We start from the raw sequence: 1,153,433 nt of genomic DNA on the forward strand, positions 1-1,153,433 counted from the left end.
GTGCCCTGTGTTGTTGCTGCTTCAGGCGTAATCTGTGGGACGTGTCATGGGTGGGGTCAGTAGTGTGTTGGGTCCCCGCAGTGTGCAACTCAGACTCTAAATTTCTTAGCTCCAGCTGCCCCCCCAGCTTATGCGCTGTGATGGATGCTATGGCCTGTCCTCCGATGACTGTTTTAAATGCCTCCCAGAGGGTGGTTGAGGAAGCAACGGACCCCACATTGTCCTGAAAATAATGATTTGTTACTTGTTTAAGCTCCTTCCTAATCTTGGGAACCTGTAGATAACCTGGGCGTATCGGATATGTGCGGCGCCGTCTTTGGAGGTAGTGAGTGTAGCGGAGCCTAAGTGGCGAATGATCCGAGATGCCCCGAAGCCTAATCTCTATCGCCTCAATATTTTTAAGGCAACCTAGGGAACCCAGGAAGTAGTCTATCCTTGTTAGGTTATTATGGACACTCGAGTGATATGTGTATTGGCGTTCCGTTGGGTGGTATCTTCTCCATACATCTGTGAGACCCATGGCATCCATAAAGCTCTTCATACGTGACACCCCGGACGCCCCCTCCCGCAGAGGAAACCTATCTAAGGAGTCATTTGAAATAGCGTTGAAGTCCCCTCCAAGAATTAGCTGCCCCTCTGGCAACCCAAGTAAAAAAGCACTGAGATCCGGGAAGGCTACTGTGTGCAGCGCCGGGGGAATATATACAGACACTATGTTCAGGGGTCACCCCTCCCACTGCGTTGCCATTTCTGAGAATCGCCCTGCCCCATCAGACTGGACTTCTTTTATTATCAACGGGAACTGCTTCTTCACCAGTATACCCATCCCCGTGGATCCAGATGTAAACTCAGAGTGGACCACCATTTTGTATCCCCACCTATCCATCGCTTTGCTGGCCGTACCCATAAGATGTGTCTCTTGCAGCAACACTACTGCGGGCCACCCCTTTTGATACATTGCAATACCAGACCACGTTTTATTTTATCTCCCAGGCCACGCACATTCCACGTGAGCATGGAAAGAGTTGGGACTATGGAGCCTAGGCCGTCAGCTAATTCAACCTGTGCTGTGTCACCCATTTCCATGCCCGATAGTCCTGCTTGAACTAGTGACTTTTCTCATAGGTGAATTTGAGTGCTTCGCTGTGTGTGCTACTGCTGCATATACAGCCATGTAGAGACCATTGAAAGAAACAATATACCAACAACAACTTAAAAACAGTCCCTGCCTCCCTGCCATGTGGACCCAAAACTGCCCGCCACCCCAACTCAGCAGAGTGCTTGGAACGCTGTCCCTGAAACTTTACTTGCATGTACGGGAGCGGGAAGTCCAAGGAAGACAGCAACTTCCCCTTGCCCCAGAGTCCTTAGCCATCGATACATTCTTCGTAGTTGCAACGCCGAGGCAGGCCGGAACATGTGCCAGTCTTTACCTACCCTACATGGGTGTGAACTTCATCTGGTGGCTTCATTCTCCGGAGTCCTTATGGGGCTGTTCTGTCTCTTCGCCTCCTTGCTCAATGTCCTCAGTGTCATCTTCTCTCCCAAGGTGTAGTCTCCTCCTTTGAGCTCGTTCGGACCTCTCCGCTGGTCGACACCCCTCCAGCCAGTCGTGGTTCTCTTCCGGTGTTTCAAAAAGTTTTGCCGTCTGCCACCACACGGAGCTTTGCCGAAAAGAACATGGAGTATGGTAGTTCACGGGCACTCAGCGCCTTCTTGACCTCAAAGAAACTTCTGAGGCGTGCAGATACCGCCGCCGTGTAGTCCGGGAAGAAAGAGATCACCAAGTTTTGTACTCGGAGGGGTGGTGCCACCTGGGTCGTTTGAAGAATGACGTCTCTATCCAGGAAATTGAAGATGCGAGCTAGCACCGGTCTTGGGGTGGCTCCAGGTTTTGGTCTACCACCTGGCACCTTATGTGCCCACTCCACGGAAAAGAAGGTAGAGAGTCCTTTAGGCTGGAGTCGTTCCTTTATGAGGCCTTCAATGTAGAGGTCCATGGCGGGCCCCCTTCCGATTCTGGCAATCCCGTAATTCGAACATTATTACGGATGGAGCGCCCTTCCTGGTCGTCCAGTTTAGCCGCCATGCGCTTGTTATCAGACTCCAACTGTGTTCCCTTTTTGATCAGGAGCGCAGTGTCTTTAGTAAGGGACTTAGTCACCTGTTCCACCTCAGCTACTCTAGCGGACATTTTCTGAAAGACTGCTCTTAGAAACGTAACATCCGTCAAAATAGATCCCAATGTGGTCTGTACCTTATGAAGGGCCGCCATTATGTCTTCCAGCGTCACCTTGGGCCCCCCCTTCTCTTCCACACCTTTATCTTGCTCCTTACGTTCTGGTAATGGGGGAAAGTCTTTAGCGTATGCGAACTTGTCCAGCTTACCCTGCTGGGTCGCCCGGGACCCCCTGCCACTCATTGTCAGCTTCGCTGCCGAGTTCTCTCGCTGTTGCTCTCCTTCATAGATGGTGGGGCCGCTTGAGCACTGGGGACACACAATACGGTCTAACTGCTGGGTCTTATCCTCCTCACACAACTCCCTTATAAGGTGTACCGTTGTTATATCGATGCCGACTTCGGGGGACGGGAATGTCCTCACAGCTGTACTCTATCGCTGTCTTTTCCACCTCTCCTCAAAGCCGCACTTTATGGGCGTTGCATAGGCCTCAGCTCATAACAGTCTTGCCGCATTACACCCCTAGACAAAGTTCATATATATCAGAGCATCATGTATTTATTCGAAGCTGTTGTAATGAATTGTGGTCCTGAGGTGCCCATCCACTCCTTCGTTAACTTCACCGCCTCGCACCTGGCTGCCCCTCACTTCTCCCAGCCGCGTCTCCTGGCCATTTCACAAATATCTGCCCGTAATAGGCCTCTCGCTCGATCCCAGGCCATCTCGCGGGTGTGCTGTGGGTGCCCTGACCTGCTCCTCGCCGCTGCTGCCCAGATCTTTGCCGTCGTGCCGGGTCGTCCCTTTCCGATGCTGTCTTCCCTGCCGCGCGCTCAACAGCTCCTCACGCCCAATCCGGGCCGCCGTCTAGGAGTACTCCAGGTGGGCTCTGCTATACAACCATGCCAGGCCGGGAAGCAGCCTGCAGCACCGCCACTGCCCCGCCTGCTCTTGTCCTTCACGCAGGTGTGCACCTTTGCTTCTCCTGCCCTCCCAGCCGACCGATCGGCTGCCACGCGGGCCGGTCTTTCAAAATGTATGCCCCGGCTCCAGACAGCCTCGTAGGCTGCAGTCTCTCGCCACTCAAAACTCGCCTCACCAATCACGGAGTTACTTCAGCTCCCGATCGTAGGCTGCCGCTCGTCATCAGTACTGCTGCATTACACCCCCATACAGAGGTCATATAGTTTGGAGCCTCTTATAGTTACTTTGAGTTGCTGTAGCGTATTTGGATCCTAAGGTGGCCAGCCACGCCGTTGTTAATTCCAGTGCCTCCCTCCTGGCTGCTCTTCACTTGTCTCAGCCGCACCTCCTGATCTTTGACAAGTATCTGCCCACAATAGGGCCCCCAACCTGATCGGGCCGATTTATATGCCCGCCTGAGGCCGTTTCACAGGTGCGCTATGGGTGTCCTGACCTGCGCTGTGCCACTGTTGCCCAGGCCTTCTCCGCCGTGCTAGGTTGTCTTCCTCTGACTTTGTCTCCCCTTCACCTTGTGCGGCAGCCCCTCATGCCTAATCCGGGCCGCTGTCCAGGCGTAATTCAGGTGGGGAGGCAGCCCTCCTGCTCGTGTTCTTTCCGTAGATGTGCCCTGACGCTTCTCCGGCGCCCTCAGCCGGTCGTTCACCTGCCGGCTGGGCCAGACGCCAAAATCCATGTCCCGGCTCCAGGCAGTTACGTAGGCCGCAGTCTCTCGCCTCTCATAACTCGCTTCACCGATCACGGAGAGACTCCAGATCCGGATCGCACAGCTCCTCTTCTCCTCGGCTGCATAAACCCGGTCTCTGGGTACACGTTAAAGTACGGATAAGTGGTCGGATTGTAGGGGAGACGGCCTCACCCTCGGAGCCCCTTTAGACTGCAGCCATCTTGCTTGGCTGCTAGCCACGCCCCCATATTCGTCCTTTTTTAAAACAAATCGAAACTACATTATTTAATATTTATAATGTCAAACTGTCCTTAACTCATACTTTAGTTTCTTTGGGCATACATGCTTGTTCTGACACATAGTTGGTTGAATCTCTAACTACTCAGGACAGCTCTCTTCTTGACATTTTACTAACTAAAGGTATTAAAACTATACGTTCCAACAGAAAGAATTATAATAAGAGTTCATACCATACCTGGTGGGCAAGGGTATGTTTGTATCAAAAGTGCAGATAATATATTACATAATGCTAGTTTTAATAACTAATCTTCTCGCCTGTTATGGTCAAAACTGGATCCTTATTTGCAAATAATTAACCCTGCCTGAATGTACAAAAAGCTGAATAAGTCTTTTATATACTTAATACATGCGTGTTCATGTCTTTTCTCTACTCTTACTCTTCTTTTCTTCATTTTATGTCCCCCTTTCCTCTTCCCTGTAATGCATAAATTTATAACGAATTATTAGAGTGCAACATATTAATGTCTGCCCATTAAGTATGTTGATGAATTATTTCCAAAGTGGACATTTTAAGGTACTTACTAATGTCATTTTACTGTTTTATTATGAGTGCATTTATTTATAAAACAAAAATTACTTGAAATAAAAAAACAATAGGGTGATAAACGGCTCATTTGAGACTTTGAACCCTGAGTCCTACTATATTGCCTTATAAACTAGTATAACGAGAACTTGTCAACTGTAACCACAAAAAGCAGTTTCGCTTCAGAACAGGATGTGATCAAATTAAAAAAAAATCACCTGTCATGCCATTGTACAAGTAAATCTCCCTCTGTCTTACATCTAAAATATACTGCAACGCTAGATGATCTTTTGATTTCTCCAAGGCAGTGGGGGATGTTTCTGCAAGACCAGTCATGTATTTCATCATCATGCCGTCTTGTGGTGCTGCCGCAGGCTCTGCTTTAGACTTGCTCTAGCAAAAGCTCCCACAGGAAACTCTCCCTCGTGTTATCAGCTCTTCCGTTTGTGAGTCAAACTTTCAGGGCGCCTGCCATATGAAAAAGAAAAACACAGATAAAATTCTGACAGGCTATAAAAGGTTATTAGATATATAACGACAAATTTCGTCATTAAAGGTGGTTTCTCAGGAAATGATCCAAAACATGTAAAGGCAAGTGATTAACCATGTTTCTGCCAAAGTTTATGCTTACGCAAGGGCCAGAAAAAAAAAGAAGGTGTGTTACTTAGGAAGACAACCTTTTTCTTTTTAAAATGAAAGTTCTGTACTAAAACCCATTACGCAGTGCTTAATTTGTCAAATAAGTAAATAAAATAGAATAAGGGCCAATCCTAGTGCTTAATTTGTAAAAAAATAAAGAGTGTCGGTGTCCAAACCTCTTCTCAGAGGACCACGTTAAGCACTATTTAATATTGGTGCACCAATACCAAGGCTATGTAAACTTCAATCTCTCTCATGCCTCTTTGATCCACTACCAGACGCTCCGTGCACCTTTATCTCACTCTTGCAGGATCCTACTTTCTCCCATGATGATAGTTTTTCCTTCTTTCTCTTTCTCCTTCTTCCTCCTTTATGTGTTTTCCCCCTCATGCTCTTGGAAAATATCCAATGAGGAAAGATAATTGTGGGTACCCAAGAATGAGTGCCGATGGCCCCCACCGGTTCAAATTAACCACTGCAGTCACAAGCATTTTCATTAAGAGACCATTTCCAACTTTCACCATCGGTGTGGCTGTTAATTCAGAGGAACCTTGTAAACATTAGATTAGGATGCAAACTCCTAGAATAAATCCAGTTTTTTTAGGTAAGAGATATAATCCCATTGTATTCAAATATAAGTTGCATGTATACAACGCTCACTTTACTTTACTCTTCTCTCTCCTTTTCCAATGTTTCCCCTCTCTTACCTCTTTCCTTCTTACTTGGTATGGGCTGTTGTCAGTTTAGAATGTTAACGTCTGGCATAACCTGATATGACCGGAGACCTCTTCTAGCACCCACCGTCTGGTATTGGGCTTAAATTCAGCACACTGCTTTGTGCTCTCTTTGTGTGCAGACTCTCTGAATTTGCACCTTTCATCAGTCCTAGGGGAGCCTGCTCACACGCAGCACTCCATTCCAGCATTGCTTAGTTCGTCTATCAGCTTACAATTAAGTGACTGGAGTCCCTGTGAGTGTAATTTCTTAGCGCCGCCTATTGGGGGGGGGGACAAACGCCGTACAGACTCACCCGCTGGAGGGTTGCCAGCTACCTGCTCTGCCACACACGCCTGGGGCCCTGACGCTGTTGGTCTTCCCTGCCGCCACCGCCACCGCAAGTTTCATTGCGGGACCGCAGCGGGGGAAGACTACAGCTCCCAGACTCCTCGGCAGACACGCCCACTTCCGACAAACAGTGCGCACGGAGGCGCATAAAGGCGAGGAGCTCCCTCCGCGTCGCGGACGCGCCTGGGCGGCGCCGGGCTAAGCCCGGGCAAAGGGCAGGCCCTCTGTGGCCCTCGGAGGCTGGAGGAAGCTGGGCTGGGGCACCCCCCTAACATCTACGGTGGATACTGTGAAATTTAAAGTAGTGAATACTGGCCTTGTGAGAACTTTTCCCATACCTACCACTGAATTGGTAAACCTCTGTAAAGAATGAGTAACTTGGGTAAAAGGTCAGAAATCTCCATACCACACCCAAACACTAGGCTGCAAGCAGCCATGCCACAGCCTCTATTTACCCTAACAGCCATAGACAAGATGCTACAAAAAACTATAGGTGTTGTAGCAACGGCGATTGAAAATACTGAGAGAAGGCTATCTCTCACACCCACTTTATGTATTCAAGATCTAGGAGGAAATTGCTCAGACATTGTAACAGATGTCCCCAACTTAAGCTCTTATTTAACATCATCCTATGTCGACCTTCCTTGCACGCAGGCCCCCACAGAGACTCCCATAGTGGTTGAAGTTACCCCCACAGATCTGATTCCTCCCCTGGGTTCGGAAATCCCTATAATAAGTAATTCATGCCCCAGAAGGAAAAAAGAAAGTTTACCAAAAAAGAAAATGGGGAAAAAAACATAACCAACCATAATCTTGTGACTCCAACAAATAACATGCCGCAATTGACACCAGGCATACCTTGTTGGGTCACTAATATGGTGGCTGCCCTACAGGCATGTCTGGAACAGACCATCATTACCCACATCAAACCACTGGTCTCCAAAATAGATAAATTAGTCTCTATCCTAAATAAAAGGGGGGCAGCAACGGTAAAGTCTGCTAACCCTATAGGCAACCCAGCTCTGTCCGAGCAGGGCGGGATACCAAAAAAAAATCCACAGAGGGATAAGGTAGCACCAATAGCAAACTCCCAAACACCAAATATAAATGTACGAACACCCTTATCTATCACTAAGTCTATCAGAGTTCCCAACCCCCCCCTCGGCCGACAATCACCATCAATGGACAGACCCATCAGGGAGGTGGAAGCTCTAACTCCAACAAAGACAAAACGGGCCCCAAACCCAAAGAGGGAAAAAATGAGACTAAAAGTAGTTTGCCCAATATCAGAAATGCACCATTCAAAGCCGGTCCCGCCCAACTGCAGACCATTAACCTTCCCCCGGACGCCCTGCCCTTCGTGGTAGTACTCACAGAAGTCCCGCCCCTAGGTGAAGGAAGAAGAGAAAATCCCCTTGATTTAAAAAATAAGTGCATACAATGGCTAAACTCAAATAGACCATTACCCCCACACACATCAGGGGAAATACTTGCTGTTAGAAGAGGGGAGTGGATTGGGAAGGGTCCAAAAACGGTGGCAGGAGATATTATAGTAATACATTTTAGAGATACCTCTGCGGTGGATCATATTCACAATGCCCCTTCGAGCTGTTCACATACCCAAATATATCCACTTCATCTGTCTTATTTTTATCCTACCCCACCCCAGAGACCAGTCTACCCAAATAGGGCTTCTCATGGGAGGGGCCATCATGGCCCACCAAATAGAATGCAACAGTGGCGAGCACCTGGGGAGGGCATTTTCCCACACGATTTCATAAACCCACTTCAAGCCCACTGGAACACGTTCAGTGTACTGGAAGAGGTGGATTGACTACGACAAGCTGAGAATTTTCCACCTCAACCTGTAAAGGGAAAATCCATAAAAGAGCCCACACCGAAAGGAAACATTCTACTCACTACCCCCGGAGAAAGCACGAGAGAGGGAAGTGACTTAGAGCAGCAGAGGGGGACCCAGATTGTAGATTATGAGGCACCGAGGAAAGATATGTGGGACGCACCCAGCTCAGAGGGAATGGAGGGAATGGAAGGAGCAAACTCAGATAATGTAACTGTCCCAAATGGTATAACGATAATTGAGGGAGACAGGATAGGTTATTCACCCGGGGTGGGGACAAATATGTTAGATGGGCAGGACGAACTTAAAATCTTATCCTGGAATATAGCACGATTTGCTTCCAAATATGAGGTCCAGGAATGGAGACAATATATCACCAGGTTTCATGTCATATGTTTACAGGAGACCTGGATGATTGATGCTAATCACTTTACCATGGAGGGGTTTAAGTGTTTTCCAGTCCCGGCCCTAAGGTCTTCCTCAGGGAGAGCGGTGGGGGGGCTACTAATATGTATAGATCTCCGTATAGATGGGGTATGGTCCAACTACAATTGGAATTCGCACAATATGCAGGCGATAGGCCTTCGCTCCAGAGGGATAAACATCATACTGGTAAACTGGTATAGCGCTGTTGGTGCAAATGGCAGGGGAAGTGTAATAAAAGATCTAGACTCCCGCCTAAATGCCCAGTTATTGGTGGCAGAGGTAGCAGTTGCCCCGCGTGTCGTCCTTGTGGGGGACTTTAATTGCCACCTTTGTGGGAACTTGAGACCACTAAATAAGGACTGGGACCGGTGCACAGTGGAGAAAGGGCCACACTTTGTACACTCACCAGATGGGTGGGAAATAGATAAGGTGATGAAAAGGCATAATCTGGTCCATACAATGGACATGATCAAGATCGGCAGCGAAAGGGAACCAAGCCCAACCTTCAAGGGTAGAGGATGTCACTCTTATATAGACTTTATAATGGTTTCCACTACATTTAAAACGTGGGTTAGTAGGGTGGCAATCGAAAACAGTATATTTAGTGACCATAACCCTTTAGTTGTGGAGATAAAATGCTTAAAACTTAAGAACACACCACCGGGAGTAGATAGGATAGAAAGGATAGTAGACCAAGGGAGGAGGCTTAGATGGTCCAAAATAGATGGGGAAAAGTTTTATAAAAGTCTAATAACCACAGGGCCAGATGCAATAAATGTATGCTTTGACCTAAATAATGAGGGAGTGGCGGTAGTGACAGCATTCGAAGAGATGGCTCATCTCATCGACGGACTCCTGAAGACCACCACAACTAGGGCACCAATTACAACACCCAGATGGTTTGACAAAGAATGCTCAAAGGCACATAAAGATCTGACATTTAGCCTAAAACAGCGCCCCCGAGATAACACTCAAATAGCCCAATTCAGATTGACGTACAAAAAGACGCTAAAAACTCGAAAAGTCAGTCTTCAAAGACAAGCCTGGGAGGATTTAAGGCAGAAAGAAGAGACCTGTCCGAGGTTTGGAAAATTATAAATAAACCGTGTTTCCGGGACTCAAACACACCACAAATCCTGAACATCATCCTACCAGAGCAGTGGCAGGCCCATTTGCAGAACCTGTATAATCATACAGGCGAAACAAACTATGATGAAGGACAGAGGCCAAAATCAATTGCACGGCTAGAGATTACCCTGGCTGAAGTAGAAGGGGCATTCCTGGGGCTCACTAAAAACAAAGCGCCTGGCCCAGATGGCATACCCCCGACCTCTACCTTAGCAAAGTGGAACTGTGGGCTCCCATTCTTACGAGGGTCCTGAACGCGGCAGTAGAGGCGGCACTGCCGCGCTCTTGGTCCTCGGCAACCATTGTTCCAATCTTTAAAAAAGGGAATCGGGATGACCCCCAATGCTATCGTCTGATATCCCTGATCGATGTCACGGCGAAGGTGTTGGGTCGTGTCATTCTAAAACGCCTGTCAGACTGGGCTGATAGTAACCAGCAAATAAGACATCCAATATGGGTTCAGGGAGGGAAGGTCAACTACGGACCAGTGTCTGAACCTCTACCTCCTGATCGCTAAGTACACCATAGCGAACAAGGGAGTGGTCTATCTAGGGTTCATGGACCTCTCCGCGGCGTTTGACCATGTGAATAGGGAGAAACTATGGTCCCTGATGATAGGCCTAGGGGTGGAACAAGATCTAGTTGATACTTTAAAGACCCTACATTGGAATACATCTGCGTCCGTCCGCTGTAACCAAGATGGAAGTAAGACCTCACCATTCCCATGTACGAGTGGAGTAAGGCAGGGCTGTATCTTAGCTCCATTTTTGTTCTCACTGTACATTAAGAACTTGGACAGGGAACTATGTAAACTTGGAGTGGATTCCCCCCAAATAGGTTCTCGCCCAATCCCCGTCCTACTCTACGTGGACGACGTGGTGTTGTTAGCCCGAACACCGCTGGGACTGCAGAGGTTGATTGACGGATTCGTAAGCTTTATGGCCACACTGGATCTGTCAGCAAACCTAGACAAGTCATATGTCATGTTAGCGGGGGAAAGACCAAACAAGAAATTCACTTACAAGATAGGCTCCCATAAAATGTGCCTGGTCCAGTCCTTTTCCTACCTAGGCGTACTATTTGACGGGCTTTTAAAGTTCAAATCCCTGGTGGACAAACACCCCGTAAAATTGGGGGCTTCGTCAGGGGCTATAATGGGCTATGGGAGGAGACTAGGTAGATGGTCCCCGGAGCAAGTGATAAACCTGTACAGATCGATATGCTGTGCCAAAGCAGCCTACGGCTCGGAAGTCTGGGGTTTCGTAAATACATACCAAGTCCAGGCAGAAGAAAAGTTTTTTGAAGGATCCTGAAAGTACCGAAAAGCACCTCATCTTACATCATACATGAGGAACTGGGAGAACCCTATATTACAGATCGAATCAAGGTCAGGCCGCTCCTGTCCTGGGTCAAAATCTGGTCTAATCCTGAGGCCAGTTTGAGCAAGCAAATTATTAAAGACTTTCTGAACCGCGATAAAGGGAGTTCCATCCCCTGGTTAAAGTATGTTAAAGACACTCTAGAAGCAATTGGCTGCAAGAATTTTTACACTGCGCCTGAAGCCCTTATCGCCCAGAATAAGACAATGGTCAAGAGACTTTTTGGTGAATGGACACTCATGTGCAGGGCGGCCACAGAAGAGCGTAAACCCACGGTCGCGTCTTATAGATTACTGAAAACTGAAAGTGGAATGGAACCCTATTTATCAGTGATCCATACTGCACAAGACAGATTTTACATGACCCGTTTTAGGTTGAACATGTTGCACCATCTGTTGTCTCTTCCCTCTGGTTTTAATTTATGGGTAGAGCAGAAGGGTACCTGCGGCTGCGACAATATTTCCCCGCAAAATAACCTTCACTTTGTACAGTTATGCTCATTTTACTCATTTCCCAGGCGTTAGTTCCTCGTGGGAATCCTGAAACGGGGAACATCCTTTACCACGCGGATTTTACTCCGCAGTACCCTTTCAACGCGTCATTTACAACGCAAGTTGTAACCACGACTTGCGCTGGAGGGCGCTACAGGACAAGGAATAATTTAATTTACTATCCAACACCTTCCCTACTGTACGTAGGCTGGTGTTGGAATAGTAAATTAAAAAATTCCTAAGTCCACACCCCTACAACGCAAGTCGTGGTAACGACTTGCGTTGTAAAAAACGCGTTGTAACGGAACGCGTGGTAAAACCATGCGTCGTACCGTCGTACATCCTCCTGAAACGACACAAATTCAAACATGCCAAGAGCCCTTTTGTTTTTGCAGAAGGCCACAGATCCTTACACACTAGGAACACGAGAGAGACAAGTGACCGTAATACTTTGTAGATAGAGACTGGATAACAGGAAATCTCCGATACGAATGTAATGGTTTTTTATCTTTTTAACATGGTTTTTAAATGTTTTTAATATACTTTTATGGTATCTTTTGAAGTGCCGAATAAAGATATTTGATACTGATTATGTGGTAAATAAAATTTACCGGACTATTTTTCTATACATTAAATGCCAATAAAGGATAGCTCAATAAAATGAGAGGCAGAGTCCGTGGTATCTGAGTCATACGGGCTTTAATTAAGCAACTCGAGTAGCTGGACATCTAGTTCCATCACCACGAAGGTTCAGGAAGGGAGATTCTCAACATTTTATTAACATCACACATTATATATAGTAAAACAGTATAATTGAAATGAATACAGTAGGTGTAACAGGTGAAAAGAGAAAGATAAGAACACATGTGCGTAACAGAAGGCGTGTAAGAAGGCGTACACGTGGGCGTGCACTTGACATGTCAGAGAAACGTCACAAGAAACATCACAAGTGGGTGGATGCTTAGAGAAAGTTTGCAGGATCAGCAGAAACTTTTGGCCTAGATGCGCGCGCAACTGAGCATGACGTGTAACTGGGGAGAGCTGGGGGCTTTGACTTTAGCACTAGTAGAGGAGACTAATGTCTGGGATGTCAGAACGACCTATACCTATAGCCTATCTGATATCTCATGTTTGGAGGATGAAGTGTCTGAAGTAAAAGGTCTCTCGGGCAGGGGCCATACATCACTGAATGCTAGTGTGTGCATACGTGTCTTGGTGCAATGCGCGGGGGCCATGGGCCTACCATGGTAACGGGTAACTGGTTCTATAAATCACTTGCAAGGAGGACAGGAAGGCCGGGCCCTTTACTCTGCAGCCGGGAATATGTTTACCTATTTCACTAGACTGGAATGTGTTTTCGAGGAGGCTAAGCAGATAACTTGTAGGCAAAATACTGTCTTGGCAGGCAGGCCAGGCTGAGCCGGGCACCGCTTCGCTGGGCAGGAAGTAAGGCAGAGGTCAGGGATGCATACCTAAATGGCAGCTTTCAGAGACAGAAGAGACTTCGGAGCCTCAATTCAGGGCCTAGCTCGGCAGAGCCAGGAAACCGTGGCTTCGCATTAAAAGTGCACCATGTAAAGACGTTGGCAACATGGGTTTAGAAACCAAATTAATGTTGCTTTCTTGGAGGACTTGGTAGATAACATGTTAACATTGGACGCAAATGCATTTGAGTCTTCATTTTCGGCCATGGAGGGAAAAATGCATGGAGGTCATGCACATACATGGGACGTTGGGGTACACGTTAGGGGACATACCTGGTCATATAAAATTCGATTTTCCTCATTCCCTCCTTGTCCCCTACGTTCCCTTCAGGATATATCTATGTTCATGAGACCATCTATCTGTTCGTATAACATCATTTGCTCTTCCTTTCTCATTCGAGCACGGGATCGTGCACTTGGACGGGGAATACAAGCTGTGGCGCACAAGCCGCAAATCGCTGGCCCACATTGTAGACAAAGACAACAACTGAATACTATAAGCAGTATTATTCCTAGGAATGACAATACTTTCCATCCCCAGGCGGATATCACACTCCAGAACCAACCGGACCAAGTCCAGGAGCCTGGATTCTGGTGCATCTGGTGAGCTATCTCATGAAGCCTTGTGATGGCTTTGTATACTGACGGTGCATTATTAGGAATGAAAATGCAACAACTGGATCCGATGACTCTACAAGCCCCGCCCCTATCGGCCAGGATGACGTCAAGGACAAGGCGATTTTGAAGAACAACAAGTCTCATAGCAGACTGCTCTTCGGTCAAGTTACCAAGGGCAAAAGTAGTTTCATTCACTACTGCTTCAAGGGTACGTGTCAATCTTCGTATTATGTTACTATTCTGAACGGGACCTATGAACCAGAAGTATCCTTTAATATAATCCTTATACTGGTCCCATGCTGATTCTGAATAATCGATGACAGGAGGAAGGTCTCTCTTATGTCGTACATATCCAAGGTGTGGATTTCGATGATAATCAGGTGGGGCTAGGAAAACAGGTGGCAGTAGGAATGCAATGTAACAGGTTCCATCCCAATCTAAGGGCAGACGTACATAAGCTGCCTGACCACATATAAAATAGGAATGACGGGAGGCTTTGAAAGTAGACTTTCCTCTATCACTGAATTCGACCACAGTATTACAATCACTGTGTCCTAAATGTACTGAACCATTCTTTCTAATGCATAATTCACCTTTCACTGGTAAAACTGTAATAGATGGCAGGTCTACATTAGTCTCGGACTGGACGTTCAGAATCATGAGATTAAGTGTAAAATTCCCTAATCCATACACTTCATTTTCTAGATCAGTTCCTGTCCTTTGGGGAAGACCCTCCTTGTCTGGGAAACATGCTCTATTCATAACTGTATTCAGATCTCCCCATATCCAATTGCCTTGGGAAACTTTGGACTTGCTGTCTAATGATGACATTAAAGTAAACCATGCTCCGCACGAACCATTGTGTGAAAACGGATAAGGAAAGAGAGGCAGAGCTCCCTTGTATTTCTGATAGGGAGGGAGTCGGCCACATACCCAACAATTGGTGGCATTACTGGTCTGGTGAGAATGGTGTAACATACTGATAAAAGTGTTGTTGCGCAGTGCAAGTCGATAGGACAGTTCGTGGGGAGGCAGGTCGCTGAAAGTGTGCTCTACGGTATCATTAAAGGAAGTATGTACATGTGAATCAAGAGGAAAGAAAACATGTAGCATTAAACTTAAGCATATGATCGTAAGACTCAGAAGAAACATAAAAAGTAACGTGATAATACATCTGCTGTGCAGATTTTTACAGTATTTTTCTCTCTTTTCGATTCGCCTATCTCTCTGACTACTTGGGTCTATCTTATACATGTCAGAAACCTGTCTAACCGCTTCACCCAGGGGGGGACTTAAACAATTAAACGCTGTCTGACTTACTAGACCTCAACTTAGTTCTGTATTCCTGTTGGGGAGTTTTCTCTAACAGGGGAAGTTTAGAGTCAGTGTCTGAAAGGGGGCAGTCTTTAAAAAAAGTCTTTGGACACAGTCCACGATATCTCTTCACGTGGCTGGAGTGGAGCCAGCCTTTTCTTCCCTCGATCTTTACAGCGGTCCGCGTGGTCATCAACACCAGTTTAGGTTCCTTCCACCTGGGCTACAGAGGGCTTGAGCGATCAAAATTTCGCACGAAGACCAGATCGCCTGGAACGATTTCATGCGGTTTCACCTGGGTGTTGTCCGGGAAGGCAGCCGCGACCTGTGAACGACAAGATTGTAGTGCAGACATCAAGGAAGCTAGGTAATCTGTCAGCATAGTACTTTCAACATCTGTAATTTTTCGGGGCATTGGCGTACCCCACATGTTTGGGGGACGACCAAAAACTATTTCATACGGGGACAATCCAGTTCTAAAATGGGCTACCATTCGTATGTAAAAGAGGGCAACCGGCAGGGCTACCATCCAATCTACGCCTTTTTCTGCACAGACCTTCGCTAAACGTGTTTTCAGGGTTTGATTATGCCTTTCTACAAGGCCAGCTGCCTCGGGATGTCGTACACAGTGGAATTTCCACTGGTATCCTAACAGGAGTGATACCTGTTTCATAAGCTCGGACGAGAATGGCTGTCCATTATCTGAATACACGACACGGGGCAAACCATATCGTGGGGAAAATTCACGAACCAACTGCTTGGCAGTGGTTACGGCAGTGTAATCTGGGACTGGATAGGCTTCTGTCCATCTGGAAAGGGCACATACAACTACAAGGACGTACTTGAATCCGCGACATCTGTCCATCTGTCCATCTGGATATAATCCATCTGGAGGACTTCAAAAGGGTGGTCAGGAGGATGAAATCCACCTTGTTCCACGGGGATACCTTTGCCTGGATTGAACTGGCAACAGATCATACAGGTACGTACTTTCTGTTTTGCTGCTGCATTTAAATGCTTGTTGAACCATATATTCTGGATGCTGTCTAACATGGCTTTTTCTCCTAAGTGTGCTGGACTATGTGCTGTATTGATGATAACTTGAACCATAGAATCGGGGAGAAACCATGTGGCTTTTCCCTTCGTCAACCAACCCTGATCTGTCTGGAACCCTCCTTGTTCAGTCCATTTCTTAATTTCGTCTGGAGTGGCATGTGTCTGTATGTCGAGTACATCTTGTGTGGGATCTTTAACTGTCATGCAATGTGTCAGTGATGGTACTTCTGTCTGTGTCGTGTCAGCTGGAATGTCTGTATGAGTCTGAGCTGTAAGCTTGGCTGTTCGATCTGCCAGGTCGTTACCCTGGGAAATGGTATCAGTTACTTTCGTATGTGCTTTGCACTTCATGATGGCTATGGCTGTAGGCAAATGTATTGCTTCTAACAGGGCTTGAATGAGGGGACCATGCTGTATCTTGGCACTGTGAGAAGTTAAAAAACCTCTTTCTTGCCAGAGAACACCGAAGTCGTGTACGACTCTGAATGCATACTGTGAATCTGTGTATATGTTTACTTTCTTATCCTTGGCTAGTATACAGGCTTGAGTCAGAGCAATGAGCTCTGCAGCTTGAGCAGACAGTGTGTCAATACGATGTGTTTCTATGACTTCAGTTTCAGTGGTCACTGCATATGCGGCTACTAGCTCTCCTGTACTTGTTCTCATGCATGAACCATCCACGTAAAGGGTCAGGTCGGGGTCGGGCAATGCAATGTCTGACAGGTCTTGTCGGGGCTTTGTTACGGTATTAATGACTTCCACACAGTCATGTGGTACGGGATCTGCTGTAACTGAGAGTAACAGTGTAGCTGGGTTCAGTATGTTGCAACGTCTGATTTCTATGTGTGGTTGGAATAGTGTCAGCTCATATCCTGTCAGTCGTGCTATGGTCAAGTGCTGAGTCTGGGTTCTGTTTAAAAGAACTTCCACGGAGTGTGGAACCTGTACTGTCAGAGTATGTCCTAATACTATGGAATCGCTTTGTCTGATAGCTAGAGCTGTTGCTGCAACTGATTTTAGGCACGCAGGCAGAGCCTGGGCCACTGGATCCAATGTACTAGAAAAATAAGCATAGGGCTTATGGTGTCCTGCTTGATCTTGTGTGAGAACAGATAATGCTGTGCCATCGCGTTCGGTGACAAAAAGTGTAAAAGGTTTGCTGTAACATGGTGTCGCTAAAACAGGTGCTTGACATAGGGCTTTCTTCAATTCGTCAAAAGCAAGTGTATGTTCCTGAGTCCAAGGGAGGACAGTCGATGTCGCTGCCTCCTGTGTTGTCAACTGTATGAGTGGCTTGGCTAGATATGCATACTGAGGAATCCATTGTCTGCAGTACGAAGTGAGGCCAATGAAGGCCCGTACTTCCTTTTGTGTCTTGGGTTGTGGCAAATGTGCAATTAACTGGATGCGGTCAGGTGTCAGCTGTCTCCCCCTCTTGGACAGCAAGTGACCTAAGTAAACCACTTGCTGGGCACAGAATTGTAGCTTCGAAGGGGACACTTTATGCCCCTTTTTGGGCTAGAAAATACAAGACTGTCAGTGATGCGCGTTCGCAGTCACGTTCGGTCCGTGCTGTAATTAACAAGTCATCAACATATTGCAGCAGGGCAGTGTCAGTAGGCATGTGAATACTGTCTAGTTGTCGTTTCAGGGCTTGGCTGTAAATACTAGGACTTTCTGTGAACCCTTGAGGTGCACATGCAAATTTTAAGCTTCGGCCATTTAAACAGAATCCGAAAAGGTACTGGCTTTCCGGATGAATGGGGACACTAAAGAAGGCGTTCTTGAGGTCAATTACAGTAAAGAACGCTGCTTCGGAATCAATGGCAGTCAATAGGGAAGAAATGTCTGGGACCACCGGGTACTGGGGTATTATACATTTATTCAACTCTCGAAGGTCGATCACCAGTCTGTAGACTGGAGGTGCATTTGGGTCAGTTCGTTTAAGAATCGGAATGATTGGAGAATTACATACATTGGAGTCAGTTTCTACAAATACTCCTTGAGCAATGAGCTCATCAATAATTTTCAGTAAGGCTGCTACAGCCTCGGGGGGCAATTTGTATTGTCGAATTCGGGGCAGTACAACTCCTTGCTTGAGTGTAACACGATAAGGTGTAATGTGCATACAACCTACATCAGTCGGACCTTGCGCCCATAAATGCTGTGGTACATTCTGCAATCTTGGATCAAAATCTCTCAACACATAATGACCTTTAAAGTCACGTAAAAACAATCTCACTCCTTCCGCAGAACAACATATTACTGCTCCTAGTGCTTTCAACGTTTTAATACCAAGCAAGTTTTCAGGACATGATTTCGTAAGTAACAAATCTGTAGTACGGGACAATGGACCAACTGCAAGGGGAACTGGCTTTGACACTTCGTTAACAATAGGCTTTCCTGAAAATCCAAGGGAAACATTCTGTGAGCCTGAGAGGGGTGCCCCTGGAACCTCGTCGTGACTGATGGTAGTTCTGCTCGCCCCTGTGTCAATCAAAAATTTTCTGTCTTTTCCTAATACCTGACTATGTACATAGGGACCCTCTTGATCTACAGGAACTTCGATAAGGGGCAAGCCAACCTCCCTCTCTAGGCTGTTTCATGAGTACTGCTGATAATCGGGGTAATCTGACTGTGCATACTGATACATTTGCTGGGTGACATGTTGCGTGGCAGCTATGGGTTGGGATTGGGGTACAGCTACTGTCTGTTGTTGTGCATTCTGTGGAGGTTGCGTATTCTGTGGAATATTCTGTGGAACGTGTTCTGGTCTAGGAGGACGCGGTCTTTCTTTCGTCCTGCCGGTAGCAATATTATATTTCAGAACCGGACATTCGTTGATATAGTGACCTGGCTGTTTACAATAGTTGCAATTCCCTTTAACGGGAGCTGCAGAAGGACCTGGCGGTGCTGTACCCTTTTTCTGACCATCTGCTGGAACAGACTGGGCAACTAGTACTTTCATTTTCGTATCTTTCATACGCCTCTGTTTATGTTCATGTTCCTCTCTAATTCGGTTCTGGTGGTACTGTAACATTTGTAACATTTGGGAAGGGGTATTAGCTTGCCATGTACTCTCGACTTTCAGTACTCTGTTTTTAACTCATGGTAAGGAATTCTCGACTAGTTTGGTCACAAAAAGATGTGGATATGATTCACTACTTCTTTTCAGGCCGCTATTAATGATGAAACATTTCTCGAACCTGGAATAAAAATCACTAGTGTCTTCGTCTTGTTTCTGTTTGCAGGCTGAGATTGCATCCCAGTCTTCCTTTTTAACTGTCAATAACCTGGGCAAGACTTGTACTAATAATCCTGGTAATGCTTTGGCTTTGTCCCCAAGACCTGTACCTGGGACTCGCCTATTTTCTTCGTCATCTAATTCAGTCCAAATAATCTTTTTATCTCCCACCTCCCATTCCTTTTCTTTAAGTTTTTCGTAAATGCCTGCCGGCAACAATACCTTTAACATTTTAAGAATGTCGGGATACGTATAATCCCCCATGAGTAACATATCTTTTAATTCACGGTGGAATCCTGCTGGATCTTTATCATGACAGGGCACTAATTTCTTCATTTCCAATAATTCCATTTTGGTCAGGGGAGTGTATACGAATACTCGTTGAAGCTCACCCCCTGCGGTCTGGACGGGATGAACTTCTCGTAAGGGATTCTGTCGGTCTATGTAAAGTGGTTGTCTTACTGGGGGTGGAACAGGAACGAAATGTGGAGTCAGGAAAGTTCTGTATTTGTGGCGTTGTTCTAGAATGGCATTAATTAAATCGGTACCTAGACCTCTCCATCTTTTTAGAAGTAATTCTTCCAATATATTATATAGGGGACCTGGATCAGAATGCTGACTTTCATATAGTGTAATGAGATGTTGGATCATGTACATACCAGCTAGTCGCTGTTCGTCTGGGGTAAGGCTCAAAAAAGTTTGCGCTACTGAATCATCTTTATGTATACTAGTATTTCCAGCCCATTGTACTGCTGACCGTGCTAGTCCCTGATCACGCATGGTACTAAGTTCACTGTAACCTATTCTTTCTTTCAGTATTTTATCAGTGGCTTGGAATACAAGAGAACATCGCTCTGGTATGGGAGAAAGGAAACGTTTCTTGTTTTCTAGGCGAATGGGTCTGTCAAAAGGTCTTGCTCTTCCTACGTACGCTATTCTATCTCGGCCTTCTTGTGCATCATCTATATCTTCCTCCACTGTGGTTTCACTCTCCTCTTTCTCGGCTTCCCTAGCTGCATTTTCTTTTTCGTGTATTATTACAATTTCTTTACGGATCTTTCTGTACATGGATTCTATACAACTTTGTTTATTATGTTTGCCATCAGCTATATTGTTACTCCAATTTATCAGGATGTCCATCTCTTCCTTGCCTGTACCTGGCCGATCTCATTCCCTTATCAAACAATTTATCAAAAACTGTAAGATCATTCTTTGTGTCTCAACTTTGTGGTGTGCCATGGCCTCGCGAATGCATTCTGGTCTCTCCCCTGTTCTAATAAAATGGTATATGTTGTCTAAATGGTTAGTCATTTCTGGTAAAAGAATCAAATAATTTGTAACACGTCGTAAACGTAATGAAAATAACATCATATCTTCTTCGCCTGGTACTGGGTCATATCTACAATCTGTAATGTACTGTCTAAGAGTTGAGAATGTCGCAGCTTTGGGTGTACGCTGTAATGCTACTTCTCTAAGCGTCATTCGTTTTACTTGAGGCGGGGTGACAGGGCGACCTCCTACGGCGCCTCCTGAAGCGGAAGCGTAACCATCAACTAGATGTGTTGTTGCTACTGGTGTCATAGCTTGAAAAGTAGGTGTAGGTAATGTAGGCAGACTCTGGGTTGTAAGTGTAGAAAAAGGATTGGTAGGACCGATAGCAGGAGCAGTAGTAGTGACAGTGGTGATAGGATGGGAAACGACAATGGGTGGGGGAGTCGAATCTTGAGGGAGTGGAGGTAACGTGTCTTGAACAGACTGAATAGGCTTATGTATGTTTTGAACAGGCTGAATAGGCTGCTGTACATTATTAGCAGGTGGTACGCGTACATTGGTATATGCTGGAGCTACATCATCTAAATAGGAAGAAAGGAAAATGTCCGCTGCGGTCTGTTTGTGACGTAGTTTAGTCGGGACCAATGGTGGTGGCAAGAGACAGGGTACTTCCGGGGTCGCCTTGGGCAGGCCCTCGGCGAGAACAGGATACATGCCTGTAATAAGGGCATTTCTTTGTCTGTCTTGTTGCTCTATTCTGACTCGTTCTCCTTCTTCTAGTAACCCTCTTTCTTTAGCTTTTTCAGATTCCTCTCTACTTTTCTCTGCTTTCCTGATTTCTTTCTCTGTTCTTCTATGCGCTTCTTTACGCCATAATTCTATGGCATCTTTCTGGGATTGTCTGGCTTTCTTTTTCCATAGTGCTTCTTCTACTCTCATGATGCAATCAGCATCCCATGTTCCTGAGACAGGCCATCTATACTTCTCTTCCAGATCCCTAGTATAATCTACCCACAAGTCTAAGTATAGTATGGCGTCTAAGCCATGCTTGTGGTACATAAAATGTCCGGGAGTGTCCCTAGGCGGGACGGGAACTGCTTCTTCGAGTATCCCTTTCCTAGTTCCTATCTGACGTAATTTCGAGAACAGTGGCATCTTGGCACTTACTTGAACGTGAACACAATAAACACAGTATGGAATTGCAAACAATCATTCATACCACGACATTAAAACACATTGAAACATTTCAGACTGATATTACCTGGTACATAGAAAACACGAATTCCGGAAATCTCAAGGAACAATACTAGAATACTTGATTACTAGATGCACTGCTAAAACAGTACAGACAATACCGGTCCCATAAAGAGACACGTCATACCGCATTCACCTAAGTGAACACGTCTGGACCAGGTCTGTGTACCCAGACCTGTCTTGACCGGGCACAAATTAATGAACCCGTCTAGATGCGTTCCCAACAATGGTACTCTCCGGGAAGCAGAAACTGAAGGCCTCGGAAACTGGACTGGACTGGACTGCGTCGGACTACGATACTCCTACGCATGCGCTGCGGAACAGGTGGGCCTCCGGATACCTCGGACCTTGCTCTCTCGACTTGGGGCTCTGGTCGGGATCCTCCGCATTCCTCACCGCCTCGTCTGGATGCCGGACCGCAGTCTCCGTCTCCTCCGTGGGCCTGAGGGAGATAGCAGGAAAACCCGCAGGTGTGCACTGGATCCCTCACGGCTGTAGAAGGGGTCAAGGCCTGCGTTACATCGCCGGCGAGTGGGGAAGGGGGGGGGGGTCCCTGTTCGGGTGCCAGATTATGTGGTAAATAAAATTTACCGGACTATTTTTCTATACATTAAATGCCAATAAAGGATAGCTCAATAAAATGAGAGGCAGAGTCCGTGGTATCTGAGTCATACGGGCTTTAATTAAGCAACTCGAGTAGCTGGACATCTAGTTCCATCACCACGAAGGTTCAGGAAGGGAGATTCTCAACATTTTATTAACATCACACATTATATATAGTAAAACAGTATAATTGAAATGAATTCAGTAGGCGTAACAGGTGAAAAGAGAAAGATAAGAACACATGTGCGTAACAGGAGGCGTGTACGAAGGCGTACACGTGGGCGTGCACTTGACATGTCAGAGAAACGTCACAAGAAACATCACAAGTGGGTGGATGCTTAGAGAAAGTTTGCAGGATCAGCAGAAACTTTTGGCCTAGATGCGCGCGCAACTGAGCATGACGTGTAACTGGGGAGAGCTGGGGGCTTTGACTTTAGCACTAGTAGAGGAGACTAATGTCTGGGATGTCAGAACGACCTATACCTATAGCCTATCTGATATCTCATGTTTGGAGGATGTAGTGTCTGAAGTAAAAGGTCTCTCGGGCAGGGGCCATACATCACTGAATGCTAGTGTGTGCATACGTGTCTTGGTGCAATGCGCGGGGGCCATGGGCCTACCATGGTAACGGGTAACTGGTTCTATAAATCACTTGCAAGGAGGACAGGAAGGCCGGGCCCTTTACTCTGCAGCCGGGAATATGTTTACCTATTTCACTAGACTGGAATGTGTTTTCGAGGAGGCTAAGCAGATAACTTGTAGGCAAAATACTGTCTTGGCAGGCAGGCCAGGCTGAGCCGGGCACTGCTTCGCTGGGCAGGAAGTAAGGCAGAGGTCAGGGATGCATACCTAAACGGCAGCTTTCAGAGACAGAAGAGACTTCGGAGCCTCAATTCAGGGCCTAGCTCGGCAGAGCCAGGAAAACGTGGCTTCGCATTAAAAGTGCACCATGTAAAGACGTTGGCAACATGGGTTTAGAAACCAAATTAATGTTGCTTTCTTGGAGGACTTGGTAGATAACATGTTAACGTTGGACGCAAATGCATTTGCGTCTTCATTTTCGGCCATGGAGGGAAAAATGCATGGAGGTCATGCACATACATGGGACGTTGGGGTACACGTTAGGGGACATACCTGGTCATATAAAATTCGATTTTCCTCAATACTGAAGTGACTGGAGTCCCGGCGAGTGTAATTTCGTAGCGCCGCCTATTGCTACACTTTCTGTTGAGTCATGTCAGGGGCCTGCTCCTGCTCTAGGCGGCCCCTCCTGCCTAGGCCTCACCCTCTGCCACTTGCTCCCCCAACCTACTCAAAACACAGGGTGGGTTAAGGGTTTACAGCCTGCCCCTCCCCCCCCCCCCACCATCACTTAACATTTCATTAGATAGCAGCAAGAGGCACTTTCATAACAAATTGCTGTTCTTTGACATCGCAGCACTCTTTTGACGAATTCCATGCAGCCGTATCATCACCTCCGAATTAAAGTCATTTTCTCAGGTGACACCATACCATTATCAACTAAGAGATCTGTGTCTTACACAACATGTCATTTTATTTGCTGACATACACATCTATTTTGTAGTTTGTGTGCCATGGTGATACGCACACCTCGTCAGTCTTCAGTTTTTCAATGGCAAATGAATGGTGACACACTCCTTTCTTCTTAGTGCAACTTTGCTTATACCACCGTAAGTGACTGAAACATCACTGTATATTTTGTTAGAACATATACATGTACTTCATGGGGCAGTTGTGTATTTTGATACGTTATCTGCACAGAACTATTGATTTTACTTATTAAGGACATAAATATAGATATTCTGTTCTTTTTCATATTTTCAGTGTGGATGCTGCAAGTATGAATCAACCACCACCATTTTTAAATGAGCTGAGAGACCTTGACCTACCTTGAAAGGAATTGGTCAAATTGCTCGAATCATATTTAATGACAATAGGTGAGAAAGGTTCAGTGCCTTCAGAAAACAGCCCAAACTTCTAAATAATCTGGGCAGAATATATTATGCCACATTACCAGAGCCAAAATGGATGAAATGAGGCAAGAGGGTGATTCAGATGTGTAGAAAATAACATTCATGAAATTAGGGACAAAATAAATGCATTTCCAGAACATCATAGATAAATCCCATTGAAGAGGATGGGCAAGAGGAGAAAAAGTTAGTTTTCCAGGTTAATTTTGCTGATGAAATAATAACAACTCAGTCTACTCAAAATGTGAGGTGTACTTAACTGGAAATGCTGTGACAATGTATGCATACTCTTGTTCACCTAACATATTAGACTGCTGTGAAGATTTTAAGCTATTCCAGACATCTAAACCCATTCACTTAGAAGTGTCTGCTATATACCCAGTGGATATAATAAGGACCCTATTCCACTAGCAGGAATGATAAAAGTTTTTCACATTTTCAGTGTGGATGCTGCAAGTATGAATCAATCACCACCATTTTTAAATGAGCTGAGAGACCTTGACCTACCTTGAAAGGAATTGGTCAAATTGCTCGAATCATATTTAATGACAATAGGTGAGAAAGGTTCAGTGTCTTCAGAAAACAGCCCAAACTTCTAGATAATCTGGGCATAAGGGGCAGAATATATTATGCCACATTACCAGAGCCAAAATGGATGATATGAGGCAAGAGGGTGGGGGGCGTGGCTTGGGCGCCGATGGCGATGGTCGCCTGAGAGCTCGGCTCCGGGACTAAGCCCGGGATTATCCTGAAAATCGGAGGCTGCGGGGCACCCCAGACCCCGCATTCTGCTGAGCGTGCCGACGGCAACCTGCCGGGCCCCTGGTGGAGCTTGGACGAGGGTTGCTCTGGAGTAATACCGAAGTTTGCGGAGTTGCGGAGTGCGACCCAACATGGCGCCCGGACTCCTTTGTCCCCCTGGTCGGAACTACTGAGTTGAAGAGGTGCCGCGGGTGTCGACTGGCGCCCGGCTTCGCCATCCCCGGCTGTTCTGGACATTGGGCATTTACTGGATTGGACCTTTTGCAACGGATTTGCACTCGGTGGGATGGCCGGACGGGTGCCCACGCAGTGGAGGGCACCGGGAGCGGACGCCCTGTGATCCAAGCGGTGGCCCGCCTCGCGACTCCGCAACTAGCTACGTCTTCCTGGCCAGTCCACCTACATGGGAGGCTCGACACTCTGGCGCCACAGATCATCCGAGGGAGTTGGTGGCCCTCACCCCGGGGCTACAGTGGGGGAACGGATCTGCCCGACTCGGCGACGGCTGTCTCCGCCCCCTCATCGGTGCCCTCGGACGCCGTGGCGGTGGCGTGAGCCGAAGCGGCGGAGTCTCCACAGGCTCTGGAGAAGGAGGTCGCCAATACCCGAATTGAGTCAAGCACCCGGGAAGGTCGTGGTCGACCCCTGTACACGGAGACGCCTACTCCGGGACCCTCACGGAGTGCCCCTGGAAGCATGGGGAAACCTAGAGGTGCCAAGGGATCCACCCAGACCACCTCGGACTCTGAAGCCCAGGACAAAGAGGAGCATGGGGACCCAAAAAGTTCTGGTAGCGCGCCGATGCAGCAACAGTTCGACCGTGTCCTAGGGGCGATAGAGGCCACGAGATCAGCCCTCCAACAGGACATTGCTCAGGTGGCGACGAGCCTGGGCCTCCTCAGGGCGGACCATGGCAAACTTTCAGACCGGGTCAAGGAGGTGGAGGGCACGGTGAAAACTTTGGAGCCGGCGCAGCGAACCTTGGCTGCGACGATGAAGGACGCCTTATCCCGAATTGAGACCCTGGAACGGAGGGCGGAGGATGCGGAAGGCCGCAACAGGAGGAACAACATCCGAGTGGTGGGCCTGCCGGAAAAGATCGAGGATGGCGACATGGTGCGATACTTGGAGACCTGGCTCCGAGACACGGTGGTCCCGGAGGGTCTGTCCTCCTTCTACACTCTGGAACGGGCCCACAGAGTCCCAGCACGGCCCCCACAGCAGGGACGTACCCCGAGGCCGGTGGTGGCGCGGTTGCTGCATTTTCGGGACAGGGACTTAATCCTCAATGCCGCCAGGCACAATGGCCCGTTCCAAGTAGCGAACAGTCAGGTGAACATCTTCCCTGATTACACCTACGAGACGCAGCGCAAGCGGTTCTCCTTCCTAGCGGTTAAGCGCGAGCTCAGGAGCGAGGGCATTCAGTATTCACTCCTATATCCTGCAAGGCTCCGCATCATTGTCGATGACAAAACCCAGTTCTTCGACACCCCGGAGGATGTCTGTGACTGGCTCGAACTATACCGGACAGGGAAAGATGGTTTTGGCTCCTCGTCCCAACAGGCAGATGAGCCGGAACAAAGGAGGCGATCCAAGAGGGTCAGGAATCGCCGCGGCCGCACGGGAGGGCCCTCGACTGCGGAGGCATCGTCGGAACGGAGGGGAGTGCTGGAAGTATTGTCGGAGCTGTCGGGAGCAAGGGATGAAGCCATTGAGGAGGAAGAAAACCCGGGTGCCGAGGGAGCACCATCGGACTCGGAGGATTCAGTGGCAGATAGTACCCATACACCGGTGATCACACCGAAATCGGTGGAGGACCTTCTAGATGGACAAGGGTAACGGGGTATACTGCCTTGTTTTGGGTGGGGGCCCGGCAGGGGGGAGGCGGTTGCCGTCCTTTATTGCTGACAAAGAGGTAGAGAGGGTTGGGGGGCCTCTGCTTTTGCCCCGGAAGGTTTTGACACTGTTTGGGGCTTGTTATAGTCCTGGTGGCCTGGGCGACGAGGGCCCACTGCCTCCGCCCAGCCCGCACCTGGCCCATAAGGCCTTCCTACGGTGGCGACCGTAGGATTAGTGGGGGTTCTGGGGATGATGAAAGACGAGGTTTGGATGGGATCTAGATGGTGCAGTTTGGGTCCTGTTCTGGGGTGGGTGGGGGGGGGGTTTGGTTGGTTCTTGGGTTGTTTGGTTTTGGTTGGGGAAAATGGCCGCCATCAGCGCTGGGAGGATTGATGCCTTTTCTTTGTGGGGACCCGGATGGGGGGACTGTGCAAGAACAATCTGGGACAATGGCTGATGTTGCTAACTTGAAATGTGTTACTTGGAACGTGAGGGGGCTTCACACTATGTCCAGGCGCCACAAGGTCCATGCTTATTTAGTGCGTAGGGGAGTGCAAATGGCGCTGCTGCAGGAAACTCATCTGAACAAGGCGGAAGGGGCGGCGCTTCAGCGTAGATGGCGGGGGCAGGTCTTTTCCACGTCGTACTCTGCTTATGCCAGGGGGGCGCTAATATGGATCAGGGCAGGGGTCCCCTTCCAAGTCACGAGGACAGTGTTGGATCCGGAGGGGCGTTTCGTGGCCATCTCAGGCACTCTAGGAGGGAGAGACCTGAACGTTTGCTGTGTATACGCTCCTAATGTAGACCAGACTGCCTTCCTTTCCAGGTTATCGGGCTCGTTGGCCCACTTTTTTGCCGGGCCCCTCCTGTTGGGGGGAGACTTTAACTCCGTAGTGGATGTGGACATAGACCGCTCGCATCCCCCGCTCCCCGATTCCCCGGTCCGTCGCACGGCTAAGGGTCGTCAGGATTGGCAGACCCGCTGGGGTTTGACGGACATTTGGAGGGCGCACCACCCCGCATCTAGGGATTATTCATATTTCTCGAGCCTCCATGAGCTGCATGTCAGACTAGATGGCTTTCTTGGTTCGCCCGAACTGGTTTCGGCAGCGGTCCGGTCGGAGTACTTATCGAGGACCATCTCGGACCATAACCCCCTCCTACTGGACCTTCGCTGGTTTCCTGGGACGCCGGCAGTGCCCACCTGGAAGATGCGACCCGAGATCCTTGAGGACAGTGTCTTCAAGGCGGACTTGGGGGAGAGAATATCGGATTATTTTGCGTCCAACGGCGGCTCCGCGAGTACTAGGGCGTTAGAATGGGACGCTTTTAAGGTAGTGGTGAGGGGCTACTGTATCTCTAAGAAGGTGGGCATGAGGCGCGTTATCCTGGCTGATTTGGACACTGCAGACCGGGCACTCCGCGAGCTTGAAGTTCGCCGCCCCGGACACCCGGAATTGCAGGCACAAACGGCGGAGGCGAGGGAAAGGGTAGCGGTGGAGGTCGAACGGCTCCGCTGTTTTGATTATAAGGCCTATACGGTCCGGTCTATCGCGGAGGGAGACAGGTCGAGTGCGTTGTTGGCGTGGTTGGCCAACCCTACGCGCCAGTCCCAGACGACGACAAATATGCGTGGGGCAGACGGAACTGAGGTATGCACCCAACCGGAGATCCTTAGTTGTTTCCGGCATTATTATGAATGTTTATACCGCAGTCGCTCCGCACGTGACCCAGACCGGCTTGATAATTATCTTCGCCCACTGGAGCTCCGCACAGTAGAGCAGGAAGTGGCGAAAACTCTGGGTTCCGACATCGAATTAGGGGAGATCCGCGGGGCCATTAAACGGATGGCGAGGAACAAGACCCCGGGCCTAGATGGCCTACCAGTGGAGTTCTATGCAGCTTACGCTGACCTCCTAGCCCCTCGGTTACTGGTGGTCTACAGGGAGGCGAAGAGGCTGGGGCGACTCCCGAGCTCGATGTGTGAGGCGTTGGTGGTTCCTCTCCTCAAACCGGGCCGAGATACATCCGACCCGGGGTCCTACCGTCCCCTATCCATGTTGACGGTGGACTACAAAATATTGAGTAGCATCTTGGCCTCGAGGCTGCTGGGACATATGAGTTCCCTGGTGCATGAGGACCAGGCCGGTTTCATCCCACGGCGGAACACGACTATGAATATTCGTCGGTTGTTCCGCTTGCTGGGGGAACCATTTCTGGATGCCCCGTCCCCGGTAGTCTTGTCGGTGGACCTGGAAAAGGCTTTTGATAGCCTAGAGTGGGACTACCTCTGCACGGTGTTACGGAGATTCGGCCTCGGGGAGGGATTTGTCAGATGGACCGCGGTTCTTTATGCTTCTGCTTCGGCCAGGGTCCGAGCGGGCCCATTGATTTCATCGCGGTATCCGGTAGAACGAGGCACGCGGCAAGGGTGCTCCTTGTCCCCGCTTCTTTTTGCGCTAGCGGTGGAGCCACTGGCGATGCACCTTCGCTCTGGAGCCCATTATACGGGCTTATGGACGTCTGCGGGCCCGCATTATGTCTCGCTATATGCGGACGACCTATTGCTCTTCCTAGAGGACCCGGTCGACGCTTTACGGGGAGCGGAATTGGCGCTCACGGAGTTTGGAGAGGTCTCGGGCCTCCGAGTGAATTGGTCTAAGACCTGTCTTTTTCCGGTACGCAGGGGTACCCCCACCCCTGCGCTAAGTAGGGAGATTAGGTGGGAGCCCGACTGCTTTAAGTACCTTGGGGTATTCGTTTATCACGACCAACCCGACCTCCTAGATGGGAACATTGCCCGCTGCATTCGAGCACTCCGAGGTTGCATGGACTTTTGGGCCACGCTGCCGCTCTCAGTGGCGGGACGTATCGCCCTGCTCAAAATGGTGGCGCTTCCCCGGTTATTGTATTACTTCCGAACTTTGCCGATCTGTGTCCCACCGGCCACGTTTCGTCGCTTACGCTCTCTGATGGTCGGATTCCTATGGGGAACGGGCCGGCGGCGGGTGGCCCTCAATACCTTGATGAGGCCGAAAGACGAGGGGGGGCTCGCTGTGCCGGACTTCGAGAAGTACTATCTGGCGGCGCAGCTCCAGACCTTCACCCAGGAGATCGCCAGGGAATTCCGGGGCCCGGAAGACGGTAGAGGGACGGGTATGGCCAGGCATGTTCTCTCCTTTATAGCGCTGCGACAACGTTTGGTCCTGCGGGACTTGTCGATGGAGGAGCGGACTGTCCGACTGTGTTGGAATTGGGCCCACGCCCGAGGCCAACTGAGAACACCGTATGCGCCTGAAATACCGTTGGGGATGCTGACGGCCCTCCCCCACTGAGGGGATTGGTCACGTTTGGCGGCCTGGGAGGATTCCGGTTTACAGCTCGTCGGTGATCTGTACGAGGACGGAGCGCTCTTGTCCTTTCAGGATCTCATTGACCGCTTCGGGATCTCCCGGGGCGACTTTCTGCTGCACTCGGCCATTGTACGAGCGATCCAGGCACACTGGAAGAACGGGCAGGAGGAACCCCACTTGTCTCAGGTGTGCCAGTACGTAATGATGTCGGCGGGCACGGTGAAGGCGGTCACTTGCCTCTACGGCAGGTTGATTACCGAGGGATTGGCTCCTCTCACCACTTTGAGGACCCGCTGGGAGGAGGACATTGGTAGGGAGATCCCGGAGACGACCTGGGCCCAGTTGGTGAGACGAGCCTGGAAGGGCACACGTAGCGCCCGTTTCCAACTGGTCCACTATTATGTTCTCCATAGAGCGTACCTGACCCCGGTGAAAATCAGGCGTTATTTTGCCACGGCTTCGGCGGAATGCCCTAGATGCCCGGCTCAGGAGGCGGACCTCCTACACATGTTATGGGCCTGTCCAGGACTGACGTCCTACTGGCAGGAGGTAGCGACGACTCTGGAGGAGGTGACAGGGAGACTCTTATCATGGGATGCGGCGGTGGGGCTCTTGCACTGGTTCCCCCATACCCCCAGGAATAAAATTTCCAGTAAATTTATCGACCTGGGGCTCCTCCTAGCTAAGCGAGAGGTGACCAGGAACTGGAAGGCACGATCTGGTCCGGCAGGCAGCAGATGGCACAGTGAGCTTTTGAAGTGGGCGGCGGGAGAGAGCGCGCTGAGATATCAACTGGCTTGGAGGCAGGGTAATGAGAAGGCGCAGGAGGCCGCGTTGGAGTGGGAAATGCTGGTGCAGGCCCTCAGGGATTATTGTGCCCCCAGCGACTCTGAAAGTGAAGAAGCGACTCGCCCCGAGTCCCGGTGAACGTCAGCACTGACAATCCTATTGCCTTCCCCGTGGGTCACATAGCAGATCCTCTGTTGATAGCTCCCTGGCGCTGGTGGTGGGGGGGAGGGGGGGTTTTCTTAGTTAGTAGACATTTGGGGGGGGGGGGTTTATTTTGGGGGTTTTAGGCTTGTTTGGAAAAGCAGATGACGGACAGTGTATTATCCGGACCAGCTCCAGCATCCTACTGACCCCCGTTGCATTTCGCCGCCCGACCCCAGGGTTGTGGGCCAGTTGGCTGTGTACAGACTTTACGGAGGGGGGCCGGAGGGCTTTATTCTATTAATATTGCTTATGATACAATGCTGGTCGCTACTGTACTGATTTACCGATTCCTGCAATAAAAATATATTTAAAAAAAAAAAAAATGAGGCAAGAGGGTGATTCAGATGTGTAGAAAATAACATTCATGAAATTAGGGACAACATTCACTTAGAAGTGTCTGCTATATACCCAGTGGATATAATAAGGACCCTATTCCACTAGCAGGAATGATAAAAGTTTTTCATATTTTCAGTGTGGATGCTGCAAGTATGAATCAACCACCACCATTGTATAAACTTCAAGGATTGTTCAATAGATGGCAAGGTTTATGTAGTCATGAAGGAGTCCAATCTGATAGGGTGGCAACACCAAAATAGATTAGGAATTATCGTAAACCCTACCAATAAGGAACAAGGTATTCTGGTGGGCAGATCTATGAATAGTAAAAGCATTGGTCGAGAATTCCTGGGACTGTTCTCTGCCAAGTTTAGTAATTTAATTGAATTTCAACATAAAATCAAGTTTAAAGAAGGGACAAGGGCAGTAGTACATAAATCCCGCCCAGTTCCCAATTTGACAAAAGAGCCTCTTGATCAGGAGCCTGATGATCTTACTTGAGTAGGCATCATCCAATCTGAGTGGTTAGCCCTTCAGTTATTGCTACCAAAGGAAAAGGGAACTTAATTAGGCTTTGTGTTGACTTGTGCAGCCTAAATGATAAAACCTAGGTTAAAAGGCACCCCTTAACACACATTAATGAAATGCTTAGCACCATAGTCGAAGCGTGTTGTTTTAGTGTGAATGACCTTTCCATGGCTTATCATTAGTTTGAAGTTCATCCTGATTCAATGGCTTTGACAACATTTATCACACCAGTTGATGCTTAAATGTTTCACAGGATGCCTTTTGGATTAGCATCTGCTGTGGCTGTATAGCAGAAGATTATTCTCCAAGTTTTAAAAGGAATATGTAATACTTTTATGTTTCCAAGATGAGATACTTGTATATGGGTCCTCTAAGCAAGAGCATGACAAATTTCACGTAAAGTTCACAAAACATTAACAGAGGCCAGTCTCTTTGACAAGAACAACAAGTGTAAAATTGTTGTGTCTTGAATGGATTACTTAGTGAAGTAGTGTGGCTCACTGGTTAGAGGCGGCAGACCCGAGAGCAGAGGACGGCCCGGGACCAGGGTTCGATTCCCGACGCGGCAGGTTTCTGGACCAGGGTCAGCGGACTCGATAATTCTCTCGCCTCGGTGCCCACTCTGATCAGCGATCACACTCGGCAACTCTGGGCATAAGCTTGCCTCATCTTCACTAACGGCCCCACCAGACCGCTGGGGATGCCTGGTCTCACCCTGGAGATACCCATTAAGGGACCATCTCACAGGGAAACCAGGAAGGGTTTCGCAGCGGTCGAAGCGCGGAGATACTCCTCTGGGAGTCGACCCTAGCGCTATATAAACTTGCAATTAATTAATTAAACTACTTAGGCCACACCATCTCCAAGGAAGGTTTGAAACCAAAGATGAGTTTAGCTGAAGCTGTAAAAAGTGCTCAGCATCCATAAATAAGGATGTGCTTAGAGCATTCCTTGTTTTAATAGAGTATATGTCAAAGTATGTTTAAAAATGTTGCTGATAAATGTGCTCTACTAAAAAAACAAGCATTTTGATTGTGATGAAAATTCCAAAAGACTTTTGAGAACCTTAAAATTATCAATATGAATGCACCTTCATTAGGAGTATTTGATACACACCAGTAAAAGATTCATTCTAACAACTGAAGCTAGTAATAAAGGTCTCAGGCAAGTTTATCCCGAATAATGGATGGCAAGGAAAGACTTTATGATTTACCTCAAAATGTTTATCCAAAGCTCAACGTAATTGTTCAGTACTGGAAAGGGAAGCATTGGCTTGTTTTTGGGCAGTAAGGCATTTTAGATAATTTCTCTCGAATTTACAATTCACTATTCTCTCTGACCAAAAAACCCCTCACATACATATTTGCTGTTGGAAACTGGAATTTTGCTGCAGTTTTCCCCTTTCGTTCTGCCCTCATTAGAACTACTAGAAGCTGGTTTTTGACTCTGACAATGCACTGAAGCCTGCTAACCAGGCTCCAGGACCAGTGATCTTTCCCTAAAACAAGGTAAAATGGTCTAGTTGTGCTACAATTAGTACACACTTTAGCACCCCTCTAAGTCCCCAGTAAATGGTACCTCTGGTACCCAAGGCATGATTACTAAAAAGGGTCCCTGAGGACTTCAGCATGTAATATGCCACCCTAAGGGACCCCATACAAATGGGGCGTGGCTACGACTAAAATGGAGGAAGACCTGTCCGGGTAGAACTCCTCTGGAGGCTCCCCCAAACAGGCCCTCAACTCCGCATGTAGACACCCACTGAGGCTCTTGCCGGGCGCAAACCTTATCAAGAACTTGGCCCAGACCTCCGCTGCTGACATCATCCAGTCTGGAACCTGCCCTGGGGACTGCGCCTGGGCGGTCCGCCCAGTGCACAATCCCTATGGCTGGCGTGAACTAAGCAAGCCCGGGGATTGGCTCCACCTACAAGATGGCGTAGCAGTAATGACTTGATGGAAACGGGCTATGGCTGCTCGCCCTGCCGCCGCCTAACTAAACGCTTGCTGAAGGGTGGCGAGGTGCGATCGTAGCTCCCGCTGCGTCGCCTACCTGCCTTCGTTCCATGAGATCCCTGGGTTGGCCGTTGGCTTCTGGGTCGAGCGGGAGTGGACTGTGAGTGGTGGCGCCGCCCGGACTGCTCGTTTTGCCGTTGCCTTTACGGCGCGGTCCCGATCTGTGGACTACCGCCAACAGAAGATGCCGGAGGCTGTTCGCCCCGCCGCCAAGGACAGATACACCAGCGGGCGGCTGAGTGAGACCGGGGCCCCTGCTGGGTCGCCTACATACTTTCACTGCGCGGCACCCCTATGTCAGCTGCCGGCAACCCCGACACGTGAGGCAAGGTGGCGGATGCGGTCACTGTTTGGATCGCCTGAGCTACACTCACATCTGAATTTTGGTGGAGGAGTCCCCACTAACAGAAGAGGGCTGCGGTTGCCCACCCTGCAGCCGGCCCGATTGCCGCCTACTGACCTGCCTATGCGTAGCTGCTTCGCGAGTCCCCAGGGGATCGGCTGGCCGGTGCTGGACATGACATGATGAAACGGGGTGAGCCACCACCGCTGAGCTGCCTGCTGCGACCCTCGGATTCTTTCTTGGACTGTCACTGCCCTCCATGATGCTACTTGAGGTACTGCTAAGTGTGGTGCAGATGTCTTGAACTGTTCTCATGGCTGTATGAAGAGGAGTGAACTGCTGGTGCTCCTGTGAGAGCTGTGTGGTAATAAATGGCGGAGGTCCGAACCTGCCCCGCCTGAGTTCTGAGAGTGACGGCGTTTGTGAACCCTCTGAGCTGCCGCTACGCGTCCATATAGATGTCATTTGGGTATATGACACCCTGGAATCTGTGTCGGCTAAGAGACACACACTGCTGACCTGGCAATTATTGAACTATTGGCGCTGGGACATTTCCGAACTGGCGTGCCGTGCCTGAACGACTCAGTGCGAGACGCCTGGGTGGTGTTTGGAGGTGAGACTTGCTCGCACCCACGGCTGTTATGCCATTGACGCGGGCTGTACCCGCCCCTTCCTGAGGTGACAATCAATGCCGCAACCTGGAGTAACCCAAATGACTAAAGTCTCGGGCTGTGAGACAGTAGCTTGCTGCTCACGACCTACTAACGTTGCCATGGGCCCTGCTGTGAAATACACGCCCTGGAAACATCGTCTTGAGATCCTGCCATACAGGGAGCGGCACAGGAGTCTGACCTCAACCACTCATGTTGGGTGGTACCCGCGCGCGGACCGGAATGGGAAGAACACAGGGCCCACAGCTGCCACCTAAGCCTAAATCAAACAAAATGGCAAAGCACAGACACGCGGATCAGACTGCGAATAAACAGATGTGGTGCTTGCTGCGATGGAGCGACTGGAAGAAACCATCAATCAGACCCGCACCTCCCTGGAATCTAAGATCAATAAGGTGGCCATCGACCTCACTCATCTACATGCGGATCACCAGAAGCTAACAGACCGCACGGCCGCTCTGGAAACCACGCTTACTGACATCAAACCGCAAGTGGCCCAGACAGATAAACATGTCCAGGATTTGCTCAACCGAGTGGAGTTTCTGGAGGACAGGGCCGAGAACGCTGTAGGGCAAGCGCGACGAAACAACGTGTCCCATAGTGGATGTGCCGGAATGCTAGGAAAGAAGGGAGCCCACCCTACACATGGAAAATTGGCTCAGAAATCTGCTGCTGGAGGGAACCCTCTCACCTCACTTTGTTTTAGAGCCTGCACATAGAGTCCCAGCGAGGCCCCCTCCCACTGGATTGAACCCGCAACCCAAGCTCCTCCGACTTCTCAACTACCGAGATCGAGATTCCATGATACAGGAAACCAGAAAGCTGCAGGATATTCAAATAGACAATCATAAAATAATGTTCTTTCCGGACTATACCATCCAGGTGCAGAGGCAAAAGTTCCCATTTGTGGCAGTGAAAAAGCGTTGTCGGCAACACAGCTGAAATATTCTCTGCTCTTTCCGGCACGCTTGTAGGTAGTAGCAAGTGATAAGACGCATTTCTTTGCCACATCGGAAGAGGCAGAGGACTAGCTGGACACCTTTTCTGCTGTGGGACCTCGAGACGCCTCTGTGATGATGACCCTACCGAAACTGAGGGGCCCTTTCCGCCGCCGCCGGAGAGAGCGAAGATCGCCAGGGACCCAGACACTGCCCTCGCCTGCGGTGGGACCACACACGATTTGATTCTTAGCGGACAATGAGACGCCCTGCAGGCGGTGGCGGAGATCAGCGGCTCTTTGGTGGCTGAAGACGCATCCAACTCCAGCCAGCCTGACCTATCCAGCAATGACGTGAGAATATATGGCCTGCAAAACTCACAGGACTTGACTGAGCAGCTGGACGTCACTCCGCAGACAGCTGAAACAATCATATGAACATTGCGAGATTCTATCCTTGATTGGACTGCAACCTGAGGTATTGTGGTTTATGTGTAGTGGTATGCAGTCGTTAACGATGTAGTCATGTGTAATAGTCACTGATGTGATTCCGAGTACCACATGGAACGGTGAGTGACATCATGATATGGGCGGGCGAGACTTGAACTCATGCTTTGTCGCTGCTGCACAGGCACCAGCACACATTGTTAGCTGGCGGGTGTTCCTGAGCTGGGGTACACAGTTTGCTTTCATTATACTGTATTATGCCTGAAGACGGGGAGCCTCTGAAACACTAGACACATATATTGTAAGTTATCAGTACGTAATATGCAGTGCATCCCCCCTGGTCGGTTTTGACTGTTACCTCTATTGAGAGTTTGGACGATTGCTGGTTGCACTATCGCCCTTTTGGAATTCTTCATGTTTATGTCCTTGTTTTGGTTTTATTATGCGATATAATTTATTGTATGCCGTTCTCACACAACGCAAAATGCCACGGGTCACTATGCTGGGGAAGTTGTACATTGCCGGGCCATCTACACTGCATATGTTTGCTGGGCTGCTATGGACGCATGGCCACTTAATACACTGTAAAAACTATGTCTGCACTTAAAATTGGTACATGGAATGTGCGGGGCATGCACACACCGTCACGTAGGTATCAGAGATTAATTTAGCCACATTTTTCTCATAATAATTGTGTTTATTGTTTGTAAACTCTATTTGTTAGGTCATTTGCTTTTTTTAATAATGTTGTTATATATTCTTGATCTATTGAGTTATATGTGTTAAATATAATTTGTGAATTTACATTATTTCAATGTGTTTTAAATTTTTGCGAATAAAATTGTACCTCCCCTTTTTACAAAAAACCAATGTTTTAAGCTCAGTTCATTTCGACCAACTATTTTGCTTTGTTGCCTAGATTGATACATATCAATTCATTTGCTTTTCCCTGGTCTAGGAACTCTATTTCCGTGCATTCAGGGGGTCCTTGATAAATATTCATGCCATACCTCAAACAACATCACATACAAATAGCTCTTTTGCAAGAGACACACCTGGCCAAATCAGAAATCCAACGCTTGCACCGCCGCTGGCGTTGCCAATTGTATGCCATGGGGTATTCAGCCTATGCGCGAGGCGTGCTAATCTGGGTGCGGCCTGGGGTCCCACTTAAAATCACACAATCATTGGTAGACCCGGAGGTCAGATACATGGTGGTTAGGGGCACTTTGGATGGCCGGCAGGTTGTAATTGCATCACTATATGCTCCCAACACAGACTAGGCATTTTATTTGATGATATATCGCACTTCCTGGCGCCATGGCATGATATACCTATGTTCTTGGGGGGAGATTACAGCAGCATACTTGACGTCTCACTGGACCGCTCCTTTCCACCCCTTCAGGGCAAAAACACACACATTGCCATGAAGGTGCTAACCAACTAGGCAAGGCAATGGCGTCTCAGAGACGTCTGGAGACACCGTAACCCCATGACAGGGTGTATTCCTACTACTCCGGTGCTCATGAACTACATGTACGGTTAGACCAATACATGCTTTCGGAGGTGCTGCTTCCACATATATCTGCAGTCTATTATTTAGGCAGGACACATTCAGATCACAGCCCACATATATTGGAACCGCCAATCCCAACTTGGCGGTTGCAACCAGATGTGTAATTGGATGCACCCTTCCGGAGCCTGGTAGCCACAAATATCACACAATACTTTAAAGAGAACACTGGCACAGCCACGATGCCTCAAGAAGAATGGGACGCGTTTAAAGTAGTAGTTAGGGGTGAATGCCTCTGTATACAAGCGGGTATGCGGAGTCAGCTGGAGACTGAACTCACACACCTTGAAAATGAACTGCTCTAAAGGGAGGGGGAGGCACTAGAAGGCGACGATGGGTCCTTGGTGCGAATTAGAGGGGAACATTCCAGATTGCTAGACCGGCTCCGCAACTTGAACTATGCAGCACACTCGGCGCGCACCCATCATATGGGAGACAAACCAGGCAAGTTGCTGTTGTGGCTGATACGATAGGATGCAGTCACCACACCCGTGACATCCATACAGAACGCACACGGTGACATAGTACATACCCAGAGGGACATACACAACGCCTTTGTAGAACACTATTCCACGATGTACAGGCCTTGCTTGCGAGCTACAGACGCGGACATAGGGGAGTTTCTTTCTGCCCTGACGCTGCCGCAACTGGCAGAGCATCAGCAGGATGAACTGGGTGCTCCTTTGCTGCCGGAAGAAATACGAGATAGTGTTTACTCCCTATCTAATGGTAAATCTCTGGGTCCGGACAGACTACCAGCTGAATTTTATAAAGCCTACTAGGATATTTTAATACCGGAATTGTTGCGGGTATACTCAGCGGCCCTAGATGATTCGCCCTCACAGTCATGCGAAATGAGGCGACGTTGATCTCCCTTTTGAAGCCGGGCAGGGACTCTGAAATCCTTGGTTTTTATCATCCTCTGGCTCTGCTGAACACAGATTTTAAAATACTTGTCTCTGCCCTAGCTAAACAAATAGCCCCGTTTGTACCAGCTCTGGGCCATAACGATCAAAACGGATTTGTCTCAACCAGGAGCACCTCTCTTAATATACGCAGATTATTTAGAGTTCAGAAGTACGCAACAAAGAACTGGCCATGACCTGGATGCTTAGTGCTAGACCTTCGATTAGTTGGAGTGGCCCTATTTTGCAGCAGTTCCGCGTATATACGAGCTAGGAGACGGGTACCTCCAACTGGTGCAATTACTATACCAGCGACCCACAGTACGGGCCCGCACAGGTAGGCTCATCTCTGACACAATCAGGGTCAGACGTGGAACTAGGCAAGGATGCCCTTTGTCCTCATTGCTTTTCTCACTTGCCATGGAACTCTAGATGCTCTGCTCCGGGAGAGTGGAGCAGGCTGGGTTATCCCCCTGGATGATGGTCTCCACACGGTGTCCCTATATGCCGTCGACCTGTTGCTGTACATAAGAGACTCGCCTGCTTTACCGCCGGCCATATCCGCGATATTCCGTAGTTTCGAGGAAGTGTCAGACCTTAAGGTAAATTGGGCTAAATCGGGCACCTATTCTTTCTACAAGGATGTGGTTGCGATGGACATAGTTATCAACGGGACAGTGCTTGCTTGGTATCCGACCGCGTTCAGATACCTGGGCATATATATTTACAGATCCCCAGCAGATATTTTAGAAGGTAACCTGGTGCATGCCATCTCCTCCATAAGGGCGCAGATACAATTCTGGAAGACTCTACAGCTCAATCTTACTTTAACCAAGATGATTGTATTACCAAGGCTGTTGTATTATTTTGCAAACCTCCCGTTATATGTTCCGGTGCGACTGTTTCGGAAGCTAGAGGGATTAGTCAGAGGTCTAATCTGGAATGTGGGGAGGCCCAGGATAGTGCTGCAGAAATTATATGCACCACCGAAGAGTGGGGGCTTAGCAGTTCCTCATTTAGAATTATTTTACTTAGCTGCGCAGCTACAATAGGTCGCAAAATGGCTGAGTGGCAAGAACCTGATGGATACTGCGACCAAGTCATCATCATGAACACAGACTCAAATCTATAGTTTGTTTCACCCACTGACAAAACTTCCCCGCCCGACACAGATACATATAGAATTAGCCCATAGTTGTTACCAGAGGAGCCTTCAACTTACAAAAGACATAATTCCTTATGCCCCAATTCTGCCACTTATCAGGACACCCAGAGGTAGAGATTTTGTAACAGACGTAGTGCTGACGTCCTGGACCGAAGCAGGAGTGGAGACGCTAGGAGACCTGTACGCGGATGGTGCCCTGTTGCCTTTTTGCAACCCTAACGGCGGATACTGGTTTGCCGGTGGGTCAGTTCCTCCTGCATGCAGCCATCATACGGATGCTGACACTAACATGGGGAGACTTGTCAATCGATCCACCGATACATCAGTTATTACAATATCTACATGTGATGGGCGAGGGTTCACATGTGATCCACTGGCTGGTGCAGGCCCTGCTTACTCACGTATTAAAATCACCACATCGACTCCATGCACGTTGGACTGAGGACAGAGGTCGACCCTGGACCGATAAAGAATGGGAACATGTCTTAGCCAGTGCCACACACATACCATGCAATTCACGGTTTAAACTTATACAAACATTTATATTGCATAGAGCGTATATTTCGCCAGATAAGATCAATAAATACTTTAACATAACCACCGATGATTGTCCGAGATGCCATCTCAAAGACGCTGACCTACTACATATGCTGTGGTCCTACTTCTGTCCTATTGGAACACGATAACGGAAACACTCACAAGCAGCACTAACACTGAGGTACCAAACACTTGGGAGGTTTGTATTCTGGGATTTTACAAACAAACAAAAGCTAATAAAGTAAGCTCTAGATTTCGTGACTTAAGCCTAATAACCACAAAACAATTGATAACCAAGAGATGGAAACACAAAGACCCTCCGGAGGCACCCCACTGGTTAAAATCACTAGAGATCTGGGCACAGGCGGAGAGCACTTTTCATCATAGGAAAGAAACCGCTGGGTTCCGTAAGTTTCCCATCGCACAGACCTGGGAGGATATGCTGAAAGCCCTTACACAAACTAATGCTGTGTCACATACGCCTCCCACGCAGCAGGCGGGAGATGATGTCTAGAATGTTGCCTGGGTGGAACAGACAGGCTGTACACACAAGATGCTTCGGCCACAGCTGTCAAGTTAGGCAATGACCCTACATTCCATCATGACATTCCATAGACATAACTCCAGACGCAAGATACCTTAGTGTCCATGCGACTATGCACAGAACAGGAAAAGTAACCCGCATCCGCTATGTACACACGGCCCACGGCACGAATTCACTCGGAAGTCGCATAACACACTAGATACACGTTCCTTTAAGTACTTGATATCTCTTTTTCTTTTGCTTTTACTTTATTTTCACCAGTTGTGGTTAAAATGTTAAAAATGAAGATGCCTTGCAATCAGTTATGATATTCACTACTTGTCGTCCATGCACCATTGTCTATTGTGATCCTAAAGCTTAACCACGTATGGGCCATGCACCTCTGTAATAATTGTCATATCTGCATATGGTTAATCATTGTGGTGAGAAGTCACATGTGACAAATGAGATGCTGATTGTGCTATGGTTATCGGATGGAAATACCTAGAATTGTTAACATGATGGCATAGCAACAATGATCTTGTAAAAGTGCGATATGTACCACTGCTTAGTTTGTTTGTATCAGGAAAATGATAAAAAATGCAATAAAGATATTTTTTTTAAAAGGGACCCCATACAAATTGCATGCAGACTGTCATTGCAGTCAGCAGGACTTGGTGCAAACCATGTGAGAAAACACAACATGGCACACTAACTGTGTGCCATGCAAAAGTCACTGCATATACTATTTGTAAGTCACCTCTACAGCAGGCCTTAGAGCCCTAAGGAAGGGTGTATTATATTACATGTGAGGACATAACTGCATGAGCAGATGTGCCCCTGGGATGTCTAGTTCTATTACTAGATGGTACAAGTGAACAGGGAAGCCATCATTACAAGTTCCCCAGTTACATGATGACTTTACTGAAACCTAAGGTGTTTGCTATCAAACACCTTGTCTTAATAAATATATACTGTTGCCAGTGCCAGATGTATTGTGACATGCACCCAGAGGACACCTTAGAGGTTCCTCCTGAAAAACCTACCAGTGTCTAGTGTGCTGGCTGACTGGTATCGTCCAGTCTGGCACCACAGACAAGTTTCTGACTCACCTGCAGGTGAAAGCCTGAACTCTTTGTGTCCAGATACAATACCTGCTCCAGTGGAAGGCGTTCATCCCTCCCCCAGCAGGATGGCTAGGGATTTAGCATATCAAGGCCAGTGATTTCAAAGCCCCTCGCACCTTTGATATGCAACCCCGGCTTCCCCCAGACCTGGGAGATACCAACCCATGCCCTGAGGCCCATTTTGCACCAGTACAGATGTGAAAATTAACTATTCAGTAGAAGTGTTGCACCACCAGATTGATCACACCCCTACAATGGGCTACCTGATGGACTCTACGAAAGAAGGATTTGGTGGAATTACGAACTCTCCCACTCCCCATAACAAAGTGGTAATATACGGGTGTAGTGACCCTAGCAGTAAGTAGCCCATTGGCTACTACCCTTCACGCCCCTTAATGCCCCTTAAATTTAGTATTTAGGTGCCCCTCTGAAGGAAAAAGGATCGCCAAAGGTGTGAGAACTGAAGACCAGCACCTAACTTGGCGCGAAACTCTGCCTAACTGCTGCTCTCCCGACAATCACTGCCAGCAACTTGTCCAAAAGCTGAATGGACTCCCCAAACCCTTGAAGGCCTTCCTAGCATTTCCTCAGCCCAGTAACATCTCCCTTGGAGCGGAGGAGTCACTTCCCTGCACAAGCAGGCACCGACTGTAGCTGTCCGATACAGCTTTCTTTCGAGCCCCGGGCCCACCGAGAGAGCAGCACCCCAGCAAGAAGTCTTCATTGCTTCAGGAGGTCAGAACCATCTCCCTGCCAAGTTTGGAGATGCCAGGACTCTCAAGAGCCACCCTGCACCAATACACGGGATACCAGATCCAGTTGCAAGGCTGGTTTGTGTTCAGTCGTAACACCACCACCGCAAAAAATTACCTGCACATCCAGGGACTCCGATCTCCACCCCAAGAGTGGCCCTGCTGTATTTCTTTTCCCTCTTCTGCAGGTACACCAAGGACTGTGAGAGCCTCTAAATCACTGACAATCCGGACAGAACACCTCTGCACCCGACCTCCTCAACCCAACACTAAACTCTGATAAGCTTAAACTGCTCACCCACACTACCACAAAAAGGCATTTGGGATTATTAATTTAAGCCCTGTACCCAATAAGGATCGTCTGGACTTTCTACATACTGTATCTCATTTTGGTACACTACAAAAGCAGCCAGCTTCCTACATTTGCCTCCAGAATTTATTTATTTTTTCTTTATTTTTTTAATAAATTTTATTTTTCAGTTTACACAACATAAACAATAACACACAACTGGCATCAAATCAATGTATGTAAGCAGATCGACGACCTCATTATCGGCACTTAGGACTACAGGCGGCATCAGGGAGGGAACGGACTCATGGGGAAGGAATACAATAGCATACAATTAAAGCACTGTGAGGAAGGAACCAGGCATGGCGCTAATGCAGGCGGCGAATATCACTAGGGTCCACCCCCTCCCTACCAGTCAGGTCCAGGCCCAACGGGCGTGTCCAACCCGTTGCCCCCACTGTGAGTGGAAAGCTCCTGGTCTGCTAGCCCCGATGCACACATGACGCGCCAGGCCAGTAAGTCGTCCTGCAGCTTCTCATCCCTCCGAGTGTGTTGCATGTGAGTTTCCTCAGCCAGGGACCACTTCCGTACATCTCTGAGACAAATGGGCACCTCCGGGGCCCTCTGCCACATCCAAGTAATCGCCACCCTGCGCCTGGCTAGCACCAACATTAATTGTAGGAATTTATACGAAAGCTTCTTTTTCTTGGGTTTCCGGACTAATGCAAGTAGACAATGCAGGGGGTCGAGTGCCATCCGAAGACCTGCAGCTGCGACTATTCGCTCCTTGACCCAGAATTGCCTGACCAAAGGGCAGCCCCAGGCTAAGTGTAAGAAGCCACTTTCTCAGCGTTACATCTAGGGAATCCGTCTCCTCTATCCCCAGAGATACGCCTCAGGGAAACTGGGATAGGTGCGGTGTGAAAAATTGAAGTGCGTCAGTTTAAACCTTGTGTTGCATGAGACCTTACGCGTGAGGGAGCCTATGCACGCCCATTGTCCCTGTTCCAGTGAAGTGCCGAGATCCGCCTCCCAGGCCGCCCGGGACAGTGGCACCGGGGGGGGGGGGGTTGGGGGGGGGGGTTGAATCCTGTTTCATGGCCTTATACAGGAGAGAAATCAATTTACGCCCCTTGCCACAGGAAAGGAGGATGTCTAAGGTGTGAGTCAGTGGTGGGCCTCCAGAACATTTTAACACAATTCTCCACGTATTACAAGTGGATAATCGGTTTGGAAAGTTTTTGTTTCAAACTAGAACATGTATCTTGTAGCCTAAATTTGGCAGCAGATTACATTTCCCGATCACCGTTAAAAATTGATGAATGCGAGGAACCCCTAGACTGCCCAATTTTAGAAATAGTGACTCCAGGCAATTCTGAAAGGGAATGGAATGTATGCATAGAAAACGTCTTTGTTCTAAATCAACTCAAAACCTTGATTGGTAATGGATGGTCAACGAGATGTAGTGATCACGAGGGAAAATTGCGAGTTTACTGGTGGGTCTGACTTGAACTCAGCATTCAAAATAACATGGTTTTCCTCAATTATAAGATCATAGCCCCTAATGGTTTAAGAAGTAGAATAGCTGACCCTGCTCATATAGGAAATTTAGGTGGGAATTTTACGAAAAACAAGGAAAGTTCTTGCCATCGGGGTTCACATGGAATTTCAGGGATACAGGGATTTTGATTTAACCGGAAGTTCCTTTACAACATTTCAAGACATGGGTTGACAAATATGATAGAAACACGGCAGTTACAGGGATGATTTATGGACAAACTATTACACTGCTAAGTTTATATGCTCTGCCCCCACCCCACACCCCAGACACTCATTTGTCAAACTATTGATGGCGCTTTGGGTTGAGCTACCAGGAGGGCTTGTGGTGTGGGGGGGATTGGAATGGAGTCATCGCCCCAGCAGTGGATAGATGATGTCCACAAGGGCCACCTCTGACATCAGGCCAGACACCCCTTTCCGTCTTTGTCTCAGCACTGGGCCTTGTGGATGTATGGAGGGCCCGCAAACTCTCGCCGCACTTGGCTCTTATTCTCATCTACATTATTTTTTGGTCCCCAGCAATAATTTACACAGGGTGAAAGATATCACGGTGCTCCCCAGGGGACTTTCGGATCACTCTCAAGTGGTATTGAGTCTTCGAATGGGACCCTGGCACCTAGCTTTCCATTGGCGACTGTTGCCATGGCATCTTCAGAGCAGTAGGTATCGCAAAAATATGGAAGACTGCATAGACGGATATTTTGCAAATAATATAGGGACAGTGAGGTCCCCTCAGACGTTTGTACTGGGGAGCACTGGCACAAACTGCGAGGCATAGTTGATCTTGAGACGGAAATCTCAGTACTGGACCTGCACAGTAGCCAAACCGATGGCCAGTGAGCCTGTGAACAACTCAACCGAGTACAAGAGCAGTACCTTCAGGCACTGATGGGTGAGGCGCTACTGACCTGGCAGGCTTCTCAGAGCTTCAAAAATATGGGATCAATGCACAGCCTTAATTTTATAATTTTTATTCAGATTGATGAAGTTGAGGTGCTGCTGTCGGGTGACGCTCTCCGTCCCTGGCGTCCTTTATGCAATAACTTGAAGTGTGACCAATGGGTCATTGGTTACATCCCCAACAGGCAATCTGTGTTGGTTCCTCTTTGAATAAGGACTCCAATTCAGTTTCTTTATCAATGTTTTTATTAAATGGACTTCTTTTCTCTTATGCTTATATTCATCATAATTATCCTTCAAGCATTTTTGTGAAAAACACTTTTCCTTTTCAAACACATTTCCTTTTTTGAAACAGATATATATCTATGAGCTCCAATGCATTTCGGGCACTTTCTGCCCTTCCTCAGTGAGCAGCGGCTGTTAAAGATACAAATGTAATCATAATCATAACCTTTGTTCTATACACATGCATCACTGTTGTCATTTGTTGGGGTTCACACCATGCGGGGATCTTAATATTGTGCCACTGTGTGAGTACGGGATGATATGTCGTGTTGCACCCGTGTCGTGATAAAATTAATAGAAAAAACGCACTTACATGTGAGTCAAGAACGGTTTAGACACCAGATTCTGCATATAAAAGTTATGCAAGTCAACATGAGGTTCGATATCATAAACGCGAAAATACCGTGCAGTGTTCAGTTATTGTTACTGACCTTGTCTTCTAATATTGTTTAATTCGAAGGAGTGTTCTCCGCTTTGCTCGACGGACCAAGCCGTCTCCCGGCGCTTGAACTATGGTGTTGCTGGTGTCTGCGAAGTTACTTCTGTGTCGCTCTGACGCGGGGAATAGACAGTGAAAGCATACTTCCTGTGCTAAGGGAGTTGAAAGGAAAGACTGAGCGTGTATTACGAAGACGCTTGATAAAACGAAATAGATAGTTTCAGCTGTATAATACAGAAACTATGTAAAAACATAATTTTGGAAAAACGAAAAGTGAAATGTGTGAATCCCGAAATAATCACGTAAAACAAAAGTTAAAACGAAAATGGGTCCTATCCCGTGTTGAGGTGGTTGTACCCCTGATAGTGTATATAAGGTTTATATGTAATCCTTAATAGCATGTTATGTTAAGTTCACACAATCACGCACCGTGTTGACCATGTTGTGGGCGATGATGCCCACTTCGAGGTATAAATCATTCATAACGTGTTGTATTTACATTTACATGACATTTCAATTTGCTCATATTTACAAATAACAAGACAGTTCAATCCGTTCGTTGAGTCCGTTCGGTTTCAAGGATCCCAACTTATGGATCCAGTGGTTTTCTCTTCGCAATAAGAATTGATTGTTGTCTCTTCCTTCTTTCTTTTCTATGGTTTCCAACACCAAAAATTTTAATTGAGAGATGTTGTGATGGGCTTCCATAAAATGGAATGCGACCGCGGATTTGCTGTTCTTTGTGCGAATGTTTGATTTGTGCTCTACTATGCGTGTCTTTAGTTTTCTTTCCGTTTTGCCAATGTACACCTTTCCACAAGGACACTTTAGCAAATAAATAATGTTGGAGGTGTCACAGGTTGCTGTGACCCTCAATTTGATATTATGTCCCCTCATAGGGTGAGTTATCACATTGCCTGTGATGACGTTGTTGAAATTGCTGCAATTGTAACATGGCCGTGTTCCTCAGTGTGGTGTTGAATCAGATTTTTTTGTTTGAGTATTTCTCCCAAATTCTTGCCCCTAGTGTAAGTGAACAATGGGGTTGTTGTGAAGATGTTATTGAAGTCGGGTTCCAAATTTAACATTGGCCAATGTTTGACAATTATTTTTTTGAACTGGCTGCTAGAGGTGGAGAATTTAGAGACTGCTACAATCCTACGTTTGTCTGCTCTGACTTTCGGAGTGAGTAACTCTTCTCTTGTTTTTGTTAGTATATTTCTTTCAGCATTTTTAATTGTGAGCTCAGGGTACCCTCTCTCCTTAAAACGTTCCCCCATTTCTTTTATTCCTAATGTCGCTTTCTGAGGATCCGAGGTGATTCGTTTTACTCTAGCCATTTGGGATAACGGAAGATGGTCTTTCAATGATGTTTGGTGAAAACTTGAATGATGTAACATGCTGTTACGGTCCGTTGGTTTTCGGTATATGTCTGTCACAAATCCATCTTGGAGTAAGTTTGACCTCTACGTCTAGGAACGTCACTCTCTGTTTAGAGGTCTCCCATGTCAATTAGATGCGTTCGTCATGTGTGTTTAGCATTGATAATGCCTCTTGCAATTGTTGTTCGATGCCCTTCCATATGATAAAAATATCATCTATGAAGCGTGCCAGCATCTTGGTGTTTTCTTTCCACAGTTCATTAGAAAATATGTGTTGTTGTTCGTATTGTCCCATGAAAATATTAGCATATGCCGGTGCGGCACAATTGCCCATTGAAGTGCCAGCAAGTTGTTGGTACCATCTGTCGCCATATCTGAAATAACTTCTGTACAGTGTAAATAACATAAGTTCCATGAGGAAAGTTTGTAAGGACTGATTCAAATCTGAATGGACCAATGCTTGTTCAATCGCCTCTATTCCTGAGGCATGCGGAATAGAAGTGTACAATGCCTTTTCATCAGCTGTGCACATGACTAATTCTAGATTTTCCTCCTTGGTTATGGTTTGGAGTTTGTTTAAAAAATCTGTTGTGAGTTGGTAGTTTTTTGACCATGGGTTGCAAATATTTATCAAGAAACTGACCTATTGGTTCATGTATGCTGTTGCAGGTTGACACTATTGGTCTCATTGGTGGGTCCATAAGGTTTTTGTGAATTTTTGGGATCATATGTAGACATGGGCTTTTGGGATTCTGTTTAGTCAGGACATTTTTAGTTCTTTCATTGAATATGCCATTATCTACTGCTTTCTCAATGATGAATTTTAATTCTTGCATGAATTCACTGGTGGGATTATCCTCCAATGCCATGTAGGTGTCATTGTCTGATAGATGTTCCATTATTTTCCTTTTATACATTGATGTATTCATAATGACTAATGCGCCACCCTTGTCTGCTTTAACACACGTGATCTTTTCATTATTAGCCAATTTCCTTAGAGTATCACTGTCTTGTGTTATGTTTTTCTTGTTTTTTCTGTTGGGTCTTATTTTGTTCAGATCTTGTTTAACCATTTTTTCGAATAGGTCTAAAGTCTTGTGGCTGATTGGTGCCTGGAATGTACTATGTGGTCTTAGTCCTCTCAATTGGTCAGACTCATCCTCTGTTTTTTCTTGTAGAATGTTATCGAAAAAATGTCTGAGTCTCATTTTGCTCATTAGTTTGAAGAAGCTTACTTCAAGTTCCAGTTTGTCTGTATCGGTCGTAGGAACGAACGATGTTCCTTTTTGTAATACGTTTTTTCTTGTTGGGTTAAGTTGTAATCCAATATGTTGATTACTAGTTGTTCTTGGCCTCTGTCTCCTTCTTCTCCTTGTCCTTTTTGGGTGCTGTCATGCTCCTGGTATTGGGATGTTCTTTTTCCTTTGTTTCTTCCCCTCCTGGGTCTTTGGTTTGGGGTAGGCCTTCCTCTAAAAAAACACTGGTTGTTGCTGTTGTTGTTTGTCTTTCCTCAGTTCTGGATGTTGGTCGGGATGTACTTGCTTGCTGGGGTCTTCCTTGTTGGGGTCTATTAGAATTGTCACTTCCTGACGATGATGTGTCTGTAAATTGTGTATATGGCCTGTTCCTTCTTCTTTGGGCGTACACTTTGGGCAATTGTGCCGCACCGGCATATGCTAATATTTTCATGGGACAATACGAACAACAACACATATTTTCAAATGAACTGTGGAAAGAAAACACCAAGATGCTGGCACGCTTCATAGATGATATTTTTATCATATGGAAGGGCACCGAACAACAATTACAAGAGGCATTATCAATGCTAAACACACATGACGAACGCATCCAATTGACATGGGAGATCTCTAAACAGAGAGTGACGTTCCTAGACGTAGAGGTCAAACTTACTCCAAGATGGATTTGTGACAGACATATACCGAAAACCAACGGACCGTAACAGCATGTTACATCATTCAAGTTTTCACCAAACATCATTGAAAGACCATCTTCCGTTATCCCAAATGGCTAGAGTAAAACGAATCACCTCGGATCCTCAGAAAGCGACATTAGGAATAAAAGAAATGGGGGAACGTTTTAAGGAGAGAGGGTACCCTGAGCTCACAATTAAAAATGCTGAAAGAAATATACTAACAAAAACAAGAGAAGAGTTACTCACTCCGAAAGTCAGAGCAGACAAACATAGGATTGTAGCAGTCTCTAAATTCTCCACCTCTAGCAGCCAGTTAAAAAAAAATAATAATTGTCAAACATTGGCCAATGTTAAATTTGGAACCCGACTTCAATAACATCTTCACATCAGCCCCATTGTTCGCTTACACTAGGGGCAAGAATTTGGGAGAAATACTCAAACAAAAAAAACCTGATTCAACACCACACAGAGGAACACGGCCATGTTACAATTGCAGCAATTGCAACAACGTCATCACAGGCAATGTGATAACTCACCCTATGAGGGGACATAATATCAAATTGAGGGTCACAGCAACCTGTGACACCTCCAACGTTATTTATTTGCTAAAATGTCCTTGTGGAAAGGTGTACATTGGCAAAACGGAAAGAAAACTAAAGACACGCATAGTAGAGCACAAATCAAACTTTCGCACAAAGAACAGCAAATCCGCGGTCGCATTCCATTTTATGGAAGCCCATCACAACATCTCTCAATTAAAATTTTTGGTGTTGGAAACCATAGAAAAGAAAGAAGGAAGAGACAACAATCAATTCTTATTGCGAAGAGAAAACCACTAGATCCATAAGTTGGGATCCTTGAAACCGAACGGACTCAACGAACGGATTGAACTGTCTTGTTATTTGTAAATATGAGCAAATTGAAATGTCATGTAAATGTAAATACAACACGTTATGAATGATTTATACCTTGAAGTGGGCATCATCGCCCACAACATGCTCAACACGGTGCGTGATTGTGTGAACTTAACATAACATGCTATTAAGGATTACATATAAACCTTGTATACACTATCCAGGGTACAACCATCTCAACACGGGATAGGACCCATTTTCGTTTTAACTTTTGTTTTACGTGATTATTTCGGGATTTACACATTTCACTTTACGTTTTTCCAAAATTATGTTTTTACATAGTTTCTGTATTATACAGCTGAAACTATCTATTTCGTTTTATCAAGCGTCTTCGTAATACACGCGCAGTCTTTCCTTTCAACTCCCTTAGCACAGGAAGTATGCTTTCACTGTCTATTCCCCGCGTCAGAGCGACACGGAAGTAACTTCGCAGACACCAGCAACACCATAGTTCAAGCGCCGGGAGACGGCTTGGTCCGTCGAGCAAAGCGGAGAACACTCCTTCGAATGAAACAATATTAGAAGACAAGGTCAGTAACAATAACTGAACACTGCACGGTATTTTCGCGTTTATGATATCGAACCTCATGTTGACTTGCATAACTTTTAGATGCAGAATCTGGAGTCTAAACCGTTCTCGACTCACATGTAAGTGCGTTTTTTCTATTAATTTTATCACGACACAGGTGCAACACAACATATTTATCCCGTACTCACACAGTGGCACAATATTAAGATCCCCGCATGGTGTGAACCCCAACAAATGACAACAGTGATGCATGTGTATAGAACAAGGGTTGTGATTATGATTACATTTGTATCTTTAACAGCCACTGCTCCCTGAGGAAGGGCAGAAAGTGCCCGAAATGCATTGGAGCTCATAGATATATATCTGTTTCAAAAAAGGAAATGTGTTTGAAAAGGAAAAGTGTTTTTCACAAAAATGCTTGAAGGATAATTATGATGAATATAATCATAAGAGAAAAGAAGTCCAAGTAATAAAAGCATTGATAAAGAAACTGAATTGGAGTCCTTATTCAAAGAGGAACCAACACAGAGTGCCTGTTGGGGATGTAACCAATGACCCCTTGGTCAGGCTTCTCAGAGCTGCATTTATCAGTGGGGGGACAAAGCAAGTCAATTACTCCATATGCTATGCCAAGGTACCCCCAGGGCAGCCCCTTTCCCCTTAATTAAGAGCAAGGCTGGTACCTCACTTACAGATCCAGGAGCCACAGCAAGTACTTTTACTTCCTATATCAAAGGGGTCTACCGTAGGAATAAGGCAGAGGAGTAGGCCTAACGGCTTGGGCGGTCGACCTCAAATCTGGGGAACCAGGTTCAAGTCTCAGCAAGGACACGCAACATCCTGTGATTCTGGGCAAATCACTTAATCTCCCCGTGCCTAACAAAAATGAATGTGTCCTCATGTAATGCAACTGGTGCCTGTCTGTAGCGCTCTGATACCCGATACCTTCGGGTCAAGTTCGCGATATATAAAACTCCGTGAAATAAAAAATATTTAAAAAATAAGACATAAAAAGAAGAGTTTGGATAGGTGCTCTCACTTCAGTCCCCATATCTGGTGGATCGCGAGTTGCTGGACGCTAAGCTCACAGAGGAGGAACGTATTGCAGCTGTGGCTGATAAAAACGCAGGCAAAGCTCATGGGTCAAACGGCTTCCCCAGCAACATGTTCAAAATATATATGCTAAAGCTTCAAACTCACCTTCTAGATGTGGTGCTGTCCGCAACGGCCGCAGAGGTGATGCCACAGGATTAGCGCCATGCAGGGATCGTGGTCTTTGCCAAACTGGGATGCCCGGTGGATGATCCCACTTCATACCGCCCTTCCGTTCTTCAACCTAGAGGTTAAGATATTACCCAAGCTTCTGGCAAATAGATAGACTAATTACTCACATTCCAGATTTGGGCCAACCTGACCAAACCGAGTTCATACCACACAGGGTGATCTGCCACAATGCACAGAGAGTTTATAATGCGCTGGCGAAGGTCAATGGCTGAAAGAGCCGGCAATGTTTATTTTCGCCGTCATAGACAAGGCATTTGATTCTGTGACCTAGGCATATCTATTTCTCCTCCTTCAATGCCTGAACTTCGGCCCATGTTTCCTCTCATATCTCTAGTTACTATATACGGACTTGGGGTAATTGGTGCAGGTGGTGAGGGCTCGGTCAGATTTCCCTTTACAGCAGGAAATGGCGTAGGGTTGCCACCCTGTCCCCCCCTGCTGTTCTCTCTTGCCATGTAGCCCCTGGCAGTTTGGGTGAGGAGGGTGAGCAAGTGCAAGGCTTTGAGTGGGGAGACGGTAGGTCAGACAGGCTCACCTTATATCCCGATGATGTTCTATTCTTCATTTCAGCGATAGACACAACGGGACCGAGGCTGTTACAAGCAATGCTCATATTTGGGGACACAAATGGTCTCTACCTAAACATCTCATAATCCACAGTATATGCATGAGTCCTGGCCCACATAGACCTAACTGGGTAGCAAGCATATGGGTGGACACCGAGGGGTTTAAATGCTTAGGCATTTATATATCCCTAATTGCGACTGTTGCATTGAACTCTAATACAGAACCAGTATTCGATTGTCTAAAAGATGATATAAAGATATGGTCTGTGATCTCACTGTCCTTGACAGGATGATTGGCGATCTTCAAGATGGTCTTATAGCCCAAGACTTCCCGTTTGATGTCCTGTGACAGTGGTTTTGCAAACTAAACTCAACTCTAAATGCCTTTCTTTGGGGAGGAGGTAAACCCCATGTGGCCCTCAGCAAATGCTTCTAATCAACATACTGTGGGAGCATTGCAGCAGCCGATATTGAGTCATATTATTTAGCGGCCCGCCTCTAGATCATAAACGACTGGTGGTATGATACACAGGGATTCCCTGCATACGTGCTCGATAAAATGGGAATGGGTGCGACTCCGTTGCAAGCATATTTGTACGGAAAGGGGGAAAGCACTAATCTACCCCCGGCAAAAAGAGTTGTCCTGAATATGTGGTGGTCAACCGTTAAGTGGATTAAATGATGGGGCAGACTGATGGAACTGACGCCATTATGCTGTGGAGCTATACTTCCACAGGTGGCCATGTTGGCAGGATTCCAGAAATGGGATCATATTGAGATCTCCACTTCAGGGGAGGTCATGCAAGGCACGGTCCTTAAGTCAGACACTCCAGACAGAAATCCACCTACAATGCAAGGCAGCATTGTGATTCGTCTGAGCGCCGTGGTTCGGCACTCAGATGGGGAATGGGAGGCTGGGCATGTTCCTCAAAAGGCTGTGCATTACAACATGTAAAGTGCGCATGACTGCTTGGCCGGTCTAAGAGGACGGGGAAAGCAGTCATGCGCACTTGGGGTGTGCAAACCACTCCTCTCACTGTAACCCCAGCTCCACCCTAATCCAGTCCGTAATGGAAAAAAAATTATAATAACGAGGTTATTATCATTTTATTTTTTTTGCTGCACTGCTCTTAAAGCAATGGGGCGATGCTCCTCTGCCTTAGCTGAGGAGCCGGCACTGCATGCATATACCTAACAAACACTACACAACTAACTGTGAATAAACTCAATGCACCTTCATCCCTCCCTTAACCCCTTCCATGCTCATGACGAACCCCAGCCGTCATGCACTACAGTGCTCGTGTGCTGATGACGGCTGGGGTTCGTCACGGCCCGCCCCTGTTCGTTCTGTTTACAGCACACCAGGGGAATCGCGGCTGAATCTAACAAACTTAGATTCAGCCTAGCAACACATTAAATCAAGAGATGTCTAGGAGACAAATCAATAACACACAACATCACAGAGACAGCTAGGTGCCTCTTAAAGTCTAATTTCCCTCACATTTTCAGTACTCACACATGCATTTCATCACCTTGAATCCTCAAACTACCATCACTGTTATAAGAATCGACCCAATAAGGAACAAGGCTTGTGGAGAAAATTACATTGTTCCTATACTGCGGTCTGAAGTTTCACCAACCAACATGCAGGGCAGCTCATAATGTAACAGTCCCCTGGAATCTGTCGCTCATAACCCAAGCAACATTCCTATTGACATAAACACCATCCCTGCAAAGGTTGCCCCAGCAATAAAGATCTTAACACCATAACACTTTCCCCTCCTACAGTAAATTGACCAAGATGCAAGGTAAGAGGAAGTCTGGACAGTAATCAAAAATAAGAGAACATATGATACAACAGAAGCATAAAATTAAGAAGAAAAATAACATGTTAACAAAATTCTACAACAAAAAAAAGTCTTGAAAAAAAGTAAAGATAACAGACCCATTAAGCACAGATCGATTGATGTTATAATCTTTCCGCCGGATATCAGCAGGCCACAACGTTATTCGATTCTGACTCCGAATTTAGCTCAGAAACTGCCTATGTCCTCCTCCCCTTCACCAGAGGGGACATACTCCACATCTATCCAGAGCCAAAGATGACAATTTTCTCTTCACTTTACTTATGGTGTATGGACCTATGAACCTACATTTACACTTTTTAACCATGCCACTTTTCCTAACCAATACAACATCTCTAACGTTCCATATGAGGTTCTTGACATATTTCTTCTCATCAAAGCATCTCTTGCACTTCTCTTGGTACTCTCTTCTCCTCAAGGAGATGGTCCCATCACTCAACCCAATTTTCCCATGTAAACATTCCTTGGAGACCTACCATGATGGATACAACCAAAAGAAAGGTGATTTCAAAGTTATCTCACTGGGGGCTTATGATGTGCCCACCAAGTTTCGCGGACAACATCCTCAAGCGGCACTCTCTGATCAAGAGCCTTCTGTACAAAAGCCTTTACCAATCTATTCTTGCGCTCCGCCAAACCATTTCCAATGGGGAATATAAAGCAGACCTATAGTGAGTGATAGCTAAACCACTCAAGTGCTCTTGCATTTTAGTCAACACAAGTTGTACTCCATTGACCTTTACTAAATATTTCAGTATACCTTCACAAGCTAATTAATCCTTCAAGAATGTTATTGCACTTCTTGTGTTAGATACTCCATAAAGGCATCTAAAGGAGTGATACAATTCTTCATTCAACAGAACTTGATTATAAGCAGATGACAGATCCATTACACTAAACATCTTTGCACCATGTTGCATCTCCTGACTTTCAGAGATGTTAGGGCAGAGGTGATCTGTCTGCTCATTTAAAATTGTTTAAATCATGCAGGTCTACACATATTCTGATCTGCTTGCCCCCACCAGTAGGTACCAAGGCTATAGGAGCAGGCCATTCTGATGACACAATTTACTCAATATCCCCTAGATCAATTAAACTTTGTAATTCTTCCTTAAGTAGATCTGATATGAGATAAGGTAACTCACTCGCCTTCTTAACACTAGGTACAGCTCTTTGTAAAATTATTTTATGCTCAAAATGTGTTCAACTACATGCAAATGATCACCCAAGTTTGTTACAAGCAGAACTTGATCTAATGCATTGGGATAGACAACCACTGCCTAACATCTCTGAAACTCGGACTGTGCTACATGGTGCGAATATGTTTAGTGTCATGGATCAGTCATTCGCATATCAAGTCCTGTTGCATGAACAATTTAGACGCTTGACATCTTTCATCAGTCCTTTAAGTGCCTTTAGGTTTGTTAGGATGCTTTTTGGGCTGGCATCCACTGCAGTGTGTTTTCAAACGAAGATGAAATTAGTACCACAAAACCATTAATAGCTGATTTAACAATATCAGGCTGCTGAGTCCACAATTGTGCAGATGACTCTCAACTAATATTCCACATGTATAATACTCTGGCATCACATGAACAGTTCCTGCTGGATGGCTAGAAATCAGCTGAATCTATATGCTTATAAAACCGAAATTGTCCTGATGAATAATAGGACTCATATCTGGAGAACTAATATCTGGCCTGCTGACTTTGGCCCAGCACCCACTCCAGCTGCTTCTGTCAAGAGCCTCAGGGTAGTGATAGATGGAAATCTCTTACTTAAATCACAGATCGGAGCATTAGTGTCAAAATGCTCCTTGTTGCTAAAAACCCTAAGGGAGATTGCACACCTACTGTCTTTAGAAGTTAGGAAGTTAATTGTAACCTCAGCTCTCAACTCAAGACTGGATTGTGCTAACTTTGTCTACAGTGGTCTCCCTTGCACTGCTCTGGATAAATTGCAGATCATCCAAAATGAAGCAGCGTGTCTGATTTTTCTTCTTCCCTGTGCCATTGCTTAGAGAACTGCACTGGATTCCAGTGCAGGAGCACATTTGTTTTTAAATATGCTGCATGGTGATCAAGTGCCTGAGCAAAACTGGCCTGACCTTTCTGGCGGAAAGAGTGGTAAAGCATATACCAGTTCGCAGTCTAAGATCCAGCAAGGCAAATCGGCTGCTGGTTCCTAGATTCTGTAAACTTAGAACAGGAGTTCAAAGCTTTTCTGTTGTGTTTCCTCTATTTGGAACGCACTACCAGCCAGAATACACATGCAAAATAATTTTGGGATGTTTCGCAGACTTCTGAAAATATCATTTTTTAAACAGGCTTATTGCATTGAATAACTCTTAAATAGGCTACAAGTGCTCCAGGACTTTAAGCACCAAGAAACCGATGGTGAACATGTGCTCTAGAAATATTAATAATAACATATGCGACTACCAAAATGTTTCTCAAGCATAAACAATTACATATATATCTCCTGGTCCACCCTCAGCATTGCCTAAAGGTATTGTATCTTGACTCTCATAAATATTTCTGCCTTCAAACCCCAAGTTGTGCAAAAGAAAATCTTGTTTCCTTGCAGTAGAGAATTTCAACCTCCCACCCCATCGTAAGTAAATAGTCTCCTTCATTGTTTCAAAGGCAATATAGATTCTCCTCTGTCAGAAAGAAAATCTTGTGCTTGCGACATGCTTACGCCTTAATGCTGTTGTGGCCAGGACATCCAAACTACAAAAACGGCTGCACAATGAAATAAGTCAAATAGTCACCAATGCTGTTGAAAGGGAATTGCACTTCTATTGCTTATAACTCAAAGAAGAGGGACTGGGGGCTTTTTTTAAAAACATCTTTTTATTAACAAAACCAAAAGAAAAGCACGAGGTGACATATATCGCTTCCACATTTGTTATGTATACATTTATGTACAACAGGATAATACATAAAAAATAACAGTTAGGGATCACATGGACTCCTGCGCTACCTCTTCGTCGCGACCAACTGGAGGAACACAAATATCTCCCCAATAATTATTGCAGGCACCCCAAACCTTCACCAACTTCGCAGGGCAGCCCCTAGCGAAATACACCAACCTCTCCCTGAACATGCACCAGTCCAGATCTTCCATTCACCTCTCTACCCGGGGTGGCTGGCGCCCACCCCAGAGCTGTGCGATGTTACGCTTTGCAATCATACCTGCCAGGGTCACCCACAGCTTCCCATATGTACTCAAGTCTGTGGGCTCCCAGACATTTAGGACACACCTGCGAACCTCCAGTGCCATCTCCACCCTCAGCACCTCTCGCATCCTGTCGTGAATTTTAATCCAATAATCCTGTATTTTTGCACAATGGCATAAAAGTTCCAATCTCCCCGCACCCTCTCCGGCTCTCCCCACTCTCCGCCAGACCCATGTGTACCAGCCGGGGCCCAGTGACGTACGATCGGTGAAGGATCTTTAATTGCACAAGCCTGAGACGCATTTGAATAGCCACTACCTTAGGAGAGGAGAACGCTTCCCTCCAGTCTTCGTCGTCTATTTCCAAGCCATCAGCGCCCCACTGTGCCCTAACGGTTGCCAGCGGATCTTCTATATTGTTGATAAGCTTTTTATGTATTAACGAAATAGTCTTTTCAGGGAGATGACCGTCTAACACTTGATCTTCCAGGGGGGAGGCATCTGGGAGCGTGGTGCCTCTGGGGATATGTGTTAGTAGGGCATGCCGTACTTGGAGGTATCAATAGCGCTCGCTCTCCTGCAGATGATACTTTTCTTGAAGGGCTTCGAACGTAAGAACCGTGTCCTTTCCCCAAGCATCCTTGATCTATGAGATACCAATGAGATCCCACTTGTCAAAGCCTTTCGTTTTCCACAGGCTGCCTAATCTCTCCGAGTTCCATAATGGAGTTGCGAGGGTGAGTTTCCCGTCCCACTTAAGATGACGAGTAGCAGGCAAAAAATCAATCAGAAATTTGATATAGCGCACTACTCACCCGTGAGGGTCTCAAGGCGCTGGAAAGGGGGGGGGGGCGCTACTGCTCGAAGAGCCAGGTCTTCTGCTCGAAGGGCCAGGTCTTGAGGTGTTTCCTGAAGGTGAAGTGGTCCTGGGTCATTCGTAGGTGTGCGGAGAAGGAGTTCCATGTCTAGGCTGCCAGGTAGGAGAATGATCTTCCTCCGGCAGTGGTTCTGCGAATCCGTGGGACGGTGGTGAGGGCGAGCCTGGCGGCGTGGAGCTGGCGGGTGGGCGTGTAGAATGAGAGGCGGTTGTTGAGGTATTCGGGGCCCATGTTGTGGAGCACTTTGTGTGCGTGGATGAGGAGCCTGAATGTGATCCTCTTGTTGACGGGGAGCCAGTGCAGGTTTCTCTGGTGGGCGGATATGTGGCTGTGGCGAGGGATGTCGAGGATGAGTCGTGCAGAAGAGTTCTGTATGAGTTGTAGTCGTTTCTGAAGAGTGGTTCCTGCGTATAGGGCGTTTCCGTAGTCCAGTCGGCTGGTGACGAGGGCCTGGGTGACCGTCTTTCTAGTTTCGGTGGGGATCCAACGGAAGATCTTTCGGAGCGTGTGCAGGGTGTTGAAACATGATGACGAGATGGCGTTGACTTGCTTGGTCATCGTGAGGGAGGAGTCCAGGATGAATCCTAGATTGCGCGAGTGGCCTGAGGGTGTCGGCGTGGAGCCCAGTGCTGAGGGCCACCAGGAATCGTCCCAGGTGGAAGGGGATTGTCCGAGAATGAGGACTTTCGTCTTGTCCGAGTTCAGCTTCAGGCGGCTGAGCTTCATCCATTTTGCGACGTCTTTCATGTAGGTTGGTTTTGGCGGTGGCTGGGTCTTTGGTGAGGGAGAGTATCAGCTGGGTGTCGTCGGCGAAGGAGATGATGTTGATGCTGTGTTTGCGTGCGATGGCGGCGAGGGGGCTCATGTAGATGTTGAAGAGGGTTGGACTGTGCGAGGAGCTTTGGGGTACGCCGCAGATGATCTTAGTGGCTTCTGAGCTGAAGGGAGAGAGGCGGACTCTCTGGCAGCATGCCACACCTGAACTGCATGCGCCAGCGGTCCAACAAGGGGAAACCGGCCAACCCTGGCATATAAAGCTCTCATGAGGTCTCCCCTTGACACCTGCCCATGGTCCATCGCATACCCGGGGTCTCCTTGAGACCCATAAATAGCGAGGTTCACCGTTGATAGTTGGGAGGCCCAGTAGTATTTCTGCAGGTCTGGTAAGCCAATTCCCCCATCGTACCAGGGGCAAGAAAGTTTAGAGAAAGCAATGCGAGGCTTGCCCTCCCAAAGAAGCTGCCTTTGGAGGGCCTCAATTTCCTTAAAGTAGGATGACGGCACCGGGTCCATTGCATTTTGGAGCGCATAAAAAAATCGGGGAAGGGCCAACATCTCAAAGAGCACCGCCCTAACCAAAAGGGAGAGCAGCACATTCCATCTTGCCACATCCTTCCTAAGCCGGGCCAGCGGGGGCCCAAGTTATTGCAGTATCGGGTCCGAGGTAACATGGATACCAAGGTATCGGAATCCTACTGGCTCAATTCGTACAGGGCAGGAGCTCGGAACCAATGGAGGATCCCCACTAAGGACAAAAAGTACTGATTTCGACCACTTAATGGCGAAGCCAGAGTACCTCCCAAATATATTCAGCACATCAAGAAAACAGATCAGAGATTCCCTGGGAGTGGCAAGGTAGAGCAGGATGTCATCCGCGTACAGTGAGATCTTATCTTCCCAGTCTGGCGTCCATCGCAGCCCTCTAATCGATCGGTCCCAATGGACCCATGCCGCCAGCGGCTTGAGGGCCAGGGCAAAAAGAAGTGGAGACAGGGGACACCCCTGTTGTGTACCCCTAACCAAAGAAAATTCCACGGATCTTCATTTGTTCACCACAACTCTGGCGAGGGGATCCGCATACCACAGACGGACCCAGTTTATAAACTCAGGGCCGATGCCCAACTTTGCCAGAACTGCGAACAAGTAGGGCCACTCGACCCTGTCAAAGGTCATAGTTGCATCCAATGACACCACTACCGCCAGCTCGTGTATCTTTGGGGCGCCGCCCAGTATCCCGCGTAGTCTTTGTAGAGTAAGGGCTGTATTTTGTTGCGGCATAAAGCCAGACTGGTCCGGGTGAACCAGGAAGGTAATGACTTTTACCAGTCTAGTCGCCAGGAGTTTCGCCAGCACTTTAGGCTCAGCATTAAGTAGCGAGATGGGCCGGTAGGAGGAGCACTGCGTTTTGGGCTCTCCTTCTTTGTGAATTACGACAATATTCGCTACTCGCTGGTCATATGGGAGCTGAACCCGCTCTTTACTCTCTTCGAACATAACACGGAGAAACGGAGCAAGCGTGTTAGCACTTAGTTTATATAGCTCTATGGGGATTCAGTTCGGACCGGTGGCCTTGCCAGAGTGAACACCCCTAATGGCCTGCGCCACTTCATCATTTGTAAGAGGGGAGTCCAAGTAGTTCCGGTCGTCCTCCGATAATGAGGGCATACGAATGTCGTGTATCATCGCAGCACTATCAGCCTCTGTATAAACCCCTTCTGACATATAAACTGTACCATAATATTCAGAGAATTCATTCGCAATAGATTGCGGGTCGGTTATCCTATGGGAATCACCTTTCTCCAACTCTGGTACCAGCCTCGACGCCCACTCCCCCTTCTCCAGCCATGCTCTTAGTTTCCCCGCCTTGTCACTGTGCTCATATATCCTGCTCTGAGTGTCAGCATGCTGTGCTTTGGCCCTATCTCTAACAAGGCCTTTAGATTCATCCTGGAGGAATTTCAACCGATGCGCCCCCTCAGGGCTCACATCCTGGAACACCTCAGTCTCCAACTCAGTCACCTACGCCTCCACCCGGTCCACCTCAGAACGACCTTTCCTCTTTTTCTCTGCAACTAACGAGAAAACTTCCCCTCGTATGACCGTCTTGTACGCCTCCCACAGAGACTGTGCAGAGTTGACAGAACCCGCATTTTCATAATAATACCTTTCCGTGCTCTTGACGATGTCTTTCTTAATGGTGGGGTCCCTTAAATGCCACGCATTTATCGGTGCAATTCTCCCCGCGTCACCCTGACCAATCTCCACCCAGAGCCAGATCGGGGAGTGGTCAGAGATTCCTCTACCCAAGTGCCTCACCTCTCGGACCGTCGCCGCTTGAGCCGCCGGTAACAATACATAATCTATTCTGGATAGGGTATGGTGTGCAGCTGATGCGTGTGTGTAGTGTACCCCGCTTGGGTTCTTCAATCTCTAACAATCTGTGAGCCCCGCTGTTTCTAGGAAGTCGAAAAGCCACTTCTGGGACGGTTTTAGAGTTCAGGCAGGGTATCTACCTACCTCACCTTCTATCACAGCATTGAAGTCCCCATCCATCACCAATAGTCCCACGTGTAAAGTCAGAAAATCGCACCCAAGTCCCGGAAAGTGTCGGCTTGCAGGCCTGGTGGAACATACACAGAAATAAAGGTAACAGTTCTCCCCTCCCACAGTCCCGATATGCTGATTTACCTGCCTCGTTGATCAGCCCAAGAGGCCTGAATTGTCTGGGGAAAGGAGTTGTTCACTCGGATGCCCGTCCCCCTGGATCCTGTAGTGAATCCGGCATGGGCCACTAGTTTATATCCACCTTTATGTAAGGCCATGCAGCGATTACCAACTAGATGCGTCTCCTGCAGCAACACCACATCTGGGGAATTCCTCCTAATCAATTGGTTCACCATCCCCCTCTTAATTTTATCCAGAGTCCATTCACATTCCAGCTGAGCACAGTTATCCCCAATCCCTGTCTACCAGAAGACATTATAATAGTAAGGAATCGAATCAATCATTGCCATGTCACCAGATGCAAAATAAAAATTAAAATAAATTGCAAATATAACTGCACACAATGCAATCAATGAATCCAAAAGATCCCAACACTTTCAACCTCTCTCCCCCCTCCCTGCACCCCTGCATTTGGCTAACGCCCATCTCCAACTAGCAGTGTGCCTGTCGCCCAAACACTAATCTACAAACTAACTAAAGGTTTAAAAATTAAGGAGGGCCGATAACCCACCGCCCCTCCCCCCATCCTCTCTCACCATTTCTTCGAATCCAGGTCAATTAACAGTAATTGTCAGTGAAACAGATCTAGGCAAGATGTGAGCTGTAAAGCCACCCTGCTCCTTAACTATACAATATCACATTCCAAGTCCCATAGCCTCCTTCATGCTTATTCCTGTCGGTCATCCTCTCCACCTCGATCTCGGTCTTCGCTTGTCTGGACGCCCTCCAACCAGTCCAACACCACCTCGGGTTTGTCAAAAAAACAGGCCTTCCCGTTTAGTTCCAACCGCAGGCGGGCCGGGAACACCATTGCATATTTTAGTCCCTTGTCCCTGAGTTTCTTCTTTACTGGAAGGAAGCTCTGCCGTTGTTTCTGCACCAGCTGAGTAAAGTCCGGAAAGAATGAAAGCGTTGCATTTTCATAGCGCAAGGGGGTCCACGTCCGCTCTGCCTGCAAGATCACATCTCTGTCGCGGAAATTCAGGACTCTGGCAATCATCGGGCGAGGGGGGGCCCCAGGTCTGGCCTGCCACCCGGCCCTCTGTGCGCCCGTTCGACTGTGAAAAAGTTACTTAGTCCCTTGGGCTTGAGGTGGCTGAGGACAACGTCTTCGACAAATAAATCCGGAGCCTGGCCCTCCGATTTCTCGGGCACCCCAAGAATGCGAATATTATTCCGCCTGGCCCTCCCTTCGTACTCATCCATCTTACGGTCTATTAAGGATCTTGGGGCCTTTATGTCTTTCACCTCTTGCTGCAGCAATGCCTCATCAACGAGTAGGCTGCCCGTCTTAATTTCAAGCGATTTAACTTTCTCACTCGCCTTCGTCAGATCCGCCTGTATCAATCCCATCTCAATCGTGACTGTGTCCAACTTATTATCTAGGGCTTCCATTTTCCGACCAAGGGACGCCTGTACCCCGTTGATAGCAGACATGAGATCCGCCAAGCTTGGTTCAGTGTGAGCATCTGTTCCATCTCCCCCCGCCGACTGAGCTCTCTTCATCTCCACTGGGGACCCCCTGGGCATGGTACACCGATCCAACTTATTAGTTTGAATGTTCCTGGACCCTTTGGTAGATCTGGACAGGGATTTTTCCATTTCTGGCTTGGCCACCATCTGGACGTCTTCAGGTCTTCGCTGCCGGACACTGGTCAAAGGATCACCTCCAGGGGCCAGGGAGAAAGGTTTCCCCACGCTTCCCCCGGGTACACCAGTTCCAGGTGACGCGTCTCCGCGCCCAAAGAAATCACAACGAATCAACGCACGAAACTACCAGCCGGTCTGCAGGCGGAATGGGCTGCACAGCCTTCGGTCACACGAGCGCTTCAAATACAAGACGCCAACTTGTAGTGCCCACATATACACTTCTCAGCAGGCTCACCCGTCCATTGCAGGGCACGGAAACCTCAACTGCAGCTGTGCCACTCCTTCCCAAACATTCACCACCCTCACGTCAGCTGCATCTCTCACTCACCATCCACAATCCTCATATGAGATACAGGAGTCCGCCCTGGGCTTCACTCGGGACGTGTCGTCAGATGAAAGCTAATATCACCCGCATCTCCATCAACTGACGGGTCTCACCATGTACTTGCAGAGTATTTCCAGTCAGTGATCTTTGGAGTCATTTATCCCACACCCATCCTGGGCCTTCCCTCTCAAATACTGTATCCGTGGCACCACCACTACTCCTCACACAGTGTTTATATGGGACCCCTGTAGTAAGCAGTGGCTTCCTCAATCATGCAGGCAACGCAGGGCAGGCACCAGAACCCCAGCGGGGGGCCCGCTCCCAAATCACCGCCCGCATGCACGCACTTCAGGACGCACTGCGGGCTCCAGTCACAGTATGGCCGAACTCCGCCAGTCCCGGGCAGCGCCCCACAGCGCAGCTCCTCTTCGTAAAGCAGGGCGGCCCCACTCCCTCGTTCCACGGGGCCGCCCAGACAAAGCACTCAGTGCCCAGGCTCCTGCAAGTCTGCCCTGCCCCTCCTGTGCAGTCCGCGGGGCTCATCACAGCCTTGGAAGAAGGTTCAGGATATGTAAGGGGCCGGACTGGTAACTTCCGGTTTGCCGCCCCAATGTTTGCGCGTTCGGCTAGAGATCCATCACGCACCTGAGCCCCCGGCTTCAGATTAGAGCAGGCCTCAAAACAACGGACGATGCAGTGCCAGAAACAGACACCGCAGGTGACTCGGCAAAACGGTAGGGGACGTCGCTTCCTCCGCTCAATCCTGGAGCAGGGTGCCACAACAGGATTAGTGACAGGCTAGTAGGTTGGGAAGGGAGGTCCGGGGAGCTGAGTTCTCAAGTGGCCAATCCGGATCTCTTGCTTGGCTCCTCCGACTGGGGGGCTATTTAAGGTGCAGTATACGTGCCCCTATAATGATCAATCCAAAAAGGTATGCAGTTCCTAAGAGCAAAAGGAGGGGACAGTAGGACTGGGTGGTCTTCAGTCCTAAGAGATTACAGCAGGAGTGGGGAATTCCTCTTGTATTAATACCTAAGTATTAAATTATAAAAAAACACTTGTATCAAAAGAAACACTTTCCATCCAGTACTTACCATGCGTTGTATTGGCATGCCTTGTAATCGTATATGCGTTGTAATAGTTGCATTGTAAAGGCGTTGCGTTGTAATGCCTGCTTTGTAATAGATGTCTCCCGCTTTCTCCACTGGCTGCAGGGACCCAATTATTTTATGGGGTGGAGATTTTAATATACATACACCTTTGCCTACAGTCATCTAACAAGGCATGTGGCATGACGTCCCCTGACAATAGTGACATCACCCATTTTTCTCAATCAGAGTATGGGAAGACCTTAATCGATCTAAGGCCATATGTATCAAAAAGTCATTTTGCGATTCTCAAATAGCGATTTTTTGCGAATCGCTATTTGAGAATTGCAAAATGCTATGTATATAGGATTTGCAATAAATTTTTCAAATCCTACATATTTCTTAATTGCGAATCTCAAATTGCGATTCGCAATTAAGGAATACCTCCACATTCATTCCTATGGGCCTAGAGGCCCATAGGAATGAATGGGAAGACATTCTCAATTTGTGATTAGCAATTAGTGAATCGCAAATTGAGAATGCAATTTCAAGGGTGCAAGGGTGTCAAAAGGACACCCTGTTGTACCTCTGAAATAAGCATGGGTGCGCATGTGGCACACATACATGCCCTAAGGGCATGTATGTGCTACACATTGCACTTTGAAAAATGCAAAAAAGTGCATTTTTCACAGAAATCGCAAATTGCCACCCACTTGAAGTGGGTGGTAATTTGCGATTTCTTATGGCCAAAGTGCACTTTTTTGGTGCTTCTTACATTGCATTTAAGGAATTGCAAAATTTGCGATTCCTTAAATACAATTGCGAAATAAGGAATCGCAAATTTTGCGATTCCTTATTTTGCACGCACGCATATGTGCCTCATACATACCACAAAGCAAAATTGCGATCGTAAATGCCGAAATTCTGCGAATTTCGACATTTGCAATCGTAATTTTGCTTGATACATATGGACCCTACTCTTTAAATACAATTTGCGTTTTTGCAATGAACTTACCAGTACTCCAGTCACAGTGAAGAGCACTTATAACAGCAGAGGTGAGAACAGCTTGATATATTTCTTATTATTTCCCCGGCGTTACTCTGAGCTGGTTTCAGAATTTTCCATCCATGACATTGTGATCTGCGATCATTTCTCCCAAATTGTTGCTTTGAATACCAACCTTTATATGCAGATGGGGATGCACATAGCGTTACCACATTGGAAAAAAACGACATTTCCCACAGTAACGGGTATGGCTTGAGGTGGTCCCTGGTAGATCCATCCAGCTTTTTAGAAAAACTAATCCACAAAGAAAGGGAGGCCTTTGAAACGTGCCTCGTTGAGGATACAGAGGCGTAAAATTTTATTCTAGCGTTCAACCTTATAAAAAGGGCTTGGAGAGGGGCTCCGTGCAAACAAAGCGAGGACAGGCAATTTTGGTTGGTTTGATCCGGCAAGTACAAAAACCCACAGAAATCTAAAATTAGCTCTAGCCAAAATAAAATGAGATACTCACAGGAGGTCCGGGAATGCAGATTCAAATATAAATTAGCCATTAAACAACAGAAAAAAAGGCTTAAAAGAGGAATCCGGGAACCGATTACTCGAGGTCAGTCTGTCCAATGATAACACCATGTGTTGGTGTATTATCAGTTCTCCTTCTTATAATACCCTTGACTGTCCTTGAGCTGAGCTAGCCATTATTGAAGCCACATGGCTATCCCATTTTACAAATTTGTATTCCTCTCAGGAAGATACTGTGATCCCCTCACCCACTGCTTCCTCCCCTAGTATTCCAGCTATGACCTTATTACCGATTAACCTGAATTATCCAGAATTTTCCTTGGATGAAGTAGTCATGGTACTGAAGACAAGCAAGGCTGGTAAAGCCCCGGTTCCTGACGGGATCCCTATTGATCTGTTCAAATCTAGCACTGACCTTTGGGACCCAATCCTCTCCTTGCTCTTCAGAGCCTGTCGGAACGAAGGATTCTTGCCTGCTTGACCTGAGTCTCTTATTGTCCTTATATTTAAGAAGGGTGATCTAATAGCCCAGTACAATACCGGCCAATTTCTCTTTTTAGGATCTCTAGTAAAGGTGGCTGGTCGTATTCTTCTAGGCCGACTGCAGGACTGGGCAGAGTCCAATAATATCCTTTTGTACCTGCAGTGTGGCATTAGATATAGGCTGGGGACAGCGGAACAGGCCATCAACCTGGACTTACTTATTGGCAAATATATGCACATTAAAGAAGGTAACCAGTTTTTAGTTTTTGTAGACTTATCTTCCGCTTTAGATTTTGGGGCTCACGATAAATTATGGTCAATTATAGCTAACATGGGCGTTGACTGCACTATCGCGAACTTTCTTAGGGACCTGTACACCCTAGGACGGGGTAGAGTCCGTTACGGCCTTAACTGCAATTGTACTCAGCCATTCAAAATAGGAAGAGGGGTCAGAAAAGGTTGTGTACTTGCCCCCTTTCTGTTTAATCTCTACCTTAATAGTGTAGGTGATACATTGGCAAACAAGTGCGCAGATTTACCTCAAGTGGGTCATCGTCCAATCCCGGCATTCTTCTATGCTGATGATGTGGTGTTAATGGCCTGCACCCCACTTGGCTTCAGGCATCTAGTCGACGAATTTGCGCATTTCATGCAGAATCACAGTCTATAAATTAATATCAGCGCCACTTTTGCAATGACAATCGGGAACAAGGTCTCCCGCTGCCATGATTTTTTTTATTAAGGACTCTAAAATTCAGTTCACAGCCACATTTTCATACTTGGGGATTGTGTTTAACCAAGTTGGAAACTGGCCACGGGCAATTAAGTCAAGGTGGCTCCATTTTGTTAAAACAACAATGGCCTTGTTGAATTTTGCCAGAAAACTGGGCATTAAACACCCAAGAGAATTGATGACCATCTACGAGGCTAAATGTAGACCTACTGCCATGTACAGATCTGAACTTTGGGGATATGGGCAGATCGACACTCTCCAACTAGTAGAAAATGCATTTTTAAGAAATCTCCTTGACCTTCCGAAAAGCAGTTCAACTCATGTCTGCCATTCTGAATTAGGAGCGCCTTATATAGCAAACTTTATTAGGATCCAGCCAGTACTACTCTGGCATAAAATCTGGTCATCCGACCACACTATGCTCAACCGATCCATGATTGTTGACTGCCTTAGATCTACGTCTGCTCTCAAAATCCCCTGGCTCAAATCAGTGCACAATTTTTTGGCAGATGTTGGCCATCCCGAGTATTTTGACCATCTCAAGAGCCTGATCACTGTACAAAGAAAAGCCCTGACACTGAAGTGTATATCATTACTAGAGGAAACTAGACTATCTTCTGAAATTATGAAACCTTCTGTTCTGAGGAACCAGAGGATCCCGACTAGTTATAACATGCAACTTTATTTACCCAATATATAACATGTGCCACTGGTTTGTGTTGACCCAGTTTCGGTTGAATATTTTCCATCACCTAATTAGTTTTCTCACCATTAACAACTGACAACTGGTCATCCGACCTGATGAAATGCCCTTGTGATGATATCTCCTCGCAGAGTACCGTGCACATTGTTCTTTTTTGTAAATATTTCTCTGGGCTGAGGAAAAAATATATTAAACCTTTGTTATTGCAGCTGGGTTTTGTACAATGTTGACTGGCTTTTAAGCACCTGCAAATGCTACCGAATATATATATTTGCGCTGTAATGTCCTGGTTTTTGCTGGACGTTATTAATTGCAGGAAGCAGTGGTAAAATGAAATTGATTGTGCAGTTGACGACTGTTTTTATACACAGTAGTTTTTAGCTTTCTGTTTTTAACTTCTATACTGGTTTTTTAACTTTATGTATGTACTTTGTAGCTTTTATGATTCACTTCGTGATTTCGATTAAAGCATATTTTGACTTGACTTGACTTGATGATGTGAATGTGGTGCTTTCTGGAAGATAAAGGAGGAATTGTGTGTCCAATGGAATAATTTTGAAAGGTGATAGGATCATGCCAACAGTTGGTGTGAGGAATTTTATTGCTGACGTGGGTCATAAGGGGCATGGTGGTATGTCGAGTACAAGGAGGAGAGAGGAGAATCAAGGAAAATTATTGGTGGCCTGGAATTGACGCTATGGTGGACCACTGGGTCTGGAATTTTAAGGCTTGCAGTACTAGTGATAAGGTGCCTAAACTGTTTAGCGTACCTTTGACTATGGTAGAGATACTGGAGGGGCTAAAGTTAGCTATTGATTTGATGCGTCCTTTTTCTACATTCTCAGCTAAGGATAATTGTGCCATTGTGTTAATTAATTATTTCTCCAAGTGGCCAGAGATAAGTATTGTGACTACTAAGGTTGTCATTTATTTTTGAAGGATGAGTTTGCACGAGAAGATGTTCCGGAAGTAATAGGCTCGGATTATGGTATGCATTTGACGTCTGATAAGATGAAAGGATTTTTGTTATGAATGGGTATTAAGCATGTGAGGACAGCATTGTATTACCCAGAAGGAAATGGCCACGTGGAACGCTTTTATAGGGTGGTTAAGGAGGATATTCTATTAGCTCTGGCTGCAGGTATGCCTTGGAAGAAAGTGTAACAGGAGAGTTTATTGGCTCATCGCGTGACACAGCATTGGATGATGGGCAAAATACCTTTCAAAGTGTTGAGACGGAACTAAGCCCTCCACGATGTTGGTTCCTTAGTGGTTGAGGAGAAGGAATGAAGGGAGGAGTGGTGTGGAAGATGATGAAGTTATGAGGTCGAGAGTTAAGGATTTCCAGGAGCGTACTGTGCGTGTACAGAGTCATAGTAATCGTTGGGCTGTGGTAAAGGTGGGTCAATTTGTTTGTGTGAAGAATCCTAAGGTGGTGAAGGGAGCTGCTTGTAGGCCAGGGCCATTGAGGGTGAGGAATGTGTTGGGTAGTGCTGTGGAGTTGGAGTAGGCAGTGGAATTTGTGTCGTATAAGTTTGTGTAATGTGCAGAATGATATGATAGTGTCTAGCAAGAGTGATGGAAGTGAAGATGAAGGTAGTGGTTATGTTTTGGGTAGGAAATAAGTGGTGGAGGTGTGCAGTGGAAGGAAGTGACGAGGTGTAATAGTGTTGGTAAGGAGTGTGTTGTACGACGTAATGGGAGAATGAGGAAACCTCCGGCTTACTCTAATGACTATATGTTGAAGTAATACTTTTGTTCATTATGTTCCTGGGCATTTTGAATCTTTTTGTGTAATTCAACTTGCTGTGTGTATATAGGTGTAGCTATTATGTTGTGGTCTTATGGGAGGAAGATGTGTAGTATCAGGGTGTAACTCTTGTGGGGGACATGTGGAATAGGTCGATGTAATGGGCTTTGTGTGATGTGGAGGAGGATTCCAGATAAGACGATTGGGGGCGGTTTTATGTAGGCATCCTCTGTTGCCTCTCCCTGTGACTATCTTTAATTGACGATAAAGGAAGTATTATACTTACCGTTGTGGACATACCTCTTTCAAGACACACTGCCACATCGTTAGGTTCCGAGTGGCGAATGTGCCCTTTCCTTTTATTTCCTCACTGTGTTACTTTTTTATTTAATCTTTTATCACAAAATGACCATAAAGGGGTAGTAAAGGAGCGCACGGAAGTCTCCAAATGCAACTAGGGTGATCAACCGTCCGTTAATTTCACAGACCGTCCGTTATTTAGTATGATGTCCGTAAGGCGTCCGTAATTTGGGATCCCCAAATTACGGAAGCCTTACAGACATCATACTAAAATCTAATTGGGGAATTTCAGGAAGGTATGCTGTTCCCCTGGGAGAGGCCCAATGAGTTTAAAAGTTTCCACTAGAGGCCTCTCCACTTATCTTTTAATCTGTAGACTGAGGCTATCTGCAGCAACCCCTCCGGACCTCGCAAAGACGGAGCACTGGCCCATTGTCATTCTCAGACTGCAGACGATTATCACAAATAGAATGACAATGGGCCCTATTATAGTGACAGCATGTGGTGTGCCTTCTCCTGCACAAATCTTGATTGCAGAAAGATGTTGGTTTACAAAGCTGCGCACATACTGAAAAACTGTGAAGTGCACGATTGTCTCAACCTTATATAAACTTATTTTGACTTGTACTTATTTTGGTTTATTTACTTATATACTATTGTGCAACCTCCTCTGATAGGTCTGTACAACGTATGTTTTGTCCCAAATTTTTGTCCTGAATTTTGACCTTCTGTCCTGAATTTTTGTTCTGAATTTTGACCCTTTGTCCTGAATTTTTACACTGACCGTCCTGAATTTGCACCCATGCCAGTTGGTCACCCTAAATGCAAATGCAACACATGCTGTACTTGTGCTGCAGCTCTCGTAATAACTTCCTGGGCGGTTGTGTTATTGGACTTCTGTATATACAGTGGATAATGTGCTGCATGATGGCTAAACACTTGTAAAATCCCAAAGGGAGAACCTATTGTGTATGCCAGTGCTTGGTAATGCACTTCTACCGCTGATTTAAAGACATATTTTGTAGTTTTCTCCTTGGAAATCCTCCTAATTGCATTAAAGTAAACTCCAACCTACACGGACAACAATTTGCATCTACATAAGCATATTGTAAGATTCAGCGGCCTAAAAATGATCGAACCGAAAACTTGGCAGGTAAAGCCGCAGCATATTCATTGTTCTGAACTGTGCCGAGATACAACCAATCCCACAGAATAATGTTTGGGATAGCTTTGCCTGACTCTCGCATGGCGCCTGTGGTATATATATAAAGAGAAGGGCGAAGCCAACTCGCAGTCTTTCTTTTTTGTGTCCTTCCTTTATGTTTATAGGTACGTCTTCTCTCAATTCAGGATTGCTGTAATCTGTAGACCTAGTTCCGCCGCTGTGCAGTGACGACAAGGAAAGGAGGTGGAGTTTCGTACTAAAATAATGACAACAATAACACGTTACTCATTTCGTTTCACTTTGAATCCGGTGTGAATAGTTGGTGCACCGGTTTCACTTTAGTGTAATAGGGTTACCGACTGGAGTACAGCTAAACACTATAACAGACAGCGAAAGGTAAGGGTTGTTTCTGTTACGGAGTTTTTCTGCTGTTAGTGCAGATTTCACTGGTTATTAGCAGTTGTCAGATTAGTCTTGTGCTCTCAGGAAACGCATTTACCCCGGTGTCCTTGTGGTAGATTACCTTAATAGGAGTTACATGAGATCATAGAATTGAAAGGTGGGATGAGGAGATAGGCTAGATGATGGTAGATCATGTTTAAGACCCGCCAACATCCAAAACGAAACTGACTGGACAGAAGGGAAACAGGAAGGAATATGGGTCCTTGAGCCCATTGGCTCCCCAGCCACGAGCCACGAATATGCTTTTGGGAGGGCATGGTCATTTCGTTTGGAAGTTGGGGGGAGGGGAGGGGTACAAGGAACTGCCCATAAGCCATTCATGCCCCCTTAAAACAAACCAAGGCTTTAAAGGCTGCTGCCGATGTGCAGGACATCACCTGTGCTCACCTTCCACACCAGGCTTCTCCACTAGTAGAGTAGCTTATGAGGTACTTGTAGCTCTCCAGCTACCTGTCAGTAACCCTGCCGAGCCCAGCTAAGCCTGTTAAATGTTTGATTTTTGCTTGGTTCAATTATTATACGTATATAAAATATGCTAACCGTGTACAAAATTTGAAAACCGTATATCTTAGACGAATGTGTGTTTGTTCTCAGAATTCATAAACTGATGTTTGGAGAAAAATGGATGAAATATTCTTAAAGCTATTATTTTAGTGATAAAATCATGCAATGTGGTGGGGACATATCAGACCCTCCAGGATTTTGCTATTTGTAAAAAACTCGCAATATTTACAAAAGCCTTTTAAAAATATTTGTCTTTAAAAAGACTACACATTTTAGATCGCAGCCTACGAGACAGCTTCTAGTTTGCCAAAGACATCTTGGGGATATTCAGAAAAGTTTATTTAGGAATGCATTCCACCCGTTGCTTACCATTGGCTTTATGGTTTGTAACGCACATTTTCTGGCTTTTTATTTGCTGCCTTTATTTACTTTAGGCTCTCCAGTTCGAGTTTTTTCATTCCATTGCCCAAAACTTTGCTTACTGTACTTCCACAAACTTGCTTTCTGTAAACAGGCCTTTAAATCGTATTCTTGTCACATTCGCTGTGCATTCAAAGACAGAGGTCTAATGTCAGGCTGTGTCTTCCCGGGAGCTTAATGTTTATTTTTCTTTCTCTGACTTCTAAGTGAGAGGTTTTATGTGACAGTCATGCAGACTAGTGGGGGTCTGCTTGAGGAAGGTGCTACAGATGTTTTTTTTCCCTGCACAACAACATTTAAATGTCTGTACATTAACTGTGCTGATGATCAAATCAATACATTGGGTGATAACATTTCAGACACATTTATGTACTATATACTTTTATCAATAAAACTATATGTGATTGCATATGAAATGATCATCACAATTGAAGATGTGCTGTCTGTAATGGCAGTATGCTACAATACCTTGTATACTCCACAATACCATACCCCGCTCCAGTGCTCTCTACTCTGCACCACTCCAGTGCTCTCTACTCTGCACCATTTCACACTATGCCACTCCACTCATCACTGTCACTGCACTCTTCTGTGAACCACTCCACTATACTCTCCAATATACTCTCTGCTCTACACCACTCCATTCTATGCCAATGTACTCTACCCCATACCACTCTACAATGCACCACTGCACTCTGCTCTACCCCATACTAATCTACTATGCACCACTGGACTCTGCACTATCTACGTTATGCCACCCTACTCTGCAATACAACACTCTATGCCACAGCACTCTACACCACTTTACTCCAAACCAATGCACTATCTGCCTTTCTGCCATTATACTCTATGCCACTGCACTCTACACCACTCTAATATACTCTGCACCACTGCACTCTATGCCACACTACTCTGCGCCACTGCACTCTATGTCACCCTTCCCAGCGCCACTGCATTCCATACCACTTTACGATAGACCACTGCACTTTACGACAATGTACTCTTAACCATTGCACTCTCTGACATTCTACTTTATGTAACTCTAAGCTACTGAACTATACGTTACGGAACATCTGCTCCACTGCACTCTACACTACTCAAATCTACTCTTCACACTGCAGCCTAAAACACTCTATACCACTGTACTCTATGCCACTTCACTCTATGCCACTTCACTCTACTCTGAAACAATCTACTCTGCCACTACAGTCTGCACCACTCTATTGCACTCCGCACCTCTCCACATCACACCACACCACACCACACCACACCACACCACGCCAAGCCAAGCCATTGCACATTACACCACCATGCTGAAAACCAATACACTCTATGCCACTGCACTCTATACTAATCTGCTCTTCACCACTGCACAGTACGCCACTATACTTTATTCTACGACACAGCACTATATGCCACTCTCCACTATTACACTCCGTCACTTTACTCTGCATCACTCTATGCCACTGTATTCTACACCAATGCACTCTACGACACTCTAGTCGTCACCATTGCACTCTATGCCACTACTCTATACCACTCCACTCTACCCTTCACCACTCTACTCTGCACCACTCTACTCTACCCACACCACTTCACTCTACTCTACTTTACGCCATTGCACTATATACCCCTCTCCACTCTACTATACGCCACTGCAATCGGCGCTGTGTCTCTCTACCGCATTCTATGGCACTGTACCCTGCACCACTCCACTCTACTCTGAAACAAGCAACTCTATGCCTCTACACCACTCTGCTCCACGCTACTGCAGTCTAAACTATGGGATTGTACTTTTAAACCACTGAACTCTATACCAATGTACTCTATTTCACTTAACTCAAAACCAATGCACCCAATGCCACAGCACCTACGCCAACTACTTTGCACCACTGCACTTTATGCCACTATAGTCTACAACATTCTTCTCTATGCCACTGCAGTCTACGCCACTGTCACAATACTCTACGTCACTCTATTCTGCTCTCTGCACCACTCTACCCTGCATTTGACGACTCTGCACTCTGACACTCCACTCTGCATGACTGCACTCTACTCCATTGCAGTCTATGCCACTGCACTCTACCCTGCACCACTCCACTCTATGCCACTCCACTGTGCCCCACTCTACACCACTCTATTCAACTTTGCACTGCTCTATTTCACTCTGCACAACTCCACTCTACGCCATTGCACTCAACGCCACTGCAATCTACTCTGCACCACCCTAATGTATGCCACTGCACTCAATGCTACTCTGCATCACAGCACTCTATGCCAATACACTCTATCCCACTTTACTCAAAGTCAATGCACTCTAAGCCACTGCATTCTACACCAATCTACTCTGCACCACTTTTCACTTCTCTAGTTCACTCTGCTACTCTCCACACTACTCAACTTTATGATTCTCCACTCTAATAAACTCTGCCTCACTGACACTCTACTCCTCTCTTACTGTACAGCACTCTACTCCACTCTGTCATTCTACAACACTACTCCACTCTACGACGCTCTATGCTACTCCCTCCATGCCACCTTACTCCACTCTGTTCTATGTCACAATACTCCTCTCCATGCCACTCCACTCTGACAATCTGCTCCGCTGTCGCCACTCTACTCTACAACACTCTAGTCCACTCTACACAAAACCCTTGAAGCCACTCTACACCTCTTCACGACACTCTACTCTAACACTGTGCTTCATTCTGTGCCACTCCACTCTACGCCTTTCCACTCTACTACATTCTACATCCTCCAGTACACTCCACAACACTGTACACTACTCCATGGCCCTCCACTTCACTCCTTTCCACACCACTCTACTGTACGCCACTCCACAACACTCAACAACTCTCCGTTTTATGACACTCCACGCCACTCTCTTTTACCCTACTAACTTTTAGCCACTCTGGTGTACAACATTGCTAAAACATATTGGCAAAGCCAATAGCTGTTGCATTGACAAGTCTTATTGGCTTTTCCAGTGCTAACAACCATGCCTGATGCATTAAGGTAATCCCTGCTGGTAATCTTGCACATGGTGGCCACTGAAGTGGACTGATGTGGTCACTATTACAGCACTAGTAATATTAGCAGTGATGGAACAGGTTTTCTATATCTCAATCTTTTGGTGTACTCCTTAAATAACTCCCCCAGTTGATCATATGGACCTTTGTTAGGAGGGGCTGATGATGAAGCTTGTCCCCTTTGGGTGGGTAAGGGTTTTGGACCTTTAAGTAAGCCACTCCCCCAGAAGATATTAAATTAGATTTTGCCCTCTTTTTCTACTCCTTAATTCCCTGCACACTTCTTGTACATGCTGCTTCTCTTGAAATTTGACAACATTTTGGCAGTTGGGTACAAAGTCTTAGATGTTAGAGGGGTTGGCCCAGTACGTCTGCCACTTCTTTGTCACACAGGGAACTACTTTAACCCTGAAGTATCTTTCAGTCAAAACTAATGTGCTAGCTTCCATCAACTAGAGGTTGGACATGTCTGTGTTTGCATGGCCAGTTGGGGCATATGTTCCCATCGAAGATGAGTGTCCGTGAAAATGCTACGTTGGAAATGCATTTTTAGGTTTCGCCTGGCCATAGCACTGCACAGCAGTGCTCGCGCAGGCGAAATCTTTTGATGTACAGTAAGGGGCTTTGTCCTGCCTCTCTCTTCCATTGGCTAGCTCCATAAATGGAGGCTAGCCATTGGAAGAGATGGTTGTCAATTACTCTTTCCCCCGTCACAACGCGATTTGGGGGCGTTTCCGTGTCTTTTTTTAAGTCCCGCCCCCCACACCCTCCCTCTCGCCGTCCCGTTGTCTGTGCCTTCTCCCTCCCGCCCGCCCACTGTCCCTGCCTCCTCCCTCCCGCCCACCCACTGTCCGTGCCTCTTCCCTCCTGCCCGCCCACTGTCCGTGGCCTTTTTGTTACTGCAGTTTAGTTGTGTGTGCAGCTGAGCCAAGTGCGCCATCAGCAGAGGGCTGGGCTTCAGCCAGGAAGCAGTGTCCTGCCGGTGATCCAGAGAGAGACGGGTCCTGTGTGCCTGGAGACCCACCAGCTAGATGTAGTGCTTCGTGCTCACTTTGGGCTTGCAAAATAAATTCTACCACGGAGCGCTTTGGTGCGCCTTGGACTCACTAAAAGAATCCTTGTGCAAGTTGGACTCGGTGAATGTATTCTGTGGAAGAGCGCTTTAAGCGCGCCTTGGGCTCAGTAAATGAGTTTTACGACAGATCGCTTTATGCGCTGTTCCTTGGGCTCACAGCGCTTCATGAGCGCACTCGGCTAACTGAATGCATTCTGAGATTAAGTGCTTCATGCGCGCCTTGTACCTACAGCGCTTCGACGCATGTGGGGCTCACTGAATGAATTCCCGCGTTGTGGCCAGGAGCGAGGCCCGGCGTCGCGACAGCAGTGTGTGCCCTGCATCCAGGATGCCGCCCTTTCCAGCCGGCCAGATTACCGTTCAAGGTTGGAGCAGCCGCTTTCCCTCCACCCGACTTCTAATTACAACACTCTCCCGGCAGCCATTATACAGGGCACATCGGCGATAAGGACAGGGCACGGTCAGGGCACGGACAGGAGCACACAGGGCAGGGGTGACATTTCAGGAACACCGCACAGGCTGCCAGGTGTGTGCACAGAGCAGATGGCGCGCTTCTGCCGAGTGCATGTTTGGTATTCAGCAGGAGTTGCCTGGCGCCATGCACCGGTGAGTGCACACGGGCATGAGCACGGCAGAGTCAAGAGAGGGGTGAGGGGGGCACAGCCATGCCACTCTCTCCGGCCTCCAACACACTGCCGCCTCCCACCACATCCACAGCATCTCTCAGCTCCTCTTCCCCAGTAAGTCAGATCTGTTCTTCGGCCTGTCGTCTCCTTCGCACATCACCATCTCACATCTGTCTCCTCTGAAAGGACAAGCGCTCCCCATTCCTGCTGTTTATTTTTCATTGCGCTTTCACTTTAAAGTGAAGGCGAGATGCAAAAATAAACATGCGGCGCCATGTCTCTCCAAACACCAGACGGAAAAGCTGTGACATGGACATCCATTGCATAAGAAGCAAGCAATTGAGAGTGACGATAAAGCCAACCACTGGTAAACAAACGGCTGGAAACCCCTGTAAGTACTTGGTAAGCGCATAATAGGCCTTCCACAATCAGACATCTTACGCTATCTGATAATCAAGACCTAAAAAACACCAACTCATGATGCTGAACAGGATCCTCTCTCACATATGGACTTGCTAATTCGAACTTAGAAGGCTTCAGTTATTATTCTAGATTCTCTGGGTGTGTGTGTGGCTGGTTCTGGGTGTGTGTGGCTGGCTCTGGGTGTGTGTGGCTGGCTCTGGGTTTGTGTGGCTGGCTCTGGGTGTGTGTGGCTGGCTCTGGGTGTGTGTGGCTGGCTCTGGGTGTGTGTGGCTGGCTCTGGGTGTGTGTGTGTGTGGCTCTGTGTGTGTGTGTGTGGGAGTAAGTGCTGTCTGCTGAGCTCGTCCGTAGGGTACAATAGGTCTCACATTTGCGAGAGATAAAGCTATTGGCAATGTAAATGACAATGCCATTTATTTATCTGTTTTCAAAACCAACACATAAATACAAATTTTGTCATTTACAATGCCAATAGCTCTAACTTTTCCAAAGGCGAAACCGTTGCATTATAAATGCTTGTTAACCCCTTGCATGCTTGTGACGGAACCGTTCCGTCACAAACCGCGGGTGAGCTGTGCTTGTGATGGAATGGTTCCGTCATGGCCCACTCGCCGCGCCTGCGCGGCGCGAATTCCGCGCCTGCGCTGACGTTTTAATGGGCGGGCGGGTTCGTCACAAGCACAGCTCACCCGCGTGCCGTGACGGAGTGGTTCCGTCACAAGCACGGAACCGCCGCGCGGCCGCCCCACCCCCTTAGCGCTGCGGCGGAATAGCCGCCGCAGCGCAGGGGTTAATATCTGCCTAAAATGTTGTCATACATTACTTTCAACTCATGCATTTTTCTTTTACAGGTACTTTTTTGCCTAATGAGGGTTATAAAACGGTTTTCTGAAGGATATGACCAGAAGCAGAGCTAGTAGATGTTGCTAGACTTTCAACTTGTAGTTCATTCTGAATAACATGTATATTAATGAAAAGAAAGAGGAGTTTCAATACAGGATATTTTTAAGGACTACACAGAATTCCATTGGGTTTTGACTTCTCATTTGTTTATAATTTCTCTCCTGGAGATTGTTAGAGGTATGTTTTTATGATATGGCTTGACAGAGCAGCTGTCACCAGACAATTATGTGAGAGTCACAAGGATGGGGGCTTTGGCTCTGCCCTCAAGTTGGGAGTCAGGAGTCACATGTTTTGATTGGGCAAAAGTGTGCTTGCCCTCCACACAACTATGATTATTTTCTGTATTTATCTAGCTTCTTGAGCTTGGATTTTCATGGACGCAAACATGACATTGCAATGCTATTAAAGTGTCTTAGCTAACTAGATAATGTATGTGGTTTTTCTCTAGCAGCAGCACAGCTGTAAGGAGAGTAGTCATTATCCTACATGGATTTTTATGTCTGGCTCGGCAGTGCAACTGCCAACTGACCTTTTAACCTACCGCCTGCATTATTCTAGAATGCTTTTCATCCACAGAAATACATATTTAATCATTCTTATTTACTTGTAATGCTTCATATTACCATACAACATTCCATTAAAACCTGACCTATTGGCATTGCAAATGCTTTATTCTTGTATCGATTGATTTGTTGGCTGCTGAATATTGTGGAAAAGAAAGAAAGCATAATACTTTAAAATGAGTCCTTACTAGACTGTTGCTTTCTTTTGGGCTACCTAAGAAACATTACATTCTTGGTGGAAGACCTGTCTCATCTTTTTTTCATTATTATTATCTCAAAGCAATTTTAACTTTTTTATCCCACAGAAATTGACGGGGGAGTGGCCAAGCAGGCTACAATGGCGGTCGTGCATTGCTGAGGCTCCATACCGGGCGGACAAATCGGCTGCCTCTCAGTGTCGGCCCCGGTGCAGAAACGGGCATTCAGACTTCGGAATTTTTGGTGCATCTACTGGTGTGGAGGGCCCCCCACGGAATAAGACCAGAACGGCGAGTTGAGCGCTGCCGCTGCAAATGCGAGTCCCAACGCCGGGTGGTAAGATGGCGACTGCCCGCGCTTTTCTCCGCCTCCCGCGGGGCTCGCCAGCCGTGAAACGTGACCCATAGAGCGTCCTGCAAGACCGAAGTGGCTGGATTGGGGCTCATTGGAACCGCCTGGGGGCCCGGCAACATCTCTCGACACATACGATACGGCAGTGAAAACCTGGCATATGAAACGGGTCACTGGGTCCCTGCCGCACTAGCTGAAGCGGTACAAAAGGGGGTGGTGATGGACGGAGCATCTGAATCAATCAAACACTCACACCCAGTCAAAAGATCTGGGTTTAATCCATCACCGTTCTTTAGCCCACTCTGCCACCCCAGTTCAGACATGGCTATATGCAAATCAGTCTGACCCTGTGCCTCATGGGAACAGTCCAGCCCGAACTGCCAAGCCATGTCTTCCCTGGACCGGAAACAAGCTTCCGAGGACCGGTTTCTGGCATTACAGCCGCGTTCAGCCCGGCTTGCTTGAATCCAGTGGCAAAGTGAGCAAGGGACTCACGTCTGAGCATACCCTGCATATACCCAGATCTTTTGACTGGGTGTGAGTGTTTGATTGATTCAGATGCTCCGTCCATCACCACCCCCTTTTGTATTGCACTAGCTGAAGCGGGCGGGACGGCTGAGCGGCCCTCCCGGAGTGCCGCGACCGGTGGTGACAGTGAGGGGGAGCGGCAGCGGTAGACTGGGGCACCGATCTGGGTCACCCCCTGGATTGCAGGACACCGGAGCACCATCACCACAGGGGCTGCCTGATCTCAAACAAACGAGAAGCCTCCTGAGCAAGACAATGGGGAACTGACCTGCCTGGTGGAATTCCGCCCCTCCTTCCAGACCATGAGCGGTAGGGGGAACCCCCTGGGGTTGCCTGCAGCCGGGAAGTGAGGGCGGTGCCCCCAACCGCTGAAGCTGAATTGGACGCTTGCCTGACCCTAAGATGGCGGCCTGCTAGGTTGCCTGGATCCTTGAGGCATGCTTAGCCCTCACCAGCCAGCGGCCCACGGAACGGGACACACAGTACGCTCTCCCTCTGCCCACAGTTCATTGGGGTGTCACACCACTCTGGGCCCCCTCAGGCTGCGCTAGCCACTGACTGACGTGGACGGTGGGTGCGATGTGAGGGGCCCGCTGGGTGACCCCAGCGGCGCTTACAACAGGACGCGGGCTGGGGGGATTCACCCCCCAGTCAGATACGGGGGCGTCCACCCAGCCCAACAACGCAGACTGGGGACGGTGCTCACCCACACGCAGCAACAGAGGTGATTGGGCTTTGTAGGGCGACCTTTGCTGGCACCAGCACCTCCATACCTGGACCTGGGAGCGAAGGGCGGTGAGGCGTCCCAGGAGGCGCGATGGGGAAGCCCAGGGCCACGCAACACACCACGGTGCCAGAGACGGCACCAGAAAATATGCCCCAACACAAGTCGGGGACCAAGTTGGCAGCTACCCCGTCTGATATGTCCATCTCGGACAAACTAGAGACCGCGTCTAGTCGGCCATCTAACTCTCCTGAGCATCTATGGGGGAGAGACTGGGCACTCTATCGATGGACATCAGTCTCATCAAGGATGACCATCGGTAGCTGGCTGACAAGGTCAATGATGGGGAAAAGGTTATGGCGGTCCTGCAACCTATGGTCAAGGACCAACAAAAGATGATGCGCAATGTCCTGTCCCACCTATCCACCATGGAGGAGCGAATGGTTGACCTAGAGGGACGCTCAAGGCGCGTAAAATTCGGGTGATCGGACTGCTGGAGTGGATTGAGGGGCAAGATCCGGTGGGTCACATGGAAGCATGGGTGAAATCCTTCACTCCAACCGCTGATTGGTCGGCCTTTTTCTCCATCGAGCGCGCCCAAAGAGTCCCGGCGCGCAGGCCCCAACCAGGAGCACCCCCCCGGCCGATGCTCACGAAATACCTCCACTTCAAAGACCGGGATGCAGTACTCAGAGCAGCCCGACGATCGGGCCCATTCCGGGTCGAGGACAAGCTGGGGATGGTCTTTCGGACTACACATGGGCTGTGCAACTACAGAGATCGCTCTTCCTAGAAGTGAAGCGACGGCTCCGGCCCAATAACATCCAATATTCCCTACTATTCACCGCCAGACTCAGAACTATCTACAACGACTCTACTCTATTTTTTACATGTACGGAAGAAGCCAGGGATTGGGCGGACCTGCACTGCCCGCAACTACCCGGATCAGGTTCTGAGCGGAGACAGACTCAGGGCGCCAAGTCCCAGGAGGCGTCTTCCGAACAAAGGACGCACTGGCGAGAACACCTCGGCGCGGAGCCCCGCGCAAGGCTCCCAGATCTGGAGCAAATCATGCAAGAGCCCCGCGACGCCCTGCGGGCTGTGACAGCATTACAAGCTTCGCCGCCCTCCCATGACCATTGACAGAGCCCTGTGGCTGTTCTCCTCGGTGGGCGAGGACGATAGTGACAAAGCATCATCCAGGGTCGACTCAATCACCCTGCCGCAAGTCACCCCCCAAACAGCAGATCTCATAAGTTAGAGGCAGATTTAGATGATAGGACCAGGTCTTTCATGGACAAGGTCTCTCAAGACTTTCGCACCACACAGATACGGATTAGCCTTATGATGGATGGGTCGTGGTCCCCCCCTCTCGCAGCCCTCCCTAACTATACAAGTTCAGATGTCCTGTGTCGACCGGGGACCAAATGACACACACTGATCCTTCACAGACCCGCCCCTGGACTGCCCTCGCATACACGAACCGCCACCCCACTGTTTTCAACAGCTTGTTCACACTCTCCAATTCTTCAGAGCGCTAGTTTGGACGTATCGCCCCGGAGATAGGTCCCCAGTATTGGGACTGTTCCCCGACCCCATTTCATAGTTTACCCACCCATACACCATGTTCTCCCCTTGTCTCCCCTCTACAGGGCAGGGGCGCACACTGACGATTCCACGCAGCCTCGCTTGCAGTATCCATCAGCTCGGGGTGGGGGGGAGCCACCCCCCCTGGGTCCCAGACTAGTCGGGACATAATGTTGTATTCAGTATGGCACATGCAGACTTTCAATTTTTAACCCTAAATGTTCGGGGGATGCATACAGCCAGGAAACGTTATGCGATCTATGCATATATTAAGAGGCTGAAGGCACAAATCCTATCCCTTCAAGAGACCCACCTCACTAAGGAGGAATTAGGCAAACTCCAGAAAAAATGACGCAGCCTCTTCTGCGCCACGACCTATTCGGCCTTCGTGAGGGGTCCACTGATCTGGATCCGGTCCGGAGTGCCCTTCCACGAGACCGGTCGGGGTGTGGACTCAGAGGGTTGTTATGCACTCCTGGAGGGGTTATTGGATGGGCAGCCAGTCCTCGTAGGTAGTATCTACGCCCCTAACGTAGATCAGGCACCATTTTGGGAAACACTTACGAATAAATTGGTGGGATTCACAAGCTCCCCATTGTTACAAGGAGACTATAATTGCTCACTGGACCTCGCATTGGATAGGTCTCACCCTCCCACCATCCACTCCCCAGCCCACGTGCACACGGCCGCATTTCGCGCCTTGACAGCCCACTGGTCCCTAACGGATGTGTGGCGGCACACACATCTGACCACCAAACTCTACTCCTTCCACTCGATCCCTCACAACTTACGGGTCCGTTTGGATCGCTTCATGTGCACAGTCTCTCCTCCCGTGCATCCGACACTCGGACTACCTGGGCAGGGTCGTGTCCCATCAAGCCCCACGTGGCGCCTCCCCAGGGACTGCTTATCGGACCCAGTGTTCCACCGTGAGCAATCGGACACTATTCAAAGCTACTTTGCTGAAAACGCAGGCACTGCACCCACGAGGTCCCTCGAATGGGACGCTTACGAGGGGCGTGCATACGGCAAATTACTGGAGTGCAACAAACATTAGAGAGGGCGGTACTCGGGGCAGAACAACGAGTAGCACAGTTATCTAAAGAGCAGGATCAGCAGGAGCTTCCCCCCGTGCATCTGGCAGAGGTCAAAACCTTGTACGAGGAGGCTTGTGCTGATCTTCGGCACTACAATTTTCGCACTTACACCACTAGAGCTCACAAGGAAGGGAATCACGCCGGCACCCCACTAGCATGGCTCATCCCCCAAGAAACACAAACGCAAGTGATTACTAGCATCCGCAATGCCGCGGGGGACGTGGTATACGTGCAGGCCGACATTTTATTGGCCTTCCATGACTATTACTCCGAGCTTTACCAGGAACCGACCCAGGACCGGGGGGAACACATCCAGCACATATTAGCCACGGACGCCATAGTCCAAATTACGGAAAAGGTACGCAAGACGGATGATCCTCTCACAACGGCGGAACTCAAATCCACTATTCGCCGCCTCGCCAAAAACAAGGCTCCAGAACATGACAGGTTCCCAATAAAACTATATTCCGCATTTTCTCAGCAGCTGGTTCCGCAGCTGGACATAATCTTTTGGGAGACGGTGGAGGTGGGACAACTCCCCCCAGTCTATGCACAAATCCGTACTGGTAATTGTAGGAGAGTAGGGTCTGCAATCCTATGATCACCCCAGATTTTTGCTTTTTGCTTCACTGGTTTACGACTTCTCTGGCTGTGGGCCTGCTAATCAGACCCACAGCCTTGCTGTTCTCTCACTAAATTGACATGTGTACCTTAGGTGCATTTACCAATTGGTACTGGGCCACCTTATCAGACCCTGTAACTCAGGGCATAGGTGTACCCAGGGCCTACCAGGGGCTGCAGCATGTATTATGCCACCCCTGGCTGGCCATCTAAATCTGACACAACTGGCTGCACGACAGCTGGGGCAAAGTGGTGTAATCACCCTTTGCTGTAGATCTAGTATACCTATATCTAACCCTAAAATGTACACATAGATTCCTATCAGTCACTCCTATGGCAGGCCTTGACAATCCTGAAGGCAGAGTGCTTGGAATCATGTGAGATGGTGCTCTGGCATGAGCTGAGCCCGTTTGCAGCTTGCGGAACCAAGTCCTAATAGCTGTTCCATGATAACGCATACCATATACTCTTAAGTGCATTATAATCCTCGCGGTTATATGCCAACTCTGGTATCGCTTTATCAAAACATGTTGAGTAAGGTGTCATACGAATTGGAATACTAACCCCCCGCCAATTCTGGCGACGGGGTTAGCATTCCACCCTTCTAGAGGGACACGACATGTATGTAACTGTGAACCCCGGTTAAAGTTAACTCGAGCCTCAGCATCACAAAATGGATGCTGCCACCACAGACACAAGTCTGACCTCCTGCTGCTGGGAGTCCTTCCAGCGAGGGAGGCTTGGACAAAGGGTTTCCTGTCAGGGGCGGTGCTAGCACCATCCCAGACAGGGTTTTGTGTATCCTGGGTAGGCAGGGCTTTAAAGGAAGGTGACTGCAAGTTGCACCCTGGTGCTCACTATGCATCTGCCGGCTAGAACCAGTTCCAGGGGCACACCAGCCCCTGAGCTGGGGAAAGTCCGGCATGGGAGAGGGGTGTAACCACCCCCCTTCCTGGTCCCACCCATGGGCAGGTCCTAGTCGCGTGCCAGCCCCTTTTCCTAGTATAAAGATAGGAGCGGGCCCCCTTCCAAATTAGATCATCTTTGAATCCTGAAACTACTTTCTACGAAAGGAACTCTCGACTTCTTCCTCCCTTGTGACTAAGGAGTAGTCACCCTGCACCCGCAGGCACCATCTAAGAACACTGCGGTTTGCTGCACGTCCTTCCTCAGGAATCCGACCGACCAGCACGACGAGACCCGGCTTCCCTGGCACCTCTGACCTCTGCCTACATCATCAGCCCAGCTGAGATCCGTGGGTGTGACGAGACCTCGAGGGACCGGCCATCTTCAGAACTGCACGACGCTTATCCAGCACGACCGCCGAGAGATCCTCGAGTGAGTGCTTTGGGGTTCGAGAAGCCCTAACCCTGAGCAGCTCCAGCACCGAAGTCCAGCCCCCCAGCATCCACCAGATCTGCGTGGGGCCCTTCTGCTCTTTACTGCTCATCGTGTTGTCCGGCTACTTGCCTGCTGGCTTGTGGCCCTCTTGACGACGCTCCACGATGACAACACCGCTGGTCTGGTTGCTCCAGACTGGCCCTTGCTCCCCTCCAACAGAGGAGCACCCCGGACCCTCCTGGTCCACTCCAGACGCCATTTTAAGTCCACAGCGTGGGCTTGCATTTGCCAAGACTTGTTGCCCCAATCCTGGGTCCAGCGGCGTCGACTGCAGATACCATCGTGGGACAGCTCGCACCTCCATCCTGGTCGCCGACAACGCCTCCTGGTCCGTGAGACTGCAGAGCCCAGCGTCGCCCACTCACCTGGTCGAGGTGACTCCATCCGGTGCCATCCTGGTGCCCATCTAATCACAGGCTAGTGATTCAGAACTTGGTCCCCTCTGCTTACAGGTGTCTTCCATCCTCGATCCAGGCTTGGATCCCTCCGAATCTCTTCACTGGTCGCCTGCCAGCAACTTCTTCTTTCAGGCTCCATAGACTGCAACGAGGATTCCCGACGTCTTTCCAGACCTATGCATCCGCAGCCCCTGGGCTAGGTAAACTCAGCATTTCGGTGCTCCAGCATAGCTTTGCTATCCAAGGGTCCAGATCCTTTTTCGTTTCAGCTCTACCTAGTCGGATTCGTCCGATAACACTAACTTTACGAAATCTAGCATCCATAGACTTTGTCCCGCATCCCGCGTGAGAGTGCACACTCTGCACCCGATCTCCCTAGGCCTCCTGCTAGTAATCTGAAGGTTCAGTAGTCAAGTACTAGCGACCCCAAAGCCTATTAGCGTAGTACTTACCTGCTAGTGATTTCGCATTCCACTTTTAGAGTATATGGTTTTTCGTGCCCCTCGGGCATTTGTGTAAATTGTGCTACTTTGCGAATTTTCCTAAGAGCTTTGTATTGTGCTTAGCGCCCTGTCCTCATAAAGAGTCCAGGGCTGTTGTGTTCTAAATAAATATACTTTATTTTCATAACAACTTGTGTGGTGTCCTTTCACTTGGTGTTCAAGGGGTATATGTGATGGTATAACAGCTGGCTTAACACGCCCTCTAGAGTTTAGCCTAAAGACTGCTCTTGTCCATGCTACTAGGATAGCTGGTCTAACGTTTGACTCAGTAATGATCCTCCTACCGCCCTATCACTCTCCTGACCTCGGACTGAAAAATTCTAGGGAGGATTTTGGCTGATAGCCTCACAGAAATGCTGCCCAAACTGGTACACATAGACCAGAGCAGGTTTGTCCCCGGGAGAAACACCTCCCAAAATATATGCCGCCTGTTTCAGGTCCAGGACGGGGTCCAGGACAGGTTCCCTCGCGTGGCATGCCTCGTTCTGAATCTGGAGAAGTCATTCGACACCCTGGTGTGGCAGTACCTCTTTGAGGCGCTTCGATGGGTGGGCATTGGACCCCAATTTATAGCATATATACTCGGCTATTATATACCAACATTTCCACAAAGGGTCGGATAGGCCGCTACATCTCCTCTCCCATCTCAATCATGCGCGGCACACGCCAGGGGTGCCCCCTGTCCCCAGTTATCTTTGCCATTGCCATGGAGCCACTGGCAGTGCGGCTGCGGGAGGTGGGCGTACATTTGGGCATCCCACTGGGAGGTCGCACCCATTACGTCTCCCTCTATGCGGATCACCTTCTCATCTATGTTAGAGATATTACTGCAGACCTCTCCTCCCTGTGGTCCACACACACAGATTTCGAGAGGGCCGCTGGGTTGCGGGTGAATTGGGGGAAATCCTCTATATATTCCTTGCACCCGAACTCCCCACAACGGGAAATTCGAATCAGAGAGTCCTCGCTGGCTTGGGTGGGCGATGCCCCACGGTACTTGGGTATCAGACTCTACCATGAGCCCTGGGACTTCCTGGAAGGCAACCACTACTGAGCCCTCCGTGGACTTAAAAGTCAGGTTAGTTTTTGGCGAACCCTACCTTTGCCTCCCATCGGAAGGGTGGCCTTCTTCAAAATAATAATGGTGCCCGTCTGCTTTACTACTTCGCTAACATCCCAGTTTGGCCACCACAGTCCTTTTTCCAAGAGCTAAACTCATTACTAATCTCTCTGATCTGGGGGAAGGGACGTTGCAGGGTGGCCCTATCAGCCTTGCAACTGCCTCGGGATAGAGGAGGGATGAGCGCCCCGGCCTTCGAGGCCTATTGCTTAGCGGCACAGCTGCAGTGGATGTCACGCTGGACGGCACACCGGAACCTCGGGGAAACGGAAGCCTAAGAAGGACAGATAACAGTCCCGGAGCTGACACGAATGCTCCTTCCAGGTTCCACCACCAACCCGACTCGCCCATTACACCAGCTCAACGAAACAGAGGCTCTGTTCTCCGATGATCAACTGCTCTCATTCGAAGGCCTGACGAGGGAAGCGGGCTTCCAGCCGGTCAATTCCTACTGCACCGGCAGTTGGTGGTGGAACTCGGACGGACCTGGAACCTAGGGGATGGGGAACCCAAGACTCATCCGGTACTGCACACACTGCTACATATGGGGCGGGCAGACACCATATCACGTGGATCTACAAATCCATCATGGAACTAGCGCACGTCCCACTGACGCGCTTATGGCTCCATTGGGAGGAGGACTTTGGCCGCGACCTCCATGGCAGAGAGTGGTCCCGGGCTTTAGAGCATTACAAAAAAAAAAAAAAGTGTCCTGCAACCAACGATTAAAAAATGTTTAATGGGGGGCGTGGCCAAGATGGCGGCGTGATCGGTCGCAGGTCCCGGAGGCTTCCTGCCCGATCCCGCCTGATAACACCCCATTACACAGCCAGATCTCCCTGGGGCTTAAATTACTGCGGAACTCCAAGCCAGCAACCCGCCGAGACCTCCGGAGCCCCGATTGCTAACATCTGAGCCGAGCGCGGGACCAGGGGCGCTGAGAACTGCGGACCGCAGCCGCGTAATGGCGGCCGCCCCGGCCCCGTGAGAGTCGGCGCGCTCACTATCCCCGGCCCTAAGGGGATCCAGCAGCGAACCGGAGCGCCCGCCTAAGAAGCCCAGATACACCCCCGGACCCGGCGATCCAGATTGGTGTGCGCCACCGCTCCCAAGGCCTGGCCGGCGAGGCGGTGCGGCCGGCCGGGCACTGCAGTAATCGACCCCTTGGCTTTGGGCCTTCTGGCGCTACCTAACGGACAGGCCCTGCAGGGCCGAGGCGGGCCCGGACAGCGCCCAGCAAAGTGACGGCTTCGCCGGCATCGCCGGAGCGGACGCGGGAGGCCCCGCCAGCTAAGCAGCATCGCCGAGGTCAACGGAACGCACCGAGGCCGCACCCCACTGGTTTGTGCGGTGCTGGGGACCGGGCCTGCCTGAGGGGCTGGTCGGCCGCAGCCTAGCGGATCCACGGGGCACCGCGGCTGGGAAGAGAGGCCGCCCCTGAACCATCACACAGAGCGGTCATACCCAGGCGAGAGGGGCTGAGGTGGGCTGCGCCGCGAGACTCGGGGGGCAAAATCGAGCCTCCGGCGTTGGGGGTCCCTGGGGCCTACGGCCTGCTCCTCCATTACAACAGAAAGGGCGCGCCTGCACCTACACTAGACTCTTGCCGCCCAGCATTGCCACAAGACCCAGCAACCATTCCCGCCAGTGCACGCCTCCACTGCCCGCTTTCCACAATGGTCCTCTGCCGGGTTGCTCCCTGAAGCATACTTCTGAGCGCCCACCCCGCCGATCACCACCGGGGAGACACTACCGCGCCATCCGTGAGCCGGGTTCCCGGGGACAGGGAAGTGACGGCCCCCCGGAATTGCCAGTCTCACCATTGCTTTCAAATAGCAGCGCCCTGACACCCCAACTGGCGAGCTCACAACCCGCTGGGACCCCGGATACAACATGGCAGGACAGCGATCGAAGAAGGGGTCGCAGACGCTTCCGGAACTCTTGGCCAAAACCCTACCGAAACCTAGTAAGGACCCACCCTCCCCGTCGACCGCGAAAGTAACGCCAGCGCCGGCAGATGACCAGTCGCCCATCACTAGAACTTTCTTGGAGACACTATTTAATTCCCTTAGGGACGACTTCAGGTCCTTAAAGCAGGAGGTGGCGGGTAAGGTCAGGGAGCTCCGACGAGACGTGGAGGGCCTTGGGGAACGAGTGGTAGCTGTAGAGGAAGCGGATTAGACCAGGAGCTTGGAAATAACGCACCTCCAGCAAGAAATAGTGCGACTCACTGACCAACAAATGGACCTCCAAGCCCATGCAGAAGATCTTGAGAACCGCTCCCGTCGGAACAACATACGGGTCCGGGGAGTTCCTCAGAAAATGGAGGGATCTGATGTCACCGGTTACCTACAAACCTTATTCAGGTCCGTCTTGGGAGAACCAGCAGACTTTGAGATACGAATCGACAGGGCGCACAGGGTTGGGTTGCATAGACGCTCCTCCGCTCCGCCACCAGACATATTGGCCTTTCTACCCGACTTTCCGCTGAAGGAGCGGATCCTCAGAGAAGCGCGGCGGGCCCAACCTCTTCAATTCCAAGGTAACTCTATAGCCTTGTATCAGGATCTGTCGGCCATTACCCTGCAAAAACGCAAAGAATTCCGGAAGGCAACGGACTTCCTAAGGCAACATGAAACTCCGTACTCCTGGGGCCACCCGTTTAGACTAATATTCAAATGGAACGGGAAGTTACACCAGCTGCGCTCGCTCAAAGACACATCCACCCTCCTAGGCCTTGAGCATGACGCTGACGAACGCACTCCTAGCTCGTCTCAGAGGCCTTCTGAAGGGGACTGGCAGACCGTGGGCCGCAGATGGTCACCCTCGCATCACCTGAAGCCGGATGCCTCCATCATCACGCAGGAACGGGCGACTGCGGTGGCGGAGGTGGCCAAGGAGACCTCTTCCTCTGGGTGATGGCTACACACTCAGGGAGATCAAGCACAGCTTGCCTCATCTCCATGAGGGGGTGGGAATCGGACGGGGGGCCGATGTGACTGCCACGGACATCACCCGAGCGAAGAACTTAAACACGGTCCTGTGTGGACTAACAGGACTGGGACTATACCTATTCACATTTGGGTGTTGGGGCCTGGGGAGTGGGAGAGGGGTTGGGGGAATTGGGGGGGGGGGGGGAATTTGACTTCATGGAGTTTGACCGTGCGTACATGGGGGGTTTTGGGGATACAGTTGGGGTGGGAGTTAGGGTGCGAACCAGTGTGCCGGGGTGGAATTGATACCAACAGAACAGTTGCGTCGCATATCCGTACATCGGTACCACACCTCACCTTACGGGTGTTTCTACAGTTGTGCGCAGTCATGCCGAGAACACACACGCACTCTCTACGTGACACGCAGTGGTCGGAGCTCCTCTCACTCTGTCCAACCTCCTCCCCAACTGCTGAGTTGAGTGACACTGCTATACTGGATGCTGTCCGACCCCTATTTTATATCAATGGCTAGCCCTAAATTGAAGTTATTAACACTAAACGTCAAAGGTCTGAACAACCCCATTAAAAGAAGGGCGATAATCTCCTATTTGGAAAACTCCGGGGCCGACATCTGTTTGCTCCAGGAGACCCACCTTTTGCCCAAAGACTGGCACAGGATGCGCTCACGTGCCTTTCCCCAACAATTCTTTTCTTCCCTTCCCGCTAAGAAAGCCGGGGTGGCCATCTTAGTATCCAGACGCTTTAGCGGGAAGATGGGGTCAAGGCGGGTGAGGTCAGGGGCCGTCTTCTCGCGCACACCTTCCAGCTGGGAAACATGAGCCTTACAATAGGGTCAGTTTACGCTCCCAACACAGGACAGGAAGCCTTTCTGAAAGGCGCACTCTCTGAATCTCTTCAATCATCCAACACACTTTTACTCATTGGGGGGGACATAAATTTAGTCATTGACACCAGCAGGGACAGGTCAGGACACCGCTATGGGGACACCGGTGCTATCGCGGAGGTAGGGGCAGAGTGGCTGAGAGATAGAGGCCTGGTAGACCTGTGGCGCACAGCGCACCCAAACGCGACGCAATTCACCTTCTACTCCCACGTCCATCATACCTACGCCAGGCTGGATCACTTCATAGGATCGTCCGAGTTGGTCAATAACTTAGCTGAGATTGACATCGTGCCTGCAGCGCTTTCAGATCACGACGCAATAAAACTAACTATCAATGCCCATACGCCCTCCCGCCCCCGCGGCGCATGGCGTCTCCGCGAAACCATGTTACAGCGACCAGAAGTCCGTGACCGCCTCCACAAATGCATTGTTGACTACCTGAATATTAATGACATACCAGAGGTGTCGTTGTCGGCCTTATGGGGAGCCCTAAAATCGGTGGTCCGCGGGGAATTGATTGCAATTGATGCCAAGGAGGCCAAGGATTGGAAAGAGAAGAGGTCCGAGCTTACGACCCAAGTTGCCGAATTGGAGAGAGTGCACAGTCGCACGGGCGCCCCACGGATATGGCGACAATTGAAAGCTGCTAGGGCCCAACTAGCTTCCCTTGACACAGATAGGGCGGAATTCGCTGCACTCCGCCTTCGACACACATATTATGTTGGAGGCAACAAGACAGGACGCCTGTTAGCCAGCGCCCTCAAAGCTAAATCCCAACGCACAAAAATCACTGACCTCACGGATGGCTCTGGGAATACCCTCACCGAGGAAACCCAGATCGCGAACGCGTTCCGAGCCTACTACGCCTCACTATACGGCACAGACGCACCATCTCTCAGGGGCATTGAAACATACCTGTCTTCGGCGGCAGTTACGGAGTTGTCCCGGACCAGTGCGGACACGCTAGACACTCCCATCCGCCTAGAGGAGGTCACGGCGGCTATATCAAGGCTTCGCCCACTGAAATCCCCCAGACCGGATGGCTTTTCGGCGGGGTTTTACAAATCATTTTGCCACCTAGTGGCTCCCGTCCTTACCCGGCTTTTTAACTCTTTTGAGGGACCCGGCTCCATTCCCCCCCGATATGCTGGCAGCTGAAGTGATCGTCCTACCCAAACCGGGCAAGGCACCGACACAATGCTCAGCATTCCGACCGATCTCCTTGCTGAACTTAGATCTAAAGCTCTTCACCGGAGTTCTAGCAGCACGCCTGGGCCCGCTTCTACCCGGAATCCTGGAACCTGATCAATCGGGCTTCGTGCCCAATCGCCAATGCAGCGATAACACCAAAAGAATGCTGCATCTAATAGATAAGGCACACTTCCAGGAATCCGATGCTGTGCTTGTGGCCATAGACGCGGAGAAAGCGTTTGACCGTGTTGACTGGACATACTTACAGCAGGTGTTGCTACGCTTCGGACTTGGCGACCGCTTTCGATCCTGGATCGCCAGCTGTTACCACCATCCCCAAGCTCGGGTCCGGCAGGGCGGTGTGCGCTCTGACCCCTTTGACATTCAACGTGTGACGAGACAGGGCTGCCCCCTGTCTCCCCTTCTGTTTGCCCTCTACATTGAACCCTTGGCGCAGAAAATCCGAGATAACCCCGACATTGATGGTGTCACCTTCGGCGGAGAACCACATACAATAAGCCTGTATGCAGACGACATCATAGTCGCTCTTGACCGACCTAACCACTCGGTGCCCGCCTTCCTGGAGGAGTTGGACACGTTCGGCATGGTCGCAGGCTTCAAGATCAACAGAGGGAAATCTCTAATACTACCTCTGGGGGGAAACGCTCGCCCTCCTGCACCGGCCTCCACATATGGCTGCGACCTTCAAATAACCAAAGAACTCCCATACTTGGGGATTACCCTTACCTCTTCGACGGAATCGACAATTGCCCTCAACTATAAATCCCTCACCACTCAGATCCGAGCGGACCTAGCGCGCTGGTCCAAACAACCTCTGTCCCTCCTGGGTAGAGTCGCAGCTGTGAAAATGTCAACCTTGCCTAAAATCCTGTATATCTTCCACACCCTCCCAGTGGCTCCCCCGAGAGGCACCATTTCAGATCTCCAGGCGGCGCTACATCACTTTATCTGGGAGGGCAAGCGGGCGCGTCTACATAAACAATTGGTCCACAGAGGTATGGATGATGGGGGCTTGGGGGTCCCCAACCTACTACAATACTTCCAAGCCACACAACTCAGATACCTGGTGGAATGGTATAGACCCGAGTCAGAGAAAAAGTGGCTCTTTCAGGACAGAGCCATGGCTCAAAGATCCCTCTGTGACATTCCCTTTTTACCCAGACGACACCGTCCGACTTACCTCACCAACTCACCTATAACACACACTGTCACTAAAGTCTGGGACACGGTAGCAGTCAAACGGGGTCTGACCACATTTCCATCTTCATTCACCCCAATTTTAGACAACCCAGAATTTCCACCGGGCAACCACCCTCGTGCCTTCACACAAAGGCGGGCGAGCTTCTTGCTCCTGAACTGTCTTGGAAGTGACGGGCCGCAGCAAACTAATTTCAGTTGTTGAGAGCTGACTGCGATAGACTCAACGTTGTAACTACAAACGGCAGAATAATACGATAGGAGATTTTCACAATTTTCTTAGATATCTTATCTGCCCAATTCCTTTTCTATACATCTATGAAGTCAGGCGAATAAGGACTTCAAACAGGTCTCCCAAGATATGATTTTTTATGTCCTTCGGATGGTCTCGGAAACGCAAGAATAGAGACCGAAACGTCGACGATTGCTTTTTCTACCGGATAATAAATTAGATTGTAAATAGGTAGAAAAGCTTCTGCAATTGTTGTATAGAGAATTTTTGTAGATCAATTTATTTGTATGTTCTCTTACGTTGTATATCTATCATGTACCCTTGTAACAAATATTAAATCCAAATACTCTTTCATATAGACCCTTTCTTTTGCTCTCTTTTGTCTCAAAAAGATCACTGTTCAGTGACAAACAGAAATTAACTTAAAAAGACATTTGTCACAGTTGTTGTGCATTAACGGCATCAAATATATCAGGTCGTACAATTGTAGATATTTAAAATAATATTTGAAACATTAAGACAATTAAAACTCTTGAAGGTTCAATTACCATAACAGGTATACTACAGGGCATCACATACCACGCGTAACACAGCGGGCAGGGAAACAGCCGTGAAATTAGCCACATACTGGCACCTTACACCAGTCCGGCTTCACAGGGGCAATCCATCACGGAGCGACTTATGCGGGAGAGGATGCGGGGAACAGGGCATTTTGACACATATCCTCTGGGACTGTAGAGAGGTTCGCAGTTACTGGGACACTGTTTTGAATGATATAGATGCAACCTTTGACACCGAAATTCCAAGATTTCCCGCGTATGCCATCCTGGGACTCCCAAACGCACTTACCTTTCCCCTGAAATCTACCCGGGGTCGCCAGATGGGCATTGCCATGCAGGCAGCTACACAAACAATTTTATCACTCTGGGGATCGCCGACCAAACCCACGCATACAGGATGGTTACACAAACTCTGGTTCACTCTGGGCATGGAACGCATCCAAGCTACCCTCACACAAACTACAGATACATTTCAAAAGATCTGGCAGCCGTTTATATCTCTCCTATCTAAGGAGTTCAATGAAATAACCTGCCCGAGATATCTCCGATTGCTGCGCCTTACAGACACAACCACTGGAACTCAGGAACCTGAGGGGTAATCAGGACAGCTCTTCTCTTACCGGAGAACGATGGATCTCCCACATACAGCACACTGGTGAGGGTGGGGGGCGGGGGGTAGGCTGGGGGGGCGGAGGGGTTTTGTGGGTATTGTTTGTTCAAACTTGTTGGCTAATGTTGCCTACCATTTGCCTTCTGAGCATCAAAACGCTCTCATCGGGAAGCCATCTTCATTGCCATGTCGCACAGCGTGTTGAACACACGGCTGCCTGTCATTTTCGATTGGTTTGCCTGTTACAAGTACTTTGTAATGTGATGCTTTACTATGCTTATTGGCTCAATAAAATACATTTAAAACTAAAAAATGTTTAATGTACTACACCGCGCGTATCTCACGTCAGCACGTCTTAAGCGTTTTTTCCCGACCTCCCACTTTAAATGCCCCCGTTGTCGCGTGCCAGACACCCCCTTAATACACATGTTCTGGACATGCCCAGTAATACAGTCCCTATGGGTGACCGTACACACCACACTTCAAACAGTCACAGGCCTCACGAACCTTCACACATGGGAGGCATGCGCCTTAGGCATCTTTAGGCGTCAGAAACGCAAGAAGGTAGAGACCAAATTTGCCCGGCTGGCCATCTTGCTAGCAAAACGTAGTATTGCAATGCACTGGCGCGCAGCAGAGGGTCCACCGATAGCCGCCTGGTGGGGGGGCGGTATAGAAGCGGGTAGCGGCGGAAGAGGACCCTATTCGCCAGGAGGAAGCCCGGGGCATACGAAAGCGCCCTATCTCCTTAGAATGGGCGATGCTCCTGCACGACTTTAAGCAAGCACATAATGATGGCGGGGAACCCCCACAGGACACACGAGCGATGCCCGGACCAAGCACACCCTGACCCGTCTGACCTCCCTGGCTACACCAGCGTACCACCCAACCCTATCCCGGGAATACTCACTAATGCACACACTAGAGTAGTGGGCATACATTGGATCGCAAGTCACAGAGCTCCACTGCATTTGCCCGCACCGTGTGCGCCCTGCACCCCCCCTCCTCTCATGAACCCTACACTTCCCTGGTTCCAAATCCCAAACTTTAGTTATGATTATGGATTTCCATTTACCGCTACCCTCTGCAGGGGTCTATGGTCTAGAGACTGCCATACAGGTGGGGAACGGCGGCAACCTCCCAAACGACCGCTCCCACGCTGCCCCTTAGTATCCCCCATGGGGATGGAGGACGATTACACCCCAGAGACAGTTTATCTCCATGCCTACTCGAGGACTACCCGTGATGCTATTTGTCACGACGATAATTTTGATTATAATGTTTTAACAGTCAAGTATGGTTTATCTCAAGTATGACATGTAAATCCGATAAAAAGGTTTAAAAAAAAAAAGAAATCCCACAAAAATTGACTTTTTACCTGTGTTCATATACTCTTTTATTTTTCATATGAGTTTTCAATATGGATTTTTACATGGGAGGGCATAATCAAAACATTTACTTCCTCAGTAAATAATCTTGTGTTGTGTATATTTGTAGAATTTGCTAAGTTTACAGACACTAGAGGTGCCAAAATATGACCTGGTCAATATTGTAATGAGATTGCGTTTATGAGAACTGGTTCATATCCTTGCCCCCAGCGTACACCGTGCAAGAGATAATCACATGAATGAAAGCAGTATATTTAACTGCAAGATAATCATTCAAACAAAAGCCCAAGCAAAAGGCCCTCTGCAGATGTTTATCGTATGTTGCTTTAATACTGGCGATCAACATGTTGGTGCTCTAGCAATTAAAAAGACAACAGAGCTACCTCTGTGAACAGGTAACTAGTTTCCACTAGAGAGAATGTCTCATTAATGGGTGCCAATAAGAAGTTTACTACGTGTGTCTGAAGTCTTACATTTTTATTTTGACAAACCCTCACTCACCAACTTGTGGGATACTTCACCATCCGGTCCCGCGTTTGCCTGAGAATCATGTGTTCCTACAACTTTTGTTTTTAATAATAATAATTCCATTTATAGAGCACCTGGTTACACCCAACGGTGTGTCCCAGCGCTTGAAATCATTCTCTTCTAGTGAGCAGGAAATAATGAAGCCTAGAAACTAAACAGAGCAAAGATGCAAATGAGAGACTCAAGTATGGAAAAGCCAAGTTTTTCATCTTTAACGGATGGCATTCTCCTTGGGCTCAGCTCGCAAGGAGAGAGGTAAGGAGTTCCACTTTTTGGCTGCCAAGTAGCTAAAAAGAGCACGCTCCCATTCTGGCCCTTTGAACTTTGGGGATTATGACCAGAAGAGCTCCAGCCGACCTCAAATTGTGGTCAGGATGATAAGACATTAGCATATGATGTTGATAACTAGGGCTTTTTCCCTGCAAAATTCGGTGACAATAGCACAAAGCTTTGTGGAAGATTCTTTTTTCTACAGGCATCCTGTGGGGAACCTGGAATAAACTACTGATTTAGGTATCCCGCATCAGGGATTTTTCATCCATACCAATCCCCTTGCTTCATAATTTGTAGGAACTATCTACCTAGGTCCAAGAGCTTACTGTCTTTTTAGACAGCCCGTTCTCCCCCTTACATGACCCTTGGGTGAACATGACAACCCAATGATGAAGCATGCCACCTAGGTTGGTGTTTGAGGGTTTGTCCCAAAAATATTTAATACTACAGACTTGCCTAGTACTTTCATTTCAAGGACCCATTAATGAGAAATTCTCTTAGTTGGTAGCCATTTAATTATTCACAAAGGTAGCCTTTATGGTTTAGGGAGGATGTTATCCTTGTGTGCCCCACCCTCGGACCTCTCCCATCTGGCAAGGGATTCCTATTTTTGGGGAGTGGGAGGGGTTTCATCCTTGCTATAAAAGGGTAGCAACAAGGTGCTGTTTACCCTTTATAAGATGCTGAATTTTCTATTGGGAATATGAAGAATGGGCAGTGGTCAGCACAGCAATTTCAGTTTTAAAATCCCTACATTTCTACTGTGTGTATGAAGACTATCGAAGAACAATTACCTCGTTAATTCTTAATGATTTTGGACAAAGATCAAATAATATAATACATGATTACTTAGTAAATATGCTTCAATAAATCTAGCAAATATAAAATATATTGGAAAAGTAGGTTATTTTGTGTGTGTTACATTTTAATAATGATTGAATAAACCCAGGTTTACTTAGAATAGCATGAGTGAAAATGAATAGAGGAGCTTAAGCCAATTAATAAAGTTGGAACCGAAACCCAACCTCTTCAGAACTGCAAATAAATAAGGCCATTCAATGGTGTTGAATACCATTTTGGCATCTAGCAACATTACTACTGCATCCTCCCTGAGTGTGCTTATTCACCCCATACCTCCATGCAACCTACGCAAATAAAGCGCAGTGCTCCTCCCTGGCATAAAGCCGGATTGGTCAGGATGTACCAACCTCTTAACAACCTATAATACACATGCGGCAAGTACTTTGGCAAGGATTTTAGCTTCAGCATTTAGTAAGGAGATGGAGCGGTATGGAGAGCAGCTGCTTCTTGGTTTGCCCTCTTTATGGATGACCACAATTATGGCCAGTCGCTGGTCAATAGGAAGTTTACCACAGTCCCGCCTCTCCACATATATGTTTCTCAGGTATAGGGCTATCGTATTAGTTGCCAACTTAAAGATTTCTATGGGAATACCGTTGGGTCCCGCTTCTTACCGTACCTAAGTCCTCTGATTGCCTATGCTACTTCTTCCTGTGTTATGTCTGCCTCTACTGACTCCAAGTCTTCAGTGGTTAGAGTGGGAGAGACATTTCCTGTAGTAGTTCATTTGATTCTGTTTCCGTTAAGGTATTCGTAGTTTGTAGGTCTCGTGTCCGCCAGGAGATCTTTTGTCACTGGGTCTGCTTCCCAGGAGACAGCACCTGGCTGTGCGCATTGCCTCTTGAAGGAGTCGATTTCAGCGGGCCACGCACTCGTGAACTCGCTCAGCTGCTGTCTCCTGGGAAGCACCAACACCACACACGCATGCGCATAAACAGAGACACACACACACGAGCGCCCATGCACGCACGCACCCACACATACAGAGAACCCACCCCCGCCGTCGCATACACACACACACACACACACACGCGCGTGCACACACACACACACACACACACACGCACACCCACACACACACACACACACACACACACACACACACACACATGTGCACCGAGCGCCCGCCCACTTACCGCCACTCCGGACTTCAGCCGCCACCGCAGGGCTCTCTCTAGGGCATGGGAGCCCCGCGTCACCAGCACTGCTTCTCTCCGTGGGCGCGGCTTCTCTCCGTGGGCGCGTGCGCGGGCTTTCGAAGCCGGAATTCCCGCCCCACGGAAAGTTTCGATTTCACTAACGTTTTGTTTACATGTCCTTTCATGACAAAATGTATACGCTATTGTTGGGACCGAGGCTTTTGAAAACCTCAAAGATATATATTATGAGAACAAATAGTAACTGGCCAATAATCAAATATGTACTTTAATTTAAAGGGTATTTGAGGCGCACATTTGGGAACAAGGGGCTTTTATATCTAGTTTTATCACCGTCGTCATTGGCTCGATGACTGCATAGCTTGAATTTTCAGAGTCCCATCAGCAAATTCTATTTGCTTTCTACATCAGTGAAATTTGAACACTGTAATGTCACTCAGGGAACGTATGAAATGCATTACATGCATGGCAAAAAAAAAAATATATCATGCTATAATTGAAATCTCAGCCTGGGATTCAGCTGAGGCTTGATTTAATTTGTACAATGCTTTGTTCCCTATATCATTAATATCCCCAGAGAATGTAAGATTGACCTCTTTCTTGCACGAAAAAAGCAATATTCAAGTTATGAATATTAGTGCCAGAAAACTGCTGTCCCTAGTCGGACAAAAAGGCGGGAGGGAAAAATGATTGTATGAGGTCCAGCCCGGAGATAATTAAATTTGTAGACTATGATCTTCCCCCACGAGCTGGTGTTCTTTACGTACAAAATTGTTCTTCCCATAATGAAAAAAAAAACTACTTTAAGACCCGTTTGCTTTTTAAACATTTATTACAGTTTTAATACAATCTGCCTTCAATAAAAAGAGTTATATATCCCATTTTCAGGAGGTTATCCAAAAACCAATGCTTTCCCGGTGACGGTGAAGCACTTAGAGGGTAATATCTTGGTTGGCAAGGATAGGAATGACATCAAGCTACAGTTAGAATGCAATTACCTATTACATCAGTCGGCTGACAGTCCATTCCTCATCTCAGGTGCTTGGAGAAGGAGGAGAAAGCAAGATGTTTTATATGCACCAATACAGAGTTTGTAAAAAAATTAATGCAACACATTGTCATATACAATGCCAATAACTCAAACTTGAATGCTGCGAGACCTATTGCATTGCAAATGCTTGTTTTTTTTGGTAAACATATTATATTGGCATTTGTGAACAAAATGAGCATCATATTTCAAACTACGCCAGGTCGTGTTAGCGACAATCAACACAGCATCTAGTGATACTCACGCCCCTGAATAAGAAAGGAAAAATAAAGCCCAGGACCCCCCCCTCCTCAGTGCCCCCCCACCCCTGTCAGTGCGCCTACAACCAATATATAAAAACATAGTATCTATGGGTACCCTCCACATATCATGAGCTCTCGCTGTTCCAGGTAGTGTAAAGGGGACAGCTTCCTAAGATATGCTCTTCACATTAACCACTATCTTTCCTTCCTCCGTCAGTATCATTCCCACCAGAGTGCTAACTCCTATGCTAGGCCCTCCTCTCCCTCACTTGGACTATCCGCTGGTCGCTGGAGTTATGACACCAGTGCCTCCCATGCTCTAGCCACTTCTAAGGATTTATCATTATCTAAGCGCCTGGCCTGCTGCAGTCGGAGTGTGCCCTCCGCTCGTGCCCAGCGCAAGAGATTCGCCTTCCATCTTGAATAACTAGGGCCCAGGTTCGATTTCCAGTGCATGGTAAGTTCCCTCTTGGCCAAAATCAAGCCCAGGTCATAGAATTTGCTAGTAACTTTCGTTCGGGGGGTATGTGGGAACCAGAGTAAGAAGCAGGTTCCCATGTCCGCCTCCATCTGCCGGTCCGTGAGGGCATTCAGACAAGACACCACTTCCTTCCAATAATCAGTCAATCCCGTGCAAGTCCAGAACATATGGGAGAAATCGGCGCCGTCAGCCCTGCATCTCGAGCAGTGCGACGTAGTACCCCCAAAATATTGCGAGATCTTAACAGGCGTCAAATACGCCCGATGTAGAGTAAAAAACTGGACTAGTTGAAATCTAGCGTTCCGCGTACCCTTCCAGGCGCGCCGAACCAACTGGGGCCATGTCGTCTCTGGGATGGGTTTTCTGATATCCAGTTCCCATTTACCTCGCAAACCATCCAAGGGCAACAAGGCTTCCGTCAACAGCCTCCTGTAGAGGCAGGTAATGGCCTTGAAAGTGCCAGCCGCCATAACCACATACTGGCAACCCAGAGAGGTCGGCAGTTCAAAGAGCCCTATATTCCATTGTTTCTGAATACTAGCCACTAGAGCATCATGCAGCAAATAATCCCCTCTCGGGAGGCCATAAGTGGTCTGCAACTCTTGGAAAGTCAGCAGGGCCCCATCTCCGTACAGATCTCCAATCATATGCAGCCCAAGATCTTCCCAGGCTGCCAATGCTGACCAGTTACCTCCGTGAGGAAGAGCGGTACACATCCCCTAAGGAATTTCCGAGGCATACGGATGAATGGTACCCGAACGTTTGTGACTCCGAAGCCAGCAGAGGCGAAGAGTGCGTTCCTCAAGAGTGAGTTGGTCTAAGTCAATCTTCTGGCCTAGTATTATAAAAGAGATGACATGTCTAGGTAGCAGTCTGCCCTGTGGCCCCTCCGGTCCTCTAAACTCCTGAGCCACTGCTTGAGTAAGCCATTTTAACTGTGCCGCCACATAGTACCATTCAAAATCAGGGACTGCCAGCCTTCCATCTACCCTGGGATGCATCAGGGTGGTCAGAGCGACTCGACGCCTGCCTGATCCCCAAATGAACCCCGTAGTCAAAGATCGAAGTTTATGAAAGATCGATGCTGGTATCCAAACTGGCAGTGTGCCGAAAAAAAACAATAGGCGGGGAAGTGGTACCATTTTCAGCAAAGCCACCTTTCCCGCTACCGACCGAGGCAGGGTACGCCGAAATACCATGTTACTCTGTAGGTTCCTGATCGCCCTGTTCACATTGCCCTCCAGCAAGTCTAGCTGAGAATGATAAACATGAGTACCCAAATATGGGAGACAATAGTGCTCCTACCGAAGGTTCCATTCCGTCTGGGGCTCATGTTCTCTTGGGGTTATTGGAAAGAGGCAGGTCTTCCCCCAGTTGACCTTCAATCCCGAGATACCGCCAAAATCTTGAAGTAGGAGTTTGGCTCCGCGAAGCGAGCTATCAGTATCCGCCAAGAACATCAGTAGATCGTCCGCGTATAAAGAGATGTAATGGGTCTCGCACCTCAGCACCAGGCCTTCGTACACCCGTCCAGTCCGAGCATGAGACGCCAATGGCTCAATGGCCAACGCAAACAGCAAGGGGACAGCGAGCACCCATGACGCGTCCCGCGGCCAACCCGATATGCGGCCGATATCGTGGCTCCCGTTTTCACTCTGGCCGTGGCTGCATTATAGGGCAACGCAGTCTATTTCACAAACTGGTCTCCCAGTCCAAACGCCTCCAGGACAGGTATGGCCACTCCACACTGTCGAAGGCCTTTTCAATGTCGATCGAAAGCACAGTAGCCTCCTGGAGCCCTCCGAAATCGCTCCCCATGACCCGGAGGAGTCGGCGTATACAAGTCGCAGTGGTGCGTTGGGGAATGAAGCCCGCCGGATCCGGGTGAACCAGGGCTTGCATATGGATGAGGAGTTGCGTCGCAAGGATCCTACTCAAGATTTTATAGTCCACTGTAAGCATAGATAACGGTCGATGGGCCGAACGAGAACTGGCATCACCCCCACGTTTTAATAAGGGTATTGTAATGGCCTCCCGGTCAGTCGCAGGCAGAACACCAGTGTCCCAAGCCTCTCTATAAATAGCATGCAATCGCGGAGTCAATACATCCACATAGGCTGCATAGAACTCAATCGGTAAACCGTCCGCACCAGGCGTTTTACGGCGAGCCATGTGCTTGATCGCCGTACGTATCTCCCCTTCATAAATCTCCCCTCCCAACCTTTCCACCTGGTCCGGATCGAGGCGCGGCAGCTGGGCTGCAACCAGGAAATCATCAAGTCCTTCGGGCACAATTGGCATCGCACTCCTATAAAGGTGCTCATAATAATCAAAGAACTGGTCATTGATTTCCCTTCTGGGTGTAGACCAAGGGACCCTCCACCGTACATAGGGTCAGAATCGGGGTGCCACGGGCCGCAGGATTGGCCAGCCAAGCCAGCAGGGAGCCCACCTTATCTCGCTCAGCGTGAGCCCGAACGAGGTATTCTTTATGGTCGAAACAACGGAGCTTTTCCATCTGCGTCGCGACCTCGTCCCGAGCGGCCGAGCCGACTCAGTGAAACTCTGAATCCTCGTGGCTAGCCCGCTCCGCAGAACGCAACCGATCTTCGCTCTGCGCAAGATCATGTAGTCTTGCGGGCCCCCTTAGTAGTGGAGATACAGACCCCTCTAATCACCGGCTTGAAGGCATCCCATTCAAGGGCCCTACTCGACGCTGTTCTTTCATTCTCAGCAAAAATAGCGCTCCATGCCTTCCTGCACTGTCGTCTTAAAAACCGAGTCCTCCAACGCCAGAGGGTTTAAACGCCAAGTGGGAATAGCCTGACGCTGCCGGGTCCACTGGATCACCACCAAACAGGGATTGTGGTCAGAGATCGTCCTCGCCAGATATCGCTATGGCGGACCAAACTCTGAACATCTGGTGATCTTAAAATGCTGTCAAGCCGGACATGCAGATCGTGCGGAGGGGAATAAAAGGAATAATCTTTCTCAGCAGGGTGTTGCGTTCGCCATGCATCAACCAAACCCCACGTATTTTGCCAATCCCGTCTCCCCTTCGCTATTCTATGAACTGCGGACTGAGCTAGTGGTGGGTGCGATCTGTCCAACTCCACATCCACAACAGAGTTAAAATCTCCTCAAATTAGGACCGTGCCAGCTAAAACTGTTTCTAATTTCCCAGATAATCGTGCAAAAAAGGTAGTCTGCTCTACATTCGGGGCGTAAACACTACAGAGCGTCAAATCCCTCCCATCCAGCCGGCCCTGCACAGCCACAAACCTCCCATCAGGATCCACCAGTATTGTCAGGGGCTGAAACGGAACTCCTGCTCTCACCCAAACCAAAACACCCCGTGCAAAGGCAGAGTAGGTAGTATAAAACAGTTTTCCCCGCCACCTGCACTGCAAGGCCCGCCCCTCGGACTGGTCAATATGTGTTTATTGCATAAAAGCCACCTGGATCCCCCTGCGAACAAGATAGGCATGTACTTTGTGTCGTTTCATCATGGAATTCAGTCCCCGCACATTCCAAGTTATACATTTCAGTTCAGGTAGGGTCCCCATTTAGAATTACACATGCATTTCGATTCATTGGCAAATCCCCAGGCGCACTGACATTCCCTCGGAACTCCAAAACAACCCAACCAACCCACTCCTCACCCGCCCCCAGAACAGGGACCAAACCGTAGAAACCCATCCAAATTCAAAATCCCACTTAAAGAAACTCTCTGGTAGCCACCAGAGTCTCACAACTTAGTGTGAGATCGAGGGGGTGCAGAACCACAACAATTCGGACAACGAAGTCATCGCAAGTATGCAACCCAACCTCCCAAATAACTCCCCTGATGTCCCGCAGCCCTAGTCAGCCATCATGAACATATACCAATCACCGTCGCCCCCCTATCAAGCCACCGATGACATAGTATGCATCTATCTCCCCTCGCCCCTCATACAACATCACACTCCTATACAATACCATAATGATAAAGGCTCAGGGGTTATTCGTCCAAAAGGCCATCTGCAGTCCTTGGTGTGACATGAGGCAGCGTCTGGTCACCGCCCTCCGAGCCCTCGGATGTCGCATCTCCCGAACCCCTACGAGATCCGGAGACCACTGCAGAAGTAGAGGTCGCCGCTCTTGAAATAGTGGAGACCGCCCTGAGGGCCTCTTAGCGTTCCAGCTCAGTCTGCGACACAGAAGGGACCTGATTAGCCGCCGGTTGTCTCCTGCCCGTCTAGGCTTCGGTGCATCGTCCTGTTTCCCCCCATTCGCAGTGCGGCCATCAGTTCCGGCCTTGTAAGACTCCAACCAGTGCCATGCTTCTTCAGGGCTATTATAGAAGGAGGAGGTGTCGTCCACCAATATTCGCAGACAGGCTGGGAACAAGAGAGAGTATCGAATACCCTCATCCCGAAGAGCCTGCTTGACTGCCAAAAAGGAGGAGCGGTGGCGTTGGACCTCGAAAGAGTAATCAGGGTAGATGCAAACCCTTGCATTGTCCACCTGCGAGGCCTCCATCATCCTCGCTCTCTGTAAAATAATGTCCCTATCTTTGAAGTGTAGAAGGCGCGCAACAACCGGCCGAGGGGGTTGACCAGGAGTCGGGGGCCGGGCCGGGATCCGGGGAGCTCTCTCCTGCGTCTAGAATTGCGTCAACCCTTCAGGAGCAACCACCTCCCGCAGCCAGGTCTCCAGGTAGGCAACCATGTCAGCCCCCTCAACTTTTTCCGGCAGACCCACCACTCGGATGTTGTTACACCGGTTGCGACCTTCCGCATCCTCGGCCCTCTTTTCCAGCGTCTGTACTCTCCTCTGCAAGTCCTCCAGGGCGGCGTCCGTCACCTTTTGGGCCGGTTCTAGCACAGCCAGCGTAACCTCGGTCAGTTTGACTCAGTCCACCAGCTTTCCATGATCCGCCCGCAACAGCCCCAAGCCTGTGGACACTTGATTGATGTCATGGTGAAGGCCCTCTCTCGTGTCGGCTATGGCCTTCAGGATCTGGTCCAACTGGCGCTGCTGCAGCCCTGCCGCGGGGTCTCCGGACAGTTCAGAATCTCGTTCCCCAGGTTGGCCCCACAGGGTCAGGAGACACCGCGCCCGGTTTCTGGCGTAGCTTCCCCATAGCGTCGGTTTTCATTCAGTGAGCAAACTCTGTGGCAGCGAAGGCTTCCCCCAAATCAGGTTCACCAGGAGTACCCACCAGCGCTGGGAGCACGCACCCCAGATCACAGATACGACAGCTCCAGACATGGCAGCAGGTCCCCCGGTGTCGTGTCAGTCGTCCGAGAGGGCGCTAGGGCACCCACAGCTGGGCCTGAAACTTTGCTCACCAGCACTCCGGTCACCCCATATACCAGAGTTAACGTCCAGGCGGGGCCACCGACCACCACCGTCGGGCAACCTCCTGCGTGCACCAGGCCAAGTATCAGAATCCAGCGCACCAGCCCCAGAAGCGTGCAGCGCGCTATGTCCGTATTGCCCCCTCGTAAGCTCGCTCTTGTCGCAGTCAGTGCCAGGTCCCGGGCCCATGCCTGCCACTGTCCATGCCTGGCTCCCGAGCCCAGCGACAACAAGGGGGGTGGAAGCGTCAAACACGTTCCCCAGATTGGACAATGTCCTCACCGCCAGAAGAGCAGGCCCGCATCCGGCCTTTCGTCATGTGCCTGGGAGGCCAAAGCCAGGGTAGTCAGGACGCCCGGGGGTCCCTTCACAGCACAGCCGGCCGCCACCCTCACGCTGCTTGTCCCGGACTCGCAGGCCGCCCGGGCCCTCGGGGTTCCCGCAATCGCCGTGGGGGGTCCACCAGCCCCGCGGCCTACCTCACAGCATGGGCCCACCGCCAGTGGGGAAAAGGCGTTTTCTCAGCGTCGCCAAGCACTCAGTAGGGCACCGTCGATACTTCCAGTAGCCCCAACTTCCCGCTGTCCTCCGGTGCACAAGTCCCGGGTCGGCTCCGGAGCTCCGGTTCCGCCGCTGAGTGGGGCCGGCCAACCCTCACCGCAACTCGGCCCGTTGATCACGCAAGGCCGGGGATGAACTCAGCCGCCCAGGCCGCAAAAAAATGGCTGGCGCCGTCAGGGTGAGCCCTCGGAGTCCTGGCGTGTCGCCACTGCGGCCCGCCGCTCCTCACTCGGGACCGCACTTCAGAACCCACACAGAGGGGGGTGGTCAGAAGCTGCCCGCCGGGGACATCAGGGCAAAGTTTCACAGGATAATATGGGAGGTGGGCACGGAGCTTCGTGCTCATGCGTCCATTCCTGTTGGTGGCCAAGCCACGCCCCCAAGGTATTCGTAGTTGCGTAAATTTGCTCATAGTATGCAGCAAACTCTTCTAAGATCCGTTGTGGGTCTCGTATTATTTCACCTCTCTCCGTTACCAATTCCGTCACCAGTCTACTTGCCTGCGCCAGTCAAGCCAGGCAAGGATTTTTCCTGCCTTGTCCCCTGCTTCATAGAGACTATTCTGTACGGCTCTGTGTAATGTCTTTTCTGCCTCCGTCACAAAGTCTTTATATTCTTTTTATTTTACTTTCTGACTCAATGCCGTCTAATTCAACCTCTAATTGTGTAAATTCACCCTTTAGTCTTTCCACTACTTCCTGCTTGTCCTCCCGAACTCTGGCAGTTAGGGAATGGGCCTGTCTCTTAACCACCGTCTTAAATGCCTCCCAGAGGGTCTGGGCTGATCCCATTAAGTTTTGGTTTCCTGGTAATAAAGATCTATGGTTTCTTTAACCCCCTTCCGTATATGTGGGTTTTTAAGACACCAAGGTGTAACTGGCGGTATCCTCCCCGCTCGCCTTGTCCGTTACCTTCTAAAAAGCCCACACAGGAGAGTGGTCGATATGCCACTCGCCAAGTGGCGAGCCTCTTTAAATCTAATTGCTTGGTCTGTGGGGCAAGAATATAGTCTATTCTAGAGAGGCTATCATTGGCGCCCGAATGGAACATGTACTGCCGCTCCTCTGGGTGGTGGGCTCGCCATACGTCCACTAATCCCATTGCTGCTGGAAATTCTGAGAAGCGTGTCTGAGGGGTTTATAAGTCCTTGGGCGGGGGCCGATCCAGGCCTCCAGAAATAATTGCATTGAAATCCCCCCCATCAGAAGTTCTTGTGTAGGGACGGAGGGACATATACTGTCACTATGATAATTGGGCGACTCCCCCCAGTGCCCCGTGGGTGCTGCATACCTTCCATGTGTTTCATTCCAAGTACGGACAAACTCGGGGGTGGGGGGGGGGGAGGGGGAGTAGGATCGCATCAATATCCCCACCACTGTTGATCCGGAAGTGAATCCTGAATGGGCTAATAGCTTGTATCCCCAACGATTTAATGCTTTGCATATATTCCCAATTAAGTGTGTTTCTTGTAATAAGACCACATCTGGGGTGTGCCGTTTTATGTACTGGAGCACGATTTCTCGCTTTATCTTGTTTCCCATCTGTTTACGTTCCGGGAGAAGAGCTTTAGCCCCTTATCCATTATTGAGGTTATCATTTTTCATTATCAATTTTCTAGGCTATCAAAATCCTCAAATTAATTCGGTATTGAAGGTGGGACCTGAGTAATTCACATTATTCCGTAACCATCTAAAAATCTTTAGCCCATTGGGGTGCATAAATCAGTTTTCCATGGTGTCATGATTTCAGCGTGTCTGGAGTAGTGTGTTTCCCTCCATTGGCCTCCTATTTCTTTCCCTTATGTCACCTAAACTTATAACTGTAACCAAATATAATTTAACACCCCCCACCCTGCTTTCCTGCATACCGGGCTTAAAGGACTACCCTCTCCCCAACTCTGCAGAGAGCCTGACGCCCTAACCCAAACAAGTGTGTAAGTGTTACACAGGGAAGGGTGACCCCAGCGGTCCCGCCTCCCCTCCACCACTTATTTCTACAGTACCTTTATATAAGCATGTTTGCAATAAAAGGATATTGTCATTATTCAATTAGTGTACAGTTAGATTCTCTCTATCTAGTCCTTCAGCGATAAGAGTTAAATTTGTGATGGACTCCATGTATGCCTCCGCTGCCCACACTAGCCAGATTCGTTAACCTTGGTGCCGTTTGTTCCTTGGTCGCCAAAGTTCACATTTTTTTTTTTAGGTTCCTCCCTTCGTGATCTGGGGCTATTCCCCCTGATTGTCCTCCATCCCTCAAGCCACTCGTGTGCTGCTTCTAGGGTTCGAAAAACCAAGTTTTCCCCTCCGTCTCAATGGTGGAAACAGCTTAGAGTACTTAGTTCCCATATCTCATAACTTTTTTAACCTCCAAGAAGGACAGTCTCTGTTTCTGTACCTTAACCGTGAAGGTTATTTTACTGTTTTTGTATAAAACAGGTGGTGCACCTCGAGCTGTATACTGCACAATGTCTTGGTCCCGCAAGTTAAACATCTGGCCAGCAAGGGTCGGGGTGGGGCTACTCCCGGCTTTGGCCTCCCTCCCAGAACCCTATGAGCTCTTTCAACAGAAAAGAAGTTGGAGAGTCCCCTTGGTTGTAGATGGTTTGTAATTAGATCTTCCACAAAGAGATCTGCCAAGGCCCCCTCAGTCCGCTCCGGAACCCCCAAACGTCTGTCATTATTACGTCAGGATCTGCCTTCATAGTCATCCAATTTCTTTTCCATGATATGGCTGGAGATTTGCATTTCTTTCATTTGCTGCTGCATGGTCTTTGAGTCCATTTGAAGAACAGCCGCAACCGCATCCACCTCCCTGTAAAGGAGTCCATTCTACTTTCCATTGAGGCACAGGCTCCACTTATGGTACCCATAATGTCTCTCAGGGTGGGAACTCCACCCTCTGGTCCCTGTCGGGCCTATGTCTCTGCCCTGGTCCCTGTTTCCACTTCAGAAGATTTTGGAGCTGTGAATTTATTAAGTTTTGTTTGATTGATCCCCTTTTGACCTTTGACCCCAGCCATTGTTGGCCAGTGTATATTTATTTGCTTCTTCTGCCCCATGGGTATTGGCCGCCGCCTAACAGTGGAGAGACTCACTGGACTCAGCCTGTTGGGTTTCCCCAGGAAGGCAGTGTCTGCTTTTAGATGCCGCTGTGGTCTTTCCTACTGACCAGCCCGCAGTGCCCACAAAGAGGTGCGGAGTAGTAAGTAGTCACCTATCCTGACAAGTTTCTCAAAATCGTACTCCGGATCGCCCAGAACCAGTCTGGCCCAAATCGAAGTCGCAGCACCACAAACAGCAAACCTCCACGCCGTTTATCCTAGCTGGGGCACTAAAAAGAGGAAGGGGTGTTTAGCCCCCCTAACACACTGTCTCCTTTCTTTGTTATTCGTCCTCAGGCCACTTCGGCATTTGTCATCTCAATAATAGGTACAGTCACTTTCCCTTGGCTACACTTGCCTTAGTGCATGGGCCCGCTAAATGGCTGATACAGCATCAAGTATCCCTCTTCGGACTTCAGACGGGAAGCCCCAAGAATTCAGTGATCACCTCATCACACCACCCTCCACAACTCTTCGGAGTCCGCCAATCCGGCTCTGCACTCACTCCTTCTGCCACTCCGACATTGTTCATGCCTTTGGCTGCACTTGCCTTTGTGCGTGGGTTTGCTGAATCGTTGATCCGGCCTCACGAGCCCCCCTCCGGAAATCATGCGGAAGGCACCAAGAGGCCAGCGTTCACCCGGACTCACTCTCGGAAAACCTGCATCGTCACGCCGCTCTCCACAAACCACGGAGTCCGTCAGTCCGGCTCTGCAAACACTCCGTCAGCTGCAGGGCACCGCAGCTGCTGGGGATGGGCGGGTGGGGGAAAGGGGAGGGAAGTCAAGGCAACCGGGGTGGCCATGGCCCGCTACATGTACCCGGTACAAAAGGGGGTGGTGATGGACGGAGCATCTGAATCAATCAAACACTCACACCCAGTCAAAAGATCTGGGTTTAATCCATCACCGTTCTTTAGCCCACTCTGCCACCCCAGTTCAGACATGGCTATACGCAAATAAGTCAGAAACCAGAAACTGGTCCTCGGAAGCTTGTTTCCGGTCCAGGGAAGACATGGCTTGGCAGTTCGGGCTGGACTGTTCCCATGAGGCACAGGGTCAGACTGATTTGCATATAGCCATGTCTGAACTGGGGTGGCAGAGTGGGCTAAAGAACGGTGATGGATTAAACCCAGATCTTTTGACTGGGTGTGAGTGTTTAATTGATTCAGATGCTCCGTCCATCACCACCCTCTTTTGTACCGCTTTTGGCCGCCATAAGTGTGGCAGGGTATGCTCAGACGTGAGTCTCTTGCTCACTTTACCACTGGATTCAGGCAAGCCGGGCTGAAGACGGCTGGAATGCCAGAAACCGGTCCTCGGAAGCTTGTTTCCGGTCCAGGGAAGACATGGCTTGGCAGTTCGGGCTGGACTGTTCCCATGAGGCACAGGGTCAGACTGATTTGCATATAGCCATGTCTGAACTGGGGTGGCAGAGTGGGCTAAAGAACGGTGATGGATTAAACCCAGATCTTTTGACTGGGTGTGAGTGTTTGATTGATTCAGATGCTCCGTCCATCACCACCCCCTTTTTGTACCGCTACATGTACCCAGCGTCCCCGCCGCCGGGTCAGTTTCCACTAATTAATGGGCAGTGGAAGATAGCGGGTTGCGAAACCTCTCTAATTCGCGGCCATTTCCTTTAGGCTCCAGACGATGCCCCCAAGACTTCATACTTTTGTAATTTACTGTTCTTAATTGGTGTCAGGTCTTACCATTTCTCCATGCTAAGCATTTATGAAGTTGTATGATGTCACTTTTATTTAAGTGTTGGCCAACAGTGTGTGCGTTCTTTTCTTTTTTTTTTTTACTTAAGAACAGGGAAGGCAATTGTGTTTTCTATATTATGTTACCGTTTTAAAAATATTCTGATGTATCTGTTTTTGTTGTTGTATGAGCAGATGATTGTCATGATGTTGGTAACCAATCAATAAATCTTGATGATGATGGCTCCATGTGATATCTTAGAACCAGTAGGGAACAAGCAAATAGACATTAGTGCAACAGGTGCTTCTAATGCACTGGTAACTATATATACATCAAAAAAATAATTGTTTAGAGAATATCTTCATCAGCATGGCAACAGAGTATTTTACCATATACAAGTGTCAAAATGCTTGTTGTGGGTGTATTGTCTCAACTAGTGAGTTCAGCAATCTCAAACAATAAGCTGTTGCTGGAACACATGATAGTAGATCTGAAGTAAACTTTGTTAAGGTTGCTTTAAATAAAGTGTACAGCTAAATTACTGTGTGGATCTTATCTGTAGCCGAATTCAAGTGAGAGTATCGGTGCTAGTAGAGTAATTGCCCGTTTCCACACAAACACTAAAAGATTAGAAGAGGCACTCTACGTGGGAAATTTGTAGGGATACCTTAAACGAGTCATTGGTTAGACTTATGCTTGTGGCATACACACTTTCATAACTTGTCAAAAAGTCACACTAATTTCAGAATTGTATAGATTCCACATAAGAATTCAGGTTCGCAAGTGAGACCCATTTCCTGTTTACATTACGGCATCTAACAGTATGCCAAACACATAGAGTGGTGACTGGGAGACCCTTGAATAAACCCTGTTCTTATAAGAGAACCTTATGTATGATATTAACAAATACATTATATACCTGTTTTTCTAACCCCTCTTGTACGCTACATACAATATTCTAAAATGTTTCATATTTCAGGTTTTACATTTTTATACCTTAAAATATTTTTCTTAAAATCGCTCTTCATGCCACCCGTACTTGTTTGAAAACTCAGTTTTTGCAGTCTGTAACACCTGTACCTGGATCTTTCAGAATTTGCTGCATGTGCTAAAAAGTGTAAGAAACACAGTTATGAATGTCCAGTAACTATTACCCATTTGTAAAGGTTTTTTTCTGACCATTCCTCTCCGCTTACAAACGTAGCTACGGCTAAGGTGTATGAATTGTGCACCCATGAGTATCACACACACTTGCATTTCACACTTCTGCCTGAATTTAGTTCTTTTTTAAATTGAATAGTCTCAGGTGTAATATTTTCTAGTGGCAAGACCTAGTTAATGTAATTAGGGCTTACATTGTTGACATTTAGTACAAATAAATCCTGCTCTACAGCTGTGAAACATGTATATTTTAGTATGAACAAAGTGATACAATTATACAGATAAATACGGATGTGTTTTTTTTTTGCGAACAGGATGCAGCCTAACTGAAAGTTACCATCATGGCAAATTGAAAGAAGATTTTGAGGACAAATTATTAGCGAAACATAACCTGTTGGATATGAAAATTTCAAAACAACAGTGGAAAAACAGACATTGGACGATGGACGTCAGTACTAAAATAAATGAAATCCCTGTAGGAAGAGGCCAGGCAAAGTAAATGTGGAAGATGCACAGTGGTCCCTTATTTCAGTGACAATGGTAATTTAAGAAACATGAACAAGTAATTGGTGCAGACCAGTAAAACATATTTAAAAATGCAAGCAGTGTAAGAAAACGAAAGTAAATTTATAAAAGTATGCTAGCAACACATACTATAACAGTAAGAGTCTGTAAATAGTATGCCAGGTAATACGAGTGTCCTGTAACTTAAATGTAAATAGTAATACAAAAATGTGCACCGACGATTGCAAAAAGGGTTGCTAGCATGATAAATAATGTAGACTTCGAAAACATAGAAATGAAGCATTTGTAGTTTGATACCAAATGACTGATTTAAAAATGTTCTATAAAACTAGTAATTGTAGTCCTCATATAAAAACATTTTCTAGTATATAAAGAAATAAGTATTGTTTCGTTGTTCCTAATTACCCAATTTATTTAACATTGTAAAGTTAACTATAACAACCTACTAAGACCTAAGAAATCACATCCTTTGCAGAAAATATGTAAGTACGTATGATTCTATTTCATTCATCTCTCAGAGGCATTGCTAATTTAAATCTTTATTCATGGCGTTTTCAGGTGCAGCATGCGCCCTTGCAAATGCTGAAGATGTTAGATGTTGGAAAATGGCCAGTTTTTGCCCTGTGTTCACTGGAAGAATTAAGGTCAATTCGCCATGCCTGTGTATATGGCAGTGCTGGGAATGAGGTACTCTATATCACTAAAAATGATGAAGTAAGTCATACATTTGATCTCTTTGCTCTATATTATTCATCACCAACATAAGACAAATTTATCTTTGGCATTTTAGAATTTCCTTAGTGCATATATTAATTTTAGAATTTACTACCGTTTCTCCCTGTAGTATTGTATCACACAAACTTTGTTTTGTGAATATAAATTTATAGTGATAAAATGTGTATTTGTGAGAAAAGTATCATCTGTCGTGTTTTTCACAATTTTAATCCAACTCTCATACTAATGTGGAAATTTGCCTACTAGCTTACTTTGTTTTGATAAATTACGATTTTCTTTGAATCCACTAAGAATTCCTAAAGTATTATTGGGAAATCGTAACTGTTGCAGCTTCCCAGGAGTAATCCCCATAAACATTTATGCATTTGGAAATGTAGCAAGTACACATTTCTGCATGTGAAAATGTTAACGTCTCTGCATTTGCATTGAATAAAAAAATTATTCTCCTCTGTCCACTGAGAAAGGACTTTTCTTGTTGGCAAATCCCTCAACTCTTACCTCAAATACCTCACTCCTGCCTTAACCAATTTTTGCGGGTGTTCCCTCCCCTTTTCTACTGCGACAATGAATAGTCTCCTGTCTTAGAACAGTTGCAGGTTTGCTTCTTTCAAATTGTGAGATAATATCTGCCTGAGGTGGTTGAGTACACAAAAATTTTAGATTATAGGGTTAACCTCTAACAGTAATTCCCATCCTGGAACAACTACTTCCTTTCCTTGTTAATACATTTAGTCTCAATGACAATTGTGCCACACTGATTTCATTTTAAGTGTGATGAAGTCCATTTAGTAGCACAAATTACATTTTTTATCAATTTTAAAGTGACCTTATACTTGTATGTCAAGGTATTTGTGCACTTAGGTAAATCCTGGGTGTTGAATCCTTTGCGAATTGGCCCAGTGTTATGGCTCAGGCGGTTTTACCTGTCAGAAGAGCCCCTCCGGTTTTGCTAAACCTTTATGCATTAGAGAACTGTATTGGGAAAGGAACTAAGGCTGTTTATTGAGTAAATTTACCCACATGCACATTTGTCCTGGTGTTGCTACGTTTCCATGGTTGGGAAATGGTAACGTCACATATTCCCCCAGTGTCTTCTTTTACAGGTGGAATGGCAAAACATTTTTGATCAAAACTCATACATGTCTTTCAACTGACCCATGTCATAGGGTGACTTTCAGCCAGTTTTTAATCAGATAGTGCATAGCATCCTGGGACTTAAACACTGGCTTGAAAGTCACCCTCATGACTTCGTACGAGTTGACAGCTGTGCTAAAAGTATAGAATTTATCTTAAAAGCAGAAATTGTTAGAATTTGAGGCTACTATTATGAGCTTCAATTGAATCAGTGGCTGGGAGATTGTAAAATCATGGTCAGCTATGGCCCAACATAAGTCAGAATTTCCAGACAAAGTAAACTAGTTTTGTTGTGTGTGTACATTTACCTCATTTGAATATCCTGAAAATTTGGCATCAATGTGACAGTCTTGAAACTATGCTAGATAACACTCCCCTAACAAGACAATCAGGATCTGTGCATTTTCTCTAGGTCGTCTGACGCATTCCGTCAATTGTTCGTTTTTTGGTGTAGTTGAGCACAAAGTAAAAGGTGCTGATGTGAAAATATTGGATTGCAATTCAATAGCATTAATTCTGTTGCCTCAAAAGTGCTATATGCCCTATTGTTCTCGGCCCTCCTGAGAATATAGGCGGAGGTTGAGACCCACACATTTTTAGACCCTGAGGCAACATGGAATTGGCTGGAACTCCTCAACAAGGCAACTGTGCGACCACTCCCCTTAGGAACTGTTTGCATCGCAACGACTGAGGTGACAGAGATCCCATAGGTGTGGGGCCACAAAGCTGCAGGCGGCTGCACACTAGAGGAGGGCAGTGTAGGTGGCTGCCTCATTGGGATCCAGAGATGGATCATTGTTCCCTTGGTCACAATCCCACAGGGGGTCTCGAGCTCGATGACTTCTGTGATACCAGGACTGTAGAACAACCTGCTGGGAGATACCGCGGATACACCGGACAACCTCATCTGACACTTACTGGCGAAGCTGGGCTGCTGTTATATTGTGGACTGGATTATACCTGTGGCATTATATTCATGGGGCTGTTGTTTTTTGCTTGTATAAGTTTGTGGTAGGGTTGGGGAGGAGTTGTGTGGGACAGGGGGGCAGCTTTTTAATGAGATTCCTTTTTGGATAATTCTCGGGCAGACATTATTGGACTGGCCAGTTTCTCTCCTCTGCAGAACATTCCATAACAGAACTTGTTGGCCTTTATAATAGGGCTTTAATTTGTGGCCTTTGCCTATATATATTTGGACAGGATGTGTTCATATCACAGTCAGAGGAATGAGTTATGGGTATCTAGTTGTTTTTGTATGTTTGTTTGTTATGTTTGTTTTGTGCACACGCAGTAAATGAGGCTGTGATGAGTGGCTGGATGATGGTGCTGCAATTGTGTGACTGGTGGAGAAAACCCTGGTGCTCAGTCACACGCACTTTAATACAGCAACGGCCAGAAGTCTAATAGTGATTACCTGGAATGTAAGAGGGTTTAATATACTGTCAAAGTGGCATAACGTTCATGCATACATAAAACGTAGAGAAGTGCAGATAACATTCCTACGAGAGTCCCATTTGATAGAGAGCGAGGGCAAGGCTCTCTGGAAGAGATCAAGAGGACAGCTTTACTAAAGTCTATTTGCACGAGATACTCTGATATGGATAAGACCCGGAGAATCATTCCAATTGTATAAGGTGGTGGTGGACCCTGAGGGATGATATGTTTTAGTAATGGGCGACTGGATAGGAAGGACATTGCATTGCTAAACATATATGCCACAAACGCCAACCAACACGCCTTCTTGACTAGCCTGGCTCCCTTATTCACTGCCACATTGCACTACCCAAAGATTATAGATGGGGATTTCAATTTTGTGGCAGATCCCCAACTGGACAGGTTTTATTCCCCGCTGTCAGCATCCCCAGCGCATAAACTAGCAGGGCCTTTATAGAGTTGATCAGTCACAGGAGGCTGATAGATGGTTGAAAGAAGCGCAATCCCAGGGCACGGGCCTATTCCTTCCACTCTGGTTTGCATGGGCTAGACTTGTGCTTGGATGGCTGAACGAGTGATGGATGCCGAGTACTTAGCAAGGACATACTCCGATCCTAACCCCCTACTCTGCTGTGATCATTGGTCACCTCGGATGGTTAGTCCAGACATTGCGCGTTGATCCCACCCTTTTGGAAGATCCGGTATTCGGAACATCATTGGGGAGGTGATACACAACTACTGGCTGTAAAATGCAAGCATGACGTCGGCACTCATGGTGCAATGGGAGGCCCTCAAGGTAGTGTTGTGGGAACATTGCATTTCCAATAAATCGGGTGTAGGCACCCAGCTACACGCTGATAGCAGATGGCAGGAGAGGATAATTGATGATCTGTCCCCATATCTGGGAGCAACGATTGAAGGTAGGGCCCGGCTCCTGGAAGAAAGGCAAAAACTGTTTGCATAGGTAGAACACCTAAAGCAGGATTATGACAGGGTGTACATCACACGGTCCCACACAGAACAACATAAGTCGGGATGTATGCTGGCATGGCTGCTCTGGGAGGAGAACAGGGGCATTCTGTACTCCAGACCTGAGACCCAACGGGCTGGAACGTGTTCTCACAGGTAGAGGTTAATAGGTTGTTTGCTCAGTACTATTGCGAACTGTACTCTGCAGGAGCGGTGTTCACAGAGGTAGACCTTTTGCAGTATATAGTGAATGCATCACTCACGGACCTGGACCCCACGATTGCTGAGCAAATAGGCACAGCTATTACTGTTGAGGATGCAAGGGGTGTGATCAAGGAGCTGGATTGGTGCATGGTTCCTGGTTCTGATAGGCTCTCCATCGAGTTTCTTACCACAGATGCTTCTATCCTAGCCCCTACATTGATGGACGTCTATAATGGGGCTTTGGAGCGGGGTCTGCTTCCACCCCTTCTGTGCAATGCAGGGATATTTTCTTTTCCCGATAAGGACAAGGATCCGGTATTGGTATATTCCTATTGCCCCCTTTTGATGCCCCCATGCCAAATATACGTCACGTTTTAGACATGCATGAGCAGTTCCAGCGGGACTCAGTGCTATCAGTGGACATTCAAAACGCATTTTATTCCCTCTGCAGGGATTTCCTCTATACCACCATGATTAGGATGGGATTTGGGCTCCAATTTGTCAAACGGACACGGCTATTATACACCGAACCAGCTACAAGGGTCCAGATATCAGAAATCTATTCAGTTGGACAGGGCATTAGTCAGGGTTGCCCGCTCTCCACACTATTGGTTGCGCTGGTCATGGAGCCTTTTGCACTGACTGTACTGCAGGAGAGGAATTATAGGGGACTGGAGATTGAGGCAGATACTCTATATATTTCGCATTATATGCAGGATATATGCTTCTATACTTGCATGGGGAGGAATGTGATCTACAGGGGGCACTCGCTTCTCTATCTACATTCAGCAAGATGTTGGGTCTTTCAGTCACTTGGAAAACATCTAGGCCTACTCGCTACACCCCGACATTGAGGAACTAAGGGAAACTCGGATTGCACTGGAGCTGGGAGCAGACCACTATGAATACCTAGTTGTGGTGATTTATAGAACCGCAGAAAATTTCTTTGAAGAGAATTATGGCAGAGCTCTAAACGTGCTACAACTCTGTTGCCTTTTAGATTACACTCTCCCCCTCTGTGAGCGGCTGGATAGCGATCTCAAAGCTGGTTGTATTGCTGGTCTTTCTTTATTTGTTTGCAACATTTCTGGAAAAACTCCCAGACTAGAGCTGGATGGCGTGCTCTTGTCTTTGTACTGGGGATCCTCCAGATGACGAGTAGCCCTACAGAAGCTACGGCTTCCAGTGGACGAAGGGGAAATGGTGACCCTGTACTATATCATCTGGTTGTGCAACTGCCAGGTGGTGCTCCCATTTATAGCACGGCCTGGGTCACAGAGAGCGTGGCCTGCCAACCTGAGATCTTTTGACCCGTATTCTACTGAAACCACACCCCAAGGCGATGGTGCATAATGAGAATTTACTGATTAGAATGGCGAGGCACGCCTAGGCTTGGGCACTGCAAAGGACACACACGAAAACCCCCTTTATTCCAAACTCCCAGTGCTAAACGGGAAATTCTGGCCTTCATTGGGGAACTGGGCAGCTGCACATGTGCACAGAGATGGGAGTCAGTACAATGGGTGCCCTGTATACAGGTGGTGAACTCGCCCCCTTCCAGGAACTGTGGTACTCTTATGGCCTGGGTGGGCACTTTCTTCTTTATGGGGCATTGACTGGTAAGGTGCGGGCTTGGTGGAGCTCAGAGCCCGCAGAACCTCCAGCACATTAATGCCTCCATTGCTTATTTCTCTTTACAGGAAACACGAGGGCAGTCACCCTCCTTTATTGGGCTCTCTTACAGGGAGCTCGGGTAGACTTGACTCCGCTGCACCAGCGTTGGTTGACGGACCTCAAGCTGTCTTTTGACAATGTGGCCTGGAAGAAGACGCCCTCCACCACTAGAGTGCCTGGTCTAAACTGATTCAGTTTTACTTTCTGCACAGTGCATACCTTACCCCCCCCCCACGCATTCAACCTTTGTTTTTCCAGAACATCATCAGCATGCTGCTGTCGTGCCGTAGACAATGCCAACTTTTACCACTTGGTATGGGACTGCTCTGTGCGTCCTCACCATTGGGATACGGTCTTGTGGGTTGTCCGGGGAGCTATGGATAGACATTTTGAAGGCATTGCGCATTTTTGCCAGGTGGGTCTTCACAGGTGCAGCATTGCTCATAAGGTCGCTGATAGGTTTGTGGATTTGGTAATAGTTCTTGCTCGTAAAGAACTGATGAGGAATTGGAAATCGGATAGAGGTACAGACATGTGCATATGGTGTAAGGAGATGACTAGGTGGACGGATTGCGAGAGAGACAAACCGGAGGTAGGAGGTAGAGGGGTACATAGATTACCAATCCTACCAATGTGCAATGCGCTATTGTTAGCCTGCTCTAAATTAGATAGTCAGAGGAGGATTGTAGTGGAGGAGGGAGCACCCGGGAATTCCCTCATGACCAGAACGTCACCGCGAGGTCAGCACAGTGATGCAGTGACCAAATGAGCAGGGGTATTCCCTGACCGTGGGACATTGATCGGCTTATTGCAGCTGTAAATGTGAATCTGGATGTATGGGGGAGTTGCTAGACTGAACATCTGTGATTCTTTACATATTTCTCTGCTTAATACCTGTGTTAATTAACGCAGTACCTGCTTTATGTCACCAGATCGCATATCTCGTTTCAGTTGTTTTTCTGACTGACCTCCTCATCTTGTCCTCGCACCCTGGTTCGCCAAGTGCTTTGATTTTGTTATTGCACTCATTTTGTTTGGAAACAAAACAAAGTTTAAAGAAAAATTGATTGAATGTTATCTGACCATAACCTATTGCTGGTGGGCATGAAGTGGAGCAGGCAGCTTTCAGCTATCTGACCTTCAAGGCTACGAAGCGCCATGCTGAATGACCGCAAGATTGGGGACTCTCTGGGTGACTCCATTAGGCTCTATTTTCCCAAGAAAAAAGGCACACGCTACATAATGGTAATTGAATAGAAGTTGTTTAAGGTGTAGTAGGGGGCCGTTGTATTAGGGAATTGGCAGATGTTAGATAAGTGATGGAAAGGGATTTGACTAAATTAGGCAAATTGACTTTGAACTGGACACCCGGGGTGGGAGTGGAGGGGGGTGTATGACATTCAAAAACGAGTTCCCACCCTTGCTTTTTTTATTTTGCCGTGGATTTGCACATTTTCCATGAATATAATTTAAAAAAAATGTTTGGTCCCAGGTGGTGTCCCCTCCATCAGCCCCCTCATGTGTTATTTTCTCTTTTTTTAGGACTTGAAACTGAGTCCCGAGTCCTAAGATGGCTGCCACCACTTCCTGGTTCAAATTTTCAGCATGAGATCTGTCGAAATCCACAGAGGCTCTGTGTCTCTAGATATACAAACTTTGTGAGCATTAATTGCTCAAAAACTATTGAACGGATTTATACCAAAACACAAAACTCTCTTTCTGACCAAGATCTAGCTTTCTGCCAAATTTGGTGCAAATCAGTTCAGCGGTTTAGGCTGTAGCTGTCTAAAGTTCCTATGGGAAAATACGTTTTAGGACCCCCCCCTTTTTTCTTGGCCCCTGCCTAAGGGATCACCCCAAAACTTTACATGCACAAAATTTGTCAAAAAGTTGCACTTTGTTGGAAAGTTTTGTGAAGTCTAGTCAAACTCCGCCGAATGTATTAGAAACACAACAAATGCATTTCCTATGGAAACATAATCCTAGTAAGAAACAATTATTATATTCATATATAACCAAAGGTTCTTAAATGTTTATAAGTGCTTGTCGATTTTGCTTTTTTTTACTCTTCCTATTCACTAAAAAAAAATCTTTTTATTGAATTTTGCAGTATAACTAAAACAAAAAAATCAAGTTAACACTTGTAAGACAACCCAATATTTCCACATCAGGTCATAGTAATTAAACTTAAGCAGGCACAGCAGCAAACCCGTATTATTCCACCTCTGTGTTCTTGTCATTGACCTATACCTTATCACATTTCCATTTGCAGCCTCTGGCCTCTTATATACCATACGTTTTGCCTACATGCACCAGTTCAGGCCCATCCTCCATTGCGTCGGGGATGGTACCTCCTTCCTGCCTCGCATCCTCACAATTTCCCTCCTTGCCATCGCGAATGCTGTCTTGTAGAAGAGAGCTGTGTATATGGGGAGAGTCTGATCAACCGAGATCCCCAGTGTAGCCAGTTTTTGGTTTTTTTAAACTCATCCTCTTAAGCAGCAGAAAGGCATCTGCCCACCCATTACCAGAATGATTGTATCTTGGAGCTTTCCCACAGTGTGTGCACCAGTGTGCTGCTCTGGCCACATTCCTTAAGCATCTATCGTCCTCGATCTTGCCCATTCGGAAGAGATGACATCGAATGAAATAGGCCAGATGTAGTACTTTTAGTTGCACCAGTGTAAAGCAGGACCTGACTGCGTTCTCCCTGGGGGGGAGCGCCTCGCCAGTCCTCATCTGTCAGCACTCCCTTGTTTACTCCCATCTGTCCCATAAACTGGTCTGGGGGGACAGTAAATTAATAAACCTTGTCTGGTAAATTTGAGAAATGGTGTGTTTATGTAGGGGGCACCCACCATGGAGTCTGAATCCCAGTGGTGTATCCTCCACCACCCTCAGTTGCAGAGGCAGTACTATAATTTTGTTGAGGCAGGACTGACCATCAGGAACAAAGAGTGGGATCGCCAATGGCCTGCATCCCTTCTGCAGGACCCGACCTAAGTTAGTCCTTTGTAATTCTACAGGATCTAGGGTTACTTTGATCCCCAGGTATCAAAATCCTTCTGGGGGCCATTGCAGTGGGCAGACCCAATCTGCGGGAGGAGCATGGTCGACCTGTGGGAATGGCATGGGCTTATGCCAATTTATACAGATTCCAGAGTATTTGCAGAAGATATCCAGCATCTCTAGGGCTCTACTGATGGGGTGCAGGGGGTTGGCTAGCTATAAGAGCACAACATCCGTGTACAGGGAGATAATGTCCTCCCAGTCCGTGGTCTGTTGCAGTCACCACAATTGGGGCCCATTCGCACCCATCATGCCGAGGGTTCCAAGGGCAGGACAAACAGTACGGGGGAGAGTGGCCAACACAGTCTCATCCCCATCCCAGGACAAATTCTTCAGAGAGGCAGCCACTGACCTGCACCCAAGCCACCGACTCTGCATAAAAGAGGCTCGGGATATGAACTCCTTGCCAAACCCCATCTTGTCTAATACGTTGAACTGTAAGTGCCATTCACCAAGTCGAGGGCATTTCTGCATCCAAGTCATATAGGACCATGCTCTTCCCCCCCAGGGTATGTCTCCTAGACAGGCAGCCAAAAGGGCACCTTAGATTCTGGTGGGTGGATCACATTGCCATAAATCCTGATTGGTCGGGTCCGACCAATTGATCTATCACTTGCTGAAGACAGACCAAACACAGGAGAGGAACAACTCTCACAGACAGATTTGATCTCAAAGCCATGTGGAAAAGCACCATGTGGTGCTTTCCCATAGCACTCCTAAAATTATAAAGCACTAAAATACTAAGTCTGAGGTCTACGCAGAAGTAAGTCCATACTGCCGAGAAGTTAAATAAACAAGCATTGGCATAGCCAATAGGTCTCACCTTTGTGACCTTATAAGTGGTTGGGCAGAGCTATTGACTTTGCCAATGTGTTTAAGCTGTGCTGTAGAGAAGTGTGGCTGCTCAGCACCATGCTGAAAAGTTGTAATAAAAAAGTGCCAGAAGCATTTTTGGGACATTATATAAAACCACGAATGCATTATGTCCAAAAGAACGACCATATTGAAAAAGTATGTACAATAAAAAATGTCCTCATTTTTCTTTTATTCTTGCAATGCTGGCAACTTGTTTTTGCCTATTCCAATGCGTGTTTGTTAACTTTTTTTTGAGGGGGCATAAACAATTGGAGGTTGAAGGTTGTTAACTAGTACCTGTATTATAACACTAGCAGCGCCCAGACGCTATGGGACAATGGACAGATGCCAGATTCCGAGAGCAGGCTGAGGTGGTGTTGAGTGATGTTGAGGTGCTAGTAGTGGTAGTGACTGGTGCTGAGACGATGCTGGGTGATGCTGAATGATGATGATGTGGTGGTGTACTATATCAAGGGCGATGCTGAGTGATACTGATGTGGTGTTGAGTGATGTTGTGGTGGTGCTGAGTGATGCTGTAGTGGCGCTGAGTGAGATTGTTGTGGCCCTGAGTGATTCTGTGGTGGTGCTGAGTGATGCTGTGTTGGCCGAGAGTGATGCTGTGTTGGCCATAAGTGATGCTTTGGTGGTGCTGAGTGATACTTTGGTGGTGCTGAGTGATGCTTTGGTGGTGCTGAGTGATGCTTTGGTGGTGCTGAGTGATGCTGAGGTGTTGCTGAGTGATGCTGTGGTGGCGCTGAGGGATGCTGTGGTGGCCCTGAGTGATGCTGTGCTGGCGTTGAGTGATGCTGTGCTGGCGTTGAGTGATGCTGAGCTGGCGTGGAGTGATGCTGTGCTGGCGTGGAGTGATGCTGTGCTGGCGTGGAGTGATGCTGTGCTGGCGTGGAGTGATGCTGTGCTGGCGTGGAGTGATGCTGTGCTGGCGTGGAGTGATGCTCTGCTGGCATTGAGTGATGCTGTGCCGGTCCTTAGTGATACTATGCTGGCCCTGAGTGATGCTGTGGTGGCGTTGAGTGATACTGTGCTGGCCCTGAGTGATGCTGTGCTGGCCCTGAGTGATGCTGTGCTGGCCCTGCTGGCATTGAGTGATGCTGTGCCGGCCCTGAGTGATGCTGTGGTGGCGTTGAGTGATGCTGTGGTGGCGTTGAGTGATGCTGTGCTGGCTCTGAGTGATGATGTGCTGGCCCTGAGTGATGCTGTGCTGGCCCTGAGTGATGCTGTGCTGGCCCTGAGTGATGCTGTGCTGGCCCTGAGTGATGCTGTGCTGGCCCTGAGTGATGCTGTGCTGGCCCTGAGTGATGCTGTGCTGGCCCTGAGTGATGCTGTGCTGGCCCCTAGTGATGCTGTGCTGGCCCCTAGTGATGCTGTACTGGCCCCTAGTGATGCTGTGGTGGCGCAGAGTGATGCTGTGGTGGCGCAGAGTGATGCTGTGGTGGCGCAGAGTGATGCTGTGGTGGCGCAGAGTGGTGCTGTGGTGGTGCAGAGTGATGCTGTGGTGGCGCAGAGTGATGCTGTGGTGCTGCTGAGTGATGCTGTGGTGCTGCTGAGTGATGCTGTGGTGCTGCTGAGTGATGCTGTGGTGGCGCAGAGTGATGCTGTGGTGGTGCAGAGTGATGCTGTGGTGGTGCAGAGAAATGCTGTGGTGCTGCTGAGTGATGCTGTGGTGCTGCTGTGGTGCTGCTGAGTGATGCTGTGTGCTGCTGAGTGATGCTGTGGTGGCCCTGGGTGATGCTGTGGTGGCTCTGAGTGATGCTGAGGTGGTGCTGAGTGATGCTGTGGTGGTGGTGGCCCTGGGTGATGCTGTGGTGGCCCTGAGTGATGCTGAGGTGGTGCTGAGTGATGCTGTGGTGGTGCTGAGTGATGCTGTGGTGGGGCTGAGTGATGCTGTGGTGTGGCTGACTGATGCTGTTGTGATGTTGACTGATGCTGTGGTGGTGCTGAGTGATGCCGTGGTGATGCTGAGTGATGCCGTGGTGGTGCTGAGTGATGCCGTGGTGGTGCTGAGTGATGCCGTGGTGGTGCTGAGTGATGCCGTGGTGGTGCTGAGTGATGCCGTGGTGGTGCTGAGTGATGCCGTGGTGGTGCTGAGTGATGCCGTGGTGGTGCTGAGTGATGCTGTTGTGGCCTTGAGGGATGCTGTTGTGGCCTTGAGGGATGCTGTTGTGGCCTTGAGGGATGCTGTTGTGGCCTTAAGTGATGCTGTTGTGGCCTTGAGGGATGCTGTTTTGGCCTTGAGTGATGCTGTGGTGGTGCTGAGTGATGCTGTGGTGGTGATGTGGTGGTGCTGACTGATGCTGTGCTGGCCCTGACTGGTGCTGTGCTGGCCCTGACTGATGCTGTGCTGGCCCTGACTGATGCTGTGCTGGCCCTGACTGATGCTGTGCTGGCCCTGAGTAATGCTGTGGTGGTGCTGAGTGATGCTGTGCTGGCCCTGACTGATGCTGTGCTGGCCCTGACTGATGCTGTGGTGGCCCTGACTGATGCTGTGCTGGCCCTGACTGATGCTGTGCTGGCCCTGAGTGATGCTGTGCTGGCCCTGAGTGATGTTGTGCTGGTCTGAGTGATGCTGTGGTGGTGCTGAGTGATGCTGTGGTGGTGATGTGGTGGTGCTGACTGATTCTGTGCTGGCCCTGCCTGATGCTGTGCTGGCCCTGACTGATGCTGTGGTGGCGCTGAGTGATGCTGTGGTGGCGCTGAGTGATGCTGTGGTGGCGCTGAGTGATGCTGTGGTGGTGCTGAGTGATGCTGTGGTGGTGCTGAGTGATGCTGTGGTGGCCTTGAGTGATGCTGTGGTGGTTCTGAGTGATTCTGTGGTGATGCTGTGGTAGTGCTGAGTGATGCTGTGGTGGTGCTGAGTGATGCTGCCGTGACACAGTGTCTTTGCTAGTTACAGTGGGTAGAAGAGGGGTAGAGGGGTAGAAGAGGGGTAGTAGAGGGTTAGATGGGTAGAAGAGAGGTAAAGGGGTAGAAGAGGGGTAGAGGAGTAGAAGGGTAATCGAGGGGTAGAAGAGGGATAGAAGGGTAGAAGGTTAGAAGAGGGGTAGAGGGGTAGTAGAAGGGTATAGGGGTAGTAGGGTAGAGGGGTAGAAGAGTAGAAGAGGGGTAGAAGTGTAGAAGAGGGGTTGAGGGGTAGAAGAGGGGTCAAGGGGTAGTAGAGGTGTAGTAGGGTAGAGGGATAGTAGAGGGGTAGAAGAGAGGTAGAAGAGGGGTAGAAAAGGGGTAGAGGAGTAGAGGCGTAGTAGAGGAGTAGAAGAGGGATAGAGGTGTAGAAGGGGGGTAGTAGGGAGGTGGAAGGGTAGAGAGGTGTAGTAGGGTAGAGGGGTAGTGGAGGGGTAGAAGAGGGTTAGAGGGGTAGAAGAAGGGTAGTAGAGCAGTGGAAGACTGGTAGAAAACAGGTAGAGAGTTGTAGAGGGGTAGAAGAGGGGTAGAGGGGTAGTATAGTAGAGAGGTAGAGGGTAGAAGAGGGGTAGATTGGTAGACGAGGGGTAGTAGTCAGTCATAAGCTTTTATTCGATATGCAGAGATATCTTATAAGCACATTCATAATACACTCAATACAGTATACAAAAAAATTAATGCCACAAGAAGTCAGTAAGAAGTATTAAAAAGTGAGACGAGGGGTAGTAGAGAGGTAGGGGGTAGTAGGGTAGAGGGGTCGAAGAGGTGTAGTAGAGGGGTAGAAGAGGTGTAGAGGGGTAGAAGAGGGGGAGAGGGGTAGTAGAGGAGTAGTAGAGGGTTAGAGGGGTAGAGGAGTAGAAGGGTAGAAGAGGGGTGGCAGAGGGGTAGTAGAAATGTAGAGGGGTAGAAGTGTAGATGAGGGGTTGAGGGGTAGAAGAGGGGTCAAGGGGTAGTAGAGGTGCAGTAGGGTAGAGGGATAGTGGAGGGGTAGAAGAGGGGTAGAAGAGGGGTGGTAGAGGGGTCAAAAAGAGGTAGAAGAGTAGAGGGGTAGTAGAGGGGTAGAAGAGGTGTAGAAGGGTAGAAGAGGGGTAGATGAGTATAGGGGTAGAAGAGAAGTAGAGGAGTAGACGGGTAGTATAGGGGTAGAAGAGGGGTAGTAGGGAGGTAGAGGGGTAGTAGGGTAGAGGGGTAGTAGAGGGGTAGAGGGGTAGAAGAGGGGTAGTAGAGGGGTAGAAAAGGGATAGAAGAGTAGAGGGGGAGTAGAGGGGTAGAAGAGGGGTAGAGGTGTAGAAGGGTAGAAGAGGGGTAGAGGTGTAGAAGGGTAGAAGAGGGTTAGATGAGTAGAGGGGTAGATGAGTAGTGGGGTAGAAGTGTAGAAGAGGGGTAGTAGAAGGGTAGAGGGGTGGTAGAGGGGTAGTATAAGGGTAGAGGGATAGAAGAGGGGTAAGAGGGAGGTAGAGGGGTAGTAGAGGTGTAGTAGGGTAACTGGGTAGTAGAGCGGTAGAAGAGGGGAAGAGGGGTAGTAGAGGGGTAGTAGAAGGGTAGATGGTAGTAGAGGGTTAGTAGAGGGGTAAAAAAGGGGTAGAAGAGTAGAGGGGTAGAAGAGGGGTAGAGATGTAGAAGAGGGATAGATAAGAGGGGTAGAAGAGGGGTAAAGGGGTAATAGAGGGGCAGTAGAGGGGTAGTAGAGGGGTAGAGGGGTAGTAGAAGGGTAGAGGGGTAGAAGAGGAGTTGAGGGGATGAAGAGGGGTTGAGGTGTAGTAGGGTAGAGGGGTAGAAGAGGAGTAGAGGTGTAGAAGGGTAGAAGAGGGATACATTAGTAGAGATGTAGAAGAGGGGTAGAGGGGTAGTAGAAGGGTAGAGGGACAGCAGACGGGTAGAGGGGTAGTAGAAGGGTAGAGGGGTAAAGAGGGGTAATAGGGAGGTAGAGGTGTAGTAGGGTAGAGAGGTAGTAGAGGGGTAGAAGAGGGTTAGTAGAGCGGTAGAAGAGGGGTCAAAAAGTGGTAGAGGGTTGTTAGAAAAAGGGTAGAGGGGTAGTAGAGGGGTAGAAGAGGGGTAGACGGGTAGTAGAGAGGTAGAGGGGTAGTAGAGGGGTAGTAGGGTAGAGGGGTAGAAGAGAGGGAAAGGTTAGTAGAGGGGTAGTAGAGGGTAGAAGAGGGGTAGATGGGCAGAGAGGTAGTAGAGGGGAAATAGAGGGGTAGTAGAGGGGTAGAAGAGGGGTAGCATCAATTCAATACATTGAAGGCAGGATGTACAGGAAACGCAGAAATATACAGGAAGGTGACGAAGAGGTGGATAGGGGAGGGTCCCCAGAGAAGGACGGGGGAGAAGAGGTAAAGCTTCGAAGATTATCTTTCCCGCCAGACAAATGGATTCGATAGACTGTGGACAGAGAAGACACTAGTCCCAATGGATGACGGACATTGTGTTAAAAGCGAGGTAGACGTAGGGTAGAGGGGTAGAAGAGGGGTAGAAAAGGGGTAGAGAGGTTGAATAGTAGAGGGGTAGGAGGGTAGAAGAGGGGTAGAGGAGTAGAAGAGGGGTAGAGGGGTAGTAGAGGGCTAGTAGGGGTGTAGTAGGGTAGAGGGGTAGAAGAGGGTTATTAGAGGGGTATAAAAGGAGTAGAATAGGGGCCGAGGGGTAGAAAAGGGGTAGAGGGGTAAAAGAGTAGAGGGGGAGTAGAGGGGTAGAGGAGGGTTAGTAGAGCGGTAGAAGAGGGGTCAAAAAGTGGTAGAGGGTTGTTAGAAAAAGGGTAGAGGGGTAGTAGAGGGGTAGAAGAGGGGTAGACTGGTAGTAGAGAGGTAGAGGGGTAGTAGAGGGGTAGTAGGGTAGAGGGGTAGAAGAGAGGGAAAGGTTAGTAGAGGGGTAGTAGAGGGTAGAAGAGGGGTAGATGGGCAGAGAGGTAGTAGAGGGGAAGTAGAGGGGTAGTAGAGGGGTAGAAGAGGGGTAGCATCAATTCAATACATTGAAGGCAGGATGTACAGGAAACGCAGAAATATACAGGAAGGTGACGAAGAGGTGGATAGGGGAGGGTCCCCAGAGAAGGACGGGGGAGAAGAGGTAAAGCTTCGAAGATTATCTTTCCCGCCAGACAAATGGATTCGATAGACTGTGGACAGAGAAGACACTAGTCCCAATGGATGACGGACATTGTGTTAAAAGCGGGGTAGACGTAGGGTAGAGGGGTAGAAGAGGGGTAGAAAAGGGGTAGAGAGGTTGAATAGTAGAGGGGTAGGAGGGTAGAAGAGGGGTAGAGGAGTAGAAGAGGGGTAGAGGGGTAGTAGAGGGCTAGTAGGGGTGTAGTAGGGTAGAGGGGTAGAAGAGGGTTATTAGAGGGGTATAAAAGGAGTAGAATAGGGGCCGAGGGGTAGAAAAGGGGTAGAGGGGTAAAAGAGTAGAGGGGGAGTAGAGGGGTAGAGGAGTGTTGGAGGGGTAGAAGATGGGTAGAAGAGGGATAGAGGGGTAGAAGGGTAGAAGAGGGGTAAAGGGGTAGAAGAGAGGGTAGAGGGGTAGTAGCGGGGTAGAAGAGGGGTTGAGGCTTGGGAGAGGGGTAGAAGAGTAGAAGAGGGGTAGGGGGGTAGTAGAAGAGGGGTAGGGGGTAGAAGAGTGGTAGAGGGGTAGTAGAGAGGTCGAGGGGTAGTAGAGAGGTGGAGGGGTAGTAGGGTAGAGGAGTAGAGGGGTAGAAGAGGGGATGATGGACATTGTGTTAAAAAAAACTGCCATGTTGGAAAAGTATCTGTCCATCAGTGGTGTACTACATTATACACTAAAGGACAATTTTCCGTAAACAAGCTGTAGCCAAAGTATTTAAATAAAAAAATGTACTGTAATGGATTAAGAAACATCGACCGCAGAAATTCAGCCCGGTGACTGACGAGGAGGGAGGGGGAGAAGGGAGCGGGTAGTGAGAAGGAGCGAGGGGGAGAAGGGAGTGGGTAGTGAGAGCAGAGACAAGGGGGTGGAGGAGCATGGAAATCAAAGTGATTCACGCACTGTAAGGCTTAATGAGCCATTACAAAAAGCCAGATGGCGGCTGTGCGCGTGCACGTGCGCGTAACCGCAAGCGTGAGGCCAGCAAAAGCGTGTGGTAGGACTTTTAAAAGCCCACTTACTAAATGTCTTGCAGAGCAGCACATGCGCTGGCTCAGGCGAGACCTAAAAAAGATGATATTGAATGATTTCCTAGAGACTGAGGTTATTGAATATCATTTTAATTTGATTAGTTGCTGGAGTAGAATATAGTCAAGACGTTTTTTACGACACCGTAGTCACTTCATCAGGACTAATACATTATCTAGTTAATTAGACATCTGAACACTTCTAATGCAAATTGCAAGTTATGTTATGTTATGTTAATTTCGATTTATATAGTGCCAAATCACCGACAGGTCTCTTAGCGCTTGCTTTGGGAACCCATCCTGGCTTTCCCTGTGAGATAGCCCCTACTGGGCATCCCCAAGGTGAAGACCAGGCATCCCATCGCAGTGGGGCCATAGTGGAGATTAAGCAAGCTATTGCCCAGAGTTGCAGAGTGTGAACCCATGATTCGAGTAGGCACCGAGGCAAGAATTATCAAGTCCGTGGACATTTTGAGCTCAAGACCCTGCCGCGTCGGGAATTGAACCCTGGTCCCGGGTCTGACCTTTGCATCAGGGTCTGCCTCCTCTAACCAGTGAGCCACACTTCTCCAAGTATAAAGTATGTGTGTGTAGCAACAATCAAAGCATTTGCAGAAGGTGGTTAGCCAGTATTTTAGTAAGTATTTTGACTTCAGTGTTTAATATGTTAATTGGTCTGAAAGAAGCACACAGGTCCCAGTGGTTTTCACTCATTGTGAATAAAGACTATGGTCGCTGTTTGGTGATCACAGGATAGATATCTCTTCCTCTTTGCTTCATAAAGCATTTGGCAGATTGGGTCACAAGCCAATCTTCTGACACAGCAGTAAGTAAGTAAGTAAATTTTTTATTTGCACAATTAATTAAAATCATTGCAATTTGCAGAGTCGTAGTTAAAAGTTTAGTAAGATACACTAATCAATTCTAATAAAGAAACAATAGACACATAGGATAAAAGAAAAGAGATCAATTTTCAGGAATTAGAGTTCATTCTTGATCATCAGGTGGTAATAAAAGGTTGATTTCAGATATAAATTTTACAAAGCGCGTTGCCATCTGGGGTGAATCGCCCATCATACATGCTTCCAAAGCTTCTTGGCATGTCCTGATATTGAGAAAAATTTAAATCGGGCGGAGCCAAAAAGTTCTTTGGGCTAGTAAGCATCTACAAATGCACAAAATGTTAATCAGGTTTTCCTCCTCCTGGTTGCAGAAGCGGCATTTGGTGGAGGCGGCCTTCTTATATCCTTGGCCGAACTTGTAAGCCATCAATGGGATTAGGCCAAAACGTAGTCTCATTAATTGACGTTTTGCGTAGTGGATCATAGACGATGAGAGATAAAGAGGCAATATTTTTGGGGCGTAGAGTTTTGAGGCCCAGCTGCCGTGGAAGAGCTTTAATATTAATTTTGCATCATGGTCGTGGGAAAGGATTTTTGCTTGTTTAGTTAAAAGCTTGATTTTTGCCACTCTGGGCAGCGAAATTGACCATATATCGTTGCCCGTTAAAGTTTCCAGACAAAAGGTCAAATATTTGCTCCATGATGTGGTGGGATTGCTGAACAATGACCATATACAGCTCTTTAAAGTGTTGGAACGGGCTAGTTTCGTTTTTAGGCTGTAAACGATGAATCTTGCACTCATGATCCAGTGCTGGGAAGATAGAGAGAATTCCTTTCGGATTTGGGCGTGAGATGTCGAGTTTGGCAGTCAGAAAACTCTGCAGAAGCATGATGATTGAGCTCTGTCTAACCAGTTGGTCATTTTATCTTTATAGGTTATAGCGCCAAAAGATATTGTTGGGAGAAGTTTGGCACCTATCAGTTTTATTAGTGGGGCAAAGTCTGGAGAGTGGAGGGCTCTCTTTGTTCTTATGAAGGCCCCCTCGAGGCTTCGAGCAACACTCTGCATTGCAGTTATATGTGTGGTCGGTCTCCCTTTATGATCTGACACAGCAGAATAATTGGGGTGGGAGGGAACCATTTGTCATGGGTGCCTACCCCCTTGTGATCTGGTATATGGCCTACCTAGTTTCCTCTGTGCTAATTTCCCTATCCGGTGCCACTGAGTCGTCTCGGTCCAAGGTCGGAACAGGCAGGTCCCTCATGATATCCTAGAGGTCAGTTTGCCTCCCTCCCCCAACCTCTACGATTAATCAAAGCAGCACGGTGCATAGCAAAGGCCCCCGCAATTTCCTGTGCGGTCTGTGCCACTGCCCCCACCCCATCTAACACCCTTCTTCCTGCTTCACCACCCATGCTAACAGTTCACAGCTTAATTACCTACTTTGTACAACTTATGGTTTTTGGCCCGAAGAGGGCTTTTGCCTCATCATCCATTAGACTCTTGTATTCCTCCCTGGTGAGGGATATGCGATTTAGGAGTTCTTGATTTGGCTATAATGTGTCTGTTCCCCTTCTTTGTCCAATTCTACCATCTTCTGTAACTTCTCTCTTTCTCCATGTGGGATATCAGGATTTCTCTCATGACTGCTCTTGTAGGACTCTCGGGCCTATATTTCCAAAGGTACCGAACCCATGGTTTCTTCAAAGAAGTTCTCATTGGTAGCAATCAACATGTGTCTAGTGGGCCAGTCTCTCAACTACCAGGGATTTATCCTCCAGTCCTCCCAGCCCTTGCGGGACAGCCGCCCCAGGCGAGTGCAGATTGGGGAGTGATCAGATATTCCTCTGGGCAGACATCTGGTATCACTGTACTTATTTTCCCGCATCCAGGTTTTTCCGCTCCCCAGGGTGAGTGTCTCTATTTAAGTCAAGCAATCCCATGACTTCGACGAAAGTGTATACACGTGTGTTTTCCCCCACAGGGTGCTTGCTGCAAGTGAACCTGTCTAGCTCCCCCTCCGTAGTGAGGTTAAAGTCCCCCCTATTATAGTGATGGCTGATGGGGCCTGCAACAGCCAATTCTCCATCTTCTGGAGCATCTGAGACTGGGGACTGGGGGGAGATATCAGGAGGCTAAAGCTATGCGTTCCTTGTCTCTCCCAACAGCGCTGCCTAGCATCCACCTGGGTCTCTCCAAGTCCGGAGCACCATCAATGGGAGAGATGTTTTAACCAGAATTCCCACACCCCTTGAGCCCATTGTGAATCATGAGTGTACTGGAACCATGTATCTGCCTTTCCCCAGAAAGGCACAATTATTTCTCCTTAAGTATGCCTCCTGTTGCAGAATTCTGTCTGGGTACCGAAACCGCAACACAACCCCTCGCTTTAGTTTGATTTCCAGCCTGTTTATTTTCCATGAGAGAACTTTGAGCCCCTGTTGAGACATGTTAGGGTTCCTCACCATTCGCTTTGTTCGGATCAATATATTGATTCGGTATGTGCTCTGGTCTGTTGAAGTGTCGGAACTCCCCCGCCCAACTTCCCCCTCTCCACCCATCTCAGGCTGCGAGAGTGGAACTACCTGCTTCCCCAATGCCTGGGCTGTCTGTCTCCCTCCCATACCCAAAATCAAACCCTTCACCACTGGACGCCACTGCAATTGTCCCTCATGTCCTACTTCAGCCGCTCTGTCTCCTCCCCAGGCCTCTCTGCCTTCCAGGGATGGAATTGGTCCCAGGTCCTTCAACCTGGGGGAGGTTCGGGGACCTCTCAGTCTGCGGTTCTTCGTCCAATGCCTTCCCACCAGCCAGTCTCAAACTTCCTTCAGGAAGGAACAAATCTTTCACCACCCACCATCCAGGATGTGCTGTTTTGCTGAGAATTGCATGGAATACTCCAGGTAATTTTTCTGGAGTTCTTGCTTGACTTTATCAAATGATCACCGCCTCACCTGTACCTGCTGCGTAAAGTCTGGGAAGACCATAACCGTCTGGTTTTCGTAGTGCAGTGGGCCATGCTGTCTTGCCCGTCGATGGAGGGCATCACAATGCTGAAAGTGCAGAAAGTGGGCTATTTTTGGTCTGGGTCTTGCACTCTTCAATGAATTTCTCAAAGTGTACATTATTGCGGCAGGAACTGCCCTCTGCGTCTTCTGTCCTGGCATGCTGGCATGTAGCAAACATGTGATACCTTTGAGTTGGCTGCTTGTTTCGGTGAGGGTTTTAATGGAGGCCCCATGTTTCTGCAGCGCAGCCTTAGCTATAGTGATACTCTCTGTAATTTTTCCCATATCATCCCGGATCAAGGTGGCATTGACGACCACTGTATCAATTTTTTTTCAATGCCATCAGTATACTGTGATGGCCTAAAGGAGTTCTTTAAGAGTAGGCCACAATTCACTGTCTCTGGGCTGTCCCCATTTGGCAGTGGATCTCCTTCACCGGCCTCTGCAGTTGTATCTATCTAGGTGGCTAGATGGAGCCATCTTTTGGCTCTTGTCACGCACCATTGTGAAACCACTATGGCTGCCCATTCTCCAACTGGGGCACCCTCCAGGGGTCATCGTGGGCTGTCCACCCTGTTCACATGGGCTTGTCGCACTTTTACTCTGCGTATATTCAGGGGTGGGGGCTGGTCTCTTACAAATCTCTCTAGTGCTCCCTCAGTCGACCTCTCAAGCAGAGGGAGGTGAGGGAGAAGTGGCCAAGGCCCCAATCAGCCTAGGCTGCTGCCCAACTCCCCCAGGCCTGCCTGGTCTGCTGTGGCAAGGTGCCTCTCCCCGGGGCCCAGGAGGGGGCCGCCCCTAGACCGCTGCTCAGCTTGCTCTCCTCAACGGCTGCAGGATCCATTCGAGCGATGCTGCAGCTGTTCAGGACTTGCTGATTGGACACTGCAGGGTCCTGTCAGGACCCGAACTGTAGGTTCCGTTCTTACTTATCCAACCATACTGTTAACTAAATCAAATAGGACTGCAAACACTTGGGTTGAAAGGGTACGGTCTTGGAGACTTAAGATGGCCGCCGTTGTCGCCAGGGTAGAGGGCAGTAGGCGTTCCAGTCTCTCTGGCCACAGCTGCTGAGGATTCTATGTGGAGCGCGAGCGTCCTGGAAAATGCACACTTCACCTACGAACCTGACTGGAGTGGTTCGTTTTCCGAGAGATGCTAATTCCTGTCAAGTATTTTCATAGTTTTGAGAAGCTGAGAGCCTGTAGACGCATTTCATTAAAAGCGTCTTGAACTCTGACTCGCCGCGTGAAGCCAAGCGCGAGTTCCGAAAGTAATTATAAAAGACTTTGAGGAGAATTGTGGAGAGCCGAAGTCGGGGATTGAGGCGTTAGTGAGAGCCGTGAAGGAGCTTCGGAGAACCAGTTTCGGTTTTGACACGTCGGAAAAGCTGTTCCTGTAAACACGTCCGAGTAAGAAGCATATCACAGAACCCAGTCACAGAAGTCAAAAGCTAAGTGAACATTTGTTGGTTAAACGCTTGTGGATATACGAATTGCTGTCCATTGAAATAGAACCTTTACAGAAGATAACAACCTAGCAGAAAAGATAAGATTATAAAGGGTTTCCTCTCATGCCAAAAAGAAAATGAAAAAATAATGTATATAAATGTAAATACTTACCGATAGTCTGTTGAAAGAAGGTGAAGAACTCAGCAACCTGCAAGGAAAGATAGCTAGAGTTAGACACCTGAAAATTCCAAACATAAAAAGGAAGAAAGGCTTTCTAACAGACCCCTCTATAAAAGAAGGCTCCACTATTAGTGAAGTAAGTGCACCTTCCCTAAAAAATAAATAAAATTAGCGTTAGGAATCACCAGAAAAGGGATTAATCTATTTTGCTATTTATTTATACTAGTGACAACTAATAGAAGAGCAGAGCGTTCAATCAACTCATTAAGGAGAGAAGCAAGGTCCAGCTGCATTAGGGTGGGTGAGCAGAGACCATAGTAATAAGCAGAGTAGTCTTCATAGGTTGTAGGAAGGCATGAATGTAATGTTGTGTTGTTGCTTTTAGGTTCCAACGAACAAGCCACCTGAAGGTAGAGGCCAGAAGGAACCAGCGCAGGACCTTTCTCTTCTCTGTTTATTATTTTATCCAATTCCCCCTTCCTTTAAGGTAATGAGGGAAGGTTCAGAATAATGACCTACCAGCATTGCCGAGAGGGATTAGTGTACTAGCATCTCTGTTCCCATGCAAGAATTGGTAAGCCAAGATCAAGTTTATAGTTCTGACAGAGTGAAGTGCCCAAGTAGCCTTTGCACCCGAACAGAGATGGCGGAGGGAATTGATGGCCAATCCTTAGGTACAATCTTAGATGCAATGCAGAAGGAATTGGGAGCGGTGAGGGAGGGGAATCGAAACTTGAGGCAGGAAGTGGTTAGTGCCAGAAAAGAAACTGCTGAATTGGCGTTAAGGTTACGCCAACCAAGTAGCTTGGAGAGAGAAGCCATGAACCCGGTATTAGAGACGACCAATAGGTCCACCACACAGGTGATACATTCTCTCTCCCCAGTCATTCCATTGGGAGCTCCAGAGAGATTTAACGGGGATCCGCAGAAGGCGCAGATATTCCTCTCTCAATGCTCATTACATTTCATGTGCCGCCCTTCGATCTTCCCCGACGCGCAGTCTAGAGTGGCTTTCATACTTTCATATCTAAGTGGGGATGCAGCTTCGTGGTCCATGCCCTTAGTCACACGAGATGACCCTTTGCTAAGGAACTTTGAAGACTTCAAACAAGAGTTTTTAAGGATATTCAACAGACGGAGGATTTCTCAGGTGGTGGATAATGAATTATTAGATTTACGACAGGGGAATCGAGACTTGCCCCAGTATTGGAACTTTCATAGATTCCCATGCTTTGTATCATTCCCCGTCGTCGGACTGGGAGTCTCGGTAATAAAAAATATCATAGTAGTAGGTACAAAAGAGAAAGGAAAGGCCTAGGCCTCATTCCCTTTTGTAACATATCAGCCTCTTTTTGTAAAAGAGACCAAACTCTAGGCGTCAGCCAATCAGAAGAGCCTCACCCTTAGAACCTTCCTGAAGGAACCTCAGAGCCTCAGATTTTCTACCGCACGTTGTGCTAGGGAGTCTCCATTGAGCTCTGCTCTATTTCTACTCTTTTGAACTCATTTATATAGATATTTCTTCAGATTTTTCTTCAGATTCTTCAGGAAACACCTTTCTTCATCAAGATGGCAGAAGTTGAGAAGAAAAAAGCCCTTTTTAAACCCTGTTCCACCTGTGGTAAGAAGAGGCTGTTTGTGGAAGACAAACACAAGGATTGCATTTACTGCCTGTATCCTGATCACAAGGCAGAGGACTGTCGAATTTGCCGCACTCTCTCCACCAAGACCTTGAGAGATCGTGCTGGACGGCTTCTGACATGGTTGCAGAGGCAGAAGGAGAGGAAACATGGAGTTTCCAGTGATGAGGAGGAATCAGTGTCCTGCGCTTCTTCTAAAAGGTCAGTGAAAAGGGGTAGAGGCTCCCCCTCTTCCTCTACTGGGCGCCCCTCTAAGGCTTCAAGGAAGACCCCCAGTGAGTCTGATGGCCGGGGTTCAGGAGGTTCCCCCCACCGCAGTGGGTCGGGCAAGACGGAATTGATTTCGCCTCCTAAGGGTGAGAAGACAGACCCAGCCTTCAAGAAACCCTCTTCACATTCTTCTGAGAGGAGTTCCAAGTCCTCTACGACGAAGACATCGTCGACGGTGGCTCCGTCGACGACGAAAATGAAGCCCAAGATCCAATTGGTTCCCTCGACGGGCTCGTCGACGGGAGCGTCGACGGCTAAGGCGCCGTCGTCGTCGAAGAAGACCTCGACGACTGCAGCGTCGACGGACAGTATGCCGACGACATCGTCGACGAAGGTGAAGACATCGTCGACGAAGAAGCCGTCGACGGTGGTGGCGACGGCGGCGATACCGACGACGACGTCGTCGACGACGGGCACATCGACGACGACGCCGTCGACGGTGGTGTCGACGACGGTGTCGACGACGGTCATGTCGTCGACGAGTGCTTCAACGACGACAACGATTTCAACATCGACGGCGGGCTCGTCGTCGGTGGCGTCGACGACGACTTCCTCCATTCCTATCTCGTCGACGAGGATTTCACCGGCACCGACGGAGCAGCCTACTATATTGGCTGCAGAGAGGAGGGTAACGATTTCTCTTACGAGGATCACGCCTGAAATGACGTCCCCAAGAAGAGTGCCGTCATTGCCTCCCACACTGTTGCTAGACCAGGAGGACTCTGAGGGAGACGGTCAGGATGGCTTTGATTATGCGAATAGCCCTTCGCAACTACTCATTAAAAGTCAAGAAACTGACTCGGAGGAAGCGTATGAACAGGGTGGCGGTTACTACCCACAAACTGATGAGCCAAGGGAATATGAATCACAGGGCATGGTTTCAGTCCCGACGTCCTTCCTACATGACCTGCACAAGATGTTGCATGACTATAAATCCAAGGCTGAGCGCCCAGCTCCGAGACGATCTATTCCATCAACTCCAGTTAGGGACCACTCTTTAATTGTCCCACCTATGCACCCGGTGCAGTCTCCTCTTCAACCACAGCGGCCACTGCCCCAGACTCCGTCTGATCCAGCAGATGATCCGGATAGGGATCATAATAATGACACGGATGTGTCTTCCGATAATCGTCCGGACTCGGATCAGGATGGAGATGAATACAATGATTACGTCCACCCGGATCAGGCATCGCCACACCAGGACCTAGGCGATTCTCCTCCTGCTGACATTGGTAGTTTTCGCCAACTGATGGAACGTGCAGCCGGCCGATTTAAGTTGGTCTTGCCTGCGCAAACAACGGATTGTTTCTTGTATGACTTTAAAGACACTCACCGTAAGTCTGCGAGGTCCATTCCGATTGTGGACCTTATATGGGAGGAGGGGTTAAAGACCATGAAAAACCCAGCCACGGTAGTCCCTGTGCTACCGCGCCTTGACAAAAAGTATAAAGCGCCGGAGGATGGACCGGCTGCCCTGACAGGTCATCCCAGACCGGACTCTGTAATCTCACAGGCAGCGCAAAGGAAGTCACGGAACCCTTCAGCACCCTTAACGGCCCCTCCTGATAAGGATGGACGTCGGTTGGATAGCACAGGCAAGAGATTTTCATCCATCGCTAGCCTTCTGGTTCGCGCAGCCAATGCTTTGGCGATACTGGGACGATATGATCGCCAGTTGTGGTGCGATATAGCTCCCTATTTGGATCAACTTCCCCCAGAATCGGGGCTGGAAGCCAAGAAGACCTTGCAAGAAGGTGAAGCGGTCTCCATGGAGATCATAGATTGTGCCATGGACATTGCCACTACGTCCTTTAGAGCTTTGGCAGGAGCGGCAGTGTTAAGGCGCCAGGGGTGGCTAAAAGCGACGTGGTTTAGACCAGAAATCCAAAATAAGGTCCTGGATCTTCCTTTTGATGGCGAGGCACTCTTCGGCAAACTAATCGACGACACACTTCAGGAGATAAAAAAGGACACAGAGACGGCTAGATCGTTGGGAACGCTCCAGTACCGCAAAACTCCTTTTAGGGGCACAAGAGGTAGAGGTGGCACTTACAGAGGCGCATACCAACAACAGCGCTACTCTTCGACCAGCTCTGGATACCAACCGAATCGCCAATCCTACCAACAGAGACAGGGCCAGTCCTCTGGTTATACACGGCCATACAATAAGGGCAAGCAGGCTGCCCGTGGACGGGACTCATCTAAACGCCAATAGCGGCCTCCTGGCTCTGCCTACTGTTCCCTCCTCCAAGAGATCATCAGTTGGAGGCAGGGTGTCAAAATTCCTTCTGAATTGGTCCCAAATTACATCGGACCGTTGGGTGCTCAACATAATCAAACGAGGACATACTTTAGAGTTTACGGAAGTCCCTCCACCCAGACCCCCATCAGCCATACCATCGCGTCATCTTCATCTCCTACGACTAGAGGTTCAACAGATGCTCCGCAAGGGAGCGGTGGAACCGGTCCCCTCCAATCAACGGGGCCAGGGCTTCTACTCCAGGTTCTTCCTGGTGAGGAAAACGCGAGAGAAATGGCGTCCCATCCTCGACCTCAGGGAGCTAAATGCCTATCTCATCTCCCTATCCTTCAGGATGGTATCCCTGCAGGATGTTTTGAAGATGATCAACCCGGGGGATTATATGGCCACACTCGATCTGGAGGACGCGTACTTCCATGTCCCAATTCACCCAGCGCACAGAAGGTTCCTGCGCTTCACAGTAGCCAAGAGCCATTTTCAATTCAGAGTCTTGCCGTTCGGCCTTCGCTCTGCTCCAAGGATTTTTACGAAGGTGCTGGCACCTGTCGCAGCATTCCTGCGAAAACATCACTTCCAGGTCTTCCCTTACCTGGACGATTGGTTACTGAAGGCCCCAACCAAAACATTAGCGCAGGACGCGGTGCAGGCTTGCACCACTCTGTTCCACAATCTGGGTCTCACCTTGAACAGAGACAAGTCCACGCTGCTGCCGTCACAGAGAGCTCGGTTCCTCGGAGCAATGCTGGATTCACAGCTTTCCAAAGCCTTTCCGACTCAAGAGAGAATTCAGAAACTGCAGACACTAGCAGGAAACCTTCAAAGAAAAAAGTGTCTTTCTGTACGCAGCTACAAGTCGCTGCTGGGGGTAATGTCATCCTGTATCCCCCTGATCCCGCACTGCAGGCTCCGGATGCGCCCCCTGCAGGAGCAACTGGACCTCCAGTGGCAACAAGTGCACGGATCGTTCGACGACAAAGTGCTGGTCACTCGAAACATGAAAGATGCAGTGCGTTGGTGGTCAAATCAACAGAACTTATGCCGAGGTCTATCCTTCGCAAGCGTTCCTTCACCTCACGTACTGACGACGGATGCGTCATTGGAGGGATGGGGAGCCGTGATGCAGGACCTGCAGGTCAGCGGCCATTGGTCCCCAAGCGACCAAAAGTTACACATCAACGTGTTGGAGCTGAGAGCAATAAGGCTGGCCCTTCAAGCCTTTCTTCCGCGTCTCCGGGGTTCACAGGTGCTAGTCAGGACAGACAACACCACGGCTATGCATTATGTGAACAAGGAGGGAGGGACCAGATCACTTCCCTTGTCACGAGAGGCTCAGCAGATTCTGGAATGGACGATTCTTCACGGAATTTCTCTGAGGGCGGAGCACTTACCAGGAGTGCTCAACGAAGGCGCAGACAGACTGAGCAGACTCACCTCAGTCACTCACGAGTGGGAGCTGAAGCAACAAGTTCTGGATCTAATCTTTCAACAATGGGGCACACCAGAGGTGGACCTTTTTGCAACTCCAACCAACAGAAAGTGTCCAGCCTACGCCAGCAGGTTCCATCACCAAGACTCGTTGGGCAATGCCCTGTCGATAGCCTGGACGGGGAGATTCCTCTATGCATTTCCACCGATCCCCCTGCTTCCTCGACTCATCAGGAAGATGAAAACGGAACCATGCAGACTCATCCTAATAGCCCCGGCATGGCCAAGACAATTCTGGTACACCGAACTACATCTGCTATCGCTGGTACCTCCGATAACACTAGAGGACGTTCCGGATCTCTTGGCAATGTCCGGAGGGCAAGTTTGGCATCCAGACCCAAGGTCGTTGCACCTGACCGCATGGCTCCTGACCAGCGAGAATACATGAATGTCCCACTTTCCACGGAGGTCAAAGACATCCTCTCTCAGGCGAGGGCTCCGTCCACGAACAAAACATACAGATTAAAGTGGAAGAGATTTTGTATTTGGTGCAATAAAGAAAAGATTGATCCTTTCATGTCACAACCTCATCAGCTCCTGCCTTACCTACTCTCGCTAGCTAAGTCTAATCTGTCCCATTCTACCATCAAGGTTCATTTAGCGGCGATTTCGAGATTCAGAAGGGCGGACTCGGGCCCTTCTTTGTGGTCTGCGAGAATTGTCAAGCAATTCCTCAAAGGCCTGTTCAGGGTTTATCCACCAGTGCGATCTCCTCCTCCAACGTGGCATCTGAACTTAGTCCTGGCTCAGCTAATGAAAGGACCTTTTGAGCCGATTCACCGCTCAGAACTAAAGTTCTTATCGTGGAAGTTAGCTCTACTCTTGGCCCTCACGTCAGCGAGGCGAGTAGGGGAAATACAGGCCCTGACTATCCAAGAACCATTTTTGCAATTCAAAAAGAACACTACCATCTTAAGGACGAACCCAAAGTTCATTCCAAAAGTCCCCACTGACTTTCATCTAAATGAACCAGTCATACTTAAAACGTTTTTTCCGAACCCAGTCACTCCAGCAGAAAAGACATTGCACACTCTGGATTTGCAACGATGTCTAAAGTTCTACATAGACCGCACCAAGGACTTTAGGAAATCTTCGCAATTATTCATTGCCTTCGGCGGTCCAAACAAGGGTCTCCCTCTGTCCAAACAGGGGATCTCGAGATGGATTTCAAGTGCCATTCTGCATTGCCACCAGTTAGCAGGAAAACCTCTGGTGGGCAAGATCCGCGCTCACTCGACAAGGTCGGTGGCTTCTTCTTCGGCCCTCTTTGCGGGGGTACATGTCAAGGACATCTGCAGGGCTGCTACCTGGAGCAGCGTACACACGTTCACTAAGCATTATTGCTTAGAATCCTTGCAGCAGGATGATGCGGCTGTGGGCCAAGCTGTCCTGAGAAACCTCTTCAAGTGATGGGTGAGCTTTCCTTTCTATCCCACCTTCCATGGGTGACACATTTTGTAATTTCTTGCTAATGTGATAATGTACTGCTTTACAAAATGTGTTTATGATGTTTTACTGCTTGCTATTCTGATACAAAGCATGGGAATCTATGAAAGTTCCAATACTGGGGCAAGAAAACAAGTTACTTACCTGTAACTTTGGTTCCCCAGTATTGGTAACTTTCATAGATTCCCATGCGCCCACCCACCTCCCCGGGGAAAGCTCAGCCTTCAGCAGGTATGGTGTCTAGCACTCTACGGCTACGAAAATCTGAGGCTCTGAGGTTCCTTCAGGAAGGTTCTAAGGGTGAGGCTCTTCTGATTGGCTGACGCCTAGAGTTTGGTCTCTTTTACAAAAAGAGGCTGATATGTTACAAAAGGGAATGAGGCCTAGGCCTTTCCTTTCTCTTTTGTACCTACTACTATGATATTTTTTATTACCGAGACTCCCAGTCCGACGACGGGGAATGATACAAAGCATGGAAATCTATGAAAGTTACCAATACTGGGGAACCAAAGTTACAGGTAAGTAACTTGTTTTCTTATTCGCATATCTGGCTCAGTTCAATAGGTTGGTAGTGGAGACCAATTGGCCAGAGAGCAAGAGAGCCGCAGTATTCTATCGTGGACTGAGAGATGAATTAAAGGACACCCTGGCGCAGATTCCTAATCGGCCCACCGAGATTTCAGCAATGATAGACTTAGTGTTGGAGATAGATTTCCGTCAAGGAGAGCGGCGTGGAGAAAAGAAGAAAGACTTTAAGGTGATACCTCCAAGATTTGACCGGGCTCGTCAGATGGCACCAGAACCTCTGAAAATCACACAGGAGCCGAACCAATGCAGATTGGGACAATAAGAGGCCTTTTGACCAAAGAAGAGAAAGAAAAAAGAAGAACAAACAACCAATGTATGTATTGTGGGTCCGGAAGCCATTTTGTCCGAGATTGTCTGAAGAAACCTAAGGGCCCATTCAAGCTGAAGGAAAACTAATGGCACCACCTGTGGGAGGAGTTGAGCAGGTGAGTACGACTCAAGGAATAACTCCACATGAACATTTAGTGGCGAACACGCTACAGTCAGCGGCTCCGCATTTGGTTTTAACTATGGAAGTGAAATTCGGACAGACTACCTTAATGGAAGTGTCAGTGATGATTGATTCGGGCGCCACAGGGAACTTCTGCGATTTAAGGTTTGCCACTAAGGTTGGTATCCACGCAATTCGAAAGGCTAAGAGTGAACCAGTGCGTGCTGTTGATGGGACAAATCTTTCCTCGGGACCCATCGTGAGTCACACAGAGATTATCCAATTGACAACCAGGGAGGGGCATCAGGAGAAAATTCAGTTTAACTTGATAGATGCCCCCCAGTTCCAACTAATTCTTGGCCTTCCCTGGCTTACAGAGCACAATCCGACAATTAACTGGAGTTCCAGAACTATTGTGATGGACTCGAGTTATTGTTATGAAAACTGTTTTAATTCAGAGAATCGACTTGTAAGGAACAACCCAGCCTTGTCCTTGTGTACCACCGGGCATTCCATGTGCGTGATAAACGTTCAGGAAATTCCCGAAGAATACAAGGAATTTGCGGATGTGTTCAATGAAGTGGAAGCAGAACTTTTACCGCCACATCGAGTTTATGACTGCAAGATAGAATTAGAGCCCGGATCAAATTTGCCATGCATTCGTGTCTACGCCTTGACCGAGAAGGAGCACCAACATTTAAAAGAGTACTTGGACAAATATCTAGCCAATGGTTTCATCCGGCCGTCCCAATCGCCCGTCTCGTCTCCCTTATTTTTTGTACCGAAGAAGGAGGGGGATTTGCGGACGTGCATTGACTACAGAGCCATCAATAAAATAACCAAGAAAAACCGATACCCCTTACCATTGATCTCAGTGCTTCTAGACCAAGTGAAGGGAGCTCGAATCTATACGAAGCTCGACCTGAGGGGGGCCTATCATCTAGTTCCTATGCGAGAAGCAGATGAGTGAAAGACGGCATTTCGGACTGGATTTGGGCTTTTCGAATATCAACTGATGCCCTATGGACTGTACAATGCCCCCGCAGCCTTCCAACACTTTATCAACAGCGTCCTGAAGGAATTTATTGATCAATGTGCAATTGTGTACATTGACGATATTCTAATTTATTCCTCAGATGTGGCAAGACATCACGAGCAAGTGAGAGGAGTGTTGCAGAAATTACAGGAGAACATATTGTTTGTGAAGCTAGGAAAATGTGCGTTTGATGTGTCGCAAGTGAAATTCTTGGGCTTCGTATTATCACCTTCCGGAATTTTGATGGACCAACGCAAGGTGGAAGCAGTGACGAACTGGGAATCTCCGAGAAGTGTGAAGGAAGTTCAAGGCTTCATAGGGTTCGCTAACTTCTATCGGAGGTTTATCAGTGAGTTCTCCAGAAAGATCCTCCCTCTTACCAAATTACTGAGAAAAGGAACCAAGTTTGAGTGGTCTGAAGAAGCGGAGGATGCCTTTCAATCTTTAAAAAGAGATTTCACCACAGCACCAGTCTTGTTACATGCCGATCCCTCAGAGCCTTTTTACGTAGAAACTGATGCGTCAGACCAAGCCGTGGGAGGAGTGTTATCACAGCGACACAAAACCACAGGCCAACTGCATCCGGTCGCATATCGATCCAGAAAGTTATATCAAGCTGAAGTAAACTATACAATCAGGGAGCAGGAGCTGTTGGCCATTAAGGACGGCTTTAAGGAGTGGCGACACTATTTGATGGGAGCCCGACATCAAGTAACGGTGTTCACGGATCATCGCAATTTAAAGTTCTTGAAAACGGCCAGAACACTTACTCCACGACAATTGAGGTGGTCTCTGTATTTTGCAGACTACGATTTCGTAATCACATTTCGTCCTGGAGCTCAAAATGGAAAAGCAGATGCGCTATCCAGGATAGGAACTGAGTTTTAGAAGACCTCTACAGACATTCAGCCAATCATTCCCAGTGACAAGACAATCGGAGCCACAACCGCCATTCAACTACAAGAGTCAATTGCAGATGTCATGAGTTCAGAGGCCATGCAGAGATGGGTGGAAGAAGATGCCAACAGAAAAATAATTCAACAAATGCCCTATCATCGGAATGCTTTGTATCTACCGACAACCGAGTTACAACAGCAAGTAATGCAAGAGTGTCATGATGACAAATTGGCCGGCCACAAAGGAGAAGCTAAGACAGAGGAAATTATCAAGAGACATTATTGGTGGCCTAAAATGGCGTCAGATATTGAGAAGTATGTTAAGTCTTGTGAGATTTGCGCGCATGGGAAGTCAGAACGGCAGGCTCCAAAGGGGTTATTGCAACCCCTACCCACACCTCCCCATCCATGGCACACTGTTACATTAGACCTTATAACAGATCTACCTGCTAGTCAGGGATACAACACCATCCTGGTGGTGGTGGATGCCTTCTCAAAAATGGCCCACTTTACAGCCTTAAAAGGGGTACCTTCAGCCAAACAGTTAGCTGCCCACTTCAGCTCCCAGATTGTCAAAATACATGGGATTCCTAAAATTGTCATATCAGATAGGGGTTCCCAATTTGTGTCCCGGTTTTGGAAGGCCTTTATGGAAGGGTTGGGAACAGAAGTTAGATTCTCCACTAGTTGACACCCCGAGACAGCTGGGCAGACGGAAAGGGTAAACCAAGAATTGGAACAATATTTGCGACTGTTCCTTTTAAAAGAAGGAAATTGGTTGGATTATTTGTGGACAGCAGAATTTGCTCATAATAATGCAAAGAATATCTCGACCGGTTTTTCTCCCTTCTTTGTGAACTATGGCAGACATCCAAACGCTACCATTCGACAAATGGAAACGGCAGTTCCAGCTGTTAAAGAAGTCATGTTGCATCTGTTTCAAATTCAACAAAAGGCCATAGACAATCTACAATCAGCCAAAGAAAAGTACAAGGAATATGCCGATCGGAAGAGAAGAGCAGGGCCATCCCTGGCTAATGGAGATCGGGTCTGGTTAAGTACCAGGAATTTGAGACTAAAAGGAAATAGGAAATTTCAACCCCGATTTATCGGTCCTTATCCTATTGAGGAACAAATCAATCAGGTTACTTATCGACTGAAACTGCCACCCAAGTTAAAGATACACCCAGTCTTCCATGTATCACTGTTAAAGAAGGCTTCTACAAATCTGAGAAACCAATCGCCTCCGAAGCCTATTCAGTTGGAAACTGGAACTGAGTATGTAGTAAAAGAAATTTTGGACTCCAAACGATCCAGCGGGATGAGGTAATTGAAATTTTTATGGTCAATTGTGTCCCCTAACGTGTACCCCAACGGCTCCATGTGCAAGTTTTAAGTACATGTGATTTCCCTCCACAACCGAATCTGAAGACGCAAATACATTTGCGTCCAACGTTAACATGTCCTCTATCAGATCCACCATGAATGGATCGATAATTCAGTTCCTAAGTATGCCGTGCCACCGTCTTTACATGGTGCACTTTCACGTTTTCCTGGCTCTGCCAAGCTAGGCCCAGATTATTGTCTTCGAGCCACTTCTGTCTCTGCCTCTGAAAGCTGCAGCATGGAGATGCATCCCTGACCTCTGCCTTACTTCCTGCCAAGCGAGCGGTGCCCGGCTCGGCCTGGCCTGCCTGCCATGAACAGTATTTTGCCTTCGAGTTATCAGCGTAGCTAGCTCAGCCCCCTCAAAACCACATTCCTGTCTAGTGATTTAGGTAAACATATCCCCGGCTGCAGAGCAAAGAGCAAGTCTTCCTGTCTCCGTGCAAGTAATTTACAGTTCCCGTTGCCAGAGTAGGCCCATGGCCCCGCACGTAGACACGCAGACACCTATGCACGCACTAACATTCAGTATAGAGTAGCCTCTGCCCAAGAGACCTTTTACTCTAGATTAAACATCCTCCAAATACTAGATATCAGATATGTTATAGGAACAGGTTGAACTGACATGCCAGACTTCTGTCTCCTCTACTAGTGCTAAAAGTCAGACCCTTAGCTCCCTCCAGATGCACGTCGATCACACGTCATATTAGCTGCGCGCGCATTCAGACCACAGGTTTCAGCTGACTCTGCAAGATTTCTCTATGTATACACCCACCTATGACACTTTTCTGTGACGTTTCCAGTGTACGCCTCTGTGCACACCCTTGTACACGCCTTTTTGCTACGCACATGTGTTCTTATCATATACATTTCACTTGTCACGCCTACTGTATTCACTGCCATTGTGTCATTTTACTATATATGTCATGTACTGTTAATAAATCGTTGACATCTTTCTGCCATCATTGCATACCCGACCCCTTGTATTGATGGAATTGATTTCCATGGCTCGAGTCATCATTCTTGATTAAAGCCCTTAAGACTCAGACACCACGGACTCTGCCTCTCATTTGATTGAGCTATTTCTTTACTTGTCCGAAACTATATGACAAACTCGTATACGGTAAAATATTTACCACATAATTTGGCGCCCGAACAGGGACCCCTCCCCCACCCCACGCGCCGGTGATGCGTCGCAGGCTTTGCCCCCGACTACAGCTGTGACGGACCCATGCGCATCTGCAGGTTTTCCTGTATCTCCCTCAGGCCTACGGAGGTGACGGAGACTGCGGTCAACATCCAGACGAGGCGGTGAGGAGTGCGGAGGATCCCGACCAGAGCCCAGCCGAGAGAGCAGTGTCCGAGGTATCGAGAGGCCCGCCTGTAGTGTCGAGGCGCATGCGTAGTGCGCAGCAGCAGCAGTGACGTCGTAGCGGTCCAGTCCAGTCGAGTTTCCGAGGCCTTCCGTTCCGTGCTTCCCGGTGAGTACCGTTGCTGGGGACGCATTAAGACGGTGCATTCATTTGTGTCCGGTCAAGACGGGTTTGGGTACACAGATCCGGTCTGCACTGTTTTAGCAGTGTAGCTGTACTGTTTAGCAGTGCATCTAGTATTCAGTTATCCAGTTATTGTTGTTCGTTTCGAAATGTTTCAATGTGTTTTAATGTCGTGGTATAAGTGATTGTTTGCATTTTCTATACTGTGTTTATTGTGTTTGTGTCTAGATCGAGGTAGCTATGCCTTTATTTTCGAAGTTACGACAGATAGGAACTAGGAAAGGGATACTCGAAGAAGCAGTTCCCATCCCACCCAGGGACACTCCCGGACATTTTATGTACCACAAGCACGGCTTAGATGCCATTCTATACTTGGACTTGTGGGTGGATTATACGAAAGACTATATAAAGACGATTCAGTAGTGCAAACATTTTTAAGTCTTACTCCAGAAGAACAGCGACTAGCTGGTATATACATGACCCAACATCTCATTATACAGTATGAAAACCAAGCATCTGACCCAGGTCCGTTATATAATCTATTGCAAGACTTACTCCTGAGAAGATGGAGAGGTCTAGGTACCGATCTAATTGAAATGATTTTAGAACAACGTCATAAATATAGAACTTTCTTGACTCCACATCTTGTTTCCGTTCCACCCCCAGTCAGGCAACCATATCACCTAGACAAACAGAATCCTTTACGAGAAGTACATCCAATCCGGAAACCCGATGATACCCTTGAACGCGTGTTTGTATACACGCCCATAACTAAAATGGAATTATTAGAAATTAAGAAAATAGTGCCCAGTCATGATAAAGACCCTGCAGGTTTTCACCGTGAAATAAAAGACATGTTACTCATGGGGGATTACACCTATCCCGACATTATGAAAATACTGAAAGTGTTATTGCCTGCCGGTATTTACGAGAAACTCAAGGAAAAAGAATGGGAGGTGGGAGACAAAAAGATTAATTGGGCTGAATTAGAAACCGGAGAAACTGGTCGAACCCCAGGTTTAGGTCTTGGGGAGAAAACTAAAGCATTACCAGGATTGTTAGTACAGGTTTTGCCAAGGTTGTTGGCAACTAAAAAGGAGGATTGGGATGCAATCTCAGCCTGCAAACAGAAACACGACGAAGACACTAGTGATTTTTATTCCCGATTAGAGAAATGTTTTATTATTAATAGTTGCCTGAAAACAAGTAGCGAGTCATACCCACACCTTTTTGTGTCAAAATTAGTCGAGAATTCCCTGCCCCAGGTTAATAACCGTGTACTGAAAGTCGAGAGCACATGGCAAGCTAATACGCCTTCCCAAATGTTACAGTACCACCAGAACAGAATTAGGGAAGAACATGATCACGAACAGAGACGTATGAAAGACACGAAAATGAAAGTACTAGTTGCTCAGACAGTTCCAGCTGATGGTCATAAAAGGGGTACGACACAATCCAATAATTCAAATTCAGCAGCTCCTGTTAAAGGGACATGCAACTATTGTAAACAGCCAGGTCACTATGTAAACGATTGTGCAGTTTTGAAACACAACATAGCCACAGGTAAAACTAAAGAGAGGCCGCGTCCTCCTAGACAGGACCACGTCCAACAACACGTTCCACAGAATATTCAGCCTATGCAGATTCCACAACAGACCGTAGCGGTACCACAGCCACAACCCATTGCCGCAACACAACATGTTACACAGCAGATGTACCAGTATGCACAATCTGACTATCCCGATTATCAGCAATACACATGAAACAGCCTAGAGAGGGAGGTTGGCTTGCCCCTTATCGAGGTTCCTGTAGATCAAGAAGGTCCTTAAGTACACAGTCAGGTATTAGGGAAGGATAGAAAATTTTTGATTGACTCAGGGGCAAGCAGAACGACCATCAGTCATGACGAGGTTCCAGGGGCACCCCTCTCAGGCTCACAGAATGTTTCCCTTGGATTTTCAGGAAAGCCTATAGCCAATGAAGTATCGAAACCAGTTCCCCTAGCAGTTGGTCCATTATCCCGTACTACAGACTTATTGCTCACGAAATCATGTCCAGAAAACTTGCTTGGTATAAAGACCCTGAAAGCTCTAGGAGCTGTAATTTGTTGTTCTCCGGAAGGAGTCAGGTTGTTCCTTCGTGATTTTAAGGGACATTATGTATTGAGAGATTTTGATCCTAGGTTACAGAATGTACCTGCACATTTGTGGGCAAAAGGCCCCACTGATGTAGGTTGTATGCACATTACTCCATATCGTGTCACACTCAAGCCAGGAGTAGTACTACCACGTATCCGACAATACAAGTTACCACCAGATGCTGTAGTGGCTTTACTGAAAATCATTGACGAGCTCATTGCACAAGGAGTGGTTGTAGAAACCGACTCCAATGTTTGTAATTCCCCTATCATTCCAATTCTTAAACGTACAGATCCAAATGCTCCTCCCGTTTATCGATTAGTCATCGATTTGCGAGACTTAAATAAATGCATTGTACCACAGTATCCAGTGGTCCCAGACATTTCATCCCTATTGACAGCTATTGATTCTGAAGCAACGTTCTTTACTGTAATCGACCTCAAGAACGCCTTCTTTAGTGTCCCCATTGATCCGGAAAGCCAATACCTTTTCGGATTCTGTTTAAATGGCCGAAGCTTCAAATTTGCACGCGCACCTCAAGGATTCACAGAAAGCCCCAGCATCTACAGCCAAGCCTTAAAACGACAACTTGACAGTATTCACATGCCTGCCAACACTGCCCTACTCCAATACGTCGATGATCTATTGATCACCGCCCGTAGTGAACCAGAATGTGAACAAGCGTCTCTGACAGTTTTGCATTTCTTGGCGGACAAGGGACACAAGGTGTCTCCTTCGAAGCTACAATTCTGTGCCCAGCAAGTGGTGTACCTTGGGCACTTGCTGTCCAAGTGGGGTAGGCAGCTGACACCCGAACGAATTCAGTTAATTGCACATCTTCCGCAACCCAAGACACAGAAAGAAGTACGAGCTTTTATTGGACTCACTTCCTACTGCAGACAATGGATTCCAAAATATGCATTTTTAGCTAAACCACTCATACAGTTGACAACACAGGAGGCAGCGTCTTCGACTGTTCTCCCTTGGACTCAGGAACATACACAAGCTTTCGATGAGTTAAAGAAAGCCTTATGTCAAGCACCAGTTTTAGCAACCCCATGTTACAGCAAACCTTTTACACTTTTTGTCACAGAACGCGATGGCACAGCGTTGTCAGTCCTCACTCAGGTTCAAGCAGACAAACACAGACCGTGTGCTTATTTTTCGAGTACATTGGATCCAGTAGCCCAGGCCTTGCCTGCATGCTTAAAATCAGTTGCAGCAACAGCTCTAGCAATCAGACAAAGTGACTCCATTGTATTAGGACATCAATTGACAGTACTGGTTCCACATTCAGTGGAGGTTCTCCTAAACAGAACACAGACCCAACATTTGACTATAGCACGACTGACAGGTTATGAATTGACACTATTCCAACCACACATAGAAATCAGACGCTGCAATACACTGAATCCTGCTACACTTTTACCATCGAGCACAACAGATCCTGCTCCACATGATTGCGTAGATGTCGTTGACACAATTACGAAACCCAGACAAGACTTGACAGATGTTGCATTACCCAATCCAGACCTGACACTTTATGTGGATGGTTCATGTTTAAGAACAAGCACAGGAGAATTAGTGGCCGCATATGCCGTGACCACTGAAACTGAAGTCATAGAAACACATCGCATTGACACCCTGTCAGCCCAAGCAGCAGAGCTCATTGCTCTGACTCAAGCCTGTATACGAGCCAAGAACTTGAAAGTAAACATATACACAGATTCCCGTTATGCATTCGGAGTCGTACACGACTTCGGTGTCCTCTGGCAAGAAAGAGGTTTCTTGACCTCTCACGGAGCCAAGATTCAGCATGGCCCCCTCATTCAAGCTCTGTTAGAAGCCATACATTTGCCTACAGCTATAGCCATCATGAAGTGCAAAGCACATACGAAAGTCACAGACACTATTTCTCAGGGCAACGACTTCGCAGATCGAATAGCGAAACATACAGCACTGACTCATACTCAAACGACTGATATGACAAAGACTGATGTAAACTCACCAACACACTGTATGACAGTCAGGGATCCCACACAAGATGTCATCGACATACAGACACATGGTACTCCAGATGAAATAAAGAAATGGGCTGAACAAGGAGGGGTCCAGACAGATCAGGGATGGATGACGAAGGGAAAGACCACATGGTTTCTCCCCGACTCTATGGTTCAAGTTCTCATCAACACAGCACATAGTCCAGCACATTTAGGAGAAAAAGCCATGTTAGACAGTATACAGAACCTCTGGTTCAACAAGCATTTACGAGCAGCAGCAAAACAGAAAGTGCGTACCTGCATGATCTGTTGTCAGTTCAATCCAGGAAAAGGTGTTCCCGTAGAGCAAGGTGGATTTCATTCTCCCGACTATCCTTTTGAAGTCCTCCAGATGGATTATATTCAGATGGAAAGATGCCGAGGATTTAAGTATGTCCTCGTAGTTGTATGTGCCCTATCCCGATGGACAGAAGCATATCCCGTCCCAGATTACACTGCCCCGACCACTGCCAAGCAGCTGGTTTGTGAGTTTTTTCCTCGATACGGTTTGCCCCGTGTCGTGTATTCAGATAACGGTCAGCCATTCTCGTCTGAACTTATGAAGCAGGTCTCACTTCTATTGGGGTACCAGTGGAAGTTTCACTGTGTCCGACATCCTGAGGCAGCAGGTCTCGTGGAGCGGCACAATCAGACTCTGAAAACTCGCCTTGCCAAAGTGTGTAAAGAGAAGGGAGTAGATTGGATAGTAGCTTTGCCAGTTGCTCTTTTTTATATGAGAATGGTAGCCCATTCTAGGACAGGGCTATCCCCGTATGAGGTGGTCTTCGGTAGACCTCCTAATATGTGGGGGACGCCTCTGCCGCGAAAAATCACCGATGTTGATAGTAATATGCTGACTGATTACCTTGCTTCCTTGATGTCTGCACTACAATCATGTCGTTCACAGGTTGCGGCAGCCTTCCCAGACAACACCGAGGTGAAGCCACATGAACTGGTCCCGGGGGACGTTGTAGTCGTCCGAAATTTCGACAGGTCAAGCCCTCTGGAGCCCCGCTGGAAGGAGCCGAAGATCGTTTTGTTAACAACCAGGACTGCTGTAAAATTGGAGGGGCGGAAGGGCTGGGTTCACTCAAGTCATGTGAAACGCTTTCATGGACTTCCGCCAAAGACTGAATCCCAGAACTCTCACATACCAGAGACTGATACCAAACTCCCCCTCTTAGAGAAAACTCCCCAAGAGGAGTATCGACAGAAATTGAGGTCTAGTAAGTCAGACAGTTTAATTGTTTAAGTCCCTCTCGGGTGAAGCGGTTAGGCAGTTTCTGACAATGTATAAGTTAGACCCAAATAGAGAGAGAGATAGACAGGAGACCAAGAAACAAAAATATCGTAAAAATCTCCGGAGCAGATGCGTCTGCACATTGCTTATTATGTTTTTTCTGAGTCCCACGATTATTGCTATGAGTTGGATGTTATATATGTATTTTCCTCTTGCACATTCTTTTTCTAATGACACTGTCGAGCACACGTTTAGTGCTCTTCCTCCACACGAATTGTCTTATCGACTTGCGCTGCGCAACAATACATTTATTCGTATGTTACACCATTCTCACCAGATCAACAATGCTACTAATTGTTGGATATGTGGCCGACTCCCTCCCTATCAGAACTACAAGGGAGCTCTGCCCCTCTTTCCTTACCTGTTTACACATAATGGTTCCTGTGGTGCATGGTTTAGTTTAATATCCTCTATAAACACCGAATCTAGAGTTTCCCAAGGCAATTGGATATGGGGAAATCTGAACACAGTCATGAACAAAGCATGTTTCCCAGACGAGGAGGGTCTTCCACAAATGACAGGGACAGATTTGGAAAATGAAGTGTATGGATTAGGAAATTTTACACTTAACCTCATGATTCTAAATGTTCAGTCAGAAACCAGTCCAGACTTACCATCCATATCAGTTCTACCAGCGAAAGGTGTATTGTGTGTCAGAAAGAATGGTTCAGTACATCTAGGTCACAGTGACTGTACTACTGTGGTCGAATTCAGTGATAAAGGCAAGTCTACATTCAAAGCTTCCAGACACTCCTACTTTATATGTGGTCAGACAGCTTATGTCCGTTTACCTCCAGACTGGGATGGTACCTGTTTCATTGCATTCTTATTGCCACCAGTTTTCCTAGCCCCATCTGACTATCACAGGAATTCCCGCCTTAATATTGTTAGACACAAGAGAGACCTCCCAATAGTTGATCAGACTGAAACTACATGGGAACAATATACAGATTTCAATAAAGGATTCTTTCCCTATCTAGGCACTGTCTCCAATAGTAAACTGATACGCAAATTAACCAGAATACTTGAAGCCGTAGTGAATGAGACTACTTCTGCTTTGGGCAACTTAACAGAGGAGCAGTCTGCTATGAGACTTGTTGTTCTTCAGAACCGCCTTGTCCTTGACGTCATCCTGGCCGATAGGGGCGGAGCTTGTAGAGTCATCGGATCCAGTTGCTGCGTGTTTATTCCAAATAACGCGCCCTCAGTCTATAAGGCCATTACCCGACTTCACGAAATTGCCCATCTGATATACCAGAATCCAGGCTCCTGGACTCGGTCCGGTTGGCTCTGGAGTGTAATCACAGCCTGGGGATGGAAGCTTCTTTCATTCCTAGGAATCATATTGGCCATGGTGTTCAGTTGTTGTCTTTGTCTACAATGTGGGCCAGCGATCTGCGGCTTGTGCGCCACAGCTTGTGTTCCCCATTCAAGTTCATGTTCCCATTCCCGAAGAAAGAAAGAAGAGCAGATTATGTTATATGAACAGATTGATGGTCTCATGAAAATTGATATATCTTGAAGGGTCCGTGGGGGACAAGGAGGGAATGAGGTAATTGAAATTTTTATGGTCAATTGTGTCCCCTAACGTGTACCCCAACGGCTCCATGTGCAAGTTTTAAGTACATGTGATTTCCCTCCACAACCGAATCTGAAGACGCAAATACATTTGCGTCCAACGTTAACATGTCCTCTATCAGATCCACCATGAATGGATCGATAATTCAGTTCCTAAGTATGCCGTGCCACCGTCTTTACATGGTGCACTTTCACGTTTTTCCTGGCTCTGCCAAGCTAGGCCCTGATTATTGTCTTCGAGCCACTTCTGTCTCTGCCTCTGAAAGCTGCAGCATGGAGATGCATCCCTGACCTCTGCCTTACTTCCTGCCAAGCGAGCGGTGCCCGGCTCGGCCTGGCCTGCCTGCCATGAACAGTATTTTGCCTTCGAGTTATCAGCGTAGCTAGCTCAGCCCCCTCGAAACCACATTCCTGTCTAGTGATTTAGGTAAACATATGCCCGGCTGCAGAGCAAAGAGCAAGTCTTCCTGTCTCCGTGCAAGTAATTTACAGTTCCCGTTGCCAGAGTAGGCCCATGGCCCCGCACGTAGACACGCAGACACCTATGCACGCACTAACATTCAGTATAGAATAGCCTCTGCCCAAGAGACCTTTTACTCTAGATTAAACATCCTCCAAATACTAGATATCAGATATGTTATAGGAACAGGTTGAACTGACATGCCAGACTTCTGTCTCCTCTACTAGTGCTAAAAGTCAGACCCTTAGCTCCCTCCAGATGCACGTCGATCACACGTCATATTAACTGCGCGCGCATTCAGACCACAGGTTTCAGCTGACTCTGCAAGATTTCTCTATGTATACACCCACCTATGACACTTTTCTGTGACGTTTCCAGTGTACGCCTCTGTGCACACCCTTGTACACGCCTTTTTGCTACGCACATGTGTTCTTATCATATACATTTCACTTGTCACGCCTACTGTATTCACTGCCATTGTGTCATTTTACTATATATGTCATGTACTGTTAATAAATCGTTGACATCTTTCTGCCATCATTGCATACCCGACCCCTTGTATTGATGGAATTGATTTCCATGGCTCGAGTCATCATTCTTGATTAAAGCCCTTAAGACTCAGACACCACGGACTCTGCCTCTCATTTGATTGAGCTATTTCTTTACTTGTCCGAAATTATATGGCAAACTCGTATACGGTAAAATATTTACCACAGGGAAATTGTACTATTTGATAGACTGGAAAGGCTATCACCCAGAAGAGCGATCTTGGGAACAGGAGGAAGATGTTCATGCACCAAGATTAATTAAATCCTTTCATCAAAGATTCCCTACCAAGCCAAGAAGGAAGGGACCTGCCTTGTTGGGGGGTACTGTCAGGACCCGAACTGTAGGTTCCGTTCTTACTTATCCAACCATACTGTTAACTAAATCAAATAAGACTGCAAACACTTGGGTTGAAAGGGTACGGTCTTGGAGACTTAAGATGGCCGCCGTTGTCGCCAGGGTAGAGGGCAGTGGGCGTTCCAGTCTCTCTGGCCACAGCTGCTGAGGATTCTATGTGGAGCGTGAGCGTCCTGGAAAATACGCACTTCACCTACAAACCTGACTGGAGTGGTTCGTTTTCCGAGAGACGCTAATTCCTGTCAAGTATTTTCATAGTTTTGAGAAGCTGAGAGCCTGTAGACGCATTTCATTAAAAGCGTCTTGAACTCGGACTCGGCGCGTGAAGCCAAGCGCGAGTTCCGAAAGTAATTATAAAAGACTTTCTGATGAGAATTGTGGAGAGCCGAAGTCGGGGATTGAGGCGTTAGTGAGAGCTGTGAAGGAGCTTCGGAGAACCAGCTTCGGTTTTGACACGTCGGAGAAGCTGTTCCTGTAAACACGTCAGAGTAAGAAGCATATCACAGAACCCAGTCACAGAAGTCAAAAGCTAAGTGAACATTTGTTGCTTAAACGCTTGTGGATATACGAATTGCTGTAACAACGAAAACTTGAAGGTCTAGAAAGCTGAGTAAGAAAAACTACCACAAGAGAGATAAAATAAACAGCTACCACTTGTGGTGAAGAACCATCAGGTACTTAGATAAGTCCTATCAGCCCACCCATATGGCGGAGCATCGTATTTAGGACCTCTTGAACAGGGTCTGTGTGTCCAAGCCCAGAAGTAGTGGCTTAATATCACTAGACCACCGTTCAGAGGATAGATGTATCCTCACCGCAAGTGGTGCTGATGGAGTGCAGTGCTCAAAAAAGAATATATGTATAGTGGTGATTAAGATGACGGTCAAGGCAAAAACATGTGTTTATTGGTATCCACCTTGACGTCAGGTTTAATGACAGTGTGAAAATATCACTGTACAGTATGCTTGTGAGTTTTTAGGCCAAACATGTAAGGTCTATGTCCCACTTAACTTGAAATTGGGATGGGTGCACTGTCGTTTTCTAGTGAGCCCCACCTTCCAGATTAACTTGGCTTCTACTGGTGACTGCCCCATGCCTTACTGTTATACTGATTTTGGGCGCTCTCATTTTGACTACGGGGACCTACATGGCAAAAAGTTTTTCCCACACAGAACTGATGAGGGTGATTACCCACAAGCAGCTCCCCTAAAGTTGCAGAAAGCCTTCTAAACACCATGGAACCCGTATAAAGTACTTGTCACCCTTTAGGAAAGGTCCCTGCACTATCCTTCCATTTTTTGGTTCTTACAAAACCATTGCCCCCTCCTAGTTCCCTTCTGGACTATTGTCCCTATGGCAAACGCGGGACCGTCGTATGGCGTCCCTTACCTTTGGATAGCGGTCTGCACGTTCCTGAAGTGTTCCTGCTCCGGTGCGGGCAATAAATTTGATGTATACGACGTTGATCTATTTATGTTCTACATCGCCTCAGTATCGCTACCTCTAAAATCGCGAGATCGGAAAGTTCAATGACGTATTCTCGTGAGATTTGTGGGTGCATACTAGTACCCTGTGTGTATGGCGGCCATATTTGCGTGTGTCAAGTCTTTACTTGCAGTCTCTCTTACCCTCAATGATTGAGTATATAGGCTGCCTCGTGTGTTGGTAACCAGATGATGTTGGATTTTACCTTAAGAATGTACAGGCGGTTTTGTTTCGAAGAAAGGGTCTCACTAGAATCTACGTGTAAAAACCTTCACTCGCGACATACTCATACTGCGTCTGTGTCATGGCCATCTTTGTATTCCTATATGTATTTCTTGTTCGTTCCAACTATTGCGATTAACCTTGTGCAAATGGGTTTCTAGTTCCTAAAACATGCTTCTTGCAGGTGAATGAGGACTGCCCTTCTTGATACCCCTGTGGTGTTAGAGTCTCAATTGGTGATTGATCTGTGGGATCTTAATATTCACCTGCACTCACACTATGGTTACGCAGGGCATGTCTGGTCGCCATTTTGAAGTGGATACTGATACACTGTAAACTATCATGGCACTTGACTATAGTTTGTAAGATGGTAAAATTATTTCTTTTATGGACTGTGCTTTTTCTATCTGCATCATTGTATATTCTCTTAATTATATTATCGTTTCCCAATCCTCTCTTGTGTTCAGTCCATTTTTAATGGTGTCAAACTTTATCATGAACAATTGTTCTTGTTGTTTCCTTCTTTTTGTGCTGTTTCCTTTCCTTTTCTGTTCAGTGATTTTTTTCTAAGACAATCCATCTCAGGTCATTGACACTGTGGTTTTTCTTTTTCTACTGACTCACTAATGGTGCATTCTCTTTGTATGTATTTATTGCTGACTTATGTTCCCCTATCCTTGATCTAATTTCCCTCCCTGCTTCTCCTACGCATCCTTGTCCGCATGGACAAAGGATGAGGTACACAACATTTTTACTTCTACAATTATTCAACGTGCTAATTGCATATTTTACTGCGTTGAGATTTACCTCTTTTGTTACTAGGCACAAATTGCATACGCTGCAGTTTCAACATTTGTGGTTGCCTTTTGCCATTTCTCCTGAAATGGTTTGTTGTGCTTCCAGTCTATCTTCTCTATATGTGTGCACTAAACTGTTACGTACATTTTTGTTCTTCCTATAGGCGAACATTGGTTTGGGGAGGCAATTTTCTGCACCATCATTTAAGATTTTCCAGTTGCGATTTATGATATTCTTTACTTTGTTGGCCACATTGGAGAACTGGCTAACCATAACTATTTTCTCCATATATGTCTCTCTTTTTTTTATTTTGTAGTAGACTGTCTCTATCGTAATATCTTGCCCTTTTTAATTAATGATTTATGAGTTTTTTAGGGTATCCTCTCTCCCTGTATTTTCTTTTGGTTACTTCTGCATGTTTGTGGAAGTCTTCTATTGAGGTACAATTTCTTCTCAAACGAAGAAATTCCCCGAAGGGTATACTATCTTTTTGACTCTTGGGGTGATAGCTGTTGTAGTGTAACAGTGTGTTACGGTCAGTTTCTTTCTTATACAGTTCCACCTCCAAGTGTTCCCCTTCATGCTTGATCTTAATGTCCCAAAAATTCACCGCATCGTTACTGTATTCCGCTGTGAATTTAAGGTTTGCATCTCCCAAATTAATCCAGTCCAGGAATTCTAGTCATTCCTCTTCTAGACCTCTTCATATAAAGAAAAGATCATCTATGAAGCGTGCCCAGTTGCGCACGCTTTCATAGAATGGACATATTTCGTTTTATATGTGTTTTTCTTCCAAGATACTAATGTATATGCAGGCCAGACTTGGCGCACATGTTGCGCCCATGCTGGTACCTTTCCTTTGGAGATAGAGGTCTTGTTTAAAGAGGAATATGGTGTTTAATAAAACCATGGAGACACACTTTAATATAACATCTTTGCTGGCCCCCTCAATTGTAGTTGTTTCCAGGAGGGTTCTAATTACTTCTATTGTATCTCTCTGAGGTATATTTGTATATAATGACTCCACATCTAGAGTCACCATATACTCCCTGTCGTTATTGAAAGCCATTCCTTCCGTTTTGGCTATCATATCAGAGGTATCTTTGATGTAAGATTTCTGTTTTTGTACCAGAGGTTTTAGAAGTCTGTCCGCATACTGGCTCAGGGGTTCTAATAGAGAGTCTATTGATGCGACTATCGGTCTCAGCGGGGGATCTTCTAAGTTCTTGTGTATTTTCGGTTATCCATAAAATGCTGGTGTTTTAGGATTACTGGTATACAGGAATTTATACTCTTCCTCACTGATCTCCTCATTATTTCTGGCCGTTAACAGCATATTTTCCACTTATTTTTTAAGTGCATCTAATTTAGTCTGTGATATCCTCGTGTAGTGTTCTTTGTTGTTTAATAAGCTCAGTGCCCTACACTCATACCATTGGGAGTCAAAGACTACCACTCCCCCCCTATATCTGCCGGTTTTATGGTAATCTTGAGGTCATTTGATAGGGAGTCAATTGCTTCTCTTTGTGCTCTTGTTATGTTGTGTGTTCGGAACTGTTTCTCACTGAGGAGATTGCCCACTTCTAGTTTCACCATTGTTTCAAAGGTGTCGATGTTTTTGCCTACCATACCCAAACTAGGGGTAAATGTGGACTTTGCTCTAAATCTTGAGTCCCTAGGTGCTTCCCTCTCTGGCCTATTTTCAAAAAAGCGGCGTAACCGTATTTTCCTAAAGAAGGCTCTAAGGTCCTTCACCATTTGAAATTTGTTTACTCCTGTTGTGGGGACAAAGTTGAAACCCATGCCTAAAACCTCCTCCTCTACCCTGTTTAATTGTCTTTTGGAGAGGTTAATGATAGGATTTTGTTTTACCTCCAGTACTTCTTGTTCCTTGTCCTTATGTACTCTTGAGGTGCCGGGTTCCTTTGGTACGCTTGTACCATTGGTTCCCCTCTTGCATTTGACCCTCTCCCCCTGTTTGAGAATCCCCTTTGGGGCTGATCTAAAAATCTTCGTATTCTCTATCTTGGACTTGTCGTGGTCCTTCCTCTCTTCCTTGATTTTCTTCTTCCCCACTACTCTCTGAGGTGTCTGAGAAGTTAGTATATTTGGGGCGTCTTTGTTGGAACCTCACCCTGGGTGAAGATTCATGACAGAAGCTTTCATCAACTCAGACTTTAGTAGTGCAGTGGGTAAAGAAGTCGACCTCTTTTTCAATTATAACAATGCTCCAATTGAAGATCTGGGGCTTATACCTTAAGCAAATATACTGGTGAAGACAACATTTTACTGCAAGTATTATGTAGCCGTGGTGCACTCAGTGATGAGACAGCTCCGGCAAACATACACCATTGCAAGTGAAAAACAACTGACATAAAAGTAGCTGCCCTCTGTTGCAGAATGAGGTATTAATGAAGAGCTTCTAGATGACCATTGAAACCATTTCTTTCAACCCCCTTTCACACAGTACCATCCCGGCATACTTGAAGGAGAATTGACACACTTCACAGGGCAGAAGAGGCACAGTTTTAAGTCAATAAATGAACAATGAATTAGTGTTCCATCCATAAGTTGTGGAAAAGATCTAGTGACCTGATAGATTCCCAGCTAACTTCTACTGAGAACACATTGCGGTGCTAAATCCGACACTACAGATATGCAAGAGTGCACTCTACAAGAGGAGTTAACATGAAAAGTGAGAGAGGTGTTATTTAAGGTATGTGGAAACCCCACAAGAAGTCCTAGAATTATCCTGCTGAGCTTTGCTGATGTTAAATTATAAATGTGTGATCTTAACCAAAGTGTTGCCAGTTAAAATCCAGCGTATAGTTTAAATGTTAGTACACCAAGATAAATCTAGATCTGAAGATAGAGTGTGGAAGCCTTTTCACATTTATGCATGGCTTGTTGAAGAAACAAGGAGGCTCTTGATCACCTCTCTGGATGGGTGTTTTGTTCAGGTTTTGGAAGATTTAGACCACATTTGATTTAACAGTTTAGGTTGTTTTAAATTGCACTACTTTAGGATATTAGATTGAGGAGAAAGGAGAAAGATATTTGAGAATGAGGCAATGCAGGAGGCAGGCCTGTCTTCTGTCCCCGAAAATAAGACTTGTGTGCCCAGGCAGAAGCTTGTGAACAGAGGAATAATGTTTGCAAGAGGGAATAGCCCACTATCTTTCTGTACACCAGGAATGCTACACCAACAGTGCAACAAATGCTAGCAGAGTCTTGGCCTGAAAGTACTTTTGGTTTAAAAAAAAGTAATACATTTGAACTTTAACTATTACTACATCTTCCAGTGAATTGACCTTCCTATGACTTGGCTCTAGCTCCCGAATTGCCTAGAAATGGAGTTAAAATAGAAAGGGCCCATGTATGGCAAAGACACAATTTTGAAGTTATGGCTCGGTTTAAACTGAAAAAGTCTGACTTAAACATAATAAAACCTTGTTCTTCAAGGTAAATATTTTCAAACAAAAGGTGCATTTAATAGTCGGAAACATTTAGTTTGATTATGTTTACTGACTAACTGTTTCCAAGATCATGTATTTCTAACTTTCAAGCTATATTTACTAATAAAGCTGGACGTGTTTTCATTAATTCCAAATATTAATATTTATTGGGGTAATTCCTCTTCCTTCCTGTTAGGTGATGCACTTTGCAGGCTGCTGAACTTGTATGTTTTCTGTGACATGATCTATTTAATAACATTATAATAAATAAAGTATTATATTTAGAAGTATGGATAGAAGACTGTCTGTATTACAATACTTGGACTGCATACTCTGTACCTTACATTGAATGTATAATAAAGTAGGAAAGACCTGTTTTTTACTTCAGATTCCTAGCCTTGGGTATAGCCATTCTCTAACTGGAAAATGGTCAGAAAAAGATTAAATGGCTATTTTACTGTTTCATATATTTGATTTGGAGACTTTCAATTCTTTACTATTATAATGAGACTTAATTTTTACATTTTCCCCATAGGTGTTTGTCTTGGGTACAAATAGTAGTGGCTGTTTGGGGACGGGAGATATTCAGAACACCATTGAACCAAAGCGATTGGATAACTTATGTGGCAAAAGGATTTCACAAATTGGCTTTGGAAGTGGACCACATGTTGTTGTCATCACTGCTGGTAAGCATAAATCTGTGAGGTGGTTTTAATTTGAAAGCACCAATCCTAGAACCTTGTGTTGGTGAGGGCAAGCTCCTAGTTCTGGTTTCAATATGCGGCTGTATGTAAACACATATGTTACAATGCTATTGCTACATTGGACAATAAATACCGAAAATGTAGCCCACTACAAACCACTGAATATTACTTTTATTAACATTGAATATGTGACCAGTGTTATTAAACTGACAACCAGGTCATCACATTTTTAGTTGAACATTGTGTAAGATGTTTTCAATGTATTTCAAGTATGTGGCATGCCAAGATATCACAGAGACCCACACAGGTCATGAAGTGATTTATTAACTAAATTTACTATCTACGTTTGCATGAAAATCTTTGGATAGACAGTTATCCATAACATAGGCTAGTGTATAAATAAACACTTGCCAAAGCATTTTTAATGCCTTTTCATTAGTATGCAGTATTGAGTATAGCATACCGACTAAAAGTCCTTTACCAATGTTTTGTAAAAAGAAAGCAAGCACTACTGTGCCTAGAAATTTTAAGAGAGGCACCAGAAACTCTGACCTTCAGGTCCAAAATTATCATTCTGGTTCCTTGACTCCTTGGTGTTGCCATTAGCAGTTTGTTTGCAGTTGTGCCTCTGAGGGATTGTGAATTTAGCTCTGTTTCTTAAGGATGCTGTGTTGCATTGTGGCTCCATCCCAGACATTTGCTTCAGTTTGGAGTGACTTGATGTTTATGGTTGAGTTCGGCTATCTTGCCATCTGAACTTTGCTCGATCTTCTCAGTAGGTCTTAACACATTAGGGTTTTGGGAAGGGCCCTGAAATGATTTCAGTCTTTTTTTGGTTGAGCAAAACATAGCATAACAAAATAAAAGCCAAGTCTGGCGCAAGGCGGATACATAGTGTTAGCAATTCGACATTATTTCTCTGCATCGCCACCCAAAACCCAGATAACTGTATCACAAGGACCAGGAAGCAATGGCTACGGCTGTCATTAGCAGAAGTCACTAGGTCAAGAAACCAGTATGTTCCCTCTATTGGGTCTCAACATGATGTGATCTCAAAGTAGCGTATCTTGTTGTCTTGAAGCCAAGGCCTAGATGGGCAAGGTTCTAAGTGGATCCCTCAATGGTCTGCTCAGTTTCTCCAGATTTTACCATGCTTATGGGGGATCCTCTAGCCTGATACACTGGATGCTCCACGCCCACACAGAAGTTCATGCCCTTCCTCTCCCAGGACAGGGCCTCTGCACTTTTCCACACCATTGCAATGTCTAAGTTAGCCACAAGCAATCGCAGTGACCTCTTAATACCATTGCCCTCCACATATTCCGCAACATGTAATAGGAGAAGTTTCGGTTCCCAGAAGACCCTCCAGTCCAACACTGTCCTCAAAGTCCCCAGCACGCCCTCTCAGAACTGTGATAGGATGGGACAACTCCAAAAGGTGTGCAGTAGAACCCGTCAGCGTTGCCACAACGTAAACCATTCCCAAGCTAATCAATCCCATGCGAGATATGCATGTCCGAGTAAGGTACATGTGTTGGAGTGTTTTAAGTTGAATAAGATGGAACTTAGCATCCGCTATTGTCTCTCTTGGGGCTACCAATGCCTTCCTCCAGTCATCATCTTCAATGTGGCCTAGGTCTCGGGAACATGCCTCTCTCACAGTCACCATCAGATCTGGCTATTTATTGGTCCAGTAGTGTTTGATGAATAGCCGATAGTTTGCCTGCAGGATTTTCGCCTCTAGTGGCGAATGAGCTGGAATTTCAGTGCTGTGTTTGGTAGGGAGTGAGGGCATGTTGTAACTGAAGATAGTGAAAAAACTGGGAGCGATGCTTTTTGTACTCCGTCTGCAGGTCTGAAAAAGCCTTAAGGGACCCACAAGAGATGACATCCCCCAATGTCGTGATGCCAATGGCATCCCATTTGGTGAATCTGTGGAGCATCGATACCTGAGGAAGTCTGGTCCCCATCTACAGTGGGGTTCCTAATGTTAGTCAGCCATTCCGTGTGGCCTTCGTTGTCTTTTTATCCAGTATTGGGGTATCTTTCATAGAATCACATGCCTGAATCATTCCCCGTCGCCGAGGTGGGAGTCCCACTGTAAATACAAAAGTAGTGCCAAAGGTAAATAATAGTAGTAGGCCCCAAAGAAAAGGCCTAGATCTTAGTAGCCTATCTACTTCATTATGCTAAAAGGACCAACAAATTGTCCCAACCAATCAGCTATCAGCACCCTCTAGAACACTCTCAGCAGAGCCAGTTCTCCTCAGATTTTCACCGCACGTCTTGTGGAAGGGAGTCTCCCTGAGTGCCACTCAGTTTTTTCTTCATTTAATCCATGGTGTCTGACAAGAAGGCCTTATTCAAGCCCTGCAGAACCTGCAACAAGAAGAGAGTTCATGTTGATTACCAACATAAGGACCACATCTACTGCCTCTACCCTAAACATGAGGCAAAAGATTGCAACATTTGCCGTACCTTCCCTTCTAAGACACTTACAGATAGGGAGACAAGAGTGCTCTAGGATTATCATGAACAATATTATCAAGAGGACATTGTTGTCCCGCATCATAGAGTTTATCATAGGCAATCTCTCCAGAGTGAGACGAGCCTTCTGCCTCCAACTCTTATACAGGACCTGCAAGCCATGCTAGCAGATTACAGACAGCGGTTTCTCCCGCAGCAAGGTATTCCACAAGTTCCACCTCCGCCTGTGGTGGTTTCGGACCCCTTGGCCCCACCTGATGCTCCGGTTCCAACGCCTCAACTTCCTGACCCTCCTCAAGAACAGTCTCCAGACCCTCATCAGGATCAGGACAAATCCTCTGATGAGGAAGTTGAAGAGTGTGAATTACCAGAGAACCCTCATGTAGATCCCTGGGATTCTTACATTATCCCTATGCCTTCACCACCGACTCCTCTACCATCTGATTCGCCACCAGAGGATATAGGAGGATTTCACAATCTGATGCAGCGAGTTGCTGCTAGGTTTCAACTGCCTGTCACTGTTGAACAAACAGAATGCTTTCTTCATGATTTTAAAGAGGAATCCAGGAAGAGTATGAGGGCTGTTCCGATAATTGATTATATATGAAATTAAGGAATACGAATCATTAAAACCCCTGCATCTGTACCAGCAGTGCTTCCACAGAAGTGCAGTGTTATTAAGGCTAAGCCCTGGTAAAGCACAGGTGAGTGGCCCTGGAAAGACATCGGGTGCATGGTTCTTGCTTTAGAGAGAATGGCCTCTTTGGTCTTGAAATCCTGCTCGCACACCTAGATGTCAGCAGGCAGTTCCCGGGGACCACGGGGCGTGCCCACCCTATGAGCTCTGTCCAAGACTATGTCCGCCGTGTTAGTCACCCAGGATGTGTCGAGTGCCGCACTCCCCGGATGCGGATATTGTGTCTGCGGGAGCGATTCTCGATGCCCTCCAGGTGAAGTTGCATGTCTATGTTCTGGTCTTGTAACCGGATAACTTCCTGCTGGAGTGTCGCCAGATCCGCTACTGTGGGATCGCTGGACTCTTCAAGTGTGACTCCCCGCTCCCCAATAGAGTCGACCTCGCGGCGTACATCCTTAAGTTCCGTGGCAAACTCAGCCTTAACTGACTGTATATCTTTGCGACTCTAAGAAAGCTTTAGTGATGGGCTCATCTCCAGGGGCCGCTTGTTGCTTGGACTACTCGGCTTCTGGGGCTGCGGTCACCATATTCGGATTGGATTGGGCGCGACCAAAGATGTCTTTCAAAAGCTTCACCTTAACAGTCCGGGCCCAGGTCACCGGCCGAGGGCGGCTGCCCGTCGAGCGCGTGCCACTGATGGGGAGGGCACAAGGGGCCCCCGGGATATGTTATGGGGTGCTGAGGGCCGGGCGCGGGGACACCGATCCTGTCAGCATGCAGGTCCCGCAAGCTCGAAGAGAGCACCACTCACTGTCAGCGCAGGGCCCAGTCAGTCCCAGCTCCAATGTGGTGAAAGTGATGATAGGGCTCACACTCCGGAAAGTCGGCCCTTCCGCCAATGCTCTTCTCCTGTTGTATAACTCCGCACGTCGTGGAGCCAAGGCTCAGCGCCGTCACGTGTGATCCAGGGGCGGTTGTCTCAGGGCATGATACGCGCGCTAGGTCATCGCGCGCTATGTGGAAACTGTCCAGCTCGAAAGGCAGCTCTTGTTGCCAGTCAGTCCCCAATCTCTTGTGTCCCTCCTATGGCCCAGCCCTGTCACGCCGTGTGACTCTGGGGTTGTTGCACCACGAGCCGGGGATCTGCACGACACGGCCCTCCAAGTGTCTGGGGCCGGCCGCAAGCAGCACTCGACCCTCACTCGGGGGGCCCTAAGGCTGGGCCCTCGTCAAAACGGCAGTGCCGTTGGGCAGGCCCTGCTCAGAGTAGCACCACTCCTTGCTGGCCAATGCGGCAAGGCGATACTGTTACCAGCCGCCCGGGCTCATACGTCGACCAGCAATCCAATGCTCCAGAATACAAGGGCGTCTATTCACCCCCACCAGGCTGGACATCTGCGCGCCGCATCTCCAACACCTAGACTGCGCGCAGCACTCAACCCAGGCCCGGTGGGGGGTCCCACGCTCCTCGGGCCGTGAGCGCCACAGATGCCCCTCCCGTCCTGGTCGAGATCGTGTCACCGGGCTGTGTCCCACTCTAGACACGGCGAAGGCCAGGCCCCCCAGACAGTCTGGGCACCCACACGGCCAAGGCCCTGGGGCGAAGGGTTCTCACACGGGGGCTGCTGACGTCCAGGGAGCACGCCCTCCCGCAGGAACCACACGTCTGCAGGCCGTGCGTCACACCAGGGGCCTCGGGGCTCCTGCAGGCTGCCGCCGCCGTCTCCAGCGCCGCCCGGGCTGGCCGGCGCACCCACGAGGCCGGGCACTAATGCGACCAAACACACAGGTCGGGGTCGCCACCGCGCGGGACACCCCCCCTCTCACTCCGGGCTCACTACTTAGGTCCTGGATAGTCTCCTGCCGGGCGCAGCTCCACCGTTGCGGCCGTTGTGTGGGGGCCGGGAGGGGGAAGGCAGGCCTCGGTGCCCGTGGTATGGGCACCGCGTTGTTGAGACCGCACTGCAATGGCGGCCGGGTCGCTCTTCTTCGGCCCCGCTTCCTGCGCCGTCAGATGTCCAGGCCGGGGTGCAGGAAGGTCCGCGGGTACCGGGGGGTTTTTATCACTTCGTTCTCCTGCCAGGCGGGCCCCCCAGGGGCTATGCTGTGCTGGAACAGGAGGGCGGCAGGCGGGAGATTAGGCACAAGCGTCTTGTCTCGCCGTCATCTTAGCCACGCCCAACCACCCATTGTAAACCCAAATCCCTAAAGGGGCCAAACAACGGCAGGTGGAGGGTAGGAGAATGTGACGAGGGCTGTAGACTAAGAGTGGAAGCTCAGTCAAAGAGCTGGAGAGCTTTAAGTCTAGGAGGCTTAACCCCTTGCAGGCTCATGACGAGCTCAGCTCGTCATGAGCTACAGTGCTCCGGTGCTCATGACGAGCTGAGCTCGTCATGGCCTTTAGAACGCTCGCACACTGGGCTAATTCGTCTGCTGTGCTGAGCGTGTGGCCGTGACGAGCTCAGCTCGTCATGAGCACAGGAGCACTGTAGCTCATGACGAGCTGAGCTCGTCATGAGCATGGGAGCGCTGGCGCGCCCCCCCCTCCCCCCAGCACAGCCGGGGAATGTAGCCAGCAGGGAAGGGGTTAAGGCTTGTGTATTCTTAATGGGAGAAATATTGTTGAAGAGGTTGCTATATAGGGGTGAACTTCCTCTCACTGTGGGTTATTCTATTTCAAAGCAATTCCATGTCAAGGACTTGCCACAGGAGTGTGAACCATAGGGCTGTGGAGGAGGCAGCAAGATGTTCTCAGTGCAATGCTACAAGTTGCTTGGCAGCCCCCAACATGCGAGTGATTAAGTTCCATTCTGTGTGTGTCATGGTCTGAAGGTGTTGGGGTTGAATGTCAAGAAGGACTCTCGAATAGGACTCCGGGATCGGGAAGCCTATTGTTTCCCGAATATGGCTGAGGAATTCTTTTCTGAAGATGTGTAGAAAGTCTTCTGGTGCCAGCTCAGTGGAGAAGTTGAGGGAAAGATGGTGTGTAGTTGGGTGGGTGTGAGGTACCAGTACATCATTAACCAAATGTTTCGGTAACCCAGGTAGTAGGGGGCTCAGCAAAGTATAGGGATAGTTTCAATACGCCAATCTGTTCCTGGTGCTTTTAGAGGGAGAGGTGTGGTTACCAAAACACCCACCTCAACCCACAAGAGTAGGTCAAATAAAATAAACAATTCTCCCCGAGCACTCAAATGTATGCTCTAAACATGTATCCATAGTCCAAAGTATAAAAAGTGTAGATCGACACAGTTACAGATCCGTGGTCCATGTAATGATCAATAACTCAGATCCTTTCAATCCAGGTTGATTTAATTCTCAATAGTTCTTATCTTCGAAATTCATGATTGTCCACAAACAGCAGCCATCAAAATAAAGCAGCCAACACGTGTTTCGTCGTGTCAGGTAGCACAACATTGACTTCATCAGGGCGTAATCTCAATATCCATCGCCCAATTCTCTTTCCATCAGATACAAAACATAATATATTTTTCAATCTCACATTAGAACCCCCACACTTTCAAATTATTCAGAGAGGGAGTCTTCTTTAATTGTAGACGAGTATCAAAATCTCCACAGAAGATCAATATATTTTTGCGGGTCCGTGTATCTACAGCAACCGCTCCGTAGTCGGCGTCCTCTACAGAGGCTGCATGAATTTCGAAGATAAGAACTATTGAGAATTAAATCAACCTTGATTGAAAGGATCTGAGTTATTGATCATTACATGGACCACGGATCTGTAACTGTGTCGATCTACACTTTTTATACTTTGGACTTTGTATACATGTTTAGAACATACATTTGAGTGCTCGGGAGAATTGTTTACCAGTACATCATTACTTTGTATGCCGTCTCGCATTGGGATGTCCTTTTAAAAAAAAAATTGCAGGATGTCACACCATAAGCATTTCCATTGTTTCATAGGCAGCTCATCTCCAATGTCAGCGTACCATTGTGATTAGTAGCGATGTGGATGGATAGGGGTGGAGTGTTGAAGGACCTTGTATGTGCACATGATGAGCCCACGGGATACACTGAATGACCAAACCAAAGTCTCAAAGGCAGTTAGTTAGTGGGTAGCCCCTGCTTGTTGGGTGGGGATAGGTTCCAGTGTTGTAGCTGATAATATTGCAATCTGGAGGACCCAGGGAGACAGAACTCCTGTTGACACTGATCGAAGGACTTGAGGGAGTCCCCCATCAAAGAGGTCCTGAAAATGCGACAGCCAATCTCCCTCCAGTGGCTAAATGAATGGGGCTGCAAAGTGAGAGCAAAATCGAGGTTACAGACCAAGTGAGTGTTGGGCGAAGAAAAAGTAATAAGGCCTCACTTTACCGCCACTTTGGCCCATACTTCTAGGACTGTTTTTGTGGGAGGGGCAATGTAGGGCTCTTTGTGGCCTTGCATGTCTGGGGAGTTATGCTAAGTCCCAGAAGGGGCGACAGGCCACAGCACGGTCCAAAAGAAAAAAATGTTTGTCACTTTCATGTACTACCCAATTTGAGAAGAAGCAGAGGTGTGCGACCCAATAATATTCAAGGAAGTTAGGACATTCTAGCCCTCCCCGGTCCCACTGGAGCGCCGTATCTCATCTTGAGGGATCAGCATAGGTAGGCGTTGAAAGAGGTATAACATTTTTGGTAAGAGAGACATCTTGACCGTATTTAAACAGCCCAACCATGAAACCTGGAGGAGTTTCGAATGGTGGAGGTTTTACAGAATAGCCATTCGGTAGCCAAAGTTTGACATAAGCCGGAGGCCCAAGTATTGGATGAATCTAGGTGCCCATTGAGAGGGAGTAAAGGATTTGTTCGCTGGGGGGTCCGCTGGGGGAATAGGTAAGTTCAATGCTTGGGACTTGGTCAGATTGATTTTGAAACCTGAAACCACCTCAAAAGCCTGGAGTGAGTGCACAGGCACCAGAAGAGATTTCTCTGGCTGGGTAAGAGTCAGAAGGAAGTCGTCAGTGAATAAGGTGATCTTGTTGATATGTCCTCTCAAAGCTATCCCATCTATATCCTCAGTTTGCCGAATGGTGGCCTCCAAAGATTTTACCACTAGGATAAACAGGAGAGGCGATAGGGGACAACCCTTTCTGGTGCCCCTCTCTAGGTGAATAGCTTGGGACAGCTGACTCGAATTCTCGTGGTCGGGCAGGTGTAAGGGGCCCCAATCCTATCAATCATCGCAGGGCCTAGTCCTATACCTGGAGAACAACCTATAAAAAGAGCTAGCAGACCCTGTCGAAAGCCTTCTCCGCATCAATCGAGAGAAGGCAGCAGGGACAGCATGACAGTGGGATTTCTCCACTAGGTGGGCCAAGCTGTGGATATTGCCTGGTCCCTGCCTATTGTGGATGGAGCCAACTTGATCTGGGTTGATAGGACTCTGGAGCTCCAGCCTCTTGGCAAGGATTTTAGTATACAGTTTTGCATTGCGCTAAAGAGCGGTAGGAGGCACAGAGCGAAGGGTCCTTGCCTGGCTTCTGGATCAGAGAGATTTCACCCTTGGACATGGTGGGGGTGAGCTCCGAAACAGCTGTGAAGGTGTTAACTAGGGCCAGCGGTTGTTTTTGCAATTGCTGGAGAAATTTACCATAGAAAGCTGCAGGCAGACCATCTGGCCCAGGGGTCTTACCCAGAGGGAGGTTTTGCAGGGCTCGTTGTGGCTCCTCCATAGTTTTAGGGGCCTCAAGCAGCTCCGGGTGAGAAACCTCAAGGGGGTCCCATTGACATCCTGCCAGGTATTCGCAATGGCGTCAAGAGGAACCTCCTTGTTTGCATAGAGGGCCTGATAAAAATCCTGAAATGTCTGCTGTTTGGCTGTTTCTGAGGTAACCCATACACTCAACACCATCTAAATGCCTGAGACATGAGTGTAAGCCCTTTGCTGCCGTAGTTTCCTCACAAGAAAGATCCCCACCTTATAGCCCCCCTCGTAGAACCCTTGTTTGAATGCAAAGAAAGCTCGCTCTGGCTTGTTGGTGCGTTGTTGACCCCACAAGAGGGTCAAACGATGCTTTGCGCGTCGGGACGGCGGCATGGCCCTGGCTTTCAAGGTCCTTGATCTCCAAGGCCAGGCCTGTTTCATTCAGCTTGGCTTCTCTCACCGGGCTTTTGAAATAGAAGTGATTTCACCCCTCATAGTTGCTTTAAGCACGTCCGAAAGGGTATGTGCCGAGACGTACGGGTGGGTGTTAGTCTCAAAGTAATTTATCACAATGTGGATTACCTCAGTGTCCACTGGGTCCCGTATCCATTGTGGTGGAAAATGCCATTGTTGAGAGGGGCAAGGTGATTCTCTCAGTCTAGTCCAAGTCAATTCTACGTGTGCATGGTAAGAGATCGAAATGTCTGAGGTAATGGAAGAAGTAGCCAGTACGTGAATATGACTGTTGGGCATGGGAGAAGAATGAGAAATCACTTGTGTCAGGATGGCGGTGTCTCCATGCGTCTGCTGACATGGCACCACTTCCCTGAAGTGAGGCCTCACTACGATCTAGAGAGGGGTCCAGACCAAGTTAAAGTCCCCTCCCAGCACTATATCTTTACCCTCCCGGGACAGGTGTTCCTTAAGCAAAGTCCTAAGGAATGTATCTTGTGCCTGGTTGGGAGCTTATGCATTCATAAGTGTGAAGGAGTGCAGGCCAGGCTGTAAAGTAAGCTTTAAAAACAGCCCCTCCCCATCCCGGACCACCTTCGGAGTCTTAGAGCAAAAAGATCGCTTGCAGAAAATCACAACTCCAGCTGTCAGACATTAGGGGAGTGGGAGGAAGTGGACATGTGGGAAGACGCTGCTAGTGGTAGGTGGGTCAGACTCTGACCTTGTGGCGGGTTGTGCAAACCAACCCAGTCTCAACTGGTCGGAAGAGGGAGGGTATGCCCAGGATGGTAAGCGACCTAGATAAAAAAGAAGTGCATGTTACATATAAGAAAAACATCATGGCAACCGGGCCAAAACAGTAGATTCAAAGATGAAGGGGGTTAGTCCATGGCAACGCCGACGGGCCAGGGGAAATCACTCCCCAAAAGTCTGGATCCAAGGGCCAGGCCGAAAGCAAGTGCATGTTTTAAGCTCAACGGACCACAAAGGCCCATGGTTTTCAGGGCCAACAGCTCACCACAAGTCCATATTGGAGGTATTGGTATCCATATATACAGCCAGGGGGAGGTGGCTTGCGGTAGAAGTTGTAACCCACCGCTTGACCCGAAGGCGGTTGACCAGGAGTCTGCTCCCTAAGCCCCCGAGGCTGCTGAGAGGGCAGGTTGTCCGCAAACATCTGAGCCAGCAGTGGGTGTGCGATGCCGCGTGTCACAGGAGGCCACCAAGTGCCCTCGATGTGGAGGATGGCATGGTGGATCAGACAGAGTCTGCCGCCGGGGGGAAAAGTGGAAGATGCCTCCAGGTTCCAAAGATGTTGGATAATGTATTTCTTAGCTTGACAGAACTGGAGGTCTGTACTGCGTTTAGAGGTGTTTCTGGAGGGCACTGTACACCACAAAGGGTGTTGGGTCTGCTGGGCTGGTGAGCCTGCCAGGGACTAGTTACCCCTCCACTCCTGGAGGACGGCGTGATGTTCAGGAGGTGCTTGGCTTCTTTCAGTGATCAGAGGATTTTGCGCTTGCCTTCTAGTCAAAGATGATGGCAAAGGGGTGGCCCCACTGGTAGCAGACACTAAGTTCCCAAAGCCTGTTGGTGATGGAATGGCAGTCCCTGCGGCACCGCATGGTGGAAGGTGCAAGATCATGGAACAGTTGAATTGTATGTCCCTTATACACCAAATCGGCCTTTTTCCATGAGGCCTGCAGGATTGCCTCTACTTTGTGTGCCCTGTCCAGCATTGGGGGAAGGGATCCGGATCTCCCCTGTTGGCATGGAGCAAGTCTGCCATAAAGGACATGATATTTATTTATTTATTTATTTATTTTTAATATTTATAAAGCGCAGCAAATACCCTTGGGCGTCTTGGCGCTAATAAATCATTTGTTTACATACGGGGCATGATGCTTTGGACCGGATGAAGAAGCAAGCTGGCAAGGTGATATAGTTATTGAATAAACAACCAGGTCTTCAGGAGTTTACGGAACTGAAGGAGAGTGATGCTTTGCCTGATGTTGAGCGGCAAGGTGTTCCAGAGTCTGGGTGCCGCCGCCAGAAACCGACGGTCTCCCCAAGTAACGGTTTTGGTGCGAGGTACAGCCAATTGATGAAGAGTGGCTGATCGTAAAGCTCTGGTGGGTTTGTGGAGTTGCAATTGTTCCTTGAGAAAGTGTGGTCCTTGATTGTTGAGAGCTTTAAACACAATGCAGAGGGATTTAAAGTGAATTCTTTTTTGTACAGTGAGCCAGTGAAAGTCTGTTATATTTTTGGAGATGGATTCGAACTTTGTTTTACCTGAGAGCAGGCGTGCCGCTGCGTTTTGTATTGTTTGTAGTTTTGTGATTACTCTGGTTTGAGCATTAAGAAATAGCCCATTGCAATAGTCCAGGGATGAGAGGACAAGGGCAGTGACTAGTGTCTTAATGGCAGAATCAGGGAGAAAAGGACGTATCTTCCTGATCATTTTTAATTTCAGGTGTGCCGTAGACACTGTTTTATTAGCATGGTCCAGAAAAATAAGACCGTCATCGAAGATGACTCCGAGGTTCCTAACCTTGGTAGTAGGTGTGGGAGGGGTACCAAAGGTTTCAGGCCACCAACTGGTTGGCCAGGCTGGTGACAGGGGTCCAAAAATGAGTACCTCGGTCTTTTCTGAATTTAACTTTAGGCAGTTGGTAGCCATCCATTCTCCTATGTCTAGGAGCCCCTTCTTAAATTTATCGGCTATTTGTTCTCCGTTCCCTTTGATTGCCAACACTAGTTGGGTGTCGTCGGCATAGGAAGTTAGGCTCATCCCATGTGCCTTGATGGTATTGGCAAGGTCCGACACATAGATGTTAAAAAGTGTCGGACTCAGGGATGAGCCTTGGGGAACTCCACAGGGAGCGGAGAGTTGGGCCGATTGAAAGGGACCTAGAATGACAGCCTGTGTTCTTTTGTCAAGGAAGGACGCAATTAGGTCTTTGGCAGTGTGGCCAATGCCACATCCCTGGACACGGTCGACCAAGGTGTTGTGGTCGACCGTGTCGAAGGCCGCCGATAGATCTAGCAGAACCAGTATGGCAGTGCCACCTTGGTCCCTGATTACCCTGATGTCGTCGGCGGCTTTGATCAGGGCTGTTTCTGTGCCATGGTGTTTCCTGAACCCAAACTGCGTGCTGTCAAGGAGCTGGTGTTTTTCGATAAATTCAGAAATCTGGATGTTCATGATTTTTTCGGTCACTTTTGCCATGAAAGGGAGGCTAGCAATGGGACGATAGTTTTTTAGCTCACTTTTGTCTAGGGAGGGTTTTTTTAACAGGGGTTTTAGTAGGGTGTTTTTGAGGGGATCCGGGTAATTGCCTGACAAAAGAATCAAATTGCAGACCTGCGTGATTGCTGGTATGATAGAGTCCATGACCGGTCGAAGTACGGAGAGAGGGCAGGGGTCCAAAGAAGATCCTGATTTGATGGTGGATAATATATTTTTTATTTGGTCAGGGGTGACTGGTTGAAAAGTGAGAAACATATTAGCAGAGGAAATAGTAGGTATAGTTACAATTGGAGATGATTTGGTGGAGAAAGCCTGGTAAATATCATCTACTTTAGTGAAGAAAAAGGAAGCAAGAGAGTCACACATAAGTTGCGACGGAGGGGGGGTAAGGTCGGGGGAATTCCCTGAAAGTGCTTTGGTGATTTGGAAAAGTTGTTTACTGGAGTTCTTAGCTCTCTCAATTTGGTCACTGTAATATTGTTTTTTGGCTTTTGCTATCATGACTTTGTAAAGTGCCAGGGCTTCCTTGTAGACTAGTCTACTGGCAGTGTCGTAGTCTTTTCTCCAATTTCGTTCCTTGCTACGATTAATCTGTTTTTGTGCCCTTAGTTGTTCGTTATACCAGGGGGCTGAAGGTTTAGATCTATTTTTGGAGTGTTCTTTGGAGGGGGCAGATTGGTCCGTAGCCTGGCTCAACCAGTCGTAGAGTTGCTGGAGAGCTAAGTTAGGGTCCGAGGCAAACGCGGGACGGGTTTGTTCCAATATAAGTTGCAGTTCATCATGATTTATGTTTTTCCAGTCTTTAAAAGACTGTTTGGGCGTGGGACATGGATTGATGCTGGCCAGGTTATTGATGGGTATATTTGCAAAAATTGCAAAATGGTCAGTCCACGTCATAGGGAGGATGTTGGTAATTTGTAGGCCTTCTAAATTAGAAAAGATGGGGTCCAGGATATGGCCCGCTTGATGAGTGGAGGACGTTACAAATTGTCTTAGCCCTAGGGTATCTAAATCAGAGATGAGGGCAGCGGAGTCGGTAAGGTGACCTTGATCTAGGTGGAAGTTTAGGTCACCTAGAACCGTAAAGGTGCTTTCCGTTGCTACCGATTCCATCATGGTGTTAATACTGGATAGGAAAGCCGTCTTGGATCCTGGAGGGCGATATATTAGTATTCCCTTAAAATTGAACAAAGGGGAAACGTTAATGGCAAATTGCATAGCCTCACAGGAGGTTGATGGAATGGAGGTTGTTCTGACAGGATACAAGTCTCTGGCAATAATGGCCAGCCCACCCCCTCTTTGTTTGGGCCTGTCCTGACAGTGGGCTTTATATCCCTCTGGGACTGCTATGACTAGGTCTGGCTGTGAAGTGTCATCCGTCCAGGTTTCAGTAATAAACTCCTGGTGCCCTTCATACCCCTCAGGATGCCCCTGATGCGAATATTGTTCCTCCGGCTGTGATTTTCGTTATCTTTGTGCTTCAGTTAGAGGTCAATTTGCTGGTTTTCCAAAGTCACCATCCTGCACAGAGATGTCTTTGTCCATGGCTCCAGACGAAGCTCTGGTGGATCTGCCTCAGGGCATGTCGAAGAGCCAGGAGCAAGTCATGGGAGCCTCCTACACCGACGACCAAAGAATCAGGCCATATCGAGCTCCGGCGTTGGGTTGCCCTTGACACTGAGAGGAATCTAGGATTTGCATGCATATGTCAAAGGGTGGTTAGGTGTTCCGGGGGCCAGCAGCGCTCAAAGTCCTCACATCCAGCCAGCTCAAAGATGCCCAGGAAGGTTAGGCTTATCACAAATTATGCTGCTGGCCTCAAGTGCCGTGATTTGCTTGCACACCCCAGCTGAGCAAAGGGGTGAGTCAAGGCTGTCCAGAGGTGCTTCACCCCCTGGAGATACTGATCTCAAAAGCTGCCTCCAGACCCCACGGAGCAGTCTCTTACTGGTTGGCAGGAATTGTACACACCAGGCCCGTGGAGGGGTACAGGCTTCAGCACGTTCACCCTGAGAGGTTCAAGTCCAGGACCTCCCTGAAACCCAGCCCCCTCAAATGCTTCAGCAGGGTGGATCCACCATCGAACCAAGGCTGCCCCAGGTTTTTTCCAGGGAAGTGCAGGCAGTCTTCGGCACACTCGCAGGGTGGAGGCCCAGTCACAGGGTTCCACTGGGCAGAGCCCAGCACTCCAGGTATTAGGGCAGGGATTCCCAACCAGAGTGCTGCCCGGGGGTGCCTCAATCAAGCCCTCTTGGCCCCCCGCTTCTCAGCATCACCAGCTAGCATCCGGCAGCCAGTAGGGTACAGCCTGGGGCCCAATCTGACAGGTGCAGCTCCCTGCAGGCACCAAGGGGTTGGCAGCAGCATGCACCACAGTTCCAGGTCCCCCGCTCTCTGGGCTCCAGCGGGTCCCGCCCTCTGCAGTTCAACCTGCAGTAGTCGAATATAGCGGAACCGCGTCAGCTGCACCAGGACCAGGCCTTACCATCAGGATGCTTCCAGGAGCCGTCCAGGTCCAAGCAAGTCAGCAGCTCAGTGTTTACCAGCCTCCGAGTATGCCACACCACAGAGGACTCAAAGCAGGAGCTCCAGTTGTAAAGGCGTTTTGCTGCAAACAACTGGGTTTGGGTGCGCTCCACCGCTGATGACTCTCTGGTCCTCAGCACCCGCTCTTATACCGTGCAGGGGCCCAGGAGATAGCCTGCGTTGCAGTCCCCACTTCCCTGGCAACAGTGAACTCGCCAGGCGTCAGACTTCACGGGCAGCAAGCTCCGAGGGCCTGGGCCACCGATATCCCGATACCCAGGCAAGATGGCGGTGGTGCTGTCTCTGCCCATGTCGCAGAGCAGGGGCTCTGTTCACAGCTCCGGCGTGGGCCCCTACGGGCAATAAGGTCCCCCGAGGCCACCCGGAGGGTCAGACTGCTATTCTGCTGTCAGAGGGGTGGAATTTCAACCCTGATACAGTAGATTGCGGCGGGAAAGGTCTTGGGGGTCCGGAGCTCAGAGAGGAGACGTCTTATGCCATTTTGAGGCAGACCATGCCCCCTCATGTCATGAGTTCTCTGGATTTGGCACAAACCTAGATCCCTCAACAGCCATGAACGCTATCAGTTAAGAGGCATTCATAACTTCCCAACAATTCACATGAGAAGTGGTAGATTTTTTATTAAGGTAGTGTCTACTGAGCTGGGCTCAGGGAGTTACAGACGCTCATATAGAAATTGCAACAGCAGATATTAATTTGTCCTAAGCAAATAGTATCTTAGCGGTGCATTCAGAAAGGGGAGATGTACCCTGCTTCCCCTGCCATCAATCTGAGATTGAAAATTACAATTTACACTGTTCAAAGCACATGCAATTCAAGTCAAATCATAGTATAGTACATTTGAGTAATGTCATAAACAATGATATAGACTGTAACTTCTTTGGTGTTTTTATTCCATCCACTCCTTTTAGACAACGCGTTTTGTCGCTTAGGGGTGTCACCCCTACGACTTCCTCGGGGCATCGAATACTTTCAAATATTACAATGTTGGATGGTGGAGAGCATGGAAACACAAGCCCCGAATATTCCAGCTGTTAGGATTTTGCGGTTGTTAATGTGTTGCCCCACCTACTCATATGTGCAAATGCCTCGACATCAAGGCACAGTAGACTTCGATCAGACAGTCTCAAGCAGTTTTCAACCAATAACGTACACCACTCACTCTACAGCACTAAGCATGTTTTTTGTAATAAATCTTTTTATTAGATTTTATCATGTTACAAGTCATACAGTAATCAACTTGACCACTTCGGTAGTACAAAGGAACATTATCAGCTTTATGACAAAGGGCAGCGGAGTAAGTAATCACTTAGTCGATTTGTTGATGAATGGGGGGGGGGTCCCTCCTATCATCTCCGCCGAAGGTGCCGGAACGCATTGAGGAAGCGGTCAGTGGTAGGATTACTGCCGTTCTCTGTCCCGTATGACTGTCTCTGATCCAAAGCCCCCTGTAAAGGGTATCATTTATTGATAATCCGGTGTCCAAACTAAAGTTAGGGGAGTGTAACTCGGGAACTATGGGGTCAGGGAGGAGAGGGGAGGGGCCTGGGGTCGCAGAAAGCGAGGGTCAATGTAGAGGGGCCCCACGTTGTTCCGCTAGCGTTGTGCACTGTACCCACTCTTATCCAGTGTTATGATTCCTGGAGGGTGACCCTGATGGAGCTGGCGTCGTGAAGAGGAGGGGGGGGGGGGAATAGGACACGCGGTTGGGCTAGGATGCAGTGGATTCTGGTGCCTCCTGGGAGTCTTGCGCATGCTCCGCATCGTTCGTATGTGTGTGCTTAAAGTCCTGTAGGAGTGTTGCCTATTCTTATGAGATAGGTTGCCATTGTATGCCACGGGCCTCCTCTTGCCGAATAAGATCTTCCTCGGCTTCAGCCCCCTTCTGTACCTCCCCCGCCATGCAGCTATTGGGGGCCCCTCTGACGCGCTCCAATGCATTGCCAGACCGTGCTTGGCCAGCAGCACGGCCAGCAGGGCAAATTTGGTCTCTACTTTCTTCCATTAATTGCTTTTAAAAATGCCTAGGGGGCATGCCTCCCATGTATGGAAGTCTGTGAGACCTGTGACTGTCTGAAGAGTGGTGTGTACCGTCGTCCAAAGGGTTTGTATCACTGGGCATGACCAAAACATATGAGCAAATGTGGCGTCCGGGGTGTAACAACGGGGGCCGTCAAAGTGGGATGGTGGGTAAAAATGTTTACGCTGCGCCGGTGTGAGATAAGCACGGTGTAGTTTGTTGAATTGGATATTTTTGAATCTCTGGTTGCGGGACACTTTTTTGTGTAGTTCTAGGGCCGTCTGCCATTCGCGATCATAGAGGGTGCGACCGAAGTCCTCCTCCCAGCGGGGCCGTAATCGGGTCAGCGGCACTTCCATAATGGATTTATAGATCCATGTGATATGGTGCTTGCCAGCCCCCATATGTAATAGTGTGTGCAGCACCGGGTGAGTCTTGGATTCCCTGCTTCCGAGGTCCCAGGTCCGTTCACAGTCCGCCACCAGCTGCCTGTGCAGTAGGAGTTGGCCGGCTGGAAGCCCGGTTTCTTCAACTAGGTCAGCGAACGGAATTAATTGACCGTTGGAAAACAGGGCCTCTGTTTCAGTGAGCTGGCATTTGGTCCAAATTCTAAGCTCTCCGGTGGTGTAAAACCTGCGCCCTTTAGGGAGTCCTGCCAACTACAGTAATGGGGAATACAGCGGTGCCCCCTAGGACATGCGGTGAACTCGCATAATACAGGCTCTGGCCGCTTTGACCAACCGCGGATGGGCCAGATCGGGTTTGGTGCCTGGAAGGAGCATTCGGGTCAGCTCCGGGACTGTTACCTGCCTGTCCTGTGTCTCAGTTTCCCCAAAGTTGCGATGCGCTGTCCAGCGTGATAGTCACTGTAGCTGCGCCACCAAAAAATGCTTCAATAGATGGGGGGCCCATCCCTCCCTTATCGCGAGGCAGCTGCAGGGCCGACAGGGCCACTCTGCAGCGGTCCCGCCCCCAGATCAGGGAAATTAGTAATGAATTGAGCTCCTGCAAGAAGGTCTGAGGCGGGACAACTGGGATATTGGTGAAGTAATATAGAAGCTGGGGCACCATGATCATTTTAGATAAGGTTACCCTCCCGATGGGAGCCAGGGGTAGGGTCTGCCAGAAGGCAACTTGGCTTTTAAGTCCACGGAGGGCCCGATAGTGGTTGCCCTCCAGGAGGTCTTGGGGCTCATGGTATAGTCTGACTCCCAAGTAACGCGGGTCATTGCCGGACCATGCCAGCGAGGCGTCTCCCATACAAATCTCCCTATGCAGGGTGTTCGGATGCAGGGGGTAGAGAGAGGACTTCTTCCAATTCACCCGGAGTCCCGCAGCCCTCTCTAAGTCTGCAAGCATTGTCCAGAGGGTGGTGAGGTCCGCTGTAATGTCTCTAACGAGATCATCCGCATGTAGGGAGACGCAATGTGTGCGACCTCCCAGAGGGATGCCCCAGTGCTCGCCTACCTCCTGCAGCCTAGCCGTCAGTGGCTCAATAGCGATGGCAAATATTACGGAGTACAGGGGGCACCCCTGATGTGTACCACGCATAACCGGGATGGGAGAAGAAATGGAGCGGCCCACTCTAACCCTTGTGGTGAGATCAGTGTATAAAAGCTGGGTGTATGCCGTAAATTGGGACCCTATGCCCACCCTCCATAGCACGTCGAAGAGGTATTGCCATGCCAGGGTGTTGAACGCCTTCTCAAGATCCAGCACGAGGCACGCCGCCCCTGGGAACCTGCCCCACACCCCGTCCTGAATCGGGAACAGTAGTCACATATTCTGGAAGGTATTTCTTCCAGAGACAAATCCACTCTGATCAGTGTGCACTAGCCTGGGGAGTATTTGCAATCCGGGGTCAGGAGGGTGATAGGTCGATAGGAAGCTCGGAAAAAGGATCCCGATCTGGCTTGTGGAACGTTACCAATACAGATTCTCGCATCGTTTGAGGGAGGAGTCCCACTTCTAACGCCTTCCGAAAGACTGTCAAGCTGCGGGACTAACTGCTGGGAGAATGTGGAATACAGTTCCCTCGGGAACCCATCATGTCCCGGAGCCTTGTTTTTGCCAGGTGGTGTATGGTGGATTTGATCACCGCTGTTGTGATCGGGTCGTCTAACATCATGCGTTCCTCGTCCGTAAGTTGGACTATGGTATGTGAGATCAGCATGTTTCGAATTTTTTTTCCCCCTGTCCTGAGTTGGCTCCCTATAGAGCAGGGGTCTCCAAACCGGTCCTGGAGGGCCGGATCCATGCCAGATTTTTTGGATATCCCCATTGATATACATGTAGTAATTTTAAAAATCTGGCATGGATCCGGCCCTCCAGGACCGGTTTGGAGACCCCTGCTATAGAGCATGGTGTAGTAGTCATGGAAGGTATCTAAGATATCAGCTTGCGTGTAGACTACCTCCCCTGTGGCATTGCGAATGCTGGTGATCGGTTGTGTGTGCGTGTCTTGTCGGATAAACCAAGCCAACAGGGTGTCGGCGCGGTTCCCTTCGTGATGGACTCTATTGGTGTATGTGCGGAAATTGTAACGCCGCAGATCAGCACATGCCTCTTCGTATTTGGTTTTGGCCTCCGGTAACAGTGTGGGGGGAGTTCCCGTTGATCGGCTGCTTTAGAGAGCCTGGCCACTTGTTGTTCTGCGGTCTGCACTGCCCTTTCTAGTGTCTGTTTCACTCCTGTGATTTGTATGATGCATGCGCCACGCAGGACTACCTTGAAAGCGTCCCATTCTAGGGCGCTAGTCGATGTAGTACCTGTATTTTCAGTGAAGTAATGTTGAATGGTTTCTGATTTCTCGCGTTTGAACACTGGGTCCAGAAGGCAGTCCCTGCGGAGGCGCCACGTAGGGATTGGCGGCACTGGTGGTCACCATACTAACGATAGAGTATGTGCTTTGTGATCCGAAATGATCCTGCCCAAGTAGTCCGAGTGTCTGATGTGGGAAAGGAGAGACTGTGTACACCAGGGGTCTCCATTGAGATACATGTAGTAATTTTAAAAATCTGGCATGGATCCGGCCCTCCAGGACCGGTTTGGAGACCCCTGGTGTACACATAAAGCGGTCCAGACGGACTCGTAAGTTGTGAGTTATCGAGTGAAATGAGTATATTTTGGAGGTCGGATGTGTGTGTCTCCATGCGTCCACCAGAGACCAGCGGGCAGCCCAGGCGCGGAATGCGGCTGATTGCGCATGGGTTGGGGAGCGCTTGGCAGGGGGTAGGATCTGTTCAGTGTAAGGTCTAGGGAGCAGTTGAAGTCCCCTCCCAGTATCCACGGGGACTGTGTGAAACCCTCTAACGCACCCGTCAAGGTTCCCCAAAACGGTGTCTGGGGCGTAGATACTGCCTACAAGGAGGGGCTGCCCATCCAATAGCCCGTCTAGTAACGCATAGCGGCCCTCAGGGTCCACTCGTCTGCCGGTTTCGCGAAAGGGCACTCCGGGCCGAATCCAGATGAGCGCACCCCTCGCGAAAGCGGAGTAGGTCGTGCCGCAGAAAGTGCCTCGCCACTTCTTCTGGAGTTTGCACTGTTCCTCCTTAGTGAGGTGGGTCTCCTGAATGGATATGATCTGTGCCTGTTGTCGCTTAATGTACGCATATATCGCATAGCGCTTCCAGGCTGTGTGCATCCCCCGCACATTGAGGGTTAAGAACTGGAAGTCTGTGCGTGCCATAGTAGATCCGAAATTGGGTCGTGGTTGCGCTCGGTCCCCGAAAGAGTGGAGCCTCCTATCACTAGCCAGTAAGTGTCATGTGCGAAACTACGTGGGGATGTATGTGCATACCCCTGCCCCGTATATGGGGAGTAACCAGAGATCATGGTGAATGGAGTGGGTAAACTGAAAACTGGGGTCGGGAAACAGACCCAATACTGGGGACCTATTGCTGGGAGCGATATGTTCAATTTGACGCTCTGGAGGAAGGAGAGTGTCAACAAACAATTAACAACATTGGGGGTGGTGGTACGTGTATGCGAGGGTGGTCCATGGGCGGGTCCTTGAAGGATCAATGTGCGTCGTGTGGTCCCTGACTGTTGCTGAGCTGTGGTGCACTGGTATTATGAGAGACCTACCATTGTGTGGGGAGTTGCCCTCGACCAGCTGTGAGCAGGGCCGCCCGTGCCCATTTGCTACTATAGTCCCATTACAGTTTCCATTGCAGTCTCTGTGGCGTGAACCTGCGTGTTTCCTACCCCATGAAATCTGCTGTCTCTGGGGGGGAAGGGGGTAACCTTCGGCAGGGTGACGGAGTCTCCCTTAGACTACGCTCCATCACTGTCCTCCTCACCCGCTGAGGAAAACAGGCGCGGGGGGCTGTCCATGTCGTCTGAGGTCGGGGAGGTATGTAATGGCATTACGGCCCGGAGAGCATCTCAGTGTTCCTGCATAATCTGCTCTAGATCTGGGGAGTCGAATGCTGGGCTCCTAGCTGTAGTGTTCTCGCCTTATTGGGTTGCGCTTTGTGGGCCGTGGCGCTCTGTTTCTCTGTCCTCGTCCAATTCCTGACCCTGGTAGCTGCGGGCAGTGCATGTCCCCCCGGTCTCTCGCCTCCTCCTCTCATGTAATAAATAAGGTTGAGTTGTTGTAGACGATTCTGAGTCTGGCGGGAAATAAAAGGGAGTATTGGATATTATTCACCCTTAGCTTCCGCTTTACCTCCAGAAAGAACGATCTCTGCTGCTGTACTGCCCTCGCATAATCCGGGAATACCATCACCTGTTTGTCCTCGACTCGAAGGGAGCCCGGATCGCCTAGTGGCCCTGAGCACAGCATCCCGGTCTCTGAATTGTAAAAACTTTGCGAGCATCGGTCGAGGGGGTGCTCCGGGTTGGGGTCTGCGCGCCGGGACTCTGTGAGCGTGTTCAATGGAGAAGAAGGCCGACCTGTCTGCAGCTGGGGTAAAGGACTTCAGCCACGCCTCCATGTGACCCACCGGGTCTTGTCCCTCAATGCCTCCGGGTCCACTACGCGCTCCTCCATTATGGACAGGCGATTTAGGACATCCCAAATCGTCTTCTGCTGGTCTTTCCCTGCAGGCTGCAAGTCTGCCATGATCTTTCCCCCTTCGTTGACCTTATCAGCTAGTTTCCGGTGGTATTCTTTGATGAGGCTGATGTTGGTTATCAAAGAGCCAAGCCTCTCCTCCATAGACACTCTGGATAGTTCGATGGCTGCTAATACTCGGTCAAGTTTGTCTGATATGGACATGTCGGAGGGGGTCGCTATCAATGTGGCCCCCGTCTTTAATTGTGGCATATTTTTCGGCGCAGTCTCCGGCACCGTGGTGGTCTGTGTGGTTCTGGGTTTCCCCATCGTGGTTCCCATATGGTCTAGTTGTGCTCGAGTCTGCGCGGTGTGGTGTTCGGGCTTATCAGGTGTCGTGCAGGGTCTTTTCTCCTCTGACGTAAGTTCTGGGTGCTGCCTGTCCCCGGTGAGCACTTCAGCTGGTCGGTCTAATGGCGTCCCTCTCTGTCGCGTTTTGCGGCTGGCACCGTTCAGGTTACTCTGTGGGGGACAACCGTCGCTGGCACTGGTTCTCCCCCACTGTCCTTGCCGTTAAGCACCTCCTGCAGCCTGGAATATTGGGGGACCCAGATCGGTGCGAGCCCCAAATGTCTTGCGGGGTCGTGGAGGAGCAGGTAGTGGCCGGCTAGATGTTGAGGTGGACGATCGGTCCTGGCGCCAAGCGGTCTGCTACTCCGCCATTTTAGGGTCAGGCAGTAGATATTGGTGGGCTTCAGTGGTGGTGGTGGGGGCGCCCCACAACCTCCCCGGTATCAGGCCGCACCGGGGGAGGGTTTCCCTGCCACTCACCACCTGTAGGATGATGTCGACCACTCCAATGTTGTTGGTGCCTTACTCCCTCCCTGTGGACGTTCACCAGTTGCCGCCGCCGGGCGCCATGTTAGAGTCAGGCAGCCTCGGCTGAAATGGTGGTCCGGTGTCTGACTGCTCAGGGGGGAGGGAGTCAGTCTGTAATCACTGGTCTCCTGCGATGGATCTCACCTCCTCTTGATAGGCTTATCCAGCCGCTGCTGGTGCGTCCGTCTGCTGCTGCGCTCTGCTAAGGATGTGGCCGGGTTTCTCAGGGCCGCCCGATGCACGGTGTGCCGGTTAGTATCTGAGCGGTCAAATGCTGCTGGGTGCGCGGGCTGCCGCTGGTCTTTGCGGCCAGGTCCTTCTGGATTTGCGCGCGGCGCCCCCGGTCGGCTGCCCTTTAGGATGACTGGATACCTGGATGCCGGGCGAAATCTCGGGCTGCCGCCATTTTGTCATCCAGTGTCGGTCTCCCGAAAAGCTTTGTTTTGCCTGAAACACAAAGTGTGGCAGCTGGGGCTGACCGATGCTGGAAGCCCCGTGGGTTCCGAACACGGAACGTCCATTTTGCAGCTGGGATCGACGCTGTGAAGCGGACACAGTGACCGTCCGCCGTGGAGCCTCAGCAAAACGCGTCCACCATTGCAGCCTGCTTGGCCACGTCCCCACAGCACTAAGCTACACATGAAATACTTAATAGGGCTGTAGCCATTCCATTCTCTTTCTGGCTCGAGCATTCCCACAGGGGCATATATAGTGAGAATCAGTGCAGTAGAATGGTCCCCCATTCCGTTAGAGCACATCTCAGTTGTCAGTGCTCTTGTAGGACAAAGTTAACGAGCAGTGCTGTAACAGGTGTACAATCTGTAGTTACATAGATATATTATACGGTCTGTCTCTGCTGCACCTGCGGCATGCACTTATATAATACTAGTAGTTATACAGGAGCACATGTGACCAAAAGACTCTCCGATCAGCAGCTAACCGTTCTTGACATGTAAAACTGCTCACCCCCAGACTAAATGCTCCCTGCTGACTCCAGCATTCAGGGACACATCTGGGATCCAGCTCTCACATTAAGCACCAATTTCCAGCGCAGGAGGCTCGGCTTGCTGAATGGCTGGGCTGGCCTTTACTCTGCAGCTACTGGACAAGGCCTTCCCCAGAACAGCCTGGGTCTGGAGCCTTATGGAAGCAGAATCATTCAGGTACCTAATCTGAGGTGCTTACTGTGCTCCTCAGGCATTCTGTCTGAGCGGTTAGGTGCCACAGTCCTGCTCAGAGAGTGAAGAGACGTTAGAGACCACGCCGCCATCGCCCTGCAAGGGTGAGCCACACCACCCCTGCACATAAAGGCAGCAAATTAAGCTCTCAACACCAGGCCGGTTATTTCACTGATGAGAGCTATTACGGCTTGGTTTCTAAAACAATCAAGTATCCTATGTGCTTTGATAGCATAAATCCGCTGGTCCATCAGTAGTGGGAGTCCACACCAAAGCAAGGAATCTTACAGATCTTGTACATGGCAAAGTGACCTCATGGGTGAGAGTCCATCTTTCAGCTCAGCTCTTATGCCCCACCCAGGCACAAAGTATTTTTTTTTATTTTTTATTTTTTATTTTTAAAAAAGGCCTTTATTATTCATGATGCATAGTAAGCATTACATAGAATACAATATCTGCCATCAACCAAAGGAGCTCCGCCTGTCAGCACCAGTGGGAAAAGGTAGACATGGCCCATCAGCCGGCATCCCGGAGGCCCGGCGGCGTATAGTGTGACAGACATTCAGAGACAGTAGTGATCAATCATAACATGTCGGTAGAAGCAGATGGAACAATAAGTGTTTGTAAAGACATGGCGTCTCCTGCATGCACAGTACAAGTCCGTGCCCACAAGGCACTGATTGGCGGGACTCCCCACACACGTGGCGAAAGCCTTAGTAATCTGAAAAAAGGTCTACAAACAAATTAACTACCCCAACTACCCCCCCACCCTCCCCCGTGTGTCTGCTATCCTGCTCCTAGTAACTCACCCCCAGTGGTACTGCCAGCTAGTTCTTGCCTCCCCACCCGCAACTAACACTCCAGAGACCCTAACCCGAGTACCAGCCTGCTAGGGAGAGATGTTGCCTAAATCATTAACCCAAGTACCCAATCACCCTCCAACCCATCTCCTCCAAGGGATTACGTCTATTGCTCCAACTGACCTTGTGGGGAGTCCGGGGGGTCCAGATCCCTGTCACTGACCGAGCTCTCCTCTTCACTCTGCTGTACATACGCCTGGTAGAGACCCCAGACATTTTTGGGTCTACTTCTGGTGGGGAGTAGTTTGCTATAAAGTTCTGATTGAGTGCAGCAGTAGAGCAAGTCACCCGCCCATCTGTTTGGTGGGGAGTGGTCCCTTCATCCAGCATTGAGCAACTACCCTTCTAGCCATCAGAAGTGCCATATCTACCAGCCGACGTTGGGATGGAGGAAGTGGCTTAGAGTACCCCAATAGCGCCAATGCCTGTCCGATAGCCAGCTCCGAGCCCAGGATCGCGCTAATCTCTGAGAAGATCGCCACCCAAAACCTCTGAACTCCCGGGCAGTACTACGCCAGGTGAATAAAATCCGCTACCGGCGCGTGGCACCGTTCACACTCCGCTGTCTGTCTAAGCCCGTATCGGTGCAGTCTCTCTGGGGTATAGTACACTCGTTGCAGAAATTTAAAGTGCACCAATTTATGTCTGCCATTAAGGGACAGTCTTCTTGTGCTGGTGCAGCAGTATTTCCACATGTCATCCTCAATCGGCATTTGCTAATCTTTCTGCCAGTCGTCTCTGGCTTTGGAATGCTGGAACTGTCGATAGGCCAGACCAAGTTTGTTCAGATTTGAAACCAGCTTGCGGGAGGACGTGGAGTTAATAACATAAGTGAGCTCAGGGACCTCCTGTGGTTCCTCCATTTCGGGGCCCAGCACTTCCCTGAACGCGCTCCGAACTCTATGGAACTGAAACCGCTGTAGGAACGTAGGCTCCAGTGGCGTGGGGGTAAGCTGTTCCCAAGTCTTCGGCACCCCTGCGGCAAACAGGTCCTCCATTTTCGTAAGCCCTAGCGCGCGGAGAGCATCCGTCACTCCCTTTTCCCTCAGTGGGCCTAACCACAGTGCCCAGTCAACCTGCATTTGCGGCGAGTACAGGAGTTTACAATCTCGCGCTCGTGCCAGCGCGTGCCAGGCATGATTGGTGGACTTTAGTGAGTCCAGCTGACCTATGGCACGATCCTCCGGGAGGCAGACAGTGGCCGGAAGGGGGAGAGGCTCCGCAAACAAGCGTTCCAAGTTAACGTGCGGTACGCGCAGATCCCCATGAATCCAGGAGTGCAAGTGTGACGCCTGCGCGATACGATAGTACCTCTCCATATCGGGGGCTCCCAGGCCACCCATTTCGCAAGGGAGCATCAGTGTTGTTCACTTTACTCTAGGCTGTTTGCCTCCCCATGCCAGCCTGATGAGCACCTGTGTGAGCTGTTTGAAGAAAGCCTTAGACAGCACCACTGGAATGTTGTTAAAGAGGAAAAGGAACCTAGGCAGGACTATCATTTTCATGATGGCAATCCTGCCCATAAGGGACAACGGCAGCTTGCACCATGCGTCCACGTCCTCCACGAGCTATGTGTACGCTACTCCGTAATTTTCTCTGATCAAAACTTCCGGGTCAGTGTGGAGTTGAATGCCTAGGTATCTAACGGACTCGGTGGTCCACTTCAGAGGATATTCCATATCAAAAGGCTGTGTCACAGGCGTCAGTGGAAAGGCAATGGATTTATCCCAGTTTACCTTTAAGCCGGAGAGAGCGCCAGAGCGCACAACCTCCCGCAAGATGGCAGAGAGGTTCACTTGGGGGTCGCGGACGCACAAGAGGGTATCATCTGCATATGTTGAATGCCAATTTTATACGTGGGGAAGCTAACACCTTCCAGGCTGTGGTATTCGCTAATTGCGCAAGCAAGCGGCTCCGCAACTAGCGCGTATAAGAGGGGCGATAGAGGACACCCCTGCCTAGTGCCTCTGCTGATTTCGAACTGGTCAGTTACTCTGTCCCCAATCTTCAACCTTGCTGTAGGCCGGTGGTACAAGGCTCCCAGCATTTGCAAGAACGGCTCTCCCAGTCCCAACTTCCTAAGAACTCTGACCATAAAGGGCCACTCCACGGAGTCAAAGGCCTTTTCCATGTCCAGAAAGACCGTTAGGGCAGTGTTTTCCTGACGCACGTGCTGCATGGTTCCCAACACCGTGCGGATATTATATGTCAGGTTCCTGTTGGGGACGAAACCCGCTTGTTCTGGGGCAACCAGTTCCGGCACTAGAAGCGCCAACCGCGTGGCTAACACTTTGGCCAATATCTTAGCGTCCACATTCAGCAGGGATAGTGGCCTGTACGAACTGCAAGATTGCGGGGGTTTCCCAGGTTTTAAAATTGCGATAAGAAGGGCTTCTCTCATTGAGTGAGGCATACTGCCCTCCTCGCAGATATCGTCGAAGAGTGTAATCAGATGGGGGACCAGTTTATCTTTGAATGACTTATAAAAGCCCACCGTCAGCCCGTCAGCGCCCGGAGCACTGCCAGACCGCATACCCGCAAGTGCCTCCAAGATCTCATCCTCCTGTATGGGGGACATCAAGAATTCCCTGTCTGAATCCGGCAAAAAAGGCATGGCTATATGCCCAAGATAGTCATCAATCTCTTCCTCAACCCGCAGCGATCTAGTCTTGTACAACTCAACATAGTACTGCCGAAAGGATTGGAGGATCTCCTCCTCGTCCGTGAGAATCTCGCCCTCCGGTGTGTGCAGCTCATCGATCACAAGTGGCTTTCTGGAGCTGCGAATCATTCTAGCTAGTAAAGCGCCCGGTCTCTCTCCCTCCCCGTACGTTCGGGCCGTAGCATATTTGCCCATGTAGTGTACTTCCCTGTCAGCTAGCTCGTGGTATTCAGTTAGGAGGAGTTTGATTTGGGGGTCAGCCTCTGCGCGGAGTCGCCCTGTTGTCGACCCTCCAAGGTAGACAGCCGGGTTTCCAGTTGTTTCAAGTCACGTCGAATGGATTTGAGCACACTGGAGTGTTTGGATATGGCCATACCCCTGACATAGACCTTAAAAGCCTCCCAGACAGTTTGGAAACTGTCCACAGTCCCCCGGTTCGTTTAAAAAAATACATCTATATCTTCCGCTAGTTCCGCGTGAAACACGTCATCCAGAAGGGAGTAGGGCGGAAATCTCCAGGTAAAGGGGGGGGATCATTTTCTTTGGGATCACCAATTGCAGCAGTACAGGAGAGTGCTCAGAGAGGGTACGGGGCAGCACCTAGCAGTTCTTAATGCTATCTAGAAGGGCCTGGGACACTAACCAGTAATCTATTCTAGTGTGAATATTATGGTAAGCAGAGTAGTGCGTGTAACCACCTTTCGTGGGGTGTCTGCTTCTCCACACGTCCACCAGATCTAATTTAAGCAGCTCCGCCTTCATGTGCAGAGCCGAGGCCACTGGCCTCCGGGCAGGTCCCGCCGACCTATCCAGGTCTGGGTCGAAAACAAAATTGAAATCGCCACCCCACAACATTCTGGAGGAAACGTGTGTCCTGCACTGGGCAGACAGCGTAGTGAAAAATTCGGGACAGTCGTAGTTTGGCCCATAGACATTAACTACAATCAAATCAAGCCCTCGGCCTGTACATTTAGCTATAACAAACCTACCCTCCGTGTCCGACACCAGTGGCACCAGTTTTAGTCGGGAAGCTGGATTGACCCACGTGAGTACACCCCTGGAGTGTGTCGTGAACCCTGCTGCCACAGTATGTCCCCCTAGTCCCCTGGTCTGCAGCATTCTGCTGGAAAGTGGGAGGTGAGTCTCCTGAAGTAGAGCAAGGTCAACGTGGTGCCTGTGCAAGTAACTGAGTACCTTACGCAATTTACGGTAATCGTTGAGCCCTCTCACATTCCATGTCAACATCTTCAGTTTCTGCAAATTCTGAGTGACATTCTCGTCAGTAGCATTCGTCATCTCAACAGCAGGATCAACAAGTTACCAACAGCTGTGTTACTGTGCCACCATCTCCCTCTATTCTTGAGAGCAGGCAACACTTCGCCCAGTATTAGATTCAGAGCACCATAAGCAAGATAGCAAGGACAGTTCCCAACACTATTCCCCCTCCACCCAAAGCCGGCCTCCCCAAACTTGGCCTGACAGTACTCAGCCCGCCCACAGCCGACCACCCCCAACCTGGTCAGACAGAACCCCATACCACCCCCCACACCCCAAAAACACAAATTCAAACAGTCCCTTAATCGGCTCTCTATGGAGCCTAACAGCCGAAAGCACAAGGGCAGATGTTGCCAGCCAAATGTTGCAAGTCACCAATCCACCACAACAAAGCTGGCGTGCCCGCATGCCTTGCCCCTGCTAAGAGTTCGGTGCCTTCGGCAATACCCAAGTTGACAAGTGCAAAGGTTTGTACTTCTCACCCAGCCCCTCGGTTCAGTTTCATACTGGGGCACCCGCGCTCCACTCAACTCCCCCATAGTGCAGGTTCCAAGTCTCGAGGCCGCTGCTCAGGGCGAGACACCCACTCAGCCCCCCCAAACACCCAGAGGAAGTGGAACAATCTCACCCGGCAGGGAGTCGCCAGTGGTCCTCCGGTACTCAGTCATTTGGGGGCCAGTCATGCTGGAAAGCCTCCTGGTTAACAGGGGGATGGCTACTGCAGGAGCCGTGTTTGTCCTAGACTACCCGCTCCTATACACTTAGTCTTGTTCATCCATGGGCGAGGAGTCAGTGGCATCGTCGTGATTGTTCCCCCTGTCGGCCTTGCGTTCTCTGGCCCATTCCTTCAAGGATTTTTGCAGTTCTCTGGGGTCCGTAAAGAAGTGCGAGTGGCCTTGTTTGTTTATCCGGAGCTTCGCAGGATACATCATGGCGTAGTCCAACCCCAAATCGCGCAACTGTTTTTTGTAGGGAGCAAACTGCCTCCTTTCCTCTTGCACCTTGGCTGTGAACTCCGGGTAAAGTGAGAATTCCATGCCTTCATATTGCAGTTTGCCTTTGTCTCTGGCCAGGCGGAGCGCCGTGTCCCTATCTCTGTAGTTCAAGAGTTTCGCGATTATGGGACGGGGTACGCGCCTGGCTTTGGCCTAGGTCCCAGCGTGCGGTGGGCTCTCTCAACAATGAACATGGGCGAGAAAGCCTCCTCACCAAGCAGGGCCTTCAGGAGTTTTTCCACAAAGAGTTCCATTTTGCCTGTGTGTGTGGTCTCCGCCACTCCCGTTATGCGGATGTTGGACCTCCGTGACCTCGGTTCCAAGTCTTCGGACTTGTCCTGAATCACCTGTAGCAGCCTGCCAAACTGCTTACGGTCTTTGTCCCACTCTGATTGCGCCTCCTCCGCTTCTGTGAGCCGCCTCTCCGCCATGTCCAGACGCTCGGCATGTTTGTCGACCCGTTCCGACATGCGGTCCATGCGGTACGTCAGGGCATCGATCTTAGTTCCAATGGCAGCTATGCTTTTGTGCAGTCCCTTTTCCATGGACACCAGCAGTTCTCGAATATCCGCTCCCGCGGACCCGTCGGTGGTAGCGCTCCTCGGAGACGATTCAGTAGCAGGCGTCTCCGTCCCCTTGGTCCAGCGCTGCTCGAAAGCGAGCTTGGCCTGCGTTCTGTCATTTTTACCCATGGCTAATCTGGTGGACATCCAGACACTCTGACGCCGGATACAGCGGCCAGACAGAGTGAACCAGCGGTTTCCTGAGTCCTTCGGTGGTATACACTCCAGCTACACCAGGGTCCGGCCAACCCAAAGGAGCTCCCAGACTCGCGCTCCTTGCGTTATCGTGGACCGCAGCGCCACCCTGGCCCAAAGTAGTGATCAAACGAGGGGGTCCCACTGCGATCGCTCACCGACCTCAGTGCGTGGCCCCGCACTCCCAGGCGAGCGGTTCTTCCAGCCAAATGTGCAAGCCGCTGGTTCCTCCCCAACAAGTCTCCTCCAGGCGCAACCCGGCTCCAAAATGGCGGTGTCCACGTGGGCGGGGTACCGGCAGCGGGCCACCCACAGAAACACTGCTCAAGTGTCCCAAACCACCACGTTGGTCAACAAGACCTTCCGTTAGCTTGTGTCAAGCAGGGCGCGGGGACGGGGCCGCAGTAGGCGCTATCCAAACATGCACGTCTCGGAGCCGCTAGGGCCACGCGGGTGCTCACGATAGATGCTCAGATTATCAGCATGGACACTGCAGGACTCCCTCCGCGCTCTTGAGTGTCGTTTTGCCCTGGAGCGCCCTCTTACACCGGGGCAGTCGCCTGCAAAGTGTGAACACTCGGTATCAGGACAGCAGCTAATGGCGGGGTCCACCAAGTCCGGTCTTGTGACGTCTCCAATTCCCCAGCTCCACTGCCTCCCACAGCGGGCAGCTAGAGCTCGGTGCCTCGCTCCTCAACGCGACTCAGGTGCTTCCTGGCGCGGGGGGTAGCACACCTGTCGTCCCCGCAGGACTCCCCAGCTTTATCAATGGATCCGAAACTCCGACTCATGCAGCTCCGTTCAGGCCGCACGTAGCGTGACGTCGCCTGGCTGTTGTTTCAGGGGAGGCCGTGGATTCAGGCCTGGTCCGCCGCCGCAGATCCCTTACCACCGAGGCCGTCCGATTCGCGGCAGGTCGAGCCGCCAAGTCCTCGCCGCTGGCTCCCGGGGGTGCTGGGGAGTTAACAGCGCTGTCAGGGCTTGATTTGGCACGGCTTAGGATGAGTTTAACGGATATTACTGGGGCTTAGGCGAGGAGCCCAGCACTCACACGTCCGCCATAGACGCCGGCAAGCTCCGCCCCCCAGGCACAAAGTATTTGATGCAGGAAGAGGAAACCTACGCAATTGATTGCCAATTGAGGAGTGAAGGGTACCTTGAATGAGATCCGTAAGGCTAATTGTTGTCAGCGCCACAATATTCTTTTGGAAACATGCTGCACATCCCAGGATTCAGTCTGAACATTTCATACAAGGTTGAGTAATTTTGTGACCTGTTTTTTCTGTGGTCGTCAGCAACATATTCTAACATTTAAACACAACCTAGAGACCCAGCTACTGTTTTCCAACATGGCCTTTTTGAAGACAGAGAGAAGGATTTTTAGGAGAGGGAAAGGTCCTGGAATGGGTACACCAGTGTTGCACATTCTGAAATGCAGATCAGCTAACTACAAATGCTAGGTATGGGGTCCAGTGCTAATCCCAGAGATCACAGATATATCACTGCGCTCACATAGTTGAGGGTAGGGTTAGGAAGATGTATCATTTTCCATGGTAGGGATTTTCATTTTATACAGTTTGCTCCTAATGCTGATTACTTTTCCCAGTTGTATATGTTTCCTAAAGGCAGCACAGTTGCTTCATGATAGAGCATAACAGTTTCAATAAATATTGTAAAATTTCATTGTGTCTGTTTTGTTTACTATGGGCATGAATGAGTGAGAAAACTAAAGCTGATGATCTGTTTCCACTGTTCCCTTGGGGACTAGAGTGTTGTGTTCCTGGTTGCTAATTTGTCTGTTACTCCTGGAAGTTTAAGAGGGCAGGTAACACACTATGAGCAAGTTGGATTTTAACCCAAATTTACAGAGGTGGTATGGTTACTAAGTTCAAAGAAGAACAAAAAAACCTCTCCTAGAAAACACAGTTAATCTATAGGTAATATGTCCATTAATTCGTATATACCAACATTGTCCCACACAAAGAATTTTTATTTGAAAAACATATTTCCTATTTATTTTTTATACATAAACGAATACTTTTTCATAAAAATATACAGTACAATTTAGCAAATTAGACATACACCACAGCCCCGAATCAACCTGAAGCAACCAAGCATCCTCACAAGCAGCCAAACAACCATACACAATTACACAACAATACACAAATATATAATATTACAAAAACAATACAGAGGATGAAAAAATCACAACAATACAATAATGATCAAATAACAGAAACGGACAAGCAAAAAGCGCCGACGCGTGTTTCGGAAAGGACAACTATCCACAGTTCCTTCGTCAGGGCGCAAAGAAATATATACACCGTTTCTTCAGAAGCGATGCTTTCTTCAAATTTCGAATGGTAGATCAACAATTCAGGTAATAACCAAACAAGGGGGCTCAATCTTGAGATTAATCAATACAAATTTGTGTTATCTCCAGAAGTCCAGAACGGGCAATATGTCTGGGCAAAGCTCACAGTTCCTAAGAAGGTGACCCGCCACACTTCCCGGGGCTAAGGAGCCCTTGGGAAATATGTCACGCAGACAAGATAAACAATCGGGTACTTGCTATGAGTCGTATGGAAATTAACTCCACTCAGGGAATGACCATGAATACTAAAACTGAATATAACTTGATAACATCAGAACAGCAGAATGCAAGATGAATGATCCGGAAAGGGCCACGGTAAACGTACTCCCTCAAATAGAACGGGGACTGGAGCCAGATGAACACGTCCTCGAGCGACTAAGTACTTCCATACTGACGTCCTGTGATCCCAGACAAAGTTGTGTTTCCACACAGAATACCTGCAACACAGTCCTGTAGAACTAACGAGATGCGGTTCCTAGATTGGCTGTGTAGGAGTACCCAGGCTGCTGTGTGGTGAAGCCACTGACTAGAGCATATAGAAGAAGTAGGCAGGAGGCCCCACATAGATATTGTTGACATGGTTTTACTGAGAGTGTCTTGAACTTTCTTAAGACATCCCAGAAGGGAAACAAATGCATCTAAGCATGAAGCAAGAATTCCTGAGGGATTAGCGAGAAATTAATATCCATGATTGACTCAACGTACCCCAACCTTGCTGGCTTGAGTTGGTGGAGTTCTACATTCTTTTGACCTTTGAGGAAACGGTAAGATTATGAACCACTGAGGACTTCTGTTTTCACGGCATAGTTTGAGGTGGTCGTACTGTTGTAGTAGTCTAAGTCAATTGTAGTAGGAGCAGCTGATGGTCTTTATGAGATCTGATAGCATGCTAATGTTGTTGAAGAGCAACACCGTAGTGAAGCCCTGACCCCCTACTTTAATCTTGGCATGGTTTTTTGTAGGGTGGGAGTGGATAATCCTTAAGCCCCAATATAGCAAGATCCTGTATAAGCTAGCAATCCACTGCTGAGTTTCACAAGCCGGTGCAGTAAGGTGAGATGAGCTATCACTCCATTCCAGTCCAATGTTAACTTGAAGTTATTTCAAATGGCAATCCATTATGACTGAGTTGCGTCCGCGGGAACATTAAACAAGGCCATATTTGAAATCAAGTGGGTGGTTTAAATAATTTGGTAGACGAAAGTTAATTGTGAGGAAAAGCAGAGATTTTAAAAGTAACTTTTCCTGAGCCCCAATACGACAGGAAGTGGTTAGGTTGTATAGGATGCAAGTTTAAAAGGTGCATTATGTGATTAATTAAAGGTGAAATACTGATTACCCTCGAAAAAATATATATTATCAGAGTCATGGGCCTTCGTCCTTACTAGGGTTGTCTGTCAAGGATAAAAGGAACAGAATCTTTTGTATACCAAGCACTAGAGGGATGAAAGTCCTAAGGCTCAAAGGGCCAGATGTAGGTGAATTCAGTTTAGCGAGTCCTTAATTGCGATTTTTACAGAATCCCTTTTAAGGACTTGCAAAATTGAATGTAGGTAGAAATCGCAAAAATATTTGCGATTCCTTAATGTTCTTTAATTGCGAATCGCAAATTGAGATTCGCAATCCAGGAATACCATCCCATTCATTCCTATAGGCCAAGAGGCCCATAGGAATGAATAGGGTTTGTGTCCTCAATTTGCGAGTCACCAAGAGGCACTCGCAATTTCAATGGTGCAAGGGTTCCAAAAGGACACCCTCTTGCACCCCTGAAAGATGCATGTGTTCACATGTGGGGCATATACATGCCCTAAGGGCGTGTATGTGTGCCACATGGCACTCTGTAAAAAGCCAAAAAGTGCTTTTTGAAATGAAATCGCAAAATACCACCAGCTTGAAGTTGGTGGTATTTTGCGATTCCTTAAGGCAAAATCGCAATTTGCAATGCCTACCAGCATAGCATTTATGGAATCGCAAATTGCGATTCTCTAAATGCTTGCACAAAATAAGGAATCGCAATTTTTGCGATTCCTTATTTTGCATGCAGGTATTTGCGTACCTTAATTGCTAACAGCCAAATTGCGATTGCAAATGCTGAAATTCTGCGAATTTCAGTGTTTGCGATCACAATTTGGCTTCCTACATCTGGCCCAAAATGAACTCGTTAAAAATATCCTTTTTGTGAGGTATTTTCAGTCTATAACTCAGAGGTCTGTGTGACATGAGGCAATCCTTGTAAGGCTTACCACTGTCCTTGGAAACACAGAAATCTGGTAATGCAGGGGTTAGCAAGGTTAAACAGCCAGTCTTACTTTTAGAGGGGTGTATGTATGGTAGAAAGTCTAAATCACGCTGCATACATATCACTTGTAATATGCCTAAACCGTGCTATACATTTTGTAAAATATATGTTTAATTTAATTATATGTGTAGTAAATCTAATAGGTTTAATGGCATTAACAGTATCTTCTCCCTAACTGAACTGTGTTCTGGACTTGTGTACAAGCACAAGGTATACATGAATGGTGATAATCCCAACTTAATAGCCAGGGAAATATCGGCTTGCAGGAGTTTGTTCTTCGTGTTTCTTCTTGCAGTCGCTGCGTAGGCTGCACACACAAATGGTGCTGTTGTGCAGTGGTCATTCAGAGACTGACTGTCGGAGTGGTGAAAGCCAAAGCCTGGCCTAAATTGAAGGGTAGGCAGCGATGGAGGTGAGCACACGAGACCACGTGTATAGTCAGCTGTTTATGTGTCAAGGGATTGAAGATCAGCAGCTGCAGTGGGAGGTACACAGGTGTTGCATGCTCAACCTTTGCATGAACTAAAGATGTGATGCATGAGGGTTGGGGCATATGAGCCAGCTTAGTCATGCAATTTACACCGTAGGTCCTATAATTTGGGTAACTTGCCTTCTCAAGGAATGCATGTCCATCTTAAAGGAAGTCCTACAGCCCACAACATGGACTTGTTAAGCGACCACATGGATAAGGTTATTCACTACTGTTTTTCTAGGAAAGTAGACCCATTAATGCCTTCCATTGGTTCCTTTTTAAGAATTCCAGTAGTTGTGGCCTTCATGCCTTCATCAAGGATCTTGAGAGTGATACCCCCATAGAGTTCTTCCTGCTGCTATCTGGAATCGCAGTCTAGTCCTCACCAGGCTCATTAGCCCACCATTTGAACCTATGTATGCATTCCTCCTGCAGTTCCTGCCCTTCTATTTACCTTACGTCATTCACTTAAAAGCATCAGCGAACTGTAACTGCTCACTCTAGGGAGTCCTTTATTCAGGTCTAGAACGACAGGGTTGTTTTTAAAACCAGTCCTAAGTTTCTCCCTAAAGTGTTATCACCCTTCCCACCTTAACCAAACCTTAGAGCTTGCAGGCTTTTTTCCACATCCAGATTCCGGTACGTAGAGAGCACTGAACACATTAGATGTCAAAAGAGCTTTCATGTAATAAGTTGATTGCATCAAGCCATTCCATAAATCTGATCGGCTCTTTCTCCTTTGAAAAGGCTCAGAGAGGACTCTAGTCTCCAAAGCAGGCATAGCTGGTGGATAGGCAGATGTATTCAGACCTGCTACTATAATACAAAGATGGTTCTACCTGCTTCAACCAGGGTGCACTTGACGTGGAAGAAAAGAGCACCCATGTCCTTTCTAGTGTTAGAGTTGATTTTGATTGTATACAAATGTATGCTTAACATTATGAACATTTTTGCATCAAAACGGAAACATTGCACTTGCCAGAACTATATTTTCCTGTGCTAGACTAAAGTAGGTCCGAATTGGGTTTAACGTCCTCATTGGATTTCAATGCAGCCATGGTGTGTGTTTTCATTTCTCTGTTCTTCACACTTAACCAAAATGGACATTATGTAGTGCTCTGTATTGACATGCAGCCTGATTCATGAAAACCGGAATCTGCGATTCTCAAATAGCGATTAACTGCGAATCGCAATTGAGAAATCGCAGATCGGTATTCATGATGTTTTGCGAGGAAAAAAAAGCGATTCGCACGCGGCCGCAAAAACCGTTTGCGATTATCGAAAATCGCAGAAAAATCGCTATTTTCGGCAACATCCGTGTAGGATTTGCGATATCGCAAATAGCGATATCGCTAATTGTGAGATCGCAAAAAGCGAGATCGCAAAATCGCGAGATCGGGAAAACGGGAAGTCGCATTTTGAGCACAGTGATGACATCACAACCAGGAAGCAGCCAGTTCCCACCCCCATTCACCACAGTGAGGCAGACCTCGAGGCAGCAACAGAGTCCGCTCCTGCAAGGACACCTGCAAACTTGGACTACCACTTCCAATTCCACTGCAGCAATGGCTGAGGAGGCAGTACCTGGGCCCAGCAACACCGGGCGCAAGAGAAAACTTAAGTTCTCCGAACAGGAGTTGGAGCACCTAATCGAAGGGGTGGTGGAGAACCACTCCAAACTGTTCGGGAGAGAGTCAAGGAGGGTGCCCGAGCAGGAGAAGCGCAGGATCTGTGTCGGGATAGCGGCCACTGTGAACTCCGTGGGTGTGGCCGACAGGTCACTTGATGAACTAAAGAAAAGGTGGTACGACCTCCGAGGTCGTTCCAAGGAGAAGGTTGCCGAGAGGCTGGGAGAGTCCCTGGCCACTGGAGGGGGAGGACCTACAGTCCCTCCAAACACCCCCATGGAGGATAGCGTCGAAGACACGCTGGAGGCCGAGGCGTGCATTGGAGTCACCCGATTGGGCTCATCCCGCCCCACCCAAGAGAGCCAAGGTAAGTGGCATACGACTGCGACCCTGTCCCCTATGAATGGCCATGACCCTATAGCCTCCCATAATGTTCCAAAGTCATGCCATCGGAGCACATTAGGTAATGCCCTAATGCATTGTGGGACATGTAGTGTGGCCACAATGTGCAAGTACCCCAATGCAGCCAGACAGGTTCAAAAGTACGCAATGCCATAGCCAGTCAGGGAATGTCATCCAGCATGCATGTAGCAACTGCACGTGTGACAGATACATGCAACTAATGAACGTCCACTTCCCCTCACAGGTGGCGCAGACAGCAGCGACAGTGAGAGGCTGCTCATCGATGAGCAAGCACTGGATGTCGAGGAGGTGCCGTTACCAACACAGCCTCCACCGTCTGCCGCAGCACCAACCCCTGCAGCCAGGCCCACTACAACTGTGCCTCCACCGTCTGCCGCAGCACCAACCCCTGCAGCCAGGCCCACTACAACTGTGCCTCCACCGTCTGGCGCACCATCTACGCCTAGCTCAACTCCACCAGCAGCTGGCGCATCCACATCAGGTCCAGCGACAGCGGTGACACAGCAGCCACCCACTGTGGCCAGCCAGCAGAGCAGGCATGGCAGGGCTCGCCTGCAGACCAATGCTCCCAGCGCCAGGCGGGTGATGGAACAGCGCTTGCCGAGCATGAGTATCGAACGTAGAATGCTACGCATTCACCAGCTGCAGGCACTCCGGCAAGGGGCCATACAGTTGCAGCTGTATAACATTGGCCACAATGTGGCAGGTGTGGGGGAGAGGATGGACCGCATGACGGCAGCCATGGCAGGTGTGGGGGAGGGGATGGCCCACATGACGGCAGCCATGGAGGCCAACACAGCTGCTATGGTATCCCAGCGCAACACGGCCCGCCGCCGCCACCGGCAGCTACTGACGCGGCTGACGGCTTACACTCGGTGGTACTACCTGATCGGGAATGCCACGTCGCAGCTATCGCGCCGGTCCCTGGCGCAGCAGCAGCAGCTCATTCAATGCTGCGAGGATGTGGCCAGGGTATTAGAGCACCTCACCACTGCCGTAATGGCACTTCATCCCGCTCTACCTGCCACTGTCGGGGGGGACGATGCCAGCGAGGGCACCTCAAGTGTGAGCAGCCACTCTGCCTCACACGTAGGGGCGTTGAGACGTAGCACCAGGCCCACTGCAGGGTCACGTGCGGTGGCGGAGGAGGAGCTGGAGAGGCACTTGGGTGCTTCGCGCCGGAGGCGCAACTGACTTACATGTACTTGTACAGGCACAGGCAGAACATAAGCCTGCCCTGTGTATTGGACGCAGCAGTATGGCGCAATACTGTTTGCAATGGAAGGATGGCAACTTGCACTATTATTGTGAATCAAACAATAATATGTTCGAGGCATGTGGGCTGCTGAATTCATATCTGTGCATAGATCGCCGCCTAGTGTTGGGTCCGGATGATTGCACATTGTTGTCCTGGAAGAGTCTTCGAAGTATCACGAGATAGGTGGCTCCTCCCCTGGACTACAGTGCGCATGGGCATCGCCTCCATCCCCAGATTGTTTTTTTCCGCCATTGGGTTCGGATGTGTTTCGGTTCCCTCTGTCGGAACCGATCGTTGTTCAACTTCTACTCAAGACCAAAAGGTCTTTAGGCTGGGCGTCGGTATAGTTGCGTACGGGTTTCTTTTCTGACTCTCAGCTCCGATCTCTTGCTGCCCTTCCACGTGCTTTCGGCGCGGACGGGCCTACACTACACTTTTGCTATGGAGCGAACTCCGTTTAAGAAGTGCCCGGTGTGTAACTCCAAATATTCACACCTCGACGTGCACCCTGTGTGCAATACATGCTTGTCACCGGATCACCACGAAGACAGCTGCATGGCGTGTTCGAAATTCCGGTGCAAGAAGACTTTGAAGATTCGTCGGGCCAATAGGCTCCAGGCTAAGTTATCGGCTGCGGCGCCCCCACCGGACGACATATTCCAGGAATCTGTCGAGGGAGAAGACGACGCGCAAGGTTCGGACTCTAGTCCCACGTCCGAGGGGGAGACCTACGACGCGGGTGAGGAGAACTTTGACGAAGTCACCGACGAGGTAGGGGACGACGATCGGGCTTTTGCCACTGTGGAGGATAGCTCGGAGGAAGAGCATCCCCAACCAGACTCAGGGGATACTCCCCTTCATACGGCCCAGGTCGAGGGATCGCCTTCGGGCCTTACCCAAGATCTAATTATGAGTTCTACGTCCCCGCCTCCGGGCCCGGTCACGGACAATTCTGAGAAGCCACTTACGTTGAAGAAAACGAAAGTGAAGCCCACTGGTCACGCACCCTCGGATGCGAAACCGAAAGTGAAAGTGGCGCTGGTGCAGAAGGTTCTGGAGGCGTCAACTTCCAAGAAACTCAAAATGGCCGACTCGAAGCGCCACGCCAAGATGGCCGACCCGAAGGCCTCGGGGTCGGCGCCGAAGGCGAAATCGTCCGACGCGGCTGCGTCGGTTCCGAAAGGGGTCGTGGACCCGAAGACAGCTCCGAAGAAGCGTCAGGGCGACGACGCACATAGGCATGGGGCGTCGGCCCCGAAGAAGGTGCCTGCTGGTGATCAGGCTCTCGACGCTGAGAAGTCACTCGATCCGGTCAAGCCCTCTCCGGCCTTGACGAAGAAGGTGGCGGAATCCCTGCAGCGGATTCGAAAGGACAGTGTGGTTCCCGCTCAGGACACTGTGACGCCTAAGCTCACGCCTAAGCCTGCGAAGGAGCAAACGCCTATCCGTTTCACCCTTCCTCCCAAGTCGGCGCCGAAGGCCTTCGCGCCGAAACAGAGCGGACCCTCGAAGGAGGTATTGGCACCGAAAGCTGCCTTGGTGGTGTCGAAGCTTCGGCTCCAACCGCTTGCTGAAGAGGAACGTCGTGAGGTAATCATCGACGCCAACACCGGGAAACTGTCTCTCCTCAAGAGGAAGATCACGACGGAGCCGGCGTTGGAACATTTCAAGATCCCTCTCAAGAACAAAAGGGACTCTGCGGAATCTTCGGCGCTGGTGGAACCTGTGTCCCCACAAGCCCTGGGACACTCGCCAACGCGTTCCGCCGCAGGCGATGCGGACGAGGAAGACGCCGAGTACAACTATCCGGCGTACTCGGATCCGGAGGAGGAGCACGAACCTTGGTCCGCCGGAGGCGACCCAGAGGACCCGCAGTCGGGCCAGAACGCGCAACTTTTTGCGGCAAAAACGTCCCCAATGGAGGACTCGGCGGCCTTTAATGCTCTGATCGAAAGAGCTGCGGCTAACCACGACGTCGAACTGCACTCGGACCCCGTGGATGTGGACTTCTTGTTTGACACTTTCTCTGTAGCTGAAAAGTCAGTCAAAACGCTGCCGATGCTTAAAGGGGTGCTTAAACATGCAACAGAGGTCTTCAAGGAGCCCACCCGGGCGCTTGTGGTCAACCTTCGCATCGACAGGAAATATAAGGCAGCGCCCACGGATCCTACATATATCAAGGGACACTTGCCATTGGACTCCTTGGTTGTTTCCAACGCTCGGAAGAGGGCGAACTCTCAAACTACTGGTGACGCTCCTCCCCCAGACAAAGAGTCTAAGATCTTTGAGGCCTCAGGCAAACGAATTGCTGCACAGGCAGCCAATATCTGGAGAATATCTAACACACAAGCCCTACTTGCACGCTATGATAGGGCCCATTATGACACCTTAGAGTGAATACTGCAACACTTGCCTGACCAATACAAGGAGGCAGGAGAAATGCTGATTCAGGAAGGAAAGCTCATTACGAATGCATCCATAAAATGTGCACTGGATGTGGCAGAAACAGCCTCCAGGGCAATCAATACCAGTGTGTTGCTTAGACGCCATGCCTGGCTTAGAATTTCAGGGTTCAAACCCGACATCCAAACTACAATACTGAATCAAACAGTGAATCCTGACCACCTGTTTGGCCCTGAGGTGGATGCCACCCTGGAGAAAATGAAAAAAGATACGGAAACTGCCAAGTCTATGGGGGCTTTACAAAGTCAGCAGTTTCGGAGTGGTTCCTTTCGCCGCTCAACTTCCAGAGGCACCTCAAGGGGACAGGCATCTCAGTCCACACAGTATTACAAGAGTAACACCCAAACCTCGTACAACAACAAGGGTAGAGGTGGTTACAGAGGCAATAACGTCAAGGGCAGGGGACGTGGAAACAATAGCTCCAGGTCCACCACCACCAACAAACAGTGACGTCTTGTCACTGCCCCCGACCATACAACACCGGTCAGGGGGAGACTCCAGCAGTTCCTGCCGGCGTGGAAGTCCATCACCACGGACAGGTGGGTGAGGTCTCTTATCCAGTACGGGTACTGTCTAGAGCTTACTTCCATTCCACCGGACATACCCCCAAGGAGCCGTCCTATGTCAGGCGAGCACTTGACCTTGTTGCAGCAAGAAGTTCTAGTCATGCTGCAAAAAGGGGCGATAGAGCTCGTTCCATTGCAAGAGCGGGGAACAGGGGTTTACTCCCTGTATTTTCTGATTCCCAAAAAGGACGGATCCCTCAGGCCAATCCTGGACCTCAGGCCCCTAAACTGGTACATCCTCTCGGAGCACTTCCATATGCTCACGTTGCAGCAGGTGCTTCCCCTGCTTCAGCAGTGGGACTTCCTGGCTACGCTGGATCTGAAAGATGCCTATTTTCATATCCCCCTGCATCCTTCCCACAGGAAGTATCTCAGATTCACGATTTTAGACCAGCATTACCAGTTCAGGGTTCTGCCGTTCGGGGTCACCACGGCGCCAAGGGTATTTACAAAGTGCCTAGCGACTGTGGCGGTGCATCTCCGTCGCCAGAACGTCCACGTCTTTCCCTACCTGGACGACTGGCTCATTCAGGCAAAGACAGAACGACAGTGCGTCGACCATGTGTCACGCACCATTCATCTCCTGCACGATCTGGGATTCTCTCTGAACTATCCAAAGTCCCATCTCCAGCCCGCCCACGTGCGACAGTATCTGGGCGCGACAATAAACACTCTGGCAGCCACTGCGCAGCCAAATTCAGTGAGAATCGCCAGTATCCAGGCGCTGATCCAGCGGTTCAGACCTCAACACTCGCTTCCAGCGAAGGTGTTCATGCAGTTGATAGGCATGATGGCCTCCTGCATCTCCATTGTCCCGCACGCGAGACTACATATGCGTCCGCTTCAGGAGTGCCTAGCACGTCAGTGGACTCAGGCTCATGGGCAACTGACAGACCTAGTGTTGGTGAGCGGTCGGGCATACAACTCTCTGCATTGGTGGAATCCACAAAACCTTTGCAAGGGCCGACCATTCCAAGAGCCTGTGCCACAGATTATCCTGACGACGGACGCCTCTCTCCAGGGATGGGGAGCGCATGTACTCCAGTACACGGTGCAGGGACTCTGGACACTACAGCAAAGGAAGATGCACATCAATGTGTTGGAACTGATGGCAATCTTCATGGCCTTGAAGGCGTTCAAAGTACATCTGTGCAACAAAGTCGTGTTGATCCGGACGGACAACATGACGGCCATGTACTATATTCAGAAGCAGGGAGGCACACACTCTCCGCAGCTGTCTCATCTGGCTCAGAGCATGTGGAAGTGGGCCATTCAGAGGAACATCTTCCTCATGGCAGAGCATCTCCCGGGCAAGGACAATCAAATGGCGGATCTGCTCAGCAGGCACAGCCATCAAATGCACGAGTGGGAGATACATCCATCAGTACTCCAAATGTACTTCCAAAGGTGGGGTCATCCAGAGATAGACCTGTTCGCCACAAAGGAGAACGCAAAATGCCAAAGCTTCGCCGCCAGATTCCCACACCCGCAATCTCAGGGCAATGCGATGTGGATGAACTGGTCAGGCAGATTTGCGTACGCTTTTCCCCCAGCACCTCTGATACCGCTGGTGGCACGCAAGCTCAGGCAGCACTCGATGACTCTCATCCTGGTTGCTCCAACGTGGGCTCGCCAGCCATGGTACACCACGTTTCTAGAACTGTCCGTGGTACCGCATCAGAGGCTTCATCTCACTCCCAGCCTTCTGACGCAGAGCCATGGCGACATTCAGCACCCAGATCCGCAACAGCTCAACCTGGCGATCTGGCTCCTGAAGTCCTAGAGTTTGGCTACCTCAATCTTCCTCCCGATTGCATGGACATCATTCGGGAGGCAAGGAAGCCCACTACGAGAGCTTGTTATGCGGCCAAATGGAAGAGGTTTGTCATCTACTGTGTTAACCACGATATTGACCCGCTAGATGCTTCCATTCAAAACATCATTTGTTACCTGTTCCACTTGTATCAATGCAATCTGGCGTACTCTTCCATCCGCATTCACCTGTCTGCTATGGCAGCATACCTCCAGAATAGGCAACACCTGTCACTCTTTAAGGTCCCTGCTATCAAGGCCTTTCTGGAAGGACTCAAAAGAGTCATTCCACCAAGGACCCCACCAGCTCCAGAATGGAACCTCAATGTGGTTCTTACAAGGCTGATGGGTCCTCCCTTTGAGCCACTGCACTCTTGTGAGCTTCAGTTTCTGACTTGGAAGGTTGCGTTCTTAGTAGCCATCACATCGCTACGGAGGGTTAGCGAGCTGCAGGCGCTCACCATCCAAGAACCTTTCTTCCAAGTACATGCTAACAGGGTGGTGCTCCGCACTAACCCTAAATTCCTACCCAAGGTGGTATCACAATTCCACATAAACCAGACAATTGAATTGCCGGTGTTTTTCCAAAACCCAGAGACGCTGGCGGAGCGGATGCTCCACACCCTTGATGTTAAGAGGGCCTTGATGTACTATGTAGACAGGACAAAAGATTTTCGCAAAACCAAGCAGCTTTTTGTTGCTTTTGCCACACACCACAAGGGAAACGCTATCTCCAAAGCTGGGATCGCTAGGTGGATAGTGAAATGCATTCAGATCTGTTACGCTAAAGCTAAGCGCACTCTCACTATCCCACCGAGGGCCCACTCCACCAGGAAGTTGGGGGCCTCTATGGCTTTCCTAGGTAACATTCCCTTAGAAGATATCTGTAGAGCAGCCACATGGTCTACCACACATACTTTCACTAAACACTACTGTGTAGACGTGCATTCCAAACAGCAGGCAGCTGTTGGTCAGGCTGTTCTAAAAACACTTTTTCAGACTGCTGCAGCTGGCACGGGCGGCCGCCGCTAATGGAGGGACTGCTATGTATTCTATGCACAGATATGAATTCAGCAGCCCACATGCCTCGAACTGCAAATGCTACTTACCAGTATGCATCTGTTCTTGGCATGTAGGGCTGCTGACATTCATATCGCCCACCCTCCTCCCCGGCGCCTGTAGCAGCTGCAGTATTTCATTCATAGGTATATATGTATGTGCTCATAGCATGGTCATCACTCACATTCTTCACTCCATCTCTGCCAATGGCTTAAAACAATCTGGGGATGGAGGCGATGCCCATGCGCACTGTAGTCCAGGGGAGGAGCCACCTATCTCGTGATACTTTGAAGACTCTTCCAGGACAACAATGTGCAATCATCCGGACCCAACACTAGGCGGCGATCTATGCACAGATATGAATGTCAGCAGCCCTACATGCCAAGAACAGATGCATACTGGTAAGTAGCATTTGCATTAATATAGCATCACACATTGGCGTTCTGTCATTATTTCATTTTGCATGCAATTGTGATTTGTTGGGTGAGGGGAGAGGGTGCACTAGAAACTGTTCATTGTGATGTGGTTGCGGCGTCTGTGGCCTTCAGCTGGGTTCTCCCCGCGTGCATGGCGCGCATGTGCAGGTGGCCGGTCGTACCTTTCCGATTCACTGCCAGAGATGTCGACCGGTATCCGGCGATTGGTAGCAATGTTGTGTAGTATTGCACACACAGCCACAATGCGGCAGCACACATCAGGACTGTAGTACATGGCCCCACCTGTCTTGTGAAGTATGCAGAATCTGCTCTTCAGTAGCCCAAAAGTTCTCTCAATGCAATTCCTTGTGCGTATGTGTGATACGTTGTAACGCCGTTGCTGTGGTGTAGCAGGGTTGAGGTATGGGGTGAGGAGGTATTCACACAGGGCGTAGCCACTGTCACCTGAATGAGAGGAGCAGAGGGTGAGTGCCTGTGCAGCGCAGCTACTTCATCGCAGTGTGACATCGTGGGCAAAGTGTACTTACCAAGTAGGTGTCCTTCCCCAAAGTCTCCCCTGGCCAGCCGTGTGTGGAGGCCGCTGTGCCGGAATATGAATGAGTCATGTGTAATTGTAGAAAAAGGGGGGTAGGGCTGATGACCCTCTTTCGAAGTTGCCCGGCGTTAACCGCCTCTATACCCACTCAAGTTACCAAACAAAGAGGCAGGCGCTGGAGACTGAAGGCAGGAAACAGAAGTTTTATTCCGACGGAGCAGAACACATCAAATCAGACAACAGGGTATCTTCTCGAGGTGCTCTAACCGCATCTCTGAGGCCTGGCCTCTTATACACAAGTTTATTGCTTTATTGCGTTAAACACATCTCTGTCATTACTTTGATGTAAGGAAAGACATCCTCGGAATCCCCGCTTCAGGCCCGTTCCCACACACATTTACAGTTGAAGTCCCCACCCCGGTCACAACAGGTGATGATTATCGCGCAGCTGGACATTCCGCCGATTCACGGAATGTGTGAGGTCGATCGGATCTCATGGGGTGGGGGCTTTGATCAACTCATGGATCCTTTGATGGGGGAAGCTTCCTACTGTACGGGGGGGGCAATGACAGTATCCGCAAGGCCAGGTGGCGGCCTGGGAACGAGGAGGACAAACGGGCACAGAGGAAAGGGGGTTTTATCAAAGGACCCGGGATCATGAAAGGAATGGAGGGAGGTGTTGAGCTGGGAACAGGATGGGGTTCCGAGGCAGAGCTGTGCTGAAGAGGGGTTTATGACCCAAGGCATGTGAGAGCGGGGGCTGTCAGCGTGCGGGGGATGCTTGCGAGGTCAGGAGAGAGAGAGAGAGAGAGACGCGCTGGCTATCGGCGATGGGCAGAGAGGCCATGGTATCTAAAATGGCTGCCGCTTACGTGCACGAATGGGCTCGAAAAGGGGGCAAGATGGCGCCGATAATGTTGATGCTGCAGCCTAAGTTTAACAGTCCTCCCTTTTCAACATATCTAGCCAGCTTGCCTACTCGATATCGATCTTCATTAAATTCCTGACCTCGGCATCATACAATGCTCCCATGCGTTCATTTCCAAAGTCCACAGTCTTAGGGCAAATACAATTTGTACATAATGAACACAGAGGTGGCAAGCATTGAATTCCTAAGCATAGACCGCATATTACAACTACAGGAATCAGGATAATGGTAAACAGTCTCCAGCCCCAGTTCTTAACAGTACTCCAGAACCATCCACCAAGTGACCATTCTTCCTGCTCCTGGTGGACTTCTGACGAGAGTCTGTGGAGATGTTCGATGGCTTTGTACACTGAGGGTGAATTGTCCGGTATGTATGTACAGCAGCTGGACCCAATAATGCGGCATGCTCCACCACGGTCCGCAAGAACCACATCTAGGACAAGGCGGTTCTGGAGTGCCACCAAGCGGACTGCTTGAAGCTCGGCGGTGTTGTTAGCAAGGATACCAGCTGTGATGTTCATTGTTGTCTCAACTGCCTGAGTCAGATGTCGGATGGCACGGCTGTTTGCCATCGGGCCCCAGAGCGGAACAAGTCCCTTCATAGCATCGAGGAACTGTGCTCCTGTTGAGTCGGCTTGTTCAATGTCCTTGGCTCGTTTTTGTCTATGGTGATTCGCTGGAGCCACATAAGTCGGAGGAAGGATGAAGGAGATGAAACAAGTGCCCCCCCAGCCTTTGGGGAGCCAGGTGTAAGCCTTTGTGCCGCAGACGAAGTACATGTTTGGGGACGATACAAAGGAAGGTGGATCAGTGGAGTCAAAAGTTCTGGTAAAACGGCAAGCACTGCGGCCTACCAACTGTGTCCCAAGCCCTTCTATGCACATGTGACCTGTGACGTTGATGACAGATAGAGCCACAGTCAGGGTGGCAGCCGTTCGTTTCCGTAGGTAGGAGAAGGTGGGTCTAGTTGGATTGTTGAACACCTGCATTTCAATTCGTTCTTTAGCAGGGATGTCTATGTGGATAGAGTTGTTGGAGGTCTGCGGACAGAAGTGAGTCTTGGTTTTGTTTCGCCAGACCTCGTGGAAGAAATGCGTTATGGTTTTGCTGGAGGTGGCATTGTCCTTATAGCTTTCTTGCAGGAGGATCAGCCAGGCAAGGCAGGAGCCGTGAATTGAGAAGGGCGAAGGGATGCAAGGTATTGAATGTCCAGTGGCGTGGGGTAGCAACCCACAGATCCAACAGTTGGTGGCATTGGTGGCAAGATTGTACTGGTGCAGCAGCTGTACAAAGGAGTTATTCCAAAACTCCTTTCGCCTCTCTCTGAGTTGAGGAGAGAGCGAAATCAGGTAATGTTCCTTCATGGTGGTAGGCTGAGCAGTGGTCAGGAATGTTTCATGAGCAGGTGCATTTTCTTCCACAATCCAGAGTGTGGTCATGAGGAGAAAGCAGAAAAGGATTGTGATGAAAAGTGCAATTGTCTTTGAGCTGTGGAGTCTGTCTGTTTTTGGGTTTCTGTAGTGGGTATTTCCTGTTGCTTCCATCATCTTCTTATTTGGCGCTTCCATCATCTTCTTATCTGGCGCTTCCATCATCTTCAAGGTGCTCGGTAGCGGGCAGAACCACAGACTTCGTTTAGCTTCTCTCCGGGTGACCCTTGGTGGTGTTTGAGGTCACCGTTCTGAGATTTAACTTAGTCCGTGGTCTACTTAGCCGAAGCTCCCTCCTTTCGACGCAGGAAATACCCTTCTCTGGATGGCACAGTGGGATCAGAGAATTTTGTAAGTTCAAGTGTCTCGGTATCAGGATAGCAGGTTAGTGACGGTCGGTCCTTGTTCAGGAGCTCTTCTTGGTTGTCGATGCTTTCTGTTGTGACCAAGGTCGAGGAGATCTTTTTGCAGTGGTGTGCGTGCAGCCAGTGCCGTTTCCCCTCCACTCGAAGAGCCGTCCGGGTGGTGATCAATACTTGCCAGGGGCCCGTCCACCGGGGTTCCAGACTCTTCGCCAGCTGAAAATTTCGGATCAGCACATAATCCCCAGGTTGGATGTTGTGACCCGGACCCCTGAAAGCATCGGGGATGGCCTGCTGCACCTGCTGATGAATGACAGACAGAGTTTCAGTCAATTTATACAGATAATCAGACATTAGGACGTCCGGGACGTCATGAATGGAAGTTGGTTTCGGTGCAGACCAGACACTCATGGGTCGACCGAAAACAACCTCGTAAGGTGTCAAGTGATATTTGGTGGGGGTGGAACGCATCGATAGTAATGCCAGTGGGAGGGCGTCTGGCCATTTCAGACCCGTGGTAGCCACTATCTTGGCCAGCTTAAGCTTTAGTGTGGCATTGTGTCGCTCAACAAGTCCAGCAGACTGGGGGTGGAAGACTGCGTGGAACTTCTGCTTGATGCCCAGCCCCTTTAAGATGAGCTGGATGACTTCGGCTATGAAGTGGGGGCCATTGTCGTCGACAAAGGCCGTAGCGAGGGAAAAATTCCTTTAACAGTACTTTTGCAGTGGCCATAGCAGTGTTGTCACTGGTTGGGTATGCTTCCACCCATTTGCTAAATGCGCATACCACAACAAGTACATATTTCAGGCCTTGGCATCTGTCTAGCTGGATGTAGTCCATCTGCAGGACTTCAAACGGGTGATTGGGGACCCCAAACCCTCCCTGGGGCACTACAGTTCCTTTCCCGTGGTTGTGTTGCAGGCATATCAAGCATTGTTGGACCAGACGTTTGGCGGAGTCTGTGATTTTATCATTGTGCCAAACTCTGGAGACAAGTTCAATCATGGGGGCTGATCCTATGTGGGCAGGGGAGTGTGCCATAGTCAGGATGGGAATCAGGTATGAGTCAGGTAGCAACCATTTGTTTGTGTCTTTTGTCCGCCAGCAGCCTTCGTCGTCTTTTAATCCCACCCGTGCCCATTCAGTCAATTCGTGTTGTGTGCTAGCCATTTGAATGTCTCTAATAGTGTCCCTAGCGTCAGTCCATTTTTCTGCTTGTGACCTGGTCACGTACATACGTGTTGTCGTCCTATTTTCAGCTGTCGTTCGAGCAGTGATGTCGGCTAGTGCTTTTCCCTGTCCAATAATGTCTGTCACTTTCTTGTGTGCCTGGCATTTGATGACCGCAAGCCTTTTGGGGAGGACAGCTTCGATCAAGGCGGAGACTAGATCTCCATGCAAGATGGGGGTGCCGTGTGAGGTCAAGAATCCCCTTTCCCTCCAAAGGAGCCCAAAATGGTGTACCACCCCGAAGGCGTACTGGCTGTCGGTGTAAATGTTCGCTGTGGTTCCTACTGCTAGAATGCAGGCTCGTGTCAGGGCAATCAGTTCCGCTGCCTGGGCAGATCGTTGCGTGATGCGGGCTGTCTCGACTACAGTTCGAGCCGTGGTGACTGCATAGGCAGCTGAAGTGGTGCCATCGGGGAGTTTGACGCAAGAGCCGTCCACCCACAGTTCTCCGTCGGGGTCAGGAAAAGCTGTGTCTCTGAGGTCAATTCTACTTCTAGTCTGTTCGTCCGTAAGGGTCACACAGTCATGCACAGGGGGCGCATCGGGATCGTTCTCTGGTAGTGGTAGCAGGGTTGCTGGGTTCAGGGTGGTGCATCGTTTCAGGGTGATATGGGGAGCAAGCAGAGTCAACTCGTATCCAGTCAGTCGTGCACTCGTCAGGTGTTGGGTCTTGGTCTGGTTCAGAAGGGTGTCAACTGCATGGGGTACTAGTACCGTGAGGGAATTTGAGAGTACGATCCCCTCACTCTGTCGGATAGAGATAGCAGCGGCAGCTACAGCTCGAAGGCAGGCAGGTAAGGCTCTGGCTACAGTCTGCCACAGCACCCTTTTACAACGCCTCAATAACATCGGAATCCAAGGAAAAGCACTTGAATGGATCACCTCGTTCCTCACCGGAAGAACCCAGAGAGTCCGCCTTCCACCATTCAAGTCCGAGGCCTCTGAAGTCATCTGCGGCGTACCACAAGGATCCTCACTCAGTCCCACCCTCTTCAACGTATACATGAGCCCCCTCACGGCCATCGCACGCCAACACAACCTCAACATCATCTCGTACGCGGATGACACTCAACTGATCCTTTCTCTCACCAATGACCCCAGCACCGCCAAAACTAACCTACACGAAGGAATGAAAGAAGTTGCCGAATGGATGAAACAAAGCCGTCTGAAACTGAACTCAGACAAAACAGAAGTCCTCATCCTAGGTACATCCCCCTCTGCATGGGACGACTCCTGGTGGCCGGAAGCCCTCGGAAAAGCACCCATCCCGACAGACCACGCACGGAACCTAGGCGTCATCCTGGATTCTTCACTCTCAATGAACAGACAAGTCAGCGCCGTATCCTCTTCCTGCTTCAACATTCTTCGCATGCTCAGAAAAACATTTCGCTGGATCCCCTCCGAAACAAGGAAAACAGTCACCCACGCCCTGGTCACGAGCCGACTGGACTACGGAAACACCCTCTACGCAGGCACTACCGCAAAACTCCAGAAGAAACTCCAACGAATCCAAAACGCCTCAGCCAGACTCATATTAGACATCCCACGCAACGAACACATCTCTGGTCACCTTAAAGACCTCCACTGGCTACCCGTCAATAAGAGGATCACTTTCCGACTGCTTACCCACGCACACAAATCACTCTACGACATCGGTCCAGAATGCCTCAACTCACGACTGTCCTTCTACACCCCCTCCCGCCAACTACGTTCTTCCAGCCAAGCCCTCGCCACTGTACCTCGCATCAACAAGACCACCATGGGAGGCAGATCCTTTTCATACCTGGCTGCTAAAACATGGAACTCACTCCCCGCTTACCTTCGCCTTACCCAGAACCACCTAGCATTCAGAAAGCAACTTAAAACGTGGATATTTGACAAGTAATCCTCCTCCCCTTCCTAAGCGCCTTGAAACCCTCTGGGTATGTAGTGCGCTATATAAATTCTATGATTTGACTTGACTTGACTTGACAGGGTCAAGAGTGGCAGAGAAGTAAGCGCACGGTCGTTGCTTTGGGCCAATGGACTGGGTCAGGACAGATAAAGCGCACCCCTCCCTTTCGTGAGTGTAAAGGGAGAAGGGCTTGGTGTAATCAGGGGTACCTAGGACAGGGGCCGAACAAAGGGCATCTCGTAATTCCGTGAAGGAGGATTGGCATTCAGCAGTCCAAGGGAGGGGGGAAGGGACCTCTTTGGCTAGCAGAGAAAGCAGTGGTTTTACAATGAGACTGAAGTTTGGCAACCACTGTCGACAGAAGGAGGTGAGGCCTAGTAGGGAGCGAACTTGTTTCTGAGTCTTAGGGACAGGAGTTTCGAGAATGGTTTGGATCCGGTCGGGAGTGAGTTTCCTTCCGTCTTTGGACAAAAGGTGGCCTAAGTAAGTGACCTGGGGTTGGCAGAATTGCAACTTCTTCTTGGAGACCTTGTGGCCATTTTCCGCAAGGAAGTGCAGGAGTTGAATGGTGGCTGTGACCGCTAATGGAGTGGAGTCGGCTGCCAAAAGGATGTCATCGATGTACTGCACCAACACCACTCCATCGGGTAACTGGACTTGATCCAGCTGTCTCTTGAGGGCCTGGCTGTAGATGCTAGGGCTTTCTGTGTAGCCCTGGGGTGCTCGGCAGAACCTATATGAGCGGGCTTTTAGGGTGAAGCCGAAGAGATATCGGCTGTTTGGGTGGATGGGGATAGAGAAAAATGCATTCTTGAGGTCAATGACAGTGAAGGTGGTGGCAGTAGAAGGGATCAGAGTCAGAATGGTGGTGATGTCTGAGACCACGGGGTACTGGGGTACAACCACTTTGTTGATCTCTCGAAGGTCAATGATAAAGCGGTATGCTTTCTCATCTCCCTCTCCTTGTTTCTTGATGATGGGCAAGATAGGACTGTTGCAAACGTTGCTAGCCACTTCCTCTACCACTCCTGCGTCTATCAGTGACTGAATAATCTTTACCAATGCCTTCTCGCCCTCGGTCGATATCCGATATTGTGGAAGTTTTGGGAGTATCGCGTCCGGTCGGACAGTAATGTGTACTGGGTCAATCATCATGCGCCCTACGTCCGAATCTGTCTTGGCCCACAGATACGGAGGCAGAGTGTCAAGCAGGGATGTGTCAGCGTCAGTGATGGAAAGCATGTGTCGGGGAGGGCAATGTCTAAGCAAAACGGGGTTGTCGTAAAGGAAAACTCGAACTCCGTCTTGAGAACATCTAATTGTCGCTCGGAAGTGTTTCAATAAGTCAAGTCCCATAATGGCGTCAGGGCTATTGGAGGAAAGCAGAAACGTGGTGTCAGTGGTGTTGTTTTCTAAGTCGAAGAGGATCGGGGCGGACAAAGGGTTAGTGGAGGGCCTTCCATCGAAACCTGTTGATGTTATGAGTGAGCCAGACAAGGGTGCCCTTGGAATCAGTCGTTTAGATAACGCACTACGTGTTGCGCCAGTGTCTACCAGAAATGGAGACTTTGTACCCAAGACCTTAGCAATGACATAAGGGCCTTGCTGGTCAACATAGAGCTCGACTGGATCCCTCCCTTGCCCTTGGCAGTCCTATGCAAAGTTGTGGGCGTCATCGTAGTCAGATTGCTGGCACTGGTTCTGTCTGGGTCGATCAAATGTATTTGGTCTGCTTAATCTATCGTTAGTCGTGTCATTTGTGGGCCCTCGCTGCTGTCCCCTATTTCTCGGTCCACTTGCTATGTCCTTGGGGTCTTTATTTCTGATTATTTCCAAAAGAACCGGGCACTGGGATTTCCAATGGCCGGTTCCTTTACAGAAAGCACACTGGTCCTCTCTAATGTCTGTACATCCAATGTGGGGAGTCGAAGTGCGGTCCTTGGGAGGTGCAGTCCTAGGGACGTTCGTCTGATAGTTTCCCTTGTATTGGTCACGTCCTATAGTCACCCCTTGCAGTTGTGCAATCATCACCCTCTCTTTCAAGTCTTTCTTCTTTTTCTCTGTTGCTCTATCGTTTTCATTTTTCTGATGTTCATAATATTGGGCCATCTGGAGGATAGCCGCAGGTTTGGAGGCTGCCCAACTACTTTCGCTGGCCTGCAGTTTCTGGGAGACCTCTGGTGACAAACCCTTAACATAATTCTGGACAAACAGATGGTGTCCGGTTGCAGTGGTCATGTCCTGGCCGCTGTAATCGGAGAACACCGTTTCAAACCGGGAGAAGTAGTCTGATACATCCTCCTGGGGTTTCTGGCGACAGGCCGTTACTATCGACCAGTCCACTTTCTTTTCTGAAATCAGGGTTTTTAATTTCTGTACGATTTTATCTGGGAGGTCTAAAATGGATTTCAAAGGCTTCTGTCCAGGTTGTCGTTGTTTATCAATGTCATCGAGTTGTGACCAGGTATGTCCGAACAGCTCAAGGTGGTCGACTTTCCGGATTTGCTTCCACACATCAGCTGGTAGACATAACCCGAAAAACAAGTCGATGTCAGCCAGGGTCATAATCGTTGAACCTAGGGCTGTACCTAATTCAGTGTAGAAGGCAGTGGGGTTTTTACGTAGATCAGGCAGATTTCCGGAACGTCAGAATCTCTTGCCGGTCCCATGGCTGGTAGACCCAGTTGTACACTACCCTCCCTTTCGCATCTTTGTGGTTTACATCATCGTTAGTTCCTTCACCTCGTGGAGGAACCCAGTAAGGGGCAGCCTCTCGTATCGGCATCATGGCGTTAGATCGCTCAGTTTGTGGTTCGGTCGCTACGGATGCCGTGGGTTTAGCTCCCGATTCTTGTTCAGTGAGGTGGCGGAAAACCTCGAGCGTACGCATAAGGAGGTCCGTCACATCACACTCACCCTCATCCCCGATATCGACCTTCCGGTACAGAGTCGTTAGGCTCTCGGGACCTTTGTCTCGATATCGGTCCTCGTATGCGTTCAAGACATGATAACACAGTCGTACGGTAAAATGTTGCCTGTGACTCCCTGTATACGAGTTGAACATATCCGTGATGTACTCTTCATCTTCCTTTCTTTCTACCAATGTCCTTGCTATCTTGTCAATCCCTGCCCGCTCATCTTTGTTTAATCTGTTTGTTCTTACGGAACCAGCCCTTCGGGTCTCAGGGTCGCCTAACGTTGTCGTTTGTGTAGTATCTAATACATGGAGTTCGGCCGGCACAGAGGCCATGGGGGCCGAAGCTGTGGCGCTACTCTCGTTTGTGTCTGGGGGTAGTGGGTGCTGTGCTAAGGGTTGGGAAGGGGCGTATGGAGGGGGCATATAGATGATCGGAGGTCCTAACAAAAGATCATCGTTGGCTCGTTGTTTCAAGGGCAATTCAGGATAGAGCGTAGGGGGCGTTCTAACCGGACACTGGTTTGATGTTTCTATCTCTGGTTTCTGGTTGGCTTCCTCTTTTTCCTTAATCTCTTCTTCTAGTTTCTTAGCAGCTAGGTGGGCTGCCTTTCGCAGCTCTTTTCCCAACCAACTCTCATTTCTCTTGTTACGCTGTTCGGTTTCTTTGCGCCACATGCCGAAACTATCGAGCATAGTGGGCGTTGTCTTGTGTTTCCCAAGGGCTGTTTCTAGCGCACTTATTTTATCATCATCGAAGGACCCTATCAGTGGCCACTGACTTTCTCGATCCTTTTTCGTATATTTATGCCACAGCTTGCTATATGCTATAGCGGTCAATCCATGCTTTATGAACATGTCCTTATTAGGGGTGCCTTCCGGTGGAGCCGGATAGTTCATCTCTAATAAGCGGTCCGGGCTAAACAGGCTACCAATCAGTGAGGAGAAGACAGGCATGACGAATTACAATAGGGACAAAAAGTCTGCACTACCTATCTTATCACTGCGTGCAAAGACTAGACAGAATATTTCTATTCTTCGTTGTTTGCAGGCAGTGAATACCTCAAGAACCAATATCGAACAGTCAATGTTCGGTCAATCAAACAATCAATGGGGAGAATAAGTAGGCACAACGGGTTACAACGGGGACAAAGGTCTGCGTTACCTACCCTTTCACTACCTGCAAAGAGAGAACCTGTTCTTTCCTGTTTGCAGACAGAGAATCTCCAGAAAACAATCTGCGAACAGTAGTTCGGGTTCAAACAATCAATCAGTGGGGGAGAAAAGATAGGCACGACGGATTACAATGGAGACAAAAGTCTGCGTTACCTATCCTTCACTACTTGCAAAGGGAGAGCCTGTTGTTTCTCCGTTTGCAGACAGTGAATCTCCAAACAAATCAATCAAAAGAGTAATACTAGTATTTTCAAAACAAATCAAACAATCATTTCGCAATTCGTCGTGTTTACACGACCTTACCCGGACCGCATGGACAGTTTCTTGTCTTCCGAATCCAGTGCCCGATCGTCCTCTATTCTTCGTAGTCCTCGCGGCACTCCTGATGGTTCCCAGTCAGGACCGTAGATCACTCGAGAGAGGTCTGTTCGGAACCAGTGAAGTTCGAATGATCGGCTGTCAGACGAGGGTCTATCGGACAGGAGCTCTCCCGATCGTTGCAGTCGTTCACTCTGTCGTCGGGACCTCTCCCACTGGATCCACGAGTCGCTGATGGGCTCCACGTTTGGGACGCCAATTGTAGAAAAAGGGGGGTAGGGCTGATGACCCTCTTTCGAAGTTGCCCGGCGTTAACCGCCTCTATACCCACTCAAGTTACCAAACAAAGAGGCAGGCGCTGGAGACTGAAGGCAGGAAACAGAAGTTTTATTCCGACGGAGCAGAACACATCAAATCAGACAACAGGGTGTCTTCTCGAGGTGCTCTAACCGCATCTCTGAGGCCTGGCCTCTTATACACAAGTTTATTGCTTTATTGCGTTAAACACATCTCTGTCATTACTTTGATGTAAGGAAAGACATCCTCGGAATCCCCGCTTCAGGCCCGTTCCCACACACATTTACAGTTGAAGTCCCCACCCCGGTCACAACAGGTGATGATTATCGCGCAGCTGGACATTCCGCCGATTCACGGAATGTGTGAGGTCGATCGGATCTCATGGGGTGGGGGCTTTGATCAACTCATGGATCCTTTGATGGGGGAAGCTTCCTACTGTATGGGGGGGGGGGGGCAATGACAGTATCCGCAAGGCCAGGTGGCGGCCTGGGAACGAGGAGGACAAACGGGCACAGAGGAAAGGGGGTTTTATCAAAGGACCCGGGATCATGAAAGGAATGGAGGGAGGTGTTGAGCTGGGAACAGGATGGGGTTCCGAGGCAGAGCTGTGCTGAAGAGGGGTTTATGACCCAAGGCATGTGAGAGCGGGGGCTGTCAGCGTGCGGGGGATGCTTGCGAGGTCAGGAGAGAGAGAGAGAGAGACGCGCTGGCTATCGGCGATGGGCAGAGAGGCCATGGTATCTAAAATGGCTGCCGCTTACGCGCACGAATGGGCTCGAAAAGGGGGCAAGATGGCGCCGATAATGTTGATGCTGCAGCCTAAGTTTAACATACTCCCCGGGTACTGTGCCACTATGTCCGTGATGTATGTCTTAGCATTGCAGACCATCTGGATGTTGAGGGAGTGGTAGGACTTGCGATTGCGGTACATGTACTCCGTTGCAGCTGGTGGGCAGATGTGGATGTGGGTACAGTCAATGCATCCTATCACGTGTGGGAAATCCGCAACATTGTAGAATTGAAGCTTGGTCTCATCCAATTCTTGTTGGCTTGTTGGAAATTTGATGTGGTGGTGTAGCTGGGTCAGCATTGCGTCAAGGAAACTCCCTAGGCAGCGGGACATGGTGGGCTGGGATATCCCCCCAACAGCCGCAATTATCACCTGGAAGCTCCCGAAGGCCAGGAGGTGCAGGCTACACAATACCTGGACATGTGTTGGCACAGCATTGGTCCGCCTTGTTGGGTGCTGCATAAGGGCATCAAGGTCCTGAATTAGCTTGATGATCATTGCCCCATTCAGGCGGTACTTTGCGTAAATTTGCTCTCTGGTTTGGCCCAGCAGGGTGACCCGCTGGCGGAATATCCTGGCCTGGATTCTGCGTCTCCTCCGTGCTGCTCGCTGTAGCATTCGCCGCCTGACCACTATGTACATTCCTGGCATTGTGACACTCCTTATGCTGATGCTGCTTCTCCTTAAGTGTGTTTGGTCAGGCCAGCACCAGTTGCTGATTGGCCAACGGATTTTCAAATTTTTTTTAACTATGGGTTTAATGGTTACCACCTGCTTTGGGTTGTCCTTAAATTGCGCCTCGCAAAATGCGATTTTGGGTTTTTTCGCTAATTGCGATTTGTCATGAATCCCGATTGCGAGGAAATTGCGATTTCGCTATTATTTTCGCAGAATCCGTGATTTCTCGCTATTTCCGATTCGCAACTGGTCTACTGCCGGGAATCTGCGAATCTTTTAGCGATTTCGCAATTCTATGTTAGCGAATTCGCAATTTTCGTGGTGAATACCGATTATGGGAATTGCGCCCGTGATAGCATTTTCGCAGCTATTGCTAGCGCAATTTAGCTTCATGAATCAGGCTGATGGTGTCTTAAATGAACTATGAAGGCAGCTTTTAGCTACATTCAAAGCTTTTCCTGGCTATGATACTGTAGGCCTGTGCTTCCCAACATTTTTGACCCAGTTTTTAGGACGACAAACCTTTGCTATCCACCTAGCTTTCATAGACATGAGGAGGCGATTATTGAATGTAACTAGAGCATCGAGTGGTAGCACACTGTCATTTACAAACAGCACATTCTGTTGAAATGGTCCCTACATTTGCACAGAAATACACTTTTACTGATTTCACTGTATTGCTTACAAATGATAATGTGGGAAATGGGGGTTCAGTGAATATTTATCATTTGTGCATCACCAAGTAGTGTCCTGATTTGGATTGATTCTATTTAAATCTTTGTTTCCATTTTACTATAAAATTACCAAAAAATGTGCTTTATTTTTGCTTTCCTAACTGCTGAATATGTACAGTTCATTTATAGGTATTTAAATGTTGTAGTTACGAAAAATACATCATAAAGCCTTTCCTGTCACCCTCCCTATACAGAGCAAGATTGTCACATAATTGACTTTACTTTTTTGCTCTGACTTTAAAGTGAGGAGTTTAACACAGAGCCCCACGTTTAAACAAGCATTGGCATAGCCAATAGGTCTCGCCTTTGGAACCTTATACGTCTTTAACCATGCAAAAGTTAATGTTGTTGCACCAAGGGTATTGTGCTGCATAACTAAATGCTTATAAGGTCCCAAAAGCGAGACTTATTGGCTAAGCCAATGCTTGTTAACATAAGCATCAACCATAGTATATGTAGAACACTAATGGCATAATTCTGCACTGGCATATTGGCATTTTTTAAAAACATTTTTAAGCAAGTTGTTGCTACGTTTCATTATTGTGAATACATGAAAATGTATATTTTTGAATAAAACCTTTTAATAATATAGGATCCTAAGACAGTTTGGTGTTTTGTGACACTGCATACTCTTAATACGGACTCATCAATCACTCACAATTTTTGCATGTAATACAAAGAGAAAGGAGTAAGGTTCGCTAGCATATCTTATCTGCAGTTTAGCATAGGTGGTATCTGAAATACACATTGCTCATGCCCCCATAGGTGCGCCTCTGAGGAGTGGCCTTCGCATGCTGTGTGGGGGAGGCAGAACCTCACCAGGGCCCGGGCCAGCGCCGACCTTTGTTTACGCGATTGCCCTGTCACCGTAGGTCATGGTGCTGAACTTTGTGCAGGCCAAGGCAGTATTTCTATTTTTTTTTTAGCAGTTTTATATAGCGCGAACTCGGCCCAAGGGCTTTGGGGCGCAGTACGCGTGCATCAGTTACATTCCACAAGATCATGTTTTTAGGTACGGGGACATTAAGTTATTTTCCCAGAATTACAAGATGCTGAGCTGGCGCCGGGACTATAACTTTATTTACACATACTGACGTCGTCCGCTCTGGCCATGATGCCACATCATTACCTGCTACATCTGTCTCTCTTACGCTCTCCGCTGCTTAAAAACGTATTACTTCCCCATATAAATGTCCCAAATAAAATTAAATAAAATGAGACGGTTTCCAAATTGGTGCAAAGGTGGTAAATCTTACACATTCGGAGAGCTGTGCCGTTACCACCGCAGCTGTTGACTTTGAAACTTTGGGATCAGGCTCGGAGGGCAAATCCCTTAATCTCCCCAGTCCTGAAGAAAAAATGAATTTGAGTATTTGACCTTGTGTAACGCACTCCAATGCCCCTGGGAGGAAATCGCCCTATATAAAACTGCAAATAAGAACTGCTGTGTGAACGACTTACTGGGATAATCCAACGATCTGGGAAAGAACGGTGTTCTCTTCACATCATAGACACGTGCGGACCACTGCCAATGAGAATTTTGGAATTCTGTGTAGCGCACAAGGATTGGCTGAGGTCTGGCCATTTCTCCAATCCTATGTCACGTTCTATAGTACAAGTTCCATGCGCTGAGCGCGTATCCAGATTTGGAGCCTAGATTAGATCTTTGCTGTCTTGCACCACGGACAATACAGCCATCAAAATATCAATAACGGATAGTGTTATGACTTTACGGACAGGTCGTGGGAGCAGCGGGCGGAGCGAAACCTTATACTAGGGGCGCAGGGACTGGGAGTGATAGCTCTTCTGGATGTTGAAGTACTATCAGTCGGCGTATGTAGGTTTGTGGAAGTCTTTAACACGAGGACAGTGCTGCATGACCAGACCTGCGTAGGAAGTTTATTGAGAACCAGAGCCCGCCATGAAAGATCGAGAAGCCCGCTTGGTCCGCAATACGAATGTGGTCTATATCAGACGCCGGAGAAGAGCTGCGCAGTCGACGGGAACCAGGCGTCTGTGCCTGAACCACAGCACTGGGACACCGAGGAGTTGCGTGCCTATTTGAGCGCGTTGGGCTTTCCGGAATTAGAGGGCCTGTTCAGAGGTGAGCAGATTGAGGGGAAAATGAGGGCTCATATCTGTTTTGATGGCGTCTTCAGAAAACAAGTAAATGGTGCGCGCGAAAGAAGTTCTGCCGCGACCGGGAGTTGTGTGTGCGTGCGCAAAATGTAAATTTTAAAAAAAGGCGGAGAGAGGTCCGTGAAAGACAGATGGCGGCTGCGCTTGCAAGCACTAGGCAAGCCAAAGCGTGGGGTAGCACTTTAAAAACCTGCCTACTAAATGTTTCGCAGTGGAGCGCATGCTCTGGCTCAGCGAGACCTACAAAAGCAGCATTTTGTCAGAAGACATAGCCTGACATTTGTCCTCTGTCTTTAAAGAACAGCAAATGTGACACGAAAAATGCAGAATTTAAAGGGATCTTTATTTTTTGCTCCGATTTTCACAACCAACCAAACTTCTGCTCATGACCCACCAGTGGGTTGGGACTCACGGTTTGAAAAACACTGCTGTAGGCATTCATTTAATAGGCTTCTATTGCTTTCTGTAACTAGATTTGTACTGCCACATCCAATGACATTAGGTGAGAATAGAGCACATTAAGGTTCATTTAGGGAATAGTGCTAGGATGGCAACAATAGATGACGTTGTATAATTATGTATTGGAATTAGTTTAGCTTTATTCACCTTATGCGGACTGTGCGATTTACATTGACTTCTGTTGTGACTTTCGCTATAAAAACCTCAGTGAAAGAACTGGACTTTGCTTTTGAATCCTGCTTTTCCAAGGTTCTCCAAAATTGGGTATGCTTGCCTCGTGTTGGAAGTTTCAGGGCCATCTAAACCTCACCTGCAGCGCACTGTGTCTTCAACTTCAGAGACCACCACACTGACTCCAACGCAGGACCTTCTGTGTGGTTGAAAGAATGGATGCATCACTGGTTCGCGGCTAAAAGAATCAACGCAGTGCCTGTTTGCTGCCGCTGCCTCAACATCCAGCGCACCCGGATTTCCACTCATAGCACCTGTGCGCCAAGTTTACCACCTCACCACCTGCGGACCAGAACCATCTTCATATTTAGACACGTCGCTTCTCCAGTGACTCAAGAACAGACACATCGCAGTGTTTTCCGACGCTTCCCTCCTCTGCTGCTATTTTTCCTTGTGGATTTTTACACATTCAAGGTACTTTGTGTAAAATCACCACATCCATAGAATTGATGTGGTGATTTTACAGAATTGCTTAAACCTTTTAGAAGTGATATTTTGAGTTATGTTGTTTTTTTGTTGTTTTGGTCTTGATTTGTTTAAAAATATTGGTTATTTTTCTAAACTGGTGTGGTGCCCATTTGTAGTGTTTTCACTTTTTTACTGTATGTGTTACTTACAAATACTTTGCACATTGCCTCTCAGATAGGCCTGGCTGCTCATGCCAAGCTACCAAAAGGGTGAGCAGGGGTTATTTTGGGTGTGTAACTACCTTACCCCGGCTAGAAGGAAGTATCCATACTTGGACAGGAGTGACAGCCACTACCAACTGTAGACCCAATTTCTAACAGGCACTGTACAACTTAAGGTCATAGATACATACAGGAGCACACTCCAAGTACAACCAGAGGAAGTAAGTATGTAAGTATGCCCAGCCTTAGATCAGATGTACCAAGTAGAGACTCCCCAAGGGGGTTCAGGTAAAAAGGCCTGTATCACCCTCCGGTGTCCTGGCTGGTCATGAGTACTATAGTCACTGATGTTAAAAAAACATTTTTTTAAACTTTATGTAGCATTTTCACAGATTATCAAACATTGCCTTGAAACATGTGCTTATATCTAGTTACAGAGAAATATGTTGTACACAATTTATATGAACGGTCATTGTTATTATGTTATTAAATTATTTATTGAGCGCACTATCACTGATTAGTTTCTTGGCACTAGGATCGACAGTAACAAAGGTCAGGGTGAAAGGTGGAGAGATGATTAAAAAGCTTGTCTAAAAAGCCAGGCCTTCAGCGCTTTCCGGAAAGATAAGAGATCTTGGCAGTATAGACAATCAGATTAGGACAATACAGTAAAAATTAAATACACTCATGTCAGTAATCCGCCTCAGGCACGGGCAATGAGTAGTGACGACGTATGTTATAGCTTTATCCAGTACATTGAAACCATTCTCGCCCAGACGCCATCCGCAATGACGGGGGTTCAAGCGGAAAGTTGGGGCGATAGTGTGCAATGCAGAGCGTAATCTCATGAGAAGAAATGTATCCATGAATGTTGTCTCGAGGAATCGGGACACATCATCCGGATCAAAAATGTGGCAATCAGGAAATAGATCTCCCATTTTGGTTATATTGAATTTGGCACATGTGCGCTGTACAAGTGTTTCACCTGTGATAGGAAACTACTTATCGTTCGGGAGTGGTAGTGCGGAGGAATAAAGGATAGAAGTGCAGGTGAGACGACAAAGTTTTTCCCATGCCCAACTGGTCATTGATGCGGGTTGAATGACTTTGGGGTCTCTGGGGAAACCCGTAGGCAAAACGGATGTCAATGGGTCTGGACAGACCAAATCGGATGCTGGTCAGAGATAGGGAATTCTGGCATCAGTGTGGTACCGCAACTGTGCAAAGCTACACTAAGCCACTAAATAATATAACTGCATGTCTGGGACACCATATCCCCCTCTGTCGCAAGGTAATGTCATGATCTGCCACGTAACCCGTGCTGCCCCGTTACCCCAAACCAGTCGTATTAAATGAGAACGTAAAATCGAAAAGAAAGTATTTGGTAGGGGAATTGGAAAATTATGAAATAAATTTAAAAATTTCGGGAGTACGACCATTTTAATAAGGGCCACCTTGGCCGCCAAAGATAATGGAAGTTTGATCCATTTATCTACTTGTGCCTCCAGGGCAGTAATGAAGTTTGAAGTTTATTAGCTTGTATAGCGCTGAATCACCCATGAGGGTATCTTGGCGCTTAAGAACGTGTGGAACAGCAGAGAAGAGGGGAAAATTAGAAAAGGTGGGTTTTTAACATCTTTCTGAACTGGGCCAGATTTAGTCCAGAGCGCAGGTGAGAGGCTAAATTATTCCAAAATACTGGAGCGAGATGAGCGAATGCTCTACCACCACTGCGTGCCTTTTTGACTCTGGGGGTGATGAGCAGATGCTCAGAGCTTGACCTGAGAGTTCTTGCCGGGGTATAGGAAGAGAGTTTGGTTGAGAGATACGAAGGGCCTTGACCATTGAGGGCTTTATAAACAATACAGCCTATTTTGAATTTTACCCTTTTTGCCATGGAGAGCCAATGGAGTTGGTTCAGGGGGGGTGCCGAGGGTGTTCTAGCTGGGGCGTTGACAGTGAGTCGAGCAGCGGTATTCTCCACCACCTGGAGTTTTTTTATGGCAGTTTGATTAGCTGAAAATAGGAGGGAATTGCAGTAGTTAAGTCTACTAAGTACCAAGGCCTGCATCAACGTTTTCTTGGTAGAAGAGGGTAGGAGGGCTAAAATCCTTCGCAGGAGGCCAAGAATGTAAAAGCAAGATCCTGCAGTAGTGTTTGCGTGTGTATGAAAGGTAAGTGTGTGATTCATCCTGACACCTAGGTTCTTGACCACTTCTTTAGGGGTAGGGGCAGTACCCAGCTCTTCCGGCCACCAGGTAGGCGACCAATAAGTGGCAGCTCCTCCAAACAACATAATTTCGTATTTGCCCGCATTAAGTTGTAAATAGTTGGCCCTCATCCAGGCAGCGATGGATTTCATGCCTTCAGAGAACATCAGTTCGATGTTAGGAGTGTTCTTATCAAATGTAAGTAGGAGCTGGGTGTCGTCAGCGAACGAAATTTGAGTAAATCCCAAGAATCTCATAAGTCTGGCCAGAGGGGTGACATAAATGTTAAAGAGGGTCGGGCTCAAGCAGGAGCCCTGCGGGACCCCCTTGCTGACCTTGGTAGTAGTAGACTTGAAGGCTCCCATAGTGACTGTCTGTGTTCTATCTGTTAGAAAGTTGGTAACCCACTTCAGTACCATCCCTTGAACGCCTAAGTCTCTGAGTCTATCCATAAGAATCTGATGGGAAACAGTATCAAACGCTGCTGACAGGTCAAGCAGCACCAAAAGTGCTGCTTGACCATTGTCAGCGGCCATGCAAATGTTATCCGTGACCTCAATAAGTGCGGATTCTGTGCTATGTTTAGCCCGAAATCCAGATTGAGAAACATCAAGGTGGTGGGTCTCCAGATAATCGGACAAGTGTCTATTAACATGTTTCTCAATAAGCTTGGTCTGAAGGGGTAGAAGAGATATGGGACGATAATAGCGGATTTCGGTAGTGGGGATCTTGGTGTCCTTGCATATAGGTTTGATTTGGGCATCCTTCCAAGCAGAGGGAAGGTGACCATCGCTTAGGGAGCTGTTAAGGATCGAACAAATGGGGGGGGGGGGGCAATTGTTCGGCAAATTTGGCAGAAATCCTAGCCTGTCCGTAATTCAGTCGAGCGATTTGTTCAGTGTCTAAGTGGATACGTATTCCCAAATATTTAACTGAATCTGTGCACCTTTCCAATGAAAATTCCAGTTCCCATCAAACTGTGCCGGTCATAAGAGGGAAAATCACCGACTTGTGCCAATTGATGCCCAGCCCAGAATATGTACCAAAGCGCAGAATTTCTCTGAGGAGAGGGCCTAGGTTAATCTGTGGGTCTCGGACATACAGTATAGTGTCGTCTGTGTATAGTGATACCAACAGCAGGCCTGTGTTGAATTGCAAACCCCTGTGGCTGTGTTTTTCTTGAAAATGACGCATCAGAGGGTCCATAGCTAGAATAAATAACAGGGGCGACAGTGGGCAACCTTGCCTTTTACCCAGTCTCAATCAGGCGGTGGGTTGGCTGTATAATAGCGCTGTAGTGGCCACAAAACCCGCCGACATGCCCATCCGTTGTATAATAGATATAATGAAAGGCCATTCTAGAGAGTCGAATGCCTTTTCGGTATCCAATAGGATCTCAGGGTTTATCCTATGAAGAGTATTGAATAAGGTGTGCAAATTCAAGGCAGTCGAGCGGTGGGGAATGAAGCCTGATTGTGCCGGCGATATTATGGATTCCATTAAGAGGGAGAGTCTAGCGGAGAGAACCTTAGCCAGTATTTTGTGGTCCAGGTTCAAAAGGGAGAGCGGGCGATATGAGCCACATAAGAGAGGATCTTTTCCAGGTTTGGGGAGGAGGATAATAACAGCCTCAAGCAAAGTAGGGTGTAAGATTTGACTTCTGGCTTCATCTATGTCTGTTCGGATATGGGTTCCGCAAGGAAGTCCTGTATATATCTCTCAAGGTATACGAGAGCCACCCTAGAGAGATAAGCTTCCTGGCCTGTCCGATCTTGTCCCACTCTCGAGGTGTATAATGTCTTAAAATGCGTCAAAAATTCCCTCTGAATGTCTATTGGGTCCGTAATTTATTGCCCAGAATCTGTTTGCAATTGAGCTATATACGCATTTTGCCAAGGAGGTCTGATCATCTGGTTCAAGACCCTGCCCGGGCATTCACCCTCACCATATCGCAAGGCATTTTGGTATTTCCCCATATACAGGATCTCTTTGTCGGCCAATTCTCTTTAATCCGCGAGAAGTGACAGTCGCTGCTTATCAATTTCGGGGTCTCGCAGGAGGAGCTGTCTGGAGTCTAATGCTACAAGTACTTGTTCTATTCGTACCAATGTTGTACTCAAATCTCTTAGTACCCCGGCATGTTTGGATATACATACCCCTCTCAAATGGACTTTATAGCCTTACCACAACATTGCAGCGGAATCAACAGAACCGGTATTGATGGTAAAATACTCTTTTATCGCTTCGCGAATGTCATTCTGGAAATCCTCTTCATCTAATGCTCGATTTGGAAACCGCTACTGTCTCTCAAAACCCTCGGGGTGTGGTTCCGTAAAAATGGGCCTCGTTATGAAAGGTCATGGTTCCGTCACGATTTTGGTGATGTCGGACCGTATTTAGCGAGTGCGGCTAATGTGGAGTGAATTCGTCTCGTTAGCTAGCGAATTCACCATGTATTTGGAGATCTTGTTTCGAACATGGGTTCCATTTTGTTTAGGCCTCCATTTTGTCTTGCCATCACGCAGGTCAACAAATGTGGTCGAACGAACGAAGCAACCTGGCCTTCACGTATTGCTACACATTAACAGGGTCTTTCTTGACTTCGAGGTGAATTGCAAGAACCTGATTCCTTCGCCTGAATCTGACCCTACCGAGTGAATTGCCCTGGTTTGATCGTTGTCTGAGATTACCAATCATTGTTCAGGACATCGTTAACTTTTAGTCACCTTACACATGCTTATCTTGCTCACTATCAGACATTGTTTCCTGTCCTATGTTCTTTATTACATGCATTGGGCCTTTCAATTATGGGTTTGTCCTGCTTGTGGAAATTGGATTTGGGACATTCCCAATGATTAACTTTGGGTTGGGACATTGCAAACTGAGCTTTTCGTCATGTGATACTTTGTTTGAGAATGTATTTCATTGGTTAACTTTTGCCGCAGTGGGAGTATATGTTCATAAATGTGAAAACTGTGTATAAAAGGACATGTCTTGCTCTATGAATTTGAGCAGTCTCCTGAAATACTACCATGCTGTGTTTCTAGGATCACTGTTACTAGCTGCAGCTAATAAACTTGGTCTCTGATGCCACCCAGAAGTATTCTGTGTCTCTGTAAACCAAGACAGGTGAATCCGAAGACTTTGGGCGTGCCCCTGGCGCCGCTGGGTTATAAAAGCCCGGTTCTGGCGTAGCCAAGATGGCGGACTGAACAGACGTCCGATCGGAGGCTCCCTGGCCCTAAACCCCGTTAGCCCCTAAATATTGGCAGAAAACATCCCCCTAGCTTACCAGTGTCACCCTGCCGATGTCCGGTGGGACCCCCGCTCCTGTTTCGACCTGCGCCTGGGCCGCTGTGGCTGCCGCCGAGCCGGAGTGAGCGCGGCCTGCCCGGGGCCCTGCTGCCCGTGGAGTGGAGGCCTTGAAGCGCTCGCCGGGTGGCGGTACCCCAGAGGGAGCTGGTGAGAGGTGGAGCCCAAACACTACAGCGGCCGGCGGAGGCCGGGGCTCCTACGAGATACTCGCCCCGGGCGCCCCGGAACCCGAGAGGACCTAGCGGGACCTGTAGATGCAGTGACGGGAGAAGCCTCGAGAGGAGGGCGGCGGGCCCCGGAAGTTGAGGCCCTGGTCGTGGTCCTGCCCGGAGCTACCGGAACACCCAAGTAGGTCGCGGGATTTGGAGGCGCCCCCTCGCCCGCAACCACCGCTTCGCTATCGCCTGGGGGGGCTCCCACCCCAACACCAGGCTGCACCGGACACCCTAAGCCAGTAGGAGCGGCCGCTGCATCGGCGCACTTGCCGCCAAAATCGAGGCCCTGGTCTGGGCCTGTCCGGAGGGACCGGGACACCCACACGGGTGCCTGATCTGGCGGCCGTCTTGCCTCGGGGTCTACAGCTCACAGACCCCGAGACGAAGAAGCACTGACCCGCTAGGTGAACGCAAGCGAGAAGTACACAAAGCTGGGACTGGACCTGGCTTGTGGGAGGCGCAGAAATTGAGGCCCAGGCTTCGGGGCCCGCCGCGGAAGCAGAGAAGGGGGTCAAAACTCAGCAACACACCTTCTGACATTGAGGGATCCAGCCGAACCCCCCGGTCGGCCGATACCGGCACAGCGGAGGTGAGGAAGGGGGGCCATCACCACGAGGAGCAGCACGCCTTCTCCGGACGGGACCCGTTCTGGGGAAGGGACTTCACCGCCGCCTCTGAGCGCCCGCAGGCGTGCTCCTCCATCACAACCCCCAACCCCTACCAGAGGAACTACCATAACAGGACGCTACTGCTTGGGCCGGCGGGCCACTGAGCCGGGTTCTCAGGCGGAGCAGGAGTGGGGGTCCAACAGTTCGCCTTGCACGAGGGCCGCCACAGCACACACTGGGGGTCTTCTCTGGGACGACTCTCCCCCCCACCAGGACCACCAGAACCCTAACTAGTGACTGCGCTTGTCTCGCAGAGGGGACCCGAGCGGGGAGCGTCCACAGCCAGACATCTTGGCTCTCAGCCTAAGCAACGGGGAGCCCACTCATCGACCTTGAGGACACAGCGGGCCCAGATTGGCGCCGACTGGCTCTCAACCTCCCCGGCCGGACTAGAACAATAGAAGACTCCCGGTGACACGAGCATAGCAAATCTACAGACCCCAGCGCGGGTCCACGGGACTCGCGGGCCCTGCCCTCAACAACGCTGACGACATGGCTACCGCAGGACGCAAAGGTTCCCGCAACATCGTGGACATGCTCCACAAAAATGCTCCAAAAGGGGAGAAGGCACAAGGGACGCCACCTCCAAAGACACCAGTCAGCCCCCAAAACCAGGAGGACGAGTCTGCCCCCATCACAAAAGCATTCCTAGCCTCCCTTTTCAATACTCTGAGGGACGACTTCCAAGCTCTGAAGCAGGAATTGGCGTTGGAACAACGGGAACTCCGCCGGGATCTGGACGGCTTGAGAGAGCGCGTGTTGGGGCGAGAAGTTGGGGGAAGCCGGGTGGGGGGAGTTGGCCGGGGAAGGGAGGGGGAAGGGTGGGAGAGAGGGTGGGCTGTCCAGTGCTCCGTCCTATTCAGAATAGTCGAGGCCTCATGCCACCACTCAGCATCCCCCTGGGGATAGGGACTAGCAGGTCTGTCTCCAATGGTTGTCATGCCGCCTACAACCCTTAGATCTTAACCCTGAATGTACGAGGGCTAAACAATCCTGTCAAGCGACGTGCCATTTTGTCCCTACTAGAAAACTCCCACGCAGACATTTGTTTGCTACAAGAAACCCATCTGGTGGCTCGAGACTGTCATAGACTCCGCTCCCAGAAGTTTCCGACCCAACTCTTCTCTTCGGGCCCCAACAAGACAGCAGGGGTAGCGATCTTAGTGGCACGGACATTTAAAGGGGAGATCCTACATAAATGTGCAGAACAAAAGGGGAGATTGTTAGCATATCGCTTTGCTCTGGGAGGTCTAGTACTTACAATCGGGTCCATCTACAGTCCTAACGACGGCCAAGAACGCTTTCTGCACTCTGCCCTCACTGACGTCACTGATACACCAGACATACACATCATACTAGGGGGGGACTTCAACATGGTGTTTGACACGGTTCTAGATAGGTCAGCACAACGTACTCCTCAGACTGGGGCGTACTCCGCCAACTGCACAGACCGGCTAGCAGAACTTGATCTCCACGACCTCTGGCGCCGCACACACCCACACGACAGAGAATGCTCTAACTATTCTAACGCACACAAAACATATGCAAGACTGGACCACCTCTTGGCTACAAGCCCAGTCTGCGCTATGTCCACCTCAACGGAATAGGGGTACTTTCACTGTCAGATCACGCGCCGGTTACCACCACCCTTGTTTTAACGCCTGCCTTGATCCCACCCAGGCCTGTGGGACACTCTCCTGCATAGAAAAGACGTTATGAAACGCATTCAGGACGTTAGCCACGATTATCAGTTACACAACGCCAACGATGACACAATTCGGGCTACACAATGGGCGGCCTTAAAGGCAGTAATTCGTGGGGAATTTATAGCCATCTCCTCAGCAGAGAATAATGACAGACAAATCAAAAGAGACGAACGTACACAGAAGGTGCAGGAGTTAGAGCGCATCCACCAACGAACGGGGGCTCAGAAAATATGGAAACAACTTAAACTGACTAGACATCTCCTATCAGCGCTAGATATGGACCGGGCAGAGTACGCAGTCTTGCGACTGAGACATGCCTACTACATAGGAGGGGATAGATGTGGCCGATTGTTGGCAAATAGGCTCCGAACCATGCGCCAACAACAGGTAGTGAAAGAACTCTCTCGCCCAGACGGGTCTATGGCCACGGAGGATGCAGAGATCGCCGAAACTTTTCGGAAATTCTATGCGATTCTTTATACTAGTGACCCTCTAGACATTTAGGCGGCGGCGACTTAACTGGACTCGGTCACACTACCCTCCCTAGCGCCCTCCCAGGCGGAACACCTAGACAGGGATATCCGCATCGAGGAGGTGATATCTGCCATCTTCAAACTCAAACCAGGGAAGGCCCCGGGGCCAGATGGCTCTACGGCACTCTTTTACAAATCCTTTTGCACAACTCTGGCCCCGATCCTCACCCATCTTTTTAATACTTTCTCGGAACCCGGTGCTATTCCCTATGACCTTCTGCGTGCATCCCTCTCAGTCATCCCAAAACCTGGGAAAGACCGAACCAAATGTGGTTCATTCAGACCCATCTCGCTACTAAACGTAGATCTCAAACTGTACACGAGTATCCTGGCGGCACGACTGGGCCCCCACCTACCTGGACTTATAGACCCGGACCAGGCGGGATTCATCCCGAACCGCCAAACAGTAGATCACACCAAGAGGGTTACACACCTAGTATTAAAACGTCCCGAATTCCCGGGGAGCATATGATGCTAGCTGTGGACGCCGAGAAGGCGTTCGACCGAGTCCACTGGCCGTATCTAGAGATGGTCCTGAAGAAGATTGGCATCGGAGAGAAATTCTGCACTTTCATTTTTAACTGTTATAGAGCTCCTAAGGCGGTGGTCCGAGTAAACGGCTATAGGTCAGAGAGCTTCGACATCGAGAGGGGCACAAGGCAGGGATGCCCACTGTCGCCTCTGCTCTTCGCTTTATATATGGAGCCCTTTGCTCAGAGGATACGCCAAAATGAAACGGCGACGGGAATAAAGTTTGGTGGCTACACACACACACACCATTAGCCTTTATGCAGACGATGTCTTACTCACACTTAGCAGCCCACTGACAGCCCTGCCGGCATGCATGGCAGAACTGGATGCCTTTGCGGCGGTTGCCGGTTTTAAAATTAATACTGACAAATCCACGGCCCTTGACCTATCTCTGAGGCCTCCTACCAAGACATACCTGCAGACCCTCTTTCCCATCCAGTGGGCAACAGACGCGGTGCCTTATCTGGGGATCCAGCTGACCCCCACACTCCCCACAATGGCGGCGGTCAACTATAATACGCTCCAAAAGAAAATTTGCGAAGAACTGGGCCGCTGGAGAAATCTCCCCCTCTCTTGGCTGGGCAGGATAGCAGCGGTCAAAATGACCATCCTACCCCAATATCGTTTCCGAGCCCTACCGCTCCGGCCTCCTGCGGGATGGATACGACAAACACAGACTGACCTCGCCTGTTTTATTTGGCAGGGTCTGAAGCCGAGAATGAGGAGGGCGCTGACTACTTTTGGCTCCTGAGGCAGGGGGACTGGGAATACCAGATCTACATAAATACTTCCAGGCAGCGCAGCTACGCTATCTGGTGGAATGGAGCAAATGGGAGTCCGAAAAACATTGGCTGTTCCAGGACCAGGCTGTGGCAGGGCGCCCGCTTCAGGAGATACCCTTCCTCAACAAAGCCGATCGTTCGGCTAACCTCTACGCCGCATTCATCACAAGGGTACCACTACAAGTATGGGATGCCACTAACACTACACAGGATCTCACCACCTTCCCTTCGCCGCTCACGCCTCTGGTAGATAACCCAGAATTCACCCCGGGCATGGCCAGGGGAGTCTACGCCCATTGGCGAGCAGCGGGATGCCGTTGCCTATGTCACATCTATAGCCCGGAGGGCGTGCTCTCCTTCCTGCTCTTCAGGCAGGAATATTACTTCCCCAAGACGGAGCGGATGCGCTACCTTCAGATCCGCCACTGGGCACTTCAACCACAGGTGAAAGAGATGGCAGACAGCCGCCTTCTGACATATGAGAGATGGTTCCTCTCCCTCATCACAGATACTAAATTAATATCTGATCTTTACAAATTCCTTCAGCCGCAACCAACCCACCTCTATAACCCGGGCAGGGAACGTTGGGAACGAGAGTTAGGCAGGACCCTGAGCAGCAAATAATGGGACCAGATTTCTTACAGGGCATGCCATTCAGCATACCACACCGGACTTACAGAGACGCTAACTAAGATCACCACATATTGGTACTACACCCCGGAACGAATAGGTGAGATGGACCATAGCAAGTATAAAAACTGCTGGAGGGGCTGTGGGCACATTGGCACGCTACTGCACATCTTATGGGACTGCCCCCTGGTACAGACGTACTGGACGCAAGTAATAGATGAGATTGACACACACTTTCACACTGAGTTACCACGCTTTCCTACGTACATAATACTTGGACTTCCTAACCCTTTGACATACCCTTTACGCTCACGTAGGGGACGCCAGATAGCTATCGCACTAGGCTCCGCTATGCAAAATATCCTAATACACTGGCGCACCACCACTGTCCCCTCCACTACAGGTTGGCTCCATCGACTATGGGGTGTACTAGGGGTGGAGAAGATGTCGATTTCTCGTGCCGGAGATATAGATCAATATGAAGAGCTTTGGCAACCGTTCCGCTCACTATTGATTACTGAATTTAGAGAACTTACCTGCCCAAGGTACCTTCGCTTGTTGAGACTCACCGGTCCAGAGAAGGAGACCTCATGAGGGAGAGACAGAGGAGGTATACGACAGGATTTGATGAGAAGAAATTGGGAAGGACAGTTCGAGCACTGGACAGGAGGGGGCCTTTTGCTTGGTTGGCATTGTGTTATACCTCATGTCTTTCCATCTTGCAGTGGGTTGGGAAAAGTTTGGACTACTATGCTCACTCTGCTGAAAATTCTCATAACTCTTCCCACGTTTATGATTGAAGAGGGCTATGTAAAATTTGCATTGATTACCTTGTTTTCCAGCTGCAGATTTCAAATAAAAAGATTTAAACCTAAGAGCCCGGTTCTTCAACTGGCGCCCAACGTGGGGCGACTTCAGCGGTACCGGTCCAAGCCCGAGGATAGTGAGGAGCTTCGTGAGGAAATTCTGGAAGAGGGCCCCCACTTCATCGACCCGGCATGTCGAATGTGGACGGAAGGTTTTTGCTGCGAGGCTTCCCCTTTCCGACGGCTACGAAGGACTGCTGCCCTGACTGTCGCCCTGTCTTGGACCCTTTTGTGAAGATTTGTAGAGCGAGACGATAGACGGTCTTCTGGTGGCGTGACAAGACATTTTGGTTAAGTATAAGTGGGTCGCTACCACGACTTGGTTTTGTTTCTTGGGTTCTGTGATTTGGTTTTTGCAAATACCAAAGCCGAGGGGCTCGTACATTTGCGAGTGTATCGTGTTAGATAACCCCTTGAAGTTTGAAGCTAGATTAGTGAGCGTAGATGCCTGGTCTTAGCAAACTTAGGAATTTGTTTTGTTGTAGTTGTAACAGGGATTCCTAATTGGAGGACTCGTGTCCGATACCTCCGGTTGGAACTCCGACTTATGAGCTCTATTCAAAGCATGGAGTGGGTCCCATTACGTATAATGAAGTATGGGTCCGCTATACACGTAAAGATGGTGTCTTAAAATGGCCACAACATGGTAGTTTCGAATCAAATATCTTAGATAATTTGGAAGTTGTGCTATTTAGGAAGAAAGCCCGGCCTGCGATTTTTGACTCTTTCCGCCTCTGGCGTAAGGAAGCCAAACAGAGAGAAATGAAGCAAGCTAAAAGAGATAGTAAAGATAAGAATATGTGGATAATGCAAGCTTCTAGGCAGTTTAAAGAAGATAAAGAAGATCGTGCGATTGAGGTGTCAGATAGACAGCGTTGCATGGCCATTGATAAGTGTTATCCGGCCTTGCCACCTCTTGTCCCGAATGTGACAAAGGTCTCTGAAAAGGACCCTTTGATGTCACATTTGTTGAGTTCACCACCCCCTTATATGCAGAGTGCTACGGCACCTCCGCAACCCCCAGTTGTGCAACCTCAAGTTGTTGTGCCTCCTGCTGTTGTTCAGCCACCGGTTCTTCCACAGTTGGTTCTCCCACCTCTGGTGCAGCCTTCTCTAGGGCCGCCAGCTTTGCTTACTCCTTTGCCTCAAACTCCTTTGCCTTCTACTCCTTTGCCTTTAACTTCTTTTTCTACTGACCCTATGTCTTTGCCGTCTCAGAACACTTTGTCTCCTGTTCTCGTGTCGACTTCTTCTCCTTCTACTCGACAACGAATGGTTGAAACTGTCACTAGCCTTTTGTCTCCTCTTTTTGGGTCACTTAATATGACCCCAGTTTCGGTGAGGACACAAACGCGTAGTCAGCTCCCAAGTTTCGAGGAGCGGGCAGTGTTAGATCTCCTTGCTCGTAGATGGGTTTTGAATGCTTCCAGGTATGATCTGCAAGCGGTTATGGATGTTTTTCTGCAGTGGGAAGCGCCAAAGCAAAGGTATGTGTTTGATGTAATGTGTACTTTTCTTCGTGAAGAATGGGACGATACTGAAATGGGTCCGATTCCATCGAAGTTACTTAATGTTCAGTCCGATTTTGCTAAAGGGACGATAGTGGGTCCCGATGTTGAAGAAGCAGTAGAGATGCTTCTTGCGTTCAGGTGTAGACTTCCTTCTCAGCCGTTGTTTGAACCTGATCCTTCTGTTAGGAGAAAAGGGAAGCAGTATCCCATGAGAGAAGTTCCTCCGGTATGGAAAGAAGAAGTTGTGGCTGTCCCTAATCAGGGTATCTTGGGTGTACCGGCTCATTTTCAGCGCGTATGGGTACATGTTCCTTGGAAGAGAGCTGAATTTCTGGCTCTTAAGCAGACTCTACCTGACCCCAGTAAGAATCCTGCAGGTTATTATAAGGAGTTGTCCCAGACAGTTGATGCGTGTGTGATGAATCTAGCTGATATAAATATGTTGTTGGGGAATGTAGTCCCTCAACCCTTGTGGGCGAAGATCCGTCACGAGGATCATGCAGTAGAGTTAGGAGATACGTGGGCTAATATTACTGCCGCAGATGGTCGTCAAGGTGGAGGGGCTAAACCTGAGCCTTTAGTTGCGGAACTCCCTTGTAGGATTATTAATTTAATGAAGACTTTGATGCCTGCTATGCGAGTGAATTGGGATAAGTTAGCAGCATGTAAGCAGAAGAACAAAAGTGTGTCTGATTTCTTCACTAGGTTTGAAGAGACTTTCATCGATCACAGTGGTCAAGAAATGAGTACGGAAGGTGGCCAAAGGTTGTTTGTGTATAAGTTTGTCCATAATTTGCTTCCCGAGCTTTGTAATAAGTTGAAGGACTCTGAAAGTTCATGGGCTGTTTCTTCTTCGGCCCAGATATTGGCTACTGCACAATATTACGAGAATAGAGATAAAGATGAGAAAGATAAAGCAGAGAAAAAGACTAAAGAATTAAAGACGAAGGTTCTGTTGCAACAGGCGTATCCGCCTCGTTTTAATCAATGTGAGTTTCAGCAACCTCAACAGTTTTAGAGAGTGTTGCAGAAGCCCGAGTCTTTTCAGCAGCGAATTCCGGTAGGCCCTAATCAGTGTGCGTATTGTAAGGAAGAAGGCCACTTCAAGAATAGTTGTCCGGTTCTGCCACAACGTGCAAATGGTGTGTCTGGCGTGAGAGGTCGAGGTGTTCAGCAAGTACCTAGGGGTAGCAGACGTGGTGTGTTCCCCCAGAATGGACGTTCCTTTCCCCCACAGAATTCTATGAATTGTTTCGATCAACAGAATGTTGCGTCTGGTCAGTCGGCTCAATACTATGCTGATGATTACTTCTGTTGGACAGGCTGGCTGGGTTTGGGATTCAGGGCTTAGCCCTTCGGTGGCTGGAATCATTTCTATCTGGGAGAACCCAGAGAATCCAGATGGGAGACAGTGTATCAGGAGTGGGAAGTCTGACTTGTGGCGTCCCCCAGGGCTCAGCACTATCCCACTCCTGTTTAACCTATATCTGCAGCCCCTGATTAACACACTAGCGGGGATGGGCTGTCGGGTGTTTAACTATGCTGACGACACACAGCTGTTGCTGGGCATAGATGACACAGTACAAGCCCAGTCACACGCTCAGGACATACTTAGATATACGGTCCACTGGATGTCCATCAACCAGCTTAAAATCAATCCGGAAAAGACATAGGTGCTGATAGTACCATCCAAGTGCTCCTCCTGGAGTGACATGTACTGGCCCCAGGATCTGGGCCCAACCCCACAGCCAGCAGTCACAGTCAAAAGTCTGGGCATTAAGTTGGACAGTGCCCTCTCTATGACCAACCAGGTTTCCACCGTGGTTGGCATCTGTACTGGTCTTCTAAGACAGTTGCGCAAACTAGTCCCTCTCCTCTCCCAGTCGATGCTACGCACAGTGGTCTCGGCCACCATAGTGTCAAGACTCGACTATGGCAATGCGCTCTACTTAGGCCTGCCAAAAATGCTAACAAACAGACTTCAGGTAGTCCTAAACGACGCCGCTAGACTTATTTTCAACCTTCCGCGGAGAACGCATGCCTCTCCACTATTAAAAAGTCTACACTGGCTGCCAATTGGACAGCCTCTGTATAGCCCACAAAGCCATCTATGGGAAGGCCCCGACCTACATCAAGGAACGGATTGAGATATATAGACCGGAAAGAAATCTCAGATCCTCTGATGCCAAACTCCTTGTATGTCCTCGTTTCAAACTGGCCACAATGGGAGGGAGATCCTTCTCAGTGCTACTACCGAACCTTTGGAACGCCCTGCCTGGGACACTCCGAAAGGAGGGGAATCTACTTCGTTTCAGGAAAGCCTTGAAAACTAATCTGTTCAGAACAGCACTCAGCTTAGCTTAAGTACTCCACCCTTTTTTATATCCCGGATGTTATGTTCTGTGGTCAAAGCGCCCTGAGACCTGTAGGTGACCCGGCGCTATATAAACCCACTATAACAATAACAATAACAATAACAATGTTGAGAGTGATAATGCTGACTGTAATGATTGCTAGGACAGCCATAGACAAAGAGAGGGAGTAGTGTCAGTTCCAGTAGACCAAAGTGGACCTTATGTTGAAGTGATTACATCAGGTGTGTCAGAACCTTTTCTGTTGGATACTGGTGCGGCAAAGAGTTCTATCATGCACTCTAAACTCCCTGGCGCACCTTTGTCTGGCTTGACGAATGTTTCTGGCGCCCCAGTTCGTAACCCGGTTTCTTGTCCCTTGTCTCTTTCTGTTGGGCCTTGTGAATTGGAAGCACCTCTAATTCTAACCACAGGTTGTGGTGAGAATCTGTTGGGTTTGGACTTGTTGAAAAGATTGAATGCGACATTGTACTGTTCTCCTGTGGGAGTACATCTTACATTGGGTAATAGAGTGATTTCTCCGATGTATTTGTCTAAAGATCTGCTTCCACTGGAATTTTGTTCTCTCCCTGATACTCTTTGGGCTACGGGTCCAAACGATGTTGGCCTTTTGCAGATTCCACCATACGTTGTTACCCTTAAGACGAATGCTAAGTTGCCTCGTATTCCACAATATCGAATCTCGAGTGATGTCGAGAGAGCTCTTTTAGCTACCATTTATGATTTGGTTGAGAAAGATGTGATTGAGGAAACGAGAGGTAATGTGTGTAACAGTCCGGTTTTGCCTGTTCTTAAACGTACTGATTCTTCTCAGCCACCTGTGTATCGGTTTGTGATCGACCTTCGAGAAGTGAATTAGATTGTGGTTCCGCAGTTTCCTGTTGTCCCAGACATTACTGCTTTATTGACTATGATTCCAGCTTTGGCTGCTTGGTTTTCTGTGATCGATCTAAAGAATGCTTTCTTTAGTATTCCTATTGCTGAAGAGAGTAGAGATATTTTTGGCTTCTCTTTAGGAGGCCGAAGCTTCCGGTTCAAGCGTGCTCCTCAAGGTTATTGTGAGAGTCCATCAATCTATAGTCAAGCTTTAAAGACTCAGCTTGATTCTTTTGTTTTGCCTTCTGGTGCGACTCTTATCCAATACGTAGATGACCTGTTGGTTGCTGCTGATGATGAGGAGATTTGTAAAGAAACTACGCTTTCTTTGTTACGGCATTTGTCTGACCTCCATCATAAAGTGTCGCTTTCGAAGTTGCAATATTGTCGCCAAGAAGTGACCTACTTAGGTCATCTCTTTTCGAAGGAGGGAAGACGATTGACCCCAGAACATATACAAGCGATTGCGCAAATGACTGTACCATCCACACAGAGAGAAGTGCGTGCTTTCCTGGGTATGACCTCGTATTGTAGACAGTAGATTCCGAATTTTTCCTTACTGGCGAAACCTATGTTGGCACTTACTCTTAAGGATACTCCGAATCCTCTTCCTTGGTCTGATGAATGTCAGAAGAGTTTTTCTGAATTGCGTGATGCGTTGTGTTCGGCTCCGGTGTTGGGTACCCCCGACTACAGTAAGCCTTTTACGTTGTATGTCAACGAGAGGGAAGGATGCGCGTTGTCAGTGTTGACACAGCAGTTTGGAGACAAGCAACGCCCATGTGTGTATTTTTCGGCTACGTTATATCCAGTAGCTAAGGCGTTGCTGAGTTGTTTGAGAGCTACAGCGGCAGCGGCTGTTTCTATCCGACAGTCTGCTGGTTTGGTTTTGGATAATACGTTGATTGTGATGGTCCCACAGGCAGTGGATACTTTATTGAACAAGACAAAGACACAGCACCTTACTAGTGCACGTTTGTCAGGTTATGAGTTGACGCTCTTGGCGAGTCATGTGCATATAAAGCGATGCACCACGTTGAATCCAGCTACGTTGTTGCCGATTTCAGTAGAGACAGATGTTCAGGAACAGCATGACTGCTTCCTTAGGACAGAGGAAGAAACGAAGGGTAGAATTGATCTGAAAGATACTCCTCCTTCGAATTCTGATGGTACCTTATGGGTAGATGGTTCATGCTTTAAGCTTCCGAATGGAGATACGACTGCAGCATATGCAGTTACGACTTTGCACACGATTGTTGAAGCTGCACGTATTCCACAGAATTCAGCTTAAGCAGCAGAGTTGATTGCACTGACGAGAGCATGTGTGTTGTTGAAAGGAAAGAGAGTGACTGTGTATACCGATAGCCAATATGCGTTTGGTGTTGCCCATAGCTTTGGACGCTTGTGGAAAGAACGTGGATTCCTTACTTCTTATGGTACGAAGATTCAGCATGGACAGTTGGTGAATGAACTTCTTGAGTCACTTACGTTGCCGACGCAAGTTGCGATTGTGAAATGCAGTGCACATAAGTAGGTTACAGATGACGTTGGTCGTGGTAATGCGTTTGCGGATGAAGTAGCGAGAGAAACAGCGAAAGATGTGATGAGTCGAATGTATGTTGCAGGCCCTTCGAGATGGGTTCCGGGTAGAGGAATGTGTGAAGATACAATAGAGCGTGTGAAATCGATTCAGGCTGAAGCTACTGAGAAAGAATTGAGCGTGTGGAGAGAGAGTACGGGAATGTTGGACTTGACTGGTTGTTGGATTGAGTTGTCGGAACACCAGCGATGGTTGTTGCCTGATGCGTATGAGCTTCCAGTGGTTACAATGGCACATGGATTGGCTCACATCAGTGTGAAGGGGATATGTAAGTTGTTGGCTCCAGTATGGCAGAATGCTGGAATTCCGCAATGTGCTGAGAATCTGGTGAAAACCTTTATGGTTTGTTTGATGCACAATCCTGGTAAGGGAACTCCAACTCCAGCAGGCCATTTTGCTCCTCCGACGTATCCGTTTGAGGTTCTACAGTTGGACTTTATTCATATGGAGAGATGCAACAACCTAAAGTATGTCCTTGTGGTTGATTGTGCCTTTTCAAGATGGGTAGAGGCTTACCCTCTAAAGCATAAAACTACCTTATCTACAGCTAAAGTTTTACTGAAGGAGTTTTTCCCTAGGTATGGTTTGCCGAGAATGGTATGGAGTGACAACAGAGGTGAATTTGTGGGCCAGGTTATGAAGAAAGTGTGTGCAGGTTTGGGAATAAGGCAGAAGTTTCATGCTGCGAATCACCCCCAGTCAGCTGGTTTGGTTGAATGCTACAATGGCACCCTTAAGTTGAAGTTGGCTAAGATACAAGCGAGCTCTGGCCTAACATGGCCCGATGCTTTGCCGTTGGCACTTTTGTCAACGAGGACGACGGTGCATTCTCGTATGGGACTTAGTCCGTATGAAGTCGTGTTTGGACGTCCCGCGAATGTTTGGGGTGTGCCGCGGCCAAAGAAATACAGCGACATTGAGTACCCTATGTTGGTTGACTATTTACATGATTTGACTGCTAAATTGCGTGTTCTTCACCAACAGGTGTATGATACTTTACCTTCAGCTTCTGTGGATGCAGGACACTCCATCCAACCTGGTGATTGGATATTCGTTTGGAATTTTCAACGGACGAAGAACCCCGAGCCGAGGTGGACCAGACCCTATCAAACTCTTCTGGTGACTCGGACGGCTGTCAAAGTTTCCGGAAAGAAAAACTGGGTGCACGCCACCCACACCAAGAAGCTTCCACTTCCTTTGCCGTATGATCAATTCATTGCTGATGGTATTCCCGATTCAGAAAGTGAGAGAATCGTGACTTTTTTCCCTTTCAGTGATGCGCATTGGACATGGACTCAGTCTGAACGTGAGGATGATGAAGTTTTGCAAGAAGCTGTGCCTCCGTCGATGAGACTTGATACTAGGAATCCAGAGACATTAAATCGGGATCAGACTGTTTCTGGCAAAGAGTGCTATAATCTGCGAAACAGATTGAACTAATAAAGGTTACGAGTGTTTTCGATATTTTTGAATGGACTATACTCTATCATACAAGAGACTTTTTTGTGTTTTTCTTTTTCGAACCACCATCCGGGTTCAGCTGTAGGGTCGTGGCATAAAGACTTAAGGTTGTGAGCCGTGTGGACGCAAGGTCAACGGTTCTGGTTTGTTCTAGGGCGTTCCCTGGACTTACAGACGCACACTTGAGAGAAGAGAAACAACTGCCGCAAACAGCACGGTTAGAGGATGGAGTCTTTTGTAAAAGATAGAGTTGCTGAGAAAATGAATTTTAAGATGATATTATGTACTTTGGTCCGTAACAGATGTTTTATTATACTGGTTTCTTTTGTGTTTTTGAGTATCACATTGACTTGTGTGGGTTGGGTTATATATGCTACATCGTTGATTTCTGCACCCACCATCCAACCTATGCTTTCTTCTACTACTGTTTCTTTGCACAAATTCTATACGTTGCTTGAACGTGAACAGACACGAAGATCGGAATTTGTAAACAACTCATTCATACAGCTTTTGCATCAGCATCAATTGGTAGTAAACAACACAAATTGCTGGGTATGTGGTCTTATGCCCCATACGACGGATAGAGGTATGCCATACCTGGTTTTGCCTTTTTCTTCTAATGGGTCTGTATGGGCTTTGCAGACAATGTTCATTTATGGGAATGAGGTATACCCTATGCGTTCCATGAGAGACAACCCGAGCAATAGTGCTTTGATAAAGGGAATAGTAGATATGATCAGAGATATCGATGCATACAATGCTATCCCTAAGGATGAAGCACAGGCATATATTGTTTGGAATGTCACTGGGTATAGCACTAGTTTAACAGAGAAGGAGAGACGTAAAAGGTCTCCCCCGATTTGGATCGTACCCCATCGAGGCCACTTTTGTTTGCGTGGTAATGGTCGAAATCCGAAAGCTCAGTTAGGTGAGAGTGTATGTGCTCAAACCTACGTTTATGCATCCCAGACTTCTCCTCCGTTTGTGCCAGCTAAAGGTACATATTTTGTATGTCACGACAGAGCCTACACATGGTTGCCACCTGATTTTTCAGGCACATGTTACGTAGCGTTTTTGCTTCCCCCCTACGTACACGGCTGCTATGGATTACCACAGGACAAGCTATGTTAGAGGTGTCTTTGATAAGGAAGATACCGCAGCACAGGAGGTAGGAGATTTCTTCAAGGGTTTCCTACCCTTTTGGGGTTCTATGGCCATTCGCAGACACATACGACAGCTTACGAGAGTGGTTGAGGTCACTATAAATGATACTGCCGGTGCTCTGAGCAATATTACGGTGGAGCTACAGGCTGACTGTGTTATGACATTGCAGAATCGTGTTGCGCTAGATGTTATACTCTCAGATAGAGGAGGGGTATGCAAATTGATCCAATCTAGTGGTTGCGTTTATATACCAGATAATGCCCCAACAGTGTACTAAGCCATTTCCAGATTGCATAAGGTTTCTGAGTCTATTCATGTTGACGAAGGAAACTGGTCGTTGATTGGATGGTTTTGGGAATTGTTGCCTAAATGGGGATGGAAAGTTCTGAATTTCTTTGGTATGGCTCTAGCTATTCTCTTCTCTTGTTGTGTTTGTATTCAGTGTGCTCCCACCGTTTGTGGTCTTTGTGCTACGATGTGTGTCTCGAGGAGAGAAGTAGAGAGTAATAGGATGATGCTCCAGCAACACCTAGATGGTCTGATGATGATAGACCTAGATTCAGATTAACGTGAGTTTAGGTTATTGCCTGCTTAATGGCAAAAGGAGGGTCTGTGGTTCCGTAAAAATGGGCCTCGTTATGAAAGGTCATGGTTCCGTCACAATTTTGGTGATGTCGGACTGTATTTAGCGAGTGCGGCTAATGTGGAGTGAATTCGTCACGTTAGCTAGCGAATTCACCATGTATTTGGAGATCTCGTTTCGAACATGGGTTCCATTTTGTTTAGGCCTCCATTTTGTCTTGCCATCACGCAGGCCGACAAATGGGGTCGAACGAACGAAGCAACCTGGCCTTCACGTATTGCTACACATTAACAGGGTCTTTCTTGACTTCGAGGTGAATTGCAAGAACCTGATTCCTTCGCCTGAAGCGGACCCTACCGAGTCAATTTCCCTGGTTTGATCGTTGTCTGAGATTATCAATCATTATTCAGGACATCGTTAACTTTTAGTCTCCTTACACATGCTTATCTTGCTCACTATCGGACATTGTTTCCTTTCCTATGTTCTTTATTACATGCATTGTGGCTTTCAATTATGGGTTTGTCCTGCTTGTGGAAATTGGATTTGGGACATTCCCAATGATTAACTTTGGGTTGGGACATTGCAAACTGAGATTTTCGTCATGTGATACTTTGTTTGAGAATGTATTTCATTGGTTAACTTTGCCGCAGTGGGAGTATATGTTCATAAATGTGAAAATTGTGTATAAAAGGACATGTCTTGCTCTACGAATTTGAGCAGACTCCTGAAATACTACCATGCTGTGTTTCTAGGATCACTGTTACTAGCTTCAGCTAATAAACTTGGTCTCTGACGCCACCCAGAAGTATTCTGTGTCTCTGTAAACCAAGACAGGTGAATCCGAAGACTTTGGGCGTGCCCCTGGCTCCGCTGGGTTCTAAAAGCCCGGTTCTTCAGGGGCGTGGGACTTTCAGGGGCAGCAGTACTGGGGAATGATCAGAATACGTTTGTGGAAGCGGAACAACACCAACTAAATATATCTGGGGAAGTCAACCAGTAATCTATCCATGTCCATGTGTATGGAAGCCGGTATAGTGTTGATACCTCGCTCCAGCTGCTGTTAGGTGCTTTTTAACTTTTGATCGCATTGTTTAAAGAAATGTAAATTGCTTTGTTGTATTTACCTGTCCTAGATCTTGGCCATACGCTCTAGCCCCTGCATCTCTTTCACCTCAGCCCCTATCCTGGTCCACCACGGGCTTGCCGGATTGTAGTGGTGGGTAGACAGGGCTGCTGGACTTCACTTCCGGTTTTGGGAGGAAAGGAGTCACGGGTTTGCGCTCTAGCTTCATTCCCCGTGCTGGTACTTAAGGAACATGTCATTTCCTACACGCAGCGGACGCACGCCGTGTTGATACCTCGCGCCAGCTGCTGTTAGGTGCTTTTAAACTTTTGATCACATTTTTAAAAGAAATGTTATTGCTTTGTTGTATTTTTTATGAGTCCTTGCTCTTTGCCAAAGGCTCTTGCCCCACATCTCTTTCACCTCTGCCCAACCCCCGTCCACCACAGGCTTGCCCGATTATAGTGGAGGGTAGAGAGGGCTGCCAGACTTCACTTCCGGTTTTGGGAAGGAAAAAGTCACGGGTTAGCGCTCCAGCTTCATTTGCCCTGCTGATACTTAAGGGACATGTTATTTCCTACGCGCAGCGTGCGTGCCACTGGCACGCCAAAGGCAAGCCCATCTGTGCCCGTACGCGCCTGTTCCGCGACCAGCACCAGCCAGGCTGCCGGTTGCCCTCCTGGTGCTCGTATATGTTGGTTCAGGTCCCAGCTACTGACATTTAGAAATGAAGAGTGCAGCACTCCGTCACTCTGCAATTTCTCTGGGTCCTATAATGACCATTTTAGCTCTGGCAATTGCCCTTTTAATTTGGGTGCTGCTGCCCCATCTAGAACACTTCTCTCCTCCACTGGACCGGCAGTCTCGCCCTCTGGCCCCCCTTATCTCATTTAGGCATGCCTGCTCAGTTACAGATCTCTCCCCGTCACGCAGGAGATATTTGGCTTTCCCTTACGACTCATTCCTGGGACCTAATGTTTCTTACAGAGACGTGGGTCAAAAATTCCTCTAACCCTGACCTTAATCTTGCCATTCCCCCGGACTACCGGTTTGTAGGGGTTAACCGAATGGGCAATAAGGCAGGGGGAGGGATTGCTGTAATCTTATGCTCTAGCTGGAAGATCGTCTCTAGAAAACGTATTAACACCGGCTCTCTGAAAGCCATGTATTTTAGCATTTCGGAAGCCACTAACTCAATCTTGGCAGGTATTCTTTTATATAATCCTCCTGGTTCTTCCCCCCAATCTCTCACTGACCTCCTCACTATGGTCGCTGACCTATCGCTTAAGCCCCCTCACTTTACTATTTTAGGAGATTTTAACTTGCACGTTGATGATACTTCATGCACTAAGACCAGTCTGCTCCTGGATACCTTGGAGGGCCTCAATCTTATTCAGCTGGTGAAGGGCCCCACACATCGAGCCGGCCACCCACTTGATCTATTGTTTACCAACCATTCCAGTCTGACAACTTCGCCTCCCCTTCCTCACCTGGTCTGACCACTATCTAATCCCATTTAATTTAACCACTATCCTTCATAATGACAACTCAGTTAAAGCCAGGGACTTTGGTAGGAAATGGTTCAAGATCACTTGTGCCTCACTAGCCCCCGCACTCGCCAGTTCTACCTGGCAGGCAGTAGGTGATCTGGATACTGATGTCTCTAAGTTTAATGCTCGGTTATCCTCGGCTATTGACGCTACTGCCCCATTGTGACCTATAACTTCCTCTAGATTAAAACCATCAGTACCATGGTTCTCCCTTGCCTTGTGCACTGAGAAGAGCTTGAGCGCAGTTGGTGACAAGCCGATGACCCAGACATTAAAGCCGCCTAGCTATAAAAAAAAATCACAAACTTAAACGTACCATAATGAGGGAGTATTTTATCGGTAAAATCAGCTCTGCCAAAAACTCCTCCAAAACTCTGTTCAAAATAGTGAAAGAATGTTCTAAACCTGCTGCCCTTTCCTGCTCGATTTGCTCCAGCCAAAGCCTTTGCGATGGTCTATCTAACTTCTTTCATGAAAAAATCATCGATATCTGTGCTACATTCAATCAGCCCTTGTCAATCCCAGCCCCTGACTCTAAGGTACCTCAGGAGGAGGCTTTTAAGTCCTTCAACACCATTTCTACCAAAACATCCCTGGAAAAAATGAGGTTGTGCAAATCTGGGTCCCCGTTGGATCAGTGTCCAGCCCAATTATTTAGCTCACTCGCCCCTCTCATTATTTCTCCACTGAATTCAATCTGGAACACGTCCTTACAAACTGGTCAGTTCCCCACGTCATGGAAACAGGCCATGCTGATCACCATTGTGAAAAAACCTGAAGCCCATCCTTCGGTGTTCAGCAACTACCGGCCTATCTCTCTTTTGTCTAAATCAGCCAAAATACTAGAGAAAGTAGTGCAAGAACAACTTGCTAGCTACCTTGAGTCTAGACAACTGCTTCATGATTTGCAGTCCGGTTATGGTACAGAGACCACACTTCTGGAGGTGACAGACTATTTGTGGATGCCGGCGAGGCGGCTATACTTGTAGACACCCGTAACATACTGTTATGAATTTGACATGGAGTAATGCATTTATGATGTTTTTATGATTACTCAGTGTCTTTTGTGGTTCTCTCATTTTTAATGTTTTTTTAAATGATATGCAGATGTGTTTTTGTCTAATGAATATGTTATGAATTTACTCACATGAGCTTTTTAACTTTGTTTTATATCATATGCAACTTTATTAAAAATGTGTTTACTTTTGCACATTAGTTTTTTATCTGTGTTGTTCAATATAATTGACTGTGGGGATCCCAACGGGCCGTGACTGTTGACATTGTAGCTGGCGTGGCTGTTTTGGTTGGATTGAAAGGTGTATAAGATAGGGTTCAGACTAATAGATATTACTGATTTCAGTGTGGTGTAACTTTCCCCAGGAGAAATCTGTTTTCTTAAATACCTGTGGTACCCCTTCTCTTGGGTGTGGGGTCGCTCCCATCCTCTCTTTTGAAGGCAATGCTGGTGCTCCTCGACCTGTCTGCGGCTTTCGATGCGGTCTCCCATGCCATATTGATTGATAGACTATACAATCTCGGCATACAGGGTACCGCTCTGGCCTGGATTAGACCCTTTCTAAGTGACAGTACTCAACAGGTCCTCCTCCAACCTTTTGTCTCTGAGAAAAAAACACTTGTGTCCCTCAGGGCTCCGCCCTACTGTTTTTAATGTCTATCTATCACCACTGGCTGGGGTGGTTGAATCATGTGGGGTCAGGGTGATCTCTTACTCTGACGACCCTCAGCTTGGGTTTTCATTTAGGGATCACTCTGACGCTAGTTTTTTCAATTTTAGACGCTGCCTGAGCAACATCTCATCATGGATGTCACTCAACACTCTCAGGTTTAACTCTAATAAAACCGAGGGGCTGTTTTTTAAATCAAAAAGACCCACCCCTGCCTCTAGTCTGGTGGCCTTCTGAGCTGAACCCTCCCCCTGTACCAGTGAACTCAGCAAGTAACCTGGGTTTTCAATTCAACAACAAATTGTCGTGCAAGGCTCAAATGAATAAAGTCACCTCTGCATGCTTTGTCAAGCTTTGCATGATTCGTAAAATTCTCCCTTTCCTGTCTTTGGACACACATAGAACCGTCATTCACACTCTCATAACATCACATTTGGACTATGCAAACAGTCTGTTTGTGGGAGCTCCGGCCTATTTAATTAAAAGTCTGCAGATTGTGCAGAATGCCGCTGCAAGGTTGATATGCAATATCCCTAACCGTCACTCAATCGCCCCTCATCTGAAGAAGCTACACTGGTTGCCTGTGACTAGCCGCATTCAGTTCTAATCTCTAGTCCTGACCTTTAGGGGGATAAAAGGTCAAGGGCCTGCTTATCTTAGATCCAGGCTCCAGCTTGCCCAGTTCAATCGATCACTTAGATCAAATAATCTTTGCCTTCTGCGCCCTCCCCGTTTTTGTCGCTCCAGAATGGAGGGCAGAGCTTTTGCAGTTATTACTGCCAAATCATGAAATAGCCTGCCTCCATCCCTCTGTATGATTGAATCTGAATGCCTGTTTAGGTGCAACTTAAAAACCTGGCTGTTCCCCAACTCTTAGCTTCGCAAGATACTCATACTGCACTCTGTCCGTAGCGCCGGGACACCCCAGGGGGTAGCTGCACACTTTATTTAAAAAAAAAATTTTTTTTTAAACAAAGTTTATTGTTTTTTATTCAAACACACTGAAAGCGTTACACAAAAAAAAACATATCGTCTATGAAAGAGTCAGGCGAACGAAAACCCCCCAACCGTGATGCATTACATCGATCGACATTATAATAAGGACACACTGGTAATGCCCCGGAAATAATAACAACCTTACATAGTATGACATTATCCCTATTGCACCAATGATAATAACATCCCTCCCCCTCCCCAACTTCCCACCCCCGACGTGTTCCGACGTACATATTCTCAATTAACAGTAGTTTCCAGGTATGCCTATGGTCCAGTGTATGTATGCTACCTGTCATGGTAGGGGCTCCCCCCTATCAGTGGTCTGCACCCTTCCGGTGGTGTGTGGCTCGCAGTCCCGCAGCGCCTGCACTAATGCCTCCCATGCCGCTGCAGCCTCTAGCGCCCTGTCGCTGTTTCGCCTACGTGCCAGCTGGAATTTCAGCGTGCTTTCCCCGGAAGCCCACTTCAGGAGCTCTCCCCTCCATCTATGACTGGATGGCCCCACCGTTGCCTTCCAGTGCCTCGTGATTTCTCGTTTAGCCAGTATGAGTCCCAGATCTATAAATTTACTTGTGACTTTGTTTTTGGACGTGTGGGGAAACCAGTGCAATATACAGATAGCTCTGTCAAACTCTCTCTGATACCGCATTTAGGTGTCGCCCACCTCTTCCCAGTACCGCCCTATCGCTGGGCAAGACCAGAGCATGTGGTCAAGTTCCGCTCCTGCCATCGTGCATCTGGGGCACGCCGCCTCCTCAACCCTAAAATACTTCCTAATTTTCCCCGGCGTCGGGTATGGTATAGAAGTGCACTAGCTGGAATCTGGCGTTCCTCGAACTCTTCCAGGCTCGTCTCACTATCTGTGTCCATGCCGTCTCAGGGATGTCCCTGCCTAGGTCTATTTCCCATTTACCTTTCAATGCATCCAGGGGCGGCAGGCCCTTATTGAGCATCCTAGAATACAAGCACGTGACCGCTTTGGAGGTCCCTGCTGCCATCATAGTGTATTGGCAGGCCATCGATGTCGGGGGTTCCACTAGTCCTTCTTTCCAGTGTACCTGTATCGCTCTAGTCACTGCCATGTGCAGTAAGAAATCCCCGCTCGGCAAGTCGAATCTTTCTTGTAGAGCCTGGTAGGGCAGCATGGCCCTGTCCTCATATAAGTCGCCTACCACCTGCACCCCAGCGTCCTCCCAGCTTTGTAGTCGCGACCAGTCTCCACCGTGTGGCAACGCTGTGAGCATCCTGAGCGGTATTTGGGGAGCATACGAATGTAACACTCCTGCTCTGCGTTGAGTGCGATTCCAACAAAGTCTGATTGTTTTCTCCTCTGTGAGGAGATCCCTAAGGTCTAGTTTCTGTTGCAGAGCTATATAGGAAAGGACGTGGTGTGGCGTCCCCGTATCCCTCTTGTGTTCCGGTACTCTAAATACCTGCGCTATTTATTGTGTGAAGATCTGTAGCTGGGCAGCAAGGTAGTAAAGTTCAAAGTCAGGTACCGCCAATCAACCCTCAGCTTTCGGTCGTATAAGCGTTGCTTGTGCTACTCTACGTCTGCCTGTACCCCAAAGAAAGGACACTATGAAGGACTTCAGCAGTTTGAAGGTGGAGCCAGGTATCCACACAGGTAGCGTTCTGAAATATTATAAGAACCGGGGGAGTACCACCATTTTTAAGAGGGCTATGCGGCCCGCTACCGATAAGGGGAGCGTAGTCCAGAATGCCATGCTACCCCTCAGTGCCCTCACTCCTCGGCCCACGTTCTCACCAGCATGTCCGCCGCTGTGTGATACATGTGCACGCCTAAGTATTTCAAGCAAGTGGGTTCCCAGCACACTGCTCGGGTCAAGTGCGGTTCAGTCTCTCCGTCCCTAACCGGGAACAGACATGTCTTGGACCAATTGACTCTCAAGACCGAGATTCCCCCAAACCTGGATAGCAGCCGTTCAGCCCCTGTTAAGGCTCTGACAGCATCCTCCAGGAAGAGCAGTAGGTCGTCCGCATAGAGTGACACATACTGTTGTCCAATTCTGCTCCTCAAGCCCCGGTAATGCCCCCCTGTCCTTAGGTCAATCGCCAGAGCCTCGATCGCCAAGGCAAACAGCAGTGGGGACAACGAGCATCCCTGCCTCGTCCCTCGCTCCACTGGGTACTGTGACGATATCAGAGATCCAATTCTCACTCTAGCCACCGCAGACGTGTAGAGTACCTTCGTCCACTGTAGGTAGCCCTCTCCTAAGCCAAAGCGATCTAGAACTTTGTATAGAAACTCCCATTCAAGGTTATCAAAGGCTTTCTCAATATCCACTGATAGTATCATTGGCTTGAGTGATCATCATCCAATAATCGCACTAACCTCCTGATGTTCGTAGTAGTATTCCGCGTTGGTATAAAGCCAGCTTGATCCTCATGGACCAATGCGGTCATATTTGGCAGTAGACAGGCTGCTAGTATACTGCTCAGTATCTTATAGTCGGTTGTTAGCATCGATAACTGCCTATATGAGGCCGCTGCTTCACTTTCCCTCCCCGGTTTCATCAGTGGGATCACCAACGCTTCACTCATCGATTGGGGCAGCTGTCCCGCCTCCTTAGCCTCTCTATAAACTTCTTGGAGTCTCGGCGCCAGTATATCAACATATTTCCCATAAAATTCTATGGGTAAGCCATCCAATCCCGGAGTTTTATTACGGGCCATACGCTTAATGGCACTCCAAATTTCTCCAAGCCTCAATGTCTTTACCCAAGTCTTTCGCTTGGTCGTCCTCTAATCTTGGCAAAGTCATCTCCTCCAAAATAGTGCCAACAGCAGGGTCACCCGCTTCCAGTTTGCTTTTATAGAGTGCCTCATAATAGAGCTTGAAGCCCTGCAAGATTTCATTTTGGGTATGGACCACATCTCCCCCCTCTGTTTTTAGAGCTAGAATTGGGGAGCCCCTCTTCGCTGGGTTAGCCAGCCAAGCCAACAGTGTCCCTGCCTTGTCACCCTCTGCATGCGCGCTCATCGTATACGCTTTATGGTTGAAGCTGTGCAAACGTTCTACTTCAACTGCCACCTCTTCTCTAGCTGCCCGGACCCCTTCCTACAGTTTGGGGTGGCCGGGTCTCGCCACCTCTGCCTCTCGAAGTTTAGACTCCACTCTCGCTAGGTCCCCCAGGACTTTCCGCACTCCTGCATATTTGCCTATGCAGAGGCCCCTGATAACTATTTTAAAAGCGTCCCATTCTGTCGCCGTCGTACCAGCGTTTTCAATAAAGTACTGCGTTATCCCTTCTTCTAGTGTGGCATGAAAGAGCGGGTCATCCAATGTTTCTGGACTGAATCTCCAAGTAGGGACGCATGAGATCCCGGCCATCCAGTCCATTGTAACTAACAGTGGGTTGTGATCCGAGACTGTCCAAGTTAAATACTCTGTCCGCACAATAGCGGGCGCCACTGTCGGGGAGCAGAGCACCGCATCTAAACGCACGTGTAGTTCGTGCATACTAGAAAAGTAAGAATAATCCCGGTCCCCCGGGTGCTGTGCGCGCCAGACGTCTACCAATCCCCAGCGCACCTGCCAGTCCAATCTACCTTTGGATAAACGGTATGTCGGGGAGTCAGCTAGCGGTGGGTGAGATCTGTCCATAACAACATCCGTGACGGAATTGAAATCCCCGCCCAGTATTAAGGGATTCGCCAGGTACCGCGCCAGCGCTCCAGATAGCCCCTCCATGAAACGTAATTGCTCAACATTGGGTGCGTACATACTGCAAAAGGCGATGTCCTTGCCTCTCAATTTCCCCTCGATGGCCACATATCTACACTCAGGGTCCACTGTTTGCTGAGTCAGCTGGAAAGGCACTCCCGCCCTGATCCAAATTAGCGCCCCCCCTGGCAAACGCAGAGTAAGTGGTGTTTTATACCTGACCCGCCATCTTCACTGCAGAGCTATACCCTCGGCCTTTTTTAAATGTGTCTCCTGGAGCAGTGCAATATGTACTCCCCTACGGATTAAATAAGCATGAACTTTATGTCTCTTGGTCATAGTGTGAAGCCCCCTTACACTCCAGGTCATACATTTCAAATGGGTTGAATCAACCATTATCCCATAGCATTCTGTGTGTACAAGGACATGAGTTTGTTGTCGCGCCGGTGATGGTCCCTCCCCAACTGTCCCCCAACTGCCTTAATCCCCCCACCCCCCCAAGAACAGGACCTAGTAGCACCCATCTAGTTCCCATCCAAACCATGACAAATGTCAGCAACTGTGAGGCCCACCAGTAAACACTGTGGGCAAGCCTTATGGGCAAAGAGGGGGGTCGGTTACCAACGGGCAGCCGCCGCTAAACGCCTGTGTCACAATATCTCTCCAAGCCCACTATAAACAGGTCTCTCCGCAAGTCCCCTCCCCACCATCAGTACACAGCCAGATTCCCCCAACGAGTGATTTCCAAGGGAGTGCACCAGTATCAGTCCAGAAGCCCACCTCCCTCCGTAGAACCATGTATACATAGCCTCGCATTTCTTCAGTCTCCTCCCACCATCATCACATTCCCCAGTTATACATCAAACCTGCAGGCATGAGTCCGGTCCAGTCAGAACAATCTTTCTCGGGCATGCTCCCATCAGTCTTAGCTCTCGTCCAACATTCCATCCGCTGTGGATGGTGTGACCTTCAGCAGATGCGTGCTGTCTGTCTCAGAGTGTTCAGCATCCGATTCTTCGTTGTCCTTGGTAGAGTCCGCCCTCTCCGAAGACCGCTGGCCCCGCGGACCCGACAGCGCCTGCACCGCCTCCAGTGCCAATCGCCGCTCCGTCTCAGTGTCCTGTGGTAGTGGTCCCCTCATACTTGCTCGACGGCGCTGGAACCTCCTCGATTTCCTCTGCGGCGGCGGGTCCGCGGGGACCCGTGCATCCCGGTCCGTTCCGTCCCTTCCTGCTCTGTACAGTTCGAGCCACGCACACACGTCTTCCGGGGTGTCGAAAAGGACGTTGAGCCATCCACAATGATTCGCAACCTGGCCGGGAAGAGCAGCGAATACTGGAGACCCTCGCTCCTCAATTCCCCCTTGACAGCCAGGAAGGAGGACCTGCGCCTTAGTGTTTCATAGGTGTAGTCCGGAAAAATGTTCACCTTGCTGTTTCCCACCTGGTAAGGGCCCTGCGTGCGCGCTCTTTGAAGTAGAAGGTCCCTATCACGATAGTGCAATAATCTTGCCACCACTGGGCGCGGGGGTCGACCCTGCGGAGGCGGGCACTCTGTGAGCTCTCTCAAGCGTGTAAAATGTCGACAGACCTTCCGGGGCCACCGTTGTCTTGAGCCAGTTCTCCAAGTATTCCACCATGTCCTGTTCCTCCGTTTTTTCTGGTAACCCCTCTATACGGATATTGTTCCGGCGATTGCGCCCTTCCGCCTCCTCCGCCCTTTTCTCCAGCATTTCAACTCTGTTCAGTACGTCATTCATGGTAGCCGTGAGGGCAGTCTGCTTCGGTCCCACTGACTGGAGCGTATCTTCCACCGCCGCCACCCTATCCGCAAGCTTGCCATGGTCTGCCCGTAATAGTCCCAGGCTGTATGCCACTTGTGCTATGTCCTGGTGCAGCGTCGCCTTGGTGTCTACTATTGCCTCTAGAATTTTATCCAACTGCGATTGCAGTCGCGGGTCGCGTAAAGGGTCCTGTTCTTCAAGCTCGCCTCGTCCTGTTAGCTCCGTGTCTGAGTGGGGGTGCGCTCCTTCCTTCTTGCCCTTGGGTTTCCCCATGTTGGATCACCCCAGTAGTAGAGGCCCCCACTAGGTGCAATATCTCTTGAGGTCGCAGGGTGGTAAGGGGCGTGAGCGTGTAATACCCACCAGCCAGGGCAGTCCTCCGGTCACATTCAATGAGTGCCTGGACTTGTGTTATTGCAACATATCCACCAACTGTCCTGATCTCCGCCCCAGTAGCAGCGACCGTGCCGGTGGTTCGCGTCTTCCCAGTGATGGTTGCCCCTCGTCTCCAGTCTCACCTGCGAGTAGTGCCTTCTTTCTTCTGGCCTGCAGGACAGGAAAAAATAGGAGCCGGAGGGCAATAGTCGGGTCAGCGATTTCGGAAGCCAGTAGGCCTGGACGAGGCGTCCGCCTCCACCCTGCTCCCCACTATTCCAAATGAGGGAAATGGCTATCCCGTTCAGGTGCCCTGCGTTGCGGCGTCCGAGCACTCCAATATTACTGCCAGCTCAGCACTGTGGCATATCCACCTGCACAGGGTCTCAGCCACCCGTTCACCATTAGGGCTGGGCTCATCAGGGGGTACTGTGGGGCTGTAGGCCGCCGCTCGTCCGGCTGTCGCTATTCCGCCGCGCCTCCCCTCTCAGAGATGCTCGCATTCATCATCACCCATATAGGTTAAGCGATGGGTTAGCTGGGTGCTCCTCTCCCCTCAGAGCCTCGTGGGACCCAGCGCGCCACCAGCCATCAATTCTACAGGCACCCCTCCACGGCCTCTTCACCTCCGTACCGTGTCGCACCCTGCTCCGGTGCGGGTTAGATCATGATCCTAGCTGTAGCAATTGTAGCAGACTGTTCACAGAATCGTCCGGCGCTATTGGAGCAGGCCCCTGTGGTCATCCGGGCCAGGCCGCACATGTGGCGCGCGCCTCATCCGGTCTCCAGGGCAGCGCATCCAGTTTGCCCCCACTGTGCCCTGGGTCGGGCGTTCAGGAATGGAGCCCCTCCTCGGGGGTATGCGGGCCGGTCTAATATCACTCAAAGAAGACCGCGCTTCACATCTTCGACAGTCAGATTTCTGGCTCCCAGCCTCGCAGGGTCGCAGTACAGGCCTGTGGGGGAGCCGGGCGTCCAAGTTCCAGCACTTAGAGCTCCAGCCCCCAACCCCACCAGCTCGCGTATCGAGGGCACCCCAGCGGCGCTACCATCGGCGGGCACGCAGGCCAGCAGCCATTCGGCTTAATTCCTCGTCGGCCGTGTCCCGGTCGGGCCCCCCGCTCCCGCCGCTGACCCTTCCCAGCTCCGCACGACAGCAGTCGGGAGGGCCAATCCAGGTTCCATCCGCTCCAGCAGCAGCTGCTCCGCAGCACGGTAGTTCTTCCGCCTCCTTCCTACTGCCCACAACTTGCTCCAGGCGGGTGCCGGCGATCGAGCACTCTCGGCTCCTTCAGGCCGCTCCGCACTGTGCTAGGCCGTCATTTTGGGCTACGGCAGTCGGGTCTTTAGTTTCGATTTCCCAGGTCGTCCGCCGAGGGAATCTCTCTGCAAGTCCGTCGAGTGGTCTGGACCCCCTCCTACACCACTTGAGCGAGTATGGGGGGTTCAGTGAGTCTGCGAGTCAGGATAATTATGGGCTCAGTGGCAGGGCTCGCTAACTATGCGGCCCCCATTGGTGGTTCCAAGCCACGCCCCCCAGCTGCACGCTTTATAAGCTTCAAAAATAAACAAATAAATAAATAAATACTGAGTATAGTCTGTGTATTTAGGTTTGTGTGTGCGACCAACATCTATTAAAGAGAATTGTCCCATGAGGAAGATTAAAGCCTTGGGTGCACAGGGTTTGGGATCCGGTGCGAGTGAGGTAGTGTCTAGGGTTGGGTCTGGTGCAACATTAAAGTCTCCACCAAGTAAAATGGATATCGGGCCCAATTGCATTAGGAAGGAGAGTAGGGAATAATAAAAATCAGGGAGTCCATATTAGGGCCATAAATACAGACCAGCGCTACCCTATGCCCCATTAACATGCCCAGTACCACGGTGTATCTGCCTTCGCTATCGTTAGTCGCAGTGGAAACAGAAGAGGACCCTTTTGTGTATAAGGATAGCAGTACCTCTAGTATAGTTCCTGTAGTTGGCGAAATATCTGTGCGTGCCCCAACTAGAAGCAAAGCGGTTCTGAACTGTTTTGGACAAGTGAGTTTCATTCAGGCCTCGTGTCCTACCTGAGCCATACAAAGATTAACATTACAAACTTATGTAGCATTCGATCATGTCTATGTCCCCTGACCGTATTAAAAAGTATAACTGGCATAATAACATAGCACAAAAACAAACGAAAAACTCCCCCCACCCAGCCTCCCTGCCCTGTCTGGGATGCAATCCCCACATTATTGAATAAGAACGAAGTTCCTGGTGGAACATTAGAACCAAAAATATCTCCTGTAAAAGGTGCATTAACATAACATAGAACATTTGTACAGTGATCACCAAGGGGGGGTGACAACGCCCCGTCCCTCATTAGGCAATGAAACTGAGACATAGGATATACGATAACCCATACACTTAAAATAATAACTGAAGATGTGTTCGTTAGGATGGGTCAACCATGGCCCGTTCGAGAGAAAAGCTCCATATTGGCATCCAATCCCCTCTGTGGTGGGTAGAGTCTATGTTTGTCATTCGTGCGAGTGTTGTTTGCCTTGTACTTGCGGCAGAATTCTGGCGCCTCCGTAGGACTGTCAAAGATGCGGGCCCTGGAGGCGCCAGGTGGCGCACAACCAAGATGGCCGCGCACCAGTGAGGCTCCAGCCTGGCCGGGCTAATATTCATCCTCCATTAGCATCCTGAATGGCATAAACAAGCAACTGACCCCACCATAAACTGCCTAAGTCAAGCTGATCCTGATGGCATAGTTTTTTCCGACCTGGACCGACAGATTGCTGCTGTATCGGAAGAAATACCCTGCGGTGGCCTGGGAAGCTCGGAGTGAAAGTGGAAACGCAGCTCGGTCTTTCCCAGCGCCTGGAAAGACCGTGGCCGCCGGAGAGTGACGAAGGAGGGACCACGCGGCATAATACCGGGACAGAGATTCATCCCGGAGAAGACTGTATGCCGCAGTGAGAGAGGTGAGCGGCTGTACGGATGATCGGAGGTCCCCCCGCCCCCCGCCCCCCCCCCCTGCCACGGGATCTGCCATCTGGTGACTGCGTGCGACGCTGCTTGAGGCTGTGTGGGGGGCCAGAGGTGCTCGCGGTCCCGAGGTGGGCCGTCAAAGAAGTGTTGCGGCTGCAGATCAAAGTGCACGGTCTGAGGGGTGCCTGGTGCCATCATTGAAGTAGCCAGAGCCGTGGTAGCGGGCCTGCACGAAGCGCATTCTTTTGCACCATACAGAGTTACTTCCCATACATGTCCTGGCTGATGATGAGGGCGGCCGCCATTTTGTCCCTCCAGTGTGGCTGAGCCTGTGATTCGGCACTGAGAGCCCAGAGGTGGTCCTTCCCGCATACAAGGTATGGACATTGTCGGCTGCCTACTACACCTTGCTATAATCCCCTGAGCTTGTTGATTACCGCAATTGCGCTTTGGGGTGTGTGACTGCAATCCCGGGCCCGGCGGCCATGTTGCGGGGACTGTACTAGTGCTCTGGAGGCGGCGCCCTGCGGTGGGAGCAGCACAAGGATAATACCTTGTAAATTTGGCACAACGCTTTGGAGACTTGTCTTTTGGTGCTCCCCAATCACTGGCACTTATCTACCTGACTGCTGGACTCCACAGGGGCGCTTCTATGCCTCCATAGAGGCTACCTGGGCTGCAACTGCTAGCACCCTGCTCTGTCTCTCTTGGGTACCGCAGCGGGTACGTGACAGCACCTACATCGGGAGTGAGAGACCTGAGCTGTATCTCGAATGCCGCAGACGCTAACATAGGGGCACAACACCTGCTGGGCTGCCCAGTTCTGAGCTCTGGACAAACATATTGGCTCTGAGTACACCGTAACATACTGTGCAGAACCGGACTGCCAGATTTTCCTGTGGAGACCTTGCCTACAGCTGCTGTCCACCCCCACAGGCTCGCATCATGGGGCGCACCGAAGCCAAGCAAACCAAGATTACATTTGAATCACGAAAAACACCCAGATCGCAATCGTCGGAACAAGCGGAATCTGACGCCGCGGACACGCCGCAAGAGGATTGGAAGGCGATACTCCTTGGAATGAGACAAAGTCTTAACTCAATAGACGCCAAAATGGACATCATGAATCTGAGAATGGAAGCTGTAGTCAGTAAACTAGATCAACAGGAATCGCGGATCAAAGAAGTGGAGACCAGGGTGTCTGATCTGGAAGATGGTGCAACTGCTAATAAGGGGCACGTCTCACAAATGGATAGGCTGCTCAGGATAATTGCTGAAAAAATGAGGATTTGGAGGCTCGCTCCCGCAGCAACAACGTGCGCATACTAGGCCTTGCGGAGTCCACCAACGTGGGCCAGATGGAGGACTTTATTGAACGGCTGGTGGTGGATCTGTTTGGCAGGGATTCCTTCTCCACGCATCTCACGGTGGAAAGAGTGCATAGATCCCTGGCGGCCAGCCCTCCTCCAGGGGCACCGCCGCGGCCAGTGATAGCCCAGTTTTTAAACTACCGAGACAGGGATGCAGTACAGCACAGAGCCCGGGAAATGAGGCAAGTCCCCTACGAAAACACGACGCTGGCGTTCTTCCCAGATTTTACCCAGTCGGTTCAGGAAGCCAGACGGAAATTTTCAGCGGTCAAGAAGAAGCTCCAAACGCAGGACATATCCAACGCTATGTTATACCCGGCGAAGTTGAAGATCACACATCATGGGAAACAACACTACTTCCAGAACCTGCAACAGGTGGAAGACTATCTTAAAAAACACCGCAGGGCTGCGACCGAAGGGTCAGAAGCACGAGAACGCTCCATATATAAATTCCCATTGTCAGACCCAGACTGAAGCATATCACTCTGGCAGGACCCTGCTTCATATCTCCTTTGCCTTCTGCTTCTCACAGACTGATCTATAATGGTGATGTATAACTTTACGCACTGTATTTCCACATGCTATGCTCGGCGACTTACCTCCGTCCCGCCGAAACTGCCCCCGTAGTGGTGCAGTGATGGGTGGGTGAGAGTAAGGAGGTTAAGGGGCGGGTCGTGTACCCCTCGTGTATCCCCTACAAGGGCATACCCCCCATAGTTCTGTTGAGGAGAGGTGGAGTACTAGTTGATGCACTATGATTTTTTGGCTGGGAAGCTATTATGCACCTGGCATGTTGGGGTTGCCAGTGTGGGAGAGGGGGAGGACGTACCTAGAGAGTTAACTTACTGACTATTCAATTCCTATTGACTTACGTTGTACGACTGAGCATAATGTATAAATCATATATAGATGGCTGACAACTCAGGTGCTACGAATAATGCCAAGGTGATGTCGATGAATGTGCGGGGACTAAATAATCAGAGAAAAAAAGACAGGTGCTGGGTTACCTAGATAGACACCATTTCACAGTTGTGCTATTGCAGGAAACGCCTTTGGTCCCTGAGCCAGCGCCACTGTTTGCCTCTAGATGGACATCGCACCGCTGCTTCGCATCATATTCAACCTATTCCCGCGGTGTCGCTATTTTGGTTAGGAGGGGTCTGGCGTTTGTGCCTGGCGGAGCAGAGGCTGATGCGGGGGGCGGTTCTGCCTACTCTGGGGGAGACTCCACTCTTATGACGTAACATTTGAAAATTACTATGGTCCAAACACTGATGACCCTCAGGCTCTACACCAATTATGGGGCAAGATACAGTAGATAGGAACTACCTACGTCGTGTTGGGGGGATTTTAATACAGCATTACAGCCCTGGGTGGACCGGTCCCGTGCATTGCCTGCACACTACACCGCTTCACGCCAGGTACTGCAGGATCTCATTGCTGACAATTACCTGTTCAACTCTTGGAGGCACAAACATCCTACATTGACGGAGGGCACACACTACTCGGCAGTCCACACATCCTGGGCTAGGCTCGACTATGTGTTCATGACAGTGGGCATGATGGGCTGGCTAGGAAATGCGACGCATCTCGCCCGCACGTATTCAGACCATTCCCTAGTAGTGGCAGAGATCCGCATCCCGCTTAAACTGTGCCCAAACACTAGCTGGCGCCTTAACCCACTTCGCTTGCAGGACGCAGTATGCAAGGCGGAAATGGAGCAGGATACACAGGAATTTGTTTAACACAACGTGGAATATGTCCCTAGCATTACAGTGGTGTGGGAGGCGTTTAATGTTACTGTGCGAGGATGGTGCATTTCCAAAGGGGGTGGGGATCCTCAAAGCACTGCGCACAGACCTAGCAACATCAGTGAAGAAACTTAAAACACTAGAACGCGACCTCAGTGTTAACCCTGACAACCATGCACTTTGTATGTATGCGTACCATCCTGTTGGAATACGATGAACTAGCGGATAGAGAGTGCAAATTCCAGGGCAAACCTCCCTGAACAACTAGCTATATTTAGAGATTTTTATAGTGACTTACACTCATCAAAGAGGGGCCCCCTGCTTGACCTGACAGCTTATCTGGAGGACAATGCCTTAGCCTGGTTGGGAGATACTCAGCGGAAATTCCTTAGTCTAGATTTAGAAATAGACGAGATTACAGATGCTATCATGCAGATGAAATCCGGACGGGCTCCTGGGTCTGATGGACTGCCGGTAAAATTTTACAAAACCTATGCCTCAACTCTAGCCCCTATTCTGAAGGCAGTATTTTATTCGGCACTTGAAGAAGGATGCTTACCCGTTACTATGCGGGAAGCTTTAATCACCTCATTACTTAAACCAGGAAAACCCCCCAATGTACTGTGATTCGTATTGTCCCCTATCGCTACTAAATTGTGATACTGAGATACTCGCTACGGTCCTAGCGACCAGGTTAAACTTGTTGATGCAACGACTCGCACTGCCTTACCAGGTGGGATTTATCCCTAACCGGGCCACGGCACACAATCTTCGAAGTTTGGCCGCGGTACTGCAAGATATAGACCCCAATTGTTCTGCAGTGGCGGTGTTCCTGGACGCTACCAAAGCGTTCGACTCCCTACAATGGGACTATCTGCTGGGAGTACTGAGCCGCATAGGAATGCCCACTACTTTCCTCCAATGGATACAATTATTATACATCCGACCGGTAGCATCGGTGTTCCTTAATGGTTCAAGATCCTTCCCCTTTCCTGTGTTCAGGGGCATGCGTCAGGGCTGTCCCTTATCCCCTATCCTATTTGCCCTGGCAATAGAGCCACTAGCTGCCAAATTGCGTCAACACCACAACGATAGGGCGCTGATACACCCCTCCAGACAATTACTTATTTCATTATACGCAGACGACATGACGCTTTATGTTAAAAGACCGCAGGACAATCTCAACCCGGTACTGCGGGAAATCACAAAATTTGGGGCCATATCAGGTATACAGATAAATTGGTCCAAGTCTGCGGTTTTCCCCCTAACAGATAAAACCCGCCCACGTCAGTTAGATTAACCATTAGTTTGGGAATGGGACGAGCTCAAGTACCTTGGCATATATATATTACGAGAGATAGGGATGCTCTAATGAGACTGAACTATGGAACAGCTATGGACAAGATTACCGACTCCATCGCGAAATGGTTATGGCTCCCCCTCTCAATGGCGGAAAGAATCTCACTGATCAAAATGGTGATTCTGCCGAAGTTGTTGTACCTCTTCATCAATATCCCATACCACCCTGGTACATTTTTCTTCCACACACTTAAATCCCAACTCACTAGGCTTATATGGGGAGGAAAGCAAGCGCGTCTTATTCTACCCACGATGATGTTGTCCTTTCACAAAGGTACGATGTGCCTGATTTTGAATATTACTATAACTGCACGCAGGCACACTTTGCACCATATTTTTCCACCCGCCACCCTTCATGCCTCACCTGGCGGTGGAGGATGGCTATTTGGGCCTGACACCCCCTGCAGCTTACATTTTCACGAAAGTGAGGGAGCGGGAGGGAGACCCATCTACAGTAGACTGCACTGTTCTTGCATGGCAGAAAATTGCCTGAAAGCTTTAATCCCCAATGCTATACTCGCCCAAGATGACCCTGCTACGCAATCCCCTGTTACAAGTTACGTGTGAGGGCATCTGCCAGATGATGCTTGAGGACCTTCATTACTCCACTCGGGGAGACATCTACATAGGTGGGCAGTTCCATACCAAAGAGCAATTTTTGCCACACGCTCGCCCACAATAATGGATTCCTTTTCTGTACACCCGACTCCGCTAGAGTGTGAGGGCAATCACCCCTGCATTTCCCGAGGAACCACCGGTGATGGACCCCTTGCAATGCTTTCCTACAGACAGACCCCCCTAAACATGCCGTATCTCTTCTATATGAACACGCACAAGCAGCTGCCCCCTCGCGACCTATTAGAGCCAGGCAGGAGTGGGATAAAGACCTGGGCTCTCCACTGACGGATGAACAATGGGAGCGCAGCTGCGGGCAGACTGTCGCCATCACAGGATATAGCAGATTGCGACTTATTCATTTTAAAATTTTTACACAGATTATACCACAACCCGGCCAAACTCCATAGATTTCACCTCAGGGATGATGATAGGTGCGCTCTGTGTAGTAGGAACGGGTGAGTTTCTTACATCTGTTGTGGAATTGCCCCCAAGTGGCGACATTCTCGACACATGTATTTGGAGGCCTCTCGGACATGCTAGGGATTCAACTGACGCCGTGTATACTGGTTGCGCTGTTGGGTCTGTCACATGACATTAACACACTACATAAAAAGTTTCTTGCTATGGGGTTACTCCTGGCGAAGCGACAGGTGGCGTGCCGGTGGGGGAGGGAGCGTGCACCCAAATTCAAGTGCTGGGTCCATAACATGTCAACTTGGCAAGAAAACCTAAGCTACTATGCACAACTACATCCCACTAATCACGTCCAAAAGATATCTGGGACCCACTCACCTCCTACCTACTCGCGCAAGAGGCGAAACGCGAGGGAGAGGAGGAAGCCATTGAATCGGAGGTGGGTCACCCTGGGCAACATAGAAGGAACTGACTAATACATGCTATGGTGGGAAGCTGAAGTCAGGGGGAACCAGACACTGTTTCTACAAGTTAATGTATATTGCGGTACTGATGGGGAGGGATACGGGGGCTGAAGTGGGAAGCTAGGTAATATATGTGCCTTTTGTGAACTGTTTTATCTAACCTATGTACACTGCATTGATATTAATGGTCTGCACTACATGACGACAGGTCTTTCTATAATGGTAAGGATTAAGACGCTAGAATGCTCAATATCGTCAAAGACACTCGACGGGGGGGTTGGTGATGTTTTATACAGATTGATGTGGGAAGGTGCCACTCCCAGTGGAACGTAATGTAACTGTTGATTTGCGGATGTATTACTGCACTGATGTACCGCATAATTAATTAAGTTTTTGAAAAATTAGAAAACAAAAAGAGCCCACTCTGAGCCGGGCCGGGTATAACATGCCATATTTCAGTCCAAGATTCCTCCGAGAGTGGCCTTTATTCCATTATATTTCCGCCTGGCTTCCTGTACCATGATGGTGAAAAGTGGGAATAGTGAGAGTTTGGACCCCTGCCATAATATTTTGCCAGGCTCACGTTACATACGAAGCGCAGTGTCCCGGTCTCTGAAGTTCATAATGCGGGCTATTATTGGTTGAGGCGGGCAACCAGGATTAGACCTAGGACCCAGAGACCGGTGAGCCCGCTCCACCACAAATCCAGCTGTAAATGAGTCCCTCCCAAATAGATCAATTAAGATAGTCTCTACGAAAGTGTCCATGCGACCAGTAGCAGTGGATTCGGGCACGCCAAGAATTTGCACGTTGTTTCGGCGACTGCGTGCTTCCAAGTCCTCATTTTTGGTAGCAACATCTTTGAAGATTCGTTCAACATGCTCTAGCCTCTTGAGTGATTGCGCTGTGCCATCTTCGAGATCAGAGGTGCGGGACTCCATGACATCTAAGCACCTGTCATGTGCCTGGATCTTAACTCCCATATCCGCAATGTTCTTGTCTAAGGAGTCAAATCGAACATCCAGTGCCTTGAAGCCTGCACGCATCTCCTGCAAGAGAGACCCTATCTGGGCGTTGGACTCTTCAGGCGCACCAGTCTTCTGCCCTTCCTCTGCTATTTCGCTAGGCTGGTCTTGTTCGGTATCCGTCACCTTCTCAAAATGGCAGTGAATGCTGCTTCCGGTCTCTGCGGCCCATGCCTCGGTCTCACTTTCATCGCAGGACCTAGGGAGTATGCTAAGGGACGTGGATAATGTCAGCAGGGAGCCCTTAGTATTTCAACAATTTAAGGCAGTGTCACTAGTGTCCAACCATGCAGTGTGGTCTCATCTGTGCCTAGCTGCCAGCACGCCAGTGCCCAGGGCCAGTAGAGTGTTGCATATTGTAGGGCACCTGTGTTGCACTTGCGTAGATTGCACTGGTGTAGGAGCTCCCCCATCTGGAGCTGGCTGCATGGCAATTGAAGTTCCCCTGGCCCCGTGCACCAGCAGCGAGTAAGGCAACAACAGGGCAGTGAGGACTCTCCACCACCAGCAGCTTGCGTCTCAGGTGTAGGTGGCGTCAATGCGGGCACATCCGACAGGGAGTGGGGAGGGGAGAGAACGGCAGGGGGCAAAGCTGTCCGCTAGTCGGTGTGGATATAGGGCGCCCCTGTGTGCACACACTTCTGGACTCCAGTACAGGCCCTAGCTTGAAAACGAATGTGCACGCGGGCCCTGTCCCCGCTCACACTGGTGTGTGTGTGTTTGCACGCTGTTTGGGGTCCACCCCTGTACACGTACGCAGGAGGCCGACGGACCTCTTAATAGTGCTTCGCCGAGATTGCCGGCGTTCAATTATATAGCACACAAGCCCCCCCCCGCCTTATGATTATATCGAAGTCCCGCCGAGTGTGCCACATCCGCTGCAGCTTCTCCGCGTCTCCTCATCTCCTCCAAGTTCCACCATGTTGGATTTACGGGTAGAGCTGTAGCCCGTGTCGCATCTGTCTTTGCCGGCTGGATGTTCGATTCTGAAGGGCTCCTGTGGTTCCGGGGTCACTCCGCAGCAACAGGCAGCATAGTACAGCTGGAGAGTTGGTTGAATGTAAATTGCCAAAGCGGCTGGCGAAGCTCCAGAGTCGCACGACCAACTTAGTGTGCGGCTTGGCCACACCCCCCACAGATTTTAAAATTAATTCTGTTTCTGGGGGACCTTATTTCCTGACAAACTACTGATGAGAAACTTGCCATAATCATGTAGCGCACTGGTCAGAAGACTCATGTGACTTGTTCTAGCATCAGAACACATACCGGCTCTGTCAGAATTATAAAATGAGTACCTGTGTGTCACGTGGTCACTGGGTCAAGAGATTTTCAAACCTACAGCTATTTCTGTTCAAAATCTAATGTAAAATGGAAATGTTTGAAGGGGCATGCATTTTCATTATGTGACCGATGTGAACAAAGTAGAGGTGTGAAAATTAGGAACTTTTAACACTTTGTTTAGTTGAAGGAATCAGACGTTTTGCTATGTATTGCTTCACTGGTACCACTGTAGGTACGACTAGCCTTAATTGGATTCAGTTTCACAATTGAAGATATCCTGTTGCAGGTTTAAACATTTTCTGGTTATAGCTTTGTGCGAACATGTAAACAACATATTTACCCAGCTAAGATTTAAATGTACTAATACTGCTCTTCATACTTAGTTAAATAGTCCGTCTATCTTGAGTACAGATGACTACGTTGCTGATTTAATGGCACATTTTAAAATTATTTAATCAATCTATGAAAGCTGACCTAGTAATAGTCATGCTAATTGTTTTCATGTTTTTCAACACAGACGGTGAAGTGTACAGCTGGGGTCACAACGCCTACAGTCAGCTTGGCAATGGAACAACCAGTCCGGTACTGACCCCATGCCAAGTCTCAACTAATTTGGTAAACAAGAAGGTCACCGCTGTTGCTTGTGGCTCTCACCATTCCATGGTGTTGACCTCTGATGGGGAGGTAAGAATCAGGATGCGTAGCTGTATGACACGTTTGTGTGATTTATTTATGGAGGAACACACTAATTGTTAGTTATTAAATTGTGTTTATTAACCTGAACATAAGCGTAATTCATATTCCAATATATTTTTACTACAAAACGGTGAATATTTCAGTTGGGATTTTTTTCTAGGAGACAGTTCAGCGGTGCTTCAGTTTTGTTGTCCATAACAGCGTGTTTTCTGTGTGTTCATATATACTTTTTTTCTGTGCAAAATACATGTTAAGCGATGTGTGTTGGTGGGTTGCAACAAAGTTTGCCGTGGTACACTTGCAACAGCAAAAAAAGAAAAAAAAGGGTGGAAGGGTGCAGTCTTCTTAACTCTTACCCAAGCATCATTTCTCTGCAAACTATTTTTTACCCACAGTACAAAAGTATGCATTAGAATTTACAGTTTCTCATAATATATATCTCTGCATGCACCAGGACATGTCTTCATGGCTCCAGTGGCTGCGAGAGGTCTAATTTTGGTTGTTCAGAATATTTGTTTCTGTAGGTATACACTTAGATTTAGATTTTTTTTTATAAACATTTTATTTGAGTTTTGCTATGAAGTTATCAAACAAAAACCAATTGCAAAGGTACATTCCACTCCCCACAACCCAGTAGGTACATGGAGCACCCACAGTTCACGGAAGCATGGTATTAAACTAAATATCTCGGCATGGTTCAGTTGGCCGTCCTTCTCTTCCTTTAGGCCTTCTTCATCACAGTCCAAACCCTCCCTGCACTTCCTTGTCATACTCTCATTTATGTTACCTCTGCCCCCTAGATCCCTGCAGACCACCCTCCCCATACCTTGTCAATTTTTTGGGAGCATCCCCTTCCCTCGTAGGTCATTTTTTCCATTACCATACATACATACATTCCACACATTCAGTCCTGTATTCTAGGGTATATTTCACTACCTCACTTTTTTGGTGATTTCACTTTTTACAAGTGTGAGGCCCAGGTTAATCAGTGTTTGCTGGTAAGACAGTGCGGTCCAGTTCCTCCAAATTCTCAGCATTACGAGGGATGCATGCATGTCAATACACACTCGCAAGGAATCCTCTAGTTTATTGTACTACCTTTGCTCACTATCCTCGCAGTTTAGGGCATTCCCACAATATATGTAGGAAGGTACTCTTTTGACTGCAGCTTGGAGGCTTTTATAATTTTCTGCCCTACCCAGTTTATGCAGAAGGATATGGGATTGGTATATTCTATGAAGGGTTTTTATTGGATGAGGAAGAAGCTTGCCTTTATTGCTACCTCGCTTCGGGAATTGTAGTCTATCTCTTCAGTCGGCATCGTCTAAATCTCCTATGTTTCTTTGCCAATTTTCCCTTAACTGGTTCAGTTCACTGTGTTTATTTATCATTAGTCTGTTGTACGTGAAGAGAGATCACTTTTGTTGTCATGTGTCCATCTAGTAATCTTCTCTCTGGAGAGAAATCTTCTTAGGTCAGCTCCCAGGGTGGGATCCTTGCTAGTAAAGCGTGCGTAAGTAAGTATTAAAATATTTGTATTGTGGTCATTTTGTATTCTATCTGGAGGTGCTCAAAGGTTACTGAATCATTTGCGTCCCACACGTCGTCCATGGTAGACAGACCTATATAGTCTCATTTTTTAAAACCTAGCAACCCTGTCATAGGGCCGAGTCTTGTGCCATGCCACAAGGGTGTCTTTAATGTTAAACAGCGTTCTCTGTTTCTCCATATAGTGCATGCAAGTAACCTTTCTGTCCCAGCTTTGCTCGGTTTATCCTAAATTCTGGGTCATCTGGTGGTGCGTATGCTGATTAATTTACATTACTGACCTGGGCTACTTTTGAAACAATAATCTTTATCAGTATATCTTTGCTTATCACAATAATCCATGAACCTATCTTTTCCCAGATCCCAGGTTTTCCTAATGGATAAATCAAATTTACAGTGTTAGTAATGTTATCAATATATTTGTTAATACTCTCGCTATTATATGGAATGCACGTGTATGGCTGAGTTTTCACAAGTTTACAGTTCTCTTATATGCATCCTTCAAAGCAGTCCCTATAGAAGGGATCAAAATGTCAAACACATCTAATATTTGTTGGCCTACAGTTACTTTTTCATTCTCCCATCATGCACATTGCTCAAACTATTCACATGATAAATTTTAGGAAAAACTAAAGGTAGATAACAAAGACCTGCCAAACCATGTGGGTGTACAAATTGTACTCTCAACACTACCTAGCATATAAGATGTATCTCTATTTGTAAAAAACTTAAGTGGTAAGATCAGTTTTAATAGAGATATGGAGTTGTGTAATACTAAAGAGAGATTAAAGATAAGAGCCAGGACAACTTCCCCGAGACTTTCCCAGAAATATTTAACTTGGAACTTAGATCATGGAACAAGGCCCTAGTTCTCCTTATTTCGATTAAATCACCTACCCCTAAATGATTTAACAGCACACTGGTCCCAGAACTCGAGAAATGGAAAGAATTGTAATTTTTGTGAACTGAGCATTTAAAACCTGGATCATGTTTTGTTTGTTCGTCCAGCACTGGCCTTTAATCGTCGTCGCTGGCTTAGGCCGATGTTTTTACAAAATGGTGTTAAGGATGTAGCTTCAGCTCGAGACTATCTTTTTAGTCCCAAAAATGAAGCAATTTGTGCAAAACTGCTCAATTTTTTCAGGGAATTTATGTACATATTTTAATTGTATATTTTTCAAATGGGATGTAATTTCTGAGCCGTTGCCCCACTATGTATTCGTAATATCCTCTCTTATCTACAAATGTAAAACTTCGCATTTTTCTGTCCACAATTTTTAAGGCTTTTGCATATTTAATTTTTAACTTTCATTGTAAATTTTTACATGATGCGGTTGCTTTTTAATTGTTATTTGCACAATTCATGACATGCCCTGTTCCCTCATTGTTGGCTGATAATTCCAAACTTTACTCCTTGAAATTGCTATATGTTGATCCGGTTGCTTTCTATTTGTTATTTGCACAATTCAGGATATGCCTTGTTCCTTCATGGTTGGCTGCCAAATTCTAATTTTACTCCTTGAAATTGCTATAGGTTGAATAAAACTGTATTCGAACTGATTTTTCATTATTTAGCTGTCACAAGTTTTTATTACACTTCATGTATTAATTGGTATGTATCTTTTTAAGTGGACCTCCATTAGAGCTCCAAAACTTTAATAAACTGAATTGAATTAAATTCAATTCAATTCAATTCAATTCAATTGAATTGATGTGTCTATAATATAATTATAAGAACACACACTATACTGTATCATAACTTGGTTATGCCTCTCATTTATTGTCATTGGCATCATACAAACACCCCCTTCCTTCTCTTTCCAAAGTCTGAGACTAGGATGTATTTGTCAATGTGTAATCACAGTCTCTTCCCTTTTATTTAAATCTAATTTATTCTGAACTTCAGTTATATTCTCTAATAAAATTCCACTCTGCATCAGTCAATGCACACATTCTGAATATTAGCACTTCCAATCGTAGTACCATGAAACACTAAAGAACCACTATAATGTTCAGTTGCTTCAAGATTTGAAATACCAGCTAAGTAATTTATCAGAAGAGCATAATCTACTTTAAAGTCTTCTAAATAGTCCTAGCGCATAATAATAGAATAATTACCTGCACACAATAGACGATAAAAAAGAGTAATTTGTGTCTGGCTTCCTGATTGTGCTTGAGGGATGGAATATACTGTTACAACTGAGAAGGTGCTATACGGACTGGAGGAACGTCTATCGGCGGAGGAGACTGATCGAGCACACTCTGTGCTCCCGCGAATCGGCCGTGGTCCGAGGGAAGGCTCCCGGACTCAACTGAAAAAGTCGATCTGACTAACACCTTGGGATACCAGGCGCCAAGGGGCACACCATTTAGAAGGTGCCTAGTCTGCAGACAAAATTTGTTCTTTGACCTATAAAGACGATCAGGGTTTTCACTACAAGCCTACCCTCCAATATCCTTGACCAGGGATCCTCTCCCCTCCAAAAAAGTGATCCGATATACTTCACCACATCCATACAGTTATTGGTACGGACGATATTACTTCCACCAACAATCCCAACTGCTATTTATCGTATATGATCAGCCACTTCACTCATATTCATCTTTCACGCCCTGAAGAAGTCCCTTTTGGGACGAAACGCGTCAGCTATTCTTCAACATAAATGGAACAATAAAGTGGATTTTTTCAAAAAAAAATTGGACATCACTTGCATCGTTTTTGTAATAAGTTTTGTGACAAATATCTCTCACAAATTCTATTTGTGGTGCATCTGAGCGTATGTATGAAACTGAGAAGTTTGTGTATAAATCCAAGGGCTGCCCTGAGAAACATGATGAGATTTCAAGGGACTGGCTAGTTTATTCCGATACCCTAGCACCAAAGGGGTAGGTTTAGCATGGCTACTGAACTTTGATTTCCATTGCTGAGGGGGGGTGATCTGGGGGTGGGGGGTCAATGGTACAGGGGGGTGGTACTGCCCTGTGATTTTTCTGGGGGGTTTTGCGGCACCATTTCTGTAATTGTTGTCTAATTCCTTGTATATGATCTGGAAACCAATGAAGAGAGTTGTAAAAAGCAAAAAAAAAGAATAACTTGTACCTAAGTGTACCTTAAGAAACAGCATATGTAGAGTACAAAAATAGCAATCAGACAAATTCTTTATAAATATCATTTTTCAACATGTAAATGTTGTATTCAGATTCTTCATTACTATTTCTAATTTCTAACCTATAATTTTTAGTACTATTCAGAAATGTTGGGTTATTAGTAGAGTTTGGGATATACACAACAGGAGGAAATGTATACAATAACATAGAAATAAAGCTGAAATAAGAATTACTACAATTATTTGGAAAGATATCCAAATTCTTTTTTTTGTAAAAGATATTTTCTTCAACACTTTTCAAAATAGTCTTTCAAAATAAATTCAATCTTTATAGCAAAGTTGTAAAAATTTAAAAGGATCAGTTCTTCTCAAATATCATACCAATTACAAACAAAAATTATCCAGAGGAAACATTAATTCAGTATTTCAAAAGTTTCAGAGCAACAGATTACTTTTTCATCTGTAAGCTTATTTAGCATTGATGATTCCATGGTTAATTTGGTCTTTCACTTCACAGTGGCTCTTGGATATCTTTAAGCAAACATTTAAGATCTTTCAAGTCAATCTTTTTTTTCATCCAGTAAATATTAGCCATATATGCCCATTCAGGAGCTGCATGCTTCTACATGCAACTCTCCCACTTATAGGTCTTCTTGTTGGAAACCTTTCAGATGATGATTCTCCAGTGTTCATCTCAGATTCTTTGTCAGGAGTTTCTGTTCTGCTTTAGCTTATTTTTTTTTACCACTATGCTCATATCTGCTTTTTGCTGTTCTGCTTCTTTCTCTCACACACTTCTGGTTGGATTAGCTTGAATCAATCTTCAATCTTCTTCATTTTCTTGATCTGCTCAACTTTCATGAAGCCAGTGGGGCTGGGAACGTTTACTAACTCATTCCATTCTGTGCCATGGCAATCATTTTCTGTTGCATAGGATTAATTTGAGGCACAATTTGTGTCCTATTCGCATATGGCTTTACATTAAATCTAGATTTTTCTTCCAGTGACCTTCTTTACCACACAAACAGAAAGCTCCAGATCTCACCATGCCATTGTAAGAATTGTTGTTCGCATCTCTGCCTGTACCTCCACCTCTTGGAGGACCCTGAAATTGCGCACGGCCTTCTTGTGTTACCAATGCTAGCCCACCTTGCTGAAATAATTCGGTCTGCAACAACATACATTTCTCCTTCGATTTCTTTTTGGATTTGCAATAATCACTACAATGTTTCCCTAGGCTAATATTTTGTCCAGCGTTTTTACTCGCCAACATATCACACTCTGCTGAAGTGGAAAGTCCACTCTGGGCCAAACCCAACATAATAGCTGAAATACAACCTGATGTGGCTTCCTTTACTAGATCTTCTATTCCATTGTGTTGCCTGTAAATGTGCATCAATCTCTGTGCATGATCTTACTCAATCCCATTTTGTGTCGTTCTCATAATTTTTGGCCAATTAACCTGTTTTGCAGGAACCTTTCCCTTCAAATGTTCAATAACCTCCGCATACTTCTCCCTCATCTAGGTTCAAGACTTACATATATAGGAACCTCCCAGAGCAACTCACAGTATTCAGGGATTTTTATAACAAACTTTACTCTTCTAAGAGGGGCTCCCCACTTGACCTGGCGGGTGACCTAGATGACAATGCATTGGCCTGGTTGGGGGAGGTCCAAAGGAATTTTCTTAGCCTAGATTTAGAATTAGATGAGATCACCGAGGCTATAATGCAGATGAAGTCCGGACGGGCTCCCGGGTCTGACAGACTTCCAATTGAGTTCTATAAAACATATGCTTCAATTTTAGCCCCCATCCTGAAAGAGGTCTTTTATTCGGCTTTGGAGGAGGGATGCCTGCCGGTAACCATGCGGGAAGCCTTGATCACCTTTTTATTAAAACCAGGGAAACCCACCACGCTCTGTGACTCGTATCGACCCTGTCGTTTCTAAACTGTGATACCAAGATACTCGCCCAGTTCCTGGCGACCAGACTACATTTATTGATGCAGCGACTTGCACTGCCAGACCAGGCAGGATTTATTCCGAATCGAGCCACGTCGCACAATCTCAGAACCCTAGCAGCTGTTTTGCAGGATATTGACCCCAATTGTTTGGCAGTGCTCCTGGACACTACCAAAGCGTTCGATTCCTTGGAATGAGATTACCTGCTGGGAATTCTGACTCACATGGGAATGCCTGCTGCCTTCCTCCAGTGGCTACAACTACTGTACTCCCGACTGGTTACCTCTGTGCTCCACAATGGCACTAGGTCTCCCTCGTTCCCTGTTTCCAGGGGGATGTGTCAGGGATGTCCCCTTTGCCCAATCTTATTTGCCTTGGCAATAGAACCGCTAGCTGCTAAATTGCGCCAGCATCGTAAGGATAGGGCGCTGGTGTACCCCTCCAGGCAACTGCTTATCTCATTATACGCAGACGACATGACGCTCTAGGTTAAGAAATCGCAAGACAACTTCAACCCGGTATTGAGGGAAATCACTAAATTTGGGGCCATATCAGGAATACAAATTAATTGGGCCAAATCTGCAGTTTTCCCACTCACAGATAAGACCAAACCTCACCAGTTAGATTACCCACTAGTTTGGGAACTGGAAGAGCTCAAATACCTGGGCATACGCATCGTCAGGGACAGAGATGCATTAATGAGATCAAATTACGGCACCACTATTGACAAGATTACGGACTCTATCACAAAATGGCTACGACTCTCCATCTCTATGGCAGGGAGAATCTCATTAATCAAAATAGTGCTTTTACCAAAGCTGCTGTACCTTTTCATTAATATCCCATACCATCCAGGTCCCTTTTTCTTCACCACACTTAATTTCCAGTTCACTAGACTTATATGGGGAGGGAAACAAGCGCGTCTGAATCTGTCAACTATGATGCTGCCCTACCACCAAGGAGGAAATGATGTGCCAGATTTTGAATATTATTACTACTGCGCGCAGGCTCACTTTGCGACATATTGGTTTCACCCCCTACCTTTTATGCCCCACTTGGCGGATGAGGATGGCTATATGGCCCAGATACTCCCTGCGGCTTATATTTGTACGGCAGTGAAGGCGTGGGAGAGAGATCCGTCAACAGTGGATTGTACTGTCCTTGCATGGCAAAAAATAGCCCGTAAGCTTGAGTCCCAGGTGCTCTACTCTCCCAGGATGACATTGCTGCGCAATCCCCTGCTGCAAGTTATGTGCGGAGGCATCTGTCGGAAGATGCTTGAAGATCTTAATTATTCTACTTGGGGAGAGCCATTTATCACTCCAGGCACAGTATTACAGCTTTGAATTGGTAAAATACCAACTCAAGCTGTAATACTGTCCCTGGAGTGATAAATGGCTTTTGTCATTTTACAGCTCGGCAAGGACAGCACTGTGCTAGTCCTATGCTTAAAGACTTTGCTGTAGAAATGGGAAAAGACTTTGACCTTTTCTATCTCGGCGTGGATAGCACTGTGCTAATCCTATGCTTAAAGACTTTGATAGAAAAACAGACATTTGAGGTGAGCCGATTTAGAGTGTCGCTGGTGTTGAGAGTGCTCTAACAGGAGCTGCTTTCCACCTAAATTTAAGCACTACCCAGAGTTCTCTCCTTCTTTTTTGCATAATTTATGCGTCACTCTATGCCTGAAAGGGTTTTGTTTTGACTTATACTGGGTGCTCCCTTGTGTCTGGACAAAGCTATACCTCTCTGAAGAGCTCTAATTAGAGGGAAACACTGTGTCAGGGGTTGCTTTTACTCATTTCAGGTTGGCTTGAGTTGGTATTTTACCAATTCAAAGCTGTAATACTGTGCCTGGAGTGATAAATGGCTTTTGTCATTTTACAGCTCGGCAAGGACAGCACTGTGCTAGTCCTATGCTTAAAGACTTTGCAGTAGAAATGGCAAAAGACTTTGTCCTTTTCTATCTCGGCGTGGATAGCACTGTGCTAATCCTATGCTTAAAGACTTTGATAGAAAAACAGACATTTGAGGTGAGCAGATGTAGAGTGTCGCTGGTGTTGAGAGTGCTCTAACGGGAGCTGCTTTCCACCTAAACTTGAGCACTTCCCAGAGTTCTCTCCTTCTTTTTTGCATAATTTATGCGTTACCTTATGCCTGAAAGGGTTTTGTTTTGATATATATTTTTTTAAATCTTTTTATTAAAACATCATCAGTAAATGAACATCAGGCGACAATTGAAACTGTTGTAAGCTTCATCATTTCTTTCCATACATCAGAATAGTGAAAGTGGATCAAGGGGACTCACGCACCTCTTCGTCATCTTGGCGCACCGGGGGCTCACAGATATCTCCACGGTAGTGATTCCAAGCCTCCCAAATCTTCCCCCACTTTCCAGGACACCCCCCTGGCTGCATATACTGCGCGTTCTCGAAACATGCACCAATCCAAATCCTCCGCCCATTTCTCTACTCGGGGCGACTGGCTTGCCCCCCACAGCTGAGCAATATTACGCTTAGCTACCATGTATGCTAATGTCGCCCATTGCTTTCTGTACGTATTCAAATCTGTGAGCTCCCAGACATTTAGGATACACCTGCGGGACTCCGGCCTCATCTCCATCCCAGGACCTCTCGCATCTTATCGTGGATCTCCCCCCAGTATGTCTGTACCCCTGTGCAGTGCCACAAAATATGCATAAACGTTCCAAGTTCTCAGCATCCCCTCCTGCTCTCCCCACCCCCCGAACCGCCCATACGGATCAAACTCGGTCCCGTAACATATGACCTATGTAAAATCTTTATTTGCACCAGCCTGAGCCACATCTGTATCCCATCACCCGTGGAGAGGAGACCGCCTCCCTCCAGTCCTCCTCATCGAATTCCAGCCCATCCTCACTCCAGCGCGCTTTAATAAGGGCCAGGGGATCCTCCATGTTATGTATAAATTTCCTGTAAATTAAAGAGATGGTCTTCTCAGGGAGGTGACCATCCAACACCCGGTCCTCAAGGGGGGAGGCATCTGAAAGCATTGCACCCTTGGGAATATGTGTGCGCAGTGCATGGCTAATCGGAAGGTAGCTGTAGTGTTCCCGGTCGTGAAGGTGGTACGGCTGCTGAAGAGATTGAAAAGTGTGGACCGTGCGCCCCCCCCATCTTTAATTCTTTAATCTGTGTGATCCCAATGAGGTCCCATTTATCAAAGCCCTTAGACTTCCACAGACTGCCCAATTTCTCTGAACTCCACAGCGGGGTGGCAAGTGTAAGCCTCCCCTCCACCTTCAGATATCTGTTAGTCGCGTGCCACACCTGAACAGTGTGTGCCGTAGTTCCCGCTAAGGGGATTCAACAGGGTTTGGCATAGTGCTCTCGTGAAGTCGCTCCCTGGCACTTGCCCGCGGTCCATGGCGTATCACGGGTCCCCTGGGGGACCGTAAATAGCGTGATTCACCGCGGACAGCTGTGAGGCCTAATAATATTTACGTAGGTCTGTTAGACCTATCCCCCTGTCGTACCATGGAAGAGTACGTTTAGTGAATGCGATACGGGGCTTTCCGTCCCACAAAAGCTGCCTCTGTAGGGACTCTATATCTTTAAAGTACGAGTTCGTGATTGGGTCCATCACATTTTGGAGAGCATACAAAAACCGGGGAAGGGCCAGCATTTTAAAAAGCACTGCTCTACCCAGAAGGGAGAGCGGCAGCGCCTTCCAGCGCACCACATCTCCCCTTAGCTGAGTCAGTGGGGACACCAAATTGATGAAAAATAGTAGCTTTGGGTCAAGCGTTACGTAAATGCCGAGGTATTTAAACCCTACCGGTTCAATTCGTATCGGGAAAGTATGGGGAATTATCGGTGGATCCCCCCTGAGTACATAAAGAACCGATTTCGACCAATTAATTGCGAAGCCTGAGTATCTCCCAAAAATCGCAAGCACATCTAGGAAACATATCAGTGATCCCCTCGGATTAGTGAGATAGAGCAAGATATCGTCCGCTTATAAAGAGATCTTGTCCTCCAGTCCAGCGTCCAGCGCAGGCCACAAATCGACAAGGCCCACCGAACCCAAGCCGCGAGCGGCTCCAGGGCCAGGGCAAAAAGGAGCCGGGACATGGGACAACCCTGCCTCGTACCCCTACCGAGGGGGATGTCGGAGGACTTCCGATTGTTAATGACAACTCTGGCTAGAGGGGCCGCATACAGGAGACGCACCCAAGTAGTAAACTCAGACCCAAAACCCATCTTCCCCTACACTGCAAACAAGTATTGCCATTCGACCCTATCAAAAGCCATAGTGGCATCTAAGGATACCAGTACCGCCGGCTCCTGTACCATGTGTTACCTGCCCAGCACCCATATATATATATATATATTTTTAAACTTTATTTACCATTTTAGTACAGCATAACAAAGCAATCACAGTTGTTCACTGTCTTTACAATTGAAGCAGATGAGATGACGCCTGATATAGCCCCCAGTTTCTGTCAAAACAGTTAGCCGCATATTGTCCCAATAGACAGCTTAGATCCACTACTGCTCTTCAACTAGTGGTACCACGTTCCAGGACAGTGTCCTGGGGAGACAGGCGTTTCGTGGTGACAGCAGCCAAACTTTGGAATGCTGTACCACTCCAGATTCGCTCCACCCCATCTTTGATCCAGTTTCGTAATATGATAAAAACTTGGTTGTTCAATCAGTAAACCTAGCCTCTGTATTTAGCATTGAATCTGTAGCGCCGAGACGCCTAAGGGCATTTATTCGCGCTGTACAAATTTCAAAAATAAATAAATAAATAAAATATATCAATACAGTAGTTGTCCCGGCATATATCAATAATAAAAAAGAAAAAGCCAAGTTTTAAAATTCAATCCCAAAAGCCTGGTCCCCTCTCTGAGCAGAACCACCCATCGCACAGCAGCTAGTCAATGAGTCCATCTAAACCCGACAGTTACAAGTGTGGTCATTTAGTCAGGAAGATGCGGTACCAGTAGAGAGCAACAGAGCAATGGATGGTGAACAATAGGAAACAGTAAAACAGGTCACCCCTCCCTGGCCGGGACTATGCCCATTCCAGTTACGAGTCAGCGGCTTGACGAATGGTTTCCACATAGGACCTGTATGGTCTCCAAATATCTTTGGGGCGGGAGGCGTTAGGAAGTGTGCTGGAATGTACTTCGCTACTGGTGTTACAGTAAGCCAGGCTATTTAGCCAACTCTGCAAAGTGGGAACAGTACTACGGCAACAGTGTTTAGCGATTTCCCTCTTGGCCAGCAGCAAATAAATGGATACAAATGTCCTGACGCGTTTGGGGAAGTTAACCACATAACCCATGAGTGCCACTTCAGGCGTGGGGATGAGGGATAACTCGGTCATGTCACCTAGTGTTTTGTGTACCTTCTCCCAATATGGCTGTGGTTTAGGGCAGGTCCAGGTAAGGGGTGCAAAATCAGCTTGTGGGGCATCGCATCTATGTTAGGTGTGGTGTCTAGATGGATCCAATCTATGGCTTCTGGCAGGGGTGATGTATATTCTACGCAATAATTTGAAATGTAGGGGTTTGTGCCTGCTGTTTAATTAAATTTTGTTTGTCACTGCACAACATTTGGCCCATTGATCGTCCTTGATGGAATGGCCCAAGTCGACCTCCCAGTCCCCGCGAATCCGGCTATCGCCGACCGGTATCATCCCAAGCATGCCTTGAATGAATGAATAAAGTATTTATAGAGCGCACGGTGGCCAAACGGCTTCCTGGCGCTGAGCTCTACTGAACAGAACAAACAGGGCCAAGGAAGTTAAGCGGGGTAGGCCTGGGCAAACAAGAATGTTTTGAGCGCTTTACGGAAGTGTGAAAAGAAGGGGATAGAACGCATGGAGAGAGGGAGGGAATTCCAGAAGCGGGGGGCAAGGACAGAGAATCTGGTTCCACCAGTGCGGGATTTGCGGAAACGGGGAACAGTGAGGAGGGCCGAAGAAGATGAGCGGAGGGTACGGACAGGGGTGTGAGAGGAAATCAGGGAAGTGATGAACGCCGGAGCAGAGCGATCAACAGCCCGGAAGACTAGGCAGCCTAGTTTAAACAAGGAACGTTGCAAAACAGGAAGCCAGTGGAGGGATTTGAGAACAGGGGTGATATGGTGAGTTTTGGGAAGGTGAAAAATGAGTCGGGCAGCCTGATTTTGGATTGCTTGAAGGCGACGGGTTTCGTAGGCAGGGATACCCACGAACAAGCTGTTTCCATAATCAAGGCGGGAAGTGATGAGGGCCGAAATAATAATTTTAAGAGAATCAAGGGAAAAGAAACGGGAAATTTTTCGAATAAGACGGAGGGAAAGAAAACAAGAAGACACAACAGAACTGACCTGGCCGTGCATAGACAGGTCATGGCTGACCTTAATGCCCAGCGTTTTGACAGAGGGGACAGGGGTGGGAGGGGGACCAAAGATAGGGGGCCAAAAAGCAGAGGACCAAGGGCTGGACGAGCCGCCGGTCAAGACAAGCTCAGTCTTGTCTGGATTGAGCTTGAGGTGATTGGCGCCCATCCACCCCGAGATGAAAACCAGAGTAGAGCGAAAAAAAGATAGAGAATGAGAAGAAGAGGAAAGATCGAAGACGAGCTGGAGGTCATCTGCGTAGTTGTACACAGAGACCCCCAGATCGAGAAGAGAGACAATAAGGGGACGAATGTAAAGATTAAAAAGAAGAGGGGAAAGGGAGGAACCTTGGGGAACCCCACAGGACACCGGGAGGGGGGGGGCAGAAAAACCAGGGAGGTGAACAGCTTGTGAGCGTCCTGTGAGAAAGGACGTGATCCAGGAAAGAGCGGGCCCCCGAATGCCCGCTGCGCTGACACGGTCAAGAAGGATGGTATGATCGACCGTGTCAAACGCAGCGGACAAGTCGAGGAGGACCAAAGCCTGAGGAGAGTTAGTGTCAGCCTTGGCCCTCAACTCATCGAGAACCGCAAGCACCACTGACTCGGTCGAGTGGCCCGAGCGGAAGCCTGCCTGATGGGAAGCAAGGAGGTGGTTCTGCTCAATGTAGGAGGAAAGACAGGAGGTGACATAACTTTCAAGAATTTTAGCAAGATAGGGGAGAAGAGAAATAGGTCGGAAATTGGAAGGGAGGGAAGAGTCAAGACCAGGTTTTTTAAGGATGGGAAAAACGATCGCAGATTTAAATGAAGAAGGGACCAAGCCAGTTGAAAGAGAAGCATTAAGAAGGGAGAGAGGAGTGGTAGGGCAAGAGGTAAAGAGGGTTCTCAGAACGCGAGCAGGGGCACAATCAGAGGGGGAGCCAGACTTGACTTTGATAAGCAGAGCCAAGAAGGAATCCAAGGAGATAGGTGGGAAGGAAGAGAAGGAGGAATTGGACACAGAGGTGGCAGGGTGAGGAGGAGAGAAGGAGGTGATTGGAATGTTGGATTTAATTTTAACGATCTTCTCAATAAAGAAGTCGTTAAGGGAAGAACAGAGGGCCTGGGAGGGAATAAGCTTGGGGCAGGCACGATCAGAGGTAGCCAGGTTAGAGACCACGGAAAAGATCTCTATGGATTTGTTGGCAGATAATGCTACCTGCTCCGAGAAGTACTTCGTCTTGGACACAAGAATGGCTTTTTTGTAGTCGTTGAGGAGACGTTTGTATTTGGCCTTAAGATCGGGACAGTAATTGCGGCGCCAAAGACGCTCAGAGCGTCTAAGTTCCAATTTAAAAGCCCTTAGTTCAGAATTGAACCATCTATGGGCCTCGTGTGGGCGAATAGACTTGACTATTTTCAGAGGGGCAACTTGATCACATCCAGAAGCTAGCCAATTGCTGACTGCGGTGGCCTGAAGATCAAGAGGGAGACCATTAAGATCAGGAGGGGAAGATGCAAGGGCAAGAGAGAGGGAAGGGAGGTCCACGCGGTTCCAGCTGCGGGCGGAAACGTTCTTGGGGCGGGAGGGCTTGTGAAGGGAACCGAGATTAATAGTGAAATTGATAAGAGAGTGATCGGACCAGGTACAGGGAAGGATGCTAGGGGGAGAAACAATATCTTGGGATGACCAGACTTGGTCCAGAGTATGGCCAAGAATATGGGTGGGAGCAGAAACATGGGACTGGAGATTAAGGAACAGGAGGGTGGCCGTGACGTCCTTGGACGCCAAATCCTATAGAGCCCTATAGAGTTTAGATATGAGATGAACGCCGCTTTTGTTCTCAATGATGAGGGAGAGTGGAGTGAACGAGTCGGGTTCGATGGGAAATCCCAGGAAGTGTGGCGTGTAAAGCTGAACGAAGCTGCCCCAAGACAAAACTATCCATAAATGAGGCATCATGAAAACAGACATCCTCCGTCACAGGAAAAATATGCCCATCTGGATACAGATCTCCCAGACGTGTAATATCAACTTTGTCCAAAGTGTGCTGTACCAGTTTTTCACCGGTAATTGGCAACCAGTGGGCGTTGGGGATGGGGAGGGCTGAGGAGTAAAATGTTAAGCTGCCGGTGAGTCATTTTAGCTTATCCCAGGCCCAGGTGGTAGTGGAAACCGTCTGTATATCATTAGGGTCTCTGGGAAAGCCCTTTGGCAATATAGTGGATAGCTGTTCAGGAAGAACGAAATCCGCCTCAGGGCAGAGAAATGGGATCCTGGCGTCGGGGGTGGAACCATGCAAAGGCATAGCTGCATTGAGCCATGAGGTATTATTATTGTAGATCCGTCACTCCGTACCCTCCCGTTTTGTACGGTAATGTGAGAACTTGCCAGCGTACGCGTGCCTGTTTGCCCCCCAGACCAGTCGTATAAGAAAAGAATGCAACGTCAAAAAAAATCTGTTCGGGTGAGGTATGGGGATATTATTGAAGGTATATAAAAGTTTGGGGAGCACTACCATCTTGATGATTGCAACTCTGCCGGCGATGGACAATGGCAGCCGTAACCATCTTTCCACTTGGGCTTTGAGGGCGCTGACTGCCTGCCCGTAATTCAGGCGGAGGATCTGGGCGTTATCCAGTTGGTTGTGAATGCCCAAATACTTAACGGAGTCTGAGCACCACTCGTGGGGAAATACAAGCTCCCAAGGAGTCGTACTGGGGGTTAAGGGGAAAATAACTGACTTGCGCCAGTTGATCCCCAGGCCGGAATGTTGCCCGAATCGGAGAATTTCTCTAATGAGTGGCTCAAAGTTAACATGGGGCTCTCTAAAGTAGAGGTTGGTGTAGTCCGCGTAAAGTGAGATAAGAAGGGTGCCGGTGTTGAATTGCAGGCCTCTATGCAGATGCCTTTCCTGAAACTGGCGGATTAAAGGATCCATGGCAAGGATAAATAATAAAGGCGACAGAGGACAGCCCTGTCGTGTGCCACAGGATAAATGAAAGGGTCAGGAGAGGATACCGTTCAGGCAAAGTCTCCCCGTGGGGTTACGGTATAGAAGCGACCTGGTGACTATGAATCCCATTGGCATACCCATGCGGCGCATAACCGACACGAAGAAAGGCCACTCTAGGGAATCAACGGCCTTCTCGGTGTCTAAGAGTATTGCGGTAGCAGGGACCTCTGGGTTAATTCTGTGGAGGACCGAGAAGAGCGCCCTGAAATTTAATGAGGTCGAGCGGTGGGGCACAAAGCCGGATTGGGGCGGGTGAAATGATAAACTCCATCAACTGGGACAAGCGCATGGTGATGATCTTAGCAAGAATTTTATAATCCAAATTGAGCAGGGACAAAGGTCTGTAGGCCCCCTTATAATGACTGGTCTTTGCCAGGTTTGGGTAGGAGTGTGACGACCGCTTCTCGTAGTGTGGGGGGTAGAATTTGTGTCTCGAGGGCCTCGGCTTACACCTCTATTAGTTGCGTTGCCAGCAAGTCTTTGTATGCCTTGTAGAACTCCCTGTGAAGCCATCCAGCCCGGGGGCAGAAGAGCTTCAAAGGGCATCAATGGCTCCGAGTACAGCAGCCTCGGGGATTGGCTCCGCCAAAAAGTCCTGGATATGTTTTCTAGATAGCCCAGTGCGATCTCAGATAAATGATCTTCCTGCATCGTGGGGTCACCTCCCACTTTGGAGGTGTACAGCAATGTGAAATAAGCAAGAAATTTGTCACGAATCTCCGCAGTGTCAGTGAGCATCTGAGTAGCGGAGGTCAAAAGTGTCTTTAATAGATTACACAAAAAATGATATGTTCAAATATACTGTATTCAAAAAAACGTAATCAGTGCTGATTTCAACAATAACGTTGACTACTTTGTATAGGTAATTTCATCAAAAACAGAATATTGTATTATGAAAAATATAAAGATTCACATCATAATAACAAAAAACGTATTAGTTTAACTTCATATGTATACAGTCCGTGACGTATAACAATCCCTGTCTACAATATATTAACAGAGACAATCGCAATGCGTTTCTAGTTGATAACCCTTCTTCAGGGGATAAATTTCATCACACAATAGCGGATGTATGACGTTAGAACGCATACATTGACAATGCGTACCTTTACAACGCGTTCGTAACAACAAAAGTTGTTACCACGCATTGCGCTGGGGGGCGCAAAATTGATTAATTTAATTTACTATTCCAACACCAGTCCCCGTGGATAGTAGGGAAGGTGTTGGGATAGTAAATTGAATCATTTACTATTCTTGAGCGCCCCCCAGTGCAATTCGTGGTAACAACTTTCGTTGTTACGCCCGCGTTGTAAAGGTATTCCGTGGTAATGTTTGCGTTCTAAACGCTGCATACCCACAATAGCTGTATAGGGTCTGGTATGTCCTCCTTAGGAATCTACAACACAACAAATATGAAGTAATCACACATTATATCTTAGCCATTCAGATATGGATTGTAAAATAATGCATACAAGTGAATAGGATTTGCAATCGAAAGGTAAAGCAACAGAGAGAAAAGAAGAAATGAAATAGTGGTTTACATGCTGTCCTGTGAATAGCGGGAATGCACATACACTGAGATCCAGTAACCATAACCAAAAAAGTGCAAACATTGCCGAACACTGTCATGCCGTGCAGAACCTAAGTGATATTCCTAAAAGAACCACGTGGCTACCCAAAATTAAATAAAGTGAGAGCAGCAAACTCTTACCCTTCAAGATGAAAAGAGGCTGAATATGTCACAAAAAAAATATAAATGCCATTATGTTATTCTAATAAGCCCCAGAAGAAATAAAATCTATACGATGGCTTGCCGAGTTAATTCCGTCCAAAGTAGCTCTTACCCGACACTATGAACTGCGTGGTTGAAAACCAACGCTCCTGTTTCATGGATCCGTACAAGCAGATAATCAGCCCTGAAGAAGGGTTATCAACCCGAAATGCATTGGGATTGTCTCTGTTAATATATTGTAGACAGGGATTGTTATGTGTCGCGGACTGTATACATATGAAGTTAAACGAATACGTTTTTTGTTATTATGATGTGAATATTGATATTTTTCATAATACAATATTCTGTTTTTGATGAAATTAACTATACAAAGTAGTCAAGGTTATTGTTGAAATCAGCACTGATTACGTTTTTTGAATACAGTATATTTGAACATATAATTTTTTGTGTAATCTATTGAAGACACTTCTGTCCTCATCTGTGCTCCACGTAGGCTGTGGCTTCCCATAGCCTTCTTTTTGTTTTCCTGTAGGAAAGCAATGTCGACATTATGCCTAATTAAATAATGGACAACATACCTTCTCTTACGATTATCGCTGAGATCCCGGACGTTCCAGGACATCAAGGATAAGCTGGAGGGGCCATCTAGGTTACCCAACTGAGCCATAAGTAAGTAGAGGCATGAATGAACGATATAAGCTCCAGCAGGTAAATGCAAACTGTGACAGTGAACAAACTAAGGAACAATCAACAATAACCATACCATGGCAATTGCTCACCCCCCACCCACCCTAACTACAACGAGAGCAAGGCATATCCACAACAGATAACAATACGTGAAGTACCAATTGGCGTTACAGTGGAATGAAAAAATCCTGGAACTGTACATCTGCAGAACCCGAGATGAACCCAAGGTGTACACCAACTTTTTAGAACATTACAAATGATCAGTAGTGTTATAACCATAGAATCCTGCTATAATGAAAGGAGTCAACTCGGCGGAGTCAGCCAGTTCCGGCACCAGTGAAGAGATCCTTGCTGGCATCGGAGCCACTATGCAGAGGGGAGTGCCCACCCCAGCCCGCAGCCGCCTGATTGTTATTTTGTTTGTAAGCGTGACAAAAGGTCTGTACCTCGGTAGGAGTCTCAAAGATGCGTGCCCGGCCATTAACATCCACTCGCAGTCTGGCAGGGTATCACATGCGGTAATTCAGACCTACGTTCCTGAGGATGGCCTTGACTCCATTGTATTTGCAACAGGCCTCCTGCACCATGATGGTGATGTCTGGATAGGGAGCCAGTTTAGAGCTCTGCCATGTGGTGTCCCCGCATTCTCTGGTGAGGCGTAGCACCGTGTCGCGATCCCGAAAGTTCATAATGCGCGCGATGATTGGTCTTGGAGGTCAGCCAGGGTTGGGCCTCGGGCCTAAGGTACGGTGAGCGCGCTCCACCACGAATCTAGGGGACAGGACTCTTTCCCGAACATGTCGGCCAATAAAGTCTCAACAAAGCGGTCAAGGCGGCCCGTGGCGGTGGTCTCAGGCACCCCCAAGATGCGGATATTGTTGCGTCTGCTTCTCGCTTCGAGGTCCTCGTTCTTGATTGCCACCTCCTTGAGGATACGTTTCACCCATTCTAGCCTTTTGAGGGATTGCGCGGTGCCATCCTCAGTGTCCGTGTTTCGTGCCTCAGCCACGTCTAGGCGTCGTTCGTGAACTTGGATTTTGGCCCCTAGACTCGCAAGATTCTTATCAAGAGTGTCAAATTACCCATCTAACGCTCTAAAGTCCACTCTCATCTCTTGAAGTAGTGGGGTGGACGGGACAGATGAGTCATCAATCCGGTCTGCTCCCTGTCCACCCTTCGCCATGCCGGTGCTATCCTCTGAAACCTTCTCCACAAGTTTTTCGAAGGGGAAGATCTTCTGCTTGTGTTCTTTGCGGCCCATTCCGCCACACAGCGGAGAAAGCGGGCCTGCAGCAGAGCGGACCCTTTGACAGTTGCAGGAAGAAAAGGCGAAAGCCAGGGACCAGTGCGGGAGATAGATGGGGAAATCTGCGCTTGGGGCTACAAAGTAGGGCTCGATTATGCCTTTTCTGTTTCTCGCTTTATCTTGCTTCATGGCAGTGCTTGTCTATTGGCTTTAGCATACTCTTATGCCTTATTGCATACTAATTTTGCTCATTTACGGGAATAGTGGCCTATGCTTGAGCGACACCATTTTCTAAGCTGTCGCCATCTTCTGAGCCTCTAGGTGAGAAGCCATGTTATGCTTCTCACTTGTTTTCTGCACTTCGTATGCTGGTAGAAACTGGTTCTTGTCAGAGGAATGTACTTGTTCTGCTCCGAAGTCATAACAGACGCCTGGCCAGCCGAAGCTGTGTCTTTGGTACGGAGTGGTACAGAATCTGATGGGAAAAGGGGGCTTGGCTCACAGGAGCCTCGTTTTACGTCTCCACTGGTACTAAAGGGGGTGTCTGGGTCCCGATCACCAGAAGTTCAACACAGGGCAGACGTGCAGCTGTGACGGTGGAGCGAATAGTACCGCCCTGTCTCCCGATTCGGCCGGAGAAACGGGCTCCCCTTTGGCGAAGTGGAAGCGGGATGTGCAGACATTTGATATGGTGTTCCACTAATTCTTATATTCCTACTGATCTTGCCTAACAATCTTTTCCTATTTTCAGGTCCAATACATTTATATACATATATGTTCTATATATGTTTTACTGATTGCGTTTAGCAATTGCTTATGTGCTAGTGTGAAGAAGGCCTACCGTGAACTATTCTTTCATTATGTAAAAAAAAAAAACAGAGTATATGAATATTTGTCTGTGTTCCTTGTGGAGGGAGGACGGACCCCTTTTTGACCAAATGCTTTTGGAAGGATGGGTAAGTTCCCTTCCAACAGGTAATTGTTGATACGGAAGCCTTCTTAGAAGAGGTATGCGTTGGATATATGTAGTCCTACCTGGAGGAGTATTCTGTGACCGGAGAGGAGCGGTAAATAGCCTCCCGCACAGCGCCTGTCACCAGGAGGTTTGTGATATTTTGTTGTTGTAGTTGTTGTGTGCAAGCCTCTCGGCAAGAGCTATAGAATTGCACTTATTGTTATTGTTCCTTTCTTGGGTAAGTATTGTGGAGTGTTGTATCTTTTGTGACCCAAGAGGGATACGCTTGCATGTCCTGATTATTGGCAGAATTTTCAGGCCATTACAGGGCTTCGGGCAGTAACGTAACAAGCTTTGTGTTCCCCAGGGCAGTTTGGTAGGAGAAATTGCAGTCGCCTCAGGAGATGGGCACATAAATCGAGATTTTCCAATGTAGTGTAGAGTCCAGGTTGAGATCTGGGCGCTGAGGGATGATGGGACTCCACTGGAGTCGTGCAGCAGGCCGGTGGCAGTTAGTTCAGAGGGAGCAGCCAAACTGTCCCATTAAACGGGTGCATAGGGGTGAGTTGATCTGCTGTGGAAGAACTGCAATGCTCAGGTTGCGGTGTTTGGGGAGACAAATGCACCCTATGAGGCTATGCAGAGGACCAAATACGGGCGAAGTGAGGGGCATCTGCAGATTAATGAAGGCCCGACTCCGCTCGGATGCTGACTCGTGCTGTGGAGCGAAATGGAACGGCAGCTGCTGGAAAGGGCCACCTGTAATATGTGGTGGCTTGGAGGTCGGCCCAATGGCTGCAGGCCGCATTCAGGAAAGGCCGTTTGTAGGCAGGAACGGGTCGGGAGGCAACCGGGTGCAGGGAGCAACGGCCGCCCCCAGCTACACCCCCTCCTCACCTCACAGCGATCCGGTGTCGATTTCTGGGCTCTCCCGCGGGCCCTGTTCCTGCGGGGCCTCAGGAAATCAGCTAGAGTGTGCTATGTGGCCCTGGGACAGTCGAGTGCGGCTGCACCTCTACTGAGCCTTAAACAGCGTGTGAGGGGTGGTAGAGCGCAGAGGCAGACCCGTGCCCGGTAAACTCACCGCCACAATGTGTCCCGGGCCGCCGGCCCGGGACACATTGGGCACCGGCACAGAGGCACCTTTCCGCGAGCAGGTCAGATCGGCATATTCAGCGTGGTCTCTGCAAAATGGCGGTGCCAAGCTCAGGGTGACTGCTGCCGGAAATGTGGGGGACACAACGGTGTTGCTGGGACGGCTGGCGGAGCTTCAACGTCGTGCGGCCATCATGGTCGGCAGCTTGGCCACGCCCCAACAAATGATATATTTAACAGCAAATAAGAATAATATCTAAGTATGTGTTGTATTGGAATTATTAATGTGATTGATGCTATGCAACTAACATTTTAGGCTGCTTCTCTACTTACAATCGTGCTATGAGTGTGTCTGTGTTTTTGTGCATAACATCAAAAGATGCACTTGTACATATTTCATTTCATTCTGCTTGTTGCATTGAGAGGGCTAGATGCTTGTGGTCCTTTCTGTATTTACGATTATTAATTTGATTAATTGCTAGATGTGCTTGTTTAATTCCTTAAAGGCATGTGTATATATGCATTTATTATGATTTTGGTTGTATGCTAAATCTCTTGACTCCAATTACTTTAGCATTCTGTAATGATATTATTATGTGAATGAATCTACAGATACTGAGAACTTTACAAGTATTGTGCATGTTTTCTCAGTGGTTGTCCCTTCCCAGCCCATTGACCCTCCTTAATTAATTAATTAGGAAAGGAGCGTTGACACATGATGTTCAGGCTGAGATTGTCTTCCCTAAAACTTTCACAAGGGATATGACTCTTTTGCTGGAGAGGAAAGTGCAGCTAGCCTTACATAAGCTAATTACAAATACTGAGAACTGTAAAAGTATTGTGCAGGTTTTCTTAGTGGTTGTCCCTTTCCAGCCCAAGGACCCTCCTTAATTAATTAGGGGTGGAGCGTTGATACATGATGTTCAGGCTGAGGTTGTCTTTCCTAAAACTTTAACTAGGGATATGACTCTTTTGCTGGAGAGGGAGGTGCAGCTAGCATTACTTAAGCTGATTATGAATGCTGATTATCAGGTGTAGATATGTAAGGATTTAATGTCTAACTCCAATTACTCGAGTTGGCACCAATCCAAAAAAACTGCTCTGCGTAGATCATGTCGGATAATACTTGGACATTTTGCAGAGGGGCATGATGACAAAGAAAAAGAGATATATGCGGAGTACAGAATAGCAAATTCGTCCCTTGCTTCCGGATAACTTTTAAAACAGCGGAAATAACTAGATACCTTTTAGGTATTACCAATAAAACATTGGTGGTCTGTTTTAACGCGTTTATTTAAAGATCCTGTAAAATGGCTGCTAAGTCAGCCCACTACAGTATGACGTTTTGTATCTTAAAATGTTTGTGTTTTATCAATTTATTTTATTTAGACCGCCACAGAAATCAACTAAATTAATTGCAGATTCAATTCATTATTATTCATAATACAAGCCACATGATTTAAAAAATGTATACAAATTGTAGCATACAAGTTCATTGGGAGGAAATCGTAATAATTCTATTAGATCTCTAGCAGCATTTATATTATATCAGAAACATGTAGGTTTTAAAAAACGATGTCGGGCCTCTTTACCAATGTTCTGTTGAGGCAGAGGTTTAGTACATGATTTGGGTCTTGGACTCCTCCACTATATAATTCACATAGCAGAGTCTTGTCTCCTGGATTTCTCCAGTGTTTTGTGTATGTGTTTATTGGGAGGATCACTAAGCACAGCATGATGATGCAGCGTCAAACATTGTGTTCTAATGTAAAGCAGCGCAGGTATTTTTGATGGATCTTACACTCTATGGTACCGTCATAGAGCCGATAATGCGATAACTGAGAGCAGTGCACGATATCGAGATCGAAACTGAGTCTTGATGTCATGTTTTTTAGAAATAACTTCAGGAGTGCAGGTGACCATGCCTGGAGAAGGGCTATTGAACTGTGAAAATGGTTTAAGGCTATTGCTAGATTGTCATTGAAAGAGTAGTATCCTGTTTCACTTTTAAACGTTTCAAGGTTTGTGAGGGCCCTTAAGGAGCCTTCTTCCGCATGCAGTAGATTGTATGCCCACCTTATTGTATGAGCCAGAGCTCTAGAAAAATAAGCGCTTACTATTGAGAGCTCCAGAGGCAGTGCTTGAACCGGCATGGCTTGGCTCTAAGGTAGGTGTTTTACAAAGTAGCTTTCCGTCATACAAGTTTAATTTATGCCATTGTTTATGAATCATGAGATCTAATTGCAGCTTTATATTGCGTCAGTTCTCACCATATGGGTAACCAGGAGAGGCCTAATCTTCAGTGTTCTTGCTAAGAAAGGGACAACTGGGAAAGAGCAGATTGCCTGATTCCGCCTGCCCCCACTCTTCGGCATAATATGGTCATCTGAAAGCTGCTTAAGAGTACAGGCTATATGGCCTGTGTCCTTTCAGAATATAAATCAGCAGACCTGTGTGGTACGTAGTACAAAGGTGACTGTTACAGGCAATATTCTGTATGCAGGCATTATCACATAACAATGTATAACACCGCAATCAATGCAGTCTACTATCTAAGCAAATTTGTGTCTCTAAAGCAGATAATTTCATTATATAAAGTAAAAGATGTTTGTATCTAAGACTCAATTTCGCAGATTCAAATAGAAACAAAACACTCTGTTCTGTTAGTGATATATTCCTGAAAGAACATATTCTAAAATGTTCGCATAATTTTTTGAACTCACATTAGTTCAGTACTTAGTACTTAGGTAACCAACAGCCCTTCTAAAATGGAAGGTGTACTCTTCTCAGGTACAGATGTGGTGGTTATTTATCTGCCCCATCATTGTTTTTTATAGTTTCCATCACAGTCCGCCATTTAGCTTGTTGAAGTTTCGCAAAATCCTTCAGGCAAGTCGTTGGAGTTCACCTTCAGTGTATCAGAAGAAGTGTAGAGCAAAGGTGAAGTTTATAATAAGAGATATGTGTATTTTATTAATGTTTTCGCTTCCCTCTGGTGCTCGCCACAAGTTTTAATGAAGTGGACGTTTGCAACTCTAGAAACAGGTTCAATACAACAAACAAACGGCAATAACAATTTCACACTGTTCTCTCCTCAGTTGATCTCAGGTCCTTAGTTCACGAGACACACTATAAAAGACGTAGACAGTTTTGTAGATACTTGGAAAGTGTGCTGAAGTCCTTCATAAGCTGAATGAGATTTGTAGTGTTCCAGTCTAAGTGTTGTTGATGTTGATCTATAGTAACCTTTGCAATGGTTTCTGTTCTTACGATCTAACCATTTCAAAGGCCTATCTCAATCCAACAGTCTTTCCATATCTTGTAATCATGAAGATAGTGAGTTTTGGATCCTGCAAATCAGCTTGTGGTTGTGCCCGTTAATTCTGTTGCAGATTGATGAACTGTAGAAGATTACAGGGCCAGAGAAAGGCATTTTCAAAATGTGTCAGTACAATATATGAAACTGAGGTAAACTTATGCTTATGAAGAATAGACATTGAAACAATACAGTTTGTATTTGTTTTCCTTCTCAAACCTGCCATATTGGTAACAATTAACTGATTTAGTTTTCCAACAGGTTTACGCTTGGGGTTACAACAACTCAGGACAAGTTGGTTCAGGTTCAACAGCCAACCAACCAACCCCACGAAGAGTAACGAGCTGTTTACAGAGTAAAGTAGTCGTTGATATTGCGTGTGGCCAAATGAGTTCCATGGCTGCAGTAGACACTGGAGAGGTAAGGTGAACATTTGTATGGTGGTCTGATGATTTTTTCGTGTTCAAATGGTTTGGATGTTTTTTAAAAGTTGTTTCCGAAGCAGCAATTATCAGGGTTTGTTTTCAGGAGTCACATGTTGAGCACACAATTGATGACGTGCACTATAATGACTCTTTGAAATTGTTTAAGACACTCTTCAAGGGCAGCTTCAAGGGGGACATGTATTTGCTGTGTTAATTCAGAAAACTGCACCATGGCTGCTTGTTCACTTTTTCAAAGCTTCGGGGGTTAAGAAAGCACTAGATCAAGTGCTGTTTTCAGTAAGAGGCTCTACCTAGCATGAAACGTTTTGCCAAGTCAGTTCAGTTCAGTTCATTTTGTCTTTATTTCGAATAAAATTCATAAAAGACGACATACATTACATAATATTTTAAAAGAACTACTTCGAACATGCCCACAAATTATATAAAAAAAGTGTAGCAACAATCAACATACAATCATTTCATGACAATTAATTTAAAAGGGTTTTCAATTTCTTTGAACGGATCAGCCATGCCCACCCCAGGAATTTGGCAACGCAGATCACAGACATTTCAGTTCGTATATCACGTAATTTCAGTAGGGCTTCACGATGACCCCCACAATGCAAGGTTGAACATATAGGTTTCAGCCATTTCAATCGAGGGGATCGATATACTGGGCATGCAAAAAACAGATGGCCAATGCTTTCTACCTGGTCGGGACAAAAAAAACATTTATTGCTTGAATTCTTCGCCCACTTCGTAGTAAAGGAGTTGATGGGCAATGTACCTACCCGAAACTGATGATACAGTTTACGGTTTAGGGTTTTGCAAATCAAATCCCAATAGGGCTCAAGGGACAGTGTTACCTTATGTGTTAAAAAGAGTCCCGTTAGATTATTGTCCGAAGAATGAGTGATCAGCATAGATCTTTTTGTAGCCCAGAAAAGATCCTTAAACTCTTGTTTCGATGGAAACCTGGAGCATTCAGGATGTGACCACAGCTCAGAGAGGCCCATTGAGTACAATATTTGTTTCACTTCCCGGAGCCAAGGAATTCTATGAGCGCCCCACAATGATTTGACCTCATCCAATTCATGGGCGAAGAGGCTAAGCTCTGGGGTCGTCCAGAGGCGACGCTGGAGTGCCACTAGACGAAACTGCGCCATCTCGTCCAGAGGTCTACAACCTAGATCTAAGAGCAGTGGTTTTATTGGTGAGGATTGTGGAAGCCCAACCAGGTTCCGTAGAAACCTATTCTGTGCTGTGGTCAATGCTGACAAGTCCTTATAACCCCATATGTCAGCTCCATACAGGGTAGCAGCATTAGCCTTGGCCTCATACATTTTAACCGCTGGTATAATGCGTTTGGTCAGGGATTTTTTTTGTTCCTGCAGTAAGCATCCCGTAAGGCGAACAAATGTAAGTTTTAGGGCCTCCAACTGGGGGTTCCAACTAAGCTGATGATCAAGAGTCACGCCCAAATATGTCATGACCTTGACCTGTTCAATTGGGGCTCCGTTCAGAGTAACCGAACTTTTGATTGGTTTATTTTTGTTGAAAACCATAAATTTGGTTTTGTCAACGTTGATCTGCAGATCATTGATCTTACAAAACTCAGCAAACCTATTCAGGGCTGTCTGTAACCCGCTCCGGGTTTTAGAAAGGAGCAGGGTGTCGTCGGCGAATATTAACATGGGATATTTTGATCTGCCCAGGGTAGGTGCATCTGTTTGCGTGTTAGTGAAGAATGCAACTACCTGGTTGATGAAAAGGAGAAACAGGGTGGGTGCCAACACGCAGCCCTGGCGCACCCCTCGTTGGACTGGAAATCCGTTGGTCACCTGACCCTGTCTCCCCCATCTTTTGCCAAGTCTCTTTATGGAAGGCTTTAATATTTTTCAGAGGTGCAAACATTTATATGCATAAATATATGTATACATATAAATGCATTCATGCAAAAAGGTAAAATAAGAATTGATGTATCTCGTAGATCTGGTTTATGTTTGTAGTCATATTCCATCAAATGACGTCCCCTCCCAGCCTGTTTTTATCCAGGCTGTGTATCCCATATTTTGTAAGGCACTCATGGTTTCTTTTTCTCTAACCACTGCTCTTCTGATTAACAGCCTGATTCATGAAAACCGAATTCTGCGATTTTTAAATAGCAATTTACAGCGAATCGCAATTTAGAAATCGCAGATCGGCATTCATCAAAATTACCTAGAAAATAAAGCGATTCGCACGCGGCCGCAAAAAGCGTTTGCGATTTTCAAAAATCACAGAATAATCGCTATTTCCGTCAACATCCGAGTAGGAATTGCTAAATGCGATCTCGCAAAATCGCGAGATCGGAAAAACGGGAAGTCGCATTTCGAGCACAGTGATGGCATCACAACCAGGAAGCAGCCAGTTCCCACCCCCATTCAGAACAGTGAGGCTGATCTCGAGGCTGCATCTCACTGAGCTCCTTCCAGGACACCTGCAAACTTGCAAATCCTTAACTTTTCTTACTGCAGCAATGGTAGAGGATGCTGTACCAGGGCCCAGCGACACCGGGCGCAAGCCGAAGCTCAAATTCTCTGAGCCGGAGTTGGAGCACCTGATTGATGGAGTGGTTGATAACCACCCAAACCGTTTTGGAAAGGACTCCAGGAGGGTGCCTGAGGCGGAGAAACGCCGAATCTGGCTTGGGATAGCGGCAAAAGTCAACTCTGTGGGCGTGGCACACAGGTCGCTGGAGGAGCTTAAAAAGAGGTGGTACGCCTCCGAGGTCGTGCCAAGGAGAGGGTGGCAGAGAGGCTGGGCGAGACCTTGGCTACTGGAGGCGGAGATCCTACAGTCCCTCCCAACACCCCCTTGGAGGACCGCGTGGAGGACACTCTTGAGCCAGAGGCGTGCATTGGGGTCATCAATCTGGACTCATCCCGCCCCACCCAAGAGAGCCAAGGTAAGTGGCATGCGACTGCGACCCTGTCCCCTAACAATGGCCATGACCCTATAGCCTCCCATAATCATCCCAAGTCATGCAATCCATGCACATTAGGGCATGCCCAAAAGCATTGTGGGACATGTAGTCTGCCCACAATGTACAAGAACCCCAATGCAGCCAGACATGTTCCAAAGTACGCAATGCCACAGCCAGTCAGGGAATGTCATCCAGCATGCATGTAGCAACTGCACGTGTGACAGATACATGCAATTAATGTACGTCCACTTCCCCTCACAGGTGGCGCTGACAACAGCAGCGACAGCGACAGGCTGCTCATTGACGAGGCACCAGAGGATGCTGAGGAGGTGCCAACAGCGACACTTCCTGCACCATCAGGCGCTGCACCTATCCCCGCAGCCAGGGCAACACCATCTGCGCCACCACCATCAGGCGCAGCACCTATCCCCGCAGCCAGGGCAAGACCATCTGCGCCACCACCATCAGGCGCAGCACCTATTCCCGCAGCCAGGGCAACACCATCTGCGCCACCACCATCAGGCGCAGCACCTTTGACAACCACAACTCCACCACCAGCTGGACCCTCTACATCTGGTGCAGCTACTGCGGTGACAGTGTGCACACCCACTGTGGCCAGCCAGCAGAGCAGGCATGGCAGGGCTCGCCAGCAGAACACAGCACGCAGCGGCAGGAGGGGGATGGATGTGCGCGTGCCAGGCCTGAGCATAGAGCGCCGGATGCTACGCATACACCAACTGCAGGCACAACGGCAAGGGGCGATCCAAATGCAGCTCCACAACATTGGCCGCAATGTGGCAAATGTGGCCGACAGGATGGACCGCATGACGACAGCCATGGAGGCCAACACTGCTGCGCTCATATCGCACCACTTCTTCTGATTCTCTTACAACCACCAAGCAAAAGTGCCCCTTATAAGTTATTGCTAAACACAGCGCCAGCACCCCCTTCACAGGTCAGTGCCCAGTACGGCCTCACCAGTCGCACTGCCCTAAAGCCCGCCCTGAACCAAATCGTCTTACAGCCAACTTCATCCTACTGTGCTGTCTCCTTCCCAATCTCACCCTGCAGTTAGATTCCATAGAAACTGTGAACGATTAATGGACAAGGAGGGTTTGGGAATTGTATGCCTAAGGAGTGTGCAAGAAAATTGCACAGAACTTGCTGGTCAAATCTTCCACTACTCCAGGAAGACTTGTTATGTATCATTTTAGGACCCTATTGTAAGTTTCCCGATTCACGCCCTTATATAGGTATAAAGTGAGTATTGCACCAGATGTTGGTTGTTAGTAACTGCTCTGTTGATCATATGCAGTTTTACATTCCTTTGAAAAATCAATATAGTCTTAAAAAAAAAAAAAGGTAAGGGGGGTGGCCGAGCGGCACCTCAGATGGCCGCATTCTAACGCAGCTCCTGCGAGGATCTGCTTAAGGCCCCCAAAATCCGCACATTATCCTGTAGCCTTTCTGTCCCGGAGGCCGGCTTGGATGCAGTAAGGGCTCCGGTGCTGGGAGGAGGTGTCCCGGGCTCTCTACCAGCCACGGCAGCTTCGCATTGGGTGGCGGCAGTTCGGGGCCTGCTTACGGCCCGCACTACGGAGGAAGTCACCGGCCTCAAGTGATCTCGAGGCCGGCCGTGCGGAAGTGGTGCTGGTTGGAGGCGCCGGCAGGGAGACGGACCCGGCGAAGATCCTTGAGCGTCTGCACAATCAGCACTGGTGGGGCCCGGACCGGCATCTGTGACTGAGGGCGGTTTGGCGCCTGTGGCTACCCGCGACTCGGAGGACGTCACCGGCTTCGAGGGTCACATAGGCCGGCAGCGAGGGAGCGGTGCTAGTTGGGGAAGCCTGTCGGGTGCTGGACCCTGCGGCGATCCTTGGACGCCCGTTGCGGCACGCTGGGCACGGGAGGGGCTCGGACGTCCTGCGCAGGCTTGTGGCGGCTTGAGACCCGGTGTGGCCCACATCGCGGTGGAGAGCGCCGGCCTCGTGGGGTCCTGAGGCCCGGCGGAAATACATGGTGCCGGTGCGGGACGCTGATCAGCTGCGGCCATTATTGAAAGCCCAGCGCAGCGGGACCGACACTAGTAGGGGGGAGCCTATCTCTCCCCCCCCTCCCCCGCAGTCTGAAGTGGATAGAACGAGCTGGCAAGACCGGTCGGTCCATTGGGGCGTAGGGGCATAGCCCCACTAAGCCTGGACGCACCGTGGCAAGCTATTTAATTATTATTAACCATTCACAAAAATTAGCGCCGCAGCGCGAGACACGAGGACAGGCGAGCGAGTCATGGTACTATTATTGTTATGCGGTGGCGATGCGGTCCGGAGTGCGCAGGGGGTGGGGCGGGGCTGCTGGTCTGCTGCAGCTTGAGTGACAGTCTGCAGCAGGCCAGCAGCACTGTGTGCGCACTGCGTATGATGGGCTGTGACTTGCCCGAGCACGCGCTGCAAACACCCAGTGAAGTTCAGCATAGAGAAGGGTCCGAAGGGGCCGGGGGTGCTGCTTCAGCCGGGCCCGGGTTTTATTAAGGCGCCAGGGCGAGTACTTAGTGTGCCCCCCCAGCCTGGCTGCATATATCCTGGCCAATCACTGTGTGACTTCAGCTTGAAGCCATGCAGTGATTGGCCATTCGGGAGTCAGACATGCGCCTGTGACGTTCTGTGAGTTACTTCTAACAGAACTTTGTCGTTGTCGCCACGTGCAGAGCCAGTAGCCAGCCCAGCAGACGTCCGACGGTCCACACCACAAGTCACACAGTCACATCACAGAGACTCAGACACAGTAGGTGGGTGCGTGCTGCATATCATATGTTTTTAATTCCGAGAGGAGCGATAATGGAGAGCGAACGTATTGCATTCGCGGAGAGATTTTAAAGGGGGAACTAACCGGGAGCGTCAGCCCAGCATGGCCCGCCGGTACACAAAGGAAAAGTTCATGGCCTAGGGGTCTTAGCAACAGGTTTATGGTTCCAGTCTCTTTAAAGGCTTTGGTTTGAGTTCCACGGCTGAAAGTTATTTTCATGTGGTAAGCGTTAGGAGGCTAGCTAAGCTAGCGCACTGGAAGCCATGAGCGCGGCTTCACGAAGGTCCAATAGAGGCGCTCCCAGTTCGGGACCGTCGACACATGATTGCCCGCGTCTAGGAACGCTTTTAAAAGGCTGTGGAGCAAGCACTGTAGAAAGAATTGAAAGCGCCGTCGGAGGGGAAGAGGCAGCAGACGGAGTGCACATCAGGGTGGAGCAGGCGCAGCATTTCCAGTTTAGGCAGAAAAATGTGTGTGTACTTTGCCTTTTTGTTACCGGCATGGAGCTAAACCACAGGCTTTAAGGGGGACGGGGGACAGGGTCTCCAAAAGGGGGTATGGCCTTAGCAAATGCATTTGAGGTCGTGGGGCCTAACCTGCGATATGGCATGACCCGGGGGAGGCACAGTGTGCAGGCAAACAAACCGGGGTGCTTGGCTAGTAGGTGGGTGCGTGCTGCATATCATATTTTTTTAATTCATTTCTGCTGCAGATTTTTGTATTGCCTGTGACTGTCGCAGCCTTTGCCTCTAATAATAATACGGGTGGGTCGGTGCACATTTTCAGTGAGTCACAGGCTACTGTGACGGCGAAGTAATGCGTACAAGGGTGGGTGAGGGCCCTTCTCAATATCTAAATGTTGTGCAGCAGTGTACGCAGAGGTAACTATGCAAAAGACCTGCCTTGACATGATAGAGCAGAGTTTAAAAATTGCCGGGGCTGTTATTCAGTTCAGCTCTGGGAGTAATGTAGCTTTTAGGGCTATGGTGTGGGCATTCTGGTATTCCGGGAGTTTTTTCATAATGTCTGTGCGCACTCACATACTTTTGAATTTGTGAGCACTCACTCAGCCATGTTTTCCAAGCCCATTTCTTTTTGCATATTTACTCCTTTCAAGTGTGGGTAGGGAACAACCCAATAACAGAAATGTGAAAATCTACACTCAAACTTAAGTGTAAACCTTATTTCTGTTATATTTCATATTTCTCTGTGAATTGAGTTCTAAATTCCGTTGACATTTAGGCAGCTGCAGACAAACCGATGTGCTTGTAGAATTCTGACGACCTATTATTTTAAGAGAGCATCAGAGCGGCAAAACTCTGTAAAGCTCCATTATATGGCTTCAGCAAGCTTGGTGAGGTTATACAGGAAACTTTGCAAATGTCATGCCTGTGGAATGTTCTTCCACAAATAGCTTATCTCAGTTTTTGCTAACGTATATTTAGCTGACTTTTCCAAACATAGAGATTTACATAAAAGTAGAACTTTACGTTATAGATGTTTTTCCATTGTCATCTGATTCCTTGTATATTATTTCTGTTGCGCAACAATGCCACCTACAATGAACTTCAAAGTTTGGGTGTACCAGACAATATATTGGAGTGCATTTTTCATAAAATATATCACTCATCAAGAAGAAGCTGGTTAATCTATCACATATTTTATTTTATAAATGCATGTGTCTAGCTTTCATATATTTTATATATTGTGGTTATAATCCCATACAAGCAGGGGCGTAGCGTAGCCTCAGGAGGATGTTTGGGGTGGGGTACCCTCCAAATAAATGCATTTTGGGCGTGTTAGTTGGGTCTGCTAGCCCTGAGTTGGGTCTACTATGTCTGTATTGGTTTTGATCATCCTGCACCAAGAAAAAAAGACAAACAGTGACTTTTGGAGAAAGAGAGCGAGGGAGAGGGTGAGGGTGAGGGAGAGGGCGAGAGAGGGAGAGAGAGACAGAGAGAGAGAGAGAGAGCGAGAGGGAGAGAGAGAGTGAGACACATATCTGGTGGCCAAATCTCAAAACATAAAATCAGATAACGTGCAATACCGGCTTCCCTGCTTATCCAAACTGTGTGACCTGAGGCAAACATTTTATTCCACAGAGCCTCATTTTTAGGTCGAAGCCTACCAGACGGTGCAGCTATTTGGTTTGCTCACGGCATCGTGGGGAAATTCTGAAAGCTTCTCTGGGAATACATTTCACCTATTGCTTACCATTGTCTTTGTTTGTAACTCACAGTTGCTTGCTTTCTATTATCTGGTTTTAGTTGCTTTGGGCTGTCCAGCTTGAGTACATCTCTCTCGTGGGCATTCCTTGTTTACTGGAACCTTTCGAGTCCTGCCTCTCTGTAAACAGGCCTTTAAATCTTATCTTGTCACATTTGCTGTGCATTGAAAGACAGAGCTCAAATGGCACTCTCTGTCTTCCAAGGGAGCTTGGTGTTTACTTTTCTTTCTCTGACTTCAAAGTGATAGAAATGTTTTTATGTGACAATCCTGCACAGTGCCCATATGAGACTAGAGGGTGTAGGATGTTATTTTTTCTAGCACCCAACAAACATTAGGACGGAATGTATGAAGCTCTGTGGTTATACTGAATAAGCAGCTACCTATGTTCGGCCATCTATTAATGTAATAACTGCACTTTCACAATTGCTTTATTAACCTTCCTGCTTTCTCAAATTTGCTTGAAAATGCACCATTTTTCTCCTTTTTTTTCAATATTTTCTAATGGGGGTAACTCCCCCAAACCCCCCTTTTCGGGTTCGGGCTCGCTCGCTGCGCTTGCTCACTACGGTGGTTTGCGCCCCACCACTTTCAAATGTCACCCACCGCCCCTGCCCGAGGCCTGTGGACTACCATCTGGCATCACTCTGGGCAGGCGGCTGACCCCCGCTGGGACTGCGACGATGTAGGAGCCCCTTGAGAGAGCGATTGGCTGGGGCTCTGGTTCTGGACGTTGGTAGGGCCCCACGGGCAGGAATTAACCGACGACTGTAGCGGGCGCTGGCACCAAGCGGATCGATGAGTGCGCAGGAGTGTGGAGGGAGCGCGGGCCTCATCGCTACTTCTGGGTGCCCGGCGGATATCGCAAAGTGGACATAGCAGGGTAATCCCTATTTGGATATGGGGGTGAGGAGGTGGTGCCACCCTTCCGTTGACCTACGGAGCGCAAGATTGTGACACAGGGTGGAGGCGCCCTAGGGGAGCGCAGGAAGGAGGAGCGGCGGAGGTGATCTGTGCTACCCCCTCTCCCCCCCCCGGGTGGGGCCCGGACGGTGGGGCGACACCGCGGAGATAGGGGCGCCCCCCTGAGCTTTTCCAGGGGAGGACCCGGTGCCGGTGAACGCGATCATGAGGCCTCCTAAAAAATCCACGATGGCCCAGACTGATACTAGGGACAACTACACTGCGGCGGCAGGTGGTGGAGCCGAGGCGCAGGCCGGCGCCCTGACGGGCACACAAGAGCCATCTCTAACTTCAATCATGCAGGCCATTCAGACACTGGGAACTACGCTAGAATCCAAGATTGATACGGTCTCCATAGAAATGACTTTGTTGAGGGCGGACTTAAATAAGACAGAGAAAGCCACCCAGAATGCTGCGGACATTGCGGAACTCCAAAGCACTACAAAACAATTGCAGCAGCAAGTCCAACGACTCTCACACCATCAGAAGGTAGCAGTGGCCAGGTTGGAGGATCAGGAAGGGAGGGCCCGCCGTAACAATATACGCGTGGTGGGGGTGCCGGAAAAGATGGAGGGGCCGAGCGTGGATTTATTCCTGGAAGATCTTGTCCTCAAGCACCTGCAGCCAGACGCCTCTCGAAGTTTTTCGCTATTGAGCGAGCTCATAGGGCTCCGGTCCCCCCGCCGCGCCCTGGGGCCCCGCCACGAACGATAATCGCGAGGATCCTCAATTATAGAGACCTCAACGCCATCTTGCAGGCGGCCCGCCAACGAGGGGATCTCCATCTGGATAATGCAGTCATCAGGTTCTTCCCAGACTTCACGCTGAAGGTGCAGCAGGAGCGACGGTCATTCGACGGGGTCTTGAAAGTGCTTCGAGACAAAGGCGTCAAATACATGATGTTTTTCCCGGCAAAACTCAAGATTCTAGTCGATGGTAAATCCCTGTTCTTCTCCTCCCCAGAAGAGGCACACTCCTGGTTGGAGGAGCGTGGGGGCGCGGTGGGCTCAGGACTGAGGGACAACTGGAGGAATACGGCGCCTCAGTCTCCAGCGTCATCGGCTGGCTGGCTCTTCGGGGAGTGGACATCAGCGACGGAGGCATTCTTTGCCCACTCGCAAGACTCGGGCCGGAGTCTGTCGGCCTCGCCGGACATGGGGTGACGCGGCCAGGACTGTGGTGCAGTATGGAAGACGTCTAACGTGAACGTGATGTATTCTGACATTTTATGTTTTTGATTTGTGCTGTCACCGGAGGTGGTCATGGAGAATGTTCTGGGGGGCGGGATGCAACAGAAGAGGGGGAGAGGGGGAGAAGTAAACTAACTACTGCCAACAGTGACCCGCTAAGGGGGGAGGCTCTGTATGATGGGAGTTGCCACATATATTCATTTAACTCTGTCTTCATAGGTTGAGAGGCGGCCCGGGAGGGGATGGGAGATCTGGCAATGTCCTTCCACAATTGTAGTGTTCTGGGCTTTACTGGGCAGGCTGAGGCCAGTTGCGAATTGTGAGGTGGGGCCGACAGCACTCCTCAAGTTGCAGGTTTGGGTATCAGCTCACACCCCCCTGATTTTCGTGTTAAGGGCTGCAGGCGCTCTGCTTGTTGGGGGATGCCTGACCAGGTTGGCGTGTGTGGCAGGGTTGCAGGGAGAGGGGGTTGTTCTTTGGGATTGGGGAAGTCGGATGCGGGACTGTTTATTTTGTCTTGTTCTGTTTATCATGTATTTGGTTTGGTTCCTTTGCCACTGGTAGCGGGCAAGTGGGAAGGAGGGGGAGGAGAGGGCGGGCACCTGCCTTTGCGGCTGATCGTGGTATTTATCCAGGATGCACACACCACACACTAGGCACATTGGCATTTTATCGTGGAACATTAATGGCCTACAAAATAAGATTAAACGCACAATGGTGCTTCAGTATCTACATAGACATACACCAGATATCGTCCTCCTCCAGGAGACGCACCTGCTGGGGAACCACTGCAGGGCCCTCAATAGATTTGGGTATACGATGCAGGCTCATGCTGGCTTCACTACAGGCTTGAGAGGGGTGGGAATCCTCATTAGGAACACTCTACCTTTGGTGATCGGACAACAATGGCTAGATCCCCTAGGGAGGTACGCGGCGCTCGCTGTTCCAATGGGAGGGGAGGGCTATTAATATATGCTCTTTGTATATCCCGCCTAGGTTACACAGTGCCACTCTCCCCGACATTAGGAACCTTCTACTGGATATGCCAACAGGGATACTGGTCCTGGGGGGCGATATGAATGCCGTCATGGAGAGGGAGCTAGATAGGTCACAGACACTCCCTGTCAGGAGTGGGACTTGCCACTTGCGAGACTTTGTAAGGGCCATGGGGCTGGCAGATTTATGGCGGGCACATAACCCCACGACCCGACAGTACACCCACATTTCCTCTGCTCATGGCTCAGGGTTCAGGATTGACCACATCTTCACACAGGTTGGAAGCATGGATTTGTTCCAGGGTGGGTGTCACAGAGCTATGGGGATATCAGACCACTCCCCAGTCGAGGTGCACTTGCGTGGTCCGGACCGGGGACGAGCTGGTCCTCCCCGTTTAGATGCCTTCCTATTCAAAGACCAGGAGTTTCAGGAAGTCTTTAGGGAACGAGTCGACCACTATTTTGTGGAGAATGTGGGATCTGTCAGTTCCCCTGGGGTGGTGTGGGAGGCATACAAGACGTGGCTAGGGACTTTGTACAGGCGGAGGTCGGGAAACGCCGTAAGGAGAAAAACGCGCAAATTGACCAACTGGAACGGGACCTTCAGGCCCTAGAGAATGCGACGGATGAGTCCACTGAGCAGGTTCGAGATAGGTTACATAGGCAGCAGCTCCTCGAAAAGGAGATTAGAGATTTGCTCACTGATCAGGCGAGATCCCATGCCCTAGCAATCCAGAGACGAGTATATGATCTTGGGGACAAGGCCAACAAGCTAATAGCCTGGCTAGAGAGAAGGGATCGAGATCGTAACTGGATCCTGGGAATCCAACGGGCGGATGGATCTATGCGAGTCACGGGCGAGGAGATAGCAGCGGTATTCGCACGGTACTATGAGGCGGTTTATCGGGCTCCCAATGCACGTCAGGATCAGGAATATTGAGACTTTTTGGCCCCCCTGCAGCTACCTACCCTGGAACAGGCAGATAGGGATATCCTAGACTCCCAATAACGGTCCAGGAGGTAGAGGACGCCATGGGTGACCTGCAGGTGGGAAAGGCACCCGGACCCAACGGCTTCCCGGCCGAGGCGTTCGGTTGCGTGTCAAGCCGCCTAGCACCTCACATGCTAAGTATGTTTAATGAGGCCCAGCAGGTGGGGGTACTCCCCAGAGACTTGCGGTCAGCAGCGATCGTTTTAATTCACAAAGCTGGTAAACCGCAGGAACTATGCAGCTCATACAGACCCATCTCCTTACCTAACTTTGAGACCAAGGTCCTCGGTAAAATTCTGGCTACAAGATTGGGGGCGGTTATACAGTCCCTGATACACCCGGATCAGTCGGGTTTTATGCCCCACAGAAGCACCCGTTTCAATCTACGGCGCCTGTTTGGGGTCTTGCAAATGGTCTCCGCGAGGCCAGGGGTGCCGGCAGCCCTGCATCTCTAGACGCCCATATGGCGTTTGATAGTATAGAGTGGCAGTACCACTACGCAGTTCTGGAAAAATTGGGCTTTGGAGAACACTTCCGAGCATGGGTGAAGCTGTTATACACTGCACCGCTGGCAAGAGTCCGGGCGAATGGAGTGCTATCGGGTGAGTTTCGCCTCGGACGGGGCACGCGCCAGGGCTGCCCCCTCTCGCCCACCCTGTTCGCACTGGCGTTGGAACCTCAGGCACAATGGATCCAGACCGATCCCTTGGTGTGGGGTATCGATCTGGGAGGGGGATGGGAGGAGCGTATCTCCCTATACGAGGACAACATCCTCCTGTATGTCCAGAGGCCGGCGGCCTCCATCCAAAGGCTGATGGAAATCATCGGAGAGTTCGGCACCTACTCTGGATATCGCATAAACTGGGGTAAGTCCCTGAGGCCTGTACTAACGGGGCCGCAGCCCCGGCTATCGGTAGAATGCAGAGATATTCCCTGGAAGGATGTTTTTAAGTATTTAGGATTCTGGATTACGCATTCTGCATCAGACTTCCTGCGTTTGAATGTCACGGCGCAGTTAGATCGGCTGCACGGTGATGTGGAGCATTGGACAACGCTCCCACTTTCACTGATGGGGAGAGCCGTACTATTTAAAATGATGGCCCTCCCACGCTTGCTGTACGTTCTACAATGCGCTCCCTTCCTGGTCCCGGACCAGATCTTCAGGACGATTGAATCTGAACAACGCTCCTTGTTGTGGAGCGGCGGGTGTCCTAGGATAGCCCTCAGAACACTGCAAAGGGGCTCATGCGAGGGTGGGCTTGCTGTACCAGATATTCGTCTCTATTATTGGGCGACACAACTAGTCAACGTGAATGGATGGGTGTTCTCACCTCTGGAAGAACCGGCCTATAGGGTGGACAGACTAGCCTTTGGGAGCGACACATACCTAGCAGGTCTATATACTAGAGGCAGGCGGGGCCTTCCTCTCCCTCCACAAACTGCAGCGGTGGCCGCGGTCTGGAAAAAAGCGACGGAGTTGCTCGGTTGGGAGGCAAAACTTACGGAGCAGACCCCTTTGTGGGCTGGAACCTTTCTTCCAGCCGTGACGAAATTGAAAGACCTACGCCGATGGGGCCTGATAGGTGTTGAGGTACTGGGGGACGTTTGGAAACGAGGAGAAATGGTGACATATGCAGGTCTACAGGCTGAATATCAGATGGAGGACGGAGAATTCCTCCACTATCACCAGCTTAAGTCTGCCTTGCGCAGGCACCTAGCCCCAGGGACGAAGCAGCCTGAGTATGCCCCATTGGGGGACAGGTTGTTATTAGACCCCATGATCGATACAGCAATCTCAGTCACGTATAAAAAACTCAGCAACAATGTCCCGGACATGTTGGGGTCCTTGCGGGAAAGGTGGGAAACAGACCTGGGGCTGCTGGAGGATGATGATTGGGGGGATGCCCTGCAGTGCCCAAGAGAGGTGGCGATTCGTCAAGTTTCCGGCTGGTCCAACTTCGCATCCTGCACAGATCATACACTCCACGTACAACACAGTACCGAATAGGTTATGCGACTTCCCATTTCTGGCTCGGGGGTTCGGGGAGGAGGGATCCTTCTTCCATATTCAATGGGACTGTGCGAAGATCAGGGCATTTTGGTCTAGGGTGACTGACATCATGGCATTTTGGTCTAGGGTGACTGACATCATGGCAGAAGTGGTGGGAGCGGAGGTGCCGGTTGAGGCTAGGTGGCATGTGTTGGGTGTAACCAGTGATATTGCCTGACCTAAGTGGGATATGGTATAGTTAGCCCTGGCGAGCATGGTAGCTAAAAGGAACGTTCCACGATTGTGGGGCAGTGATCTAACGCCGACGGCGGAGGAGTGGGAGCGAGACTTGGATTGGTGCCAGCGGGCAGAGCCGGGGCGGGCCGAGGTTGCCCTAAGAAGTGGGATAGGATAAGGGCAGCGTGGAGACACTATGGAGGGGAGTGGTTGGATTTGCAGCCGAATGGAGAGCCGATGTGAGAAGAGCGCAGGCTGGAGCCGGTGGCTGATGAATGTGCAGTACCTCCACTGTAGGCGTGTGACGCCACTTCCGCCCAGATTCCCTGCAGTAGTGGTTGTCCTATGGGGTGGGGTGGTACACTCAGCATAGGGAGTAGTGTGAAGGGGGAGGGGGGGGGATCTGTCCTTGCATGTCTGAACTGGAGGGGTCCATGGGGGTGGTATAGAGGTGGGTTTGAAGTCCGGTGGGTGGGTCATGATGGGTTGGATGATTATCGTGCCATGATTGTGCTTGCTTTCATCAATAATTATCAATGATTTGCCGCTGCTCACTGATGTGAAATGTTATGGAGCTGGTTGTCAATTTTCTCAATAAAAAGATTTAAAAAAAAGGTAAAACAATGCTCACCAGTAAATGAAGATCATTCACCCTGCTTCTAGTAGGGCAAATCACTCAACCATATATGTGTAAGGATTGGCCAAACTGAATCTTAACTTTCTGACGGAGACCTCTAATTGAAGATTACTCCCATTTTTAATACTTCCCCAGGCATCAGACTGGATACGTATCATTTAAAGCAGTTTCCCTGTGTGCCGGTACAATGCCCCGACAGATCTATGTTGATATTGTTCGGCTCCGTTTGTCACGTGCGCGTACCAATAAAAGCACCACCCATGGGCATTGACGTAAGTTCCTCTCTTTCCATGCTAGCAGGCGAGTATCTGGAGCTACGCCATATCTCGCTGATACACTGTACTGTTCTTTTTTTCAGTGTACTAAGAAATGATATCACCTCCCAAGTCTACAGGATTTAAACCCCGTGGTAATGTCACAAACAAATGCCTATAGCTGACTCACATAATGTTTGCCTGTGGCACCTAAGGTCAGATCAGGCGTCAACGCGCCTCCAGGTCTTGTTCCCAAAGGCATTCTACTTAGACTCGATTCTGACCCTGGTCCCATGGAAACTGGAATTTCTCTGCCTGTCAGCGGCAATGCTGCAAATCAAGGAATTCCACAATTCCATGCTGCGCCTTTTTTGGACGTTAATGGCTCCCTCTAGCTTTCTTTTGTCTGTTTGTGGTCCTTTTTTATAGTCTCTGGGCTTTTTTTTACACCCCCCACCCCCTAACAGAAGCCAAATGGGTGGCAACATTCTCTGGGGCATGGTCCAAAAAGATACCCTCCTCCCCGCCATTGTTCATTTATCCATCCGAATCGCTTTGGTGCTCTCTCTGGCCTAACAGAGATTGACAGACTGCGTGCTCAATCTGGTGGTCTAGTAGATCGGGGAAGGATATGGTTAAGGCCTTATCTCTTAGAGAGAAGCATAGGAAAAATGGTTGGAGTAGGCATTTAATGGATTTACCTGGTTCTTTGGTGCCAAAGTCTACTATCCCCAGAATGGTTCCAAGGACACCAGACGCCCTTATTGGACATCAAACTCCTGTTCCTCATATGAATAAGGGGGGAGAGGTTTGTGGTGCCTTAATAAAGACTGTTTCATCCCTAAAGCATTTAACTAGGACAGGCACGGTGAGCCAGGTTACAATTGGGACCCAGGGTTATGTAGCTTCTTGCGATACTGGGTGTAGTAATGCTCATGTTTTATCTCCTGTTGTCCCAAGTAATAATCCTTGTGATTCGAGCTCAAGGGAGGTAGTGTCCACTTAAATGCCCCATGATTGGGTGGGGTCTTTTGATACAACAAACCATGTTGGGAGTGTGGGTTACATTAATGTACCCTCATTAAATCCATCCCCTTGTGATTTGGACAAGAATCCTATTGATACTAGGTGCAAGTATTCTTATTTTTTTTTTGGGAAACAAATTATTATTATTTTTTTTGGGAAAACCTTTATTTGTAGAAAAATACACCGCTATTCAGCCATACATCCCGGAGGCCAGGCAGCAATGTAGCCGTACTCAAAATCGTGTACAAGACCTTACACAGGAACATTCAGGTTTCATTTTTAAATAAAATATCTTAGAACAATAAATAAACCAAGTATCAAACAAAGGAAGGAAAGGGGAAAAGAAGTGGGAAAGAGAGGAAACAAGAGAAAAGGAAAAAGAGAGAGTAGGCTGAGGACAGACGGCTTATCTTGGGCTTGCATCACTGGGAGCGTTCAGGGGTTACACACCCTATTGCACAAACAATCCAACGAGTGAAAGCATTTCAGATGGGGGGTGATATAACAGGATGACAAGCAGGGAACCACGGGTAGGTGGCACTACGGAGACAAGCGGGCATCGGGCGTCGCAACCTCAGGGGGTGCACAGATGTCACCTCGATATGAATTCCACGCACCCCACACAGATCTCCACATTCTAGGTTTGCCCCTGGCCACATACACAGTCTTCTCGCGAAGCATGCACCAGTCCATGTTGGATTCCCACAGTCCGATCGTGGGGGGTGCGGGCGCACGCCACCTCTGAGCAATGTCTCTCTTAGCTATCATGTTGCCCAGGGTGACCCAGCGGGTCTAGGCAACATTGTAGTCGTTCGGGCCCCAAATGTTGAGAAGACAGCGCCGGGCCTCCGCAGGCAAGGCCACCCAAGTCACATCTCTCATCACCCCATGCACTCGGTTCCAGAATCGGACCACCTCCGGACATTCCCAGATAATGTGCATGAAGGTCGCAAGCATTCCACATCCTCTCCGGCACATGCCATCCTGCGAAAGCCCCATGTGTATAAGCCTAGGGCCCGTGACATAAACCCTGTGGAGAATCTTCAGCTGTACGAGTCGAAGCCTTGCCGAGATGGCCACCTCCCTAGGGGAGGAGACAGCTGACTGCCACTCCTCATCATCCACCTCAATCCCATCGTTCATCCAAAGCTCTCTCAATTTCACCAGCAAGTCAGTCCGCACGTTAATAAGCTTCTTATAGGTCAGGGAGATGGCACTGTCTGGCATGTGTCCATCCAACACTCTGTCCTCCAATGGAGACGACTCGGGTACCGCCTCCCCAACCGTTATACAGGACGAGAGAGCGTGGCGAAGTTGTGCATATCGGAAATATTCCGTCTCACCCAGCTGAAACTCAGCCTGTAGTGCCTCAAAGGACTTGACCACCCCACCGGCCATTACGTCCCCCACCTTCGATATCCCAATGACATCCCTCCTGTCAAACCCCTTAGTGTGCCACAGTTTCCCTAGCAGGTCGGAATCATACAGCGGGGTGGCCATGGTAAGCCTGCCCCGCCAGCCCAGAGTCTTGGTAACCGCCCTCCACAACCGAACCGCTGTCTTGGTGGGACCCGTCAACTTCCGATCCAGAGACCTCGAATACAACGCCCTATAATAGTTCCCATCATTCATAAGCCAGCGGTCCATGGCATAGCCAGGGCCGACTGCAGGGCCGTAGAGGCCGTGATTGATAGCTGCCAGTTGGGACGCCCAGTAGAAGCGACGCATATCGGGTAAGGCAATGCCACCATCGTACCACGGTATGGTCAATTTCGTCAAGGATATCCGTGGCCTACCATCCCACAATAACGTGCGCTGCAAGTTCTCAATCGCCCCAAAATATTTAGCGGGCACCGGGTCCTGAGTATTCTGCAATGCGTATAGGAACCGAGGCAAAGACATCATTTTAAACAATGCCGCCCTGCCCAGTAAAGAGATCGGTAACTTCTTCCAACCCTCCACATCTCGACGCAGCCTCTCCAAAGGAGGAAGCAAGTTGTGTGTGTACCGTGTCCGGGGATCCATTGATATATAGATGCCCAGATACTTAAAGCCCTGTTGGGCTACCTGTATCGTGCATCCGCGGGGAAGGCGCGGAGTACTACCACACAACGTGTAGAGAGAGGACTTGGACCAGTTAATGACCAGGCCCGAGTAGTCACCGAAGGTGCCCAGCAGGTCAAACACCACTATAAGGGAACGGCAAGGGGAGGTGAGATACAGAAGGACATCGTCGGCATACAGCGACACTCGGTCCTCCAATCCCGGAGACCACTTAATCCCTGCGACATCAGGATGAACCCGGATCCACGCCGCCAGCGGTTCAAGCGCCAGCGCAAACAGGAGAGGAGACAACGGACATCCCTGTCTGGTGCCTCTGCGTAACGCGAAAGAGGCAGACACTCGGCCATTGACAGTAACATTAGCTAACGGGGCAGAATAAAGGAGCCGGACCCAGCCGATGTAGGCGGGCCCGAGCCCAAGCTTTGCGAGCACGGCCCACAAATAATTCCACTCCAGGGAGTCGAAAGCCATGTTGGCGTCGAGCGATGCAAGTACCGCCGGTTCAGTAAGCAGGTGCGCCCGCGCCATGACTGCATGGAGCCTGCGAAGATTGAGGGCCGTGTTGCGATGTGGTATGAATCCAGACTGATCCGGGTGAACCAGATCAGAGATCACCCCCTGGGAAACAAATTTTAATCATTTTTCTAATTTCTCACAAATAAAACACTCTCATGTTCTCGTGAACAACATATGAAGACGCCCAATCATGCATCCCCATGGGACTGCAACAAATCATAGTCCTGCATCTGGCTAGATCGACCATCGCTTCATCTCCTTCTTCGGAAAGAGAATTGTCCGTCAGGTGCAGGAGTCATATCCATTCCGACTTGAGGTGCAATCCTGGGGGGGCCGATCCATTCTGCTCTAGGATTATGCTTACACAGTCATCGTCGTCAGTAGGGTTTTTAAGAAGATCTACCATCGCCATCCAGTCTCTCGCCGTGTCCAGTAATCTATCATTGTCAGTTATCCGAGCAATCTGGAGCCGGAGTGTCCCCTCACAGTCCGCGCATTTTATAAGTTCCCGTAGCCATCGCGCAGTGTTGGGGGCAGTGACCACATTCCAATGGCTAGTAATTTCCCTTTTAGCTAGGACTAACCCCAAATCCAGGAATTTGCTGGTGGTTTTATTACGGGCAGTGTGGGGGAACCAGTGTAACAGGCAAACACCTGGAGTCAGCTGCAGCTCCCTTTACATAACCTCCTTCAGCCTGGTCAGGACATCCCCCCAGAACCCTCGGAGTAATGGGCAATCCCAGAACATGTGCATAACGTTGCATTTTCCAATTTGAATCACGGGCATGCAGTGTGGGAGCTGAAAAAGTAATTGATTTTGTGAGGAGTGAGGTACGCCCGATGAAACACGTATGTATTAGCTGGAATTTCGCATTCCGGGAGCATCTCCATGCTCGTTCCAGTAGCATCTCCCACGGCTTTGCCTCTATTGGCGTCCCCGGGTCCTCCTTCCATTTAATGCGCAGCCCCTCTAAGGGAGCCCTGGACCCCTGCGTCAGTCTCCTATACAGGCACGAAACCGCCTTAATCTTACCCGCGGAGTTGACCACGTACTGGCAAGGGAAGAAGGTCTGTGGTTCCTCCATTCCTTTTTTCCAGTGTTGACGCATAGCAGCCGTCAATGCCGCATGTAAAAGAAAATCCTGGGCAGGCAGTTCATGTCTCTCCATGAGGTCCTGAAATGGTTAGAGGATACCATCCTCGTACAGATCCCCAATGGTGGAGATCCCCAGTTCCTCCCATTCCCGCAGTCTCTGCCAGTCCCCCCATGAGGCAATTCCGCACAGAGCCACACTGGAATCTCGGGCGCATACGCAGGGCCCTCTTTATTTCGTCGCAGGGCACCTCTCTTTCACGCACCGGAAGCTGGAGCAAAATCCTAGTCAGATGGCGAAATCTCTACCTCTCTGGTCCACCTCTACTCCGAGTTTCCCCACCATCCACTGCAGGAACCATTGGAATTGGGCTGCATGATAATATGCCTCGAAATCAGGTACTGCAGGTTCCTGTCTAGGGAACAGCATAGTATTCAGAGCTACTCTACTCCTCCCTGTCCCCCACAGAAAACTCGTAACCATTGAGCTTAATTGGGCATATCCCAGGCACCCACAGTAATAGTGTACAAAAGAAGTAAAGCAGACGAGGCAGGGTTGTCAGTCCCCCAGAAATCAAAATTACTCTTGGTATTTCGCAGAGCCCGCCCTACGTTGCCCTCAAATAAGTCGACAGCCTCATGTGAAATTCTGACCCCCAAATAAGGCAAGCATCTGCCTTCCCAAAGCACATCTAGCCCCTCAGGAGGATCCCCTCTACCCCCTCGTACCGGAAATAGACAGGTCTTAGTCCAATTGACTTCGAGCCCTGCTACTCGTCCCAGTCTCTCTAGTAATTCCCGAGCACCCCATAACTCGTCAGTAGCATTGGCAAGGAACATTAACAAATCATCAGCATATAGAGCAATGTAGTGCATCTGACCCATCCCCTCTAAGCCATTGTAGTGTCTCCCTTTCCTTGCATGGGCTGCCAGAGGCTCCATTGCCAGGGCGAACAGGAGGGGAGACAGCGGGCATCCCTGTCTCGTTCCCCTACCTACATCACAAGCCGCTGAATTTGCCCCCTCCCCCGTTCGAATCCCTGGCCATCAAGCGATTATACAGAATCTTTGTCCAGGCCACAACAAACCCTTCACCTAAGCCAAACGCCCTGGTGCAAGTATTCTTATGTTGAGAGTACTAATCCTACAGAAAAACCTGACCAAGCAGAATTACTAGTTGTTAATTCTGGAAATGATTTGATCCGGCAGAATATTATTTTCCCCTTCTTCAGATATTATCTTGGAATATTGCTGGCTTGGGACCAAAACTAGTCGATACAGATTGTTTGGCTATTTAGCCAATCAAGATATTTGTTTGTTACAAGAGACATGGGCGACAGAAAAAGTGTCTCTTGATGGGTTTACTAGTTATAGTGTGGAGGCCAAACCTGCAGCCCATTTTGGGAGAGCCATAGGTAGGCTTTTGATTTTAATTAAGAATGGCTGTGTTAGCAGCTCTACCTTGATCATAATTGATAATTTAGATCTGATGGGGATCACTGTAACTTTTTCTTCAGGTCTCCGTTTGACTATTTTTGATATTTATCTTAGGTGTTCTAAGGGATTAGATAAATCTTCTACACTATCTCTTTTGGAGGAACTTATAGACAATCTGGATTCTAGTGTAAAAGTCATAGTAGTAGGTGATTTTAATACTAGTTTTGAACCTTCATTATATTTAAACGCGATAACTAGAGAGGAAGATGAAGTATGGGGTATACCACCTCTGACTGGTCTCCTGTTGAGATAGTTTCCCAACACTGCTTTAGAACTGGCCTCGTTTACATTAAGTAAGGACCTTCAAGCGTGTAATGGGCATACTCGCTCTGATCCTACTAGGGCAGCTACATTTAAGAGAGGGGTATGTACCAGTATTATTGATTATGTCTTGGTCAATGTAAGTTTATGGCCTCTAATGTATGATATGGAAGTGGTGGTGCGCTTTGATAGTGATCATAATTCCCTTGAAGTAACTTTGATGGGTGATTCTTTAAAACAAGATAAAAATAACCACATAACTATTGTACCTGCTCCTGTGGACTCTAATAATCGCTGGTATGTTTCATGGCCAAATGTTATGTCTAATCAGAAATTGTTGTCACAGATTTAGCAACTTTGTGACGTACTTTGAACCATATGTAGGACTGAATATGGATGTAGTTCTTTTTTAGACATTCATGTTGACATGTCTAATGCCTTACTGGAGATTTTCTACCAAAATTGTACTATTAGGACTTATAATTCATTGAAGGTGGAGAAATGGTTTAACCCGGCTTGCAAGTTAGACAACTCAGCTCTGAAGAAGGCTACAAAAGAGAGAAATAGTACTAATGTTAAAGCAGCAAGATCTCACTACAAATCTATCTTGATTAAAGCCAAGAGGAATAGGAATAATAACTTATGGCAAGATATTTTGGATGCCGGGAAAAAGAAAGACATTAGACTATTCTGGCGCTTTGTTACCCAAACTAAGTCAGAAAAACCTAATTTACATTAATATAATATTTCCCCGGATAAATGGGCATCTCATTTTACAATGCTTTATGCTTCTGGTGACTCTCAGATCCTTGATAGCACTAGCTTTTTAAATGTATGGCCTATATTAGCTTTCACTCCTCCTATTGTCTTTAGCTTAGGCGAAACAATTAAAGCGATTGATTCGCAGAAATCTGCTTAAGCTCCTGGACAAGATAAAATACCCGGGGATTTATATAAATCTGAACCTTTGATATGGTCCTCCTACCTTAATATGTTATTTAATGATATTGCAGCTGGGGGGGAGGTACCTGACTCATGGCTTGGAGCTGAAATTATAGCTATACATAAAAAAGGTGATTTGGGGGAAGTCATCTAATTATCATTGATAATGCCCAAAAGATTTTTTCGAAACAAATCTTGATGGAACTTTTGGACTGGGTTGATGCACAAAAGATTTTATCTCCCCTCCAGGAAGGTTTTAGACCAAGAATTAGTACAACAGATCAAATTTTTAGATTTTTTTTTTATACTGGAAATATGTTTTACTTCAGAAACAACAACTTTATGTGGCATATCTTGATCTTAGAGCGGCGTTTGATCTTATACCACAATCGTCCCTTTGGCAAGCCCTGATAAACATGGGTGCTCCTGCCAACTTAGTGCATTTAATAAGTAGATTACATGTGAATAATTTTGCACAGGTCCTCTAGGGTCCAAATGGAGAATTGACGGATTGTATTCCCATAGAGCGAGGAGTTAGCCAGGACTCTGCGCTAGCACCCACCTTATTTTCTCTATACATTAATGATATTGTGGACACCCTAGAACATTTTAGAAATGACTCTCCAATTTTGAATAACCAAAAGATACCTATTTTACATTTTGCTGACGATTCCATCCTCATATCAAAATCTCCAATGGGCCTCCAAATTTTAATTGATACGTTTTTAAAATTTTGTAATTTGAGAGGCTTACAATTGAATATAAACAAAACTAAGTTTATGGTTTTTGTAAAGAAGAAAAAAGAAGTCATAGTATTCATGCGGGGGCGAGGCCCTGGGCAGAGTACATAGTTTTGATTATTTGGGGGTCAGACTTAAAGACAATTTACGGTGGAAAAACCAATTGGAGAAATCAAAACTAATTACTGAACACCAATCCAATGCCATTTTTAGGTTTTATAATCAAACTAATTTGAGTGCTATTTCACCTGCTGTGGAAGTTTGCAGAGCAACAGCTCAGAGTGCCGCTCTTTATGGGGCAGAGATAAGGGGTTATGGTAATTTACAGGTGTTTACCATTGCAGAGCACAGCTTTTTTAGAAGGCTATTAGGCTTACCATCTAGTACCCCATTAATCCCCATGTATCTTGATGTTGGAATAAAACAAGTTGCTCACCGGGCCTTTTTGAAAACTTTAGTAAATTGGACCTGACTATGGTCTACACCAGAACTTATAGTCTGTAACGACTCTCTGGTAGAGGTAATGAACCTTCAAGGAGCCAGGAAAATTCCTTGGGTTCAATCTGTTTCTTGATGGTTTTCCAAACTCGGTATGCAGAACTTTTGGAATGAGCCCAATTCTATTTTAAAATCTGATATTAAACTACTTAAATATAGGTACTGGGCTTATATAAATGACCAATCTGTTATGAATACCCACAATGGCCCTGTAACTATTACGTTCTTGGCTCATAAGCACGCTCTACTATTTAGAAAAAAATTTAGATTTAATTTTTCCATCTCCAACCAAAAACTTGTATATAAGATTTTGTTATGGAATTTTACCACTGAGAATCCTTACACGCAAATGGTCGGCAAACCAAGAAACTGAAATCTGCCCTATTTGCGTCCTGGCACCTGAAGACGAAAAGCATGTACTGTACTTTTACATACGCCATAAATGGCTAGTTCCATCTGTCGTAGCAGGCCACAGGCAGTCACCTAGAAGCCTTTAGGATCCTGAAAAGTGATACATCACAAAAAACAGTATTTGCTGTAAGTGCATTTTTAGAAGCAATGTGGTATTGGAGAGCACAAATCCTAAAGCCTTTGGAATAATGAGTATGTTGGTTTATCCTTTTCCATTATGTATTGCAGTTAATTACATGTATTTTACGCACTATGCACGGTCATTTTTTTGTATATTTGCACAGCCCTCATATGGTATGTGAAGATAGAATTGCTTATACACAGGAGGGAAATTGTTGCAGGTTCAAACAAATGACTATAAAGTAAACCTGATGGTCAGAGTGGTCAATACTTAAAGTAATAAATATTTTAGTTTGTTGTACTTTTTATGGAATGTTTTATTATGTTTTTATATTGTATTTAAACTGCTTGGAGGGAAATGTTGAAATTATGTACATTATTGCTATTATGAATATCTTAATGAACTGATTGAAATGTTTTTTAGGTCGAGCCAAGAGCAGCGCATGCGCTGCTTGCTCGACTTTTAGTAAGGGGCTTTTTAAAGTGCTACCCACAATGGCCTGAAGCTTGCTAGAACGCTCACGTGCACGAGTGCAGCCACCATCTGCCTTTCTTATCTCTTCCTCCGCAGACACAGCACACCTCCCCCACTTGCAAAAACAGTCAACTTTGCTTCCTTCGTTTGATACTCACCCTCCTCCTTCCAATATACTCGTATTTCCCCACATGCCGTGAAACACTTGCAAGTGGGGGAGGAATGCTACGGCTTTCCCTTTCGCGCGTTTGTTTTTCCTTTGGGTGAGGGCTTGTTTTTCAATAAGAATCAATACAAAATGCAATGGAACAGAGTTGTCACTTGATTCTTCCTTTCCAACATCAGTAGATTTTGAAAAACCATTGAATATCTAATTACATTTCGGAAAACAGCACATCTAACTGAGAGACAGGGACTTTACAAAGCGAAAAGTATATATTTTAATGCCACTCGCAGTGCAAACATGAACACAGAAAATCAGCAGCTGCGATGCAGGATCTCACTGCCACTGCAGCACTGCTGCTCATCCCGCAGGGAACCTTACACGCTGGCCATGACATTAAAAATATAAAAAGAAGCGCCGAGTGTTGATATAACGACAGGCAAGTAGTCACTCTGCCCGGGCCTCGATCCCTGCAGACGCAGAAGTATTCTTCAGAAGTCCTCATTAAAATGGGGTTTCTAATCCGGCTGCCGCCTCACCAGGCGTGACCAGTCACCTCCCTGGATGCTCTGGTGCTGAGGACCAGTGATCACAAGCGCCACCTGGTGTTAGGGAGCCTTAGATCAGCAGCTCCCTTGGGTGCCCCGTTACCTCCTGTGGGCGTCGCCTGAAGATAGAGAGCCTTCACCGCCCGATTAAATTGATTCCAATTCCAATGGTGTGAGCCTCGAGGCTGGCGGTCAGCTGCTCTGTCCGCCCGCGCGCCTTCAGGGGCCAAGCACAAACACGAGGAGGGCTCGCGACACAGCGCTTCCATTATTGACTGCTTGCAGTGTAGACAAAGAAGCCACAGCGTGTTATGCAATGCCACATGGGTGGAGGATCAATGTGCCATTTCATAACAAGCTTTCACAAAGTCAATAGTTCTCGATTTTATAAGGCGCGTTCCTAGTTGTTGGCTTTGGAACTGTTTGTAACATATTGTTTTAAAAAAGTATAGGAATTAACATTTCAAATTGAAGAGAAAAGCAATCTTACAGTCAGGGTCACTGAAAGTATGCGATTTTTGAATGGCAGAGTTTTCTGTATAAATTATGGATTTGCCGCATTTGCCACACAATCCCCAGATTTGAGGTTGACCACCCTAACAGTTAGGCCACATCCTCTCTGTTGCTGTAGCAATATAGGTGTCTTGTTCCACTACACTGACGCTGCAAGGAGATTGTTTTAGAAGTCTGAGACTGTTTCTAAGGACAGTTTACTCAGCCGAGTGTCATTATGCAATCAACGCTGCTCCAAATTAGGAGCAATTGAGGACAAAGTTGAAGATGCAGCTCCTTAAAGAATACCACATCACAATACATTAGTGGTCTACAAGCTAGACACCTATTCTATCACTCATTGACTTTATTCCTGTATTCAACTCTGTACAGCGCTCTGCTGGATTCAGGCTAGGTTCACACTATACAACTACCACAAATAGAAATACACACATGCTAGCATATGTATCTGTGTTTCTACTCCACACTTGCCATCCACAATAAGCCTTGACTTCTTGCCATTGCTGCCGCCTAGGAGTCAAATCCAAATAGCAATGTTCTTGACAGTGAGAGGTTTTGTTCCTGAGGTTTCCAACGACTACAGGTACTAGGTATTACCAGGATTTCCCAGTTGTCCATGCACTCCTTACACAGTGGTGAACAACCACAACTAGTGAGCTGAGCTGCCTTCATCTAGGCACCATCTAGGATCACAATGCACACCTTTGCTTTCCACATATGGGCTCTGTAAAGTACAGTTCAAAAATGGATTTGTTCAACATAACTCTTTGCAGTGTGTATGTTTTTGATAGCTGAAAAGTTCATAGGGGGTGCTCTAAAAGATATCTGACCGCAGGCAGATATTACATCTGTTTCGGGGTGCAGAGATGATACATTTTAAATTGTATAAAAAGTTTGTAAAATAGAATTTTTTAACGCACATGTGAATTCTTTAGCGACCATTCTCTCACAAAAATGCCTAATTCTCATTTTAATGTGTGTATTTTAGCACAGGTTTGCTAATGCACTGCACTGACTAAGGGTGGGGTGGGGGCAGGGGGAGGTTATTGCTGTGAAAAGGCCTGAAAATGCCACGCGTTACAAGGAATTACATGTTCGAGTCATATGAGCTGCAGATCTCACACTTCGCATTAGATCGCCATCTGGTGTTGGGCTTGGATGCTTGCACATTGTTGTTGTCTTGGAAGAAGGCTTTGTAGTCACGAGATAGGTGACTCCTTCCTTGGACAATAGTGCGCATGGGCATCGACTCCATCCTTAGATTGTTTTTCTCCGCCATTGGGTTCGGATGCAACTTTTGTGCTCTGGTTTGAAAACCTTTTCGACGCGAGGAAAACCTCCATAAAATTTTTCAACTGAACTTCAAACATCTTCAGCTTCGACCAACTTTCATCGGTTCGATTCCGGTCGTTGACGCGGGTCGTTGGACCTACCCATTGAGGTGTACGTCTCACGGAAAGGACACCATTCAAGAAATGCCCCAGTGTGGAGCATAATTTCCGCACAGTGACCATCACAAAGTCTGCATCCTGTGCCTATCACCTGAACACGACGAATCCAGCTGTCCAGCCTGCGCATCCTTTCGATCGAAGAAGACCATTCGAGATCGAAGAGCTCGTCAACACATCATGCAGAGACCAGCTCCGGAACCAGTGGACATCTTCGACGAAGGCCCAGATGTCCCAGAAGAAGATTCCGAAGATCTCCAAATCGTGTCAGAGGCAGAAGACTCAGGCGACCCCATCACTCCTTGTTAAAGAGTGAGTACTACTGCCCCTAGCCTAACCCCGCCAACAAAACCAAAGTCAATGGTCAAGACTTCGCCTGCTGGCCCCAGTCGCGACCGAAAATACAATTCAGAACCTCCGTCTCCAGACCCTGCCCCGAAGAAAAAAGATAAGCCTTCCGTTGGCTCGGAACCGAGCAAACTGCATGTACCAATCCCACCGGCACCTTCGGCACCGAAACCAAAAGAACTTTCGGCTCTAAAATCTGTTCCGACGCATTCCACCTCCAAAGACAAATCAGCCCCGAAAACATCAAGGCCCGTGGGTAAGCCGGCTTCGAACGTCTCCAAGCCTAAAAATCCCGCTTTGGCTCCGAAACCAAGAACCTTGGAGCCAAAAGCTACGCCTAGGACTCTACCACTCCTCCTAAGGCCAAAGACAATAGTCAACACCAACCACGCTCGGAGCCGAAAAAACAAGCAGTCAATCATTGGCGCATAGCCAACATGCAAGCAATGCTCGCAAGATATGATAGGGCTCACTACGATCAGTTAGAAACCCCACTACAACATTTGCCTGACGAATCTAAAACACAAGCAAATGATCTCATTCAAGACTGCAAGCTCATTTCAAATGACCAACAACAACTTTTTGCCGCGGCTGTAGACACTGCACTTGAAAAAATGAAGAAAGACACAGAGACTGCTAAGTCCATGGGAGCTTTACAGTCTCCACAAACACGTGGCTCCTTTCGTCGCTCCTTCTATAGAGGAGCCTCCGAAAACATTGGGATGCCAGGTAGAAAGAGACTCAGACACACTGATTCAGTTCTTCAATACTTGTATTGTAGCAAAAAGTTTTACACTTCTAACAAAAATATTTACAGTTGTGTACTGTGTCCCAAGTGAAATTATGAACCAAAACATAAAGAAAACATTTGTGAAGCAATATGTGACAGGTTTCAAATAAACTTTGTTGTTTTTACAAAAGCGACCACTTTCTTATTTCAAAATGCATAACATCTATATAATAATAGAATACCAGTTATAATGGTTCACTTTTCTCAGTTGTCAACGGCGTTTCGACCCTAATATGGATGTGGGGTCTCTTCAGGACCTACGATGTGAGGGACATCTGATTTAGGAATTGCTAGAATGTTTGTAGTGTGCGAGAAAACTGTGTGCAGATGAATTAAAATACTCACTAAGAAACCCAGCCGGGAACATTCAGGCTCGGTTGGAACCGATCCCAACGCCGTGCGGGCACACGACACCCATATTCTCCAGAGATACCTCTTGGAATGGTGACTGCGCTCCCCCACGGGTGGGATTGGTCGAAATTGCAGGTCTGGGAGGACGCGGGGATACAGGTGATTGGTGACCTCTACGAGGATGGAACCTGTCACATATTGCTTCATAAATGTTATCTTTATGTTTTGGTTCATACTTTCACTTGGGACACAGTACACAACTGTAAATAGTTTTGTTATAAGTGTAAAACTTTTTCGCTACAAAGTATTGAAGAACTGAAATCAGTGTGTCTGAGTCTCTTTCTATCTGGCATCTCAATTCAATCCCTACATATATATGCGACTTTCGCCATTTCTCTAAAAAATTATTATTAAGTATCTCTTCCGGGGGGCGTGGCTAGCAGCCGGAGGAAATGGCCGCTCTCTAACGCAGCTCCTGGCCCTCGCCTGTCTATCCACCCAATTTATCCGCTATTAGACCCGGGACCCCTCTAAACTCGAGAGGTCCCAAACAGCAACCTTTGGTGCACACCACAGAATTAGCCTCGACCTTCGGGTAGCCGCGAAGAAGGAGATTGCAGCGCTCGAAGTACGCCCAATGCCGCGCGCAAGATGGCGCCCACTCCGAAGCTCCGACGCTAAAGGGCTCAGTCCACCAGCGCCCGTGTCAGACCCGACAGACGGAGCTCAACGTGCCCCAAACCACTGACCGGAGGGAGGCAGAAACACTCCGCGACCGGCGAGAACCGCAGGGGCGCTGCAGATATCGCACAAACCGCACTGCGAGGACGCCTTGCTGCCACCCACAGCCCCGAAGCACCACCTACGCAACGTCCCGGCTTTCGGGCCTGAGTGATCTGGAGGCGCCGAACCCGGCTCCCTGCCCTAAACACTCGGCAACTGCGCTCATCAGCGGAGGGGGAACTCGACTCATCGAGACATGTGAGATCCAGCCCTCGATGTGGTAGGCTGACTACACTGCAGATCCTGGCTTGGCTCCACACCACGCAGACGCGCTCCAAATCTCTTCAAGTGGCAGCACCCAGCGGGCGAATTTTTGAGTACTGCCCCCCCCCCCCCCCCCCCCCCCCCCCCCCCCCATAACAGATAGACTTGCACTTGGCTCGGGGAGTAACGGCTGCCTCCCACACCACTGCGTATAGCACCGGGGGCCTAGACGACTTATACCCCAGGCGGGGTTTGTATCGGCGAGCTCTGATGCACCCGGACTCCTCCTGTCCCAGCCCGGTCTAGATGGGCTTTCATACCCACGCGCTTCTATCGTGCTGGAGTCTAGAAATCTTGTTTGGCGTTTTCGCTTGAACCCAGGCGATACAAAGAGACACCCAGTGGTGGCTGAACTGACGGGCCGCCCTTTCAGATATGAAATACTTGTTCCCATCGCAATCAGTCACGCACTACTCCAGCCTACTGACGCTGGGACTCCAAAATGGCGTCCGGCAAAGGGACTAGGAATACACACCAGAGACAGATAACCAAGCTTTCCTGGGGATCCAAAAATGACAACAAGGACGCAAGCCCACCTGGTGACCCGAAACCCATGTCCCCCTCATCGGGAGGTAAATCACTCACATTAGAAGATGTCATGGAGGCAATTGCGGGGTCCGGTCCTCCCTTGAGACTCGTATCGACTCTGTTAATATAGAGGTGACCCTTCTGAGAGCAGATCTTCGCAAAATGGACTCAAAAGTCAAGGATGTTGAGATCAAAACCGCTGCCCTCATGGGTGATACTTCTACCCTCCAGCAACAAGTCGCCCAACTTCAGAAACAGATGGGGGACCTTCTAGATGATTACGAAGGGAGGGCGAGACGAAACAACATCCGTATCCTTGTGGTTCCGGAGAAAATGGAATTGCCAGCACCGGACCTCTTTGTTGAAGACTTAGTTACAAAACACCTCCAGCCGAAAAACCTTTCCAACTACTTCTCAATTGAAAGGGCACACAGAGTCCCAGGAGGGAGGCCACAACCAGGAGCCCTCCCCCGCCCCATTGTCGCAAGGGTCTTCAACTTCAGAGACCGGGATACTATCCTCCAAACGGCTTGCTCGAGGCCACCTCTGCTCCTAGACAATGCACGTATTTCGATCTTCCCGGACTTCACGATGAGGGTGCAAGCACAACGATGCAGCTTTCTGGAAGTTGAAAAAGCCCTCCGGGACCAACAAATTAAATACTCAATGCTCTTTCCTGCAAAACTACGCGTAGAGAAGGATGGCAAGGCCTGTTTTTTTCTGTCGCCGGACGAGGTACGGGAATGGTTGGAGGGCTGGCGCCGAGTTGGAAGATCTCCAAAGCAATGCGACTCCCCAGAGGATCGTCCAAACGACAACATTCCGCCAGAGAGCCAAGAAATATTCACTGGAACCAACGATGGAGGGGAATGATGATCCTCTCCTGCAGAGGATCTAGAGGACTCCTTGTTTGGACTTCACATGTCTGATCTACATCCATTCAGCGGTACCTTATTGAGGCTTCGTGTTATGGTTCATTGCTTCCTTCTTCCCCCAGGGGGCTCATGGCCCTGGATGATAGGCTCTGAACTAATGGATCGCACAGGACTGTTTATACCATGAAAAAATAGCACCACGTTAGGTTTTTTGATGTACACTTTGATATGCCAGATTTTGCTGTGATTTCTGTCAGGCGAGAGGCTCCACCGGCTCACCAGGTACCCCTGATATGGTTGGGAGGGCGACAGGCACTCTGCCTAGTTGGGGTGTGGATAGTTTTAAATCCGCAGGCAGGGAAGCAGGGAGGGGGCAGGAAAACGGGGAGGGGGCAATTGTTCTATTATGTTGTTTTGTTATGGGTTATTATTGACGCTTATAGCAAGGTCTCTCCTAATCACGAAGCACCTGTGCAGTTGGGTCCGAACGCAAAATGTCAGCTTCTTCGGAGGTTACCCGTCCCTCCCTGGCTCACAGCCACGAGCCCTACCTTTACCGCCACTATGTCTAGTACTAAGTCTAGGACCATCACGATACACTTGTGGAATGTTAACGGACTGGGCCACAAAATAAAACGTAGTATAGTCCTCCAATTCTTGCGGCGACACTCCCCAGACATAGTAAGAGACGCACCTAGTGGGCAACACATGTCAGGCACTTCAAAGGGGCGGCTACAAATTACTAGTTCACGCAGGGTTCACCTCTGACTCCCGCGGTGTTGCAATTCTGGTCAAAAAAACCTTGGCCCTGACCCACACAGCCACGTGGGCCGATCCACTGGGCCGGTTCGTGATACTGGAGGCCGCCTGGGAGGGGCGCTGCCTGAACCTCGTGTCGCTTTACGTCCCACCAACCCTGGGCCGCGAGTCTCTTAAGGAATTGGGCCCCCAACTACTAAACCTGCCTACGGGTACACTTCTCATAGGGGGAGACTTTAATATGATGATGGACGACGACCTGGATCGTCATCCTAAACGCCCCTCACATAGACATATTACTGACTTAATGGACTTCACCCAGGCATTAGGACTTGAGGATATTTGGAGACACCACCACTCTGCAACACCATATTTCACACACTACTCTAATGCACATAGAAGCATGTCCCGCATCGATTATTTTTTCTGTCTCGCAACAGACCTAGATTATTTCACCAATCCAAAGGGCCTTCCCCGAGGTATCTCTGACCCCTCTCCTATTACTGTAGAACTAACATACCAACGCCCCCTCACCCGAGGCCCTATAATCATTAACCCCTGGCTTCTCCAAATCTCAGACATCAAGGATACCCTGTTAGAACGGACAGGACAATACTTTGAGGAGAATGTCGGTTCAGTGAAATCCGCAGTCACAATCTGGGAGGCATACATAGCAGTTATCAAGGGTGAAGCATTGGCAATGAAAATGGGACATCTTCGCAAACACAGGAACTGATTTCTCGAGCGGAGTCTGAGGTTCTAGATCTTGAAGCTTCACATAATACAGCCCCCTCGGCCGAGTCAGCGAGCCGCCTCACTACTCAACAACTAGTATATAAATCCTTAACTCAAGAAAGAGCGCAGGCCCGCTTGCTCCACACCCGACATCGCATTTACGAACACGGAGACTCTGCAGGAAAGATGCTGGCATGGCTTGAGAGACGGGAACAAGGGTCCAGATGGGTCTCTTCCATAGTGAAGCCAGACGGCTCTAGAGTCGCGGATCCACAGGCCATCGCGGAAGCCTTTGCTGAGCACTTAGAAGCGGTTTACACAGCGAGAGCGTACTACCCCTCGGAGGACTCCAGGCAACTGTTGGAGGAAATGTGCCTGCCTACCATTTCAGAGTCTGACAAAGAGGCTCTGGATGCAGACATCTCAATAGATGAGCTTACCACAGCAGTTTTCGCTGTAAACTCTGGCAAGGCCATGGGCCCCAATGGTATCCCCGCTGAGTTCTTGAAAGCTATGGCTCTAGAGACAGTTCCCCATCTCAAAAATATGTTCGAAGAGAGTCGGGAAAAAGGTATCTTACCTCCCACTCAAAGGCTGGCCTCCATAGCAGTTATCCTCAAACCTAATAAACCACCCTCAGACTGCGGCTCCTGCAGACCGATATCTCTTATAAATACAGAGGCCAAATTCTGCCCAAATTATTGGCGACTAGCCTGCTCCTAGTGCTCCCCTCACTAATCCATGATGACCAATCGGGCTTCCTTCCGGGCCGTAATACGGCCCTCAACCTACGACGAGTCAACAACGTCTTAAGTCGGCAATCTGCCATACAACACGATGCCGCTATTTTGTCCTTAGACGTCACGATGGCGTTCGACTCCGTAGATTTTGCTTCGGACCTAATTTCATCCAAATCTTCTATATACTGACCTATCAGGTCAGGTACGAGTCAACAATCCTACATCTCGTTGATTCCAGTTTCATAGAGGGACACGACAGCGTTGCCCCTTGTCGCAGTTATTATTTGCCCTTACCCTGGAACCCTTGGCCCACTGGGTCTGCACAGATGTGTCTACCCGAGGCCTCCAGTGGAATGATGACACTCTGGACAAAATTTCTCTATACGCCGATGACATACTGATATATGTAGCCTCTGCCCGATCCTCAATTAACAGCCTTTTCCACGTCCTCACCAACTTTGGGAAATACTCAGGGTACTAGACTAATTGGTCCAAATCCACACTCTATATGTTGCATGGTCCCCCACCCAAGCTCCCTAAAGGATTTACCATCACGGTAGCTCCAGATGGTTTCAGATACCTCGGTATCTACATCACGTCCGACCCGGCGGTGTTCCTAGATCAAAATCTAATGGGCCCCCTACGAAGGCTACATAGAGATGTAAAGCATTGGCGCTCTCTTCCGCTATCCCTTCCTGGTAGAGCTGCATTGTTCAAGATGCTGGCACTTCCACGTTTCCTATATGCCTTACAGAACTGTCCATTTCCAATTCCTGACTCAAACTTTAATGCCGTAGAAAGTGACATACGTCAAATTTTATGGGACGGAGGAACAGCCCGTATAGCTCTTCATAAGCTCACTCAGTGCTGGTACGATGGTGGTATAGCCTTGCCTAACCTGCGTCTCTACTACTGGTCGACGCAACTGGTGGCAATTAACCACTGGATTCACGGTTCCCCCTCAAATCCGGCTTACCTCCTTGACAAGATCCAGACCGGGTGAGAGGGATATCTAGGGGTTCTCTATAGTAAACAGACCAGAAGTCGATATATGGGACCAATGGCGCATACGATAAAGATATGGCACAAAACTAACAAGTGTCTGGGATGGTCGCATAAAATCAGTGGAGCGACCCCTCTATGGTCGATGGAACAATTAGGTTCTCTCCGCTTCTCTAAAGGTTTTGATAAATGGGACATGATTGGGATATCCACGGTGGGAGACTTAGTACACAGAGGCAAAATACTGACTTTTACAGACCTACAATCCAAATATTCCCTAGCACCGACGGAACACTACTGATATCTCCAAATCAAACATGCCCTCCTCCACGCCATTCCCGACCTTACTTCCATACCTGAGAGCTCACCCATGGAGCTACAGACATGACTGAGCTGGAACTGCATTGGGCAGCGCTTGCCCTACTACTAGCCATACGCTCCATTGCCATGAAGTGGGGTTCTCCAGAGAGGCCGATGGTGGTGGGTTGGGTTGCTGAGATGGATTGATGCATGCTAGCTGAAAAGACTGTATACAAGATAAGGGGCTGCCCCACGAAATGGGACGCAAAATAGGGGCACAGGAATAAGTTCCGAGGCAAATTGTGCGATTCTCCTTCGCTTGAACTGGCAATGTCCCGAACCAGATCCAATTCTTGAATTAGCTCTTTTGCAACCACTGTGACTATGATACAACTGAATTCCGATATATGCTTTCATGTGTAATGGATGTATGACTTTGCTATTTTTTTTTTTAATTCTCTTTATTGAGTTTTTACAGAGGTAATATTGTCCCACCCTCCCCGCCCCTGAGCGCCCCCCCCCCCTCGATACAGGCAACTATCTACAATTGCAGAAGCAACATTTTGGTATTGTCACAAATAAGATAATATCGAATAAGGCTACACAAAAACCAAAGGATAAGAAAAGAAAAAATAGAAAAGCAAAAAAAATAAAAAAGAAACAAGAAGATCAAAGGACTTCTCCATTTTAGTAATTACATTCATTACTAATTAGTGGTTTCATTGTTAGTCTGGTCTCCCCGCCCATAGTCGGACCGGCTCCCAGATTTCTAATCCCTTTTTTTTCCTCTTCAAGCCCTTCCGACTATAAATCGCTATTTCGAGGTTGTATGCCGCTAACAAGCGCGTCCGCCATTGTAAAAATGTAGGTGGATATTGATCCAACCAAGCTGATGTTAAACAAATACTTAGTACAGCCATCGAGATAAATATGAGTCCCTGTATGGCGCTAGGTCTAGTAACCCTGTCCACCCCTATTACTATTTCTGCTGTGGTAATCTCTATATTAGTCTCTAAAATTCCAGATAGGAAAATAGAGATTTCTCGTTTAATCGTATCTAATGTGTGACATGTGGCCAGCATATGTATCAAATCAGCCTTGGGCATAGCACATCTAGGGCAGAGTGTACCTTTACCCTCGCACCATTTGGATATCTTTTTAGGGGTGTAATAGAGTCGGAAAAAGGTTTTGTAGAATTGGGCTTGTAGCTTAGTGGACATTAATATAGAGCTGGGCAATTCTAATGCTTTACGAGCTAGTTCCTCTGTAATAGCTATTTTGTTTTGCCATTTACATGCATGTTTGTCCACATCATCTGGTAAAGCTGCAGTTAAGTCTTTATAGATATCTCCAATTTTAACCATTTCTGATCTAACCACAGTATCGATTGCTGGAATTTTCTTAAAACCACCGCTGCCACCCCCCTTTTTTAAGATGAAATCCCTGATCTGCAGATATTTGAAAAAGTCATGGGAGTCTAACCCATATTTGGTTTTTAGGGATTCAAAGGAACAAAAACCCATAGAATCATATAACGAGCCGAACTGTGAAATTCCACATCGGACCCATCGCCTCATAACTGAATCCATAAAAATTCCAGGAAGATTAGTGTTATTCTCTAACGTTGTATAATAGGAAAACCTACCAATCCCCAAAAGTTTTCGAACCTGGTTCCAAACGGTGTAAATACCCTTGAGTGTTTTAAAACGCTCTTTTTTGAGATGGCAATCGTATGATAGTTTCCATAAATGATTATTGGCCTTATTGCCCAGGATAAGTTCCTGTGGAGTTAGTACTGAATAGATGGAATTAGAATCTTGCCTGGGGGTTAGGAGTAGACAACTGTATTTAATAGTTGTAGCCCACCAATACAGTTTGAAGTTAGGCAGGGCTAAGCCACCTCTTTCCTTAGAGTGTGTAATAAATCTATGGGCTCTTCGTGTTTGCCCGTATCCCCATATAAAGCGAGAGAAAACGTTGTTTATTTCCTTGAAAAGCGAGGGATCAAAATTGAGACAAATTGCACGGAAGAAGTACAAAAATTTTGGGAAGAATACCATTTTAATTAAGTTACACCTTCCAATGATAGTTAAATGTAGATTATGTAACCTAGTTAGATTTTTTTTTGTTTGTTTCAATAGTGGGGCCAAATTTAGGGTCACTAGTTATTTAGGTCGGATGTAATATTTACACCAAGATATGATGCATTGTCCACAACTCTACCATCGGCAAAGTTAATCTTATTATTGACTTTGCTATTTTTTTAATAAAACTATTATGGAAAAAAAAAATCCGCAGGAGCCACTGTTTTCCTTAAAATACTTAATCAACCTGGTTCCGTCGTGAGGAGGGTTCCCTTGTTTTTCCTTTACATCCAAAAACATTGGAGCAGACAACTCATCTTCATTTAAAGCCGCCACACAAACATCCCCTAATAGAGGACACTTTGGAGGCGGTAACAGAGGAAACAACAATAAAGGAAGAGGTCGAGGGAATAACAACACTCGTACCTCCCCTAACACAAAACAGTGACTTACCTCCGCTCCCCCAGGCCATCCCACTCCAGTCGGGGGGAGATTATCACAGTTCCTACCTGTCTGGGATTCCATCACAACAGACAGGTGGGTAAGACAAATTATCCAGTCTGGTTACTGCCTAGAACTTACAGCTACCCCCCCCCCCACACTCACCCCTCCACACACATACCACCCAAGCAGCAGCCCATGTCCACAGAACATCTTACACTCTTAAAACAAGAGGTTCTCTCACTGCTTCAAAAGCACGCAATAGAGATTGTTCCCTTACAACATCAAGGGACAGTGGTTTACTTGCTGTACTTCCTAGTACCCAAGAAAGACGGGACTCTAAGACTAATACTAGATCTCAGGCCCCTCAACCTGTATATACACTCAGATCATTTACATATGATCACTCTCCAACAAGTGCTCCCGCAACAAAGTGACTTCCTTGCCACACTAGATCTCAAGGACGCCTGCTTCCACATTCCCATACATTCTTCTCACAGGAAGTATCTAAGGTTTGTAGTGGATGGACAACACTACCAATTCAAAGTACTTCCATTTGGAATCACCACTGCACCCAGAGTGTTCACAAAGTGCCTTGCAGTAGTAGCGGCACATCTCAGAAGACAACCGATACATGTCTTCCCATATCTAAACGACTGGCTAATAAAAGCCAAGTCACTCTATCAGTGTGTTCAACACACACATCAAACCATTCAAACATTACACAACTTGGGGTTCACAATCAACGACACCAAGTCACATCTCCAGCCCTCTCATATACACCAATTTCTGGGGGCCACAATAAACACCTCCACAGCTCTAGTGTACCCCAGTCCAGCCAGGAAAGTAAGCTTACAAGCCCTTGTTACAAAATTTCAAGTCCAACACTCTCTCCCAGCCAGAGTGTTCATGCAGCTCATAGGCATGATGGCATCTTGCATTTTTATTGTACCATATGCAAGACTTCAAATGCGTCCATTACAGGAATGTCTAGTACATCAGTGGAATCAGACTCAAAGACAACTTACAGATCTGGTGTTGGTGGACAGCTGCACACATCGCTCTCTGCATGGTGGAACACCAAAAACTTGTCCAAAGGGTGGGCGTTCCTTGAACCTGTTCCACAGATAGTACTTACAAGAGACGCATCACTCACAGGATGGGGAGCCCCTCTCATCGGACATACAACTCAGGGCAAATGGACCAATCAACAAAAAGTGCTCCACATCAATCACCTGGAGCTACTAGCAATATTCCTAGAACTAAAATCTTTCCAAGTACATGTACAAAACAAAGCTGTCTTCATCTGGATGGACAACATGACAGCCATGTACTACATACAAAAAACAAGGAGGTGCACAATCTCTGCAGCTGTTCCAGTTAGCACAGAACATTTGGAGATTGCCCATCCCACAAAATATATATATCTACTTGCTGAACATCTTCCAGGAGTTCACAATCAGATTGCGGATCTGTTAGGTCGACAGACGCAACCAATTCACGAATGGGAACTACATCCCCAAGTCCTTCTTCCATTTTTCCAAATGTGGAGCCAACCAGAAATAGATCTGTTCACCACGAACGACAATGCAAAATGCGCAACCTTCGCCGACAGATATCCACACCCGTTGTCCAAGGGCAATGCGATATGGAGGAACTGGTCAGGCAGCTTTGTGTACACTTTTCTGCCACTCCCACTAATTCCACTAGTGGTACGCAAGCTCCGCCAACAGTCTCTCAAACTAATCTTAGTAGCTCCCACATGGGCACGCCAACCATGGTTCACAACACTGCTGGAACTCTCACTAGTTCCACACCAAAAACTGTGCCTGTCCCCATCCCTGCTAACGCAGAACCATGGAGATATCAGACATCCAGATCCTCGTCATATGAATCTGGCAATCTGGCTCCTGATGTTCTAGAGTTCGGGTATCTTAACCTACCACCAGAATGTATGAAGACCATTAAAGAAGCCAGACGACCTACTACTAGAGCTTGCTATGCTGCAACATGGAAAAGATTTGCCATTTACTGCACCAATAACCATATTGATCCACTGGATGCCTCCATCCAGAATATCATTTGCTACCTACTGCACTTGCAAAGATGTAATCTAGCATATTCATCCATATGTTTACATCTAGCAGCACTTGCTGCTTACTCGCAAAACAGACACTATTTAGAGTCCCTGCAATTAAAGCCTTCATGGAGGGCCTGAAAAGAATCATTCCTCCTAGGTTACCACCCTCTCCAGTATGGAACCTAAGTATTGTTCTCACCAGGCTCACAAGACCCCCATTTGAACCTTTACACAAATGCGAACTGCAGTTCCTCTCATGGAAAGTAGCTTTCCTTGTTGCCATTACCTCTCTTAGTGTAAGTGAGATCCAAGCTTAAACCATACACGAGCCATTCTTACAATTACATCGTAACAAGGTGGTTCTCAGAACAAGCCCAAAATTCCTTCCTAAAGTTATCTCTCCATTTCATTTTAACCAATCAGTGGAGTTACCAGTGTTTTTTCAAAACCCAGACTCCGTAGCAGAAAGAGCTCTACGCACCCTAGATGTAAAAAGAGCACTGATTTATTACATTGACCGAACAAAAACTTTTCGCAAAACAAAACAATTGTTCGTAGCCTTCTCCCCACCGCATAAGGGAAATCCCATCTCCAAAGCTGGAATTGCAAGGTGGATAGTAAAATGTATCCAGATATGCTACCAAAAAGCGAAACGCATCTTGACAATTCTCCCTAGAGCGCACTTTACACGCAAACTATGGGCCTCTATGGCATTCTTAGGGAACATTGCGCTAGAAGACATCTGTAAAGCAGCAACATGGTCGACAACTCACACCTTCACTAAACACTACTGTGTGGACTTGCAAGCCAAGCAGCAAACTTCTGTGGGCCAAACTGTTCTTCCAAGACAACAACAATGTGCAAGCATCCAAGCCCAACACCAGATGGCGATCTAATGCGAAGTGTGAGAATCGGCAGCTCTACATTCCAAGAACAGATGCATACTGGTAAGTAGCATTTGCCTTTCTGCTTAAATCGGTATTCTGCAGTGTCTCATACTATACCATGTGAAAACAAGCATTGGCATAGCCAATAGGTCTCGCCTATGGTACCTTATAAGTGTTTAGCCATGCAACAGTTGTTGTTGTTGCACCAAGGATATTGTGCTGCATAACTAAATATTAAATACTTATAGGTCCCAAAAGCGAGACCTAAAGGCTATGCCAATGTTTGTTGATAATTGTAGTGAGGCTGCATTGGTGTATATAGAGGACTCAGCATTTTGTCTTGTGAATTGGGTGTCTGTTTGACCTTGTTTTTATTTATTGTGTGTACTTTGATGATTATTTAACCAAATAAAGTTATTCACTAGTCTGCTGGGCCTGTTTTTACTGTAGATTTCTCTGTTATTAAAACAAACATTGCCTTCAGAAAGCTCAAATCCATGCAGTCTTCCATACCATGCAAAACACTTACACAGTATGTCTGTGCAAGTTTAGAACTGCCCCAATTCTCAAACATGGGCTATCCAAGTCACCATTACAGGTCACTATACTTTTGGTGCCAGGGTCTATTTTCTGTCTCAGTCCAACCCTTCTAACCAGCACCCATCGGGTAGTCACAAAAGTGATGGCAGTGGTTGCAGAAAATATTCGGAGGTAAGGGATCCCAGCCTTCCCTTAATTCCCCGACTGGCTTTTGAAGCCTGGCTTGCTGCATGTAGTTTTCACCCACCTCCAGACTACAACAAACCTTCACAAACGATCCCCCACATCGAAACCATTCTGGACGTGTTTTTTCCCCGCCTCTCCCCCAGAGAAGATAGTTCAGGATAGTCAAGCTATGATACTAATTTTTCAGTCGTTGTCCTCGATCTCAGCAAGGATGACTCTGAGGCTGCTGGGACTGATGGCATTCTGCTGGTCAAGCACTCTAGATGGCATAAGTGGGCTCTGCAGTGGGATTTGAAGTCACACTTGGCAATGTACCAGGGGGTCTTTCCTATCTGGTCCAGATTTCGGAGGAGGCTACAAAAATGTGCATTGGTGGCTGCGGAACTACGATTGGGTCAGTGACAGACCTCTCTCGTTACCCCACTCTGAGCTCACAATGGTGACAGATGCATTGCTTCTGGTTTGGGGAGGCCATCTGTGAGAGGTGGCAATCTGAAGGGTCAGGACTCTGGCAGAGGCCCGACTGGGGTTGAAAGCCTTCCTGACCTCCATCCAAGAAAAGCAGGTTCTCATGGACAACACTACCACCATGATGTAGTGCAAGAAGCTGGACGGGATGGGTTCATGGACCCTGTGCTTGGAGGCTTTGTGTCTTTGGACATGGGTAGACCGCCAAGGAGTTTTGTTAAGTGACACATCACCTGGCGGGTTTCCTGAATTCCATAGCGGACAAACTAAGCCATGGATGCCTTGCAGATCACACATGGTAGGTACATATGGAGGTGGTGCAGGGCCTTTTCTGCGAATGGGGAGAACCCTGGTTCAATATTTTCTCCAACGATAAGAACATGCAATGTCCACACTTTTGCGCATTGGAGTTTTCTGGACGTCTCTCACTCAGAGAAGCATGAAGTGGAACTGAGGACTCCTGCATGGCCTTCCGCCGATACCTCCCCTGCCACGTTGAAGAAGTGCAAGAATGACCGGGCCCTAGTTATCCTAATGGCTCCGTACTTGGCATAGAGAGTATGGTATCCCGAACTCCTGGGCATGAGCATCTGTCCTCTGATTAGGCTGCCCCTTTAGGAGGATCTCCTTTTGCAGCAGCAGGCCAGGGTCCTGCTTAACCTTGCTGCTTTACGTTTATGGCCTGATGTGCTTCTAAACAGATTGACCCTAGCCATGCCAAGGTGGTTGGAGTTTTATATATTGTCCCTAGCCCAGCAAAGCTTTGCTTTGCACACTGTTAAAGGGTTCTTGTCCGCTCTTTCAGCCCTTTTATGGTACTGTACTAGCCATCATTTTTTAAATCTCTTGTTGCTATGCAGTTCCTCAAAGAGTTACAACATGCTATTCCACCTTACCCTTTTGTTATGCCCCAATGAGACTTAAATTTGGTCCTCACATTCCTCATGTGTATGCTTTCAGAGCCCTCCACTGTTGTTCTCTCAGATTCCTTACCCTCAAGACTGTCTTTCATGTCGCTATAACATCAGTTCAATGGGTCAGCGAACAACATGCCCTTTCTGTTAACTTGCCTTATACCATGTTCACCCAGACATTCTGATCCTTCGGACTTGAGCTTCCTTCCTTCTGAAGGTGGTGACTCCACTTCATGTTGGTCTAAAGATCACCCTTCCAGCGTTCTTTGATTTACCTCACCCCTCTAAGAAGGAAAGGCTTCAATGGTTGGATACAAAAAGAGCGTTCAGCTTCTATATTGATAACACCAAAGACCACCGGGTGGACAGTCAGATCTTTATCGGGTTCACTGGAGCAAAGAAAGGCAAGGCTGTGCCGAAAAGCTGTGCTATTCTAGACTTTTGTCAGGCTACTACATTGGAGTTATTCCATACGTTCATAAGGCACTATTATCTGGACAGCCAGGGCCACCAAGAAGGGCACTTTGCCCTCCCGGTCCTTCAGGACTTTTTGGTTTGAGTCTGTTCACAAACCCATCACTTTGGGGCAATTGCTTGGGTATCTATTCAGAAGGTGAGGGATCTGTGGTTAGAAGTCTCTATCAGCAGAATACGATACTTAAATTGGTAATGCTCTTTCTGGTAGAGACTATCAAACTGCAGATTCCTCACCAACCCTCCCACCTGGTTTCTTCACATAAAAAGATTCCAAATTAGGAATGTGCACGCTGGTCACTACCAATTTGTTTGGCTCCGCATCTGTAGGTGTAGAAGTGTCAACAAAGCAACGGATAACAGCGTGCACGAGTGGCACCTACATAGGTCTGCTCACATCACATCTAGCATGGACAACATCAACCTGGAGCCATCAGCACCACCTGCCAGCATGCAGGGGTACTGCTCAAACGTTTCCGGATCCAGTCTTCTGCTTGAGGAAGTATTCAAAAGGTGAGTAATCTGCAGTTAGATAGAGTCTCTACTTTAAAGAGCGTTACTAAAGTCACTTATTAATTAGTTACTTCCTCAATCTGCAAGCTCTACGTTTCCATGTTCCAGTCCTTCGCATCACGTATATAAACACTGTTTTAGGTCCAAGCATAAAGGGTCTAATTCTCAGTTCACCTGGACTTATTTGAAGGACCAGAGAAAAATGTAACCTAAATCTTAAGTAACAAGTAGGGGCAGAAATCTCCAGATTCCACAGTTTCAAAAATATGTGATGGAGTTGTCTTGACTTGGTGTGATGCTTTGCTTAGGCATCTTTTGTAGGAGCACATCTCCTCCACACTCATTGTTCCATATGTTTGCTACTCTTAAGTCTTGGACCCTAATGTATACATAATGTGTACAAAGTGTCAGGCTTGCGCAGTGTGTATGGGGCATTAGTATATTTAGGAAAATAGGGACATCAGAGGTGTATGAAGGTGGATAGTCCTCTTTCACCAGTGCTGACAAGTTGTTCCTTAAGTAGGCTTCACAAGTCATTCATCTCTCATTTTATTTATTAAACAAGCATTCTTGGAGCACCCGATGGAGGGTCTGGAACTCCCTCCCATCGGCCCTTTGCATAACGTCAAGTCGTGTTTGTGTAAAATTATCTCAGAAATGAACTCTAAAACCTCCTATGTAAGAGACACTTTCGATGAGATCACTTTGCCACATCCCCTTTTTGACTTGCCATCTGTCCCTAATCCACCTGCCTGAACTTTCTTCCCTGATTCAAGCTGATGGGTCTATTTATTTTCTGTTTATTGTTATCCATATTCTACTTCCCTTGTAAAGCCCTCGGATGCCCTTGGGCCAAGTTCACGCTATATAGAACTGTATAAATAAATACATTTGTTTTATTCATTTTTTATATTCCATCTGATTATATACTGGTAGTGCTGCAGAAGAGGTCTTACCATAATGGAGAATTACTGGTGCTGAATATACAATTAATAGTTGTGAATGTCATTAAACAATTCAGACATGCCCTAGTATCTTGAAACAGTATTCTTTTTGATACATAATTCAATTAATCTATATTAGAAAGCACCATAATTCAACCTAAGAAATCACTGCCACTCATACAGGAAAGCTTCCATACATCAAATCCTTTTGTGTTGATGGACATTTTAAAAAAAAATTCTGCTGAGCATATTGTGGAGGTTGTATAATTTAATACTACTTATACTTAATAGCCTTAACATGCGTTTTGTATTAAAAACAAACTGATTACTTATAGTATTGAAAAAGTAACCTGTGCTGAAAATGTGTGTACATTTTGAAGGATGTTTTGAAGGATTGTGAGCATTGAAGATTTAGGTACATGTATTCTAGTATGATTGGATTGCAGACCCTTGATGATATAATTCTGCCAGGTTTGTGATGGGTAAAATATTTCTCTCCAGGTTTATGGCTGGGGTTACAACGGTAACGGACAACTTGGTGTGGGCAGTGGAGGAAATCAGCCAACTCCATGCAGACTAGCAGCACTGCAGGGCATTCATGTCCAGAAGGTTAGTCCAGTATTTATTATAATTCTACAAATTATATATACTTTTTAAATGAATACTTTGAGCAAAAATTGAGCCATTTTCTGTTCTGTGTAGATAACATAAAAATAATTGTGGACAATACTTGTTCATTGGTGTTGTGTGTATTTGTCAATTAGCTTTAGTCCTTCCACTTGTATCCCCACGGCTCTCCCTCTCTTGCAGTAATATTGGACGTCAGTGAATGCCCATACAGGGCTTGAATGGTGCACTCATATCAAATAAGAAATGGGCTCCAATGACTGGATGGAAGTAGTTGGTAAATAGAGAAACCCGGGTGGATACATTAGTGGGTTTGCTTAAAATAACAATGGGACTGATTGTTCTCTTATACTGTTGAACCATAGGTTAATAATGTCATTCCTGGTTCTTGTTAGTAGGCTGCTTGTTAGTCATCTGATATTTTAAGGGGCCAAGCCTAAGGGTAAGCCTCATGTGTTTGTGTCTAGTGTCTTGCTTGCTTGGCCTTGTTCATTGAAATTTTATTAACAACTTTTTTTGGGGTGAACAGCTGTTCACAAGGTACACACAAGGATGGACACTTCTACACACTCGGCGTTTACACTAATATAACGTAAACGTTGACATGCCCAAACGTACGTTCTTACATGATTACGCATAGGCTAGATCATGCATTAAATTTAGAGTTCTATAAATTATGTTCGGTGGCCAACATCGTCTTCTTGATGGTGATTATCCGGGCGAGATACCCCACGGTTGTGTGAGCTATGCAAAGTCTGGGACATAACCATAGTGTCCACTCCCCAGTCCTCCCATATTACATACGTCACAAAGGGGTGCCATATCAGGTTGTATTTATGCATTCAGTTATGGATTGTGGCATACAGTTTCTTCATTGCGTATATGGACCATACTTTACCCCACCACATGTTGAGTGTAAAATGTTGAGTGTAGGGGCCTCTGTGATTTCCACATCGGGCTACACTTAGGTGGGCAGCAAGTAAGAGATGGGTAATCTTTCCTAGTGGGGTGGTCATGGAGTAAGGACCCTGCGTGCCTGAGCGACCCAGGCCAGCAGCATCACCAATGGCTAATGTGGGAGTTTAGTGTTTAGAGAAGTGGGAGTATATCCTACCAGATGTTTTGATGTAGGGGCACAACCACCATGTGTGCAACAAAGTGCCACACTTTCCACAACCCTTCCAGCATGTGTCCTGGCTGCCAAACATCTTGTGTAGTCTTGTGGGGTATGAGGTGCCACAATCTGTCTAATTTGTAGGCATTCTGATTGTGGTATTTACAGATGGAAGACTTTGCAGCTCTCTGCCAAATAGATTTTCATGCATCTTAAGGAATTCTGGCCTCCAAGTTCCTTATCCTAGTTAGCAACATAGGTATGCTTCTTGTGGGGGTGAAGTTTTGGTATGTATCTATAGAGACAAGAAACATCCTTGCAGCTCATGTTATTGTTGAAGAGAGATTCTAGGTGTGTCTCCTATTTACCCAGTTCATCTTGGATGTGTCTTCCTTCTCCCTTCTACCCAGTTTAATGCTTATGTTAATATAAAGTCACCTCTTCTGCATAGCTTAAATTTTCTAATCAGACAATCCCTTGACTGGAGGTCACCCTCATCAAAGAAGTCTTTTAAGAGAGGGAAATTCCCTAGATTCCCTACTCGGAAATCTGGGTCCATCACTCCAGTGGGGAATTCCGGGTTACTGATCAGTGGAGTTAGGGGGAAGGGGAACATTGGGAATGGTTTTTTTTTTGTGAAGAATCGTTTCTTCCCTAAGTAACTTTATCGTTGTGGGGAGGAAGGTCTGGCACCCCATTTGGATTGAGGATATGAGCTAGTCCTTGAGCGGAATAATGGAGAATACCCGTTAAACTTGTATCCATGGTTTATGCTTTGGATCATAATAATAGCCTTAGGCTGGGTATGTCTGTGCTGCGTAAGTATATGTGGTAAAATACCAAGAAATCTGAGGACCTCCCTCTAGACCCTTTCACATAAGGCGTGAAAGGGTCTAGAGTGCTACTCTGGGGGATATGCCAGGACACATGAAATCCAGCATCTTTTGTCGGACCAGGTTCATTGTTGGTCATACATCTTACGGGGAAATGTTTGTAATGTATAAAGAAGCCAGGGTACGAAGTTCATTTTCAAGCTACTTAGCTTGCCTGTCCAAGAAATCTTGTGTTTGCCTCACCTGTAAAAGGTCTTTCAATGGGGCTGTAATTAACAGAGAAATATTACTATCAAATGAGTCTGCTTTTCATGAGTCGGCAGATTAATTCCTAAGTACCCAATGACTGTCCCAGTCCATGAGAAGTCTCCACGATGAATGGGGGCTTGCATCTGTTCAGGAGGATCAGGCACCCCCATGCTTCATGATTTGGAGTAACTGATTTTAAATCCGGAGACCTGTGTGAAGCGGTCCAGCTCTGACTGAAGCGCAGGGAACATTTGGTCAGGGTTAGTTACAAAGCAGAGGATATTATTTGCGAACAGGGCCACTTTCTGTACCCTGTCTCCCACACACAGGCCATGGATATTGGGATCACTTGTGATGTTAGCCAGTAGGGGTTCCATCGCCATGGCAGAGACCAGTGGGGAAAGGGGGCATCATTGTATTGTTCCCTGAGATAGGAAGATTTCTGCCATGTTGCCCGTTTATCTTAAACCTGAATGTTGGTTGTTGCTAGTTTGCCTGGATGAATGTTTTCATCTTTGGGCCTATATGGCTCATATCGAGTAGCTTTGACAAGTATAGCTAGTCCACCTTGTCAAAAGCTTTCTCAGGGGAGAGGAGAGCCATTGGCTGGTTTTGTCTTTCTGCTACTTACATTAGGATGAGTCCAAGCCTAGTATTATCGCTGGCGATTTTTACCGCCTTAACCGCTGCGGTTTTTGCGCCGCAGTGCTGGGGTTCCAAAAGGTGGGCGGGGCTTCATCGGCCGTTGGCCGACGGCAGCACTGGGGAGGGAGCACGGAAGGGATTCATGAAGCTGGCCTGATAAAAAGAAATGAGGTGGGGCTATATGTTGTGGATGCGTTTGTCCAATAGAGCTGTGAATATTTTTACATCGCAGCTAAGGAGGGCTATTGGTCAAAATGGTGTACAGGATAGTGGGTCCTTACCCGAGTTGAGGAAGAGGATAAAGTTGGATCCCATCATTGTATCCGTTATCCTTTTTATGCATGGTGTCAGTGTGTTTTGACTAGTCTGACTGGGATCCTGCTAATCAGGACCCCAGTCACTGTGCTGCCTCCCTAAATCTGACTTGATACGTAGTTTTGTACCTCCCCAATTGGCTACTCGTACCCTTAGAAGTCCCTAGTATATGGTACTAAGGTACCCAGGGCATGGTACACCAGGGGTCTCCCAGGGGCTGCAGCATGTATTGTCTCACCCCTGAGAGACCACTCAAACTGTGACTAAAGGCCTACCATTGCAGCCTGTGTAAGCTGGTGCTAGCACCACTTATGACAGATATAAGTTTTCTTATATCTGAGGTCACTACCCTTGAAACCTATAAGTAACCGTTAAGGCAGGCCTTTGGATCCTGAAGACAAGGTGCTGGGTTGTAAGTGTGTGGTGCCCCTGCATGAGCAGGACTCCCCTAAAAACCCTAGAGTCGATTCTCCAGGCTTTGTAAGAGTGGTCAGCCATTGTGATACAAATAGTGATCATCCGGTATCAGGCGATTGCTAACTGTATAGTGGCTGTGCAGAAACATGGCATGTTTGGTATCAAACATGTTGAAATCATGCTCCAACACCGCTACCTGTGTCGGAGGTATGATTCCATGCCCGGGGGCCCCGCTGGGAGGACCCTGTATTCCTGGTGGCAGACTTTCAGGGTCTGCTAGCAAGCTATTACTACTGCCAACCACTGACACGATTCTGCCCTCCTGCTGCTGAGCTGAGCTTGAGATGGGGAAGGTAGAACAATAGTTTTCCTGTCACAGGGAGGTGGGACCACCTCCCAGGCAGGACTTAGTGTATTGGACTGGGGTGGGGTGTGGCGCTTGCCAGCACCATCAGACTGCTTTAAAGGGCACATTTGGTGCCCTCCTGGCATACTTCAGTTTGAACCAATTCAGGTAGTCCTTGGCTCCTGCTCTAGCGTGAAACTGTACAAAGGACGTGGGAGCATCCTCTCCTCTGTCCAGCCTTCCTCTGGGAGGGACCCCTGAGTCGTCCAAACCTCTTCCTTAGGGTATAAAAGGGCTTACCTGTGGGTGGGTCCTCAGATTCGCCGTGGGACAAAACTCAAGCCTGGAACCACGTCACTCTTCGACCATCTTGACATTTGGACTCGCTAGACTTTGCCTGGAACCGAGACTGCATCAAAGAATCTCTTCCTGCTCCTGGTCTCGCTGTTCTGCAATACTTCTCCTGTGTCTGTGCTTCTTCCAGGATCTTCAACAGACCTGTGGGCATCGAGGACACCGGAAGTAATCTCCCTTGGTGTGAAGGAGTCACTCCCCTGCTTCTGCAGACACTGCAATGAAACTGACCGGTCTACTGTTCCTGAGGTCCCACGGACTTTGAAAGGCTCAGCAACACAGGTGATGGTTCTGCAATTCCCTCGAGGCCTGACTTGTCCTCTCTGCAATTTTGAGGCCGGTATCCCCCGTCGAAACCGCTGGAACCGAACCCCTGTGAACCGCGTTGACTAGCCGTTGCCAAGGAGTGTTGGCTCTTCACTCCCGAGATCTTCGGGCTACAAGAAGATCCATTGTCTCTTCCTGCCAAGATCTTAGTCCTCAACACATCTTCTGCACCATGGGCCTTCATCTTTGGTAAGCTGCTCAAGGTCCTCTTGCAACTCATGTGCCTTCCGCCCATGGGTCCTGTCAAGGGTCTTCTCTTGCTTCAATGGGCTCCCCTGCTTGCTTGGGCCTACTCTGACTCTCCTGCACTTGGTGAGTCCCTTGGACCTTGCTGGTCCCAACGTTACTCCTTCATAGTTTTTCATTCCTGTTGTAGCTACCATGGCTTGTTGGTGCTCCCACCAGCCACCAACCCCCTATTTTACAACTTCTGACATTGGACAGCTCGTGCATGGCTCCTGGTCTTCCTCAGCCTGGTCCTCGCAGCTGCAGCGCAAGGTCACCGTCCTCATTCTTGCATCTTCTGATATCGGTGGGCGTTGCTCTTCTGATCACCTTCGAGTGGCATAGACTCTGTCCCCTCTGCTTGCAGTTTCTTCTCTTCAGGAATCCACTGGACTCTTGCATAGTCTTCGCCGGTGGCATCTTTACTAAAGTCCTCCATTTTGGTCTACGGTGGTTTCCGATGTCACTTCGCACCTACGCACCCGGCTTCCCAGCTGTAGGTATCCTGGTTCCTGGCATATCCTGTGGTGGGGTGATTCTCCAGCCTTCTGTCTTCCACAGGATTTCTTCAGGGCCCACTGGGAAGGGTCCTTCTTCTTCAAAACTGCAACTGTGACTTTCCTGGTGACTATTATTTAGTACACAGCTGTGTTTCCACTCTGGACACAGCCTCCGTGGGGTTCCTGGTTACTTATCTTGAGTGGTTCCTTGTGTCTCCAGCTCTTCTGAGTCCCCTGGTCCAAGTCCTTACATTGTTCACAGTTTGAATTCCACTTTCTTAGTATATGGTTTCGTCTCCCCTTGGAGATCATGGTGTATTGTGCTTATTTACCTCTTGCAATTGAAGTATTGTTGTGTATTTGTACTGATATACCAATGTGTTAGTGAGTGTTGTTATGTAATAAATAGACCTTTTTATAACTTCACGGTGTGGGTCCTTTTCGTTTAATCTACACTAAAAGATTGGGGGCGCTAGCGACCCCAATGCGAAATGGCCGCACATTAGTGCAGCTCTGCTGGTCAGGGCCATAATCCTAGATATATCCTACCTTTCACTGCAAGGTCGGATGGTGTGCTGCAACAGCGTTGGTTCCCCTGGCTGTGGGCAACAGGTTGATGGACTTTTGAGGACCATCGGTGGAAATACTGTGCCCTAATCTGCTTATCAGCGCAGACTCACGCTACATGTAGAAGATGGCGACCCGGGCCCGGTGACATCAGTGTCCGCCGGTGGGAGGATACTGCTGCAACCCAGGCTGGGACTCCTAAATCGGGAGCGGTGTGTCCGGAGCGGCTCTGGGGCCCGCTGAGTGACGCGGGTGGTGGAGCGTCTTTGCTGCGGAGCCCCGCTGGTGAGAACGGCGAGTTGGGGGCGGTCCGCGCTGCCCAGGCTGCGAGTCTAGGCTCCGGCGCTGCAGGCTCTGGGGACTCCGGCGGCAGTGACGCGTGTTTAGTGCCCCTGCATCTAACTTGCCTGGATGTTCGCCGCGGGTGAGTGCTTGCTTTCCGACGGCGTTGCCTGCCATAATTCTTCGCTGCACTGACGGGCGCGTTCCTGCTACGGGATCCCAGGGGTCAATTACGGCGCTCCCGGCGCCCGCCATTTCCACACGCATACGGCGGAAGGCGGTGAAGGCTGTTCCCTGCTGTGTGCGGCCGAAATTACAGAGCACTACCTGTCCTCGAGGCAGATCGCAACACCTTCGGCCGCTCATTGCGGTGCCTGCTTTGTTTTGCAAGGCTCCGGTGGCTCACTGCTGCTCCTTTCTGCTCCTTTCTTGGGGGCCATCACACAGCACTTTGCAGGCATTGCTGACAACCTCCCCTGGCGATGGTGTGGGCCGGGTGCACCTGATCAGGGGGCTATGACATTTTTTGCTGAGTGCACCTAGTGGACGCTGTTATTCCAGTCCCAGCATAAACACATTGTGTTATTCTTTTCAGCTGCTGGCCCGCAGATATACGGTGACGCAAGGCCAGAGCCTGGGTAAAGTGGTACCTGCAGTACATCGGCGTGCTGTGCAGCCCTAGTGTTGAAGTGGGAAAACCAGAGAAGCAGATACAGCCCAAGCTGTCTTTTGAATCCAAAAGCCACAAAAAAACGACGCCGCAAGCAACATCGGGCATGGAGACAGACATGGAGGCGAGTGGCACTTCGAAGCTGGAGTGAATGTTGTTGTCAGTGCAGCAGAGCCTGCATACCATTGATGGCAAAATTAACACTCTTAACCAAAGCTGGACAAGCACCGAGTGTGTTTAGCAGAGGCTGAGTAACGAATCTCTAACGCTGAAGATAAAGTAGATAACACTGCTAAATCCTGCGCGCAAATGGAGAAGCTGCTAGTAGTGATCAATCAAAGAATGAGGACTTGGAAGCCAGGTCCTGACGCAACAATGTACACGTTCTTGGGGTCCCGGAATCCACCAATGTTGGGAAAATGGAGCTCTATATTGAGGACATGCTCAAAACTATGTTCGGAGCAGAGAACTTCTCCAACATGCTGGTGGTTGAGCGGGCGCATAGAACCTTGGCGCCGCGGCCTGTCCCTTGGGCCACTCCCCGCCCAATAGTCGCCAGGCTGCTTAACTATCCGGATCGCGATGCGGCGCTTCGGCTGGCGAGGGAGATGAGCACCACTAAATACCAAGGTATGGAGATTTAGCTATTTTCAGACTTCACGACGGCGGTGCAGCAGGCAAGGCGTGAGTTCCAAGCGGTCAAAAAATGGCTGCAAGCGCTGAAGATATAGTATGCTATGCTTTACCCTGCGTGACTTCGAATCCAGCATGATGGTAAAACCAAGCTGTTTGCAACTCCAAAAAACGCTATGCAGTACGTCAAACAGCTTGAACGCAAAGAATCAGCCAGAGCGGATGGGGAAGAGGCGGACAACGATGACTGATGGCCTGGCTGTCGGTCCCGGTTGAACTGGTACTGTGGTGGTAAAAAGCGTAATGTTGTCACCCATATTAATGGTCACTATGCTGCTGTATTGGCTCATTGGTTCATAAATGGAGCTGGAAGGTAATGTTGATGTCCTTGCTTGTTTCTGCTGGACGCAGTGGTATAAAGTGCACCGGGACTGGAGGTCTTCATTGCTAATGACTGTTCTCATATGCCTTTTCATGTATAGTCACAGGTCATATAGACGAGGGCTGCTACTGGTTTTGTTATGGATGCTCATATATGTTTTTGATATTGTGGCTGCAGGGATGGGGGGTGCTGCAGCACACTACGCCCTGCCTGGGGGCCTCTGCAGCAGCCTGCTGCGGGTCATATGATAGCAGGATTTTTGCAGAGAGTGCACAGAGTGTGCCCTGACCCCCCCTTATTACATCAAGGGGGTTCTTGGGCAGCTGGCGTCCTCCATGTGGGTGTTCCCCGCACAGTTCTTACCTGCCGTTGGTCACAGTGAGCGGATTAGCGGCTTACTGTGGGCTGGGTGGGGGGCTTAATCTACCTGCTTAGTTATGGGGGTTACTCAGTGTGATTGGGATGCTGGGGTGGGTGGGGGGTTTCGTTGGGGTGTTTGCAGACTCGTTCTTGATTAACAGAATACAAGGCTGGCGAACGGTTGATGCACGTAGGTCATATATTGCACGTGTTGGATATGTTGCTGCAATGAGTACCAATGCCGCAAACAGAGGGTAGACTGAACTGGGTAACATGGAACGTTAGGGGGCTCAATAACCAAAAGAAACCAGGTGTTGGCGTACCTCGACCGACTCACTAAAACAGCAGCATCTTCTATAGCCACCAAATGAGCAGGTGCTCGGTTCACCTCCTCCTATTCATCATATGCGTGTGGGGTTATGGTCTTAATTAAAAAGAATGTTCCCTTTGTTAGCACTTATGAGGACACTGATGAAAATGGCTGTGATGTGCTTATCCAGGGTAAGCTGTGTGGCCAAATAGTTACAATAGTTAACGTGTATGGGCCAAACATTGATGACCCTGGATTCTATGCAAAGTTGTGGAATAAAATATACCAGTTGCCACCTACTCCCGTTGTCTCTGGGGGGATTTTAATACGATATTAGACCCTACACTTGACCGCCGCACTGCTTCGGACCCCGTTACCAAGAAGGCCACGCATGCGATTCACACGGGTATGCAAACTTTGTCTACTGGATGTTTGGAGGTTAAGGCACCCTGGGGTACAGGATGGTACATGCCATTCATATGCTCATAGTTCATGGTCTCGTATTGACTACTGGTTGACCACTACAGATGTTAGCACTTGGACCACTGGGGTGGTGCACCTTCCTTGCACCCTGTCTGATCACTCTCCGGTGCAACTCACTATGACGCTGCCCACTTACATACGCCCCCAATTTCAGTGGCGCCTGCAACCCACTGAACTGTTGGATCAGGTGTTTCGGGAGGGAGTACGTGAGGCTATCGTTAATTACTTTACTGAAAATGTGGGATCTATGCAGAGTCTCTGCACTATATGGGGGGCCTTTAAAGTTACTATATGGGGCGTATGATTGGGCCTACAAGCTGGGGTGCTCAAATCGCTCCGTGGCTCAATGGTGCGGCTTGAAACGGAACTTGGGCAACTAGAACGGCAATATGAAATGGCACCTGACGCAGTCTTACTCACCTCTATATGCTCAAAAGTCACTGATTACAATAATTTAGCAGATCAGGAAGTGAAGCATATGTCCAGACGGTGGCGGCTCGACACTATGGGGAAGGGGGGCGTCCTGGCCGTGCTTTATCAAGCAGGGTTGCAGACTCATGGACCAAGCACTGCCTGATCCAATCGATAACGGAAGGTGGGCACACTCATTGTGATACACCGGGGATACTTGGCACGTTCACACAACACTACAAAGATATGTATGAGGCTAGGCTCACTGCGAGTGAGGAGGATATTGCTCAATACTTAGATGACATTGCCTTGGTGTGGCTGTCAAAGGGGCAGCAGGACTTCCTGATGCATCAGTTGACAATAGGGGGGATTAGAGATGCTATTGCGGCGCTGCCAAATGGTAAAGCTACGGGCACCGATGGGCTTCCAGCAGAGTTCTACAAGGAGTATGGGGATATCTTGGTGCCGCATCAACAGGCTATGTTTGATGAGGCATACGAGCAGCAGCGACTCCCGGATACATTACGTGAGGCTCTCATTGTCACGCTATTGAAACCAGGGAAGGCCCCATACAAATGTGACTCCTATAGACCCCTGTCGCTGATGAACACAGATGTTAAAATTCTTGCGAAGGTTCTGGCGACTCGGTTACAACTATTGATATCGGTTATGGTCTTACCAGACCAATCAGGGTTTATCCCGGCCCGCTCCACTGATCACAATCTCAGGACCCTGTTTGCAGTGCTACATCTCCTGAAGCCTGAAATGTCAGTGTCTGCAGTCCTACTAGATGCTGCGAAGGCATTCGATTCCATCGTGTGGACGTACATGTTTGCGATACTACATCGTATGGGGGTTCCGTACTTTTATACTAACTGGATCAAGTTGCTGTGTACAGGTCCAGTGGCCCGAATTCGGGTTAACGGCCAGACCTCGGGTGCGATTCCGATTAAGCGTGGCACGCGACAGGGGGCCCACTGTCGCCCTTACTTTTTGCGTTAGTTATGGAACCCCTGGCCTGCATTCTACGCCAAAGGCACTCCGCGGCAGCATTGTGTTTTTTACAGCGACCGTTGGCAGTGTCCATGTATGCCAATGGCATGGTCCTGTACGTGCGGGTACTGGCAGTGCATCTAGACAGGCTGATTCTTGAATATGTAAGGTTTGAGTGGTACTCTGGCCTTGCCATAAACTGGAATAAATAGACTGTCTTCCCCTTGACGGACAGTACTATTCCGTTCGAGCTGGAACGTCTTCTGGAGTGGATGACTGAGCCAGTCAGGTATTTGGGCATCTGGGCTCATAGGGATTCTTAGGTCGTGATCAGAGCCAACTATTATGCTGCCACTTCACTGTTAGAAGACCAGCAAAATGGATTAGGTTGCCACTTACTTTTGTGGACAGAGTGGCGCTCATCAAAATGGTGGTGCTGCCACGGTTTCTATATTTTTTTGGAAACATACCTATACGCCTCACGTAGCATTTTTTCTCTACATTACAGTCGTTGTTAATCACATTGTCGTGGGGGGGGGGTTGGGGGGGGGGGGGTTGGCTGGGGGGAGGGTAAAAAACCCAGAGTAAAATGGGAAACAATAACGAGACAGTATGACATGGAAGGTTTTGCGGTCCCTGATATGCAACTTTATTACCTATGCGCCCAGGCGCACTATGCATATTACTGGGAAAAAGCTCCGCCATATACACCGCACGTGGCAGTGGAGGCGGGCGCTACCCACCCGATACCCCTGAAAGCAATGGTAGTGAATAATGCCACGATTTTTGAAAAAGATGAAATTGACACAGTGAACTGTACGTATCAGACATGGCAAGAACTGGGACGTCGGGCCAAGAAGCTACCGCTATATTCACTGATGATGCCTCTAGTACACCATATGAATATATCGGTGTCTGGTGAGATGGGGGCGCTAAAAATAATGCACACTGCTGGGGCGCACACTATGGGGGGGATATCTTTCCAAATGGTCAGTTTTTACAGCTTAAGGACTTTGTGGGGGATGGGGGAAATGTGGTTATGCTGACATTTATTTATAGCAGGCTACGGGCAGCATTAAAAACGTTGTATTCCGTTTTCCCAAAAGAGCCACCAACGCTAGAAGCTCTTCAAGCTTTATATACTGCACTGCACACTACAAAGTTGGTCTCACGCTTATATATAGCCTCCCAGCGTGATGAGGCCTTGACCTGCGGAAGCCTCGCTAGCAAAATGGAATGCCATCCTACCACAGCCACTGATGGAGGAGGAGTGGGAATTGAGTTGCCGTCTAACAGGTCAACTTGCTGCAAATGTTAATCTTAAACATATTCACTATAAATATGTCCATCAGGTATATTATACCCCTGTGCAACTATATAAATTTGGGTTGCGGGAATCCCATTGCTGTAAACGATGTGGGGCTGACAGCGCAGACTTTCAACATCTTGCCTGGGCTTGTGCGACAGTGGCAGAATTTTGGGGTGGGGTCACAACTACATTATCCGCTATGGTAGGTGAGGTAATCGACTGTACTATGAAGGTTTGCTTGTTGGGGCATGTCCTGCACGTTAATTCTGCAAATCGCAAACTTGTGGCGCTGGCGCTGCAGTAGGCGAAACGCAGGGTCTCATTACACTGGGATGGCCGCCCAGCACCTAGATTGGCACACTGGCTGCAAGACGTAGCATACTGTTGTGATCAGCTCACGTGTTCTGCGGAAGAACTGCCCAGTGCGTCCCGTCCGCGAGACATTTGGGCCCCCTTCACTGCCTACCTGCTGGCTAACACTGCTGATTAAGGTTATTCATGCTGTTCTACCCATGTGACTGCTTTGATTATTGACTTGCTTGTCTTTCATTACTACCTTGATGTTATGTACACATGTGACAATGGACTCATTTGTATTCTGTGCGATGTATGTTGATGCAAAGATATCTCTGCTGGTTTTTTGTTCTGTGAAAATCTCAATAAACAAATCTATACTACTATTATAAAGAGAGAACTGTGTCCTTTGAGCCAGGTAAACTCGAAAAGTACACCACCAATCCAAACACCCAAGACATCTTTGAAAACCTCAAGGCAAGCAGAAGGACATAGGCTATATAAAAATAAAAAAGCTACGTTCTTTAAAAAATTTAGGCATAAAAAAAAGTAGTCCCTTGCAAGTAGCGACGGCCGCGACGTGCGTTATGACATCGGGAGCGCGGGGAGGAGCGGCGTTCAGGAGCAAGAGGAAGAGCGGCGGACATGAGCGCGGGGAGGAGCTGCGGACAGGCGGGGAGGAGTGGCGAGCTGCGGACAAGCGGTGAGGAGCGGCGAGAAGCGGAGGAGCAGTGGAGCGGTAAACTCAGCAGCGCGGGGAGGAGCGGCGGCTGAGGTAAGTGAAGCAGCCGTGGGTGCGCACCGAGGGACGGGCGGAGGGACGGGCGGGGGCAATGAGTGCTCGGAAGCCTTTTCCTCAAAGTCGGGACGCGGGGGAAACAGCGGACACAAGCGTGGGCAGAAGCGGCCAGGACCAACAAAACCGGAGCAAGGAAACACTATAAGTACGCTCTGCTGCTCCCGGCCACTCTGCTGCGCCTCTCCTGCTGCGATGCTGCCCCCAGCCCCTTCTGCCCCGGGCAACGCCGGGGCAGGCTGCTAGTAAAAAAATAATAAAATCTACACTAAATGATTAGATCAGGTAAAACAAGCTCCCTAACACTCCTGGATAAGCCTGAAGGCTCCTCTCCACAGCTACCCCATAGAGAGCTTTTTAGGTAAGGTTGTCTCAGACGACTAAAATCACCATAAGGGTTGGGTAGATTAGTGCTAGGTGCTTCACTTAAATAAGTGTGCACCATATACTAAGCCAGTCTCCTACATGGTCGTTTTCTAATCTGGGGATTAAAATCTATGAGATGCTCATCTTGGGGCTTTGTGTCCAGCTCTTTCTCTGTTGAATAGTGTTAAGGATAGTAATAAAAGATGGAGTGGATTTCTGATGTCTCTGTGATTATCCGGCCATCATTGGATTTCAGTCCTTTTATGTGGTTTCAAGTTGTGACCTATCTGACTTTGTAGGCCAGCATTTAATCAACAGGGAGGGATGAGGAATTGAAGTGTCCGTTTCTTTCCCCAAGGTAATAGATGCAATTAATCAAGGAAAAATGGAATCTTGTTACACTACTCGACCTTTGGTTCAGGGAGATTAGGAAACCCTCAAAAAGATCAATGTTAGTTGGAATGCGGTATATGTGTTTCATCCGCCCCACATTGAAATTGTGGCAGTTATCATAGGGTGTTCCTAGTTGTGTTGGCTGCCAGCCTCATCCAGAGGCACCTCTAGTCTCGAGTGCAGTGTCCAGAGACAAAGGGATTTCCCCACAAAAAAGAGAATTTACAAGCAGGTGATACACATAGGGGGTATTGTTAAAAAAATGGAAAAATACCCAAATGCTTTTATTATAGGGTGAGTTCCCACTGGTATAAAATGGATTTTATACTCTATATGGACCGAGTTACTAGGTCCTGTAGTATTTCATGGAAAAAAGTTGTCGACATGTTTCAGCTCCTTAGGCCCTAGGGGTCTGTGGAGCTTTCGTCAGGACTTACAAACATACAGTTTACTCACACAACTTGTGCGGTATTCCTTTTCACATACTTATTGCTATGGAAAATTCACTCTCCACAATCTGGAAAATAGAAAAATAAAAATCAAATAGATTATGCAAATTTGTATTATGATCAAATTTGGTGTGGGGGAAGGTTTTTTTGGGTTTCTCTGGTAAGCATTATGTTACACTGAATAGTATAACGGAAGGTTTATGCTTGAAATGTCGCAGGATAAGCTATGAAGTAACCTTGATGGAGTAGTACTCATAGGTTATGGTGGGAGCTTATGATGGGAAACTGTGCATAGGGATTCACAACCTTTAATTGTGGTGACACTATAGGCAAAGTGGCTGAGTAAGCACTTAAAAAACGCGGTATGTAATTGCGTTTTACTAAGAGCCCAAATCGGGAAGGTTACTGTGCACATGTAGTTACAATAATCTATATCAGTGTAAATATTTCAAACGTTGTAGCGATAAGGTAACATGTACAAACACTACACACGCGAGGAGGTAGCCTTTACAAACGCTTAATAGTGGTGGATTAGCGCTCTGGTGTTGGATAGACGGCTGGAAGAGTGGTTGCGCTAAGAGAACGGTACAAAGTTGAAACCCTTCGTGTTGTTAAAGAATGTGCCGGGGAATAGGTCTTATTCAGTTACGCCTGCGTTTTCTAAAATGTGGCAGCGCATATTACGGCAAGTGAAAGAGGTACATTATAAACACTCGTACATTTTAAACACTCTGTGCAAAGTTAGAACCCTTCGTGTTATTAAAGCGTGCGCCGGGGAATAAGTCTTCTTCAGTTATAAATGCATTTTCAAAAATGTGGTGGCGCATATTACGGCAAGTGAAAGTGGGACATTTTAAACACTCGCAAACATTTTTACCAAAGTCTTACCTTCTATGTAAGAGCTTGATATTTCAGCGGGGTCCGCTTATTCTATGCGCAGAGCTGGATAGAAAAGATAGTTGCCTGTAAGTAAAGAGCGGCTTTTGCATCTTACCGGTTTCCTCTGGTGTATTATTGAAGACGCCATTACCCGCGTGGTGGCTACACGTTGGCCTTGTGCTGACTCTGCCCCCGGTTTCCGGGTGTTTTGCTATTGGTTCCCTTTTTAAAGGGGCCTGGGGTCTTAAATTTAAAGGGACATTTGATCGTTTCGGTAAACACGGAAAAACGGGTCTGTAGTCCGTTCTTTTTCCAGATGAGTAAAAGAACCTAATAGCTTACTGGGGTCAATTCTGAAGGTAATATTCAAGGTAATGGATGGTACGAGTGAGATAGTCTTATGAGTGAGTGCATTGTCTTTTCGGCAATTACACGTTAGTTGTGTATAATGAGAAAATGTTCATTTCCCATATATTGAAAGATTCCAAGTTTTTATAATCACTGCCAATGATTCATTTTGCAAAGTGGTGCCAGGCTATATTGTCGATCAGGCCATGTTCATAGGTACGCAGTCGGTCCACCCATCTTTGCTCTTTTTCATATAGTGTCCTCTCCGCGTTTTGTGATTTGTCAGTTAGCATCTCAGTAACTGTCCAGTGTATATCCTCACACGAATGGTTCATTTCTGTAAAGTGTGTGCACAGTTTGGTAGTGTTCTTTTTCAATCTGATATTACTTTTATGCTCGCCTATCCTTAATTTTATTTTGCGGCATGTCATCCCTATGTACTTCTTCTGACAAGGGCAGCTGATCATGTAAACAACATGAGAAGAATTACAATTCGTATGTTGCTTCTGTGTCCAAACAAGATTTTCTGTTAATTGCAAGGTTTTTGAGACTGTCGTGGTTTTGCAGGCGACACATGTACCACAAGGGAAGTGTCCTGATAGTGGTGTCATTGTGATACTTCTAGTCACGGCCAGAGGTTGGTTTGTCTGGGGACGAGTATGTACAAGTGTGTCTTTCAAGTTTTTTGTCCTTCTATTGGCGAATCTAGGTTTTGGCCAATCAAATTGTCCTGTATTTACTATGTGCCAGTTCTTATTTATCTGTTTTTGGGTGGCATAAGTGGCTGGATTGAAAGTTGTCACACATGTGGTCAGGTCTTTTATGGGTTCTTTCGGGTGAATTTGAAGAAGGCATTCTCTTGGTTGGTTGTCAGCTCTTTTTTTGCACTTTTTGATTATCTGTTCTGTATAATCCCTGTTCCTCAATCTGGCGCTGAGATCCTCTGCTTGCGTTTTATAGTCTCCATTCTTGCTGCAATTTCTTTTGAGGCGTAAAAACTGACTGTATGGCAAATTGTCTCTGAGGGGCTTGGGGTGGTAGCTTCTGTATGATAACAAGCTGTTTTTGGCTGTTGGCTTTGTATATGTTTTAGTTTGTAAGGTATTGTTATCATTGAAAATTGTTAGATCTAGGAAATCTAGTTGATTGTTGTTGGATGTGTGTGTGAACTTCAACCAAGGGTCCAGGGTATTTAGCCAGGTCATAAATTGGGTCAGATCTTGTTCTATGTTCCAAATTAGAAGGATGTCATCGATGTATCTCTTCTAGTATAGGATACTGGAAGAGAAAGCGTTTGTTCCATTGAGGACAAATTGTGTTTCAAATTGGCTCACATATAGCCCTGCCACCGAAGGCGCGAAAGCGCTGCCCATGGAAGTGCCGTGGGTTTGAAGATACAACTTCTCATCAAATTCAAAGAAATTTTCTTTTAGCGCCAGCTTGCAGCATTCAAGGATGAAGTGTCTGGGTGTGTTGTACTGCCAGTCCTCCATATATAAAACATCTTCCAACATCTGTATTGTCTCATCTTGGGGCAAGCTTGTAAAAAGTGATTCTACATCAAGGCCTACCAGGAGCATTGTCTCTGGATCAAAGGGCATATATCTGAAATCTGCAACAAGAGGTCTCTGGTGTCTTTAAGGTACGTTTGGGTTTTTTGAACCAAGGGTTTCAGGTATTCATCTGCAAATTTAGAGAGTGGCTCAAGGATCGACCCAATTCCGGACACTATGGGACGTCCTGGTGGCGGTGTCCTGTTTTTGTGGGTTTTAGGGAGTGAATAGAAGTACGGAGTTTTGGGCTCCTTTGTTATTAAGAATGCTGCTTCTTTCTTAGATATCCACCTTTTTGTTTCCGCTTCATATACCATGATGGATATGGTATTTTGTAGTCTCTCAGTTGGATCTACTGCGATTCTCTGATAGAACCTGGTGTCGGATAGGAGGGCGAGGCATTGTTGGTTATAGCCTGTCTTGCTTAAGACTACTGTGCCTCCCCCCTTGTCCGCGGGTTTGATCACTATTTCTTCATTTTTTCGTAGTTCCTCTATTGCTAGGCGTTCCCTTTTGGTTATGTTCTGGAAAGTTCTAGTCCTGTTCTTATCCATGTTGTCTACTCCTTTTAGGAGGGCTTGTTCAAAGGTATGAAGTTCGGGAGGGGCGCTGAATGACGGGGGATTGAAGGTGGATTTCCTGTGTAAGGTGGTATCTCCATCTTGCTGTTGGTTGGTGCTATTGGCAAAATATGCTTTTAATTTCAGTGTTCTGCAAAATTCAGCCAGTTCACTTTTGAGTTTAAAGGTATCTGTTTTTGGGGTAGGTACATATCCCAATCCTTTGTTTAGGACAGCTACTTGGTCCTCATTTAGTTCAACATCTGAGAGGTTGACAATCAGCGATTGTTCTTGCTGGTGGAGGGTTGTGCTGCTGCCATACTCCTGGTTTGTACGTTCCTCTGTTGGTCTTGCCAGGTTAGAGACTTTCTTTTTCCTCGGGGTTGAGACCGGCCACGGGATAAAAAAGGCTGCTCTTGTTGGGGCATATTTTGTTGTCCCACCATTTGTTGGTCTCCCATTTGGGGCATCTGTCGCATCCCTTGATGAAAAGGGTCCATCCAACCTCCATAATGTGGGACAAACGGTTGATAGTATGGCATGTTAAAGCCTGAATGGTATGGACGCTGCCATCTATTTCCCCTTCTTGGTCGTTGGTATCTGTAGTTATTGCGACCTCTTTTGGGGGTGTAATCATCAGAACTGTTGAAAGAGTTGTTTGAAGAATTTTTCCCTGTTGACTCATCATCTGAGCCTAGATCTGGGAGGGTGTTATCATCCTTTATATATGGGTGTATTTTCTCTTGGCTAAATTTCTTTAGTTCTTTTCCAAGTTTTTGCAGTTTGCTCTGCATGATAAACTCTTGTGTTTCTTCCATTTCTTTTGTTATTTCATCCAGTCTTTTTTTATATACTTGTGGATTGATGCCTTTTTTCAGTTCATTTTCACAGGCTTGTATTTCCAAAAGCAAAGCTTCTGAAAGTCGTCTGGCAGTCTTAATTGTAGGCCAGCAGCCTGTCTTTCTTGTTGCCTTTTTTGTAATAGGTTTGATTAATATATATATATTTTTGCTGCAGCATTCCTTTGTTGGTGTTACAATTCGCCCCTAAGTCTACCCAATATTCTCATGGTTGTGGCAGATCTTCCTTGTTTATGAATTTCCTCGGTTTGGGAGAGATGTTCTAAATCTGCTCATGTTTTTTTGGCCTGGTGCTCACATGTGCTGTGTGGGAAATTAAGTCTCCCCTGAACTCTGCTTTGTCCACATCCCACAAAGTAGAGGGGTTAACCTCGGCCACATCATTTTTACAAAGTGATGTTCTGTTGTGTCCGCAATGCAGCCCATGAGGGTCTCGCCAGGAGATTTTGCTTATTATCCAGGGCCTTGTGAATGGTTTCTGTGCTGGAAGGGGGTTTACCCTGAGCCAGAGGGGTGCATAGTTGGAGAGACATTTGACATCGATGGACGAGTCCACCAGGTTTGGAAGATAGGCTTGCAGCCGTGGTCGCTGCAGATAAGCACGGCGGGGCCAGGTTAGGGGGGATTTCAAAAGACGATCACGAGGGAAAATTAATTATTTATTTAATTTTCCCTTGTGGTCATCTCCTGAATCCCCCCTCTTACCTGCCGCGTCTGTAGACTTGTGATGTTAGAAAGTAATCAATGTAGGAATAAGTCTTGTGTACGTGTGAGTAAAACATGTAGTCTCTCTCGCCGGGGTAGTGATGGTGCCATACATCGTTCAGGTTGGTGATTCTCTGGGATAGCGCAGGCAGTGTTTGATTGTCTACATGCCTAGTATGGGGATTGATCTGGCAAAGGTTCAAGTGTTGTATTGTATTCCCCTTCCGTTATTATTTCATCCGAGGTGAAGTGAGCAATCCTTGGGAAAATATTGGCATAAAAATTCTCTTTATCCTCATTCAGCCGTAGAAGAAAATTATAGTGTTTCAGATTAAATTTAAGATGCCCTTAATGCACATCTGGCGGCCCTCACTGTCCCTATATGTGTCTGTGAGTTGGAAGGTGAAATCTCTGTGGATGAGTGGAGCTATCCCTCTGGTTTTACTTGTGTAGTTCAGATGAAATTGTGTGGGTTACCCTTATGATCAGACACCTGACATCTGCCTAAATCGTTTTTTTGTTAACCGCATCGCTGCTGCGGTGATTTTTGCGCTGTGCTGCAAATGATCATTTTGCTGTTTGCATGACGAGCTCAGCTCGTCATCAGCACACGACACCCGTGGGTGATGACGAGCTGAGCTCGTCATCAGCATCGAAAGGGCTAAAGTACCACTTTGACCTCTTTAAGTTTAAGCCATTGGAGCAATGCTTGGTGCTTAAGCGGGGAGTTAAGGCCCTGTATATTTAGTGAGATCATTGTCAGGGGTCTCATAATGTCATTGTGGATTGCCCCAACGTGGACCGACTCCTACCAGACAATGGTAGGGGCGAATACTCATTGGTAGCCATGGGCGGATTGAAAGGGTTGGTCTTTATGGGGTAATTCTAGTGGTGATATGTCTTGTAGGTATAAGGAAAGCTTGTGCCCCGTGTGAAGAGTGGACTGGGTCAACTTGGTGGGATGGGATTGGGTAGGATTGGAAAACTAGGGGAAAGGAAGAAGTTGAATTGGAGCCCTGAATGGGCCTGTAGTGTATGAATGCAACATACAAAACTATAGAGTTCTAGGTAACAAAGTAACCAAAAAAAATCTGTCTGGCTCCATTGTCGGTATCAAGTGCCCCTTCACCACCCTGTCCGTGAATTACTTGCAAACATGTCTCCAGCATAGATTGTGGCCCAAGTGCATTAGAGTACTGGTCTGAGTGCAATGAGTCTTTAGTCACCCAGGGCCGGTCATCTTTTACAGAGGAGGATGAACTGTGTTCTTTATCCATTTGACTGCAAAGTTTTCGGACTGCTTTATGTGACGAGCAAGAGCTTCAGAATCACCAACCTCCTCCTTGGTCCGTTGGATTTGTGGAAGCCTGGTCATGATTGGCAGCAATGGAGGCCCAGGATTTCTTGCACCTCCTGCATGTCTCTCACAACATGGCGCTTATCTTTGTGGGTGAAAAGAAGCTGAAATTGGAAGCCCCACAGGTAGGGTATCTTTTACTTTTGGGGAAGCTGCATGATTTCTCGAAAATCTTTACATCGCGCCAGCATTGAGGCCCAAACGTCCTGAAAGAGCGCGATCGAGTCCCCTCTAAAATTTAAGGGTTCCTGTTGCCATGCTACTTTTAGGATTTTCTTCTTCATTTGATAATAGTGGACTCGGGTGAGCACATCTGGTGCCAAGTTAACGTTGTTGTTAGAAGGTGGAATAAACTCTGTTGATATGGTCAAGGAGGACAGGAGCTTGGTTTGAGAGCTGAATTAGGTGCTCAAAAAGGGCTTAGACATGGGCCTTTAGCCGGTACTGACAATACGATGCCACAAATGTGAATGTTATTGCAGCTGAACATTTTCTAGGTCATTGAGCTAGTCCTGCAGCGAATTATGTTGGCAATCTAACACTAATATCCATGATGTGTGGTCATTTTTCCTTGGGTTTGATCTGACAAGGTGGACTCCACGTGGTCCAAATGCGACTCTATATGGTGTTGCGATTGGCTGACAACGGATAGAGCTCTAGTGAAGTCCTGTCTATTACTAGTGTTTGGATGTCCTCTTTGATTACTGACTCCTGGATATCCAGGTCCTTACTTGGCTTAGATTTTAAAGTTTGAGGACCCCCTCCTGAAGGTTGGGGGAATCCGAATTCTCTAGCAGGTCCTTTATGGAAGAGGCTTTAGAAATTTTTGCTTTTGAGGGCGCCATGGGAAGTCTTCTGGGGGTCCTACTTGGCCACTTTGAGGGAGGTCTCGATGGGGGAGCCTTGCTTTGGTAGGACTGGGGCTAAATCTTCGCCCATGGGGGAATGTTTACCATGCCTCCTGTTGGGTCAGAATCATGCCTGATGATTCCTTCCAGGCATCACTTAACTGCTGAAAGCTATTAACCCTCTGAATGTTCTTTTGAGCTGTATTGAGCTCCCACCTCCCTAGTCCACCATGGAGTCGCTATGGAGCCGTCGGCGGCTATTGTCTGTGCTCCTTGGAAGTGTCTGGTCTGAGGGGCCCTTGACCACCCTGGCCCTCTTCTCCTCGCTGCAGTCTGCTCCAAGCTGGCTGGCGGCCATATGATGCAGCACCCACCTCTCGATGTTTGTCTTTATTAGGAAGTGAACCCCCCTCCCCACCCTGACCATGAATCCACCTCGAAGATTACTTAACTTATAGGGGACGCTTCCCAGCGGGCCCACCTGGCTGCTCCACTCATCGGGCTCTGCCTTACTTCGTGGCTCTGGCAGTGGGTTCGGTTCATCATGGCTGGCAGGATGCCTCCACCCAGTCGCGGTTGGGTACTGGATGTGCCTTCGGAGCGTCCCCGGCTGGGGGCAGTGCACTTGCACTATCTCACGGAAGTCGGGGCCTCTTCTGTATGACTTGAGCCTACTTGTTGGATAGTCTTTTGGCTGTCCAATGGAGGCGGGGGCCCAATACTCCCGGACCTGCCAGGTGCTGGGCTCACCCAGGGGAGGGACTGCACAGGTCTGGTGCAAGCATAGGTTCTTTCACACTGGTTCTGGGACCATTCCACAATTTCTCGCCGGTCATCATGGTTGCGCTGTTGTGCAGCAGCCGGCTTCACAGCTGTTCGTATCTCAGTTCTCTGGGGTTTATGTGCATCACAACCCCACAGCCCTCAGCGGGAACCTGAGGTTCTCTACTATCCAACTATGCCACTCTCCCCCTGTAGTGAACCATTGTGGGTGGGTTAACGGGCCTTATTGCACTGAGCTCAGGGGAAACACGTCTTCCTTGGTCTCCTACCTGGCCAACTCCCATTCATCTCACTTTTTTTTTTTTTTTGAAAATCTTTATTTGTGTAAATGGATGCATACAAATACGGGCCTACAACCCGGGGGCCGGCCACGGAACAAACTGGAAAGCACAATTATCAATTAAAGGCACGGAGTGGTTAAGCGATACTACCTAACGCTGCGAGTCCATGATACTAACTAAGTGGAACCACTCGACATAGGATCAGAGAAGGTTAATTTTTATATATTGAAAGAATAAAGGATCAGTTGTATAAGAAGCGACCTGGTGTACATGGCGGGGAACAAAACCAACTACAGCATAATAGTAAATCCACAGATCAGTAATCAGACATGTCCAAAGCATGCAAGCCATAGATGCCCTTGCAGTTCTTCACTGGTAGGGTCCACTCGCAACCTCATGTGCCCAGAGACAAGCAGGACAGCACTCCCATAACAGTAAAAACCATCAGGGAGACAGATAAAGTTGCAATCATTATACAACCCAACCCGGAAAATAAGAAAACAAAAATACTAGAAAAAGGGAATAGGGGGACTCCACGTTACTGTACCCGCCCCACGGCGGTAATGGCGGTCAATAATCCAAATAGCAAACGTGCTTAGGGGCGGGGCAGCTAAGTCAGGATAAACATTGCAGAAAGTACCATGTTTTATATAATACCTAATCCTCCCCCCCAGTAACTCACCCCGCGGGAATCACGCACAGTCATGGAGACCCAAGAAAAGGACACAAAAGAGCCATAGAAACAATTAACTATCTAATAGACCCTAATCCACCCACCCCACACTGCACCCCTGCAGAAGGCTACGGCGTACCCCCCCCAGCAGCGTGCCTGTCGCCCTAATTATGAACCCGAAATATAGAATGAGACAATATAGGGAAAAAGAAAGAGAAAGAGAAAAAGGAGAGCCTGGGGAGAGGTTACCATGTAACATGGAGCACGGCCCCCACCCCCCGCCCGCACAAACCATTAGCTTGGCACAAAACGAAACTGGCAAATTTTCGGGTAACCATACATATTAAGGAATCGACAAATTTTCACAAATTGGGGCAGTCCAAAACTCCGTGCACCGAATAGTAGTCCTCCGGAGTAAGAACCGGGCTCACCACAGTCCTTTCTTAGCTAACTCCACGATGTACGTCGATGTAGTGGGCATAAAACAAAGCGATGAGAAAAGGCCGTGGAAAAGTCGCTGGACGGTCAATGGAAGCAACCCATGGGACCTCCTCCGCCGATGGCAATGCAAAAGCTGTTTACGGCAGTCATGTATACCAGTGTCAATGATCACCAGCAGTTCCACCCGCTTACGTATCGGAACATCGCTACCGCCACCAGAAAGCGGGGAACAATCAGCGACCACCTCCGGCCCATCCGCGTCCCCAAGGGACGACCCGGGAGCAATGGCGGTCATCACATTGTCTTGTACACAAGAATCCTGGGCCAAGGTCAGCCGCCAAAACTTCAGCGCCTGCAGGAAGTCGCCAATCGTGGGCTCGGGTACACCAGTGCAGGCCCCAGCGTCGCACAGAGGCAAGGAATCGGCATCCCGGGGCGTTCCACAGGATATGGCATCAGCCGCCATTTTGTGAATACAGCGCCGTCTCTTCGAAACCAACTCCAGGGGTGGGCTCACCAGCAGGGCCCCCGCGGGATCCCCCTCAAGCGCACAAACCGCATCCGCGGTGCAGAAATAAGAACCACCAAAAGAGGGGGATCCGCCACCGCTCCGCTGGAATCACTCTCCGCCACCGAGCGATGAAGTCCGGAATGGCCGGACAAGGCAGCAAAGGGGGGAGCAACCAACACGGCGTCCCCCACACACGACTTGCCGCACACCACCTCTGGAGCACCGGACGGTAGTCCCAGGCGCGTTCAGTTGCCTCCGGGCTCTTCGCACATCGGCATCTTCCGGCCGGCCCCAATCCTCCACCCGAGGCCGCCGCTGACACCGTCTCGCCGGCAACTCGCTGAAGTCGAGGCCCCGGTCTCCACCCCAAGGAGGCCGCACTTCCTGAGAGGACGCCGCTGCGGACCCACTGAGCGCCGGATCCACCAGGATGGATGGTAAGTGTCAGCGGAACTTCGTATATAAATTGTTATCCTTTTTGGGCAGGATGTGTGCCAGGATAGTCGAGTTTGGGCAGGGAGGCCGGCGGAGCCAAGCTACCGTGCGGCCGTCACAATGTCGAGCTTGGCTCCCATTCATCTCACTTTTAATTTGATCTTTGGCCATTTGCTGGAAGAGGAGTCACCTGACATCCTATTCCTTACAACCAGCAATGTGAAGATCTTGCCGCCTTCTTCATTAAGAAGGTCGAGAACATCTACAGGACCTTCTCCCACACCGTGATCAGAACAGGCCCTGAACGTATGCCTCATGCTACCCCCACACACTCAGTCCTCCCATCGATCTCGCAAGAGGAGATGCATACGATCTGCAAAAAAGTAAAATCAGGCTCTCCTGCAGACCCTCTTAATCAAGAGCAATTCCTTAAATCTTTGCCGCAGCTCCTCTCACCTTTATGTACCTGTGAGGAAGGCTCTTCAGTAGCAGCTCACATCTGCCGATGGTCCCCGGCGTTACACTGGCGCCTAGCCAGGATACACGTGGTGTTCTCCCAGCGATTGGCTCAGCTGGGCTCGGTGCTCACACCTGGACGCGGCCTGGCCTTCTCTTGCTCCTTTCCCCCGGCGGTAGCTACCTGGTGGTGAGTGTTGAGTTTTTACCAGGTGTTGTTCCCCCAGCGCAGGTGTTGTTCTCGCAGCGCTTGGCTCGACTGAGCTCAGCGCTCACACCTGGCGCCACCTGTTCTTCTCTGCTCCACGAACCCCAGCCAGCCAGCCAGCCTCACGGGACCCGTACCGTAGTGTGGCCGTACCGTGATGACCCGTGATGTGGCGTGGCGAGCCTCTCTGCTCCCGCTGCTCCCACCTCCACCGGGTCGGTCCTGCTGTTACCGGTGCAGCCGCACCCGGGAGAGAGGCGCCTCGCCACGGCTCTCCTGCCACAGCTCTCCTGCTCTGGCGGGCCGACACCCCCAGCGGAGTCACGGGAGTCACGGGGTACGGGAGTCACGGGACTGACATGGGTCCAGCACAGCAGCAGCTACCTGGGGGAAGCTTGGGGGCCAGGTATGCCGGTAGCCGGTAGCCTAACTGCCTGCCCGGCGCTGGGCGTCCTCGCGTCCCTGTAATTCGCCTCTCACTTCACTTCTCTCTTCTCAGAGCTGCACAGCGGTAGTCCCCAGGGCCGGGAAACGGGCCATAGTGGTCCCCTTATTTAAGAAACCTACATTGAATGAATCTAAACCAGAGAGCTTCTGCCCTATCTCTCTCCTGCCGTCGGTATCCAATATTGCTGAAGCCCATATCAATTCCATTCTTACAAGATTCATAGAAAATAACAATCTGCTTGACCCTTTTCATAATGGTTTTCGCCCTGGTCATAGCATGGAGACCGCCCTCCTGGCTGTAACCGAACATCTGAGGGATGCATTGGATGCCGGGCGAACGTCCGCTCTGATATTATTGGATCTGAGCGCTGCATTCAACACTGTATCCCACCAGATTCTGTTGCAGGGTCTGGCGGAGGCTGGCATTGAGGGCCCCGGCCTTAGGCTGGTTTGCCTCTTTTTTATCTGAGAGAATCTTTCAAGTGTCGGTCCCTCCCTTCAGCTCCCAGGCACCCGTTATCGAACAAGGGGTTTCACAGGGCTCAGGTCTGAGCCCAACTCTATTCAACATATACTTGCAACCATTAGTGGCAGTTGCCAGGAATAGAGAACTAACTGTGGTATCGTATGCTGACAATACCCAGTTAGTAGTGGTACTATCCGACGACTCTGCGCAGAACGCGCTTAAGTTCAGGAACGATTTAACCGCTATAGCAGATGGGTTGACTGCCAACTGCTTCCAGTTAAATGCGAGCAAATCCGAGATCTTGCTAGTGGGGAGAGACACTGAGCTGTGGAGCGAGCGCTGGTGGCCTTCGACTCTGGGCTGTTCGCCCGCCCCTAAACAGGCGGTCAAAAACTTGGGAGTATGGGTTGATTCTGCCCTTAACTTTCAGGTCCAAACTAAAATGGTGGCCGGGACCTGTTTCGGACTCCTGCACGGGCTTAAACCACTGCTGGGTTTCTTTGACGCCACAGTCCGTCAAGTTATCATGCAGGCCACCATTCTATGTATGTATGTATTGGCATTTATATAGCGCACTACTTACCCGTAGGGTCCCAAGGCGCTTCGACCGCTGCGAAACCCTTTCCTGGCTTCCCTGAGAGATGGTCCCTTAATGGGTATCTCCAGGGTGAGACCAGGCATCCCCAGCGGTCTGGTGGGGCCGTTAGTGAAGATGAGGCAAGCTAATGCCCAGAGTTGCCGAGTGTGGTCGCTGATCAGAGTGGGCACCGAGGCGAGAGAATTATCGAGTCCGCTGACCCTGGTCCAGAAACCTGCCGCGCCGGGAATCGAACCCTGGTCCCGGGCCGTCCTCTGCTCTCGGGTCTGCCGCCTCTAACCAGTGAGCCACACTACTTCACTTCTATCAAGGCTGGAATACGCCAGTTCACTTTATATAGGGGCAAATAAAGCTTCTCCACTTGCAAAGGGCACAAAATACAACTGCCATGACACTACTTGGCCTACTTAGGGCCTGTCCCAACACCGTCCGCAGACTACATTGGCTGCCGTTGACAAAACGCATTGAGTTTAAGTCTTCTGCATCGCTCACAGAATCCTGAATCTTCACTCCCCGGATATTTTGGCGAATCTCCTCTCACTTTACATACCCACCCGTCAATTACGATCCATGGGCCAGCACTGTGCTGTTGTCCCCGGGTGAGGAAAGTGCAAGCCGGAGTGCGCTCTTTTCGTGTTCTCGCTTCGAAACTTTAGAACTCTCTTCCTGTCCGCATCAGAAGTATCAATAATCACACTGTATCTCGTAAAGCAATCAAAACTTATCTCTTTCCGACATCATAGGACCCGTGCTCCCTCTCACAGCCTCCTTTTCTATTTGCCAGCCCTGGGACGCCCCTTAGCTGGGGCAGCTGTGCGCTCTACAAAACTTATAACATACATAACATAACATTCCTACTCTCCGCATAGCTGAGCCACTTCATCCTCTCCTTGGGCTAAGTGCTCTTAATGCCAACGGCAAGTCACCTTATGTTTATTCAGATAGACAACCAGCAAGTGTCTTGGCCTATTCATGTTCCAGAATATGTACTTTGTGTTGCCTATAGTTAACCTTCAATTCAGCTGGAAACAACTATAGTTTTTACTCTCTATTCAAGTCATTGTTATTTCCCATTCCTCTCTTGCCCTCTGATTCTCAATTCTCTCCCTCAGTCACATTGCTACAGTAGCTGATTGGGGACCCTTTTCACTGAAAACCATTTGCATCCCTTGCAACCTATGAAGCATAATCTCTTTGCTCAACTCCAAGTGTATCCAAGATAGTGGGACCAATATTTATCTGTTATGTCCGATGAGTGATTTAAATTCCCTTGACTATTTTACTCCGTGAGATTCTTTGGCACATTGGTAGCTATGCATGTAGTAATCCATGTATGTCCTGTTCTGATTCCATGGGTGTTCACAGAATTGGTAGCGCAGGGACTTGCTGTGTTTTTTAGTCATTTCGGTGTGAATTGTAGCATTGCTGTGCCACCATCGTCTTTTGACTAAATTCCTTTTATTGTGTGACCGTCAAAGACAGTATTGCTATTTTCCACTTATGAACCTTGATATCCATCTTTGTTTGTGGCATTCTTCCTTCTGGCTTTGATACTTAACTTTCAAATAGTTTATTTAACCCTGCTGCATTCACCATTTTTAAAAAAGATTTCCATATGTTAATATGTAAAGGTGGAGATTCTCTTGCTGGGTAACAAAACAGTGCCAGTGTTTGTTTATCTTATTGCTACTTGGTTCATTTCTATTTCTTGGAGAAATAAGTAAATGTCTTTTTAGGTCTCGTCCTATTCCATTCCGCAAGGAATGAATAGGACGAGACTATTGGGGCTAAACTAAGAGCTAAACTAAGCTCTGAAAAAAATTCGGTTTTCTCGAAGTGCATGTGGTCTCGTGACCGCGCTTCTATCTGCCTGCCTTGCATCACCACATGAAAGCCACTCACACTTCAAAGGCTCCGCTCAACCCCCCCCCCCCTGCACTTCGCACTCTCAGACTTCCCCTCCCACCTCCCACGGCCACTCTTCCCATTCACGCGCTCGTTACCATTTGCTCCAGAGCCTCATTTCTCCTCCCCCACCCCTAATCACAGCAATGCCAAGAGCTTGTTTGTAAAAACTTACCTTATTTCAACCCTCCCTCATGTGCTACTTTTCCCTTCTTGCTACCCCGACCCATTCCTTCACTGTCCACACCTGCATTATGTACAACATAAACAAAATGCATTGGCAGACCCAATGGGTCTCACAAGCGAAACCTATTTACTTTGCCAAGCATTTGTTTCACGTGGGTTTCTGGTTGACATTTAAAGCTGTAGCCGGGCGGCATTTACAAAGACGTGTTTGGTTATTGTATTCCTTCAGAGGGGAGATGAAATGAAGCAAATGGAGCCTGGAAAGTTATGTTACCGTTCTCCTTACTATGACAATATATTCGGGATGTTGAATTGACTATGATTCTACCCGCGGTGCTTGCAAGCTCACCTTGTCTCACGGGAGAAAGAAATCGTCTCACGCGATCCTGACAACGTCGCAGTTCCAATTTGACAAATTAAAGGCAGTCAAATAGATGCATTAGTTTGATCCCCGTGACACCCTGTGAATCATCCAGTGTACTGTCTTGAAAGGTTTGCAGTGTCCGCACGGTTTGCTAGTTAGCCACCAGTCTTTGGTCTACTTCTGCTGGGCGCTCAGTTCGTTCAGAAGGGCATCTGCATTTTGAGCACCGCCATACAAAGGTAACAAAAGTCCAATTAAAGTTTCCGACCAAGTGAGCCTCTTTTTTGTGTACGCAAATGCACATAGTAATTAGTCCATGAAAACTAACATCCCGACCGATCATTCCTCCCCCCCCCCCCTACTCCCACGGCCTTTATTTTCAGCATAATCCGGTTGTATAGGCACATTTGCTAAACAGGGGACTAGAAAGCCCGGAAACATTAAATCGATAGCTAATGTCTGGCCTCCTTAGTTCTACACTCCACGCCACAATTTTAGGGCTCTTCGAATGGAATAGAATAGAGTGAGAGGGAACACAATTGTTTAACTAAAGAACTGATTGGAGCCAGGTAACATAAGAGCCATTTAAAAGGCACAAACATGTAACCAAGGTCAACACAGCCTTAGGAAAGCAAATCGGTTATACTGAAATACGTAACTCGACCAGAGGTTTCCAGAAGCGACGCAGGAAAGAACAGTGACATCCTTTGGGTATTCCAGTGGCATAACCTATGGATTATAAACCTGAGACACTACATTGAATAGTGTCTAAGTGTCTATCGATTGTAGGAGGCAATTGACTTTCAAGGGTTATGTATATATATATATATCCGCATGTCGCTATGATGCATTATGGGATGGATAGTTCTGTTGAGGTGCAAGCACGCACTGGGAAGCTGACTTGTCAAGTAATGTTCACACACTATGGGCCTTATTTATGAAGGCCTTGCGCTGCCGGTACGTCACTTTTTCCCATTTTAAAAGTGACGCACCGGCGGCGTAAGGACTTCATAAATAAGGCCCTATGTGTTTAGTTGCATTCCCGGAGAAGCGGTGGCCTCATTTACTAGCCAGATGGCTTTCATTTAAACCTGTTATTTTCGGAGATCTCAGAGACTGGGTTGACAGTGAACTTCTCCCTTAAAATGCAGGTCAGAGGCTAATTGCTGATGGAGGGGTTTCCAACGTTCACACATGCTTCACACCGGAGGTTTTACCAAGTGACTTTGGAGGGGATATTTATCGTCACGATTCTTTTTAATGTATTCATAATTTGCAGTTCGTTTTTAGGCATCATGAAATGAGGGTTTTGGCAGAACAAACGCATATACTATTAATTCACTACCAGGGCAGAGGGCTTGTTATTTTGATGATTGTGGGCAGCATCTCAATGCTTTGCAGCCCCACCAAAGGCAATTGGCAAAGCTAATACGTTCCAACGACCTGACCTATTTGCTCTACCAATGTTTTTTTCCAGTTTACCCTTCTAGGGATTTTTGTAAGACGGATGCACAGACTCAGTTCGATTGTAGTGATCGGCTAGAAAATGTCTTAAAGACATTGTTTCTAGAAGTGTATATGTTCTTAATCTATTTATGTCACGGATTACGTTCTATGCCCTCATACCCCCTCATCCCCTCACCCTCTCACACACCCTCACCCCTCTCACCCTCTCACACACTCTCACACACCCTCACACACCCTCACCCTCACCCCCCTCACCCTCACCCCCCCTCACCCTCACCCCCCCTCACCCTCACACCTTCTCACCCTCACACCCCCTAACCCTCACACTCATACCCCCTCACACCCCCTCACCCTCACACCCCCTCACCCACCGTAACCCCCCCTCACACCGCCTCACCCTCACCCACCCTCACACCCCTCACTTTCACAACACTCTCACCCTCACACCCCCACACCCTCACACACCCTCACCCACCCTCAATCCCCTCACCCTCACCCCCCTCACCCGCACACACTCTCACTCACCCTCATACCCTCACCCTCACACCCCCTCAACCTCCCAACCCTCACCCTCCCAACCCTCTCACCCTCACACACCATCACACCCTCGCCCTCACCCTCACACCCCCTCACACACCCTCACACACCCTCACTCACTCACCCTCACTCACCCTCACTCAACCTCACTCACCCTCATACACCCTCACCAGCATAGCATAACAAAACATAGCATAGTATAACAAAGAATAGCATAACAAAACATAGCATAACAAAACATAGCATAACAAAACATAGCAAAACATAGCAAAACACAACAAACCATAGCATAACAAACCATAGCATAATAAACCATAGCATAACAAACCATAGCATAACAAACCATAGCATAGCAAAACATAGCATAGCAAAACATAGCATAACAAAACATAGCATAACAAAACATAGCAAAACACAACAAACCATTGCATAACAAAACACACCAAAACATAGCATACATAGCAAAACATAGCATAGCATAACAAAACACAACAAATCATAGCATAGCATAACAAAACACAACATAGCATAGCATAACAAAACACAACATAGCATAGCATAACAAAACAAAGTTTAGCATAGCATAACAAAACATAGCATAACAAAACATAGCATAGCATAATAAAACATAACAAAACATAGCATAGCATAACAAAACATAGCATGCCATAACAAAGCATAGCAGATCAAAACCTAGCATAGCATAACAAAACATAGCATAGCATAACAAAGCATAGCATAGCAAAACATAGCATAGTATGACAAAACATAGCATAGCATAACAAAACATAGCATAGCATAACAAAGCATAGCATAGCAAAACATAGCATAGCATAACAAAGCATAGCCTAGCAAAACACAACAAAACATAGCATAGCATAACAAAACACAACAAAACATAGCATAGCATAACAAAACAAAGCATAGCATAACAAAACAAAGCATAGCATAACAAAACAAAGCATAGGATAGCAAAACAAAACATAGCATAGCATAACAAAACATAGCATAACATAACAAAACATAGCATAACATAACACAACATAGCATAACAAAACACAACAACACATAGCATAACAAAACACAACAAAACAGCATAGCTTAACAAAACACAAGAAAACATAGCATGGCTTAACAAAACATAACAAACCATATAATAGCATAGCAAAACACAGCATAGCATACCAAACAAAGCAAAACATAGCATAGCAAAACATAGCATAGCAAAACATAGCATAGCAAAACAAAGCATAGCATAATAAAACGCAACAAAACATAGCATAGCATAACAAAGCATAACAAAGCATAGCAGAGCAAAACATAGCATGGCATAACAAAACATAGCATAGCAAAACAAAGCATAGCCTAGCAAAACACAAAACATAGCATAACAAAACACAATAAAACATAGCATAGCATAACAAAACAAAGCATAGGATAGCAAAACTAAACATACCATAGCATAACAAAACAAAGCATAGGATAGCAAAACATAGCATAACAAAACACAACACATAGCATAGCATAACAAAACACAACAACACATAGCATAGCTTAAGAAAACACAACAAAACATAGCATGGCTTAACAAAACATAACAAAACATATAATAGAATAGCAAAACACGACAGAGCATACCAACACAACAAAACATAGCATACCATTGCATAACAAAACATAGTATAGCAAAACAAAGCATAGCATAATAAAACACAACAAAACATAGCATAGCACAACAAAACATAGCATAGCAGAGCAAAACATAGCATAGCATAACAAAGCATAGCATAGCATAACAAAGCATAGCATAACAAAACATAGCATATCATAGCATAGCAAAACATAGCATAGCATAGCATAGCATAACAAAACATAGCAAAACAGCATAGCATAACAAATCAAAGCATAGGACAGCACAGCATAGCATAGCATAGCATAACAAAACAAAACATAGGATAGCAAAACAAAACATAGCATAGCATACGGCATCACTCAGCACCACCACAGCATCACTCAGTGGCACCACAACATCACTGAGCTCCACCACAGCATCAATCTGTGCAACCATTCAACAACAACTGGTTCAAATATGTTATCTCAATGTTTCAAGCTTTATTACAAGTGTCACAAAAAGATGTTAATATTTCACTTCTGTTCTTGGATTTTCGTCACAATAAAATACACTGAACATAATCTTCACAAATGTTATTTACAAAAGTTTAAGCTATTGCCATTATAAAGTACAATAACTTTTATTCAAGTATTAATTATTTAAAAAAATTAAAAACCATTGTTATTTGTAATATCAATACATGTAAGTCACGTAAATACAACACATATTGCATTACAAATGCTATAGGTGTCACATTTGCGAAAGTTATAACTATTGGCATTGTAAATGACAAAACTATTAATTTAGCTATTTTCAAAAACAAAACATAAATAAACAAGCACTGGCGTTGCCAATAGGTCTCGCAGTAGGAAAGTTGGAGCTATTACAATTGCAAATAACAATGCCTTTTACTTTTGTTTTCATTTTAAAAACATAAAGGGCTTTGTCATTTACAAAACCAATAGCTCCAACTTTCCTACTGCGAGACCTATTGGCAACGCCAGTGCTTGTTTATTCTTAGGTTTATCCCTGATGTGACTCTGTGTCTTGCCCCTTCTGGGTGCATACATCTCTGCCATCCTACTTTATATTCAGTCTTCATATTACAGTAGGACTGCCACCGGGTGTCTCAGCCCTGGGTGTTTCTCAGGTTTCTTATATCTTTCTTCTGTTTTTACTGGGATTAGTGCTGGGTCAGTACAGTCACCTCTAGGACTCTAGTGACATCAGCCATGTGAGGTGGCCTTCTTCCGGTCTGCACACTCCTCGATTTCCAAACTCAATGTTGTACAGAGTACTTTGCCCTTCCACACCTTTTAGTACCAGCTGCACATTCCACAAGTGGCTTACTCCACCCGGCAGCTTCTCTGCTTTGTCTTTGAGAATTTGGAGCTTTTCTTGATAGCTACTTTCCACCAGGGCTTCCACTCTGCAGTCTTTACCCTCCTGGCAGATCTTCTAGCTGGCCTAGTGAGCACAAGTTGTACATATCAACTCAGACTCCTGCTCCGGTGTGCCTCAAGAACCCAAGGTGAGTGTGGCAAGTAGATAAAGTGTATGCTTTTGAGGCTGTTGCCTTGGCCCTGCCTGCAGTCTGCAGGTCCAGTTCAGCTAACACATTGCAGTGACTGCTTTGTACATGTTCCTTGGCATCTTTGTACATCAGGTGATTCATTTGCAGTATAGGAATACAAGATGAATGGTCAGGACCCCTTGAGCCATTGGAGGGCTTTCTTTTCAAGTCAGCATCTTCTCCACACACCCCAATGAATACTTTTTTATTTACTTGAATATGGCACAATTTCAAACGAGTAAGACATGGAGTTTCAACGTGCATTGTGTGTCCCCACTTATCGAATTAGAGCCACTGTCATCTTAATTTGAATTACTGTTTTGCTTATTTGTTGAGCCCTCTTGTTGGGCAGCAGAGGCCCTGCTTTGCACCATTGTGTTATCATTCCTACTGCATTATCTCTGCAGAGATCATACATTATCTGTAGCTACTACATGATAATTGTAGTTCACCCTTTGGATGTGTTTGTTAAACAACGTGAAAGCCAAAACCAAGTGTGGGAAAGGAGTCTATGGCTTAGGGGGCGTGAATGTAATGAACATTATTATCAAAATATTACTCAGCATTCCAAATCCAGTCACCAGTACCAATTACTCACCACATAATAAGAATCAATTGTCCATGTTTAAATCCAGAAGATCCTGAATTTGATTTCTCTTCAATTATTTATTAAATATCTTCTCATCGAATGACATTGATTGTAGCCATGGCCAAAGCATTTCTTCCCCCTCAGGATGCTTCTGGGCTACAAATATATATATATGTATATATATATATATATATCACCATAGCGCAGGAACCCTTTTGGAATCAGCCACACACGAACTCAGTGATGAACTCCTTTATTTCCAAAACCTTGCCAGCAGGGTTTCAAAGGTGACACTCTTCAGCTAAGTCAACTGCCATATGCATTTCAAGAGCAGAAAGCTCTCTTCGTCAGTGGCAAAATGTCATCACGTGCTGGAGCGCTCCCCATTTGTACTCAGTCCCCGCCCACCTGGGCGTCTGCAATCACTGGCGTTTCTGGGATCTGAAGTCCTCGTTTATCAGGTAGGGTGCTCTCAGCTAAATGGATGCAAATATCAACCCCAGTGGGTATGAAGGCAAATCTCCTTTGTCAGCCTGCCTTGCTTTATAGATTAGGAAGGAGTGTTCCAGGGGCTATCCCTGCAGAGCCCCCTGACGATCGTGTCCACATTGTCCTCCCGAGTTGAGCGGGCTGGCTCCGCCTCAGCAGCGGGCTGTATTCCACGACCGGGACGGCCGTCTTAAATACCACAATAGCGCAGGAACCCTTTCGGAATCAGCCACACACGAACTCAGTGATGAACTCCTTTATTTCCAAAACCTTGCAAGGCAGGCTGACAAGGGAGATTTGCCTTCATACCCACTGGGGTTGATATTTGCATCCATTTCGCTGAGAGCACCCTACCTGATAAACGAGGACTTCAGATCCCAGAAACGCCAGTGATTGCAGACGCCCAGGTGGGCGGGGAATGAGTACAAATGGAGAGCGCTCGAGCACGTGATGACATTTTGCCACTGACGAAGAGAGCTTTCTGCTCTTGAAATGCAAATGGCAGTTGACTTAGCTGAAGAGCGTCACCTTTGAAACCCTGCTGGCAAGGTTTTGGAAATAAAGGAGTTCATCACTGAGTTCGTGTGTGGCTAATTCCGATAGGGTTCCTGCGCTATTGTGGTATATATCTATATATATATATCCATATATCCAAGTTCAATGGCCCCCGCACCTCCAGCAGTTTGCCTGGCGAACAGAGACTACAACGAATCCCAAGAATTCAGGCAAGGTTGTTATTTATTGACAGTTAACAGCGCAAACAGTCTGACGCGTTTCGGGCGGAAGCCCTTGCTCACATATATATATATTTACAATTTGTTGATATATATTATGAAAACTCTATATCAATATTAAAAATCAATTTCACAATGCCAGTTCAGGCAATAATTGCCAAAATCGAATTTATTTCTAATTGCACCAAATTGAATTATGTAAAAAAACACAGATCTACCCAATATGTTTATGAATTCAGACTTGCTCGTTTACAAACGTTTCATAAAAACATAAGAATTATCATTTTGTTTGCTTCTAAATGAAAGCATAGTATGTTGACATGTCACCAAAACAATCCAGTTTCATAATTCTGATATTCAATAACCTATTTGATTGGTATCAATATTTATGTCCTTCAAACTTCATCAATATATCCATGTGTCGCTGTCATGTCATGGATATATTGCAAAAATGTTGAAGAATGTAAATTTGTCCTTTACTGATAATAAGGGTTTTTTTTGGGATCATTTTTCAACAAGAAAGAACAAACCTCACAAAAAGGTACAGTACATGACATACAGGTTGGTATCTACACATTACACATAGAACAAGCATCCATTGGTGGCAAGTCATGGCTACACATACAAATCACATAGAAGGCATTTCCTTTACTGATTATTAGTTGAGTTTTACAAGATATGGATTTTGTATGTCACAAGCATAATACCATTCAAATCGGTCATCAAATATCAGAATGATGAAATTGGGTTGTTTTGGTGACATATAAACATACTATGAAAAGTCTATGGGTCGCACACTTCTGACCTCACCAGCGGGTGTAACCCTCGAGCATCATGGTAAATGCAGTCTTTAGGCGTGTGCGCCTTTCGTAGCTCTGGACGTGTAACAGGCAAAGTTGCAGCACCAACTCTGTACACCGGTGTTTCTGAATTGTTGTTCCTCATCAGCAGAGTGTAGGTTTTTTCAGGGATTACTGGATAGGTCGCCAAAGTATTAACAGGTTTGGTACCCCTCGTGGCGCGAAAATGCGGTGTCCGAGCTCGTCAGCTCCAAGGTTCAAGGGAACCATATAAAGTGAAAAGTCTATGGGTCGCACACTTGTGACCTCACCAGCGGGTGTAACCCTCGAGCATCATGGTAAATGCAGTCTTTAGGCGTGTGCGCCTTTTGTAGCTCTGGACGTGTAACAGGCAAAGTTGCAGCACCAACTCTGTACACCGGTGTTTCGGAATTGTTGTTCCTCATCAGCAGAGTGTAGGTTTTCTCAGGGATTACTGGATAGGTCGCCAAAGTATTAACAGGTTTTGCAGCGTGAATCTTTCTGGGTTCACTATGCTGTACATTATTCCGCGATCTGGTGGTTGGGTCCGGATTCGTAGTCTTTTTTTCTCTTTTTTTTTTTTTTTTGTAGCCCAGGTGGGCGTCGACGTCCCACCATTTGGTGCACCTTCATGACGTCGGCACGCTTCCTGCGGAAGCTCCCTCCCTTGGGCGCCATCTTCAGATTCTTTTTTCCGCCGTTGGGTCTGGATCGTCGCATGAAGCTCCGGAGAAGTTTCAGGAGAAAAGAAGGAAATACACCAAGTTTTTGAGGGAAAAGGACCAAGGAAAGTCGGAGAAGAAGACCTCCTAGAGCCAGAACGAAGAAAGAGGAGAAAACCTCGTGATATTCGACGGCCAAGGAGAAAGCGCGCGCAGGGGCCCCCCTGAGCGAGCACATGGACAACACTCCATTCAAGTTCTGCCGTAATTGCCACCACAAGTACGCGCAGAAGGACCAGCATCCGGTCTGCAACCTCTGCCTGCCGATCGACCACTCCAGCGAGGATTGCAACGCCTGTTCAATCTTCACGCCGAAGACTTTGAGAGTTCGAGAGAGACAGAGGGTGGCCCACCACACGATGCAAGGGAAAGGGACCACGCTGACCCTCTACCAGCTGGGTGCCTCCTCCGACGAAGAGGAGAACATCGCCGAGGGACCAGATGACTTCACGGTCGCAGAGACCGATGTGAGACCTTCAAAAAAGGTAGGAGAGTCTACGACCCCGAAAACCCAGACAGGGCCTAGAAAGCCCGAGGGAGAACCCCGAAAAACAGAGGCTAAGTCCTCGAAAGGAGCGCCGGCGACGAAAGTTTCGACGTCCGAAGCTGCATCCTCCAAAAGGCCCAGCGGATCCTTCGAAAAGGACTCCCAGATGGCAAAGACCAGCGAAAAGCAAAGGTCGTCGAAGCAGACCCTCGAGAAGGGACCCTCGAGCGAGAAGACGCTCAGAATGGCCTCGACGTCGAAGGTACCGCCGAAAAGACCAGCCGAAAAGCTCGACGCCGAGCAAGCGGCAGAGATGGAGAAAAAGAGAAGAAGGCTCGAGGCCGAAATGGAGAGTATGCTCCAGAGGAAGAGAGACTTCGACGAGAAAATGAAGAACTACTCGATTCCCTCGAAGACCGCTACGGCCGCCGAAGAGGTAGAGGTGCAGGAGGATTTCGAGCCTGAGGAGCCGCCGAAAACTCCAAACCCCACAGATGAGGGAGAAGAGGAGGACTTCTACCGCTCGGAAGGAGATTACCTCCGCAAGAGCTACTACTCAGAATCCTCGGCGTCGCTAGAGGAAGAATGGCAGGATCTTGAGGCCGATAACCCCGAGGAACCTGTGGAGACATACCCTTTGAGGCCTTCGCCGCCAGACGACATCGGGGCTTACTATGAGGTCGTCAAGAAGGCTGCAACAGTCTACAATGTGAAGTTGGAGGAGGAACAGACAAAGGCAGACTTCCTGCTAGAAACTTTGCTCCCCTCGCAGACGAAAAGCAGTTTCCTGCCCATGCTGAAGAGCGTCACGGCCCAAGGGACTGAAGCCTTCAAGGAACCGGCTACATGCAGGTCAGTGACCCCGAGGACGGAGAAGAAATACAAGTTCTCCTCCGAGGACCCCCCTTATATCCAAGGCACCGTGGCAGCTGACTCTATAATCGCGGCAACGGCCAGGAGAAGGGCCAACGTGCCAACCACATCTGGGCCACCACCTGATAAGGAAAGCAGGAGGATGGACCTCACTGGAAGAAAAATAGAAAGAAATGCTGCTATGCATTGGGGGATGGCGAACTCCAATGCACTCCTGAATAGACACCAATATCAGTACTGGGATGAGATGAGCCAGTTGCTGAAACACATGCCTGAGGAGTACAGGCAGAGGGCAGCCCACCTCGTGGAGGGGGGAAAGGACATAGCGAACGCATGCCTGAAGACAGCCCTAGATGGGGCAGAAACATCAAGCAGGCTGATGGCCATAGGTATCACTGAGAGAAGGCAGGCCTGGCTCAGAATATCAGGTTTCAAGGCAGAAGTGCAGAACAACATCCTGAACACCCCCTTCAACGGGGAGACGCTGTTCGGAGCATCAGTGGATGACAAACTGGCTCAGCTGAAGAAAGACAATGAGACAGCCAAATCGATGGGAGCCCTACAATTCAGGGGGATGCGGAGAGGCACCCCCACAAGGAGACCAAATGGTAGAGGTGGAAACCAGCAATCACATTCGCAACAGTCGCACCACCATGGTCAACAGAGTGACAACCAATGGCACCAGGGTCAACAGAGGCAGAATTGGAACTCCCAGAATAGGGGCCAGTCCTTTCGAGGGAGAGGAAACAGACGGGGCCAGAGACGGAGAGGTGGTGATCAACCCCCCCAAAAATGACTCCATGAGGAAGGAGGCGCTCACTCACCCAAACCCTCCGGGGGAGAGCACCAACAGCTAAGGAGAGGCTCACACGGACACGGCTCAAGAGAACACACAACACCAGTAGGGGGAAGGTTGAGATTTTTTCTACACGAGTGGAGAAAAATAACCACAGACAAGTGGATACTAAACATTATACAGCACGGATACTACATAGAGTTGGAAAGATATCCACCAAGCAGAAAGCCAAAGAGAAGGGGTCACAAGGGCAAAGAACTGCAGTTGCTCCAAGAGGAAGCTCAAGAACTGCTCCTCAAAGAGGCCATAGAACCAGTCCCGCACAGAGAACGGAACAAGGGGGTGTACTCAAACTACTTCCTAGTACCAAAGGTGGACGAAAGCCTAAGACCCATCCTGGACCTACAGTTCCTGAACAGCTACGTAAAAACTCAAAAGTTCAAGATGACTTCCCTGCAAGAGGTCATCCCACAAATAAGGGCCAGAGACTACTTGTCCACCATAGACCTAAAAGACGCATACCTGCACATCCCCATGGATAGGAAACACAGACACATGTTAAGATTCAAGGTGAACGAAGACCACTACCAGTTCACAACCCTGGCTTTCGGACTCAAGTCAGCGCCAAGGGTCTTTACCAAATGCCTCGCGGCGGTGGCCGCACACCTACAAAGGGAGGGTATACATGTGTACCCCTACCTGGACGACTGGCTCGTGAAAGCAAGCTCTTACACGAGGTGCAAAGTTCACGCAGAACAAGTCACAAGAACGCTCACGAACCTGGGCTTCTCCATCCACTGGAGAAAGTGCTCCATGGACCCAGAACAAGTGAAAATCTTCCTGGGAGCCCTGATCAACACGGTCGAATGCAGAGTAACACCCAGCGAGAAGAGAACACTCAGCCTGCTGAGGGAGAAACGTCACTACCAGAGGGGGCAAGTTCTGACAGTGAGGACGGTGAGCAAGCTCTTGGGGATGATGGCGTCATGCATCCACCTGGTCCCCAATGTTCGTCTAAAGATGAGACCACTACAGGAGTGGCTGCAACAGCAATGGTCACAAGCAGAAGGGAGTTGGGAAGATCTAGTGGTTGTTACGCACAATGTGCAGGAGGAGATGAAATGGTGGACGAAGGAGAATATAACGATGGGGAAACCTCTAACGCCACCGGACCCAACTGTGACCATCACCACAGACGCATCCCAGAAAGGATGGGGTGCACACATGGACAGGCTCAGAGTGAGGGGTCTGTGGAACCCAGGAGATGCAGTCAAGCACATCAACTACCTGGAACTGAAAACAGTGTTGCTGGCCCTCAAGGCCTTCCAAAAACACCTTTACAACAAAAGGGTGATGATACAGACAGACAACACCACAACGATGTTTTACATCAACAAGCAAAGGGGGACTCAGTCATTCCCCCTGTCGACCTTGGCTCAAGAAATATGGAGATGGGCGATCCCACTCAGGATAGACCTGCTTGCCATACACCTGCCAGGGAAGGACAATGTGGAGGCGGATTGGCTCAGCAGGCAAGCGTCGGTGTCCCACGAATGGGAGCTGAACAGCCAGGATACAGAGAAACTGCTCAGGAGGTGGGGCACACCAACAATAGACCTGTTTGCAACACGCCAGAATGCAAAATGCCAACACTTTGCATTGAGGGAACAGGAACCGATGTCCCATGGGAATGCCCTATGGATAAGCTGGTCAAAGAAATTTGCCTACGCTTTTCCACCGACGCCACTGATCCCCAGAGTCCTGAACAAGTGCAGGTCGAGCAACATGACTCTCATCCTGGTGGCTCCCCAATGGGCGAAGCAGACATGGTACTCTCAGATTATGGAGATGTCGCAGGGCAAAGCACACAAGTTCCCAAAAAGAAGAGACCTTCTCTCCATGGAAGGGGGACAAGTTCTACACCCAGAACCAGAAAGCCTCAGCCTGTCAGCGTGGCTCCTGAGTACTTAGAGTTCGCACATCTAAAACTACCAGAGAGCACACTTCGGGTGCTGAGAGAAGCAAGGAGACCCAGCACGCGGAAGTCCTATGGGGAAAAATGGAAGAGGTTCACGCAGTGGTGCCATAGGAAAAACCTGCAGAGAAAACTGACGAGAGAGTCTACAGTACTTAGATACCTCACGCACCTGATCAAAGCTAAACTAAGCTCGTCCTCGCTGAGGGTTCACCTGGCAGCGATTGTGGCATACACAAGAGGAGAAACAGGGAGAAGTTTCTTCACTTCCAGAGTAGTTAAAAGGTTCTTGGAAGGAGCGAAGAGAATAGCGCCACCAAAGAGGATGCCGCCGCCGGCATGGAACTTAAACGTGGTACTGACAGAACTCATGAAGCCACCGTTTGAACCCATCCATAAAGCATCACTACAAATGCTGACAATGAAGACAGCCTTTCTAGTAGCAATAACATCGCTACGCAGAGTAAGCGTGCTACAGGCTTTGACGCTGCAAGAACTGTACATACAAATACACAGTGACAGGGTCGTGATGAGGACAGACCCGCATTTCATGCCCAAGGTAGTGTCTAAATTCCACATGAACCAGAGTATCCAGATACCTAGCTTCTTCCAGAAGCCCACGTCAAGCGCGGAGAGGGCGCTCCACCCTCTGGACGCAAGGCGGGCAGTAATGCACTATATAGAAAGGACGAAAGAACACAGGAAGACGAAACAATTCTTTGTGTCCTTCGCAAGGAGTTTCCTGGGTAGACCAGTGACTAAGAACACCATAGCAAGATGGATTGCCAAGACAATACAACTCTGCCACAAGCAAGCTGGAGAGGAGCTCACTGAGGGGCCACGAGCCCACTCAACCAGAAAGAAAGGGGCAACGATCGCCTTCCTGGCAAACACGCCCATCCAAGACATATGCCTGGCGGCAACATGAGCTTCAGTGCACACTTTCACTAAACACTATTGCGTAGATGTGCAGATGAACAAGGAAGCACAAGTGGGCCAAAGAGTGCTTCAACATATCTTTAACAACCAACGCTCATCTTCCACCCAGCCACCACATGAGTGACAAAACCGCTACGAAATCTATGCACAGCATAGTGAATCCAGAAAGATTCACGCTGCAAAACGAATAGTTTCTTACCTGTCGGTGTAGTTTTGCAGCTTGAAGATCTTTCTGGATTCACTAGCGAACCCACCCACCTCCGCCAGAAAGATGAGGCTGGAGAAGGTGGAAGGACATAGAGTAAGATAGGAACGTTTAACAAGACAATATACGTGAAGAAGTTTACGTTGAAGGAAAGTTTAATACACATAGCCATGGATTCACCACAGAGACAGAGAAAAAAAGAATCCGAAGATGGCGCCCAAGGGTGGGAGCTGCCGACGTCACGAAGGTGCACCAAATGGTGGGACGTCGACGCCCACCTGGGCTACAAAAAAAAAAGAAAAAAAGACTACGAATCCGGACCCAACCACCAGATCGCGGAATAATGCACAGCATAGTGAATCCAGAAAGATCTTCAAGCTGCAAAACTACACTGACAGGTAAGAAACTATTCGTTTGGTACCCTTCGTGGCGCGAAGATGCGGTGTCCGAGCTCGTCAGCTCCAAGGTTCAAGGGAACCATATACAGTGAAAAGTCTATGGGTCGCACACTTCTGACCTCACCAGCGGGTGTAACCCTCGAGCATCATGGTAAATGCAGTCTTTAGGCGTGTGCGCCTTTTGTAGCTCTGGACGTGTAACAGGCAAAGTTGCAGCACCAACTCTGTACACTGGTGTTTCGGAATTGTTGTTCCTCATCAGTAGAGTGTAGGTTTTTTCAGGGATTACTGGATAGGTCGCCAAAGAATTAACAGGTTTGGTACCCCTCGTGGCGCGAAGATGCGGTGTCCGAGCTCGTCAGCTCCAAGGTTCAAGGGAACCATATCAAGTGAAAAGTCTATGGGTCGCACGCTTCTGACCTCACCAGCGGGTGTAACCCTCGAGCATCATGGTAAATGCAGTCTTTAGTGGTTGGTGCTGCAACTTTGCCTGTTACACGTCCAGAGCTACGAAAGGCCTTCGGGCCTACCTAGGCCTTACTCTCTTGCTCATGGGAAGGACGCCATTCAAGAAGTGTCCTCAATGTGGGTCGAAGTTTCCCCACACAGATCTACATGAGGTGTGCAACCTTTGCCTCTCACCGGAGCACGAGGACAAAAACTATTCCACTTGTGCCTCTTTCCACTCCAAAAAGACCATTCGGGACCGACGAGCTCGAAGAACAATGGCTCGCTGGTCAGTGTCGATTCCCGACGACATCTTTTAAGAAGGCGTCCACGTGCCAGAACACCAGCGGCCTGAAGAAAGTGCCAGCTCCTCTGATGCCGAAGACTCAGACGTCGAGGACATCACTCCAGCTCAACAGGTCGTAAGTAAGACCGTCGACCCCAACCCTTTCTTGACACCCTCAAAAAAGGCTTCGGTCACACCATCACCTTCGGGCTCGGGTGCACACCGAGAGACTGCTTCCCACGCCCTGCCTTCAGGCTCAGCAAAGAAGCCTATTAAGCCTTCAGGCGGCTCGGGCTCGAGTCAGCCTATTCCCGGTGCCAATCCCATACCGACACCGAAAAAGAAGCCATCTTCCTCAACCACGCCGACCGCTGCTCCAACACCTAAGCACTCGGCGCCAAAGACTGGCACCGTCTCATCGATGCCCAAACCGCACTCAGAGCCACGTAAAAAAACGCCCAAAGGTCCCGACTCACACGCTTTGGTGCTGAAAAAACACCCGGAACTGAAAAAACACATTCCTGTAAAAGACATTTCGAAAGGTCATACTTCTAAGCCAAAAGACTCCAGACCAGCTCACGAGTCGGTGCCAAAGAAACCTCCGGAACCGAAAACTTCTACACCGAAAGCTCTGTCCTACACAGAAGAGCTTTTTACACCAGATCCTACTCAAAAGACTCTTGTAAAGGATCATAAGACTGGCCAACTAGCTCTTAGCTCCAAGAAGAGACCACTAGAGGCGCCTGCACCTCCTCCTCCTCCTCCTCCTCCTCCAAAGAAGAGGGACATTGCAACCTCTCCATTAAGGGTCCCTTCTCCACCACCTCCCCATACTGTTCCTCCTCCTACACCTCCTCCACCACATCATTCGCCTACACCATCCACTAATCCAGATGATGATGTAGCTACAGACTCTGATGACACAGGTGGGGGTGCACATGACCCAGTAGGGACCAATAGTACCCCTCAGTCACTTAACCCATGGGATGATTATAACACCCCTGATGTGCCTTACGTCCCCCAAGACAATGTATATCCTTCTAGGCCTTCCCCACCAGAGGACACTATAGGTTTTAACCTACTAGTCCAGAGAGCTGCCCAGTACCATGGGGTTGACTTGCACACCAACACTGTGGAGGAAGATTTCCTATTGGACACTTTTGATAATACACAAAAGTCCACTGCCATTTTTCCAATGCTTAAAGGGGTCATTAAGCACGCAACAGAGGTATTTTAAGATCCTGTCAGGGCTCGGGTCCTCAACCCTCGCATTGAAAAAAAAATGCAAAGCTGCCCCTACAGATCCACTTTACATTAGAGGTCCAGCACCATTCGATTCTTTAGTAGTATCCAATGCACGTAAACGTGCTAATTCACAGACATCAGGTGAGGCCTAACCACCAGATAAGGAATCTAAACTCCTTGGCACCTCTGGTAAGCGCACCGCGTCACAGGCAGCTAACATATGGCGTATTGCCAATACTTAAGCGTTGTTGGCAAGATATGACAGGGCACATTATGATGAACTGGAGTCCATAATGCAGCATCTACCAAACAAGTATAAAAATAGGGCCAATGAACTCATACAATAATATTACTAATACTTCCATTCATTGTGCCCTACATGCTGCAGATACTGCCTCATGGGCAATCAATACCAATACACTTTTGCGTAGACATGCATGGCTACGTATGTCAGGTTTTAAACCTGAGGTACAAAATTCCATCCTCAATCAGCCATTTGATGAGACACATTTATTTGGCTCTAATGTCGATGTGGCTTTATAGAAAATGTAAAAAGACACTGACACAGCAAAATCTATGGGAGCCTTGCAGCTGCAAGCTCCCAGACATTCTTTTCGTCGTTTATCATATAGAGGCAACGCAAGAGGTTACTCCTCCGAAAGCCCCTCCACTTCTACAAGACCCCTAGCCAATCCACATTCACTAGGGGCTACCATAGAGGGGGTTACAGGAGTAACAACAACAAAGGCAGAGGCAAAACCAACAACTCCCGATCTGCCTCCACCCCTACCCAATGACTTTCCTCCCCTTCCCCCCCAACATTCCACTCCTGTGGGGGGAAGACTGCAACAATTTCTTCCTGCCTGAACCAACATCACATCACACCGGTGGGTGCAACAAATTATTCAGCCATGTTACTGTCTAGAACTAACATCTACCCCCCAGACATACCACCCAAACAGCGTCCAATGTCGCAAGAACATCTATCACTTTTAAAGCAAGAAGTAATATCTTTGCTAGAAAACAGTGCAATAGAACCAGTTCCTCTGCACCAACAAAACAAGGGGGTTTACTCCCTATACTTTCTTATCCCAAAGAAGGATGGCTCTCTAAAGCCTATTCTAGACCTCAGACCGCTAAACATATACATACAATAAGACCATTTTCACATGGTCACACTCCAACAAGTCCTTCCTCTCTTGCCACAAGGTGACTTCCTAGCTACTCTAGATCTCAAGGACACATACTTCCACATTCACAAAGCTCACAGGAAGTATCTCATATTTGTAATTGAAGGGCAGCACTATCAATTCAAAGTGCTCCCATTCGGAGTCACAACAGCACCAAGAGTATTCACCAAGTGCCTAGCTGTAGTGGCAGCACATTTACGAAGACAGCACATCCACGTCTTCCTGTTCCAAGACGACTGGCTCATAAAAGCCAGCTCATACAACCAGTGTGTGGAACACACTCATACCACGATCCAACTGCTCCACAACTTGGGGTTCACTATAAACCACACCAAGTCTCATCTGCAACCATCCAAAGTACAACAGTATATCGGTGCCACAATAAACATCTCAACAGCGCTAGCTTTTCCCACTCCAGCAAGGATAACCAGCATGCAAACTCTTTTCACAAAGTTTCAGCCACAACACTCCCTTCCAGCTCGAGTGTTCATGCAGCTCATAGGGATGATGTCCTCTTGCATTTTCATAGTCCCCTATGCAAGACTTCAAATGCATCCTCTACAAGAGTGCCTATCACATCAATGTAACCAGGCTCAAGGTCAATTAACAGACCTAGGGCCAGATGTAGGTAATCCCGATGTAGGTAATCCCAGATTACCGATTCTTAAATACCGAATCATACTGATTCGGTATTGAAAAACAGGCAAATGGGATGTAGGTAATTTTAACGAAAAAATTACTGAATCGGTAAGTTTCGGTAATTACCGAATCGGTAAATACCGATTCGGTAATTGCCATTCATTCCTATGGGCCTGACGGCCCATAGGAAGGAATGCCAATTACCGAATCGGTATTTACCGATTCGGTAACAGGGGTAAACATTGAAGGGTGGCAGGGTGTCACTTTGACACCCTGTTGCACCCCTCAATTGTGTATGGGTGCACATGTTGCAGACATTTATGCCCTAAGGGCATGTATGTCTGCAACATGGCTCTGTTGGAAAAGCAAAAAAAAATTTTTCCCAAGGTTTTCATTATTTACCACCAACTTGTAGTTGGTGGTAAATAACGAATCCTAAAAGGGGAAAATCACACATTTGAGTGCTCCCTACATAGCAAAATAGGTAATTTACCGATTCCTTAAAATACTGATTCTGTAAATTACTGAATCAGTAAAATGCCCACCTACATCTAATTTTCCAAATACCGGTCGGTAACGGCCGAAATTACCGAATTTCGGCTGTTACCGACTGGTATTTGCCTACCTACATCTGGCCCCTAGTGTTGGTAGACTGTCGGACTCATCGGTCTCTGCAGTGGTGGAACACCAAAAATCTTTCCAAGGGGCAACCGTTCCTAGAGCCAGTTCCTCAGATAATCTTGACAACGGACGCATCGCTCTCTGGCTGGGGGCCCACCTACTGCAACACACCATGCATGGCAGGTGGACACCGAAACAAAAGTTACTCCACATCAATCATCTGGAGTTACGGGGCGTGGCCAGGCACCGAAGGAAATGGCCACCTGAATCCCTAGCTCCGCCGGGACCGCCAGTGTCCCCTTCAAAATCCGCATGAAATCCTGGCTGGGAGGCTCTCTGAAGGCAGCCCCCAGCTCCCTCAGGTCAAGTGACTCCTCGGTGCGGATCCCGGGACGGGCGGACCCTCTGAGGCTCCGTAAAACGGGCGCGACTGACAGCGGCGACCCTGCATCTCACCCCTGGAGCCCGGGAGCGGCCGCCTCTGCCACCTGGGGTCCCGGCTGTCGGCCTGCCGCGGCCCGCGGCTGAGAGGCGCGAGGGCGGGGGGCGTGGCCTCCGCACCGGCGCGAACACATCGAGGCGCCGGGGTCGGCTGGCAGGGCGGCCAGCGAGACCCCTCGGACCTAGGGGGACTTGAGGACTCATGTGAACACCTACCCAAGCGGTAAGGGGGGCCGCCGCACACAGCGTTGCTGCCACAGGGAGTGAGGGAAAAACGACCGGCCTGAAGAGGCTGGTCCCGGGACATGGGCGACAGGTGAACCGGCTGGGAGTGATAGCGGACCTGGGAAGCCTCGGATCGCGACGGACAGCCTCGGGGCACACCCCTGGAAGCGGGCCCCGTGCTGTTATAGCGCCTGGGCGGTGGTTGCAGTGAGATAGAGTCTCTGTCTCTGGGTGAGCTCAGTTGGAGCCCGGGAGCTGATCTGAACTGGCTGCGGACCGGAAGAAGGTGGGCGACGGACCATCTGACCCCAGGGGCACCAGATCAACCATGAGACCTAAAGGGGGTGTAGTGTCCCAAACAAATAAACTGGATCAATATACAGTGCCTAAGACTCAGACGCAGTCCGGGGGTGAGACGAGGGAAGTCACGGGGAAGGCGGAACCCTCACTAACGTCCATCATGGCGGCAATCCAGACCCTCGGCACTAACCTTGAAACGAAGATGGACAAGATCACGATCGAAGTGAATCTGCTCTGCACCGACTTGGGGAAGACCACGGACCGCTCGAAAACCAACGAGGTGGACATTAAGGCCCTCCAGGAGTCGGAAAAGAAGCTCGAAAGCAGGGTCAGCGAGCTTGTCCACCAACACCGACAGATGGCACTTCGGCTCGATGACCAGGAAGGTAGGGCTCGAAGGAGCAACATACGCGTGGTGGGCGTAGAGGAAGGACTGGAGGGTGACAGCACGGAGCTATTTCTCGAGGACCTGATACTCCGCCACCTTAAACCCAAGAGGCTTTCTAAGATATTTATTGTTGAGCGGGCCCACTGGGCCCCGATTCCGAAACCCAAGCCTGGAGCCCCACCGCGCACAATTATCGCCAAAATTCTTAATTACAGAGACCGGGATGCGATACTACAGGCTGCCAGACAACACGGGGACCTGCAATACGAGGGGTCCATAGTACGTTTTTTCCCGGACTTTACGCTCCAAGTGCAGCAGGAGCGGCGCTCTTTCCAGGGGGTCAAGGTGGCGCTCCGTGACCATGGAGCTCGATCCATGATGTTCTTTCCCGCAAAACTAAAGATTATACATGAGGGCAAGTCCCATTTCTTCACCTCGCCAGCGACGGTACAGGAGTGGATTGACGCAACGTTGGCAGTGGCCCACCCTCTTCAAAATGGCGGACAGTGGAGAGACACTGGGCACCCCTCTCCGGGATCGGCGACGGGGGGACCTGAGGCTGGGGGGCAGAGTCAACGATCCTGGCGTTCGAGGTCAAACAGTCCCCGTTGGGACTCACCCGGAGGAAACACAGCGCGATGAAGCGGCACACACAGAACTCGGAAGGAGCCGGACAGTAATGTATAAAGTGTGATTGTCTGTGTGCCTGGACGCTCCGAAGGGACAGAGTGAGGCCTGCCCATGGACTGAGGGCCGGGCTCCCCTACAGTACTCGCACACCCATGGCCTGAGGGACTGAGGGACTTGGGACGCTGCGGGAGGGCGGCCGGGACGGAGCTGGCCACGTAAATCCCGAGTTAGAAGTTCCTCGGTGTCTCACCGGGGTAGGGTTGGGCGACAGGCGCTCTGCTAATTGGGGTGGTGGGTAGTTTGAAACCCACAGAGCAGGGGGCAGGGAGGGAGGGGTTTGTTTTTGCAGAGGTGGGCGGGATGGTGGGGGTCCCGACAGGGAGGAGAACAAGGGAACTGTCGGATGTTCAGGTTACTGTTTGCTCTGTTAGAGCCTTTGGGGGGAGGGAGGGGCTAGTGGATTCTACAACTGTAATGCTATGCACCGCTTGCCTGAATTGCTCATGTTGGGGGGGATGTTGGGGGGGTGGGGGTGTTGAAGAAGTTTCACGGTCACGAGTAATCCGCACTGTCAGGTACGGATCTGGCACCAAAGTACAGGCGAACAAGGCCTCGCTAAAGTGGAGTCAATTGTGTAGCAGATCCTTGATCAACTGCACTGCATACACCTACCAAGAGGGAACCGGGGAGGGGTGGAGAGTTGGGGGTCCTTTCCGTTCCCACGGAAGATGTAGCCGGGTAGTCAGCCGCAGCGCCGGGGTGGTGGGACGTGGCACCCTACACAATAACGGCTATGGCTAGGAGGTGGGAAAAGAGTCTTAAAGTCCTTAGCTGGAATGTAAACGGGTTAGGAGACAAACTCAAACGCACCATTGTCCTACAGTTCATCAAACGACACCAGCCGGACGTGGTACTAGTTCAAGAAACTCATCTGCTGGGGAACACTTGTCAGGCCTTAAACAGGTGGGGATACACTCTAGCAGCTCACTCCGGCTTTACCTCCGGCTCCCGTGGGGTGGGGATCCTCCTGCGTCGCTCACTGCCCCTCCAAATAGACCTCACTAAATCTGACCCACAGGGACGCTTCACAGCCATGTCTGGTCGGTGGGAGGGCCGCACACTTAACCTACTTTCGGTCTACATCCCGCCAGGCCTCCAGACTCAGGCCTTCACGGACCTGGGCACACTGCTCCTCTCCCTTCCTGATGGCCTATTGGTGCTAGGTGGGGACTTTAACGCAGTGGTGTCAGGGACCCTAGATCGGCAGCCCCCTAGAGATCTGCCCCAGGGACAGGGGTGGCTGCCGAACTTCCTCGAGGCCTTCGGGCTCACGGACGTTTGGCGCCTGCTCCATCCTGCAGGCAGAGACTTTACATTCTTCTCCGGGTCGCATCATTCCTTTTCGCGCTTAGATTACATCCTTACTGTGCTACAACATGACATGACATTACGGGAGGCAACACTTTTGCCCAGGGGCATCTCAGACCATTCACCGGTCCTAACACACGTGACAATCGGAAACAGTTGTGAGGGCTGCGTAGCGCCAATACCTGCATGGCAGTTAAACCACAAGGGCACCAGGAAGGGCATATCAGACTCCATCACACAGTACTTTGATAATAATGTGGGATCAGTTGACTCCCCCGTCACTTTGTGGGAAGCGTTTAAACCCGTGATCAGGGGGGAGGCGCTCTCAACCATCTCGATTAGACGGAAGGAACAACGCAGGCAGGTCGCAACACTTGAGGCAGATCTCGTAGACCTGCAAAGGGAGGCGCTAGACACTGGGACTAGGGAAGTTAGTTACAACTTGCAGTTGAAAACAGCGGAATACAAAGCACTGGTTACCCAAGAAGCTCAAACTATGGCCCGGCACAAGATGGGCAGACTCTATGATCAAGGCGACAAAGCCGGGAAGCATATAGCCTGGCTTGAAAAAAAACAGCCGGCCAGTAGGGTGATGCCGGAAATACGCACTGAGTCAGGGGTCGTACTCACAGAACCTCGGGAGATAGTGAGAGAGTTTGCTAGACATTACCAAAGGGTTTACCGGCGAGAATCAGATCGCCCGGAGGAGGACTCTATAGACCTCCTAACCGATATTCGTATGCCTTCCTTATCGGATGATGATCGGGAGGCCTTGGATAGCCCGCTTACCGAGGCCGAACTACAACGTGCAATAGGAGACCTCCGCCCTGGGAAGGCTCTATGCCCCAATGGCCTTCCCATAGAGCTTTACAAGCTTAAACCCGATGTCACCAGTAAGTACCTAAAACCCATGTTCGACTAGAGTAAGGAGAAAGGGGTGTTGCCTCGTGATCAGCGCATAGCGACCATAGTGGCGATACCGAAGGAGGGGAAACCCCCAGACTTATGTGCTTCATATAGGCCGATCTCGCTCCTCAACGCGGAGCCCAAAATACTGGCCAAAACACTCGCTAATAGGCTCCAGCCGATGCTTCCCACGTTGGTCCACCCTGACCAATCGGGATTCATGCCCCACCGCAACACGGCTCTCAACATCAGACGGTTACATGGCGTTCTGGGACAACGCCACAGGCTGCGGGAGGATGCAGTGGTGGTCTCTCTGGACGCCACCATGGCGTTCAACACCCTAGAGTGGCCATATATGTTCGCAGTCCTGCGCAAGCTGGGCTTTGGTCCTCCATTTATAGCATGGGTGCGACTCCTATATGCAGAACCCCTGGCGCAGGTACGTGTAAACAACAAGGTGTCTGAGGTTTTCACACTCGAGAGAGGGACTAGACAGGGTTGCCCCCTCTCCCCTCTTCTCTTCGCCCTGTCCCTTGAGCCGATGGCAGCCTGGATACGACAGGACGTGTACTTGAAAGGCATAGTCTGGGCGGAAGGGTGGGAGGACAAAATATCCCTCTACGCCGACGACATCCTCTTGTACCTATGTAGACCGCGCAGGTCGATAATGGCAGCCCTTGATATATTTGCGAGCTTCGGTCGCAACTCTGGCTTCCGGGTCAACTGGAGCAAATCATATCTCTACGTCCTGCATGGTGACCCCCCGAGGCTCCCTGACACATGCCCTATCACGGTAGCAGAGGACGGATTCAAGTACCTGGGTGTGTACATAACCACGAACAAAACCCTACTACACGATCTAAACCTCAAACCGCCGTTAAGTCGGCTCCAAAGGGACGCCAAATCCTGGCAGCACTTACCACTGTCTCTACTGGTCCGGGCAGCCCTATTTAAGATGCTAGCGCTGCCGCACTTCCTCTACGCGCTACAAAACTATCCAGACCTAGTCCCTAACACATATTTTGCAGCAATAGAGGCGGCACAGCGCGACCTCCTCTGGGCCGGGTCACCCAGAATCGCGCTGACCAAACTGACGCTGGGGTGGCATGATGGCGGTATAGCCCTCCCAGACATTCGCAAGTATTACTGGGCAGCCCACCTCTCAGCAATCAACCAGGGGACGTACGGCGCGGGGAGCGATCCCGCCTACGGTATGGACAGGTGGTTGCTTCCCGGGGGGAACTACGAGATAGCACTCTACTCTAAGCGGGGTGCACGCCAACTCACTGGACCCACACTACATGCGGTACAGGTGTGGCACGCTGCCCAGAAGAAGCTCGGATGGTCAGGAGTCTTCACCATGGCCACACCACTTTGGGCCTCAGAACAACTCGGCAACCTCGGACATACTAAGGGCTTCCGCGAATGGGACCTGATAGGAATCTCCCAAATCAAGGATATCTGGGGCCCCAAAGGGATCCACGCGTTCGCCCACCTACGGGACACATACGAGTTGGCGCAAACTGAATACTATCGATACTTACAGGTGAGACACTCCTTACAGGCAAATATCCCACCAGAGACTACACTACCACAATCTTCCCCACTTGAGGATAGGATACTCGATGGGCACATGACAGTACACGCCATATAACTCACATACAAAAAACTAATTAATCACCCCCCTGACATGCTCCTACCCCTTAGAGAGAAATGGGTTGCTGATGGGCTTGAGATAGACGAGGAGGAATGGATGTATGCCTTGGCCTCACCGCGTGAGGTAGCGATATCGGCCCGCCTGCGACTAATCCAACTGAAGGTACTCCATAGAGTGTATGTCTCCTGTACAAGGTTACACCTCATGGGGAGGGCTGATACTGTACTCTGCAGGAGGGGATGTGGTGGCACGGGTACCTTTTTCCACGTGTTGTGGGGTTGCCCCAAGATTCAACGGTATTGGAGAAGGGTGGTGCAGTGTATGCAGGAGGTATGGGAGGTGGAAATTCGCCCAGAGGCAAAGAGGTGTCTTCTTAATATCTGGGAGCCAACGGACCTGTCACCGAAAGGGAGGCTCTGGGTTATGCTCGGACAAATGGTAGCAAAAAGGAACATCGCCAGACTCTGGGGCAGTCCGGATCCACCTAAACTAACAGATTGGCATAGCGATATGGACTGGTGTATGCTACAGGAAAAGACTGTGTATGTGGCGAGGGGGTGTCCCCGAAAATGGGTGGAAGTATGGTCCAACTGGAACGATTACAGGGGGGGTATCTGCGAGCCTCCGTCTACCACGCAGGCGCGCGCAGAAGATCTGTAAGAATCCTAACGACCTTGTGGTTCCAGGTGCTTAGAGCTGGGAAGTACAATTGCATCGCCTGTGCAGAGGTGAACTTACCGTGCTCGCCGAGATGACCTGGTTGGGGGTGGGGGGTTTGTTCGATTGTTGGGGTTCATTTTACGATATTCTTGAAACGTACGCTCATGTTTATGGCTATAAAAAATGGAAAATCAGACCTACACTATCCTTCTCCGAACAGTGTGACACCTGCACTTTACCACGCCGCCGTGCCCCCGGGATGACGGCTTTGGGCTGTGTAATATCTGAAGCAATGCACGTGTTACGTACTGCGTGGCCAGCCCGAGGGGTTGTAGGCTGGAATCTGTGTACCATGGACGATCAAAATAAAGGTCTTTAAAAAAAAAAAAATGATCTGGAGTTACTAGCTATATTCCTAGCACTGAAAGCTTTCCAACAGCAAGTATCAAACAAAGCTGTGTTAGTCCGCACGGACAACATGACAGCCATGTATTACATACAGAAACAGGGCGGAACACACTTCCCTGTAACACTCTCATCTAGCACAAAACATATGGCGGTGGGCTACACCTCAAAACATATTCCTCTTAGCCCAGCATGTCCCAGGGGTACAGAATACCATAGCAGTTCTGTTAAGTCGGCAGATACAACAGATCCACCAGTGGGAACTTCATCCGCAAGTTCTTCAACCATTCTTTCAGATGTCGGGACAACCTCAGATAGACCTCTTTGCCACCCATGAAAGCGCCAAATGCCCAAGCTTCGCCGCCAGATATCCACACCCACTGTCCAAAAGCAATGCGATATGGATGAACTGGTCAAACAGATTTGCGTACGCTTTTCCACCTCTACCACTCATGCCAGTAGTAGTACGCAAACTACAGCAGCATTCCCTGACCCTCATCCTAGTTGCTCCAATGTGTGCCAGACAACCATGATACACCACACTGCTGCAACTGTCTGTAGTACCGCACCAAAAACTATACCTGTCTCCACGCCTTTTAACTCAGAACTGTGGAGAGATCAGGCACATGGACCCAGCTCAGCTCAACCTTGCGATCTGGCTCCTGAAATCTTACAATTTGGATATCCTAACCTTCCTCCAGACTGCATGAATGTCATAAAAGAAGCTAGACGTCCAGGCACTAGAGCATATTATGCAGCTAAGTGGAAACTCTTTGTAATATATTGTCACAACAACAATATTAATCCCCTAGACGTGTCTATTCAACACATCATAGGATACTTACTGCACCTCCAAAGATGTAACTTAGCCTACACGTCTATTAGACTGCATCTTGCTGCAATAGCAGCATATCTGCAAAACAGACAGCATCTCTGTTCAGAGTGCCTGCTATTAAAGCCTTTATGGAAGGCCTTAAGAGAATAGTTCCTCCCAGAGTACCACCTTCACCTGTGTGGAATTTAAACAACGTTCTCACGTCTCCCTTCGAACCCTTACATAAATGTGAACTACAATTTTTAACATGGAAGGTTGCGTTCCTAGTAGCTATTACTTCTCTGCGGAGAGTTAGTGAACTACAAGCACTGACCATTCAAAAACCCTTCTTGCAAATGCATCATAATAAGGTCGTTCTTCGTACTAATCCAAAATTCCTGCACAAAGTCATTTCTCCCTTCCACCTCAATCAATCTGTTGAACTGCCCGTTTTCTTCTCACAGCCAAATACCATAGTAGAAAGAGCTCTTCACACCCTAGATGTCAAAAGAGCATTGCTATACTACATCGAGAGTACACAACCCTTTTGTATTTCCAAACAACTTTTTGTGTCTTTCTCACCACCACATAAGGGTAATTCCATTTCAAAATCTGGGATAGCTAGATGTATTGTCAAATCCCTACAGATGTGTTACTATAAAGCTAAATGTACATTATCTGTTCCCCCCTAAAGCCTACTCTACAAGGAAAATAGGGGCTTCAATGGCATTTTTAGGGAACATTCCCCTAGATGAAATCTGCAGAGCAGCTACAATGTGGGCCAGGCTGTTCTCAAAATATTATTTCAAACTACTGCAACAGATAGGGGTGGTCGCCGCTAAGAGTGGGTACTGCTATACAATCTATGGACAGTGTGTAATCTGCAGCTCATATGCCTCAAACGGAAAATGCTACTTATCAGTATGCATCTGTTCTTGGCATGTAGAGCTGCAGAGTTACACACGCCCACCCGCCTCCCCGGCTACCCTTTTCTGTTCCAGTATTATCTTAATTAGATACTGCTTACATGGACATCCTTCCTTTTCTTACGAAGTTCCATCATTTCCCTAATGGCGAAAAACAATCTGAGGATGGAGCCGATGCCCATGCGCAATGTGGTCCAAAGGAGGAGTCGCCTATCTCGTGACTTCCAAAGAACTTTTCAAGACAACAACAAACTGCAAACATCCGGGCCCAACACTAGGTGGCGATCTATGCACAGTATGTAACTCTGCAGCTCTACATGCCAAGAACAGATGCATACTGGTAAGTAGCATTTTCCTTATGGCACAAAACCCTGCTTCTCCAGCTTCACTGTTGGGTACATGTGCAAACAGGGTAGATCTGAAAGAAACCGGTTAGTATTAGATTCCTTACCTTAGAATATCCCCAGGCGTCAGACTGGATCCGGAAAGTTTTGCATAGTAGTACCCTTGCGCGTTGGTAGGCGTCGTCTGCGGCTCCGTGTCCGTCGTCGGCGCCGGGATGACGTCGCCGGAGTACTCAGATGCTGCCCTCGTGCGCTGATGCCAGTTCTTCTTTTTTCCGCGCCAGCAAGCGCCGATCCGGATAAAGTGGTAAATTTTTGACTAAATTTTTCGATCATTTTTGATCATCTTTCGAAGTCTCTCAAGTCAGACGGTGCCGGTAGGGATGCCCGGGTTCAAACCCTGCATCGATTATAGCCGACTGATGACGGTTACCGACCCCCATCGCCGGTGCCTTCACTGTCTGGGCCCCGACCACAACGACAAGTCCTGCTCCGACTGCCGGGCCCTGACGTCCAAAGCTAGACGGGAGCGGTCCCGCAAGCGACTCGAGCTCCGGCAGTCAGCCCGAGGTCCCGGTCAGAAAGGAGGTCGAGGGACCGGTCGCGGGGCCGGAGTCACCACAGTTCCTGGAGTGGTCACTAGTCTTCTGGCTCGAAGTACTCAGGTAAGAGGCATAAGAAGTTGAAGAGGCGACATCGCTCTTCTGACTCCCCCCGACGCTCGCGCGACGCGGCCGGGGGTTCGGGTGACACCGCCCCCGCGGCTCCGCCGGAGCCACAGGCGTCGCGGCCTGTTCCATACCCTCCGGTCCCTGTGCAGAACGCGACACCGGAGGAGATCGAGGCCTTCCTCGTGGCCATGAGGTCGCTCACTCTTCCGTCGGGTTTCGCGGCCCGACTGGGTCCCCAAGCGGGCCGGGTACCCTGCCGGATCCGGGTCGTCGCAGGTCGACCTCACGACCTCGCCGGCGCCGGCCCCAAGGGTGTCGCCCACAGTCCCAGGATGACGCCGTTCCCGGTCCTACCCTCGATTCGGGTCTAACGTCGGAGCTGCGCCGCTCAGCGCTGTATTCGACCCCGCTAGGAGATTTCTACTTCTACGACCCGGCCCCATCCTTTGAACCTGAGTATCAGGAGATGGGAGCGAGGAGGATTGGGAGGGGCCTGAGGACCCTCTGGCACGTGAGTGCCAGTCTTCTCAGGACTGGGCAGGTGAGCTAGGAGAGGCCAGTGGTCTGGACACTTCGCCCAACACTGGTTTTGTCTCCCCTCCTACCGTGGCTACGGAGGAAGGGGCTGCCTATAGTGTGGTGCTGATGCAGGCTGCCAAGGCCTTAGGCCTTGAGCTCCCCGTTGCGGCCGTGAGGACTAACCTCCTCACTGAGGTCCTTAAACCGCAGGCAAGCTCGAATGAGCCTCTGCTGCTGTTTAATGAGGCCTTGTCAGACGTTCTTCTGGGCTCTTGGTCCAAGCCCGCTACAGGTCCGCCTGTTGATAGGAGCGTGGCCAGGCGCCACCGCCCGGCTCCGGGCGATCCTTGCTTCCTGTCCACCCACCCCACCCCCGAGAGCCTGGTCATCCAGGCCTCTAACTGCTAGACTTCATTCCTGACGGCTCCCCCAGATCGGGAATCTAAGAGGTACGGACAGTATGGTAAAAAGATGTTCACCTCACTTAGTTTGGCGTTGCGGTCAGTCAACACCGCGTGCCTCTTGGGCCATTACACCCACTCTCTGTGGGACACGGTCGCGGATGTGCTGCCACAATGTCCAGAGGGGGTCCAGAATAAACTCACCCAAGCCCTTGTGGAGGGTCGAGATGCGGCACGGTATTCCATCCGGTGTGGGATGGATACCACGGACTCGCTGGGCAGGGCAATTGCAACGACGGTGGCGATTCATCGCCACGCCTGGCTGAGGTCCGCCAACTTTTCGGCTGATCTCCAAAACACACTTATGGACATGCCGTTTCATGGCCGTCGCCTCTTTGGCGACAAGGCTTTAAGGACTCCAGGGCTACGGCCAAGTCCTTGGGCCTCTCGGCCCCACGCCAGCAGACTGTTGCCTTTCGCTCCTTTTGTGGCCAAGGAAGGGGCGCCCCCACACATCCTGCCAGCCACGGCCCGCAGACTAACATCCAGCATGGTTGCGGACGTGGTAACCGCCGTGGCGGCGGTCGGGGACAACGGCGAGGTCAGTCCACACCTACCCCTGCAGCATCCGCCTCGAAACCCTCCTAGTCCAAGCTTTCAGGGCCATGTGACGCCAGTGGGGGGCCGGGTTCGCCATCACCTCCTCCACTGGCGCACCATCACATTGGACAGGTGGGTGCTGCAAATCGTCCGAAGGGGCTACTCCCTCCCCTTCGAGGCGACCCCTCCAGCCATGCCACCGCAGTACCACTACGTGTCGGGGAGGATCACTTGAGTCCTCTACCAGAGGAAGTTACAGCCCTCTTGGCCAAGGGGCCATCGAGCACGTTCCTGGGCCAGAAGTAGGCTGTGGTTGTTACTCCCACTACTTTCTGGTTCCCAAGAAGGGCAAAGGGGGCCTACGCCCTATCTTGGACCTGTGGAACGTAAACGGCTTCCTCCTGAAGGAGAAGTTGAAGATGCTGACTTTGGCTCAGGTCTTAGCCGCCCTGGACCCGGGAGACTGGATGGTAGCGTTGGACTTGCAGGATGCTTATTTTCACATCCCCGTCCTGCCGGCCCACCCACGTTACCTGCGGTTCACGGTAGGCCACGAGCACTTTCAGTTTAGCGTGCTCCCCTTCGACCTTACCAGCGCCCAAGGGTGTTCACGAAAGTGATGGCGGTGGTAGCAGCTCATCTGCGCAGGTTAGGGGTTTCAGTCTTCCCCTACCTCGACAACTGGTTGTTGAAGGCGAGCTCGCCCCAGACAGTCGTTAGCCACCTCCAGACTACTGCCGACCTCCTGCACCTACTGGGGTTCTCCATCAATGTGACAAAGTCACACCTGTGTCCCTCTCAGAAGCTCCTCTTCATCGGAGCGGTTCTAGACTCGGCGCAGTTTTGGGTTTATCCTCCCGAACAGCGGGTTCGGGATATTCAGACTCTGATTCCGATCTTTCAGCCGTTATCCAGAGTCTCGGTCAGGTTGACGCTGCGGCTTCTGGGGCTGATGGCCTCCTGCATCCTTCTGGTGCATCATGCCCGGTGGCGGATGTGGGCTCTGCAGTGGGACCTGAAGTTTCAATGGGCCCTGCATCAGGGCAACTTGTCCGACCATGTGTTGATCTCGGAGGGCACTGCAAGACAGTTGCAGTGGTGGCTCACGGACCGCGATTGGGTCAGCGGCAGATCCCTCTCCCTACCCCAACCGGATCACGTAGTTGTGACGGACGCGTCCCTCCAGGGCTGGGGGGGCCACATGGGAGAGGCGGAGATCAGAGGCCTCTGGTCTCCGGCTGAGTCCCGGCTCCACATAAACCTTCTGGTGCTGCAGATGATCCGGCTTGCACTGAAGGCATTCCTCCCCTCTGTCCGGGGGAGTGTAGTGCAGGTGTTCACGGACAACACCACCGCCATGTGGTACTCCAACAAACAGGGCGGGTGGGGTCGTGGGCCCTATGCCAGGAGGCTCTGCGCCTCTCGCAGTCGCTGGAACATCAGGACGTGACCCTGGTGGTTCAACACCTGGCAGGTTCCCTGAACACCAGGGCGGACAAACTCAGCCGTCGGTGCAAGATAGATCACGAATGGCATCTGAACTCGGACGTGGCGCAAGGCCTCTTTCAGCAGTGGGGAGAGCTTTGGTTAGATCTATTCGCCAGAGAAGAGAACGCGCAATGTCATCAGTTCTGCATGTTGGAATTTCTAAGGCGGCACTCGCTCGGAGACGCTTTTCGTCGCGAGTGGAGCTGCGGTCTTTTGTACGCCTTTCCGCCTATACCACTTCTGCCCAGAGTGCTGAAGAAGATCAGACGCGACCGGGCCCAAGTAATCCTTGTGGCTCCGGACTGGGCACGAAGATACTGGTATCCCGAGCTACTCAGCATGTCTATCGGTCCCCTGATTCGTCTGCCTCTTGTCGCAGCAGCAGGGGACGGTCCTCCACCCGAACCTGTCCAGTCTCCACTTACATGCGTAGAGATTGAGCGGCGGCAGTTGAGGTCATTTGACTTGCCTCCTGAAGTTTGTAATGTGATTCTGGCAGCCAGACGTCCCTCCACAAAATCGGTATACACCTGCAGGTGGAACATATTTGTGGCATGGTGCACAGCAAAGTCTGTGGATCCCCTTTCTGCCCCTCTTTCAGAGATTCTCCTCTTTCTTCTCTCTCTTGCCCAGCAGGGCTCTGCTCTGGGCACTATCAAGGGCTACCTCTCTGCCATTTCCGCCTTCTTAAGGCTACCTGATCAGCCCTCTTTGTTCAAGTCCCCAGTTGTAAAAAGGTTTTTGAAGGGCATCACTCATATGTTTCCTCCTGTTCCTTTCGTTATGCCTCAGTGGGACTTGAACCTTGTTCTGACATATCTTAAGTGCGCTCCCTTCGAGCCACTTCATGACTGTCCTCTTCGTCTCCTTACTCTGAAGACTGCATTCCTGGTTGCCATCACCTCTGCCAGGAGAGTGAGTGAGCTCCAGGCTCTTTCTTCTAAACCTCCTTTCCTTTCTGTCCATCTGGACAAAGTTGTGTTGCGGACAAGACCCTCTTTCCTGCCCAAGGTAGTCACAGCCTTCCACATCGGGCAGTCCATCACCTTTCCCACCTTCTTTCCGCCTCCCCATCCCTCGAAAGAGGAAGAGAGGCTCCACCGTCTGGACCCATAATGTGCGCTCTCCTTCTATCTGTATCGCACACGCCAGTTTCGGGTGGATGACCAACTCTTCGTTGGTTACGTGAGCGCTAAGAAAGGTCGGGCGGAGCACAAGCGGACCATCTATCGGTGGGTCGTGTTGTGGATCAAGGTATGCTACTCTTTGGCTAAAAAGGAGCCTCCTGTTGGGCTGAGGGCCCATTCCACTCGGGCCATGGCGGCTACTACTGCCCTGGGTCGGGGAGTCCCCTTGCAGGACATCTGTCAGGTAGCTACGTGGGCCTAGCTGCACACGTTCGCAAGACACTACAGCCTGGACAGCCAAGTCCGGAGAGATGGCTTTTTCGGCTGTTCCGTTCTCCAGAACTTTCTGGTGCGCTCATTGGTTCGCAGACCCACCACCAGGGTTGGTATTGCTGGGGTATCTATTCTAAGGTAAGGAATCTAATACTAACCTGTTTCTCTCAGATGCACAAGTTACTTACCTTCGGTAACGATATATCTGTAAGAAACAGTAGTTGGTACTAGATTCCTTACCGCCCTACTCATCCTCCCCGTTCTGCAAACCGATATCTAGGGTTAAGGTCATCCCCTTTCAGGGCCCTAGTTTCATGGCACCAGTGTTGGTTTTTATCATGGCTCTGCGTTTCTGGTGCGGAAAAGCTATGTATAAGAACTGACGTCAGCGCGCGAGGGCGGCGTCTAAGTAATCCGGTGACGTCATCCCGGCGCCGACGACAGACGCAGAGCCGCAGACGACGTCTACCGACGCGCAAGGGTACTGCTATGCAAAAGTTTCTGGATCCAGTCTGAAGCCTGGGGATAGTCTAAGGCAAGGAATCTAATACTAACTACTGTTTCTTACAGATATATCGTTACGGAAGGTAAGTAACTTTTGCATCAAGACATCCATGTCCTCAATCCGAGGTCTAGATCTACCATCCATTCTTTCAGTTATTCACATAGAGCTTGCATTCATCTTAGATACAGAGGTTCTGATGTGATAATCATAGAAAAGATGCCATCAAGGGATAACTGAGCCTCTCCATTAGAACTTGTGATCCAATTCTGCTACTTTTGGGACTAGGGAACATGCTGCCCACTAGGGCATGAACAGTTTGAGCACGTGAGGCGAAGAGCTCTGGCAAGAAAATTCCATTGGCCACCACCATAAACTACATATGGTAGAAACATAGAAACTAAATGAGATGAGTGAATAAGTAATACCACAGATGCACAAATCTCAAATTATCCCACGCACGGAGAGCGATTGAATTAGATTGCAAGTTTGATCCAAGGAATTACTTATGACGCCATCCAAGGAATTAATTATGGCACTGCGTGCACACAATCTAAAAAGTCTGAAATTGCAGGGCACGGGATAGACATGGTGATGGCAGTGGTATACCTTCATGTAGGAATGAAATAAGTAAAAAAAATGAATTAGGAAAATCACACAAGCAATCAACCGAAGGACGGTGAGCGACGAAAGGCTTGGGAAACCTTAAAAATCATCTTATTGGAAAAAATTGAGCTAAAAATAAGCCTTCTCAGTACAATTTTAGTAGGAAACATAATGGGGATACTGGTCGTCAACCCTGGTTAGTACAGAATTACGCAAGCAAAAACTTCAAATATTGTGTGAAATAAGAACAATTACAAAATGTATTAAAACGAGGATGTACACCAGACAAATTCAGACTTCAAAAACTAAGAACTCAATATAAGAAAAGTTGTCACAAAGCAAAAATAAGTCACCATTTACCTGGTTACCTGTGGCCAGGTGTATCGAATTTAAAACCTTATGTACTTCCTTTAAGGTTTTGAAACTGGCCACCCCTCCTATTCTGGCCAACCTCTTTTCACCATTTGCCCCACCACGGCTTCTCCGCTCAAAGGGCCAGCACTTGGTGGTGGTTTCCCGGATACGAAGAGTTTGTGCTGGCGGCTGCTCCTTTCGCTACAGAGCTGCCTCTCTATGTAATACACCCCCTGTGCAGATTCGTGGCCTCAACAATTTCTTAGAATTTAGGAAGGTCATTAAGACTTTTCTTTACCCTTCATCATAGTCCGTACCTCCTCTTGTCCTATGCCAGTCTTTTCCTTCACTAGCGCCGGGACGCCCCTTTGCTGGGGCAGCTGTCTCGCTTTATAAGACACAATAACATAACAATGACATTTCACCATCTGGAACAAACTTCTCTTACAAGTAAATAACTGAACAGCAGAAAATTCTGGCAGATGATGAATGCTCAGATTCTTTGGAAGACCAGACAACAAAATGCAGGGATTAATGCAGCCACGTGGGTGGCCCATGTCCGAGCAATGTACAAAGTGCCAGAGCCCAAAAAAAAAGAGATAGTCAAAACGGAATGATTAAAAGGAGGGCAGGCTCCCCTCCAGTAAATCAGACATCCCATGCGGTCCATGATGAGAACAATATGCAGATTGTCCATTTGAACAAAAACATTTCTGAGGCAACGGATCAAGATCAATTAACTAAAATTATAAAGAAATTAAAATCAGAAAGCGCAGCGGGCGGAATGGTATCCCGAACGCTCTCTTTAAGGGGAAGTAACTAACTGGGCCCATTATTTTGTGCCATTCTTCAATGAGTTGTTCCTCACAAATAGGATCCCAGAGTCCTGGAAGGGTAATATTTTTCACCCAATTATTAACAGTGGGTATCCGTTACTGCCAACAAATTATAGACTCATTGCAATAATAAATGTAGAGGCTGATCTTTATGCAGCCTGTCTACTTGAGCATCTATATAAATGATTAGTAGACAAGAAGCGTATCCCTTGGACCCAAACAGGGTTTAGGGTCGGTGCGGACACGTTAACAAATCTCACTGCATTAACTTCTCTAGCAGAAAAAGCCAAATTCCAATTGGATTACAATACAGTATGCATGCATTAGGTAAATACATGGATAAGCAAGGACAAAGGTATTTCAGTTAGTGGATTCCAAATATAAGACATACTTTGGTACTTGGATGGAAAAAAAGTCAAGGTTGCATTCACATATAAATACCTTGAATTTAAAGTCGAACAAAACTTGAGTTATAAACAGAACAACAATTGAGTTATAAACAGCAGCTAGCACTTACGTTGGCAAAAGCCCAAACACTCATATACGGTTTCAAACTACTAAAAAGAAAATTAAGCTGTCCATCATACGGCCACCTACTTTCCGTTATGTGCGTTCAATTAATGTCATCAGTGACCTATGGAACCGAAACAATGAAGGGTCGTGGAGCATCAAGCTTAAACAAAATCCAAACAAACGTTTACAAACCTGTCTTTCACATCCCAAAATCAGAGTCTCCAGTACAAGTTCGCCTTGAGTTTGGCTTGCCCAAACAAATATTTCGGAGCAAAGGCGCATTCATCAAACTATGCCGGAGGCTACGCACATCCGAAAGTGGTTTTATCGACAACCTTTGTTGGAAAGAAATCGAGATAGATGCCGAAACAGAACAAGATAAAAGGCTCTTGGGGCTTCTATCTAAACCAGGTTCTTGAGAATCTTTGCGTGCAAGACATTTGGAATGCCAGCATTGGGAAAGAGGCCTTTAATGTAGTGATTAAGTTAAACATTAAAGATCTGTCCTATACTACAGATGTGAACACTCTATTACGAAGACGTCATGCCTGGACAGTGATTAATTCATATATCAAATGGAAGCCTTAGGAATATTTATTAGCTCACTTCCCAATGGCCCTAAAACATCAGTTCATGATATTTCACTTCGGCCTGTGGGAAACCTAATTCCTTCCTGGAAAGACCAGAATCAAAACCAAGATTGTCGATTGTGCAACTACAAATGAGAATCTTTAACACATATTATCTGCGTATTGCCAGAGTTCATGACAGAAAGGAAAACATTACTGAATGAAACATTTATAAAAATGAACATTCAAACCTGCAGAGAAGCGGTACACACTTGATTAGGCAGGTTCTCAATCCCCCTAGACTGCAGGGGAGTAACATTTTTAAATCAGAATTTGAAAGAATTAGGACAAATATCGTTGGAACTCTGTACAGATTTTTAGCATTTTAGGAAAATCTAATTAGTTGGAACAATTTGACAGTCCATATAAAGCAGAAGCACTTTTCTCAAGGATAAAGCACTTTATGGATAATGAACATTATCCATCTATTTACAATTAAACAAGAGTCACTGTTTACCGAACACTTGAATAAAACGTGTATGAATGAAATTAGATGGTGTTCATTATCAGGTGTTTTTTGGATAGTGTATCGAAGTGGAATGTGATTTGACAACTTACAAACTAAGGAGGCTTCGATTTCAGTCCTAACTTTAGAACTTTGTGTTCTCTAAATGTTCAAGGAGTATTATTGTGCAGATGGTCATTTCCAATTTACAATGCTGATATGGCACCTTATTAAAAGACCTCTATCATTTTCCTGAAAAATCTGCAAAGTTGGTTTTGTTCCCTCCTTATTTCTCAGAAGTCTGGGATTTGGTTTTTCTTTTTAGTAACAGATATACATATGGGTTGGCACTTGATTTCACCTGTGATCTCGTTAGATGTCTACAGAAAGCATACATTTTGAGACGTGTCTGTGCTAATCTGGACTTTGGAACAAGCTTCGCTATACTAATTGGTTGGTAATTTTATTTCTTGCAGATAGCCTGTGGATTTGCACATACGTTAGTTCTCACAGATGAAGGTGGACTGTATGCATGGGGTGCAAATTCCTATGGTCAGTTAGGTACTGGCAATAAAAGTAACCAATCCTACCCTGTATCAGTCAGTGTGAACAAAGAAAGGTACTATTTTCTTTAAAAAACTTTGTAAGTTTATGTTGCTTTGTGTGACTAAATATGCTTTTGCTTTTTCGAAAAACAGCACATAATGCACTTGAAGAATTAGGACTTATTTAGAAAAAAGGGGACGCCTATATATTACTGTTGCACCTGCTATACATAGGGAACAAACTGACTTAAGGAAGGTCTATAGCCAAGTGACAAAATCAAAATATGTTTATATGGAGATCATGGTTGATATAGCTTACATATGAGATTGAGAATGGAAAGTCCAACTATATATAGATAATCTCAAACAATGAAATATTCTCATTTGATTTTATTGGTATATATTATATATATTTATCAATTCTTTTAAGATTTACATATTTTATATTCTTTTTGTGTTTTTCTCTTCTGTTTTCTTTTCTTTTCTTATACAAAAGTCAGTTAAAAGCATACTAGAAAAAATATACATAACCAATAGACATGAGACTGAACAAAATGTTGAAGGCAAAGCGGTAGATGTCACAACGCGCGTTTCGGCTCTTGAGCCTTCCTCAGGTTACTGTCTATTGCTCTATAAATTGTGAAAAAACATATATCAATAAATTTACATGACAAACATATTACATACAGTGGACTTAAATACATACACATAATATATACACTTATTCAGATTTGTGTCTTCAAATGAGCAGCAAGGTAAGAGCATTATTTAATGAGTATGTCTTTCAAATATAGATCTATTGCATCAACATTGAATTTTAGCATCATTTTGAATATTGTCTTTCTATTTACATATTTACATGATTACATGATCTATATATCAAAAAATGAATAAACATTTATCAGATATGTCAATTGCAGTAAGTCTAATGCATCAACATTGAGTTTTAGCGCCATTTTGAATATTTTCTTTCTATTTACATATTCACATGATTACATATTCTGTATATCAAAACATGAATAGACATTTATCAGATATGACAATTGCAGTAGGACCTGAACTCATATTCTCAAAATTGAGTATTGGATGACATTCTCTAATTGTAACATACTTGTACCAGACAAATACTTCCTCAATTCATAAGAGAAACATACCAGTCAATTAGGAGAACATCACTTGACTTGATCACTTTCACAAGCATATTCTATATAGTGACATTGACGAATGACGTTATCTAATATACATAACAATTTTGCTAAACCCCGAAATGATTTATTCAAGAAGAAATGAGAGAAACATGTTGGTCAATTCTGAGAACATCCATAACTTGATCAATTTCCCGAACATATTCTGTATAGTGACCGTAGAAAATAACATTCTTTAATCGTGGCAAAGCTATAAGACAAAAGCAAGCTGCTTCTCACTTAAGCTGAGATGAATATGTTGGGAAACTCCACGGACATCACATGACAAGATCTGAAAATGATAGTATGACTAAAAGCAAAATAGTACCAAGCCTAGATAAGCAGGAACCTGTAAGATTTTTGTAACAACACATATCGTGATTATAGAGTAATAGTGTGGCTAAGTGCCTAGAAGCAGCATTTGAAGATAAAGAGATCCATAATTATTCCAGCTCTCTAGTGATCATATGAGATTGCTCTACTATACTTACAACAATTGGTCTTGACCCATACTTACAAAGATTTGTGCGAACTCAAACCTAATTCTTAGCTAGGATGTGACAGGTCAGTCGATATTTAGGGTTTCTTGATATCTGTAGATGTAGGATAACAGAGCATTAATTGATATTATGGCTTTAAACATTTAGAATGTGGATAAAGTTACAAATTAGAAATTAGGGACAACCAGATCTCTAAGAAGCCATTCTTCTTGTGCCACAATAGATTAGTTAATCATAAATTGTTATACCTTCAAATGCAGGTAGATGAAAGCGAAGAACATATATGTTGTAGCTGTCAACGGATGGGGGTGATATCTTTTAAATAATAAGCACGTATTACTGATTCATGTTCCCATAAATGATATATGATAAAGAGTTCAAAAGGGAAATGTCATACAGTTACCTAGGAGTCACTAGATCAGTTCCTGTCCGTTATCTACAGTTTATTGGCACTGGGGGTAGTATAGGAATGAACTTGCTGGACATGAAAATAAAAGATATCTATGAAGTTTCTGCCCGAAAAGGAAAGAAGGTGATAATTAATTACTCTGTTGGTTTTAAATACATATGACCGATGTTGGATACAGTCTTAAATGTATATACCTTCACACTTATGTTATTAGGCAAATGGATGACGAGGATAAACGATAATAGCATCAAAGGAATTGTTCATTATCTAGAAGAAAGACATATATACAGAAATATATTTAGCCGATTTGTTAAGAATGCGACGACTGTGTATATGTTACATACGCTTATCGTATAAAATAGAAAAGGGTATGTAACATATACACAGTCGTGTGAAGGTATATACATTTAAGACTGTATCCAACATCGGTCATCCTCTGTCCTTTATTGGCCTGCACTTGAAACCTGTTTCTGCATGAAAAAAACTAAACTTGCTCAGAAGGAGGCCCCCTGACTTCTACAAGTCAAATTCTATTCAACAAGTCGTACCATACAACTACTATGCACATTATGGACAACTAACTGGACATCTAGATCAAATATAAACCTTTCTGCTAACTCTATGTGATCACTCACCAGAGTTTCAGACCATTGAGCTTGAGGTTCTTACAGCTTTCCTGGTGAAGTACTTGTGCTACTCTGGTAGGATCCTCAAATTATTCATGTTCATGCAACAAAGCAGGGACAGATATCTTCACCTCATCAGTCTGAACCTAAAGCCCTCCATTAGGGCACATAAGAACTCCTTTCATTCCTTCAGATTTTCAAACTATTAGACTGGCACATCTTTGTTCGGCCCCTTTGTACTTGCTCACTGACACCCAGATGTACTTATGAACCTCAAATAGATGAAGTTCTTCTTCCAGGTGGTTGGGTTTTAAGTGCCCTATGACAAAACCCACTGAAATAGAATTATTGTAATTTCCTCTTCATGAACACTGGCCATGCCTCTTAAAAACATGAACTGTGTTAGAGTATGTCGGTTTGTTGTAAATTGGCATAAGTACTGATATGATATAATCTGCCTATTAAATTATTATTTAGTCTACTTGCTAGAAATAAAAACAACTTTGTTAGAGTAGAGCTATCACCCTTCTCTTAACGTTAGCAAATTAGTTAGGTTTTTGAACTATAGTCTACCTGGATCATGATAAGTGAACTTCCATCTGTTCTGAAAGTGCTCTTTTTTTGCACCAAGAGACTTCACATCGCAGCTATTATTTGAGTAGCAGTAAGCTAGCGCTAAGACTACAAGAATCAAAAGAACAACAAAGGGCCTTGACTCACCTCAGCAAGGCAGAGTCCATGAACTTAAACAAGCAAAACAAGCTGAGATCCAATGTACTAGACAACTTTGTCAACAACTCCAAAAATCAATTTGAAGTCCTGAAGTGGATTTAATCCATCAAAATTAGTTTTATTTTCAAATTTCCATAAAAGACAGAATACAAAACATTATTTTCAATATGTGTGACAACAACATAAATCAAGGGAAGAACTGACATAGACACATAAATGGCAGTGCAATAAAATTCAGTACAAAAACTCATACATACTCATAAACTGACTCGAAACCTGATCACGCTCACACTCATACTACTACACACACACACACACAGACTCACATCAATAAGTGTCCAAAGACAAAACATCACGTAACCTGCGTTCTCAAACAGTGAAAAAAATGGCTTTTTTTTGCAGCGTGGGGTATTTAAGGCAGAACTAAATATGATTTACAATGTCATCCTACCTCCCCAACTATAATTCTGCTTAAATGTTGCAACAATTAAACATGCAATTGAATTGTAACACAGGCAACAAAAAAGGTTGACGCGTTTCAAACCGGACCCTTTGTCCGGTTCTCATCAGGACCAAAAGGACACCTGAAAACAGATACAAAAAGGAAAATCCTTGTAATTATAGACCAATTCTAAAAAGCTACTAAGAAGGTGAGCATCAAGCAACCCCTGAAAGCCTCCTACCTGGCAACACAGCTGAGCCTCAGGGAGTTCAAACAGGATTTGTATTTCTGTGGAGGACAGACAAATGTGATTAGTAACTGTGACTCTGTTCTAACTGGTCTGACTCTATTCTTGGCCACAAATATTCCAAGGGGGTAAAATTACCTCAGTGGTGTAGATGGTACGCAACTACTAACAAAGAAGCGAGGAGAGAAACCACGTCTGTCACACGGGCTGTCTGGGACTTGTAGTTTTGAGCTGGAATGGAAAAAATGTGGCAGTTTAACTGCGGGCAGCAAAATGAGTTTTTGAGTTTTTAAAAAAGATGGCTTTACGGGGGGGAAACAACGTTCTTGACATACTTCACAAAGATTATTCTGGATGGATTGTGAAGGGTCCTTAGAGGGCGCGGCGGGGGTCGCACCGCCTAGCGTAGCGGCACGTAAGTGATTCTCGTGATCTCTGGAAAAAAACAAAGATGGAATGCTCATTACTGAACTAAATAAACACAGCGCAGCAGCTAGTTTGGTTACTGAGGGAGGGCGCCTACCTTGAAGCCGAGAGATGAATCGTAGGTAGCAGCTCAGTTCAACGGAGCGCCAGCGTCACCCGGGAACTCTGGTGTAATTACCGGAAGGACCGGAAGCCATCTATGACTGGTCACCGGAGCCCACGTGGGCTGTCCCGTGGTTGCGAGGGTGACTGGGCCAAGGTTTCTTAAAGGGCCCGCTCGAATAAAAAATGGAAGGAATTATGGGACCTGTGGTTCCTGTAATAGAGGTGTGTAAGGGCTCCAAAACCTAAGGACAGGTCTGACTCCAAAAAATAATCTCAGTTAGTTCAAAGCACCCTCGCAATCTCAGAGAGTTCATTCAGACCGTTTATCGCCATATTAAATTTCAAGATCAGGTGTGCCTCACGTTGACTCAATCTTACTTCCATATCTCCCCCTCTGGCATCTGTTTCAACTTTGGCCAGAACTGTCCATTTGAAATCCGCTTCTGAGTGCCTTTTGCTCATCCAATGATTCACCAGTGGGGCACTCGCCACAGTCCTGCGCACCCTAGACTTGTGCTGCGTAATCCTTTGTCTGATTTCCTGTGTGGTTTTGCCTACATATAGTTTAGGACAAGAGCAGAGTATTCCATAAATGACGTTCTTTGTTTTACAGTTGGTGAATGCTGAGTGCTTCCAAAAAATGCCCTCATGTGAAAAAACATCTCCTTCTATTGTCTGATCACAGCAAGAGCAGGTACCACACCTATGGTGTCCATAGACAGGTTGCAACCCCAGCAGGCTCCTCAGGGTTCCTACCTCTTTTTTTGGGAGTGCTGCACGAGTGACAAAATTCACAATGCTTTTCTCTTTCCTAAAGGCAAAAAGAGGTGGTTTTTGTAGGCTAATGTCAAGGTTTTTCACCAAGTGCCAATTCTGATGAATGATTTTTTTCAGTTGATTTGCGTTTGGGCAAAATGTCGTCACGCAGACAATTCTCTCCAATGGTTTCTTGGGTCTTTTTTCTAATAAAGTTTCACGAGGCGTCCACCATGCTCGGCGTAATGCGTGTTTTAATAGCTTCTTCGGATACCCGCGATCTCGCAAACGTTCAGAAAGGTTTTGTGCGTGCTGAAAGTATTCATCCTTAAAAGTACAATTCCGCCTGATCCTTAAAAATTGACCAAAAGGTAAATTCTGGCGAAGGTTCCGGGGATGATTGCTTGTGTAGTGCAAAGCTTTGTTGCGATCCGTTTCTTTTCTGAAGAGCGTTGTAGCCAAGGTCCCTTCTGATGCGTAGACTTTAACGTCCAGGAAGGTGATTTGGTGGGTGGAATACTCAAGAGTGAACTGGATGTCTTTTGTGCGTCTATTGAGCCAATTGAAGAATTACATCAGTTCTTCTTCCGAGCCTTCCCATATTAAGAACGCGTCGTCTATGTATCGCATCCAATGGTTGATGCATGCCGCGAAGGGATTGCTGTTGAAAATAAATTTGTCTTCAAACAATCTGTCCTACGCAGATGACACCCAGCTGGTTCTAGCCATCAAGAACAATGGCTATAAAGTGGCAGATGACCTCAAATCTGGCATGATAGCAATAGGGAGTTGGATGGCTTCCAATTGCTTAAAGTTAAACTCCGATAAAACGGAGGAAGTCATCTTTGGACCATTAACACCTGAGTGGTCATCCAATTGGTGGCCCTCCTCTTTAGGCCCTCCCACTGAGCCTGTCAGCAAAGTGAGGAATCTGGGAGTCATCTTTGATGACCGCCTCACGTTCCACCCACATGCCAACCAGATTACCTCTTCAGCTTTTTACAAACTGAAGCTTATCAAAAAAATTCTCCCTTTTCTACCTGATAAAGCTGGTAAAACTCTTGTCACCTCCCTTGTGCTGTCCACCTTGGATTATTGCAATGCCCTGTTCCTCAATGCACAGGAAGGAATCTTGAACAAACTGCAAATAATACAAAACTCTGCTGCGAGGCTTTTGGGAAATATCCCTAAACATCACTCTGCCTCCAAAACCATCAAAGAGTTGCATTGGTTATCCATCAAAAACAGGATAAAGTTCAAGACCCTGTGCATTGTGTACAAAGCGTTGCATAACCAAGGACCAGCACATCTCATCCGCAATCTGATTCCTTATCGTCCGCTCAAAACACTACGTTCTTCTTGTTCAGGAGATCTTGTGATACCCCGCACAAAAACGGTCTCATGGGGCGATAGAAGATTCCTGGTATCAGCCCCTAAGTTGTGGAACACTCTACCACCAATGATTAAAGCCAGTCCATCCTTATGGTCTTTTCGTAAACAGCTAAAAACCTGGCTCTTTAATCAATAAATCATCTATAGTTCCTTCAGGGTAATATTCAGATACTCAGCGCCGAGACGACCACGGGCCATTGCATGCGCTTTACAAATATCAAAATAAATAAAATAAATAAATAAATAAAAGTACCGCCAATTCTGGCGCAAAAGGGCAGCCCATGGCCACCCCTTTAATCTGGTAGAAAAAATCAGTGCCAAAAGAGAAATCGTTTTTTGGAAGCGCAAACTTCGTTAGCTCAATGATGAAATTAGTGGGTCTCTGGTGTCTAGAAAATACGACAGGGTGCCCAAGGCTTCCTCCTGTGGGATCTAGGTATAGAGCGCCACTACATCCATTGTCACCAGCAGATGGTTAGATGAATCAAATTCAATATTGGCCAGTCGATTGATGAAAGCTTGTAGATGTGCTGGAACCTGCGCGATTAGTGGCTTTAAGAAGAAGTCAATATATTTTGACACCGGTTCGAGTAGAGAATCGCACCCCGAGACTATCGGTCTTCCAGGGGGATATGTCTCACTTTTGTGGACTTTGGGTAGGGCATAAAATACCGGGGTCCGTGCATTTTTATTTTGAAGAAACAGTAGCTCTTTCGGACCCAAAAAACCTTGATCAAAGCCTTTTTGTAACATGTCAAATAGTTGACCCTGCAGTTCGATTGTGGGGTCTTTAGGGATCTTTCTGTAACACTCCGTGTCTCCTAATTGCCTCATTACTGAGAAGATGGCGTCTTTCTGTTCCCTGGATAAGTTAAACCGGGTGTAATGTTTTTTTGTTTCCATATCGGAGATTGCCGATAGCACAGTTTTTTCGAAAGTAATAACTTCCTTAGGAATTTTGTTCCCCGGGGGGCAAAAATTAGATTTCTTCTTGAGACCCGTGACTTCTAAGTTGGCAACACTTTCTTGATCTTTGAAGAACGTTTTAAGTCTGATTTTACGGCAGAATTCCAACATTTCCAGTTTCATTTTGACTAAATCAGTTCTCCTTGATGGGACAAAAGAAAGCCCCTTTTCCAGCACCAATTTCTCTGTATCACTGAGAATTCGCTCAGATAAGTTGAATATTGGGAATGTTTTCAATTTTTGTAGAATTGTCGCCTCATTGTCATTTCCCATGGTTGGGAGTTGTATCGCAATCTGCCCCTGGTCCTCCGTTGGCCTCTGCCTTAAAAAAGGCTGTTGGTTGTTCCTATGTGGTTGCTGATTTTGTGGGCCTCCTCTTTTGTTAATGCAACTGGGGCCTGCCTCATTAGTGTCGGTCTCGGAGCCTGATGAAGACAAAGTTTCCGAAAATGTCAGAAATGTATTCCTGGATCTGCCTTGAGAATTTTGGAGATATCTCCTAGGATCTGACCGTGTATAGAAATCCTTGTGGAGGTAAGGATAGGTATTTTCCAGTGAAAAGTTGTTTTTGTCCGTTTCAAATTTATTGGTTTTTTTGTGCCACTGTGTAGTCCTTAAAGTCCAGAATTTCTTTTTCTACTTTGTCTAATAGTGTTGTAGAATCCGGAATGAATTGATTATTTTTGATTCTGACTCCAAGGCTTCTATTTCCTCTAGTTGTTTCCGGGACAGGCGTAATGCTGTCTCAGCGGTCAGTACCATGAGGTCGCGGCTGCATTTAGTTTCAATGCAGCTGAAACCTTTTTTATACTCAGGGTTCTCAATGAAGACCATAGGAATGTTGCGGATCTGAAGTCTCGTAGGAATAGTTCCTGCTCGTAAATGCTGGATCAAGAAATGACCATGTAGGTCAGTCCTTATCTGTTTTTTCTTAAGTCTTGTTAATTTGTCTGACTCATTTTGAGTCTTTGCTGATGCACTCAAGGTAGCTGAGGCGAAAATTGTCGGGGCGCTAATGAGCTTTTGAATATGCTGTAAGCGAACGTTTCACTTTCGGTCATAGTCCTACTACTGCAGGATGTCGTGTTAGTTGATTAAAACATAAAACAATACACACATATAACCACGGGGAGTGACCACCAACAAACTCTTTAACGTGCAAGCAGAATGACCATCTGCCAATAGAACTACACTACTGTTTAGAATAGTGAGGCCTCGCGAGTTAGTACCCGCATCGAAGATCAAAAGAACAACAAAGGCCCTTGACTCACCTCAGCAAGGCAGAGTCCATAAAGTTAAACAACCAAAACAAGTGCCAATACTGAGATCCAATGTACTAGACAACTTTGTCAACAACTCCAAAAATTAATTTGAAGTCCTGAAGTGAATTTAATCCATTAAAATTAGTTTTATTTTCAAATTTCCATAAAAGACAGAATACAAAACATTATTTTCAATATGTGTGACAACAACATAAATCAAGGGAAGAACTGACATAGACACATAAATGGCAGTGCAATAAAATTCAGTACAAAAAACTCATACATACTCATAAACTGACTCGAAACCTGATCACGCTCACACTCATACTACTACACACACACACAGACTCACATCAATAAGTGTCCAAAGACAAAACATCACGTAAGCTGCGTTTTCAAACAGTGAAAAAAATTGCTTTTTTTCAGCGTGGGGTATTTAAGGCAGAACTAAATATGATTTACAATGTCATCCTACCTCCCCAACTATAATTCTCCTTAAATGTTGCAACAATTAAACATGCAATTGAATTGTAACACAGGCAACAAAAAAGGTCGACGCGTTTCAAACCGGACCCTTTGTCCAGTTCTCATCAGGACCAAAAGGACACCTGAAAACAGATACAAAAAGGATTGGATCTCAGTATTGGCGCTTGTTTTGGTTGTTTAAGACTACAAGAATGGCACTTTTTATTGCAGTGATCAAAAGCCACTAAACTCTACCCATAGTTTAAAATCCCTTCACTGCCTAGCTGTACAAGCTCAGATAAGATATTAAGTCTATGTGCCTGTTTCACGAAAGTAAGTAGCGTTATCCAGATCGGGGGTAACGTCCCCAAACGCACACAATGCAATAAATCTTTCAAAAGTTTGTTATTAGTTGAAACCAATAAAGTTTTATTGAAAAAGTTTTCAATTCTTTTAGTATTTCTTCATATTTGTTTTCGATGTTCCAATCACATCAAACATTATTCATGATTTCATTATCATATCAATTGCCCATTGCATTTCGGGCACTGTGGCCCTTCTTCAGGGGCTCAATCTCACATGGCTAATAAAATGTGATTGGTAATTTGCCTCTGATGTCACTGGCTTGACTTATTGTGGCTCTGTAAATGGGACCATGTACGCTAATTTCTACAGCTGACTGTCAAGATAGTTTGGGAGAGGTCATATGGTCCTTGGGTATGGAGTGCGGGTGGCTTGAATTCAGAGGTCAAAAATCCTTCAACAGACCCAATAAAGAAAATGTTCAGCTCATTGCTTTTCTTATGAAGAACAGAAGTATATTACTCACACAGTTGTATTCAGTTGTACGTGCTACAATAATCAAACCAAATTAGTGCCCGAGGCATTATGTTGACAGAAACTGTGCCCACCTTACTAACTCTTTAACCCTACTGGCCCCAGATTTTCATCCCATTCTGGGCTTTACCCTCTCTTTCTAAGGGTAAACACAAGTAGCGTAAACCTAGACAGCTGCAGTCTAACCACCTCAATGTATGTTTGCTCAATCTGAAGACTCTTTCCCCTTCATGAGATGAATCATGTATATGTGTGCTTAGTCTGAAGACTATTTAGCTTTCATGGATGATTTAATCCTCTCAAGGTCAATTTCATGCCACCCAGTGATTGGAAGGTGTGTCTGCATACTTGCGAGAGGAGCAGCATATCAGCAGGCATTTGTGGCGTTCCTTGATCAGGGCTCTGATCCTGCAGCACACCTGCCTTGCTTCTTCTTCGCGGACATCCCAAGATCGGCAGAACTGAGATGACAAGGTCATGCCTGGACCATTGGTAAGTGTAGTGCCTCAGGGTCCTTTCAGTTGGTAGCTGCTGCACATCCCTGGACTGGCTGGACCACAGATGTAGGCCCCAACAGTGCATTCAACATTTGGGTAGTGGCAGCTTTGCATGACTGAGTCACAGATTCGACAAATGCAGTCACTCATTGGTATTGGAATTTAGCAGATGCAGCCTGCATGCGCTGATTAGGAACTGCAATAACAGCTCGACAGGACCTCAGCATTTATGAAACCACGATTCCAGTTTGGAAGTATTGGAAGAAACTGGGTGGTGGGTAGGGTAGGGGAACTCTAGCACCGGGGTACGCCCAGGTCGCTCTCCAGCGGTCTGCTTCTTCTGGGTGCCTCAATGCCACTCGAGACATGCTGGACCTCGCTGTTTCCTGGATAGTCTCTCCTCTTGCAAGATAGATAGGCTCCTTCCTACTCTCAGCAGAAAGTCAGGCTTCTAATAACTTCAGGACAGTATCCAGCTTCTCCCGCGAGAGATCCAGACTTCAGGGGATGTCCCCTCAACTCTTGATGACTGGCTGTTAGTCAGACTCCAGCCTTAGTTGCACAACTGCCCTCAGATCTCTTTGGAGCAGTCCCTCTATTGGTCATAGTGGGCTTGGAACTGGAAAACTGTCATAGTTGGGATCCCACATTTACTCGCACCTGGCCGACAGAAGATGGGGATCCACCTTGTTTCAGGGGGGTCTTCTTTAAGGTGTCCTTCCCTGCCCGTTCTCTGGACACCAGTGTACTTAGTGTAGAGTCATGCTTTTTACAGTGGGGTCATTCCATCCTGGAGCACCCAAAACAGAGGCACAAAGAGATTGTGGTTTCTGCATCCAGCTGTCATCGGGCCAACTGGAAGAGTAATGAGGGAAAGGCAAAGTAGAAGACCTCACAATAAAGGCTTCCTAACCTTTCACAGCAGAGTTTGCTGTACCACTCTTCACCCACCAGTAAATGCAGTGTTCAGGACGAATAATCATGAGCTCCTTGCTAACAAAAAGGAATCCTAAAATATAAAAAGAGCCCTGTCCCACTCCCCTCTCTTTAGTGTCTTAGTCTCCTCCCTCCAGCTACCGGAATTGGGTTGAGACACTTCCACTGTCTAAGAGCACAGTCCTAACACTCCATCTTGAGAAAGGCTATTTGATGGGCATGCAAAGTGGGTTTCACTGGCCTCAATTACTGTGGACCAAACACACACATCATGCATGTACCACACAAGCCATGCACACCAAGAGGCTAAACACGCCCTTGAGATGCTAGTGCAAGTGACTGGTCAAGCCCTGAGAAGCAGAACTTCACACGAGTCGTCCAGGAGACCCACACCGCAGTAAATCCGCTAAAAAGGTCAAGTCACGCTACTAATTTGTAAAATGGGGCATGCTGCCAAAACTGCTGTACATGCTAAATCAGTGACAAGAACTGTTTGAAATGAAAGGGCAGACATGCTTGGTGTGCCCCTCCAGGTCACAGGACAGGCCTAAGACCTCTCATAGTCAGGGACACACTATATTAGTGTGAAGCCAGGGCAACAAAATAAGTCAGGCTACCAGATACACGCATTCAGGCTCTCAGGGCAGGGAAATGTGCCTCTTTAACTGGCAGGGCACATTCACACCACAGGAGCATTCTACAATGTTCCTTTGTTTGATGGTATTGGCTTGTGTTATGAGACATATTGTGGCAGCATTTACTCTATGATCCCTTTAAGACTCAACAGTTTCATGATGTGACTAGAGCTCTCCAATATTGGTCCTCCATATCTGTGGGCTTCCTCCGTGTGTGTCTGGGGTCTCTGCATTTCTGGCCTTTTGTACTTCAGTCAAAGTTTTGTTTGCTTTTTTCATTTACCTGCTGCAAAACATTTCTGGGGAAAACTATCCCTGAAAATATCTTAAATAGCCTTCAATAGTTGTTGGGAAGTGGATAAGGTAGATAAGAGAAATTATAGAAACCATGTAAAGCAAAACCAAATACTATTCGGCAGACTCCTTTCTGTTTGTCCGGTTACACAAATTGAGGGCTTAATACAACATAGCCACATTTTGTTTACAGCGCAAGGCAAATCTGAAAACAAAGAAATTAATTAATTCAGGAAAATGTCTGCTCAGGTTATCTACAATAAAATTCTTTATTAGGATAGGCTGACCATACACTTTGAATTCATTAAATATCCCTGTAAAACAATACATTCTTCCCTAAATGAATACAAAATAACAACATGGAGAAATTTGTAATTTTATTTTTATTCCGTCTAATGAATTGGAGAGAGTGGAACGTCTGCTTTGGACATGAGTGTTCCACCTCGATACCATATGTAAGACATAGAGCACTTGCCAGTTTAATCGGAGTACTGCCAGTTTGCAATTTCCCTAAACATTTAATGGCTTGTTCTCAAACAGCATGCTTTAACCTCACTAAAATAGGAAACTCTGCGCTCCTAAAGCACTGTATGTAGTGCATTACTGGTGAATGCAAAATACAAAAATATTGATAACAAAATTAAGACTGTTGCTTGAGCATTAAATACCTTAAAAAAAAGACGAGGCATTTGGCAAAATAGGTACAGTTTGTTTAATTAAACAATGCGTTCGGGAGCGCAGTCACTGACATAGGGTCTGAGGACTGTCTCCCAGCCACATTGTTTAAATAAACAAACTATTCCTATTTTCCCAAACATCTCTTGTTTTTTCAATGAATTTCATATTCAAGTAACATTTTGGTGAGCCACCATTAGAGCTGATTGCTATCTTGAACCCATCTGTAGGCAAAGGAAGGGGACCCCATTTGCGCAACAAGGAAGGTGAGCAGACACTGCAATTGATTGAAAGTTCTGCTGAATCCGGAGGGCGGAGGTCCGTCCTGAAGCAGCCGTCTCAGAGAATAAGACTATATCAGAACCTTAGTAAAGCAAGTAGCGTATGGCGAAGTAGTGAGAAGCTTAAAAAGATAACCTGAGCGCCCTGCCACGGACAGAAATCTGGCATATTAACATGTCGTAGGTGAATAGTCGCAAGGCGGCCTCGGAGGCAATCCTGCAGAAGTCACCTTTTTTGTTTAATATTTATTGTATTTATTGTCGGAGTTGACACTTCATTCTTATTTTTTAGTCTTAACGGGTTTCTCAGTGCTACCGGTTTCTCAATGCCGTTGGTATTTGAAATATGTGAGAGGTGCTGGTCACTCGGACACAGATGGAACACTTTTTCCGCTGGGCGTGACTCAGCCGGTACACTTGGCCACACAATGTGAAACAGGGAGCAATTCGGACATTAAGGGAAAAATCTTTGACCTGCGAGATAAGGTGTAACTTGTGTTTGGCCAAGAAGTCTGTGGTTCTCCAGTTATTCCTTTTTACTGCGAACGGTTGTTATTTTCTTTGTCCCGGAGCCGAGATTGACAGACCATCAGGCTCACTTAGTCTAATGTACTGCTCAGAGCTTTCCATGGTGACAGGATAGCATGTGCTAGGAGCGGGCTAAGGAATTTTTAACAAAGTCAGAATTTTTTCTCTGTCAGTTTTTTAGGTGTTGGTCGCTTGGACCGCTGGGCATGATACAGATTGTGCACTTGGCCCCTGGGTGTGAATCAGGGTGTGATGATTTATGTAAGGTATATGTGTGATGTTGTGGTGTTGTTAATTACTGCAAACTGTGTTTTTTTTTAAGTATTGTGTTTTTGTTGATGACCCAATGTTTCATATGAAGATGCTGCTATTTCTCAAAATCGTATTTGATGCCAGGAGTCGGTATCCTTCAGATTCTGTTTTTATTGACAAATTGCACTTTTCCTATGTTGCGACCCTTCATATGCCTTATTATTTGTGTTTATGAGTCAGATCGAAACCAGAGAGTCCCTAAAATAATGAAAGCTAAAGTATCTCATCACCTAAAACTACTAAACTTATCACGGAGACACCAGTAAAACACATGCAAATCAGGATTCCCATACAGGCTAAACAGCGTAATAAGGATTGCCAAGAATGGAAGGCACACACGAAGGCTGGAATCTGGGGATCATGGTTCGATCCCCGGCGCCGGTGGCAGGTTAGCCCAGCACCATGTGACTCTGGGCAATAGCTTGCTTAATCTTCCCGACGGCCCCCAGCGCCTAGAGACCCTTACGGGTGATTGTGCGCTTTACAAATGTGGATTATTATTATTATTATTATTATTACTTGAACACATGAGAACATACAAAAAGAATGTATAAGCTGAACAATTTTACCTATTTAGGAAACTTATTTAATAATTTGATGAACTTGGAGCCACTTATTACTGCAAGGGTGCAACATACAAGTAGGGCTGTGGAGGAGCTTTTTCGCTTTGCATGTAAACTAGGCCACAAGCCTGTGAGAGAGTTAGTTACTCTTTACAAAGCTACGTGTTTGTCTGTGGCAATTTATGGGGCAGGGGTGTGGGTTTGATATTATAGTCACAAACGACAAGTATTGGAAAGCAAATTTATAAAAAGGTAATTGATGACCCCAAAAAGTGCCCCCATACTGTTCTGTCATAGGTATCGCAACTTTGCTCCTGTGATCTAAAATATGCTTTCTGATGATTTAACATTCTCAAGGGACGTATTTGAATATTGTATTAATCTGGACATTGCCTTATCGATCCCATGTCTACGATTCGTAAGAGATAGGCTTGGGGCATCTCTATGATAACCCGGCAAGTATCCCCACAAATGTTAAAGTCATCATCAAAGAGGCACATGACTCTAGAGCCAATAGACGCTACTCACAAAAAGAGGAGATGGACCCCATAACTTTGTTCCCTGTTTAGCAGCAATTTTATCTAACCTTCACTAACAATGTGCAGATCAGATTTCTCTTAACTATTTTTCGCTTATGCACTTTGCACTTTTTAGTGACATTTCCGTGTCAATCAGGGTGGGCCGCTAATCTCACACCCTGTTCGTGTGACAATATGGCAGCCCATAGCACTATGCACTTAATCCCATTTAGCCCCCTATATAAAGAGGCATGGGGTACATTCTTAGTTCCACTTTTAAGGGAAATCCGTCCTTGCACATATATTGATGGTTTTAACTTTTGGCACTCATTATCTACTTCTGTTATCTGCACTGCGGTATCGAACTATATCAAAGTTGCAATGGCTATCAGAAAGCGTTATGAGTTGTAGAAGCTGAACAAGAACATTGTTATCTTTTATTGTTTAAACTCATACTGTTGGGATTTTACGAATCTGTGAAATATTCTGCTGTTCTAAATTATATTTTTTATGTATTGCATTTTTAACTGTCTGAATTTTATGAACTTTATCTTCCCTAAATTGTACTGTAATGTCTCACAAATGTGTTACAACATCTTTTAAACTGTAAAGTTTTATCTATCAAACTTTTATGGTTCTTGGAACCAAAATAAAGTTATTTTGACTCGAGAATCTACATTCAAACCAAATACACAGGTCAAAAGAAGATAAGAGAGAGGCATTATTAGAACTATGGGCCATCTTTGAGGAAGCCCAGATCGACAATCCTGCACAACAGATAGCAAACAAGGCGTCAGCACTTCCCCCACCATATTCAGGTATGGAGGTGCTATTAACCGCACTCCCAGCATTGGGATACCCCAACCCACCAACTGAAGAAATCCGTGGGCTGCCCCCCACTGAACAACAAGTGGTTAGGCCCCGGCATGAGAGACTAACAGGCCATCAGGCCTAGCCAGTCGCAGAGCAACCCCAGTTCAGTGCAAGGGCTCCCAGAAGTTCGCCCCACTCCCCTGTCTGTAACCTTCAACACATAGAAGCCCAGCGGCATGGAGAAAATGCACCCTCACTGATTTAGATGAACACACATGAGTGACGGGGAGATTTGTGGCGGTTATAGACGGTGATATAGCTAGCAGGAGTGAGGAAGGGGGCCCAGTCCCCCAGAATCCAATGATGAGGTTAGAGCTACAGGACTTGCTCGGGTAGCCAAAGAAACAACAAAGAGAACATTTAAAGGGGCAAAGCCTGACTGAAAAGAACAGCATATATGTAGCTCTGTTAAGGAGGTAACTTAGATGGGAAGTGGAAGAAAGGTGCGAGCTAAGGAGGGGAAGAGAAAGAGCTTGCACCCAGGAAACACAGTGAGAAAACAGAGAAGCTCGCCCCCCACAGAGGAAAGCTTGGGTAGGCACAGGACACTGATCAGGGAAGAGTCTAGAAATAGATGAGAGGCTTCTGGCTGGGATCCAAGCCTCACCAAATTTTCAACGATGGGGAAGGGTTGACCGGGAAATAAGAGACCAAGGTAGCTTGGTGTTGACCCAACCAAGACATAGAAGAAGCAGGATAGCACCTTTGTACTTGAACGAGGAGAGCAGCGACGAATACAAATGTATAATGAGAACGAGTTCTAATACCACGTGTGTCATTTCAACGCAGGTATTAGTACGCAAATGCCATTACAACGAACTACCATTACAACGCAAACTTTTACCGCACATGTCTTTACAATGCAAAGGCATGCATGTTAAAGGCATACACTTGGTAAAAATGTTTATGGTAGGCAAAAATAAATATATATATATGTATGTGTGTGATATATATATATATATATATATATATATATATATCTATCTATATGTATATATATATATCTATATGTATATATATATGTGTGTGTGTATTTGTGTGTGTGTGTGTGTATATATATATATATATGTTTGTGTGCGTATATATATGTTTATAGACACACATTTGTATTTGGGTGTATATATAGATAGATATATATATATATGTATTATATATATATATTTTGGGTTTTTAAAATATATATTCATTTTTTAACCCTAAAATTACCCTTCTCTTACAAAAACCAAAACCCAACCTAGACCCTAAAGTTACCCTTCCCACCAAAACCCACCCTAAACCCTAAAATTACCATATACATATGTGTGTGTGCGTGTGTGTGTGTGTGTATATATATATATATATATATATATATATATATATATATATATATATATATATATATATATATTCACTGAAAAAAAGATAGGTTTCAACCACATTATAGTTAGGAATTAGCATTTAAAAAACCTTAGCAATTCACTGAAAAAACCATAGATTTCACACGTTCTAGTTAGCTGGACATTTCATTCCTACAAAACCATTGAAATTCCCCTGTTATAGTTAGTTCAGCTAACTATAACTTGCACGCCCGCAAAGCACTGCTGATGACGTTCCATATTACATCACTCATGGACCCTCAGTATTGAAAGAGAATTAATTCCCCTACTTAAAACGCACCACGGGGCGCGTTTGCACACTGATGAAGGAAGGGGGCGTGGCCTGAGGTGACATGTCTGCAAACACGCCTTGTGGTGCGTTTTAAGTTAGAAAATTAATTCCTCTTCATTCCTGAGGTCCACTGTGAACCAGAGGCCACGCCACTTTTTACAACACTCTGCAACGCAGCTCCGTGGTGCTTACTGGAGGTACCTGGTGGGCTAGTTTGCCCCTAGGGGACCTCTGGATTGAAAAGGAATTAATTCCTCAACTTAAAACGCGCCACAGGGCGTGTTTGCACACACATCACCTCAAGCCCCGCCCCCTACCTTCACCACTGTGCAAACGCGCCCCGTGGCGCGTTCTAAGTTGGGGGATTAAGTCCCTTTGAATACTTGAGGTCCCTGGGGGCCAACTAGACCACTAGGAACCTCCAGTATGCGCCAGGGGGCTGCGTTGCAGAGAGCTGTAAAAAGGGTCGTGGCCTCTTTACACGTCTCTGCCTAGTGGGCTAGTTTGGCCCCAGGTACCTCCAGTATTCAAGGGGAATCAGGTCCCCCTCTGCAAACGCGCCAGGGGGCGCATTTGCAGAGTGGTGCAATCTGTCACCTCAAGCCCCACCCCCTCCCTGCACCACTCTGCAAACGCGCCAGGGGGCGCATTTGCAGAGTGGTGCAATCCGTCACCTCAAGCCCCACCCCCTCCCTGCACCACTCTGCAAACGCGCCCCCTGGCACGTTTGCAGAGGGGAAAGTAATTTCCCTTGAATACTAGGGGTCCCTGGGGGCCAACTAGCCCACCAGGAACCTCCACTATGTGCCAGGGGGCTGCGTTGCAGAGAGATGTAAAAAGGGGCGTGGCCTCATTACACCTTTCTGCAACGCAGCTCCCTGGCGCATACTGGAGGTTCCTGGTGGACTAGTTGGCCCCCGGGCATGTGGGGGGCTTTAGCCCCCCCCCCACACAGGTTTTTATTTTTGAAAAAAGAAGTCCAGAGGGGTGGCAGTCCCCGTGGCTGCGGGGGTCCGTGAGCCCCCTGCATACTTCATAATAAAGCCCCGGGGGGGTGGTGGTCCCCGGGGCTGCGGGGGGGCCGTGTGCCCCCTGCTATTACACTTACTTTGCCCCGGGGTTGGCGACCCCGGGGCAGTGTGGGGGGGATTGAGCCCCCCCCCCCAATTTTTTTTTATAAAGCCCCCGGGATTTGGTCCCCCCGGGGCTAATTAGAAAAAAAAGCAGACCACGTTTTTTTTTTTTCCACTGGGGTACGCGTACCTATGCGTATCCCGTGATTTAAAAAAAAACATTGGGGGGGCCTTTGGGGTCCTTGTGGGACCTCCTGAGCAGGCCTAGGGGGTCAGGGTGTTTCTACCCTGCCCCCTTTGCGTGTTTTTCGCGTTTCTTTTGCTGCTTTTTTGTGCCTCGGTTCTACCGAGGCACAAGATGGCGGCCAACACTTCCTAGTTTGGAGTGTTGACCGCCAATTAGCATAAAGCTCGTGCTCGGGAAGGTACGCGTACGGTACTTCGTCTATAGATATATCTATGATTTTACATTTGATTTTCTAAGAAACTACTGAACGGATTTACACCATTTAACAAAAAGCGTAATCTGCGAACCAAACTCTACCTTTTTGCCTAATTTGGTGTAATTCCGTTCAGCAGTTCGGGGTGTAGCCCGTCTTAAAGGTCCCTATAGAAAATTGCATGGGGAAAACATGTTTTGGGACCCCATTTTTCTCGGCCCCCACTTGACGAATCACCCCCAAACTTTCAGGGAAGAAGCGGAGCAGGCAATTTTTTTTGAGAATTTCGCAAAGATTCGTCAACCGGCGCCAAAGTTATTCCACATAGAATGTTGCGGATTTCCTATGGAAACTAGGTCCTAACTATAACTACTTACTGGCGACCGCCAGTAGGTAATATGTGTGTGTGTGTATATACATATATATATATAGCAATTAGGCTTCAGGGCCCCCGCCCGCCCCGACGTTGTCTGTGGGTCCCCCGGAGCCTTCCTCCATATATTGCAGTATTATACCTCTATGTTTACTTTGTGCGCTTTTGTAACCTGCACACGTCACTTTTTCCTCCTATACCTCTGTTTACTTTCTACGCTTTTGTAACCTGCACACGTAACTTTTTCCTCCTGTAATGCACAGTTTGGCGCACTTTTGTAATGCTTTGTTTGCTTCCTCTTGCTCACGATGTACGCTTTTGTAACCTGCACACGTAACTTTTTCCTCCTGTAATGCACCGTTTGGCTCACTTTTGTAATGCTCCGTTTACTTCCTCTTGCTCATGATTGTAATTTTTGCTTCATTTTTCCACCGCTCCGAACGAAATAAATAAATAACCTACCGCCGCCTGTCCGCCGCTCCTCGCCGCCTGTCCGCCGCTCCTCACCGCCTGTCCGCCGCTCCTCACCGCCTGTACGCCGCTCCTCCCCTCGCCATGTCCGCCGGTCCTCCTCGCTCTCATGGACGCCGCTCCTCCCCGCGCTCCTCACGTCAGCACGCACGTCGCGGCCGGCGCTTCTTCCAAGGGACTACTTTTTTATTTCGGTACATTTTTTAATAACGTATATTTATTAAGTTTATATAGCCTATGTCCATCTGCACACCCTGATTTTTTAAATAACGTATATTTATTAAGTTTATATAGCCTATGTCCATCTGCACACCCTGACGATTACAACGATGTATCGGGTGTGTGGATTGGCGCTGTGGTTCCCGAGTTTACCCGCCTCAAAGGTTCAAAGTTCTTCCTTTATAATAGTAGTATAGATATATATATATATATGAGTCGCCCATTGGAGGGCTCGTATTTTTACGTGGGAGGTGTGGCCTCTATGCCAAAATGACTGTCGCGCCGCTGAAGAGTGCAATGAGCACGAAACACATCTGGCGTGAATCGACAGGCATGCTGTAAACTGCATCCGCTCGCCGATTCCGGCTTTTACCTCATGAAGGTTGCTGCAGTGGCTGTCAGAGTGCGTCTCCAACTGGTGGGAACCTTGGAGCTTTGATTTATACGCGGCCTCCCAGCCGCGGGAGATGCACCACCCGGAAATTTGGGGCTTTGGAGCTCCGATTTACGGAGTCTCAATGTGGAGGCATCCATGGAGTATTGACAAGCCGGATGTGCGAGGGCTTGAAACAGCTCAGACAGCGGCACATAACTGAAACGCACACTACAAGACCACAAACCAACGCAGACTCATTTGAGTCGCCCATTGCAGGGCTCATATTTTTAAGTGGGAGGTGTGGCCTCTATGCCAAAAATGACTGTCGCGCCGCTGAAGAGTGCAATGAGCACGAAACGCGTCTGGGGTGAATCGACAGGCATGCTGTAAACTGGATCCGCTCGCCGATCCGGCTTTTACCTCATGAAGGTTCCTGCAGTGGATGTCAGAGTGCGTCTCCAACTGGTGGGAACCTTGGAGCTTTGATATATATATATCTCCACACGCTGGTTCACCTCTCCCCGATTTTGGAGCGCTCTTCGTCGTGGGTGCGTTCACCTATGGCGGAACCACGCCGTTAAACCTCGTCACACTTCTCTTGGCTAGAAAGGATATCGGGCGCACTCCTTTGATTTTCCACAATTTCGTTTTATTTTTAGTTTGTTAAGGCAATTGAAATCGTGAGCAAGATGCCAGGAGCATCGAAACGCGTTGATCGAATGCTTTCAATTGCCTTAACAAACTAAAAATAAAACGAAATTGTGGAAAATCAAAGGGAGTGCGCCCGATATCCTTTCTAGCCAAGGGAAGTGTGACGCGATATATATATATATATATATATATATATATGTATATATGTATATATATATATGTATATATATATATGTATATATATATATATGTACATATATATATGTACATATACTTACCTTATACTCACTTGTAAAACACATATGCCTTTACCATTTATGCCTCTACATCAAGATTTGTGTAAAAGCAAGCGTAGTAAAGGCATATGCGTTATAATAGAATTGTAATGCATGCGTTGTAATAGCACGTGTTGTGATAGTTGCGATGTAATGGCTGTTTCCCTTCAACTCTGATGCTTTCTTCATAAGTAGTAGTTTGTGTGGGCCAGGTACAAGCCAGCAGCAGAACTCTGTGTTGCTAACCTGAAGGATATAGCATTGCAGTAAACATGGTGATAAAATGGCCACTACACTAAGTGCAGAGAAACAAAACATTGATGTCCTCTTTTAGTATTGATCTCGGGGTAGCAAACATTTTACTGGCCCTGCCGTGCCAGATCAACGAGCCACTTCTCTGTGGATACCAATCCTCTCGATCATCTACAACCACAGCATGCCAACAACGCATGAAGCTGTGGGCGTCTGGTGAAGGATGCTGTTTTCATTTAAACAGCCTCAACACACTCCAGTATAATCCTTCTTTAAATAAGTCCTTAGTCTACTCAAACCTCGCAGACCTCTCTCCACTATGACTAATCTCTAAACAATGCAAAACACAAACACACAGCATCAGCAGACCACTCGGACTCCGGTCAGTGGCCAAACCATAAATGCACCAAAAGTCCAAAAGGGCTTCAGGACTATACAGGTGGTGGAAAAGCGCGGTACAGATGCACTTAAAGCAGTGCAGTATTCCTATATCCTGCGGGAATTAATCCAACCATTGCATTGCCATTATTCCAATGCGTTTATTTATAGTATTCAATGGAAAGCATTAAGTCTAACCAGTGGTGAACACAAAAAAAAGAAATAGGAAACCTGTATAGCAATAACATACAGGGCAAGTCCATAGGTGACAAGGAGTGGCTTCATAGGCTTTCCACCTCCAGAGGCATGGGTCCTAAACCGTTCCTTCTCTCTCCTCAGATTGGGTATCGGGGAAATGTCTATGTAATTCATGGAGTTCTTCTGCGCAGCCCACCACATGATTCACCACTCACACAGTCCCGTCTCCACTCTCAACTTGTGCCCGCTCCCCCGAGCCATGTTGTGCAGTCAAGAGACTGGGAGTGGCCCTGAAGGTCCCCTCCTGGTCCATCAGCGAGGGATTGTTTTCATGCAGAGGGCCACTCAGAGAGGTGGGTGGAGATGGTTAACCAACTAAGTCGCGCCCCGAATTCTTGTGTCTTCAAACCATGCGTAACCTCTTTTCCTCCGCCAGGGCCCATTCCTGCATATCCTCCCTCCATTTGGATGTTGATGGTGGTGTGAGCGCTGTCCAGTGTATCGCTGTGCGCCTCCATGCTAAGAGGAGTCCTAAAGACGCGAAGCGGGTGTAGATCCTTATGCTGGCCTTAGGGGCCGGGAGCAAGCCAAGCAAGCAATGTTGGGGCGAGACCTCCGGTTTGATTGCAGTAATCCCCCCAATCGTCGCCACTACGGTGGGCCAGTAACCTCCTAGCGCCGGGCAGCACCAGGTCATGTGCAGAAATGTTGTGGGCCTAGTGTTACATCTCAAGCATCCCTAACGTCGTGCAGGGTACATTATTTCAGTACTTGACTGTAATGTACATATACTGTGATATTTTGGCTTCTAAATGCAGCTGATGAACAAACCAGTACTAGAAGTATGATGTTCGTAATAAATGTGTGCTACATGCTAGTAATTCATATTTCCTAAATTTAGGGTCACAGAGATTGCGGCTTGCCACGCTACACACACTTCTGCAGCTAAGACCCAAAGTGGACAGGTGTACATGTGGGGCCAGTGCCGGGGTCAGTCGCTCATTCTTCCGCACCTAACTTACTTCACCTGCACTGATGACGTGTTTGCCTGCTTCGCCACTCCTGCTGTCATGTGGCGTCTTCTCTCAGTAGGTAAGAGGTTGACCATCTAGAATTGAGCATGCTCTGTCTCTGGTCAGTCTAGACTAGGGGTCTGATTTAAAGTATGGCGGATGGGTACTCAGTCACAAACTCTAAATAAATGTATTATTTTTAGTATTCAATTATAAAAACAATATTCTACAATTAAATTCAATCACAAGTTCATTTTAGAAGACAATCTGAAGTCGAAAATTCAAACGTGAAAAGATGTAGTGGCTCACATTACCAGGATATGAGTATTAAGAGCATGCAGCACATTACTTGTAGTACAAAAGGCACTAAACAGCTTGAATCATCAGTCATAACTTTCAAAAAATACTACGAATTTGAGCTAATTGTTTCAGAAACTTTAAACCAAACCTGTTATTGTTTATGGGAAACCGCAGCAAAAAGTAAATGCAGCTTTTCAGCTTTGGTTATATTGCATCTGGTCTCGTGATCTAGATGCACATTACTATTACTTTGGAGCGTGAACCTGGCAAAATCATTTTGGTGATGTGTACTGGTATGTTTGAATTATACGTAATTATTTTGGAGCATTTTGAAAACATTGTCATATTGTAAATATGCATACTTCGGTGATTTAAGGCAATGACAATGTACATGGCACAATTTGTTTTCTTTTTTAAATGAACAAGAGTATTGCCATTTCAAAGAAGAGAGCAGCATGTATGATTCATCTCCTTGTTACAGTAACGAGCGCACCTCATACTGTATTCTTAAAATGGCTGTAAGAGATCTGCATATTAGTGAAGTATTCCGCCCCAATCGAAATTAGATTTCCCAGTGTGCATGGCTTTAGGGGTAGGATAGAGAACATAAGAGACATTTTTATTGTGCTAAAAGCGAGCTGAACTGACCAACGGAAAAGCATAATAGGCTCGTAAAGTCTCTCAAAATAGACGGAACATTCCCTTATATATCATTATGTGCACTTTTACTGTTCATTAGTGTCGCCAAAGGCACAACATTGCGCATTTCACGAGCCGAAGTCCCCCATTAGGCATAGTTGATGCCTTTACTGTTTGATGCATTTTGTGTTCACCAAGCAGACAACGTTTGAAAACCGCTGGCCTCTACATAAAAAAAAGTAATCTGCTCAGTGCTCATTAATGCTATTTTAAAGGATTTTTTGTCGAATTCTTCCATGCTAATCGTCCCAAAATTTCCCCTTTTCACACATGTCCGACATAACTGAAAGAGCCAATGTTCAAAACATATATCCCTAAATCATGTTCGTGGTTTTCCATCCCGGTTTTATCATTGCTGTTCTTTTTTCTGCTACGACTGCTGTAATTCAGTTTTTTATGTAAAGTGTTCGGCTGTTACCTGGACAAATCTAATTGTAACACTTTTGTTTTATTTTGCAAGTGTATAAATCTAAAACTTGAATGTATCGAACAGAGTATCCTGTTAACCAGCTACATTGTTGGTTGTCCTGTGGCGCTAATAAAACACTGGTTTTCAACTTCAGCATATCGTGGGGATTTATTTTTTATCAGATGTTAGTTTCTCATTATTTAATCACAAGGGTTTTCTCATGGAATTGAAAACGAAGAGTAGTAAAGTTGTTTGAAATTTCTAATAAATGATGTAGATGTGCCCTGTTTAAAGAGTGTGCACCTCAGCTCTCCTCCATAGTAATGAAGTAAACTATCCCACTACCCAATAAAATGTGGGGATAGCAACCGATCTTAACTTGTGACTAGTTGGTGGTTTTGTAAATAAATGAAGTGCTTCATTGTGGTGTTGCTTTTCATTTTTTTAGAACCTGATGATCATCCATCGATAGCTCAGTCACTGAAGAAGGAATTTGACAACCCAGAAACTGCAGACTTAATATTTCTTGTTGATCAAAAGTTTATATATGTTCATAAAGTTCTACTCCGAATTAGGTAAGGCATCATAGAACCCTTTCCCATATAATGGTAAGTACTTCGCACCCAATGTTCATCCCTTCCATTAACAAGAGATATGTTGAATGGTTTACAGAGCGTGTGGTCTGCATGGATGTAACCTTCTGGATCCCTGACCTTCCTGGGACTTTCAGAAATCCTGTTGGCACTTCTGGGTGGTTCTGTATGTCTGAAGCTTCAGTAAAACAAATAGTTTTCCACAGTGGGTGGATATTGAGAGAGAATCGCTCTTCCACCGGGCCTTGCTTTCTTAAATGTAGACACCATACAAGGAGAATCTTTAAAAAAAACATTTCTACACACACTGTTAATACTTGCTTTTCATGAATAGTGTGTCAGTGGCGTAGAAGGCGGTCAGTATACAATACATTGCATTTATTCCTACTTGACACTGGAAACAAACAAAGTGATGACCCTAATACGTTCCTGTTGGTAGGTTCCAGTTACCACAGTTTCCAGAGAATTCAGACTCCACAGCAGGCAATAGATAGAAATGAAATGTGATTTTACGATAGTCTGTTTCCATATTTAAGTTTGGACAGTCTGAGCGCGAGTGGTATAGGTGACTATGGCAAAATGACATGAATGGAAAAAATATTTTCAGAAAAACAAACAGAAGCATGAACTTTATATTTCTAAGCTGTGAGAGTGCCAATATTCTAGTTTCTCTGACGTAATAGCCTCACAATACTCACCTTCTGGCAGCACTGACTTTGATCGTTTGGAGTGGTCAGACCAGGGGAGCGGAATTTGGGAGGGTACTGCTGGGAAAGATCTGGAAGTAAATGGCCTGAAAGTTCAACTGCATTCTCGTCAAACGTACAAGAATACTGTTGCTGTTTTCTACACCTTGTCTGGAATACACCTAATTAACCTCTCATAAAATGTTATACCATTACCTTAAGCAATAAAAATACATGCGAGTCATATGAAATGATAGTATTGGTGGCTTAAGAATTTGCCAAGGAGGTTTTGACCCAATTAACCTGCTCTATCCTTTTTTTAAATTTCATTTCTAAATGAGGAAGGTGCCCCCCTGGACCTACTGCCAGATAATATGAAAGCTTGCACCTTACTTCAAGTCTTGTGTTCATCCAAACCCAAAGAAGTGATAATCGCCATCCTCATCTCGCACCAAAGGCTAAAAACCACCCAGGACTTCAGTAACCCCCTACATTTCCTGCTGGAAGCCAGGTGTCCAGCTGCTTGCATGAAGATCCAGAGTAGCAGGCAGCGAGCCTCAGGCGTAGCTCATGTTTATAGCCTGTTTTTCAAAATGGCTGCTTAAAAGTGCCTTGATCCTGGTCTCACAAAATGTTCTTGTTTCTTGATGTACGAGACCAGGAGACAAGTCTCTGCCATTTCTTCTGTGTCCTGCACCTGATATGACCCAAATGCGTGCTATCGCAGTGCCATAACCTTCTGGCAGCCTCAGGTGCATGCCCGCAGATGCTTGCTACGGGTGAATACACTCCTACAGAAACTTGGGACCATACAGAACGCGGCAGCCAGACTCATCCTCAGCCTTTCCCGGCTAACCCACATTACATCCCACCTCCGGCAACTCCACTGGCTCCCCTTATAGAAGAGACGCCCATTCAAGATGCTGACCCATGCACACAAGGCTTTATACATCCAAGGACCCGCCTACTTTAATCACTGCCTGAACTCCCACCACCCGTCGAGAAGACCACGCTCCGCCTCCCCTTCACTTGCCCATACTCCCCGCATCCACCGAAGCAGTATTGGAGGACGCTCCTTCTCCCACGTCTCAGCAAAGACATGGAACTTCCTCCCCATGCACACTCCAGACCATCACCTCACTTCCAGAGTTCGGAATGGCCCTCAAGACCTGGCTGTGCGAATAAGCCTCTGGCACCTACAAGCGCCTGGATACCATATTGGTGATTAGCCATGCTTTATAAATCCCGATTGATTGATGTGGAAGGAAACCAGGTGTGCAGGAGTACCAACAGAGACAGAAAGCCACAATAATCTGTGTGAAAATCCATTTGTTTCCACTTCCATTGAGAAAAAATGGACCTTCGTCTTAGGGCCAGTATTCCAATATTGAGCTCATACCTTTATCGACATTATTGTCTACAGTTTATTGAGAAATGTAGGAACGTTCAGGTAGGTTTGGTGCATCCACTTTTTAACATGCAACATTCAATCTTGTAACCAATAGCTCTCCAGTTACCCGTAACAATCTCGAGGTATCATCAGCATTTGTTTTAGAATGTAGATGCACAAAACGTGAATACACACAAAATTGAAGGGACTAGCTATTTGGAGAGCCAAGGCGCTCAACTCTTCAATGAAAAGTATTTGTAAAAGAAAGGAAAAGGTTCAGAGTTTGTGTGCAGCACTGTGCTCTAAGCTCTAGAATGTGAACTGTGGCTCAGTGACACCTCTAAGCATACAAACGGCGAAGACATGAATTGCATTCACAGATCATCCAGGAGGTTTAGGGACAGTCAGGCCTCGTGGTTGAGCATAACTAAGTGGCCAGAAGATTATTAAGTTAACCAAAATACCTCTTTCACTCTTCTGCTCATCACAAAAAACAGGCAATGTGTCCAAACCCCAAATGTTTTGTGTATAATGCCTGCATTGCTTCATGGGTTTAACATGTACTTTTAATATCCATTTGTGTTATGATTTTATATGTGTCATTGTTATGTATTACGGTATTTGTTTGGTATTATCCAGTGTACATGTGCTATCCTTACACCAAAGGCCAGTTGTTGAAGTGTGTTGAAGAAACTCTAATACAGCTATTCTAGGAGTACTTGATATCGGCTGGAGCAAGTTAATTATTTGGATCTGCATTGCAGTCATTGGCAGCCGGAGCCCCAGATCTGGTAGTAGCATCTTGTCTTAAGGTTTCTCACTCTGGATAGCTTCACTAGTAGAAAATACACGAACAGGTTCTAGATGAAGTATTTCTAAAGTGCACTGCCCAGGAAGTTTACCTGTTTGTCATATTTCATCAATTTGTTTTTCAATTTTAAAATAGGGAAGGTGCTGCTTTCAGTAATCAATCAATGAAATCATTGCAAAGCAAACTGAGGACATTAAACTACTTTTTGTTGGGGAAAACACATTTGGAAAGGAGAATAATTCTATAGTGATGTATCAGAACAGAATACTAACAACACAAACATTTTTGGGCAAATGCATTTAATAGCCCTTGGGTACAGCATTCAGATCTGTTAGTATCTGGTAATCTTGAAGGACTATATTCCATCAAAGAAAAACATCGTCTTGGTGTGCAAAAACTAAAAATAATTAAACTTTGCTCAATTATGTAGGTCCGGATGCTTTGTAGGCCTATATTTAAGAGCAGTGGAAAAGAGTGAGGTGTTCATCTCTTACCATTGCCCAGAGCAAATAACCTCCTCCCTTTACAATGTAAATTTCAATCAAGATATGAAATTGACTGGGAAGAGATAACCAGTATAGTCATTTGCTGTCTGAGAGCCCTGTGACTAAATAAAATTGTGACAGTTTTTGGACTTGAAGGGCATCTAAGGGGCATGGATGGGAAGTCCACGATGGGACAAAGTCAGGACAGGTCAGATGTGTTCATAGGGCATAGTGCTGGATCCATTTGTCAACCTAACCCTCTAGGTTGCAACGTCAGCTGGAGCACAGACAACTGCTGATGGTTGTCTTTGACTTTTTCATTTTTCACTTATATTTGATAGAACCAAGTAAGTATGAAGAGCAATTAAGCTAAAGATTTGGTTTTTAGACTGGGCAAGGAAAACTGTACAAAACTAGATGTGAAATGTGGTAAGATGTAGGGAATTTCAAAATGGCTGAACCCAAATATAACAGGAAGGGCTTGGGAGAAAATCATAGGAGTATTGTGGGCAAGGTAAGGTGGCCAAGTGCTACAAAAGGTAAGACTTAGATGATGTGGTGTCCTTCTGCTATTACTTCTGTAATGTATTATATTTAGGGCCACTGAAATTATGCAGCAGCCCAGAAACAAATTATGCAACCGGTTTGACTAAATTATGAGTCAAGAAAAGGCAAATTACACTGCGTAATACAGCACATTGTTTGAGTGAATTGAATTGAATTGAAAAATAACTTTATTCGATTTAAAATATAAATCATAAAAGCACAGTTCATCACATAAAATGTCAAGCAGTAAATCACAGAAATATAAAATTGTTAAAATCAATATAAAAATAATGTATTAAGAGCCAGGTTAGAATTCCACATTGATTTCCGTGAATTAATTGCGCATTTCAAGTACATAACAACAGAAGTAGTAAACATTTCATATTGTAATAATTGTCACATCAAAAAAGCTAGACGACATTCTCTCATGCCCAGAATTTTTAAGATTGGCACTATCCATCTTTTTCTGGGATCAGAATAAAATGTACAGAATAAAAATGTATGCATCGTTGATTGTTGTGATAAGTCTTCACATGGGCACAAACCCAGATTTTTAGACCAATCGTTCATAGCCGGGAAACTTGTGAGTCTATGAACTGTCTCCAGGCAAAACGAGTCAGCAACATCCTGTCATAAGCCTCGGTTACATATACAAGGTAGGGCTGAATTCCATAGCATGACATCAACAATTGGTTTTCCAAGACCGTGGGCTTAACAGTTTCTTGTGAACGTCTCATTGACTGTAGGTGCATTAGACAGTCAGCTGTTTTTCTAGAGATTCAATGTGATGCTGTCCGGTCTGACAAAGTATTCCGGGTGGCCGTTGTCAATCGTACATTTTTTAATATAGTTTAGCCAGGGAATAAAAGAAGCCCGATCAAGCTTTAAGCAATCATTAATAATGCCCCGGTTAAATTTAGTGTGAGTTGTTGCCCATATTTTGTGCCATAACAAGATAGGTTCAATCTTAATCAGGTTGAATATATATAGAATCCCAAGCTCTGCATGATAAATGTAGGTAGCAGTGCTGTTAGGGGCCGCTAATAAATATCTGGCAAAGGCATTCTCGATTAGTTGTAGGGGCTGTATGGCCGATAGCCCCAGATGCCTGCACCATACATAGCAGTAGTACCACACTTAGCTTTATAACCTTGCATTAGTTTCACCACCGGTTTTCTGCCCAATCTTCTAATAAGGTTGGCCAAAGCACCAGTGGCTTTAGAAAATAACAATTTCCTAGCTAAGATCGCATGTGACCAAGTTCCCCTTTGATCAAAGTGAATACCCAGGTATGGGAATCTTCTAATACACTCCACCTTAGTCTTATTAATAAAAATGTTGCGACATGTGGCATATTCGTACGACATTTAATTATAAACGTTTTTGAAATGTTCACTTGCAGGCCCCGATTTTGCAAACATGTAGAGAAACTAGTCACTACTCTTTGTAGCCCTAATTGAGTACGAGACATTAAGACGGCCTCATCTGCATACAATAATGCAGGAATAGGACGGTTATAAATGAGAGGACAATCCTGGCATTGTTTGACTAAAATTTGAGCAAGGCAATATATAAAGTAAAAAGGAAGGGGGCAAGAACAACAGCCTTGTCTCACCCCCATTCTGATTGGGAATTTGGCTGTGCATTCACCCATATTTCCATATCGGACCCTAACACCAGTTTCTTGATATAACTGCCTCATAAAGTTTATAAGTGATTGTTCCACTCCCATTTCCTCGAGAATACTCCAGAGTCTATCATGTCTCACACAATCAAACGCAGAGCTAAGATCCACAAAGGCCAGAAATAACTTCCCCGGCTTAGCTTGCTTGCATTTGCCTAACAATAAAGCCAAATTTAGACCCTGTTTAATTGGGCCCAATCCCTGTCGAACACTGTATTGTAGTTCAGAAATGACACCAGTGTCTTCTGCCCAGTCTGTTTAGTAGAATACGGCCTCTCACTTTGAGGAAGACGTCTTAAAGAGAAATTGGTCGATAGCAGGATGGCATATTACGAGCACCCTTTTTAAAAATTAGAACCAAGATCGATTCAAATCAAGTTGGAATGAAGCCATAATGGCAACATGCTTTTAAGACCAAAGTTAATAACTGGCCCTAAAGAGAGAGATTTTACTTATACAAGTTGACGGGGACTCCATTTGGGCCAGGAGCTTTACCATTCAATCAATCAATCAAACATTTGTAGAGTGCACTACTCACCCGTGACGGTCTCAAGGCGCTGGGGGAGGGGGGTACTGCTACCACTCGAACAGCCAGGTCTTGAGAAGTCTCCTGAAGGTCAGGAGGTCCTGGGTCTGCCGCAGGTGGATGGGGAGGGTGTTCCATGTCTTGGCGGAGAGGTGGGAGAATGATCTGCTGCCGATGGTCGTTCTGTGGATGCGTGGAACGGTGGCGAGGGCAAGGCCCGCGGAGCGAAGTTGGCTGTTCGGGTTGTAGAAGGTGAGTCGTTTGTTGAGGTATGCTTGCCTGTGTTGTGGAGTGCCTTGTAAGCGTGGGTGAGGAGCTTGAAGGTGATCCTCATGTTGACGGGAGCCAGTGCAGGTTTCTCAGGTGGGCTGTGATGTGGCTGTGACAGGGGATGTCGAGGATGAGGCGTGCAGTGGCCTCATCCTTTGCACTAGCATTTAAAGCACAGATCACTTCATCTAATGAGAAGTGTACGTCTAGCAGAATGGAGCTAGAAAGTTCAGGCTCTGGAGAGAGGTTCAATTCAGCCGGTGTAACTGCCTGGTCCTCGTCGTTATATAAAGTGGTAACCTGATCCACCCATTTATCCTCACTTATAGCTATATCTATAGGCTTTCCTGTTTTCAGTTTCTATTTTTGGTCAATTCTGGTGTTTTTTTTTAAGTGTTTTCAATATCTTAAAAAACAGTTATCATCAGTGGTTACACATTTTCGCGCCACTAAAAACAACAGAAAAAGTGTTTTTCCGGTGTTTATGGAACGTTTTGCTTTTATTATGGCTTGCTTTCTGCACTGAAAGAACATGGTATATAGACAGTGTACTTATAGTGTATATGACGTCCAAATAGATTTTTGAAAATTAATCTTATTGTAGTCCACCATACAATACTTCTTCAGTTAGTCTTTGGGTCATGTGCGCTTGCTTTTTCCTTCCCATGTAATCTTCTGTGAAAAGGCCCTCTCAGCATTCATAACCCCTTGGGCTGAGAACCATCAGCTAAGGGACACAGTTGGGATGACTCTTTGATGCCACATAAAGCACGAAATGATAAATATTTGCGTTTTAGTTCCTGTGCATGAGAAAACATTAACTCATTAACTCTGAAGATGGTAAAGATGCTTTCAGCATAGCATCTAACAAGTAGCAAGGATCTCCTACAGGGAATCACTTCAGCTCGGGTATCAATTTTGACAGGTCATCACACAACTTTTTTCTATACGTAGCTGAATCACTGCAAATACAAACAATATCACTCCAATCTTTGTTGAACTTGGAAAGAACTTTTTCTGCAGAGCATTACAAGTGACACTGAGTTCAATGCTTTCCAAAAGTCTGGTGTCATGTTTTCACCACTATCCCAGATGCTTGGTGATATATATACTTGTCACTATACCTTGCATTGAATGCTTAAAGCCCGAGGTGTTGGCAATTCACCTACTATCAATACTGACCCACTAGAAACTATGGTCTGATGTATTAAGGGTTTTTACCCATTCTCTGTGGGTAAATGTGATGACACATATTAGGAAAGATTTTTATGAAACCAGCCATTTTACCTATCAGTGAAAGAATCAAATGCAGCCAAAATATCAAATATGAGTTTGATATTTTCTGATTCTCTACAGTTGATAAAATAATTAAACTAGACCTAAAACATGAAACTAAACTCTGCATCTTTAGACCAAAGGCCACAAAACTGAAAAAAGTAAAAGGAAGAAGAAACAATACTTTAGTGGCATCCCTGAAGAACAAAACTCAAGCAGAATAATGTTAGCCAGTCTTCCGTACTGCTAGCTTGTATAACAAAGTTACATTGTATTGACACTTTCAGGAAGAAAAAAATGACCCTTTCACTCTCTTTTTCCTTTCTTTGAATGGCATTTAGTTTGTGGTTGTGCAGGTGTTTTTTCAGTGTTTATATGTTTTCACCGGTGAGGTCTATTTATCTTTCAGTGGGGTTTTATCAGTTATTATAGGTTTAAACCTAACCCCACAGCCTATATATCTATTAATAGAAGATCACTAGGAGCTAGAAAAGGCCGTTAACTGCCTTCCAAAAACTAGTATTATCTCTACATAGAGAGGCTTCGTGGAGGGCCCGCCAAGATTCAACTCTCAATGCCTCCTTTTGTTGTATTAGGGCATATCCTTATGCACTTCTGGTCGTATTAATTTCCAGCTGATTTCTATCAGGTTCATGTAAAACTTTTTTTAGGTCTGTATGGGCTTTTGCACATTTAGAATCAAACCAGCCCTGTTTCTTGGGCTGGTACCTTCTGTTGTCCACAGTTAAACTCTTCTTGATCTCTGAAGAAATCATAACTAAGGAGTTCAAAACTTCCGTATAGGGAGCGGAGTCGTTAAGGCAAACAAGAAAATTAGAATTACATTTAGTTATAAGCGACCTTGTGAACTTAAATGGTTCTACTTTAGGCCATCTCAGGGAGTAATCATTAGTTTTGTTAACCCTTTCGCCGCGGCGCGAATTCGGCTGCTGCACGGAGGGAGGGGGTGCAAGCGTGGCGCTCCCTTACTGATGACGGCTCCACGTCGTCATGAGTCACGGGTGGCTTGTGCTCATGACAACGTAGAGCCGCCATGACCCCGCCCACTCACTAATTTGCGGGGAATCAGTGCCGCCTGGGCGGAGCAGCAGTTGGATGATGGCTCCACGCCGTCTTGAGCAGACGCCGCCCGTGGCTCATGACGGCGTGGAGCTGTCATGAGCACGGAAGCTGTTAAGAGCAAGATTATGCACAAAGTCCTCTGATGTGCCCTATGTATTTAACACATTGCTTGGTAGTTGAAAAGTGATGCTCATAGGAAAATGGTCGCTCATTGCATTAGAATGTATTACAAAATTAGTCAACCAACTCGAGTGCTGAATTGAGAACAGAATAACATCAATAATAGAACCAAGCCCTCTGCCATTGTAGGTGCAACTAAATGGAACTGTAGGGGAACACAATGCGTTTGCGAACCCAAGATCAAATAAAAACAGGAATGAGTTTTAGAAGATCCCCAGGAGTGTGTGGAAAGTGAGCATAGTCAACACCTTCATCGTGGCTAGGCCACAAGAGCCCCCTTTTCCTATGGACACAAGATGTAATTAAAGTCCCCTCCCGAAATGACACACATATCTTTGGCAATATCATTCTGTAAGATAGACAAATCATTCTGTAGTTTATTCAACACGTCCCTAAACTGATCCTTAGGAATAGTATTATAAAAGTTTTACAGAGCAAAACCGTGTTTCCTGTCCACATGTAGCAAAACAATATGGTAATAAATGGCTGAGGTCATAGGAATAATCTTCTTGATGTTTACCCGATTGAACACATGAGTACACAGGCCTCCCTCAATTCTCCCATGTACTGTAGTTACCGCTGGTGTGTGAGATTTTTTGAGTGTATTAGTTCGTTATTTTGTCTTTTTTATATTTAATTTATTTGAAAAGTTTTGTATAGCGCAAGCAAGACCCCGAGAGGTATCAGAGCGCTTCACAGGAATAGGAGAGGAGAACACGGTACAAGAGATCATTGTAAGGCGGTAATAGAGGATAACATAATCTATATATATAAAAACGAAAGTATGTCTGTTTGTCCTTTATGCATTACTACACCATTCATCCGATCACCATGAAACTTTGGGAAGTTGTTGAGTACACTCCTGCGAAGGTTTCTGGCAAAAACTTTTTTTTTTAAATATCGGCGCCCAGCGCCCTCATAATCTTTCTAATACTGAACGTTTACAGTTTACGGTGCGACTCGCTTTTGCAATGACCATCAACAAAGCACAAGGACAATCGCTGCAAGTGTGTGGACTACATTTGGAGAATCCGTGCTTCTCACATGGACAACTGTATGTGGCCAGCTCACGCGTCGGAAAACCTTCTGATTTATTTCTGTACGCACCAGACAGAAAAACAAAAAATACTGTGTATCCACAAGCACTCGAATAAATAAACAGAATTAAAACAATACTTTAAAATGTTTTCCATATTAAAATGAATACGTTTCAATAAAAATGACAGAGTGTAAATTGAATGTTATCATAACAAGTTTCCTTAAATTTCCTTTCTTCTGAGATCGCAGCAACGCGCGACGGGTAAGCTAGTAAGGTAATAAAAATGTACAAGGATGTGCACAATAATTACTTGGTACAATAAGGTAGACAATCCTGGATAATCCAGTGCTTGAAGAAAATAGACGACGAATGGTTATTTACAGAAGGAACCTGTCCATTAGGAGTGTTTTTACTTCATGTTTGAAAGCAGCTGTGTAAGGAATTCTGCGGATTTAAGGAGGGAGTGAGTTCCAGATCTTCGGTGCCGAACCTGAGAAAGCTCAAAGTCTTGTTCTCTTTTTGCGAAAAGACTGGGATTTCAGTAATAAAGCATTTGCACTTCTTGATGGCCTGCTCCCCCGATAGCTCTAGTTTTTGAGAGCAAGGTAACCAGTGGTTTTGAAGTGGAGGGCTTTGTGCGTTAGACAGGCAATTTTTAGTTGAATTCCTGCTTCGTAGGGTAACCACTTTAGAGATCTTAGAGCTGGGGAGATGTGATCAGTTTTTTTGTGTCAGTGATCAGTCTATTTGTGTCAGTGATCAGTCTAGCAGCTGCATTCAATGAAGCCCTGAGCGGGTCCAAGGTATGTTTGGGGAGCCCACATAACGTTGTGCTACCATAGTCTAGTCTTTGCAGGACAAGTGCTTGGCCCATCATCTTGAGGTCCTCTTGAGGGAGAAATGGTTTTATATTTCTAAGAAGCCTCATTTGGTAGTTGGCTCCCTTGCATATCATACTAATGTTTTTCTTCATGTTCAGGTGTTGAGTCTAGGGTGATTCCAAGAGATTTAGCTGAATCGATGATAATAGGGAAGCAGTTGAAGGTAGTGAGGTGCTTCATCCAGAGGTCAATCTTAGGGGTGTGTTTAGGAGGGGATATGAGAAGGTATTCAGTTTTGGCTTTGTTGAGCAGGAGATGGTTCTCAATTAGCCAGTTTTGGGTAATCCTCAGGGAGGAGTTGAGTGAGATGAGGTCTTCAGAAGAGTTGATTTTCAGGTAAAGTTTCATATCATCCGCGTACATATGAAAAAGAATGTTCATGGATTTAAGAGCGCTCGCTAGTGGTTCCAGAAAAATATTGAAGAGTATGGTAGAGAGTGCCGACCCTGGCGGGACCCCCATGGAGTCTGTGGATGTTTGGGATATCGTACGGTTCACTTTAACTCTTAGGGATCTATTGTGAAGAAAGGAAGCACACCATTGCAGTACCTGACCTGAAAGGCCCATCCTGTGTTCCAGAATGGCTAAGAGGATATCGTGATTAACCGTGTCAAATGCAGAGGTCGGCAAGGAGGATTAGTAGGCAGGATTTGTTAAGGTCTAACAATTTGAGGATGTCGTCCATGATGTGAAGGAGTGAGGATTCAGTACTATGACCTCTCCTAAACCCCTATTGATGTTGATTCAGGAGATTGTAAATCTCAATGTGCGAGTAGAGTTGCGATTGGATGCATTTTTCAAGGAGCTTGTCCATAGTAGGGATGGGACGAAAGTTGTTGAGGTCAGGTCTATCCGCATCAGTTTTTTTGAGAATGGGTGAGACCTGAGCTGCTTTTAAACATTCTGGGAACTTGCCTTGAGACAATCTTGTCCAATAGGGGATAAGGGCATCCTTGATTTCTTTAAAGACAGGCGAGGGTAAAGGGTCACTAAAATAATTAGAGGGGTTAATGTTCAACAGAGTTTTGTAGATGTCGTTTTCACTGAGGAGGTAAAAGGAGCTCCAGGTGGCCATGTTCTTGGTGCTAATACTAAGTGGCTTTAGACTCTCAGAGAGGGCAGAAACAGTCGCACTCGCAGATGGTGTAAGTAGGGCCCTCTTAGATTCGAGCTCACAACTGATGAGCTTAGTTTTTTCCGTAAAGAAGATAGCCAGATTGTTGCAGGAGGGTGAGGTGGCTGTTGATTCGAAATGCTTGGGTGCTTTAGCTGATTGCTGTTTGACAATTTCGAAAAGTTTTTTGGGACGATTTGAGGCTTGAGTGAGTTGGACTCTGAAGTAATCTGCCTTAGTCTTAATTTTTTTATTGTAAGAACTCCTAACCGATTTAAGGAATTTTAGATGATAGATGGAGGGTTTGGCTCTCCATAGACATTCAGCAGCCCTTAGGTTGAGGCGTTTAGAGTTTAGGTTGCAGTTGAACCATGGTTTGGAGATTTTGGCGGAAGCATTTTTTTGCTGTAGAGGAGCTATTGAGTCCATGATACCAGAGATAGTAGAGTTATAGAAATCAGTGAGATCATGTACACCAGTCACGTCAGTTTGGGAAGACAAGGCATTTTTACAGTCGATAGCTAAACAGTCAGTGTTAATATTCCTGAGGTGTCTTTTCCACTGTTTAATTATACATAGTAATACTGTCTGGGAAACAATTTCATCTTATTTAACATCTAAATACAGCAATAAGGAACTGAAAGAGGACCAGTCCACCTGTGTGAAGGGCCTTCCACTGCACAAGAACATGTGTCACCATGTGGATAGTAACTTCTGATCCACTTGATCTAGAAAGAAATCATTTTGTTAAAATATGCAGAATATGCAATAGATGAATGGATTATGTGGCAACTGCGGCACATCCATAACTTTGTAGAAAAGGCCGCAACCACAGAAGTGCATAATTCCAGTGGCCCTGGTTACATTTATGTATTGTATTGTAGTTGCATTTATATAGCGCTTACTACCCCTGACGAGCCGTCAAATCGCTTTTTCGGCGAGTAGCACGCTATATCGGAACCCATAATGGATTAGTGGTGAATTAGTATAGTGAAATATGAAAGTAATTTGTGTGGTGGATACATTAGTTATTCGAATTGAGAAGGATAGTGGAGGGATAGAAGAGGGAAAAAATTTGCATTTATATAGCGCTTGCTACCCCGAATGGGGTGTTGGACTGTTTTATTGGTAAGTAGCCCACTACTCCGGAACCCATAAAGGATTAGGGGTGAATTAGTATAGTGAAATATGAAAGTAATTTAAATGGTGGATATGTTAGTCAGTTATTTGGATTGAGAAGGATAGTGGAGGGATAGAAGAGGGAGAAAGATTTGCATTTATATAGCGCTTTCTAACCCTGATGGGGTGTTCAAGCGCTTTTTGGGCGAATAGCACGCTACTCCAGAACCCATAAAGGATTAGTGGTGAATTAGTATAGTGAAAAATGAAATTAATTTTAGAGGTGGACATGTTAGTCTGTTATTTGGATTCAAAAGGATAGTAGAGGGATATAAAAGTGAAGGATTTAGACATTTTTGTTTTGTTTTGTTTTAGTTTGGAGGTCATAGTATGAGGAGGCTTGGGGTGAGTTAAAGGGATGTATAGTGGGAATCGTCAGAAAGGCTAGTTTTGGGGGATCGGAATAGTAAAAAAAGGTATGAGATTATTGCTGCAAGGAGGGGTAAAGTAGGGAAGAGTCTAGAAAGTTATTTTGGGGATCATAGTAGTGGTATGGGGTTTAGGATGAATGAGAGAGGAGGTAGAGGATATATTGATTGTGGTATAGGGTGAGAAATAGGGTAGTGCATTGGAAAGAGTAGTAAAAAGAGGTTTTAGATGAGTCAGAGTTGAGGTAGGGGATATATTGAGAGAGGTGTAGGGTGAGAAATAGGATAGTGCATTGGATATGCTAAATTAGAAGAAAAGTAATAAATATACAGACCCATAAGTACATGGAAGATATATAGATTTGTAAAGGAAGTAAGTATATGTAGATTAAAGATGCATCATCCTCATCAAAAAGCTTTATTCGAGGATTAGACTCATAAAAGCACAAACATACATTTAAAATACATCGTTAAAAAATTATTTCCTCGTTAAATACAGTGATTTTAAGAAAAATTATGCAGACATAGACACTTGATCAGAGCAAAAAAAAATATAAAGCTTTGGTACATAATTACACAGGTGCCAGAAAGGATACCCCAATTGGTGTACTCTAGGGAAGAGCCCTCCGTCTGATAGACCATGCCCACCCCAAATACTTAACTGTTGCTAGAACTACAGGCATATGGGTGGAAGTACAAATGATTCGTAAGGCCTCGACACCCCTGGATGTCCCTAGATTTTTACAAACTGGGACTAACCAGACTTTTCTCGGGGTGGCATAAGCTTTACAAGAGAATAAGAAGTGGCCTATACTTTCATTTGATGCGCCACAAGCTGGACAATATAAGGTGGAGGAACTCCTCCACCTACCTGTCAGTGATCTCAATGGAAGAGCACCTGATCTTAACTGAAAGAAAAGCTTCCTGTCCCCAGGGTTGGTTATGCTGTCCCAATAAGGTTCCAAGACTGGATACAGTTTAGCTACCACAAAACGCCCCGTCATGGAGTCAGATTTAGTTTTGTTCCAAACTCTTGCAGCAACCCGATCCCAATATAGATCTTTAATTGCTTTTTTGCTTGGAAAGAGTTCCCCGGTTGGATTATCCCATAGATTTGAGAGATCAAGATCGCCTAAATTGGACCTGAGATTTTTTAGCCAAACTATCCTATGAAAGATATCAGCATTTATTATGGCTAAAAACCCCTCTGCATAGTGCTGGATCTCCGGGGTAGTCCAGAGGCGTCTCCAATAGAGAATCTGGTGCAACCTCGCTAGGTCACTAACTGCTCTTCTCCCCAGGTCAAGACCAAGGGGAATCAATGGGGTACTCTGCGGGAGTCCTGTAATTCCCCTAAAAAACCTGTTCTCAGAGGTCTGCAAGGGGAGAAGCTTCCCAAAACCCCACAGCTCTGCCCCATAGAGAGCAGACCCAAGAGCCTTGGCGTCATATAATGCCAAGACGGGTTTTATTGGTTTAGACTTAGATTTTTTGTGTTCCACCCGAAGTGCCCCCAAGATCTGTTGGTGCCTCAAAACCGCCATTTCTATGTGCTGGGACCATCTTGAATCATTTGTTATCTGTATCCCAAGATAGGTAAATACAGTAACCACCTCTAACAGGCAGTTGTTCAAAAATATTTTTGGCCTGGGTCTACGTTTTGGTGCAAAGGCCATCAGCTTGGTCTTACCCACATTGACTTCCAGGCCGTGCTCCCCGCAAAAAGAGTCGAAAATGTTCAAAGCTCGCTGCAGACCGCCTGCAGTTTTGGATAGAATTAGCGTATCGTCGGCGAACATCAGGATCGGAACCCTGAGGCCCGCCAACAATGGCGTATCTACACTGGCGTCCAGCATTCGAGCCACTATTCCATTTATAAATAATGAGATAAGCAGGGGAGCCATTGCGCACCCCTTGCGCACTCCGCGTTCAACCGGGAAGTCTGCAGAGGGTTCACCATGCATGCCCCATTGGATTTTGGCGAAGTTGCACTCATGCAACCTCATTATCAGGGTAAGTAGCTCTGCCGGAAGACCCATTTCGCTCAGAACTGCCCAGAGCTTTCTCCTTGGGACCAGGTCGAAGGCAGCCTGCAGGTCAACAAAAGCAACATACAGGCTGCCTTCGCCAAGCACCACCGTCCCCCACTGTAGCAGAGCAAAACGAAACACCTGGTCAACTGTACTAGTGGCCCGCCGAAAACCAGCCTGGTAAGGGGACAGGGCATTGTTCTCATCAACCCAATCCATCAATTTATTGACCACCATCCTACCTACCACTTTTTGAACAGTGGCGATCAAGCTTATCGGCCTTTAGTTGACTGGAAGAGACCGGTCCCCTTTTTTGTATATGGGTATAATGATCGCTCCCCTCCATAATTCCGGGACACCCGATCCCTTCGCAATGGCATTTCCCAGAAGAAATATATATCTGGCCCACCATGCCTTGTCATTAATAAAAACATCAGCTGGTACGCCATCTAGACCCGGGGCCCTTCCCTCGGGAACAGTGCATAGAGCGTCTTCAGTTTCTTTAAGAGTGAATAAATTCCCAATGGAATATACAGCTAAGATTGCTTCCACACCTTTATACTGTGCAGTCTCAGCATATTGGGGTTTGAAGTGATCTACCCAGGCACCCTCTGGAACGTTGTTACCGGGTTTGTCTGGAATTCCACCTCTACCCCACTTGACAATATTCCAGAATAGCCTAGAATCCTTAGCCCCGAGGCCTCCTTTAGTTCGGCCCAATGCTGTTCGTCCCATAATTTTTTAGCTAGGGATAGGCTGGCCTTATAATGCTTTCTGGCGCTACTAATCACTACCCTATCCCTACTCTGAATTGCTCTACCCAGGCTTAGCCTAGCTTCCCTACACTGGTGATTATACCATTTAGCTAGTCTAGGTGGTTGTTTGCTATTTGTCTTACGGGGGCCTCAGGAAGTGCGGTTTTAGAAGGGAAAAGATCATGAATGTCAGTTATTTCCCTAGACCCTGGGATTACTGGGGTTGCATACTCCATAGCGGTGATTGCAATATCCACCTCAGAGATTATAAATGCCATGGATTCCACATTAGCCAGTACACTCGGCCAATTCAATCTACGCATGTCGTTGGTCATATCAGGCAGCGGACCGTCAGTCGATTGAAAATTCCCTGTTGTGACCGACCACCAGTTGTGGGCCACGCAGAGAGGATTGTGATCATTCTCCAATCTGCCCTTTATTTCCATGTCGCATACCGACGGCCACAGGTTCAGGCTACAAAGAACATAGTCTATCCGGCTTTGGCTACAACCATTGTCGAATGTGCAGGCGCCTCCCCTGTCACTCTTTGTTCTCCCATTTAGAGCTCTTAGTCCCTGTTCCAGGCAGATGGCATTCAATCGTATTATATCGTTTGTCCACCGCCTAACCGGGGCCAGATCTAGAATTGTGACGCCCCATTGCGTGTCCTCCTCCCGCCCCAATAGATCGTCAGAGATATCTAGGGGTTCAAAAGTCCGGTTTAGATCACCAGCAACTATAACTTTGTTGCCCAAGGACTGCTTTTCCAAAAGAGAGGACAAGGCCTCTAGAATAGGTGACTTCCCTCTTGTTTTGCCCCTGACATAGACATTATAAATGTCTAGTCCTCCCCTATGGTCTGATACCATTCTTATCATTTGGATATCATTGCTACCCGATTCCACCATTTTGATTGTTACGGGTAGGCCTTGGCGTATCCAAATTGTTAGACCCCCATGGGTCGTCCCTTGTCACCTTTACTAGCCGGAATTGAGAAGTTTAGGTAGCCAGAGAGGAATATAGGATCGCAGGCCCATGTCTCTTGGAATGGGCATACATCGAAACCATTGATGAAGTCTATCCAATTTTGGGATGCCAGCTTACTACTTAGTCCCGCAATGTTCCATGAGACCATCTTACCTAAGCTGGAACCATCTGTGGGAGCTAATCCTACAGGGGGCGCCTCAAGATGACTAGTTAGGATTCCTACGTACCCCTCCTCGTCTAGGTTTTTGTCCTCGTTATTATACACAACGTTCTGGATGCCAACAATGCTAGTATCATTTAGATCCTCATTTTCTAATGCCCCAGGAGTTGACGCAGACTCCCCAAACCTTGCCTCTAAATTCATGCTTTCCCGATTAATCATGGTATAATCTGAGTTAAATTCTTCATAGCCCGATCCCTGGAGGTTGTTACCATTTTGTCAATCAACCCACCCCGGGTCTGCCATCACTTCAAAACGATTAAAAGTTGGTACATTATAAAGGTTTCCCTGCTGGTAAGGTACAGTGAAAGGGTCAAATCCTGGAGAGGGGAAGTTATGATAACAACCTGCTTCTGTGGTTATGCCAAAATGAATACCTGGTGGTCTTGGGTAGAAGAAGGCCAGGTCGACTACACCAATTCCAGCGCTGCTTGTGCCCAAGTTCTGCCTCGTAATTAGATGTGCTACCCTGGAATCCTTAAAGTTAACAACTATACAATCCCCCACCAAGCGCTTAGGGGTACTACCTATCCAACCTATCCTTCTTACACCAATGATAAGCCCATCCACTTCCCTGGGCAGTGGTCTGTTAATCCTTAACCAGTGCATTGCTTTGTTTTTCAGCATCTGGAAGGATTCTCTCTGCCCAACCAACAACGATGGTACGTTGGTGAGGATAGCAACAAAGGGATAGGAGTCTGGGGGCAGATTCATGGGTGGTATCCTACGGGGCGCTCTAGTAGGGATTGTGTCGGGCAGACTAGGGGCGAAAGCAGCAGGGCAGGTCGTTGGGATTTGAAGTGAGGCGTTGGGATTTTTGGGTCCAGGATTTCCAGTTTTAGATCTATCGTTAGTACCCGTGACCGCAGTATCTAAGCGCTTTTTGGGTTGGGATGTATTACCCGTGAGTGATCTGGTGGGTGGGAAGTAATCTTAGGGATTTGCCCTGAAAAACGGGGCCCCGTTTTTGTAGTAATAACAACAGAGGGGAGAGGCTCTGTAACAGGTACGCCACTTGCCAGCCCACTTGTTTTAGTAGGATTATTACTGTCCCCCATCCTAAGGTAGGTTTTAATTAGGGATTTAGTTGAGAAGAAGTTGTCTAGGGTAGCCTGCTCAAAGCAATCTAATCGGTCAGCTAACCTTTTGACTCGTTCTTTGATGGGGGTCAGTAAAGACTTCATCAACTTCTCCAGCTGCAGAAGCAAGGGTAAATCTAGGGATGAAATCTCAGCCGACCCTGTCACCAGAGAATCACTAGGGTTAGATGCAGAGTTAACCGGGGTGACTCCATCCTTAACAACCTGAACCCCACCTAAACCAACCCCTTTAGGCTTGCAAGGAGTTCCCAAACCTATTCCAAGTTTCCTAATTTTCTTAGGATGTTTAGGAAAACAACTCTTCCTCAGGGTAGTTTGTCTTTTTCTTTTAATGCGAAAGTTATTAAAGATGCATTAAATAAACTCCGGCTTTCAAGTGAAGCGCAGCCGCGATCAACTTACAAAATTCAATAGACACCCTGGTTCTACAAAATCTCTGGAAAAGCACTGGGCCACACAGCACATGAAACAAAATGGTAAACAAAACAGTAAAAATTATTTTACTAGTGGAGGACAAAGCAGCGCTAAAGAAGAGGTCCCACGGTTGGTTTGCCCTACAGAGCTACACCAGAGGTTCGCCCCAACCCTACTTAGGTGCCGGGTTTACCTGGTCAACTAAGGAGAAATATCTACTTCTAAGCCTACAAACATCAACTAGCTGCCGACTATGCTAGGATTCAAAGGAGGATATGATACATCTATTATGCATGTGCAGAAGATTAGATGAGGAGTGCAGATGCATATTAAAACCTGCTTTAAAACAAACAGGAATAAGATAATGCAGGCAGGCAGTAAGAACGTGTTTCGAAAGCGAAGATATTCACCTAGCCTGTCGCCTTGTCCAGTTCTTAGACAAAGCTGAAAAAATGCTGAACTCCAACTGGCAGCCAATAGGTGGGGCACCATACGATGCTCCTAAGACTCATTGCCCTTGGCAACGGAGCATTACAGAATCAGTATCTCTCTTCATAGCTATCTGGAGCTATGTAGCGCCCTAATTGGCCATACAAGAGAACATGGAAAACTGGTAGCTACCCGCAACTTTATAATGAAAAGTTCTTAAAACTTTTTAATAACCCTTCTTTTGTTCTTAACAGACTGCTTGAAAAACCTTAAGACTTATGAAATGGTACGTTACCTCACAAACAAGGTTTTGAACTTTGTACATTCAGCTATCATTGTTTTACTAAAGCGCATTTTCTTCTTTTTAAGATATGTATTATCAAATGGAAAGTCCTGATATATAGTTTTAAAGTTGCAATGGTTTTAAGTAATCATGCAATAAAGATTGATTGATTGATCGAAAGTGGTGTGCTTAAAATTATTATTTTTTGTGGTTTATATATACATATATATATATATATATATATATATAACACTTTTTTTTCTAATTCAATAGTGAAGCAATTGTAGATAAGTAGTTATGATAAAAGATGTAATTATTTATGCAGTTATGTGCATATGTTCCGCCCTGCTACTGTGCATATTCTATATTCAGATGCGATGTGATTATTTTTTTGTCTCAATATGAAAAAGAAAAATAGAAACTATTTGTGGATGCTGCTAAGCTTGGCACTTCAAGTGCTGTTAGTGATTAATGTGTTTCCAGAGGCCAAACCCATTGTGTTTTCTTCTGTCATTGAGTAATATTAAAGGTGTGGATTATAAATTAGAATTAATAAGATTGAGAAAAGGTCTGACCATTGTAAAAAGATACCTTGCTTTTGATGCTAGAACTGGTGAATGTCAATACAAAACATACAAAGAGGGACGGAAGCGCGCTGGTGGCGACGGCAATGAAGATTACTAACCAGATGTACAGCTTACTGAAGGCATTGAGGCTGGCATGTTCATATGTATGAATTGCATAATTTGATCGCAGGGAAATATGGGTGGTGCTTTATTGTGTTTGTCACAGTTGTCCTAAGCCATAAACTGTATAACATGTTTGTTGTTTTCCCCCCAGGTGTGAACATTTCCGTTCCTTGCTACATAACAATGATGAGGAAATCATAGAAATGAATCAGTTTACTTATCCTGTGTATCGAGCCTTCCTGGAATACCTGTACACAGATAGTATCAATCTCTCACCAGAGGATGCAATAGGTAATTAACGTAAACAATAGTTATTCTAGCAAGCTATTATGGCTTAGAATACAACTAAAAACTTAGACATGGGAAATATGTCAGATTCTGGTGTTTTGGTTTATCTTCATCATTATTTCAATGCATGGCAGAAGTATATCCCTTTTGTGTATACCAAAAAATAAAATAATAAACACAAAATAAGCCTCATAGGGAGAAATGGGAAGGCTGCAGCATTTTGGACAAACAGTACGCTTCAAAAAATCTTATTTATGAGTCCTCTGTGATCTCAAGATTTGACATAGGAGTACTCATATCATCCTCCTGCAGTCCTAGTCAACTACTAAAGGGAGTGGTTTCACGTGTTATCAAGTTCTCATTACAGAGAACTATGAGGGTTTTGTCTTCAAAAGAAGAAAGTGAAAGACAAGAATTTGGTTGGAATGGAAAAAGAGGGACCGAGCAGTTTGTGGGAGTTAAAAGCAAAAACTGAAAGTTTGCAGAAGCTAAAGAGGTGGGAAAAGACCATACTGTGATGTACACAGCTGAATATGGGAGGTGGGCTCAGCCTTAATAAAGGGAATGGAGGTGATTTGATAGGACTTGACTATCACTCCACTTGTTTATTGCACCCCTGACAGCAAATCAAACTACTATGTGGTTATGCCTCAGATTGACCCCGGAGATTGAGTAATTGAAAACCATAGGGTTCAGGAGATCAGGATATACAACCTCCAGTAAATAACTCTGAAGCACAATCTCCTGATGTCGACCACGCATATTCACAGTGTGCTCATACAAATCTATGTTAAATATATTAACAGTGCACCACAGTTTAGAGTCCTATTACAAGAACTTTATTATTTCATTTTAAACATCAAATCCTAAGCCTTCATTCCCTTCCTCTCACGGCGTTCCACACCATCTGCTGTAGAGTCTAGATGATCAAAACTTGAGACTTTAACTGCTTCTACCTCCCTCGATTAGAGGGATACAAGATTTAATTTAGTTTTCTATCTCCTAGCAATAATAATTGACCTCAAACCTGGTAACACAGTAAGACTTGTTATCCTTGATATAGAATTTCCTTTCTCATTGCTTCTGCCTTCAAACGTGTATTCTGTTTGTATTTTTCCTGAAGGGTTGTCAGAATCATGTGCCTGTCATTCTCACCAATCCTAGAGCCTTTTGTTGGTAATCATGGCCCCTTTTGCAAACCTGATATTGAAAATTAATGCTGCCTGTAACATTTTGAAAAGTAAAGCTCACTCCGCCTTAACCAGTCAGATATCATTGATTTAAATTTCTTGGACTAGGCTCACTAGGTGGTCCACCTGGTCTTCAGGGTGGGCAGTTAAACCCATAGCATATGTTTGGAACAACGTTTTGATGATGCGAGGGGTTGGGGCTAAACACCAATGGCGTAGGACGTGCCTCGCGGAGCTCCTGCCCGGCAACCCCCCATCCGCAACCATTCTAAAACCCTGTGCCCCCACAAAATATATGAGGGGACTGGGGATATCAACTGAACAAGAGGAGAGCGCAACAGGGAGACAAAATGACCCAGAGCGTGCCACACTTGAGAGATTTGGGGAGACTGCCGCATGAGCTCCGAAAATGGCGGCCGCTAGCTGAGGAGTGTACAGCCCGGACTAAGGAGTGTGGAGATTGTCTCCCTGTCCAAGGCCGATGCTGCGCATGTGGGGACAGCTCTGAGATTCGAAGGCCCGGGGAGGTGAATTTCGGTCAGAACCAAACATCATAAGGTCCCTGAAGACTTGGACGAGAGGCCTACGAGGCGATAGGCTGAACTGGGCGACTGCCTGGAGACCTGTGGAAGCTGGGAGTGTCCCTGGGGATGATGGAGGGAGTGCAGAGGCGACAACAAGGTACCCCCCACTGAGGTTATATGAGAAGGGGAAGGCTGCTGTAGTGGTGGCTGCACTTGGAAGGCGGTAAAGTGCAGGCACCCGGATGACATAGCTGGGGATCCCTGAAATGGCACAAGTAATCCCAGAGGTGAGGAGGTGCGCATCAGTTGCGAAGAGGGGCACTCACCTGGGATCGAAGAGAGGAGGCACCACAGCAGGAAGAAGAGACCTGGCAGGTTAGAAGGATGGGAAGACCCATGCAGAGTGAGAAGAGACAGGCTGCTACAGCAGGGAAGACGGCAGGTATCGAGGACGCCCTTGAGCAGTGAGGTAAACAGTTCCTGGAGTGGGGAAACAGACGTACTGGGGCTGCAGACAAGGGCTCTCTCTAGACAACGGAGAGAAGTGGGTCCAAAATTCAGTAGGAGCTGCGAGTGCAGAGAAAAAGATCGGGCGGCCAGCCTAGTGGGAGTTCCCGCGGAAAGCGTGTGGAGGCGGGCAGATATAGGGGACGCCCCTGAGTGGGCCACAGCGACTTAATTAGCCACTGCAGCAAAGCAGAATAAAGTAGAGTGGAAGAGAAGCACTCACCTGAAGAGGGGACAAGGAGACCCTGAAGAGAAACGGAAGCCAGGAGCAGAAGCGAGGGAGGGACAGCCTTTAAACAATGGGGGAGATGAAACAAACTAAGAGCGGAGGCCTACCAAGGCAGAGCGGCAGGCCATAACACTTGAGTTGCCCTAGGAAATAGAACCTGAATGGCTTAACGAAAGGGCAGCTGGAATTGGGAGGAGTCTACCTGAGTGGAGCAGAGAGAATCGGGGCAGTAGACCAAAACAATAAGGATAGGAAGTTAACATCCTCCACAACGACGAGTGAAAGCGCACAGGCTTGGGCTGGCCCAATGCAGATGGAGAAGACCAGCAAGCAAGCTTGAAGTAGTAAAGACCCCTTACTCAACAAGAACTAAGTGAACCTTGGCTGTTAATCCCAGAGTGAAACGCACCTGCCAGATACACAACAGGATCAGAGAACGTTGTCTCCCCACATTGCCAAACAGCCACAAGGGGGTCAGCAAAACCCAAATATAGTGAAGTCATACGGACAGTGATAACTCCAAACAGTTGAGGAGATCCTAATTTCTCAGTAGTGCAGCTGCAGAGCACAGCAAGGAAGGGATTGCACCCCACCAGGAATGGGGCGGATAGCCAAACGTCAAGGACAGGACGCTATGGATCCCAGCAAAAGGCAGGAGCACACATACGAGGAAGATGATGCAGGAGGAGCGACAAAGGAGACTACTCGGACCCATCCCACCTTGGTGGACATCATGCAGGCGATCACAGTGTCTCGCAAAGCAGCTGAAACTAAGAAAGATGCCATAGGCACAGATTTGAGCCTACTAAAAGATAATCATCGCCGCCTAGCAGAACGGGTAACGAACACTGCATGATGGCAGACATACCATTGGAGGTCACAGAAATGAGTAAATCTTTGTCAGAAGTAATGAACAGGGTGAAGTCCCTGTAAACTAGAGCAGAAGACAGCGAAGAGAGATCCCGTAGAAACAACATACATCATTGGGCTTCCAGAGTGTGAAGAAGGCAGCAACATGGTGCAATTTCTAGAACACTGGCTGAAGACAGAAGTGGCCCCGGAGGGCCTTTCGAAATTCTGATGTGCAGGAAAGAGAGCACAAGGTACCGGCATGACCATCAAAGCGTGGTGCCCCTCCACGTCCTGTGATTGCTCGCCTGCTCCATTTTAGAGACCTGGACCATATCATGTCACAAGCCCGACAAAATAAAACCCTGCAAATCGGAAACAATAATTATATGTTCGAGGCATATGGGCTGCAGATGGTACATTATGAATAGATTGCCATCTGGTGTTGGGCTCGGATGATTGCACTTTGTTTTTCTCTTGGAGAGTCTTTTGTCTCTTGGTGACTCCTCCCTTGGTTGGTAGTGCGCATGGGCATCGGCTCCATCCTTAGATTGTTTTTTTCCGCCATCGGGTTCGGATGAAGATCGAGACGCTCCAGATCAACTTCAGAAAAAAGTGATTTTCGGCGCGTATTCCCTTTCCAATTCGACGGTATTGTTATTCGAACGCGTTCATTTCCATTCCGACGCGTTACAAATTTAAAATAGAAGAGAAAAACTTGGATCTACGTCGAAGAACAGGAGGCCTTTCTCGACGCAGTCAAGCCCGGAGTCCATGGAAAGGACTCCATTCAAAAAATGTCCAACGTGTGGTGCTAAGTTCCCACACAAGGACCTACACGAGGTGTGCAACCTCTGTCTATCGCCTGAACACGAATCCAGGGACTGCGAAGTCTGCGCAGCATTCTCCTCCAAGCTAACGATTAGAAATCGTCGAGCTCGAAGACACGAGGTTTCCAGAATGCAGGCGGAAGCGATCCCGGAGCTGTTCGGAGACGAACAAATCGAGGAAGAAGAGGACCAGTCGGGGTCGGAAGGGGACCAGTCGGAGGTTGAAGAACTCATCGAGCAACAAACCGTGAGTGACGACGTCCCCTTACCGAAAAACCGACCCCGTGCGGTAACGACCCCGCCCTCGGGCCCGGTCAAACCGCTGAAAAAAGTTTCCGACGCCCCGCCCTCGGGCCCGGCAACGAAACCGAAACTGAAACCGAAACACTCGGACTCCCACCATGTCGGATCCGAGAAAAGGGCGACATCGACTTCGGCACCGAGGCTACATACAAAGGAGAGCTCGGTATCGAAACATTCCATGTCGAAACATAAATATGACTTATCGCCCAAGAGACACTCGATACCAAGAAAGTCGGAATCGAGCAGACATTCGGTGTCGAAAACAACAAGATCTGACGATCGAAAACAAAAGCACCTCTCGGAACCAGGACCCTCGGTACCGATTCAGGAGCAACAGACAGATCCCAAACAAAAGATCTTGTTTATTGATCCACAAACTGGGAAAGTGGTCACGAAGAAGAGAAAGAGTGAACAGTCAGAAGATAAACCTCTTCCTTCAAAAAAGAGAACAATGGGGACGAATATAACTCCTCCTGCTTCTCCTCGTCCTAGAGTAACACCCTCTTCTCCTATTCCTCACAATAGGCCAAATATTCCTACACCTTCCACACCAAGACCAGCTACACCTCAGTCAGATGTAGACAGTGATCTAGGGGAGGGAGAACCTCAAGGGGAGGACGAAACTATCCCAGATGAGGAGGATCCATGGGAAAATTATGATGTAGGGTCAGATGAGGACAACGACCCAGAGCTATATCCCTCAAAGCCTTCACCACCTGATGATAACACAGGTTTTGTGCAGCTCATTAATAGGGCAGCAAAATATCACAAACTAGATATGCATACAGAACCTCAAATAGAGGATTTCTTGTTAGAGACTCTACCTAATGCACAGAGAACATCAGGTACTCTTCCTATGTTGAAGGGTCTTCTTACTCACACAGAGGAAATATTCGAAAACCCAGTGAGAGCCAGGGTGTTAAACCCAAGAATCGATAAAAAATACAAAGCGGCTCCAAAGGACCCAATATTTATTAGAGGGCATGTACCTCTAGACTCGCTGGTGGTCTCAAACGCTCGTAAAAGAGCAAACTCATTATCTACAGGAGAGGCTCCTCCACCAGATAAAGAGTCGAAGTTAATAGATGCATCAGGCAAAAGAGTAGCATCACAGGCAGCGAATAGCTGGCGTATAGCCAATACACAAGCACTACTCGCACGTTACGACAGGGCACATTACGATGAGTTAGAGAAACTTCTCACACATCTCCCAAAAGAACATCAGAAGAAGGCAGACCAATTAATACAGGAAGGTAAAATAATAACCAATACTTCCATTAAATGTGCATTAGACGCAGCAGACACTGCAGCAAGGTCGATTAACACTAGTGTCATGCTAAGAAGGCACGCATGGCTTAGAATCTCAGGATTCAAACAAGAAGTACAAACAGCCCTACTGAACAAACCATTTGATCAGAAGACATTGTTTGGTTCAAGCACAGACGAGACATTAGAAAAAATGAAGAAAGATACGGAAACGGCTAAGTCAATGGGAGCATTGCAACAGCCAACACACAGAGGTTCCTTTCGTAGATCCACCTATAGAGGGGGCTCAAAGAACACAGGAACGAATCAGCAATCCACATCTTTCACACCAACATCACCCAGAGGTAATTCAAGAGGCAGTTACAGAGGTAACAACAATAAGGGAAGAGGCCGCGGAAATAATAACAACCGCAACGCCTCAACACCAAAACAGTGACTTCATAGAACTCCCCCCAGACCACATAACACCGGTCGGGGGACGTCTATCACAGTTCCTACCTGTCTGGGAAAACATCACATCAGACAAGTGGGTGAGACAAATTATCCAACATGGTTATTGCCTAGAACTCACAGCTACCCCACCAAACATCCCCCCCAAACAGGGTCCAATGAGTCAAGATCATCTGACATTGTTAAGAGAAGAAGTACTAGCACTTCTACAAAAGCATGCAATAGAGAAGGTCCCAAAAGATCAACAGGGCACAGGAGTATACTCTCTATACTTCCTGATCCCCAAAAAGGACGGGTCCCTAAGACCAATATTAGACCTCAGACCTCTCAATGCTTACATAAATTCGGAGCACTTCCACATGGTCACGCTCCAACAAGTACTCCCTTTACTGAAGAAAGGGGACTTTCTTTCTACACTGGATCTAAAAGACGCTTACTTTCATATCCCAATTCACAAAGCCCACAGAAAATACCTAAGGTTTGTGTTAGAAGGACAACACTATCAGTTCAAAGTCCTTCCGTTCGGTGTCACAACAGCACCGAGAGTTTTCACAAAATGCCTAGCTGTGGTGGCAGCACACCTAAGAAGACAACAAATACATGTCTTCCCATACTTGGACGATTGGCTAATAAAGGCCAAGTCAAAGGAAGAATGTCTTCACAACACACAGAAGACAATTCAATTGCTGCACCGCCTAGGGTTCACGGTGAACTACAAAAAATCACACCTGCAACCAAACCAGATTCAGCAATACCTGGGGGCTACAGTAGACACAGAAAAGGCAATAGCATACCCCAACCCAATCAGAGTACAGACAATGGTCGGGTTAATACAAAGATTTCAACCACAACACTCACTACCAGCACGAGTGTTTATGCAACTATTAGGCATGATGTCCTCCTGCATACTGCTAATACCACATGCCAGACTACAAATGCGCCCACTACAAGAGTGTCTAGCGACACAGTGGAATCAGGCTCAAGGTCAGATTACAGATCTGGTGTTGGTAAATGACCGGACGTATCGCTCTCTGAAGTGGTGGAACACAGAAAACATTTCCAAGGGACGGTCGTTCCTAGAGCCAATTCCACAAGTGATAATAACAGCGGACGCAACGCTCTCCGGATGGGGAGCGCATATGGACAGATACACAGTACAAGGGAAGTGGAGTGTGCAGCAAAAGAAACTGCACATCAACTACCTAGAACTATTAGCAATATTTCTAGCACTAAAAGCTTTCCAAATGCAAATAACAGGCAAAGCAGTCCTGATCAGAACAGACAACATGACTGCAATGTATTATATTCAAAAATAGGGGGGGACACACTCTCTCCAACTGTCCAGACTAGCACAGGACATATGGAGATGGGCCATTCCTCAAAAGATCTACCTGTTAGCGGAACACCTACCAGGAGTTCAAAATCAAATAGCAGACATCCTAAGCAGACAGTCAGAACAAGTACACGAATGGGAGCTGCACAACCAAATACTACAGCCATTCTTCCAAAAGTGGGGGCAACCAGAGATAGATCTGTTTGCCAATCATCAGAACGCAAAATGCAAAGAATTCGCATCCAGGTACCCACACCAAAGGTCCCAGGGCAATGCACTGTGGATAAATTGGTCCAACAGATTTGCTTACGCGTTCCCTCTACCACTAATTCCATTACTGGTTCGGAAACTGCAGCAACATTCAATGACAATGATACTAGTGGCACCCACGTGGGCAAGACAGCCGTGGTTCACCACGCTGCTACAACTCTCACAAGTACCACATCAAAAGCTAAGGTTATTACCCATGCATCTTACACAGAACCATGGAGAAATAATGCACCCAGATCCCAAACAACTGAACCTAGCGATCTGGCTCCTGAGGTCATAGAGTTTGGGTATTTAGATTTACCACCAGAATGCATGGAAATCATTAAACAAGCAAGACGTCCTACCACCAGAGCATGCTATGCAGCAAAATGGAAGAGGTTTGCTATACACTGTAACAGTAAGCACATCAACCCTCTGGACGCATCCACTAAACAAATCATTTGCTATTTATTACACTTACAGCAATGTAACCTAGCATATACCTCTATCAGAGTTCATCTCGCAGCCATAGCGGCGTACCTACAAAACAGGCAACATCTGTCACTGTTTAAAGTACCAGCAATTAAAGCTTTCATGGAAGGACTCAAAAGAGTCATTCCACCAAGAAGACCACCTTCCCCAGTCTGGAATCTCAACATAGTGCTTACCAGACTAATGGGGCCACCATTTGAACCTATGCATAGGTGTGAAATACAATTCCTCACATGGAAGGTAGCCTTCCTCATAGCTATCACGTCACTTAGAAGAGTAAGTGAACTGCAGGCTTTTACGATTCAAGAACCATTTATGCAGCTACACCAAAATAAAGTGGTTCTTAGAACAAACCCAAAATTCTTACCGAAGGTTATTTCAGCATTCCACATCAATCAGTCAGTGGAATTACCGGTTTTCTTTCCAAAACCACAAACAGTAGCTGAAAGAGCCCTACATACACTGGATGTTAGAAGGGCCATATTGTACTATATAGAAAGAACACAAACTTTCAGAAAGACAAAACAGCTATTTGTTGCGTTTTCTCCCACACATAAAGGCAATCCCATCTCCAAAGCGGGCATTGCCAGATGGATTGTAAAATGCATTCAAATATGCTATTTAAAGGCAAAGAGAACATTAACTGTTCCTCCTAGAGCTCACTCTACACGTAAACTAGGAGCATCTATGGCATTTCTGGGAAACATTCCACTAGATGACATATGCAAAGCGGCTACCTGGGTTACACCGCACACCTTCACAAAACACTATTGTGTAGATGTGCACACAACACAACAAGCTAGAGTGGGACAAGCAGTATTAAAAACATTGTTTCAGACAGTTGCAACAGACACGGGCGACCACCGCTAGGGAGAGAACTGCTGTATAGTCTATTCATAATGTACCATCTGCAGCCCATATGCCTCGAACGGAATATGCTACTTACCAGTATGCATCTGTTCTTGGCATAGAGGGCTGCAGAGTGGTACATGCCCTCCCAGCCTCCCCGGAAACCTGTGTCTGTTCCAACATTATCTTATTTAGATACACTTACATGGGCACTCTTATCTGTATTCTACTATACTACTCCATCTAACCCTACTATGGCAAAACAATCTAAGGATGGAGCTGATGCCCATGCGCACTACCAACCAAGGGAGGAGTCACCAAGAGACAAAAGTCTCTCCAAGAGAAAAACAAAGTGCAATCATCCGAGCCCAACACCAGATGGCGATCTATTCATAATGTACCACTCTGCAGCCCTCTATGCCAAGAACAGATGCATACTGGTAAGTAGCATATTCCTTTCGTATTTTACGAGAGAGGTGCAACGTTGAGGCACGTGCTTCCTTCCTGGCAGCCTCAGAAGCGCCAGCTTCTGTACTCAATGATATTATCAGCCCGATTAAGAGTGGCCTCACCAACTTAAACTCATTTCTTCCACACTACCTTAGAAACGTGAAACTGACTGGATACGGTCCTGTTGAGAAGATCGCAGGAGAACTCACCGGGGGAAACAGCCCAGAAGAAACACAGAACTCCAGAAAAAGCCAGCACACCATCCGCAGTGGAAGCTAGGGAAGAAAGGCATAGAATACTATGGGAGGTTGCAGACCTGAGCCAGGCGGACTCCAGCCCTAAATCCATGCGGAACAACATGGAGGAGAGAACACCGGATGGTTTCAGAAGTACCAGCTTGGATGAGTAAACCGATACAGACCTTCCCAAAGTCACCTACAAATCAGTAAACATCCTCATCGGAACAGAGCCCTAAGTGGCCGACGTACACGAATGGACAATAGCTCTAAGCGTTGTTATCCTTTTGGTCCCGAATAAGGGGTAAACAAACACACAGGTGGGAATTTCTAACAAGAAAGGGAGGAACGGAGGGGGGTGGGATAATATCCTTATAGTATGGAGGGGTGAAAACTGGGAGGCTAGGAGCCCGAGGACACTAAGTCAAGACTTCACTCCCAATCACAACAGCGCAGGAAATCTGCAGAACAATACCAATTGGTGTTAAGTTTAGATGGGTACGTGACTGTCGCCCGTCCGGAGGGGTACGTGACTGTCGCCCGTCCGGAGGGGATGTTGGGGAGTTAGATCTTTAGGGGGTTCACACGTTGGGGTTAGGCTTGCCTGGACTAAAGTAATTAGTGGACTAACTTGACACCTAACCAATGGGTTCCGCCCTAGACGTTAAATACATCTCGGGGAATGTGAGAGGAATGCTCACCAGGACTAAGCACCATAAAATACATGCATATCTGACTAGATAGGGTGTTCACATAGCACCATTACAAGAAACACATATTACTGCTATGACAGGCGAAGCCCTTCAGAGAAGATGGAGAGAACAGGCATTCTATACAAATTACTCCGCCTTCGCGAGGGAGGTCCTTATGTGGGTGAGAGCAGGAGTCCCATGCGGTGTAGTCCTAGTAGGCAAATTAAATGGCAGCGATATAGCCATTGGGAACATTTACATGCAGGATACAGATCAAGCCTCATTCTTAGCTGTTCTCTCCAGGAAGTTAGCCCCAGACCTGTCTGGCCCGTTAATAATGGGCAATGACTTTAACTGCATCAGAGGGCTCGTCCCATGGCCTGACGCTTTTTAATGTGTAGGTGGCACCCCTGACAGAAGTGATCATATCTTTTGGTTTCCAACTCCCCTCCTATGCGGACGACACACAAATAGTTTTGTCACTGAACGATTGGGCTGAAAAGGAAACAGGGGCACGTTTCCACGATTACATGGCTGCCAACTCTGGATGGATGGCCTCTAACTGTTTAAAATTAAACTAGAGTAAAACCGATGTAATAAAGTTTGGGAACAATCCACATATGTGGATACCTGACTGGTGGCCTGGAGGTTTGGGAACCTGTCCTACACTCACTAAAAACGCAAAGAATCTAGGGGTAATGGTGGATAACAAGCTTGCTCAGGGTGTCCAAATAAGTATGGTGAATTCACCCTGCTTTTTGGCACTCAGAATTATAAGAAAAATTAAGTGTTTGAGGCTTGTGAGCTGCAGATCACACACTATGCATAGATCGCCATCTGGTGTTGGGCCCGGATGTTTGCACTATGTTGTCCTGGAAAAGTCTTTGAAAGTCACGAGATAGGTGACTCCTCCTTTGGACCATAGTGCGCATGGGCCTCGGCTCCATTTTCAGATTGTTTTTTTCCGCCATCGGGCTCGGATGTGTTTCTCGCGCACCAGTTCGGAACCGTTACCGATTCCACTTTCGACACGCTATCCTTCACCATTTCTACGGTATTGTTTTCGATCGCGATCCCCAGTCATCGCTATCTCTCCAACTACGAAGTCCTCGATTCCGATCGTCGACAAGGGCCTTCGAGCCTAAATGGGCATTGGCATCTGGCTCATGGAAAGTACTCGATTCAAAAAGTGTGTTCAATGTGGGTTGAAGTTGCCTCACACTGACGTACATGAGGTGTGAAACCTCGGCCTTTCACCAGAGCACAAGGCCAGAGACTGTGCAGCTTGTGCCTCCTTCCACTCCAAGATGAGCCCGAAGAAAAATGGCTCGCTCGTCGACATCCATTCCTGATGACATCTTCCAAGAGTGCATCGACGCACCTGAACAGGAGCGAGTCCAAGAACTACTCATCGGCGCCACAGAACCAGAAAACTCTGACATCGAAGAACTCACTCCTGCGCAGCTGGTCGTAAGTAAAGATGTCGACCCTCACCCCTTCCATACACCATCGAAAAAGGCTTAAGTCACACCTTCACCTTCGGGCCCAGGTGCACTCCGAGAGACTGCTTCCCATGCCCCGCCATCGAGCTTGGCAAAGAAGCCTATTAAGCCTTCAGGCGACTCGGGCTTGAGTCTGTCGGCCACCGGTAGTGAAACCCGGTTTCCGGCACCGAAAAAGAAACCGCCCTCCTCCTCCGTGCCGTTCGTTGCCTCCACATCCAAGCACTCGGCACCTAAATCTAAAGGCACCGACCCATCGACTCCGAAAAAACACTGGGAGCCGAGCAAAAAGCTGCTCCCTAAAACTTCGGATCCACACCTTTCAGAACTGAAAAAACCTTGGAACCAAAGAAACCACCGGTTCCACAGACACTGTAAAACATCACGGTTCCAAGCCAAAAGACCACAAAACCGTTCTGAGTCGGTGCCGCGTAAGTCTACTGAACCGAAAAAGTCGGTGCCGAAAGAGCAGCCTCCATCAGAAGAGCTTTTTGCACCAGACCCTCAACAAAAACTCTTATAAAAGACCCTAAAACTGGTCAGCTCACACTAAGTTCAAAGAAGAGACCATTGGATACGCCTGCACAGGCTCCACCACCTAAAATGAGGGACATTGCCACATCTCCCCTAAGGGTCCCTCCTCCACCACCTCCTCCATCTTCTTCTCCTCCACCACACCATTCTCCTACACCATCTCTTCCACCAGGGAACGATGATGAGACCTCTGATGAAGGGGGGGGCGGGGGGGGGGGATTGCAGATGAGGAGCCACTACGGGACCATAATCCACCTTCTTCCCCTGATCCCTGGGACGATTATAACTTGACAGATGTCCCTAATGTTCCACACGAGGACATCTACCCCTCTAGGCCTTCCCTTCCAGAGGACGCAACAGGTTTTAATCATCTGTTTCACAGAGCTGCCCAATACCACAGGGTTAACTTACATACAGCCCCGGCGGAAGAGGATAACCTAATGGACACTTTTGATACCTCACAAAGGTCCTCTTCTATTTTGCCTATGCTAAAAGGTGTCATCAAACATGCACCGGAAGTGTTTAAAGATCCTATGAGAGCTAAAGTTATTAACCTCAGGATCGAGAAAAAGTACAAAGCTGCACCTGCGGACCCAGCCTACATTAAGGGCCCTGTACCTCTAGATTCACTAGTAGTCTCCAATGCTAGGAAAAAGGCCAACTCTCAGACATCAGGGGACACTCCACCCCCGATAAAAAGTCCAAATTCTTAGACGCCTCTGGCAAAAGAAAAGCGTCACAGGCAGCTAACATATGGCGAATCGCCAACACTCTGGCTCTGTTACCCAGGTATGATAGGGCACATAACATTACGATGAACTAGAGTCCCTATTGCAGCACCTACCAGACAAATATAAAAACAGGGCCAATGACCTCATACAAGAGGGAAAAATTATCACTAACACCTCCATTCGTTGCGCTCAGGACGTAGCAGATACCGCCTCCAGAGCCGTCAACACAAGCGTCTTTCTGCGAAGACATGTTTGGCTACGCATTTCAGGTTTTAAACCTGAAGTACAAACTTCCATTTTAAACCAGACATTCGTTCAGGAACACTTATTTGGACCTAATGTAGATTCATCACTTGAAAAGATGAAAGAAGACACGGACACAGCTAAGTCTATGGGAGCCTTGCAATTGCAACCTCCCAGACATTCTTTTTGTCGCTCCTTCTACAAAGGCACCTCCAGAGGCTACTCCTCTGACAACCCCTCCACCCCTTACAAGGCTCCCACCCAGACTACATTCGCCAAAGGTTACTAAAATGGAGGCTACAGAGGCAACAATAACAAATGTAGAGGCAAGACTAACAATACCAGATCTGCCTCCGCCCCTGCCCAATGACTTCCCTCCGCTCCCCCCGGACCATTCCACTTGAGTCGGATGGAGAATACAACAGTTCCTTCCTGTCTGGAGCAACATCACCACAGACAGATAGGTGAGACGAATCGTTCAAACAGTTAATGTCTAGAACTCACTTCTACCCCCCCAAACATACCACCCAGGCAGCACCCATTGTCATTAGAACACTTATCACTGTTAAAACAGGAGGTCATTTCCCTCCTGCAAAAACATGCAATAGAACTGGTACCCCTGCATCAGCAAAACACAGGAGTTTACTCCCTATACTTCCTCATTCCAAAGAAGGACGGCTCTCCGAGACTTATCCTGGACGTCAGGCCCCTAAACTTCTACATACAATCAGACCACTTTCACAGGGTCACGCTTCAACAGGTCTTTCCTTTGCTCGCTCAAGGCGATTTTCTTGCCACTCTAGATCTCAAGGACGCCTACTTTCATATTACCATTCACTCCTCTCACAGGAAATATCTCCGGTTTGTAGTGGACGGTCAGCATTATCAATTCAAGTTTCTCCCATTCGGAGTCACCACAGCACCCAGAGTCTTCACCAAGTGTCTAGCAGGAGTGGCGGCTCACCTAAGGAGGCAGCATATTCATGTCTACCCCTACTTAGAAGACTGGCTCATAGAAGCCAAGTCATACAACCAGTGTGTACACCACACTCACGCCACAATCCAACTGCTTCATGACTTAGGGTTTACTATAAACCACCCAAAGTCTCACCTACAACCGTCCCAAATACCACAATACCTCACAGCTACAATAAATACCTCAAAGGCACTTGCATATCCCACTCCAACCAGAATAGCAAGCATACAAAGCCTTGTCACAAAGTTTCAACCGCAACACTCTCTTCCAGCTCGAGTGTTCAAGCAACTAATAGGGATGATGGCCTCTTGCATATTCATAGTACCTTACGCAAGACTCCAGATGCGTCCCCTACAAGAATTTCTAGCACATCAGTGGAACCAACCTCAAGGTCAGCCGACAGATCTGGTGTTGGTGGACGGTCGAAGGCATCGCTCTCTGCAGTGGTGGAACTCCAAAAACCTTTCTAAGGGTCAACCGTTCATCGAGCCAGTCCCACAAATTCTGCTAACAGCGGACGCATCGCTCTCCGGCTGGGGCGCTCATCTTTTACGTCATACCATGCAGGGCAGAGGGACACCCCAACAAAGGTTGCTCCACATCAATCACTTAGAGTTACTAGCCATATTCCTAGCGTTGAAGTCCTTCCAGAAACACATTCTGGGCAAAGCTGTCCTAGTCCGCACGGACAATATGACAGCAATGTATAAGTTACAAAAACGAGGAGGGACACACTCCCTGCAACTTTCCAAACTAGCACAAAGCATATGGAGATGGGCTATTCCTCAAAACATTTTTATCCTAGCCCAACATGTTCCAGGAGTCCAGAACAATATAGCAGATCTGTTAAGTCATCAACCACAACAGACTCATGAATTGGAACTTCACCGCAAGTTCTTCAACCATTTTTCCAGTCTTTTTTTTTTTTTTTAATTTTTTGAAAACCTTTATTGTGCAGTAAGAATGGTACAAATACGGGCCTACAACCGTCAGGCCGGCCACAATACTTTTATGCACAGAAGCGAGCTATACGGCCCCCCAGCGCCATCAGGCAATATAGCAACAATTAACAGCAGTTACACTGAGCAGATTCATGTCGCTAGGGAGAAGGAGCAGTGAAGGTTAAAAAAAATTTACATTTTTAGTCTAAAGATAAATCAGTGAAGAATAGAACCAAGGAGGACTGAGTCCGTACATTAACTTCACCACATGGGCAGGCAGCATCAAGAAATAACAACAGTAGTGAGGAACCCCCCATCAAATCAGCAGTACAGTACAAAGCAGCAGGAGAGTCAGCTCGCATTTACGCACCACCCACAGTGCTACCCACTCCCCCTAAACCCTTATCGCAGACTCAGAACAGAAAGAAGAAAAAATCATAAAAGAAGATCATACATAGGCACCATAGAAACTTAACTAAAACTAAATATAACCCCCCACCCTACACACATGCAGAGGCTACGGCCTGCCCCCCCCCCCCCCCAGCAGAGTGTCTGTCGCCCCAAAAAACCCGAAATTTAGGAAGAGAAGAGAAGTAGTGAGAGGAAAGAAAGAAAGGAAGAAAAATGTCACCAGTGATATAGGGAGCAAGGAAAGAAATCCATCCCTGGACTCCCATTAAAGAGCGACGAGGAGGAGGGCCACATCATACACGCTCGGACACCGCCGGCACCTCAAACATTCTCTACCCCAGTATCGATAGCAAATAGCTTCACCAGAGATCTAACCATTGGGGAGAGTCAGCAAGCAGTACACAATGCCAAATGCAAAAGTCGGGTCCCTCAGAGCCTCCACCCGCCAGTATAGCAATGCAACGAGGGGATCGCCTAGCCCTGGCCCGACCTAGGATTCATTCTATCACCCAACCAACTTGGCAGTCCGATGCAGTCCGAGTCGACGAAGAAACATGGCCGCTTCGAGGATGGGGGAGGTGCACAGTCGCTGAGAGAGCATCGCCTGTCCCCCGTAGGTAGTACTCCCCTAGTAAAGCGCTCCTCCGAGGCATACAGGCGACAAAAGTCACGAAACGGGGAAGTTAAACTGTTCAAGGAAAGAGCAGGGGACAGGGCAGGAGAGCAGGCCAGCAGTGAACAACGCAGCGAGACTGTTACACAAGGCAGGCAGCCAGTCGGAGAACAAAGGGGAGACAATGTTGCATCAGCAGTCCTGACGGGTGGCAACAAATCTTCAGAAGCCTCAGCAATGGTTCCCTCAATCGCTACAGTAGCACCAGGAGACAGTGATGGGCTGGCAGACTGCAGCAAAGTCAATTCCAGACCCTGCCGGGGGTGGACCCCCTGCGCTCGGCTCACACCATGGGCACATGCATCAAGTGTCTCAATCAGCACATTGTAGTTATGCCGCATCTCCGATCGTACCTCACCCAAGATCGTCATCACATCCCTGTAGGTCCATTCCGGCTGTAAGTCACGTAGTACTGCACTCCCGGAGGAAGAAGCAAATACGGCCCCCTGCGCGAAGGTGTACTCGCCCCCCCAAGAGGAAAGCACAGTGTCATCCCCACAGCGCCGGAGATCGGGCACCGCCATCTTGTCCACAGTCCACGGGGTGCTGGGAGGGGGAGAAACAGGGGGCCGCGGGACCCGATCAGGAAGCGGTTGTTGTCCCTGTAGCAGACTGTACCCCCTCCTGTGTGCCGTGTAAGCAGAGGACAGCCGGTTGCGAGGTAGGCGGACAGGACAGTGAGGAGCTCACCGGTAGCAGGCACAACTACGAGGAAAGCCGACCAGCATCATGGCGGCCACAAACAAAGGAGACTGTGCAAATCCTCTCACAGTCGTCCCGGTGCAGCTCCGTGTGCTCTCGGCAGGGCAGCGAAAGCAGGTGTGAGCCAAGCAGCAGTCGGATGAAAGCACCCCCGCGTTGTATTCAGCCGCCGCTGCAGAGTAATTGCCTCGGGGCAAGCGAGGTCCGGCAGGCGCCGAGGAGCGGGCGGAGACCCAGGGCAGAGGCGATCCGTCCAGGAACAGATGACTCCGGGCGGGCGGAGAGGTCCGAGGGACACCGTCAGAATCGGCTCCGTTTCCCGCACATGCTACTTATCAGTATGCTTCTGTTCTTGGCATGTAGAGCTGCAGATTCGCACACGCCCGCCCTCCTCCCCGGCTACCTTTATCTGTTCCAGTATCATCTTATTTAGATACAACATACATGGGCATCTTTTCTGTTTCTCACAAAACTCCATCCTTCCCTAACTGTCGAAAAAACTATCTGAAAATGGAGCCGATGCCCATGAGCACTATGGTCCAAAGGCGGAGTCACCTATCTTGTGACTTCCAAAAACTTTTCCAGGAAAACTACAAAGTGCAAATATCCAGGCCCAACTCCATTTGGCGATCTATACTTAGTGTGTAAATCTGCAGCTCTACATATCACCGAAAACAGTCTCAAGACATTGGTCATGGCCCTCATTATGTCATGTCTCAACTACTGTAATGGCCTATATTTGAATGCCCAAAAACAACACATCAACAGGCTTCAAATTGCACAGAATTCAGTGCCCAGAATGCTGTCAGGGACTCCAAAATGTGTTTCCTTGAAGGAAGAACTAAAACAACTCCACTGGCTTCCTATCAAACAAAGAGTGCGCTTTTAAAGCACGTTGCAGTTTTTAAGGCCCTCAATGGAGTAGGACTTGATTTCCTGAGGTGAAAATTCCAGTGAGTATGTCCCTATAAGAACGCTACGCTCAGCAGGAGCAAAACAAGTTCTTGTCCCTTCATTTAAAAAAGTCAATTGGGGAGGCAGGAGCTTTATCACCTGGGCGTCAAGGTTTGAAACGATCTCCGTTTTTATCTGAGGAATTCCACAGACCTCCTCTCATTTAGGAAGGGGTTGAAAACATGGCTTTTTAGTCAGTAGTATATTCCATTACGCTCTCCAGCAGGCAATTCTTAGCGCCAGGTCACCCCAATCAATCAATCAATCAATCAAAGACATTTATAGAGCGCACTACTTACCCGTAGGGTCTCAAGGCGCTTGGGGGGGGGGGGGGGGTGCCGTTACTGCTCGAACAGCCAGGTCTTGAGCTTCTTCCTGAAGGAGAGGTGGTCTTGGGTCAGGCGCAGGTCGGGAGGGAGGGAGTTCCAGGTCTTGGCGGCCAGGTAGGAGAAGGACCTTCCTCCTGTTGCGGGGGACGGCGGCGAGGGCGTGGTTGGCCGATCGGAGGTGGCGTTTGGGAGCGTAGAAGTTGATTCGGTTGTTGAGGTAGCTCGGGCCTTGACCGTGTAGGGCTTTGTGTGCGTGGGTGAGGAGACGGAAGATGATTCTTTTGTTGACGGGGAGCCAGTGCAGGTCTCTCAGATGTCCGGAGATGTGGCTGGTTCGTGGGATGTCGAGGATGAGTCTGGCTGAGGCGTTCTGGATCCGCTGGAGTCTCTTCTGGAGCTTGGCGGTGGTACCGGCGTAGAGGGCGTTGCCGTAGTCCAGTCGGCTGGTGACGAGGGCCTGGGTGACGGTCTTCCTGGTCTCGGTGGGGATCCACCAGAAGATCTTCCGTAGCATGCGTAGGATGTTGAAGCACGACGAGGAGACGGCGTTGACTTGCCTGGTCATGGAGAGGGAGGAGTCCAGGATGAAGCCCAGGTTGCATGCGTGGTCCGTCGGTTTGGGTGCGGTGCCCAGGGCTGGGGGCCACCAGGAGTCGTCCCAGGCGGAGGGCGAGGAGCCCAGGATGAGGACCTCCGTCTTGTCTGAGTTCAGTTTCAGGCGGCTGGTCGTCATCCACTCGGCTACATCTTTCATCCCTTCGTGCAGATTGGCTCTGGCGGCGGCGGGGTCGTTGGTCAGGGAGAGGATCAGCTGGGTGTCGTCGGCGTAGGAGATTATGTTGAGGTTGTGTTGGCGTGCGATGGCCGCGAGGGGGCTCATGTAGACGTTGAAGAGGGTGGGGCTCAGCGAGGATCCTTGAGGGACGCCGCAGATGACTTTGGTGGCCTCTGACTTGAACGGTGGTAGGCGGACTCTCTGTGTCCTTCCGTCGAGGAAGGAGATGATCCATTCCAGTGCCTTCTCCTGGATTCCGACGTTGCTAGACGTTGAAGAGGGTGGGGCTCAGCGAGGATCCTTGAGGGACGCCGCAGATGACTTCGGTGGCCTCTGACTTGAACGGTGGTAGGCGGACTCTCTGTGTCCTTCCGTCGAGGAAGGAGATGATCCATTCCAGTGCCTTCTCCTGGATTCCGACGTTGCTGAGGCGCTGCACTAGGGTGCGGTGGCAGACAGTGTCGAATGCCGCGGAGAGGTCTAGGAGGATGAGGGCCGCTGTATCTCCGTTGTCCATCAGGGCTCGGATGTCGTCGGTGGCGGCGATGAGGGCGGTCTCGGTGCTATGGTTGGCTCGGAAACCAGACTGTGAGGGGTCGAGGGATCCATTCGTCTCGAGGAAGGCGGCCAGCTGATTGTTGACGGTCTTCTCGATGACTTTGGCTGGAAACGGGAGGAGCGAGATGGGGCGGTAATTCTTGAGTTCGGTGGGGTCCGCTGTGGGTTTCTTGAGTAGAGCGCTGAGTTCGGCGTGCTTCCAGCTCTCAGGGAAGGTGGGGGTGTCGAAGGAGGTGTTGATAATGTCCCGCAGGTGGGGTGCGATGACAGCGTCCGCCTTGTTGAAGACGTGGTGAGGGCAGGGGTCGGTCGGAGATCCGGAGTGGACGGAGTTCATCATGCGGACGGTGTCTTCGGTGCTGACCGGAGTCCAGGCGCGGAGGGTGGTGGTGGGCGGCGTTGCTGCGGTCGTGGCGTGCGTCGGTTGAATGCTGAAGCTGTTGTGTATGTCCGCGATCTTGTTGTGGAAGTAGGAGGCGAGGAAGTTGCAGAGGTCTTGCGAAGGGGTGATGTCGTTGCTTCCTGCGTTGGGGTTGGAGAGCTCTTTCACGATGTTGAAGAGTTCCTTGCAGTTGTGTGCGTTGTTGTCCAGCCGGTCCTTGAATGCGGTTTTCTTGGCGGTGCGGATCAGTTGGTGGTGCTTCCGGGTGGCGAGCTTGAGGGTGGTCATGTTGTCCGGTGTTGGTTCCCTTCTCCAGACTTTCTCGAGGGCTTGGCAGTTCTTCTTGGAGCTCTTGAGTTCGTCGGTGAACCATGGGGCTTTCTTGCTGCCGGGTCTGCTGGGCGGGGTCCTCAGAGGGGCGAGTTCGTCCGCGCAGTTGCTGATCCACTTCGCGAGGTTGTCGGCGGCCTGGCTGGGGTTCGCTGAGCTGGCAGGAGGGTGCTGGCTCAGGGAGGCGGCGAGCTGGTCGGCCGTGATCTTGTTCCAGCTTCTACGGGCAACCTGTTGCTGGTGGTGGTGGATCGTCGTTCTATCGAAGGTGAAGTGGACACAGCTGTGGTCCGTCCAGTGGAGTTCTGTGGCGTGGCTGAAGGGTAACCTTGCACTCTAAAAGTGCAATTAACATAACATAACATGTACATAGGAAAAGAGGTTGGTCAGTCCTTCATACAGTCTCACAAATCATAAAATCTATAACAAAAGTATGACATTGCAAAAATGTATTGCTGTCCGTTGTTTACCAGGCTATTGTCAGATAATGGCCCAGGGTGTTTCTTAATTTGGGGCCATGCCTTTTTTAGGATACTGGATCGCTCACCTACTGAGGTGACATGCTTCATCATTGGGTCCTTTTCATCGGGTGGGGGTGCACTACCCGATGGGCATCCTTTCGGGCTCTTTTTTGTAGATCTTTTATCCCAGGTTCAAGAAGCCAGAAATGTCTAACCTACTGCCCCCAAGTTAGAAATTGATTCTTGTCATCCGCAGGGTAGATGGTCAATAAACTGGGCAAAAAGAGCTGCCAGTGATTCAAATTACCTATGGCAATCCTGGTTTTGAAATGTATTAAACGTGACTTGATTCCATGGTAAGATTAAAAACAAATGTAGAATCTTTAGCCACTATTATATGTGGACTCCTAAGCTGTCAGCTTGTTTTTACTGCCTCCAAAGGCACCGTAGGGTCCCTGGCATTCATCAGGTCCTTAAAAAAGCCCTAATCTAATCTTGTGAGTGATAGCAATGGCCGTGTCCTACAACATTGTGCAAAACAAACCGAGCCAAACACGGGAGAATACCTTGTAAACGACAAACTTAAATTAAAATAACATATAGCTTCAGGTTGAATTGTAATCACATCATGCAATATGTAAGCTTGCACCATATTCATTTGACCAGCAGGACGCAACATATAGTGTCAAATGAAATAATCTATGCACAGCACTCTGCAAACACATGTGCCCATAGAGGAAGAGTGCCAGAAGTGCCTCAAATCAGGGCTTCTTATGGACCGGAGGCCTGGTTCTGGTCATGGAGAAACCTGGAATATGATACCATAAAAAGTAAATAGTTAAAGTTGTACAGCCCATCTCCTACCTTCAGGAGACCGTATATATTGGTTGCCATACGTACTGACAGATACCCTATTCTCGCTCAAAGGCAGACCAGTGATTTCACCTTTAGATATGCCAAACCGTCCCCGAACTGTGAAGAAAGAGTTGTTTCACTTAGTTTTTAAAAGGTACTTGAGACACAGTTAGCCACCATTACTGAGAGACAGAAGGGGCTTGTCTACTGCGAAACACTGGGTACACTCAAACGGTCGTACAGGACAAATCTGGAGCAGTCATCTTGTAATTAAGGATTTTATGTTTAGTGATTAGGTCTAAAACGAAAATTATCTTGTATAATTTAAAAAAAAGGGAAGTTTGTCCTTAACTTGATTCGAAAAAAATAAAAGAAGGGGCACCCTTATGTGACAGGAATGCCAAGAGAAAGTAAGGATAAACAAAGAAATAGAAAAAAGGGGACTATGCCACCATAGAGTGTAATAACAAAAGATGGCTCTAAAATGACCTATCTACATAGTGTCAAACGTGAATTAGAGAGTTGTCGAAATTTTAAATCTACTGCATGTCCTCAGATTAACGATGTCCCTCAATGGACTTAAGTTAATGTATTTAGGATGAATTTAATTTCTCTGTCATGTATCTTCAATGTCAGAGTGTATGAGGTCCTAGCTGGCGACATATTGGTAGAGGGAAAAGAGTTCAAAATGACTGGATAATAATAATAATCCACATTTGTAAAGTGCAAACAATTACCCGTAAGGGTCTCTAGGCGCTGGGGCCGTCGGGAAGATTAAGCAAGCTGTTGCCCAGAGTCACATGGTGCTGGGCTAATCTGCTGCCGGCGCCGGGGATCGAACCGTGATCCCCAGATTCCGCAGTCAGTCGCACTGGCCGCGGCGCCACACCTCTTCATAGTGCCCTTTATTGAGCTTGTATTGGTTAAGCTACAAGTTGAATTATTTGTGTAATTTCCTATAAGGTTTCAGTGATGGATACAGCGGGACAATTTGCATTATTTCATGGTACTCCAAGGTATTTCGTCATTGAACCCAATTTTGTCAATTTATGACTTGCAAAACCATCTTTGTTCTTGGATAGTTTTTACTTCACATTTGGGCTCTGGTAATTTTTCTAGTATGATCCACTCCATTTCATTTCGATGATGGCCTTTTTCCAGGAAATTGCTGGTTAGTTTAGTTGTGGGTCTCCTACATCCTACTCCTTCTGTACATGCTAGGAAGCTATGGCAAACATCCCTCACCCTCATAGAGATGGCCCCCACATTGTCCATACAACATAGGTTCTCAAGCCTTCTCAACATGTCTGTTTCCCTACTTGAGAGCTCCCCAATAGGCCAGACCTGTGAGAAAGTCTCACTCTGTAGCAGGGCAAAATCAGGCATAGAAAACTCGGGCAACTCAATCTACCAATTTGGCACCTCAGGTCTTAGAGTATGTTGACCTAAGTCTCCCACAAACATGTATGGACACCCTGGACCACAGGAGGGTGGGAATGGATGTCATCCCTACCTAGCAGGGAACAAAATTAGGGCCTCCTTAATATCCTAGGGATAGTCCCTGGACCAACATGTATCTCCAAGCTATTCCATCCACACCCAGTGATATATTGTGATGTCTTTGGCACACGTGGACTTTTAAATGTTTTGAATTGTCATAGAAAACAAGAAAAACTATTTTTAAAAATGTAAAAGCGTCCTAATGAAATGTAATACTAGGGCCTGCTATGCAGCAAAGTGAAAAAGATTTGTCCACTATTTTAACTCCAAGAATATAGCCCCCCCTTAAACAGGTGATCCAAGAGAGTGTCTGTTGTTTGCTCCACCTACATAAATCAAGGGTAGCATATACTTCCATATGACTACATCTTGCAGTCATCGCCACATATTTGTAACAGAGAGCATTCTTCTCTCTTCATAATTCCTGTCAATAAAATCTTTATGGACAGCCTTAAAAGAGTGATTCCAATTAGAGTGCCACCAGTTCCTCTCTGGAACCTCAATATAGTATTCACAAGACTCATGGGTCCCCCGTTCGAGCCATTGCTGTCCTGTCCTTTGCATTTTTCTCTCTTGGAAAGTGGCTGGTCTCATCGCCATCACCTCAGTAAGGCACATGAGTGCGTTACAAGATCTCCCTTTGCAGGAGCCTTTTATCCAAGTTAATACTAACGGGATTGTTCTTAGAATGGACCTTAAATTCCTTCCTAAGGTGGTCTCTCCTTTCCACTGTAATCAAATAGTTGAGCTACCAGTCTTTTTCACTCAATCTATAGGAGAAGGAGTCCATCATCCTCTAGATATTTAAAGAGCCTTTAATGAACAATATAAACAGAACCAAACCTTTTTGGAAAACTCAACAGCTGTTTGTCACTATTGATAAACAACATAAAGGTCACCCAATATCGAATTTGGCATAGCTAGATGGATTGTTAAGTATATCCAAACATGTTTTCTTGAAGCCACAAGAGTTCCCCCCACTTCCTCTAGGCCACACTCTACTAGGAAGAAGGGAGCAACCGTGGCATATTTAGGGAATAGTCCCATAGCTGACATCTGCAATGCAGCTAAATTGTCAACTTCCAACTGTTACCAAACACTGTTATCTGAATATTCTTGCCCATCAACAGGCTAGAGTGGGTTAAACGATATTAAGAACTTTGTTTCAAATATGTGCAGCATCCACTGGCTAGCCACCACTTTGGGGAGTTCTTCTTTACAGTCTTTGGAGAGCATGTGTATTGACAGCCACACATGCTACGAACAAATATTTTACCCCGTAAGGATCTGTTCATAGCTTGTAGTGCTGTAAATTCACATGTGCCCACCCTCCTTCCGTTTAGTTTGTATTTGTTTGCACATCTCTGTACATAGCATGTATATATAGTTGTATACACTATTTGCATGGTCACTATATTCTTGCTACTAACCAGCCCATACACTCATACGCTGTGTGGAAAACAATATAACAATGAAGTTGGTGCTCATGGGCATTCCCTATTTGGGGAGAGTCATAGGATACTTAATGACTCGAAGAGACTTCTTTAAACAAAAGCAGCTTGCTGTGTCCGAGTTCAACACTAGATGATATTAGTATACATAGTAGGTGAATCTACTGCACTACAAGCCACAAGCAGATGCTTATTTTTAATTTGTGTTCTATTAAGCAGCAAAAATAAATTCTTTGTCAACTGATACCCAATTAACTACCAGGCAGGTGGGTGAAACAGTATCATATATTGTTTGTTATATGGGGTACAATGCCATATGCCATTCTGGAGTTTCTATTTCAGCAATTGGGTCACAGCTGTTTGGCTGCTGCTGTCAGTAACTGATTCTAAAGGCCCTAGTCTGTCCAAGGTTGTAGTAGAGTTATCTAATTTTTTATATTAACTTTGTTTGTGAAGGGTGAGAGAAGTCATTTCGAATTCTAATGAGACAGTTACAGGGCTGATGGTTTTTAGTAGCTTTTTTTATTGTTAAGGGAGTGGGAACAGGTTTAAAAAAATTGTACAATGTAATTAATCTTTTTTAGTGTTTTTATTTATAAGGTACGAGTTGAAATAGCTAATGTGTGCTTACAAAGGCATATGGTTCTAACACGTGTATGGAGTACAAACTTCCTTGTGCGCTGTCAGCTTGTGAGAGGAGCACAGAATTGATTGCATGTGCTGAGACTACCAGTTTTCACCTACCCAGGCGCTAAGCATGGTTGCGCGTGACCCATCGTATTATTCCTGAGTCTTTTCATTGAACTTCAGATGCGGCATAACTAGTACGTGTGCAGATTTATAGGGCCTCTGCAAATATTAAAGTTTCAGCAGCCTTGCACATGGAGCAATGACGAGACAGAATATAATGGAACACAGCTATCTCTGGACTTGATGGCAGTGCATGGTGTGGCACCTGGGCACAATGGTAACTGGTCGGGATTGCACTAACGGGCATATTAAAAGCTGGAAAAGATCTGCTAAGTGTGTTTAAGGTTCAGTGGTAGTATCAAGTGTCCTATTGTGCTAGCTGGGTATAATGGAAGTAGTCCTTGTGCTTACTGTGGTTTGGCGTGTTGTCCTATTGTGCTAGCTGGGTATAATGGAAGTAGTCAATGTACTTATTGTAGTTTGGCGGATTATTTCATATGACAACTGTTCATATTTAGCTGGGGGTGATATTCTAATTGGGCATAAAGGTACCTGATCATTCTGTAGTAATTGGACATCTAAAACATCTATTTTTGTGACATCCTTAGTGTCAAAGGCATGGCACCAACATTACCCCAGTACTCATCTCCGTTAATGTTCTGGAATCAGCAGATAAACAATCCTTGGGAATGCTGGTCCCCATTGGTCTGTTGGCCATCTTTGATATGGCAGAAGACAAACCCTTCTTGGTTACTTTAACTTAGTAGTCAGCATTTCAAATGAAGCACTCTGGTCTTTAGATCGCATTTAAGTCTAGCTGCAGCTTGTAAGTAAGACTTGTGATCTAACCTCTCCAATCAGCTTTCTCATATACAAGGTACCACTAGGACCCCCCCCCCCACCCATGCTATTTAATTTTTTCTTTAAAACCTCCTATGCTCTCACCACCCCCAATTCAACTCTCTTTCAGATGGCACACAAATATACCTGCATGTGTCAGGGGACTTAAAGCAATGTATAACTGTGTCAAATGCCTCTGAGGCAGTCGATATCTGATTGGAACACAGAAACCTCAGACCTCCGTGACTGTCATCAACTCCCCAAATAAAGGTGTTCAACATGCACCCCTACCTTCAGTAACCGTCCCCCTTTTGAGCCAAGGCAAGAAGTCTGAGTGACGTGGGGTGCTAGCCTCAGTTTTAAAAGCACAAGTAGTAACAGAAATAAAGCAAAAGTGTTTCCAACTGTATCACCATAAAAGAACCTACGCATTCAATGTCCTCTTAAAATTGTGACATGGTAGTTGGCTGCCTGGGAACCTCATTTCTCAGCTTCAGCAATGCCCTATTAGAAGGGCTACCATACCATTACACCAATTTAAGGATACTAAAAGCCAAACCTTAACTGGGTGCCTCATTTGGGGAGAACACCCCCCTGAAGCTGGCCAACTAAAACATTAATTAGTTTCCCCACATAGGCATGAATTACAGTTATAACTCTACTACAAATGCAAAAAAGGATCTGAGCCCAAATAAATTCATGACTAATTGACTGTATTTTGTTCCAGTTTATCATTAGCATTATACTTCTACTTGTATACTGTACAATTGTTATAAGTTGCACCCATTTCACTTTTTATTTTTGTATTGCACCGATTACCACCTCATATTTTATATATTTATATATATATCTTTTTCTTTTCGTAAGCTGCACCCATTTCACTTTTATCCCTGGAATGCACCAATTGCTACCTCCTATATTTTGATTGTTGAATGCTCACTTGTGTCACTTCTGTTTCCATGTAACTTACTGTTTGCTTCTATTTTTGTATTGCACCGATTACTACCTCATATTTCTATATAGTTATATATATATCTTTTCTTTTGTAAGCTGCACCCATTTCACTTTTATCCCTGGACTGCACCAACTGCTACCTCCTATATTTTGATTATTTTGGCTGCTCACTAGTGTCACTTCTGTTTATCCAGTATTTGGGTGTCTTTCATAGATTCACATGCCTGAATCATTCCCCGTCGTCGAGACGGGAGCCTCCGGTATATAAAAAAGTAATATCCTAAGACATACATAAAGAGAATAGGTCTAAGGGTCTCACCTTAGTAACCTATCTAGGTCCTTATGCTGGAAGGACCAAATAGAGTAGGCTCCAGGGTCCCACCTTGGTAGCCTATCTGTGTCCTTTTGTAAAAAAGGACCAAAGTAAAAGGAACAACCAATCAGCTACTACCTCCCTCTAGAACCTTCCTGTCTCTCAGATTTTCTACCGCACGTTGTGCTAGGGAGTCTCCACCTGAGTTTTCCTCAGGAATCTTGGATTTTCATCTAAACTTTACAGTTTTTCGACTTTATTTGCTATGGCTGATAGCAAAAAGAGAGCACTTTTTCGACCCTGTGCCTCCTGTGGCAAGTTGAGGCTTCACGTGGACGACGAACATGAGACCTGCCTATACTGTCTCTATCCTCACCACCAGTCCATAGACTGCAGGATTTGCCGTAAATTCTCCCACAAGACCCAGAAAGACCGGGAAGGGAGACTTCTGATATGGCTGAACAGGCTTAAGGACAAACCGGAAGGCGACCTGGTTTCTGAAGGTGAGAGCATGTCTGGCGCCTCACAGTTTTCCTTGAAGAGGCCTAGGGCTTCCTCGCCTGGCCACTCAGACACCCCTCCTAAGAAGTCCAAAAGGTCTTCAGAGGGCAAGCCTACCGTGTCTAGCAAGGACCTTCCTGTCCTTCCTGTCCCCAGGAAGCAACCACTGCTTACTACGACGACGGCGACCACCTCATCGCTGAAAACCGTCTCTACATCGACGACGACAGTGTCGACGACGGTGGCATCGTCGGCGTCTTCCTCGTCGACGAGACTAACACCCTCATCGTCGACAGGTAGACCGCTTTCATCTTCCGCTCCGTCGATGACTAGGAGCACGCCGTCGACGACACGACCGTCGACGAGGACGTCGACGCCGACACCGTCGACGAAGGTCACACCGACGAAGCCCCCACCGTCGACGAAGAGCACTCCGTCGACGGCGCCGACGACGAAGCAGTCGACGGCGGAAAAGTTACCAAAGGCACCGTCGACAAGAGCGTCGTCGACGGACTCATCGTCGACGAAGACTAAAGTTCAACCAATGACGGAGAGCTCCTTAATGAAGCCATCGTCACAGGCGTCGACGGCGACTGGTGCCTGGAAAGAGTCTGAGCTCCTATCACATGCTATGGACGCCCAAACATCCCATGTTACCATCAGAATCTCCAAAAAACCGATTACACCGGAGATGACATCACCTAGTAAGGTCCAGCAGCTAACGCCATCCTGCTTCTTACAGGATCAAGACATGGAGGAGGAAATGTTTACTCAGGCCACTAGCCCTTCAGACCTGATTGTCAAGTGCCAAAGTACTGACGAAGAGCAGGAGGTTGAAGAACCTGTACCTCCAGTTGTATCTACCCAGGTTCACACTCAAGGGACTCCAATGGTGTGCCTGCCAGCCTCTTTAGTTTCAGACTTGCGCTTCCTCATTCAGGACTACAAAGAGCGGTTTCCACAAAAAGCCACTCCTGTTGTTCCACCAACACCGCAGCCAGCTGTGTCCGTTCCTGCGCCCGTGCCACGACATAAGCCCCCTCCACTGGTTCTTCCTAGGACACAGGACCCAGCACAAGACCCCATCTCGTCCGAGGATGAGGGAAGAGAACATGAAGAAGGGGAAGTCCGAGACGACGATACAGATGTGGATGCTGACCAAGACTACGTCACTCACTCCCCAGCCTCTCCGGAGCCACAATCCTCTGAGTCTCCGCCCGCAGATATTGGAGGTTTCCATAACCTCATGGAAAGGGCAGCCAAAAGGTTCCATATGTCCATGGAAACACAGGAAACTGACTGTTTCCTCTATGATTTTTAGGAACCAACGAAGAAAACAACAAGATCGATCCCGATCATTGATTACCTACTAAAACAGGGCAAACAACTCATGCAGTCTCCAGCTTCCCTCCAGGTAGTCGTGCCCAGACTGGACAAAAAATATAAAGCTACGTCGTCGGCTCCAGCATGCCTCACGGGTCACCCCAAGGCGGACTCTGTGGTCACCCGGGCGGCGCAGAAGAATTCGCGCAACCCTGCATCCCCTTTATCAACACCACCCGATACAGAAGGCAGGAAGTTGGATGCCGTCGGAAAGCGTTTTTCCACTACGTCTGCGACGACGGTGAAGATCGCCAATTCCATTGCCCTTCTCGGACGTTACAACCGTCAACTCTGGGCGGACATCTCGCCCTACCTTGCGGACCTTCCAGAAGATCTGAAAGCGGAGGCACACTCGCTCCTCCTCGAGGGCCAAACTTCGGCTTCAGAACTGATCGACTGTGCCATTGACGTGGCCATGACTGGCTTCAGACAGCTGGCAGGCGCCGCTGTCCTAAGACGCCAAGGCTGGCTTAAGGCCACCTCTTTCAGACAGGAGATCCAAACCAAAATTCTTGATATGCCTTATGACGGCGATCATCTTTTCGGCGAGAAGATTGACGAAGCCCTCACCGCAATCAAGAAGGACACCGACACAGCCAGAGCCCTAGGTACTCTGCAATCTCGCAATCAGTCCTTTCGTACCAACAGAGGAAGAGGTCAATCCTCCTATAGAGGTTCTTATCAAAACAAGTCCTCCTACTCATACTCACAGGGCAAGACGCAGTTTCAACAGCGCCAAAACCAGTCGGGACGTCAGACCTCCTTCAACAAATCGTTCTACAGAGGAAAAGGACAGAAGAGACCCGCAGGCAATCGCCAATGACTCTGTCAAATGGCCAGCCCCTCCACCTTCACATTCTTTGCGACTTGGAGGAAAACTTTCTTTTTACCTACAAAATTGGCGGCAAATAACAACGGACCGGTGGGTTCTACAACTTCTCCAATTCGGCCACTCTCTGGAATTCCTCTCAAATCCCCCACAGACACCACCTGTCAAGCGCCCTCACAGACACCTACGGCTGCTTCTCCAAGAACTAGCTTCCATGCTTCAGAAGGGCGCAATAGAAAAAGTTCCACACGCCCAAAAGGGGGAGGGATTCTATTCACACTTCTTCCTAATTCACAAAAAGGGAAAGAAATGGCGACCGATCCTCGACTTGAGAGCTCTCAATGTGTTCTTAAAGAAACAGTCGTTCCGTATGGTCACGCTACAAGAGATCCTGGGTCTTCTGGAAAAAGGCGACTACATGACATCACTAGACCTACAGGACGCCTATTACCACATCCCTATCCTCAAGGGACACAGGAAGTACCTCAGATTTGCAGTCACAGGTGTACACTACCAATTCCGCGTCCTCCCCTTCGGCCTCAAATCTGCCCCACGGATCTTTACGAAATGCCTTTCTCCTGTCGCAGCCTTTCTTCGCCAGCAGGGACACCAGGTCTTCCCTTACTTGGACGACTGGCTGGTAAAGGCTCCGTCGAGAGAAGCCACAGCCGCATCTTCCAGCGCCTGTCTGCATCTTTTCCGTCGTCTAGGCTTGACCCTCAACAAAGAAAAGTCATCTCTAACACCAACCAAAGTCATCACTTTCCTTGGAGCGACCCTGGACACGGAATGCACAAAAGCCTTTCCATCACAGGAGAGAAAGTCGAAACGTATCTCCTTGGCCAGGTCAGTGGCATCCAAAAAGACTCTGACCGTCCGTATCTTCAAATCGCTCCTCGGCATGATGTCGTCATGCATTCTGCTCATCCCACACTGCCGCCTAAAAATGCGTCCCCTGCAGGAAGAACTGACAAAACAGTGGACACAAGCTGCGGGATCCTTCGAGGACCGCATACGAGTCACCCAACCTATGATCAACAATTTACAATGGTGGAGATCAGCCAAACACCTGTCGCAAGGGCTGCCGTTCCTGCTTCCGGCGCAACCACATATCATCACCACGGACGCATCCTTGGAAGGCTGGGGTGCAGTCCTGCAAGAACTACAGACCAACGGAAAATGGACGCCACAGGAATCCAAACTCCACATCAACATTCTGGAGCTAAGGGCAGTTTTCCTGGCGCTCCAATCGTTCCTCCCGCGCATCCGAAACTCCCCAGTGCTAGTCAGGACGGACAACACCACAACGATGCACTACCTGAACAAACAGGGAGGGACGCGCGCTCTCTCTCTCTCTCTCTCTCGAGAATCTCAGAGAGTTTGGAACTGGCTTCTCCAACATGGCATAACACTCAAAGCCGAATACGTTCCGGGCAAAGACAACGTCCTAGCGGACGCCCTGAGCAGAGAACAGTCTCTATCCCACGAATGGAAGTTGGACGCGGGAGCAATGGACTACATCTTCGCGAAGTGGGGGACACCACAGATAGACCTCTTCGCCACCAGGGAGAACGCCAAATGCCCAAGCTTCGCAAGCAGGCTTCCCCAACCAGGAACACTAGGGAATGCATTTTCCATAGCTTGGCAGAACGTGTTTGCTTACGCCTTTCCGCCATTCCCACTGATACCCAGAGTAATCAGGAAAATGAAATCGGAGCCCTGCACCCTGATCCTCATCGCCCCATCCTGGCCGAGGCAGCACTGGTACACGGAACTTCATCGTCTATCTGTCCATCCGCCTCTTCGCTTACACAGTCACCCGACCCTGCTCACGATGTCTCACGGACAGGTTCTCCACCCGAACCTGGGCCCTCTGAAATTGTCAGCCTGGCTCCTGAATACCGCGAGTTCAGCCATCTGAACATTCCGCAGGAGTGCAGAGATGTCCTGGCCAACGCTAGAGCTGACAGCACTAAAAAGACTTATACTCTCAAATGGAAACGCTTCTGCGTCTGGTGTGCGAAGGAAGGTCTACACCCTTTCCATGTCACCCCCCAGCAACTCCTGCCATACCTCCTACACCTGGCGCACTCCGGACTTGCCCATGCGTCCATCAAGGTCCACCTGGCAGCAATTTCTAGGTTCACTCGAACTTCTAGAGGCCCTTCCCTGTGGGCGGACAGGCTCATCAAACAATTCCTAAAGGGCCTTTTTAGGTCCTTCCCTAGACCAAAACATGTCCCTCCAACATGGCAACTCAACGTAGTTCTTCACCAGCTGATGAAGCATCCCTTCGAGCCTATCCACAAATCGGATATCAAATTCCTGTCGTGGAAGACAGCCCTCCTACTGGCACTAACCTCGGCCAGAAGGGTAGGTGAATTGCAAGCCCTCTCCATCCAGGACCCTTTCTTACAATTCAAAGAGGACAGAGTCATCCTGCGTACTAACCCACGATTCATACCCAAAGTCCCATCGGACTTCCATTTAAATGAACCCGTGGTTCTTAAATCGTTCTTTCCGAACCCATCTACTTCGGCTGAGAAATCATTGCACTCTTTAGACCTTCAGAGATGCCTCAAATTCTATCTTGACAGAACAAGACAATTCAGGAAGTCATCCCAACTCTTTGTCGCATTCAGCAGACCTAGGAAGGGCATGCCCTTAACAAAACAAAGTATATCAAGATGGATCTCTTCAGCTATAACTCTCTGCCATGAGAAGGCGGGGCGACCTCTGGTCTCACGGGCCAAAGCCCACTCCACCAGAGCCATGTCTACGTCTGCGGCACTGTTTGCTGGAGTGCCACTCCTGGACATCTGTAGAGCGGCGACCTGGAAGTCCCCGCATACCTTCACCAGGCACTACTGCTTGGATGCTGAGCTGACGAAAGACGCAGCAGTGGGCAGAGCAGTGCTTCGCCATCTATTCCAGTGAGGTGAGCCCTCCTACTTCCCACCATCCTTGACTGGTATGCACATTTCTTTATTACTAGATTCTGCATGACATTGTATGCTGTTTTTTTTACAGTCACAAATGTTCCTTATTTGCAGTTGTATATTTTCTGTATCAACACAGAATGTGCATATTGTATTGCTTGCTACTCTGATTCAGGCATGTGAATCTATGAAAGACACCCAAATACTGGATAAGAAATGCGTTACTTACCTGTAACTGCAGTTATCCAGTATTGGTGTCTTTCATAGATTCACATGCACCCTCCCGCCTCCCCTGGAAGGACTCACCTCTCTCTAACAGGTTTACAACTATACAACTTGGTGCGTACGAAAATCTGAGAGACTGAGGCTCCTCACAGGAAGGTTCTAGAGGGAGGTAGTAGCTGATTGGTTGTTCCTTTTACTTTGGTCCTTTTTTACAAAAGGACACAGATAGGCTACCAAGGTGGGACCCTGGAGCCTACTCGATTTGGTCCTTCCTGCATAAGGACCTAGATAGGTTACTAAGGTGAGACCCTTAGACCTATTCTCTTTATGTATGTCTTAGGACATTACTTTTTTATATACCGGAGGCTCCCGTCTCGACGACGGGGAATGATTCAGGCATGTGAATCTATGAAAGACACCAATACTGGATAACTGCAGTTACAGGTAAGTAACGCATTTCTTCCATGTAACTCATGTTTGCATCTATTTTTGGCACACGTGTACCACTTTAGTTCATCCTCACATATCCACCTAAACCGCCATCCCAACATGGATCCCATCGGCAAGCACACCTATAAAATAAACTACCCAACCACACTCACCAAAAAAGCCGCTAAACGCTTTAAACACAACTTCCTGAGGTCCCACCCTGAAACCCCCTTTGCGGACACCTACTTCTCACTGGTCAATGGATCTCTGAATACCGATATCATCGTCCACACCACACGCAGAGCTCAATGGAGAAAAACGTTCCTCACCTTACTCACCGTCTCCACCACCAGGAAATCCGCTCAGGGTCTAACTCTCTCCATCACACCATCCCAACTCTTCCCAGGCAGAGCCACCATCACTATTTACAATAACGGGATGGTCCTATCTCAATCCACAGACAGGAACCTGGAACTACTGGACAACCTGTTCCCCACTTTCAAAGAGCACCTCTCCAATCCGCGGACAGACACTGAGATTTTCCCCAGTCCTACCTCCCCTGAATTCACAGCCCCCACCACCCACAACCCTGCTAACCTAGCTCAGCACCAGGTAGCTACTACACACTCATCACACCTACCACCCCTGACTTCTCAGCTCCCACCCACAACCCTTCTACCCCCAGTTCAGCAGCAGATAGCGACCAATCACGCCTCAAACACAGACACAGATCTTTCCCCCTCATACACCACTCCTCCTACCGGCCCTCGGACCTCCTCGCATATCATTAACATTCCTCTCACCTCTGACAGAACAGCTCACACCCACAACACATCTAACCTAGTTCTGCACCAGTACGACACGCACAACGACAAATCCCACCCTCTATCCCCCCCCCACTCTCAGTCCCCACCTCCCTCTAACTAACCATGCAGAACACACCACCTCCCTTAATTTAACTCCCCCTCCCCACAACAGGACCTTCTCCAATTCCATTTCCCCACCCACTCTCAGTCCCCATTACCCTTCCTGCACCCCCATCTCCACTAACAGACACCCATCCGCCGCTTTGATCTCTCCGCCCATTACCAATGCCCTCACTCATACCGCCAACCGCCTCCCTACCTCATCCACACTCCTCCCGCCCAAATCCTCTCTCCTCCCTAATACAATCTCGTACACCAACACAACGGAGCCCTGCACTAACACCAACACAACTGAGCCCTGCACCAACACCAGCCCACTCCCCCACCTGCACGCCAATTCCCTGGTCAATCATTCACCTTTGACTTCCACCCCCAACACCTACCCCACGCTGGACATGATTATGGCCACCCTCATCCAGATCAAAGGAGACATGCACATCCTCAAAGAACTACTCTCCACACACCCCATACACCCCTCACCCACCTCCACCTCCACCTCCCCTCCCAACATGTCCCCTAGCATTCCGGTTGACTCTCTCACTCAACACCCCACACACCGGACTTCAATCCCTGTTTGTAATAGCAACAACCGCCCTCGTCGCCACTGCAACCCCCACCCACCTCCACCTCCCCTACCAACATGTCCCCCACCCTTTCAAATGACTCTCTCACTCAACACTCCCTACACTGGACTTCATTCCCTGCTAGCAATCGCAACAATCGCCCTTGCAACCCTCTATCGGACCTCGATACACTCACTCTCCTCCGCTCATACGACCCAGCCCCCCAAAATCACACATCCACTGCACACCTCACCATTCCCACGATACACCCTAATCCCCTTAGACCCCCCACACTAAACAGCAGAATCTCCATCCCCAATAACCTTAGAAAAGTCCCTCGCTCTCTAGAACCCTCTACCGCCCTCAACACACCCCGTCTTAAATGCACTCTCCTCAACTGCAGATCGGCCTCGAAGCATTCCGCCGCCATCGCTGATCTCCTCTTAACACTGGACCTTGACCTAATCATTCTGACCGAAACCTGGCTATCTGAAACCTCATCGCCTATAATGGACATTCTGGTCCCACCCAATTACCACATCATTAGACTTGACAGGTCAGGCAAAATAGGTGGTGGAATCGCATGCATCTACAGGAACAACCTCTCCGTTCTGAAAGGCAAGTCCACCTCCCTATCAGCCCCTGCATCCTTTGAATACATCTGCCTCGACATTATTAGTGGGGGCAAACCGATTTGCTCTCTACACTGCATTTACCACCCACCCAGAGACAACCCCACCTTCTCCCAACAAATCATGGATCTGATCTCAACCAATTCGGGATGGCAGCTCACCCAAATTTGAATTTGAATTTGAATTTAAAACATTTGTACAGCGCTCGTTTACCCAGCGGTTTCATGGCGCTAGTGATGCACAGTGGACGGCAGCAGCTGAAGGAGTTTAAGTCAGAAAGGCTTGCATAAAAAGGAAGGTTTTAAGGTCCTTCCGAAACTGGAGGTAGGAAGGTGAGGTGCGCAGGGTAATCGGGAGGGAGTTCCAGAAGGCTGGAGCCAGGACAGCGAATCTTACTCCACCCGCCTTCTGTTTTTTAAAACGGGGAATGGTTAGGAGGGCCAGATGGGTGGAGCAAAGTTCTCTGCCTGGGAGATAGGACTTAATGGCTGAGCAGATGAATTCTGGAGCAGTGCCCATTCTGGCCTGGTAGGTGAGGCAGCCGAGTTTAAAAAGGGCAATCTCTTTCACAGGAAGCCAGTGTAGTGTTTTGAGCAATGGGGTGACCTGATGGTATTTTGGCAGGCCATGGATCAGGCGAGCAGCCTGATTCTGTACCAGTTGTAGGCGATAAATCACGTAGGCAGGGGCCCCATTATAGACTATGTTGCCATAGTCTATACGAGACAATACCATGGCTAGCACAATTACTTTTAAAGCAGAGGAGGAGAAGAAACGGGAGACTTTTCTGATTATTCTAAGGGAAAAAAAACAGGAGGAAACCACGGAACCAACTTGTGAGGGAACGGTGAGTTGAGGGTTGAGGAAAATCCCAAGGGTTTTTACTTTAGGTAAAGGGAGTGGAGGGGCACCGAGGGAAGGGGGCCAGAAGGAAGGGGACCAAGGACTGCAACCACCTCCGGTCAGGACCAGCTCGGTCTTGTCCGGATTAAGTTTGAGGTGGTTGCAGTTCATCCAATCTTGAATGAACGTCATTACTGACTGGACGTTCTGAGCAGATGAGGATGAGTGAGACAGGTTGAAGATTAGCTGGAGGTCATCCGCATAGTTGAACACGGTGACCTCCAGCTGCTGTAACATAAAAATGAGGGGGAAAATGTATAGGTTAAACAAAAGAGGGGAAAGTGATGAACCCTGGGGGACCCCACACTCTACCTTGCGGGAAGCCGCAGAGAAGCCAGCCAAACGGACTGCTTGAGCTCTCCCAGTAAGAAAGGACTCAAGCCATGAGAAGGCCAGGCCTTCTATGCCCGCCGCCCTGACACGGTGGAGAAGGATGGAGTGGTCCACCGTGTCAAAAGCGGCGGACAGGTCTAGGAGTATCAAAGCTTGCGGAAGGTTGATGTCAATACCTTCACGCAGTTTGTCCATTACTGAGATGATCACTTTCTCTGTAGAGTGCAGGGGACGGAAACCGGCTTGACAGGGAGAAAGGCAATGGTTTGCCTCAACATGGGTGCTCAAAGTGGTGGTAACATGGGTTTCGAGAATTTTTGCAAGGTAAGGCAGAAGGGAAATGGGGCGGTAATTGGAAGGGGAGGATGGGTCGGCGTCCGGTTTTTTTAGAATTGGGATGACAACCGCCGCTTTGTGTGGGCTGGGGACAATACCGTGTGCAAGTGAATCGTTCAGTAGGGTCAAGGGAGGAGTGGGGCAAGCTGAATAAATTTCCCTGAGGATACGTGCCGGGGCAAAATCCAGGGGAGAACCTGATTTGACCCGATGAAGCAAAGGAAGGAGTGTATCATTAGTTAGTAATGGAATGTTGGTCAATTTAAAGGTTGTGGGGGGGGGGGGGGGAGGGGTTGACAAATGTGGGGGAGGGCAGGGGAATTTTGTGTTTGATTTTGACAACCTTGTCGATAAAAAAACTCATTGAGCGAGTCACAGAGGGACTGGGAAGGAGGAATAGTGACCATGGCTCTGCTGGATGATGCTAGTTCGTGGACGGTGGAGAAAATTTCCTTCGATTGGGACTCGGCTGTCATTATCCTGTTGGTGTAGTATTCAGTTTTTGCTTCCAGAATGCCCTTTTTGTAGGTTTGTAAGACAGACAGATAGGTTGACTTTTGTTCGGGGGCGTAGGTTCTTCTCCAAACTCGCTCAGCCCTCCTAGCGGCTAGTTTCTTTGCTTTAAGTTCGGGGGTGAACCAGCGATTGGCTGCGTGGGCCCGCTTGACTGTAAGCCGCCTTAAGGGGGCGAATTCATCACCCGCCACAGTAAGCCAGTTGTTAATAGCGGCCAGCTGAGAGGTAGCTGCCAGGCCGGATAGGTCAGGGCTGGTTTTGGCCAGGGCTGTGCAGAGAGAAGACATGTCTGTTTTGCCCCATTTCCGAACCCAGGTGTTTTTGGGATGTGGAGGTTTAACCAGGGGCACTAAAGCAAGGGAGAACGTAATGGTGGAATGGTCTGACCAGGAGCATGGAGATATTATGGGAGATGTGGATGAGACATTCAGTGACCAGATTTGGTCTAGCGTATGACCATGTATATGGGTGGGGCTGTGAATAAGCGGCGAAAAGTTTAAACTGTTCATAAGGCTGGTAAACTCCTTAGATTGGAGACTTTCGGCATGATCGTTAGGCCAAAAGTTGAGGTCCCCTAAAACTAGTACAGATGAATTGTTGATTACCAGGGTAGCTAGAAGGGTCTGGATATTGGAAAGAAACAAGGGAGTGGGTTGGGGGGGGGCGATAAATTAAGACAAAAGTGAGGGGAGCCTGGTGGGAAGTCGATTGGGCTACAAGATGGTCAACATCAGGAATAGGGGGAAGGGAGTACTTGTAATTTAAGATCAGTACGGGCTATTAGGGCCACTCCTCCACCCCGCTTGCCTTTGGGACGGTCCGCTCGAATGGCGGAATATGAAGCAGGTAAAGTGGCAAGCACTTTGGGCAGGGAGTCGGTCTTAAACCAGGTCTCGGTTAAAAATAAGAGATCTGGTTCGTGGGAGTCGATGTAATCAAAAAGTTTGTATTGGTGATTAACTGCCGACCTAGTGTTTAGGAGTGTGGCCGAGGTACTAAATACAAGAGCCGAAGGATCCGGGAATAAGGGGGGAGTAGAGGGAGGGGTGGAAGGTAATGAAGTTAAATGTGATACAGTCCCGGGGAGGGAGTGGGGAGGGGGGTGTATAGACCGAGGTGTGTCAGATAGACTGTTGTGGGAGGATCAATGGAGCCGGGGGCCCAATGCAGGCATAACTGAGATGATGAGTATGTGATAAAACCGGCAGCATCTCGTGCCCCTAGCCCCGGCCGGCCGCGGACGGGCGCAGACGGGCTTAACTCAGGCGCAACTCCGGCGCGCCTTCGTCGCGCCCGCTGTGCTCGTCCGCTGCGCTGCCTCATACCGCCCGTTTAAATAGGGGCGGAGCGGCGGGGGAGTGGCAGGGCTGTGGTGGAGAATTGAGCCCAAGCAAAGATGGCGCCCGCTGCCGCTGGGAGCCCGCAAAACACGATCAGCCCCAGCCGGCAGCTCACCCCTAAGAGCAGAATCAAATTAGCACCTGCACAATTTTAAAAGAGGTTAGTGACAATGTTTAAAAACAATGCGCGATGAAATAGCGATGAAATCGCGCCTCCGCTCGCAATCAGCGGGGGCGAGAAGCGTAGAATGAAGACAAGCTCTCCTAAGCGCTGACCAGTCTGCCCACTGCCACCGGGCCACTGGCAAACACCTTGGCGACTTCAACCTCCACTGGAACGATCGCAATGACGCAGTGGTAAATAGTCTTAAAATGTTCCTCAATGCCCTTGACCTCACCCAAATATGCAACAGCCCGACCCATGAGAAAGACTCTATCCTCGACCTTTTCATCTCCAAAGAGGACTCTATCCAACTCGATTCCATCCAACCATGTGACTGGTCAGATAATCATATGGTCACATTCTTCATCAATGTAAAAGTTAAATCTCACCCGGCTCAATCCTCCAAGCCCAAAGTCTGGAAAAGAGACCTGAAAAAACTCAACCCAAGCTCTCTGTCTCCTAACAGCTGCAATCTCCTACTCCCACCGACAAGCGTCAATGACGTTCAACCTCTGACTGACCACTACCTCAACACTATGACCTCAATAATTAATGAGGCTGCACCTATGCAGCTAAAAAGAGTCTCTACTAAAATCTCCAATCCATGGTATGACGGAAGTCTCAATGAGGATAGACGAGATATGCGAATGGCAGAACGCACCTGGAGATCAGCTCCTTCTGCACTGCACCTAAAAACCCTGAAGAAAAAGAGAAACGCCTATTTCAGGAAAATAAAACGCTCAAAACTAGACTTCTTCAGCCTCCAGCTCGACCAAGCGAAAAACCGTCCGAGAAAACTGTTTGAGCTAATCAGAACTTAATCCAAGGAACAACCCCAACCGCTCAGCACTGTGCGCGAAGCTCCCTCCTGTGAAGACTTCTCCGCTTTCTTTATCCAAAAAACTGAGAACATAAAGAGCGACCTCATTGACGCTAACCTATACTCCAAACGCCACTGCACAGCACACATTGAACCAAAAACCAATGCTACATGGTCAACCTTTCGCACCTACTCTGAAGAAGAAAAAGGCAAACTGCTCAGCACATTGAAATCATCCAATCACCTCACAGACCCCCTTCCTGATAACGCTGTAAAAGACTTTACCCCTTTGCTTCTCCCACTCTGGACTAAAATTATCAACAGCTCTCTTCAACAAGGAACCATACCAGACTCCCTCAAAGTAGGACAAGTCACACCTTTACTAAAGAAACCTACAGCCGACCCCGCTGATCTGAACAATTACCGTCCCATCACTAATATCCCCACTCTCGCCAAACTGCTGGAAACATGCGCACAACTACAACTGACTAAACACATTGAACAGTTTGATCTCCTCAACCCTCATCAATCAGGCTCCCGAGCGGGACACAGCACAGAAACTGCTATGACTCACATAATTGACGACGCACTTCAAATGCTTGACCAAAACGACACCTGCCTCCTCATCCTTCTTGATCTCTCTTCAGCATTCGACACGGTTAAACATGAGAATTTACTTGAACTACTAAACACAAGAATGGGTTTATCTGGAACTGTTCTCAAGTGGTTCACTTCCTTTCTACACAACAGGTCGCAGAAATTCAAAATCAACGACAAGATGTCCTCACCAATACCTGTAACGCTGGGCGTCCCCCAAGGATCCTCCCTATCCCCAACTCTATTCAACCTAGTTATGGAACCTCTCACCACCTTGCTACAGGCATCCAATTTACACTTTCACATGTACGCCGATGACACCCAACTTTATCTCAAAATACAATCCCCCAAAGACATTTTGCTCCTGAACTCAACGATCAGAAGCACCCAGTCCTGGCTGGCCGATAATCATCTCAAACTCAATGCTCTGAAAACAGAGTTCCTTCTGATCTCACCTCCAGCGAAGGTCTCCACCACTCAAACTTGGCTTAAACACCTAACCGCACTCAATGTCCAGCCCACCATAGTAGACTCCGCAAAATCTTTAGGCATAACCCTCAACACCAATCTCAACATGCAGTAGCATATCAGCAAGGCAACTAAGGGAGTGAACTTCCAAATCAACACCCTGAGGAAACTTAAACCTTTCCTCCCAGCCAAAGACTTCCAAACCGCAGTACAAGCACTAGTCATCCCTCGAATAGAATATGGCAGCGTCGCCCTCTGCGGACTCCCCCTAACTACTACCGCACCCCTAAGAGCTTCTCTAAACGCTGCAGCGAGACTCATCACTGGGTCAAAAAAGTACTCACATATCTCCCCTGACTTGAAATCCCTGAACTGGCTGCCTTTTGAAGCCAGAATACATCTGAAAATCGCCTGCATGACTCACAAAACAGTACACCTGAACTCTCCCGGCTACCTCACTCAGAAGCTGACAATCTCTGGCGGCTCTAGAAACACCAGAGGCGCAAACAATCTTCTGCTGAAACCTCGTAGATACCGGAAGGAAAAAACCTATAAACGCTCCTTCTCAGGAATGGCACCCAGGATCTGGAACTCACTCCCTCCCGAAACCAGGCTCATCTTTTTCACTTCACTCTTTAAGAAAGAAGTAAAAGCTATCCTCATGGCAAAATACACCTGAACTATTATCTCGTACTCTTTAAAGAATTTGTACCGATCTGTACTACTTATTTGACCCCTTTGCTTATCTGTATTACTTGTATTATTGATTTACATGATTGTACTGTTTGCTCTTTTAACCAAAATGTTTGATTATGCTCCCTCATGTACCCCCTCTGTGTAAAGCGCTCTGATATCTGCAAGGATCTTGTCCGCGCTATATAAAACTTTCAAAATAAATAAATAAAAACAGCATCTGCCCTTGTGTGCCCGGCGTTCTGAAGGACACACCCTAGTCACACACACAACCTGAAGAGAGAGCGAGACGGTAGGCACTTTACAGTAGTGTTCACTATGTAGTTTCTTACTTCTGAAACAACATACTCCTGCATATTCACAAAGCATCACACTCATGCTCTTCATTGGTAAACCGAAACCTCCTTCTTCCAACACCAAACCTCAGTCAAAACAGATGTTTAACCAAATAATGTGCTACCGGGCAACAGACTGGAAAAACGAAAAGTAAAATGTGGCAACCGATCAAATGTAACAACAGCCAAGATACCCCATTTCCCATCAAGGAAGGACCATGTAACACCCTCTCCTTCATTATCTATGTGCCTGATTCTATCACTATGTAGGATAAATGTAGCAAAAGCCTCTAAATGTTGGTGTCGTTTTTACTTGTCCCGTAGCTGGGGCGTAGGGAGGTCACTGTATGTACAAATGCAAGCATGAATGAAGTGCAAGCAATTTAAAGAGTGAAATAGTGCGGTCTCATTTTATAAATAGTCTCTTAGACTGGATTTGAAAAGATGGAGCAAGACTCATCCTCATATCGATAGAAAGGGCATTACATATTCTGGGGGCGTTCCCTCAGAAGGTGCTTTTGACAGTGGAGGTGTTTAGGAAATAGTGTTTTGAGTAGCATTGTGTTTGTTTCTTAAGGTCCTGTTTTTGCAAAGCATCTCCTGTTATTGGGTGATGTTTAGAGTGGAGTTATGGGCTAAGACCTAAAATGTGAAACATGCAGTCTTGCAAGTAGAATTATCTTTTAGTATGTGTAATATAAGTAAGCTAAAGAGTCATCATGGGAAGTGAACAAGCAGTTGATACTCAAAGCAATGTAGGGACTGGACTCAGCACCAGGTTAAAACTGTCCCAATTTGTGTTGCTATCTGGGTACGGTGAGACGTCCTTTGAAGGACAGCCTGCTGTGTTTGCTTAATATAGTACAACACAATATTAAAGTGAACATGTTCCATGCTGCCTCTCTTGAGTTTGGGCATTTGCTAAGTGTCTATTTTAAATTTGAACAACTTGTTTGATGTTTCTAAGAATTATATTTCAAAGTGCATGTTCAGTTTTACCAGATTTCAGATTTTGTTAAAACACAGAAAGTTTGTAATGACATACCCTGTAAATAATGATTTTGCATTTTCATTGTCTTACAGGACTTCTAGATCTGGCAATATTTTATAGGGAAAATAGGTTGAAAAAGCTTTGCCAACAAGCCATCAAACAAGGCATTTGCGAGAACAATGCAATTACTCTACTGTCTGCCGCTGTCAAATATGAAGCACAGGTATGGGTATATATTTCACGAAAAGAGTTATTTTAGCAGTTGTGTAGTGAATTAGGTAGGGTTATGTACCATAACTAGGGAAATGTCCTTCAAGAGTTATATAAATGGTTCTGCATGGACAAATGTTTTGCTCTTTCTTGTCTCGAGTGCCAATATGAAACGCCTCGTAATATCAGAAACAGGCATATCTCAAGGGCTTTGTTGGTGTGTGTGCTAACAAACATATCTGAAGCAGGTTACAGTTACACTAAAACAGCCAAACATGTAAACTTTTTACATCATGGCATTTGTATGAATAGCCAAAAATATACTTTGAGGGCCGTACACCTGCTCAAGGTAGAATTTGCCAAAATGTCAGTTGGTTCAGTAAAGCGGTTGTGTATGTGCATGTTATAATGGCTATATATTCTAGCAGATTCCTTACCTTAAGAATATCTTTCTAGGCATCAGACTAATCCAGAAACCTTTTTCCCAGCAATTGCTCTCCAGCACCACCAGGTGGTGCCATGCAGCTTCAGCCGAGGACTTCCCCAGCGGGACGTGATGACATTGCAGTACAGTAGGCGCCAAACTGCACACTAGCATCAGTTTCTACGTCTCATCCATGTGGTCCGCAGCTTTCTTGGTTTTCCACCTACAAAATTCCTCAATATTTTGACGGAGACTAGTTCAAATGTCTCTTCTAAAAGTCTCATGATTTAGGCCCTGTCGTAAATGCCAAAAGATGTCTTTGTCGGACCCATTTTACATCTGCTTGTGGTGTTTAGGCTTGGAACATGATGCCACAGCCTGTACTTCCATACGCTTGCAGGCCAAAATGATGCCCCTCCTTTAAGTAAATCCCTTGGCAGGGAAATATCTCCCAAGAGATCTTACCACAAAAAAAATGTAAAGAGCACTATAGGAAAGAGAACTTCTTTTCTTCCTCACGGAAACAGACCCACTCCATTTCCTTAGACATCTCAACGCCATTCCCTGACACAAGACTCTTCCTCATCATCAAACAAGATCCCAACGTTAAAAATGATGAGACCAAAATTTCCGGTTCCATTGGCCACCCCGTAGTAACTCGAGGTCTTCCAGCTGGCAATGCTGAACTTTTTCTGGATGGATCCTGGCGCACGCAGTAACGGGTACTTTGCGAGGGCTATGTCGCATCTTTAAGAAAAAAATGGCGCAACCCAAAAGAAAACCGTGCATTAATGTATCATTAGAATTAGTGTTCCCTCTGGGAATGCTTTTTTGTTAATACTGATTGTTCGAGGTCCTCTATGCTGTAAACCAATAAATGGTGAGAGCGGCCTACGTTTTTTTCTAAATACCAATTCAACCGTAATATATGGAACATATTCTACAAAACGTGAATGGTGGCGTGTTGTAAATATCTCAAAGTGCAGAACGCAGTAAAAACGGAGTCCTTAGTGAATAGATAAACAGTTGAAAGTAGCAGTGCGAGAAAATGGATTTGTTTATCCAGTAAAGACTGACTGCTCTATATATGTTCCACAGCGAAAGGTTTCTTCACATATTAACAAAGGAGTCATTCCGGTGAATAAAGTTGTTGATATTGGAACTCTAGTGTCACAAATTTGATGAGGTTAACATCAGAACAGTAATTACAATGAGTAATCAGCATTCAATAATGCTGCCAGACAATTTAGACAGGCCACTCTCACCATTTATTGGTTTAGAGTGTAGCGAATCTCTAACAGTCCCTATTAACAAAATGCATTTCCATACGGAACACTCTACCTTTCTTGATATATTTCTTGGTTAAGTGCGACTACTTATTCCCCCCTCCCAGGAATTAATAGACAGAGTCACCATGGCTAGAGTTCTAGAAACTGCCTTCGGTGACCATAATGCACTGGAAGTAAACATCAGACTAGGATCTTCCAATGTCCCTGCTTGTACCCCTGGAGCTAGGGATATCATTTTTTTTTTTTTTTTTAAATATATTTTTATTGCAGGAATTAGTAAATCGTTACAGTATCGACCAGCTGTGTACCATAGGCAGTAACAACAGTATAAAACCCCTTGGCCCCCCACCTTCAATCTCAAACACAGCCATCCGGCCCACAACCCTGGGGTCGGGCGGCGAAAAAAACAGAGGGGGGTCCGTAGGATGCTTGAGCTGGTCCGGATGATACACTGTCCGTCATCTGCTTTTCTAAACAAGCCTATAAACCCAAAAGAAAAGAAAGAAAACCCCCACCCACAAAATACTAAGCAAAGAAACCCCACCCCACCCCACCACCAGCGCTAGGGAGCCACCTATATAGGATCTGCCTTGGGACCCACGGGGAAAGCAATAGGACCATCAGTACAATCGTTTACTGGGACTCGGGGCGAGTCGCATCTTCACTTTCCGAGTCGCTGGGGGCACAATAATCCCTGAGGGTCTGAACCAACATTTCCCATTCCAACGCGGCCTCCTGCGCCTTCTCATTACGCCGCCTCCAAGCTAGTTGATACCTCAGCGCGCTCTCCCCCGCCGCCCATTTCAAAAGCTCACTGTGCCATCTGCTGCCTGTCGGACCAACCCGTGCCTTCCAGTTCCTGGTCACCTCTCGCTTAGCCAGGAGGAGCCCTAGGTCGATAAATTTACTAGAAAGTTTAGTTCTGGGGGTATGGGGGAACCAGTGCAGGAGCCCCACCGCCACATCGAATGACAAGGCTCTCCCCGTCACCTCCTCCAGGGTCGTCTCTACTTCCCGCCAGTAAGATGACAGACCTGGACAGGCCCATAACATATGTAGGAGGTCCGCTTCCGGCGCCGGACACCTAGGGCATGCCGCCGAATTCGTGGCAAAATATCGCCGGATTTTCACCGGAGTTAGGTACGCTCTGTGGAGAACGTAATAGTGCACCAGCTGGAAACGGGCGTTGCGAGTGCCCTTCCAAGCTCGTCTCACCAACTGGGACCAAGTCGTCTCTGGGATCTCCCTACCTATGTCCTCCTCCCAGCGGTGTCTGAGAGTGGTGAGAGGGGCCAACCCTTCGTAGATCAACCTGCCGTAGAGGCAAGTGACCGCCTTCACCGTGCCCGCCGACATCATCACATACTGGCACACCTGAGACAAGGGGGGTTCCTCCTGCCCGTTCTTCCAGTGGGCCTGGATCGCTCTCGTAATGGCCGAGTGTAGCAGAAAGTCACCACGGGGGATCTCGAAGCGGTCAATAAGATCTTGAAAGGACAAGAGCGCTCCGTCCTCGTATAGATCCCCAACCAGCTGTAAACCGGCATCCTCCCAGGCCGCCAAGCGCGACCAATCCCCGCCGTGGGGGAGGGCCGTCAACATTCCCAACGGTATTTCAGGCGCGTACGGGATCCTCAATTGGCCCCGGGCGTGGGCCCGGTTCCAACACAGGCGGATAGTCCGCTCCTCCATCGACAAGTCCCGAAGGGCCAGTCGCTGTCGCAGCGCTATAAAGGATAGAACATGCCTGGCCATGCCCGTTCCCCTCCCATCCTCCGGGCCCCGGAATTCCCTGGCGACCTCCTGGGTGAAGGTCTGGAGCTGTGCCGCCAGATAGTACTTTTCGAAATCCGGCACCGCGAGCCCCCCCTCGTCTTTCGGTCTCATCAGGGTCTTGAGGGCCACCCGCCGGCGGCCCGATCCCCAAAGGAACCCGACTACCATAGAGCGTAGCAGTTGAAACGTGGCCGGTGGGACCCAGATCGGTAGAGTCCGGAAATAGTACAATAGTCGAGGAAGCGCCACCATTTTAAGCAGGGCGATCCTTCCCGCTACCGAAAGCGGCAGCGTGGCCCAAAAGGCCATGCAGCCTCGGAGTGCCCGAATGCTGCGGGCAATGTTCCCATCTAGGAGGTCAGGTTGGTCGTGATAGACAAACACCCCAAGGTACTTAAAGCAGTCGGGTTCCCACCTAATCTCCCTACTCAGAGCAGGGGCAGGAGTGCCCCTGCGCACCGGGAAAAGACAGGTCTTGGGCCAATTCACACGGAGCCCCGAGACCTCCCCGAACTCCGTGAGCGCCTCCGCCGCTCCACGTAAAGCGTCGATCGGGTCCTCCAGGAAGAGCAACAGGTCATCCGCATACAGTGAAACATAATGCGGGCCCGCAGGTGTCCATAAGCCCGTATAATGGGCTCCCGATCGAAGATGCAGCGCGAGTGGCTCCACCGCCAGCGCAAAGAGAAGTGGGGACAGCGAACACCCCTGCCGCGTGCCTCGTTCTACCGGATACTGCGAGGAAATCAGCGGTCCCGCCCGGACCCTGGCCGACGCAGAGGCATATAGAACCGTGGTCCACCTGATAAAGCCCTCTCCGAGGCCGAATCTCCGCAGTACCGTGCAGAGGTAGTCCCACTCCAGGCTATCAAAAGCCTTCTCTAAATCCACCGATAGGACGACCGGGGATGGGGCATCCACAAAAGGTTCCCCTAGCAAACGGAACAACCTGCGGATATTCATAGTCGTGTTCCGTCGTGGGATGAAACCAGATTGGTCCACATGTACTAGGGAACTCATATGTCCCAGCAGCCTCAAGGCCAGGATGCTGCTCAATATTTTATAGTCCACCGTCAGCATCGATAGAGGACGGTAAGACCCCGGGTCGGATGAGTCGCGGCCTGGCTTCAGGAGAGGAACCACCAACGCCTCACACATCGAGCTCGGGAGTCGCCCCAGCCTCTTCGCCTCCCTGTAGACCACTAACAGCCGAGGGGCTAGGAGGTCAGCGTAAGCTGCATAAAACTCAACCGGCAAGCCATCGAGGCCCGGGGTCTTGTTTCTCGCCATCCGTTTGATGGCCCCACGGATCTCTCCCAACTCAATGTCGGATCCCAGGGCTTTCGCCACCTCCTGCTCCACCGTGCAGAGCTCCAGTGGACGTAAATAATCCTCAAGTCGGTCAGGGTCTCGAGTGGAGCGACTACAGTATAGACACTCATAATAATGCCGGAAGCAGCTAAGAATCTCGGGTTGGGTGTGCACCTCGGTGCCGTCCGCCTGTCGCATACTCGTCGTCGATTGGGATTGGCGCGTAGGGTTCGCCAACCACGCCAACAACGCGCTCGATCTATCCCCCTCTGCAATGGATCGGACCGTGTAGGCCTTATAGTCAAAACAGCGGAGCCGTTCGACCTCTGCCGCCACTTTTTCCCTCTCCTCCGCCGTTGGTACTTGCAATTCCGGGTGCCCGGGGCGCCGAAGTTCAAGCTCGCGGAGTTTCCGATCCGCTGCATCTAAGTCAGCCAGGATAACCCGCCTCATGCCCACCTTTTTAGAGATACAGTAACCCCTTACCACTACCTTAAAAGCATCCCACTCTAACGCTCTGGTACTCGCGGTGCCGCCGTTGGACGCAAAAAATTCCACCACCTTGTCCCCCAGATCCGCCCTGAAAACACTGTCCTCAAGGGTCTCGGGTTGTAGCTTCCAGGTGGGCACCGCCGGCCTCCCGGGGAACCAGCGAAGGTCCAGCAGGAGGGGGTTATGGTCCGAGATGGTCCTGGATAGGTACTCGGATCGGAGCGCCGCCGAGACCAGTTCGGGCGACCCCAGAAAGCCATCGAGTCTGACATGTAGCTCATGAAGGCTCGAGAAATATGAATAATCCCGAGCTGCGGGGTGATGCGCTCTCCAGATGTCCGTCAAACCCCAGCGAGTCTGCCAATCCTGGCGACCCTTGGCTGTGCGACGAACCGGAGAATCGGGAAGCGGTGGATGCGAGCGGTCAATGTCTACGTCCACTACGGAATTGAAGTCTCCGCCAAGCAGAAGGGGCCCGGAGAAGAAGTGGGCCAGCGAGCCCGATAACCTGGAAAGGAAGGCAGTCTGGTCCACGTTAGGAGCATACACACAGCAAACGTTCAAGTCCCTCCCTCCCAGTGTTCCCGAGATGGCCACGTAACGCCCCTCCGGATCTACCACTGTTCTCGTGACCTGGAAGGGGACCCCCGCCCTGATCCATATCAGCGCCCCTCTGGCATAAGCAGAGTACGAGGTGGAGAAGACCTGCCCCCGCCATCTACGCTGTAGCGCCGCCCCTTCCGCCTTGTTCAGATGAGTTTCCTGCAGCAGCGCCATTTGCACTCCCCTACGCACTAAGTAAGCGTGGACCTTGTGGCGCCTGGACATAGTATGAAGCCCCCTTACGTTCCAAGTGACACATTTCAAATTAGCAACATCAGCCCATAATGTTCTCACACAGTCTCCCCATCCGGGTCTCCACAATAAAAAAACATCATACTTCCCAGCGCTGATGGCGGCCATTTCCCCCAACCAAAACCAAACCACCCAAGAACGAACCAAACCCTCACCCACCCGCCCCAGAACAGGACCCAAACCATGCCATCCAGATCCCATCCAAACCTCGCCTTCCAGCTACCCAATAACCCCAACTAATCCCACGGTCGCCACCGTGGGAAGGCCTTAAGGGCCAGGTGCGGGCTGGGCGGAGGCAGTGGGCCCTCGACGCTTAGGCCACCAGGACCACTGCAAGCCCTAAACAGTGTCGACAACCTCTCCCGGGGCAGAAGCAGGGCCCCCCCCCCCTCGTTGTCAGCAACTTGTAGACGGCAACCGCCTCCCCCCTGCCGGGCCCCCACCCAAAATAAGGCAGCAAACCCCGTTACCCTTGTCCATCCAAAAGGTCCTCCACCGATTTCGGTGTGATCACCGGTGTATGGGCACTATCAGTCACTGAGTCCTCCGAGTCCGATGGTGCCACCTCTTCACCCAGGTTTTCCTCCTCCTCGATGGCTTCGTCCCGGGCATCCGACAACACTTCCAGCACTCCCCTCCGCTCCGATGATGTCTCTGCAGTGGAGGGCCCTCCCGTGCGGCCGCGGCGATTCCTGATCCTCCTGGATCGCCGCCTCTGTTCCGGCTCATCTGCCTGTTGGGACGAGGAGCCGAAACCATCTTTCCCCGCCCTATATAGCTCGAGCCAGGCACAGACATCCTCCGGGGTGTCGAAGAACTGAGTTTTGTCGTCTATTATGATGCGGAGCCTCGCAGGGTAGAGAAGTGAGTACTGGATGCCCTCGCTCCTGAGCTCGCGCTTGACCGCCAGGAAGGAGAAACGCTTGCGTTGAGTCTCGTAGGTGTAATCCGGAAAGATGTTCACCTGACTGTTCGCTACTTTGAATGGACCATCACGCCCGGCGGCGTTGAGGATTAAATCCCTGTCCCGAAAATGTAATAGACGCGCCACCACCGGCCTCGGGGGGCGTCCCTGTTGCGGCGGCCGCGCCGGGACTCTGTGGGCACGCTCCAGAGTGTAGAAGGAGGATAGCCCCTCCGGAGCCACCGTGTCGCGGAGCCAGGCCTCCAAGTATGTCACCATATCGCCATCTTCGATTTTTTCCGGGAGGCCCACAACACGAATGTTGTTCCGCCTGTTGCGGCCTTCCGCATCCTCCGCCCTCTGCTCCAGGGATGCAATCCGGGACAGGGCATCCTTCATCGCCGCAGCCAAGGTTCGCTGCGCCGGCTCCAAGGCCTTCACCGAGCCCTCCACTTCCTTGACCCGGTCCGAAAGTTTGCCATGGTCCGCTCTGAGGAGACCAAGGCTCGTCGCCACCTGGGCAATGTCTTGTTGGAGGGCCGATCTCGTAGTCGTTATCGCCTCTAGGACACGGTCAAACTGCCGTTGCATCGACGCGCCATCAGAACTCTTTGGGTCCCCAAGCTCTTCTTTGTCCTGGGCTTCCGAGTCCGAGGCGGTCGGGGTGGGCCCCTTGGCTCCCCTAGGTTTCCCCATGTCGCCGGGGGTACTCCGTGAAAGTCCCGGAGTAGGCGTCTCCGGGCGCAGGTGTCGACCACGACCCTCCCGGCTCCTGGTCCTCAGATCGAATACAGGAGAACTCCGTCTCCACGGCCTGTGGAGACTTCTCCGCTTCGACTCACGCCACCGCCACGGCGTCCGAGGGCACCGATGAGGGGGCGGAGACAGCCGTCGTCGTGCCAGGCAGGCCCGCTCACCCGCTAGGGATCCAGGGTGAGGGTCCCCAACTCCACTGGACGATGTGTAGCGCCAAGGTGTCGCGCCACCCATGGAAGTGGGCTGGCCGGGAAGATGTAGCTAGGTGCGGAGTCGCGAGACGGGCCACCGCCCAGAGCACAGGGCGTCCGCTCCCGGGGTCCCCTACAACGTGGGCACCCGTCCGGCCACCCAGCCGAGTGCAAAGTCGTCGTGAGAGATCCGATCCAATAGACAGCCAGTGCACAGAGCAGTCGGGGATGGCGAAGTCGGGCGCAAGTCGCCGCTCGCTACGCTCCTCCAAGTCAGCGGGTCCGGCCAGGGGGACAAAGAAGTCCGGGCGCCATGTTGGGATGCACTCCGCGACTCCGCAAACTTCGATTGCGCTCCGGAGCAATCCTCGTCCGAGCTCCACCAAGGGCCCCGGCAGGTCTCCGTCGGTCCGCTCAGCCGAATGCGGGGTCTGGGGTGCCCCGCAGCCACTGATTTACAGGATAAATCCGGGCTCAGTCCCGGAGCCGAGCTCTCAGGCGACCATCGCCATCGGCGCCCAAGCCACGCCCCCTCAGCTAGGGATATCATGCCCTCAACCAACAACTTGAGGCTGAAATGGAGGGGGGTGGATAGTGGCTGTATTGTGAATACAATTACAAGCAACCACCGATCCATAGTTGACTCCTGCTCACTTACTGATGGAAACCATCAGAGGATAGTTAAAGATTTTGTTATTCTCTGCAATATTATAAAGACCCTTTTAAGTGTTCCCAATAAAAGGACTAACTATGAGCCCAAGTGGTTCGATAGTCGTTGTTCAGCAGCAAATAAGGCTCTTCGTAGGGCTTTAAACTCTAAACCCAGATGTCAAACAGAAGTACGGGCCGCCAAACAAAATTATACAATAGCTATAGGGATAAGGAAGGCTGCTATAGTGGAAGAGCACTGGGAGGAATTAACTGTCTCCGCCGCTGTGGGGAACGGTGCTACCTTTTGGCCTGCAGTAAGAAAGATGCGGGACATGGGTAAGCAGTTATCCCCAATAAGTTGCACCATCTCAAGTCAGCAATGGGAACAACATTTCTCCACAATATATGCTAACCCGGGCACTGCTACTGAAGACCACAGCCCCGGTAATTTGCAACCACTAGACATAACTCAGGGGTAGGTCACCGTGGCCATTAATCAGAGCCTTGGCAACAAGGTGCCTGGGCCTGATGGCTTCCCAATAGATATAATCAAACACAAGCCGGAATTCTGGGGACCTATCCTTGTAAATGTCTTTAATAGTCTCCCGCTGGTCCCAATTCCTGACACCTGGTCAACGAGTATAATAGTCCCTATCTACAACGAGGGCGAAAGATCTGACCCCACAAATTACAGGCCCATCTCGCTCTTGGATAACACCCTAAAAATACTGGGCCGAGTATTGTATAATAGAGTGAATGATTGGGCTGAGGAAGCGGGTGTGTTGAATCGATGCCAAATGGGTTTTAGAAGCTAGGTCGGGACTCCTGAACAATGCCTGAATTTGAATCTCATAATTAGTAAATATAATATAGCCAGGGCCTCGCCTATTTACTTAGCATTTATGGATTTATCGTCCGCATTTGACTTGGTAAATAGGTCTAAACTGTGGCCGATCCTTCTGTCCTATGGTCTTGATGAGCCCTTAGTGCACTTTCTGGCCTATTTACACACAGACACAAAAGCGCAGGTACGGATTGGCATGGAGGGCGCAATTTCTGGGGCAATTAAGGTGGAAAGAGGTGTGAGGCAGGGGTGCGTTTTAGCACCCCTGTTATTTATTATCTATATAAACGGATTGAGTGACTCTTTGAAGACGGCGACCACTGATGCCCCCAGAATCCAAGGGGGATTGCTACCCGCACTTCTGTACGCCGACAATGCGGTGCTCATGGGACTAACACCAAACGCCTTACGTGCTTTGGTAAAGAACTTTGTACACTATATGGGGAACCTTGATCTTAAAGTAAATTTTAAAAAATCTTTTATTATGTCCTGCGGGCCGGGGTCCAGACAACTTAATTTTATTACTGTAGGACAGGACAAGTTGCACTCAACAAAAACATTTCCTTATTTAGGTATGGTTTTTGCTGCGAACGGCCTGTGAAGTGGGCATCTTGCCCACGCCACAGGCAAGTTCTCAAAAGCCATAAATTCAATTCTTTCTCTCCGACGGCCAAAGAGGGCTGAAGCAACTAAAGCAATTCTAAAGATATACAGATTGCAGTGTGCCCCGGTAGCAACTTATGGTGCCGAGATCTGGGGGGTGGTAAAAACTCCCAGCCTGCAAATAGAAGAAAATCGGTTGTGCAGGAAACTACTGGGAGCTCCAATTTCCTCATCTGGGTACATCTGCCATGCTGAACTAAACTTGCCCTACATAAATGACTTCATCGCAGCTAGGCCTGCCCTGTTCTGGCTGGCTATTTGGATCAATGACTGTGCTACCCTAACACAGGACATTCTGAAGGAGTGCTTGGACTGTGACAAAGGAATGAGCATTCCATGGCTTCGAGCGACGCAGGAAAGTCTGACCAGTGTAGGCAAAGGCCACCTTTTTGATGATCCTTCCCAGATTAAAAACACTGACAAAAAGGAAGTACAATCTGGACTATATGCCCTTTTTAGGAAAAAGAGGTTGGAAGAAGAATTGCGAAAACAAACTGTTGAGTCCTATGTGAACAATGTAAATAATGACTTATTCTTACAACAAATCCCCCTATATTTAAGACTGCCAATGACCAATTGGGAGAGATCGTTATTATTTCGTATGAGAGCAGGGACCATAAAATTCTCACTCTGTTTTCCCCTGGGCCACAGTATGATGAACTCTGGAAGTATGCCTTGCCCATGCGATGGAGTTAGTAGGCAAAATGATCTACATTTCTTTTTTAATTGTAAATTTTATATGAAATACTCCAAATGGTTTTTAGCCCCATATTTTAAAATGCACAGACCACTTTCCCTGAATCAATCCTATTCTATGCTCCTAAAATTAGAAAATGATGAATTGATTTTCCGTGTAAGTTCTTTTCTGAAAGTTATCTCCCATACACGTAAAACGATGGAATGCCCTTGAACTGTTTGTGTTCCACAGTTGCCAAAGCACTTTGCACTTTAATAACTGGCTTATATGGAATGTTTACACCTGTGTTTGTATGCACCTTTTGTGGTACATAGTTCTTGGGATAAATTTAATTCTTACAATTTTAATGTATTTTAAATGTGTTGCTTTTATGGATTTGTTGAAATCCGAATAAAGATTTTTGAATTTGAATTTTGACTGCTCTATATATGTTCCACAGCGAAAGGTTTCTTCACATGTTACCAAAGGAGTCATTCGGGTGAATAAAGTTGTTGATATTTGAACTCTAGTGTCACAAATTTGATGAGGTTAACATCAGAACAGTAATTACAATGAGTAATCAGCATTCAATAATGCTGCCAGACAATTTAGACAGGCCACTCTCACCATTTATTGGTTTAGAGTGTAGCGAATCTCTAACAGTCCCTATTAACAAAATGCATTTCCATACGGAACACTCTACCTTTCTTGATATATTTCTTGGTTAAGTGCGACTACTTATTCCCACCTCCCAGGAAGATATTGCTTTGGGATTCATTTGCGATGTAAGGAATCCATGGGAAGATGAACCCATCAGAAAAAAGTTACTTACCTCTTTGAAGGATGATATGTCTGGTGGATACATTATATTGTCGCAGATTGCTCACCATGTTCCCTCCTCTCCAGGAGTTAGTGCCTTGAATAAATGATCCCAGGGCATATGCTATGCGCTGTAATTGTCACTGTCATTGGTGCTATCTTCGTTCCTCCCCCCCCCGATACCTCACTGAGGTGTAGAAAATGGTAGGACGTGATGCCTTTTTCCCTGTATTTACTTCGATCCCGTCATGTCCAGCCGGCAGAGTCGTGGCTCAAGTTGCATTGCACCACTAGGAGACCATAGCTGTGGGAGTTTTGAGGACCCATCTGATGCCTGGGAGTAAATTCCTAAGGTGAGGAATCAAAATTATGTATCTACCAGATTGATACTTTTACTAACATATAAATAACGAGGAAGAGCCCGGTAAGCTTTGTTCAATGGCTTTTGAGTTGTCCTCCCTGCAGACAAAAGTTTGCTAATTGCAATTAGCCTTGCTGTCCATTTAAGAGAACACCCTTACTGCACAGAGGTACCCAGCACAGTAGCTCTTTCCTCAGTATGCATATCCCTATTTTCACTCCGAGACCTACACATTTCTTAACTGTATGTAGTGTATAAAATGCATTTATATGTAAATTGATCTCACTGACCCCAACTTTTTTTTGATAACCTACTTTATTGATTTAAATAAAACATACACTAATGACACGTATTGATCAGTTCCACATTTCAACTTAACGTGTTGGACAAGGGTACATACTGAAGAAGTTGCAACATCAAACCCATAACAGTCCACCATTTACCTCAAATCTTTTCGTGTTTCCGGGAGCAGCCACAGGCTTCATAAATTGGCTTTTCCTGGCTTGCATCCCAGTCGACACCTCTCCTTCAGCCCGCCAACAATGGGGCCTCCGGAGAGTTCCATTTACAGGCAGTGTCCCGTTTAGCCACCAACATGGCCACCCCAATGAAGATCCCATCCATCCTCGGTCCACCCACTTCCTCGAGCAAACCCAGGGTAGCCACCCGGGGGATGAGGTCAAACGGACCCCCAAAGACCTTGGAAAGCTCCCTTTGTATTCCCTCCCAAAAGGGGATCAGTCTGGGACAAGCCCAGGTCATATGGAAAACGTTTGCTTCTGTCTGGGAACAGCATGCACAGTGTATTGCCCACACAATGTAATTGTTGGGGAGTCAGGTAGGCAGTGTGGAGGAAGTTCAGTTGGGAGACGGTGGCAGTGTCTCCATACCGCTAGCTTGCTGCAAGGGAATACGAACTATAGAGGGACATTGTAGAGCTGCATTTATATAGCCGCATTTTTAGATTGCTATGATTTTAAAAAAATACTTGTGCACCTTTAGCGATCTGCGCACTAAACTTGTTTAATACTTTTTTAACTTCCTTTAAACTTACCGGAGTGCTGGTCTCGATCCCACTTCCTGCCCGCCTCGTTCCGACTCGGTAATTCGTTACCGTTGTGCGGAAGGCGGACAGGTGAGGGCCAGGCACTTCCGGGAGCGGTTAGCGCTCTAGCTGTTCCCAGGGGGCTATTTAGGCAGAGCCTCTCATAGCGCAGCTGCGGTGGGAGACGGTGGCAGTGTCTCCATACCGCTAGCTTGCTGCAAGGGAATACGAACTATAGAGGGACATTGTAGAGCTGCATTTATATAGCCGCATTTTTAGATTGCTGTGATTTTTAAAAAATACTTGTGCATCTTTAGCGATCTGCGCACTAAACTTGTTTAATACTTTTTTAACTTCCTTTAAACTTACCGGAGTGCTGGTCTCGATCCCACTTCCTGCCCGCCTCGTTCCGACTCGGTAATTCGTTACCGTTGTGCGGAGGGCGGACAGGTGAGGGCCAGGCACTTCCGGGAGCGGTTAGCGCTCTAGCTGTTCCCAGGGGGCTATTTAGGCGGAGCCTCTCATAGCGCAGCTGCGGTGGGAGACGGTGGCAGTGTCTCCATACCGCTAGCTTGCTGCAAGGGAATACGAACTATAGAGGGACATTGTAGAGCTGCATTTATATAGCCGCATTTTTAGATTGCTGTGATTTTTAAAAAATACTCGTGCACCTTTAGCGATCTGCGCACTAAACTTGTTTAATACTTTTTTAACTTCCTTTAAACTTACCGGAGTGCTGGTCTCGTTCCCACTTCCTGCCCGCCTTGTTCCGACTCGGTAATTCGTTACCGTTGTGCGGAGGGCGGACAGGTGAGGGCCAGGCACTTCCGGGAGCGGTTAGCGCTCTAGCTGTTCCCAGGGGGCTATTTAGGCGGAGCCTCTCATAGCGCAGCTGCGGTGGGAGACGGTGGCAGTGTCTCCATACCGCTAGCTTGCTGCAAGGGAATACGAACTATAGAGGGACATTGTAGAGTTGCATTTATATAGCCGCATTTTTAGATTGCTGTGATTTTTAAAAAATACTCGTGCACCTTTAGCGATCTGCGCACTAAACTTGTTTAATACTTTTTTAACTTCCTTTAAACTTACCGGAGTGCTGGTCTCGATCCCACTTCCTGCCCGCCTTGTTCCGACTCGGTAATTCGTTACCGTTGTGCGGAGGGCGGACAGGTGAGGGCCAGGCACTTCCGGGAGCGGTTAGCGCTCTAGCTGTTCCCAGGGGGCTATTTAGCCCTCGCCTCATAGGAAGCGCGCAGCGGTTGCGCGCAGCCTCATCTCAGCCGAAGACCAGCCAAAGAGCTGCCCGTCTGCGCCCGTCCGCGACAGGACGAGGCGACGGGGCGAGGGGTCCTCACTATGCCGCCCAATTGCGTGGCCAAACATATCAGGTATGAGGCATCATCATTACTAAAATTAAGGCAACCTATCTCTCCCTGTTATACGTGCGACAACTGGCCATATCCAGAAGGACCTTTCTCATGCCTAAACTGCCATTACTCCACTATCAATTCTTCTGACTCACACAAACTAAGTAGGTCCTCTGATGACTGTAGGAGAGTAGGGTCTGCAATCCTATGATCACCCAGATTTTTTGCTTTTGTTTCACTGGTTTACGACTTTCTCTGGCTGTGGGCCTGCCAATCAGACCCACAGCCTGGCTGTTCTCTTTCTAAATTACGATATGTACCCTAGGTGCATTTACCAATTGGTACTGGGCCACCTTATCAGACCCTGTAACTCAGGGCATAGGTGTACCCAGGGCCGCCAGGGGCTGCAGCATGTATTATGCCACCCCTGGCTGGCCTCCTAAATTTGACACAACTGGCTGCATGACAGCTGGGGCGAAGTCGTGTAATCACCCTTTGCTTTGGATATAGTAGCCTATATCTAACCATACAATGGACACCCGAGTCCCTATCAGTCACTCCTATGGCAGGCCTTGACAATCCTGAAGGCAGAGTGCATGGGCTCGTGTGAACTAGGCTCTGGCCCGAGCCGAGCCCGGTTGCAGCTTGCGGAATCAAGACCCAATGGCTGTTCCATGATAACGCGTACCACATCGGTAACTTCGGTGTCGCGTTATCAAGACATGTCGAGTAAGGTGTCATACGAATCGGGATGCTGCCCTCTCACCAACTCTGGCGACGAGGTTAGCATTCCGCCCTTCTAGAGGGACACGACATGTACGTAACTGTGAACCCCGGTTAAAGTTAACGAAAGCCTCAGCTCCACAAAATGGAGGCTGCCACCACAGACACGAGTCTGACCTCCTGCTGCTGGGAGTCCTTCCAGCGAGGAGAGCTTGGACAAAGGGTTTCCTGCCAAGGGCGGTGTTCGCACCGTCCCAGACAGGGTTTGTGTATTCTGGGTAGGTAGGGCTTTTGCGAGAAGGTGACTGCGGAGTGGCACCCCGGTGCTCACTACGCATCTGCCGGTCAGAACCAGTTCCAGGGGCGCCAGCCCTGGCCTGGGGAAAGTCCGGCAGGGGAGAGGGGTGTAACTACCTCCCTTCCTGGTCCCACCCTTAGGGCAGGACCTAGTCATGTACCCACCCCTTTCTTTAGAATAAAGGCCGGAGCGGGGACCCTTCCAAATTAGATCATCTTTGAATCAAGAATACTTTCTACGAAAGGACTTCAAGACTCTTCTCAAGATTTCTCCCTTGTGGCTAAGGAGTAGTCACCCTGCATCAGCGGGCACCATCTAAGAACTCTGCGGTTTGCTGTAAGTCCTTCCTCAAGGAATCCGACGGCCCAGCTCGACGAGAACCGGCTTCCCTGGCACCTCTGACCTCTACCCACGTCATCAGCTCAGCTGTGATCTGTGGGTGCGACGAGACCTCGAGGGACCGGCCATCATCAGAACCTGCACGCTCTTAAAACCAGCACGACCATCGAGGTAACTCTCTGGTGAGTGCTCTGGGGTCCGAGAAGCCCCGACCCTGAGCCGCTCCAGCACCGAAGTGCAGTCTCCCAGCATCTCCACGATCTGCGTGGGGCCCTTCTGCTCGCTGCTCAGCACGTTGTCTGGTCACTAGCCGCTGGCTTGTGCCCTTCTGTGACGACATCCGAGAATCATCACGGCTGGTCTGGTTGCTCCAGACTGGCCCTTGCTTCCATCTTTGCGAGAAGCACCCCGGACCCTCCTGGTCCACTCAAGACGCCATCTTAGGCCCACCACGTGGCCCTGAGATCTGCCAAGGCTTGTTGCCCCATCCTGGGCCCAGCGACGCCGACAGCATCATCCTTCGTGGGACAGCTCGCACCTCCGCCGTGGTCGCCGACAACGCCTCCTGGTCCGTGAGACTGCAGAGCCTAGCGTCGCCCACTCACCTGGTCGAGGTGACGGCCAACCGGTGCCTTCCTGGTACCCTCTGACTACTGGCTAGTAGTACGAACTTGGTCCCCTCTGCTTTCAGGTTTCTTCAATCTCCGATCCAGGCTTGGATCTCTACGAACTATTCAGCACTGGTCGCCGGCCAGCAACTCCTTTTCTTCCGGCTCCTGGCTCGTCAGCGAAGACCCCGACGCCTGTAAGACTTGTGCAGCCGCAGCCCTCGTGGCTAGGTAACTCGGCATTTCGGTGCCTGCATAGCCTCCTTACTCTAGGGTCCCGAGTCCCTCGCTTCCGACTTGCCTTATCGGGTCCGCCCGAAACCTTAACCTTCCCGTGTCCTCGGACACTTGTTTTTAAATTGTGCACTTGAAGTATTTGCTAAAGAGATTTGGTTTGTGCTTAGTACCCTGTCCTCATAAAGAGTACAGGGCTGTTGTGATTCTTAATAAATATCCTGTTTATTTTCATAACACTTGTGTGGTGTCCTTTCACTGGGTGTTCAAGGGGTACATGTGTGGTAAACAGCTGGCTTAACACGCCCTCTCGAGTCTTTAGCCTTAGACTGCTCGTATCCACGCTACTAGGATAGCTGGTCTATAGGTTGACTTACAACCAAACACCATAAGGGTCGTTGGTACGATACATAGCGGTCGCTAGAATAGCGAACGTTGCATATCGGGCCAACTTCTCACATTGGTGAGCAGCGGGTGGGATTTGAGCTTGCTGTTGTTTTACCACACGTATCCTAAGAATATCTTGTTGAAAGATCGCACAAGTACTGTTAGTACATATAACTAAAAGCTTAGAATACTCTGAGTTCTACTGAACCAGCTGTTGTAGCTCCTCAAGGCTTAGCACACCTTGGCTACAACTCTTAGCAAGGGAACAGTAGGAAAACACATAGTGTAGGTAGGTGCATCACTTACACCACACTAGAAACAGTATGTCGGGCCAGGGAGGAAACTCTGAGTCTCCCCTTGTGTCAGTTGACCCTCCACAGGTCATCCCTTCAGGATATACTGTGCTGAGCTTCAAGGAGTTAAGACGACTGTGTCACTCCCGGAAGATTCAGCAGGGGTCTAACCCCACAACGTCCTTTCTGATTGGTCTCTTGGAGACTTATGATGCCAGGAGAGCTGAGAAACTTCGTAGCTCTTCTAATCCAGAAGGAGACATGCCTCCCCTCGAGGGAACCCGGGACGATCCTGACCTCATACACCTCGCAACTGAGAACGAAGATGGCGAGGAGGATGAGGATGAGGATCTCTCTGGGGATGAGGCAGATAAGGGACAGGTAGAAGTCGTCAGACTAAGCAGGTCCAACTTAAGCAAACATGATAGCGGTACTGGGGAGCCCCTGGGGCCACTATCAGGTCAGCTTAACATTGGGAATGGACGAGCCCGATCTCTGTCAAGAGACTCTGGCGGATCCCTTCGAACCAATGGCTCTCACAACTCTTCTCAAAGAGGGATGACATCCCCTCAGAGGAGAGTGTACGAAGCTAAGGAAAGGGCAGCCAATCTGAGGATCGAAAGGGAAGAACTTGCCCTGGCCAAAGAAAGGCTTGCCTTTGCTAGAGAGCAACAGTTAAGTGGGGTAGTCCCCACTGGTGGCAGCAATGTACCTAGTAATAGGGAAAAGAGTTTCGATACGAAACACCTTGGGAAGATAGTGCCCCCCTTTAAACAAGGGGACGACATCCACAAATGGATTACTGCTTTGGAGAGGGCCTGCACTGTGCAGGGTGTTCCCCAGAGTCAGTGGGCAGCTATCTTGTGGCTCTCCTTTGAAGGAAAAGGAAGAGACAAGCTCCTCACCACAAGGGTGGAGGACGCTAACAATTACCAAGTCTTGAAGAATACACTCGTTGAAGGGTTCGGCCTAACCACTGAGCAGTACAGGGTGCTGTTCAGGGATACCCAGAAAACGCAGTCTCAAGATTGGTCTGATTTCGTCGATTGTGCCACTAAGGCTTTTGAGGGCTGGTTGCTGGGCAGTAAGGTTACTGATTATCAAGGATTGTATAATTTGATGATGAGAGAACAAATTTTAAACAATTGTCAGAACCAGTTGTTGCATCAGCACCTTGTCGACTCGGATCTGACCTCTCCCCAAGAATTGGGAAAGAAGGCAGACAGATGGGTTCGTACAAGAGTTAAGCAGAACCAGGGCCAGAATCAAGGTGGTCAGAAGAAAGCAGACCAGAAGGGTAAAGATTCTAAAGGGGAACAAAATGACCAGAAGTCTTCGACAGGTCCCCAACAACCCAAAGAGGGTGGGGGTCAGGCTCCCCAAAAGAAGAAAGAAGGCCAATCCAAAAGGTGGTGCCAGTACTGTAAAAGTAAATCTCACTGGTTTAGTGAGTGCACCAAGAAAGGAGGAGGGCAGACTCCTGCCACTGCAGCCCCTAAGGCACCTGTGCCCCCTAGTACAGTCAGCAGTGGTAGTGTGCCTCCCAAGGGTTTAGTAGGGTTAACCCTGGGTTCTGAGGGGCGTGACAACTTAGTTGGCACACTCACTCAAGCTGTCCTTGTCAGTACAGGGGACGCAGACGTATCCCCTGACGTAAGCCCCAATACTTTGGGCAAATACCGACAGACGCCTTTCATAAATGGAAAGATGGCTCAGGCCTATAGGGACACTTGTGCCAGCGTCACCATGGTGACGCCTAACTTTGTGGACCCTGGACAGATCATGCCAGGTACAGAATTCCTGGTGACCAATGCAAGCAATGTCACTACCAATCACAGTATGGCAATTGTAGCTTTCTCCTGGGGAGGGGTAACTGGCCAAAAGAAGGTTGTAGTTAGTCCAGACCTCCCAGTGGATTGTTTGTTGGGCAATGATTTGGAGTCGTCACAATGGTCAGAAGTGGAGCACCGGACTCACATGGAAATGTTAGGTTTGCCAGCACATGTGTTCGCTGTGACTAGGTCACAGGTCAGGAAATGCCCCACTGAACAGGTGCTGGATCCTGGAACAACGGACCAGACGCCTCCCAAGAAAAAGAGCAGTAGGGTTAAGGCTGCGCCTTCCCCCTTGCCCCAGGTCGTGGATCAAGTCTCAGAGGAGGCTGACCTACAAGAATTGAGGGAAACTGAGCCTAGGGAGTTCGAACTTGATCAAGTTGAATTCTTGGGTTCAGGGGGACCCTCAAGTGAGGACCTGGGGAAGGAACAGTTAGACTGCCCTTCTCTTGAACCCCTCAGACAGCAGGCTGCTGCTGAGGCTGCTGGGAACGCCACAGGTACCCACAAGGTATACTGGGAAGATGGACTCCTGTACACTGAGTCGAGAGACCCCAAGCCTGGCATGACCAGGAGGCTGGTCGTACCCTTGCCTCAGCGTGGTTTCCTACTTACCTTGGCCCACGAGATTCCCTTAGCAGGTCACTTAGGTCAGACGAAAACGTGGGACAGGCTTGTCTCACACTTTCACTGGCCTCACATGAACGAAGATACCAAGGAGTTTTGCCGCTCCTGTGTCACTTGCCAAGCCAGTGGTAAGTCAGGTGGCACGACAAAGGCCCCCCTTATACCAATGCCTGTGGTGGGGGTGCCCTTTGAACGGGTGGGGATCGACATCGTCGGTCCCATGGAACCACCTACAGCATCAGGGCACAAGTTTATACTGGTGGTAGTGGATCATGCCACCAGGTATCCTGAAGCTATTCCCCTTAGGACCACTACAGCACCTGTTGTGGCAAGAGCCCTAGTTGGAGTATTCTCCAGAGTGGGCTTCCCTAAGGAGGTCGTCTCCGACAGAGGTGCAAACTTTATGTCGAGCTACTTAACTGCTATGTGGAAGGAATGTGGTGTCAACTACAAGTTCACTACACCCTATCATCCACAATGCAATGGGCTTGTTGAGAGATTCAACAGGACCCTAAAAGGGATGATTCATGGACTACCGGAAAAGCTTCTGCGTAGATGGGATGTCCTGATCCCCTGCCTCTTGTTCGCCTACAGAGAAGTCCCACAGAAGGGGGTTGGCTACAGCCCTTTTGAACTTCTGTACGGGCATCCTGTAAGGGGACCCCTGTGTTTGGTGAAGGAAGGATGGGAGAGACCTCTCAAAAAGCCTGCAGCCAACATAGTGGACTATGTGCTTGGCCTCCGCTCGCGGATGGCTGAGTACATGGAAAAGGCATCGGAAAACCTTAAGGCCAGCCAAGAACTCCAAAAAGCTTGGCATGACCAAAAGGCTGTCTTGACTGTTTACCAGCCCGGACAGAAGGTGTGGGTGTTGGAGCCAGTGGCCCCAGCAGCACTCAAGGACAAATGGTCCGGGTCCCACACCATCCTGGAGAAAAAGGGAGAGGTTACCTACCTGGTCGACCTGGGAACTCCCCGGAGCCCCCACAGGGTGCTTCATGTCAACAGGATAAAAGCATATGTCGACAGGAAGGACATGGGTTTGCTCATGGCCCTAGATGAAGGACAGGAAGAGGAGAGTGACCCTCTCCCCGACCTGCTCACTCAGAATCCTGACGATGGCTCGGTAGATGGTGTTGTCTTTTGTGTCAGCCTCTCCGAACATCAACAGAGCGACTGTAAACAGGTTCTTCAGTCGTTCCGACATATGTTTTCTCTAACACCCAGTCAGACCGATTGGTGCACCCATGAGGTCGACACTGGCGACAGCTTGCCCGTAAAGAGTAAAATCTACAGGCAGCCTGATCACGTTAGAGACTGCATCAAAAGTGAAGTGCAGAAAATGTTGGAGCTGGGAGTCATTGAACCCTCGGATAGCCCTTGGGCTAGTCCCGTAGTTCTAGTGCCGAAACCTCACACCCAGGGTGGTAAGAGAGAGATGAGGTTTTGCGTAGACTACAGGGGTCTCAATGCAGTCACTAAGACTGACGCCCACCCAATACCAAGGGCAGACGAGCTTATCGATAGATTGGCTTCGGCCAACTACTTAAGTACGTTTGACCTGACAGCTGGGTACTGGCAAATCAGGTTAGCTGAGGACGCCAAGCCTAAAACCGCATTTTCAACCCCTGGTGGGCATTATCAGTTCGTGGTGATGCCCTTTGGTCTGAAAAATGCACCTGCCACCTTCCAACGGTTGGTGAATCAAGTCCTTACTGGGCTGGATGACTTCTGTGCGGCGTATCTTGACGATATTGCTGTCTTTAGCTCCACCTGGGAGGATCACCTGGTCCACCTGCGGAAGACGTTAGAGGCACTGCAAGCAGCAGGTCTCACTATCAAGGCCACCAAGTGCCAGATAGGGCAGACACCGGTTGTATACCTGGGCCACCTTGTAGGTGGGGGTCAGGTTCAGCCACTGGAGAGCAAGATACAGTCAATCAGGGACTGGGCTCCTCCAACCACCCAGACTCAGGTTCGAGCTTTCTTGGGCCTGACTGGTTACTATAGGAAGTTTGTCAGGAACTATGGTTCAATCGTGACACCATTAAACGAACTGACGAGTAAGAAAATGCCAAAAAAGGTTCAGTGGACAGCGAGCTGTCAAAAAGCATTCGATGACCTAAAGCAGGCCATGTGCACGGCGCCTATCCTCAAGAGTCCGGACTACTCCAAACCATTCATTGTCCAAACAGATGCTTCTGAGTTGGGTGTGGGAGCTGTTCTTTCTCAACTGAATTTTGATGGTCAAGACCAGCCCATTGCTTTTATAAGCAGAAGGCTGACCCCTAGAGAGAAGAATTGGTCAGCTATTGAGAGGGAGGCCTTTGCTGTGGTTTGGGCCCTGAAGAAGCTGAGGCCATACTTGTTTGGCACTCACTTCAAGATTCAGACCGACCATAAGCCCCTCTTGTGGCTAAATCAGATGAAGGGTGAAAACCCCAAACTGCTTAGGTGGTCCATTTCCCTACAGGGGATGGACTTCACAGTGGAACATAGACCTGGTACTGATCATGGCAATGCCGATGGGCTCTCCAGATACTTCCACTTAGAACAAGAAGACTCACCTGGTCAAGGTTAGTTAGTTGTTCCGACGTTTGGGGGGGGGTCATGTAGGACAGTAGGGTCTGCAATCCTATGATCACCCAGATTTTTTGCTTTTGTTTCACTGGTTTACGACTTTCTCTGGCTGTGGGCCTGCCAATCAGACCCACAGCCTGGCTGTTCTCTTTCTAAATTACGATATGTACCCTAGGTGCATTTACCAATTGGTACTGGGCCACCTTATCAGACCCTGTAACTCAGGGCATAGGTGTACCCAGGGCCGCCAGGGGCTGCAGCATGTATTATGCCACCCCTGGCTGGCCTCCTAAATTTGACACAACTGGCTGCATGACAGCTGGGGCGAAGTCGTGTAATCACCCTTTGCTTTGGATATAGTAGCCTATATCTAACCATACAATGGACACCCGAGTCCCTATCAGTCACTCCTATGGCAGGCCTTGACAATCCTGAAGGCAGAGTGCATGGGCTCGTGTGAACTAGGCTCTGGCCCGAGCCGAGCCCGGTTGCAGCTTGCGGAATCAAGACCCAATGGCTGTTCCATGATAACGCGTACCACATCGGTAACTTCGGTGTCGCGTTATCAAGACATGTCGAGTAAGGTGTCATACGAATCGGGATGCTGCCCTCTCACCAACTCTGGCGACGAGGTTAGCATTCCGCCCTTCTAGAGGGACACGACATGTACGTAACTGTGAACCCCGGTTAAAGTTAACGAAAGCCTCAGCTCCACAAAATGGAGGCTGCCACCACAGACACGAGTCTGACCTCCTGCTGCTGGGAGTCCTTCCAGCGAGGAGAGCTTGGACAAAGGGTTTCCTGCCAAGGGCGGTGTTCGCACCGTCCCAGACAGGGTTTGTGTATTCTGGGTAGGTAGGGCTTTTGCGAGAAGGTGACTGCGGAGTGGCACCCCGGTGCTCACTACGCATCTGCCGGTCAGAACCAGTTCCAGGGGCGCCAGCCCTGGCCTGGGGAAAGTCCGGCAGGGGAGAGGGGTGTAACTACCTCCCTTCCTAGTCCCACCCTTAGGGCAGGACCTAGTCATGTACCCACCCCTTTCTTTAGAATAAAGGCCGGAGCGGGGACCCTTCCAAATTAGATCATCTTTGAATCAAGAATACTTTCTACGAAAGGACTTCAAGACTCTTCTCAAGATTTCTCCCTTGTGGCTAAGGAGTAGTCACCCTGCATCAGCGGGCACCATCTAAGAACTCTGCGGTTTGCTGTAAGTCCTTCCTCAAGGAATCCGACGGCCCAGCTCGACGAGAACCGGCTTCCCTGGCACCTCTGACCTCTACCCACGTCATCAGCTCAGCTGTGATCTGTGGGTGCGACGAGACCTCGAGGGACCGGCCATCATCAGAACCTGCACGCTCTTAAAACCAGCACGACCATCGAGGTAACTCTCTGGTGAGTGCTCTGGGGTCCGAGAAGCCCCGACCCTGAGCCGCTCCAGCACCGAAGTGCAGTCTCCCAGCATCTCCACGATCTGCGTGGGGCCCTTCTGCTCGCTGCTCAGCACGTTGTCTGGTCACTAGCCGCTGGCTTGTGCCCTTCTGTGACGACATCCGAGAATCATCACTGCTGGTCTGGTTGCTCCAGACTGGCCCTTGCTTCCATCTTTGCGAGAAGCACCCCGGACCCTCCTGGTCCACTCAAGACGCCATCTTAGGCCCACCACGTGGCCCTGAGATCTGCCAAGGCTTGTTGCCCCATCCTGGGCCCAGCGACGCCGACAGCATCATCCTTCGTGGGACAGCTCGCACCTCCGCCGTGGTCGCCGACAACGCCTCCTGGTCCGTGAGACTGCAGAGCCTAGCGTCGCCCACTCACCTGGTCGAGGTGACGGCCAACCGGTGCCTTCCTGGTACCCTCTGACTACTGGCTAGTAGTACGAACTTGGTCCCCTCTGCTTTCAGGTTTCTTCAATCTCCGATCCAGGCTTGGATCTCTACGAACTATTCAGCACTGGTCGCCGGCCAGCAACTCCTTTTCTTCCGGCTCCTGGCTCGTCAGCGAAGACCCCGACGCCTGTAAGACTTGTGCAGCCGCAGCCCTCGTGGCTAGGTAACTCGGCATTTCGGTGCCTGCATAGCCTCCTTACTCTAGGGTCCCGAGTCCCTCGCTTCCGACTTGCCTTATCGGGTCCGCCCGAAACCTTAACCTTCCCGTGTCCTCGGACACTTGTTTTTAAATTGTGCACTTGAAGTATTTGCTAAAGAGATTTGGTTTGTGCTTAGTACCCTGTCCTCATAAAGAGTACAGGGCTGTTGTGATTCTTAATAAATATCCTGTTTATTTTCATAACACTTGTGTGGTGTCCTTTCACTGGGTGTTCAAGGGGTACATGTGTGGTAAACAGCTGGCTTAACACGCCCTCTCGAGTCTTTAGCCTTAGACTGCTCGTATCCACGCTACTAGGATAGCTGGTCTATAGGTTGACTTACAACCAAACACCATAAGGGTCGTTGGTACGATACATAGCGGTCGCTAGAATAGCGAACGTTGCATATCGGGCCAACTTCTCACAATGACCTGCACTGCATTCTCATAAATGCTCGATCAATGCCCAAACACCAATTCGAAATCTGGGACCTGGTAGATACCCTGACCCCGGATATTTGTTTCATTACTGAAACCTGGCTAAAGCCCCACACGATATCCGCTATTGCTCTGGGAGTACCAGAGGGATACAAATTTCACCATTCAGACCGCCCCGAAAAAATAGGTGGCGGCATTGCCATAATTTATAAAGAGCACCTTAAACTGGACATCCTAGACAAGCAATGCTGTAAAGAATTGGAAATAATGATCTATAGAATCACTTTCCCCAACAGAAAGACCAGCAAGGGAGCACTCATTTATAGACCTCCAATAACATGTCCAAGTTTCTCTATAACCCTCCTAGAAATACTTGGCCCACATATACGGGCTAAAGAGGATTTCCTTCTTCTAGGGGATTTCAACATACATACTGACCAACCTGAATCATTTGAGACTAAGAGCCTGTCTGTTGATCTGGCGACTATTGGCCTTACACAAAAAAACCAGAGTCCCACACATGAAGGTGGACATTGCATTGATTTGATATATACTAATTTTGATAATACATCCTGCAATAAACCGACCCAATTAGACTGGTCTGACCACTTTCTATTAGAGTTTACTATTTTTAAAATTAACAAAGGCTCCTGTAAGAAATCCCTACCCCCGACTATGCGCAGACAGTGGCATAAACTTACATTGGAGGCACTACAAAAGGTCTGGGAAAAACCCGATATCAAGGACACAGATGAAGTGGAACATAGCTTAACAATATTTCAGGACTCACTTTCTGTAGCCATTGATAAAATTGCCCCCTTGAAAGCATTTAGGCAATTTCCGTTGGCCAAACAGGAAAAATGGTACACCGAGGCTCTCAGAAAAGAGAAGCAAGAATGTAGGAGGATAGAGAAGAAGTGGAGAATATTCCATTCGGAGGAAAACAAAAAGGCCCATCGTGCAGCCCAAACAAATTATTACAAACATGTGAAAGCTGCCCGCAAAAATTGCATAGCCCAACAACTCATGGAAGCTGGCAATTCACCGAAAGAACTCTACAGGATTCTTGAGACATTTGTCAAGCCAATGGCATGCGTAAGCCCCGATGACTTCTCGCAAAATCTATGCGAGGAAGTCTCCCTATATTTTGAAAACAAAATAGAATCCATCTACGATAAAATCCTAGCATCCCAAACAGATAAAGGCTCCTTGATTGCTCCCCTCCCCACTGAAAACACAAACTTCACACTGACCACTTTTCCCCCTATCAATACTAGAGAGCTTCAAACATTAATGACCCATGTAAAATCTGGGTCTTCGGAGGACCTTATTCCTGCCAAAACATTAGCCCCCCTGAGCACTTTGTTAGGCCCTCACATTCAAGATGTAATCAATCAGTCTTTGAAGAAGGGTCACGTACCAACTGAATGGAAAAGAGCGGTGGTGAACCCCATCCGTAAGAATGCTGCTCTCCCCTGGACGGAGCTCTCCAACCTCCGGCCCATCTCCCTCCTACCATATCTTAGCAAGCTGGCCGAGAAACATGTCAACGCGCACCTGTCCAATTACATCGAGGCAGCGTGCGGCCTAGACCACTCCCAATCTGGTTTTAGGCCAAACCATAGCACAGAGTCAGCCCTCCTGTCAGTGACTGATAACATCAGGATGTCACTTGACGGGGGGAGCTCAGTGATTCTGGTGCTATTGGACTTGTCCGCTGCCTTCGACACGGTGCCGCATAATATTCTTCTCGGCCGCTTGAGGGAGGTGGGAGTAAAAGGGACCGCCCTGGCGTGGCTTGAAAGCTTTCTTGTGGACAGGCAACAAGGGGTCAAATTAGGCTCCCACAAATCTATCTGTAGGAAGCTCACCAAGGGAGTGCCACAAGGCTCATGTCTAAGCCCCACGTTATTCAACGTGTACGTGGCCCCCTTGGCGGACATCATAAGATCTTACGGGTTCTCCCCAATCTCCTACGCTGACGACACCCAGTTGTTGTTTCCCTTCCAAACCATCACACCTGCAGTCATGCAATCCTTTCAAAATGGTATGAGAGCTGTGGCAGGTTGGATGGCCATGAACTTCCTCCAATGCAATGTGACCAAAACCGAAGTCATGTTGTTTGGAGGAGCCACCCTGCTTTGGTCCCCCGACTGGTGGCCACTTGAGCTAGGACCTGTCCCCGTGCCAAAACAGACCATCAAAAATTTGGGAGTGCGCCTAGACCAAGCATTGATACTAAAAGATCATGTCAACCAAGTTACAGGAACCTGTTTCCGAGTAATCGGACTTCTACGATGCATTTTCCCCTTCCTGCCCGACATCCACAGGAAGACGTTGGTACAAGCACTGGTCATCGGATGGATAGATTACTGTAATGGACTACTCATCTCTGCCAATCAAGAACAACTGTGCAGATTTCAGGTGGTGCAGAATACTGCAGCAAGACTCATCTTGAATGCCCTCCCCCGAACTCCCTCACGCCCTCTCCTCTCTCATCTTCACTGGCTCCCGGTGAGACAACGAGTCAACTTTAAATTATGCTGTATAATGCATAAGTGTATTTATGGGTCTGGCCCCAAATACCTAAGAGACATATTTGTCCCTTACTCTCCTGGACGCGCCTTGCGCTCCAGCAACACCATGTTGATGCAGGTGCCCAGAGTGGCGAGAGCAAGACAGGAAGGACAGGCCCTCTCACTCAAAGGCCCCATGCTATGGAACTCTCTGCCTCCTCAGCTGAGACAAATCCCTAATCTCCTCTCTTTCAGAAAGAAATTAAAAACATATCTTTTCACCCAAGACTAATTCCCTCCAGCTCTCCTACACTGTCATGCCTTAGTATGTTCTTCTCCCCTACAGAAGCTACGCGCTGAGATACCCCTTCGGGGCTGATTCAGGCGAGATATAAGCATATAAATAAATAAATAAATAAATCATACGGAGACATGAGGAGATTATCAGTACCCTTGGAGCCATCTTGGCCTCCCGCCAGTCATTGTTGTCAAGGTCTCCTACCCATATCTCCCGTTGAGTCTGTAACCCACGGAAGCGATCTGGGACATTAAGAATGAGAGAGCAGTAAAACGTTGAGGTGGCAACCTTGCCCAGCCTACCCATTAAGAGCTTGGTCTCTAGGTGGCTGATTTCCGGGAGCTGTGTACCTGAGGGGAGGCGGACAGAAAAGGCATGGTGAAGCTTCAGATACTGATGGAATTGTGTGTGGGAATGCTGATAGTGTTTCTGCATGTCTTGAAAGGATATCAGGGTTTTGCCTAGTCCAATATCACCTAGGTGAGTGATCCCTATCCTGTCCCACCTCCTACACCTCTGTAAACCGGTCACATGGAGGAGCCATCTACCCTGCCACAGTGGGGTCATCCCTGTGAATTTGTGGTCTCATCCTGTAAGTAGGAGAGCTCCTCTCCAGCACAGCAGGGCCACACGTATACATTTGGGGAGCATCCAGGGTATAGAAGAGCTGTAGAGCAGTTCCATGAACCCGTCTAGGCCCAGATGGTTCAATTCCTCACTGCATATTTGGGTCATCCCACTCTCCGCTAAACCAATAATTAATTGGTGTGAGTTGTGCTGCTTGGTCGAAGCTGTATAGGTCGAGTATGCCCATTCCCCATCATGGGTGAGGGGGGGGCTTCAGTTAACAAAGGGCATCTGGTGGCGCCTCCACGCCCAGATAAAAGTGGTGACTTTCGATGTCAGGGCTCGAACCCATTTACGAGGGATTAGGTGAGGTTAGTTAGAAAACAGACCCCCAAATTTAACTGCTGGTCATTTGCACATTTAAATTCGACCTTAAATAGAATTGAAAATCCTGTTGGGCCCCTGATAGCAGAATCTCTGTAATGGCAAGGAATCATGCCTAATGAGCCAGCCTAGATATAATGTGTGGCACAGGAAGTATGTTTGTAAGTTTCCTCAAGGGGACAGGGTCCAGAAGTCGAGAGGTGCCTCGCTTTTTCAAAAAGAAAACTTTGTATGCGCATGAAATGTATGTGGTGTGTGCTAAAGATATTCTTCAAAGTCTATGGATTGGAAGCAGCTGTGAGTTATTGATCTCCATTGTTGGTAAAATGTTTGAATTTAAAAAGTTGATATTTACATATAGCAAAACCCAGTTCATGATTTTCCAAATTAAAGAATTGGCTACACATCTAAACATCAGTATTTTTGCAAAGAGTATATTATGATAGTATATTTTCTGCCACTTCGGACTATGTACGAATACATGTGTGCATGCCTAGTATATAGTTTCCTGATGATGATGAATATAAATATAGCACAGTAATGGTGTGGTATGAGGAATACCTCATCATAGATTAAGAGCTTCAAATATGAAGTGGTGTATTTTTATATTTTGTCAAAACTTCATATTAAAGGGGGGGGGATTAATCCGGGCATCCTTACCAGCAGGCACACCACGAGCAGCAAGATTATAGGAATGTTGTATTGAAAGTCCGCATCTGAACCAGAAGAATCAACAGGGCTAGCAGACCATGATCTTTTGTTTCAGTCTGTCGTCCCTTGTATAGCTCGGCAGTCTCTTGTTGCGCTTAGGCTTGAACCCAGGCAAGGTCATTTTGCATAATGTTTCTGTGATCAAGTGAATTTCTAATACGTTTTTACTAGGTGACTTGTAGGATTTTAAAGCAATTAGATGCACAACCTAAGATCCTTTGAGGACTCATTCAAAAATTGAAACTTAAGAATTCCTAAGATTTACCTTTTTTTTATTTAATTTAGTGTGTTTGTTTTTAATTATGTCAGTGGTCAAGTTGTAACTGTATTATGTTGATGAATATATCATCTCTATACATTGGGAGCATGTGCCTGCTTTCATGTGCTCCCCGTTCATTTGGCCACACTGATCCAGCTTTCAATCAAACTTTAAGTATCTTTTAGGTCGTTTGACCTGAGGAAACTTCATTTATGGAGGCTTGCCTATGGAACCTGATTACCTAACCTTGCTTATGCACATTTCCTCCATGGATTATGCCATATAGGTTGGAATTAAACCAACTTTTCCATGGTTCCTCAATTTAGATTGGAATTAAACCAACTTTTGCATGGTTTCTCGATTTCACTAAAGAAAGATCAGAGACCGTGTTAGTTGCTGGAAAGAGACGCCACCACACCCTGTATATGCTAGACAGATTTGGTCTTACTGATTCAGAAATAATTGCGACTTTGGTTTCCTGGTTTCACTTGAGGCAGATAAAAGACAATCTGGAGTTAAACTATCATCTACAGATTTAGATTATTTAGCACAAACATAGCTGGATAGCACAAAGCTTTATACATTAAAAAAACTATCTTTGTCATTTTGGTTTTAATGAACAACCATGAACAACAGAACAATGCGCCATTCAATAGGGCGCTACATATACATGAATATTCATTCAAATTCAATCCACATCGCACTGGGCATAATGTACAAAGATCTTTTGCTAGCACTAAAGACCTCTTACCTGACCTATATTACTTTTTTTGTGACCTGTCCAGGTTCAAAATACCAGTAACCCATCAACAAAGAACAATGTCTCAATCTTTAAGACAAACAATATTTTCTTTAAAAAATAATATGTGTTTGTCTTAAAGATTGAGGCATTGTTCTACAGAGTTTTTTTAGTGCTAGTACCTTTCGTTTTTCTCCCTCCTCTTGGACCTTACAGTAACTATGTGGAGGGCTTTTCCCTTATAGCAAAGATCTATTGCTCACAGAGTCTCATCACTTCCTAACCTCTACCCTCCTCTCTCCCTTCCACCCCTTTGTTTCACAGGGGCTGCCTTCTGAGGCCTCTGCCATCCTATTAATCATCTCTCCCTGAGTCTTCCTCCGCTGCCTTGTAAGCCTAGTATGAGCTTCATCAGCTATTGTCCATTCCGTCAAAATCCTCCTTCCACTGTACCACCGCCGGGGACGTGTTGACACCCAGTGTATAGGTATAGCTATCTGGCACCGTGCTAGCACAACTTCCAGCACAAACATCCTGGCTTCCTCCTTTGTCTGCTGCTGACTTGGAACAATGCTCAAGAGACAACGTTTAACCGACCCCTCCATGGCCATCCCCTTAATCCTTGCCAGATACAGTGCTACATTTCTCCAAAATTCCACCATATGAGAGTATCCCCAAGTGATGTGTAAGAAGTGCACAGCGACTTGGCTGCATCAGCCACTGGTGCAGTTATATTTTAGTACGTTTCTGCGGGGTCCTGTATGTCCTGTGTAAGTATTGAAAGTGTATAAGCTTGAATCGTGCATTAAGCAACACTGTTTTAGCTTGAGCACAAACTTTTTTCCAATCTGCTAACATCAGGTCGTCAGGGCAATCTCCGTCCCTGAGCTCCTAAGCACGTTATGAGTTTCCCCCTATCTGAAACTAAGGTGGCGTACAGGTGGGTTATCCGCCAACTACAACCGGCCAGTCCCAACAGTTGTCTCACCTTGACATATTGCTGTGGTCTGGCCTGAAACAAGGGCTAAATATCTCATGCATTGTGCGCGCCAAAGCTTGATATATTAACTCCTTTAGTGCGTAGAACAAGATGGTTGTGTCCCCTGCAGTACAGTGGAGAATGTAAGTGTCTTGCCTTCCGCTTAGGGGCAGAAAATGCTTCTGGTGGTTGCACCAGAAGTATTTTCATTTATTTAGAAGCATTTCGGGACATGAGTGAAGAGCTTCCCTCGCGTTCTGAAATGTTCTTTTCTTTTGTGTGACACACATTTTAAACTGAAAGCAGTCTACCCCATTAGGTGCCGACTGCTTTTTATTTAATCAGTGCTCTGGGGCTTAGCTGAGCACCCTGAGCACTGATCAAAGTGGAACAGTACCGCCGGAAAGGGGGTCCCCCAACCAGGGATCCACCCACTAGATGCCAGAGATTTTGTTTGGGAGGGAGCAAGAACAAGAGCTTGTCTCCCCCTCCCTACACACCACCCTCAAAGACAAAGTTTTTCTTTTCTGCCCATCTGGGGGGTGTATGCGGAGTTACCCCCAATCTGCACTAGACACTCAAAGCCCACAAGCACCACGTATAACAATTTTAGCTGTGACCCCACCCCATAACTGGCTCAGCAGTCTTTCTACCCTACCCCTAGGGGCAGAGTGGGGGGATTTACTCCCAATGTGTCCTATGGCAGGGGGGATAGAAAGCACAATGTGATACTAAGATTATTTTTTGGGGGGCTGTCCCACTTTAGGCCATACCCTACCTCTAAAGCCCCAACAGTCTTGTTGCACTTCTTGTTGCACTTCTCGGGGAAGATAGGTGGATTTGCCACCAGCCATTTTTGGGAAGGCAGAAAGCCCACTGGATGCTAGGGATAGAGAGAAAAAACTTGGGTGGGGGCCAGCCAGTCCTTACATCAGGCCATATCTCCAGAACTACAGCCCTTCAGTGCTTCTGAAACAAGAAATTACTAACCCAAGGACCATCCGAAGACCACAATGATAGTATATTGTTTTTATATAGTAACGGTTTTGGTTGTTTCCTTTCACAGGTAATAGGCTAGCCACACAAGTGGGTTACTGTTTTTATCTGTAGAAGTGTGGGATTGCTGGGTGGTAGACATTGTGTAGATCACACAGATTCCAGAACTTACCCTCTAAAAAGTTGAGGAATATGTGTGATTGTTGCCAAAGTTTGAAGTTTGCAGGGCATTCTGTATTTCTAAAGAATAGTGGGATCCTTGCAATTTACACTACCCTGGAATCACGTGGGTGCCTACTTTTCAGAAATATCTTGGTTTAATTGGTTCTCTGAGTGGTGGCAGAGGCTGGGTCTAGATTCCACAGCTATCCAGATCACCAGAAAGGGTCAATTATCAAGGCAAAAAGCTGATCTCGCCACGTTGTGTTTTGGGTTCCTTCCTGTCATGAGCACTAGACCCACCCACAGAAGCATGGCACTGTTTTCAATGGGAGAACTGTGAGAAGACAGAATAGTAGAACATTTGTTACTATCAATTACATTTTCTCTCCATTTTTGGATTCCAAATGTAAGCTAGGGTGCATGAAAGAGCACTTGGGAAAAAGCCATCTCAATAACATGATATAATGCATAACATTTATAAAAAAGCATAGGTTTCCTTCATACCCATTTTTTATGTATTAGATTTGCCCAAAAGAATTGATGCATGTTCACTAAAGTAATGAAATCTGATTATAAACTTCAGCTCATTTGTCGACTTTTTTTTACGTTACAGAACAGCTACTATTTCGCCTATTTCAATTTTTGTCTACTAATGTTCATTGATATTAAATTTCACCCATTTGTTTGTTTGGAAAACCCATGAATGATCTCCCAAGGGACCCCTTGCTGAATTCAGAATTTCCACTACTTTCCATAAACGTATATCACCCATGGGTTGATTTCATCTTTTAGAAAAAGAAATGTCCTATCCTATTTTTTCCTCATTTTTCATAATAACTCAAAGGTTTGCTATATTTTGACAATTCTGTGTTCCCTCTGTGTGAATCCACAAACCCTGAATACATTTAGAATCCCCAAGATGCTGGAAAAAGAACACACATTTAGCTTGGATACCTTTTTTGGAAGCAGAAAAGTTATAGAAGCTTAAGCACGAGGTCCCTAAACATCAAAAACAAGGCTGAGCACTAGGGTTGGGTAAAGCTGCAGCAGTTAGGAGCTTAGAGGAGTGTCTTGGGAGGAATTGCAAAATGATGTACATCAATTAGGACTTAAACCTTTGAATTGCACAAAGACATTTCATGTAACATATGTGCAGTTGTGTTACATTTCACACATAGTTTAAGATTTGTGCACAGGAAGACTAAGAAATGTGCCCAGAAACACTCAGTTTACAGTCGTGTGGTGGAGCTGGGATTAGAACCCAGATTTTAAAATCGGGAAGTTAGCTGCTAGACACCATCTCCACCCTAATGACTAGTGTTGTTTCTGGGAGTGCGTCCATTCCCCATTCCCCGGTTTTGTAGCTTATGTTTGTGGCACTATTTCCCTGTTCAAAGGACCATATCACTTTTTTCAGTGTTCACTTTCCCCTTATCCTAGTGTTAGTGTTTCAGTGTCTGTATTTCATTGTTATTGTGCCAGTGTCTGCTTCTCAGGGAGCATATCCCCTAGGTTTGGCACGAATAAAAATGTGTCTCTTTGTCCTTTTCTGCCTTCCAATGCTTGTCCATGCCTCAGTGTTTGTGTCCCAGGGTCTGAGACCCTCTGACTTTTTTCCCGTATCTTAGCCCATAACTAGGTCTGTCACAGAATATCTGTGTCTCGATCTCCCACTGTCCGTATTTCTCTTCTATGACCTTGTCTCCCTCTGTGTTTGTCGTAGGGTCAATGTCCTAGTGTCCCAACTGCATTGCCTCTTGTCCATGTCCCAGAGTACAGTGGCCAGCTTCTGTGACCCTTTGTGGCCCCATCCCCAAGACCTTGTATGTTTTCCTCTGTTCAACTCCCCATGGTCATGTCCCATTGTTAATGTGTTGTAAATGAATCTAGGACCCTAGTGTAAATTTTTTCTGATTCATACCCTTATATAGGTATACTTTATCATATCCTTATATAGGCATAGAAATCAATACCATATTTGGCCTAAGCCTTGCAGCTCAAATACAGCATGGCTATTTCCACTAAGTTCCGAGAATCAACAACGATTTCTTGGAAAAACCCGCCTTCAGCAGTTAGGGACTTCCCCCTGCTTGAATATTGAGTTCTCCAAGAAATCCTGGAGTTCTCAAAGAATCTAGCCTTTGAGTGACGTTATTAAGTCCAATCATGCGTCAAACTTGGCACCTTCAAAGTATAAATATACCTAGGTTTGCCCAGACAAACATACAGCGGTTTGGAGCAGATTGTCTATCTACTTGCCCGACGCCCTGCAGCAGCAAGTGCCAAAGGAAGCCGACCCTCCAGCTGACACACTGACGACTCTGTCTTTTCTCTTGCTGAGAAATCCAGCTCCAGTGTTTCCAGGCTACCCTTGCGGGTATCTGGGAAATAGAGTCCTGAGAGAGAGATACAAGACCTCCTTCATTCTAAAACCAAAGTACGGAGCTGATTAGACCTCTTAGAGAATTCTTGGAATAGATTCCGGGCAGAGAACTACTAAACTTAGGCTACTCCTCACTTACTTCTTCCCTTGTACTAGACTTAGGTTAGGTACACCGGGGTAGGCGTATTTTAGAAGCACCAGTTGAGTATTTTTAGTCTTTATTACTGTATGTATTTTATCAATTTTATGCACTTTTATGGCTTAGAAACCATATCATGCTTCAACAGTACTACTTTATAATACTGTTCGTATTATATGCATTATACTTTATGACAAGTATTACGATTGTAGCAGTACATTTCTTATGCTTGAGAAAGAAGACTGTTCAATAAATACTTTTATTGAAAACGCCCGTCTCTCTATTTTCTCAGCACCTCTGGTGAAACGAAGCATGCACTATTGACTGAGTAAAATAGCTATCTATTGTTTCCGCAACTCTAGAGATACGTTTTTTTATCCTGGGGAAACAAAGTTGTCATGTTTATGCGGTTGTCAGAAACGAATCCCTTCTTGTGAATTCGAGAAAGTTTCTAGTGAACTCTGAGCTAGCTAGCACTCACTATTAAGTTTAATATATTCGGTAGAGATGTAGTCGAGCTTAGACCTCCGTCTAAACTACAGTATATATTATTCAAATGTGCAGAGCGAATTAGGAATATAGGAACTACACTACAAATGTATCATTGTTCGTTGTCCCAGGACATGTCTCAGTGCGTCAGATTCATGTGCCTTTGTCCTAGTGCTCCTGCTTGAGTGTCCCGAAAATCAGTGTCACTGTCCCAGGGTCTGTGTCTCCGATCTATTCTATGCCTTGATACCACTAAGATTCATCCCAGTGTCCGCGACCCACAGCCCTAGATATCTGTTGTATCCTCGTGCTGTCTGCTGAGCTCGCCTCGCCGCATGCTCTGGAATGTGGAATCCTGTGCCTAGGCATTCCTGTGATTCCAGTGCAGCGGTTGGCGTGGGCTCTTCATGTCTCTATCTCCCCTCTCCAATAAATCCTCATTTACCACAAAATACAGAGCAGTCTGTCTTCCTCCTTGACGGATACATCACTGGCGACTTGGTGTGAACGAACCTACGCGATTTCTGAGCCTGCAGCCCCGGTATCCCCGGACCAAGATTACCGTTGTCACCGTCAGATGCTGAATTCTCTCCTCTGTGTCTGCCGAGCCTTCATTATCTAATCGATGTCACGTTGGTGAAAATCCCGCTTTCTTCGCATTAAGCGGTGAGATTATTTTCATTTTAATGCTTTTTGCTTTGTTTTCATCTGCGCGAGTTGACGCGTGCGCTCCACCACGCGCCTGAAAACTTCAGCGCGAGCCCACGCTCAACATTCTCTGCATTCCAAACCTGGCAGCGTCAGCACAAGCAAGTGCAAGCATCGTCTGTGCTATTTGCTATTGTGACATCACAAAGCTTTTCTTCAAGGCAGGCAGCGTCAGTCTAGTAAAGTTACATTTTTCAGCTTTTCCACCTCAATGGAAAGTTTTAGTGCGCCTCCGCCATTTTTGGCCAGTCCCGGTGAACCACCATTGGAATGGAAACAATGGCGTGAAGGATTTGAGGCCTATCTCGAAGCCATTGGTGGTGAGAACTACACGGACAAACGCAAACTTGCAATTCTTAAGCACTCGCTTGGCGCAGAAGGAAGACAAATTCTTTCGCATTTACCTCCAATGACATTAGATAATTCATCTGAAGAAGAAGTTGATGTCTATGAAAATGCAATTATGCAACTCGACAAACAGTTCATTAAAAAAGTCAATGAAGTGGTGGCACGTCACAAGTTTCTTAGCAGAAAACAACTTCCCGTTGAACCTATTGATTCTTTTATCAAAGATTTAAGGATCCTGGCTGCAAAGTGCAACTATCAACAATTCCAAGATCAAATGCTAAGGGACCAACTTGTGCATAATGTCTCTGATGTGAAACTTCAAGAAAAATTACTTGACGCAAAAGACTTATCTCTTTCAAAAGCACTCGACATCGCACACCGATTTGAAGATATGAAGCTAGGCATTAAAGAGTTGTCCGACAAAAAACCGAAAGAATCTTCTTCCGAAAATCCTGGCATATCGGTGGTCCAAAACGTCAAGAAGAACCCATCCACTTTTACTTCCAACAAACCTTTGATGGCCTCTACTTCTCATCAAAGTTTCAGAAAGGATGTCGTTTGTTTCAAATGTGGCTTTCCCGGCCATGTAGCAACGGATAAGAGATGTCCCGCTATAGGACAATTTTGCAACTATTGTAAGTCTAGGGGTCATTTCTCCAGGATGTGTAAGAGTCGCAACAGATCGAAGTATTCTAATCCTGACCCTAGACGCCCCAGATTTTCTGAAGTTCAACCTGTGGACATCGATGACGATGAATACGACGACATCTGCAACGTCTATGAAGTTGGAGAAGAAAAAAAAGACTCACCCTTCTGTATGCTTCAAATTGGGTCCAAAACTATAAAAGTCATGGCAGACTCTGGTGCAAAGTACACTCTAATAGGTGATGACGTATTGTTAAAGGAATTTCCAGATGTCATATCGTTGTTTCCCTCTGACATAAAATTAAGGGGGTATGGGAAAAAACCCATTGATGTATTTGGATATTTTCCTTCCACTTTATCATTTAAGGGCAAGTCAATTCATGCTAAAGTTTATGTTGCTAAGGATGGTTCATGCTTACTGGGTTGGCCACAACAGAGAGAATTGATGATGAAACTTGATCCCAATCACCCCGATCAAGTTTTAGGTTACTCTGACTTCATCAATTCTGTCGAGATATCTCAAGACAACAAATGGGAAACTATCTTTCCACAAGTTTTCTCCCCTACTTTGGGTCTACTCAAAAATTTTAAGCACAAAATTATCCTCAAACATAACGCTGTTCCCAAAGTACATAAAGTACGCAACATACCCTTAGCCTTACGTGATTCCGTAAAAAAAGAACTGCAGAGGTTATGCGATTTAGATGTAATCGAGGAAATTGAATCCTCCGAATGGCTTTCGCCAGTGGTCGTAGCCCACAAACCCAACGGGAAAATTCGTTTATGTGTGGATATGCGCGATTTAAATTCAAATGTATGGGTGGATAGACATCCTTTACCCAATATTGGAGAAATGTTCGCTAAGCTCAAGGATGCATCTATCTTCACCACATTGGATTTATCTAACGCATATCACCAGATAGCACTTCACGATGATAGCAAGCATCTGACTTCGTTTATAACCACTGAAGGTGCATACAGATATAAAAGGATGCCTTTTGGGTTAGTGTCCGCATCCTCAGTGTTTCAGCGTGTAATGCACAACATGTTTAAGAATGTGTCCAATGTGTTATATTTTCAGGACGATATCTTAGTTTTCGGCAAGGATGAATGCGAGCATTCTGAAGTTTTGTTTAAAGTCTTGTCTATTCTACATGACAACGGTCTCACTCTCACCAAAGAAAAATGCAAATTTGGTAAAAGTTCAGTAGATTATTTGGGACATTCCATCAGTAAACAGGGCATCTCTCCCAAATTAAGCTTAGTTAGGGCTATTGAAAACGCACCTGAACCGGGCAACAAGGATCAACTTAGATCCTTTCTCGGTTTAGCCGAATACTATGCCAAGTTTATCCCCTCCTTTTCTGATAAAACCTCTCACTTACGTAATTTGATGAAAAATCATCAAGAATTTGTTTGGGATGATAACTGCAAAAGTCAATTTAATTTCATCAAACAATGCATTATTTCTGCTCCTGCTTTGTCCCCATTTGACACCAATTGTAAATCATTCATTGTCACTGATGCAAGCAATGTCGGCATTGGTGCTGTTCTGATGCAAAAGCAACACAGTGGTTTTGTCACTATTGCTTTTGCATCAAGACCATTACGTGGTGCTGAAACAAAATATTCTACTCTTGAAAAGGAAACATTGGCTTGTTGGTGGGGAATTGAGTACTTTCGCAGGTATGTATATGGTACAGACTTTGTTGTACGATCGGACCATCGTCCCCTTGTAGACCTGTTTACGACCAAAGGGTGTGGTAAAGCCACCTCTAGAATCGCTAGATGGCAGTACAAACTGCAAGATTTTCATTTTTCTGTTGAGTACATCCCCGGTGCAAAGAATGTCCTTGCTGACTTCCTTTCCAGGCTTCCTGTGGAAGACGACAATCATGTTGCTCCCGATAATGACCCTGACAAAGTGGTGTCAATTTGCGAAGTGTCCAATGGTTGCATTCGTGAAGACGATTGGGTTTTGGCTTGCAGTAATGACCGTGTTTACTTAGATGTTGTGTCTTATGTCAAAAATGGTTGGCCTTCCAAGAACAGTCTATCTTCTAGTGTTTTGCCTTATTTTCAAGTAGCTCAAGAGCTCTCCATCCAGGGAGAAACTCTCTTGAGAGGTTTACTGTTGGTGGTTCCGGATAGTTTAAGGGACACCGTGTTAGACATGGCTCATGAGGGCCACCCAGGCATGTCCAGCATGAAGAAAAGGATAAGAAGTGAGTTTTGGTGGCCTGGTGTCGACAAATTAATCGAGAAAAAAGTAAGGTTCTGTGTCGAATGTTGTGTGAGTGATAAATCCCAAAAGCCTGTTAAATACCACCACGATTCTATCTCAAGACCATCTAAACCATGGGAGTGTGTTTCTGTAGATATTGCCGGCCCCATGTCCTTTGGTCAGGGTCCTGTGTACGCCATTGTCTTGATAGACCAGTTCTCTAGTTGGCCTGAGGTGAAATTTGTCCCACATGTATCTTCTAGTGTGGTTATCGACTTTCTCAATTCAATTTTTGAAAAAGAAGGTTTTCCCTCTTCCATCCTTTCTGATAACGGCACACAATTCACCTCCTCCGAGATGAAATCTTTTTGTTGCAATCATGGCATCCTACACAAGCGCTCTTCCGTTTACTATCCTCAGGGCAACGGAATGATCGAAAGATGGATTAGGGTGCTCAAGGAGGGTCTGCAACTTGCGCTGTGCAACGGTGAGAATTGTCTCGAGGCTGTTAGAAAACTTTTATGGAGTTATCGGAATACTCCTAAGGCTATTGGTGAACTGTCTCCTTTTGAAATAATGCGGGGGAGGAAAGGTGTATGTAATTTAAGTCAACCCTGGATGCGAGACCTTGTAGATGGTAAACGTTCTACTTGTCGTTCTCCTGTGGTGTCTTCCAATTCCAGCAATCCATGTAAGGTTGGTGACTGGGTGCGTGTGAGAAAGTCTGGTTTTCTTAGATCTGGTGTATCTCGCTTTTCCGACCCATTGTTAGTTGTAAGAGTGGGCAGGCAGGTTGTAGAGCTGTCAGACGGGAATGTTTGGAGTCTCTCTAAGGTTGTCAAAGTTCCACCTTTTCTTAGCAGTTCCTTTGCTCCCAACCGTGCAGGGACCTCTCCCTCTAGTTCCAATTCTCGTCACCCTCCTGCTTTCCCTCGTTCATTTCAGTCCATTCCCGTCCATTCCCCACATTCAAGTTTTTCCCGTCTGAGGAAACCTCCTGTGTGGCATAAAGATTACATTGTTGGTGAATAATCTTTTCTTTCCAAATTGTTCTCAATGAATAACCTTTTCTTTCCAAATTGTTCTCAATGTGATGTGCCTGTATTAATTGCTCTACTTGTATGTATTAACTGTTAAGATCAATGCTTTTCTTTTTCTAGTGAGGAGGATGTGTTGTATCCTCGTGCTGTCTGCTGAGCTCGCCTCGCCGCATGCTCTGGAATGTGGAATCCTGTGCCTAGGCATTCCTGTGATTCCAGTGCAGCGGTTGGCGTGGGCTCTTCATGTCTCTATCTCCCCTCTCCAATAAATCCTCATTTACCACAAAATACAGAGCAGTCTGTCTTCCTCCTTGACGGATACATCAATATCCCCCTCGGTTAGTGTCCCAGGGTGTTTTATCCCAGTTTCTGTCCATGACCTTGCGCTGCTTCACAAGATCCCCATTCCACGGTTCGTGTCAGAGTATCCTTGCCCTAGTGTCCTTGCCCCACTGCACCTGTGTTCCTATGTCCATGTCCCACCACCTGTGTGCTGCCTCCCTAGTGGTCACGTTCCAGCGTGCATGTCCCAGAGTCTGCCTGTGTCATTTTCTTTCTGGGTCGCCTCATCTTTGTGCCTTTTTCGATTCCTCCCAATTTCTGTGCTCCAGTGCCACTAGTCTGTCTTCTAGTGTCTCTCATTTGTCACCCAGGGTCACTATTTTATTTTCTGTCTCTATTTCCTTTCTGTTTACCCATGTCACTCTGCCCATGTCTTATGCCCTGGGTTTCTGTCCCTGTCCCAGTCGGTCTGTGTGGTAATATCAGTCTCTTTTCCTCTGTGTCCCAGTGTCTGTGTCCCTGTCTCTCTTTCCAGTGTCTATGTCCCGGTGTCACGTTGTGTCTTTGGTCAAATGCCATCTTTGCCTGCAGTAGTATCTGGTCTCCGTGTGTGCGCCGGTGTGCTCGTAGTCACGTGGTGTGCATCATCGTCCAGTTTGCAAGCGAGTGTCCGTGTGTCTGTCATTGTTCTTACCCTGTACCTTTATATAGAGATCATTGCTAGGGACTTGCATCTGTTTTGCTTTCTGTCTCATATACCGATTAGCCGTTGTATTCACTACAACAGTTATTTGATAATGTAAACGTCTTTATTGTATTTAAAAAAGTGTGTTTATTCCTCACACTCTGTAACCTTCTGATAAAATGTAAAATGATCCTTGGCCCGCCGACATATTTGTGTAAACTAGGTTACAGTCAGTATGGCTGTATCTGTTTGCAAGTTGCCTTTTTAGGTTTTGCCTAGCGGAAGCTGCGCTCTGCGCAGCTTTTCCGCGCAGGCGAAATCCTGTTGAGAACCGTAGTGTGGCTTTTGTTCGGCCCTCGTCCGTGATTGGCTGGCTCCGTAAACGGAGCCTTGCCATTGGACGAGGGGCCTGTCCGTCAATGCCGGACCAGACACGGGGGCGTTCCCGACATTCTTTGGCTTTTGCCGACGTCACGGGACGCCGGGAACGCCCCCGTGTCTGGTCCGGCATTGCCGGCACTACTGCGTCTTTTCTCCTCCGTCGCCGGCCTCCAGTCTCCTCCTCCCCGATTGCATTGCCCCGTGACTGGCCGGCCGGCCAATCCTAGCGCGGCCGGCCGGAAGTGCCCGCCCCCCGCAGCCCGGGGAAGAAGGAGAGGAAGACGGTAAGCACTATGGCGGCGCCCGCGGGGAGAGCGGAGAAGTGCCTCTCCAACCTGCCGCTCTGTCTGGGCTGCCCAGCCTGTCGCTGCTTGCTCCCGTCCCCGTTCCCGCCCCTTCCCCCGCCCAGCCACGCAGAGCACCGGCCGCCCGCTCTCTGTCCCCACCGCAGGCCCGGAAGTCCACTGACTTGAAACCACGCTATAAATGGCAGTTGGTTGAATTGCAGCGTGAAATTGAAAAATCCGAGATTAATCCCGGCTTCCTTCGTTTACCAATGTTTGACCCTGAGCAAATCCTTTTTGACGAAGCCGTTGTGTGCATCACGCATGACTCCACGGCTCTCCTGGTTCATATGTCGGCTCGTCCACCTCCTTGATGCGTCACTAGTTTGTGGCAAGCACTAGCTGGACTACAAATGGGGCGAGCCAAAACCGGGCCCACCCAGGCGCTACATTTCCACTTTTCTATTTTAGGCAGCCGGAAGGGATTACAGTTTTAATATCAAAAGTACTAGACGTATAAAGTTAAGCGCATAACATCTATAAAACATTTTGTCTGCAGCAGAGCTGAGCTTCAATGCATAATTTATGGCTGTCCTACTGATTGCAATTGCCGCTGATTGGGGTGCTGATCCGCTCACCCCATCCGCCCGCTCTCTGTCCCCACCGCAGGCCCGGAAGTCCACTGACTTGAAACCACGCTATAAATGGCAGTTGGTTGAATTGCAGCGTGAAATTGAAAAATCCGAGATTAATCCCGGCTTCCTTCGTTTACCAATGTTTGACCCTGAGCAAATCCTTTTTGACGAAGCCGTTGTGTGCATCACGCATGACTCCACGGCTCTCCTGGTTCATATGTCGGCTCGTCCACCTCCTTGATGCGTCACTAGTTTGTGGCAAGCACTAGCTGGACTACAAATGGGGCGAGCCAAAACCGGGCCCACCCAGGCGCTACATTTCCACTTTTCTATTTTAGGCAGCCGGAAGGGATTACAGTTTTAATATCAAAAGTACTAGACGTATAAAGTTAAGCGCATAACATCTATAAAACATTTTGTCTGCAGCAGAGCTGAGCTTCAATGCATAATTTATGGCTGTCCTACTGATTGCAATTGCCGCTGATTGGGGTGCTGATCCGCTCACCCCATACTGCTTAGGTCGGAGTTCGGCAGTCTTATTAACATACGTGTAGTTCATGCCTTAACGTCCAAGGAAGGTTTCACATGTTATGCATCGATGGGCTCTGACTGAATACAAATGCAGTACTTAAACTGAGTAAACATAATGCACAAATGAAGGACATGAAATATGAACTCCAAGCAATGTCCTTTCACAATATGGGATGGAAGAGAAATGAATCTAGTCGCTGAAAAACAGTGTAACCCGAAACGCATTTGAAATCCCCACTTTCTTGACCGCGTTGTGTGATCCTAGGCAAATCGCTTCACTTTAATAAACTGAGACCACCTTAAATTCAATTATATGTAAAAACATTCTTTGTTAATTTTTTTTAAAATTATGGGCTATAAATGGCAGTTGGTTGAATTGCAGCGTGAAATTGAAAAATCCGAGATTAATCCCGGCTTCCTTCGTTTACCAATGTTTGACCCTGAGCAAATCCTTTTTGACGAAGCCGTTGTGTGCATCACGCATGACTCCACGGCTCTCCTGGTTCATATGTCGGCTCGTCCACCTCCTTGATGCGTCACTAGTTTGTGGCAAGCACTAGCTGGACTACAAATGGGGCGAGCCAAAACCGGGCCCACCCAGGCGCTACATTTCCACTTTTCTATTTTAGGCAGCCGGAAGGGATTACAGTTTTAATATCAAAAGTACTAGACGTATAAAGTTAAGCGCATAACATCTATAAAACATTTTGTCTGCAGCAGAGCTGAGCTTCAATGCATAATTTATGGCTGTCCTACTGATTGCAATTGCCGCTGATTGGGGTGCTGATCCGCTCACCCCATACTGCTTAGGTCGGAGTTCGGCAGTCTTATTAACATACGTGTAGTTCATGCCTTAACGTCCAAGGAAGGTTTCACATGTTATGCATCGATGGGCTCTGACTGAATACAAATGCAGTACTTAAACTGAGTAAACATAATGCACAAATGAAGGACATGAAATATGAACTCCAAGCAATGTCCTTTCACAATATGGGATGGAAGAGAAATGAATCTAGTCGCTGAAAAACAGTGTAACCCGAAACGCATTTGAAATCCCCACTTTCTTGACCGCGTTGTGTGATCCTAGGCAAATCGCTTCACTTTAATAAACTGAGACCACCTTAAATTCAATTATATGTAAAAACATTCTTTGTTAATTTTTTTTAAAATTATGGGCAAGAATATTGGCCACTCAGGTACTTTTGTCAGGACATTTAAAGGCAGGGAATTGAAACTGTTTTAAACCATTCCTATTGGATCATGGCCACACCAGGTACCCAGGATGGCCGAAGAGCACTTGACTATCGAGCGCTAACCGACCCAGCGCTAACGGGCTCAAGATCATGCCCACCCAGCACAGCTAGCCGGCCGGCCATGCCAGGTAAGAGCGCTACCAGGGGTCTGCATCATGTTGCTGATTTGTGTGTCTAGTGTGCATCTCGTTGTGTTGTGTCTGTATATGCTACCTCTAAATCGGATGGGTTGTCTGTGTGTGTTTTGTGCTGTTTTTTGTCTATGTCCTGTTTCCTACGTGTCACCAGGTGGTGTAATATATTGATGGTCCTGTATGTGGTTCTGTGGGGTGTGCTGTTTTTTGTGGTGTCTGTCTATGTTCTGCGAGTGTTGCACTGTCTGTGTGTTTGAGAGTCGTGTGGCCCTGTAAGTGTTGTGTATGCCTGTGCCCTGCTTGTGCTGTGCGTGGGTTGTCTGAGAGACTCGTCTGTTCACGTGAGTTGTGGGTGTTTTACTCTTTAAAATATGATGCCTTTTTTATTTTATGTTGGTAGCTACTACTTTATACAGTATACTATTAAGCTATATGCCCGTGTGTGCTTGGGGATCTGCTAATTTGAGGAAAGTCTCTGTGTTGTAGGTGTATTTTGTGGTGAGAAGCTTTCAAATAGTCACTTGTTCACTGTGTATGCTGGACGTCATTGCGGGCTTTGTGGGTGTCCAGTCTTCCAGAACATGAATAAAACTACTGTGGCTTACACGCTTCCTTTTGCCTTGAGCTTTAAGCCGAGCGCGTCGAAATACATTATGTATTCGCTTTCCGTGGCCCTCAAAAGGTATGCTAGTCAAATTTAGACTGTAAGCACCACCCTCGTGCATCTTAATTTGTGTTTACTTGCTGGCTTTTTTTGGGCTTTAAAGGTTTTCTTTTTCAAACTGCTGGTGTTTTACCTGTATTTTTTTCAAACCTTTGTACCAGGCAAATAAAAAAAAAAATTACCCATACCCAAGTCATTCCATAGTGCGCTTCAAAGCGCTATGTGCACTCCAGTCTCATGGAAGTTGGCCCGTGGCACTTTCCGTTGCCCGAGCATTCTGGCAGTTACTTCTATTCTGACTTAATCGGTGTAGAAGTGCGCACACATGCATTTTGTTTTGCAGCAAATGCTACAAAAATCCCCAGCAACGTTCAGTTCTTCTGGGCTCCTGGGCTTCTGGGATCCTGAGCTGTGTGGCGGTTGTAAAGTAGACTGGGCCTCGCATCCAGGAGGCTGTAGTGATGAGGATAATGATTCCAGGGACTTGATGGTTGGGTAGGAGAGTGGAGAAGAGGAGGGAGGGAGAGAGACAGAGGATTGGAGAAGGAGAAGGAGAGAGCAGCGAGGTGGTAGGTGTTGTAGTCTGTGAGCTGTCGCAGATAATGGCTTGTAGTTGGTGGTTTCAAGCTGTATACAGACATCTCTCACAAAGCTCTTTCAAGGTTAAGTTTATATTAGGGAGGAGACGGAGCAGAGGCTGCTATAGAGAGAGGAGTTGAGTCTGGACTTGTCAGGGCGGACGTGTGTTACAAGACCATTTTTCTGGCATGGGAGATGGTGTGCCAAATGTGTGTCGGTCCGCTGCCCACACTGTGAAATACCCGCAAGCTCTTCTATATACAATGGCAAGTACCTGGAAACTGCGGCACAGATGGACAAAGGCTAGTAGCTCCTCTGTACACATGGCAAAATAACCGCAAACTCCGCTATATAGACTTATGCATACAAGCTAAGTTAGACATACAAACCTCTCCAAGCTCTGCTGCACATAACTGACCAATAACTAGAAGTTCCAGAAATCACTTGCCTCTGTTGCATATGGGGCCAAATTCACACAACCTTTGCTACATGAATGGGTAAATACCGGGGCCCCCACTATGTACAAACAAAAGTATGCTATAATGCACACGACAAATAACCACAAGCTATACTACAGACCCCAGAAACTGCTGCACTGACGGACAAATACATGCATCTCTACACGTACGGAAATGCTAAACATACAGTCAATACTTGCAAGGTCGCTGTGCACACAGATTTTTCACCCCCACCCTGTGACTCCTAAGACTTTCCTTTATACGTGATTGTTTTTCCACCAACACAATGGATACATTGAACAACTCCTAGTGTCCTTGATTTAGGGGTGAATGAGCTTTGTCAAGAGAAGGTTAACAGCTTCTGCAGTACATGAATAACAAGCATTGGAAATGCAATAGGTCTCGGATTTATTTGAGTAAGAGCTAATGGCATTGTAAATTGCAATGTCTTTTAGCATTGTGTTATGGAGTGTATGCATGTGGTGTGTACTGGAATTATGTGGGTTGGATTGGAATTGTAGCAATCTGCGCTTTGATGAATATGTTTAAAAAGTTTTTTTTTTTGGTCCTTGTCTCTGACCCTGCCTCCACAGCGCTCTGAAGCGTAGTAACCGTACTCGTGGTAGCTTTGACTGCATATACAACAACAGTTTGGTTGTGTTTGTTGTAAAATTATATATTTCTGTCAAATGGCTTCAGATTTATTAGCAAAACAAAATTTTTCGGCCAATAAATAGCGATCATAAATATAGACGCACTTTCCCCGGTTTTGTAAAGCATGTCCAAAATCAAACTCTCGAGCAGTAAAACTGATCAGGCGTTTACTTATTTCATCTACATTAAAAATAATGAGTGAGTCGGCCCTTGGGCCTGGAATTTTTCGCATGCCGGTTGCGCCAACCTCTTTTAAGTCGGCGCATTGACCCGCTGAGCTGCCTCGCTAGCCTGCAAGCCAGGAGGTTATTATGGGTCACCAGAGCTGCAATGCTGCATTGTTTTACGCCACATCAGCCTCTTGCAGAGGCTAGCGCAGCGTACGAAGGGGGTGTTGAACGGCTCTTGTCAGGATTGGGAGGTGGGGGCTGCGTCATGCGCGCGCAGTTTATTTTTCCGGGTATCTCGCGCTCTCCAGTGACGCCGAGATTGATGGATTGAATACAGACTGCGCAGAATGATAACTAATGCACACCAGAAGGGTCTGGTATCCTCTGTGGATGAGATCTAAAGCCCTGTGACTCGCATTAAATGTAGCATACTTCTGCTCTGTGTGGGGGGGGCTCTGTGTGGGTGTATGTGTGGAGGGCGCTGTGTGGTTGTGTGGGGGGGCGCTGTGTGTGTTTGTGGGGGGGCTCTCTGTGGTTGTTTGTGTGTGGCATTTGCGAGAGATTAAGCTATTGGCATTGTAAATGACAATGCCATTTATTTATGTTAAAAAAAACATAAATAAAAATAATGTCAAGAGCAATGCCAATAGCTCTAACTTTAACAAAGGCAAAACCATTGCATTGTAAATGCTTGTTTTAGCATAGGTTGCTCTGTAATCCGTTTACAATCTCGTTGTCTGTTTCCTATCATGTAACGCATCCAGCTGTTGAAAGGCGAGGGCCTCGCACTGCCAAAGACCGATAAGCAGCCTGCCGACATCTGTTCTCAGCCTGTCTGCCTCTGATACTCTGTTGATTGAGGCTTGTGCTCGGCACGCAACTTTGTCTGCAATTAGCAGTGTGCCAAGTCAAGGTTCCGTTCCAGTAAACTAAAAGCGTGTGCTTATGTTCAATGTTTTCCTTCCTGTCTACTCAGACATAGGGAACATTACTAGTAGGACTATCAAGTTGAAAGCACGTGCACTTTGCTGGTGCATTAAGGCTTACAACTATGCGCCTGTTGTGTTGATGAATTCTGATGATCAATGCTTCATTAGCTGTCGGGTACTCCTGTTGAGTAGTTGTTTCTATGCCTTCTAATGCCCTTCTAGAATATTTGCAAACAATTTACCAGCAGCATCCAATAGGCAGTTTGTCTATAGTATTGTGAATCACTGAGCGAGCCTTTTTTGTGTAAAGGCAAACTTATGCTGTCTTTCTAGCTACTTTGGATGGTGCCAGTGATATAATAAAAAATAGTCAAATACAGGTTCCAAAAATTCTCCCCGGTTTACGTTAATTTTTCAATACAGCTGCTGGGATTTGATCACATCCAGTTATGTTATGTTATGTTATTTTAATCTTATAAGGCGCACAGCTACCCAAGGGTTTCCCGGTGCCACCTGACAGGAACAGAAGGAGAAAAAGAAAGTGCTCTACATATTAAACAACCAGGTCTCGTATATATTTTCAGTCCGAAGTGACATAGGGAGGGAGTTCCACAAAGAGGGACCTAGACAAGAGAAGGACCGATGCCATTTGTGACAATCTGGTCCTGGGCGCCGTGAGTTTAGCCTGAGTGGCGAAACGTAAAAGACGTGTTGGAAGATAAGGGTGAACTAAGGCATTCAAATATTGAGGTGCCTTACCAAATTTGATTTTGAACATATAGCTCAGGGCTTTAAATGTAATACGATTCTCAACCCTGAGCCAAAGAAGATCCTGAAGAGAGCCTGAGATGGAAACTGTTTTAGGAACCTTGCAAAGTAGCCTAGCCGCCGCATTCTGCACCAACTGCAGTATACGTAACACGTTGTATTGGAGAACTTAGCTGAGACAATATGATTGACCATGGAAGCCGAAAATGCAGGTGTAAAAACAAGATAAACAAAATTGTCCATAGTGAGTTCATTTGCTGAATAGAAATCAGCAAAATAATAAGGCTATACATTTTAGAGGATAAGTATTGGTTTAGGTGATTTCCTTGTGCCGGTAGATCGAGCAATCAACTGCCAGTGTTCTCTTTGTGTTTCTTTCTCCCGCTGCTATCTGTAAATTCCGATATTTTCTCAATTTTTCCTCAAAGATCTTATGAATTTCGCTCTTGATGGAAAGTTGTGCTTGATTCCCTTTGGACTCGATTATTTATTTTAGGTCAGTTCGGGCTCAATCTCTCTTCTTTTTTTAATATCCCTTTTAGCAGTATTTTTGTTATTCATATGCATTTGCACTAACCATATGTAATCTACTATTTGTTTATAGAATAAAAATTCTGTGAAGCAAGTTCTTGTCCAGTTTATCTTAGCTCAATTAACATTATGTAAAGAAGTTATGGACTGTGAGTACCAACATAGACAATTATGTGTAGTTTCTATTTTTGGTGCCCCACCTTTAACCCCTTCCATGCTGATGACAAACCCCAGCCGTCATGCACTACGGTGCTCGTGTGCTGATGACGGCTGGGGTTCGTCACGCCCCGCCCCTGTTCGTGCTGTTTACAGCACACCAGGGGAATCGCGGCCGCATGGAAAGGGTTAAAATTCCAAGTTGAACTGCGATAAGTTGAAATGTTCAAATAGAACTTAAGAAAATAAGGATTCCTCTGTTTGCAAATAATAACTTTAGGCTTAGTGAGGAAGTGAAGTGTTTAATATGTTGTAATTATATAATCTAGTATTGAAAGACTTTAGAACAAGACCCTGTGAATGTTACAGGGGGATATCCACTTACATGAACATTTAAGACTAAACAACTAAACAGTTCTTTTTGTTTAAAAAGAGTAATCCACAATTGTCCGCTTTAAGGTTAGTTGGAAATATTGCTCCAATGATATGGAAAGCCATCTCCACAACCGAATATCGAAATACTTCCACTGCCTGATTAGATACTTTGACATTTAAGTGACCCATAGTGATAATGCATGTTGGTTCCCTGTTATATACAAATATATAAATTATGCCTAAAACTTGCAATAAATTGTTAATAAACTTCACACCTGGATGTATGTAGATGTGAAGTTGAGTTTCATGATAAAGATGTAGCCTTATGCCTAAAACACGAGGAATTAAAAGTCAATAGGACTGGATTACATTCTCTTAGAGGGAAATTGCTAGATCATGACTGGTGTGGCATGGGGTTGATCTTTTATCTGGTTTACAAATCGCATAGTAGTAATTTAAGACAATGGGAACTGCTAACACAGTGAACAGCCCTACAATGTTCCAATTATGAAAGCATAAGCGTTGACTAGAAATAGAAATAAAACTCACAGTCTAATAATGTTGGTAGTATTAAAAGACCCTGCAAGCCTTAACATGTAAGGACAATACTGTGGTTATATCTGACTCTCAGTGCTACCCTTGGGACCCCAAAGTATTCTTATATGTCGTGTCTCAGTAGTTGCCATACATTATGATGTTTTCTAAAGATCAGGATGCTTCCGCGGGGTTAGTATCTCCAAGTTTAGTTTGAATTTTAGCATACATCCAGTGTAAGGAATGAACCTCATTCCTAAGTCAGGGCACAAAAGATAATGTCCTGTGGGATAGGTAGAAAAATAATAAGAACCTTCTTGTATACAAGAGCCTTTTGGCTTTACAGTATTGGAACTTAAATCTGTTGCGGCTGTTGTTGCACCATCAACACTCATGGTGAGCTAATGCCACAACTCGAATATTCATGTTATAAATTTTTGATTTAACCACTTTTGAATTTATCTCACCCAGTCCGTTCACCCAAGTTGATGATGGGTACCTTATTATCTGAGTACGAGGCACTAGTGACTTTGGATAGCTGGATTTGGTAAAGATCTTGTACAACTTCTCTTGCCATGTGACAGTACTTAGCTAAAACTTGACAGTGGAGGCACTATTTATATATACTTTTCATGTATGACAGTGTGGAGCGAACTATGTTTTAGTAGTACGGATGCAGGGGAGGTGGGGACAGGTCTGGTGAGGAGTGGGATCCTCCAAGACCCAGCAGCTATTATTGAACCAAATCCTGGCCCAGTTCTGGCCCCAGTGAAATATGATGGGTGTTGGTGCAGTTTGCTGACACTGGGACAAATTTACGACGTATTCACGAAAAGTGATGGTAACTGGGCTGCTTATGTGTATTGCATATACTTACTGGCATACTGGCTTCTCAACACTTAATGCTGAGTTGTTTGTGTGTGCCTTGATTGGCACTATGTCCCCTACGAGTAAGAGGGGGACCCATTGCAACTATTGACAGAGGTAGGCACACCTCCAATATACCGTATTTTCCGGCGTATAAGACGACTTTTTAACCCCTTAAAATGTTCTGGAAAGTCGGGGGTCGTCTTATACGCCGGTTACTAAAAATGGCGGTATTTTTTACATAGCGCGGACTTCACCCGAAGGTGTCAGACCGCGTCTCAATTGAAATGGGTGCCGCTTAGGGAACTCCAGCACAGAACAAAGAACGTAGGCGGTCTTGAAAATAAATTACGGTACTGTTACGGTACCACAGGCTGCTAATGAGCAGAGCAGAAGTACGAACGTTACATAGGCGATGGTGGCACTGTGCAACACGATATCAGCCCCTCGCCAGCCAGAGGCAACTCAAACACTGCGCAGGCTTTAAAAGAAAACAAATGGCGCCGTGAACCCTACCTGGACTGCAGCTGCACATCCCCCAGGCAGACGAGGCGCTCCTCCACGTGTGCATCCCCCAGGCAGACGAGGCGCTCCTCCACGTGTGCTGATCTCTCTCTCCTTCCGCAATTCTTACGCTCATCGGAAGGAGAGGAGCGTCAGTACCACATGATCTCCTCAGTCCATGGAGATAGAAAGGGGACTGTAGGACGTTAGGAAGTGGGGGTCGTCTTATACGGCGAATATATCATGAAACCTACATTTTGTCCATGAAAGTAGGGGGTCGTCTTATACGCCGGGTCGTCTTATACGCCGGAAAATACGGTACTTGACTAATTTATTTATACTTAGTAGAATAATTAGGTGTTTTATATTATTGTATTACAGTAATTGAGTCAGATGGATTTGTCCTGTTAAGACCATTTTTATTAATTCTGGGTCGACACGTCAACTTATATCAGAATTACTGTTTTTAATATACAGTTGTCCCTCCTCTTGTTCAAAACATCAGATGATTCTTGTGTTTTTATGCAATTGTACACATTTTCACTCCACAATGAGCACTGCATTGTCTGCAGTTATTTTTTTTAATATATTGGTCAATACACTGAATGTGCGTTAATTAGGGTGGTCTTATTTTTTAAGTATTTAACATTGAGTGTGTTTGACAAGAAACAGAACTGTAGTAATACATTAAGGCATAATCTGATGATATGGACCCGTGAATGAATCCCGCTGGGCGAATGTGCATAGTTTAGGTACTCTATTCCAGGTTTTGGTATGCAGGGTTAGTCCATGTTCATACGTTCCTACTGGGACAAATTAAGCAGCTCCTGCACTTTGTGTGCTTATTCAGAGCAGCGACCAGCTGGAGGTGAGGGGAGTCTCTTGTTTTCGGTTCCATCTGAGCGAAGGAAAAATGCCTCACTAGCAGGGCAACAGCATTTCTTTTCTTTGAGTCTCTGGTCGTCCGGGAGCTAGATGGATCCTAACACTTTGATATCAATGCCATTGAGGAAACAAAGATACTCCGCTTGTCCCTTCACATGTTATACTACAAGGACTGTGACTAATGGCCTTCAGGTAGCACAGAGATATCCGCAATGAAGCTAGCATCCAACTGAGATATCTTCCCTAAATAGACATTTGTGGCCTGCATGATATGCTGTTTTTTTGCAGCAGGAACAGTATCACTGCCGTTTCATTTTTTGTTTAAATTTGTTTATTGAGTTTCGTAATTGCAATCACTGCAGGTTACACAGTTTGTATCACATTACAATTTTGATCAGATAAGATTCACTGTGCAGGTTTGCAGTGCAGCGTGTGAACATTAAAAAAATACAAAAACGTATTTGGTACTACAAAGGGGGTTACGCTGGTCCTGTGGATATATGATAAGGTGACTTATAACATATCATCGATAGAACTAGGGTGATGTCACATTGCATCTCTTCCTCAAATATACAGACATGGAAACAATGTATCACAGTATACATCCTAAACCACTCCCCTGTGGGACCTAGCTATTTGCTCCCGCGCAGAGCTTAATTGTGCGTAGACCTAATGCAATGCCAGTCTCCAGACTCACATTCCGCCACGGGTGTCCATTGCATGCTGTGTTGGTTGACTTGGGAGATGTCAGTGAGGAACCTCTTCTACTTACCCTTGTGCGTGTCGCTGAGCGTGTCATAAATATACTTTTTTGTCCCTTGCACTCGAGTGGACCCGCTAGAGTTCGTACAGTGCGTAACACATCACTGTGTGCTGTTTCATAATGAGTCAACCATGTGACGAGACGCCACACAGATCTCTCCGGTGCATTAACCACTAGTTTTCTTTCTGTTTTCATATCCTGAAACATGCTTGGTTCACAAAGACCTCTGGGACAGGTGCCTTAACTTCAAAATATATTTCAAAATGCAGTCGGTTTGTGACCAATTCTGTAAGCCAGAAGTGATTTACTTTCACATATGTGTTTATTGCCAATTTGCTTGTGAGCAGTGTTTTCTAAAAAAAATACCTGTAAAGGTTGACTGTCCGATTACAATTTTCTTGACTCTACCCGATTTTGCTGCTACCTCTTGGCGTTTACTTGGGATCCAGCAGTATTTTTTTTTAATTCCAGAAATGGGAGTGAGATGTGCTTAGTAAACAGAAGATGTTTGCTAAGATGTCTGGGTTGAAAAGGGAGATTATGAGGCAGAACCTATAGGGAAATAAGCACATAGCCATATACAGAGTCCGTGCCTCATTCCGAGAGGAGTTCAAGGCAGCAATGCCCATGGACCTCCTTGAGCTCCTCAACGATTAGGAATCTGAGGTTTGAATCTTCAGGAAGCAGCTAGCGGATACATCCGAGAGAAATGTGAGGCGGGCTATGAAGTGGATAGAGGAGAAGAATACCAGGCAGGACAGTATTAAGCAGTTCGTAATGGGGAAGAGTAGTCTATGTGAGAATGATTCTGAGGCAGGTGTGGAGAGGGGCCTGGGTAGGAATACTCTGCCCCCACAGGGACCCCACCTGGGGCCAAAATACGTGTTACTTTTATTTTGTCACAAAGACAAGCGGTCTGGCATTGGCCATCAGCCTTCTAACTTTGTCAATTCTTGCTTTGTTCTGTCATGGTTTTTGCAAAACGTTATTGTTGTAGAAGCTGCTGGGCCCTCCTCAAAGGAAAAAAACTTGGGTAAGCCACCCATTACTTAGTAGTCCCTGGCAATGAAGGGAACTACTTGTTGTGTGGATAAGCTCCTTGTGAAAGGGAAGAATGTTGTAACTCCTTTTCTGGATTCACATGCTGTGCATTATTCCACCATCTAGTGGTTGGGTCCGGAATTGTCTTTTTTTGGTCGCTGTCAACCACCATTTAGTGGCAGGTACGTCCCCTGTGTGACGTCAGATGGTAACCTGGAGGTCGATGTGCGTGGTAGCCACCCTCAGATTCTTTTTTCTGCCGTTTCGTCTGGAAGCAAGATGGGAAGCTCCAAAGAATTTTAGATTTTTTCCCCAAAAACTTCAAAAAGAAGATTGCCAAGAAATATCATCAATCATCGACGTCGTAACCGGAGACAAGAGCAGAGCTTCAGTGTTAACACCACAGAGGACCACTAAGGTCCACAAATGGCGCGGTAGGGGTCATGGAGAATACCCACTTCAAGTTCTGCACCAAGTGCCACCATAAGTACGCTCAACGCGACTCAAAAGACGTCTGCAACATCTGCCTGCCCGAAGATCATCAGGATAAGGACTGTGAAGCCTGTGCGGCGTTCCTGGTGAAGACACTGAGGACACGCTGAAAGCAAAGACAGGCCCACTACGCCACATTGTCGCAGACTACAAAGAAAACTTCTCTCAGAGACCTGGGTTTCTCTAGTGACGAGGAAGAACAAGGGGCTCCAGCTGAGTCGACACACGAGGGATCAGACGTTGAGATCCAATAAGGGGACTCCGAAAAAATCCATGCCAAGAAAAAGGCGAGTGATCCAAAAAAGAAGATCGAGAAGGTAGGACACCATAAAAATCAGTCGGAACCGAAGGGCCATGAACACAAGGCGCCCAAGGCAGCCCCGACGCCGAGCAAAAAGGCGATCGAGGGTCATCCGCGATAAAAGGACCCTACGGAACACAAACAAAAGTTACTGAGGAGCGAAAAAGACGAAAATGCCTAAAACAAGGGTCGAACATGAACCCACAAAAAAGGGGCACAACACCGTCGATGCCGGGGAAAAATAGAAAATCTTGTGCGTCCGACGCCTAGAGGGCCCTCGAAGTCGAAAGGAAAAGGAGGAGACTCGAGGAAGAAACGGCAACGCTCCTACAGAAGAAAAAGGAGTTTGACACGTCGCTGAAAGGTTTCGCATCCCAAAGGCACCGGTTGCTGAACAAGAGAACGTTGACGCCAAAGAGCCAGAAGACGTCGAGGGAGAAAAAGGTATCTTTGACTCCCCTCCAACCCCGAACCTCGAGATGAAGAACTCTAGGAATACGGAGATGTCCCTGAAGAAGAGGAAAACTTAAAAAAAATTCGAAGATACGTGGAACGATCTCGACACCGAACGCACGGAAGAAGAGATCTGCAGTTAGCCTTCGAAAGCTTTGCCTTCAGATGACATTGCTTTCTACAATGATCTTGTTAAAAGGGCAGCAAATCAGTGCAGATTAGCCTTAGAAGAAGAGAAAGGGGACACATGTTTTTTATTAGAAACCCTGGCAGCAGCGACAAAAGGAACACAATATCTTCCTATGCTGCCAAGTATTGTGGACCAAAGCAACAGGTGTTTATGTTTATTTTGTCCTTGGGACAAGTGGGCTAACCCCTTGCAGAACAAACCCTTTGGCTGCCAGTTTGCAGTACCACATTATAGCACAAGGAAGGGCATTGTCTGTTACGGTAATATTTGTGTCCATATGTTAATGCAGTTTGAACTTGTATTTATGTTTCATTAATGCAAAGCCTTTATTATTAGGGTGAGAACTCTAAGGAAATGTTGTAAGCTCAGACTGCACTGCAGACAGTGGTCCCAGTATAAAATTGTGTACACACGTTTGCAAAGTTTAGCAATATGAGGCTACTTATAGTGCTTCCGGAATGCTCTCTGATTAGATGCAAATATTTGCAGACGCTTGAAAGCAAGAATAATGAGTCCTTGTTTTCAAAATAAAATGTTCACAAAAAAATGCAACTAGGAACTAAAATGGTTTCACTACTATGAAATTGTAGATAACATTTCTTTGAGGCATCATCTAGTAAAATATGTTGATGCATGCTAGTATTCCCAAAAAATATTCAGATTGGAAAATCAGAGCAACCAGTTTCAAGAAGATCATGGAAAACAAGAAAATAATACACATTGACAAAGTCAATAGATCTGACATTTGGTCTGACATTGGTTGTCTGCCTTTTGGTCCTGACTTCCCAGAAGCGGTCGCTCCTCACGCTGCCCCCTGCCCTTTGATTGGTATCGTAGCGCTTACTGCCAGGCTGCTCATTGCGTTTGATTCCAAGTGATTTTCAGGTTGTGGCCCAACCCCGTCCTGTTTCACTTTAGGCTTGCTGCCATTTTGTTGTTTGTTTGGTGTGCCTCCCAGCCCGGATCTCCACCCCGCTCCCGCCTCCCAGCTGCTCCTCCCTCGCTCCGCCCCCCTCCACTATCCACATATGACAGAGGCATTCGCGCGCAGCATTTACGCGCTGCGGACGCGCCCCATGCGCGCCAAAGTTAAGCACGTCTACGCCCGTCCGCGCCTGGACCACGCCCAGCGCCAGACCCCCTGGCCCTCGCAAAATCCACTCCACCCGCGTAACGTACAACGCCGCTACCCTCTCTGCACTTAACCCCGGCCGACTCCCAAACTGCTACCAAGCCGCCCCAGGACACACCCATGGATCCTTCACCTGCCACTCCTGCAAGTTCGACTGCATCAGGACCCACACCAAACCCACAGACTCCAAACAGAGCTCCGACACTAACCACCTGAAGTGCATCCTGCTCAACACCCGCTCGGTCCACAGACACGCCATTGAACTTTGGAATCTACTCGACACCACATCGCCGGACGTCGCCTTTCTTACAGAAACCTGGATGAACATCTCATCAACGTCCGACATCGCCATAGCCATCCCGGACGGCTACAAAATCATCAGAAAGGACCGCATCAACCAAACTGGAGGAGGAATCGCCATCGTTCATAAGAACACCATCTGCATCACAACCAGCTCCGATGACAACCTCACAACCGCCGAACACCTTCACTTCCAGATCCACACCGACCCTAACACCACACTCCGAGGCACCCTCATCTATAGACCACCCGGACCCCGCACCCAATTCAGCGAAGATATCACTGACTTCATCAGCCCTCACGCCCTCCCCTCTGAGGACTACATTCTACTGGGAGACCTCAACTTCCACCTGGAAAAGAACAACGACAGCAACACCACCACTCTTTTGGACAACCTCGCCAATCTCAGACTCAAACAACTTGTTGACACCCCCACCCACTATGCCGGGCACACGCTCGACCCAATCTTCACCTCCAGCAAGCACATCTCCTTTAATCACACCACAGCTCTCCATTGGACGGACTACAGCTGCGTTCACTTCAACTACAAAAAGACTACGTCCCACAACCACCCACAACCAATCCCCTGGAGAAACTGGAACAAAATTACCACCGACCAGCTCTTCACATCGCTTCACCAAAACCCTCCTGCAAAATCATCGGACCCAAACCAAGCAGCCACCAACCTCACACAATGGATCTCCCACAGCGCTGACGAATTAGCACCCTTGAAAAACCATCAAAACAAGCCAGGTAGCAAAAAAGCCCCCTGGTTCAATGAAGACCTTAAGAAATCCAAGAAGATCTGCCGCACCCTCGAGAAAGATTGGCGAAAAAACCCAACCACTGACAACATGACCACCTTCAAGAACGCCACCCGCAAACACCACCAGCTGATCCGATCCACCAAGAAATCAGCATTTAAGGATTGACTCGACAACAACGCCCACAACAGCAAGGAACTATTCAACATCGTCAAAGAGTTTACCAACCCCACCGCCGGCACCAACGACATCACTCCCTCTCAAGACCTCTGCGACTCCCTAGCCTCGTTCTTCCACAACAAAATCGCTGACATACATAACAGCTTTGGCGACCAGTCCACCCCACTTACCTCCGAACCAAAACCCCCCTCCAACAACCTTCGCGCCTGGAACCCAATCACCACTGAAGACACCATCCGCTTGATGAACTCCATCCACTCCGGATCGCCAACCGACCCATGTCCCCACCACATCTTCAACAAAGCAGACTCCATCATCGCCCCCCATCTCCGAGATGTCATCAACTGCTCCCTCAACACCGCCACCTTCCCGGAAAGCTGGAAACATGCCGAACTCAGCGCCCTCCTGAAGAAACCCACAGCTGACCCCACCGATCTCAAGAACTACCGCCCCATTTCGCTCCTCCCATTCCCTGCTAAAGTCATTGAGAAAGCTGTCAACAGTCAACTCGCCGCCTTCCTCGAATCCAACAAATTCCTCGACCCTTCACAGTCTGGCTACCGAGCCAAACACAGCACCGAGACCGCCCTCATCGCAGCAACAGACGACATTCGAACTCTACTAGACAACAGAGAAACAGCTGCCCTCATCCTACTTGACCTCTCCGCAGCCTTCGACACAGTCTGTCATTGCACCCTTATACAACCCCTCAGCAAGTTGGAATACAAGGAAAAGCATTGGACTGGATAATCTCGTTCCTCGCCGGAAGAACCCAGAGAGTCCGCCTTCCCCCTTTTAGATCAGACGCCACCGAAATCATCTGCGGCATACCCCAAGGATCTTCACTCAGTCCCACCCTCTTCAACGTATACATGAGTCCCCTCGCATCCATTGCGCGCCAACACAATCTCAGCATTATCTCCTACGCAGATGACACCCAGCTGATCCTCTCCCTCACCAATGACCCAAACACCGCCAAAACCAACCTACACGAAGGGATGAAAGAAGTAGCTGAGTGGATGAAGAACAGCCGTTTAAAACTGAACTCGGACAAAACGGAAGTCCTCATCTTAGGATCATCCCCCTCCGCCTGGGACGACTCATGGTGTCCACCGGCCCTGGGAACCGCACTCATACCAACGGACCACGCACGTAACCTGGGCTTCATTATGGACTCCTCCCTCACGATGACCAGACAAGTCAACGCCGTCTCATCATCATGCTTCAACATACTACGTATGCTCAAAAAAATCTTCCGTTGGATCCCCACCGAAACAAGAAAGACGGTCACCCATGCACTAGTCACAAGCCGACTGGACTACGGAAACACCCTGTACGCCGGAACCACAGCCAAACTACAGAAAAAACTCCAACGCATCCAAAACGCCTCAGCCAGACTCATCCTAGACATCCCCCGCCAAGCTCACATTTCAGGTCACCTGAGAGACTTCCACTGGCTCCCTGTCAACAAGAGAATAACGTTCCGCCTCCTCACCCACGCACACAAAGCCCTCTACGACCTACGACCAGAATACCTCAACACGCGCCTGTCCTTTTACACCCCCACCCGCCAACTTCGATCGTCCAATCAAGCCCTCGCCGCAGTTCCACGCATCCAAAGATCCACCATGGGGGGAAGATCCTTCTCCTACTTAGCGGCCAAGACCTGGAATTCTCTCCCCACCCACCTCCGCCTTACACAGAACCACCTCTCCTTCAGAAAACAACTAAAAACTTGGATATTTGATAAGTGAAGTTCCCCCCCTCCTTCAAGCGCCGTGAGACCCTCTGGGTGAGTAGTGCGCTATACAAATTTAAACTTGACTTTGGTTTGTCAATGTGTGTCTTGTTGTGACATGGTTTTTGTAAAACCGTATCGTTGTGGGAGCTGCCAGGCCCTATTTTCTGGTCTCAAAAAAGCACACATTGCCACAGTAGTCCCCAGCACTGAACAAAACTACTTTGTGTGCAGATATGCTCCTTGTGAAAAAAACATAATGTTGTCACTCACAGTGAGGCCAGTCTACAGACAAAGAGAGAGAGAGAGACAGAATTTAAATGTTTTAAAAAGGTCTTGGTTAACTAAAGACCTAATTAGGCACCCTGGGGCTTATTTACAAGCCCCTTGCGCCGCCGGTACGTCACTTTTTCCCTTGTTAAAGGTGACGCACCAACAGCCCACGGGGCTTGTAATTAAGCCCCCAGTTCTTTAATTAAGGTGAAAGGTGCACCAATGGTATATACCCTTGCAGTTGTGCAGATTTAAAGCTTTCATTAATTCACAGTAATTTACAGAAGAAGGCCAGGAAATCGTACCTCTAGAAAATATTTGCAAACTGCATTTTAGCACGAGCAAATATGCATGTGTAGATTTTATTATACAAAAATCTGTTGAGCGTTTACAATCTCACTTTCCCTCCAACCACTTTTTTCCCAACCCTGGAAAAAGTTTTACTTCTGCCCTTGTCAGGAGTTAATTTCTAACCTTTCTCAGTATGGGGAAAGATTAGAGAAGAGCTGGTGAAAACTCCTAAAACATACAAGTTAGTAGGTTTGCACAGACTCAAAAGCACACTCCAACCATTGATCTATTGCTTAACACTACCTCCAGCCCAGGTATATAGATATGTGTAAAGATGCCAAAATAAAGAAATTGCTGGAATTCAAACCTACCATCTTCAGCTGCCTCATTGATAGAGTTAAATAGTAACATTACGCGTAAAGACCTGTCCAAAATCCAAGGCTTGGAACATATTCCACCCCAGCCTACGGTGCTCAGGGATATCTCATGAGCAACAACTATCCCCATCACAGTATCTCCCAGCTGCAACCATGCTCACACTAAGTCTACCTGTGTTGGTTCCTCCCAGCTTTTAAACACCTCATGCAGCACATCCCACGCCATCGCTATTGGTATCTTTCTCAGTCCTCTTTGTTCTTCTCTGCGTATCGCAGCACATTCAGTGAGACTCCATTTTACCACTTCCTCCCTCCAGGACTCTATACTGGGCGGTCTACCTGCCTTCCACCGACTAGTTATATGCCTCTTCGCTAGTAAGAGAGCAAGTTGGCAAAATGCGCACTCTCTTTGTTTTATTTAGGATTTTCAGGTAAGATTGTGAAGGTCCAACTTTAATGTCTGTTGCTCCTTTGAAATGGTGCTAGAGTTTTTATAATGTATTACTACAGTGTGGGTTTAGCCTCCAATTCTGCCATGCAGTATTTTAAGTAACCCTGGGCCAAGTACTACGCTACGCTCGCGTAGTTTGCAAAGTTTTCGCTACTTCGCACTATGCGAATTGCATGTAACACAGTGCAAAATCGCGTAGCGTAGCCGTCATTTTTTGCTTGCTCGCGGTCCTCAACATCAAGTTGGCGACTGCAAGCTAGCAAAATGACATCCCGGCGAGACTTTTCCCTTGTTCGCGATCAGCAACATGAAGTTGCCGGTCGCGAGCGTGAAAAATAAACCTCCTGGCGAGATTCTCAACGCGGGGAGTTCAGGTTCCTCATTGCGAGTGGTTGCCTATGCTCGCGATCGCTCGCGATGAGAAACAACCAGTGCGCGTTGAGAAAGCTGCTTCTCGAGTAGAAATCTACTGGAGCGGCAGAAAATTGCCGATTGCACTGTGCAAGATGCGGTTTGCACAGTGCGGACAAGCCTCCAGCACTGTGCAATCAGTGCAAACAGCATTTTGCACAGTGCACTACGCAGTTCGCTTAGCTTGTGAAGTGCACTTCGCGTAGCTACGTGTAGCACTACTACGCGAACTACGCCCAGGGTTAATTTGAAGCACATGTCCTTCAATTGCGGTACAAAAGGGGGTGGTGATGGACGGAGCATCTGAATCAATCAAACACTCACACCCAGTCAAAAGATCTGGGTTTAATCCATCACCGTTCTTTAGCCCACTCTGCCACCCCAGTTCAGACATGGCTATATGCAAATCAGTCTGACCCTGTGCCTCATGGGAACAGTCCAGCCCGAACTGCCAAGCCATGTCTTCCCTGGACTGGAAACAAGCTTCCGAGGACCGGTTTCTGGCATTCCAGCCGTCTTCAGCCCGGCTTGCTTGAATCCAGTGGCAAAGTGAGCAAGGGACTCACGTCTGAGCATACCCTGCCACACTTATGGCGGCCAAAAGCGGTACAAAAGGGGGTGGTGATGGACGGAGCATCTGAATCAATCAAACACTCACACCCAGTCAAAAGATCTGGGTTCAATCCGCATGTCCTTCAATTGACCGGTTTGATTGTCCCTTTTTTTAGGTCTCTGCGAGACCTCTTGTGATCAAGGAGATTTCAGAAGGGGACTTGAAGCCCAACCCCTCAATTTCATTGGCTGGCGTCATTGTTTATTTAAAACGCTGTCGTCTGATTGAAACTGAGCCTTTTTGGTTGCCGCCTTTTCCCCTTTTCGTCCGGCCCATCCCGACTGGATCGTCTGCTTCACGGCTGTCGTGAAGCAATTTCTTATCTTTTGAGGGCCCATCAGTTTCTAATTAGTTCTTTCTGTGGCAGACGTTGAGTTTACATTAAAACTAGGCATTGCTTTCCTGTCCCAGACAGTTCAGCTGTGCTCCTCCGTGGTTGCCTCTAGTTGAATTTTGTAAACGTTTTAAAAATTAGAAGAACTACGTATCTCCCCATGCTACACATTTTTTAACACTGTTGCATAAAGGAATTTATTTTCTTGTGTTTTGTCAGTTTAAGACATTTTGGGAAAACGCCGTTTTGCCTTCATTTGTGATCGGGGAATCTACGTACTCCAGACGGTTAAAACTAAAGCATTCTAACGTAAGTGTCGCACGGAACTTCCGGTCATCATATCGCTTTAAAAAACACGCCAAAATCTGCGCTGCGTTTCTACCTTGGATTATGTACTGGTTTTGACTTTCATATGTGGATATCAAAGCGAACCAAACAAAAGTCACTTCTTCCCTCAATACACTGAATCCTGGTTACAATGTGAGACGGACAAGTCCGCCGTGCCCTGCATTCTTTCCTGCACGCACATAACACAACCGCCGACGTGTCATTCTTCGTGTTTTGTTGTTTCTTGGAGCATGCTCAGGGTGACAAAAAGTTACATTTATTTGTTGTGAACTAGCCATCTAGTAGTCAAAGAAGGAACAACTGTAATGAGTATGAAAACACATACTGAACATTAATACACTGCAGGACCCCATACTGGAAATAATTGATTTAATCACGCACTTTAACTTGTTTTCCGGGTGAAAGGGAGGCAGGTGGCTCTGGGGTCTTGTTACACAGCCCCCACAGCACGCCTTACCTGCGCGGCCTGCACAGCTTCCTCAGGCTGTGCTATCATGCGTACCTCTGTCTCTGGGGGAGGGGGTCGCGTTACACGTCTCCCTTTACTTCCCTAGCCTCCTAAACACACGCCCCCCCCCCACACACACACACGCACAATAGCAGCTTATCTGACGCAGGAGGGGGAAGCGCACCCCTCACTGGCAGTCAGAGGAGCGCCAGTTGGACATCACCAACTTAACATGAACTAAGGGTTTTTTTGTGCCCGGAGGATGGGGGTTGGGGGGTTTAGGGTGATCATCAGGACCCCAGCTGTCTGTAGTGCAGCGAGGGTAGTGGTACCTGGAGTCTGATGGTCCCTCTGCACGCCAATTACGACTGAAGTTTATTACCCAGCTGATGGCTGGGGCATGCCTCTTGCTTGCATTAGGGCCCAGGGCACCGTGCCAAACATTGAGGGTGGCGGGTGGTGGAGTTTAGGGGCACATTGCAGGTGCCTCCGAAGTTTCCTGCCTGTCTTCCCTCCCGCCAATACCTGGACGTTCGGAATACCTGGAGCTCCCCTGACCTCACACCGAGTCTTCGCAGGACTTACTCTTGAACTTTTTCTTCCAATTACTTCAAACATGCCCGCTTCTTATAACGTAGTCCTTCTCGGACTACCTGGCCTAGTATCTCAGGAAGTATCACAATCTAAACTGTCGGTTTATCTCAGTAACTCGTGTTTCCCCGCACCTCCAAGGTGTCACTGACGCCACCAGGCTTGTCACTATTCTCGGTGACCTTCCTGTCTCAAAGTAGACTCCATTGACAAAGGACAGCAGGGAAAGGCCTTCGCTGTGCCCCCTACAACATTTTCAATGTTTGAATGTAAATACGCAGTAATACACCAGGAATGAATGGACTCAGCCCGCCAGGGCATGCTGCCCTGAAACCAATCACGTCACCGACTTTTTGTTCAATATGGATCAATTACCGTTTATATTGCACACAATTACCCATTTAGGAATTTCTATCGAATAGCTCATCGGTACTCGTTTTATCTAAACGCAGAGGTTTATTTGAATTTGATTTTATTTATATCAACTCCCTTTGCGTTTCCAAGCGTTTGCAAACTGTACCGAGCAAGAAAACAAAAGATAATGGGGAATAGTGATTTGCTCAAGATCACACATTTATGGTGAAGTGGTGGGAGGGCAGGTTTAGAACGAAGTCTCCCGAGACTCCATTCAGGCCCTAAACCTCCAGGATTAAGGGTTGAGCCATGCAGAGATAGCGGGACTTGTGACCCACCTGCACGTCATACACAGATCACTACAGGAGCTACATTATACCGCTGAGTTTAGTTGGCCTCTTCCTACAGATTGTGGCCTGTGTTGAAATCTTGCCATCTCTCCCCTCGCACACATATCGTTCTTATTCTCCCTATTTCACATTTCGCATACAAGTTACCACTCTTCAAGTCCCTCAATTTGTCCTTTTTGAATCGCATCCCTTTGCGAATTACACATTTCTCACTGCTTTCTTCCGGCCCAGGCACTCGTGCGCTTCACGTGTTGTATGAGGTAGTAGCACTTAAGGAGGCGAGGGCAGGGTCGGATTGGGATCACAATTCGGCCCGGGCACTGACAAAAAAAGTGGCCCACATTCAAGAGGCGTGGCCCAAATTTAAGGGGCGTGGCCCACATTCAAGGGGCGTGCCCTTTCATGAAACACCATTTGCACAGACAAGGAATGAAAGTGGGAGGATACTGTTCTTGCACACGACACAGGGCCAAGGTGACAATGGCCTACATGCTGAGCAACTAAAAAAAATAGCAAGGCCCCTTTTTGTCACAAAATTATTCCAGCCCTCCAGCACAGGAGCACCTGAAAAGCAGCAAAGCCCCTGCTATTACTAACCTACTCAGCCCTCCCCAGACCTTCAGCTCAGGAGCACATGAACAGAGGTAAGGCCCCTGCAATTAGTAAATTAATCAACCCTCCAGGCCTTGGGAAAATGTCCTGGCAGGGGAGCACAAAACACAGCTTTCTGGGTCATCCAAGGTAGCCAGGTAGCCAGGGGGGAGGCTGAGCTGAAGCTGGTGCATGGGAAGTGCCTTCCCAGTGTGTTCTGGCAGTTTGAGTATTTAACATTTACTGTAGTATTACCCTTGTACCTCTGTATGGTACCCTTTTGTAACTTGCACAAGTCACTTTTTTCTTGTAACACACTGTTTGCTACCTCTCACTTTTGTTTGCTTTACATACTTGCACAAGTGCCAACATTGCCTACGTAACGTTTGTTCTTGTGCTGGAGTGTCTGCCATTAATTGCAGCATTATACCTCTACTTGTATTTTGTACGCTTTTGTAACCTGCACACATATCTCTTTTTCCTCCTGTAATGCACCGTTTGCTCCTCTTGTATTTTGGTTGCTCACTATTGTCACTTTTGATTCATGTAACTTAACGTTTGCTTTTGTAATTTGTCCACTTATAATTTTTCTCCTCATGTATTATTGCTGTTCCTAGTCTGAAGCGCTCTGACACCTTCGGGTAAAGTCCGCGCTATATAAAATCTCATAAAGAAATAAATAAAACAAAAAAATTCCAAACATCACCAGGCCCCCACAGCAAGACCCATTCTTCCTCGCCCACTATGCCCTGAATGTGAAGGGCTGTGGCCGAGGTGTTAAGACTAACACCGTTTCTGGGCTGCATGGGCGCCAGGGGGCCGAGGTGCAAATGGCTCAAAGGCCTGAGAAACACCTGGCCCCCAGGGAGGCCGATTCTTACAAACAATCACCCCTCCCCAGCCCAGCCTCAGCTTGATTGCTTGGCAGGGCAGGGGTGAAGAAGAGGCCACAGCTGACAATCGCTGTCTGGCCGCACAGCGAGGCTGCTTTCATTTTAAGTCTCTGTCTCCGTGCACTCTGTGGGCCGGTTTTTTTTCTCCCCTTTCCTAGTCCACTCTCTGTGGACTGGGGCAGGGGAGAAAAAAAACGGCCCACAGAGGGCACTGAGGCACCGGCCCTTCGGCCCGTTCCCGAATGCCCGCCTTGCCAATCCGACCCTGGGCGAGGGCATAAGTGGGGCGATAGCGGGAATGATGTGAGAGTTAATGCCAGAGGGATCAGTCCCCCTCGCCCCCATCCCCCCACCTCCTCCTGCATGCTGAACACACCAACCCCCGAGGTGAACTAGCGCATTAGGCCAGAGTTTGAGGAGAACGTCCAAATGACAGAAAAGTGGGGCCAACGCTGTACACAGGAAAACAACACATAAACACACCTCGCTTAGAACCATTCTCAATTCTTAATTAAAGCACCAGCGAATACTTCCAGAAAATCAATTTCTCACATTGTTTCCTCTAGCGTCGCATACCGTTTAATCCTAGTTTTTCTCAAGGCCGCGCTCTACTTCAAAAATGCATCTTTTTGATGTTTTCCTTACCACGTCATTGTTGCACCTTCCACTATTTTGAAGTACGAGGTACTAGTTTGCAAAATCTATTGATATTTTCTACTTTATTCTGTTCCCTATCTTAAAACAGACACATTTACACTTCCAATACTCGCAGTTTCTCATCTCGGGGTTGGCTTGGAGGTAGCTTTTATCTCTGTATTCTCAGCACTGAAGGTATGTTTGTTTTAATTAGTACTTTTCAGTACTGCTTTTACACATTGTACACATTTTTTCTGGACCCGACTTGGATGTCACATCGCTGTTATTAACAAGCATTTGCAATGCAATAGGTCTCGTATTTACGTGAGTTTTACATATTAGCATTGTAAATGAAAATGCCTTTTATTTTTTAAAATGTAAATAAAAGGCATTGTCATTTACAATGCTGTTAGACCTGACATCCTTGGCGTGGTTATTCCCCCATCTTTTTGCCTCTGACTCATGTATTTTTGATGCTGTGCTGGATTTCGTTTTTGCTGGTTTAGATGCTTTGGACCCTCTGCCACTGCTGAACAGTGTCAGAGGGTAAGTGCTCCCTCTGTAAATTGTCATATTGATTGAATATACCTGATTGGCATATTTGTATCACCATGAAGTCCGTAGTAAAGTGCACTGTGTGTGCCAGGGCTGGTGATGACAGATGCTACTAGTGGGCCTGCAGCGCAGATTGCGCCACACACATGAGTAGCTCTAAAATGGTGTCTCAGGCCTGCCAGCGCAGGGCCTGTGTGCAGTCAGTGGACTGCCATGTCCGCCTGGCCAGTGTCCCCACTGGCTGGGCGTAACCCTCCCCTGTCTGTGCACATCAGCCACCCCTATGGAAGGCTCCAGGTACCCCCCTGGGCAGGGTGCAGTGTATGGATAGGGGAGAGCATGTACTAGTGCAGGTAACATGCACTGGTGGAGAGCAGCAGCCACTTTGTGTGCTCACTGCTGTAGGGCTGTAAGGCTCCCTAGGGTAACATGGGGAGGCTGGTCCCATTGGACCCCAGCCTATCTCCCTATAGGAACAAGATGGAACATCAATGACAGATATCCCTGAACTCAGAATTAAATGACACATCTTTTAGTGAAGGTTGTTTTTGGATCCTGGGGTTGAGAAGAGCACTTTTAGAAAGTGGCTGTTCTTTTGTATAAACCTTTCTGTGTGCTTGGCCTGTGTGTGTGGAATGCCTGCGTGACAGGAGCTGCAGGGCCCCCGGAGGGGGTTGGAGTCAGCCCAGGGGTGAAAGGCGACATCTGTTGCCCGGGGAAGGGGAGAGAGAAGCGCCTGATAGTGCTGGGCTGTGCCTGCCTGACCACCGTGCTGGCTAACTCCCCTGCCGGCCTGCTGTCACCTCTGGCCCTGAGGCTGTCAGGAAGAAGAACACCAGAAACATTCCAGAGCCAAGGATCCCCTTGCACAAAGGACTTCAAAGGCGTTCAGGGGTATAAGGGAAGGACCCCTTACTACAGAAGATTAGATTCTGAAATTCTACAATCAAGAAGGACCCTCTGCTGGAAGGAGGACGGCGAGAGAACTAAAGGAAGATTGCCTTGCTGTGTGCTCTAAGGGCTGACCTGTTCTGCTGTATCACTGGAAGCTGAGGAGGAGAAAGGGACTTTGCTGTGGGCTGTGTCCCTGCCTGCTTGAAACTGCTAAGACTTTGCTGTGGGCTGTGTCTACAACTCGAATCTCCAAAGGCCTGAGAAGAGCTGGCTCCCTGTCTGCAACCCAGGAACATAAAGGTTGCCCAAGGACCACAAGAACCTGCTGTGCCCTCCTGAAACGGCTGTGTGACGAAGAGATCGTGAAACCCTGTAGTTGTCTGCTGAGCGCACTGGCTACCCTCTAATCTGCTTGAGGGCGCCGCGCTGAATCAGCCTACTGTGTGGCCGAGGTCGCCGTGTATATCGACACGTGTGGGGCGAAGAGCTGAACTTGTGGGCCACCTGAGCGCAAGGAGCGCTGAAAAACAATTGCTGGCCGTATCACCGCCGCTGCCCGGGGCCAGAAAACCTCTGCGTGAAGCGCCATCCTGATCGGCGCTGAACCGGCGAAGAACGAAGCCGCCGCGCTCCCATTGGTGGAGGGAGCCGAGCCCCCTCACTAACGCCGCGACGGGATTGGCCCGTGCGGCGCAGCGTCATCAGCAGTGGGGGGCCGTGATTGGCTGGAGTCGCGGAGCGTCATTGTTTACTGCCCGGGAGCCGCACTGCCATTGGCTGACTCCCGGGTGCTGTTGGGGGCTCGCCTGGAGAGCCGCGACGCGATTGGCTGCTTGGGCGGAGGCGGCTGGGGAAGCCGAGGAATCAGCGCGATCACCGCCGGGCCCGGGAAGAAGTGACCTGACCTCGCCGAGGGATCTCCGCAAGTGATCCAGCCCCTGACCTGCCGTCTCTGCTCCCCGCTACTCTCTGAAGGATCCAGAGCGGGCGGAGAGCGTCCTGAGACCGGCCGGGCGGGAGCAATACTGAGCCTTCCCCCGCGAGGTGCCCCTGGGGGACCCGCGTCACCGCGAGCACGGGGAAAGAAGTCCCCCTCCCTCAGGATACCGGGTGAGACGCGCTTAAAGCGCTTGTGGTCCCTGAAGCCAGGGGACCATTGGGGCATAGTTGTTTTAACGCTGGTATTGTTTCTTTGCTCATTTGAAGAGCATTGTCAACCCAATAACACTGGCATATCTTTTAAACGCTGGCATTGTTTGGACTGCTCGTTTTTAGAGCGTAGCCATTATAAATCAGTGGCATTAGGTTTAATACCGATTTGAAGAGACTTGAGACATTTGTTTTTACATGACAACTTCCTGAAGCTACGTACCACCATTAAGATTAAGTGCATCATTTTAATAATGAAGTGATTATCGTGCAACTGCTTGATTTACCTGGCTGAAACTAGATAAAGTTATATATTTTTATAAAAATATACTTACCTGTGTGGTCTCAGTTTGTGGTGGATTGGGGATTATTGTTGTGTTGAGTGCAATTATTATACACATTGCCTTGGGGATAAGCCTGCCTGCTCGCGCCAAGCTACCTAGAGGGAGAGCGGAGGTTATCTACTGTGTGTATTCCTTCACCCTGACTAGAAGCAAGGGTCCCTACTTGGTCTAAGGTACTTACCTCTGCCAACTAGAGACCCCCCAGTTCTAACATTGGTGGCAGCGGTGGGATTTTGAACTAATAATTGCACTTGACCTGCAGTGATTTCTTGTACATCACTAGTCTAGTTTAGCAGCACAGGTTGCGCAAGATTTTTTCTTTTTGGTGAAACCTTTTTGTTGAAAAGGGCAGGAAGCATCATGTCTTTGAAAGCGGCAAGCGTGAGAGTAGAATTGGAAGTGGAATTCGAAATTCAGGAGTTGTACAACTACAGAAAGGAGCTCCTGAAGCAATTCTGCAAAAAGCTTGGATGCCCAGTGAAGGGCAGCGCAAACAAGCTAGAGCTACAGAAAGCTCTGAGGGCCTGGTGGGAGGCCAAACATGTCTCAGAAGAAGCTGCTGAAGTGGACGGCACACCGGAGAATGTTTTTTTGCTCAGTGATTTGCCAGTGCGGTCAGCATCTAAGGCTGGCAGCAACCACTCCAGTAGGAATATTTCTCCAGAGGAAGTGGAGGAGAATCAAAGAGCTAGGGCCCATGAGATTGAGATTTTGAAACTCAGAGCGGACGCCGATGAGAAGAAACTGCGCCTGGAAATTGAGAGAGAGGCGCAGGAGAGAGCGGCGCAGGAGAGAAGGGATGCTCTCGCTTTGGAGGAGAAGAAGCTCGACTTGGCTCATGAGAGGGGCATGAAGGAATTGGCCATCAAATATAAAGAGAGGGTGTCCAGTTCTAATGGTGGCAGCGCACAACCAGTACAGGCGGGTAAGGTATACATACCAAAGGATCTGGTACAGAATTATCAGAGGGGTGAGGATATTTATGCGTGGTTCAGAGCGTATGAACTTGCCTTAAAGATGAATGAAGTGCCTGAGAGGAATTGGGGAGCGGGATTGTGGAAGCATTTTGAGGCCTCTGGGAGGGATGTCTTGGCACCCTTAGACGCAGAGGATGCTTTATCCTACTCCGCCATGAAGGAGGCTTTGTGCCTCAGGTATGGGCTCACTGCTGAACAGTACCGCCTGAAGTTTAGGAACTTCAAGAAGCTTGATTCAAGTACTTGGGTGGAGTGTGTGAGTATGTACACGCGTGCACTGGAAGGTTGGATGAAGGGCAGCAAGGTTACTGATTATGTGGGGTTGTGTCACTTGATTAGTAGGGAGCACTTAAGTAGTTTATGTGTCCCAGAGCTGCGCCAGCATCTTTTGGATAGCAAGTTAACTGATCCCAGTGAGCTTGCTAAAGAGGCGGACCGGTGGACTAGCACCAGGGTCCACAAGGGGGTGGTAAGTACCCCAGCCAAGGGTGGACAGGGTCCCCAGCAGAAGAGTGGGGGGGACACGGGTAATCAAAAGGAGTCTTCTAAAGGGCCCCAAACTGGTTCCCAGGAGAAGGTGTCTCAACCCCCCAAGTCTAAGAAGTCCTGGCCCCGGAAGGGCAAGCAGGACAACAGGCCCCCGCCTACCTGCTTTACATGTGGGGAGGTGGGGCACATTGCCCCCAAATGTCCAAAGAAACCTCCAGCACCCTCTGGTGCTCCAGCACCGGCGTTGGCCAGTGTAGCTTTGGGAGGGGATTTGATTTCTAGTGGGGAGGAGGGGTTAGCAGTGATGACCCTTGTCTCTTTAGGAGACCAAGAGATGGCCCAGGAGGCCTTGCTGCCCTTAAACACTAAGAAATATGGGCAGAAGGTGACCATCAATGGAAAAGAGATAGAAGCTCTGAGAGACACAGGGGCCAGTGTGACATCTGTCAGGTGTCAATGGGTGTCTGAAGAGCAGATCATTCCCAATGTACTCCGTCCTGTGGTGGCAGCTGACAGTTCAGTGCGCTACTGCAAGTTGGCACGTGTTCCATTTGAGTGGGGAGGAGTCTCCGGTACATTGGAAGTTGTTGTAAGTGATGCCTTGCCTGTAGATTGTCTATTAGGTAATGACCTGGAGAGCTCTCCATGGAAAGATGTAGAGCACAGGACTCACTTGGAGATGTTGGGTTTGCCTGCGTGGATCTGTGTGTCCACCCGGGCCATGACAGCCAGAGAGGGCGGTCTAGCAGAGCTGGAGCCTGGAACAATGGCCCAGGAACCTACCAAGAGAAGAAGGGGTAGAGGGCGCGGGAAACCGGCCCCCACTGTTCCCACGGTCCAGGAGGAGGCAGACCCAGAGGGGGATGCCCTGGAACCTACAGGGGAGCAGGTGGCCGAACTAGGGGAATTGCCTGAGCTGTCCCAGTGGCAGCAGGAAGGTGGTCCCTCCAGGGAGGAATTCTGCCAGGCTCAGAAGGAGTGCCCTTCTCTCGTTGGTGTGCGGCAGCAGGCTGCCGACCAGGCCGCAGGCCTGGGGTCCAAGGAGCATTTGATCTACTGGGAGGATGACTTACTTTATAGTGAGCCTAAGTTCGCTGAGCCCGGTGCAGCCCGAGTGCTGGTAGTGCTCGAGCGCTTCAGGAACTTCCTACTGGGTCTGGCTCATGACGTGCCGCTCGCAGGACATCTGGGGCAAGACAAGACCTATCACAGGCTTGTCACCCATTTCTACTGGCCCCAGATGAAGAAGCACGTCGCTGCCTTTTGTAAGTCTTGTCAGACTTGTCAGGCCAGTGGCAAGAGCGGAGGGAAGTGCGTGGCACCCCTCCAACCCTTTCCCGTGGTGAGCACCCCTTTTGAGCGGGTGGGCATTGACATCGTGGGGCCCCTGGATCCCAAGACAGCCCTAGGCAACAGGTTTATCCTGGTCTTGGTGGACCATGCCACTCGGTACCCGGAAGCCATCCCGCTCAGGACGGTCACAGCCCCAGTGGTGGGCCGTGCCCTGATGGGGATCTTTTCCCGGGTGGGATTTCCCAGGGAGGTGGTCTCGGACAGGGGGACAAACTTCATTTCTAGGTATATGAAGTCCCTGTGGGCGGAGTGTGGGGTGACATACAAATTCACCACTCCTTACCACCCTCAAGGAAATGGTTTGGTTGAGAGATTCAACCGCACCTTGAAGGGCATGATCATGGGCCTGGAAGAGCCCATGAGGTGGAAATGTGATGTCTTGTTGCCATGCCTGTTGTTTGCCTACAGGGAGGTGCCTCAGAAATCCTTAGGGTTCAGTCCCTTTGAGTTGCTGTATGGCCACCCTGTCAGAGGGCCTCTTACTCTGGTGAAGGAGGGGTGGGAGAAATCCCGTGGGAAAACCCCTCAGGATGTGTTCAGTTATGTGCTGGCCATTCGCAACCAGACCAAGCGCTTCAGGAAGCTCGCTCAAGAGAACCTGGAGGCTAGCCAGGAGGAAATGAAGAGGTGGTATGACCAGAACACCTCTCTAGTGGAGTTCCAACCTGGACAGAAAGTGTGGGTGATGGCGCCTGTGGAGCCTTGTGCGCTCCGTGACAAGTGGTCTGGGCCATACGAGGTGGTGGAGCGCAAGAGCGAGGTTACCTATTTGGTTAACCTGAAGACTCCCAGGCAACCCCTGAGAGTGCTACATGTGAACCGCCTCAAACCTCACTTTGAGAGGACTGAAGTGACTATGCTCATGGCTACAGATGCTGGAGGGGAGGAGGATAGTGATCCTCTCCCTGACCTCCTGGCAGTCAAGGAGCAGGATGGGTCAGTGGACGGTGTGGTTCTCTCCCCCACCCTGACCCCAGAGCAGCAGAAGGACTGTCGCCAAGTCTTGGGTCAGTTCGCCCCCCTGTTCTCCCTGACCCCAGGTGTCACCAAGTGGTGCGTCCACGATGTGGACACCGGTGACAACCTGCCTGTGAAACAGAAGTTTTACAGAGTGGCTGACAAGGTCAGGGCTAGCATCAAAGAAGAGGTTTCTAAGATGTTAGCGCTAGGGGTAATTGAGCCCTCCAGCAGCCCCTGGGCTAGCCCAGTAGTCTTAGTGCCTAAGAAAGCTGCTACACCTGGTGGCCCCCCAGAACTCCGTTTCTGTGTGGACTACCGCGGGCTCAATGCGGTCACCAAGACTGACGCGCACCCCATCCCCAGAGCTGATGAGCTGGTGGATCGGTTGGGAGCTGCCCGGTACCTGAGCACTTTTGATTTGACTTCAGGTTACTGGCAGATTGCCTTAACTGAGGGGGCCAAGGAAAGATCAGCATTTTCAACACCCGAGGGGCACTTCCAGTTTCGTGTCATGCCCTTTGGGATGAAAAATGCCCCGGCCACATTCCAGAGACTGGTCAACCAGGTATTAGCAGGGCTGGAGGAATTCAGCGCAGCATACCTGGATGACATTGCTGTGTTCAGCTCCACTTGGGAGGAACACTTGCAACACCTCTGCGCAGTGTTGAAGGCCCTGCAGAAGGCAGGCCTCACTATCAAGGCCAGTAAGTGCCAGATAGGGCAGGGATCTGTGGTGTACTTGGGACACCAGGTGGGGAGCGGCCAGGTGGCGCCCCTACAGGCGAAGATTGAGACCATTCTGGCTTGGGAACCCCCCAAGACCCAGACTGAGGTGAGAGCCTTTTTAGGTCTCACCGGGTATTACAGACGGTTTGTAAAGGGTTATGGCACCATTGTGGCCCCTTTGACAGAGCTGACATCTAGAAATCAGCCCAGAAAAGTGAATTGGACTGAGGCCTGTCAAACTGCTTTTGACACCCTCAAAACTGCCATGTGCACAGCACCGGTGCTTAAGGCACCTGACTTTTCAAGTGAGTTCATTGTGCAAACTGACGCTTCAGAGCAAGGCGTGGGAGCAGTACTCTCACAGATCAATGAGGAGGGCGAAGACCAACCAGTGGCTTTCATTAGTAGGAGGCTACTCCCCAGGGAACAGAGATGGAGTGCAATCGAAGGGAAGCTTTCGCTGTGGTCTGGGCTCTGAAGAAGCTGAGGCCCTACCTGTTTGGGACTCACTTCCGTGTCCAGACCGACCACAGGCCCCTCAGATGGTTAATGCATATGAGGGGCGAGAATCCAAAACTGTTGAGGTGGTCCATTTCCCTACAGGGGATGGACTTCACGGTGGAGCACCGCCCTGGTACAGAACACGCCAATGCTGACGGTCTGTCCAGATTCTTCCGCCTTAGTGATGAGGACTCCCAAGAGGTTGGGTAGTTCTCCCCACTTTCAGCTGGAGGGGACACGTGTTAGACCTGACATCCTTGGCGTGGTTATTCCCCCATCTTTTTGCCTCTGACTCATGTATTTTTGATGCTGTGCTGGATTTCGTTTTTGCTGGTTTAGATGCTTTGGACCCTCTGCCACTGCTGAACAGTGTCAGAGGGTAAGTGCTCCCTCTGTAAATTGTCATATTGATTGAATATACCTGATTGGCATATTTGTATCACCATGAAGTCCCTAGTAAAGTGCACTGTGTGTGCCAGGGCTGGTGATGACAGATGCTACTAGTGGGCCTGCAGCGCAGATTGCGCCACACACATGAGTAGCTCTAAAATGGTGTCTCAGGCCTGCCAGCGCAGGGCCTGTGTGCAGTCAGTGGACTGCCATGTCCGCCTGGCCAGTGTCCCCACTGGCTGGGCGTAACCCTCCCCTGTCTGTGCACATCAGCCACCCCTATGGAAGGCTCCAGGTACCCCCCTGGGCAGGGTGCAGTGTATGGATAGGGGAGAGCATGTACTAGTGCAGGTAACATGCACTGGTGGAGAGCAGCAGCCACTTTGTGTGCTCACTGCTGTAGGGCTGTAAGGCTCCCTAGGGTAACATGGGGAGGCTGGTCCCATTGGACCCCAGCCTATCTCCCTATAGGAACAAGATGGAACATCAATGACAGATATCCCTGAACTCAGAATTAAATGACACATCTTTTAGTGAAGGTTGTTTTTGGATCCTGGGGTTGAGAAGAGCACTTTTAGAAAGTGGCTGTTCTTTTGTATAAACCTTTCTGTGTGCTTGGGCCTGTGTGTGTGGAATGCCTGCGTGACAGGAGCTGCAGGGCCCCCGGAGGGGGTTGGAGTCAGCCCAGGGGTGAAAGGCGACATCTGTTGCCCGGGGAAGGGGAGAGAGAAGCGCCTGATAGTGCTGGGCTGTGCCTGCCTGACCACCGTGCTGGCTAACTCCCCTGCCGGCCTGCTGTCACCTCTGGCCCTGAGGCTGTCAGGAAGAAGAACACCAGAAACATTCCAGAGCCAAGGATCCCCTTGCACAAAGGACTTCAAAGGCGTTCAGGGGTATAAGGGAAGGACCCCTTACTACAGAAGATTAGATTCTGAAATTCTACAATCAAGAAGGACCCTCTGCTGGAAGGAGGACGGCGAGAGAACTAAAGGAAGATTGCCTTGCTGTGTGCTCTAAGGGCTGACCTGTTCTGCTGTATCACTGGAAGCTGAGGAGGAGAAAGGGACTTTGCTGTGGGCTGTGTCCCTGCCTGCTTGAAACTGCTAAGACTTTGCTGTGGGCTGTGTCTACAACTCGAATCTCCAAGGGCCTGAGAAGAGCTGGCTCCCTGTCTGCAACCCAGGAACATAAAGGTTGCCCAAGGACCACAAGAACCTGCTGTGCCCTCCTGAAACGGCTGTGTGACGAAGAGATCGTGAAACCCTGTAGTTGTCTGCTGAGCGCACTGGCTACCCTCTAATCTGCTTGAGGGCGCCGCGCTGAATCAGCCTACTGTGTGGCCGAGGTCGCCGTGTATATCGACACGTGTGGGGCGAAGAGCTGAACTTGTGGGCCACCTGAGCGCAAGGAGCGCTGAAAAACAATTGCTGGCCGTATCACCGCCGCTGCCCGGGGCCAGAAAACCTCTGCGTGAAGCGCCATCCTGATCGGCGCTGAACCGGCGAAGAACGAAGCCGCCGCGCTCCCATTGGTGGAGGGAGCCGAGCCCCCTCACTAACGCCGCGACGGGATTGGCCCGTGCGGCGCAGCGTCATCAGCAGTGGGGGGCCGTGATTGGCTGGAGTCGCGGAGCGTCATTGTTTACTGCCCGGGAGCCGCACTGCCATTGGCTGACTCCCGGGTGCTGTTGGGGGCTCGCCTGGAGAGCCGCGACGCGATTGGCTGCTTGGGCGGAGGCGGCTGGGGAAGCCGAGGAATCAGCGCGATCACCGCCGGGCCCGGGAAGAAGTGACCTGACCTCGCCGAGGGATCTCCGCAAGTGATCCAGCCCCTGGCCTGCCGTCTCTGCTCCCCGCTACTCTCTGAAGGATCCAGAGCGGGCGGAGAGCGTCCTGAGACCGGCCGGGCGGGAGCAATACTGAGCCTTCCCCCGCGAGGTGCCCCTGGGGGACCCGCGTCACCGCGAGCACGGGGAAAGAAGTCCCCCTCCCTCAGGATACCGGGTGAGACGCGCTTGAAGCGCTTGTGGTCCCTGAAGCCAGGGGACCATTGGGGCATAGTTGTTTTAACGCTGGTATTGTTTCTTTGCTCATTTGAAGAGCATTGTCAACCCAATAACACTGGCATATCTTTTAAACGCTGGCATTGTTTGGACTGCTCGTTTTTAGAGCGTAGCCATTATAAATCAGTGGCATTAGGTTTAATACCGATTTGAAGAGACTTGAGACATTTGTTTTTACATGACAACTTCCTGAAGCTACGTACCACCATTAAGATTAAGTGCATCATTTTAATAATGAAGTGATTATCGTGCAACTGCTTGATTTACCTGGCTGAAACTAGATAAAGTTATATATTTTTATAAAAATATACTTACCTGTGTGGTCTCAGTTTGTGGTGGATTGGGGATTATTGTTGTGTTGAGTGCAATTATTATACACATTGCCTTGGGGATAAGCCTGCCTGCTCGCGCCAAGCTACCTAGAGGGAGAGCGGAGGTTATCTACTGTGTGTATTCCTTCACCCTGACTAGAAGCAAGGGTCCCTACTTGGTCTAAGGTACTTACCTCTGCCAACTAGAGACCCCCCAGTTCTAACAAATGCCAATAGCCTAAACTCGCGTAGTGCAAGACCTATTGCATTGCAAATGCTTGTAATAGATTTTGGGGAAAACTGATCTTTTTAATGACAATGGCATGTATATTCCTTGTAGTGACAATCTGAATTGGGTAAGAATGCCTTTGTGTGTAAAGTGCATGCATTTGTATGCTTCTGATCCATGGGGCTGTGGTGAGCGCGCTTGTAAAATTATATTAATACCATAAATTGACTCTAAATTGGTATGAGTCCCTGCTTCCATTTGTCAAAATCTTTGATGCACGTGCTTTTGGTATGATGTTGGTGTTAAGTGTACCATTAATGTAAATACAATTATTGTGATTACTTCAATGTTTATTACTGAAGTTTTAAATAACCTTTTTATAATTTTTAACCATCTTTTACGTCCCTCCATGTATTTTTAATTGTTCTGGATCGCGCTTGGGTGTCCTTGATGTCGTCTAACCCATCCAGTCTCCAATACCCGCCTGTTGTAACAATTCCTAGGTTTTTATGTTTGGAAATCTCTGGCAAACTTCTTCACATGCAATCACCACAGGGGAGGGAGCGGGAGCTTTCTGCAATACTTTTTTTTAGCGGGGAGAGGGATCTGTACTGTTGACATTTTTAATTATACGGTCATGTCCTCTTCCCCTGACAGAAGCATTTTACCTTTGTTCCCCTCCGTCTTGGCACATTCCCTTGCTTCCCCACTTCCTGCACACCGGAAGGACGTCAGTGGTTTGTGGCACCTACCGGGAAGATGCAAGCAAACATGGAGTCATATTTTTAGGTATCTGTTGATGGTGGATATCAAATTAACACCACCCTTATTGTGCGTCATCATAGTGCTTGGCAGCGGTGGCGTGCATCTGCATTGCTGCGTTCCCAGCCCATCCTTTGGAGCGGCAGGGCATCTGGTGTGCCTTGGTGAGAACCCTGGAGTTAGGTGTGGACGTAGGAGGACTCGGATGGGTCATTCTGGACAGTAGGGGGGTGCAGGGTGAAGCTGTGTACCTGTTGTGCAGTGTTGCCAGAGTTTGAGACCTTCCTCGTACTGTCTTCTCCGTGCCTTATTTCCCCATCTCACATGTCTCGTCATTTCTTCTTCTCTCTCTGCCCACAACACACTCTTTATTTTTATTTTTTTACTTTACAAATGCTATGATTGATTGCATAGTGCGGTGTCTTCACAGACACCGCACTATGCAATCAATCATAGCATTTGTAAAGCGCACTACATACCAGTGAGAGTCTCAAGGCGCTAAGGGGGGGAGGGGAACGCTGCTACTTTTCAAAGAGCCATGTTTTGTGGAGTCTCCTGAAGGTTAGGAGGTCTTTGGTCTGCCATAGGCGGATGGGGCGGGCGTTCCACGTCTTGGCGGCGAGGTAGGAGAATGATCTGCTGCAGGAGGTCACTCTTCGGATGCGGGGAATGGTGGCGAGGGCATGGTCTGTGGAGCGGAGCTAGCAGGCGGGGTTGTAAAGGTCGAGTCGGCTGTTGAGGTACGCTGGTTCGGTGTTGTGGAGTGCCTTGTGTGCGTGGGTGAGGAGCTTGAAGGTTATTCTCTTGTTGATGGGGAGCCAGTGCAGGATTTTTAGGTGGGGTGTGATGTCGCTGTGGCGGGGTATGTCGAGGATCAGACGTGCAGAGGCGTTCTGGATGCGTTGAAGTCTCTTCAGGAGTTTGGCCGGGGCTCCTGCGTAGAGTGCATTGCCGAGGTCCAGTCTACTGCTGAGGAGGGCCTGGGTGACCGTCCTTCTAGTTTTGGTGGGGATCCATTTGAAGATCCTGTGAAGGGTGTTGAAGTAGGAGGAGGAGATGGCGTTGACCTGCTTTGTCATGGAGAGTGTGGAGTCGAGGAGGACCCCTAGGTTTCTTGCTTGATTGGTGGGTGTGGGGGGTGCTCCTAGTGCAGTTGGCCACCAGGAGTTGTCCCAGGCTGTCGGGGTGAAACCGAGGATGAGGACCTCCGTCTTGTCCGCGTTCAGCTTCAGTCGGCTGTTCCTCATCCAGTCGTCGACGGCCTTTATTCCTTCGTGGAGGTTGATTTTGGCGGTGTGGGGGTCCTTGGTGAGCAAAAGGATCAGCTGGGTGTCGGCGTTGGAGTTGATGTTAAGGTCATGCTGTCGGGCAACGTGGGCGAGTGGTGCCATGTAGACGTTGAACAACGTTGGGCTGAGGGACGAGCCTTGGGGTACGCTGCAGATGATTTTGGTGGCTTTGGAGTAGAAGGGGGGGAGACCAGCGCTCTGGGATCTCCCGGAGAGGAAGGAAGTGGTGCAGTCCAGGGCCTTCTCTTGGTTTCCAGCGGCAATGCAGTAGGTGTTGCTTTTGGTATTGTAAATAACAATGCCTTTTAGTTTTTTTTTTTTGTAAAATTTTTTATTTTGCAGACAGAGAAAAAAATAACAATAAACAAAAGGTACCACATTGGGCGCGTAGAAGGTCCCACACAGTGGGAAGGCTTAAAAGGAAGATGGGGTAGAGCAGCAAAACAAAAAGTCTTCAGTTGCTGGTAATGTCGGCAGTCCCGTATCAATCCCCCACCGAGGGGTAGCTCAAGTAGTGCCGCCAGCAAATAGTCCTGGAGCGCCCCAGTGTTCAATTAAGCCTCATCTCGGCGATGTGATTGTCCCAATGTGGCCCCCCACCCTTCCCCCCAAGAACTCCCCCCCCCTCCCCCCGTGACGGCGCCGCTCGCAAACCACATTCATCCAACATGCATACTCTAAAGCTGAAATAAGTGTAAATTCCTTAAAGATGCCGGGCACACAGCCGAGGGCAAGCCCGCAGAAAGAAAGGTCACCAAGGGGCCCCACTCGTGTTTGAAGTTTTTGTATTTGCCTATAAATATATCCGCCACTCTCTCGAGACTCAAAAGTCTCCACAGTCTAGAGTGCCAAAGGGAAATCGCCGGGGCCTCCTTCCGTTTCCAGGCCGAGGCCAACGTGAGCTTGGCCGCGCCGAGACACAGCCACAAGATCTTTTTATCGGCTCACGATTGGTGTTCCAGGCCGGGGTCTCTCAAACCCAGCAGCACGAATTCAGGGGAGTCATCGACAGGGTACTGCAGAATGTCCTTAATATGGGACAAGATCTCGACCCAGAAGGGCTTAATGATCGGGCAATCCCACCAAATGTGGCGGAAGTCCCCCAGAAGGCCACAACCCCTCCAACACCTGTCCGTGACCGCTGGGAAAATGCGATGCAGTCGAGCCGGGACCATGTACCATTGCGTAAGAGTTTTGAAATGCGCCTCCCTCAGGAGTATGGAGTGATTAAACTGCGTCATGTCCTTCCAAAGCGCCGACCATTCTCCGTCGGTGATATCTCTCCCCACCATCTCCTCCCATTGCTCCATGTAGCGCGGTCTAGGGGAAAGGGCCGAGCGGAGCAGCAGCTGATATAGAAAGGAGATAGTCCCCTTCATGGCAGAGGTCTTCAGGAGAAAGGCCTCAAAATCGGACAAGGGTCTCGTCGCCGCCTCCCTCACCGCGGGCGAAGTGGCCCAATGTAGCAGTTGCAAATGCCGATACCTTTCCCCTGGCGGCACTTGGTAGTCCCGCATGCAGTTCTCAAACGTCAGGGGGTCGGGGCCATGGAACAAGTGAAGTAACGCCCGGCATCCCCCCTCCCTCCAACCGTCAAAGGGGCCCTCGGCGAGCGCCGGAGGGAACTCTGGATTAAAATGTAATGGGGTAAATGGGGATGGAAAGGTCGTCCACCTCTCATCGCCAGCCAGTGTGTCCCAAACTTTCAGCGTAGTCCCCGTGGGGGTACTAATATACGCGTTTATCGGGCGGTCCCGCTTCGGCTTCCATGCGAGGTCCCAGATGGACCTGCCTGCCACACTCCGGTCCATGTGTAGCCAGTGTTTGTCCGAGAACTGCTGTGACCACTCCACCATAACTCTAAGTTGGGCCGCCTTGTAGTAGAGGCTGAAGTCCGGAAGGCCTACCCCCCCTTCATTCCGCAGGCGTCGCAGGAGTGTAAACGGAAGCCGCGCCCGACCACCCTGCCAGACAAATTTCAAGATCATCGATTTGAGGTGGCTAAAAAAAGTGGAGGGCAGTGGAATTGGTAAGGCCTGGAACAGGTATAGATACTTGGGGAGAAGGACCATCTTGACAGCATGTACCCGTCCTAACCAGGATAGGAATTTAGGCTTCCATGTCTCCAGTTCCGCGCGCGATTTGGCCATGAGGGGCGGGAAGTTGGCCGCGAAGAGGCCGCCAACTGTAGGAGTGAGGTGAACCCCTAGGTATAGCAGGGAGCCCGAGGCCCAGGCCAGCGGTGTCGTCGCCTGCGCCCAAGCCACCTCGGCCTGAGATAGGGTCAGGTTCAGGACATGCGACTTGCCATAGTTAACCTTGAAGCCTGCCACCGCCTCAAATTCCAGCAATATATCCCGCACACACGGGAGAGAGTTAGCGGGGTCGGCCACCGACAAGAGGACATCGTCCGCGAAAAGGGTGATCTTGTGCTGTTCCCCAGTAAACGGGATGCCCTTCACCCCTTCATGCTCCCGGACAGCCAGCGCCAGAGGTTCAATGCTGAGTGCAAACAGCAAGGGCGAGAGGGGACACCCCTGCCTAGTGCCCCGTGAGTGCTGGAAGAAGGCCGACAAATGGCCGTTCACCGCCACCCGGGATCGCGGGCTGCAAAAGTTGGCTCTCACCATCGCGATGAAGCGATCGGAAAAACCAAACGCCCGTAACGTGTGGAAAAGAAAGCCCCAGTCCACCCGGTCGAAGGCCTTTTCCGCATCCAGCCCCACCAAGACCGCCGGGATGTGGAACCTGTCCGCCTTCTCTATAAGGTGGATTACCCTCCTGGTGTTATCATGTGTCTGGCGGCCTTTGATGAAGCCAGATTGGTCCGCATGGATAATCGACGGCAGCAGATCCTGCAGGCGGCTCGCTAAAATAGCCGAGTAGAGCTTTGCGTCTATGTTGAGCAAGGCTATGGGGCGGTAAGAGGCACACTGCTCTGGGTCCTTCCCCGGCTTCGGCAGGACCGTGATCACCGCCTCCGCAAGGGTCCCAGAATTCACCCCAGATCCAACCATGTCGTTAAAGAGGGTGACCAGGAAGTCACACACCTCAGTCGCATAGGACTGATAAAAGACAGCGGTGAACCCATCAGGGCCGGGGGCTTTGTGTAGTTTCAGGTTTTTGATGGCAGAGAGGACCTCCTCCCTCGTGATCGGAGCATCAAGTAAATCGTTCCAGGCCCCTGATACCTGCGGAAGCGATAAGCGCTGTAGGAATGCATGCTGTTCAGCAGTTCCCAGCTCTTCCCCCTTGTACAACGCGGCGTAGAAGCGGCCAAAGACGTCGGCCTTCGCCCCGTCATTGTGATGGAGCACTCCCGCCGTGTCCCTAATCCCACCTACGTATTCACGCTCCCTCTTATCTTTCAATTGCCGGGCCAGGTGTCTGCCAATCTTGTTACCCCCAGAGTAGGAGTGCCGACCCAGCCGCAATAGGGTGAGTTCAGCCCTATTCGTATAGTGCGCCTTCAGCTTGCCCCTCACTGCCGTCAGGGGACGCAGGGTCACCCTCGAGGGATTAGCTTTGTGCTCCCTCTCAAGCGTGAGCACCTCTGCCTCCAGCGCCTCCCTCTCCTTCCTACGTAAGGCGTTCAGTTGCGAGTTGAGGCCCAGGCACGTCCCCCTGATCGTCGCCTTGAAGGCGTCCCAGGTGGTCACTAGGGACGTGTCCGAGGGGGGGTTGCTTTCAAAAAAGTCCCGGATGGCCTGACGCAAGGCCTGACGGGACACCTCATCCCTGACCACCGAGGCCGGGAAGTACCACTTCCGGTTCGCGGTGTCCGGAGGCGACCACCGAAGCGTGAGCACCAGGAGACTGTGGTCCGACACAGAAATCGGGAGAATGGCGGCATCTAATATGTTCCCTCTAAGTGACTGACTGAGGAAGACGTAATCCAGACGGGAGTAGGAGTGGTGTACATGGGAAAAGAACATATAGTCCTTTACATCGGGGTGAAAAAACCTCCAACCATCAACCAGACCCATCTCTTCCACCCCCCGCTGCGTAACCCCCGAGAAGACCCCTGTGTCCGTCCTCCGCCCCCCCGAGCTATCCACCTCTCCATCCCAAACCAAGTTATAATCACCCATCATGAACACAAGGCCTTCCGCAAAGTCCCCCACCTTCTCCAGCAGCTCCTGCAAATACTTATTCTGGCCCGAATTAGGCAAGTAGAGCACCACAAATGTACACAGCTTGCCCTGGACGTGCCCCTTGACCATCAACCACCGCCCCTCTCTATCGTTGCGGACCCCCACAGGCTGAAAATGCAACGCTGCCTTAAACATTAAAGCTACCCCCCGGTGCTTCGTGACAGCTGAGGACCTGTACACAATGGGGTACGCCCTGTGGCGGAGCCGCAGTTCATCCCTTCGAGCCAAATGGGTTTCCTGCAGCCCCACAACATCAAGATGATGGTCTACAAGATATTTCAGGACCTTCTGTCTCTTCTGAGGGGAGTTCAAGCCCTTGACGTTCCAAGTGCCTATACTAATCGGCATGATAGACACCACACATAGAGCTTGCTATCAGAAATGCAAATGGCGCCCAACCCTCATTCCTCCCCTCCCCCCAGCCACGTGCTCCCAAACGTTTCCAGAACAGTCGTAGGATCAGCCCCTCTACAGCATGGCGCGCATTCCACCACTCACACCCTGCATTCATTCCCAAAGGCCTGCCGTCACGGGCCCCCCCCCCCAACCCCACAGTCCCCCAACCCAAACCCCCCGGAACCAACACAGAACATTGTACAGAAGTGAAACAAAAAGTGCAAAAACCATACTCAACAAGATCAGCAGGCCGAAGTCCATAGGAAGCCCCCAATCAAGTGACAGGCCAGAGGAATGAAACCACTATTCCCCTTGGCCGTAATCGAGGTCGTCTCCCACCAGAGTACTTGCAAACCCCTCGATCCGAAGGCCCGAGCCTCCCCGGCGCCGATCCGCCATTCTTTGGGGATTACGCCGCCCCAGAGCTGAGCTGTGAGCCGGCCAACGTGGCCGAGGCCACCGAAGCGACTGCTGCCCCTCGTTCCTGCAGGCTGGTAGAAAGGTCCGGACGCTGTCTAGTAGGGGATCCGGCGGGGGAGCGCCCCACCCTGTGCCATGAGTTCGAACGGCGGCGCCGTCGAGACGGAGAGGCCGCCGTGGCCTGCGAGGACGGCACATCCGCCAATCCCAAGAGCTCTTTTGCCGCCTGAAGTGTGCGTACTTGGGCCAGGCGATTCTGCCATCTGAAAATTATTCTGAAAGGGTGCCCCCAGGAGTAGGCGATCCCCCTCTCTTTCAGGAACGCTGTGATAGGTCGGAAGTCCCTTCGCTTTTGTAGGGTAGATGCGGCCAAGTCCTGGAATAGCTGTTACCGATGGCCCCGAAATTGCAGTGAGTCGATGACCCTGGCCTTCCGAAGTATCCTCTCCTTAAGTTGAAAATCGTGGATGCACACCAATATGTCGGGGGGAGGGCCCCCCCCTCGCCGTGGCAAGCCCACCCGGTGCACTCTGTCCATCCGTATTTCCGTCGTGTCCTCCTCATCTAGGACCTGGAGAAACAGCTCCTGAACGTACCCCCGGAGATCTCCCGCCTCACCGTCCCAAGGCACCGCCCGTATACGGATGTTGTTTCTACGGGAGCGGTTCTCAAGGTCTTCCGTGTGCAGTTGAAGGTCCAAATTCTGCTCGGTGAGGCGGATTATATCTTGCTGGAGCATGTGAACGTCGGTGGCCACGCTCAGGTCCCTGTCCTCCAGGGTCGCCACCCTCTCTCCTATGCCGTCCACGTCCCTCCGCACTTCCCGAAGGTCGGAGGCGAGCTGCGTCCTGAGTTCCGATATGTCCTCCTTGATGGACGCAAACAGCTCCGACATGAAGGCCTTCGTCGCTGGGGCGTCGTCATCTGAGTGCTTTGACGACCCACTCGCTCCAGGGGAGGCCGGTTGTTGGGAGGCCTTGTCCTTCCCCTGGTTCCGTTTGCGCTGCATTGTAGACATGGCGGTTCACCGCGCCCTGTGTCGGTCCCACGTGGCCCAGGGAAGTAGCGGGGCCTGCCGGCGGATCAAGTGCTCGGTCCCCTCCGTCGCCTCCAAGCGTTTCCAGGCCCCCCGCACTCAGGCACTCGACCCGTGAGCGTCTCCCGCAACTCAGGCGGGAATCCCAGGAGGCCGGTGACCTTCCGCCTCGGACCTCCGAGCCACCGCTCTCCAATAAGCGATAGTCTCTCCTGGGCCCCGCCGCCGTCCGGCTCCGTGCAGCGGCCCGGCGCCTCGAAAGTTCAAGCAGGCCGTTGGCGCCACCCGCGAGGGGAGGGCCGGTCGATGGCGATAGTAAGGTGCCACCGGTCGTTCCAGTGTCACTGCTTGGCCAGGGGTCAGTGCCCCACCTCCCCCAGGTGTGGTGGGGTAGGAGCCGGGTCTCGTCGTTAGGACCTCCCTCGCCCAAGCTCTGGTCCGAACAGTCCTCCGTCTGCTCCAGTGCCTGCAGGCGGATCTAGGGCCCCGCCCCTCGACCACGCCGGGCCGCGATGGCTGGAAAGCCCGGGGTCTCACAGGCCGCGGGTTGCGGACGCTCTCGCAGGTGCTCCCTAGGTCACACCGCCTCGGTGACCCCACCAACGTCCGCCGCTCTGCTAGGCGAACGTCTCCGCCACCGTAGGGGCTCGTGGGCACCCCCAAAATCGTGCTGTTAGATGCTTTGTTGGATCAGCGCCGGAGCGGCACGAAAAGGCGTCCTACTCCGCCGCCATCTTGGCCACGCCCCCCCTTTTAGTTTTTTTAAAGGTATTGCCATTTACAATGTCAATAGCTCAAAATAATGTAATTGCGAGACCTATTGCATTGTAAATGCTTGTTACTTAACCCCTTCCCTGCTCATGACGAGCTTAGCTCGTCATGAGGCACACTGGAGCTGTGCTTATGACGAGCTGAGCTCGTCATGAATAGAGAAGAATAGCAATTTCCAGCACAGGATGGGAATTGCCTTTGCAGCCAAGGTGTTAAGGTATTGCGTCACACTAGGGAGAGATCGTAGACTGGCCTGTAAGCGAAAGTGGTAGAATAGGACTGGTGGGGTAAGTCATGCGGACACAAAGATAAGTTAGAGTAATCTGGCAAATCCCATGCAGGGAGAAAACAGAATCGCTGGCGGGGCCCAGTTGATCGCACTGGATAACCCCTCATCTTTCTTTCTTATGCTCATGGATGCTCTTTACGAGTAACCATGTTACAGTGAACCAAGGGCCTGGCGGCAGTACATTGTGTGCGGGGTATCGCATCGAGCATTCATCTTGGTCATTCATCTTGGTCATGCAGTATAACATAAGACTGGGCAAAAGCGCAGGGAGAACTCTGGAGGCAGTAGCAAACCAAACTTGTGGCAATTTTCTGGGAGTTTAAGGCAAACAGAGCAATAACAAGTGGACTAGCAAAGGGCATAGGAGCAGAAAATTTTATTTCAAACACATTTCTTTCCTACAGGGCCCTGCAAGTCTGAGGCTAGTTTCTGACATCAAGGTCATGGATAGTCAGGGCACAGCCCCCACCTTTTCTCCCAGATGACAACAGTGGATGAGTCCTAGCCAAGCATGTCTCAGGATGCGGACTGGGCAGCGTTCATGGACTTGGCCAGGGGTAAAGGTCTAGCGTGGGCAAGGGACATCATGAATGCTCGAGAGCCCGAGGACTGCAGTGTCCAAGGTGACTGACCCAGGGGGCAATAGCCTGCTCCAGCAGACCGAGGGTCCGTGAGGTCGAAGAGGGCCCAAAGGCCACCCAACAAGGACGCCCCAACTAAGGCCCCTGTGAGAAAGGCTAGGGCCCCGGCGAATCAGTGCAAGACAGCACCAGTGGCAACACCAACATACACTAGCAATATAACACCAGCAAGCATGGAGTCCCTGGACCAAATGGGTAAGCTAATGGATACAATGGTACATTTTATGGTGGACTTTGAATCCATGTTTGCCCGCCCGGGCACACAGCAGCAACACAGGAGCATAACCACTTGGGGGGAGGGTGCACCTACGATAGAAAGTGTGTGGAGAAACAAAGTTGGTGACAAGCAGGTACCCGGTGCAGCCGCATCCCCACCCCCAGCGGCTGAGCAACAGCCGCCAACAATGCCTTGGCCGGCAACCCAGGCTGCGGCCAACACTGCCATAAAGAGCAGCCCTATGACACCGACCAACCAGCCCCCTGCCACAGAGGACACAACCCCCCCGCCACACACACACTTCCATTGCAGGGGGCCCCAATCTACAAGGTTTAGATGTAGTGCGTACCAACAACTTGTGAAGCACGAGTATAGGGCTTTCCACCAACCTGAATGAGGCGACAAAGGAAACACACTTGGTGGGGGTTACACGAACTTTGGTCACAATTGCCCCTCTGGTATCCGGGCGCTGCTCTCTGGCGTGGCAAGTACTATTAACAGCTAAAGAAAGGATTTGGCAGTGAGAATTTGTAGACATATTCACACTGTTGATGCATGGCAAAGATGGGGTGGACACTGTGTATGGGCGGCAAGGATGAGGACAAGAAGGGGAGATATCAATCATGACCAGACAAGACAATTAAACATTGGCTGGAGGCTTTCTCCATCCTATCAGTTGTTGTTATGGAGAACTAGCCTGAACAGCGTCTGACACTATTCCAGTATTCACGCCCGATTCACACTGAGGCCATAAAATCAGGAGGCATTTGGTAGTATAATTATGACAAGGAGTTCAGGAAAAAGATGGCAATGTGCCGCGAGTTGGGCTGGGATCAGAAAGAGGTCCAGCTCTGGATGAAGCACATGGGCAAATTGACCCCACCCCACCCCAGAAGGATACATACAACCTTAATATGAATGGGCATTCGACCTTTAGAGCACAAAGCCAGCCAGGGAGACGTACTTTCAAACAGCCCTTTTGAGGCATGGGTTGCGGCAGGACAAAGGTAGGGTTTCAGAGGTTGGTCAACGCTGGGACCAACTTGTGGGGGAAAACCTGTAAATTAGCTCATAGCTGCTCTAAGTGTGTGGCTTCACACCAAGTGGCCTCCTGCAGTGGAACATATAGGTCATCACCCCCTCCCAAGAAGAAACAGAATAGTTGACCATCCACCGGCATGCAAGGCTCCACGACCACAACCACCCCCCCCCCCCTTCCCAGTCGTTTCAGACAGCGGCACAGTTACTACCACCCGGGGGGGCACAAGGAAGGGCCCATCACCGATAATCCTACGCACCCTCCTTCCCCTGCTTAGGAAATATCCCACCACTAAGGACAGTCTACTGTTAGCGAACAGTTTTGTGGAGGGCTTCAAGATACCTTACGTAGGCCCTGTGGAAAGCAGGCACGCAGTAAACCTGAGGTCTGACCAGGAACTTCCCTCAGTAGTCCAAGAGCAGATTGGGAAGGAACTTGCATTAGGCAGGGTAACGGGTCCATTTCAGTCCTTTGATGTAGCTATGGACATGGTAAGGAGGGCAGAGAAGGGGTCATTGTTGGCAACGGTGGATATAGAATGCACGTTTCTCCTGCTGCCTGTACATGTAGATAGCCGCCACTTTATATGTTTCAAGTGGGAGGGCCAGTTTTACTATGCCATGTGCATGCCAAAGGGTTGTTCAGTGTCTTGCGCCTACTTTGAGGCCTTCAAATGCTTCCTGCAATGGAAACTCCAGTGGTCATAAGGTGTAAGTGGAGTAACACACTACTTGGATGATTTCCTGTTCATTGGGGAGGAAGAGACATGGGACTGTACTGCAGCACTGCAAACATTTGAGGTCCTGACTGACCAGCCAGGGGTACCCTCAGTGGCAGGTAAGACAGAGGGCCCATGGCAGGTCTTAAGGTTCCTTGGCATAGAACTAGACACTGTTAAGGGCGTGTCCTGACTCCTTTAAGAGAAGGTGAAGGCATTGATTCAGGACATCCAGGCAGTATTGGCCAAAGACAAAGCTACCCTGGGCACCATTCAGAGCCTACTTGGCAAACTAAACTTTGCAGCAAGGGTCAGAGTTTTTGCCAGAAAATTGGCCAGGGCCACAGCCAATGTGACACAGAAACACCACCTAGTCAGATTCAGCAACGTTTGAAACAGGATCTCATGATGTGGGCGGAATTCTTGGTCGATTTCAATGGGACATTAATATGGAGATCATCCTGGCTGGCAGCTCCGAACTGTACCTGTTAATGACGCCTCTGGCAGGGTAGGTTTTGGCCCAATAATGCAGAGTGAGTGGTGTGCACAGAAATGACCCTATTCTTGGCACAAAAGGAAGATCACAGCAAATTTCACTTTATTCCCTATAGTGGCAGCACTTCACTTATGGCCAGAGACTTTGTCTTCTAAAAGGGTTGTGTTCTGGTCTGACAAGGTGGCGGTGGTGCGGGACATAAATTCTCAATCTGCCAAATGCTCATTGGTGCTTTGTTTGCTGAGGGAGCTAGTGAGGGCGTACCTGCACAACAATGTCGTATTCAGGGCGCAACACATTCAGGGGGTAAGGAATATGCAAGCTGATGCTATCTCTCGTTTTCAGTGGCTCCGTTTCCGGGAGACTTGGCTGCGAGCGAGAACAGAGATGACACCTTTCCCTCTACATCTTTGGCACCTACTACAGTGCACCAACGCTTAATGAAGCTAAGTGAGCTATCCTTCGCCCCTGAGACAAGGAGGCAGTACAAAAACTGAGTCTCCACGTTCTGCAAAGTGTCAGGAGCCTGAGGCTGTGACGCAGTACGACTTGAGTGCAAGGTGCAGCATTTTGTCCTATCACAGACATTTATCAGCAGTCAGCCACCATGCTAAACTGGGAGGTCACCAGGATCCTACCAGGGCATTCCCCGTAAGGGCATCACTGAAAGGCTGGTAGGGGCGTGGCTTGGAGGCCGATGCGGATGGCAGCGTATACGCCGAGCTCCGCTGAGAAACTCCGTAGAAATCCGGAAAAGTGAATAAACCGGACCCAATCTCCCTGACGGTAGAGGAAAGTAGGAGGATTGAGTCGGGACAGAAACTCGGGCTCGGGCCCGAGCCGGGTGTAAATCGCAGTTCTCAGGAAGATAACCGGAGCGAGGGCGGAGGCTGGAAAGACGGAGAAAATAGCGGAGTCCTAATAAAGGAGACAGACGAGTCGGGTCGTGAGGGAGCTGAGACAGGATAATCAGCGAACGGAGGAAGGCACAGAACACGTCTGGCGGGGAGAAGGCTCATGAGAAACGGAAAATCAAGAGGCATGTGGCTGGAACTGTGGATCGTGGTCCATGCTGCCCGGAGGATTCGCATGGTGACCTATCGGCAGTGAGAGGAGAACCGAATCTTGAGACCTGAGCCCTAGGAGCAGAAACGCAGACACCACCGGAGCGCGGCTCCCACAGCGAGCACAACAGAGACAATCGAGCCCGGAGGGGGATCAGCGACCATGCGGGAGACTGGTGGTCCAGTTCTGGTGAGTGAGCACAGATGGGAATTGTAGCGGCAGACCCTGGAGGCAGCTGAGGAGCCCCGGGACTGTCGCGATCTGGGCATTGGCTCGTGCACGGTACCGAGAGCTGTGGGAGATTGATTGGTTCCCTGTAAACGGCAGAAAGGCACAAGAAGGGGCGGAAACGCAGGAACCGCTGCACTAACGGGCCATGAAATAGGACGTTTGAGGAAAAAGGGATGCAGTTTTTCTTGCATTAGAAAACGAAGACAACCAGTGGAACGCCACGACATAGGGCCGGGATGCAGGGCCTATGAGATCACAAGGAGTGACGCATTGTAAGGTTAGACGGGCAGAGGCTTTGAATTGTAAATCCTGGAGAAGAGCTAGAGCTACACTACAACGGACTACAGGACGCCTGACGAAGCTGCGCTGAGTCGAACTGGTGTCTGAAAGGAGAATAGACTGGCAGAGTATTCCTGCTTTTCAGCAGTGCACAAGTTACATGTCAGATTGGATGCAGTCTTGTGCTCATCGCAGATGGCTCCCTCAGTGGCGCACACAGAATACCTCACACGAATGTTATCAGACCATAATCCACTGCTATTCGACATGCGTTGGATGACAGCGCGGTCGGATATTCCAACATGGAGGCTTAGGCCTGAAATGTTGGACGACCAGGTTTTCAACAGCGCCATAGGAGAGGGAATAACACATTATTTTAGTGAGAACGTGAACACAGCAACCACGAGGGCGATAGAGTGGGACGCATTTAAAGTAGTGATACGGGGGATCTGCATCAGTAAACAAATGGGGGTGAGGAAGGTCCTGCTACAGGATGTAGAAAAAGCTGGGAGTAAGCTGAAGACAGTTGAATTAGCTCGACCTGGCCACCCTGAAGTGCAGGAGGAGGTAGTGGCGGGGAGGTGGAAAGACTGAGGAACTATGACTACAAGGCCTATCTTACACAAGCGTACGATGAGGGTGACAAAGCAGGGTCGCTGCTGGCCTGGCTAGCCAATCCACTGTGACGGGGTTTGCCGGTCTTGGCCTTAACGACCGAGGAGGAGACACGGTCTTTACGCAACGAGAAATTTTGCATAGGTTCCTAGCTCATTATGAGAAGCTATATGAAAGCGCACTGGTAGCTACGGAATCGGGCATAGAAGCCTTTTTGGATAGTGTGCCCCTCCTGCAGGTAGAAGAGGAGCAAGCGAAAGGTTTAGGTCAGGAGATCACATTGGAAGAAGTTAGGTGCGCCCTTAAACATATGGCCCGTAATAAGACACCAGGTGTGGATGGGCTACCGATTGAATTTTATCTACAGTTTATTGACCTCTTGGCCCCCCGAATGCTGGAGGTTTATAATGAAGCAAAGGAGCTGGGACGTCTCCCTAGTACCATGAGAGAAGCGCTTGTTATCCCTTTATTAAAGCCTGGGAGGGATAGCACAGATATTGCGGCTTACAGACCACTATCCATGTTGACCACAGATTACAAGGTTTTGAGCAGGATATTGGCGACCCGCCTACTGCAACATATGACAGGTCTGGTCCATGATGACCAAGCAGGGTTTATCCCTGCCAGGAATACAGCCAACAATATATGGAAGATGATACAGATTATGGGAGAGGAACACTCAGACGTCCTGAACCCGATGGTGCTGTCAGTGGATATAGAAAAAGCCTTTGATAGCTTAGAATGGAGGTTCCTGCGTGAGACACTCGGGCGTTTTGGGCTAGGGGAAGACTTTGTGAACAGGACTAGGCTGCTATAGAATGATGCGGTGGCCAGGGTGAAAGTAGGAGAGCTGATATCACACCAATATGGAGTTGCACAGGGTACGAGGCAGGGCTGCTCGCTCTCCACGTTACTGTTTGCACTAGCAATAGAGCCCCTGGCGGCGAGAGCGAGACTGGGAAGACACTATGAGGGTCTAGACTTCAGAGGGGATAGGCAGTATATCTGGCTATATGCGGATGATCTGCTGATGTTTTTGGGAGACGCTGAAGCGGCGCTGGATGGAGCGGCGGCCCTGTTATCAGGGTTTGGAGATGGGTCAGGACTCCGAGTAAATTGGGACAAGACATACCTGTTCCCGATAAAGCTCGGTGGGCACCCACCGGAGAGGCCGAGCATGGTGCGTTGGGAGCCGACATGACTGGTATACCTAGGTGTGAATGTATACCATGGAGTGGCGGACATGTCGGAGGGAACTATAGGACGATGTGTGATAGCCTTGAAGGGTAACATGACCGTTTGGTCCACACTGCCATTGTCTGTGATGGGCCGCATTGCATTATTAAAAATGGTAGCGTTACCGCGACTGCTATATTATTTTAGGACCCTGCCTGTTTGGATACCGAACGTAGTCTTTAAGGGTGAGTGAGGTATCCTATGTAACCAATACCGCTGTGGAAACCCCTACGGCACTTGCTGGCGATGGGAGGCCTGATAGAAATAAAAATATTTTAAAACTCCAACCAAACATGAGTGATAATGGTCCCTGTTACGATAGCCAGGTGCCCAGTGCATTAAATAATTCTTATAAGAAACCTGATATTAGCCCAATAAAGCTCTGTCCTCTACCCATGGACCCAGCTAATACTGATGGCAATGCTAGCTTTATTGTGGGATCTGAGCCTTCCTTAGCTGACCAACTAATAAACTCCTGTATACCAAACCATAAGTGGGGCAAACTGTCTATCTGTCCAGTACGCCTTGGGAGAAGCGTTGAACAGAGCCCCTCTGAGATCAAAGAAACAGGTTCCTCTATGAAGCCCACATTGTCTAGTAGCATTATAAGTTGGAACGTCGCAGGTTTGCTTTCCAAAATCAATGACCCATTTTGGCAATCTCTTACATTACACCAGGGCATTATATGTGTCCAAGAAACCTGGGCAAAAAATGAACTACACATCGTGGGCTATAAAACTTTCTTCACCCCAGCTACCCCAAGCCTAAGCGGCAGACAGAAGGGGGGCCTATGCACCTATATTTCAACCACCACTGGATCCCCCAATGTCAAATTTCTAACTGACGATTACTACCAAATCATAGTTACATCATGGGGACTCCTACAAAACCTGGTGCTGGTGAACTTTTACAATAACATCCCTCCCCTATCAATAGATAATGTCATTAATAAACTACAGACGGAGCTTACTAAAATCGAGGACTGAATGGAAGGAGACATGTCCTTATTATGGGTAGGGGACTTTAATTGTCCCCTATGCCCTCGGGGAGCAGCGGGTGTATGTGGAATGGGTGACGACAATGAAGGGGCCCGAGTCATTTCCCTCATACAAAAGTAGGGGAGCTGTTCAATTCCACATTAGCCCAATTCTCGCTGTCATTTATAAATTAACTATGCACCCCGCCAAATCATTTAAACCAACCTACAACGGGAGGGGGTGCACTCAATTATAGATTTTGCGCTCCTACCATCTCGATATGCAGGCCTGGTAATGAACTAGGACACCATTGATTCTCCCCTTAGCGATCATTATCCCATCTCCGTAACACTGAGGGATAATGACGGCGCCTCAAACCGAAAGGATAATCCCACATATAATTTCACTCCAACATTAGCAACCAGAAATGGGTTTTGCATTAAATGGGATAAGGTAGTTCCCTCCAATTTCTTACAAAAACTGGTGGGGAATACCTACGAGGAATTTATATCCTGCCTTTCAGATGTAGTCGATGCCCGAATTGTTGTTGACTCATTTGCAAAAATCTGTTCCGGAAATTAAGGATCTGTTGACGAGATAACCCCGTAACCCTCCAAAGGGAAGTCAAGGATGGTTCAATGGGACCTGTACCAAGGCGCTTGCCACCTTAAAAAAAGCACTCCATTCCTGCCCAAGGTCAAGGGAAAATATCCAAACAGCTAGGCGCGCGTACCGGGCCGCACTAACAAATAGGAAAAAAGAACTAAAAAAACAGGCGTGGCTAGCCCTCCATGAAGCTTCCGAACAGGATGACAATATTGCATTCTGGAGGGCAGTCAACGCCCCATTTTTGCAAGGACATCAGGGCCCACAAATAGATCGAGCTATCCCTGCCCAAGCCTGGATCACACATTTTGAGGGTCTTTACAATACTATAGACACCCTGGAAACAATTCCTAGCGAAGCAGAGGCACTGTTGCCACAGAATCAGTGCAGCTCCTTCCCACTGGGCTTTCAGTTTCATCTAGACGAAAGCCCGGCGGGAAAGGCTCCAGGGCCGGACTGCATACCAACAGACATCTTTAAGACTGTTCCTGACCTTTGGGTGCCTCTGCTGACCAATGTATTCAATTCCACAAACAACATTGGCTTCATAGCCACTTGGTCTGAGACAATCGTGGTACCAATTTACAAAAAGGGGGACAGGAATGATCCTGCTTGCTACCGGCCAATCTCACTTCTTGATGGCCTAATGAAGGTAGCAGGCAGGATCATTCTAAATGGAATGCAGGACTGGCTAGAAGAGCAAGAGGTGGTCTCCAATCTGCAATACAGGTTCAGGAGAGGGGTTCAGGAGAGGTAAAGGGACTATCGAGCAAGGACTAAACCTAGCCATCATAACTGCAAAGTATGTCCACGCCAAAAAACGAAATCTCTTCGTAACCTATGTGGACCTCAGCTCCGCATTCGATTGTGTTGACCATGGCATACTTTGGCAAACTCTAACTGATATAGGCCTGGATAATCAAATCCTTATGTTCATCAAAGAACTCTACCATGGGGCGGGTGCTCGTGTTAGATTTGGCAGGCTGGGCGAGTGCTCTAACATGTTCCAAAGTTGCAGAGGAGTAAGACAGGGGTACATTCTAGCGCCCCTGCTCTTTACTCTTTATATAAATAAGGTTGGATCCATCTTGACCGAAGTGTACCATGATTACCCCACAGTAAATGGGACACCAATACCCATACTTCTCTACGCTGATGATTATTATTATTATTATTATTATTTATTTTTATAAAGCGCGATAGTCACCCGGAGGTATCCCAGCGCTGAGGAACCCTGAATTCACCAAATCAGCGGAGCAAGAAACTGAGATAGGAAGAAAGGAAGGATGAAGGATCAGAAACAGGGGGGGGTGCACAGGTTAGGGAAAGAGATGGGTTTTTAACAGCTTCCTGAAGCGCAGGTATTGAGGTTCAAGTCGTAAGTCACGAGGGAGTGAATTCCAAAGGCGGGAGGCTTGTACCGAGAAACGTCTTCCTCCTGCTCGGGTTTTCCTGAATCTTGGGGTGTTGATAAGGTTTTCTGCATTGGAACGGAGGGATCTAGAATTTCTGTAGGGGGTGACAAAATTACTGAGGACAGGAGGACCTTGGTTATGCAGCGTTTTGTGGACGAGACATAGGGCCTTAAATTTGACTCTCTCCCTTATGGGGAGCCAATGGAGGAGTTTGAGAGCGGGTTTAGCAGATGATCTGGCCGGGGTGTTTGTGATGATCCGGGCGGCCGTGTTCTGAATTCTCTGCAGTTTAGTAAGGGTCGCTTCGGGAGCGCCCAGGTAAATCACATTACTATAGTCCAGCCTCGATATTATGAGACCTTGGACTAATAGTTTTTGGGATTTAGGGGGGAGAAGGGGCAGGACTTTCCTCAGAGATTTTAAGAGACCAAAGCAGGTCCCTGCCACCTTCTTAGCTTGTGAAGTGAAAGAGAGATCGGAATCGATCCACACACCCAGACTTTTCACCTCTGTTTTTGGGTCAGGGGGCGGACCCAAACAAGCTGGCCAGCTGTCCAGGGGAAGTGAGGTTCCTTTCGGGCCAAGTATAAGGACCTCGGTTTTTGTCCCATTTAGCTTTAGGGCTGATCTGTTCATCCAACGATGGACCTGCGTAAGGCAGTTGAAGAGATCAGCTTTCTGTTGTTTGGGATGGGACAGAGACACCACTAGTTGTGTGTCGTCGGCGTAGCTGACGACGCTCACTCCGAAAGGGGTGATAACCTCCTCCAATGTGGACATATAGATATTAAATAAAGTAGGGCTCAGGGAAGAGCCCTGAGGCACACCACATTGGAGGGGCATTTCGGAGGAGCGGGCGTTCTTTTCCCAAATCTGGTAAGACCGTTGGGCCAGGAAAGATGAAAGCCAGGATAAGGCTGTACCTTCCACTCCAACTCTAGCCAATCTTTCGATGAGGAGTTGGTGGTCTACGGTATCAAACGCCGCACTAAGGTCGAGGAGGATCACTGCCACTGATCCTCCCCCATCCAATAGTGCTCTGGCCTCCTCTACCGCAGCCAGAAGGGCGATGTCCGTTGCCTGTCCAGGTCGGAAGCCCGTCTGGGAGCTTTTTAATTTGTTATTGGCCTCTAGGAACTGCGAGAGTTTCCTGTTGACCAATTTTTCTGCGATCTTGCTCACTCCTGGCAGTAGGGAGATGGGCCTGTAATTAGCCAGGTTCTCGGGGTCGAGCGTAGGTTTCTTCAGTAGGGCTTTTACCACAGCCTTCTTCCAGCTTGAGGGTACAACTCCTTGTTGGAGTGAGGTATTAATCAGATGGGTAAGGGAGGGGATGATAGTAGGGGCTACCTCTTTAAGGATGCGGAGAGGAGCAGGGTCACTAGGGGAACCGCTCTTCATGGAGTTGAACGTATTTCTCACCTCGTCTACCGTGACCTGGCCCCATGTGGACAGACAGGTGGAGGTGTGTGGGAAAGCGATTTCTTCCTCAGGACTGGAGGGGGGGATAGATTCCAGAATTAGTCGGATTTTGTTGTGGAAGAAGTTGGCCAGTTGCTGGCATTTCTCCAGGTCGACTTTAGGATCGGAAGTAGGTCCTAGTCCTTGTCCTTGGGGTTTTGAAAGCTCTTTAAGGATGGCGTACGCTTCCTTACTAGAGCATCCTGCTTTCTCTATTCTCTCCTGAAAAAACATGCTTTTGGTTTTATGAATAGCGGTTTTATAGGTCAGAAGAGAAATAGAGTAGATGTTCTTATTGGTTGTTGTTTTGTCGCGCCTCCAGAAGCGTTCGGTTTTTTTACACTCTTGACGCAGAGCTTTGAGCTCTGGGGTGTACCATAAAGCGGGGGGTATTCTTTTAGGTTGTTTGAAGGTGGTAGTTTTCGGGAGCAACGTATCCAGGGAGGAAGTGATCCAATCGCTGAATTGTTTGTCAGCTGTATTGGGGTCAGAGGAGAGCTCAGGGATGGACTCTACAAGAGAGTCAGCCCATATCTCAGGTGATAGTTTGCGCCATTGTCGGTCAGTAACTTGGGTTTTAGGGATTGAGTAAGTGGGTGTGGGGATTTCCCAGGAAAAGGGGACCAGAAAGTGGTCCGTCCATGGTAGGGTCACCGGTAGGTTAGTGGTCATTGTTGCTATGTTGGTGAGGATCGGATCCAATAGATGGCCCTTATCATGGGTAGGCTCGTTATTCACTAGACGAATATCTAAAGATGTTAAATCGTGTCTAATGTCCGATGCTGCTCGATCCGTGGGGTCCAGAAAATGGACGTTCAAGTCACCTAGTATAAGGAAGTTGGGGGTGGAAGAAGCTAGTTGTGAAACGGATTCGAATACAGCGTTGATAAAATTACCCGGGGCCCCTGGGGGGCGGTAAATTAGAAGCCCTGCCAGGGTAAGAGCTGGGGAGATTTGGATGGAGAATTGGCCGCTCTCGCAATCCTCAATACCAGCGTTGGTCATCCGGCAGGTAAATTGTTCCCTGTGGATTATAGCTACCCCGCCTCCTCTCCCTCTAGGTCTATTAAGGGCTTGGCAGATATACCCGGTGGGGAGGGCCGTGACAACATCCGAGTCGGTGTTGTCTGAGAGCCATGTTTCCGTTATGAACAGTAGGTCAAGCTCCTGGTTCTGGATCAGGAGGTTCATTTCGGTGGCATGTTTGGGGAGGGAGCGGCAGTTAAGAAGTCCTAGTTTCAAAGCAAGGGTGGTTGATTTCAGGGTGGGGGTCGGATTGCATTGTGGACAGGTCGAGAATGCCTTACCTGCAGTAAACGAGTGGTGGCAGGCTAGGATGTTCTTAGGTCGTAAGTCGCGTAATGTATCCGCTGTATACGTTACTCGAACCTGAGGGGTACCCAGCATAGTGACGGGGCCTGGGGCCTTCTGGGCCCGGACGGGCCCAGACGGGCTTGCCTTTGGCGCGCCTTCGGCGCGCTGACGGCGCGCCCGCTGCGCCCGTCCGCTGCGCGTCCGGTAGTTGCACATCTTAAATGTGTAGGAAAAAGGGCGGGTGGGCGTGGCCTTAAAGTGGGCGTGGCCTCTCTCCCTCGCCGAGAATGGCGGCAGAGAAGTTTGTTTGGTGGTTTAGCGTTGCAGCGAAGGGGTCGCTGTTTTGGTGATTCTGAGCCCGCTCCAGAGAGGTAAACGGGTGAGTGAAATTTTAAAATACAGAGTATTTCGGCGGGTTGTGACACATATACAATTTTTAAAAAATAAGTGATTCGTCTCCCGGCTTCCGCCTCAGGAGCTTTCAAGGTTCTGAATTTTGTTGCGCTGAAGGCAGCGTTTAAATACCGTGGGCGGCGGGTGGGCGTGGCCTTAAAGTGGGCGTGGCCTCTCTCCCTCGCCGAGAATGGCGGCAGAGAAGTTTGTTTGGTGGTTTAGCGTTGCAGCGAAGGGGTCGCTGTTTTGGTGATTCTGAGCCCGCTCCAGAGAGGTAAACGGGTGAGTGAAATTTTAAAATACAGAGTATTTCGGCGGGTTGTGACACATATACAATTTTAAAAAAATAAGCGATTCGTCTCCCGGCTTCCGCCTCAGGAGCTTTCAAGGATGCGGCAATTATGTCCCAGACTAGGGTTGGTTTACAAAAAGCGGTGTCAAATTTTTCAGAATTTATGAGATCTAGAGGCCTCCGTGTGAATGTTTCTAAAACATTCACCATGTCTTGTGGAATTAAGAACCGAAGGACACCCTGCCCAATCTTCCTGGATGGCAAAAAGATAGAACTCACTGATATATTTTGCTATCTAGGCATAAGCTTTGAAAGAAGGGGCTCATGGAAACCAGCAGTAACAGCCAGGGGCCTCGCGTTCACTAGAGCTACTGGTGCCCAGGTAAACTTTGCTAAAAAGTTAGGTAGGAGACCAGTAAAAGAACTTCTCCACATTTTTAAGGCCAAATGTATTTCCACCGGGACATATGGGGCTGGCCTCTGGGGGACGGAGTCGGTGGAATCTATTCAATGCGTCGAAAATCGATTTCTGCGCGATCTACTGGCCACCCCAAAGAGTACAGCAACATATGTCGCTCACACAGAAGTGGGACTGTCATATGTTACAGATATCATTAAATCCTTTCCAGTCCTGCTTTGGCACAATGTGTGGGCCAATACAGAAACCACCTTAAATAGAGAGATATTAAAGGACTGCCTGGCAACAGATGGAGCCGGCAACATCAAATGGTGTTGCTACATCAGAGACCTGCTGAAAGAAATTGGGCACCCTGAATTCTTTTTCAAACCTGATAGTATGATGCACATGTCTAGAACTGCCCTTAAAAAACTTCTCATACAACTTCTAGAGAGTAAAAGATGGCGGGCGGAAAAACACAAGAGGACAGTCATGGATCACAACATGATTACAGTTACCCAAGTGGTACAGCTGTACCTGCTGATTGAACAGCCCCCCTTTAACCGTATGCTCCTGACTCGTTTCCGGCTAGATACATTCTTCAGGTTAACAACCTTCCCACAGTGCAATGACTGGTCCAAGGAAAAAGAACGTGCCCCTGTGACGACGTTTCTTATCAGTCCAACATCCATTGTATCTTCTTTTGCACTTTTTAATCCTATCCCAGAAAACACTTGTTGAAACCTTTACTTCTATCATGGGCCCTGCGAACTTGTAGAGGGTCATATGATAAATTAAAATCTCTGGAAAATGAGAGAACCATTGGAACTGTTAACTTCTTTCCTAAAGGCAATTGTAAGGCATAGAAATTCGATGTAAATTTAACATGTTCTTCACCATGCCTAGCCAATGGTAACTGTAAAAATCAAAAATCAAAATAAATTCTCAAAGAGAGTCCCGGTTTTATATTATGAAATCTTTGTTTTAATGTTTTTAACAAGCAGTGCATTCCTTTTAATCATCTACTGTAAGTCTAGTAACTCAACATGTATAGTACTTACAGTTTTTTAATGTGTATTTTTATCTGTTTGCTTTTATGAAATTGTTTTTACAATTCGAATAAAGCCTTTTGAATTTGATTTAGTCTTTAAGTCTTTGCGCTCCCTGATAGCAGGCTTTCTATGGGGTACAGGAAGAAGACTAGTCGCCCTGACCACCCTAATACGTCCAAAAGCTGAAGGGGGCCTAGCGGTTCCGGATTTTGAGTTATATTACCTGGCAGCACAACTCCAGGTGCTACACAGGAGATCGCGAGGGAGTTTAGGGGCCCGATAATAAAAGGGGGAGAGGAATACCACAACATGTTTTGTCCTATATAATCTTACAGCAGAAACTCGACCTAGCCGCCCTCACCCTGGAGGAGAAAACACTACGATTGTGTTGGAATCGCAGTCAACGCAAGGCGGGAGTGTTACATCCCTATGCGCCAGAAATCCCGTTGGGGATGCTCACGGCGTTACCACACAGGAGTGACTGGACACCTTTGATGGAATGGGAGCAAGTTGGGATACAGGTGATTGGGGATCTTTAGGAAGACGGAGAACTGCTGCCATACGGGACCTTACAGGACCGGTATGACCTTCCCAGGAGAGGCTTCTTATCGCATGCGGCGTTGGCGCATGCCATACGGCTGCAGTGGCGAGAAGGACCAAGAGAACCCAAAACGACGAAGGCATACCAATGTGTGGTAATGTCGGCAGGAACTTTTAAGGCGGTCACGTATTTGTACTCCAGAATGTTACATGAAGGTTTGGCGCCCCTAGAGAATCTGAGGTTAAAATGGGAAGCGGGAGTTGGGAAGCCGATATCAGAAACAGCATGGGAGCACATAGTGCGTAGAGCTTGGAAGGGCACGAAGAATGTGCAATTTCAATTAGTGCATTTTTTTGTATTGCACAGAGCGTACCTGACACCTGGAAAGATTAAGAAGTATTTCAATGTAGAGGAAGCCGCATGTCCCAGATGTAGGAGGGAGGGAGTGGAGTTGGAACACATGTTGTGGGAGTGCCCGAAGATAGGAGATTATTGGAAGGAAGTGGGAAACATACTGAATGAGGTTACAGAAAGGAATTTAACATTTGACATGGTAACTTGCATATTTTACTGGTTTCCACACACATCCAAAACAAAGCTGACTAGTAAATTTGTGGACCTGGGACTACTGTTAGCTAAAAGGGAAATAACGAGGCGTTGGAAAGCAAAAGAAGGCCCCTGTAGCGGGAGGTGGAAAGCAGAGATGCAAAAGTGGGCCAGCAGCGTGAGTACTCTCAGATTTAAGCAGGCGAAACGTTCAAAAAAGGAAAAGAACTTTGACACTGCACAGGCCTGGGAAAGGATGGTGCAAGTACTAGCTGATATTCACCAGGAAGAAGACTAGGACAAGACTACTAGAAATTGCATATCCCTTGCAGGCACACGTTGGGATTGGATACGCTGTAGTGCAGATGCAAAATACAGTTTCAAGTGGAAGATCACAGTGCGACACACCGGGGGTAGAGGGGAGGGGGTGGGTGCGGGAAGGGTTTCAAGAAAGATAAGTAGGAGGTTACATGATAAACCATCAAATGATGCTATGTACAAGGAGGATGAAACTAGATCATGGGATCGGGTTAGTGAGGCGGGTGGAGGTAATTGGAAGCGTTTGCAATGGTCTTTGATTGTTCAGAAAATAATAAAAATTGTTTAAAAAAATAAATAAAATCACTGAAAGCCTGGTCCAGAGAGGATGAAAGGGCTCCTAAAAAGAGAATACCTTTATAAAGAATAGATTCAAATAAACACAGTCTGGTATACTCTGAATTAGCAGCAATCAGATAAAAAAAAGGCAGCTCCAAAAATGGATTTGCAAAATCATAGACAGGAACTGAAAGCTGGGACATGTATTGACCTGTGAAGATCTGCTAGAAAGTGACTTGCTATCACTTCGGGATCTCTTGGGTATTGCCAGACCTAAAAATGAGGCTTGCACACAGCACTGTTCAAGGCAGATATTACACTTTACATCTTTAAAACTTCCTTGCTCGCAGGCTGGTCGGTGCTAGCACCTAAACATTGTGTGGCGTCCTCACTGGCAGTGGGCTGTGCCCTTTCTGAAAGTGTACAGCCGCAGCACTGGTGGCGAGAGGCACCCTCCTAAAGAAAGCAAATTGACCCCATCTCCTCGCCCCCTCCCCCCCCCCGCCTCCCAGGTCGACCGCCCACACCTAATGGGGGAACTCTGTGTTGTTTCTTCATAAAGGACATGAATCAGCAAGACCTATCCGGGTTTGCATTGCTCATTGTGAAACGTGTCCAAGAACTGTACATGTTAAGTGCTTATGGCTGGTCGTTATCAACATTTGTCAACGTTTACAATATTTGTAAGAGCCATTACCATCAAATGTGCCCCAGCCGATCTTCACCATGGAATCTGCTTCTATTACTGTGTCAATGGGCCTTTTCTTGGCGCCTTTAACTAACTTAATGATTGTCGAAACACAATGAATACAAAGCTTGTAGCGAAAAAATACATTCTCTTCGAGAGTGCTTCATGTTTTTTTTTTCCTATGTACTGTCTTTCCTGTTGTCTTTTGTTCTTCGGAAACAAATAGGAGAGTAAGGAGTTATGTCCGCGAACATCGGACGGGAAATACTCCTGATTCCCTGGTCAAGGATCAAAAGAACAAAAAGGAGGAGTACTACCCGATGAGGGTATGTGAAGGCTCTTGTCTGAACTCAGGAAGAATTTTTCCTTTGTTAGGAAACCCCTCACTCACCACCTGGTGGTGACTTGCTTCATCATCGGGGCCCACCCAAGTGGCCTAGCGTCACTTGGGTGTGCTTCAACACCTGCAACTGCAGTGGAGCTGGTAGTGAAATGTGGGGTGCAAACAAAAAAGAATGTGAGTGTTAAAAATGTCCTGGTATTCTTTGGTATAGAATTTTAATAAAAAAGATACTGGACAAAATTAAAAAATCAGGTTGAGATGAAAGTGGGGGAGTTACGTTCCACTTATCTCTATTTTATGTGTATGGTCGACATGTTTCTACCGTTAGGGGAAACTCCCCGGTATTCCTCAGGACCAAAAACCCAAGGAAGTGGGTGGTATGTGCCCCCTAAAAGGCACACCCAGTCCTAAATCCTTGGAAAGCCAGAAGAAAAATCAACTTCTGGGACGCACACCTCGAATGGAGGGTGCTTTAAAAACCTGTAGGGAAGGAAAAGAAATGAATAAAATAATTACTATCCTGTTACGTAGTGTAGTGCTAGAGTGCAGGATTCGTGCAATTATTCTGGCTTCCCACAGTGGTGTTTTGCACAGTGCCTTCATCGGAGCTGAGCGTGTCTACATGTGTTTGTGCAAACGTGCTCATAGCTATGGAGATAAAATATATATGGAGTAAGGTCTGATATTGGCCTTAGTGCGTGCTATATAGGAAAGAGACATGCTGGCATCAAACTCAGGGGTGCACTATGCAGGAGTGCTCATATTGTGTACCGCCGTGGATTGAGTAATGTGCCAGCTAGGTAACATTAATTTACTTCTGTCTGACCTGATCACAGTTTGTGGTCGACAAAAAAAGACAAACTGGACTGACATACACACACAACATGAAATGATACACAACTTAAGATATGGCAGATTGATGGAAACAGGGCTTACAGTGCTAAAGCTCAACTAGAGCTGCATCAGGCAGGAGGGGGCGCTACGCCGGTACCAACATAGTCTGAGGAAAAAAGAAATGTTGGATAAGAGGGGGTTCCCTTTTAAAGCGCTGGCGTAGGCCTCCGTTGTCGGTCCTGTCTTTGAGAAGGAAAAATTTAACTTACAGTTTTCAGGGCGTGATCAGGCAGTTCACCTACTTCCCCGTGCTCGCTGCTCGGTAGGAATGAGTCAGCGTGGGCGTGGTGTTTAAAAACGTAAGGTTGCTTCCGGTCCAGGCAGGGAGAGTATGAGTGCCTCAGAGGGACAACGGTCGGCAAGGTTACTGGCAGAAGCCGCGCATGCGTGGTAGCGCGATAGCCGCGCATGTCTGGTGGCGCGAGGCTCGGCTGCTGGCGGTGGGCGGGGGAAACGCAGGCATCGTATTGGACGGTTGTCATGGCAACGGCCAAACGATGCGCCTGCGCAGAGGTTATGTCAACACACTCGGCCCGGGATGTGCCAACCGGCGCCGGGAAATTTTTGGCGATCAGGGAGATCAAGGGGTGTACAGGGCAACAGCATAGCGCTGAGCCTGCGCAGCTATGCACCTGAGTGGCCCTAGGGTGGCGGGGTTGGTCGCCCGGCGCCATAAATGGGGCAATAGCAGAGGAGGGAAGGAAAGTTCTGGGTCAGTGAATCCCCTAGGGACATTCTCGCAGGTGACACATTGTGCGTCATAAACAGACAGGGGGAGATTCTTCAGTCTGTTAGGGATATAAGCCATGGGCCTGTTGGGTGATGAAAGACACACATGGGGGGCTGTGTAAGGTTAGTATGCCATTAGTGTCAATTGTGGATGACACTAGAAAAATATATGGGGAACAGGACAAGGATTATCCTGAATAACTAGGTGGAGATGTTATGGGGGTCTTGTAAAAGGGCTGAAAGGGTCTCTTCCGTGAGTAGGGCATACTGTTCCAGGGTAAGAGGGAAGAGGGCCCGACAGCCATAGGTGTAATCATGACTGTGGGAGCTGGTGTTCCGACAGAAAATGGGGGGTTCATCTCAGCACAGAGTTCCAAGGGATATTGTCATTAAGCCCATGGATATGAGTGGAAAGTCTATATATCCATCTCTGTTCCTTTTCAAATAGGCGGGCCTGGATGTTGGGGCCCGCTTGCAGCTGTTCGATGACCGTCCACTTCATGTCATTTGTAGTGTGGTTGGCCGTTAGGAAATGATCTGTGAGTTTAGTTACGTTCTTTTTACATCTTATTGTACTTCTGTGTTCACAGATTCGTTGCTTGATTTTTCGCGTCGTCATACCGATGTACGGTTTGCCACAGGTACAGGTGATAAGATAAATTACGTTGGAGCTATTGCAGTTAGTGTGGGACCTCTGCTCCCATGTCTTTCCTGGTTCCAAAATGATGGTCTTGGTATTTTCAGTGAGATGGCACACGCTACAGTCCCCACAGCGTGAATGTCCAGTAACTGGTGGTAGACCCCAAATCTGAGCCAATGTTGGTTCGTTGGTGTTGTGATTGTTTTTGGGTCTAGTGTTTACCAAGGTATTTTTTAGACTGTTCGCTTTTTTGTACGAGAAGAGTGGTTTTTCCCAGTGAAATGATCCGGAGTTGATAATTGACCAATGTTTTTTAATACTTTTACTCACTTCATTGGAAATGATGTTGTAGGTCGTGACACATGTCAGAGGGATGTTCTCAGTGTCTTTTACAACTTCCTCAAGAAGGGCTTGGCGTGGTTGGTTCCTTGCCCGTTGTCGGCATTTTTTTGTGATCTTGGTGGGGTATCCACGCTGAGACAGTTTTGTGGACAGGTCATCCGCTTGTTCTTTGAAGTCCTGGAGATTGGTACAATTCCTCCGTAGTCTAAGGTATTGGCCATAGGGGAGGTTTTCCCGTAGGGGCCGCGGATGGAAACTCTCAAACCTAAGGAGGTTATTCTTGGCCGTAGGTTTGAAGTGAGTCTTAGTGGTCAGGGTGTCCTGTTTTTTTTGGATTTCAATGTCTAAAAAGATCATTTTCTCTTTGTCTATGCTGTGTGTGAAGTGTAGATGAGGGTCACGTGCATTGATCCAGGTGATAAAGGTTGTTAGTGTCTCCTGGGGGCCCTTCCAGATTGCCAACACGTCGTCAATATAACGGCGCCAGAACACCAGGTTTCCAAGGTAAGGGTTGTTGGGTGAGAGTATGTGTCGTGTTTCAAAATCAAAAACATAGAGTCCAGCTATGCTGGGAGCAAAAACACTGCCCATTGATGTGCCCCCTATTTGGAGGTACAGGGATCCCTCAAATTCAAAGAAGTTCCTTTTGAGGGCCAAGGTGGCACAATCGATGATGAAGTTGACAGGTGTTCTGTGTTCCCATGGGGTTTTTTCCAGAGTTTCCTTCAGTACTCTTATAGTGGCGTCTTGGGGAATGTTAGTATAGAGACTCTCTATATCCAGACTGATCAATATCATGTCTTCCTCCATTTTTATGGTTTCTAAGATGGTGAGGAGGTTTTTAGTATCTTTCAAATAGGTTGCAGTCCCTTGCACAATTGGTTTCAAAAAGAAGTCGCAGAATCTCGACAATGGTTCGAGGAGTGAGCCTATTCCGGATACTATGGGTCTCCCAGGAGGAGGGTTTTTGTTCTTGTGCATTTTAGGGACTATGTAGAAATATGGTATTTTCTCTTCCGTCTTGGTCAGATAGTCCGCTTCCTGTTTGGATATTTCGCCTCTGTATTCTGCTTCTTCCACCAAGTTCGTAATTTCTCTTTTGAGATCATCTGTGGGATCCTGGGTGAGGGGGAGGTAATTGTTCCTGTCCTCTAACAATCGTTTGCATTCTTGTTGGTAATCAACGGTATTCATGATCACTAGCCCTCCGCCTTTATCGGCTGGTTTTATGACAATAGTATCATCCCTTTTGAGGTCTGATAGGGCTCTTCTCTCTGCTCCACTGATGTTCTGATAGCGTTTGGGGATTCTTGTGGACTCTATGTCTTTAAACACTGCTTGCTCAAATGTGTTTATCTCCACAGGAATGGTGTGTGGTGGTGGAACAAAAGTTGACTTGATTTTTAGGCCTGTTTCATTGGGTATTTCCTCCGTGTTTTCTTTGTTGGTTTTCTCAAAGAAAGCTTTGAGTTTTAATTTTCTGAAGAATCCTGCTAGTTCGCAGTGTAATTTGAATCTGTCAAGATTTGCAGTTGGGACAAATCCTAGTCCTTTGTTGAGGACCTTCTTTTCGATGTCTGTGAGGACATGTGCCGATAGGTTGGTCACTAGGTCCTCATGTTGCTGGGGCCTGCTTTGTTGGATGCGGTTTTGTTCCTGGTGTTGCTGCTCACATTGTCCTCTTCCTCCCAATGGACGGTGTTGCCCCTTCTGTTGCGTCCTCTCCCGCGCCTGCCTCTGCTCTGAAAAGGAGGGCGGTATTGGTTTTGTTGAAATGGATATTGCTGGAAGGGAGGTTGCCATCCGTACATTGGAAATTGTTGTGGTTGTTGGTATGGATTGAAAGGGGGTTGATTATATTGTGGCCACTGGTAATTGCCTTGGTAGCCACCTCTCTTTCTCTGTCGCGGGGTGCTATTGTTTGAGCCACCACTGCTGTTGGAACTGTGGGAAGCATTGCTGGATGCATCAGAGTCTTGGTCCTGTGCGTTGGTTCCTTTGTAGTCTTTATCAGAGTATGGATAGGCCTTGACAAAAGAGAATTTTTTAAGATCTTTTTGGAATTTTGAGACCTTCTGTTGGGTTAGGTTTTCCCTGTATTCGTTGATCTCCTTATTTATTTCGTCCAGTCTCTTTTTGTACCCTGTGATGGTAGCTTTTATTTGGCCTTCTACATTTTGGATTTCTATTTGGATTTTTTCTGAGAGTCTTATGGCTGTTTTTAAAATCAACATGATCCAATCATGCGTACAGTGCCAAGCTATTAGTGCCCAATCCCTTCTAAATTCCTCATCCTCCAAGAAAATCCGTGGGGCATTGGTCACTAATAGGCCTTTGGGGGCCATGTTGTTTGTAACATACTCTTTGAGAATTGTTCCATGAAGTATCGTCCTGATTCGGTTGCGTTTGAGTTCAGAGAGTTTTTCCCACTCAGATGTCTGTGAAATGGTATTGCTAATGCCGGGATCTGCAAAAGCATTTAGATCGCTCATGATTGAATCTATTTCTTCTGTCGAAAAAGATAAACCCTGATTTTCCGCCATCCTAGTGTAGTGATCACTTCGTTGTGTGTGAAAAGTGAAAGAAAAGAAAGTCTTAGACTCTCGCAGCTGTGCGCTGCCCAGCACTTAGGAAACAAATAGGAGAGTAAGGAGTTATGTCCGCGAACATCGGACGGGAAATACTCCTGATTCCCTGGTCAAGGATCAAAAGAACAAAAAGGAGGAGTACTACCCGATGAGGGTATGTGAAGGCTCTTGTCTGAACTCAGGAAGAATTTTTCCTTTGTTAGGAAACCCCTCACTCACCACCTGGTGGTGACTTGCTTCATCATCGGGGCCCACCCAAGTGGCCTAGCGTCACTTGGGTGTGCTTCAACACCTGCAACTGCAGTGGAGCTGGTAGTGAAATGTGGGGTGCAAACAAAAAAGAATGTGAGTGTTAAAAATGTCCTGGTATTCTTTGGTATAGAATTTTAATAAAAAAGATACTGGACAAAATTAAAAAATCAGGTTGAGATGAAAGTGGGGGAGTTACGTTCCACTTATCTCTATTTTATGTGTATGGTCGACATGTTTCTACCGTTAGGGGAAACTCCCCGGTATTCCTCAGGACCAAAAACCCAAGGAAGTGGGTGGTATGTGCCAGATTTTTCTTCTGGCTTTCCAAGGATTTAGGACTGGGTGTGCCTTTTAGGGGGCACATACCACCCACTTCCTTGGGTTTTTGGTCCTGAGGAATACCGGGGAGTTTCCCCTAACGGTAGAAACATGTCGACCATACACATAAAATAGAGATAAGTGGAACGTAACTCCCCCACTTTCATCTCAACCTGATTTTTTAATTTTGTCCAGTATCTTTTTTATTAAAATTCTATACCAAAGAATACCAGGACATTTTTAACACTCACATTCTTTTTTGTTTGCACCCCACATTTCACTACCAGCTCCACTGCAGTTGCAGGTGTTGAAGCACACCCAAGTGACGCTAGGCCACTTGGGTGGGCCCCGATGATGAAGCAAGTCACCACCAGGTGGTGAGTGAGGGGTTTCCTAACAAAGGAAAAATTCTTCCTGAGTTCAGACAAGAGCCTTCACATACCCTCATCGGGTAGTACTCCTCCTTTTTGTTCTTTTGATCCTTGACCAGGGAATCAGGAGTATTTCCCGTCCGATGTTCGCGGACATAACTCCTTACTCTCCTATTTGTTTCCTAAGTGCTGGGCAGCGCACAGCTGCGAGAGTCTAAGACTTTCTTTTCTTTCACTTTTCACACACAACGAAGTGATCACTACACTAGGATGGCGGAAAATCAGGGTTTATCTTTTTCGACAGAAGAAATAGATTCAATCATGAGCGATCTAAATGCTTTTGCAGATCCCGGCATTAGCAATACCATTTCACAGACATCTGAGTGGGAAAAACTCTCTGAACTCAAACGCAACCGAATCAGGACGATACTTCATGGAACAATTCTCAAAGAGTATGTTACAAACAACATGGCCCCCAAAGGCCTATTAGTGACCAATGCCCCACGGATTTTCTTGGAGGATGAGGAATTTAGAAGGGATTGGGCACTAATAGCTTGGCACTGTACGCATGATTGGATCATGTTGATTTTAAAAACAGCCATAAGACTCTCAGAAAAAATCCAAATAGAAATCCAAAATGTAGAAGGCCAAATAAAAGCTACCATCACAGGGTACAAAAAGAGACTGGACGAAATAAATAAGGAGATCAACGAATACAGGGAAAACCTAACCCAACAGAAGGTCTCAAAATTCCAAAAAGATCTTAAAAAATTCTCTTTTGTCAAGGCCTATCCATACTCTGATAAAGACTACAAAGGAACCAACGCACAGGACCAAGACTCTGATGCATCCAGCAATGCTTCCCACAGTTCCAACAGCAGTGGTGGCTCAAACAATAGCACCCCGCGACAGAGAAAGAGAGGTGGCTACCAAGGCAATTACCAGTGGCCACAATATAATCAACCCCCTTTCAATCCATACCAACAACCACAACAATTTCCAATGTACGGATGGCAACCTCCCTTCCAGCAATATCCATTTCAACAAAACCAATACCGCCCTCCTTTTCAGAGCAGAGGCAGGCGCGGGAGAGGACGCAACAGAAGGGGCAACACCGTCCATTGGGAGGAAGAGGACAATGTGAGCAGCAACACCAGGAACAAAACCGCATCCAACAAAGCAGGCCCCAGCAACATGAGGACCTAGTGACCAACCTATCGGCACATGTCCTCACAGACATCGAAAAGAAGGTCCTCAACAAAGGACTAGGATTTGTCCCAACTGCAAATCTTGACAGATTCAAATTACACTGCGAACTAGCAGGATTCTTCAGAAAATTAAAACTCAAAGCTTTCTTTGAGAAAACCAACAAAGAAAACACGGAGGAAATACCCAATGAAACAGGCCTAAAAATCAAGTCAACTTTTGTTCCACCACCACACACCATTCCTGTGGAGATAAACACATTTGAGCAAGCAGTGTTTAAAGACATAGAGTCCACAAGAATCCCCAAACGCTATCAGAACATCAGTGGAGCAGAGAGAAGAGCCCTATCAGACCTCAAAAGGGATGATACTATTGTCATAAAACCAGCCGATAAAGGCGGAGGGCTAGTGATCATGAATACCGTTGATTACCAACAAGAATGCAAACGATTGTTAGAGGACAGGAACAATTACCTCCCCCTCACCCAGGATCCCACAGATGATCTCAAAAGAGAAATTACGAACTTGGTGGAAGAAGCAGAATACAGAGGCGAAATATCCAAACAGGAAGCGGACTATCTGACCAAGACGGAAGAGAAAATACCATATTTCTACATAGTCCCTAAAATGCACAAGAACAAAAACCCTCCTCCTGGGAGACCCATAGTATCCGGAATAGGCTCACTCCTCGAACCATTGTCGAGATTCTGCGACTTCTTTTTGAAACCAATTGTGCAAGGGACTGCAACCTATTTGAAAGATACTAAAAACCTCCTCACCATCTTAGAAACCATAAAAATGGAGGAAGACATGATATTGATCAGTCTGGATATAGAGAGTCTCTATACTAACATTCCCCAAGACGCCACTATAAGAGTACTGAAGGAAACTCTGGAAAAAACCCCATGGGAACACAGAACACCTGTCAACTTCATCATCGATTGTGCCACCTTGGCCCTCAAAAGGAACTTCTTTGAATTTGAGGGATCCCTGTACCTCCAAATAGGGGGCACATCAATGGGCAGTGTTTTTGCTCCCAGCATAGCTGGACTCTATGTTTTTGATTTTGAAACACGACACATACTCTCACCCAACAACCCTTACCTTGGAAACCTGGTGTTCTGGCGCCGTTATATTGACGACGTGTTGGCAATCTGGAAGGGCCCCCAGGAGACACTAACAACCTTTATCACCTGGATCAATGCACGTGACCCTCATCTACACTTCACACACAGCATAGACAAAGAGAAAATGATCTTTTTAGACATTGAAATCCAAAAAAAACAGGACACCCTGACCACTAAGACTCACTTCAAACCTACGGCCAAGAATAACCTCCTTAGGTTTGAGAGTTTCCATCCGCGGCCCCTACGGGAAAACCTCCCCTATGGCCAATACCTTAGACTACGGAGGAATTGTACCAATCTCCAGGACTTCAAAGAACAAGCGGATGACCTGTCCACAAAACTGTCTCAGCGTGGATACCCCACCAAGATCACAAAAAAATGCCGACAACGGGCAAGGAACCAACCACGCCAAGCCCTTCTTGAGGAAGTTGTAAAAGACACTGAGAACATCCCTCTGACATGTGTCACGACCTACAACATCATTTCCAATGAAGTGAGTAAAAGTATTAAAAAACATTGGTCAATTATCAACTCCGGATCATTTCACTGGGAAAAACCACTCTTCTCGTACAAAAAAGCGAACAGTCTAAAAAATACCTTGGTAAACACTAGACCCAAAAACAATCACAACACCAACGAACCAACATTGACTCAGATTTGGGGTCTACCACCAGTTACTGGACATTCACGCTGTGGGGACTGTAGCGTGTGCCATCTCACTGAAAATACCAAGACCATCATTTTGGAACCAGGAAAGACATGGGAGCAGAGGTCCCACACTAACTGCAATAGCTCCAACGTAATTTATCTTATCACCTGTACCTGTGGCAAACCGTACATCGGTATGACGACGCGAAAAATCAAGCAACGAATCTGTGAACACAGAAGTACAATAAGATGTAAAAAGAACGTAACTAAACTCACAGATCATTTCCTAACGGCCAACCACACTACAAATGACATGAAGTGGACGGTCATCGAACAGCTGCAAGCGGGCCCCAACATCCAGGCCCGCCTATTTGAAAAGGAACAGAGATGGATATATAGACTTTCCACTCATATCCATGGGCTTAATGACAATATCCCTTGGAACTCTGTGCTGAGATGAACCCCCCATTTTCTGTCGGAACACCAGCTCCCACAGTCATGATTACACCTATGGCTGTCGGGCCCTCTTCCCTCTTACCCTGGAACAGTATGCCCTACTCACGGAAGAGACCCTTTCAGCCCTTTTACAAGACCCCCATAACATCTCCACCTAGTTATTCAGGATAATCCTTGTCCTGTTCCCCATATATTTTTCTAGTGTCATCCACAATTGACACTAATGGCATACTAACCTTACACAGCCCCCCATGTGTGTCTTTCATCACCCAACAGGCCCATGGCTTATATCCCTAACAGACTGAAGAATCTCCCCCTGTCTGTTTATGACGCACAATGTGTCACCTGCGAGAATGTCCCTAGGGGATTCACTGACCCAGAACTTTCCTTCCCTCCTCTGCTATTGCCCCATTTATGGCGCCGGGCGACCAACCCCGCCACCCTAGGGCCACTCAGGTGCATAGCTGCGCAGGCTCAGCGCTATGCTGTTGCCCTGTACACCCCTTGATCTCCCTGATCGCCAAAAATTTCCCGGCGCCGGTTGGCACATCCCGGGCCGAGTGTGTTGACATAACCTCTGCGCAGGCGCATCGTTTGGCCGTTGCCATGACAACCGTCCAATACGATGCCTGCGTTTCCCCCGCCCACCGCCAGCAGCCGAGCCTCGCGCCACCAGACATGCGCGGCTATCGCGCTACCACGCATGCGCGGCTTCTGCCAGTAACCTTGCCGACCGTTGTCCCTCTGAGGCACTCATACTCTCCCTGCCTGGACCGGAAGCAACCTTACGTTTTTAAACACCACGCCCACGCTGACTCATTCCTACCGAGCAGCGAGCACGGGGAAGTAGGTGAACTGCCTGATCACGCCCTGAAAACTGTAAGTTAAATTTTTCCTTCTCAAAGACAGGACCGACAACGGAGGCCTACGCCAGCGCTTTAAAAGGGAACCCCCTCTTATCCAACATTTCTTTTTTCCTCAGACTATGTTGGTACCGGCGTAGCGCCCCCTCCTGCCTGATGCAGCTCTAGTTGAGCTTTAGCACTGTAAGCCCTGTTTCCATCAATCTGCCATATCTTAAGTTGTGTATCATTTCATGTTGTGTGTGTATGTCAGTCCAGTTTGTCTTTTTTTGTCGACCACAAACTGTGATCAGGTCAGACAGAAGTAAATTAATGTTACCTAGCTGGCACATTACTCAATCCACGGCGGTACACAATATGAGCACTCCTGCATAGTGCACCCCTGAGTTTGATGCCAGCATGTCTCTTTCCTATATAGCACGCACTAAGGCCAATATCAGACCTTACTCCATATATATTTTATCTCCATAGCTATGAGCACGTTTGCACAAACACATGTAGACACGCTCAGCTCCGATGAAGGCACTGTGCAAAACACCACTGTGGGAAGCCAGAATAATTGCACGAATCCTGCACTCTAGCACTACACTACGTAACAGGATAGTAATTATTTTATTCATTTCTTTTCCTTCCCTACAGGTTTTTAAAGCACCCTCCATTCGAGGTGTGCGTCCCAGAAGTTGATTTTTCTTCTGGCTTTCCAAGGATTTAGGACTGGGTGTGCCTTTTAGGGGGCACATACCACCCACTTCCTTGGGTTTTTGGTCCTGAGGAATACCGGGGAGTTTCCCCTAACGGTAGAAACATGTCGACCATACACATAAAATAGAGATAAGTGGAACGTAACTCCCCCACTTTCATCTCAACCTGATTTTTTAATTTTGTCCAGTATCTTTTTTATTAAAATTCTATACCAAAGAATACCAGGACATTTTTAACACTCACATTCTTTTTTGTTTGCACCCCACATTTCACTACCAGCTCCACTGCAGTTGCAGGTGTTGAAGCACACCCAAGTGACGCTAGGCCACTTGGGTGGGCCCCGATGATGAAGCAAGTCACCACCAGGTGGTGAGTGAGGGGTTTCCTAACAAAGGAAAAATTCTTCCTGAGTTCAGACAAGAGCCTTCACATACCCTCATCGGGTAGTACTCCTCCTTTTTGTTCTTTTGGTCTTTTGTTCTTCCTCATAGCGTGCGCTGTCTCCCAAAAACATCTCCAGTCATGCTTTTTTTTAAGAGTCTCTTTAAATCAATTCCTCCTTTAAGTAACTATTTGTTTTATCATGTTCTCTTTGCTACAATGGCAACTTCAATGATTTGTAGCTAGATAAGGAGCGATTTTTAAAATAGTACACGTTTTTGCTGCACAAACCACGAACAAACTAGTAACCATTCTAAGTAAACAGCCAGTGACCACACCTCCACATGCAGTCCGGCACACAATACGTACAACAAACGACCTAGCAGTCAACAAATCCGATCTAGTGCACGCACAATCCCATACATACATCCACCTACACACCAGTCACAACAGCCATACCGATGTCGAGTAGCTTCATGTACACCACACACACACACATAGAATCCGTCAAACTGGGAACAAGTATACATGTGTGTGCACACATGGAAAATTCAACCGAGGGAAACGGAGGTTGTGAGTCACCCTCCTCACATTCAGTGTCACAATCAAGAGAGAGTAAACGTCGAGTGCGCATACTTATTTATAGTAATTGTACAGTTGTGTATGTATCACACATTTAATTCACAAATACACATCCATTGACACATCTGTGTTTCTTGCAACCGCTTGCACATGTTAAATCCAACACAACACACTGTGAACACATATGTACAACACCTTAACAGTTGTGCAGGTGCAGAGAATTGGATGTAAAAGTGTGTATTGTACTGCTCAGTCGACCGGGCAAATCAGTCCACTATGTAAAGTCTGTAACAAAAAGCTAAACAAAGGAAGAAAGGAAGACTTTTTCTGACCGTTTAGAACACACAATTGAATGTGGTGACTACAGGGATTCTACAGCTAAAGGAAGGGTCCGTGAAATAAACCCCTAAGTGACCCTGGAGACTTGCCTGCTATCTATCCTGTCTCCCACCGACCAGAGCAGACCCGCGCAGACTTTCTTCCAGTCAACGTTCCCCTGCCGAGCCCTCCTGCCGCCGCACCGCAATTACATCAGCGGCCGCAGTTGAGAGGAACTCACCTTCCCAGGGGGCATTGCCAGCGCGCATTGGAGCGCGTCATCATCGAGCGCCTGGCGGCGCTACAAAGCGGGGGCACGCCCGGCCATCCGTGCATTCTACAGCTAAAGGAAGGGTCCGTGAAATAAACCCCTAAGTGACCCTGGAGACTTGCCTGCTATCTATCCTGTCTCCCACCGACCAGAGCAGACCCGCGCAGACTTTCTTCCAGTCAACGTTCCCCTGCCGAGCCCTCCTGCCGCCGCACCGCAATTACATCAGCGGCCGCAGTTGAGAGGAACTCGCCTTCCCAGGGGGCATTGCCAGCGCGCAGTCGGGCGTGGCGCCTAGACCCATCGTAGCACGGCTTCTCAACTTTCGGGACCGAGATGCGATCCTGCAGGCGTCCAGACGGCATGGGCCGCTTAAGTACCAGAACGCTGAAATACACTTCTACCCAGACTTTACCAGGGCTGTTCAGCGACAGCGCCAGAGCTATGCGGGCGTAAAGCGGCGCCTGCGAGACATGGGATATAAGTACTCTACTCTATGATGTTCCCTGCCAAACTCCGGATTGAACACGAGGGCCGTGCCCTGTTCTTTGACTTCGCTGAGAATGTGAGTGAATGGCTGGACACTTTGTCGCCGCGTCGGGACGCTCAAGATGAACAAGATGGAGGTGCGACTGGTGGCTCGGATCTGTGAGACTTGGCTCTATTGTGTAACACCGGCGATTGGTGACCCCGCTTCATGAGACTGTCGGTATTGTTTTTAAATGTCCCTGCTGCCTTTCCTGTCATTACATGGAGGGTGGCGGGAGGTGTTCGCGGAGATTCCTTTCTCCTCTGGGGCTGTTTGTAGAGTAGTTTATGGGGCGACAGGCACACTGCTGGTTGGGGGGGCTTTTTAGTGTAATGCAGGGGTGCGGGATGGGGGGTGCATTTGCTCAAGTTTATTTGTTTGTTCGTTCTTTCTCTCTTCTTTCCTCTAGGCAATGGATCGTGCTTACTGCTGTTTTTCACTTGATGGTTGGGTTGGCTGGGGTTGGGTGGGACGGGTTGCGGGACAATGGGGGGTAGGAAAATAAAAGTGATCAGTTGGAATGTTAATGGGTTGGGTGACCGTGTTAAGAGAGGGGTAGTGATCCAACTGCTTAAGAGACATATGCCCGATATTGTGCTCCTACAAGAGACGCATTTGATTGGAAACTCTTGCAAAGCTCTTAACCGCAAAGGCTACAAGATGGTGGCCCACTCTGGGTTCTCTTCGGGCTCCCGAGGGGCGGGAATCCTGGTGCGTGCGTCCCTTTCCCTTGAGATAGACGTCACTGTGATTGATGAGAGGGGGCGCTACGCTGCAGTGGCGGGGAGATGGGAAGGGCGTTCCCTCGCGCTACTTTCGGTTTATGTTCCCCCAGGCCTACAATCCAGTACTTTCCAAGACCTTGGTGGCACCATTTTGTCCTTGCCTGATGGTTTACTGATAATGGGGGGTGACTTCAACTCAGTCTGCTCTGGCTCCCTGGACCGCCAACCGCCGAGAGATCTCCGCAGTTCCCAACTGTGGTTGCCTTCCTTTCTTGACTCCATGGGTTTGGTGGACAGTTGGCGACTACTACATCCTGCGCTCCGCCATTTCTCTTTTCTTTCGAGTGCCCATGGTAGTCTCTCCCGTATAGACTACGTTTTTACCTTAGCTGCACATGCGTCTGCCGTGTCTCAGGCCTGTTTTTTGGCACGGGGTATCTCCGACCACTCCCCGTTGTGGGTCTCGTTTGATTTTAACATCGTCCTGTCTGACCGGCCGGTGGCGGTTAACCCATGGTATTTCCGTAATTTCAAGACTCGTGCACTCCTTGCTAAGGCCATCGACCTCTACTTCTCGGAGAATGAAGGTTCGGTTGGCTCGGCTATTACCTTGTGGGAGGCATTCAAGACTGTGTTAAGGGGTGAGGCTCTTGCTCTCACTGCGGAGGCCAGGCGAGTCAGAGATGCCGACCTCACATGTATTGAAGACGAGGTTTTGCGCCTCGAGTCCCGACTGGGACCTGAGCCCGACCCCTCTCTTTTACATGCCCTTTCCCTTAAACAGGCGGAATACCATGATCTTGCCACGAATGCTGCCCTTACCCTGGCCAAGGAACAGCAAGGTCGTATCTACGACGTTGGGGATAAAGCTGGGAAACTGCTGGCTTGGCTGGACAGGCGCGAGATGGCTAGCCGCGTGGTGCCTGAGATCTTGGGCGACAACGGGGTCGCCGTCACGGACCCAAGTGCTATTGCCGAGTCCTTTGCTGATTATTTCCGGGGTGTCTACACTTCCAACTCAGACCGCTCCGAGGCTGACTCGGCTGCGTTCCTCTCAACGATTGACCTTCCCTGTCTTTCTGAAGAGGACCGTGCCGACTTAGATCGAGACATATCCGCTGACGAGATCGCCTTGGCGATCCGTGCACTAAGGTCGGGTAAAGCGACTGGCCCCAACGGTATTCCGGTCGAGTTATACAAAATTCGACCGGATGTGGTCTCCACACACCTGCAGACTATGTTTTTGAAGGCACTGGATGAGGGCCTCCTCCCCTTAGATCAGAGGCTGGCCACCATTGTGGTTATTCACAAAGAGGGAAAACCGAGAGACGTGTGCCGATCCTATCGCCCTATCTCTCTCCTCAATGTGGAGCCTAAGATCCTAGCCAAACTGCTTGCTAATCGATTGGTTGGAGTCATCGGTGATTTGGTGCACCCTGACCAGTCGGGTTTCATTCCCCGTTGTAACACTGCCCTTAACCTACGTCGGCTCCATGGTGTTATGGCCAGGGCCCACACCCTCGAGGAACCGGCGGTGCTCGCTTCTCTTGACGCCACGATGGCTTTTGACTCTCTTGAGTGGAGTTATCTCTGGGCGGTGCTGGCGAAGCTTGGATTTGGACCGGTCTTTGTGAGTTGGGTGCAACTCCTTTACGCTTGTCCGCTGGCTAATGTCACGGTCAATGGCCGCGTGTCGGCGTCCTTTGCCCTTCACCGTGGTACTAGGCAGGGTTGCCCCCTGTCGCCTCTCCTGTTTGCCCTGGCTCTTGAGCCGCTTGCGGCCATGCTACGTACACACCCGGACTTACATGGCATAACCTGGGCCCTGGGCTTTGAAGATAGAGTTTCCCTGTACGCAGATGATATTCTGCTATACCTTACTTCCCCCTGCAAGTCGCTCATTGTGGCATGCGACGTGCTCAGGCTTTTTGGACACCACTCTGGCCTGGTCATCAACTGGGCCAAGTCTTCTCTTTACATTCTAAAGGGGGACACACCGCGCCTCCCCAGAGGCTGCAATATCCAGATGGCCGGACAGGGCTTTAAGTACCTGGGAATATACATTTCCGGTAGCTCTAAGGCGCGATACGACCACAATCTGCTCCCCCCTCTCCAGCGGTTGCGGAGAGACGTGGACAGTTGGCGCAAACTCCCGCTCTCTCTCCTGGGCCGGGCAGCATTGTTCAAAATGATGTCCTTGCCCCGGTTCCTGTATGCCTTACAGAACACTCAGGACCCGGTTCCGGCCCGCTATTTTCGGGAGATTGAGAGTTTGCAACGGGCCTTGCTCTGGGATGGTCGACCCCGTGTCGCCATCCAGAAGCTCACGCTACCATGGTACGACGGTGGCATAGCTCTACCGGATGTACGTCGGTACTATTGGTCCTCTCAGCTCACTGCTATCAACCATGGGTTATATGGCCCTGTGGATAGCCCAGGCTACGCAATGGACAGGTGGCTCTTACGCGGTGGCAACTACTATCGTGCGCTGTATTCTAGATCCTTCGATCGGGCGCCTGTCAGGCCCGACCAAGGCAGCGGTTCACATTTGGCGGACGATCACTAAAGCGCAGGGCTGGCAGGGCAGACTGACTAGGTTTACCCCACTGTACGACTCGGATATCTTGGGCAGGCTGTGGCACACCAAGGGCTTTGATAAATGGGATCTCATAGGCATCTCCAGGGTGGACGACATGGTTATTAAGGGCGAAGTCAAGACCTTTCCTCAACTGCAGGCCGAATACCGTTTGGGCGATTCAGAGTTTTTCCGCTACGCCCAGCTGAGACACGCATTGCTCTCTGCCAAGCCGACGGAGGGAGAGATCCCCGAAAGCTCCCCCTTAGAGGACAGGATACTGTATGGCCATATGCCTGACAGCGCTATTTCCCTGTCCTATAAGAAATTGATTAATGTCCGAACTGATCTCCTCCTGTGCTTGCGAGACCAATGGACGGCGGACGGCCTGGAGCTTGACGATGAGGACTGGCAGAGTGCAGTGTCCTCCCCTAAGGAGGTCGCTATTTCCTCACGTCTCCGGCTGGTGCAATTTAAAATCCTTCACCGGGTGTATGTTACCGGCCCTCGGCTTTTACATATGGGATTCTCGCCCGATGGCCTTTGTCGTCGAGGTTGTGGTGCTCTCGCGACCTTTTTACATATTCTGTGGGAATGCCCCGTCATTGCCCCCTACTGGGCGAGAGTGCACCGGATTATGGGAGAGGTGACTGGTGTGGTGTTGGCTGCAGAGGCGCGGAGGTGTCTCCTTAACGTTTGGGAACCGTCTGACCACAACACGGCGCAGACTCGCTGGGTGACATTGGGCAATATGGTTGCTAAGCGTGATATTGCTCAAAAGTGGGGTGCTGCCACAGCCCCCCTGGTGGTACAATGGAAAGCCAACATGGATTGGTGCATGTTCCGAGAGAAGACGGTCTATGTAGCCAGGGGGAGGCCTCAGACATGGAATAAAGTGTGGGGGGCATGGAATGCGTACAGGGGCGATGTGTGCCTGCCGCCGGAACCTGTCCCCCTGGACGAACACTCATCACCGTAACCTGTGACACCAACTGTTTTATGCTGTTTGTACTTCTCCTGTTTTTTCCTCCCCCCCCTCCCCATCCTACCATTCATTCTTCTTATCGATTCTTTACCTGTCCTCCTCTGCCCTTTGCCGACTCCTTGATATCTCTATTGCTCCATTGCCACTCTTACGCGCCCTTTGGCGTTTCTTTTCTTGGTTTAGTTCTCTTTCTTAAAAAAAAAAAAAAAAAACAACCTTCAATGTTCTGCTGTGAATCACCTTGCACTTTTCTCCTCCTGGCTGTGTGCTCTTTATAATAAAGGTTTTAAAAATTAAAAAAAAAACAGCCAAAGCTCCTGGCCCGGATGGTGTTCTTGTTGATATCTTTAAATACCTCCCGGATCTACGGACTCCCCTGTTGACCAACGTCTTGAATGCCACTACTGAAGTGGGTCTATTAGACTCCTGGAGAACATAGACGTTGGTCCCCATATTTAAAAAAGGGGACCGAAATAGTCCATCTTGCTACAGGCCGATCTCCCTCTTGGACTCGCTCGGGAAGATGGCAGGGCGAATACTTCTCGATCGACTCCAGGAGTGGGCCACTGACCATAGTATCATCTCAGATATACAATATGGTTTTCGGGAGGGGCTAGGAACAGTTGACCAGGCCCTAAATTTGTCCCTATTGGCGGGTAAATACGTGGAAGCTAAGGGGTCCTCCCTTCATATTGTCTATGTTGACCTCTCCGCAGCGTTTGATTGCGTGGCACACTCAACGCTGTGGAGCATTATTTTGAAAATGGGAGTTGCCCCTCCAATTGTGGACTTTCTTCGAGAACTGTATACAGGTACTACAGGCAGGGTAAGATTCGGGGTGAGAGGTGAGCTCACGGATACTTTCAGGGTGGAAAAGGGGGTCAGACAGGGATGTGTACTGGCCCCCTTTTTATTCACCCTTTATACTAATGGCTTAGAGGCCGCCATGCTTCAAGGCAGTATAGACCTTCCTTTAATAGCTCGTCGGCAGATACCAGCGCTCTTATATGCTGACAATGCTGTCATTTTAGCAAGAACACCAATAGAACTACAACTGGCCTTAAACAGATACTGTGCCTTCATGGCGAGTCTAAATTTGAAATTAAATGCAAAGAAAACCTATACTATGCATGCGGGGGGAAAAGAAATGTAAAAAATCGGAGATTGTTTGTACAAGGTGAACAACTGGACAGGTCTACAACCTATCCCTATTTAGGGATTGTTATTGACGAAAAATTTAAATGGAACCCAGCTATCAACGCAAGGAAGCTTTCATTCTTGCGAGAGACAACTTCGTTAAAAATGTTTTCACAAAGACTGGGGCAGCGACCATCAAAAGAACTGTTACAAATATATAACGCGAAATGTGTAAGCACGGCAACATATGGGGCGGGGATATGGGGCTTTGCAAATGTGGATTTAATACAAAAAGTCGAGAACTCCTTTTTGAGATACTTGCTGGCGGTACCTAAAAGCTGTTCCACCTATGCCTGCCACACAGAGTTGGGTATTGATTATATTACAGACATCATAAAATTACAACCAGTAATGTTGTGGCGTCGAATATGGGTCACTGAGCAATGCCAACTAACTAGGGCAATCATCCAAGATATCTTGACACTTGATCACTGCAAGAAAATTAAATGGTTATCCTATGTTAAAGCGCTACTAACAGATTTAGGTTACAGGAAGTTTTTTGATCACCCTTTACTGATAAATGAAATCTCAAAAAAGGATCTAAAAAGAGAGTGTCTTGTGCACCTGCGCCAGTTACGATTACTATCTGAGATTCACAAACCATCTGTTCAACATTCTTTATTAGCGTAGACTGTGTTTACCATCGAACCCTATTTGAACTCTAGTTTAACACAATATGAAAAAATGTTGCTTACCCGCTTTAGATTTGATATGTTCCATTTACTGGTTGCATTTCCAAAACAAAATGTCTGGTCATCTACATTTCCCATGTGTCCGTGTGACCTAGTGTCCCCACAAACAACGATACATACAATGTTATTTTGTAAATTTTTTACTGAACCACGAAAACGATGGATACTGCCCATCTTGAAAATCTGGGGACTTCGACAGTGCTGTCCTGCATATTTGGCACTTCAGTATCTTGAAAATGAAAACTATGCTAAAGCGATTGTATGTTTTCTCAAATTTTGTACCCGTCATCGTACGAACCTTTGATTACGAATTATATATTAGCCCTGCACAAATGAAAGATTGCCAGATAATATGAAAACTGTATGGTATGATAAGGTCGAAAAATACATAAACTGAGACGTCTTTTTTTAATCGTTTTTTTAACAAATGTATTTTTATACCGGTTTTTAACCCTTGTAAACTTTGTAATTTGCTTATTGTGAACTTTTATGGTGTTTCTTTTTAAACTACCGAATAAAGTTATTATTGAATTGAATTGAATTGACTACAGGGATGAAGAAGAAAGTAGACACCTAATTCTTAATTCTAAAAGGTAATGATTCTTAAAACCTCATATTTTGATTAATTTGCACAACAGTGTGAGTGTGAATGGGATGGTTGAGTGGAGAAACTAGAGTGGATGTGGGAATGTGGGATGCAAAAGTGGATGGACTGAGGCTTGGAAGTGTATGGTCGACTAACTGGATGACGAAGCAAGAGTGGGGACGAGTAGGAGAGGGTGTGGGTGTGGTCAAGGGAGCGAGTTCATCCACGAGGAGAGTGAGTAAGGGGTGAGAGGAGGTACTATCAAGGGGACTGGTCAGTGGGTTACTATAAAGTTAACAGACTGCAAATGAATGCAACAAAAGCGAGCACCTAAGTTTTTAATGTAATGTGCAAAATGATTTTGCTTGCATTTGTGGGCAGAGTTAAAAAATCAAATAATGTTACATTTGATGGAGACTCCTATAAATTTGAATTGGCACATCAAATTTCTGGTTTGGGAACAGTTGGCTCCTGTCTCGAAAGGTTAATCTGGACCCATGCCTAGGAGGAACCTTAAGATGGATCACACCCAAAAAAGACAGCAGTTGGAGGGATCTAACATCCATTCCAATTCACTCAACCGTTATATATCTGACCTCTCGCTTAGTTCTCAACAAGGTGAATCCCTGAACGCAGAAATCTCAACAAAGAAGTTTATGGAAACCACTACACTCCTGCAGTCCATGAAGACTCTGGGACCAAACGGTTTATCCGTTGAATTCTACATGGCCAGCACAACTGGTTTGGCTTTGCATTAGAAGTTTTTCAAGAAGTCAAAAAAAACCTGAGTTTGTTGGGGAATGTGAGGGAGGCAGTGATTACAGTCATCCCTAAGACTGGCAGGCCATCAGATAGATGTGATTCATATCACCATATTTCTTTGTTGAACCCGGAGACGAACAAATTGACAAAAAAACATTACCGGTCTTCTGACAAAAGCAATCAAGACTCTGGTACATTGTGACCAATGTATGTGCACCATTCAGTGAGTATTTTGACACCCACACACTAAAAAAGAAAGCTTGGGTATGTTATTCATTGGGGATCTAGCAGTTATAGTACCCCCATAGAGTGTGTTCTACCACAAACGCATCATGTGATTTGGGTGTACAGTATGTATGTACTTCACAAACACCCACCACTATAGTCGTGAGAACCTTCTGCACGTCTGTGAGGACACGGATGGAGAGCAATGTTTTGCAGCTACACAGCTCACAGTAAAAAAACTACCATGACAGACTAATTTATACATTTGTTTTACCGATGTATGTACTTTTCACAGAAGGCTGAAAGGAAAACCGTAAGTAGGCGGTTTTGTGTGTGACTCTGAGTCGGGTGCACCTTAGCGTGTGCATACCCCTAGTGTCAATTCTATGGTCCCGATGAAAGCCTCACACTGACGTACTGAGGCTGAAACATGTAGACCGTGATACTTCCACTATTCTCACTTTATGGATGTCACAGGTCAATTTAACCTGTGGAGGCATCCCCCTCTGTTTTTAATCTTGTTTTATTGTTCCATCATAAAAGTTTTAAGGTACAATAAAGACAACTGTACTCACCTTTCTTTCACGTATTTACACGGTATCACCAAACAACAACCTGTTCCGCTGTAATCCGGTGTCGAACCACATTTGAGTGACGTTTTGTTGCTCCGGTGGGAGACCGATGATGAAGCATCTCACCAACTAGGTTGGTGATTGAGGGTTCTTTTAAATGAAAGATTTTTCTTCTTTTTTTCCTTTCTTTTGTATTTCTCTCCTGATATGCTGGGATGACTCCTTCTTTTAATTAGTACGATTGATTTAAGGGGACTGGGAGTCCTCCTTTCAAACCCTTTCTCTCTTGTTGATTTGCGGAGCTATTATCCGGACACATGGAAATAAAATGTTTAGAATTAGAGTTTTTTCAATCCCATTCATAGTCTAACAATACATGTGTATTTGTAAAACACACGTTCACTCGTGGGTATCTTTGCACTGAATAACAGATGTATATTGTTACCCTACTCAATGGTACTCATTTTATTGACCCCAGAAGGATGAAAGTTGAGTGGAGCCACTGGGATTTGAGCCTGTGACCATGAGTTCTAACACAGGACCCTACAGTGGACTCGTAATTCCATTAAGCCACCAGACCCGGCAGTACATACAAACTTCTCATATATCAGCAGGATTCCATGACATCAGAACTAAAATTAATGGAGATGCTGAATGATTTTAGGCTGTAACCTGGTCTTTGGACCAACTGGCATAAGTCCAACATATACCTGATCAGGGAAGGTTTCTAATGATAGATGGATTGATCCTTACTCCCTAAATAAGGTAACTTAAGTGATCGAGTATCCACTCATATACATTTCTCGTGTCTAGGGACGTATTAGGGAGAGAAATATATCCTCACAATTAGAAAAACTCAAAAACAGTGCTCATTGTTGGATACCAGTATCGATTTTTGCAAGTGGGCCATGTCACCTTAATTGTAATGATTGTGCTCCCTAGAGTATTATATACTTTACAAAAACATCTGCCACAAAACCCCATGACTATTCTTCAAGCAATTCACGGCTATAATTCATCTTTCCTGTATTAGACAGGAAACACCTCAAACTAGCATGGAAAAATGCTGCAAATCATCCTATGATGGTTGAGGATATATGACTTTGCTTATTATCTGGCAGCCGGCGTGGTGGTACTCATTGACCGACTGTTAAACACAAGACCAGATCCCGCCTATGCTTGTGAATGCTGATGCTTGGCTAGACAGAGCTATTACACTTTCCAGGTAGGGTACCTTCAGCTATCCCCAGCCACAAAGGCTTTTACTAAAATCTGGAATGAAACTAGCCCTGAAATGAGGTGGCATAAGAAGCTAACTGAAGAAACACAATTGTGGTGACGCCTTTTTGCCGAGGCAGCCATGCGCTCTATAAATACTCTAATCTAATCTAAACTTTGTTTCTATGGGAGGTCACCATGCTAGACTGTTTTACAGTTTGAGACACACTGGCGGTATCACCACTAGTAAATGTAGTATCTAACAAGGCCATGAAGAAGTTTGTTGAGTTTTCAAAAGAAATGTGGCCTTTTAAGGTTCTCACTCTTCATTTGTCTTCATGTTAGACCGCATTAATGCAGTAGTTAAATGAAAGTTGAAGAATGTCAAGAAGTTTAAGCCCCTTGACTCCAAACTCACTACCACTCCACTACTCACAAAGACGACATCTCTAATATACAAAACACTAGTCATTCATGTACCCGATATATTTCAACACTTAAGGTGCCAGTGTGTCAGCGACTTGGAAAAGATGGAAGGAATAGTAGAAGGCACTTGTGGCTCCAACGGAAATTGCTATTGATGCACGGTTCAGACTTATACAGTTTAACCCCTCCCCTGCTGATGACGGAACCGCTTCATCATCAGATGCGGTGGCGCTGTGCTGATGACGGAGCGGTTCCGTCATGGCCCTGCCGCCGTGCCTGCGCGGCGCTCATTTCGCGCCTGCGCGGCGCGTTCTATTGAGCGGGCGGGGCCGTGACGGAACCGCTCCGTCACGAGCACAGCGCAACCGACGCTGGTGACGGAGCAGTTCCGTCACCAGCATGTGCCCGCCGCTCTGCCGCCCTCCCCCCTTAGCACTGCGGCGGAATAGCCGCCGCAGTGAAGGGGTTAAATTCCTGAACTGTATTCATTCTACCAGGGCAAGGCAATGGAGAAAGGGGCGGGAGGCTTCACCCACAAGTGTGACGTGTAAAAAAGTACCTTGGAGACCTCCTGCACGCTGTATAGCGGTGCAGAAAATTGTGACTTTTTTATCTGCAGTGACGCAGGGGAAAATAGTCCTGTCTGTGAGATGGGCTTTTTTAAACATAGTGGAAGAACTGTAGGCGAATAGAAACGTTAAATTGTTGAGCTTGGTCTGGTGATTGCTAAAATGGATATAATGCAGACAAGGAGAGAGCTACCAATTTTGAGTCTTGCTAATTGGAAGGCAGGCCTTGAGGTACATAGAATTATTGAGCAGCAAATTTAGGAACACCAGTGCTGCCCTGGAAGAATTTGAGCTATTTGGGAAGATAGTCAGGAAGGTGGTCACAGTATTTGTGTATAGGCTAAAACTGACTAGCGTTCTGTGGCACACATAGATTGCAACAGTTCGAGATACACGAGAAGTAAAGTTAACTATGTATCAGATACTTATTTAGTTGGATAGTTTTGTTTGTACAACCTTTGTGTTGTTTTCCATTCACCAGTAGGTGCTTCCACCAAGGGGAGGCCTGGCAATGTTGAAGATATCTTTTTGTAGATCACATCCATCATATAGATGTGATTCATATCACCATATTTCTTTGTTGTACCCGGAGCTCGAAGCTAATGGAAACGTGCTGAAATGAGGATACATACACTTAGCTAATATTGTTATATTTAGTCTGTCCTCTTAGTGTTAGGTTGTTACAGTACTTTTTCTTATGTGAGTGCATGTTATCATTCTAGTGCTTCCGTGTCCATTGCAGCTGCCAGTTTGTAGTCCTATGTTTTTGTGTGTGAACACATGCCCTGGTTTTGTTTTGAAAATCTGGTCACCCTATGTCTCTATCTCAATGGGGTGGGCAGCGCCTCAGAGTGAAGCCCATGCACACTGTTGAAGAGATGGCATAGCTTGTGCAGTCCGAATCTGCAGAGGGCAAACCAGAGGCGCTCCCATTTTGGGCTTCCGCCATATTACAGGGATAGGTGGCATCTCACAGTACAGCAGGGTCCAAGCTGCACTAGAGCCTGCCATGCTTCTGACTCTGCAGCGGCGCTTGTTCTTGCCATGCTCTGGCATCACAGTCAATCTGGCCCAATGGCGGGAAACAAGAGTATTTTCTTCTTTGTGTGAACCCACACCCAATGGCTATAATGTGGGATGATCAACACGTGAATGACTCCTCCAACAACCAGTTGCTAAGAGGGCTGACTTTAGCCCTTTGGTTATATGGAGAGAACTAGCTGTATGCGACCGCTAAAGTGTCTACAGTCAGTCTTCACAAGCATTAGCATAGCCAGTAGGTGTCACCTTTGGGACCTATTGCCTTTGCAAATGGTTTTTACTTAAGCTTCAGGGCATCCCTGATGCTGTGCAGCATGGCTGAGAACAAAATAAGAGCCTTTTTCTTTTTAGTTACCAGTCAGAGGGACGGGTGGGGGAAAGCAACACAGGATGTAGGGGCGCAAGCAACATGGAGTGTGGCACGTGGAAGCAATGCAAAGGGTGTGGGTGGGGCACAGAAGCAACACAATAGTTTGTTTGGCAGAAAATCAAATGGGCGAGAGAGCAATATCGAGATCGCTGGGATAAGCATACAGGTGAGAAAGAGATACATGAAGCTCGCAGAGGAGGGGAGAAGTACATGAAGGAGACAACGGGAACTCCCATTCACTCTTAAACAAACAAAAAAAGTAGGGCTTTGAAGTCGAGCATTTGAAAGACACAAGTGCTATAGTGGAAGAGACAAACACAAGAAGAGGAAGGAAAGCTCACACAATCTGACAAATAAGAATCAAGCAAATGAGAATGACAATACAGCCAACCAGTGGCAAGCAATGGGTGAGCTCTACGCAGAAGCGCTATTAGTAGGAGAGACATGAAGAAGAGAACTGAGGAACACAACAGCAAGTCAGGAGAACTATGGAAAACTCAGAAAGATTTACCAGGCAATGAGGCACTCCTTAAAACGCAATCCCTCCTTCGAGCTTCAAAACGTATTCCATACTAATAGCTAGGGAGAGAGATGCAATCTAACTGTTTAGGAATTTGTTTTAGACGCAGTCCTGTGGTGTTGTAGAGGATATGGCTACTGTAACGCATCCTGGTGAAATTTGTTGCCCAGAGTGTACTATACTACAGAGCTTTCCTTAAGGTTTCCGCTCTGTAACAGGGCAGGGGATATTCAAGTCTTCATTAAGTGGTTCGACAGCAACTAAGGAAAGAAATTACATCATCAGAAACGGCGTTCCTATTTATCATGGTTTCCACAAATGAGGTTGTAGCCAGCCTTGATTTATTTGGCAATTGTATTTTTGCTTGTGCACTAGGATGTACATTTGCTTGTCCTTTTCAATATCTGTTTGAACTACTACTAATAACTGTACACAACATTTTTTTTCTAGGATTTAGAAGAATTTTGCTTCAGGTTTTGCATCAACCACTTGACGATGGTAACACAGACACAAGCATTTGCAGATATGGACAGTGAGCTTCTGAAGAATTTCATCAGCAAAGCAAGCAAAGTCGGCGCCTTTAAGAATTGAGCTAGTCTTTGAGTTCACACATTGACTACCTAAGCATCTCCCCTTCCCTCGAATGTAAGGTGCTTCATACATGTGAATGTCAGAAGCGTCTAAAATGGAACAAAAGACTTGGTGGTGTATTTATTTGCACTATTTCTATGCAGTGCCTTGGTTCTGGCTATATTCTGTGAACTGGCAATATACCATTGGCTGTGCATTTCATCGTTGGTATGTAGAAAGCCAGTTGTCTGGGCCTAGATGCCAAAACTGAGATATCTGAACGAGAAATCTTATTTGTTGAATACTGAAATGGAAGCATAAATGGAAGGTCGAATCCAGAGATTGTGTTTTTTGATTGTTCTTTTAGTAACCATGGGTGCAAGATAAACATTTGTAATGAGTATTGGTATACATGCTTATATTGCGTATATGTTGGTGGAACAATATTTAAGTTACTTAGTTAACAAAACAATAAAGGCTCATATTGCTCTATATTCAAAGAGAGGCATGCATGATATAAGTGACAAAAGACGAGTTGTTACAATGATACATGTGCTCATGTCAAACTCTAACTACCCTGTATTACTTGTGAAGACATTGTTTACCGAAGTGTCCTTGATACTTGCAAGTAAAATAAATGTTTACTTCTAATTTTGACACAGAATTTGACTTGTTTGTGTTCAACCTTAATGTAATCTTTGTTAAACGGTTTAATGGTGATTAATGTGCTGATTATTCAACAATATGCTCTGTAACTTTAGTGCTGCTGTTATTATTATTATTTTGAAGCTTATAGAGCGCACAGCTACCTCCGGCGGAGGTGTCCCGGCGCTAGATTACATGACTATCCCCATAAAGAGAGACCAGAATCAAATCATACAGATGGACTAGGAAAGGCGCATTTGATCGAGTCCGATCCTACTGCTTAGTGAACAACCAGGTTTTGAGTTTTGAGTCACAGTCCTTACTTTCATTTAGATACATCGGTCCCCCTCTAGTCAATTACAATGTCCAAATACTATCATCAAACTCCTATGTATCCCTGTGATCCCTCTAAAAGGGGCATAAACCAAACTCCTTCTTGGTAATACTCAAGGAAAACCACACCCTACTGGTTGAGGCCAGCCTCAGTCGCAGCAGGGTGGGTCGTAAAGACTGGGACTAGTACTGTGAGTGTGGCTAATTAAGTTCATCCATGCTGTTACTTTTCTTTGTGTAAGTCCTTATTTCCATTAGGGAGAAGCCCAGTAGTTTGCTTGGGATAGGCAAGCCCATATGAAGAAACACCAAATACTCCTAACAAGCTAATAACCATACTGATGAAGCGCAGAGATTTTAACCGCAGGTCCAGGCAAGTAGGGACGTTAATCTCCAAATGTGGAAGGACTTAAGATATACTGGTGGTAGTGAAGGTTCCTTACACATCCTGCGGCTGAAGTGTTGAGCCTCAATTTTCCAGGCCATTGTGAACAGCCAGGTGAGTCGAATGAATACAAATGGGTCCTTAAAAAGCAAAAACCATCCTGTTACCTAAAATCAGTAAGGCACTTCCAAAAAGACTTGTACTTTGGAATGAAGAACGCCCATACACCAGTCCTTCAAGCCAGGATCTCTATAGCACAAACAACTGAAGTGGTGTGACAAGACTACATAAAGGACTGCAGGAAGTCCAAAGGTTCCGGGAACAAAAGAGGACAACGGGGAAACATGAAAGAGGACACCCTTCAGGGCAACCACCTAGAAAATCAGATATAAAGGAAAATGTTGTCACAATCCTGGCCTAGCAGTAATTATTAGGCTATCACGTGGCCGAATTGAAATAATGCTTCAGGCAATAACTTCAGATGGTTGCCACCCATAGTAGATGATGAGCTTGCAGAAGAGCATGAGAGAGAAGCCATACAGACCTGAAGGTGCAACAAAGACAACTAGAAAACGACAGATCACCCTGCAACTGAACCTCAACTATCAGTCAATCATGGGAGTTTGCTTCTGGGACCAAAGACATTGAGAAATCAATTGTGAAACCTGTGAATGACAAAGGGGAAGACAAATCATCCTCATGTCATCTCTGAAGGTTGCGTGCAAGCCATTAAATTCAGCCACTATCAGAGAAGCATGTCTCAAGATTTTTAACTCCGTGCCATCTCACTGGGCATGAAAAGTATTCTCCCAAAGCATCAGGAGTTGATGCCACAGCTTCTGAAGGAGGTGGAGAAAGGCGGTCTACTTGATTCTTCCCATAATGCCATGCATACCCCCCAAATAGGGAGAAAAAAAGCAAGCACCACTTTTGATTCTGACTATTTAAATTTGTGATCCGAGAGAACCTTACTGCCTTCATTTGTTGGCCTCTAGCCTTATTATACCGTATGCCCCTTAGCATCAGGATCCTGGATTCCCAGTACAAAAAAACACTAAAGAACCAAAGAGGTGCCCACAGCAAACCATGGCCTTTTAAAGACTACTGCGTGGCGTAGCAGCCTACAAAATACTTTCATCTTCGATCGGGCTGTCTATGTATGTAGAGGCCAGAGCACATAGATGCCCCTTGTGTATGAACATGACAAACAGCACACACTGGCCCAATGCTGGTCACTAGGTAATTTGGAGCCCTCCTTGATAAAAGCCAGTACAATTAAATTAAAGCTAATGGGAGAAAACCCAAGACTAAACCAGCAAGCAGCACATCATGGAAAAGAAAGGGAGATATGATTCACCTTGCCTCTTTATATGAGCTTTGGGGGGGTGGTGAAGAAGGGCAACCCTAAAAAGAAGACCAGAAATGTTTGTCTGCATCATTGTTGCATAAACATTGGCACATAATCTGTGTCTGAAGTGTACGGCACTTCGAATTATGATTCTTTTGTTCTACCAGAACAATAGAAAAGTAAATCTCGATGGTAGAAGGCTTCCCTTCCAGGCAAAATTGTACATTATGGACTTTATTGATGCTTCTTTGACCCAAAGTGTTACCTAACCATGGAGATACAACTGTGACTGTGTTATGAAGAACATGCGTGCCTGTTCCCATGGGCTTTTTCCAGAATGCACCCAAAAACCCATTAACCTGAGAACAAGATCACATTATTTGCAGTATCCTAGGTGCTAGTATTGGAATTTTGGATTATAAGGGGATTTAGTGCACTACTGGACTCTGAGCTTGAAGAATGCATATGTAGAGTTGAGGTACGGGGCAGAAACATATTGGCCCTGAGAAGTGTGAACATCACCCTCTGTGTTTTCTTAGGCTGGCGGCAAGGATGCACCAAAGAAGCGAATACCATGTGTACACTTTTACTCCTGTTTAGTAGCACCATTGTGTGGGACACCCTTAACGGCTTTGACCAATTCTTCAAATTTCTTGCTGTATCCTTTGCACCAAAAGAAAGTCATTTAGCAAGGGGCTTTTATTCTGTTTCTGTTCCTGTCATTTAACCCCACTTTAAAAAAGTAATGAGCAATCCAGAGAATATGGCTAAGGAGCTCGACCTCACCCCTTACTCCAACCTAGAGGTTAGAGAGTTAAGACTTGTCTGCAAAGCTAAGCAAATAAGAACTGGACCCAACCCTACCAGAATGCAACTCCTGTAGTTTCTGTAAGGCATGTGAGGGACCACCCCACTGAAGAAGGTGAAGACCTTCAGGAGGCGGGGAAGGTACTGAGGAGGATGAAGTCTTAAGCCAACCCTCTGAACTACTTAGGGAGGAAGGGAACATTATGTCCTGCCCTCAACATCCAAGAGCTACGGGTGCTGGCTTCTGCAGAGGTAGGGACAACTCCTTACCAGACAGTGAGGACAACCTCACTGAGGAGGACCTCCTTTTATCAAGGATGGCCAAGAGAGTGGGGATAGAGACTAGGCTCCTAGCTCTAGAGAAAGAGAGAGCAGAGAGCGGCCTAGGAGCCATCAACAGTGGCAGCAATCTAAAAAGCTTAGAAAAAGAAGGGTCTTATGATCCTAAAATCCCCAAAGGGATTGTCCCTAAATTTGAGGATGGTGATGACATCACCAAGTGGTACACAGCCTTTGAGGGGGCATCTGAAGCCAGAAAAGTGAGGAAATTCCACTGGGAGGCATTCCTGTGGGAACTGTTCTCTGGTAAGTGCAGAGACAGACATCTCACCCTTAATGGGTCAGAAGCAGAGTCCTGTGAACTCACGAAGGGCACCCTGATTGAGCAATTTGGACTCACTACTGAGGAGTACAGAATAAAGTTCAGGGGGACTCAGAAACCCCAGAGTCAGACCTGGGTGAAATTTTTAGACTACTAAGTAAAAACACAAGCTGGCTGGTTGAATGGAAGTAAAGTGCGAGATTATGATGATCTTTATCATTTGTTTATAAAAGAAAACATTTTAAGTAACTGCATTAATGAAAAGTTGCATCAGTATCAGGTAGACCTAGGTCCAATTTCTCTCCAAGAATTGAGAAAGGAGGAGGACAACTGGATCAATACAAGGGTGACCAAGACAACCACTGGGGGTGACCAAAAGAAAGGGATCAGAAAGCCTCCCAGGGGAAGAGGGTGAGAAACCCAAAGCTTAAACACAAGAGTCTTCTAAAGTCCACCAAAATCTTGGTCAGGGGGTGGCCCAAGAACTCTTCCCAGCCCACTTTTGGGTACAAGGGGAAACATTTTTATCCTGCAAAGGCCTGGTGTCCCACTGTAACAGGAAGGGGCACCGAACTGGAGATACTGGGCGGAGTATTTGAACTAGTAGTTTGGGGAAGCTTCTCATTAGGTAATGAATTAATGTCAGGATTGAATGGTGAAAACGGGGTTTTGGTGGGTTTGGATGACAAGAGCCAAAAGAATCACATCCGACACTACAAAAGTGGAGTCAACATTGGAAGAAATGTCAACAAGATTTTTTAATAGAGGTTACCCAAAGAAAATCATAGAGGATGCAAAAAAAAGAGTTGAAGCAACAGAGAGAAGGGAACTTCTAAAACCAACCCCTAAACGTGAAGAAGCTCGGATCGTAGCCGTATCAAAATACTCTACACAGATCCATAGTTTTAGGAAAATCATCACCAAACATTGGGCTATACTCAAGCTAGAAACGGATTTTCAAAAATCTTTTGAACAAATACCTCTATTTGCCTACACTAGAGCTCAAAACTTGGGAGAACTGCTGAAATATCGACCATCTGAAACAAAAATATACAAGGGTACCAAACCGTGTCTGAATTGCGGAAATTGTAACAGCATTATCAAAGGCAATAAAATAAATCACCCCATGAAAGGGCACGAGATTAAAGTGAGGGTAAATGCGACATGTGACACAAGTAATGTAATTTATGCGTTGAAATGTCCATGCGGAAAACTATATATTGGAAAAACTGAAAGACGCATAAAGACAAGATTAACAGAACATAAGTCAAACATCCGCATGAAAAACACCAAATCGTCAATAGCCACACATTTCATGGAGGCGCAGCATAATATCTCCCAAATGAAATACATGATACTGGTGATAGTGGAAAAGATTGAAGGAAGAGAAAACACCAAATATATGCTGCAACAAGAAATTTTTTGGATCCACAAACTCTGTACACAGAGTCCGAATGGGCTCAATGAACGCATGGAACTGTCCTGTTATCTGTAAATAATTACTGTTTATTTACCTTGATCTGGAAGGGGACCTTGTCTGTTGGATTTTTGTTTCTATCTGTATTATCAAAAAGTAAATGACTGTGTTACCATTTCACCCCACATCAAGCATACACTCTCTTATACTGAGATAGCACACTAGAGCCGTCACGGTTTACATTTTAGATATTCAGGGTTCGAACCACCCCGTAAAACATTTCATTTTTATTTTTTCCATTTATACACTTGATTTGTTAGCCCTAGTTTCACGTAATGATGAAGAGAGATTTATTTTCTTAGAGGATCATCCAAGGCGAAGATTTAATTCGGGATATACATTTTTAGAAATGTAGTATTTCTTTTAGCTCGATAGACCACATGACCGGAACATCACCCAATAGTTGTTACCGTTGTTTGGTTAAATGGAGAACGATCGTAATGCAGGTTGTCAGAAGTTTGGCGGGAAGCAAGTTGTAGAGATGCCGATATACTGAACATCAGGTTAGTTTGGGAACGGAGTGTGATTTCGTTGTGGTTCAAAGCTAGGGAGATTTTGGATAGTATTGAACTTTGAATCTTACAGTTCGCCCTTTTTTTCGTTTACAGTTAGTTGAACCCGAAGTCTGATGTTGTTAAAACGCGACACATAAGTGATACAGGGGTGGTTGTATTTTGTAATGCTGCCACGGGTGTATAAGGTTTCAATGGTGATGTCGGTAAGAAACGCACTAGACATGTTTTTTCGCTTTGGTTATTCACATAGTAACACCTTAGTTTAAACAGTAACACTTGGCACAAATAGACACACACAGAACATTTACTTATTACTTTCATTTTTGTTTGTAGTGTTTATTCCCTGATGAAGGGCGTTATGAGCACGCCCGAAATGCATTGGAGTCGAAAGTAACTTTGTCGCTGGTATAAATATGGCAGAAAATACAGAATGATCAAAATGTTAAATACACTGAAAAAAGATATGAAAGAAGAATAAAACAATCCAAAAAAGGAACTTATGTTTGGAATCCTCATTTCATAGTGAGGAAATAAGGTGTGCCCAGAGGGATGTCTTTAGTGTCCCATTAAAGACACGTGTTGTGAATATAATTAGGCGTCCAGGGACGTGGTCGCCACCTACGGAGCACCTATAACAGCCACAATTCTTTGGATAATATTTGTCAGCTGTGCACTAGCCTCTATTCGAAATCTTAAGCTGTATTGCGACGGGGCTGATGTAACCATGCTGATGGCTACCGATGAGGAACAGGATACAGAGAATGAACCTCTCCCTGACCTTCTTTCTTGCAGCCCCAAAATGGGTCAGTGGATGAAGTTGTCTACTCAGGCACACTCTCTTCTCAACAGCAGGCTGATTGCATACAAATTCTGCAGCAGTATGCACAGCTTTTCTCCTTGACCCCTAGTCAGACCCCCAGGTGTACCCATTATGTGGACACTGGAGACAGCTTGCCTGTCAACACAAAAATCTATCGCCAGTCTGACCAAGAAAAGGAAAGCATCAAGGCTTTGGGATCATTGACCTTCTGGGAGTCCCTGGGCCATCCTATTGCTCCTAGTCCTCTAACCTCATTCACAGAGTAGAAAAGGAGTAATGAGGTTCTGTGTGGACTACTGAGGACTCAGTGCTGTCACCAATTCATGTCCAGAGCTGATGAATTGATAGATAAGTGGAGGCTGCCAAATTCATAAGTACCTCTGACTTGACTGCAGGGTACTGGCAGATTGGCATGGCCCCTGGAGCAAAAGAAAATACTGTTGCCATCCCCAGCCCTCAGGTGAGGAAAGCCAGGTGAAGCACACATCTAGTATCTAGTCCCCTCCATCTTGATGATGACGGAGCTCAGCCAATTAGGAACAGACTCCTGCTTCCTCCCAGTGGAGGATAGCATAATAGGGGGTGTACTCACCCCAAGGAAGGGACCTATTCATCCCAACCTACATACCCTTTAACGTCTCAAAATTTAGTATTCAGGGTGACCTTGAACGTTACCTTCTCAGATTTGAGGAAGAAATAAGAAGGACCGAAGAGCCATGCTGACCCAGGAAGAAGCCGACGACAACAACTGACTTGGTATCAGCCCTACCGAACTGTCCCAACCACGTCCTGCCTACCGCAAAAAAGCCAGGGTGTCCAGTAGCAACAGACCCCCAGAGTCCGGAGGACCTGCTCTGCACTCAACTAACAGATTTTGTCTCCTGTGAGCACTGGATTTACTCAAACCAAAGACAAACCTTCAGAGTACAGACTCTGCGATTCTGCACCCGGCTGCAAAGGGCCAAGGCTGAGTGGCCCCATACTCCAAAGAGGTCCCCCTGGCAATCCTAAGTTGGGATACCATGACCCCTGACCTCCCACAAGCTTCAAAAATAAACCTGCAGCCTTTACTTGACGGGTCCCCTCGACCGAGACTGAGGACGGTAAGACAACTGTTCCCTTGACCAAAGCGGTCCAGGAAGTCAGACCGCGACTGTCGGACTGATGCCGACTGTGACCGATCGTAACCTAAGGAAACCAACGCCTAATACACCCCAGCCCTCAACGCCTTCCCGGCCTAGGGTGATCCAACCAACAGTGTTCGAGCATCCTCCCAGTTCCCCGGTCGCCTTCCCAGTCCTGGGTCGCATCCAAGATGTCCCCCCCCCGACCGAGCCTGCAGCTTTCTGAAACCGACAGTCTTCACTTAGAAGGCCAGGGACCCCGACGTCTGCTTTACCTCCTGCACCCATCTGCCTCAGTGCCGCTGGCGGTGCAGTTCCTGTGTCGGTCATTGGCCTCTGAGGTGCCGACCGCAAACGTAGGCGCTTTGCTCCCACACCTGGGTGGCCTGCATGCCAGCAGACTCCAACCTAAGGCCCCCTTAGCCCTTTGGCTAACGTTGGGCCACTGCACTCTGCACCTGGCCGCCCCAGTGCTGCTGGTGGTGCAACTAGATTGTCCACCTAGACATTGGGGAACCTTGGTCCTAACCCTAAACCTCATAAGTCAAATACTTACCTCTGAGTTTGATAACAATTTTTCCTCCTACAGGGACCAATTGTAGGAGATTTGGGGTCTAGAAAGTGTCCTATAGAGAACTGCTTATGTGTGGGGAAATGTGAGCAGTATTGGAAAGTAATCTTAAAGTAATCAAAGAGTATTTACTGTGTAATTCCAAGTATTCTGAAAAGCAATATATACCTGTAATTGTTACAGTTACAAGAGCAACTGCATTTCCTTGAATAATCCTGCATTTGCAAGTATTTATTACCTATGTGTACCAAATCGTGCTTGGTTCTATAAATAAACCATAAGTAAACCTTTTTTTATACTTACCTAATTGGTCTGTATTCTGTCTCTGAGTGTGTGACATCAGCCTTGATTGAGTGAATACAATAAATACTTAACACACCCTCCTGATAAGCCTAACTGCTCAACCACACTACCACAAATAGAGCGGTTAGTGATTATCTAATTTAGTCTCTGCTGTACCTCTGGGGACCCACTGGACTTTGTGCACACTATACCTTAATTTGGTTTAATATATGCAGAGCCAACGTCCTACAAAGCCGGTTTGTTTCTTGTGCAATCCAGAACATAATTTCCTCCCAACTGGAAGTAACTTTAGCCATAATCGCATTGATTGTAACTGTGCTAATTGGAGACACTACTAACAAACTGTGTTAAACGTCTGCATAGTCTAACTAGACCTGTGTAAAGAGCACAAAGCTCTACAACTGTGAGTGCTTCTAATGCTAGATATGGTGTGTAGCCGGCTAAGACTGACCATGATGCCCAGTCATTGCTGAGGAGACCCAGTCTCACATTTTCTAGTGATTGTGGTAGGGCGCCTTGGAACCAATTTGTGTGTTCCTGAAAATGTTAATGATATTTCAAAATCTTCATAGGCTCTGTACTGGCCTGGTATTACTTCTATGTATGTATGAAATACTTAGGTGTTGGCAGCTGTTGCAGGAATAGTGACCCGTGAATAGAATACCTGTTTTATATGCTTCGTGGGCCTCTGACACAAAGGTAACATCTCCTCCAGTAAGAGGAAGCTCTTGGTATGTAACTTATCTGTTAATACATGTGCAGAGTGGCATTACCCAAGATAAGACTCCTTGTATCAGAAAGAGGACTGGAGGTTTCTGGTTACTAATTGTACTACCTGGTTGCCTAACTCCAGTGTGTTGCCAGATAGAGGCAGGAGGACCTCTTTCACTGAGTGGGGAAACCCTTGGCCACACCCCAGACTGAGACTGTAATGCAAATTCTGTTAAGCCCCAAGTTAAGAAAGGGGTGCAAAGTTATTTTTACGAGAACCATGTAGTTCAGTTGGCTGTGGGTATTACAGAGAACACAGTGCCCTATGCCACCAAAATCCCACTGACCTGTGTGCTGGCTGCACCACACCAGGGGGATTTGGTGGGAATACAGACCAAGGAGTAGAACAGCTAGCTAGGGTACTAAAGTCGTCGACAGCACATAGATTTTGGAAATCTACTTGAGGAAAAAAACAATCTAGAACATCAGTTTCTCTTGAATGGGTGCATTGTGGCAGAAGTACTTAAATTATGGAAGATGGACTATAATGAGCCACAGGTACGCCAAGGAGTGAGAATCATATGCCCCATCAAGAGCAAATAGAAAACCACAAGCTGCTATTAGGGTGCTCAGCAAGCACACAAAATGTTCCCTGGACTTGCTTATAGACTAATGGGCGACTGATACGGACAAGCAGATTAGTGAGGAATATTAATCCCCAAGAGGATTAATAAAATGTACCATGCAATGCCACAGGTGCAGAGAGGGAGATTTGGATTTCCTCCACCTGCTAAGTGGAGTGCGCAGAGTTGAGGGAATATTGGAAGCAAATAGTTGAACCCAGCGACTGACAAAATATTCTAGAAGAATCAGAAGTGTGCATATTGGAGCTGTTCCCCAGATCAAAACCCAGGATGACCAGCAGGTTTGCTGACCCAGCAGTTATATTAGCGATGCGCAACATAACCATACACTGAGAGGCAGTGAGGTGTTATTGCACCGGCACGTGGCAGAGAACTACTAAAATGGACAGAGTGAAAACAGGACTCTGCATAAAGAACTGGAGAGAGGGGCACAGCAGGAGCGCGGGACCCTGTAATAACAGCGATCTTGAGCAACGGGGATGAGCATAACAAACCCATATAAGCAACTACATGGTCTCCAAGGCCCTTGGCCGATTGATGCCTCTGTGACCAACTATATCAAAAGCTTGGGACTGACAGCCTCAACCCCCCCTCCCTTTCTTCCTGCTCCGACCCACTCCTTGCCTCCCCCCCCATCCCCTGACCCTATTCCCCAGCCGGATCCATACTTACCTCTCTCTCCATTTATTATCTCAATACGCGCTCTGCAGTCAAGCATTACCACAAAATTTCTATCCTACTTGATCTCCACAAACCTGATCTTTTATTTCTTACGGAGACCTGGTTCCGTGACAGTTCCCTCCCTACCCTATTAGCATCTCTCCCTGACACCTACTACGCTCTCCGTGTTGATCGGCCTTCTGGCAGACCGGGCGGGGGAGTTGCCCTGATCGCTCGGAAGGATCTTCCTTTTCAGCCTCTTAATTTTCCTCCTATCGGCACCTCAGATTTCCTAGTTGTCTGATCACTCTCCTTTAACATACCCCTCACTTGCTTACTTATGTACCGCCCCCCCAACCCTCTCATACCTTCCTTGCTGGGTTTCAAGAGCTTGTGGCCACCCTAGCGATTAACAACTCCTCCATTATGGTGCTAGGTGACTTCAACTTCTGGCCGTCAGACCCAGCGGAAAGTTCCACCTCTAAAGAATTTTCCGATACTCTCCGTTCTCTCAACTTTATTTCACATGTCCTCTCTCCTACGCACACTCAGGGTCACATCCTCGACCAGATCTGGTCCCTCAACTGCCCCATTGCGTCTCTGTCCATTTCCCCCTGCCCCTGGTCTGACCACTCCCTGATTTCTTTTTCCTCTCAACTTGGCCCACCCACCAAGCCCTCACATCCCAAAAACATCTGGGTACGCTCCTGGGGCCGGGTGGATGTGGCCTCTTTAGTAACCTCTCTCTCCTCTTCCAGCCCTGACCTATCTGGTCAGTCCATTTCAGAACAAGCCAATTCCATTAATTCCTGGCTAACAGCAGGCTGTGACTCCTTCGCCCCGCTCAGGCATGTCTCCTCCAGACGTACGAACGATTCCAACCACTGGTTCAACGAGGAACTGAAGGTGCTAAAGCTTACAGTCCGTCACGCCGAACGAGCCTGGAGACGACAATACTGCCCCATCCTCAAAGCCCAGTACACCTCCCTTCTGTCGCAATACAAAAAATCCATTCTGACTACCAAAACGGACTATTTTTCTTCCAAAATCCTAGTCGCTGAGAATAAGCCCAGAGAAATGTTCTCTATTGTCAACAAATTAGCTTACTCTGACAGAACCACCCTCAAACCTTCCCTGGACAATCTTTATGCGACTCCTTGAATATCTACTTCTTGGATAAAATCGCAAAAATCAGAGCAAACATCCCCCCCTCCTTCCTCCTTCCTTAATCCGCCCTGCCCCCCCTCTGAGGCTCGTCTTGACTCATTCCCTCTTCTAACGGAAGAATCCCTTCTCTCCCTTCTCCCTCTGGTTAAATCCGGGTCCCCACTTGACCCGTGTCCTGCCCATATTCTCTGCCACATTTTCACCAACTGCCCGCTACCCCGGCTCACTTTTCTCAACTGCTCCCTGTCTCAGGGCGTTGTTACCCCTATTCTTAAACATGCTATAATCCTCCCCATTCTTAAAAAGCCTGGCGCGGACCTCTCTGCTCCCGCCAACTATCGCCCCATTTCTCTACTCCCCTTCCTTGGGAAAGTTCTGGAATGACCAGAGTACTTACCACCTATGTGGAAGAAAACCGAGTTTTAGCCCCCCGTCAGGCCGGATTTCGCCCTGCTCACTCAACTGAGTCAGTAGTGCTATCGGTACTTGACAACCTTAGAGAGGGATTGGACACAAACATCCCCCAGGCCTTGGTCCTACTCGATCTGTCCGCCGCCTTTGACACAGTGGACCATTCCATCTTACTTTCCCGTGTCGGGCGGCGGGCAGCGGCGGCTCGGCCATGGTCTGGCTGACCTCCTTCCTAAGTGACCGCACCCAAGCGGTGCGCCTGGGCGACTTCTCGGCCGAACCACGGAAGGTCTTGTGCGGGGTCCCTCAGGGCTCTTCCCTTTCCCCACTACTATTCAACTTGTACATAGCTCCCCTCATCTTCGCTCTTCAGCAAATGGAGGTCTCTGTATACAATTATGCGGATGACCTCCAGCTCATCTTCTCCCTCTCTCAATCTTCTGACTCTAAATCTAATTTCCAATCCACCATGCTCTTTATCCGGGACTGGATGAATCTCAACCACCTGAAACTAAACCCAGATAAAACAGAGCTGGTTTTGACAGGTGGTTGCTCCAGTCCCTGGTCCCCCCTTTTTTGGCCCTCCTCCCTTGGGCCCCCTCCATCCCCTTCCTCCTCTGTCAAAACGCTCGGTATCAAACTCAACGACCAACTCACTCTGCACTCCCAGGTGAGCTCGGTGGTTTCCTCTTCTTTTCTCTCTCTCCGCACTATCTGCAAGGTCTCCCGCTTCTTTTCCTTCACTGCCCTAAAACTAATCGTACTAGCTATGGTCGTCTCTCGCTTGGATTATGGCAATGCCCTATACCACGGCATGCCAGCCTATAGCATACGACGACTACAGCTGGTACAGAACCAAGCCGCCCGCTTGGTTCACAACCTGTCCAAATCCCATCACGTTACCCCCCCCCCTAAAATCCTTGCACTGGCTCCCCATTCGTGAGCGCTCCCAGTTCAAGGTGGGTTGCCTCACCTTCCAGGCTCAGCTAGGCTCCACTCCTGCTTTTATCTCTTCAGCGATCAATGCCTATGCCCCCGCCAGGGAACTTCGCTCTTCCTCTCAACACCTTCCGTTAGTTCCCCGCTTTCGCCCAAAAAAATGGGGAGGCTCTACATTTTCCACATTGGCCCCCATTTTCTGGAACTCCCTCCCAGTCCATCTCAGATGCTCTTCTCAATACTCCCTCTTCAGAAAGGGGTTAAAAACCTTTCTATTTTCTAAAGCTTTCTCCCAATAATCTCTCCCTTGTCACCCCCCGTTCTGTTTCTCAAGGACTCAGTTTACTGTAGCGCCATGAAACCGCCAGGTGTACGTGCGCTTTAAAAATAATTTAAACTCAAACCCATATAATAGTATAATTGAATATTACCCACGTTTCAATAAGGCTGCGGCACGTTCCCTCTCTGCATCTTCAATTTATGTCTGATAATGAGGTGGGGGGAGGGGGGGGCAATGTGGCTCCCTTTTCTTTCCAGCTCTTTTCCTTCTCCCCTCCTCATTTGAATATATTGTGACTGAATTGAAGTAGTCCCTCTTCCGTCTCCCACATGTTTTATGAGAGAGTCACAAAGAATACCACTAGTTTTGGTTTCTTTATCTTGTTACTCTGTCAAGCTCAAACTGAGATATTTGGGATTTGTTTTCCATAGCAAGATGGTGATCTGATCGGACAACACTGACAGGATCTAGCAGATGGCCTTTGAAATAAGACTTGCACCATGAATATCTTGGACAAGCTCTGTGTTGTAATGTAACATATTGTGCAAATGTTGTCACTGATTGTTTAAACCTGTTTAAACCAATCAAATAAATAAAAAAATATGCATAGAGCCTATCACTCAATTTGTCTTATGTGTGTCTGACACAGAATGACACTGGACACCTCGGGTACAACATATGCAGCAGCGCCTCCTCATCCATGAGGGGAGGAGGAGGAGGAGGATGGAAGAATAGAAGTGTAGATACAATTATTGACCTTTTGATTAATTTAAATCTTTACAGAAAAATTAGCGTAAAATTGGCGCCCCCCCCCGGAGTCCCGAAGCAGCTTGGACTTGCTGTTCAATTTGTTCTCGCAATTTGTTGTTAATTTGTGTGTGCCAGAAAAAAGGCGTGTTTTGTGTTATGTGACTTTTCATTAAAAAATCCAACTAAAAATGTCTAATTTTGAAACCCTTGTAAGTTGAACTTGGGAGGACTAGAAATAAATTCATTGGTAGGCACAATTGGCGATACTGTCCCTCCCTACCCAAGTTAGGGGCGTGTTTCGCCACAGCTTAAATGTTTGTGTACAAGGAGCAATAATAAAGTGCAATGTTCTGTCGCCCCGGGATGGTTGTGGTATATTGGCAGCAGACCAATGTTCGCCAGAAGAGCTCGTGGTTGGAGGTCCGATCCGCTTTTCTTCAGGGGTGGGTGGAATTTGCGTAATTGTGTTACGCAAATCTCTGCGAAACGGTAAAAAATATCCGCGAACACGCAGAAATTCCGCGAACATGCGGAATTGCTTGTTCGCAATGCTTTTTTCCTGTTCGCAATTGCTGCTTGGGTGCTCGGGGGTGGGGGGAGATATCTCGCGAACACGCATTTTGAGAACGCGAACAAGCAAAAAATTTCACCACGGTGCGGAACGCAGAATTTTGGACAATTTTGTGTTCTCCGCTGAACGCGAAATTACCCAAATTCTGCGAGCGGAACGGAATTTACCACCCAGGCCTACTTTTCTTATGCTAGGTCTTCATCAACACTTGATGGAGGGTGTACTTCCGCCCCTGAAATGATGTGAAGTGCCTTGTGCAGTATTTAGGCTACATCTCTTAACAGAATTGTTATGGAGTGCCCCATGTGAAAAGCCAACATCATTTTCGGTAGAAAATATGGGTTTATTCTCCTCAAGAATATTTGGGGGAAATGACAGTTCATTTTAAAGAATGTCAAAACTAAACAGCATTTAAGGACAACTATAAAGAGGATGTTGTTTATGTTCTCCTTTGATTGTGAAAAATAGGGTTCCGTGATGCACATTAACCTTATTAGGCCAGTAGACTTTGACAAATCTAGTTACACTTTATAGGCAATTTTACAGGGGTGTTGAGGATCAAACGGTAGAAGCATGTTGACGTGATGGCCTGGAATGACGCATCAACAGACTACCCACATTTCTGTGATTTCTACTGACACTGTGGCCTACAAATGTGAGCCCTGTTTAAAAGAACTGAAGCACAGCGCGATTGCAAGCACGTGACACGCGTTTTAAGGCAGTTTGGCAACCCCTAGTCCGCTATCTTTGCTCCATAGAACATGTGCGCCACATGCCTACCAGGCCCAGAACGCTGCGCCTCTTTGAGGATGCCATTGTTCCTCCTGACCCCAGTAGATTGCTCCCTTAGACACCCCCTGAGGCGTAGGCATTGCCTTGGGCCTTTTTCCGTTGCTCCCCACTCAGCGCACACTACCTTTACTCTTGCTGTACTCTCTTCTTTCTCTCACCTCTAGTGTCCTCTCTTCCCCCTCTTCTTTTCTCCATTTCTTGGTTACTCTTATGGCTACTGGGCCCTGTTGGGCTGGCTTTCAATATTGGGCTAGTTGCCCGCTTCTTTCTTGACATTGATCTTAGGGATCTGGGTTGTCTGAACATCCGAAAGATACTACAGCCTGCATCATGAAACGCGGCCGGCTCCAGTGGGGTTGTAGGCAAGACGCTGTGTAACGATTTGCCTTCTTGTGCAGGCCCTAAGGCCCCAACGCTGACTTATTTCGTGGCCGGCCCTGTTTAGGGTTGTAGGCTTACCGCTGTGTTTAAACGAACTGTAGCAAGTGTTACTGCCTGAAAATAAAACAGACCTGAATTAAAAGAACTGAAGGAGTGGAAGGAAAAACCAAAGTAAATATGTACAAACATTTATCTTATAGCCACAAGCTCACAGATAATAGCACTAGTGATAACTGATTCAGGCACCCTGTGTGGTCCAGATACATTTGATAGGACATCCTGAAGGCTTAAAAATGTATGGCGCACTGCTGCATTACGAGATGGTAGCATGTGGGTTAGGGGATACTTGGGATCACTTATCTCCTACTTGATCAAGCAATTGGCACTTTCAGAGAAAATCCATCTGCCCTTTTTTTACTCGTACATTGTAGTGCTTCGCTCTCACAACCACCCATGTGAAGGTAAAGGCCCGCATGTTAATACTGTGTGTAACTCCTTGCATAGGACAGACGGGGCACCTTAAATATTTTCATTTCCACAATAAACAGGTGTTACAAAGTGTCTGGTGTAATGAACTTAAACCAGGCCCTGCACGCACACAACTAAGTCTCTACATCACATGCTAGTTGGCTACTGCCATAAAAGTATATTAAAGTACTCATCCAGGCATAGGTAAGAGGGGCCTGCAGACATTCTCAGGTACTCGCCATAGTGCACATTAGTTAGAGTATCTTGTGGCACCTGGTCTCAAAGAGTTGGGTTCATATGACCCGATCCAGGCTAATAATCCGTCAACCCCGACTCTCGCTTTCAGCTACTTCTGAATTTTCCGAGAGCAGTAAAAATCATGCTGAGACAGGCAGGATGATGTCATAGGGAAAGTGACATTTCCAGTGTTCACGTGCGGCACAACAGGGCTCCAGTTTCCCAGGACAATGCAGAAATCTGCACAGTGCCGCGGGTCATTCTAGGTCAGCTATGCCAACATATTCCGGACACGCCCCGTCATCTAACAAACTCGAGTCTTGGAGTCGTAGGTGTGTATTGCGTCAACTGAAGTGACTAAGCAAAAAACGCATGAAAAATAATGCATTGTACAAAGCCCAGGAACAACGTTTGAATGACAGTAAGCAACTTGTTCTCTAGGAAGTGTTAGCATGCAAAATTGAGTTCAGAGCTAAAACATAACATATATCTCGATAAACCCAATCTTTAGATCGTCATCAAAATCTGCATCAGGGCCAGAGGCTCAGAAATGCTTCTATGTTCTCGATTTTATTGCTCAGCAGCCCCAACACATCAACATTATAAAAACACAACAAAGGACTACGTATCCCATGAGTCCTTGAGTAAGCAACAGTAATCTCATCAACAAATCTTTATTTCGGCAATTTGGCACAAAAGCACAGTTAAAATACAAATCCAGATAAATATCATTAAGAACAATGTACATTAAAATAACTAAATAAAGCAATTAAAACAGTTTATATAATCAAGCTCAAATTTGTAATTACAAAATATATTCTCTGTGGAGTCAGTACACTTTAACCTCCTGTGAAAAAAATAAAAACTAATTGTCACAAAATATGCAGTTCAGGACAAAGCTTATACCTCAGAAGTATCTACGGGGATTGGTTACAGGTTCACCCTTTGCCTGGTCCTCCTCATAAATAGCAGAAAACTCGAAAACAGCAAAAACCAAACGTTGCCTCCACGTCGGATTTTAAGATACAAAGGGCCTCCGCAAGATTCCGGACACAGTGACACCTATGTTCTGACTCAGACACCAGCCATTTTCTCCTTCCATTCAGATAGGCAGGTTGAAGAACAAAACGTGCACTTCTGTTTCGTTAATCATCCCGCAGAAGGGACAGGCACATCTAGCTGGCCCAGATGTGCAAACCCATTTTGCAGTGAAAGGTGCAAGTGGTAAATGTACTATACCCAAACTGAAGATACAGCTTTCTAGCCAATGGGAGGCCTGATCTCGTCAAGAAACTTCTTTAGTTCAAATGCAGCCTATATCCTAAGAAATAAGTCAGTCAAGGTGCCACGGGTGGATTGAGCTTGTAATTGAACCATTTTATACTGGCTATAATTTCCCTTAAAAATTGATTTATTAATTACTGCGGCTGCCTGCGGATCATTCCACAAGTTCCCACATCCATCTTTCCTAGGGTCTCTCATATGTATTTGATCCAGGGTATACTTCCTGAGCTGGGGTTACCTAAGACTTCGTTCAGCCTCTCATGCTAGGAGTTAAGCTCAAGTGTAGCCCAAATAAATCTCCAGAACAGGACTGGTCTCCCACCTACCCCCTCAGAGATTGACCTGAGCCCAATATCAAGCCTAAGGGGAAGTAGAGGTGTACTAATCCGTAATCCCATCAGTTGGTATAGAAATCGATTTTCCACGCTGGCCAGTTTGGCTATATCCTTATGACATATAGACAAAATATAGGGAGTAATCCCACTTGCCAAGAGACAGGGTATCACAAGTAAAAGCACATTAAAAAAACATATTAAAAACCTTTTATGAGAGATAAAAACAAATGTGTAAAAAACAATCAAATTCATCAAATAAAGGTTATTCCCAACTTGAATCTCATACATAAGCACCATCAGTCTATTCACTTCTTAGTTGTATTAGACATATGGCTGTTCCTGGATATAACCCACTATATAAATGCATTTAAGTTTGTGTTTTTTAAAAACAGATTTTATTGTCAGACTGCACATATTATGCAGGGCCCTGTAACCCAGGGATAACTGCAGGTGAAAATAAACAGTACATCATCCGAATGGCAATCGACTTTTCTTATGCAAGTAGAAACAAATTACCAAAGGGTCACAAGCAACTGAACCCCCCCCTCCCCGCTACCCCTGCCCCCCCAGCTCCCTCCCCCTCGAGTCGCACTAATCCCCATGGTTCTACCCATACTTAGTGATAAAAGCATAGTAAAAACACACCATGGCAGTATATGCACACCCTCTTCCCACAGTCCCATGACCCCCTCCCCGGAACTCTCTGTGCCTGTCATCCCACACACGGAAGATCATCCCGCTCTACCGGGGGTTCGAGCCACAGGCCCCTATAATCCGCCCAGCGCTTCCAAATTTTATAATGTTTTCGCGGGCACCCTCTAGCCACGAGAATTGGCTTCTCCAACCCCATACAATAATCTAACCCCTTCTTCCAAATGAGCGCCGACGGGGCTTGTGATGCCTTCCACCCTTTAGCGATGTCTCTTTTGGCCAGTGTAAGGGCAAGTAGCATCAGGTGTCTCTTGTAGAGGTTACCCCACACCCTCTCCATAACATGCAGTAGGGCAAACTTCGGCGTACGGGGCAGCACCCATCTCAACACCTCAGACATGCAGGACAGGACCCCCTCCAGAACCGAGTCAGGAATTCACAACTACATGCTGTATGAAGAAACGTCCCGTCCTCCCAGTTACAACGGAGACAGACCGGAGAGGCAATCAGCCCAGCCCTACACAGCCGAACCCTTGTGAAGTACATTCTGTGTAAGTATTTAACCTGAATAAGGTGGAGACGCATTGCTATGGCCGTACCCCTGGGGGCGGCCAGCGCCTCCCTCCAATCCTCCTCCTCAAGCTCGCCTACATCTTCCTCCCATTGCTCCCGGAGTCTCTGCAGTGTAGGGAAACAGTGGGTGACTAACGCCTGATAAATGCGGGATATTTCCTTTGTGTCTAGGTCCCCCATGAATAATCTCGCTTCCAATGGACTAAACTCGGGGAGGGCCTCCAGCCCCTCCAGACTGGGTGTTAGTGCATGACGAAACTGGAGGTATCTAAAAAACTGAGAGCGAGGCATGTCAAATTCTTCCCGGAGTTCCTGAAAGCTCTTGAGAGTCGTACCCCTCAGCACATCCCCTAATGTCAAGACCCCTATATTGTCCCATCCCCTAAAGCCCTGCAGCGCCGCCAGACTGGGAAGCCGCCCATTGTGCCATAGAGGAGTTTCTCCAGTCAGGGTATTCCACCACCCCATTTGGCGCAGAGCCTGTCGCCAGATGCGAAACACTAGCTGAGTGGCTGCTGGTAACTCACTCCGTATCGACGCTGCATATAGAATGGTATGAGCGTATGGGAACCCATCAAGTAACATTCTATAGCATACGCCGGATCCCCCCTATCGCCATATCACCACTCATTCAGGACCAAAAGATGGGAGGCCTGGTAATAGGAAAGGATGTCTGAAGTCGCTAGCCCGCCACAATACGTGGAGAGGAAGCACGTACGAATGGACACACGCACCGCCCCACCCCCCCACAAGAATTGCCCTAAGAAAGAGTTTACCTGCTGGAACTAACTGGGTGATCTGGTATACGGGTGATTTTGCAGCTGATATAACAGGTGGGGAAGCGCCACCATTTTAAAAATCGCCGATCGCCCGTAAATAGTAAGTGGCATCCGCGACCAGACTTTTAAGATCCGCCCGGACTCGTTCCCAGACTGGCGCAGGTTCCGTTCTAATGATATGGCCGGGACCTCCGACAGAAAGACTCCCAGATACTTGAGACCCCCCCACAGCTACCTGCAGCGCAGCCGCCCAATCACCCACTAGTGTCCCCCAGCACCCATAGCGTGGACTTGCGAGGATTCATGTAGAGCCCCGAGGACTCGCCAAAAATCAGCATTATTTGCAGGACACGGGGCCCGACCTGTCAAGGTCCGTAAGAAAAAAGAGAACATCATCCGCATATAGTGCGATCCTATCAGACGGCCCCTGTGCCCACTCAAAGCCTCTCAACTGCGCATCTATGCACACCCACGCCGCCAGCGGCTCCATAGCCAAGGCGAATAGGTAGGGCGAAAGGGGGCAGCCCTGCCGGGTGCCGCGACGAATGGGAAAAGGGGACGAGATGGCTCCCGCCACGCGGACCAAAGCCGTCAGATCAGGTTAGAGAAGACGCAGATATGACAAAAAACGAGGCCCCAGATTGAGCCGCGACAACAGCGCAAACAAATAGACCCAACTCAGCGAGTCAAACGCCCTATCTATGTCCGCGAGGAGAAGCGCTGTCCGGGTCCCCGTGCCACGGATCGCCTCTACCGCAACGTGCGCCCGTAGAATATTGTGCCTAGTCGCCCTTTGGGGCATAAAGCCGGCCCGATCCGAAGTGTCGTGATATGAGGGAGGAGTTTGTTAGCCAGCGCCTTGGCGAGAACTTTGGCCTCCACATTCAAGAGGGAAATCGGGCGATAAGAGGCATGCTGTTCTGGGGGACAACCCGGCTTGTTGAAGACCACCACTTCTGAATGCCTCCAGTCTGGGGGGAGCCTTACCTCCTCCAAAGCTGCCCGATAGTGTGAAGCCAGCTGCAAATGATATTTCTTGAAGAACTCACAGGGGAATCCATTCGGACCCGGGGCTTTCCCCGAATTGAGCTCGCCCAGGGCCGTGCCCAGCTCCTCATCCATCAAGGGAAGCTCCAACTGATCCTGCACCTCATCTGACACCGCCTTGGGGGGCAGGTCGGCTATGAACTTATCTACCGTATATTCCGGCAGGCACTCCCGCGGAGCATATAAGTCAGCATAATACACAGCAAAGCTTTCCGCGAGGACCCGGGGGTCCGTCATTGGGGCACTTGTTCCATCGAGCAGCCCAGGTAGAGTCTGTGCATGGAAGGCCCCTTGACAGAGCCGGTGCAGCATTGTACCCGACTTATCCCCCTACTGACATATCCTGCTGTGCGTCGCAAGCCAAATCTGTTGAGCCTCATCTAACTGGAGGGCTGCGTATGCCTGTTGCGCTAGGAAGAGTTGACCTACACTGCGGCTCCCGTCTGCCACCTGACTCTGATGCTGTAGTTCCTCAATCTCCGCCTCTGCGCACACCAGTTCTGCTCTACGCTGCTTTCGAACCGCCACACACCAAGCTATATCTACCCCCCGTAGCGTGGGTTTCAGAGCCTCCCATAGCGTCGCAACATTAGAGACGGGGCCCACATTCCCGACCTGGTAATCAGCAATTGCCTCGCTCATATGCCTCCCATATTCTTCCTGCTACAAGTGCCACACTGACAGGCGCCAGTGAAAGGGATGCCTCCCCCTGCCGATTCTAATATCGACGGAGATAGGTGAATGATTCGAGAGGCCCCGTGGGAGGATCGCAGCCGACTCAACCCTTCCGGCCAGTGCCCTAGGACAAAAAGGTAGTCCAATCTAGAAAAGGATTTGTGCACAGCAGAAAGGAATGTAAACTCTCGGCGATCCCCGTGCGTGTGCCGCCGCGTGTCCACCCAATCCAACCCAGCCACCAAATCCCTCAGCCTCGTGGTGTGGCCAACACTCGAGCCTCCCCCCGGCCGGAATCTATCTTTAGCATGATCAAGAACATCGTTCCAATCCCCCCCAATTACCGACAACGCGTCCGGAAGGTTCGCCCAAATCACGAATAACCTCTCGACCAGTGACTACTGTAGAGGGGGCGGAGCATAGACGCAGCCCAGCACCAGAGGGTCCTCCCCAACCATGCCCCTAATGAACAAATATCGCCCCTGTGTGTCAGCCCACTGTTTGGAATGGATATAGGGAATTCTGCGATGCACTAGTATGGCCACACCCCGGGACCCCTCACAAACCCCGCATGGAAGACCTGCTGAAACCCATAGCGCTGCAAGTACAAAGCCTTGGTACCCAGTAAATGAGTTTCTTGCAGCATAAGTATATCAGCCTCGCTCTCTTCGCCTGGTGCAGTACTGCTCCCCTCTTGATCTTATCTACAGTCCCCGCACATTCCAGTTGAGGAGCTGAAGAGTGCCATGGGACCCCGTGACCTTATCCATACGCATCACCATCAGGGAACATCCACAATAGTCGCACGGACACCAAGCCATGCGAGCGTGCACAGAACAGGTATACGAAACTCCTTGGGGTAGTGCGACTCCTACCTAACCAGAACAAACGCCCCAAAAACTGACCCCCCCCCACCAACCCCACCCCATACCTCAAAACCGTTGAAGTACCTGTTGCAGTAACGTTGGCCCCTGACCCCCAACGTGGGTACCGGAGTCCCCCATGCCAATGGATCCCCACCCATCAACCCATAACACCCAGGTCCACCCCCCAGAAGCACCAAACTAAGGGGGAATCAGTCACTATCAGCCCTCCCTCCCTCCTGCAACTGCAAATATAGCAATCGGCCCCTCATAAGGAACAACCAGACATCACACAACAGTATGCAATATGTGTCAAGTATCCGCTGCTTGTTGTCCAGTAGCCGGGGCCCCACGGACAGAGGCCTCACCAGATACAGAGCGTCGCCTGGAACGGGACCGCCAGTTACCCTGCCGGCGCGACCCCCTGGAGGATTTCGACTGTGCCTCTCACACCGAGGAGTCCGAGTCCAGCCCCGGGGGTGTGTGCGCCCGCACCTTTACCGTCTCATCCGTCTATTTAAAGACCTCCTTCGGTGTATCAAAGAAGTGGGTGCGTGACTGGAAAACCACCTGCAGGCGGGCTGGGAACAGCAAAGCATATGGGAGCTTGAGGTCCCTGAGACAGGCCTTGGGGCCATAAACGACTGGCGCTGTTGCTGCACCAGGCGTGTGTAGTCAGGGAAGATCATGATGCACCGGTTCTCATACAGCAGCGGTTCCTTGAGTCTAGCCTGCTTCAGGATGGCATCGCGGTCGTGATAGTTCAGCAGTTTCGCAATCACGGGCCGCGGATGGGCCCCAACCGGTGGTTTCTGAATAAGTGCTCTGTGGACCCGCTCAATCACGAAGCACCGGGACATAGCGTCAGGGGAGGGCCAGCTCTCCAGCCACGTAGTTAGGAAGTTCTCCATGTTGCCCTTCTCACAGCTCTCTGGAAACCCAACGAAATAGACATTGTTCCACCGAGCCCGACCTTCGACATCCTCGGCGCGCGACACCAGACCTTTCTGAGTGCTGGCCATACTGGCCACCTGGCGCTTCAGGGCCGCCACGTCGTCTTCCACCCCAGAGATCCGGGTCTCTGCCTTCGTAATGCGGGACACGGCGTTCCTCAAATCCTGGCGCACAAGTATAACATCGAAGCCAACCGCACCAATCTCGGTGTGTAGCATGTCACAGGACTGGGCTATCGCCGCCATCAATGATGCGTTGTCTGGACCAGGCTCCTGCTGTCCTCCCGCCGCTCCAGCCCCGCCACCAGGACCAGTGAACTTATTGATGGGCCCATGTTTCGTGGCACCACGTCATATCCACCAGTGTCCGACCCCGCCTTGACACACCTCGATGCACCAGCCACTGCGCTCCCGCGTCCAACGGTGACCGGTCCTTCTTGGAAGGCACCCTCGATCAAGGGCCCGCAATCCACCCAACGACCGTCAGCACTGCAAATGTCCCAGCCAGGCGCCCTCCTTGCATCCGACACGCCGTCCAGATGTACTCAATACCTAGACGGGGCCTTGGGACGCCGCACAAGCCCCACCTCCCGGCTCCGCTCCTCACCTGCGCCGTCCACCTTCTCCGCTCCAGGGCGCCTTCTTGGCCCACACCACCAACAGTGCCCTCTCACAACCACCACCAGGCCACCAGGTCACCGTCTCGAAGTTTCACAGTCCAGCGGGCACCAGCCAACCAGGGAAACTGCCATCCCAAAGACCGCCAAAGTTGCTGGGCCCTGCCTCTCAGCCTCCAAATGTCACTGCGGCGGTCATCACCAGGCCCATCCAGCAGACGCCGTGAACACCGCCCCGCACGGCGCGATTCCGCTGCCGAACTGCGGAGAGCCACCGGGTCAGGGAAGGGTGTCTTCCGTCCCCCCGACAATGCCGCCAACAGTCCTATATCTCAGACGCTTACTCCGTCTCCTGACGCCCCTTGGGCGCACAAGAAGGCCCCTGGACAGCTCCAGGCCGCTCCGCACCGGCCGAGCCACAAGCTCCCCAGGGAGCCCCCCAAAGATGACTCGGGCCCCCTATCTCCACGACTGCTGCACCAAACACAGCCGTTCTCGGGCCGCCTGATCCCCACAGTCACCAGGGAGCACCAAAATCCACGCCCGGCTCCTCCTAGGCGCTCCAGGCCGCACCACTCACTGTACTCCCAACGTCCCTAGCGTGGATGGAGCCTTTACTTCCCGGCATGTACCACACCACTGCAGGACCGCGTTGCCTCCCCAGCACACTCCACAGGGTAACAGATCCAGGCTCGAGTGACCCTCAGGCGCTTCGAGAGTTAATAATGCCTTAGGAGTTCAAGAGCCGAGGAAACCCTGTTTTTGATTTCCATGATGCCAACAGGACTCCGTCCATCACCTGGGTGGCCAACTGTAGGACAGACACACCGCTTCCCCCCCTGTGGGATTGCAGGGGCGCAGAGGGAGAACCAGGGCCGCCGTGATGCAGGAACTCGCGGCAGGCAGCCGTGCCCGCCGTCCCAGGCCCCGGCCTCCGCCGTTTGCCCTCTTCCAGTCCACGGGACCCAGCGCAGCCTCTCCCACGGATCTCCACCTCACCAAATGCACCGTCTGAGCCTTTACCCGGGGGCTGATGTGCCCCCCGACCAACCGCTGCCGGAGCTGCTAACACAGGGGCCGACCCGACAGGGCGCCAGCCCCCGCTCCGCCTGACCCACACCGCCACTGGGTCACCAAACTCTAGGCCCGGCCTCACCGATGTCTCAGGGCCTCACCACGAGGGAGACCCCAGCTCCGGCTCCCGGGCCCGCCAGAAATCACCAGGCGCCAGGAATCAAGTGAAGCTGGCCTCTGCAAGGTAAGCGTTGCCCCCGGGGCCACAAATTGAGGGAGGGAGACAAGATATTAGCAAGATAATCGTCGGGCTGGACGGAGCTCCTTTAAGACGCGTCCGCCATGCTGGCCAGTCAAGCCACGCAGCATTTAAGGTTTTTAATGTTTTTTTAATGTGTTTTTAACCTGATGTATTGATGTAAATCTCGCAATTTCTAATTCATAATGGATTCTAATAAATGTTGAATTTATCTCTGAAGTGTGAGCTCTTTATCTCTGTGAAATACGTGGTTGCTTTTTGGGTTCAGATTTATGGCCTCTTATTAATGGATGTATATGGTTGAGTGATTCAACAGCATATTCTGAGTGCTATATTTCTTTGTGTGTATGTGGTGATCCAAGAGAGTACCTTCTTTTCCTTTACATATCCTTATGACCACAGAGGTCCGTCCCTTAAAGGGCTGCTCTCTTGGCCTACTGTTTCTGTATCCGGATCACCAGTGAAATGGGGCGAAAGTGGGATCCTTGCTGTGCTTTGCCCAACTCCCCCCAACCCCAGGTTGTTGCACTAATTTAAGCCTACACTTTTCAATTTGGCACAACCAGTCCTGCTGTTCTGTGAGATTCAACCCTAAGTATTCAAAGGTGTGCATCCATATCAGGGGGGCCTTTGAGCTTGGGGTTGGAACTTGTGAAGTAGCAGCAGTAGAGGACCATATATTTGGTTTTCGCCATTCTACTTTCGGGGCCCCTCAGTCTGTAATTGTTTTTTAAACGGTTTTAGGATTGTATGAAGCCCAATTTCGATAGTAGGTGTGTCGCTGTTAAACATTAAGGCAGGAGCTTTAATTCTTGCCAAACATGGGGCATCACCATCACATTGATTCAAATATGAAATCAGCTTTTTAAGAGAGCGTGAAGAGTGTGGGTAAGGTGCAACCCTGACTCACCCCTCTATGTACAGCAAATTGGTCCGTTATCTTACCCAGTTCACCACATCTGAACTGGGCATAGTTCTGGTTGTGTAGCTGTAGTTTATTATAATGGCCAAAAGATCATTAGGAACATTCAGATCAGTCAAGACCTGCCAAAGAGTAGACCTAGCAACCAGGTTGAACGTAAAACGCAGGTCAACGAATGCAACATACAGCCGACCACCCCCTGAACCACTGCTTTCTAGAATATAAACTGTAGTCAGAAGACCTGGTCCACCGTACTGTACATTCCCAGAAACCCGGCTGTAAAGGGGTAAAAATCTTCCTCTCGTCCATCCAATCATGTAACCGTTCCGGAAGTATTCTGCTAAGCAGCATTTGGGAGATGTCAATTTGGCTTATTGGCCTGCAGTTACCCGGCTCCGATGGGGGATCCTTCTGATAGATTGGTATTATCTCTGCCCCCGACCAAGTTGGTGACATTGGTGCCCCTGACATGATGGAGTTAAATAATAGAGTAAAATAGGGGCTCCAAACATCAATCTCACTCAAGTATTTGGGGCAATCTTACTAATTGCAGATCTTAGTTCTAGTAACAAAATGGATGCAAACTCTTCACTGATACTCCCTCCCCCCGCCCCCCCTTAGCTTATTTTTTAGCCTGAAAAATTGGCGAGGGAACACTGTCTTGTCCCTTTACAGAAAAGAGCAGGGCTTTAAGTGGGGGGCTGAGCCCCCCCAGTTTTTGTGGGGGGCCTCGAAAGGGGGCTCTAGGGGGCTCTATTTTCGGGCCTCAAAGGTCAAAAATAGGGTGAGCAGACGTCCCGGTTTTTGTTTGGTTTTACTAGTGTGGGTAACATGTCTTGATAGTGAAATATTGCCAATTTCGTTTTTCACTATTGAAAGGCTATCACACCCATAGGATAAAATGGAGAATGCTGTGTGACATGTTTACCTGCATATCTTCCCATAACGGCAAGATAGACATATGGAATGTGGTATCCCTGAACTCAGAATTTAATATCACATCCTTTAGTGAAGATGGTTTTTAAATTCTAAGTGTGGAAATAGCACTTTTAGAAAGTGGCTATTTTCCTGTTCAACCTTTCTGTGTGCCTCTGCCTTGTTGTGTATTGACTGTCTGGTTTGTGAGTGACAGGGGCTGGGGGCGGCTCCAGGAGGCTGGCTGAGTCAGCACAAGGCTGAATAGACCCATCTGCATGTAGAGTGGTGGGAGGAGTAGCACCTGGGTCTCAATAGGGCTGTGCCTGCTTGCCACAATCCTGGCTCCACCTCCTGCAGTGCGTCTGATGGCCCTGGCCCACACTCACAAAGGAAGGAGAGGTGCACTGGCAGACTGCACCCAGAACTGGTTTAGATTGGGTACAGGACCCCTCACTCAAGAAGAACAAAGACTTTTGGGGTATAAAAGTAGGACTGGAGCCCCAGTAAAAATAGATTAGGAAACTTTGTGATCAAGAAGGAATCCGTGCTGAGTGTCTGGGAGCTGACCTACAGTTGCTGTGATTGCTGAGGAAGGGACTGTCTGCTGTGTCCCCCTAACTTGAAGAGGAGCTGTGCTGTGTGCTTTGCCCCTCTGAATCCTGCCTGTCTCAAAGGGCCTAAGAAGAGCTGGGAACTCAGGGATACAAAAGTTCTCCAGCATCCACCCTTCCAGCTGCTGTGTGTGTCTCTGCGCTGTGCCTTCGTGAAGCTGCCACCCTGTGAAATCTGTCTCGGTGTTCTCATCGGCACACAGCTGGAGTTTAAGGTCATGAGGTTGTGAGGTCTGCTCTGCCTCAAGCATGATCTGCCCCAGGATCGAGTCCCTTGCGTTCTGTGTGTGCGGATTAACGCACCGCTGAGGAACTTTGGAGCGCCTGCTTTGCTACCGAGCGCTGTGTGCGCATTGACTGAACCGCTGCCCCTTGAGGTGTGTTATGTGCCCGAGGCCGGGTTCGCCGCTCTGAGAAGGAGCCTTGAAAACACCTTGCCAGTATACACCGCCGGCCCTGGATCCTCATTTACGAGCCGCATTCGGATTGGTCACAGCAATGAGGGTTTCACCCAGCAACGCGGAGGTTCGTCAGGCGGAGCTACGTTGCGCCTGGAGAGGCGCAAGGCGTCCCCTAGCAACCGGGGTTCCCTTGCGCTCGTCATAGAGGAAAGGAGCTGAACCTGAGGCGCGTCCCTCCAGCGAAAGCTGCTTCACTAGAGATCAGCGCGGACCGCAGAGCCCCCTTCACATCCTAAGGTAACCGGAGTCTGCACAGGGGGGGAGATTATGATCACACGCGCTACCGGCGGGCCTGCCTTCTCTTTACTGGTCGCCCTGTTGCTACTTACATGTCAATGGCGTAACGAAACTTGAGGGGGCCCCCCTGCAAAGTACCTGGAGGGGGCCCCCTCTGACCACACACAGGAGCTTTGGGAGCCCCACATCGTGGGGGTTGCGGGGGGCCTTTGTTACACCACTGGGGGGAGATCCATATTCAAGACTTCTTCTGGACTTTAGCCCAATAGCTGCCCTCGCTTTCCTGTTTATAATTCAGTTCACATCTGGTTGGCAGCCCTCATAAGTTGCTCATTGTTGCCCTCTCTATTTATTAGGTCACCGTTAGCACCTCTCCTGCCATGCCCCTTTGTAGTGCTGCTTCTTGCCTACTTTGTTCGGTGGGTCTTACAAGTGTGTTTGCAGCAGTGCCCGGTCCTTCAGTCAGATTCCTGGCATGCCCCTGGGTCACTGTTGTACCACTCACTGCTGAAACCAGTACGGCTTGTTTCATAAGGAATCTATTCCTTGTTATATGCCCAGTATTATCTGTACAGCACATGCCCTCAGTCCTACAGCCAGTCAGCTTTCCTCCCCTCGTAACACCAAGACAGGGGATGCTGTTTCTTGAAACAGAGCTGTGCATAGGAGGTGGGCTCCAGTTCGCCATTGCTCTTCTGCTCCCATTCTCTGGTTCTCTAAAGACAGAGGGATTCTCTTTCTCATCTGATTTCTGGGCCTGTTGGCACTTTCCATCCTGTGCACCTGTTTGCACTTTCCATCCTGTGCATTAGTGCACAGATTGAGAGATGGAATGGGTTTTCAGTGGATTCATGAGTCCGAAACTTGACAGCAATTCATTTTAGAATTATTCCCATCACCTTGTTCGTTGCTGCGGCTGACTCCCTAAATGCAGCTGCTATGCCCAGTTGTGGGTACCACGTTCAATTGTCATAGGAACCAAGCTATACCTCTCTTATGAGACCTAAGTACATTCTGCTGACTCCATCTCTAGTTACACATTAGTTGCCCCAACTAATCCATTGTAGTGTAATAGGAAGGTGTTTTACTCTTGTGATATATGGGGAAACGCTACTTTGGGTGATTCTGTGACTCCACGAGTGCAGCTGGGGCATTTTTGAAAAACATCTGTCACATTAGTTTTGAAACAACGTTCCACACGCTAGGAGCAGGAGTCCTCCAAGCCGAAGGGCTCAGTCAATTTCATTATTCACCAGGTTTAAGGGAACATTATCTAAGTGAGCATTTTTAAGAGAACATTATCCAAGTGAGCATTTTTTAAGCGAACATTACCCAAGTGGACTTAATCCAAATCAGTTTTACCAAAGTCTGTCTGTAAATTTCAATAAACGATGTGCCCCGGATTCTGAGAAAGAACTTATAGCCAGCTTCAGTGTGCTAGATGCAGGCAACTTGCCTTCTGGTGATGAATGCATTCTTTATGGTGAAACAGAGATCCAGAAACTGTGTTCAGAGTTTCAGCTGCCAGCAAGAGATACTATCCAAGCTTTTAGATTTTTCAAAGATTTTTGTGGAAAGAAAACCCCTGAAGCATTAAAAAAGTTAGTAGTTTGCGTGGAAACCCTGCCAGCAAGTAATGCGGATTGCGAGAGAGGTTTCAGCGCAATGAACTTAATTGCTAGTCCAACAAGGGCCTATCTTCTTGTAGAGACCATTTCTTAATGCTTATGGGTAAAACTCAATGGTCCTCCATTTGAAACATTTGACGCAAAGCTGTATGTTAAGAGTTGGCTGGCAAAAGGTAGAAGGTCTGCTGAAGAAAATTGTTGTGAGAAACCCCAGCAAAATAGACACAGTGAATATCTTCAACAGTTTTTTGGAAATCCTGCAATAGATTTCTAAGTAATGTAAATAATGTTTACATGTTTTTTAAAAGTGTTTGATATTTTATGGCTTATACTTAATAAATATACTTTTTTGCCTATTTCATTATCCTTTGCTGGATGCGACTTCATTATTTTCTTAAGAACACAATGCTAGTTATCTTGATTTAGACCACGCCCCTACTCGAATAGGCCTCACCCCTTTACTACATTTGCAACGCCCCTTTTAGAGCACCCCCCCCCCCCCCCAGGTTTTTTTCCCCACTTAAAGCCCTGGAAAAGAGACTAGAAGAATGAGCAACCCAGTCTGCGGCATGGACTCTGGCCTCAGGCGAAATCCCTCCTGACATCCTGTGGACACTAGGTTCCAAAAGGCACTGGCTTCATCCTGGGTGAGTACTTCTACATTATCATCAGAGGGTTCAAATTGACAGTTGAAGCCCCTACCCACAAATGTCATTACTTCCACAGGAGCAGTTTCAATATGTGAATTCAGCAGCCCTATAATTGGAGAGTCGCTTTGACTCCCTCCTGGAAGTAAATAAACATTATAAATGTAGGCTGTTGGGAATGGGGAAATCAGTGTGACATACAATATTTGGGGAGGATAATGTTATTTCCTGTACCCAGCAGGGTAACACAGTGCTTACCCACGTTCTTAAGCGTCCTGAAGTTCTACCCTTCCCCTTTGGTTAATGCTTTTTTAATAAAATGTACATGTTTCTTGGAAGAGAGAAAGTGTGTGTGCCTATCTATGAAATTAGCCCATTCAGGGGACTCCAATTTAGAAGCTAGCCCAGCTATGTTCTAAGACAACAGTTTGACTAGGGTGGCACACTGTTTGATCACTAGCTCGAAATGATTTTCTGGTTTGGATGCCCCATCTCGATTATCGAGATAAACTGATCAAGCAAGAGCTGCAGTATGAGCGTGAATGTCTGTGGCTCGTCCTACTTTTATGTTCAGGTTGAATCAATGCAGTAGACAGTTGAGAAAAGTAAATGGTCTTGCTTATTTCACTATGGGGTGAACGAATACCTTCTCCCAATGCCTCCAAGCGCTTGCAGTTCTTCAGTGGTCTACTTAACTCTGTCCCCATGCTCTCATTTGCAGTTGCAGAGGTCTGCGGCCCAGCCATAAGAGCTCCCTGATTACTGCACCCTAGAGCCATGGAGTTCATGTGCGTCTTCCACGCCGCATCTGCGGTACCCCCAGGCCAACCAAACCCAGCTGCTTAGTAAAACCACCCCCTACTCCCTTTCTGTGCTTCTACAGAACAATCCATTGTGGGAGAGTCCTTGTTGGATATGATTTAGTCAACTCCGGCAGGGCATCATATCGATTCGAGATAGGGACTCTAAATGCACCCTGTGTACATCTTGATCACTAGAGCCAATCGGCTTGCTAATGCTGACTGAGTGAGAATCTTGTAGGTATTGCAATCAGGCCCCATCACAGAGCAAGGTTTATAGAGAACCCAAGCAGCATCAATTCAGTGCCGGACTCACCTCCAGGCTTACTAGGATGGACAAAGAACAAGTTTCACACTACCTGTGGTGCCCTGGAATAGATAACAATACAGTTCCTGGGATAATACACCAGACCAGGCACCAGCCATCCCACCCTGCCTGTAAGAAGGATATTATTGTAATTGCATTTATATAGCGCTAACTAGCCCTGATGCCGTGTCGAAGCGCTTTTCTGCGAGTAGCACACTATTCCGGAGCTCAAAAAGGATTAGAGGTGAATTAGTATAGGGAAATAAGAAATTAATTTGAGAGGTGGGCATGTGAGTCTGTTAGATTGAAAAGGATAGTGTAGAGATAGAAGAGGGAAGGGCCTAGAAAGTGTTTATTTAGAGATCATAGCAATGAGAGGAGGTTTGAGATAAGTAAAGTAGAGAGGGAGGGAGAAAAAGTCTCTAGAAGTGGATTAGGGAGAAAGATGAGGTATTGGATGAGTATAGCAGGGATACATGAAGGAAGGGTTTAGAAAGTCTTGTTTGAGAGTTCTATATAGTAAAAGAGGTTTGAGATGATGCAAGAAGAGGCAGAGGAGGGAAGAGTCTTGAAAGGGTCATTTTAGGGTTCATAGTAAGAGAATGGGGTTTAGGATGAGTCAGAGAGTGGCGTAGAGGTTATATTAAGAGAGGCATAGGGTGTGAAAAAGGTTCATTGGAGAGAGCAGTAGAATGAGGTTTGGGATGAGTCAGAGAGTGGAGGATGTTTGTCACCACTGACCAGCGTGCAGAAGCACTGCTTTGAGGTTTCTGGATCTAGTCTGGCACCTTATGGCAGGGAGCAAAGGACAGGTGAAATTTCTATGCCGTAGCAGCCAGATCAGGCATTTGTTGGTAAGCTCTTCATGACCCACTCTCTTATACACATGCAACTTTGGGACACGTGTAAGGATTGCCATATTGCCATATATGGACAGGATGCAGGTTGGAGATCAATCATGAGGAGACTTTGAAATAAGTCATGATCTTTTGGCAGGGATCCTCTTCATACTGCCCTTACAGCTCTTTGAAATCCCTGCATCCTATGCACTAGTATTAGTGCTTAGTGGTCGAGTAGCTCTTGACTGATTGACAAGATTTTTAGGGGAGTCTGAGTACTGGCTATCCAGAATCGCCCCATGTGTGGAGTCAGTTCCCTCTGCAACCGATTTAACACACTGAAAGGAAGGATTAGGTTGTATGAAACCTCTAGCACAACCGCGTCTTTAGTACGCTGCCTTTACCATGCAATTTCGTGGTAAAGACATGATGGGTAAAGGGACATGCAGGCTAAAGATCATACTCCTGCCCCTGCCCTGTAAACTGCCTCTTTTCTCCCTGCCCTGCCCCAAAATATTAAACCCACACCCCAAAAACTAATCCGACCCAGCCCTGCCACACTGAACCCTAAACTATCCCCTACATCCCTAAACTACCCCGACCATGCCCTGTAAACTTTCCCTTCTCCCCCTGCCCTTAATTGAGCCCTTAAAAACAGCTCCTTACTGCCGTAAAGTACCCCAAACCAGCCCCCCAACCGCCTAAGGCCTAAAACTGTCCCCTGCCCTTGTGGAAATGTGCCTTTTAATGAGCACACCAGTGCAGGGGTCACCCTTCTCTGTCCACGGGTGCGTAGACCAACAAAATAGAGATTGGTACTGAAGCTGGAATTGAAAGAACAAGTTTATTAATCAATCATGAGTGGGCCCATGTCCATACAACACCCTCAAGTGTTCCAGGAGGTAGAACAATGAATACACAGTCCATGGTGCTTATATGCAGAGTTTTTTGCAGAGTAAGCATGTAGTTACAAAAAGACGGTACAATCATACACAGGAATAGTTACCGACAAACATGGGGAGATGGGAGATCCCTTAGTCAGCAGAATGGGAGGGGGAACAGAACTACTTACAGCAACCACAAATAGTCGACAGTTACATCTTGGACAAGGTGCAATACAGCAGCTACAGGCCTTTGCTCAGCATATACATTGCTTTGGCACAGTACAGAAGGAGTTAACTAAAGTTAATGACACAAGTGAAATAGAAAGGCAAGCAACAGTGAAGACAGAAGAATTACATAGCTAACAAGATGGCATCAGCTTTATGCTAACAGAAATTTGTTTCGATTTCCACACACGACCGTTTTAGCATATGTTGAAGACATGTTCTTATACTTTTGAAGGAATATGAAAAATATAATTTATATCAATCTGCATCATTTTATTGATTACTTGCAAATCGGGCAATTACATTCTTAGTATTTTGCTTAGTCGGTATACACGAGGTGCTAGTAGAAACACATAGGGAACAAAGGATCGGGCCACATTGGGTACATAGGCAACATGTGAAAAGAATAGCAACAAATATAGATAGAGCTGACAGTAATTTCCAGCCCCATACAGTGAATATGTTCCATAGCCATCCAGTCAAAGTCCATGTCCCTGAATCCTGGTGGATTTCAGTGGCTATTTTCTGCATCATGGAAATTGCATCAAAAACAGAAGGGGCGTGGTCAGGGATGTAAATGCAACAGCTACTCCCAATGATGCGACATGCTGCATCACTGTCAGCCAGGATGACGTCGAGGACTATTCTATTTTGGAATGTCACAATTCTCGCAATTTGTAGTTCTTCTGTGATATTTCCAAGCTCCATTGCTTTCTGATTGGTTACAGCCTCTACAACACGTGTCAAACGTCTGATTTTTCAGCAGTTTAAGGCCGCACCAGCAAAGAAGAATAGTCCCAAGTTAAAGTCAATATACTGCTGCAGTGCACTATCAGTTTGATCCACCTCATAATTATTTATTGACCTCTTGAATCTGCTCTTAGAAATGTCATTATACAGTTTATAGTCTTTATGGTAGGATGCAGGTGCCAAAAACACAGGTGGAAGCAAAAAGGACATGTAGCACCTACCTGACCACCCAATAGGTAGGTGATAATAACCTTTACTTCCGCAAATAAAATAAGTATTATGTGAGGACAAAAAGCTGCTATTGTTCATTCCAGTAATATTCAACACTAAAGTACAGTCACTTTTTCCCACAGGTATACTGCCAATACTGCGCACACAGAGATCCGCTTGAGCTCTAGTGACAGCAATAACAGGAGGCCATTTCCCTTGGTTGTTTGAGTGTTAGGGAAAACATAGCACGCAGAGAAATTTCTTCAACGACACTCCTCGATTTCCCATACAGTTCCATTAGCTTGTGGATCTCCTTCCACATCAGGGTAACAAACACTATTCAATTGAGCATTTAGTCCTCCTATATCAGCATAAGTAATGTTAGCAACTTCAGAAGCCCACAACAATGCAAACCAGGCTCTGCAGGAGCCATTATGTGAAAGCGGCAAGGGAATAAAAGGCGTTCCTCCCTTTTTCTGATGAGCTAGCATCATTCCACATATCCAGCAGTTGGTAACATTTGTAGCATTGTGTGTATGCTGCAACATCTGAATGAAAGTGTTATTGAGGTAGGGCATTCTCTGCTTCTGCTCATGATAAGGAAGAGTGAAGTAATAGTGTTCAATGGGGACAAGTCAGTAGATTTCGGACAAGGGCCACTTCCTCTACAATCCATGCTATTGCAGCAACAATAACAACAGTAAAAGTGAGTCCAGTAACAATTATTGTTCTTTTGCTACAAACTCTTGCAGCAGTTGGTCTCTTCTCCTTAGGCATATTCATTTCGTTGACAAACAACAAAACAGATGGTGCCCTAAAGTCCTGGGCAGACGTTGATTTCTTCAGTGAGGTTGAGACATTCAGTCACTAAAAGGCTACCCCCTTTGTAGTCAGGCTTTAATCACCCAGAACAGTGGCTCAAACAGTCTTTTTCAGCAACAAAGTGTCTTTCTTCCTTGGTCGCAGCTGATATTGGGATGTACCAGGAATCGTGTGGTCCGGGAAGACTTCCTCAGATGCTTCAGGTGACACAGCTTGTCCTTTCTCGGTGACCAGGATGTCGCGGTGATCTGCCAACGCAGCTGGGCTCACTAGGTCTTGCAACCTTCTGGCAGTGTGCGCATGGACCCAGTTCTTCCGGTTCGTCACTCGAACTGCAGTCCTGGTAGCCAGCAGCACTTGCTCAGGGCCTTGCCATTTCGGTGCTAGGGAGCTGCCTCTCTGGAAGGACTTTATAACCACAAAGTCACCAGGGCGCAAGCAGTGGCCCTCACCTTGCGACCTGTCTGGAAGAGTCTCCCGAACCTGTTGCTAAATAGAAGCCAAACTGTCAGTCAACTGAGACAAATAGTCATTCATCAATACATAGGGTACATCATGTATAGGGCGTGGCTTAGGAATCCCCCAAATATTCATTGGCCTTCTAAAAACCACCTCATACGGTGTGAGGCCAGATCGTATATGTGGTATCGATCTAATGGATATCAATGCTAAAGGCAGAGCATCAGTCCATTTCAAATATGTGGAAGCCTGTATCTTAGTCAATTTCAATTTGAGGGTAGAATTGTAACGTTCCACTAGTCCTGCTGATTGTGGGTGAAAAGCAGCATGAAATTTCTGCTTAATTCCCAACCTTTTCATGAGATACTCAACAACTTGCCCAATAAAATGGGGTCCGTTGTTACTCCACAAAATCCGCCAAATCAGGGAAAGAACTCCTTTAGAAGCACCTTTGCTAGAGTAAGAGCTGTATTATCTTTCGTAGCGTATGCCTCCACCAATTTACTAAAGGCACAAACCACTACCAGAACAAACTTCAGATTATTACAGCGTTCAAGCTGAATATAATCCATTTGCATAACCTCAAAAGGTGCAGTAGGTATTGCAAACCCTCCTGTTGGAGTTTGTGTTCCCTTTCCAGGATTATACTGAAAACAGATCAGAGAGGACTGGACTATTTTCTTAGCCGTACCAACTATCTCTGGATGATCCCAAATTTGCATAAGTTGCTTTGCTATCGAGGATGCTCCAACATGTGCCGGCCCATGTGTCATATGAATCATAGGGCGTAAATAGGCTGTGGGTAGCTTCCATTTTGTCATTTCTTTATTCCTCCAACAGCCCTCATCATCCAATGCTCCCTCCTTGGACCATTGGTCTAATTCATCAACAGAGGCAGATTGTTGCATGTTCAGGACTTCTTGCCTGGTATCATGCCAACGCTCAGCCTGTGATTTAACTACATACATAGATGTGGTACTTCGCTGCATTGCGGTCTCCCGAGTTGTGTAATCTGCAAAGGCATTGCCTGCTCCTATTTTATCGGTCACTTTCTTGTGTGCGCTACATTCAACAATTGCCACTTTCTTAGGATAGGTCAAGGCAGTAAGGAGCTAATGTACTAATTCCCCATGCACTATTTCTGTCCCATGTGAAGTGAGAAAGCCTCTTTCTTTCCAGAGCTGGCCGAAGCTATGTACCACGCCAAAGGCGTATTGGCTATCAGTGTAAATGTTAACAAGCAAATCTGTACTAAGCTCACATGCTCTTGTCAATGCTATCAACTCGGCTGCTTGAGCTGCCTTCTGTGGGATACGAGCTGTCTCGACTACTGACTGAAGTGTTGTGATTACATGAGCAGCAGATGTAGTGCCATCAGGCAACTTCAGGCAAGACCCATCAACCCACAATTCCCCATCAACGTTAGAAAGAGGTGTATCTTGTAGGTCAACACGAACCTTTGTTTGTTCTTCAGCAAGGTATATACAGTCATGTAACTCTTGTGACTGAGGCTGAGTAGCTGGAAGTGGCAATAATGTAGCAGGATTCAGAGTCAAACATCTTTTCAAAGTGATATGAGGGGCCAAAAGTTTCAACTCATTGTCATGAATCACGACAGGTGTCATGAATCAGGACAGGTTTATTTGGGCTGGTCCCTCAACACACTTGATTATTCAATCAGTGTGAAGGTCAATACAGTAAAAAACCCACCCCTTTCCCGTGCGCCAGCACTCCAATAATCAGTATGTGTTTGTGAAACATTTATTATGTGCAATTAACAATTTGTGTTTCAGAAGTCACATTAACTTTCTAGAAATGTCTACTTATTTTGTGGCTTTGAGCTCAGGACTTGAAATGCGTGTTTTGGTGCAGGACATGGGATGCGTGTTTCGGTGCTCGCCGCTTTCCTCTAACTGAGGCTTACATGCTCCGTTTTCTTTCTTGCGACTTTGGTTTTGGCACCAAGAGAGACTGGAGACTTGGGCAGGGAGATGGAGCAGAAACAAGACGGTGGGGAACCCAGCACGCTCCGCTCATGTTACTTTTCAGAGCGTGTGCGTGTTAGCGTTTGGGTGCGGTTTACTATTTAAACCGCACCCAAGCTTCTAGAAGGCGCTTTGCCTTCTGCTTTCACACAGGAAGGACTGCGTCTGGGAACCTCCCGCCTGGGCCTCTTGAGTTACGTGATTATTTTAAGGGACATTTTAGGCAATTCCGGTATTCTGTTTTCCGATGCAGCATTCTTCTGAACAGCAAACCCTGCAAGAAAAGACAAGAAGGAGATAAGTACTTTGTTATTTAAGGCGCCCTAAGCAAGAAAGGCAGCAGAAAACAAAATAATTTTGGGAACTTTTAGAAGAAGGACTTAGAAAGGGCTTGATAAAAAAGAACTTAAAACAATATATATATGTAGTAATATATATATATGTGTAGCAGTTAAATCTTTCATGTTTAAATTCTGTTTTCTTTAATGTGTATTCAAGCAAGAGATATTGGGTTTTACAAGTGGTTATGATTGTGCTCTACAATTCTAAGAATTTCTTTTAGAACAGTCAGACAAACCCTAGAAGTACAAGGCGAATACAAAACAAAACCTAAGTAAGTAATAAGATTGTTTAGAGATAACCCTCTAGAGTTCTTTTGTTTAAGGATAGGGTGTAAACTCTTGTTTAGCCTTTTTCCGCTAATGCATATAAGAACAACAACATCTCTACCAGATCTTGCCTGACTGCACACCATCCTTTTACACAAGACAAAGAAATACTGGGACGTAGGACTGACAACTAATGCTCGCAGGTAGGTACAATTTAAAAGGTATAAAAAAGTGTTAGAAAACTAGATGTAAAATCAAAAAGGAGAACTAGAAGTCTTATCCAGTATATACTTGTTGCTTCGCAGGTCGACAACAAGAATCTCATCATGCTGAGTATCCCGCCCTCCTCCCTAATTCCTAATTTTCATCTTGTAGTATTTACAATCACAAGTTTAAAGTTAGTTATTTGGGAAGTTGGTCCCTTGCGTCCCTGTGAAATCCACTACATCTTCAAAAGGAGTTAAAAGGTAAGAGACGACGTAGTTCATTGACAGAAGGCAAAGCCCAATGAAAAATATTTTGCCTGGACGCAATGGATCAAGCTTCACAAATCTCCTAACAAGACATAGCCTCTATGTTAAATGACATTAAGGTAGAAAATGCCGCACTACGTAGAGATATATCAGCTCTTCAGAGAGCAGTGCAGCAAAAATCAGTAATTAAGCCAGAAACTTACCAGAATACATTTTCCACTTCTGCCGCCCCATCTTCTTCTAGTACCCCGACACAGATCCAAGTGGTCACTCTGGTGCCAGTTCCTCTTGCACAACCTGAGAGATTTTATGGTGACTGTAATAAGTTCACCATCTTTATGAATCAATGACACTTGCATTTTTTTGCCAAAGCTACAGCGTTTACTAATGATTCTTCTAAAATAGCTTTCATTTTATCATACTTAGGTGGGGACGCGGCCCTTTGGTCAGTCCCTTTAGTGGAGAAAGACGATCCAATTTTGTATAATTTCAAATATTTTGAACGTGCTATGAAAGAGATTTTTGCAAAGCATGTTTTTGTGCAATCTGCAGAAAATGAACTATTGAATCTCAAGCAAGGTTCTTCAGATTTTCTTCATTATATCTCCGTGTTTAAACGTTTAGTCTTAGAAGCTAATTGGACAATGACAAGAGAGTCTCCCTCTTTTATAGAGGACTTAAAGAGTAATTAAAAGATATGGTTATGCAGATTCTTGAACTTCCTGATGATATAAACTAATTTATAGATCTAGTCAACAAATTAAATCACAGACTGTCAGAAAGAAGGGGAGAAAGACGAAAATGGGATCATAAATTAATATTATTCAAAGAGAAATCTACCACTCTAAGAGAAGCACCTATCAAGTCGGACTCTGTAGAACCTATGCAGATAGGTTCAATTCGAGTGCCTCTTTCTAAAGAAGAAAAGGAGAAGAGGCGGAAAGTAAACCAATGCCTCTATTGTGGCAAAACAGGACATTTTGTTAAGGAGTGTCCTACTCGTCCCAACAAATTGAAACAAAAATCAGCAGAAGTAGCTTTAACACATGTTCAGTCGGAAAACTAGAACACTCGACAAAAGCCGAGGTCAGTTTGTCGAGTGCCTATTCTAGTTTGGCCTCAACTGTGCCGCCTAATGGGTGTCGTCATCTGTGTATTAAGATTAAGCTAAAAAATGTAACTGATTTTAAGTGCTCCTGGGAAGTAAATGCACTGATTGATTCCGGAGCCACAAGCAATTTTATTGATACCCAGTTTCTGAATACTTTAGGTTTCAAAACTATGATCAAAGAAAACCCAGAAATAGTGCGGGCAGTAGATGGAAAGGAGCTCACATCAGGACCCATATTAAAGCAAACTGAACTTCTGGAAATGGATTGCTCCCCTAGTCTTAGAGAACAAATTACTTTTGACATCATAGATGCACCTCAGTTTAGATTGATGTTAGGAATCCCTTGGTTAAAACTACATAACCCTGACATAGATTGGGTTTCCAAGACTATAACTTTCAGATCTTCCCAGTGTCTTAACCATTGTTTTTTGAAAAATCAAACTTAAGACATAGTTCAAGGCTTTGAATTGTCACATGAAAACCCGAGCATTTTATTGCTTAAAGGAGTTCCTTTAGACTATTCTGACTTGACTGATATATTTGACAAAAAAAGGCAAATTTCCCTTCCCCCATAGGGATTTTGATTGTAGGATAGATTTAGTACCCGAAGCTACTTTAACATGCAGTAGAATATATGCTTTTACTGAAACATAAAAGGAACATTTGCGAGAATATTTTGATTAATATTTAGCAATTGGATGTATCCGGCACTCAAAATCTCCAGTTTCTTCTTCTCTTTTTTTTATACCGAAGAAGGGGGGAGAATTATGCACGTGCATTGATTATAGAGCCTTAAATAATGTGACCATAAAGAATAGGTATCCTTTGCCTCTTATTCCGACTTTATTAGATCAAGTAAAACAGGCCATCATTTATACAAAATTGGACTTGCGCCGAGCATACCATCTTGTGAGAGTTCGCAAAGGCGACAAATGGAAGACTGCGTTTCGCACCAAATTTGGCCTTTTTGAATATCAAGTTGTGCCCTTTGGACTCTGTAATGCTCCTGCCGCATTCCAATTTTTTATAAATGAAGTATTACACGAGTTCATAGATGTTTGTTGTGTAGTTTTGTTGTGTAGTTTACATACACAATATTCTAATATATTCAAATTCAAGAGAAGATCATGTAAGACAAGTACGTGCCATTCTTCAAAAATTGCTTTCAAATTCCCTATATGTTAAGTTGGAAAAAAGCATGTTTCATGTCTCTAAAGTAGACTTCCATGGGTACGTGATTAGTCCCTCTGTGATAGAGAAGGATCCGAAAAAGGTAGAAGCAGTACGTTCTTGGACAAGTCCAACTTCTGTGAAACAGGTGCAAAGTTTCCTAGGTTTTGCGAACTTCTATGGTAGATTTATTTAGAACTTTTCAAAAAACTATAACTCCTATAACCAAACTTTTACGAAAAGGAGTTAAGTTTGATTGGTCAGATTGTGCAGAAAAAGCTTTTCAAGATTTAAAGACAAGGTTCACCACTGCACCCATTTTATGTCACCCTGATCCTACTCAGCCTAACATACTAGAAGCAGATGCTTCTCAATTTGCTCTAGGTGAAATTTTATCACGGCGTGATAAAAACTCTGGTCAATTGCACCCTATTGCCTTCTATTTAAGAAAATTGTCTGCAGCCGAACACAATTATGCCATTGCAGACAATGAGTTCTTGGCAATAAAAAGCAGCATTTGAAGAATAGCGCCATTATTTATTAGGGGCCCGGCACTATCTATACAGACCACAGAACTTTACAGGCCTTGAGATCTGCCAAAGCATTATCTGCTAGAGAATTGAGATGGTTTTTATTTTTTAATGACTACAATTTTGTAATTACCTTCCGACTTGGTAAGGAAAATCAGAAAGCTGATGCATTATCACGAATTGGAGAAAATTAATCTGAAAACTATGTAACTGCACAACCAGTGTTACCTGCAACGTGTTTTCAAGCTGGTCTTTCTATATGTGATATTTTCTCAGACATTAAAAAAGAATTAGAGTCAAGAAATATAGAAGAGTTGAAAAAAGAATACCCATTTATACAAGAAAACGATAAGCTCTTATTTGTACATGATCAAGTTATGGTACCTTCATCAGACATTCGAAAATCTGTAATGCACATTCATCATGACACCCCTCTATCAGCCCGTCCAGGAGTTACTAAAACTTATGAGCTCATCAAAAGACACTTTTGGTGGCCTGCCATGTTCAAGGATGTACACATTTTTGTTGAAACTTGTAGCATCTGTGTTCAAAATAAATCTTCACATCAGACTCCAAGTGGACTTTTGAGACCTCTACCCGTACCGCCCCAACCTTGGCATACTATTTCTTTAGATTTTATAGTTGAGCTTCCTCCTACTAAGAAGGGTTTTTCAACCATCCTCACTGTGGTAGATCAATTATCCGAATAGCCCATTTTATACCTCTAAAGAAACTACCTTCTGCCATGGAATTAGCACAAGTTTTAATGACTCGCATCATACGATTACATGGAATACCGTCAGTGGTAATTTCTGCTAGGGGTTCCCAGTTCATTTCCCATGTTTGGCAAAATTTAAGTACATTATTGAATATGGAAATCAGATTATCATCAAGTTATCATCCTCAAACGGATGGTTTGACTGAACGCACTAATCAGACTATTGAACAGTTTTTCGATGTATGTTAACAAATTTGGATGATGAATGGTCAGATCTCTTAAGTGCTCTAGAATTTTCATATAATAATGTAGAACATTCTTCAATTAAAATGTCTCAGTTTTTCTGTAATTACGGATATCAGCCAAAAAATATTCCTGGTCAGTTACCCGGATGTATGACGTTACAACGCAGGCTATTACAACTCCTGCCTTTACAACGCATTTTTTACATCGCATACCTTTACAACGCATATCGCTTAGAGGTGCTGGATAGTGAAAAGTTTAATTTTCTATTCCAACTCCAGTCCCCGTGGACACTAGGGAAGGTGTTGGATAGAAAATTAAACTTATTCCCTATCCTAGAGCGCCCCCCAGCGCAATGCGTTGTAATGGTTTGCGTTGTAATGACCGAGTTGTAATGGTAGTGCGTTGTAAAAGTTTCGTTGTAAAGGTTGTTCACCATGTTATCCACTACAAATACAGTACCATCTATTTACGATTACATCTCTAAGTTACAATCCATTTATGAAGAGGCTCAATATAATTTGGCTAAAACAAAAGAAAACCAAAAAGTCGCAGCAGACAAAAATAGAAGAGAACATGGTGGCTTGCACAACAGCAGCATAGGAAATACTTACAAGATCTGACAAGGTCGCGTCTGACGGCTACCCAGCATAAGATTTACGAGGTTGGGGATAAAGCCGGGAAGCTTCTGGCATGGCTCGACAAAATGGGAACAAAGTACCAAATGGATAGCAAGGATTAAGACTGTAGAGGGAAAATTACAACAGACCCGCAGGTCATAGTGCAGGCCTTAGCACATCATTTTCAACAGGTATATACCGCGACCTCTTTGATGTTGGTAGAGGAAGCACTAACAAACATTCAGAATATTGACATGCCCGGGCTCCCTCCTGAAGCGGCTCTAGCACTTAAGGCGGATCTTACGGTGGAGGAAATACAGGGGGCGATAGGCGTAATAGAGTCCGGCAAAGTGGCAGGTCCTAATGGCATCCCCATCGAGCTCTATAAGAAAACGGCAGGAGCTGTTGCCCCCCATCTGCTGCGTATGTACAATGACTGTTTTCAGAAGGGAGAGTTGCCATTGGATCAAAGAACGGCCACTATAGTGGCAATACCCAAACTGGGCAAACCTGCAGATGAATGCACCTCACATCGCCCAATCTCGCTGATCAATGTGGAGGCTAAAATCCTCGCAAAACTGTTGGCGATTAGACTAATGCCGTACCTAACAACTCTGATACACCCAGACCAATCTGGCTTCATGCCGGGCAGAAGTACAGCACTAAATCTGCGACGTCTACAGGGTGTGATGGCACGCGTGCCGTATCTTCAGGAGCTGGCGGTCATACTCTCCCTGGACACGAGAATGGCGTTCAACTTGGTGGAGTGGCCATTCCTGTTTGCGGTGCTTCGCCATTTGGGCTTTGGTCCTAAATTCTGTACATGGGTCCGTCTGCTTTACACCAAACCTATGGCTCATGTAACGGTAAATGGGCACATATCTGACGACTTCCCATTGACACAAGGCACACGGCAGGGTTGTCCCCTGTCACCGCTGCTTTTCGCGCTGGTCATCGAGCCCTTGCCGGCGTGGATCCATTGGGAACCAATGATAAAGGGAATCAGATGGACGGAAGAGTGGGAAGACCGCATTTTGTTATACGCAGTCGACGTCCTATTGTATCTGACCCTTCCCAGGCGTTCCATACTGGTCCTCCTGAATGTCTGTGAGCTCTTTGGGCGGGCATCGGGATACACCATCAATTGGTCCAAATCTATACTATACGTGCTGCATGGCCCACCGCCGCGGCTCCCCCAGGACTGCCCGCTCATGATCACAGACGGCATGTTCAAATATTTGGGGATCAATGTTACGGCCGACTTTGCTGACAAAACCTGCAGCCCCCACTGGAGCGCCTTAGACGGGACACATCACACTGGGGGGCACTGCTGCTTACGCTATTAGGGAAGGCTGCGCTCTTTAAAATGATGATGCTTCCTCGTTTCTTGTATGTGCTGGAAAACTCGTAATTCCCAGTGGCCCAAGCTACTTTAAGGCAATTGAGGCCCTGGTCTCCAATTTGCTATCGGGACACAAACCGGCGCGCATAGCACAGACTAAGCTAGTGCGTAGTTGGTACGAAGGGGGGGGGGGGGGGGGGGGGGTTGGCGCTCCAGAATATATAGTTGTACTACTGGGCAGCACAATTGAAAATAATCAATCAGTGGATACATGCCCCACAGGAGGACCCGGCGTTTAGAGTGGACATGGTGGCTTTGGGTGTGGGTGGGATACTGTCCCCCCTTTATGACAAAATGTGCACCAAATCCCTCATTGGACCCACACAGCAGACAGTCACCATATGGCATGAGGCGCAGAAGAAACTGGGTTGGCAGGGGACTAGAACCCAACTCACCCCTCTCTGGGATAAGCCACAGCTGGGTCAGCTCAGGAATAGCAAAGGTTTTGCCCAATGGGATGCAATTGGAATCTCCACGGTGGGGAATGTTTGGTGCAAGGGGAAGGTTGTGACATTTGAGCACCTTCAGCAGCAGTATGAGTTGGTGCCCACTTAACTCTTTCGTGGTATATATGCGATGGTAGATTAGCGCTAAATTCAAGGCTGCAGACCTCTTCCGAAGAGCCTCACACACTGGGGATCCTTCCGACAGGTTGGCATGGAGCCCAATTGGGATATTATGTCTTCGCGCAGGGAGCGCTGCATCCGAGGCAGCATAGCCATTCACCAGGAGAGAGACATTAGATATCGCCCCAGAAAGGTAACACTCCACGATGCCCAGGTTCCTCCTTGGACAATAACCGAAGTCGTCACCTGTCACTATCAATTACACTTTGGACTGATGCATCGTGGGGAGCAGGAGCCATCATCGTGCCGCGGACTGGGTCTTGGTGTCTCGCCGGGGTGCAGGGGCCATGGGATACCAGTGCCGTGCCGCCTCCACCTAGACGTCTCCCACCGACCTCAAAAACTACAGACCCATCTCCCTGCTCCCATTCCCAGTGAAAGTCATTAAGAAAGCCGTCAATAGCCAACTCGCCACCTTCATCAAAGAACACAACATCCTCGAATCCTCCCAATCCGGCTTCAGATAAAAACCACAGTACAGAAACTGCCCTCCTTGCAGCAACAGACATCCGCTCCCTCCTGGACAGAGGAGAGACAGTAGCCTTCATCCTCCTCGACCTTTCAGCCGCGTTTGACACTGTCTCTCACCTCACCCTAGTACTCAGACTCCACAAAGCAGGGATCCGGGACAATGCTCTCGACTGGATCCGCTCATTCCTCACCTGCAGAACGCAGCGGGTCAGACTCCCTCTTTTTCTCTCAGACCCTACACCGACTGCCTGTGGAGTCCCTCAGGGAGCCTCCCTCAGCCCCACGCTCTTCAACGTCTACATGGCTCTGCTTGCCCCTATCGTCAGAACCCACAGACTCAACATTGTCTCCTATGCAGACGACACTCAACTCATCCTCCCCCTAGCCCAACACCCTTGGAGGCCCTCCCATCTACCCCCACAAACCACGCACGCAACCTTGGAATCATCCTGGACTCCGAGCTCAAAATGGACCACCAGATCAACTCTGTCTCAACCTCCTGCTTCCACACTCTCCGCCTCATCCTCCTGCTTCCACACTCTCCGCCTATGTAAGACCATCAAATGGATCCCCCTCAAGCACAGAAAGACCGTCACTCATGCCCTCGTCACCAGCGGACTTGACTACGGCAACGCACTCTACGCCAGAATAAACAAACAAAAACCTCACCCGCAAGCTGCAAAACATCCAGAACGATGCTGCAAGACTGGTCCTCAACCTACTAAGACACAGCAATACCTCCCAGCACCTGCACACACTGCACTGGCTCCTCATCGAGGCTAGAATCACCTTCAAGATTCTCATCAACGCATACTAAGCCCTCCACAATGCCGGACCAGCGTACCCGAACAGCCACCTTGCTTTCCACGCATCACCAAAGGACCCTATGATCAGCCCAGCTCTCTCACATCGTGGTCCCCCATGCCAGAAAGACCAGATGGGGAGGCCGCTCCTTCTACTTCCTCGTGGCCAGAGCCTGGAACACTCTACCACTCCACCTCAGACAGACAACATCACTCCCCATCTTCACAAGGAACCTTAAAACTTGGCTCTTCGATAGACCTCCCTGATGGAATGGAACCTGTGCCCTCCTCCTCAGTGCTTTGAGACCCTTGCGGGTGAGTAGTCGCGCTCTATAAATACCTGATTGATTTGATTGATTGCGTAGCTGTGAATTCCATATGCTAGAAGAATTGAACAAACTCACTAAAAATTATGTTTAAAAAAAAAAGAGTTATCCAAGCACTGAGGAGCGGCGGTGACAACAGAAAGTTACACGTAACAGCTTAAGACCCAAAGTGTAAGTTAACTGCACTTTACCGGTACGCCTCAGCCTTGAAGCCAAGTGACATATCGGTAAAGACAACTAATTAGGAGGAAGCAAAGGAGGACAGTGGAGTGAACCAATGGTAAGTGGCGGGGGGGAGTCGGATTATTGATTACAGCAGGTCTTGCAGACAGAGCATGCGCACTGTAGCTTGACCTAAAAAAAAGGGATTAAAAAAAGGATTTACTTGCCTCCTGCAGCTCGTCTCATCACCCGTCTTCTGCTCCTCTCGTGGCTCCACTGCAGGCACAGGTTCCCAGCCTCAGCTGCGGCCAATCCCAAAACTGCTCTCATGTATGACAGCAGCTTTAGGATTGGCCTGAGAGCCGAGGATTTGCACTCATAGGAAGACTGGGAGCCGTTGCTTTGTGGTCTCCAAACCAGCAACACAGCTGAGTTGGGGAGCGCTTCAGTGCGTATGACGGTTTGGCCAGCCTAAGATGGTGAGCCAAACTGTCATGTCATGCACACTTATAGCAGTGCATACCACTCCCTTCGGTGCCTACCATCCGCCTAATCCCACCTCCAAGACATGGCCTGGAAACAAAATAAACAATTAAAACTGTAGTTTATTATCATTACTTTTTTAAACACTGCTGACGGGGGAGTGGAGGCGACTCTCCTCTGCCATAGCGGAGGAGCCACCACGGGCAGCGCTTATAGTGCCTCTCCAAGCTGGGCCGGACTGGGAAACACAACCGGCCCTGGCAAAGTGCTCAGCCCGCCCTCCCCCCTCCCCACTGGGGGAGGTGGGTTGGAGGTGCAGCCGAGCTCTTTGCCGGGCCGGTTTTCGGCCGATTTTGGTACAGGGACGATTTTGCAGCTATGCTGCAAAAACGACCCTGTAACAATAACGGCCCCAGGGGCCCAAAACCGGCCCCCACCCGTGCGGCGCACCGGGGGATTGCCCGGTGCCCGCTATGGCCAGTCCGGGCCTGTCTCCAAGTCTCTAAGGCCGAGCCACTCTCAGTGATTGCGTTGCTGGGAAACGTAGTCCCGTCCCACCACTCGTGGCAGCCTGGAAACTAATGAGGGCAGGGAGAAGCACTGCTTCAAAAATCACCAAGCTGCAGGCTGCACTTATACCGCAGCTCCAAGTGTCTTTGGCCCTGTCCCCCTCAGTGATGGTGTTGCTGGGGGGACGTAGTCCCACCCCAGCACTCGTGGCAGCCTGGAAACTAATTTGGGCAGGAACTGCTTCTTCACAAACACCTGCGCTGCAGGCAGAGCTTATAGTGCATGTACAGGTGTCTTTGGCCCCGCCCCTCTAAGTGAAGGTGTCGATGGGGGACATAGTCCCACCCCAGCACTCCGGCAGCCTGCAAACCAATGTTTTTTTAAACTTTATTTTTTATTTTAGTTCTTAAAAAACAAAACATACATTTGTATCGTTACATGTGGAGTCGTTAATGCATGGCGTATGCTCAACTGCTGGCGGCAAGTTACAGTAGTGGACAGAAGGTCTTGTAGCCGACTCTTCAATGAGAAACACAGAGTGGCTTCAACATCACAGATAAGCAAGCACATAGACAGTTCTCGTACAATCGTAACCTTCGGGCTTAGGCTGGGCATCTCGGTTATTAGTGACTTGATTTTGCCCTGTCGTGTGTTAGGGCTAGACTTTCCCCCTACGTGTCCAAGTCCAGGTTGTAGTATTTTATCCATGGCCTCCATATTTTCCGCAATTTACGGGGGCAGCCCCTCGCCTTGTAAATCACTTTCTCAGCAGCCATATATAAGTCCATATTAGACTTCCATTCCTTGAGTGTGAAAAGTTGTTGGACCCCCCAATATTTAGCTATGTCCCTCTTGGCTTCTACTACTCCTAGATTGGCCAGCAGGAGCCTGTGTTGCGGCAGGTCGATGTCTGTAGGGACCCCCAATAATAGGAATTTTGCGTTCAGCTCTAGTTGGGTTTCCAGTATATTGCTCAATTAGATGTGCCTGCACTCCCAAAGTGTGTGTATGTATGTGCCGTGTTCCACGTGGCATCTGAGACAGGTTGGATCCTCCACATCTTATGTAAACCTGCCTGTCAAAATATACCCTATGGAAGATCTCTATTGTATGAGACGCAGTCTCAGTCTAATCGCTACTTTGCACGGGTGCATAAGGGCCTCCTCCCAATCTATATCTTCCAAGGGGCCGGTGGTAAGTTCCCACTTGACACGCAGCGGGCCAAGGTTGTCCGGGATATTGTTGATTTGTGTCTTATATGTCAGAGATATCGCCTGGGCCGGGATCTCTTCCTGAAGGAGCCTACCTTCTAACAGGGCATATTCTGGCAGTGTTACGCCGTCCAACCCTTCAGCATGCCAGGCGTGTTTAAGTCTAAGGTATGTATAAGCTTAGGAGCTATGAAGTTGGTATTTAGAGTAAAGGAAAGAAAATGAGGCTATGGAGCCCCCCTCCAAAAGATCTCCTATCTTAGAGATACCTATGAGGTCCCATTTCCCAAAACCCCTCAATTTCCTGATCTCAGTCAACCTAGGGCCTTCCCACAGGGGGGGGTCTCCCACGTGGTTTCCCCCCCCCCCCCACTTCATCTGTTTTTCCGCACTCTTCCAGGCCGCTAGTACTCGTTGGGTAGCTGGGAGGAGACGCGCACCCCGGGCACCCCTGTATATGTAGTGTAGGTGGGGGCGCGTACAGAATTGCAGCTTTTCCAATCTGTATTTGGGATGATCACCGGGCGCGTGGTTCTACTTATTAATAACTATAAGGAGGTCCACTCCATTATAGGCTCTAATACCTTTAAAGGCCAACCCTCCATTATATGGATTGCGTTGGAGGGTTTGCAGTGCGATACGTGGGTGGGCTCCGTCCCATAACAGGAGACATAGTTCACTGTCAATGGAAGCTAAAATGGTGTCTGGTATTTTGTGATATGTGTTTTGCAGAACATAAAGGAGTTGTGGGAGTGTTACCATCTTATACATGGCGGCCCTCCCCATGATGGTCAGAGGGAGTTTACTCCACCTCCTCATATCCGCCTGAAAATTCAGTAAAACTCACCTAATGTTACGCTCTATTCGGACCTCGAGGTCAGTGGTGATGTAATGCTCCAGATAGACAAATCCCTCCGCAGATGTCCGCGAACATCTCGGAAAGGCATGAGGGTCCGTTCCTCCACATTACGGATAGAGGGTGGATTTCTTCCAATAAACCTTATAGCCCGCGTTGGCGCCGTAGTCTTAAAATATTTGCAATATTCGGGGGAGTGTCTCGACTGGTTGTGTGATATATAGCAGAATATCGTCCGCTTACAATAAAATGCGTTCCTCTTCTAAAAGACGTGATGCGTCAAAGAAGCCACCCAGCCCCGGTTGAGTTCTAACCACACAGGCCAGTGGTTCTAGTATGAGGGCAAATAATAGAGGGGACAAGGGGCATCCTTGCCTAGTGCCGCGTTGTATCGGCCAGCTGGCAGAGAAAGTGCCATTTACCCGAATCTTCGCCTCCGGAGTATTATATAACAGTGCCAATCATTCTCGAAAGACCGGGCCGAAGCCTATTTTTTTCAAAGTACACCACATGAAGGGCCAATGAATCGTGTCAAACACTTTTTCTGCGTCAAGTGAGAGAAGAAAATGGGGGCTATCTCGACCCTGTACCGTGTCCATCCAATTGGTTAGACGGCGCAGATTGAAACATGTGGCACGCTTTGGCATGAATCTAGACTGGTCTCTATGCACCAGTGAGAGAATCACAGTCAGAAGCGTTTCGCAAGGATTGTGGCCAGGATCTTTGTTTCAATAGTCAGAAGGGATATGGGGTGATAGGATCCACATTCCTCTGGGGGTTTTCCATCCTTATGGATGACCACCACCGTGGCTAGACGAAGGTCTTGTGGCAGAATCCCCTGTTCCTTTGATTCCTGGAACATCTTGAGAAGATCCGGCGCCAACAGTGCACTATTCCGTTTCGAACATTCACCCGGAAGGCCATTAGGACCCGGAGTCTTGCCCGCCTACTGTTGGCCAATGGCTTTGGTCACTTCCGCCAGTGTCAACTCTCCCTCTAAACTGTCTGTCACTCAAATATTGACGTATATGTGATTCTTCCACCTGGGTGTGGGCTGCGTATAGTGTTGTATAGTACCTCGCAAAGGCTCCCACTATGGCCTCAGGGGTAATGTGGGTGACATCATTTTCCTTAATAGACAGTACCCATTGTGACTATTTCTTTCAGTCCCAACCATGCTAATAGCTTCCCCGCTCTATCCCCTGTATCATAAAAGTCGTGTTGTGTTGGCAATTGTTGTGTTCGCACCTCATTGGTTGCAAGGGCTAGGTAGTCTTGCTTGGTTATTTCGATTTTGCGTAAAGCGTGTTCAGATAATGCGGCAGGGTCAGTGCCCTCTAGGTCTAGGAGTTTATGTTCTAACTCTTCAATCTCCTGGGTTTCTTGTTTCTTCTTATGAGCTATTATATTCTGTGCTCTATCACGTAGAACCGTTTTGTACGCCTCCCATAAAGTGACCACAGACATGACTGAGCCCTCATTTGCACTAAAATAGAGCTCGGTGTCTACCCGGAGATCCTCAGTGATTGTTCTCCAAGGCGATACGCCGATGCCGAACTGGTTCGGGGAGTAGTGTAAGGCTCTGCAAACCTCCTCCCGGGCGTGCCGGCCTTCCGAGTGGGGCACCACCGCACCGCGTCAGCGAGGCCCCCGATGGATCGCTTCCCAGCTGCGGCCCCGTAGGCGTATCAGGCAGGAGGGGCGTGTTATCCCGGGTGAGTTGGAAAGTTTGCAGCGAGCCCCCTGTGACCATCAGACGTAGCACAGGAGCGCGTGCGTTTTAATGATGACAAAACTGGTGCTCACGCCTCTCACCTCCCCACCGGCAGACGCAAAGACTCCAGAGCAGCAAAAGGATCCACCCACGCCAGCTTTGATCATCAATGGCACCGTCGTGCATCAAGGCCATGTGCGGCCACCGCTCCTTCGTACCTCTCAGCCCCAAGACCCGGAGGAGCGCCACCGATCCGGACCCTGACAGTGATCAGGAGTGGGGAGACGCTGTTGTGTGGGAGACCACGCACCGGAAAGTCTCTACTGCGGGCCAAGGAGTCTCAGCGCAGAGTTCAGAGGGGATCAACAGCGCCAGCAGAGAAGCGGGGCAGAACCTCAGCAGGATATCAATCAGGGTCAGCGGGGCTCACAAGCAGCGTCACCACCAACCTGATGTACCCCACCTCACCCTCTCATCTCACCTTAGCTCCAGTGTATGGCCAGCCATCAGATCAGAGCCAGGGGGTGGGCCAGAGCTCAGGCCAGGCGGCTGGTGCCACTGAGACACCACCGTGCCCGTCCGCTGGCAGGGCCCACCTCACGTTCCCACAAGAAGCAGTCCACCTAGGAGGGGGCCAGCACCGCACTCCCATCGTGTCCTGGCTCCAGGCCACACCCACGGGGACCGGTGATGTATTGTGATGGGCACCGCGTCTCTAGGTCCCTCACTCCGTAGCACCAAACGAGACGCCGGGCATCTCCCTCAGTGTCGCAGGTCAGGGAGCAGCCGGCGCCCTGGAGAGCTACACCGCTAGTCTCCGATGTTCAGTTGCAGCCCCGGGACCCCACAGGTGCAGTGCGTCTTGCCGCTGTCGCCACAGGGAAGACACTCCATGCTCGGCATCACACACAATCCCCGCCGCTTTCTCAGTGCTCTTCTCCCAATGATCCTCCGTGTAGGAGGGCCTCTCTCCGGCCCGAGTTGCAGCTAGCGCGTCGCCATCTTGATAGCGACCGTGCACTGCGCCCGTCTCCCGAGAGTGTCTGGATTGCGGGCTCAGGACGTCGCTCCGACTCTCACCAGGCACATCCTTGCTTTCCAGGAGGTTTCCGCCGATACTGGTACGTGTTTGTGGCGAAGAGGGACAGGGTTAAAGCAGGATTTTGATCGGGGGTAGCGGAGCTCTCGATCAGCAAGGTACTCCGCCATGTTGCTGGCCACACCCTCCTGCAAACCAATGTTGACAGGGAACCACTTCATCAAAAACACCCTCAAGAAATGCACTTTCTCTTTCTTTGCTGCTCAGCAGCCAGATAAGAACTTTACTTGAGTATTGATCTAAAAGGCTTTAGGGATAAGGGTGTGGTTTATTAGGAATGCCCTCTCTCTGCTATCTGGTGTGATGTGTCAACGTTCACTGTTGACAACTTTTTAGGGCAGGCTTACCAAACAGTACAGCCTTCTGGTTAAAAAAGATATACCATGGGGCAGATTTACAAGCCTCTTTTACGCCGCCGTTGCGTCACTTCTGTGATGCTGTGGCGGCGCAAAGCCATCGCCATGCTGCGGGGTATTTACAACGTGACACATCTGGGAGATGCGTCACATTGTAATGCCCTGTGCCACATGAAGGCATTCCGGCGGATCGGGGGCGTTCCGAGGCAGGAACGCCTCCCAAAAGTGGCTGAGTGAAATCTACAAGATTTCACTCAGCCACTTTTAAGGCCATGCTGCGTCAAAACCATGCGCCAAGGACTGACGCAGCATTTTAAGGATAGGGCACCCCCGAGCCTTGTTGGAGGTGAGTCACGCTTGCGACGCAACTCCAGCAATGCGCCGCCTTTACAGCAGCAGGCGCGTCACGCATCTGTCCATTTTTGCGCCATGGTGCGCCGCATCGTAAATGCGGCGCATCCATGGTGGCGGAGCCGTGACGCACAATAACTGGCGCATCCCTGCTGATATGCAGGGATGCACCAGTTATTATAAATCTGCCCCATGTGCTTACCAAAAACATAAAGGGGCATAGAGCCTACTCATTGCTATTGGTTGGCTTTCTTGCCACTCTTATTTGGCTGCTTCTTATTTGTGTGCGAGCTTGTCAGTCTTCTGTTTCTCTTTCCCATGAAGCAGAGTTAACCATCTCTTTTGATTGGATTACTTGTATGCTTCCATTGCTAACTTTTCAAGCACTACATTTTTCTTTTTGGTAAGCACTTCATAGAAAAGTGTATTCCAGTTGCCTGCCTCGTGTAACTCTCTCCCCCAGAACTCCAGGTTGCTTTATGTCACCCCTATGCTTCTCTCTGCCCCCTCCATGTTATACTCACACTCGTGTCCGCCCCTGTTGCTTCCTTGCCTATCTGATCTTTCCCCAATCACTCCACATTGCTCTCCTGCCCGTTGTATCTCCTCCCCGCCTTCAGTGCTGCTTCTCCCCACCCACGCCGTCCTTCTGTTGCCTATTGCTTCTCTTCCCCACCCCCCTCGCTGGATGTTGCTTCCCTCCATATGTGCCCTTTGTTCTGTTCACCCTCAATCATGCATAAAAGACACTTTTATGAATTATGTTTTTACCTGCCGATTCAACTCGAAGTGGCAAATAAAGAGGGGGGAAACCTACAAAATGACACTGATGGCCACGTCATGGGCTCTGCCTCAGCACAGAACCTGGGATAAGGCAACAGGAGAAAATCACAGCACACTCATTAACTGCCAGTATGATAAGTGTTAAAACTTAACTGAACAACATGACAAGCACTAGGAGGAAGGAGGCACTTAAGAGTGATGATCTGAGCTTCCCTCCTCTGGATGAGGAGCCTGTTGATACTACTGATGCATCTCTTCAGATGGAAGTTTCATCTGCGCAAAAGCATCTGAACACACAGATCTTCCAACTAGATGTAGAACACAGGTTTAAACCTCCTTTGGGGGAAGACATGGGTCCCCTACGGCTCAATGAAATTCAAGCAATCTCAGAAAGATCAAAGTGAAGCTGTGGGGAAAATGAACAAACTTTAATTCACTCATATGCCTTTAAGCAACTGAAGGATCCCTTTATACTAAGCCTGGCTGGAGTTCGCGGAGTTATGCTACGCGGAACTCCACAAAGTGCAAAAAACCTCTGCAGCCCTACACGGAGCTCCGCAAACGGCAGAGTGCATTAGATAAATGCCATTCGCTGTTACCTTCAGTGCTGGGTGTTTGTCCTTACTGTGCAATCATCGCGAACGGCACCATGCACAGCTCAGGCGGGCGCTGCTTCCTTTCTGCCGCTCAAGTAGAATTTTTACTCAAGTGGCAGCTTTCTCAACGCGAACGAACAGTTTCTCAACAAGAGCATACGCGATCACTCGCAATGAGAAATCCGACCGCCCGAGTTGAGAAATCTCGCCAGGAGGTTGATTTTCCACGCTCATGCTTGCCAACTTGATGTTGACGAGCGTAAGCGAGGAAAATAAACTTTGCTCTGTTGAGCTTTAAGGAGCTCCTCGAAACGCGGAGTACGGAAAATTCCGCAAATTCAGCTAGCAGAGCGGAGTTTACCGCCCAGCCTTATTTATATATATCCACAGATCTATATGTATATTTGTGTGTATATATATATATATATATATATACACATTCCATTTTCAAGACCCAACACTTGGAGGCCCACTCTCATCGTGTTGAGCATCTTTATTCTGCAAGGCGGTAATGATCAGGAGCACGGTAGGTGCAACAGGTATTTCAGCCGTAGATTTCCCAACTAGTTTCGGGCTTATTCTAGCCCTTGTTCTCGGGATGGCAGTGAGGAGAAGCAGCTGGCAAGATGTCTCATATAACACACAGTCCCGTCCAGTGGGCGTGTGCACTCATTGCACTCTGGTAGTTGAAGTCTCTTGCGAGTACGATAACCTATTGTAGGAGCCGCCACCAAACTCCTAGTAATGTTTCTCAGCCACAGTGGGTTGCTGCATCAACACGCGACCACTGTCATGACACTTACATCACCTCGCAGAACAACACAGTGTTCCTTACTGCTCCTTACTCGGGGCGATGCCAGACCCGCCCATCTGTGGGGAGGGGCTCTCTGCGACCTCTTTGGGAATGTACACCTTACCCGCTGGCACTGGTTGTGTGCGGCCACCATTTGAACTGGTCTCCGCCTTTTTAGCCTTAATGTCCAGTTCCCTCATGAACTAAGAGAATCTTTTTCTCTTCCAAGGCGAGAGCGTTCGTGCTCTCCTCTGCTCGCTTTTCACTCTCAATGAGCAGCTTTTTCTCTTTTGCTTGAGCCTTAAGTTTTAAAACCTCCAACTCATGCTCTCTGACAATTTGGTTTTCCTCCAGCTCCTCTGGGGAAGAACTCCTCCCTGAATGGTTACAACCAGCCCCTGAGAATGGTCCTTCCACCGGCAAATCCTGTGGACCAAATCCATTCCTTGGATCACCCTCATCCACCTCAGCATTGGCTACCCACCAGGCCCTCAGGGCCGTTTGCAGCTCCTCCTTCTTGGTGCTACTTTTCATCGGACATCCCAAAGCTCTGGAGAATTGCCTCAATTGATCAACTTTGTAGGTAAGCAATGCCTCAATGTCGAACTCCAATTCTGCAACCTCACTAGCTTCTTGACTCCTTTGAGACATGATGTACGGCTTAAAGGTTGCTCAAAAATAGAACCAATATGTGGTTGCGTTGTGGTCTGCGCTAAACTAGTGATGTACACCAATCACTGTGAGTGAATTTTCAAATACACATTCAAATCCCACCGCTGCCACCAATGTTAGAACTGGGGGTCTCTAGTTGGCTGAGGTAGGTACCTTAGTCCAAATAGGGGCCCTTGCTTATAAGTCAGGGAAAGGAAGGACGCCTTTTCAGATAGCCCTTGCTTACCCCCTCGGTAGCTTGGCATGAGCAGCCAGGCTTATCTCCTAGGCAAATGTGTAAAGAATTTGCAACCACGCTCTCAGTAACACAGTGATAACACCACAAATGGACTCCACACAAGTTTCATAAAAACAATTATATGTTTATATAAAAAAGATATACGAAAAGACCACACAATAAAAATCCAACATATGCGTATTTGTAATATTTCACCTTACCAGTTATTAGGCCAGCAAGCACTTGTAGGTTTTTGTAGTATTATTGAGCAATTATCGATGATCCAATGCAGTCCTAATGCAATGCTATGCAGTTCGTAATGCAAGAATCAGGCACTTCGTAATGTAAAAATAATGCAATTCGTAATGCAGCAATCAGGCAGTTCGTAATGCAAAAATAATGCAATTCGTAATGCCGCAATCAGGCAGTTTGTAATGCAAAAATAATGCAATTAGTAATGCAACAATCAGGCAGTTCGTAATGCAAAAATAATGTACTTTGGCACCGATCGCGGTGCTCTGGACGGTCTCTATGCCACGCTCACTGACTTGCGGTCAGCTACTGCCAAAATACGCCCCCAACTCTGTTATGATGGAAAACAAAGTGCAGCTCCACACTCTGGCCCCGGTACTGCCACTCCTCGCAAGTACGGGCCGTGATACGGACGTAAGTGGAGGCTCACGCTGCAAAGATGGGAACGGCCAAGAGCGTTTCTCTCATAGCCCACACCCCGCCTCAGGCGGCGACACGCACGCTCGCTGAGCGTTACCTGGAGGGTGCGATCTCACTATCCTCTCCTCGTGGTTTGGGCCTCCGATGCGTCTTCGCTGATCTTGGGCAGTGGAACTCAGACCCCCGATGGTGATGGTTCGAGGTCTCTCCTTGGCAAATGCAGGCTCGGGCCGGCGTCAGTGAATTCTCACAGGTCTTCAGGGGATGCCGGTCCGGGTCGATGACATTGACAATCGCAGCACTTCTGGTCATGCTTCCGATCGAAGCAGAGGAACTGGCCTGCTCCGGGACACAAAGTCATGGGGCAATTTCTCACAAAGGTCTCAAGCTGCAACAGGGCACGTGCACACAGCGTCGCTGAGACTCACTTGGACTCCGGGTGCACACGATCATAGGCCAATCCTCACGAAGGCCTCAGGCTTCACAAAGCACATACACACAGTGTCGATTAGACTCACTTGGACTCCGAGTGCACACAATCACAGGGCAATCCTCACGAAGGTCTCAGGCTGCACGAAGCGCACGCACACAGCGTCACTGAGACTCACTTGGACTCCGGGTGTACACGATCACGGGGCAGTTCTTACGAAGGCTCAGGCAGCAAAAAGCACACACACATAGTGGCGCTGAAACACATTTGGAAACTTTTATGTTCCTGAGTTTCCACAACAGGGAGCCAGCTTTCCTCAGGCCCTTGGCGACACATTACTTTAGGACACAGCAAAGTCCTTTCAAGCAGGGGGACCCAGCACACAGCAAAGTTCCTTAGCCGCTCCTTAGTTAAATGAGCAAACTGCAGGCCAGCCCCAGAACACACAGCAAAGGTCAGCCCTTCTCTTCAGTCTCTCCAGCTGTTCTTCCTTGGCAGAGGTTCCTCTTGACCGCAAAGTAGTTTCAATACTTTTCAGTCTTGATCAGTCCATCGTTCAGGGGTTTCAGTTCTCATAGTTATACCCCTAAATGTCTTTGAAGTCTTTGTGTTCAGGGGGCACTGACCCCTGTCCAAACCAGTTCTGGATGTCTCCCTGCCAGTGAGACCTTCATCCTTTGATAGTGGGGGTCTGGGTCCTCAATCACTCAGAAGGAGAGGAAGCCATTGTTTTATGGCAGCAGCCCAGGCCTCTTCACCTCCAGGGGCTACTTCCCCCCCCTACACTCCAGATGCAGGTCAACCATGGCTGTCTCACCTACTCCTCCCCTGGGTCAAGACATTTCCCAGATCCTATCACATTCAAATCCAGACAGTCAATCCACTACCAGGCAGAGGCACACAGAATTGTTAGAACAAAAAAACTGCCACTTCTAAAGGTGTGGTTTCTAAACTCACAATTCAAAAACCATCTTCACAAAAAGATGTGTTATTAAATTGTGAGTTCAGGCACAATAAACTTCACCTCTTCATCTTAAAGAAATGGGAAGATAGGCTGGAAACATAGTACACAGCCTCTCCCATTCTGCCCTATGGGCAAGATGGCCATGCAACAGTGAAAAACGAAATGGAGAGTATTTCACTGTCAGGACATGGTACACACCTTAGTATATGTCCTACCTTTCACATACACTGCACCCTGTCCAGTGGGCACCTTGGGCCTACCATAGGAGTGTCTTATGTGCATAAAATGGAAAGGGTAAGGCCTGGCAAGTGGGTGCACTTGTCAGGACAACAAGGCAGTTTAACAAACTGCGTGCAGGCACTGCAGTGGCAGGCCTGAGAACTCTTCTAGGTGGCACAATTAGTGCTGCAGGCCCACTAGTAGCATTTGTATTACAAGCCCTGGCACACATAGTGCACTTTACTAGGGACTTTACCAGTAAAACAAACATGCCAATTATGGACAACCAATTACCATTATACTTTACACAGGGAGCACTTGCACTTTGACACTGATCAGCAGTGGCAAAGTGCCCAAAGCATCTAAGTTAGCAACACCATGTCAGAACAAGCATTTGCAATGCAATAGGTCTCGCATTTATGAAACTCTCGAAAATGTGAGACCTATTGAATTGCAAATAGCTGTTTTCAAAAGCGCCCCATGCCACACTTTCAGTTTAATGGCAACCATGTCTCTTTCCTTAGACGTGGCTCGTCTAAAGAAAGGGGCATGGCCACCATTAACGTGAAAGCGCAAAATGGGGCGATTTACAAACAAAAGTTAAATAAAAATAGAAGAAAAAAATATGCATCTATGTTTGGTGCCGCAAAGTGGCTGCAAATAGATCAAAGGCATGGCCACCACTGTGGCATGCTGTGCCTGGAGAAAAAAAGCCTTACATGAGAGTATGGTGAAAAGCATTTAATAAAATAGTGCTCGGAGGCTGTAATTAAAGCCTACTTATCACCAACACACGCAACAGGATATGTCCTCACTGGGAGGTTACAAATGAAGATAAGGTGGTACTAAGCAGGGACTAACAAAGACAGCATTTACTGAGGACAATGGGACAAGCCAATGAAAAAAAGGGGCGGAGAATGGGCTAGGCTTCAAGTCCATGTCTTAATACAGTATGCCTCGCAAAGCAGTGCATGCGCTGCCCAGGCTCAACCAAAAAATGAATGTGCCCTTATGTAATGTAACTAGTGCTCATGTATAACGGCCCAATACCATCAGGTCGAGTTTACACTATATAAAACGTTTTTATAAAAACATCAAAGCTGTTTACATTTTGATGTGGCCACATTTTTTTTTTTTTTTTTTTTAATTTTTGAAAACCTTTATTCGTGCATATAGAAGAACAAATACGGGCCTACAACCATCAGGCCGGCCACGTCACGTTTAAGCACTGGTGCAAACATTACGCCCCCTTAGCATCAACGGTCAACATTAGCAACGATTTATAGATATTATACTGGGGGACCCGTGACACCAGGGGAAAGGAGAAATGAAGGTTAATTTTAAGGTTTTAAGTAGTTTCATCAGGAAAAAGTCAGTGAAGAATAAAGACCAAGGAGATTCGAGTCCGCATGGTATCTTCACAGCACGGGAGAGCGGCAACATTATATAACAACAATGAAAGGTAAAATCCCAGGCAGTGAGGCGGTGCAATTCAATAACAGGATAGTCACATCAGCAGTTACGCACCCCTTCAGTGCCGCCCCCACTCTGCCAACCCCACACCCGGACCCAGAATCGAAGCAAGGAAAGCGCAGAAACATAAAAGAAGAAAAAGGCCCATAGAACTAATTGGAAATAGTAAATTACCCCCCCCCACCCTACACCAATGCGGAGGCTACGGCCTACCCCCCTCCCCCCCCCAGCATAGTGCCTGTCGCCCTTTAAACCCGAAATATAGAAAGAGAGGAGAGCAAGAGTAGAAGAAAGAGAAGATAGAAAAACGTTTAAAGTTATAAAGAAAAGTTTCACATTTGAGACATAGGGAGTGAGAAAAGAACAAGCTAATCTACTTCTCCCAGGAAAATCGCGAGGAGGGCCAACTCTACACGCTCCCGGTCCCACCAGCCACCCATATACCTTCCTCCTACAAAGCATCAGTACATTAGCAAATGGCAATATAAATACAGTTGGAGAAAGTCAGTACACGGTGCGCGCACAAAGCACATGCAGAACAGTCCCAACCCCGTCCCCGCCAGCCCGTGAGTCGATGGCAAACAAAAGCAGCCTAGCCCTGACCCGATCGTGGAGGCACCCCTGTATACACTCTCCCGGGGAAACCCATCCCCCAGACATAAAGAGACAAGATGGCCGCGTGAAAGAAGGAAGACCACCAGGAACGCAAAATGGCCGTCTATAGTCACCACAAAGTCCTTTGTCCACATGGCATAGATCCACCGGGATGTCTGGAGGAGATTGGTGCCACATGGAAAGAAGCGAAGGCCACGGTGAAGGAGCAAGTGAGGGGGCCAGAGGTTGCGTTGTCGGTTCCCAAGTCAATAGTGACGGCGAAGGCAACAATGAGTCAGGCTCCGGAGGAGGGAGAAACAAAGTAGCACAAGCGGGTCTGGCGGGCGGCCGGGTGCGGGCGCCAATGGAATCAGTAGCAAGCACACAGTCACTGCAATCACTAAGAAACACTGTATCACCGCAAGACGGCAGGGGCAGATCCAATCCTGCCTGGAAACAGACACCGCATTCCTGTCCCGGACGGGACACCATGTTATCAAAATGTGCACCCAATGCCTGGAAACTACTGCGCATAGCTAGCCGAAAGTCCAACAGGGCGGCCAGGATAGACTCACATGATGATGGTAGTTGCAGCTCCCCCGTCCCCGCATTCCAAGAGGGTGCATGCGAGCCGGTACACGGCGCGGGCAGGGTGGCACAGTCCGTGAGCAGCAGTGAGTGTCCTCCATTGTGACACGGATCTTCCGACAGTCATGGTGCCGATGATTCGGTACAGTAGATGAGGCAGCCGCGACACATGCGAGAGCCAGTCCAGGTCTCAGATGCCACCAGAGTGCATTCAAGCAAGCGCCCGTCGCCTGGAGCCGTCTCGTGTTAAGCTGGGCGCCGGGACAGGGAAGCAGGCAGCCTCCATCCGGTCCGGCCGCCGAGCGACCCACACAGCACACACTCGGCTTTACAGAAAGGGTCCGCACCTCCGAAGCATCCCGCCCCAGCGAGCTCGTTCCAGGCTCAGCGCACGATAGTCCACAGCAGGCAGAACTGTCAGGACAGCGTCCCCTAAAAACGGCGCCGCTTGCGAGTCTCCAGCGCTACACGGGCGACCCGGCCGCCATTACTCCACCGAGGTCCGGTGACGAGCGGCAGTACAGACGAGGGTCCAGGGCCGCCAACAGCCTTGCGAATATCTCCGACCCCCGGGCAGGCTGAGAGCTCGGGGAAACACGGGCGAAATCAGCGCACCTTCATAAACGTTCAGCCGCCAAAATAAATCAGGATAGTAGACAGGATGACGGTGCGGAGCTCAAGGGCTGGTGGAGCCGGGAGCCTACACGTCTGCTCCGGTCGCCATCTTGGCTCCTCGATGTGGCCACATTTTTAAGCCAACTTTAATTTGTCAGCTCCCTTTGTTCTATCATTGTAGGTTAAGAGATTTTTACAAGACGTGTTCCTTTCCGACCAATCCCATGATTCCATTTTCATGGGTTATCTATGGTAATCAGAAATATTTCTAACGTCAGGTGGGGAGCCCGCATGTGTCTATACTCCAAGAAATACCTATGCACAAACAATGGAGTAATTTTGAAGTGAAAGTAAATGCTGAATGTTTAACACACAGCACTCTACCCAAGCTTGAAAATAGGGTGATCCTGACCAGTGACACAGAATATATGAATTCCCTGTGGAGCTAGACAGAGTGGGCTGGGCCTGTTCGGGAGAGCCTGTGTGCTTCCTCCGTAGCCTGGAAATCCTTAAAGTGATGTCTAAAAATATCTCCTCAGCAAATCCCAAATGAAGACATCCAGCACATGAAGCAAGGCCTGCCATTGGAGAAGGTATCTGTTTGACGGATGGGAAAAGGTTGGGGGCTCCTGGCCGCCTCGTAGCACTCTCTTACTCCGTCTCTAATCACCTGCTGACAGGTCAGATCAAAGAAAGAGGTGCACAGGTAACACTCACCGGAATGGCTGAATACCAGATGTTTATCGTTACTCACCAGTACTCATTTTATCAACGCACACAGGAGCCTGCAGTGGACCTATTAGTCCAGTGAGCCACCAGACCCGATTTGCCGGTTTTCCGCCCCACAGACACACGTGTGCGAACAGGTGCAAAGTTACTGCGGGGTCAAGCAGATGGGCGGGGGGGTTTGATTCGATTCCATAACATCTAATTTAATAGCACCATATCTGTTCCAAAAGCGCCTGAGGAAATCACTGCCACGAAATCACAATCTTCTAAACTGGAATAAAATCAATATGAATAGCCCCTATTATGGCATTTACGGCTCTCTGGATATGGTCTTGTGGGCCCTTACAACACTTCTCGCATGGCCTTTGGTCGCGTGCAGTCCTAAACACCCCAGGTGTGCTGGAATGGGGGACAAGTGCTCCCTGATGGCCTTAAGGTCTAATTGAAGCCTGCTCAAGTGATGAAAAGCCACTCCTTCAGTAGTGTAATTCAGGATTTATATAGTGCAATTCTTAAGGACACAGCACTTACTAGGACGGAGCCGCCACACTGACATTCACCAATGAGTAGCTTTTTTTTACGCAAGGGATGCAGCTAGTTTGATGATTAATATTTTCAAGGTCGGACAGCAGCCCAGAAACACTTAAATACTTTCTGCAAAGCTTGTTTCTAGAACAGGCTTTCAACCCGAACAGCAACTAATTTTTCTCAAGGGGAGATGTGGAACTAGAGTAAAAACATTTGAGGGACTGTGAATTTTTTTTGGAGCAAAGAAATAGCACCCATGTGGGTAATTCACAGTACCGCCTGCTGTGCAAAGAATGTATTCATCAACATGCCGCCTCCCTGGCGGTGCTTGATTTGTAACAAAACAAGTAAAACCAGACTCACTCCGCCATGCAAAGGGGACACCGAACCGGACCGTGCGAGGGCTGCCAGGAAAGGCCCGCTCAACCCGACACTCACCTCGATCCATTTCTGCGCCTTGCTGAAGGCTGGCTCGGGAGCCGGCTCCTGCGGGTTGCTTCACAGTGAAATGTATCCAAAGAAAAACAGAATCTCGCAAGTGGTGCACGCGCACCACAGCAAGCCATGTGGTTTCACTTATCGCGCCTGTGTCTGGGCACGATAATTGAAACCACATGGCCTATTGGTGTCTATACCAAGCGTGTAATAGACACCAATAAGCCATGGGCGGAGCAATGGGCTCGCCTTTGGCCAATTGCGTGCACTCTTTTATAAAAAAGATGCACACAAAGGCCAATAGCGGCCCACAAAAGGAAAAGCACACGCACAAGCGTGTGCGATTCCTAGGGCAGCTTCCAAACCTCGTTTGTCACCTACTAAAGGGCTTGCGCTGCGCGTGCACTGCTGCGCAGTGCAACGCTTGGCGCGAGACCTAAAAAAGGTCTAGGGGGAAGGCACAAAGTTTAGGGAACTTTAGCTAAAAAGGGCCAAGTCCAACAGTATGCTTGACCCAGATGACATTTATCACCCGAGGAATGGACCTTGGCGGCTAAGGTGGCTTAGTAAGCGAGCAGCAGAATACAAAAACCTTTATATAAAAGGAACACAGGGGACTCAATGTTTACTACAAAATTTGGTAAAGTCCCCAAAAAGAGGATAGATCGTTCCTAGCCTTTCAGCATGTCATAAGTCCAATAAAAACATTTTGTAAATTGATGGAGAAATTCAGCGAGACTGGCAATTTGATTTTAGGAAACCCAAAAGGTGCACAGTCGATTGAGAGACAATGTTCTCTCTTTATTTGCATTGAACGCAAATTGGATGATCTGGCAATCACAGAGGCAGGTACAGTGTCAGAATGTGGTCTTCTTTGGGATTCCTTTATTAAAGAATTGAACAAATTTGTCATCACATTCTCATTTCTCAATAGTGCACAACAGTCGATGAGTAGGATATTCAGCCAGAAGATTTTTGGAAGTCCAGTACTGGCATGGGTGGCACTGCTGACCCTATTTTCTCACCTCTCATAAACAAAATGGCAATTCTCTCCAGTGGCTGGCCTATAAAAGGTTCATAGGTTTCTTCCCAACCTGAGGTGGTGGTAAAGACCATAGATCTAGAGGAACCTTTCAAAGGGGTACCAATGCTCGAGGCACCACATCAGGTAAGGAGTTCCCATACTTCCCATCCAAAATTGGGAGGGAGTTTAGGCTTAATCGCTCACAAATGGGAGGAGATTACAGGTGACACCTGGGTTTTGCAGACACTGGGTTTCAGAGTTATACAGAACACCAATTCAGAGGAAGATTACAGTGGATGCCTGGGTTTTGCAATCACTGGGTTCCAGAGATCTACAGAACTCTTGTTCAGAGGAGACCTAGCCCACAGTTTATCTTGGGGTTGAGACACTCCTCTTAAATAAGAAATCCACATTTTTGTTAGGTAATGGGGCCGTAGCCCTGACCTCATTACACTCACTGGGATTTCTAAGCAATATATTCCTGCAGAGAAAAAAGATGGAAGACATCTTACCGCGATAAATCTAAGACAGTTTAATCAATGGCTACTCTGCTGCCATTTAAGATAAAGGACATGCACCTCTTCCTTCACTGATATCCTTTTACCAAGTAACTGGATGGTCAGTTTGGACCTAAACGACGTGTACCCTGCGAGACCCATTTTTGCACCTCCAGTTCATCTAGATGTGACAAGGCTGTTACCTTGGATCTTCAGCCACAATCTGGTGCTTCACCAAGGTGCTAAAACCAGTCATAGAACTTATAAGATCCTGAGACATCAAACTGATTGTCTATCCGAACAACATCCTTTTGATGAACTAGGATAAGAGGCTTCTAAGCAAAGACATGGACACTACCATGTCCCTCCTTCAGGGGCAAGAATGTGTAATCAATATGGAGCAGTCCAAGATCCATCAGCCTTAAACAATATTTATGGAGGGTTTTGTGATATGCTCAGTTCATCAGAGACTGAGGTGTCCCCAGAGAAAGATACCATTGATCAGAAGAATTCAGATAGACCGTGCAGAGGGGATGGGTTCCATTGAGACGACATGCTAGGAGAGGGGTAGGGAGGGGCTCCTGGTTTAATCAATTTAGCCCGCTTTTCCAGGCGTTTACACGACTGAATACTTCAGATACTCATATCTCTAGAAGGGCTCATTTTATACAGCAGAAATGGAGTTGTCAGAGAATGACAACTGAGAAATTCAGTGGTAGTTGTATCACATGGATGCCTGGAATTGCAAAGCCATTTTTGGCTTCACCCTAGCGTTCATCATAGAATCAAATGAAAGCTGCTCAGGCTGTGGAGCTCGCTGTGGGGACATTACCTCAGAATATTTTGGTCAGAACAGGAAAAGGAAATGCTTATCAATTGCTTGTAACGTTTAGCAGGATAATTCGCAGTGAAGTGGCTAACAAAAGAAAGGGTCTCATTTTCCCTTCTGTTGAAGATGGACAATGTATCAGCAGGCCAATACATAAACCGCTTAGGACAGTGATTCTTAACCTATGGTCCACAAACCCCGGTCTACTCAGGGTGTCCGTGATCACCATTTACAATTTATTGAGAGGGTCATGACATTTAAAGATGCCTCTTTTTACTCACTACAATTCCCAGAGAACCTAGGCAGAAAGGCCTCCAATTCCCGGTAAATAGTCATGGCGCCCATGCTCCGGCTTCTTTTGAATAAGAACCACTGAATAGCTATAACTATTAACACTCTACCACAGGAGCCCAGAGTGAGGAGACGACACCCACGAGGTAAACAAGGCACTTTTCATATCCTTTTAAGGTTGAGCATTCAAAACCTCTTTTATATACTTTAGCACATACTTATATGTGTATGTACTTTGTGGGCTCTGGAGATTAGCTCTTGGACTTGTCTGCTTCCACTTAAGGACTTTTTTTCTGTTCAACTGCCTCTATTTAACTGTCTTGATAGAAAACGACCAGTAGAGATCAGTAAAATCCCAGAATTGCTTTCTGCTTGTTCAACTGCCTCTATTTAACTAACTTGATAGAAAACAACCAGCAGAGGTCAGTAAAATACCAGAATCACTTTAGCATTCTCTAGATTCAAGTCCATAGACATTGTCTTCCACGAGCACCTGTAGACAATAATATTACTTTCAAATCTTGTTTTTTCAGTGATATGACCACCGAAGGCCCTGATTTTATATTACAGAGCGTTGGCCTATACCATTTCTCGCTGAAAGGCAATTTTTCTCTCCATGTGTTCCCATACCTGGCGTGTCATGCAGTTTGGTGCTTACTTTCCCTCTATGTTAAAGTTCAGTAGATGTTTCAGCACTCAGGCTAATGTGCTGAATAGCTAATACATATAAGGTCATGCTTGTTTTCCTTTACAGCGGATTCCACAAGAAGTTGCATGCAAGTTTCAAATCAGACTTGCTACTGAGCGATAGTGAAAGTTCTAGCATTCCAACAATATGGGTCTGGCCAGCGCTATATACAACTCAAGTAAATAAATAAATATGGCACGTTTTCCTCTCCACATATCGAGCACAGATCTCCCCTCCCCAACATGCATATAACATGACATGGCCTTGTGCTGATCATTAACCAGATAACAAAGCTTTTCTCTATGAGCGAATAATGCTTTGAACTGGTGCTGCTGCTTTGAACTGGAGCTGTTTTGTTTCATTGTTTTCCCAGTTAGACACTGCTATATTATAAATATACACTGATACAAGTGCAACAGGATAGCAACATAATTTGCCCAGTCTTTGAAACCTTTAGTATGAAAGACAAAGAGTTCCTTTTTGGTAGATCCGATATTACCAGAGTTGTCTTGCATTGAACTAACTTAAAACTCAGATGTTTATTGTTTACAATTCACAACACTTATGATTTGACCTGTTGGCTAGTCACTCTTTTGCTTCTATTTTTAAATCTATGTAGCTCACAAACTGTTTGAGCTAATGCATCTTTATACTCAACAGACCCACAAAGAAGCTTCCTGATACAGTATTATTAGGTACTCAACATGTTTCTATGGCTTCATAAAAAACAGTAGATGAATTGAACACCACATAACGACCCCTGGTATGCTTTGCCTCTACACTCCACAAGTTAAATATACGTATTAGGCAATTGTTTCTTTTTTTTTTACCCGATCTAGTATTTGCCATTCGAGTCCAGTCATTCTTAACCTGCAGTCCATGGCCCTCTTGGGGGTCCGAGAGGCCTACTCCAGGGGTCTGTGACTATTTAGGACAATCTATACTACTATTATAAAGCGAGAACTGTGAACCCTTGAGGCGGGTAAACTAGGGAACCACAGCGCCAATCCAAACACCCAATACATCATTGTAATTGTCAGGGTCTGCAGAGTGACATAGGCTATATACCACCAAAAAATATACGTTCTTTAAAAAATATACGTTAAAAAAAAAAGTAGTCCCTTGGAAGTGGCCGTGTGCGCTAACGACGTGCGTGATGACATCATCAGGAGCCCGGGGAGGATCGGCGGACAGGAACGCGAGGAGGAGTGGCGGACAGGAGCGCGGGGAGGAGCGGCGGACAGGAGCACGGAGTTTAGCACACAGAACCTTGGGGAGGAGCGGTGAACTTTTGCCGACTGCGCTGTGGGCTGAGGTAGGTGAGAGGCGCCCGCGGTGGGCTGAGGAGGTGGTTGGGGCCCTGGGTTTGGCCGACTGCAGCAGACACGAGCACGGGGAGGAAAGGTGAAGTTGAGCGGACAGGAGCGCAGGGAGGCTGTAAGCAAGCCTGATTGCCGTAGGAAAGCTGAAGTTTAGCGGACAGGAGCACAGGGCCTGATTGCCCCCGACAACGTCGGGACGGGCTGCTAGTAAATAATATTAGCAGATTTTAAGGAAGTATATAGATAAAGGAAGCAAAAAGTAAAATTTTCAGTGCAAAGGAATTTGAAATTGGAGGATAAAAATGAAGTAGGTATCCTTATCTTGATTTGTGGGAGCAGAGCAAATACAGCAAAAGGACTACAGTATGGATGACAGGTGGCTCCAATTTAAGGGCTGGCAAACGCTGAAACAAAGAGTATGCATTTGGAGCACAAAAGCCAAAATGATATGCAGGAGTTTAGGATATCACTTCATCTTTTGGAACTAAAGCTTCATTTTGAAATGCTTCAACCTTATGATTGGAATTTCAAGTTTTGCATTTAGGTTGGGATTTCTCCAGCGAGGACGTTAACTGAGGAGGGAGTCACTTTTACTGTTTTAGACGGACCAACTCTAACAATCTTATCTGTTTTTCGGGACTCTCCAGAGTTATGCAGAGTGAGATGTATCAGAGCATGGAAATAGTTGACAGAACAGCACCAGGCGCTAGACATCTGCTGACTGCTGACAATGATACTTTCATTTTTGGAGCACACCTGGCTCAAAGGGTCATGGCATCCAATACTTTCTGCTTGGGTGGCCATCTGGAGGATATCATGAATGCGGCAGCCTGGTCCTTAGACTCTACCTACACACAATTCTATTGTACACCAGTGAATGGGGTGGCATCATTGGTAGCCAGTAATCTTTAAAGGTGGATAATCTAATCCTCGAGTCATAATATAGAATGTCTTGGATGCGAGGATTAGCCCACCCTGGGAAGAACAAGGTTTTCTACTGGTCTACAGTTGAAAAAGCCTTTGTTGGGGGTAACTATCTGAGTATATACAGGCATTTGTACTCGTGTACATATATATAGTGCCTGATAACGGATGTATGTAAAACCAATGAAACTGATGTTTTTTGGCTAAATCAAAGTTTGTGGAAATATTAAACTACTTTTGTCTTCAATAAGACGCCACCATCAAAATTATCAGTAAAATTAGAAGAACCAATAGTCAATGCAGAAATGAAACATCAGTAATTGATTTTCTTGAGTACTGGATTTACAGCAGGTTGAGGGGATTGTTGTTTACTCAAAGACTTATGGGATATGTAGTTATTTGTTGTGTTACAATGTTGATGTGTTGGAGCTGCTGAGCAATAAAAGGGAGAAAGTAGATGCATAATCCTCGCCTTTGTGTATTAAACATCCATTGACGAGAAGTAGGAAATATTACATTCTTCTAATAATTAGCTGAACGAACAAGTTACTTACCTTCGGTAACGATATATCTGTAAGAAACATTAGTTAGTGTTAGATTCCTTACCTTAGAATATCCCCAGGCGTCAGTCTGGATCCGGAAACTTTTGCGTAGCAGTACCCCTGCGCGTCGGTAGGCGTCGTCTGCAGGCGTCCCCTGCGGCTCCGCGTCCGTCGTCGGCGTCGTGCGCCGTGATGACGTCGCTGGAGTATATAGACGCCGCCTCCGCGCGCTGACGTCAGTTCTTTGTACACAGCTTTTTCGCGCCAGAAAACGCAGAGCCATGTGAGAACCAACACTGGTGCCATTTGAAACTAGGGCCCTGAAAGGGATGTCCTTAACCCTAGGTATCAGTTCGCAGAACGGGGAGGATGGGTGGGTTCGGTAAGGAATCTAACACTGACTAATGTTTCTTACAGATATATCGTTACCGAAGGTAAGTAACTTGTTCATCTGAAAGAAACACGTTAGTGTTAGATTCCTTACCTTAGAATAGATACCCCAGCAATACCAACCCCGGTGGTGGGTCTGCGAACCAATACATTCCTACACCAGAAAGTCCTGGAGGACAGAACGGCCAAAGAAGCCATCCCTCCGGACTTGACTGTCCAGGCAGTAGTGCCTCGCAAAGGTGTGCAGCGAGGCCCACGTAGCCGCCCGGCAAATGTCCTGCAAAGGAACTCCCCGGCCCAGGGCAGTAGTAGCCGCCGTGGCCCGAGTGGAATGGGCCCTCAGCCCAACAGGAGGCTCCTTGCGAGCCAAAGAGTAGCACGCTTTGATGCACAGAACGACCCACCGAGAGATGGTTCGTTTACACACCGCCCGTCCCTTCTTCGCACCCACGTAGCCAACAAACAGTTGGTCATCCACCCGGAACTGGCGTGTGCGATCCATATAAAATGAAAGCGCACGTTTTGGGTCCAGACGATGGAGCCGCTCTTCATCCTTTGAGGGATGCGGAGGCGGGAAGAAGGAGGGGAGGGTGATGGACTGCCCGATGTGAAAAGCAGAAACTACTTTGGGCAGGAAAGAAGGTCTAGTCCTGAGAACCACCTTGTCAGGATGAATGGACAGGAAAGGAGGTTGGACAGAAAGAGCCTGGAGCTCACTCACTCTCCTGGCAGAGGTGATGGCAACCAGGAAAGCCGTCTTTAAAGTCAGGAGACGGAGAGGACAAGAATGAAGGGGCTCAAAGGGAGCACACATCAAAAAGGTCAGAACCAGGTGGATACATGTGTGTGATGCCCTTCAAGAATCTCGTTACAATTGGGGACTTGAACAAAGAAGGCTGATCAGGAAGCCTTAGAAAGACTGAAAGGGCCGAAAGGTAGCCCTTGATAGTGCCCAGAGCAGAGCCCTGCTGGGCAAGAGAGAGAAGAAACAGAAGAACCTCGGAAAGAGGGGCGGAAAGAGGATCCACAGCCTTTGCTGTGCACCATGCCACAAATCTGTTCCACCGACAGGCGTATACCGACTTCGTGGAGGGACGCCTGGCTGCCAGAATTACATCACAGACTTCAGGAGGCAAGTCAAATGGCCTCAACTGCCGCCGCTCAATCTCCAAGCATGGAGGTGGAGACTGGACAGGTTCGGGTGGAGGACCGTCCCCTGCTGCTGCGACAGAAGGTCCTCCTGAAGGGGCAGGCGGATCGGGGGACCGACTGACATGCTGAGTAGCTCGGGATACCAATACCTTCGAGCCCAGTCCGGAGCCACAAGGATAACTTGGGCCCGGTCGCGCCTGATCTTCTTCAGCACTCTGGGCAGAAGTGGTATAGGCGGAAAGGCGTATAACAGACCGCAACTCCACTCGCGCCGAAAGGCGTCGCCGTGCGAGTGCCGTCTTGGAAACTCCAACGCGCAGAACTGATGACATTGCGCGTTCTCTTCTGTGGCGAATAGATCTAACCAAGGCTCTCCCCTTTGCAGAAAGAGGCCTTGCGCCACGTCCGAGTTCAGACGCCATTCGTGATCCATCGAGCACTGACGGCTGAGTTCGTCCGCCCTGGCGTTCAGAGAACCCGCCAGGTGTTGAACCGTCAAAGTCACGCCCTGACGTTCCAGCCACTGCCAGAGGCGCAGAGCCTCCTGGCAAAGGGTCCACGACCCCACTCCGCCCTGTTTGTTGCAGTACCACATGGCGGTGGTGTTGTCGGTGAACACCTGCACTACACTCCCGTTGACAAAGGGGAGGAATGCCTTCAGTGCTAGACGAATCGCCCGTAGCTCCAACAGGTTGATATGGAGCCGGGACTCCGCCGGAGACCAGATGCCTCTGATCTCTGCCTCTCCCAAGTGGCCACCCCAGCCCTGGAGGGACGCGTCCGTCACGACAACGTGCTCCGGTTGGGGAAGGGAGAGGGATCTGCCTCTGACCCAATCGCGGTCCGTAAGCCACCACTGCAGTTGTCTCGCAGTGCCCTCCGAGATCAAGACGTGGTCGGACAAGTTGCCCTGATGCTGGGCCCACTGAAACTTAAGATCCCACTGCAGAGCCCGCATCCGCCACCGGGCGTGATGCACCAGAAGGATGCAGGAGGCCATCAGCCCCAGCAGCCGCAGCGTCAACCTGACCGAAACCCGGGATAGCGGCTGAAAGATGGGAATCAAAGCCTGTATATCCCGGACCCGCCGTTCCGGAGGATAAACCCGAAATTGCGCCGAGTCCAGAACCGCTCCGATGAAAAGGAGCTTTTGAGAGGGACACAGGTGTGATTTCGGCACATTGATGGAGAACCCCAGGTCGTGCAAGAGGTCTGCCGTCATCTGAAGGTGGTGGATGACTGTCTGGGGCGAGCCCGCCTTCAACAACCAGTCGTCTAGGTAGGGGAAGACTGAAACCCCTAACCTGCGCAGATGGGCTGCGACCACCGCCATCACCTTTGTGAACACCCGTGGGGCGCTGGTAAGGCCGAAGGGGAGCACGATAAACTGAAAGTGCTCCTGGCCTACCGTGAACCGCAGGTAACGCCGGTGGGCCGGCAGGACAGGGATGTGAAAATACGCATCCTGCAAGTCCAACGCTACCATCCAGTCTTGCGGGTCTAGAGCAGCCAAGACCTGAGCCAATGTCAACATCTTGAACTTCTCCTTCCGGAGGAAGCCGTTGACGTTCCGTAGATCCAAGATAGGACGTAGGCCCCCCCTTGTCCTTCTTGGGTACCAGAAAGTAGTGGGAATAGCAACCACGCCCTACTTCTGGCCCAGGAACGCGCTCGATGGCCCCCTTGGCCAAGAGGGCCGTAACTTCCTCCTGCAGAAGTGTCAAGTGGTCCCCGACACACGGTGGTTCTGCGGTGGCATGGCTGGAGGAGTGGTCTCGAAGGGGAGGGAGTAGCCCCTTCGGACGAGTTGCAGCACCCACCTGTCCGACGTAATTGTGCGCCAGTGAGCGTGGTGATGGCGAACCCTGCCACCGACTGGCGTCACATGGGGCCGAAAGCACGGACTAGGAGGATTTGGAGGCAGATGCTGCGGGGGGAGGTGTGGCCTGACCCCGCCGTTGACCCCGACCGCCGCCACGGCGGTTGCCACGGCGGTTTCCACGGCCGCCACCGCGTTGAAAGGATTGTTGCGGCGCGTGGCTGGCAGCACGTGTGGGGACGCCCCTTCCTTGGCCACGAAAGGAGCGAAACGAACCCGTTTGCTGGCGCTGGGTCGAAAGACCCAAGGACTTGGCCGTGACCCTGGAGTCCTTGAAGCGTTCCAGCGCTTGGTCCGCCTTGTCACCAAAGAGGCGACAGCCATCGAACGGCATGTCCATCAAGGCATTTTGGACATCTGCCGAAAAGTTGGCGGATCTCAGTCAGGCGTGGCGACGAATCGCCACCGTCGTTGACATAGCGCTGCCCAGCGAGTCGGTCGTATCAAGACCACACCGTATGGAATATTTAGCTGCGTCTCGGCCCGCAGCCGCAGCCACAGCCTTGCAGAGCTTCGCCCGCACCTCCATGGGGCATTCTGGCAGCAGTTCCGCGACCGTGTCCCACACAGAGTGGGTGTAGCGGCCCAAGAGGCATGCGGTGTTGCAAGACCGCAGTCCCAGACTCAGGGACGAGAAGACCTTCTTACCATACTGGTCATACCTCTTAGATTCCCGGTCGGGCGGGGCCGACGGGAATGCGGTCTGGGAGGTCGAGGCCTGGATCACCAGACTCTCAGGGGTGGGATGGGTGGACAGGAACTTGGGGTCTCCGGACAAGGACGGTGGCGTCTGGCCACGTTCCGATCAACAGGCGAACCTGAAGCGGGCCTGGACCATGTGCCCAACAGAACGTCTGACAAGGCTTCATTAAACGGCAGCAGTGGCTCCTGTGGGCATGACTGCGGTTTGAAGACCTCAGTGAGGATGTTAGGCCTCACGGCCGCGACGGGGAGCTCAAGGTGTAAGGCCTTGGCAGCCCTCATCAGCACCACTGAATATGCAGCTCCCTCCTCCGACGCCACGGAAGGAGGAAAGACAAAGCCAGGGTTAGGAGAGTCGTCCAGACCACTGGCGTCCCCCAAATCACCTGTCCAGTCCGGGTCATACTGGCACTCACGTGACAGAGGGTCCTCAGACCCCTCCCAACCTTCCCCGTAGTCTTCATCATCTCCATATTCGGAGTCAACGATGTAGACCGGCTCCTCGGGGTTCACAGGCCCCATTGGCGTCGAGCCCGGCGTCGAGGGACGTCGGTCCGACTCCGCGTCCGGATTCGGGGAAGGTATGGGAACGTCGCCGCCCGGAGCCGGCCCCGGAGCCCTGGCGCCGGCCGAAGCCGGCACAGGAGAACCGGCGCCGCGCGGGGACGGCGTCGGGGGTAACCCCGATGGAATCGGCGCCGGAGCGGCCGGCAGACCACCCGGCGTCGACCCCGAAGGCCCTTGCGGCGCCGGGGTCGGAGCCGTCGGCGGCACCTGGGCCAAAGCACCCGATGGCGTCGAGCCAGGGACACCCGACCCGCCAGGGCCCTCAGACGGTAGCACTGGGCCCGAAGGCGCCGTAGGCCCCGTCGGAGAACTGAGCGCCCTCATGGCTATGAGGAACGCCTCAATCTCAGGTGTCGCACCTTGCCCAGGGACCGGAGGGTATGGGGCAGGCCGCGCCGGCGACTCTCGCGGAGCCGCGGGGTTGGGGTCACCCGAACCCCCGGCCGCGTCCCGCGAGCGTCGGGGGGAGTCGGGGGTATGATGACGACGCCCCGACTTCTTGTGTTTCTTACCTGAAGAGCCCGACGAATGGTGACGACTTCCGGAGCGCTCGGCGCGGCTCCGCGACCGCTCCCTCGAACGCTCCCTGGACCTCCGGCCGGACCGGGACCGTTCCCGACGCGGGGCCGACACCCGGAGCTCAAGCAGCTTGCGGGACCGCTCCCGTCTAGCCTTGTTAGTGAGAGCCCGGCAGTCGACGCAGGCGTCCACGTCGTGGTCGGGGCCCAGGCACCGGAGACAGAGTCGGTGATGGTCCGTGACCGACATCGTGCGGTCACAACCGTCACAATTCTTGAAACTGGGCATCCTACCAGGCACCAAAAAGAGATTAGAAAGTTAATAAACTTGGTCAAAAGACCGGAGTACTGCTCTTCGGATCTGCGCTTACTGGCGCGGAAAAAAGAAGAACTGACGTCAGCGCGCGGAGGCGGCGTCTATATACTCCAGCGACGTCATCACGGCGCACGACGCCGACGACGGACGCGGAGCCGCAGGGGACGCCTGCAGACGACGCCTACCGACGCGCAGGGGTACTGCTACGCAAAAGTTTCCGGATCCAGACTGACGCCTGGGGATATTCTAAGGTAAGGAATCTAACACCAACGTGTTTCTTTCAGATACTTAGGTTAGGTAAGTGCAAATGTGCTTGCGTCAGAACAAGAAGAGCATAATTAGCCTGTACAGTATATCACCACGTCCCAGGCCGATTACTTATTTTGTAATCGACAGGGCCTCAAGGGCCCATATTAACCAGATGGCCAACCGTGGGCCTGCTTTAAAATAATTAATAAAAGTGAGACCTGCGGGCGGTAGTACCCCCTCCTTAAACAGGCCAGGAAGATCCAGTTATGGGAAGCCCATTTAGCAGTGCAAAGAGATTCATCTCTGAAGCAGAGCAGGAACAGCAGCGTGCACCTACTTTCCACACCCACCCCACTGCCAGTGCCCAAGCCTTCTTACCACTTTGACAACATCAAGTGGCCGAGGCCCAGCCTTTCGGGTCACCCGGGCCCAGCTCTCATTTTTCTGCAGAGCCCATACCCAGGAGATGGATGTAGAATGGTGGATACCACTATAGTGAGTAAAGAGTACTTACTGGATCCCCATGCCCTTCGGGCATCACTGCCTCAGCCCCGGCCAGAGTGCTCTCAAATTTGTGTGCGAGTAGGCCATTAGTTCATGTTTTTACTTTACCTTTACTTGTAGTCTTGTTTTTCATTCTAAAATTTGGACTATTATTCCCAGAAAGCATAGCAAAAGCCTAGGACAGCAGACCTTCAAAATGCTAAAGCGTGGACCTTGGAAGTGTGAGTTCTGCTGCATCACGCCTGACCCCTACAGGGCAGAAGAGAGATGTGTATTACGGATATATGTCGTTACAACGCGCGCGTTACAATGACCTACCATTACAACGCGGTTGTATCAACGCAAGTCGTTACAACGACTTGCGTTGGGGGGGCGCAAATTTAAAACATTTAAATTACTATTCCAACACCAGTCCCCGTGGATAGCAGGGAAGGTGTTGGGATAGTAAATTAAATGATTTACTATCCTCGAGCGCCCCCGAGCGCAATGCGTTGTAACAACTTTCGTTGTTACAACCGCGTGGTAATAGTAGGTCGTGGTAACGCGCCCGTTGTAAACGTTGCGCACCGTGTATTACCAGTCTTGTGCCGTGTTTCTGACTGCCTTTTTTTCACACTGATGGCTAGGTTTAGATGAGTAGTAGTGCCTCAGTGGCCCCTCAGCAGAGACAGCAGTATGAGGAGGATGAGTATATCATGTATTCTCAAAGGACAGATGACCTGTCAAAGACCACTCCCTGTCTGTGTGGCGAATACCATCAGCCAGTCTTCTTCAGCTCCAAGGTCAGGTTTGGATGTTGATGACAGGCCAGTTGCACAGTACATGCTGAACCCACTGTGCTACAGGGAGTTGTAATGTAGTCTCAAGGCAGTGTGCGAGGTAAATGCCATGCTGTACATTTTATGGTGTAATTGATCAGTGTTTTGGTTCCTGAAGGCATGAGGGCAGAAAAGGCTCTGCACCCAACCGAAGCAACCACAGTCATGGTACACCTCAACATATATAGGCACACACAGCTGCTTGCCCCAACCTGCGGACTGCACCTCTCAACTAGTTGTTTCTTGGACTCAGTCAGCACTTTTTCTTCAATGGACAGGCAGGCAGGACCTCCAGCCCCTGCATGTGAGTGGCCCCTTCCATGAAGCCCATTCCCCAACATCCAAGAGCGCACACATGACCTGGATGTCCGTGAAATGGACCAACAGTGGACACTGAAATGAAATAAAGAATTAAAAAAAAAAAAGAAACAGGCCTTTTATTTGGTGGTGGTGGGGCTGAAATTCTAAAATAGAATGGAGGTCCCCATCATCCTTTGGCACGAGCAAATAGCAGTAGTGACAGGCTGTCCCTCTCCTGGAGATGTGAACCCTCTTTATGGTTTTCTTTGGAAAATAGAGATTGCACCTCTTATAGAAAGATGGAAAGTTGCTCCACTGAGAGCTGCTCTGAGGTGATGGGAAGCTGCAGTTGGTCAGTAAGGAATAGAAGGGTATATCCTTGCTTGACGATAGGGACGGCTCATTTGTTGGAAGCCATGGATTACCTTCCTGGGAGTCATTACTGGATTCCCCGAAACCCCCCCCCCTCCCCCCAACCCAGTTTGGGTGTGCACTACTTGGGGCTAACTAAAGCATCTTGGAGGCTGCTGCAGCAGGTGAGGGGTCTGGCAAAATTGGTGCCCTTGGGGACCTATGTGGTGCCTGCTTGATCCCCATTCAAGACTATGAAAGCACTGGGGTGATCGCTGTGGAGGCAGAGGGGCCTGGCGCTGCCTGTACTCCAATCCAGTTGAATAGCCGTGGATGGCCAGAACCGGTGGAAAAACTGCCTCACAGGGGCAAGGAGGCCTAAAGAACGCAATGTACAGCTCTCTTGAGCCAGGGAGTCCCTAAATTCTTCTGGGACCGCTGGCAGGATCTGGCCGAACATGTCCCAGAGGGTGTGTGTATATAATGGCCTTGTAGGCAAACTGCACTGATTAAATTCAAGGCCAAGCTGGCTGAAGAGAATATTAGTTTACCAAATTCCCAATCCTCTGTCTTGCTGTCCAGGGTGTGGAGTGGAGGGTAATAGGGGGTCATAGGAAATTAATTGGGGTTCACCATGCAGATGGAAGCCTGAACCACCAGATTCGCTGGAGTATGCTGCTGTGTCAGAAAATCAGTGCTGCCTGTGTGCAAGGCTTAGACCAGGCACCCATCAGAGTGTCGGTGAGGGCTTCGTTGTTTGAGAGGAAGGGCTCAGAGGCCCAGGTTACAGGAAGTCCTTTAGACATTCGTTTTAACAACAACAGAAGGCATTTGGAGGTCCAGGACCTTAGCAGCATATTCGAATTACCACAACAAAGGAATCATTCTCTTTTGTTGGGGGCCCAATGGGTGAAAACAACTTGATCGGGGAAGTATCAAGTCCACTGACATCCTGTAGGTCCCTATACAAACTGCCATCATAACCCGGGGTAAATCTTTCCCATCATCACTATTGTCATATCCAGGCGGTAGACTTGGCCCAAATTGAAACCAAAAAGTGATGGTGCTTCTGAGGACTCTGCAGTAGTAGTGGAATGTTGTCTGAATCACAGTTCACATGCACTGTGTGCACTAGAGTGGATTTGGAGCAGGACCTCTGTCTGAGTCGGACATCAGTGTTTCTCTGATTCACTCTATCAACACTTGTATAGCGTGGCAAATCACCTGTGAGGGTCTCGAGGCGTTGCAACTGTTTGCTGCTGTAAGGAGGTGAATTAATCAAACAACCAGGGGCCTTATTTATGAAGGCCTTGCGCCGCCGGTGCGTCACTTTTTCCCATGTTAAAAGTGACGCACCGGCGGCGCAATGCCTTCATAAATAAGGCCCCAGGTATTTAGCTCTCTTCTGAATTCCTGGAGTGGCAGTGAAGTCCTGAGGTGCAGTGGGAGGTTGTTCCAAGCCTTGGCTGCCAGGTGCAGGTATGAGTGTCCTCCACTGCTGGCACTTCGGATCAGTGGGTTGTCAGTGATGGAGGCTGATTGGAGGTGTCTGAGCGGTTGGTGAAAGATTAGGTAAGTGTTGATGTATGCTGGTCCTTCGTTGTGCAGGGCCTTGTAGGCGTGGGTCAGCATCGAACTGGCATCTCTTCTGAATCGGGAGCCAGTGCAGTTTCTTGAGATGGGGTGTGATTGATACCACTTGCAAAATTGTGGACTTTTAATATATCAATGTATTAGTAGGCTTCATAGAGTGTGAATGCTCTTACCTTACATACGTACTGCTGTCTTAATATTTAGTATTGAAAAAGTTGTTTTTATAAATTCCAAATTCCTTCTGTTGATTTGCACATAGTATGCCCATCAGTTGAAACATTCATGTAGGGTTTTGTGATAATGATCATTTCATTTGAGGAGGTAAGATTCAATTCAATTTCAATTTCAAAGCTTTTATTCGATTTGCAAACAAATCATACAAGCAAAACATGAAATCAATCCATTACATTAAAAATTGTTATAAAATACAAAATTTATACAGGGGAATCCAAGATAATTCATGTGGGGATAGGACACATACTGACAAGCGTTTAAACATTGGATCGTAATTAAAAAACATGAAGGTGGCAAAAAAGGAATAGAAGTTAAAAGTTAAAATCGTACAGACAGGAATAAATAAATTGGCACAAAATGCTTGTCCTGGCAGCTGTACGTTGAACACAAGCCCCCGCCTAAATCATGGGACATGAAAATTTTTAATTTAAAATTTGTTGATACAGACAGGAAAGTATAGAAATATAGCAGCACTAAATATTTCCTGGCAGCTGTATGATAAAAGTATGAAAAATCAAGAAAAAGAACACATGTACAGACAGGGTTAAAAATAAATTGAACACTGCTAAAAAAGTGCTCACCCTGGCAGCTGTACGTTTTGAGAAGTACAGACAGGAATATAGAAATCATGGCAATACAATACTTTTCCTGGCAGCTGTACATTTCAAAATATAAATGGCAACAAAAAAACAAATGTCCACATTTTCTAAAGCTGAGGTAAGATTCATGTAATAACTGAAATGGTCTAAAACATGCCGTTCTTTTAATCTGAGTGCGATCACTGCGAATAATAAAGTATGAACAACTGCAAGTGAGTCACAACTCATTTTAGCTTGGAGAAGCAATTTTCTTATTTCACGTTACGGGGTACAGTTGGTTGATGGATGACACAAGCATCAACACTACACTCTGTTTCTTTCTTAACCTTCTCTCACATTAACTATAAAACTTGGGCACAATGCCCTTTTTTCCTTTTCGGTCATGAAAATTACCAATGATGACAACGTAAGCAAACTGGTGAATACCAACCAACAGCTCCTTCGGTCATGCTTACGTGTAGTACTTCCTGACTTCTCATACCTTTTTCTGGTACTGTTTAGGATGTGAGAATATGTATGGTGGGTTGGCAAACTTTTAAAATTTAGAGTACATAACACTAGAAACTGGGCAGGACTGGTAATTTGGTGGAGCCAGCCTTTGGCAGAGATTGGTTAGAAAGACTGCCCCTGGTATTTTTAAAGTGTATAGTGCTCATTATAATCAGGTCACTTTTTGCATGGTTCAGGGAGTGGAGGGCGACCTGGCAATTTTCCCTCTATTGGTGCTTATTTTTTTGATAAGATTCATGTGATACCAACCGTAATATTTTAATTGACCGTTTTCTAAATTTTTCCTGCAGGACCGCCAAGAGATGGCTATTTTATCAATATATCACGGAGTCCTGGGGATGGTTTCATGTACTGTTTACCTTCGAAATCAAAATGTTGACTGCAAATTAGCACTAAATGTCTTCATAGTGCCTTCTTCATCACAAACATGAAGACAAGGATTGACACTTTATCTACGTCTAAGTGTAAGTTTCACTGATTGAGACCCCTTGTATAGTTATAGACCTTTCATATATCAATTAGGAGTCAGACATCAGCAAGAGGGATTGCTCTGCCTGTCTTTATGCACCACCATTGTTTTAATAGTACCGAAAAAAGTTACTTATAAATTCTAAATTTTTTGTTAATTTGTACTGAGGGCGTCCATCGGTATTAACATTTATGTATTATCTCATGATGATGATCTATTGGTTTGAGTAGGACAGATTCACAGGAGACCAGTCATAACAAATTATTTCATTCTGTTTTTTAAATTGTTGCTTTTAGAGATTATTTTAGTACTTAGAGTGAGCTGATACCAAGGCTGATGGACGACCCCGTAAGCTAATGTCCACAGCTGGTAAAGCATAGGAGCTAATGGTTCTAAGTAGCTGTCCAATCGCCTCTCTACATCTGTATGTATGTATGCATGTGGTATATTTTGTGTGATGACATGAGTTCCCACCATAAGCTGAAGCTACCTGTACATAAGATCTAAAAACCCAAGAAGGGGACATATTATACATTGTGTCCCAGGGGTGTAACGGGTGTGTGCGCTCGCTTTGTATGACCCCAGGGTACTAAAATATTACAGAATGGGCCACAGGCAGTTATGAGGCCACTTCTGTAATACAGATGGCTATGATGCACAAGTAGTGCTAAAGGTACTTTTTAGAGGATGTGGCCCCGAGCAAATGAGAGAATGACTGTGCCCCTGGGCCCGCGTTGTATTATGGACGTGGGCATAGAGGTTAAGAACAAGTTATCTACCTTTGGTTACGATCTATCTGTAAGAGACGAACAAGTTACTTACCTTCGGTAACGCTTTTTCTGGTAGATACAGTATCTGCCTGTGGATTCCTCACCTTGTGAATATCCCTTGGGGTGCCGCTCATTGTGCCTTTCTGGATTCCCTTTCGACTCTGCCAGTACATGACTGAAGAGGACTTCGTGGAACTTTCCTTGGCTGCCGCTTCTGAGCGCTATTCACGTGGGGGTGAAATCTGAGATCTACAAACACCGAGGGACTGCGAGGTCCAGCAGGCTCTTCCACACACAGCTGCTGCCTCTTCCCTCGGTGTACCCGCCCCCCGCCAGCCCCAATATAATCACGTCACTATTCCCGCGTCGCGGGACGCGGGCGGGCGGGCGCCGGGCTAAGCCTGGGCAAAGGGCGGGCCGTTGTGTGGCCGTTAGGTGGCTGTAGGAGGCTGGGCTGGGGCCCCTCTCTTCCATCCCTCCTGCCTACTATACTGCTGCGTTCACTTGCTGTAAGTAAGATAAACACTCATTCATAGTATCCATTTGTATTCTCTAATGATTAGTACAGTCTCTCCCGTTTCGGGATTTTTTTTTGGTATTTGTGATTAGACCTTTGCTCCCGCAATAAACTACAATATCTATTCCCGTGTTGCGGTGGTGCCAGTTGGGGGTCTAATTCACCACTACTGCAGACACTATGTGTAGGTCCCGGGTTATTGTAAAGAAAAGTTTTTCGGCCCACTACAAAGGCATTATCTAATAACATCTGGTGGGTTCCTTCCCATGGCTACCACCATTGATCCACCCACGTTGAGTATTGCAGGGGGAAATAATAGTACAGGCACCCTAGATAATTACTTTAAAAAACCAATCCCTGATACAGATAGGGAAAATGCACTGGCTGAACGGAGGGCTGAGCGCCGTCGCTCCATTATAGGTATTAACCCCCTCCATGCTCATGACGAGCTCAGCTCGTCATGAGGCACAGTTGAGCTGTGCTTATGACGAGCTGAGCTCGTCATGAATAATAGGATGCAAGTATCTGCAGCACAGAGGGGGAATTACTGCAGCAGTCAAGGTGTTAAAGCCAGACCCTCTCCAGCCTTAGTACCACAGACCCCCACTCCCGGTATAGGCGTGGTCCTAGAAAACGAGGATCCATTAGCCACTCAGGGTATTCCAGTACTTCTTCGAGACACACCTCACACACTAGTTGATTCGAACAGCACGGCCACAAATATCACACTAATTTCCAGCGGCTCCAGTATGGGGTTAGAAGCTTCTTCTGATACCCCACGAGTTGCAAAAGTGAACACTAAAAATAAACCTAGGAAAATGGAGGTGCCCAAAGTATATGGCCCGCCGCCAAATAAAAGACAGAGATGGGGTGGTGCACAACAAAGAGGTAGGGTCAGCCACTCTGACTTTGGCAAGGGCAGACGGGCTAACGCTGCTTCTGCACCCAAACCAAAGGACACTCTAACATCTGAAGAAATCCAAATGGCTCCTCAAGAAATACCATCACCTCCTATACCGACTGTTCTGACATTTGGCCCAGAACCCTCTAGGGACAGTTCGCTGGATTTACAGTCGTCTGTCCTTTCTCTTGACACTCTTGAACACCTATTCAGGACATATACATTACCAATTCTAGAAAGGTTAATGGGGGTAGAGCAACGCTTGGGGCAGTTGGAAATGGCTATTTCCAACAAAGTGGGCCCACCAAAAGATCTTGTTAACCTAGTCCCAACCCCTGCTGTCACAGTTACATCTTCTATTTCTGCCTCTCACAAGGACTCAAATGTATCTAGTAAAATAGCGAGCCATAACCAACAGGGGGTAAATTCTTCCAAATCTGCCCACCAACTTGTCCCGCATGCTTCTGGCGCAATCCCAAAGGGGAGAAATACTATTGCTGCAAGAAGCATGCGGGAGGCAGGAGGGAGGGTGTCCCCTAATAGAGCAGAACACCGTAGGGGCCGCCAGGTTGAACTACCCCCAGAAGCGGTTCCTTACGTGGTGGTGCTCACGGGTGTCCCTACACTTGAGGCTGATAGGAGAGAAGGCCCCGTCCAGCTTAAAAATAAAACCATGCATTGGCTCACCCAGAATAGACCGCTCCCTGGCAATATCAAAGGGGAGATTGTGCATGTACGTCGACTCCCCTGGTTGGGGAGCCGAAAAAAAGACATTAAGGGTGATCTTATAGTGGTAAACTTCAGAGATCCAGGGGCGGTCAGGCACATCCTTAATTGGATACCAGGGAACGTAAGCAAAACAATCGTCCCCTGTGATCTTACATACTTCTATCCAAGAGCCCTAGTGGCTCCCATGTTGTGTCCTTGGGCACCCCCTGCCCTATTCAATAATCCATGCACAAAATTCAGTAATCAGTATTTGCCGCCGTTGCCCAATCCTATGGCCCCAAAGAATGTATTTGGGTGGGACACTGTTCCTTATAGGGGTTATGGTAGTAACTTTGGGAGGGTGGACCACTCGTCAGAAACAAGGGGGATGGATCACTTGCTCCCTTTTACCCCTTTGGAAGTTACCAACAGATTTGAAATCTTTTCAGGCCTCAAAGATTGCGAATGACGGTTGGGGTCCCCTATTAATATATCGCCGCCCCCGAGAACTAATAGCACAAAAGTGAACCCAAGCCACTGTAAACAGATTCGGCCAACCATCAGTGAATCTACAGGGCTGGGGATTGTGGGAGATAATGCTGGTACCACCATTCTAGGATGTGATACATTCCATTCAGACAACCTAACTCCTCTTAGGATGTGGGGCAAAGAAAGCATTTTACCTGGTAGTCCACCTGCCCACATTCTAACACCCACTGACCTGCCTGACCCAAACTCAATACCTCTTGCTCTATCTAACCCGGAGACTGTACCCTGCCTTTTGGTATATGGGCCCTAACCGGAGGGTCCCAAACTGATCAAAGAAGGGGTGATTAACCTGGGAGTTGGAACAGCGCACTACAAACACAGGGTCAAACCAGAAAGACTCAACAGAGCATATTCAGGATATATTATTTTATTTTCTTTAAATATGTTTTTTTCATTTTTTAGAATAAAGATATCAAAAGACATATAAAAATAGAGCAGTGCTTACAAGCTACATAATGCGTAAGAAACATAACAAGAACATATAGACTAATGAAAAACAGTAAGAAAAAACAAGGAATTAATCACATTCAACCTGCCCAGTAACAACCATACTTCAGACACATTATCTTTTGTACATTCTCTCACTCTACCCTATATTCAGTCATACACCTTTCATTCTTTCATTCATTCTTAGTTCCTGGCGTAAGCAACACATAGATGACAAATATGTTGTAAAGATCGGGATGTTCCTCCAGGCAGATGACTGTTAATACGGGTCCTGATGTATTTAGGACAAACAACCGTATTCCTGGAAGTGCAAGCCGACGCGCGTTTAGGTGACCGGCCAATGAGGCCACACCTTCGTCAGGGCTAAAGGTAGTACACTGGGCAAGACACAAATATAAAATCTGAAAAATATAATACAAACAAGTCTCAGTATTTTAATTTACATATATCTAATTTACAATCTTAAAAGAATTATCACATTTCCCAAAGATACATTTCATTTGTTCATTAGTCAATTAGCATTTAAAGTGCATATAAGAACATTCAAGTCATGATATGAATGATGTTAACCTTCTGTAGTAGCGCAACGTCCAACTACTCAGAGACACTCCCAGAATAAGGTTCCCTGTTTAGTAGAACCCAAAATGGGCCAAATGATAGCCCAAGCTGAATGAACTTGACAGAGCTGATTTCACAACACCTACCACACATTTCTTAAATTATGAACTCACTTACACTCTTACGCATACATGACCAATTTATATGGCCCAAACCTATGGCAGTCAATTTATGCATTTTCCCAACTAGGGAACGGAATCTTAGTTCCTAGTTGAGTACCCGGGGGGATAGGGAATGGTCATTGGGTTAATTTAGATAGTCACATAAGATGAAGTTTACCTGTATGTTACTCTGTTGGGTCGGGTCATAGGTATCCAAAGGGGTATACTTTTCTTGGAGACTACAACCTTTAATTTTCTTTTACTGGGGTCCAAAGCTATAAATTTCAAGAATGGTAATGGGTTAGACCCGTATTGTCAACATAGTATTTCTTTACCATAATAGGATTAGGATAAAGAGGTCTTCATTTACAGTACGCATTTGGTTCAAGATTATATATGCTGGTGGGACTAAGTAGTTCCTTCACTGATGAGGAAAATTATCCACGGGGTCTTAGAACTGATAATTTCATAGCGTTGTATATACATAAGTTATCTAGGCAGATTAACCTGAATTCTCTCTATTTGTCATGAACAATGCAGGATATTGTATCTAATTTACCTATATGGTCTTGGAATTATTCCATCAGATAATGGCGCAGAAAGGCTCGGTAACCAGGTGAAGGGCTTTAAAACATATTTTGATTTCTCCCTGTAGGGATGATAGAATACATCAATTATAGCTTTTTCCTTGACTGTACACCCCAGTAATTGCGCAAGTATTTAGCATATTCGTCTAATATTGTTTACCAAAGTAGAGTATTGTATGATTGGCGTTTTCCCACGAATATAAAATCAGAGGCTGGTAGCGTTCAAGGACGGTTGGCAGGTTCAATCTTCCAATAACTATAGGAGATGGGGGAAGATATTATCATAAGAGGAGCCTCCCTATTGTTTTTGCACAGTCGTCAACAATTACAAGCAGATCAACAATTACCGGAGAAACCGATGCGCCCTCCTGTGTTACGATGTCCGTTAACGGATGTGACTGGTAACTTGAGAATCTAATGCAAACGACAAAAATCGCGGAAAACCTCCCTTAATATTACAATATAACCGTTAGTACAACCAAGCCCCCGGATCGTTTTTAAATTTACCTTCCAAATAGGCGGTCATCATTTTAATTGGGGTTCAGATGGCTTCTTCATTCGGTCTGTTGCTAAGGGCGACTATATCGGAGATCCTAAAATGTAAAGACGAGAGCGGGCGCCTATTACATATCTCCTAAATCTAGTTTGTAAACCCACCCGTTCTCAGGATCTCGTTCTTGGTCCGCTTACCTTGAATGTGAAGATCGTTTCCCTCTGATGGGGTTCCGTCGACCACGTCTGTCGACCAAATACGGGAGACAGGATTCTCACTTGTTTACTTCCTGTCCCCGTTTAAATAGTATGGTTGTTCGCGCCTAAAGAGAGTCTAGATCAGCCATATCGGTGTAGCGTTAACATAAATGATGGACTCATTTTTCCTCTCCGTATTAGGCCGCCATCTTATGTAGGCTGACAAAGGACTAATACTAGTTTTGGCGCCATCTTATGTCAACTACCTGGGACATAATCGGTGTAGCGTTAACATAAATGATGGACTCATTTTTCCTCTCCGTATTCGGCCGCCATCTTATGTAGGCTGAAAAAGGACTAATACTAGTTTTGGCGCCATCTTATGTAAACTACCTGGGACATGATGTTATGTTTATCAGTCAATTTTTTAAAAAATATATAAAGAGAAAATTCTCTTGCCATTTAGCGCTATCATGAATTTTTAACGGACCCTGAGGAAACTAAAGGCGACTTAAGAGTAGTTGATCAGGACACTGTTATATGGACATTTTTTGTGTCCCTTTTGTGATGGTAAAAGAACAGAATTGACATATGTAAAATAGCCCAATATTACCTTATTTCATTCAACCATTCCTTATGTCACTGTTACATCAGATAGGATGGAGGTCTTGTTACAGAAAGGTCTGATGCCAGGGGTAGTCTTCATTTAGTCCCTTGTCTACAGCACTCAGATAGAATATCCAAAATACCTCCCGTTTTTTCCGGAGGCCCACCGGGTCAGTACCAGGGCTGGCTTTTATCTTTTCTAAGATGAACCAGCGAAGATCCTCTTCATCATGATTCTTTTCGAGCCAGTGTCTCACTATGGGGGCTGCTAGCTTTTGGTTTCTGATATTAGATTTATGTTCCCCTATTCGTGCTCGGCATTCCCTGCCAGTTTCCCCAACATATGGGAGATCGCATGGGCACAATATTAAGTAGACAATGTTTGAGGTGCGGCAGTTGGTCATAGTGCTGTTGCGTCTAACTGAGATTGTTCGATTGTTGGTCATCACAGTCTCTCCAATAATGGCCTGTGGGCAAATATGGCATGTCCCACATTTATGGTTTCCATATATTGGTTCCAATCCTGTCAGAGAGGTTTGAGAATTTGTCACAGGTTCTCGTATTTTGCCCCTTACAAGATGATTCTTCAGATTCGGGTTTTTTTTTAAGGCAAAAATTGGACGATTTAGATGTGTCCTCTCATTGTCCAAATTCAGGATATGCCAGCTAGAATTAATAGCTTGCCTGATTCTGTGGTTCATTTCAGAGTGGCGTGTGACGCATACCAGTTGGTTCAATGTATCAGGGACTCGTTCCACAAACATGGCCTCCCTATTTGTATATCTTGCCCGTTTAAAGGATTCTTTTATGAGTCTGGGTGGGTAGCCCCGTACACGAAGTTTTTCCTGGAGGATATCAGCTTGGGTTAAGAAATCATGGACATCAGTACAGTTCCTTCTAATTCGAAGGAACTGACTGTAGGGGATGCTGTCCCTCTGGCTGCGGGGATGGAAGCTTGCATATTGAAGCAAGGTATTTCTCGCTGTAGGCTTTGTGTATAAGGATACCTTAATGAGGTTTTCATGATGCTCAATCCAAATGTCCAAGAATCAATCTTGGATCTACTCATATGGCTGGTGAATCTCAAATTGGCATCCGCCGCATTGAGCCAATCAATGAATTCATGGAGTTGGTCTTCCTCCCCCCTCCAGATGAAAAAGATGTCATCAATGAACCGTTTCCAGCTCATGACGTTTTCAAAGAAGGGGGCTAGCTCATTGAAGACATTTGTTCTTTCAAACTCCCCCATGTATAAGCATGCTATGCTAGGGGCACAGCTGGCCCCCATGCTGACCCCAGAGGCCTGCCTATATAGGTTGTTGTCAAATTCGAAATAGTTCTCAAAGAGCACTATTTTTAGGCATTGTAGGATGAATTCATTGTTTGTTATGTTGGAGTTCCTTGACAATACAGTTTCAATCGCCTCATATGCTCCTTTTTGGGGGATATTGGAATACAATGCTTCCACATCAAGAGTAACCATTATTTCCAGGTTCTCATGAAATGGAATGCCTTCCACCTGTTGGATAAAATGTCCTGTATCCCGTACATACGATTCTAATTCAGTCACCATTGGATTCAAAAATTTGTCGATGTATTTTGACAATGGCTCGGTGGCAGAGCCAATTGTAGAGACGATCGGTCGCATGGGTGGATCTGCGCTGTTCTTGTGGGTTTTAGGTAACCCATATATAATGGGTATTTTAGTGTTAGATGGTGTAAGAAACTCAGCCTCAGCCTCACAAATTTGATCCTGGTTGACCGCTTTTTGGACCATTGTCAATATACGCCTTTTGAGGGCGTTTTCAGGGTTCCTAGGGATACGGATATAGTGTCCAGAGAATGAGAGCAACTCAGTCATTCTTTTCTTGTGATCGGAGGTATCAAACAAAGTGATCCCTCCCCCTTTGTCACATGGTTTGATCGTGATTTTTGTGTTGGATTCAAGATCCTTCAGGGCTCTACTTTCTGAAGGGGACAAGTTAGCTTTTGGTATAGGGACAAATTTCATCATTTTGTTAATTTTGTGCATGACTGTCTTCTCAAAAATGTTTACTTCTGGTCCCACCATTTCCAGAGAAGGTGTGAAAGAGGACGGGGGTTTACACCCAGATCTGTTATCGTCATTGTCTGGTGGCGGTGCATCCAGGAAAAACTTTTGAAGGCGAACCTTCCTAAAGAAGAGCTGCAAATCTCTGTTTAGTTCAAATTTATTAAAGTTGGTAGATGGCACAAAGGAGAGGCCTCTCGATAGCAGTTGGATGGCCATTGGGTCTATGTTTTCACTGGATAGATTGAACACAGGGAGCCCCCTTATGTTCGCCAGTACTGATGATGGCGGGTCTGTACATACATTTGTGGTTGACCGCGACCCTGATGGTAATTCCTCGTTTGTGGGGTTCTCGGCGGGGGGCGGGTGTTGCCCCGGCGATTCCCTAAAAAACGGTTCTGTGTGTAATTGCGGTCATACCCCCCATTTCTATTTCCTCGATTTGGGTTGTGTCCTTGGTTTGGATTATGCCCCTGATCATAATTGGGGTCATATTCTTCGGGGGTATCTCCCTCAGAGTCAGTTGTTTCAGAGAAGGTGGTGACTTTCCTTCCTTGACCCCATCTGGGTGCCTGTCCACGAGGTGCGTTTTCCTCTTGGGCGGTGTAGAAATTAGTTCCCAAGTAGGGATAGGCTCTTTCCTGTGAAAACATTCGAATATCCTTTCTTAATTTTTCTGTTTTTCTTTTAAGTAGGTATTCGGAAAAGGATTCCAGTTCAAATCGGATCTCCTCAAGTTTCCTTTTCCCTTCATCTACTGCATCTCCTTCTTTTAGTTTGTCCTCCAATTCCCGGATTTCCTTTTCCAGGATGTCCATAACGGTCCGAGCCGTTTCCACAATGAGCATCATCCAGTCCCTGGAGCATCTGTTGGAAATAAGGGCCCAACGCTCCAGGAACTGTCTGATCTCAATGAACATCCCTGGGATGTTACGGACCCTAAGCCCGATAGGGATTGTGCCAGCTCGTAGATAGTCAAGCATGAATTTGGCATGCAGTTCTGTCCTTTTTGATTTTTTACGGAGGTTGAGTAATTTATTCCAGTCTCCGTTGAGCCCTTTAGGAACAGAAAAGTCTTGGTTGCCATCTGCTGGTAGTCCAAGCATTTTAGCGAAGTCGTCATCGGTAAAGCCGAATGTTTTTATAGTGTCCATGATATTTTTTATTTTGGTACAGATATATGGTACTGGTAGGAGGAGACTGGTGGCCCAACTAAGTCTCTCTTTTTTTAAAAAAAATGTTGAGAGGGCCAAAGTGAATATAGGTTTGGGTCAAATGTGCTTCACATTTACACAGACATTCATGCTCACCTTCAATACACTTACATTCACACTCTCTATTAGTTCATTCAGCTAAGAAACCCAGACAACCCCCACAGCACAAGGCTGTGAGACAATAAGCAATAGAAGGGGGTTCCCCGCGGGAAACTAACTGATATAGGCAGGTCCAAGGGGGGAAAACAACGGTCAATAGAACAAGAGACTGTACCCTGCCTTTTGGTATATGGGCCCTAACCGGAGGGTCCCAAACTGATCAAAGAAGGGGTGATTAACCTGGGAGTTGGAACAGCGCACTACAAACACAGGGTCAAACCAGAAAGACTCAACAGAGCATATTCAGGATATATTATTTTATTTAAATATGTTTTTTTCATTTTTTAGAAGATATCAAAAGACATATAAAAATAGAGCAGTGCTTACAAGCTACATAATGCGTAAGAAACATAACAAGAACATATAGACTAATGAAAAACAGTAAGAAAAAACAAGGAATTAATCACATTCAACCTGCCCAGTAACAACCATACTTCAGACACATTATCTTTTGTACATTCTCTCACTCTACCCTATATTCAGTCATACACCTTTCATTCTTTCATTCATTCTTAGTTCCTGGCGTAAGCAACACATAGATGACAAATATGTTGTAAAGATCGGGATGTTCCTCCAGGCAGATGACTGTTAATACGGGTCCTGATGTATTTAGGACAAACAACCGTATTCCTGGAAGTGCAAGCCGACGCGCGTTTCGGTGACCGGCCAATGAGGCCACACCTTCGTCAGGGCTAAAGGTAGTACACTGGGCAAGACACAAATATAAAATCTGAAAAATATAATACAAACAAGTCTCAGTATTTTAATTTACATATATCTAATTTACAATCTTAAAAGAATTATCACATTTCCCAAAGATACATTTCATTTGTTCATTAGTCAATTAGCATTTAAAGTGCATATAAGAACATTCAAGTCATGATATGAATGATGTTAACCTTCTGTAGTAGCGCAACGTCCAACTACTCAGAGACACTCCCAGAATAAGGTTCCCTGTTTAGTAGAACCCAAAATGGGCCAAATGATAGCCCAAGCTGAATGAACTTGACAGAGCTGATTTCACAACACCTACCACACATTTCTTCAATTATGAACTCACTTACACTCTTACGCATACATGACCAATTTATATGGCCCAAACCTATGGCAGTCAATTTATGCATTTTCCCAACTAGGGAACGGAATCTCAGTTCCTAGTTGAGTACCCGGGGAGTCCCACCAGCATATATAATCTTGAACCAAATGCGTCCTGTAAATGAAGACCTCTTTATCCTAATCCTATTATGGTAAAGAAATACTATGTTGACAATACGGGTCTAACCCATTACCATTCTTGAAATTTATAGCTTTGGACCCCAGTAAAAGAAAATTAAAGGTTGTAGTCTCCAAGAAAAGTATATCCCTTTGGATACCTATGACCCGACCCAACAGAGTAACATACAGGTAAACGTCATCTTATGTGACTATCTAAATTAACCCAATGACCATTCCCTATCCCCCCGGGTACTCAACTAGGAACTGAGATTCCGTTCCCTAGTTGGGAAAATGCATAAATTGACTGCCATAGGTTTGGGCCATATAAATTGGTCATGTATGCGTAAGAGTGTAAGTGAGTTCATAATTTAAGAAATGTGTGGTAGGTGTTGTGAAATCAGCTCTGTCAAGTTCATTCAGCTTGGGCTATCATTTGGCCCATTTTGGGTTCTACTAAACAGGGAACCTTATTCTGGGAGTGTCTCTGAGTAGTTGGACGTTGCGCTACTACAGAAGGTTAACATCATTCATATCATGACTTGAATGTTCTTATATGCACTTTAAATGCTAATTGACTAATGAACAAATGAAATGTATCTTTGGGAAATGTGATAATTCTTTTAAGATTCGAAATTAGATATATGTAAATTAAAATACTGAGACTTGTTTGTATTATATTTTTCAGATTTTATATTTGTGTCTTGCCCAGTGTACTACCTTTAGCCCTGACGAAGGTGTGGCCTCATTGGCCGGTCACCGAAACGCGCGTCGGCTTGCACTTCCAGGAATACGGTTGTTTGTCCTAAATACATCAGGACCCGTATTAACAGTCATCTGCCTGGAGGAACATCCCGATCTTTACAACATATTTGTCATCTATGTGTTGCTTACGCCAGGAACTAAGAATGAATGAAAGAATGAAAGGTGTATGACTGAATATAGGGTAGAGTGAGAGAATGTACAAAAGATAATGTGTCTGAAGTATGGTTGTTACTGGGCAGGTTGAATGTGATTAATTCCTTGTTTTTTCTTACTGTTTTTCATTAGTCTATATGTTCTTGTTATGTTTCTTACGCATTATGTAGCTTGTAAGCACTGCTCTATTTTTATATGTCTTTTGATATCTTTATTCTAAAAAATGAAAAAAACATATTTAAAGAAAATAAAATAATATATCCTGAATATGCTCTGTTGAGTCTTTCTGGTTTGACCCTGTGTTTGTAGTGCGCTGTTCCAACTCCCAGGTTAATCACCCCTTCTTTGATCAGTTTGGGACCCTCCGGTTAGGGCCCATATACCAAAAGGCAGGGTACAGTCTCTTGTTCTATTGACAGTTGTTTTCCCCCCTTGGACCTGCCTATATCAGTTAGTTACCCGCGGGGAACCCCCTTCTATTGCTTATTTTCCATCTAACCCGGAAACAACACAACTGCAAGGGTCTGTTGTTCCTTCAGTGGTCACTGTACGTGAGAAAACTGGGGGACCGGGCTCTAAATCTCTACCCGAAACTTTGAAGGTCCTGTCCTGGAATGTACCGGGTATTGCCAACAAACTATATACTGATGACTGGGACTCCTTAGTAGGTAACAGTGATGTTTGTCTCTTTCAAGAGACTTGGGCCAGGGAACCCTTGTCTAGAACGGGTTATGCTATTTTTGAAATTAAAGCCAGCTGGAGTGGTAAAGGGAGGCCTTCAGGTGGCTTGGCGGTGTGGGTAGCCAGTCACATTGGATGTAATGCGGAGAATGTAGTTACATTCTCGCAGGACATACAGTGTGTCCTACTTAAGTGGCCTAATGCTTTCAAGACGGCAATTATTAACGTGTACTCTCGCCCAGTTGGCGCAACCATGGAATCACCCACACTTGATGATCTTTCGTCCTTTTTGGGCCAACTCCCTAAAGACTGTAAGATAGTGATGGGTGGAGACTTTAATTGTCACTTTGAACCTCTGGAAGGGTTGAGGGAAGGTGCACTCACTGCAGAAGATGTCTTTTGGGGTGTTCCACCATGTCAATCCCCCCACCCCAAATCTTGGTCTCCTCTTGCTGTGCAAATCATGTCCTTGACACTAAATTTTGTGTTAAGGGCTTGTAATGGTCGCACAATTTCAGACACCCCCTCACTATGTACCTTTAATAGGAAGGATCACGAATCGCGGCTGGACTACATCTTTGAAGACATCAGCTTGTGGTCCAAGGTCCAGGATTTCAGAGTAGTTGCAAGAACGGACAGCGATCATAACGCACTTCTACTAGATATGATGTACCCTGTAGCTATTGCTGGATCGCAGCCCACTGAGCCCAGCGATGATTTGGGGAACTTGGTTCTCAGTTCCAACAGGCGTAGGGTAAAATGGGAGAAACTGGTAAATTCACAAGAGAGTATCAGGAAAATCTATGAAATAGCAGTCCTTAGGCTTAAGGACTTGGACGATTTAATCAATCAGCCTAGACCCCGAGACTTTAATAAGAGATTAGCCCAAATCCATGTTATGTTATGTTATGCGCATTTATTAGGCGCACAGATGCTCCAGCGAAGGAGCGTCCTGGCGCCCGACAAGGTAGCAGCATAACACAACTGGAACGAACAGAGCAGGGACAATTAAGGAAACAAGAAAGTTTTTATAGCTCGGCGGAAGGAAAACAGATCCCTAAGGGCGCGAGTCGCAGGGGGAAGTGAGTTCCACAACGCTGCGGCGCGAACTTGAAAAGAACGGCCGCCTGCCCTGCAACGCTTAAAGCGGGGAACAACTGCAAGTTCTAGGTCTGAAGATCTTAAGGCCCGGACCGGAACATAGCGGGACAGAAGATTGGAAAGGATCAAAGCAGGGGATCCCTTGAGGATTTTGTAGGCTACACAAAGGACCTTGAACTGGATCCTTTGTGCAATCGGTAGCCAATGCAGCGTACGCAAGGTGTTAGAAGTTGGACAAAATCTAGGTAGTCCCACAACAGCTCTCGCTGCAGCATTCTGGACTCGCTGCAGACGGGTGATTTCCGATTGATTTAATCCTGCTAGAAGGGCGCTGCGTAATCAAGCCGAGAGATCACGGTTGCTTGAATCACAAGTTGCCTGGTGGTGGCATCAAAAAATTTGAGTACAGGCCGTAGTCCACGTAAAATACCAAAACAGCAGGCCGCCGTGCGCTTGGTATGGCAGACAAAGGTGAGAGTTGAATCGAGCCAAACCCCAAGGTTTTTTAGCTCAGCGACCGGGGTTGGCGTAGGACCCAAATCCGACGGCCACCACCTGTCTCCCCAGAGTTCCGTTTGTTTGCCAAAGATCATAACCTCCGTCTTGCTTGCGTTCAGCTGGAGACAGTTGGAAGTCATCCAGCTGGCGACCGCCCGAAGTCCTTCCTGGAATCTGGGGGCATCCACATCCGCATCCCCGCTGATCGTGACCGCTAACTGGGTGTCATCGGCATATGACACCATGCTCATACCCCAATGCCTGACCACCTCAGTCAGCGGTCTCACGTACAGGTTGAATAACGTGGGACTCAGCGAGGAGCCCTGGGGGACCCCCAGATCCAGAGGATGGAGTTTGGACTGGTAAGGCGGAACAGCCACGCAAAAGGAACGGTTGGCAAGAAAGGAACTGAACCACTGGAGAGCAAGCCCAGTGACACCAGCTTCCTCCAGACGGAGCAAGAGGATAGGATGGGACACAGTGTAAAAGGCGGCGCTCGGGTCTAATAGCACCAGCGCCGCCGTTTGCCCCATGAAGAGTTAGTGGGAGCTCTAGATGAGGTCCTCTTCCCGGTGGTAGTGCAGCGGAAGAAAAAGACCCGAACCTCAACCTGGTACAACTCTGCCTGTAAAAAGGTTAAGACAGAACTAATAGCAACAATAAAAGCAGGTCAGGATAGGGGCAAGGTAGCTGAGCTTAGGCGGGAATACAGGGAAACAATGGCACTAGCAAGGTCGGAATGGGATTGGAACAGATGGCAGGACCTCTCCCTAGCTTTAGAAACGAGGGACTCCAGGAGATTTTGGTCCTTGGTAAACATTGGCACAGGTGAACCCAAAACTGCAGTGGAGTCTAACATTGCAGCTCCTGTTTGGGAAGCCCACTTTGGCAAACTATATGAAGATACCTTTGAATTTGCCAATGATGTGGCTGCTGATGTTTTATCCCATCCTGATGACGGATTGGAATTTAGCCTTGGGGAGGTGGTCAGTGCAATAGAGAGACTGGCGACGGGAAAGCCCCGGGACTCGATAGACTGCCTGGTGACCTTTTTAGGTTTCACCCTGAGATCTGGGCCCCGTACCTCCTTATTCTCTTTAATTCCATCATGGGAGGCATGGCTGGGGGCGGAGATTGTACCTATCTTCAAGAAGGGCTGTCCCCTTCTCCCAGCCAACTACAGGCCGATCAGCCTTATAGATGTCCCTCAAAAACTCTTTTCCCGCCTTCTCCTGGACCATCTTTTAGACTGGATGGAGGACAATGAAATTCTGAGCCCTCTCCAGGCTGGCTTCAGGAAAAATACGTCCACCATGGACCAGATTTTCCGCCTTGTTCTCCTCTATTGGAAAACTGTGAGGATCGAGGGGGGGAGGCTGTATATGGTGTTCGTGGACCTACGGTCAGCATTCGATTTGGTCCCTCGAAAGAAACTCTGGGAGGTTTTAAAAGAGCTGGGTGTCCCTATTCACCTTTTACGGGCCATAATTAGGCTCCACAATAGTAATTTTGCTCAGGTCAGGTGCAGGAGGGACGGAGCATTGTCAAAAAGGTTCCCAGTCCTTAGGGGGGTAAGGCAGGCTTGCGTCTTGGCGCCAACCCTGTTTTGCCTTTATGTTAATAATGTTATATCCCACCTTGGTAATGTGGGGGACAATGACGCTCCAGTTTTGGCAGGCAGGAGGGTGCCGGCCATCATGTTTGCTGAAGATACCCTCCTGCTTTCCAAATCCCCGATGGGGATTCAACGGATCCTGGATGGATTTGATCTTTTCTGTAGACAACATGGTCTAGAGATCAATACGGGGAAGACCAAGTTCATGATATTTAACCCCTCACCCAAATCTAGACCTCATCCACTACTGAGCTCAGTAAGACTGGAGAGGGTAAAAACATTTCAGTATTTGGGGATAACCCTACATGAGAATTTATCTTGGGAACCACAAATAGCAAGATCTCGGATAAAGCTGTCTCAACTGTCAGGGGCAATTTTGAAGGTTGCAAATACTTCTACTTTTAAACCCATCACCCCGGCAGTAGAAATGTATAAAACACAAGCTAAAGCGGCTGCATCGTATGGTAGTGAGCTATGGGGGTATAAAGCAGGGACAGCGCTGGCCAGTGTAGAAAACAACTTTTTAAGACGTCTCCTGGCCCTTCCCCGTGGCACACCCTTGCTTCCCTTAAGATTAGATGTGGGTCTTCCGCCCATAGGCGAGGATTTGGAATCAAAGCCACTAAGATTTTGGCATAGGCTCTGGTCCACCAGCGAGCTTGCACACTATAGGCAAGACCTCATCCACGTAATGAATTTGAATCAGTGTGATAGAATTCCGTGGCTGGCTTTTGTAAAGAAAGAACTGTATCGCCTGAGTCTCCATGAGCTATGGGAGGCCCCTGAGCTAGGCTGCCAAAAAATCTCTCGAAAAAGACTGGTGGAGATTCATAAGGAGAGAAGTTTTGCTTCCCTTGTTTCTGCACCCCACAATGGGATTTTAACTGAACGATTCCTGGACTCCAAGAATTCTTATTACTTTGAAAGTTTTATGGATATCATTTTCCCGATCTTGGCAAGAAAACTGTTCATCCAATGGAGGCTAGGTACTTTGCCCATTAATTCTTTTACATGTAAATGGGCAAAGGGGGGTTGATAAAACTTGCCCTGGGTGTAGTAACTATGATGAGGAGGAAATTCATGTCCTGTTCTTTTGCCCAGCCTAGAATAGACCAAGGAAATATTGGCTAGTGCCTCTATGTAGGAATTTGGGCGTAAGGAGCCTTTTGACTTCATACAGAATATTGAAAACAAATACTTCCCCTCATATAGTATTTGCAGTTGCTAAATTCTTAATGGCCATGTGGCAGATCAGGAGAAAACTACTAAAAGCCTGACCATTAAAGGACGGAACTTTGATATGACAGCCATGACATTCCGCCTCCTGATTACCGAAGGGAACTGATTCTTTTACTTTTTTCTCTCTTCTCTTTCAAAGTAATGTTTTAATACTAATGTGGATGTTTTAATACAATGTGTATGTTTTTATGATGTATGTTTTTATATGTATCTTTTATGGCCTAAATGGCCGAAATAAAGAATTTTTGGATTGGATTGGAATATCCCTTGCGCAGCAGCCAAATCGGAAACTTTTGTAGCTCTCCACGCCGGCGAGGTCATGGACGACGTCACAGAGGGTACGACTCCGCTCGCGACCCCACTGACGTCACTGGATCCATAATAGGGCCTTGTCGGCGTGATGACGTCAGTTCCCTTTTTTCCCACTGGCAGATGTATCTATCAGAAATAAATTATATATTCCCTACCTTAGAATTAGCCCCAGGTGTCAGACTGGACCTGGAGAATTGTTTTTTCAGCAATATCCCTGTGTGTTGGTAGGTGGCGTCGGCCAACTCCACGTCCGTTGTCTGAGTCGTGGTCGCTGGGATAAAGTTGCAGTGCCTACTTAGAGGCCGCCCCCTGCGTGCTGACCTCAGTTCTGACACAACTTTCCACGCCAGAAGCGCAGAGCCATGAAAGACACTGACAACCGGTGCGCTACAACTAGGGCCCTATAACAGAGTCCCTATCCCTGAAAGTCAGTTCACAGTGCGGGGAGGATAGGTGGGGAGGTAAGGAATCTATAACTAATTTAACTCTTCTTAAAGATACATAGTTACTGAAGGTAAGCAACTTGTTCATCTGGAAGAGACTATTAGTTATAGATTCCTTACCTTAGAATAGATACACCAGCAATACCATCCCCGGAGAAGGGTCTGCGAACCAAGTACACACTAAAAAATCCTGGCGGACAGAAGAGGCAAAGTAGCCGTCCGGTGGCAGCGGGCAAATGTTCGTTCCACAGGAGTCCCTGTGCTGGGCTTGGACTAAGTGCCCAGAAGGAGGTCCGTTAGGGCTTTATTGAAGGGTAAGAGGGTTTCAGAGGAAGTTACTGCTGGTAGAAGCACCTCTGTCAGGAGGTTAGAACTGGCTGCCACTGTAGGGAGCTCAAGGCCCAAAGCCCACCACTGCATAGGACGCTCTCACCTCCATAGTCACAGTACGGGGAGAAAGCATGCCAAGTCTGGGGAGGTATCCAGACCACTGGCGTCATCCACTTCTCTCTTCAGTCCGGTTCTTCCAGCAGGCTTGTTAAAGGGTCCAGTGACCCATCCCAGTCCTCATCACCACCCTCAGGGCGATAGGGAATACCTGGGATGAACAAGGGAACAAAAGTACCCTCCAGCATCGGATTCAAAGTCGGCTGACGTCGATTCGTCTCTGGGTCCATCTTGGGGATGGGGATGGCGTCGCCCGGAGGCACGGCCGGCGCCTGGGGTGTTGTGCTGGGATCGGCACCGGGGAAGGTCCAGTAAGGGCAGCCGGCGTCGATCTGGATCCATGGGGACCCTGCGGCACCGGGGCAGGAGCCGCCGGCATGGAAAGCCCAGGGCCCCCAACTGGCTCCGCAAGGGCACAAAGGCACGCCACCTGAGTTGGGCTGCCCAAAGATACCATGGAGGGCTTCGTAGAACGTACGAAGCTGGGCAGGGGACGCCCGGCTCCCGGAAACGGGGGGAGGCACGGAGTCATCCCCGAGTCAGGTACCGGAGACAAAGCCTTAGAGCGACAACGCTCTGGGTCCCGGGTCGCGTCAGCCGACCGACAGGGAGAAGGTGAAGAGCAACAGTGCTTCTTCGCCTTAGTCGCTCTTCGAAAAGGTTTTGTCAAAAAATGACTAAGGGGCAAACTCTCTCCAGATCTGCGCTAGGCTGGCTGGAAAAAGAGTGATGTGACGTCAGCGCGCCTAAGTAGGCATGTGACATCATCCCGGCAGCCATGACGCGGAGACAACCAATGCCACCTACCTACGCGCAGGGGTATTGTTGAAGAAAAATGCTCCGGATCCAGTCTGACGCCTGGGGGAAATTCTAAGGTAAGGAATCTATAACTAATAGTCTCTCTCAGATCAGGACCTCACTTACAAAAAAGTGGTGCACTGTCTGTTTGGAGGGGGAAAGAGGGTCCCATGGACTACAGGTGGGTGCTGTCACTCACTCCACGCGCCTACAGGTGGACCTCTGACTACTTTTTAAATTGCAGGCAGATTGCCACCTGTACTGAGAAGCATAGAGCAACCGCACCATATTTCACTCAATGCACTTCCCCCAGTGCAGTACACGTTTGCCAGTACTCGTTGTCTGGACCTCCCATCAGGCACTGCTCAATGTTGAGTGGAAGATTCATTCACAATTTGGAGCTGTAGGGAGAGATTCAGGTAGGGTGTAAATCAACCATAAATTATTGCTCTAAAAGGCACACACCATGGCAGACTGCAGTATCGGATGAGTACAGGTTTGCACCCGACTCATATTCTACCTAACTTGGTTGGTTCCACTGAATCCCTGCCCATGGAGGTAAAACATGTCATTAACCAGAGGTTATTTATTAATGGAGAAACCTTTGCTGAACGGGGCACAGGAACTTACAATCCATGTTCTTCAGGTTCATGGATAGTCCTACTTATGTGGGTCACCAGTTTGACCTCCATCACATATTTCTGAAACACCCTAATTCACCAGAAAAAAGGAATTGTGAAGTTCGATTGTGGAGAATCATTTCCTGCCTCAGTAACATGGCGACCATCTATTCTGTAAAGCACATGTTCACTGCTCTCCGAGTTGCACCTTCTCACCTCACTAACAAGTTTTCTAGACAGCAAACTCGAACTGTAAGACGCAAATCAATCACCAAAATGACAACTAATATACTTTTATTTAAGTCACAGTCTGTCATATGAAAGAAAAGAAACGGACAGCAGTTAAAACTTGACAGAACTCATGTTTTACTTGCAGATTCAGCACAGTGCACACGTAAAATAAAAGCAAAATAAAATGGTACCGAGTTTAAACATCTTTGCTACTTTACACAGTCCCTTTTTTTAACTTAACATAATCTTAATAAGTTACTCATCCAGGAGAGTATAATCTAATTTCACAGTTGATAAACATGCTTTTCTTTAAATGTTCTTTTTCAAAGAAAACAAACTGCCCAATACAGTGTAGATTTTACATGTCGCTAATCAAACTTGTGACTGAAGTATTATTTAAGCAACACTCTTTTCAATAAAGGTTACTTTGAGTAAACACCAAAGATCAAGTTGAATACTAAAGAAAAGAAATCGATGACTTTAAAAAAAAAAATACTGTAGAAAATATGAACTTATTTTCATTTTTTCAATAGTATGACACAAATAAATGGTACTAATGGGACCAAATTTACAATCATATCAACTAATTGCGCCAGCCATAAAAAATTGAAACGTGTGCACATTTTTCGAGAAGTATACAAAGGGGTCGTTATTGCTGCCTGAGGTTGTCATGATTCTGCTAATTTAACAGGTTCGCAATAAAAAGGTTTGCTCGGCTCCTGTTAAGTGAATCTGTCAAGTATGCTACTAAATGGCCCTAAAGCGCCAACTGAATAAAAATATGTGTGTGGTTTACTGATAAAGCAATCTTGTCATTGTTCTGTAAGTCTGAACCGATAAAAATACTTGTGATATGTTTCGTTGTAACTGACCAGTGTGTCTAGGTATTGACTAAAATATGGATTCTCACAACTGATGCAAACCATGAGTGCTTGTTTCACAATCCCGAAATAAGGGAGCAGTTTCAGTAGTATGGCTTCTTCAGAAGTATCCATCATTCTCTCTGATGTTAAATTTCTGTACATTCAAGACAGAGCAGTCCATTATAAACATAAGCAATTGGCATTAAGAAGGCTTCAATGTTTCTACAAAGTATTCCAATATAAAATCCATTAAAATATAAATTAATAAAATTCAATGGCACTTATTTTGTGTACAGGCAAATATCGTAAGCATAACATTTTTAAATGCCGAACAAATAAAACAAATCTAAAATGATTCATAAGCCTATTTGCAGTAATAAAAAAGGGGTGGAGTAGCAGGAAAACGGACTAATTAAAAAAACGGCAAATATTTAGATGCTGGAAATCATGGTGCAGATTCGGATCCATAGGGAACCATCACTTCTCCTCCTTGAGCGTGGTATCCATTTCCTCATCTTGTTTTTGCTTTTGCATTCTTGTTCGTGTAGATGCTATTGATAAAAGAGTAGAGTTCTGTTTTACACAATCAAATATTTGAATGAGGTAACATTTAAGGTGCATTTGTTAAAGAAAAGCCGGAATCAATACACAAATCTGACAAACCATTTTAAATATACCGTCCTTAAGATGTTATTAAAAAAAAAACAAGCTTGCATATATATTTGCTGAAAATATTGTAAATTAGGCAACTGTATGCAGATCAAAAAGTTACTAACCTGATGTAATCGGTATTCATCATGGACATCCCTTTCAGATTAAAAACCTCTCAACTTCTAGCAACCTGAAACCCCGAGTTCCCAATCTTGATTTTTTGCGTTTTTTAAAAAACGTACACAGTGATACCTCTTAATAAAAGAGCTTGCCTACTTCGAAAGCTCAAATTAATATCAAGATGAATACACTGCAATTAGACAGCAGTTTCAGTTCATATTTTGTCATTCACATTTCTCGCAGAACCTCAACGCCTTCCAAAGAATTGGTGAGTCACTTATGAATCTTCATATACTTACGACAAATAAGTGCAGCTAAATAATTGTGACTTTCTTGGATCGGTCTTGAAATCCATACCTCGTGAATAAATTACCAAGTAGTATTTTCCTTTTGATTGGGCCCATCATTGGTCTGGTTCCGGTAGTCACTTTATCCGTGACAGATCCGTTGGGCCTTCGCCCAACCGCCTTGCCTGCCTCTCTGGGCTTAGCTCTCCCCCTCTGGTGGCCCCCAGCACAACTTGTAAAAGGTCATTATCTAAAGATGGCACACATCTGCCACCTATCTACTTGCCACCCACATTCAACAAACCCCTGCAGTTGGATTTCTTAATCCTTATGCAAAATCCAGAACGGATAACTAATTTCACCTGGCTGTTGTGGAATCATGCAGTCTTGATGATATTAATGCATACTGATCTTCAGTTGGATATGCTGTTTCTATTCTGTATTTACTATTTCTCATTAAAAGATCAATAAAAACATATTAAAAAGAAAATGTGTATCTTCCCAAAGAAGGGAGATTATGCAGAAACCTAACACTAAACAAATGAGTAATCGCTCTCTTACTTTGGAGTGACAGCATCAAAATCTAAGTAATTATGTTTTTAGAAGGGGCCCTAGAGTTCCCAGGTGTCAGCCCGAGAGATTGATACCACAACATTATTTCCCAAGAATACTACATTCCCAGTCGTACCCACAAGCAGTCCTTGAGTGACGATAAAAATAATAATTTACCTTCTCATATCGTCATACAAGACCAATGTCATTAGGAGACCGACGTTGTAGATATCATAAACCCCTGAAAGTTATGCTATACACAAAGTCCTTCGCATCAAGCATATGTGAACACTGCTGGCAGCCAAAAAGTACCATGGAAAATGGCAGTTATTCAAACAGTGAAAAGGTAATAACCTCCAGCAAAAACACATGGTAAGTAAAACACATGGTAAGTATCAAAGACAAGCATGCCTTTTTAGAAACTGTGCACTGATCATTGGGTGAATTCAGATGGCTACAGGTTGATTTTATAGTCCCCAAGACAGCACCTTTCAAAAACTGACATCTCATATATCTATATCTATAATATCTAGATCTATATTCACTGAAAAAAACATAGGTTTGACACCAGTTATAGTTAAGAATTAGCATTTAAAAAACCTATTAAATTCACTGAAAAAACCATAAGTTTGACACCAGTTATAGTTAGCTGGAAATTTTACTGACATAAAACCATTGAAATTCACACGTTCTAGTTAGTTGGACTCACTATAACTTGCGCGCCTGCAATGCACTGCTGATGACGTCACATATTACATCACTCATGACATGGTCAGTGACATCACTCATGACATCACTGATGACACCATCCAGTGAATGTGTGTCTTTCTGAAAAATAAATATGTTTTATATATGTATTTGTAAAGGTCGATGGAAGGATACATTTTTAAATAAGTGTCTAAATGGATGTTTTAAAAAAAAAAATTTGATTGGTTAACTGGCTTATTAAGTGTATCTTAGTGAATACATATATTAGCGAGTAATGTTTAAATATTTAAATATATGTATCAGTGTTTCACTTTGTGTATAAGTGGCTGCATGGGTTGGTGAGTAGCTACATGTGTGTGTGTATATGGGTTATTAGATGGTTTTTTTAGTATCAGTATGAGTGTCTGTATGGTTTGGTGGGGGTATTACTTAGCACATAGATGCATCAATGACTGACTCACTGTTTGTATGTGTTTTGAAGACAGCATATGTGCAGGACTGTATGGGTGGATGAGTGTGTATATGTGTGTGTTAGTGAGTGAAAGACTGTCTCACTAGTGCCTTTATCAGTAACTACATATGTTTTAATCTAGTATATGTGAGTATTGATGTATATAAGTGAGTATATGTGAGAGTGAGAGATTGTAAGAGTTCCTGTTTAAATAAGTATGTGTTTCTATAAGTGATTGTTTAAGAGAGTAAGTATGTGTAAGTTTCCTTAGAAGTAAGGTGTTAGTGTGTGTATAGATGTATATGCAAATAAATGGATGTTCAATAGTTTATTTGCATGTGTGAGTATGTTTGCGAGTAACTTTTGGATGACTGTCGGGTGTGTAACATGATGTATAGGTGTATCACTACATATGATGAGTGAGTATGAGTGACTATATAGAACTGTTGGTGAATGAGTGGATGTGTATATAGATGGTGGAATTACTGAATTGGTTGTTGTAACTGGCATGGGTATCTCTATTTTTTTGAAAATGTTCGTTTCTATTTTTGAATATGTGTTTCAAGGTTTACATTACACTGAAAGGAGGTCTGTCACTCTGTCACAAGGATGGTGTCATCAGTGATGTCATGAGTGATGTCACTGACCATGTCCTGAGTGATGTAATATGTGACGTCATCAGCAGTGCATTGCAGGCGCGCAAGTTATAGTGAGTTCAACTAACTATAACGTGGGAATTTCAATGGTTTTATGTCAGTAAAATTTCCAGCTAACTATAACTGGTGTCAAACCTATGGGTTTTTCAGTGAATTTAATAGGTTTTTTAAATGCTAATTCCTAACTATAACTGGTGTCAAACCTATGTTTTTTTCAGTGAATTTAATAGGTTTTTTTAAATGCTAATTCCTAACTATAACTGGTGTGAAACCTATGTTTTTTTCAGTGAATTTCATAGGTTTTTTAAATGCTAATTCCTATCTATATATAGGGCCTCAAACCTATGTTTTTTCAGTGAATTTCAAAGGTTTTTTAATAGCAAATTTCTATTTCTATCAAATATAACATTTTTTATAATGAATCCTATATTGTATATTTATGTAATACTATTTTTTATATGTATAAATAGATTTTTTTTGCCCTGGAGCGCTCCCGGTGCGCGTACCGGTGTGCGCACCGGAAAGCGCAGTTTTGCGGCGCGCCCCAGTGCGCGTACTGGTGAGCGTCCCGTTTGCGCTATTGCCGCGAACGAAAACATCATCGTGACGTATCGCGTAGCCGCGTCTGCGTGATAAGCACGGCGTAAGCGCACCCGAGCGCATACGATCGCGCTACGTAAGCGACCCGGGGCGCGTAGCGTAAGCGCGTCGGGTCATGTGACTTGAAAATAACACTTTTCATTGGTTCAGGACAGTTTTGTTTTCCAAATGATGAAAGCCCCCACCTTTTTCCCTCATTCTCACTTTGTACTTTGACTGAGGAAGACCTGTTTGCAGACCTATTTGTACTGAGAAATGGCTACAGTAGCAGCAGCAGCAGGAGCATCTCAACCAACACCACTACCACCACCACCACCACCACAAGGACCACCACAACACCACAGCGGTGGAGAAGAAGAAGAGGAGGAGGAGGAGGAGGAGAGGCGGTTTCTGCCTGGAGATCCTACCCCCTATAAGCCAAAGGAGCACATTGTCTGGGAGTTTTTTAAAATCCCAAGGGGCCTCAAGAAAGTTAATGCGCCAAAGGTTACTTGTCTGATCTGTGGCACTGTACTTTTCAGAGGGAACCCTGCCAAAAAGTATTCTTTTGGCAATAACACTATGATTCGCCACATGCAACGCCGGCACCCAAACAACTATGCTGCGGCAGAGGTCAGAGAACTGACCAGAAACCCTCCCTAATCTTCTCCCAGCACCTCCCAAAGTAAACAACCCACTCCATCGGGTCCAGAGACAAGGGAGATGGTCCCAAACATCCAACCCCAGTTTGGAGATTTTAAAATAATTTGTAAATTTTGCGGGACTACAATTTGCTATGGAGAGCAAAGTATTAAACTCATCAACCGTGCTGGAGACAACCACAACTGTAAAAATAAACCTTAATTTTTTCCTGTTTTTTTTGCTCCAGTTGAGCCGTTTACAATTCCCTGTTTTTTGTTTGTCCCCATAAAAGTTACAAAAAATATATAAAATTGTTCATAAAAGCCAAAAAAAGTAAAACATGTTCCAAAAAACAATAAAAAAAATATAAAACAACAAAAAGAATAAAAAAACAGTTCTTTTTAGAACTACCTCCAATTTATAAAAAAAATGCTACATTTTTAAAAAACTCTGTCATTCTTTTTTCTCCATGGTACGCTCCCCGGTACGCTCCGCGGTGTGCGTACCGGGTGCTCCCCCCACGCAAATCGAAATTTTTATTTTTTTATTTTTGTGCCCCGCGGGCCCTATTATGGCCCCCACATCAAACCTAGACGGTCAGGGGGGGTCTACCCTGCCCCCTTTTGGTCATTTCCCCCTTTGTTTTTGCCACCTCTTGTGTCTCGATCCTACCGAGACACAAGATGGCGGCCGCTCCGGACTGTTTGGAATGTTGACAGACACCCGAGAGCCAATCAGCTTTCCGCTCGTGAACTCGCGTAGCACACTGGAGCGCGCCCCGGTGCACGTACCGGGGCGCGCTTATAGATATATTTTTTTGAACCTAAATTACTCAAAAGCCACTGGAGCACATATCTTGAGACATAGCAAAGGCACATCGGGCTACCAGTCCCTACAATTTTGCCAAGTTTGGTGGAAATCCATTCAGTTGTTTGGCCTAAAAGTGAGTCCAACCACCCTATGGAAATTAACATGGGGAAAACACGTTTTGGGACCCCCCTGTTATCTCGGCCCCCGCTTGACCAATCCCCCCAAACTTTCAGGGAAGGAGCGGAGCGCAGCGAGGCAAATTTAAGGAAAAGTACAGGCAGATCCCTCAATCGACGCCAAAGTTATTCCCAATAGAATGTTGCGGATTCCCTATAGAAAACGATCCTAACTATAACTACCTACTGGCGACCGCCAGTAGATATATATATATAACAAGCGCCCACATCACACAAAGCGGCAAAGCGCTCTACCCACTGGAGGGTCTTTAAATTAAACAGCCCTTTTAAATTGCATTTCCGGACGGGTGTCCGAAATCAGTAACAGCATTTAAATAACACAGAGTTGGACACGTAATTAAAGAAAGAAGACCTTGAAACAACACCGGACTGCACATTTAAAAGGTCTAGAACTGATGCGCAACCACAAGTACCACAACGCATTTCGAAACGGAAGTGATTCCTGAATAAAGGCCACTGGAGGCAAACGAAATGGATGCTGCAACATCGAACTGTGGAGTTGCGTGAAACAGGTCAGAGAGCGAGGCTTACCCTTTGAGAAAGTTCCAGGAGGAACGAAACATGTTAGGACTCAGCCTTGAAGTCGCTTGTTGTTCCATTAATAAAGCAGCCTTTTAAGGAGTTTTACAAGGTGTGACCAACTTTCTTCCCTTGGAGAAAAACTGTCCTAATACATATCGGCTTGGTTCTGCCGAAGGTCAAGCACCGCCACAAGAGCGCCGTGAGTCTCCCGCCCTGAACCAGCCTGCTGAACGGGAAACCGCATAGGGAGATTGGCGCCACCGAGAACTGAATCTCGGCATTGGTGAGGATGTCAGTTTCAAATGCAAACTGACCCACGAAAACTCGCTGCCACAATGGAGGAGCACTTTTAATAACAAGCGCCCACATCACACAAAGCGGCAAAGCGCTCTACCCACTGGAGGGTCTTTAAATTAAACAGCCCTTTTAAATTGCATTTCCGGACGGGTGTCCGAAATCAGTAACAGCATTTAAATAACACAGAGTTGGACACGTAATTAAAGAAAGAAGACCTTGAAACAACACCGGACTGCACATTTAAAAGGTCTAGAACTGATGCGCAACCACAAGTACCACAACGCATTTCGAAACGGAAGTGATTCCTGAATAAAGGCCACTGGAGGCAAACGAAATGGATGCTGCAACATCGAACTGTGGAGTTGCGTGAAACAGGTCAGAGAGCGAGGCTTACCCTTTGAGAAAGTTCCAGGAGGAACGAAACATGTTAGGACTCAGCCTTGAAGTCGCTTGTTGTTCCATTAATAAAGCAGCCTTTTAAGGAGTTTTACAAGGTGTGACCAACTTTCTTCCCTTGGAGAAAAACTGTTCTAATATATATATATATATATATATATATATATATATATATATATATATATATATATATATATATATATATATATATATATATATATATATATATATATATATATATATATATATATTTCTTAATAACTGGAATCTTGAAAATAAAAATCCAGACAAAGGTATTTTCTACACGACACAATGACCAAAAGGTGACCGCAATGATATATGCTGCATCCTTGTTCTGTCTAACCATACTGATTAAAGAGCCATCATTATTTTCTGACACTTTAAAGGTTCAAATTATCTCCACAATAAGCAAATGCATTACATTGTCCTTTAAGAAAAGGCCTGTGCACGTCATCCCTTTAGCTTCTTTGTAATGGCCATTCAATTAAGAGGAAGAGCTATCTAAACTTAAAAGGGATCTTCAGGTGAGAGGTCACCAAGGTCTGTGATGCTTGATCCTGATGAAGGTTCCTTCTTCCATCCTGATGAAGGTTCCTTCTTCCATCCTCGAGAGCAGATCAGGTCTGCTGGGTAGCTAAATGCGTCAACCTATTAACATGAAAAAGGGCCTCCGACTATGTCACAACAATAGCGATCCTTGAGGCTTTGGTTCACATACCACAATGAGATTGAATAGCTGCAGTGTAGGACAAACACAAGAAAAGGGAAGAAAGCCATCAAATCAAGAGCAGAGACCTGCAATTGAAAACAAAGCCATTCAATAATGAGCCAAGGGCTGACCAAAACAACACTCTAGGTATATATGTGTTGAAATAACATGTCTGTGACAAACAGTTAAACCTGTCTGTAGGCGAGAGCTAACAACTAGGTACAACATCAATGTCGAATTTTCAAAGCACTAATAAGAGCCACTTAAAAAGGCCAATAAGTTTCACTACTGCATACATTTCACATTCTACCTATCAACCAAATAACTCGCCAAAATAATTTCAGAATTTAGAATCATGGATTTCCTTGAGCAAAACAAAGTCCTCTCTGACACACAAACACGTTTTCAACCTGGAAGAGGTACGTAATAAACACTAATTGTAATAAACGATGACCTCAAGCACAGTATAGACTGCAGTACAGTCTTTGTACGCCTTTAACTAAAACTCTGCAGCATTTGGACAATATGGGCCGCCAACGTCTAATTCAAAGACTCTGACATACTAATTTGGGGAACAGTCTGAAAATGGATTAAATTCTACCTCACTGACAGAATGCAAATCATGAATGTAATTCCATTCCCTTCAGCACCATTCCTAAAAAACAGGTAGGCCTCCAGAATGCTCAACTACCGCCCCTGTTTTTTTAATGTATACCTTTCCCCTACTTCCTAAGGTTTCAAACACCATTAATCCCACCTGTTACAACTATGCTGATGATATCCAATTTATTTGAAAACTGGAAAAACACAAGTCCGGGACATACTTGAGAGCTATATAATCCCCTAAAATTAAGTTCCTCAAAAACCGAAATCCTCACTCGTGGACTACTGAAAACCCAGGAATCCATTGTGTCCTGGTCTAAGAAGACTCAACCTCCACTTACCATATCGATAGGAGTAAGAACCCATGTGTGATTGTGGACTTCATACTACCTTCCAAAGCCAGGTAAAAAATTTGACTAAAATCTCCTTCAACATCATACGAATATTGTGATATATATTTATTTTTTTGGGTTACTGTCGGGCTTAATCTGCAGCAGGCAGAGTGCTGTCATGATTTGACTATGCTAGTGGACTCAATGTCAGGCTTACAAAGCTATTACATTGCATCAAATGAATCTACTACTAGCTGGATTGATAGATTGCGTCAGTTGCATAATTTCTGAAGCGTCTCTGTATTGCACTACCAGATTGGTTAGTCCCAGTTGGTCTGAGAAGAGTTGTGCTTGATAAAACACAGTTATGTACTTCCTGGTGGTCTTCCAATACACCTAGGTGTTTTAGGGAAACCTAATACTACTGGTGGGCCTGGTTTTAGCAGCAATGGGTGCAACCAGTATATATATATATTATGTGAGAAGTTAGCCTGGCATATAATGTCCATTAGTTCTAGTGCAGTTATTATAAACAGTTGGTTCATTCGGGTGAACTATATTTCTTTACTTATCTCACATTTGCACACAATATTATTCATCATTGTTAACTGAAAAAATCAGAGCGAAAATATTAATGAAAAAGAGATGAGAATCCAAACCATCTGCGATTTTTCAAGATATTTCTATAAATTATGCTCATTTATAAATTCATTCATTTGTAAACGTACACAAAGTAAAAAAGGCTGAAAATACTGTACAAAAGTGGGCAAGTTGTGAAATTTCTCAGCAGAGGCATCGAAGATGATCTAGCAGGCATATTCAAAACCAGCCTAGATGCTGTATTTTGGATCACCTGTAGTTTTTTGAGAGATGTTGGCCCCGCTTCTGCTAAAAGGGCATTACCGTAATCTAAACAGCTAATAACCATGGCCTGGGTCAAGGTTCGACGATGCTCTAATGGAATAAAAGGGAAGATCTTCCTCAGCACCCTTAACCTGAAATAACAGGACCCCGCAACAGCCGCTATCTGATCTTGCATTGAGAGCAAATGGTTGATCTTAATACCAAGGTTGCTAACACACTCTTTAGGAGCGGGAGGGGCACCCAGCTGGGAAGGCCACCACTCCTTGGACCAGATTTCTGCTGCCTTTCCCAGCAGCAGGACTTCCGTCTTCCCAGGATTCAGAAGGAGAAAGTTATTGGTCATCCAGTTAGAGATTTCCAGGATGCCTGAGGAAAAACGTAGTCTGTCCGCCTCCAGGTTAGGACCAATGTTAAACAACAGTTGGGTGTCGTCGGCGTATGAAATAGTTTCGAACCCCAGAGCTTCCACTACCTTAGCCAGTGGTGCCATATAGATGTTAAAGAGGGTGGGGCTAAGGCAGGAGCCCTGGGGAACGCCTTTGCCTAACGGGGTTTTCTCTGCCTGATACGGGCCCATGATGACTGTTTGGGATCTGTCCGTCAGGAACTTCCGTAGCCATTTTAAAGCCAGTCCTTGGATACCAATGGCTCTTAACCTCTCCGCCAGCCTAGCATGTGAGATGGTATCGAAGGCCGCGGAGAGGTCAAGAAGAATCAAAATTGCCGATCCTCCAGCATCCACCGTCATCCGCAGGGAGTCAGTTACCGCTAAAAGCACTGTTTCTGTACTGAAACCCCTGCGGAAGCCGGACTGCGAGGCATCCAAGATACAATTTGATTCGAGGTAGAAGTTCAGTTGCTGATTTATCATACTTTCAAGTATTTTACCCAGAAGAGGGAGCAATGAGATAGGCCAGCTCTAGTGGGTTGGCAGCTGGTTTTTTTAATATAGGGTGGACAAACGCTTCCTTCCAGCAGATCGGGATTTCGCCCTCTGCAATAGAGAAGTTAAAAATTTTCTGAATCGAAGGCGCCAATGAATGGGACAAGAGTGCCATAACTTTTGGGGGGCAGAGATCCGCCGGGGAGCCCGATTTCGCAGTCTCCAGGGCTTTAACAGTTTCAAATAAAGTGATCGATCTAAAGGCTTCAAGGGAGCAATCCGTAAAAGTGGGTTGGCTACCTAAGTTAGGGAAGGAGGGGGCAGAAAGTATAAACTTGGAGTAAATAGTTTCAATTTTCTCCTGGAAAAACCTAGCCAGTGAGTCACATAAATCCTGGGACTCGATGGACGGTTGTTTACATGCCACCGGGGATACAAAATCATTTACTATATCAAATAATGCTTTAGAAGGATTCGTAGAGTTCTCAATTTGATGTGCTATGAACACATATCTTGCTACCTTTAAATTATGATGGTAGGTTTTTAATGAGACTTTATAAAGTGTCCGTGACTGGGGGGATTTACTTAGTCGCCAAAGTCTCTCCAATCTTTTGCAGGCGGATTTTTCCTGCTTTAGTTCGGAGGTATACCATCGTGCTGAGCGGCGGTTCAGCAGAAGTCTGGATTTCCTTTTCGCTGGAATGATTGAGTCAAGGGCTCTCCCCAACTCTACCGTAAAGGTCGATAAAGCTTTAGAGACCTCTCTTTCCTCTATTATAGGAAGAACCGGGAAAACTTCCTCGAAAGCCTGGGGAGTTCACTTATTCCATGGTCTCAGGATCCGTTGATCTCTGCTAGCAGGCTGTCCCGTAGATCACAACAAACAGGTTGGGCTCGCAAATTTAATCATAGTGTGGTCAGACCACGTTATGTTATGTTAAGTCTGCTTGTATAGCGCATGGCTACCCCAGCAATGGGGCGTCCCAGCGCTGCGGACATACCTAAGAGCAGTGCAACACAACAGAGAAGGTGAAGTTAGATGGAAGAGAACAGCCAAGTTTTAATCTGTTTACGGAACAGCAGGTGGTTAGAAGTGGCCCGAGCCCCAAGAGGGATCGAATTCCACAGCTTCGGCGCCAAATGCCTAAAAGAGTGACAACCCGCTCGGCACCTTCGGATCTTAGTCGTGCGTGCCAGTGACAGGTCGGCTGAACGAAGGGCACGCGAGGGGACATAGAAGGAACAGAGTCCCTGCAAGATTTGAGGGGCGGTGTTATACAAAATGTTATGAATTAGACAGACTTTTGAACTGGATACGTTGTTTGACCGGTAGCCAGTGTAACCGATGGAGAATAGGAGAGGTGTGGCATTTTTTTGGCAGAGCAAATAAAATGCGAGCCGCGGCATTCTGGGCTCTCTGTAGTCTGTTTATCACCGTCAAGTTAGAACCTAGCATCAGGGCATTGCAGTAGTCTAGATGGGATAAGACTAAGGCCTGAATTATAGTCTGGCGGATGCAAGGCTCAAAGAATCCGAGGATAGGTTTAAGAGAGCGCAGGCGACCATAGCAGGTGCCTGCCACTCTCTTGGCATGAATTTCCATGGAGAGTGAGTTGTCCAACATCACACCCAGGTTTTTGACAACCTCTTTGGGGGCAGGAGAGGGTCCCAGAGTGGGAGGCCACCACTGTGCATCCCATTTCTGGGTGTCCCTACCTACAAGTAGTATCTCCGTCTTAGAAGAGTTTAGCTGGAGATAGTTCTGTGACAGCCAATTCGATATAGCCAGGATATCTTCCTGGAACTTAATTTGGTCAGCCCCTCTGTTCTTAGAAAAGGAGAAAATGAGTTGTGTATCGTCCGCGTATGATATTAGTTTGATGTTGCGGTCCCTGGCCAACATGGCCAGGGGGCGGACGTACACATTGAACAATGTGGGGCTGAGCGCAGAGCCCTGCGGGACTCCACAGTCCAGGGGGTGTATGTTGGATGAGTATGGCGGGGCGTGCACTTGGAAGGAGCGGTCAGATAAGAACGACGCGAACCATTCCAAGGCTCTCTCCCTGACTCCGATATCCCACAGTCTCGCAAGCAGGATCCTGTGGGAGACCGTGTCAAAGGCCGCGCTCAAGTCCAGCAGAACCAGGGCAGATGTCTCACCCTGGTCCAGCCCCTCCCTCAGATGTTCCGTAACGGCTAGCAAAGCAGATTCCGTGCTATGTTTAGCACGGAAGCCGTTCTGAGATTCGTCCAATATTCCATTCGACTCCAAATAGGTAGTCAGAATGGAATTTACATGGGCCTCCATCACCTTGGTGAGATAGGGGAGCAGGGAGATGGGTCTAAAGCTGTCTGATCTGGTGGGGTCTAGTGATGACTTTTTTAAAAGGGGGACAACTTTAGCATGTTTCCAGGATGAGGGAATGGTAGCCGACTGAAGTGAGTTGTTAATTAACATCCGCCCTTCCCGCAAGATGGAGTCCTGGAATAATCTGAATAATTCTGGCTTAACAGGATCTTCCGGGGAACCTGATTTAACTCTTTTAATCAAAGAGTCCATCTCAGTTTGCTCAATAGGTGGTAAATATTGTAGTGAAAATAGCAAGTCGATGGACCCCATAGGGTTGGAATTAGCAATGGGTCCATCTGAGGTTAGAGAGTTATAGATCCCTTTGACTTTGTCTACAAAGAAACAGGCCAGCTCTTGACATTGGACACAATTAAATTACCTGGGCCTTCCGGTATCTTGGTCAGATCCTTTACTAAGGTAAAAATGGTTTTGGAGCGATTGGTACTGGAGTTGATCAGATCTGTGTAGTATTTGGCTTTTGATAGTTTTATAAGTTTATGGTAGGCTTTCGTAGCTACTCTAAAGTTGATTTTAGCCAGATGGTCATACGACCTCCTCCAGAGGCGCTCCAGCTGCTTACATTGTTTTTTCTATATTGTAAGGGCCTCAGAGTACCACGGATGAGTTTGGCCCCGCTTAGGCCTAGAGCATTTCATAGGAATGAAATGGTCGAGTGATTCTTTTATCCACTCCCTATAGGCTGTATCGGCCTCGTCCAGGTTGCTCGGCCAAGTGGGGCAGGAGGAATGGAGTCTAGCTTCGAACGCTACATTGTCAAGCTTGTTCCAGGGGCGCCTCCGCAACGGAGGTGGTAGCTTTTCCCTGCATCTAGCTGGAATCTGGATAGAAGTAAAAACCGGAAAGTGATCTGTCCAGCTAAGAGGACCGGGAATGGAGACAGAGGCTTCCTGGATATTCGTAAACACCGGATCTAATAAATGGCCTGCCTGATGCGAAGGCCCTTCAACCAACTGGTTGAGCTGGCAGGCTTCCATATCACCCAGAAACTTCAGTATGGTGGGTGAGTCCCGACATTCAAGATGGAGGTTGAGGTTCCCCAGTGTCATGAACCACCACCACCACTAAAGGTACACACATCCGGCTCCCACGAGGGTAGTTTTGCCCACTCAGAAAACCCGCCCCTGTCCCGTGCAGCCAGCACTCCAGAAATGTTATGTGTCAGAGTGTAAACCGTGTTTTCACTTTCAAGTGTATATTTATTCATTTATCTTTCTTTTATTGTTTAAATCAACAGGCGCCCAACGCAAGCAAGCGACACAGGTTCCAACTCGAACAATTTACCTGGAGAATGTTTTGAAGAAACATTAAGGAACTTGAACAGAGACTTCCTGAATTAGACATTTCTTGATCTTTAAGGCTTTGAGAAGTATCAAAGCTAACTTTTGGGACAATAATTCTCATAGAATGTTTTGTGTGCACTTTGTATCTTGTTTATAAGTTTTGTCTAGGAAGAAAAGGTGAAGGAAGACACAACCCAATACAGAGAGAGTAAGTGGTGTATACTAGTAAGGGATAGTGAAAAGGAAGGAATAAACAATATAAGAAAGGAAGTAACTTATCTAAATTGTTTCCTTTCCAGAGGCAATCAGAATTCTCTGGCAACTCATCCGTTTCAACCCTGCCCAGCTCTTCTTCACCCTTCACAACGACAACACGGACGTGACGCCTAAGCCTTAACAGTCGCAGGTAGGCTTGCACCTGATTTATAAAGAGAATCTATGGGAAGCTAACAATAGAGCAGAAGATTAGAGAATAGTGATTACAAATAGCTTTCTTTTATTGCCTCGCAGGTCGACAATAAGGAAGCAGGTAGCGTCCCCGATCCGGCCTACCTCCCTGATTTCTATATGATACCTCAGTGTAAACTACAAAATCACTAGGAATTACCTAGAATTTGGGGAAGTTGGTCCATAACGTCTCTGCGGAATCCCTTTACAAGTGGCCTACAGGTAAGAGTACTTGTAACCTTGACAGAAGGCAAAGCCCACGACAATTATTCCGCCCAGACGTTATGGATCCTTCCATTGCAAATTCTTTGCAAGACATGGCAAATCTGTTAACTGCAATTCAAGCTGATAACGCAGCCCTTCGTAGAGAGGTTGCTGACATTCGAAGTAATATGCAATCTGTTCCATCCGGTCCTAGTACTTGGAATTTCTCCCCTACTCAGAAGTCTGTGTTGAAACCAGCGACTTTTCAGCCTGGGTTTCAAACCTTGCATCCTGATTCTAGTTCATCTTCAACGTCAACTCAGATTCAAGTTGTAACTCCAGTACCTGTCCCCTTAGCACCTCCTGAAAGGTTTTATGGAGACAGTAATACATTTTCTATATTTTTAAATCAATGTCATTTACATTTTATAGCAAAACCAGCAGCCTTTCCCGATGACTCCTCTAAAATAGCCTTTATTCTCTCGTATTTAGGAGGTGATGCAGCTTTATGGTCAGTGCCAATAGTCGATCGTGATGACCCAATTCTCTATAATCTCCGAACTTTTAAAAATACCATGAAAAAACTGTTCGCAAAACATGTCTTTGTCCAATCAGCAGACCATGAGTTATTACATTTAAAACAGGGTTCGTCGGATTTGCTGCATTATATATCTCAATTTAATAGACTAGTAATTGAAGCTCACTGGCCAGAGGAAAAAAGGGTTTCCCTTTTTTACAAGGGACTCAAAGACGAATTAAAGGACATGGTCACACAGATTTTAGATCCTCCAGATACTATAGAAGATTTCATTGACTTAGTGGTAAAACTGAATCATCGATTGTCAGAACGAAGAGGCGAAAAAGGAAAGACTGAGGTTAAAGTCTTTTCTTTTAAAGAGAGAAATAGTAGTATGAGAACAGAAAGCACACCCAAGATTGATTTAGGAGAACCCATGCAGATAGGTACTATCAAAGGTCCTCTAAGTAAAGAAGAAAAGGACAAAAGAAGAAAATTAAACCAATGTTTGTATTGTGGCAAGTCAGGCCACTTTGTTAAGGAATGCCCGGTGCGCCCAAACAAACCCAAGGGGAAGAATCCTGAGGTAGCTGTGGTACAACAGTCGGAAAACTAACTAGCTCGACAAATCGAGAGGTCAGATTGTAGAGTAAGATTTCTAGTTTGGCCTCCATAACTCCTGAAATAACTTCCCAACATCTTAGTATAAAGGTCACTTTGCAATCTCTTACAGAATCAGGGAAAAAATGGACGGTTGACGCTTTAATCGACTCAGGGGCCACAGGCAATTTTATAGACACAATGTTATTAAAAGAATTAGATTTTAAAACCAAATCCAAGGAACATCCGGAAGTGGTCAGAGCTGTTGATGGTAAAGAGTTATCATCAGGTTTAATTCAATTTCACACCGAAACACTTGCCATGACTTGTTTGAATGTCCATAAAGAAAACATAACCTTTGACATCATTGACGCACCTCAATTTCGCTTGATTCTAGGTATACCTTGGCTCACTAAGCACAATCCCAAAATCGATTGGGTAGAGAGGACAGTGTTGTTAGATTCGAATTACTGTACATCAACCTGTTTGTTGTCACAAGATTCCAAAGTACTGATTCAAGGTAGTAATTTCCCCCTGAACTCAAAAAGTGTGTTACTTTTGGAAGGAATTCCTGAGGAGTATTCTGACCTTCAGGATGTGTTTGACAAATCAAAGGCCAATACCTTACCACCACATCGGGATTTCGATTGTCGAATAGATCTAGTGCCTGGGGCTACCCTACCGTGTAGTCGAATTTACGCACTCACCGAAAGAGAAAACGACCATTTAAGGGACTATTTAGACGAATACTTGGCAAATGGATTTATTAGACATTCGAAATCTCCTGTATCCTCTCCTCTCTTTTTTATTCCAAAAAAGGGAGGCGAGTTGAGAACTTGCATCGACTATAGAGCTCTTAACAATGTAACCATTAAGAACAGATATCCACTTCCGTTAATTCCAACTCTTAGACCAACTAAAAGATGCCGTCATTTATACTAAATTGGATTTGCGAGGAGCTTACCATTTGGTTAGAGTTCGAAGTGGCGACGAATGGAAAACAGCATTTCGTACCAAATTCGGTCTGTACGAGTATCAGGTTATGCCATTCGGACTCTGCAACGCTCCCGCAGCGTTCCAATTTTTTATAAATGAGGTTCTTAGGGAATTTTTAGATATCTGTTGTATTGTGTACATAGATGATATTCTCATTTATTCTAAAAACACCACAGAACATGTACAACAAGTAAGAGCGATTCTTCGAAAACTTCTTGACAACTCCTTGTATGTAAAACTTGAGAAAAGCACATTCCATACTACTAGAGTCGAATTCCTGGGGTATGTTTTAAGTCCTGAAGGTATATAAACGGATCCTAAGAAAATCCAAGCAGTTCTAGATTGGAGCAGTCCTTCTTCAGTGAAGCAAGTACAGAGTTTTTTGGGGTTCGCTAATTTTTATAGGCGATTTATCTGTAACTTTTCTCATTTGATAACCCCAATTACTAGGCTTCTGAAGAAAGGTGTAAAATTTGATTGGAATAACGATGCAGAGGAAGCTTTTCAGAATCTCAAAGGACAGTTTACCACAGCTCCTGTATTAATGCACCCGGACCCCTCTAATCCCTTTATAGTGGAAGCAGATGCTTCACAGTTTGCCATCGGAGGGATTTTATCTCAAAGACACAAAGAAACAGGTCAAATGCATCCAATTGCATATTATTCACGGAAACTAACCCCTACAGAACAAAACTACGCAATCGCTGACAAGGAGTTGTTAGCCATCAAAGCAGTCTTCGAAGAATGGCGTCATTACTTGTTAGGGGCAAGACATCCTGTAACGATCTATACTGATCACAGAAATCTACAATTTCTGCGCTCTGTTAAGGCACTCACTGCTAGGCAATTACGTTGGACATTATTCTTTAATGATTACAACTTTGTGATAACTTACCGACCAGGAAAAGAGAACCTAAAAGCAGATGCTTTGTCACGTTTGGGAATGTTAGGAGAAAAAGAAGATTCCTCTGAAAAAATTCAAGCTGTTCTACCAGACCATTGTTTTAAGATTGGAGTGATTGTTTCCGATGTAATGGAAGACATTAAAAAAAAGGTTCAGGAAAAAACATCACAAGATTGGTATGATTTGTATCCTCTGTTACAGTTAAGAGAAGGATTTTTGTATATGAATGAACAAATTTTTGTACCCACGCCAGAATTACAGAAAAAAATAATACAGTTACATCATGACACACTTATGTCTGCGCACCCCGGAATCATTAAGACCAGTCAATTGATTAAAATAAAATTCTGGTGGTCTTCCTTGATAAATGATGTTAGATCTTATATTGAGACTTGTGTGATTTGTGCACAGAATAAAACACAACATCAAGCACCTAGTGGTCAGCTGCTTCCTCTCCCGATTTCCCCTCAACCTTGGCACACGATATCTCTAGATTTTGTTGTGGAGCTTCCGAAAACCAAGGAAGGTTTTAACACAATTCTGACAGTAGTCGATCATTTCTCTCGTATGGCACATTTCATCCCATTAAAGAAAATTCCTTCTGCAAAAGAGTTAACACATATCTTTTCCAAAGAAATAATTCGACTACATGGTATTCCTTCGGTAATAATTTCTGATAGGGGTCCACAATTCGTTTCGCATTTTAGGCAACAATTAGGTGAAACTTTAGATATGGATAGTCGCACGTCTTCTGGGTATCATCCCCAAACTGATGGTTTAACAGAAAGAACCAATCAAACCATAGAGCAGTTTTTAAGATGCGCCTTGGTAGAAGAAGAGAAGGAATGGTCAGATATTTTATGGGTTTTAGAATTTGCATTCAATAACATGGATAATTCCTCCACCACTCTTTCACCCTTCTTCTGCACCTATGGGTTTCACCCTAAAAATATCCCAGAAACTATACTGATTCCTTCGGCTATTCCATCTTTGGAAGACCACATTACGAAATTAATTCATGTACAAAATCTGGCTCAGTATCATTTAGCACAAGCAAAAGAAAGTCAAAAAGAATCTTCGGATTTACACAGAAAACCGCCACCTAAATATTCTATCGGAGATAAGGTGTGGTTATCCACAAAGAACTTAAAAATAAATATTTGTAAAAAGTTTCGTCCAAGATTCATAGGACCATTTGATGTAGAGAAAATAATCAATCCAGTCAGTGTTAAACTGAAGTTACCCTCCAAGTATAAATTTCATTCAGTATTCCATGTGTCATTGATTAAACCTTGTGACCCTAAGACTAGATTTAAAAAGAATCCAGTACCCCTTCACATCGATGGAGTCCCTGAGTTTGAAGTCCAAAAGATCTTAGATTCAAAAAGAAGTCGAGGAAAACTGTTTTATTTGGTACATTGGAAGGGTTATGGTCCTGAGGAGCGAACCTGGGAACCTCTTTCCAATTTACAGAATTCTCCTCGATTACTTAGAAGTTTTCATCTTCATAACCCAAACAAACCAAAACCTGTTCCACACATCTTGGGAGGGCTCTTGAGAGGGGAGTACTGTCATGAACCACCACCACCACTAAAGGTACACACATCCGGCTCCCACGAGGGTAGTTTTGCCCACTCAGAAAACCCGCCCCTGTCCCGTGCAGCCAGCACTCCAGAAATGTTATGTGTCAGAGTGTAAACCGTGTTTTCACTTTCAAGTGTATATTTATTCATTTCTGTTAAAACTGTATGGTTTCATGATATCCTTTTGGGGTCAAACGCTGTTAATTCTGAAGATGAGGATGTAATTTAACTTCTGTTTGCACAATTGCTAGTAATGTTTTTTAGTCATTTGTCAGAGCGTGTGAGGGACGCTGGCGCATGCAGAGGAAGCGCACGCAGAAGAACGGTGCTAGCGCACGCATAGAAAAGCGCACGTTTAGAAAAGCGCACGCAGGAAAATGTGCGCGTAACGTCAAGGAGTCCTGGGTGTGGCACAACTATAAAAGGCCACACCCAACGCAGATCCACGCTTTGCCTTCCACCGTCGCCCAGCACAGGATCGTCTTGGGGAACTCACGGAGCCTGCAGACACCAGCCAACGCCCTTGCAATTTCGAAGGTCTGCATCTCGACGTCTTCTTCTCGGCATCGCGCAGCAAAAGAGAAAGAACACGGACAACAAAGAAAGCTAAGTGAAATCTTTCTTTTATTGTTTAAATCAACAGGCGCCCAACGCAAGCAAGCGACACAGGTTCCAACTCGAACAATTTACCTGGAGAATGTTTTGAAGAAACATTAAGGAACTTGAACAGAGACTTCCTGAATTAGACATTTCTTGATCTTTAAGGCTTTGAGAAGTATCAAAGCTAACTTTTGGGACAATAATTCTCATAGAATGTTTTGTGTGCACTTTGTATCTTGTTTATAAGTTTTGTCTAGGAAGAAAAGGTGAAGGAAGACACAACCCAATACAGAGAGAGTAAGTGGTGTATACTAGTAAGGGATAGTGAAAAGGAAGGAATAAACAATATAAGAAAGGAAGTAACTTATCTAAATTGTTTCCTTTCCAGAGGCAATCAGAATTCTCTGGCAACTCATCCGTTTCAACCCTGCCCAGCTCTTCTTCACCCTTCACAACGACAACACGGACGTGACGCCTAAGCCTTAACAGTCGCAGGTAGGCTTGCACCTGATTTATAAAGAGAATCTATGGGAAGCTAACAATAGAGCAGAAGATTAGAGAATAGTGATTACAAATAGCTTTCTTTTATTGCCTCGCAGGTCGACAATAAGGAAGCAGGTAGCGTCCCCGATCCGGCCTACCTCCCTGATTTCTATATGATACCTCAGTGTAAACTACAAAATCACTAGGAATTACCTAGAATTTGGGGAAGTTGGTCCATAACGTCTCTGCGGAATCCCTTTACAAGTGGCCTACAGGTAAGAGTACTTGTAACCTTGACACCCAGTACACTGAAATTAGCTACCTGTAAGGCCAGTGCAGTGATAGTTGCCACCAGCGATTCTTGAAAGGCACTGGCTAAGCCGGGGGGGCGATAAATCAGGAGCCCCGTAAGGGTGAAAGTGTCAGAAACCCGTGCCTTAAATACCGCGCTTTCGCAGTTTGTTATAGTTGTGGGGTTGAGGGTACAGGAGTAAATATCTTTAAATATCACTGCTATACCACCACCTCTACCCTTTGGTCTATTCTGGAGACATATGAGGTAACCCGGGGGAAGCTCCAAGGTGGAAATGGCCATGGTGTCATCGGTTAACCATGTTTCCGTCAAGAATAGGAGGTCAGGGTAGTGGTCTACGAGGAACTCATGGATGTCCTCATGGTGTATCACTAATGACCTACAATTGAGACTCACTAAGCTTAACTTTGTAAGGGACTTAGCTGCTAAGGTTGCTGACGCTAATAGTTGGCTAGTCTCTAAGGCCTTGAAGCCACACTGGTCACATTGAGCGCAGAGAGAGCCAGGGGACCACAAATGAGGTGTACATCCTGCCTGTCTTCCGATAGTGATCAGCTCCTCCCGGGCGTAGGGGGCCATGAGCTAGCCAGACGGCCAGGGCAACTGGTGACGGACTAGCGCGGACGGGCGCAGACTGGCTCGCCTTTGGCGACCCGCCGGCTGCCCGCCGCGCGCGTCCGCTGCGCGTGTGCTCGAGATGCAGCCTAAATAGGCACCGGTCCCGCCTATGGCGGAAGAATGACGCCCTTGGGGGCCGGTCTCGAGGTCAGGAACGCTCTCCACTCAAGCGGCACAAGCCGTGGTGGAACGAGGCGATGACCAGATGGAGGACAAGTGGACTTTATACAGAGGTAAGCGAGTATAAGCAAACTCGATAACGTGGTTTTAAAATGCAGTGCACAATAACATGAACGTGATGATAAAAACAAAGACAAACGCTGCTGCGGCGCCTCGTGTCTCAGGCGCGTCCGCTGCGCGTGTGCTCGAGATGCAGCCTAAATAGGCACCGGTCCCGCCTATGGCGGAAAATGACGCCCTTGGGGGCCGGTCTCGAGGTCAGGAACGCCCTCCACTCAAGCGGCACAAGCCGTGGTGGAACGAGGCGATGACCAGATGGAGGACAAGTGGACTTTATACAGAGGTAAGCGAGTATAAGCAAACTCGATAACGTGGTTTTAAAATGCAGTGCACAATGACATGAACGTGATGATAAAAACAAAGACAAACGCTGCTGCGGCGCCTCGTGTCTCAGGCGCGTCCGCTGCGCGTGTGCTCGAGATGCAGCCTAAATAGGCACCGGTCCCGCCTATGGCGGAAGAATGACGCCCTTGGGGGCCGGTCTCGAGGTCAGGAACGCCCTCCACTCAAGCGGCACAAGCCGTGGTGGAACGAGGCGATGACCAGATGGAGGACAAGTAGACTTTATACAGAGGTAAGCGAGTATAAGCAAACTCGATAACGTGGTTTTAAAATGCAGTGCACAATAACATGAACGGGATGATAAAAACAAAGACAAACGCTGCTGCGGCGCCTCGTGTCTCAGGAGCGTGCAGTGTCTAAACACAGGCGTGGGTTCCCATTGACTTTCTATGGAGATCGTAAAAGTTACAAAGTTACAATTTAAGGACACTTTCGGATGGACTAGGATGGAACCCTTTTAAACTAGGACACTTCGAGAGCCAAGACCTACGGGAGCACCAGAGAACTCGTGTTACCTCACCCAGGGAAGCCGGGTGCATAGTTGTCTTTTCGTGTCGGGTTTCGTCGTCGTTTTCTATGGAGAGCTGCAAAGAAGTGCTGCAGGCGACCAGAGGAAAAATGTCCGGGTGGATCGGTGATGTGAAGAACCTGAAAGCAGAGGGGACAGAGTCTGGGTCACTAGCCAGTGACCAGGAAAGTACCAGGAAGGAACCAGGCGATGTTGGGTGCTTGAAGGTGAAGAAGGTGAGTTTGTCTCTTCAGCCACAAGGTCCATGAGGCATCAACAATGACTAGGCTCTGGATTCGAGCTGTTCCACGGTGGATCTAGATGACTGCGGAGTCGGTATCCGGATTGGACCCAACAAGCCTTGCCAACCGCAACCTACGCAGGATGTCGAGATTGGCTCTGTTGCAGACCAGTAAGGTCTGTGGCGCTTCTCCTTTTCAGGAAAGCTGGAGCAAGCCTGGAGCAACCAGGAAAGCAAAGTAAATTCAAGATGGCGTCTTCAGGGGGCTCACTAGCCAAAGGGCAAGGAACCGGGAAGACGCGTCAAGCTCAAATGCAAAGGCGGGGCCCACGGCACACTTGCGGAGTGTGGGGGCTTGGGCTTCGGTGCAAATGGTGCTCGGGGCTGGGGCTTCTGGTACCCCAATGCACAACTTACTGAGGCTTCAGGAAAGGAGTGCAGGTAGCAAAATGCAGGATGTCCAAGATGTCCGGTCCCACGTCTCAAGTGTCCGCCACTTGTCTCAGCTTGGCTGTGGATCAGGGTCAGAGAAGTCTGGAAGTCCAGTTCTTGAGTCGCAGAGTCTTCGGGTTCCGACGGAAGCCTTGAAACTGCAGACCGGCGAAGTGGCTGTTGGTGCCTGTTTGCACAGGATGGTCACTCCTTGACCACAAGGGAGATGTCTTCCGTCTTCCAGTCAGAATGGAATGTCGAAAATCCAAGATATGTCTTTCAAAGATGCATCCAGGATAATCTAAAGTCCTGGGGACACAGCTCCTATACTTATACTAAGGAAGGGGGCTGGATTACCGGACTAGGTCCCTCCTATGGGTGGACCGGAGAAGGTGGTAGTTACACCCCTTTCACCCAGTTTTGCGCCTGAGCTGGGGCTGGAGTGCCCCAGCAACTGGTTTGAACCGGGCTATGCATGGAGCACCTTGTGTGTCCCAGGCAGTGTCTAGATGCATTCACTGAATGCAGCCCTCCCTGCCCCAATACACAAAACCCTTGTCTGGGGAGGTGCTGGCACCTCTCTGGACAGGAAACCTATTGTCCAGGTCTCCCCTGCCGGAGTTCCCCACAGCAACTGGAGGTCAGACTCGTGATGCTGAGGCTTCGTTTAACTTTAACTGGGTAAAGCAGTAACTTACATGTCTTTTCCCTCTAGAAGGGTGGAATGCTAACCCCGCCGCCAAAATTGGCGGGGGGGGGGTAGTTTGATAAAGCCAAACCAAAGTTAGCATTAACCGCGAGGATTATAATTCACTTAAGAATATATGGTATGGCTATATCATAGAACAGCTATTAGGAGATGGTTCCGAAAGCTGCAGAGGGGCTCAGCTCATGCTAGGACACCCTCTCACATAAAACCAAGCACTTTGCCTCCAGGATTGTCGAGGCCTACCATAGGAGTGGCTTAAAGGTGTACATGTGTCTACATATAAAGGTAGCAGTAACAGGTGATTACACCACCTTGCCCAGGCTGTGTGAACAGACCTGTGGTGTCAGTTTGGAAGGCAAACCAGGGGTGGCACAATAAATGCTGCAGCCCCTGGTAGGCCTAAGGTGCACCTATGCCCTGGGTACCTATGGTACACTATACAGGGGCTCACAAGAGTGACCCAGTAACCAATCTGGTATGTACCTAAAGTACATGGTATCAATATAGAGAGAGAACAGATGGGCTGTGGGTCTGAATAGCAGGCCCACAGCCACATTAAAGTCGAAAAACCAGAGAATCACAGCAAAAAGTGGGGGTGACCACAGGAAGCAGACCCTACTCTCCTACACAACCCCCGCCCCCCAAACGCAGGGACATTAAACTAACCTTGACCAGTTGAGTCTTCATGTTCTAAGTGGAAATATCTGGAGAGTCAATCTGCATTGGCATGGTCAGTCCCAGGTCTATGTTCCACTGTAAACTCCATCCCCTGTAGGGAAATGGACCACCTAAGCAGTTTGGGATTTCCACCCTTCATCTGATTTAGCCACAAGAGGGGCTTATGGTTGGTCTGAATCTTGAAGGAAGTACCAAACAAGCATGGCCTCAGCTTCTTCAGGGCCCAAACCACAGCAAAGGCCTCCCTCTCAATAGCTGACCAACGCTTCTATCTAGGGGTCAGCCTTCTGCTAATAAAAGCTACTGGCTGTTCTTGACCATCTTTATTCAGTTGTGAAAGCACAGCACCTACCCCCAACTCAGAAGCATCTGTTTGAACAATTAATTCTTTGGAGTAGTCTGGACTTTGCAGAATAGGAGGAGTGCACATGGCCTGCTTCAGGTCATCAAATGCCTTTTGACAGCTGACTGTCCACTGAACTTTCTTTGACATTTTCTTGGAAGTTAAGTCATTAAGGGGTGTCACTATGGAACCATACCCCTTGACAAATTTCCTTTAATACCGTCAGGCCCAAGAAAGCTCTGACCTGAGTCTGGGTGGTTGGAGCAGTCCAGTCCATTATGGTCTGGATCTTGCTCTTCAATGGTTGAACCTGGCCTCCACGTATAAGGTGGCCCAGGTATACAACCTGACTCTGCCCTATCTGGCACTTGGTAGCCTTGATAGTTAGGCCTGACTTTTGCAGGGCCTCCAAAACATTTTTTAGGTGGATCAGGTGATCTTCCCAAGTGGAGCTAAAGACAGCAATATCGCACAGTAGTCATCCAGACCTGAGAGGACTTGGTAAACCAACCTTTGGAATGTGGCAGGTGCATTTTTCAGACCAAAGGGCATTACCACAAATTGATAATGCCCACCTGGGGTTGAAAATGCGGTCTTTGGCTTTCCATCATCAGCTGTCTGATCTGCCAGTAGCCAGCTGTCAGGTCAAATGTGCTCAAAAACTTGGCAGATGCCAATCTGTCAATGAGTTAATCTATGTATGTGTGTTTTGGATTTTATTAAGCGCCTATCTCACCCGTAGGTCTCATAGCGCTAGCTGAAAAAGAGGGCACAGGTCAGAACACAATAGCTTTTTTATGTTTTTCCTTTCTTTCCGAGAAAAGCCATGTTTTTAGGGATTTACGAACATTTTGTGTAAGTTTCGAGACGCAGCTGCAGCGGTAAGGTATTCCAGGTCTCTGGTGCTATTCTGGAAAAGGATCTGTTACCGTTTTTCACCGTGCGGACCTTAGGAACTACCAGGAGGTGTTTGTTAGTCGAGCGAAGTGTTCTTGTCGGCTGATAGTGGCTTAAATTCTTTGCCAGATATGTGGGGCCATTATTGTTGACTGTTTTATGTACCATGCAGCATATCTTAAATGTAATCCTCTTTTTAATAGGAAGCCAGTGAAGTGTTTTTAGACTGGGAGCCGAAGGTGATCGCGGGGGGGGGGGGGGGGGGGGTTGGGGGGAGATTTAGCACTAATCTCGCTGCTGTGTTCTGCAGTACTTGGAGTTTGGATATTAGTTTCTTGTTTATCGATGCAAATAGTGCGTTTCCCTAATCCAAACGATTTATGATTAGGCCCTGCACCAGGGGTAAGAGAGAATGCAATGGGATCCATTTAAAGATTTTTCTAAGGGCTCGCATTATGCCATAGCAGGTTCGGATCACAGTATTTACATGGTTTTCCATTGAGATTTTGTTGTCCATTATAACTCCTAGGTTGCGGACAGCTAACTTAGGTGAGGGTCAGGACCCCAGTGAGAGTGGCCACCCGTCAAGGGACCAGATATTTTGAGCATTACCGAAGAGCAGAATTTCGGTCTTGCTCGCATTTAACAGAAGGTGGTTTTTGGACATCCAATCATTTACAGTTATCATACACTGTATGAATTTGTGCTGTGTGTTGATATGGTCCAGGCCCAGAGTGATCAGTAATTGTGTGTCGTTGGCGTACAACACTGTGTCAAAACCATGTGCTCTGATTATTTTTGCTAAAGGTGACATGTAAAGATTGAAAAGTGTGGGACTCAGGATTGATCCCTGTGGAACGGCTTTGTTGATAGTCTGACTTTTAGAGGAAAATCCGTCAATTTCCACCTTAAAACATCGGTCCGTAAGATAGCTTTCAAACCACTGTAAAGCGGAGCCCTCAACACCACATCCCCTAAGGCGGCCCAGAAGAGTGGTATGGGATATGGTGTCGAAGGCCGCCGATAGATCTAAAAGGATTAAAATAGCTGATTGTTTAGCATCAAGGGAGAGCCTGATGTTATCTGTGATCTCCACTAAGGCTGTTTCTGTGCTGTGGTGCGATCGAAAGCCTGATTGTGAAGGGTCAAGGATTTTATTGTTTTCTAAATGGTTTGATAGCTGTTTATTAATCATTTATTCTATTACTTTCCCGAACAGAGGGAGTAGTGAGATAAGCCTGTAGGTTGATAGCTGCTTGGGATCAGCAGATGGTTTTTTCATGATTGTCCTAAACACAGCTTCGTTCCAGTGAGAGGGGACTGTGGACTGTGTTAGTGATAGATTTAGAATTTTAGTGAGGTCAGGTATGAGACTGTTTCCAATTTTAGATAGGATTTGTGGATCTGCTGGTGAACTAGATTGCATCTTTTTAAGAGTTGCCATGGTGTGTTCTTCAGTTATTTCCTCAAAATTATTTAAGCTATTAATCAGGCTGGGAGTTATTGAATTATCCTGTTGAGGGGTGTTGTTTGCTGGGGGGAAAGCTTTATGGATGTCATTTATTTTGGTAATGAAGAAATCTGAGAGTGAGTCCACCCATTCCTGGGAAGTAGTTTGGGATGTTTGACTGGAAGGGGGATTCGTGAATTCCTTTACGATCTTATTTAGTTCCTTATGTGAGTTAGCTGCTTGGTTGATGCGGTTTCCCAAATACGTTCTTTTAGTTTCTGCTATACTGTCCATATAATGGTGATGTAGGGTTTTATAGTGCTGTCTATCAGAGTTGTCTTTTTTCTGGCTCCACTTTCGTTCTGCCTTCCTTACAATGAGTTTTTCTCTTTTTAGCTCGGGGGTGTACCAAGGGGATAATTTCTTCGGGCATTTAGTAATTTTCTTTGGTGCAATAATATCCAAAGATGTGCTTATTGCTAGGTCAAAGTTCTTTGCGACCTTATTGATATTCGCTTTTTCAGAGAAGACTGGCGGAATGTGATGGGTCTCGAAGATCTCTGGATTTATCCTATTCCAAGATCTGCTTAATCTAAGCTCTTCCTGCCCTGGGTATTGGATGGGCATCTGTCCTAGTGACAGCATAGAGTCCTCTTTAATCCACGCTAAACCTCATCTCTCTATTACCATCTTGGGTGTGAGGTTTAGGCACCAGGGCTACTGGACTGGCCCAAGGGCTCTCTGAGGGCTCAATGACTTCCAAATCCAACATCTTTTGGACCACTGTCCTGTTACAGTCCCTGACATGATCAGGTTGCCTGTAAATCTTACCTTTAACAGGCAGACTGTCCCCAGTGTCCACTTCATGAGTGCACCAGTTAGTCTGACTTGGAGTCAGAGAAAACATATGTCTGTAGGACTGTAGAACTTGTCTTCAGTCCTGTTGGTCAGTGAGGCTGCCTGCCAAGGCTACACCATCAACTGAACTATCATCAGGGTTCTGAGAAAGCAGGTCTGGGAGAGGGTCACTCTCTTCCTCCTGTCCCTCATCTGTAGCCATGAGCAAGCCCATGTCTGCCCTGTCACCATATAGTTTCAATCTGTTGACATGAAGCACCCTGTGGGGGCTCCTGGGAGCTCCAAGGTCCACCAAATAGGTGACTTCTCCCTTCTGCTCAACAATAGTGTGGGGTCCACTCCACTTGTCTTGGAGAGCTGCTGGGGCCACAGGCTCCAACACCCACACTTTCTGTCCTGGCTGGTACACAGTCAGCACAGCCTTTTTGTCATGTCAGGCCTTTTGCAAATCCTGACTAGCCTCAAGGTTTGTGGATGCCTTTTTCATGTTCTCAGCCATCCTGGAGTGGAGACCAAGTACATAGACCACAATGTCTTGTTTGGGAGGTAACTCCCATCCCTCCTTCACCAGACAAAGGGGTCCTCTTACAGGATGCCCAAATAGAAGTTCAAAAGGGCTGTAGCCAACCCCCTTCTGTGGGACCTCTCTGTAAGCAAACAAAAGGCAGGGCAGCAGGATGTCCCATCTCCACCTGAGCTTTTCAGGGAGACCCTTAATCATGCCCTTTAAGGTCTTGTTGAATCTCTCAACTAGACCATTGCACTGTGGGTGATAGGGTGTGGTGAACTTGTAGTTCACTCCACACTCCTCCCACATAGCAGTCAGATATCCAGACAAAGTTTGCACCTCTGTCTGAGACAACCTCCTTCAGAAAACCCACTCTTGAGAAAACTCCCAGGAGGGCTCTTGCCACAACAGGTGCTGTTGTGGTCCTTAGGACAATAGCTTCTGGGTATCAGGTGGCATGATCCACTACCACCAGAATAAATCTGTAACCAGAGGCTGTTTGGGGATCCATTGGTCCAACAATGTCAATCCCAACACGTTCAAAGGGAACCCCCACCACAGGCAGTGGTATTAGGGGGGCCTTTGTGGTGCCACCTGATTTGCCACTGGCTTGGCAGGTGACACAGGAGCGACAAAACTCCTTGGTATCCTCTGACATATGAGGCCAGTGAAAGTGAGGGACAAGCCTGTCCCAAGTCTTGTTCTGGTCAAGATGTCCTGCAAGGGGAATATCATGGGCTAGTGTGAGAAGGAAGCCCCTGAATGCCAAAGGTATGACCAACCTCCTGGAAGCTCCAGGCTTGGGGTCTCTAGCCTCTGAATACAGGAGCCCATCATCCCAGTAAACTTTGTGGGTCCCACTAGCATTCCCAGCAGCCTCAGCAGCAGCTTTCTGTCTGAGGGGTTCAAGAGAAGGGCAGTCCAACTGCGCCTGCCTCAGATCTGCCCTGGAGGGTCCCCCTGTCCCAAGAAACTCAACCTGGTCAGGTTCAAGCTCTTCTAGGACAGTTTCCTCCTGGGTCTCACAATCAGCTTCCTGAGAAGGCTGATCCTCTTCCTGAGGCAAGGGGGAGGGACTGCCTTTACCCTACAGCTTCTCCTCCTGGTAGGCAACTGGTCCATTGTTCCAGAATCCAGTGCCTGTTCAGTGTTGCAATTTCTGACCTGTGACCTAGTCACAGCAAGGAAATGTGTTGATATCCCTAACATTTCTGCATGGGTCCTATATTCCACTTCAACCCAAGCTGAAGTCTCCAGGTAATTGCCAAGCAAACATTCTACAGGGAAGTCTGAGCTAACCACAACCTTTTTGAGGCCAGTTACCCCTCCCCAGGAGAAATTAACCATTGCCATACTAGGAGTGGTAGTGACATTGCTAGCATTGGTCACTAGGTAATTTTCACCTAGTATGATCTGTCCAGGGTCCACAAAGCCAGGCATCACTATTGTGACACTAGCACATGTGTCCCTGTAGGCCTGAGCCACTTTGTCATTAATTAAAGGAGTTTGTCTGTACTTGCCCAAGTTATTGGGACTCACAGTAGAGGACAGAGTTGTGTCCCCATCACAGATCAAAACAGCTTGAGTTGGTATTCTGACTAGGCCAGAATCCATCTCAGTTCCCAGGGTTAACCCTACTACACCCTTCTGTTGAGAACCACCACTTGGAGCTGGACTAGGGGGAACTGTTGCCTTAATAATAATAATAATAATCCTCATTTGTAAAGCGCGAACAATCACCCTTAAGGGTCTCAAGGCGCTGGGGGCCGTCAGGAAGATAAAGCAAGCTATTGCCCAGAGTCACATGGTGCTGGGCTAATCTGCCGCCAGCGCGGGGGATCGAACCGTGATCCCCAGATTCCAACGTCAGTCGCCATGGCGCCACACCATTGCCTTAGGGGCAATTTTGGCTGAAGCTGCCTCCTTCTTGGTGCAATTACTGGTCCAGTGAGTATTACTTTTACAAAACCTGCACCATGGTTTCCTTGGGCCTTCTTTCTTTTTAGATTGTTGGGAACCCCCACCATTAGAAGCTTTTTGGGGACGTTGAGAAGACTTCTGGTCTTTTGTTTTCTCCCCACCCTTTTGGTCTTGCTTCTTCTGATCACCACCTTGGTTCTGTACCTTCTCCTTCACCCTGGTTCTGACCCATTTGTCTGCCCTCTTACCCAATTCTTGTGGCGAGGTCAAATCAGAGTCAATCAGGTGTTGATGCTATAGCTGGTTTTGACAGTTATTAAGAATCTGTTCTCTCATAATACGGTTATACAATCCTGTATAGTCACTTACTTTACTGCCCAATAACCAGCCTTCCAGAGCCTTAGTGGCACAATCAACAAAATCAGTCCAGTCCGGAGTCTGTGTCTTTGGGGTATCACTGAACAGCAACCTGTACTGCTCAGTGGTTAGGCCAAACCCATCTATCAGAGCACACTTAAGGACATAGTAGTTGTCAGCACCCTGTTCATTAACTGTCAGGAGCTTATCTCTGCCTTTATCTGAAAAGGAGAGCCACAAGATTGATTGCTGCCCACTGACTTTGGGGTACCTGCTGTACTTTGCAAGCCCCCTCCAAAGCAGTTATCTATTTGTGGATGTCATCCCCAATCTGATAGGGAGGGACAATCTTGTTCAGGTTTCTATGGTCATGAGATCTTTCCCTATCTCTAGGAATTATGCTGCCACCAGTGGGCTCTAGCCCACTCAATTTCTTCTCTCTCTCAAGAGCTAGGGTCTCTTTTGCAAGGGCAACTTCTTGCCTCTTGATCCCAAGTTTGGCCTCCCTCATCCTAGCTTTATGCTCTCTTCTCTGAGGGGAAGACATCCTCCTCAGAGCAGAGGCATTGGACCCTACTGAGGAATCAGAATACTCCGAACCATTGGAGTGTGATCTGTGCCTTCTGTTTCCTGGGTTAGGACTACTTGGAAGGTTAGAGTGGGCCTACCATGGCCCTCTCCACCTCCAGATAGTCCTGTGTTGCCCAGGTCAGGTTCATCAACTTCATCCTGGTCAACATCCACTTCATCATCAGAGACCACTGGATCTTCCCCAGTATTCTCTTCTGCTGATGGATGGCCCCCTCTCGACTACCTTGTTTACCTGGGTCTGATGCATTCTCTACATCATGAGCCACTAAGATATCTACCAGGTGGTTAAAGGTTGGACTCTGTCCTTTTCTCAGTCTTCTGACTGAACACAAACTTCTCAGTTCTTGAAAAGTAAATGTGTCATATTTAGAAGGCAACCTTGGGTTATCTTCTGGTAGAGGCCCACTAGGCCCTGCTTCCAATGACATTTCTATTGGGGTGTGGTGTGTGCACCTACCTACACTATTTGGTTTCCTACTAGAACCTCTCTAGGAGTTGTAGTCAGGGTGTGCTAAGCCCTTACCACCTACAACTACTAAGTTCAGTAGAACTTATGTATATAAGACTTGATTTATTTGTACCTACAGGTACCTTGATATGATCTTTCAGATGATATTTCAAGATTATTTGGTAAAACAAATTGCAAGCTCTTAGCCCAACCGCTGCACACCAATTGAGAAGTTAGCCTGGCATATGATATCCACTAGTTCGAGTGGGCACTCTGCACCAGTCTAATCGACCCTTATTGATGGTGGTTGTAAAGTCAACCTTATTGAAAGCTATCCTAGTGGTAGCATGAACCAGCAGTCTTCAGGCTAAGACTTCAGTAGGCGAGTTAAGCAAGTTGTTTTACCATATATAATCCCTTGAATACCAAATGAAAGGACACCACACAAGGTATATATCAAATATATATGTATTTAATCTAAACACAACCCCTCTGCACTCTTTATGAGGTCAGAGGTAAAAATACAATACACGTCACACAGTTAATATATGATAAGTTGCACAGTATACGTTATGCCCTAGGGGCCTCACAAACCATATACTAAGAAAGTGGAATAAGTACCACAAGAGAATTAGAAAGCAGGCCTAGGGCCTGTAGAATCGCTGGGGCTACACTAAACAACCAAAGGTTAGGAAGTAGGAGACCCACGGGAGCAGCGTGCAGTGTCTAAACACAGGCGCGGGTTCCCATTGACTTTCTATGGAGATCGTCAAAGTTACAATTTAAGGACACTTCCGGATGGACTAGGATTGAACCCTTTTAAACTAGGACACTTCGAGAGTCAAGATCCACGGGAGCACCGGAGTACTCATGTTACCTCACCCAGGGAAGCTGGGTGCATAGATGTCTTTTCGTGTCGGATTTCGTCGTTGTTTCCTATGGAGAGCTGCAAAGAAGTGCTGCAGGCGACCAGAGGAAAAGTGTCCGGGTTGATCCAAGGGTGGATCAGTGATGTGAAGAACCTGAAAGCAGAGGGAACAGAGTCTGGGTCACTAGCCAGTGACCAGGAAGGTACCAGGAAGGAACCAGGCGATGTCGGGTGCTTGAAGGTGAAGAAGGTAAGTTTGTCTCTTCATCCACGAGGTCCAGGCGGCATTGACGATGACCAGGCGCTGGATTCCAGCTGTCCCACGATGGATCTAGATGACTGCGGAGTCGGTATCCGGATTGGACCCAACAAGCCTTGGCAACCGCAACCCACGCAGGATGTCGAGATTGGCTCTGTTGCAGACCAGCAAGGTCTGTGGCGCTTCTCCTTTTCAGGGAAGCTGGAGCAAGCCTGGAGCAACCAGGAAAGCAAAGTAAATTCAAGATGGCGTCTTCAGGGGGCTCACTAGCCAATGGGCAAGGAACCGGGAAGACGCGTCAAGCTCAAATGCAAAGGCGGGGCCCACGGGACACTCGCAGAGTGTAGGGGCCTGGGCTTCGGTGCAAATGGTGCTCGGGGCTGAGGCTTCTCGTACCCCAATGCATAACTCACTGAGGCTTCAGGAAAGGAGTGCAGGTAGCAAAATGCAGGATGTCCAAGATGTCCGGTCCCATGTCTCTCGTGTCGGCCACAGGTCTCAGCTTTGCTGTGGATATGGATGTGGATGTGGATCGGGGTCAGAGAAGTCTGGAAGTCCAGTTCTTGAGTCGCAGAGTCTTCGGGATCCGACGGGAGCCTCGAAACTGCAGACCGGCGAAGTTGCTGTTGGTGCCTGTTTGCACAGGGTAATCACTCCTTCACCACAAGGGAGATGTCTTCTGTCTTCCAGTTAGAATGGAATGTCGAAGGTCCAAGATATGTCTTTAAAAGATTCGTCCAGGATAATCTAAAGTCCTGGGGACACAGCTCCTATACGTATACTAAGGAAGGGGGCTGGATTACCTGACTAGGTCCCTCCTATGGGTGGACCTGAGAAGGGGGTGGTTACACCCCTTTCCCTTTGTCAAGTTTCGCGCCAGAGCTGGGGCTGGAGTGCCCCAGCAACTGGTTTGAACCAGGCTATGCATGGAGCACCTTGTGTGCCCCCGGCAGTGTCTAGATGCATTCACTGAATGCAGCCATGTCTGCCCCAATAAACAAAACCCCTGTCTGGGGATGTGCTGGCACCTCCCTGGACAGGAAATCTGTTGTCCAGGCCTCCACTGCAGGAGTGTCCCCCAGCAACAGGAGGTCAGAATCGTGTCAGTGGCAGCAGCATCCATTTTGTGATGCTGAGGCTCTGTTTAATTTTAACCTGATGAAGCAGTAAGAAATTGGCAGGGGGGGGGGGGGGAGTATTCCAAAGTGTTTGACACCTTACACAACATGTTTGGATAAAGCCAAACCAAAGTTAGCATTAACCGCGAAGATTATAATGCACTGAAGAGTATATGGTATGGCTATATCATAGAACAGCTATAAGGAGATGGGTCCGAAAGCTGCAGAGGGGCTCAGCTCATGCTAGGGCACCCTCTCACATAAAACCAAGCACTCTGCCTCCAGGATTGTCGAGGCCTACCATAGGAGTGGCTTATAGGTGTATATGTGTCTATATATAAAGGTAGATATCGGTATACTATATCTAAGTAAGGGGTGATTACACCACCTTACCCAGGCTGTGTGAACAGACCTGTGGTGTCAGTTTGGAAGGCAAACTAGGGATGGCACAATTCATGCTGCAGCCCCTGGTAAGCCTAAGGTGCACTATGCCCTGGGTAGCTATGGTACACTATACAGGGGCTCACAAGAGTTACCCAGTAACCAATCTGGTATGTATCTAAAGTACATGGTATCAATTTAGAGAGAGAACAGCTGGGCTGTGGGTCTGATTAGCAGGCCCACAGCCACACAAAAGTCGAAAAACCAGAGAATCAAAGCAAAAAGTGGGGGTGACAATAGGTAGCAGACCCTTCTCTCCTACATATTATCTACTCTGTTGACAGATCCAACACCCACTTATGTATAACATTAGTTACACAAATATGGTGAGTAGTTCCATGTGCAGCTGGCATTGATTTTTATAGCCACTGCAAAACCTCATGCTTGTGCAAGCTACCACACATTCAAGCCTAGCCCCAACTATCCCCACCGAGGCAACCCTTTTTAGCAACACCCTTTCAAACATGCACTTGAAGGCTTCATGACATCATCAGGAATATGAATGATTATGCAACAAGCTACTTAATTGATAATCGAGGAGGCACTTTGGGCCTCGCAAGGGCAGTGAAGTACTAAACAGATACCAAAACACTGAAGGGTTTCTTCCTCTGCAGCCTCCAATTAAATCTGTAGACAGGTGTGAGGACGTAGGATAATCGAACATATATATGCTAAAAGAGCTCATTCGCCCCATGGGGCACCTTAGCTTTCAATAGAAGATTTGTCCCAACTCAGTGGCACTAATTTTTCTGTCTCACTTAGCGACGCAGCGCATGCGTTGCTCGTTTTGGCGAGATCTATTGTTGTGGATTTAGCTCCGGAAGGGGGACAGGAGATGTGCAGGTGTCTCTCACGGCGACAGCTTGTTTCAGCTGGCACTGTGCGATATCGGCAAAGCGCTCTGTTTCTTTCCCAGCAGCATGCCACTGCAATAAACGACCACTTCAAGGCACCAGGCTGAATCGTGGGTCTCCTCCTTGAACTGACACAAGGTTGTGTCCTATGATAAACTTATCCGATGGAAATAATGCATTAACAATTGTCTGCTGCACGACGTTTAGGCAGTTTTCATTCCATTTAATAACCTAAATCACACACCTAAAAAAGGAATGTAAAGTGTGTCGCCTGGCCATCCACATATGTACTATACCTGCCCATCATTTAAAACTACAAAAAAGGCGGGAGAGATTGTAATGTTCAGCTTTAACTTTTACACATGAAAATAGGAAACACAAGATCCAGTGACAGCCATGTGTTTTATTTAAAAATAGAGCGGCTAGGAAAAAAAGTTGATCTTCTAACTGCCTCTCTTCGCGCATGGTGCCTTCTGTTGCCCCGTCATAGAGCCCATTGCACACAGCTGTAGGCCGGCAAGGATATGAACCAGATCACCCCCACCCACCTTGTTAGCGAGCTGCAGCGTGGAGCCTTGCTGTGTGTTTGGAGATGTTTTGGTGTGGGTTCGTCCCATCTAAGGGCATGACAGTTCCCCACATAACTGTAATTCATGTTTATTTCCTGAGTGTGTACTGCACTTTATGGAGAAGGCATATTTCACATAGTTTGCGCTTCTCTGGACAGAGTTTTCAAACTTGCTCACCCTTCCTTCTTAAAGTTATACAATGCTGTTGAATAGTCGATATATAGCAGGAAAGATCTGTGGTGTTTTTTTAGTGTGAGGTAGATTGCTCAGAATTACGACATATTACACAGTGTTTTTTATAGCAAGGGAGGGAAAACAATGCTGTCCTCAAACAAGCTTTTTATTCTTTGCATGGACACATTGGAAGGATGGGCAATCCTGGTTCAGACTTTTGGAAAGGGACCGTTGCATTAGCTCTGTTAAACACCACTGCAAGGAGCATTCTTCTCACTGAGTGCTGACAATCTTGTCCGACCTGCACCAGCCACTTAAGTCCCAATTCACGGACTCTCCAGAAAGAGATCATCATCAAAGAGGAGAAAAATCAGGATGCCACAGATGCTAACAACGATTGCACAATTCTCAAACAAACGGATTCTTGTGGAACAGTCGACATTTATGGAGAAAAATGCAAAAATTCTTCCTAAATAATCGTTCCCAGCTTTTGTGCTGTAATCTACTCCTAGAAAATTAATTGTACTACTATAGGAAAAGAACAAGCATTTGCAATGCAATAGCTCTCGCATTTGCGATAGTTTAAGCTATTGGCATTGCAAATGACAATGAGATTTATGTTTTAAAAACCAAAACATAAATAAAAGGCATTGTTATTTACAATGCCAATAGTGCAAACATGCGTAAATTCGAGACCCATTGCAATGCTTGTTATTAACATGGAGCAGAGATCACAAAAGGGAGACGTATTGCCCTCAGCTTAAAGGTGAGTACGGGATCCTGCTCCTTACATCTATGAAATATCTGTGTTTGTTATTGTCATTTGCAACTGTGCCTTTATTAGGTATTGGCCACACCTTTGTGGTTGAGCCGGGTACAGACCTGGTCAGTGCATGCTACTATATTCAACATGGTGCTCCAAGGGCTGCAACAAACTCATGCCTCCCCTGGAGGCATCACATTAGTGAAAAGCTGTTTGAAGCAGTCAGAATGTATGTATGTGATGTTTGTATAAAGTCAACAGACAAAAAGGCAGAGGAGCGCTGTACAGGGTCAAAAGCAAGCATTCAGCCAATGACTTATTATAGTTTTAATGGCAATTATAACTTTTCCTCCAGATATGAGACTCATCCTATGTTATATAATACCTTGGAGTTAGATATTGACAGTTGGAAAACCTATGTACATATCCGGCTTATTCAATTTTGTATTTAAGGCAGTTAGATTTCGACCTACGTTTCAATTTACATAGATGCAGAGGAGTATAATATTGCTTATTAATCATCTTAAGGTGGTGGTGTACTAAATTTGCAGACCTGATCATCAATGTTGATTACATTTAATACAGTAATTACACAATCTAGGTGTCACCTCCAACAGGATATGAATGATTTTAAGCCCTCATCAAGTGCATTGTTAAACATCTGATATCTTTTAATAATAGTTATATCTTTTGTTCTCTTACAAAAAATCCCCATGATCTTGGATGGTTGACTAAGTCGAAGGTAGTTGAGAGTTCCAGCAATATTAGGAGGAAGGGGTCATCTTCATCTTTGCTTTCAAGGGTGAGGGCTACGATGTGTACAGTAACAGTGTCCATGCTGGCAGCATGGTCGGAAGTCAGGTTGGTAGTGAAGAAAGAGATGATTTGCACTGATGTGATCATGAAGTTGAACATCAACTGGTTTTTCAATGATCTTGCAGATGAATCATAGGTGAGTAATGGACCAATACTTAGTGGGCTCATCAGGGTCTAATAAAGGTTTCTTTAAGAGTGGGAAAATTTGGCCTGTCTTGAGAGGTTCTGGGAAGATTCCGGAGTATGGGAGCACCGACGATGAGTAGGGGTGAAAGAGCTTCCCTGGAGAAAGCTTGGGAGGAAGACTTCATAGGAAGTGGCTTTGAGGGAGTAGAGTATGTCAGTGAAATCTCTGAGAGACAGGGCTGTGAAGGATGACAACTGCAGGACAGGATTCTACATAAAGGGGCGGTCATCAAGAGGAGAATTTAGCTTGGTGTAGTAGATGCGCTGTCAGATCTTCTTATTTCATTGCAATTGTCTGTGGAGTGTGGAATATATGGGTCAGGCAGGGGCTTGATGCCTTGCTTGATTATCTTGAAAAGTATTCTGTTTCTGTTAGTGGCTTCATTGATGGTTGATGCTGTTGGTGTAGTACTTGGCTTTGGCTGATGTGATGAACCATCTGTGTGTTGAGCGGAGGGACTTCATATCCATGAGGTTATCTGGGTTTCTGTTGTTCTTTATCTGCAAACTCTTCAGAGTACCAGGGTAATGAAGGTTTAGGCTTGCACTTTTTAATTGGAACATGGATGTAAACATAGTTTTTCAAAAAAGATTTGATGTCACTTCAAATGCAATTTACATTGGGCATGCAGCCGGCAGGGTGAGAGAGGAGTTCATGCCTTAGGTTGTTTATTGAGAAGTCTGTGGAGGATCATAAAGATTGGTCTTCTCTTTTGGGTTAACCTATGTTTAGGACGCGGAGCAGAGAGATAGGGACCAGATGATGGCTAGTCCAATCCCAAAATACAGGTGGTTCACACTGGATTGTTAGTGATTTTGCAAACACAAGGTCGAGGATGTGGCTTTGGAGTGTACTGGCTGAGTGAGGTGCTGCATCAAATTGAATGTTCCATGGAGATTGAGGAGCGTTTTGGTTTTCTTTGAGGGTGTGTTGCCTGGGAGGTTGAAATCAGGCAGAGGGTGGTGTAGGTGTGTTGGATGGATAACATGGCAACAAGATCCTTCCGGTCCATCTTTCCTATACAGGAAGCAATCCAGCCTGTATTTCAAAAAGGTACAGTGATCCCCATCAAGCGGCCCAGTACGTGAGTGCACACATCTGCAGTGGTACATCTGTGGGGGTTCATGGGAGCCCTTTTCCTTGCTTTCTTGGTGTCCTCAGTGGTGGCAGTGCACCACCTCGTATGTTGAGTACAATCAGGCCCACTGACAGATTCTTTGCCTCTATGCCCATGTCTATAATACGGCACAGGTGCAGAGGCAAAGTGTTTCCTCGGGCCACGTTCCCATGAAAATGGGGAAACACCCACTGGAATCATGCCAGCATGGTCTGTATTACAGAATGGGCTGGGCAAAGAGCAGGATATTTCAAAACAGGTTAACCTAGACACAGCATACAGAAAAAAGATCCCCAGAAGTAGAAGAACAAGGGAGAGTGATTGGAAATACAATATAATCTGGAGCGGTAGCCACATTCACAGACCCCATTTTGCAGCATCGGAGCACCCAGATCATCTATCAGAACTGGCGCACACATGTGAGTACCCATCCTAAGGACAGCCGTGAAGAGACACAGTGACAGCAATGTGTAGTATCCTGCATTTGTTAATGTAATGTATTTTATACCTCCTGCTCAGCCAGTGCTTGTGCTCTGTGCTCAATAGAATTAGCAAACAAATGTAGGGAGGAGGTCCACGCAGATAGGTTGTAATTAAAGATGATTTATTCAAGCAGGTAACAAGTTGAATAGTTCCAGTACAACAGGTAGATGAGATGTGAAGAGGAGCCTCACCAGGAGCAGCCTCTTCCTGCTCAGCCCATGCTCAACCGTCACTTCTCTGTGTCCCAACATTCCGAGGCACATCAAGACTCCAACATTCTATTGAGCACAGAGCACAGGCACTGGCTGAGCAGGAGGTGTAAAATACATTACATTAAAAATGCAGGATACTACACAATGCTTCTTTGTCAGAGGATCAGGATAACTCTGTAGCAAACATGGTAGCTCCTTTTCTTGCAGTCACGTGGAAGATTTGCATTGGAGCCCTTTTCAGGATGCTGGATAAATGAGCATTAACCCCTTCCATGCCTATGACGAACCCCAGCCGTCATGCACTACGGTGCTCGTGTGCTGACGACGGCTGGGGTTCGTCACGGCCCGCCCCTGTTCGTGCTGTTTACAGCACACCAGGGGAATCGCGGCCGCATGGAAGGGGTTAATAGCGAGCTAAGAAGACAGATATGTCAGTGTACACACACAAAGAAATACAAGCTGAAAAATACGAAGCCTTCAGTCTGTTAGGTGTTCAAGATATTGGTCCCCAGTTTGAATCTGAGAGCTCAAGTAATAGGAAAACATTTACATCCGTGATGTATATATATTTTTCAACTTTGCATTGTCGGACATGGTTGTACAATTTTTGTTGCATATTCAATGATTGCTTTACTCATGTTCTGTAGAGTGAAAGACATACTGCTGAAAGCAAAATGAATCTATAAAATCTTTTTCAGCAGTGTTTTGCACAAAAACATGAACGTATGCCATGCTTACTGCAATCAATACTAAAGTATGATGCAAAGCAATAGAAGTTTTCTTAAAGTAGGTAGCAAATGGAAAGGTTTCCGCTAGTTCTTACCTCTGCCTACAATTTTCTAAAAGTAATGCAGGTGGCCCGAAAGCACCAGCAGACAAATGTTAGAAAGACAACATTTGCTATGGCATATTCAAAGTGACTTAAAAATACGCTTTGCGCTTGTAGGCAATGACACTATGAGGTACACTTTTGCAGGGTAGCACTAATATTCAGGGCTTGGCGCTACCCTCTATGATATGCAGAAAGTACATAACAAATCAACACTGATACTTAAAAGCTCCATACTGTAACGTTATTGGTTTGCATTGAATCTTGCATTATTACTTTCTGTTCACACAGATCACTGAAACAACACATGGCTGTACTTACTCATTTCTGCCAATTTTTGTGCCAGGTGTTTGCTAAAGAAAAAACATGACAGTGAATTAGCATGGTTACTGATAACTTGTTTTGGTACAATATACACAACTGTTCAAAAATCTATATTAATCAATTAGCAATATTTTTAAACAATTCTTAAGCTTTGTACAGCCCAGTTGAAGTGGAAGATTTCAGATGTTAGCTTTGGTTTGTGAAACACTTCTGAAAGAATCTGCGGGGAAGACACTTTTGTTGCTGAGGTTTCTTGGCCATATTTGAATAACAATAAGTAAAGCACTGCACAAATATACCACTGACATTTTAATATTTGCCAGGGGCTACAATCATTATGCCCACGGTTATGCCACGTTCTACTTACCTGTTAGAACTCATCTTTTATGCTACCTCAAAAATTAACACAAATATGGCCTCTGGACTCTAGATTTACAAGATGATTTGTTTGCCATAACCGAAGAACAATGTGCTATTACTCACTGAACAGTGAAAAATGTCTGGGTTTTCAAGTTACTCGTCAGAATTTAATAGGCAAGTACCTAGAACTATGGCTGCCATACGGCAAGTAGTAAATATACTGTCATGCACGCTCTCCTTAACTCGACAGTAAATGGTATTAAAATACTATTAATAATATGGAGTATAGTGTCTTTACTATTATTTGGAGTATGTCCCAACGATTGTATTAGAGCCTCAAGTCAATCAGCAGTTCGTAGTGTGGTTCTCTCACTTCCACATCACAACAGGATCAGGGAAACATATATACAGGATAATGTTGGGGCGGGGTTTAGTTGCAGAGAGGTAAGATTCTCCTTCGTTTAATCATATGGTGCATCGGGCTCTTACTTTTGAATCTTTTTTCATACATGGCCCATATCTGAAGAGAGGCTGTTTCAAAGACTCACAGGAGAAACAAACTTTGGAACACTGCCTCAACAAACTTAGCATCAGTCATAATACAATTCACCCACAGCTATAGTTCTATGTCATTCCTTGAAATGTCAGACGAATTTCAAAAGTACATTAATGTTTGTTTGAAGATAGGAACTAAATTTCATTATTCTTTGTCTCTTCTTATGGACAAGAGTTGAGTATGTTAGCCTATATAGAAGTGATTTTACCAACCCGTAATTGCATTTGTTTTGCTGCAAGAGAACTAAAAACGAAGCGTATTTACATTCATGAGTACAAATACTGTTTTGCTAAAACAAGTCCTTGGAATTAAACTTTAATAAACATTAATTAATGCACCAAAAATGTATTAGTAACAGGCTACAAGGGTTCTCTATTTAACACTGTGCCACTATTAAGAGTTTCCTCTGTTTTTTTTTTACTTTTCAGTTAGTGATGATTCCTGAAAAAACATCATTCTTTATACATACGAATGAATGTTTTCTTCTAAGGTATATTTAATTGTTTGATGTGATAGGAGGACATTTTTGGGAGAATAACAAGTGTTGATTAATTCAGGTTCCCAGCTACGTAAATCAGCAAGTGTGGCTTTGTATTCAGCCAAGGGGATAATGCGGAACACAATTAGACTAGATAAGATGTGCAAGCCACAGTTCTCTTTACATCAAGACACAGCAGCCTTTTGTGGCACCGAAGATTCACAGTCATATTGGCATAATCATATTTTTTCAATGTTCATGTTTTATTTAAATACACACTCGCTGCAAATTTACTAGCTTTGTTTGCACTATCTTGTCCTACTCGATTTTAAACAATGGTCTGAGCATTCCACATTAGACAATAATAATAAATAATCCAATATATTCTTCCTGTTTTCAAGCAGCCTCCTTGTTTTTTAAAGTATGTTTTATCAAGTTTTACAATAAAGAGCAATAAACAATTCGACTAGGCAAGAATTGCAGAGCATCAAAAGGAATAATCACAAACTACATTTTGCGTCAAAAAGCAGGTAAAAAGGTCATAAATAAAGAAAAGCAAATATGAGATGGGGCTGGAGACCAGGGCATTTCTGTGGGTAGGATGATGACAATAATAAGGCAAGGAGCTCCGATAGGGCCGAATCACGAGATGCGAGGTGGGACTTAGGGAACAAAGAGGAGTCGGAGAAGGAGGGGGGGTGGAAGGCACCGGTATCCGGGTTCGGTTAGGGATGGACAAAGTAGGTGAGGAACCAGGAAAAGTATGTCATTTACGGTTCACATGTGCTAAAAAAAATAAATAAAAAAAAATAAAAAAAAAAAGAATTGGGGGGACTAACCTAGTTAGGCATTATAGAAGTGACATCACGGCAGGGACATCACAGCACATGGCATCACAGGAACTGACATCATGGAAAGTGGCATCACAAGCCACTACTTTACAGGAGGTGGCACCATAAGAAGTAACATCACCTCAAAAGCCCTCACACACATGTTTAGCAGGTCGATCATGTGTATGTTTGAGCGCATTGCGAGGCTAATAGCACAGTGAGCTATGGAAGACGATATGTGACTTCTACACCTTGTAATCCCCCAGTTTTATGTAACACATCCTGTACATTCCTTTACAAACTTATATAATTTAGTGTACATGTAATATGCACGTGTTGATGTAAATCGCTCTGACACTCTGCATTAGAGTGCGTAGGGCTATACAAGAAAAAATAGTGGTACTTAAATTATTTCAATGCCTCCTCAGGGGAAGTAAGCTCTATATAAATGCAAATTGCTTTGTGTAAATACTGGGAAAGACAAACACATCTGACATTCTTACAGTGCATGCATATCTCCTAAACATGGAATGAAGGAAGTGAAAATCTGCCTTTCCCAAGTGTAAAGAGCTAACAAGGTTTGAGCCATTGTGTCCACTCCGCTTCCTTTGGGTCAGGTGAGAGGCTTCTGGCTGCTCCCAGCCAAGAGACTCAAACAAAAGGAGGCCTGAAGACCCCTCAAATTCGGCCTTTGTTATGGGCCCAGCAGGAGTCTAAAATAAGAAAGCCCCCTTATTGCCTGTTGCAGATAAAAAGCAGACAACGTACGGGTGCCGCTGACAGTGTCCTGATGTTTGGAAATTACACTGTGTTTGGAAATTACACCGGGACAAGTTCAGCACGTTTTTCAGTGGGGCCCAAATTCTTAGCAAGGTGGACGGCGTTCACCCTGTGAAAATAGTGGGTGGACGCTGTCCACCCGCGTGTACCCCCGACTCGTGCCCTGGTCATATGACTCACGGGGTAATGTATAATTTACGGTGAGTGAGAGGAAGTGTTCAAGTGTCCCATGCTCTGGAGATGGGCTGCTTATGGATACGCTGGACCTCCTCGAGGCGTAAAGCTGCGCTCTCAGCCCTTCCCCCACCTCTGCACTGCTTCATGCCAGGACACCAGCCAGGGAGGCTGGGGGGACTGCCAATTATGGGTGATGGCACGTTTAGCGAGGAGTAATGCTAGACTTGCAAAGCGCACCCTTACTACCACACACTTCATTTAAAAATAGCTAGGACACAGGCCTCCCAAGTGGCTAAGTCCAGGAGTTCAGTTACTGCGCAGAGCGTGGTGTGGTGCGAATAGCCTGTCAGTACGAGAAAAGGGTAGGACCACACCATACATTGGAGATCAGCCGAGAACTCCTTGCAGTGCGGGCAGCCCAGGTGAGCCATGGGGAAACAGTGGTTGAGTGGATGTGGTACACCCTGTGGTGTCTGATGAATTCTATACTCTGAAACGGGCATTGCGGGAGACTGTGTGGAAACTCAAGGGATCTGCCCCATTCAGAATCGTGGAATGCCCGGCCTATGTCTGTATTCAATTTGTCTCTAAGGTAGACAAGCAGAGCACCTGTATGATCTCTCGAAGTTCTATAAAGTCAGGTGATTAGGAGACGTCCAGTCCCCATAGTGTGCAAAGTCTGAACTACAGAATGTGTGGGAAGTCAGTGTCCACTACGGACCACAGAGTACGAACGTTGTACTGTTTCCCGTGATAAAGAAGCTGGCCAGCAAGGAACAAGTCCCTACTTAAGTGAGGGAGCAATCGTGTGATCTCTCAAAGCTCTATAAAGTCAGGTGATTAGGCGAAGTCCAGTCTCCATAGTGCATAAAGTCTGAACTACAGAATGTGTGGGAAGTTCAGTGTCCACTACGGACCACAGAGTCTGAAGGTTGTGCCGTATCCAGTGATATTGTAAAAACTGACACCCTTTCTCCCCCACCCCGGAAGAGCGAAGTCATCAACTAGGCGGTTGATGAGAAGCAGCTGGTCAGCAAGGAACAAGTCCCCTACTGAAGTGAGGGAGCAATTGTGTGATCTCTCAATGCTCTGTAGAGTCAGGTAATTAGGCGACGTCCAGTCCCCATAGTGAGTAAAGCCTGAAACTACAGAATGTGTGGAAGTTCAGTGTGCACTACGGACCACTTATCTCTGAAGGGCCTGTCAGCCTGCAAGAACAATAGCTACGGGGCATTTGAAGCCTCAGCTTTCTCTTGTGTTTTTTAGCCACCATTATATGGAAGGCCGACATGTCTGCAAAAGCGATCCACTGTTTTTAGTCTCTGCGGGCACATCTATGAACTGTCTGGTCTGGCAAGCTAGTGCAGTAATGATTACATGTTTAAATTCATTTAACACTGATTCACTGTTTAGGTAAATTTTTCTAAAGTGAGTGTGTTCCACAGTCTTATGGATCCAATGAATTATTTGATCAATACTTCCTCTTTTAATTCTGCTACAATTGACAATGTAATAAGAAAGTGATCTGAGCACTCCTTTTTTTAATGTTATTAGTGGTAGTTTTCTCCTAATATTTAGATCTGTGTGCTGTGCCTGATAGAGTGTACCTAAACACTCATAGACATAATATGGAAAAAGGCTAGCTTGCAAATTCGCCTGCTAGACTCAGGCACACACTACTACTAAAGATTTGCAGTTCTCAACAAATTAAACCACGTTTTTAGCACCTTAACTGTGCAATTTATTCTTGGTATATATATCTTCAATTAAATTTTCATTTTGAAGAACATTGTTTACTCATTCAGTGTGATATAAATCAAATATTATATACAATGCTTAACAATAAATCATAATACAACAACACTTTCAATTGTGGATGTAGATGGCCCAATGCATTTCGGGACGTAGACAGAGTCCCTTCGTCACGGGTAACACTAAAGAAAACAAAATATATAACAAGCAAATAAATCGGATTCCATTAGCTTAAATGTATTCAATTGATGTCAAATGATTCTGTTTGAGAATACCAATATAGCTAGTAAAGAACATGAGAAATGATGAACGTAAGAACAGCATAACGAAAGCCACCACCAAAGCAGATGCCTCAATGTGAAAAGATCAAAAGAATTGTAACTTACTCCAATCAGTAAGGAATAACACCCCTCAGGGTCTGGAGCCAAATGATTAGACAACCGAAGTCCTAAAAAACATTATGCCATCTTGTAAAAATACCATCACCGTCAAAATACTTCATGTTGAATAAGTCAGGAAGCTAAATAATACTTACGATCCTAAGTAGAGATTAGCACAATCTGTAAATGTAATAGAAAACGATGTGAAGTTCACTATATACAGTGTAAGCCCGAAATCTCATCGTGACACCGCCTCGCGGTCTCATAACGTACCGTGAACACAAGAAGTGGTTTTCGAATGGAGTTCCCAATACTTAAGACAATGCCACTGATAACTAGTCCCTGAAATTAAAGCAAAATCCAACAGTAAACACGCTGCTGGCTATCTACACCTTCGGCTCCAGGAACTCCGCGCTCGCCCAGTCTGTGCCGCCCTGCCCTTCCGGTGTACTGCAGTTCTCTGTCCTTGGCCGTCCCACCGCGGATCTCCCAGGGTGCGGGCTAGTGTGGGCGGGTCGAAGTCGCTTGGGAAGAGGAAGAAGCCGAGGCTGGGTAGGGAGAGGGAGCCGCTCGGGTGAGTGTCCTGCCAGGCACCAGGGTGGCCTCGGGCGCAAAGAGCCATGTTGAGTCGCCCGAGTGCCCTGCTAGAGAAGGCAGTTGAGATGTTGAGTGCTCAGTGTAGTGTCCTGTAACGCTCTAGTGTTCCGCACGTACACGCACCCATGCACCCGCAGGCCAGGCGTGGCCTGCGGCGTACAATAAAAGGAGGGCGCGCGCTCGTGCACGTCACTTCCGACAGTGACCCTGTGTCGGCGTCTTCTGTGCTGCTGCGCGCTGCCAACCCCCCGCGCAAGGGCGCCAAGTCACTGAGGCCACTGGTGGCCCCAAAAGGTCAAGGCAGAACACTGGCGACGAGCGGAGGGGGCCCAACCCTCGCTCGCACCCCCGTACCACCTCGGAGCAGACTCGCTCCATCCCGCGGTGCCTACCGCGCTTCTGCGGCCTTCCTGCAGTTGGCCGCACTGGGGACCTGTGTGCACATCTGGGCCTTTGCTTCAGGCCTGTTCACCCCATCAAACTTTGTGAGAGGGCCACCTGGGGCGGAGGACCCCCCTGCATCGAGGGGAGTCCAGCGGCACGGCTGGGCACGGAGCCGGCCCGCCTTCTGCAATCACATGCCATTTCCCATGCATTGCGCGTGAGACGCGGATCGGCCCGGTGCCCTGTTTTCCACACGCATTGCGCGTGTGACGCCTGGAACGACCAGAGAGCGGCTTCAGTGGTGCCTGGGGACAGAGGACTTCAGCGGAGGGTGTGCCCACCACACCCTGAGTGACCCCCACTGTGGCCAGCAGCAGTGCAGCTGTGGGACCGGCGCGCCACACCCTGTGTGCTCCTCGAGCTCGTCACCGAGGGAGGAACGCGCCCTGCAGCGGGATCATCACAAGGCGCCCTGAGGCCTACAATCGCGACGACAACACTGAGGTGAGCTGCGCGACGTCGCAGGGTGTGCGCAAGGGAGGACAACAACAAGAGATACTCACTAGCGACCCCGTGGTACCACTACCATGGCGGATGATGTCGCACCGGCGCCGGTTATCAACATCCCATTCCAGCATGCTGCGACAGGGGTGCTACCACCATTTAGCGAGGCGGCAGACCCGTCTACGGCTTCCCCGAGATGGAAGATATGGCTGGAACGGTTGGAAAATTATTTCATCGTCACAAGGGAAACTGATAAAGCGGTGAAGCGGTCGCTTCTACTACACTACGCGGGCGATGAAATATTCAGACTGTTCAAACATCTGCCCAATACAGGAGACGACTATGACGCAGCGGTCGCCGCCCTGAACGGCCATTTCAACCCCCAACTGAACGTAGACTTCGAGGTCTTCAAGCTGGGTCAAGCGCGTCAAAGGGAAGGTGAGACGATGGACCAATTCCACGCCCGTGTCAGGGAGCTGGCCAGCTCCACCGATGAAGACCAACCAAAGGCCATAAGGCGGCAGGTCATCCAGGGATGCCGGGACAAAACGCTGAGAGGGGCGATCCTACGCAAGCCAGGCATAACGCTAGAAGATATCTTGATCCTTGCTAGATCTCATGAACTCTCGAGCGTCAGGGCCTCCGCCATGGAACAGGCACTACACCAACCACAGGTCAAAGCAGAGGCCATCAAGGTAGGACGGGCGGATGCAGTACGACCCCAGCCACGGGGACCATCGCAAAGGGAATATCGGAGAGATCCACCGCGGGCGCAATGTGGGTATTGCGGACATGAACCTCATGGGGCAAAAGACTGCCCGGCTCAAGGCAAAACTTGCGCGAACTGCGGGATACCAAATCATTTCGCCTCGGTGTGCCGCAAAAGGAACACGTCAAAACCTTTTTGGAGACCACGGGCACCCACAAAAGCCGTCCGTCAGCTGTCGTTGGAAGAAGCAACACCAGCCAGAGTAGAGAAACACCTTCCCACGGTGTACGATGACTCAGAGTCGGAGGATGAGGAGGCGTACTTCGTGTCGTTTGCACGAGAGCTAAAACAGCGACGACGGCCACAGCCCACGTGCATTGTGCAAATGGCGGGAAACAAAGTCAAGGCCATAATTGACACTGGCGCTACTGTCAACGTAATGGGCATGCAACAATTCAACAGACTACGCCCACGGCCCGAAATATTACCGTCCAAGACCAGGATTTTTGCTTATGGAGCGGATACCCCCCTGCCGCTAAAAGGAAAAATAACAATACCAATTCAGGCTGATGAGGCACAAGTAATGGCAACAATCCACATCATCAACCGTGAAGCCGACACCTTAATCAGCAGTCACACAGCAGAGGACTTGAAGCTCATCGCCTTCGCTAGTCGGATAAGATCACACCAGGTGGATGAACTTTTGGCGCGATTTCCCGAACTGTTCCAGGGCCTAGGCTGTATCAAATGCGAGCCCATCAAATTGCATATAGACAAATCCGTCACTCCCACCGCTTTGCGGCACCGCAGAGTACCTTTTCATCTACGCCCACTGGTGGAGAAAGAACTGGAGAAACTAGAGACTCTCGGGGTCATCGAGAAAGTCACGGGGCCCACCCCATGGGTGTCACCCATGGTGATTGTAGAAAAACCTAAGCAGCCAGGCGCTATCCGCCTGTGTATCGACATGCGGCTACCAAACGCCGCCATCCGGAGAGAGAGACATCTGACTCCAACCATGGATGACATCGTCGCTGACGTAAATGGGTCGAAGTGGTTCTCGAAGATAGATCTAAACGCCGGATACCATCAACTGCCCCTAGCGGAGGAGAGTCGCTTCATTACCACCTTCAGCACTCACCTGGGACTCCGGCGTTACAAACGACTAAACTTCGGCATTTCGTCCGCGGCGGAGGTATTCCAAAACACCATCCGTGAACTCCTCTCAGGTTTACCGGGGGTCATCAACGTCAGCGATGACATCCTGATACACTCTGCCACAGCATCGGAACACCACAAGCACCTGAGAGACGTCCTGAAGAGACTCAGCGTCCATGGAGCAACACTCCACAAAGAGAAATGCCAATTCTTTCAGCCCTCGATAGAATTCTTTGGTTACGTGTTCAATCAGGAGGGCATTCAAATTGATCCAAAGAAATCCAAGGCCATCAAAGACGCCCTCGCACCAAAATCCCCGACGGAGGTGAGAAGCTTCCTTGGTATGGCCACATACTGTGGCCGGTTCATACCGGGTCTGGCCACCAGGAGTGAACCGCTGCGAGCGCTGACAAAGGCGGATGCCTCGTGGCAGTGGGGCCCGAAGGAAGAAGAGGCCTTTCGGGGGATCAAAGAGGCGCTTTTGGAAAAGGCCACGCTGTCCTACTTCGACCCCAAGAAGCGTACAGAGGTGATCGTGGACGCCAGCCCGGTGGGACTCGGCGCGGTCCTGACCCAAGAACATGAACCTGGCCAATGGACGGCGCTAGCGTTCGCCAGCAAGGCCCTGACCCCGACGGAGACCAGATATGCCCAAATCGAGAGGGAGGCTTTTGCTATTAAGTGGGCCTGCGGCCATTTCTACCTTTACTTACAAGGACACCCGTTTGTAATGGTCACTGACCACCAACCGCTAGTGTCCCTTTTCAAAGGAACCGCTCCACACCCTCCACCTCGCATCGAACGGTGGGTGATACAACTACAGTCCTACGAGATGGAAGTCACCTATCGCCCGGGAGCCAAGAATCCCGCGGACTATCTGTCACGCCACCCCTTCCCACAGGAACATGAATCAATGGAGGATGACCGCGAGGAGTACGCTCAGTGGGTGGCCATTGCGTCATGCCCGAACAGCATGACCATAGATGAAATAAAAGAAGCCGCGACAGACGATAATGTGTACCGGAGGACCATCCAGGCAGTACAGGATGGATCGTGGACAGAATACCTGCGCCCGCCCACATCCTGGGGCGCGGAAGACAAAGAATCACTCACAAGATTCTGGCGAATCCGGCACGAGTTGAGTGCCACGGAAGACGGAGTGCTATTGAGGGGCTCACGACTGGTCATACCCATAGCCTGAGACACCGGGCAATACAATTGGCCCACGGAGGACATCAAGGCTCGACGAAAATGAAGGCGCGGATGAGAGAAAAGGTCTGGTTTCAAGATTTGGAAACTAGGGTGGAAGAATACGTACAAGGGTGCATGGCCTGTCAGCTGACCAGTGACCTGGAGAGACCCGTGCCAATAATCACAGAAGAGGCCTGCACCTCCCCTTGGACCAAGATCAGTATAGACTTCGGAAGTTTTCCGGGAGAAGGACATACACTGGTAGCCATTGACTCCTACTATAAATATCCAGTAGTGGAGAGAGTTGTCTCCACGGCATTTGCTCATGTGGGAGCGGCGCTAGAAAAGATCTTCTCAATGTTCGGTTACCCGTCGGAGATCCGAAGCGACAATGGGCCGCCGTTCCAAGGGGCAGAATTCGCCACGTTCCTCACGACCCGGGGAATTCAACACCGCCGCATTACCCCTCAGTGGCCACAAGCAAACGGAGACGTGGAGAGGTTTATGCGGACTCTCAATGAAGTATTCCGAATCGCTCTGGTGGAACAAGCTGATCCCGAGCAAAGACTACACGAATTCCTGAGGGAATACAGAGGCACACCCCACTGCGCGACACAAAGGAGCCCATGGACCCTGATGTTCCAAGGACCATGGAGAGACCTCCTCCCAATGGCACCAGGATGGGCGCCACCCCCGGCGGACATGGAAGAGGCCCAGTTACGGAGGCGATAAGAAAACAGACGTGCCAGTACGTACACAGGAGGGCCCAGCCGAGAAGCCTCAGCCCGGGGACCCGAGTGATCATTCCCAACCGACGTCCTGTTGGGAAGTTCCAAACCCGATACGAACCAGGCCCGTGGACCGTCACGTCCACCAAAGGTACCATGGTCACAGCCAAAAGAGGAGGAGAGGAAATATCACGAAACACCTCGTGGTTCAAGGCGCTTCCGCAGGAATCCAGTCAGCGACCGGAAGCGGCAGGAGAGGAAACCCGACCCAATGGAGTGGGGACAACCGACGAAGAAAACGTCAATGTCCCCGAATGTCGAGCGGAAGAACGTGACTCCGTGGCAGCTCCCCAAACACCGGCGGCTGCAAACAGAGACACCTACCAGACTAATGAAGGTGGTAGGGGCAACGCCCGAAAATACAATCTGAGGCCTAACCCCCCACTGAGCCGGATGCTGAAAGACTATGCCTGCCGGCTGATGTCCTGAGCCCAACACCAAGGGACACGCAAGTACCCAGGCAATCTCATATCACATGTTATAAGACTGAATCTGTTTTTCTTGTTAGCAGTTAGAAAAAAAAAGAACATTTGCAAGTTGGAGATCGATGTAGTGTCCTGTAACGCTCTAGTGTTCCGCACGTACACGCACCCATGCACCCGCAGGCCAGGCGTGGCCTGCGGCGTACAATAAAAGGAGGGCGCGCGCTCGTGCACGTCACTTCCGACAGTGACCCTGTGTCGGCGTCTTCTGTGCTGCTGCGCGCTGCCAACCCCCGCGCAAGGGCGCCAAGTCACTGAGGCCACTGGTGGCCCCAAAAGGTCAAGGCAGAACACTCAGGAAGGAGAGCCAGGCTAGGATGAGGTGTGGGTGCCCAAGAGAGGAGGGAAAGCCGCAGGGGAGGGTCATAGCCGGCCGCAGCTCAAGCATATAGTTATAGGGGAGCTTTATATGGGAGAAGAACATCCGTAGCAGGACTGCGCTATGGCTTGTAGCCCCAGAGAAGATAAATGACATGTACAAATCGAGAATATTGTCGCCAATCTTTTCCGGGTGTACTATGTCGCCTTGTCTACACAATAAAGTAAACATACTTTCCAAGTGTCCCTTGACAGTGTAAAAATACATGTGCACCTTCGAGTCTGCTATTCGGTTGCCACGACCTGATGCCGAACCGCAAATTTGATATATGTAATTTCACATTTCAATGGGGCAACAGCGTGGATTTCGAGTGCCTCAATTCGCAGCCAATAACTTCAATCACGACGGGGAAAATATAATACTAAGTAAACAAGTCAAATATGTCCATTGCTCCTGTTTGAGGGAAAAAAATTAAGGTGCTCACTGTGGTGAAAATAAATGCGGAAAATGTCTTCCTCGTGGTGGAAAGTGTAATATGCATCACATATTCCCGTAAGGTAGTTTTTAGATTGGTACTAATGAGGTGAAGTCTTTATCTAGGCGGTATTACCATGCATAAGAATGACAAAATAATAAAGTAATGCTATAAAGAAAGTGCCACATTATGCTGCTTAATTTGGCTTTTCTTGCTGCATAATTTAGTCAACCTCTTGCAAATGAAATACGTCTTGCATTTACAGGAGTTTATACTATTGGCATTGTAAATGCATTATATTTATGTTGTTTAAAAACAATAACATTAATAAAAGACATTATTATTTACAATGCCAACAGCTCAAATAGGTCTGGCATTTACAAGACTTTAAACTATTGCCATTGTAAATAACAGTGGCTTTTATTTAAGTTTTACAAAACAAAAACAAACTAAAAAAATGTTCATTTACAATGTCAATAACTAAAACTAATGTCCATGCGAGACCTATTGCATTGCAAATGCTTGTTTTCCTATGCATGCGGGCCTGTAATTGATTTGCGCCCTTCAGGACTGTACCTTTTGAAAGCACTGCTTCTCAGTCATAATAAGGGACACTGTCCCATGCTGACCCTTGTGAATAATTCGGGTGTGTCCCCCTAGGGCCTATACCCTACCTGGTTGGTGACCTCTGGTCCACCTATACTGGGTTGTCATCACAGCGATGTCTTCCCGAGTGTATGCAGTCAATGAAGAATGTTTACATTGAGAAGGAGACATTGTCCTTCCTACCTGAGGACAACAACTTCTATGATGCAGTGGATAAATCCATCCACAGGTCACGGAGGCTATGTCCCTGGCTGAGCGGTGCCTGTACAGGCAGGTCCTGGAGGATTATACCAAACTGAATCAACTCCAGACCATGGTTGAACCCGGACCTTCCTGCTCTAAGGGTAGGTTGCCTGGGATGGACCAGAACACCCCTTTTCGTGCCTTAAAAAGGCCTTTCTGGATCACACTGGGTTGGGCCAGTGATTTGATGGACTGCATTCCCCCACTCCCACTTGGGACGGTGGTGGCTCCCAAGGGGAGTCTGATACAGAGCCAGGTTCCTCACGACCTTGGTGCCCGTTTGCTGCCAATAATGCTTCAGACCAGCCCTCTAATGACACAGTATCAGACATGGTGTATCCAGATGACATCATACACCCTCGTTCTGCAGAGTGGACTCCGGCAAGCTAAGTGGCAAACTATGTTGCGGGTTGGTTGTACAAACATCTGGAAAAGGAGGCTCGTAGCTGCTTGCATGCAGAATCCCCTAGGCCATCTCTGGAGGGGAAGGTAGTCCTTACTCCAGAAACTGACGCCAGGATCTCCACTTTCTTAGCCAAATTTGTTAAGCACCCCAAGAAGAGGATCGATCGGTCTTGGCGTTCATCCCAAGACGAACTCTTGGACGCTATTGGGCCTTTAAGTAAGATTCTAGATATGGCGGAGGAGGACAAGGTTTCTGGTTGTTTGATTGCTCCTAAGGTCCTATCTAGTAAGGCTCGGAGAGCAAGTCTATTTTCAGGCAATGCCAATTGTGTGCTATCTACGGAGCGTCACTGCTCCCTTCTTATAAAGAAGAAAGCTAAGTTGGGTGACTTGGCTTCGTCGGACGCAGGGGTCGTGGCCCAGGATGCCTTTTTAGAGGTCCTTTTATTGAAGAGCTTGAGAAGTTTGTGGCCACATTTTCTTCCCTGGACAAGGCCCACACTTCCATTAAGAGGATTTTTCACCCTTGTGTTTTCTATGAGCCCAGCCTTGGTAGGGGCCGCTCGGTTGGGTTTTCCTCCCAAATCTTCTCCAGAGGGCAAGGCTTCGGACATGGTCAGTACCAGGACCAATCAAAGTTTGCGACCTTCTACCCCACCTTCTACCCCACCAGAGCCCGGCGGTTCCAGAGGACAAGGCACCTGCTCCTCTAATAAAGGTGAGTGTCCATCCCTCCAAGGGTAAGTGGGCGTCAGGCTCAGTTATACCACAGGTGGGTGTCCCTCACAACAGATGCGAAGGTCCTCCAGACAGTTCAGGGCTTCCATTTGGAGTTATATGGCTCCCCGAACAGCCTGCGCTCTAATTCCAATAGTATTCTCTGCATCAGAGGGCGAATTGATAGACGCAGAGGTCAAGGCACTCCTTGACAAAGGGACCATATGTCATACTACTAATCATCCCTGTGGCTTCGTAAGCAATAGCTTTCTTGTCCACAAGTGCGATGGACGGAGACTGCCATTGTTCAATCTCAACGAATGGCTGGTGTACCGCCATTTCAAGATGGAGGGTATTCATCTGCTGAGGGATCTGTACCAGCCATTCCTTTAGATGGTGCATCTGAACTTGAAGGATGCTTAAATAACCAGCCCATTTTTCAGTCCCATGGCAGATTCCTGTACTTGATTTGAAATGGTGCACCAGTATTCTTCTTATACAAATGAAGCAAACAATCATGTTCCTTTTTATTTTCTGATCATTTAATTCCATATATAAAACATCTAGCCAAAGCGTTTTGTTCATCAGGACTTTCCAAGTAACAATAGATGGTTGGAATATTCTCAATACTTTGTGCATTATGTTCATAACGTTCCTGCTTTGTGTATAGGAAGATAAATCATCAGTGAAACCTTTCACTAATAATGATCCATTCGTATGGCCAGGGGTTTGATAGCCCGTCAGTTGTGCCACAAATACGCAGCAAGCCGTCCACACACCAACTGTTTATCGAGAGGCAGATTCCTGCAGTTTTGTTGGAGGCGGTAGGCCTTTGAATTCCTCACACTTCCCTTTGGCCTGTTTCCAGCTTCGTGGTGTTTTACGAAACTCCTCTGCCTAGTGGTGGAACACATATGAGCTCAAGGGATAAGATTCATCATTTTTGACAACAAGTTAATTATGAATCATTGCCCGAAAACCTACAGCTTCAGTCAGCGGTCAGCCTTCTGGAGGGGTTGGGGTTTTTGATAAACAAATTCAAGTCTCTCCTTCGCCCATCCCAGACTACGAACTTTCTGGGTTTTGTCATAAAGTCAACTACGGTACACTTACGATTTCCATCTTGGACGATGGCAAAGATTTACCATGAGTTGAGGCAGATTATAAGCAGGACTTACACCTTGTTATGAACAATAGTGATGGTGGCAGTCTTACTGTCATCGTTAATACAGGCTATCTCTCCGGGGCCCCTGCTTTATTGAGCCCTTCAGCTTCTCAAGGGCCATTACCTCAGGAAGGGTCTCACTTACTCTCAGGTGGTTCCCCTGTCAGAGGAAGTGCGGGAAGAGAGCCAATGGTGGCTTTCCCATATTGAGGCTTGGAATTGGAGGCGCAATCTTCGGTTCCAGCCCTGATTTGGTCTGACGCCAGAAGATTGGGCTGGGGAGCTCATTGTGGAGGTGTTTGTACAGGCAGAAACTGGTCTCAAGGCAAACAGAGACTGCACATCAACTGTTTGGAACACCTGGTGGGCTCCTTTGATGTACGCTGTTGGACCAAAGACAATATTCCGGGTGCGCCCTCCTAAAGATGGACAACATGTCTGCAGTGTGTTATATCAATAGCCTAGGAGGGACCAGGTCAAAGACATTGTAGGACCTAGCAAAAGACTTTTGGCACTTCTGCCTTGACCATCATGTATTGGTCATAAAAGAGTATCTTCCTGGGCAGTCGAACCAGGTGACAGATTGGCATTCTCATCACTGCCATGATTCCATTTTCTTGAAACTGGATGCAGAACTCTCCTCCATGATCGCAAGACAAGTGGGGCCCGTTTTAGTGGAATTCTATGCCTCCAGAATGAGTCATCAACTTCCCAGATTCTTCAGTTAGAGTTCGGACTCTCTGGTGGTGGCAACGGATGCCTTTCTCCAGTATTTGAAGCTGGAGCAGGGGTATGCGCTTCTGCTCTGCTATTTCAGCGGGCCATGTGCAGTTAGATGGGTCCCTGTGGGGGAGCATCTTTTGCTCTGTTAGTTACAATGAGGGGTTCGACTTTCTTTGCCCCAGGAGCCATGATACTCTACTCTTTGGGATATCAATCACGCCCTTAATCGGTTTCTGTCCTTAAAACCCAATAATTTCTTGTCCTGCAAGTAACTATCCACCAAAATAGCTATGCTTCTTTGCTTGGTACCCTGCCAAAGGATTTTGGATGTTAGAGCCCTGGATATTACAGGTAGAAAATGTTCCCACATGGGGTCTCCTTTACAATCAGCAGGAGGACTAAGTCACATATGAGGGTTATTTTTTACCCTGTATTTGCATATTCTTCCAAGCTGTATGTTTGAAGGCATACAAGGAAATGAAGGAGTAATGCCATACGCCTGGTGAAAGACAACTTTTGATTGTCCTAAGGAAGCTGCATAGAGCGATCTCTTCTCCCATGATTGCCCGTTGGATCCATTGGGTGATGTGCAAGGCTGTTATAACTGTGGGGATGTTTTGGGCACACTCTGCGCCAGGTGCATTGGCATCCAAACCTTTGCAGCTGGGTGCCTGTGTGGAGGATATCATGAACGCGGCAGATTAGTTCTCTGAATCTACTTTCAAGAGATTCTACCTAAAACCGATTGTGGACATTGCTCAGTTGGTAGGGGATAAGCTTTGAACTGGCATAATCCTTCCATCCGGTCCCGACATAGAATGAAAAATTTCCTAGCGATCAGAACAGAATGTTTCCATTAATTAAGGACTTGGAGGCGGGGATTATCCTACCCGGCGAGAAACGTTTCTCTTTGATTCCTTTCCCGTATTCAGTAAGTATTGAGTTTTCTCTGCCTAATCTAGTAATGGAAATGATTTTTTACTCATACTATGAGACTTTGATTATGTAGACAACTGTCTGGTTTATAAGATTATTTGTTCCTTGTGAAAGTTTCAGTTATATGTTTGTTCTCTTTGGTTTCTTATCTGTAATGGATGGCTTTAGGTAGGATTTATGAGAGAAGGAGATCTGCGTGATTCCGCACGAAGGAAAGAGGCAGCGTAGAATGTGAAGATGGACTTTGTTGGGAATATATCTATTTGATTTGTTGCTTGTATTTGTTATAACCCCCCCATGAATTTCTTGGGATGTTAGTTTTATTCTGTAATGCTTTGTTGTATGGCTGTGAATTTTCATATCAACGAAGTAAAGACTTTCAAGCATAATCCTCGCCTCTGAGTCCTTAATAGAACTTTGCGTTGCGATAGCTAGGACATTTTTCATTATGTTAATAAACAAACAAGTCTACTGTTTGGGCTGTTCCAGGATATATATTGTGAGCATTCGCATAAAACCTACAACCATTTGTATGGTCCTGTTGCAAATTCGAAATTAGCTTGGTTCTGGCGCACCTGATGACTAGATTCAAAGAGGACTGCTGAGCGTATTCATGGCTTTGTTTTTCAATGTTTAGAGGCAATTCATATTGATGGTGGTTAGTGAGGAAAAATGTATTAATGTAGTGTTTAGCCATGCATTTTATTGGATTGTGGCTGGTTCGATCCCATTATGAATCTGCAGGGCGCATTCTGATGTATGCTCAAAGGACACAGCTGCCTTTTTCTTTGCTAGGGTGTAAGTGGTCCATTGCTCTGCATCAGGAGGATGTTATGTTTTGTACCATCTTAGCTGGTTCAGTGGCTTTGATACAAAGCTATGTGTGTCCGTTAGGTTTAAATTCTAGACTTCATCTAGATGAGTGAAATGATGGATGGATTGATTAATTGATAAGTGAAAGAGTGAATGGATGAACAGATGTGTGAAAGGGTGGCCGTAAGGATGGATGAGTGAGTGAAAGGGAGGGTACATGGGCAAATGATTGGATAGAGGAGTGAAAGGATGGATGAGAGAAATGATGGATGGATGACTGAAAGGATGGATGAGTGATAGGGTCAACGGATGGATGCATGAGTGGATGAGTAGATGGATAGTTGGGTGGATGGAAGGAAGGATGGATGGCTAAGTGAAAGGGTCGATGAAGAGAGAAAGGGAGGATGGATGACTGAAAAGGTGAATAGGTGGAAGGATGAGTGACTGGGTGGATGGATAAGAAAGTGAAAGGATGGCTGGATGGGTGAGAGGGAAAATGGCTAGATGGATGAGTGAAGGGATGGATTGGTTGAAAGGGTGGATGAAGAGAAAAAGTAAGGATGGATGTATGGATGACTGAAAGGGTGAATGTGTGGAAGGATGAGTGACTGGGTGGATGGATGAGTAAGTGAAAGGGTGGCTGGATGGGTGAAAGGGTAAATGGATGGATGAGTGAATGGATGGATGGGTGGAAGAGTGAATGAATGGGTGGATAATGGATGGAGGAGTAAAAGGGTGGATGGAGGGATGGATGAGTGAAATGATGGATGAAAGAATACATGATGGATAGGTTTGCAAATGGTTGAATATGTTTGGATCTGGATTAGCGGCATCTTATGTTTGCCACTTTACATCTCACAATGACTATCCAAGCAGATCTTCCCGACCATTTCTCTCACCAAACATGCTTGCTCAGAACCATGAATTGCAAACAAAATATCAGACTGGACAACCCAGTGCTGTAACCATATATATAGATTATTATCATATGAAATATCACAAAAAGACCTGCACAGTTGATCAAAGCTGCGTGGATACTGAAAACCCGTGAAGTACACGATTGGTTCAACCTGATATACACCTATTTTGACTAGTGCTTAAATGGTTGTCTATTTACTTACTTACATAATTTGCACCCGTGCCAGTTGGTCACCCTAGTCCTGACCCTCCCATACAGAACTACAGAGTGTTCACCCTGCCTCTTCTATTTGGTTACTCTTCTAACCAGATGCACCACACTGCCACGCTCTAACTCAAGAGGGGCCATCTAATCCCCTTGGCATCCCACTCTCCACAGGGCTGACCAAAGTAGGCTGAGTAAAGCAGTACTCAAAGCTACATCTAGTGTGCCTCAATCGTCGTCCCACCAAATCCAGAAAATACTGCACTAGACTCGGTGCAGTAGGTCTTCCTCAAAGGTTTACTTGACTTGCCACATCCAGCACCCAGAAATGCAATGTGTTGCTAGCCGATCCCTTCCTCTGAAGCAAGAAGGAACAGGTAGGAACCATTTTGTTTACCATTTCTTTGCACAATTTACTGATTTATTTGTGTGCCAGTTAACAATGTAACTTTATTTTAAAGGCCTCATCCAAAATGCGCACAAGGGGCATATTTCTCTATATGCCAAAAATATTAACCCCTTCCATGCTGGTGACGAACCCCAGCCGTCATGCACTACGGTGCTCGTGTGCTGATGACGGCTGGGGTTCGTCATGGCCCGCCCGTGTTCGTCCGGCGGCCGCACACGGGAAAAATCGCGGCCGCACGGAAGGGGTTAATTAGTAAGTTTTGGTTAGTTTTTGTTTGTAGTGTGTAGGTCTGACTGCACTCTATTTTAGGTTCTAGGCCAGAATGTGGCCGCATGTTTGTGTGTTGATTTCAGGACATGTCTAAGACTTTGTGTAATGTGCTTTCTCAAAAGAGAGCTGTTTAGCCTCATTCTAAGCTAAGCCTTGTTCGAGGCCTAAGCAAAATTTGCAAACTTGGCACTTCTTTCTCTGTGCAGAAGAATTCACTTTTCTAGCATGTCAGGTTAGAATTCCTTTTTGCAGATTTTCTATCATTTTCATGGTTAATGGAGTAATCCTCAGTCTCCTCATGGCCCAGACTTGAAGGCAGCAACAGATATGAATAAAACTGTGTTTTTTGTATATAGACATCACCTGCTGGCTGTGAAATAAATGTATGACTAGATTGCACAGATACATTTTTTCAGCATTCTTTACACCCCAGACTGCCTTTTCCTCATTTGTGAATTCTCACTTTTGTTATTACATGTTCTGTTCCTAGAGATTCCAGTCTTACCCTTTCTCCTTGACTTTGTACTAGATTTCTGATTTATGTGATGATTAGAGTCTAGGACATAGCTGGTTGGGAAAGAGTATCTTACGACATTGTGCAGGGCGTTAAGACTGCAAGTAAGTATTCAGTTATCAGAACTGCAGTGCTCCTAATCTTTACCAATGTTACTTGCTCTGTAAGCTTTAAAAGGCTTAATTTACTAAATATTTCTGTACGAATTAAACCTCAAAGAGGAACCAAATAGTGTTTCATGAAAGGGCACGCCCCTTGACTGTGGGCCACGCCACTTAACTGTAGGCCACGCCACTTGAACGTGGGCCACTTTTTTCGTCAGTGCCCGGGCCAAATTGTGATCCCAATCCGACCCTGCATGTGGCTCTGATGCCAATGCACCTACTGCACAAATTTCCAAACACTTAACCAACTGTGTGACTCAGAGCTGAGTTGTCAACGTGTTGGAGCCAGTAGTTATGTGCACAGTGTAGCGTTGTAGTGCCAAGAGTGAATAGAACTGGATATGAATGTGCTGTTGTTGTGGTAAACACTAAGCCAACTAAATGGCTTGGAGCCGTGGGGCACTAGGATAGCGTCTTTTTATTGTGATAAGTGGAAAAGTAGAGCCGTTCGTGCCTATTTCCTCTAGGGTGCATAGAAAAATGCTAACAATAAGGGGGTGTTCGATCAGGACTGACAGGTCACAATGGGTAAGACACCTAGCGCGCATTTTCTGCAACAAATAAAAACTAACCTCCCGTCTGTCTCATCTGGTCCGTCTGTGTCAAAGTGAAGCCTCTTCAGAGGTTTTGGCGCATTGCTGCTTTCAGCCGCTCGTTTCCGTAGACGTTCGCTGCTGCTCAGCATCTGGTTGATTTTTTGGAATTTTTCAGCAGTCTACAATAAATATAAAGTAAAAACAGACTTGACTCGCAACTGTGTAACAATAACATGGTAGCTTTACACAGAACTAATTTCAAATGAAACGGAGACCAGATAATGTAGCTGAAAAGGAAAACGCACCTCGAAATTACATCACGATTGCAGAAAATAAGTTTATTAAGTTTGGCTTGACAACACACCTATGGTGATCAACAGAAAAACATCTTTAAGAAGCACTGCTAGAGAGGGGTATGCGTGGACGTTCAGAGCTTCCACTGAAAATAGCACTTGCATTGCAATTTTTGCCTTGAAGGAAAATATATGCTCAGTACAAAAGGCATGGGTTAATTATGGTTACAAGTCAATCCTAAAGGCAATAGGCCTGATTCCTTATTATGAAAAGTTATGTCAGGAGGGTGAGTTATTTATTTAAAAAGCATATGATAAAGCCAACAGACATTTAAGGGTGGATTGTTATTACACTTAATAAAGTAAAGCAGAGTTGGTTGAGGTGGCAAGCCGATGGTACAACGTTATGTCTGATCTGACTACTATAAAAACTTATTTATTGTGAAAAGCACTTGATATATCTAATAGGTCTCTAACACTTGTGGCTTTTTATTGCACATGCTGTAATACAGTCTCTAGACAGGTATTTTGCTACATGAAATCTCACAGACTTCCATAGTAGGCACAGGTTTTGGTCGCTGCCTCGTACAATCCCTTGGAGTACAACATTTTCGCTGTGATAATTCTTATTAGATTTTGTAGAGGAATTGTTTTGCCAACTGTATTTTTGTACAAATTTGTAATGTTATATCTAAAAGCTTGATAGTAGCCAGCTTACACACACTTCAGCAGGGCTACATTTGTTATGGTGTTGAGCAGTGCTGCAAGTGGGATGTAAAGATAGGGGCCTCTAAAAGGGGCGTGGCCAAAGAAGAACAAAACAGTAATCCTGGGGTGTGGCTTACGCTTCGAGACAAGCTGGCGGTGGACCGCTGAGCTCCGCCAAACTCATGGAGCGAAGTGCCTCAATACAGCCCTTTATGACAGTGCAGGTTATAAACGAACATCGTCTTCTATTCCCTGATTTCCCCGCATGCTTACAGGCCGGAAGGGAACCTTCAGAGACAGCTCCTTTATGCCCTGTTGTCGCGGCGGTGTTTTCATGTCATACACGAGCGGCCGCCATTTTCTAAGCGCGCCACTCGTGTTAATTATCTCCACATGCAGGCCACATCTTCAACAGTCTGGGTGAGCCTCTAATCCTATTATGGCATCCTGTTCGGACGACCTGACAATTTAATATTATCAAATGCTCTATACTCTTATGACATTTTATTCAAATGGAAAGGTTTTATTTACCTCATCTATCCCACAATGAAGATTTTTAATGAAGATAATATACTTCATTAGATAAATATTTTCATGGGAGTTTTGCTTCAGGTATGACATGCATACAGTTTTATGGATATTCATGATCTACTTATTTAATGAGTTATCATTTCATGCATTGGTGCTGAATGAGACCGTCGCTTCAAGTTTTAAATCTGCCTCTCCAACAGCCGCTGCTGCTGTTTGGATGTGGAGCTCTTGATTATCAAACTATTCTTATCAGGTCTCTTGTTTCCTTGCTTCCCTGCACGCTTGTAGGCCAGTGGGAATTATCAGGGACCCCCTTTCTCCTTCGTATTGCTGTTGGACTGTCTTCCTGACAAATGTGAGTGATGTATTAACTGCACCCAGATGCTTTTCCTCACTACCATTATATTATATGGTCAGAATTCGATCCTTTCAAAAAACGTTCTCAACAATCTGTACATTTTATCAAAATGGCTACTGACTCGCATATTACTGCCAAACCATCTTCTTTTGGCACTAAACCTGAGAGAGCAAAGAATGACCCTCCATCTCCAATTCAATCGTCTCACAATATTGTTCTAGATACTATCTTAGACAAAGTACGTGCCCTCAAACCTTTAATGACTGCCACCAATGAGAAATTACAACAAATTGAGGATCGTTGGATTGTTATGGAGGACAAAATGCTTTTTTTCTTTTTTTGTCCTCATCTCACCAAAGACTTGGGCAGTTTTGACAAGCCAACTTGTGTGTACCTGGGCGCCCATCGACTCGCTGCGTTCGTCTAGACCACCATGGCCTTCCTCTCGATCTTGAGGACTGGTGTAATCATTGGACGCGCCAATGATAACAAAGATCTAACAAGTTATCAGGCGCAAGGTGCGACACCAGATTAACAGGGGAGACCAGAAGTTATCATGCATTTCCGATACACCATTTTGCTCTAAACAAGCCATACGCAGTGCCACTTTTAGCCAACCTTCTCTGTTGGGGGAGAAGGGTCTTTCCATCTAATACATATCTCCCTCCTAGCCAGAATAATCATATAGAGGAGCAATCCTATGTGGGTCTGTGAAAGCAACCCTTTTACGTAGTGATTTATACAAAAAATCACCAAATGGAGATCAATCTCTATATCCGTTTGAAAAATGGCTTTCAGGGTGTCCCCCATGTTTTTCCAAAATGGGCTTATTACTGCACAATCAAAAAACATATGAATGTCGTCGGCATTACTAAAAGAACACTTCGGACATACTGGTGCAGGGACAGGTGCAAATTTGGCTATTTTGGCCGGAGTGTAATGAAGCCTGTTTATTACAAAAAAATGGTTCTTCTTTAGCCTAGCCGGCTTGATATATTTATAAAGTAGCTTAAGGGAGGTTTCAAAAACAACTTCAATATCATGGGCAAGAGGGGTAGAATTCCATACCGATGAATGAAGGGGAACCTCATCATCCTCTGCTTCAAGAAGGTTTAGGAACCACAGAGATATTACTTTCGCCTTGTATGCGGACGATGTAATAATCTACACTGGTGACCCTAATATTTCCATTCCGCGGCTTGAAACTGTTGAGGGAGTTTGGTTTGATCTCAGGATATCTTGCTAATTCAGCCAAAACCGAGATTATGTGTTGGAACACAGTGTATAGTCAAGGCCCCACAAGTAGAGAATTCAGGTATCTAGGGATAAAAATTGTTAAGGACCTGATTAAAATCCCACAGATTAATCTGAGTAAAATTGAAAAGGATATAGACTACCTCTTTGCCAGGTTGAAAAACCTCTCTTTGACGATCTATGGGAGGGTCAATCTGGTAAAGATGACAGTCCTACCTAAATTGACTTTCCTTTTTAGTGCTGTGCCTCTTACTTTTTTTTTTAAATTTATTTTATTGGTATTTCAAAAAAGAAAAAACAAACAAAGGTAAGGGCATCATAAGCATTGGCAATAATCACTGGCGGCAGGAATTAAAAAAGAAAAACTCAGCTAAATTGACAGGTACACAACATACATGAATCAAATCAGCACAGTGGTACGAAACAGGACCCAGCATCTGAAAACACCCAGGACCCAACCCTCAGGCAGTTGCAGTAGGGAATGAGTCATCCCAAGGGCAGGAAGGCCCCGTACCATACAAAGCCTAGTGTCAGTACCATCACCCATCCCAGGACCTCACTCAGGGTGCTGCCCGGTCATCGTGTCTGGCAAATCACTTGGCAGCTCCGCACTACTATCAATGTCAACCTCCACAGTCTCACCACCCCCAGTAAACTCTTCTCGGTTCAGCGCACCGTCCAGTACCAAGGACCAGAAATTCTTGGGGCTGTTGAGTGGGGGCATCAAGTCGCTGTATAGCTCGGATTGCTTGCAGCAGTATGTCAATTCCCTCATCCAGGACTTAAGAGAGGGGGGAAGGCCTCTCATCCAAGCGCACGCAATGCACCATTTAGCTATAAGAAAAGCCATGTCCATTAGTCGCCTATGTGCTGGGCGCAGGGGTTTCGAATAACCCAGTATGGCTAGTAGCGGATCTGGGACCAAAGCCAAATGCATCATTCTGTTGATCTCCCCGTATACCGCCTGCCAGAAAGAGAAAACTGCAGGGCAGGCCCAGGCGACATGCAAAAAATCAGCGGCGTGCGCAGTGCACCTCTCGCAGGCCGAGAAGTCACGCAGCTTATATCTGTAGAGCCTCTCTGGGGTATAATAAGATCTATTCAAAAACTTAAAGTGTAGGAGTCTGTGACGTCCATTCAAAGATATCTTTCTGGTGCTGGTGCAGCAATATTGCCACATCTCCTCACAGAGCTCAATTTGCAAGTCAAATTGCCATGCCAATCTCGGCATTGCGTATTCCGCCATTCTCTCAGAAAGGGCGATGCGGTATAAATTGGTAATTAATTTAACCGGGGACTTAGCATTGACCACATAGTTAAATGCTTTGACCGTCGGAGGCTCCTCCATATCATCCCCCAGAAGATCCCTCAGTGCATGTTGTACCCTATGAAACTGGAAACGTGCCAGCATCGGGAGAGGTGCATCACCAGCGACAATTCCCTCCCACGTACGCGCTGTTCCCCCTTCAAATGGATCCCCCATAGTGTGGACGTTCAGCAGATGCAGCGCCGATAACACTCCCTTCTCTCTGCACGGAGCCAGCCAGGAGCACCACTCTATCGCCGCATTTGGAGCTTACAACAAGGAACACGTCTGGGCGTCCATCATGTAATGCCAAGCATGTGTGACAGAATTTAAGGAATCAAGAATCCCCATACGGCGATCCCGAGGTTTCGCCAAGAGTGCGGGCAGCGGGGTCGGATCCGCAACTATCGTTTCAATGCGGACATGGGGGGCATTCAGAGGGCCATGCATCCAATAATAGGCATGGGCACTTCGTGCGGCGCGATAGTAGAGCTCCATACCCGGGGCATTGAGACCACCCGCCGCATTAAAATGTTCCATGCAACCCTGGGCTACTTTCCTGCCCATGCAAGATGTACCATTAGCGCTTGTAGCCGTCGGAAAAAGTGAGAAGATAAAACCATAGGCACATTACTAAACAAGAACAGAAATCGCGGGAGAACTATCATTTTCATGAACGAAATGTGTCCCAAGAGTGATAACGGGAGAGTGATCTATTTCTCTACGTCGTCCTCTAATTTAGATATCGCACTGCCATAGTTTTCCCTGAGAACAATCTCCGAATCCGTATGTAGACGGATCCCAAGATAGCGCACAGCGTCCGTAGACCACTGCAGTGGATACTCTGGGTCAAATTTCTCTGTGGCAGGTGTCAGAGGAAACATAAGAGATTTGTTCCAATTAACATGGATGCCTGAAAGGGAGCTAAACAGGACCACTTTGCGAAGAACCACAGAGAGATGCGTCACCGGGTCACGAACATACAAAAGAGTGTCATCCGCATAGGTGGAGACAATTAAATTATATGTAGGGAAACGAATGCCCCGGTGGCTATGGTACTCCCGTAAGGCGCAGGCAAGTGGCTCGGTTGCTAGTGCATAAAGGATCGGGGAAAGGGGACATCTTTGTCTTGTCCCTTTACCAATCTTAATGGGATCAGTAATGAGCGAGCCAATACGTATGCCAGCCGTAGGGGATGTATATAACACCACCAGAAGCTGCAGAAAGAACTGCCCTACTCCCAACCTACTCAGGACCTCACGGAGGAAAGGCCACTCCACAGAGTCATAGGCCTTTTCCATGTCTAAGAAAACGGCCACTGCCGACACCTCAGGGCACGTATGTTTAAAAGCCGCAAAGACCGTTCGGATGTTGTAGGTGAGGTTACGAGTGGGGACAAAACCTGACTGTTCTGGTGCCACCAAAGTGGTGACCAAAGGTTGAAGACGGTTGGAAAGGAGTTTGGCAAATAATTTCGCGTCCACGTTCATAAGAGACAATGGGCGATATGACGCGCATTCTCCGGGGTCCTTGCCGGGTTTAAGAATCGCAACGATAATTGCCTCTCTCATAGAGGGCGGCATTGTTTCCGAGTTGGCCATGTCATCAAGCAGAGTGAGCAAATGAGGTATCAAGAGGTCCGAGAATGCCTTATAGAAGGCCATCGTGAGGCCGTCACTGCCAGGAGAGCGCCAGAACAACTTCGTCCCGATCAAATGGGAGAGGCAGGAATTTGCGGTGCAAATTGGAGAGTCACGAAAGCTCAATATGGGAAAGGTAATCGGTAATGCTTTCCTCCGGCGCAGGACCACGAGAGGCATATAGCTGTGAATAATATTCTCAGAAGCGCTCCGTGACATGAGAGTTAGGGAGAGGTTCATCCGTTGTCTCAGACCTAAAGACCGGGATACTAGTCCTATCCCTGCTACGTTTAGCAAGTCGCACCAAAACCGAGCCCGGGCGTTCTCCTTCACAATATGTACAAGCAGTGGCGTATTTACCAAGATGCCCGACCTCAGCGTCCGCTTCCTCATTGTACTCCTGGAGGACCCCAGCTATTGTCTGGGTCATAGACTCGTCATTCGTCTGAAGCTCCAAATTCCTGAGCTTGGATTCTAAGGTTTGGAGTCTGCCCCTAATTGATTTCAGCACCCCTGCATGCTTAGAAATAGTGACCCCCCTGACAAAGAGCTTAAACGCCTCCCAGACAGATTGAAAAGAGTCAACCGAGCCCACATTCCTCTCGAAAAAAGTTACCATGGCTGTCGTCAGCTCCTCCTTAAAGAGGCCATCCAATACGGAGAATGGGGGGGAAGCGTCAGGCAAAGGGCAGAATCCGACGCACGGGAGTGGTGAAAGCCATCAAAATAGGAGTGTGATCCGAATAAGTGCGCAGCAGAATAGCGCAGGACCGTACATTAGAAAGGAAATGGGATGAAACAAACCAGTAGTCAATTCTCGTATGTATATTATGGGGGGCCGAATAGTGTGTAAACCCTCCCAGCGTTGGGTGCCTATGTCTCCAGACGTCAGCCAAGTCCAGATTGGTGAGCTGCACAGTCAGCGTTCGGGCAGAGGCTGAGGGCAACCGAGTCAGGCCATCCGACCTATCCAGTCCCGGGTGGCGTGCCAAGTTTAAGTCCCCACCCCAACAAACCCACTTTCCTGAGTGTGGAGTAATCCTTGCAGCTAAAGCAGTGTAAATGTCCGGGTGATCGTAGTTGAGTCCGTTAGTATTCACAACACACATGCCAATGCCCTTGCCGTGGCAGCCAGTAATCGCGTACCTCCCATCAGTATCCGTTACCAGAGGGGTCCACTTCAACGAGGACCTTGGGTTGAACCAGGTGAGAACACCCCTAGCGTGTGTGGTGAACCCTGCCGCGTGGACATTACCCCCAAGTCCCCGATATCTAAGGATCGGACTGTCTACAGGCAGGTGAGTTTCCTGCAATATCGCAATGTCAACCCTATGCCTAGCAAAGTTCTGTAAAATTTTTCGCACCTTGCGGTGGTCGTTTAGTCCCCGGACGTTCCAGGTCAGGAGCCGTAAAGTGTCATGAGAGTCGTCCTCCACTGTCATCGTATCTGCCATAGTGTGTGTGTGTAACCTACCATAAGCATGCTGATCCTATGCATAGAAATAAAATCTGCCACATTCATGTGTATACACTTAAAAGACATTTCTAAAGAACATAATACAACCTGCCCCAAATTCTTAGAGACGCCAGTCCCTCTAAACACCCCTCCCCAAGCACCCACCCACGCCTGCCCTACCCCAACTAGGCCGCGTACATCCCGCTACCCCTCAAGTCCCACCCTTGCCTCCCATTACGACCCCAGCACACAAAAACCCAATGTCAGTACAACCAAATCAAACAGCCCGTCCCCCCATCCACCCTCACACACATTAGAATTCAGTGAATATCACACGAGGGCAGAGGTATCCCGCAATTACAATCTACAATGAACAAGAGGGAATAAATAGCATCGCTCTCTGTCGCCCCCCCGCCTCAAGAGAAAACAGATTAGGAGTTGAAGAAAACTTTTCAATCAGAACTAGTTGCCCCAAATAGCAAAGATAACAGGTTGATGAGCCCCCCAAGCAATAGTTGAGCATACTCCCTACAAAGAGAGTCAATACCCAGCATCCAAAATAACAGTCATTCCCCGAGGAGCGGGAGAACAGAGCATTGTGCCCCATAAGTACATGAAAGTATCCAGGCAACTGCAGCCTCCAAGCTGTACGTAGAGTGAACAACTGCGTTATGAGCAGCCGCTACCAACCAAAATTGGGAGCCCCCCCAACATATACTCTCAATAAACAACATTCCCCTGCCCTCCGCACATCTAAGCAACATGCAGCAGGAGACGTGCAGCTTATCTGAACCAGGTCCACTCAGTCTTGTTCCTCCAGGGAGCCGTCCGCCGCATCATTTCTTCATGGTAAGCTGCACTTTCTGTTCACCCTCTTGAGGCGAAAGCCGGGAGGTCCTCCCTCACTTCTCTTAAAAGCTCTTAAAATCGCTAGTCTCTCTATCGCTTGATTTAATAAGCGTTTTTATTATTTTACTGTGTATTGACACTGCGCTGATTAAAAAGCGTTTTCACTCGCCAGATATTTGTAGCGTCATCTCACTGCTGCCTGGGCCCACTCTCAGCTGAGTATTGACGCTGAGAGTGTGGTCCCGGGGAGCCGAAGCCTCCGCAGCGGCCATCTTGGGGGTGACGAAGCGCTCTGGTGCGCTCTAGTTGCAGATAAAAGGGCTTCCTCGCTTTCGGCGCCTTAGTAAGCTGCACTTTCTGTTCACCCTCTTGAGGCAGAAGCCGGGAGGTCCTCCCTAACTTCTCTCAAAAGATCTTAAAATCGCTAGTCTCTCTATCGCTTGATTTAATAAGCGTTTTTATTATTTTACTGTGTATTGACACTGCGCTGATTAAAAAGCGTTTTCACTAGCCAGATATTTGTAGCGTCATCTCACTGCTGCCTGGGCCCACTCTCAGCTGAGCATTGACGCTGAGAGTGTGGTCCCGGGGAGCCGAAGCCTCCACAGCGGCCATCTTGGGGGTGGCGAAGCGCTCTGGTGCGCTCTAGTTGCAGATAAAAAGGGACGGTCTCCTTCCGCGTAGCGGACGCGCCGGACCCACGCCGGAGTCATGCCAAAGTCCTGCCCGTCTGCGCCCGTCCGTGCCAGGACGGGCCCAGGGACCATTCCCCTTGCTATTTCTACACTTGCCCCACTTACATATTCACGCTCCTCCCTCCTGCAATTGCGAGTTTCTACTATCTCTCCGAACACCTTGTGTAAACACTCGTTAAACCCCTCACACAATCATTATCAATGCCGACACTGTTTCTTTCAATTGATTAAGCCGGCGGAGATCAAACAGAAACGGGAGCATAAGCTTAGTATGGCATTACTGAATTGCCATTCCCTGCCTAAACATGCTCTAGAGAACTCACTTCTATTACAGGATGCGGCTCTGGATGTATTATTTCTTACCGAAACATGGTTAAGGCCCAGCTCAGGCCCAGACATTGTCCAGGCTCTGCCTCCGGGCTATCTAATCCAGCACATGGACCGAATAGGGAGTGTAGGAGGAGGGATCGCCATCCTCTATAAGGAACATCTAGTCGCCTATTAGGCAGCCCATTACTTGATTGTGAAAATGCCCACTTCTCGATTACCCTGTCTCCTTCAGTCTCCTTCACAGGGCTCCTAGTATACCGCCCACCAGGATCCTTAGGACAATTCCATAAGACACTGTTCGAAACGGTTGTAAACCTTGCCAGTTCTGCCTCAAACTTCACTATACTGGGAGATCTGAACCTCCATTTCGACGATCCACAAGACACGCTAGCCATGGATCTAGCTCAAGATCTTGAGACTTGTGAAATGGTTCAAAAAATTCAAAAAGCCACTCATATAAAAGGACACCTGCTTGATCCTATCTTTTCAAATATTATAGACTTAACCATCTCCGATCCAAGCCCCGTTCCGAGGTCAGACCATTTCACCATACCTTTCATTTGGAGTGTCCCCCCCAGCACAGACCAATACTTTTCGCAGAGTGCAGACAAGACACTGGTCTAAACTCAATCTAAATGAATGGTCAGAAGTACTCAGGACCACTTCTCCTCCCACTAATTCTGATATCAATACAGCAAACCTAGAGTTCAACCAGTGGATAGAGCACTCATTGGACACCATTCTCCCTAGGAAACCCGCAATCCAAAAAAGAGGATCAATCAATCATCCCTGGTTTAGCCCAGAGCTTCGTAAACTCAAACAGGGATGTAAAAAAGAGGAGAGACAATGGAGAAAAGACTTTGATTCAGAGACAAAAAACAATACAGGGCCTCCATCAAAGCTTATTAATCTGCTTTAAAGGCAGCCAAAATAGCTTTCTATGCAGAGAAAATCTTTGCATCTCCTAATTCAACTAAAGAAATCTTTAGAATTGTCAAGACTCTGCTGAAACCTCCTGACCCCCCTCTCACCACTAACACATCAGGGTCCCGTTGTGAAGAACTTCCACTTTTCTTCCACACGAAAATTCAAAAAATTCTTCTAGGCCTCCCACCCACTACTTTCCCCGATTCATTATCGTTAATGATCCCTCCCTTTCATGTCGCTACCCCTGAACTCTCCTCTTTCACTCCGCTCACCGAGGAACTGTTACTCCTCTTCATCAACTCAGTAAAAAGTGGCTCGCCACTCGACCCTGCTCCCATCAATATCTTGAAACTAGTCCTGCCCATTATCGCTACTCCTGTCACCAACCTGATCAACTCCTCGATCGAAGCTGGCACAGTTCCACGGGACTGGAAAATGGCCATGGTCAAACCATTGCTGAAAAAAGCTAACCTGGACCCGGGAGATCTATCCAACTTTCGTCCCATCTCCCTTCTCCCGGGCATCAGTAAACTGGCAGAAAGATTTGTGAACCGCCAACTGTCCTCATTTCTAGAAACTTCTAAATTACTTCATCCTTCTCAAACAGGCTTTCGCCCTGGACAAGGGACGGAGACGGCACTTCTTAAGGTGGTTGAAGAGTCGAGGAGGATCCTGGACACAGGTGGCAATGTGGCCATCATCCTCCTCGACCTCAGCGCCGCTATTGATACGGTAAACCACTGTATCCTTTTGGCCCGTCTAAACAAAATTGGGGTCTCGGGACAAGCCCTTTCATGGTTCGAATCTTTCCTCCTTGAAAGGTATTTCAAAGTATTTGAAGGGGATTGCCAGTCATCTCCGATACCCTTGCAGTGTGGGGTAGCACAGGGCTCCTCCCTGAGCCCCACACTTTTTAATGTGTACATGTCCCCCTTGGCCGAGAAAGTGGCTCCTTATGGAATTGAATTAATCAGCTATGCTGATGACACTCAGCTTGTGGTTTCTCTGAATCAGGCAGATCTGCCACACGAGTTTGAGTGATTGTCTTGAGGAGGTAGCAAAGTGGATGGGCCAGTCCCAGCTCAAACTCAACAACGAGAAGACTGAACTGATGCTACTGGGCAGGAAGGCTTCAATCAACTCCCCTACGTTATGGCCCTCTACTATGGGCGCTGCCCCAACCCCAAAAAGTGCGATCAAGACTTAGGATTCTGGTTAGATGAGGATCTGTCATTCAAAGCACAGGCCAGGAAAACTGCGGCCACCTGCTTTGGCCTGTTAAAATCTATACGTGAAATCCTGCCTCAACTGCCTGACAGAGCCAAAAAGATCCTGGTCCAAGCCATGATTTTGTCCAGACTGGACAACGGCAATGCGCTCTATCTGGGAGCCCCGGCCTCTGTGATCTGCAAACTCCAGGTAGTCCAAAACTCAGCAGCTAGACTGCTGACAAGCACCAATCATCGCTCCTCAGCCAAGCCAGCGTTAAGATCACTTCATTGGCTACCGATAAAAGAACGGATACACTTTAAGGCCCTCTGTATTGCCCAAAAAAGCCTGCAAGGCAAAGACCCCCCTATCCTTACCAACCTAATCAAACCATACAAAACCTCCAGAAATCTCGGCTCCAATGATCTTAATCTGGCAGAAGTCGACAGACTCCGCAAGGCCCGCTCTTGGGGACGCCTTTTCTCCCATAGCACTTCAAAGTTATGGAATTCTCTGCCACTCTCCCTTTGTCAGGAATCCAATCATCTTACATTCCGTAAGAAAATAAAAACATGGCTTTTTCCCAGTTCTTCCCCGTAAACCAACTGCTAACTGTATTCCATCTTTCACCTTCAGTCCTGTGTTGCAGCTGAAGCGCTGGGATGCCACCGGGTAGCCATGTGCTATAAAAGAATCATTTTCATTTCATACATTTCATTTAATTTCATGGTTGTTTCTCCCTCTGCCAGTCCCAGAGGGCTTTCTGTAATGCCTTGGGGTCTGTGAATATCATAGATTTCCCCTGCCTATCAATGTGCAGCTTCGCTGGATACAGGATTGCGTAATCGGCTCCCAATTCTCGTAGTTGACGCTTCATTGGCACAAACTGCTTTCTGGCCTCCTGCACCCTAGCGGAGAAATCCAGGTACAAGGACAGCACAGAGCCCTCATACTGCAATGGTTGCTTGTCCTTGGCCAGTCTCAGAGCAACGTCGCGATCCCGATAATTAAGCAGTTTGCCGATTATGGGCCAGGCCCGGCTTGGGTCGTGGTCACAGCGATGGGTGGGCCCTCTCAACTACAAACATGGCAGAAAAAGCTGTGTCCCCAAGGAGTTTCTTCAGTAGGCTTTCGACAAAAAACTCCATGTTACCAGTCTGAGTGGTCTCCGGAGGGCCCGTGATGCGGAGTTTGCAACGTCGAGAGCGAGATTTCAAGTCCACAGTTTTATCCAGAAGGGACTGCATAGCTCTGCTGATCTGCTTGTTCTCGGAGTCTAGAGAGGACTGAGCCTCCTCCACCTCAGTAAGTCAGCGTTCCGACATATCGATCCGCTCTGCTTGTTTATCCAGCCGTTCAGCCATACGGTCCATGCGATACGTGAGAGCGTCAAGTTTAGTACCCAGAGTGGTCACCCCCCCTGTAGGTTTTTTCCATGGCAATGAGCAGACCACGCAAGTCTTGTTGCTGCACCTCCTCCGCTGCGCCGCGGTCCGCGTTACCGCCACCCCCTGCGTTGTCCAGCGTCTTGGGTCCTCTGGGGCCAAAAGAAAGCTTAAGCTGTGTTCTGTCCGAGCGACCCATGCTTGCAATACGTGTACACTCTCAATGCAGAAGTAAGGCCTGGAGCCACCAGCCACTGGAGATCAGCTTTCCACACTAGTGCCCCCACAGCTAACTCGTAGATGCAGGAGTCTTCTAATGCGTAATGCTCCGGTCTCTTATGGGTCTAGACCCCAAGGGCGTACAGTAGGAGCAGGTCCCTTTCCAGGGGTCTTAGATGAGGGGACGAGGACGGACGCAATATGGAGGGCCCAGCGTCACCAACACCTCCCCCCCGCCAAGAACGTCTACACAACGGGCCAGGAGGGCAGGGGCACTGCAATCCAGGGGGGCCAGTGTAGAGGCGTGTAGATAAGTAGCGCCCACTACGACGCGCCCGCTGCGCCCGCCCAAATCTCCAGCTCCAGTCACCGCTGCAGTGACCGCAGAAAGTATTGCCCCAGGCCAGCGCAACCAATCCAATAAGCGAATGGGCAGGCGGCTCCCGCAGACACATGCGCCAAGCGCGCCCACTGGTCAGGCCACTAGCGAGGCCTAGGATCCACACCGGTCATCCACGAGGGGAAGGTAAAATGGTGGCCGTAGCACCTCGGGGGCCTCGAGCGACCCTGTCCCGGCGTGGCAAGCAGGCAGGGGGGGAAGCAGCAGCAGTCTAGGCGATCTTGCCCCCTCCCGCAGCTAACTGCAAAGAGCAGTACCGTAGTTCACTCCCAGACACAGGAGGGGGGCCGCTGCCGAGCATCCAGCAGAGTCGAAGGAGCAGCCCCCACATACAGCGCTCCCAGGTCAGGCAAGGGAAGAGGGCACACAGGCGATACTCCGCAGCCACCTAGCCCCAGCCGCCTCAACAATGAACAGCAACGGCTGCCCCACACCACTCCTCATGCGGAAATCCTGCTCGTCGCCGAGGTGTGTTCGACAGGGGGGAGGAGACCGGATAGGCAGAGCCCCCACCGCAACTATACAGCACCCCCCCCAGTAGTCACAGCCACTCACCACTCTTCACCGCACCATAGGTCTCTCTCCAGCGTCAGCGGCGCCTCCGGGGTCAGTAGCAGCAGGAGTCTCGTCACCTGCCGTGGGGCAGCGCGAAATCCAGGTCGCTGCTCCGTCAGGCCTCGTCTCAGTCCAGGCCTCAACCTTCCACGCACTGTCCTCCAGCCAAACCACCAGAGCAGGAGGGAAAATATCGTGCCCCCAGTCGTTCTTCTCCCTCAAGCGCCGCAGGGCAACACAAGTAGGGTACAGCTCTCTAGGATAATAGCAGGATTGTAATTAGAGACGGAGGAGCCCCGGAGTCAGGCGGCCATCACGGTTGCAGGCTAGCTCCGCCCCCCTGTGCCTCTTACTTTTCCTCAGAAAAATATTAGTGAGATCCAGGGCAAAATTGGCAGTTTTATATGGGGACAGAAAATTGCAAGACTATCTTGGAAAAAATTAGGAAGAAAACTTTTAAAAGGTGGTTTGGCCCTTCCAGATATTATTTGGTACTAACTGGCCTTTCAATTTAAGGGCATCAGGATGCTGTTGTCCACCCCGGAGGAAACTATGCCGGGTAGACTTCTGGGCGAATTGACCGTAGTAGAGGGAGGTAGGGCGCAAGGGGGTTTTAATACAAAGTTGGGGCACCCAGATTCTTCAAGCATGTACATCTCAAAGTTTTGAAAGCTGCCTTGATGACTTGGTATAAATTGAGACGTATTTGGGGTATAGATAATTTCTCGGCCTTTGCACCAATTTGGGATTCCCAGGGACCCCCCCCCTGCTTGGGTGACAGCTTGGCGATTCTGATAAGAAGAGCAGGTTTGGAGAGGTGGTCGGATCTGAAGGATTCAGATGGCGTTCTCCCTTGGGAAACTTTGCAGGATAAGATCAGTCCCTCACTCTCCAGGTTCAAGTACTTTCAGTTAAGATCTTGGTTCGAGGAGGAAGCCCAAGAAACTGCAGGGAATTGGGAACTTGAGCAGTTATTCCAAGATCCACGCCCAAGGAAGAAATATCTCTGTGGCAAAATGCTTGTTGGTCACATTCGAGATATAGCGCCCAAAATTCCCATGATGGAACAAGAAATATAAAATCTTAAATTACATACTGAAGATCTCGAAAACTGTAATAGAAGGAACAATCTTCATCTTTATGGCCTACCTGAAAATATTGAAGGCCCAAACCTTCTAACCTTCTTGAAGAAAATGTTACCTGACCTTCTTGACCTTCAGTCTTCTCCTCTAAATATTCAATGAGTGCACCACCTGGGCCGCCTTCAACCTCATTCTACTAGACCTCGAGGTACCATAATGCTCTTTTGTGTAGTTCACTGATTTGATGCATGTCTTGAAAAGCGCAAGTGAAAAGCGTTGTCTAGTATGGTCTGGTCATTTTTACTTCTCAAGACATCTCCAAAGCAACAAACACTAGATGTAAAGAATTTCTGTCTCTGGGTCCTCAACTTTGACATTTGAATATTCGCTATGGCATTCTACATCCTTGTCATTGTAAAAATACTTATGAAGGTGTCCCTCGCTCTGTTGGTGATCCGGCTTAACTAAAAATGTTCCTTTAAAATATTACTAAGCAACCTAAGGATACACATATCTAATATTTCTAAACTGCTCATTTCGTGCATGGCTTCTTTACTTTTCTTTTTCCTGATTTCTTAATCTAAATGGCCCAACTTTTTAAAATCTTTTCTTCATCTACTTTTCTCTTCGTTGTCTTTCTTGCTTACCGTGCCAACATGCCTTGTACTCATTATCCCTCTCCTTCGCTTCAGATCTGGCTTTTTGCCATTGATCTGTTTTCTTATTCTCCTCTTTTTCAAATTTGTAGATTTTCCTTTTCTTCCTTCTTTCTTACCACATCCCATCTTCCTTTTTGCTTCTTCCTCTTCCTGTTTTAGCTAAAAGTATATGAGTGTCTTATTTTTTGGGCAGCATCTTCATGTTACTGCATCTTTGATATATGGTGTGTTTTTATTTCCCTCATTGTTTTTGCAGTGTGTCTTCAATGTTCCTGTATCCTTTTTCTTCCCCAATAACATGTTTAATGTCTTGTGGAATGTTCATGGTTTGGGTCATCCCCTCAAGCAACAAAAGGTACTTTCACATTTATCGAAACTTAATTGTCACATCGCTTTTTTGCAAGAAACTCATTGTAATGATACTGAATCAATTAAGCGTTAGTGGGTAGGCCAAGTTGTTTTTTCTTCTGCTCTGAATTTCCGAATGTTGCTGACGCAAGGGGATATTCACAAGGTGAGGAATCCACTGGCAGATGTATCTATCAGAACATGCTAATTGCCTATTTAACAACTCCCTTCTATCTGATCCAACTTTTATCTCGGAAGCAACATCTTTTTTAACTATTTTTTTCAATGTAATCAATCTATTGACAATTCCATTCATAATAATTGGGATACTTTCAAAGTTTCATTTAGAGCCTTTACTATTACATTTACTGCCAGAATTTTTTTTTTACTGAACTCCAGATACCAATCTACTTACAGCATATTAAGACACTTGAGCACACTTATTTCACTTCAAAATCACCATCTCATCTAGGGGCTCTAATCAAGGCTAATCCTCCCTAAATAAACTGGCTACTGTTGATGTGTGTAACATCCTCATGAAAATAAAATCTAAATATCATGGGGGTCAAAATAAAGCTGGCAAAATGTTGGCCACTTATCTAAAAGTTAAATCCGAAAAGAAAAATATTTGACCTATTCGAAATGACCATACAAATACTCTACAGCACTCTGATTCTGATATTGTTAATAATTTTCAATCTTACTATGAAACATTATATACTGAAGATACTTATCCATCTAAAAACAATATCCAAGAATTTTTCAAAGGCCTCCCTAATCCTTTATCTATGCCGGGCACTAAGGATATTCTCGAAAAAGACATAACTCTTCAAGCGACTGTGGAAGATATTAAATCTTTGAAGAACGCAAAAGCCCCTGGTTCAGATGGCTTATCTCTTGAAGTTTTATCGTATTTCTCATCTTTTTTGTTCCTAATTTGCTTGAACTTTTTACTTCTTTTTTTGTGAAATCTAAACCTGAAGGCTCTTTCTTAGATGCTCTTATTGTTATCATTCCGGACAAATACCATACTGTTTGTAAAAACTGTTGCCCAATTTCACTAATTAGGACTGTAAATTTTTTGCTAAAATCTTTTCCTCTAGACTTGAGAATGTTATTTCCGCTCTTATTAAACCTGAGCAATCTTGTTTCATTAAAGGCAGATTTGCCTCAGATAATGCTAGGATGTTCTCCAATATTCTTACAATAGGGGAAAATATCCCTCTCCCTCTTGCTGCATTATCACTTGATGCTGAACAAGCATTTGATCGTATAAATAGGCAATTTATATTAAAAACTCTTCAATGGTTTGGGTTTCAATTTATTTATTTTATTAAGCTACTATAGTTAGAACTACCTGCTTGTGTTTTTGTCAATGAATGCTTCTCCCCTTATTTTAATTTACATAGAGGCATTAGACAGGGCTGTCTTCTTTCCCCTTTAATATTTCTTCTTTGTCTAGAACCTTTTCTTGAATGTATTCTCTGTAACCCCTCTATATCAGGATTCCAATACAATTCACTTGAAACCAAACTCTATGCATATGCAGACGATATTTCAGTCTATATTTCCAACGCATTGACCTCCTTACCTCTCTTTTTGCAAGAGATTGATTTATACTCTAAAATATAAAGTTATAAATCACTTTCCAATAAAACTGATATTTTACCAATAAATCCCTTATGTAATCAATATATGCTCTCTAATACCAAATGTATGTGGTGTCCTCTAAGATCAAATACTTGGGTATTTGGTTCTCAACCTCTATCTCCCATACTATTATTCATAACTTTAATGTACTAAAACTTAAAGTCCAAAACTAACTTAATATCTAATCCCATCTTCATTTATCCTGATGGGGTAGATTGGACACTATTAAAATTATGCTTGTCCACATGTCCTATTTATATGCTTCCATTCAAAATTCCTAATTATTACTTTTCCCAAATTAACTCCCTCTGGAATAATAAAAACGCTTGTATTGCCTTAACTAAATGAATTAGACCTATAAATGAAGGTGGTTTTCGCTTACCTAATTTTAAGCTATATCATACTGCTTTTCTAATCCAACAAGGTTCTGCCCTGACCAGAAATTATCTGGACTCCCCTATACTTCACTGGATTAATTTTGAATGCTCTTTATTACATAACTTATCTTTTCAGTATGTTATCGTTATAACTAATTGTACTATTATTTCTAAAAGCCCTATTTTAAAATATTCCCAACATTTATTACATTTGCAGTTCTCCCATGGTTTTGATTTGTATTCATCTTTTCTTGCTTTCTCTATTTGGTATACTAAATGTATTACGTTTCCTCACAAGTCATTCTATTTTAAAAACTAGAAAGAAAAGGGTATCCTACATGTTCATCAATTAATCTCCCGAAATTCTGTTACCTCTTTTACTGTACTACAAGAACGGTATGACGTACCCAACCCTTGCTTACCCCAGTACTCTCAGCTATCACATGTACTTCCCATCTTTTTTACTCATCAATAAGTTCCCCTAACTCTACTCCTTTTATTCCTTCAACACCTTTATACAATATTGTATGTGATTCCAATCCTAAAGCATCTATCATATATAAGCTTTTATCTGCTCCTGTCTCTGGTAGACTTAAATCCCCTATCAAATTGTCATGGGAGCAAGACCTTCCTATATTATTATCCACTCAACAGTGGGATAAATTATGGCACACAATCTTTACTACCCCCAAAGCTGCCAATATTACTCAATCTTTCGTTTTTGTGTATAATAGTTATGTTTACTCCCATTTTAATTCATAAATGTAAATCTTCTGCTTCACCTTTATGTTGGTCTTGTCTTTCCTCTAATGGTACACTATTGCACCTATTATATTATTGTCCTAATGTTTTTACTTTCTGGATATCTATATCACCTTTATGGTGGTCTTGTCTTTCCTCTAATGGTACAATATTGCACCTATTATATTATTGTCCTAATGTTTTTACTTTCCGGATATCTATTTGGCCCAAATGTTAAGCAATTTTTCAATGTAACATTCCTTTTTCAATTCAAAATGTATTCCTTGGTACTAGATCAGATTATTTCCAAAACCATTCCACAAACTTATGTCATTTGACCTTTTTATTGCACTTGCCTTAAAAGTTATACTTTCTTGTTGGAAGGATAATTTTAAATTATGTATGTTAACATTATGGAATTTTATTTGTGATGAACATAGATTATCTACTGTTTCTTATTCGCTTACTCAGAAAATTAAGTTTGATTTATTATGGTTACCTTTCACTTCTTTATTATCATCACATTCATCATTCTCCGAACCTCTATACCTCCCTCCTTTACGCTCCTATCTCTCTCCTCCTTCCTTCTCTTTTCCTTCCCCCTATTCTTTTCTGCTTCATTATTTCATCTTCCTTTTCTATATTTTTATATAAAACATCAAATTAAGTATTGCAAGCCATATTTCCTACCTATTTTTTCTGTATTTTCTTGTTAGATTACATATTATAGTTTTTCCATCATAATGTTTTGGTTTTATATCTCATCCTCAAAGAATTGTATTCAACCACATTGTTTTATCCTTCTTTTTTGATGTCCGTAATTTCTTATATTTTTCTTACTTCAAATAAAAACCGAACCTGCCCAACAGCTGTGGCCTGTGTATTTAACGGTGCGGCTTAAAACATGGCAACTAAAATCCTGAGTTTTACATAGCTTACTATTTGACAGTTTAAGGCAGAGTTTGTGAATGTGCCTTTAAAATAATATATTGCAATACATGCATCAGGATTGTTTCTAATGACACATTTGGAAATAGATTGTGACCTAACTATTTGCTAGACTGTACTCTGCAAAAACACAAGGCGACAATAGTCTTACTCTGTGAAATGTGTAGCAATTACATAATATTCAATATTTGTTATAGAAATGCATTATTTTATGGCACCAAGTGAATATATCTTTTTTATTTCATACAGATAAAAAACAGCATGGGTTTAACCAGGTCATACAGGCGTAGATCATGCACTCCTTTTTATTGCAACTCTTGATGGAGAGGCAGGGAATGAAGGCCCCTTACACACTTGGATAAACATTTTTAAGGGAACACAACTATGTGGAATAATAAGTAGGGCACATTTACATGAGTTTGTGCATACAACACCATCACGTCATAAGACAAATGTGTATAGTGTCAAGTGTCTGTACTTTAACCTAAATTCTTATACAGTAACGCAAATACTTTTTCTGGAAAATTTGTGTGCAATGATGCAATTGCGTGCCTTTTAGGATCACGGTTATCAATAAAAGGTTCTCTGAAACAAAGAGCAGGAAGAGAACAGAATTTCTTTATGCACACACAAAAGACCGGTGGCAGTAATGCAACCTTCCCACACACAAACCGAGTTCTCCAAAATGTCACGCGCACCAACAAATGGCTCACGTTTCACAGTAAATCCCTCTGAAGACTTTAAATGCTGGTGGCTGGTATGAAAAAAAGTGCAGTCCGAAACACAATTAATGTGGTGTTCGTTACAAAGCAAATTTGGTTGTATGGAGACCTTAGAGGTTCCTTGTACGGCCTCAGTTGCAAAGAATCTAGATCGCAAGAGCAGCTACCGACCATGCAGTCCATGGGCACATATCCCTCCTGCCGAAGTAATCCAGGTGGGCACAGCCCTTCTTACATCGGCCAGACACTACCACCATCACCTCGGTGAGTCCCTCTCTGTGGCTTCCTTCACCAAAACACCCTAAACAACCTGGAGGAAAATGGAAAAATTGTCCTCGTAAAGCTGCTCTTAGGTAAAAAAGTGAAATCCCTAGCGATGCCTCAAAAGGAGCGAAATTGTTGGTGATACTGCCTTGCAGGTGTGGAAAGACTGAGGAAGTGCACAAGAGTTCTATTCTCCTTAAAGCGCTTTAAGATAGAGTCTGCCTTCCCGGCAAAGTGACGAGACCTGTGAAAAGGCATATCCGTGAGTAATGCCTGATAATCACCTGAAAAGCCCTTGGATCTCATTAATGCGCAGCGCCAGAGCACCATGCTAGTGCAGACTGCTCTGCCTAAGTAGTCTGCTCTGTCCAGGCCTGATCAGATGACGTATTTTGCTGTATCCTGGTCATCTTGAACGGTCTGAGCGACTTTGGTGTGAAATTCTTCCGGGACCGCTAGTAAGATTTCAGAGACAGAGTCCCATAATGCATCGAAGTACCTTCTAAACAAAAAGCTGGTGTGGCATTGACTTATCTGAGGTTGAGGCTAGTGGAAGAAAACATCCTCTTGTCAGATGCCCCAAGTTTTTTCGACTCTATATACAGTGAGATAGGGGGACAATAATAGGGATTCATCCTGCTAGTGAAGACCTGTACTACCCAGCTCTCAGGAGTAGGATGTTATGTTATGAAGGCAAGGTCACTTGGAGCGGATCTGTGACAATGGGCCATCTGTCTGTTTACTGGTAAGAGCAGGTTTGGGTCCAAATGTCCATGAGGGGGCCTTGATGAACTGCAGTAAATATTCAGATGAGGACTATCCGGACTGCAGCACGCAATTCTGTGAGGACGTTGTCATTTACCTAAATAGAAGGAAATTATAGATCTAAGACTTCCGCTGCCCATCTAATGACGACAGTGAAGGAAGCAGACTGGCCTGGTGTAAATCCATATAAAAACTGTGAACATATTGTGGGGAAAATTCGTCCCCACCATCACCAAAAACTGGTTAGCTCTAGTCAGAATCCAAGCTGCACCTTTGCTGGAGAACTGGAGGGCGGCTCCTAGGCAAAGGCATTGTCTTATGAGAGTCAGAATGTATGAGGGCTGGTATCGACATGGCAGGACTGGCGTGGATCAAGATGCTGGGCATTAAGTTGGCTACAGATTTAGAGCTATGCCAAAAGTGGGTTCAGGTCATACAGACAGAATTGAGGGATACAGTAATCCAACTGGAGACCTCAGCGGATCCACTGGGCCTAAAGGCACACCACAGTGAGCCACCAGGGTGCTAAATATGTGGAGCATGGCCTTCTTAAATTGCAAAAAACACAGTTGATGGACAGAATGCAGAACAATGTCTTACATTCACCCCAGTACAAAGATCTGGGCCTAAATCCATAGTTTTTTTGCACTCCACACCACCCTAGGTCAGACAATGGCTATATGCAAATCAGCCATTCCCTGTGCCTCATGGGAACAGTCCAGCCCGAACTACCAAGCCATGTCTTTCCTAGACTGGAATCAAGCATCCAAGGACCAGTTTCTGGCTATCAGCCTTCTTCAGCCTGGATAGCTTGACTCCAGTGATGTGGAGAGCCTGGGACTCACGTCTGAGCATACCCAGCCCACTCGGGGTGAAAATTGCAAAATACACAGTTGATGGACAGAATGCAGAACAATGTCTTACATTCACCCCAGTACAAAGATCTGGGCCTAAATCCATCGTTTTTTTGCACTCCACACCACCCTAGGTCAGACAATGGCTATATGCAAATCAGCCTTGACCCTTTGCCTCATGGGAACAGTCTAGCCCGAACTACCAAGCCATGTCTTTCCTAGACCGGAATCAAGCATCCAAGGACCGGTTTCTGGCTATAAGCCTTCGTCAGCCTGGATAGCTTGACTCCAGTGATGCTCGATCTGTTGTAGTGTTGCTGACGGCCCCAGAAATTTGAGTAGCAATGGAATCAGTTTCAGAATCTGTCACCTCCTTAGGGGACCAGGAGAGAGACCGTGGGACCTTGCAACTACTCAGCTGGAGGGTGGCGAGTCTGGGATGGGGCCCGCTTAGACTTCTGGATGTTTCTTTTTAGTTTTTGACTTACCTGAAAACTTGGATCGCAAGGACAACAGGTTGAGAGAATGGTCCAGAGAGAGGGAATGAGTCATGTCCTTGACTGTGAGCAGAAGCAGCACCTACATGAGTTCTATTGGTGCTCGTTGACAATCAACTTGGCTTTGGGGTCCTGGATTGCCTTTCAGTGAAACAAGGCACACTTCTCGCACAACATTGAGTCATGGCCTGCCCCCAAAACCAGAAACACACCTCATGGGATCTTTAACAGACATTTTTTAAGACAGTCCCTACAAGGTTTAATCACTGTAGTTTTAGAAGGGGAGTGTGTTATACAAAATTACAACTGGGTAATGTCTACATGAAACACTCTTCTATACGGTTTGACATAGTAATTTGCATTGCCCCTTTAAATCTTATCAGCCTGGCCCTTTAACATAGGCGCGCGTAAGTCTCGTGTAATCACACCCTAAACGCGTCACACGCCAACATCTCTGCAGTGAAGGCAGTATCTCATCTCAAGCAGCGCGATTGAACTTCAACTCCGGTAAGCATTTCCACCGAGCGCATAACTTTAAAACTCTCACCGTAACGTAACCGAAAGTGTGAGCATAATAACAATGCACCAAGGCGTTTTTTTAAATAATTGCGGCAACTGTGAACATCATAAAAATGCCGATTCCGGCAAACATGTAGCCGGCACTACGTATCAAAAGGCCATTAGTATGCCGAGTAGGGTGGGTAAGCCGCAGGGAAAGTTACATTTAAAATCCCAGCGCGTAATGCATATTATCTCCGGGTCACATTGCATAGTAGATTATAACAATGCGCCACAATAGGAGACCAAGGGGAAGTCATTTAACTCAGTTAATACAACAGTGATTGTTTTGCTGATATTTGTTTCCGTTACTTATATTTGTTTCCGTTTCTTATGCAAATATTTGTTTCCGTTTCATGTAGACATTACCCAGTTGTAATTTGGTATAACACACTGTTCATTGATAATTAATTGTGAATACACTAGAAAGTGATAGATACATCCTTTGTTTCACAGATTTCCCCGATGAAGGCCCCATGGCCGAAATGCATTGGAATGTATTTGAAAAATAAGTCGGATGAAAAGAATGTTTGTTGATAACCAAGTCGGATATACATGATTTATGGTTGAACAACTCTCAGAATATTTTCAATGAGTATGAATAAAATACTTATGAAAAGTTAAGAAAAAGGAAAAAAAACTTTGTTGAAAACTTTATTGACTATAGATTTGCTGGTTATTGCAGCACCTTATTGTCAGTGCCCTAGGAGACACTTGCACAGTTAGTGCCAGCGCAATCCTTAGATATTCTAAAGATGATCAGGGATGTGGAATTCCTACAGCCTGACACCCACAACATATTGTTTGGGGTCAAGGTCAACAAGTTTTCATGTGTATTCTGTCCTTGGGACAAGTAGGCCAAACCCACGACAGCACAAACCCTTTGGCTGCCAGTTTACACTACCACATTATGGATCAGGGAAGGGCATTGTCTACAGTTAAGGTAATATGTGTCCATGTGTTCATGCTGTTCAAACTTGTGTTTATGGTTCATTAATACAAAGCCTTTAATATTATGGTGTGCACTAACAGTAAATGTTGTAAGCTCGGCCTGCACTACGGACAGTGGTTTCAGTATAAATGTGTACACACGTTTTCAAAGTTGAGTAATATAAGGTTATGTATAATGTTATGTTATGTTATGTTATAACATGCTCCCAGAATGCCCTCTGATTATATGCAAATATTTGCAGAGGCTTGACAGCAAGAGTGAGCCGTACGACGACGCCTACCGACACGCAGGGGTACTGCTGATGAAAACTTTCCGGATCCAGTCTGACGCCTGGGGGTTATTCTAAGGTAAGGAATCTATCACTAACATGTTTCTTTCAGATAGAACTCTTTTGTAATGAGATTGCTGCCGTAATTTGTCGTCGCATTATATGGAACAAAACGGACAAGTGGATTTTGTTACAGGACAAGTAGATTTATGAAGCAACCTTCCCCATGGACAAGTAGATACTTTATTACATTCCACACCACTGGATAATGAATTTGCAGTTAGAAGTATCCATCCGAAAAAGTGGTTTAATCATTACAATTAATGTACGATTTATCTGCTGAAGGGTCAGAAGTCCTTTATGCTGTTATCCATGTGTGAACCTGCTGCCATCAGCAATGCAGTGGTACTGTGAGAAGCTAGAGAAGCGGTCTCATTTGCTTTAAACCCCCCCCCCACCCCAATGAGCATCAGCAAAGCAGTGGTGAGTGGCATGCCTATCAACCATCTACCTTGGACAAATGATCCTAACTAGTACACCAGAGATGAGCTTGCTCCACAAGTAAAGAAACCCTTAACCCCTTCCAGGCTCATGACGAGCTTGGCTCGTCATGCAGTAGCCTCCTCGCACGCTGATGCCGAGCCCAGCTCGTCATGAAGCATGGGATTTTGAAAATCTCAGCACAGCAGGGGAATATGCTGAGCAGCCATGGGGTTAAACTGCAACTTCTAAACTGTGTAGCAGCCCAAGCAGCTCTTTTTTCTTCCAGTTATCTCAGCAGCCAGAAAGACTGCAACAATCACTCTCAAAGACTGCCAGAATGATAGTAAGATACTTATGCAACCAAAACCCTGCGACCACCATGCAGATTCTTCATTTGGCATCATGGTCAGTAACATAGTAATTGTAGCACTCTCTTCTAGTGCACTCCCCTCAATGAACATAGAGTTACAGATTCATTTGTTACAGTTTGTGGAAGTGATGCACATGCCAGAAAACCTTAAATGCAGTGAGTTTATTTTCTTAATATTTAAAGCCTTATATTTTTTCATAAAGAATAGAACTTGAGTCACACAGGTCTCTAACAACTGGTGTGACAGTCCCTGTATTGCAGTAGAAGCACTCCTTTGTAAACGCAGAAATATCACAGATCTTATAAAGGTGTGCTCTCCAGCTACATCTTGACGTTTAGTTATTTTCCTGAAAGATACACTCCTATAGTTTCTGCCTTGTGGTGCACGCCAAAAAAGACAGTGCTTTAGAATTTGAGGCATATAAGAACACGTTACTTACCTTCAGTAACGATGTATCTGTAAGAGATATATGTAGTTGTAGATTCCTTACCTTTAGAATTACCCCTAGGCGTCAGACTGGATCGGAAGATTTTTGTTTAGCTGTACCCCTGCACTTCGGTAGGTAGCGTCGTTGTCCTCAGCGTCCGTCGTTGGCGTCGTGGTCGACAGTTTGACGTTGCAGTGTCTACGTAGACACCACCCCTGCATGCTGACATCAGTTCTATCATGACTTTCCACACCAGACGCGCAGAGCCATGCAAGACACTGACCACTAGTGCACATGACTAGGGCCCTGGAAGGTAGTCCCTATCCCTAGAAGTCAGTTCGCAGAAAGGTGGGGCCGTAATGAATCTATAACTACATATGTCTCTTACAGATACATAGTTATCGAAGGTAAGTAACTTGATCATCTGAAAGAGACTGTAGTTATCGATTCCTTACCTTTAAAATAGATACCCCAGCAGTGCTAACCCCGGAGGTGGGTCTGCGAAGCAAGTTCACACCAGAAAGTCCTGGAGAACAGAACGGCCAAAGTAGCCGTCTCTCCGGACTTGGCTGTCCAGGCAATAATGTTTGGTGAACGTGTGCAGATGCCCACGTGGCCGTCTGACAGATGTCAAGGATGGAGACCCCATGCCCCAAAGCAGTAGTAGCTGCCGTCGCCCTGGAGTGGGCATGCAGTGCCACTGGGGCATCCTTCTTTGCCAAGGAGTAGCAGATTTTAATGCATAGTACAACCCATCAAGAGATGGTGCATTTTTGCACAGCCCAACCTTTCTTGGCCACCACATATCCAACAAAGAGTTGATCGTCCACCCAGAAATCTTTTGTGCGGTCGAGATAGAAAGGCATCACATGTTTTGGGTCCGGACGGTGGAGTCTCTCTTCCTCCTTGGAAGGGCATGGAGGTGGGAATAAGGTGGACAAAGTGATGGTCTGTCCTATATGGAAAGAGGTAACCACTTTGGGAAGAAAAGAGGGCCTTGTACGAAGGACAACTTTGTCTGGATGAACAGCAAGAAAAGGAGGTTTGGAAGACAAAGCCTGAAGCTCACTCACTCTGCGAGCAGAGGTGATGTCAACAAGGAAAGCTGCCTTCAGAGTGAGGAGCCTGAAATGACAGTTGTGAAGAGGCTCGAAGGGAGCGCACATAAGATAGGTTAAGACCAGGTTCAAGTCCCACTGGGGCATTATGAACGGAGAAGGAGGAAAGAGGTGAGATATGTCCTTTAGAACCCTATTTAAATAGGGGACTTGAAAAGAGAAGGCTGATTAGGAAGGCGAAGAAAGGCAGAAATGGCCAAAAGGTAGCCTTTGGCAGTGCCCAGGGCAGAGCCCTGCTGGGCCATAGAAAGCATATACAAGAGAACCTCCGAAAGAGGAACAGAAAGGGGACCCACAGCCTTTGCTGTGCACCATGCCACAAACTTGTTCCATTTGCGGACGTATACCGTCTTAGTGGAGGGACGCCTGGCTGCCAAGATGACATTACAGACTTCATCGCCAGCATATACCTACCAGTCTCATAATGCAAAGAGAAGGATTGACTATATGATTGCATCACTTAACATTTTTAGTAATATTACCTCATATCGATTGAGGAAGGTTCCAGGTGGCGACCACAGTCAGCAGATAATTACCACAAACTTTTTGAGTAATAAACAAACGTACCTATCTATGCATGGTCAGATGAAAACGATCAATTATAAAAAAAATATCTGGACAGTACATAACAAAGAGGAGATGAATGAACTAGTGCAGAAACTCATCAAAGATTGCTTTAACAATAAAAGTTTGGTTTCATCAACTGAACAATGGGTAAATTTTACTCGTAAATTGGTTAAACCACAGGTCCCTATACCTGTAATTAAGAAGAACCAAACTAAACAAGGCGAGAAAAGGAAACCATATATTAATCTTCCTTACACAATAAAACAACTAAAAAAAACGCAATAAGTTAAGACGACAAATTATAAACGTCACAGATAACAAATTATTAACTAAACTAAAAACCTTAAATCAAAATCTGAGGAAATTGATATGGAATGAAAGAAATCAAGCTAAGCAAGTTTTTGGGTCAAAATAGTTTTTTGCAAGCAACCAAACAAATTCAAGAGAATGTTGGAAACCCATAAATGGCTTAGTGCGACCAAACAAATTGGTGGTGTCATCAACATTATCGAAGCAAGAATGGGTTAGATTCCTTGAAAAACATCTAAATTCTGAAACAAAAGAAAAAGTAATAAAAAAGGAGGAGACCCAGATCGGAACAAACATACCAAAGTATGATATTGATGGTCAAATTGATATGTCAAAAACTTAATTAAATTAATTAGGAAACAAAAAGATGGGGCGCCAGGACCTAATGGAATCCAGTTTTCCCTCTAAAAATCTTACTGAATGGGCAATGGATAATAAAGTATTACCTCCAAACCAGAACAGCTTTATTAAGGGACTCGGAACAACAACAAACATCTTAGCTTTATCACTTTTAATTGACAAATCAATTAGAATGAAGCAGCCCTTGTACTTATGTTCAAAGGAGCAATCACCTATCTCGTAACTTCCAAAGAACTTTTCAGGACAACAGTAAACTGCAAACACTCGGGCCCAACACTAGGTGGCAATCTATGCACAGTACGCAATCTGCAGCTCATATGCCTCAAACAAAATATTCCAAAACAATTGCTAAAACCGATTCAACTTTTGTACAGCCAACGTGGGTCAGAGTGAGAATGGGGGCGGCCACATACTAACAAAGAAAATACCAACAACAGTAGGCCTCAAGGAGGGATGTGTACTGGCCCCCTTACTTTTTAATTTATTTCTAGCTGATTTAACGGAGTCCCTGGATGAAATAAACGCACATCCACCGAAATTAGCCTGCAATCAAATTTCTAACCTGCTATACGCAGACGATGCCATCCTCTAAAGCCAAACAAAAGTGGGAGAACAACGCCTAATAAATCGAATATTTACATACTCAAGAGAAAATGGAATAGTGATAAATGAAACCAAGACTAAAATTATGGTTGTCACAAAAAATGTAAGATTAAAACATAAACACAAGTGGTATATGGAGGATATCCAACTAGAACAAGTTGAAGTATACAGGTATTTGGGAGTATTATTCGATGAAAAAGGAAACCATCGCCCACAAAAATTGGACATACAAAGGAAGGCAAATGTTTTGACAGCAGCATTCAGGATACTACAGAAATCATTTGGAAATCTCAGTTATCGTCCCCTTTTAAAGGTTATAGCGGCAAAACTCCTCCCTACTCTTACATACGGTAGTGAGGCATTAACCGGGAAAGATACTGCAACAATAAATAATGCAGTCTCAAAAACTTTTCAATCCCTTTTCTACCTACCAAATAATGCATCGCCCGCACAAATAAGATTGGAGTTCGGCCTAAATAACCAGCTGTACGCAAGAAAGGGTCAATTTATTAAAACATGGAATAGGATAAAAAATGACCATAATAACCAGCTGTCTCCGTTATTATGGCAAGAAATAAATAACAACATGAAATCACAAGCCTGGAATTATCTTAAAATGGCGTTAGAAGAATTTGCTGTTATGCCAATTTGGAACAATATGATAAACATGGCATCATTCAAAAAGGTAATTTTTTTTTTTTGGGTGTTCAAAACTGCTTTATTGCATAATTAAGGAATTACATTGCTGTGTATGCCCACAACCCGGAGGCTGGCAGCGAGAGAGTAATAGTAGCACAGGTTAAGCCGCAACATTGAGAGACACAGCCTTGATACCGGCATCCCGGAGGCGATAAACCGTGTTGGGATGAGATGGGGGGAGGGCGTTTGGCGGGAGGGGAGAAGGAAAAGGGGAGGGCAGGATGGGGGGGAGAGTGAGGGAAGAGGAGGAGTGAGGAAGGGTAAAGGGAAGGAAGGGGGGGAGGGGAGGAGAGGCATGTACACTTCAGGATTTACAGCAGTAGAACAGATTTTTCATTGTTTTCTCCCCAATTCTTATCAACCCAAAACAGGTAACCAAAATGAGAAAACAAAAAAGTAAACAGGAAAAAAAAAGAAAAGGAAAAGAAAAAGGGAACACTGAGAGAGGCCTTGCACATGTTCGAATAGAAAGGGAAGAAAAAAAGAACGATTCCATATAATTGTTCATGGAATATCAAGCATAGAGCACAATACGGATCAGTGGTGGCGATCATGGCAACCGTTTAGCATAGCCAGCAATAAGTCCAGGGCTGTGTATCATGACCTAATGTAGTAGTAGGCGTGAGGAAAGGGCGGGAGTGCGATGCGTATTGGGGCGTGGAAAAAGACAGCCTCTTACACTAGATGTCGCATCGGCATAAGCCATGCGTCAGGAGGGAGACACCCTATTGGTCGGAGAAGCAGGGCAGGAAAGCACTGGGGACGCATGTCTCCGAGCACCCGGGTGTCCAGGTCAGCCAGTCACCCCCCAGTTGTCAATTCGAAGTCGTATCATCGTCACCCTGATGCAGCAAGTAGGAAATTAGTGGTTCCCAAATGTCTTTGGGTCTAGTTGGGAGCGGTAAAAGTTCGGAATAAGTGACGTGTTGGACTTGGCAATAGGTCATATCCGAGAGCCAGTCCTTGAACTTTGATGCCCTGCCACGGCCCCAACGACATGCCACACGTCGTTTAGCCAAGAGCAAAGCGGTGTCGATGAATTTCCTACTGGATTTCTGAAAGTGCGACGTATGCCCCAGCAGGGCGATAAGCGGGTCCGCTTCCACGGTAATCTTGGTCATCACGGTGAGAGCCTCCACCACTTGTTGCCAGTATGCCCGTACGGCCGGGCACTCTCAAGCGAGGTGCAGGAAGCCGGCATGAGCAGCATGACAACGCTCGCATTCGTCGGTATCAGCAAGGTGGAACCTGAGTTTTTTGACCGGAGTATAATATAGCCGTTGGAGGAACCTGTAGTGGATCATCTTAAGCCTGCTGCTAGCCGATATCCTGGCAGTGAGCGTGCAGCAGTACTGCCACTGCTCATCGGTGAGAGTGGTAGGTAAATCTGCATTCCAGGCCGCTCGAGCACCTGCCTCAAGAGGGCCAATGTCCGACCGGAGTCGGCGGTAGAGGCCGGAGACCAAGTGTGCTCCATCCTGCGAGCTAAGTAGAAAGTGTAGTGGAGACAGGAGCTCTGGTTCACGAGGATAGTCTGGAAGGATATCCTTCATCCCCTGCCGGAGGCGAAGGTAGTAAAATACATCAAGTGGGGAACGGACATGAGTGGCGAAGAAGACGTCCATCGACTTGAATACTTTATTCGCAAAAAGATCACCCCAGGTGACAATACGTAATCGACCGCAGAGCAGCTGGAAACCACGTTCCTGCAAAAGCGCGAGTGAGTGGTGAAATGTCAGGGGGAGGAGGGGAGAGTAAGGGAAAGAGCAGGAGAGTCTCCTGGCCAGACGGCGCCAAGCGTCCAGGGTGCAAGAAACCGACGTGTGCGGTGTCTGGATCATCGACTCCGGGCAATGAAGTAGACCATTAAGCGGCATGGGATGCACTATCCAGTCCTCCACCGCTAGTTGCGGCATGAAAGGCGTGGGAGCCATCCAATGAAAAGCAAAGTGGGCCTGCGCGCAAAGGTAGTAGGCTTCGAGGTCGGGGACATCAAATCCTCCGGCCTCGTAGGGCAGTATCAGTGTGGACCATTTCAGCCGTGGGGCCTTGCCTCCCCAAAACAAGCGACAGAGCTCCGATCTCAGGGTCTTGAAAAAGAAAGCGCCCGGGTAATACGGGATATTGAGAAATAGGTACAGGAAGCGGGGCAACACAACCATCTTGATGAGGGACGCCCTACCAGCCATGGAGAGTGGCAACGTGATCCAGCGGTCGACCGTGGCAGTAAGGGACGTGATCGCTACACCGTAATTGGAGCGAAGGGTCTCCTCCCGATCCCGCGAGATCTGTATGCCTAAGTAGCGAAGGTCCGAACGGCACCATTCGAGAGGGTAGTCGAGGGGGAAGTCAACAACAGAGTGCGTGAAGGGAAAGAGCTGGGACTTAGACCAATTTATGTGGATCCCTGACATGCCCCCAAAAGTTACAAACTCCCTCAATAAAGGGTTGAGATGAAGGTGAGGATATTTAACATAAAGGGTGATGTCGTCCGCATAGAGGGAGACATCTATCTGGCGCTGCAGGCACTGCGCGGCACTCTCCCGATGCAGCTGACGGAGCCTACAAGCAAGAGGCTCAACTGCGATCGCAAAAAGGAGGGGGGACAGAGGACAGCCCTGGCGCGTGCCCCTCGTAACGTCTATCGGGTGAGAGAGGCTGCCGTTGATAAGGACCCTCGCCGTCGGTCGTGTGTAGAGGAGCTGTATCCAGGAAAGGAACAGCTTGGGGAAGCCCATACTCGATAGAACTGAAAACAGGTAGGGCCACTCGACTGAATCGAAGGCCTTAGAAGCGTCCAAAAATACTGCAGCGACTGGAAGGTCAGGATGAACTGTGCGGAGAAGCGAAAATAAGGTGCGCAGGTTATGAGAAGTGGAACGACCGGGAACAAACCCCGACTGATCTGGCAAGACAATCCTAGTCATGAGCAAGGACAACCTTGTAGCTAGGACCTTAGCTAATATCTTCACGTCGCAATTCAGGAGGGAAAGGGGACGATAAGAACCACAGGAGCAGGGGTCTTTACCAGGTTTAAGGAGGGATGTGATGACCACTTCGCGCATGGACCCTGGAAGAATGCCATCAGCAAGCGATTCCTCATATACCTCACGAAGGACTGGGGCCATTATGTCAATATATGTTTTATTAAATTCGGCCGGCAAACCATCTAGTCCAGGCGCCTTGCCATTTTTAAGGGACATGATGGCTTCGCGAATTTCGTCCAGCTCAAACAGGGACGCCAAGAAGGCCCTGTCACCGTCACTGAGCCAACAGAGCGCTACGGCACTCAGATAGTCAGTGTCGGGCATCTCTGCGGAAGCGGTAGTGGTGTACAAGTCGTGATAATGTGAAGTGAAAGTGGAAAGAAGTGCCTCCGAGTCCCTGATCATGTGCCCCTGGGTGTCAGTGAGCTCCAGTATTGCGTTACGATCGCGGGTAGCCCGAGTCAAGACTGCTAGTGCTTTACCCGGGCGGTCTCCCTCACAATATCTCCGAGCCTGCCAGTGTTTCTCCTTGAATCTCGCCTCCCTGTCCGCCTCCTCCTCGTATTTGGTCAGTGTGACCCTGAACTCAGCGTGTAATGCGGGGTCATCCCCCTCAACCATACGATTCTCCAATGCTCGCAGTTCCCCGTGCAGTTTACGGATAGTGGCCTGTATGTCCCGGAGGACCCCAAAACTTTTAGCTATACAGAATCCCCTGACAGTTACCTTGAAGGCCTCCCAAATATGTTCCACCGAGTCGACCGACCCCTTGTTCCTCGGAAAGAAATCGGCAATTTCCTCCCCCAGCTCAGAACGGAAAAGGGCATTTAACAGAGCCGCCGGTTGTAAGCGCCAAGGGGGTCTAGGACAGTCCCACCCCGGGAGTCTAGTATGCATCAGGACTGGGCTATGGTCAGAGTATGTCCTCGGTAAGTGCGTGGCCGTCGAGACTCCAGACATCATGCCAGGGGTGACAAGGAAATAATCTAGTCGCGCCCAGGTGCCAGTCTGTGGAGTGAAGTGGGTACCCTCCTGTCTGCCCGGGTGCAGGGACCGCCATACGCCCACCAAGGCCCCCTCAGCCATAATGCCCTCAAGGGCCTCTCGTGCCTTAGGTTTATAGTGGGCAGCCCCATCAGCCCTGTCTACGCTGGGCACCAACGCCAGGTTGGTTGAAGTCCCCACCCCAGATGACATGGCGGGAGCCCACATCAAGGATTTTACCCCAAAGTGTGGTGAAGAAGGTAGGCGTGTCCACATTAGGGGCATAGCAATTTACAAAGGTAACAGTGTCGTGGCCCATTCTCCCCCAGAGCAATGCGTAACGACCTCCCCCATCTATCAGTTCCCCGCATTTATGAAACGGGACAGTGTTCCGGAGTAGGATGACCACCCCCCTGGCATATGTAGAATAGGATGAGAAAGTGCGGGTAGTAGCCCATTTACCTGCAAAGGTGGTCCGCCCTTGTGGCGACAGGTGAGTTTCTTGGAGCATGGCAACATGTACATTATGTCTGGTGAGGTAGGCAAGAACATCTCGACATTTCCTAGCATTATTGAGCCCACAGACATTCCATGACAAGCAGTGTAGCTGTGTTAGAGGCCCCAAGACCGCCATGTAGTATGGCGTAAAATAACATCATGTCTCCCGCAGAGCAATGCAGGCATTCTCAAAGGACTCGAATCCATGTGTGCAACAGGAAATGACATAATCCAAAACAATTCTCGGTGTGCAGACCTCCCCCATCCCAACAGACACCTCCCCCCACCCACCGCAGCGCCCCGAACTTGCCTGCAGCCATCCAGTCCCTCCCTCAGTCCCCCCTCCCTCCCTCTCCCCCAACATCAAAGTCTAACATATCAACAGTAGTTATGGGGTACACCCGATGGGGTAACAACATCGAGGGCGCACAACCGCTGTACCCGCCAATGGCCTCCAAAAACTGTACCGCCCTCGGTGGAGGCCAGGGCTAGGCAAGCGGATCCTGGTATACATTACCACAGAAGAGTCCAGACACCGCCAAGTCCCATCCAGGAGGCGGCCACCTCGTATCAAACAGGATGAAGAGGTAGCAGGCGCGCACTAGGTGGACAGAGATGCAGTTCAGATAAATGTTCATGGTCAGTTGTCATTCTCCGCAGCAGAAGGATCGTCATCCTCCAAGTCATCAGCAGCAGCACGGTCACCACCCCTGGCTCTACGAAGTGATTTTAAGTAATCCTCGGCTTTTTGGGGGCTTGTAAAAAAAACGCTGCTTCCCCTGGTGCGTGATCCGTAGCTTCGCCGGATAGAGTAGGGCGTAGTCCAGTTGCGCTTCACGTAATTTCTTCTTCACGGGGAGAAATTTACGCTGTTCCTCCTGCACCATGGGGGTAAAATCTGGATAGATAGAAAAAGTTACGCCATCGTGTTGGAGGGTTCTTTCGAGTGCGAGCAGCTCTCAGAGCCACATCGAGGTCACGGTAGTTTAACAGCTTGGCGATGATTGGCCGGGGTGGTAGGCCAGGCTTAGGGACAGGCGCCAAGGACCGATGTGCACGCTCAACAATGAACTGTGGAGAAAAAGCATCCTCGCCTATGGATCCCTTGAGGATCTTTTCAACGTAGAGCTCCATCCTGCCCGTGTTGGTGGACTCCGGAATACCCGTGACGCGGATGTTGTTGCGTCGACTACGGGCTTCCAAATCTTCGTTCTTCGCTGCAATATTCCTGAGAAGGTTGTCCATGCGAGCTAGTTGTGTTGTATGAGTGGAGGCGACATCGTCTGCATCGGAAATGCGTTGCTCCGTGGCCGCAAGTCGATCCTCATGCCGATCCACCCTGTGGGCCAGAGCGTCAAGTCTAGCGGTCACACCGTCCACCTTCTCCACCACGGTCGCGAATCCCTGTCGCATCTCCTGAAATAGATGGTGCAGGTCAAGTTCCCTGGCCGGACAGGAAAGAGTGGAGGTGGAGCGGCACCGGAGCCAGGATCAGCCGGAACTGCCTTCGTAGATTTCTTGGCGCCGTCGAAGCTGATCTTTGTTTGGCGGTTTTCGGGACGAACCATCTTGGGCCTCTAGATCGGTGCAACCAACTGTCCAGGTCGCACCAGCGTAGCCCCAGCCGGGACCAGACAGCCAGGAAAGCAGCAACGCGTGGAGAAACCCGTACCTAATAACTGTGGGCAGGAGCGTCCAGCCGCAGTACAGGAGGGCAACGTAGTACACGCAGCTCCAGTGATGGCAGGCAGGAGGGGGCAGGCCAGGGGCCCAGGCTGTCCGCTCTACGGCTGTAAAGGCAGATAGGGCCGCAGCAGTGCGAGGGCTCTCCGGGGAGGCAGACCCAATGCCTGGCCAGGACGTGCGGAGAAAAGTGCGGCGCACTGGAAGTGGTGGTAAAGGTGTCCGGCAGGCCCGACAAATGTAGACAGGGCCACAGCAACGCAAGGGCCCTCAGGCGAGGTAGTCCCGATGCCAGGCCAGGGTTTGCGGAGAGAAAGTGCAGCACGCTGGAGGCGGTGGTACAGGTGTCCAGCAGGCCCGACCGGGAACACAATCAGGAGCAGTGGAGGGCCGCGTTGCAGTGAGGCAGCAGGCACCCAGGGGCCCCCGTGGGGACTCGGGGATGTACAGGCGGGTCAGCAGGTCCCGGGGCCCGAGCAAGACAGTTCAGGAGCAGTGCGGGCCTCGCAGCCCGCCCCAGCCGTAGCAGGTGACAGGCGCAGGGCAATAGCAGGAGGTAGACACCGCAGGGGAGAGCGCCACTCACCACGCACGGGGCTGCGGCGGTATCCTCCGGCGGTCGACAATAGGAAACCCCAGGTCCGCCAGGCAGCACAGTTTACCGGAGGTCCCGCCGTCAATCCTCCGAGGAGGGCACCCCCTGTGCCCGCACGCCGCGGGGAACCAGCAGCCAGGTAGCAGACCTCTCAGCCATGCAGCAATCCGGAGGCAGAACGGGGTGCCGGCAGTGCCTGCGAGCCCCGGGGCAGGTGGGGCCCAGAGCCGCGTGGCGAGCACCGGCCTCTCGCAGATCCCCGCAGCCGGCCGTCACGTCCAGCAGCAGCCCGGGTCCTCACCGGTCCAACTTCACCCGGTGAGATCTCCACCTCCGGGGGTAGGATAGAGACGGGCTCCGGAACGAGGGTAGAGGACAGTGCTATGCGTCGGATGGCCGGGTCAGAAGCAGTACTGGTCATCTGTGGTCAAGGATATTCGAAGGATATATGGCCAAGGTGCGGGAGCTGCAGTGTCAGGCAGCCATTCCGCGTGTGCGCCCTCTAGCGCCCCCCATCATTCAAAAAGATAATTAACAGAACAACTGTCGCTCGTACAAGATAAAGATATAATGGCAAAAAGAAACATGCATGGCCAATAATTAATGGGTTTACAAAAAAGCAGGTTCAAGCCTATTTGGAAATACCATGGTCAGTAAAAAACAAGCTAATTTTTATTTAAGCAAGATTTGGTGTACTCCCTGGACTTAGTCATCTTCTTCCTTGAATGAAAATGGAGGGGCAAATGACATGCAGATTGTGTAAAACCGGCGATGAGAATATTGTCCATTTGCTATGTATTTGTCCTGAACTTCAGATCGAAAGAAAAACTGCACTTAAAACATGTTTTAATACGCGAGGAATAAGGACATGTAGGCAAGCTCTGATAAGGTGTCTGCATTCTAACGACATAAGTATGAATTCTGCTTTCGTAAAGTTTTTATTGTGAGTTAAAGCAAAACCGGGAGATTATAATTATGAAAACCTTTGCGCAGTTTGAAACCGTTTTAAAATTCTGTCATGACTACTGTAACTGTCTTAGAAGTTAGTGTTGCATCCTTTTTGTTGTTGTTATTTTAGCGTTTTTTTATTTTATATTATAGTAGATGTATATGTTATATTGTAAGATTTTAAGTAATCAAACAAAGAATTATTATTATCAATGCACAAAATTGCTGACATTGTGCGTTCTCTTCTATGGTGAACAGACCTAACCAAGGCTCTGTCCCCGCTGAAGGACACCTTGCAACACCTCCGAGTGAAGACGCCATTCGAGATCCACCAGGCACCGGCGGCTGAGAACCTGCCAGGTGTTGAACCATCAGAGACATGCTCTGATGTTTAAGTCATGTCCAGAGGCTAAAAGCCTCTGAACTTAGGGTCCACAACCACCTACACCTCCCTGCTTGTTGTAGTACCACATGGCTGTGTTGTTGTCTGTGAACAACTGCACCACCTTTTCTTTGAGAGAGGGAAGGAATGCCCTCAGTGCCAGGTGAATCACGCGAAGCTCTTGCATGTTGATATGGAGCCCAGACTCTGCTGGAGACCAGAGGCCTCTGATCTCCATTTCTCCCAGATGGCCGCCTCATCCCAGGAGTGACGTATCAGTCACCACCACGTGAGGTCTGGTTGAGGAAGGGAGAGGGATCTGCCTCTGACCCAAGCTTGGTTTGTTAGCCACACCACTGCATTTGTCGCACAGTCCCCTCCGAGATCTGGACATAGTCGGAAAGATTACCCGGATGCTGCGCCCACTGGAACTTCAGGTTCCACTGCAGAGCCCGCATATGCCACCTGGCATGATCCACCAGCAGGATGCAGGAGGCCATGAGGCCCAGCAGCCTCAGGGTCATTCTCATCAAAATGCTAAAGGCTGAAACATCGGTATCATAGCCGAATATCCCGGACGGATAAGCCCGAAACTGCGCTGTATCAAGAACCGCTCTGATGAAAAAGAGCTACTGAGAGGGAGTCGGTGTGACTTTGGCACGTTGACAGTGAACCCCAGCGAGTGCAGGAGGTCTGCCATAGTCTGAATGGGGGAGACGACATTCTGGGGGTTGCTCGCCTTCAACATCCAGTCGTCGAGATATGGGAAGACTGGAACCCCTGATCTGCGCAGATGAGCTGCGACAGACGGCATCACTTTTGTGAACACCTGAGGGGCGCCGGTAAGGCCAAAGGGGAGCACAGTAAACTGAAAATGCTCTTGGCCTACCGAGAACCATATGTAACGCTTGTGGGTTGGCAAGACAGGGATATGGAAATATGCGTCCTGCATGACCACGCTACCATCCAGTCTCCGGGGTCGATGGCAGACAGAACCTGACCCAACATGAGCATTTTTAACTTCTCCTTCTGGAGGAAGCGGTTGAGGGCCCTGAGGTCTAAGATAGGATCCAGGCCTTTGTCCTTCTTCGGTACCAGAAAATAGTGGGAGTAATGACCACGACCTACTTCTGGCACAGGGACCCTTTTGATTGCTCCCTTGGTCAAGAGAGCCGCAACTTCCTGGCAGAGAAGAGCAAAGTGATCCTCCGACATTCGATAGAAGGATGGCGGCATGGAGGGTGGGGTAGTATCAAAGGGGAGGGGGCAGGCCCTTCAGACTATCTGCAAAACCCCCCTGCCCAACATGATGTTTTGCCAGTGGGAGAGGCGATGGCGAATCCTGCTACCCACTGGCCTCTAGTGGCCCTGAAAGGTCAGGATTGGAGGATGCCGCAGGGAGGTTATGGGTGGACTTGCTGCCCGCTGGCCCCCAGACCCAAGTCGCTGGGTCCCACGTCCGCTACCTCGCACAGGCTGGCCAGCTTGTGTGACCCGGTGGCTACACTTTTTGATCGTCTCTCTCTTCCACGGACCAGCTCCCCATTCTCGATTTCGGCTGATGCCCTTGGTGCCATCTCCGTTCTTGTCTCATGCTCGCTCTCCTGTCCTTATCTGCTTTCCTACCCTTTCCGCTCTGTTCTCCCCCTTTTTTCCTCTCTTGCCCCTTTGGTTGTTCTGGTTTCCGCTTTCATTCCACTTTTTTGTTCACCACTGCTTTACGTTGCCTCATCATGAGTTCTTTTTTGCCATCCTCTAGTATTTTCATGTTCTTAACTCTTGTTTATTATTGTGTGGCACTGTGGTACGAGTTACTTACCTTGTGTAACGATTTATCTGGTAGAGACGATTCTAGCCGCAGATTCCTTCATGTAGAATTATACCTAGGCGTGAGACTGGATCCGGAAACTTTTTGCCACAGCGTGCCGGGCGGCATTATGCAACTCCGCCCAGGTGTCGTCCTTGTACGTGATGTCACATAAGCCCCACCCCGGCGCACCTACGTCAGTTTTCTTCGGATAATTTTTCCGCACCACAACGCAGAGCCACCAAACAAAAAACTGTAGGAGCATGGGAACAGTGTGCGAAAGAGTACAAAAAGAGAGTGGAGACAACAACACCATAAGGAACAGCGTAACACTGCAGTGTCCAAAGGCAGGGGAAGAAGAAAGAACAGAACAGAGCCCTGAGCAGCCACCCTGCCAGTACAAAGACAGCCTCCCCCTCGTGCCCTGGGGACAAGGAACATGTGTAAAAAGTCATGACACATGTAGCAGGCCTACCACCCACATCCAGAACAAGGAAGGGGAGCCAGTCCCAAGACAGACAGGAACAACAAACTTCCAAGCCACCCCAGCATAGAGGGCAGCCTCCCCCCCCCCCCAAGGAACAAGGGCAAGGCATGGCCAGGGGACCCCTATTCAGAGGTTAGCAGAGGGGCCAGGACCCCTAGCAGCAAGAGGAAGGGGAGGGAAGGACAGAGATTGAAAGCAAACCGCCCCCCAAACCTGGAGTAGTCAGAGCAGCGGGGTACAAGCGCACGGTAAGTCCATCCGCCAAGAACCAAGAGGAGGAATGAATCGCAACCAGACGGTGCCACCCGTCAAGAGCAAAAGAATGCACGCACAGGCGGCACAACCCCCCACCGGGAGGCGAGCTCTGAAGATCAACCCAAGCGTCATCGCAGAATGGGGAGGAAGGGCGGGCCGTGAAGGAATCTGCAGCTAGAAGCACAAGTTACTTACCTTCGGTAACAATATATCTGTAAGAAACAGTAGTTAGTGTTAGATTCCTTTCCTTATAATATATCCCCAGGCATCAGGCTGGATCCGGAACGTTTTTGTCAGCAGTACCCTTGCGTGTCGGTAGGCGTCATCTGCGGCTCCGCGTCCGTCGTCGGAGTTGTGATCGCTGGGATGACGTCGTCTGAGTACTTAGACGCCGCCCTCGCGCGCTGACGTCAGTTCTGTACATAGTTTTCCGCGCCAGGAACGCAGAGCCGGGATAGAAACCGACACTGGTGCCATGAAACTAGGGCCCTAAAAGGGATGTCCTTAACCCTAGATATCGGTTCGCAGAACGGGGAGGATGGGTGGGCCGGTAAGGAATCTAACACTAACTACTGTTTCTTACAGATATATCGTTACCTAAGGTAAGTAACTTGTGCATCTGAAAGAAACAGGTTAGTGTTAGATTCCTTACCTTAGAATAGATACCCCAGCAATACCAACCCCGGTGGTGGGTCTGCGAACCAAGATCACACCAGAAAGTCCTGGAGAACGGAACGGAACGGCCGAAAAAGCCATCTCTCCGGACTTGGCTGTCCAGGCAGTAGTGTCTAGCAAACGTGTGCAGCGAGGCCCATGTAGCTGCCTGACAGATGTCCTGCAAGGGGACTCCCCGACCCAGGGCAGTAGTAGCCGCCATAGGCCCGAGTGTAATGGGCGCGCAGCCCCACAGGAGGCTCCTTTTTCACCAAGGAATAGCAAACCTTGATGCACAAGACGACCCACCAAGAGATGGTCCGCTTGTGCACCGCCCGTCCCTTCTTAGCGCCCACATAATCAACAAAGAGCTTGTCATCCACCCGGAACTGGCGTGTGCGGTCTAGATAGAAGGAGAGCGCACGTTTTGGGTTCAGACGGTGGAGCCTCTCTTCCTCTTTCGAGGGATGCGGAGGCAGAGAGAAGGTGGGTAAGGTGATGGACTGCCCGATATGAAAGGCTGTAACCACCTTGGGCAGGAAAGAAGGACGAGTCCTCAGAACAACTTTCTCCGGATGGACAGAGAGGAAAGGAGGCTTAGAAGATAGAGCCTGGAGCTCACTCACTCTCCACTCGGGACGAAAAGCATCTCTGAGCGAGTGCCGCCTTGGAAATTCCAACGCGCAGAACTGATGACACTGCGCGTTCTCTTCTGTGGCGAATAGATCTAACCAAGGCTCTCCCCACTGCAGAAATAGGCCTTGCGCCACGTCCGAGGTCAGACGCCATTCGTGATCCATCATGCACCGACGGCTGAGTTCGTCCGCCCTGGCGTTCAGGAAAACCTGCCAGGTGTTGAACCACCAGGGGGATGCCCTGGCGTTCCAGCCATGTCCAGAGGCGCAGAGCCTCTTGACAAAGGGTCCACGACCCCACCCCGCCCTGTTTGTTGCAGTACCACATGGTGGTGGTGTTGTCCGTGAACACCTGCACTACACTTCCCCCGACAGAGGGAAGGAATGCCTTCAGTGCAAGCCGGATCTCCCGCAGCTGCAGAAGGTTGATTTGGAGCCGGGACTTCGCCAGAGACCAGAGGCCTCTGATCTCCGCCTCTCCCATGTGGCCCCCCCATCCCAGGAGGGACGCATCAGTCACCACTACATGCTCCGGTTGGGGTAGGGAGAGGGATCTGCCGTTGACCCAATCGCGGTCCGTGAGCCACCACTGCAACTGACTCGCAGTGCCCTCCGAGATCAGGACCTGGTCGGACAGGTTGCCCTGATGCTGTGCCCACTGAAACTTCCGGTCCCACTGCAGAGCCCGCATCCGCCACCTGGCGTGATGCACCAGTAGGATGCAGAAGGCCATCAGCCCCAGGAGCCGCAGCATCAACCTGACAGACACCGGGGATAAAGGCTGAAAGATCGGAATCAGAGCCTGAATATCCTGAACCCGCTGCTCGGGGGGATAAACCTGAAACTGCACCGAGTCCAGAACCGCTCCGATGAAAAGGAGCTTCTGAAAGGGGCACAGGTGTGACTTCGACATGTTGATAGAGAACCCCAGCAGGTGCAGGAGGTCGGCCGTAGTCTGGAGGTGGGAGACGACTGTCTGGGGCGAGCCCGCCTTCAACAACCAGTCATCGAGATAGGGGAAGACTGAAACCCCTGATCTGCGTAGATGAGCTGGGACCACCGCCATCACTTTTCGTGAACACCTGAGGGGCACTGGTGAGGCCGAAGGGGAGCACGGTAAACTAAAAGTGCTGTGGCATACCGTGAACCGCAGGTAGCGCCGGTGGGCCGGCAGGACGGGGATGTGGAAATAAGTGTCCTGCAAGTTCAACGCCACCATCCAGTCTCCAGGGTCTAGGGCAGCTAGGATCTGAGCCAATGTCAGCATATTGAACTTCTCCTTCCGGAGGAAGCCGTTGACGTCCGGGAAGTCCAAGATAGGGCGTAGGCCTCCTTTGCCTTTCTTGGGAACGATAAAATAGTGGGAATAACAACCACACCCTACTTGTGGCCAAAGAACGCGCTCGATGGGCCCTTGGCCAAGAGGGCCGTAACTTCCTCTTGCAGAAGTTGCAAGTGATCCCCCGACATGCGGTGATATTGCGGTGGCATGGCTGGAGGGGTCGCCTCGAAGAGGAGGGAGTAGCCCCTTCGGACGATTTACAGCACCCACCTGTCCAACGTGATGGTACGCCAGTGAAGGAGGTGATGGCGAACCCTGCCTCCCACTGGCGTCGAATGGGCCTGAAAAGCCGGACTAGGAAGGCTTTGAGGTAGATGCTGCGGGGGCTGATGTGGACTGACCCTGCTGTTGTCCCTCTGCACATCCACGGCGGTTACCATGTCCGCGACCGCGTTGACTGGTTCTGCGGCCTGTGGCTGGCTGGACGTGTGGGGGGGCCCCTTCCTTGGCCAGGAAAGGGGCGAAAAGCAGAAGTTTGCTGGCGCTGGCCGAGGCCCAAGGACTTGGCTGTAGCCCTGGAGTCCTTGAAACGCTCTAGCGCACTATCCGCCTTGTCGCCAAAAAGGCGACGGCCATCGAAGGGCATGTCCATGAGCGTGGCCTGGACATCCCTCGAGAAGTTGGCAGACCGCAGCCAGGTGTGGCGACGAATCGCCACCGTCGTGGAAATCGTTCTGCCCAGCGAGTCCGTGGTGTCAAGTCCACATCTGATCAAGTACCGTGCTGCATCCCGCCCCTCCGCCAGGGCTTGGGCGAGCCGTGTCCGGGCCTCCTCCGGACACTGTGGCAGCACCTCCGCAACCGTATCCCACAGAGAGTGGGTGTAACTGCCCAAAAGGCAGACAGTGTGGACAGACCGCAGCCCCAAACTCAGAGAGGAGAACACTTTCTTCCCAAACTGATCATACCTTTTGGATTCCCGGCCCGGAGGAGGGGTCGTGAATATGGTCTGGGACGTAGAGGCCTGAATCACCAGGCTCTCGGGGTGGGGTGAACGGACAGAAAGCAGGGGTCGCCCGGAGCCGGGCGGTGGCGTCGGGCCACGTTCCGATCCACAGGGAGGACTGTAGAGGGCTTGGACCAGGTGCCCATCAGAACGTCGGTGAGGGCTTCGTTAAACGGAAGTAGAGGCTCCGAGGAGCTTGCCTGCAGTTTGAGCACCTCAGTGAGGAGGTTAGTCCTCACTGGCCCGACAGGGAGCTCAAGAGCCAAGGCCACGGAGGGAGGAGGGATGAATCCAGTGTCAGGCTAAGTGTCCAGACCACTGGCCTCCCCCAGCTCATCTGCCCAGTCCTGGCTCAACTGGCACTGCTGTGCCAGAGGGTTCTCAGACCCCTCTCAGTCCTCCTCTTCATCCACCTCCTGGAAACCAGGCAAAAATGATGGAGCCGGGTCATAGGTGAACTGTTCACCCATCGGCGTCGGAGACGGCGTCGCACTTGGACCGGGGCTGAAACTGGGGATGGTGTCGTCCAAAGACGGCACAGGGAGCGACACCCTCAGGGTCGGCGCCAGCGGAGGAGTCGTGAGGTCAACTGGCAACGACCCGGATCCAGGTCTGGATCCTGTGGGGCCCTGCGGCAACGGGACCGGAGTGGACGACCGCACCGGGGCGAAGCACCCGATGGCACTGGGGCCGGAGCCGCCGGCCAGCTAGGGCTCCCAGCCGGGCCGGCAGGGCCCGAAGGCGCCTCGGCAGGTTCCGACGGAGGGAAGTGAGTCCTCATGGCCGTGAGGAAAGCACTTATCTCCTCCGGCGTCGCGTGCAGCCCAGGGACCGGCGGGTATGGAGCTGGACGCGGCGCCTGTGCGGTGTCGCCCGAACCCCCGGCCGCTTCGAGCGAGCGTCGGGGAGACGGAAGAGAGATGACGTCTCTTAGACTTCTTTTTCGAATGCCTCGACTTACCAGGAAAATTTGGAGCCTGACAAGTGGTGGTGACTCGACGAGCGGCGATGACTGCGGCCCCACGACCAGTCCCTCGACTTCCCCCTCGACCGGGACCTCGAGCGGCCGACTGCCAGAGCTCGAGCAGCTTACGGACCGCTCTCATCTAGCCTTCGAGGTCAAGGCCCGGCAGTCGGGGCACAACATGTCATCATGGTCGGCCCGAGGCAGTAAAGGCACCGATGGTATGGGTCGGTCACCGACATCAGGCGGTGACTGGCGTGGCAAGGTTTAAACCCAGGTTTCCCTAACGGCACCGCGAGTCGATAATCGACTTGAAAAGTGATCAAAAGAGATCAAAAAAATTAGTAAAAAAATGACTAGAGTACTGCTCTTCCTGATCTGCGCTTGCTGGTGCATAAAAAAAGAAGACCTGACGTCAGCGTGCGAGGGCGGCGTCTAAGTACTCCGACAACGTCATCCCGGTGATCACGACCCAGACGATGGACGCGGAGCCGCAGGCAACGCCTACCGACGCGCAAGCGTTTTGCTGACGAAGACTTTTCGGATTCAGCCTGATGCCTGGGGATATTCTGAAGTAAGGAATCTAACACTAACCTGTTTCTTTCAGATTCTTCTCAACCAGATACATCGTTACCGAAGGTAACTAACTTGCTCATCTGATAGAGACTACTAGCCGCAGATTTCTTTACGTAGAATAGATACCCTAGTAATACCCCGGGGGAAGGAGGGTCTGCGAAAGGACCCCACCAGCCTGGACAGAACAGAGGGTCACACTGGGGACCAGATCTGTGGACCAGGTAGGTAACCTCGTCCCTGCAGGCCAGAGGAACCCCCACAAGCAGAACATATCCGACCCCAAGAGGATGTAGGAGGAAGAAAGACGACTGAAGAGGCCCGTACACTCACAGCAGAGGAACCAAGGGCAAGGCCAGAGAGGCCGAGCACCCCATTCCCCTACAAGGCAACAGATCTTCCATCCAATGCCAAGACAGGAAGAAGAAGCTGAGAGGAAAGGAAGTCGAGCCCCCTCCAGATAGAAGGCAACAGGCCAGCCAGAACAACACCAGCAGTCACAGGCTGCCAGAAACAAGAAGAACAGCCCGGGTCCCCAGGAAGACCGGGCAGGGGACCCCTGACAAGGGAGTATGTGGTAAATAAAATTACCAAGACTATTTTTCTATACATTAAATATCAATAAGGATAGCTCAATCAAATGAGAGGCAGAGTCCGTGGTATCTGAGTCATACAGGCTTTAATTAAGGTTCTCGAGAACCGGGACATCGAGTTCCATCACCACTAAGGTTCAGGAAGGGACATTCAACATTTTATTAACATCACACATTATATATAGTAAAACAGTATAATTGGAATGAATACAGTAGGCGTAACAAGTGAAAAGAGAAAGATAAGAACACATGTGCGTAACAGGAGGCGTGTAAGAGGGCGTACACGTAGGCGTGTACCGGAAACGTCACAGAAGTGTCATAAGTGGGTGGATGCATAGAGAAATTCTGCAGGGTCAGCAGAAACCTTTGGCATGGGTGCGTGCGCAACTGAGCATGACGTGGTATAGACGTGTAACTGGGGAGAACTGGAGGGCTTGACTTTTAGCACTAGTAGAGGAGTCTGGTGTCTGGGATGTCAGAACGACCTGCACTTATAGCATATCTGGTATCTTATGTTTGGAGGATGTATTGTCTGAAGTAAAAGGTCTCTCGGGCAGAGGTCGTTCAATACTGAATGCTAGTGCGTGCATACGTGTCTTGGTGTAATGCGCGGGGCCATGGGCCTACCATGGTAACGGGTTCTGTAAATCACTTGCAAGGAGGACAGGAAGGCCGGGCCCTTTGCTCTGCAGCCGGGAATATGTTTACCCATTTCACTAGACTGGAATGTGTTTTCGAGGAGGCTGAGCAGATAACTGTAGGCAAAATACTGTCTTGGCAGGCAGGCCAGGCCGAGCCGGGCACCGCTTCGCTGGGCAGGAAGTAAGGTAGAGGTCAGGGATGCATACCTAAACTGCAGTTTTCAGAGACAGAAGAGACTCGGAGCCTCAATTAAGGGCCTGGCTCGACTGAGCCAGGAAACGTGGAAAACGTGTGCTTCGCGTTATTTAAAAGTGCACCATGTAAAGACATTGGCACCATAGGCCTAGAAGCCAAATTAACGTGTTTCTCTTGGAGGACTGAATAACTGACATGTTAACGTTGGACGCAAATGCATATGCGTCTTCATGGCATGCACGGAAAAGGAATTACACGACATACATGGAACATGGGTGCATGGATAGGGTGTGAGTGGGGGACACATTGATTACCTAAAGATTTCTATTTCCTCATTCCCTCCTTGGCCCCTACTACACCCTTTAGGATATGTCTATTTTCATAAGACATCTATCTGTTCGTATAGCATCATTTGTTCGTCTTTTTTCATTCGGGAACGGGAACGTGAACTTGGACGGGGAATACAAGCTGTGGCGCACAAGCCGCAAATCGCTGGCCCACATTGCAGACAGAGACAACAACTGAATACTATGAGCAGTATTATTCCTAGGAATGACAATACTTTCCATCCCCAGGCGGATATCACACTCCAAAGCCAACCGGACCATGTCCAGGTGCCAGGATTCTGGTGTATCAGGTGAGCTATCTCATGAAGCCTTGTTATCGCTTTATACACTGATGGCGCGTTATTAGGAATAAAAATACAACAACTGGATCCGATGACTCTACAAGCCCCGCCCCTATCGGCCAGGATGACGTCAAGGACAAGGCGATTTTGAAGAACAACAAGTCTCATAGCAGACTGTTCTTCGGTCAAGTTACCTAAAGCAGAAGTAGTCTCATTCACTACTGCTTCCAGAGTTCTGGTTAATTTGCGTATCAGTTTACTGTTTTGGACAGGACCTACAAAGAAAAAGAATCCTTTATTGAAATCTGTATATTGCTCCCATGTTGTTTCGGTCTGATCGATAATCGGGGTCTTGATCTCCCTTCTATGTCTTACATGCACAAGATGTGGATTTCGATGATAATCAGGTGGGGCTAGGAAAACAGGTGGCAATAGGAACGCGATATAACACGTTCCATCCCAATCTAATGGCAGACGTACATAAGCTGTCTGACCACAAATAAAATAGGAATGGCGAGAGGCTTTGAAAGTAGACTTTCCTTTATCACTGAATTCGACCACAGTATTACAATCACTGTGTCCTAGATGTACTGAACCATTCTTTCTGACGCATAATTCGCCTTTCACTGGTAAAACTGTAATAAACGGCAAGTCCGAATTAGTCTCGGTCTGAACGTTCAGGATCATGAGGTTAAGTGTAAAATTACCTAATCCATACACTTCATTTTCTAGATCGGTCCCTGTCCTTTGGGGAAGACCTTCCTTGTCTGGGAAACATATTTTATTCATAACTGTATTCAGGTTCCCCATATCCAATTGCCTTGGGAAACTGTGGACTTACTGTCTAGGGAGGACATTAAAGTAAACCATGCACCGCACGAACCATTATGTGTAAACGGATAAGGAAAGAGGGGCAGAGCTCCCTTGTATTTCTGATAGGGTGGGAGTCGGCCACATACCCAGCAATTTGTGGCATTGCTGGTCTGGTGAGAATGGTGTAACATACGGATAAAAGTGTTGTTGCGCATTGCTAATCGATAGGACAGCTCGTGAGGGGGCAGGTCACTGAAAGTGTGCTCTACAGTGTCATTAGAGGAAGTATGTACATGAGAACCAAGAGGAAAGAAAACATGTAGCATTAAACTTATGCATATGATCGTAAGACTCAGAAGAAACATAAAAATTAAAGTAATGACCCATCTGCTGTGCAGGTTCTTGCAATATTTTTCTCTCTTTTCGATTCGCCTATCTCTCTGACTACTTGGGTCTATCTTATACATGTCAGAAACCTGTCTAACAGCTTCACCCGAGGGGGACTTAAACAATTAAACGCTGTCTGACTTACTAGACCTCAACTTGGCTCGGTACTCCTGTTGTGGAGTTTTCTCTAACAGGGGGAGTTTAGAGTCTGTAGCGGGGCAGTCCTTGAGAACAGTCTTTGGACACAGTCCATGAAATCTTTTAATGTGGCTGGAGTGTAGCCACCCCTTCCTGCCTTCGATCTTCACAGCGGTCCTCATGGTCATCAACACCAGTTTGGGTTCCTTCCACCTGGGCTCCAGAGGGCTTGATCGGTCAAAGTTGCGGACCAACACCAGGTCTCCGGGAACGATTTCATGCGGTTTCACCTGGGTGTTGTCCGGGAAAGCAGCCGCGACCTGTGAACGACAAGATAGTAGTGCAGACATCAAGGAAGCCAAGTAATCTGTCAGCATAGTACTTTCAACATCTGTGATCTTACGAGGCATAGGCGTACCCCACATGTTTGGGGGACGGCCAAAGACTACTTCATACGGGGACAGTCCGGTTCTGGAATGGGCTACCATACGCATGTAAAAGAGGGCAACCGGCAGGGCTACCATCCAATCTACTCCTTTTTCTGCACAGACCTTCGCTAACCGTGTTTTCAGAGTTTGATTATGTCTCTCAACGAGACCAGCGGCTTCGGGGTGTCGTACGCAGTGGAATTTCCACTGGTATCCTAACAGGAGTGATACCTGTTTCATGAGTTCGGACGAGAATGGCTGTCCATTATCAGAATACACGACACGGGGCAAGCCGTATCGCGGGAAAAATTCACGGACCAACTGTTTGGCAGTGGTTACAGCAGTGTAATCTGGGACTGGGTACGCTTCTGTCCATCGGGAAAGGGCACATACAACTACGAGGACATACTTGAATCCTCTGCATCTGTCCATCTGGATATAATCCATCTGGAGGACTTCAAAAGGATGGTCAGGAGGATGAAATCCATCTTGTTCCACGGGGATACCTTTGCCTGGATTGAACTGACAACAGATCATGCAGGTACGCACTTTCTGTTTTGCTGCTGCACGTAAATGCTTGTTGAACCAGAGATTCTGGATGCTGTCTAACATAGCTTTCTCTCCTAAGTGTGCTGGACTATGTGCTGTATTAATGATAACTTGAACCATAGAGTCGGGGAGGAACCATGTGGCTCTTCCCTTCGTCATCCATCCCTGATCTGTCTGGATCCCTCCTTGTTCAGTCCATCTCTTGATTTCATCTGGAGTCGCATGTGTCTGTATGCCGAGTACATCTAGTGTGGGATCCTTAACTGTCATGCAATGTGTCAGTGAAGTTACTTCAGTCTTTGTCGTGTCAGTCGGAATGTCTGTTTGGGTCTGAGCTGTGAGTTTAGCTGTTCGATCTGCCAGGTCGTTACCCTGGGAAATAGTGTCGGTGACTTTCGTATGTGCTTTGCACTTCATGATAGCAATGGATGTAGGCAAATGTATTGCTTCTAACAGGGCTTGAATGAGGGGACCGTGTTGTATCTTGGCGCCGTGAGAAGTTAAAAACCTCTTTCTTGCCAGAGGATACCGAAGTCGTGAACAACTCCGAATGCGTACTGTGAATCTGTGTATATGTTTACTTTCTTGTTCTTGGCTCGTATACAGGCTTGGGTCAGAGCGATGAGCTCTGCTGCTTGGGGAGACAATGTGTCTATACAATGTGTTTCTATGACTTCGGTTTCAGTGGTCACTGCATATGCGGCTACTAACTCTCCTGTGCTTGTTCTCATACATGAACCATCCACATAAAGTGTCAGGTCTGGGTCGGGCAATGCAATGTCTGTCAAGTCTTGTCTGGGATTTGTCACGGTATTAATGACTTCCACGCAGTCATGTGGTGCTGGATCTGCTGTAATCGAGGGTAACAGTGTAGCAGGGTTGAGTATGTTGCAACGTCTGATTTCTATGTGTGGTTGGAACAGTGTCAGTTCATAACCTGTCAGTCGTGCTATGGTCAAGTGATGAGTCTGGGTACGGTTTAGGAGAACTTCCACGGAGTGTGGAACTTGTACTGTCAGGGGATGTCCTAACACTATTGAGTCGCTTTGTCTGATAGCTAGAGCTGTTGCTGCAACTGATTTTAGGCACACAGGCAGAGCCTGGGCTACTGGATCCAATGAACTAGAAAAATAAGCGCACAGCTTGTGTTTCCCTGCTTGATCCTGTGTGAGAACAGATAATGCTGTGCCATCGCGTTCTGTGACAAAAAGTGTAAAAGGTTTACTGTAACATGGTGTCGCTAAAACTGGTGCTTGACATAGAGCTTTCTTCAGTTCATCAAAAGCTTGTGTATGTTCCTGAGTCCAAGGGAGGACAGTCGAAGTCGCTGCCTCCTGTGTTGTCAACTGTATGAGTGGTTTGGCTAGATATGCATACTGAGGAATCCATTGTCTGCAGTACGAAGTGAGGCCAATGAAGGCCCGTACTTCCTTTTGTGTCTTGGATTGTGGCAGATGTGCAATTAACTGAATACGATCAGGTGTCAACTGTCTACCCCTCTTGGACAGCAAGTGTCCAAGGTATACCACTTGCTGGGCACAGAATTGCAGCTTCGAAGGGGACACTTTGTGCTCCTTTTCGGCCAGAAAATACAAGACTGTCAGTGATGCGCGTTCGCAGTCACGTTCGGTCCGTGCTGTTATTAACAGATCATCAACATATTGGAGTAGGGCAGTGTCAGTAGGCATGTGAATACAGTCTAGTTGTCGTTTCAGTGCTTGGCTGTAAATACTAGGACTTTCCGTGAACCCTTGAGGAGCACGTGCAAATTTGAAGCTTCGGCCATTTAAACAGAATCCGAAAAGGTACTGGCTTTCCGGTTAATGGGGACACTAAAGAAGGCGTTCTTGAGATCTATAACGGTAAAGAACGCTGCTTCGGAATCAATGGCAGTCAATAGGGAAGAGATGTCTGGGACCACTGGGTACTGGGGTATTATGCATTTATTTAGTTCTCGAAGGTCGATCACCAGTCTGTAGACCGGTGGTGCATTTGGGTCAGTTCGTTTAAGAATCGGAATGATTGGAGAATTACATACATTGGAGTCAGTTTCTACAACCACTCCTTGAGCAATGAGTTAGTCAATAATCTTCAGTAAGGCTGCTACAGCCTCAGGTGGCAACTTGTATTGTCGGATCCGGGGCAGTACAACACCTGGTTTGAGAGTGACACGATATGGTGTAATATGCATACAACCTACATCAGTTGGACCTTGCGCCCATAAATGCTGTGGTACATTCTGCAATCTGGAATCAAAATCTCTCAACACATAATGTCCTTTAAAATCACGTAAAAACAATCTCACTCCTTCCGGAGAACAACATATCACTGCTCCTAGTGCTTTCAATGTTTTAATACCAAGCAAGTTTTCAGGACATGATTTCGTAAGTAACAAGTCTGTAGTATGAGACAATGGACCAACTTCTAGGGAAACTGGCTTTGACACTTCGTTAACAATAGGCTTTCCGGAAAATCCAAGGGAAACATTCTGTGAGCCTGAGAGGGGAGCCCCTGGAACCTCGTCATGACTGATGGTAGTTCTGCTCGCCCCTGTGTCAATTAAAATTTTTCTGTCTTTCCCTAATACCTGACTATGTACATAGGGACCCTCTTCATCTACAGGAACCTCGATAAGGGGCAAGCCAACCTCCCTCTCTAGGCTGTTTCATGAATACTGCTGATAATCGGGGTAATCTGACTGTGCATACTGGTACATTTGTTGTGTGACGTGTTGTGTGGCAGCAATAGGTTGGGGCTGGGGTACAGCTACTGTCTGTTGTGCATTCTGTGGAGGTTGCGTGTTCTGCGGAATATTCTGTGGAACATGTTCTGGTCTAGGTGGACGCGGTCTTTCTTTCGTCCTGCCTGTAGCGATATTGTACTTTAGAACGGCACATTCGTTTATATAATGACCTGGCTGCTTGCAATAGTTGCAATTCCCTTTAACAGGAGCTGCAGAATGACTAGTCTGTGTCATACCCCTCTTCTGACCGTCTGCTGGGACGGACTGGGCAACTAGTACTTTCATTTTCGTGTCTTTCATACGTCTCTGTTCATGTTCGTGCTCCTCTCTGATTCGATTCTGGTGGTACTGTAACATTTGTAACATCTGGGAAGGGGTATTAGCTTGCCATGTACTTTCGACTTTTAATACTCTGTTTTTAACCTGGGGTAAGGAATTCTCGACTAGTTTGGTCACAAAAAGATGTGGATAAGATTCACTACTTGTTTTCAGGCCGCTATTAATAATGAAACATTTCTCGAATCTGGAATAAAAATCACTAGTGTCTTCGTCTTGTTTCTGTTTGCAGGCTGAGATTGCATCCCAGTCTTCCTTTTTAACTGCCAATAACCTCGGCAAGACCTGTACTAATAATCCTGGTAATGCTTTGGCTTTGTCCCCAAGACCTGTGCCTGGGACTCGCCCATTTTCTTCGGTTTCTAATTCTGCCCAAATAATCTTTTTATCTCCCACCTCCCATTCTTTTTCCTTAAGTTTTTCGTAAATGCCGGCTGGCAACAATACCTTTAACATTTTAAGAATATCGGGATACGTATAATCCCCCATGAGTAGCATGTCTTTTAATTCACAGTGAAATCCTGCTGGATCTTTATCATGACACGGCACTAATTTTTTCATTTCCAATAATTCCATTTTAGTCAAGGGGGTGTATACGAATACTCGTTCTAGCTCACCTCCTGTGGTCCGGACGGGATGAACTTCTCGTAAGGGATTCTGTCTGTCTATATAAAAGGGTTTCCTTACTGGGGGTGGAACAGGAACGAAATGTGGAGTCAGGAAAGTTCTGTATTTATGGCGTTGTTCTAGAATGATATTAATTAAATCGGTACCTAGGCCTCTCCATCTTTTTAGGAGTAATTCTTCCAATATATTATATAGGGGACCTGGATCAGAATGCTGACTCTCATACAGTGTAATGAGGTGTTGGATCATGTACATACCAGCTAATCGCTGTTCGTCTGGGGAAAGACTCAAAAATGTTTGCGCTACTATGTCATCTTTATATACACTAGTATTGCCAGCCCATTGGACTGCTGACCGGGCCAGTTCCTGTTCAGGCATGGTACTAAGTTCACTGTAACCTATTCGTTCTTTCAGTATTTTATCAGTAGCTTGGAATAGATGTTCAAGAGAACATTGTTCTGGTATGGGAGGAAGAAAACGTTTCTGGTTTTCTAGACGTATGGGTCTGTCAAAGGGTCTCGCCCTTCCTACATACGCTATCCTACCTTGTGTTTCTGTTTCTATATCATCGTCTTCTGAGACATTATCATCTGCTTTCTCGCTTTCTTTCGCGGCTTTTTCCCGTGCGTGTATGTCTAGAATTTCTTTACGAATCTTCCTGTACATGGATTCTATACAAGCTTGTTTACTGTGTTTTCCGTCAGCTATGTTGTCACTCCATTTAATCAGAAGTTTCATTTCTTCTTTGTCTTTACCTGGCTGGTCTTGTTCCCTAATCAAACAATTTATCAAAAACTGTAGGATCATACCTTGAGTCTCCACCTTTCTGTATGCCATGGCCTCGTGAATACTTTCTGTTTTTTCCCCTGTTCTAATAAAATGATATACGTTGTCTAGATGTTTAGTCATTTCTGGTAAAATAGTCAAATAATTTGTAACACGTCGTATACGTAATGAATATAATATCATCTCGTCTTCACCTGGTACTGGATCATATCTACAATCAGTAATGTACTGTCTAAGGGCTGCGTATGTAGCTACTTTTGGTGTGCGTTGTAATGCTGCTTCTCTGAGTGTGATTCGTTTTATTTGAGGCGGGGTGATAGGGGGACCTCCTACTGCTCCTCCTGAAGCGGGATTGTCAACTATTACTGGCTGTGCTGTTGTTGGCGGTAATGTAGCTGGTAAGCTAGGTGTAGGTAATGCAGGTAATGTAGGTTGGTCCTGCGTTGCAGGTGGTTTAAAAGGATTACTAGGACCAGTGGCTGGAACAGTGGCAGATGAGACAGTGGAAGGGGTCGTGTCATCAGCGGGAATGTGGACAGGGTTGGGAGGATGAGCATTTGGAGGAGGATTTCTGTTTGCATATTCTGGGACAGTGTCATCTAAATATGAAGAAAGGAAAATATCCGCGGCGGTCTGTTTGTGACGTAATTTAGTCGGGATCAATGGTGGCGGCAAGTTTCGGGGTACTTCCGGGGTCGCTTTGGGTAAGCCCTCAGCGAGAACAGGATACATGCCTGTAATAAGGGCATTTCTTTGTCTGTCTAATTGTTCTGCTCTAACTCGTTCACCTTCTTCTAGTAACTCTCTTTCTTTAGCTTTTCAGATTCTTCTCTACTTTTCTCTGCTTTCCTGATTTCTTTCTCTGTTCTTCTATGCGCTTCTTTACGCCACAATTCTATAGCATCTTTCTGGGATTGTCTGGCTTTCTTTTTCCATAGTGCTTCTTCTACTCTCATGATGCATTCAGCATCCCATGTCCCTGAGACAGGCCATCTATACTTCTCATCCAGATCCTTAGTATAATCAACCCACAAGTCTAAGTACAATATGGCATCTAAGCCATGCTTGTGGTACATAAAATGTCCTGGAGTGTCCCTAGGCGGGACGGGAACTGCTTCTTCGAGTATCCCTTTCCTATTTCCTATCTGACGTAATTTCGAGAACAGTGGCATTTTTGAGCTTACTTGAACGTGAACACAATAAACACAGTAATGAATAGCAAACAATCATTCATACCACGACATTAAACACATTAAAACATTTCAGACTGATATTGCCTGGTACATAGAAAACACAAACTCTGAAAATCTCGAGAAACAATACTAGAATACTGGATCACTAGATGCACTGCTAAAACAGTACAGACAATACCGGTCCCATAAAGAGACACGTCGTACCGTATTCACCTAAGTGAACACGTCTGGACCGAGTCTGTGTACCCAGACCCGTCTTGACCGGGCACCAATTAATGAACCCGTCTAGATGCGTTCCCAACAACGGTACTCACCGGGAAGCAAAACTGAAGGCCTCGGAAACTGGACTGGACTGGACTGGACTGCTACAGCATCTGGCTGCTACTACGACGCATGCGCTTCGGAACAGGTGGGCCTCTGGATACCTCGGACCTTGCTCTCTCGGCTTGGGCTCTGGTCGGGACTCTCCGCATTCCTCACCGCCTCGTCTGGATGCAGGACCGCAGTCTCCGTCTCCTCCGTGGGCCTCAGGGAGATAGCAGGAAAACCCGCAGGTGTGCACAGGAATCCGTCACGGCTGTAGAAGGGGTCAGGGGCCTGCGTACATCACCGGTGCGTGATGAAGGGGAGGGGTCCCTGTTCGGGCGCCAGATTTATGTGGTAAATAAAATTACCGAGACTATTTTTCTATACATTAAATATCAATAAGGATAGCTCAATCAAATGAGAGGCAGAGTCCGTGGTATCTGAGTCATACGGGCTTTAATTAAGGTTCTCGAGAACCGGGACATCGAGTTCCATCACCACTAAGGTTCAGGAAGGGACATTCAACATTTTATTAACATCACACATTATATATAGTAAAACAGTATAATTGGAATGAATACAGTAGGCGTAACAAGTGAAAAGAGAAAGATAAGAACACATGTGCGTAACAGGAGGCGTGTAAGAGGGCGTACACGTAGGCGTGTACCGGAAACGTCACAGAAGTGTCATAAGTGGGTGGATGCATAGAGAAATTCTGCAGGGTCAGCAGAAACCTTTGGCATGGGTGCGTGCGCAACTGAGCATGACGTGGTATAGACGTGTAACTGGGGAGAACTGGAGGGCTTGACTTTTAGCACTAGTAGAGGAGTCTGGTGTCTGGGATGTCAGAACGACCTGCACTTATAGCATATCTGGTATCTTATGTTTGGAGGATGTATTGTCTGAAGTAAAAGGTCTCTCGGGCAGAGGCCGTTCAATACTGAATGCTAGTGCGTGCATACGTGTCTTGGTGTAATGCGCGGGGCCATGGGCCTACCATGGTAACGGGTTCTGTAAATCACTTGCAAGGAGGACAGGAAGGCCGGGCCCTTTGCTCTGCAGCCGGGAATATGTTTACCTATTTCACTAGACTGGAATGTGTTTTCGAGGAGGCTGAGCAGATAACTGTAGGCAAAATACTGTCTTGGCAGGCAGGCCAGGCCGAGCCGGGCACCGCTTCGCTGGGCAGGAAGTAAGGTAGAGGTCAGGGATGAATACCTAAACTGCAGTTTTCAGAGACAGAAGAGACTCGGAGCCTCAATTAAGGGCCTAGCTCGACTGAGCCAGGAAACGTGGAAAACGTGTGCTTCGCGTTATTTAAAAGTGCACCATGTAAAGACGTTGGCACCATAGGCCTAGAAGCCAAATTAACGTGTTTCTCTTGGAGGACTGAATAACTGACATGTTAACGTTGGACGCAAATGCATATGTGTCTTCATGGCATGCACGGAAAAGGAATTACACGACATACATGGAACATGGGTGCATGGATAGGGTGTGAGTGGGGGACACATTGATTACCTAAAAATTTCTATTTCCTCAAGTACACAGAATCATCCCAGCCCTCAGAATGGGAGCAAGAAGGTGAGGAAATGCCCGGACACACCACTACGAGGGACGCGCACACAACCTCAAGAAGCAAAGCAACATACATAAACGCCATGGAGAATCGGCACCTGAAGGCGACCAGAACTCCCTAGCAGAGCGCAAGCTATAGAACAGCTACCACTACCCCACATAGGGTATGTTAAGTCCCAAGATTAGGGAACCCTCTTTGGAAGAACTTCCGCAGCAGAGGAAAAAACAAAAAGATCCTCGGGGAAAGAAACCCCCGCGGAAGGCTTGTTAAGCAGCCCAAGACAGAACAGAAGGCCTAATCTCAGGGCCAAGTCTGTGCAACAACTCCTGCAAAAACACACACACACAACAAGGGGCCAACCAGCAGCCAACAACGTCACAGTCCCAGCAAGGAGGACTCAGATGGCCAGAAAAACGGGCTCCACAGCAAGGGCAACCGGCCCATAGAAAAGTCCAGAATCAGCTCAACTCAGCAGTCACTGAGGAGGGGAAGGAGGTGGAGGCAGATAGGGCAGAGGGGGAGGAGGACGAGGGAGCCCCGCCAGGAACCTTTGGGTGGCGGCGTCAGCCAGAACATGGAATAACAAGCTGCCATCAAACGGAAGATCAATCAGCCGCTCCCGGATATTTTGAGGGAACACGCCGTTCCGAAGCAAAGCATGGCGACGGAGGGCGACTGAGGAAGCCATGGCACGGACCAGCACCTCCGAGATGTCCAGAGCAGAGCGGAGAATAAACGCCGCTAGCTCCCGGCCATTCATCGCATGATGCCCTAAATGCACCTGAACCGTCTCTTGGGAAGCAGCGGATCCCAAAGACTCAGCTGAGTCCCACAAACAAGAGGAGGCCCTAGCCAACAAACATAAGGGCTCGTAGGGCAGCGCTAGTCAAAGCAAACATGTTGTGCCCCCAAGAGTCCAACTAGCGGGCCTCCCGGGACGGCAGAGTCAACAGTGGCGGCAGGGAGGGAAAAGCAGTCCGCAAAAGTGGACTGGAGGCAGAGGGGTGGAGAGAACCTTGCTGGGAGGTGAAGCGGTGTGCTCCCACCCCTGTTCCTGTTTAAAAGTACTCCCGTGAGTCACTGAGCTGACGAGCTTGTGGATGAAGCACCCGCATGCCTGTGAGAGGTACCTGACCTGAGAAAGATGTTGGCAGCCTACTCAGCAAACCCCAAATTTTAAAGACTCTAATCTTTACTGATGACGGTTAAAGAACCAGAAACACATGTCTAGAGATCAGGACTATCTGCGCCAACTGTGGCGAAACACTGGAACACTCTTCAAGCAAGTAACTGAAACTGCATTTACCACAATGCCAGGGGCGAACCTTGCTGGGAGGTGAAGCTGTGTGCTCCCACCCCTGTTCCTATTTAAAAGTACTTCCATGAGTGATTGAGCTGACGAGCTTGTGGATGAAGCACCCGCATGCCTGTGAGAGGTACCTGACCTGAGAAAGATGTTGGCAGCCTACTCAGCAAACCCCAAATTTCAAAGACTGCAATCTCTACTGATGACGGTTAAAGAACCAGAAACACGTGTCTAGAGACCAGCACTATCTGCGCCAACTGTGGGGAAACAGTCGAACACTCTTCAAGAAAGTAACTGAAACTGCATTTACCACAAAGCCAGGGGCGAACCTTGTTGGGAGGTGAAAAGGTGTGCTCCCACCCCTGTTCCTGTTTAAAAGTACTCCTGTGAGTCATTGAGCTGACGAGCTTGTGGATGAAGCACCTGCAGGCCTATGAGAGGTACCTGACCTGAGAAAGATGTTGGCAGCCTACTTAGCAAACCCCAAATTTCAAAGACTGTAATCTCTACTGATGACGGTTAAAGAACCAGAAACACGTGTCTAGAGATCAGCACTATCTGCGCCAACTGTGGCGAAACACTGAAACACTCTTCAAGGAAGTAACTGAAACTGCATTTACCACAATGCCAGGGGCGAACCTTGCTGTGAGGTGAAGCGGTGTGCTCCCACCCCTGTTCCGGGAAAAGCAGTCCGCCAAAGTGGACTGGAGGCAGAGGGGTGGAGGGAAAGACACACCGGGCCACGCGTCGCCAGGAGGTGCTGGTGCAAACGGTGGTGAGGCACTGGATCCCCACAGGCGGGGAGCCTCCAAGCCCCCGTCAGGGAAGAAAGGAGCGAACCCTCAAAGGGACGCAAGATCTCCCTCCCACCAGAGCCCTGGTGGAGAACCTCCAAAAGATGGTCTGCCGGAAAGTGAGCAACCGGGTCACCCATGCGCAGGATGCCCACCGCCGTGGACACCGCATGAGTGAAGGCCGCACCCGCCTCTGTAGGGCCCCGCAGTGGAGAAAGCAGCTCTTCCGTGGGTGACGGCTGCAGACTAAGGTGGCCGTCCCAGACGCAAAGCGGGCGGGCAAAGGCCAGACCTGGAAATCGAGAAGAACCAAAGAATGGGGGACCTGCCGCTCCTCCGACGAACACCTCGGCCTCAAAAATAGCGGGGGGCCGTCCTTCGATGATGCCGTTGAAAAGGACACCAGGCGGCGGCCTGTCTCCGGGGAGGATGACACCAAAATGCAGCCAACCTCGGGAGAAGAGGGTCCGTCCGAAGATGAATCCGCGGCCCGGCCCCTGTGCAGAGCTGTAGGGTCCGCCACCCGAGGCAGAACGTCACCACCATCCGGTGGCTGACGTTGAGCCGGAGGAGGCTCCTCGAAGCCACACCGCGCCGGGGACCGGAGCGGGCCGGATCCGAAGTGGCCAAGGGGCGGTGCCTGAACGGCACCAGCTCGACCTCCGCCGAGGCAGCCGCCTGCGTGGAGGAACGAGAGGGACCAGGGGAATGACACGTAACCCTCCGCCAGCCTCAGCCTAACATGCGTTGGAGGTGGCCCGGCGAGCCATGGGGCGCCGCCAGAGCAGACTCAACCTCCGACGAGGCAGTCGCCTTCGTGGAGACGGGATAAAGGCCCGGAGCAGGACGAGGGGTCCCCATCCAGCCTCGACCCAGAGCGGGACGAGGAGGGTCCACCGAACCCTGTGGCGCCACCCAGACCAGCAGGTGCTGGCGCCGTCAGCTCAGCTGGGCAGAGTGGGACTCTGGGATGCGACTCGAGCCCCGGCGCCTCCCGCGACACCACAGGGACTCCCACGTGAGTTTGCGGCGAGGCGCTGTGGTCTGAAGGAGGGACACTCAAAGAGCCGCACCCCGACAGTACCACATCCTCCCAGCCTGGATCTAAATTAGTCGTCACCGGAGCCACCGGCGGCGACGCGGAGAGCCCCGCGCAAGGCAAGGGATTCGCTGACGCCCTAGGAGGGGAAGGAGGAGACGGAGACGCCAGTGAGGCCTGCAAAGCCACTGCATAAGTCTCCATCTGGACTCTCGACGCTCCATCACCAGTAAACGGTTGATAGGAGGTCGACAAGCGGGGGCGCATCACCCGCGGAGAGCCCATGTCCCGGCTGGCCGAAAACCAGCTCCCGGGGACAAAATGGAACACTTACCCACGGGGGAGCGACGCTCTTGCGACATTGGAGAAGGGCGAGGATGACGACAATGGCCGTATCTGAAGCCGTATGCAGAGGCTGATCGAGGAGAGGAAGCCGACCTTGAGAAGCACGGAGAGTAGTTTCATGCGGAGCTCCCGCCGCTTCGGCTTCAACTGTTGGCAAATGAGGTGAGGGTCCATCGCCGACATAAGACGCCCACACAACGTGCAACTCTTGAAGCCCGAAGGCATTTGCACACTTTTCCACCAAAAATTAGACAATGGGGAAGAAAAAAAGGTGGCCCCAAACAGGCCCGTAACAGAGACCGGATCCACGTTGCACGTGGAAAAGGAAAAAAATTGACGTAGGCGGGCCGGGGTGAGGTTTATGTGACCTTGCTGACGTCACATACGACGTCTGGGCGGAGGCTCGTGATGCCGCCACGCCCCGGTGCGCAAGGCAAAAAGTTTCCGGATCCAGTCTCACGCCTGGGGATAATTCTACGCGAAGGAATCTGGGGCTAGTAGTCTCTATCAGATTAAGGCTTAGTAACTTATGTAACTTGCTTCTTTCTGATACTCTGTAAAGCCCTCTGATGCCTCCAGGTCTAGCCAGCACTATATAAAACTCATCAAATAAATAAATACACTGGGTTGAACGTGGTGGGGCACCCCTTCCAGAGCCACAAAACGGGCAAAAAGTAGACTGTGTGGGGCGAGAGGTTGCCACGAAGCCCAAGGATCTGGGGGTAGCCCTAGAATCCTTAAAGCGCTTGAGCGCCGAGTCCGCCTTGTCACCGAAAAGGCGACGGCCGTCAAAGGGCATGTCCATTAAGGTGGTTTGGACATCCCCAGAGAAACCAGACATCCTCAACCAGGCATAGCACCTTAAGGCTGACGTGAAAACCATTCTGCCCAGAGAGTAGGCGGTATTCAACCAAACATATGATGGTGAACTTAGCTGCGTCTCTACCCTGCGCCACTGCTAGGGTGAGAACGGCCCGGGCCACCTCCGGGTACTGTGGCAGCAGTTGCGCAACCGTATTCCACAACGGCCCAAGAGGCATGCAGTGTTGGCCGACCGCAGCACTAAGCTGGCGGAAGAAAACATCTTCTTCCTAAGGTGGTCCAGCTTCTTGGATTCCCTATCTGGGGAGCAGTAGGGAATGCACCTTTAGAGGATGAGGCTTGGACCACCAAGCTCTCGGGGTTGGGTGTTGGGAGAGGAAAAGTGGGTCACCCGGGCCGGGTGGTGGTGTTGGGCCATCATCCTGTCCACAGTGCTGGGTTTGGACCAAGTGCCCAGAAGGACGTTGGTGAGGGCTTCATTAAAAGGCAGAAGGGGCTCCGAAGAGGCCTCTGCCGGTTGAAGCACCTCTGTCAGGAAGTTAGTCCCTGACTGCCACAGTAGGAAGCTCCAGAACCAAGGCTTCAACCGCCCTACGCAACACCACTGCGTATGAAGCTCCCTCCTCCGTGGCCATGGTAGTGGTGAGAGCACGCCAAGACCTGGGGCGGTATCCAAACCTCTGGCATCACCCAGTTCCTCTCGCCAGTCCAGCTCGTCAAGCCGGTCAGCCAAAGGGTCCACAGACCCCTCCCAGTCCTCCTCGCCCACCTCTGGTTGTTACTCAGGCCTGAAAGGAACACCAGGAATGAACAGAGGCTACTGTACTTTCCGGCGCTGGCACCATTGTCGAATGACGTTGGTCTGGCGCGTGTCCAAGTCAGGGGTGAGGCTGGGATCGGCACCAGCTGGGGACACAACCGGCGCCGGGGTAGTCGTCACTGGAATCTGCACCGGCGAAGGTACCGTTAGGTCGACCCGCGTCGATCCGGATTCAGGCTTAGGCTAGCGCAGAAAATGAAAGAACTGACTTCAGCGTGCAGGGGTAGCTTCTAAGTAGATACTGCAACATCATTCCGGCGACCATGACGGACGCGGAGTCGGTCGACCCCACCTACCGACGAAGCAGGGGTACTGATAGAGAAAAATCTCCGGATCCAGTCCGACGCCAGGGGGTAATTCTATAGGTAAGGAATCTATAACTACAGTCTCTTTCACATAGGAAAATATTACAAAATAAAAATTAAATGACTGGATTCAGGGCCCAGCCGCAGTCACCTTCATTTCCATTATCAGTTAAGTCATTCAAGGTAATTTAGTGATTTCTGAGGCCATTAGTTGTGTAAAGTCTTCAGTGATGGTGCACTTGTTTCCATTGGTTTATCCTTCCTTACTCATCTTTCTCCATTTAGTGCATCATGACCAATCCGGATTTATTTCTCTACGCAGTTGGTATTAATCAGTTCTGATCCGATGCCTTTAGATGCATGTTCTCAATGTTCTTGAGTAGGTCTCACATAGTCTTTAGTTGACTGCGTCTGCAGAATCTTGCCCTATTGTGCTATTTCTGTGTGCCCACTCGTTCATTCAGAAGTCTCACAAGATTCTTGTTTTCTGCTACCGCCTTTTTGAGTAATTCTGATCTCAAGTCAAACAATCAGCAGATTAGTGGATTTCTATTCCCGAGCTATCTGTCTTGTGGGAAGTAGGCACATCGAGTAATTAAATCTACTGATCAGCCACTCCTTTTTGACATGGTCATTAGCCCCTAAGGGTTGCAGGGACTTTTGAAGCTTGCCTACTGATCAGTGCCTTAATCTAACCCAAGATATGGTCCCAAATATTCTCTGGTGCTGGGCAATCCCACACAATATACAGCAGTAGTACAGAGGCAAAGGTACATCTTGAGCATTAATCTGTCACAATGGGATAAGTTCCATGCAATCTTGCTGGGGTGAGGTACGGGTGATGAAAATAGTTATGTTGTATAAGTTTGAATTTAGCATTCCTAGAAATCGTAGCCAGGTATCTGATAAGTGTTCAATCTCCAGTGTAAACACTAGTGAAGGCATGGGGACAAGTGCCTAGTACACCATTTACCTTCTAGGTCAGAGATCTAATGCCTGATTTTTACCCTACTGATCGGTTCAGCTTAAAGTAAGAATATCCATATTAATATCTCGCCTCCGAATATCATCAGTTCCAGTACCACAAACTGGAACTAGCAACTCAAGAAAAGCATTCTCCATGTCCATTGGCAAAACAGCAGGTGAAAAATCCTAGTCAGCACAGCCATCTAGCGAATAGAATGCCATCACAATATTAGTTCCTGCGCTTCTACCCAGAACAAATCCTTTCTTATTCCAGATGTATAATCCAGCCTTGTTGTTTAATGACAACATTATTATGTTAGCATTAATTGTATTGAGTAAAAAGCTAGCAGCTGTAATTGTTTTGCTGATAAAGTTAGTGATCGTCTTAATAGGGGTTTCAGACATTCAGCATAATGGACTCCACATATTCATTTACATTGTCAAGAACATTGATGCTTACCCCAAACTGTTCACCAATTGAAACCAGGATCCTGCAAGGAATATAGAAAAACACAATATGATTGGTTATTCAGTGGAAATAAAAATGTGTTTTTAACAAAAGAAAGAGAATATTTTTAGTGGGTTCCCAAGCTCAATGACTTATCACAATTGAAGACTAGCAGTTTAGAAAATGGGGATCAACACCAACAAAACCTTCTCAATTGTAAAAACACACATGGAGTACAGGTACTTCGTTGGTAGAAAAGGTATATGATTTCCTCACACTTGGAAAAGATACAGCCCAGCCATTAGCACAAGCTTCCTTTTGCAAACCAAACAAAAACAGCAGTGGCAGCACTGCTAAAGTCAGAAACAGAATAGGTACAATATGAACAACTGTAGTACATGTGTTCTTAACCAAACATTAAGAGTCACAACACACACAGCTAGCTTTTAGGGAACATGCTGAACTGGTACGGTATGGCGAGCAGCAGTACAAGCTTTCTTGAGCAAAGAGGAGGTAAAGGAGTAACAGCAATGGACGTATGCACGTACGCACACACACCAGCTGTGTAATATTCTCTCTCACTTCTTTTTCAGTACATTTCATATTCCATTACCATGTTCACTCTGTTCTCTTGAAAATGTGACATTTCCATTTAAGCAGTAGACTAGTGCACTGTATTGCTATGTTTAAAATATCATTTTATGCAGGATTTATGGGTTTGTTATATGCTAAACTGCAACATGACCATGACTGCAATATGATATCATCCAATTGTGCATCTGAAGGTCGTGTGAATCCCCCATAGGTGCCTTTTCATGGCCCACCACAAAGTCAAGTATGTTCTCAACTCTTCACCCTCACAAATATTATCCGCTGATTATAGTGTGCCATACTAACTTTGCAACATGATGTACTCTTTGGATTTGAAATGTAAAGGTTAAACATACAATGTTTGTACTTCACATCCAACTCCAATGTTGCCAATCCATTACTCTTTATAATGGTGCTAGATTACAATGTCAAAATGCACATCCGGCAGCAGTGGTGTAGCTAGACCTATTGCTACCCGGGGCGGGCCCTGAGTTTGCCAGCCGGTGCAGACGAGATGTTCCCGGGTGGGGGTGGTTGACAGACTTGTTCTGAAGGGGGGGTGGGTGTGGGGGGGGAGGGGGGGGGGGGAATTGATCACCTCTGCCGCCCCCAAAAACCGAGCTGCCAGGTGCGGACTGCCCACCTGTAGCAACGCCACTGTCCTGCAGACCTACAGGGAACTACAGACGAGTAAAACGCAGATCAGGTCCACACTACAACTGCAGGGCTGTGCTTTGGCAGTACCAGGTTTTCAAAGACATACAATGACTGCTGGTCCATTAGGTCTACAGTTGTGTCTGACTTCAAATTCATGCCGAAGGCAGCTCACTAAGAGTGAAAGTCAGAGACCAGTTAGAAGAATCATATTGTGACTTAATTTTCAAGGGTTAAAAGTCTTGGTACCCAAGTATCACTACCACTATTCTTAAATACTAGTACAACCTTAACATGATGAATTAAAATGCTCCAGCTGTGCCAGTTCACCTAAGTCAAAGGCACCCTCCCTGAGTCCATGAAAGACGCTTCGATTGTGGTCCTTCTCAAGCTGGATGGGGACCTACTGGAGGTACGCGCATACTGACAGACCACTCTCCCTTCTTAATACAGACTGTAAGATCCTTGGGAAGGTAATAGTGAATCGGCTATTGCCGTATGTCGCAACACTGTTTCAACATGACCAAAACGGTTTCATCCCAGAGCGAAACACATTCCTCCATCTGAGCGCCTGTTCTGCCTTATGGAAGTATCCCTCCGAGTCGCCTCCATGTGTAGCACTATCACGGGACATTGAAAATCCTTTGATACCCAGGGCTGGCCTTGTATATTGTAGTAGATTCATTTATTATACATACAGAGCCGGCCGCCAGGGTGCGCACAGGCAAAGACATCTCAGCACCTTTTCTGGTGCGCAGGAGTACCAGACAGGGATGCCCGCTCTCTCCAATTCTATTCGTCCTGCCATTAGAACCCCTGGCAGAACTCTTCCGACAACAAGGCCCACAAAGGGGAATACAGAGCGGGGACTCCTGAGGGGTGATCTTGCGTTGTGCGGATGATGCCCTAATCTACCTCCAGAACTTGCGTAGAGACTTGCCTTATGTGATGAAGCTGGATAACTTCGGTAAGGTCTCAGATATGAGATTAATCAGAACTAAATCTGGCTGTTCCCCATGCGCAAACTCTCGGGCAGGAAGACCTCTCCAGTTGGGGTTGCTCTGGCAATACAATATCTTTCGCTATCTTTGGGTGAAAGTCTATCACACGGAGCGCAACTTGATAGAAGGTAACCCAGGAAAGGCCATAAAAGGCGCATGTTGTTCTTTGACATTCTGGAACTCCTCACCTCTTACCCCATGGGTAGTCTCAATTGCGAAAATAATGATACTGCCCTGGCTACTTTATCATTTCTCAGCACTACCAGTCTTCCTCCCCCATGCTCTTTCTGGGAAGTAAACACTGGCCTCTCCAACTTAATATGGGGCAAGGGGAGGAAAGGACTGCCTTTACAAAAAAGTTATATGCCCCACTGGATAGGAGGAGGACTGGGGGCCCCTAACTACAAGCTGGATTATGCAGCAACGCAGCTACAGTGACCCATGCGATGACTGTCAATAGCAGGCAATCCTGAGCGGTCATTTATCATCGAGATTTGGATGGTCGCGGCATACTATACTGGCTAATGGACTTCCAACGGGACGCCCTGAATGTGGAACATCTTGTCAAAGTAGCCAAGCTTTGTTGGGGAAAGTATGTGACACCACAGTGTGGACCAATGCCGTACATGGCCAATCTGCCTCTGTGGGTGCTCCTGGTGCTCCATGAGGTGGTGGACCATCATAGCTCAGAACCCTGGAGAAAAGCGGGTATCCTCGAGGTGGGCGATCTGTATGAACATAAAATCCTTCTGCCCTTCCAAGACCTGAAAGCACTATGACATTCATGAGGGCCAGCTCTTGACCTACCAAGCACAGACAGCTGCTATAGGGACTTTAGGGGGCTGAGCATACCAAACCCACCACCTCCCTAACTTTACAATTATTGCTAGAGCATGGTAAGGGAAAGCACACAATAACACTAATATATAAAGGGTTGCTGGAACCACACAACCCTAATCTCCATGCCTTATAAGTGGGTTATGTCTATTGGACAGGAACTTACGGACAGACAATTGCCCCGTGTGTAGGAACAGATGTGGGTTATCTCTAGGAATTCTCGACTGAAATATACTCAGTTCAATTATGTGCACGAGACCCATCTCACCCCTGTGCGACTCCACCGCATCTTTCCAGGACTGACCCCGAAATCCACAATGCCACTGCCCAGAAGCAGATTTTTACCATATGGTATGAGCCTGTTTGGAAGTTGAGAGATATTGGAGGGAAGCAGTACAGATACTGTGGTATATTAAGGGTCGTCTCTTACAGCTAGATCTCCTAAACTGCCTCCTGGGACTGACCACTCATACATACAAAACAAATATGGTACTTAGGTCACAGATTTAGCGTTTATTCTACTAAAGAGCCACACAGCAATGGCCCGGTCGTTCATGGAGGCACCTCCACTGTTCCTTTGGCTGAGAGATCTTAAACGGGCATCGGCTGTGAGGACCGTTTGGTGCTCACTCCCCCTGCAGCACGGGGCGGCAACTGTGTTGGACGCGTGGGACAAGTACCGTGGCAATTTATCAGCAAAGACAGGCGAGAGTCCACCCTGAAATCAGGCACTAACAGAAAGACACTAATCGTCCTGATGTGGCCATAGGCCCGCCTTCACCCTCACACTTACCAATTGGACATTTGGGTATTTTCTCCCCTGGACCCCCTTTCAGGGCTTGGTGCCCCCATAGATGTGGCATATAGAAATGAAGAACTCCCCTATGGAATACCAATGGACCTTTTCCATACCACAGATGTTAACGCTTTCACCCAGTTGGGAAATTGTTGTGATGTTTTTGCTTTACCTGATTGTAGTAGTTCTGCACAGACACAATGCAAGGACCAGGGCCAATGCAAATTGGCCCTGGTCCTGAGAATGGGAGTGCTCAAATGAGCACACCTGCTCAGGAGGTACATTAGCCTGAGAAGCGCCTAGAGGCCAGAACTGTACTGTACCACGGTATGCAATTCCTATTCGTTTTTTGTTCTTGACATCAACATTCACATTTATCTGTTCACTAAGAATACAACTTTACTAAAGAGCTACTATAAAAAAACACAAGATGAATTAAAGAATGTCATACATGAATTCTGGGTGCACATGACATGAAGTCTTTCCTGGGCCCTGGTGTGTGCAACTTTCAGGGAACTATGGCATCAGCAGAGGATGGTGTAATGCTTATCACTCTCAGTGGAGGGAAGGGACATGGGGGGACAACTCTGTGGACCTCCATTCTAGGCTGGCATGAAGGAATGGACAGCACTGTTGGCAAACAGGTGCTCAGAGCTTATTCTGCTATTGGAGTAATCGGAGCTCCCAGATGTGAAATCCAACTGCCAGGTAAGATGACATGGGTTTGTTAGCAGCCTGTATGCCAGCCAGCAGGAGTAATCAACTGCATGAGTCAACTGCTACACTCAGTAGGACGAATGTGAACTCCAGCTGTCCACAACGCCAAGAGTTACAGGTACCAAGTACACATTTAGTGATGGCTACAACTTATTTGCCAAAAACAAGGGTAAAATCCTTGGGTCTTTTCAAGGCAACAGAAAAGTTTTGTGAAGATAAAGAAGTATAAAGATACCACAGACTAACACACAGACCTAGATGTGGGAAGTTCCCTTTTTAGGATGAAATCCTTCACTCACCAGAGGTGACATGCTTCATCATTTGGGATTCTCCTCTCAAAGAAAAGACCTAGTTCCTTTGAGGGCTACAACCCCCTCTCCGAGAGGGAGGAGCTCAGGGATGTTTTGGTGTCTACTCTAACAGGATATGCTAAATCCACAAGTGATGGAAAATGCAGTGTGAGTGAGGGCGTAGCGCAACGAAAAAATTTATATGTAACGTGAGAATGTGACAATAAAACTAGCTAGAGAGCACAAAATGTCAGCTTTATTCGGGTGTACGCACTGCCAGGATTAAAACCAGTGCACCAGCGGTATGGATTTAAACTGCATGTGTGTGTTGGAAAATAATGGTCAACATGTTTCAGACGCAATGCCCCTCAATCGGGCAAGGCTTTCTTCAGGACCTATATAAATGCTGCTGCTAAAGTGCCTTAGTGAGAAATCAAAAAGGATACAAGAATCAATAGTGTTCCTGATTCGTCTGCTTCAGAAAGTGATTGTCCCTAATGGGAACAGAACCAGTAAATCAGTATTTTAAGAGAGTGGTATACACCCAGTGGCTCTTTAAATTATATAAATATATAAACATGAAACCTTACCTGCAACTGCTGGGTAAGGAACTCTACCTCAACCTGGCGACAGCTCAGGAAGGGGCACGGCTCTGGAAAGAAAATCAATGGCGGTGAACACTATTGATTCTTGTATCCTTTTTGATTTCTCACTAAGGCACTTTAGCAGAACACTATTGATTCTTGTATCCTTTTTGATTTCTCACTAAGGCACTTTAGCAGCAGCATGGTTTTCGACGGAGACCTGTGTCTCGACGTCGATAATGAGGCGACGACGGAGTGATGTGCTTCGATGTCGAACGCCGATGATGATGAAGCGCTGATCCTCGACCGCGATGCGATGACGGAGTGATGTGTCTGGACGTCGATCACTTAGCCAGTGTCGACGGAGATTTGTCTCTCGACGTTGAACGTCGCCTGGTTGACATCAACAGAGGACTAGTTACCTAATTCGAATTTCTTTTTGTTCGAATTTCACCTTCAGGAACTACACCTACCAGCATGCTGATGGGTGATATCTACAGCCACGCCCACTGAGGGAGGAGAAATTAGAATTAGAAGGTGAAAACGGCATTCTTTGTGTGTAATCCCAAGAAGAAGAGGCGTTGATTGCCTCGAAACGCGTCGGATGAACTTGATTAATTACAAAGGAGAAAGGCCATGAGTGCTGCATCGAGGCCAAGCAGGCCTGATGGCGAAACAGTGTGGGGTGACTTCTTGAAGTTCAAGGGCTATTTGCTTAAACACATTACATACACGGCTGTCCTTGGCTGTGGGGAAGAGCACCATTCTCCGCATGCAGACGGAAGCAGAGCATGCGGGGAAGCTGCGCCGAGGCACAGATTCTTGGCTTTGCAGGACACTGTTTATTTGAACGGCAGCTCTATATCCTTATTCTCCACTACAGTTTGCACAGCAAGCGCTGTAGCTGCTGGGCAAGGGTGCAGTTCCACTGTTGGCTGTGCAGAAGTGGAGTGGTAGCTCTCCGGGAAGTCAGTTAGGCCTGAGCACGTGTCTGGCATGTGACTGGCTTTGGTTTCCAGGTGCTCCTGTCAGTCCTCTTTTAAGCTTGTCGCTTTAGACGATGGTATGAATTTGGCTTTCAGCTTGCCTTCATTGTGTTCACTGTGCATTTATATTTCTCAAGGACGTGAGATATTCGTTTGCTGATGTGACAGCGTCGTGCCCATGAATAATGCGTTTTATGTTCGGTGGGTGTGAGTGGGAGCAGAGTCAACAGACTGGCTCCTCTGGAGGTGTGACCTCGTCCCATGGGGTCCCATTTCCTCTGCTCATTGTTATTTGATGCAACTTCAGGGGGGAAGCGAGTGATTTTGAATAGAAACCCCCCTCCCTGTGGCCTGCTCTCTTGCAGAGGGGTATTCAAAGTCAAAGGATGCAGTCGATATCAAGTGTTGCCCTTCAAGTTATAGAGACGTCATAAGAAAGATGCAGGAAGATGACCCGGAAGTTATCTCTTCGTCTTGGGTCCTGTGAGAGAGTGCAGCGCTTGTTGTTGATTTGATGCTCCGTCGATCCCATCGTGTCATGACCAACTGAGTTAAGCAAGCTTAGGTCACTAGCCTGAACTGGTGTGAGAGAAATGCCCTACATGACTGCCTTGATGTTGCTGTCTCTGTCGGCAGGGCTGGGGCTGTCGCCCATGCTCTCAGAGCCACAGAGCAATGGACTTTTACAAATGTTATTTGTAGTTTTCTGTAGACGAACCAAGCACAGTATTCTTAGAGCGCTTTACAAATTATGGGCTTTACAGCCACAGAAAAATAAGTCATGTTCCCTGCATTGACCTAAATGTTAAATTTAAACAAAAGTTCCCTTTCCATTTTTAAGAAAGGGAAAGATTGGGATCAAAGGAGAACAAGCGCGTGCTGAAGCTGACGAGAAGGGAGTGGGTAGGGGAGGGGATTCACACACTGTAGAAAGCCTGGCAGCTGTGCACGTTGCGCGCGCTTGTGCGATTAACAGCAAGGTGGTTGCCCGCAAAGGTAGCACTTTGAAAAACCCCTTACTAAAAGTCGAGCCGAGCAAGCATTGCATGCGCTGCTCTAGGCTCGACCTAAAAACTAAAGATATTATGGAGAAGAATGCAAAAGAAAATTCGCAGAATTAACAGAAAAAGAGAAAGGAAAATTCATTTGTCTCCAGGTTGAGTTGAAGAGCCAAATAACGCTATTGAGGTCAACGTCAGTTTATCATGTGCCACAAGTGACCTCTCTTTGGCCCCTCTGTTAAACACGGAGGGTCTTTGTGATAAAACTTACTGTGAGCCTGATATATGATGCTCACTAGTTCTAGTGATCACCTTGTATCAGTCCAAACAACCCTTATGGTGATTGGTTGTAAGTCAACCTTATAGGCCAGCTATCTAATGGTAGCATGGACAAAGCAGTCTTAGGCTAAACTCTTTTGGCATGTGAAGCCAGCTGTTTTACCACATATAACCCCTTGAATACCAAATGAAAGGACACCACACAGGTAGTTATGAAAATAAACAAGATATTTATTAACTAACAAACACCTCTGAACTCTTTATGAGATCAGAGGGCTAAGCACATGACAAGACTCTTAAGAAAAATACGTTAAGTTGCACAAGTTACACTGTTGCCCTAGGGGCGCAACAAACAATATACTAAACAAGTGGTATAAGGAAGTCGATTAAAGGAATGGAGCTGTCCAGAGGCTGTAGGATCGCTGGGACTACACTATCCTAACTTTAGGTAAGTAATAGGAGGCCCACGAAACGCGTGTGCAGAGTGTGAACTCACACACGAGATGCGTAACAACGTCTATGGACAGTACATTTCAAGAAAAAGGTGAGTACGGACAATCCTGACTAGTTAGGACTAAAACGACTGTGGAACTGGACACTAGGAGAGTCAATCTACCCTTGGGCACCGAAATGTTCTTGTTACCTCACCCACGGGCTGCGGGTGCATAGGTGCGAAGTTGTGTCGGGTTCCTGAGTTGAAGTCTATGGAGCCTGAAAGAAAGGATGCTGCAGGTGACCAGGAGGAAGATGTCCGGTGCGACCCAAGGATGGATCGAGGAAGAAGAGGACCTGAAAGCAGAGGGGACAGTGTTCAAAGTCACTAGCCAGTGACTGGAGTGGAACCAGGAAGGAACCAGAGGCTGTATTCGCGATCAGGTGAAGAGTGGACGCTTGACTCTGTAGCCACGTGGACCAGGCGGTGTCTTCGACGACCAGGATGGAGGCACGAGCTGTCCCACACAGGCTCTCGCTGTCGGCGGTGTCGGATCTGGATTTGGAGTCAACAGGCCTTGGCAAAGGCAACCCACGAGGTGAGTGGAAAAGACGTCTGGTGCGGACCAGGAGGGTCCGGGATGCCTCTCTTTTGGAAGGAAGCAAGGGCCAGTCTGGAGCAACCAGACCAGCAGTGTTGATGTTGTGGATCGTCATCTAGGAGGCCACTAGCCAGCCGGCAAGTGACCAGACAACGCGTCGAGCAGCAAACAGGCAGAAGGGCCCCACGCAGATCTCGTGGCTGCTGGAGGACTGATCTTCGGTGCAGGAGCTGCTCGGGGCTGGGGCTTCTCAGTCCCCAAAGCACTTCGTTGAGGTTACCTCAGAAGTCGTGCTGGAAAGCAAAGTGCAGTTTCTCCAAGATGGCCGGTCCCACGTGTCTCGTCGCACCCACGGATCTCAGCTGTGCTGTAGATGTAGGTAGAGGTTGGAGAGGTCTGGGAATCTGGGTCTCGTCGGGCTCTGAAGTCTGGATCCTCGAGGGAAGACGACAAAGTGAAGCCGCTGGACGCTGATGGTGCCTGCTTGTGCAGGGTGGACACTCCTTGCCCACAAGGGAGATTTCTTCAGTCTTCTGTGTAGTAAGTCGAAGTACAGAGTTTCTTCTTGTAGAATTTCAGTTCAGGATTAATCTGATTTGGAATGGGACCAGCTCCTCCTTGCCCACAAGGGAGATTTCTTCAGTCTTCTGTGTAGTAAGTCGAAGTACAGAGTTTCTTCTTGTAGAATTTCAGTTCAGGATTAATCTGATTTGGAATGGGACCAGCTCCTACCTTTATCCTGCTAAAGGGGGCTGTACTATCACTAGGTCCCTCCTATGGGTGGGACCAGGAAGGGGGGTGGTTACACCCCCTATCCTTTGTCCGGTGTCGCGCCAGAGCTGGGGCTGGAGTGCCCCAGAAACTGGTTTGAACCGGTGTATGCACAGGGACACCTTGTGTGCCCCAGGCATGTCTCATTCCTTTCAGCCCTGTCCTACCCAATACACAAAATCCTGTCTGGGGTGGTGCTAGCACCTCCCAAGGCAGGAAACCCTTTGTCCAAGCCTCCCTCGCTGGAAGGACTCCCAGCAGCAGGAGGTCAGACTTGTGTCTGTGGTGGCAGCATCCATTTTGTGATGCTGAGGCTCGAGTTAACTTTAACCGGGGTTCACAGTTAGGTACATGTTGTGTCCCTCTAGAAGGGTGGAATGCTACCCCCGTCGCCAGAACTGGAGAGGGGGTAGTAGTCCAATTCGTATGACACCTTACTCGACATGTTTTGATAATGCTATGCCAAAGTTAGCAATAACCGCGAGGTTATAGTGCACTTAAGAGTATATGGTATAGCGTTATCATGGAAACAGCTAAAGGACTTGGTTCAGAAAGCTGTAGACAGGCTCAGCTCATGCCAGAGCACTATCTCACATAATTCCAAACACTCTGCCTCCAGGATTCTTAAGGCCTGCCATAGGAGTGACTTATAGGAGTATATGTGTCCATTTTAGGTTTAGATATAGGTATACTATATCTAAAGCAAAGGGTGATTACACCACCTTGCCCCAGCTGATTGATCAGCCAGTTGTGTCAGATTTGGATGGTCAGCCAGGGGTGGCATAATACATGCTGCAGCCCCTGGTAGGCCTTGGGTGCACCTATGCCCTGGGTACCTAAGGTACACTGTACAGGGGCTGATAAGGTGACTCAGTATCTAATTAGATATGTACCTAGAGAACATGGAATCCATTCTACAGAGAGAGCAGTGGGCCTGGGGTCCTGAATAGCAGGGTCCCAGGTCAAATAAGTCGAAAAACCAGCTAAACACCAGGCAAAAAGTTGGGGGTAACCATAGTCAGATATCCACCTTCCTACACTTATGAAATCAACAAGATGAGAAGGAAAATATAGTTATGGGGACCCTCACTCTCAAAGTAGCCTGCCTGCATGCCAAGGCTTTTACTTCGCTTAAATCCTTCTGTAAAGCCTTTGAAACCGGTTGGGCTGGTTAACATAATTTTTAATATGTCTAACAATCCGGTGAAAGCAATGCCAGCAGCAGCAGCTTCATCTCGCCTAGCAAAAGTGACGTTAATTGTGATAATGTTTCTCTCACCTTAGACTTTATATTGCTATTTGATGACCAAGTTGTGCCAATTAACAGGTAATTTCTGTTCAATTGTTTCGCTGAAATTGATGCACTAAACCTGTTGCAGTCTTGACTGTAATCATCTCAAATTATCGTGGTTAGTTCCTTTTAATACATAGGAAGTGCACGCAATTAAGAACGAGAAAGGGGACAGTATGTTTTAGAAAGGGGGCATCATTAGGACTCGGAATGTTTGACAACATCTGACAGGGCCTACAACAGTGCACCTCTTCCCAATTAGAATGCAATTCAATTATGGAAATGATTTGTTTCAGTTTAGGAATGACAATCAAGATAGCAATGCCTGCTGGTAGCCAAAGAACATTTCCATTAACACCTTAATGTTACCATTGGAAACCTTCTGCAATTGAAGTAAGGCTTCTGTGGGGTTCCCAAAACAATCATATTTGAGAGGGGACAATTGAAACTACTCAGAAAATAAATGTTAAGTATTAGATTGATGGGGTACCCATTTCCTTCCAGCCAATACATGACTTATGCCAAGTTCCTTGACGATGACCCTAGCACAACTAAAGCGCTACTGGTCTTTCACAGCCTGACCAACTCAGTGAAACAACTGTTTCCTCGTTCCCTAAGCAACCTCTTGATTGGTCACTCCTCACACTTATCATGTGCTCTGATAAAGCACATCTGATCTGCAAACTTTACAATTGTGCCATAAAATCCTGGCAAAGGGCAACCTCACCATGAAAATAAAATCGGAGCCAAAAATGGGACATAGTATTTCTGAAATAAGGTGGGCCTACTGCTGCAGACAGAGGAAAGAAATTTCCTAGAATGTTAAATTCCCGACTGATACAATAAACAAGCATTTTCAATTCAATGGTCTCGGCTTTATTAAAGTTAGAGCTATTGGCATTGCAAATGGCATTTTTTTCATTTTTCATTTTTTTAAAAACATAAATAAATGGTATTGTAATTTACAACGGCAATAGGTGAGCATTAGAGAGTAGTAGAGAGTATTAGCGGACACAGAGCCACACACACACACAGAGCCATACACACACACAGACAGACAGAGCCACACACACAGAGCCACACACACACACACACACACACACACAAAGACAGAGACACACACACAGAGACACACACACACATAGAGCCAGACACACACACAGAGCCAGACACACACACAGAGCCAGACACACACACAGAGCCAGACACACACACAGAGCCAGACACACACACAGAGCCAGACACACACAGACAGAGCCACACACACACAGACAGAGCCACACACACAGACAGAGCCACACACACACACAGACAGAGCCACACCCACACACACACAGAGCCACACACACACAGAGCCACACACACACACAGACAGAGCCACACACACACAGAGACAGAGCCACACTCACACCCACACACACACACAGACAGAGCCACACACACAGAGACAGAGCCACACACACACACATAGCCACACACACAGACAGAGCCACACACACAGAGACACACACAAACAGAGACACACACAGACAGAGCCCAACACACATACCCACACAGAGCCCAACACACACACACACAGAGCCCCCCGCACACACACCACCAGTAATAAAACTTACATATGTACAGAAATACTTTCAAAGTGACCATATGAATACATGTCAAGGAGAGGCAATATTCCAGTCATGTGCCTGGTGTGTATTTTAGCCTTCTTCAGTGGCTGTGTACACTGTGAATTGAAGCCCAACAGTACCCTGCCTGCTAGTGATATGGCCCGGTATATGTACCCGTTATGTGTAGAGAAAGTGTGCAGTGGGTACGCCATGTTTCCAACCAAACCAGCGTATCAAGGGCAGGTGGCCTACACTGCATTGTCCTGGCGCCAGATGGTCACCATATATGTACCATTAGAGTGATGTGATAGTGCACCTGAGAGACAGGGGACACCGTGTTTCCGGGGCTATGTTTTTTTGCTGAATAAATGCATTTTGTGGCCTCTTGGTTCAGAAACTAAGTATCCTGACCTAAAAAGTAAGTGTACTTTGTACAGTAGAGTTCAGGACTGGTGTCCTGACTCCTACTGCTATGAACACTATATATGTGACAATTGTGTGGGATGACTATGTACTTGTTTAGCAGTGTGAAACTATGTTTCAGGCACTATATATTTGTTTTGGATACCAAGCAGTGGTTCAATGCATAGTTGGCCTAAAGTCTCACTGCACTCTATGCAAGGGAGCCGACCTTTCCAGATCCTGCAGTGTCACTATACTCGGTGCAAGCTGGCCCTGGACCAGCCTCATGTCCCCCAGTGAAATGATTATATATGTGCTCGCCAGGGGGCACCATGTGTCTCGTAGTGCTAAATCTTCTAAAGTGGCCGGATGTTGCGTGCAAGGGGGCAGAACCAGTGGCCTAAAACATTACATAGGTGCTGTTTGTGTTCGAAGTCCTTGTAAATGCGTTCCAGGAGGGACGCCATGTTTACAGTGGCCCCCAAGTGTCCTGAAGTGTAAGTGCACTTGGTGCATAGTGGCTCAGGCCAGGTGGTATGCCTCTCAGTAACACGACATCATAGGGCACTACATGCTACGGGGTGGCGCAGCCTCTTACCTCGAAGATTTCCTTGCAGCCCTCGCAGGTGAGCACCCCATAGTGCTGGCAGGCCGCGTTGTCCCCGCACACGGCGCACAGGCCCTCGTTGGACGGAGAGCCCCGGGAGGGCGGCCCGGTCCGGCGCAGGGTATGCACCTGTGCATACGTCCGGAGTCCCTCGCCTCGGGCCGCTCATTTGGATACCAATAAGTTGGTTCAGTGCATAGTTGGCCTAAAGTCTCACTGCACTCTATGCAAGGGAGCCGACTTTCCCAGATCCTGCAGTGTCACTATACTCGGTGCAAGCTGGCCCTGGACCAGCCTCATGTCCCCAGGGAGGGTGCTCTGTCCTCGGGATCTTTGATCGACGGAGGGGGGCTCAGTCCCCGGGGTCTGAGCAGCGAGGGCTGCTCTCAGGGTCTCTGGGCGGCAGGAGGCTCAGTCTCCAGGTTGTTTGGTTTGGAGGGGGCAGCTCTGGCCGGGGGTTCAGTCTCCGGAATACTTGGGTTTGGGGGCGGGGGGGGGCAGCTGCAGGCAGCCCCCACAGTATCTCTGCGTTGGGGGGGCTGAATCCCTGCGATCCCAATCCTAGGGGATGTCGGTCCCCGTGATCTCTGGGCTGGAGGGGAGGGCTCCCAATGAAAGGTGAGCGACTTACGCCGGCCCGAGGCGGGGAACCGATGGGCATACACTGTCATCAGCAGGTGGGGAAAAGAGGTGCTGAGGGTGGAGAGTGACACGGGGTGCTGAATGTGGGTGGGTGCGGTAGAGTTGCTGAGGCTGCTGGAGAGACGGGTCCTCTTGGGGGAGCAGGGGCCGAAAGCCTGAGAGGAGACATAGATGGGGTGAGCAGAGTCCGACAGAAAGGGGCGCTCTGGGTGAAGGAGTTGAGGGTGGGGGAAAGAGGGGCAGGGAGTGGGCTGGTGGAGGCGAGGGGGCAGAAGGGACAAGAAAAGTAGGGCGAGAGGGAGGGGAGCTGGGAGTGACCGTGGAGAGCTGAGAGCGAGGAGTGGGTGTGGCATGGGGCAGAACTGAGAGAGGGGCAAACCGGGGGTGTTGGGAGGTCGGTCGGAGAGGCGCGAAGGCGGAGCCCTCCCGGCGGTGGCCCGGGCGGCAAGCGGCAGGCCCAGGCAGGGCTGTGCACAGCATGGCCGGGGAGCTTGGTGCTGAGGGGATGGCACTGCAGCTTGACTTGGAGACTGCATGGTCGGAGAGGGGCTTGGGGAGGGGAGCGTGGGAGGCAGAAGGGCGAGAGCCGCCGGGGTAGAGCCGACTCCCCCGAGAACCCCACCTGTGCCCAGCGAGGCGCACCCGGCAGGCTGTCAGGGCCACGGCGCACCACCCGCCGGGGAGGGCTGCAGAGGCCGGGCGGAGGGAAGGCTGGGAGTGCGGGGTGGAGTGCGGTCCGAGCACGTGACTATGGACGAGAGGGGGGGGGGTGTCTGGGGGGGATGGAGGTGAGTTGAAGACTGCGAGGGATTGCTCAAAAACTGACCCGAGACTCTTTTTCTACTTTCAAAAATAGCACGTTCGTTTGCCTGGAAATAAAGATACCAGTATTACGACATCGCTTAATCAGCTCTAGTTGTTGATAAGAGCTACGGCAGATTCTTCTGTTCAAACTAAATCCAGTCTGAAGATCAGCCCCATACACTAAGGGTACTGAAGGGTTTTACTTGATGAAATACTAGTCCTGATGATGGTCTTATAGATGTCAACAGACAAGACCGAAACGTCGACCAAAGTCATCAACTCCTCAGCTTTCACACACTGAAGGACACCTTTATACATCTTTGATTTTGGTTTTCTTCATCCAATTTTTCAGGAGCTGATGAAATGTTATGAACTGATTAGTTAATGTAGATACACTGCTTTTCATAACTATTATTCAAAGTTTTGTTCTATTATTTGTCCCCATTATTTGTTCTTTGTGATTTACTCTAATACAATTTACTTTAAACATAACCTTTCTTGGCTGTGTGCTTCTTCTCTTCTTGCTCCATTTTTACTATATTGAATATATTCATTTGAAAAACTGTTCACTAATGTTTAAGTAATCCTGTGGATACATTGGGTTTAATTATTTAACGAGCCAACGATTTAAACATACTGAAATCATTTTGAACAAGCCAAGAAACAAAATCCCTTGTAGTCACCCTCTTCATAAACCAACATGTCAGAAGGACATGTCGACATGCAATTCAAATTATATAGCAAATTTCTACCACGCACTTCACGGTCTAAGGACATCTGGGGCCCCTTCCTAGCCTACCTGGCGAATGTCAACTCTGAGCTTGATTGTAATTAGACAAATTGGTACAATATTCTGATGTTGATCTTTCACGATTAGTTAAAATGTGAAACTGATATAATGCAGGTATATCTCTTGACGTGTGGATACCAGGTGCACTGTGAACTGATGGAAGTTTGTAATAAGAATAAGTACTGTTGTACCACAATTTTGACGAGAATGGGGTCACGTTAATGTTGTGAAAATAACATTTAAAATTTTTTTTTTTTTATAAAACACTGGCTGCAAGATTACAGCAAAAACATTTTAAAGCACAACAATTTATTATTAACCTCTGCTAAAACCTTCTATAACCAACCTTGATCTTGGAGTCATCTTTGTTGGGGAAAGCAAGCCTTCAGGATGCTTGTACGGGCTCTTTAATGGTGAGATGTAGATGTTATTCCCTCCAGGGAGACGCAAAGGAGAGTTGGAAATCTTGTAGGGGCTACGGGGAATGTGAGGAATTGGAGACAGTGTTGGGTTCTAGGAAAGACAGAAAAACATGCCAAATCAGTTAAAATAGCTTAGGTTAAAAAGAACGGTCAGTTTGACAACAGAAAATGAAACAGAAGCACCGCATCTTACCCGCAAAGTTGCATACTGTAGAATGTTTGTTTTTAGTTTTTGCATAAACACCAAATTATAAAACACAATAATTGAGTCATGCTGTCCATCTCTGATCAGTACACGTTTGAAAGTCTGTGTGAAGTAAAAAAAAACATTTCATTGGTTACAGAGCATGGAATATCTGCAGTTATTTTTCATACTGGTTAAGCAATAGCCACCCTCCTCCTCAAGCTTTCTTCCATTAAATAAACAATAAATAGCACAATCTAATAAAAAAGAAATGTTAAGACTCAAACGCTTTAATGACCACTTCCACTAGCTGTTGAGTTCCACTTGCACACCCTGCTCCATCCCCAGAGGTTGATGCTGGACAGTAATAAGGCACATGCATCTCAAGAGTGGTAGTACATTTGGTATTTATAGCAGGAGAGTGCTTAATCCTATATTGTTTCTCAAGCTTAGTCTTGTTGCCAACTTGGGTTTGAATCCAAGAAGAGAAAATAGAAATTATAAAGGCAGCATAAGTACAAGCCAGGCTTCAGGGCACAACGCAGAAGAGAAAGCTCAATCAAAGAAATAAACATCCTCAAATTTTGCTCTGCAGCCGGGACACATATAACCTCCATGGCAATCTCTTTTAGGATTGTATCTGACAGAGACTTCTAGCTGCAGATTCTTTACCTTAGAATTATCTCTGGTCATCATGGCTGGACCCGAAAATTCTTGAACAGTACCCCTTAGCGCTGGTAGGTGGCATTGTTTAGCTCAGCTTCGGCTGCCACGGATGTGACACCACCCTGATGTGCTGACATCAGTTCTTTTCTTTCTGCGCCAGTCAGTGCTAATCCGGAAAGAGAAGTCCCCAGTCAATTTCAGACTTACTTATTTTGACGTTTTGTCAAAGTTCTTTTTTTAGAACCTTTCTCCTGGTGTACTAGGTATGACCTAAAACAAACTGCAAGTTTCTAACCCTGTGGTGTCTGTCAGAGATAGACGTCTGTAACAGACTCACACTTGGCTTGGCTCCAAGATCTGCAAGGGCTGTCATGCCATGAATTTGAAGGCGTTGAGGGAATGCTCTTTGAAGGTGCCTGGCGTCCAAAGACCCTTTGATGTTCACAATCCTGTACGTGCAAAAGGTCCCAGGACCACTTGCAGAGCCGCCCCCAACGATCGTCGTCCCAGTCCAAGTCCCACAAACCTAAGAAGTCGAAGTACTCTTCAACATCATTGTGTCGGTCCAAGTCTTTGAACGAGGCATAGGAACGACAACACTGTTTGAGACCTAGTTCCATGGAGCCTGTGCCTATGTCTGCTTGGCGCCTACAAGGGTTTCTAAGTCGGAGCGACATCTGCCCAACTCAGAGTGTTTTATGAGGCTATGGAATCTCATATTTGCGGGGCCCCTTTGGGCCTCATGGGTTTGGCAGGGGCCTCTAATAGATTCCTGCTGGCAGTTTCGCCCTCGCGGCAGTCAAGCCCCATGGATCTGGTGCTCAATCTAGGGCGGCACTGCCTGCAATGATGTGACCTTTTGCTGTGCCTGCCCCAGTGTTGTCTTTCCCAGCAGCGATGACCCCATCCTCAACCCTGATATGGAGCTAGATCGGCTACGCACGTCGCAGACTCTGGGGCCAGCAACTACCATGCCTTCCAAGTCAGAGCCAGTGCCCTTTTCTTTTGATAGGCCAGAGAGGAGGATGATTGGGAGGGGTCCGAGTACTCTCGGATACCAGAATCCCCTTGATGAAGCAGAGGAGAACTGGTACAAGGAACTTGCGGAGGCCAGTGGTTTCGACACCTCAACAGACCGTGGCTTGGTCCCTCCACTCACTGTGGCTACAGAGGAGGAAGCCTCTTTTGCAATGGTGGTGCAGAGGGCAGCTGAGGTCCTGGACTTCCGTGGCAGTTAAGACAAACGTCTTGACAGAGATGCATCAACTGGGAGTTGCCCTCCCCAAAACCTTTAGTTCCATTTTTAATGAAGCCCTTACAGATGTCCTGCTTTGGCCTGGTTTACGACCTGCACAGGCACCTGTGAACTGGACAATGCCTGCCACCATCTCCCCACTCCTGGGGACTCCAGGTTCCTCTCCCATCACCTTCCCATGGAAAGCTTGCTGGTCCAAGCCTCCACCTTCCGAGTTTAACCTGGCACATTTCCTACCACTCCACCAGATAGGGAATCCAAAAGACTGAATTATTATTATTATTATTATTATTATTATTATTAAAGGCTTTTATATCGCGCTCTATTACTAAAAAAATAGTATCCTGGCGCGCTGAAGGCAGAACAGTTTGGGAGAGGACTAATGGCTAATAGCTGAACATAAGAAAAACAGTTTAAACTATTGTATTAAAAAGGTGAGTTTTTAGTCCTTTCTTAAAAACATTGAGAGTCAAAGCAGTTTTTAGGTGAAGGGGAAGGGTGTTCCAGGATTTTGCTGCTCTTACCGAAATAGATTGGCCGCCAAGTCTGCAGTATTTGAATTTGGGAACGGACATTTGGCACAGATTGGCCGATCGCAAGAGGCGATTAGGGACATACAAACGGAACCTTTTCCACAAGTAGATAGGGCCAGTTTGATGAATAGCTCGGTAGGCCATCACTAGGATTTTGAACTGAATCCTGAGGGCAACAGGAAGCCAATGGAGAGCACACAGCAGGGGGCGAGCACTGGAACGCCTAGGAACATTGAATAGGAGCCTGGCAGCAGCGTTCTGAATGACCTGGAGGCGGTGAATCAGGTATGCTGGTAATCCGCCAAACAGTCCATTCGCGTAATCCAACCTAGAGAGAATCAAAGCGCGAATAACGGTCTCTTTAGCTTCTTTCGGCAGGAGAGGGAAGAACCTACGTAGAGTTTTTAGGGTGGCAAAGCAAACCCCCGTGAGTTTCTTAATGTGATCCTCAAACTTAAGGTTCTTACTGAACCAGACTCCTAGGTTTTTTACTGGGCCAGATGTGGCTTTTGGAGGGGGTAGGTCAGCAGGCCAGAGACGCTCATTAAAGTCCTCAGGGAAAGAGCCGTACAACAAGATCTCAGATTTACTTTCGTTGCATTTCAGCTGGGCACGTGCTAACCATTGAAAGACAGAGGACAAACAATGTTGGGCCACCGAATACCTTTGGCAAGAGGATGTTCTCTTCTGCCAGCTTAACACGGAGGTCAGAGAACACTGCATGCCTTTTGGGCAGATACAACCACAGCGTGTGAGATTCGCTTACGCATGTGCTGCCCATGGTCTCGGAGCAGGCCTGAGCAATATTCACCCAAGCTGTTGCTGACGGGTGAGATGCAGCAAAGTTCAGCATTCGTTGTGGGCAGGAGATGATGGACATGCTAAGCAGAGCGATAGCATTATCTGTGGTACTTAGATGACCATGCCTGGTGTAGAACCACTGACTTTTCAGGAAAAGTCCAGATTTCCTTCATGAACATACCCGGTGATGGTTCTCGCCTTTTTGGCAAAAAGGCAGACTCAGCGGCGGATAGCTTTAAAGACAGCCATGCTACAGGGAGGTCTCTGGACTTATCCATGGCCCCTAGCCAACCCCAGTCTGTTTTTCTCCCCTTCCATGGCGATGGTAGCGGCTACCATCCACACTTTCCCGCTCAACCATCAAAGCCAACAGGCTTCACAGCCATTTTATGGCTGTGCATGTGGTTCCCACAGATTACGTGGGACCACCAGCCAGAGGTTGAGGTAATCCAAAACCCCCCATGGCGCCCAGAGCCTCCAAGCCTTCCTGCCATCACAGACACCCAGTAGGAGGCAGGATTTGCCATCACCTGCCCCACTGGCAGTCCATAACATCAGACAAGTGGGTACTCCAAATCGTCCAGGGGGTTAATTCATCCTCTTCCTGGAAACCCCTCCAACCATGCCACTTTCTCAAGACAGACTGATGAAGGACCATCTCTCCTTGCTCTGTCAGGAAGTATTGGCTCTTCTGGCTCAAAGAGACATCAAGAGGGTGCGGACATCAGAAGCAGGTCATGGTTGCTATTTCCACGACTTTCTGGTGCCCACAAAGGACAGAGGCCTCCGTTCTATTCCAGACCTGCGCCCTCTCAACGTCTTACTGTAGGAGAAGTTCAAGATGCTTACATTTGCTCAGGTTCTGTCGGCCTTCAATCCTGGAGGCTGGATGGTAGCGCAAGACTTGCAGGGCGAATACTTAGCTCCCTGCCCACTCACAGTCATTATCTACGGTTCACGATGGCATAAGCATTATCAGTTCGCTATGATCCCGTCTGCCTTACCAGCCCCCTCGGGTGTTCACCAAGGTGATGCCGGTGACAAGTCTTTATTATTTTTATTTTCAACATAGTAGTTCAGTGTACGGACAGGTCTGTCAAGGTACCCCTGTAACACCGTCCCGGACGACCCTTCGAGCCACCAGCTCCCTAAATAGACAGTAAAACAATCTGCAAAAATGATGAGTGTGATAACAAACTTATGCGTTAGGGCTTAGAGGTTAAACATTATTGCAGATATTCTTGGGGAGTGGCTCTTGATCAATACTTCTAAACACTGGCACCCTGAGGGACCAGATGATCACTGCACGTTTGACCGGGGACATGATGTGGCTTCTGAGATGACATAGGTCTCAGAATCTATATTACAGCCACTTCAGAAGTACATTAACAGATGTATGGAACTCTGTGGTAATGGCACAACTCTTGACAACTTACCATTGCCTACGACACTGATACAGGGGAACCCAACTTTCAACACCAGTGAGTGATGGAAAGGCATTTAAACAGTCAGAGGGGTGGGGAGTTCCTCACATTAGCGGATTTCTGGAAGGACACACAGGCAAGCATTTGAAAATTGCAAAATTACATTTGGGGTAGAAGAGACCGAACTTGAGAATATAAGTTGCGAAGGAGGCTCAGCACACAAAAGCTGCTTTCTTTCTTTCTCTTTTTCTTACATTCTTTTTATTGATATTTAACCACAATAAATTGATAACCACCTTGACGTTCAAGAAGTGGATTCGACATCACTTGCAGGTTAATTTCTCCTTGTGGCCCAAGTAACAAACACAGTAAATACATCTCAACTACTCGCACCCCTTCCCCTCTTTTCCAAAAGAGAGAAACATATTAGCGCAGAATATCACCAGTGTAACACAGATAAGTGAGTTCATTTCGATTCACAGAGTTCAAACATTTTTCATTTTGCAAGGTCCTGCTGAGGAAGTGTAAGGATTGCAAATCTTTCCAGTGCCACGATTTCCCACATCTTTCAGTAATGCATATGAATGAGCTGAATATCTGCTTCCAATGCCTTGTTATAACTAATTTCTCCGCCAATATTGTCGGAAGAGTGTCATTCATTCTCTACCTCTCCATAGCCTGGGACCAAGGCAAGCCATGTAGGGATCTCTTGGGTCTAGGACTCCATTATTTCTATATTTGCTGCCAGCACCTCTTTCCAATTTTTGCAAAGGTGCTTTCATGCGTGCTGAAGAGTTGCATCCTTTTCCAGTGGTTTGTAGCTCCCTACAACATCCTACCCAGCTTATCAGGAGTCTTGTACAAACCTGTCATACTTGTAAAATCGCTGTGTAGGCACACAACCTTTTGACCCCTATCTGCCTAACACAGATTCCCACTTTTCCATATAGTTCTATTTTATTTCTCCACTTAATATGTTAAACATTTTGCCTATCCGCCTATACCAGTTCCCTCTGTTCCTTGGAATGTGGTGATCCAGGTCTTAAATTTGTTATTTTGCCTCACTTCCATTTTCTTGATCCTGGGACGTAGTACCAAATGGTTTGGATTCTAAATTTCTAGAACAGGTTTTACAGACAAGCATTTTAGAAGGCATGAATCTTCTACAATTCTGGGGCTAAGGAACATCAAAAACATGTTTCTAAAGCATGGAAAAAGACACTACTTAAAATGCATCTTTACAAGGGGGAATCCAACAAGAGGAAAAACAATTTTATCTGGAAAAATCACTAGAAATTAGCCTCAAGTTTCTATTGATCCGCCTAGTATAAGCAGGACATAAAACAGAGAGCTGCCACTAGTACTGGGCACTGTAGGCACACACAAATTAGCAGTTTTACATGGGTAGAGTTCCTATCTGGCAGACCTGACTCCACCAGGGAGTCCGGCAGTCTAGGCAGAGAACAGCCCTAATTGCACAGGAGTCTTTATGCTGCGGAGCACTCACTTCAGTGGCAATAAAGGATTTGGAACTGGAAGGAAGTGAGGTGGGTTGGGTCCCGCTTTTACACACAACTTCTAGATAGGGGGTGTGGATTCACTGTCTTAAACTGCAGAACCAGTTTCGGGTGGTGGTTCGTTCAAGTGTTCTCCTGGGTCTGCTCACTAGATACAGGCTTTTTTGCAGAGTGATGCTTTTCACAGCAGGAATGGCACGGTGAGCAAAGAAATGATGGATTTAGGCCCAGATCTATGTAATGGGGGTGAATGTCTAACGATATTCAGGTTCCATCCATTATCTTTTTGTGTTGCTATAGTCACCCTTAGTGGGAAAGGTATGCCCAGACGTGTGTCCCGGGCTCAATATGCAATTGGATTCAAGCTAGCCTAGCTGATGAGGGGTGAGTCCCCAAAACTTGCCACAAAATGCTTGTTTCAGGCCCAGGGAGGACCTGGTCTGGCAGCGCAGGCTGGACTGTTCCCAAGGGGAGAAGGGTCAAGACTGATTTGCATATGGCTTGGTTTAAACTGGAATGGCATGGTGAGCACAAAACTATGAATTTAGTCCCAGTTAGGTGAATGTTGACAATGATCAGCATTCCATCCACCATCTTTGTGTTTCTTTTCACAGCAGGTAGCACTGGGGCTGTCGCCAAAGCTGGAGCACTCGCAACATAGGGACAAACAGGTGCGAGTTTGTTGCATCTAGTCATCAGGGACAGACAAAATTACAGGTTTATACAGAAACCTCCACACCTCCCACAAAAGAAACGGAGGTGCCTGCCCCCATCCCTCCCTCCCACCCACCCACCCACTAAATGGTATCGCTCAGGAAGACTAATCAACAGCTCCTCGCTAACAAAAGGCTTCAGGGAATTTCTAAAGGAAGCACAGTTTGCATCCTCCGCATTTCAGAGTCTGGTTCTTCATTCTGCAGATACAGAAATGCAGGCAATGAACTTCCATTATCTAGGACCACAGTCCTCACCTTCCAGATGTGCTATGCCATGCCTGGGGCATCCAAAATGGATCCCACTAGCTACAATTACTTAGGTCCATTGAAACGCACAGCTTATCACCACAAGTTTTACAAGCACTATACATACGCACACAATTGACATACACACAGGATGCCACAGCAAGGCTCTGAGCATACATATATTAGCAAAACTTTACCCAAGTGCACACAGATCAAGCCTTATCACACTACTAATGTAAATGTAAATGTAAATGTCAAGGTATTTGTAGAGCGCACTGTCACCAAGCGGTTTCCTGGCGCTATTACTCATACCGCTGTGGAACCCTTCCTGGCTTTCCCTGTGAAGTGTCCACTCCTGAACACCCCCAGGGTGAAGCCAGGCATCCTAGCGCTGTTGGGGCCGGTGTGGAGGTTGAGCAAGCTATTGCCCAGAGTTGCAGCGTGGGGCCCATGATTAGAATAGGCACCGAGACGAGAATTGTCAGGTCCGAGGAAATTGAGCCCAAGACCCGCCGAGGCGGGAATTGAACCCTGGTCCCGGCCAGACCTCTGCATCAGGGTCTGCCGCTCTAACCATTGAGCCACACTCCTCCACAATCTTTCTAGAAACCTGGTATGCTGCTGCCACCACCGCTTTACGCACTACTTGGGGCAAGGATGGTAACCCTCTGCCAATAACGAGGGCACATTTGGAGTGTCACACTAGGACACCGGACAGGTCAAGGCCCTCTCATAGTCAACGAAAGGCCTAGAATTATGTGCACACGCTTACATTAGCATGATGGGAGGGCAAAAATAGAGGCCAGGATACCACATCTACATGAAGATATACACTCAGAACATGGAAGCACACCTAAATCGTCCCAACATTCCTTAAACAATACATGTGCCTTAAGTCAATGTCAAGGATTGCACCTCTGCAGTCTCTTCTAGAAATTAAGCAGGTTGAATTACAGTCTCAAAGGAGGCATTAGTTCAAACTATTTTGTCATCCAGCTGTGCCAAATCACATGCATGCCTATGTGCTTCTGGCACTATGCCACACACTGAGTAGGTTAAAGACGAAGGGTATCTGCAAGATTACACAAGTTTAGAAAAGATATTCTTACGGGCATAGTCCTGAATATCTTGATCTGAACTATTGGCACATGCTATGTCTGGTAGAAAGTAATGACTCTGTAGGTCACGAAGAGTGTGATTACAATTATAAGAAACAAATCCAACATTATTTCTAGAGGAAGAACAAAACAATGCAGATGGACAACTATGGATTTCACAGGTGGGTCCTTTTCACTGCCAGGTACTTACGTAACAATATTCAAAATGTTCTGATTAACATCAAAGAATGCTACAATTATCCTCAAAATGATCTAAAGTACATTCAAAAGTGGAAGATGCCCCCCTTTCTTAAATCACTGAGGTTGGGAAGTATTCCAACAACAGTACTGGTGATAACGGAGCTTACTCCTCCAAATGCATCATCACCACCATTCAACAATATATGAATCAATATGTATAAAATGGAAGGGATATTAAGTGAGAGGGCTTTAAGAGAATGTATTATTAAATCAATCCCCTTTGAAGTTAGTGGATGTGCAAAAGCATTCAACCTCAATAGGTACTATTCTGGTTGGCAATATTAATAGCGGGAGCAAGAGTGTGTCATCTCCACATGTTTGCAGAGCAACACTTAAGCAGTGTTTGCATGTGCCAAGTCTGGCCTATTGGCAGAATGACAGATTGGTTGGATTGCTAGAACAGTATGAGGATTTTCCGAAATACCTTGTATATAAACAAGCTTTTCATAGATAAATCAGTTAAATACCCAGGTTATCCATGGACAAGCACTCTTGCCTTCGAACACATTAAAAGAAATATGCATTTCTTTGCTAAACATAATGAAGCCTACCAAATTACTTTAGGTACAAAGATGTTTAATGCACAATGAAAGAACTCACTTGAGCGTTTTCAAAAGACCATGGAATATATTTTAGAAACAAAACAGGTGTTTTTAAGTTAAGAGTAACAATAAAAAATGTAGGAATGAGGCTGAAATAATGCTGCTGGGAAGAAAAATAACAAATACCTAGGATCATCTGAATTATTATCAAAAATGCGGTAACAAATACACATGCTAGGGCATCTAGTCCACTTAGGGCAAAAAGCCATTCCGGATAGCAAAAATGCCACTTAATTTTAATTAACCAACATAGTGTCAGAGATTTTGTTAGTAAAAATGTTTAATACTAACCACACTAGCAGCTCACAACAAACTTAATGGCCACAAAGCTGAAATTGCACATACATTGTAGCATCACCAATGACACGTTCTAAGGTGATGAAAGTGAACCAAATTGAAAAAAAAAACTAAGATTTCAAAATCTAATGGGAAGTAAATGTGAAAAACAAAAAAAGTAGAGCAAGCAACAGATTAATACTGCATAGTGAATAATGTTAAAAATGTTCAATCTAAAAAACAGGCAATTGCGAAGGAAGGGTGATAGTTTATTTTGACTAAAAAGCAAAACAGGCTGGTAGATGGGAAATCTCATTTAAGGTAAAAATACGTTTGCCAGTATGTTTCTATCATTTTCAGTCGAAAATTACATTTTGTCAATAAGAATTTGCTAAGTTTAGGTCGTCAGTGTCTCGGGATTTGCATTTATCTGATTTGTCTGATTATCATAGATCTATGAATATGGGAATTAACCGAAATTAGACAGGGGTATATCCAATGAGCTGTTATCTTCTCTCTCCAAAAGGACCCAGTACCAGATTGACACTTCCTTTTTTAATGGACCCGTTCTCAATGCCTGTTCTAACCATATATAATCTTCCTCCTCGACCCACTCTTGTGCAGCCCACCGAAAGCCCAACAGGTAATACTTGAACCTCGTCAGTTGTCCCTTAGTACAATTACTCAGGACCTCCCAGCCTACCAGACTAGCAGCTGATCTAACAGACAATCGGGGGTACCCGCGAAATCCCAAATCTTTGATGCCCAAATGAAACTGCCAATTTTTCCCTGTAGTTTAGCTATGTCCTCCCTCCGAAATGTCAATGGTATAGAGTTAAAAAGAAAGGTCTTTTGGGGAGAATGATCATCTTTATAAGATTAACTCTGCCATATATATATATATATATATTTTTTTTTAAATTTGTTTTATTGTTGCATTAAAGTATACGGGTACAGTGTAAATGATCTGCTGACGTGGCCTTAACATTCAGCCGCGAACAGCCAAGCGTGCAACGTTTTCTTGTGTTATATACAACTGGTACAAATATACATTTCCTCGAATAATCAGTGCAGATCGTGTAAATATGTCCGTAGGCTGGGAGGCAGTGAACCTGCATCGCCAATAGGACGATGAAGAATAACAGGCGTGTAGGATCCCGCCCCAAGAGCGTAGGATCGAGGTCTGTACTGTCCATATAACGGTGGTACCAGAGAACGGGGGGGGACAAAACTGTGGGAGGGAAGCATGTGGGCGCTAGCAGGGTCTAAGCAAGGGGATACTGGTGACGGGCGTCGGGGGGGGGCCACGGAACCAGTTGGTCTGCGCTCCAAAGGGGGGGGGGGGAAGAGGAATGGGTAGGGGGTGGATACAACCCGTGTATGTGAGTAACGAGATGGGCGGTATGACACATGAGAGTTTGATTAGGACGTAGGGGGGTACCGGGAGTCGGTCCCGGGATGGTTGACACCAGGTAGAGGCTACTGGTTCTCTCGGGCGGGGGGGGGGGGGGGGGGGAGGAGTAGGTGGATCTCCTGCACGTGTGGACTGCCGGAAGCTGTGGAGGAGCATGGCCCATTCCATGGATATGGGAATTTTACGCGCACCCCTGGCTTCTTCCTCTCTAAGGGCATCCTCTTCCGCCGCTGCCCATTTACCGACCGCCCCCGTCCAGGCTGCTACAGAGGGACCCTCCGGGGATCGCCAGCGCATGGCAATACATCTGTTTGCCAACAGGAGCGCTAAGGATACGAAGCGTCTGTGCACCGGGTCTCGCTTAGGGACATGAAAGATGCCTAGTGCGCTGGACTCCCAGGTGGCTAGTGTAGTGAGACCTGTGAGTTCCGCCAGTGTGTCGTGTACCACCCGCCAAAAGGGATGAAGGTTGGGGCAATTCCAGAACATGTGACGAAAATCTGCCTTAGGGGAGCCGCATATGGGGCATAGGAGTGGTGTGGAGGGATAGAACTTCTGCAATCGCGCTGGGGTGAGGTATGCCCTGTGCAGGATATAGTATTGGATGTTCTTGAAGCGGGCGTTCCTAGAGACGCGTTTTGGGGCCTCAAGTGCTTTAGTCCATTCAGAGTCGTGTAGTGCGCGACCTATGTCCTCCTCCCATGTAGCTCGCAAGGTCGTAAGGGGAGTGTGTGAGAGTTCCCGGATGGATTTATATAGCCAGGTGACTAAGTGGCGTCCCACCCCCATACGTAGGATTGTATGTATTACTGGATGCGTGTCCGGCTCGCCAGTACGGAGATTAAAATGGGGCCGGTATCCATCGAGCAGTTGCCTATATCTGAGGAATTGGCCCGGGGAGAGCCCGTATTCAGCGACCAGGCGGTCAAGCGATTTTAACTGGCCTTCCTCGAAGAGCGATTCCAGATCCGTGATGCCACGGAGCGACCATTCGGTGAACAGTGGAGCGGTGAAGTAGGAGTCCTGCCTGGGGCTGCCTATCAATGGTAGAAGCGGGGAGTACGGAGGTCTACTGGGGGACAACCGGTGGATCCGCATCATGCACCGGCGCGCTATCGCCACTTGAAGGGGGTATGTGCGCCGTGGCTTGGTGCCTGGGAGGAGAAGACGGGTAAGTTCCGGGGTTGCAATTCTGCCGGTCGAGGTGACAGTCTCCTGAGGGTAACGGTCCGCCGTCCAATAAGACAGCCATTGGAGCTGTGCCGCGAGGAAATATGACTCGAAGGATGGAGCTCCGAGCCCTCCCTGCGTCGTGGGAAGTTGGAGGGTTTTCAGGGCGACCCTGTGTCGGCCCTCGCCCCAGATAAGGGTCCCTAGGAGGGAGTCGACGTCGCGGAAAAAGGACCTGGGTGGTACCACCGGCAAATTTGTGAAGTGGTAAAGGAGTCGGGGAAGCATCACCATTTTAGCCAGGGCTATCCGTCCTATCGGGGCCAGCGGGAGTTTATTCCAGAAGGCAACAGTCGGGCGCAGACTAGCAAGCACTTTGCGGTGATTACCCTCAAACATGTCTGCCGGAGAATGGTACAAGCGGACACCAAGGTACCTGGGAGCCTCCGCGGACCATGAGAGTTTATGCGGTCCGAGCTCGACTTCCCTGGGGGGCAGGCTCGGGTGTAAGGGGTAGACCGTGGACTTGTCCCAGTTCACCTGTAGGCCCGAGGCGTCTGCAAATTCCGCCAACGTTGTCCCTATGGGGGCCAGGTCCGTTTCGATGTCTCAGGCGTATATGAGAAGATCATCCGCATACATGGATACGCAATGTGTGCCATCCGCGAGTGGGATGCCCCAGTCCACACCTTCCAGGTGCAGCCGAACCGCCAGCGGCTCGACTGCCAGCGCGAACAAGAGAGGCGACAGGGGGCACCCTTGTCTTGTGCCTCGCCGAACTCCAAACGCTGGTGATATGCGTTTCCCGATACGAACTCGAGTGGTTAGATCGGTATACAGGAGGCGCGTGTACGCCATGAGTGTCGGGCCGATATTGAGTCGCCGCAGGACAGAGAATAGATAGGGCCAGGTGAGGGTGTCAAACGCCTTCTCCAGGTCCATAATGAGGCAGGCGGCGTGAGGAAATCGGTCACGCACCTGATCTTGAACATGGAAGCCTCGGCGGAGGTTCTGGGAGGTGTTCCTCCCCGGAACGAAGCCGCATTGGTCCGGGTGGACTAATGGGCGAATGATCTGCGCATAACGATCAGCCAGGATTTTCCCCAGGATCTTACAGTCGGCCGACAGGAGCGTGATGGGGCGATATGACCCCATGTGAAGTGGATCTCTGTGGGGTTTGGGAAAGGTGACAATCACGGACTCCCGCAGTGACTGGGGTAACCTCCCTGTAGGAGAGTAGGGTCTGCAATCCTATGATCACCCAGATTTTTGCTTTTGTTTCACTGGTTTACGACTTTCTCTGGCTGTGGGCCTGCCAATCAGACCCACAGCCTGGCTGTTCTCTTTCTAAATTACGATATGTACCCTAGGTGCATTTACCAATTGGTACTGGGCCACCTTATCAGACCCCGTAACGCAGGGCATAGGTGTACCCAGGGCCGCCAGGGGCTGCAGCATGTATTATGCCACCCCTGGCTGGCCTCCTAAATTTGACACAACTGGCTGCATGACAGCTGGGGCAAAGTCGTGTAATCACCCTTTGCTTTAGGTATAGTAACACTATATCTAACCATACAATGGACCCCCGAGTTCCTATCAGTCACTCCTATGGCAGGCCTTGACAATCCTGAAGGCAGAGTGCGTGGGCTCGTGTGAACTAGGTTCTGGCCCGAGCCGAGCCCGGTTGCAGCTTGCGGAATCAAGACCCAATGGCTGTTCCATGATAACGCGTACCACATCGGTAACTTCGGTGTCGCGTTATCAAGGCATGTCGAGTAAGGTGTCATACGAATCGGGATGCTGCCCTCTCACCAATTCCGGCAACGAGGTTGGCATTCCGCCATTCTAGAGGGACACGACATGTACGTAACTGTGAACCCCGGTTAAAGTTAACTAAAGCCTCAGCTCCACAAAATGGATGCTGCCACCACAGACACGAGTCTGACCTCCTGCTGCTGGGAGTCCTTCCAGCGAGGAGCGCTTGGACAAAGGGTTTCCTGTCGAGGGCGATGTTCGCACCGTCCCAGACAGGGTTTGTGTATTCTGGGTAGGTAGGGCTTTTGCGAGAAGGTGACTGCGGAGTGGCACCCCGGTGCTCACTACGCATCTGCCGGTTAGAACCAGTTCCAGGGGCACCAGCCCTGGCCTGGGGAAAGTCCGGCAGGGGAGAGGGGTGTAACTACCCCCCTTCCTGGTCCCACCCTTAGGGCAGGACCTAGTCATGTACCCACCCCTTTCTTTAGAATAAAGGCCGGAGCGGGGACCCTTCCAAATTAGATCATCTTTGAATCAAGAACTACTTTCTACGAAAGGACATTCGAGACTCTTCTCAAGATTTCTCCCTTGTGACTAAGGAGTAGTCACCCTGCATCAGCGGGCACCATCTAAGAACTCTGCGGTTTGCTGTAAGTCCTTCCTCAAGGAATCCGACGGCCCAGCTCGACGAGAACCGGCTTCCCTGGCACCTCTGACCTCTACCCCCGTCATCAGCTCAGCTGTGATCTGTGGGTGCGACGAGTCCTCGAGGGACCGGCCATCATCAGAACCTGCACGCTCTTAACCAGCACGACCATCGAAGCAATTCTCTGGTGAGTGCTCTGGGGTCCGAGAAGCCCCGACCCTGAGCAGCTCCAGCACCGAAGTGCAGTCTCCCAGCATCTCCACGATCTGCGTGGGGCCCTTCTGCTCGCTGCTCAGCACGTTGTCTGGTCACTAGCCGCTGGCTTGTGCCCTTCCTTGACGACGACCGACAAACAACTCTGCTGGTCTGGTTGCTCCAGATCGGCCCTTGCTCCCTTTTTCCGAGAGGAGCACCCCGGACCCTCCTGGTCCCTTCAAGACGCCATCTTAGGCCTACCACGTGGCCCTGAGATCTGCCAAGGCTTGTTGCCCCAATCCTGGGCCCAGCGACGCCGACAGCATCATCCTTCGTGGGACAGCTCGCACCTCCATCCTGGTCGCCGACAACGCCTCCTGGTCCGTGAGACTGCAGAGCCTAGCGTCGCCCACTCACCTGGTCGAGGTGACGGCCAACCGGTGCCCTCCTGGTACCCTCTGACTACTGGCTAGTAGTACGAACTTGGTCCCCTCTGCTTTCAGGTATCAACGATCTCTGATCCAGGCTTGGATCTCTACGAACTATTCATCACTGGTCGCCGGCCAGCAACCCCTTTTCTTCCGGCTCCTGGTTCGTCAGCGAAGACCCCCGACGCCTGTAAGACTTGTGCGGCCGCAGCCCTCGTGGCTAGGTAACTTCGGCATTTCGGTGCCTGCATAGCCTCCTTACTCTAGGGTCCTGAGTCCCTCGCTTCCGACTTGCCTTATCGGGTCCGCCCGAGACCACTAAACTTTCTGTGTCTCCGGACACTTGTTTTTAATTGTGCACTTGAAGTATTTTCCTAAGAGATTTGGTTTGTGCTTAGTACCCTGTCCTCATAAAGAGTACAGGGCTGTTGTGATTCTTAATAAATATACTGTTTATTTTCATAACACTTGTGTGGTGTCCTTTCACTTGATGTTCAAGGGGTATGTGATGGTATAACAGCTGGCTTAACGCGCCCTCTCGAGTCTTTAGCCTTAGACTGCTCGTATCCACGCTACTAGGATAGCTGGTCTATAGGTTGACTTACAACCAAACACCATAAGGGTCGTTTGGAACGATACATAGCGGTCGCTAGAATAGCGAACGCTGCATATCGGGCCAACTTCTCACACTCCCTAAATGAAGAGACGCCCCGAACATCCGTGACAGACGAGGGACCACTAGGGGAGAGAATGTCGAGTAGTATTCTAGTGGGAAGCCGTCCAACCCCAGCGCTTTATTGCGGGACATGGCCCGTATCGCCTGGGTGATGTCAGAAGGTACTATCTTGGCGTCGAGAGTGCGCTTGTCGTCATCCGATATTGTGGGTAACGTCAGTGGGTCTAAAAAGTGATCTACAGAAGACGGGGAGTACTGGGCCGGGGTCCCGTACACTTGTGTATAATGACGCTGGAACGCCAGGAGAATCTCGGCCTGGGAGCGCACCAGCACACCGTCCGGGTTGATAATATCCGTGATTGGCTTGATTTCGGTGTCCTGCCTCGCCATCCAGGCCAGTAGCGCCCCAGTTTTGTCCCTGTCCTTATGCACCCTGGAGGCGTAAGCCCTAAAATTGTATTTGCGGAGGTCAGCGCAGGCGGTCTGATACTCCGTCTTAGCCTCGGCTGTGAGCACGGCGTGCTCCTCCGAGTCATCAGGCCGTTTAGTGAGTGCGGCCAGAGCCCGCTCTGAGGTTAGGAGTGTCCGCTCCAAGGTGCGGCGAACCCCTACCACCTGTTTGATGCATTCTCCCCTTGCCACCACCTTAAACGCGTCCCACTCCACCAGTACCGACGACGCCGTGTTCGTGTTGTGTGTGAAGTAGTCTTGTATGCTGGTTTTGTGTGTGTCTCTGAATACTGGGTCTGTTAGGCAATCCCTAGGGAGGCGCCAGGTGGGGACTGGTGGGTGCGGGAAGCGCCAGGTCAGACGTATGATGTGAGCGTCATGATCCGAGAGGATCCGACCTAGGTAATCTGTAGACGTGATCTTAGGGAGAATTGGTGCAGAGCAGAGGAAGCGGTCCAGGCGGACCCGGAGGTTGTGTGGGATCGAGTGGAAGGAGTAAATGCGAGCCAGTGGGTGTAGGTGTCGCCATGCGTCAGTGAGCGCCCAGTGCGTGATCCATGCCCTAAAGAGCTCTGCCTGCCGCGGGGGGCGGGGAATGTGCAGGGGGAGGATGTGAGCGGTCCATGGTGGGGTCCAGCGTACAGTTAAAGTCACCTCCCAGCACCCATGGAACTGTAGTGAACTGGGCCAGAATGCCCGTGAGGTGATCCCAGAATTTATCCTGATCTGTGTTAGGGGCGTAAATGCTGCCAAGGAGTATTCCCTGTCCGTCTAGTATTCCCTCCAGAAGCGCATACCTGCCCTCTCTATCCACCACCCGTCGGAGCACCCGGAAGGGAGTACCTGGCCTGACCCACATTAACGCGCTGCGCGCAAACGCTGAGTATTGTGTGGCACAGAAGATCCCTCGCCATTTGGTCTGCAGGCGAGTGAGTTCGGTAGCGTTTATGTGTGTCTTCTGCAGAAATGCAATACTGGCTGACATGCGTTTAATGTAGGAGTAAACAGAGTAGCGTTTGCTGGGCGTGTGCAGGCCTCGTACGTTCAATGTAAGGACATTAATGTCTGAGTGTGGGACTGCCATTCTTGGGGTGTCGTGGTAGGGATGGGGGCCCCCCTACAGTTTCCGAGGGCCGCCAGTGTGTATGTGGCCCGTGTGCTTCTGCGCGCCAAGCTTCCACAATCGTGGGGGAGGGACTAAGGGGATTAACAACAAGTAGAACCTTGGGTGGGCAACAGTCCCAATACTGGGGATATATCACCGGAGGTGGCATATCCAAACTAGTGTCCCACTAGGGGAGAAATACAACAGGTATCTGCGGGGGTGGCAGCGTGTGTCACTGCTGGGCCTGTGCGCGGGTCGGGCTCTTGTAGGAGAAGTGTCTATCGCTCATTAGCGCATACAATAATCAAGCAAAGCAGTCTAGGCTCCTAGACGTCGCGCAATACAGTAGGCAACCATGAGAAGGATATAGCAATTGACAGTTCAACGTTCACGAAGAGGTGTTAGGCTGGCTGGCCAGGGTAGCGTCCAGTGTGGGTGCCGCCAGGAGGGGGGAAGAGATTGGGCCAAATCCCGACATCGTCCCATCGCTGTCTCGGTCTTTCTCAGGGGTGAACAGGTGCGGTTGACCTTCCAGCTCCGATGCTGGGGGTGACGTGTGCAGTTCGGTCACCGCTCGTAAGGCGTCTCGTCGCTCTTGCATAATCTGCGTGAGGTCGGGTGAACCCGTGGGGGATGATGCCTGGCTTTTGGGGCGGCCTGATCGGGCACGGCTCGCACCCCGTCTTCTAGATCGTCTGGAGTCGTTGTTGCGTGTCCTCTGGGGTCCGGGTTTAGGTATCAGTGGGCAGTGAAATTCAGTCCAATCCTGTGCTTCCGCCGCCGTAGTGAAGAAGAGGGCTTTCCCTTTGTGAAGCACTTTAAAGCGGGCCGGGAACAGCAAGGAGTATTGTAGATCGTTTGCGCGAAGGCGCTTTTTGACTTCCAGAAATGTGGATCGCTGCTGCTGGACCTCCCGGGCATAGTCCGGGAACACCATGACATGCTGGTCTTCCACCTGTAGAGGACCCGCTGTCCGGGCCGCACGGAGCACCGCATCCCGGTCTCGGAAGTGTAGGAATTTAGCTAACATGGGTCGTGGAGGGAGGCCGGGTTTGGGTGCCCGGGCCGGGACTCTATGGGCCCTTTCGATGGAGAAGTACGGCGATCGTTAGCATTCCGGGGCGAACGACCTAGTCCAGGACTCCATGTAGGTCAGAGGATCTGAATTTTCAATCCCCTCCGGCAGGCCCAGGACGTGGATGTTACATCGTCTCGAGCGTCCTTCTAAGTCCACCGTGCGTTCCTCCAGGGCCGCCACGCGGCGCAGGACCTCCCTCATGTTTGCCTCCTGCATCTTCACCACGGGCTGTAACTCGGTCACGGTTCGTTCTCCTTCCTTCACCCTGTCCGCCAGCTTACGATGTTCGTCGCGGATTAAGCTAATGTCCGTCGTCAGGACGCCCAATCGCTCTTCCATTGAAAGGCGAGACATTTCAATCGCCGCCAACACCTGGTCCAACTTTGCCGTTAGCGTAGGGTCGGTTTGCGACGCATTGGCTTGCGTCCACGTCCTTGTGTGTGGCATCTTCTCAACGGCCGTTTCAGGGACAGCCGTCATCTGCGAGGCCTTCAGTTTCCCCATAGGTGCTGTCAAGAGGGTCACCGGACCTTCGTGTACCTCGGGAATAGCAGGCCGATGTAGCTGGGTAGGAGGCAGTTCAGTGCCAGCTGGCCTCTCCCGTCCTCCCCGGCCCCGGGGCGGCGCCCCCTCGCCCCAGGAAGCCCCCACCAGTTCAGGGCGTCAGAGGCGGCCCGCGGCTGCCGAGGCCGGTAGTTCCGGCGTCAGGAGGTCGTGTGGGCCCCCCCGGCGTGTGGCACAGCGTCAATGCCGATCGGGAGGGCCAGAGGTCAGGCGGTATGAATCTGGGGGGGTCCGGGGCAGCGGACGTCCACCGGTATCGTCTTAAGTTCGGGGGGGGGGGGCACTCCTGCTCCTAGGGCGAGGTTCGCGCCGCTCCCGGCGTCTAGGCCTCCGCGGGCGCCATCTTGAGGTCAGGCACCTGGGTCCACCGAGCGGCTCGAGTCCCCCGGGTCGGACGGCGATGTGTGCTGCGTCCTCCCGCGGAGCCCCGAGGAGGTAGGGGGGCCGCTGGGCCGCCGGCGCTGTGATCTTCGGGGGAGGGGGGGAGAGATTGGCACTCACCGCCCTCGATGGTAGGCTGCGGGCTGCTGGAGGGCACACCACCACGCAGGCGGCGTGTCCGCTGGCCCTCCGCACTCCGCGGTGGTAGGTTGGCCGATGCTGGAGACCGATCAGGCTCCCGGTGGGATAACAGCGCCGATGCAACGGAGCCCCGGTGGGGCGGCCGCCATCTTGCGTGCCGGGGTGCTGTAGCGAGAGAGGGCGCCGTCCGGTGCGCACTCCTGGGGGCCGGTCCCACTGCTGCTCCGGGACCCTTCGCAGTTGTCAGCTGGCCACGTCCTCCAGGGTCGTCGTTCAGAGGGTCGGCTCTCGGCGGCGTATGTGCCCGCAGGACGGAGCTGCGCCCGCCATTTTGAGTTGCGGCGCTCGGCTCTGGCAAAAGATGTTTCAGTCCATGCCGTACGCCAGCAGCCTTCGCAGTTCGCCTGAAGGACGCCCCAGTGCGCGGGGGTATCACAGGTGCTTTTTCGGCAAGCTGAGGCTCCCGGCGATCTCAGGTACTGGGCAGGATGCTAGCCCGATCGCGGAGCCTCAGCAGGACACAGCCGCCATCGTGGCTTGCTAAGCCACCACTCTGCCATATATATTTAATGGTATATTAACCCATCTAACTAACATTGTCCCTACCTCCTGACTCACTTTTTGCCAATGTACTCTAGGGATGTCTTCAAGTTTCTGTGTTACTAAAATTCCAAAATATCTCATTTGTGTTCTTGCCCGATACTACTATTAGCCTGATTCAAGTCCATCACTACAGTCTTATCGACATTGACCTTGTAACCTGACACCTTACCAAAATTCTGCACTCTATCCATCAAGATAGGAATAGCAGCTTACGGGTTGGTCGTATACAGGGTCAGGTCGTTCGCATACAGTACTAGTTTTACCACAAACCCGGATGACTTAAAGTGGATTATCTTAGAATCTGCTCTGATCTGTTGTGCAAAGGGCTCAATGTAGAGATTAAAAAGTAGTGGGGATAGGCGGCATCCCAGCTCGTACCCCTAGTAATAGAGAACCAGTCAGAAAGCTCTTCATTGACCAACACCCTGGCTTTAGGGAGGCGATAGAGATTCTGTACAGCCCTCACTGTACTATGTGGGAATACAAAGCTCTTGAGGGTTTCCCATAAATATATCCAATGCACTTGATCAAAAGCCTTTGCTGTGTCTACTGCAACAACAGTTAGGGGTAGTTTCTGGGTCTCTGACATATCGATTGCTCCCATCATCAAGAATGTGACCTCATTCAACTGGATCCCTGGCATAAAGCCTCTCTGATCTGGATGTACAATGCCCTTGATAACCTGCGCAAATCTAGAAGCTATTATCCCTGAAAAGATGTTGTAGTCAGTATTCAAGAGCGATATTGGTCCATAGCAATCTGCTCTTGCAGGATCTTTATTGGGTTCCAAAATTAAGACGACTGCTGCTTCTGACCAGAATGGAGTAGGACTTCCCCCCTTGCAAATATATTGCATTAAATACCTCTTTTAGAAATGGAATCAGTTCATCTATGATTTGGATATATAAATCTACTGGAAGGCCATCTGGCCCTGCTGCTTTCCCAATGGTCAATTTCCTACATTGTGCCCTTATATCTTCCTCTGTGATCTCTGCCTCTAAAACCCGCTTCTGCTCCCTCGTTAATTGCGGGAGATCTATCGTCCCTAACCAAGCCTCTTTAGACTCTTTCCTTGGCTGTATATCCTCTTGATATAAACTACACATCTATATCTCCCAGCTTCCCCTCAAATTTCTGCGTTGGTATTTAACCATACTCCAGTCTCAGGATTCGTTAGATTTGAAAGTGAGTTCCTAGCACTATCAGTCTTAGCCTTCCATGCCAATAATGCGCTACACTTTTCCCCATACGCAAAGCGTTGAAGTTTACTGACCTTCCATCTCTCCTGAATTCTTCTTTCTAACTGAGCTTCATATTCTGCCTGCAAATCTTCCAGTACCCTTCAAAATGCTGCTACTCTAGCATTTCCCTCCAACGAGGCCCTCTGAAGTTCGTGCTCTTTGATCTTAATTTCTGTAATTACTTCTGCATCCTTCTGTCGCTGAGCACATCTCTTGCCTGCTGGAACTTATTATTGCCTGCATATATGCTTTAAATGCATCCCAGGCAGTTTGTAATCTGGTAGAGTCTCTATTGCAATAAAAGAAATCTGCGGTTCTAGACACCAGATTTAATTCTACCCTCTGCTCTTAACAAAATGGTCCTAGCTAAGGTTCACTTTCTTTCCCCCCACCGACTTCTGGTAATTTAAGGATAAGACCACTGGCCAGTAATCCGAAAGGTCTGCAGGGGTATGAGTTATATCCTCCACCTCACTATACAACTCCTGGTCCACCAAGAACTAATCAATACGAGAATGATGGCCATATTTTTTGCTATGAAAAGTAAAACCCCTACCTATCTCTGCCCTCCCACGCCAGACATCTACCAGATTAAATTCCATCATCATATTTCTTAGCTAGGCGAACGTTTTAAGGGAGCTAACATATTTTGCTTTAGATGTTCTATCTAGCTCCGTACTCAGGACTATATTAAAATAGCCACCAAGTATAATCGGTGCTGTGGTTTCCAATAAAAATGCTTCCAGTTTTATAAGTGCATCTGGGGAGTCACAATTTGGATCATAATATGCGGCACTTACTAGCGGCTTTTCCTGTATCTCTATGCTGCCTACCAATAATCTATCAGATGTGTCAGATTCATACTTTATTAGCCTTTCTATCAGAGTTGTTTCTAACAACTAGGGCCTCCCATCTAGCGGATCCTCTCTGATCAGAGCACACTACGTCCTGTACCCATCATAGTTTCCTAAAAGCAGCCTCACACTCCTTATGTTCCAAGTGATTCTACTTTTGCTAATTTCCTCCTAGACCTCAATCCATTGACATTCCAGGATATGAACTGGATTTTATTCAGGTTTATCTCTCCATACCCTACTACTCTTGCATATTCCCTGTGGGTACTCCTGTTTGGCCAACTCACACGGACAGAGACCTTGAAAAGCCTTAATCGGCTTATCAGTTATCGAGATGAGGACAATTTCTTTCCCCATGCTCCCACCACCTTATGTGCCTCTCCCACCACCACCCCTGAGGGAACCCCCATTTCTGACTCTAGGCGATAAATCCACCCTTCGCACCCCTCCACCCCCGAAGAGAAAGATTTCAAAAGTGCACTAAAAGGAAAAAGAAACCCATTGGGCTGACACCCTTTATACAAACTTAAATTAACCTTGAATTCTACTAAATTGCCACAGCTAATGATCGCTTGAACTAGACGTTATGGCTGAGGTTCCCTCCATCCGGGTTAAAAGGGAGTCCACCTCCTCTGGATTGCTAATATTGTGCGTTTTATTTTGCCACATAATCCTCAGCATAGCCGGGAACTTCATCGGAACCTGATCCCCTTTGCTCCTGGAGCCTAGCTCCCATTGTCTCTGCGCAGTTCCCTTCCCTACGTCTGATCTCACGTGGTAATTAAAGTCCTCAAACTTCGGAGATTTTCCTTCAATGTGCACCCCAGAACCAACTCTTTAACCGCATATGTAAGGAAATTTACCAGAGGTTTCCTAGGGGCCTTCCTACTGGGATTCAGTTTAAAGGAATCTCTATGTACTCTCTGAAGTTCGTTAAGGAGATCTATATCCGGCCTATCTTGCAGGTGATGTGGAGAAGTGTGGCTCACTGGTTAGAGGAGGCAGACCTGGAAGCAGAGGTCAGCCCGGGACCAGGGTTCAATTCCCGGCTCGGCGGGGTCTTGAGTCCTAAAATGTCCACGGACTCGACAATTCTCGCTCCGGTGCCTACTCGATTCACGGGTTCACACTCTGCGACTCTGGGCAATAGCTTGCTTAATCTCCACAACGGCCCCTCGTGGTGGGATGCCTGGCTTTCACCTTGTGGATACCCTGCCGGGGGTTATCTCTCAGGGGAATACTAGGACGGGTTCCCTAAGCAAGCTCTTAGATACCGGGTCGGTGATTTGCGCTATATAAATACATGTACATTTACATTTGCAGTATTCCTTCTTTTAGTAATTTAGAGAGAAAGCCCTTTATATCTCCTTTCTCTGCGCCTTCCGGAATATTGAGAACCCTTAAATTATTACTCCTAGCATAAGTTTCCAGGTGTTACACGTCATCTTGTAATGTCTTATTTTGTGATTTCAAGATCTCTTAGTCCAGGGTATTTTGAGAGACGCCTGCTGATAGGATTTTCACCTCACTTTTGAGGGCTTCGGTACAATGTACAATACTATCTAGCTTCTCTTCCAACACAACACATTTTTCCTAAATCCCTCTTTGATTGACCTCTGAAATCTCAAATTTCTTGAGAATATCCTGCCTCAGATTCAATATGATGGTTTCAAGCTGATTTTCCGACTTCCCCTCACCCCCGGTACTTAGCTTCGACTGGCCCAGGCTATCCATGATGAGTATCTCAGTAACCTCAGTAGTCCCAACCATGTCCTGGGATTGTCTTGGACTAATTCCATCCTGATGTTCATCTGTCTGACGTTCATCTGCCAGGCTATCTAATAGAGCAAAACGATTACTAAGGGGGACTACGACTCAACATTCCAACCCCAAGCTAGCCTGTAACAGGCTTCCACTACCGCTGCCTCCCCTCTGCCCGGGTACTATGCCCCATGTCTGCTCTATGATCTTGAAATAGGAGTTAAGCGAGGGGGACGTTTTGGGAGTAATCGCTCCTCTTTAGGACTGCAGCGCATTGGCCTCCCCACAGCTTTCCCCGCCTTCCTGGTAGGTGAGACTGTAATCCCCTCACAAGCCACCTTCTCCTTTGCTCTCAACCCCTTGGCTTTCTTCTCAGCGTCCGACCTCAATTGATACCCGTTTCTGACTTGTGGGGTTCGTGGTGCAATGGCTGGAGTATCTCCTTTACCAGCACCATTACCTTTACCACACTTTACTTGAACACTTGGAACAGTACTATACGCTCCTGGCCCTTCTACACAACCCTTAATGTAAATAGGGATGTAGAGAGTACCTGTTCTGGTGGTGCTGGTAAATTCTTTTCCATCAATATCAGCTGTGTCTGTAACAGTTGCACGCTATCAGCAACAACCCCTTTCTCTCTCCATTTTTCTGTGGACAGGAACCATAGTTCACCCCCAATATACAGCCATTGCCAAGCTCCCACACCTCTGGTCTCTCCTCACAGCGCTGCTGTTTCTGCCCCGCCCTAGCTCTGCCTCCCCCGACCTGGAAGCTGACAATCAGTGCAGCCCGTGACCGCCTCCAAAGAACTGAAGTCCAGCCCCAGAGGTGCAGAGTCCGTCCTGCACCCGATCCCATCCGCAAACCGCAGCTCACAGACAGCGGAAGGAAAACCCAACCTGCAACCTCAAAAACGTTGAAGGCTTGCCCAGCCTGCCTCCACAGCCCTTCACAAGCCACCTGGTCCGATAAGGTAAGAATTAAGCTGAGTCAGCCCACATCTCTCTCTCTCCCTTCGCTTCGGAAGCTCCCGTCACTGGATATATCGAATTTGTGGGAAGAGGGATATGGGGAAGGAGATTTAATGCAAGTATGGTAATCTTCCTTCTCCATTTTACGAACAGTGGTGAAACCTGCTTCACTTAAGAGAAACCACCTGTTTACCACATATAGGGTGTATTGGTCGCAGGCTAGGCATGTTCATCAAGTGCCCAAAGATTGCACCTTTTTGGATGGCGCTGAGCAGCCTTATAGCGGAAGTGACGGGTCAACGGACAGAGGTAAGTTCACAACTTATATTGTTTGGGCTATGTTCAGAAATAGGTCTACAAGTAAATCACACCATAACAAACTTTGCTTTTTATGTGATATTATTGGCAAGGCGGGAGATTTGTAGACTATGGAAATCCAAAAGCTCTCCTCTTGTGGTGGACTGTCTCAGAAGCATTAAGTTCAGGAGCCAAACGGATATTGCTTGTGAAGCTAGAAGTTTGGAGAAGGTTTGGGCACCATATACAGTTTGGAGAAAACAGCTAAGTGGGTCAATCAATCAATCAGTCATTTGTTAAGCGCACTACATACCCACAAGGGTCTCAGGGCGCTGGGGGGGGGGGGAGATGGGGGCTGCTACTGATCGAACAGCCAGGTCATTAGTGTCCTCCTGAAGGTCAGCAGGTCTTGGGTCTGTCGTAGGCTCAGTGGGAGGGTGTTCCATGTCTAGGCGGCAAAGTGGGAGAAGGATCTCCGGCCGGTGGTTGTTCTTCTGATGCGCGGGACGGTGGCGAGTGAGAGGTCAGCGGAGCGTAGCTGGCGGTTGGGGGTGTAGAAGGAGAGCCGTCTGTTGAGGTAGGCTGGGCCAGTCTTGTGGAGTGCTTTGTGTGCGTGGATGAGGAGCTTAAAGGATATCCTTTTGTTGACGGGGAACAAAAACAGGTTTATCAGGTGGGGGGTGATGTGGCAGTGTCGTGGTACATCGAGGATCAGACGTGCTGAGGCATTTTGGATGCGTTGTAGTCTATTGATGAGCTTGGTCGGGGCTCGCGCGTAGAGGGCGTTTCCGTAGTCGAGTCTGCTTCTGACGGGGCCTGGGTGACTGTCTTTCTTGTATCTGTTGGGATCCATCTGTAGATCTTGCTGAGCATGCGGAGGTGTTGAAGCAGGAGGAGGAGACAACGTTGACTTGCTTGGTCATTGAGAGCGTTGAGTCGAGAATGATTCCCAGGTTGCGTGCGTGGTCGGTGGGGGTCAGGCTGCCCCCAGTGCCATTGGTCACCAGGAGTCGTCCCAGGCTGACGGGTTGGAGCAGAGGATGAGGACCTCCGTCTTGTCCGAGGTCAGCTTCAGACGGCTGATCATCATCCAGTCGGCGACGGGCTTCATTCCTTCATGGAGGTTGGCTTTGGCGGTGAGGGGGTCCTTGGTGAGGGAGAGGTTCAGTTGAGTGTTGTCGGCGTAGGAGATTATGTTGAGGTCGTGCTGTCGGGTGACGTGTTCAAGCAGGGCCATGTACATGTCGAACAGTGTCGGGCTGAGAGAGGATCCATAGGGTACGCCGCAGATGATCTCGGAGGCTTCTGAACGGAACGGGGGAGGCGGACGCTCTGGGTTCTGCCGGAGAGGAAGGAGGTGATCCATTCCAGAGCCTTGTCTCGGATCCCTGCGCCGTGGAGGCGAGCGCGTAGTGTGCGGTGGCAGACGGTATCGAAGGCGGCGGAGAGCTCTAGGAGGATGAGTGCTGCAGTCTCCCCGTTGTCTAGCAGGGTCCTGATGTCGTCGGTGGCAGCAATGCGGTCTCGGTGCTGTGGTTGCTGCGGAACCCTGACTGGGAAGGGTCCAGGATTCCGTTCTCTTTGAGGCACAGGTTAGCTGTCTGTTAACAATTTTCTCGATGACTTTGGCTGGGAAGGGGAGCAGAGAGATGGGTCGGAAGTTCTTGAGGTCTCTTAGGCCTGCCTTGGGATTTTAGAGTAGGGCGTTGATTTCGCCATGTTTCCAGCTCTCTGGGAAGGTCGCGGTCTCAAGGGAAGAGACTGATGACGTTGCGTAGGTGGGGTGCGATAGAGCTGCTTGCTTTGTTGAAGACGTGGTGCGGGAATGGGTCTGACGGAGAGCCGGAGTGGATTGTGCTCATGGTCTTGATGGTGTAGACGACGCTCACGCTGGTCCAGGCTAGCAAGGGGACGTGGTCGATGGTGTGCCGAGGGTCTGTTGTGTTGCTGTCTGTTGGGGCTGTCTGGGTGTTGAAGCTGTCGTGGATGTCTGCTATCTAACGGTGGAAGAAGGTGGCGAGGGAGTCGCACAGGGCTTGCGATGGCGGGATTTGTTGGTGTTGGAGCTGGGGTTGGAGAGTTCCTTCACGATGTTGAAGAGCTTCTTGCTGCCGTGTGCGTTGTTGTCGAGGCGGTCTTTGAAGGAGGTCTTCTTGGCAGCCCTGATGAGGTGGTGGTGGTGGTAGTGGTTGCGGACGGCGTCCTTGTGTGCTGCGTGGCTGTCCGGAGTTTGTTCACTGTGCCATTTCTTCTCTAGTTTCCGGCAGGCTTGCTTGGAATCTGAGAGTTCTGCGGTGAACCAGCTGGCCCTCTTGCTGACATCTCTATGGGGGGTTTCTTCAGCGGGGCGAGGGTGTTGGCGCAGTCCTCGATCCAGGGTCTGAGGTTGTGGGCAGCGGCGTCGGTGTTGGAGGGTTCGGTGGGTGGGCTGAGAGCGAGGTTTGCATGTAGTTGGTCTTCGGTGATTTTGCTCCAGCGGCGGGGAGGGGGTTTGTTAGGTGCGGTGGTGTGTGGTGGGTTTCTGGAAGGTGAAGTGGATGCAGCGGTGGTGGGTTCAGAGGAGTTCGGTGGTATGGCTGACGGAGATGTGCGGGTTTGAGGAGAATACTGGGTCGAGCTTGTGGCTGTCGGAGTGGGTGGGCGTTGGGACGAGTTGTCTCAGTCCGAGGTTGACTAGGTTATCGATCAGGGTCGTGGAGTTTTTGTCATTGTTGTTCTCAAGGTGAAAGTTCAAGTCTCTGAGGAGGATGTAGTCGGTGGAGGTCAGGGCGTGCATGCTGATGAAGTCGACGATGAAGTCGCTGAACTGGGGGCGTGGTCCGGGGGGTTGGCAAACGAGGGTGCCTCTGAGGGCTGAGTTGGGGTCTGTGTGGATCTGGAAATGTATTTGTTCGACGGTGCTGAGCATATCGTCGGTGCTAGTAGAGACCCTGATGCTGTTCTTGTGGATGATGGCGATTCCTCCTCCAACTCCGTTGTTGCGGCCTCTTCGCGTGATCTTGTAGCTGTCTGGGATGGCTATGGCGATGTCTGGTGCGGAGGAGTTGTTCAACCAGGTCTCTGTCAGGAAGGCGGCGTCCGGGGAGGTTGTGTAGAGCAAGTCCCAGAGTTCGATGGCGCGTTTGTGTGCGGAGCGGATGTTCAGTAGTATGTATCGGAGGTGGTTGAGGTCTTTCTTAGCAGGTGGTTTGTAAGCTTTGTGGCTGGTGTAGCTGCAGTTCCGGCAGGTGAAGGGACTGTGTGTGCATTTCGAGGCGGCCTTGAAGCAGTTGTGGATCTGTCCGGGGTTGAGATCGTCCAGAGTGCTGGCATCGTAGTGGCGGCGGTCATCATGGCAGGTGCGGGGGGCAAGGGGTTCTGGCGCTGGGCTTGGACTGGCTTGCCGCGTGCCAGCGGCATGACCGCGCAGCGGCTGGCATGTATGTGGAGGTGGGAGTGAGGAGCAGCTGGGAGGCGGGAGAGTGAATGGGCAGTCAGGGGGAGGAGCCGCAGCAGCAGGCGGTGAGGGGCAACGAAGGAACAGAAGGCAAAAGGGCACAACAATTGAGGGGGAAACGAGTGGCACAGAGGGCAGAAACGCCACAAAAAGGGCAAAAAGGTCACAAGAGTACAGGGGGAAACGAGTGGCACAGAAGGCAAAAGGTCACAATAAGGGCAAAAAGGTCACAGAAAAGCGGGGGGAAACGAGTGGCACAGAAGGCAAAATGTCACATGAAAGGGCAGAAAGGTCACAAAAAACGGAGGGAAACGAGTGGCACAGAAGGCAGAAAGGGCACAGAAATGCAGGGGCAGCTAAGCAACACAAGGCAAAAACGGGCAGAGAGACACGGGGGCCGCGAGGGGAGCAGAAGGAAAAACCGGGCAGAGAGACACGGGGGCAGCGAGGGGAGCAGAAGGGACACCGGGCAGAGAGACATGGGCAGCGAGGGGAACAGAGGGAGAGAACGGGCACAGACCACGTACAGGCAGCGGGGGAAACAGACAACAGCAGTCACAGACACAACAATGAAAATGAAGTCACTACAACGGGAGCAATGGAGGATGAGCAAACCTACGGCCTACCACTGGCCACCAGGGATGAGGCGCAGGTGGTAGCCTGCGGGTGGAGTAGGGCCTTGAACTTCCTCAGCAGCGGCAGCTGGGCAAGGAGGCATAGGCGGTGCTGTGCGGGGGTGGGGGGGAGCGACCTACCTGGTCCAATGATTAAGCCTATTTGCTGTGGTCCCGGCTCTCCTCTGTTTCTTAAGACATGAGGGAGATGAATGTGGAAGCAGCAGCATTCTTTGCGAGGACATTTTTATAAGCCCTCTCTGAGAGGTAAGAGCTGTACTAGCAAGAAAGTGGGCGGAATGAGGACATAAAAAACAAACAAAAAAAATAGACAGGGGTGTGTTCTACAAGAAGCATCCTTTGTTAACTTTCCAGCCTTAATTTTAGTAGAACTTAACAACTGAAAGCAATATATTCCTTTAAATACAAAATATACAAACTTAAGCAGTAGGAGACTAACATTCCAGTTGTAACAAGAATAGGATAATAATCAGACACGCAAGTTTCCTTACCTCCTGGTCTGTGTTCGGGAGTTCTTTGTAAGCCGTAACAATGGTTTTAAATCTCAGATCTATTGCCTTTACTTTACATATGGCATACATGGAGCACATCATAATCTAAGGGAAAAGATGGTAAAACATTCGACATTAGAAATAGAGATAAACATCAAGGGCCAAAGGGTGGGAGGCAAAATGAACTCCTCAGTCTATCTGCTTTTCTCCCCACCCCCGGAATGGCAGAAAAGAAAAGCAGCCTCACAGGAAGCAGGGCAGGCAAGAAAATGGCAGAGAACTCTGAACCGGCTAAAGATGGGCAAGACAACGGGAAGGACTATTTGCAAGGAGAGTTGATAAGACATGAAGAATCTGTAGAAAGTTCTCACAGTGAGTATGGTTGGCAAGAGGCAGTGTAGAAGACCGGACATGGACGGGGTCAGGCCATTTGGAAGAACTGCAAGTCATCACAGGCACAAAGAAGCAGAAGAATTGTGAAAGGAAGGAGAATGCCAAGAGGTAGAGCTTAGAAAGCCTCACAGCGCCGGACAGATATCTGGCTGGGCGGGATGGGAGTGGACACCTTTGCACAAAATTAAATGGTACCTGATCTAAATGTCGATCCTTCATTAAATCATATTCATTTTGTAGCGTATGCTGAAAAAGTGTCCAGATTACATGCTCTAATTCAGGATGGTCAGGCAGGAGTCTTGAACAAAGGGTGTTCATTCGCAAATAAGCCAGCCGATAAACTATGTTGGATAAAAAAAAACAGTAAGGCTAACTCTTAAACTGCAATACTGCAAATATATATTGCATCACACAAATGTTAATTGCATCATGTGCTACCTTTTAATATGGTATTTAAAAAAAGAAATAGAGGCCGATTCTTTTTTACAAAGTGAAATAATTTTGCATATTCACAAACATGAACATGAAAATATTTGAAACAACTAGCCTTAAATCAGTTAAATGTCATCATTAATGATGTTCTATCTAAAATATTCTGTAAATACACCATCTTTAATCCATGCTAAAAGGCGCACTTTATTCAACATTTGATACTCCTACCAAAGGAAACGGTGACTACAAAACTATGTGTTGACCTTAGTTTGTTTAGTTAATAAAAATATTTATTAAGACATTATCATTGTGAATTAAAAAGCAACTATAAAGTTTACAAAAAGCGAAGGGAATTTTTAGTTTAATCATCTAACACAGTGTATTTCACTGATTTACAGGTTTCATGCAATATTGCCCGTCTTCAGTTAGAGAGAGGTAAAGTTTTTCACCAAGCCTGGTTATATAGACTCCAGCACAAAGGGCAGCCTACTTAACTTTGATTTGCCAGTAGGGTACAATTCTCCACCATAAACCATATAAACAATTCAAAAACGTAAAGCTGCATCAACACAAAAAGGAAGATATGGAATGCTATTTTTCATAGTATAAATAAACTTAAAACAACATTAAAAGCTTAAGTGTGATGTCTATTATACAATTAGCAACACGTTACAAAAGGTCCATCAAAGGTTTTAAAAATATTAACGGCTTGGGATAGAGGAAGAAAGAGTATGATATGTACTAACTGTATGGAATGGAAATTGGAAGATGTAAGTATACTGACTGAAACCTTTACTTCCCACCGAACAAGATGTAATATTGATTTCAATTGCCCCGGGGACCACCACCTCTCCAGGGCTTGTTCTTTTTGAAAAAGCTGGTGGAGGTCCATATTGCCTCTCCCACTGCCCCGGCGACCACCACCTCTCCGGGGCTTTTCCTAATAGAAGACCGGGGGAAGGGGAGGTCGCATGAATCCCTTGGGTGTGCTATCTTCCCGGGGCTTTAATTTTCAAAAAAGAGGAGGGGGCCCCACCTGCAGCCCAGGGGAACACTACCTCCCCGGGGCAAAAACAGATTAATTAAGGGGGTCCGTTGCAGACCCCTGGTCCCGGGGCCCACCACCTCCCTAGGGCTAAATTCTTGAAAGAGGGCCTCATGGAGCTGTAGAATGCCCTGAGGACCACCACCCCCCAGGGCAGGCTCCAACAATGTCCTGGGGTTCCCGTCCCCCAAGACATTCCCGCCAAGCCATAGCAAACACTGCTCCGCTTTCAGGAAGCGAGAGCATTGAAAATGCTCTCGCTTACTGAAAGCAGAGCGGAATTGCTTTTGGACAGAGGGAGCTGCATATTAGCAGCTACCTCTGTCCAAAAGCAATGCGGGCTTCCGCAGGATGCAGGGAGATGGCAAGGACCGCGGGGGCCTTGAGGCTCCTCCCACGGCCCCCAACAGATAAGATTGGGTGCCCTGTGTCATTTGAGATGTCTTCAGTGATATCACTGACCATGTCATGAGCGATGTAATATGTGAGGTCACAAGCAGTGCATTGTGGGGGCGCCAGTTATAGTTAGCTCAGAGAACTAGAACTGCTGAATTTCACTGGTTTTGTACAAGTGAAACTCAACTATTACGTTCCTGTAACCTTTGTTTTTTTCATGTGTATACATATAGATATATCTATATATAGCTATATATATATATATATATATATATAGCTATATGCAGTGATTACTCAATAGCCAGGTCGTGCACAGTGGTGCGGCTACAAAATTTTGTACAAACTGTAAATACATGAAATTTGTTTAAAAATATGTAACCTTTTAAACTTACTATGCATTGTGGGAATACCCAGATGGTCCTCCATTTACAACTTCTCATATATATTATCGGATAATGAAACTGTATTTAAACAGGTATTATCATGTATTGGCCCAATACAGCCGCTTTTGCCCGTTGAACACTTGTAAAGAATTGCTTTTACAATTGTGTTGTATATTTTCACTAATTAAGCTGCAACCAATCAGTGATGTCGTTGTTTCTGCACTAGCACTTTAAATTCACGCAACTCTTTCAGTGCGCCATGTGACCAAGCCCTCTGTGTAGGGCGAAACGTTATCCTGGCGTGGTGTACTGCAAAATAAAAACTCACCTGCACTTTGGGTCTTCCGTGTTCTTGCTCGTGTGTTGGCTGTGGATTGAGGGCCTGGCGTGGCAGCAGGAGCACAAGTGTGGAAAGATATATATATATATATATATATATATATATATATATATATATATATATATATATTTTTTTTTTAAACACACACATAGTTATAGCAGGGGTTAATGTACTCAATATTTGCAAGCCTTGATTAATTTTAGACATGTGTAAGATTCAATATTTTTATTGCTGGCAAGATGGCTTAGAAAGTTTAAAGGCTCCCAGCTGACATCTGGTATGACATGCGGTTCACACTCTTAAATCCTGGTAGTGACAGCACGCCATTTCTTTCTTTAGACTAAGTACCATTAAACTGGGTAATGGTGTCATCGGTTATGCATAATGTATAAGTAATTGAAATAACTGTTACGAAGGTTTATACAATAAGTAAGTTATTGTTTAAACTACAATCATCCAATATGCAACTCGTTCCACAAGCATACATACATTGTGTAAAGCATCCCAAAAAATACTATTGTGTGCTTTTATAGAAGTTATTTTATGATACTATCAATCTATATCGCAGCATTTAAAAAAAACTAAACAACAAATTTTCCCATCATAAGCAAAGAATAGCTTTTGTAATCATGAATTCAAAATATCATAATGTTAGACACTCATTTGTGAAATATCAATATACTGTGAGGCATTATCTGTTTAAACCTATACATAAAAAGATGGGTCTATTATAGTTTACGCTTTTTCACCGGATGTGAAAGTATTTCTGTAATATTTGACAAGGATTAGTTACTTTCATATAATCCTAGTTCTCTTCCAGGGGTATACTCATCAAAGTCATAAGCACTGAATAATCCCCGCCCATGTGCGGGATTCCGGAGCATATAGAAATATACATATATATGTGTATGTTGGGGACCACAAGTGCCCAGCACTTCCACATCATACATATATACATGTATATAAATACATAAATATGCAGCCTAACATAATTCCAATAGGGCAAAATGCCGAAATCACATAGGTTTTTCTTGTACTAAAAATAATCTCCTACATACACTTTGTAATAGAGAACATTCACTGTAATAAAAACTTTTACAAGAAACCTTTATTTTCAGAAAGGAAAAACAGGTAATAGCAGGCAGTTGGCCCATAGGCTGCATAGATGAATAAACATCATAGTACAGTAAAAAACTGGCACCTTGCCTTTAAGGTTTCCAAAAACTTGGACACCGTGCCTTTAAGACCTCCAGGAGCCTCTCTGCTCCCATCATGCACCACAGGTGACAGGTCAATTCTTTTTTACTGTGTACTAACTTATAGCAACCTTAATGTTGGGCTTGGCCCTTTTTGCAGGTCTCTGTGTAGTTAGTAGTCTTTAGGCCTCTGGGCACTTTAGCACTGTAAAGTAAAGTGCATACCCTCTGTGGTACATTTAGTGAGAGCGGCCTGCTCTCCCATAGGAATGCATGGGGGATTCCCTGCTCAGTGTGTGTCCTGGGTAATTCCTGTTATGAGAGTAGCAGTATGGTCAAGTCTGGTATGTATGAAATTGTGAGAATAAATTCTGCACAATAGTGTGCGCAGATTTATTATGACTAAGTGAGAAATGCCACTTTTAGAAGTTGGCATTTCTGTGTGCTATGTGTCTGCCTGCCTGATGTGAATTGCATGTCTGGTTTGGGAAAGACAGGGCAGGTTGAGCCAGAGTTGGGTTAAACAGAATCAGCAGTTGTAGTATGGGGAGGGGTGACCCTTTGATCTGAGCAGGGCTGTGCTTGGCAAGGTGAATGATGGCTCCACCTCCCACTGTGCGTCTGATAGCAGACCCCCTCTTTCAGAAAGGCAGGATGCAGCCTTGTAAACAAAGTGCTCCAGGACCACACCGAACTGGTTCTGGCTGGGTTCAGTGACTTGTGACTTTTGAGAACAAAGACTGTGGTTGATATAAATATAGGGGCTCTGACCCCGTGAAGTTGTTCTGTACCTGATCCAAAGCCTGCAGGCTGCCTCCCTGGGCCAAGCCTGGCTCCCCTTGATTCCTAAGGACCTTCTGGACTTCTTGTTGAATTAGCACCTCGTGAGCGCTATCTTCTATTTTGAAGGAGGAAGGAGAAAGAGTGGGCTGCGCAGCGCTGAGCTGTCGCCCTTTGAGAGAGAATCCCGATGTGAGGGATTCCCCCGTGATGCAGGAAACAGCAGGTGCCCACCCTGCCTTATGCTGATTTTTGATGTGGGTGAATCCATATTTAAACTCTGAGGGATCCTACCCCTCATTGCCAACACGAAAGGAGAAGAAGAAAACAGCTGCCGCGATCGCGCGGCGACCAGAAAGTCAGACACGCCTGCCTGGGACATGGGTGGACAGCCAGCCGGACGTCAGCAAATCCCGAGCGGGGCTCCCATGAGCCGAGGGAAGCCCCACATGTTCTGAGGAGAAGCTTGGCTGTGAGCTGAGGAAGACAGGCATCTACCCCTGCCTCCCAGAGTGTCGAGGACAAGTCCCGGGTCCCAGTAAGGGGCACGGGTGAAGTGTGGCAAGGCGGCAGAGGCCGCCAATGGCAGCGCGGGTCTCCCACATGGGATGGGTGACCCTTTGATCTGAGCAGGGCTGTGCCTGGTATGAGTGAATGATGGCTCCAGCTCACACTGTGCGTCTGATAGCAGACCCCCTCTTCCAGAAAGGCAGGATGCAGCCTTGTAAACAAAGTGCCCCAGGACCACACCAAACTGGTTCTGGCTGGGTTCAGTGACTTGTGACTCTTGAGAACAAAGACTTTGGTTGATATAAATATAGGGGCTGTGACCCCATGAAGTTGTTCTATACCTGAGTCAAAGACTGCGGAGCGCGCGGCTGCTGGGGCCCAGGAGGACCTGCCAGGAGGGCTGCCTCCCTGGGCCCAGCCTGGCCCCCCTTGAATCCTAAGGACCTTCTGGGCTTCTTGTTGCCTTAGCGCCTCGGGAGCGATATCTTCTATTTTGAAGGAGGAAGGGGAACGAGTGGGCCGCGCAGCACTGAGCTGCCGCCTTTTGAGAGGGAATCCCGATGTGAGGGATTCCCTCGTGATGCAGGAAACAGCAGGTGCCCACCCCGCCTTATTCTGATTTTTGATGCGAGTGCTCACCCCGCGTTGTCTGCCCTAGCGGGTGACCACCTGCTTATTTTTATGTTTAAACTCTGAGGGAGCCTGCTCCTCATTGCCACCATGAATGTAAAAGAAGAAAACGTCCGCCGCGATCGCGCAGCGACACGGAAGTTAGGCAAGTCTGCCTAGGACATGGGCGGGCAGCCGGCCGGACGTCAGCAAATCCCAAGCGGGGCTCCCATGAGCTGAGGAAAGCCCAGAGTGTGCTGAGGAGAAGCTGGGCTGCGAGCTGAAGACAGGAGCCTACCCCGCCTCCCCGAGTGCCAGGGACAAGTCCCGGGTCCCAGGAGGGGGCCGGGTGAAGTGTGGAAAGGCAGCAGAGGCCGCTAATGACAGCGCAGGGCTCCCGTGAGCGAAGGGAAGCCCATGTACATGAGAAGCAGCGGGCCGAGAGAGGACGAGGAGAGCCTGCCCCGTAGCCCGGTGAGTGAAGAGGGCTGGGGTGGAGAGGATATCGAGGCATAAGTGCCGGTGCCTACCTCCTGAGTGTCCCCACATGACCGAGGGCCGCTCCATTGTAGGCAGGCCTTGAGTTCAGAGCCTGTGTGGCTCCAACGTGGGGGACCAGTTGTTTAAAGCATCCCAGGGGGCCACGAGGGCACGGAGGTGCCAGGGCCCGGTCACTTTGTTCATCTCAGCTGCCCCGCTTGCAGAGGGCAGCGGCACCGAGGGGGTAATTTCAGTTGCAGAGCTCCAATGAGGCCCCGAGGGCACAGTTGTGCCAGGGCCTGTTTGTTCCCAACTGCGCCTCACCAGCGCGGGCAGCTGTACATTTCTGCCAATGTGTCCAGAGAGCATGGTGAGTGCCCAGGCCCACGTTTGACATCTCAGCTGCATGGCAAGTAGCGTCAGCTGCTCCGTTTAGGCCCAGAGTTCTTTGGGGGCATGTTAGTGAGATAGGCGTGAAATACACTCCTCCGCCCCAGTACTTTCACAGCTGCACAGCACTTAGTGCCAGCTGCTACATTTAGGTCTGCGCTATTGCGCACATGGAGTCTGCTGCCTTGGCAGCCGCCCTGACACTTTGGACACCGCACATTTGAGCCCCTTTGAGAAGGCCAGTTGGCCAGGGGGACTGTTAGGTTTGTAGGGCACCAGACCCTAGTGTGATCTATGTGGTGCTAGGAAATGTGATGCATGTATTAGGATTTACGCACCCTGATTTATGCCTCTTATATGGTCTTATGATTATGAGGTTGTGCATACTGTGTTTATGTCTGAGTTGTTCTATACTGTGATATATGCCTCTAAATATGGTGTAGGTAGGGGGTTATTTGCCTACTGTGGTTTATGCTAGTGAGATTATTCCCTACTGTGAGGCATACCCCTAATGGGAGTTCTGCTTAGGAGGCTATGGTCTAATGCGTTTAGACTTGAGAAAGATTGCATAGTGTGTTTATGCTGGTGTGGTTGGAGCAGAATGTATTTCACGCCTAAATGTGATACTGTGCATAATATGGTTTGGGTTACAGGATGATGCGGAGTACAGTGTTTTCCAGTAATTACTGGTTGTGTTCTACGTCTATTATTTGTTCTACATTTACTATCTTTACTAAGTGATTGTTCTGACAGTGGCCCCAGTGGCCCTGTCATGTGTATATAATCCCCTGTAAATATTGCCCAGTGCCAGTTGGCACAGTGTATATTGTGTGATTACCATTCTAATGTGTTTTATGACAATACAAAGGCCATTTTTTATATAACCTTGTGTGGAGTTCCTTTTGTGGTGTGCCTAGTATGTTGTTGTTGTGTGGGTTGCGCAAATGCTTTACACATGGCCTCCGGGATAAGCCCGACTGCTCGTGCAAAGCTACCAAGGGGGCGAGCAGGGGTTATCTTTGGCGTGTAACTCCCTTGCCCTGACTAGAGTTGTTGTTTCTGCCTGGCTTAGAGGCAAGCCCTAGCCAACCAGAAATCCCATTTCTAACATAGAGTATAAGATGCAAACACTACATTAATATACTATAAACGCACATCTGGGGAGGTGGGAGGGTTGCTTATGAGTTTGATGAGTATACCCCTGGAAGAGAACTAGGATTACAGGTAAGTAACCAATCTTTCTCTTCCAGGGGATACTCATCTATAGTCATAAGCACTGAATACAGTAGCAAGCCCATACCCACTACTTTGCGGATGAGCAAACAGTATTTAGGAACAGGTAACATCGCATCTTAACATGACATCATGCAAATACATTTCTTAGTGAGGCTTGCTCAACTTGGGCATCCGCCTGTGTATCAGAATTCAAGCAGTAGTGGCAGGTGAAGGTATAAAGTGATCGCCAAGTCGCTGCTTTAGAAATTTTTGACATAGGAACATTTCTCAGGAGGGCCGTTATAAAGGCTTTCCCCCTGGTAGAATGTGCTTTGGGTTTGCCCAGAAGAACCTTGTTAGCTAGTTGAAAGGACAAAGATATGCATAAGACTATGCATCTAGAGATGGATCTTTTAGAAGCTGCCGAACCGGTATTTATGGCATCATAGTTGACAAACAACCGGTCCGTCTTTCTCAAGGACTTAAGTTTTGTCTAGAAAAAAGTTCAAAACCCTCTAGAGGTCTAAAGAATGGAGGGACCTCTCCTGGAGAGTAGTGGGATTGGGACAAAAAGTGGGAAGAGTGATAGTCTGATTGATGCGAAAATCCGAGACCACCTTAGGCAGGAAACTCGGATGGGTCCTCATAACCACCTTGTTGGCATGAAAAACTGTATAAGGCTCTCTACAACACAAGGCCTGGTTCGCACTAATCCTGCGGGCAGAAGTGATGGTGACTAAAAAGGCAGTTTTCCAGGATAAATGTTGCAGAGAAGCCTTGTGAATCGGCTCAAAAGGAGTACCCATAAGTTTTGGAAGGACTATGTTGAGATCCCAAGGAGGAGATGGCAATCTCACTGGGGAGGGGGATAAGCTTTTTTTTATTCCCTCAAAGGAAATCTTCAACCACTAGTATTTGTAAAAAATAAACCTGTGTAGGGGACTTCCTGTATGCAGTGATAGGTGCTAGATGTACTTTAAATCGAAGAGCACTGCAGACCAGACTTGGCGAAATGTAGTAGGTATGGCAACAGTACCTGCTCTTTACCCTGCATCGGAACATGAGCATTGTCCATGCACCACAAGTAGAACCGTTTCCACTTGAAAGCATAGGAGTTTCTGGTGGAAGGTCTTTTGGCTTCCTTCAGGATAGTCATACAATCCGCTGGTAAGTCTAAGTGTCCGTATTGAAGGACCTGAGGAGCCATGCTGTCAATCTGAGGGATGACAGACTGGGATGAAACACTCTCCCCTCATTCTTGGACAACAGGTCTGGACAGCAAGGCAACCTCCGGTGTGGCATCTCGGATAATTGTAGAAGGTTCGGGTACCACCACTAATGCGGCCACTCTGGAGCTATCAGGAACATTCTGGTGTTGGGCCTGTAAAATTTGTTGATCACTGCAGGAATCAGCAGAAGCGGTGGAAAGGCGTGCAGTAATGTCTGAGACCAGTTTATCAAAAGGGCAATCCCTTGTGATCCTGGTTGGGGAAACCTGGACGCGAAGACGGGGCCTTTGGTGTTGGCCGCGTCTGCAAAGAGGTCGATGTCCGGCACTCCCCATTGTCAGAAGATGTCTTGTGTGACTTCGCTGTTTAGCACCGAGTCGTGCGCTTCTACAAAGTCCCTGCTTAGTGAGTCTGCTTGGATGTTCATGGAACTCGGAAGGTGAATGGCCACTATGCTGAGACCCCTTGCAAGAAGCCCCTTCCAGATGGTCTGTGACTCCAGAGAGAGTTCTCGACCTTTTGCCCCCCTGCTTGTTCAGATAATACATTGTTGTGATGCTGTCTGTCTGAACCAAGAGGGAGCTGGACTGGAGAGAAGGGTACAGCGACTTGAGAGCCAGGTGAACTCCAGGAAGTTGATGTGATATCCTTGTCCTGTCTCCGACCAGAGACCTTTTACTTGAAGAGACCTTATGTGCGGACCCCAACCTTGCAGGGAAGCATCCGTGACTATAGTCTGAGTGGGAATGTCTTGATGAAATGGGACTCCCTTTAACAGGTGTGACCGCCTCATCCACCATCTGATGGAGTCCTTGGCCGATTGAGGTAGAGTCACAGTCTTCCCAGCGACCCGAGACTTGAGTTTAAAATATTTGTTAAGCGCGCGTACACCAAGCGGTTTCATGGCGCTATAAGGTACTGAAAATCTGAGGGGCATGGAAGATGGGAGAACAAGGGAAGGAGCTTATGGGGAAAAGGCATGCGTGAAAAGAAAGGTTTTAGTGCCTTACGAAAAAGTATGTACTGGGCACAGGATCTGAGGTGAACCGGGAGAGAGTTCCAAAATGCAGGTGCAAGCGTGGAGAATTTGGAGCCTTCCCATTTTTTACGTTTAAAACGAGGAACTAGGAGCAGTTGTTGGACAGATGAGCCTAGCTGCCTGGCCGGGACATGAGATTGGATTTCTGAAGAGATGAAGGCAGGGACTGAGCCGGACAGGGCATTAAAGGTGATGCAGCCCAGTTTAAACAGAGCTCCTTCTCGGATGGGGAGCCAGTGTGGGATTTGAGGAGAGGAGTGACGTGGTGGGATTTGGACAGGTTGTATACCAGGCGGGCCGCCTGGTTCTGGACTAGCTGGAGTCGTCGCACACTGTAGGCGGGCATGCCGCAATAAAGGGCATTGCCGTAATTCAGGCGGGAGATAACCATCGCCAATACTATGAGTTTAAGGGCCGGGAGAGAAAAAAAACGAGAGACTTTGCGGATAGTGCGGAGAGAGAGGAAAGCCGAGGACACCACCGAGCTGACTTGGGAGTGAAGGGAGAGTTGATCATTCAATTTGAACCCGAGAGTTTTTACAGAGGAAGACGGAGTGGGAGGGGGACCTAAGGAGGGGGGCCAGAAGAGAGAAGACCAGGGACTGGAACAACCACCTGTCAGCACCAACTCCGTTTTGTCTGGGTTTAACTTCAGATGGTTGAAGTTCATCCAGTCCTGGATGAACATCATGACAGACTGAAAGTTGGACATGGACTCAGGGGATGCGGATAAAGAAAAAATGAGCTGGAGGTCATCCGCATAGTTGTAGACGGAGACCTCCAACTGTTGGAGGGCGAAGATGAGGGGGGCAATATACAAATTAAATAACAGAGGGGAAAGGGAGGAGCCCTGTGGAACCCCGCATTGAACCGCACGGAAGTCCGCCGAAAAGTCACCCAAGCGCACTGCTTGGGTGCGGTCTCTCAGGATGGAGGACAGCCAGACCAAGGCGGAGCCTCCGATCCCCGCCGCTCTGACACGGGAAAGTAAGATGGCACGATCAACCGTGTCAAAGGCGGCGGAGAGATCAAGGAGAACCAGGTCCTGGGGATGGTTAGTGTCCATGCCCTCTCTGAGGTTGTCAAGGACCGATAGCACTACGGACTCCGTGGAGTGTGCGGGGCGGAACCCAGCCGGACGGGGGGCTAATACCCTGTTCTCCTCTACAAAGGCACTGAGCGTGCTGGTTACATGGGGCTCCAGTACCTTCGCCAAAAAAGGCAAAAGTTAGATGGGGCGATAGTTGATAGGTACTGAGGGGTCGGCGCCAGGTTTTTTGAGGATGGGCAGGATGATGGCTGATTTGAGAGGTGGAATGACGATGCCCTGTGATAGTGAGCTATTGAGAAGGGTGAGAGGGGGCAATGCACAGGCAGAAAAGATCTGGTTAAGAATGTGAGCAGGACAAGGGTCTAAAGGGGAGCCCGACTTAACCAAAGGTAGAAGGGAAAGAAAAGATTCTTCTGTAAGAAGAGGAAAGGAGTCAAGAGATGCTTCGGCGGGGGGACAAAGGAGGTCAACAGAGGAGGGGGAGGGGGAGCGGATATTTGCTTTTATGTTGGAGATTTTATCTAGGAAAAAAGTATTAAGGGAATCACATAGATGCTGGGAAGGAGAGGGTTTAAGGGTGGCCCAGTCAGAGTATGCGAGATCGTGCACAATGGTGAAGATTTCTCTGGGCTGATTTTCGGCAGTTAGAATTTTAGAGGAAAAGTAGGCATTCTTAGTGGCCAAAATAGATTTTTTATAGCAGGCCAGAAGGGTGATGTACTGGTTCCTGAGGTTCGGACAGTAGTGTCGCCTCCAGGAGCGTTCCGCACGGCGAACGTTAAGTTTAAGAGCCTTCAGTTCCTCGTTAAACCAACGGTTAGCATCGTTGTTGCGCCTGGATGACACCCGCCTTAAGGGGGCGACTAAGTCGCAGCCTGATCGGACCCAAGAGTTGATGGACTTGCATCCACTGGTTCTCCAGAGACAGCTGCAGAGGACGCATGTTCAATCTGGCATTGGAGACGATGAATACGCAAGAGGCCCTGGAGCCCAACAGTGACGAAACCTGTCTTACTGTGGGATGACGTGCACTGAGGAGATCGCGATCCTTGTCTCTGATTGATGATAACCTCTCTTCCGAAGGACACAAGCTTGCCTTTGCGGTATCCAGTGAGGCGCCAGGTAATGGATTCTTTTGGGGGGCTGACTTGAACCCGAACGGTAGAACTCGGAATTGAAAATGCTGATGGGTTACTTGAAAGCGGAGAATCTTTAGATGCCTTTAGGACACTGGGATACGGAAGTAGGCGTCCTGCAAGTCTATAGCACACAACCAGTCTCCCTGATGTAGATGAGGAAAAATCTAGTGCAGGGCCAACATCTGAAATTTTTCCTTGAGGATCAATTTGTTCAAGATCCGCAGATAGAGAATTGGTCTGTATTCTCTAGTCGGTCATCTTTTTTCTACCAGAAGTAACGAGAGTACATTCCTTGTCCTTGCTGTTGCTTTGGAACATAGTCTATAGCATTTTTTAGTAGAAGACTGTCCATTTCTCTTAGCAACAGTAGGTGATGTTGGTAGGATCGTCTTTGAGGAGGAACTGATGGAGGTGGGGCTTTGAACCTCAACAAATATCCATTTGAACAATATTCAGCACCCATTTGTCGTTTGTTATTGATCCCCACTCTTCCAGAAGAAAAGTGATACTTCCGCCTACCGGAATGGCTAACTGGCACAGAGGAAGCCTCTGCTCATTGTTTGGCTGATTGCTCAGCAGCTGAAGCCTGCTGCCTGTTGGTTCCTCTCCCTCTACCAGGGAATTGCGACCTCTGCTGCGGCTGATTCTGGGATCATTACTGAGGGGTTTGAACCCTCTGTTGGGAGGAGAGCCTGTCGTAGGGGTGGAAGCGTTTTCTGAATTCTTTCTGCTTCTCTAGACCAACGGCCTTCACAGTGTCCAATTCAGTCTTCATTTTGGCCATCTCATCATCCGCATGAGACCCAAACAGCGAAGACCCATAAACGGAAGGTTGACAATCCTCCGTTGGGCATCTGGTTTCAGGCCTGTGAGACAGATGCTGTGCGAATAGCCGTATGCGGCTAGATCAGATGAGTCTGCAAATGCACTTATCATCTGGATCGCCACCAAGCCCCCTTCTTGCAGTATCTCCTGAAAGTCCTGCTGGAGACCTATCGTACCTCCCTAAGAGAGCTGAGGCGCTGGACACCTTCATAACTGAGGCAGAGGTATTACACATCCTCTTGCCCAGTGAGTCCATATTTTTTCGGGAGAGACTGACGAGGAAGATGTCCCAGAGTGCGCCTTCCTGGCCACCGCCACAATGACAGAGTCTGGTGGGGGATCAGAACGTAGGAAAAGCGGGTCTTGATCCGGTGCTTTGTGTTTCTTGGCAATACGAGATGGTACTGCGCCCACTGTGGAAGGAGTTAAGAAAGTCTGCATAGCAGCTCTATGAGGCCTGGGACTAGAGGCAGCAGAGACCTGGTTGACGATTGATGGTGTAAAGTCTCAAAGATAATGGATGTGGTGACCGTCGGGGCCGACATACTGACATTGAACTATTTGGCCCCTCTGCAGAGAAGGTCATTGAAGGTTCAAATGTCCTCAATCGAGGACACTCCGGATGGTGGTGTTGCAGACAGAGTTGGCGAATAGTGCTTGATCGAAGATCTGGTGGATGTGGACCACGCTGGTGATCTTCGTCTCCTCCTCTTGGGAGAGGAAGCATGATGTGAGCAAGACCGTTCCCGTGAACTTGTATGGAGGGAGAATGGGGACCTTGACCTTCTGGGGATTTTTCCGGAGAGACCCTCGATGATGTCGTTGGAGAACCCCTGGAAACTCGACTGTGAGTAGGTGCGAGAGAGTAATCCGAATCAGGACTTCCATGACCAACACCCCCTGTTGTCGTATGTCCGATACCTTCCAGCCATCTTGGCGAAAGATTAAAAGGAAGTGACTTTTTGGCCGCAGCCGGAGAGCCGTCCGGCGAAATCTTGACAATGTTAATGCCCGGGGATGATGAAGATATTCTCGACGTCGAACGTCTTGAACTCAACGTCGACCTTGACCTCTCTATCACCTCCTCCGAGACGAATAAAGGGTTTTTGTCTCTCGCCGTCGACTGATGCCTCGACGAAGACACCGACTGTGTCCTCTTTGACGTCGATCTCCTTAGCGGCGAGATAATGAAAGATCCTAGTCGCCGCGATCTCAGCGGTGTACTCTACGTCGAACGCCCATGCGGGCGGACCGGAGATTTCAACATCAATCATCTTTGGCGCTTCTTTGGCGTCGGCTTTTTCGACGGTGAGCGTCTCGAGTCGGCAAGCTATGAGCAGAGTCTTCGCCGGCAGACCCCTCGACGCCAACCTCCGAGAAGGCGGCGGAATGTTTCTCACGGTCGATAGGTAGTTTTGACGTCGACAGGTGCTAGTCAGGTCTTTCTGGACCAGCATATTTCGAGCCCGATGTAGGTCTCGACATCGACGTTGATATTTCTTAATCTTTTCAGACAATTTGCCATATCTTTTTCTGTCAGAATTCCAGCATTATTTCACAAATGTCCTTCCTGTAGTAAAAAGATGAAAAAATCTGACCCGCACTCGGTGTGCATCGCGTGTCTTCCATCTTCACACAAGCCTGATACTTGCAATTATTGTCAGCAATTTACAAAACGGACCCTTTGGGACAAAAGAGGATTAGGCTCCATGCCTTGCTGGAGAGAGGGAAAAATCATCATTAAAGTTTCTTTGGGAGCTTCCAAGAGCCCTCCTCTCATCAGGAACACCGGAAACGGCAAAGATCTATCTCTCCAGAGTCCAGAAAGAGACAGATTCCTGACTGTTCGCCGTCCGCGTCGAGATAGCCGTCGAAGAAGCAGGCAAGACACTCTTCAGCGGAAAGATCGAGACAACAACATTCTCTGTCACACAAAAGTAACAGGGTTTCTTCCCTTGATGCCCAGATTAATTTTGCTGAAAAGTCTGGGTTTATCCCACGTCGCACCACTGTGGACAACCTTCGAACATTAAACCTTATCTACAGGTGGCGGCCACCGTTTTAGATGCTGCTAAGTGCTTTGACATTGTTGAATGGACATTTCCGGTGGAAGTCTTGGACAGAATGGGGCTTGGTAGAGAGTTTGTAAAATGGGTCAAGCTCAGTTATACAGACTCTGTGGCTAGAATAAGAGTTAGAGTTAATGGTGAAGGGTCTCCTGCGTTTCAGGTTAGCAGGGGCAGCGAGACAGGGCTGTCCCCTATTTTATTTCCTCTTGCTGGGGAGTCCCTGGTCGGCGCCCTCCAGGAATTTCACTGTAGGTGTGGAATCAATATGGGACTTTCCTATTCATTGCTTTTGATGTACAATGATGATGCAATGTTGGTGGTCAGAGACCCCGAAGTAAACTTGGGTCCATCACTGATGAAGTTATGCATTATGGCCACTAGGCTGGGCTCCAGATAAAGTGGTCGAAGTCCATTATAGAACCCTGGACAGGAGTCACAAGACTCCCTCACCAGTTACAATGGCAAACAGGGCCTGTCCGCCACCAAGACATACATCACACAGATAACTCGACTATACTCCGGTAGAATAATGGAAACTACTTGTAGATTTTACAAACACAGGTTGAACGCTGGATCACCTCAACGCTGTCAATGGTGGGCAGGATATCCCTGAAGATGGTGGTATTGGCAAAACTTCTCTACCAGTTCCAAATCATTCCAATCCTATCAAATTAGGCATTTTTTACCCAATTACACTCGCTCATGATCAGGCTGGCATGGACAGGCAAGCAACCCAGGCTCAGTTGGCACACATTAAGACTCCCTTATAACAGGGGATGGTTAGCACCACCACATTTTGAAGTTTATTACCTGGTTGCATAGGCGCAGTTTGAGCATCACTGGAATCATAACAGCAGACATGTCTCGCACATCAACCTCGAACAGGGACAGGTACACCCACTTCCCATACAAGCAGCTCCCTATGTCTAATATACCAGGTTATCACGCAAAAGACATACCCGTGAGGTGCACCGCATGGGCATGGACTCGGCTGGCTTCACTATGTGCGGTTTCGGTGCCTAACTCTTACTCTCCCCATATACCCACAGCACACTACCACTTGCTCGTGTTGGACCACCCCGCCGCTCTACTGCTCCCCCCGGTAGGAAGCAAATTAACACTTATTCCAGGAGCATAGATTTAAAACATATCAGGAGTAAGTAGGTGACTCTGTTACCACTTTGATAGACGGGATTACAAATATCAAGCTTTCACATAAAGTTTGCCGTCTTTTTGACATGTTCCCTGAGGAGCCCCTGGAGTGGCCAATGCGGACAATCCTATTAACCAAACCTTACCCACACAAATTCATTGTAAGAATGTTCAATGCTGTCAGGGAGAGAATAGAGGCGGTGTGGATACAGTGGGCAAGGGATCTGGGTCAGGAAATCACAGATGAGCTGTGGCAGTACTGCTGCCAACAAACCAAAGAGATCTTTCCTAATGGAAAGTGTTGATTAATACATTACAGATAAGTGCATAGAGTGTACCTGACCCCAGTAGTTCTATAACCACACAGACAACACTAGATGTAAATGCTGTGGTGCTTGGGGGCAGACGTCCTCCACCTGGTATGGACGTGTCTGGCAGTCGAAGCATACTGGACAGAGATTATGGAGGCAACACCCGACATGACAGGTCATACGTTCCAGCTCTGCTATGTATCGTTTTTCATATTAGCATCTACTTTTTCAATTTTAACAGCTCCACTAGATACGAAAAGTGCCTCAGATAGAAAGTCACCTTGGAAATTCCAGCGTGCAAAACCAGGGATATTGCGTGTTCTCTGCGATGGTGAACAGCTCAAACCAGTGTTTTCCCCACTGCTGAAAGAGACTTTGAACCACCTCCAGATGGAGACACCATTTGTGATCCCTTCGGCATCTGCAGCTGAGTTCGCCCGCCCTGGCATTCAGAGAGTAGTTCCAGGTGTTGAATTACCAGATATATGCCTGGATGTTCCAGCATGGTCCAGAGGCACAGGGCCCCTTGAAAAAGGGTCCACGACCCACCCAGCCCTGCTTGTTGCAGTAACAACTAGCCTTCCCTTGATGGAGGGTAGAAAGGCTTTCAATGCCAGCCATAACACTTGGAGCTCCAGCAGGTTTATGTGGAGCACGGAATTTGTCTGAGGACGCAGGCCTCTGATCTCCACCTCTTGCAGATAGCTACCCCATCCTAAGAGTGACACATCTTTCACCACTTTCACATCTGGTTCGGGATGGCAAAGGAGTCTCCAGCGGACCCAATCGTAGTTCGTTAACCACCACTGCAGATCTATTGCAGTACCCTCCGTTACCTGGACAATGTCGGAGAGATCTCCCTGATGATGAGGCCATTGGAACTTCAGGTCCCACTGCAGAGCCCCCATATGCCAGCGGGCATGTGTCACAAGCAGAATGAGTGTAGCCAGGAGGCCCATCAGCCTCAAAGTCAGTTTCACCGAAACCCAGGATAGAGGCTGAAACATTGGTATCATAGCCTGAATAGGATAAGCCCGAAAAAGCACTGTTTCTAGAACAGTTCCGATGAAAGGGAGCGTCTAAGAGGGAGTCAGGTGTGACTTTGGCATGTTGATAGTGAACCCCAGCTACTGCAGAAGGTCCGTCATAGTCTGGAGGTGGGAAACGACTTCCTGGAGTGAGCTTGCCTTTAACAGCCAGTCGTCGGGATAGGGGAAGACTAGCACCAGTGATTTCCGCAGATAAAGTGCAACCACTGCCACGACCTTGGTGAACACCTGAGGTGCGTTGGTAAGGCCAAAAGGAAGCACAGCAAACAGTCCTTGTGGCCCACCGTGAACCACAGGTAACATCTGGAAGTATGGTTCCAGCAAGTCCAACGCTACCATCCAGTTTCCCGGGGCGAGGGCAAACAGAACTTGAGCAAACATGAGCATTTTCAATTTCTCCTTTTTCAGGAAGAAATTGAAAGCGTCCAGGTCTAGTATAGGACGAAGGCCTCTATCCTTCTTGGGCACCAGAAAGTAGAAGAAATAGCAACCACAACCTACTTCTGATGTCGGCACCTTCTCTATGGCTCCTTTGACCAAGAGAGCCATAACTTCCTGGTGGAATAAGGAGAGATGGTCCACCGTCAGTCTGTTGCAAGTGGGTGGAATTGGGGGAGGAGTGGTCATGAAGGGGAGGGAGTAGCCCCTTCGGACAATCTGGAGAACCCAGCGGTCGGATGATATTGACCTATAGTGGTGCTGGTGATGTTGTACCCTGTCTCCGACCTTGGTGGCTGTGGGGGTTTAAACTGGCCCAATCCACAAGGTCTGTAGGTACCTCGTCCTCGGCCAACCAGAGGCTGGAAAGCTTGCGTGCCATGGCTGGGTGGTTAGGACGCGGTTGGAAACTCCTTTCATGGCTGAGAAAGGCGGAATGAGGTCGGCAAGGGGCCAAAGAAAGGCCCAAGGACCTGGCAGTAGCTTTGCTGTCCTTAAATTGCTCCAGCGCAGAGACCACCTTGTCTCCGAAGAGAGAGGAGCCATCAAAGGCATGTCCATTAGTGAAGCTTGGACATCCCCTGAAAAATCATCAACCAGGTGTGGAGCCATAAGACCGCTAATGAAGAAACTGCTCTGCCTAGCAAGTAGGCCGTGTTCAACCCGCATCGGATTGTGAACTTAGCTGTGTCCCTGACTTCAGTCATAGCTTGACAGCATATGGCGGGGCTTCCGCTGGGACCATAAACTGCACCTGCGCAACCGAATCAAGAGTGAGTTGGAGTAACGGCCCAAAAGGCATGCAGTGTTTACAGACCGCAGTGCCAGGCTGGTGAAAGAAAACCTTTTCTTACCCTTGGATTTCCTATCCAGTGGGGTGGCAGGGAATGTGCCAGGGTTTACCGGGGAGGTGGAGACTTGGAACACCAAGCTCTCCAAGGTAGGATTTTGGGTGTGGAAATTGGGGTTCCCTGAGGTGGGGCGATGGTGGCGGGCAATTGTCCTGTTCAAAGGAACCCCTGTGTAGGGCTTGGACCAGCCCCTAAGCAGGTCGTCCATGAGGGCTCCATTGAAAGAGAGAAGCGGTTCTGAGGGTGTTATTCCCTGCTGAAGCACCTCCATCAAGACATTAGTCTTGACTGCCACCGGGGGCATATTGAGGTCCAGGACTTCGCCCGGCCTCTTCACACCCATAGCAAATGAGGCTCTCCCCTCCGTAGCCATGGAAGTAGGAGAGGCCAAGCCAGTATCTGGGGAGGTGTCCAGTTCACTGGCTTCCGACAGGTCCTCACACCAAGTGTCCTCATTTGGGTTTAGGGTCTGGTATTTGTAGGAGAGTAGGGTCTGCAATCCTATGATCACCCAGACTTTTTGCTTTTGTTTCACTGGTTTACGACTTTCTCGGGCTGTGGGCCTGCCAATCAGACCCACAGCCTAGCTGTTCTCTCGCTAAATTGATGTGTACCTTAGGTGCATTACCCAATTGGAACTGGGCCACCCTGTCAGACCCTGTAACTCAGGGCATCGGTGTACCCAGGGCCTACCAAGGGCTGAAGCATGTATTATGCCACCCCTGGATGGCCACCTAAATCTGACACAACTGGCTGCACGACAGCTGGGGCCACGTGGCGTACTCGCCCGTGGCTGTAGGTGTAGTATCCCTATACCTAACCTTAAAATGGACACCCGAGTTCCTCTCAGTCACTCCTATGGCAGGCCTTGACAATCCTGAAGGCAGAGTGCATGGAACCGTGTGAATTGGGCTCTGGCACGAGCCGAGCCCGGTTGCAGCTTGCGGAACCAAGACCCAATGGCTGTTCCATGATAACGCGTATCATAACGGTAACTTCGGTACCGCGTTATCAAGACATGTCGAGTAAGGTGTCATACGAATCGGGATGCGGCCCCCTCACCAATTCTGGCGACGAGGTTAGCATTCCGCCCTTCTAGAGGGACACGACATGTATGTAACTGTGAACCCCGGTTAAAGTTAACTGAAGCCTCAGCTCCACAAAATGGACGCTGCCACCACAGACACGAGTCTGACCTCCTGCTGCTGGGAGTCCTTCCAGCGAGGAGAGCTTGGACAAAGGGTTTCCTGTTAAGGGCGGTGTTCGCACCGTCCCAGACAGGGTTTGTGTATTCTGGGTAGGTAGGGCTTTGCGAGAAGGTGACTGCGGAGTGGCACCCCGGTGCTCACTACGCATCTGCCGGCTAGAACCAGTTCCAGGGGCGCGCAGCCCCTGACCTGGGGAAAGTCCAGCAGGGGGAGAGGGTTGTAACTACCCCCCTTCCTGGTCCCACCCTTAGGGCAGGACCTAGTCATGTACCCACCCCTTTCTTTAGGATAAAGGCAGGAGCGGGGACCCTTCCAAATCAGATCATCTTTGAATCAAGAATACTTTCTACGAAAGGACTTCGAGACTCTTCTCAAGATTTCTCCCTTGTGGCTAAGGAGTAGTCACCCTGCATCAGCGGGCACCAACTAAGAACTCTGCGGTTTGCTGCAAGTCCTTCCTCAAGGATCCGACGGCCCAGCTCGACGAGAACCGGCTTCCCTGGCACCCCTGACCTCTACCCACGTCGTCAGCTCAGCTGAGATCTGTGGGTGCGACGAGACCTCGAGGGACTGGCCATCATCAAAACCTGCACGCTTTCTTAACCAGCATGACCATCGAAGCAATTCTCTGGTGAGTGCTCTGGGGTCCGAGAAGCCCCGACCCCGAGTAGCTCCAGCACCGAAGTGCAGTCTCCCAGCATCTCCACGATCTGCGTGGGGCCCTTCTGCTCGCTGCTCAGCACGTTGTCTGGTCACTAGCCGCTGGCTTGTGCCCTTCTTTGACGACCTCCGACAACCAACGCTGCTGGTCTGGTTGCTCCAGATCGGCCCTTGCTCCCTTTTTTGAGAGGAGCACCCCGGACCCTCCTGGTCCACTCAAGACGCCATCTTAGGCCCACCACGTGGCCCTGAGATCTGCCAAGGCTTGTTGCCCCAATCCTGGGCCCAGCGACGCCGACAGCATCAACCTTCGTGGGACAGCTCGCACCTCCATCCTGGTCGCCGACAACGCCTCCTGGTCCGTGAGACTGCAGAGCCTAGCGTCGCCCACTCACCTAGTCGAGGTGACGGCCATCCGGTGCCTTCCTGGTACCCTCTGACTACTGGCTAGTGGTACGAACTTGGTCCCCTCTGCTTTCAGGTATCAACGATCACTGATCCAGGCTTGGATCTCTACGAACTATTCATCACTGGTCGCCGGCCAGCAACTCCTTTTCTTCCGGCTCCTGGCTCGTCAGCGAAGACCCCCGACGCCTGTAAGACTTGTGCAGCCGCAGCCCTCGTGGCTAGGTAACTTCGGCCTTTCGGTGCCTGCATAGCCTCCTTACTCTAGGGTCCGAGTCCCTCGCTTCCGACTTGCCTTATCGGGTCCGCCCGAGACCACTAAACTTTCCGTGCCCTCGGGCACTTGTTTTAAATTGTGCACTTGAAGTATTTTCTAAGAGCTTTGGTTCTGTGCTTAGTACCCTGTCCTCATAAAGAGTACAGGGCTGTTGTGATTCTAATAAATATACTGTTTATTTTCATAACACTTGTGTGGTGTCCTTTCACTTGGTGTTCAAGGGGTATGTGATGGTATTACAGCTGGCTTAACACGCCCTCTAGAGTTTAGCCCGAAGACTGCTCGTATCCACGCTACTAGGATAGCTGGTCTAAGGTTGACTTACAACCAATCACCATAAGGGTCGTTTGGAACGATACATAGTGGTCGCTAGAATAGCGAACGCTGCATATCGGGCCAACTTCTCACATTGGTGAGCAGCGGTTGGGATTTGAGCTTGCTGTTGTTTTACCACACGTATCTTAAGAATATCTTGTGAAAGATCACATAAGTACTCCAGGTACATATAACTTAGCTTAGAATGCTCTGAGTTCTACTGAACCAGCTGTTGTAGCTCCTCAAGGCTTAGCACACCTTGGCTACAACTCTTAGCAAGGGATCAGTAGGTAAACCCATAGTGTAGGTAGGTGCATCACTTACACCACACTAGAAGCAGCATGTCGGACAGAGGAGGAAACTCTGAGTCTCCCCTTGTGTCAGTCGATCCTCCACAGGTCACCTCCAGATATGCTGCACTTAGCTTCCACGAGATGTGACAGATCTGTACATCTCGGAAGTTAAAACAGGGTGCAAACCCTACCATTCCGTTTCTGATTGGTCTCTTGGAGACTTATGATGCTAGGAGGGCGGGTAACACCGACCCTTCTCATCCGGGAATGGAGATGCCTCCCCTCGAGGGAACCCGAGGTGACCCTGACCTTATCCATCTCTCCGCCGAGGGCGAAGAGGAGGACGAGGAACCAGAGACATCTGGGGACGAGGCAGACGAAGGTCCAGTCATAGTTAGTCAGCTAACTCAGGACAACTTAAGCCGGCACGAGATTGGTACTAGGGGACCCCTGGGCCCTCTCTCGGGTCAGCTTAACATTGGGAACGGACGAGTTAGGTCTCTGTCGAGAGGCTCTAACAGATCCGCTCGAACCAATGGCTCTCGAGGTTCTGCTCGAAGAGGGATGACATCACCTCAGAGGAGAATGTACGAAGCAAAGGAGAGGGAAGTCAATCTGCAGATCGAGAGGGAAGAACTTGCCCTAGCCAAAGAGAGACTCGCCTTTGCTCGAGAGCAAGAGTTGAGTGGGACAATTCCCACTGGTGGCAGCATTCCCCCACGGGAACCCAGGAGTTTAGACACTAAGCACCTGAATAAGATAGTGCCCCCCTTTAAGCAAGGGGACGACATCCACAAATGGATTACTGCTTTGGAGCGGGCCTGCACTGTACAGTGCATCCCCCAGAGTCAGTGGGCAGCTATCTTGTGGCTCTCCTTTGACGGTAAAGGTAGAGATAAGCTCCTCACTACTAGAGTCGAGGACGCTAACAATTACCAGATCCTGAAGAACACACTGATTGATGGGTTCGGCCTAACCACTGAGCAGTACAGGTTGCTGTTCAGGGATACCCAGAAAACTCAGTCTCAGGACTGGTCTGATTTCGTTGATTGTGCCACTAAGGCTTTGGAGGGCTGGTTGCTGGGCAGTAAGGTTACTGATTACACAGAATTGTATAATTTGATCATGCGAGAACAGATTTTAAACAATTGTCAGAACCAGTTGTTGCATCAGCACCTTGTCGACTCGGATCTGACCTCTCCCCAAGAATTGGGAAAGAAGGCAGACAGATGGGTCAGAAAAAGGGTTAAGCAAAACCAGGGCCAGAACCAGGGTGGTCAGAAGAAAGCAGACCAGAAGGGTAAAGATTCGAAAGGGGAACAAACTGACCAGAAGTCTTCGACAGGTCCCCAACAACCCAAAGAGGGGGGGGGTCAGGCTTCCCAGAAAAAGAAGAATCAAGAAGGCCAATCGAAAAGATGGTGCCAATACTGTAAAAGTAAAACTCACTGGTTTAGTGAGTGCACCAAGAAAGGAGGGCAGACTCCTGCTACTGCAGCCCCTAAGGCACCTGTGCCCCCTAGTATAGCCAGCAGTAGTAGTGCGCCTCCCAAGGGACTAGTTGGGTTAACCTTGGGTTCTGAGGGGTGTGACAGCTTAGCTGGTACGCTCACTCAGGCTGTCCTTGTCTGTACAGGGGATGTGGATATATCCCCTAATGTCAGTCCCAATACTTTGGGCAAATACCGACAGACGCCTTTAATAAATGGAAGAATGGCTCAGTCCTATAGGGACACTTGTGCCAGCGTCACCATGGTGACGCCTAACTTTGTGGACCCTGGACAGATCATGCCAGGTACCGATTTCCTGGTGACCAATGCCAGCAACGTCACTACCAGTCATAGTATGGCGATTGTTGCTTTCTCCTGGGGAGGGGTAAATGGCCAGAAAAAGGTTGTTGTTAGTTCAGACCTCCCAGTGGATTGTTTGTTGGGCAATGATTTGGAGTCATCACAATGGTCAGAAGTGGAGCAACGGACTCACATGGAGATGTTAGGCTTGCCAGCACACGTGTTTGCTGTGACCAGGTCACAGGTCAGACGATGCCCCACTGAACAGGTGCTGGATCCTGGAACAACGGACCAGACACCACCCAAGCAGAAGAGCAGTCGGGTTAAGGCTTCGCCTTCCCCCTTGCCCCAGGTCGAGGATCAGGTCTCAGAGGAGGCTGACCTCCAGGAATTGCGGGAAACTGAACCTAAAGAACTCGAACTTGATCAAGTTGAGTTTCTGGGCTCAGGGGGACCCACACGAGAGGACCTGGGGAAGGACCAGTTAGACTGCCCTTCTCTTGAACCCCTCAGACAGCAGGCTGCTGCTGAGGCTGCTGGGAACGCCACAGGTACCCACAAGGTATACTGGGAAGATGGACTCCTGTACACTGAGGCAAGAGACCCCAAGCCTGGCATGACCAGGAGGCTGGTCGTCCCCTTGTCTCAGCGTGGTTTCCTCCTTACCTTGGCCCACGAGATTCCCTTAGTAGGACACTTAGGTCAGACGAAGACGTGGGACAGGCTTGTCTCACACTTTCACTGGCCTCACATGAACGAAGATACCAAGGAGTTTTGCCGCTCCTGTGTCACTTGCCAAGCCAGTGGTAAGTCAGGTGGCACGACAAAGGCCCCCCTTATACCAATGCCTGTGGTGGGGGTGCCCTTTGAACGGGTGGGGATTGACATCGTCGGTCCCATGGAACCACCAACAGCATCAGGGCACAAGTTTATACTGGTGGTAGTGGATCATGCCACCAGGTATCCTGAAGCTATTCCCCTTAGGACCAATACAGCGCCTGTTGTGGCAAGAGCCCTAGTTGGAGTATTCTCCAGAGTGGGCTTCCCTAAGGAGGTCGTCTCCGACAGAGGTGCAAACTTTATGTCGAGCTACTTAACTGCTATGTGGAAGGAATGTGGTGTCAACTACAAGTTCACTACACCCTATCATCCACAATGCAATGGGCTTGTTGAGAGATTCAACAGGACCCTGAAAGGGATGATTCATGGACTACCTGAAAAGCTTCGGCGAAGATGGGACGTCTTGATCCCCTGCCTTTTATTCGCTTACAGAGAGGTCCCACAGAAGGGGGTTGGCTACAGCCCTTTTGAACTTTTGTACGGGCATCCTGTAAGAGGAAGCCTGTGTTTGGTGAAGGAAAGATGGGAGAGACCTCTCAAAAAGCCTGCAACCAACATAGTGGACTATGTGCTTGGTCTCCGCTCGCGGATGGCTGAATACATGGAGAAGGCATCCGAAAACCTTAAGGCCAGCCAAGAACTCCAAAAAGCTTGGCATGACCAAAAGGCTGTCTTGACTGTTTATCAGCCCGGACAGAAGGTGTGGGTGTTGGAGCCAGTGGCCCCAGCAGCACTCAAGGACAAGTGGTCCGGGCCCTACACCATCCTGGAGAAAAAGGGAGAGGTCACCTACCTGATAGACCTGGGAACTCCCCGGAGCCCCCACAGGGTGCTTCATGTCAACAGGCTCAAAGCATATGTCGACAGGAAGGACATGAGTTTGCTCATGGCCATAGATAAGGGACAGGAGGAGGAGAGTGACCCTCTCCCCGACCTGCTCACTCAGAATCCTGACGATGGATCGGTAGATGGTGTTGTCTTTTGTGGCAGCCTCTCCGAACATCAACAGGAGGATTGTAAACAGGTTCTTCAATCCTTCCGGCATATGTTCTCTCTAACACCCAGTCAGACCAATTGGTGCACCCATGAGGTTGACACTGGTGACAGCTTGCCCGTCAAGAGTAAAATCTACAGGCAGCCTGATCACGTTAGAGACTGCATCAAGAGTGAAGTGCAGAAAATGTTGGAGCTGGGAGTCATTGAACCCTCGGATAGCCCTTGGGCTAGTCCCGTAGTTCTAGTGCCGAAACCTCACACCCCGGGCGGTAAGAAAGAGATGAGGTTCTGCGTAGACTACAGGGGTCTCAATGCAGTCACTAAGACTGACGCCCACCCAATACCAAGGGCAGACGAGCTTATCGATAGATTGGCTTCGGCCAACTACTTAAGTACGTTTGACCTGACAGCTGGGTATTGGCAAATCAGGTTAGCTGAGGACGCCAAGCCTAAGACCGCATTTTCTACCCCTGGTGGGCATTACCAGTTCGTGGTGATGCCCTTTGGTTTGAAAAATGCACCTGCCACCTTCCAACGGTTGGTGAATCACGTTCTCACCGGGCTGGATGACTTCTGTGCGGCGTATCTTGACGATATTGCTGTCTTTAGCTCCACCTGGGAGGATCACCTGGTCCACCTGCGGAAAGTGTTAGAGGCTCTGCAAGCGGCAGGTCTCACTATCAAGGCTACCAAGTGCCAGATAGGGCAGACACAGGTTGTATACTTGGGCCACCTTGTCGGTGGAGGCCAAGTTCAACCACTGGAGAGCAAGATACAGTCAATCGGGGACTGGGCTCCTCCAACCACCCAGACTCAGGTTCGAGCTTTCTTGGGCCTGACTGGTTACTACCGGAAGTTCGTCAGAAATTACGGATCGATTGTGACTCCGCTCAATGAACTGACGAGTAAGAAAATGCCAAAAAAGGTTCAGTGGACAGCGAGCTGTCAAAAAGCATTCGATGACCTAAAACAAGCCATGTGCACGGCACCTATCCTCAAGAGTCCAGACTACTCCAAACCATTCATTGTCCAAACAGATGCTTCTGAGTTGGGTGTGGGAGCTGTTCCATCTCAACTGAATTTTGATGGTAATGACCAGCCCATTGCTTTTATAAGCAGACGGCTGACCCCCAGAGAGAAAAATTGGTCAGCTATAGAGAGGGAGGCCTTCGCTGTGGTGTGGGCCCTGAAGAAACTGAGGCCATACTTGTTTGGCACTCATTTCAAGATTCAGACCGACCATAAGCCCCTCCTATGGCTAAATCAGATGAAGGGGGAAAACCCCAAACTGCTTAGGTGGTCCATTTCCCTACAGGGGATGGACTTCACAGTGGAGCATAGACCTGGCACTGATCATGGCAATGCAGATGGGCTCTCCAGGTATTTCCACTTAGAACAAGAAGACTCACCTGGTCAAGGTTAGCTTATTGTCCCAACGTTTGGGGGGGGGTCATGTAGGAGAGTAGGGTCTGCAATCCTATGATCACCCGGACTTTTTGCTTTTGTTTCACTGGTTTACGACTTTCTCGGGCTGTGGGCCTGCCAATCAGACCCACAGCCTAGCTGTTCTCTCGCTAAATTGATGTGTACCTTAGGTGCATTACCCAATTGGAACTGGGCCACCCTGTCAGACCCTGTAACTCAGGGCATCGGTGTACCCAGGGCCTACCAAGGGCTGAAGCATGTATTATGCCACCCCTGGATGGCCACCTAAATCTGACACAACTGGCTGCACGACAGCTGGGGCCACGTGGCGTACTCGCCCGTGGCTGTAGGTGTAGTATCCCTATACCTAACCTTAAAATGGACACCCGAGTTCCTCTCAGTCACTCCTATGGCAGGCCTTGACAATCCTGAAGGCAGAGTGCATGGAACCGTGTGAATTGGGCTCTGGCACGAGCCGAGCCCGGTTGCAGCTTGCGGAACCAAGACCCAATGGCTGTTCCATGATAACGCGTATCATATCGGTAACTTCGGTACCGCGTTATCAAGACATGTCGAGTAAGGTGTCATACGAATCGGGATGCGGCCCCCCACCAATTCTGGCGACGAGGTTAGCATTCCGCCCTTCTAGAGGGACACGACATGTATGTAACTGTGAACCCCGGTTAAAGTTAACTGAAGCCTCAGCTCCACAAAATGGACGCTGCCACCACAGACACGAGTCTGACCTCCTGCTGCTGGGAGTCCTTCCAGCGAGGAGAGCTTGGACAAAGGGTTTCCTGTCAAGGGCGGTGTTCGCACCGTCCCAGACAGGGTTTGTATATTCTGGGTAGGTAGGGCTTTGCGAGAAGGTGACTGCGGAGTGGCACCCCGGTGCTCACTACGCATCTGCCGGCTAGAACCAGTTCCAGGGGCGCGCAGCCCCTGACCTGGGGAAAGTCCAGCAGGGGGAGAGGGGTGTAACTACCCCCCTTCCTGGTCCCACCCTTAGGGCAGGACCTAGTCATGTACCCACCCCTTTCTTTAGGATAAAGGCCGGAGCGGGGACCCTTCCAAATCAGATCATCTTTGAATCAAGAATACTTTCTACGAAAGTACTTCGAGACTCTTCTCAAGATTTCTCCCTTGTGGCTAAGGAGTAGTCACCCTGCATCAGCGGGCACCAACTAAGAACTCTGCGGTTTGCTGCAAGCCCTTCCTCAAGGATCCGACGGCCCAGCTCGACGAGAACCGGCTTCCCTGGCACCTCTGACCTCTACCCACGTCGTCAGCTCAGCTGAGATCTGTGGGTGCGACGAGACCTCGAGGGACCGGCCATCATCAAAACCTGCACGCTTTCTTAACCAGCACGACCATCGAAGCAATTCTCTGGTGAGTGCTCTGGGGTCCGAGAAGCCCCGACCCTGAGTAGCTCCAGCACCGAAGTGCAGTCTCCCAGCATCTCCACGATCTGCGTGGGGCCCTTCTGCTCGCTGCTCAGCACGTTGTCTGGTCACTAGCCGCTGGCTTGTGCCCTTCTTTGACGACCTCCGACAACCAACGCTGCTGGTCTGGTTGCTCCAGATCGGCCCTTGCTCCCTTTTTCGAGAGGAGCACCCCGGACCCTCCTGGTCCACTCAAGACGCCATCTTAGGCCCACCACGTGGCCCTGAGATCTGCCAAGGCTTGTTGCCCCAATCCTGGGCCCAGCGACGCCGACAGCATCAACCTTCGTGGGACAGCTCGCACCTCCATCCTGGTCGCCGACAACGCCTCCTGGTCCGTGAGACTGCAGAGCCTAGCGTCGCCCACTCACCTAGTCGAGGTGACGGCCATCCGGTGCCTTCCTGGTACCCTCTGACTACTGGCTAGTAGTACGAACTTGGTCCCCTCTGCTTTCAGGTATCAACGATCACTGATCCAGGCTTGGATCTCTACGAACTATTCATCACTGGTCGCCGACCAGCAACTCCTTTTCTTCCGGCTCCTGGCTCGTCAGTGAAGACCCCCGACGCCTGTAAGACTTGTGCAGCCGCAGCCCTCGTGGCTAGGTAACTTCGGCCTTTCGGTGCCTGCATAGCCTCCTTACTCTAGGGTCCCGAGTCCCTCGCTTCCGACTTGCCTTATCGGGTCCGCCCGAGACCACTAAACTTTCCGTGCCCTCGGGCACTTGTTTTAAATTGTGCACTTGAAGTATTTTCTAAGAGCTTTGGTTCTGTGCTTAGTACCCTGTCCTCATAAAGAGTACAGGGCTGTTGTGATTCTAATAAATATACTGTTTATTTTCATAACACTTGTGTGGTGTCCTTTCACTTGGTGTTCAAGGGGTATGTGATGGTATTACAGCTGGCTTAACACGCCCTCTAGAGTTTAGCCCGAAGACTGCTCGTATCCACGCTACTAGGATAGCTGGTCTAAGGTTGACTTACAACCAATCACCATAAGGGTCGTTTGGAACGATACATAGTGGTCGCTAGAATAGCGAACGCTGCATATCGGGCCAACTTCTCACAGTATTCATAAGGGTCCAGTGGCCCCTTGCAATCTTTCCCCAGTCACATCACATAAGAAGAGATCTCTGGCTCCGGCTTGGAGGGAATGGCTCCAGTTGGTGCCGGTGTAGGAGTTGTGGATGAGTTTGGGGGCGGTGCTGGGAGCGTTGACAGCAGGGCAGCATCGGGGAATGTTGAGGTGTCTTGACCAGTGCCGTTCTGGATCCACAGAGACTGAATGACGCTGAGAGCAAACCTACTGGTGGAAAATCAGTCGGAGCCCCTTCCTACTCCACTGCGCCTAAAGGCGCTCCAGCAGGAACGGGTAGCCCAAATATGAGGTGCATAGCCTCATAAAATTGCAGAGTTGGGCAGGGGTCGCTCGGCTCCCGGAAACTCTGGGAGGCACGGATCTAGCCCAGGCTCAACCACAGAGCCAGGCCCGGAGTGTCGACGCTCCATCGTCTCATCGGATGAGTTCGACAGAGGGAGGGAAGTTGAAGACCTCTTTGACAACTTCTTTTTGAGGGACTTACCAGAGTGGGACAACTTTGACGAAGATTGATGGCTCCACAACGGGTCCCGGGAGCTTCCTCTCAACCAAAACTGAGATCGTTGCAACACTGTACGTTGAGCGGCAAAGAGGTTGAGGGATCACTCCCTCAAGACCTTGGGGTGCATGGCACGACCATCGGCACAGGTCTTGGTATCGTAGTCTTGCTCAAAACATCAGGGGCAGATGAGGTGCTGGTCCGTCACCAACATCTGTCGGTGATAGGAGCTACAGGGATTAAAACCAGCCATCCTAGTGGACATTCCTATCGAACCAGGAGACAATGTCTCAAAAATCTTTGACAAAAAGATCAGTCAAAGTGACTGGGAGTAGGTCTTCTTCAAAGCTGCACTGATTGGCAAGGACAGAAAAGAACTGACATCAGCGCACTGGGGTGGCTCCTTTATAGGCAATGTGCACGCCACTTCTGGAGTGGACAACACCACGTATAGTCAAACGACGCCACCTACTGGGCGTACTGGGCACGCAGGATGCTGATCATGAAAAATTTTCTGGCTCCAGTGTGCCACCTGGGGATAATTCAAAGGTAAACAATCTGCAGCTAGAAGCCTCTATTAGATGAGGGAGATGTAGCAGGTACAATGTCCTTGCATGACAATCCTGCTAGGCCACTGAACGAGACACTGTGTGTATACAAACCAACTCATTCACAACAATAGACAAATACAATAAAGAACAAATAAAGGCTTAACAAGTTCTAGAGCTGATATTTTGCTAGGAACATTAAATATTTCAACCGTGACAACTAGTGCAGCTGCCCCAATTATTAAATTGGCTAGCAAAAAGTTTCGGTGAGCAAAATGCTTACTGCTGAGATGTATACAGTGATCTGCAGGCCACAGGTCTAAAACGTGGTGAAGCGGATTCAGTCTTTGGTCTCTAGAGTCATCAAATTGTGTACCATTAAATTGGGTAACAGTAAGTTGTGTTACTTATACAGCTTAGAAAGTTCAGAAGTGGTCGGAGGAGCTACGCGGGCATCCAAGATGGTCGCGTGAGCAGAGAGCTCCCGAGACCCGCGCCGCCCTTCTTCGTCTATCCTACACCTTTCCTGATCATTTCGACGGGCTTTTGAAGCACTATCCTTCCTGATGCTGATGATCCTTTTTTGGTCGAAATCGGACCTTGGGGACCATTTTTCCGTCGTCTTCAACTTTCTGGCCTGCCCGCGGGCGCGACCGGGGACTCGGCTGCCCACTGTGGCCGACCCGTAACTCAACAACAACGGCTGCCTGGCATCTGGCCCACCGGAGGTGTACTGCTTTCGCTTTCGGTTTCCTGCCTCATTGTCTCTGTCTCCTCCTACTCTGCCCTCGCCTGCTGCCTCACGGTCCACACTTTCCATCATTGGACTGGCAAGGAGGCCGCGATACTCCCTCTTGAATTGCACGTCGGAGTTTCTGGATCTTTACTCCGTCTCACAGCTTCACCTGGCCACTCTGCCGACATCGAATGCGACATGGCGACGAAAGCTGAGGCCGAAAAACGCAGGAAGGCTGCAACCCGGGGGGGGTCGATCCAGTCCAATATGATCGAACGCTACACCCTGCCGAGAGGCTCCCCCGGTGTTACAAGCGTTGGCGCTGAAGGACCTCAAACGGATGTGCCGTCTTCTTCGGAAGTATCGCTTCAGGATCTGTTGGCTGCCATCTCTGGACTTAAGGCCGATATGAGTCAGCAATACGAGGCCATCGTGTCCAAAATAGACACGGTGGCTGTGGATGTTACTCTTATTCGGGCCGATTTAGCCAAAACAAATGAGCGGGTGAAGGCGTTAGATCTTAAGGCGTCGAGTCTGGTGACGGACATGGCGGAGGCACAGTCTGAGATTGGGAACCTGCGTGCCTCGCACGATCTGCTGCTCAAGCGTATGGAGGACTATGACAACAGGGCCAGGCGGAACAACATACGCTTGGTCGGAGTGCCGGAATGTGACGGTGCTGCCTCGATCGACTTATTGGTCGAGGAACTTATCGTTGCTAAACTTGCTCCGGTTGGACTCAGTAAGTTCTTTGCCGTAGAGCGCGCCTATCGTTTTCCAGGAGGACAAGTGAAACCAGGAGGCCCGCCGAGGCCTATCATCGCAAGACTATTTCACTATCGAGACAGAGACGCTATCCTCCAGGCTGCCCGTAAACACGGCCCGTTGAAGTATGACAACAACTCTGTCTCCATCTATCCTGATTTCACTCCCCAAGTGCAGCGACAACGATCAGGGTTCCTTGGGGTGAAGCGTCGCTTGAGAGAACGGGGACTGAAGTACGCCATGTTGTTTCCAGCCCGACTACGGATTGAATTTAGAGACCGTGCATACTTTTTTGATCAACCGGAGCGTGCTGCCGACTGGTTGGACTCGTTGCCGACGGATGACTTTGGGAGCGGAGGCCCTGGTGGTGCGGAAGGTGGTGCAACGGCCCAGGAGTAATATGGGGCCCCGGAGGTCCGGACTGAGACTATGTATTGTACTGGGTGAACTAACTGTGTGCTTTATAGTTCTGCCCGTGGCGGTGCGGGAACGGGTGATTTCTCCCTTCCTCCTCGGGGGGTTCTTTGTGTAGATAAGATGGGGCGACAGGCACACTGCAGTTGGGGGTGGCTTTTTAGTCAGCAGGGGTGCAGGGAGGGGGGTGTTGTAACGGGTTTCTGTTGGGGGGTTGGTTCTTGGGGATTTGGTTGTGTTTTGTTTAGTTTGGTATGTATCTGTTTTCATGGTATCTCACTGTCTGCAATCACTCCGAACTTGGGGTTGTGGAGGGGGAGGGGGGTGGAATGTAGTTGTCGTAATGGGGGAGGTGAATTGCGGGTTCTTTCTTGGAACGTAAACGGGTTGGGTGATAGGATCAAGCGGGGCATTGTACTACAGTTTTTGAGGCGCCATGCCCCTGATGTTGTGTTCTTACAGGAGACCCACTTAATTGGAAATGCTTGTAAAGCCCTAGACCGCCGGGGCTATCGCCTGGTTGCACATGTTGGTTTCACTTCTGGGTCCCGGGGCGTGGGCATCATGGTGAAGTCTTCCCTTGCTCTTGCTATTGACGAGATTATCCTTGACGACCGTGGGCGGTACGCTGCTGTTTCTGGGAGGTGGGAGGGTAAACAGATTGTGCTGGTTGTTGTCTATATTCCCCCAGGACTGCAGGCTACCACCTATGCCGATCTTGGCAGGACTCTCCTTGGTCTTCCGGATGGACTGTTAATCCTGGGCGGGGACTTCAATTCTGTTATGTCTGGTGAATGTGATCGACTGCCCCCTAGAGTCCTGCTTCCGTCCCAGATGTGGCTCAGTGAGATGGCTGACACTTTTGGCTTAGTGGATATTTGGCGCTCACTACACCCCACACTCAAGCACTACACTTTTCACTCTGGCGCGCATGGCAGCCTCTCCCGTATCGATTATTTCTTTATGTTAGCCTCCACTCTGTCCACCGTTCGGGAGGTACGACATCTTCCCCGGGGTATTTCGGACCATTCCCCCTTGCTGCTTAGGATTACTGTGGGTGGCCTACTTGGCAACAGGGTCCCCCCGATTCCTCCCTGGCATTTTCGAAGCCCCCGGCTCCGTTCAGATTTGGTTAAGGCAATTGACTGCTACTTCGACGAGAATTTGGGCTCGGTCACTTCCCCCACTGTCCTTTGGGAGGCCTTCAAGACGGTTATCAGGGGTTCCGCCCTATCACTCATTGCTGCAGAGCGTAGGGTAAAGAGGGAGGCTGTTCTGGCTCTTGAGACTGAGATTACTGCGCTTGAAAGTGAGTTGGGTGGGAATGACACGCCTGCATTGTTGCACACTCTGGAATTAAAACAAGCTGACTATAAAGCTTGTGTCACGGATGCTGCTAAACTGATGCGATCAAATCAATTAGGCCGACTGTATGATGTGGGCGACAAGGCTAGCAAGCTCCTGGCGTGGCTGGATAAGGCTGAGCGAGCGAGTCGTGTTGTGCCTGTCATTGTTCGCGAGTCTGGTGAGAGTGTCTCTGATCCTGGTGAAATTGTGGATTGCTTTGTGGACCACTTCCGGAAGGTATATACGCCCGTTAGTGATCGGGATGAGGCCGACTCCAGGCTACTATTGCGAGACATTGCCCTGCCTACTGTTTCGGATGAGGATGGCCTTGTCTTGGAGGCCCCTTTCACCGTTGATGAGATTGCCCTTGCTATCCGATCCTTGCGCTCGGGGAAGGCGATGGGCCCAAATGGACTGCCCATTGAACTCTACAAACTTTGTCCGGACAAGATGGCCGCCCACCTGCGCCACATGTTTCTCGAGGCGGTTGAGGCTGGCAGCCTCCCCCTCGAGCAGCGCCTTGCTACCATAGTGGTCATCTATAAGGACGGCAAGCCTCGTGACCGCTGCGCCTCATACCGCCCCATCTCTCTCCTTAACGCGGAACCCAAAATCCTTGCTAAGGTTCTGGCTAATCGGCTGCTTAAGGTGATTTGCGACCTGATCCACCCGGATCAATCCGGTTTTATCCCACACAGGAACACTGCCCTTAATCTGCGTAGGCTCCACAGTGTTCTCGCGAGAGCTCCAATTCTCGCCGAGCCGGCTGTGGTTGCCTCCTTGGACGCCACAATGGCTTTTGACACTATCGAATGGCCCTATCTCTGGGCGGCCCTCGCTAAATTTGGCTTTGGCCCTAATTTCATCGCATGGGTCAAGCTCCTTTACGAACAGCCATTAGCTCAGGTCGTGGTAAATGGTAGATGCTCTGATCCCTTCCCTTTAGGCCGTGGTACGCGCCAGGGCTGTCCGCTTTCCCCGCTTCTATTCGCGTTGGCGCTCGAGCCCCTTGCCGCGTGGCTTCGGTGGGAACCCTCCATTAAGGGGATCAGGTGGTCTCCAGACCTCGAGGATCGTGTCTCCTTATACGCGGATGATATCCTTCTTTATCTTACATCCCCTCAAAAGTCGCTTAACGTTCTCTTCGACGTTCTCACGTCCTTCGGAAAGAACTCGGGACTAGTCATCAACTGGACTAAGTCCTGTGTTTACGTCATAGCCGGGACTCTGCCGCCTCTACCTCGCAGGTTTCCCATACTGGTAGCGACCGACGGCTTTAAGTATTTAGGGATTTATGTCTCCATGTCCTCTTCGGTCCGCTATGAGCGGAACTTGTATGCTCCGCTCCGTAGACTCAAGCAAGACGTTCGACGGTGGCGTGAATTGCCCTTATCCCTACTGGGCCGAGCGGCACTCTTCAAAATGATGTCGCTCCCCCGATTTCTCTACGCCCTGCAGAATTTTTTCGACCCTGTCCCTGCACGCTACTTCCGTGAGGTTGAGAGTTTGCAGCGACAATTGATTTGGGATGGCCGTGCCCGCATTGCCCTGTCCAAGCTCACCCTCTCGTGGTATGATGGTGGTATCGCGTTGCCGGATATTAGACGATACTACTGGGCCTCTCACCTGAGCGCCATCAACCATGCGACATACGCCCAGGAACCTGCTCCTGCCTTTGCCTTGGATAAACTATTGTTACCCGGAGGCAACTTTCTTAGGGCTCTGTATTCTAAGGCACCCTTCCGACTCCTCACGGGCCCGACGAAATGTGCGGTGCGGGCATGGAGGGATGCCACTGTGGCCACGGGCTGGGGAGGTAGGCTAACGCGTATGACGCCATTGTATGATTCGGATCGATTGGGCAATCTGTGGAAGACGAAAGGATTTGAGAAGTGGGACATGATTGGGATCAGTACGGTGGAGGATCTATGGGCACGGGGCGCGGTCAAATCCTTCGAGTTATTGAAACTGGAATACCGGCCTGACGATAGGGAGCACTTCCGGTACATGCAGGTGAGGCATGCCTTGTCCTCCGTCTTTCCATCTGGTACCGACATACCGCAGTCCTCCCCTTTGGAGGATCGGGTCCTAGACGGCCACGTCCCTGATAGCACTATCTCCTTGATATACAAAAAGCTTGTCAACAACAGGGCTGACCAACTTGAGAAGCTTCGCGCTTCCTGGACGGCTGACGGACTCGAACTCGACGACGAGGACTGGCAGTCAGCTGTATCCTCCCCTAAGGAGGTGGCTATTCCAGCGCGGCTTCGCTTTGTCCAGTTGAAGATCCTCCACCGTGTGTATCTGGCTGGGATGCGTCTGGTGCGAATGGGTTTGGTTTCGGATGGACGATGTAGGCGTGGGTGTGGGATGGATGGTACCTTCCTTCATGTTCTGTGGGAATGCCCGATGATTGCAGCTTTTTGGTCTAGAGTGCATGATGTTATGGGTCGTGTCACCGGGATCCCACTCCTTCCTGAAGCACGACGTTGTCTGTTAAATGTGTGGGAACCGTCTGATTGTAATGCTGCCCAGACACTCTGGGTTACCCTGGGCAACATGGTCGCAAAGAGAGATATAGCGCAGCTTTGGGGCTCCCCCAGATTACCATCGCTCAGTGCATGGAAAGAGAACATGGACTGGTGCATGTTCAGGGAAAAAACTGTGTATGAGGCGCGGGGGCGTCCAAAGAAATGGTCCAGGGTCTGGGCTCAGTGGAATTCGTATCGTGGAGAGATTTGCTCTCCTCCGTTGGACTACGAGGTTCCTCTCCCCTCTTCCCCATGATTTACGTTCCTTCTCCAATTTCCACCACACGCTTTGTTCTCCTCTCGTACTCGCCCCCCCCCTCGCCATACGTCCTTCTTTACTTGTTCACCTTCCCCCCCACCTCCAGCAACCCTTGCCACTATGATACCATGTGTTTGTGTGTTGTTGTTCCTTTCGACAAAAACATAAAATTAAACCTTTCTTATCCTATTTATATGGTGCTATGTTCTATCCGATAATGTGGACTCGAGAGATTGCTTTAACAACGTACTGTCTCCTAATCTATTTTTTAATTATCCTGCGTATGTCATAGCGGCCGGCCCCGCGGGGTTGTAGGCAGACGCTGTGTATTGTGTATTTATAAATAAAGGTTTAAAAAAAAAAAAAAAAAAAAAAAGTTCAGAAGTGTGCTATATAGTTTTCAATGTAAAAATGCACAATACAATGAGCAACCTTTCAAACTTGGCACCATGACAAAGGACTTTGCATGTGAACAACAAACAAATAAGTCCAATTTCTGTAATGTGTACATTGGGCAACTGTAATGTGTTTTTTAACTGTTGGATGAAACATCAAGCCAGGTCTGAATTTAATGGCAGTATACACGGCAGCACGCAGCTGCTGGGTCAGTTTTATGGAGACTGGGCATTGGCATGGTCACATCACATTACCAGGGATCTAGGAGGAATTAGGATTTAACAAGCATTGGCACAACCAAAAGATCTCGTTTTTAGGACGAATTGGCTCTGCCAATAGTCTTTAGCCATGATACAGAACATCGCCAATATTGTACAGCATGGCTAAAAAACTATTTCTTAAAACACTTGACACCTGCAATGTGACTACGAAATAACACAACCTCTTTTTTTGTGACCAATTTGTGTTGGACTGATAACTAAGAAGTAAAAAAGGAGCAAAACATATTTTTAAGCGGGTAAAAGTGACATGGGAGGATGTATGTGGGTGCAGGGTTTTTTGGAAATACCCCAGTTGGAGCACAGGCGGAAGCAGAAGCAATACAGAGGACGCGGGTTGAGGAAAGCAACATGGAGGACACTGGTGGGAGGAAGAGGTTGGGGGGAGCAAATGGGCCAAAGAGCAATGTGAAGTGGGCATGTGGGCTAGAGAGCAATGTTGATGAGTGGGGAAGAAGTTCAGAAGGAAAACTGAGCGTAGAGAGTGGGCAGAGAAGTACACAAGGGAAACAGCTGGAAAAACACATGCACTCTTGTGGAGTTTACACGAAAAGAAAAAAAAAGTAGTGCTTCAGCAGTTGAAGGACAAGTAATGTGTCCAGGCTCCAAGGGAAGAACAAACGCACGATGAGGAAGAAAAGCCCACGTAATGTAGTGAATAAGAAGCAAGCAAATGAGTAACAATAAAGCCAACCAATGGTAATCAATAGGCATGCTATAAGCAGACTATAAGCTAACAAAATGTCTTGCAACAGGCTGTGCATGTGCTTTCTAGTGAGCAAGACCTAAACAGGCAAAACTAGAAGTGTACACATTGGGGTGTGTGCTCTATAACTCACAACACAGGGTTCAACTGAGGGGGTTAGGTGTACTTTGAAGGAAAGGAGGAAGGCACAGCTCTGTATCCCTGGATCAACTGTCAGTCATTGTCAAAGCCAAACACAATCAAAATTGGTGGCTTTAAGCTTCAGCCTGCCAATTTAGTACAAGACTGAGGAGTTTGCACCTGACACAGAACTGCTCTGCAATATACACTAACAGACTAATTCAGATGCGGAGGTTGACAAGCAAAGTCAACAGTCACTCGCAAACAGGAAGGTTAATTCTACCTGACCCAAAACATGTCACAAAGGAAGAGTGGATGTGAGAGGTTCTCGAACCATGTAAATGGAACTTATATGCTTTTTTGGACAGTCCAGTTATGCACAGTAGTGCAATCCAGTTTCTTCTTCTAACATTTGCTGTGCCCCACTATCACCTCCCCCAAGTTGAGCCACGATTACAGGCCCTGCCTTAATATGCCTACTAGTGAATGCCTATGGTGCACAGTGTCATTGTCATCAAATTGGGAGGACTGGCGATGACCCAAAGTCAACCCATACAAAATGTTCAAACCCCTGTAAAGCAAGCAAACCCGATGCACTAAAGAGGAGTCGTGCAGTAAGAGCGCTCCATCTCAAGAAAAACAAAACAAAAAAAGAGCCCAAACAATACATTTTACAGCGCATTTTTTATATATATATATATATATTGGTTAAAAAAATAACACGATGTTGCGCTTTTGTGTAGACATTTCTACACATATGGTGGTCCACTGCAGTAAAGCAAACCTTTTGGAAAGAAATCCTGGGCCACATCAAGGACGTGCTAGGTTATTCGCAACCTGATAACCAACTCAACAAATTGTGGGTACGCAACCTTTTATCCTCAAAACATGACAGGCTCCAATTAGATTCTTCTATGCCACGTGATGGGGGCAGCCAAACAACTCATAGCGGTCAATTGGAAGCAGAAAACTGCACCACACTCAATTTAATGTTTCCATATGATGTGGCAGTTTCTGGAGCAGATCACACACCACTTAACAAGTAAGAAGCATAGATTTAGAGGCGTCCCGCAATTTCTAATAGGTTACATGTCCAAAATGGAATTCTCCTACTACACCTCTTTGACTGAACTGTCTAGAGGTCTTGAGGCAAAATAGTTTCACATACCACCTACTCTGTGCCCCCCCCGAAACTTGGAATCCCCCACAACCAAGATCACTCAAGCATCACCTAAACTTCCCAGGACACGCTGCTCCACTAACTTACTGTAAACTCTTGGCAGAACAGCCGTGTTTCAACGCCACTCTACGACAACCCATAATGCTCACCTTGGGACCATTCACTCGAGGACAGGCTCCACCCCCAGATCCTTTCAAATACCTTCTCGGATACCCTTCCCTTCCTGTTCCTTCCCACTCTTTCCCATCCCACTCCTGTTTACGTCTAGACTAATTTTTCCTATTAAACGTTAACAGCTGAATACCAAAAGTTCTATTGAAGCAATGGTGTACAGTGCCACAGTACATGCCAGTTAATACATTGTGTGCACTTGCATTTTTGAAAATATTAAAACTATTTACACAAAAAAGTCACAGGATCCTGAAGGCGGACCAATAAAATATTTCGGTCTTATACAGACACACATTCATAAATCATTTCTAGTCTGTAGCTTGGCTTTTTTTTACCAAGTCAATGCCTCTTCGGACATCAGTGCCCATGCGTTGCCCTTAGTTAACAAGCATGTGCAATGCAATAGGTCTCACATTTTAGAAACAATGACCTATTGGTATTGTAACTGACAATGCCTTTTATTATAGCAGGTTTATAAACATATAAAAAGGCATTGTCATTTACAATGCCAATAGCTGAAAATCTTTCAATTGCGAGCCCTATTGCGTTGCAGATGCTTGTTTCAATTGGATTTATGTATTGCGACAGCCTTGAATATCTAATATTCCTTAAAGTTACCATTTGAAATCTGAAATTGGTGTGTGTTATATCCTTTTTTCTTAGAATCATTGAAATATGTGTTACATGTAAATTATCCGTGTCGTGAACATTTAAAAGAAATTGTGATTCCCGACAGAACCATTTGCTTGACTTAATACTTAGACCCAGGTTCTGAGGGACACCATGTCGCCCCATTATTTTTTACAATGAAACAGAATGAAGGCAGTAAATGCAACTGCCAAACATTGTCATTATCAGCATGCGTGCTGTTCTTCGTTGGTCATACTCCCTTAGAATTACACACGTGGGCAGAGCGTGGCTCCAGGCTTGCGTGATTTTGCAGAATACTTATTATTTGTGAGTGCAAGCCAAGGCACAGACATCAAATTTACCTACACAGGACCCGAACAGCAATGACAAAACAAGAAAATTATCTTATATTCAGCCTGTGCATGGAATCGGAGACAGAGTATGCATACACACAAACACATAGATAACAAACAAGTTCATGCATGAAGGTATCAACACATATACATACATCCAGTCCTCACAAAGGTCGCCATACCTTCAAGCCAATACAAATACAAACCAACACTGATGCACACAGAAAGAATCTCGGACTCTAAATTGCTGTCTGTCTGTCGAATCTAAATGGGTAAAACCAATTTCCTCCAAAAGTTGCCTGAGGTGACCTACAAAATGAAACCAGCTGCTGTTGCAAACAAATGAAAACCATACAAATGAAAGTGATGACATAGCCAACCAATGGGTGGGCTTCAATCCTTTTTCTGTTTTTATTGTAAAACCTTAAGAGATCTGACAGTGCATGCGCTGTCCCTGGCGAGAACTAAAAGGACCACTACTCCCTGTTAATGAGTACAGAACTAGACAATGATCTGGTGAGCTTACAGAACCAGTGCAGATCAATGAAAAGAGATGAAGTTCTGACAAGTGCCATTCATTACTGCTATACCACTAAAGACATAAGAGCACAAGATCAGCTTTCATATAGGATGATTCAATAATAAAAAATATGTTACTATGCTAAAATAGCATTATAAATACATTCAATTTTATTACACTTTATATATTTATTACATGATATATTTCCCATTTATTTCGAGCCTCTGATACAAACATAACTTTGAACCCCTTTGAAGTTGTTTTTCAAATTTGAGGGCACCCCGAAATTAAGATGCCTACAATTTAACATGCGCTAATTCAGAAACAGCCTAATGAAAACAGAAAAAAAATAATCACAAGGCACCGAAACGACGAGTTAAAATTAAATTTCAAGCCATTCCCCAAAGTTGACGTCATTTCGTATTACTTTGACTGCAGCATTGCCTTGCTGCTTAAAAGTGCTAAGATATCACTGCAGTCAGCAAGAGCAGTGTAGGGAAATACCACACCCAGCCTCGCCATATTCAAGTATCCCCGATATCAATGACAAGAAAAAAATGCCTTTGCACTTACTGCTACACCCAGCCCACATGCATGCTCCAGTGGCACAGGGCGTTAGTACCTTCAAAAAGCAAGCCATTCCACAATCGTACGGAACTGTCTTAGTAACAGAATCAGAAAGTAAGCATACAAGTTTTCATGCGCTCTTTTTAAAAAGAGCTAAATTGAACGGCTATCAAGCAGCTAATTAACTTTGAGGGTCTTGAAACTGACTATGTAAACATCGTGAAAATAATTATTTTATATGATACTTTCAAAGGCAAAAGATAAGATGTTTGCACACAAGATGAAACAAGTGGTGCGCACGTCACGCCTGTGTGGGCACAGTCATAGTTCCTCCCACGGCCTATTGGTGTCTATTACGCACTTGGTGCGCGTAATAGACACCAATAGGCCATGGGAGGAGCTATGCGTGTGCTTCGGGCCAATTGCGTGCAGTCTTTTACAATAAGACGCACACAAAGGCCAATGGGGGAGCTGACAAGGAAACGCACACGCACGAGCGTGTACGATTCCTAGGTCAGCTTGATTTCCCTGTTTTTACCTACTAAAAGTCTCGCGATTTGCGTGAACACTGCTGCTCAGTGCAACGCAGGTCGCAAGACCTAAAAAGCATGCCCCTTTTACTGTATTCATTATTCTATTGTAAAGAAGCTGTATGCTCATTCTGCAGCTATCCAAATTAATAGGAGTTGGGTTCACATTTTACGTACCTTTCTTGTAAAATAGAGACAAAGAAGTAGACCTTTGTGCCGGTTGAGGCTGGGGTGCCGGAACATTGTTAATCTCAGGAGCAGGCTGGGTGGGAATCGTACGTGATGTTGGTACGTTTCTCCTGGGTGACCTTAGGGGCGAGAGGTAGCTAGAAAGAAAAACAAACACGAGAATAAAAATAAAACTCAAAGTATTAATGAAAATGTAACCTTGAGTTCCTACATGTGATATCTTTTTTAGATCCCCATCCACAGAAATTAAACAATTGACTGCTGCAATCGTACCAGCGATGTGGGAGAAATTAGGATTAAACAAGCACTGGCACAATCAACAGACCTCGCCTTTGAGACTAATTGGCTTTGCCAATGATCTTTAGCTATGATGCACAACATGGCCAATACTGTACATGCATGGCTAATAAAAATAAAACCTGTGATGCATGCAATGCACCTAATAAGTGACGTAACCTCTTTTTTTCGACCAATTCGTGTTGGAGTGATAACTAGGAAGGAAAAAAAAAAAAAGAGCAAAAACATGTTCTAAAATGATGCAACCTCTTTTATAAAGTAGAAGTTTTTAAAAAAGGAGTATTTATAAAGGAACACAAAGTAAAATATGACATTAACAAATAATATACAGTCCAATGAGGTCAGTCAGGTCTTTGGTGTTTTATACACGGTTCCCCGAGTGCCACTGCCGACTCAGTAGGCAACAAAGCAGCGATCTTGGAGAAATTAAGATTAAACAAGCAATGGCCCAACTAATCCACCTCCCACTTCGACTTTTAATTAAATGTTAAAAGTGTTCCAGAGCCAAAGCGTTATAAGGCAGACAAGATCCCCCACCAGGCCATCTTTCGCATAAATCAGATCCCACAGATATGGCCCATAAATCAGATCCACCAGGGCCATCTGGCCCTTACTTAAATCAGTCTTACTCACACCAGCATGATCTGAGGGACCGGAGTCTCTGAGCGCACCTTCTACATGTGCACTGATGCTTCAGCGACACTCTACGGTAAGTTCCACTCAAGGGGGTCGGGGGCTGGGGGATATGCGTGGTCGATTTCCTTGAGTTCCTCACACGCGACCGCTGAAGGTAGCGGCCAGGGGGGTCCTCTATGCTTCTATGCAAGGTAGCCTGGACATCCCCGGAAAAACCTGTCGACCACAGCCAGGCGTAGCGTTGACAGCGTCCTGCCTAGCGAGTCGGTGGTGTCCAGTCCACATCTTATGGTAATCTTGACTGCATCTCTCCCCTCGGCGACTGCACGGGACAGCAAAGCCCGGGCCTCCCTCGGACACTGTGGGAGCAACTGCGCTACTGTATCCCACACAGAGTGGGTTTGACGACCCAGGTCTGGTGAGGTATCAAGATCACTGGCTTCCCACAACTCCTCTCTCCAGTCCGGTTCATCCAACTGGTCAGCTAAAGGGTATACAGACCCCTCCCAGTCCTCCTCACCCTCCTCTGGTTGCCATTCTGGTCTGTAGGAAACACCAGGGTAGAACCGAGGTACAAAAGTACCACTCAGCACCGATCCAGCATTGGTCTGGCTCAGTGTCGAAGTCAGGGTGGAAGAGGGGTCGACGCCAGCTGGGGACACAACCGGCGTTGGGTGCAGACGTGGTGCTGGTGGAATCGGCGCCAGGGGAGGTGTTATATGGTCGACCGGCGCCGATCCGGATCCAGGCTTGGATCCAAGGGGATCCTGTTGTGCCGGCGCCGCCAAAGGCCCAGGGCCCCCAGCTGAATCCGCGATGCCCGGAGGCGCGCCGGCAGAGTCGGGCTGCCCCAAGATGGCATGCATCGCTTTGTAGAAACTCTGAAGCTGGGCAGGGGTCGCTCCGACTCAGAGCTCCGCTGAGCCGCTGGATGTGCCCCGTCCGCATACCTCGTCGCGTCGGCCGACAGACGGGGATAAGTCGAAGAGCGATGATGCTTCTTCGACTTGTTCATGTGCTTTAACTTACCTGAGGAGTGCATAGACTTCGATGACGAGTGGTGGTCCCCCCCCCCCCCCCCCCCCCCCCCACACGACCGGGACCTCGAACGGCACGGGGTCAACTGCCGGGCCTCGAGCAGCTTTTGGGACCGCTCCCGCAAAGACTTCGGATTCATGGTCTGGCAGTCGAAGCACGACTTGGGATCATGGTCGCGCACCAGGCACCACAGGCACACACGGTGCGGGTCCATAACCGACACCAGCTTGCGACAGGTGTCGTAAGCCTTGAAGCCAGGCTAAGGACAACTGGACATCCCTGCGTGCCCCAGGAGTCGAAAAAAACGGTGTCGACAAAAGTTGCAAAAAAGTCAGCCAAAAAGTGACTGGAGGTACCGCTCTCTCCGGATCTGCGCTGGCTGGCCCGAAAAAAAAAAGAACTGACATCAACGCGCGAGGGCGGCGTCTAAGTAGATACTGTGACGTCATCACGGCGACGACAACCAACGCGGAGTCGACCGATGCCACCTATCGACGCGGGGGTACTGCTGATGAAAAAATTCTCCAGATTCAGTCTGACGCCTGGGGGAAAGGAATCTATAACTAATTATCTATTATGTATGTTTTAAATTAATGTATCTGCCTCAGGTTCTGTGAAGAACTGATTTTTCATTACATGCCTATTTGCAATCTGACTGAAGACATCAGGGCCCAATTGATTTAGCTACGTCTACAGACCCCCCCGGACCCCGGGCCCAGTTCAGCGACTCCATCGCCGACCTCGCCAGCACCCACGCTCTCGCCTCCACGGACTACATCCTCCTCGGGGATCTGAACTTCCACCTCGAGAACAACAAAGACGCCAACTCCGCCACACTGATCGACAAACTCGCCAACCTAGGTGTAGGAAGGTGGATATCGGACTATGGTTGCCCCCAACTTTTTTCCTAGTGTTTTGCTGGTTTTCGACATAGTTGCTATTCAGGACCCCAGTCTTCCTGCTCTCTCTGTTAAAATGGACTCCATGTACCTTAAGTACATATCTAATTGGTATTGGGTCACTCTTGTAAGTCCTTGTACAGTGTACCATAGGTACCCAGGGCATAAGTGCACCCAAGGCCTACCAGGGGCTGCAGCATGTATTATGCCACCCCTGGCTGGCCATCCAAAACTGACACAACTGGCTGCTAACACAGCTGGGGCAAGGTGGTGTAATCACCCTTTGCTTTAGATGTAGTATACCTATATCTAACCCTAAAATGGACACATATCCTCCTATAAGTCACTCCTATGGCAGGCCTTAACAATCCTGGAGGCAGAGTGCTTGGAATTATGTGAGATGGTGCTCTAGCATGAGCGGAGCCTGTCTGCAGCTTTCGGAACCAAGTCCTTTAGCTGTTTCCATGATAAAGCTATACCACATACTCTTAAGTGCATTATAATCCTCGCGGTTATTGCTAACTTTGGCATAGCATTATCAAAACATGTCGAGTAAGGTGTCATACGAATTGGAATATTACCACCTCGCCAGTTCTGGCGACGGGGGTAGCATTCCACCCTTTTAGAGGGACACGACATGTAGGTAACTGTGAACCCCGGTTAAAGTTAACTCGAGACTCAGCATCACAAAATGGATGCTGCCACCACAGACACAAGTCTGACCTCCTGCTGCTGGGAGTCCTTCCAGCGAGGGAGGCCTGGACAAAGGGTTTCCTGCCTTGGGAGGTGCTAGCACCAACCCAGACAGGATTTTGTCTATTGAGGTAGGACAGGCTGAAAGGAATGAGACATGCCTGGGGCACACAAGGTGTCCCTGTGCATACCCTGGTTCAAACCAGTTGCTGGGGCACTCCAGCCCCAGCTCTGGCGCAAAACCGGACAAAGGATAGGGGGTGTAACCACCCTCCTTCCTGGTCCCACCCATAGGAGGGACCTAGTCACAGTACAGCCCCCTTTAGGAGAATAAAGGTAGGAGCTGGTCCCATTCCAAATTAGATAATCCGGATTTGAAACTCTACAAAGAAGAAACTCTGGACTTAGACGTTCTTGCTCCACAGAAGACTAAAGAAAATCTCCCTTGTGGCCAAGGAGTGACCACCCTGCACAAGCAGGCACCATCAAGCGTCCTAGCGGTTCACTTTGTCGTCCTTCCTGCCTGGAACCAGACTTCAGAGCCCGACGAGATCCGGACTTCCAGACCTCTCCGACCTCTACCTACCTCTGCAGCACAGCTGAAATCCGCGGGTGCGACGAGACACGTGGGACCGGCCATCTTGAAGAAACTGCACTTCGCTTCCAGCACGACTTCAGAGGCATCCTCGAGAAAGTGCTTTGGGGATTGAGAAGCCCCAGCCCCGAGCAGCTCCTGCACAGAAGATCAGCCCTCCAGCATCCACGAGATCTGCGTGGGGCCCTTTTGCTTGATTGCTGCTCGACGCGTTGTCTGGTCACTTGCCGGCTGGCTAGTGACCTCCTAGACGACGATCCACGAAATCAACCACGCTGGTCTGGTTGCTCCAGACTGGCCCTGGTTTCCCTGCAAAGGAGAAGCACCCCGGACCCTCCTGGTCCGCACCAGACGCCTTTTCCACTCACCGCGTGGGTTGCCTTTGCAAAGGCCTGTTGACGCCGAATCCGGAACCAACACCGCCGACAGCGAGAGCCTGTGTGGGACAGCTCGTGCCTCCATCCTGGTCGAAGACACCTCCTGGTCCACGTGGCTGCAGAGTCAAGCGTCCACTCTTCACCTGATCGCGACAACAGCATCTGGTTCCTTCCTGGTTCCACTCCGGTCACTGGCTAGTGACTTTGAACATTGTCTTCATCTTCCTCGATCCACCCTTGGATCGCTCCGGACAGCTTCCTCCTGGTCGCCTGCAGCATCTTTCTTCAAGGCTCCATAGACTTCGACGCGGAAACCCAACACACTTTCACACCTATGCACCCGCAGCCCGTGGGTGAGGTAACAAGAGCATTTCGGTGCTCAAGGGTAGATTGACTCTCCTAGTGTCCAAGTATCCTGTTGTTTTAGTCCTAACTAGTCGGAACTGTCTTTTACTTACCTTTTCGTAATTTGTAGTGTCCATTGACTTTGTTCCGCATCTTGTGTGTGAGTTCACACATTACACACGTCCCGTGGGCCTCCTGCCCCTTACCTAAGGTTAGGGTAGTGTAGTCCCAGCAATCCTACAGCCTCTGGACATCTTCATTTCCTCTATCGATTTCCTTATACCATTTACTTAGTATATGGTTTGTCGTGCCCCTAGGGCACCATTGTAATTTGTGCAACTTAACGTATTTTTCTTAAGAGTCTTGTCATGTGCTTAGACCTCTGATCTCATAAAGAGTTCAGAAGTGTTTGGTTAGTAATACATTTCTTGTTTATTTTCATAACAACCTGTGTGGTGTCCTTTCATTTGTTATTCAAGGGGTTATATATGGTAAAACAGCTGGCTTCACATGCCAAAAGAGTTTAGCCTAAGACTGCTTTGTCCATGCTACCATTAGGATAGCTGGTCTATAAGGTTGACTTACAACCAACCACCATAAGGGTTGTTTGGACTGATACAAGGTGATCACTAGAACTAGTGAGCATCATATATCAGGCCCGCTTCTCACACTAGGCCTCAGACAACTCGTCACCACACCCACCCACGCCGCCAGCCACACGCTGGACGCCGTCTTCACCACAAGCACCCATGTCTCCTTCAACCACACCACCGAACCCCACTGGACAGACCACCGCTGCATTCACTTCACCTTCAGAAAACCTGCCACGCACCACCGCACCCAACATCGGCCTCGCCGCTGCTGGAGCAAAATCACTGAAGATCAGATGACCACCACCCTCTCCCTGAACCAACCCACCGAGCCCACCAACCCGGACGCCGCAGCCCGCAACCTCAGACAGTGGATCAAAGACTGTGCCAACACCCTCGCCCCACTGAAGAAACCCCCGAACAACCACGCCAGCAAGAGAGCCTCCTGGTTCACCGACGAGCTCCTGGCCTCCAAGCACGCATGCCGGAAACTGGAGAAGAGATGGCTCCACTCCTGCACACCGGATAACCACGCAGCCCACAAGGACGCCACCTGCAGACACCACCACCTCCTCAGATAAGCGAAGAGGTCCTCCTTCAAAGACCGACTGGACAACAACGCACACAACAGCAAAGAGCTCTTCCGCATCGTAAAATAACTCTCCAACCCCAGCGCCAACGACATCCCGCCCTCACAGGAATTGTGCGACTCCCTCGCCAACTTCTTCCACCGCAAGATCACTGACAACCACGACAGCTTCAACACCACGACCAACCCGACCGCATCAGACCCCACCCCTCCTGCGAACACCATCAGCACCAACCTCCTGACCTCCTGGTCCAACGTCTGCGATGACGAGACACGCAAGGTCATGAACTCCATCCACTCAGGATCTCCGACGGACCCATGCCCACACCACATATTCAACAAGGCAGGCGCAGCCATCGCACCCCAACTACGGAAGGTCATCAACATCTCCTTCGAAACCGCAACATTCCCGGAAAGCTGGAAGCACGCCAAAATCACCGCCCTCCTCAAGAAGCCCAAGGCGGTCCCCAAAGACCTAAAAAACTTCCAGCCCATCTCCCTGCTCCCGTTCCCGGCGAAGGTCATCGAGAAAATCGTCAACATGCAGCTGACCCGCCACCTAGAAGACAACAACAACCTGGACCCATCCCAATCCGGATTCAGACGAAACCACAGCATCGAGACACCCCTCATCGCCGCCACAGACTACATCAGGCGCCAATTAGACAACGGCGAAACATCAGCCCTCATCCTCCTGGACCGATCTGCCGCCTTCGACACGGTCTGCCATCGCACACTAAAGACTCGCCTCCATGAAGCCGGTATGCAAGAGAAGGCCCTCGACTGGACCACGTCCTTCCTCTCCGGCAGATCCCAGAGCGTCCGCCTCCCGCCTTTCCGATCCAAAGCCACCGACATCATCTGCGGCGTCCCTCAGGGCTCCTCCATCAGCCCGACGCTGTTCAACATCTACATGGACCCCCTCGCACAAGTGGACTGCCACCACAACCTCAACATCATCTTATACGCCAACGATACTCAGCTCATCCTCTCCCTCACCAAGGACCCACGCACCGCCAAAACCAACATCCACGACGGAATGATGGCCATCGCCGACTGGATGAGGAGCAGCCGTATGAAACTGAACTCGGACAAGACGGAGGTCCTCATCCTCGGGCCCAACCCCTCAGCCCGGGACGACCCCTGGTGGCCTACCACTCTGGGGACAGCACCGACACCCACCGACCACGCACGCAACCTGGGATTCATCATTAACTCCACGCTCTCCATGTCCAAACAGGTCAACGCCGTCTCCTCCTCCTGCTACAACACCCTCCGCACCCTTCGCAGGATATACAAATGGATCCCGGCCGAAACAAGAAGAACGGTGACACAGGCCCTCGTCAGCAGCAGGCTGGACTACGGCAACACACTCTACGCCGGAATCCCAGCCAAACACCTACGACGACTCCAGTGCATCCAAAATGCCTCCGTCCGACTGATCGTCAACGCTGCCACATCACCCCCCCACCTGAGGAACCTACACTGGCTCCCCGTCGACAAGAGGATCATCTTCAAACTCCTCACCCACGCACACAAAGCCCTCACAACACCTGACCAGCCTACCTGAATAGCAGACTCAACTTCCACACCCCCACCCGCCAGCTCCGCTCCGCCAGCCTCGCCGTCGCCACCGTCCCCCGCATCCAACGAACTACCTCCGGCGGCAGATACTTCTCCTACCTTGCCGCCAAGACCTGGAACACCCTTCCTACCCACCTATGTCAGACCGAAGACCTACTCGCCTTCAGAAAACTCCTCAAGACCTGGCTCTTCGAACAGTAGCGTCGCCCCCCTTCCCTCCCCCTCAGCGCCTTGAGACCCTCACGGGTAAGTAGCGCGCTTTACAAATCCCCTGATTGATCGATTGGTTGAATCTTGGAAGGATTAAAGGCAGAGCTGTCCTAGCCAGTATTCAACCTCGTCACTTGCAAGTCAGACCAGATGTCAAAAGCAAGCACTGATCTTGCCGAGCCATCCTATCTGCTTTTGCAGGTTTTGAGTTTCCAAAGTTTAGCCAGTTCCTTGCTGCTGTTAAAATTGGAACCAAGCCATTATATTTCTGAATCCTAATAAATTGCTTTGGGAAGAAAGATAAAGGTTGGTCTCGGACAGAGTACGGTGAGGAACATCCACAACTATGCCTTGCATAACAAGTATTTTAAGCACTACTTTTCTATTAATTCCAAGGCTCCTTTACTTTGCCCCCATGGAGGCCCAGAAGTTTAATACAGTGCCAGCAAGGTAGGCCTTCAAAGTATTTTTTTTTTAAACAAATTTTTATTAATTTTTTCTTCAGTCATCTTACCAACATTCTTACAGTTCAATCAGAGCCATCGCTTTGATGGTCCTATCCTCAGAGTACAAAGCAGGAGAATCCAATACCCAATATCTCTCGCCTAACCCCCCCACACCCAGCACCCCCTCTACTCCCACCCCCATGTCAGTGTGCCCTCCTCTACCCCCCTAATGAAATGACAGAAACCCCTTGCGCTCAGGCACCTAACTCCAACCATTGGTTGTGTGCAGCAACGTTCGTCTCGGGAAACCGATGGTTCCAGTTAAAGAATCAGGTGTGCTCTGTGTTCTTGCGCTGAGTCCGCATCTCTTCTCAACCTAGTGCGGGGAAACCAACTCCAGTCTGCATGTGTCTAGGTGGCCCCGTCCCCAGTGTGCTCCCCATGTTCCCTGCTCCAGTCTCCAGTTTCTGGTTCGCTGGCACATCCCCCAATTCCTCCTCTTCTGCCTCTGCCGGAGACTGAAGCTCCACTACCAGCGCGCCCCACACTCTTGCTGCTTCTAGCGCCTTGTCATTAGAGGTACGCTTGGCTAATTGTAGTCTGAGCATCTCTTCACTGCTCGCCCAATTCAGGAAACTCCCTCGCCATCTCTGAAAGCCAGGTCCCGCTCTTGACTTCCAATGCATGGTGAGCTCCCTTTTTGCCATGACCAACCCCAAATCATAGAATTTGCTAGTCATTTTTGTGGCGGGTGTGTGCGGGAACCAAAGCAGAAGGCACGCTCCCATACCCAGTTCAATCTGATGCTCCGTTACCCGGTTCAGACACGCCACCACTTCCGTCCAATAAGAACCCAGCCACGCGCAGGACCAAAACATATGACCAAAATCAGCACCCTCTGCATTACATTGGCGGCACATCGAATGAGTCCTCCAAAAAGCTTGTTGAATTTTAACCGGGGTTAGGTAAGCCTTGTGCAGCGTGAAATATTGGACTAGTTGAAACAGGGCGTTGCGTGTACCTTTCCAGGCCCTCCGCATGAGCTGTGGCCATGTCGTCTCAGGTATAGGCTTGTCAAGGTCCTCCTCCCATTTATCCTTTAGCCTATCCAGGGGCGGGAGCCCCCCCATTGCCAGTCTCCTATATAAACAGGTGATAGCCTTGAATGTGCCCGCGGCCATCGTGACATACTGACAGCCCAACGATGTGGGGGGCTCTAACAGTCCCATCTTCCACTGTTTCTGGATTCCCGACACTAGGGCGGCATGTAGCAAAAAGTCTCCCCTTGGTAGATCAAAGGCACTCCGCAGATCTTGGAAAGGTAACAGGGCGCCGTCCCTATATAAGTCCCCAATCATGTGGACCCCGCGCTCCTCCCAACCTGCCAGCGCTGACCAGTCTCCGCCATGTGGAATGGTTGTGCACATGCCCAAAGGAATCTCTGGGGCGTACGGGACGGGAATTCCGGCTCGTTTCTGGCTGCGCAACCAGCATTGTCGGATGGTGCGCTCCTCAAGAGTGAGTTGATACAACCTAAGTTTTTGCTGTAGCACTATGAAGGACAGCACGTGGCAAGGAACAACTCTGCCCTGCGGCCCATCTGGGCCTCTAAACTCGTGCGCCACCGCCTGTGTAAGCCACTGCAGCTGCGCCGCCAAGTAGTACCACTCAAAGTCTGGGACTGCCAGCCCCCCCTCCTCCCGCGGCCGCAGCAGGGTGGTCAACGCTACTCGCCGTCTGCCAGAGCCCCAGATAAACCCTGTCACCATTGATCGCAGCGTCTTGAAAAAGGAAGCTGGGATCCACACCGGTAAAGTGCGGAAGAAGTACAACAACCTCGGTAGGACCACCATCTATTCTCCCAGCTACCGACAGGTGAAGGGTTCGCCAGAAACCCAAGCTACCTCTAATTCCCCTCAGCGCACCACCTACATTTCCTTCCAAAAGGTCAGAGTGGGCATGATATATGCGAACGCCCAGGTACGGCAAGCACTCAGACTCCCAGCGTAGATCCTCCAGTGTCAAGGGCTGTGGGCAGTTCGGAGTTAAGGGGAACAGGCAGGTCTTAGTCCAGTTAACCCGCAACCCCGATAGTCGGCCAAACTCCCGGAGAAGGGCCCAGGCCCCCCGCACGGAATCCTCTGCATCGGCCAGGTACAATAAGAGGTCATCCGCATATAGGGAGATATAATGAGTCTCTCCACGCAGTAGAACCCCCACGTAATGCCGTCCATGACGAGCATGCGCCGCCAGTGGTTCGATCGCCAGTGCAAATAAGAGAGGAGATAAAGAGCAGCCCTGACTGTTACCTCTCTCCACCTGGTACGCCGCCGATATGGAGCGCCCCATACAAACCCTGGCCGTAGCAGAGCTGTACAACAGCTGTGTCCAACGTTTGAAATTATCTCCCAATCCAAAGCCCCACAGCACCCGGAACAGGTATGGCCACTCCACACTATCGAACGCCTTTTCGATTTCCACTGACAGCACTACCGTTTCCGACAAATCCTCTCCCCTATGATCCGTATCAGCCGCCGTACACACGTCGCAGTATTCCGAGCGGGAATGAAGCCCGACTGATCCGGGTGCACTAGAGTACTCATATGATCTGAGAGCTGCGTGGCCAAGATCCTGCTCAGCACCTTATAATCTACCGTGAGCATTGAGAGCGGGCGGTATGCCGTCCTGGAAGTGGGTATTCCGCCTTTCTTCAGCAGCGGCACTATAATCGCTTCTCTGGCGGACGGCGGCAACCTGCCCAATTCCCAAGCCTCTCCGTACACCATGTGTAACTGTGGCGCGAGGAGGTCGATATATGTTGCATAAAACTCCACCGGTAGGCCGTCCACCCCCCGGTGTCTTTCTCCTGGCCATGTGCATAACTGCTGCCCTGATCTCACCCAACAAAATAACAGCGCCCAACACGTCACCTTGCTCCGGTTCCAATCGCGGCAACTGTGCCTCTTCCAGAAAAGTGTCTAGACCATCAGGTAGCGCCTTCAGCCTACTCTGATAAAGCGATGTATAATAATCCAGAAATTGGTCATTGACCTCTCTCTGTGAGTAGACCAGACCCCCAGTTGGTGTGGCCAGCGATACTATCGGAGTGCCCCTGACAGCTAGATTGGCCAGCCAGGCCAGCAGCGTGCCCACCATGTCCCTCTCAGCATGCGCGCGAACCATGTATTCTCTGTAGTCAAACAGAGAAGCCGTTCAACCTGAATGGCCACCTGTTCCTGCGCCGCCAATACTTTCTCCTGACCGCCCGTGGCCGCGCGACTATCTTTCTCTGCCTGGGGCAGGCAAGCCTCCTCCCGTTCTATGTCGCGTAGCAAATTCTGACGCGCCCCCATAGTGGAGGAGATACACGCGCCCCGCACCACACCTTTGAAGGCATCCCACTCATGAGCTCTAGTCGTCGCCGTCCCGAGTTTTCCCTAAAATAATGTTCGAAGCCCTCCTTGACTTCCGTACGAAACACAGGGTCTTCCAGCACCATTGGATTCAGTCGCCACGTGGGGACCGCCTGACGTTGTCTCGACCAGAGGATTGTAATCAAACAGGGGTTATGATCTGAGATTGTTCTCAACAGATACTCACTATGGTGCGAGAGTTCCTGGGCCCCTGGCGTACATAAAATGCTATCAAGTCGCACGGGAGGCCCCACTCCGCCTGACATTCTCGCCGCGTCTTAGCCATTCTACGCACTACTGATTGGGGAAACGGGGGAGGAGAACGATCCTAAGTCCACATCCACAACAGAATTGAAATCCCCCCCATAAACACTGTGCCTACCAAGAAGGACGCCAACCTCCAAGAAAGCCTCGAAAAGAAAGCAGATTGTTCAGAATCGGAGCATAGACACTGCAAAGCGTAACATCTCGACCGTCTAGGCGACCCAACACCGCCACATATCTCCCTCCCAAGTCTACCATCGTGGTCATGGGCTGAAAGGGAACTCCTGCGCGCACCCAAATCAAGGTTCCCCTGGCAAATGCAGAATAAGTGGTATAAAAGAGCTGTCCCCTCCATCTCCTCTGCAGCGCCTGCCCTTCAGCCTGGTTAATGTGCGTTTCCTGTATAAAGGCTACCTGGATCCCCCTGCGGACTAAGTATGCATGCACTTTATATCGCTTCCTCATAGAGTTCAGCCCTCTCACATTCCAGGTGATACATTTTAGTTCAAGTCGGGTCGCCATAAGCAGGTATACGGCTGAGCTCAACCCCGCACATCCTAAAGGGCACACTGACAAACCCCCACAACTCAAAACAACCCCAACAAACCCTCAACCCACCCTCCCCCAGAACAGGCGCCAAACAGTTGTTACCCATCAAAACCCAAACCCCGCCAACGGGGATACTCTGTCAGCAACCAGAGACTCACAAGTTATGTGAGGTAGAGGGGGTAACCCTACGCCAACCGAGCCGGACAACAATCACTCCGCCTCAGCGTATCGGTCAGATCTTGTACATGGAAACCTTCTCACCCCGGCAGTGTCCCGCCCAATGCATGCCCCCCCTTTCTCAGGAGCCCCTGGCCTCCCCCCGCCTCAGGAGAAAAGCAAGCCTCCCGCCTACACCAGTAAGTCCTCAACGACAGCCCCAGGTGTCTTATTGCCGCAGTACTAGCATGCCTCCTTACTGTACATCATGCGAAGTCCAACAAGATCACTCGTCTATCAGGTCATCAGCAGTTCGTGGAGTAACCTGAGGTAAGCCACCGGGATCCCCCTCAGAGCCCTCCGACCCCCCCTTCCTCCCTGTTGTGATCCTGAGTCCGCCAGTGAGGCCGCAGTCACTGCTCCGGAAATGACAGACAACGCTTGTAAGGCAGCGAGTCTCTCCAACTCTGTCTGCGAGGTCGACGGGGATTGCCTGTCCAATGTGCGTTTCCGGTTGCGACGGCTCCTGCGGGGTTTCGGTTGTGCCTCAGCTGTCCTTTCCCATTTGCCATCGCCGTCCGTGCCAGCTCGGAACTGTTCCAGCCATTGCCATGCGTCTTCCGGCGTGTCACAGAAGGTCGCTGCCCCGTCCACCATCACCTTCAAGCGTGCCGGAAATAAAAGAGTACTGCACACCCTCATCGCGGAGGGCCCTCTTGACCGCTAGGAAGGAAAAGCGGTTCTGTTGAACCTCCTGGGAGTAGTAAGGGTAAAGAGAAACGGAGGCACTGTCCACCTTATACGGGCCAGATGCCCGGGCCTGCCGCAATATGATATCCCGGTCTCTAAAATGCAGCAGGCGCGCAACCACAGGACGAGGGGGGCGACCCGGCGCCGGTGGTCGGGCCGGCACTCGGTGGGCCCTTTCCAATGTGTAAAAGTGCGTCAGGCCCTCAGGGACAACCACATCACGCAGCCAGGTTTCCAGATCGGAGACCATATCACCCCCTTAGCCTTTTTCGGGCAGCCCTACCACCCGAATGTTATTGCGCCTGTTGCCCCCTTCTGCATCCTCAGCCCTCTTCTCCAGCTGCTGCACTCTGGCATTCGTCGCCTTCTGGGACAGGCTCCAGCTTTTCCAGCACCAGCTCTGTGCTCTTGACACGATCAGTTAGCTTGTCATGATCCGCCCTTAATAATCCCAAGCTTGTCGACACCTGCGCGATATCGTGACGCAGCGCTTCTCTCGTGTCCGATATAGCCTTGAGGATCTGGTCCATCTGTTGCAGCCCTGTGTTCGGGTTTCCGGTCGTGCTCTGTTCCTGGTTCTCAGGTGAATCCTCAGCTTGGTCGGCTGGTGCCGTACCCGGCACCTTATGCGGTTTTCCAATGTCCAGCCCCAGAAAGGCCCAGTACTTCCAGTCGCCCTCTGCAGAGACAGGAGTCTGCACACCTGTTACCCCCCGCTGCATCCGCGGGGGCGGGCGGCCAGAACAGCGACCTCACCAGCCACCTGCCCAGAGTGTTCCAAGGGCCAGCAACCCCCTGCCTCGGTGACTCTCTGGGCACCGCAGTTGCCCTCTGTTCAGCGAGGGAGCACCTCCGGCAAGCGTCACCATCACTCAGCCTACTACACCAGGCGTGCTGTGGCCATTCTCAGCAGGGCCCCGTGTCCGCCCCGAATCAGGCCCCAGATCCTCAGCGCTGTAAAGTCGGGCCAATCCTCTAGCTGGTGTCGCATTAGGCTGGGCGGGTGAAGCCGCCGCTATCACCGTACCCGCCCCTTCTGCTGCGGGGCCAGTTCTATCCCCAGAGGCCTTCCCCACCTCCGCAATACGTCTGGGCGCTGAGTCCACAATTACCAGGCCTTAGTGCAATGGGAGGCCACCACTGTCGGTGCAGGTCTGCTGCGGCCTCAGTCCCCCTTCCTCGCCGGTTGACATGAAGCGAGGGTGCGAGAGGACGGTATCCAGTTCAGTGCCCCCGCAATGTGCACGCCGCCCGGGAACCTCCACAGCCGCTCCGCCAGGCACCTCCGATCCATGGCTAATCACCACTGCCAGTCCGGGTCTGGTCGTCTGCGAAGTCCAGGACCACCCCCGCTGCCGCCTCTGCCAGGTCCCGGGCCGGGTGTCAGCTCCAGAGCTCGTCCCGCTATGCAGTAGCGTCAACTCCAAGCTGCTGGGCCGGCCGCCCCCGACTTGCTTCGCGCTCCTCACCGCCCTGGGACTCCTCCAGTGGCCTGCTTTGGTCCGGCCGCACCGCTCTGCTTGCTCCCACCGGCAAGTCCGCTCAATGCGTGAGCACTCCAGGTCGGGGACAAGATGTCCGCCTCAGGTCGCGATGAAAATGGCCGGGCCCTCTATGAGAAGCCTCACCAGTTGTCCCTCCTGCTGCTGCCGGGACACGGCTTGGGCCGCTTCCACCGGCGGATACGTTCAAGGTGTGGGCAGTGTCCGTGCTCCGCTCCTGTGCAGCGCCTCGCCGTCACTCGGGTGCTTTTCCTCCCCTATGGCCACGCCGTCACTTTAGGCCGGGGATGAGAGGCCCGTCGTAGGCCGTGAGCAAAATGGCCGGGCCCTCTAGGTGGAGCCTCGCCTTTCGTCCCTCCCGCTGCAGCCGGAACCCTCCGCTTGCTCCAGAGACATGCTCGGGCGCCTCACAGCCCCGGGGTGCCCACACTGGACCGCAAACACCGCCAGGGGAGTCACGCTATCAGGATAATTATCGAGATCGACCTGAAGCTCTCAGCTCACGCGCCCATGCTCGATGGCGCGCAAGCCACGCCCGGTAGGCCTTCAAAGTTACAGAACTAAACTATTATCCTGGAGGTATCTTCCTCATTTTTGTTCACATCAAGTGTTCAAGTTGGTTATTGTTGCACAGAAACTCTGGGCTCCAGCTGAGAGGATCTCTTAACTTTTTTATGTCAAGCATCATTACGGTGAGGCTATGTGCTACAATATGTGTTGCTATAAAATTCTTTTTTAATTGATGTTCTTTTTTAATTGATTTTATACATAAATAACTGACATGCATGTAATATTAATAAAAAGACAGTCTCATATGCTTGGTGTTGGCTCGAGCAAATCTGGGAGGCAAAGTAAGATTAGAATCGATCTGGCTGTTAATATTCAGAAATGGTTCCCACTACGGGCACCATCAAACCAATTAATTGTCTCTTCTATTTTTTAAGCACCAATCAAAGCCACTCATCATGTAGTGGAGACACTCAGAACTCCATTATGTCTCAAAACCCCTATTGGCCAGAAGCGCACCCAGGTCCACCACATTCCACTTCCCTCTTGAATTCGGGAGCTCGTCCATCACTCCAAATAGCAGTAAGTTATGGAGACATCAATGGACCTTGCTAGAACCACTGTCAATGTAAGGAAGCCCTTGCGGCAATACACTAACTATTGGGCATACCCATGTCGTATGGAGAATGTCTCCAATCTCTGCATAACATTTAATGCAGTTTGGGGATTGTGCTCTGCCCATTCTCCAGAGAAGAGTGGGAGTAGAGTGAACCCTATTCATGTGTGGACTAGTAGCAGTCTAGCAGATCTGGCTCAGTAACTTCGGCAAGGGGGTATCCCCTCCGATTCGCCATATCTACTGGTCAACTGGGTCCTCCCATTGTGATCACAGAGTGGTTAAGTCGTCTGGAGCATGAGAGAAGAGAGCAGTATACTTGAGATTCCAAGTATTTAGTAGGAAGTTGGGCTTCTAAGTGTCTGAACTCCGGGAATGCCTATAGTTGAGACCGGTAAGTGTTCAAGGACATGCCTTAGTTAGAGGGACCCACAAAGCTAGGATTTGTGGAGATTATATTTTTCTTGCATGTGGTGTGGGGCTTCATAAGATCACCGTTTCAAATATCATCTGACCTAGATATACCTATGCGGTCCCACACCTTGAATCCCTCTAACTGTGTGGAGTGTGTTGAAAGGGTCCCATGAAATAGTGGTGTTTTCTGTGTGCATCTGCTCTAACAACTAATCCACCAAAGGTGCTTAAATCAACAGCCTATAACCATTCTTGTGGTAAAGAAGATCTAATACCCCGTGCCTTCAACAAAGTCTCCCTCAAGGTGGAAGGTTGGGTTTCCTCTGTCACTAAATAGCCAGTTGATTATCAAACAAACTACTTATCTTTGGCAATGCCTTTTCTGGTACAGACTCTATCTCACCACAGATTCCTCACCTTAGAATACTTCTCAAGCGTACAATTGAATCCAGAAATCTTGAGCATTACCTCTGCGAGCCCGTAGATGGCATCAATCGTCTCGCTCTGTATCAGCTGCATCGGAAGTGATGTGGCGGTGCCCCTATAAGTGACACCCCGCGCACTGATATCAGTTTCTTTCATGACCATTTCTGCTCCAAAAAAAACGACCTGGGTAAAAACCAATGTTTTGACTGGTGTAAAGTATCTAATAAGATCTTAGAGTGAAGAGCCCAGGTCGTAGTGAGGAGTGAGGTAGTGAGTGAGTTGGTCAGAAATCTGCAGTTAGACAGTCTCTCGACCATAAAAAGCATTCTCAAAGGTAAGTAACTTGTTCTTCTGATAGAGACTTCTAATCACACACAGATTCCTCATCTTAGAATAGATACCCAAGCAATACCTCTACGGAGGTGGGTCTATAAACGGGTTCAAACCAGAAAATCCTAAAGGGCTGAACAGGCAAAATGCCAGTCTAGATGGACCTGACTTATGAAGCAGTAGTGCTTCCTCAACGTGTGGAGAGAGACCCATGTAGTTCCTTGGCAGAATTCCAAGGCAGGTACCCCAAATGAAGAAGCAGTGGTAGTGGTTTTAGACCTGGTGGAATGGACCCGCAAGCCTTCAGGAGACTGCTCTTTAGCTAATACACAGTAGATCTTAATGCAGAGTACGATCCATCGAGAGATGGTCCGCCTTCCTCTTGTTCCACTCCAGTGAACCAAATGTCGAAAGTCCTTAGTATGATCAATGTAGAAAGAAAGAAAACCTCTTTGGGTCAAGGTGATGAAGTCTCTCTTCCTACTTAGAGGGATGAGGGGGGAGTGAAAAAAGTAGACGAGTTGGCATTGATTTGGTGAGATGAGCTGGTACAGCGCCTCCAGTGGGAGGGCAACATTGAGCATTGCTTGTCGTAAAACACAGATGACATACTTCTTGTATGCGCTACTTGGAGAAGACTTGGTAGCGATTCATTGAAATTCTAAATCTATATGGTGAAATGTTTGGGCTACAAGTAACCTGGGAAAAGTTGATCCTTGTTGCCCCACCAAGTGTACTACCTTAGCTGACTGGTACACTATGGACATTAAAATACCTAAAATTAAGCAAGTTGGCATCCACATTGCTCTTGATCTTGTAAGAAGGTGCTAGGAGCTCAGAATGACCCCCATCTGAGAATGCATACACAGAGCTATCCGGGGCAGGAACAAATTACCCATTATGTATTTAGAAGGGTTGCATTACACACATAGATATTACAAACCAGGCTCATGCACGTTCTTCAGATTGGCTTTAATAAATGTACTCACTTAATATACAGGTGGAGAGGCTGGGCAGGGTATAGGGGAGAATGTCAGAGATGTGAATGTAATAATACAGCACCCAATTGGTCTTTTCAGATAGAGACCGCAGACTGGAAGGGGTTCCATTACACAAAATGATCTTACACCCCAGGCTCATGTGCTTTAGAATTCTCTGTATGAAATCCCTAGATATTTTTTTGATCTGATACAATCAATTATGCATAGTTGTCTTTGGTCTACTGGTCAAATAAACCTCCAACGATTAGCTTTGATAGATGTGCTCATTTAATGTACAGGTGGAGGGGTGGGGCAAGGCGGAGGAGAGAATGTCAAAGATGCACGTGTAATAATACAGTACCCAATTGGTCTTTTCAGTTAGAGACCGCAGACTGCTCACCTAAGAATATTCCCCAGGCGGCAGACAGGAACTTAAAAATCTTGAGCAAGTACCTCTGCATTAATCAGCTCCGTGTCAGCCACGTTGTTTTGGTCTCCCAACAAACCAATGGGTTTTGAACTGCGAGGAGAATGTCACCGACAGATGCCGGTCTCTGACCCACACTTGGTTTGTTGGTGGTGTCTAGGATGGAGCCACAACCTCAAGGCCTGCTCCAACTGCAAGTCTATGCATGCAGAGGGGATTCGTGAGCGGGCGTTGAAGCTCCTGGTGGCACGATAGAAGGTGGCTCCGCACCGATCCCAGTCCTGCTCCTGTGGGAGATGGCGATGCAGTTACCGTTCTCGTGTACCATCATCTTTACGTTCCATCACTTCTTCCTCCAAATCGGGTAAGCCCAATCAGAAGAAGTCGAAGCAGTTTATGGCTTCCCCGTCCAAACACAGTGCTTCTAGGCCCTGCATCCGCTCACCACATCCAAGCCGCTCTGAACTACCCCGAGTTCTCCGGAGCCAAAGCAGACCTACCCAGTTTAAAGACTTTTACGACACCATCCATGCCATCATTGCGCCACTGACTCAATCTGTGGTTCTGTTGGGTCCCATGGAGCCCAGAGGTGCCCCTGCTGGGTTACCACTGACTGGTGCGCTCTCAACACCAGCCGGGCCCTCTAGATCCAGACTGACTGTGTCACAGGTGCTGTGAGATAGTCATCCTTTTTGCCCTGATAACCCCCCTTTTGTAATGATACAGGTGGTAACTGACTGACTGACTGCGCCCCAGGCTCTGTTAACCAAGCTCAGGGCCCGTGCTCTGATGAAAAAGGTGTATGGTAATTAGGTGTAATTACAATTGGTAGCAACAACCTACTTGTAAGTCCCTAGTGCATGGTATGGCATGTAGGTTTAGAGGCCCAGCATCTTTGAGGCACTTAACTTGCATTGCTGTGTTGACTGCTATTATCATAAAAGTCAGCCCTGCCTTGCAAGCTGTTTTTACATTTAAGTTGCGTACAAAATTCGATTTTGGATTTAAAGGTACTTCCAAAGTATTAATCTCCCTTATTATTACATCTAAGTCACCCCAGGGTAGGGTGCCATGTAGAAATAAGCAGGGACGTTTCAAAAGATGTTCTATATGCCTTGGTGAGGAAACATCTACCAATTTTGTTTTCCTCCATTGTAGCATTTTAGCTTTATAGGGAACACAGTGCAACTATTGCCAGGAGTGAGCTACAATGACTTAAAACATTGCTAATGATAAATCCACCAACTTGCCACTGCTGAATGTAGCATAACAAATACAGAAAAGAAGGTCTTTTCTGTGAGCCAACATTTTGCCTTCTAGCAGACTCTCTTGATTGGCCAACCCCTAACAGGCTTAGCCAAACTAATCTGATGAGGTGATAAGTGGCCTGCATAGAGATAGAGGTTATTTTCTAGGGGGGAGCTCTGTAGCGTCAGAGAACAGACCAGGAAGGGGTCTGAGTATACAAACTGGGTTTCAAAGAGAGCATAACAGTAAGGAATGCCAGCCAGGCCTACCCCTTTTCTTGCCCCCCCCCGATGGTAGCCTAAGGAATGGAATTTGCAGGAGGTCTGGAAGTGGAGTGTTAAGGGAAATGAGCAACACCAGTAGGTTGACTTAGACAGCTCTTACTCACAACCGACAGAAATTCTCCATCTTGACTTTTAAAGTACAGTGCTTTGTAGGACCAGAATATGCAACACTTTGGAGGAAGCTTTGGTGCTTTGGCGTGGCACCTAGTAGCCCACTGGACAGGGGTACTTGTTGCAACCAAAACATTGGATAAATATGTGAGAGCTGCATAGTAACTCAGATCTGCTGCCTGAAACAAGGAGGAGGACAGCCTGCTGGAATCTTGGTATGCACCCCAAAGGATTGCACCTGCTGCACACTTTAAAATACAGCTCTGACGACTGTGCCTTGCTTCAAAAAGGATTAAGGAGTGGACTTCCGGAAAGCAACAGGTTAACAGAGCTCACCTGCACCATCTCCACCAAGAAGTACCCAGCTTGGAGTGCGTCCAGTGGGATTCTAAGGATTTGGCCAGGTGCAGTGTAGTCCCAAACTTCCAAGGACCATCTCAGTGCTTCTAAACCACCACTGGATTGGTGTTTTGGGCACTTTGAACCCTCAAGAGGAACTTCAGGAAGAAGCTCCAGAAGTTTGTGGGAAAAGCTCCTTAAGGTGACTGGCCCTTCGACGAGAATCAGGCTGCAGATATCGAACCGCAACCCGGGCTGGATTTCAGGTTCGTCCCGCTGAAAGCTACGGAGCTCAAGACTTCCACGATTTTACCTAGGCTTCATCAACTCAAATACCGGCTTGAAGAGGAGGCTTGCTCGACGGCCAGAGGAAATGCTCCAGAAAAGGTTTTAAGTGCGAAGGTAAGCCTCCCACTTAGTGTATCCAGCCAGGGCTCGATCGCGGTTGGCATCAAACTTTGACTTTATCCAGGTCAAGCACAACCAGATATCCCAAGTTGCACTATATTTTTGTAAGCACTAGAAAGAGTTTAATCCATACAAATTCATATCTCTGGCTCTCTTTATTGGATTTTTGTCATTTTGGTGTCATTATAATCTTAAACATATGTCCTATTTATATATATTGTTTGTGGATTTTTATTGTGTGTGGTGTCTTATTTATTTAACGTATTGGTGTTTTTAAATGATTCACACACCTGTCTCCTGCTTGTTGTCCCCTACCAAATGTTGAGCAAGGAAATAATTTATTGAGACCAACTCTGGACCTTATATTGCGTTTGTGGCCTTATTGCCAGTGGTAGGTGCAGACTTACTCCTACTAATAATCCACCTTCCAACAGGCACCTCTTTCCACCGCAGCTCCTTTCATTCTAGCGCCACCCCCAATGCTTCCATCGCCATTCAACGACGAGCAGATCGTTATCTCTGACTCTAACTGGAACTGTATGAAGTCCAGCAGTCTATACCTACCCCTGGACTTACCGCTCCTAGATTATTAGTTTTTTTATAATCAATTTAATTGAGTTTTTATTGAGTTTTGAATGCAACAAAAACAAACAGCACCATTCAGAGCTACATCTTATAAGGTAAGACCAAGGGAAAAACACTTCACATTGGCATCAAGGCTATACACATGTAAATCCAGTATCGACATATCCACTTCTAATCTGAAGACCAAACCACTCCACATTAGTCTTCTATCACTCCAACCTATTTGCCCCACATGCGGCAAAATTTCTTAAGGCACCCCCTGGCTACATAAAGAGGCCACTCCCGCGCGGCACACCAGTCCACCCCCCTGCACCAGCGCACCAATGTGGGCGCTGTATTATCCAACTAGTGGGCAGCAATGTCCCTCTTGGCTACCACTAGTGCCGTATTCAGGAAGAGTTTCTCAGCCCTGTTGCCATCCGACCCATCGGTGATGCCCAGCAGAACAGGTCGAGAGGAATCTCCCAGCCCAAGACCTCCGTCAGTTCTCGTGTTAAACACTCCCAATACCCCTGTATCGCAGGGAAAAGCCACATCATATGATAGAAGTCTGCCTAGGAGTGGGAGCAACGGGGACAGAGGGCATCAGGCCGAAGCCCCGCACGGTGGAGACGCAGCGGTGTAAGATAGGCATCAGGCAGAAAGTATACTTGGACCAGCCAGAGCCTCGCTGAAACCGCAATTGTTTTAGGGGCCATCAGGGCGTCTCTCCAGTCCTCCTCTTCCAGAGCCCCGAGCCAGCCCTCCCTTATATCTCTCGGAGTTGGGAGAGGGAGTTGGGGGTATTGTTGGTGAGTGATCAATAAATCTGGGAGATGTTAGGTGTATTTGTGGATAAAAATTGATTGGATCTTTCTTGAATCAATTGGTTAATGTGTGCCTCGGTGTATGAAAGTGTTTCACTCTCTACCATTCTGAGAAAGAAACTAAAACTTGGTTGTGTGAAGAGAAAACCTCACAGACCGGCTTCTGCTCAGATAGAGTTACAATTGAAGGGTTGACCCAATGGTACTGGGACCTGGGTATCAACTGGTACATAGATAGGGGTCCCAGACTATGTAAAATTTACGTGCACAAAAAATTCATGAACTTTAGATACATATTACTCGTACCCCGATTTTGAGATGGATGTTGTTTATTCACATCCTCTTAATCATACATCTTATGTACAATGCATAAACAATATTCACATTTGTGCCCATAGAATAGGAAAAAGGGGGGTGGTGAAAGAAGGTTTAGTGAAGGGGAAGGTAGTGGGTGGACAATTAAGAAGATAACATGTGATAGAACAATATTCAATTGGTTTAAATCACATGGGTTCTATAATCAGTCACCCCATACATTGATGAACATCTGTTCAATCCTATCCCATATAATTTGTAACACAATATTAATACATTGTTGAAAAATGGGTAGGTCACATGTAAAACAGTCGACGTTTAAGGTCTGTGAAACAACCACCCAAACACAACAATTCGTATATCGACAACATACCATCAACCTCAAGTCCTTTACGAACTGCAATACTAGCTGTGTCATCTACTGCATCACGTGTCCCTGCGGGTTAGCATACATAGGCCAAACCCAACAAAAAATAAAGGCACGCATTTTACAACACCATAGTAGGATTAGATGTGAGGTCCTGGGGGCTCCCTTAGTTGACCACTGTAAAACACACAAACATACACCGAATGATCTGAGGTGGGTGGTTCTTGAAAAGGTCACCCTAGGCCCAAGAGGAGGCAACGTATCAGGAATTCTCAACCTCAGGGAGAGTAAATGGATGTTGTTACTTGATACGATCCTTAGCGGTCTTAATGAGCAGGACGCAAGCTATGCGCAATTAGCCTGTTTACATTGAACACTAACTGTGGTTTGCATGTACTGGCTTTTATGTTCTTTTCCCATGTTTTCAATTTTCCTCACAGAACAATGCAAAGACCAAGACACAAAAGATCTGTATTACTTCATTTCATGTGAATGTTAGATTTGTTACAATGCTCATCAATCACCGTGTTAAGCTTTACAACAATTGTGTTTCTTTAAAGTATCTGCATTTATCAATGTACTATTTCTACATCTTGTAGACTAATCACCTGGTTATAAAACCTTATTATCACCATGTAAAGCCTCACAACATTTGTGGTTCGTTAAAAGTATCTGCATGTATTAACATCTTGTAGACAAATCACCCGGTTACTGAACCTTTTTTCTAAAACACATCCTTAACGTGACCCGCCACATTAGTCTTTCCTCTCTGGCCGCGCAGCACCAGCATCCAGCTGCTGCATGCGCGCGCGCTAGGAACAAAAACGCGACCACGCCGGACAGCGGCTGTTCCCTTGATCGAGCTGCTGGGTTCAGTTAACAGTCTTCGCGGTAAGAACACCAGTGCGATTTCTATCATTTTTAGCGGTTAGCCTTCATCAACAAGGCCCTGATAATCTCTAATTATTTTTAGATTGATGCACGAATTGCAGATCTCTTGGGGATCACCATGAGTTATCCTGTGGACACTGCCACTGACGGGTCGTGTATAGGTATTTATCCCTCTAAGTTAGAGAACTCCATGGATGTTACAGTGTGTTTGTACCACTCCACTATACTAGACCTTTTTCTACCCCTCGAAGTGGGATGTGCATTCTCAAGCTACCTCCATTGATGTTCGATCTTGACGTAGTCTATCCCTCCCTGATATAATCGTAAATATCCTATAACTTTAATGTGTCGGGCACAGTTGGGTACACTGTTCGTGTTGTGATTATGGTCTAGTCACTTTCGAATTGTTGGTTGCAGTCGATGTCCAGAACAATTATTTCGATAATAAGGCAATTCGCCAGTGATGTAGTAAGAACGGATGAGTTTTTAACAAGATTCTCCGACGCATGAATGTTTTTAACCCGGATGGGTACACCTCATAAGAAATTGGCAACTGTTTAGTTTACATGACCCGGATGGGTTCACTGTTCATCTAGACTCTGATTGCCCAATGTAACCAGTTGGATATATGTGATGCAGGAAAATCCTTTTTGTTTCAACATGTAAATTTATTTATTATTTATTTAAGGTTTTTATAGAGCGCGTAATCACCCGAGAGTATCTCAGCGCTATACCTAGTAATCTAGAGGAGACGCAGCATGAGATTTGGAGGGTTTTAAGGGAAGAGGAGGGTTTTGAGCGATTTCCTGAAACGGAGGAGGTTGGGTTCTGTTCTTAGTTTCAGAGGAAGCGCATTCCATTGTTTCGCTGTGTGCACCGAGAAGCGGCGACCTCCTGCGCGGGCTTTCTTCACTCTGGGTACCACTATGAGGTTTCCGTGGTCCGATCTGAGCGCTCTGGACGGTCTGTAGGGGGTGATGCAGTTTATGAGGGCTGGGGGGCCTTCGTTGTGGAGCAGTTTGTGGGCCAGGCAGAGGGCCTTAAACACCACTCTTTCCCTGACCGGCAACCAGTGCAGCTTCCTCAAGGCGGGTTTCGCTGATGCTCTGGCCGGGGTGTCCGTGAGCATCCGAGCATCTGAGCAGCGGCGTTCTGTATTTTCTGAAGGGTATGAAAGGTTGTTCAGGGGCTCCCAGATAAATAGCATTACTGTAGTCCAACCTGGACACAATCAGGCCTTGGATCAACAGTTTCCGGGAGTTAAAAGGCAGCAAGGGGAGTACTTTCCTACATGACCTGAGAAGGCCGAAACAGACACCAGCCGTCTTCTTTGCCTGTGTCCTAAAGGTGAGATCTTTTTCTAACCATACTCCTAGGCTCTTGACCTCCGTCTTGGGGGTAGGGGGTTCCCCGAGACAGGCAGGCCAGATGTTAGGGGGAAGAGAGAGCTCTTTTTGCCCCAGGAGCAGAATCTCTGTTTTTGACCCATTAAGCTTAAGGGCTAAATCGTTCATCCATTGGTGAATTTTGGAGAGACAGCCATGAAGGTAGGAGGGTTCTTGCTTGGGGTGAGATAGCGTAACCACCAGCTGTGTATCATCAGCATAACTGATGATGGTCACTCCAAATGGGGTGACCACCTCCTCCAGTGGGGCCATGTACACGTTAAATAACGTGGGGCTAAGTGACGAGCCCTGGGGCACGCCACACCGGAGGGGAATGGCAGGAGAGCGGCTGTCACTTTCCCAGACTTGGAATGAACGTTGGCAGAGAAATGAAGCGAGCCATTCCAGAGCTTTGTCCTTCACTCCGATGTTTCCCAGGCGTTGGGTAAGGACCTGGTGGCTGACAGTGTCGAAGGCCGCACTGAGGTCAAATATCAGCACATTGGTTCTAATGTTATGCCTCAGTATGTGTGTGTTTTTATTAATTGTTCCCCATCTTGGGGTTTATGATAGACATGGTTCATTTATGTATCCAACCCTTAGTGGGACCTTTTGATAATTAGTATGCCACCTTTCCCATTCATAGGTACGATTCCACGCTCGCCCCCAAGAGGAGCCTGCTCGCCCTTATGAAAAATATCCTCACCTTCAAATCCTTTTTTGGTAAATACCATATGGCAGATTTAGTCTTTTACAATTAATTTAACTCATGGTTCGTCTATCTAAACTTCCCCGTTTTTAACTTTAGGTGCCCCCCTCACACCACGTCCTGATGAAGACCCCACTGTAAGGTGCAACTAACCTACACACAACAGGGGTCGAAACGTCGACTGTTTTACATGTGACCTACCCATTTTTCAACAATGTATTAATATTGTGTTACAAATTATATGGGATAGGATTGAACGGATGTTCATCAATGTATGGGGTGACTGATTATAGCACCCGTGTGATTTAAACCAATTGAATATTGTTCTATCACATGTTATCTTCTTAATTGTCCACCCACTACCTTCACCTTCACTAAACCTTCTTTCACCACCCTCCTTTTTCCTACTCTATGGGTACAAATGTGAATATTGTTTATGCATTGTACACAAGATGTATGCTTAAGAGGATGTGAATAAACATCATCCATCTCAAAATCAGGGTACGAGTAATATGTATCTAAAGTTCATGAATTTTTTGTGCACGTAAATTTTACATAGTCTGGGACCCCTATCTATGTACCAATTGATACGCAGGTCCCAGTACCATTGGGTGAACCCTTCAGTTGTAACCCCCCCCCCAAATTGCCCCAGTCAACCGAATCGAAAGCCTTCTCAAAGTCTACACGATCGAGAGACAAGTAGGGGGTCAGCAAATGCCGGTTCGCAAGAGCAAGATGAAGGCGCCTAAGACAATGTCTAGTCCCTCGGAGAGGCATAAAGCCGCATTGGTCTGGGAGAACCAACTTAGCTAGATGCGGTCGTATGCGGTTGGCCGAGACGGAGGCGAAGATCTTAAGCTCAGTATTGATGGGTGAAATGGGACGATAGTCCGAGCAGCAATTCGAAGGGGGCTGCGACTTGGGGAATCACTACGATGGTAGCTAGGCCTGTCTCTGGGCGGAAAGAGCCGCACTCCCCTGCTTCATTGTACATCGCTATGAGAGGCGAGACCAAGGTATCTCGGTAGGACGAATAACGTTCGGACCTGGTGTCTTACCGGCTGCCAGGCATGAGATGGCATCAGACACCTCCTCAGGGGTGAGCGGAAGGTCCAATGCTGCCGCTTCAGAGTCACTAGGGCACGGAAGGTGGAATCTTTCCAGCCGGAGGAGCTCGGAGACTGAAAGAACAGGCGTCTGTGCCGAATAGAGGGTAGCATAGTAGGTGGCAAAGCATTGAGCCAACGCTATCAGAGCACGATGGAGCTCAATGCTCGTATCAGCCACTTCCGGTATTATACGGTTGCCCATAGGGCAGGTGGCAAGGCGATGGAGGAGATTCCCATTTTTATCTCCTCAGCCGTATACTCGGGCCATGGATGAACGCAAGAGCAGTTTGTCTCCTTTCCTGGGCATCAGATCTATTCTCAGGGTGCAGTGTCACAAGCTGGGTGCCTATGCTTCCAGAAGCGTGAGCTGGGAGCCACGTGCTGCATGGGTGAGTTTAAGTTGGCCCTTGGCGAACCCCCGAATGGTGGCTTTTCTGACCTCCCAGAGGGTACGGGAAGAGGACACCGAGCCTTGGTTAGTAGTGAACCGCTCCTAGATTAACCCTTCCTTTCTGAAGGGAGAGATGAGGAGCAAGGGTTTGGTCCCCTAGAAGAGGAATGGGAGCCAGCAAAAGATGGTATAGAGAGCTGGGTGATGCCAGTGCCCTGGACAGCTCCTTGAACTCTGGCTTTCACCTTCAGGCTCTGTGTCGGAGAAAGGCATATTCTTTGCCACCATGATAGGCAGGGTGTCAGAAGTCCTTGACCTTTAGCTGCCTGCTGTCATGGTAAAGACACATTTCATTGCAGAGGAGCTTTAATATGGAGCCAGTTTGGCTAAACCATTGCTCCCCTTTAACAAAGCCCTCACCAACGTTCTCCTCGGGCTGGTCTAAACCTTGCACAGGGACTCGTATGCAGTGCATGACTGCCCGGCGCCATCACCCCACCCCAGGAGATCTCTCGGGATTTCCTGATCTGCCTGGTCCCAACAGCAGTCTTTTCTCTGTCACTGCAGATGGGGCACGTATGAGCATCCACATTAACTATCATACCAGTACAGTAACTTGCTCAGTCCTTCTGTGGGCAGGGTCACGGATTCCAAAAAGTAGGCAGGAGTCAGAACCAGTGAGTTGTCCAGTCCCCAAACCCTCCGGCCGCCCCCTTTAAGCCTCTTAAGTGCACCCTCCATTCTACACAGCCATCCCATTGGCGGCAGGATCAGGCACCACCCGCCCCAACAGCCTGTGAAAATCTCTGGCAAGTGTGTGCTTCAGATTGTGCAGATGGGGTTTGCCTTTCCATTTGTGGAAACTCCTCCGTCTTTACCACCACCCCAAGAACAGATAACGTTGGGACACTTCTGCTAGCTCCGTCAGGTTGTACAAGCTCTTCCGGCTACCGGATCCATTGAGAGGGTGCACACCTGAAGTGAATAATGTTTGTTATTCCCATCACTTTCTGGTGCCCGAATAGTATGTAGGCCTATTTCCTATATTAGATCTTTGCCTTCTCAACTAGTTTCTGAGAAAAGATAAATTGAATATGCTCACGTTGGCACACGTTCTGCCTGCGCTGGACCTTGGATGGTAGCACTGGACCTGCAGGACGTCTATTTCAACATCCCTGTCTTGTCCGCCCACAGGTGTTTCCTGAGGTTCATAGTGGACCACGAGCATTTCCAGGTTATTGGGCTCACTTTCGGCCTAACAGTCCCACTCTGTGTTTACGAAGGTGATGAAAGTGGTTGCAGCCTATCTGCTGAGGTTGGCGTTCCCTACCTCGACAACTAGCTGTTGAAGGCGGGAGAGTCCCAAGCAGTTGTCACCACCTCCAGACTATGGTGGGCCTCTTGCAATAGCTGGAGTTCTCTATCAATGTGTTGAAATCAGACCTGATCCCCTCTCAGATACTCCCTATCATCAAAGCCATTCAGAACACAGTGTGATTCCGTGCCTATCTTCGGCAGCGGCAAGTCCGGGATATACAAGTTGATATTCTGACATTTTCCCCGTATCCTGGATTTCAGTGAGACAGAGTCTGAGGCTACTGGGTCTCATGGCCTCATGCATCCCGCTGGTAAAGCGTGCCCGATGGCACATGCGAGCTCTGCAGGGGGACCTGAAATCCCAGTGGCCACAGCATCAGGGAAATCTCTCAGATCTGGTAGAACTATCGGAGGGGTCTGCACAATATCTGTAGTGGTGGCTGACTAATCGCAATTGGCCCAACAGCAGACTCCTCTGCCTTTCCACCTGGAGCTTACCAATGCATCATTTCTGGGTTGGGGAGGCCACCCAGGAGAGGCAGAGTTTAGAGGCCCCTGGTCTCCCACGAATTCCCAGCTCAACATCAACCTTCTGGAGCTGTGGGAGATTTGGTTGGCATTAAAAGCCTTCCTTTTATCCATCAAAAGAAGACCGGATTTGGTGTTCATGGACAACATCACCGCCATGTAGTATTGCAAGAAACAGGGTGGGGTCATGGACAATGTTCCCTCTAATTTTTTTCCTCTGTGTGCGTGCCAGTATAAGGTCTCTTTGCGCTGCAACTAAGGCTATGTGCTCCGGGAACCAGACAGCGTATGTCATGCAGCGCCAAATGTCACTCCAAGCCTTTGCTTAACCCCTTCGATGCTCATGACGAGCTGAGCTCGTCATGAGCACGGTTGAGCTGTGCTGATAACGAGCTGAGCTCGTCATGAACAATGGTAAATCTGCGAGTGCAGCACCGGGGGGGGGGGGGACCTCTAGCAGCCAAGGTGTTAAAAAAGTGAAAAGAGAGTGGATTTCCACACATGTAGCGCCACATGAAGTGTCTTAAGGCAGGTTTTCAATTTAGATATACATGCAATGACATGAATTGGTTACACAGGCAAGTACACTTTGGGTTTAGAAAAGCACAGGACTCCAATGGTGGTACCATAATAAGATTTTACTGAAGATCCTCATTTCAAAGACTGTTCATAGGGTGGGGAATATTGGGAGCCTATAAAAGTTCACATATATACACAGTTACAGAACATAGGTACAATTAGACGTGCAAGCGACGGAGTAATGTCTGGATATCTCGTCAGAGAAAGTTTATCCCGATGCATCATCCAGAGAGGTCTGCTAGATGCCACAACCTTTCCGCATTGTGAGACTAGAGCCTGAGAAGACATGCTTTGGTATTCTCTGAACTCGCTGGCTGCCCCGGTCTGAGAAGATTGCTTTAGTCAGTCAGGCCTGCTCATATTGATTCTTAAGGCTGGAACTTGTTGAATGGTAACTAGCATGGACCATGTCTGAAAGTCACCTTAATTGTCAAATGGGGATTAACCAGCTAATTCAATGGATAAGGGGCTCTGAGACAGTGCCCAGGACAACACTAGTTTGTAGATTTTAAGAGACTATATAATATTTAGTATGCTGATGATGTATTGTGTGTGCTTTTATGAAATGCTATGTTTATCACCAAAGTTATTATTTGACCAGAAAAAAAGGTGGCGGAAGTGTGAACAGAGAGTCACCACACAGGGCAAGGTAGGGAACTCAAGAAAACACATGTGCTCATTCCTGTGTAGTGCTAAAAAAATAATTTTGTTATCTGAATTTGAGCAGTGGAAGGATACAAGTCATGCAATCAAAAGGGTGGTAGAGAAACTATGGTCCAGGAGAAGAACAAACATAAGAAGAGCGACAAAAGCCATACAGTAAGAAACTAGCTAACTAGATTGACTTTAGAGTCAATCAATTAAAAACAATTTCCTAACCCAGAGCCCACTGCTCAGTATTACCCCCGAGAGGTCTTTTGACAAGTTATTTTTTTTAATTGGATTTAAATTGCTGTAAAACCTTCTCTTTGTACTTTCTTTTTCAGATATGTTGACAAAAAATCTTATGATAACCACACATTGAACTTCGTTATTTTCCCTTAAAACAAAAAATACCTGAGTAACTATTTAAACTGTGTATTCAAAGAAGAATGCTTGTTAATTTTTATTATTGACTATTCCTTCTAATTATTTGTTTCGCACTCCTCTGTTGTAGCCCATGATAAGCTATAGTGAGTGCTGGTTGAGGTGGAGCCCAGCATTTAGAGGTTTTTTCCGCTGCATTTGCTTAACTCTCTGGGCAATGTCCTACACTGGGGTATCTTGCAGCTCTTAACACATTATTCTTGAACAAGGCTTTTATGTATCTACAAAAAATTTGAGTTGTTGAGTGTGTTTGTGTGTGTGTTTTATATAAGTACTACATTAGAGGGAACATGTTTTTAAGGTTAAAGGGATAGCCTCAGAAGTAGCACATGAAAAAGTATCTTTTAGTGAGAAGTTTATGACCAGCTGAAAATCTCAAGTGTACGTAGTGAGAGCAAAAACATGAAGTTTGAGCAGAGCTCGTCAGTCTTGGTGTTTTAAGAATAAAACAAAAGCTAAAGTCAAAGCAGGGTTATGACAGTTGAGAAAATTGCCTCCCTAAGTGGACCTTGCTCTTTTATGAGCCAATCAGGTTTATTTTCTGTCACTGTGCACTACTCTAGTGTCTAAACAGGAACAAGAATTATCGAATGAGCTTTTTTGGTCTCCCTTCCTGTGCTACTTTTCTGCATGTGTCACTATAAGTGTCTGAGGGTTGTTCTATATAATTATTATACGTTTTGTGGTCGGTGCTTCGCTAATAAGGCATTATGTGCATACTCTAGATGCCATTGATCTATGATTAAAAAAGGGTTGTTTCTTCACAGATACCAGGATAGGGGCACACATTTTTTAATTGCCTAAATGTGTTATAGAGTTGCTTTCCGTAAAGGCGTGTAGTGAATACTTATGTATTCTCTTGTCCCATTCAAATGTTTTGTTTGATATTTTCACTGCTGAATGTTCTTAAAGGAGACTGAAGTTTAGAACCTGCTCCTTAAGCATATATCGTAGTAAAACGTAAACCACAGAAAAAGTGCCAGCATCTTTGTTCTCTGCTCTTACAACACCAAACAATTACAAAATCGCATTACAGTAAAACAAATCCAATCCGTTGTAAGCCAAAATACAAGTCAAACAACAAATGTATATTTGTTAATCCATTCATGCACCCATGTGTATACATTAAATCATGTGTGCATTCACAGTTGCACACGTATCCATCCACTCACACAGTTGTGCATTCCTCTTCCTGTATGTGAGATTGTATGTGTGCCTTTGTACTGTTGTCTGTAGGTGCATATGTGTTGTCTGTTTGCTCTGATGCACATATTTCTTGGTATGCCTAGATGTCCATTTGTCTGCTTGCATCTTTATCTCTTTGTGCTTGGGGATCTTTGTTTGTGCGTGTTGTGTCTGTGTTGTGCCAGGCCCCTCTGTGACTTCACTCTATTCGTAAGCCAAACTTATTCGCTCTGTCAAAGTGCATTAAAATATGTTATCAATCATCAGTGCCAAAAGCTCACGTTAAGCAGGGTCAGAGCTACTCCTCATTTGGCACAGTTTTATTTTTAAAACCGAAAGTAGCTCTGAGTTTTAATTCTTCACTTCAAGTTTGATTTTCACACTCTCAGATATGTGGTGCACTGTGCTTAGTCTTTGCTCCTGGTTTACATCTAGAAGGCAATTGAACTACACTAAAAAACTGTTTCTGTTGCTGTGAAACAATTTTGCTAATAGCTTAAAATATTATTTAACAAACGTGATAGTAATTTTTTTTATGGATTAAAGTTTCTTAAATCTTAGTTTGTAAAATTGATTATGTTAGCAGTAGTGAAAATCGCAGAAAGAATTGATTGATTATTTTGTTTTCTTTCTCCTTCTTGGATGGAGTCTTACGCAATACAAGGGTAGTGTAGTGACGCCCTAATGGTAAAGGCATGGTGCGTCAAGAAGTAGTAATATCACTGCAACCAGGAGGAAAGGAAGATGCCAACATTCTTCTGGTTCTTTTTTTTTTTTGTCAACCAATTTTATTGAGTTTTGGATGTAACAACAAACAGCACCATTCAGAGCTACATTATCAGAATAGGGAGAAAAGCACATAGCAGTGACTTCAAGGCTACATAAGGAAATCAAGAATAGCATATCCACGTGTACCTGAAGAGGGGACCACTCCATCTCAATCATCAAGTACCCCGACCCATTTACTGTTTTTTTATTTTTATTTTTTTATAACGCATTCATAATCAGTAGGTTTCTCTGCATTTTCAGAAGGCGAGTTATTTTGGTATTTAACGGTTCTGGTCGTTCCGCGTCCTTTCATTCAACTGAGACACATGGCTAGATTCTGGAAAATTGGCACAGTAAGACTTACGTTTGCAGCATGTGCCGAGATACATTTCTTGCTGGGCACGATCCTGCTATCTAGTTTTCGGTTTGGATGTTGCAAGTTCTTTTTATTTGAAAGGGCAGTTTTGGTTTCAAGGCGATCCTCATGGCATCGAGGAAGTGGATAAATGAGTTCAAATCGAGGTGTTTGAGCGAACCCCAGCTGCTTCACTCTATAGACCCCCATACGACTTCTGTCCACCCTAGAGCGTAATAGGATCAAGAAGCCTTGGATCCGGTCATATGAGAATGACTTGTATGTGGACGGTATGGACAGCGTCATTTATATTTTGACACAACTGCAATAGTAAATTTCTCTTGTTGAACCGACTTTGTCTGTGACCTTTGCCACCCACGTGACCATGACGAGTCTGCCTGCTCATCTTGTGAAGCTTTTTGATGCAAGAAGACCAAAAGGCACCATAGGTGCGTTTTAGGACTAAGTGCTGAGGCTTTCCTGAGCCTCCATCCAAATAAGACATCAAGGAAGTAGAAGTGACTTTCTCAGACTGCGGATGAGGGCCAGGGACCAATGGGAAGAGGAGTCCAAAATACAGGTTCTTCTTCAAGGCCTTCCACAAAACTAACACCTACCACAAAGATTACACCTAGGGTTTTTCATACTTGACACACACACACAGAATCCTTCATTCGCATTTGATCGTGAACAGACTGCTCCAGGACAAGGAATGGCACTGAGAGAGCTATGCCGTAATCCCTGGACTGTATCAGAAAGGTCGTGATTGTTCCCAAAAGTATCTCAACGCCAGAGACTCCTCATGCTCCAGAGCAGAACTGAAGCGTAAATGCCCAGGTACTCGAGAGTCCTCTTAATCCCAGTAGGCAGTAGGAAGTGTGGAGATGCAGGGGCGAAAAAATAACAAAGCTCATTGACATGCAAATGGTCTTTTAAAGACCGGTGAAGTACTCAGTGCGGCTATTGTGTGCCTGGGAAGCTGTCTCAGCAGGGCTGACACGAAACGGGGTGTGGGGGGCTGAAGCAGAAGCCATTTAAGCACAATGGGCTTTGCGGCCTGCAAGCACCATGTCTCTTCCTCTGCTTCACGCCTGGATTTCGCGCCGCTCGCGTTTAAAAAGCGGCAGCACGAACGGTCTTGTAGTGAAGTCTCACAGTGTGCGCTCTAAAACCAGGACACCGCGCGCTCCGGGTGACCATCATGCGCGCGCACATTAGTGGGAACAGTGGTCATGGACCCTGTGCCAGGAGGCTCTTCTCCTCGGGACTTAGCTGGAGTGCAAAATGCAAATGTTCCTGGTCGTGCATCACCTGGCAGGCTCACTCAAAGCCAGGGCACACAAACTCACCCACTTACTTTCTTTTTCAGGGCCCAGCCTCTGGATCCCAAAAGTTCTTCCTTTAGGCCTTCACACAAGAAGGGTAAGGCCGAGGATCTCTTATGGCTAGGCCCGCTCATTTTAAAGGCCTCTGACTCGGACCCACTGCCACGCCACAGCTGCTTCATTATTACCTGAGCTTGGTTCACCTCTCCCTATCCTCCACAAGCCCCCTCGAAAATCCAGGCCTGAAGGTTTGCGCACCGGTTCAGTATGAATACAGAAGTGAGGTTACTTCTCGGCCTATCTGGTGCCTGGAACTTTTGTTGTTGTTAAGGGCCTCTGCAAGGCATAGACAGCAAGGGCAAGCAAGAAGGGCTCCCAGGTAATAGCATAAATCAGCAAATGGAAGCATAGTATGATTAGTGAGTGACAAATACTTGCAGTAAAGGGCGATGCAGGATTTTATAGGTGAAGGAATTGGAGCATGACAGAGTGCATCCGCCATGAGGCCACCTTCGCCATGTCCCCTACGTGATAAGCCTCTACGTTAGAACATTTATCTGATTGATTCTGCTCTTCAAAGGGCCATTCTTTGGGTCAGCCACTAGCCTGTTTGAGTTCACTGTTTTGTGAGAGTAAATGTTTCACTTCTGACACTGTGCATTCTTTTCACCACCTTACTGCCTTCTTGTTAGAACTCTTATATGACCAAAGGTCGAACTGACCACTGAGCAGTCATGCTTCTCTCAATTACCATTATCCTCCTCCACCAGTGTGCCTGCTAAGACTACTTGCTAGAATACATTCGTTTACCCAAGCACACTTACCAAAGCTCATCAATGTATATTTGATTATTTGCTTACTAATACTGAACCTAATCAGCACTAAGTGTGGGGGCTCCTGTAATCTCAGCAAGAGGAACCATTAGTAGCTTATATAATTACCGTTTTGGTGGAACAGAAAAGGATCCAAACTCCCAATGATTGTTTCACCGCTCCACTCGTTTGCACAATCCCATCTTCCTATCCACTTATCACCTGGCACAACATTTTTGGGGAGATGGGCAATGCACATTAAGACAAGTGTATTCTGGAGCCCATTTTACAATAAACATTTATTTGCACCAATGTTCTTCTAGTCTGATTTTGTTGCACAGAGAATGGCTGACCGCTAGTGTAATACAATGTAACAATCCTTTCTACAAAGGCCCCTGCGGATTGCTATTTATTGGCTGAATTATTGTTGATATTTAAATCCTTCCTTTATGGGGTCATGTTTAAAGTCTGTCCTGCCTCTCTAGTCTGGTGATAGCGCTTGTTCAACAGGTCAGGCCTGTCCCATGGCTCTGCTGCGGATGTATGACGTTACAATGCATGCTTTTACCACGCAAGCCTTTACAACGCGGTTTTTACAACGCATGCCTTTACAACGCATAGTGCTTTGGGGCGCTGGATAGTGAATAGTTTAATTTACTATTCCAACTCCAGTCCCCGTGGATAGTAGGGAAGGTGTTGGATAGTACATTAAACCTATTCCCTATCCTAGAGCGCCCCCCAGCGCAATGCGTTGTAATGGTTTGCGTTGTAAAAGTTGCGTCGTAAAGGCACTGCGTGGTAAAAGTTGCGTTGTAAAGGATGTTCCCCATCTGCTGCCACATCTGCACATTTGGACCAACCAAACTGAGATGGCAAGGCACCTGACACCAGGTGACAGCCTGATTAAACAAAGTGGAATCCACTCATAAAGTGGTGGTGGTCCCTAAAGTGATGGGGAGCACACAGTGTTGTTTAAATGCCCCTCACACACCAACAGGCCCCTTGGTGTCATGCTTCATCATCGGGGCCTTCGCACCCCTCTACGGGATGCGGCGTGCTGCGACTCACGACTACGTAGGAGCACTTAGTAGTGAACTATGTGAGGGAGTGTGTTCTAAGGGAAAGTGTGAGTGAAGTGAGGTGAAAAAAGTGAGTTTACTTAAAAAATACCTGGCACGTAGGAAAAAATAATTTATTATGTCCTCGGCTGGTATTATTAAAAAGTGCAAAGTGTGGTTGTAGAAATACGAGTTAGGGTATTACAACCGCTTTAGAGTGTCAACATGTTTCGGAGCGCAAGGGCTCCTTCTTCAGGACTACGAGTTAGGGTATTACAACCGCTTTAGAGTGTCAACATGTTTCGGAGCGCAAGGGCTCCTTCTTCAGGACAAGGATATGCACATTATCCTCACCTTACTCACATGAAAATGTTAAAGTGTTAATAAACAATTAAAAAATGTGTAATGTACCTAACAGTATTATATGTATAGGTGAGTTCAGTTGCGCCCAATTGGCGTTGTAGAGAACTTATTATTCTCAATCTGATAGCCTCATGAGCCTATGCGTGGTATTGGGGGGATCCTTCCATACTGCTCAGTAAAGCAACGGTTACTGCATAGCTAGTCGCCTGCCTTCCCCTCAACGCTGCTCCGAAGAAGTGACAGTCACCACCTCATTCAAGGGGTGCCTGTGACTGATCACAATTAAGTAGATTCACTTGACTGCTTGCTTTACCTGTAGTACTGTAATGTCACGCTGGTGTAAAGTCCATGTGGCATCATCCTTTCCTCATTTGGTCACATCTCACACAGAGGAGCAGTGGAATTTTTTTGGGACGCATTGTTCTATCTCGGGCTGAGGACCGGATGGTCGTTGAGAACAATCTCAGAGGGCCAGGCCCAGCAGTGACATGGCTTGGGAGCGAGTACCACGACACCCTGGCTCAGTCACGGCTCGCCTGGGCAAATCTCTACGCGCTACAGATCAACTATTCACCAGCATCACAAGGTGGCTCTGAATCCATAAAAAGGCATACCATCATGAAACTATTTTTGATTGTGCAGATTGCAACAAAAAGGATGTTATATTTAAAAAGTATGGTGTGACACAAAGCTGCTAACGGATTCTCATCATGGATATGCTCCTGGGTTTGGTTTTGACCTACTACATATTTAGCGGGTGGTCATTCATACTTTTCCGCTGGACAAACACTAATGAGCGTTCGCGGTCTTCCCTTTAAAAATGCCTATGATAACTGTTGGGTGATGTAAAAAAACAAGATTCACATGCAGGACAATACTAAATACGTTTTATGAAGCACTTCTGTATCAGGATAGTGAAGAGGGATGGCACACGTTGCCAATATGGAATTCTGAGTGGAAGGGAGAGAGCCCTTGGAGAAGAGGAAGAACGCTTGCTCTTTATTGTCGAATTCAACGGAAGTTTGCATTGTACTTAGGGCCTCTTAATTTAGACAAATAAAACAGAACCATGTGCATTTCCTCTTCAATGTATCTCAATCTTTTAACATGAACTCGAAGAATAAACAGATGCCAAATAAAGACAATTCGGAATGGGTTCTGTCATGTGATACTGAAAAATGTATTTGTAAGTTATCAGACACGTGAAATTGTGATGAGCAGATATACCAAGAATTGTTGACTATACCATTGGCTATATTTGCTATTCGTGAGATAACTACTAGGGGTAAAACTGCTTATATATTTTTTTAATACAGAGCAGACAAATGCAAATATTGTCATCCAGACGGGTTGGGCCCACTAAATTCCTTGTAATGAGGGAAACAGAATCTTTTATCACAAATAAACAGCATATACTAAGATATATGTAAAAACTATAGGCTCTGTTATGTAGTCACATGCGATGTTGGGAAAAACTATGATGGTGTTGATGCCTCTTTACGTGGATCTATCTAAATCAGAACACTGTTTTTTCGAAAGACTCATGAGGTATTTAGTATGCCTGTGCCACTATTCCTACCCAACTTACTGGCAAGAGCAACACAGGTAGGTTAATGGGCAATAGGACCAGGAAAGTGTGGTCTCTATTTTAGTCGGTCTAACTGGGTCTCAGTGGCTCCTTCCCCCTCTGGAACTGCCCCAATTCTGTCAACATAGAAAGGCAGTTCATATGTTGCTTGCTCACCCCTTTCTGCACCAAATACGCTTCTTTTCAGTATCTCTTCTCATGCTATCGTTTAAGAGATTTTCCGCTCCAGAGACCATCCTGCTGTTTAATTACTTCAAAAAAGTTTAGATAGGTGTCTCTGCTTTTCTGACCTTCTGCTCACAATAGTGGTAGCTGGTTACTTCAAAAGTCCCACTCATTCTGTTTCACTCAATCTTACGTCTTACTCACTCTGTCTCATTCTAACTCACTTAGTCTCACGCAGTATCGCTTTAACTCGCTCATTCAATACACTCAATCTCAGTCTCACTAAGGCCCACTAATTCAGACTCAATCAATCTCAGTCAGTCTAGCTGAGTCTCCCTCAGTCGCATTTATCCCTAGTTTCACTCATTCATACTCATTCTCCCTCTGACTCACCGAGTCTCAACTCAGTCCCACTTATTCTGTCTCACTCAGTCTCAACAGAGACTTTGACCCTAGTCTCACTAATTCTCACTCAGTATCACTCCGATTCACTTACTCTCACTCTATCGAACTAATTCGAACTTAATCTCTCTAATTCTGACTCACCCACTCTGACTGACTCAGTCTCATTCATTCCCACTCTGACTCACTCAGTTTCAACTTGGTCTCACCCAGTCTCACTCAGTCCACTAATTCGTAATCATTAACTCACTTAGTATCACTTATTCTCAATCATTGACTCAATTAGTCTCAGTCACTCTGAATCACTTAGTCTTTCTCTTATTCACTTTGACCCTACCAGTCTCACTCATTCTGACACACCCAGACTCTGACACACTCAGTCTAACTCTGATTAACTGAGCCTCACACACAGTAACACTCAATTACACTCACTGACATTTTTCCTCACCCATTCACATTCATTCTCACTCTGACTCAGTCGCAGGTACCAGGTTTCAATATTCTCTTTCACCCCTTCCTTTCCCAATTCTGTGACGAAGGTGGGGTGGCAGGCTGACTGGAGTGTAGCTATGGGCACTGAAAACCTTAAGCCTGCGGCACACCCATGTCTTCCTTTAGCAGTGACGTTTTAACATGTTACAGATGGGAGAGGCACTGAGGCGTACCAGGGTCCTGAGGCCAGAGCTACGATTTCACCACCCCTGGACAATCTTTCTGATGGCTGGTGCAGGGGCCTTCAAGCAACTCCACCAACCATCAGTTTCACCAATTGCAGCAGGCTGCTGCTGGACCCGAAATAGGTTGCCATTTTTGTTTACTATACCAAGAGTGAATAATACCTCTTTGTATAAAATAAACAGGCTAGAAAGCAAGAATTGTTTAATAAACTTTATTGGGTTTTTCTTTACTCTGCCGGGGATGAAGTAGAGCACCTCACATACCAAGAAAGCAAGGATAGCGTAATGGTGGAGCCCATAGGAAGCACTGCCACTCCCTCACAGGCTGTTTCATTTACTTTTCTGATGGTGTCTTCAAACCTCTTTGTAGCTTCTACTTGCTAGATGTTAGAGTGTTATTATCCTTGAAGGGCATCAACGCTGGATTTTAAGCTATCAGATCTGTGATCCTCCACTGAACAGTTGTCTTGTATATTGTCTGTTTAGGGGCTGAGGAAGTTGGTGTTATTTCTGCTGAGTTTGCATTTGTGCAAGCCTATTCTGGGCCCTTTGAATTAGGCATGGCTAGCAAGACAGGGATGAGACTGACCATTACTAGCCAACGTAAGCTGGTATCTTAGAATTGTGGGGTGGGGATATGGTGTTGAGATGAAGTTGCTTTTGGGACTGTGGTTTGAAGTATTTTGAATCAGGATAACGTTGGTTATCTTTAGACGGATGAAGCCAGACTGGGTCTAAGGTTCAGTATTTGAAAATATGATATTATGAATCTGGGAGTCTAGGTGTTGGAGAAAAAGGGAATCCTTGTGTGCTTCTAAAGAGGCCTCTAGATACTTCCCGAAATGTGATCTCTTGTTCTGATCTGCATCCTGGCTTCTTTTCTTGCAGCAGAGAGCACTTTAGAGCCCAAAATGGTGCAGAAAGCATGATGCGATCCCTGCCCGCATACTGTTTGAGGACAAATGCAGCATGAGCAAACATTTGAAATTATTCAGTTATGCAGGCTTACCTACAAATACATGGAAGTGCTGACACAACTGAACAAATAAACACCTTATAAACACCTTATACTTGAATAAGGCTGCTTGGATAGGTGAAAGGGCGACAAATCAAAGCATACTTAACTGAAAGAATATGGCAAGTTAGCATTAACATGTTGGAACTCAAATATCTTGATCGCTAAGAGTTCTAAATGACAATACCGTGTAAAGATACCTGAAGACATAAGCAAGCAGTTTCTTCACTTCAGGCTTATGTGTCTCCTTCCAAATAGTTCAGCTATGTGAGATGACATTTTTACAGACATGCACCTCTGAAGCTCTATAACAAGCCACTCTGTGTAATCCAGTCTTCTCTCATCTCACACCAAATGACTCATGTGATTACGGTTACTTTGTTTGATCACTTCTAGAACAGTTTACTTACAGATCCGCTGCTGTATGATTATGCTCTAGGGGTTGGTTAAGACTGCTGGTTGGCTCAGGTTGATCTACATGTCCTTCTCGTTCCCTCGACTGTTTAATTAATTCAAATATTGGTGATTCCTAAGGAAAGAAAAAAACATTACTCATGAAACAATTTTTTGATTCCATATTTGCAAACGATGAAGTGGCAGCTTTATTTCTGGTATTCTTGTTTAATTTACATTGTGCAAATGTGGAAAATTTACATATTGAGCAAACATATATGAAAAGGATTTTAATTAAGCTTTGAGGGGCATCCCTGTAGAGTAGACTGAATCAATGACTATATAAAATGATGTGGTGCTCACAATCAGTATACACCCAACGTGCAGAAAACCAAGCAAGTACATCAATGTGCACCTAACATGGTGGTGGTTGGGAGGGTGGGTGGGTTAGAGGAGGACAATGTTAAGAATGAAATGATTCTTTAAGTGAGAAAATCTGTATAATGCATACATATGAATATATATACACACACACGTTGACAAGTTACGTCATCCTTTATGAACGCTCTTAAAAAAAGAATAATGCATGCAGTTTTTATCAGAGGCGCACCACTTCCAAACCACAGATTACCTTTGTACTGCCCTGAAGAATGTCATATCTCAACCAAGGGTTGTGAAGGGTAGCCTGGATTCATTTGGATTTGGTCACTGCATTTTGGTCTTTCCTCTACCTATGAAAATACCACAGATGCACAGCTCTCAATTGAAACTGCTGCAATACCGAGCCATTTAGGAGAGTTCAGGCTCAACCAACATGGCTCGACTGAGAGAGAAGCCAAGCAGTGGAAATTTAAAGCTGTGACCTGCCTAGTAACTAACATATTTTTGCGGACGTTGCATTACCACACCACCCTTCCTTATGATTCAATGATCTTCTCAGTGGCAGCTACTAGTCTCAATCTCCTCACAAGTGTGTGAATGACAAACAAGGGTACACAATATACAGTGTAGCTGAAATGCAACATCCAAAACACATTCAAAGAGGTCAAAACTCCAAACAACATTCTGCACAAACAGCGAGACCACTGACCACGAGCTAAAAACCATGTGCGCACACGGGGCAGAACGAGGGCATCACGTGAAACAGGAAGTCTAGCTGACAACCGCAGACACGTGAAAACAGACGGACCTTCTGATAACATACACAAGGGGGACGGAAATATCACATTGCTAACCCCACTACAGACAGAAGATAGGTCAGTGGAGAATTGCGAGACGCGACCTTTCACCCACTACTTTAGATTTATTGTTTGTTGAAAAAAGGACAATTACCATACACCAGCCTGCACAATAAGGTATGTGATGGGGATGATGGTTACTGGAACGCCACTAAATTCACACCCTCTTCAAATTTCCACAATCGAGAAAACCAAAATAGGTAAAAAAGTTTAGCACAACAATTATACGAGTTTCAGAATCTCACAGCCTCTGATCAGACTTTGTTAGCACGGGAGACAATTGTTCCTTCTATGCCCTCACCTTTGTGAAGGAGAAGACTAGAAAACATCAGCCTGCACTACTGATTGGAAGACATCAGCCTGCACTACTGATTGGAAGACAACAGCCTACAGTAAGGATAGAAGACACAGACATGGGTTGGGAGGGAGGGGTTTAAACTAGACTTCTCTTAAGAGAATCCTCCTGCTTTGCAAAAGCGCACAAATAAAAACAAAGCATTTAGAAGAACGAGAATTTCAAGCTATCTATACGGCCTCCCTAAGTATGGTTGAACATGTACTGTAAACAAATACGTAAAATGACAGGAAGCCTAACTACCCAACAGGTCATGTATGTGAGAGGCATTATTAGGATCTTCTCTTGGCCCCCACAACTGCCAAGAGCCTTGAGTAGCCTCAGTCTGAGTTGAATAGCATTTCCAAGTCTACCTGACTTAACTAATCAAGTTCCCGCACTTTGAACATATATGTACAAAACAGACCAATAAAAACATATGGTAGTTCAAATTATATACTAACAGCCATAGGCTCAAATTGTGGCTGTGAACAGATTACCAGCTTTCTTGAACAGCAAAGACCACTGGTCATGAAGATGAGATAGCATACATCCCCCATCCTCAAAAAGAGCAGTTTGAAGCAGAATTCCAAAGGCTACACACACTTCACTGATGCAAATAATACCAGCAAATAAGGCCAATCTGAGAAGCCAAAATCAACCAACGTCAGATCATAGTGAAGCGGGGTTTAAATATAAATGGTCAATACCAGGCTGTATCACAGAAACTTGAAATAATACAATGGACCCCTGAATAGAAAAAGCCAACTTTGTAAGTGCTGCACAATTTATCTATCAGTGAATGAATCAAAAGTAATGAGTGTGTGAAACAGCACACACGTCTTTGAGGATGTTAATACCTATGGCATTGTGAATTATACAACAACAAAACAATCACTGAAAATGCAATAGGTCTCGCCTTAGATTAAGTTAAAGCCGTTTGCTTTGCTAATGGAATTATATAGCAAAACAAATGGCTTTAACTTAATCAAAGGCGAGACCTATTGCATTTTTAATGCTTGTTTATTCTTATTTCTATCCATGCTGCACTGCAGCCACGCTGCAATACAATATGACTACAAATCGTTGACAAAGTAGGCAATGCCCATCCTGTATGACAATAACAAAAGGTAAAGGCAGATACATAAGTCTCAATAGCGAGACCCATCGGTTTTGCCAATGTTTGCTAGCTCTCAGCCCAAAACCTCCGTGAGTCTGAGCAAATCACTTAATCTTTTCATGCGTGAAAAAGAAAAAAAATGTAATTTGCCAAAAAATGCTACCATATAATAAAGACAACATTTGAACTCATTTCCACGTCCAAGAAAATATATTTGCAGGCGGATAACATATGTTATCACAATAAAAGCAGATAACATCGGTCGTCACAATAAACATACATTTCAAAGGAGAGAAGGGCTTCTTTCAAGTGTGTGTGGCATAGTAAAAGTTAGCTACAAATGGCAAGAGGTTCAACAGGGACAACAGAGAAGAAGAAACAATACAAGTAGCACATCAATCACAGCATGATCAGCGTAAGGAAAGGAATCAAGCTTAAGCAATCAGTACTGGTTCATGCCCCAGCCAAAAGAGGAAGAAATTAAGACAGCATGTGCTGGCCAATTAAAGGAAGCTTATAAGAGTGACAAAGCCAGCCATTGCTAAGCAATGGGCGGGCTGCAAGCCCCTTTTTAGGTTTCGCCTAGCGGAAGCTGCGCTCTGCGCAGCTTTTCCGCGCAGGCGAAATCCTGTTGAGAACTGTAGTGTGGCTTTTGTTCGGCCCTCGTCCTTGATTGGCTGGCTCCGTAAACGGAGCCTTGCCATTGGACGAGGGGCCTGTCCGTCAATGCCGGACCAGACACGGGGGCGTTCCCGACATTCTTTGGCTTTTGCCGACGTCACGCGACGCCGGGAACGCCCCCGTGTCTGGTCCGGCATTGCCGGCACTTCTACGTCTCTCCTGTCCCGTGTCGCATCTGTCCCCGGAGAAAAGCCGCCACCGAGACTATCATCGGGCTCGGGGCCCGCAACGTTTGTTTCCCCCCTTGGTTTTGGGGTTGCCAGCCTGCCTGCAAGTGCCAAGGTATTGTTGATATCCCCCGCGGTGCGAGCCGCCCCTTCCCGCTGACTCGCACCGCTCTGTGTCTCTCTGCCTGCCTGCAGCTCCGCGCTGCGAGAGCGCTCCAGCCCCTCCCGCTGGAATCCTTTAGCGGTCGGGTCCAGCAGGCTGCAAACGAAGCCCCCGCCCGCGTGACTGAGGCGGCGCTGGGTCCTTGGGCCTTCCCTCCCCCTGGATAGCCCTGAGGTCGGTGGTTCCCCCCCGAGTGGGTCCTGTAGACCAGGGGGGCCATCCGCTCTACAAGACCCGACCGGGCCGATCGCGTCTCACGCGGGAAGCGTGAGACTTGGCAGGGAGTCGGGATTTCACCCGTCCAAGGCACCGCGAAGCGCGGCAAAGTCCCTCATCCGCACCGGGTTCTTGGCTGCCGCTCCGCTGCCCACCTCCTGCCCCTCGAAGTCCTGGGATGCACCGGCGTAGCTAGGGGGGTGCGGTGGGGGCGGTCCGCCCCAGGCGGCACTATTCCGAGGGCGGCGGCCGCAGCAGTACCCCATTGCAGCGCCCTTATCATTTATGTACTGTCAGTGAGTGTCGTGTCCTCATATAAATGATAAAGGCCGCCACAACAACTGGCCGCCACTACCACGGCCGCCGTCTGAAGTGCGAGCGCTGCACAGCAGCGCGTCACGTGACTTCCTGCTTGCTGCGATGAAGAAGTTGTGGCAGGCCGCAGAAATGAGCGCGCCTCGCTCACACCGAAGAATCATTTAAAAAAAATGTGTTCGTTTGACCGGACCCCTGAGCCAACCCCAAGGATCACAGCTGCCTCGCAGCCAAGGGCACACCGGTGTGCAGCTTTGCTGCTGAACCTATTAATCATGCCCGGGCGGCATGGTTTGCCCCAGGAGTCAGTGTGGCCACGAGGAGGCCTAGCCGTGCTGAATTGCCGCTCGTAGAGTGAGGCAGGTAATTGTATCCTATCTCTTGATTGAATTCGATTTCGAGCCCTCTGTCTTTAAAGTTTCGAGCATCTGTAATTCAAGAAGAAGACGCACGCTACTCTAAAGACTGTCGTATTTAGGAAACCTACCAGACCTACATATTGCGGCTGCATCAATCAATAGATAGGGTGCGACACACAGAATTGTTCGAGAAAGCTAAGGGGCACATAGCATCTACATAACATGAGACAAACTGTCTTTATCTTTATCCTGTCTGCCCACCCGAGCATTCTCGAAAATAAGGGTCCAGTATCTGTTTACCAGCCAGGGAGTTCACATCCAGCCTAGTTTTGGTTACACTAAGATCAAATCAGCATGGCTTCCTGATGAAGGCTTGTGGCCGAGTTTTGCATGTTCAAACATTATGACATAAAATAGATTGTGTTTGTATAACAGGTTATATGATTCAAATGAAATGTGAAAGTGATTACCTACTGTGAGAACTAAAAAAAGATAACATAACACAGAGGTTTCATACGAACTAAATCTTTTTATTGCATTAAATATTAAAAGAATAAATCATTTTTTGAAAAAGAAAAATAAATACATTTCTAATATCACTTTTTGTGTAATTTAATGTACTTTCAAAATCCTATACAATTATTGTCTCACAGTGTCTGTTTATGTCCATATTTTTAATCATGTTTTCTAAACTCGCTAGTTACAACTAATTGTATCTCTTGATATCATCTGTAGCACGATAACAATATATGGTCATCCTCACATGGTTGGTGTATGAACCATGCATAACCACCTATAGAGAAACTAATACATTGATCATTCGGTATATTCCAGTGTATATTATTTGTGTATGTACTCTAGAGAAATTGCATCTAAATGAAAAACAGAAACAGGACTATGTATTGAGCAGGAAGCTTTAACCCTTTCGATGCTGATGACGAGCTCAGCTCGTCATCACCCACGGGTGTCGTGTGCTGATGACGAGCTGAGCTCGTCATGGTGCCACTAAAATGGCATTTTCCAGCACAGGGGGGGGAAAACGCCCAGCAGCCATGTGGTTAAAAAGTCTTACACGTGTTGCAGCCGCATTAAGTGACAGAATAGGAAGTATTAGAAAGTGAGGTGGGCGTGCACCTGTCGCATGTTGTCACATGGTTTCAGCCATGTGTGTCTTTATGGGCAGCGGAATGGGCATGCCTGCTTCCGGCAGGAAGTCTATATGTAATACGTATTTACATATTTGAGATGTTTGACAAAAATGTGCACCTAGTGACAATAAAGACTCTGTAAAGACCCATTTTATTGTAGTGTATTGTAGCATTTCTATAGCGCTTCCTACCCCCTTGCTGGGTACCGTAGCATATCTTTGAATGGACAGCGCACTGCACTGTGGGGGGTGCTTGGTTGGCTGAGTTGTATATTTGTTGTGGTTCTGTGTGGCAGGTGTTTGGTGTTGTGTGTGACAGACCAGAGAGGCCTCTTACTTGGTCTTGGCGTGCAGCATCTATCAGTGTGATGGAGGGGAGGATGTGTGAGAGGCAGATGTGCACAATAACATTGTAATTAGATGTCAGATTATAAATTACTTGGCAGGGTCACTCTTGTGTTTCATGGCTTCTATTAGGCTAGAAAGTGGGACTGTGGGGAGGCAGAGAGAAGATGCAGGGTCCTGCTCGGATGATGTGTGTGACAGGTGGTCCAGTTGGTGGCAGCTACACAGCACTGACCTGCCCAGAGGGATCATACAGTGGTGTGTGCATCTACACCAAGAAAGGAGGTGATCAGAGAAGGCCTAGTAATCCAAATGGCAAAATATGTGGTGAGAGATGCTGCAAGTTGAGCAAAAGTGGGAAGCTGGTGACATGAACATTGTGCATGTACTTTTTTAAATGCATGGATAATGCCTACTGCTGTACAAATACCCCCCTGGAGCGAGGAAGGAAGTGGGAAAGCAATCAGGGCTGACAACCTGAGCAGAAACTATAACATCTTTGAAGGGCCCAGAATCCCACTCCTGCCAGGCACGAGATGCAGGGTTTGCGTCTCAAGCCCCTTACATTCTCTTGAAGGCTTCCAAAGGGAAGACGAACGCCTGTCAGGTAAACCTCAATCAGCTTATGGCTCAAAGCCTAGCTGATGCAGCAGGGGTGCCTCAAACCCCAAGTGCTATACACAGGGCAGGGACTCAGGTTGACACACAGAGCAGACTGGCAAAACTCACCTAGAAAAAGCCTACCTCTTCTTAGGGTACAGGACGAAGGCGTATGGCACACAGTGCATTCCTTCAAAGTGGCGCACCATTAATTCCAAGCACTGCCTGTCTGGAGGCACTAAGGTTTGTTATGGCCTGGAACCATTGATTCTCATTGCTGCTTGGGGTCATTGATGTACGTTACTGCCAGGGTACACCAAGGTTTCTTACAGCCTAGAACTATTGATTCTCATTGCTGCCTAGGGTCATTTATGTACGTTACTGCCTGGGAATACCATGGTTTGTTGTAGCCTGGAACTATTGATTCTCATTGCTGCCTGGGGTCACTGGTGTTTGTTAATGCATGGGAGCACTGAGTTGTGTTACAGCCTGGAACTTACGAATCGCATTATTGGGACCACTGATGTTTATTACTGTAAATGTCCAATACTTATTCATATTACTGCTTGGGGCAAATGATATTCATTACTGCCTGGAGCCCCTAGGTGTGTTACAGCCTAGAGCTACTGATTCTCCTTATTGCCTGGTTTACGGGTGTTTATTTCAGCCTCGGGTAATTAAGGCTTATTAGAACATTGAACTGTTGAGCGCTCCATTAAAGAAAATGGAGTGCTCCAAGTTTCTACTGGCTTGGCGAAGCCAGCAGAGCAACATTCCAAAGTTTTTTTCATTTCAAAGCTGTTTCTGTGAACAAAGGCCTCTCGAAGCCCGAGGGGATTTAAACCACCTCGGACTCTGAGAAGCCTTTGTTTTGGCGGAATGTTGTAATAGCCTTAGAGCCCTCCGTAGTGGGCTCTCCTGGCCATTAAAGACCCACTCTCTTGTTAAAGACTGGAGCGTGTCTTTAATGGTCGGTGTTGCCCGCTCCGTCGGCCATTTAGACTTATTACTACTTCAGTCCACTAATGCCTATGAATAACTGAGCCCTGCGTATGTTCATAAATGTATGATCTATGTGAGTGTGCAAATGAATATTGTGTGGAAGTGTGCATTCCTCACACTAGGTCATCCTCTACCTATTACTTTAACTTGGATTTATCTTTAAACATACAGTGTGCCTTTATTTTATATGCTGTTACCTGAAGGGGAAGGTTAAACTTGGGACAGAATAAACATATTTTGTACTTCCAGCTTTGTTTTTAACTTACTGCCCCTCCTAACCCTCTTCCCCCCTCATGTGGCCTGGTACTGACCCAACTGCAGAATTCAAGTTAGTCTAGTGATCAGGTGCATTGGACTCCCCTGTAGTATCCTGAAGGTGCTGCCAGGGGAATTGTGGTCAAACCCAGTGTGGTGGACCGGTCTGCAGACATTGCTGAGGTCATGGACTGGGCAGATAGGGGACAAGGGTCGTGCACAAGCTGTGATGTTATGAGTGAGAGGTCACAAACAGGGTAGGTTGAACTGATTTAAGTTTTGGGTTTCCTTCTGCTTTTCCTTAGCTGGCGGGGGTGGAACTATTTTGGGGACGGGGGCTGTCTAGACCTGGACCGTTTCATGTATGTGCATGTAACTTGCGTGATCGAGGTAACTATTAGCGGCAATACTACGTGTCTCTCGAACCTCTTTCAGGTGCTCGCCGTCCTTTTTCCCCAGTACCCCCCAGGGGGGGGCGTCAATCTGAAGGATAGCCCCGGGCGCCACAAGCTCTAGCTACGCCCCTGCTGGGATGTGTGGCCGCTGACTTTCTTGCACCTCTCCGGACACCTTCAAGCTTCCCTGGGACTTACTGCACCTTGCCAGCAGACCTTTACAACCTTAGGCATTTTATCTTTTTTTTTAATTCATGCAATCTGGGACCTGGAGTTTTTGGCTGGTATAGGATGGGTTCTCATTTAGGTAAGGAGTCATGGGGGGGGGGGGAGGTTGTTAATGCTTAATTCGTGCAGCACTTGTGTCTCACAATAAAATATTGTCCAAGCAGAGTTATTCATTTTATGAAAAGATACGACTTTATGTTCGTATATCCTTAGTAACTTCAAGAAGCGTTCTAGCATAAATCAATATTTCCAGTTACTATCGCAGTTTATGTATAATTAGTTCTGAGGGATGGTAGAGCTGTACTATGGGAAATAGTCACGGGTCCGTGAATGTGCGATGTCACAATCTAGTATGTGTCTCGGTCTTGAGGCGGAAGCACATTTAGAGCACACCCAGGATCAACACCAGGAGTCCCCGCTGCGGGGCCTCTCTTCCGGGTTCCTGTGCAGCTCTGGAGGCCGCAGCACTGAGGTGGCGCGCGCAGGTTTCGTGAAGGACAAACGGGTGCACGTGGCAGGCGGGGGTTCTGAGACCTATCGCCAGCTGATGCCCTTGGTGATTAAAAACACTGAGGTGGCTGCAGCCAGGTGGGGCTGTCGGGCCGTGCCAGAGGGGCCGTTGGCGCCAGTTATATCTGAGGCAAAACAGCGCTGCCACGTTGAATCTTGGACGTTCGCGTCAGACTTTCATTGCAAAGGCTGAAGGCAGAGGAGCATTGTCCTCTTTCATAGAGCAGCAGTTGGGGGCAGCGCCCAGGGGCACTGGACTCGGGCTATGTTTTAAGACCAGGCTAATTTTTTATGTTTTAAGACAAGGTTAATATCCCCGCCATGGTCTTTTATTTACTCTGTTCCCCAAAGAAGACTCCTCCAAGGAAGACAGCCAAAAATTCTGCCTGTTGTTTGAGCCTTCCTGTGCACAGCTGTGCAAAGCATCTTTAGGAAAGAGGTGATCCGTGGTCCTGATGGGGCTCAATTTTTGAGGTTGACGGAAGGCACCTGGGGGCTGAGTAGGAGCCAGCATGAAATATTATTTACAGCGCTTAATGTTGCACTTTTTGCCACCAATAGGCGCTGTACATAACAGGTGTTACTATCACCCGTTTGCATGATGGTTGGGGTATCGACCTCGGAAGGATGAAACAGGGAGTTCGCCTTTCCTTGATTCTAACTGCTACAGGTTAATCAGAGAGCGAGTAAAGAGATCACATATTGTACACAAGATCCACACCTGAAGTAAAGAGGTTTAACGCAGCCCGTTTGTAGTATGGGAAAATCAACTGGAAACCAAAGTAGAGAGATAAAACTTTGACGGGAGTTTTAGAAACACGTTTCTGAAGCAGACGGTTCTGTGTATGTATGCAGGAGAGAGATGCGTTAATGTAATTTAGCACATTGAACCCGCACAGACATTATGGTAATGCAGGTGTTTTTTGGCAGACATTGGTGTAGGGCCACGCTGTAACAAAGGCTGGGTGGAGGGTTCCAAATGCCAACCTTCCTTGGGGGGGATGTTTTGTGTGCCTTAGGTCACCCCTTGGTGATCCGGGTTCAGAGAGTGCGGCCTGGCTTTGTGCGTGCTGGCCGGGGTGTCGCGTAAATGGCGGCAGGTGCTGGTGGGCTGCCATGGTTGGCTGACCTCCTGAGTCACTGCCAGCCCATTGGCCACACGGAGAGCCATTTATTTCCTCACAAGTGACAGATGTGCTTGGTGCACGCCAGGCCTGCTAGTTGTGACACGCCCCCCGCAGGGGGCAGGGGGCATGGAGGGGCGAATGCCTCTCTTTGTTGAGGTCTTGAAACCGTCCCTCTGCGTGAAAGAGATCGCCACGCTGTGCCCCTGTGCCACCCTCCAAAGTAACCTGGATGGCATGTGCCATTTATGGAGCATGACAGGGGACCACCATGGCAAAGGACGCAGCTGCCATCAGCAAGTGGTCTTTAAAAACGCATTACATATTTTTTCTGGAATTTAATTAAATAGTGGCAGGATTAGCAAACTGTTTCGATGAGTGAGTCGTTAAAGCTTTGGCCCATATTTACTAAGGTACAAACAGGTCTCCTACATACAAGGTCCCTACAAAAATACAGTAAATGCTAAACCAGCTTCGGCTTAAGTGCACTTTGTAAAACGACTACTATACCCAAGCTCTGTCACACAGTGTGACCTTTAGCACACAACCTTCTTTTTGAACCCAAAGCTACTCTTTTTGTTTCTGAAGGAGGGATTTAATTAAGCTATTTGTATTCCAATAAAACACATTTTAATACATTTATAGTACAGATCCAGTAAAAAAAGGTAGCATTCTTCATATATTTGATTAGGCAGGAACACACCCAAAAAGTTCACACTAGTAGTTTAAACTCACTATTTCTAATCATGCATCTTTACTGCTGTTCATCTGTAAAGCTGTAATCATACATATTTTTTGTATTTTGCTGCTTTCACGCCGAGACTATATTATACATAGGGGCCCATACGTGCTCTTGAATATACATTGCGCCACCTGGCAGCTCTGCGACACGAGCTCAGAGGATACTGCCACTACAGTAGCTCGGAGTGTAGTCTGTAAACAGAAAGGTGGGAATAAAGCAAGTGTCAATTGCAGAATAATTGGTACCACTTGGTACCACTGCACCAGCCACACTACTTCCCTACTGACCGTTCTCCACTTCAGCCCCGTCTAAATTACAATTCCTGCTTGTGACCCTTTTGCCTGCTTGTGCTTGTTTTCCTGACCCTGTTGCCTGCTTGTGCCTCCGTGTGCCCCTGTTGCCTGCTTGTGCCTCCGTGTGCCCCTGTCGCCTGTTTGTGCCTCAGTTTTCGTGCCCCTGTTGCCTGCTTGTGCGCCCCTGTTGCCTGCTTGTGCCTCCGTGTGCCCCTGTTGCCTGCTTGTGCCTCCGTGTGCCCCTGTCGCCTGCTTGTGCCTCAGTTTTCGTGCCCCTGTTGCCTGCTTGTGCGCCCCTGTTGCCTGCTTGTGCCTCCGTGTGCCCCTGTTGCCTGCTTGTGCCTCCGTGTGCCCTTGTTGCCTGCTTGTGCCCCTGTTGCCTGCTTGTGCCTCCGTGTGCCCCTGTTGCCTGCTTGTGCCTCCGTGTGCCCCTGTTGCCTGCTTGTGCCTCAGTGTGCCCCTGTTGCCTGCTTGTGCGTCCGTGTGCCCCTGTTGCCTGCTTGTGCCTCAGTGTGCCCCTGTTGCCTGCTTGTGCCATGTGGGTGTGTGTGGAGGGCTCTGTGTGGCTGTGTGTGTGGGGAGGTTTGTGTGGCTGTGTGTGTGGGGAGCTTTGTGTGGCTGTGTGTGTGGGGAGCTTTGTGTGGCTGTGTGTGTGGGGAGCTTTGTGCGGCTGTGTGTGTGGGGAGCTTTGTGCGGCTGTGTGTGTGGGGAGCTTTGTGTGGCTGTGTGTGTGGGGGGGGCTCTGTGTGTGTCATTTGCGAGAGATAAAGCTAGTGGCATTGTAAATGACAATGCCATTTATTTATGTTAAAAAATACATAAATAAAAATAATGTCAAGAGCAATGCCAATAGCTCTAACTTTAACAAAGGCGAAACCATTGCATTGTAAATGCTTGTTGTATACAATACCTTTTGCAAGTGAGAGGGCATGCAGTATACGCACCGTAGCTGGCAGACCTAATAAAAATGGCCAAGTCTCGGCACGTGGCTAGAATATTTCCGCATCAGAATCTGGAGCGGGAATAATATTCATTAGCAGCTCCATATTAAATGTGTGATGGAAAACCTCCCAAAAAGTTAAGCCTTGATCGTCCTAGACAGTTTTCAGAATTTAGCAGTGATTGGTATTAGGGGTAAGAAGTTGGGAGGCAGGAATAAGTTGCTCAAAAGGATCACGTTCTGCCTTATACTCAGCTTTGAAAGAAAGAAGAAAGAATTGCCTTATCTGTTACTGCTAGAACAACTATGTAAATGTTAAAGCGCTCTGAGCTATATATATATAAAAAACTTTATAAATAAATAAAGCAATGCAATAAATTGGAGTGAGTATTTTATCCAGTGGTTCTTTAGTCTGCTCACAGAGAAACGCTCGACTCAGTGACATATTGCAAACATATCCTCTTAATTGAGCTTCCTTGAATGTTCGCTGTTAAAATACTCTCGTTTGGATCCTATGAAGCACATTAGATCACCCTTCACATAATCAAATAACTGCTAAGAATACTCAGTAAAACGTAAGTGCATCATATGAGACCCCTAAAGCACTTGTGAGCGAGATGAAGAGGGTTCAAGGAAGTCAATAACTATGCGTGTTTGATAGCTCTGTGCTTTGAGACTTCACATTTGTTCTCTAACCTAAGTACTCACTGCTCCCTGCTTGAAATCACGTTATAAATCAGGGGGAAGTCATATTTGTCCAAGCAAAGATAGAGCTTTACTACTGTCATACTCTTCAATATTATATAAACGAACATAGAATTGTCTAAAAACTTCCAGAATTCCTATCTCGGTTTCTACAATCTGTCCAGTTTCGTTTTTAATACTTTTAATTCGCTGTGCGACTTCCCTTGTTCTCATTCTCTGGGCCAGACACCTGCCAGTTGCCTCCCCATATTCATATAACAGTTGGCGCTTAGTCTCATAGATTTTTGCCGCCTCCTTACTCCAGTGATAATTTACCTTTGCCTTACAACGGGCCACCACTGCTGCAGAATCTTGAATATCTCTACTACAACATATATCTTGAACCAGTCGCTCTTCGGCCTTTCCTAAATCACTATATAGCTCCTGCAGCGTATGACGTAATTGTTTTTGTGCGTGCAACCCAAAACTGAGCACCTCCCCCCTGAAAGCCGCTTTGAACGTATCCCAGACTATCCCCCTCTCGGTACTCCCTCTATTATGATTGAAGAACTCTACAACCCACTCTCTCATATACTCTTGAAATTTTGTGTCCAACAGCAGCTTGCGGTCGAAGGTAAATTCTCGAGGGTTGCTAGGAGGACAGAATATCTGAATAGACAAGACTACAGGACCATGATCAGACGTGGCTCGAGGATACACTTGCATTTGTGCATCATGAAGTAAGCTCTGTGGCGCTAAGAAATAATCGAGGCGCACCAATTTTTGGTGTGGTGCCGAGTAAAAAGTATATCCCGGGTTGCCACTTCTGAGATGAGACCAGGCATCAACCAACCCATGTGAGGTAACGAGTGCTTGTAGTGCTCTATATACTTTAGGCTTCCTACCAGCATACACATATTTATCGTTACCTAATGAACCAGGTTGGAGATTGATATTTAAGTCTCCGCAAACTATTACTGGAGTAGGCCATGTTGCTAGCTCAGCATTAAGGTGTTCTAGAACCATGGTCTCATCAAAGTTAGATCCATATATGGAGCATACCGTGCACTTAAAGGTTCCTATGATGCATTCTGTAATTGCCCACCTACCATTACAGAATGCATCATAGGAACCTTTAAGTGCACGGTATGCTCCATATATGGATCTAACTTTGATGAGACAGACCATGGTTCTAGAACACCTTAATGCTGAGCTAGCAACATGGCCTACTCCAGTAATAGTTTGCTCTATCTTTGCTTGGACAAATATGTGAGCAAAACTTAGATCAGGAAATCGCAGATAAATTGGAGGCTCCAATAACGATGTCTGAACTTGAAGCAGCAATTAATGCACTTCCAGCAGGTAAGGCAGCGGGCCCTGACAAGCTTCCGTTGGAGATATACAAATCTTTTTTTCAAGTTTTGAAACATGACATGTTAGTCACATTCAGGATGGCTCAGATTGGGAATCATCCTAAAACGTGGGATGAGGCCAGTATAGTCTTCTTTAGAAAGAAGGGGAAACCGGCGGAGCAACCAGCTTCATACCGGCCTATTTAGTTACTAAATACTGATGGGAAAATTTATTCGAAAATACTGGCCACAAGGCTCTCAGAGGTGATATCCCCACTGGTTTCTAAATATCAGCATGGGTTCATCCCCAAGCGGGGTACAACTGACCATGTTAATCGAGTGATCACTTTAATAGATTATGCAAATGGCTTGGGAATCCCATTGAGCCTTATACTGTTGGATGCTGAGAAGGCCTTCGACCAAGTGTCGTGGGCCTTCTTATGGGATTTGATGAAACTTCAAGGGTTCGGGCCAAAATTTATAAAATCTATCCAGGCGCTGTATCAACAACCCAAGGCACGTATCTATGTAATGGGGCTACAATCAGCAGTGGTACCAATACAGAGAGGGACCAGGCAAGGGTGCCATTGCTCCCCGCTGTTATTCGCCCTCTACATAGATCCATTTTTAAAAATGATGGAGAAGAGCCCGCGGATCCCCCAAGTTAGGATACAACATCAACAATATCGGGTATTAGCGTACGCCGATGATGTTGCCGTGCTCTCTCCAAGGTCGTCTTTGGCTATGCCTGAGATTGAACACCTAGCGACGATATATGGCTCGGTATCTGGGTATAAATTAAACACTGCTAAGACTCAGATATTATGTATCAATATAAAGCTTTTTTTAAACTCGGGCCCTTACTGAGGTTACATACTTAGGAGTGTTGATTAGCCCCTCGTCCTCGACCACGGTAGAATCTAATTGGCAGAAACTGCTCAGCGGGATTCGTAAACAATTGGATCAATTTGAATGCCTACATTTGACGTTGGTAGGCAGATGTAATACTTTAAAAATAATGGTATTACCCAAGATTTTATATTTTTATCGCTGTAATCCACTAGAGATTCCTCTTGCATACATCACACAGCTGCAAGTGATCTGTATGAAATTTATATGGGCGCAAGGAAAAGAGCGGCGTGCTAAAAAGTATATGGTACTCCCTAGGGCAGCTGGTGGCTGGTTGGTTCCTGACTTTCTTCTATATTACTATGCGTGTATGCTCCAGCGGATGAGCATTTTACTCATTGGGGTAGGACCTGTTGAGCTAGCACTGCAACCTTCAATATACGGTCTGCTCTTGGGGGCGGAAGCCAGGAACCGCCTTTTTCTTAATATAGATTGGAATTACTACAAACGAACCAGATTTAAGGTGGTAATGGCAGCCTATAATGTTTGGAAGGTAATAAAAAAGTATTACAAAATTGAAAAGGCTTCTACTTATACCCCATTGACTGCCCCGATTTTACATCCCAGTATTTGTTGGGATCGTATCGTCTTTAGTTGGCGAACAAGAGGGCTAATTACTGTGGGGGATTTGTATACCGGGGACGGTTTAAAGTCATTCACTCAGTTGAAGGAACAATATCAATTACCAACTACACATTTCCATAAATATTTGCAAATGCGTGAGTATTTAACAGATATGAATATAAGCATGATACCTAACCCTCTTATTGAGGCTAATAAAAAAGGCGCTCGAATTGGAGTATTGTACAACTTAATGTTAGAGGCCATGCCCAATGATATAGAAGTGCAAGTGAGTAAATGGGAGAACAGGTTAGGATGCTCTGAAATACCGTTCGAGAGATCTATTGAGCTTGCTGGACGAATACTCATGTCCGCTAATCTTAAAACTCAACACTATAAGACCTTGTTTTATATGTACCGTACTCCTGACAAAATCTCAAAGTGGGGAGGAGACCCAGATGGAAAATGTTTCAGATGCAGCGCCCATCAGGCGGATGTAAAACATATTTTTGGTACTTGTGTAAAATTAGTAGAATTATTTGGGCATGTAAATAAGTTTCCATCTGAGATCTTGGGCACACCCTTTCAGCTCTCAACCATGCAGATTCTGCTTGGTATAGATACAGGGCATGTACAAGCCGACCCTAGCAATAATGCTGGTTATCGGATATTTGTGGCCACAGCGGTTCTAAGGCTATGTATCGCCTCATGTTGGCTGCAAAGTGAACCTCCTTCATTTGACGTATGGCGAACTCGGTTTTTATTTACTTATAATTTGGAATATAATCTGTACGTTATGAAGGGAAGGCGAAAAATGGCATTGGGGCAGCAAATATGGGGCCCGGTTAGAGCTTATATGGAATCAGAAGACTGAGCAACCCTGATCTTCCATGCATCATTTTTTTTGGTTTATTCATTTATAACGGACTGTCAATAGGATAGCTACGAAATATTGTTTTATCGAACTCATTTTTATAATATATGTAACATTGGATGTAATTGAATTGTACAGGTTATAAGATTTGATCTGTTGTAGCTATATATTTTGCATTTTCTTTTTTTGTTCTTTTTGTGAAAAATAAGCTCAGCACACTGTCCTGCACCACACATCTGATTAATGACAAATTGTACAATATAATTTGTATTCGTGATCTCTACTCAATAAAGATATTAAAATGAGAAAAATCAGGGGGAAGTCCTTACTGTGTGCTGATTGACAGAACAAGGGGGCCTCACTTGACTTGAAGGCAAGATCATGCAAACAATGAAGGATTACTATGGCAGTGTGTCTGCACGAAGCACGGAGCTCTGGGAAATAAAGCAAGAACCTTTTAAATATATATATATATTATCTAAGTAGTGTGGCTCACTGGTTAGAGGCGGCAGACCCGAGAGCAGAGGACGGCCCGGGACCAGGGTTCGATTCCCGGCGCGGCAGGTTTCTGGACCAGGGTCAGCGGACTCGATAATTCTCTCGCCTCGGTGCCCACTCTGATCAGCGATCACACTCGGCAACTCTGGGCATTAGCTTGCCTCATCTTCACTAACGGCCCCACCAGACCGCCGGGGATGCCTGGTCTCACCCTGGAGATACTCATTAAGGGACCATCTCTCAGGGAAGCCAGGAAGGGTTTCGCAGCGGTCGAAGCGCCTTGGGACCCTCCGGGTAAGTAGTGCGCTATATAAATGCCTATACATACATACATCTACTGGCGGTCGCCAGTAGATAGTTATAGTTAGGACCAATTTTCCATAGGAAATCCGCAACATTCTATTTGGAATACCTTTGGCGCCGGTTGATGAATCTTCGCAAAATTTTCAAAACTGCTCCGGTCAGCTCCTATCCTGAAAGTCTTGGGGTGATTCGTCAAGGGGTGGCCGAGAATAAAGGGGGGGCAAAAAACGTGTTTTCCCCATGCAATTTCCCATGGGACCTTTAGCCGCAGCTAATGCCCGAACTGCTGAACGGAATTTCACCAAATTTGGCACAGCGGTAGTCCTTAGTTCAGGCTCGTGCCTTTTGCTTAAATGGTGTAAATCCGTTCAGTAGTTTCTCAGAAAATGACAGTTAAAGGCATATATATCTCTATGGCCGTGGAGGATCCGCGCACCCTAAGCGCACCCTGCCGTACATGAGCTGTATTCTGATTGGCTGTCAACACTCTAAATCAGGAAGTGTTGGCAGCCATCTTGTGCCTCGGAATAGCTGAGGCACAAGAAACATAATAAACAAATGCGAAAAACACGAAAAGGGGGCAGGGTAGAAACACCCTGACCCCCTAGGCCTGCTCAGGGGGACCTACAAGGCCGGATGTGCGGATCTTGCAGATAGAAAAAAAAAATGAAGTGAGGGAACCCAAACTTGGATGATAATTAGCCACAGGGGGGCCAAATCCCGGGGTCATGCTTGCAAAAAGAAAGTGTGGGGCCCAATCCCCCCACATCGCCCCGTGGGCCGCCACCCCCAGGGCAAATTGCGGGGGGCACACGGCCCCCTGCAGCCCCGGGGACCGCCACCCTGGAGGTTTAATAGTTTAATGTGGGGGACCTCAAAGGCCCCCCCGAGCCCTGGGGACCCCCACCCCCTGGGGCTCCACTCCATTGACATTGCAGGGGGCTCAAGCCCCCCCACACGCCCCGTGGACCGCCACCTCCCCGGGGCACTATGTTGTAGAGCATTTTAGGACCCTAGTGTAATTTTCCTGATTGATGCCCTTATATAGGTATAAATCACCATGTCCATATATAGGCATAGAAATCATAACCATATTTAGACATAGTTCATGCAGTCCAAATACGGCATTGCTACTTCCACTAGTTCTGAAAATCCACAACGATTTCTTGGAAAACTCGGCTTCAGCAGCTAGGGACTTCCCCTTGTTTGAATATTGATTTATCCAAGAACTCATGGAGTTTTCAAAGAACTGAGACTCTTTGATGAAGTTATGTCCACCTTTATGTCAATCTCGGCACCTTCAAGGTATAAATATGCCCACACTTGCCTTAGCAAACACACAGTGGTTTGGAGCAGTTCGACTATCTACTTGCCCGACGCATCCTGCTACAGCAAGTGCCGAAGGAAGCCGACCCTCCAGCAGACGCACTGAGAGAGACGATGTCTTTTCTCTGACTGAGAAATACAGCTCCAGTGTTATCAAGCTACCCTTGTGGATTGTTGGGAAATCGAGTCCTGAGACTGACCTCCTTCATTCTAAAACCAAGGTACGGAGATGATTTGACCCTAAGAGAAATCTTGGATAGATTCTTGGCAAAATGAATACTAACTTTATGCTACACTTCACTTACTTCTTCCCTCGTACTAGACTCAGGTTAGGTACATCGGGGTAGGCGTATTTTAGAAGCACCAGTTGAGTACTTTTTAGCCTTTGTTATTTATGTATGTATTTATCTATGATCTAGGAACCATACAATGCTTTTACAGTATTATTTTATCCTTCTCTTCATACTGTACGTATTATACTTTGCAACAAGTCTTACGATTGGAGCAGTTCATTTCTTCTGCATGAGAAAGAATACTGTTCAATAAATACTTTTATTGAAAACGCCCATCTCTCTATTTCTCTGCACCTCTGGTGAAATGAAGCATACACGAATGACTGAGTAAAATATCTATCTATCTATTGTTTCCATGACTCTGAAGATCAGTTTTACCTTGGGGAAACAAAGTTGTCATGTTTATGCAGTTGTCAGAATCTAAATCCCTTCTTGTGAATTTGAGAAAGTTTCTAGTGACCTCTGAGCTAGCTGGCACTCACAATTAAGTCTAATATATTCGATAGCAAACTGCACTACAACTAAAGATGCAAATTGGGGGGACCGTCACGGACCCCGCAGCCCAGGGGAAATCCCCCCCCCCCCCCAGGAAGCCCTCAAGGGCCCTGGGGGCCGCCAACGCCCAGGGCCAGCTCCTGCAATGTCTCGGGGTGCCCACCCCCTGGACATTGCTGTTTACAATGACAGGGTGGGAGCCTCGCGGGTCCCACCCTGCCGTTGTAAACTGCTTTGCTATTTGGAAGAGAGAGCAGGGAAACCTGCTCTCTCTGCCAAATAGCAAAGCAAATTGCTTTTCCACATGGAGAGCAGCATGTTGCCCCAGGGGATGGGATCCCCGGGGCCCATTATGGCCTTGGGAAGGGGGCCACGCGGCCCTCTTCCTGAATTTTTTGTAAAATAAAAATGAATTAGAGGGCAGGCCCTGGGGGATGGGGTCCCCAGGGCCCAAAAAATTGAAAAAGAAGGGGGGCTACACAGACCCCCTTTATAAAAAAAAAAAAGACCGGCATAGTGCCGGCAGCCACGCCCCCTCATTGCACCACTATGCAAACGCGCCAGGCGCGTTTGAAGAGGGGAAAATAATTCCCCTTGAATACTGTGGGTCCCTGGGGTCCAACTAGCCCACCAGGAACCTCCAGTTTGCACCAGGGGGCTGCATTGCAGAGAGGTATTCTGAAGCCACGCCCCTTTTTACACCTCTCTGAAACGCAGCTCTGTGGCTCTTACTGGAGGTAGCTGGTGGGCTAGTTGCACTACAGGGACCCTCAGTATTCAAGGGGAGTTAATCCCCCAACTTAAAACGCGCCACGGCGCGTTTGCACAGTGGTGAAGGGAGGGGGCGGGGCCCGAGTTCACATGTGTGCAAACACACCCTGTGGCGCGTTTTAAGTTGGGAGACGCTTTTTAAGTTGGGGAATTAATTCTCTTTCAATACTGAGGGTCCCTGAGGGCCAAATAGCCCAACAGGTATCTCCAGTGTGCGCCAGGGAGATGCGTTGCAGACAGTTATTCAGAGGCCACGCCCCGGTTTCACACCGCTATGCAACACAGCTCTGTGGCGCTTACTGAAGGTACCTAGTGGGCTAGTTTGACCCTAGGGACCCTTAGGATTGAAGGGGACTTAATCTCTCAACTTAGAACGGTGACAGGGCCGTTTACACAGTGGTGAAGGGAGGGAACGGGGCCTGACGTGATGTGTGCAAACACGCCCTGTGGCACGTTTTAAGTTGGGGAAAAAATTCCACTTCAGACTTGAGGGACCATGGGGGCCAAGTAGCCCACCAGGTGCTTCCAGGAAGCGTCACTGCGCTGCATTGCAGATAGGTGGTGCAGGCCGTGCCCCTTTTTACATCTCTCTGCTACGAAGCTCTGTGGCACTTACTGGATATACTATGAATTCTAACCATACTTACCAGTAACTTGTATTTCCTTCCATAGGAATCCATTGTCTGGTTTTCAACAGAAAAGTTTCTAAGTGTCTATTTTCACAAACTAAAAATATTCCTAAAAAATTGCCAGTATGACTTAAACACATTCTTTCAACTGTTTACAGGAGATGCAGCAGTGTTGGATCCAGGATCAACCACTGAGTAAGAAAAAGTGACAATAGCACTACTTACCTGCTAAGTGAATTTCCTGCCATAGGATAACATTGGTGATTCTATGTGAAAAAAATTCCAAGTGTCAACTTTTAAGACACAATAATATTCCTTAAAAATCACTACTGTAACCAAAAGGTTTTTACTCAACTGTTCACAGGAGATGTCCAAGGACTGAATGTAGGATCCAGTCCTGTGGTTAGAAAAGTAATCCATAAAGTAACTAATTGCATTTAACTAGAAATTCACATTGAGGTCAATGTTGCATTGTGTTTGAAATTTTGTTGTCCAATGCAACAACTGTAACTACTGTACTTAAAAGTCTATTTGCAAAGTATTTAAACTAAAGTAATTCCTTCTGAGAAAGTATATTTTGTAATGTGATGTATAATGTAATTATAATGTAATTTAAAAAATAAAATATCTAAAAAGAAATAGTTTAAAAAATGTAGTGAATCAGTATAAAAAAAAATAAATACAACAATTAACTCATTCAAAATTGTCATTTACAAAACCTTCGAAATTCACTGAAAAAACTATAGGTTTCAGACATGTTATAGTTAGGAATTAGTATTTAACCCCTTCGATGCTGATGACGAGCTCAGCTCGTCATCAGCTACGGCGCTCGTATGCTGATGACGAGCTGAGCTTGTCATGTAACACGGGTTTTCGAAAAACCCAGCACACAGCGGGAAAACCGCTAGCGTGCAAGGGGTTAAATAACCTTTGAAATTCACTGACAAAACCAAAGGTTTTAAGGGTGTTATAGTTAGCTGGACATTTCACTCGTACAAAACCATTGACATTCCTTTGTTATAGTTAGTTGCACTAACTATAACTCGCTCGCCTGCAATCCACTGCTGATGATGTCACATATTACATCATTCATGACATGGTCCGTGACATCACCGAAAGTAAAAAATATATAGACCATTATCGGAACATTCCTTAAGGGCACTTGATCATTAATGCAAGATGATAGATTACATTAGCCAACATTTCTGCAATCTTTGGGACAATCCCGAGCAAACCGATTGTGCCAAAGTCCAAACATCCACCAGCAATCCACACAGATCAATGTCACATAATGAGCTCTGGTACAACAAACAAGAAAGCAACAACCACTCTGCCGTCAAAGCTTCACTGAAACAAGTAAAACAAGCGCGGTTCCGCAAAGTCAGCCGCGTGTTTACTTTCGCATCGTGCTTTCACTTAAAGAGAAAGCGCGATGCGAAAGTAAACTTGCGGCTGACTTTGCCAAAGCTGAGCGAGAAAAAAAGTGAGTAGGGAGTAATGAAGGAGAGAGTGTCACGCCGCTGGTAAAAGATCAAATCCCGGGGGGCGTGGCCAAAAGGAGACAACAAGGAGTGACTAAGAAGCCTCCTTTACAATGAGAAGCCCGTGTTTTACATTCAAGATGACGCAAACCAATCAAAAGGATGAGCGGGGCTTCAACTCCGCCTCCTAGAGCTTTGGCATCTGTATTGATTCCAAGAAGCTCTCGTATGACGAGAGAAGTGCATGCGCGCTGCTTTCGCCAGCCGAGACCTAAAAACATATTTGGAGACAACGACCATGAGGCAGTTTTTATGAAGGAGTATTGCACTACAAACTCCACATGCTCTGGGCAACAGAAAAGCTACCTCCACCCACCTCACATAACATATTAGGCCTCACGTTTCCTTTTGCACCCACATAGTCCAAATTCTCACATAAAATCTTGCATGAGACCTAGACAAACTAAAGTAAGTCCCTCAAATTCGCAATTTCTAAACCGTGGGAACAATTCACTGGTAGCAAAAGAACTTTGTAAAATGGCCTCTACTAAAGTCAAACCAATACCTTTTTTGCAAATAAACCATTAAAAGCAGCAGACTAGAGCAAATCAGACCACTTGCTCTTTGATCCTTACTCCAACACTATACTTGAGGATGATCTCCGCATATACAGAGTTGCTCCAAACTAGCTATCATCAATCCTTTACTTCAGACAATGCATCAAAATCCACTTAAAAGATGCCCAAAGCTCCCTTTAAAAAAAAGCAAGAGTTGATTTTGGTTAAAAACACCCCTAAGCCTCACTGACTTTTCCGGTTTACGTCCCTGTGGCAACATACTATCTGTGGCCACATTTTGAGAAGAAGTAGTAGCCAAATAATTCTGTTCACACCTTCTTATACATTTTATCTAACTCAGATTACACTGCAAAAACAGAGAATCAACGCTGGCGGTAAAAGCAAAGACATGGTCCAGAAGGCAGTTAAAACAGTTACCATCACTCTTATCCTCCTGGTTACATCTGTCGCTTAAGCAACAACAATAAACTAATGGGGTACTCAAGACCTCAACATCGCACCATGGCCTGCATCCCTTTTGAATATGCAACACTAAAATATTTAAGTGTTTGAGCCATCTCATCCAGCCCTTTCATTAACATGTACATATCATAAGTAATCCAGTGCCTGGTCTGAGACTTATCCAAACACTCTTTTTTCCACCTACATTGAGATACTTGCAGTTTCTTTCCGTTATACAAGGAAGACTAAAGGCACAAGAGTGCAAATTAAAACCGAAACTTGTGAGAAAAAAAAATTCAAATGGGATGTGGAACAACTTGAGGTCTGTGGACAAACCCAGTCGGGCACATCAGAAGAACTGCTTACACATACAGACATACTTCCCTTCTAACAATAATAACCAAAATGATTAAATGTGTATTTATAGCTGCATTGTCCTGGCTCTAGTCTATGTGCGTTGAAATAAATACAAATGCTGGCCCCAGAACCACTTTGCTTAGATAGGAATCACTGGCTATAAACAAAGAATTCTGTTTCCAAGCCTCTTATCCCTACACTCCCACAAGCACTAACCCTTCTTTAATTTTTTCAATCAGCTAGCCTCTTTGTCAATGTTAGACTAAGAATGACATATAGATTCTTAGGCATACATTCTGATATTGTCAGACACGTACACCTTTCAAGAGTAGCTAGATACAGAAATAATAGATTCCTCAAATCTGCAAATGTATTTCAGACTTCTAGAAGGAACTAGCTTGAAAGTGAAAAGTGAACTCCACCCTGGACTAGGAAGAGAGAAGTCATTCTGTATTACGACCAATTTAATGTCTGCTGAATTTAAAATATTTATAGTTGGGGATGCATATGAAAGAGGCATAACATTCTGTAACGATTTGAAAAAGATTCCGCTTCACCTAAAAGATCAACACGTCTGTCTATTAAAGAAATACAATTTTATATTCCCCATTTCAGGTCACTGGAGGCAGACTTTGAGCATTTTACCTTTGTCGAAATCACCTCTGGTTGGTAATGAATCCTTGCGGCCACTAACTTCTGCTTCTGAGGAGTTTAACGTAAGTTCTAAGGAGACAGTGGCTGATAGTGCCGCATCCTGTATCGGAAGCGTTGCTAAGGAGGAGTCACCAATCTTGGTAAATGACATTTTGAATTCTAGTTACACACGATTTTCTAAAAATCTGTGCTTCTTCACTTAATTTTTCTGTCTTTGCCTCTTCCATAGGTTTGATGGCAGTACTGACTTTTCTGTAGCCTATTTCCTAAAAACTGAGGAATTATGAACTATTTCTGTTTTGATCAGAGAAAACAAATCACAAGGTCCTGGGGAACTTTCATTAACCAGTTTTTTCTGTATTTTAAATGAACATGAGCGTATGGACGATTCCTGATTTTTGTCATTAAGCATGATACTGTCTTACTCTTCTTTACTGATGGTCTGGCTTGGGTTGCTTTACATAAAGATTTATTTGACCTTTTCTAGGCTAAGGCATTCATGGCTTCTCCAGGTCTCATGCCTATAACAGAGTCAGTAGCTAAAATAGAGAGAATTGCAGATAACATTACTGGGATGTAGTCTGCGTTTGAAGATTTGTTTTTACAACTGGGTTAATACTGAGCCTAAGGGACTACTTCATGCTTGTTACACCTCAAAGGGTTGGACATGTTTCCTTGATGGATTTAAGGGCCCTTCTAATAGCAAATCCAACGCCTAGGATATGTTCTATTCAAAAGATGGGTTACTGCTATAAGTACTATTAAAAGAGTTCGTATGTCCTTGGACTACCCAACCATTGAGATTTCTTGAGATAATTTGAGTACCTCATACAGAAAACTCCATTAGCAATAAGGTATGTGAATTTTGTTTTTCAGTTTCCGCATCTTTCACAGAAAGTGGGTTCAATATCTCCTCACTCACTATTTTCTGAACATTAGTGAGCTGTACGTACATGTTCTCCATAAGCTGTGCATTATTGCTCATTTGGGTTACCTTAAAGACCTTCTGGATGGGAATGAAGGTAGTAATTGGTGGTAGCCCCACAAGAGATCCTATGTGCATGGATTTTCTTCTATATGCCTTTCAGCTTGGGTGCGACACAGACCTCTTGGAAACAAGTGTCTTTCTTTTCTTCTAATTGTTATTGTAAAGTGCAATGTGTGAACCTCTCAGAGGACAGTATATCAGCAAAATCTGCAAAGAATCTTTGCTCAATGCTAAGTCTTTTGCCAGTCTCTCAAATTTGTTTGTATTAAAAAATCTGCTGGTAGTCCGGTAGCAGAGTAGATTTTGGTATAGTATATTATATATATATTCACTGAAAAAAACAAAGGTTACAGGGACGTTATAGTCAGGCTCAGATTTCACATGCACAAAACCATAGAAATTCTGAATTTATAGGTACCCGAGCTAACTATAACTTATGCCCCAAAATGCACTGACCTCACATATTATATCACTCATGACCATCAGTGGCATCACTGATGGCATCTTATATGACATAATCCAGTGAGTGTGTTTGTAAACATTTCTGAGACTTCGAGATATATACTAAGCTACTCCATAAGTTAAATTACTATTCTTTCTATACTAATAGTGAGTGATGCTATTTCCAACGTATTTTATCTGAGTGGCAGTATGACTGTATGAGTGGGTGTCCTAGTGAATGTATGAGATTTGTGAGATTGTGTGTGAGTGGCTTTGGAGCTGTCAATGTGTGTGAGAGGGACTGTATCGGACTAACAGTGGGTATGTGAATGGCTGTATGGGTCTGTGAGGGGTTGTATGGGTGTGTTATGTTATAAAAACTTTTATAACACGCTCTATTACTAGCAAGTATCCTGGTGCGTAAAGTGAGGTTGCACAGAGAGCGAAGAGGAGCAGACAGTTATAGAATCATATTAAACAGATGAGTTTTCAGCCCTTTCTTAAAGGCGGTGATGGCCGGGGCAGCCCTAAGATGCTAAGTAAGAGCGTTCCAGGCCGTGACAGAGATAGACTGGCCTCCTAGTCTGTGTGAGTGGTGTATGAGAATTGTATGGGTGTGTGAGAAGTGTTATGGGTGTGTGAGTGGTTGTGCAGGTGAGTGGCTGTGTGAGTGGTTGTAAGGTTGTGTAAGTGGGTGTGTGAGTGGCTGTATGGGTGTGTGAGTGACTGTATGGGTCTGAGTGGTTGTGTGAGTGGGTTTGTGTATGAGAAGAAGAGTGGCTGTGTGTTTGTGTGGGTGTGTGAGTGGGCCTGTGGATGATGTCATCAGTGATGTCATTTGAGATGTTATCAGTGAGGTCACTGACCATGTCATGAGAGATGTAATATGTGAGGTCATAAGCAATGCATTGTGGGGGGGGGGGTAAGTGATAGTTAGCTCAGCTAACTATAACTGCTACATTTCTATGGTTTTGTGTGTGTGAAATCTGGGCCTAACTAGAACGTCACTATAACCTTTGGTTTTTTTCAGTGAATTTCTAAGATTTTTTTAAATCTATTTCCTAACTATAACATCTTGGTTACCTTAGGCTTTTTCAGGTAATTTGTACGTTTTTACATGTTATTTCCTAACTATAACGTCCCTGTAAACCTTTGTTGTTGTAGTGCATTTCGAAGGTTTAAAAAAAAAAAAGAATTTCCTACAGTAACCTTTGAGCGTGGGTGTTTGAGTGGCTGTATAGGTCCGTGAGTGGGTGTGTGAGTGGCTGTATAGGTCGGTGAGTGGGTGTGTAAGTGGCCGCATGGGTCTGCGAGTGGCCGCATGGGTCTGCGAGTGGCCGCAGGGGTCTGCGAGTGGCCGCAGGGGTCTGCGAGTGGCCGCAGGGGTCTGCGAGTGGCCGCAGGGGTCTGCGAGTGGCCGCAGGGGTCTGCGAGTGGCCGCATGGGTCTGCGAGTGGCCGCATGGGTCTGCGAGTGGCCGCATGGGTCTGCGAGTGGCAGCATGGGTCTGCGAGTGGCAGCATGGGTCTGCGAGTGGCAGCATGGGTCTGGGAGTGGCAGCATGGGTCTGGGAGTGGCAGCATGGGTCTGGGAGTGGCAGCATGGGTCTGGGAGTGGCAGCATGGGTCTGGGAGTGGCAGCATGGGTCTGGGAGTGGCAGCATGGGTCTGTGAGTGGCAGCATGGGTCTGTGAGTGGCAGCATGGGTCTGTGAGTGGCAGCATGGGTCTGTGAGTGGTTGCATGGGTCTGTGAGTGGCTGCAAGCGTCTGAGTGGCTGTATGGGTCTGAGTGGGTGTGTGAGTGGCTGTATGGGTCTGAGTGGGTGTGTGAGTGGCTGTATAGGTCTGTAAACAGGTGTGGTTCTATGGGTGTGAGTGGGTATGTGAGTAGATGTATGGGTCTGAGTGGCTGTATGGGTCTGTAAGTGAGTGTGTGAGTGAGTGGCTGTATGGGTCTATAAGTGAGTGCGTGAGTGGCTGTATGGGTCTATAAGTGAGTGCGTGAGTGGCTGTATGGGTCTATAAGTGAGTGTGTGAGTGGCTGTATGGGTCTATAAGTGAGTGCGCGAGTGGCTGTATGGGTCTATAAGTGAGTGCGTGAGTGGCTATGGGTCTGTAAGTAGATGTGCGAGTGGTTATGTGGGTGTTTGAGTGGGTGTGTGAGTAGCTATATGAGTGTGAGTGGGTGTGAGAGTGGCTGTATGGATCTGTAAGTGGCTGTATAGGAGTGTTATTAGTTTTATAGGCATTAGTGGCTGTATAGGTCTGTGAGTGGGTGTGTGAGTGGGTATATGGGTCTATGAGTGTGAGTGTGTGTGGCTGTATGAGTGTGTGAGTGGCTGTTGTGGTCTGTGAGTGGATGTGAAACTGCCAAAATAGCTTGTGAGTGGGTGTATGTGTGGGTGTCAGTAGCTATGTGAGTGAATGGGCCAGACCCACCTGAATGGGACCTCACCTACCTCTTTATCCAACAAGAGTCCAAAGTTTTACACAAAATATCTACTGCCCTCTACTGGTTAATTAGTAAGTCGTACCGCATTGGGGAAACGTCTATTACTTATTATACAATATCAGCTGCATAATGGACCACAAGGAAATGTTTCCAGTGACCTTGAGTGTGTTTTAGCAATGTGATTGCCCCTCGTGCATCTTCACCCGGAAATCTGTGATAACAGGAACTCTGTTGTAGTGAAGACAACAAAACTAGAACAAGGTAAATATCCACCAAACAAGAGCCCTTCCTCTTAACTATATGAAGCAAGTGTTTCTTTGTTTGGTGGCGATGTCCTCTAATTCCTCGGCATCAAGAATGTGTCACTAAAATCATAGGGGAAATGTAACTGAGGGGCATTTTGTTAAGCTGTTCATCATCTTGGCAAACAGTGGGAAGACCTTTGCATACTACTAAGGTGTATGGGCAGGGCCAAATGGGCAGTGCTTCCAGGTGAATCGTACATTTGCATACTCGTAGTAATTTACAGGGAAAACCATGGACAGAACAAGAAAGGACCCACTCATGGGGAAGCGGGCCGCACAGCTCCATTTCCAAGAATGATTTTTGCCCCAGGACCCACTCCCCTGGGGCCCGGCCTCTTAATGTTGTGTGACTGTTTTGTGGGATCAACCCTACACATTCAATTCAGGTGCAGTATCCTTGACTGTAATGGAGCCCACGCAGTGTGCAGTGTTGGGGACTGAGGGGAGTCCCAATGCCCCACGGTACCGGCCGGCCACTGCCTCCAGCGCGAGCCGCCATTTCTCCCACATGTAGGGAAGAGCAAAAAATGCTGCTCCCTGCGTGTGCGAGCAATTTTTTATCAGTTACCCTGCCCGCAACAAAGATTCACAACTCTTTGTGATTTTCGCTGCAAAACATTTGCCTCTCCTTTAGGGTTGGCTGCATGAGGAGGGGTGATCAATCCCCTGACATGCACTACCAAAGACACAGCTTACCGGGTGTTTTGCTGCCTTGAGGCGGGTTGGCTGCATGTGGTGAGAAAAACAGGGGCATCAACCAGGAAATGCTGGCAGTCATCCAGAGTCCCATAAAATGCAAAACAAAAACATAAGGGGGCAGGGTAGGAATACCATGACCGCCTAGGTCTGGGGCCGGAATGCATTTTTTAAATTTCACTGCAAATTCTTGGTCATGCACGGCCAATTACCCTTAATATTACATCACTCATAACATCTTCTATGACATCATTGATAATATCCCTGCAACATTTTCTATAGAATTATTAATGAGAAAACTGTGCATGGTGTGGGGGGAGCATTAGTCACCTTAGGGCACAAGTTATAGTTACTTGAGTTAACTGTAACTGCTGAATTTCTATGGTTTTGTGTCTAAAGTCTGAACGTAACTATAACATTCTGGTAACTGAGAATTTCTAATTGTTTTATAATCTATTTTCTAACTATAATGTCCATGTAACCTTTGTTTATTTCAGTTGGAAAAAATATATAATATATATACACATACACATACACACACACACACACACACATCAGCAGCACTCCATTGAAACCTCAGTACCACACAGGGAATAGAGCACGGACCACAGTTGTGTGCAGGAAAAAAGTTCTTTATTGTTAGCTCATGAAGCCTCGGCAGCCATGACGCATTTCGACCCAAGAAGGGTCTTGATCGCATGACACGCTTGCCGGGAGGTAGGTCCTTTTTAAATAATTTTTTTCTTTTACATTTTTTTATGTGATTTTCTTAAAGTGCCAGATGCCTTAAGGTTTAAAAACATAGAAATAGAAAAAAGATCTCATGGTGTAAATTAGAGCCGGTTTCTAGGTTCAAGTAATACATGATTTGAAACTGGTATGAATACCTTAACTTATAGTAGCATGTTCAAAACCTGTACACCAATTTTATAAAAACAATGCCAAAAAATCCTTAAAGTACTGTCAGAAGTTAAAAAGCATTTTTCAAAAACCATCTGTTTTCTTTGAAATAGATAAAGCCCATGATAAATATTTATTCATGCGGACGTTCAGGTATAAATATCATTACATAACTGCAAATTTAGCATCTATGATTTTCACAAAATTCAGTGGGTGAATATACTAAGTACAGTACTTGATAATGTAAACATTTGACATATAAACCTTTAGGCTAAAAGTAGAAAGTGCTAGTGCAGGGTATATCAAGTGCAGTAAATTGATCATATAAAACAAGTGTAAAACCTATCTATCCCGTGTACATTTAAAAATAGGGGAATTTGGCTTGGCAGTAGCTATAAAAACCCTGTTGTTTGATGTTTGTTACAGTTAGATGATCTAAAAGGTGATGTTGATCTTCAAATTGAAAACCAATCCTTTTATTAGACTTACAAGCACGTGTATAATTCTTCTGCAGCATTCAACCCGTTCGGATACTTGGATTCAAGGTTGAAAATATACCATGTTTCTAACTGTCTGAGGACTTTCTCCCTATCGCCTCCTCTTTTATTGGGAGGGATGGAGTCAATCAGATAGTAGGGGTCTGCATTGTGGGGTCAAAAAACCGGGTAGGATGCGTCCTTGTTTTTAATTGCCCTTATGTGCTGGAGTACCCTCTGGTGTCCTTGCAGTATAGTACTGCCTATGTAACGCAGGCCACAAGGGCACTCCAGCACATAAATCAGAAAGTTAGATTTGCATGTGAGGGCTTTATTGACAGGTCTCTCTCTTTCTTCAAAGGGGGTTTTGTAGGTATTTAGACTAATTCCAAATTGACATGCTTTGCAGGTCTTGCATTTGAAGATTATATATATATATATATGTATTATACAGTCACCAGCCACAAAATGCCCAGAGTATTTGTTCACAGAGTAATGTGGGGTATATCGCAGCTTGCAGAAAAATGTTAACACACACAATCTGAATAATGCAATGGGTCCTGGGGTTTGCTGAAATCTGCTGCTGCAGTCACAGCTTTTATGAAGTCAAAAAAGCAGATTAAGGGAGGCCAATCCCCAATAGACTGCTTGAGGCGCAGCATGCCCGACTTATCTCCCACATCTTCGTCATAATATCCGCTGCTTCACAGACTTGGTTCTGCTCTATTAACCTACTTACTGCTTGTACTCTGGATGCTTGTCTTTTAGTATTTGGGCACTACTATTTAGATCTCCAACGCCCCACCCATCACTCTTTAGGTTGGACATGCGTTTGATCCTATTGGCTACCCGCCAGGGGGATATGTGGTAATATACCAAACTATTGCACACGAGTGACACAGAAGCTAGAAATAAGCAAGCGAAGCGCTACACTAGCTTTGCTGCATAATACATGACACCTCTGTACATATTGCATGCAATTGTCCATTTGGACTCGTGAGTGTGGTCCAACTATGCTATTCCGTATGATACACCTTTAACAGTGCAGTATGTTGTTTATGCTTTTCACAGGTCTTACCAGTGAATCTGGAGAACTGCCAGATCACTGGTTTAAGTATCTTCATATACACACAGATTTGTCAACACATTTTTAACTATTTTTAACTATTACTCACTTGCTTCAGAGTATCTTTATTATGAGATCCAGACGAAAGCCATGACACTTGTGTAGGTCAACAGGCTGAAACATGTCGATCACTTTCTAGCGCTACAGCCTCTAATGTCGGCAGTTTCACTACTCACTACTTGTTTTTTAATGCTAGCACCAGGTAGCATCATTAAACTGTGTTAGGCTAATCTTGGAGCTAGTTTTAACAACTGTTTACCCAGCACTGCACTCCGTCTACCACACAACGCTCACATTGGGTTTTATGACCACCCTCCATATAAAAGAACATCCCTTCGCTCCTTCCTCGCAGCGAGGGGTTGTAGCCTGCGTCACCACCAGGCTCATGACGCGAGGAGGTATCCCTATGACGAAGCATGACACCTCTGGTGTGTGAGGGAAACCGTCATGAAAAGGGAATCCCCCCTCTTTCCTAGCATAGTCGGCTCCACACACACCCTCGCCTTGTGTGACCCTGGAACCGAGGGCACTTTTGTGTGTTTGTTAAGGATAATTTAAGTCACCAAGTAGTGCAACTACAGAAACAAACAGCAACTGAATACCAGTGAAAAATGTAATGGGCCTCAATTTCTCCATAACAATGCAACGGTCGGGTTTCCCAAATTCCCAGAAAAGAATCCCCTTGAAAAAAGGATGTTCCAAAAGACACTTGACTGAAAATGATTTGCATCCACAAAGCTGCAGAAGCAAGGGCTATACTAGACAGCACAGGTTTCTGTAGCGTACTTTCACACATGTTAAACATTAATCTTGAATCTCACTGCATGGTAAATTAGAAGAACCAAAGTAACCCACATAATGTGTATACCACATTCTAAACCTGGCACAATTACGTACAAATAAAAGCACTTCAAAGAATTTCAGAAACGCCCAGATATACATCTTAGTGGACCAATAATGACTTAATTTACTCATCTCCACCCCGAAGAACATTTTTAATACAAGCAAAGGTTAGAAGGTTATATACCACAAAATCTGAAGATGCAGCGAGGAACACAAAGTAGCAAAGATAAATACCTCCAATTACAGCAATAAAACCCATTACAAAGGGACATGGTGTCTAGATGTATAGTAGAGTCCTTCTCAGCATCTTTTCAGCATATTTAGGCAACTTATATCAGCAAGAAACAGTCCACCCATGCAGGTTCCTTTACGAAAATAACAATTAAAACCAGTACTGGCAAATAAAAGTGTTCTGGGTTTAATATGACAAAGCATGCAAACACAGACAGACAGACAGACAGAAGGATTACGTTACTTAGCCAGTAAGCATCAGTTCTTGGCATGTAGAGCTGTAGATTGACATGCTTTGCATACTCCTTCCATTCAGTGTTGGTTCCGGATGTTTGCAAGTTATTTTTCTTTGAAGACGTCATTCCTAGTCACGAGGAAAGGCAATGCCTCCTTTCGGTGATAGTGTGCATGGTCGAATCCATTGTTAGATTGTTTTCCCGCAAGAGGGTTAGAATGGAGTAAGTGTAGGATAGAGATGTCCATGCGTATGAATGTATAATGAAGAACTGCAACAACTATAAGTGCGCTGGGATACGGGTGGGCGCTCATAAATCTACAGCTCTACATGCCAAGTAGCATAATCCGTTCGAGACATAAGTGCTGTAGATACACAAGTTTTGCATAAACTACAATGCAGTATACTCCCAAAGCGGTGGCTATCCTGTGGATGTTGCAGTTGTTTGAAAACGTGTTTTAAGTGCTGCTTGATCTACATTAGCTTGTTGATGTGCTAACACATCTACACAATCATGTCTGGTAAATGTGTGCGGTGTAGACAATATAGCTGTCTTACGCATGTCAGCTAGACAAATGTTACCTAAAAAGGCCATAGAAGCTCCTTTTTTGCAAGTGGAATGCGTTCTACGGGGTATGGATAGAGCTATTTTAGATTTTGCGTAGCATGGTTAAATGCATTTAACAATCCATTTTGCAATACCAGATTTAAAGATGGGATTGCCTTTGTGAGGTGAAGCAAATGCAACAGTTGTTTTGTTTTGTGAAAGTCTTTTGTCCTAGCTATGTAGTACAATAAAGCTCTTTTTTACAAACAGTGTGTAAAGAGTGCGTTCTGCTACAGAATCAGGTTGGGGATAAACACAGGTAACTCAACCGATTGGTTTATATGAAAAGCAGAAACCATTTTGGGGAGGAATTTAGGGTTGGTGCAAAGAACTACTCTGTCTTTGTGTAGCTGAAAGAATGGTTCTTTCAATGTTAATGCCTGCAGCTCACCAACTCTCCTTAATGATTTGATTGCAATGAGGAAAGCAACTGTTCATGAGAGAAACTGCAAAAAGCACTTATGCAATGGTTCAAAGGGTGGACCCATAAGCCTTGTAAGGACAATGTTAAGATTCCATACTGGAGCAGGAGGAATTCTTGGTGGTATTTCTCTTTTCAAACCTTCAATGAAGGATTTGATTAGTGGAATGTTAAACCGTGATAAATGCTGCCTGTTTTGCAAATCGCAGCTACCGCTGCAAGGTGCAAACTAATAGATGTATAAGCTAGTCCAGTTTGCTTTAAGTGTAACATAATTTTTTGTGTAGAAGCATCGAGAGGATTGATTATGTTGTTATTGCTGTAGACAACAAATCTTTTCCACTTTGCTGCGTAGCAAGCTCTGGTGATAGGTATCCTTGCTTCCTTTAGAATAGTCATGCATTCTGGTGGTGATTTAAATAACCAAATTCGATGACTTCAGGAGCCAGATCACTATGTTTAGTTCTTTGGGATTTGGATGCCTGAGTTCTGTGTGAGGAGCCTGGAAGTGAGATGCAGCTTTTGATGTGGAACTAGATACAACTCCTACAGGGTGGTGTACCATGGTTGACGGGCCCATATGGGAGCTAATAGAATTAGTACGAGGGGTTTTTCCCTGAGCCTCTTAACCAGACATGGAATGAGTGGAAGAGACGGAAAAGCATAGGCAAATATACCAGACCAGCTCATCCATAGGGCACTGCCCTCTGAGATCGGGTGTGGGAACCTGGAGCCGACGTTTGGGCATTTTGCGTCGTCGACTGTGGCAAACAAATCTATTGTGGGAATCCCCATTGTTGGAAGTATGGAAGGAGAATTGGGGGATTGAGTTCCCACCGTGTGAATTTGCTGTCTTGTTCTGCTGAGGAGGCCGGCAATCTGATTGTTTGCTCCTGAGATGTGTTCTGCCAAAAGATAAATCCTGTGATGGATTGCCCAATTCCAAATGGCTTGAGCGAGTTGTGACAGTTGGATAGTGTGTGTCCCCCCCCCTTGCATCTGCACACAATGCATTGCTGTCATGTTGTCTCTTCGGACTCGGACAGTTTTATCTACCAGGTGAGTTTGAAAAGCTTTCAGCTCTAGAAAGACTGCTAGAAGCTCTAAATAGTTGATGTGGAGGCTTTTGTGCCTGTTGCTCCACAGGCCTTGTATTGTGTAATCTTGAAGATGTGCACCGCAACCTGTCAGAGATGTGTACGCTGTGAGCACGATCTGTGGAATAGAGTCGATAAAAGGCTGTCCTTTTGATGAATTTTGTGGGTTCCACCACTGTAGAGAAGACTGGGTGCAGCCGTCTATCAACACAAGATTGGGAAATTGACCCTGCAACTGATTCCACGGTCATGCTAAGCACTCTTGTAGAGGACGCATGTGAAGTTTTGCATGTGGTACAATTGCGATGCAAGACACTATCATTCCCAGCAGTTGCATGAACACTCTGGCTGGTAATGTTTGGTTGGACTGAAACTGTACTTTCATAGAATGAATGTTGTGAATTCTAGCTACATCTTTCACTGTGTCTAGAGGGGCCCCTAGGTAAGATTGCACCTGTGACGGATGCAGATGAGATTTTTGTGCATTGACTGTAAAGCCCAGTTGAGGGAGCAGGTCTATTGTGATTTGAGTGTGTCATATGCAGTTTTGGTAGGTGCTGGCTTTCAAGAACCAGTCATCTAGGTATGGAAAGACGTAAATATGCTGTCTTCTGAGATGAGCTGCGACTATGTCAGACATTTGGTAAATACTCTGGGCGCTGTAGTCACTCCAAACAGGAGTACTTTGAATTGGTAATGTTTGCCTGCTATCACAAATCTGAGGTACTTGCGATGAGCTGGGTGAATTGGAACATGAAAATATGTGTCTTAAGTCTAGAGTAGACATAAAATCTAATTTCTGTAAAAGTAGAAGTACCTGTTGAAGGGTCACCATGTGAAAATGTTCTGTAAGTATATAATGGTTTAAGTCTCTCAGGTCCAGAACAGGTCTTAAGGAGCCGTCCTTTTTAGGAATCAGAACATACAGAGAGTAAACCCCTGAACCTTGGTACTGAACTGGGACAGATTCTATGGCTCATTTTTAGGTCTCGCATCTTTTCTATTTCGCAGAAATAGAAACCAGGGGTGAGTCCTTATTTCGCTGATCCAGTTCTTTCCCCAAAGGCTCTCTTCAGGCAGCTGATTGGCTCTCAAGGAGAATTTCCAACAGTTCATGTGCAGCCCAATCATGTGACCTGCTCTCATGCACGAGCCTTCAAAGCCTCAGCCATTTGCTTCCCAACCAGTGCTGCAGGCTTATTCACGGCCGCAGGCCGTGACTTCAAAGGGTTCCCCTGCCCCGCCCCCTGCTTCACGGCCATCTGTTACCCAGCACCTCCCCTCTCTCTCCCCTAATTATTCACTGCTGGCCGGCAGGCACATCTAGTTTTCCACGGCTTTCGTTTTCCGCTTGATTGGTTGCTTTGCTAATGCTTGTTGTTTTTGCTGCTTGCATTTCCACATCAGGCAGCTTCCTTAACTTACCCGACCCCGTTTATTTATTTACGTTTAATTTATTAATAATTAAATCACGCTTAAATGATGCAGCCCACGCCGAGGTTCGAACCCTGTTTTCCTACTCCAAAGTCAACAGCGTTATTTGTTGAGCCACCTCCTCGCACAGTTTGTTGTACTTGTTTCAGATGTTACATTTGTTCATCTCAGCCGTGTTTTTTTTTTATTGTTCTTCTCAGCAGTGTTTTTTTTTAATTGTATCTGTCTCCCCCTCAGTGTGTATTATTTTTTTTATTTGTTTCTCCCCACCCCCACTCCGAGATTGCCGTTTACTTGTTATCTCTATGCATTCTTTCCAGAGCTTCGTGTGAAACTAGTGACGTCTGAATATGATTTGGGTGCGTGCATCACGTTGGTTCGCTTTACCGAAATAGACTCTGTGCCATTGTTAACGTCTTGTGCGTTGTCCTCGTTTGTCGAGGGCTGGGCTGAGCCCTTCTGATACCTCCGGCTGAAGGCGGGCTCCCATATGTGCGGATCGTTTAGCCTGTGACTGGTCTCTTCCCAGCGCGGTGGCCATTTCATATCCAGAGTGTGAAACTCTGGTGGTGCCTTTGAGCGTATACCTGGGCGCGTGCTTGACGGCCCTGGCTGTGTTTATTCTCCTCCCCGACACACAGCGCCATCAAGCGAGCTAGTCCATCTGTAAACAATGTTTTGGGTCAGCTCTCTGCTGCTAATGAGGGGAGCCTGCGGAGTCTGCCGATAATGACCTGTAGTCTTTCAGGTAGCGCGAACTCGAGCCTAAGGTATTGGAACGCTTTACAAAAGCATCCGTTGCATTACAGACAGATTTTAGGCACGGAGAGATTAAGTGATGTGTCCAGAATCACAGGATGCTTGATCCTCCCGCCATATTCGAACCTGGTTCCCAGCTTTAGGCTCTGCCGTTCTAGCCGTTAAGCCACATGATGACCGCATTAAGCTGTTTGGCACTGAACATGCAAACGGAGCGCAGCTTTTTAGTGATGCTTTCTGAGGATAAAGAGCCTCACTGTACCATTCATCACTCGCTTAGACTTTGTTGCTCATATTTAGGTTGTGTTTGTGCTGGTGGCAGTGATTAAAAATCGAGCGAAGTTAGTTTCATGCTCATCAGTCTACTGTATTAATTGAACGACTGGAGATGTTTTTAGGTCTAGGTCTAGGGTTTAGATTTAGCACTAAAAATGTCCCGCTCTTATAATTGCACTACACTCTGAGCTTGGAATGGTTCTATTGATGTCATTTTTTCAATACTCTCATGCGCTTCCTAGGCACAGGCATTGTTTCTAAAGTGACTATAATTAGGGTAGTTTTCTTACATAACCACAATTTCTCGTGTCAAAAGTCTTCCTTTCAATTGGCTAATATGTCTTTCAATCCCTCCCTTTTCTTATTTCTTACCGCCCACAGAGCAGCGCCTAACTTCTGTTAACTTTCGCCCAGTGCGTTGAAGTGTTTGGTCTTGGAACCATAAGAATGTGCTGTGCAGGGGTGTGCGTGCGTGATTTAATTCAATATTCTGAAGAAAGCAAGTTGGGGTTCGTCACTTTTAGTGCAACAACATAACGCCAGAGTTTCCATCGACGAGACACTGATTTGCAAAGAAAACATTAACATCTGCCTTTGAGAGGAAAAAGTTTCGCCTTTTTTGTGATTATTTTTGATATCTGCTGGGCACTGCGGGAAAAACTTATTTATGCAACATGACTGTATTCGGGCGGAGGTATTGTGGCTGCCTCCCAAAACGCCTCCAGGGTCCGACCAGGCACGAAGGAAGTGGCAGGTCGAATGCAATGTTTGGTAGGTGGAGTTAAACAGGACTTAACAAAAGTCGACATAAATATTTAACAGACACGCAGTTTTGGAAATCAAAACTACTGCCACACAAGACACTTTCTTTACGCACTGCCAGCTAAAATCAGGCTGTTAATAAAGGTGGCGTCTGGCCCACATGACAGGTGAAAAGTGGATAATGTGTAGTGAAACTCCAGTTCAATTCCGCGCGGTCAGCTGGAGAAGCACACACCCCTAAGGTCATGAAGCGGCTGTGGTGTTTGTTGTGTTCCTGGCAAGCCTCAGGAATGTCTGGAAACCCCCATTGCTGCGCACCTGAGCTGCCACTTCGAGTGATTATTTTTGTTGTTGATGTATTATTTATTAATATCCCCTTATGTAGTTTAATTTTTCCATATCAACCATTTTTTATCTGCATTTAGTCGTTGAATTGTTTTCTATGCCCAAATCGTCAATCACATAGTTTGATTTTTTGTTTTTCCCTGATCATTGCAATATGGGAGGTGTGGCTCACTGGTTAGAGGCGGCAGACCTGTAAGCAGAGAACGGCCCGGGACCAGGGGCCCAGGACCAGGGTTCAATTCCCGACGCGGCAATGCGAAAGTTATAACTATTGGCATTGTAAATTAAAAAAAGCCATTAGTTTCGCTATTTTCAAAACCAACACATAAATAACAAATGTGTCATTTACAATACCAATAGCTCAAACTTTCCTAATGCGAGACCTATTGCATTGCAAATGCTTGTTGTAAGAGAGATTGCACTTCCAGTTTGAGCAATTGCAAGTGGTATGTAGACAATTTGTGAGGGGAAGGTGGAATGTTTTGAGAATTGGTTGTAAGCTCCAGGCAATAACCATGTTGGATAACTCCAATCACGCATTTGTCGGTTGTTATAGATTGTCAAATGGGGAGGAATTGTTGAAATCTTCCCCTGATAGGTGTGGTATGGTCAGCGGGAAGCGTGAGTAAGTCACTGCTTATTAGGGTAGAGGTGCTGCCCTTACCCCTACCTTTAGAGTTGTTTCCTCTATAACTTCCTCAAATAAAGCCTCTTAAGGGAGAGGACTAGTTATTACCTTTGTAAGTGGAGGTTTTCTGGTCAGAGGGTGTGGTCTTGGACCCCGCTCGGTAAAAGGTGCGACGAAAGGAGCCTCTGTTTCTAGGAAACTGTAGCTCTCCCATGGATTTAGCTACCTCAGTGTCCTTTTTCATTTTTTCGAGTGCCTGATCGACCTCATGACCAAAACGATGTTTTTTTATCAAATGGTGTGTTTAAGATAAATTGTTGGACTTCGGGCTTGAACCCGAAAATTCTTAACCAAGCATGTCTCCTAAGCAAAATACTAGTGTTGACCTCTCTAGCCACAGTATGGGGAGCATCTAGAGCACATCTTATGGAAGAATTGGAAATTAGCTTTCCCTCATTTACCAAACCTTGTACTTTTAATTTATGCTCATCTGGGAGATATTGAAGCAATTGCTCCATTTGATCCCAGTGCGCCCTGTCATACCTGGCTGAAAGGCCCTGCGTGTTTGCAATGTGCCAGTGATTGGCAGCTTGAGCTGCTATACGTGTGCCAGAAGCCTCTATCAGCTTGGACTCTTTATCTGGGGATGGAGCATTCCCTGATGTTTGGGAATTAGCCTGTTTAAGAGCGTTGGACACTATAGTGAATCTAGAGTGAACTGGCCCTTAAAAAATACCGGATCTGTTGGGGAGGCTTTATGCTTTTTGCCACCTCTAGGAGTCAAGATGCATGCATGCACAGATTCTTTAAAAATTACAGCAGCGTGTCTCATCATACCCTTAAGAATAGCAAGTGTTTGTGAAGACCTATGTGTGGATCCTAATGTCTCAAACAAAAAATCCCCTTCTAATGATTCTTTGTGCAGTGCCACTCCATGATACTGTGTAGCCCTGGCAATGAGTTCCTAATAGGATACATTGTCATCAGGAGGAGAATTCTTGGGAGGGTAAAGGTCTGGATCAATGTCTGCTGGAGGGTCAATTGTGTAATCCATCCATGGATCTACTGGTAAATGCGTGTCCCCATTATCAATATCATGCCCATCATTGTGAGATTGTGGAGAATCCTGAGGTGTGATATGTAAAGGATTTAAAGGTGGAGAAGGGGGTGGTGGAGGGGATCCTGGTGGGGGATAAAAAGGACTGTCCGCAACAGTCTTCCTTTTTAATGGGATCTTGTAATGAGCGTCCTCATCAAGTAGCTAGTGTTTCTGAGGAAGCTTGGTATGAATATGACCTGTTTCAGGGTTAATATACAGTTTCTTTTGTTTGGGAACCGTTTTCGGTTGAACAATGAGTACATTTGGATCCGAAGGGAAATCTTTCGGTTTTGGCGTGGGCGTTTTCGGTGCCTTTGGGTACGGAAGATTTCGGCTCCGAAGACTGTTTAGTTTTCGGCTTGGAGGGTTTTGGCTCCGAACTGGATTTCTGTTTGAAAATGGAGGGCTTCGGCGAGGATGTGTGCCGACTGGGTACCGAGCCCTAAGGCTTGACTGGGTGTTTTTGAGATGAGCCGGAGGTGGTGCAGAAGCCTTATGTTTTTTGTGGATGAGTTGATGGGGCAAGGGGTACTCACGTCACCTTGTCCCTGCGGCAGTTCTTCGGTGTTGAGATCTATCTCGAGCTCCGAATCAGAGTCCTGCATGGAGAAGGCATCTTCCTCCTCTGCCGATGCTACACCAACATCTTCTTGACCAGAATAATCACCGAAGATGTCCAACGTGTCTTCGATGCTTTGATGCTGCATCTCTCAACGTCAAGCCAGACGATCACAGAGTTTTCTTTGATCGAAAGGATCTGCTTGCGTCACAGTCTTCTTCTTGGTGCTCTGGAGACAAGCACAAGTTACACACCTGGTGTGAGTCAGTGCACGGATACTTCGCGTGGCACTGAGGACAGAATTTAAACAGTGTCCCTTCCATCAACGGAGAGCTGAACCGAGGTGGTTAGGCCAGAGGGCTGTTGACAAAGCTTTCTGATCGAAAAGTAGATTCCATTGATCGAAACGATGCACGGAGAAGTGGGAAACATGTACGAAACAATAACGTCGAGGGCAGAGAGGATTGCGCATCGATGAGAACCCGAAGTACGGATTTTGAACCGGAGCGCAGAAATACACATCCAAAAGCAATGGCGGAAAAAAAACAATCTAACAATGGAGTGGATGACCATGCGCACTATCACCGAAAGGAGGAGTCACCTTACCTTGTGACTAGGAAAAACTTCTTCGAATAAAAACAACTTGCAAACATACGGACCCAACACTAGATGGTAGGAGTATGCAAAGCATGTGTATCTACAGCACACAAGCATCGAACATTATATTTATGCACAAAAGGCATATTTATTGGCTCGGCTAATGCTTGGAAGTGATGTTGCTGTTAGATGTATTACTTTGGGAGGTGTTGATGACAATGGTATTGGTGGCGGTATGGTAGCAGCGATACAACTGATATTGTATTAGTGGTAGCATTGCGATATTAATAGCGTGCTTTTGATGAAGGTTGTGATGGTTTCGCTGGGTATTGGTTTTGATATAGCTGAGCATACCCCATTGTGGTGTTGGTGGTATTGATAGTATTCATGGTGGGGGTATGGAAGGCAGTGGTTTTCGTGGTAACTGTGTTACTGTTGCTGGTGGTGGTTGCATTGTTGGCATGGTATTGGAGGTACAGGTGGCGTGGTACTGGTGGTCTTGGTGATACTGGTATTCGTAGTGCTTGATGCAATGACATTTGCTGTCTGTATACACCTGATATAGATATGGTAGAGAAATACTGTGCTGGGCTGAACCAAGACGTGACTGACAATGCGGACAACAGCTCAAGCAGTTCAAACAAATAAACCAGTGGTTCAAGAGAGCTAGCGCAAATCTCAGTCTACTTATAATGTTATCAATAGTCTGCAAACAGCAATGTTGTCGACCAAGCCCTAAAAAACATTTTATGTGACAGCCTGCATTGTGACATGACCCACAGCTCTTGCGTTTTAGTTTTTAAGATTAAGCTTTGTATGTAATATGTCGTCCACTTAATTCAGAGATCTATGTGATTAAATAACAATTTGATTCTAGCATACATTTTACAAGGAAATTAGAAAAATGATATGATATATATCGTGCCAATCATTGGATGGGCCAGCAAATTGTCAGGCGAATCTTGGAAATTCTTGATGAACCTGCATTATGCATGAGCGCTTTTATTAACTCAGCCGACACATGCTTAGGACCAAGTTAATGAATCTTATGCGAAAAGACATACAGGTTCCTGTAGACAGAAGCCTCGCCCTGGACAAAGGTTGGCACAGATTAACTGGACAGATGGAGGTGACTAGGTCTCAGGAGACCCCAGCATATACTTTTTAATATTTCCGTGGTAGTATCAAACTAAAACAAAAAAAAGAAACAGTACTGACCACTATGGAGATACAGATGAATAAAACCCCCTCAAGATAGCCAGACAATGGGTTACCAGACGCTAGAACAAATAGATCCTTCTAAACACGGATGTTCAGCCTCTTTGAAAAATGTGCTAATTTTTGAGCAGAAAGTTTTTGGTCTCTGTGCACACTTTTTTTTTGAATAAAGTTTTTTCTTTGATGCTTGTGGTTCTTGGTTTAGCGCTACACGTTGTCACACGATGCCTAGTCGTGTCCTTAATTAGACGAATTGTGCGGAGGTTGATTAACTTCCACTAACAGTGCGCTGTAGTTCAACTAGAAACTGAGCTTGTTTCTTCTCCTAATTTTATTCAATTATTAATGAAAGTTCATAACTCCATTTTTTTCTTTGTCTTAGAGTTTTATTGATCAGTTATTTCTTTCTTCATTCATTAGAGAATATCTTGGCAATTAATGTCCTTAAGGGAACATAACATTCTTTACAACTCTGCCCAATGCATTTCGGGTCAGGTCGTGTGACCCTTCGTCAGGGGCCTGTGGAAGAAGACGAATACAGGACCATCACCTTCAATATCATATATATATAAAACATTTCCTTAATATGCAAACAATCAGATGAAGATACAAATTAATGTTATAATGTCATCATGTCTAGGTAAAAATAACACAACTTTAAACGAGTCCTGATACAGTGTACTAGTGGTGAGGTGGTTCGGGGCTTAAATAAATAAAAAAAGTGGAGTGAGGATCGCCACTATATGAATACAGGGTATTGCATTAGTGCGCATAGTTTTGGAAACCGTTTTCACGAGTGCGGTAATCAAATTGCGGCAAGGTGCAAAAATTAGGTGCGTGTGATACCGAAATCGTTCACGAGTGATGGGATAACACTTACGCGAGTCAATAGAATGTCCTGCCGTGTTCAGCGGTCGGGTAACTCAGAAACGCTCTCCTGGATACCGGGCGGGTGAGGAGGAAATGCTCGCGGTTATGTTTTTAAACAGCCGAGCTAGGTTCCGATCACGTGGGCGCATTGTGGCAAAGGAAGTCGAAAAAAGACTTCTCAATAATTTAGTCGAACATTTGGGAAACGGAGTGCAAAATGAAGATAATACATAATAACGGTGCATGATGTTTATACTCAAAAAGTGAAAATGAATTTACATAAAACTAGGACGACTGCTCCCGTCGTTTCAATTACGTGAAGGGACATGTGGACACTAAAAAAGGACTAGAAGGAAAAATAACCATGGTGAAAACGGATAGTGTGCGGTTGAAACATGATTATATGCAAGGAAATGTTGTAGAAATTCAAAACATCTATACATTCCAATGTACTGTACTGATTATTTTAGTGAAAGTAAACAATAAGAAATATATAGTCAAAAAATAGAGGTACCAATAGAGCTTCTATTTCATGAAACATAAAATATCAAAAGTTCCAAACGGGGGTTAGAAAGGTCCTTAAAGATGCTTATTATAGAAAACATGAAAATTCTATCCGGTCATTCATCCCGGATGGCTGTAGACTGTTCAATTTCTTGATCCAGAAGAATTCGGCTCTTAACCTTTGCTTTGTGGGGTCCATGTCGCTGCGTTGTGGTATAGTCTCCAGTACCGTGAATCTCAGTTGGGAGATTTGGTGATTTGCTTCAGACCAATGATTAGCTATAGTAGATTTTTGGTTTTGTAATCGGATATTTGATTTGTGTTCTGTTATCCGTACTTTGATTTTCCTTTCCGTCTGTCCTACGTATATCTTGCCACATGGGCATTTGATAGCGTAGATGGTATTAGTGGTGTCGCAAGTGCTGTTGTGTTTTAGATCAATTTCATATCCTTGGGTAGGATGTCTAAATTTGTTGCCCACTATAACATTGTTACAGTGGGTGCAGTTGAAGCATTTACACATTCCTTTGAATTTTGATTTTTTCATTTTGTCAGGTGCTGTAGTTAAGATTTCTTTTAGATTTTTCGATCTTTGGAATGCGAATGTAATGTTTTCGTTGTACAGATCTTTCAAATCAGGTTCCATTTTTATTAGATTCCAGTGAGTTTTGATAATCTTTTTGATTTTCATAGCTTCTGTAGAGTATTTCAGTACACATACTGTTTTTTGTTCCGTTAGGGTGGACTTAGGTAGAAAAAGTTTTTCTCTTGGGATAGTTTTAATTCTTTTCATGGATTCATCTAAAATTGTAGTTGGGTATCCTCTTTCAAGGTATTTGTTAATTTGATCTTGCATTGAAATTTCCAATTGTGGTGGGTTTGATGTGATACGTTTCAACCTAATCAGTTGTGATATGGGTAGATGTTTCTTCAAAGTGATAGGGTGAAAACTTTGGAAATGTAGGCTTGAGTTCCTGTCAGTGGGCTTGATATGGACTTGAGTGTGGAAGTTGAGGTCAGACATGTTGACTTTTACGTCTAAGAAAACAATGGATTCCTGGTGGATGTTGTGAGTGAATTTGATTCTTTCATATCTGTTGTTGATTGTACTGATATTATTTTCAAGTGTCATCTTGTCACCTTGCCATAGAAGGAAAATATCGTCTATGTATCTTCTGAATACTACTAGATTGTTTCTAGTTGAACTACAGCGCACTGTTAGTGGAAGTTAATCAACCTCCGCACAATTCGTCTAATTTTTGAGCAACCATGGACTGTTTGAGAGATCTGGACTTCCTTGGGAGCCAATGGCTATCAAGTCAACAATAGATTGGGTAAATACAAATTTTAGAAGCAAGAAACTAAGGGGAGTGGACATTTAAAAACAAATGCATTAATAAAAGTGAAATCATTTTGTACGTCTCAAAACAACACATACATTTGAACTCATTATTGTTGCATTCACTTGCAAAATTGCTCCACTGCATTTCAAAGACTAGCTCAACCATCATCCCTTACTCTACACCTCTCACCTGTTCCTCTGGCCACTCTCTGGCTCCGAAATGTTCTCACATAACTCACAAACCAACCCGCACCCATAATCAGCCACATTCTGAGTCACGACTTCTCTCCCTCCCATAATCTACACACCCTACATATCCACACACAGCCCCGCCCCATCCACTTTCTAATTACCATGTGCATCCATCCCAGTCCACTTATACGCTCACCCTCTAGCCATTCTCATGCAGCATCATCTTGGTATACAACATCCTAACATCCCTTTTCCTTTCTATGTGAGGTCAAAATAAATTTGCCACGTTTCCATTGTTCTGGGAAAAAAAAGGAGGCGTGAGAAATCATTTGCAGGCTTTGTTTGCCTATGTCATGTTTGTCTCTCAATCACCTCAAAGAAGGGCTATAACCGGCTCTCCTTTTGACGAGAATGATCTCCATGTTCTTTTATTATTATTATTATTTTTATAAATTCCTTTTGTTCATACTGTACTTGTTTTGAGTTGCTCGATAGTACAACGAGAGGTTTGCATTATAATCGTACATCTGTAAAAGTGCTTGGAATGTAAATACAAGATCGCCGAACAAAAAATGGTTTACAGAGGGGTCTAAAGATTGACAGGCTGGTCCCTCTGAGGCGCAGGGAGGCCTGGATAGGGTCAGTCATGTCTGGCTCTACTTGGGATGCCACTGACAGAGACGGCACCAGCCTTATTGCAAGTCGGTCTCCATCTTCAGCCATAATACAATGTTACTGTTTTTGGAAGGGGCGCCAGAGGGCATTTCCTCAATTGCAAGTGATACAAGCACTTATTTGCAGCTTTTGCATCACGATATGCTGCTACACATAACTGGCTAGTTACATAAAATAGACAAAAGGACTTTGGTGAATGCTAGCATTTGTATCTCACGGGTCATTATCAAAATGAGTCATGGTGGTTTTTCTAGCAATCACAAGTAAGGACATGAGGGGAAATGCTGAGAAGTCAAGGTTTGTATTGCTTTCTTTACTTGTTCTTGAGTACGTCAAACAAAAATGCAAAATGTATGTGCCAGTAAAGAAACAAGAAGCTCAGAGGGCATTCCCCATTTCTTCTGTATTAAAAATGAGCTAAAGGGTTTTGTTTGGGAGCTTGAAGCAAGAGTCCTAAAGTTCTACAGTGTGGCAGAAACAGCAGCATCCAGGGGCACCACCAAGATTAGAAGATACCAGATTGCCTCCACTATCTGCAAAGATTGGTCCCAATGCAACAGACCAGTCTTACAATGCCATATGGCTAAGGCCACTGAAAATGGTTGCACAGGCCCCCTAGATGTTACACCATAGTTGAACAAAAGATCCTCATGCTCAAAATCACAGAACGACAACCACGTGGCTGAAGGAAAAGATGAAGAAACAGAAGACAGACTTGGGTGCTATGCAATACCAAAGGAGAAAAACAATTCAAACAACCAAAATGACAGCACACAACTCCAGAATCACAGCAATATATACAATCCATCAATTAAGATCGCAAAAACTCCCAATTACTCCAAATAAATCATAAAAGCAACTAACTACATAGGATACTCTCAGCTTTCCTTCACTCAGTAAGCAAAACCACCGCAATTCCACATTTCCTAGCTTTCTGAAACACCACTGCAAACAAATTTGCCTCCAAGACACAAAAATAGAACACATCCTAGTTCTCCATTCCCACTCTCTGTAGCTTTTACTACACCTAAGTTAGGAGTTGTCTACTCAAAACCAGGCGACGAAATTAAATATATTTCAATCACAGGATGAGCTCGCTAACCTTGTACATCTGTGTAAGTCACTCCTCTGGCAGCCCTAATGAATCCTAAATTCCAACAGGGAGGGAGACAAGAGCAGTACAGGTCCAGACAGACTAAATACTCTTCAAAAAACCTCTGAGCACCCGAGTCCAGGAACATTAGATCTACCACCTGCTTCCTGTCTGTATGTAATAATACTAACTGGGGTTCCGGCATTAAAACAGGGGCAGCGTGAATCTTGGACGACTCTCTGCAATAAAGCAGCAGACTGGTTGATCAAATTTAAGAACTTTAGTCCCCACTACATTAACGACATTTTGATGGTCCGAAGAGTGGGATGGGTCGGTGCCTCTGTAAAAACCTTCCCTGGTGATTTTATTGTTATACATTTTTGACGTCCCCAAATGGTTCGATCTCTACTAACGCATAAGGAGGAATTCTCCCCTCTAAGCTCAAGCATTATGGCTCTCCCTCCGGGTTTCTTTTATAAACTTACTTTTCGGCCCAGAGGAGTAGGGACCGTTTCCATCCTAAGGACAAATGATAAAATAAGACTCAACATACACCAAAGTGGGCACTCCAAGGTATCATACAACTCGTTACATTAAGCCCTACTTGTATTTCAAATTGAAATTAATGAGACTTGTTGTAGTGTGCAGCTTTAGCAAAGCTGCCACTGTGTTGCCTTTGAGGCTCCTGTGCCTTCCCGGGCATACATGGAGCTTGTTCCACGAGACAGCTTTCTGCCCTCCTGGAGAGAGGTGCCAACGAATCTCAGGAAGGAGAACAAAGAGGGAATGCAGGCCAGTGAGGAGTTACCTTCCTGCTGCAGGAAGCCACTAGGGTGGTATAGCCCCGGAAGACAGGCTTCAAAGAGGAAGCCGCCTTTGAAGATGTGTCATACTAGGGAGGAAGGCTGCCCCATTGTTTAGGCAGACAGGCTGGCATGGTAGCCATACTCCAGGGGTGGGTTAGGGAGGTCTGAACACCAAGATAGGTATATCGCTATCTTGGGATCGGGCAGAAAGGTGAATTCTGAGATAGTCTGATGCAACACTTCACAAAAAGCGGTCACCAGTTGGGGGGAACCTTAGCCCATTGGCTACCAACCGCATCCTGCCCTGGGGGTATTTTTTTTAGCATAAAGGGGGCACCCTTGGCAACTAGACCTCAGATCTTAAATGACTCGGAAGAAGGACTGCCCAGCTGCACTGAGGGACCAGCAAAGAGAGGCTGCACTCTCTTTGCTGCACCTGGTAGCTAGCGAAGAGAGGGACCCTGCCTGCTTTGTCCTGTTCAAGGAGAAGCTGTCTTCAGAACCCAGTCCATCCAAGAAACTGTAAGGGCCATCGGACTGACCTCCTGTTTGCAGCACAGGGACACAACAGCTGAAGATGCCTGCACGGTCAAGCTGGCAGACCAAAGTCTTCAAGCCGCTACCACTGCTGCCATGCAGAAGCAGGGAACAAGACCTGATGCACAGAGTTGCACCTGCGATCGCTGAAAAGAGGGGGTGTAGGAGAGCTACTGAAAACATCAGAATGGCGAGTTATCGACACAGGAATAATTGGCCTGTGACCGTGACAATAGATATAGTATTCCAGTGGAAACTGGACTTTGGCCAGACCGAAGAGGACTTTGTGGGACTTCGACCCTGCAAACAGGACCCCCTTCACCATCTTAATGGATCGCAGAATCTGTGCAGTAAGACCCCTGTTGACCGTGTTGCATCCATAGCATATTCAGCTTCTTTCATCCCTTGCATCAGGGCCACTCCATAGGAATTTACGGCGACACTGATAAAGTGCCTGCAAAAGTTGAAGTGTTTCTTCTTCTGTGAAGGTAACTGTTCTTGAGGACCTTGCTGGTCCCTCGGACTATCTCCCTGCAGGAGATGGCCACCTCAAGTACTTCTTATCAACTGCATTGACACTTACCTGAATTTTCTAGAAAAAGTTTCCAAGTGTCTTATTCGTCGACTTTGCCAAGGCTTGTTAGCGGCAGAGTGAAATTTCTTTTAATAATTATTGCTTGTAAATATATATTTCCGGAACCCTGCAGTGACTCTTTATCTCTCTAGTGTTTAAATCCTTATAAAAATACAGTCTATATTTATAAATTGGTGTCAGAGTTATTGAGTGTTGTGTTGATTTCTTCTTCAATTGTTTGGTGTGGTTTAAAAGCTTTACACTTATTCCTCTGTGTAAGCCTTGTTCACGTCACAGTTATCCAGGCTTAAGCTAAGGGTTTACCAGACAAAGCATGAGGGTCCTAAAGGGGTTGGTCAGTGTATTACACTGTGAGGTCGCACAACACCATATAACCCATACAACAGGAGATGTTGCCAACATCCTGTGATTCTGGGCAAATCACACAAATTCCCCATGCTAATACTACCCATTTCCTCACAATTAGGAGCAGCATGGGTACTCGTCCAGACTAACGGCCTTCCTGGTGACCAGGGGAAGAGTTCAAGAGTGGGGTGAACACCTGGAAAAATAACCAATCATGAGGATGGAAACAGAGACACAGGTGCTATGTGCACCAGTTGACTGCGACATATGTGCATTGATGGGCAGCCGGCAGTGAGTGAAGTGGTGCCCCTTGTCAACACACCCCTAAGACAGCGACTCTAGTGAGATGGTTGGAGGGGCATTGCTTCCTGTTTCAAATTGACAATGTGTTTGTTTGTGTAAAAAGAATATCTATGCCACACTTTCATCCAGGTGCACACTGAAAGATACTGGAGGTATCCTTTTAGCCTTGGTGAAGACATAAGGCACACTTTGCCAACCCTTTCCTTCCAGCCATCTCTTATAACGTTTCACTGTCGTTCCTTGAGACCCTCGTGAGTAATTTGCTGCGTTTTACAAATCTTGATTGACAGCCTGCCTGCCCTAAGCGCCAATACACCAAAATGTGGGTAAAGAAAGATAATTTTGACAAAATCTGCCATATATTGATGGTAAAGCATCCTGTAATGGTCCCTAAAGAGCCAGCAAAGATCTTTCTTACGCATGCTTCACATGGTCTCTGGGACTCACTCAGATCTTATTATATACACTACGGGTTGGCAACATTACAGCCAATAGGTTCCTGCAACTACTCGGTTCAGCTTCCTCTACTCCCATCTTGCAGTAAATGTGCTTCTTGTGACTTTTCAGGAAGCCTTCTTCTGAGAAATAAAGACAATGCATCCTTAGCATAAAAAGCAGAGCTGGGCTCAGGCTGGTCTGACTTCCACGACCTCTAACTGCAGCGCAAATGACATTCAACACGGTGGGTGACCATCGGATTGAATAGGCTGTGGCATTCTTAAACGGGTGCGCTTGCTTCTAATTGCAGACATTCCCTTTAAGGAAGCACTCGCCCACCCACCTGTCAACCCTTGATGCGGAGATCCACAGAGCACTATGTACATAATGGTTTAAATAAGTCCACTTTAAACACAGCAGTGTTTCCAGGACCAACAAGTGTACAAAAACAGTTTGTTCTGAAAGCATCTTGTTAAAGGCAAAGGAATTTGAAAATGAGCAGGGGTAGCACATGAGCTTTTCTTTTCTTTACCACAGGCTTTAGCTCGCAGTGCCCTGACAACCGCAAATTACATAACAGAAGCTTATCTGTCAGTTAAGGGCTTCATATCACCAGTGTTTACATAGCTGGGAATAAGCAGTCAAAGATAACACGGCGGCAGACGCTAAAAACAGAAGAAACAATTAAAGAATGTCAACAAGTAAAAATAAAACAGACCCAAGTATGGCTGGAAAAGCATTTAAAAAAACGAACAACGTTTACTTCAAAAACTGCGCCAGAGCGCGGATAATTTATGATGTGATGCTAACATGCCATTGAAGAAGTCAGATAGCGCCAGTTCATGGACTTGAAAATATTCAAGCGACGAGTTCAGGATAGTTCGGGATGTCCATATTTAAAGGCAAAGCAGCCCATTTTTGATGAGGCAACAAATCTTCAAATAATTTTCTTTAAAAAGGAAATGTGTCAATCAAAATGTGCCCACTGCAAGGTGCATCGATTGCCATGGATGCAGGCGTCTTCCCTACTAAGTAATGGCCAAGTCTGTTGATCCTTTCAAAGCACTACATGTTCATTCACAAACACACAATTCAAGGTGCACGTCTTTGCTCCAGCCTCCTGCTAGTGGTTAAAGTCCTTTCTTCCAGGGTTTAGAGCAGTTACAGCGGTGGTCCTGGGACTATGCAAATGCTTTCCATAACGGGTGTCTGTCCGACATGGGCCCTTGAAGTGCACAGCCATGACAGATTTTTTAGGGAGTTTTCGAGAATTCTCATATCGAGGGCCCACTTAGAAATCAAACGGACAGATGATTCACAAAGCCAGTGTGCGTGCAGGAAAATTGCTACTATTGTAGATGGCCCACATTCACAGGTGGCGCCTAAATGAAGTGTGTGGGTCTTTAGGTAAGTGCTGTGGGTGGTACACAGGGAAGAAAACATGACCAGAGGATGAACTTCCACGTAGAGGTCGGTGAGCCAACAAATAAATAGGGAGAGCCGAGCTAGAGTCGCGCCAAGTGTAAGACTTGGCTTTAAGAGCCAGTGCACAACTCGAGCACTGAAAACATTTGGCATGTAAATATTGTATCAAACATCATGTAAAAATATGATAGTCTCTTCTAAAAAAAAATATATATATATTACAAATATTTTCTTCAATATGCGAAGCTTTTCGCCTTACTTAGTAATGACATTAAATTACTGCAATGTGAGGTATTTATTATAAGTGACAGTTTTAAAACCTTAACTTAAAAACATTCCTGCCTCCCCCTTTCCTCCTGACAATACCATTACTGAACTAAGAGGCGAGTTAGCGGTCATGTGCACAGGTGGAGCAACATAACAGTCTATTATTCAGAAAACAAGAGGTTTTTATATAGCTTACACCCTGAACGCCTGTATTTGGAGGCTCTCTCATCTCTGATAATGAAGAAAAAGAGCCCCGGTGAAATAAAATATTTACAGAGGATCACAAAATGTACTCAAGCAGGGAAGCTGGGGTTTCTGGTTTCGCACTGTGCAATTCAGTCACTAGATGGGGAAATGTTTTTCTTGACCATCCTATATCAAAGATTACTGCTTTATCTTCGACTTTTGGAGTATTAGGTGACAGCCTGGGTGGCAGATAGAAGTCACTTGAAAGCTCGGCTCTCTTTCGGCTCTAGAATTCAAGATGACCTCGAGTTGAGCCAGAGCTTGGCATCTGGTTCGAGCTGTCAGTAGCTACCCACTTCTACTCCCACAAAGTATTCATAAACATAAAACGCAGTTCCTACATGTATCTGTATTTGCAACTTGCATCTGAATGGTCCACATCTAAGTGGAGCAGTAAGTGTGAAAAAATGCATTAATATTCCACATATTCTTATGATGGTGAAAGAAAATGGTTTATCAACGCTGTACACATGGATCCCTTGAAATGCGGAGAAGATGCACATACAATTAGGGAAAACAGGCATATGTCATAAGCGTATTTAAATACTGTACCATACATTTCTGTGGAACTATTCTGAAAATTGGAGGTACGTTTCAGATCCACCATGAAGTTTTGTGAAGCAGGACATCACGCTCTGCAATGGGTAGATACACATTATGCACCCAGAGATTTATGACTATCTTTCTGAATTAGATCCATTTGTTACTGTGCAAGGGCTCTCAAAGACTAACACTAGACAGCCCAGTTTTATATGGTTAACGGAATTAAGAGAAGACAAAAGGTATGTAGAGGTGGCTTTAGCCCCAATCTCATTACCATTACGACCTATTGGCAACTCAGTTAATGCAAAAGGCATTGTAGTTAGTTGCACAAAAATAACCAATGTGCTGGAACATCAATGAAAATCAACATGTTGGCTTGGTCTCAGTGTTGACTGTTGTAGCAAATTTAATGCACCAGTATTTCTCGCTTCAGTGTCTGCCTTTAAAGATATGGCTGCTGCTGTACTGCTAGGGTAAGAAGCACTGGGCTGGTTACATGTGAACATGTATATGGGATGCACTTGTGAGACTACTGTTGTGTGCAGCCCAGTATTTGTGTACAGTTAGACTTGCCCAGAAGGTACTCTGCAAGAATTCATACAGACATGGGGAAGGCCTTATGACTGGGCATTCACAGTGTAGGTCTGTAGTGCTTACTGGAAAATCTGTGGTGCTTTCACTGTATTACAAATCTAGACAAAAAATGTTCAAAAGTGCAATTGTGCTACACTTTAACCTAAACGGACCAGCAAGGTGCCAAAGTGGAGTAAAACATGTACAACAATTTTGAATTTGCAGTCCCCAACACACTTTATCCACATCTTACGGGACGTCAAGATTTTTCCATGGCTTAGCTCATAATCTGTTTCTAGGCTTTTGTCCCCTTCTACTGGGCCAAGTTAATTATATTTCGCTGCAGCAGAGGGAACAAAGACCTATTTATATAAAAAGAGCGATTATAGGATGGGGTGTTGGGGCTATATGCATCTGATAATTAGCTGATGACAAGGCACCTGGGCTGGGACAGCCCAGTTCCACTAGAACAAAGGAGGGCTAGATCTCTGGAGTCAACACAGGACGAGCTAGCCTTTGGAATTTTGGTGGGAAGGGATCAGGCAGTGATGTCAGCTAGGGGCAAAACTGAGGCCCTCTGAGGAGCTCTTTCCAGAGAAAACTTGAAGTTGCCATTTTAGATTGTGCAAGAATGCTGGTCCCCAAGAGCAACACAAGCCCAAGTTGAAGAAAATTAGCCCAACTGGCCCCAAGATACGATTCTTCAAAGATTTGCCAATTAAAAAAAAAATTAAAACAAGAAACGGAGCGCGTAGTGCTCTGCTGCTTCTTCTACAAAATTCCCGAGTGAGCCAGGGGCCTAGAGTCGGCGCAATTGGATTTGATAATTTCCTCTTCGGGAGGTGGCGTGCGTGGGACATAGCCCTGTGACAGTCTGGACACAATCCAAGGTGTCCTGGTGGACCCCATCCCCTGGACAACAGGAGCGCAAATGCACTCTGAGACAAGGCAGTATTCCTTCCTGTTCCTAATGTTCATGTCCAGGGAAAGTCGCTCCCTAAGCCCATGTCCAGGAAGAGCTGATCATGTCCATGTCCAGGGAGAGCGGGTAAACCCCACCACTATCGCCCACATGTGTAGATCGCAGGCAGTACATAGATCACAGAAGACCGCTCCAAAACACCACTCAAAGGAGAGAGTACGCACGTGGAACCAGTAGGGGCTGCAGGGGCTTGGAGCTCAGCCGACAGACTCAAACAATAGACCACGCAGTGGGTGTTCCGGGTGGGACTGAGCTATTCAAAAACAAAGAAAAACCGGCAAAAAGCCAAGCAGAGCAAAGCTGCAGACCTGAAAGACAGCAGGTGACTCCGCTAACAACACATGTAAGTGTTCAAGAATCAGGCCACAGGAGCATTCTAAAATACCCCACAAGTGCTTATTTGCATATTTTATATACTTCTGGTGGCCCCAAGATGGGCATGGCCACCAGCAACGAAGTTGCCCCCGAAGACTAATGTAAAAGAACGAATCCTACCTCTCCTGGGGCACTGCATCCCTAACCCCGGGAGAGGTGTTCCTTTAAAAAAAAAAACAAAAAAAAAACACTCCGAGAACTGGAACTTTTTCTCTTTAACTCTGGAGTGTGGGGACCCCAAGGTAGTTGGTCCTATGGCTACATTAATTGGCCTGTAGCAAGTAAAGAAAGCCTCAAATATATATGGGCTTTGAATTAAAATGCTTTATTGCCAATATGGAAGTGACCAAAGAACATATGCCATTGTAGTGAATATATATTATTATTGTTAGTACGGGATTCCTTGATTAAAATGGAGGTGTAGAGTTCAAATACGACATGTGGCTGATGTTATTAATTTGGTAAACCCCTAACAAAAGCAGTAGGCCTGCCTTATATATATCAACACCCCTTATAATGTGTTACATTAGCAAAGTAGAACATGATCATTGCTAATAATCTAATATGCCAGCTTCATTTAAAATGACAACCCCATATATTGTGATGTTGCATCTGGGATATGTGGGGGTATTTGGACCATGTGGTTCAAGACCCACTAGGGATGTAATGCCATATGAGGGTGACACTAAAGTTATTTCCAAATACCTCTGGTATATTTTTGCAATTTAATGCATACTATGTAGTAGTGTGTGTGTGTGTGTGAAATGAAAATATTTTTCCTCCTTACAAGAAAAAGCACTGGCTGAATAACAATTTATTGAGTGTCGCTCGTGTGCTTTCAAATTGGGACTGCTAGCCTACACCACCTCCCCTGACAAGACCTTGGATTGCTGTGCTTCACTACCCTGAGAGTCAAGTGCAACAATGGGGTACTTGGTTTCCAGTGAAGAGATAATTGTGGATCTATTACTTGTGAAGGACTAGCATCCTATGCAACTAATAACCTAATTTCTTACAACTTTTATTTACTCAACAGTTTTGCTTATACAGTCTCCATGTTGAGGTCATGTTCGCAATGTCACACATGCACATATTTCCAATCCTGCTTTCTTTCCTTTGCATTCTGACTTTTTCTTGCTGTCGCTCTCATGTACTTAACATTCATTACAACTACAAGTACAAACTAAGGCTGGGTGAACTATTAATACCTGACAGGAGCATATTGCGACTGCAATCTTAAATCTATACCAACACTGCCCCTTTCATCGCTACATTTTTTTGAAGTATGTGGTTAAGTCTAGAAAAATTTTAAGCAGCAGTAGAGCTTTTTACAAAAAACATTTTTTATTGTAGCACGACAGCCAAAAACATGAGATCCTGTACATCAACCAAACAACATGGTGTAAGGGTTCAGGTGAGATTAGAAGGACAGAAATCAAGGCGTGAAGATAAAAGCTGGTGGGAATGTGCAATTCACAATTAATTAGACACCATATACAGATTAAAAAAAATATTTACATTCCGCATCCTTAAAATTTTATGCACAGAAAAAGTAAGCTATTTTACAAATTCAGCGTACTTTCGTCCAGGGCCTAATCCCTGTTGGGTAACTGCGTGCTCTATAAATCTATAAATAGAAAAATCCAAGGCTGGAACCGAAGACTCAGGGCTTTAAGTGGGCCGGGTCTCACCGGATCTGAGCATCTGTAGTTTTTAGGTCTCGCCTTTACCATTCCGCAGGAATGGGAAATGGGGAGAATTCAAGTCGACTATTTTCTCTTCAAACTAAGGGCTTTCAGCCGCGGTTTTCTTGCAGTTCACGTGAATCACGTGAGCAAACATGCACGGGCATTCACGGCCAGGGCTTCTCCTCCCCTAGCAGCACTCCTCCCACACAAGCAACTCCCCCCTCCCACACCAGCACCTCCCCTCTCCCTCCAAACAAACACAGCCTTGCCGTAGCAGCACTCTTCCCACACCAGCAACTCCCCCCTCCCACACCAGCACCTCCCCTCTCTCTCCAAACAAACACAGCCTTGCCGTAGCAGCACTCCTCCCACACCAGCAACTCCCCCCTCCCACACCAGAACCTCCCCTCTCTCTCCAAACAAACACAGCCTTGCCGTAGCAGCACTCCTCCCACACCAGCAACTCCCCCCTCCCACACCAGCACCTCCCCTCTCTCTCCAAACAAACACAGCCTTGCCGTAGCAGCACTCCTCCCACACCAGCAACTCCCACCTCCCACACCAGCACCTCCCCTCTCTCTCCAAACAAACACAGCCTTGCCGTAGCAGCACTCCTCCCACACCAGCAACTCCCCCCTCCCACACCAGCACCTCCCCTCTCTCTCCAAACAAACACAGCCTTGCCGTAGCAGCACTCCTCCCACACCAGCACCTCCCCCCTCCCACACCAGCACCTCCCCTCTCACACAGCCTTGCCGTAGCAGCACTCCTCCCAGACCAGCACCTCCCAGTAAGTCTCCCTCCCACAGCTTCCCCCAGCTCCCTTCTCCTCCCCCCTAATTGCTTTTTTTTCACGGTCGCCAGGCCGTGAGCTGCTTCAAAGCGATCCGCTCCGCCCCCTGCTGCACACAGCGCTGGCCTCACTTCTCCCCCCTAATTGCTTACCAGCCATGTCACACACCACCATTTGCTGTGCCTCGCATCGGAGCATCAGACCTTCTCTTTCCCCTCATTAACAGGCTTCCCCGCCCCTAAAAGCTTCCTTCAGCGATGTTCTTGTTAGTTTGTTTACTTCTGTGGTGAATCATCAGGAAGTGCTTGTTTTTTAAGTGACTACAAATGTATATTACATTTTGCGCCAAAGCTGTGTTCCTGTCCCTTTTACTGATACGTGTAGCGTTTTTACACACATTGATACAGTTGCTGCTGCAGTATCACAAAGATGCAGACAACGTTTTTTCCTTCTGGAAAGGAGTTTGGGCTGGGAGAGGAGCGACTTTGTTTCAGGCCACCATGCACTGGAAAGGAGTTTGGGCTGGGAGAGGAGCGACTTTGTTTCAGGCCACCATGCAAGACAACAACAAAACTTTATACTTGCAAAAAGCCAATGCAAATGTTTTTTTGTTTCTCCTTTGCCGTAGGCGTCATTGGGGATACATAAAGCACAGGCATTTTAGCTAAATTGTAAACAAACTTGTTGAGGAAAGGTTTCGATGAGAAATTAAAGGCAAGCTGATCAGGAGGAGACAAAGAGAGGGTCGCCAAAAGAGGAATGTGGGGGCTGTAAACCGGACCCAAGAAACCGATCCACAGACTGGAGAGGCAGCAGGCGTCAGCAGGGGACAAGCTAGTGAAACTCACAAAGGAAATGAAGTCGCAAGGTTGGTCTTCGTTTCCCCTCCGCAGATCAAGTTACACCCCTGCCCTGCTGGGTATCAGCGGGGGGAGGGGGGCCTAGTCAAAGTGCATGGAGTCCCTGCAGTCTTCAGAACAGAATATTGCAACGTGTACAGGTCGAGTATTTAGTGTTCAGCTTACCAGAGTGCTGAAGAATCAGGATATATCATCTCATCCCATCCCAATGTTTGACAAGAGAGTCACAGGGAGCCCCAACTGTTTAGAGTTAGGTGCATGAAAGGCCCCATTCTAAACTATAGTTACTTGCTTCTAGAACGGTCACGAAAATTAGGAATCCTAATAGTAAAACAGCATTTATAGCCATTAACAAAGATTTCCAATTTTGAAGCACTTAAGGAAAGGAGCTAATATAATCACATCTCAGTCAAGCTGAACTGCTTTTGCATGTTCCATCAGGTACTGTGTAATGTCTTCTGAATGAAGGCAAGCACTGTGCATCACCCCCCTTCTTTACTCTAGTACTGTACCCCGTTTAACTAGATACCATAGCGCTGTGACCTGTTCATCACTTCTTCCAAAAACAGTCACCTTCACCGCTGACAGTGACACCCCTGTCTTTGCTTCTAGAATCTTCTGCCCATCACCTTGTTTACACAGTATTGTCCCTTATTCACCTTTACTCCCAGTGGACCTTGCCTCACCACCTGTGCTTATACAGTGATGTGGATAATCACGATTGTACCATCTTTGCCACCAACGTTGTCTGCCATTTTCACTTTTGCTCCAATAGCTTCACCTTCTCTCCCAGACTACTGTACCTCCTCATCTTTGCTAGCAAAGGGATGGGCTCACACATTACCCTCTTCAGTGCCTGTTTCACCTTCCTAGCAGAGTACTGGATTCTCTTCAATGTTTGCTACTGCAGTACTATACCCCCTCTCCGTAACAACTAGTGCTGTGCCCGCTCCACCTTACCCACCACAGCACCTTCACGTTTCCTTACAGTGTTATTTTATTTTGCCTAGCAGGAATAGTTACTGTGCGTCACCCAGAGCACTGTGCAATGCAGTTTTGCTACTGGAGTACCATGCCCCTTTCATTATTTGACAGTTGAGCCCCTTCTTCACCACCCAAGTGCCTGCTTCCATTGACCATTACCCTGTACATTTATGGGTTGGGTAAATCCGTGTCCTTTCAGTACTTGCAAAATCATTCAGTATGTGACGCAATGTATTTTGGCTTTCGCAGTCACATTTACAAAATTCAGATACATTCAACCCAATTCCAAACATTGTTGCTGTATGTGAGACTCACTCTTGGAGTACTCCTAGCTTACACTTGACTTCCAAGCCAGAAGTACGGCAAGAGTAAGTCAGAGCAACTTCTTTGTGCAATGGATCCATCTTCTTTGCTGCTGTTGATTGTACGATTCATCCATTGGCAAAATCAAGCACTGGATGTCATGCCATTTCCTCTAAGGTCACACCAACAATATCAGAGCATCCACTAACACGCAACGCCACTCACACCCACGCAAGCCCACTATCACCCACGCAACGCCACTCACCCACGCACGCCACTCACCCACGCAACAACACTCACACATGCAACGCCACTCACCCACGGAACGCCACTCACTCAAAGCAACGCCACTCACACACCCAACGCCACTCACACACCCAACGCCACTCACACATGCAACGCCACTCACACACGCAACGCCACTCACACACAAGCCGAATATGTGCATGCAGCTTTCCAATATAGAAAACAAAGTGGTCTTTATTCGCAAAAAAATATATACTACAATTGGACTCCTTGGGTTCACTCACATGCAAACCTCAAGTGACTCCAACTATTAAATCTTCATTAACACAAACAAAGATACTTGGCACAAAACCACCCAATAGGCATACTGCCAATAAAACCATGCTCAAACCAGGCCAGAAAGTTAGTCTTGTTTTGCCATCAAGGAACAATGAATTTACAATAAACATGGCCATTGAAAATGTATTCTTAAAAATGAGGATTGGAATTATATGGCCATTAAGTTATTAACTATTTTGCAGATGAAAAGAAACCGTAAGTCCGTAACTGACACACTAGTTAGAATTCTTTAGATAAGTACTGAGCTCTGACATCGATGTACAACCTTCAGGCCATAAATGTAAACCCCGTCAGGACTGAATCCGACCTTCATCCTTCTGAGGTGGATACACGGAGTACCACTGAGTGATCAACAGACACACCTTTTACGAACAGCGCTATATATAACAGCAAAACAAACGAAGCAAGGGAGGGTTAAAACAAGAATATGCTTTATTAATAGGGAAATTCAAAAGTGGGGCTGCGACGTGATAAAATAAAATGGAAAGTAATGATTGACGTCATTGACAGCACATGTGAACATATCATCCACGAGCTGATCACGTAAATATCGTTCCGGCGTTTCTTCCGCCGATTACTTTCAAGATTCATCTGGCAATGCATAAGTCTTAAAAACACCTTTGTAAATCAAACCAATGCACATGAAAACATTTTCGGCCATATTGGAAAAAACAGACTATTTGAAAAAAAACCGAGCCAAAACACTTCACAAACGATCACAGGCTAAATCAAAATAAACTGCAAGTACAAAAACATATTTACTGCAAACACCAAGTAACACTAGTTTAAACGTTGAAGGCTGTTGCATACCAATAGTGTCTAAATTCATCTCAGCCTTAAATATTAATCAAAATCATTCACAACACAGAATAATACTGCAAAAGAAAGACACTGTGATTACAATATAACAGTACAATCACAATCGCACATTGTCAACAAAAAAAATATTTCCCAAAAAATGTCTGAAGTACAGTACATAAAATAACTACATCGCAAGATATTTACTAAAAACAACATTTATACATAGCACATAAAAATTTTGAAACGTTCAAGAGCTAGACACGATGTGCAAAAGAAAAGTCAAATTCAGTCGGAATATGTCGTACGTACATCACAAAAAATTCCAACATTGCCATATATTCATTACAAACAACATTAATACATAGCAGATCAAAATTTGCAAACGTTCAATAGCTGTACACAAACAGCATACAAAAAGTCAAATTCAGTTGGAATATGTCGGAAATACGTCCCATAAAATTAAGACATTTGCAATATATTCATTAAAATCAACATTTATACATAGCACATCAACATTTTTAAACGTCACATAACTATACACTAAGTACATACGCAAAACCAAATACAGTCTGAATACGCAAACGTCATAAACAATACAAAACATTAATAATATTAAAATTCAAACTTACCTGTCAAACGACGCAGCAACAACACAAGAAGCACAACGCGCCTTTCACACGTGACTGTTCTCGAAGATCTGGGAATTTCCCCGTTGATGCACGTCAAACGCAACGCTACGTCACAAAACGTAGCGCTGTGATTGGCTAGAAATTACGTCACACTAATCATTACATCAAAATAAAAAAAAGACTAGAACGCTAATCTCCCTTACGTAACAAACGTAAAGGGAATACATAGCGTACGACATTTTTACATAATAAAAATAAAACACACTTTAAAAACATTCACTAAACACTTATAATCCCAATACAAATACACGAATACACACACACATTACATTAAAAATATAAATTAACACATGCAACGCCACTCAACCACGCAACGCCACTCAACGCCACTCAACGCCACTCAACGCCACTCAACCACGCAACGCCACTCAACGCCACTCAACGCCACTCAACGCCACTCAACGCCACTCAACGCCACTCAACGCCACTCAACGCCACTCAACGCCACTCAACGCCACTCAACCACGCAACGCCACTCAACGCCACTCAACGCCACTCAACCACGCAACGCCACGCAACGCCACGCAACGCCACGCAACGCCACTCAACGCCACGCAACGCCACTCAACCACGCAACGCCACGCAACGCCACTCAACCACGCAACGCCACGCAACGCCACTCAACCACGCAACGCCACGCAACGCCACTCAACCACGCAACGCCACTCAACCACGCAACGCCACTCAACCACGCAACGCCACTCAACCACGCAACGCCACTCAACCACGCAACGCCACTCAACCACGCAACGCCACTCAACCACGCAACGCCACGCAACCACGCAACGCCACGCAACGCCACTCAACCACGCAACGCCACTCAACCACGCAACGCCACTCAACCACGCAACGCCACTCAACCACGCAACGCCACTCAACCACGCAACGCCACTCAACCACGCAACGCCACTCAACCACGCAACGCCACTCAACCACGCAACGCCACTCAACCACGCAACGCCACTCAACCACGCAACGCCACTCAACCACGCAACGCCACTCAACCACGCAACGCCACTCAACCACGCAACGCCACTCAACCACGCAACGCCACTCAACCACGCAACGCCACTCAACCACGCAACGCCACTCAACCACGCAACGCCACTCAACCACGCAACGCCACTCAACCACGCAACGCCACTCAACCACGCAACGCCACTCAACCACGCAACGCCACTCAACCACGCAACGCCACTCAACCACGCAACGCCACTCAACCACGCAACGCCACTCAACCACGCAACGCCACTCAACCACGCAACGCCACTCAACCACGCAACGCCACTCAACCACGCAACGCCACTCAACCACGCAACGCCACTCAACCACGCAACGCCACTCAACCACGCAACGCCACTCAACCACGCAACGCCACTCAACCACGCAACGCCACTCAACCACGCAACGCCACTCAACCACGCAACGCCACTCAACCACGCAACGCCACTCAACCACGCAACGCCACTCAACCACGCAACGCCACTCAACCACGCAACGCCACTCAACCACGCAACGCCACTCAACCACGCAACGCCACTCAACCACGCAACGCCACTCAACCACGCAACGCCACTCAACCACGCAACGCCACTCAACCACGCAACGCCACTCAACCACGCAACGCCACTCAACCACGCAACGCCACTCAACCACGCAACGCCACTCAACCACGCAACGCCACTCAACCACGCAACGCCACTCAACCACGCAACGCCACTCAACCACGCAACGCCACTCAACCACGCAACGCCACTCAACCACGCAACGCCACTCAACCACGCAACGCCACTCAACCACGCAACGCCACTCAACCACGCAACGCCACTCAACCACGCAACGCCACTCAACCACGCAACGCCACTCAACCACGCAACGCCACTCAACCACGCAACGCCACTCAACCACGCAACGCCACTCAACCACGCAACGCCACTCAACCACGCAACGCCACTCAACCACGCAACGCCACTCAACCACGCAACGCCACTCAACCACGCAACGCCACTCAACCACGCAACGCCACTCAACCACGCAACGCCACTCAACCACGCAACGCCACTCAACCACGCAACGCCACTCAACCACGCAACGCCACTCAACCACGCAACGCCACTCAACCACGCAACGCCACTCAACCACGCAACGCCACGCAACGCCACTCAACCACGCAACGCCACTCAACCACGCAACGCCACTCAACCACGCAACGCCACTCAACCACGCAACGCCACGCAACGCCACTCAACCACGCAACGCCACTCAACCACGCAACGCCACTCAACCACGCAACGCCACGCAACCACGCAACGCCACTCAACCACGCAACGCCACTCAACCACGCAACGCCACTCAACCACGCAACGCCACTCAACCACGCAACGCCACTCAACCACGCAACGCCACTCAACCACGCAACGCCACTCAACCACGCAACGCCACTCAACCACGCAACGCCACTCAACCACGCAACGCCACTCAACCACGCAACGCCACTCAACCACGCAACGCCACGCAACGCCACTCAACCACGCAACGCCACTCAACCACGCAACGCCACTCAACCACGCAACGCCACTCAACCACGCAACGCCACTCAACCACGCAACGCCACTCACCCACGCAACGCCACTCACCCACGCAACGCCACTCACACACGCAACGCCACTCACACACGCAACGCCACTCACACACGCAACGCCACTCACACACGCAACGCCACTCACACACGCAACGCCACTCACACACGCAACGCCACTCATCCACGCAACGCCACTCACACATGCAAGGCCACTCAACAACGCAACGCCACTCAACCACGCAACGCCACTCACACACGCAACTCAAACCGCAACGCCACTCACACACGCAACGCCACTCACACACGCAACGCCACTCACACAAAACACCACTCACACAAACAACGGCACTCACACACGCAACGCCACTCACACACGCAACGCCACTCAGCCACGCAACGCCACTCAGCCACGCAACGCCACTCACACACGCAACGCCACTCACACACGCAACGCCACTCACACACGCAACGCCACTCACACACGCAACGCCACTCACACATGCAACGCCACTCACACACGCAACGCCACTCACACAAACAACGCCAGCCACGCAACGCCACTCAGCCACGCAACGCCACTCAGCCACGCAACGCCACTCAGCCACGCAACGCCACTCAGCCACGCAACGCCACTCAGCCACGCAATGCCATTCAGCCACGCAATGCCACTCACACACGCAACGCCACTCAGCCACGCAACGCCACTCACACAAACAACGCCACTTACACACGCAACACCACTCACACATGCAACGCCACTCACACACGCAACGTCACTCACCCACGCAACGTCACTCACACACGCAACGTCACACACACGCAACGCCACTCACACACGCAACGCCACTCACCCACGCAACGCCACTCACACACGCAACGCCACTCACACACGCAACGCCACTCACACACGCAACGCCACTCACCCACGCAGCGCCACTCACCCACGCAACGCCACTCACTCACACAACGCCACTCACCCACGCAACGCCACTCACACATGCAACGCCACTCAACAACGCAACGCAAATCAACGCAACGTCACTCACACATGCAATGCCACTCACACACGCAACGCCACTCACACACACAACGCCACTTACACACGCAACACCACTCACACACGCAACGCCACTCACACACGTCAAACACGCAACGCCACTCACACATGCAACGCCACTCACACACGCAACGCCACTCACACACGCAACGCCACTCACACACGCAACGCCACTCACACACGCAACACCACTCACACACGCAACGCCACTCACACACGCAACGCCACTCACACACGCAACGCCACTCACACACGCAATGCCACTCACACATGCAACGCCATTCACACACGCAACGCCACTCACACACGCAACGCCACTCACACAGCCAACGCCACTCACACACGCAACGCCACTCACACACGCAACGCCACTCACACACGCAACGCCACTCACACACGCAACGCCACTCACACAGCCAACGCCACTCACACACGCAACGCCACTCACACACGTCAAACACGCAACGCCACTCACACACGCAATGCCACTCACACACGCAACGCCACTCACACACGCAACGCCACTCACACACGCAACGCCACTCACACACGCAACGCCACTCACACACGCAACGCCACTCACACACGCAACGCCACTCACACACGCAACGCCACTCACACACGCAACGCCACTCACACACGCAACGCCACTCACACACGCAACGCCACTCACACACGCAACGTCACTCACACACGCAACGTCACTCACACGCAACGCCACTCACACACGCAACGCCACTCACCCACGCAACGCCACTCACCCACGCAGCGCCACTCACCCACGCAACGCCACTCACTCACACAACGCCACTCACCCACGCAACGCCACTCACACCTGCAACGCCACTCAACAACGCAACGCAAATCAACGCAACGTCACTCACACATGCAACGCCGCTCACACACGCAACGCCACTCACACAAACAACGCCACTTACACACGCAACACCACTCACACACGCAACGCCACTCACACACGCAACGTCACTCACACACGCAACGTCACTCACACACGCAACGCCACTCACACACGCAACGCCACTCACACACGCAACGCCACTCACCCACGCAACGCCACTCACCCACGCAACGCCACTCACCCACGCAGCGCCACTCACCCACGCAACGCCACTCACTCACACAACGCCACTCACCCACGCAACGCCACTCACACATGCAACGCCACTCAACAACGCAACGCAAATCAACGCAACGTCACTCACACATGCAATGCCACTCACACACGCAACGCCACTCACACACACAACGCCACTTACACACGCAACACCACTCACACACGCCACTCACACACGTCAAACACGCAACGCCACTCACACACGCAACGCCACTCACACACGCAACGCCACTCACACACGCAATGCCACTCACACAGGCAACGCCACTCACACACGCAACGCCACTCACATAAGCAACGCCACTCACACAGGCAACGCCACTCACACAGGCAACGCCACTCACACACGCAACGCCACTCACACACGCAACGCCACTCACACACGCAATGCCACTCACACACACAACGCCACTCACACACGAAAAACCACTCACGTTGCCAATAGGTCTCGCAGTACGAAAGTTGGAGCCATTACAATTGCAAATAACAATGCCTTTCACTTTGGTTATCATTTTAAATACATAAAGGGCTTTGTCATTTACAAAACCAATAGCTCCAACTTTCCTACTGCGAGACCTATTGGCAACGCCAGTGCTTGTTTAAAGGGGGCCTCGAAACGGGTCTCAATCGGGCTCTGTCTTGTGCCCTGGCACAATCGGTCAGTTTTTCCCGGACTGCAGTGACAGCAGGCACATTAATGTGCGCATGCTCACACTGCTCACTTCTCACTTGTGGAGCATTTCCGGCTGCCAGGAGAGCGTTTTAGGGGGAGGGAAATCCTTTAAAGAGAGTCATCTTGTCTCTGGATTTCCCTTCTCTTTTTGAAACTCAGGACAAGCAACATTGTTGTGGTGTCACTAGGGCTTTAAGTAGAAGCTTTTTCAATACTATATACAAGCCATAGTTGCTGCTTATTTATCTTAAGCAACTAACAACCATTGACAAAGCCAATAGTCCCGACTTCTTGTAGGTTTGATGTTACTTGTTGTATCGTATATCTAGATGCAATAACAGAAACCGCAAAATATAAGTCAGGCGGCACACTATGCTAAACGCAGATTTTTAGCTTGTGTTTTTAAGCCACGCCCTTAATTACATTGGCCACGCTCCTTTGAGAGACCACCTCCCGTTTTTTTATCCCACTTAAAGCCCTATCAAGACTCCATGTTTTAAAGTTACCACCACCTCAACTCCGAGTCACTAAACGAGGATACCGATTCATATTAACAACTCACCAAGAAAATATACATATTAGTAATTTCTATTCGGAGGGACCCCAGTCCTTTATTTAAAAACCAGGATACCGTTGGCCCCGAGGGCTCGGCAGGATTCGAAGCAGACCACGTGACGCTGAAGAAAACCGGAGACGCAAGCATTCACCACGTGACTCAACCAGAAACTCGTGAGAATTCGTTGAGCGCGGTACTGAGGAAACGTTTGAGGAGGAAACAACGGTTGTCGCACCCTGGAACCCCTGCGCACCCGGCTCACACACCGCTTACAAGAAATACATGAATACGGGCGATTACAATACACTCAGCAAACCTTGATTTCCTGAACGATTAACAGCAATGGCCTTGTTCTTGACCGCTTCAAAGAAAATAATTTCCTGACAGTTTCCTGACACCTGTGGATGTGACAGATGCGTGCGCTTTAGCAATAAAAGAACACCGTAGGCAGCAGGGAAAAGTATTCGATCAAAACACCATAACATGGATTTAAGCCAATCTTAAATCAATTCATCTTTATTCAATCATAAGCCTATTCATAAAAGAGACAAGCAAAACACATAAAACATGGATTTAAGTCAGTGTAGGCCAAGTGAAAGCACAACTCTGAAAAACTGCCGCACATATCTGCAAAGCAATCCGATCTGCATACATTTGTTATGTCCAGCTATAAGCCTGTGTATACTGCATAATATGCCATTTAAATTGTCTTGGCATAAGCACGTGCAGGGTGTATATGGGTCATTTGACTGGTGTTAGATCCTGTTAAGCATGTGCATAGTGTATGTTATGCCATTTGTATCACCGTGTAGCGTTTTCTACTCCAATGACAGCGCATGGTTCAGGGCCCCCATCGCAGTGGTCTGACTCACTTTGTGATAATGTGCTATCTGCTTTGTGTTATGCATTCCTCCTGATGTAATGCATTAAGCAATTTTGGTAGGAGTTAAGTGAACAGCGAGCAGTGAAACAAGTCACACAGCACTGTCCCTGATGCTCCCTGAGGCTTCCAACAACACTTAATACCACTGTCTTGTAAAGACAGAATCCTATACCAAGGAAGCTGGAGGGGAATACTTAGTTCACCCAGTCATGACTGAATTGGATTGGAGGGTACTTGCTTGTAAGGTTTTGTTTCTCAAAGTAATGTGTCCAAACTTTAGGGGCTTTAGTATAGATAGCTACAGAAGGCCTTTCTCTTCCTTAGGGGGCTACAAACAGGTTTGCTTTTCACGATTTTCAACATAACTGGCTTTTAGTAATCAAAAACTAAATTTGGTGTACCCTGTTTAAGCTGAGAGTAAGTGGACTGTCTCGAACAAACAGATTACAAGGCTGAGGATTCAACATCACGGTTTTGCTTTTCAATACAATTTTATTGACTTTTTTTGTACATGTAAACAATTCTTTACAAAATACAAACATTCGTATTCAGCAGTGGTTGGCGGTGTGCCTCATGCCGGGCTGGATCCGTTCTCGTCCCGTTCACTGTCTTTGTGGCAGCATCAATTTGCATCCATTTGTCTCTGCATTTCTGCATACAACAGTCAATTCTAGCAGTGTCTGTCCCTGCTTTCTTCCTCCTGCACCATTTCCCATGGCCCGCTTCACCTTTTTCTACTACTTTCGGTCTGTGCTGTCTTTTTGGTCAGCTCCTTCCTCTGTACAACACCTGTTCATTAGCCAGTCAATTTTGTGAATCGATCATGTGTAAGTTGGAGGTGTTGAGTTTGACCAGCATCATGTCATGTTTTATTTTGTAATTATAGTGCCAATCTTGACAAATTATTTCCGTCATAGTTTCACTGATTGGTTTCCCCAATATTCTCAGTGTTATCTTGTGTAGCACCCGATTTTCAATACAATGGCAAGATCCAGAATAATGCCTGCTGAGTGGGTTGGTGTTTTGCTGTAATGGGTTTGTTGGTTTGCTTTTAGGAAATCAGTGAAAAAGCAGCACTCCCCTGGCTGCGACTGGGGGCAAGCTGAAACCTTCTAGCATTTTCTTGGGATTCACTAGGTCTAAAAATTGTACAGAGGAGAATGCATAATGCCCTGAACACTGATAAATAATGAGGACTTGCAGGTGTGTGGGCAAACTAATTTGAAACTCTTATTGGGAATTCAAATGTAGGGAAGGTTGTGATTTGCTTGTGATGGAATATTCTATAAATCAAGTTGTTTCAACCATAAGTTCTGCCTTGTTGGCCAAGTGGACGATGGAATAATCTGGGCGAAGGAGTAAATCTATTATAGATTGTCAGGGCACAGTAAATTATGCCTCGGTTAGAAAGATGACGTTTTTATAAGGTTCTTAAATGGTGTTGGATAGCTTAACACAATATATACTAGCCAATCTGCCACAAAATAGACAAGGGAAGGCTTTGGAATGCATGTGTTTCACTAGTATTGCCAGTGAATTGGTTTTATAATGAGCAGGCTTATCCATAGCAATGTGCTTGACATGCCCTACGGGACCGACCATTTCATTTAGTCGATCCAAAGAAACTTTTAGGTGTCTGCACATATAAAGCGGATTCACATTTATAGTGCATGGAAGCCAATTCAGGATCTTGACTTTGCACACTGGATGTGGCAACTTGTTACCCAGTATGGTCAAAGTACATTATTACTGTCTCAGTGTGAAATTACACTTTTTGGATTTTGCTTGCCCCGTGCGTTCTAGAGATCAAAATTAACAACAAATGCAACTTAAAGTTGGCGGAACAAAAGCATTATGTTTCTAAAAAGTCCCCCATGTCTATAAAGCAACCTGACTGTGCATGATGGCTAGGGAGAAAGGTGGTAACGAAATACATACTTGAAAGGGTCCTTTTTTTATAACAATTTTTATTGAATTAAAGCAGTGCAGAGTCATCAATACAATACCATCACGATATTTAAGGATTACTTAACACATACAGTTATTATTATTACAGGATATGCGTCAGCTAACCAGAGGGTCCACGAGCAGGGTCCGTTACATTGCCATGTCTGCTGTTGTAGAACTGCAGTTTTCACCTCTAAAGGTGTTCCGCCCTCCGCATTTCTTGTCCCATTTCTTAGGGCAGCCTAGTAGTTTATAGACCTCTTTCTCTGCAATCATGCACCTGTCCATTTCTGCCACCCATCCGATTGTTAATGGCCTCACGTTGGATCCCCACTGTATCACAATTACCATCTTCACAAGCAGGTACCTCAATGCAAACCATTGCTGCTCTAGGTCTGTTAAGTCTGAGGCCTCCCAAATATTCAAGAGCCCCAGGCGAGGTGATAGTGATATCTGTTTACCTAGCGTATCTTTCATTTTGTTGGTCGCCCTCTTCCACAGGGGCTGTGTATCTTGAAAGGGTCCTTGATAAAAGAATCAAATATGGTGAGCCAGAAAGATGATAAAATGCTCATTAAAGATTAATGACACAAATATATTATTAGTATAATAATGGTATCACACGTAAGCAGAGAGACTAGTCTAATGAATTCTAACCCTACCTTGGTTCCTTCTGCCTATCTCTAGGAGTAACAGCGCTCCATATTTTATTACACATAATGAGTTTTGGAGCAGTATCTGTGGACTGTCTTGTCATTTCCCAAACGTTTACATGTAACGATGTTACAATCTAAATGTTCACAAGTTTTGTCACAAATGCAAATCTTGACCCGCTTGGAAGCAATTCTTCGAACTCACAAAAAATGAACGAAGGATAGCTTTGTCAAGGATAAGCAGGGGGGGGGGGGTGGCTGGTTGAGAGAAGATTACATTTACTATCAGTTGTCGTTTATTATTTACAATATCCATGTCTGTTATGTACTTTCATATTTTACAGTAACATCCTGAAATGTTATACTGGGGTGAGTTGATCCATATCCAAAAACAGAGGAGGATCCATTCATGGAGTTCCCTGGAGGGGAGCCACAATGGGAACTATACACATTCAAATACTTAGAATACTTAGGGGTCAAAGTGTATCACAGCAAAGATAATGCAATTTCAGCTAAGAAGAAGCCTTACTGGCAATTAGAGGAAATGCCTCTTTTTAACAAAAAAATACCTTTTTTGTACAATAGGAAGGACAGTGATGGTCAAAATGGTGTCATCTAGAGGACCATATTACTTTGCTGTTCTCCTGTTTGTGATTCCAGCATAATATTTTAAAAGAACTTGACACATTACTGATTGGTCTAAATTGAAACCCAGGACTATGTGGAGTACCACTCACCGAGAATGCTCAAACTTGTATCAGAGGATACCGGCTACTCTGATCAATAAATGCTCTAATCTTCGCTACCTTTTAGACCTGAAGACAAACATGCGCGTGATAAGTGGCAAATATAGGAGATGGGAATTTCCTAGGCCTCTATCTTGGAAACTACCCTCCTGTTATCTAAAAGAAAGCAAGTAGAAGTTAATGATTAATTTCTCGTGCTGATGCTTTAAAAAGTTTGAGGAAGCAATTGCGTCTGCATCCAGTATCTGTGATTGAGTCAAGGCTTCGTCACAGCACATCTCTTTCACTTTCTGGGCCACATCCTACGCTCAAGAAAAGATTTGTCAGATATGGTAAACTCAGGGATTCACTTAAGGAGTATGCAAAGGCTTGCACAGGGTAATAGTCAGGCTTCAATATGTAAACACCACATGTAAATGGTTATATTTGGAACAAAACTAAGAAACTATGGTGAAGGCAACCAGTCACCCAGAATGCATGGGTATGGTGGATTCCGAGGCTAGGAAGATGAGAACACATCTCATCTGCTAGAGTAAATCTACACTGCTTGAACGTTAGGACACAATTGAGTTTAAATGCATTTAGCCAGGTATAGTGTAGCACTGCAAAGTCTATGGAAGAGCCCTCAACTCCATACCAAACAGCACATCACTAAAGCTCTCTGGACAATAAATAATACTGGGAGGGATGATGAGGGGGAAGTAAACTTTTTAGCTCTGGCCCACAGGCTACGAGCCAACCTTGCTCTAGCAATTAAGGTCTTTGCTCCAAACCTTGCTCTTGGAGTAACATTATCTAAACAGTAGACAACTGGCACTTCAACACCTAGACATTTAGACTATGCTAAATAAGGGTCTAGTTATTTATACTATCTCTTTATGTATGTAAGAAAATAAAGAGAAAATCCCAAACCCATCAAACCTTGGAAAGGAAAAGAAATTACTCAAGACCCTTAACCCCTTCGATGCTGATGACGAGCTCAGCTCGTCATCAGCCACGGGTGGCGTGTGCTGATGACGAGCTGAGCTCCTCATGTAACTCGGTTTTGCGAAAAAAGCCGCACAGCGCAAAAATCACTGCAGCAGCGATGCGGTTAAGTAGCATTTATTCTTTTTTGACATTATCGACCTAGCTAAAAGGAATGAGAGATCATTTGCAGTCATTTATATTTCCGGATCTCTATGTCATGCCTTTGAATGAGCACTTCATAACTGATCAATCCTCATTATCTATTGTTTGTGATTAGATTTACAATGCATTGTATGACACGGTTATACGGTTAACTTGCAAAGTATGGAATATGCTACTTACCAGTATGCATCTGTTCTTGGCATAGAGGGCTGCAGAGTGGTACATTATGAATAGATTGCCATCTGGTGTTGGGCTCGGATGATTGCACTTTGTTTTTCTCTTGGAGAGTCTTTTGTCTCTTGGTGACTCCTCCCTTGGTTGGTAGTGCGCATGGGCATCGGCTCCATCCTTAGATTGTTTTGCCATAGTAGGGTTAGATGGAGTAGTATAGTAGAATACAGATAAGAGTGCCCATGTAAGTGTATCTAAATAAGATAATGTTGGAACAGACACAGGTTTCCGGGGAGGCTGGGAGGGCATGTACCACTCTGCAGCCCTCTATGCCAAGAACAGATGCATACTGGTAAGTAGCATATTCCGTTCGAGGCATATGGGCTGCAGATGGTACATTATGAATAGACTATACAGCAGTTCTCTCCCTAGCGGTGGTCGCCCGTGTCTGTTGCAACTGTCTGAAACAATGTTTTTAATACTGCTTGTCCCACTCTAGCTTGTTGTGTTGTGTGCACATCTACACAATAGTGTTTTGTGAAGGTGTGCGGTGTAACCCAGGTAGCCGCTTTGTATATGTCATCTAGTGGAATGTTTCCCAGAAATGCCATAGATGCTCCTAGTTTACGTGTAGAGTGAGCTCTAGGAGGAACAGTTAATGTTCTCTTTGCCTTTAAATAGCATATTTGAATGCATTTTACAATCCATCTGGCAATGCCCGCTTTGGAGATGGGATTGCCTTTATGTGTGGGAGAAAACGCAACAAATAGCTGTTTTGTCTTTCTGAAAGTTTGTGTTCTTTCTATATAGTACAATATGGCCCTTCTAACATCCAGTGTATGTAGAGCTCTTTCAGCTACTGTTTGTGGTTTTGGAAAGAAAATCGGTAATTCCACTGACTGATTGATGTGGAATGTTGAAATAACCTTCGGTAAGAATTTTGGGTTTGTTCTAAGAACCACTTTATTTTGGTGTAGCTGCATAAATGGTTCTTGAATTGTAAAAGCCTGCAGTTCACTTACTCTTCTAAGTGACGTGATAGCTATGAGGAAGGCTACCTTCCATGTGAGGAATTGTATTTCACACCTATGCATAGGTTCAAATGGTGGCCCCATTAGTCTGGTAAGCACTATGTTGAGATTCCAGACTGGGGAAGGTGGTCTTCTTGGTGGAATGACTCTTTTGAGTCCTTCCATGAAAGCTCTAATTGCTGGTACTTTAAACAGTGACAGATGTTGCCTGTTTTGTAGGTACGCCGCTATGGCTGCGAGATGAACTCTGATAGATGTATATGCTAGTTTACATTGCTGTAAGTGTAATAAATAGCAAATGATTTGTTTAGTGGATGCGTCCAGAGGGTTGATGTGCTTACTGTTACAGTGTATAGCAAACCTCTTCCATTTTGCTGCATAGCATGCTCTGGTGGTAGGACGTCTTGCTTGTTTAATGATTTCCATGCATTCTGGTGGTAAATCTAAATACCCAAACTCTATGACCTCAGGAGCCAGATCGCTAGGTTCAGTTGTTTGGGATCTGGGTGCATTATTTCTCCATGGTTCTGTGTAAGATGCATGGGTAGTAACCTTAGCTTTTGATGTGGTACTTGTGAGAGTTGTAGCAGCGTGGTGAACCACGGCTGTCTTGCCCACGTGGGTGCCACTAGTATCATTGTCATTGAATGTTGCTGCAGTTTCCGAACCAGTAATGGAATTAGTGGTAGAGGAGGGAACGCGTAAGCAAATCTGTTGGACCAATTTATCCACAGTGCATTGCCCTGGGACCTTTGGTGTGGGTACCTGGATGCGAATTCTTTGCATTTTGCGTTCTGATGATTGGCAAACAGATCTATCTCTGGTTGCCCCCATCTTTGGAAGAATGGCTGTAGTATTTGGTCGTGCAGCTCCCATTCGTGTACTTGTTCTGACTGTCTGCTTAGGATGTCTGCTATTTGATTTTGAACTCCTGGTAGGTGTTCCGCTAACAGGTAGATCTTTTGAGGAATGGCCCATCTCCATATGTCCTGTGCTAGTCTGGACAGTTGGAGAGAGTGTGTCCCCCCCTGTTTTTGAATATAATACATTGCAGTCATGTTGTCTGTTCTGATCAGGACTGCTTTGCCTGTTATTTGCATTTGGAAAGCTTTTAGTGCTAGAAATATTGCTAATAGTTCTAGGTAGTTGATGTGCAGTTTCTTTTGCTGCACACTCCACTTCCCTTGTACTGTGTATCTGTCCATATGCGCTCCCCATCCGGAGAGCGATGCGTCCGCTGTTATTATCACTTGTGGAATTGGCTCTAGGAACGACCATCCCTTGGAAATGTTTTCTGTGTTCCACCACTTCAGAGAGCGATACGTCCGGTCGTTTACCAACACCAGATCTGTAATCTGACCTTGAGCCTGATTCCACTGTGTCGCTAGACACTCTTGTAGTGGGCGCATTTGTAGTCTGGCATTTGGTATTAGCAGTATGCAGGAGGACATCATGCCTAATAGTTGCATAAACACTCGTGCTGGTAGTGAGTGTTGTGGTTGAAATCTTTGTATTAACCCGACCATTGTCTGTACTCTGATTGGGTTGGGGTATGCTATTGCCTTTTCTGTGTCTACTGTAGCCCCCAGGTATTGCTGAATCTGGTTTGGTTGCAGGTGTGATTTTTTGTAGTTCACCGTGAACCCTAGGTGGTGCAGCAATTGAATTGTCCTCTGTGTGTTGTGAAGACATTCTTCCTTTGACTTGGCCTTTATTAGCCAATCGTCCAAGTATGGGAAGACATGTATTTGTTGTCTTCTTAGGTGTGCTGCCACCACAGCTAGGCATTTTGTGAAAACTCTTGGTGCTGTTGTGACACCGAACGGAAGGACTTTGAACTGATAGTGTTGTCCTTCTAACACAAACCTTAGGTATTTTCTGTGGGCTTTGTGAATTGGGATATGAAAGTAAGCGTCTTTTAGATCCAGTGTAGAAAGAAAGTCCCCTTTCTTCAGTAAAGGGAGTACTTGTTGGAGCGTGACCATGTGGAAGTGCTCCGAATTTATGTAAGCATTGAGAGGTCTGAGGTCTAATATTGGTCTTAGGGACCCGTCCTTTTTGGGGATCAGGAAGTATAGAGAGTATACTCCTGTGCCCTGTTGATCTTTTGGGACCTTCTCTATTGCATGCTTTTGTAGAAGTGCTAGTACTTCTTCTCTTAACAATGTCAGATGATCTTGACTCATTGGACGCTGTTTGGGGGGGGATGTTTGGTGGGGTAGCTGTGAGTTCTAGGCAATAACCATGTTGGATAATTTGTCTCACCCACTTGTCTGACGTGATGTTTTCCCAGACAGGTAGGAACTGTGATAGACGTCCCCCGACCGGTGTTATGTGGTCTGGGGGGAGTTCTATGAAGTCACTGTTTTGGTGTTGAGGCGTTGCGGTTGTTATTATTTCCGCGGCCTCTTCCCTTATTGCTGTTACCTCTGTAACTGCCTCTTGAATTACCTCTGGGTGATGTTGGTGTGAAAGATGTGGATTGATGATTCGTTCCTGTGTTCTTTGAGCCCCCTCTATAGGTGGATCTACGAAAGGAACCTCTGTGTGTTGGCTGTTGCAATGCTCCCATTGACTTAGCCGTTTCCGTATCTTTCTTCATTTTTTCTAATGTCTCGTCTGTGCTTGAACCAAACAATGTCTTCTGATCAAATGGTTTGTTCAGTAGGGCTGTTTGTACTTCTTGTTTGAATCCTGAGATTCTAAGCCATGCGTGCCTTCTTAGCATGACACTAGTGTTAATCGACCTTGCTGCAGTGTCTGCTGCGTCTAATGCACATTTAATGGAAGTATTGGTTATTATTTTACCTTCCTGTATTAATTGGTCTGCCTTCTTCTGATGTTCTTTTGGGAGATGTGTGAGAAGTTTCTCTAACTCATCGTAATGTGCCCTGTCGTAACGTGCGAGTAGTGCTTGTGTATTGGCTATACGCCAGCTATTCGCTGCCTGTGATGCTACTCTTTTGCCTGATGCATCTATTAACTTCGACTCTTTATCTGGTGGAGGAGCCTCTCCTGTAGATAATGAGTTTGCTCTTTTACGAGCGTTTGAGACCACCAGCGAGTCTAGAGGTACATGCCCTCTAATAAATATTGGGTCCTTTGGAGCCGCTTTGTATTTTTTATCGATTCTTGGGTTTAACACCCTGGCTCTCACTGGGTTTTCGAATATTTCCTCTGTGTGAGTAAGAAGACCCTTCAACATAGGAAGAGTACCTGATGTTCTCTGTGCATTAGGTAGAGTCTCTAACAAGAAATCCTCTATTTGAGGTTCTGTATGCATATCTAGTTTGTGATATTTTGCTGCCCTATTAATGAGCTGCACAAAACCTGTGTTATCATCAGGTGGTGAAGGCTTTGAGGGATATAGCTCTGGGTCGTTGTCCTCATCTGACCCTACATCATAATTTTCCCATGGATCCTCCTCATCTGGGATAGTTTCGTCATCCCCTTGAGGTTCTCCCTCCCCTAGATCACTGTCTACATCTGACTGAGGTGTAGCTGGTCTTGGTGTGGAAGGTGTAGGAATATTTGGCCTATTGTGAGGAATAGGAGAAGAGGGTGTTACTCTAGGACGAGGAGAAGCAGGAGGAGTTATATTCGTCCCCATTGTTCTCTTTTTTGAAGGAAGAGGTTTATCTTCTGACTGTTCACTCTTTCTCTTCTTCGTGACCACTTTCCCAGTTTGTGGATCAATAAACAAGATCTTTTGTTTGGGATCTGTCTGTTGCTCCTGAATCGGTACCGAGGGTCCTGGTTCCGAGAGGTGCTTTTGTTTTCGATCGTCAGATCTTGTTGTTTTCGACACCGAATGTCTGCTCGATTCCGACTTTCTTGGTATCGAGTGTCTCTTGGGCGATAAGTCATATTTATGTTTCGACATGGAATGTTTCGATACCGAGCTCTCCTTTGTATGTAGCCTCGGTGCCGAAGTCGATGTCGCCCTTTTCTCGGATCCGACATGGTGGGAGTCCGAGTGTTTCGGTTTCAGTTTCGGTTTCGTTGCCGGGCCCGAGGGCGGGGCGTCGGAAACTTTTTTCAGCGGTTTGACCGGGCCCGAGGGCGGGGTCGTTACCGCACGGGGTCGGTTTTTCGGTAAGGGGACGTCGTCACTCACGGTTTGTTGCTCGATGAGTTCTTCAACCTCCGACTGGTCCCCTTCCGACCCCGACTGGTCCTCTTCTTCCTCGATTTGTTCGTCTCCGAACAGCTCCGGGATCGCTTCCGCCTGCATTCTGGAAACCTCGTGTCTTCGAGCTCTACGATTTCTAATCGTTAGCTTGGAGGAGAATGCTGCGCAGGCTTCGCAGTCCCTGGATTTGTGTTCAGGCGATAGACAGAGGTTGCACACCTCGTGTAGGTCCTTGTGTGGGAACTTAGCACCACACGTTGGACATTTTTTGAATGGAGTCCTTTCCATGGACTCCGGGCTTGACTGCGTCGAGAAGGCCTCCTGTTCTTCGACGTAGATCCAAGTTTTTCTCTTCTATTTTGAATTTGTAACGCGTCGAAATGGAAATGCACGCGTTCGAATAACAATACCGTCGAATTGGAAAGGGAATACGCGCCGAAAATCACTTTTTTCTGAAGTTGATCTGGAGCGTCTCGATCTTCATCCGAACCCGATGGCGGAAAAAAACAATCTAAGGATGGAGCCGATGCCCATGCGCACTACCAACCAAGGGAGGAGTCACCAAGAGACAAAAGACTCTCCAAGAGAAAAACAAAGTGCAATCATCCGAGCCCAACACCAGATGGCGATCTATTCATAATGTACCATCTGCAGCCCATATGCCTCGAACTGATAATATATATACATGCACACTTTCAATGGGGGCAATCCTCATTATCGATCTATATATATATATCAGGCGCGCAACGCCTATAGGGCTAAAAGGGCTTCAGCCTCACAGCGGAGGATTAATGTGCCTGCTACAAAGAACGTGTACCATGTAGATCACAGAACTGAGTGTAAGTAAACTATGAGTAGCGCTATAAACAAATCAAATGTTTGTCAAAAAGGTGCTTTAGAGCGATGAGGTGCATTGTTGGTGAGTGGTAGTGATAAAATTCATGGAGGAGGAAATGGGGGTACCAAAAAAGACTGAGGCACAGTGTGCGACCAGTGCTCGGGTCAGCCCTGGCTGGGAGTGTTAGCCACCCGAAGTTATATATATATTTTCACAAAAAAACAAGCAAATATTGCAGTAACATTATCAGTGATGTCATAGAAGATGTCATGAGTGATGTAGTATGAGGGGGAATTAGACATGCATGGCAAGGGTACAAGTTATAGCTACTTGAGATAACTCCAACTAGCTTCACAGAGGGTAAGTGAGAGAAAATCTGTCCAGTTGCATTCTTCCAAATGTACTATTAGACAATTTATAGCCCCATACCTGGAAGGGGCTCATAGAGTGAGCAGAAACAGGTTAGCTTTGATGTATTAGGGTTGTTTGAACAATGAGATTCAATATGAACCTTTGGAAATGTTTAACCTATATCCCAGTTACCCTACCTATACCCAGTTACCCTACAAATAAAGGTGTTCTTTAAGGTTTACCTTGAGATATTTTTAAACTTTCTACTCTCTATCTGGATCCCTGATTATCCAGCAAGATTGTATCTAGGAACTCCCATCCTTTTAGTTGAGGCTGCCCTGGTGATACCACCCTACCAGGGTGTGGATCAGCACCAATGATAAAGCCCGTCACGATAAAAGTGAGTGAGGCGTCTATTTCATTATCTTTTGATGCCTGGGCGTACTTAAGAAGTAGCACCCTAGATGGACCTCGTCTGTCTCCTATTTTGTCCAGTTGCTTTTGTGTGGTAATAACTAACTATAAATGCTGAATTACTATGGGTTTGTGTGTAAAAACTGAACCTAACTGTAACGTCCCTACAACCTTTGTTTTTTTAGAGAATTTTGAACTTTTGTAGAATTTATTTTCCTATCTATAACGTCCCTGTAACCTTTAGTTTTTTCAGTGAATTTCTATGCTTTTTTAATGCTATTTCCCAACTATAAGGTCCTTGCAATCTTTGTTTTTTTTAGTGAATGCCTAAGTTTTTTAATCCAATTTCTTAACCTTAATGTCTCTGTAACCTTTAGTTTCTTTCCATGAATTTCTACGCTTTAATGCTATTTCCTAACCTTTGCTTTTCAAAATGAATTTCTAGTGTTTTTTAATGTAAAGAAATATTTAATTACCATAAGGTAATCCAAACACGACCTTCGTCTATTTGCGACAAGGGCTTGCAGCCAACCCCCTGCATGCAACCAGATCCAGGCCTCACACTGTCTTCTGTTGTGCGCTGCAGCTGGTTGGCAACAGGGCCTGGAAGTGGCCAACCCCCAAAGGAAGGTAACCTGGGAGTGGGGGGCAGAGACCCCTCCCTGAGCCGATTTCAGCCCCAGGGACACCATCCATTGGCACATTTTGTGAGGAAAGAGAGCATATGTCCCCACCTTGGGCCTATTTTGGCCCCGGGGACCTCATACCCAAGTAGTACTGCACATTTTGTTGAGGTGGGGCATATGTCCTCCCCCTGGGCGATTTTGGCCCTGGGGCCCAATTCATTATTTTTTAGATGAGGGGGCCTGCGGCAATGCCCTGTGGCCAACCCCCAAAGGCAGCCAACCCGGTAGGGGTGTTGAGTGTCCCCTCCCAGGGCTGATTTCGGCACCGAGAACCCATCTCTTGGAGCCCAGCCATATAGGAAGCAGGGGGAGTGGGGGGGGGGGGGGCGGGGGCATGCAGCTCCCCTCCCCGGGCCAATTTCAGCCCCAGGGGAGAACACGCCGGGACATAGCAGGAGAAGGCAAGGGGATGAGGTCCCCAAGGCTATTAATGGCTCCTGGAGGGGGGCTGTGTGGCCCCCTCTGCTTTTCCATTTGGGCCCCTGAGATGGGGTCCCCAGAGCTGAAATTGCCCCAAGGAGGGGGGCTGTGTGGCCCTTCTCCCCCTTACTATTACAGATGGGACCCGAGGGATGGGCACCCCAGGGCCAAAATCGGCCAGGAAGAGGTGCGTCGTGTGCCACATTCCCCATATTAATACTAACAATTGCTCCATGACCTAACCCACCGGAGCACAAAAAAAATATTAAAAAACAGCTAATTCGAGAGGTTGTCCATTGAAGCACAAGAAAATATGGTCCCGATGAGCAACACACCGGAGTATCGAGCCCCCTCCTCTCCTCTCCCCTCCCAGTTTCCCTGATATGTGCGCTTCCCAGCGCATCCTGGCCCATGGTACATTCCACCAAATGCCATATTTGAAGAGATGCAAGAAATGTATTTTATTTGCTATATTACAAGGGTAGCAGGACTGTCTGCAGAAAGTTTGTATAGCTCTATTTTCTATTGATACTAATTTTGTATACAAAGTTGGTACTTTTGAAATATTTATTGTTCCACTGTGAATATACCGGGGGGCTGCCTGGATGGTACCATGTAAATGCAATAAATATGTTTACAAAAAAAACAAACAGCTAATTTGCAGACCTAGGGAGTCAGGGGATATCTACCTTGCCCCCTTGGGTTTAAGAAAAAAATGTTTTGTTTGGGGGTTTCAAGCCGAGTCGGCTGCCAACACTTACTGGTTGAAGTGGTGGCAGTCAATCAGATCTCAGCATGAAATCTGTCAGATCCGCTGATCCTCCATGACCCTAGATATACATTTTTTTTTTAATAACTCCAAAAATACCGAATGGATTTACACCAAATTACATAGAGAGATCTTTCTGTGCCGGATAGAGCTTTCAGCCATATTGAATATATCTATATATATATATATATATATATATAAAAAGGAAAGTATGTCTGTCTATTTGTCCTTTATGCATTACTACACCATTCATCCGATCGGCATGAAACTTTGGGAAGTTGTTGAGTACACTCCCACAAAGGTTTCGGGCAAAAAAAATATAAAAATAATTGTTGAAAGTTGTTGAGTACACTCCAGCGAAGGTTTCTGGTAAAGAAAAAAATAATAAACATTTGTTAAATATCGCCCCCCACGGCCCTCATAATCTTTCCAATACTGAACATATACAGTTTCCGGTGCGACTCGCTTTTGCAATGACCATCAACAAAGCACAAGGACAATCGCTGCAAGTGTGTGGACTAGATTTGGAAAATCCGTGCTTCTCACATGGACAACTGTATGTGGCCAGCTCACGCATTGGAAAACCTTCTGATTAATCTTTCGAATACTGAAATAGACAGAGAATTTGCAAGCATCATCGACAGTTATAACCCCCAAACGGAAATCGATTGGTCAATCTACATCAGAAGCACGAAAGAATAAGGCATTACGAGCTTCAGAAACAGATGAGCAACGGGAAGCAAGATTAGAAGCTGTTCGAATACAAACTGCTCAAGCCCGTAATTCTCAAACGGACGAGCAACGAGAATCAAGATTGGAAGCCAATCGAGTACGAACCTGCAGATTAGGAGCTTCCTGAGTAACAAACAAGGAGGGCCTGCAGGGTATGATAGTAATTAAATTATGGAGAAAATACAGGCATGTGCGGATTGCACAATTAGATCTTTTTATGCATGTCTGATGAAGGGGAAAATGGATGATATGGAGAGGCATTGTAATAAATGGGTAGAGAAGCTTGGCATTGCACCAGAAAGATTTCAGGAGTCACTTGAATTGGGTCGTACTGTATTGTGCTCTGCTCCCCTTCAATCCCAGCATTATAAAACCTTGTATTCATTAGATTTCACCCCAGCGAGAATAGCTAAATGGGGAGGTATTACAGGTATCACCTGCCCGCGCTGTAACTCTTGAGGCAGATATTGTACATGTATTTGCTAACTGCCCCCAATTGCATACCTTGATTAGAAATATAGAAGGCTTTTTAGATAGGTCATTAGATATTCAAATAACTCTAACCCCCTCCTGGCTATTGCTGGGGGTAGGCCCAGATGGGGGAAATACACAGAGAGAATTTATTTTTATGGCTGTCGCAGTATATAGATTAACTATAGCCAGGGCATGGCTTGATAGAAATCCACCAGCTATGCAAAATTGGTTGGCTAATTTATTAGCGGCTTATAATTTGGAGAAACCTTTATATGCTCGGAAAGGTATGAGGGGTAAGATGCGAGGATTAAGAATTTGGGAACCTATAGCTAAGTGGAAAGACAAAAATGGGCCCACATTAAGATTCTTTATAATAATGTATAGATAAAAACTGTACTGTATATATACAATGATATTTTGTAGCGTATGAATGAGATGAAATGTCTAAATGTACAATGTGCACAATTTGGAAAAATAAAAAGATATTAAAAATTTTTTTTTTAAAAAGGAACCTTTAATCGCAGCTACAGCCCGAACTGCTGAACAGAATTATACCAAATTAGGCAAAGAGGTAGCCCTTGGGTCAGAGTTGTGCCTTTTGCTTAAATGGTGTAAATCTGTTCAGTAGTTCCTGAGAAAATCAAAAGTAAAATCACATATATATCTCTGGCCGCCGAGGATCCGCGCACCCTAAGCGCACCCTGCAGAGCACGAGATGTATTCTAATTGGCTGTCAACACTTTAAATCAGGAAGTGTTAGCAGGTTCTACCGAGGCACAAGAAACCTAAGAAAAAAACATGAAAAATGTGAAAAGGGGGCAGGGTAGAAACACCCTGAAACCCTAGGCCTGCTCAGGGGGTGCCACAAGAACCCCCAGGGCCCCCAATTTATTTATATTTTAAAATTGGCAAAATCTAACAGCCCGCCACTCCCCGGGGATTTATATTAAAATGTGGAAAGGCTCATAGCCCCCGAGCCCCCCCGGGTACCGCCACCTCCCGGGGCACTAAAGATTCAAATTGTGGAGGGACCGTGACGGAACCCCCAGCCCCGGGGACCACTCCCCTGGGGTTTTGTAAAATATGAGAGGGGGCCACGCGGTCCCCCTCCTGGAGCCTTGTCATGGCCCTGGGGACCACCACCCCCCAGGGCTGGCTCCTGCAGTGTCCCGGGGAGCCCACCCCCGGGACACTGTAGTTTGCAATGACAGGGCCGGAGCCTCGCGGCTCCCACCCTGTCATTGCAAACTGCTTTGCTTCATTGAAGAGGTTTCCCTGCTCTAGTTTCAATGAAGCAAAGCAGATTGCTTTTCCACATGGGGAGCAGCATGTTTAGCTGCTCCCCATGTGGAAAAGCAATGCTGGCTCCCGCAGGACGCGGGGAGCCGGCTGGGACCGTGAGGGGATTGGAGACCCCCCCCCCAACGGAGAGAGCCAGCCCCGGGGGATGGGGTCCCCGGGGCTACAAGTGGCCCGGGATGGGGCCACTCTGCCCCCCTCCCCAAAACTAAAAAAAAAAACAATAGAAAAGCCGGCCCGGGGGATGGGGTCTCCAAGGCCATGGGTGGCCCGGGAGGAGGGCCACGTGGCCACCCTCCCCAACAGTTGAAAAAAAAAAAGAAAAAGGTAAAGGCCATGCCCCCAGGGCCGATTAAGGCCTCGGGAGGGGGGGCCATGCGGCCCCCTTCCACATTTTTTTTAATTAAAAAAAATAAAATTAGGGGGCAGGCCCTGGGGGATGGGGTCCCCAGGGCCAACAAAAAAACAGAAAAAGAAGGGGGGCTACACAGCCCACCCTTCTAAAAAAAAGAAAAGACTGGCATTGCGCCGGAGGCCATGCCTCCTCCTTTCATCCCTCTGCAAACGCGCCCGGGAGGTGGGCCCGCTCCCCAACAGTTGAAAATAAAAATAAAAAATAAAAGGCCATGCCCCGGGGGATGGGGTCCGCGGGGCCGATTAAGGCCCCGGGAGGGGGGCCAATTAAGGCCCCAGGAGGGGGGCCATGCGACCCCCTTCCACATTTTTTAAATAAAAAAAAAATGAGGGGGCAGGCCCTGGGGGATGGGGTCCCCAGGGCCAAATAAAACATATAAAAAGAAGGGGAGCTACACAGCCCCCCTTCTTATTAAAAAAAACCAAACAGGCATCGCGCGGGAGGCCACGCCCCCTCCTTTCATCACTCTGCAAACGCGCCCCCTGGCGCTTTTGCAGAGGGGGAACAAATTACCCTTGAATACTGGGGATCCCTAGGGGCCAACTAGCCCACGAGAACCTCCAGTATGCGCCAGGGGGCTGCTTTGCAGAGAGGTGTTCTGAGGCCACGCCCCTTTTTACACCTCTCTGCAACGCAGCTCTGTGGCGCTTAGTGGAGGTAGCTGGTGGACGAGTTGCACCCCAGAGACCCTCAGGATTCAAGGGGAGTTAATCCCCCCAACTTAAAACGTGCCACGGGGCGCGTTTCCACAGTGGTGAAGGGAGGGGGCGGGCCTAAGTTCACATGTGTGCAAACACACCCTGTGGCACGGTTTAAGTTGGGGAATTAATTCCTTGTCAATCCGGAGGGTGTCTGGGGGCAAACTAGCCCACCAGGTACCTCCAGTAAGGGCCACGGAGCTGCGTTGCAGTGTGTTGTGAAAAGGGACTCTGAACACCTCTCTGCAACGCAGTCTCCTGATGCATACTGGAGGTACCTGGTGGGCTAGTTGGCCCCCAGGGACCCACAGTATTGAGGAGGAATTCATTCTCTAACTTAAAACGCACCACAGGGCGTGTTTGCAGACATGTTACCTCAGGCCATGCCCTCTTCCTTCACCACGGTGCAAATGCGCCCCGTGGCGCATTTTAAGTTGGGGAATTAATTATCTTTCAATATTGAGGGTCCCTTAGGGGCAAATAACCCAACAGGTATCTCCAGTATGCGCCAGGGAGCTGCGTTGCAGACAGGTGTTCAGAGGCCACGCCTCTTTTTTCACCTCTCTGCAACGCAGCTCTATGGTGCTTTTTGGAGCAAACTAGTGGGCTAGTTTGACCCTAGGGATCCTAAGGATTTAAGGGGACGTAATCTCCCAAATTAGAACGGCCACAGAGCGCGTTTTACACAGTGGTGAAGGGAGGGGATGGGGCCTGAGGTGACGTGTGCAAACACGCACTGTGGCACGTTTTAAGATGGGGAAAAAATTTCCCTTCAATCCTGAGGGACCCTAGGGCCAACTAGCCCACCCAATGCTTCCAGTAAGCACCACTGCGCTGCGTTGCAGAGCGGTGTTGCAGGCCGTGCCCCTTTTTACATCTCTCTGCAATGGCGCTTACCTAGTGGGCTAATTTTCCCCTAAGGACCCTCAGGATTCAAGGGGAGTTAATCTCCCAATTTAAAAAAGCCACAGGGCGTGTTTACACAGTGGGGAAGGGAGGGGACGGGGCCTGAGGAGACGTGTGCAGAAACGCCCTATGGCGCGTTTTAAGTTGGGGAAATAATTCCCCTTCAATCCTGAGGGACCCTGGGGGCCAACTAGCCCACCAGGTGCTTCCAGTAAGCGCCACTGCACTGCGTTGCAGAGGGGTGGTCTAGGCTGTGCCCCTTTTTACATCTCTATGCTAAGCAGCTCTGTGGCGCTTACTGGGTGTGCCTAGTGAGCTAGTTGGACCCTAGGGACCCTCAGGATTGAAGGGGAATTATTTCCCCAACTTACAACGCGCCACAGGGTGTGTTTGCACAGTGGTGAAGGGAGGAGATGGTGTAGGAAAGTGGCTCTATATATACTGGACCGGAGTAAAATCAGCCGAACTACGAATTCCGATTTACTCCCCTGTTATCAGGAGAGACCTCAGTGCTGTATCTTTGAGCCCAGTACTGATCCTGAAAAGTAATTCTAACCGTACTTACCAGTAACTTAAATTTCCTTCCTAGGCTAACAAACTGCTTTCAATTGGAAATTCTTCTAAATGTGGAGTTTGGGAACTTTGAAATATTCCTCTAAAATCAGCCGAACTACGAATTCCGATTTCCTCACCTGTTATCAGGAGAGACCTCAGTGCTGCATCTTTGAGCCCAGTACTGATCCTGAAAAGTAATTCTAACCGTACTTACCATTAACTTGAATTTCCTTCCATAGGATATCATTGCCTGCTTTTTGCTGAAAAAGTTTCTCTGTGTCGATTTTTGAAACTTACAAATATTCCTTTAAAATCAGCTGAACTACGAATTCAGATTTACTCACCTGTTATCAGGAGAGACCTCAGTGCTGCATCTTTGAGCCCACTACTGATCCTGTAAAGTAATTGTAACCGTACTTACCAGTAACTTGAATTTCCTTCCATAGGATATCATTGCCTGATATATCAAATATATATAAATATATTTTAAAAAATATCAAATAAAACAAAATTAGAATTTCAACATTTTTTTTATTTATATTAAAAATATGTAGTGTAATTTAAAAAATAAAATATTTAAAAAATGTAATAAATCAGTACCAAAAAAATAAATATAACAATTAATACATTTAAAAATTGCCATTCACAAAACCTTTGAAATTCACTGAAAAAAACAGGTTTCAGGCATGTTATAGTTAGGAATTAGCATTTAAAAAACATTAGAAATTCACTGGAACAACCGTAGGTTTTAGGGGTGTTCTAATTAGCTGGACATTTCACTTGTACAAAACCATTGAAATTCCTCCGTTATAGTTAGTTGTACTAACTATAACTTGCGCGCCCGCAATCCACTGCTGATAATGGCATATATTACATTATTCATGACATGGTCAGTGACATCACTGATGACATCAACCACGTGACAATCTGATGCATCTCATCATACTCTAGTATAACCTTTCAACACTCATAAAATGTGGAGTACCATATTTGAAACCATAGACACACGAATACAAGTTTCTAAAAACCCACTTAGTGATTCCTACATCTACACACACATCTAAACACTTACCTATAGATTCACTCATACATACTAACAAAGATCAATAGAACACTATTTAATATACTTATACACCTACATCGACATTACACACCAGCACACATCCTATTTACTTATGCAGTCATCCTACTCACTTATGCAAACAATTGATCATACTTACATTTACTCAGCTACACACTTACACAAACACCACTTCCTTTATAATAACTCATACTTAGTGTGTTATAAAATCACTATTACAAATATACAGTTTTCGATACAGTCACTCATACAATCACTGAGTCTTATGTATACTTATTTCTATACAACTGTCACATACACTGCCTTTTATATTTCTACTTTGTTGGAGATGTATTATTGAGAAATATATTAACTCATCACCACACCAAAACAACTGTTTCCACATACAGTCTTAACCTCATATACCTACTAAATCAACTCCTTACACATCTTTGGACACTCACACACCTCCCACCCAACCACACACACATTCACTATCCCATACAAATACGCACTTAACTAATTAATAACTAATATAGACTTTCACATAGCTAGTAACCAACTTATGTAGTTGTTTACACAAGAGATAGAGTGATACAGATATTCACACAGTTTAATCACTATCCCATATATTTAGTGAGACACTTTAAATTAGTCACTTAGACAGTCAATCACAGTGCTACTAAATTTTCCATCCATACACTTACACATCCACTCAGTCTTCAATGCAGATTGCTATATATAGAATACTTATTTAAATATCAAACCAAACCACATCCACTGGATGATGTCATCAGTGATGTCATCTGAGATGTCATCAGTGATGTCACTGACCATGTCATGAATGATGTAATATGTGACATCATCAGCAGTGGATTGTGGGCGCGCAAGTTCTAGTTAGTACAACTTACTATAACTGAGGAATTTCAATGGTTTTGTACAAGTGAAATGTCCAGCTAACTAGAACACCCCTAAAAACTATGTTTTTTTCAGTGAATTTCTAAGGTTTTTTAAATGCTAATTCCTAGCTATAACATGTCTGAAACCTATGGTTTTTTCTGTGAATATATATATACTAGCTTACCCGTCGCGCATTGCTGCGATCTCAGAAGAAAGGAAATTCAAGGAAACTCGTTATGATAACATTCAATTTACATTGTGTCATTGTTATTGAAAAGTATTCATTTTAATATGGAAAACATTTCTAAGTGTGGCTTGAGCAGTGCGTCCTCCATTGGCTTCCAATCTTGATTCTGGTTGCTCTCCTGTTTCATTTGATCGGGCTTGAGCAGTGCGTAATTGATCGTTTTCCAATCTTGATTTACGTTGCTCTCCTGTTTCATTCGAGCGGGCTTGAGCAGTGCGTAATCGATCTGTTTCCAATCTTGATTCTCGTTGCTTGTTCGTTTGAGAAGAACGGGCTTGAGCAGTGCGTTCTCGATCGGCATCCAATCTTGATTCTCATTGCTCGTTCGTTTGAGAATTACGGGCTTGAGCAGTTTGTATTCAAACAGCTTCTAATCTTGCTTCCTGTTGCTCGTCTGTTTCTGAAGCTCGTAATGCCTTTTTCTTTCGTGCTTCTGATGTAGATTGACCAATCGATTTCCGTTTAGGGGTTATAACTGTCGACGATGCTCGCAAATTCGCTGTCTAGTTCAGTTTTCGAAAGATTAATCAGAAGGTTTTCCGACGCGTGAGCTGGCCACATACAGTTGTCCATGTGAGAAGCACGGATTCTCCAAATCTAGTCCACACACTTGCAGCGATTGTCCTTGTGCTTTGTTGATGTTCATCGCAAAAGCGAGCCGCACTGGAAACTGGAAACGTTCAGTATTGGAAAGATTATGAGGGCCCTGGGGGGGCCGATATTAATTTTTCTTTCTTTTTTTTGCCAGAAACCTTCGCAGGAGTGTACTCAACAACTTCCCAAAGTTTCATGCCGATCGGATGAATGGTGTAGTAATGCATAAAGGACAAACAGACAGACATACTTTCGTTTAAATATATATATATATATAGTTTAAAGTAAGATATAATTCAATTCCTAACTATAACATCACTTTAAGCGTTATTTTTTTAAGTAAAGTTCTAGTTTTTTTTTTTTACATAAAATATAATTTTATTAGTGGTGTGGAGTGGTGTGGCTCACTGGTTAGCGGCGGCAGACCCGAGAGCATAGGACGGCCTGGGACCAGGGTTCAATTCCCGACGCGGCAGGGTCATGGACCAGGGTCAGCGGACTCGATAATTCTCACCTCGGTGCCTACTCTAACCAGGGATCACACTCGGCAACTCTGGGCATTAGCTTGCCTCATCTCCACAACGGCCCCCCACATACGCCGGGGATGCCTGGTTTCACCTTGGAGATACCCAGTAGGGACTATCTCACAGGGAAAGCCAGGACGGGTTCCCCAGCAGTCTACTGCGCAGAGATACTCCTTTGGGAGTCGATTCTAGCGCATTACAAACCCACAATTAATTAGTTAATTAATTACCATACATAAAGTTAACTCCATGCTGTGCACAACGTTGTGGGGTTGCAAACAGCGCCTGCAACCACTTCCCCACAGGCAGCAAACAACACGCCGCGAATGGCATCTGGTTGGCCATTGGGTCTGGCCTGTACTAGGCTATGTTGCCACCCCCCATCAGGCAGTCATCCCGCATGGGGTGGGGGACTGGCCACAAGGTTTATAGGTGCTAGCAGTAGCTGGACTTTTTTGGGGGGGTGGGGGATATTGGTGAGGGTCAACGGCCTTTAGGGGTCCAGGGACCCCATCCCTGCAGCTGTTGTATTTTATTAAGTGGTCGGGGTGCATATCCTCCTTCCAGAGTCCCTATGGGCCCCTGGAACCCTTTCCTGGGAATTGTTTTTGTATTTTGATGGGAGTGGGTTGAACAGACCCTCTCCCGGGCCAATGGTGGCCCGGTGATCCCATGAAAAAACATATTTAAAGAGAAGGGAGTGGGTGGTACCCCTCCCGAGCCAATAGTGTCCCTTGGGACCCCTTCCCCAGGACCTCACGTGAGTGCCCCGGTGCCTACTCGGGCACCCACACAATACACCGTTGGATGCCACGGGGAAGCAAAAACCTCCCCCCCCCGCACCCCCCACCCCCGTTCCCAATGGCACCCTGCCTGCACCCATCCTCGGAGCAGCAGGAACCGGCTTTGCTCCCACCCAGAGTTAGAAGCTGTTTTTGCTTGCTCCCTCCAGGGGGAGCAATTTGAGTTTCCCTACACACAAGAGCGCGGGCAGGGAAACAAATGTCAAAAGACATTTTTTGAAGGCTTACGCTATGTGGGAGCAGACATGCCTTCCCTGCCCGTGCTCCTGTGTTTTTTCAGATGCTCCTGCAGGCAAGGAAGGCATGTCTGGTCCCACTAGGCGGGAGCTTTAAAAATGCTCCAGCCGGGTGTGAGAAGCGTTTTGTTTTCCTGCCGTGCTACTGTGTCCTGGGGAGTACTCCAGTCCACAGGACACAGTGATGAGCCGGCTATTGGGGATGGGGCCCCGGGGGCATTTACAGGCTTGGGTTGGTGGGCCACATACCCCCTCCACTTTTTAGTCTTATTCAGCTATGGGGATGAGGTCCCTGAGGTCTTTTCTTGCTCATCTGTGGTATTATAAAAGAGGATCAACCACGAGTAAATCAGTACTGGCCACATCTGGAAAAAAAAGAGAAACGTGACATTTCAGCCTTTACTGGCTTCATCAAGAAGCTGTAAGTTGAGTTCCTTTGGCTCAAAGAACTACAGGACTCACTCCTGGGCGACTAACTGACAAAAACAAAGGTTAAAGCAAAAAAAGTGAGAGAAAGAATGTTTGAATTGATCACAGCCACTGGTAATTACACTAGGCAGTGTTCTGCTTAGTCTCTTTTCCTCTCATGTATACCTACAAAAGGACTAAACATGCAAAATAACGGACAAAATACAGCCCCTTCATACACCCCTAGTTTCCTACTGACAGATGGGAGAGTAATCCTCAACCCAAAAGTGAGCTGATGTCACGGTCTAAGAAAGGTGGTAAAAAGAATGTATGCATGTTTAAGTATGAATGACAAAAATGAATCGCTCGCTACAGTTCTTGCCTGTGGATGATCTGCGGGACACACATCTTTTGCCACTAAGTGGCCAAAATCCAAATTCAAATAAGGTCTACTCCAGTTTTTACGAAATAAGATGATTTGTTTTGTTTAAAGAGCAGACAGAGTTGTCCGTTTTGAAAATGGATACAAAAAGAAGCCCGCAATGGCGGAGGAGCACACCCTGTTACTGAGTTTAGCCATTAAGGTTTCAGGATATGATCTTGTTGACATGCAAGCGAGCACGCAGATTTCAACGGTCAAAATTCTCCTAAATCGGTCAAAACGGGTTTGAAACCGATAGACGACAAAGTGCAATTCTATGGGCGAAAACGAGGAGAACGCTTCAATATAATGAGGGGTGTTCACGATTAAAGAAATTCCAAGAGTTACTAGTTTATGTTATAAAAGGTGTACATGGCACTGTGGCCCATTGATTCCCTCTCACCGAAGCTGCCGTCCGGTTGGATGCAAATATAAGGTCAGGGTGAAACCAAACGGCACATGGATAAAAGGTGGGTACCACTGAAAAAGCCACAATGCTGAATGTTGTCATTTTAATGTGCACAATCTGGATATTTTCCTGGGAATGAGCTCGAGGAAAAGAATAAAAGTGCTCAGGACTAGAACTGAAGTTCTCCCTAGCCCAGAAGCATGCCCTCCAGTCAGAGCTCGTTTTAACCCTAGCTTTACAGGGAACAGATAAAAAAGAACAAAAACACGCAGCACAGAGAGCAGTTGTCAACGCAGCATTACAGCATGTACACCCCTGAGAGCCAGGTGTTGACACGAGCCCAGCCCGCAGCTGACAGCTTGATTCCAGCCGTCAAACAGAACACTACATGTTCAGAGCTCAAAGAACTAATATTAGTTTAAGGGAAACGGGAGAGAAATCTGGCAACCACCTCCGCCTGGCAGCGGAAGCTAAAAGCGGAACACAACAAGTGTGCAAGCGGGCGCCTGTGAAATATGGCAGAGGCACAACACGCCTCGGTTGTTTGTGCACGAGACCGTAACAGGAGAAAACCAACATTAAATGCAGGCACTTCTTCGGGACATGTCTGCCTGAGGGATGAATGTTCCCAGTAGCCAATGTGGCCACAGAATTGAATGCATCTATAAAGATTCCAACACCGTCGCTGGAAAGCGTTCTTTGGTGCTCAGCCAGGGTGTTGCCATTCAGTCTGATTTGAGGTTGTGCATGTGTTCACCCTTTAACCAGCAAAAAATGGATAATGGAAGATGCACCATCACCAGAAGAGCACACATCCTCACAAAAACCGCAAACTAAAGAAATGTCAACAAATGACAAAGTAAATCGAAGGTAAAGAACCAAGGGAAAGCTGGCCAATGAAGGACAGTGTTGAACCACCATTCAAAGTAGTGAAAACAGAATGCAAGAGTATCCAATCTGCCTCAATCCACGTGCCCAAAAGGTTAAGTGTAACTCCTCAATCTCAGGGAAAGGGGCAATAGGGTACAGAAATAAGAAACAAAGAACAAATACATGGCTGCCCATGATGCACCAGAAGCACCGCTGCCTAGGTCAAGACAACACTGCTCACAGCTCAACACTCAAAGTGCATAACAAATGGCAGATTGATTACTTCTGAGGTAACTTGCCCATAAGACGAAGACATCAACAAAGAACAGCAGGCAATAGAGCTCAAGGAAAACTGAAGCAAAAGCAACCACAAACCCAGAAGCAAGACTCCACACTTCTCTCTGTGATAACACAGCAACAGACTGTAGCTGCCATGAAGCATCGCTGTCAGTCCTCTGCTAGGAGAGTCAAAGGAGCCATAGAACAAGTGAAGATGTAAGAAAGAGGTTTGGAAGGGAGGTGGGCCAAAGTATTCTGGAAGGGTGATAGGCTGCCCGAGAGGAAGGAAGCTCAGGTGCTCAACACCAAGAGTTTTGCAGAAAGTGGGCCGACAGAAAGAGCATGAAGCTCGGTCATGTGCCTAGCTGATGTTACGGCAGTGTGAAAGGCGGTTTTCAACATCGGAAGCCTTAATGGACAACTGCAGTGGCTCAAAAGGTGTGTACATCGAAAAAGTAAGGAGTAAGTTCAAGTCCCACTGTGGCATCACAAAACGTTTTGGTGGAAATAAATATAGCGAACCTTTAAAAATCACAGGTGATTTACATAAAAAAGGTGGAACCAGCAGGTGCAAAAAAACAACGTAAGAGCCGGCAAAAAGCCTTTAACAGTGTCCAAAGCAAAGAAAGGGTCAATCTTTTGGGTGCTGCACCATGACACAAATATGTCTCAACCACTGGCGTATACTGATTTTGTAGAGAGACACCCCCTTCTCAATTAGACATCAACTACCTCAGGAGGAAGGGCTAAGGCAGTGAACTGCTGCCACACAATCACAAAGCATGGAGATCCGTCAACACTGTAAAATTTGGTTGGGGTAGGGAGAGGGGTCTGCTACTGACCCAATCACAGTCCAGTAGCCACCACTACAGACCTTTTGCAGTCTTCTCTGAAATTTGGATACAACCTGACAGATTTGCTTGGTGCTGGGCCCACTAGGACTGGAGGTCCTAGTGCAGAGCCTGAACCTGCTTTCTTGTCTGTCTGACTGGCAGGATGTAGGAGGTCAACAATCACAGCCGCTTCAGAGTCATCTGCACTGAGATCCAGGACAGAGGCTGAAACATCAGGATCATAGCCCAAATGTCCTGGACTCTCCATTTCGGGGAAAAGGCATGAAACCGTACCATATTCAGAATAGCACTGATTATAGAGAGCGGCTGCAAAGGAGTCAGGTGTGACTGTGGCACACTAATTGCAAACTCCCAATAATGTAAGGTGGTTCACCGTTATATGGAGGTTGCTGCCAACGGCCTGGGGTGAGGCCACATGCAGCAGCCATAAGTGCTGCGGCTACCTCCATCACATTCGTAAACATCCAAGAGTAAGTGGTGTGGCCAAAATGGAGCACTGCAAACTGAAAATGCCCTCGGCCCACCGTGAACCACAGGGATCACCTGTGTGCCTGCAGGATAGGGCTACGGAAATAGACATCCTCCAGGCTCAATGCTGCCATTCAAAATCCGTGGTCTACGACAGACAGCACATGGGTTAGTGAGAGCACTTAAATTTGTCCTTCCACAGGAAGATGTTGAGAAGGTGAAGATCGAAAAGAGGATGAAGGCCTCTGTCCTTCGGCACAAGGAAGTGCCCAGAGTAACTTCCAGTTACTACTTCTGAAGCCGGGACCCTGTCTCTGACCCCTTTGGAGTAAAAGGGCCTACTGCAAGATGGACAGATGGTCCTCTGTCAGCTGCCTTGATGATGGTGGAAGGTGAGGTGAGGTGGAAAGAAATGGGAGGGTGTAGCCCTGGTGCACAATTGGGAGGATTCACTTGTCTGAAGTGATGGTTTGCCACGCTTGAGGGAAATATAGAATCCTGCTCCGGCTGGGTGGCTGTGAGCTAGTAAGGACATACTAAAGCGGTTCACAGCTACAGATGCTGGAGGGGCAGGGGACTGAGCTGCATATTGCTCCTGCTGTGCTAGTCATTGCCTTTGCAAACTGTGGCATGACCATGAAAGGGCTGAAAGGCCTCCTGGGCAGATGGAGGGGTCTGGCACTTATAAAATTGAAAGCCCCGGCCACAGCCACTGAGCGTGAAATTGTTGTTGGAATTGTCTGGTGGGGACAGAAAAATGCAAAGAACGTACTGTGGCCCTGCTTTCCTTAAACAATTCTAGAACTGAATCTGCCTTGTCACTAAAGAGGCGAGAGCTGTCAAACGGTATGTATATCAAGAATACTTGGACATCCCTGGAGAAGCCTAGAGACCTCGTCCAGGCTTGGCACCAAAGTGCCATTCTGCTACCAATTGCTCAATCTAAGAAGTTTGGCGTGTCCATGTCAGAATGTATTACCAATTTTACTGCATTGTGACCATCCTGAAAAGCCTGATTAAGGCACATTGGCAGGTTGACCGGAACAGCCGGTAAAACCTGTGCCACCATGTCGCAGAGTATGGAAGTAGGGGCTAGTAGACAGATGGTGATCGCTGACCTCAGATACACTTGAACTCACAATCATGTGGGGTGGAAGGAAAGGCACTGGGATTTACCCTGCTGGTGGACACCTGAACTACCTAGCTCTCTGGAATAGGATGTTAAGTAAGGATGGCTCCGTCTCCTTACTCTTACTGATGGAGTTGAGCTACCTGCCTGATAAAAGGTGGTCCCGAACATGATTGTACCCGAGGGGATATCAGTGAGGGCCTCATTAAGTGGTAAAGGAGGTTCTGTAGGTGCTTGACCAGACAGCACTAACTCGATCAGAACATTAGTCGTCACTTCCATAGGTGGCAACTGTAGGTCTAATACTTCCGCCTCTCTACGAATAACGTTGGTGAAAGAGGCGCTTACCTCAGTGGCAGGGCCAGGAAGAGAAACCAGATCCCTGTCTGGAGAAGTGTTCAGGCCCCTGGTCTCGCGCAGTTCTCCAGACCAATTTGTTAAAAAGGGTTCCAAAGACAACCGGTAACCAAAGACCCTTTTATGTTGCCCGGCGGTATCGCCTCTATGACCCACCGATATTAATCAAATGAAGAAGCAGGCGCTGGAGACTGGAAGGCAGGAAACGAGGATTTTATTCTCTCCGGAGGAGAACACATCAATTCAGACAGCAAGTATCGTCACGAGGTGCTCTAACCACATCTCTGAGGCCTGGCCTCTTATACTAGGGTTTATGACCTTTATTGCACATAACACATTCTCGCAATACTTTAGTACTTGAAAGAACATCCTCGGAATCTCCCCTTCAGACCCGTTCCCACATACATTTACAGTTGGATTCCCCACCCCGGTCACAACAGGTGATGGTTGTCGCACAGCAGGGCATTCCGCCGATTCACGGAATGCATGGGGTTGGTCGGATCTCATGGGGTGGGGGCTTTGATCGGTTCGGGGGTCTTTTGATGGGGAGGGGAAGCTTCCTACTGTACGGGGTAATAAACAGTATCCGCAGAGCCAGGTGGCGGCCTGGGAACAGGGAAGACAAACGGGGACACAGGAAAAGGGGGTTTGCATCAAAAGGGTTTGAGGCCATGAAAGGAATGAGGGGAGGTGTCGCGCTGGGAACAGGATGGGATTCCGTGGTGAGGCTGCGCTGAAGAGGGGTTTATGGCCCAAGGCATGAGAGAGCGGGGGTTGTCAGCGTGCGGGGGAATGCTTGCGAGGTTAAGAGAGAGAGACGCGCTGGCTATCAGCGAGGGGCAGGGAGGTCATGGTGCTCAAAAAAATGGCTGCCGCTTACGCGCACGAATGGGCTTGGAAAAGGGGCAAGATGGCGCCGATAATGTTCACCAAGTTTGTATTTATTTTCCACAGTCCTCCCTTTAACATTTCCAAGACATCTTGCTGGCCTATTTCCTATCTACACCTATATGCAGCGATCATAAGTAAGGGAGAGGGGACTTAGGCGAAAGAACTGTACATAAACATCACATTATAAACATCATATTGAAAAATCTCATCATTTAGTAGGCGGGTTCATCGTTAAGTTGGTTGCAGAAAAAGTCATCGTAATGCAATATCAGACTAGAATTATGTAGCGAGGGCGTTGGGTACAGATCATAGAATAAGAACTGGTAAGTTATCATATAAGTAAGTCCTTTTTGTATACGGCGGGTGCATAGTCAGTCCAATGGTGGTTGGGAGAGAAATGAGATACAGTAAAAAATATATATATCAGAGTTCTCGTTGTCCTTTGTCGTCTTCTGTCGGCACTGTTGAGCACCTGGATTACCTATCAACAGAAATGTTCATGTGGATGGAGTCGTTTGGGGGTCTGCGGGTAGGGGTGCATTCTGTTTGGTTTTCGTCAGACCTCGTAGGAGGAATGCGTTACGGTTTTGGAGCAGTTGCATCTTCTTCCGCAATGCAGAGCATAGATTTGCAATGGAAAAGGCAATTGTTCCAGAATTGTGAGATCTGTTCGTTTCTTGAGTCTCTGTGGTGGGCATTTCCTGTTGCTTCCATCATCTTCAAGGTGCTTGGTAGCGGGCAGAACCACAGACTTTGTTTATCTTTTCTTCGGGGGCGACCCTTGGTGGAGTTCTAGGTCACCGTTCTGGGATTTAACATAGTTCGTGGTCTACTTAGTCGGAGCTCCCTCCCTTCTGACGCAGGGAGTACTCTTCTCTGGGTAGCTCAGTAGGATTTGGAGGAACTTGGGAGTTCGGGTGGAAAGGTGCGGGTGTGAACAGTCCTTATGGTAGGTCGGAGGAGGAGGGGATGGAGCAAGGCCAAGTCGGGAACAGATCAGGGGGACGGAGGGTTTGCGACAGGCGGGTCCGTAACCATGTTCAGAGAGCGGGGACTTTTTGGCACACGTTGATCATAGAGTAGGGGCTTCAGGTCAGCCCTTTCCTTAGCTTTGTTTGAAACAGTGCCCCGTCCTGCGACTCCTTACTGCTGTGGTCTCGCCTCGGCCTCCGTCGCTGATGTTCCACAGTCCGCAGTCAGGCCGCGTGCTCCCACATCCGGTCTCTTTCCCCTCCGACAGTGATACCCTTAAATGAGTGTTGAAAAGACAGTCTTTAGAGATTTTGCAGAAAAAGGTAATTACATAAATCTATTTTCTCTCCCAACACCAAGCAACTGGGGTAAGCACTCGCTACATTTGAGATTTTTGCGGCTAACGTATAAACAATTGATGATGGATTTGCTGGATTCCTTACAACTTCCTTTTGTTGGCTAATCCTTTGACGCTTTGATGATTATTACGTTCATTTGTAATAGGTACGAGGTCTGGTACTTATTCATTGCATATGTCTATTATAGTAGATGTCAGTTCTTCTGGCAGAGACCCATTTCCCTAGTACGAGTCTTGCAAGGCTAGGCTGGTCTTCAGGGCCTTGTATTTTACAAAAAGTGCAACGTGCTATTCACCATAGTCTGATAGGCATCCTTCTGAGGGACGAACATAGGCTAAACAAGTCTTCATTACATCAAAACATCTTATTTTCAGCAAGGCTTACAGCAACAAGTTCTTTCGATTTTCGATCTAATTTTTAACTTTGCATACATCTTTCTAACTTTCTATATAAATCCTCGCAACCTGGTTACTACAAAAACTTGGGGGGTGGTTTGCGATAATTATTAAACTTATCCTCGGGGAAGGTGGGATCTTATGGAAAACGATTAGGAACACAGCGAATCGGAGCAGGGGGCGTTTTTCAAGTTCCCGTTCAGGGCAGCTGATACCAAACTGGGGGCATTTTGGATAGATGGGGGTGTCTCGATCATTTCTTACAGCTTGGGGTACGGAGACAATTTGCAATGGGGATGGTCGCATTACCACAGACACATTTTATCATAGAAGCCACTGACAAATAGTTCCCTGAGAGTGGGTCAAATTTAGGGAACCTTAGTCGTCTTACCTGTCCCTTTCCTTTCGGTCAATTTAAATTTCATCCATATTTTAGTAGAAAAGGAGAGGTAGTAACGTGGTACCGATACAATTTTATTTAGGACAAATTTGTGCAAATACTTGTGGTATTTGGGGCCAATCAGGAGGTGCACCAGGTTCGCCAATTAGGTGCCAGTTGCTAGGAAGAGGGAAAGTGTGGAGGGGTGGAAGAGTGAGTGAGAGAGAGAGAGAGAGAGAGAGAGAGAGAGAGAGAGAGTAAGAGAGAGAGAGAGAGAGAGAGAGAGAGAGAGAGAGACAGACAATAGGCCAAACAGTACACGTGTGACCTGGGGGATGACCGTGTATTGTTCGGGCTATTCAGTGCGTTACCCAACGTTAGACGTTTCGGGTTTGTGTTAGGATGTAGAAAGCATGCAGTTTTGGGACAGAAGAGCATTAGATCAGGTAAAAAGGTCGTGCATTGGGTAGAGCGTCCTTGTTGTGCCGTTTTGCAGCGCTAGTCCGTCTTCATGCATCGGGCGTGACGTGGTTCCAGATCCCTTATGATACTCTAATCGGGATTCTAATGTAACCTGCAGAGGGAAAAAGGGGGAAAAAGGGGAGGTGGGGGGACAACATTCGAACACATCAAATGTATGGGCACGAAAGTCCTTTACTTACCACATACTCGTACTTATCTCTTCGGGATATAATCCCTTAGGGTTTTGGTTTCCTAAAGTTATGGGGGCAGGCAATGTGATAGGTGGTTCATGGGGAGGTTCGAGGATGGCATTAAGGATCGTGTGTAGGGAAAACGCTAAAAAGAGGAATCAGAGGTGCCTAGCGTGAGGTACCCGGTTTTGTAGATGTATCCGGCCATCGGGATCCCTAAATCATTCCCAAAGCTGTGATGTTCTAAGGCATATCAGTTCTTCGTTCAACCCTGTACCTTAGTACCTTCGACCACCATATCTTTATAACATTTTATCAATCACACCGTTTTACTTTACCCATTCTCAGAAGTCGAGGTCCTTCTTCATACGTTAGTTCCTGAGCTTAGTCGCATATCTTGGAGGCAGCGTATCATACCTTTGATTCGACCATCAACCCAGGGCCGAACAACCATTTTCTTCTTTCAGATAACCCTAAAAAAAAGGGAGCAGAACGGTTGCGCACAGAAAAACCCTCCCACCGATACCCGCATTTACAAAAGTATGCGATGCCTATTCATAGCTTTTAAGACCTTTATTTGTATAATCATTCAGTACGTAAAATGTGAGAGCGCAATCATATTTTGGTCTGACATGTCGTCGAGGGAAGCACATACAGTAGGGGGTTATTTTGTAGCACAAGAACACGTAAAAAGGCCTAATTCATTATTTGCAAGTAACTAAAAACATTTCATTGCGTGGCGAAGGAATCAGGAGCATTTCAGTTCATAAATGGAAACACAGTCAAGCTCATCGTAATCACATTTCCTAGATGTAAACCGTGGGTGTGCATCATAAGCGACGTTATGTATCAGTTACAACAAATATCAAAAATAAATTGTTCATTGAAATCAACATTTTACGGAACCCTTCTTAAATGTTCGCCAAGTGAACCCTCCTCCCTTTAACATCGAGTGCGCAATGGTTCGTATATATATATATATATCTTAGTACATCAAGTTTCATTAGCTAAGGAACACCACGAGGCATCCGTTAGTTTCCATTGATACCGGCGCCATTTTGGGCGAGGCCGGTTTAGTCCGGAAGTAGCATCAGGGGCAAAATATCCCCGACAATTGGCGGTTGGACCAGAGTCCCTTTCGGCAGTTCAAAAGAAAACTGTGCTAACAGAGGGGCTGGTGGTGTGGACCGTCGATCAAGAGAGGGAGGGGGTAGAGTCTTTCTTACCGGGTCATGTTGATGTTCAGCCGGAACTTACTCGAGTTCGTTAGCCCATAATGTTCCTGGGTGGTTCAGACGGAAGCTGATGCAGACACGAGAGCACCGCCATCTTGTTGCTAAGCCGTGGTTATTTCATTTGAGATCAATGCAACTGTTCCTCACCGGAAGCCTGAAGGGGCCGAGGGCTCTTGGGACTTTGGTAGAATCTTCAAAGTCGAGGGGATGTTTGTCGATGGTGGGGGCTTGCGCCCAGGTGGGCAAGTGCCCGAGTTGCAATTTCGGACAAAGTTACTCCAGCGGCCTAGACCCGCCTTTCGAGGGCCCAGACGCCATTTTGAGACCCTGTGGCAGCCACCTTTGCCGTATCCATCAGGAGTGGAAGAAAACTTCTTGTGATGGCGAAAGACAGAGCAACATGCGGCTGGAGCAGGACATTTTGGTTCGGGGCGCCAGGGTGCAGCAGTGGAGCCTTCATCTGGGGAGGTGAGGGAGGCTCACCCGTGCCGTCTCCCTCTCCCGGCGCATCTTACACCGTCCCTTGGAATCAGGGGCGCACATGATGACCACCCTACACCCCTGATTCCGACTCTTGGGGGACCACTGTACATCCGGTGCTCCGTAGATATGCCCGTCGGACATTGTATGTCCTGTGCTAAGAAAATATACCAGTCGGGCATTATGTGTCCTGTGCAGCGTAGGTATATGGCCGTCGCCCGGCTGGAGGACATCGGCGCCGGACTAGGGCAGGGAAGCCTCCTACCTGTGGAGGTGGAAGAGGCTCGTCCGCGTCGCCTCTTCCTCCCTGCCCACCCTGCATCCGTTCGATGGAGAAATTCGTGATGGCCGGACCAGGAGATACGAGGGAGGGGGTCATTTGCAGCCGCCCCCTCCCTACTCGCGGCCCGGGGGACGCCATCCCTGGAAGGGTAGTATGGAAAGACCATTTCATTGCCTGCTTTGTGGAGTCTCCAGTACCTTCTCGCCAGCGATCTCTTTTTGGCCCATGGTTGCTGGCAGGCCCCGCCCCACACGTGCTATGTGTTTCGGATGGGCGGGACCATCGAACTGTTACATTTCGAGGACTTCCGGAGTGAGCATAACATGTTTTGTATTTTTTTTCCTTTTAGTCAAGTTTGTTTTTTAGAGAGTTCTACTAGTTATTCTATTTACTGTTGGTTGTGTGTTTTACCGTAATTAAATCCTAAGTTATATAATAGACGCTTGGCTTTCTTGAGTCTTTTCTCTAACGGGGGGTTGTTTACACTGACCTGCAGTTGTGTTTGTTTTTCAGAGTGGGGGAGCAACAGAGAGCAATCAGTCCCAGAACTCTAACATGTTGTTAAAATTGGTCTGACGAAATCTGTGCCATCGAGCATAATCAAACGGGGTGGTCCTGTCTGTTCTGTCTGCACTAGTCTGATTGGTTTTTATCTCGCGCCTTTTTCCTTTCTGTCGGTCTGTCCTTTCTGTCAACCCTCCATTCTTACCTATGCTTTGCAGAGTCGGGCATTGGGCTTTCCAGTGCCCGAGGCGTTTACAGAAAGCACATTGGTTCTGTTTTAAATCTATTCGTCCTGTGCGCAGTGTCGGGGGATTACCTTCGGGTCGTTGTGTCCCGGGGTTGACTTGTCGGCACATCCCTCTACACCGTTCTCTTTCCATGTCTACTCCTCGGGACTGTGCCATCGCTGGCCCTTCCCTTTGCCTACTAGACGTTTGGAGGGTTGTCCGTCGTGTCCCCTCACCTTTTCTGAATTCGTCGCCTTCCCTTCGTCGCGTGGCTTCTTTGCGCCACATACCGAGACTATCGAGCATAATAGGTGTTGTTTCATTCCTACGAAGGGCTATTTCTACCGTTTCTATTTTGTCAAGATCAAAGGATCCTCTCAGTGGCCACTGACTTTCTCGATCCTTTTTCGTATATTTATGCCATAGCTTACTGTAGGCTATAGCGATTAATCCATGCTTCATGAACATGTCCTTATTAGGGGTGCCTTCCAGCGGAGCCGGATGGTTCATCTCTAATAAGCGGTCCGGGTAAAACAGGCTACTATCCAGTGGGGAGAAGACAGGCATGACGGATCGCAATGGGATAATAGTCAGCACTACCTATCTTATCACTGCGCGCAAAGACTAGACAGAATATTTCTATTCTACGTTGTTTGCACGTAGTGAATACCTCATGAACCAATCTCGAGCAATCAATGTTAGGTCAAAAATAAAAAATCAATATGGTCAATGGGGAGAATAAGTAGGCTCGCAAAAGTTCGCGTCACCTACCCTTTCACTATCTGCAAAGAGGGGACCTATTCTTCCCTGTTTGCAGACAGAGAATCTCCAGAAAACAATCTATAACAGTTAATCAATGGGGGGAAGGGGCAATTGTTCAGTGGGGGAGCAAGATAGGTCCGACGGGTGCGTACCTATCCTTCGCTGTTTATAAAGGGAGAGCCTGTTGTTTCTCCGTTTGTAGACAGTGAATCTCCAATAAATTAACAAAAAGTAATACTAGTATTTTCTCAACAATTATCAATCACTTTCAATTATCTATCACTTTCGCAATTCGTCGTGTTTACACGACCTTACCCGGACCGCATGGACAGTTTCTTGTCTTCCGAATCCAGCGCCCGATCGTCCTCTTCTCTTCGTACTTCTCGTGGCACTCCTGATGGTTCCCAGTCAGGACCGCAGATCACTCGAGAGAGGTCTGTTCGGAACCAGTGAAGTTCGGATGATCGGCTGTCAGACGAGGGTCTATCGGACAGGGTACCTTCCGATCGTTGCAGTCGTTCACTCTGTCGTCAAGACCTCTCCCACTGGATCCACGAGTCGCTGATGGGCCCCACGTTTGGGACGCCAATTGTTAAAAAGGGTTCCAAAGACAACCGGTAACCAAAGACCCTTTTATGTTGCCCGGCGGTATCGCCTCTATGACCCACCGATATTAATCAAATGAAGAAGCAGGCGCTGGAGACTGGAAGGCAGGAAACGAGGATTTTATTCTCTCCGGAGGAGAACACATCAATTCAGACAGCAAGTATCGTCACGAGGTGCTCTAACCACATCTCTGAGGCCTGGCCTCTTATACTAGGGTTTATGACCTTTATTGCACATAACACATTCTCGCAATACTTTAGTACTTGAAAGAACATCCTCGGAATCTCCCCTTCAGACCCGTTCCCACATACATTTACAGTTGGATTCCCCACCCCGGTCACAACAGGTGATGGTTGTCGCACAGCAGGGCATTCCGCCGATTCACGGAATGCATGGGGTTGGTCGGATCTCATGGGGTGGGGGCTTTGATCGGTTCGGGGGTCTTTTGATGGGGAGGGGAAGCTTCCTACTGTACGGGGTAATAAACAGTATCCGCAGAGCCAGGTGGCGGCCTGGGAACAGGGAAGACAAACGGGGACACAGAAAAAGGGGGTTCGCATCAAAAGGGTTTGAGGCCATGAAAGGAATGAGGGGAGGTGTCGCGCTGGGAACAGGATGGGATTCCGTGGTGAGGCTGCGCTGAAGAGGGGTTTATGGCCCAAGGCATGAGAGAGCGGGGGTTGTCAGCGTGCGGGGGAATGCTTGCGAGGTTAAGAGAGAGAGACGCGCTGGCTATCAGCGAGGGGCAGGGAGGTCATGGTGCTCAAAAAAATGGCTGCCGCTTACGCGCACGAATGGGCTTGGAAAAGGGGCAAGATGGCGCCGATAATGTTCACCAAGTTTGTATTTATTTTCCACAAATTTTCCTCATCATACTGGGGAATAAAATTCTTCCCTTCATCAAAGTTCTCGGTATCTGAATTGGAGCAAAAGCGATTATGCAAAGTTTGGGTATGCAAAGGTATCAGAACCAGGAGGATTACCGGTTGGCAGCAACCCCTGGTGAGAGTTGGGAACTGCCTCGTCGATGTCATGGGGCATTCTGCTCGGAGCTGGACAGCAAAACAGGTTGCAAGTCCTTCTCTGGCACTGGCAAGGGTGTCGATGTTAGGGGGACTGGCGCATAGGACAGGGTAGAAATCGAAATATGACCTGGAGCAGGTGTGCAACCCGATGTGTATGTGGGGCACAGAAGGTATAGAGAGCAAACCAACTAGGGGAAGTCCGACTGGAGACCCCTGTGTATCACTGGGTTCAGAAAACAAGCCAGAGGGTCCCGGTAAAGTGCCAAAAATGATGGCAATGGAGGCATTCACTTGCTGCGAGGTTGCTGATGAAGCCAGAAACTCAGATTGTAGCGTGGTTAGACTCTGAATCAACACCAATAGCGATTGAGAGCAAGACTGGGTGGCACACTTGTGCCCTCTCTGGAGTACAAGACTGGTGGGAAGAGGGTAATTTACACTTTGACTTATGCCTTTTCTTGGACTTACCTGAAGATCTCGACCACAGTGATGCTCTGCGGGCTTTGGATTCACCGGGCAAAGTCATCACAGGTGCTGGAGTAGTGCTCTGATCCCAAGCACCAAAAACACACTTTGTCAGGGTCCGTCACAGACACCTGTTAGCGACCGTCGCTACATGGTTAGAACTCTGTTCTCTTAGGGGGTTAACATTTACCCTTGCACATCGAAATTCTTTTTACAAAAAACAGCCAGTAAGACCACGGAAAGGCTCTGGATCATCATCTGAAGGAGTTTAAAGAAAGGAATGGAAACCGTCGCACATGGGTGGTGCTTCAATGTGGCTCCACTTGTCACTTCTAGAGTGGAAGGATGTCGACACAGATGCCACCTACTGACACACAGGTCATGTGGTTTTGCACTAGATGTACTATCTGCAACGCGTTTGCAGGCAGTTTGTTATAAATTCCATTTGAGTAAGAGTCACTGTGTGACCACTGCAAGGATGAACGCTGTCTTGTAAAACTTCCCTCGTGATTCAAACAGCAGGTCACAATTAAAGTTAAACTCTAGTGCTCGTTTTTGTAGAGCTGTAAACAATGAGTGCGAAAAGAATAATTCACAGCTTTTGAAGCAAATTCACACACAGTAACCACACTGGAAAGGTAGGCACTTGTATATAAATGGAAACTCTGGAAGCCTATGCTCCAGAAAGTGTGCTAGGAGAGTTAACGGTTGAGTGCAGTGCTTAAAAAACAACAAAAAAGGGGAATTTGTGTCTTACATTATGGCCACACAAACCATGACAACAGTAAGAGCCAAAACAAGTGGCAGAACTCAGACTGTACGGAAAAATATATGCAACTTTTATTCAGGCATCATGATGAATGATGAAGGTCAGATGATGATGGGGAAAGTACGAAAGGCTGCTCACTGGTATTTTAGGCTGATTGCTCCTCAGCACAAGATCACAAGAAAGAGGAAGTGAGGATTCACAGGGCAGAAAAAGAAGAAATACATTGCAGAAAATAATATTTTCGATTGGTTTCTGAATTGGATGAGGTGGGAAAGTTTTAGACATATTGGAAGCTTGTTTCAATGTTAAGGCCGGTATATTGACTCTGATATTTTCAGTGGTCTCTGGATTTCTAGTCGGATGAAGGCATGTTCTGCTACTGCCTGTCCCCTGCCGTGTGTAGCAGTTATGTGATCGCGCTCTCCAGTCTAGTGGAAAGTATGATATGTGAGACTGATAAGAGTATGATGGGTCTGCCTGGTGCTGGTGGAGAAAATCACCAGGAGACTGACAGAGCAATTGGCAGCACTACTCCTGGTGGGACCTGCATAATGTATGTAACTGGAATCTGTTAACAAATGGAAGCCTTCTGTTAACATTTGAGCTTGTTGGATAAATGTAGTTGATATACCTGTAGTGCTGGACTGTCGACTTCATACAGTCTCGCTCAGTGGAGAGCACCGTGGCTTCCACAGGCGAGCATCAAACGCTGGTTGGAGTCTTTCTCTTCTGAGGAATCCTCAAGTAGCAAGACTTTGTGTTGATTTCTTAACAAGATGGTCATTGAAGAGAATAGTTCAGAGTCAGAGTAACAGTCAAGGGACTCGGTGAAGTGAGGGAGTGAAGCACTGCAGTGCATGTTAAAAAGTCATGACGGCCTCCATGTATGTATTCTCCTATGTAGAGGGGATCATTTTGTCTTTGGTGGTTTCAGTTCTACCTTCGTGTTTTTTAAAAATGTGGCATGAAATGTTTATTTAGAAAGTCTGTAAAATATGATGTGACACTTATTAATGATTGCTCACTAATTACACCCCTCTTTTTTATTTGTACTTTGACAGGGATTTCGGCTATTATGCTTGCACAGCTCATGTGAGATTTTTAGTTGCCACAATAAACTAAGGACACTTTCAATGTGCTTTTTCGAAAGCGACTTTTTAAATGTGTGACTATATTATCCCGATTGGGGTTTATAGAGATTTATGTATGTACTGTTTGAAGACAAATGTTTGATGAATTACTATTATTTTGATCAAGATGGATTAAAGGCAGATATCAAAAATAAAGATTTTTAATAAAAAATGTGTCACTTATTTACTTTGTTATATACAATTAGTGGTAATCCTTTGGCATGTGTGTAGACTGACAAAGTCATTGATTATAGTCGCTGTCCTGAATCTGATACTGTGAAATACTGCCGCTTTAGCACCAAGCAATTTAATGTTATCAAAAGTTCAAAACTCACTTCTTTCTTCGACGTTTTCATACAAGCCAGTATGATCTATTTAACCATGCCATATTTTAATGCTGCTTTTGGATTTGTAAACAATCATTTCAGAAATACTAACCGATTAAAGTGATTAATAATGTGCTGAGCCTGTTAAAGTCTATCTAGCGTGGATGTAATGCTATCTGGCCATTTCAACTGAAGACCACCTCAAATGAGGAAATCTTGAGAACGTTACACTCTGAAGTCACAAAGACTTTAGCTAATAGGGTTAGCAGTCTGCATCTCCTGTACTGGTGAAACGTGTACTAGATTTCACCACGATTAGGTTGGGCTGTGCTTGTATATTCAGCTTTTGCCTTAAGTGGTGTCGGGTATCATTTAAACCTTCAAGTTATTTTGCCTGCTTGTTTTCTTTCCTGTTATGTGATACGCCGGCTGGAGGAACACGCCTAAGTCTGATGTGTGAAGGGCTCTGGCGTTTTTCCTATCTCCAGCTTGGCGACATCTGTCTGTTATTCCACCAGATCTAGGCCACGATCCTGTTTAGTAACCATTACGTTTCTGTGCACTGTATCTATTAAGGAGTTGGTGACTTGGGTTCTCTGGATCAGGACCCCATAAAGGAACAAGCATGGGCAAGTCAAATAGGTCTCTCCTATAAGACCTAGCAGTGGTGTTGGAATAATGTTCAGAGTGGGGGTGCTGCGGTCAATGTTGTATCAGTGAAGTGTAGGGGCTGTAAAAATCCAAGTGTTACACAGAGTGTAGAAAATATCTAGTGAGTGTCCAGTGGTGCACTGTGCAGCTCATTGTCCCACATATATGACTAAACATAGTGTGCTAGTGATGGAGCAAGGATTCACACGTGAAGCGACTTGCTTGAACTCATGAACCTCGAAATAATGTTAATTAACTAATCAACCTGCTTGTCTTATTAATCTGCCCTTTGTCTGACATTTTTGGTAGAGAGGAGCTTGCTTATGGGTCTATTAATATTAATACGCTTGAAACCTAAAATGGCCGCTGCTACGTGGGAATTTAGACTGCGCATGCGTCGGCTCATACCCATGTGACGTGACGTATTCGATGTCTTGGTGGGAAACTGTTTGCACTTGCGCAATAGAGCTAAGATGGCTGCTCTGTGTTCTCACATGCTTGAAGCTTGCATTGCTGCTTTCGCTAAGCTGTTCGTTCTGCTTAATCCTAATGCTATAGTTTATTATAAAGTAATGGGTATAGTGTAGAGATTCATGGTATACAGTGAAATCATTTATTCTGTGTTCTAAAACTGTTTCTTTTCCATTTCATGTCACACTTCGAAACTTGGCCTATCACACTACGCTGTATTCCATCTTGAATGAGACTGCGTCTGCACGAGATCCGCGAGTCTCCAGAGCAGTGACCTTTGAATCCCAGCCAAGGAGCTAATTGACTGAAAAGATGCTCCTGGGAACTTCACCTAATGAACTCTAGACGAATACATTGTATTTGTAAATAGAACATTCATTGTTATATGAAATGAAGACATCATGAGAACCCAAATTTGAGGGGCGGGAACCTTAATTTGAATAAGAGACGGCAAATTCTGAAATATTAGGTGGTGTGATGACCTGTCCTCCTCCTTTGTCCAATCAAAATGTGGGGATCCTTACACTTGCAACATTGGGGGGTGGTACACTGACCTAAAAAACAGTAACTAGCGTAGGTTTAGCTAGAGAAATTGTCCGACTTGTCCAAATAGCTGACCGGTCACTGACCCAACGCACTCAATAGGTGACTGAAACAGAGAGCTGCGGAGCACTCTGTTGGGAGGTTCGAGAACCCAATCGGGGTTTTGAGAAGTGAAAGTGCTGGCGAAGCACTTTGCTGATAAAAGTTATAACCCAATCGGGGTTTTGGCAGATTCCTTGCAGACAGGGAGTAGCGCATGCGTTGCAACCGAAGCTGCAGGTGTTGGTCTTAACCTTTGGTGAACCGGTCCTGATCCAGATCCTGGGGTTATCCTGTCCTGACTGTCCATGAGCTGCACCTGCTCGCCTACTGGCACTTAAGTCCTTGGGGTTCTACCCGTCTTTTCCAACTGACCCGTGGCCAGAGTTGGTCTTCACTCTATCCTAGGTAAATATAAAGTCTGTGTGGGTGATTGTCTTTCTAAATTGCGTTCTTATTTTTACCGGCCCTGAAAATTGCAACGCTTTGATTGCATATGTTCCTTTTCTTTCCCGTCCTTTGGTAAATACTATTAGCATGTTCCACATTTTTCCCCACCTATAGTCAATGCTAAATCGTTTCTATATAGTATATGTTCCTTTTCTCACCCTCCCTTTTAGAAGATAAGCTGAATTTATTAGTATGTTCCAAATCTTACCTTCCCTATAGTATTGAGCTAAAATTAAATCTCGAATTGCAATAAGTTTTTCTTTAAACTGTCATCTGAATTGCGAAAGTATTTGGGTTTAGTATGTTCCTTTTTCCTTACCCTCCTTTAATCACAAAATGCGAAAGTTTGTGATCTAAATATAGCATGTTCCTTGTTTCTACCTTCCCTTTATTTCAAGTTCCTAAATGATTAGCATACTCTATCTTATTCATAGCTATATGCTGTTTATGATTTTGATTATAGATTCTTCTGCTCATGACATATGATGATGATGATTAGATAAAAGTTTGAACCCAGTGGCGGATCTCTTTCCCAAAAACTGTGCAATTGTACCCTAAATGGCGATATCTTTAGCATTACCTGTAAGTCCCGATAGTAAGTGGTGCCCCTGGTACATAGGGCAAGGACGCTAAAGAGGGACCTTAACACCTTCAATGCTACAGCAATTCTCCCTGGATGCTGAACCCCCTTGAATCCCCTTGTTCATGACGAGCTCAGCTCGTCATAAGCACACGAGCACTGTGCTGCATGACGAGCTGAGCTCGTCATGAGCATGGAAGGGGTTAAGGGCTGTAGTACAAACTGTGCCACTCTAAAGGGCCCCTCACCAGATACAAGCAGACTGCCACTGCAGGCTGTGTGTCTTGCCGCAGACAAAAGTGAACAAACAACATGGCACACATCCCTGTGTGCCATGCCCACGAACACTGCATGCACCCCTATGGCAGAACATACAGCCCTAAGGCAGAGTGCACTATACAACATGTGAGGGCCTATCTGTACAAGCAGATATGTCCCTGTACTGGTCTGCTCTATTGCTGCCAGTACAAGTGAACAAGGAAGCCATTTTGAGTACATGTGCTGGACATTGGTGAAAACGAGTTTCCCAGCTACATGATGGCTTCACTGAAAGCTGGAATGTTTGGTATCAACCAGTTAATATTAATAAACCCACACTGATGGTAGTGTTGGATTTACTGATACATGTACACAGAGGGCACCTTAGAGGTGGCCCCTGAAAACCTACCAGCTACTGGTGTGGTGACTGGGTTTCGCCAGCTTGTTACCAGAGACATGTTTCTGACCCCCAAAGGAGAGGGCCTTTGCTCTGAGGAGGCCAGAAATCAGGCCTGTACTGGCAGAGGGTGCTTACACCCCCTTTGTACAGGCTCTTTGGCACCTGGACAGGCATGAAAATTTGATACTAAGACAGGCATGTCCACCCTCAGGCAAGTACCACCACAAAGGTGGGCTACTTAAAGTCTAGGCGACTTGTCAAAGGTAGCTATTTTGGTGATGGCAAACTTAGGAACTCTGGGGCACGGTAATGCCCACATCTCAAAGGAAGTGGTAATATAGGGGTGTGTGACCACATGGGTAAGTAGCCTATTGGCTACTACCCTACACTCCCTTAAAGCCCCTAAATTCAGCATTTAGGTGAGCCTCTGGCAACAGAAAATAAGATCATGCCGGATTGAAAGAAGAAGATTGAGGTGAAGAGTCCCAATGAGCAAGAACTTAAGACCCAGCAACTGATCTGGTGCCAACCCTGCCGGCCAGCCTGCTGACTTCAACAATTGCCCCAAAAGATGACTTGTCCTGCGGCTGCTTTGTCCTCAAAGCCTGTGAGACCTGTCGGCACTTCGTCCAGGAACCAAGAACTCCTGTGGAACAGCGGAACTTCTTCCCTGCATCCTGTAGGTACCAAAGACAGAGCTGTGTGGCTCCAAGACTGCAAACCTCCGATGCCAGAAAGCACAACTGTACCCGAGCCCCTAGCTGGAGCTGTAGTGGGCCAACTGTGTCAATGTGGTCTTAAGTTCTTGACAACCTACGAAGCAGGACACTGAAGAGCCACGTAAGCAGAAGACTGAAAAAGAGCAACTGACTTGGCATCTGCCATGCAGGCCTGGCTGCTGTTCCCCATCAAAACTGCACCAAAGACATCTCGTCCGCCAGCTGCAGTGCCTCCAAAGCCTGAGAAAACAATCTGCCTTCATTAAAGACTCAATACCTTCTGTGGAGTAGTAGAGCGTCTCCCCTGCATCTTGCAGCAGGCACCCCAAGAAGAACTGTGAGGACTCCGGAACTGCCAAAACCTGATGCCGACAAGCATCACTGCACCCTAGCTCCCCCAACCCATATTGAAGTGGGCCAACGGTGTCAGCGTGGTCCTCAAGACACTTTGGGTTCACCCCTCATGAACTCCTCGACATTGCCTGCAGCCTCTGTTTGCAGTCCTCCTCAACCGTGAGTGCTCCTAGACAAAGAAACCAGACATCACAAAGACCATCTACACTGCCTCGGCCCGCGGAGAAGAGGACCACAGGTGTCCCCACATCACCTTGCATCGCAAGACTTGAACAATCATGTTGGTTAAACCAGACTGGCCTCCCAGTCAAAACCTGCAGCCTTCTTTTATGAGGACCGATCCCATAGACTCACATTGGGCACCGACGCTGTATTGCACCCCAGCACCCAGCCGTCCTAGTATCGCTGGAGGCGACCTGCTAGTGTTGCCTTGGGCCTTGCCCAATACTCCCCTAAAGTCCCAGAGATTGGTCTTGTAAGTCGCTTTACTGTACCTGAATGCAGTACTTATTTTTCCTCCCGTAGGATAACATTGCAGTTTCTGAAAAATGCATCGTCGACTTTTCAAAATGCAAAGTATTTTATTTTTGCAGAACGTACTTACCTGATTGCATTGATTCTTGTGCTTAAAAGTATATAAAGATGTGTGTTATTTTTTTTATAAATTGTTGTGGATCTCCTTATTGATTTGTGTGAATCATTTTTTGACTATTGTGTGTATTTGCAGAAGTCTAACACTCTTCTTTGATAAGTCTAAGGCTGCTCGACCATACTACACCTTAGAAGAGCACTTTGGGATGGCTAGTGCAAGCCCCTGTCCACTCACGAGGGAACTCCTGGACTCTTTACACGATACACCATATTTTGGTATATCATATAAAGAGCCAGCTTCCTTCAAAATGAAACTATTAAATGTATCTTGTGGTGCCAACCTGATTTTGTGGCACAGCTTCAGAAATGCGCTTTTCCTGAAGGCTAATTGCTGCGTAAGGCCATGAGCTGCCAATACTGACTTTGAATGACGGAAGACTACTTTGTGAGAAAAAAAATGTATTGATACATCTAGCTGTCTGACCTCTTTACCGAGCATGATTTCACTTCAGGACCATGCTGGGACACACAGCTTTTTCGCTAGGGTTGATAGAGTAGCCTGGAGTGTGTGTGCCTTGTTTTGAACTCCTGCCTTCTGTTTCTTAAAGGAGCCTTTAGCATTTAGGTAGACCCCAAAATATTTAGATTCGGGGACCTCCTCTATATTAGTTACATCCATATGCCCAGTTTGTTTTGCCTTCTCCCGAAGATAATCATTTTAGTTTTTACAATACACACCTCCAGCTTATTTCACTCTGCGTAGTCGGAGAGGACTTTTAGCAACATCTGTATGCTCACCAGAATGCGGCTCAACAGGACTAGATCATCTGCATAAAGCAGACTGTACAGTGTCCTTGTCCTGCAAACCAGCGGGTGCGAGTTGATCTTGTCTAGCTCTCCCATAAGATCCAAAATGAAAAGATTGAACAGAAAAGGGACAAAGGTGTACCACTGTTTTAAGCGCTCTGTAGTGAGGATTCTCCTCGACAGGGAGCAGTCTTCCAGTGTCATCTGCAGTCAGGTTCCTGTGCACGCAGTTGTTCTTCCCATCAGTATCAAAATGTACAGACATAAATGTACAAACTTCCAAGGAGGATGGGGCAACTTCCCTCCGGCTTTTACGTACATGTTTTCTTCATGTTCTAGCTGAGAAACATGAGCTGGAGATGTCTGAATTGGTATCTGCTACTAGCAGCATAGCACTGACCCCACAGGTTAATAGGCAGTTGAGATGCAGTGCTTGTCAGCACTCATTTAGGATTTACTCAACCCTATTCTTTAAAAATGTACTTAACTTTTTTCAAATCTGTTCTAAAGCCCTCTTGCTTCAGGGTGGCACTTAAATATACTCTTTGTCCCGTCTGTGCTTTTAATTCCAAGCGTATCCTTGTGGTTCAATATAGTTACTGAACTTTAATTGATGCCTTGAAACATTTACACAGCTGCATGTCTAGGATGGCCAAATGTATACATTTTAATATAAGATTAGTTTGCCAGTCTTGCTTTGGGTTTCATGTTGGCAGACAGGATTAGCAACACTCCTCCGCCCTGTGGTTGTCTGTTCTGAAAGCATCACACCGTAAACAGTCAACAAAAGGCCTACAGATGGGCGCTTCAGCGATCACTCCTTGGGGTAAAACGCAAAACGACAGATCTGATCTTCATTGAACACACCCATCAGTTCTGAGCACTTGAAAGGTAGGGAAAGATGAAAGGAGCATGCGGTTAGTTGCAGAAGCAAGCCGAGGACAGGTTCACAAAGTAATTACTGCGCCCTGTAAAAAGGGCTCTTGCCTTCCAGTAGTCACAGCAGGTTTTGTTCCAGAGAGGTCACAACGCCAGTAACATACCAGATTCAAGTCACATTATACTGGGTGGTTGGTTACAGCAAAGCTAGCACCAGGTAGAACGACTCTAGGCCACGCAACTTGTTATTGTTAGTGAGTTTTTATATCGCGCCTAATCACCTGCAGGTCTCTAAGCGCCTGGAAAGATGGTAACAGACAATAACTTAGCAAGTTGAAAGCGGAGGTCATAGCTAGATTATACTGTGCTCATGCTTTTGCGGAACAGAAATGTTTTTAGGCTCTTCCTGAATCGTAACAGATTCCCTTGTGATTCCTTCACATACAAACTCTTTCGCAGAGAGCAAGCATAGAAGATTCAGATACTTAAAGGATGGACAGATTCCAGAGACTTGTTCATTGATATTGTAAATTTATATCAACACTCCGGTGGTCACTGGTAATAGAATAAATAGAGTCTGATTTAGCCTTATTTACGGTACATATGGTAGGAGGCAGGACAAAGTACAGACAAGATCATTGCATGGAGTGTTCCGGGCTAAATTAGTAAATTATTGCTCAATTAATTACGGGCACATAATGGGAGAGGGTCTATGACACGATCATGGATGGAACTCCACTGTTGAGTTTGTACTTAAGCAGTATAACCACTACTGATGAATAGCGTTTTTTAAAACGTTATGCCCCGTTTAAATTGTTCCACATTTTCTCACACTGGCACCTCAGTTTCACTGAAAGAGGATGATTTTTGCCACCATACTTTCAAGGGGGAAATATTTTAAATTGCAAAAAAAACTGTGTATTAAAAATATAAAAACGAAAATATATTTTTTAGGCTCCACCTCCACTCTTCCTAATAACCATCTCAATACTTAAAAGAAGCACCAACTACAGCTTTCCATTAGAAATCACCTCAACCAAATGGCGCATGTGGATTTGGCAATAGTTCTTCTTTGCCAGGCCGTTAAGCTCTGTCGAGTACCCTAGGGAGATTCGATGGACTGAAATGTTCAAATCATACATCTCTTTGTTGTTGGTTTTTGGTTAAAGTTATGAATGGGTCCTCCAAGAGCATTTATCCTTTTTGTTCCTTATCCAATTCCAAGAAGCATAGGCTGCACGTGTGAAGTCATTTTGATGATGAAGGGTAAACTTCTGTTCCAGTCTCAAATTTTAAACAGAAGGCAGCAGGTTTCCCTGAATGACCTTTCTGTACTTGGATTCATTCATATTTCTATTTATGCTGACAAGTGTCTTAGTGCCTGCCACCGAGAGCATCCTCAAAACTTTGCGCAGTTAATACTATGCTTCATGGTTGGGATCGCTTTCTTTTGGTGATGTACTAGGTTTGGTCTTGGCAAAACATACTCCTATGAATTTAGGCGATAGCATGCTAATTACATAGGTTTATCAAAACTTGCCACAAGACCACTACATTTTCTGATTGTTTTTCTTTCTTCAATCTAAAAAAACCTGGTATTTCCTTTCCTGACTATCCACTTCGTTTGTTTGACCCTACCATGCAAGCTGGAATAGCAGAGTGGTTATGTTATTGCTGTTGCATGTACACTTTGACCAGTTGTGACCATAAAAGCCTGCAGTCCTACAAAGTTGGTACTGGTCTCTTGGTATCACCTTTCATCATTCTGCTTCATGTTCATGCATCTAGTTTGGAGTAGCAAACTTATCTGGGTAGGAAATTAGTAGTCCAACACATCTCCCAGTTCTTAATTTATTCTTAAACGTGCCCCCAGTGAATTATTCAAGGCCACTTAAGTGCATTTGTACTTATTGTGCATTTCTACAACACTGTTGCAGAGTTAGTCTGTAAAGTCATCCGTTCTCATTATTAAGTCGTTTCTGTACTACCCTACAACGGAACCTATAGGAACTGCAGAGTTTATCACAGAATCCTGTTAATCAATTTACATAGATGGTAGTCAACCACTTTGGGGTGAGATTTTAAAGGTGACTGGTTACATCTGGCTAATTCAGAGTTGTGCTTTTAATAGAGTGAAAATGTATCCATCGGTGTAGACTTCCTTTAAGTACGGTATAAATGTTAAATCCCCCACTCCATAATTTCCATTAGAAAATTCATTAATGGAAATCAAGTGTGAATTCCGCGTATGCATCGCGTTTTATCTAGCTGAATAGACCACCTTTTGTTGAATTCATTGTACCCAGATCAATTTATACAGGATTACTACAGCCTCAGAATGAGTTTTCAAACTCTGTTGGCTATAATCAATTGCATTTTGTACTAGAAATTGTCAGGTCTCTGCAAATGAACCTCAGAATTATAGCAATGAGGGTTCAAAGTGACAGTGAAAAACGTATTCTAAAGAACATATCCTTTCAGAACTCTTGCACTTTTTCATCACTCCACATTTCAGTAGGTTATAGTGTGATACATACACAGCTGAAACCCAGTGGCATAAGGAGTACTTTAAAAAGGTTGGCAAGGACCATTACATGCTAGCAACTTTATTTTGTTGTCAGTGTCACAAATTCAAATCCCTATTTCTATTGTGAATGCGCCACAGGTTTTTTTCTATCATAATGGATTCAAGGTATCAATCTGTTATTTTTAATAAAATCACCTCGTCAAATGTATGCTAGCCTCAAAACAGTCTTCAACAATGCATACAAATAAACAAACAGACTCAACAGATTTTACAAAGAATGCTTACCAACCGACAACAGCTTCTGAAACACACCATGGAAGAATACATGAAGTGCTGAATACTACCAACGCCATAACCTAGTGGCCCATGTGGAAAACAACTATGAACGCTTCTATCACACTACATTGTGCCTCTCTCCAACCAACCTGCCTTTAAACTACGCTTAATGTACCTCGAGCTGGGTGAAATGTGACAAGTCTTCATCAAATTCACTTTTTTATTCGGAGAATGTGAAACATTCATTAAATACACTTAAGAAAACAAGTTACTCAAGTCTGTGTTCGGCGCTGGGCAGGGCGGCAGAGCCTGGAGGTCTCGATGAAGGTGAGAGACCTGCGGGGCGTTTATATGGCGGGGGCTATTGAGAGGGCAGCGTGGGCGTGAAAAATCGAGCTGCTGCTTCTGCAACTGCCGGAGCCTGAGTGCCCCTCTGCCATGTGAAAAGCGTGCTGTAAGGGACGGTGGGTACACCACGGACTCGCCCGCACTCCTCTGGGCAGTCATAATTCACTAATTTCGCTGCACTACTAGAATGGAGGTGACTCACCCCATAACTAGCAGCAAATGTTGAGCAGGGTACCTTGAGGGCGGCAAATGCCCAGAACGTGACACTAAGCTGGAGTACAGCCCGGGGATTACAGACACTGGCACATTGCACTGGGGCGACCATCCCCCGCCTGGTGATAAGTCAGAGCGCCCCCAAATCAACACAAGGGGCACCGCCAGAGAAGCTCAGGGGCAAGGAGTCCTTTGACCAGCAGGACCAGTCACTGGAGGAGCCAGAAAGCAGATCAACATGCCTGCTACAAAATAAGCACACACTACTCTACGCTTTGAGCCATCTATTGCATCACTAAGAGTCATCCGACCAGAACTTACTACGCCTGCTGAGAATGGTGCGTAAAGATCCCAAGCAAAAAACAACTCAACTTCGACCCCATTCAAAAGACGACCGTCCGGCAACCCACCTCAATGGTGGCGAAATCTGCAGCTGGTGCAACCTTCAGCTCTGTACCTCCAAACAACTCAGCCCTGCTGTTAGAACTACGCTCCGGATTCAAGGCGCTTAACACCAGATTTGACTCCCTTGACAAGCGACTTGATGGAATGGGTGAGCGCATCAACCGCCGCAACAAGAGACTGGACAAGGTGGAGGGCCATACTTCAGACTTGGAAGACGGAGCAGTACAAACGATACCACTTCCCCTGGGATCACAGCCTACCGGACCTTAGACGAGATTTTTATCCGTTTACCGGTTTGTGCCCCCTTCACCCTCCCCCCTTTCATGCTTTCTCTCACCCTCCCCTACCACTTTTCCTCTTTCATTCTTTGTCTACTTCTCCTGCCCCTATTCCCTCTCCCCTTAATCTCTCTCCTTGAATGCTACACCGCCTAGCCCCGTCCCTTGTGCCTTTTAACTAAGCACTTCTTCTCCCCTTGTGGAAAGATCCAATGACTTATTCTCTAGAGTCTCAGTTATCCCTCTGAGAGAGTCCACAGCGCCAAGCGAGCCATTCACAGTTGAGGTACTGTATGGCACCCCTTGCCAAAGCACTCCCTCTCCCCTTTTTGGGGAAGGATCCAGTAGGTAGGCCTTGGAAATAGACTGGACAATGTGGAGGGCCGCACTTCAGACTTGGAAGACGGAGCAGTACAAAAGAAATACCACTTCCCCTGGGATCACAGCTTACCGGACCTTAGATGAGGTTTTTACCAGTTTACCGGTATGTGCCCCCTTCATCCCCCCCTTTCATGGTCTCGCTCACCCTCCTCTACCGCTTTCCGTCTTTCATTCTTTGTTCACTTCCTCTGCCCCTATTCCCTCTCCCCTTAATCTCTCTCCTTGAATGCTACACCGCCTAGCCCCCCATCCCTTGTGCCCTTTAACTAAGCATTCCTTCTCCCCTTGTTGGGGAAAGATCCAATTACTTATACTCTGGAGTCTCAGTGATCCCTCTGAGAGAGTCCACAGAGCCACTCACAGTTGAGGTATTGTCTGGCACCCCTTGCCAAAGCACTCACTCTCCCCTTTTTGGGGAAGGATGCAGTTGGTAGGCCTTGGAGTCTCAGAGACCCCTCTGAGAGAGTCCACTGCATAAAGGGAGCCTCTCGCAACCGAGTTGGGGGAATGATACCACTTTCCCTGGGATCACAGCCTACTGGACTTTGGAAACAGCTATTACTTGTCTACCGGTTTGTGCCCACATCACCCTCCCCCTCTTCATTCGCTATCCACTTCTCCTGCTCCTACACCCTCTCCCCTGAATCTCTCCCCTTGCCTGCTTTTTCCCTTACTCATATTATCCTTATTGCTTGTCTCGACCTAACATGTTACTATGTAGCTATGCTCTAATAACTGTGTCCCCTTTGTAACAATGTAACTTGTAACTATGGTCTGATACTCATGTAAAGCGCTCGGATATCTCCAGGTCTAGCCAGCACTATATAAAACCTTTAAAATAAATAAATAAATAAAAATACCTGAAACTTTGGTTCTCCAGTATTGGAAACTTTCATAGATTCCCATAGCTTGTATCATTCTCCGTCGTCTGAATAGGAGTCTCGGTAACAAAATAACATAGCAGTAGGTATTAAAGAGAAAGAAAAAGGCCTAGGCCTCATTCCTTTTTGTAGCATATCCACCTATTTTTGCAAAAGAGACCAAAGCAAAGCAACAGCCAATCAGATTAGCCTCACCCCATAGAACCCTCACGAGAGAACCTCAGAGCCTCAGATTTTTGTAGCCGTTGTGTAACAGTATAACCAAACTTGCTGAGGGTTGAGCTTACTCAGGAGAGGAGGGTGGGCGCATGGGAATCTATGAAAGTTACCAATACTGGAGAACCAAAGTTACAGGTAAATAACTTGTTTTCTTACTCCAGTACTGGACCTTTCATAGATTCCCATAGCTTGTATCAGAGTAGCTAGCAGTCAGAGAGCACATTTTGCTCCCTCTTTGACATCTCTTCCCCCATTAATTTTTTTTTTTTAATACAACCTGAATCAACAAAGAACACATAGCAAAATGTGCAAGTAACAGTAAGAAAAGGAAGGAGGGAAGAAAGGAAAGCTCACCACTCAATGGAAGAGGTTCCTCAGGAATGCCTGGCCTACAGCCCGGTCTTCTTGTGCTGAGGTCTCCAGGCAGTAATGTCTTGTGAAGGTGTATGTGCTGCTCCAAGTCGCAGCCCTGTAAATGTCTTTAATCTGAACTCCCAAAAAGAGAGCTGTAGAGGAAGCCTTGGACCTTGTCGAGTGTGCTCTAACTCTGCCTTCTAGAGGCTTGCCCGCTGCAGAGTGACAGTACTGTAGGGCACTGGAGATCCATCTAGCGATACCCTGCTTAGACAGGGGTAACCTTTGCGGGGAGCACTAAATGCGATGAACAATTGAGAAGATTTTCTAAATCTTTTAGTGCGGTCCAGATAAAATTTCAAGCACCGCTGCACATCCAGTGAATGAAGTGTCCTTTCCGCCGGCGTTAAAGGCTGAGGAAAGAAAGCCTTGAGAATCACTGGTTCATTTCAATGAAAGTCTGAAGGCACTTTTGGTATGAACTTTGGATTAGTCCTTAGAATTACTGTATTTCTTTTGAATTGGAGAAAAGGTTCCTTTATTGTGAGAGCTTGCAATTCTCCAATACTTCTTGCAGAAGTGAGAGCAAGAAGGAGCACCAGTTTCCACAAGAGGAATTTCATTTCTGCTCGATGAATCGGTTAAAAGGGATGCTTCATCAGCTGGGTGAGAACCAAGTTCAAATGCCATGTGGGAGGCGGAGGCCTCACCGGAGGAAAAACTCGAAACAGACCCTTGAGAAATTGTTTGACAATTTTGGATGACCAGAGAGAAGGTCCAGATGCGGTGCGTCTGTTGCGAGAAACTGCTGCTAAGTGAACCTTTATGGATGAATGAGCCAATCCTGCCTTAGCCAAGGACAGGAGATAAGGAAGAACCTGATGAGGTTGAGATGAGAAAGGGTTAACATCTTTCTGCTGGCACCAGATGCAAAATAGTTTCCATTTCAAATGGTAAGTCTTGTTAGTGGAAGGAGTTCTAGCCTGAGAGAGAACATCTCGTATTTCATCAGAGAGATGAAGGTTCAGGAACTCTCGCTGCTCAGGAGCCATGCTGATGGTGCAAGGAACGAGGATCCGGATACCAGATCTGGCCCTGGGACATCGTGAGAAGATCCGGAATCGCCAGCAAAGGACATGGAGGGGCCAGAGAAAGGAGTTGAAGCTCCGTGAACCAAAACTGCCTCGGCCAAGCTGGAGCTATTAGGATCATCCTGCACGGTTCCGTCTTGATCTTCCTGAGCAGTCTTGGAATTAATGGAATGGGGAGGAAAGGCATAGACAAATGCTCTTGACCAGGCTATCGAAAGTGCATTCCCCAGCAATCCTCGATGCGTAAAACTGGCATTTACTGTTCACCGGGGTGGCAAAGAGGTCTAATGAGGGTTTGCCCTACCGATGGAAAATCTCCTCCAAGACCACCTGGTTTCGTTCCCATTCGTGGCTGACTGATGAAAGCCTGCTGAGCCTGTCCGCCTTTTTGTTTAGCACACCTGGTAGGTGTTCTGCCTGTAGCGATATTTCGTGTAGGATCGCCCACTCCCAAATGTTTTGGGCTTCCTGTGACAACGGAAGAGATCTGGTACCCCCTTCCTTGTTTATGTAGTGCATAGCCGTGGTGTTGTCCGTGCGGATGAGAACCGCTGAACCCTGCAATCGTGGAAGAAATGCTTGTAGCGCCAGACGGATCGCTCTGAGCTCCAGGAGGTTGATGTGAAGAAGACGGTGCTGGGGCAGCCAATGCCTGCTTACATGTAAGTCCTGAAGCACCGCACTCCAGCCCTCCAGCGAGGCATCTGTTGGTACAACCTGAGGAGCTAGATTGTTTACGAAGGATAGACCTTGGGATAAATTCTCTTCCTTTGTCCACCACAAGGCTGCTTTTCTCATTGCTGCAGTAATCACCACCTTGGCGGCGAACGAGCCGTAAACTTGCTGCCATTGCATGTCTAGTTGCACCTGAAGAGATCGCATCGAAACCTGCAGTGGGGTACCAGAGGGATGCATGAAGACATTACTCCTAGAAGGGATTTGTAACGCCATACTGAAATATACCTTGTTTTTCTGAACAAATGAGCCATGGACTTTCGAAGGATGGAGAAGCCTTGCTGAGAGACGTGTCCAGGATAGCCCCCAGGAACTGTGCTTTCCTGGAAGGGAAGAGAGACTATTTCTCCCTGATGAGAGTGAGGCCCAGATTGCTGAACAGAGTTACATGCCTTGACCGTTTCCTCCACTGCCCCCTGGACGGGGCCTTCAGTAACAAGTTGTCCAGGTATGGGAGGACTTGAAAATGCTGTTTCCTTAGGAAAGCTGCCACCGGTGCCAGCACCTTGGTAAAGATCCTCGGGGAAAAGCGAAGTCCAAACGGTAAAACTTTGAATTGGAAGTGGCTCTTGGCTTCTGTCAATCGAAGAAACCTCCTGTGGGCTGGATGAATTGGTATGTGAAAATACACATCTTCAAGATTGAGAGTGGTCATGAAATCTCTCGGATTGAGGAGACGCACGAAATTCTGGAGAGAGACCATCCGAAAGAATTGAGATATGAGATAGGGGTTTAGCTCCCTGATATCAAAAATGGGGAGACATTTCCCCAGCATCTTCTTGACCAGAAAAAACCTGGAATAGAAAGCTTCCCCTTTTTGAGAAAGGGGAACCACCTCTACATCTCCCTTGAGGAACAGCTGATGAACTTCGAGCCGCAAGAGACGCAGATGTTTTGCAGGCAAGGCGGCAGGGGGCTTGGAAGGTGGCATGTGAATAAACTCCAGTGTATGGCCATCTTGAATGATGTTGAGTACCCAACGGTCTGATGTTATCCGTTTCCAGTTGTGGAGGTATTGAGACACCCTGCCTCCCACAGATGTTAATGCGGAGGTGGGTACAGCAGGCAGAGCCAGCACGCCGCTATTGCCTCTTGGAAGTGTCACGTCCCTGGCGATTCTGTTTTCCTCTAGCGTTGGACCTAGAGAAAGAAGAGGTCTGGCCTTATTTCTGCTGGTATGATGGCCGATATGATTGAGGCGTTGAACTATAAGAAGAGTACCGTTGTTGTTGGTACGAATCTCTGTAGGGAGTAGTACTCTTTACTCTGGCCCCCCAGAAAGGAACCTTCCGATACTGAAGAGTACAGAGAGATCTTGCCGTGTCCGTATCCTTCTTAATGTCCTGGAGGCATTGCTGATATGCTTGCTAAACAATGCCTCACCATCAAATGGAAGATCCAGGATCTTGTTCTGAACCTCCGGCCGGAACCATGTCGCCCTGAGCCAGCCTTGGCGACGAAGAACAGCTGCGCCTGCCAGCGAACAGAAAGCCGTAGTGGCAATATTCATGGCACAGTCTATCACCTCTGCAGATGTAGCCTCTCCCTCCTGCAGGATCTTCTTGGCCTCAGCCATGGACGCCTGAGGGAGTTGATCCATATATGGTGAGAGACCACACCACAATTGGCGATCATATATGCCAAGGATCGCCAACGCATTCGCTGCTAGTACCAAAACACTAGCCATAGAGGAAAACTCTTCCCCGCATTATCAAGGCGCCTGTCCTCTTTATCAGGAGAAGTTGTCAGGGGTGCAGAAGGATTACGCAACTTTCTTTGCGCCGCCTGCGATATTACTGAATCCGGCTTCGGCTGACCAATCAAAGACGCTGGACTATCCTCAGGGGCCTTGTACTTGTTTTCCAGGCGTGGCAAAACTGGAATCACCATAGCCAGGTTCTTCATTGCCTTTAAACCTTCGTCCCAGACATGGCTGACAATGGGAATGGACCGGACTACTTTCCTGTAGGGCTCCTTAAAACCATAAAGGAAGCACTCAGTTTGAACAGAAGGCATCAATAGTTTGAATCCACTGGAGGCTCTTTCCATCAGTTTGTGAAATCCCCCAATGTCTGCCGGGGGAGAGTCCACTGGGTCTGGAGTAGGTGAAGCTGGGTCCGGGATCACATAATCATCCTACTCTATACATTGATTAGACCGGTTGCCATTCTCCTGATCCTGGTTCGAGGATTCATCTTGTACATCCTGGACCATTGGAGGTATACCTGGCCCAGGTATCTGCGGCTGTGAAACTATCTGGGATGGTTCTCCTGGAGAAACCACTGCAGAAGGTGATGGTGCAGGTACTGCATGTACTAAAGAGAAAGAGGAAGCAGGAGGAGCAGTTTGAGAAAACCTGGTCCTATAATCCTGCAACATGCCTTGAAGATCGACCAAGAGGGAAGAAGGAACTGAAACCATCTCCTGACCTGCGCCTTCCTGTCGATGATAGGATTGCTGGTAAGAGCACTCATGAAAGTATTCACCCTCAGAATCAGTGTCTTCGCATTTCACTAACAATTGTGAGGGGCTACGGGCATAGCCAAAAGAGTCCTGATCATCCCCGTCAGAATCCTCTTCTTCCTCAAGTAACAGTGCGGGAGGCAAGGGGGTAACCCTCCTTGGAGACGTCATACCAGGCGTAATCCTCTTTAAGGAAATAGAAATCCTCTCAGTCGACGAAGATGTCGTTGACGGTACTGTCGGCGAAGGGGTTGCTAGAGAAACCATCGTCGACGAGGTCGTCGACGGAAGATCCACCGTCGACAGTTGAATCATCCGCGACGAGATGGGTGTCGTCGACACTGCATTCGACGAGACTGTCGACACTCCTGCCGCCGTCGTCATCGTAGTTGCTCTCGTCAACGACACCGTTGTCGCCGCCGTCAACACTCTCGGCGTCGTCGCCGTAACTGTCATCGACGCTCCTGTTGACGCTGACATGTGGAGACTAGAAGGTACCGTTGACGAGCCCGTCGACGGTGTAACTTTTTTCACCTGGGATTTAGAAACCTTCGTTGACGGAGTCTTCTGCAGCATCGTCGACGATCTGGAATCTTTCTCAGACTTCTCAGATGTTAGAGAAGCGGGCTTTTTAAAAGCTTTAGCAGACGCCACCACTGCTGTAGCTGAAGCAAGTCCTTCCCTCTCCTTTTAACCGTGGTGAGGAGATTTGATAGGACTCTGGCTTTCAGACTCACAGGGGGTCTTTTTTGAGGCCTTGACTAGTCGTTCTGAGGATGGTGAAGGGTAAGCCCTACCCCTTTTCACTGACTCTCGGGATGAGGTGGCAGATGACGAATCCTCAGTTACTTGACAGAGTTTCCTTCCTCGACTTTAGCTTCAGGAGCCAAGTAAGGAGGCGACTCTCACAGTCCTAGAAGGTCTTCGTAGAGAAGGTGCAGCAGATCTTGCAGTCCGCTGCCTTGTGATCAGGGTACAGGCAATAAATGCAGTCCTTATGTCTGTCCTCCACAAACAGCCTTTTCTTGCCACAGGTGGAACAGACCATGAAAGGGGCTTTCTTCTCCTTGTCAGAAATTTCCAGATGAAACACCAAACAATTCTGAAGAAAAAATGCTGAAAAAATAGTCAACTAGAGTTAAAGTGAGCAGAGCTCAAAGGAGACTCCCTTAGCACAACGTGCAGTAGAAAATCTGAGGTTCTCTCAGGAGGGTTCTATGGGGTGAGGCTAATCTGATTGGCTGTTGCTTTGCTTTGGTCTCTTTTGCAAAAAGAGGTGGATATTCTATAAAAGGGAAATAGGTCTAGGCCTTTTTCTTTCTCTTTTGTACCTACTGCAACGTTATTTTGTTACCGAGACTCCCATTCAGACGACGGGGAATGATGATACAAGCTATGGGAATCTATGCAAGTTCCAATACTGGAGTAAGTGTACTTAATATGCAAGAGTGGAAGAGATATTTTGTGGGCTGCAAATTGTTACGGCTCGATGTTTCAAATTTACCTACTGCAGCTATGTGTTAGTGGAGAGAGCTTCCTGTTAAACTTATGTTGAAATCAGCTCGTGTTTGCAATGCTCTGTAACAGATCGTGAACATTTAGTCTGAAAATGATTTTGCTAACGGTTACAACACTTTACTATACGGGTGTGTAGCTCGAAGTCAAAACTATTTTGTGTAGGTGCGTATGTGGATTTGGGATTTTATTTTTAAAAACAAGTTAAACAAATAACCCCACTGTGCACACCATTTTTATTACTCCACTCTCTGCAATGCATTACAGAGACACATTTAGAAACAAAAACTATACGCTGGCTTAAATGTATGCTTGTTTTTAATGGAAGATTTATTTTCAAGTTGCAATTATATGCCTGTAGGACCTTGGGATTGGGGGAGTGGAGGGTCAGCCTCATCAAAACCACTATTGGAAGCAGCCAATAGACATGTTAGGCAAGGGTGGTCAGAGACAGGCTACTTCGAATGTTCATCATGTATCAGCGTGGCGACCTGGCTAATCAGACGAACTAAGATCTCTTTATTGTTTGAGAATCAGAATGGCCGGTCATACTTTCAAGCTTGTGGTCACACAAGTAATTGCAGACTGTGATATCAGGACATATTCAGTCTAGGCGATTGAGTGAACTGTTGAGTAAAAAGAGTATTCCCCAGAGGGAGTCGAGGCATTCCCACTAGGTGTCCCCACTAGATTATTTAGGTTTACAGGAAGATCTCTCCACACTAGGATAAGTGGCCAGCTCGAATGTAGTTATCCGCAGACGCCGATAGCTTCATGATAGAATCCAGAATCCTCTGGAATAAAACTCGTTGAGTTGTCATTTTTACAATTGTCAGAATGCGCCACAGTAATCAGAAATCATCTTTCTATAAATGTAAAAAGTGAGTGGACTTATTGCTGAGTGTAAGAGTGCCTGTGGAATAATTAGAACACCTAACCAAAGTATCTACAACAAAGAGGAGCCTGAGAGGGAAGTATGTTTCTTAAAGCATCAGGATTTGCACACCTTGATTACCTGCTTCAACCAAGAGACTCCAAGACAAAACGCAAATTGCACAGTCACTCCATTTCTCCTAACCAGGACACTGGCATCAACATAGAACATAGCTGCTGAGTTTATAGTCTATATGTTGGTTATTGCCCAATTCAATGGCGCTCCTTTTATCGACCTCGGTGGGATGAAGGGCTGAGTGGGCCCGCCGGGATTAAAACTGGTGACCTCATGCACGAATCTCACGGTGGACGCATTGTCCATTGAGCCGCTAAAACCGGCAAACTACTTACCCAGGGCTTTAAGCGGGATGAAAACACTGGGGGTTCACTCAGAGAGGGTTTCTGATATAGTTAAGGGCGTGGCCTAAAGCAAGTTGGAACTCTCTGATTAGCATTAGGTGCCGCCTGGCTGATATTTTCACGCTTCTTCCTGTCTTAGCATGCAGATATATAATAAATATAACAAGCAAAATTACACCTACAGCAAGCTAGTACTATTGGCTTTGTCAAGGGTTGTAAGTTGCATATGATAAATAAGCTACAAGGTGAAATCTTTTGTATAAAATAGTTATGATGCTTCAGTTCTGAATTGACAAGACTGTGAAAGAACTGTAACAAGGCTCTTTAATGACACTAGAAAGGCAGTAACGGACAGTACTGCTGCGAAATTGAGATTTATTTTGCTTTCACTTGGAGGGAGAGGATAATAAAAGAGCCCAACAGGGACCTGTTTCGACACTTCCCTTTTCCAGCACCGGCAGGACCTGGTCCACTTAAAGCCCTGTACTTAACAATGTAAGATTGTGGAAACCTGCACAGATTCATATATCACAAAGTGTTGTAGGGGGTGTCTCATTTTTCATCACCAGGCGGTAATACGAAACCATCCCGAATGATCTCCCGGTTGCAAACCTTTGCATCGTTCCTCTAAAAATCGTACGTAGTCACAGCCTGCGTGGACGCTAATGGGAAATATCTTTGTTTACTCTTCTAAATAAAGCATGCAGCATGCGAGGCATAGCGCATTATACTTGGAGAAAAGACCACATCCAACCATAATCTAATTTTGAGACGGTGTTGCTGCAGCATTGAATTACAACCAGCTTCCCTCGACACAACACTCTGTGTATGTCCCTTAAAGCTTGCTCTGCTTCTCTTTGTCTTCCCCGTGCCCTTTTGTGGTAAAAAATGGGAGATATCATCTTGCCCAGAGAACAGGCTTTAAGTATTTATGAAGGCTTCTTGACAAATAGGGAGGCAGGCCCTGCCACACATCAGTGGATGCCTTCATTGCTACCCGGGTTGTTTACATAGGGTGCTGCAGCATTTTCGCGGATTGACCAAGAACTAAAAAAAAATGCTTGTTTGATTTAGTTGCTCGCAGTGAAATGGATCCAAAAAAAAAAAACGGCAGCGAATGGTGCACTCCTGAAAACACGAGTAGTGCGCGCGCGTGCGCGCCACTGCAGGCATATGCTGACGGCCGAGATAATTGAAGGCATATGGGCTTTGGTGCGCGTAACAGACACCAATAGGCCATAGGAGGAGCTACGCTACTGCCTAAGGCCTATTGCGTGTTCTGTTAAAAAACTGCACGCACTCAAAGACCAATAAAAATGGACTTAGGAAATCACATGCACAAACTTTGTGGTATTTCCAGGTCCATTTTAAACCGCCTACTACAGGGCTTTTCGCTAGTTTCGCTTGCGAGCCCTAACAAAGATAGAGAGCAATTTTATGATCCTAAAATCCCCAAAGGGATTGTCCCTAAATTTGAGGAAGGTGATGATATCACCAAGTGTTTTACAGCCTTAGAGAGGGCCTGTGATATGAGAAGATTAAAGAAACCTCTTTGGGGGGCACTCCTGTGGGAACTGTTCTCTGGTAACTGCAGAGACAGGCTTCTGACGCTCTTTGGGCCAGATGCAGGGTCCTATGACCTCATGAAGAAAACTCTGATTTAGGGATTTGAGCTCATTACCGAGGAGTACAGAATTAGGTTCAGGGGGGCTCACAAAACCAGACCCAATCCTGGATAGATTTTGTAGACTACTCAGTAAAGATATTGGATGGTTGGTTAACTGGACACAATGTGCATGATTTTACTGGACTTTACAATTTGTTTATGAAGGAACACATTTTGAGTAATTGCACAAATGAAAAATTGCATCAGCATTTGGCAGACCGAGGTCTAATTTCTCCCCAAGAATTGGGAAAGAAGGGAGACCATTGGGTCAAGACTAGGGTGACCAGGACAACCACTGGGGGTGACCAAAAGAAGGTGGTTACAAAACCTCCCCAGGGGGAAGGAGGTGAGAATCCCCAAGATAAAAAGTCTGAATCTTTCAAAGGGCTCCAAAAACCTGTACAGGTGGGTGGGTCTCAAACTACTCCCTATGTGCCACAGCCCTATAGGGGGAAGAACTTTGATCCTAACAAGGCCTATTGTAACAACTGTAAGAAGTTGGGACATTTAACTGTAGACAAAAACTGCCCCTACAAACAAAGTACAGCTACTTCAGGGACAGCAAGTCTACAGATGGGATCAGAGGAGTGCCCAGAGCAAATCTGGGAATACACTCAAGCTAGTCTAGTCTCCTTGGGGGAAGTGGAGTTTGCCAATGTAGCTGGGTTACCACCCAACTTGAAAAAGTATTTGCAATACCCCTCTATTAATGGAACTAGAGTAGAAGCCCTGAGGGATACAGGTGCCAGTGTCACTATGTGTGTGCAAATCAGAGCACAGAGCAAAAAGAAGGGTGCACAAGTAGGTTTGGAGCCTGAAAGTATGGCCCAACCAACCAAGAGAAAGAACCAGAAGACTGGGGACCAGCTTCTACACAGCAAAACCCCCAGGACCCCTCTCCTCAGGGCGAGGACTTAGAAACCCTAGAGGGAACGGAGCCCATGGAGCTTGAGCCTTACCAGGTTAAGCTCTTGGGCCCAGGGGGACCCACCAGGGAAGAGCTGTGCAGGGTCAACAGGACTGTACCACTCTTGAAAGCCTGAGGCAGAAAGGTGTTTCAGAAGCACAGGGAGATGTCAATGGTACCCACAGAGCTTATTGGGAAGAGGGATTACTGTATGCTGAGGCAAGAAAACCCCACTCCTGGAGTCACCAGGAGAGTGGTAGCGCCACAGCACAGAAGTGCAGGGAGTTCCTCCTAACTTTGGCTCATGACATCCCCCTCGCTGGACATCTGGGGCAAAACAAAACTTGGGAAAGGCTAGTTAGTCAGTCACTTCTTCTGGCCCCAGATGTATCAAAAGGTGAAGGAGTTTGTGAGCTCGTGTTACCTGTCAGGCCAGTGGCAAGACAGGTGGCCACCCAAAGGCCCCCTGATACCACTGCCAGTGGTGGTGGTCCCCTTTGAAAGAGTAGGGGTGCACATTGTGGGTCCACTTGAACCTCCCACAGCCTCAGGGAACAAATTAATTCTAGTAGTAGTGAATCATGCTACTAGATACCCTGAAGCAATTCCCCTTAGGGTTACTACAGCTCCTGCAGTCGCCAAGGCCCTCCTGAGTGTCTTCACTAGGGTGGGGTTTCCTACGGAGGTGGTTGCAGACAGAGGTTCCAACTTCATGTCTGCTTACCTAAAGCACATGTGGAAGGAGTGTGGGGTGCAGTACAGGTTTACTACCCCATACCACCCACAAACCAATGGCCTTTTTGAGAGATTCAACAAGACATTTAAAGGTATGATCATGGGACTCCCTGAAAAACTCAAAAGGAGATGGGATGTCCTGTTGCCATGCCTGCTTTTCGCTTATAGGGAAGTGCCACAGAAGGGAGTGGGGTTTTCTCCCTCTGAACTTCTGTTTGGCCATCCTGTAAGGGGACCGCTTTGTCTTGTGAAAGAGGGTTGGGAGAGGCCTCTCCAAGAACCCAAGCAAGACATTGTGGACTATGTGCTTGGCCTAAGGTCCAGAATGGCTGAGTATATGGAAAAGGCATCCAACAATCTTTTTTTTTTTTTTTGAAAACCTTTATTGTGCATTAAGAAAAGAACAAATACGGGCCCACAACCATCAGGCCGGCCACGAATACTGTTGAAGCACCAGAGCGTGCAATTCGGCGACACAGTATCACATTATACATAGGCAGGCATTTAAAGGTTACACTGTAGACCATCGTGATACCATGTCCCAGGATCAATGAAGGTTAATTTTCAATGTTTTTGTTGCAACTATTAAGTTCGACATTCCCAATTTGCATTTTAAAACATAAACTATATACTAAAAAGGCGGAGTCCGTGCAGGCACAGCATGACAGTAGCGACAAATTCACCACCTAGGCAACAATCTAAAAGTCAAGTCCCCCCAGGCGGAATGGCGGCTCAAAGTATTTGCAGCAGGGTATCAGATCCAACATATTAGACAATGTCCACCGCCACCCGCCCACTAACATTCCCAAACACGGACCCAAGATAGAATAAAGAAGACGAAAAGAAACGAAGAGAAACAAGGCACCATAGAAACTGAAACAAACTAAAAAAAAACATCCCCCAACCCCCCACCCTACACGCATGCAGAGGCTACGGCCTACCCCCCCCCCCCCCAGCAGTGTGTCTGTCGCCCAATAAACCCGAAATATAGGACAAGAAAAGAGAGAAGAGAAAGAAAAAGAAATACAGTAATACCTGAAATAAAGGGAGGAAGAAAAGAGTATCCTAATCTAAACCTCCCATAGAACATCTAAGACCGGAGGAGGGCCAGTACCACTTAATCTCTGACCCCCCAACCCGCACCGAACCTCCACCCCAACAGCTAGGATCAATCAAAGAAACAACCAGCTTGTGAACCCTCGGCCACCCATTCCCGGAACCCCGAACCATAGAGAAACACAAATAACCAACTCCTCAGTTTATGTCCTGCAACCCCGACAGTTCACTCTACCGCAGATCAGGATAGTAAGAGCATCTTCAGCCCTGGCCCCTACGGTCTGGGGCACCGACGTGGTCCGGTTGTACAGTGGCCATATTGAACTGAGGAGATAGACGGAGCGATCCCGGCAGGGTAGAACGCCGCCCATCAGAGCATGTCCACACCAAAGTCCTGTGAGCAACGATGATAGGAAGGGGGACCCCACGTTGGTTCAGAGCACTCAAATCAGTCTGCCAAAACAAAGCCATCAGGAGAAAGTTGCAATCGACACCAGCCGAACACAAAGGAAGAACCAAACATGGCGTCCGAGGACGGCTCACCAGCCACACCTCAGAACCCTCGTCCACAGGTAGCCGCTCCTTCATGTCAATCCGCGCCGGAACACCACCAGACTCACTCACTCCCAGGTTATCTGGACACAACTGGGTAGGCTCCCCACTGTGATCGGGGTCAGGATGTGGAGAAGTGTCCTGCAGACGGGCGCCATCAAAGACCACCGGAGTAGCATAGGAAGCATTAACATCAAGGCGATCCATTAAGTCCCGGGCATTGTCCAGCATTTCAGATCGGAGAGAGCTCAATGCCCGCATGATGTCTCCTACACTCGATGGTACCGCAGAGGTGTACCGGGCAGCAGGTCTCTGCGCACAGGGCTCGTAACAGGGTTGCATCTCTCGAGGCCGGTCACCACCGTCTCTCCCCCCTAGATAGACGTCCAGTCCGGGTACAGGATGTGTGCTTTCAGGGAGCACAGAAGCAGCACACGCCACTCTGGCGCCATGCACGGCGCCAATACAGCAGGAACAGCAGGGCATCTCTCCGGCAGCAGCCCGGAGGAATCACAGGAGCAAGGAGCACAGTCAGCAGTATGGCTACCACCCCTTCGCCGTCGGAGAGTAGCGAGCCAGCAGCGCCAAGCATGAACCAAGGCGCAGATACACTGTTGCACTGCCGACCCCAACAGTTACAAGGCGCAAGATCAATCGAGGCTAAGCTGAGCCCCGCAGCGGTACACACAGCGCCGCTACTTTTCCCTGCCGGTCAGATCGTCTCCGTGGCAAGATCCGTAAAGAGTGCAAACATGGCCGGCCATGCAGAGAACAAAGGAACCGTCCCGCTGCCGCCAGCGCCGATGGGGAGACAAGGGCGTCCCGGTACTTCTGCTTCACGGAACGAGCAGGGAAGCACACCGCTGGATGCCAAATCGTCTCCCGGTCCCGAGAATGCAGTTTGAAGACAGGATGGACAGCAGGAGAAATCGCGGGCCGGGAGAAAAGCGGAGGGATCGGCGGAGCCGAGGGATCAGGCGGCCATCTCGGATTTAGGCTAGGCTCCTCCCCCGCATCCAACAATCTTGAGGCCAGCCAGGGGCTTCAGAAGCATTGGTATGACCAAAAAGCTGCCCTGGTTGAATTTGAACCTGGGCAAAAGGTGTGGGTTTTGGAGCCAGTGGCACCAAGGGCTGTCCAGGACAGATGGAGTGGCCCTTACCCTATCCTGGAGAAAAAGAGTGAGGTCACTTACCTAGTGGTCCTGGTCACAAGCAGGACACCCAAAGGGGTTATCCATTTGAACCACCTTAAGCTCTACCATAGCATGGCTGACAATACCATGCTGATGGTGCCTGATGATGAACAGGAAGCAGAGAGCGAACCTCTCCCTGATCTCCTCTCTTGCAGCCCAAAAGATGGGTCAGTGGATGGAGTAAGCAGACTGACTGCAAGCAAGTTTTGCAACAGCATACTAGTCTCTTTTCCCTGACCCCTGGTCTGACCAACTGGTGTACCCATGATGTGGACACTGGTGACAGGAACCCTGTCAAAAACAAAATCTATCGACAATCAGACCAAATCAAGGAAAGCATAAGAGCTGAATTCAGCAAGATGCTGGAGTTAGGGGTTATTGAACCCTCTGAGAGCCCCTGGGCTAGCCCAGTGTTTCTGGTCCCCAAACCTCATTCACAGGGTGGAAAGAGAGAAATGACGTTCTGTGTGGACTATAGAGGGCGGAAACTGTGTCACCAAGACAGATGATCACCCCATTTCAAGAGCAGATGAGTTGATAGATAAAGTGGGGGCAGACAAATTCCTGCAGGGTACTGGCAGATTGGCATGGCCCCAGGAGCGAAAGAGAAAACAGCATTCTCCACACCTGATGGGCACCATCAGTTTACTATAATGCCTTTTGGGTTACAGAATGCCCCTGTCACCTTCCAGAGGTTGGTGCATTTCGTCCTGACTGGGTTGGAGTCCTTTAGTGCAGCTTATCGTGATGGTATTGCTGTCTTTAGCTCTACCTGGCATGATCACCTGATCCACCTTGGGAAGGTCTTACAAGCCCTGCAATCTGCAGGGCTAACTATCAAGGCATCCAAATGCCAGATACGGCAGGACACTGTGGTGTACTTGGGCCACCCTGTGGCTGGAGGCCAGGTACAACCCTTACAGCCCAAGATCCAGAGAGTCATGGACAGGGCAGCTCCAACAACCCAGACCCAAGTCAGGGCATTCCTTGGCTTGACTGGGTACTACAGGAGGTTTGTGAAGGGATTTGGGTCCATTGCGACTCCCCTCACAGAACTCACATTCAAGAAAATGCCCAAGAAAGTGAACTGGACTGTTAGCTGCCAAAAGGCTTTTGACACCCTGAAAGAAGCAATGTGCTCAGTACCGATTCTAAAAGCACCAGACTACTCCAAGCAGTTCATAGTACAGACTGATGCCTCTGAGCTGGGTATAGGAGCGGTCCTATCCCAGATCAACGAGGAAGGCCAAAACCAACCTGTTGCTTTTATAAGCAGGAGGCTACTCCCCAGACAGCAGCGTTGGAGTGCCATTCAGAGGGAGGCCTTTGCTATGGTTTGGTCCCTGAAGAAGTTGAGACCCTACTTGTTTGGAACTCACTTCCTGGTTCAAACTGACCACAGACGTCTCAGATGGCTAATGCAAATGAATGGGGAAAATCCAAAACTAATAAGATGGTCCATCTCCCTACAGGGAATGGGCTTTGAAGTGGAACACCGACCAGGGACTGCCCATGCCAATGTAGTTGGACTTTCCAGGTTCTTCCCCTGAAGACTCCCTAGGGCAAGGTTAGACTCATCACCTTTCGTTTGTGGGAGGTTGTGTGAGAAAGTGCCATCTTTCTTGCATTGGTATGCCCCCACTTTTAGCTGAACTGCTGATGTACTTTGACTGAGTGTGCCCTGTGCTCCTGCCCACCAGGTGCCCAGGGGCATGTGTTCCTTCCCTAAAACTTTGTTGAAACCAAAACCCAATTGGCATCTTTGGCTACCTGCCAGTCCCTAGTAAATGGTACCCTAGGTACCCAGGGCATGGTGACCAGAGAAGACCCCTAATGGCTGCAGCACTTACTGTGCCACCCTTAGGGGCCCTGTACCCTGACACCTACACACTGCCTTTGCAGGCTGAGTGTCTAAGTGCAGAACTAAACAGAGTCGACATGGCACACAAAACCCACTGCCCTGGTACACCTCAGTCACCCCTCTAGCTGGGTGCCCTATGCCAGTGGTGTGGGCACAGGTGCATGAGCACTGTGCCCCAACAGTACCCAGTGCCATTCCTGGGCACTGTAAGTGCAGTGATGCCATTAGGAGTATATGGTACTGGGAGGTCGTCATTACGAACTCCACAGCACCATAATGGCTATACTGAAGACTGACAAGTTTGATATCAAACTTCTCAGCACATTAAACCCGTACTGATGCCAGTGTGGGATTTAATGTAAAATGCACCAGAGGCAATCTTAGAGATGCCCCCTGAAAACCTAACCTACAATCCACGTCTGGACTGACAAGTTGCCACACAGCAGACATGTTGCTGGACCCCTGGGTGGAGAGATTCCGCTCTCCTGGGCCTGCAAAAATGCACATCCTGGGCGAGGTGCTAGGTCTCCTCCCCGAGGATGGGCAGGGGGAAGCTTTAAAGGCCTGCTGCCCTTGTGAGCTTCTCCAGGCCACTTGCTGTACTCAGCAACTGGCCTCCACAAGTTCTGACCCCCAGTCTGGCAGGAAACCCTACGTCAGGAAGGGGGGTGTGCCAGCCTTTTCCAACCCCACCACTCAGGTGGAAGAGGCAAGGTGAAGCACGACCCTGGGCTCCGGCCATCTTGAAGATGGGGAGCCCAGCCCAATTACAGCTAGGCTCCTGCCCCCCTCCCACAGGAGAGGAGCAGGCTAGCGGGTGTACCCACCCCAGGACAGGGACCTATTGGTCCCTGCCCTTGCCCTACCTGTAACACCCCAAAATTCAGTATTTAGGGGTACCCTGAACCTTCCTTCCTCAGATCTTGATAATAAAACCAGAAAGAAGATCAAGAAGAAGAAGACCCGCCGTGCAGCTGCTAACAGGACGACACCGGCCTGTCGACCCTGGAACCCGCCCCTGCTAAATCCTGGCGACTCCTGCGGACAGCAACCTTGAAAACCAGGAGGACCTGCCTGCCTTGACCATCTCAAGGATTGGGACTCCCCTGAGCAGAGGCTTTGCCCCAACAACCATAGCCCTGGTGGCAGCCAGGAACCGCAAATCCAGCCCACTCTGCACCCGCCAAGCCCGGCCCGTGCCCGAGTGATCCAAGACCACGAGGACGTCCCCACGGCGACTGGGACCCGAAGTCCAGTGCCTAAAGACCCTTCTCGACGACCCAGGCGACGCCTGCAGCCTCAGAACCATGGACCCCTCCAACCGCGACCAGCCGAGGGTAAGATTTCCAGACACCCAAAGACACCCCTGCACCCGGCGCCCCACGGCACCTTGTGCCCTCCTCTGGGGTACTCACTTCTTCTCCATGAACCCAACATACCTCCCGAAATGGTGGTTGCACCTGAAGAATCTCCGTCCCCGAGCCTGCAGCCTTTGTTCACTTTGTAACTTTCCCATTGGATAACATTGAGCGCCCAACGGCTCAAAAGCACCCTGCACCCAGCCGCCAGAGTTCCGCTAAAAGTGAAACTCCTACCCTTCTCTACTTCCCCACGTGCCCTGAGTAAGTGACCAGGAGCTCAGCTCCCACAGCCGCGTGGCCTGCCTGCTTGCAGCCACCAACCTAAGGCCCCCTACACTCCATTGGATTGCATTGGGCCTATTCTCTCTGCACCCGGCTGCCCCTGTGCCGCCGAGGGTGTAACAACTGTACCTTTCCGGCCTTGGGAGACCTCAGAGTCTATGCCCAGAACCTTAACCTCACCAGTCGAGTACTCACCTGAAAGCCAATAACCCAATGTTAGCCTATGGAAGGCTTCCATAGGCTAACATTGACTGGTTTTCACTGAAATTTCTTTTAAGTGTCGATTTTTGCAACTTTAAAATATTCCTCTAAAATCAGCCGAATAACGATTTCCGAAATACTCACCTGGGATCAGGAGAGAAGCCAGCGCTTTACTTTCTAGTTCAGTGTTGAACCACAAAAGTAATCTTAACTATACTTACCAGTTACCTGCATTTTCTTCCATAGGAAACCATTGACTGATCTTCTCTGAAATTTCTTCTAAGTGTCGATTTTTGCAAATTACAAATATTCCTTAAAAATCGTACCAACTGCTGAAACGTAAATCCTTACCTGTCTTAGGTAGAGGTCCCAGTGCTGGTTCTAGGAGTCCAGTACTGTATCACAAAAGTAACAAGATCCTACTTTACCTGTGACTTGAATTTCCTTCCATAGGATAACATTGCTAGATTTTCTCTGAAAAGTGTTTAAGTGTCAACTTTGAAAATACATTTATATCCTTAAAAAGTACAACTGTAACCAAAACACTTTTACTTAACTGTTTATAGCTTAGGTTCCGGGACTGAATCCAGGATAGAGTCCTGTGGTTAGCAAAGTAATCCTGAAACTAATCTATTGCATTTTTATAGAAAAACCCATTGAGCTCAATATTAAATTGTGTTTAGAATTGTGTTGCCTACTGCACCCCCAGTAACTATTATACTTACTAAGTCTATTGCCTGTCTGCAAAGTAATTACCCAAAGTCACTCATATTGAGAAAAGTATATATTGATACCTGTTGGTTCTAAAATAAAACAACTATATCTTTTGATATATAAACAATTGGCCTAGAGTACAGTTCTTGAGTGTGTGAAACCTTTTTCTGACTGAGTGTGTACAACAAATGCTTTACGCTGTCCTCTGATACTGCCTTACTGCTCGACCAAGCTACCACATTAGAGAGTAAGGTCAGATCTGACTTTAACCTCTGTTATACCTCTGGGGTTTGGGGACTCTATACACACTGTTCCTTACTTTGGCCCAGTATATATAGAGCCACTTTCTTACAAAACTGCACTGTTATTGTTGTTACTCTATGAATTAAGATCCCATGATTTGTTTTGTAGGGAATGTCTTGATATGTATATTGTTCTCTAATATGATTGTATGTGATTGTCTTGTTAGAACCTGTGATGTAATGTATTTTGTCTTTGTTCTCTGTGTAATTATATGTCTCATCTGTGATTGTCAATGTATGTGGAGCTCACAAACTATATATACATATACTATGGTTAAATATCACTAACATATATGTTTTATAAAGATTGGAAAAAAAAGGGAAAATGTTCATAATTAAAATCAATTTACCATAAATATTATTGGTCTGATACATGGTATTTTTGATAACGGTTTGTTTACTCATTTACATTTTGGAGAAGGTCTTGTTTATTTCTGCTATTAGTGAGCTTTGCCTCCAGCATTCCCAGAGGTTTTGTCAATCGACCCCCTTGAACACAAAGGCGATATCTAATGGGAAATTGAAACAGCTGGCGAGATGACTACTTTCTCCACATCTGGGTGGTTTGAAATAAAGTGGTTTAAAACCGCTGATTGCCTCAGACATGCAACCTCCAGAGTCTACGTGGTCGTCGTCTTCGACAGTGGAGCTTAGCAAGCCTGCTCGACTGTGTGAACTCCCTATCAGATACGACACTACAGCAGTACTGTTTTATGCATATGTAAGACTAGCTGCGTAATTGTATATGTAAAACACTGTACCTGTGTTTACATAAACACTATCCCAAAGTCATTTGTAGAAAGCACAACGTGAATATTTCTTCCATGCAACTTGTTTGTTCCGACTTAATTAAAACCAAAGAATAAATAAAATAATGACACTGGGTTCTGTTCTGATGTCCGTTTGTGAGGCGTGCCTGCAAGAGCTGCTCTTGAGCTCTTCGGCGGATGTGGAGGACTAAGAGGTGTTTGTGGTAAGAGCAGCACCAAAGGCTGCCAGAGTTATATGCTGAATAGAGGTCAACCAAACCCACTCAAATACAGGCACCTTTTTATTGACGCACGCCCAAACATTTCCGCTGCCATGTCGGCCAATATTTGGTGATATGTTGTTTACGTACACCAAGATTATGCATACATGAAGCTAAATGCCTACGGGTTAAAAATGTCATGTCTACATTTCACAAGGTGTGACGTGCTCTCATTCAAGTAAAAGTATGAGATATTGTTTAAAGACGTAAAAATGGAAAACTAGAAGACAAACATGACCACCGCATCAAATCTCAATTCCGAGTATGGCATTCATTCGGAAAAAGCACTGGCAAAGCCAACAGGTCTTGCTTGCATTTTGAGTCCTGACTAAAATGTTTGTAAAAAGAAAGATACTGTGTAAAACTAAAATACAAAATTACTGCTTTCTTTATACAATGCCTCTAGGAAATAAAAAAAGAATGTGTGATGATTCAGCGTACTTTTGAGATGTAATATAGTTCCTTCTGCATTGCAAGGCAAGCACTCCATCAGAAGCGGAAAGATACACCAAACAGGTAATTGCATGAGGTGAGAGGGAAATAATCCCTTGTGGTGGTCCATTCCATTTATGTGAAAGAACTGCACTGCACTGCTTTGTCTCGCCAGACTTAAAAAGGCAAACTTTCAGGTTGCGAACAAGCAGCCGGGCCTCTAGTCCAATAATGTTTGGTTTTCTCGCCATGTATTGATTAGTTCTAATTCTTTTTTTATTATTTTTTCTTTTGAAGAGTTATCTTTTCTCTAGGCTGCATCATGCCTGGTGCTATTTATTTCAAGGGAGTGATGGTAGTTAAAATCTCATCCGATTGTATGGCTGTGGCAAAGCACTCAACGTATGCAGTACTTCTAATACGCGTTAACGGATATCTTCTATTGGTACGCGAATTAGACAATCTTGTAATATCAGTGAGGGGTTTTGATCTCTAAAATCAAGCATCTTCCCATACTGCCCGTGTAATTTTGTCTAAGTGGCCTACAAAATTCTCAGCTAAAAATAAATGTTGGATGGAATGTAGGCAACCACGCAGTTCTAGCCTTTTTTTCTGGCTTTATTTATTAAACCCATTAGCATTTAGCAAAATGATCTTTAACTTATCTGTCAATTTTTGCAATTTTGAAAATTATACTGATTTTCTCTTTACCATGTGTACATCAAAGAAAGCCGCTTAGAGCTTTGCCCAGTACTTCTTACAACCTTCTTGCTATACGCCCCATTACGTTCCCTTTTCGCTTACCCATCCTGTTATCCCGCGAGCATTTGTGCCTGTGTCCAGGAGATCCCACCCCATACACTAAGTGGTGCAGGTAAACCATTTTAAGTAAATTCACAGTATGTATGAGAATCTTTTGCTGTTCACTTTCAGTGGTTCTCAAATGGTTATTTAAAGGCCAAACAGGTCTTAGCCCTTTTTTGAGCTAAATCTCCCTCTGCAGCTTATCTCGCTATCATTTCTCTATTTAGCTGGCCTGTCGGGTGTGGTCTGCTATTCCCATCTCTGTCAGTGGAATAACTCCTCCCTTTCCCTTCTTCAGCTCAGCCTGCTGTTTGACATCCCAAGGCTCATCGTAGTGAAGGCCACACCCGTGGCTGTCCTACGACTTAGGCGTTAACATGCATCTAACTATTTAATTTCTAACATACACCAAACTGTTTGTCACCTGGGTGATATGCCCCCTTTTCTATTTTATTCCAGGTGTGGGTAAGAGGGATAATATCACTTCAGCACATTCGGCAATTTATTCGCCTAGGGGGTTCATTTTAACCTTGATTTGTTGGGCCGGATTGGCCTCTTCAAATGGTGTGGGCCAACAGGAGAGCTGAGTTTTTTGCGCCATAGAGCTGCCTTTTCCGAGACACTTTTTTCATGTTGCTTTTTGCCTCCATATACCTTGCCAGCTATCTCTTGCTGGAATGGTGTAGTGTCTTTAAGTGCATAGCTGTGTACCAATACTATATATTAGAGGTGGCCAAGCTACTTAAAGATGAGTCAGGCTCGAGCCTGAAGCCTGGCTCAGCTTAAGGCTGTGTTGGAACCTCAAGCCCATAACAAGCTGAGCTTTCATGTGGCTTCATCCTCCCTCCCTCTACCTGGATGTGGTGTTACAGTCACAGCTTCCGACTATGGAACTCAGGAATCGGGTTCAAGTCTCGGCGTTGACTCAACATTATGCGATTCTAGGCAAATCACTTAATCTCCCAAAGTCTATAAACAATGAATGTGACGCTGTGTAATGTAACTAGTGCTCATGTAAAGCACTCCAATATGTTTGGCTCAAGTGTGCGCTACATTTTAAAAACTGTAGAAGAATGCACTTAGAGGTAAAAACAAAGCCTTAAAATAAGGTAAGACAAATAGATACCCATTAATGGATGATTTGAATGGAGTGAAACCAGAAAACTTGGATAAATCACGGTTTCCCTGCTTAAATTGTGTGATTTTGGGCCATATTTTATTTCACCAAAGCTTTTTTATTCATAATCACGTATAAAAGCACTTCCGAATATGTGAGCTCAGTCTACTAGTTGTACAAATCTATCCCTTTTAATAAGTACTTCTCAGTGCAGTGCTACAATTGTGTCCTCTTAATGTCAAAGCTTTCACGTGTTAAAGAAATACCCTTTTTGAACTATGAAGATACTTTATCATATTTTACATGGTTTGTTGTAGGATTTATATAACACATATTCAGACTTACCTATTTTTAGGTCTCGCCTGGGCCAATGCGCTTGCGCATTGCTCCGGCGAGATTATAGTAAGCGGAAAAGAACAGTCTACCAAAACGGCTGCGGATCGCATACAGTTCTTGTGATCTATGCGCGTGCACACATAATGCCAGCCACATAAAACACCACCATTTGTCTGTGCCTCGGCATCAGACTTCAAAGCTGCTTCTCCCCCACCCCACCACGTGCACATCGCGCACCACCATTTGTCTGTGCCTCGGCATCAGACTTCAACAGCTGCCGCTCCCCCGCCACAGCAATGGCGAGAGCTTGTTTCTGGACGAAAGTAAAAGCCTACCATGCTTCTTTACAGTAGCCTTGCTCCTCAAATGCTGTTGCTGTGTTGCCATCTCTCTAGGGACACTCGGCTTGAAAACACTCGACTTGCTAGCTGCAATGCTACATCCGCTATGCTTTGCCTCTAGACACGTTGATCCCTCGCAGACTGTGCTGACTCTGCCCCTCCTGATTCTGAAACTGACCAACGCAGGCACCACGCAGTCTCTTCTCTCTGTCTTATACAGCATAAGACAGAGAGAAGAGACTGCGTGGTGCCTGCGTTGGTCAGTTTCAGAATCAGGAGGGGCAGAGTCAGCACAGTCTGCGAGGGATCAACGTGTCTAGAGGCAAAGCATAGCCCTGCCACCATTTACTTCGGACCCTCACACCTCCTTACCCTCACACCCCCTCACCCTCATCACCCTCTCACTCACCCTCACAACCTCACACCCTTACAACCCTCTCACCCTCACTTGCCCACACACCCTCTCACACCACATCACTCAGAAACACCACCACATCACTCAGAAACACCACCACATCACTCGGGGGTACCACCACATCACTCGGGGGCACCACCACATCACTAGGGGGCACCACCACATCACTCGGGGGCACCACCACATCACTCGGGGGCACCACCACATCACTCGGGGGCACCACCCAGAAACACCACCACATCACTCGGGGGTACCACCACATCACTCGGGGGCACCACCACATCACTCGGGGGCGCCACCACATCACTCGGGGGCGCCACCACATCACTCGGGGGCACCACCACATCACTCGGGGGCACCACCACATCACTCGGGGACACCACCACATCACTCGGGGACACCACCACATCACTCGGGGACACCACCACATCACTCGGGGACACCACCACATCACTCGGGGACACCACCTCATCACTCGGGGGCACCACCACATCACTCGGGGGCACCACCACATCACTCGGGGGCACCACCACATCACTCGGGGGCACCACCACATCACTCTAATACACCACCACATCACTCTAATACACCACCACATCACTCAGCACCACAACAGCACTGTCCTTGCTTGCTACCAACAAGCATTGCCATAGCCAATAGGACTCACATTAGGAAAGTGTAAGTTATTGGCTTTGTGAATAACAATGCTATTAATTTATATATTTTCAAAGACAACACAACTCAGGGACACCCCCACATCACTCGGGGACACCACCACACCACTCGGGGGCACCACCACATCACTCAGGGGCACCACCACATCACTCAGGGGCACCACCACATCACTCGGGGACACCGCCACATCACTCGGGGACACCGCCACATCACTCGGGGACACCGCCACATCACTCGGGGGCACCGCCACATCACTCGGGGACACCGCCACATCACTCGGGGACACCGCCACATCACTCGGGGACACCGCCACATCACTCGGGGACACCGCCACATCACTCGGGGACACCGCCACATCACTCGGGGACACCGCCACATCACTCTGGGACACCGCCACATCACTCTGGGACACCGCCACATCACTCTGGGACACCGCCACATCACTCTGGGACACCGCCACATCACTCTGGGACACCGCCACATCACTCTGGGACACCACCACATCACTCTGGGACACCACCACATCACTCTGGGACACCACCACATCACTATAATATACCACCACATCACTCAGCCCAACCACATCATCACTCAGCACCACAACAGCACTGTCCTTGCTTGCTACCAGCAAGCATTGCCATAGCCAATAGGACTCGCATTAGGAAAGTGTAAGCTATTGGCTTTGTGAATAACAATTTTATTAATTTATATATTTTCAAAGCCAACACATATTAAAAAAATGTGTCATTTACAATACCAATAGCTCACACTTTCCTAATGCGAGACCTATTGAATTGCAAATGCTTGTTTTTAATGTCACCATGTGAGGAGGGGGCGGAGCCTCGTGCCAGGTAGTACCTAAGGGGGACTTTTTCCCATGCTCCCAAACCCCCGCCTCCATTTGATAGCTCTACTTTTATAGAGCCTGATTCACAAAGTAATTTTTTTGAGTAAATGTGGCAGACTCCAGCCTGGGACATGGCATACAACTGGGTCCTCCTTACTCTGGACTGAACAACCTGCGATATTGTATGTACAATTTTGTTTTTTGTCATGAGTGTAATTTTCTAATGTTCTGCCATATGTAGGTATTTCTACCCACTCACAATACACCCAATAGAGGTATAGCACTATCGTTTAAGTTTTGGCCCTCAGTGGCAGATGTAACCCAGGGTTCGAGTCTTGTATATCATCGACTTCTATTTTCTTTGAGGTTACGCTTTTATAATTTTCTTTATTGAACATCAGGTTACCCTTACTATTCTGATGTATTTTTTTCACAGTAATATTGAGATAACACAGACTAACCCGGCGGGTTCTGACCGCCGTCTTGCCTTCCGTCTCACGATCACGTGAGCGGAATGATAGCGTATAGGAATGGTTGTTGTTAGTCACCTTGACTACCATCCTACTCGGAAGGGCAGTGAACGTCGACCGAGACGCCGAACCATTTGAAACGAGGTCAGTTTTCAGATAGCTACAAACTAAACTCTAGTTCAGAATAGAGTCATTTATACGCGAGCAGATCATTTACCCTAGCATTTGTATCTATCTCCGTTTTTACAGATTCCGAATTTCTTTTAGAAAACAGTGACACGTGAGTGAACCAATTTACTAACAAATGCACATCGACGAATGCTAAGAAATGTGTTAATTACGATGTCTTGAACAAAATCCTAATGGTTTGAACAGATATGAACATTACACGTATTATATTTTAATTTTGGCATTATATGTTTTTTATTTTTAGAGTATGTATTCCCTGATGAAGGGCGCTTCGGTACGCCCGAAATGCATTGGATAATGAAACTATCTATGTCACTGACGTGAATATACACTTGGAAATGTTGTGAATAATTAAAACAACAGAGTTAAAGTATTCAAACAAATGCAAAGACTAAGTCAATAAACCTCTTTCCAAAAGGATAAAACATGTGTGGAATCCTCTGATTCTGAGGGAGGAAGTAAAAGGTGTGCTCTAAGGGGATGTCCCTAATGATTCATTAGTGACACCATTCCAGTATCTATTAACAGGCACCCAGGGACGTTGGTCGCCACCCTTGGAAGCACCCAATCTTGTCAATATTCAACAAAAATCAAGGCTGTGCATTCACCAAATCACATTATCATACATGGCATACAACTACATTTCTGCCTTAAATCACATCAACTTAGACAAACAATGAGTAATTTAACTGTAGAATTTGTATTTTGTCTGTGCATACAAAATGTGAAATTACATCAAATAAACCTTGCTTAGAAAATATGTTTTGAGGTGTCAAATATTTGGATAAGATCTGGAGAGGGGGCAATGTAGTCTTTTAATAGGTAGCATACAGCAAGTCCTGTCTAAATCTCTCGCATTAGAACAAAGATTCCATTTTTTACAGCATATTTGAAAAAACATGATTGATATTACTTTTCTAGTAAAAATAGCTACAATCATTAAGACACACACATCTTATGACTGCTTCTGACAAAAATACCAGTAGCTTGGAGATTGAAGAAAACGCAAATACATTTATTTTTTTTAAACTAATTTTGTGTTAGCTTTCAGAAATATCAACTTTAAAGTGGGCATACTATTTTTTAATAGGATTCATGAAGGAAATAGGCTGCTTCAGGATGCGGTGGTGAACCACATCACTTTAGAAAAAAGCACTGGCAATGCTAATAGTACAGACTTTATTGGACGAATGGGTGCAAATAGCATTTGTGCATTACATTGTGTGTATGCTTCATAGCATATTGAAGCCACTTATTGGCATTGCCAGTGCTCGTTTTAAATGTATATTTCTAAATGCAATACTAAACTGAAGTAGAAGGAGACACTGCACTTGTCCAGAACGGAGTCGGCCTTCTATGTTAGACTCTCACTCTCTAAATACTAGGAATTGGAGGAGTCTGGCACCTGCTGCCCACAGGGTTTTAATAAACAAAGATTCAAAATAAGAGCTTTCAGACGAAGCACGGAGAGGAAATGAGACCCTGCAGTATTAGCCATGGATTCTCCCTCACTCCCAACAGTTCAAGGACCAGACAGAACATAATAAAACTGTTCTGTGACTTAGAACTATGTGAAAACAGAAAAGGGACCAAAGGACTTAGCATGTACAATGGAAGCCATGTTAGAAGTGTCAGAATTATACCTCTCAATAAAGTGGCAAGTATAAAGGCAACTAGTGTACTACTGCAATGTACTTTGGAATGAAATCAAGTTCAGAATAAAAAAATGAAATTGCAAGAGTGTTGAGGAAAAAAAGCATGCCAGTAAGCAAGATAGAAGGTGATGTATGAAGCAACTTATAGAGCGATGTAAGGAGTGGAGTTTGGATTCAATCTGTACAAAACGAATACATCTTGTAAAGAAGTACCCAGGAACCAACTGTTAATACTATTCTCGCATGCTGAAAACTAAGTCGAGCTACTTACAAAAAAGCAACAGACTTCCCAACATCAACAGCAACATCAGCTAGCAAGTAGGATATGAGTAGCCAGGCAAGAATGGCAAAAGCGTTGTCAATGGTCAAGCGCTAACAAAAAAACTTCCAATATGAAACAAATACTTTACATGTAATGGTATACCTACAAAGAAATATACATCATACTTCATGTCACATTCTTAATAAAACATATTCTATTGCATTTTAATATAGTTTGCTTTGCAGAAATAAATTGAACAATATGGTGCAGTTACATACTTCTCTGTTGGTTTTAATGGGGAAAGCCTTCCTTTCAATATAGTTTCAGTGTTTAGATAGTGGTTGCCACATGATTCATGCATATCAACCGAAACATTCTCTGAAAGGCTGAATAATAAATACACCTAAAAGCCAACACAGCATGCGGTGCTAAAAACATACTTTTCTTAAGCTCCCCTTTGTGTACATTTTAGAAAAGCACCGAGGTTTCTTCTTGGGATAGAAAATACACACAATCCAAAAATGCCACCACTTACATAATATGGGATAATCATTTTAAAACATTCTGACTTCCATTTTTGTATTCCGTGGGCAACATTAGTTAACTATACAAAAAGGAAATCTGATCTTTGGAAGGTATTTGAACAGGGCTTGTTGCGCTGTAGAGCTTATGCATTGGCTTCTACTTTTTTCATCAAACATAGATAGATTGACACTTCTGAGAAGCCCTGCTTTGGATTAAGCTTCTCAAAGTTTACATATGGCCACAACATGTGAAACAATTGGTAACAGAATCAGGTGTTGCATACATTCCGATAAAGGTAAACCTGACAGGGTCTTAGAAACCAGAGTCTCTAAACCTTCACAATCAACCGTACAAGATAAAACTGTTTTAATTGAAGACACTTGTTTTCAAATAATTGGTAGAATACAGTATACATTGAGTTAAAAAAGAGAGAGCTTTCCCAAACAAACCCAGAAAGGACTGGGAAATATAGCAACAAAAGGGGGGTTGGTTCCTTTCTGTGGTTCCTAAATTGAAGTACGTAGTACTTAACGAGATTTGACACCCAAAACTTATTTACCTCAATGACATGTACCCTAGTTTGTCCACAAAATTATTACATAAACATATTATTCTTAAAATTCATATTTATTAAAAACTTAAAATAGCAGCATGATATAAGTAACAATTTTACATATAAGCAACATATAAAAACATAATCACATTGCATTTAAGTTCAACACAAAAAACAATAATTAAAAGTAGCAAGAATGTCGACGCGTTTCGGTAACCCTTTTGCATGCTCCGTGTTCCGCACAATAGCTACCCTTAGGTACTAGGATAAGTATCATTATACCTTAAAATTGATATAATTAACTGCTCCTTATGTTGATCATTTGTGGTTGTATTCAATTGTACTTCTATAAATCTAATCCATAACTGGGGTGTAAAGGACTCATATGTCGTAAAAACTGTATAATTACGAGAATATGCCCAAAAGACTACCAAAATGGCGTAGCATTTTTTCGGATCTAAGAACAACATTATGCCCCGGTATCAAACTACATAAATCCTTGTTTGGGACGCTATATACTAAATATCCCCGTGTGGCAAGCTCCCAATAAATCAAAGACCAGTAATCCTCTTATAAATAACATCGCAACAATATATCTGAAGTCCGCTTCGAATATAGTTTGCCTCCGCGAATTAGTCCTTCCTTTTCTGTAGGAAGTTACACGCACACGCGATAAACTACAAAAATGGCGGATGAAATGCGCATACTCAGAATTCTCGGCACAGGTGTAGCAAGTTAATTAACTAAACTGCTCCGCCGCACTATATAAAAAGACCCGTCTCGCCCAGCTCATCATCTGACGCTGGAGACCGGGTTACCAGGGAGGCGGCGTGTGGCTGTAATCACGGAGGTAAGGACTTTGGGCAGAACGAGCGCACTGTTCTCTGACGTTCCCCCATGTGCTAGGTTATGTCCGACTTGGCAAAAACCTACTTAGAGGTTTTAATGTTCTGCGAGCTGTGAATAATTTGCACAACAGCGAAACTGTGAAAAGCGGGACAACCAACTAATTCCCAATCAATGTTGTAACAGTGTAAACATGCTTTAGCTCCAATTAACATTAAGATGAATGCTTTTAAGGAAAAATATACTATATTCCCTTAGTACTTTTGGAACAATGTTAATATGCTTTTGTTCCAAACCAAACAAACCTGAATTCCCCTTTTCAGTAAAACATACTGTATTTTGAATTAAATCTGAATAAATTTCTTTTGGTGTAATTCAGTGCATCATGCTTAACTTACCAATAGTGTTCTTTAGTATAAAACTTAGGAGACAGTAATGTGTAACAACTGTACTCCATACGTCTCGTTTGTTTAGATAAAAGGAATCTGCTTCAAATACAAAAAAAGAAGCTCTTTGGTTGCATCGGGTTAATACAAGGGTGTGGAACGAAAGGACGCCCCATCTTACGAATACCCTGAGCCTTCTGAAATTAATACAAAGAAGTACAACCAACGCCCCATCCATTAAGCACAAAGTAAGCTTGCATGTCTCTTGTGGTGTAAGGGGCTTGCTTATAGCTCGGTTCTTCAAATGAATAAACTAATTGTAAATCAAATCACTGTGTGCATACAGGTCACAGGTCATTTGAAGGGAAGAAATTGAACTAAAACAGTGGATAAGAATTTTCTATCCCCAGGATTTATGCTGTCATCGCACATTGAATACTGCGTATTATGTAAGAATTGATTTATTTTTGACACCGCAAACTCTTGAAAAAACTTTTCTGTAAATTAAAAAATCCTCTCTGAATGTACACTAATTGATTGTTCCATATACTTTTTAGACTGAAGAATTTACTGTAGTCCTGAGGAAGGTGTACCATCTGCCGTAAACACCGAAACGCGTCGACATTCTTGCTACTTTTAATTATTGTTTTTTGTGTTGAACTTAAATGCAATGTGATTATGTTTTTATATGTTGCTTATATGTAAAATTGTTACTTATATCATGCTGCTATTTTAAGTTTTTAATAAATATGAATTTTAAGAATAATATGTTTATGTAATAATTTTGTGGACAAACTAGGGTACATGTCATTGAGGTAAATAAGTTTTGGGTGTCAAATCTCGTTAAGTACTACGTACTTCAATTTAGGAACCACAGAAAGGAACCAACCCCCCTTTTGTTACAGTATACAGTGAGCCATACGAGTGTGAATAATATGTTCACTAATAAACCCTCAAAGAAACTAAGGAAAACATGATAGAAAAAGAAAGTGGGAGTCCACTCCTCCTAAGAAGAGGTACACAGAGCAAGGCGTTTGTGGTCGCTATAGTAGGGTTTTGATTTTGGAGACTGGTGCCCTAACTATGTCAAATGAAAAAGGGTAAACACACACACAAGTAATAAACAATTTACAAAGCAACTAAGGTAAGACTACAGCACTTCCAAATCCATCTCAAATATTTAACAGGTGCACACCCTGAACAGCACCAGCTGCTGAAGATGCTGCGGCAAAAGCAGAAATAACAGTACAAACAGATCAGGCATTAAGGCTTCAAACAATGGAAGCAGTAGCTTAGTTCTGAAGTCTTATTTACTTGAATTATTCAAATCTAAAACGGCCGCAATTCCCTGGATATTCCTAGAAACGTTCTTCTGTTCTCAAGTCATAAGACAAATGTGGGTACCAAGCAAAACACCAATTGTGAAGTACAATGTTGGCCATGGATTTTGGTGCCCACATCTGTCTTGCAACTTGTGAATACAATTACTAGAAATATCCAGGGAATTTTCGCCTTTTTTGCCCTTTTGGGGGACCGTACTTACATATACCAATGGATACATTAATGCCGTGAAGTAGCTCTTGTTAGAATGAAAAGCGTTAGATGTGGCTGTATCACTTCTAAAAGAAAAATTCAAACAGAGAAGACTTGTGAACTAAACTACCCTTTCCAATGTCTGAAACCACTATGTCAGACTCCCGATTAAGTGTCCCCTGATCTGTTTCTACACACACAGGCAATGATTCTTAAACCTTGGAGTACAGTTCAACTTCAGCACAATAGAAGCCCTTTTGTTCGCTGCGCAGCCACCAGGTTCCATCTACTAAGTATTAGAAAGATCTTTCCCCAAGTGCCCTTCTAACTCACCATTAATTAAAACCCTAGCAATAATCTATTTGAAGTAGGGGGCGTGGCTAAGCACGCAATGGCGGAGGACGTGCTCGGGTAGAGCTCTGTGAATAGCTCCCCTTCCCCGAGCCAGTTATCCGCCAATTCACATCGGGGCCGCCGGAAATTGCAGGCGGACACCCGCGGAGACCATCCCGACAGCCAGGCCGACTTTTGTCCTGAGGCTCCGTCGGGCCGGACCCCGGCCTGTCCCACGGCCCTCCTGCGGACCCTGTGGCCACCTGACCGGCGGTGCGGTCACGAGAGACCGGGGCTTGGCCTAGCGTGAAGGCCCCGGCCCGCACTCCTCGAGGGCCGCCAGCGGACTGCCGCCGCACCAGCAACGACCAGCCTCGCTACCGCTGCCCCGGCCAGCGAACCACGGCAGCCCAGCGTCTACGCTGCAGCCTGGGAACACGAATTGTCCGGTGAGGAGGAGGAGAGTCGGGAGACCCCTGGGACGCAGCCCGACACCAGGTGCTACCCGGGGAGCTGCAGACTCACAGGCAGGCGCGGAGGGCCCGGGGAGGGGAGGCCACCCACTGCTCACCACCGCGCCCGGCCCACGCTCCCCGAGGACCACCAGCAACCCGCTACCGCCCGGTAGGCACCGAGGACCCAGCGCTCACGCCACAAGTCCGGTAGCGCTGCCTCAGGCACGCCAGGGAGGACCGGGGAGCGCCGACCGGGAGTCACAGGCAGGGGTGCAGGCGCGGAGAGACTGGGGCGGGGAGGCCACACACAACTCGCTGCCACGGGCCGGTGTCACCGGTCAGGCCCGCAATCGGTGGATGGTGGCACAGCAGGCGTCCCCCCCCCGCAGTGAAGACGCACGCAAAGGCATTTGCGGACCCCCCCTCCGCACAGGCACACGTGCAGGGAGGAAGGAAGGCCGGGAGGGAGCGACCGGCCTCACAAGAGACACCCGGACCATTGGGGCGCCCGCTACATCAGGGGCTGCGTGGCGGAGCTGGGCCACGGAGGGGCGAAGACCCGACGGACCCCCCCAACCCCCCCCGCGAAGACGCCGGCCGCGGCCGGGGAGGGACACGGACCAGCGAATCCCCAACCCAGGGGGTGATCCCAGAGGAGCCACCAGAGCGGCGGAGACGACAAATCTGCTGATCGTTCACCCCCGCACATGTCAGGAGGGGTGCGGACCCGCACCGGGACTGGTGGGGCCCCGCAGAAAGGGAAAACGAACAAGCAGCTTGACAAAATGGCTGCCGAGCAACTGGCCACGAGACTAGACAGCGTGCTGGCGGCCGTCGAGCGAATGGAACAATCACTCCAGCAGACCAGGACCTCCCTGGAGTCCAAGATAGACGGCGTGGCCGTGGACCTGACCCTCCTGAGAGACGACCACAGGAAGCTGTCCGAACGAACAAAGGTCCTGGAGGGCACGGTGAAGGAGATAGAGCCCAAACTCACCCAAACGGACAAGCACGTGCAGGACCTCCTGAACAGAGTAGAGTTCCTGGAAGACAGGGCCGAAGATGCGGAAGGGAGGGCGAGACGCAACAACATCAGGCTCGTGGGTGTCCCGGAAAAATGGGAAGGGAACCACCCTGCACAACATGTGGAAGACTGGCTACGGACCCTGTTGCCAGAAGACACACTCTCGCCCCACTTTGTCGTAGAACGAGCGCACCGAGTGCCGACCAGGCCCTACGCGACCGGCGCCAACCCAAGGCCGCTACTCTTCAGGATACTGAACTACAGGGACCGTGACACAGTGCTGCGGGAAACGAGGAAAATGGGCGAAATCCGCATAGACAATGCGGCGATCATGTTTTTCCCCGACTACACCATCCAGGTGCAACGCCAGAGACATGACTTCCAGGAAGTTAAGAGGAGGTTGCGCACTGCAGGCCTCAAATACTCACTGCTCTTCCCCGCAAAGCTGAGAGTGGTGGCGGGGGACAACACGTACTTTTTCGGGACCCCCGGGGAGGTCAGCGAGTGGCTGGACGGAGGCACGGACACGGCACCCAAGACCCATCGGGGGGGGCGAGACAAGGCCCAGGCGACGCGGCCCACGACACCGCCGGAGGCACGGAACACAACAATCCCAGCGGGCGGAGGGGGGGTCACGACACTCTCCCCCGCTGGATCAAATGCTCCAGGAACAACGCGACGCGATGCGGAAAGTTTCCCAGCTCAGCAACCCACCCTCCCAGGAATCACACCCCGAGGACGGACTGCAGACAGCGCCCAGCGACGACGACGAAGCCATATACGGGATCCCGAACTCACAAATCTCTGTGGAACTGCCGGTGGTCACGCCGCAAACCTCAGACCTGATCCACTAGCCCCACAGAAGCAGTCTGGAACAGGACCGTCCAGGCGAGGGGGATGCGGCAATGACCGACGAGGCGCTGAAGCGCAGCTAGCGCCAGGTGCAACTGGGAGTGCACTCCTCTACCCCCCCTGCCTGCCGAATGGACAGCGGACCACAGACACAGTGAGTACTGCCTCAGTGGCGTTGGAAACTGTTGAGAATGGTGATGGTGGGGTTGCCTCTTGACCCGTGCTCATCCTTGGCCGGCTGCAGGCGCGGCCTGGGGGGGAGAGGTGCCCTCCCTGACTGGGGCCGAGAGCTCGCACAGAACTACGACCCTTCCCCCCAAATGGCTGGGGTCCACACAAGCGGGGCTCCTTAGGACCAGAGTCACGTCGTGTGCCGGTCCACAGCCGGTGGCCAGCAAACGGCCTGCACCCTGAGGCTCGGGGATGGAACCGGAACTCCTTTAACTGACTTAACTTCCTCTTAGCCTCAACCGTGCTTATGCGCACTGCCCCTTAGACTGGAACTGTTGTCCCTCTCAATTGAGATTATGGACGGTGGCCCGTTTCGCCACGGTCCCTTTGGTATTTCAGTGGGTCTTGCCCACAGTTGGTTAATGTTGGTTATTGTTTTTTCCCCACCTAATGTCTACCTGATCAATGCAAAGTGTACTACGAGGGGTGGAGATGGACATGCTGAGGATGGCGAAGGGAGGGCCTCTAGTGGAGCGGCTGTTTGTACGAGGGAGGGGGAGGAGTACGCACCGCCAGTATGACCTCGATTACGATATGCACCTGGAACATCAGGGGAATGCACACACCTGCGCGCAGATACCAGATATATTCCTACCTGAAAAGTCAGCATGTACAAATCGCACTCCTGCAGGAGACACACCTATGTGGGGCGGAGGTGGCTGCACTGCGGCGCAGGTGGAGGGGTCAGTTGTACGCCACGGAATACTCCTCGTTTGCCCGTGGAACACTACTGTGGGTTAGGCCAGGCACCCCCTTCACAATGTCTGAAGTGCTCACTGACCGGGGGGGAGGTATGTACTGGTGAAGGGCCGGATGGACGGGCAGCCAGTAGTTCTGGCGTCCGTTTACTCTCCAAACACAGACCAGGGAAGCTTCCTGACGCACCTATCGGAAAAATTGGCGCCCTGGCACGGAGTCCCCTGGGTACTGGGAGGGGATTACAACACGGTGCTAGACCCTGCACTGGACCGCTCGACCCCGCCCAGGCCAGATGCTACATCTTTGGGGGCTGCGAAGGCGTTCGCAAGATGGGCGACACAGTGGGACCTCAGGGATGCATGGCGCGCGCACAACCCGGACACCAGGGTATATTCATATTACTCGGGGGCACACACGCTACACGTCCGCCTGGACAGATTCATGGTGACAACGGAAATGCTACCGCACATTACTGAGTCGCAATACCTCGGCCGGACACATTCAGACCACAACCCACACACGCTGGCAATAGCATGGGAACGCCCACACCCACCCATACCCACGTGGCGGCTACAACCCGCCCTGCTGCTCGACGCACCCTTCAGAGACGCCCTACAGGCCCGAGTAGCGCAGTACTTCGCCGACAACTCGGGCACGGCGTCCTCCCCAAGTTTGGAGTGGGACGCCTTCAAAGTGGTGATACGGGGTCATTGCTTGGGCACACAAGGGAGCATACAGAAAAAGTTGGAGGCGGACCTAAGCAAGGTGGAGGCGGACCTGCTCCGCTGGGAGCGGGAGGCAGTGATCGGCACGAGTGACCGGCTACGTGAGGCCCGTGAGGAACACGCTGCGCTACTAGAGAGACTGAAGCACGTCAACTTCGCGGCCCACTCAGCGCGGGTGCACCAACATGGCGACAAACCGGGGAGGTTGCTGGCTTGGCTGGTCAAACAGGAATCCCGCACGGAACCAGTATCCGCCATTCGGACAACTGGAGGGGAGATCGTGTACACGCAAAGCAAGATACACCAGGCATTTGTGGGGCACTACCAGGCCCTATACAAGTCACAGCTGAGGGTCTCCACGGCCACCATTGAGGGTTTCCTTGCTGACATCCAACTGCCTTCTCTGACGAACGCGCAGCAGGAGGACTTAGGGGGCCCATTCACCCAAGAGGAATTGCGAGAAGCAATCTTCGCAATGTCCAACGGCAAGTCCCCCGGCCCCGGTGGCCTGCCTGCCGAGTTCTTCAAAGCCTGCTCGGACGTACTGGTCCCGGAGATGCTCAAGCTCTACACACACGCGATCGAGGACTCGGCGCTCCCAAACTCACTAAATGAGGCGAACCTGGTTTCGCTGCTGAAGCCGGGCAGGGATGGCACGTGCATGGGGTCCTACAGGCCTCTGGCCATGCTGAACACGGACTACAAAGTGTTCACCTCCCTGCTGGCCCGCCGCCTGACCCTAGAGGTCCCGGCACTGGTACATGCAGACCAAAACTGGTTCATGCCGGCGAGGAGCACTTCCCGTAACTTACGACGTCTCTTTCGGGTCCAAGAAGCGGCCACACTACATTGGCCGAGGTCGGGGTGCCTCGTATTAGACCTGGAGAAGGCCTTCGACTCGGTGGAGTGGCCGTACCTGGGAGCGGTGCTCGACAAACTCGGCGTCGGGGATGCCTTCATGGACATGGTCGGGCTGCTATACCAGCGACCGAACGTCCGCGTACGGACGGGCAGGCTGCTGTCGGAGACGGTACGGGTGCGCAGGGGTACCAGACAAGGCTGCCCCCTGTCGCCCCTTCTCTTCTCCCTGGCGATCGAACCCCTGGCGGCTCTACTGAGGGACAAGGGAGTGGAATGGGGGATCCCACTGGCTGATGGGGTGCACACGGTCTCGCTCTACGCAGACGACCTACTACTCTATGTGCGAGACCTCACGACGGTGCCTGCAACACTGTCGGACATATTCCGGACCTTTGAAGGGGTGTCGGGCCTCAGAGTCAATTGGACTAAGTCCGGAGTATACGCCTTCAGCCCGGACCTGGAGGAGTGTGAAGTGCACCTTGGTGGCGCCCGGCTCACCTGGTACCCGACCACGTTCAAGTACCTCGGGCTCCACATTTATAGAGACCCGCAGAATATACTGGAAGGCAACCTGGTGCGCGCCGTGTCCTCGCTGAGGGCCCAGATGAACTTCTGGAGGACCCTGCTGTTGAATATACCTAGCCGGATCGCTCTGTCTAAAATGATTGCGCTACCGAGACTACTCTACCACTTTGCGAACGTCCCGATATATGTCCCCAACAGGATCTTCCGAGAACTGGAGGTGATGCTCCGAGGCCTGATCTGGAGCACAGGGCGCCCACGAGTAGCCCTGGCGAAGCTGTACTCCCCGACGGCGGAGGGGGGGCTGGCGGTCCCCAATATGGAGTTATACTACCTGGCAGCACAGCTGCAGTGGGTCACGTACTGGCTTAGCGACTCACACCTCGACGACACCGCCAACGCGGACTATCAATGGACACACCCGCAGGTGTGTGCCCTGTTTCACCCACTGACCAAAGGGCCTCGCCCCCTGCCCCTGCACATGGCCGTAGCCCGCAAATGTTTCCTTCGCTGCCTGAAGTTGACGAAGACCGTCAAGCCGTGCGCCCCCGCCCTTCCCCTGCTGGGTACCCCCCGGAGGAATGGAGCCCTGGGTGGCCGCCGGAGTGGAGACCATGGGAGACCTCTACGCGGACGGGGGTCTGCTTCCTTTTGCGGAACTATCGGTGAGCACTGGCCTGCCAGCGGGACAATTCCTGCTCCACGCGTCAGTGGTGAGGGCGTACACGGAGTCCTGGGGGGACATCCAGGAGGAGCCACAACTTCATCACTTGATCCAGTACTTGCATGTTATGGGCAGAGGATCACACATTACACACTGGCTGGCACAGGCGCTCCTCATGCACACCCAAAGGTCCACACAACCGATCAGGGACAAGTGGGCGACCCACCGGGGGAGGGGATGGACAGATAAAGAATGGAAACTGGTCCTAGCCAGCCCTGTGAACATCCCACGTAACTCCCGCTTCCGCACTATTCAATTGTATATACTACATCAGGCATATCTGTCGCCAGACAGAATAAATAAGTACTTCACGACAGACACCGCAGCCTGTCCCAGGTGCGACCTGCTGGATGCCGACATCCTACACATGCTTTGGAGCTGCCCGACTCTGTCCACATACTGGGGGGAGGTGACATCGCTCCTGACACACAGCACGGGCCCGGGGCTACCTAACACGTGGGAGGCATGCGTTCTTGGGCTATACAAGAGAACTAAACAAAATAAAACACTAGCCCGGTTCTGGGACCTAGGCCTTATCACAGCCAAACGCCTGCTCACCAGGCACTGGAAAAGTAGAGAACCACCAACCCCCGCACACTGGTACACATCCTTTCTCAACTGGGCCAGAGCAGAGGGCACGGCGCTGCGAAGTGAGGAGATTGCGGGTTTGAGGCAGTTCCCGATCGCACATGTTTGGGATGATATCCTGGGGTCCCTGCGGGGGGAAGGCGAGGCTAGGGGGCTCACGCAGAGACAGCTGAGAAGGATAGACGCCCCACGAGCGGAGACACCTTAGGCAGGACTACGCGCCACGTTGGCCCCCCCCCCCTCAATGTGGGCAGCACTGACTCCCCCCGACACACAAGCCGCGACCAACAATCGGCCGCACGCACGAGGACCCTCCACCACACAATAGCCCGAACACAGATCTTAGCCACTTTGCCCTGACCCAGCCCCCACGAGTACACTCCCCCCCCCCCTCATGTCCGACCCCCTCACGTAACCCCAAGTTAAAGGTTTCGCACTCCTGTTCTTTCCAGATGCGTGTACACCCACCGTCACACAGCGGCGGTCAAGTGCCACTGACTGGACACTCAGCAGGGAACACGGGAGCGGGTGACACCCACCGAAAATGTAACAGGGGCGACACGTGTGTCTGCCACGCACGCCGTACACTGAACCGACAAACGGGGGGATGCCACCGCTCACCAAACCTGTTCCACACCAGCTTCACAGCTACTCACATACGCGAGCTATAGACCCCACATTTCATCGATGCGCCACCAGCGCATGCCTAGCATGTTAATGGGACGTTGGTGCCGTGCGCACAGATGATACGTGGCACGGCACTGGCAACACAGACACACTGGGACATACTGACATGATCATCCCTGTTTTATGTTGAAAAGTTACTGGTTGAATTATAGAAAAATGTAAAATGAGACGTCAATTATAGAACAGATCGTGTGCGTAATGTGAAGAGTATACACAATCCGCCAGTGAAGAAGCACGCCAGACAACGAGTGAGACGATGCATAATGCCTTCCCCTGTAACCCTATGCCCCCACAATTCACGGATTTCTTGCAGCCGGCCCGCAGGGTTGTAGGCTCTGCTATATGTACTGCACTTTTTCTTTTACAATAATAAACGTCTTCAAAAAAAAAAAAATAATAATCTATTTGAAGTAAAGAAACAGTTTCCTGATGGGACTCCTTGCAGCAGTCCTCTTCTAACCTCCAAATATGGAAAAAGAAGGCAAGAATGCAATATACCCACCCTAGTTACTCACATAACACAAGGTACAATCAACAGATACGTTGCTTCTCCGTCCAAAACAGGACCAAATTCAAATGTCACAGCCTGGTCTGTAAATGTTTATACGGCAGATTATTGTCCTATCGATCTACAACTCAGACAGAACATCCTGACTATGCTCTGACAAGCACCATTTTTTTATGGAACTCAAGAAATCATTCATCTAGGTTTTAGACTTTTGAACTACACAGTCTTCCCTACTATTCGCATGCCAGGTTGAAACTACAGCACTACCCTCTGACAACCACTGCCTACGTATCGCACACAAACCACCATGCTTATAGGCTTCAATCTCATATCTGAGAGGCTCTTTCTGTTCCATAGTTCAAGAGCACCCTCAAAGCTGTGAAGTCTTGAATACAAAGCCACATAATCACTCCAACCATTCATCCTTAACCCTGGCTACTTTTCACGATCTAATTTCTTTTCAACCTGTTCACCTCCAGACTGGATTATGGTAGCTCTTTATTTGGACTGCCTGCATTATCGTATTCACTGCTTGTAATTTATCCAAAATGCCACAGTATGCTAAACTCTCAAAATCCCACCCCATGTCAGTCTAGTGTTTCTGGTAGCAGCCCCCTCGCTTAGTTAGTGGCCATAATGTGGAATTCTCGTCCCATGGACATTTACCCTGCCGCGTTATAACCGGTGATAGAAAAAAACTGAAAATGTACGTTTTTGGCCGATCTCGAACACTGCTATATTTTACCTCCATCCCAAGTGCCAGGAAGCTGCAATGTGGACACCATTCGTGCCCTATAAACTGATTAACTTAACACTGGAAGGAATCTCCAAAAAACTGAGATCTGATTTCCAGTTTTGAGTCGTTCTGAATCACTGAAACAATATCGGTTCTTAACCACATGGCTGCTGGGCGTTTTCCCCCCCTGTGCTGGAAAATGCCATTTTAGTGGCACCATGACGAGCTCAGCTCGTCATCAGCACACGACACCCGTGGGTGATGACGAGCTGAGCTCGTCATCAGCATCGAAAGGGTTAAACTCCCCAAGTTCCTATAGTGTGTTCTCCACAGCCATGATTCGATGCAACAGCACCTCAGTTGGGCATCCACATTTACTTTCATGAGTTATACCTTCAAACCTTTCACACAAAAGGATACAATCTACATTCCTTAGTGATGACAGTCTTTGCTTTTAGTTCAGCACGAAGTGTAATAATGGAAATGTAGGTGATTCATTTCACCAGCAGACAAGGGCCCTTTATCAAAGGGTCCTCTTAATGATCTTCTCTAAGGCCCTGTTGGCTTGACAGGAAACTGCTTCCCCAGAGGTTCATTTTAGAGATTTGCTCTACAATTCATGCATGGATGTGTGACAATTCGGCATGATCAAGCAAACCCTCTCCCCCATTCTTGCAGACAGGCATGCACTAGCTATTTACAGTTTTGAAAAAAAAAGTGCAACACAGTGTGTGTTTTGTGGTCTGTGACCGAGGTCAAAAGGACAGCACTGATAACTGGGTAATCAAATCAGGGGTGGCTTTAGCACTGGTGACCCGTGGTGCGACAATCTTTTTTTTGCGCCCTCACACCCTATGACCACTTCTTCTGATTCTCTTACAACCACCAAGCAAAAGTGCCCCTCATAAGTTATTGCTAAACACAGCGCCAGCACCCCCCTTCACAGGTCAGTGCCCAGTACGGCCTCACCAGTCGCACGGCCCTAAAGCCCGCCCTGAACCAAATCGACTTACAGCCAACTTCATCCTACTGTGCTGTCTCCTTCCCAATTTCACCCTGCAGTTACATTCCATAGAAACTGTGAACGATTAATGGACAAGGAGGGTTTGGGAATTGTATGCCTAAGGAGTGTGCAAGAAAATTGCGCAGAACTTGCTGGTCAAATCTTCCACTACTCCAGGAAGACTTGTTATGTATCATTTTAGGCCCCTATTGTAAGTTTCCCGATTCATGCCCTTATATAGGTATAAATCACCATGTCCTTCTATAGGCATAGAAATCATAACCATATTTAAGCATAGCTCATGCAGTCCAAATACGGCAGGGTTACTTCCATTAGTTCCGAAAATCCACAACGATTTCTTGGAAAACTCAGCTTCAGCAGCCGGGGACTTCCCCTTGCTTGAATATTGATTTGTCCTAGAACTCATGGAGTTTTCAACGAACTGTGACTCTTTGATTACGTTATTATGTCAAACTGTACGTCAAAGTCGGCACCTTCAAGGTATAAATATGCCCAACCTCGCCCTAGCAAACACACAGTGGTTTGGAGCAGTTCGACTATCTACTTGCCCGACGCGCCCTGCTACAGCAAGTGCCGAAGGAAGCCGACCTTCCAGCAGATGCACTGAGAGAGACGCTGTCTTTTCTCCTGCCGAGAATTCCAGCTCCAGTGTTTCCAAGCTACCCTTGCGGGCTGTTGGGAAATCGAGTCCCGAGACCGACCGACCTCCATTCTAAACTAAGGTACGGAGCTGATTAGGCCCTTAGAGAAATCTTGGGGAGATTCTTGGCTAAAGAATACTACATTTATGCTACACCTCACTTACTTCTTCCCTCGTACTAAGCTTAGGTTAGGTACACCGGGGTAGGCGTATTTTAGAGTTGAGTACTTTTAGCCTCTGTTATTTAGGTATGTATTTATATATGGTTTAGGAACCATACAATGCTCTTAAGTATTATTTTATTCTACTACTTATACTGTACGCATTATATTTTACAAACAGTTTTACTATTGTAGCAGTTCATTTCTAATGCTTGAGAAAGGAGCTGTTCAATAAACCCTTTTATTGAAAACACCCGTCTTTCTACTTTCTCTGCACCTTTAGTGAAACGAAGCATGCACGATTGACTGAGTGAAATATCTATCTATTGTTTCCACGACTCTGAAGATACTTTTCATCTTGGGGAAACAAAGTTGTCATGTTTATGCGGTTGTCAGAGACTAATCCCTTCTTGTGAATTTCAGAAAGTTTCTAGTGACCTCTGAGCTAGCTGGCACACACAAGTAAGTCTAGTATATTCAATAGAGACCTAGTCGACCTCAATCCTATGTCTAATCTATAGGATATATTATTCCAATGCGCAGAGCCTATTGGGACTATAGGAACTACACGACAGACTGAGGAGTGTAGTGTTGCGGAATGTGTGTGGGGGTAGCAGGCACACCTGTTCGAGCATTCGTCTATGACAGCTAAACAACACATGGACACGGAGCACTTTTACTCACATTAGGAAGCGGCCCCGGTGTGAAACACAGAAAAAAGAACTTTTATCTAAAGAAACAACTGTAACACTCAGCCAAAACCCATTAGCTGAACTGTAATTCGTTTCATGGACTTTTAGGTCGCGCTATTTATAGCTCTGAACTATTGGATTTAAACAAACTCTTTTGAACAAGCGGATTTCTCACAATGCATGTTGTCTACTGGAGCGTGAAGCTTCGCCAGGCGCGCGCTTGGCCACATATGACTGCTCCCCCTCCCCCACCCCCCATGCCTCGCACCAGACTTCATTGGAATACGCTGCCAAGCTGCTACCCCGCCGCTCGCCATATGCTCATTCCCTCCCACTCGCTCGCTGTCCTGTGCCTGCAGCCTCTTTCACTTCTCTCCACCACCACAAATCCCAAGCATGCCACTCGCTGCCTATTCCACCTCTCCCCACCACCACAAGCTCCGGCACGCCATCCGCAGGCTCTGTGCGGGAATTAATCCTATCCCTCCTCTCCTGGTCTTCCCGGGCAGCCCCCGCCCCTCCTCTCCCCTCCCCTCCCCCAGCACCCACCGGCCCGAGCGCTTTTTTTCTCAGGCCCCGATCAGCATGCTGCCGTCCGCTCACACACTTCCAGCAGCTCCGGGCTCTCAGCCTCTCCTTCCCAATCTCCTCCTTCCCACTCTCTCCCGGCCTCCTCCCTCTCTCCTCTCTTCCTCACCTCCTCCCCCTTATCTGACTAGCTTCCCCGTACTGACGTTTTCTCCTCAGTCACTTCTCACCCTAGTTCCCTCCCTTCGTCTCCTCTTCAGGCTTCCTCACACATACAGAGAACCCTTTTCCAGACCCATGATAAACCTCACGCAGCAGCGCCTCCTTCTTGTTTTTATTTTTTATTTACATCTTAAATAATGGCGGTCAAGCATCTAGTCCTGTGCGACTTGTTTTAAATTTCTCACACTCTGTGTTCTCCCTCCTCCCTCTCTCCACCCCGCACTTCCCTCCTATTTACCCCCCAGAACTAAAGTTATCTCCATCTCTGACGGTGCCAGAGACTCAAGCAGACTGTAACATCTGGGCCAAGCAGGCAGTAGCCCTCCCTCTGGAAACTGAGCCCCTTCTCCGAGCCGCAGGCCAGACCCTTCACAACCCCCCTACACACACACAACCCCCACACACACACAACCCCCCCACACACACACAACCCCCCCACACACACAGACAACCCCCCCACACACACAGACACCCCCCCCCACACACACAGACAACCCCCACACACACAGACAACCCCCCCCACACACACAGACAACCCCCCCACACACACACACACAACCCCGCACACACACATAGACAATCCCCCCACACACACAACTCCCCCCACACACACAGACAACCCCCCACACACAAACACAACCCCACACACACGAACCCCCCCACACACGACAACCCACACACACAACCCCACACCACAACCCCCCACACACATAACCCCCCCACACACAACCCCCCCACACACAACCCCCCCACACACAACCCCCCCCACACAATCCCTCACACGCAAAACCCCACACGCAACACCCCACACGCAAAACCCCACACACAACCACACACACCACCACACACACACACACCACTCACACAACCACACCCACACATACCCACACACACCCACTCAAACGCACACACACCCACACAAACGCACACCACACACACACAACCCAACATACACAACACCCCACCCACAACCTCACACACACACACAACCCCACCCACACACAACCCCACACACACACTCAACCACACACACACAACCACACACACAACCACACACACACACAACCACACACCAGAATAGCAAAACATAGCATAGCATCAGAAAGCATAGAATAACAAAACATAGCATAGCATCACAAAACATAGCATAACAAAGCAAAGCATAACAAAACAAAGCAAAGCATAACAAAACATAGCATAACAAAACATAGCATAGATTAACATAGCATAGCATAGATTAACAAAGCATAGCATAGCAAAACACAACAAAACAGCATAGCTTAAAAAAACACAACAAAACAAAACATAGCATAGCATAACAAACATCACAAAACAAAACCGAGCATAATAAAACAAAGCATAGCATGGCATATCATAACGAAAAACAACAAAACATACACAGGATAGCCTAACAAAACATAGCATAACAAAACATAGCATAACAAAACATAGCATAACAAAACATAGCATAACAAAACACAACGAAACCTAGCATGACAAAACATAGCAAAACAAAACAGCATAGCATAACAAAGCACAGCATAGCATAGCATAACAAAGCACAGCATAACAAAACAAACCATAGCATAACAAACCATAGCATAACAAAACATAGCATAACAAAACACAGCATAGCATAGCATAACAAAACATAGCATAGCATAACAAAACATAGCATAGCATAACAAAACATAGCATAGCATAACAAAACATAGCATAACAAAACATAGCATAGCATAACAAAATAAAGCAAAGCATAGCATAACACAACAAAACAAAGCATAGCATAACAAAACATAGCATAGCATAACAAAACACAACGAAACATAGCATAACAAAACATAGAATAGCAAAACAAAAACATAGCATAGCATAACAAAGCACAGCATAACACATCATAAACAAAACCTAGCATATCATAACAAAACACAACAAAACATAGCATGGCATAACAAAACAAAGCATGGCATATCATAACAAAACACAACAAAATATAGCATAACAACTATTGCACTCTATTGCCATCACTCTATCTATCTGCCTATCAATCTATCGCCCTCCCTCTATCTATCTATTGCATCACCACAGCATCACTCAGGGGCACCACAACATCACTCAGCGGCACCACAGCATCAATCTGTGCAACCATTCAACAACTGGTTCAAATATGTTCTCTCAATGTTTCAAGCTTTATTACTAATAACACAAAAAAATGTTAATATTTCACTTCTGTTCTTGGATTTTCGTCACAATAAAATACACTGAACATAATCTTCACAAAAGTTATTTACAAAAGTTTAAGCTATTGCCATTAT

General features: G+C 47.5%; 2 protein-coding genes and 1 pseudogene across 2 annotated transcripts in view; 1 reads left to right on the top strand and 2 right to left on the bottom strand.

The window, feature by feature from the left end:
* The first annotated feature begins 72,630 nt into the window (after positions 1–72,630).
* On the top strand, positions 72,631–630,096 carry RCBTB2 (RCC1 and BTB domain containing protein 2). Its single transcript, XM_086934986.1, has 13 exons — positions 72,631–72,901; positions 114,850–115,075; positions 115,619–115,774; positions 165,497–165,647; positions 271,789–271,955; positions 297,246–297,404; positions 342,482–342,589; positions 408,644–408,786; positions 432,428–432,618; positions 434,396–434,522; positions 455,116–455,255; positions 498,821–498,951; positions 629,316–630,096. The coding sequence occupies exons 2-13, from the start codon at positions 115,073–115,075 to the stop codon at positions 629,454–629,456; spliced, it is 1,617 nt and encodes a 538-aa protein (XP_086791112.1). The 5' UTR covers positions 72,631–72,901; positions 114,850–115,072; the 3' UTR covers positions 629,457–630,096.
* A 34,081-nt stretch (positions 630,097–664,177) lies between these two features.
* On the bottom strand, positions 664,178–665,647 carry LOC147698380 (uncharacterized; annotated as a pseudogene).
* Positions 665,648–731,692: 66,045 nt separating this feature from the next.
* The window catches only part of RB1 (RB transcriptional corepressor 1), a 1,321,361-nt gene continuing 899,620 nt past the window's right edge, over positions 731,693–1,153,433 (bottom strand). Inside the window, exons 18-27 of the mRNA XM_086934987.1 lie at positions 987,993–988,111; positions 946,767–946,915; positions 904,556–904,701; positions 903,968–904,072; positions 874,288–874,401; positions 874,019–874,185; positions 857,998–858,028; positions 793,757–793,899; positions 773,174–773,205; positions 731,693–732,995 (exon numbers count right to left, since the gene is read on the bottom strand). Coding sequence (XP_086791113.1) covers positions 732,922–732,995; positions 773,174–773,205; positions 793,757–793,899; positions 857,998–858,028; positions 874,019–874,185; positions 874,288–874,401; positions 903,968–904,072; positions 904,556–904,701; positions 946,767–946,915; positions 987,993–988,111 — 1,080 coding nt within the window. The 3' untranslated portion in view covers positions 731,693–732,921. The remainder of the gene's footprint in view (positions 732,996–773,173; positions 773,206–793,756; positions 793,900–857,997; positions 858,029–874,018; positions 874,186–874,287; positions 874,402–903,967; positions 904,073–904,555; positions 904,702–946,766; positions 946,916–987,992; positions 988,112–1,153,433) is intronic.

The sequence above is a fragment of the Lissotriton vulgaris genome, chromosome 8 (assembly GCF_964263255.1).
Source record: "Lissotriton vulgaris chromosome 8, aLisVul1.2, whole genome shotgun sequence".
In the NCBI taxonomy this organism is placed as follows: Eukaryota; Metazoa; Chordata; class Amphibia; order Caudata; family Salamandridae; genus Lissotriton; species Lissotriton vulgaris.

Excerpts from the sequence above, each read along its gene's own strand:
- RCBTB2 (XM_086934986.1), top strand. Across the intron at positions 115,775-165,496 it reads ATATCACTAAAAATGATGAA|GTGTTTGTCTTGGGTACAAA; the intron begins GTAAGTCATACA and ends TTTTCCCCATAG. Across the intron at positions 432,619-434,395 it reads GTGGCGTCTTCTCTCAGTAG|AACCTGATGATCATCCATCG; the intron begins GTAAGAGGTTGA and ends TCATTTTTTTAG.